Genomic DNA, 1,055,436 nt, shown 5'->3' with positions numbered 1-1,055,436 from the left:
CTGATACATTATTATTATCCATGTCTATATCTGTATCTATCAGATTATTCACTGCCCATTTTTATATATTCATTCTACATGTCCCCTGACCCTGACTCTTTATAGAAAACTGAATAGTACTATTTACTAAAGAATTGTTAAATTACCTACTTGTAGTTCACTGATTACTTAGCTCTCTCTGGATGGGAATGTAGACTTCAGATAGTAAAGCTGCTCACAAAAGTGCAGCTTAGCTACCCATGCTACCTTGTGCAAGCTACTCATCTCCTAGGAATATTTCTTCAAGAATGAAGTAAAGCAGCCTTAGAGACTGGGAATGGGAATCAGGACTGAATGCTGCCATAGCTCTCTTGGTTTCCTGATATAATAATGTCAATAAAAATAGAGAAAAATTATGATTTAAAAGATGAAGATAAGCTAGTACATATTGAAAAAAATGTCTACAATGACTTAAACAATTGCATAAGATGTTAATTTTAGTTACTAAATTATGGACAAAAATGTCATGTAACTAGTTTTTCATTTCATAGTCAGTGTTCATTGTTTATTGAATTACTGAGTGATTACCATGCAATGCCAATATAATTACTTAGGGGCCGATTTAGTCTCAAGGTATCTCTGCAGCTGTAGAGGCTGCTGAGGCCTGGAGAATTTCCCCTCTGGTTGGCAGCTGCACAGACTTGACTTCTGCTTGAAATCATAAGCCTGTCTCCTCTGACTCTGTTAACTATATCCCCATACAGTGACTGGTGCAGAAGGGCACTTAAATGATTTCATGTCAAATCTTGGTTTCACTGAAGGTGCCTAAAAGTCTAATTATCAATACTGGCCAACAGCCCTAGGAAGGAGTTCCCTACCATCCTCTTCTCTGCCCTAAAGTGCCCTCTCTTCTCAGCACTATCCTATTTTGTTAACTCTTCTCCAACCACCTATGGAATGTTCTGTTCTCTGGTGATGGATCGATTTTACTGATGTACAATGGACAAATAAAATTGGATATATATATAAAGAGTACAATGTGATGATTTGATATATGTATACATTGTGAAATGATTACTACAATCAAGTTACGTAATGAATCATCACCTCACATTGCACTTTTTTGTTGAGAAAGGTTAGATATGCTCTCTTATTTCAAATATACAATATAGTATTAATAATTATAGTCACCATGGTGTACATTAGCTCCTCAGAAGTTACTCATAACTCACAGATAGTACTCTGACTGACATCTCCCCATTTCCCCCAACCTCCAGCCCCTGGCTACAACCAATTCTATCCTATGTTTCTATGAATTAGAGTTTTTTATTGTTTTAGATACCACATAAAAACAATACCATACAACATTCATCATTTTCTGTCTGGCTTATTTTGCTTAGCATAATGACCTCAAGGTTCATCCATGTCACAAATGGCAGGATTTCCTTCTTTTTTATGGCTGAATAATATTCTATTGTGTGTGTGTATACATATGTATACACACACATATACATTTTTTATCTATGCATCTGTCAATGGACACTAGACAGATTGTTTTCCTACCCTGCCAATTGTGAATAATGAACACAAGAGTGCAGATATCTCTTGAAGATATTTATTTCATTTCCTTTGATATATACCCAGAAGTGGATTTGCTGGATCATATGGTAGTTCTATTTTTAATTTTTTGAGGAACCTTCATACTGTTTTCCATACTTGCTGTACCAGTTTACTTTCCCACCAACAGTACACCAGGGTTCCCCTTTCTCCATCTTCACTCATAGAATTTATTAACTCTTTTTCATAACACCTGTGAGGTGATAGCTTGTTGTTTGGGTTTGTGTTCCCCTGATACTAGTGATATTGAATACTTTTCATGTACCTGTTGGCCATTTGTATATAATCTTTGGAAAAATGTCTGTTCATGTCCTTTGCCCATTTTTTCAATTGGACTTTTTTTTACTATTGGGTTGTATGAGTTCCTTACATATTTTTAGATATTTACTCCTTACCACATATATGATTTTCAAGTATTTCCTCCCTTTCTTTAGGTTATCTTTTCATTTTGTTGACTGGTTCTTTTGCTATAGAGCAGCTTTTAAGTTTGATGTGGACCAACTTGTTTATTTTTGCTTTTATTACCTGTACTTTAGTATTATTTTTTTAAAAAGTCACCACTAAGACCAATGTCAAGGAGCTTTTCCTGTTTTCTTCCAGTTTTACAGTTTCAGCTATTACTTTTAAGTCTTTAATATATTTTGGGTTAATCTTTATGAGCTATGTAGATAAGAATCTGATGTCATTCTTTTGCATGTAGATACCCAGTTTTCCCAACACCATTTATTAAAGAGACTGTCCTAGCCACATTGTGTGTTCTTGGTGCCCTTGTTAGTAGTTAACTGGAAATACCTGGGTTTATTTCTGGGAACTTTGTCCTGTTACATTGGTCTATGTGTCTTTTTTATACCATACCATATTGTTTTGATTACCCTTGTATTGCAGTATAGTTTGAAATCAGGAAGTATATTGACTCCAACTTTGTTGTTTTTTTCTCAGGTTTGCTTGGCTATTTGCGGTCTTTTGCAGTTTATACAAATGTTATCATATGTGTCCTTAAAGAATAAGATTTTTAAATAATACTTTATACCAGGTTGAGATCTCCATAATAAAGCAAAACAAACCAACAACCAAAAAAAAAAGAAAAAAATAAAGTGAGAAATAAAATGTTTTTGGTCATGTAGAAACTGAAAATTTGTTTGAGACACAGTATAAAGTTAAAATCAAATGAGGATGAGGTAATATCTACAAATCATTTAAGAGAAGGGGTTAATATTAGCAATGTCAATGATATATTTTCTATGTTAATGACACCAAAGTTGGGAAAAAATAGGCAATTTAAAAAAGGTAGATGCCAATAACCAAATACATGTGTCTAATCCCTCTAATACTCATGAAAATACTAATTATAAAAAACAACTGATTTTTTCCATTAGATTTGCAAAAGTTAGAAATATTGATAAATTCAATAATGGTAAGGTGAAGTTAAATGAATTGTTTTATTCACCATTGGTGAATGCATAAATACAAATTTATGTTAACTAATTAGACATTATTAAAATATGCAAGATTTGAAGTTATCTTCCTCACTTTCTCTCACACTCTACCCAGCTTACAAAATAAGCCTATCTGCTTTACCTTTGCATTCCGAGTTGACTAATACTAATATCTAGTCCTCCCAACCTACTCTCTAGCTTGGACTAATGCACAGCCTCTGTAGAGTCCCCCGTGTCCAGCCTCTCTTCCTGCGGTATGTTCTCCACAAAGCAGCCAAATCATCTCATGTCACCTCCCCCTGTTACCCCCATATTCTGCCTCTGCAAATCCTGCCCCTAACTTCCTTTAAAACTCTCTTGTGTCTTCTCTTCACACTTAACTATAAGATCTAATTGTTTTTGCTATGGAATACATGGAATTTTATGTAATCCAACCCTTTATAATTCTGACTTCATCTCTTGACCATCGTTATGCTTGCTCCTTGCAGTCCAGCCACGCTCCCTTTTTACTTTGCCCCAAACCAGTGTCCTCACTCTGGCCTTTATACTTACTGTAATTGTTCGGAATCCTTTGCCTCTGTTCACGGCAGGGCTATCTGCCTGAAACCACTCAGGTCTCTGCCTGATTATTTCCTCAGTCTTTCCTTACCATGTTATCTAAAAGACCAATCCCACACCCTGGCAGAAAGATTAACTTGAAATATATTAAACACTTAAATGTAATACCTGAAACTGTAAAACAAGAAGAAAACATAGGGGAAAGGCTCCTTGACATTGGTCTTAGAGGTGATTTGTTTTTAAATGATACTAAAAGCTTGCCTGGCTTTTACTGCATATATATTATCTGTGCTCTTCAATATGCATATAGTCTTTAAAAATTTGGGGAGTAGCTACAATAGTCTTTAATTCTCTTTAAGTCAACATATCCCATTGGTATTTTGTGATTAAATCCATCTTGTTTGAATATTATATTATCTTTCTAAGGACATGATGGTAAAGATAACAGTGGCTATATGATTTTATATTTTATACAACACAATTCTCCATCTTCAGAAATTCAAATTTATAAGTATCCGAACAGAAAGGCAATGACATCCAAATACTGATATACTTTATCAATCCCCTCTCTTGCCTATCTATTGTGGAATGCATGCAAACATGCATTAATTTATCATGCAAAATTTGGGCAATTCCAATGTTATTGCATATTGTTTTAAGGAAAACAAACAAAACAATGAGAAAAATAAAAATAAATGTGTCTACTTGGGTCACCAGTATTTGATAGCTTGTTTACTTGACCCCATTACCTTTCTCATTAATCTTGTTTAGCGTTTGGTCAGTATTTGGAGGTTAGGTCATCCACTAAGACAGTAATTAATAGAACTGCATAGTGGTCTTGTATTTCTGAGCTAATTCAAAGGAGTTAGATTTCAAAGCTATAAAAATACTTCGCTACCAGAAACTTTGCATTTTCTTTAGATAGGTTTACTTACCAAGAGTTTGCATGAGATTAAATAAATGCATGTTGGGTAAAGAGGAAATACTATCATGGAAAATGATCACAGTTAAAAATCATTTTAAAAGAGTATTATTATATATCCTTTCTCCTGCCAAAAAGTACTATTCTTTTTTTAAATTAGAGCTAACTTAAAGTGTTATTAGATTTAAGACTCTGCAAAATCAGCCATGTTAGGATCAATCTCTTCTTCAATGGTTAAATTACTTGCCTTAGTTCAGGATGACACGCTATTTCTTCTAAAAGTATGTTTTATTTTTAACACATTTCCCCTATGATACTTTCTTGTTCTGCTTTATTGGAACCCAACAATTCTAGAATATTTTGTTGACTTGATCTCTGGTATTTGTTTATAGATTAGGACATTTTGAAACTCCTGCTTAATATAAATCAGATATTCAGAACATGGCCGACATATGGTATTTACTAGTAGTAACATTAGTATTTTTAGGTCAAAAGTATTTACACCTAATCAATTAATACCAGAAAAATAGTGTTTTTATGGCTGAGATCTTATATTCAGCAGTGGGAAGCTCTGCCGTAACAAGACCACTTTCTCACACCCAGAGCAACTCTGGTCATTCCTTTATTTGCTAGAGCCAGAGATACAGTTAAAAGATATCCAGGCAGGCAAATGAAAATTGATGCCTAGGAAGTGGACATAGGAGATGAGATCTAATCATGTCACTGCCTTATTTACCTGGTTCTGTTAACTAGACCATGAATTCCTAAGAGAAAGACCCTATTTCATTCATCTTTATTCTTATTCAGCGGTGCTACTGGCTTAGAATGTGAATTGATGAATGAATTAATTGCTATTTAGAATGATCTGAATTACTGCAGTGACTTGGAAATAAAGGCTGTGGTTAAGGAAGAAACCATAGTAATAAGTTGTGGCCTAAAATCAATGTTAATCATTCCTTATTAAAACTGCATGGCTCCCTTAGTCCCATTTGAGTCTTACTGAGGTAAATAATTCCTATTATTCATAATAAGTGTACTCTACTTTTGGATGTCTGTGAATAGGAAAGACTCTCTTAGCTAAATAAAGCTAAGAAGCAAAAAATAAACAAAAAAGAAAAGAAACCTGTTCATTTGATTTGCCGAAGGGTACGTTAAGGACTAATATTTATCTGTCTTTGGAGTTTGAGCCTTCCTATTTTGCTGATTCTAACTCAGCTTTTTGAGCAATGGCTGCTCCTTCAGAGGGTTGATCTGCTGGAACTTTATTATACTAACATTCAAGGACCCTGCTACTCTTTCACTCGTTAACTTCCACCTTAGCTTCTAATGATTCACATAACTTGGTTTCTCCAAGGACAGTTTGTGTGCCCATCTCAGGACATACTACTACTCAGGGCATCTGGGCGAGGTGAAGGAGGCAATAAATGAGTATTTGGGGCTCATGGATTCTCTAAAATGATATGTACATTCTGTTTTTATTTTGGAAAGTAACTCCATACCTCTTCATTATCTTCACAATAGAACCATTTTTGCCTTACTGTTGGTGCCACTACTATTACCTGCCCCCAAAGTGCTCCAATTCTTAAAAATTATCGCTATCTAATCAAATTCCAGGCTTAATTATAATCACACATCTGTGGAATTTACTCATATTTGTCTTAATCTCTGAACACCCGAAGAACCTATTATGTACTTAACAGATCCTATATTATTCATAAATTTTTGCATAGACATCTCTCCAATAAGATACCAAGTTTTGAAAAAAATGAACCCTTTCTGTCTCATAAAATAAGCTACAATGAAACAAAAACAAAACCAGAAGTAAGTCATAGTGAGGGCTGTTTATAATTAAGAGATGGTAAAATAGTAGTTTTTTAAAGCACACTATCAATTTTTATTAATTATTAGGTATATAGAAACTAGAACATAAGCCTATAAAAGAAAAGTTGATTGGATCGGTGGAAAGAAGAGATGTGTGATTTGTAAAGAAAATATGTGAGAATACATATTTGCAAATATTTGTGGGAAGACAGAATAGCCGAAAGAAATGTATATTTGAACTTCAAGAGCTTAAGGATCTTATGTTTTTGTTCAACGTTAAGGGAACAGAATCAAAATCACGTATATTCTCACTTCTAAATTTGAACAGGTTGTTTAGTTCAAAATAAAAGTGGTTTAAACTGTGCTGTCTGAGAACACTTCCATCACTAACCCACTGAAAATATATTTGGCTTTATGATAGCCAGAGGTAACTACTCTGAGTGGACCATGAAAACTACAAGTTGGGTATGTAAGAATGTGTAAGGGGTTAGGGAAACAACAAATATACATATACATATATATATATATATATATATATATATATATATATATATATATATATATATGTTAATAAAACAATGAAATGAATAAATAACTAGGAAACCAACACTTTTAGTTTATTAGGGCTTTATCATACTCCTTTATTCTATGATCTTGATTTTGTAGGAAGGAAGTTATGAATAATATTGATATATACTTGCAGATATAAAACTGTACTTATCATGTTTCCTCCACTTTCTTTTTTAAATAAATAATCATCAGTTGATTAGTCAAAACCTCTTGCATATAAAATCCACAGACCAGTTGGAGCAAGTATTGATACATAGGAATTTTTCTTTAGTTTGTCACAGCCAACAGAAATGGGACTTTATTAATTAGATGTCCTTTCTTGACAGCCTTGCATCAAAATGGATTCTAAACTAAACTAAAAATTTCAGATTGATTGTTTGCATTGATGGACTTAATTGAACACTTCACCAAAGTGAAAAATGATTTTTACAGGCAATGAAGTCTAGGGCTGCATGAAATAGTAATCATTTACCTAAAATTAACATCTGGTATATATTTATTTAAGGAATGTGCCTATCAAATCCTGTACACATATCTCAGATAAAAAAGGGTCACTGAGTGTCACAGAATGAATATAAATAGCCCTTAAGCTTCTCTCCCTTCAATAGGTCATTGTCATTTTTATTTCAAAACTGTCACAAACTTAGAGAAAATTTGCATGAAAGATACAAAGAATGTTTTTCCTCTATTATTTGAGCATAAGTTGTTGACATATTTCATCATCCCCAAATATTTTAGAGGGTACTTCCTACAAATATCTACATGTACATTCTTCCATCTAATCACAATACAAACACCAAAATCAGGAAATTAATAATGATACATTAGTACCATCTACTCTGCAGCCACTATTGAACTTTTGCCAATTGTCCCAAATAATGTCCTTTATAGAAAAAAGAACCAACCCAGCATCAAATATTGCATTTAATTGCCATGCCTTCTTAGCTCTGGTTAGTCTTTCCTTGATTTTCATGACCTTGACAGTTTTGAAGGTTACAGTAAAATTATTTGGTAGAATTCCCCTCAATTTGGCTTTCTCTGATCTTTCCTTATGGAGAGATCACTACTATGCATCTAAAGCAAGAATACTGCAGAAGTGGCATTGTGTTTTCATTTTCTTCTGTCATTTATCGATTTCAATTTGTTCTCTTACTTGTGGAGTTGAGTTTGATCATTTGGTTATGGGCTTCTCCACTGTGGGTTTCTCCACTGTGAAGTTATTCTTTCCTTCTTTCTTTTTAATATTAAGTAATTCGAAGAAAATAGTTTTCAAAAAATATGTAAATATCCCATGCTTCATTCTTTTTTAAATTTATTTATATCAATATGGACTCATGGATTATATTATATTCAATGAATTAAAATCAGTTATAATTATTTACTTTGATGCTCAAATTGCCCAAGATTTGGCTCCTGGGAGCTTCTTCAAGCTAGATTCTCTGTCATTTTCATATATTTCTGTAATTCATTGGGCAATTTTTGTTTTCTGGCATAAAAAGGAAAAACAATTGTTCCAGGCTTATCTTTTATTTTCCCTGTTCCAACTCTGGAAAAACTATTTCTTCAGAAGGCCCAAATCCTTTAGGTAGAGGATGACAGAAACTAAGATCTGGGTGCTAGTTGTCCTGATTTCTTTGAGGTGGTGCTGCTCCGAGGCTTAGAGGGAGGACAGAGCCAGTGAACATATATATACATGTGCGCAGGTGCATGCACATTCATATTATATGCATTTCTTTTAGCTTGGCCTGCTATAACAAAATACTATATCCTGGTGGCTTACACAACAAACATTTATTCTTCATAGTTCAGGAGGCTGGAAAGTCCAAGATTAAAGTACCAACAGATTCATTTCCTGGTGAGAACCTGCTTCCTGGTTTGTACATGGAACTTTCTCTCTGCATGCTCATAGGACCCTTCCTCAGTGTTTGCTCAGGAGAAAGTGAGAGTGTGAGAGTGAGTGAGCTCTTGTGTTTCTTCCTTTTCTTATAAAGGCACTAATACTATTATGAAGAGCACACTTTCAGGACCTAATCTCAACCTAATTTACTTCCCAAAGGCCCCACCCCCAATATCACACTGGGGATGAGGGTTTCAACATATGAATTTTGGGTGGTGGGGGGCACAAACATCCAAACCTATAACAACATTCATTCAGACATACTCTGAGTATTAGTGCATGTAGGTATTGTGTGTGTGTAAACACACACACATACACACATACATTTACCTCCATATTTATTCTTATATCTACTTCTCTATTTTGATGCTCTATATTTACACTATCAGCAATCCAAATCCCACCCCACAAGGAATCCCAAATTCCTTTCCATATTTGCAGTTCTGTTCTTTGATGGTGAGAAATCTGGAGCCCATTAAACTCAACTTGCTACTTACTAGATCAACATCCTCCTACATGTAACCAGTCACCTGTTATTACCTCTGCTTACCCGCATGGAGATTCCCTTTTCATCCCCTATGGAGTCCAACACCCAGTGTTGGGCCCCCACCGCCACTGCCGTCTTTCCCGGACACTCCTCTTCCTGCCTAGACGCTGACCGCCTGCTGCAGGCCTCTGGCCTTGCTGCCCCACTGCTGACACCCTCCACACCCTGCTCGGTCAGCCATCCAAGCTGACTCTTCACCGTACTCAGGCTCCAGTGCCCCAGGCTGGGCCACTGCTGTTGCCGTCTCCATTCTGTTTAGGCTTCAGCCTTGTGCCCGGTGTTGGACGTCCCCCATCCCCCATCCCCCTCAGCCCACCTACTGGCTTTTGGCCTGATCTGTTCAGGAGGAGAAGTGAGGGAAAAACAAACAAAAAAGAAAGGAAGAGATAGGAGAAAAGGAGGAGGAAAAGGAATGGCCATGGGTTTTAGAATATATATCCATATATGCTTAAGAACAAAACAAAACAGAATAGATGTGCCTGGCAATAGGTCTCACCACTTTACGGTTCCTAAAATGTTATACATTGTTGGAGGCAGCATGTTCGAATACACTGAGTAACAGGGCCAGTGAACATTTCTAAATAGTTTAGAGGTTCAAGGGCTACCCAGAAAACATTCACATAACAGTTTTTCAGCATAGTATTCATCTGCCTAGGTTCAGTTCCAAAAACTCTAAGTAATCATTCATAACACGAGACCAGCATTCAGCAAACATCTATTGAAAATATTTTATGGGAAAAGCTTTGTGGATGGGAACAGGAACATTGCCAGAGTTACCAATGGGTCAGGCTTGGGATTTAAGCAGGTTGGAACAGTAATTAAGTATATGCCCTTGGCAAGTGCCCTGGTTCAAATCCTGGTTCAGACACTCACTAACTATGATACTCGTCAAAACTGGTTAACATTCCTCCCCTGTTAACTGAGAATCATAGCAGTAGCCACATCAATTTGCTGTGAGGATTAAATGAGACAGTTTTCCTAACTGGCTGAAGAGTTTCTGGCACATATTATTGACCTTGTGTTTACAGGTATTGGGGTGGGGTGGAGACAGCCAGCTGCCACTTGCTAAGAGTCTGGCAGTGTTAGGCAGGGAGGGCAGCCTGTCAGCCTCAAGTGAAAAGCAGTTTGAATAGAAAAAGAAATCTCTTAGGTGGCTAGAGCTATGAGTGGATAGTCAAAAATCTAGAAGCTAGATCTGAAGAAGAGCTGTGTTTTATGGGAAAATTTAAATGGCATTACAATTTTAAGAGGAATTTCACTTGCTGTCTGCTTAGGGTGCCTAACAAGTGAAAAGACAAGGAGGCTTACACTGAGTTTGCTAGGATAAGCATGTTAGAGGTAATTAGAGTGGTATTTTTCAATATTGGATAAACTGTAATTATCAGCACTTTTGATCTAATAAAGTAGCTTCATGATACTTCTCGCACAGAATCACTGCTATTTTTACTTTCCAGTATCCAGTGTTTTAGACTTAAAGTTAAAAAAGGGAAAGATAATTTCCTGAGGTCTTAGAAATATTTTACTTCAGATTCAAAAGAGGAAAAAAAAAGCATCGTTCTTTATGACATTTGCATTTTTCCTGCCCAGTCCAACATAATACTTTTGTGGAGTCTAGAATGGCAATGTAGTCAGGAATGGTATGGAGAGAAATTACTAGACTTACTGAGAAACTGGTTCCACTGTTTTCTTATGCTTCCACTGTTTTCTTATGTGTGTGTGACTTTGTGTAAATTAGATCCAAATTACATTTCTGCAATCACACCTACTACATGGATGTCTAAGAGTAATGGGAATAACATATCTCCAATATTGTACAGTGCTTGGTCTGTATTAGATAAGGAAGCATAAAAAGAGGAAGCAGTAATGACCCCTCAACTCCCTCCTCCCTCAAGGGAAAATAATACTGACTTTCAGTAGCCATACCCCAAATCCTATACAACATATATCAGACATTTGCCTATTTAGTACTTTCGTGCTGTTTACCTATAGAAAGAGAAAGAAAGCAGAATTTGCCATCCCCAAATATGTCTCTTGGGCATAGAGATTATTTTGAGCTGATTATTTTTTGAGAAACTGCAGACACAGGAGAAGTTCTGAAAACTGAGTGAAAATTACCCTTTTGTAAGGGGCATTTACATTTATAAGGGAAATCTCCATTTGTAAAGGTGTCTCCCTCTCTGTATGGATGCAAAAAATGTCTCTAAATCTCTGAAAACTCTGAGTAATGAAGAAGGCAATAACTTAAGTCTGCATAACAACCTTACCCTTGTTTAGTGTGCTTTTCCTGGTAACTTCCCATAACTTCCCAGCCCCCATCTGCTTTTCTCTTAATCTAGAGATGTTACTGAAGGCGGTAGCTTGGGCCTTTTGGGAAGAGTTAACTCAGTTTTTCTGAGTATCTCCCATTGTTAGGTAGAAAAGTAGACATGAGCAGCGAGGAAAGGGGAAGATAAAGTTCAAGGAAAAATACCTGCCCAAACTCTGCCCAGGTAGGGGGTCCCACGTGTAGACAACAAAGGCTTTGCAGGGAAGTAACTTCTTTGCCTACTGGGACCAGGCCAAACAGGTCCCAACCTGATCCCAACGTGGGCACAATCAAACAAAACTAAGAACTGCTCAAAACACACCTCTTCTAGAAAAAGGACATGCGCACTGAGAGCGGTGGCTATGTAGATTGACCTGTCAATAAAATAAACCTCTTTGTCAAAGAGGCGCCTCTGAGGCAGAATGCATTATATGGGCCTCCCACCTAACAGATGAGGCCTTTGTCCTTCTGGACTCTGGCCCACTCCTCCCTTGGAGTGTATTCAAATAAAACTTTCACTCTGCTTTGCTATTGTCTCTACCTTTCAATTATTTGTTTTGACAGGCAAGAACTGGGGCAAACAAACCAGCCTGTAACACCATGTATATACAAGGTATGCATGTTATAAAACTTGTGTTTTTCTCCTGTCAGTCTGTCTTTATTAGAGGGGTGTCTCAGCAATGAACCTGAAAGAGCAAAAGGAAAATTATTTTTCCTCTCCCACAAAAGCAATCAAATCAGTGTATATATTCACTTCAGGTGAGTTATATGTCTCACTTTCCCAATTATTAAAGCTTCACTCTGATTTATGTTTCATTCCTTTCGGATTAATGACTCTCCATTCCTAAATCCAAGCAATATGGATCTGCAAAGGCGGCAAGATGGGTAGCAAGACCATCAATAGTAGGAAGCTCACAGTGTAAACTTGCATACCTTATGAAACCATTTAGGGCTACCCTGACTTTCCAGGTAACTCTGTTTTTGACTTTCAAGAGACAACCAGTATATATTTAATTTGAGGGTGGTTAGTCACAGTGGAAGAAAAGCAATCACCTAAACCAGGAACATAAATTAGGTTGTGAGGAGGGAAAAACATATCATGCAATGGGTTGCCCTTCCCATTCATTTCCATTAGGATTCAGGTTATGATTTTTCAGGGGCCTCAAAAGTGAATAATGATGTATCTAGTGAAGGGTCCCCACCAGTTAGATGGCAAACTTCCAGCTTCTCTTCGGGGTCCTCATTTCCCGCCGGCGCCACTTGAAGCCCAATCACCTCTCGCCCCCCTCCCAATCCCAGCACCTAGCCAACAGCCACCAGCCCCGTAGAAGTGACACCTCAATCAATTCATGCCCCCTCCTATATAACCCAGCACCTTTCCCTAATAAAGCGGAATTCTGCGGTGAATTGCTGCTATGTGTCGCTCCTTTCCTTTCATTGGTGCCGAAACCCGGGAGACGGGACACCCCAACTGGGCCCCGTCTTCCCCCGACACCAGCAGCAGCTTGCCCTCATCCTCTTTTTCCGGCGCTGGCTCATCACACTCACCACTCCTCTCTGGCCTTTAGGTAAGTTTTCCCCCCGGAGTGGGCCACTCTTCCCCGAGCTATCGCAGTGCCATTGACCATGATCGTCCAGCAAGGCCCTGACGCTCGGGGATGAGGAGGGAACGCTCCCCGCCTCAGGCCTTCACGGCTGCGGCGGACCCTCAAGCCCCTCCTCCAAAAGCCATAAATCCCCGCCTCAAGCCTTTACGGCTGCGGCAGACGCTCAGGCCCCTCCTCCGACAGTCAAACGCATTCACCATCCCTTCCATCAGTGCTGAAAGTTTTTAAGCAAAATTTCCCCGGGGTGGGCCACTCTTCCCCGAGCTATCGCAGTGCCATTGACCGTGATCGTCCGGCAAGGCCCTAACGCTCGGAGATGAGGAGGGAACTCTCCCCGCCTCAGGCCTTCACAGCTGCGGCGGACCCTCAGGCCCCTCCCCAAACAGCCATAAATCCCCGCCTCAAGCCTTTACGGCTGCGGCGGACGCTCAGGCCCCTCCTCTGACAGACATAAATCCCCGCCTCAGGCCTTCACAGCTGCGGCTGACTCTCAGGCACCCCCCTCCAACAGCCATAAACAGGTGACTCCTTTGTAGATGAGAACGCTCCCTTTCCCCCCCTCCTCCTTCTGTTCTGTCCGCCGAAAACACCTAGCGCTAGGTACCTCGAGACTCCGGCACTCTGCCTTCTTAGGGAAGTCTGGGTGACGACCCACACTTTCCAAGAAATTCCAACTCGTATACGAGTTTCTGCAGACCACCAAGGATCATCGGGGACACCCTTTGTCTCCTTGTGGTCTGCTTCCAGTCCGAGGATCTCCGTTCATCTTCCCCTGTTTGTCTCCTTCTCTGTCCTTTAGCCATGGGAGCCTCCTCATCCCTCCCTGAAAGTTCACCTCTTGAATGCCTGCTTAAGCATCTGGCTACCCTCTCCCTGATGCCTGATATAAAACCAAAACTTCTCTGTAAATATTGCTCCCAAGATTGGCCGACATACCCCCTAGACAATAAAAACCAATAGCCTGCAGGGGGAACTCTTGATCCTAACATCACTCGCGATCTTTTTAACTACTGCCAGTGCCTGAAAAAATGGAAGGAGATTCCCTATATCGAAGCTTTCTGCCTAGTCCTCTCCCCGCCCCCTCCCAAGTTCTCCTAGCCTGCAAGCCCCCGCCCCCGCAGAAGCCTCCTGTTCACTCCCTTCCCCTTCTTCTCCTACAACAGCCCTTCTCCCTTCCTCCCCAACCATCTCCTCCCCCATCTCACCTCCTCCACCTTCATTCCCTGCAGATTAAGCCTGAGCCTTTCAGCCCCCCTTTAACTAGGTCCCAGGGGCCTCCTCCGTCTTTGCCCTCATCACCTGTTTCTCCCCTGTTAGGGACTGCCTTTGTCTTCTCACATGTTTGTAGAGAAAATGGGAAAGCACCTCCCCCCATGTCTGAACGCAGCATGGGAAAGCACAAGCTAGAGAACAAGAGGTGCAGTCCTTAGAAGTTATCTGTCCACAAAAACATATCTTGCCAAGACTCCTCACTCTGAAAATAGGGAGACCTTGAAGATGTGTAGAAACACCGCCCCTGCTTCTAGCTATGCCCTTCCCCCACTTGCCGATGTGGCAGGAATAGAAAACAACGCATTCCATAAGCAATTAACTGGAGCCCTGCTGTAGCTCAGTAGAGCATGGGACTCTTAATTCAGAGTCATGAGTTCAAGCCCAACTAGAGCGGCAGAAGTAAGCAGCTGGGCTGCTAGCTGGTGACATGTGGGTCCGATTCTATCTTTCTTTATTTTCCTTGCCCCCCTTCTGCACTTCAGGACCTGCTCGACTAGGCACGGCTAGACCGCATCACTCCCCCACAGACTGAGCCAGAACCCTTCAGTCCCCCTCAGACTCAGTCCCGAGAGCCTCCCAAAATTATCGCCCCCCTCCGGGAGGTAGAAGAATCCGAAGGCACCGTGCGCGTTCACATCCCTTTCTCCTTACGAGATTTAGCCCAACTAGAGAAATGCCTAAGTTCCTTTTCCACTGATCCCATGACATACATTAGGGAGTTTCAATACACCCTCCAGTCTTACAGCCTCACACATCATGACATTTTCATGCTCCTGGCCAATACTCTCCTCCCTGAAGAGCGTAGACGAGTTTAGGACTTCGCCCAAATGCAGGCTACTGAAACCCACAGGACTGACCCCACCTATTCCCCTGGCCCCACTGCTGTCCTCGAACAAGACCCACACTGAAATTATAACACCACCATGAGTCTCCGCTCTCGAAATATTTTTGCCTCCTGCTTAATAGCAGGTCTAAAAAAGGGCAGCTTGTAAAGTAGTCAATTTTCAAAAGCTCCAAGACATAATTCAAAAGAGAGATGAAATCCCCTCCGAGTTCTTAGACAGACTCACTCAAGCCCTATTACAGTATACCAGCCTGGACCCAGAAACACCTGAAGGAAGACATGTCCTTATGACATACTTCCTAGCTCAAGGCTACCCCGACATTAAAGCTAAACTCAAAAAGTTAGAACAGGGCCCCGCTACCCCACAGACTGAGATCCTAACAGTGGCATTTAAAGTCTTCCATAAGCGGGAGGAGGAGAAAGAATGCTGTAAACAAAAGGCTGATCAGGCCAATTTCCAGATGTTGGCCCAGCTGATAAAACCACAACCTGGGCGCCCCTCTACAAACAAGCCCCCCCAAGAGCTTGTTTCAAGTGCAGAAAAGAGGGACATTGGTCAAGGGCGTGCCCCTCCCCCAGATCTCCTACCACCCCATGCCCCAGATGCCACAAAAAGGGCCACTGGGGGTCTGATTGCCCAACCACCCGAAGGGGAAGCTGGACGAACAACCCCCATCCTAAGCCTGCCGTAGTGGGGCTGGCAGAAGAAGATTGATGGGGCCCGGGGGCTTCTCGCCCGACCATTTCCATCACCAAACAGGAGCCCAGGGTTACTTTAACAGTAGACGGTCACCCCATCTCCTTCCTCCTAGATACAGGAGCCAACTTCTCAGTCTTGTGAGAATACCGGGGCCCTACCACACCAGCCATTATTCCTATAGTCAGAGTAGGAGGTAAACAGATTTTCCCATTAAACCCCCCACCCACCCTTTTATGCACAATCCAAGACAATCCCATACCTTTCTCCCACTCCTTCCTGGTTATGCCCCAGTGTCCCATCCCTTTACTAGGACGAGACATCCTTTCCCTCCTCCACGTTTCCATAACTATATCCACTCCCACAGCCCCCAGTACTCCCTTTCTGATAGCCCTCATAGCCGACGACCCCCCTCTACCCAATGAAAGCTCCGGTTCTGCCCTCATACATCCTGTAAATCCCAGTTTGGGACATTACAAGCCCCTCCGTGGCCCTATGTCCCCCTGCCTCTATCAAATTATGTGACCCCTCTCAGTATATCTGTCAGGCCCAATACCCCCTAACCACTTCAGCCCTCATAGGCCTCCAACCCATCATTCAAGCAGACCCACTCACTCCCCATTTAATACCCCCATATTAGCTGTTAAAAAAACCAACGGATCTTGCCGCCTTGTCCAAACCTTCGCCTCATCAACATAGCCATTGTCCCTATCCATCCCTTAGTTCCAAATCCATACAGCCTCAGCATCCCACTTCTCAGTCCTAGATCTCAAAGACATACCCCCATATTAGCTGTTAAAAAAACCAACGGATCTTGCCGCCTTATGCAAGACCTTCGCCTCATCAACATAGCCATTGTCCCTATCCATCCCTTAGTTCCAAATCCATACAGCCTCAGCATCCCACTTCTCAGTCCTAGATCTCAAAGACCCATTTTTCTATCCCTCTAGACCCCTGCTCCCAAGATTTTTTCATCTTCACCTGGACGGACCCATACACAAGACATTCTAAAAAACTCACTTGGTCAGTTTTGCCACAAAGCTTCCGAGATAGTCCCCATATTTTTAGACAGGTCCTAGCTCAGGACCTCAAACAGTTTCATCATGATCACTCCAAGTCCACCTTATAATACATAGACAATCTTCTACTCTGCAGTCTCTCGTGGGAACAGTCTCAACTTGACACTGCCTCCCTACTTAACCTTCTAGCTTCCAGAAGTTACCGAGTATCCCCCGTCAAAGCTCAAATCTCTTCCCCTCCTATCACTTACCTCAGATTCCTTCTATCTCAACAAAGAAAGTCCATTACCTTAGACAGAAAATGGCTCCTCTCTGACCTGCCCATTCCCAAAACCAAGACAAAAATCCTTTCCTTTCTAGGCCCTTTCTAAGCCTAGCTAGATATTTTAGAACGTAGATCCCTAACTTCTCCCTGCACCCTGTTGGCAAGACCCCTATACAACCTCAGCAAGAGCCCCCCTAAAAAACCATTATCCTCCTCACCCCAACACTCCTTCATTAAGCTCCATCAAGCCCTTGTAGAAGACCCAGCTCTCCATCTTCCTGATTTGTCGAAGCCCTTCTCATTATACATTCATGAGAGGTCCAGTCAAGCTCTAGGAGTCCTAGGCCAATATGCTTTGCCCCAGTAGCTTATATCTCCAAGCAATTAGACCCCACAGTTCAGGGATGGGCCCCCTGCCTACGAGCATTAGCCGCTAGACAGCTCTTGCAGAAAGAAGCTCATAAACTGACATTCAGAGCGCCCCTTACCATTCTGTCTCCACATCACCTAAAAGATCTCTTAACCTACAAAAGTTTACAGACTCTCCCTCCCTCCAGACTCCTGACCTTACTGTCCTCTTTCCTCCAAAATCCCGTTCACCCCCTTTGCCATCCATACCCGAATCATGACCTTTTCCTCCTTTACTGCTCTCTCACTTTTTTTCCTCATTCCTATTGTCTTCCCCACCACCCCAGCCTCCTTTGTATAGCGATTCAAAGTCAGACAGACTTACACACAGCATCAAACAAAAGTTACTGCCCTCATTGCCACACCAGACTGCCCTCTGAAAAGCTGCTCTGAGCCTTTATACCTCCACTTTCCTCCCTCCACTGAAGTGTTCACTAGCAGCTACCCTTATTCTCCCTACCTCTGCTTCCTCTATGACCAAAAACAAGCCTATTGCAGGCAATGGCCAGATACCTACAGGAGATGTCCCTACTAGTCTTGCACCATTCACTACATAGGTAACTTCCAGTACCCACAGTATTACTCCTCCAACCGTTTCATGAAATATCCCAATGGCTCATTCTCCTTATCAATCCCAGATCCCTGGGACTCTCGATGGGCTGCCAGAGTCACAGCCTCAGTTTACTACGGGGGGTCCTCGACCCCCCACAGTACCCTTCATATCTCTCAAAAGTATGTTCCCTCTCATTCCCAGATCTCTCAAGTTGCATCAGATAGCAGACATTCTGAAAAAGTCATTATCCAAACTCTTGATAGTGCCTCTTCATCTTCTTATCCCCACCCCTCTTCCCATTTCTCCTACTCTTCATTACAGCTCATTCAGGACACCACCATCTTTCTCAACCACACCCTTAACACCGCCAATTGTTTCTTGTGCGCATCACTACAGCGCCCACTGCTGGCCGCCATGCCCCTTAATATTTCCAACTACTCCTTCCATGCAGAAAGACAACCCCTCTGCCCCCTGGCAGACATACCCCTATGGGAACCAGAATACTCAGATAATCTCACCATCCACCACTGTGTAGGCCCAACTCCACCCCCCTCCAGCGCACTTCACTGCCTCTCTATCTACACCCCTACCTCCAGCTCTAAGACTTTTACGCAACCGGGACACTTCTTTTAGTGTAATAGCAGTCTTTTCAACTCACTGCCTCTCAACTCCGATACACCCTGCATTCTCGTCACCCTAATCCCACAGTTAACACTTTACAGCATGGCAGAATTCCTTGAGCTCCAACCTCCCTTGCCCTCGCGCACAAAAAGAGCTGCTTTCCTTCCCATCATGGTCAGTAGCTCTTTGATCACCTCAGCCATTGGGGCAGGGTTTTCGGTAGAAGCCCTGGGTCACTCTCTATAGGCAGTTAGAAATCTCAACGCCAAACTTGAGGGAGCCCTGACATCCACTGCCGATTCTCTAGCCTCTCTCCAAAGACAGGTCACTTCGCTAGGTAAAGTCACCCTTCAAAACCGGCGGGCCCTAGATCTGCTTACAGCCGAGAAGGGCGGCACCTGCGTCTTCCTCTGGGAAGAGGGCTGCTATTACATCAATGAATCCAGCATTGTAGAAACTGACATTACCAAACTCACCGACCTTGCCTCCAGTCTCCACTCTGCTTCCAATTCCAACCCATTCTTGTCAATACTAACAAACCTCCTCCTCACCTGGCTCTGGCCCACTGCAGGCCCCATAATAATCATTCTTCTCGCCTGTCTCTTCTTACCCTGTATAATAAAGTTCATCAAATCCCAAGTCGGAAAAATCTCTAATCAAGCTTTCAACCAGCTTTTACTCAGGAACTACCAGCTTCTGGCCACAGAAGATCCCTCACCCTCACGTGACCTCCTCACCACACGCTGAGATGGACCCCTCTCTCCACTGGAAACTGTTCCTGGAAACAATAGCCGCAGACGCCTGGCTCCTGACACCCATATCCTCTTGGCCAACCTATGGTTACAGGGAACCTTCATTGATTTCCAAACCTGAAGAAGTCCACATCTACTCGTCCTTACTGTGGGGAGTCCTATCAACCCTTTCCTCCCAATCCTCAAGCCCTCACTCCCTTCTCCGCCCCTGTTCAGCAGGAAGCAGCCAGAGAGAAAGCAACGTCCACAAACCCATAGAGGAGAAAGGGGGGAATGAAGGGTCCCCACCAGTAAGATGGCAAACTTCCGGCTTCTCTTCGGGGTCCTCAGTTCCCGCCGGTGCCACCTGAAGCCCAATCACCTCTCGCCCCCCTCCCAATCCCAGCACCTAGCCAACAGCCACCAGCCCCGTAGAAGTGACACCTCAATCAATTCATGCCCCCTCCTATATAACCCAGCACCTTTCCCTAATAAAGCGGAACTCTCCGGTGAATTGCTGCTATGTGTCGCTCCTTTCCTTTCACCTAGCAACAGTCAGATCTCCTGAGAATAATCGCTGCTTCCAAGGGGAATAGCTAGCACCCATGCTGTAACAAACCAAAATGTAAAATGCTACCAGGAAAGTCATAAATTTAGCAAATAGTAATTTAGCAGGTAGGACTGAATGTATGTCAGAATACACAGTTGCCTCAACTGAGACAAACATACTGTGGTTCCCCAATTCCTCAGCTGCTTCCTAATATCCATCAGAGGGTGAAGACGTACTCTCTTTCATGAAGGTATGTGCAGTTACTTCACAGAGTACACATCAACAAATGGATCTTATACATACTGAAAATCGAGTCCCCAACTAAGCACATAGTAAGTATTGAAATGGGCTAATCTTTACTGCAACAGAGACCCTTAGGTTGAAATCTGTATCTGTGTGTTTGAATATCCCATCTAATTTGTTTTAAACAAAATTCTGTACAATAAAATTAGAATAGTGCTAAGACTTTCCACTACCCCACAGAGTTTACTGCATTTGAATTTTTCCTATCTATGGATAGATCAATAGTATACTACATTTGCTTAATCAAAGGTATATACAGTATTAATCAGTTTTTCTGCCATCTCAAACAATCCCCCAAATCACAGACATTTATATCTATTTGTAAAATAGGGTAGGGACTGTGAATCAGCTGTTATAGTTGTGCCCCACTGTCTTTTAATTCCAGAATCAAGTAGTGTTCCCTATTTGGAACATCATATTTCCAAAGCAAAGGGGAATGAGTAAGTGGACTCGTGGGAAACATAATGGTTTTAAAAGCCCCTGCTCTGATATGGCAGGCATCACAGTCACTCGCATTTCACTGTCTAAAACCAGTCACTTGGATGGGCCCCACAATGTCACGGAGATACAGATTCCTCTGCCAAACATACTGCATGGCACAAGGCAAAAGGAAAGAATGGAAGAGCCTCTTGCAGATGAAAAAAGAAATTTGGGAATGATAATATAATCTGTAAGACATACTCAACATACATTCTTTAGATATCACTGCCAGCCTAGCTAAATGTCTTCATTTCTCAAAATTTACTAATGGTTAAGCAGTTTGAACCAGTTTTTAAATTGTAATCTGACTGTGGGAGTGGAAAAGAAAGAATCAGTTGTTTAAATTGCCAACTAGACTTTATAGTTAGAATCTTTTTTAAACATTAAAAAGGAAAAAAGTTCTACCTTATAGAGTTAAGAAATCTGAAATAACATAAATGAAACTGCAAGATATTTGATATAGAGTACTATACATAGCAATAAATGTTATTTTCCATCTGTTTTTTTACACTGCATCAGTTAAATGATGATTTCTAGTACCCAAAATACTCAATATAAATCAAATATGTAGTATGCACCAAATGAAATACTTGAATACATTTTATTGGGCTATAAGACTGGAAATGAAGTCTGAAATAGTATGACAAGTTTTAAGAATTCATATATGCAGTCTTTCATTTTTTTATCTTACATAGAGAATAATGAAAAAAGGAGAGAACACAGTATGAGTATTTCATGTCATATCGTATAATCTAATCCTTTCTTTAATTGAAGGATTTAAACTATTGGGCAATAATTTTTAAAAACTGCATTTAACATAATATTGCTACTACTGAAGGATTGAATAAATTTATTTTACCCCAAATGTCCACTCCATCTTTCCAAACTTTCGTGGAAAGTATCAATATGAAGATGAACAAAAAAAATACAATCCTGATCTTGGGAGTAAAGGGTAAAGTCATGCAAAGAATTATACAAAAGACAGTGACCACGATTAACTTAGTGTTCCCTTAGCCTGACTGAACTTGAAATAGGTTTCTTCTGGACCTGGTTCCTGATCTCCCTTGTCCCACAGCATTTATAGGCATACCTCACTTTATTGTGCTTCTCTTTTTTTGTGCTCCATAGATAATGTTTTTTTTTACAAAATGAAGGCTTATGGAAACCTGTATCAAGCAAATCTATCAGTATCATTTTTGCAACAGCATTTGTTCACTTTATGTCTCTATGTCACATTTTGGTACTTCTTGCAATATTTCAAGCTTTTTAATTGTTATAATATTTGTTATGGTGATCTATGAGCAGTGGTGATTACAACTTCTGAAAGCTCAGATGATGGTAAGCATTTTTTAGCAATGAAGTATTTTTTAATTAAGGTGTACACTTTTTTAAAGATATAATGCTATTGCACACCTAATAGTCTACAGTATAGTACAAACATAAGTTTTATATGTACTAGGTAACCAAAAAATTCATTTGACTTGCTTTTTTGCAATATTGCCTTACTGCAGTGGTCTGGAACTAAACCTGTAATATCCCAGAGGTATGCCTTTCCTTTAGAAATCTTTCCATTGTAAATTCTTTCTCTGCCCTGGGGAAGTGTATATTTTCTTCCAAAGGTCTTACCAGTTTTATTGGAATGTCTTTCTCAAGGTCCAGGAAGGCAAGCCTCTGAAATGTTATCAAGAAAGAAAGGTCCTGGGGGATCACGGGAAGATGGCGGCATGAGTAGTTCAGAGGAAATCTCCTCCCCAAAACATATATATTTATGAAAATACAATAAATACAACTATTCCTAAAAGAGACACCAGTGGATGCAGTACAACAACCTACTACATCTACATCTGCAAGAACTCAGCATCACATGAAGGGGGTAAGATACAAGCCACAGCCAGGTGGGACCCAAATGCACACCCACCCCAAAACCTGGTGGGAAGAAAGGAGTTGGAAAGGGGAGGGAGTGAAAGCCCAAGACTGCTAAACAACCAGCTCTAGAAATCCGCACCCAGAATGCAGACACAAGATGCACGGGGTGCTGGATATTAGAGAAATGGAACAGCAAAACCTGTGAGCAGGTCCCCACAACCAGCACCCCTGAGACAAAAGAAAAGCGAGTGCTTTCTGCAAGTCTTAAAGAGACAGGGACCCCATAGCTGGACGAAGTTGTCCCGGCAGCTGGGAATACCAGGGAAACTTAGGCACCCTAAATGGAGGCAGTGCAGCTCTGAAGCCCCTCACAGGACTAGGCAGCCTGCCAATCGTTCCTCCAACTGGCATAGACCCCAACACATGGGCCCAGTAGCAGGAGAGTGGGAGTGCACACCGAGGGTGGAAGCGCTAGAAGGAACCAAGAGCAGATCCGTGCAATGCAGGGCTTTCATTTTTTTTATCTTACATAGAGAATAATGAAAAAAGGAGAGAACAGCCCGACTGAATAGCCCGGGCGTGGCTTGCGAGCACCAGCGGTAGTGAAGCCAGAGCCCTGTAGAAGCCTGCGCGGAAAAGTCCGGCGCACACTGACAGTGGAGCCAGAGGGAGCAGGTGCACCCACAGGAGTTGACCGGAATCCTAGCCCAACACATAGCCGCCTGGGCCACACCCAAAGGCCGCTGTTGCCACACAGCTGCCCGGCAGGGTTGCCGCTAGCATGGAGGAGCGCACCTGGTGTGCCTGCCATTCCCTGCAGGGCTCTGCGCTGCTCTGACAGACACCCTGATGACAGCAGTTTAGGAGATTAACCTGGTGGCTGCTCCAGGAGTGCAGGTAGCCGTCACAGGCAGCGGAGAAGGGCAAGGCATCCAGCAAGTAGGAAAGGACTTTCTTCTCCCAGCTGACACACCCACAACCTGCCAACAACCACTACAATCACCATGAAAAGGCAAAAAAATCTGGTCCAGACCAAGATAGTTACACCTGAGAAAGGATCTGCAGAGGCAGACCTAACCAGTTTCCCTGAAAAAGAATTCAAAATAAAAATCATAAACATGCTGACAGAGCTGCAGAGAAATATGCAAGAACTAAGGGTTGAAGTCCGGAGGGAGATTACAGACATCTGGAGGGAGATCACAGATGTCCGGAGGGAGATTACAGAAGTGAAACAAACTCTGGAAGGATTTATAAGCAGAATGGATAAGATGCAAGAGGCCATTGATGGAATAGAAACCAGAGAACAGGAACGCATAGAAGCTGAAGCAGAGAGAGATAAAAGGATCTCCAGGAATGAAACAATATTAAGAGAACTGTATGACCAATCCAAAAGGAACAACATCCTCATTATAGGGGTACCAGAGGAAGACGAGAGAGAAAAAGGGATAGAAAGTGTCTTTGAAGAAATAATTGCTGAGAACTTCCCCAAACTGGGGGAGGAAATAGCTCCTCAGACTACAGAGGCACACAGAACTACTGAGAAACAGGATCCAAAGAGGTCAACACCAAGATACATAATAATTAAAATGGCAAAGATCAAGGACAGGGACAGAGTATTAAAGGCAGCCAGAGAGTAAAAAGGTCACCTACAAAGGAAAACCCATCAGGCTATCATCAGACTTCTCAACAGAAACCTTACAGGCCAGAAGAGAATGGCATGATATATTTAATGCAATGAAACAGAAGGGCCTTGAACCAAGGATACTGTATCCAGCACGACTATCATTTAAATATAAAGGAGGGATTAAACAACTCCCAGACAAGCAAAACTTGAGGGAATTTGCCTCCCACAAACCACCTCTACAGGGCATCTTAGAGGGACTGCTCTAGATGGGAGCACTCCTAAAAAGAGCACAGAAAAAAACATCCAACATATGAAGAATGGAGAGGGAAGAAAAAGAAGGGAAACAAATGATCATCAGACTGTGTTTATAACAGCTCAATAAGTGAGTGAGGTCAGACAGTAAGGTAATAAACAAGCTAACCTTGAACCTTTGGTAACCACAAATCTAAAGCCTGCAATGGCAATAAGTACATATCTTTCAATAATCACCCTAAATGTAAATGGATGGTATGCACCAATAAAAAGACACAGAGTAACAGAACTGATAAAATAAAGCAAGACCCATCTATATGCTGCTTAGAAGAAACTCACCTCGAACCCAAAGACATACACAGATTAAAACTCAAGGGTTGGAGAAAGATATTTCATGCAAACAACAGAGAGAAAAAAGCAGGTGTTGCAATACTAGTATCAGACAAAATAGACCTCAAAATAAAGAAAGTAACAAGAGATAAAGAAGGATATTGCATAATGATAAAGGGCTCAGTCCAACAAGAGGATATAACCATTATAAACATATATGCACCCAAAACAGGAGCACCAATATATGTGAAACAAATACTAACAGAATTAAAGGAGGAAATACAATGTAATGCATTCATTTTGGGAGACATTAACACACCACTCACCCCAAAGGACAGATCCACCAGACAGAAAATAAGTAAGGACACAGAGGCTCTGAACAACATGCTAGAAAAGATGGACCTAATAGACATCTATAGAACTCTATATCCAAAAGGAACAGGATACGCATTCTTCTCAAGTGCACATAGAATATTCTCCAGAATAGACCACATACTAGGCCACAAAAAGAACCTCAGTAAATTCCAAAAGATTGAATCCTACCAACCAACTTTTCAGACCACAAAGGTATAAAACCAGAAATAAATTGTACAAAGAAAGCAAAAAGGCTCACAAACACATGGAGGTTTAACAACATGCTCCTAAATAATCAATGGATCAATGACCAAATTAAAATGGAGATCCAGCAATATATGGAAACAAATGACAACAACAACAAAAAGCCCCAACTTCTGTGGGACGCAGCAAAAGCAGTCTTAAGAGGAAAGTATATAGCAATCCAGGCATATTAAAAGAAGGAAGAACAATCCCAAATGAATAGTCTAATGTCACAATTACCGAAATTGGAAAAAGGAGAACAAATGAGGCCTAAGGTCAGCAGACGCAGGGACATAATAAAGATCAGAGAAGAAATAAATAAAATTGAGAAGAATAAAACAATAGAAAAAATCAATGAAACCAAGAGCTGGTTCTTCAAGAAAATAAGCAAAATAGATAAGCCTCTAGCCAGATTTAGTAAGAGAAAAGAGAGTCAACACACATCAACAGAATTAGAAATGAGAAAGGAAAAATCATGACGGACCCACAGAAAAACAAAGAATTATTAGACAATACTATGAAAACCTATATGCTAACAAGCTGGAAAACCTAGGAGAAATGGACAACTTCTTAGAAAAATACAACCTTCCAAGACTGACCCAGAAAAAACAGAAAATCAGACCAATTACCAGCAACGAAATTGAAGTGGTAATCAAAAAACTACCCAAGAACAAAACCCCAGGACAAGATGGATTTACCTCGGAATTTTATCAAACATACAGAGAAGACATAACACTCATTCTCCTTAAAGTTTTCCAAAAAATAGAAGAGGAGGGAATACTCCCAAACTAATTCTATGAAGCCAACATCACACTAATACCAAAACCAGGCAAAGACTCCACCAAAAAAGAAAACTACAGACCAATATCCCTGATGAACATAGATGCAAAAATACTCAACAAAATAATAGCAAACCAAATTCAAAAATACATCAAGAGGATCATACACCATGACCAAGTGGGATTCATCTAAGGGATGCAAGGATGGTACAACATTTGAAAAATCCATCAACATCATCCACCACATCAACAAAAAGAAGGACAAAAACCACATGATCATCTCCATAGATGCTGAAAAAGCATTTGACAAAATTCAACATGCATTCATGAAAAAACTCTCAACAAAATGGGCACATCATCAACATCATCCACCACATCAACAAAAAGAAGGACAAAAACCACATGATCATCTCCATAGATGCTGAAAAAGCATTTGACAAAATTCAACATGCATTCATGATAAAAACTCTCAACAAAATGGGCACAGAGGGCAAGTACCTCAACATAATAAAGGCCATATATGATAAACCCACAGCTAACATCATACTGAACAGCGAGAGGCTGAAAGCTTTTCCTCTGAGATCAGGAAAAAGACAGGGATGCCCACTCTCCCCACTGTTATTCAATGTGGTACTGGAGGTCCTAGCCACAGCAATCAGACAAAACAAAGAAATACAAGGAATCCAGATTGGTAAAGAAGAAGTTAAACTGTCACTATTTGCAGATGACATGATATTGTACATAAAAAACCCTAAAGCCTCCACTGCAAAACTACTAGAACTAATATCAGAATTCAGCAAAGTTGCAGGATATAAAATTAACACACAGAAATCTTTAGCTTTCCTATACACTAACAATGAACTAATACAAAGAGAAATCAGGAAAACAATATCATTCACAATAGCATCAAGAAGAACAAAATACCTAGGAATAAACCTAACCAAGGAAGTGAAAGACCTATACCCTGAAAACTACAAGACACTCTTAGGAGAAATTAAAGAGGTCACTAAAAATGGAAACTCATCACATGCTCCTAGATAGGAAAAATTAGTATCATTAAAATGGCCATCCTGCCCAAAGCAATATGCGGATTTGATGCAATCCCTATCAAATTACCAACAGCTTTCTTCAATGAACTGGAACAAATACTTCAAAAGTTCATATGGAACTGTCAAAGACCCCAAATAGCCAACGCAATCCTGAGAAGGAAGAATAAAGTGAGAGGGATCTCACTCCCCAACTTCAAGCTCTACTACAAAGCCACAGTAATCAAGACAATTTGGTATTGGCACAAGAACAGAGCCACAGACCAGTGGAATAGAATGGAGACTCCAGAAATTAACCCAAACATATATGGCCAATTAATATTTGATAAAGGAGCCATGGACATACAATGGGGAAATGACAGTCTCTTCAACAGATCGTGCTGGCAAAACTGGACATATACATGTAAGAGAATGAAACTGGATGACTGTCTAACCCCATATACAAAAGTAAATTCAAAATAGATCAAAGACTTGAATGTAAGTCATGAAACCATAAAGCTCTTAGAAAAAAACATAGGCAAAAATCACTTAGACATAAACATGAGTGACTTCTTCATGAACATATCTCACTGGGCAAGGGAAACAAAAACAAAAATGAACAAGTGGGACTATATCAAGCTAAAAAGCTTCTGTACAGCAAAGGACACCATCAATAGAATAAAAAGGTATCCTACAGTATGGGAGAACATATTCATAAATGACAGATCCGATAAAGGATTGACATCCAAAATATTTAAAGAGCTCACACACCTCAACAAACAAAAAGCAAATAATACAATTAAAAAATGGGCAGAGGAGTTGAATAGGCAGTTCTCTAATGAAGAAATCCAGACGGCCAACAAGCACATGAAAAGATGCTCCACATCACTAATCATCAGAGAAATGCAAATTAAAACCACAATGAGATATCACCTCACACCAGTAAGGATCGCCATCATCGAAAAGAAAAACAACAACAAATGTTGGCGAGGTTGTGGAGAAAGGAGAACCCTCCTACACTGCTGGTGGAAATGTAAACTAGTTCAACCATTGTGGAAAGCAGTATGGAGGTTCCTCAGAATGCTCAAAATAGAAATACCATTTGACCCAGGAATTACACTTCTAGGAATTTACCCTAAGAATGCAGCACTCCAGTTTGAAAAAGACAGGTGCACCCCTATGTTTATCGCTACACTGTTTACAATAGCCAAGAAATAGAAGCAACCTAAATGTCCATCAGTAGATGAATGGATAAAGAAGATGTGGTACATATACACAATGGAATATTATGCAGCCATAAGAAAAAACCAGATCCTACCATTCGCAACAACATGGATGGAGCTAGAGGGTATTATGCTCAGTGAAATAGCCAGGTGGAGAAAGACAAGTACCAAATGATTTCACTCATATGTGGAGTATAAGAACAAAGGAAAACTGAAGGAACAAAACAGCAGCAGAATCACAGAACCCAAGAATGGACTAATAGTTACCAAAGGGAAAGGGACTGGGGACGATGGGTGGGATGGGAGGGATAAGGGAAGGGAAAAAGAAAGAGGGCATTATGATAGTGCATGGGGGACACGGGGAGGGCTGCGCAACACAGAGAAGACAAGTAGTGATTTTACAGCATCTTACTAAGCAAATGGACAGTACTGTGAAGGAGTATGGGCGGGGGACTTGGTGAAGGGGGGAAACTAGTAAACATAATGTCTGTAATTGTAGATTAATGATACCAAAATGAAAATAAAAATAAAAATAAAAATAATATGTGAGGAAGAGTAAAAAAAAAACTCATACTTGATATCTAGTTGTATTTTTGCACATTATTTAAAGTTTTTGTGTCATCACATGGGAATTAAAAATTATTTTTTAAAAAAAGAAAGAAAGGTCCCTATCTCCCTGTCTCTGCAGAAGGGGAGGAGCTTCACGCTTGTCAGCGCCAATGAGCAAATGCAGATACCTGATCAACTCGACTAACTTCCCCTATCAGAGTCCTCTGCCAGCTCATTCCTGAACTCAAAACCTCCACCTTCTGTTCCAGGAGTGTTGAGTGTCTACCTCCCCTACTGCAATAGTTTTGACTTCTATTTCAATAGTCTTGAATAAAGTTTTCCTTGCCTGTTAAACTCCATCTGGTGCATTTTTTTTCTTTGACAATAGAAATAACTCTTTCCTATACTGGTTTAAATACAATCCTGACTAAAGACAGGGGAATATACTAGAATACCTCTTGACATTTTTAAACTTCTCAAATGGAAGTCACACAGTGACATAAGTCTTTTAAGATCCTTGAAACGGATCAAATAAAAACAATTAATTAATTAATTAAAAGCCCAATAAATTAATAAATAAATGTTTTTTGCTTCATAGTAAAAAGAAAAAACAGTCATGAGGCACTTACTTCAGATCCCCCCAGAAAACAAACTTTGAAAGTGACATCATTTGCTTGAGAGTGACTCACATTTCATGAAGAAGCCAAAGAAAATTAAATTGACTTGAAGCCACCAAATACTGTTTTACTGAATCAGTGTGTGGCAGAAATAATACAAGAGACGTAAATCCATTTTCCATTTTAGAAAGACATGGCTTCTGTAATGAGATGGAGTACAGAGAGCAGCATTATCATATATTGTCATTGAAATATATTTCCCTGGTGGTTTTGTCCAAAAAAGTATGAAATTGAGAGAAAATAAAACAGGTGATAGTGTACACAGAAGGCTGTGAATATGAATCATCTGAAGTGCGTAACTTGCTTAACAGCTGGTCTTATTGATGGCAATTGAGATTAGATCTTTGCAAGTCCTGAATTTAAGGCGATGAAGGCCTGCATACATCAGAGATTCAACATCAGCTGAACTGTTCCAATCTATAGGTAAGAAAGGAAGCAGTAAGTACGTGGAGATAAAGACTGCTGTTACTGGAGGGAAAAAAAAGAACTACGTAAGGTCCGATAGGTGAGGAGTTCGGGAGTGGGAGGTGGGCGCCCCCTGTCATTTCTGTAAAATCTGTAAGCTCTGTGATACTTCCTAAATTGCTTTGAGATTGTTGAGGAACCCATTGGAGCTAAAGAAAGACGATCAGTATCCGCTTTATGTTTTCTTATCTATTCTAGGGAAGTCAAAACAATGCTAATTTTACCCAAAGCATAAATCAGTAAAAAATTAACTTTCCTAGTGGTTCGAAAAATTACATCACCTTTTACTGTTCCTTTAGCTTTTCAAAAATGAAAGCTGTCAATGTTTAATTGATACTAGCGGAGTGCGATTGAAAGTGAAAAGATGAACTAGAGAAATAGATTAACTTTCTTTTCAGTTTCTGAGTGCTGGTTAATTAAAAAGGGAATGGTCTCTTTTAAAAAAATCTATCACTTGTATATCTCTCCATCCCTTTCCTATTCATTTATCATATCTCTATTGAAATCTGTCATCTTTATATAGGATATGAATATTTAGTAGCTAACACAGTGTTTGGCACCTAACAGATAGCTACACATACAAAAATTAATTATGATTCAAACTAAAAATTATTTTTCATTTTGTCATTACGACCAAATACAAAAACTTACTATATCTCAAAGAATATTGTACTTATCTCCTAAAAAATGATATGACAAAATTAAATGGAATACAGCAAGGGAACCATGAGCCATCCTGCAGAAGCAAAGTACGGGTATTTCTTGTTATCTGCAGAGTAGAAAGCAATTTCTTCACTATCAACACATGAACTGGGCAGACACATGGAAAACATTTACACCAAGTCTTAGCTCATCCGACTTTCATGAGAAAAATTACATATTTTCTAATGAGGGAAAGAATACAAGAATATGAAAGACTTTAGTCTTTATACCTTGCATTACTTAATAGGAATTGGGTTATTGTATGATGGCTATTTTGTAACATCTCTTTTTAGAGAACTAAGGATGAACACCAATTTGGTACTCTAAACAAGAAGAGTAATTGTGACTAATTTGTCATTTTCATTATTAAAAAAGGAAAATACATTATCTCAAGAGAATGAAGCAATAACAGATGTTTCTATAAAAGTTGACCTTTACCAAATATCCCTTTTTTTTCCTATTGATCTTTACACAAAGGTCATATCTCCTCAAACCACACTCCAAAAAGGCTAAGAAATTAGAGCAATCACTAAGTGTTACATGAAAAATACTTAAATAGAAAATAATAGAACTATGTTTTTAAAACCAAAACAAAACATACTAAAAATAAACAAATAAAACTCTGACTGTTAGTCCTCCTAAAAAGCTGGATATTCCATGCATTGCCTGATTAATTCCCTTCATTAATCTAAACCAAGGTGAGTCAGAGACATTCCCTAATCTCAAAATAAAACATCTCAATTACCTACATATGCAGCTCAGATATATTCACTTTGATAAGGATAATCAAGATGGGCTCACAAAAAAATAATGTACCATATTGTATGAGCTAAATACATAATAAAGCTGTAATAATAACAATAATAAAGCTTAATAAAGCTGTAATACCTTTTCTGAGCACATGTTCTGATTTAGGCAGCCATGAGGAGGGGGACATACCCTGTACCCATCTTGCCTTGAAAAGTACATTTACTCATTTAGGAAATAATTCCTAGTGGCCTGCTATGTATGGAGCTCAGTTCCAGTCCCTATTAATATAAAGTTGAATCTAATGGATAAAGTCAGTGACCTGCTGGATAACATATAACTCCACTCCACCCTCAAACACTATACAGGAAATTATTACATGGATGAGTACCTCCACCTGAGGCAACTCTCTGTGGACTAGACCATTCAATGGATGATATGGTGGCCCAGTGTGTTCACTTGGGGGAGCAATGTATAGGTTTCTGGCTAACAGAACAAACTGCATGCTTTTTCTCTGTGAGGGTGCATGTCAGTTTGGCAGATGATCCTAAAATTGTGTGTGCAATAGGAGGCCCTGTGCCACCTCCATTGTTGTTTAGAGTCATTGATTCTATTGAGCTAGACATTTCTTGAACTCTTACAAGGTAATAGGCACTATGCTAAGAATGAGGGAATTAAATGAAAAACACTTCAATTCTGTGCTTTGGGAATTTGTAGAAATTCCAAATAGGCTATTGTATGTGTATAATATGTAAATAGGAAGCACATTATTAGATTGGATAAAATTACACTGGAGTTCAGAAATGAGAAACCTGGATATGAAGATCAGGAAAGGCAGCAAGGATTTGACTGTAGATACAAGCGCAAGGGCATTCCTGGCATAAAAATAAGAGTAGGAGAACATAAGTTTGTCAGGAGTGAATTTTACAACTAAAAGTCCTAGGAAATAAAACTAGCAAGTTTAGATGGGGTTAGATTCAAATGAATATTGATCACTAGAATCTTTTTTTTATGTTTTGTAACAGTATAAAATTCACTGATGCACAATCCATCCATTTGAAGTATCGAAATCACTGTTTTTAGTATATGCAGTTATACAGCCATCACTACAGTCAATGATAGAATATTTTCTTCATTCCTAAGAAAAAATCCATATTCATTAGTAATCACTTGCCATGTCCTCCCACCCACCCCTGCCCCCAACCTCTTTAGGTCTAGACAACCACAAATCTACTTTTTGTCTATATATTTACATATTAAAAGGTCAAACTGCTGAAATTTGATGAACAGCAGATACTGAGAGAAGTGAATTTCATTAGGTGCTTGCTGTGGATTTTCAACTAAATAAAGTAGTTTTAAGACTTCAACATTTTGTGACATTGTACTTTTTTGTTTGTTTTGTTCGTGGTAGTGGTGTGTATGTTTCCTTGCATAGGTGTATGATTATAGATTTCTGCTCAAACATCATTAATTCACATATGAAAATACACAATGTTCAGACCAATGGACCAAAGTTTCAAATGATTTTTTTCAATCAGTATTGACCAACTCTGAAACAAAATTTCTTTTTTTATGTTCCACAGTAAAATAGAGACATCTTAAGTAAGCCTGGCAATTTTCTTTTAGACCTACCTTTTGCTATTTTAATTTTTCATTGAATATTATAAATGGAATCTTTCTACCATTATATTTATAACAGGTTATATTTTTATGGGAAAATGTTTTGGATTTTTATTTTAGTTGTGTTGGCAGTCATCTTCCTGAATGCTCTTACTTGGCAACAGTTTTTCTATTGTTTTGATAGGATTGTCTAGGCATGCAGTGACATCAGTAGCAAATGCAGATACATTTATTCTCTCTTTAAGAATGCCTATCCCTTATTTTGATGTCTAGTCTTTATGCATTGTCTAAAACTTCCTGAAGAAAATGTTAATGATAACGATAGAGGTTTTCTTGTCTTCTTCCTAACTTCTTTGGGAATGATTTGGCATTTTACCACAAATCAGGAATTTTGGCATTGTTTTCATTGAGCATAATCATGTTCATTAAGTGTTGTCATATTACTATTTTGTGTGGGGCCTAATTTTGTCTTCATTAGCTGGTTCTTTTGGGTACCTCTCAAGATGGTTATATATGTTTTTTTCTATTTATTAATGTGTTGAATTAAAAGAATTTATTAATATTCCTCTATTCTGGAAATGATAATGGTTGGTCATAATACTCTTGAAAAAATTCTCAGAAAAAAGTTCATTTTACTTAGGTTTTTTAAAAATCGTAAGTACTATCTTTGCCACATTTTTTTTTTGTACTTTTTCTGGAACCTTATTTTTCTGGTTTGCTATGGACTGTGTTAAATAATCCATGAGTGTTTTTTCCTTGAATGTTGGAAACAATTTACACATGAAACCACCTGGAACTGATTTACACACACACACCCCACACACAAACACATCTTATTGATAAAAGTTAAATGTACACACAGAGAACAATATTACAATCACTCATTCACTGATCATCCAAAGTGAACATTTTATGTACATTAATATTTTACAATTTTGCCTCATTTTTTTGCCTTCAGTTTTTTTAAATAAGAAAATGTAATATTTTCTAGTTTTTCAGTGAAGTATCTTAGATTTTTAAAATATGTGGTTAACAATATTTTCTTGAAAATAATATATATTTTTTAATCCATATGCCTCTCTTACTTTTCTTAGTTTCCTTCTTTCTCTAATACCTCCAGTGCAATATTGATTAAGGACTGGTGATGAAATATTCTTCTCTTGTTCCTAATGAAATGCTAACGATATTTCATTTATTTGTTTTGATGCAAGTTTTATATATATATATATTTGTGGTAAAATGTGGATATCATAGGATTTACCATTTTAACCATTTACTTCAATGCATCGGTATTGAGCGTGCTCACAATGTTGTGCAATCATAACCATTGTCTATTTCCAGAACTTTTTCATCATCATAATCAGAAACCCTGTTGATTATTCTTTGGAGAGCCTGGGCTGGAAATAATATTTTTCGAAGAGCAACATGGACTGGTTTATAGTAGTTTATGAGCAAAGTGTTAAGGTAACAAGACAAGAAGCAAATGACTTTGGTTGACATATATAAGAAATTACCAGAGGAGATGTGAAAGAAGTTTGTCTTTGAAAAATGATTCAGTTAGCAACAGGTGAAGAAAAGTATCACAGAATATCACAAACTGTAGAGAAGTTATTTATTTTTAAAAGGCCATGAGGAATTGAAGTTGGTGCTATGTTTATGAAACTTTGTTACTAATGCATGAAACACTGGGTGAGAAGAGTAGATGAATTGCAAGAGCAAGATTTTAAAGGATTTTGAAAGTTATATGAGACTTAGATTTTATCCTGTTAGTCGCAGAAAGTCTATTTTCACCTGTTGCATAATATAAAAATACCTGTGTTTTTGGAGGACTTTTATGGCAACATTGTGGTGAGAGAAAAAGGATTAAAGAGACTAGTCAGAATGATATTCCAGCTGTGAAACACTAATACAGGGCAGTCGGAAATGGCAAGGGAAAGGATGACACCTCGGTATTTTACAGCTAGATTTAGTATCATCTGACAATTTCTACAGTGCCACACAATCTCTCACTGACCTTTCTTCCTCACTGGCCTCACCATCCCCTTTCAAACTGTCGCTCTTACCACTCCTCTCTAAGGCACCTCTTGTAGTATGCAGTCCTCTACTGAAAGCTACCAGTGCTTCTCCTCCATTACTGAAAGTCAGAGTATCCTATCGTCTTAACCGGGCACATCAGAGCAGCAGTGATCTAGTCCCATTAATTTTCTGGACCTTGTTATATTTCTGCATTTACGGTGTGTTTCAATAAAAGAAGCCCTCCTTTATGAAATTATCATAATCAAGTTGTACACCTTAAATAGATACAATATAATATCATTTTTACTTAAGAAAAGCTGAAAAATAAATAAATAAAAGCTGTTGTATGAAAAAGTATCTGCTCCCGCTCTCCAAAACTGTTCATTCTCTGCTTTTCTTCACCTTTGTTTAGCTCAATAAAGTCCTACTAATATTTTAAAAAACTCAACCATCACCCCTTTAATAAACGTGTATCAAAATGTTCAACTAGATGTAGTCTTCTAAATTCTAATGGTATTCTGCTCACATTTTTTTCTTATGTGAAGTTACTTTATATATTGTCTCCCATGTAGTATTTCTACATGGCATCCCTATGTCTTCATTTTATATCCAAATCTCTCATAGCACCACACGTGTTTCATAGAATAAATGCTTTAAAGTGTTTAGTAATAAATAAATATACCTATTTGTGTTCCATTTTACTTATTATAAAATCCAAATTTTTGTAGTAGCCTAAAATGCTTTGCCTGACCTGAGCTGTTTATGTCTGCAACCTCATCTGCCACCAATTCCTTTTACATTGGCCATCACAACAATCCTGTGTCCACCTTAGGATGCATGTGTACTGCTTCTGCTGTAGGGATATTCCACTGGCAGACAAATCCTGGCTGCTCCTTGTCATTTGGACCTCATCCTCCCAGTAAGGCCTTCCCTGACTGTCCCAGTGTAAATTCCTGTCACCTCCCAATTACATCAGGCGTTTTATCTCTCTCTCTTTTTTTATATTATCACTACTTATATTAATTCAAATTATTATTTATTTTCTTTTTATATTCTCTGAAATAGGAGTACTACTAGAGCAGAGATTGTATCTGTCTTGGCCATCCATGTATCCTATCAGCTTATAATAATTTTTAAGCCTCGATATTCACTCTGTATCTGTTTGTTGTATCAATTACCTATATGATACCTTTCAAATTATTCTAACTAAATCTAAAATGCATAGAAAGCTGGAGATGGGAATACAAAAAGTGACTTGATAATTTCCTCCTGCCAAACTTAGTTTCTCCTAAACCTACGTCAGAGGATCAGCTGATCAAATTATTTTAGAGGGAAAGACTATTTAAGGGTTCCTGAAACATCCAGGGGCATAGTAATTAAATCACTTGCAATCCACCAATGGTCTGAAATTCCCAAATCAATTATCTTCCCATTTGAAAGAACATGCAAACATGATATGAAAAGAAATCCCATGAACTGGTTTTTATAACAGCTTAAAATTATGTATGTGAACCATAATATATTTAAGTAGTTGTGCTATTTCTTTCCTATTTCAAAACACTACATTATCATTTGGCTTTAAATATAGCTATTTTAATGTTCTATAAATATCTTAGAATATTTGAATCCTGTAAATTTTTTCTTTTTTCATGTGTCATAATCAGATTATGGAATTATAAATCATGCAAAGACTTGGTCAGACTTAGATAATAATATCTGTGATCAACATCTTAGAAGAAAAGATGAAGAAAATTACATTTTTTAACCCCTCTGAAAGTTTCTTCTATTAAAACAATAAAAAATAAATGCTTTATCCTTCTCTATTTTAAACCAAGAAAAATGCAGTATAAAATAACAGGTATCCAAACATTACATTAGCAATCTAAACTTAATACCTAATAACAACAGGTATTTTAATGGGCACTAATACTAAGCATTTTGCGCACTTTCTTTCATTTAACTTTCACAACATCCCTATGAATTTATATTATTATTAATATCCTATTTTCAAATGAGGAAACTATGATCTGGAGAAGCTTAAAAACTATAAGCTGACAAGGTGATACAAGTAATATTTGACAATTTTGTCTTTCAAATAGAGGGGCTTTCTTCTTTAAGATCCATGCTCTAACCATGAGACCATACTGCAATTTGTTGCAACTCTCCAAAGACTGAAAAGAGTTTACCCACAGTGCCAGTTTCCAAGGAACATCACAAACATCCTACAACTACCCTATAAGATATGCCACAAGGTCAGAGCTCAATATTTTTCATTGTTCTGACAATTGATTTTGTGACTACATAGTATGTGCCTATGTTATGTTATACATACAATCCCTTGAAATCCTTAGTATAAGTGTGTAAAATCAGCACTAATTTCCAAATTTTACCTGGTCTACCTCAATGCTAAATTACTACTAAAAAGTTTGTGAGGTAGAGGAGGAAAATTCGTATATGCTAACTCACACCAAAATGACATGTGTGTGTGTGTGTGTGTGTGTGTGTGTGTGTGTGTGTGTGTGTATAAAATGCTACTTAAAACTGATGATGACAACAATGGTACTTAGGTATTATCATTTCCATTTTGCAAAGGTGAGCAACAAGCCACCAGAGTGATGTAGGCCTTCAGAGATGGGCTGAACTGAAGAGAAGGAGACAAATACCATCAGTGGAAGAGAGAAAGTTCACTCCTTACCCACTAGAGTGAACAGAGAAGTCTCTGTGCACAGCATTTCAGATGGGTCTAATAAGGTCATTGTAGAGGCAAGGATAGTTGCAAAAGCAGGTGTAGAAGTGAGGGAAGTAATATGCAGTTAGTTGCTCATGTAAAGGAAACTGCACAGTTAAACATGAATGACATAAAGAATCTGTGTTGCCTTTTAATTCATTTTGTTCTTTCCTTTTTATATATTTGTAAACACAGAGATACAATGTTTTCCAGATTTGATGTAAACTGAAATAACAGTTTTTAATTTACTTAATACCATCTTTCCTCTAAAATATATCTTCTTGGAGGCTGAGCCAAGATGGCGGCTTGAGTAGAGCAGCAGCAATCTCCTCCCAAAGCCATATATATTTTTGAAAATACAACAAATACAACCCTTCCTAAAAGAGAGACCAGAAGACACAGGACAACATCCAGACCACATCCACACCTGTGAGAACCCAGCGCCTCGCGAAGGGGGTAAGATACAAGCCCGGTCCAGTGGTACCCAAGCGCCCCACACCCCAGCTCCTGGTGGAAGGAGAGGGAGCCCAGGACTGCTAAACACCCAGCCCTAGCCATCTGCACCAGAGCGCAGACACAAAGTGCGTGCGTGGGGTGCTGGATACTAGGGAAACAGGACAGTAAGACATGTGAGTGGATCCCCACAGCCAGCGCTCCTGACAAAGAAAAGTGAGTGCTTTTAAAAGTCTTAAAGGGACAGTGACACCACAGCAGGACGGAAGTGTCCCGGGACACTTAGCCCAACAGCTGGAAATCCAGGGGAATTCCGTGCGCCCTAACCTCCTGGGTGGCAGTGCAGCTTGGAGGCCCTTCTCGGAGATAAACAGCCTCCCGGCCATTTCCCCTCCGACGGGGCTCCGCCAATCGGAGCAGCAGCCTGAGGCAGGCCATGCCTATAGCAACTGCGGAGCTTAATTCCACAGCAACTGCAGAGCTGAACTCCATAGCTGCCGGGCAAGAGTCAGAAGCCATGTCTGTGCACAGCGGACCAGCACAAACCACTAGAGGTCGCTGTTCTCCCAGGAGAGGAAGACCACAAACCAGCAAGAAGGGACGTTCTCCCAGCCATCATACACGCCAGTTCCGTAAACTATCTTTATCATCATGAAAGGCAAAATAATTTGATACAGACCAAAATCACACAGTCAACCCCTGAGAAGGAGATACACCTAACCAGTCATCCTGAAAAAGAATTCAAAATAAAAATCATAAACATGCTGATGGAGCTGCAGATGAATGAAACTATATTAAGAGAACTGTGTGCAATCCAAAAGAAACAATATCCACATTATAGGGGTACCAAAAGAAGAAGAAGAGAGAAAAAGGGATAGAAAGTGTCTTTGAAGAAATAATTGCTGAGAACTTCCCCAAACTGGGGGAGGAAATAATCAATCAGACCATGGAAGTACACAGAACTCCCAACAGAAGGGACCCAAGGAGGACAACACCAAGACACATAATAATTAAAATGGCAAAGATCAAAAACAAGGACAGAGTTTTAAAGGCAGATAGAGAGAGGGAAAAGGTCACCTACAAAGGAAAACCCATCAGGCTATCATCAGACTTCTCAACAGAAACCTTACAGGCCAGAAGAGAATGGCATGATATATTTAATGCAATGAAACAGAAGGGCCTTGAACCAAGAATACTGTGTCAAGCACGACTATCATTTAAAACTGAAAGAGGGATTAAACAATTCCCAGACAAGCAAAAGATGACGGAACTAGCCTCCCACAAACCACCTGTAAAGGGTATTTTAGAGGGGCTGTCCTAGATGGGAGCACTCCTAAGGCTAAATAGATGTCACCAGAGAAAACAAAATCACAGCAAAGAAAGGAGACCACCCAAATACTAACTAAAGGCAAAAAATAAAATCAACTACCCACAAAAGCAGTTAAAGGAAACAAAAAAGAGCACAGAATAAACAACCAACATATAAAAATGGAGGTGGAGGAATAAGAAGGGAGAGAAATAAAGAATCACCAGACAGTGTTTATAAGAGCTCAATAAGTGAGTTAAGTTAGTAAGATACTAAAGAAGCTAACCTTGAACCTTTGGTAACCACGAATCTAAAGCCTGCAATGGCAATAAGTACATATCTTTCAATAATCATCCTAAATGTAAATGGACTGAATGCACCAGTAAAAAGACACAGAGTAATAGAGTGGATAAAAAGCAAGACCCATCTATATGCTGCTTACAAGAAACTCACCTCAAACCCAAAGACATGCACAGACTAAAAGTCAAGGGATGGAATAAGATATTTCATGCAAACAACAGGGAGAGAAAGGCAGGTGTTGCAATACTAGTATCAGACAAAATAGACATCAAAACAAAGAAAGTAACAAGAGATAAAGAAGGACATTACATAATGATAAAGGGCTCAGTCCAACAAAAGGATATAACCATTATAAATATATATGCACCCAACACAGGAGCACCAGCATATGTGAAACAAATACTAACAAAACTAAAGGAGGAAATAGAATGCAATGCATTCATTTTAGGAGACTTTAACACACCACTCATCCCAAGGATAGATCCACCGGGCAGGAAATAAGTAAGGACACAGAGGCACTGAACAACACACTAGAACAGATGGACCTAATAGACATCTACAGAACTCTACATCCAAAAGAAACAGGATATACATTCTTCTCAAGTGCACATGGAACATTCTCCAGAATAGACCACATACTAGGCCACAAAAAGAGCCTCAGTAAATTCAAAAAGATGGAAATCCTACCAACCAACTTTTCAGACCACAAAGGCATAAAACTAGAAATAAATAGTACAAAGAAAGCAAAAAGGCTCACAAATACATGGAGGCTTAACAACACGCTCCTAAATAATCAGTGGATCAATGACCAAATCAAATGGAGATCCAGCAATATATGGAAACAAACAACAATAACACTAAGCCCCAACTACTGTGGGACACAGCAAAAGCAGTCTTAAGAGGAAAGTATATAGCAGTTCAGGCATATATAAAAAAGGAAGAACAATCCCAAATAAACGGTCTAACGTCACAATTATCGAAATTGGAAAAAGAAGAACAAATGAGGCCTAAGATCAGCAGAAGGAGGGACATAATAAAGATGAGAGAAGAAATAAATAAAATTGAGAAGAATAAAACAATAGCAAAAATCAATGAAACCAAGAGCTGGTTCTTTGAGAAAATAAACAAAATAGATAAGCCTCTAGCCAGACCTATTAAGAGGAAAAGAGAGTCCACACAAATCAACAGTACCAGAAATGAGAAAGGAAAAATCACGACGGACCCCACAGAAATACAAAGAATTATTAAAAACTACTATGAAAACCTATATGCTAACAAGCTGGAAAACCTAGAAGAAATGGACAACTTCCTAGAAAAATACAACCTTCCAAGACTGATCAAGGAAGAAACACAAAAGTTAAACAAACCAATTACAAGCAAAGAAATTGAAGTGGTAATCAAAAAACTACCCAAGAACAAAACCTCCGGGCCAGACAGATTCACCGCTGAATTTTATCAGACATAATACCCATTCTCCTTAAAGTTTTCCAAAAAATAGAAGAGGGGGGAATACTCCCGAACTCATTCTATGAAGCTAACATCATCCTAATACCAAAACCAGGCAAAGACCCCACCAAAAAAGAATATTACAGACCAATATCCCTGATGAACGTACATGCAAAAATACTCAATAAAATATTAGCGAACCGAATTAAAAAATATATCAAAAGGATCATACACCACAATCAAGTGGGATTCATCCAAGGGATGCAAGGATGGTACAACATCCAAAAATCCATCAACGTCATCCACCACATCAACAAAAAGAAGGACAAAAACCCCACATTATCATCTCCATAGATGCTGAAAAAGCATTCGACAAATTTCAACATCCGTTCATGATAAAAACTCTCAGCAAAATGGGTATAGAGGGAAAGTACCTCAACATAATAAAGGCCACATATGATAAACACAGAGCTAACATCATACTGAACAGCAAGAAGCTGAAAGCTTTTCCTCTGAGATCAGGAACAAGACAGGGATGCCCAGTTTCCCCACTGTTATTCAACATAGTACTGGAGGTGCTAGACACGGCAATTAGACAAAACAAAGAAATACAAGGAATCCAGATTGGTAAAGAAGAAGTTAAACTGTCACTGTTTGCAGACGACATGATATTGTACATAAAACACCCTAGAGACTCCTCTCCAAAACTACTAGAACTGATATCAGAATACAGCAAAGTTGCAGAATACAAAATTAACACACAGAAATCTGTGGCTTTCCTATACACTAACAATGAACTAATAGAAAGAGAAATCAGGAAAACAATTCCATTTACAAGTGCATCAAAAAGAATAAAATACCTAGGAATAAACCTTACCAAGGAAGTGAAAGACCTATACCCTGAAAACTGCAAGACACTCTTAAGAGAAATTAAAGAGGACACTAACAAATGGAAACTCATCCCATGCTCCTGGCTAGGAAGAATTAATACCGCCAAAATGGCGATCCTGCCCAAAGCAATATACAGAATTGATGCAATCTCTATCAAATTACCAACAACATTCTTCAACAAATGGAAAAAATAGCTCAAAAAGTCATATGGGAAGACCAAAGACCCAGAATAGCCAAAGCAATCCTGAGAAGGAAGAATAAAGTTGGGGGAATCTCACTCTCCAACTTCAAGGTCTACTGCAAAGCCACAGTAATCAAGACAGTTTGATACTGGCACAAGAACTGAGCCACAGACCAGTGGAACAGAACAGATACCCCAGATATTAATCCAAACATTTATGGTTAATTAAAATATGATAAAGGAGCCATGGACATACAATGGCGAAATGACAGTCTCTTTAACAGATGGTGCTGGCAGAACTGGACAGCTACATGTAAGAGAATGAAACTGGATCACTGTCTAACCCCATACACAAAAGTAAACTTGAAATGGATCAAAGACCTGAATATAAGTCATGAAACCATAAAACTCTTAGAAAAAAACATAGGCAAAAATCTCTTGGACATAAACATTAGCAACTTCTTCATGAACATATCTCACCGGTCAAGGGAAACAAAAGCAAAAATGAACAAGTGGGACTATATCAAGCTGAAAAGCTTTCATACAGCAAAGGACACCATCAATAGAACAAAAAGGTACCCTACAGTATGGGAGAATATATTCATAAATGACAGATCCAATAAAGGGTTGACATCCAAAATATATAAATAGCTCACACACCTCAACAAACAAAAAGCAAATAATCCTATTAAAAAATGGGCAGAGGAGCTGAACAGACACTTCTCCAAAGAAGAAATTCAGATGGCCAACAGACACATGAAAAGATGCTCCACAATGCTAGTCATCAGAGAAATGTAAATTAAAACCACAATGAGATATCACCTCACACAAGTAAGGATCACCAACATCCAAAAGACAAACAACAGCAAATGTTGGCAATGTTGTGGAGAAAGGTGAACCTTCCTACACTGCTGGTGGGAATGTAAATTAGTTCAACCATTGTGGAAAGCAGTATGGAGGTTCCTCAAAATGCTCAAAATAGAAATACCATTTGACCCAGGAATTCCACCTCTAGGAATTTACCCCAAGAATGCAGCAGCCCAGTTTGAAAAAGACAGATGCACCCCTATGTTTCTCACAGCACTATTTACAATAGCCAAGAAATGGAAGCAACCTAAGTGTCCATCAGTAGATGAATGGATAAAGAAGATGTGGTACACATACATAATGGAATATTACTCAGCCATAAGAAAAAAACAGATCCTACCATTTGCAACAACATGGATGGAGCTAGAGGGTATTATGCTCAGTGAAATAAGCCAGGCAGAGAAAGACAAGTACCAAATGATTTCACTCATATGTGGAGTATAAGAATAAAGAAAAACTGAAGGAACAAAACAGCAGCAGAATCACAGAACCCAAGAATGGACTAACAGTTACCAAAGGGAAAGGGACTGGATAGGAGGGGTGGGAAGGGAGGGATAAGGGCAGGGAAAAAGAAAGAGGGCATTACGATTAGCATGTATAATGTTAGGGAGGCATAGGGAGGGATGTGCAACACAGAGAAGACAAGTAGTGATTCTACAGCATCTTACTATGCTGATGGACAGTGACTGTAATGGGGTTTGTGGTGGGGGGGGGGGATGTGGTGAAGGGGGAAGTCTAGTCACCATAATGTTCTTCATGTAATTGTAGATTAATGATAATAAAATGAATTTAAATAAATAAATAAATAGATGGATAAACAAACAAACAAATAAATAAATAAATAAAAGAGTTTATTATGCAACTTACCTACCTGTAGGGGTAGTATCAGCAAAAGCCTATTGGGCCAACCCATTCTCACTGCCTATACACCAGCAACAGATGCTGATCTCACCACAATGACAAGAGAGCCAAGTGGCCAACCCATTCCCACACCACACCTGCTGCTGATCTGCCCTTAATGACAAAGCAAATCCTAGGCAGACACCCATCTCCTGCCACAGACATGTGATGGTTGCACCCGGGTCTGCCTCAGCAGCAGATTTTTTAAATTACAAATTCTGTTGAAACACATGCAAAAAAAAAAAAACAGAAAATCTTAGGAAAGAAATACAAGTTATAAAAAAGAAACAAATGGAAATTTTAGAACTGAAAATATAATAACCAAGTAAAACCTCACTGGATGGTCTTCGAGTAGGTATGACATAGGATAAATTATTAAACTTGAAGAAAGATCAATAGTTTACTTACCCTGTTACTGTTACCATTATTGCCATTAAACAAATATAATTTGTACTTATAAGCTCCTCCCCACATCCATTCCCATAAAAAAAAATACTCTAAGCTTAGATGTTTGCACTGGAGAATTTAAAGAATTAACACAAATATACACAATCTCTTTCAGTAAATAGAAAAGGATGGAACACTTACTCTCATTTTGAGGTCAATATTACCTGACATCAACATCACTCAAATATAGTCCAAAAAAAGAGAACTTTAGAACTATGTCTCTCATGAATTTAGATGCCAAAATTTACAACAAAATATTAGCAAATTGAATCTGTCAATGCATAAGACTTAAACATCATGACCAAAAGGGGTTGATTTCAGGTATGAAAAGATAGTTCAGTATTTGAAAAATCAATCAGTCAAATTCACCATAACAAAGACTAAAGAAGAATACTTGTATGATCATACCAATTAATGCAGGAAAACCATTTGACAAAATTTAATACCTAGTCATGATAAAAATATTCAGCAAACAAACAATAAAGGAGAACTTCCTCAATTGTTAAAGATAATTTACAAAAATCTTACAGCTAAGATTACTCTCAGTAGTGAAAGACTGCTTTACTTCTCAGGTTAAGAACAAGGCATGGATTTCTGCTCTCACCACTCTTACCATGGCCCTGGAAGATCTAAGCAGCACAGTAAGCAAGGAGGGGAAATAGAAGGCATACCAATTGGAAAGGAAGAAATAAAATTGTTTCTATTTGAAGACTATACAATTGTCTATGTAGAAACTTACAAAGTATCTACTGGAAAAATAACTTGAACTAATAAGTAAATTTGGATCACAGAATATGGATAAATTGCAATGCTATTTACAGTTGTCCCAAATAAGATGAAATACTTAAGAATAAACATAACGATACATGCAGAGATCTGTATGTTTTAAATTACAAAACACTGATTAAAAAACTCAAAGATGACCTAAATAAGTGGAATTAACTTACCATGTGCATGGATGGGACTACTCAGTGTAGTTAAGGGTGTCAATTATCCTTTAGTTGATCTACATGGGCAAGAGACATGAAGAGACACTTCACCATAGAGCGTATATACATGCAAATAAGCACATGAAAACTGTTCAACATCATTAGCCATTAAGGAAATATAAAGTAAAACCACAATGAGATATCATTAGAAACTTGTAAGAGTGGCATAGAAAAAAAGCGTAATACTAAAAGTTGTAGAGAAACCAGAGCACTCTTATACTGTCGGTGGGAATGTAAAGCATTTCAACCACTCTGCAAAATGGTTTGTTGGTTTCTTTAACACTGAAAATGGATTTACCACACAACCTAACAGCTGTCCTCTTGGGCAGTCATCCCAGAGAAATAAAAATCCTGTTCATGCAAAAACATGTACATGAATGTTCACAGCAACACTATTTATCATAGCCAAAAACTGGAAACCAACCAAATGTCCTTTACTGGGTGAATAAGCAAACTGTCATCACATCAATACCACAAAATAGTACTCAGCAATTAAAAGGAACAGGCTATTGCTATACACAAACACATGGATAACCTCAAATTATGCTGAATGAAAAAATGTAGCACCTAAAGTTTATTTTCTATGATTCTATTTACGTAACACTCTTGATAGAGCAAAATTATAGAGATGGAGAAAAGATTCGTGTTTTCCAGGGTTTAGAGTAGGGAAAGAATATGTGGTAGTAGCTATAGGAAAATATGCATGTGATAAAATCGCATAGAGCTGTATATTCACACTTAACACATCTACAACTGGTACAATCTGAATAAGCTCTGGGGAAACTACCAATGCCAGCTACTTGGTTTTGATATTATACGAGAGTGAGGAGAGGCTGGGAAAAGAACGAAAGAGACCATGCTACATTTCCTTGCAACTACCTGTGAATTTAAGTATTTCAAAAGAAAAAGTTTAAAAAAAAAAAGCTGATTGCATCACAAACTACATACAGTTACCTTTCCACCGTGAAGTTTCAATCAACTGTGAATTAGTTGCTTTGCTGTCTTTATTAAATCCTGATAGACTATCTTGATTGTCATCATTATTTTATTTATCTGATGCCTACAGTCTCTCAATCCTTCTAACAAATATTGTCCCATGTTGTGTGAGGAATTACATATTTACAAATCAAAATATTTTGAAATAGTGGAATAACATTTTGTTCTATTTTTAAACTCATGCTTTTATGTCTATAAACATGGTTATCTCCATGGATTATTTCACTTCAGAAAAGTCTCAATTTGTGACCTCCATTTTCTCATCTGAGAAAGAAAGTGATTATAATTCTAAGGACCTGTCTTAGTATATACGTGCTGCTGCAACGTAATACCATAGACTGGGTGCTTGTAAGACAGTTCTGAAAGCTGAAAGTCCAAGATTAGGGCAATCCTCTTCTGGGTTGCATATTACTGTCTTCTCTCTGTGTCCTTGCATGGGAGAAAGGGCAGTGATCCCTCTGGGGTCTCTTTTATAAGGATGCCAATCCCCTCATGAGCTAACCATCCCCCAAAAGGACCCCCTCCAAGGGCAGTAGGTTTTCAATATATATAAATTTTGGAGTTGGGGGACACAAACATTCAGAACCTTTCCAGCCTTCACTGTTAGACATACAGCATGAGGACACACGAGTTGTGAGGGTTGAAGGAGAAGTATGAGGGAGATAATTGAATGGTTGTAAGTACTTGACTCCTGGGTAAGCAACCTAAATTATCTAAGATAAAGTTCCTGTACTCCGTCTTTTCAAATATGAACATACTTCTCTTTCCCTAAAAAATGAGTAGCTGGTCAATCTGAAAACAAAACAAGAAGTGTGCTGATCTGTCACATTACTCTTAGTGCACCTGAAGAACTGAGAGGGGCTAGGGGCTTGGCGGCTGTGCTCTTGTCTGCGAGCCATCGCTTGCTTGATTGGCAAGATTAAAAACGGTTATTGTTTTAGGAGGTAAAGGGTGGCCTGGGGGAAATGGCCTGAAGGAAGCTAAAATGCAGCACTGTAAAATCAATAACTTGGCAGAAAGAGGTTTATTTAGTCAGCAGAGGAACTTTGGAAACTCTCTTTCTTCAGGTGCAGCAGCTGCAGTGATGAATTATAAACAAGTTCACAAAAATTTCAGGAAATATTTTGAATGTAAGTGCTTATTTTCTATAATGTTACAACAACCTAAGAAATAAAGACTCAGACCTTTCTTTGCCTTAATCTTAATATTTCCTGATATATACACTTAATATTACAGTTCATATAAGTTCTCATCTGTGGAACTTCATTTTGACTGGAATCTTATACCGGTCTAATTTAAACCTGAACTTAGGATATAATTTTTAAGAAAAACAAAACCAGAAAAAAGGATATGAGTCAAAGATTTCTTGTCACTAGAGAAAGTGCAAAAGTGAAGTTTCTGTGAAGAAATTTCTGGAATAGTTACATAGGAAGTAGTTTTTGTAAACAATCCAGCTGTGAGTACAGCCTCATGAGACACTAGACTACCTGGTAAGGTAAATGGTGGTAATGTGAGGACCAGAAAGTGAGAATTCCATCTGGACTAAGAAGGATTATTTGCCGATTAATATAAGGCCTAGTTTGACAGACTACATGTCATGTAAAACTGGTAATGACCCATTGAAACATGTCTGGAGAAGAATCATGCAAGCTATGAAATGGTGACAAAGCCTCGCGAAGAACAAGAAAAATAAACTAGAACTTTCTCAAATATAATGGCTAAGTGATGCTGTCAAAATAATGATTAGCAGCAGCAGGTCCGTGATTAGGATGAACTAGCTGACCAGTATGTAAACAAAAGACAAAAAATAAGCAAGGACTTGATCAGTCAGCTCTGTTGATACCAGTACTGTAGACTCTTTAAGGAATTCTGTAGTTATGTGAAGTGCCAGGGACTTAATATTAGTTTGAATTTTTTAAAGCATTCTTTCTTGATAAGTAACTACATGGCCAAGAAGAACTAGTTGTTGTTTGCAATTTTATTCTAAAATTCTCTTACCAGTGTTCATTTCAAACACAAATAAATGTCAAATGAAGTCTGAATTCATCCAGTAACTGGGTTCAGAATATTCACCGAAGTGCTGCTAGGGGTCAGTGATCGTTAATCATAACTAATTTTGACATTTATATGCTAAATTGGTGATGGGTAAAAAAATTCTTCAGCCACTCAGTTATTTGGAAGTCATATATCATATTTCAAATACACAAAACCCTTATAACTAAATAATAAAAGCCTTTTTTTAAAAAAACTGGATTTAAAAATGGTCAAAGGATCTGCATAGATATTTCTCCAAGGAAAATACACAAATGGCCAAACAAAACATGGAAAAATACCCAACACTATTAGTCATCAAGGAAATACAAATCAGGAACAAAAGGAAATACCACTTCACAACATTAAGAGGGCCATAATAGAAAAGTTAGATAATGACAAAAAAAAAAAAGATAAGAGCATAGAAAAATTGGAACCTTCGTACATTGCCAGTGGGGATATAAAATGGTGGAGTCACTTTGGAAAGCAGCCTGGCATTCCCTCAAAATGTTAAATACAGAGTTACTATATGATCCAGCAGTTCTACTCCTGTGCATAAAGCCATGAGAAAAGAAAGACAAAATCTTGCATACAAATGTACTATGTAAGTAGCATTATTCATACTATTCAAAATATAGAAACAAACCAAATGTCCATCAGCTAACAGTGGGTAAAAAAATGTTATATATACATGATGGAATATATTTTAAAAAGGAAGTACTAATACATATTATAATATGGATGAACCTTGAGAAGATTAGGTCAAGTGAATGAACCTAGTCATAAAACAGAGTATATGTATGATTCCATTTATATAAAATGTTTAGAACAGAGAAATTTATAGAGACAGAAAGTCGATCAGTGGCTGCTCGGGGTTGGGTGTGGTGGCGGATGGGGGAGAGGAAGAGGGAGAGCTAAAGAGCGTGTGATTTCTTTTTGAGATGATGAAAATGAGCTAAACTTGACAATGATGGTTGCTTATCTCTGTGGATATACTAAAAACCATTGAATTGTATACTTTAAGTGGGTGAATTATAGGGTACATGAATTATATCTCAATAAAACTGCTCAAGGAGAAGAGAAAGAGGAAGAAGGGGAGAAGGAGAAAACAAAAGAAAAATCTCCAACCACTCGGTTAATTCCTAACATTTCCCACACTTTGCGGCATGGTGGCAGTTGAGGAAGAGATGCTTGCTGCCTAGCTAAGCAAATGCATTCAGACATGACAATGTGAAATAAGTAAAAGAATCCATCCTTCAGAAATTAAAAATGACTCACTGACAAGAGCTAATGTGATAATACCTTCCTATCAGATAATAAAAGACAGAAGAGAAATGAAATGTACAGTATTTGATAAAGCATTAAACTCTGAAATATGTAGATACTTATATCAGAGACAGTCAATGCAGAAAAATGCCCACTGTGACAGATCCATCATGGTTCCAGAAAGAGTTCTAGCCAACTATAGTTCTCTTGCAATGCTACACTATTTTTCTTTTGGTTTTGATTCACTGCAAGATATGTTTCCTGCACTCTTAGTTATGTTTTCAATAGATATACAACTAAGAATTATGGGGCCAAAAATTGTTTTCTAAGAAAATTAAATGAGTAATTCCTAGTTTATTATAAAAAGGTCTAACAATTTATTGAGTAAGTAGATAATATAAATATACTAAAACAAATACTTCTGTGAACTTCATTACACTTTCATATAATCATTTCTACTTAATTATAACTAAATCACTGAGTTGGTGATTTATTTATTGCCAAGTTGGAAACACTTTCAAAAAATAGCTTGGTTTATTGTTATACTTCACAAATGAGGGAAATCACTTGGTGATTGTCTTTCTCTGCCTAGCTTGTTTCACTGAGCATAATATCCTCTAGCTCCATCCATGTTGTTGCAAGTATTTGTTTCTTTCTTATGGCTGAACATTATTTCATTGTGTATATGTACCACATCTTCATCTATTCATCTACTGATGGACACTTAGGCTGCTTCCATATCTTGGCTATTATATATAGTGATTTCCCTCATTTGTGGAGTAACAATGAAGCAAAACTGAAGGAACAAAATAGCAGCAGACTCACAGACTGACTCCAAGACGGGACTAGTGGTTACCAAAGGGGAGGGGTGGGGAAGGGTGGATGGGAAGGGAGGGAGAGGGGATTGCGGGGTATCATGATTGGTGTACATGGTGTGTGGGGGGTCATGGGAAGACAGTGTAGCTCAGAGAAGACAAATAGGGACTCTGTGGCATCTTACTAAACTGATAGACAGTGACTGCAATGGGGTATGGGGGGGGACTTGATAATAATGGTGAATGTAATAACCACATTGTTTTTCTTGTGAAACGTTCATAAGAGTGTACATCAATGATTCCTTAATAAAAAAGTAGCCTGGTTAATACTGAATTAAAGTACAATCCTATGGAAGTCCCAACATAAAAAACAAATGAATTAACTAGGAATAAATTTGTCACTATAAGTAGTAAAAGACTAATAATCATGTTATTATTTCAGTATGATAAGCAGAAACATTTTAGCACTTGTAGGTTCCAAACAAAGAGGGTGTACTTAAAAAGTTCACTTGCTGTCATAAGTGGTTTCTTAAATCAGTAAAGTATTCTGCTTTAGACCATTTGTCATTTTGTACTGAATTCTCCTGGTCCCTAACTGAAAAGATATTCCAAGAGTTACAGATGAAAATGAAACATAACTAATTTAAAGTGATTGTATTCAAAACATCGATCATTATAATAAACACCCCAATATGCCATACAGGGTAGAGGAAAGTTTGAATTCAATTTTCCACATTCCAAAACTTTTATGTTTATAAGAGATTTGTTTCTTCAAGATACTGTTTATGAGAAATACATGAATAAGTAAGTGACTGTAAGTGTTCTACTCTGACTTTCTTTTCACAATATGGTATGATTTGCAGTAATCTTACTGTAGTGCAAACACACTACTGATCTCCAAGACTTATATTTGATATGATAATTTTCCTTTTCTTGATATTTTGAGAAGCATTTTGGTAAGTTGATCACAATTTAGAGCTCATTCATATATTTGAACACGGAGAATATAAAAGAAATCATTGCCGTTTCTTTTTAAATCCTTTCTAACATCGGGGTATAATGTTGGGAAAATTGTATGTCTAAAAAGTACCAGTCACTTAATCTATTAGGCTTCAAAGAAACAGATCCTACCATAGTGGGAAAAATAATTCTAGAAAGAAGCAAGGGATGAAGAAAGGTAATTATGAAGTAGAGTCTCAGAATTCAAATCTTTCAGTCAATCTGGTCCAGTAACCTATACAAAAATTATTTAACCTCTTTTAAACTCCTTCTATAAAATGAGGATACTATACCTATATCCAAAGGTTGTTGTAGGAATTATATAATACAAATAAAGAGAACATTGTGACTGCTATGTGACAAGTGCTCATGAATGCTATTTTTCTTTCTCTTACTGGTCCTCAGGAACAGATAACTGTTACAGTATATCTGTTGGTAAAAAACAGATTTATCATGCTGCTAAAAAATTTTGACATGATAGAAAACACAGACCTAAAAATGCTAGCTACATTCCATTTATCAAAATATAATTTTTGTAACTTTTCATTTTGATATAATTGCAAATCATCATATACACTTGATCCAGATTTACCAATTTAATATATTTTGTCTCATTTGCCTTATGATTCTCTTTGCATGTGTGAATATATATTTTTTAGAGAACAGTTATATATATTATTATAATATTTATATAATAATGGTTTAGAAAATACTTATATAATATATAAATATATATAATAATTTCCTAAACCTTTTGCAAGTAAGTTGCATAGATTATAGTGTATTACCCCAAAATGCCATAATGTGTATTTCCTAAAAATCTGAACATTCTCTTACAGAACCAAAATACGATTATCAAAATCAAGTGGTTTATCATTTATACAATTCTATTATCTACTTCATAATCCATATTCAAAACATATCTATTCTCCTGATAATGTCCTTTTGTAGCTTTTAATCTTTTCCCCTAATCTAAGACCCTCCACAGTCTCCATTAATCTGGAACTGTATTTCAGCCTGTTTTTTTATTTTTATTTTTTAATGAGCATGGACACTTTGAAGAGTAATGATCAGTTATTTTGTAGAATATCATTCAATTTGGGTTCTGAAGTTACCTTATGATTAATGTCACGCATTTTGCCACAGAAATGAAGCTATTTCCTCTTCAGTGTGTCATATCAAGACATGCATTAATACTCACTAATTATCTGTAATAGGCTTTGTGCATTTGGTGAAATTATGTTTTGAAATAAATATGCAAATTCTACCAACAAACAAAAAAACGAGTGCATGATGTCAGTACATCCCATTATTATGTTAGCTTTGATCACTAAAATAAATTGTATCTGCTAAGTTTCTTCACTTTACAGTAACTACTTTCCCCCCTGTATTTATTAAATAATTTGTAGGGAAATAGTTTGAGAACCATCTTATTTCTTATGAAACTTCGTTTTAGCATCCATTGATGATTCTTGCCAGGATAAATAACTATTCTTGTATAAGTCAACCCTCAATCACTGTTATTTTACCTGTAAGCTTTCAGAAACAGTTAAAAGAACACCATTGTGGGTAATAAATTGCATAGTAGCAACCACAGCTGTACTGCCTTTGGACAACCTGGTGGTCATTTTATTATGATATGGTAGAAGTGCCGGTTATTATAGAAGTATATTATAATGGGATTTACTCACATAATTATCGATGCAAGCAATTCACTTGGGGAACAACAATAGGAATAACCAAAGCGAAAGAAGGAGACCATCACAAAAATACTCAAAGATCATCAAACACTCAGGGAATTAAATGGGCATTATCTATTGCCCTTATCAACTCATTTGTTTAAGTATCTGCAAGCAAGCCTGAAGTCATTGCTAGGATTGGGGACTTAAGGGGAAAGTGGAGAAGGTGATCTCCTTAACTACATCATTAATATTTTTCAAGTGTTTAACTCTGCAGAACTGCCTTCTGGGATTGTCAACCCAGAGACTGAGTATAATCATGATATTTCAGAGCAAGCATCCTTGGAAATATCTTCTGTTTCAGTTTTTCCCCATAATAATACATAATTACTTTTTTATTATAAATAAACTAAAATATCCCTTAACCACCTCCCAGTTTTGGTTCCCTTACTTCCAATGTATAAGTTATCATATTGGATATATCCTTACAGACCAACCTCCTGTGCACTAAACACACGCACATATACATCCACTTCAATATGCATCCACTATCCAGGTCACCTAAAGAAAGGTCCGCCTGGGGAAATTCAAATTGTGCATCCAGCCATATTCCTGATTTTATTCAAACTTATTTAAGTGAAACATAACACACATTTCAATGAAGAAAATAAGCCACAGAAGGGATGCTCTGTAGTTTGCAATATAAGGGAGTGGAAAGTGTTATGATTTATCTTCCCTATGATAAAAGTGGTTGAGGTGAAAAGCAAGGAGGGTGACATATGTAATTCTTTCTTCCTTCTTTTTCTATTTCCTTGTCTTTACACAATTCTAACAGGATAGTCTCCTGAACGGTAAGCTACTGCCTCAATTTAGAACACCCTGGGAATGAAAAAAAGAAAAATCCTCCCAAAATAGATGGCATATGGCAATGTTTGCTGTCTCTTTGGCTATTTGGTATTATTATTATTAATTATTACTACTATTACAGGAGTACTATCTTCCAAGAAAGACAGCAAGCAGTCCTATTACAATTTCAAATTCACTGTTAGAAGAACATCTTTCAGTAAAACACTTGAACTGAAGCTACATCATAAAGCTATCGGTCCCTGCATATACATGCAAATGCATAGAGTATCCGCTAGTGATGAAGTTTCCCTGAATGTTGTGCGTGCACATGCTTTAAATAGTAATACAGGAGAATTTTAGAAATGCCATAGGATTTGAGTTGAAATCATGAAATCTGATCCCATCTCATGGAGATGGAAGCCTCAGAAGTGCATCTCCCACATTTGAGCTTCAGTTAGGGTCCTCCCACTGGCTGACTGAAGTTCCAGTTGAGGTTCTGGTAAAAGGTCCTTTATTCATTTTGGCTTCTTTGGAAAGATCATCAACACTGGATGATTAAAGCTATTTTTTATTTTATTCAGAAAAAAAGAAGAAAGACAGATAAAGTCATTTTTTAAAGGCCCAGGTACTCAAGGGCAGAGAAAGGTATCTGAACCCATAGAGGGCTTGGCACAGCTCTTCTGCAATTGATCTGAAACTACACAGATGGGTTGTATGTGAGATGATAAAATGCTTGGGAAGGTGAAATGACCCCTGAGGAGAGGAGCCAGCATTGGCAAATAAGGCATTAAATTGGCAAAGGAAGTGAAAATTAAAACACACAAACTACCTGGAGCCACTAAATACATACAACTCCCAAATGCCCAACAATTTTAGATGACTTAAATGGTTTTAATAGTTTACAAAAAGAGGCCTATGTACTTACACAGATCAGTATGTAAAATAAACCATTCCTTGCTTTATTCTTTTTAGTTTATTTGATTAAAGAGAACTTTATATGGAGACCCTCAATTTATATAAAACAAAAACAGGATACTGCCACAACAGAAGAAACACCAAACATCTGTAAGCAACATACAAAATATTGCTAAAGTTTATATTTTAAACTATTTGGAGATAATTGTAGATTCAAATAGAGTTGTAAGATATAATCCAAGAGATCCTGCAAATCTTGTACCAGTTTTCCCCAGTGTTAGTACCTTACAAAATTATAGTACAATATCACAAGAATATTGATGTTGATACAGTCAGGAGAGAGAACAGTTCTATTACCACAAAGATGCTTGTCCATGCAATGCATTTTAAATCCTCAGATCAACAGATCTTACACATATTTCCTTAACATGGTACTAGGAACCAAACAGGTACATACATATATAAGAATATGTTCACTGTTCTCAAGGAACGGGAAATGCAGGTGGGTAGGAAGTATGTAAATTTTCAAAGAGTTACCATATCTGGCACTAAGAGTTGTGGTGGGGATTAACATTTATTAAGTAGTTCTATGCATCAAGTGTATTATATGTTAATGTTCACAACTTCTTGGTTGAGGTATAATTATTGTTCCCATTTTACAGATGAAGAAAATACAATTCTTAAAATTAGAAATACATGGAGTTAGAATTTAAACCTGTCTAAATAATATGTGTCAAATGAAAATGAGGAAACATAGATCTCTGGGGAAATCTGCAGGCTAGATACCCAGAAATTGTGAAATTCAGATTCCACACTGGAAATAGAACCTATTTAGGTGAAAAGGATAGAGATGGACCCAATGAAAGGGGAAAAAAAGGTAAAAATGCAAAAAGAATCTCAGGTGGTAATGACTAGAAGACATTGTCCAGAGGGTTTGTTCAGGTTGGTAGGGTAAGGAGAGAAAGAAAGAAATATTTGTTTTGATTCTATGAGACTAAATTAGAGGGGCCATTATATTAAAATGAAAATGATGTAATAAATAAATAAAATGAATAAAATAACAGCTGCTCATGCTGTGGATGACCACATTTCTGGTCCTTTACATGTATTACCTCATTTATATTGTACAATAAACCTTTTCAATAATCTCTTCAAATTATGTTGATTACTAGAAAGATTGTTACTACATTTAGTACACTATGCGTTTTGGTTTGACTGAAATGGTCAGGTAGTGAGGGCAGCACAAGGAAACAAGAATCAACATTCAGTCATGCAAGATCTCACTTTCCAGGTTCTTGGGATTCTTGGCCCCAACCTTTGATTATCATTCTCCTTCCCACTTTACTGCATCCTCAACTGTACCTTACCAAAGGAGTAGAAATTTGAGAGATTGAATCATTAGTGAATATGCTTGTGATCATTGCTTGGATTAACATGTAGGCATTTTATTTATATTTTATTTGCTTTCTCTACACTACCATATTTCTTGCACACAGTCAAGTAATGTTCAGTTCAATAATATCATATTTTCTAATCATGGACACTGATGCAATTCAGTGATCTTACCAAAGGTATCAAAAGGTTTTTACACCATGAAGTCACAAGTACCACCTGGCAGCAATTTTAAGACTTCATAGATTTTAAGTATGCCTGAGTTTAAGAAAGCTTTAACTGTGGAAATAATATATCTTGGGATCTATGAAAGTGAATAGTAATGGCTAATAATTATTAAGCCCTTAAAAGCCTTTTAAGTCAGGAAATGAACTGAGCAGGTCGTATATACTATCTCAATTGATCTCATTTATCAGATTCTTTGTCTTATTCCTTTTGTCATCCATTTTGTTCATTTTGTTTCTCATCTAACTAATGGAGTTTAGGAATTAATCCTCACCTAAACCACAGAAATGGTCTTGGCATGCACTTTCCTGAATGCATGACCTGTCTTTTCACTTCTTTCCCCCAGACATTTCTTCCTCTGTGCATAAATCATTCCTCCTAAAATTCACATTCACGCACATCTCCTTGGACCAACTTTTTGAGCTAGTTTTTAAAAGTTTGATTCCCTGGACTATTGCTTCTGTTCCAGTGTAACTTTAAAGCTGCTCATACATTCTATACTTTGCTCTGTTCATGGAATATAGCCTTAGGGGCAGGTTGTGCTATTTCTATGAGTCAAACTTTGCCCTTCAACAAAAGTCAGTAGGTACTATCTGCAGACACCTCAGGACATACTTCAGCGCTCACTTTGCTCTACTACCATGGAGGTGGCTGCAGTGCTAGTTTGTAAACCACGGTTTATACACAACAGAATTACTGGAAAAGAAGTTATGGAATAAAAATAATAAATATCTGCCTGAATCACCAAGACAGGGTCAAAGTGGTATGCTTTGCTTTAAGAGTTGCCAGAAGGAGTCTCCCTAGGGGAGAAGGTGTTACGCCAGACAAAACCAATTTCCTGAGGTCTTCTCATTAGAGAATTGAAGTAGCCATTACCAGTGTTCACCAAGGCTCCCTTCCTCATGGGAAGAATTCACAGTAAAATATAAGATGCTCAGTTTTCATATTCATATCTTAAATATGAATTTCAGATAAACACATAATTTTTAGTATGTCAATTTGTTTATCTGAAATTCAAGTTCAGTGGGTTGTTCTGCATAATACACACACACACACATACACACACACACACACACACACACACACACCCCTAATCTGGCAACCTTACTTGATATAAGAATGATACACTCCAGCCCCAGAAACCAGCAGAGCAGTAAGCAATTCTGGCCAGCAAAATGTGAATGTGAAGAGAAATAGCATGGCAACTCCAGACTAAGGTTGTGAAAAGCCTCTCTACAATTTTCCAGTCTCTTTCTCCCTCTTCCATGAGCAACACAGAGGTCAGAGGTTTCATAACATGTCTTGCCCTGAATAATGTAAAAAGTAATCCTATTTATTAACTATTCTCCTTTCCTTGCACATCTTTAAAAAATTCATAGATGAAAGGATTATCTTATTTTCTCTCATATTTATATGACTTATCTATACTACCTTGAATTTTCTTCTCTGAATTCCCTTACAGGCCCTGATTTACGGGCCAAATGTTGATTCCTCAGTATACACCATCATAGGTATCCTACCTCCATTCCAGAGAAGCAGGGAAACTTTAAAATCAATAGATCCTGTTTATAATGTCCATCAGATCCACAGAAGCTTCCTCCTCAAACTGCTGTAAACTAAGTTTCTTGTTTAAGTATGTTTAATATAAAGTTAGAATTTAAAATATCAGTCATTTAAAAGAAATTAGTACTTTAGGTATAAGACCAAAATAGTACAAAATAAATACAACAAGGAATGTGAGCCATACTTGTCAAAGACTGTATCTTGAAATTTTTTTTTACAAAATTACCTGATTGAATGAATCACTAAATAAAAGAATGAAATAAAAAATGCACACCTCTAAGAATTAGCCTTTTCAGACCTGATTTCTTATGTCCATTACAAGAAAAAATATTAAGCTAGTACTATATAGTTATTCTTTACTCACCTGCTTAAGAGCAATTAAAAACACCACCACATCCTTAAGTGTCTCCTGGTAAGGGATGAGTAGCGATTTGTGAGCTTTGGAGATCACAGCAGAAAAGTAGCTTGTTTTAGAGTTAGAACTGCATCAGTTAAGGGGGATAATATTTTCTCACACACTCAGTATCTCACATTCAGGACTGGAAGCATGACCCATCCCTGCAAAACTGTTGTGGCTTAGTGGTTACTGCAGGGAAACAGTATACAACTTCTCTAGAAAAGTGCTTCTGAGAGAATAGGCTTTGCTTTCCAGCCTAATGATCACATCCCTGAATTAAAAGTACAAATTTGGAGTGAAGCAAAGCCAGTAAATTAAAGTGAGTTCAAAAAAAAAATTCAGGATATGAGAGGAGACTACTGAAGCCAGTTTAGGAACAGAGGGGAAGTGAGATAGAGATATGGGTCAGGTGCACAGACCAGAAACAAAGCAGAATTATGAAGGCAGAGCCTCAGTTGGGATGAGGGGGTCTCAGATTCTCTGTGCTGGTGTTTTTTGCCAATATGACCCTGCCTCCAAGCTGAATATGTAGGCATGTGGCTGCCAGTTTTTCTGATGGGTTCTAAAAGAGGAGGGGCACATTTTTAAAAGGTGGACATGGGAAAGCTATACCAGAACCACTGGCAATGTTTATATTCCAAACATAAAACATACATTGAGTTTGAGTTACATTATGCCTTATATTAACACCAGACATGTCGGCCTTCATGGGCTCCTTCCTCCATTAAAATATAAAAATGATATTTTATAACCACATTAGTATAAAGAATATAGTAAATAGCATATTTTAAAACATTTTCTTTGAGTTAAACAGTTTTTTTCCTCCTGATTATAGAAGAAGTTAAAACATGTTCATGGGCTTCTAAAAATATTGTGGCTTAGTTGGTGTAACACCTACTTGCCTAATAGTTGTCAGATGTGATTATTAGTGCCTGGCTGCAATTCTTCTTTTTCTGGATCTTTACCTAAGCTAATAGACTTTTTTTTTTTTCCTTCTGGAGTCAGTCAAATAGTAAGTTTTTTTCAGTGTATCTTGAACTGTCATTAGTGTGTCAATGTGATAAGGGTCAGAGAGGGTGGAACACTATGGCAGGGAAGGGACTGTACTTACTGAGTTGGCTTCCTAATCAGAGAGCAAGACTCATGCATAGAAACTCATTCAAACCAATTCTGAATCATTAAATCTGTAGATAATATTTAAATGTGATCCTCTCTCTAAATGTAAGACTTCAAATTCCTTTCATGTTGATCACAACCGTGGGTTATTATTATAATAGGGAAATATTCTGGGTAATTGGAGGTCAAAGTTTCTTACAAAAGCCTCTAATCCTTTAAATCTTATTTGAAGTTGTTGGGTCCATACTCTACCTACTAAAGTTAATTTCCAGGGTAGTAAGCAAATGCTCACTTTCTTCCATGTGAGTTGGAAAGAGGCACAAAGAAGACAACTGGTACAGACCCCTCCATATAAAAGTGGAGGTCCCCTGCTGAGCATTGTAATTAGGATTATCTTTGCTGTAGGTCCTTATCTCTCACCACAGATCCTTCTTAAGTGGGAAACTCAGCTATCTGGAGGTCGACAGCAGGCTAAATCATTGCTCAGAATTCATTGTCCATCCCTGAGAGATTCCCTGATTAGACAACTGATGAAGTGCCAGCTGGTTTTGACCTGAGTTTACTCGAAAATTTATTCTTTCCTCATAATCCTTCAGAGTATTATGTGATATCAGCATGGTGGGTTAGATTTGCTAATGGTTCTCAGAGGGCCATTTAGAATTAGAGACTGGTAAGCTGTTTGTTTTGTTTTGTTTTTAAGTTCTCTGATGACCAACTACAGTGTACCAACAAATCAGGGAATGGATGTGGGGTGGAAAAAGGTATAATATTTATTAATCCATTTGTAAGGCATTGTGCAATACAATATTTTACCTAATTCTCACAATATTTCTATGAGGTAGTTACCCCTAAATAACTGGTGAGCAGACTGAGCTTGAGAGTATTCATGAACCTTGCTCCAAATCATAAGCTAATGGAGACAGAGTTGCACATAGATCTAAGTTTAACCATTAAACCAGACCGGGTGTAAATTTAGACTCCATTACTTACTAGCTATGAGTCTTTATTCCTTAAGCTTTCCCCATCACTCGCTCCCAGTCACACTGGCATCCTAGCTCCCCCGTGACTCCCCTCTTGACTCTTTGTTCTTTGTACCCTTCCTTCTGGAACAAGATCTCTGCAGGTACCTGCATGATTTATTCCCTTACCACATGTATGTCTTTGCTTAGATGTCAGCTTCATATAGTTAAATATTTATTTAACACTATTATTAGGTGAGCACTGTTCTAGGAACTTAAGATCAATCAGGGAATAAACAAATGTTCCTGCCTCGATAAAGTTTATATTCTAGGGGGGAAGAGAAAAAAAGTGGTTGATGAAAAAACAAGTTAGTCTGGGGCCAAACTACTGGAATTATGGAATTGTCAACAGTCTGTCTTGGATCTAACACTTTTTCCAGGTCCCTGAAACCTCCATAGCCAGAGTACCTTAACTCTAGACTTTCCTGAAGAGGGTGTTCTGAGTCCTTTGATCTAAGGTCACAAAGTCTTAAACCATGAGAAATACAAATTGGCTCATTTGTGGCTTGATGCCCTCCCAGTCCAGGAACACCAAGGCTGCTCCGCAAAGCCCTTCCTTTAGTACTTTGCATGTGCTCAAAACCACCCACAATCTAGCAGTTAAGATATTGTTGCTTCAGTTAGGTGAGCATTAAGTGCCTTTGGTTGTGATGATATGTCCATTTAATTTGAACTAATACCACTATCAGGGTCACATTTTATATGTAGGTGCACTTAGGTGTAAAGGAAGACCAAGCAGGCAAAAATTAAATAGGCTGCGGTACTAGTTATTTCTAGAATTGTATATTGCTAAGAATTAAATTACAGTCATCCTTGCAAAAATGGGTTAATGCCTTTGTAGTAATTTGTCTCCAAATGAATGTGAAGCCCTAACATCCAATGTCTGCAACTAATTTGGGCTAAAAATAAATTTTTGAATGTTTAATCCAGTGTATTTATATTACGTTAAGTGCTGCTTGAAGAGTTTTATTCTGCTGTGATATAGCCAAGGATACCATGAAAATAATTATAAAAGCAGGGGAAAAGTTGTGAAAATTACTCAGCATAATTAGTTTATCTTTCATGTTAGTTCCTTGAAAATGAATTTCTGGTGTGAGTTATCTTCTGTAGCTACAACACAATAGAAATAGCAAAAGACTCAGTACCTCCCCACCAAAACACGAATAATAACCTGCACCACTGTTGTGAACTAGTGTAATGAAAATGCCGTTTCATAATGTCCCTCTCTCTTACCATCCAGCCATCCTCAATTCCCCATTACCCTCCTTAAAAACCACTTCTCTGGCCCAACACCAAATCTAGTTCATCTATTCAAGTACTTTTCTACATGATTCCAATTATTAGAATATGCTTTTCATTGATATGTCAGGCATACAATAATTTGTAGACACTTGAGTTTATGAGGTATTTAAGCTATGTCTATGTTAAATCAAAGAACAGATGAGCACGGATTTTTTTTTTTCATTAAACTAGTGAGATATTTAAGCAGATTATGTGAGGAATTACCTGAAGCCTCGTATTGGTCCTTTTCTTCCTATAGATTCACTCTGGAATGAATTTCAGTCTATCTGTGCCACACTGAAGGTAGTAATATTTTCTTGTTCCTCCAAATTTCCAAAGGAAGTTTCTGAAGATAATTTGCGAAAAGAATCTCCTCTCTCATTTCTGTTGATATAACAGTTTGTCCTATGTCTATTATAGTCCAGCTGATACAATCTGAGATCCTTGAAGTCAGAACTCAATATTTTATATTGGTATTACTAGTGCCTCTAGCAGTGTATGTCACATAGTAGGAATGCAAAACTGGCTGCTAAAATAACTTAATATCCTTAAGAATTATATCCAAATATTTCATGAGTTTCACATTGTTCTCCATCTCTGATATATGTTCAGGGAAGAAAAAAGTCAATGCAGTGATCACTCATGAAATCAAAATTAAGTGGTGAGAGAAGACTGGTTCCCTGACAGCTCTTTGTACCCTAATCCTCTTTCTTTGAAGATGATTATATTTTCTCAGTTTTAGAGAGCTCAGTACCACATATTTCAGACAGCCATATATTTCAACTTGTATTTTTATTCCCACTTCAAAATGATAACAATTATTCTGAATAAGTGTCTAGCATAGTAGAGGTGGAAGAAAAACATAAAGGAAGGATATTATATAATCACAGTGGAAGAAGCAATACATGATCTTGGCAAGGTCATTCCCCATAAAAATTATGCAGACACAAATATCATTTCCAGTGACCTTCCATGACTTTTCAGGCCACCTTTCTCTCTCAGAGCTCAATGCTTCCATACACCCAGTGATTTGTCCTCTAGATTCTCTAAAACTATACCTTTCTAATCCCCAACTACTTATGATCCTTCAAAACAATCTCAGATTTGACTGAATATTGGATCCTATTCTCTTTCTCGGTGCACTGAAAATACTAATTTTTTAATATTTAAAGAAGAATAAAGCTTGTCTACCAAAGAAAAATAGTAAAGAGTAAACAAGTTCATTTTTTTTCTTCCCATTTCGGGTTTTTTGTGATTGTACCTGAAGATCATTTATCATGATTTTGGGGAAAATTATGCAAAACCAAACTTACATTTAGAAAGCTGCTGTCAATACATAAAAAACAAACATATAAGGAGGCCAAATGGAAGAAACCAATTTTTGTTAAGGCATCCCAATTGGCCAACAACAGTTCTGCATTATACACAAACAAACAAACAAATAAGAAAGCAAGCTCAGGCACAACCACACTTTGGGGCATGAAATGTCAGCTATTTTTCACGGAGCTGTAATCAGCAATAGATAAGTCACTCAACTGCATACATCTGGCTCACGGCATTTATTTTCAGAGTCCAATCAGTCAGATTCTGACAGATTCCTGAAGGCTGTGGGTAGCAAAGATCTGGAAAGTTAGGTAAGAAGAATAGGCTATTTGTACATTATTGTTGCTTTTTAATTAGCATGGTTTGGTAAATTTTCAAATAAACTCACCCATAATTTAAGTTAAAAGATTTTTAGCATAGCTATTTCTAACATAGATCTTCAGTTTTCCTTACTTCTGCAAATAAAATCACCCATAATTCTAGTTAAAAACTTTCTAGTGTAACTTCTAACATACTGCATAATTTCCCTTACTATTTCCCTTCTCCTCCAAAAAAATAGGAACAGTTGTTTATTTCATTGTTGAAAATGAAAGAAGACTCCTGGCTTCTTGTTGCACTAAACTCTTTCTCTAAGGGATGCACACTTGGGTAAGAATTCAGTCTGCTCTACCCAACCCCATGCAGATAGGCAGCCCCGATGCTAGACCTGGGAAATAGTAGCAGGAAGTATAATGTAGACAGATGTAAGCCACACTGTACAACACAGCTTTTTTAAAAAGAAACAGCAGCTGATATTTCAATTTGTATCTACAACAAACTTATGTCTGGTTCTTAATCAATTTGGAACTCAGGACTAGAAAGGGATGTATATAATTATTACCCACAAACCACAACAATAGAAATCAGAAAAAATAATGCCAGTGGCCTGTACTTAAAATCCCAGGATAAAATTACATATATACCACCATCACAGAGAGCAAGTATCATATGCTCCTTATGAATTTAGCTAGAGCTGTGCTGTCTAGTATGGTAGCCACTACCACTACCACATGTGGCTACTGAGCATTTGAATGTGAGTGATCTGAATTCAGAGACACTATAAATATAACATAGACATCACATTCCAAAGACTTGGTGTCTATGTTATTTTTTTTTAAGTTAACAAAAAAAATTTTAAGTAAATTTTTTAATTTTTAAAAAAGTAAAAAAACAAAAATTTTTAAAAAGTAAAGTATCTCAGTAGATTTTATATTGAATATATGTTGACATGGTAATATTTAAGATGTATTAATTAAAATGTATCATTACAATTAATTTTACATGCTTTTTATTTAATGTAGCATCTAGAAAATCAAAAATTCTACATGTAGCTTACACTTGTTTATTGGGCATCACTGAGTTAGAAAAATTGCTCCTCTTTTCCAAGCTGTGGATAAATGACAAGACCTAGGAAGGCTTAGGCAATGTATTTAAAATAAAATTAAGAGGATGAAATAAAGACAGTGGTAATCAGTGGCACTGTTAAACAGTGTCTACAACTGATTCCTATGTTGAGGTTTGTGTTAGAGGTTATTATTCTTTGCACTTTTCTCTTTATGATTATACATGATGTTTCCACTAAAATTATAGTTTCAAAACAGGAATCTATGTTATTGTTTTGTTTTTTGAGGCCCAAGTAATTAAACTAATACGAGTTCTTTATACTTTAAGAGTAAGTAAAATCATTTTTCTGTTATAAAGATAAATCAATTCCTCCATTCCATTTTTTAAGTGTTTCCTTCAAAACCTAGTAAATTTGAGTCAATATGATAAGCTTTGAAACAGAGATAAATCTCTCCAGTTTTTACGATTTAGAGCTATCTCTAAAGTTGTGGGCCAAATAACATCTAGCTGTATCAAAATGTATCTCCAGACCTAGCTCAGGGGTACCTCATGGTGCGTGCAGATGGTCAGGAGGTGCAGCCTTTGGTGTCCCAGGGAGCTAGCCAATTCCCTTTACTTTCTTTTTCATTGTTGAGTAACTGTGTAAGTTTGCATCCTAACTTCCTAGTCACTGTTATGCTTCTTTGCATGCATGTAGTTCAGTTAATGCTTAGTAGTAATGTGGTATTCTTACTTCTATATTGGTGTGAAGGGGTATTATTTGTTGGCAGGCTTACATTATTTCCCTAATATTTTTTAACCTATGATCTGAGTCTGAGTAGATACAAATCCCTACTGAATATAAATGTCAATCCAGCACTAAAGAATTACAGTAAATGAGCCTAAAATAAGCACTCACTTGCTAAAACAGACTATTTCAGAAGCTGAGTCAATCATGATGGTTGCTGGTGAGACACTGGGGAAAGACCCATTCAGTATTAAACAGTTGAAGCCAGAAAGTATTCTGTATTTCACTACCATCACTCACCTACTTTAAAGATAAGAGAATCACTACAGAGAAAGCTGAAATGACTTAACAATGCATTTCATGTGAAGTAGAATAATCAGAATTAGAAGAAAGTCTGTAGAATGCTATAGAGATGTTTTTACTTTGATCCAGTCCTGTTTTGCTATGACTTAGCTCATCGCCTCGATGGTAGTAAGTTAAAACTTGGGCTTTACTCAACATTAATGCTTAATAAAGACGGTACGCAAAGTGAAAATGAGTACTGTTCATGAAGTATAGTGAGCAATCACTACCAGATACCCAAAGGACAGTTTTACCTGTCAGTTCACACTGCACTATTTGTACTATTCTTACAAAATAACATTCTTGTTATCTCTGTGCTCTTGCTGAATGGGTAGGTTATTTTTTTTAATTAGCTTTCTTTATGATACCTTTTAAAGATACAACAACAGATAAATAAGAAACCACAAGTATTTTTTCCTTTACTGGGTTTTCTGTCCCATTATTCAAATGTCTTTAGCTTTACTCTTTCCTTGCTTCTTCTAGTGTCCTCATTTCAACAGCACTTTTGGTTAAAGTCAAAGAAAAAAGCTTCCACAGTAAAATTTCTTAGAAGACTGAGACACAGAGTTGATCATGTCCCATATTTCAATTTTCTTGAGATTGCAGTCTATTCCAAGGGAATGTTCAAAGCGTTGTAATCAGCTGTTTAAACTGAAAATCCCATTGCATTTAACACAAGGGACATTACTTACAGATACAGTTTCATAAATATTCTCAAGTGGCCCTTAATGAGTAGATATCAAGCAGGATATATTTATTCAAAAATGTGGACTCCCCTAGCAAAGAGAAACTGGCTGACATTCTTTGCTATTTAAGATATTTCATTCTTAGGACACTAACTTCAGTGAGATTTCACAAAATGCTTGTGTAGATGGAAATGAGTTTTTTTTTTTGAAAGGAATATATTTGCAATGTATTTGGAAACTAAAAAAAAAAAATTGAACAGCCATATAGATATATTTCACCCAGGATACAATCTGTACTTCTGTGAAAATATTAAAGGAAGATGACTGCACTGCAAACTAAAATTTCTTTACTGCATAATAAACCAGCTGGCCCTACAGTAGGGCCATTTTAATATAGCTATTTCCATCAGTGTAAGCCTTTCTCTTCATGGGATAAAAAAAGGTCCTAAAGGAATCAGTTTCCTTATGCAAATGTTACTGACCTCTTACCTGACTTATCTACTGAGAATTCATTTCACAAAACCTTGATGGTCATGGCTCATTCATAAAAGTAGGCAAACATCTGTTCAAGGAAGTCATTAAGAAATGGAATTCTGTTACTTACTCACTGGAATGTAGTACCAGACACTGATTTAGAAATGATTCATACTTATCCCATAGTGTTAGATTACTTTAAGACTGGGCCATATTTCTATGACTTTATCTAGGAAGGAATTTATGGGCATCTTTAAACCAATGAAGCATCAAAAATTTCCCTGGCATATAAACACATTGAATAAGGTCCTAGTATGTCTCTGAAGCCATGATTGACGTTTCCTGTGTCTGTCATCTCAGGCCACATCTTATCACTCATCAATGAGAACATTGCTAGTACCCCATTGCCGAAACCTGGCCTGAAGAGCAGGAAGTAAACATTATTTTAATGATTTAAAGAAAGCTTTAGATTTCATTGTGGTCTAAGCCATTGTTCATATTTAAAACAATGATATTTTTCAGAGCAAGATTTCAGTTTTACCCTCATTCTGTTTTTATTTGCTTGTTTTTGTTGCAATAAGAATATACTATCCTTAATAGTTTTGCACATGCTATTAGAAACCAAGAAAAGAATTTACCAGGCTGTGCATTTAGGTTATTTTTTAATCTCTACTTGGGATTAAATTGGGGTCAGTTCTGTGTACATGGATAGAGTGGATAAGAGAGAAATGTTTTGAGTACTAGGCAGTTGAATCATATAATAAGGGTCATGCTCATCTTTTTCTTTCTGTAGCAGATTCCCCTTCAACACACATTTTGTACTGGTACAATAACTCTCTTTACTTTCATTCTAGACACAGAGAGTGAGCTTATAAGAAAGCAAATACTTGGAGAAGGTTTGGCCTGAATTATTTACTTTTTAATCAGATTGATAGTACCACTTAGAAAAATAATGATTAAGGGTAAACACATTTTTTATTTTTAAGAATATGGATCAGAAGCGCCATGTATCTAATATTTTCTCATTATACAACTTATTTTCTAACTTTTAAAAACTGAGTTCCATACTGTCCTCAGTTATTATTCTAAAATTTATTTAGTAAATATTTACTGTATACCTGGTATGAGTCAGTCATTGTGCTAGGACACTTGTATGCCATGCCCACATCCAGAAACTTATTGACTACAGGAGACAGACATTAATCAAATGATTGTGCAAATTAACACATTTTAAAAACTGTGATTGTGTTAAGTTACTGGGGCAATGAGAGTGAATAATAGAAAAATCTAAATTTTTTAATCAAATCAAGGAAAACTTTCCTGAGAATGCAATATTTGATCTGGAATTTGAAACACAAATAGTATTTAACCAGTGAAAGGAAAACCTTTCCAGAGAAAATGGCATATGTAAAGATCTGGAGGTAAGTAAAACTCCAAAAAGGTCAACTTGGACAAGGTATTTAGAATGCGGAGAAGAGCAGAACACACTTTATGGCTGGGGAGGTAGGGGTGAGTGATCACGAAAAACTTTGCAAGGCTAAAATGGATTTTGGTCTGCATCCTAAAAGCAAAATTTATTGTAACAATTTTTGTAGTTGGGAAACATAAACTTGCATTTTAGATCATCATGCATTATGCAGGGTAGGTTGGGGGTTGCGGGTGGCTAGCATTGATCCAGTTAAGTCACATAGGAGAAATAGATTGTGGAAGCTTAGATTAAGATGAAGGTAGTGGAAAGAGAAAGATATGTAGATTTGAGAGACATTTTTAAAGTCATCTACTGGAGATGCAGTAGATATGGTGAGAGATTTCAAAAACAATTTACCATTTTAGTGACATAAACTGATACAGAAAAGTACAAGGAGTGGAAGCAGTCTGAGATGGAGTGCACAATGTACCCTTGACAGGTTAACCTTACATTCACTTAAAATGTCATAGTAGAGATCTTGCTCACATAGTATATTGGCTCAGAGAAAAGATTTTGGCTAAAAGCTAACTGAAAATTAAATGTAATACACTTGTATAACCGCAATTTTACTATGAAGAGAAAAAAGTAGAAGCCTATAATGAAACTTTGAGAAACTATTAAATAAAGGAAAGCAGACAAGACTTCAAAGACAGACTAGGAAAACAAGGAGACAGCTTATCAGAGGAAGCAGGTAAAGAGTACCTCAAGGATGTACTGATAAACTGCTGAAAGTGTTAAGGTCTCATGGTAATCAACTAAGATGAACACTGAAAAATGTTGCCTGCATTTAGTGAAGTGGAACTCATTCGTTAATTTAAGAGGAGTCACTTTGTGTTGTAATAGAGTCAGAAGCCAGGTTATTGGGAGTAAGGATTAACCAGGAAGAAAGAATTTGCCACCCTGTATTAAGGCAAACATTTAAAGGATTGGGCCTTGCAGATAATAAGATTTAAGTGGTAGAAAAAAAAAAGGGATTTGGGATCAAGAGGCAGTGTCATTGCTATTGCTGGTGTAGTTAATTGCTTTTTGGGTGGAGATTGTGTTTGTATTTAAGAGAGGAGACATTTTTGTCATACTTAAATGCTAGTCAAAAACTCATTTAAAAACGGAGTTGTTGGGAGGGTGGAGCCAAGATGTCAGCGTGAGTAGAGCAGCGGAAATCTCCCAAAACCAAATATATCTATGAAAATTGTAAGACAACTCTTCCTAGAACAGAGACCAGAGGACAAAGGAAAACATCCAGACCACATTCACACCTGCAAGAACCTAGCACCTCACAAAGGGGCCTTCCGGCAGCTCCCCCTCCAATGAGTCTCCACCACTTTAGAGCTGCAGGCCAAGCCAGGCCACACCCAGAGCGACAGCGGAGATAAACTCCATAGCTGCCGGACAGGAAGCAGAAGCTCTGTCTGCGTGCAGCTTCCCAGCACAATCCACTAGACGTCACTGTTCTCCCAGGAGAGGAAGGCCACAAACCAACAAGAAGGGAAGTTCTTCCAGCTATCACTCATTCCAGCTCTGCGAACTATTTCTATCACCATGAAAAGGCAAAATTACAGGCAAACCAAGATCACAGAGGCAACACCAAAGAAGGAGAAAGACCTAACCAATCTTCCTGAAAAAGAATTCAAAATAAAAATCATAAACATGCTGATGGAGATGGTGAGAAAAACGCAAGAGCAATGGGATGAAGTCCGGAGGGAGATCACAGATGCCAGGAAGGAGATTACAGAAGTGAAACAAACCCTGGAAGGATTTATAAGCTGAATGGATAAGATGCAAGAGGCCATTGAAGGAACAGAAACCAGAGAACAGGAACGCATAGAAGCTGACCTACAGAGAGATAAAGGATCTCCAGGAATGGAACAATATTAAGAGAACTGTGTGACCAATACAAAAGGAACAATATCTGTATTAAAGGGGTACCAGAAGAAGAGAGAGAAAAAGGGATAGAAAGTGTCTTTGAAGAAATAATTGCTGAAAACTTCCCCAAACTGAGGGAGGAAAAAATCGAACAGACCACAGAAAAACACAGAACCCCAACAGAAAGGATCCAAGGAGGACAACACCAAGACACATAATAATTAAAATGGCAAAGATCAAGGACAAGGAAAAAGTTTTAAAGGCAGGTAGAGAGAAAAAGTTCACCTTTAAAGGAAAACCCATCAGGCTATCATCAGACTTCTCAACAGAAACCCTACAGGCCAGAAGAGAATGGCATGATACATTTAATGCAATGAAACAGAAGGGCCTTGAACCAAGGATACTGTATCCAGCACGACTATCATTTAAATATGATGGCGGGATTAAACAATTCCCTGACAAGTAAAAGCTGAGGGAATTTGCTTCCCACAAACCACCTCTACAGGGCATCTTACAGGGACTGCTCTAGATGGGAGCACTCCTAAAAAGAGCACAGAACAAAACACACAACATACAAAGAATGGAGGAGGAGGAATAAGAAGGGAGAGAAGAAAAGAATCTCCAGTGTATATAACAGCTCAATAAGCGAGCTAAGTTAGGCAGTAAGATACTAAAGAGGGTAACCTTGAACCTTTGGTAACCACGAATCTAAAGCCTGAAATGGCAATAAGTACATATCTCTCAATAGTCACCCTAAATGTAAATGGACATAATGCACCAATCAAAAGACACAGAGTAATAGACTGGATAAAAAAGCAAGACCCATCTATATGCTGCTTACAAAACATTCATCTCAAACCCAAAGACATGCACAGAATAAAAGTCAAGGGATGGAAAAACATATTTCAGGCAAACAACAGAGAGAAAAAAGCAGGGGTTACAGTACTAGTATCAGACAAAATAGACTTCAAAGCAAAGAAAGTAACAAGAGATAAAGAAGGACATTACATAATGATAAAGGGCTCAGTCCAACAAGAGGATATAACCATTCTAAATATATATGCACCCAACACAGGAGCACCAGCATATGTGAAACAAATACTAACAGATCTAAAGGCGGAAATAGACTGCAATGCATTCATTTAAGGAGACTTCAACACACCACTCACCCCAAAGGATAGATCCACTGGGCAGAAAATAAGTAAGGACACGGAGGCACTGAACAACACCATACAACAGACAGACCTAATAGACGTCTATAGAACTCTATACATTAAAAAGCAACAGGATATACATTCTTCTCAAGTGCCCATGGAACATTCTCCAGAATAGACCACATACTAGCCCACAAAAAGAGCCTCAGCAAATCCAAAGTATTGAAATTCTACCAACCAATTTTTCAGACCATAAAGGTATAAAACTAGAAATAAATTCTACAAAGAAAACAAAAAGGCTCAAAAACACATGGAGGCTTAACAACATGCTCCTAAATAATCAATGGATCAACAAACAAATTAAAATAGAGATCAAGGAATATATAGAAACAAATGACAACAACAACACAAAGTCCCAACTTCTGTGGGACTCAGTGAAAGCAGTCTTAAGAGGAAAGTATATAACGGTCCAAGCACACTTTAAAAAGGAAGAACAATCCCAAATGAATAGTCTAACATAACAATTATCAAAACTGAAAAAAGAAGAACAAACGAAGCCTAAAGTCAGTAGAAGGAGGGACATAATAAAGATCAGAGAAGAAATAAACAAAATTGAGTAGAATAAAACAATAGGAAAAATCAACGAAACCAAGAGCTGGTTCTTTGAGAAAATAAACAGAATAGATAAGCCTCTAGCCAAACTTATTAAGAGAAAGAGAGAATCAACACAAATCAACAGAATCAGAAATGAGAACTGAAAAATCACAACAGACTCCACAGAAATACAAAGAATTATTAAAGACTACTATGAAGACCTATATGCCAACAAGCTGGAAAACCTAGAAGAAATGGACAACTTCCTAGAAAAATACAACCTCCCAAGACTGACCAAGGAAGAAACACAAAAGTTAAACAAACCAATTACGAGCAAAGAAATTGAAATGGTAATCAAAAAACTACCCAAGAACAAAACCACTGGGCCAGACGGATTTACCTCGGAATTTTATCAGACACACAGAGAAGAACTAATACCCATTCTCCTTAAAGTTTTCCAAAAAATAGAAGAGGAAGGAATACTCCCAAACTCATTCTATGTAGCCAACATCACCCTAATACCAAAACCAGGCAAAGACCCCACCAAAAAAGAAAATTACAGACCAATATCCCTGATTAATGTAGATGCAAACATACTCAATAAAATATTAGCAAACAGAATTCAACAGTATATCAAAAGGATCATACACCATGACCAAGTGGGATTCATCCCAGGGATGCAAGGATGGTACAACATTCGAAAATCCATCAACATCATCCACCACATCAACAAAAAGAAAGACAAAAACCACATGATCATCTCCATAGATGCTACAAAAGCATTCAACAAAATTCAACATCCATTCATGATAAAAGCTCTCAGCAAAATGGGAATAGAGAGCAAGTACCTCAACATAATAAAAGCCATATATGATAAACCCACAGCCAACATTATACTGAACAGCGAGAAGCTGACAGCTTTTACTCTGAGATCGGGAACAAGACAGGGATGCCCACTCTCCCCACTGTTATTTAACATAGTACTGGAGGCCCTAGCCATGGCAATCAGACAAAACTAAGAAATACAAGGAGTCCAGATTGGTAAAGTAGAAGTTAAACTGTCACTATATGCAGATGAATGATATTGTACATAAAAAACCCTAAAGACTCCACTCCAAAACTACTAGAACTAATATCAGAATACAGCAAAGTTGCAGGATACAAAATTAACACACAGAAATCTGTGGCTTTCCTATACACTAACAATGAACCAATAGAAAGAGAAATCAGGAAAACAATTCCACTCACAATTGCACAATTTGTATTTATTCAAAAAGAATAAAATACCTAGGAATAAATCTAACCAAAGAAGTGAATGATGTATACTCTGAAAACTACAAGTCACTCTTAAGAGAAATTAAAGTGGACACTAACAAATGAAAACTCATCCATTGCTCATAGCTAGGAAGAATTAATATCATCAAAATAGCCATCGTGCCCAAAGCAATATACAGATTTGATGCAATCCCTATCAAATTACCAGCAACATTCTTCAATGAACTGGTACAAATAATTCAAAAATTCATATGGAAACACCAAAGACCCCAAATAGTCAAAGCAATCCTGAGAAAGAAGAATAAAGTAGGGGGGATCTCACTCCCCAACTTCAAGCTCTATTACAAAGCCATAGTAATCAAGACAATTTGGTACTGGCACAAGAATAGAGCCACAGACCAGTGGAACAGATTAGAGACTCCAGACATGAACCCAAACATATATGGTCAATTAATATTTGATAAAGGAGCCATGGACATACAATGGCGAAATGACAGTCTCTTCAACAGATGGTGCTGGCAAAACTGGACAGCTACATGTAGGAGAATGAAACTGGACCATTGTCTAACCCCATACACAAAAGTAAATTCAAAATGGATCAAAGACCTGAATGTAAGTCATGAAACCATAAAACTCTTAGAAAAAAACATAGGCAAAAACCTTTTAGACATAAACACGAGTGACCTATTCTTAAACATAACTCCCCGGGCAAGGAAAACAACAGCAAAAATGAACAAGTGGGACTATATTAAGCTGAAAAGTTTCTGTACAGCAAAAGACACCATCAGTAGAACAAAAAGGAACCCTACAGTATGGGAGAATATATTTGTAAATGACAGATTCCATAAAGGCTTGACATTCAAAATATATAAAGAGCTCACATGCCTCAACAAACAAAAATCAAATAATCCAATTAAAAAATGGGCAGAGGAACTGAACAGACAGTTCTCCAATAAAGAAATACAGATGGCCAACAGACACATGAAAAGATGCTCCACATCGCTAATTATCAGAGAAATGCAAATTAAAACTACAATGAGGTATCACCTCACACCAGTAAGGATGGCTGCCATCCAAAAGAGAAACAACAACAAATGTTGGCGAGGCTGTGGAGAAAGGGGAACCCTCCTACACTGCTGGTGGGAATGTAAATTAGTTCAACCATTGTGGAAAGCAGTATGGAAGTACATCAAAATGCTCAAAACAGACCTACCATTTGACCCAGGAATTCCACTCCTAGGAATTTACCCTAAGAACGCAGCAATCAAGTTTGAGAAAGATAGATGCACCCCCATGTTTTTCGCAGCAATATTTACAATAGCCAAGAATTGGAAGCAACCTAAATGTCCATCGGTAGATGAATGGATAAAGAAGAAGTGTTACATATACACAATGGAATACTACTCAGCCATAAGAAGAGGGCAAATCCTACCATTTACAGCAACATGGATGGAGCTGGAGGGTATTATGCTCAGTGAAATAAGCCAAGCGGAGAAAGAGTAATACCAAATGATTTCACTCATCTGTGGAGTATAAGAACAAAGGAAGAACTGAAGAAACAAAACAGCAGCGGAATCACAGAACCCAACAATGGACTAACAGGTACCAAAGGGAAAGGGACTGAGGAGGATTGGTGGGTAGGGAGGGATAAGGGGGGGGGAAGAAAAATGGGGGTATTGAGATTAGCATGCAAAGTGGGTGGAGGGAGAAAGGGGAGGGCTGCACAACACAGAGAAGACAAGTAGTGATTCTACAGCATTTTGCTATGCTGATGGACAGTGACTGTAAAGGGGTTTATAGGGGGGACCTGGTATAGGGGAGAGCCTAGTAAACATAATATTCTTCATCTAAGTGTAGATTAATGATTAAAAAAAAGAATGAAAGAAACGGGGTATTACTCCCTAATAGGATAAAACTAACTGTAAATCAACGATTAATGCATGCTTTAAATATCCTTAATTTTGATCACTTAAATTGTGTCAGATGATTGGCTATGGAGGTACATTTTTCTGATAATATTCCTTTCTCTTAAAAAAAGAAAAAAAAAAGCAGTTCCTGTGTGATGACCTCCAATGAGTTCTACACAATGGTATAAAGGGCACATCAAAGTGTGGGCAAAGGGTCTGTTTGTGTTTATGCAGAGGATCAAAGCCTAATTTAGCTATACAGAAAATGAACTAAGATATGATACGAAGAAGAATTTCCAACATCAGCACTCTCTGGAATAGTCATACCAGAAGATGATCATCAAAAAAACCTCAACAAATATCCAGGCGATGCTGCAGTTGTAGCTGCATTCATCCCACCGGTTCCTGGACTTGCCATTGGAATGAAGAAGGAGATATCTAAGCTGGCCTGTGCATACAGTAAAACAACGAATTTGACTGGATCTATACTGTTGGAACTCAACCAAGAATTAGGAGAAGTGCAAGTTGTAGCGCTCCACAATCTTATAACTACAGACTATCTACTGTTAAAAGAACATATGGGATGTGAACAGTTCCCAGGAATGGGTTGTTTTAATTTGTCTGATTTCTCTCAGACTGCTCAAGTTCAGTTGGACAATATCCACCATATCATAGATAAGTTTTCACAAATGCCTAGGATGCCTAACTGGTTTTCTTGGTTTCACTGGAGATGGCTGATAATTATAGGTCTGCTTTGGTTATGTAACTGTATTCCTATTATGTTAATGTGTGTACGCAATTTAATTAGTAGTTTAAAACCTATACATGCTTAAGTTACTCTACAAGAAGATATGTCAAAGAAATAATAAATCTTCCCATGTTATCTTCCGTCTGCTACTCCTATACCTTTTCTTCTTCCTTCTTATTACAACCCTTAAATAGAATTCATGCCCCATATCGAATTTACTGAGTATCATTATTCTTCCAAGTGGTAAAGATACCTCAAGACAAATACTGGGCATAAAAGCCACAGGGCATAAATCTGCAAAGAAGTAAAAAGCTAACCTTTTCAAACAATATTGCCTCTCTCTCACTTACCAACTTTATAACTCCCTGTATGGCCCCGGAAGATGATTGGTTAGCCAGAGACGGGTAAGATTCCTCAAGGGAGGAACAACCTAAGACAGGCACAGTCGCATGGGGGCTATCAAGTGAGGAATTGGGGATCAACAGAGGTGAGGCTTAGAACCCCACCCCCCCTTTTTTGAGAGAAATCTTCTGCACCCGTGGATGTTTCATTGCCCTTGTCTAGCTTGGATTAACACTTAGTCTACAGGCACACACTTGATCATCTAAATTTGCTCTCTTACAGCACTAAACTACGTTTTCTACCTTTATCTTGCATCTACCTACCACTTCAGCATCTTACTAAAAATAATAATAATAATAATAAGAGAGAAATCTGGGATTCACATACAAATCAAGTATAAAAATCAAACGAATATTCATATTTGACCTGATTATTTATAGTTCATAATGCGTGATCAAAACTGAAAGTTTCTGTGACGACTGCCCTTGTACTGCTCACCATGTAAGAACTTATTCACTATGTAAGAATTTGTACACCATGTAAGAACTTGTTCATTGTGCTTCAGAAGATCCGAGAGTGATGAGAATTAGGCTTGGGGTAGATTAAAGATTGTGCATTGAGTGCCTGTACAAAATTTTATTGTTGTTAACTGTTAACAACCATTTGATCAATAAATATGAGAGATGCCCTCTCAAAAAAAAAAAAAGAAAAAAATATTAACTACTATGTATGTAGTTTGTACATACACGGGAAAATAAAACATAAAATCCTAAGAAAAAAAAAAGGGAGTTGTTGATCCAGGAGAGAGAAATTTTACTTCATAGAACTGAATCTCAATCCTGGCTAATTAAAATCACTAGATACAGGGCATTTAAAAACATTTCCAATACTTGACTCTACCTTGCAACAGTCAAATGAAACCAGTCTGAGGTGGCACCAGCATTTCCTAAAGCTCCCTGGCTGATACTGATGTGCAGCTGTAGTAGAGAAGCATAGCTCTGTGTTAGCCTTTCTGATATATGATCATGGAAATGTTCTGTGTCTGTGCTTTCCAATATAGAGGCTGCTAGCTTCTTACAACTGTCAAGTACTTGCTTCTGTGGCTAGTTTAAAAGAGGAGCTAAATGTTTTGTTTAATTTTAATTAACACTTAAGTTAAAGTAGCTACATGTGTGATCCAGCTCTGTAGTGCCAATTTCCTAAAGTAGAGAAGGGTCAGTTGTCCATACCAAATGGTATGATTGCCCTTAGGTAGAAAAGATGATTGTGAGACTAGAACATTGCCTATGTACAATCAGCAGGCTGCACCTTCAGTCATCCTTTAGAAACCTAAAAACAATTTCTTTTTTCTGTATGTTTCCACCCCAGTCAGAAAGCACACATACAATTTTCTTAAAAAGTAAATAATGGGACTCTAAGGAACGACAGCCCTGATAGGAGATGCCTCTATTCTAACTTCAGTGGCCCCCAATGAATATATCAATTCTTAACAAAGATTTGGTATTTGGAAGAGAAGATGGTTGAATATCTAAGCGCCCACAGCATGATCCTGCAGGAGAGGAAAGATTTTCCCTCTACCCTCTGAGGTTCAATTGCTGGATATATGACCTAAACTGATAATAGGCAGATTAATAGGAGAGATGTACAACTTTATTAATTTCTAATATTACATGCACAGAGGCCTCACAGAGAAAAAAGTGAACACCCAGAAAAGCAGTGAGATTTGAGAGGTCATGTACTATGTTAACAGGGGATGGGGAGGGGAGGTGTAGGCCTCCTAGGGGAGAATAAATGATGTTTGGCAAAGATAAATGGGCCCTTAGAAGAACAGATGGGAGATATGGTAATACGTGATGGACAGTCCATATGGGCGTGGTGTTCACTGCGTCCCCGCCCCTGTGATGAGTCGGTCTGTCCTGGTTGATGAAACTGCCAGAGAGGGATTTATGACAACTGAGTTCCTTTTGGAGGCTCTTTCTTTAGGCAAATAAGGGGAATTCAGAGAAAACCTTTCTGCAAGTACTATTTTCAAGTGTTTTCAGCTCAAAATAATCAACACACCAAGCAGCATCTTTTCAGGTTGCAAGTTCTGATCTCAGTCCCCAGAACAACCACACTGCCAACTAAGGTGTACTTTTTATGGGACAAATGGAAACCTGAAAAAATGTCCTCATAAAAGTTCTAATGTTCTTTGTTTTCTCTCAAATAAATATGAAAGTCCTGTCTTTCTCAACTTTCACCCTGTTACATCCTAGGGTAATTTGGTAAAACCTCTTTTACATCAGTGTTTTACTTATAGTTACGTATCCTGATCTTGAGATGCAGGTAGAATAGTTAATTGCTTGTGTGGCTTGGGCAAGGACATGATGCACTTACTGGACAGTACAGCACAGTAATGAAGAGTGTGGGCTCTAGGCCTGGTGTTAACAAGTTCAAATCCCATCACTTCCTTTTATCAACTGTAACCATGGGACAGTTATTTCTTGGTCACCATCCTTTTAAATAAAGTTGGAAAAAATAGTAATCTCACGGGTTGTTTAGAAAAATACTTGTAACATGTAACTTGATACATGCTTGTTAGATGTTTCCATTTATCCTGATACATCTCTATTATTGATCAATGTTACTTGAAAATTCATCATAAGAATTATGGTTTTAATTCCTAACATATGCCATCCCTACCTTAACATTTATTTAATAATTTAAATAATAAATATTGTATCTTTTTATGTGAGCAAGAATTTTGATCAAAAACTTACTACACAGATAAAAATATTGAAATAAAGATATGCTCTATGCAACCAAAGAACAGAACTCAAAAAAATACACTCAAGACAAATTCAAAAACACTCCTCCTTCAAAGTCTAGTTCAGATTGAAGCCCTTGTATACGGTTGCCCTCTTCTAGGTAGAGCTGATTCAGGGACATCAATTCTGTTTATTTTAGCCAGTAGGAAGAAAGAAAAGAAGGACTGGAGCACCAGGATGTGAAACATAAATCTCACATGCCACTTTTCCTAACACCCACGTGGCTGGAACTCAGTCACATGCCCACATGTACATGTCATGTGCTCAGGTAAAAGTCAGTGGGTTCAATAACTAAAAGGCAAAAGGGGAGAATGGCAAGCAATTGGTGTGTTCTGACATTACCAATGTATAATAATTCTAATTCTAATGGTATAAGTGTAAATGGAATGAAAAGGATGGAGGGTGAAAAATTAGTAATGGAAGAAAGGAAGGAAGGAGAAAATAATATAAATAGAGAGTAGGTTTATCAGATTTTATATGAAAATTCTTCTACTTGTAATAACTCAGAGTGAGGACACCAATTATGGATTAAATTATATATATAAATTACACATAAAAAGGTAGAAGTTGGTCCACATTTGACACCTAGTTATTACTTTAAAAATTCAAGAGAAATAGGAAGGGTTTTCTAAAGGTAAGTGAATAAATAGTGAAGAAATATGTGGAATGTTGAATGGTAGGGATGTCAGTATGGCTATAATGGAAAAGGAATATTAAAAGTCATACAAGGTAGCTTAGATATCACATGTAATCAGTTATAAATAAACAAGAAACATGTTTTTCAGAAAGAGTGATTCAATAGAAGCATCCTTTATGAAGATTCTAAGGCAAACAAGTACAAGACTGACTTAGAGAAGGAAGAGACAGAATCAGGAGACTCCTAATAGGCACCTAACATAAGGCAGGGCTAGAATAATACAAAGTATGCCATTGGGAGGAACTGGCATCCTTTAATAGTCTGATGGGACTCAGGCACCAGATATTCTGAAGTCATAGATCTACTGGGCACATGAAGGAATTGGGTCTAAGGAGCAGTGGACAGAGATGAGCCTATGAGCCAAAACTTTCATTTACAAAAATATTGCTGAGAGACATTACAACCAATACCTGCTACTTCAGTGGTACTTCTTCCTGGCTGAAGAATATTATCTTGGCTTCTAATGACAAGACTAAGTTTAAGAACCAATGAAATTTGTATTGAAGAAGTGACTCAACTTAAAAAATAGCTTCATTGATATTCAAGATTTCATCAGCCCCAGAACAGTGAGAATGGAACTTGAGTTTTCTTAAAAGAAGCAGTCAAATATTTCAAAATCTAGAGAAACTGAAATATAACCCTAACCTCTTAAATCACCCAGTGAGAATACTTTTCTAATATTATGAACTAAGTTACAACTAAAATTTAAAATAAAACATAGGGCATTGATTTTTTTTTACAACAAAAATATTTCTTTTGCTTGAGAAGAAAAGATTTTAAGTGTATTCTGAATGCTGAGTAGCTCTGCCACAGAAATGTATTAATGAATTAAAAGTTAATTATTGTTTTTCAAAAAAATGCAATTATAGCATCCTTACTCTTTGAAGCTTTAGGCACTTCACCACCTTTAGAATTATGAGTTAATTAGAAATCTAAAATTAAAATTGCTGCATTAATAGAGGTTTCATTATTTTTCAAAGGAGAATTCTTAGATCTTCTATTGATACTGTTGCTTTTGCATAAAATGATCAGCATAAATTACTTTTATACTTTGAGATATTTTCAAACTAATGGCCTTAATTTGTCTTAGAGTTTTAATCATTTGATGACAAAACAAAGAGAAAAAAATTACATTGAGAAATAAATATAAAGAAAGAAGGGAATGAAGGAAGGGAAAAGAATAAAGAATAAAATTCTTTGGATAATTTCAAATCGGTGAGAAGGAAGAAAAAAAAGAAGTCAGGTAAACAGTGCAGCAGGAAGAAATTCCAAGATATCAGTGGACCAGAGGGGGTAAAAAGGCAAAGCATTTTTCTGGGAACGGGGTTTGTCTGAAAGTACAAATGCTGCACAGTGAACCGCTCAGGTGTCTTCCTCCGTTTGTCTCTCAAAACACCAGCTGCCAGATTTTCTCAGAAGAAACAGAGCTCAGAGAAAAAATGCACAGAGATTAAAACTTGGAGGCCAGCCAAAAGACAGCTGAGTCCTATCCAAATACTCTACAATAAAGTCTAAAAGCCCAAAGTCAAACCTTTCATATTGAACTCCTACTCAGCTCTTTTTGCTTTCTTCTAAAATGTGAGTTGACATCCCAAGATCACCATGGCCAAAGCAACGAGAATACACATAGACCCCAGAGGACATTTAAACTAAGAAGAAAAAGGACATGAAATCCGGGAAATGATCATCAGTCATGCAGTCAGCGAATACAGCGGATCAGCTTGCTTGCAGCAATACTAAGGAAGGGCCCACAAATGTTGGTTAATAAAATAAAAAAGTTGGTGTCTTTGAAAGCACATGCACAATTTTGTCATGGTGTCTGGAGAAGAAATACTCGGAGAGAAACTAAATAACTAAGGAAAAATGAGGCAACTTTCTAATTCCGGGAGACAAAATAATAAGTTTGTGGGGGAAAAAAAGGAAATGAATCATAGTTTTATAATCTCTGAACCATATCTATAAAATTACAATAGACCAAAGATAACTAATTCAACCAAATTAGATTATCTACTATATTAGCTCCTAAGGGGTTGGGTGGGGATTGAAAATGTGTCGTGTTGGAGTTGTGAGAGTTAAGTCTATTTTTTCTCCACAGCCAATAGATAGTATCTTAAATCTTCCAAATTCATGACAGAGGATATAAATTTTCAAAATAAAAGAATATATCTGAGAAAACAGCTCAGAAGAATGGAAGTAAATTCAAGAAGAAACATTGTCAAGAATAAGAAGTTGTTTTCTTAGGGAACTGAGTATCTGGAGACTTCAGACACAAGAGGAGCGAAAGAGAAGGCTGCTGGTTTGCATTACGAGCCCTAGCGTTTCATTTAACTCTTAAAATATGTATACGTATTACTTTGATTAAAAATAAGTAATGAGTATGGACTTCAAGTTTCTGGTCAAGCATGTAAGGAACTTGAAAGTCATCACTCTGTCCTAACAAGAAGCAAAGATTTGAACAAACTGAAAAATCAACAAGTCAGCTCTGTCAGAGAAGTAAGATCACAAGGCAGAATACTGCCCTTGAAATTGGAGCCATAGACAGGTAATGAGTATAGAGAATTCCAACTTTCTGGAGCAGCCACCCATGAGCTGGAACCTCTGCAGGAACTAGTATTAGTGGAGGAAAACCTAAACTGTAACTGAAAAATTGCTAGAGGATGAGTTTGGACAAATCTGAGAGTTAAAAACTCCAAAGGACGGGACCAGTCTCAAGTGGGGGAGGAGCGTGAGTTTACCTCTAAGAGCTCTACCAGTGAAGATCAGAAAAAATTTTCCATGTGCTTCCAGCAGAGGGAAGAGAAAAGTAACTATTTGAAATGTGCCAGAGCATTCCGTTCTTTTAACAGGGCTGCACTCCAGAGAACCGTGATTACCAGAGCCTAGCCTATTCCAGTTCTATCAAAGCTGAGCCAGCGGAGGGAAGGTGGATCACCACGTGTGGCTCACTCTAGCCATCCCGTCCCACCTAAGGGATGGCAGCAGGAGGGCTGAGAAGCCCATGTAAAGGTCACAGTCTAGAAGCACAGACTTGATAAAAGACTGAGACCTATTCATAGAACTACAGAACCCCACCCCACATACACAAACCACCACCACCACACACACACACACTCTCTCTCTCTCTTTACCACCACACCATTAAAAGTGTTTACCAGAGTTCCTTTTACCTAGTATATCACAGTTGGTTTTCAACAAAAAATTATAAAGCATATTAAAAGGCAAAAAGTCATGAGTAGATTATTTTGATCAAAATAGTTGAACACAGCCTTTTTTTACACACAGTTTTATAGCCTACAACATCTATGTAATACAGTGATGAGAGAATAAAATGAAACAACACATCTAATCAACTTGGTATCTGTTGGATCATAAAAACTAATAGCAGCTGTTAAACCAGAAATATCCCTGGAAATTAAGATAGTGAATTACCAAATCATTTTAACTTGTTCATATTTGACCCAATCCCAGATAAATGCTTGTCTTCAGTGAATATTATATAATAGTGGTATATAATGGGGAAATAAAACATAGGGCAATATCATCTTTAGGACCTTTAATCCAAGTTATTAAAAATATTAATTTTCTTCCCACATTCCCATAAAGGAGTAAACATCCAGTATATTAGGAATTTCACACACAAAAATAAAAGTTTTTAAAAATATTTATTAAAGAAGGTCTTTTTCCAGAATCCTAATTAATTATTAGAACTGAAATCAAAACATGGCAAAAAGTGATACTTTGGTATATGGCCTACCAATTATATAGAAATTAATATTTTCTCCCCAGACATTTTCAGACTTCAAAGAGTACAAATCATTCAGGCCTTGGCCCAACTTCAGATATGAACATAAAAATAGTTTGAATTACTCACTGCTCTAGAAATGAGATTATCTCTGATTTTTCCCATTTCTTTCCTGAGGACATCGTGTCTTGCAAATCTGAGATTCATTACATAAAAGAATGTCAAGCTACCTCATGTTCTTTTAAGAATGTAATGAATATTTTGTTTTTCTTCTTTCTGAAACAAGTGGGAACCCTGGACATTATCCTTAGGGCATGTTAATCCTTGTAAATATAACTTTCAATCAGATGTTTATTTTCTACTGACTAGTAAAAAGCCTGGTAAATATCATCAGCTAAGTTTAAGGCTCCAGCTATACTTTTACTTTCCACAGGAATAGAAGTTTTGCATTCAGCTGAGCCCCTGGTAGAGTTCTTGAAGCTCAATAAATATTGAATGGCCTAATTTCCACAAACTTAGGACATGGTGATTTCAAACTGAACATACATATGTTTATTCCCAGGCAAAAAATATCACTTGAAAAAATAACTTTTTTATCAACAATTACAACAAAAATACCTAACATTTACTAAGATTATTCTGTGCTAGGCATTGTGTTAAGTGCTTTATATACATTATATCAGCATCTCACAGTTATGATATTATGATCTTACTGGTACTGTTGCCATTCTAAAAATTACTCAATATCAATTAGAATTCAAACACAGTCATTCTAACTCAGAGCTCAAGCTTTTAATCATCATTATAAAAGATCAGTGTGATGAAGGATATTTGGAAGATATATGTAATTAGGAAGGTTAAAATTAAAATCATCCATAAATCTACCACCTAGATATAACAATAGTAACATGTTGGTGGAGTTTTCTTCTTACTTATTTATGCTTGTGTATCTCTCTCAAAATTGGAACCTTACTAATAGAGTTTTAGCATTGCTTTTTTCCATTTCAAAATTTAGTGAATATTTTCATGTCATTAAATGGTCTTTGGAAACATAATTTAATGACTACAAGGGAAAAACATTTTTCACTTAAATGATGCAAAGATTTGCCAAAATTATTTGTGTCACCCTGCATTTGTAGATTTAGTCAAAATGATCACATTTTTCTTCATTTTAGGGACTTTTCATGACTTTTCATTCCCTCGTAAGTAATCAGAATGTATCAGTGGAGCTGCACTTTCTGTCTGCATTCTGTATGAAGCAGTTCTGAAGCTGGATGAAAGCATTTAGCTGATTCTCTAACAGATCTGTGGTTGAAATTCACAAGTTCTTAGACAAGGGATGGCCCTTGACCTATCAAAACAAGCAGCTGGAGACTCACTAAAGAATTTCACTAGGGGTTATCCAAGTGGACAACGGAATTTTCTTTCAAATATAGTTAGATTTTATTTCATTCTTCAAGCTTTAAAAATATAAAGGTTTCCACTTGATTTTGTTTGTCCGTGTTCTGATAAAGATAGAACAACGAAGATAGATATAGAACCAAAGAACAGAGCATTTGCTTCATTTAAGACGAAAGGAATCTTTGTTGGCATGCTTTTATTCAGAATAATGGAGAATAGATTCTCACTCTAAATCTAAGAGCCGCTTTTAATACGTGATGCTCATTCATTTCCTTGCTCAGTATTTCCTCCCTGGGGCTACTTAGATCTCTGTGGGAATGATGCAAAAAATACAATCAGACTTGAGCATTTGTTTTGATTTCATGTTTACTTTTCCTCTGTGCAGAGAAGACTGCGCCTTATATGGAGTTAAGTAAAAATAATCCATTAACAGATCACTGAAGGAAAGAAAGCTAAATTACACACTCTATATGTAGTAATGTTACAGGAGTTGGTTAAGAACACCCATGGGGCATTCTTAAAATGCACATGATACAGGCTAGAGGTGGAGAGTTTTAAGAACTAAACATCAAAATGGGGAAAGGCAATTGGCTGGATGTTCAGAAGTACACAACTGAGCAGCCTAATTTAATATACAAATTTAGTTAAAACCCACATCAGATTTTTGTGTACTATGAAATATAAGTAAACTTAAGTAAAAGCAACACATCTTCATATGTGGCACATTCTTAGATATAATAAAATAAATAAGCAGGAAAGGAAAGACAATTGCTTTACATTCTTAGAAATTATTATAGACTTAAATAGATTGTTGTTCTGTTCCTCTGATTCCTTCCAAAGTGGCTGTGTTTTACTAAACCTCCTTTTGGGGAAAATAACTCACTTTCCTTTCCCTCACAAACTATATGATCCACCTGGAAATGGTCATCTTAAATGAACCTGCCTTCCTGGCTAGAGCTGTTGGGCTGGATGAAGAATAGGTGCTTGCCCACAGCCAAGCAAGTTCATGGAACCCTTCCTCAGACCACAGTAATTGGTATGACTAGTGGCCACACAATTCTTGGTCAGTTGGTGTCCTTCCTCAATACTTTCTCATTTGACACTGGACCCTGAAGTAAAGACTCATTTCTTCTCTCATGATAAAACTTTAAGAACTTAGATGTTTGTAGCCTTACTTTCAGGTACGTTAGGATGCTAGCTGGCAATAATGAGAGCAACATGTAGAAAAAGTAGAGAGAGATGGAAAGGATCCTGCCATTGTTAATGAACTTTTGAAAATCTTATCAGTATATTTTAACTCATGAAATGATGTGAATGAATTTTGTGATGAAATAAGATACTGTCATGCAATAACAACTATAAGAGTCAATGCAGAGTCCAGCTGTATTATCTTTTATTGGCTAGGAAGAATTAAAGGGGAAAAAAAGCCCAATTATTTTTCTTTTTCTAATTTTGCTTCCCATTTAGCCATTTGTTTCAAAATTTACACTACAGGAATACATGTTTCACCATATACACAGCATCGAGGGTTTTTTTCCTGTTTGGTAAAATCCTGGAAAACAAAGACTTTGTTGTGAAATATACTCACCATAAGATACCTTAGTTGTTTCTTTAGATATTTGAAAGCCAAGAATAGAAGAATAATTATTTTTAATAGGGTCAAAGGAAGAAAAGAAAACCCACAAAGAATTTAAAGCTAAGAAGATTAAAAACTATATAATTCTCATCTATGAAAGAAGCTGGTATTGTTGATATATGGAAATTAGAAATTAGTGTTCCTATAATTTAAATTTCAACTGACATTTGTTTAGCAATGATTTGTTTAGCTAAATATTTCTTTAGCAAGTCTCAGATACTGTGCTTAGTGTTTAAGATATTACAATAAATAAAGGTCATTTTAGTAACAATCTATTGGCATATGATAAAAATTAACTTTTGATATTTGCTGATTTGGTGTTTTGACTGGTAAAAGCCTATGTAATTTGCTATGAACCAGAACTGCTCTGAGAAATAAAGTTCATTAAAAAATTGTTTTAGAGCTACACCATTTCTCCCTTACAGGCACTAATGGTTAGATCAAGTTATTTAAATTAAATTTGAGAAATAGCCATCATTTACAAACTCAGAAAACTATTGTTGCTATGACAGAAGCATGATGTGTTGTAGGTAACTATCGTTTGGCAGGTTCAAGCCTGATTAGAAAGTATAGTTAGTCTTAGCCACTATATACTAGAAGCACTGATCTTCAATTATCTCTTTTGAAATTTTAACAATCAATGAGAGATAAAACAGTGAAACAACAGCCGAGAGGCCTGTGTTGTAAATTGCTGCCCCAGGAATATAATTTATTCCTCTAAAATTGTTTTTGGACTTGTATTCAGATGCTGTCTATTAGCATAACATAATTGAAATGTTACTATAGATTCTAAACCTGAGTTGGGAAAGAAATCTGAAGAAAACTTTCTGAATTTTCCATCTGGGATGAAACTATCTGTGATTAAAAAATAGTGAAATGCTCTTAGAGTTTACAGTAATACCCAGTCATCAAAATATCACAAGACTTTGACTCCATAAGGAATTTATACACTAAAAATATGTTGACATTTCTTCATTTTTATCTGCACTACGCTAAGCAGTCCATATGACCTTACAACATTGTACTAAACCTTGAATTTTACATTCTGAGCACATATTTACTTTTGAGAGAATATGAAGAGAAATATAAGAATAGACAGGAAATAGAAAAGATGGTCTAATTACATATAGAAAAGAAAAAAAGAGAACTAAATATATTTAGGTAGATTATATGGGGAACAATCCAAGCAAGGGAATCCTAAGTCATGTATTTCAGTCCAACTTTTATGCATAAATAGCTGTGTGTCCAAAACACTGAATTGTGGCCTTCATTTTCATTTCAGACATGATTTCTAAAGCACTTTAGAATTTATGGTGTTTAAGATCTCTGAGGACCAAAGATGCTATGATTTTATGATGGTAGTGGCAGGAGAGAGATGGGAGAATTTATAGTGATGAGAGCATAGGTTAATTCTGAGAGCCTTCCTAGGAGAGGTCAGTATTTTAAGAAGCACAAAGAAGTAGGAAAGAGAAATTTCAAAGGAAAAAAAAAAGACGACATGCAAAGATACTGTAAATACAGCCTTCCACTGAAAATGAGAATTTAGAACAGATATGTTAAAACGCTTACACATTTATTTGCATAGTTGAAGGAATATGGCAGTTAGTTCCAAGCCCAGATTCTGAACTCCCATATATGATGTCTGAATCAAGATTCTAGTACTTAACTATGTTTTTGACTTTGGCAAACGGCTTTAATTTCCCTGTGGCTCAGTTTCTTTCCCTTTTGGATGATGAGTAGAATCTAATTTGAAGAATGTTATTTGGTGATTTAGCATATTCTAAGACTGTGATCAGTTTCAGAGCAATTTATTATTAGATAAAGTAGCAGGCACTGATCTAGGGGTTCAAATATTACATTAAAATGATATTACAATATATGATGAATCTAAAATTGTGGTAACAGCAGCTCTGGAAGCTAATAGTCTAATTTCAAATACTGGCTTCAACTGTTTCTTAATTTTTGGCTCTAGGAAGTCACTTTCTTCTTTGTTTCCATTGCCTTCTCTACAAAGTTTAAAAATAATGTAGCTAAAGTTATTTTAAAAGTGATTTAAGGATAAATGTAGAGAACTTAGAAGAGCACCTTGGATATAGCAAGGGCTTAAAAAATGTTCAGTATTATTATGGCTTAAACTGTGAAAATAGAAAAAGAGTTATCAGTAATTTGCTTTACTAGGTAAATTTTCAGGTCCTTCCAAAATAACAAAGGTATGCAGTTATGCAGATCTCCTATCTTGTCCACCATTCCAAATTAGAAATTATTACACCAACTTATAATTTTGGTCCCAGATCACTCCCCTTCTGTCTGACATACTTGCTCTGTCTAACAAAGCTCTTTTGCAGTGGACCCAGGGGAGGAATGTATCTTCTCATATTTTCTAATTATCCAATTATGTGTTACAGCCACTTGCGGAGTGTCCATGTGCATGTTACTCTATGCAATGCTGGCTTCCCCAATACATTCCTTTCCTTATGCCAATTTAGAATAAGACTCTCTTATTTAACTCATTCCTTTAAATTGGCAGTCTTCCCAAACCTCCACAGAATTCCACCCTGATTACATGCCACAGAGCAAAGAAATTCCCTGTTCATCTTCCTCTGGCCTTACTAACTACTGACATTTGAATGCTGCTGAATTACCAGACCCTGATCAAGTCAGCCTCATAGATAATGTCAGTAATTCTACCAAACCTGTTTTTCTTGCTGCATGATTAAAGACATGTATTGAGGATATTACAAGTGGTTATTTTAATCTAAACTAAGTAAAATTTTAAAATGCAGTTCCACAGTCATACTAACCACATTTAAGTTGAATAGTTACATGTGACTAGCAGCTGGTTTTGGACAGCACAAACTAGACCATTTCTATGATCACAGCTTTGTAGAACGGCTTTAGATCCAGAAGATGGCAAATGTGATAAGGTCCCTGCCAACATGCAATGATTTTCTTTTTAGACAGTTAGCCATTCTTCCTTAGCAACATAATTACCCTTTAGGTAATTCCTTGCCTAATAATACATTCCACCCAATGACCTATTACAAATAAATGTTAAATTGTATTTGTTAGTATTTTAATGTATAGCCCCTAAGCATGTAAGCAAGCACACGGGTCATAAAATATTACAAAAAAGGCAAGAAGTGTAATTTCCCCAAAAGCTTCTGTTAACTTATTCATGGTAAAAAAATAACCAAGCAATCAGAAATATCCTTTTATTAAACTTTTTAAAATTCATTCTAGAGATAAACTTGCCAAGACATTACAGATAGTATCTTGGATGACCTGATGGAAGGGCAGATACACCAAGCAATAAGAAAGAAAAAAGCACCAACATTTAGATGTGGGTTAAAAACACAAAAGCATTCCCAGTTAACTATAAAAAGGCAAAAGAAACAAAAGCATTCCCAGTTAACTATAAAAAGGCAAAAGAAACAAAAAAACACTAAAAAGAAAGAAAACATTGTTTTTAAAATTCTGAGGAGAGACAAAAAGTGTTTTAGTAAAAAAGCATGTCAGATGGACACTAATATTTAGACCCTTATTGATTTGAATTGGCACTGATATTCTTTATCTGTTATATATTTTTAACTTAGTTATGTGGTTGTAGACCTGAGAGGGTATGTCTTAGTTGAAGATGTATATCTGAAAGTCAGAAGCATATGATAAATTAATTTCATGGCTAAGGATAAGGGTGGGAAGATTGACAATAACTAGTGAGAAATAATATGATATGGAGAAGAAAATAGGAGAGTTCCAAATTTGTCACTGTGCCAATCACTAACAGCCAGGTAAAAGAGAATAAGCCTAGGGAATGAAAATGACCTTTCAGGCAGAGAAGAGAAAATCAGGAAGTGAATCTAAAGGAAGAAAGAGTGTCAAGAAGCAAAATACAGCAAAACACTGTTAAAATCTCCTAATAATTAAGGACCAAAAAATTCCTCAGATTTGATGGCACAGAAACCATTCATGACCCTAAGAAAAGCCATATCAGCTAATCTGTGGAAGTAGAAGCAAACTGGAGTAGGAGGCTAAGATCTAATGCATACGGTCCACTTCAAATAAAACTCACTATAAATGGGGATGGGGAGTTAAGGCAACAGACAGAGAAGGAGGTAGCTTTTGAAGAAGTGTTGGTGTGTTTATAAGTGTTTAAGTGTATGTTTAATTCAGGAAGATTGAGCATGTTTGAGCACCAGTGAGAATTCCAGTGAGCATACAGGAGAACAGCAGTCTGAAATTGACAATAAGGGACATAACTCTGAGTTCTATTCATGTATAAAAGGCAGAGCAAAAAAGTAACATATCTATTTATACACATGAAAAAAATTAAAGCTCAAGATACTAGACAATTTAAGAGTGGCAAAACCCTAGGTCTTTGACTTGCAGTTCATTGCTTTTTAATGTCTTGGGTGAAATTGAAACAGAGGACTAGATGAAAATATTACCATAAAAGGAATGGAGACCCTGAGTTGGGACAGATTTTGTTCCTTGCTTTAAAAGGAAGAAATGAGAAAAATTGGAAAAAAACAGTAAGTAAGAAGCCCATATGGGTTTATCTGCCTATCATGACATCTTTTAAGAAGTATTCCCTATGAGTCATTCTGAAACTCTAGGAGTCAATACCTACTTACCTGCTGCTTTCTCAAGATTTGTGTTTCTGAAATTCCCTTATATAGCAAAGCCAATGGCTCTTGCCCTATTACTTTCCACACCTGGTGTACAACATGCAAATTATCAAAGTTTGCCACAGTTGGCCTAGGCTGGCTATTTTCCAATATAATGTTCTTTAATGATATAATTAATAATATATTGAACCCGAGCATTTGCAAGACTTGCAGTACCATTTCAACTTTCTAGGTCCTCACAATGGAGTTTCATTAGTGATTCACAATAGTGTGCTAAATAATGAAAGTTTCTGCCAAAGTGTCTGTCATGTCATACAGCCCAAACCCTTCCCAAAACTTGGCCTTGTTTGTTGTACACAAATGCTATTGGCAGAACTCCACGGGAAAACATACTCCTGCCAGTCAAACCCCAGGAGGAGGGAGTGACCTGCTGATGAATCCACACTGCAGATTTGATTCTGCAAAATATAAAACTCCATGTTAAATGTTTTCTAAAACAAAATTTGGTGGCCTAATATTGAAATGTAAATGAAAATGAATTAACTATACAATCAAAGTGGCTTTTCTTTTTTAAGGATGAAATTTTATTTAAGGAGAAGGAGAGTATATTAAGAAAATACCTATTACCCACTAAAATCAGGAATATGTATGCTGCTTTATTTTAGTTCCCCTAATATATTCAGAATATAAGTGGCTGACTAATTAGGAGAGAGATTAAAGGACAAGAAAGGAGTGTGTATTTTTCTAGAATAGCAGTTTCTTAAAGCATTGGTTTTCAGTTATGGTTATAGATCATTATCACCTTTGGAACACTTTTATAATTCTATGTATGGGGCCACAGATGACCCCAAAAAGCCAAAGAAATCTTGAGAAAGCAGAATAAAGCTGGAGGTATCATGCTCCCTGATTGCAAAGTATACTATAAATCTATAGTAATCAGAACAGTGTGGTACTTGCACAAAAACAGACACATAAATCAATGGAAAGAGTACAGAGCCCAAAAATAAACCCACACTTATATGGCCAATGAATCTTTGACAATGGGGACAAGAGTATACAATGGGGAAAAAACAGTTTCAATAAATGTTGGGAAAACTGGACAACTGCATACAAAAGAATGAAACCAGATCACTGTCTTACACCATACATAAAAATAAACTCAAAATGGATTAAAAACCTATATATAAGACCTGAAGCCATAAAATGCCGAGAAGAAAACAGGCAGTACACTCTTAAACATCAGCATCAGTAATTTTTTTCTGAATACATCACCTCAGACAAGGGCAATAAAAGCAAAAATAAACAAGTAAAACTACATCAAATTAAAAAGATTTGCACAGCAAAGGAAAACTATCAACAAAATGAAAGAAAACCTACTGAGTGGGAGAATATATTTGCAAATGATATATCCAATAAGGGGCTAATATATGAAATATATAAGGAATAGCTCAACACCAAAACCAAAATAATCTCATTAAAAATAGGCAGAGGACACAAATAGACATTTTTCCAAAGAAGACATACAGACGGCCATCAGACACATGAGAAAACACTCAGCATCACTAGTCATCAAGGAAATGTAAATCAAAACTGCAATGAAATATTATTTCATACCAGTCAGAATGGCTAATACCAAAAATAACAAGTGTTGGCAAGGATATGGAGAAAAGGAAATCCTTGTACACTGTTGGTGGGAATGTCAATTGGTGCAGTCACTGTGAAAAGAAGTCTGGAGGTTCCTCAAAAAACTAAAAATAGAAATACCATATGATCCAGCAATTCCACTCTTGGAATTTACCTGAAGAAACAAAATCACTAATTCAAAAAATATATGCATCTTTGTGTTTACTGCAGCACAATTTACAACAACTAAGATTTGGGGAAAAAACTTAAATGTCCATCAGTAGATGAATGTATAAAGAAGATGTGTATGTGATACACACATGTACAATGGAATATTACTCAGCCATGAAAAGAAAATGAGATCTTGACATTTGTTACAACACAGGTGGACATAGAGGGTATTATCCTAAGAGAAATAAGTCAGACAAATATCATATGATTTTATTTTAATGTGGAATCTAAAAAATAACACAAATGAGCAAACAAAAAACTAAAACTGAAACACACTCATCAACACAGAGAATAGACTGATGGTTGCTGGTTGCCTTAATGGAGAGGGGAAGAGGAATGGTGCAATAGGTGAAAGGGATAAAGACATACAAACTTTAAATTATAAAGTAAATTAGTCACAGGGACAGAGGTACAATGTAAGGAATATAGCCAAAAATATTGAAATTTCTTTGTATGTTGACATTGACAAATGGTAATTACATTTATTGTGGTATTTAGTAATGTACATAAATGTTGAATCACTGTTATACATTTGAAACTAATATTGTATATCAACTATATTTTAGTAAAAAAAATCTTTAAAAAGTAAAATAAAATTCTCTATCTTGATGTCATTAGCAGAGATTCTGACTTAATACATCTAAGGGGTGGCCTAAGTATCAGGGTGTTTCTTCTTCTCTTTTTCTTTTATTTCATTTAATGTGATTCAAATGTGATTGAAACCACTAGCTTAGAGACAACTTCCCACCAATATAGATTAAAAAGGGGCAAACAAAGGTAGGTGGGTTTGTGGCTTCCTGAATCCAAAGTAAGTCAAGCAGTTGAACTGGATATTTCTCTAGATAAAGGAGGGCAAGCTAAAACTGCTAATTAAGAAGAAAGAGTTTGTACCCTGTGTGGTACGGGTTGGGGTTTATTATTGATTGAATTAAAAGTCCTCACCTTCGAAGTTACAGCAGAGTGTTGGACTTCTGATGAGAAAGTGATTGTTTTTTTTCCTAGGCAAACCATTTTTCACATGTTCCTAAATTTATAGGTGAAAACCTTAAAGCCAGAATTTTTATGAATAAGAACAAGTGTAATTTTCACTTTCTATTCAAGGATGAGTAAACTTTGGATCCTTGACAATAATCTCACAATCTGTCTCCAAATTTCAAGTACTAATAATTAAATAGTTCTCTAATACCCTGAAAAAAGTCACTTCAGCTTTTCCCTGCCAAGGACTACCCTGGATGCGGATGTGCATTCTCTGGTTTGTCAACTCCTGGTTTCTACTAGTGACACCCACATTCTTTTAGATTTTCTAGACAGAAAACTCATATTTAATTATCACCCTTTTACTCCCCAGAATTAATCTACCACCAAATCCCATTGTACCTTCCTTAGACATATTTTCTAGATTCTCCAGTTCCTTGCCATCACCAATCCAGAACCTTCTTACTTGGACACATTACATTCATCTTACATAGGATACAAGTCAACATTTTATATGTAAATTTTACCACTCTCTCCTTCTCAAGAATATATCATTGGTTTATAGCATTGATAAAACAATTCCCAGTGAATCCCACAAGGCTCCTATGTACCATGTAAAGAAAATTAAAGCATCTCAATTTCTTCTATTAACATTTACTCACTCTCCCTGAAAACTGTCCAAAGGAAAATGGATGCATGTAGTCATTTGCAGCCTGAAGTCCCTATTTTAAACCCAAATCTATAATATTACAAAGTGGATAGTAGGAAGGTCAGGTTACTGGAGTTAAATATATCTGGGTTCAAACGTTGGCTTCATCACTTATTGTGTGACTGTGAACAAGTTTCCTTCTATGTTCAGTTTGTTCTTTGTAAAATGGGAGCTAATAAAAGTCAACTTGTTGAACTGTGGTAAGAGTTCTGTGGGAAAAATATCTCTACCTATCCACTATACCATAATGCCTTGAACATTGTAGGTCCTCAATAAATGGAAGCACTTGTATTTTTTTTCCTTACAGTTGTTTGTTAACATGCTTTAATAAAACATTTTCATTTCTCTACAATGAAAAACCTTCACTTAGAAGTAAATGGCAGTCCTGAAAAAAGCCCTTGTAAGATTCGGGAACTGATGGGTAAGGTGTTATTTATTCTTATTTGCAGCATAAGTTTAAACCAAAGAAAACATCAAAACCTAGCCTGTCTTTGGTTAGTATGTGTTGTAACTTGGAGATTCAAAGGATCTTTGCCTTTTAATTTCCAAGCAAATATGGCTGTCTATAAAGGTAAAAACAAAATTTGCTAATTAGAAATTGAAAAATTTAGTCGATTATCAGGCTTTGTTTTTTGGTTTTGATCACTGCAAAAAGAGTTTTGCATTTGCCTAGACATACAAAAGGCAATTTGTTAAAATTGCAAAAGAGCAGCAAAAGCTGTCTACTTGCTATGTACTTGCTCTGAATATAGTGTGAGTAGAAAGAGGAGGCTGTTTACCATCTCACCAGTAATAGTGGTTTGGATACAAAAGGGGAATCTATAAAGACAAACTCTCTTGGCTTAAAAATTATTCATGTTCATCCTTCCAATCAAACACCACCTGGGACAAATTCTTTGGTTCTTAACAGTAGAGAACATGTATTGGGAATAGAACGTATTTGTAATTGGGAAGGAACTATTATTACCACTGACTCATTTTCCATAGGGTCATACTCTCTATATGAGGAATCACCTTAGTCTGTACTGCTGATGAGCAAGGAGAGGAGAAATTGTAAGGACAAGGTGCAGAACGTGGGCATAGAGCCCTGCTACCAGGAAGGGTGCAGGGAAACCACATTTGAGCTTATCATTTTATTTCATTCACTTGAATACTGGAAAGTACTTATTTTTGTCATTTCAGTTGATTTGGTTAATATCAGATGAGTCAGAATCATTGAAATGGAGATATGAGTGGAAAGGAACACACCTGCCCCCACAACTGTGTGCCAGGGTTTGGACCTGTGGGAAGAGGGAGACCCTGCTGTCCCCAGAAGATGAAGGGTGGCCCTGCAGTCAATCAGGGTGAGGCTTCATTCCTGTTTGGACATTGATATTCTTTCCATTTAGATGTGACTTCAAAGAAGAATTACAACTATACCAAAAATTAACTACAGTTCATCTCCTCTTTCCCCAAGAAAGGCTTTTTCTTAAATCCTGGATTAACTTTCATATTCTCCACAAAACTTTTTGTTCCCACTTGCAGACCTAGTATTCTTTCCCTTCTCTGCCTTATCATCTTCCTTTGTGGAGAGAGGATCTTTTACCCCGGTGTCAGCATTAACCATGGCAAAATTCGAAAATACGCATGAAAAATTTAAGTGCTTACACCAGAAATTTGTCGTAAGAAAATGATATGTGTTCAGAGATGTATGAACCAAGATATTAAATGAAATGTTAATTATAAATTAAGAAAAAAGAAGAAAAATTCTGATGTTCTACCACAGAGAATTGATTAAATAAGTTTGGAAAATCAAAAAGTGGATACCATGCAACAGTCCATGTGATAATACATATTTACATTTTGGGAAGTAATTTTATGTATAAATATTAATTACATTTACAAAACAGCATATTAATTGCATAATAAAATAAGTGGGATGAACTCATTTTGTGCATGTATATGTATGTGTGTGTGTGTGCACACAAATGTACCAGATTTACTAATAGTGCTTGTATCTTCATGAATGAAGTTTGAGCAAGTTCAATTTTTTCCCTAAGATTTTATATTATTCTCACAATTATGTTCCATTCAGACAATGAGAAAAGGAACATTTTGGTCAGTAGGTACTAGGTACTCTTTCTGATTGCATTTGTGATCTCTGTAACTATATTTTAAGTTCCATAATGGTGGGCTTTTATGTTTTCATAAAAGCCCACTTCATCTACACACCGTTAGCTTCACATGCCCAACTAGTTATTTGAAGGTGACCTGGAGTTGTTTCTAGAAAGAATATTGATTCTCAAGCCATCCCTCCAACTCTTATCTGAAATCCCAAGAGAAGTAACACCAGAATCACTGAAGAGTTTCAAATTGCACAGGATTAAAGTCACTAAGTCCTTCAAATGTGAGATTCTAATTCTAAAATTTCTTTGGTTCTGAGAATAGGCATTGGACATTCTAGGGACTGTCTCCTTGACTGCCCTGCATTTTATCTGTAATGTATTCCAAAGATCACTCTTCTTGTCATTACTCTCTTAAATCAAGCATATAAATGCCACTCAGGAATAAGAGACACCGGGTAGTCTGCATGCATTTTACAGTGAGGAGAGCAGAGGTGAGATCTCTAACAGGATGAGCCTCCTAAGGAAGCATGGCTTTTAACCCCTGATGAGGGTCCTTACAAGCCACACCAGCAGAGCATGACCTTCCTAGAAAGGAGCATCAGCAGCTTCCCAAACACCTTCACAACAGCTTGCTCAAAATGGGTCTTGAATGCACCTTCAGCAGCAATATTGTATAAATCAAATGTAACATACTAATACTAACATCTCATGATTTGAAAGAAAAAATAACTCCTTTAGATGAGTTATTTTGCTGAAATAAAGAGTAGAACTTTTCCTCCATGTAACAATGTGCTACTACTACATGAGAAGGTCTGGAGGAACATCACACCTTACAGTGAATTCTTACATATATATATATATTTTTTTTTTCTAGAGGCTCATAACAGCCAGTGCAACAGTTGTACACTTTCCAAACTGATTTGGAGGCTGACATCATTTCGATTCTCAGACATCTCCATAAAACAAATATTCATTGAACATCTACTGCGCTGACAGATGTAGATGGGAAAGAATAGGGTTTTAACCTCAGTGAGTCTACAGGAAAGCCAAGGGGATAATTTATTACTAATAAGAGCAAAACTTACACAATAGTTTCTGGAAATCTATATCAAGGATAAGGGTTTGCAGATTTAGCAGATAAAAATACAAGATACCCAGTTAAATTTAAATTCTAGACAATGAGTAATATTTCAGTATAAATGTATTCCAAATATTACATGGAAGATACTTAGATTAAAAATTATTTGCTGTAACCTGAAATTCTAATTTAATGGGCTATTCAGTATTTTATGTGGCAACTTAATCAAGGTCTGATTTTGAAACCATTGCTGAGTATAAATTAGAAGTAAAGAGAGTATATGATAGTAATTGGTAAAATAAAAAATAGGGGTAAAATGCAAGATCTATTCAGGTAATAAAGTAATCAGTTTAGTACAATAAAAACAGTTAAGACAATTGGCAACACGGTGTCTGTGAAGCTAATCCCATGTTAAAATCTTGGCTTGGAATTTCTGACATGGCAATTAAAATTCTGCTACAAAAGAAACCTAGCATATTCATGTGTGCAGAAGAATTCAGAATGTACTGCTCAGTCCCAGGTTCTGAATGGGCATATCTGACTCTAGGTAATCTTGCAGCTGGCCCAGTTTATCACCTGTAACTTCAACTTGCCTACAAGGTTCCTTTTGAAGGGAATGAATGACTTTATGAATCAAAAAAGAATGTAAATAGTAGAAAAATGTTGAAACAATCAAAACCCCTAACATAAACAGTTTTGGATAATCTATTGGTGTTATTTATTTGTTCTTTTAAATGTTGCTGTTGCTCTTAAAATTGGTTCAGGCTTTCCATTTTAATTGGGAGATTGTAAGAAAATTTGATTATGTTGGCTAAGTAAGTGTATTTAAGTATTAAGAGAGAGTTATTAATGCCTTTTCCATTTTGAGTGATTAGACTTCACTGGAGTTACTTAGGACCTAGGGTGAACTTGATTGTTACATTACGATGGCCCCCCTTGTCAGCCATTAGAAATGCTTTTTAAAAAATCAGATGCTTCAAATCTAGAATGTTGTTCCACTCTGTTCAAGAGATATGACTACATTTGTATATTAGCCTAGTTTTTAGGGAAAGTTAATGTTAAATTTGAGAATTTAAGTATTTTATCAAAGAATATTTTACAACTGACATGTTTTATACAATATTAACTACATCTGTGAATGGAACAAGAATATTAAGTTAAACTTAAAGCTTAAGAAAGTTTATAGGTCATTTAAGTTATAATTTAAATATACTGAATGTAATTTAAACCTAAGCAATCCTAATAGTTCTTTCAATGTATATATTATGGACATTAATGACTCAAATGACAATAAGATGCATAAGAAATTGTTTATATTCCTAGGAGTCTTAAACACTCAAAGCAGTTCTATTATATTTTGAAAATAAATCTGCTAGTCAGAGCTCAGTAATTAAGGATATCTTCCAACCCTATGATTAACATCTTTTGCTTTTTGACATTCAGAAGAGTTGAGATGGAATAAATTAGACTTAATAGAAAAACAAACTTTTAAAATTCAACTTTTGCCAATGTACTGTAACTCCATTTCTCCCAAGTTATTTTTATATGTGCCTGTTTTAGTGATGTACAAGAACAATATTATAAGTCACAAAAGCAGTGAAAAAGCATCACTTCAGAACAATAGAAAGAACAATAATGCAGCTTCTACAGATAATCTTCCAAGGCCTCAGTTTCTCCATTGATAAAGTCAGATTACTAGATCTGATCCATCAATCTTCACCAAGATTTACTGTGAAGCTATTTAAAACTACAGATTCCAAGGCCTCATCCCCACTATTTCAGTAATATTAGGGAAAGGGGGCAGGAATCTGAACCCTTAAATGCCCAAAAGTCTCTTCAGTTAATTTAATGATTAGCCAGTCAGATATGGGAATAGTGGCCTCCAAAGTCCAATGCTGCTCTGAAATTCTGAAAGGACCATTTTAAAGACCTAACCTAGCCCTTTAAAAAACAAACCATAACCTAATTAAGGGAGTTGGAAAGACAGTTTAGTGTCTTTTGTATATCCATTTAAAATAATGCCTATTAAAGAGTATATTTCATTAATGGACAGAGTTACATATGTTTGTCATTACTATGCATAGAGGATTTCCTGGTTTCTTCCTGGCATTAAGTCATAGATGTTTATGATGCATATGAGGAATTTAGGAGAAAGACATTGGGGTGTATAATAAAGGATGCTATTTTTGACCCTTTCTCCTCTACTATTTCTCGATAATTTGTATTATTTACAGTTAGAAATTTAATATTCATTGCATGGTATAATTTCAGCAGTTTTGCCTCTAGATAGAGAAAAAGACTGACTCACAAAGGCTACCTCTCTAATCTATTTTTACGTAAACATGCAGAGAAATGAAGTGCAATGAAGCTACTCCCACATAAAGTAGTCCAGAGCAAAGGAAAACACATATTTCATAATACAATGGATTCTCAAAATAAATATGATACACTGATGCCTAAGATTCTAAGTAAATATTGTGCAGGAGCCCATAGCAGTGAGAGAACCCGGCTAGTTGCAATCCAATATCTTGGTCTTATTATTTGAAGACATGTGCTTTCGTTAGGCAGGAAAATAGATTAGAGTAGAGTGGAAAAAGAAAAAGGCAAGTAAATTCACTAGAAGGGACTCAGAGAGTTAACCAGCTAAAATAAAAAGCTTGAAGGCCAGGAGCAACTTGGCCTAGAAGTTTGAATGCACCCCAGATAAAGAAAAGTATCCCAGCAAAAGCCTATGTTTTCAGTGTGTCGATTAGTACATATCATTGTAAGACTTACTTTAGCCTGCTCAAAGGCCCAGGTTATTTAGGAAGAATTATATCTTAAAGCTAAGACTGCATTGTAATCAAACGGACAGTGGCTCAGCCCACCTTGGAGGCAGGGCAGACAGTCTTGATTAATATGCTTGCAGACAGAAGCTGATATCCTGGAAAGGCATCAAAGCAGTATATTTTTTGTGTTAAGTCAAAAAAAAAAAAGAGAACTTAATGTCTTATTAAAGATGAACATTCTGGGACAATTTGGCCGGTTTGCACCTGGCCCTTGGTCACTTTCCTGAGAATCCTCAACCGCCTATAAAATCCCAGACTCTAAACCCTTGGGTGCGCTCCTCTCTCTGAGGTCACCCGCACTTTCTAAGTGCGTAGTCTTGAAAATTTATCTCAGCCTTTCAGCACGCCTCTTCTGTGAGGTAGTTCACAGTCCCCTTTCTTCAAGGGTGCACTTGCTCTCTTTAAATAAAGCTTAAGCCTTTCAGGGCACTACTCTCTCTCTAAGGTCACCTGCACTTTTAAGTAACTAAGTAAAACTTTTACTCTGTTTCACTACTGTGTCTCTGCCCTTCAATTCTTTGTTGTGGCGGAGACAGGAACCAAGGAAAATACACACCGCTCCCCCAGCACTTACTCTCATTGTCAAATTGGCAACAACCACCTCATTTCAGATCCTGTCAGTGGAGCGTGAATCTGTGCTTTGGAGCAGCTGAACTCATTTCTCTTTGAATTGAAAACAAGTCAACCCACACTACAAAATGATTAGTCTTCCACTTTCCACAGTATGATATACTGAGAGCCTAGAAGACTTGTCCACTGAAAACAACTGAAAGTATTGGAGTAGATGTTACACACACAAACACCACTTGTAACCTTTTTATGTATGGAGCACTGGTAAGGTACTTCCGAGGAGGCCAAAACCTACATCAGGGAGGAAACAGAGCAGAAATGGACTTCTCATGTAGAGAGCATGTTAGTATTTGCCATACCTTGAGAAGCTTGAGCTTTGGTTTATCATTTTCTTTTGGAGAGCAGGAAAAGTCAAAGCCCAAGGCTGTGCCAGGTAGGTGTGTCAGTGGACGAGACGTGAAGGATGGGCTAGAGTGAGACTCATGCTTGCCCCGCATGAGGAAATCCCTGCCTTGGTGCTCAGTGGAGGGAAGAAAGTCTTGTCCCTTGGAGAATTATAACTATAATCTGACATTTGAAGACACTGCATTATGATTTCATATTAGCTGGGTGGCCTGATGGGCTTCAAGCAGGAAATTTGGTTTGAGGTGGTCTCTGACTACGTTGTCTCCATGGCAGAAGCTGACATGCCCACCTTCAATGCAGAACTCAATTCCCACAGTTTCAAAACCATGATACTATGACAAAACACACACACACACACACACACACACACACAAGGCACCATGAGTGAGAGGAGCCACAAACAGCAGTATCAGGCCCATGGACAGCATACATACTGGAATTGTTACCACATTATAAAATTAGTAGCTTAGTATGCTTAACAAGTATAAGAGGGGATTGAAAATATAAGTAAATTGCAAGAAACAGTAAAAAAAAAAAAAAGTGACCAAGTTGATTAAAAACAAATCCAAACAGAACTTTTAAAAACCAAAAATTCAATATATTTAAAGCTCAATAACAGATTTGACATGGACAAAATCAACTGAACATTCAATTAAATTTGAATCAATTATCTAGAATGCAGCCCAGAGGTTTTAAATATGAATCCTGAATTGATTTATTATTTCAGTGTAGTTCCAACCAAATTTCTACATCTATAAAAAAATATGATCATTCATCAGAAAAGGACATGTAATTGGCCGATAAACATAAGAAGTGTTCCTTACCTTATTAGCAGATAGTTAAATGTAAATTTAAAACAACATAAGGTAAAATTTCATATCTCACATACTGGCAAAAAGTAAAAACTAATGGCAAGAATATGGAGTACCAGAAATAATTATAGTCTACTTTTGGTATTTTAAATTGGCAATACCACCTCAGTTAAGTATCAAATTCAAAAAGAATTTGGTATCATATGGTAAAGTTAAAGATGTGGATAACTTAATAGGACTTCTATACATCCTCACTGAAACTCTTACCCATGGGTACTAAAATCATATGCAAGAATGCAATAAATCTGGTGCACCAAACCAAAAAACATCTGAAACCCAAAATTTCTATCAGTAGATTTGGAAAATAAATTGTGGTATATTCATATATTACATTTTTTTCCAGCAGTAAAATGAATAAAATGTAGTTGCAGAGAACAAAATGGATAAGTTTTTACATTATTTTGAGGAATAGATCAAGGTACAGTACACATACAGTATGTTTTCATTTATGCAAGATTGAAGAACATGCAAAACTTGACAAACCCAGCCACACAAATTTAATTTATAAATCTATGAGGAAAATAAACACACAATTCAGGGAGGTGGTTATCTATGATAGAGAAGGGAAGCAATGGAATGAAGGAAGATCACACAAAATGACTTCAAAACAACAGTAATTTTTGTTAACTTAACTGAGGTGGTAACTATGTGTGCTTCATACTTCATGTATCTTTCATAAATATTTATTTGTATATTGTTAGTATTAAATAACAATAATTGAAAATTATGTAATATTGAATGCGATTGTGTACATCTTCAAAACTCTGAGTCATGCAAAAGGGCCCAAAGCCTAGAGGAGAGGGGAGGCTAGCAGGATGAAGGCATTTGCTGATCACTTGCTGAGCTTAACAGGGCTGACTTCTCACTAACCAGATGGGGCTCAAGGATGGCAACTAGTTTAGAATAACTTTATTTGGAAACTTGTTCCTGTAAGGATGGAGGCACGAGGGGAAGGGGTGAGCCTGATGGACAAGCTCAGGTCTCACGAGGCGAAGAGACTAACAAGTTCTGGTCTGACAACATTCCAGAGCATGACTGGATAACACTCCCAACTAGAGCCCTTCCCCCAAGCTAAAAGATTAGTGGTAACTTTCCAGGACCTGGCTAAAGGCCAATGAGAGACCCCACGTACCCTAGGCTAGCCAATCCTCGCACCACTGTACACCTTTGCTCTCCCGCCCCCTGCCTTCTTTAAAAACTTGCTGCCTGCCCTGCTGGGGGTGACTTCCCCGGCCTGTGTTTCAGACCATGGAACATCACCTGGGGATTGCATTCAAATAAACTGCCTGGCCCTTTGTTGCCTCTCTTTACCTGCTTATTTTGGTTAGAACTTATTGGAATTTATCTTGCAGTTCCTTCAAATGCTTTTACAGCAAGAAAAATTAAATTTGTGTGAGAATGTTGAACAGGCCCAGAAGAATGGTCAGTCAAGAAGAGTAAAATTGGTATTTGGTCCATAATTAAACTTCAGTTATCCAACTCTGATTCCATTACCCTCCACTCCAGTACTACCCATCTTCTTATAATTACTCTATGCTCCTCATAACATATAATATTAATGTTATTCATAAATTCATGTTAAAAATCAATAACATTAAGTGTTTCCTATTGTAAGTCTGGGGAAAGGAAATCCCGGGGCAAAATACCTCTAAAAACTAAAATCAGTCAAAGGGAGAAATAAAGTTTAAAACCTGTTTTAATTGCAGTCCAGCCCATCTCTCTCTCCTGCTCTAGCAGCCACCATATTGGCCCTCCCCCTCACCTCTCAGGTACAGATAAGCCCTCTGTTGTCCAGGTAATTACCCACTGATACGGCGATGAACTTCTCTCCACCCCTGAGGAAAGATGCAAATGCACTAAAGCCTACTTGTCTCCACCTCTGAACGCCTGTTGATATCCAGATGTACCAAAGCCAGGTGAGATATTCTGGAAATATTTCAATTTTACCCACACCTATGTTCCAAGTTCCTGTCTAAATGCTACATGTAGGAACTAATTTCATCCACACAGAAACCCTATGAAGCATTATCACCTTTTTAGCAATTATAAAAATAAGGTAGTTCTTTGAATCCAGGACTAAATACATTTTATCTTGGCAATGATAATAAATGATAGTAAATGTTCATCTATTATCTAAATATCACTAGTCAATGCTGTGAGGATGTGATATGATGTGTCATAGGAAATACATATTCGGTCATTCTTCTTATGACCGAATATGTATTTCCTAGGTACATCTGGTCTTCATCCACAGCTCCGGAAAACATTGCAGAGTCTTAAAGGTGAAATGAATGTTTTGTCATGTTAATGAGAGGCTTTTGGAGACCCAAGGGCAGGGGCTGGAGGCTGAGTCAGCCACTGGCCCATAATTTAGTCAATCATGACTATGCAATGAAGCCCTCACAAAAACCCCTAAGAGCTTTCTGCTCTCTCTCTGCTCCCTGCTCAGCCCTGCTCTGTTCAGTTGCATCCTGCTTCTCAGGGAGAGCTTCTATGCCTGGGGAACCAGAATGCCTCCACATGCCACAGAACCAGGCCCCAGGCTCCACAGGAAGAGGCCCTTTTATGTGGGACCTTGCCCTATGTATCTCTTCATCTGGCTGTTAATTTGTATCCTTTACAGCATCCTTTATTAAACTGGTAACTGTGTTTTCCTGAGTCCTGTGAACCGCTCTAGCAAATTAATTGAGCCTAAGGGGAAGGTCATAGGAACCTCCAATCTGTAGCTGGTAGGTCAGAAGCACAGTTAACTGTCTGGGGCTTGGACTGGCATCTGGAGTGGGGAGTGGAGGGCAGCCATGTAGGACAGAGTGTCTTAACCTGGAGAATCTGGTGCTGTCTTCAGGCAGATAGCATCAGAATTGAGTTGAGTTCTCAGATCCCCTCCAACACACTTAACACACATTGGAATCAGGTCTGGGATCCCAAATGTAGTATTATTGCTGTGTATAATATTGTTATTGTTATACATATATGTAGGGAAAAACACACCATTGCATTTGGTGTTGGAGGAGTGGCATTTACAGAGGATAAGAGATGATACAGTCCTTTCACTCAAGCAAATTAAACTCTAAAATGATGAGATGAAGTAAAGTCCATATGGACTAACCAGAAAAGCAGTGTAAATAGAAAATATCACACATATTCTCAGAAATTTAATGTGCATAGGTATTTTCAGAATTTAAAAAATAAAACATGCAAATACAAAACAAGACAGTATAGATGTGGGAGGTCAGGGAGAATTGGTCCCTATTAGTTGAAAATTCCTTAAAATCAAGAAAGATGTCTTTGTTACCTTGTTGCTATCATCTGCACTTAGCTTTGCAAATGGTATATGTTCAATAAATCTAATGAATGAACAAACTCATGTAGGAAAAATTCTCGAAGGAATTGGTCTTACATGGTGTTTAAAAAGAGTAGACTTTCTTTTATAAGAGAAGAGATCCACAAATAGTAAAGGAAGGAGAAATATGACGTTGGAACACTGGAATACAATGTAACATGTGACCCATGTGTTTCGGTGGTACCCTAGCACTTGATCATTTGTTAAATGCTTACCTGGGTCTCACTAGAAGAGCACAACTTCTTAAGAGCAGGGGCCACATCTTTTACTTATTATAGTACTTCCCACAGTACTCTTTATAAGTTAGAATTCAATAAGTATTGACTGCTCTTCTAGAAACTACTAATTTCTTTTCTTTATTGCTTTTGTCCTTGAAAAGTGCACTGCCACATAGAAGACCACACATGAAATTAGGTACCACCTCATTTATATTATTCTATTTACAATTTTTTCTAATGGAAACATACAAGAATATCTCAATAAAATCATATCTAACTGTGAAATGCTAGAAAATTACTGCATAAAGCCTTGAAAGGAATTATTTATCAAATTTGTAAGTTTAAAGGACCAGGGCTCTTTGGAGAAGTGATTGGTTTCAGGCTTTGACAGGGAAAATATAAGATGATCCTGGAACACATTATGGTTCTAGATAAACAAAAGAAAGGGATAAGTTGAAAGTCCCTCAAATAGCCAAAGGTGGAACCATTTGAGCAACCGCATCAATTTTAGTAGGTCGGATTAGAACTTAAAGAATAAAATATCTATAAATAACTGAACAAATAAATAGGTGAGAAGGGACAACTTTTAGAGAAGCATTCCAGCTAATACAGGTGGAAGGAGTGAGAGAAATAGAACATTGCCAGCAGAAATCCTCAGTAATGATGGCTGCAGGCAATCTCTACCGATAGATGCTAAAAAGTAATGGGTCAAAGTTTAATGATAAAACAGGATATTTGCATAGATTCAAATGAGCTCTCTTAAAATATTTATCTCCCCAGTTACAAATATAGCAATCTAACTAGACAGTGCATTGCACAGTGCATAATGCACAGTGATGAAAATTGGCAAACACCACTACAGACAAGCAAAGTTACAAAAACATATCATCATGATGCATCACCTGATGTGATGAACAAAGGTCATGTCACCTATGTTATATTCCTCCCAATAAAGCATTGATGTGCATAGAAGTCAATCTAATCATGAGAAAACATCACACAATCACAAACTGAGGGACATTCCACAAAATATCAGATTAGTATCTTCAAATATATAAAGGTCTCAAAAGACTGAGGAACATCAGATTCTAGAGAAGACTAAGGAGACACAACATCAAAATTACAGTCTGAGATGCTGAACTGGATCCTGGAGTAAATAAAGGATGTCAGTGAAAAAGTAATGAAATCTGAATAAAGTTAGAGTTGTTTTGGGTTTTTTTTCTTCGAAAAGACAGCTACTGTTTGTTCTTATTTTGCAATATAATAGTTTTTATGCATTATTTTTGTTGGAGTGCTTTCTCGTAAATAGAAAGGTAAGCCTGTATAGTGATAGTGATTAAGGGCCTTCTCACTTTAATGTCACGTTCTGAATAAAAATGTTTGTGGAAAATATTTTTTTCTAGCTTTCTAGTTAAGGGAACTTGGGATAAAGAACTTCATAATTTCCTGGAGGTAAGTTTGCTTCTGGCAAGCTCTGCAGCCAGTAGTATGAATCTTGTCAGCAGGTGTTCAAAAGCTAATGCCTTCCGGGTGCTCCATCATAGCATGGGTATGACTTGTATTACCAAGATATTTCCTGTGCTCGCTAGACTTAGACTCCTTTTGGAAAGTATAATAAGAAATGTTAATTTATTTAATTCACAAACCTAAACTCGGTATTATTTGGACTCACAATGCAAAGGGTTGGTCAAGGTTGGAGGTTCCTTTGTCTGCTTTGCCATGCATTTTTTGCAGTACCATTTAAATGTTGCAAAATCTGCAGCCCACGCTACAAGCACAGAGTAGTCTAAGTATTGGAGTGATTATAGACATCCCGTGATCTATAAATCCATAAAATGCCAAAGAAAGGAAAATGAGGATAGTTTAAAACAGCAAAATAGCTTTCTCAAACACATGCCAAAGAAAGGAAAATGAGGATAGTCTAAAACAGCAAAATAGCTTTCTCAAACACACACAGGGAATTCTTATATAACAGAACACTTCATGATGGTAAGGATCTATCATTGGTATTGAAGGATAATGTTTTTAAAGTCACGACTTTAACACAACTATAAAAATGAATAAATATCCAATATTTTTCTAACATTAATTAATGATGGAGCCAATAAAATGTTAAAATCAATTTAAAGGAAACTCCAAACACATAAATATGTATGCAGCATATGTTGTAGGTGATTTAGGCAACCTTCAGTGCAGGCATGGATTTACAAATGGATGTGAAACAGGTCAATATCCACAAGGCAAATTTCCTTTTCTTTTCAATGGATAAAGAGTCATTTGCATTACTATCAGTTTTCAGTTACACATTAACAGAAGTGCTCAAATTAAATGAAGGTTGCAGACATCCCAGAAGGGTGTGCTAGACAAAGTTATCTTTATGGTCAATTTCAATGTCATTTACCATTTTTTGCTGGTACAGCTATGAAAATCTTCCTTTAGCCTTCACTGACTAGTCCAATCATTTATTTGGTATATATTTATTAAGAATTTACTACATGCCAGGCACTGTGCCAGGTCTCAAGTTTATAAACTGTGAAGGGTTTGAGATTTTACCCTACGTGCAAGCTAATGAGTTAGACTGCTACAGTTTCATATATTTATACTCGGGAACACCAGACCCTGGGTCAGAAACACAGATAGCTTATTACTCACAGTGAAAATCAGTAACAAGAACAATATCTTCATTCTGGTTCCCAAAGCCAGTATCCCCATAGGGCAATGGGATGAGTACTGGTGTTCATCTGTGCATGCAGTTGATTTGTATTGCAATGGAAGGATCCCCATATTAGGAGACTCTTAGCTTTATAGGCCATTGGCATACCTACCCAGAGAGATTACTCATTAAACAAGTCTCCTGTCAAGGAGAGGAGAAGGCACCCTGTAAGTCCGGGGAAAGGAAATCCCGGGGCAAAATACTTCTAAAAACTAAAATCAGTCAAGGGGAGAAATAAAGTTTAAAACCCATTTATTGCTCACAAACTGCAGTCCCAGGCAGTCTTTCTTCTCTGCTCCAGCAGCAACAACACCTGCCCTCCCCCTCACCTCTCAGGTACAGATAAGCCCTCTGTTACCCAGGTAATCACCCATTGATATGGAGATGAACTTCTCTACCCCTGAGGAAAGATGCAAATGCACTAAACCCATAACTTCTTTCTACCTCTGAATGCCTATTGATATGCAGATATACTAAAGCCAGGCGAGATATTCTGGAAATGTTTCAATTTTACCCACAATCCACCCTTCCAGAAATCTCGCCTTACAATTTACTCAGTCTCCATCTTTTGACCAATCTAGTAACATGCAATAGCAACAGCAATAAAATCTTGATAATCCTCAAGCCAGAGGATTCAGCCTATGCAGATCAAGTAAATGTACTTTACAGTATAATCTCTCACTAAGCACAAAATACGTTTCTACACTTGTTTACTCATTCCTAACAATCATGCAAAACTTTTACCAAACATTAGACAAAGTCAAGCCTCTCTTTAAACATTATTTTCTTGTCAACAGCAACACAATTATAATTCTCAAGCCAGAGGATTCAGCTAGGTTCAAAGTCTCATGCAGATTAAGTCCAAAGCTTGTCCATTCCAGCCATCACGCAGCAGCTGCAGCCAGGGGGCGCATCCAGGACACAAAGACCATAGAAGCAAATAACTGTGATTGTCAGGCCAGCTTCCAGGCCTTTTCTCTAAGGTGCCAGAAGAGCCAACCATTGACGATCCATGTGTTGAAATGTCCAGGGCCACGTCTATTTTACTCCTAATTGCTGCACCCATCCATGCAATACATGTCCAATAAAGTGGGTACCTTGATCACTCTCAGAAACCGGCAACTGACCATAGGCTGACGAGAGACACTCTAGGCCTCTCTTGGTGATTTGTTGATCTGCACAACGTGCAGGGCACTTCTTCCAGGCTTGGCTGACTTCTTCAAAGGTGAAAGACAAGCCACACCGATGGGCCCACACTGTCTTTTGAAGTGTCTGTGCCACGCCACTCCGTGGTCTTTGTATCCAGTCTCGCACCCACCCCGCGTTGGGATAGGAGGTTATTACCTTGGTTGGAGCTGTTCTGGCGATGGGCTCTGTAGCCAGCAAGGCATGGTACACAGCAGCCAGTTGTTTCAAGGTGACCCAGACCTCTGCTCCTTTCCATGGTTGTGGCCAGGCTCCGGCCGGCAGCAAGAACAGCAACAGTAGCAGAAGCAGTAGCCTTAGGCTCCGGCCATAGGCTGGGGTCGGCGTGGCCAGCAGTGGTGGTGGCACCTCCACGACCACACAAGTGTAGATACATGTCCCTCAGCGTGAGCGCCGCTTCTCCCCATCATTTTGAGGGGCAGCCCTCTCAAAGGTCGCACCCATTATGGCAGATTTCAGGTTCACAGGAGTACTGCCAACTACACCAATTGTAAGTCTGGGGAAAGGAAATCCCGGTGCAAAATACCTCTAAAAACTAAAATCAGTCAAGGGGAGAAATAAAGTTTAAAACCCGTTTATTACTCACAAACTGCAGTCCCAGGCAGTCTCTCCTCTCTGCTCCAGCAGCAACAACACCGGCCCTCCCCCTCACCTCTTAGGTACAGATAAGCCCTCTGTTACCCAGGTAATCACCCATTGATATGGAGATGAACTTCTCCACCCCTGAGGAAAGATGCAAATGCACTAAAGCCATACTTCTTTCCACTTCTGAATGCCTATTGATATGCAGATATACTAAAGCCAGGTGAGATATTCTGGAAATGTTTCAATTTTACCCACACACCTCTAGAGAGGCAGATTTTATCTTTGGAAGGGCACAATATCTAGCTTCCAATATCATCTGTTATGCAAATATCCTTACAATGTCCATTGCTCAGAAAGTCTGGAATGTGCAGGACTGTGATAAAACCATAGAGAATTTTCTCACAACATACACTGCCAGAAAAACAGACATTTAAATTTCTGCATAACATACTAAGATTATCAAAATTCAAGGTACTTATTTGGAATGTACTTATTTCACTTGTACTAAGACCATGGAAGCAAAAAAGAAATGAAATACTAATCTGTTAGTGGAAGTCAGAGAATGTTCCACAGAAGCCAAGACACTTATACTGAAACGGAAAGAGTAGTCAAGAAACATCTTCGTTGGTTGATATGGAAAGTATTTCAAGTGGAAGTAATAATATGCACTTTGGAAAGGAATTTGGAAAGAGCATGTTCTTTGGTGAATGAGAAGCACTTCAATATTCTTCAGTTATAAAGTACAAGGAGACAGAAAATAGGGGGAGATGCAAATGAACAGAGGTAGAAGGCATACTGTGAAGAGCATTGTATAAAGTGAAAATTATTTAGATGTCTTTTTGGCAATGTATAAACATTGCAAAATGTTGGTCAACAGAAAAAGGATCATCTTTTTGGGTTAGAAAGAATTTTCTGGCAAAAACTGTTGAGGAATCAGGCTAGAAGCAGGTAAACTTGGAAAATATTTCATCTTTGACACATGATATTTAAAATCTACAATAAGTTGACACTTATACTAACTTAATATTGTTATTACCTAGATGATATTTAGGGAAACACCAAATATTCTTAGCTCAAAATCCGTCTTCAAGGAGAACACAATTCTTACACTCATATTGTAGACTGCACCAGCATCTAGAATTGGAGACTCATACTGAGAAATAAACTACATGTAATTATTTCATAGTTTAGTAGAAATTGATTTGCATAACAAACTCAAGATTTTTGTCATCTGTTGGTAAAATTGCAGTATTTCTAGAATCTCTCACCTGGCCTTAGTGCTTCTCCATATCAATAGGTGTTTCCAAGGGGTGGAGAGAAGTAGTCCATCTCCATATCAGTAGGTAATTACAAGGGCCAGTGAAGGCATATCTGGACCTGAGAGGTTGGGTGGGGCCTCTTCTACTGCAGCTGAGTGGGAACAGACACAGTAGAGCAGAAGTAGACTGCTTATAAGAAATAAATGGGTTTCTTCCACTTTATTTCTCTCTTTGACTGATTTGGGTTTCAAAGGTATTTTACCCCAGGATTTCTCGCCCCGAGTTATATAGATCTTACTCAAAAAGAAAAAAAGGATCCTATACTCCAAACCTAATGCCCAATTCTAGGAGCCAACCCTCATGTAACTTTGTTATTAACAATGAAAATATGAACTATATCATTGCCAATAATTAGCAAATAATAAAATAGTATTATTTTCTGACATATTTATCTGCTCATAACAATTTCTATTAATTAATAGATTGATTGTTATTTTTTTATTAATCACCTTTATGTTTTATTATTGTCTACCAGTCTAGATGGACTTGCAATTTAAAATATTTCTATCAGAAACAACAGATTAAATGTCCCCTTCCAGGTGTGAGATGTAATTTATTCTAAGTGTGAGTCTGATAGGTAACTATTTCTCTCTGTTGGGTGAGAATAGAATCAATAAGCAGTGATAGAGGTATACCAAATCACAGTATCACAGAATGTTTAATGCCAAAGAGGAACTAAGAAATATCTAGTCCAATTTATTTCTTTCACAGATTAAAAAGAAAAAACAACAACAAAATTATGCCTAAATCAGAAACTGGCAGACTAAAGCCTGTGGACTAAATCTAGCCAGCCATATTTTTATAAAGCATTATTGGTATATACTTGCTTGTTCCATATTATCTATGGCTGTTTTGTGCAACAAGAGTGGAGTTGAGTAGTTTTGACAGAGACCATATAAATTGCAAAGCCTAAGATTTACTGTCTTGCCTTTTCAGAAGAGCTTGCCCATGATCACACTGAAAATTAGTGGCAAAATTGGTTCAGAATCTGTATTTCTTGACTCCTAGTTCTATGCTCTCTGTTCTACCATATTGTCTCTCTACACCCAGTATTCTGATGTTGAAATTGAAGACTAAATCTAAACATGGTAAGGAGTAAGAAAGTGATTACAAGTACAAATGGAATTTATCTACTTGTGCTAAAGTTTTCAAGAGTTCACCTTAATTATTCAGTCTTCATAGCACCTCCAGAGAAAATGTCACAGATCATATACTTTTTCGTGAATGCTTATACAATGTCACAACTAAATTTATTAAGCTATAACATTATATTTTAGAATAATAAAACAAAATAGCAACCAGGAGGCCCATTCTAGTGTAAACTACATTGGTACTAGAAAGTAACAAAATAATTCTTTAGTTGGAACTAAAAGGCCTTCAGCTGCCATTAAAAGTCCTTTACCTTTTTAATATGGAGAGACCAAACTCATTATCCAGTAATACTCAAAGAACTGAAAACTCACACAGGGAAAAGATACTGGGAAACAAATTATTAAAAGTCAAAAACTCTAGATCGGTTATTCTAAAAGGGTGATTCCTAGACCAACAGAATGAGCATCATCAGGGAACTTATCAGAAAAGCAAATTATTGGGCCCTGTATCAGACCTACCGAGCCAGAAACTCTGAGGATGAGGTTCAAGAATCTTTTTTAAACAACATTTTTGGGTCATTTTTTAGGCATATTAAAGTTTGAAAACCCCTGCTCTATATTAACATAGGCAATAAGCAGACATGTTAGAAAAAAAATAAAACAGTAGGCAAATCATTAGTATAGATAACTTACACACCATTTATTCCTATTTGATAAGCCTTATTAAAGAATCCTAACCATATTTTTTAAATTATCAGTCTTAGTCAATAACTAATGAAGTCAAGAACCTTGCAAATTATGATTAGTAAATTGATACCATATACTTATTAAGAAGAGAATATTATATACAAATTACAATAAACAGTCTAATTTCATTTTTGGTGTTTGACTGTTAAAGCCTTTAAGCTGTACCTCTCTCTCTTCCCCTTCTGTCCCACATTTGGCCAAGTGGATAAGAAAGCATACTGCTACCTCTAGAAAAAAGTTCAAACCACAAAGTCTCTGCTGGCATATCCCTCACCCTCTCACCCAATCCACCATCCTGACCCATCATGAAAACGCCAAGCCAGTCTCCTCTCTCTGCTCTATCAATCCATTTTGGACCAGCTTAGAAGCCACCCTGTCCTCCCAAGAAAGCTCATTATGTGAGGAATAAACCTTTTCATACCTTTTTGGTGTGTGTGTGGCATCAGGATTGACATCCGAACCGAACTGTAAGTGGTAGGGATTCTATCCCATTTTTACCAAGTAACTAAAATACAAATTCAATACATTATATCCCTCCACTGAAAATATATTAAGAGTAACAACTTGAAAATTTGGGTCAGAAATTGCAAACCTTCTCTGTTGTAGCTTTTAGGCAAGATATTATATACGTAAAATTAATGCCTTTATTTTAGGAGCCTGATCAGACGCTGTTTTCTCAGCAATGAAATTCTAACACCCAGTTCCATTTTATTAAATATCTGTGCCACAGGGACTGAAATATGGCTACATCTACACTAGGAAAAAGAAAGTGATGGCTCTTATAATCACGACACTCAGAAACAACTGGGAGAATAGTAGCTTTAGGGACAATATTCAGAGTTAATTGTTCAACTCTCTAGTTCACATTGCTTGTAGACACTGACTCTAGTTATGGGGTAAATCAAAATGCATAAAGCTCAGCTGGAAGTTTGATGCCAGCCATGTTTTTCTTTAGTGTTGCTTCCTGAAAAAAAATACAATTAGAATAATACAAAACCCACAAAATGTCAGGGAAAACACAAGATACCAAAATGGAAACTACACACAGTAAAAATCATCGCCAAGTACCTCATGTTTTGGGATGTTTTAGATGCATTTTCAACTGTTAATTAAAATTGACCTTAAACTCCAAAACCTCAGTAGAAGTAGAGTGTAGAAGCTGATCTACTATTGAGAGTCAGACTTAAATAACTTCAGGTCTTAAATATAATATAAATAATACTTTATTTTTCTTACTGCCTCCATATTTTTTATCTAGTAAGGTATTTTCTTTGTAATTATTGACTTTATACTAAATTCAAGATAAAGCATTTGCATTCTTTTTTATGAACTAGCCACTCAAGTTTTGCCATAAACACCAAATTCTGATCACTAAATCCCAGGGTGCTTGAGTGCTATAAAACTGGTACCAGAAAAAGAAGCTCAGACTCTCCAGGTAATAAATATATACTTACACGAAAAGCTAGAAGTCAAGTCTGTTGTTCACCTACTTAATACTTGGGTAGCATCATCACTCTTCATATAAGCAAACCTAAACATTATTCTTTGTTTTACTCTTTGACTATCCCAAATAACGAAAACATAATATGGTTTGATTAGAGATAATTCAACTGTATGTCTATAGAAATGACTTCATTGACAATGAACTGAAAATGCTTAAAGTTTATATGGTCAAGGCTTATATAATTATGATCAGCAAAATCATTTGGGATAGTTAATTCAAGCTGGCTTCTAAATTATACAAAAACACAAGGAAGAACCAGAGTGAGATTTTTATTATGTATGTCATCTGTAAAGGTACTAACAGGACAGCTACCTGGCTATCATTGTGAAGAAATAAATAACTGTATTTAACCTGGGATATTTGTTCTAAAACATTTCATCAAAAAACAGGATACAAGGAATTATTGAAAAGAGGGTTGAGGAAGTAAAGTTAGAGAAGTCTGCAGTAGTAATGTCAAAAGCAGAGAGGACTTCTAGGAAATAAGCTGATTAACAACAGAAAATAGAAGAGAAGCTGTTTTAGAAGGCTCAGAGCATTGTTTAGAAAAATACTGGAGTTTTGCTTTACAAGGAACCTCTTCATAGAATTAAATAAGACCCTTCACAATTACTTGATGTCTAGATATACAAGAAACTTTATAACAGATCTAATTCAATAAAAATGAAAGAGAAGTAATTTACTTCTTATTTACTTGAAAAGTAAACAAAATAGTATATTATTTGAGCATTGCCATCCTAGCAGTTGAGACAATTGTGGTTAGAGGAGACCAAAGGATTATTCTATTTCTTAATATTTTATAATACTCTATATACAAATGAGTATATGAATCATTATTTAATTTTGGTGTTTTATTCTACACAGTTTCTGCTGCAATCATTTGTCTTTCCAACTTGTTTATTAGTGTCTGTCTTTTGTGCTAGAGGTTTCCCTCAAAATTTCAAGTTCTCCTTGTCTTTTGATTCATTTTTAAGAAATTGAGGTACCAAGAAAATTATTGGAAGCTTTTTGTACAGAGGCCTTCACTGAGGATCACTGGGGCAAGTAACCTATGATTTCATTGGTGAATCTCTAAAGGTCTTTCTACCTTTTTCTTGTGATTGTAAATTAATTAAGAGAAATCATCCACTTTTCTTCATACCAGCAGTCTGGGAACAACACTGGGAAAGAGAATAGAAAAGAACATGGTTCAATCGAGCTTTTGATATAACCCCTTTATTAACTAAGTGGTTGTTTGCTTTACCTACTATCTGGCATCCATGAACATGGTGTACCTCTGTTTCAGTTGTTCCAGTGTGCAAACTTGCAGGATCCCTCCATTTGGGATGTGGGATGACAGAAGTTTGTTGGCATGGGCTTTCTGAGGATATCTGAGGTATTTTACTACTTCTGGTACAGAATTAAATCAATTCTCTAGTGTTGAATACCTCCCCTCAAAATACCTGTTGTCTCCAATTCTCTCTATAGCATGTGTCAACTTGTTTCTTATTGCCTCCAAGAGCAAGCAGCCAGATTTTAATTTTATCCACTCTATCCATTCAGATATTTATTTATCCATCTTCCAAAAGTTCTTGATTACTTTGTTCTCCCATTCTCTTCATATATCTTTTTCATTTATCTAATTTCAATTTAGTGAACTTTAAGAGAACAGAGGTAAAGACATATCAGGTAGCTAGGCAGACATGAGCACATTCTGCCCTGTCCTGAACAAGGTCCTCCCCCTCCCCACCTACCCCTTGACAACAGATGGTAAAACACTCAAAAGCCCTTCTGTTTATAGTGCAGTTTCCTGCTTTATCAGGGCCAAACAAGATGTAAAGAGCCCAACAGAGCTTCCAGACCACTAACACCAGTTGGTACAGGTGTACCAAGACCCAGAGATGACCCAGGGCTACCTTGGGGGTCATCATACCATAATCATAATAAATTTACATTGTGCCCCCATCCCGATCTCCCGTTTCCACTTGGGTACTTATGGGTAAGTGCCTGAGTGTTAGGACAAAGATTATATAACCTGAAACTGTCAATCAAAATGTCAGTTAAATGACATAAGGCTCCGGGTAGAATTTTCCACCATTTTAAAAATCAACCCTAAACCTAATAGCGGGGCTGCTTCTGATTTCCATACAGCTCACTCTCCTCCCTTCTTGAGAGGGTACATTCACTCTGCTTAATAAACTCCTGATGTTTAAAACTGTTCTGAGTCTCTTGATTGAATTATTTCCTTTGAGAAGACAAAGAACCAAGGTCTAGATGAGCTAGTAACAAACATTTTAACTTTCCAAGTTACTAGTCCAATGTGCATTTTTTTTACCCATGCTAACATACAATTAACTAAATTCTGATACAATCTATCTGGAGGTAGTGTTGGATCCCACCGGGTAAGGGGTCAGTCCCACAAAACTGCATCCTACCGTATCCAAACTTCAGAAGCCAATGCAAGTCCAGGTGTCACCTATGCTCCGACTGACCAGCTACAAATCAGAGGTTCCCAAGATTCCCCTCCTTGAGTCTGATTTCATTTGCTAGAGCTTTGGACAGAATTCAGGAAAACAGTTTACTTACTAGATTATCAGTTTATTATGAAAGGATGTATTTCAGGGAAAGCCAGATGAAATCTCTGAAGCCTGTCCTTTTAGGTTTTATGGAAGCTTCATTACTTAGACATGATTCATTGGCCAGTGGTGACTGACTCAGTCTCCAGGACCCTTCCCTCCCTGGAGGTCAGTGATGTTGAACTAAAAGTTCTAACCATCCTATCAGTGGGTTGGTTCTCCTGGCAACTGACCCTCATACTTAGGTGCCTTTCAAAAGTCACCTTATTAACATAAACTCAGATGTAGCTGAAAGCAGTTCATTATGAGTATCAAGACATCTTCACCAGTGGGGGGTACATAAGTACTACCAATGGCTTGGAAACAGACATTCATAAAAAAGGAAACAGGAAGCTGCTGATATTGATGATGACGTATATGACGCCTTGGAAAACTTTGGTTACATTTCCAAGAGGATGGCTGTGTTGACAGAGAGTGACTGGAAGCCAGAAACGATCCAGGGATTCCAGACCATGCAGCCCCAGGAATACACTACCAGTGGGCCAGTCAAGAGCAGGAATGAGAGACAAAGTGCACTGGACAATGGTCAGTACACCTCTGGCTATTTCAATTGCTCACTCCAGCTAATATTTTCATTAGGGAGTTGCTTCCTTACATTCTAATGAAGTTGAAGAGGATGGGCTCAAGGAGTCTAGTTCCAGGTCAGTTGATTGAGTCTAATTCTCAGGTGATGAAGGCTTGGGCTAGGTAATAACTCTAAATGAAAGCAGAAGATTCCCTGTCCAGTGTTAGAAAAGGAAGTATTAGTTAAGAGACAAGATGGGATAATCTCTTATGCTTATACACTATTTAAAAAAAAAAAATTAGCTTCTTGCTTTCATTTCCTTTACCTAATATATTTGATGTCCAAATTAAATGCTATGATTTGTATGTGAAATATCATCATATTCAGGATATTAGGAAACGAGATACTCATCTTCATCTTCATATGTCTTATTAAGAAGTATACTGTTTAATTTTTTCTGTAACAGACCTTGTCTTACAAACGGATGGTTATCTATCCCACGTCAAGCAACTATGTAGGCTCTGAGCAGGGTAAATGTTATTTCTTGGAATACTAGCAGCTCAGGTCTTTTTCTCTTCTGAAGGCTTTACCTTTTGTTTCTGTGAAAATGGCCTGGAAGATGTGATACATTTCAATCTGTTACTCTAAATGTTTAAGTGTAGGTCTTTTGAGAGCACTGACTTTGATAAGAGAATATGTTGAAAGAAAGGAAACGGAAATGGCTGGAGGGCGTGGGAAACTGACAAAGGCACCCTCAGAAGAGAAGAAATAAGTATACAAAGTGGAAGGACAGTGACATTATTGCCAAATACTAACTTTCTCCAATTTAAAATTCCATATAGGTCTAGTCAGAGGTGAATTACAAATTATTAAAAAAAAAAAAAAAATACACAGGCCCAATCTGGAGTCCTTCTGCTAGGTAGACTGAGGCTTAAAATTTCACCTGACTGCAGTTTCAACCTCTCCTAGAAATGTAATCAGCCAGGAATTTTCCCATCAGCATCAATAAAATAATGTCACCTGTGCTCTCTCTACCCCTTAAAGGAATTCACCTAATAAGACCCTTCTGTCCCTAGATGAAGGTGACCTCACTCAAAATAATCCTTTCTTCTGTTTACAATTTCCTTGTTCTGCTTTTAAAAACCCTTTCCTTTCCATTGCCCTTCAGAACACCTCTCTACTTGCTGGGGGAGAATGCTACTTGATTCATGAATAGCTTAATAAAGCCAATTAGATCTTCAAATATGCTTGGACAAATTTTGATTTAATTTTTTTTATTAAAGTATCATTGATATACAATCTTACGCTCAGATTTCACATGAAAACATTGTGGTTACTACATTCCCCCTATCATCCAGTCCCCACCATACACCCCATTACAGTTACTGCCCATCAGCATAGTAAGCTTCTCTGTGCTATACTTCCTTCCTCGTCAAATTTTGCTTTTTTAATTAGCACCAAGATATTAATCCAAAACAATGGTAGCATTTTTCTAAGCACATCTTCTTGAAACAGAGGATCCACAAGCTAATATTCTCATTTGTTTCCTTTCCTGTCACCCTTGATTTCAATTTGATGATTGTCACATAAGCCCTCCAGGGCTATCAGACTAAAGGACCTGTTGATATCACTCCCTGTCTCAGAGATCACTGGTCTTAGAGGACTCATCATGTTAAGAATAAGACATCATGTCATTTCCAAAGTTCAAGTAAAGAAACTCATCTCTTAATCTATTTCAGAGCATGCTTTTGAAACTTGGAATAAAATGTGCGCAATGACAGGCCACTCTTACTGGCCACCCTCCGCCTTTATCTCTATTCCCTCTATCTGCTTTTATTTCCATCAGTTAAGAAGTCACAATGGAAATGAGGATAGTTGGGTCGAAGGTCATGATGAAGTGAATCTTTATTGCATCTTTAGTTTGGAATTATGTTTCTCTAAATATTGTTAGGGGAAATCAATGAGTATAAATAGAAAATGCTCAAGTATGAGAAAAACAGACTTTGAGGTGAGGTGTTTGAAATATAAGGTTCATAAAGAAAAACATCCAAAAGGCATATATTTCTGTTTCTGGGGACTGGAAAAGATGAGCCATAAAATGTAACTGTTTTATATTAACATTTTCCATCTTCTCACATTCCTAATTGCTTTAGCTAATGCAAAAGTTAAGATCCTAATATGATTATACATTTGTCTGGGTGAATTGGAAAGTTATATAAAAAAATGATAACACAAGGATACAAGAAGTGTACTACCTTAGAAAAGGCAGCAAGAGTTATATATTCTAGCAGCGCTGGGTCCCATGGTTCTTAATTTGCATATGAATAATTAATATGCATACCCCAGTAATGCCAGCTTCTGAGCACTACATTCTGTATGAATTATGCATAAACACTTCAAAAATGTCTTTAATAGGCAAGGGAATTACCACCCTCTAAGGTATATAGAAAATAAAAATCATTTGTTTGAAAAATGAAATAAAAAGAGATCTGATAAAAAAAAACATTCAGGACAGGAAGGTTTCTTGATCAACTACCTTTTTTTTTTTTAATGTGTGCTTTTTCTTCTAGGACTTGTACTAGCATTCAACAATATGAAAGTACATGTGAGTTCCTGGAAAAAACACTGTGAAATTACATAATAAACAGTAAGTAGTAGGAGGTAAACCCTGTGATTAGCTCCATAGAAGAGACACTTGAATTGAAGGAGTTAAATAAGTACATCAAGAGGATATCCATATTGTGGATGTTTTTAAACTCGTACATGAAAGAATAGGGACAGTGAATCATGTGTATTGGAAGACTTATTGGATAAGAGAATTTATGTGGGCTAAATGTATGATCATAAAAATGTCAACTTATAACCAGATTAGGGCTACTTCATGGCTAGGCCGACATTTGATGAGTTTCCCCTTTTCAGGGAGGCAGGAATGATCGCCCCTGATCATCATCAACTTGGCCTAGAACTGGGAAAGAGGCTTGAGTGTACTAATCAAGGTTCAAAGAAGTCTTTTAATTTGAGGAGTTTGATGGGATGATGTGAATAGAACTCATGAATTGCTAATTGCTCTCAAGTTTTGGAGATATGAAACTCCTTGAATTACTTCATTTGTGTTCTTTTATATTTTTGTACTTTGATGGGTGGCATTTTATGAAAAACAGACCTCTTGGTCTGCAAGAAAATATAGGGACATTGTTAATTACACAACAATATACATTTCTACTATGCCAAAATTGTTAGCTGTGTTGAGCTCCAGGGAATTTAGAAATTTAGTAATAGAGCATAACGGTTGATTTTGGAGCCTCTAGAACCAGATTGCCTAGATCTAAATTCTGAAACCACAACTTATTAAGTGTCTGATTTTAGGCAAGTTACTTAAGCTCTCTTTATCTTAGTTTCCTCATCTATAAAATGTAATAATACTATTTATTTCCATAGAATTATTGTAAGGATTCAATGAGTAAATGCATGTAAATCAATTAGAATAAAATCAGTGCAAAATAACAACTCCATTAAAAACATTTTTATCTAATGCCTACAATCTTGTCCCAGCCATGCAGACTTCAAAGTCTTCAGAAGTCTCAGAAAAGTGGAAAAGTGGTTATGATGTTTGGTAGTGAGCTGTACTTATTTTTACCATGAAGAATTAATTTTTACAGCTTAAAAAAATGTCCATCCGGACAGTGACTGTGAACAGGTATGTGGGGGGGACTTGGTGAAGGGGAGAGCCTAGTAAACATAATGTCCTTCATGTAATTGTAGATTAATAATACCAAAATAAAACTAAAAAAAAAGTCCATCCTGAAGCTTTGTCTGGCATGACCATACAATTGGAGAAATAGATTTGTATTGGTGAAGTAAATATGTACATGAAAAGATGCCTTAGGAAAAAGAGTAATGCTACTTATAATAGCTATGTGTTTGTTTTGATGAGAGCAAATATCTAAACATAGCACTTGACAGAATGATGAGGTATTATCTTCTTTCTATTGCATTAGGGATTGGAGCTTAGTTGATCCATAATACTTATGCCTGGATATAACCTGTCAGAAATATGTCAATTTCAACATATGGAGACAAAGTCAAATCACAAATGTGTTTATCTGAATTTTATGCAGTGAATTAAAGGTAGTGGATGAGGTACCAGTAAATGCGTCATACCAACAAGATCAATCCACTATGTTCTCATCTGCAAAAAGTTGCATTAAAGTTAAGAAAAGGTTCAATACAAAAAGGACAGGTTAAAGATATGGTATAAGATTCTGTGTTTTTGATGTAACCTAAACTTCCCTTCTGTGTATCTTCACTGTCTTCCTAGATTATATAATACAATTATTCCCAAATAATAATAGCTGCAGGACTCACTATCTAACCATCAATTAATTAATGGAAGTTGTTGACTAGTCATGGAATCACTTGGATCTGAAATTAATCAGTGTTTATAGATATATTCATACTAAGATCATATTGGTACCCATTACTAGTTTTGGCTGTCACACAGCATTGTCACAGCCATAATGTCAACTCAGCATCTTTTGTCTGATTGTGATTTTGGAGGAAATTCTGATGCCATCCTAACTGAACTAGCTCAACGTGCCCTTTCCAGTATCATATGTTTGTGAAGTTGACCTCCATGTACCCTGTTGGAACATGATTTGCTTTCTAAATAGACTTTTTAAATAACTGACTCTAAGGCCTCATTTATATCTCAATTATCTATATATGGCTTTTATTAATAACAGTTGGTAATTCTTATTCCTCATAGCACTCCAACTCATATTAAGTGTCAGAGGAAGAAGGATATTTTTACCAGTCAATATACATTTTTATTTCCTCTTTCCTCCTCATTTCTTCTTTGCTATTGACAAATGAGGGGGAAAAAAGAGCAACCTTCCTCTCCTTGCTTTTTGCTGATTAGACTGAGAAGAAAAAACTTAAAAACACTAGATGGAAGACCATGAGGAATCTACCTTATTCTCTACTTTTATTCAAGGAATTCAGGGGGTTCAGTCTACAGAATTCACCAGGATAAGAGAGGCCAAGAACAGATTTTTCATAATAAAGCCTCAGGTAATGAGTATATTCAAATGGTTACTTTAATTGTTCTTCTGACTTGCCCCCTATCTTCAAGAATATTGATATTCAAAAGTCTTATGATTGGTTTCTCCCCTACCCTATTCTTGATTTTAGCCTGAATTCAGGATATACTTTAAAAATAAATTCTATTGTTTATGTTGGCCAGAAAAAACAATCTGTACATGACATTTAAACTGAAGTTACAAAGAAAATTCTTCTCTAGAGATAAGGTGCTATTTCAAGAACCTGGATGCCTAAGGACAATTGCAACTATATATTCTCCCAATTTATGGATTCATATGTCAGAATTATTTTCTAGCAAATCAGATTCTATAGGAGAAATACTCTGAATGTCAAGATATTGATTTTAAAAGGCAGTGTATTAGTTATAATAGTCAAGTGTAGATCTATTTCTCTCTCCTACTCTTTCTCTTTCTTACACACACACACATTTCAATGAGCAGGGTTTGAAACTTGATTATGAGAACTTGAGTTCTTAACACCTCATTTACCCAACATCATCAGGAAATGAAATAAAGCTTAAAAGTCCAGAATAAGACTGGAAGGTTCTCAAAAAAGGAACCACACTAAGAGGAAGCTGGTCCTCCCACACCATATTTTTACTGGCCTCTTAGGCTCTTGGAAGATGCAGAACTATCAGAGCACATTCAGACATAATCTGATCAGCCTTTTCCCATGGAGCTTAGATACCTATACAGATTTCAACTGTCTGTGCGGATAAGTAGGTCAAATACTTATTCTTTTCAGAGCTATCATTTCCTCATTTGTGAAATCAGGAAAATAACATCTACCTTGTTGATGGATTTAAGGAGACAATATATGTTAAGTACCTGTCCAATAGTAGGGGTCAAAAAAGGGTAGCTTTCATTATTCACATGGCAATACAAGCTTAAAGATTTTGTAATCATTTACAATGGAAACATTTTTAAAAGTTAAATACTTTATTACCTTCTTTTGTCAAATATGTTGGACAAAACAGAACTTTCTTGGTGGCTTAAGATCAAGTATTGCAGATTCCAAGAGCGATGCCACCAAGATGTTTGAAAATCCTATAGGATATTTTGCCTGACATCTTGGTTCATAGCTCTGTCTCGAAGTTTGAAGTTGCTACACATCTAAGTCCCATGCTGAATAACCATGAATTGCCTTCTTAATGCTGATGCTACCTTTAGAAATTGGAAAGGGAAGGTATTTCCATTCAAAGGCCTAAATAGCAAAATATATTTTATTTGGTAACTCTGGTACAAGGTAAAAAGTGACCTACACTGGGAATACAGACACAATCATGTAGAAATAATTACAATCCAAAAAACAGTTCTCAGATTCTGACTTTTAATAAAAATGTGGATCAACCTGGGAAATAAGAGATAGCCAGGAGCAATGATATTGTTCAGCATATGAAGTTAACTGAGAAAAAATAGAGGTCATAGACAAAGCATCTGAGTTAATGGCAAATGATTTCAGTCCTCCAGAAAACCTCTCAGACAAGAAATTCATAGCTAGAGGGACAAGCTATCAGAGGAATTTAAAGCTCATCTTAGACTCAAAGGCTAAAACCCTCCAAAATATGTATTTTGAACAAAGCCTTTAAAACTGGAAATTTATTAGTTTGGGGAAGAAATTGAAGACAGGTGTCCCAAACAACATCAGAAGCAAATAAAATATCACAACAGATAAAACAAATTGACCTGTAGTCAGGTTTCATATTCCTGGTGGGGGTGGGAATGGGGGTGCTCTTACTGCCTAATGCCAGGATGTCAGAGCCATGGAGAAAGGGGAGCGTGGAGTTCACATTTCAGTAGGAGGCAAAAGATAAAAACATTGCAATGAGTTTGTGTTCTGTGCGAGAGGAGGCCAGCTGGATGCAGGACAAGTTAGAGAGGACCAATCTCTGTAGATTGCTGTAATAGGTTAATGCTGTCTGATTACCTATCAAGAAGAATGCGTTTGCTTTTGGAAGCTGGTGGCAAAATAACTGATGCAATTATAAATAATGGGATATGCCATAGTAATACGAGAGCTTTGTAGTAAAAACAATGTGTACCAAAGCAACTTCGTATTTAAACAACTTGAAGAAATCATTAAAAATAAGCACAATTAGCATATATGTTACAATGGGTGCTTGGAGGAGGATGTAGAAAACAGCAGCAAGCAAATGCTTGATTGGATTTCATGCTGGAGGAAGTTAGGGAAAAAATGGAAATCTTGAATAGTCTGAATGTTCAGGCTATGATTTATAATAATCAGAGCAAAGGCAAGCTTTTGGTGCTTAAAGTATTTTCACCTTTAATCTGCGAAGTGTTGTTCAGATAGAATAACTAAATTTTCACTGATAAACTCTTTTTTATTATTCAGGGAAGATTCTCATCAACCATCAATTATTTCTAAAACACTGTTTATGTGCCTAGTGCCAAGATAAATACTATGAAAGGTAAAAGTGAACTGTGAGATACTGACAACTGCCTTTGAGTAGCTAATAGTAGCTTTAGTGTGTAACAAAAAATAAGAAGGAAGTGTAAACAAGGAGTGCTCAGAGAAGATAAGAGTAGAAAAGACAGGTCAGGTGGGCTGACTTGGTGTAATCAGAAGTGTTTTAGAAGTTGGTTGGGAATACCATGTAGACAGAGGTGGCATGTTAAAAAGCTTACATGCAAGATAGGAATGTTAGGAAAACTGCACACTGTATTATTCTAACAATGTGGCATTCTGGGAAAGGCAAACCTTTGGAGACAAAAAGTTCAGTAGTTTTGGGAAAGTAGGTGGAGAGATGAATAAGTGGAGCACAGAGGAATTTTCAGACACTGATAATACTCTGTCTGCTAGTATAATGATAGATATATGTCATTATACATTTGTCTAAATCCATAGAATGTGCACCACTAAGAGTGAACACTCAGGTGAATTACAGACCTTGGGTGATTATGACATGTTAATGACATGTTAATGACAAATCATCCTTTGTTTAAAACAAAAAAAGTACCCTTCTAGTGAGTGTATTGATAACGGGAAAGGCTATGCATGTGTGTGGGTAGGGGTCATCTGGGAATAACTGTATCTTCCTCTCAATTTTTTTTTGTAGAACTAAAACTGCCCCAAAAATTTAAAAAAATTCTTTAATGGAATATATTGGAAAATGGTTCCCAGTCTGCTACAGAAATCTTTAGGGCGGGAAAAACATGCACTCTTAAAGTCAAATATCAACCTGTTGACGAAATATATTTGTTGATAAAATACATTTAATACTATGTCCAGAGAGGACATTCTCCAAAATTTCAATTTCATCTTCACTGTCATGCTAATTTTCTTAAATCAGGAGAGAGATCTTTTCTAATGCTGAGTATTACAGTGGAGGCTTTTTCTAAAAGTTTTCTCATTGAGCTTTATGGGGTAGATTTCTGGACCATTGTCTTTTGCAGATTTATAGGTTGGTTCATTTGTGAACTGACAGATTTTATCCATTCTTTGCTCAGTCCAATGCCCTCTAGATCTCCCTCTTTGTTGTCTTTCAGATTGTCAGTCTTCTGCCCTCTGGTATTAGCTGACCATAGCTCACTTACTTTATCTGAGACATTGGTTCATATTTTAAGTTCTAGTACATTGTCCTTTTCATAGAGGGCCAGCCTTAGTCTCCCATAATAGCACTGGGAGAAGGCACTGGACTGGAAGTTTACCATTCTCAAATCCTTTTAATGAGGCATTGTGATGTGCACAGAGGCTGTTGTTCTACCTCAAAGACACCTGTGAAATCTATCTTGTTTGTCCAGGTAGGGTGAGCACTACTGGACGAAGAGAAAGAGAAACAGAGAAAGGAATCTCAATTGCCTAACTGTGCTTATCTATTTCAGGAAGTATGTACGGGCTAGACTAACTGTTTAGGAAGCCAGATGCTTTATGACCATCTGTTATATTAGGAAGACCACAGAGCAGCACAAGTCCTCATTTACAGCTTTACCACTTTGGAATCAGGCATATATAAAAATACTCACTTTTTGAAGGTATCCAATAAACAATACTTTTTAAAGTTAGAACATTTACACAGTATTTAATTATTTGTACAGTTAATATGTATAAATCCATAAGATTTGCATATATGAAAAAATAGATTTCCATTAACGGAAAAATGGTTCAGGAAACAACTGCAAAAATATAATTTGTAGACTACATCTGCACAGCACTGAATTTCTTCTGAAAAAAATATTTCCACATGTCAGATAGGATAGGAAGGAATTTTTAGGAATTTCTAAAATTATGCGAAGGATCAGTGTTCTTTGGCTTGGAAGCTCTACCTTATTGGTATGGACTTAACTTCAGAAAAAAAAACATTTGTTCTCATCCTCATCCTCTCTTACCAGTCCTATATATTCAGCTAAGCTCTACCAAGTTAGGTTCTCCCTTTCACAAACTGATGAGTTTTTTTTTTTCTACAAATGTTTATGGATCATTTACACAGCATCAGAATCATGATTCTATATTATGGGGGATGTTTTACATACGACATGAAATTTGATGTGTCTAGGTCCAGGTAAATTCCAGGCATAGTGGGTCTCAACCCTGTAGGTTTTATTCCCAGAATAACATGTAATATTGTTCTATCATGTAATGTTGGCCAAATTACTTAACTTCTTAGAGTCTATTTCCATGGTAACATGTGTACCTATAAAAATTACGACAGTAGGAAAAATTGTGCAAAACATTTTTTTAAATTAAGTTAATATTTCTACTCAAGAAAATTAGCATCTCAATATTGCACAATTTTGGGGGGAAGTGCTAAGTTCAGCTGTGAATGCACAGTTACCCAAAAAGTCCATCCACTGAAAAAACAAAAACAAAATTATTCAATGTCCTAATACTTTTGTCCTTATAAGAGGAAAGAAACATTAAAACTTTCTTTTTGCATTATACCTGTTTTAAATTGTTTTAAATTGTTACAGAAAACCAGAAAACCTGGACTGGATTGCTGACAGAAGAACCAAGTGGCACTCAGAGGTCTTGGAAGGCGGAAGTTTATTTTACGCCGGTAGGCTCAGAGGAGAGTGATCTCCAGAGGTTTGAGCCCCGAGTACAGCAGGGCCATATCTTTTTTACATTAACTACAAAGCTAAGGGAGAGTCAGCACTCAGAAACTGTTGCAGTAGGAGTTATTAGGTGACTGTAGGTGTATTCAGGATGCTAGTTATATTTTAATCTATTTCTGTAAAGGTTACCCAGATACCATATTATAAACTAATAGGTTTCTATGACTATGATTAACAAGCTGTTCCATACCAGTGAGCCCCAGTTGGGGGGGGGGGCGGGTGGAAGTGGGGGAATACATTATTACATTGTTTTAATCTCAAGCAACCAAGCACCTTGTGATTCCTTCATATTCTAGAAGCCTTAACAGAAACTTTGTTTCCTTGACTTTCTTAGCTGGCTTCTTACCAAACCCAAAAAGGGGAGGGATTTGAGAACTTTCTTTATATTTCCTCATCAAAATAAGTAAATGCATCCTCTCAGGGGCTTTACCTCTCTGGGACCAAGATAAACAAGTTTGCTGCTTTGAGATCTCTCATAAGGATGAGGATGGGGGGTAGGGATGGGTTAGTTACACTTTTAGCCTTTGACTCTTAACAGAGTCCAGGATCTATACTGTATTCCTTTCTTGAGGACTCACCAGCTTAAATTCATTTGCTTTCATGTGTTTGAAGCAATACATTAGTGTCATTGCGATGATTTTTTTCCATGGGGTTTAACACACTGTTAGTTCCATCTCAGATGCTTTCAACTAAATGTATCTGCAAATAATTGTTTTAAAGGATAGCCAATTGTTTTGACAACTATAGGGCAAGGTTTTCAATAGATAAGGCAGCATTAAAATTTGAGGTTTGTAAAGCTACCAGAGTTAGGCTTTGAAAGTGCATATAGTATTCAAGTCCACCTCTGATATGCTCTCTTGTTAAGTGGCTTATTATTTCAACTACTACAGACACAGGCAGGGATCACATCATCTCTCACCTCTTGGTTCATACGTTCATTATAATGGCATCATCTAGCACTACCATGGCTAATTTCCTAGGCTTATCTCTTTCTGGTCATTGTGGAAATGTCTGTGAAAAATGCCATTTCTTTTGGAAAATATGGCAGTCATGAATATATTCATCTTTAGATTCTTGTGTAAATGTCTTTCACAGAAATAGACAAGAATCAATTAAAGAAAAAAAAAACATCTTCAGTCTGAGTTTATGGCACTTCCCAGGACAGCTGTGCTAACATGACCAACAGAACAATTCCTGTATTAATGAAGAGGATATCTTCTAAAAAGGCCTTCTGATAAATATGCTCTTACTTCCTCCAGTTGATGGAAGTCTAGTGATGGAATCTAGAAAGATTATTATCCTGTTCTCCATCCAGGTGGGGAAAGACACCTCTGTCCCCACTGCGCTGCAGTCCTATAAAGGGATTTGCCCCACCTCCCTTGAGCATCTGGGGCACCACGCTGTGGAGCACAGTCTTTTCTTTAGTCGGGCCAGTGTCTCAGCAAGTCTGGGGTTGTGTATGCTTAAGGCAGAGCCAATGTTACTTCCTTTTTGGCAGCTTTCTGCTCAAGCTGAAGAGCAGGGAGGTTCTTGACTCTTACTATGTTTGTAATTTGTTGGGAAATAACAGCAGCAGTAAGGTTTCAGAGAGGACATCTTCCATTTCTAGTAGAGACACATCAACTGATACTTGAGGCTTTTCTCCCCAGTTCTCACTCATTCCTCCTCAAGAGAAGAGAATTATCTTATCTGAATGGAGAGTTTGGGAAAAGAAGCTAAGTAGGTATGACTGGGAACCATTTTTCAGAGACTACCTATTCACGGAATAAATACATGCCGGTTCCCTCTCTGCTGTGTAGGAAGAGACTGCCTCTTTCAGGAGATCTTTATTGTTCAAGTTCCAAGTAGGAAATCAAATTGATTCAACAATAAAACATCATTGCACTTATTTAGCTGTAGCTCTAAAGCCACATTTTCCAATCAGTGTATCAGTAATATTCAGGTCTCCATCTGCCTGTTATGCTTACCTTTTAATTGATTCTGAACTCAGGAAAGGAACAAGAGTTTTATTTATGAGCCTCTAAACATTTATCAGTGATAGCATCCAAAGCTAACATTTATGGGCCATTCACTACATTGTGGATACCATACTGAATACTCTTTATAACATAGTGGCTGTGTTAGGCAGAAAAATAGATATGAGTGGGTAGAGGGAGAATAAGGCTGTAAAGTCCACTACAAGGGACAAAGAGTTAACAAGATAAAACCAGAGAGCCAGAAAAGACTCACAGAGTTAATGAGTTAAAAAGGCCAGAGTGACTTAGAATGTCTGGATATTTCCCAGATAAAGAAAAGTATTTGAGCTCAGCCCACATCTTCATTATATGAATCAGAGCATGCCATTACAAAATCTACTTCACCTGCTAAAAGGCCCAGCTTATTCTATAACTTAACCTGTATGCTGTTTTCCCCTCTTCTTCCAGACCCTTAAGTAACTCTGTAACCAAGGCAAGAGAAAGACCTCAGAACTGTAAATAAACCTATGCGGACAAAGAATGCTGAAGTCTAAACCAACACAGCCACCTAAATAACCCTGTTCTGTTCTTTAGACAAAACTTCAAAGGAATTAGAAATCACCTGTATACATCATGCCTTATGCTGATCCTTACCCAAAAAGCCGTACAAAATCCCAGACTCCAAATCTTTAAGCGTGCCTCCTCTCTGAGGTTGCCCCCACTCGCCTTCCTTCAAGTGTGTCACTCTCTGTTCTACTCCAGATACAGAGGAAGGGGCCCCTGAGAGCCCTGATCTGGGGCTTGCCAGTTCCCGTCTCCAGGGTGACCCAGACAGGACTGCAGCTGCTCCTTAGCAGCCTGCCTGAAAGTCTCCTTTCTTTGCCTTTGGGAAGTTCTCAGAACATAATCTCACTCCATCCAGTGCTCTGTGTCTCCCCCAAATCCTGGGGTGATAGGGGCTCAGTTCCTCACACTGTGCAGATTCAAGCGGACACTAGACACCCGGTGACACTGACCTTAGGAGTTGGTGAGGGATTATGTCCAGTGTCAATGAGCTTCCCTTTCCTCCCTCTGTTTCCCCTTCCTCTCTGCTTTACTCAAGTAAACCTGCTTTTGTCTACCTTGATTCTGGCCCACTCCCTCCTTGGAGTGTATTCAAATAAAACCTTAACTCTGCTTCACTACTGTATCTCTGCCCTTCAGTTCTTTGTCACAGCAGGGACAAGCGCTGGGGAGAATAAACTCAACCCCCAACAGCTGATGGTTCAGACTCTAGAAACAGAAAGCCTGGGTTCAAATGTCATACATCAGGTATTCTATAATTTGGCACAACTTCTTTGTCCCTCATATTTCCCATTTGAAAATTGGAATTTTACTAGTTCCTACCTCACAAGATTATTGTGAAAATTTAATAGATTATATGTAATATTTTAGAAAAATACCCAGCACATACTACATCATATTCCTTACTGTATAACCTGGTAAAAAGTAAGTACTTCTCCACATTTTGTTCCTAGAAGGAATGTTTATTAAGACAGAACTCCAATGAGTGGAAAGAAAAGGGGGAGGGGAAGTTAAGATCCCTTCATCTATCTTATTTTTCCATAGAATTAATAAATGTCTTCTCTTGTAGCAATCTTTCTTGCATACTCTTTAAACAATATTGCCCTTTCTTAGCATCTGTATATCATCAAATATCCACAACCATGTTTAAGAATTGCTCACTTTAAAATTGTCTCTAAAGTTATATCTAAACTATCACTCAGATATTTGTAAAAAGTTTCCATTTTTAAAATGAAAGTCCTTATCCCTCCCTTCTCTTACCAATATAAGCAAAAACATATTTAAAGGCATTTATAATTGGAAAATTTCAAATATGACATTGCTATTTTTAACAAAACAAAATCTGTTCAGTAAGTAAGTCTTAAAATAAATCTTAAGTAACTTAAAATAAGGTGAGCTCATTTACTGAATTTACTCTGTAAACTCAAAGCCCCTAGCTGGTTAGATTCCTCAGCAATCAGAGTATTTTTCTATCCAGCTTAATTTTTTGGTGAAGCATTGTATCAAGTTTAGGGGTATGTTTTAAGGCCAAAAATAGTCTGTAATGAAGGGAAATGGCATAGAATTACAGAAAACAATCTTACCACAGAGGCATGAATTCCCTCACTACATACTGTGTCCAGTGCTAATTCACAATGGAGTGGCCAAATTTACTTAACCTGCTGGACTATAGAGGAAAGAAACAGAATTACAGAAGGCAGAATAATGGTCAGCAGCAATTTTGTCATCCAGCAGTCAGGAGGAAAAAAACAAATCTAGGCTACCTTGAAAGAAAACATAGGTTTACTTGAATCTGAAGAAGACTCTAAGAGACCATGTGTAGACAATGGTCAACTCAGTTTAAAACAAGTTGAGATATTCACTAGCAACCCAGCTATTCCATCTAGTTGCTTGACTATTTCTGAGGGAACTTTGACAAATTGTACATGATTTACTCTAGCTCTCGTGTGATTTTTCTTTTTGCCAACTCATATACCAGTGCACATAAGGAACTGTACTTCCCGGATGACATATCCAATAGTTTCTATGTGGTCCTCTCCAATACACAGAGCAGTGGGGCCAACAAAGCTGCTTAGCTAAGGAAGAGTTTGACAGAAAGCAGCAGCTCTCCCAATTCTTGATGCTGGCCTACATACACATGAGCACTTGAACCTCTGACTCTGAAGCTGTAAGTAAAAGTTTGTCACTAAAAATAGACAGGTGGGTTGTCCAAGCTTATTAAATATGTCTGTATCTGACAGTAATTGTTTTTATTATTTATCCTTACCTGAAAGATAAGGACTGCTTAATTAGTGGTGAGGAAGTAAATGAGGATTTAATTGACAGAAGCAGTGTGCATGGTTGTGCTATAATGAAGTCAGTCATGTAATGAAGCATAAGCCATTTTATTACTCTACCCAAACTCAAACTACTAAATTGCTGTATTAGACACTCTCCAAATTTCACCTAGCACCATGATAAACAATGAGGGACATCAGCAGGCACACTATATATGAAATTTCCTTGACACTTCCTTAATTTCAACTTGTGCATTTGAGACAGAGCAGGGACATGGGACAAGCATCATGATTAATTTTTCCTATGATGAAAAATGCCGAAATATAAATAGTATAGTGAGAACAGTAGGGACTCCATCTTAAGGCTAAAATTCCATTTTAAAACCAGGTTGTTCAGAGGTACGATTTCTAACATATTTTATGGTGATTAGTCAATACAACCCTTATCTTAAGGCAGAGCAAGCAGTTCTAAATGATATGTTTTCACTGCTTCAGGGTAACCACTACCTTGGAGAAGAACAGGACTAATAAATTCCTTGTGTAAGTTTATCTTAAAAAACATTGAGAGGAGTGATCATGGATGGTGATATAATGTCTCTACCACAGGAGACGCACATCATGAAACCACATGTCAGCCTACATTCCCCGGAACCCTTACCCCATTCTTAATATCCTTAAAAAAACCAAATCCTAAACCTTTAAGTGTACCTCTCTTCTGAGACTGCCTGCACTCCCCCTTCTTCAAGTGTGTACTTTACTTTAAATAAATCTTGCTGCTCAGCTTGCTACATTTTGTCTCTGCACTCTTCCAAGTGTGTCAGGAGGTTAATAAGAGACCCCCTTCCATCACTGGAGTAAGTGTCTTGGTTTCTTTGCTATTTCATTAAACTTTCTAGTCTTAAGCACAAGTCCTGTCTCTCCCTTTTTACTTCAGACAAGTGGTTACTGAGATCTGGGATTTGGAGCGTGCAAGTTCCTGTCACCTGGATGACCTCGACAGGACTGCAGCTGTATGATCATGCTCTTTAGCAGCCTGCCCCTAAAGCATCCTTTCTTTACTTTGGGAAGTTCTTAGAACATAATCTCACTCCATCCAATGCTCGAGACTCCCCAATTTTGGACTGCTAGGGGCTTAGTTTTCACACTGTGTAGAGTCAAGCAGACACTGGACACCAGATGACCCTGGCTTTAGGAGTTGGCAAGGGATCTGCCTTGTGCTGAGCAGGAGTGCAGTGAACTTCCCTTTCGTCCTTTGTTCTCCCTTGTTCTTTAATGTCTGCATGGCTGTACACATAAAGGAACCACTTTTCCTGCCACCATGCAACTCTGTCCACCACTACTCTTGGTTTAATGAATTTATTCCTTACCTATACTCCTCCAAACTGTGTGTGAATTCTTTTCTGATCAGAGTCAAGAGCCCTCCCCAGTCTGGTTTGAGGTTTCACCTAGCCAGCAGGAGACCTCCCCAGGAGGGACTGCCAAGCAACGCACTCTTTTCATAAAGTTTTCTATAAGGATAACACTGAAAAACCTCAATGAAAAATAAGTTGGCACTGCTGCCTCTAAATGGATTATCATTCTTACTTAAGGAAATGCAGCATGCAAGACAAAAAAAGAAGCCACTGCAAAAAGATAAATATTTAAAGAAAAGACTAACACTGAGGGTATTTTTTTTCCATTCTATGAAGCTTTCCTTCCCCAACCTCCTTGATAGAAGGCAAGTTATCTCTGACAGGTTCTTACAAGCTCTAGTTCCATCACCCTCAGCTCTCTGAGACTTAAAATAGGGATAACAAACATAAACAATACCCATTTATTTCTTCTTCATGAGTTATTCTAGGCTCCAATGGACATCTGCCCTTGAACATCCAGTGTATGTTTCTATCTTTCTTTTCCACTTATTTATTGCAATAACCTCACATGGAACCCTATTCTCTCACCTATATAATAATATAGAATTCCATTTTAAACTATATTATTTCATGAATGGTTTCTTGTTGTTATGGCAATATGACTTCTATCCAAATTTATTATTCTTTGTAGGGACATTCATTTTATATTTCTTTTGTACTTCCAAATAGAGGGCAAACAGGGCAATGCTGAGTCCATAAAAAGCCCACGAAAAAAGTGTACATTGATTATGAATGTGTAGCTGAGCAGCAGTCTGGAGCTAAGAGATCACACCTTGTCTGCTTTATAGAGGATTGATATTTCTCTTATTCTAAGTGCTGCTGATTTGAAGAACAAAATATTTTATTCAAATGAATCTAAATATATCCAGATACTTTTCTTAATATGAGGATTTTCCAAATTTTAGATCTAGGAGGTGCCTTACTATTTGCTTTGACTAATTAGCCTAGTCTTCTTTTTCATATAAAGTCTGAAAAGTATATATATTTAGTGACTTCATCAAGATTGAAGATTATTAGTTGAAGATCCAGAATTAGTACCTCAAACTTCTTAAATTTGTGGCTAATGTGGAACTCTGTCTTCTTATTCTAGTAATATTTCTCTCATACTATAAAAGTTAACATTTTTTTAAAATTTAGACATTTAAATATACTTTTAAAAATAAACATAAGTTGGTGATAATCATCTTACAGATATGAATATTTTAAAGATGTATTGCTTCAGTATTTTCCTTATAAAAATATATAAACATTACATATTTATAGTTTGGTGTTTTGTCAGGCTGCTTTTTTTCTTCACAACTGCATGGTGTTGATTGTCTTGACTGTGACAAAGTTGAATACAAGAGGGAAACTGGCTTATTTTGAAGGGCCTAAAATTAATTTTTACAGACATACTATTTAAGAATATGCCAATAATACTAAGCCATGTAACATTTTCTTATGTGGAAGCCAACATATTTCACAGATTCAAGAACTGCACTAATCTGAGCAGGAATGCAAAGGTTTGACCTTCACTTATCGTCCCTTCTCATACTGGGCTTCAGAAACATCTAGCATGACTCAAGTGCTGCGGGAGGTTGGTTTAAAAGCCATGGTAACAGGGGCTCTCTAGATGATGCATGTTGAAGATGCTTTCAGCCCCATTCTGACTCCTTTTATATAAGTTCCACTCTTTCTCTTGCATGGAAAGGTGATGCTAAAGCTGTTTGGCCTGTAGCAACAGGCAGCTTTCTGTTTCCACACCACTGAGGCAGTTTCTCCCAGTATGTGTGGATAGAAAAAAAGTATATGCTGTAGAAGCAAGTCCTTCTTACACCATAGCTGCCAAATTCCATAATTTTATCTGAAATATTTTGCCTTGATATTCCAATAATACTAATAACACAAAATGACACATTTCACAGTCATTTCTGCCTCACCCTGAAAAGATAAGGTCTGAAAACAAATCCTGTGACAAATTTTTAAATTATGTCATTGATTTCATTATATCTTAAACCAACTACTTTCAGTGGGCTGAATCTGACTTCCTTGGGGCTATTTAGAAATGTTTACAGAAACTAACAAACAGCTATTTTAAACCACAATCAAACGTGCTCTCTTGCTCCCATGTTTGTTAGTTCATCTTTCCCATAAGCTATTAATGCCTGACAAATATCATTGAATCCACATGTAATTAGGAAGGAAGCAATGTAATAAGTCTAGAATACCACATTCCTGCATTAATCAATTTACAACTAATGAGACTGATAATGTAATATGTAAAACTTAAAAGCAATTTACAACTCTACTAGGAATATATATTCCATAGATTTGAGAAGTAAATAAAAATCTGTAACCAAGAAACTGATCAATAAGCTTAGGTCAGAGTACACATATCTTAGGATCAAAGCATGCATTTTTACATATCATCTAAACATTTTGAATCCAAAGAAAATCTATTTAAAAAGCAGTTGGCTCAAAAGATCCATTAAAATTTACTTCTGTTTCTAATAACATTTCTTTAATATTACAAAACTATAATTATTTTAGAAAATTTGAAAAATTTTTTAAAATGTAAAAAAAAATAAGTTACTGATAATGTTGCTTAATAGAATGACTAGGATCAAAATAATATAATTATAAGTGCTAGCAAGAATGTGGAGAAATTTGAAATCTCATATACTGCAGGGGTATGATGCAGCTATTTTGGAAAACAGTTTGTATTCCTCTAAATATAAAACAGTCACCAAAAAATCCATCCCTAGAAATATATACAAGACAAATATAAATATATATATCTATACAAAGTCTTTTACACAAATGTTCATAGCATCATTATTCATAATGCCAAAGGAGTTGAACCAATCCTATTACCCATCAAAGAAGATAGTGTATACAATTATTCACCCATAAAAATGGATGAAATACTGATATATGTTACAATAATGATAAACATTTAAAACACTATGCTAAGTGAAAAAAGTCAGTCACAAAAGACCACATAGTATATGTCTGCATTTATATGAAATGCCCGGAATAGGCAATTCTGTACAGACAGAAACGAGATTCGTGGTTGCCTTGACCTGGAGGGTAAAAAGGGAAATAGGAATTAAATGCTAATAGGTGTGGGGTTTCTACTGAAAGTGATAAAAATATTCTAAAATTAATTGTAATGATGATTGCACAACTATGTGAACCATGCAATTGCACATTTTTTTTTTTAGATAATTATTTTTTATTGAAGGGTAGTTGACATACAGTATTACATTAGTTTCAGGTGTACAACACAGTGATTGAACATTTATATACATGATAATTCTAGGTACCAGCTATCTCCATATCAAGTTGTAACAATATTTTGACTATATTCCTTATACTATACATTACATCCCGGTTTCTTACTTATTTTACAATTGGAAATGGGTGCTTTATTTTATTTATTTATTTCTTTTTATTTATTTATTTATTTATTTATTTATTCATTTATTTATTTATTTATTTATTTATTTTTGTGAGGGCATCTCTCCTATTTTTTTTGATCAAATGGTTGTTAACAACAATAAAATTCTGTATAGGGGACTCAATGCTCAATGTATAATCATTAATCCACCCCAAGCCTAATTTTCGTCAGTCTCCAATCTTCTGAAGCATAACGAACAAGTTTTTACATGGAGAACAAATTCTTACATAGTGAATAAGTTACATGGTGAACATTACAAGGGCAGTCATCACAGAAACTTTCGGTTTTGATCATGCATTATGAACTATAAACAGTCAGTTCAATATGAATATTCGTTTGATTTTTATACTTGATTTATATGTGGATACCACATTTCTCTTTATTATTATTATTTTTAATAAAATGCTGAAGTGGTAGGTAGATGCAAAATAAAGGTAGAAAACATAGTTTAGTGTTGTAAGAGAGCAAATGTAGATGATCAGGTGTGTGCCTGTAGACTATGTGTTAATCCAAGCTAGACAAGGGCAATAAAACATCCACGGATGCAGCAGATTTCTCTCAGAATGGAGGGGGGTGGGGCGGAGGTTCTAAGCCTCACCTCTGTTGATCCCCAATTTCTCACCTGATAGCCCCCCTGCGACTGTGCCTGTCTTAGGTTGTTCCTCCCTTGAGGAATCTTACCCGTCTCTGGCTAACCAGTCATCTTCTGGGGCCATACAGGGAAATGTAAAGTTGGTAAGTGAGAGAGAAGCCTTATTGTTTGAAAAGGTTAGTTTTTTACTTCTTTGCATATTTATGCCCTGTGGCTTCTATGCCCAGCATTTGTCTTGAGGTATCTTTACCATTTGAAAGAATTTTGATACACAGTAAATTCGATATGAGGCACGAATTCTATTTATGGGTTGTAATTAGGAAGGAAGTAGAAAAGCTATAGAAGTAGCAGGCAGAAGAAAACCTGGGAAGATTGATTATTTCTTTGACATATCTTCTTGTAGAGTAACTTCAGCATGTATAGGCTTTAAACTACTAATTAAATTGCGCACACACATTAACATAATAGGAATACAGTTACATAACCAAAGCATACTTATAATTGCCAGCCTTCTCCAGTGAAACCAAGAAAACCAGTTGGGCACTTAGGCATTTGTGAAAACTTATCTATGATATGGTGGATATTGTCTAACTGAACTTGAATAGTCTGAGAGAAATCAGACAAATTAAAACAACCCATTCCTGTGGACTATTCACATCCCATATGTTCTTTTAACAGTAGATAGTCTGTAGTTGTAAGATTTTGGAGCACTACAACGTGCACTTCTCCTAATTCTTGGTTGAGTTCCAACAGTATAGATCCAGTCAAATTTGTTGTCTTACTGTATGCACAGGCCAGCTTAGATATGTCCTTCTTCATTCCAATGGCAAGTCCAGGAACTGGTGGGATGAGTGCATCTACACCTGTAGCAGTGCGTGGATATTTGTTGGGGTTTTTTGATGATCATCTTCTGGCATGAGTCTTCCAGAGAGTGCTGATGTTGGAAGTTCTTTTTCATATCATATCTTAGTTCATTTGCGGGGTAGGCAAATTAAGCTTTGATCCTCTGTATAAGCACAAACAGACCCTGTGCCTACACTTTGATATGCCCTTTATACCATTGTGTAGCTCATTGGAGGTCACCACACAGGAAATACTTTTTTTTTTGTTATAATTAATCTATACTTACATGATGAATATTATGTTTACTAGGCTCTCCCCTATACCAGGTCCCCCCTATAAACCCCTTTACAGTCACTGTCCATCAGCATAGCAAAGTGTTGTAGAGTCACTACTTGGCTTCTCTGTGTTGTACAGCCCTCCCCTTTCTCCCACCCCCCATGCACTAATCTTAATATCCCCCATCTTCTTCCCCTTTTGGGGATTTGCCCTTTTCTTATGGCTGAGTAGTATTCCATTGTCTATATGTACCACATCTTCTTTATCCATTCATCTATCAATGGACATTTAGGTTGCTTTCAATTCTTGGCTATTGTAAATAGTGCAGCGATAAACATAGGGGTGCATCTGTCTTTCTCAAACTTGATTGCTATGTTCTTAGGGTAAATTCCTATGAGTTGAATTCCTGGGTCAAATGGAAGGTCTGTTTTGAACATTTTGATGAACCTCCATACTGCTTTCCACAATGGTTGAACTAATTTACATTCCCACCAGCAGTGTAGGAGGGTTCCCCTTTCTCCACAGCCTCGCCAACATTTGTCGTTGTTTGTCTTTTGGATGGCAGCTATCCTTACTGGTGTGAGGTGATACCTCATTGCAGTTTTAATTTGCATTTACCTGATAATTAGCGATGTGGAGCATCTTTTCATGTGTCTGTTGGCCATCTGTATTTCTTTTTTAGAGAACTGTCTGTTCAGTTCCTCTGCCCATTTTTTAATTGGGTTATTTGTTTTTTGTTTGTTGAGGCATGTGAGCTCTTTATATATTCTGGACGTCAAGCCTTTATCAGATCTGTCATTTTCAAATATATTCTCCCATACTGTAGGGTTCCTTTTTGTTCTGTTGATTGTGTCTTTTGCTGTACAGAAGCTTTTCAGCTTAATATAGTCCCACTTGCTCATTTTTGCTGTTGTTTTCCTTGCCCGGGGAGATATGTTCAAGAAGAGGTCACTCATGTTTATGTCTAAGAGGTTTTTGCCTATGTTTTTTTCCAAGAGTTTAATGGTTTCATGACTTACATTCAGGTGTTTGATCCATTTTGAGTTTACATTTGTATATGGGGTTAGGCAATGGTCCAGTTTCATTCTCCTACATGTAGCTGTCCAGTTTTGCCAGCACCATCTGTTGAAGAGACTGTCATTTTGCCATTGTATGTCCATGGCTCCTTTATCAAATATTAATTGACCATATCTGTCTGGGTAAATGTCTGGATTCTCTAGTCTGTTCCATTGGTCTGTGGCTCTGTTCTTGTGCCAGTACCAAATTGTCTTGATTACTATGACTTTATACTAGAGCTTGAAGTTGGGGAGTGAGAACCCCCCTACTTTATTCTTCTTTCTCAGGATTGCTTTGGCTATTCGGGGTCTTTGGTGTTTCCATATGAATTTTTGAATTATTTGTTCCAATTCATTGAAGAATGTTGCTGGTAGTTTCTAGGGATTGCATCAAATCTGTATATTGCTTTGGGCAGGATGGCCATTTTGACGATATTAATTCTTCCTAGCCACAAGCATGGGATGAGTTTTCATCTGTTAGTGTCCCCTTTAATTTCTCTTAAGAGTGACTTGTAGTTTTCAGAGTATAAGTCTTTCACTTCTTTGGTTAGGTTTACTCCTAGGTATTTTATTTTTTTTTGATACAATTGTGAATGGAGTTGTTTTCCTGATTTCTCTTTCTGTTGGTTCATTGTTAGTGTATAGGAAAGCCACAGATTTCTGTGTGTTGATTTTGTATCCTGCAACTTTGCTGTATTCCGATATTAGTTCTAGTAGTTTTGGGGTGGAGTCTTTAGGGTTTTTTATGTATAGTATCATGTCATCTGCAAATAGTGACAGTTTAACTTCTTCTTTACCAATCTGGATTCCTTGTATTTCTTTGTTTTGTCTGATTGCCATGGCTAGGACCTCCTGTACTATGTTAAATAACAGTGGGGAGAGTGGGCATCCCTGTCTAGTTCCCGATCTCAGAGGAAAAGCTTTCAGCTTCTCGCTGTTCAATATAATGTTGGCTGTGTGTTTATCATAGATGGCCTTTATTATGTTGAGGTACTTGCTCTCTATTCCCATTTTGCTGAGAGCTTTTATCATGAATGGATGTTGAACTTTGTCAAATGGTTTTTCAGCATCTATGGAGAAGATCATGTGATTTTTGTCTTTCTTTTTGTTGATGTGGTGGATGATGTTGATGGATTTTCGAATGTTGTACCATCCTTGCATCCCTGGGATGAATCCCACTTGGTCATGGTGTATGATCCTTTTGATATACTGTTGAATTCTGTTTGCTAATATTTTATTGAGTATGTTTGCATCTAAATTCATCAGGGATATTGGTCTGTACTTTTCTTTTTGGTGTGGTCTTTGCCTAGTTTTGGTATTAGGGTGATGTTAGCTTCATAGAATGAGTTTGGTAGTATCCCCTCCTCTTCTATTTTTTGGAAAACTTTAAGGAGAATGGGTATTATGTCTCCCCTGTATGTCTGATAAAATTCCTAAGTAAATCCATCTGGCCCAGGGGTTTTGTTCTTTGGTAGTTTTTTGATTACTGCTTCAATTTCATTGCTGGTAATTGGTCTGTTTAGATTTTCTGTTTCTTTCTGGGTCAGTCTTGGATGGTTGTATTTTTCTAGGAAGATGTCCATTTCTTCTAGGTTTTCCAGCTTGTTGGCATATAGGTTTTCATAGTATTCTCTAATAATTCTTTGTATTTCTGTGGGGTCCGTCGTGATTTTTCCTTTCTCATTTCTGATACTGTTGATTTGTGTGGACTCTCTTTTCCTCTTAATAAGTCTGGCTAGAGGCTTATCTATTTTGTTTATTTTCTCAAAGAACCAGCTCTTGGTTTCATTGATTTTTGCTATTGTTTTATTCTTCTCTATTTTATTTATTTCTTCTCTCATCTTTATTATGTCCCTCCTTCTGCTGACCTTAGGCCTCATTTGTTCTTCTTTTTCCACTTTCAATAATTGTGACGTTAGACCATTTATTTGGGATTGTTCTTCCTTTTTTATATATGCCTGAATTGCTATATACTTTCTGCTTAAGACTGCTTTCGCTGTGTCCCACAGTAGTTGGGGCTTAGTGTTGTTGTTGTTGTTTGTTTCCATATATTGCTGGATCTCCATTTGATTTGGTCATTGATCCATTGATTATTTAGGAGCGTGTTGTTAAGCCTCCATGTGTTTGTGAGCCTTTTTGCTGTCTTTGGACTATTTATTTCTAGTTTTATGCCTTTGTGGTCTGAAAAGTTGGTTGGTAGGATTTCCATCTTTTTGAATTTACTGAGGCTCTTTTTGTGGCCTAGTATGTGGTCTATTCTGGAGAATGTTCCATGTGCACTTGAGAAGAATGTATATCCTGTTTCTTTTGGATGTAGAGTTCTGTAGATGTCTATTAGGTCTATCTGTTCTAGTGTGTTGTTCAGTGCCTCTGTGTCCTTAATTATTTCCTGCCCAGTGGATCTATCCTTTGGGGTGAGTGGCGTGTTGAAGTCTCCTAAAATGAATGCATTGCAGTTTATTGCCCTCTTTAGTTCTGTTAGTATTTGTTTCACATATGCTGGTGTTCCTGTGTTGGGTGCATATATATTTAGAATGGTTATATCCTCTTGTTGGACTGAGCTCTTTATCAGTATGTAGTGTCCTTCTTTATCTCTTGTTACTTTCTTTGTTTTGACGTCTATTTTGTCTGATATTAGTACTGCAACCCCTGCTTTCTTTTCACTGTTGTTTGCTTGAAATATGCTTTTCCATCCCTTGACTTTTAGTCTGTGCCTATCTTTGGGCTTGAGGCGAGTTTCTTGTAAGCAGCATATAGATGGGTCTTGCTTTTTTATCCATTCTATTATGCTGTGTCATTTGATTGGTGCATTAAGTCCATTTACATTTAGGGTGACTATTGAGAGAGATGTACTTATTGCCATTTCAGGCTTTAGATTCGTGATTAACAAAGGTTCAAGGTTAGCCTCTTTAGTATCTTACTGCCTAACTTCGCTCACTTATTGAGCTGTTATATACACTGTCTGGAGATTCTTTTCTTCTCTCCCTTCTTATTCCTCCTCCTCCATTCTTTGTATGTTGTGTGTTTTGTTCTGTGCTCTTTTTAGGAGTGCTCCCATCTAGAGCAGTCCCTGTAAGATGCCCTGTAGAGGTGGTTTGTGGGAAGCAAATTCCCTCAGCTTTTGCTTGTCTGGGAATTGTTTAATCTCGCCATCATATTTAAGTGATAGTCGTGCTGGATACAATATCCTTGGTTCAAGGCCCTTCTGTTTCATTTCATTAAATATATCATGCCATTCACTTCTGGCCTGTAGGGTTTCTGTCAAGAAATCTGATGTTAGCCTGATGGGTTTTCCTTTATAGGTGACCTTTTTCTCTCTAGCTACCTTTAAAACTCTTTCCTTGTCCTTGATCCTTGCCATTTTAATTATGTGTCTTGGTGTTGTCCTCCTTGGATCCTTTCTGTTGGGGGTTCTGTGTATTTCTGTGGTCTGTTCGATTATTTCCTCTCCCAGTTTGGGGAAGTTTTCAGTAATTATTTCTTCAAAGAGACTTTCTATCCCTTTTCCTCTTTCTTTTCTTCTGGTACCCCTATAATATGAATATTATTCCTTCTGGTTTGGTCACATGATTCTCTTAGTGTTGTTTTGTTCCTGGAGATCCTTTTATCTCACTCCATGTCAGCTTCTATACATTCCTGTTCTCTGGTTTCTGTTCCTTCATTGGCCTCTTGCATCTTATCCATTCTGCTTATAAATCCTTCCAGGGTTTGTTTCACTTCTGTAATCTCCTTCCTGGCATCTGTGATCTCCCTCCGGACTTCATCCCAGTGCTCTTGCATTTTTCTCTGCATCTCTGTCAGCATGTTCATGACTTTTATTTTGAATTCTTTTTCAGGAAGACTGGTTAGGTCTGTCTCCTTCTCAGGTGTTGTCTCTATGATCTTTGTCTGCCTGTAGTTTTGCTGTTTCATGGTGATACAGATAGTTTGCAGAGCTGGTACGAGTGACAGCTGGGAGACCTTTCCTTCTTGTTGGTTTGTGGCCTTCCTCTCCTGGGAGAATAGTGACCTCTAGTGGCTTATGCTTGGCAGCTATGCGCAGACAGGGCTTCAGCTACCTGCCCGGTTGGTTTGGAGTTTATCTCTGCTGTAGCTGTGGGTGTGGCCTGGCTGGGGCTGCTCCTCCAAAATGGTGGAGCCCCATTGGAGGGGGAGCGGCCAGGAGGCTGTTTATCTCCTTAAGGGGCCTCTGTGCTCCCTGTTGCCCAGGGGGTTAGAGTGCCCAGAGATCCCCAGATTCCCTGCCTCTGGGCTAAGTGTCCTTTCCTGTCCCTTTAAGACTTCCAAAAAGCACTCTCCAAACCAAAACAACTATAGCAACAATGAAAGAAAAAAAAAATTAAATAAATAATTTTTTTAAAAAAAGAAAAAATGCGTGATTTTCTTTGTCCTCAGGTGCCGGTCTCAGGCACCCACTCACCAGTCTTGCTGCCCTGTTTCCCTAGTATTGGGTCCCTGATCCTTTAAGACTTCCAAAAAGCACTCACCAGAAAAAAAAAAAAAAAAAAGCCGTTCCCATTTCTTTGTTCTCCGGCGTCGGCCTCAGGCACCTGCTCACCGGTCCTGCCGCCCTGTTTCCCTAGTAACCAGGACCCTGCACATGCACTGTGTCTGTGCTCTAGTCTGGAATCCTGGGGCTGGGTGTTCAACAGTCCTGCGCTCCCTAGCCCTCCTTGCTGTCTCCTCTCCACCCGCCGGGAGCCGGGGGGAGGGGCGCTCAGGTCCCGCCAGGCCGGGGCTTGTAACTTACCCCCTTCATGAGGCGCTGGGTTCTCGCAGGTGTGGATGTGGTCTGGATGTTGTCCTGTGTCGTCTGGTCTCTATTTTAGGAAGAGTTGTCTTTGTTATATTTTCACAGACAAATGTGGTTTTGGGAGGAGATTTCTGCTGCTCTACTCACGCCGCCATCTTCTCCCCCTCTGCAATTGCACATTTTAAATGGGTGAATTTTATGGTATATAAATCACATCTCAATAAATTTTTTTTGAAAAAGTAGTTGATGTTATCAAAGTAAATACCAATTTTTTCCACATATTTTAATCTTGTTGGGAAACAACAAACTCAGAAGTGATTAACTACATCACAGAAATCAGAGACTCTTGAAATTGGCAAAGTTACATTTTCTTCTCAGTATCTCCAGTTAATATCAAAACATTTATTAAAAATAAATATGTTTATAAACTGTACAAATTGTCCCAGAAAATAAGATGTTTAACATCATGTAGACAGAATGGAGGAGAAAACTGAAAGATTGCATGGATTGTTCAGTATGTTCCAGTGATTAGGTCTCGGTTACCATAGAGAATTAACATGACCTTTTTGGTTCCAGCCTAATATCAGAATGTGAAATTGTTTGCATCTCGTATGATGATTTGGAGATATTTTTCTTCTCAAAGTTCCTTAAAGGAAAACCTCTAAGAACAGAGTTCTTTTTTCTTTTTTTAGTTGCCTAGTTGATTTATTTCATCATAACCTTTAGACCATCTCCAAGGCTACAAACTTGCCACATAAAATCCAAGTGCTATTTGTGAACAGATACCAACTTTCCATCCAGGGATAACAGTGATTGACATATCTAGAGTTATTACCAATTTTTTTTAAATAAGTAGAATAGTAGAATTCATTAGGCTTTTTCCAGGAGAATGGTCACCAAAACCCTTTCAGAAAATATATGGTTATAAGATGAAACAACAATAATTATATTGCAGGTTGTTTTCTGAATATTTCACATTTATAAGTACTCTTGTTCAGCCTGAATATGAAAGTTAGCTGCAGGTTAAAATATATTTTTCTTTTGGATTGAATGAAACAAATACACAAACAGAGATACAAAAGTAAAACTACAGGGTTTGAATACCAATTTTTGTCTATATGACCTTGGACAAAGTATTTAATCTTTACATTATTCTTCACCTGAAAAATTGGATTATAGCATTATTTCTTATATGCATCAGATAAAATGTCAAATGAAACTTAACAGTCAACACTAATAGTCAATAAACTTTCTATAACGGTCACTAAAATGACCAAGCTTCCATCTAAATTATGCTAACAGTATTTGACAACAGGGTTTGTTTTCTCTTATACCAACAACAGAATGATGACATCTAGAGAGGAATGAAGATGCTCTTAAAAAGTGTGAGGTTAACATGAAAATGCAAGGCTTGCAAAATTCATATAGATACTGGAATCCATTGGAGACTAAAAAATTGGCATGTCAAAGAGTTCCTTTACTTTTCCAAGAGACTTAAACCTTATTTAATTGTTTGGGTACTACTTTAAGTGGCACCTGAGTAATATAATAGGAGAATCTGTGGTTAAAGGGCATGAACCTTGATAAAAGTTAATTTCAAAGTCAAGGTTAATATTAAACAGATTCACTCAAAACAATAGGTAATGCCTCTTACTTGCTTAAGTCTTTATTAAATAAGAAGTGTCAACATTCTCATTATAAAAAGAACCCTTAAGAAAAAATTTATGATGATCAACAATCAATGAAAAATTATGAAATAAAATCCAAGGTACAAATTATTTCCTTTTCCATAAAATTTTCAAGTATGTTTTTGCTGAGGAATAAGTGAAGTAGTATTTGCTAAGTATAGAAACTCCTCCTTATATCATCATCAAAATGAGATCCAAAATGAAATGTATATATATATATTACTTGATCTAAAGGTAGGAAAAACCTATTTAATCAAGAACACAAAGGGAAAAATTTTTGAAGAACAAAAATTGCACTATACTACCTTCTAGTTTTATAAATATGCCATAAATATTAATAGGCAAATATCAATCTTTAGATGATTATTTTCAACATATGTCACAGAATGGGTTAATATTGCAAAATTTACTGAGCTTTTATTAAAACTATAGAAAATATCAAATACAAATGACTAATACACACATAAAATACTTAAGGTAATCAATTGTGAAGTTTTAAATTGAAATACCGTTTGCCCTACAATTAGCAAAGAGATATTTTTAAATGAAAATGCATGATAAAAAATGCTGTGGGAAAGTAGCCATGGGCTAAATTGCTTTAATAGCTTTACAGAGAGATATAATTCACATTCCATACAATTCACCCATTTAAAGCATGCAATAGTTTTTAGTATATTCAGAGATACGTGCAACTACCACTATACTCAATTTCATCGCCTCTATAAACGTCTAGTACCCTTTAGCTACACCCTTATAATTCCTGTTCTCATCCCACCAGACTTAAACAATCATTAATCTACTTTCTCTTTCCACAGGTTTCCCTATTCTGGACTTCCATATGATTGGAATCACATAGTACATAGTGTTTTGTGATTGGCTTCTTCCACTTAGCATAATGTTTTCAAGGTTCATCCATATTGTAACATTTATCAGTACTTCGTTCCTTTGTATACCTGAATAGCACTCTATTGTTTGGCTATACTGAAGTTTGTTTATGCATTCATCTGTTGCTAAATGATTTTGACATATTATCCCCCTTAATTCTATCAGAATCTTAAGAGGTGTATCCATTTTAACCATTGGAAAGTTAAGGTAACTTAGTACATCACCATACTAGATTAATAAGTAGAGCTGCCAGGATTTAAATGTATCCTACCTGTCTGAAAAATCTGCACCCTGTATCTGTGATCGTCCACCTTAAACATGTTTATCACAGGTGGACCAATAAATCCATTTCCCAGGAATATTTTGGAAGGGACTAATCAGATACTTAGGAAAATATTAATACACACTGAATATTTATTGTATCATTTCTGGCAGTGAAAATTTGAACATAACTGTACTATATAATAACTGTGGACTTGTTAAATGATGCTACATCAGTATTACAGAATACTATGCAGGCATAAAAATGGAGTTTAAAAAAATTTAATTACAAAATGGAAGAGACTATCATTTTAAGTGTAAAGAAAGATTGTGAAATAATATCTAAGTATAGCAGATTCCAATATTGTATATGCTCATCATGTGTACAATAGGTATAATATTAATTCAATATAATGGGAATGTTAGGAAGATTGAATGTGGTAGTCTATGCAGTATGTTTAGAGAAGTATATACACATATTTATCTGTTAGCCACACACACAAATACACATACAAATATCAAAAGTTAAAGAAGATACACACAAAAATTCTAAGGGGGAAGACTCTTATCTGATCTTGATATTCTTTTATCTTTTTCTCTGTTATTTTCCATCTATTCCACAAAAAACTCCAAAAGATTATGGTGTATGGAAAGAAATGTCATAAAGGAAAGTAGTGAAGCAACAAAACACAGAGAAACATTTTGTTTAATCTTTGTTTTTACAGATTGAGGGGCAGTTTAAGCCTTAGTAACCAATTCAGTTTTAACCTGGAACATGAAACTAGCAATGTAAAAAATCATTCCAAAACTCTATCTAACCAGTATCTCCAAGTGTGAAAAAGTGGCTTCTGTTTATAGACCGAGGCTTGTTTTGAGAAGATTACTAAAATGATCCCAGTAAAAAACAGATGCTCAGCAATCTTGAAATGAGTGGTAGGATGTGCGGCAGAACACTTTTGCCACTGTCAGATGTTGCTTATTAACCCCCCACCTAGCTAAACATGCAGTTAGACTGGGGAAGAGCCTGCAAAACTACTTTCTTCCCAGGAGACAATTTGTTGATGTGTCAGTTGCAGAAGACAGTTTTCCAAAATTACTCATACCGTCTTCTTTTTAATAGCTCGTACTTAATTAACACTCTTTCTCCTTCCATTTTAAACCAGTGTAAGACAGCTGTCAAGAACTGATTTAACTTGCCCTAAGTAATATTTCATTAGAAACTAAAAGCTTTTATATCGCTTTTGCATCCTGCACATACAGGGGGAAAAAAAGCCCCCTAAAAGAATTCATTTTCACATACCCACCTGCCTATCAATTGACATGTCAATACTAGCAAAGTAGAAATTTTAATCATTCAGACTTAGAGTGTCAGGTCCAACTTTTTTTGTTAAATATATATATTTTAGATGTATTATTCTTTGATTATGAAATTAATACAGTTATTTAGTTCCTTACTGGAATTTCAAAAAGTAATAAATAAATGCAAACTCATTATGTGACAAAAGTTGACTTGACTTGAATTGACATAAAGCTGCATCAGTACCACTTATTGTGAATACCCATACATTTTTCTGCAAAGTATTAATGTGCTTTGATTACAGGAGGCTGTCTCAGACCCCACTAGAGGTATATCCTGATATAAAGTATATGTGCCACATAAAAAACCCCAAATTTAAAAAGGTTTCAATTCTAAAATATATATACCTAAAAAGTGAATAAATATACATAATTTTGTGACTTCTTCCTCCATATAACACTGTATCATAAACCTCTTTCATTATAAATATACATTTACACCCTCAATCATAATGAAATATTGTGTACATGTATTATAACATATTTAACCAAACCTGTTTTTGTTAGATTGCTTCAGAGTGGTGACAACTATAAATAATACTGTGTTAATTACCCCTACATGTATATATAACTATTTCAATACAATATATTTCAAGCAGGACTGCTTAGTAAGAAAGCATGGCTACATTAAATTGTGACACATATTCTTCAAATTACCTTATGGAAACACAATACCAACTTTTATCTTAAGATACAGTGTGCAATAGTGCTCATTTTCCCATACCATCACCAGCATTGAGTATTAAAAATCTTTAAAATATTTTAACACACACAAACACAAATCAAAAAAATTTGGTTTTTACTATACTGTTACCTAGAGGAACTGAATATATTGGACAGCAAAGTAATCTAAGGAAAGTAATCCAGGGAGATAAAAATGAAGTTGTTTCCATTTTGTATACTTTTAAAAAACAGAGTCTATTTTAACTGATTAAATAATACATTATTTTCTATTAGACTTTCAAAAGGAGGGAGGTACCGAGTAAGACCTATTCAAACTTTTTCAATAGCCAGAAGAAATGAAGTAATATATCAGGACTTTTATAAAATATACTAAACATACTACCTATTTGTACAGCAAAATTAAATCTTTTTTTTTTTTTTTAAGAAATGCAGTGCTACAAAGCTTTCAAGAAGTCTGCATGTGGAGGAGGGAGGAGACTGTGGTATATGGCAAGGATGCATGACCAGTGGGTAAGAGAAAGTAATTGAAAGTACCTGTTCCCTTATTTACTTACTGTTTCACCATGGTAAATTTGCTAGGCTTTTCCATGTCTCAGATTTTTTATAGGTTAAATGAGAATAATGTAACCCATATCATAAAGTATTGTGATCATCATGTGAGAACCATCAGTACAGTCATGAAAAAATATTAGTTGAATTTGAACAAACATTAAGCTCTCATGATTCTAATCATTCATTCAACAAATATTTTTGTATGTGTGCTTACTATTGTCCTAAGACTCATCTCATTTAACTCTGTTCTACAAACACATTTGGGGAAATATAGATTCTTTTTAAACTGCTGCTCTGCCATTTAATGAGCTGTCCACTCCACAGTCCTCACTTGCAAAGTGGGGGTTTTAAAGCCTATTTCACAGAGTAATTCTAATAAGTAAATGATGTAATACATTTAAAGTACTGGGTGTGGTACACACAGTCCGTGCTCAGTTATTTTGATAGTGTCAGTGGTGAAGAGTCAAACATTCTCACCCCACTGCTTTACACAGAACTGAAGCCATCCAATATCAGTTTACTTCCCTTTTGCTTTTTCTCATTGGTTCATGATCAAAGGTACACTACTTACCTGGCCAGCCATTCTGCAAGTGTAGCCCCCTAGAAAGTCGGAATGACAAGAATGAACCAGCTAAACCATCTTGCAGCAAATCCCTCCTCTGTCTCTCTCACACACACACACACACAAAATCCAACTAAAAACACTAAAAAATGTATTTTACTGAGGAGAATCCATTCCTTAATAATACAAATAATCAACATATGAAAAATGGACTATGAGAGAATGTACCATGACTACCAGAAACCCCCACCACCTCAGAAACTTCATTGAAGAAATAAATCAATTATTTTTTAAAACAGCTACTCTTTCCACCAGGAAGGAAAGGAATTTTAAAAGCCATACTTCCAATAAAGTATTTTGGTCTCCAAGGGAAATCTAAGATTCATAATTACGTAACTGCAATTTTTTAAGACACAATTCATTCTAAGTTAATAATGAACAACTCATTAATTTCAAAATAACAGGTTTTTATTATGTTACATCTCTTACTCATAATAACTACATATTTGCCAATGATAATCTTATACTCCAAAACCTTGGTCATGCTATTTAAAGAGCCATGACTATATCATCAAATGAAGCATATATTTGCTCAATTACCTGGTAAGCTGGAGTGCACAATGACATTCAATCTAAATCATTAAAGCAAAAGAACAGTAAAGTGATTCTAGCATTTAAATATTTTAAAAATTTGGATAACCTGTCTTCATGGAAAGAAACAAGGCCCCAATTTATTTATGTAAATATTGCCCTTGAAAAGGTCAGGGGTGAATCCCTGAGGAACCGCTTGCTCAACTAGTGCAATAAATTGTTTTCACCCTTTTACTTTCTCATTCTGAACCACAATGGGACTGGTTCACAGGACAAAAAGGTACTAATGAGGACTGTCTCTATGGCTTTAAAAGAAGAGGAGAGACAGATGACTGAGCTGGCAGCAGTGGCATTGTGAGCATTAGCCAAGCTCCTTTGTGTATTGTGTTCCTAGTTTCCAGAATTGTACTTAAGAAAGAAAGCAAAACAGTTCTTAAGGGAAAAAAAAATTAGGTTAGGCGACCTCACCAGCTCACCTGACATTTTGGCATTTGAATTTGCTCACACAGCAGTGATAGCACTGTCAGTTTGTGTGAAAATGCATTCTGAATAATTGCTGGATGTAGAAAAAAGCAGCTTCAGTATTTTAAGACTGTTAAGGTGCAGGTGCTCAATTCTTTCATCTAAGATCAATATGCAATGTGCTACCATGTAATTGTCATCTTCAATAAAATGGATAGTGGCTGACTACTAACATTTTTATTTTATAAACTTGACTTCTATATGAAAACCTCTTCCCAACCTTTGCATAATTTTGAAGGATATTATAAATTTAATGATTCAGGAAGAGTTCAAGTGATTGTTAATATTCCATAGATAAATGAGGGAGTTAAGACATAGAAAAAATATATACCAAAGCCACGATATATTCAGAAATTTTCCTAATGTGAATTTAGAAATATTCAGCCCTAACTTCCTTCACCTGATATATTAGACTTATTCATAACATCTGAACTATTAGGAATTCAGATAAGTTAACTCTTAAAAAGAAGTTAACTCTCCTTCTAATATTGTCCCCATTTCTAATAGTGTCCCCTTATCTATATTTACTACAGATAGGAAGACAAGGAAATAGGCTGACAGGTCTAGTCAGCTTTAGAAGCTGTTAACTGCGTGAGCAGCATCAGTGTGGGTGACGCTGGCAGTTTCCACAGAAGGAGGGTACTTAACAGGACCAGACTCCAGGCAGGCAGATTCAAGGATGAAGTCAAACGGTCTTTACACCAGTGAGTTGGTGGGAATGGTCCAGTACCCTGAACAGCACCAGGAGAAGATAAAAATATGATCCTTGAAGGCAAAACCCACTTCTATTAAGTGGAAAGACCTCCTATTTTATTGTGCAATAGAAAAACAATATTTGCTTTCCAAGAGTTTTCTGAACAAACCTAAGGAAGTTTATATTCCTCATCCCTTAGGGCTTTGTGGCTTATTCTTGTTCATACAAGTTACAGCATAATACTTGGGGAAAGGATTCATCTTCCTCCTCACTCTAAGGCTGATGTTCAGTGTTCTAAGAGATTTTTCTTCCTAGTCCGTGGGCAGAGGTTTAGTTCATGGCCTGAGTCCTGAGTCCTAACTGTTCTACCTAGATAGCCTTTGCAGTACAGTACAATAGCAGAGACTTTTCTGTAATGTAAGAACCTGAGTATCATGAGGCAATATAAGAGAAATTTCATCCAGTATAAGTAATTAACTAACCCCTTCTCCTCAAGACATTACCTCCCTTGAGCAACCAAAATAAAATAAAAGTAACTTTAAACAATCTCTACTGAAACAAGAGGAACTTCATTACTTTCAATTCCAAAGGTAATAAAACAAAGGAAATCATATATTTAACAGCAAAGGTAGATAATAGTTTACAGCTGTGTCATGAGAGCGAGAGTGCCAGTTTTGCCCCCTTGCATTTCCTCTTCCTACCATTCAAACCAGTAGTCAAGAACCTGGCTTCTGAAACTTGGGGCAAAGTCAGGAAAGGTGTTGCTTTCATGAGGTAGGATACAGATCTGAAGACCTGACATTGGCAACTTTCATAATTTGTTTGGATCAGTGTTTTAATTTTTATAGAATGGAAAGACTCCCCTACCTTCAGCTCCCTGGGTCACATGTTTACTGTTCACTCCTAGCATATGATTACTGTTACATCTTATGCAACCAATTAAAGGAGTTGTGAAATCCGGTAACAGGATCACAGGTAGTAAACAAAGTCTGAGATTAGCTTCTGCCACCATTTGCAACATCAGCTGATGTCAGGGACCAATGAATATGAGCAGACAGAATAACCAAAAATAAAATGGTCTAAGAGGAGTAAAATTTCTGTGTGCTGAGACATTTATAGGGAGAACCAGAACCATGTATCTTCTGGTGGATATGTCTCCCTAGTCATTCAGAATGAACTGATGAGAAGCTCTATTTCTGTGGCTTTTTTGTGCAGTATTTAAAAGTGATTATGCTAAGGCAGTGATTGCCAAATCTGAATAATTTTTAAGTTGATCAATCAGCCACAATATGAATTCCAAATGTTTTACATTATATGACACTTTCAAAATTTTATCAGACAGAAATTTGTCTGTGTGGATATAACAATGCATACAAAGTGTTATATTGAAGAGCTTGATTAAAAAATGTGCCAAGGACCTGAGTAGACATTTTTCCAAAGAAGACATACAGATGGCCAACAGGTATATGAAAAGGTGCTCAACATTACTAATCATAAAGAAAATGAAAATCAAAATGTCAGTGAGATATCATTTCACACCTGTTAACATGGCTATTATAAAAAAAATAAAAAAGTGTTGCTGAGGATGTGGGGGAAAAGGAACCCTTATAACCTGTTGGCAAGAATGTGAACTGGTGCAGCCATTTTGACAAACAGTTTGAAGCCTCCTCAAGAAACTGAAAATAGAACTACCCCGACAAATCCTCTTCGGTATATACTCAAAGGAAATGAAATCTGTAACTCAAAGAGAAGCTGTGTTGCATGTTCATTGAAGCAATATTCACAATAGCCAAGATATGAAAGTAACCTAGGTATCCATTGACAGATGAATGGATAAAGAAATTGTCTATATATATATATATATATATATATATATTTAATTCTATATAAATTGTGATTATACATATCTATGTGTATGTGTATAGATTTATATTAATGTGTGTTTGTGTGTGTGTGTGTGTGTGTATATATATATATATATATATATATATAAAATTTAGCTTTACAAAAGGAGATTTTGCCATTTGCAACAATATGGAAGAATCTGGGAGACCTTATGCTAAGTGAAATAAACCAGACACAGAAAGAAAAAAACTGCATGATCTCAGTTATATGTGGACTCTAAGAACATTGAATACATATAAACAGGAAGGAGAACAGTGGTTCCCAGGGACAGGGGAAATGGGGTGATCTTGGTCAAAGGGTACAAAGCTGTAGCTACATGAGTAAGTATGCACATCTAATGTACAGCATGATGAGTCCAGTTAGCAATACTGTATTGTATACTGGAAATATGTTGAAAGAATTGATTTTAGGTGCTCTCATTTCACACACACATACATACACACAGGTAACCATATGAGAAAATGTTACTTAGCTTGACTGTAACAGTCATTTGACCATATATATGTATATCAAATCATCATGTTGTACAACTTAAATATACACTATTTTACTTTAAAAAAAAATTTTAAGTGTTATATCTCACTAGCAGCAATCACTTTGCTACTGGTTTTCTTCTTCCCCATTGCTGCCCTGAAATCACAGCTCCCCATCCTGAACAATGCATACTTCCTTAAACGTTAAATATATAAGATCTTAGCCTAGGCAGCCAGCATTATAATATCAAGCTCCTTTGTTATGCACAGTCCTGCCCGACTTTCTTACAATTTAGCATTAGCTCGTCCTCTGGCTCATGTTTATAAACCATTTTTCTTCAATTTGCTTGCTTGGGGATTTAAATCCCTACTCATCTAGGCTGTCTCATGAGAGTTTGTCTGAATTTTTCAATCTAGTCTATTTAGCTGTGCTTCCACTTTCAAAGAAATTCAAGATTCACTCTACTTACTAGATGTGAGAAAGAAAAAAAAAGAAGGCTTATCAATCAGTACCGTCCCATTATCTATTTCCATTAGGTAGGTATCTGGGCACTTGCTGCAGAATTCAAAATAAGAATAAGAATGGAGGTTTTAAAGAGCCTTGGAGAATAGAACATGAGCTTAGATATTGCTGATACATTTCAACTGAACCTCAGAATTTGAAGAAAATAACAGATCAACAAATTCCTAAAATAGCCTGTTGCTTTATACTTTTATAATACCATAAATATCTAGTCCATCAATCAGATTATATGAGCAAATGAGAGTGTTACTTGATTCTCTTTTGTTAACACTTTCTCAAAGGCAATTGAATTTGAGAGTTATAAAAAAAAAATCTTGCTGAAAAGAACTCAAGTACTCTTTAAAGTCTTCGTACTTTAAAAAAAAGAAAACCTTACTGGGGTTAGGTCAAAGCTAAAAAACACTTGAGAAGAAATTAAGACAAAGTGTTTTTTCTTCTCTTTAAGTGAAATAATTGTTAAATGCATAGGCACACACAGAGAGATACACAACCACACCTTTTCTTTCTCATTAAGACAAAGTTTGAGCTTCTTCCACAAAACCACTCTTCTAGCACACACACTCCAGGTCCATGCTTTTCCATGTCGTTTCCATATACTGTGGAACTCTCATACCACTCTATCATTGGTCAGAATTCCCAGAAAATGTAGAGCTATGACCCCAGTTCAAAGAACTCTCCAGGCTTGTAAAAGTGGGTTTTGAAACAGTATCTGACTCTTAAATCCCAAAGCCTAGAACCATTGAATGGATCCAGTCTGAACGTTGAGGTTTTCTATTATCTTCACATGCTACCTTTATTTTACCACGGCTCCTATTTGCTCCTTCAATGTGCTTTTTTTTATTTGTTAAGCTTCTGTGTCCTTGTATATGGCCTATTTGGGGGCTTTCTTTACACCACTTTTTTTCTTTCTTGATTGCAGATTAGGTGAAAAAATAGATGAATGCAAATAGTAAGTTATCATGTAACCTTACTTACCAAAATAATGGAAGGCAACAAAGGATGTCAACTGGTACAGTGGTGATTTTATAAATTGCTCTCAAATATGAAGTTCTGGGAATTATATCCAAATTAAAATCCAGCATTAAAGTTACACCCTGGCTGAAAGCTGTATGTTCCTTTAAACAACTGGGGCTTGGGGAGTTTCTACAGGAACATGCTTTGATTTCTGAAATCAGATATTTCCTTCTCCTAAATACCTTACTACTAACCTCATGGCTTCTCCTTCTCAGAAGAATGTCATTCTCACCAAATCACCCAGTTTAATCACAGGATTTAAACTACAGACTCAAATTTGACTGCTACTTCCTTGAGCCTTAGTAAGTTGTAAAGTTTAATCAATTCAACCTATATAGCATAACTTTCTTCTATCTCCTCTTCTGTATTTTTCTATCCTGTTTCAGATGCCCCAGGATATTGAGAATAATGTCTGAAGTCTAACTGACATCCAGTGTTTTCTGCTCTCTCTTCTAGTCCTGCCTTTCCAACCTATACAGGGAAAAAGTGACTATGTTCTTTCTTTGATCTGGGCCTTTGCTCTTCTGCCCAGAACACCCACCTCCAACTTTTCCATTTGTCCAATTCTCATCCATCCCTCCAGTGGCAGTACAAATGCCTCTGCTGGAAAGCCTTCTATCTCTACAGATTAAATGACAATAATCACTCTCCTCTGAATTCCCAAGCACTTAATCATTCTCCCTCTCTCCTCTGCCCCTCATTATTCTCCTATTATCTATTTTTTCCCACTAGACTATAACATCCTTGAAGGTAGAAAGAATTACCAGTTCAACTTCATTTCTCCATCATCTTCTGGAATGTAAATGGGTATTCAAGACATTTAGTTTAAAAAAATAATATCTTTGTGCTAACCCTTTATAAACTGGTCCTTGATGCTAAGAAAGAAATGGATCCACATGGGCAGGGGATAAACCAGCACAGCCAGGTGATGATATTTTATCCTGTTTTACATTATTGCTTTTACCTGGTCACCTTTGTCATAAATGCCCCTGGCTCTGCTCTGGATGAATCAGAAAGATGTAAAATCCCTCCATTGAGAAGGGACATTTAAAAGGTTCTGGATTGGCATGAAATTCAAATACATTAAGGAGACAAGAAAGGAGGAAGCTTATTTCTTGTTTCACAAGTCTAGTCAATATGACAGTCTCATTACTTCTTTCAGTTAGTCTCAAACTTCTTTTTCAAGTGGAATGTTATTCACTATAGACCTTCAAAGTTGGTATTCAAATAGCCTGTTCACACACCTGCTTCACACCTGATGCTTTCTCAGTCCCTCAGACATGACCAGCCAACTCACAGTGAATTAATAAACTAAATGTTTCTTATAACAGATTTTTGCATTCATTTGCAAGTTCAATGAAAACTGAAAATCAATTACAGAAAAGGAATTTAGACCAAAATGGGGAGAAAAGGGAAGAATATAAAACGCTGTGCTTTTGATTAAACATAACATAAAAGCAGGAGGAATTAAAGAACAAAAATCAAAAAACTCTTCTCACATGGCAAGAGCTGTTCCTCTGGTAGCCCTGCATTCTCAGTCAGAGAACTGCCAGTGGCTATTTGAAGAACAAAAACAGCAAAGGGAGCTTTTCTCACAAGAAAAAAACAATATTTGTCAAGGGCAGTTTATTAAGGAATGCCATTTCCAGATGACTCCCCTGAAAAGAGTAATAAAAATGATTTTAAAAATTAAACAGAGCCCTTGCAGACAAATAAATATAAGACTTTTCTGTGAAGGCAGACTATCAAGAACCAGGGTTCACCTTCAGTCAAGGATATGAACGAGAGGAAAATTAAAGCCATAGAGGAAGAAAGAATATCAAAGCCCAGTGATATTCAGTGGCAAACACTGAAGGTTCAACTAGGAATGTATCTACTGTATTAATGCATCAATAATGATTTCTGAGTCTTGCTTATATTCATACATTTCTATGTTGGCATCCTGCATCAGAACTTTCAATTCAGAGAGAATAATAGACTTTGAAAAAGATTTTTTATTTTCTTGAAAGCCAAATGGCAATAGAGAGACAGAGGGAAGGAAGGAGGGAGGGAGAGAAACCTTAGAGTCCAGCAGGAAACAAAATGCTTTCTTGCAAAAGTGTAATGATTTGCTTGTGAAAGAGAAAAGCAAAAATGCGCCAAGTAACAAGCTAACATCTGCTGGAAGGACTGAGAAATAAACTGCGTCAAATAAACTTAACCCAGTTGGATGACAAAATTGTGTCTCCCCACAGAATTCATGGTAACCCCCAGGGTGACCATGTTTGGAGACAGAATCTGTGAGGAAGAGATAAGGTTAAGTGAGTCTTAACTGTGGGGCTAATCCAATAACATTGGTGGCCTTACGAGAGGAAGATGACTTTCTCTATTTTTCTTTCTGTCTCGCTCCCTCTTCTGCTCTGTGAGGACACAAAGGAGCAAGTGGCCATCTGCCAGCCAGGGTGGGAGCTCTTACCCAAACGGCTGGCACCCTCACCAAAAGGATGCCCCAGTCTCCAGGACTATGAGAAGCAAATGGCTTAAAGCCATCCAGTCCACGGCACTTTGTTAATGGTAGTTCAAACTGACCAACACCTAGAGAGAAGCTGCAACTTGATTCTAGCCTTAAAAAGCAAGAAATTAAAGATCTTTCCATCCATTCAATAAGAGTATATTTACCAAGCCTAGTCACTGCCATTCATTGCATTAAGTGCTCGGACTTCACTGATAAACCAAAGAGCTGGGTTCCCTATGTTTGGAAGCTCAGAGCCTAGCTGGGATAAAAGATATTTAGATAATCACAAAAAATGTATAATTACCAACTATGTTAAATATTTGGAAGGAGAAATATTTGGGAGGAAAAATGCAGGGGGGCCCAATCCAGTCTGAGTAGAGCAGGGTAGACTGCTCTGAGGAAGTAACATTTGAGATGACAGAGACACTCAGGGTGAGGCTAAGAAAGGGAGAGAGGTGAAGGCAGGCTGGGTGGAGGGAGAGCCAGCCAGGCCAGGGAAAGGCCTGTGCAAAACCCCTGCAGAGGGAGCGGGGCATGGAGGCCATTCTTGTCCTCTCTCATCCTCGTGGAGTTTATGACCGAGTATTATGGACCAAAGTATGTGAAATAAAAGCTTCTGAGAAAATAGAAGTATATTCTTTGTCAGGAAAAACAAAGTGCTCTTTCTTAATGGGGAAGGAAATAAAAATGAGCCCAAAATTTATGAAAGATATCCTGGAGACTCAAGGACAGTGTGACCTTCGAGGCAGTCGGTAGCATCTGAAAACGATGCCAAGTAGAGACAAAAGGAAACGGATTCCCTCAAGTTTCATTGCTCTTTCTGAGTTTCTCAACCCATGTGGCCTGTATTGTTGCCATGGGAACAAAGCTCAGGAAAAGAAATCAATGAGTTAAAAATAAGAGAGAGAACAATGGTAACAAACTTGATTTGCCTGAGTTGTCTGATGTCTCTAGAACATGACTCAATATTGCTGAGTGAAATGAGAGAAGAAATGAAAGTTCCTTACCAGAGAGGAATCTAGACAGCCCAGGTTCTTCTAGTACGCCAGGCTACCCAGCCCACTGTTACTGCCAAGTTAATAGGTGAGGTCTTGAGCATTTCCTTCCCAGGGTCTAAATGGCTGTGATTGCAGGGAGGAGAGTGGGATCATGCAATGGTTCCTGCAGTGAATAAGGAAGACTTTATTAGCAAAAGCTGTCAGGATAATCAAAGAGCCACATCTAGTACAGTTTTACACAAAGATAGACATGTGTGACCTCTGAATATACCACTGAAGCATCATTCATTTGAGGTTTTGTCTCTCTGTTCAAGTTTAGATATATCATTTAGAGATAACACAAAAAGTTGGATCAGTCCTTTAAACCTTAATGTGACATAGTTTCTTAGATCTTTTCCTGGAATTTTGAAGGGAGTAGGGTAATTTACAGGGCATTTGGCTAATGAGACTAGAAGGTATAAAGTAAAAGAAAGTTGAGGAGATATAGATTGTCTTCATACACTCAGCAAGTTTGAACAGAGCAGGCCTGGTTCCATCCCCCAATATCCTCAGCTGTATCTTCCCACAGTCCTGGCCCTCCTCAAGTATTCTTTAAAAAACAGTCACAAAGAAATTTTTGTAGCCAATATTTCATTCACAGACCTACTTTAAAATGTTAACTTACTTTATTTTCAGGAACAGAACTACAGTACCCTTTTAAAAAGTTAAAACAATCCTTATTGGGGCCTCTAGTGCCTCTGAATCAAAGCATCCAAAGAAAGAAATGGTCTGGGAGGAGTAATCAAGTTTCAGAAGTTTTATTTGAAATTTATTGATTCACAGCAAAAAAAAAAAAAGAAGAAGAAGAAGTAAAATGGGGCCTGTCCCTGAAAAATGAACACCCAACACAGCCAAGAGACTGAGCACATGCTCAACAACACAGAGCAGCGGCAGTGCATGGCAGATCTGTTTCACAGCCTCCTCATTTGTTTGTACATCACAGAATGAAAAAAATGAACATTTTGTCTCAACCCAATGACCAGATGATATCCACGAAGGCCTGTGGATTAGCATCAGTGTATTAAGCACTTGAAAAATAGGTCACTCAGCTAAAGCAAATCAGCACATGGAATGACATGGCAAACACAGATAAAAAGTGAGAATTTAATGTATCTTTGGCTTGTCTTTATTAACACTAAAATAATTCAGTTCTTGTGAGAAGTGCTCAGCAGGCTACTAGATAAAGATTAAAGAGTCAGATTGTTTTGCTTGCCATCAGCCCCAGGTGCCACTGAATTCAATATAGCTCTGTCTCCCCTTCCACAAACCCTGTTCAGACAGGAAGAAAGAGGCACATTCAACCAAGTAAGCAAGTAAGACTTCTTGCCAATGGGTTGCTGAGTTTCTCCTATTACTCACTTAGAACATCGTGATGTTGTTCACCCTTTAGAAGTGATGCTTCATTAAGGCCTGGCTAACTCCTGTCATACTAGCTCTATCTGTGCCCTTTAGCAGAATCACTCTGAGCCTCTCAGCTTCAGGCTTTTTACCTGAAAAATGATGTAGATAATATCTAAATGTCCTAGAGCTCTATAATCATGCAGGGGAAACATATTTATTCAACTATAATAAAAGGCTGACTGTGGTAGGTGCAGAAGCAGCTAACACTTACAGAGTTACTGCTGGGTTTATAGCAAACACCATGTGAGGAGGTCCCCTTGTCATCCTCACTTGACATATGAGGACCCTGGGGATCAGAGATGTCAAGTGAATTATTTAAAGATACACAGCTGGTCAGAGGAAAAACCAGAACATAATTTGCTTTTGTCTACTTCCACAGCCTGCATCGTATAGAACAGGGAACTGCTTTGTGGAATTAGAGCTTTACTACAAAGAATAAATTAGGATTTAGTCATGCAGAAATGGTTAGAGGAGCAGCTCCTACATCTAATTAATTGAACATGATGGAAAGCAAATAGGCTTTGGAAACAGGAATTGTGCATTCAGATTTCAGCTATGCCACAGGCCTTCCCAGGAAAGGTGGAAGCAAGAAAAAGGAAAACATATTCCATTTGCCTTCACAAACAGCTAAAGTAGGAGATAGGAAGCTAACATGCCAGAGATTGGATTAAGCTCTTGAAGAGTATGGAAAAGACAACAGTCAGACAACCAACGCCTAGTATTTGGGCTTTAGAGTGGAGCATCATCAGTTCATTCACATTTGAGTCATGGAAAAGAAGGGGATGGCAAGCAGATGGTGTTAAGAGTATGGTTTGTGGTTATGCAGCTTTTTCTGTGCATTGTGTGGTTCTTAGAGTCCGAATCTACTCTGGGCCAAGCCACTATTGGTTTTTTTTTCTTTTCAATGTTTAGCAGTGTAGTGTCTCAACGGCTTGGTTTCTTTTTTTCTTTTTCCCTTTGTAGAGAGAGAAACATTCACTTGCATTAACCCTCAAGAAGATAGTACTGAGAATTAATTTCCATGAATCACATCTTGAGTTCCTCTATTATACCATTAATATTTCCAGTTATCTCACTTTCCTGTCCTTGATTTCTCTGATTCTGTTAATGTGACAAAAATGAAGATAGAGAGCTACCAAGTGTAGACACTTTTATTTCTTCTACAGAAGGATTTATAGGAGAGCAGAGGATTTACCCATTAGAAATAATATTCTTGTTCCAGAATGAGTACAATGAGATCCTGTTTAAACATGCCACTTTTTTCCTCCAGAGAGAGGGAAGAACTCGGTGGCTAGTAAAAAGCAAGAAAAGAAATGAAATGTCCTGTTTCCTTTTATGTAAATTAATTTGGACATAAAAGGAAGACTCCATAGTAACCAGATTAAAAGAAGACATATAAATTTTATTTTAAAACTAGGTATGTTTAAGTTCTAAGGCAGAGTAAGCACAATGCCATTCTGTCTCTCCCGCTGAATACAACTATCTGAGGACTCTGAGGTGCAAATTGGAAGGAAAACTGGGGAAGGTATTAGGACTCAAAGTACAATTGGCCTGGTGGTGAGTGTGTATTTTTCTTTTCTTCTTGTATTTTCCAGCTTAGATTTAAAGGCAATGCACATCTCAGAACTGTGAACAGAGCGCAGATAGAAAGAGCTCCGAGGTGGATCCCCAATCTTTTTTGGTCTAAGGAATGGGAAGGGAACCACAAAGAGTTTGGAAAATCCTGTAATCTTTTTTGTCCCTCCAGCTCCTGTCATAGTAACTACACAGCAAAGTGGGGGCACTAAATCTCCAGTGTTCTAGCAAAAGGACCAAAAAGGGAGAAGAGGACTTGGAGAGTGTTCAGAAAGGAGCGAGGAAGAAAAAGCTTGAGAAAAGGATCCCATAAAATTATGTATGAACTCAGAGGCTCATCCATGAGCCCATGCATGCATGGATCTGACCTTAAAGAGTACACTGAAGCCTTTGAGAAAGAGCCACTAAGGTTTAAAACCAGCCCCTGGTTTGCATGCATTTTGGGATGGACACAAATAGCACTACACAGGCTTTGGAAACAAATAACATTGAAATCAAAATCCATAGAATGCAGTTTGGAACTGGACAAAAACTAACTGGGCTAACTACTGACTGTAAAAATAGCAACTATATTCTCCACAGACTTTAAATAAGGTCTGCATCTCATAACATAATATTCAAACTATTCTGGATAATTAAAAAGCAATCAATGTACAAAGAAGCAGGAAAGTTGACAAACTGCCATGAGAAAAGACAGTTGATAGAAGCCAGCCCCAAACAGGCTGAGAACTTGGGCTTGGGAGACAAAGACTTTGAAGCATCTCTACTACTCACTCTATAAGTACTAAGGACAAACAGTCCTGTCCTGAAACAAATGGAAAGATAGAAAGTCTCTGTAGAGAAATGAGAGAGATTTTTAAAATAATCATTTTGGAACTAGAAGTTTTACAACTGACAAACACAAAAACAAAATAAAAATATTTACTGGATGGGCTCAATTGTAAAACTATCGCATCATCGAACTTAAAGACTGATGAAGAATAATTATCTAATCTGCATAAAAGAGAAAAAAATTGAAAGAAAAAAGATAAATAACACCTCAGATACCTATGGGACAATAAAACAAGATCTGAATTTGGTGTTACCTGGGTCCCAGAAGTCCAAGAGAGTGTGATATAGAAAAATATGAATAGTGGAAATCTTCCCAAATTGGTAAAAAGGCATAAATATGACATGAGAGACTCAGTAAATCTCAACCAGGAAAAACTCAAAGAAATACATACCCAGATATATAGCAATCAAACTGCTGAAAACCAAAGAAAAATCATAAAAAAAAACAGGCAATAAAAATGGACACATTACATATAAGAAAACAAGCATTTGAATTATAACTGATTTCTAAAAGGGAACTACAGAGACCAGAAGATAATATAAATTTTTTTTAAAGTGCTAAAATAAAAGAATGGTCAACATAAAGTAATACAAACAGTGTAAATATTCTTTAGGATTGAAGACAAAATAGAGACATCCTCATCTTCAGATAAAGGAAAATTAAGAAAAATCTTCACCAGCATACCTAATATAAAATAAACCCTAAAACAAGTTCTTCAGATAAAAGGAAAATACACCCGAGGGAGGAACTTTAGGGATGCAGGAAAAGCAACAGGAATGCTAATTATATATGTAGATATAATCAACTAGTTCCCTCTTAAATTCTTCAAAATATACATGACAGCAGAAAACAAAAATTAGCATTGTTTGGTGGGATGGCCAGGGTATTAGGTATAATTCATAACAACCAGAACTTCACAGGGGGAAGAAGAAAAGAGACTTACACAGTTTTAAGGTACTTATATTCCACTTGAAAGAGACAAAATATTAATTTTAAGTAGATGCTGAAAAGTTTAAGTATGCATATCATCATTACTAGAGTAACTGCCCCCAAAATAAATTTACACAAAGATATAGTCCAAAAAACCAACAAATAAACAATACACACAAAAAATAATAATTTTATGGCATGTTCCTGTAGTTCAAAAGTAAATAAAATGCACATACACATACACAGAACTTTTGTGCTCCAAGTGAATTTGACGTTACAATTCAAAACTCGTTTAATTATACTCTTTAATGTATGCATTTTGTGCTAATTATACCTTAATAAAGTTGGCTTTTAAAAATAAAAGCAAAGGAGCACACACTAAGAAAATAGTTGTGACTCTAAACAGGGCTTATTTATTTCAGATACATGAAAAATAATACCTAAATTACTTTTATTTGTGAATTATTAGTTCAAATTTTAGGCACAATTTCAGCTATAAATACATTATAGATTTTAGAAAATAAACACATAATTGTTTTATACCCTTAGTAGAAGCCCCAAAAGTGTTTATCTCCTTGAACATGATTTTTTCCATTTAGGAAAATTACGTACATTCAAAAGTGTGTGCCTAAGAGTTGCAAAACACAATGCTGTGAGGGATGTGCAAACTTTAAAAATTGGTCCTTAAGAAGCCTGCAAGTAACTTTAGATATATGCTATATGCACATTGGACATAAAAATAACAAAACATTAAATAACAAATAAACTGAGTCGTACAGCCTGTAAGTATACAATGGTGGTGGTTAGGAGGGAAAGCCAGTGAGTTTACAATGGCAGGGCTGGACAGGCTCTGTGTAGGTATGTGTTCATCAGCAAAGAACCAGAGACTACATAGGGTGTTTTCAAGCTCTAGGAAGAACAATGATTATGAGTACACAAAGTTACCCAGAAAGAAAGAAAAGGAGAGTTAGCATATTTGAGTTTACCAAAGGGAATCAAAATAATAACATTGAATCCAACCAAACCATAATCCGTTTGCTTTGAAATTGAAACCTACATACCATTAACTGAAGGTTCTTTGGACAAAGAACCAAAATAAATTCAAAGGTTTTTTTATTGGATTTTATTCTGTTACTTACTATAGTACCTCAGGGACTAAAAAGAGAGCCTGTTTGCTGAGTATTTCCTGAAGCAAACAAACAAACAAAAAACTGTTTTCTAATGCTAGAATGCATAATGCAAGGGATGGAGATTACTTCGGCTTTCTTTTGCTCTCTTGTGCTACAAAACAATTCCACAATATTAGCAAATGAATAATTTATTGAATGGAAATGCATACACCTGTTCTCAGAGTGATGCTGACACTATCACTTATTGTGACAAAAAATGTTTATAAAATAAATCTCCACAGGTATTTGTAGCTCATAGACTTTTTGTTGTTGTTTTGACAAAGTTTTATCTGTCAGTTTGCTATAGAAAATTGTTGCTTATATGCAAAAAAAAGGTAATGTAATAAAAGTAAGGGGTAAAATAAGTTAGTCTTTCTGAGGGAGGACCTCTCTTTTCCCCCAAATTAGCACCCTTCTTTACCACTCAGTTTCTAAACATACTGAGAAATAAAACAGAGTGACAAAGGGAGGCCAAAATACTTCTTTGATGTTAGTTCTAGGTTAAAGGTCATAACTTAGTTGTGAGAACTAAATGGACTCCTAACACTGACCCCCTAAATTAGGCAGACTTATCCACCCCATGTCTCTTGTAGTCAGAGGAAGTAGAAACTGCCTTTGGAAAAGCTAAACAACTTGTGCAATTTGTGGGCAGCTTGCTTCAGTTTTAAGAGGAAGAAATGGTAGCTCTGAGCCACCAGGTAAGTGGATTTTTTTCTTCCCAATTTTACCAATCAGATATGTCACTCCATTACTCCCAGGTTGAGGTGAGTAAAAAAACAGATTATGAGTTTTTGTCATAGGCAGGAAGCAGGAAACAGGAAGAGTGAGGAATCAGTGTAACCCATAATATGTCCTCCCTTCTTTTCTTTAAAACTCATTAAACCTTTTCAAAAATCCTATAGTCAAGCAGGAATGTGGTTGTCCTCTTTGGGAGAGGGGATCAGTGCTTTATTAGGGAAATCTTGATCTCACCTTCAGTAGGCTACCTCTGCATTATCAACTGCATTACTCAATTTTGGAAATTATCCCAGTATAACTAGTAGTCACTTTACATTTGCTAAAATTGATGGGGAACAATGTATTTTCTAAATTAGCTCCAAGACCACTCTATACCTGAGGAAAAGTCCATTTCCTATTCAGTTTGCCATCCCAAACTACAACCAGCCAGATTATCCCCAAAGCATTCCAGCAATTCTACAAGGACATTAAACATTCCAATAAATAAGAATATCTACAATGCAGGGACATCCCCTTGTAAATAAAAAATACTGTCCCATTATCAAGGGAGAGCAGTTAAATCCTTTTGCAAGTTAAAATCCTCAAATACTGAAATTCCAATGCCTTAAAATCTGGACTCAAATTATTTTGCCTTTTTGGGGCATAAAGTCCGAACCTTCTTCAGCAAAACTTAGGTCTTGTGGAACTGGGGCTCTGTAAGCATTCTCGGGAAAGGGGTGCTGTCATACATTTCAATTTTCAGCATCCCAGTAAGTGAAAGGCATACATGACTATGAAGCCCCGACCCTGCAATTGCCCTTTGGGACAGTAAGCCATACTCGGTTCCTGGAGCCCTTACGTCGGGCAAAAAACGTTCCCAGGACCCAGTCCTGCATGTTGAAAAGGCCAAGAAATGGGAGGTGCGGACTTGACGTGTTCAGCCTTGCCAAGTTGCCAATCACTGGTACATGCCAAAATGTCTAGGATCCCAAACTTCAAGAGAAAAGTGCCCGGGGAGGCCCATGGCCGCCAAGTGCCCCAGCAGGGCCCCGCCTGCCTGGAGCCTCACTTTGTCCAAAGCCGCTTCTTCCACCACGACACTGCGCCTTTGAAGAATTTCACCCAGTGCTTTCTTCACCGATCTCAGGAGAGGGAGCACTAAGATTTGAAACTAGACTCTGAATGTAAATCACAGAACTATAGGAACATGGCTTCCTTAATTGTTGGGGATGGCCTTTGTCTTCTCACATATTTGTAGGCAGAATGGGAAAGCACCTTCCCCCATGTCTGAATGCAGCATGGGAAAGCACAAGCTTGAGAACAACAACTGGTGCAGTCCTTGAAAGTTATCTGCCCACAAACAAATCCCATCCTCGAAGATGAGCCAAGACTCCTCACTCTGGAGATAGGGAGACCTTGAGGATGTGTGAAAACACCACCCCTGTTTCTGGTGTGGCAGGAGTGGAGAACAAAGAACAACCTGTTTACGCATTCCATGAGGAACTGAAGGAGCCCTGCTGTTCTTATCTTTACCCGGCTGCCGCTGACGTCAATATTGTGCTTGGCTGTTTATTAGATAAGGCTATTTTCTGGAATCATGTATCTCTTTGCTGTATAAATACCCTGGTACCCAATAAAGCTTTGCTGGGATGCACAGGAGTGTCAGCCCTCCCAGGTCTGTCTGTCTTCTCTTTTTTCTCCAGTCTCACCCCCCTCTCGCCAGATCTGGTGCGACTCGGCGTGACTGGACCATGTCACTTAATTTTTAAATACAGCAAATATTTTATACACACCAATACCAAGGACACATGTAAAGACTGTCTTTCATATAATAAAATATTTGCCACAGATATGTTATGAAAAGCCTACCCTATGAATTAAACTGTGGTCACACATACCCGTTCAGTCAACTTTGTGATTACCATGCACCTCTGTTGTGTATGCCCATGTGAGTCATGTACCTATGCTGGGAATCTCTTGCTTTTGCCAGGTGACCCTTTTATGTCCTCACTGAAGGCCTGCACAGCCTTATAAAATTAAGTTAGGCTTAGTCTAGCTGGCAATGTGAGGCTAAATTATAAAAGCTAAAGATTGATAAAAAGCCTCTAAAAACTCCTAAGGTCACAATACTATGGTGATGCATGAAAGCCCAAGGTTCAAAGATACAGTCATGATCCCATCAAAATCTTCTCTTACATACTCTTTCCTCTAAAATTCTACTCCTTAATTCATGATGCCCCCAGCCATTGCACCAAATATCTAGGCCTCTTAGGAGACTTAACAAGCTTCCCTCCTCCCACCTCAAGTTCTAAACACACTGAAAATTACTAAGAGGGTAGTTATCAACTTTACTGCTTAATAAATGCAGAGTTAGGAAAATTAGATTGGCTGTCAGAGACCAGTGGACTTTCTGACACTGACTCCCAGAATTGGGTGGAGTTAGTCTTGATATCTGAAAATTGGGGAATACCTTCTGATTCTCATCCCCTTTCCCCACAAAGACAGAGCCTCCCTGTGGTAAACTCCTCTAAAAAGTTCACTCACTGCTGTGTTAAGCACAGCCTATATATTCTTCCCAAATGAACCCAACAACTAAGTCACTTCATGCCACATAAAGTGGAATGAGTTAAAGGATAGAGAGTAGAAAGAAGTTATGTCAGGTGAATTCCTTCCAAATGGAAAAAATACATATGTCAGGAGTGGGAAGTAAATATCTTAACAGAAGCTAGGAAAGGAATATGTGTGTCAGACACTGTTCATTGTCAACAACTGTTGCCATCTACAAGTTCTTCTTATGAAATGAACCCTCATTTTATAGGTAATCTGAGGGGATGTTGTGATTTCAGAAAGGGAAATAAATCCACACTTAGATGATCAGTTAATATATGACAAAGGAGACAAGAATATACAATGGGGAAATTACAGTCTCTTTAATAAATGGTGTTGGTAAAAATAGAAAGCTAAATACAAAGGAATGAAACTGGATCACTGTCTTACACCATACACAAAATAAACTCAAAATGGATTAGACCTAAATATAAGACCTGTAACTATAAAACTCCTAGAAGAAAACATAGGCAGTACACTCCAGAACACTGTCTTTAGTAATATTTTTCTGGATCTGTCTCACCAGGCAAGGGCAACAAAAGAAAAAACAAACAAGTGGTACTCATCAAACTAAAAAGCTTCTACACAGCAAAGGAAACTGTCAACAAAACGAAAAGGCAGCCTACTGAATGGGAGAAGATATTTGCAAGTGATATCTCTAACAAGAGATTAATATCAAAAAATGTAAAGAATTTATTCAACTCAACATCAAAAACACAAGTAATCCAATTAAGAAATGGGCAGACAACCTAAATACACATCTTTCCAAAGAAGACATACAGATAGACACATATAAATGAAAACATTATCAACAACACTAATCATCAGGGAAATGCAAATTAAAACCACAATGAGATATCACCTCACACCAGTCAGACTGGCTTATAGCAACAAGACAACAGATAACATGGCTGGTGAAAAGTAGAGAAAAGGGACCCATCCTACACTGTTGGTGGGAATATAAATTGGTGCAGCCACTATAGAAAGGAGTATCGAGAGTCCCCAAAAACCTAAAAATAGAAACAGGATATGAACAAATAATTCCACTTCTGGGAATTTATCTGAAGAAAAAAAATAACTAATTTGTAAAGATACATGCACTATGTTTACTGTATTATTTACAATAGTCAAAATATGGAAAAAAACCCTAAATACCCATCAATAAATGAAAGGGTAAAAAAGATGCAGTACATATACACAATGAATATTAACCATAAAAAGAATGAAATCATGCCATTTGGGACAACAGGGATAGATTTAGAGGATATTATGCTTAGTGAAATAAGTCAGAGAAAGACAAATTCTGTGTCATTTCACTTATATGTAGTAATTAAAACAAACAAAAGATAAATAGACTCATAGGATAGGAGCCAAGATGGCCGCATGAGTAGAGCAGTGGAAATCTCGTCCCAAAACCACATATATCCATGAAAATATAACAAAGACAACTGTTCCTAGAATAAAGACCAGAGGACACAGGACAACATCCAGACCACATCCACACCTGCGAGAACCCAGCACCTCACAAAGGGGGTAAGATACAAGCCCCGGCCTGGCAGGACCCGAGCACCCCTCCCCCCAGCTCCCGGCGGGAGGAGAGGAGTCAGAGCGGGGAGGGAGAGGGAGCCCAGGACTGCTGAACACCCAGCCCCAGCCATCCACACCAGAGGACAGACACACTGCATGCGTGGGGTCCTGGATACTAGGGAAACAGGGCAGCAAGAACGGTGAGCAGATACCGGAGACCGGCACCAGTGGACAAAAGAAAAGCGAGCGGCCTTTGTTGTTGTTGTTGTTGTTTGTTGTTGTTGTTTTGTTGTGGCGAGTGATTTTTGGAAGTCTTAAAGGGACAGGAACCCCAATACTAGGGAAACAGGGCAGCAAGATGGGTGAGCAGGTACCTGAGGCTGGCACCAGAGAATAAAGAAAAACAAGCGGCCAATTTCATTTATGTATTTTTTTGTGTAGTCGTTGTTTTGTTTTGGCAGGTGCTTTTTGGAAGTCTTAAAGGGGCAGGGCGGGACACTTAGTCCAGAGGTAGGGAATCCAGGGATCTCTGGGCACTCTAATCCCCTGGGCTGCAGGGAGCATGGAGGCTCCTTACGGAGATAAATAGCTTCCTGGCCGCTCCCCCTCCAACGCGACTCCACCATTTTGGAGCAGCAGCCCGAGCCAGGCAACCCCCACAACAACAGTGGAGATAAACTCCATAGCAGCTGGGCAGGAAGCAGAAGCCCTTCTGCATGCAGCTACCCAGCACAAGCCACTGGAGGTCGCTGTTCTCCCAGGAGAGGAAGGCCACAAACCAACAAGAAGGGAAGTCCCTCCAGCCATCACACGTCCCAGCTCTGCAAACTATTCCTATCACCATGAAAAGACAAAGTTACAGGCAAACCAAGATCATAGAGACACCAGAGAAGGAGACAGACCTAACCAGTCTTCCTGACAAAGAATTCAAAATAAAAATCATAAACATGCTTACAGAGATGCAGAGAAATATGCAAGGGAAAAGGGATGAAGTCCGGAGGGAGATCACAGATGCCAGGAAGGAGATTATAGAAACGAAACAAACTCTGGAAGGATTTATAAGCAGAATGGATAAGATGCAAGAGGCCATTGAAGGAACAGAAACCAGAGAACAGGAACGCATAGAAGCTGACCTAGAGAGAGATAAAAGGATCTCCAGGAATGAAACAATATTAAGAGAACTGTGTGACCAATCCAAAAGGAACAATATCTGTATTATAGGGGTACCAGAAGAAGAAGAGAGAGGAAAAGGAATGGAAAGTATCTTGGAAGAAATAATTGCTGAAAACTTCCCCAAATTGGGGGAGGAAATAATCGAACAGACCACGGAAATACACAGAACCCCCAACAGAAAGGATCCAAGGAGGACAACACCAAGACACATAATAATTAAAATGGCAAAGGCCAAGGACAAGGAAAGAGTTTTAAAGGCACCTAGAGAGAAAAAGGTCACCTTTAAAGGAAAACCTGTCAGACTAACATCACACTTCTCGACAGAAACCCTACAGGCCAGAAGAGAATGGCATGATATATTTAATGCAATGAAACAGAAGGGCCTTGAACCAAGGATACTGTATCCAGCATGACTATCATTTAAATATGATGGCGGGATTAAACAATCCCCAGACAAGCAAAAGCTGAGGGAATTTACTTCCCACAAACCACCTCTACAGGACATCTTACAGTGACTACTCTAGATGGGAGCACTCCTAAAAAGAGCACAGAACAAAACACACAACATATGAAGAATGGAGGAGGAGGAATAAGAAGGGAGAGAAGAAAAGAATTTCCAGATGGTGTATATAAAATCTCAATAAGCGAGCTAAGTTAGGCAGTAAGATACTAAAGAGGGTAACCTTGAACCTTTGGTAACCATGAATTTAAAGCCAGCAATGGCATTAAGTGTATATCTTTCAGTAGTTACCCTAAATATAAATGGACTTAATGCACCAATCAAAAGACATAGAGTAATAGAATGGATAGAAAAGCAAGACCCATCTATATGCTGCTTACAAGAAACTCACCTAAAACCCAAAGACATGTACAGACTAAAAGTCAAGGGATGGAAAAACATATTTCAGGCAAACATCAGCGAGAAGAAAGCAGGGATTGCAGTACTAATATCAGACAAAATAGACTTCAAAACAAAGAAAGTAAGAAGAGATAAAGAAGGACATCACATAATGATAAAGGGCTCAGTCCAACAAGAGGATATAACCATTCTAAATATATATGCACCCAACACAGGAGCACCAGCATATGTGAAACAAATACTAACAGAACTAAAGGAGGAAATAGACTGCAATGCTTTCATTTAAGGAGACTTCAACACACCACTCACCCCAAAGGATAGATCCACTGAGCAGAAAATAATTAAGGACACGGAGGCACTGAACAACACCATAGAACAGATGGACCTAATAGACATCTATAGAACTCTATACATCCAAAAGCAACAGGATATATATTCTTCTCAAGTGCACATGAAACATTCTCCAGAACAGACCACATACTAGCTCACAAAAAGAGCCTCAGGAAAATCCAAAATATTGAAATTCTACCAAACCAATTTTTCAGACCATAAAGGTATAAAACTAGAAATAAACTCTACAAAGAAAACAAAAAGGCTCACAAACACATGGAGGCTTAACAACATGCTCCTAAATAATCAATGGATCAATGAACAAATTAAAATAGAGATCAAGGAATATATAGAAACAAATGACAACAACAACACAAAGTCCCAACTTCTGTGGGACTCAGCGAAAGCAGTCTTAAGAGGAAAGTATATAGCGATCCAAGCACACTTGAAGAAGGAAGAACAATCCCAAATGAATAGTCTAACATCACAATTATCGAAATTGGATAAAGAAGAACAAATGAGGCCTAAAGTCAGCAGAAGGAGGGACATAATAAAGATCAGAGAAGAAATAAACAAAATTGAGAAGAATAAAACAATAGCAAAAATCAATGAAACCAAGAGCTGGTTCTCTGAGAAAATAAACATAATAGATAAGCCTCTAGCCAAACTTATTAAGAGAAAAACAGAATCAACACAAATAAACAGAATCAGAAATGAGAATGGAAAAATCACGACAGACTCCACAGAAATACAAAGAATTACTAAACACTACTATGAAAACCTATATGCTAACAAGCTGGAAAACCTAGAAGAAATGGACAACTTCCTAGAAAAACACAACCTTCCAAGACTGACCAAGGAAGAAACACAAAAGTTAAACAAACCAATTACGAGCAAAGAAATTGAAACGGTAATCAAAAAATTACCCAAGAACAAAACCCCCGGGCCGGAAGGATTTACCTTGGAATTTTATCAGACACACAGAGAAGACATGATACCCATTCTCCTTAAAGTTTTCCAAAAAATAGAAGAGGAGGGAATGCTCCCAAACTCATTCTATGAAGCCAACATCACCCTAATACCAAAACCAGGCAAAGACCCCACCAAAAAAGAAAATTACAGACCAATATCCCTGAAGAATGTAGATTCAAAAATACTCAATATTAGCAAAAAAAAAAATTAGCAAATTGAATTCAAAAATATATCAAAAGGATCATACACCATGAACAAGTGGGATTCATCCCAGGGATGCAAGGATGGTACAACATTCGAAAATCCATCAACATCATCCACCACATCAACAAAAAGAAAGACAAAAACCACATGATCATCTACTCAGCCATAGATGCTGAAAAAGCATTTGACAAAATTCAACATCCATTATTGATAAAAACTCTCAGCAAAATGGGAATAGAGGGCAAGTAAGTACTTCAACATAATGAAGGCCATATATCATAAACTCACAGCCAACATTATACTGAACAGCGAGAAGGTGAAAGCTTTTCCTCTGAGATCGGGAACTAGACTGGGATGCCCACTCTCCCCACTGCTATTTAACATAGTACTGGAGGTCCTAGCCATGGCAATCAGACAAAACAAAGAAATACAAGGAATCCAGATTGGTAAAGAAGAAGTCAAACTGTCACTATTTGCAGATGACATGATATTGTAGATAAAAAACCCTAAAGACTCCACCCCAAAACTACTAGAACTGATATTGGAATACAGCAAAGTTGCAGGATACAAAATTAACACACAAAAATCTGTAGCTTTCCTATACACTAACAATGAACCAATAGAAAGAGAAATCAGGAAAACAATTCCATTCACAATTGTATCAAAAAGAATAAAACACCTAGGAATAAACTAACCAAAGAAGTGAATGACCTATACTCTGAAAACTACAAGTCACTCTTAAGAGAAATTAAAGGGGACACTAACAAATGGGAACTCATCCCATGCTCATGGCTAGGAAGAATTAATATCGTCAAAATGGCCATCCTGTCCAAAGCAATATACAGATTTGATGCAATCCCTATCAAATTACCAGCAACATTCTTCAAGGAACTGAAACAAGTAATTCAAAAACTCATATGAAAACACCAAAGACCCTGAATAGCCAAAGCAATCCTGAGAAAGAAGAATAAAGTGGGGGGGATCTCACTCCCCAACTTCAAGCTCTACTATAAAGCCATAGTAATCAAGACAATTTGGTACTGGCACAAGAACAGAGCCACAGACTAATGGAACAGACTAGAGAATCCAGACATTTACCCAGACATATATGGTCAATTAATATTTGATAAAGGAGCCATGGACATACAATGGCAAAATGACAGTCTCTTCAACAGATGGTGCTGGCAAAACTGGACAGCTACACGTAGGAGAATGAAAATGGACCATTGTCTCACCCCATACACAAAAGAAATTCAAAATGGATCAAAGACCTGAATGTAAGTCATGAAACCATTAAACTCGTGGAAAAAAACATAGGCAAAAACCTCTTAGACATAAACATGAGTGTCCTCTTCTTGAACATATCTCCCCGGGCAAGGAAAACAACAGCAAAAATGAACAAGTGGGACTATATTAAGCTGAAAAGCTTCTGTACAGCAAAAGAAACCATCAGTAGAACAAAAAGGAACACTACAGTATGGGAGAATATCTTTGTAAATGACAGATCCCATAAAGGCTTGATGTCCAAAATATATAAAGAGCTCACATGCCTCAACAAACAAAAAACAAATAACCCAATTAAAAAATGGGCAGAGTAACTGAACAGACAGTTCTCCAAAAAAGAAATTCAGATGGCCAACAGACACATGAAAAGATGCTCCACATCACTAATTATCAGAGAAATGCAAATTAAAACTACAATGAGGTATCACCTCACACCAGTAAGGATGGCTGCCATCCAAAAGACAAACAACAACAAATGTTGGCGAGGCTGTGGAGAAAGGGTAACCCTCCTACACTGCTGGTGGGAAGATAAATTTGTTCAACCATTGTGGAAAGCAGTATGGAGGTTCCTCAAAACGCTCAAAATAGATTTACCATTTGACCCAGGAACTGCACTCCTAGGAATTTACCCTAAGGTTGCAGCACTCTAGTTTGAAAAGGACAGATGCACCCCTATGTTTTTCACAGCACTATTTACAATAGCCAAGAAATGGAAGCAACCTAAGTGTATATCAGTAGATGAATGGACAAAGAAGATGTGGTACATATACACAATGGAATACTACTCAGCCATAAGAAGAGGGCAAATCCTACCATTTGCAGCAACATGGATGGAGCTGGAGGGTATTATGCTCAGTGAAATAAGCCAAGTGGAGAAAGAGAAATACCAAATGATTTCACTCATCTGTGGAGTATAAGAACAAAGGAAAAACTGAAAGAACAAAACAGCAGCAGAATCACAGAACCCAAGAATGGACTAACAGGTACCAAAGGGAAAGGGACTGGGGAAGATGGCTGGGTATGGAGGGAAAAGGGGGGGGGAAAGAAAAAGGCGGATATTAAGATTAACATGCATGGAGGGGGAGAAAGGTGAGGGCTTTACAACACAGAGAAGACAAGTAGTGATTCTACAACATTTTGTTATGCTGATGGACAGTGACTGTAAAGGGGTTTATAGGGGGGACCTGATATAGGGGAGAGCTTAGTAAATATAATATTCTTCATGTAAGTGTAGACTAAGGATAACAAGAAAAAAAAAAAGTAAAGAAAGAAAAGGGGAATTACTCCTTGATAGGATAAAAGTAACTGTAAATCACCAGTTAATCCATGCTTTAAATATCCTTAATTTTGATCACTTAAAGGGTGTCAGATGATTGGCTATGGAGGTACACTTTTCTGATAATATTCCTTTCTCTTAAAAAAACAAAAAAAAACGCAGTTCCTGTGTGGTGACCTCCAATGAGTTCTACACAATGGTACAAAGGGCATATCAAAGTGTGGGCAAAGGGTCTGTTTGTGTTTATACAGAGGATCAAAGCCTAATTTGGCTACCCTGAAAATGAACTAAAATACAATATGAAGAAGAACTTACAACATCAGCACTCTCTGGAAGAGTCATATCAGAAGATGATCATCAACAAACCTCAACAAAGATCCTGGCACTGTTGCAGTTGTAGCTGCATTCATCCCACCAGTTCCTGGTCTTGCCATGGGAATGAAGAAGGAGATATCTAAGCTAGCCTGTGCATACAGTAAAACAACAAACTTGACTGGATCTATACTGTTGGAACTCAACCAAGAATTAGGAGAAGTGCAAGTTGTAACGCTCCAAAATCTTACGACTACAGACTATATACTGTTAAAAGAACATATGGGATGTTAACAGTTCCCAGAAATGTGTTGTTTTAAATTGTCTGATTTTTCTGAAACAATTCAAATTCAGTTAGACAATATCCATCATATCATAGATAAGTTTTCACAAAAGCTTAGGGTGCCTAACTGGTTTTCTTGGTTTCACTGGAGATGGCTGGTAATTGTAGGTCTGCTTTGGTTATGTAACTGTATTCCTATTATGTTAATGTGTGTGCGCAATTTAATTAGTAGTTTAAAACCTATACATGCTTAAGTTACTCTACAAGAAGATATGTCAAAGAAATAATCAATCTTCCCATGTTTTCTTCTGCGTGCTACTTCTATAGCTTTTATTCTTCCTTCCTAATTACAATCCTTAAATAGAATTCGTGCCTCATATTGAATTTACCAAATATCATAATTCTTCCAAGTGGTAAAGATACCTCAAGACAAATGCTGGGCATAGAAGCCACACGGCATAAATCTGAAAAGAGGTAAAAAGCTAACCTTTTCAAACAATATTGCTCCTCTCTCACTTACCAACTTTATGTTTCCCTGTATGGCCCCTTAGGATGACTGGTTAGCCAGAGACGGGTAAGATTCCTCAAGGGAGGAACAACCTAAGACAGGCACAGTCGCAGGGGGGCCATCAGGTGAGAAATTGGGGATCAACAGAGGTGAGGCTTATAACCTCAAACCCCTGTTTTGAGAGAAATCTTCTGCATCCGTGGATGTTTTATTGCCCTAGTCTAGCTCGGATTAACACTCAGTCTATAGGCACACACCTGATCATCTACATTTGCTCTCTTACTGCACTAAACTATGTTTTCTACCTTTATCTTGCATCTACCTACCACTTCAGCATTTTAATAATAATAATAATAATAATAATAATAATAATAATAATAATAAGGGAGAAATGTGGGATTCACATATAAATCAAGTATAAATTCAAATGAATATTCATATTTGACCTGATTGTTTATAGTTCGTAATGTGTGATCAAAACCGAAAGTTTCTGTGATGACTGCCCTAGTACTGTTCACCATCTAAGAACTTATTCACTATGTAAGAATTTGTTCACCATGTAAGAACTTGTTCGTTATGCTTCAGAAAATTGGAGACTGATGAGAATTAGCCTTGGGGTGGATTAATGATTGTGCATTGAGCATTGAGTCCCCTATACAGAATTTTATTGTTGTTAACAACCATCTGATCAATAAATATGAGAGATGCCCTCTCAAAAAAAATTAAAATAAAATAAAAATAAATAAATAAATAAAAGAACTAATATATAAACAGACAAAAAAAATAGACTCATAAATGCAGAGAATTGACTGGAAGTTGCCATAGGGAAGAGGGGTGAGGGAATGGGTGAAATATGTGAAGGGGATAAAGAGGTATAAACTTCAAATTATATAATGAATTAGTCATGGGGATGGAAATGCAGCATAGGGAATATGTAATTTCTTTCTATATTGATACATGGTAACTGAGACTTAGCATGGTGAGTATTTGATAATGCATATAATTGCTCAATCACTATTGTATATATTTGAAACCAATATAATATTATCTGTCAAGTATATCTCAATTTAAAAAACTTTTTTTTAAAGGACGGGATGCTCTACCATGAGCTGAAAATACCTTTCAAACCATTTACATTAATTCTACTCCACTTAGCTTAAAATTGGTCTATGGATGGACAAAGATCTTCTTGCCAGTGAGAATACAATTTTTTTTTTCCTTTGAGGACTTCCTTTCCTTGATAAAAATAAAAACTTCTACAGGGAAGTTTTTATCCCTAAATCCTTCTTTCGTGATGTAGCCCCCCGGAGGTCTACCAACCATATTTCAAAATAGAGGACAGAGTCTGAGATTTTAAGCTGAATAACACCTGGAATGATTAAACATACTTGATCATTAACAAATGCCTTAGTATGTTTTCTGTCACTTGCACCCAAAGCATTCCTGATATAGATGAAAGCAATATATTTAACTACTTGAACCCTATTGTTGTTCTGTTTACTATCCTGTGACTTAAATATCCATAATCAAATTATGTGTCTTGAAACATATCAAGTAGAGACAATTTGAGCTGCTTCACTTGAAATTCTTCTTCCCAACATTGTTAATTTCTTATAAATTGAGACATAATTTAAATATGGTAAAATGCCCTGATGCTAAATCACAGTTTGATGAGTTTTACGAATGCATACATCCATGACCATTTATCCCTATCAAGATATAGAATTTTGTCCTCACCCCTAGGAATATCCATTATGTATCTTACTGTTCAATCTCTGCCCTGTACCCAGAGGCAACTATTGTTCTTTTTTCTAATACCACAGATTAATTAGCTTATTTTAACATTTCATAAAAAGGTATCATTCAATATGTACTCTATTGTGTCTGGATTCCTTCAAGTAGCATGTTTTTGAGATTCATTCATGTTGTTATATGTATCTTAGCTTGTAAAATGTGTTCCCTTGTATAAATATACTACAATTTGTTTATGCATTTACCTGTTGATGAACATATGGGTTTTACTTTTTCTTTTTTTCTCCTTCACTACTATGACTAAGATTACTAAGAACAAATGTGTAACAGTGTTTTCATGGATATATGTTTACAGTTCTCTTGGGTAAATACCTAAGAGTAGAATGCTGAGGTCATAGAATTTATGTTTTACTTTATAAGAAAATGTCAAAACATTTTTCCAACATGACTGTATTACTTTACCCTCTTCCAACCCAGTGTGAGAGCTCTGGCTATTCCATATCCCTTCCAACATTTGGTGTTATCAGTCACTTGACTATTACTCAGTTTGGAGGATGGGCAGTGATATTTCCTTATCTTAATAGTATCTCTCAGATGACAAACTATGCTGAGTATGTTTTCCTATGCTTATTGGCCACCTGTAAATCTTCCCTTCTGAAAGGTCGATTCAAGTCCTTTGCTCACTGTAATTAAATTATGTGTCTTACTATTGGTTTGTAGTAGCTACTTACACTTTCTGCAAATGAGTTGCCAGTTATATGTATTATAAATATTTTCTCCTAGTCTACGACTGGTCTGTTTCTTAATGATGTTTTGTTTTGATGGGCAGAAAATTTTGATCAAGTTATCATTTCATCAAGTTTTTTTCTTCTTCTAGTTATTACTCAGGTTTCCTTTAAGAAACTTCCCCATATATTATTAAAGAATTCTCTTATGTTTTCTTCTGGAAGATTAATATTTTTAACTTGCTCATTTGGGTCAACCATCCATCCCCAATTAATTTTCTTGTAGACATCATTTGGATATGGATATGCAGTTGTTCTAGTATCATTTGCTGAAGAGACTTTCCTTCCTTTCCTCCATAGAATTGTTTTCACACCTTTGTCAAAAGTTGCTTGACTGGATATATGTGAGTTTATTTATCTATTTGTCTGTTTTTGCATGAATACCATGCTACCTTAATTAATATAGTTTTATAGTAAGTCTAGAAAAATTAATTTAGATTCTATCATTTTCTGACCGGGATTTCATATCTGTAAATCAAGGTGGAAAATATTGACTTGAACAATTTTGAGTCTTGCAAGCCATAAATATGGAATACACATCAAAATGGAAAATTTTGGGTCCATTTATTTTGGTTTTATTTAATATATCTTAGAAGCAATCTTTTGTAGTTTTCAGTGTAGAGGTTTGCACAACTTGAATTAAATTTATCCTTGCACATTTTATGACATTCCATGCTGGTATAAATCATATTGATGTGATCACTTTAACTATTTGTTATTCACATATGAAAGTCCAACTGATCTCTATAGATGGTCATTTACTCCATAAACTTGTTAAGTTCATTTATTAACTCTAGTAGTTTGGTTTTTTGTTTTATCCTTTTTTGGTATATTACTTAAAATTTTCTACATACACTATCATGCTGCCTACATATAGAATTGGTCTTACTTCTCCCTTTCTAATCTCTATGACTATTTATTTTATTTGCATTTACCACCAGTACAATGATGAATAAAAACGATGAGCAACAATTTTGCTTGTTTTCAGTTTTTCCAATTTTAGAGGACTTTCAGTTTTTCACCACTAATTTGGATGTTATCTCTAAGTTTTTCATAGATGCCTTATTTCATTTTGTGGAAATTCATTTATATTCCTACTCTGTTGAGAGCGTGTATCATGAATGTTGATTCTTTTTTGAAATGCTTCTTTTGCATCTATTGAAGTAAGTTTTTTAAAAAAGGTTAAACAAATTCTTCCCTTAGAATAGATGTGAGAAGAAGTCCAACTTTATTATTTGTTTATCATATTTCAGTAACTTATCTTTTCCAAATTGAGTTTGGGGACCTCTTGCATTTAAATGGAACTGGGTCAATAAATGTTAAGAGCCTAAGACCTGGTGGAGTAGCCAAAGAAAGTCAAAACAAGGAGAGCAAAGTAGTGAAATATTAACAACAGCTTAAATGGAACAAAGGAAAAATCTTTGAAACAAGCTATATTCTCAATTTCAGATTGGAGTCATCAGTAGTCAGTCAGCTATTTCCTTCCTTGATTTTCTTCCTTCAGGAGAAAATCTATCAGGTACTATTATGTATTAGGTATAAACAAATGTATTTGTGCATGCATGCAGATACTTATAAAGATTCCCAGAATATACATCAAAATGATAAAGAATAGTTATCACTAGGTAGTGTGATAGGTATGGCTTATTTTCTTCTCTGAATAGTTGTAATTTATGAATTCTCTTCAAAAAGATGTCTTACTTTTGCAACTTGAGGAAAGTTATTATTTTTAAATCATTCTAAGATGAAGACAGTATAACCTGTGAATCTTAACATCGCTCACCTATAACAGCAACTCATGTGGTAAAGATTGGCAAGTTGCCAGGTACAAATGCATAGTCTCTTTAGTCTCTAGTTCAATGTCATCTAAAGCAACATTCCTCATGTTTGTGCTGGATGTAACACAACAGTTTTTTTTTTCTCTTTATAGCATTTTACCTGGTAGTAAATTAAATGTTAAGAATATGACAAAAACAGAATGAAAGGAAGGAAGCATCTGTTTCTAACGTCCAAGCTCAGTTTTACTGCATACTTAATAAGTACATCCAATTTTATATACTCCTAAGCCAAGTAGACTTTCAGTAGGGAAAATCACAGTGCCCATTTACTAATACCTAACTTTATGTCTTTATTCCTTAGAGCCCTGTCATCAACTGTCTGTTGGATCTAGTGATAGCATCAGAGGTATTAAGAATGTAAGATAACCATTTATTCCTTCAACAATGAGTTAATATCTTCCTAGCTTTATTTTAACTGTGGAGGAGATACTAGTGAACAGCAAAGACAAGACTCTTGCTTCCAAAGAGTTTCCATTCTAGTAAAAAGAAGAGATAGAAATAAACAAAGGAATAAGTGGCAAGAAAAAAATTTAAAACTTGCCAGAAAATACTATCCACTCTAGGTGATCAAGAGAGGCCTGAATGGTGAAATTTAAGCTAAATAAGAAAAAGTTAGCATGGAAAAGTCTGGGTGAGAAAATTCTAGACAAAAAGAACATCAACTATATAAGCACTGAGGTGGGAAAGAGCTCAGTATGTCAAGACACAGAAAGAATGCAGGTGATGCTAAAACATAATGCACAAGGTAGAACAGGAAGAAATGTAGCTTAAGAGGTAGACAAGGGTAGCCCTGTATGATTTGTAAAATTACTACAGATCATGACATTGTACTCATTTTCCCTTCTAGTTTTTAAGATTCTTTACAGAAATTATCTCTTTCATACCTCTTAAATGTAACTCATAACACTAAGAATAATTATAAAGTGATACAAAAAATGACAAAGGGCTATAGTCATTCTAAGGTGACTTAGAAATAAATAGCAAATACTATTTCAGACTCCAGATGTTTCTTTCATTTATCTCTGCCCTCAGTTTTGGACCATACTTTGTCTCCTCTACTGTATCATCAATGTGAGTTGTTGAACCTCTATACCATCACTTTCCTTACCAGTTTAAAGCAGACAGCAATCCACGTAGTACCAACTGTGTAGCCAGGATGTGCAATTTTAGTGAGATAATGAACTTGAAAGAACTTTAAAGAGCTGGAAGCACTAAGCCTCAAATGAGGAAGTGGAATTTAAGTAGGAAATGTTAAGCTACAGAACACCTTCTGTGAAACAGGCACTAGGGTTCTTTCCCCTTCTCTTTGGGAGGAGACTGTACAAACAATCAATGAAATCACCACCTGTATTAGCTTTATATTGGTGCTATAACAGATTACCACAACTTCAGTGGCTAAGACAACACAAATTTATTTTCTAACAATTCTGGAGATTAGAAGTAAGAAACAGGTATCACTGAGCTAAGTCAACATTTTGGCAGGGATGCATTTCTTCTAAAGGCTCTGAGGGAGAGCTTATTTCCTTTCCTTTTCCAGCTTCTAGAGGCTTCCTGCATTCCTTGATTCATGGGGCTATTCTTCCATCTTCAAACCCAGCAACTTTGAGCTGAGCCTATCCTACACTGCCATCTCTCTGGTACTCTCTCCTCTGCTTCCCTCTTCCATCTATAAGTATTTTTGTAATTACATGGGGCCTACCCAGATAATCTAGGACCAGTTTTCTACCTCAGGATCAGCTGATTAGCAACCTTAATTCTAGCTCCAATACTAATTCCCCCTCACCATGTAACCTAATATATTTGCAGGTTCTGAGGATTAGGATGTAGAAATCCTTGGGGCACTATTCTGCATGTCACATCACCCTAGAATGGTATATTAAGGAATTCTTAGGTAGGAAGCCATGGATAATATAGTGAGGGTTTTAAAGTGGAAGTCAGAATAGAGCTAAGGTTTTGGTGCTCAGAAGAACAGAATATTTGATGGAAATTTGACACATTCACATAGGGAAAGAATCTGTCTAAACAGGAGAAGGAAACAGTCAATTCCCTATGGGTTCCAGCTCAGTCAGTTCAAAGAATAACACAAACCCTTCTAGAGTTTAGGCCCTCCTAAGGAGGACATGTGAGAATTGAAAAATCTGGATTCCACCCATCAGAGGTTTGTTTCCGTAGTATTTCTAGTCCCCGTTTCATTCTTTTAAACAACTGCCCTCTAACTTCAACTCAGTTAAGGCCTGCTGTTTTGTAAGTATCTTCTTGTTTAGTCAAGAATTTTTTCTGCTGACTTTCATTTAACAGTTCATTATAAGAAAAATTATTTTCGATCAAAATGTCTATAGTTGTTTTGCCCATGTTAACATATCATCATGACAAAAACTCTCCCTGATGCCAAAACTGTGACAGACCAGGAACGTAAGTGTAACATACGATCTGTGCATAACTAAAATTTACTAAAATCATTAGCATCAAATATTAATCATGAGCACACTACCCACAGGGTTTTCTATATTAGGCAGTGAAGACAAATAGTTATGAGACACGGTTTTTACTCTTAAAGGCCTGACAAGCTCTTTGGGAGTGACAGGATCCATACATAAAACAGTAAGTAAAAATGTGGACAAAAATGCCAATAGAGTGGTTGAGGCAAGGTGTGCTACAGAATTTCAGAAAAGGAAAAGAATACTGAAAGAGAGAACACTTATTTTAGGCTTTACGGAGCTTGAATTCAGTTTGCCTTGCACAAGGATAGAGAAGCAGAGATGTCATTTCAGACAAGAAGGGAAGCAAAATCATACAGATAAAATCATACATGATTTTTCTGAGAGGCAGTGAAATGTCTATTTTCACTGGTAACATTACCACATTAAAAGGCATAATATGTGTAAAGAATAGGAGGTCAACCTGAAGCTTGACTGCACAAGACTCTTATATCAAGGTGACTGGTTGGTCCTTAAGCTTAGACAAACGGGGTTTTCAGAGGATGTGGGTGTGAAGAGCCAGTTCAGGGAGAAAGCTAGCAGAATGCCTACATGAGAGGGAACCATTATAACGACGTGGCTCTGATTGTATCATTATCCATGTCATTATCTCTATCTCTAAATCTCTATCTATACCTATATTGGTATCTACAAATATATACATATTTGTATAATTTTACTTATTTCCCCCATTAAATAATAGCCCCTTTGGCCCAAAGGATGATGAACCTGAACCATGGTGCCAAGGAGATACTATGAAAAAAAGATTGGCTTTCAACATGTTTGTATATTGTCTAATATTGCTGCAGGTGAAAACTGTAAAAACAATGCCTCTTTAAGTTGACTGTTTTGCTGCAAAGAACAAATACTCCTCCAGTGAATACATTTCAGTGAACACCTGTTTCCTGGGAGCAAGCAGAAAAACCATACCCTTCATACCAGGTTTTGATTGGCTATCTGACACAGTCTCCCTTCTGAATTAATGCTCCATGCCATCTTCCTAAGGCTAATGCAGTTGTGTGGATGTGTGAATGTGGATTTTAATACCACAAGAATGCCTTCAGCTCTGGTGGTTTGGTTCTAGAAAAGGCAGGGATGTGGCTCAAAGAAATGAATTCAGTAAGAATCAAGCTAATGCTCAATAGTGGTTGAAAACACAAGCTGAACGTTAATGGATGTTTTGAATAAACAAACAATGAAAAAGCTAAAGCATTTCTGATGCCTTTGAGTTTGTCTTTGCATTCAAACTAGAGGTGAGATTACTTTGCCCTTACATGTAGCTCTTCTCATCAGGACTGCTGGGAAAATACATACACCAAATTAAAGGAACAGTGGGTACACTAATGAAAGTATTAAAATAAGAGACATTCCATTTCCAGTTCAAATGGTCTTAATATTTTCACTTCTAGGTAAGACATAGATTTGAAATAATAGTGTCACACTATATATATATATATCAGATTTTAGACTACACAGCATACTGTATAAGACCATCAAAATAAACCTGTGAACTAGACAGTGAAGATTTCATCAGTTTTATGTTATAAATAAGAAAAACCTTTACAAGGAGAGTCAATGACTCACCAAGGTTATGCAGTGTCATTTCATAACATTATAAGAGGTAAGTATATAAACTACGGATTTTTAACATAGGTAAGTAGGATTCTTTTCTCAGTCCCTTTCAAATTAAGAAATGTTCTGACATAACCTCATGAGCCTCAACTTATTCATGTCTAATGTAGAAATAAAATCTAACAGATTTTGGTGAAAATTTAATAAGATAATAAATGCAAAGTTTCTAGCACATTTTCTGTACTTAGTGGCACTGACTAAATAAAGATATTTTGGTTCACTCTTAGTGCATAACAAAATACCCAGAATTCAGTAGTTTTCAACAATAAAAATCACTTCTTATAACAAAATACCCAGAATTCGGTAGTTTTCAACAACAAAAATCACTTCTTATCCCTCAAGAGTCTGTAAGTTGACTGTGGTCACCTAGGTGTTTCTGCGGCAATCATCCCAAACTTGGGCTGGCTGAACATCCAAGATCACTTGCTCACATGACTGGCAATTAATGCTGGTGTGTTAGCTTGGAGATCATCTGGAGCTGTGAACCAGATCACCTCAGCTGTCCTCCATGTGGTCTGTGTGATTTGCTCTTCTCTCAACATGGTGAGAGAGAAAATACAGTGCACAAAAGCAGAAGCTGAAGATCTCTTTAAGGCCAAGTTCTTTTAGTTAAACAGAATCACATCATAAAGTCAGACAGGTTCAAGAGGAGAAGGAATAAACTATACCACCTATGAAAAAGGGTGGCCAAAAATGTACAGTCACAATTATAATCTACCATATTTCTTACTCTGTCCACAAATTATTTATAATCTTTCCACAGGCAAAAATACACACATCCTGAATCAGGCTTGCCATAAAAAAGTACCACAAACTGTGTGGCTTAAAACACCAGAACTGCACTGCTCCCTGGTAGTTCTGGAGGCAAAAAACAAGAAGCCAAGGCATCGGCAGGGCCACGCTCCCTCTGAAATCTGTAGAGGAGTTACCCTTTACTGCCTCTTCTGACTGCTGAGGTTTGCGAGAAATCCCTGGTGTTCCTTGGCCTATAGATGCTTCACTCCAGTCTCTGCCTCCACAGTTACATGGCCATCTACTCCCTGTGTGTGTCTTCTTCTCTTAAAAGCATAGCAGTCATACAGGATTAAGGATCCACTGACCCTACTCCATTGTGACCTCATCTTAACTAATTATATCTGCAACAACCCTATTTCCAAGTAAGGTTACATTCTGAGGTACTGATAGTTCAGACTTCAACATACTGTTTGAGGGACACAATAAAACCCATAAAACACTCCTCCATATAACATAACATTGCCTCTACTGTCTGATTCCAATACAAAATCAGACTCAACACTGAGGATTATGTATACATATCAGATCCAGATTCCTGTGGTTCATATCCTTAGGGTGTCATTTCACCAACAGGGTGCTCATCCTGAAGAACTGGACACTAAACAGACACATTACTCCACCCATCTGCCAATAGATACAGCACACAGTGAGAAGATGGGGACAGGATTACCACAGAAGACACTCCTGTTCAAATACGGGGAAATGAAAGGCACAGAACAGTGAGTCACATCAATTGTGAAATCCAACTGGGCATTTGTCACCAGTTGTTCTTGCTCTGGAAGCAGGTGATGTTTGTATATTAGGGCCTGTTTTTTTAGTAAGACTGTTTTTCACTGGCTCTTGACTCCACTCACTATATTGTGTTGGCAGCTGAGTAAGATTCTTAGCAGTCTCCTATCATTTTGAATTTTCTCTACCAGTTTATTTCAGGCTCATACAATCCCTTTAAAAACTCTGTAGGTTTTCTATACACAAATTTTTGACCTACTCCATTAGACAAAGCAAACGTACAATATCCCTGAGACAGATTCTTCTCTATATGAGCTGTGAGTCAGGGCACTGTGAGACAACTTCTGTAAGAGTCTGAGAAGCCCTCTGGTTTAGCTGAGAGGGTCTGTGTGGCTCTGCTAAGTCTCACGGACTCACTCACCAGATCTGATCCTGATCTTCTGGCCACATTTTACTGGCACTGTCCTGGATTGTATCTTTGTTCTGAGGCATTTTTTGCTTTGAGAAACTCACTGGCTAGAGATACTGTCCTGGAATCTCTACAGTTCCTTTATATTCTGCCTGAAAATTATATAATTCTTTCCATTATCTATCTTCCTATGCTTTTCACAGGTAGCTAAAAGCAGTCAGTTAGGACTTTCAACATTTGCTTCAAAATCTTCTTCACCAGATCCAAAGCTTTCCCATAGTCAAAGGAACATTTTTCTATCAGCACAGAACCATTTCATTATGTATAGAGAACAGAAAAGTGAAATAATTATCTACTTAATTTGTTATCACCAGTAGATATGGGAAAATAATAGGTTTGTAATTAATCTAAATGCCCAGTTTTTTAATGAAAGATGTCAAGTAAGATTCTTCTTCTACAAACTGATCATGTGATCTTGGTCATTTTCTTTAGATTATACTTTGCTTATTTTATAAAAATGTTTAAGGATACTGATTGAATTAGGTACTTTGTAATGTTTTTTCCAAATCTATAGTTAATGATTCTATTTTAGCCCATAGTTATAGAATTGGATGTTTTTAATTTTAATTCCAAGGACATTGTACACCTCTTAAGGTTTGAGTACAGTGTAGCATTCTTTCAACATATAATTGCAAAATAACAATACCAGCAACAATAATAGTTGATATGAAATGAGTGCATATTGTGCTCTAGACACTGTTCCTTGCACTTTGCACTAATTAATACACTTAATCTTTAATATAACCTATGAGGCATTCATTATTACTAATATTGTTGTTATTATTACAACAGTCACTATTATTGTCCTCTTTTACAAATAAGAAGACTAAGGCACAGGGAAGTAATATGGCCAAGGTCACACAGATAAGAAGTGGCAAGACCACTGATTTCAAGATAGATAATATGTAGTTACAGTGTTTATAATGTGAACTATTTTTTACTGAATGAAATTTTTGTGCTGGTAAGCATGTTGCCCAAATTAGTAATGCAGAAGAATGATTAAATACATTCTTTACTCCCCAGGAGTTATAGTCTGAAGGAGAATCTACAAATGAAGCCAATTATAGTTCAGCATGATGCTTGAGGAAATAAAGGTAGAGGTTTTAGCTCAGGCCAAAATTTTCCTAAAACGCCACTGACTGGGTGGCTTCAGCACAAAAATATTTCTTTCTCACAGTTTTGGAGACTGGGAAGTCCAAGAACAAGGTGCCAATAGATGTGGTCTCTGGTAAGAACTTGCTTTCTCATTTGTAGACTGTGGCCTTCTCGCTGCGTGCTCACATGGCCTTTCCTCTGCATGCACATAGAGAGATCTTCTTCCTGTTCTTGTGAGACTGCTGGTCCCATCACGAGTGCCCTACCCTCCTGACCTCATCGAAACTTAACTGCCTCCCAAATGCCCTACCTCTGAAAGACCACAGCAGTGAGGGCTAGGGCTTCAACAACCACATTATGAGGGGAACACAAACATTCAGTCCACAACAGTAGGTACACACAAGATTAAAGGAGTGCAGAAAGGGCAGGCCAAACTCTGCTGAACAACAGGCTGGGGCTGAAGTTCAGAAAAATTCTGTATGAAAGAAATTGTGTTTATATTGAGTTTGAGGAATGAGTAGAAATTCACAAGACTGAAAGTGATAATGAGAATATTATAATAAAAAATATAAAAAAGTAAATATGAATCATGCTATTTTATGAAAATAGTTATATGTTTGTTAAGTTCAAAAAGAGAATGTAAAATTATATATTTATTGATTATGGAAATAACAAATCCATGAGAAGATAGATTAAAAAGAATCAAACTATAGAGAACAAGGGACCTAATATGCTTTTTAATTTAAAATATATAATGTAATCATATTTATAAGGTAAAATATACACACAATGTAAATATTGTTGGGTATGGAGGAACATTGCCATATTCATCTCTTAAAAGGCACTTTCTCATATATTGCGGTAGTATAAAGTTAAAAATATTGAGGATATTAAAATCTATTATAAGATGAAAATTTCACACATGGTGTGGATTGGAAGAAAACATGATAATAGAAAATTATAAATAGACTCCACATTATAAAAATATAATGTGATATATGATAAGTGGAGACTCACAAAGTAATGGGAAAGAAACACAGGGTACCTGTAAATTAGATGAAAGTCATGAAAATAATGATTTTATACCCATAACTTATATGATATTTATATAATAATTTCATAAGGAGCAGTGAGATGAATGTAAAATAATTAGAATTTTAGAAATTATAGATGCTAGTATGGGCTGGGATCATATGTGATTGTCTCTTCCTAGGGGATCAAGATGACCCAGGTTTGTATTCTAGAATCTAGGATATATACAAATAGATCATATTATATATTACAGTACATATATAAAAATCTACCTATTTATTTAAAAGCATATGTCTGGGGCTTAGTCTTTGAAACGGTTCCCAGCAGTTTCTGGACCCTGACTGCATAAAAGAATTCAGTACCACACAGGAAAGTAGTTCTTTCTTAGCCTTAGAACAACTTGGAGGACCTGGTCTTGGGCATAAACTCTTACAACCAATTTACTCCATTTAACCAGTAATTTTGGGAACTTAAAACACATGTGGAACAGTAGATGCAAGATTCATTTATGTGGCTACTATGAAACGATATTAAGTCAGATCTGAAATTTAGAGACCAATATGTAAAACAAATCTGTGCCAGGAGATAGGGTGGTAGGAAAGGGCAGGAAGGGGGCAAATCAAAAGGGTCACAAAGCAAATTTGGAGGCTGAAGGAGATGCTCGTTATGTCGAACATATCCTTTCATGGTTGTAATCACATGTGAAATCATATCCAGTTGCACACTTTAGGTACATGTTATTTATTATACATCAGTTATACCTCAAAAAAACCATTTAAAAAAAGTTTAAGCGATTAACATGTACATTTGGGTGATAAAACTATAAAGGAAATAAAAGTGATTTCTACAGAAGTCAGAATGCTGGTTATCCTTACAGGGAGAGAGGAGCTTATGATCGGTAGAGAGGGCTTCTTAGATTGTTGATGAAGTTCGATCTACTGACACGAAATGGTTACTCAAGTGTTGCCTTATTTGAATTCATTAAGCTGTGTGCTTTTAATGTAACTTTTAGAATTATATTAAAAAATTTTAAAGTTCAAGATGTAAGAATTATATATAATGCAGAATTCAATAAAATCAAGAATGTATTCTGGAGTTTCAATAAGAATTCAGTATAGGGTTAGTTTTTCAAGTATTTTAGTAGTACATCTTTTTCCCACATTTTATCTATCACAATATTTATACTCTTTTCTTCTCTAAGCTTTCTTAAATTTTCCATGACTGTAAGGGATTCCAGTATTGTGGGATATATTTTTTCTAGTCTAGAGTCATGAACTTTGGAAAGCTGTCTTATTTGCTTTTCTTCTATCCTGAACTTCAGTTTCTTCATAATGTTTGTTCTACACTTAACATTTTCCATTTAATTAAAAATTGTAATGTGTCACCAATAGAGTTTGAGCCAAAATGGAACTGTACTTTTGGTGTGGCCACTGCTCACACAACAGTAGCAGTAATTATAAAGAGTAATTATAAAATAGACCTTTCTCTATAATTTCAAAACTTCTTACAAAGACTATGATATTGATAAGATTTTTAAAAAGCATTATGGAAGAATACCATGGAATTTTGTTCAGTTATTGCATTATTGCCAATTGCTGACTAAATGTTACATCTGTGCTAAGAAGACAACTCTATAGAATAATGTATGGGTATAGACAAAATCTAAAAGAAAATATTTTGAGTATGACCATTCTTATCCCAGGACTGGCAACTAGTGCCCAAAGCTGAGGAACAAGGGGATATAAATTCTACTATTGGTTCCATGTGTTCCCTTCAGAGTTTATTTTAATAAGTTGCTCAGTGGATTCTGTAAGTCCAACCATCACTCTAGTTAACCCTTGCTTAGTTTCTCCAAAAATACTGAAAAGCATAAAGAGAGGAATTGTTAGAGTTGTAGAAAATATAATCTTCTTGATTAAGAGAACCCCTCCTCTCACCCATCCAAATCACCACCAAGTCAATTGACTGTGATTTCTGAGGGACTTATTTATAAAGAAGGGAGGTACTTACAAAATGAGAAGACATACTCTCCATACCTGGCAGACAGGTAACTGAGTGGAGATTTACAGACCCACATTGAAGTTGCTTTTTGGGGAAGTCTTGGGTGTGAAACAGAAGAAAGTAGTAGTGTGTTGGAAGAACTTTAGGCCCAGAAATTTAGGCCCATATACGAAGATAGATTGTGGAACCTATTACACTGCTTGAGATCCCTAAAAATGGGAGGCATGAGGAAGTAGACCTCTGCATAGGGCTAAATAAAGGAGTACAGTGGGCCTAGGGAAAATAGTTCACCACATTTCTTGGAGGACATAGAAGAGGAACTTAGTAGTTCCCATGTTCCCTCATAAAGAAGTCCAGAGTCCAGAGAGACGAACACCACATGGAAGAAGCTGTTGGATGTCTAGCAAAATATCCCTCCCTTTAGTCCATAGCATGGAGTTGAGGCTGGGATATGGCTGAGAGATAAGGGCTGAATTTCCTAACTCCCTTTGTAGGTAGCCAGGTAACTAAAGTCTTGTCAATAAGACAGAAACTGAAGTGATGTGCACTTCTGCCTCAGTTCTTTAAGAGCAAATTTCTGAGACTGGTCCTTGATCTGTCCACCTGTCTAACCACGAGAAAGCAATGACCATGATACATGAACCTTAAGTCATGTGTTGATCAATCTGTATGTGTCTCTATGTCTATGTCTGAAAATCAATCTATATGTCTAAATGATTGTACAGAGCTGACTTGCAACACTCACCCTGGACCACAACAGACCACTGTGGAAGAGGGAAATCAACCCTTGTTTCATTGTAACTACTGAATGTCGAGGTTTCTTCATTAAAGCACTTTTTAGCCATCATCCTAGCTAATCCAGGTAGCATAAACTGGGCCAAAAATATGACAGGATAATTGGACTACCAGCAGGACACAGAGAAGACATAACTGGCTGTTCAAAGTGATATATTATCTGGAATTTCTACCAAAGTGATCTGCTTATGAAATTAAACAACTGAGATACACATATTCTTTTGAATATTCAAATATTCTTTTGCCTCCAATTGACAAGATTATTGTGAACTATCTGAAACTCTTGAAAGCATACATACACTAAGTGCTGACTTGGTCTGCTCCACAACGTTATGGAGATTTCCATGAGCAGAGGAGGGAGGAGAATAAAAAAATCTCCAGGGAGGATACCAATCATTAAACTGAAATTTTGTGTTGCAGAGCCAAGACATAGCTATGGGGGAATACCACCAAGGAACATTAAAGAAACATCAGGCTGACTAATAATAAGAATCTCCATCCAAATCCATCTACTAAGTCAAGTGAATCTGCAATAAATATAAACCCACATGCAGTAGTCTCTCTCCAGGGAAATCTAGCTTTTTCCCACCAGACAGGATTGTTCTGCATAGCAGCCGCTTTACAGGGAGGCTGACAGCTTGTCTGTCTTTGCCTGGTGGGATCAGATCAGAATGTCAGCTATGCTACCAGTCAAGGTTCCTCTTCAGACTAACCAGGGTGACAGCTTGCCAAAGGAAGCATTCTCTCAGCCATACCAACCAAGAGTAGCACAATAAGAATAAGTTCAGCCAATATAAATGTGATGGGAAGTTTCGCAATACATGTATAGGGAACTTTTAAAATTCAAAGTTTGTAGGAAGCACTCAGCGTCAACAGGGTCTTTAGTAGCAACATATCCTGAATAGAATTAGTGATTTCTTTAAGAACAATTTGTGTTCTCATTACTTAGAGACGGTGAGCCAGTAATCGAGCTATAACTAATTTACTGAAACCTTAGTGTTTTGAAATTATTTCATACCTTCAGCCAGGGATCTCTTGTTGACTAATGTAATAATAATAATAAATAATAACAATAGTAATTGCTTCAATTTGGGAATTAGTTGTTGTTGAAATTAAGATGGATGGTTCAATTCATTTTTTGTTATTCATACCCACAGAACAGTTCTTCCCCTGTGATTATTTGGAGAATAATATATTCTAAGTTTTCTAGATTCAACATTCCAATAAAGTATTGGTATTTTCACATATTATGCATCAATTTGCAAATTGCTTGTCTTTTTTCAATATGCCAGGGAGTGAAATAAAAAATAAAATGTTCTCTAGAAATCTTTCATCCAACTTACACCATGAACCCAAGTAAAACATTCAGTTAGGAGGAAACCAAATTACATCCACATATTTCCTACAACACTGGTACAAAGGTACTAGATTCTATATATTTTCCTAGTTCATTTACCACAGAAAAGTATGCATCCAACAGGAACTTGAAGTAGCATTACTCTTCAGTTTTGTTTTTGGGTATGTGTTGTTTTTCATAATCTTGGATGAGATGTTTATCTTATGCAAAAGCAGAAATCACTCTTCTTCAAATAACAAAAATCATCCATCATGTATATTTTTCCATAAGTAATATGAAGCAAAACCATTTTTACTAAGCTATTGGATCTATTAGGAACTGAGAACCTATCAATTCCCCAAAAACATTGAGTTGTGTTCTTATTAAGTGAGGATGTGGGCAAAAAGCTAGAACTCAAGCTGAAGCACAGCTCACCAGATATTATGTATAAAAGGGACTATATTTCATCCTGGGGAAATTTCTCAGTTCATGTTGGTATGCTGTCATACAAAGGTGTTAGCTAATGTTCAGATCAAGCTGTAATATTCAGAATGTAGTTACGTATTTAAAAATTTTTTACCAATGTTACTGAACAAAATAAGGAAAAAGATCAAACATTCCACCCCCTCAAAAAATTAAGGGGATGATTTGACAATTTACAAGGCTACAATATGTTATATACATTAATACTATCCTTAGTTGTATATCTACTCTTTATGTCACTTGACAATATCAAAATATTCAGGGTGAATAAGCTGTGAGGACTTATAAAGGGAGAAGAAAAAAGAAAAGAAATCTAGGAACAGCTCAAAAACAAAAAGGAACTCCAAACCTGTCTAAACTTTGTCCTCACCTAACATGATACAAATGTAAGTATGACTAAATATTTCTGTTCTCAATGTTTCATCTTTACAAAGCTTCAAGAAAAACCTTAGTATATACCATTGATTTGAATATTTTAAAGTTTTTTTTACTGAAGTAAATTTTATTTTGAACAATCGAACATTCAAAATGAAAATAAGCAATATATAAACTATACACCATCTCTAATCCTTACACCCACTTACATTATAAAAGATTTATGCTCAAACTTCCAGTTTGAGGAACCGCTTTCCCTCCTGCTGGTTTCCTAGAGGAGCGGTTTACCCCACACACGCTCCGTCCCCTCTCTAGGCCTTAGGCCTTCCCTCACTCCCTCCCTGGAGGAGAATGATTCGGAAACACAGGAAGAATAAGTTAGTGAGTTTGTCTCACATCCTCCCACCTCCAGGCATTGCTGCTGCTCTTGGAGGTAGGCAGGACTGCTGACCTGCCCCAGTAGATGAATCTGCTTAATCATGAATTCAGCTCACAGGTCCAGGGACTCTGACACTAAGCCACACCCTCCCACTGGATCACTGACACTGAACGAATTTCCATTACAGCTCCTAGTTTGGTTTCACACCTCGCTCAAAGTCCTGGAAGCCAGAGAGGTGTCATTTCTTTGGCCTCCTAAGAGACCAGAACTCTTCTATTTTTTATAATAGTAGGGACAAGTTCATAAGTAGCTTAAAAGCATAAAAGGTGGTCATTACGGGCCAGAGTTTTATTAGTAGCCCACTCTGTAACCCTCGTTAAATTACAGAATCTCTAAAGGCTTCTGCCTCTTCATAGAGGAATTGGTAAATTTTTTCTATAGAGACAAAGAGTACACTTTCAGGCTATAATGTCTTTGTCACTACTCACCTCTGTCTTTTTAATGAGAAAGCACCGTAGACAATATGTAGCCAACGGATGTGACTGTGTTGCAATAAAACTTAAGTTTATATAAATAGGTGGCCTCCAGTTTTACCTATGGCCAAATTCAGATTCTTAGAAAAAACTATTAATCTATCCCAGAACTTTTAGTGTTCCTGTTAAAATTATAATATTTTCATTGAAGTTGCTGAGTGAAATGTGATATGCAGAGTTCTATTACTTCAAAAGAAATGAAATAATAACTTGATTATAACTCCTAGAAACAGTTCGAGGTCTAGCTGAGAGATCCAGATACCCATGAAGTTGTCTGCTCTGTCTATAGGGCAATATTGAGCCCTAAGATGGTGGACATTTCCAGGATAGGGTTAATAATTTCAAGAATCTCACTCTTAGTAGGCACATACTCTAAGAAGATTGGATCTGATTATACTGATGAAATGGGGTGATCCTCCATTTCCCAGCTTCCCTAGATGAGGCTATCTGCTGATTCTTGCCCAGAGAAGTCTTTCACTCTAGGCCCTTTTCCAAGCCCCTGTAGATTATAACTTTAGCTTGCCTTTAGCCCAATGGTTTAAAGTGCAGAATGGGCAGAGGCTGGGAGCTATCAAGGAAAAATTGCATTGCACAAAGTTAAACACACAAGGAAGGCTCTATTCAAGACTATTGCAATAGGGATGAGAAACTGAACTCAACTCTTCAGAAATACAAAGCAGAAGGGCTTTTAAGTTCTGGTGTGGGATAGCAGGAAAAGTACTGGAGGACTTAGTGGGGAGGTTGATCAATGGGTTAGGCTGAATACACTGAGTTTTTCCTAAATTTGCAAATGATTTTCTTTGTGATTAGGTCATTTGTATTTGCTAATTGATGCCCACTGAAGTTAGGTTCCTACCCTCCTACAGAAACTGGGACATAGGGACTCTATCTTTCTTAATGATTACACTTTAAAGAGACACTATCATGTCCTTGAGAAAGACGTTTCTGGGTTGTAAAACTGGCAAGAGGCTGGGAGATTTATATATATTTCGAAAGGACAGGAAAGAATAGGCAATTATAAGTTTTTTTTTTTAAAGAAAATGCCCTAATTAAAGGGAGGTAAGGACCTAGAGTTATGAAGAAGCCTGTCTAAAGTTTAGTGAAGCTAAAAGGAACATTAATCCAGTCTTGATCAGAGCCAGTCAATATTACCTGAATACTTAAATTTTCATTGCCGCAGGGGGAGTCATTAAAGAGTTTTACTCTTTATGCAACTGTCAATGGGTGAGAATTTAGGTTTGTTCTCTTATTTATATAAACAAACAACTAAACAAATATATTTTATATTTTTTTCTGACAATAGTCCAATGAGTTGGTTTTATCATCTCCATTTTCCAAAGGAAGAACCTGAGAAAGATCAGAGAACATCCCAAGGCTACAGAAATAAGAAATAAAAGAATCAAAATTTTAACCCAGGTCTAATTCCATATCTTCTCTCTGCGCTACACCAGATTGTTTCTCAAAGAGGAAAGACAAAATCTTTGGGTTCTATAAGAAAAATAATACATATTGTAAAGTCAGTGTTTTCTAGCTCTCTGAGGAATATTTAAAGCTGTTATGGAAATTGCAGCTCTGTTTTAGAGCTGGGTTTCTCTTTGACAGTGCTATTAACATTTTTGGTCAGATAATTCTTAGTTATGCGGAGCTGTTCTGTCCTGTGCACACACAATGTTTAGTAGGATCCCTGACTTCTAACACCCGGATGCCCATAGCAGGCCCAAGTTCTGATGACGAAAAATATCTGTAGACATTATGAAATGTCTCCTGGTGGGAGAAAGAGCCCCTGTTGAGAATCACTGTGTTAGAGTAATGTTCTTATACAGTTTTTTTTAGCAGTGGAACACTTTGAACAAATATTGTATGAAACACTGATTTCTTTAAAAATTGGAAAAGAAATTAGGGAGATTTCCTAAGAGATAGAACTCCAGCCACTTGATTTTATCTGCCTATCTTCTCATTAATTTCTTGAGATACACCAGTACTAGGATTCCAACATGACTATGCAGAAATGGCTGCTCAAATATAAATTATACCTTTCTCTTGAGATGTTGCCAGACATGGTTCTACACTACATTTCTATTACCTTTATCTCATTAAACATAGATTTTCCAGTTGTACTTTTGGCAAGGTGGATGAGCAGAACTATTATCAGGGTTTTTTGTTTTGTTTTTGTTCTTAAAACCTCATTCAGGCCAGCAAAGTAACTCCAGCTGTTCAGGAAAATGGCTGTTAGATCTGCTTGGGCGAATGGAGAGACTCATTTGCCACAGAGCTACCTCCAACAGTGATGTTCCCAGCATGCAATGGATCTGCCTCAGATTTCATTAAAAGCAAATGGATCCTTGGCTCAGCTGGTCCCATACTTAGTCTGCAGGTTATAAGCATTCTAGATGGAAACCTACCTTTTCTTTGCAGTTATTGTTCTATAATGGCTACTTCTTTTGTTAAAATTGAAAAATTCCATCACTCCCTGTTTTTATAAGTAGGAAAAATTCATAGTCCCTATGGAGAGGATGTTTTACACTTCACCAAATCTTTAGGAATATTGATTTAGACTAAATTTCCTGCTTACTGGCTTAAGTCAGAAGGGTCAATAATGCTTGGTATTTGGCTAATTTTATCCAAAGCTTAGTCACATTACTAGACCCCAGTTGAATGTTACTGTTGTAAAATTAGATTTAGATTTACCTGGTACAGTTCAAAGACAGTACTTCAGGCTGAGCACAAACCAGAGATTATTCTGAATATACAGACAAGATTATGTACTGCACAGAATAAAACGTAGTCTGTCTGATGTAATTTGGAGGTTAATAAAGTGTTTATGTTGCAGAATTGCTAGAGTACTTGAAATCACACTGTTAATCATTAAAAACTCCTTTCCTAGAAGGGACAACACCTTTAGTTACTAACAATTCAGCATGAAAGAAAGCATTAGGTTTTTGGTTTTTTTTTTTCCGTTTTCAAATACTTGATAAAATCAAATAAAGTATAAAAACAGGTTAATTGTTCATTCTGGCAGTAAAGACACATTTTTTAATTGCTTACAGAAGATCTTGGATAAAATTTAAAATCCTAGCAGATTTTTCTTCTAAATTCAGCAAAAATTAAAGGAAAGACTTTCACCCATTTTCTTATCTTTTTTTATTAAAATCATATGCTAATTCTTAAAAAAAAAACAAATTTGAGTCCCTTTGAGAATTCTTAAGTATCTTGGCTATGGACAAGAATTATTTCCATTCATATCAGTTATTTACAACTCACAAAGTTGTAAAATAGCTCATAGAGATCCAGAGAATCAGATACCTGGTAGAGTGGTCCTAGACAACACTGAATTTTCCATAAAAGAAAACAATCATTTTGACCCATTTCAAATGCCTTCACAGTTTTTTCCTATAAAATTTTTTTTTTCATTTTCCTTGACCAGCATGATGAGAACTGAAATGAATGTTCTCCTTCATTTTTTTTTTTCTTTTTAAAGAAAGTACTCTGGTTAGGTAATTAAATGCCTTGCTGGTAACTGATAGGAAAGGGCTAGGATATGGTGAAAAAGGAAGATTATTTTTTCTCTGGAACCCACAAAGGATTTATGATTTTGTCAATGACTGTTTCCTATTTCTTACCTAACCATAAGACAGATACATACTCTTCACATTTTAAAATGCTAGTTGACAACCATTGGCATAAGTGTGCAGCCAAATTTAAGAACCACTGGTCTAAGTCATTTGTGGTACTAAAGTTCCTCCCTTTATCATATAGCTTTGACTTTAGAGGTAACCACATGATCCATTTCTGGTCAATGAGTTATGAAGTCAATTCTTCTACGAAATAGTTCTGGGAAAGCTTTTGCTTTCTCTTTGAGAATACCAGACATGGCTGGTATTGTTCCTTAGTTTCTTTCTTCTGCCTTAAATGCAGATGTAATAATGGCTGATCTACTGTAGCCATCCTGTTCCTGTGACGAGACAATCAGAAGGATAAAAACTAACAATCTAAAAATAGCAAAGGAGAAAAATGGAAATAATCAGGGGCCTGATAGCAATGTTCAGTAGCTAAATCAATGCCTGAAACAAATGCCAACAGTCAGATATTTTTCCTAAAGCAAATGTCTCATTTAGTCACATTTATCCTGTTAGCCTGTGTGGGGACCAAGGGCAGGCTGCTCCAGGATGTGCCACTGTAACCCGCAGATTATTTGGAGCTGAAAACCATCAAGGCCCAAAAGACTCAGGAAGATGTTTTGACCTCCCCTACTCTCTTTCCCCCACAACTGCATGAGAAGAGTTCAGGTGGAGGAACTATTCCAGTAAGCTATTGAGACAGGGACCATGGGTTTAGGCAGAGTAGGGTGAGGGCCTCCAAAGAAAAAGCAGAGCAAGATAATTACAGTCAGAACAATATAGCAATGTGCAAAGAAGTCCCTATTGAAACTCTGTGTTAAGCGTCACACAAAGTGAGAGTCACACTAGTTCTCTAGGGTAAAGATACCCTAGAGGAATATAGGAATATAGGAATATAGACTAGGAATATAGACATCTTCAGTGAGATCAGTTAAAGCTCAAAAGGCCAGGAGCAACTTGGCCTGGAATGTTTGAGTGTTCTGCAGATAAAGAGAAATGTCTCAGCACAACCCATGACTTCACTGTATCAATTAGATCATGATACTGTAAAATTTACCTTAACCTGCTAAAAGGCCCAGCTTATTTTTAACTGTACCTATGTACTGTATTTCCTTCTCTGATCCTAATCAAGTAATCTGTAACCTAGGAAAAAGACTAATTTAGTAAGCAAGCCCAACTATAAACAGCCCAAGAAGTTAAGAAGTAAGATTCTTACCACTCTTAAGCAAACAGGCAACAACCCAGCCCACCTTGGGGGCAGAGCAGGCAGTCTTAATTGACATTTGTTTCCTCCCAGAGGGAAACTGCTATCCTGAGAAAGAATCAGAGCAGCAAGTTTCTTCTGTTACTCATCAAAAATGAGCATTCTGGGACCACTCAACAAGTCTTCACCCCTAGCCCTTTACCCCCCATTCCTGAAAATCCTCAACTGCACATAAAACCCCTAGACAATAGACAATGAGCCAACAATGGACTCTCTTGTCTCCTCCTGGCGTGAGCCGAGAGCTCTGTCCTCTCACTTTATCTCTAAATAAAAGCCTCTACCTTGCTCTCCTCCCTTGACTGTTTGCAAAGCTCATCCTTCGGCTTTGTGAACAAGAACCCCGGCATCACTATCACTATAGAAGCTATATTATAACATGTAAACATGTGGACAGGAAGGAATGTGACAAAGTCTGTTAAAATTTCTCTCTGTGCCCCACTGTTTCAGTGTGGCCATCACGCATTTTGTTTTACCAAACATTTATTCTTTTCAAAATGTTCCAGTAAATTAGTTTACTTTTTCTTTGAAGTCTCAGACCCCTACCCCCTTCTCCTCGGGTATACCAGTCAGATAAAGGAGGTATGGCTACGTATGGGTTAGTCTGCTTTTCAAAGGCATGCTCGAGGGTGATCCTTTTGCTATCTTTAAGGATAGGCATGATTTTGAACCTAATGATACCAGTTACCAAACTGAATTCCAAAAAGAAACAGCTGAATAAGAGATTTCCATTGTCTCTTCACCTTTACTAATAGAAAGTAATATAATTTTCCCATCATTTTGTAATTGAAATTTTCTATTTACCATTCTAAAAAACTGCACATAAAAAATCCCTATTTACTGAAATTCATTAACATGAATTAATTTGGATACAATTTACACCTTTGCAATATTTAATCTTAATGAATTCTAGGAACATGTCTCTCTCTTTTCTTGGTTTTGTAGGCATTCAGAACTAATTGAACCATGATGTGACACTTTGGCATGAAATTATTTCTAGCTGAAAACAGTCAAAGCCCAAATGACTCAGGCAGAAAGTCCAAGGTCCCCAGTAACTGCCTAAAACACTTTAGATGGAAGACCTGCCCTAGGAAAGGAGCTGTCACCACACATACTGACAATATAATATGAGCTAGGGATGGTAGACAAGAGGGGATTTAGCAAAGTCTGTTAAAATTCCTCTCTGTCCCATTGCTTCTGTATGGCCCCTCAGCACCATTTGTTATCAAACATTTACTCCTTATCATCTTCCTGTGAATTGCTGCTTCTCTCTTTGAAGTCCCAGAACCCGACTCCCTTTGCCTTAGTTCAGAATGACATACATATATACCTCATTTTTCCTATCTTTATAATCTCTCAAGTTTTTATGGATTTCTTATATGTATGTAATTTTGATTTTCTACTATTAATCTGTCTCATGTCTATTTAATTCTTAGACCAGCCAAAAGAATTTGAAGGGTAGCAGAAAATTTTTCATCCCCAACAGTTTCCATTCCACAGATCCTGAACAAATTCTTTTGTTTTTTTTTTCTTTTTGGTATTTTACCCACTTTGTTCTATTTCATACTCTAGCCTAAAGTGTGTTTTGATATAAGCATTGTTTTCTTAGATGCCTTTCTATATTTAAGAAATGGACTAAGTTTATCCCTTCACTGCCAAGGTGGTGTGGGTAAAATTGCAATATTTCCAGAATCTCTTACCTTGCTTTAGTGCATCTCCATATCAATAGGTGTTTCCAGGGGATTGAGAGAAGTAGTCCTTCTCCATATCAACAGGCAATTACAAAGGTGAGCTAGGGCTTACCTGGGCGAGAGAGGTTGGGTGGGGTCCCTTTTTTCTGCAGCCAGGTCGGGAGAAACGCAGGAGAGCAGGAATGGACGACTGCATGTAAGCTGTAAGCAGGTTTCTCCCATTTTATTTCTCCCTTTGGCTGATTTCAGTTTCAAAGGTATTTTGCCCCAGGATTTTCCCCCAAAGTTACAGGTTGGTATTTATCTAATTCTCTCAGATCATGAGAGAGGATTGATAATATTAATTCAAATGACTCTGTCACCTGATAACATTTGCAGGCACATACAGTCTCAGCAGAATAACTCCCACCACTACTTTGCCTCCATGATTTAGTTTGCCTTTCTCCTCTATATAATGAAAATGTTATGCTTGGAAATGTTTCTAAATCAATTTATTTGTGTATTTGACCTTTACTAAAGATCTATAGTTCTAAGGATATGCCCCAAATCCAGAGCTTTGTTTTTAGAAATGTAAAGTATAAAAATTGAGATGGGGAAAGGGTAATCTTACTAATGTGGAGTTGGGGGCTGTGAATAAAATGAGAGTTCCTGTGGCGAGGATTCTCACCTGGCCCTGGTTGACTAGCTCACTGAACACCTATTGGCAATACATGGCTGTTGACTCTATATAAAGAGCTCCGCCCAGTACCCTGGGCACAACACCGTGGCAGGGCTGCAAGGCTGCAGGAGAGCAGAGTCTGGAGTGGTGGCAGCACTGAGGACAGAGGCCCAGAGGATGGCTGTGTGGAACGACTGTGCAGAGAGGCCCAGAGGATGGCTGTGTGGGATGGCTGTGCAGGCAGAGAGGCCCAGAGGACGGCTGTGCGGACAGAGAGGCCCAGAGGCAGAGACTGGCTTGCTGCATGCAGACTACCTTTGAGTGAATGGAATTCTAGTGATTGACCTGCCACCTGGAAATAAAGTTGAGTGTAACCCTTTCACACCAAGAATGTTTTGCTGTCAATTTCTTTGGTCACATTGAATCCAAAGTGAACTTGCCCAGGGCTGAAACCCATTGGCAAGACAGGGGGCCATGGTGGGGAACTCTCATGCCCACCACTCCTTATAGATCTCAGACCCCACCAGAAGAAACAGATTTGCAAGTCAATACTGTTTTAGCTATCTGACTACCCTGCAGGGAAGATTTCTGCCCCTTCCAGACAATGGCCCAGCCAATAAGAAACTGTCCCAAATCAGCTAATGAAGCCACGATAAGTGAAACTCCAAGTTTACTCCAATGTACCTTTTGCTTAGAACAGCCCTCCCAACTTGGCCCTTTCCTCTGTCAGGCAACCTTCCTCTCCTCTGTTCTCTGGCCATGCCTAAGGTTTTGCAATGCTCTCTTGTCTGGATTGCAGTTCTCTGCTATTTCTGAATAAACCTGTTTTTGCTTGTAAATTAACTGCCTGTTTTATTTTTAAGGTTTGAAAAGGGTATGATCCACCAGAGGCTGAGTTGGAAAAGCTTGTTGACTTTCTACTTCAAACCACTATGAGTTTACAGAAGGCTTGCCTATCTTGGGGCTCAGTCTTGCACTCTCCTACATGCTGAGTAGTTTTCTTATAATTTAGGTGTCATCTTTCACATTATTGATGGAAATGCTCTCTCAAAACTGAACCCTCATGAATATTAAGCTCAGCTGGCATTGTAATGGAAATTGGCTCTCCTACCTCTTCTTGACTTACCAGGACTCATTTAAGGGCATTCCTTTAAGTAAATAACTCAATTAGCATAATAATAGGGTATTTGAATTGATCTCTGTAATAAAGGTTTTTGTTTTTTTTTTCTGACAAGATTTGAAACAAGGCTAAAACATTTTTGTTTTGGGTTTGTTTTTCCCCCCCCCCCGAAGTAGTAGGGAGTCATTGAAAATTTCTGAGCAATGGGTTGAGTTAATGAACAACATATGTTGAAGAGTATGTGTTAAAAGTATGGAAATGGATACTCTAAGATAATATTGATATAAAAGGCTGGTAGCAGTGAAAATTTATGGAAGAAGTTGGCAGAAGATATTTGAAGGCTTCAGTACTCGAGACAAAGAATAATCAGTTGGATGGGCTATTTTGTGCTTCAGACAGTAAGTTATATTTTAATTGTCACAATAGTTGATATTAAAAGTTTCTATTAAATCAAACTGTTGTTAAAAGTGGACATAATTAGAACTTTGCATAACAGTTTCAATAATTTTGGGTCAGATAATTTTATGATAAGTCTTTAACCTGTATTTTAGACTCAAAGCAGATACTACTATTTTTTTTACTCCTTTTTTTGGAAAGCATGAAAAACTAAAATACTTATTCCAAGAATACAAAATTTTAATATCATGAAACTATCCATATTTCAAATATGATGCTTCCACATTTTTCAGACTTGTGCAACTTAATTTTGTTTTACCTTAAATGGTTCCATTTTAATACTGACTCCATTCAATTTTATATTTTGAAATTTTTCATATGTTGCACATGAGAAGTGTTTGAAAAATATTAAGAGTAAAAATGAAACATTAAAGATGCATGCCATCTGCCCCATTTAATCCAATATACACAAAAATAAATACAGACATGTACTTTTTCTGTCTACATATAAATATCTCCAAATTTACAGTTGAGAGATTTTAAGGCAATAAATGAGAGAGCGGACAAATAGGTACTGGAATACCTATTTGTAACACACACATGAAAAGTGATCTTCTGAGGGATATTTTCCTGTCCATGTGAATTGCAACCATGAGTAATTGTGATGACTTTATGTAGAGAGACTGTCAGTATGCTCTTTGAGCTTTTGTTATTTAAAATAACAATTTCATTCCATATTATATTCTAAAAGTCTGAAGGAGCTCTAATGTAAAATTCAATCATTTTAGCTATACCAGCTAATGCCTTGAAGGGATTTGAAATACCTGCATCAATGTCATCAAAATCAAACAATAATCTGCTGAAAATCAAATATAAGCAAATAGGTAATGAGGTAAATTGCAAAAGTGGATATAGGCTTTATTCTCTTCCTTTGCACTATAGCTATGATGCTCTTCCCAACAAGAGGTGGAGTCTATTTTCCACTCTTTGAATCTGGTTTGATATTATTACTTGCTTTGGCTATAAGAAGGCAGTAGAATGAAGGTGTGCCAATTCTGAATCTAGAACTCCACAAGCCTTGCATGCTTTCTCTCTCTCTGTTCCTCTTCCACTCTCCCTTTTTCCTCTCTCTCCCCTGACAAAGCCATGTGAACCACCTCTGTCCAGCTGCCGGAGGATAAGAGACCATGTGGAACTAAGACCAATACAGATATGCCTTTTCTCATCCAAATGGGCTGCTGATTGCTGATATCTGAATGAAACCATCTGAGACCAAAAGAAATCCACAGGTGAATTCAGCCCCAATTGCCAACCTACAGAACTGTGTATTATAAAATGGCTGTTTTAAATTACTAGGTTTCAGAATACTTTATTACACAGTAATAGCTAATTGCTACAGGAAATGAACAGATGAACACAGAATAAATGTCTTTAAAGAAAATGGCTTTAACTTCCAAATCTAGAAATTCAGTAGCAAGTACAGCAACATTATAAAAATACCCATCAAATCTTACAAAACCAAGAAAACTAAAGCAGTCTTGGTAAATAACCTCAAAGTTTTATTCATTGGAAATTGTATTCTTCTGATTTCTCATTTACATAATAAAATTTCCATTAAAAACACACTTTTTATCTCTTGTAATAATCATTACTGTTCCTATTTTAGTAACTTACAAAGAATGTAATTTTAAATTATGTAAATATGTGGGTCAAGTTTTTTTAATTTAAATAATGTTCAACTTTATAGCAAATGACAAAATCTTTTCTCCAGTTTAGATAACTCCACCTAAGCAAATAGCAGATCAGTGAACAGATGTTGGAATAAAACAGTAAATTCTAATTCTAGTTCTAACAAACTATAGGATATTATCAACTCATTTCCCCTCTGTTGTCCTACACATGAATGAAAGCAAATGAAGCTTCTTTCCACTAGCCTTAGTGAGTGGCTAGTAAGGTGAGGTGAGATAATTCATCTTAAAATACTTCATAAAACATAAAGCACTATGTAAAGGTAAGGTGATATTACTCTTCCATCAGGGGAATAGCTTTTCTTTTGTGTTACATAGAGAGGAGAAAGTTAGTTTTTAGGTAAAAATTCATCACTTTATTTAGTGAGATAGAGAGCACTTTCTTGTCCTCCCTTGAGTTGAGGGGAGACTGTCTGGTAAGCCCTCCAAGCATTTTACAATCAATCTTACATTTCATTAATCAACTATGGGCATTTAAAAAGGCCACCTGTCCTCTTCTAGGTGTTGCTTAAAATGAAAAATGCTGTCCTGGATGACTATTTTCTGATTAATCTAAATATTCACTACACTATTTCTCATACTGTCATCAATCCTCCACAAATGCATCAAGTCAAAGGAAGCTTATAAAAATATTATGTTCAGTAAGACAACAAGGGAGAATGGAGGGAAAGAGCAGGGGAGAGACAGAAATAGAGAAAGAGATGAGAGAGGGGATGTAAGTGTTCTGGAGCAGTCAACTTTCAAAAAGCATTTCCCTAGGAAAATCACAGTTTTCAATTTTTTTTTTGAATAGCAGATAACCCTTTGTTAACTTTGTGGATTTCATAATGACTTGCCTTGTTTTTTATTCTTTAGTGTATCTACTTACCTAGAATGAAGCACTGTCAAAATTAGGCTTTGGGGCTCTGTGACCGCATGGACCACTTTTCTTTGCCCTATAGCATGGTGGTACTCTGAGCTGAGCCTCTAACCCCAGCCAGCTGTGATAAGAGTGCATTATGGGTCCCAGTGTGACTGTAGAGGACTAGCGTCACATTAACAGCTAAACAGCCTATGAGTGCAAGGGTTTATGTTCCCATTTTCATTCTCTCTCTCTCTCTCCCCCTTCCTCTCCTTCTCACCCCTTCAGCCTGCTTTCCAGCCCACTAAGTTCACGATACCTCGATTCCTCTGTTAAACAGATGCAAATCTTTTGGGACAGTGTTAAAAATAATACTTCAAATCAAAATGTCCCTGAGAAAGTACATACAAATTCATTGTAACAATTGCTTAAGTGGCCACTAGTAAATCATTTCTGAAAGCAGGATATCATAGACTGGAGGTAGTCATGAAATTGTCAGATATCCTAATGGGAAATTGAGAGAAGGACGATGAAAGTAAGAAAATGGCCCTGGTTTTGATTTTAAGATAGGCTTAACGGATGTCACAGTTTGGGCAAGAGATTGCATAGGACGTAAGAACGGATCAAATTTAAATAATTTCCAATATAGAAACAAGTCAAAGGGAATGTGCTCAAAACGGTGGATCAGTCACACCATTCTGGTTGAGAGCACAATGCAGAGTTTAGCAGCCACTAGTATGGGCTTTACAGTCCAGTCATTGTGTGGAACAGACCCAGGGCTCAATCTTCAACTCTAATGGATTACAAGTTTGCCCTGAGTTACACAGAGTACTTTCACTTTATTTTATGAAGGAATCAGAGCCTGGGGAAAAGTCAAGTCATGTCTTAGTCTGAAAGGTTAAATCACCAGCAGAGGATTAAAAGGCAATGGAAGAAAAAAGTCCTCTGAGGATATTTCTTGTGAGATGGCCTGGAACAGATCCTCTTACTCACAATAACCAATTACTGTCTACACCTCACTTTTCTCTAGCAGACGTATCAGCAATTGCAGTTACTGCAGGATTCAGTCAAACACCCAGATGTGAAATGGGTGCTGATTACAGTTGGCATGGGAATAGAATATTCTTCTCATATATGACTAGAGAACAATTCCAAATTCAAGGTGTGGAGCCCATGGAAATAAGTAAAAATCAAACAAATGTTTCCATCTTTGTTAAACTTTTGAAAACTGGATCACATCTCTCCGTTCTTGTAGCAACTCTAATAGCTGTCAATTAGAAGAAAACTCTAGCCTCCCTATTGTATCTGAGCAGTAATCTACAGGGTAATTACAGGAACCCTATGGTAAAAGTTAGCTAACAAACTTCTGCAGGTGAAAAATTTATTATTATGCTTATGGCAAGGTCTCAATATGATACCGAGAAAAGGAATCCCTTGTATTGTATGTTTGAATTAATGTGGCTATTTGAAACTATAATTCTGCCTGTAAAAGAAATAGGCCCTTTTCATTTACACCTTAGGATGTTTTGCTGATTTTTTATTCAACTCCATGCTACAACTTTTATGTAAAGCAAAGACTTTAGAGCAATATATATAGACTGCCACTGCACTTCAAAAATGGAATGATTAAAATAGGCCCAAAAGAATAAATCATCTCTGCCTATAATAAAACCTTACACACAAGTTTCGGTGTATACTGACATACTTTAAACTGTATCAGAATGTTGACTGAAAGAAAGTAATATTTCTTATTAAGTCATTTTTTTAAAAATTTGGGCAAGGAAAATGTGTTTACCAGTAGTCATTTTGGTTTGGTTATATGTTCTTCCTTAAAATTCACATAGAAAATGTGGCTTACCTTCAACATTGTTCCATTTGACATGTGGATAACTTTGTTGATACAAAAGGTACTTTGGTCTGATTGAAAAGGAATGAAGTTAGAAGTTCAACCTACCTTCTCAAATTGGGTGGTGTCAAAACAAAACCAGAGAATGTCCTTGGGCCTCAAACGTCTCACCTGAATAATGAGAAAAACATAATGAAAATTGTTGTGGGAAGTTATAAACTTCAAAACACATTTTAAAATTAAAAATGAAATATAAATATTGGTTAAAATAATATTATTTAATGAATACAGTATTCTTTTCATGAAAAAAAGGAACAAGTAGTCATCTTTCCTATTTCATAGCCAGAACATACTTTATGCTACAGTTCATTGGATGACTATAATCAATAATGAAAAAATATACAGCCTCTATGCCTATATATTACACAAGAAAGGATTCTTTAGATAACTTACAAGCCACAACAACATTCTGCAAACAAACTTTACCACACTGTTGAGGTTTTGATTAATTAGACAAAGACTGAACACCTTAGCAAAGGCCGGGATCATTAAGTTTGCCAAAGGCACATTAGATAACCAAACATTGGAAATCTCTCTAGCTGAGATTTCTGTATATTAGATGCCAACAGATCAATCAATCCAACCTTGTAAAGAGCTTGAAATTAGTCATGGGGAACAGGTTACAAAGTAATAACATGGAAACTGAGGGACCTGTTAAGTGATGTCCGTAATCAGAGATAACAGGGAGAAGAAGCACCAGGCATAAGACGACTGAAGCCAAAGAAAGGAGTGGAGTTAAGTAGCTGAGAATAAGAGCATAAATCACAAGGTAGGTTTAATTGGTGGTAGAAAAAAAGCAGCAGTGCAAACAGAAAGTTCTCACTACTGTGTAGCAGAGTAAGGAGTAACTGATGGTCGGTGTTGAAGGGACAGGATAACTTAATTCAAAGGACTGCAGTATACCATAAACCATGTCCAATTAAATCTGACTATATTGCTTTATAGCCAAATACTTGCTCTTCATTGCAACTTTTCTTTCGTCTTCTAGTATTAGCCAATAATCCCCATAAATTGAGGTAATATCTCCATTCTTTCCAATCTAAAAAAGCTTAGTTTGGCACAATGGGAACCTTGGCTGTAAGATCCATGTTCTTTACCTCTGAAGTTAGACATTCCTCAAGAGGTCCAAACATCAGTTTGTAGCTTTGTCAAGACTCTTATTTGCCTTCTTTCCAGTTAAATTAAAAAAAAATAATAATTGAAATCTCAAAATAGTTACTCTAATAATATCTAACTGCAAAATATATTATCTATAAATCCTGAGTTGATCCTTCACGTTATGGCCTAGGCCCTTGTTTTCTTTGCTTCTCTCTAATGTGAAGTCAGACCACTACACTTTGGAGACTGGCAGAAACAAATCAAAAGAACTAAGATTTAAACCTGAGTTCCTGCACCGTTAAGTTGACAATTACTCAGAAGCAGTCTTTTCAAAGGGTTGAAGTGTGGGTCAAGCCTGAGGAATGTGTCTTATATTTGTAGCACACTGTAATTTTAAAAAATACACATGCACACTCAGACTACATAAAGACACACACACAGAGTATGTGATCTCATTTGCTGCTCACAACCATATAAGGAAGGAAATTGGATTGCCCTTATTATCTGTTTGTCATATGAAGTAATATGAGACCTTTCAAAGCTTTGTCCAAGATCCTAGAGCAACTCAGGAAAGTGGAACTAAGTCACATGTCTCAACTCATAGTCCATTCCGCTTTATGTGGCACCACACTCCTTAGTCATGGCTGTCAGAGATACGTGAACTTTGGAAGGATTTCAAAGACTGTTGGTTGAAATACAGTATATTTGAAGATGCCTGGATTTTTGGAGGCAAGTAAGAAGACACTAAGACAAGTGGTGTGTGTGGAGAGACAGAGCTTTGTGGGGAGGGAGATAAAAGGTTGTGCTCTCGGAAATTCCTATTCCTCTACTCCCTATGTAACACCCATTGTGCTGTGGGCTATACTTTATTTAACAGATTAACCATCTCAATCTCATGGGTGGTAGCCTCAGGCCCAAGAAAGTCAATTTTAGGCCTGAGAACATTTTCCCAACTTTCAACCAGTGCTTGCTTCCCAAAGGCAGGAAGCAAATAGGATTTATTATTGAAAAGAGACTAAAGTGCACTCTTCACAGAGATGTGACTTTGTAGATATGAAACATAACTCAGGAATCACAAATAACTACTGTGAATTGATGATGAGAAACATTAGGAATCAAAATAAAATGTTAAGCTACCATTGTAGAAAAAAAAAATCATAGCATACTTTTAAAAAATAGACACTGAGCATGAATTTTTCATTACTTCTGAAAACAGCAGTATAGATTTCTTTGCAGATGAATTCTATTGTCATAATTCCACTCTTTCAAAAACATGAATTGATGAAAAAAAGTTAATTTATTTTGTGGAAGAACGATCAAGATATATGAGATTGCTCTACAAACATTTGAATTCTAAAGATACCAGAAATTTTGAAATATTTCACCAAATCAATCTGTGGTGTGATGAACTTTCCTTGAACCATACTAGTCATCAAGCACTCTAATATGGGTTAATTGCTCTCTGGATCTATTTACTGTAGAACTGTTAACTTAGAACTTCCTTTACCATCAACTTGGAGACTGCCTTCACCTCTCTGGAATTGTATTCTGGGTCTTTTTCTTTCTTGGTTCTCCCTACTTTATTTTAGTCCAATACCTTCCTGATAGTAGATTCATGAAAGGTAATTGTTTTAGATCTTTCTTATATGAAAATACCTTTATTCTACCTTGTACTAATTATTGCCATCACTTACGATAGGCAAGGTATATGTTAATGTTAACATGACACCAAAATCTTGTTTAGATGTGGGTCTTTCTGGCATAATTTTCTTCCTTTCATCTCTTTGTCTTTAACTGGTACTTTCTGGGAGACCCCAAATACATTTATAACACTATCTGTTGAGTTTTTCACATTGTTTTATGCTCTTATTCTCATTCTCTTATTCTTATAATGCTCTTTAATAAAAACATGGCAACCTGTTCTTGATTCATGGACACATTTTTCTCTTCTCTCTCCATGGATAGTAATAATTTCTTCTAAGTCTTTCATAAATTCATTCTCTGCATTTCCTTTAAATTGTCTATTACTCTGCTTGTTTGCTTTGGTGTCTGACTTCAATATTAGAGACTTTCCTCCATGTTTGATGGTCCTTCACTGACTACTAACATTGAAGAATGGGAATTGAAAAAGTTGACTAGGAACCAGGAGTGCCCCATGAGGTCTGTCAACCATGGGTCTTTGGAAAGGTGACTGAAATTTTATGCTGGAAAATATTACTGTACGTATCTGTAATTCTTTTCTCTTGGGTTTTTCTGATTTCCCAAGGTATAATAATGATAAACAGTTAACCTAATGCTTATTATATGCTAGACAGAGTTCTAATGACTTGTAAGGTACTGTTTTCTTTAATTCCCATAACTCTATGAGAGAGGCCTTATTTTTATCCCGATGTTACAAATGAGGAACCTGAGATAAAAAGTTAACTGAGTTTTCCAAGGACACACAGCTAACCAGAGGTACACAACAGACAGCCTGGCTCCAGTGTCCATTACCTCACATTGTCTCTTGAGTTCCCATTGGGAAGGTGTAAACTTGGAATTACATAGGTGTAAAGGAATGCAATATTAACATTCTGCATGTAGGTAGATAGTCACTTAATCTGGTTTCTATAAAGTATCCCTGCCTTCATCATTGCCTAATGCATCCTCTTATGCTCACCTGGTTCACAGACTTTATGTTTCATTCTTTCTAGAGAATAAACCTGAAGGCTCCTATGGGATCATAGAAGGAAAGTTGTCCTATTTCTTGGCAGGGAGGGAAGATCTGAGGTTCAAAGGCTTTTGAACCAGCCTTTGAACCAGTTCTTTTATTATTATGCCTATGTTATTATTCTCACTTCCAATGGTAGCTGGTGCCATAGATTCATGAGCTTTGGGGTATGTTTGTATATGGGTGGGTGTGCAAACCATGATGATTCACAGCTTTCACCCAACTCAGAAGCTAAAATATTTGTCATACATTCTTTTGGTTTCCATCCCCCAAATTTTATTGTTATCATCTCCTTTCCCAGTTTTTGGAATTTATGGTTTTAAAAAATCCCTTTACTGTTTCAGTGGGGTAATAATAAAGAGGAGAGACAAATTTTATTTTCAATAGCCTATATGAATTGGAAGTTAGTTATGTTTTTTCACCCACAAACATCTATTTGAGCCTTCCAAGGCAAGCATTAGAACTTATCTTGGCAAATTCAGTTACAAGATATCGTGCCTAGGATTTAGGAATGGGAATCATTGTTTGCTAAGTATTTACCTATATACCAGGCAATGGGTTAAGCAATTTAATCACTTTCATTTGCTGGTGCATTCATTTCATTCATTCAATAAATATTTACATGCCAGGCTTTATACATGGATTCCAATAGTAGTTTCAACCAGGGAAAGTATTACCCTCAGGAGGCATTTGGCAATGTCTGGAGACATACTGAATGTCACAACTGTTTAGGTTGGGCATTGTCACAAGCATCTATCCAGAGAGCCATAGGCTCGAGAAGCTGTAAAACATTCTACAATGCACAGAACAGGCCCCACAACAAAGAATTACCTGGGCCAAATGTCAACAGCGCCATGGTTTGGATACTCTGAAATAAAGTTTTGTGAAATAATAACTGACTGAAATGATAAAGACTTGGTTTCTTGTACCAGCACTGATTCAGCTACTCTGATACTTGTGTCTTGGTTCTTTTTGAATTTATCAAATATGGAACCTCAAGTGCATGGCTGTTAGCTTCCTACTTCTTTACAGGATGTTTTGGTTTAAAGAAGGAGAAATGTTCCTGTTTATTTTCTATGGTCTGCTTTTGTCAGAATGGAGCACAAGACGGCTCCCCCATAGCACAAGGCCAGCCGCAGCAGCAGCAATGAGGGCCCCAGAATGGCCCAGATGATCTTTCCCCAGCCTTGAGAACCCTGGCCAGAAAGTGGAGGAGGAGGGACTATAGTCCCACTTCTGCTCACAGACGCGGCAGGAAGCAGCTTTCCACCTGACCCGGCCAAGGAAGGCTGGCTCCCCATGGCAATGCGAATGCCCAGCTACCTTTGTGAAATAAAGAATTGGTCTCATTGTGCTGAAAACATAAAACAGATCCCAAGACTGAAGGTTTCTAACAGTGTTATATTTTTTGAAGAATATCTCCTAGGAAAAAGTTTATTTAGGAAAAAACATAGTTTTCTTGAGTCATAAAAGATTTATTTTGTAAGGGATTTGTTATACCAAAGACTGAAGATACTCTACCAGAATTCATCTGCCATAAAATTGTACAACTACTTTCAAATATAATGAAAAATTCATAGCTCATTCTTTTTCTTCAACAGAGGTGGTAACATTTCAAGTAGGGTAAGAAGTTGTATGTTCTACATTACCTTCCATTTTAATGTGGCAAAGAACTTTAGAACTTTATTTTTCAATAAAATCAGATGACAGCTTCATTTCTTCATAAATGTCTCTTCACTGCTCTGTCCTATCATCCTTCCCCTCTTACTTCACCTACATCCTTAAGGGTCTCTGATTCTTTCTTTTTATGATCTTTGGGTCATGGATCTTCATCACAAGCTTGTGTGTGTGTGTATGTGTGTTAGGAGGGGGGATCTATTATGAGTTCCAGAATTCAAAATGGACCAGGAACTAAGGGTTGAAAATTCACAGCTTTGTCCATGTTGCCCTATTTCTCTTGGATTTTAAAATACAGGCTCATTACATTGATCACTTTTCACAATAATACCAGCAATTTTGAAAATAGTATGGTCACTTTTTTTTTTTTTTTTGATGAGAACTCAAATAAGGTAAATGCCTCTGTAATTATGTCATTCACATTTTGGCCCATTTTCTAACATAGCTTAAAATATGAACATGAAATTACCTTCTATTACCCTGTCTAAACCTTTATCTTTTCCTCCAGAATACACCACTAATATTGTCAGTGCTGTTGCCCGTTAAAATATGGTAAGTCATCAGTTTTCTCCATACAGAATGGATATTTAAAATAACACAATGGATACTTAGGCAAAGCCTAATATATTTTCTATGTTTAACTAGAGAGTTGCCAGACCCAGCAAGAAACAAGAAAGCAGCTGGTAAGCATTTGCTGTTCAGTCAAAAATACTTAAGTACTTAATCACTTGAAAATTTTAGTTAATTCTTTGAAAAAGAAATGAATTCCCTGAGACCTTTTATAACTCAAGCAATACAGCCTTTCTTGAGACCTTTTGGTACTTAAGTCAACATGAACTTTTTTCTCAAATAATTTATAAATTTCAGTAAGGCTCAGTTTAAGCCTCTCCTAAAATTAACAATATGATTCCAAGTTTCTTTCATATAACTAGAGTGGTTTGCAGTCATTCTTGAATGGCAAGATATCCTGTTTTACCATTTTTCCTTTACACAGGAAAATCTTTTTGAGAATCTTTTTTATTGTTTACTATCCTCACTGAGGTAGTCCGCATGCCAATCACCTTAAAACTTGTGGGGTTTGACAGCTGACAAAAGCAGCAGTGACACTGCATTTGGCTTGGTTAATTTTCTACAATTCATGTCTGTTTCTTCTCCAAGGATTGTAATGTTAAGCTTAGCCTTTGTGATTGCTTCACTTAAGAGGGATTCTGCAGTAAGTGTTTTGTCAACTTTAAGACAAGCAACCAAAAAACTGAGTACAGGTTCTGAAAGAGATACATAAGATCTGACTTGAATTTAATCCTTCTCTGGGAATAGTGGTTGACTGAATACAAAAGAACAAAAGTAAGTTTCCAGGAGTGGGGAGATGAGCTGGCAATAAAATCTCTGAGATCCTGCCCAGACCATCACAAGAAAGAACAGGGAACAAACACTGAATGTACTTCTTCCACAGCATAATCTAATGCTTAGAAGCACAGACTCTGAACCACACTGCCGGAGTTAAATTACCGTCCCTACTACTTAACTATTGTGTGACCTTAGGCAAGTTACTTAATGCCCTTAGCTCAGTTTCTTCATTTGAAACAGAAGGATAAAAATATACCTACTTTGGAAGCTCCTGTGAGGACTAAATGAGATAACATATGTAAAGTGTACTGAACTGTGCTTGGCATACAGCCCGAGTCCTGTTAGTGTTTGCTCTTTTTATTCCATCATCTTGAGGGACCGAAGTCTGAGGGTAAAACATGAAATGATACAGGGCCTGGCTGATGGACTATGGCTGGGCAAGCCTAGAAGTCTCAAGTCCCTGAGGGTTTTTTAACTATGGGTGAGGGGCAAAAGAATGAAACAAGATGACAAGACCAGAGATAGAGAGATGGAGCTGAGTCCACTTGCCAGGTCCCAACAGTGACGCTGCCTGCCCCAAGGAGAGCAGCTACCTTCAGTGAGCCAACATTTCACCTCCATCCATCTCAAAGCCTCATAAACCCAAAATGTCTCACCTACTTTCTTTAAAAGTGAGACCACAGTAATTTATCTTTTCTAAGTTGTAGGCTTTGGGGAGGTTTCTTTGTTATTTATTTTCCCTAAACAGCAAGGTAGAGTTAAACAAAGCCAGGTGAAAAAAAAAAAAAAATCAGACCGTATTGTCTGTAATTGCAAATTTGTGCTTCATATCTCTGTGACTTTGGGGAAATTACTTATCTGTCCTGAGGATCTCCAATACCTATTTCATAGTTTTGTTTGTGTGAAGGATTAAATGATTTACTGTATATAAAATGCCCTAACATGGGGTCTTTCACAGTGCCTGGCACATGGGAGGTACTTGATAAATATTAGGTAATCTTTTCCTCCAGAACAAAGGTCAGTCAGGTTTGTTTGTAGCTGATTATAAAACCCTGGAGTTCCATAAGCTCAGGATTCCTCAGTACAAGCCTATTCTGTCTACCTGGACCATCCTAGTCCATCCCCTGGGGAATCGGGAGTTGAGGGACACCAGCCCAAACAGGAAGCTTATGCTGATTGCTGTGCTGTAATAAATTCCTTTGTTTCAGACCCATGAGTCTCGTGTCTTCTGCCAACAGCATGAAAACAGTAGTCATCTACCTTGTTAGATCTCAATTATGGTAAAATCTCAGACCATTCGCAGTTCTTAATAACAATTTGACCTTTTTCTCAAAACCTTTCTTTCTGGAGCCCATCAGAGGTGGAGCTAGAAATAGCACCCAGTGAGTGAGGGAGAAGGTGGGTAAAGAAGTGGAAAGAAACCTACCTCGCACCCCTTATCCATTTTGAGTTTCAAAGCCTTGGTCAGGCAGGGAGAAGTTCTGGATTGAGGTGAGAGACTCAGGCTTTGATATTAACTGGGATTAACTTTTTATTCTCTGAAAAAGAAACTTTTTAAAATATTTGAATTGGGGAAACTTTAGGATCTACTTAAGACACCCTAAGGGCAAGAAAGGGGATTTAACATCCTGATTGAGATGTATGGCAAGAAAATAACGAAGCAGGTTTATGTTTGCCTTCCACCAAATCTAGTTTGTTCTAATAACACCTATGAATATAGGTAACATTTATTGAATGACTAATACACATGCACACACCAAGCACTGTTCTAAGAGTTTTGTACATATTGATTCATTTAATCCTCACAACAACCAAATGAACTAGGTATGAATGAGACAGAGAATAATTAAAATATCTGATCATGGTCTGGCAGCTAGAAGATAGTGAAACCAGTCTGAACAATTTTATTAAAAAATATTTTATCCTACTGTGATATAGTGAGTTATAAGAAATACATATTTGGTCATTCTTATGACCAAGTATATATTCCCCAGGTATATTTGGTCTTCATCCACAGTTCCTGAAAACACTGAGAGTCTTAAAGTTAAAACAGGTGTTTTGCCATGTTAATGAAAGACTTTTGGACCCCCACACAAGGGCAGGGGCTGCAGGCTGTATCAGCCAATGACCAATATTTTAGTCAATTATGACTATGCAATGAAGCATAATCTTTTCACAAAACCTGGGAGAAGAGCTCTCTCTGCTTTGCCTGCTCTGCTCAGCTGGATTCGGCTTTTAGTCTGAAAGATTCCTACGCTTGGGGAACCAGAACGCCTGCACATGCCACTGAGCCAGGCCCCAAGCTGCACAAGGAAAGAAGTTCCTTTGTTTGGGAGCTTGGTCTATGTCTTTCTTCATCTGGCTGTTAATTTGTATCCTTTATGGTATCCTTTATTAAACTAGTAAATGTAAGTGTTTTCCTGAGTTCTGTGAGCCACTCTAGCAAATTTGAACCTAAGAGGGAGGAAGCACAGGGAGCTTGTGCTTCCAAACTCACTGCCTGGAGCTTCTGACCAGTGTCTGGAGTGTGGGGAGGAGGGTAGTATGATGGAGCCCTTAACCTGGGAATTTGGTGCTGACTCTGGGCATATAGCATCAGAACTGAACTGAGTTCTCCAACACCATACTGGTGTTTGAGAATTGCTTGGTGTAAATATATGTGGGAAAACCCCTTCCCACATATTTACACACATTGGAATTGTGTCCGGGTATCTGAATGAAGTTGTACTACTATTACTGCTGTGTATAATATTGTTACTGTTATACATATATGAAGGAAAAACAATACATAATCTCATGGTATTGGAGATGTGACATTTGGTGTCAGAGATGTTACACTTACAAATATACCTTTATAATAGAGACATTTTTCCCTTTAATGAATTGCAAGCAATACTTATCAGCAACATTTTTTTATACATAAAAATAATCTTAACTTCTTTTTGAGTTAACTTTTACCTCTATTCTATTTCCATTACTCCCTAAAGTTTTAAAGAAGCAGCTGATATGGGCAGACTCATCAACAGAGTGCTCACTACATTAACATTATACACCCTATTATACCAAATAATACATTACAAAATGCTCACTAAACTGTGAATGAATTAATACTTCAGTTACCAATTACCACCTAATAAACTACTCCAAAACTTAGTGGCTTAAAACTTCATGTTATTATTGCCTTTTGCAGTATTTTGAGTTAAGTTGGCTAAGCTAAGCCTCTCATCAGGTTCAATCTGAGAGTGACTAGACTGATGTCATTTGAAGGCTCAGCTATGCTGGACATTCAAAATAGCTCTTTCACGTGGTTGACTGAATACTAGTTGACATCTGAGAGCTCAGCTGAGGCCGTTTACCAGAATGACTTTTCCATTTAACTTGGGTTTATCACAGCCTGCTGGCTGGGTTTTGAGAAGGAATGTCCCAAGTGCCAATATCCTGAGGGACAGGAAGCAGAAGTTGCTTAACCAATAAAGTGGTGGTGTTGTACTACTTCCCCCAGGGCTGAATGATGACATTCATGAGCCCTGCGCACTTTTGCTTTCATGGGCCCCTTCCTTCATAAAACAAACAAAATGAAATACATATAATTTTTTATGATGCTGTTGATAGAAAGATGAATAGTCAAACATTTTTTTTAAACTTAAGTGTTCATTTTTAAATTGATTTTAGGAGAAATGAAAACATTTTCATGGGTCCCTAAAAGTGTCATGGGCCCTAGACACTGTGCTGGCTGTATCTGGTGGAGAAGTTGTCCCTGGCTTCTGCCATTGTCTATTGGTCAAGGCAATTACAGGACCCACCAGATTCAATGGGGTGAAACTATAATAAACTCCACTTTTTGATGGGAAAAGGGCTGAGTAACACTGCAGAATAGCATGTGGATGGGAGATATCACAACCATCTTTAGAAAATATAATCTGTCAAAATGAATGTGCTTCTGAGAAACATAGCCATTTTGTTTTCTTTCTTGGAATGCATGTGCATATTAAAATCTACTACTCTAATAGTCATTGAGAAGGCTTAAAATATTTTCCAGCATTTGGAATTTTCATGAAAATGTAAAACAGACATAAAGTTTTCAAAATCCTGGCACACAAATATAAAGATATATTGTAGGGTCAGGAAATCATTATCAAAGCAATCATAACTAAAGACATTTTCAAGAAATTTAAATGAAGAAATATTCATCTCTTTGGGCACGTCAAAAACACAATACTAAAGAAATTGATGTTATGCTAAATGGTTTCAATTTCAATGCAAGGTAGACCTAATGGAGTAAACATTTCATACCGTAACATCAAATGAATAAGTGTTATGGGTGAGTATCAATGTCGGTTTAATGGACCTGATTGTTTTCTACCTCAAAGAGTCATATACCTTGGTGCAGAAGACATTTCCTGCAATGTTCTGAGAAATTTGAGACACATATATACACACACACACAATCTATTATGCCAGTTTGAGTTTCAGAAACATTTTCGAAATTACAGATACAGCAGATGTAGATGGCAAAGGGCAAACTCAGTATATTAAAGTTTATCCAGGTTATTTTTCTCTTTCCTCCATAGAAAACAAAGCCATTTTTAAGCCTGTCTAATATACTAGACTATAGTCTTAGAAGTCCAGTTACTCAGGTCTATTTCAAAATACCAATTACAGCAGCGTGGGGCTAGCTCAGAAGGCTAGAATGAACAGATTGTCTGGTCTGTGGAAGATTGATTTTACATGTATAAGACAAAAACTATTTGAGTCAAAAGAGAGAGCAAAACAATTTCATACAACACAGTCATTTCAAAAACAGAACACATAAGAATGGACGTAAGTTAGATAACAATGTTGACATTCCAAATGTAGAAGAAATTGCTTTTATCCAGCTATCCAGCATTCATTCTTTTGGGAATTTCATCCCCACTGTTGTATGGGGAAACTGACCTTGTCCCCAGGATGTGGTTCACATGCAGGTTTCCGTCTTATCACCTTACCTCTACTGGGATAGAATTGGCCGGCTGCAGAGTTGAATCCAATTGATTTTACTTAGGGATTTTCTAAAATGATTGTAAGGAAATAATTGCAATGGATGTTTGTTGAGTACATTATTATGCATCAAGTACTTTTCTAAGCATTTTGCATATATTAACTCATTTAATTTTCCCAATAACTTCAAGAGCAAGTAATATTATTAGCCACATTTTACAAATGAGGAAACTGAGACTGAGGCCCAGAGAACCCACATAACTTGGTTAGGCTTCTACAGCTAGTAAGTATAGTGCTCAAACTAAGATTAAAACCCAGGCAGTCTAACAACAGGGGTTCTGACCTTTATTATGTTATGCCACCTCTGGGGCATCAAATTGGAAAGAAGATAAATGGTTACAGAAATATTGCAGGGAGAATGTTAGCAATGGTTACCTTTAATTTGTCTAGGAGGGTTATGTTCATTACTAAAGACACAAAAATTATGCTCATTATGACTATTTCCTTATAAATACAGGTATATTAATAGGTAATGAAGTTCAAATTTTCATATATTTAAGATACAAATTGTGTCCCTTTCTTGAAGTCATTATGATATACATATCATATAAACTTATTTATTAGAGACTTACCCATAAAAAAGCACCATTTCATTTTACTATGATTATGATAGAAATTAGTTTCTTTCAACTGATTAGAAAACTTGTATCTCACTACTACAAAAGTAGCATGAGAATCTTTACTATCTACCAATGGCAGATCTGTGCCTAATTCCAGTGCTCACTAGACTCTAGTATTTAGGGAATGGGCAACCTTACTTGTCTTCAAGGATTTCCATAATTGAGACAACTCTAATTTCTAATGTGCTACTTTGAGAGGAGCCAGAGGTCTCTTTGTTCTGTCAATAAATCAAAAGCCTCAGTCTCCAGGGCTATCAATTCCATCTCTTTCTGAGCTCTATATCCATCCTAAACGATAAATCCATAGGCCTGTCCTACAATGTTTCAGCAGCTACAAAGAGCAGTGTATTTGTACACTCCTTGTACACTCTCTGCACACAAATAACAGAGCTCTCACTTTGATGTGTGGGGCTAAGAGAGAACACCCTGTAAGTATATGAGACACACCCAAGTTGTATGTAGTCAATAGTGCAAAATGGTTCTGAAAAGCCCAACTTTGGTGCCTCCTTTGATTCTTTCATTCCATAAAGCTTCTTACCTTGTGTGCCTCACCTGTCGCGTCCAACCTTTCTGAGCCTTGGATATACTCCAAAAGCGTAGACTAAGTCAAACAATGATAGGATTGGCTTTCCCCCCTAAAGATTACCCTACATGGAGGACACCAGGAACTGCTATCCATTGTTATACTTGGTAGGAAGTAAAAACAGAATAATTCTAAGAGACTTTTTTTCAGCCTAGTTCTCTACTTGAATGTTCAATTTTACTCTAGTTGTAATACGTAGCTTCACTTAAACCCTGAGGTATCACTTGATTCTAAAGATTACCACCAAAGCATTAGTATCTTTCTTTACCAGCATCTTAGTTTTTGATTTGCTAATGGATATACAATTTTATGCTAAGATTTACTTCTACTGAGCTGTCTTTACATTTCTCCTCCACTTCGTTTGGTTCCCAAGCTCTACCTTCTGTTGATGCTCCTTTACTAGTCCCAACTTTCAGTTCCATTTTTCTAATTCTTTCCATGGGTTAATTCATTTCTGTATTGTTTATACTTTTTATTTTCTGTGCAGTATGATGTTTTGACTTTTCCGGCTAGGGAGAGACTGACCATCCTGGTCCCAGACAATACTTAAAGATAGCAAAAGGATCAGCCTAGAGCATGCCTTTGGAAAGCAAACTAACCAGTTCATAGCCATTCCTCCTTTACCTGGCTGGTGTACCCAGGAAGCAATATCCCTCTCTCTCTGCTTTCTTCATTCCAGGGCCAGGCACCAGGCAAGTAGGAACTAGCCCTGTAACTTAGAACATGCTGAAATTATTCATACTAGCCAGTGCTAAATGTTTATTCTGCCCTGCTTCACCTTTCCTGAAAAAATCCTAATAAAGGCTGTAACCTACGTTTTCCCCCTTGATCCTGCCCCTTCCACCTCTTGACCACCCTAGTGTGTCTTTCTTCTATGGCCGTGAGTATAACAAACTTTGTTTTTTCCTAAGTGATACTTTTTCCTAAGTGTCTTTTTCTCTTATAGCCATGTCTGACTGATCATCACAAAAAGGAATACAGAACAATTTCTACTGGATGAAGGGTTTCTTAATTGACAAAAATGTTACTTAAAAATAAATGGAATTTGCCTTGAGTGAACTTGACATTGGGAAATGATTGTTGTAGTTATAATATATGACAATAAGTATAATTGACCCTTGGACATGGACTAATTATCGAGCAGGTCCAATTATGTGCAGAACTTTTCAAAAACACATTGAAAAAATTTTTGGAGATTTGTGATAATTTGAAAAAAAATCCTTTCTGTAACAGCTTGCTTTATTGTAACAATATAGTATATAATAAATATATAAAATATGTGTTAGTCAACTATTTATGCTATCGATAAGGTTTTTCATCAACAGTAGGCTACTAGTAGTTAAGTTTTGGGGGAGTCAAAAGTTGTATGTGGATTTTTGACTGTGCAGGGCACACTGCCCGTAGGTCTTGCACAGTTCAAGGATCAACTATACTATAATAGCCATATGTTAAAGGAAGGAGAGACCCATCCCTGTCTGGAGCATATCTAAAGAAGGCTTCCTGGGAGAGGTGATATGCTGAGTTCACAGGTGGGGAAAGGATGTTTCAGATAGAGACAACATGGTATGCAAACCATGGAATTAAGGAAGAATTCTTGTGTTGATGGAAAGAGGGGTAGTAGTTCCAGATGTCAAGAAACTTGGAAGAAAGGTTGGGTAGAGTGATGGAATAAGAGGGCTTAAGTATATATAGAGCAAAGGTGTCATTTAAGACTTTTTTCTTGCCATGCTAAGAAAATGGATTTTTATACCATGGCCCCTCAGTCTCCTTTCCCTGCCCTGACACACATGGAATATGATGTTCACCTGAAAGAAAAAAGTCCCTTGGAAATATCTAAAACAATTACCACCATGCTAGCTAACTTTAACCCCTTTCCTTAGCTCTCAAAGAAGTTAGAACATTGCTTAAACAAAAAAATATTAAACAATTATTCCAGTATCTTCTTTATTCTAGCATCTTTATTATTACAGCATGTAAATTATTCAAAATCTTTGTAGTATTTTGTACTAATAGTAACAAGAATAGAATGCACATTCCTCCACTGACCATGCTGTAGTTGTGCCCTGACAGAAAGTTTGAGAACTGTGGGAAAAGAACATGGTACAAGTGTGAGGATGCTGGGGTAGCATACCAGCTGCAAGATTACTGAAACTGTCCAACTGAGATTTTATGAATGACCATGGGCATAGAGGCAGAAGAAGACTAAGTATGTCTGGTGACCAAACTGTTATTTTGGTAGAAGGAGAAAATGAAATCAGAATGGTTAAATGTTTTAAGCTACTGTTTGGATGATGGGGTCACTGTTTTCAGATAAATAGAGTAAATGTGAGGAGCAGATTTAGAGGTAGAAGGAAATGATGGTTAAAAGAAGATAAATGTATCACGTAGGAGTACATTTTGCTGCAAAGCACACACTTCCCACTGAATAATAACTTAAATACACGGGGCTTTTGTTTGCCTTCATAAATGGGGTCCAGATATTGGTAGGTATTTGAGTTAGTCCTCAAGAGAAACCGTCAGAGAATGTGGGTTCCTTTCATATTTTGAATCTACCATACTTCCTATGTTTGATTTTAGCCTCAAGATCTTAATACAGCAACTACAGCTCCAAGTAAAACGTCTCTTTTCAAAGCAAGAAGGCAAAAGGGGGTTTGGAATAGATATTTGGGAGCTCAAAGTAGTATGTCTGGAAGAATTATATATTGGAGACAGTGCATATGAGTCATTTATTAGATATCCAGGTAAATAATAAGTTTCTCAGAATAGAATTTTGGGATAGAGAATGATATTGGTGATTAGAGCTATGGGAGCAGATGGCATCAACTAAGGACAGATTTTGGAGACAGAAAAGAGAAATGAGAGAATGGTAGGGAATACCAGCATATACACTACTTGGAAGTTTGGAGATTAAGAACCAACAGTGAAAGTACTGAAAGGAGAGCAAGAAGACAGTGGTATTGGGGTCCTAAGGGAAATTTTTCCATAGTATGAAGTGGTCAAGAGTATCATAGGCCACAGAGGAACAAAGTAGGAGGGTGAAAAAAAGCTATGTGGCTGTTAGATAATAGGCTTTGGTAGCTTTTATAAGAACTGTTTTCATTAAGCTCGAAAATAACTCCTGGTGTACTATGTGCTGAGACATGAATCAAAAGTGTTCAATAAAGATGAAAGTGCACAACAGTCTCCAAAAATTTGGTAGTAAAGGGAAAGGAGGAGAAATTCAGAATTAACATGAGAGAGATGAAAATTGGAAGCAAAACTCTGCTGCTGGTATTGGGAAGACAGGAGAGCAACTGCAGATTTGAGGGGAAGGTAGTGAAGAAGACAACTGAAACTAGAAATGGGAATCGTTTAGCATTTTCCAGAAGAATTGTGACGAATACAGGTAGGTACTCAGTTTCAGAGTAAATTGTTTCTTTTTTATAATTACTATATTTTTTAAAGTCTGTCCAATGATAACATATCACAAGTATAATAGAAAGAAAAATTATTGTGAAATTTAGCTGTGCTTAAACTCATAATCAAATAGAGACTATACATGTTCAGATCCCAGTGCACTGGTTGGCTTGCATTCACGTAATTCCTCTCCCACCGAGATTAAAAAGAACATAGGGATGGATACTGATTGAGATACTTTTAGAAATGGACAGAAGGGAACTTGCAGGAATTCAGTAGTCATGGTCTTTATCTCTCAGAATACTGCTAGGCTTACGAGCAGTAACAAATTAATACACTCTCTGATTCTGTTGGGGAAGGGAACCATCAAAACCTGTAAAGAAGTTATTAAAGTAATGCTTATGATTTATGCCTTCTGACACTATAATAGTTCTTAAACTGAGGGGTTAGAATGTGTACAAACAGGGATGAAACTATAACCTTTTCATCAGAGGCTGCCCAGTCCCCAGGTAGAAGCCCAGACCCTACCATTTGAGAAAATACCAAAGGCAGAGACTACTTTATTTATTTTATTTATTCTTTTTTATCCTGTAACTAAAAATATTCAAAATAATACTGAAACGGTTCTTGTTAGAAAATATTAGTTTCCCTGGGGTCAGAAAGATGTCATCTTTGGGTACCTGAAAGGGAACAAATAATTTTCAAGTTTTCAGACTCTAGGCTTATTAGATTCTAAAAGCAAACTTCACAAAGGATTCTAGGCCATAAAGAATGTTATCTATTGCACATGTAGTACAAAATCCAGCCCAACTACTTCAAAATGCCTCAATAACCTTCCATTAAACTTTACACTTTCAACTCCAATTACCTTTTCTTAGCTGCACAGGATAAGTGTCCATTTACTTGAGAGGTATGCTACTTTTACATTACACACATAATGCTCTCTCTTCAATGTGCTACAGGATTGCTAGCTGAAAAGAGCTTTCTCTTTAGAAAAAGAAGTGAAAGATTTTCTTTCATTTTTCTACCCCATAGATATTTATTAAATAGAAGAGGGAGGAAGAACCAGGCTTTATCTTAGCCACTCACTATATCAGATGTGTAGAGCACAAGCCCTCTGTGGCTGGAGAACAATCATTATGACACAAGTCCCAATATGATCCCATTGCTCCTCCAGAGATGATGTCCTTCACTTTCTGGACTGAACTATTCCATAAATTCACTTACCCTATCTCTCTATATTTCACAATAAAAGAACCTCCATTGTCTCAAGTAGAACTAAATTAAGCAACTTCCCAAGACATCTTAGATTTTCAGTTTAACCCATGCATGTGTGATGAAATGAGCTTAAAGACCTCAGCTGTAGCATGTGCCCCAGCACTACTCAAAACCTGTCAAGATGTAGCAGCCATGAGATCTACCTGAAAGCATTTCTTGAGAGACAAAGAACTACCTCTATTAGAAAAGGAACTTTTTCCAATTTTAAATATAAACAATATATATTGGCCTAGGCATGCATAGAAAAGAAGTGAGCAGGCCAAAATACTTCTCTCTTGATGTCAGTAACCCTGAGAAGAGCAGAAATAGCTACCTCTTAAATTATATGACTAAGCTCTTTCAGAGGTGCAAGTTGGGCCTTTTGGGAAGTAAGTGCAAATGGAATGAAAATAATTATAAAGATAATGGGAAAACATTGTTAGAGAAAAATTTGTTCGAGAAAAAATGTGAACGTGGTTCTCAGGACATATCTGTCATTTACGGCAACCCAAAATCTTGTGAATATCCCTGCTCCACTCTGGAGGTTCTCCAAGATCATAAATCCAGGCTTCTCTAGGTAGAATCATGAAGTGATCATTCCCAGGCTCCCTTAGATATTAGGTGTAGATATTTGACCTGCTTCCATCAAACAGACTCATTTGCAGGAGTATGAAAGGGAAAAGTGAACATTCTGTGACTAAGGAGTCCAGGCAAGCATGGCCTCATGCAGCTGCTGTGGAGCTGATTTGCTGCATCAGCTGAAGGAAAATGCTGGTTACTGTTTCTGGTCTTCACAGACTCAACAAATAGCAGAAACTGCAGTGGGATTTCCACTGAAACAGTTCTGTGGTGTGATAGATATTTCTCCTGTTTCAGGCTGTAGAGCATCCAAGCTTGGTACTTGGTCCTCACAGACATTCTGTAAGATATTAAATGCTTGCTAATAAATCAATTTTCTACTTATGTAGAATGAATTCTCTTGTCTGAAACAAAATTCTAACTGGTAAATTGTTTGGTTTAGAAAAGGTTTATGTGTATCTAGGATTGTTTGATGAAAAAACCTGGGCTAAACTTTAGAAGTACTTGGATGATGGCAGTAGCCCCACCTACAGAGGGCCTTTACTATTTCAGAACCTATAGGTTTGACAAGCAGTTTTGCTGTTGTCAATCTTACTTTGATGTCTATTTGATTTCTCAATGTGAGGAGACATTTTCTCATCATAAAATAAGTGTATTAACATACATATGATAAAAATATGAGGTGATTTTTGCATAGGCCAATCTGTTTTTCCCAGAGGTATATTATATCTGGGTAAATTGACTATTATTTTATGTTCAAAGATGTTCAAAGGTTACTATATTCATTTGTATAATTATCTCACCAGACCTTTAAAATTCCCATACTCTGCGGCTATACAAGTAGGACTTAATTCATAATATCATGCTACAACCATATGAAATTAAGAGTGTCACCAGTGATAATCCTCTCAGTAGTCCTAAATGCTCAAAAGGAAAAATTCACAAAGAAAAGACCAGACATGTCCAAAGTACCTGCTATAGTGCTATACTATTTCTAATTCCATATGATTTACTATTATGTTTAGTGGTTAAGGCCTGCCCCACTAAAGTATAAGCTGTATGAGGGCAGGAGTCTTTATTTTGTTCAGTGATGTAACTCCAGCCTCTAGACCAGAGTTGGAATACTTTTGAATGAGCATTTATTCAATAAATACATTTGGCTACTTTTAGCCTCCAAATAAGTGGAGAGCTATTATTTCTATGACTTACTTCCAGTTTTTAATTTTCCACTTAAAAAGCCTTATTCAAACTGATCTCTTATATTTATTCTGTGAGCAATGCTGGGCTCTGTCCCATCCCTGCCAATTAAATTTTGACTTCTTAAAGGATCAAAAGAATATTTGAACATGGACCATCTTTTTAATATTTATTTTCACTTTTTTGTACTCCAAATAAATTATAATTCAGTTTAGCATAGGCAAAAACATCCAAGTAAAGAGAAAATAAATGTGCATACTCAATTAAAATTTCTGGATATTTTTTAATTTTTATGGAAATCTGCACCGGGATGTTTTTCTGCCTAAAACAGTTTTTCCCCCTTTTACTATGGAGTTTAGTGTACCATAAATATTGCTTGGTTTATTTTGTAGCCTGTAAGGCAAAATGTGGCACAGACAAGAGAACTGGGGGGGTGATTTTGAAGCATAGAAACACTACTGATTTGTGAAGAAATGTTGTTTTAAAAAACCTGAACATAATAAGCCTTCTTAATAAAGCTAGTGTCCCTGTATCATGCACTTTTATATGCATGAACTTATTAAAAGTTTGTAAGAGTCTACCGGAAGGGGTGCGGTAGGCCAAATTTTTAGAGTTACAAATGATACTCTAGCCCTTATTTTCAGACATAGATTTCTAACATATGTTCTAAAACATTAAGACTTTAATATCAATATGATATTTTATTTACTCCTAATTTGAAGTCATTTTATCATGAAAGACAAGCTGGATTTGCAGTCTTAAAGCCAGTCCCTAGGACAGTTCACTATGGCAGCTGGCCTTATCAGAGCAAGTGAACTAAGAGAGCCAGAGAGAGAAAGTTCCTGCAATACAGAAGTTTCAGCATTTTGTAAACTCATCTTAGAAGTAACATTCTATCACTTTCACAGCATTCTATATATTCCAAGCAAGTCACTGGGTCCAGCCCTCACTCAAGAGCAGATTGCACAGAGTGTGACTACCAGGAGGTGGGGATCACTTAGAGCTGAGTTAGGAGGGACTTGGACCCTTTAGGACCTGGGGAGACCTGGGAAGCAGTATTCCACATGTGGGCTCCTATCTTCACAGACCTCAATTTCCTTCTTCCCAAAGGGAAATAAAAAGGACGAGCACAAGTCTGATACTCCCATTGTGAGTCCTATTGTGCCTCATTACATGACACCAATATGAGCTTCTTGACTCCTATTTACTCTGGTTCTTTGTTCCACAGCTTCTTGGTTTTAATATTACTGGACCAGTAGGTGGCTCTATTTTGTATTTTCTGTCTGCCTCAGACCATTGTTTCTCATCTTTCATAGACCCACATTTATGAAAGTGAGTCATAAGAAAGGTACACACTCTACCATTCATTGAATGCTTTTGATGCCATGTGCTGCAAGATATTATCTATCTTTACACCCACAACCACTGATGGAGTAGGCAACATTCTCATTTATGGATAAAAAACCTAAAACTCATAAAAGTTAGGTGTATATCAACATCATGAAGCTAGTGAGTGAAATACTTGGATTTAATTATAGATCTGTTGGAATTCAAAACTCTAGATCTTAATCTCTGCTTTCTTCTAGTAAATCTTGCCCTTAATATAATTTTCATATGCTATCATTATATCTTTATACTGGCAAGTATGATTCACTTCTCGCATTAAAAAACAATTCCATCTCGATAAAAGCTGCTTTCTTTTGTAATTATTATTGACTTTCATGGCAATAATAACTGCACTGAGTTTAGAGTAACCCTCTATTTCTGACTCTGTATTATATTTGGTGATATGAAAATTATCACTTACAAATGAGGGGGAAAAAAGACACAGAGGAAACAAAACAATTTGCTCATTTTCACACAGTTATGGAATAAACTGTTAGTTGTGCCACCCTTCATTTGCTCTTTGCACTGATATATGTTGTCTCCTGACCACACTTTTTTTTTGCCCATTAAATGTCAGTGTGATTAAATGATATATGATAACTGTCAACTTCAACTTGTCACCTTCCAGTCCATTCTTCATTCACTACTGCTTTAATTTGCTATGCAACCACATATTTGCACTTACAATGTAGTAACATAATTCATGCCAACTTCTCTTGTTAGGGCTGGTGTGACCACAGTGCCTAAAACAGCCTCAAGCTGTTCCATTTCACCCACTATTCTCTAGTCTGAAGCCTCCTTTCTCAGCTATTTCTGGCTGATCTCAGGGCCCCATGCACAGCCCATATGCCAGATGCAATGCTTTCAGTTATCCACACAGGCAGTTTGAAATACTCCACTACCATTCCTCCCTTACAATCTACCATAGCATCACCACCAGCCTGCTTGCCAGAGACCCTCTTCTTCTCTCTGTAATGTAAATGCCCTGGGAAGAGGGCAAAAGATACCTCTCCATTCTAGCCAGCCCTCTGGGGCCCAGTTCCCAGTCATTAAAAACCTCAGTTTCATCTATTGAATCTATAAATATAAGGCACTGTGGGAGTCTTTACAGAACATCTCACATTGAATCATTTGCTCTACAGGCAGCCAAAGAATCAGGGTAAAGTTATATATTGTCATGGCATTTATTGAGCCTAATTCTGTCCTCAGTTTGCAAGAGAGTATCATTTATGGTTAAGAATACCCCATAGTTGCCATTTATCTTACCCTTTCTCTAAGAACTCTCAGTTACCTCTGCTTGAGTTTTGTGAAATTGTTACACTGCTTAAAAATTATTCTCTAATCTCCCACCCTTTTTATCCTTGTGCCCACTGTCTATTATTCACCAATTGAAAATGTACCCAGCACAATCAGGGCATCTAAGGAACAGTCACTATCAAACACTTCATCCTTCAACCTATCTGTGCAAGCCTGAAAGTCTGATTTATTGCCCTCTTATTTCTCTAGTCTCCAAACATATGGCTTCATATTTTAATAACATTGACTGTACCTATGCAGGTTAAAGCCTGTGTGGGTGCAGTTTTATTTTTTATTTTATAAAGAACAGCTATAAAAAAAAAGCTGTATTCCACACTGCTATTCCCTAGGATGATAAGCAAAGGATATACACTCTCCTTAAGTTAAAGTGTTCAATTTACCTCTGCAAAGGAGAGTACAATACAGCCATTATAATTTTCATCTGCAAATAAAACTGCAGCATCTTTCTGAGGGCCAACACTAAATAACTTTGGAAAGAGTAGCTGTTTGGCTCTCTTATAAGGGGTAACTTGTTCACATCACTAACCACTATTAATTTCTATCAAGCTTTACCAACTAGATTTGCTTCATTTTCTCTTGAGTTATTGTCTTATTGAAGATGTGACACTAATGATATAGATCAATAGAGTCTTCTAAGCAGAGGAGTACATGGGTTAAAATTGTCTGGGCTTCTATTTCTGGAATGGAACCTCCTGCTTTCTACTGAGGGTCATGAGCAAGCTGAATAGCTTCTCTGAGCCTCAGTTCGCTCATTTAAAAAAAGGCAGTAACAATGCTTTCTTCAAGTTGTTGTGAAGATTAAATAAGCTCAATTAAAGTGCCAAGTACAATCCTGCCACAAACAACATACTCCAAATATTCGGCAGCACTCACTGGTAATAAAGGAGAAGAGAGGAACAGAGGAAAGCTTCTCATTCACTTAAAGTCTCTATCTGGGGTAGGTTACGTCCTCTGAGAATGGCCCAGCTTCTACTAGTCTGTACATCCTTTATGGGACAAGGCCAAGCAATACCTGTGTCCCTCTGGGCCTGCACGTTGTTATTTTGTTTGTCTTATATTTTTATACTGAGGTACATAGAATAAAATGTACAGCTTGATGAATTTTGACATGTGTGTACACCCACATAACCATTGCCTAATCAAGATATCAAACATTCTAATTTTTCTTTTCCTCCCACCCCTTCCCTTGTGGCAACCACCAGTCTGTTCTCTGTGTTTATCAATCTGCCTGCACTTTGAAACAAGGAGCTGATCAGATCAACAGTCTAGGCTGCAGTGGGATCTGCCCGTGGGCATCCACTTCTAGCTTGCTTCAGAGAAAAGGAAAAAAAACCTCCCCAGTAGGTTCTAATCTTATCAAATCATTCTAACAGATACTTTATATCATTGCTTTTCTTCCTAGAGCAAAGATGTACTATTTTAAACAACCCTAGGAGTAAATAAGAATGCCAAACCTCTTGACCAACTCCAGCTACATATGATTCTGTATCTTGAAAAGCTTAGTAGGTAAGTCTTCATGAACTTGTTTTCACTTGAGGGCTAAAGGCCTCCTTGACATTCAGAAGCAATTAATACACCCAAAAAAATCCCTTCTAAAAACAGCTCAGGAAGCAAGAGATATGGGTCCCAGGGACTTCTTGAACTGAAATGAGAGACAGCAGGATGGAATGAAAAGTAGTAGGGTAAGGCCCAACCACAAATCTGTATGACCTTAACTGTTCACAGGACTTTGAGCTTCCAGATGATTCTGCTGTGAACAGAGAGGACAGAGCTAGATCACCATTTTTTAAAGTGTGTTCCATGAAACATCAGCCCAAAGAGATGGGCCATACAGGGGATTCTGTGGTTTGGGAAATGCTGCATATCAAGTAAGTTTGAAAAAACTGTTTTTGGAAATAACACCATGTTTATTAGGACATAGTCCCTGTTGAAGCTTGTTCAAATCAGCATTTTTCTAACCTGTTTGTTTCTCCTGTGCCCTGCTGTCAGTGTTCTTCACACCCGGTACTTGTAGACCTTTCTTTGAGAGACATGGGTCAGCTCTACAGTACCATCCAATCATGACTCCAAGTCATGAGATTTCTAGTTCTGACTGACACTCATCTCTGTGCAGAAGAATGTGCCATGGAGGCAGGCACAATAAGTGCTGTGGAAATCATTTCTATCTGCCCGAAAGCTGCTTGCCGGGAACAACTCAGCCTCACCACCTGAAGGCCTTTTTTTTCAGTAAGGGATCAGACCCACGAGCAGAGAGCAAGCCTGAAGTGCAGCACAGTTAACGCCCTTGGATCAGCTCATGGAAAACAACAGAAGATTTGGGGGATAAATGCTCCAGCCTCATCGCCCTTAGGGGAGATAACTAAGGTATGTTCTGCAGAGACCCCCAGGATTCCGCAGTGGGATTAAACACCAGTTGTCCTCAGTAGTAACTTTGCCGATGAAGAATGGCATCATCTTGTGTCCTGTTCCAATTATGTACTCCTCTAATGGTGTTTCCTGGGATCTCCTCCCAAATGAACTATTGTGCTGGAATCCTTGTCACAGGTCTGCTACTGGGGAAACTCACGCTGAGACAACCACCCCCCATGTTGAGTCACGTCTCCAGACTGTAGTGCTTCCTTGACAAAGGTATGCAGAACAAGTTCTCAGTAGCCTGAAATTGTAAATTGTAAACTGAGTTCAGTAGTCAGGTTTTGCAAGCAACCAATACCATCAGCATTACAACAAATAGAAGTTAGTAAAGAAAAAAAACCCTTGGCAAATTTGTAAACAATCTGTAAAACTGATGGGCCCCAGCAGAGCACACAGTGGGGTCTGTGGGGCAACCTTGCCATGTATCTGATGCTTCTGCTTCTCATAAATGTGTACAGATATTGGAGGGAGGGTTACCAGAATGAATTACAAGGAAAGCTTCAGTTACAGAAGACATTCTGTTCAGAATATAAGTTGAAAAGGAGGCAATGAAATAAACATAAGAATGACAACTGTCCCATTTTTTTTCAAACCTAGATCACCTCATTGAAGAAAGCCTCCAAAATGACTCATATCCCAATGATGTTAAAAAATAACTTGATGTCAAGAAGTACTACTTTTACCCCTAAGTAATTACTACAAGTAATTACACATAAAGAGGAAGATAGAAGAGGCCTAACAGTTTCCTAGGCCATTAAGATTACTTGGCATAAAGGCAACAATATTGGAATCACAGTACCATAAGAACTGAAGGATCTAACCGATCTGTGCACACTAGAATCTAATCTTTCTAAAGCTCTGACAGACAGCATTGGAGTGCTAAGTTTGCCATTTTACTAAGGCAGCCCATTTCACTGCTAGGTGGCTTTTTCTTATATTGGGATAAAAATCTGCCTGTCTTTACCCATTGGTTCTTATTCTACCCTATAGTTAGAGATGCAATTAGTTTCCTCTTTTTACTTGACAGCACTCACTTTATATGGGAGGAAGAACTATTCCCTTCTTTCCCCTGAGTGAGAGGTAATATTTAATGGGTGTTGCCTATTAAACCCTTAACTCCTGAGAGTATCATTCTAAACTTATCATAGTAACTTGTACCTAATTTTAAAGAATTCTGAGCAAAGACAAAGATATCCTACAACTTTACTTAGTCAGAGTCCTGAGCTTCCCCATGTTATATGGTTGTCTAACTTGTCTCTAATGACCTAATTTGATGCTTTGAAACTTGGGATTCTAATAGGAATTGGGAATTACTGCTAAGAGCTTTACAGAATTTGAATCTGCAGAGTATTAACCAAGCATTTTAAACAGATGAGCTGACATTCCACAAGTTCTCTAGTTAATTATGAACGTGATCCTCTAAGCTTCATCATATTTGGAAATTTTGAAGTATTTGGAACCAAATGCCTGCTTGATAGTTTGGTGCCTCCATGACAAATTGTAGGCTGGATCATTGCCAGCAGGGTAATGGGAAGGCCATCAGAACCAGTGGGGAATTTATAAGAGTCCATGTTTCTGACTGATGAGTTTGAGAATGTTATACGATGAAAAGGCATAGAATTTAAAGACAGACTACTTGACTTTGAGTTATGGTATCACTCTTCAAAATGTAATGGGATCTTGGAAAAAGAATGTGTGAATCTGTTTCTAGATCTGTAAAATAAAACATGCTTAAAAATTTTGTGCTTATTGTCTCAAAATGATTTTTAATGCTTAAATCAATGCTTCTACAAAAAGCCTTCTGTTATGAAGTGCTCTACAAATACATATTATTTTCAACTTAAAAGCCTTTAATATAAACCCCAATATAACTTGTCTTTCCTAAAAGAGAAAGCTGACCTGACCCTAGACAAGAGCCCTCTGAGTATCTCAAAATCATTAGTTTTATATTTTGTACCCCCAATATTTGTATTCCTTTTATCATCTTTCTTGACAGACATCATTTACTAATCCCTGCATTCATACTGGTACCCTACCATGTTGTGACTAAACCATGGAGCTCAGGATGTATTACAGTTTCAGAGATTGAATTTTCCCCAAGAACCCAAAGGGCAAAACTCCAAGTGAATTAAAGAAAGAAAGATGGGTTTCTCCTGGGTCATACCCTCTGAGGAGAAATTTTTAAAAATGAAGAGTTCTACACTTTTTTCGAACAATTGAGCCTGGTAACACATAATACTGATTCTCTATTTACTCATGTTTCATTTGGCAGTAAAATACCCAAGATGTCACCTTACTCTATTATCAAGGAACTTTATTTGTACTGAGCCCAATAAAGTAAGCATGTGCTTAGGGAGCCAGCAAATTATAGTCACCAATAATTGTTTGAAAATATATTGTATTTGATATTTTAAAATGGGCATAAAAAAGGCTGGGACATCGAACATGGACCCCATATACATCTTCTGTTCTGTGGTATTTGAAGTATTTAACATTTGTATATCTGAATTTACGTTAAAGATTAACTCTAATGCATATAGTAGCCAAGTCTTGAGACACAAGACTCCATGTGTATTTCTTAAAAATACAACATTGTGTTGTGTTTTGAAATAAAGATGTTTTCAAAAGCAAGAAAAAAAACTATTCTTCACTAGGTCTAGAATTTGGTCTGGGCATCTGTTTTTTAAAAAGTCTTCTAGATGATACTAACGAATGTAAAAGTTTAAGAATCACCGCTTCTGGTTAGCTACCACCATTTGTTTTGTTTCATTTTATAGCCAAGTCTACTTCTCCCTGTGATTCAGATGCTTTGCAACAAATTTTTCAGTGCTTTTCATTACTAGCTAGGGGGCCAAGTTTTTGCAGAGTTAAGATAGGCACCTTTCCTACCCACTTTTAAACTCTTATTACATGCACAGCAATGAGAGCAAAGGGGCATACATATCAAAACAGTGGTGTAGAGAATGAGAAGAGAGCTATTAATGAGATTTCAAGGCATTTTCAGATAATAAAGACCAAAAGTAAGAAAAGTAATGACTAAAGGAGGTGGCAGAAAACACAGCTTAGACAATGTCTAGAGGATAATTCACTCAGTGAAAAAGACAGACTGCTAACACCATGGAAATCGCTGACACTCATGTAAGTGTAAGATTCTATGAAAGGCTGGAGTAAGAACTGACCCTGAAGATATGGCTGATATTAATTCAACTACAGTTAAACTGTTCAGCCATCTTTTCCCAAGGGAAAATAAACAAATGAAAAATCCTCTAAGAAATTTGATTCAGTCCTAGAGAGAAGAGAGTGTCCTTCATAATCTAGCACTGCAGGTTCCACAAAATGAACAGTGTCTTGTCTACTCTAAGTCAAACCTGTCAATGTACAAGCCCAAAATGTATTCAGATCCTCCAGTCAGCTTCTTTTTATTGTCTCCTTCCTAAATATCAATAGAGAAGCAAGTATCCCCAGATGTTTGATCAAAGCCTACACATTTAAAAAGATTTAAGATGAATAAATAAGAAAAAAAAAATGACCCTCTAAAACAGAGATAACATCAAGGAATAAAAAGAACTTAAGCTAAAATATTCGGTGCAGAACAGAGGCATCCAAGGAGACATTTTATCCATACAGTATTCGGATCATGCTGCCAGGTGAAATAAGCAAGAAAACAAGAGTTGTTTCTGAGAAAGTAATCACCAAAATAACAAATTCATCAGAACAGAAAATTAAGATAATTGCCTATAAAGTATGAGGGGGGTACTTAAGTAAAGGCATAGAGCGTTACAATTTGTAATAGGGATTGCAGAGAAGAAGAGAGACAGGGAGTGGAGATTTTATTAAATAAATAATGAAAGAGAGTACTCTTCTCCAATTTGAATGATTATAGCAAGTGCCAAAATAGTTAGTAAATATACTTACATGTAAGACTATTATAAAATATTAGGAGAACCAAGAGAGGAATCTCTTAACCTTGGAGTAGAGAAGGGTCAAAGGGTGAAAGGTCATTTCTTAAAAGGGAGAATCAAAATGGGGGCAGCAATACTGCATGATAGGAAATAAGGGAAATATTTCTTCAAAGTACTAATGAAAAAATATTCTCAACCTATACTCTTAAACCCAGTCAAATCATTACTGAGCTGTAATGTTATGAAATTCAGGAGTCAATGGATTCAATGCGGAAGACTGGGCAGAGAAGTCCCAGGAGAATTGTGCAGTAGGTCTACAGAGAAATAAACCCAGACTGAAGCAGGAAGCCTAATGGTCCTGGGGCAGAGTTCTCCAGAATAAAGAAATAGGAGGAAGACGCAACAAAATACCTGATATAATAGAGTGTTTGGGGCAAACAACTGAAGATGTTATGTAAAAGCATTAGAAAATTCAGGAAAAATTAATTTGTACAAAAAAAGTCACTGCATACAATTTATCTCTAAAATGAGCCACAATTACATAATTATAATTTTTCTATTTATTGCTCTAAGTTTACTAGAACATAGAGGAGGGGATATTAGAGGTTGTGTAAAAAGCTAAAACTAATCTACCTGTCATGGTGAGAAGCCAAAGATCTTTGCTAACCATTAATATAAGAAATAGAATAAAAGCCATAGTATTTTGGATAAGAAAGGCCCACCTGTAGTAAACCCTACAGGAGTTACAGAGATTAAATTTAGAAAGAAGCCTGAAAAATAACAGAAGCTTACAGAAGGAAATAGTTACTTTGCAAGAAAAATCTCCAGTAGTCTTTATCTTAACCATATGCATTTTAATCACAGTTTGAAAAGCATATTTTGAAAATATAAAGTATATATATGACAACTCTGAAAAAAAGGAGGTGGAAAAGTTTCCAGAAGTTACTGTGGACACTGGGGAGAGTAATAGCTTTTTGGCATTAAAATATGCCAGATTCTAAACATCATTCAGGTGTTATTTTTAAAAAAAATTTCTTTTAGATACGTTTACTTCAGTAATATAATACATAAGCTTGTTTGTTTATCCATAAAATTTGTCTTGTTCTGTCTCTTTTAACTTAATACTTGGATATAATTTTAGATTTACAGGAAGATTACAAAACTAGTACAGAGCTCCCGCATACTATTTCACTCAGTTTCTCATTTTTTTTACAGTAGCCCTGGTTCATTGGTCTCTCTTAATGTTAATATCGCATAGGACATAGCAAAATCATCCAAACAGGACATTAATATGGACTCATTCAGTCCAGTCTACCAATCTTATCTGAGTGTCACTGATTCTTTTCCTGGTTTGGGATCCACCCAGGTTCCCACCTTCAGCACTGAGCTGTCCCGGCTCCTTGGTCTTCTCTCTTGCGGGCAGTCCCTCAGGCTTTGTGTTCCAGTCTCAGTGCTCTTGAAGAGCCAGCAGCTCTGCAGAATGCCCCTGACACTGGGCTTGTCTGATGTATTCTCATGACTAAACTAAGACTATGCATTTTTGGCAAGAGTACCATAGAAGTTATATCGTATCCTTCTCACTGTATCATACATGAAGGAAGATGAGGTCCATGTGTCTCCTTATAGGTGACTTTAGTGGTTAGAGACGTGTCTGCCAGATTCTCCCACAATTACATTATGATTATTTCCTGTGTAATCAGTATTTTACAGGGACAGGTCCTCAGACTTGCTTAAATCCAGAATTTTATCTAAGTTATTAAATGTGCAATTCACAAAAATTGTATTAGTTCACTATTATTATATGAAGCCTTTTAAAACTTAGTTAACATTCGTTCATTTATTCATTCTTTTTATTTATTTATGACACTCTCCATAAAATCCTACCTTTAGGCTGCTGATCATTTATGCTGTTGACTGTAGTCTTGCCCAGGCTAATGTAAATTTAACCCACCCTGCAAAATGTTATGGATAGAAACAGTTATCCTCAACAGGCCTTTCAGGCTTGCCTATGATACAGGGATATACATAGTTGATTTTCTCCCTTCTCAATAGTTGGGGGAGGGGGTGGCTGCCCTGTGAATGAGCTCTGCACTGTGAATCCATGCACAATGGAGTGGATCAGAGATATGCAAATTCTTCTTACAGAGAATATACCCAGATCAGCCTTCCTTGACAGTAAATTGATTGGATGCATTAACACACTTAAAGAAAGAACATGTCAATCAGAAAGGGATGAACCAGGCTATGAAAGCACTGAGAAGAGTCACTTTGCAAACATTAGCAGCAGCTGCCCAAGCAGGGTCCAGAAGAGAGAGTTCTGAGAGCGCCTTTAGAATGGCCACATCTAGGCTTCTTGCATCAAAACTCTAAGTACTGGAACTAACTCCTCAGCAGACAAACGGTGTATTTAGGAGACTGACAAAGAAAGATCACACAACAATCACTTTTGTAAGAATATGTTATTTAATATTTCAATGGAAGTATAGAAGTATTCATCATGGGGAAAATATCAAAACTGTTGGACTTTTCACATGTTTGTACTTTTATATTGTTGATATTTTAAATAACAGAAAGGAAGTGGGAGAGCATGCTGAAATGCTTATGGCCTCAAAAGTTCTTAATCTTGCCCTGTTCTGGTCCCAAGCTCACCATGCAATCTCCGTGCTATAATTTAGATTCCCTAGTAGAAATTTCCTGGAATAAAAAGTTGCTATTAGTATTCCAGTCCACGTAACAGCTATTTTTCTCATTGCAAATCAATAAATAGGCATTCTGGTTTTACGCATTGGTCTGTGAGCTTGTTTAATTTAAGTCTGCCCCTGAGATACAAGGTACTGTTAGTGAATGACAATGTCAGGTTTTCAGGTCTGTCGATCTAAAACCCAGAGTCCGGTCAATGTACCAAGCAAAGGGAGACCTTTTACAGAAGTGTGATCTAATTCCTCCCAGAGACTTTTAAATTAAATTCCTATTTTTTAAACATCCATCCATGTTTGAGGATTAACTCTTAAAAATAAAAGCTCTTAATCAAGAAAGCATTAGATGCTCATAGTCTAGGAAATACAAGAAACGTTAACACCCAGCAAGGCAAAACAATGTGGATTCCAAGGCTGTTACCTGTAGGAATGATAGTAGCTTACCTAACCTCTTAGGAACAAGCTTAATTAGGAAAAGATACTTAGAAATAAACAGCATAGTGGCCAAAATTAAGACCCCAACTACCAGTATATAGTGGTTTAACTTGATAATTCTGAATTGATAATGTCTTTTTCCAAGGAGTTTAAAATCTAGTGAACAAGAAAACTCCACAGGCAAAATGCATATGGCAAATATATTTTCTTATCTATGATGAAATAATAGGCTGGGGACCTACTTTATGTAAAAGGTATCTCTTGAGAAGAACATACATGTAGAGTCTAGGTTTTTAAAGGAGGAGGGTTCAGTCAAGAAGAGAGACATGGGAGACTAAGAAAATAATACTGGGAAGTTTGGAAATGATGAGATGTGGAAATGATCAAATGAAATTCCATGTGTATGAAAGCATGAGACAGCAACCTGACACCTTTAGGTGGATAATGAAGAGTCTTGAAATCATGTTTGTGAACTTGGTGTTTCCCTGCAGAGGTAAGCTGGGGAGAGGGGACAATAATTTTCTAATAGATACTTGATGTATCATAAGTATCCTTTCTTTTCCCCCAAAAGGACCGATTATTTCTGCTAAGTATAGGAACAGAAGGAGGTTCTGAAGACAGAGGAAAGGTTGGTGGGTTTCTTTTTTTTTTTAAATAGCATGTATTAGTTTATTTTTCTGAGTGCCCAAAGGCCTTTAAAATTTTTTTTTCTTTATTTCTTTTCTAGTGAAACGTATTCTGGAAAGCAAGTGCCCTTGCTAATCAATCTGCAAATGCATACTGAGAACCTATCCTCTGGACAATTAGTCAAGTCTGTAGAAGGGAAAGTAGAAATAAAATAGAAGTCAGCTCTTTACTTGTTTATAATCTGCTTGGGGAGACACAATGTATAAAATGTTAACTAGAAACGTAAGGTCTAAAACTCTCAGCAAGTGATTTCATCTCTCTGGGCTTTATTTCCTTAACCTGTAAATTCTGAGGCTTGATTAAAGTCCTAGGATTCTGAAGTATCAGAGGAGTGACTCACACAATCAGGGGGTCAGAGGAGAGAGGAAAGTTGGGCGGAGTGGGCAACCAGGGAAGCTTAAGGAGTCAGAGTCCTAGGAACAGACAGACTGAGGTCAGGGAAAATTAGAACAGAATAATGTTCAAGAGAATGCATGAAAATAATCTTTTCTCTTCTAAAAGGAAAAATAAAATAGCTTTTTGAATATCCTATATCTACCTTAACTAACACTTCCTCTTAAACGCCCTTTTAAAAATCAACATGTGTCTACCATGTACTTTTGAAAACCTATAGGTCTTCATATTCACCCTCTGCAGTTTCTCTAGCAACCTGTCCACTACTTACCCCCACCCCCTGTGCTCCTGCTGTACCTCACTGCTCTCCCCCCTCCCCCTGTGCTCCTGCTGTACCTCACTGCTCTCCCCCCTCCCCCTGTACTCCTGCTGTACCTCACTGCTCTCCCGTCCCACTGTGCTCCTGCTGTACCTCACTGCTCTCCCCCCTCCCCCTGTACTCCTGCTGTACCTCACTGCTCTCCCCCTGTACTCCTGCTGTACCTCACTGCTCTTCCGTCCCACTGTGCTCCTGCTGTACCTCACTGCTCTCCCCCCTCCCCCTGTACTCCTGCTGTACCTCACTGCTCTCCCGTCCCACTGTGCTCCTGCTGTACCTCACTGTACCTCTGCTCCCCCCTCCCCCTGTACTCCTGCTGTACCTCACTGCTCTCCCCCTGTGCTCCCCACTGTGCTCCTGCTGTACCTCACTGCTCTCTGTGCTCCTGCTGTACCTCACTGCTCTCCCCCCTCCCCCTGTACTCCTGCTGTACCTCACTGCTCTCCCGTCCCACTGTGCTCCTGCTGTACCTCACTGCTCCTGCTGTACCTCACTGCTCTTCCGTCCCACTGTGCTCCTGCTACTCCTGCTGTACCTCACTGCTCTCCACCCTCCCCCTGTGCTCCTGCTGTACCACACTGCTCTCCACCCTCCCCCTGTGCTCCTGCTGTACCTCACTGCTCTCCCCCTGTGCTCCTGCTGTACCTCACTGCTCTCCCCCTGTACTCCTGCTGTACCTCACTGCTCTCCACCCTCCCCCTGTGCTCCTGCTGTACCTCACTGCTCTCCCCCTGTACTCCTGCTGTACCAAACTGCTCTCCCCCCTCCCCCTGTGCTCCTGCTGTACCACACTCCTCACTCTCCCTGGGACTGAAAGTCTTCTCTTCTGCCTCAATTAGTTCATGCTTTATACTTCCAATGTTTCCCCATTTTACCTTGCTTCTCTGACAAACACCTTCTAATTCATCCTTCAGGGACCAGCATAGGGCACCTCTTCTCCTATGAACTTGTTTCTACCCTCCCAGCCCGCCAGCCCACCCCTTCCTCTGGTCACCCCTGTTGGGACGCATTCTGCATCCGGGATTACACTGTCCCAGTTGCTTGCTTAGACCACAGCTTTCCTATTTGTCTGAGTTCTCTTCTCATTCGTCACTGTCATCTAGTACCTGGCAAAGTACTTGGCATGTATCAGATGCTCACTGAGGTACATACAAACTCATGATTGAAAACTTTGAGGGAGCAAGTGACTCTGCAGGGGTGTCTCTCGGTTTTCCCTTTCTTTCTTACCTTAAAAATACAGACCCCATGACTCATGCAGAGACAGTGCCACTCTCCTTGCCATACTTAAATGTTTTGATTACCATGAGTGTTTGCCTTCAAACAAATGTTTCAATAATAGATTGCTAACTAGGCATAAATGAAAGCAAAATGAGAGCTCCACACAAAACCCTGGCATTTTTACCAGAAACAAGTTTTATGAATCATTGCCATTTTAAATTTACACATCAGTATTTTGTCCTGACGGCTCTCAGTCACTAATGATGTGGAAAAAAAAAAACTGCAACAAGAAAGTTATCAGGTTTGTCAATGTGCTTACCACTAAGGCTATTGTCATCTCCCCCACACAAATGTTAACTAAAGGCCAAGTTAGATTAAAATTCAGCTAACATTTTTCCTTTCAGAATAAGCAAAATAGATGTCAAGTAGAGCAGAAAGTGTTGCTTTTCCCATCCTCTAATGGCCTGGTGACTGCCTGGGAGGGACTAGCTAGCTTTTTGGAATCAACGACTTTCTCACTGCCCAGGACACATCAGGCCTGATTGCTCTCTGGGACATTTGAGGATAATGAACCATCAGACTGTGTCAGAAATAAGAACTTAATGAATAGTAAAGCTAGCAATCATAAAGCAGCATTCCACACCATGAAAATACATCTAACTTGATTCTTTTTTGTCCTTTTGTTATAATCTTGCCATGTTTCTAGGGTTCTTCCCTGATGCTTCATATTTCAGTAAAAGTTAAGTTTCTTCTTTTGACCACCTCCATCATGTTCTCTTTCATTCTGTTTTAATTCTTCTGAATTTAACTTCCCACCTCTTGCAAAGTCCAGAATTACATACATTTGCAAAATAGAGTTTTCAAAACATTGGACTGAGGAATATTTGCATTATCCCTCTCTGAGTTGTCTAGCCAATGCTCTTAAAACTATTCTGAAAATAGTTCTTTCAGATTGTTTTAGACAGAAATTCCTTCAAACTTAAAAAAGCGGTATTGCTCCATTACTGTGATGTTGCTGTGCAAACCTTCCCTCTCCAATTCATAATGATTTGCAGATTTCACTGAAAGAACACTAACACATTTTACCAAGCCCTCCTCATTTCAATTTTTAAAAATACTATCTACGTGACTGGTTAGCCAGAGACGGGTAAGATTCCTCAAGGGAGGAACAACCTAAGACAGGCACAGTCGCAGGGGGGCCATCAGGTGAGAATTTGGGGATCAACAGAGGTGAGGCTCAGAACCTCACCCCCCCTGCTTTGAGAGAAATCTTCTGCATCCGTGGATGTCTTGATGCCCTTGTCTAGCCTGGATTAATACTTAGTCCATAGGCACACACCTGATCATCTGATCATCTACATTTGCCTTCTTACAGCACTAAACTATGTTTTCTACCTTTATCTTGCATCTACCTACCACTTCAGCATTTTATTAAAAATAAAAATAATAATAATAGTAGGAGAAATGGGGGATCAACATATAGATCAAGTACAAAAATCAAACGAATATTCATATTTGACCTGATTGTTTATAGGTCATATTGCATGATCAAAACCGAAAGTTTCTGTGACGACTGCCCTTGTACTGTTCACCATGTAAGAATTTATTCACTATGTAAGAATTCGTTCACCATGTAAGAACTTGTTCGTTATGCTTCAGAAGATTGGAGACTGACGAGAATTAGGCTTGAGATGGATTAATGATTGTACATTGAGCGTTGACCCCCCTATACTGAATTTTATTGTTGTTAACAACCATTTGATCAATAAATATGAGAGATGCCCTCTCAAAAAAAATAAAAAAAATAAAAATAAAAATAAAAATAAAAAAAAAAATACTATCTACGAAGGAAAAAAAAAAGTAGTAAGTATATAAAGAAAAAAAGGGAGGAAGAAAGAGGTATTAACCATTTTTAGTACTATTTTATATAACAATTTCTTTTTCATGATCAAAATAGGCTTATTGTAACCACTTACAAACCTCTGGTTGAGCAGTGTACCAGAGTATTGCTGGGACACCTATGGCCCTGAGCTCAGATTCTGATTCACTACAGCCTAGGAAGACTCGTTAAAGTTTTGTGTATTCATCTGAGGTGAAGTGCAAAGACTTTCAAGCAGGAAAGTCTGGAATTAACTCCCAGCTCTAAAGTAGACTGGCTCATTTTGTGTTATTGTTATCTGTATAATGATTATATTAATTCTTGCTGCATGCAATTTTTATGTGGCATAAATCAAATGACAATTAGGATTTTCATGGCGATTTGCAGTTTTCAGAGCACTTTTCACATGTCCGCCAGTATATACTTTATATGTTCATATGTCTCATTAATAAAATATTATGTTAATGTATAAACTGAAAAAAACCTTAGCTATCTCACCCATTTGAAAGAATCACCTATAAAAATCTAATAACTCTAAAATATAAATGAATGGTATTATTTAATATATATTACAAAATAAAATTCATGATAATACTCACCTTTTATTGAGTAGTATCTCTACACCAGACATTATGAGAAATGCTGTATTCACATTGCCTCATCTCGTCATCACATAAGCCTCTGAGGAAGGTATTAGTAGTGGTTAAAAGGCTAAGTAAATGGCTCAAGGTTATGCAGTTAGCTATATGCACAGCTTTGGACCCAGACATTCTAACTCTAATTCTTGTGTTAATAATATACCCACTTACTTTTTAGAGGCCATTGGTGCCTTTAAAATAAACCAAACAAGTTACTGTTGTAGAATGATGACTTATCTCAGTTCATTGTTACTTCTTGTTTCTGTTACCTTTGATTTTCAGCAACTTTAAGATTCTATTCTTTGTCTTTAGCTTTCTGCAGTTCTATATTATGACCTACCAAGGTATGAATTTCTGTTTACTTATCTTGGTCAGTATTCTTTGGACTTATTGAAGCCATCTCTCATTTCTTGTGGAAAATTTTCAGCCATTTGGAGCAAACTATGTGCAGTCATTTTTGTCCAAGTTCTTTTCCTCACTGTCCCTATTATGTCTGCTTCTCCAGTGTACAAGGAATGCCACAGTCTATTGCATAACATAAATGGCTCAGGCAACCAGTTCATCAGTGAAGAAAGTAAATATACCTTTATCTTATAGGAGATAATTAAAGGTACCCATATTTATAGGGTACCCTATTTGCCCAGGTTCCATTGCTATGCCAAGACATCTAGCAGAAATCTTTTAATTAACAAAGTGCTGTCTTAATCCCTTCTACAGGAGCTCTCAGAGCCATTCAAGATAATAGGTCCTGTTTGAAGCATTATTCTTCTTTTCATAGAGCAAGTAATTTAAGCAGCAGCGTGCTAGGTGCCTTTCTTATACAACACTCCTCAGTACACAAATTCCTTGGCACATTTGCTGTGGTCACTGCTGCTTGTATTGCAAAGTACAGAGTGGAACCAACACTCTATGCATCCTGAGAGATGACAGGCCTCAATCAAAGTTGTCACTGACACCGTTTACCCAAAGCGGAAGGCCCTGTCAGTGAGGAGACCCACATCACCTCATGTCCCACTTGCCACACATGTTTGTAGCCACCTTTACTGTTGTTGAGCAGCCAGTCAGTTTCCTCTGGACTCATGAAGATTAAAAAAATACAACTTCTTCTTTTGTATCATATTTGAGTCTTATAGACAGAGGAATTAAGGAATGCCTAAGTAGACTAGGAAAAAAATTAAAATCAAGCAACCCCACAGGTATTTAAATTTTACCTCCTCCACTTCTCCCGAACTAGCACTAATGCCTATGTCATGTATGAGTCTGTAATCAAGGTAAATTAGTGAATTAGAGTTCTATCTCCCACTTTACCTTAAAAGTTACCTCCTACACAGTGAGAGTATCAGTTATCTTTAATGAGAATAGTGAGCTTCCTTTTTACTTCTAAAGGGACAAAATAATATTGTCAGTTTGCAATTCAGAGTTAGTTCTGCTGTTGTCTGCTGCTGTATTGTTGTCAGGCATTGATGTATTACAGAGAGAAGTTACTGAAGCCTTGTTGCAGCATTTCTGCATCCTTAGAATGTGAGCTGAATATACAAGTCAGGAAAAAAATCTCTCCAGCACAAGGTAATAAGAAATACAATTTAGTATTGTTTCACTTATGATTAGGCAATGCAATAAGACTCTTTTATTACATTCCTCCAAATCCTGTGCTATTTCAAGTGTGTGTGTTTTAGGTAAAAGGGTTTTTGTATTTCTATTGAAATGAACAGCTCCCTGCAAGGGATCAAAGAGACAAAGATTTATATTTACCCAAAGGGGGAAGCTTTAAGTACAGTGGTATTACTATAATCAGTAGAATGCAAATTGTGTACTCCCGGGACCAAAGGTACAAGTTCAAGTTGTGGAAATGTCAGAGGTTTCCAAGTAAAGAAATAATACTATTCATTTGTTAAGGTTTTCAGATAATATTATGGCAAATTTGGAATTGACAGTGATAGCGCCTGATCCAGATAGATGGAAACGTGAATTAGTAATAAAGATACTGGGTTATTACTTTGATTTTTAATATGAAGTGTTTATATCTTAGAAGGAAAAACATAATTCAGTACTCCTCACAACACATTTTATTCTTATTAAATTCATGTATATTTATAGCATCTTGCTGGTATTGCTTCCTCCACCCTAACTTTATTCCCCCTTTAAAAATTAATTTGGAAAAAATTAAGTTAATGGAGCAATAGAAACTATTTTTGTGAATGCGGCCTAGAAATTCTATTCACTGCATGTGGCATAAGACATTCTACATTGGATACATGACATACGTTGAATGTCAGGTATTGTTCTAAGAGCTTTACATACATTTAATTAGCAAAACTCTACTAGGTTGTGCTATTGCCATCCCCCTTTTATATCAGGAAACTGAGACATAGAAAATTTACACTACTTTTTCACTGGGGTAGACAATAAAGGAACATGGACTTGAATCCACATAGGCCAGTTTCAGAAACTGTGCTTTTAATTAGGGGGGCGATATATAATTAATAATCCAAACTAAAATAATTTTGAGAGTTAAAGGGGGAACTAGTAATAATGATATTGGAACAATAAGGGTAAACTGAGATGATCCCAGGAAAATTAGGAATTGTGGTCACCCTACTCTTAAGCTCCATCCTGTTTATCACTACACTTATTATGTTCACAGATGGAGCATATATGTAGGGTATTTGTAACACTGTAATACAGGTAGTTTATCATTAATGAAGCAATATACAGATAACCAGAAAATGCTTTCATCAATAATGTATCCATTTCTTAGTTTCCAGTACAATGTAGAATATATAAGTTGCTATTAACATATTTTTAAATATTTTTATATTTTGTATATTTATTATATTTACATATATATTACATATAAATATTTATTACATATAAGTATGTCAAATATTTATAAAATTTATTTTATATATTTATATTATGCCTTAACTACATATTTTCAAGTATCCCTCAACTTCCTTCTCACAGGATATTAGCTACACAACATTTATTTAAAAGAGATTTATTACTTTGGGAATGAAATCCAACTTCATAAATTCCTGTGGCATAATTCTCCAATCACAAAATAAAGCTAACAGTGACAAGGCAAAACAAATTAAGCAGTGTCAGCTTTGTTAGTTTTCTACCATAACAACACTGTTTCAGAATGAAGATCGGGTTAAATGCTTGTTAAAGTAATATCACAATACATTCTTTGATGAAAATACATTCAAAATTTATTTCCAACTCAACGATTAGAGTTACATGCTAAGAGACTCTCGAAGTGTTTCCTGAGAACAATGATGATTTAACTGGAGAATCTTTTATAGAGAATAACAAAACCTCAGCTTATCACTGCTGAGTTCAACTACTCACAGTCAGAGCATTCCTCACCATGGGAAATTTTCTTTAAAGGAAATATATCAAGCAGCTGTAAGTCAATTCAGGGTCATTATGTACACAAATTATCTCTTGTAATAAAAAGGATTAAAGACTCTGGCCTTTAAACAAATCCACTGCAATAAATGGGCACATGAAGAATCTTTAAGGCAAAACAAAATGTAGGTTCTACATTTCACAGGAATGCCTCTATGAAAGCCTCTAGACACCCCACTATCATTTGGTTGGAGCTTAGATGTTAAGATATAGCCTATATCTTAGCTGAACTATAAGAAATAGTCATTTCAGTTACTTTACCATTCAATGGGGAGAGAAGGAGAGAGAAATTTGCTATTTGCCTAGGCAATTATGTGGCACATCATTTGGTTACAGGTTAAAATACTGACTGTCGGAGCATAATATCATCAGGAATGGTGGGGAAAAGAACACAGAAAAATCTGTTCTCCATAGAAGCAATAAGAACACTAGAAAATTGTCAAAATTATCTGGCAATTGAGATATTTATAAGATGCTTTAAGAAGCCCTATCACATACTCGAGAATGTAAAAATCCTTGAACATGGGCCACACTATTTAATGTCCTAAAAAGACCTAAGAAGGCCCTAAACCCTTAACTCTGGGTAACTTCAAGGTTCCATGCCAACAGGAAATGAAAACAAAGGCAGGACTTAAAAATGCCTAGTGGAATGTTGAAGGCATGCCCCCAAAATCATACAAAGTTTCTATATAGATCTGATTTCTCCTTCCTTTATGCTGTTAATACCAATTGCGTCTATATAAATTATGTGCCCATTAACAGATATTTATAATTATTGCTTTATGTAGTTGTCTTTTAAATCAGATAGGAGAAAAAAGTTTATACTACATCATTATATACATTAATTATTAACCATAATCTTTTGTAATAACAAAGAAAATGATTTTTAAAATACAGCAAATGAAAAATAAGGAAATGAAAATGCACTAAAAACCATATCTTAATATAATAGAGGAATACAGAAACAAATATTCATAAGATATATAGACAACAAGGAGCAAAATGGAAGATACAAATCATATCAGTAATTCTTTGAAATGGAAATGGATTAAGCACTCCAAACACAAAGCAGAAATTAGAAGAATTAAAAAAAAACCATCCAACTGTAAAATGAAACCTAAATACCAAACAAACAGTAAACGAAGAGAGTTGGACTGGCTACACTAATACCAGACAACATTGAGTTTAAGACAAAAAATGCTAAAGAAGAAGAGAAAAGGAAGAACATTTCCTAATGATAAAAGTTTCAATCCATCAGGAAGATATAACAAGTGTAAACATATATGGTCCTAATAACAGAGCTCCAAATTCCATGAGGAAACATCTGACAAAATTCTAGAGAGAAAAGATAATTCAATAGTATTAGCTGGTGATGTCAATATCTCATTTTCAATAATGGATAGAATAACTAGACAGAGGATCAACAACTTGAGCAGTATTATAAACCAATTAGACTTAAAAATCTATAAAACATGCCACACAACAGAAGAATATATATTCTTAAGTACACATGAAACATTATCCTAGATAGGCTCTGTGGTATCCCATGAAACAAGTCTTAATATATTTAAAAGGATGAGGTCATACAAAGTATATTCTCTGACCAAAATGTGAAGAATTAGAAATTAAAAGCAAAGGGGAATTTGAACTATTCACAAATATAAGGAAATTAACATACTTATCAAAAGCCAAACTCTGCATACTAAATAAAGCAAAACAGAAAGATGAGGTTAGTGCAAGACTTTTGACCTGAAAACTGGGAAATTCAAGGCTATGGGAGCAATGAATTCCAAGTTGCTCATAGACTAAAGGATTTTTGTGGGATAAATACTGAAGTTATTTGGCTTTTCCAGCTGATTGGTTGCCTGGTGGTCTGTCTTTCTTATTTGGATCAGGGTAGCTGAGTCAGAGGAACAAGGAAGTCCAGTGGTGATATGAATAGATATGGCATTTAATTGACTGATGTCCTCTGTTGATATCTAAGAAGAGCTGTAAATTCTTATAAGGTTAAATATTCATTATGTGCTGTGTCAACCATTTCCATTTTGTTCCCTACATAAGTGACTCCTTTTTATTCAGTGACTTATGCACATAAGTTATGCAGATAAGTGACTCCATTCCGCACATATCTAAACAACAAATGGACCAAATAGGGAATCACCAGGAAATTAGAAAATATTTTGACATAAATGAAAATAAAACATATTGCACATATGAGACACAGTGAAATGATTCCTTCCCACATGAAGCTTCGATTGCAGCAGGTAGAAACTAACAATAAATATAGCAAATAAATTGTCATATCAGGTAGTTCTCTTAGAAGTCACTGCTAATGTGTAAAATAGATCCTATCTGTATCACAATCTGTGTTTTGTCACAGTTCAGGACATTTTCCACTCTGTAACATGATAAAGTTTAAAGAATAGGCCTTTTTTGGGGGGAAAGGAAATAGTAACAAGATTTTGTTAACAAAATTAGAGAAGCATTAGTTTTGCATCCTCCCTCCTTTTCAGAGAGGCAGGCTGGGGCCAGGGTACTCTGTTGACATACAAGATGCACCTACATGCCAGGAGATGGACTCCTCCCTTTGCAATTCTTTCTTTTCACTGGCAACTATGGAAAAAGCATAATTTTTAGTGGAAGAGTATTCAGAACACTTAAGATCAAGACAGTCTGGCTTCTTGTGCCACCTGTTTAGAATTGTTGTCTGGAAAGCTGGAACTTGCACCTGGAACTCTTTCTTAATGCTGCTTCCATGTTCCCAGTCACTGGAGAACTACAGTCTCCCATCTTCCATCCCCTCATCTTCTGCCAGAAGGAAGGCTCCAGCAAGCCATAGGAAGCTGACATGGGTACAAGGTCCAAGGTAGACCCTGCAAGCTCATTATTCAGGCAAAATGGTAAGTAATTTTATATCTCTGTGCCAGTTTTGGCTCAAGGGTTTTGGTTGTTAAGCAATATCTTTAACTTCATTCTACCTTTTAGCATAGCTCAAAGATCCTAAATATTGTATTTTAAAATAAGGAAAAATGTAGATGAGTGAACCATGGGGCTAAAGAAACCTCTGTTTTGTCTTGAAATAAAGGGATTGCCTACGATGACAACCACATAGTGATGGGCTAAAGAGATTTCAGCCTCAGACTCTCACTCTCTGGAAACACCATTTTCATGGTGCATTTAGCAAATGCTTTATTATAATTGAATTTCTATGAAACTACATATTATGCAAATTAATTACCATGTGTAGCATTACAATGGCTAGTAAATCAATTCATAATTATATGACACTTAAAATAAATAGAATAACACTTTAAATTTCCCTGCTGAAGTACTAATGCATGATATGCTCAATAGCAAAGCAATATAACAGTAAAAGGGGAAGCAACATTGTATGTTGAATCATGGGTACTGAGCAGAAAATGAAGCCACAATAATTGCAAGCTTTGCTTGCCATCCCTCTACAGAGAAGTCTTGTGAATACTTCAAATACCCTGAAGAACTGCTCATAAATATACCAAATATACTTTCATTTTCATAATCAATAGCTGATATCTAAGGCCAGAACAGAGTTTCAGTGAAATAACCTTCTTAACTTTTAGCATTTTCTAATTTGGAATATTATTCCCAAGAAGGCCCCAGTATGGAACAGATTGCTTTGCCAAACAAGAATAATTGATAAGATAAAATAAAAAAATTATAAAGGAAAACTGCTACCCTAGCATTGCCCTTGCAAATCACACAGATTGGACACAATACTGTTAGTAGTATGCTCTCAAGCATTTAAATGGAGAATGCCTCTCCAGAAATCAAGATATAATTCAACTCTGAAGACAGACATCAGATGAATTTGGGGCTCTGGAGAGACAGTGAGAATAAAGCATCAATAAGGAACCATTCCTTATTTTGTGTTTCTTTATTTCCTTGCCACTATCTGAGGATCCTATAATCCAAAGAACATCTATAATCCAAATGTCAGGGGAGTATTTGATATATCCCAGAGGAAGAATACATTTGAAGGCCTTCAATAGGTTTAAAGGGCCAAGTTTGTTTATTTTATTTTATTCCTACAAGAGAAATTGCCCATGTACCTATACCCTGGGAGCCATGCTCAGAAGAGCAAATGGAATATATAATGAGATGTGGCTTTGACATGCTTGGTTGGCAATGTTTTCTCTATTCCATAGTAAATCATAAGAATGGCAGCAACATGCTGTCAGAATATAAGATAAATAATAATTTTCCTAAGTCTCAGGCATTCTGAACCTCAAGATGAGAAGAAAATCATATAGAAGCAGTTTTATTTTGTGGAGTGTGGTCACAAGAACACAGTCTTAATAACAGGGGACCTGGGCTCTCCAAAGCACTTTTCTGTGGCCTTGGAAAATTTATTTAAATCTTCTAGTTCTAAAATCTGGGAAATGTGAAGATTTGAAACATTACCAATTCACCTGATAAAATGTTGTAAGCTTGAGATGAAATAACATTAAAATAGTAATTATTATCAATTGCCAGATGCCATAAAATTGTGAGTAGACATTTTGCCTCATTACAACTCATGTCCATTGATTCATTTTATAATTTCAGAAGCATTCAATAGATAATTGTTTCTAACACTTAATATCTGTCAAATACTGATCAGTAAAAGTAATCTGAAACTGTCCATAATGTAGTAGAAAAAATCTATCTTTGGGCTATTAAAGGGAATAGATCTCCATCTCTGCAAGGGCCTAGAAGTGACTGGAGGGGGAATTAGTGTATTTCAGGAAAGTTTGAGTGGTGAGCCTGCAGGGCTGGATAAACAGTTGACTTTTTAGATTTTGAGGATAAAAAAATAGCTAGTTCTGTGTACATACTCTGTGTGTGTGTGCAAGACAGATAGAGAGAAAATGCATTCTCCTTTGCAAGGTCTAGGTACATGGGGTCACTCACAGTCAGATGAAGCTGAAGTACCTTAACTCAGGCATTTAGGAAGCACAATGGAAAATTAAAGTTCCAAGTATGAGACACAGATTGCTTCTAATTTTTAAGAAGTCTAATGCTGACTTTTGCACTGAAAGACTAATGTGGCTCCCAACCCGATTCAGACACCAGAACTGAGTTGAAGACACTCCTTTATCTTGATCTTACCACTATTTCTTCAGTGCCTAGAACAAAGCTTTGCACATAGTACAGATTCAATACTTGTTAGATGAACAGAGTTGCCTTAAACTCTGCCATGTCTTTAGTACTGAAATCAATTCAGCCAGAGAACTATGCCTATTACAGAGTAAAGAGATACAACACTTTTTGAGAACTAGCCTATCTTCCTTATTTTACTAGAGATGGAATGAATCTTCATGTAGACATGAACTTTGACAAAGATTGCCTACCTAACAGTAATTTAATCATCCCTGGGCCTGTAGTCCTATAATAACCAGATTGCTGAAGGAAACAAGCCGCTGTAGAATTCTACTGAGGTAAGCATATGTAAGTCTGGTCAATGTAAGTTTTTTGGTGGCTTAATACTATATACTTGTGAAGGCCAAGCATGTTATCAGCTTTGACCATCGGGATGGAAAAATCAACCTTGAACCTATATTCTTCCCAGAAATAGAAGAAATTATCCTTAACTAGTAACAGCAATTAAAGAACTCACACTTTCCTGTCATCCTGGAAGACCTTCTCAAGAAATTACCACAGCAACTCCAAACATGAGCAACCCCAATTCTTCTCATAGGATATATGTGTTTACTGTTTTCTATAAATGTTCCTTGTACCTCATGCAGGGCAAGTGAGTAAGGGGTTATACATGCACAGAGCAATAATTCTAGGTGAAGAGATATGGGATGAAATTTTCATCACTCAGATATAATTACAGTTGCTATAAACATTCACAGTTGAACACATTTACCTTCTGTGGGCATAAAATTAGAGCTCTCAGGTGAATTCCTTATTTTTCTTAGGAATCCTGCTCAGACAGACCTGGAAGAGGAAGAATGAATGAAGATATCCTATGCTACCTATATGTATTTAACTGCACATTACTGTACTATAATCAAACTAATAAATGGCACAAAAACTACTAGTCAGACCATATCAGCATTCATGGGTCAACAACACACTAAAGTCAAACATACCTTTAAGTACCCAACAATCTCCTCTTACCCTTTGTTTATAGAATTCATCCTTTTTCCATTTTACTATATATTATGGACTCATAATGTATTTCTCAGTTCACAATACTAGGAGGGGTTTTGTTTATATTAACTTTCAACAGAGTAAAATGCCATTGTACAATACAATTGGTTGAAATTAAATTTAATTAATTTCTTCATCAAATTAACTATTGTGTCATAAATTCCATTAATACCAAATCAACTTCATTATAAAGATATGTAAAAAATCACAAAATAACATTAAATTTGTGTAGATTAAAATAATTCTTGAAAACACAGATCAAGCAATATATGGAGACACATGAAAACAGCAGCACAATGCCCTGTAGGAAAAGTGAAGGCCTACATAGGACATAGTGAAGGCAGTTCTAAGAGGAAAGTATATAGCAATCCATTTGAAGAAAGAACAATCCCAAATGAATAGTCTAAATTAACAATTATTGAAACTGGAAAAAGAAGAACAAATGAGGCCCAAAGTCAGTAGAAGGAGGGACATAATAAAGATCAGAGAAGAAATAAATAAACTCAAGAAGAATAAAACAATAAAAAAAAATGAAACCAAGAGCTGGTTCTTTGAGAAAATAAAAAAAAATAGATAAACCTCTAACCAGATTTCTCAAGAAAAAAAAGAGAATTTACACACATAAACAAAATCAGAAATGAGAAAGGAAAAATCATGACAGACACCACAGAAATACAAAGAATTATTAGAGAATACTTTGAAAAGTTATATGCTAACAAACTGGATAACCTAGAAGAAGAGGACAACTTTCCAGAAAAATACAACCTGCCAAGACTGACACAGGAAGAAACAGAAAATCTGAACAATTACCAGCAATGAAATTGAATCGTTAATCAAAAAACTAACCAAGAACAAAAGAACAGACTAGATGGATTCACCACTGAATTTTATCAGACATTTAGAGAAGACATAATACCCATTCTCCTTAAAGTTTTCCAAAAAATAGAAGAGGAGGGAATACTTCCAAACTCATTCTATGAAGTCAGCATCACCTAACACCAAAACCAGGCAAAAACACCACAAAAAAAGAAAATTACAGACCAATATCCCTAATGAGCATAGATTCAAAAATACTCAACAAAATATTAGCAAACTGAATAAAAAAATACATCACAAGGATCATACACCATGATCAAGTGGGATTCATCCCAGGGATGCAAGGATGGTACAACATTCGAAAATCCATCAACATCATCCACCACATCAACAAATAGAAGGGCAAAAGTCACATGATCATATCCACAGATGCTGAAAAAGCATTTGACTAAATTTAACACTCATTCATGATAGAAACTTTCAACAAAATGGGTATAGAGGGCAACTACCTCAACATAATAAAGGCCATATATGACAAACCCACAACAAACATCATACTTAACAATGAAAAGCTGAAAGTTTTTCCTCTAAGATTGGGAAAAAGACAAGGATGCCCACTCTCCCTGCTTTTATTCAACATAGTACTAGAGATCCTAGCCAGAGCAAACAGATAACACAAAGAAATAAAAGGCATCCAGATTGGTAATGAAGAAGTCAAACTGTTACTGTTTGCAGATGACATGATATTGCACATAAATATCCCTAAGAATCCACTCCAAAACTACTAGAACTAATACCTGAATTCAGCAGAGTTGCAGGACACAAAATTAATACACAGAAATCTGTTGCATTCCTATACATGAATGACAAACTAGCAGAAAGAGAAATCAGGAAAACAATTCCATTCACAATAGCATAAAAAAGAATAAAATACCTAGGAATAAACCTAACCAAGGAAGTGAAAGATCTATATCCTGAAAACTATAAATGCTCTTAAGAGAAATTAAAGAGGACACTAATAAATAGAAATACATCCCATGCTCTTGGCTAGGAAGAATTAATATTATCAAAATGGCCATCCTGCATAAAGCAATCTACAGAATCAATGCGATCCCTATCAAAATACCAACAGCATTCTTCAACGAACTGGAACAAATAGTTGTAAATTTCATATGGAACCACAAAAGACCCTGAATAGCCAAAGCAATCCTGAGAAAGAAGAATAAATCAGGGGGCATCTCACTTCCCAACTTCAAGCTCTACTAAAAAGCCACAGTAATCAAGACAATTTGGTACTGCCACAAGAACAGAGCCACAGACCAGTGGAACAGAATAGAGAGTCCAGATATTAACCCAAAGATATATGGTCAATTAATATGTGATAAAGGAGGCATGGATAGACAATGGAGAAATGACAGCATCTTCAACAGCTGGTGTTGGCAAAACTGAACAGCTACATGTAAGAGAATGAAGCTGGATTACTGTCTAACTCAATACACAAAAGTAAATTCGAAATGGATCAAAGATCTGAATGCAAGTCATAAAACCATAAAACTCTTAGAAGAAAACATAGACAAAGCTGTCTTGAAAATAAACACGAGGGACTTTTTCATAAACATTTCTCCCTGGGCAAGGGAAACAAAAGCAAAAATGAACAAGTGTGACTATATAAAACTAAAATGCTTCTGTAGAGCAAAGGACATCATCAGTAGAACAAAAGACATCCCACAGTATGGGAGAATATATTCATAAATGACATATCTGATAAGGGGTTGACATCCAAAATATATAAAGAGCTCACGTACTTCAACAAGCAAAAAGCAAATAATCCAATTAAAAAATGGGCACAGGATCTGAACAGACACTTCTCCAAAGAAGAAATTCAGATGGTCAACCGGCACAGGAAAAGATGCTCCACATTGCCAATCATCAGAGAAATGCAAATTAAAACCACAATGAGATATCACCTCACAGAAGTTAAGATGGCCAACATCCAAAAGACAAACAACAACAGATGTTGGTGAGGATGTGCAGAAAGGGGAACCCTTCTACACTGCTGGTGGGAATGTAAATTAGTTCAACCATTGTGGAAAGCAGTATGGATCTTCCTCAAAAAACTAAAAGTAGAAGTACCATTTGACCCAGGAATTCCACTCCTAGGAATTTACCCTAAGAATGCAGGATCCCAGTTTCAAAAAGACATATGTACTCCTATGTTTATTGCAGCACTATTTACAATAGTCAAGAAATGGAAGCAACCTCAGTGTCCATGAGTAGATGAGTGGATAAAGAAGATGTGGTACATATACACAATGGAATATTATTCAGCCATAAGAAGAAAACAAATCCTACCATTTGCAACAACATGGATGGAGCTAGAGGGTATTATGCTCAGTGAAATAAGCCAGGCAGAGACCAAATGATTTCACTCATCTGTGGAATATAAGAACAAAGCAAAAACTCAAGGAACAAAACAGTAGCAGACTCACAGAACCCAAGAATGGACTAACTGTTACCAAAGGGAAAGGGACTGGGGAGGATGGGTGGGAAGGGAGGGATAAGGGGAATAAGGAACATTATGATTAGCACACATAATGTAGGGGGTCACAGGGAAGGCAGTAGAGCACAGAGAAGACAAGTAGTGACTCTGTAACATCTTACTATAGTGATGGACAGTGACTGTAATGGGGTTTTTGTTGGGGACTTGAAAATGGGGGGAATCTAGTAACCACAATGTTGCTCAAGTGACTGTATATTAATGATACTAAAATTTTAAAAAATAAAAATAAAAAATACTGATGGGGTTTGTGGGGGGGGGACTTGGTGAAGGGGAGACCATAGTAAACATAATGTTCTTCATGCAACTGTAGATTAATGATAACAAAATAATAAGTAAATAAATAATGATTCTTGAGAAAATCATGGAATATTTACATCTGTTAGCACACAATCAAGTTTCTTTTTAAAACGTTATTGCTTCACAAAATAAGATGTCTAGAGGTAAACTAAGTCATCGCTTTGCCTCTAGACACAATTCTAGAATACAATGTCTATTATAAAACTTCAATAAACATGTCTGGAAACCTTAAAAGAAGATAAGGAAAGGGGACTTTATTACCTTATTCAGTTACCCTTTAAAGTAATGAAGCCTGTAATTTCTAACTATATAGCTTCTCTTGGAGATTATGACTATTTTGGCTGCTGGTTATATTCAGAATCTTCCAACTAACATCACATCAAACTTGAAAGTGGGGGTATGTAGAGATTTAAATCTTTAAAGGTTAAGAAAATAGGGACTGAATTATTTGTGTATTTCAGAAATAAACTATTGAAATAATTTGTAAAAGAGGAATAAATTTCATATGGTAAAGTGATGAATCAATGCATCTAAACAGAGAAAAGAAAGTACAGATGAGTTCTATGCATGGCTGGCACCCAAGAGCTAGTGCTCTATCCCATCACTTCATATTCTAGAAAACTGTCTACATGGATAAAAATGTTCAGTGACCAGCTTTCATACAGAGCAGAGCTTTTGTGAGGAACAGCCAATGAAGAGTAGCAGTTAGCCAATGCCACAAAGTAGTTGATAACCTTTCATATACACACATTTTAACCGCACATAGTGACAAATAATTTTAATTGCTTTTATTTCAACTTGTGGGCTATATAACAACATTAAAGAAAGATAGAAGATGTGAGAAATATAAATGAATTGTCCATAGCTTACACTCTGTTTCTAGTTTCTTAGAAAGGAAATTCAAGCCACAGAAGTCTGTTCTATTATTGAGATCACTCAGAAAGTCAAACTCCAAATAATTAAACAAAATCCTGGTTCCTCACTGTAACCCAAGTACAGATTTTCTGGATTAAGATATTTATATTAAGATATCTGGATTAAGATATTATGACAGCATCTTTACTTAGCATTACATTCAGATTACGGAGAGAACCCTGCACTGCTATGCTGCAAGGCCAACCTGGGCCTGGAAGACCAATGGCTATGGTCTTAGCCCTTCCCCTGATCATAAGAACACTTTGACCCTTGGCTCCAATTAATCACAAGGTGATTATTTTGACTCACCTCTCCACTGTTATGTAACACACTAGCCTGAGATGAGCATTTGGCCACAGTGCTCTCACAAGAAGGCTGGATCAGATTTATGTGCACTTCAATCTGTGCCCTTTCCCATTTATTCCCCATAAGGATAATGATGATAACAGACTTAAAATAACTATCTACATTCTTCATGGGATAAGTCCTGAAAAGACTCACGAAAAGCACAGTACTGACTTCCCATATTCATGTGAACTCTACCATTCAGGGGGTAGCCAGTTTTCAGAAATAATATTTGAGATAATCCAGCCAGTGCTAACATTTTTCTCTCTTAATTTGGCTATTCAAATGAGACAAACTATCTGCCTTGTGAGAGGTCCTAGGAGAGCATGGCAATGTGGGTGTTCTCAGTATATTTTCAGCTGCTAAACACATCATCACTTGGTCTCATTATTAAAAAAAAAAGTCACTGGGGAAATGTAGCTCTAGCAGTTGGCTGATGGATAGAATAGAAGAACAAAACCAATCATATTTCAGAGGAAAAAAAAAATAAAGGGCTTAAAGTCAACAGCATTTATGGGTACAAGGTTGCATGAATAAAGCTGAAATTCCAGAACTGATTCCAGGTCTTTTTCTTCTCTGGAGGCTCTTTACTTTCAATTCTTCACTTTCTGTCTCAAAAAAGCATATAGCTCCCAATAGTCTGACTAGCCCAATTTCTACTTTTTTTACCCCATTTTTCCTTTCACAATGTCCTTTCATAATTGTCTTCCCTGAAGAAATTGCCTTCATTGTTATTCCTGTAATTCAATAGGATCTATGAGATGTTCTTTGGAATGAATACCTATTACTTGAAGGAGGTAGAACTTAATTTAAATTCAATAAAACCATGAGCTATCCAAGTGAACAATTATGTTCACTGCATGGTCAGTTCTGTAGACATGCAAGTCAAATTAACAGTGCCAAAGGAAGTACAGTTTTCATAGATATTGACTGGAAATTAGTGATCATTTCATTTGTACCAAAAAGCCTGAAATATTTCATCGCTATATGTGATTTCTAATAAGTCTAAGTCCTCTGTGCTATCTTCCTTTTTCCACTAAAATGTAAAAATCTTCTAAAAGAAAAGGAACTTTTCCATTTTCGTGATTTCTTTCTCTTTTGAATTCTAGGATATGCTATCTTGCACAGTTCGTCTTCTACTGCTTTTATTTTACTTTTTCAATTAAATCATAAACTACGTGAAGGTAGAGATTTTATATACCTCTCAAAGCACCTTTTAGTATAAACAATTAATAACTGTTAATTGGATTAAACCATTATATTTTATTGTCTTATTCTTCTTCCAACTTAGACTGAGGTTCCACTTCAGGGGACTCATGTCCTCCACTTACAGTGCTTCACAAAAAATCAGTATGGGTGAGTTTAGGGGTACTTTTCTCCCCTCAGTGATGATTCTCCTCTGTTATTATTAGACCTGATCATATTAACAAATTGGCTGGTGGGTCAATGTTTAATTTTTTAAAACATAATAAATGATCTTAATAAATAAACTTGTAAATAATGAGACTTCAAAACATATAAAGAAGCATATTAGTATAATGTCCATGTTATATGAAAAAGAGCACCAATGTTTTACCACTGGGAAATTTCAACCTTGATATGTTCTTGTGATGATTCATACTCTTGGCTATCTTTTTATTTCATAGCTAGTTTTACAATAAAGATTACTGTGTAAAATCAAGGATTTGGTGTGTACCACAGGAGAAAGTGATGAAAAAGTGGTTCAATAATAGCCCCAATGGTGGAAACAGCTTTTCAAACACACAGGAATTCAATACACAGAATGTATATCAAGACAATGTGATCATATAGTAGATATCAGAATAATCTCACAAACTAACCAGAGGTTCCTTGTTAGTACAAGTAGTTAGATGGGTTAAGCTTGCATCAAACTTAGAATAAGTGATAAGGAACTACACACTCAAGAAAAATAAGCTGATAAAAATAGGATTTCAGTATATAAATGGGATTTCTTTAATTATATGACTGTGACTGTTTCATTAAGACATTGAATTGCATTAGTTTATAGCTTGTGTTTTATCAGTCTGGTAACCTCCTAAGATATAAAAACAAGTATGCAGTGCACTAGTCTGGCTTAGAATATTCCTACAAAGAGGTTCTAGAATAGGATTTGGCACAATTTCATATAAACATACCTCTGCCATTTTTTTCCTATTGATTTTATTGCATTACATGAATTTACAAGTTTCCATTAAAATAGCATTTTTTTGCCCCAAGTAAAATCTACTCCGATAACTCTCAATCATAAACTGGTTACAGGAATAGTAGAATAGTATGGAGAATACAGTCATTGATTCTGTATCATCTTTCTTTGTTGACTGACAGTAACGACACTAGAGGGGGTGAGGATTTAATAATATGGGTAACTGTTGAACTACTCTGTTGTATACTTGAAACCAATATGAGATTGTACATCAATGATACTTCAATAAAAAACAAAAAGATAAATAAATAGATGAATAAATTAAGGAATTAATTAATCTTTAGAAAATAAACTTTCTTCCTGGGGTTTAACATAATTTCATGGGAAAAGTAAATATCAGAAAAGGCAGGAAGGATCATTTTTATCCCATTTCCCTGTATGATAAGAGATCATAGAACAGATCCACAAAAATTACAAGATGCTATACTCTAAAAGTTTTATACTTTTCTTTAGACTGGGATTCTGTAAGGGTTGTTTCCTGAGGTAACTGCAAACCAAAACCCTGGACATAAAATCAAAACACCTCACTCACAGAGTTGGGGATCAATTGCCAAATAAACACAATTGTTGCCCTTACTTGTGCCTGGCTGACAATATGACAAGTAGGAAACTGCCCATATGGGAGATTTTGGGGTCTTTCCAAATGACACCAATATCAGACTGAAATCACCATCTGTGTTATTGCTGATTAAATGACCTATAAAGGTATGGATTTTGTCTCTAGGTCTCTCTTAATTTAATTCAATAAACATTAATTGTATTTCTACTATGTTCTGACATGTATAAAATTCTGAGAATTTCAAAGGTAAATAGGACATGATTCCACTTTCAAATTACTTAAAATACAGCAAAAAAGACACGCACACAGCCACCTGTAATATGTGATTAGCATATTGGATTAACTATTTCATAGTTTCGTCCGAGTGAAATACTAGCTGGGACTGACTGAACGAGCAAGGCAGGACTGAGGGTGCGGCAGCGTCTCAGCATCAGCTGGCCTCGGTGGGAGGAACGCTAAGGTCCATGAATGGGCAGGCACCTCGACGGTAATGCAACAAAGGTGAGCTTTTGGCTATGCTTTTCTACACTCTTATTCTTATTGAATGAAACTGCTGAAAGGTGTGAAATAAAAGAAACCACAAAGTTAAACTTCTTGAAAATATTTTGGAAGATCCGGTAGTGTTCTCAGAATTCAAAAATTCAAGTCTGTCTGGTCCTGAGGGAAAGGTCTTTACATAGTTCATGTAAATTGAAGAAATTCTCCTCTTTTGTTCTGCTTATGGGAATCCTAAAGGGATGTATTTGAAAGACAAAAGGGAAAAAAATTAGAGCAGTATATTAGTGCTCTGTGTGTAATGCCCCCAAATTTGAGAAGAGTCCACATTTGTATAAGACATATGTCAGTCATTAGCATCTTAATGCAAACAAAATAAACAACATATCTCAACTTTTTAAAAAGACAAGATGGTAGATCTTCCTTCAACAGAGATGGATCTTTGTTGCAATTTATTCTCAATTTAGAGACAAAGAAGAGAAAATGGCAGGCTATACTAGTTAATGAAGTCAGGAGCACTGATTGTTAACAATAAGCAAAGGGAAAAAATGGACAATTAAAATTATCTAAAGGAAATGTATGTAATGAGAGCTTATAGAATAATGCTATTTTGATATAGGGTTAGTTCTTATAGTTCATTTGTAAGTTTTTTAGAATTGCCTGGGAGATCATTAGAATACCAGATACTTAGAATTTAATATGACTTTGACTTTGTGACCCAGCTCAAAGAGATTGTGACAGAAGGGAATACTGTACAGAAAATGTGGAGGGCCCTAAAAAGGCAATCACAGGAATGGCCTTGAGGTTTTTAAAGCAAAGTCATGCCTCCTTCAAGTAACTATTTGCTTTCAATAAATCACTCCTGGCTTAGAACCGAGGTGTCACAGTTCAGGGTAGAGTTAAGACTGTAATCCTTTGAGCCAGATTGTCTGAATTTGAATCTTCTATCTCTCCCTCATTAGCTGTGTTACTTAACAGACAAGTTACTTAACCTGTGCCACATTTCCTCTCTGAAAAAGTGGAGACATTAATAGTACTTACTTCATAGCACTACTGTAATGATTGAAGAAATTTATATAAAGTGCTTATGAAAGTGGTTGACAAATAGTGAATACCATATTCATCTGCCCTATTACCTTGCAATGTCTGCCCTTGAGACACCAAATGATCATGGGACTTGAGTTGCTTGACATGAACTCAGTGCTCTCTCATAACCCCACCATCCAATGACTGTGACACATCCCCAGCTAGGGTCAGGTAAGGCCTGAAGGGGGCACCAGGAAACGTGACAAACAGGAGGTTAACACTATCATCTACTTACTCTTGCGTCATTGCTGCTTCTTCCTCCACTCTTTATGAGAAGTGCCCTAAAACCAGCAAACTAGGAAGAGCATATCTGGACCTGCTTTAAAGGTGGTTCATGTGGTATTCTGGTCCCAGTGAAAGTGGGGGACTGCAACACATCTGATTGTAATCTTTGCCACAGGTTGTTCAGACATTTGGAAGTAATGAAACTGAAGCTTTGACAAAAAGGAACTCTTGAAAGGAGGCTTGTAGATGAGATTCTCAGAATGGGCATGGGGTATAATAATACATAAATAAATAAATATATATATCCACGTGAATGTTCATACAAGAATGCCAGCTGCAGAAGAGGCTCTCAATAGTCAGGTAGATGAATGACCCATTTTTTAGATGAAAGTCTCTTTACCTGGGTGTTCCTGTCTTTGTTCAAAGGCTCATAAACAAAGTGGTCATGACAGTAGAAATGTAGGTTATGCAAGGGCTCAATAAAAAGGACTTCTTCACATCATGGATGATCTGATTACTATTACTGCTTAGTGCCCAGTCTTCCAAAGGTAGAGATCAATGTAGAGGCTGATAGGGCATCATAATTCAAGGGAATCTGGTCATATGTTCATTACTTTTTGACTCTAACGATATCAAGAAGAATTGTTCTTCCTAAACTAAACAATGGATATGTATATGCCTTCCCTGCCAGCAATATTTCTGCAGTGGCAGAGTATTGAAATAGCACTCTATTTCTGACTAGGGAATTTAATAGGAAAAGAAGCAAAGCAATGGGTTTATGCTCATGACATCCACAGATCTGAGCATATACTCAGTCATTCAGAATCCACAGCCCTTATGAAAAGTGGAAATGGCTTATAGAAGACACAGTCATGATGCCAGTTACAGAGCAAAACCTTCCAAGATTGGATTTGGCTCCCAAGGAAACAGTACATACTATGAATTAGGGATCAATACACATTTTCTGTTGCATCTTAATCTCTACCAAAGGAGACTACTAAAATGAGAAATGATTAGAAAGCTTTGGTACTAAGCAAAGAATTGATTTTGGTGACAATTACAACTACCTAATATATATTATGCAAAATTTTTTTTCAAAGTGTTTCACTGATCACTACTTCCCCAGGATATGCTAGTATATGCTCTATTGTCAACTATTTTGGAAAACTTGAGATTGAACATGGTTAAATAGGCTTATTTAATATAAAGCCTTTCAGAATCTATGATGTGGCAGTATGCTTTGAGAACTTCCAAAAGTAGTAATAGCAGCATATTCCAAATGTATTTGATCACGGAACCAGATCTATTTTTTTCTAAACTACTTTTCTTATACTATTGTTCCACAGGGAAATGTTCAGTGAAAAATTTAAGATGTTTTATATAGATGGAAAGGATTCAGTCTAGTAACTGGTGATGAGAAAACTATGGCAATTTATGTTCATAAAGAAACTGCACAAATTGTGATTAAAAAAAAAGCCCTGGACACGTAGGTTTGTTGGATTAGGTATAAACATACTGCTTGGCAGAATTCTTTAGCTTCAGGAAAGCAAGTTTCAAGAAGTGACAAATTACCAACTAAAGAATAGTTATATTCCCACATTCCCAGAACCTACATTTATTAGTATTAAAACCAAAAGCAGTGAGAAACTTGCTGTATTCTGGATTCATGGGCATTCAGCAAAGGGTACTCAACAGTATTTAAGACATCACTGGAGGCCTAGTCTCTCTTTTAGTCAGACATAAGTACATGCAATTAATTTTCATAAAATTTATAAAAAATTTGGTCAGATTTGTCAAATACAGTAAAGATATGAACATCTGCATAGCAAAGGCACATTTATTTTTATTTTCAGAACATTTTTGAAAAGTGGAGAAGGCATTCAATTCTCAGAACCTAACAAGCTACCAGGTAAAGAAACAGAATTGTCAATCTTTAACCTGTGACAGAGGATACATAAGTAACTAATTGAGCCATCCAGCTTGATTTGGTTTGTTTTTATATTTCTAATATTAGAGAAAAAGTAGAAGAAACTGATTGATAGGTATGTAGTGCCACTTACAAATCAACAAGTACTTCAAATCCATGTGTTAACAGTGCATTTGAATTTTGTCTTAAGAAGAAAATCATTGAACAATGGTACTATTATGGAATTCACAACACCTGACATTTTTAACAAGTGATGTTTATTTTATATAGCCTATTCTGTGATGAAAGTATCACATAGTTCATATTTCCATTCTCTTTCCTCCTTGCCTATTTAAATCTTTCTTTCCAAGATCTGTCAGTACTATTTTAAGAGTTAAATTAGATTCTCCTTAGATTAAGTTTTCCCAACTAGACATGATTATAAAACCTTTGAACTGGAAATCTCATCATTTAAAATAGGCGCTAAGTCACTAGTAATAGTTATTTTATATACCAATGTTGTCAGCTGACATGAGCAATTCCATGGTGGTTCTTGTGCCAAGACCTTACTCAGGTTTCTGACCAACTTACATGTGTTTATTTGTTAATGGTTAACCAACCATTATGGATCATGCTTAGCCCAAACTGATCAATTTGTTTGCTCAGTGAGTAGAGCACAGTAAAAGGAGAAAACATTCACCTTCCTTATAAAGCTTAAATTTGTATGTTACATTATAGAAAACTATGTAATCACCTGTCTACTTAACATACTGCAGCAGGCCAAGCCAAGAATTCTAGCTAGGGGATGGGGATGGTGACTCATATAGCTAGACTATATTCAGCACTTCATAAACTAGGCCTTCATCCTCTCTGGTTCATATGAGTACTAATTTTTACTTTTTGGTTATAACTAAAAACTTCAATTTGCCAATAGGCATAAAGTTTTAAACATTGAGTCCTCTAACATGCTGTTTCTTGTAAAGAATGTGACATAAAAAATAATAATTTCTTGGTCAAGTCATTGAAAATCAGTAACACATGTGTATACAAACACATATATATACACACACTATGGTTTTTCCACAGTCATGGTAAAAAATTGTTAATAGTTTAAGTATCTGAAAATTTCAAAGATTAGTAGAGCTTCTTGTTAAAAATTTTCAACCATCACAATAATAAGCACATATAACAATGACTATCTAAAATTTCAAAGAAAAGTTCCTGGTAGTATTAATAATAATAGGAATTGCTGATGTTTATTAAGTCCTTCCATTGAGACAGTCTTGACACTAAGCATTATTTGTAAGTAATTTCATTAATCCTCACAACAAAAACTTGAGATACACACAGCAGTACTTATATTAGAAGCAAAAACTTGGAAAGGCTATGTAGCTTATTCAAGGTAAACAAAACAAAACAAACCACTGAACAGTGGAGCTAGGATGAAAATTAAAAGAGTGCGGTCCCTGACCATAGTTCTTAAGCCGCTCTAGTCCTCTGCTGAAGGAGCTCTGCACAGATGCTTCTTGTATGTCACCGTTCACAGATATACATAACCAAGAACTTACTTATGCATTGAGTCTTATAGTGTGGGCAGATCGAAAGTGTCTTACATCAAATCAGCAAATTTTTTTGTTCTAGTGTTTGCCACAGATCTGGGCAGTATCCTTTTCTGTAGTTGATATACAAATGATGATTAAAGTCTATTCTACAAAGACTGACATGACAGTGCAATTTCTCAGCCAGTTAAAAATGGTGGAGACTAGAAAGACTAGAAAAAAAGCTGTAGAGGAAATTGATTAGCCATTTCCTTTTTTTTCCTTTCTATTTATCTTGAAATTTTAGGGATTAGTTAATTGAGTTACTGAGTTGAATATAAATAAAAATAAGTGAACTGATTGGCGGAGCCAGGATGGTGGCATGAGTAGAGGAGTGGAAATCTCCTCCCAAAAACACATAGAGCTATGAAAATATGACAATGAAAACTCTTCCTAAAATAGAGACCAGAGGACACAGGACAACATCCAGACCACATCCACACCTGCAAGAACACAGCGCCTTGCGAAGGGGGAGAGGAAGGCCACAAACCAACAAGAAGGGAAGCTCTTCCAGCGGTCACTTGTACCAGCTCTGGAAACTATCTCTATCACCATGAAAAGGCAAAACTACAGGCAGACAAAGATCACAGAGACAACACCTGAGAAGGAGACAGACCTAACCAGTCCTCCTGAAAAATAATACAAAATAAAAATCATGAACATGCTGACAGAGATGCAGAGAAAAATGCAAGAGCAATGGGATGAAGTCTGGAGGGAGATAACAGATGTCAGGAAGGAGATCACAGAAGTGAAACAATACCTGGAAGGATTTATAAGCAGAATGGATAAGAAGCAAGAGGCCATTGAAGGAATAGAAACCAGAGAACAGGAACGTATAGAAGCTGACATAGAGAGAGATAAAAGGATCTCCAGGAATGAAACAACAACAAGAGAACTATGTGTGACCAAACCAAAAGGAATAATATTCGTATTATAGGGGTACCAGAAGAAGAAGAAAGAGGAAAAGGGATAGAAAGTCTCTTTGAAGAAATAATTGCTGAAAACTTCCCCAAACTGGCAGAGGAAATAATCGAACAGACCATGGAATTACAAAGAATCCCAACAGAAAGGATCCAAGGAGGACAACACCAAGACACATAGTAATTAAAACGGCAAGGATCAAGGACAAGGAAAGAGTTTTAAAGGCAGCTAGGGAGAAAAAGGTCACCTATAAAGGAAAACCCATCAGGCTAACATCAGACTTCTCGACACAAACCCTACAGTCCAGAAGAGAATGGCATGATATATTTAATACAATGAAACAGAAGGGCCTTGAACCAAGGATACTGTACCCAGCATGACTATCATTTAAATATGATGGTGGGATTAAACAATTCCCAGACAAGCAAAAGTTGAGGGAATTTGCTTCCCACAAACCACCTCTACCGGGCATCCGATAGGGACTGCTCTAGATGGGAGCACTCCTAAAAAGAGCACAGAACAAAACACACAACATATGAAGAAGGGAGGAGGAGGAATAAGAAGGGAGAGAAGAAAAGAATCTCCAGACAGTGTATATAACAGCTCAATAAGCGAGCTAAGTTAGGCAGTAAGATACTAAAGAAGCTAACCTTGAACCTTTGGTAACCATGAATCTAAAGCCTGCAATGGCAATAAGTACATATCTCTCAATAGTCACCCTAAATGTAAATGGACTTAATGCACCAATCAAAAGACACAGAGTAATAGAATGGATAAAAAAGCAAGACCCATCCATATGCTGCTTACAAGAAACTCACCTTAAACTCAAAGACAAGCACAGACTAAAAGTCAAGGGATGGAAAAATATATTTCAGGCAAACAACAGTGAGAAGAAAGCAGGGGTTGCAGTACTAATATAAGACAAATAGACTTCAAAACAAAGAAAGTAACAAGAGATAAAGAAGGATACTACAGTCCAACAAGAGGATATAACCATTCTAAATATATATGCACCCAACACAGGAACACCAGCATATGTGGAGCAAATACTAACAGAACTAAAGAGGGAAATAGACTGCAATGCATTCACTTTAGGAGACTCCAACACACCACTCACCCCAAAGGATAGATCCACCGGGCAGAAAATAAGTAAGGACACACAGGCACTGAACAACACACTAGAACAGATGGACCTAATAGACATCTATAGACATCTACATCCAAAAGCAACAGGATATACATTCTTCTCAAGTGCACATGGAACATTCTCCAGAATAGACCACATACTAGCTCACAAAAAGAGCCTCAGTAAATTCCAAAATATTGAAATTCTACCAACCAATTTTTCAGACCACAAAGGTATGAAAGTAGAAATAAATTCTACAAAGAAAACAAAAAGGCTCACAAACACATGGAGGCTTAACAACATGCTACTAAATAATCAATGGATCAATGAAAAAATCAAAATAGAGATCAAGGAATATATAGAAACAAATGACAACAACAATACTAAGCCCCAACTTCTCTGGGACACAGCGAAAGCAGTCTTAAGAGGACAGTATATAGCAATCCAGGCACACTTGAAGAAGGAAGAACAATCCCAAATGAATAGTCTAACATCACAATTATCAAAACTGGAAAAAGAAGAACAAATGAGGCCTAAAGTCAGCAGAAGGAGGGACATAATAAAGATCAGAGAAGAAATAAACAAAATTGAGAAGAATAAAACAATAGCAAAAATCAATGAAACCAAGAGCTGGTTCTCTGAGAAAATAAACATAATAGATAAGCCTCTAGCCAAACTTATAAAGAGAAAAAGAGAATCAACACAAATCAACATAATCAGAAATGAGAATGAAAAAATCACAACAGACTCCACAGAAATACAAAGAATTATTAAAGACTACTATGAAAACCTATACGCAAACAAGCTGGAAAACCTAGAAGAAATGGACAACTTCCTGGAAAAATACAACCTCCCAAGACTGACCAAGGAAGAAACACAAAAGTTAAACAAACCAATTACGAGCAAAGAAATTGAAAACGGTAATCAAAAAACTACCCAAGAACAAAACCTCGGTGCTGGATGGATTTACCTCGGAATTTTATCAGACACACAGAGAAGACATAATACCCATTCTCCTTAAAGTGTTCCAAAAAATAGAAGAAGAGGGAATACTCCCAAACTCATTCTATGAAGCCAACATCACCCCAATACCAAAACCAGGCAAAGACCCCACCAAAAAAGAAAATTACAGACCAATATCCCTGATGAATGTAGATGCAAAAATACTCAATAAAATATTAGCAAACAGAATTCAACAGTATATCAAAAGGATCATACACCATGACCAAGTGGGATTCATCCCAGGGATGCAAGGATGGCACAACAATCGAAAATCCATCAACATCATCCACCACATCAACAAAAAGAAAGACAAAAACCACATGATCATCTCCATAGATGCTACAAAAGCATTCGACAAAATTCAACATCCATTCATGATAAAAACTCTCAGCAAAATGGGTATAGATGGCAAATACTTCAACATAATAAAGGCCATATATGATAAAACCACAGCCAACATCATAATGAACAGTGAGAAGCTGAAAGCTTTTCCTCTGAGATCGGGAACAAGACAGGGATGCCCTCTCTCACCACTGTTATTTAACATAGTACTGGAGGTCCTAGCCACGGCAATCAGACAAAACAAAAGAAATGCAAGGAATCCAGATTGATAAAGAAGTTAAACTGTCACTATTTGCAGATGACATGATATTGTACATAAAAAATTCCAAAGACTCTACTCCAAAACTCCTAAGACTGATATCAGAATACAGCAAAGTTGCAGGATACAAAATTAACACACAGTAATCTATGGCTTTCCTATATACTAACCATGAACCAATAGAAGGAGAAATCAGGAAAACAACTCCATTCAAAATTGCATCAAAAAGAATAAAATACCTAGGAATAAACCTAACCAAAGAAGTGAAAGACCTATACCCTGAAAACTACAAGTCACTCTTAAGAGAAATTAAAGGGGACACTAACAAATGGAAACTCATCCCATGCTCTTGCCTAAGAAGAATTAATATCATCAAAATGGCCATCCTGCCCAAAGCAATATACAGATTTGATGCAATCCCTATCAAATTACCAGTAACATTCTTCAATGAATTGGAACAAATTATTCAAAAATTCATATGGAAACACCAAAGACCCCGAATAGCCAAAGCAATCCTGAAAAAGAAGAATAAAGTAGGGGGGATCTCACTCCCCAACTTCAAGCTCTACCACAAAGCCATAGTAATCAAGACAATTTGGTAATGGCACAAGAACAGAGTCACAGACCAGTGGAACAGATTAGAGACTCCAGAAATTAACCCAAACATATATGGTCAATTAATATTTGATAAAGGAGCCATGGACATACAATGGCAAAATGACAGTCTCTTCAACAGATGGTGCTGGCAAAACTGGACACCTACATGTAGGAGAATGAAACTGGATCACTGTCTAACCCCATACACAAAAGTAAATTCAAAATGGATCAAAGACATGAATGTAAGTCATGAAACCATAAAACTCTTAGAAAAAAACATAGGCAGAAACCTTTTAGACATAAACATGAGTGACCTCTTCTTGAACATATCTCCCCAGGCAAGGAAAACAACAACAAAAATGAACAAGTGGGACTATATTAAGCTGAAAAGCTTCTGTACAGCAAAACACACCATCAATAGAAAAAAAAGGAACCCTACAGTATGGTAGAATATATTTGAAAATGACACATCCGATAAAGGCTTGATGTCCAGAATATATAAAGAGCTCACACGCCTCAACAAACAAAAAACAAATAACCCAATTAAAAATGAGCAGAGGAACTGAACAGACAGTTCTCTAAAAAAGAAATACAGATGGCCAACAGACACATGAAAAGATGCTCCACATCGCTAATTATCAGAGAAATGCAAATTAAAACTACAATGAGGTATCACCTCACACCAGTAAGGATAGCTGCCATCCAAAAGACAAATAACAACAAATGTTGGCAAGGCTGTGGAGAAAGGGGAACCCTCCTACACTGCTGGTGGGAATGTAAATTAGTTCAACCATTGTGGAAAGCAGTATGGAGGTTCATCAAAATGCTCAAAACAGACCTACCATTTGACCCAGGAATTCCACTCCTAGGAATTTACCCTAAGAACACAGCAATCAAGTTTGAGAAAGACAGATGCACCCCTATGTTTATCGCAGCACTATTTACAATAGCCAAGAATTGGAAGCAACCTAAATGTCCATCGGTAGATGAATGGATAAAGAAGTTGTGGTACATATACACAATGGAATACTACTCAGCCATAAGAAGTGGAAAAATCCAACCATTTGCAGCAACATGGATGGAGCTGGAGAGTATTATGCTCAGTGAAATAAGCCAAGCAGAGAAAGAGAAATACCAAATGATTTCACTCATCTGAGGAGTATAAGAACAAAGGAAAAACTGAAGGAACAAAACAGCAGCAGAATTACAGAACCCAAAAATGGACTAACAGGTACCAAAGGGAAAGGAACTGGGGAGGATGGGTGGGCAGGGAGGGATAAGGGGGGGGGAGAAAAAGGGGGGTATTAAGATTAGCATGCTTGTGGGGGAGGGAGAAAGGGGAGGGTGGGCTGCACAACACAGAGAGGACAAGTAGTGACTCTACAACATTTTGCTAAGCTGATGGACAGTAACCGTAATGTGGTTGTTAGGGGGGACCTGATATAGGGGAGAGCATAGTAAACATAGTATTCTTCATGTAAGTGTAGATTAAAGATTTAAAAAAAAAAAAAGAAAGAAAGAAAGAAAAGGGGGATTACTCCTTAATAGGATAAAACTATTGGTAAATCAAAGCTCAACACATGCTTTAAATAACCTTAATGTTGATCACTTAAAGGGTGTCAGATGATCAGCTATGGAAGTACTCTATTCTGATAATATTCCTTTCTCTTAATTAAAAAAAAAAAAAAAGCAGTTCCTGTGTGCTGACCTCCAATGAGTTCTGCACAGTGGTATAGAGGGCATGTCAAAGTGTGGGCAAAGGGTCTGTTTGTTTCTATGCAGAAGATCAAGGCCTAGCTTGGATACCCAGAAAATGAACAAAGAAAGAATATGAGGAGGAGCTTCCGGCATCAGCACTCTCTGGAGGACTTGTGCCAGGGGGATGATCATCAAAAAGCCTCCACAGGGATCTGGGCGATGCTGCGGTTGTGGCTGCATCCACCCCACCGTTTCCTGGACTTGCCATTGGAATGAGGAGGGAGATGTCTAGGCTGGCATGTGCATACAGTGAGACAACGAATTTGACCGGATCTGTACTGTTGGAACTCAACCAGGAGTTGGGAGGGGTGCAAGTTGTAGCCCTCCAAAATCTTATGACTATAGACTATCTACGGTTAAAAGAACATATGGGATGTGAACAGATCCCAGAAATGGGCTGCTTTAATTTGTCTGATTTGTCTCAGACTGTTCAAGTACAGTTGGACAATATCCATCATATCATAGACAAATTTTCACAAATGCCTAGGGTGCCTAAATGGTTTTCTTGGCTTCACTGGAGATGGATGGTAATTATAGATTTGCTTTGTTTATGTCACCGTATTCCTATTATGTTAATATGTGTGTGCAAATTAGTTAGTAGTTTAAAACCTATACATACTTAAGGTACTCTACAAGAAGATATGTCAAAGAAATAATCAATCCTCCCATGTTTTCTTCCATATGCTACCTCTATAGCTTTTCTTCTTCCTTCCTAATTACAACCCTTAAATAGAATGCGTGCCTCATATCGAATTTACCGAGTATCATAATTCCTCCAGGTGGTAAAGAAACCTCGAGACAAGTGCTGGGCATAGAAGCCACAGGGCATAAATCTGCAAAGAAGTAAAAAGCTAACCTTTTCAAACAATATGGCTTCTCTCTCACTTACTGACTTTACATTTCCCTGTATGGCCCCGGAAGATGACTGGTTAGCCAGAGACGGGTAAGATTCCTCAAGGGAGGAACAACCTAAGACAGGCACAGTCGCAGGGAGCCATCAGGTGAGAAACTGGGGATCAACAGAGGTGAGGCTCAGAACCTCATCCCCCCTGCTTTGAGAGAAATCTTCTGCATCCGTGGATGTTTTGCTGCCCTTGTCTAGCTTGGATTAATACTTAGTCCATAGGCACACACCTGTTCATCTACATTTGCCCTCTTACAGCACTAAACTATGTTTTCTACCTTTATCTTGCATCTACCTACCACTTCAGCATTTTATTAAAAATAAAAATAATAATAATAATAAAGGGAGAAGTGTGGGATCCACATATAAATCAAGTATAAAAATCAAAAAAATATTCATATTTGACCTGATTGTTTATAGTTCATAATGCGTGATCAAAACCGAAAGTTTCTGTGATGAATGCCCTTGTACTGTTCACCATGTAAGAATTTATTCACTATGTAAGAATTCATTCTCCATGTAAGAACTTGTTCGTTATGCTTCAGAAGATTGGAGACTGACCAAAACTAGGCTTGAGATGGATTAATGATTGTACATTGAGCAGTGACCCCCCTATACTGAATTTTATTGTTGTTAACAACCATTTGATCAATAAATATGAGAGATGAGCTCTCAAAAAAAAAAAAAAGAAAAATATGAACTGTGTCATAATGCCTGAGCAAAACCGAAAGATTCTGTGATGACTGCCCTTGTACTGTTTACCATGTAACTTATTCACTATGTAAGAATTTGTTCTCCATGTAAGAACTTGTTCGCTATGCTTTAGAAGATTGGAGACTGATGAAAACTAGGCTTGGGGTGGATTAATGATTGTGCATTGAGCATTGACTCCCCTATACAGAATTTTATTGTTGTTAACAACCATTGGATCAATAAATATGATAGATGCCCTCTCAAAAAAAAAAAAGTACACACTTCCAATTGTAAAATAAATAAGTAACCGGGATGTAATGTATAACATAAAGAATATAGTCAAAATATTGTAACAACTTTGTATGGTGATAGCTGGTAGCTACAGCATTCATGTATATAAATGTTGAATCACTGTGTTGTACACCTGAAACTTATGTAATACTGTGTGTCAACTACCCTTCAATAAAAAATAATTAAAAAAAAAATAAGTGAACTGAGAGAGGAGAGATCAAGAGATAGAAAAAGAGATAGAAAATAAGTAAACCATACAGATACAGTAAGAGTTTTAACATGACTTATTTTATATTGTTTTTAGACTCTTGCTTTATTTCATATTATTTCTGTGCTCTATTGGGCCTAGTAAAGGAAGCAAAAATTACTTATTTCTTCTCCTTTCTACTATATAGCTTTCTAGGTACCATTCCACAGCATTTATCACACTGTACTGGAGTCACCTGTATACTTCATGCTCCTCCTCTGGAGCTCTTGGAGAAGAGGACTCTATTGCATCTTTTTATATCCTCAATACAAAATGTTAATGAATACACAAATGAATGAAGAATGAATGAATAAATGAGTTTTTCTCTATTGTACTAGGTACCAATAATTTTTAAAAGTGTCTAAAATACAGGCCCACCTCTCAAAGACCTTATAATCTACCATGCAGAACAGATATAAAGAAATAATTACTAAAACATAACTTTAATAATGAGGATACGCAAACAGAAGCACAGAGAAGGGGCTCCTTGCAAAGTCTTTAGAGGAAGAGCCTGGAGAAAGGTCTTATTGAAGATCACCTGAGTGTCTCTTTGAGAGATGAAGGGGAGGCTGTGGGGAGAAATAGCACATTAATTAAAGGAGGAAAACATGCATAAAGCCATAAAGATGAGAATGGTATGTTTAATATGGCAAATAACAAGCAAGTAAGTCACGTTTAATAGAACAGAAAGGAGAGAGATGTTTAGAGATAACGTTGGAGAGAAGGACTAGCTCAAGCTGCTCCTAATAATGAGGTTTAGGTGATGGGGAACCATTGAAAGGCTTTAAGCTGGGCAGTGGCAAGGTCAGATATATATTTCTGGACAAAATTAAATGAGGAACAAGATGCCATTTTACTAGTTCAAGTAAGAGATATGGAAGGCCTAAACTAAGGTAGACATAGAGAAGAAGAAGGGGGAAAGCCTTGAAGGCAGCATTCTTTAATCTCCTTTGCAACACATAACCTTCCAACTATTATTTTATAACACACTATTAGAATCAACCACATTTAATTGGAGTCAAATATGAAATTTGATGAGGTGTGGGAGATAAGTAAATGGGAAGAGTCAAGGATATATCCCAGGTTTCAGCTTGGCTAGCTAGGAGGATAGTAATATTGAGATAGAAAATACAGAGAGATCAGTAGATTTGGAAAGAGAAGATTCAGAATGAATGTTTAAAGATGTGTTTGTAAACATGCTGAGTTTGAGATTTTTGTAATATATCAAGACAGAGACGTCCCACAAAAGTTAATGATGAACCTGGGTATGAATGGAAAGTGTAGCAAGATGTCTAGAATTAAGATCAAGATATTAGCAGTATGTGGATATTTGAAATTTAAGCAGATGAAAAAATGCAAGAGGAGAGTATAGAATAAGAAGTAGTCTGAGCAGAGAGCCTGGGGAAATAGCCCTAGTTAATCGTGGACATGAGGAGAGCTCATGAAGAATATTGGCACGGTGAAACGTACATACTATGGTAGGATATACAATAGAATCAAAAGAGGATTTTTAATTCTGAAGAGTAACAAACAGAATCAATTCAATAGAATTCCAACAATGACATCTTGTAAAATGTGCCCAGGATTTGGCAGATTGGGAGCCATGGCCTTCCCCAAAACAGTTTCCATAGAAAGTGGATGCAGGGCCAGGTTTCCATGGTAAGGCAAAAACTTTCTTAGAGATTCTCACTGAAATCTAGGACATCAAAGCCTCAAGAAATAATGTAGCAAAAATACTGCTTACATGTATTTATTTCCAATCTGGCCCTTCATACTTCACTAATTCACTTTTTTCCTTGAAACACAAATTAATGTAACAATGGGATCTGTGTTCACTAGAACGCACTTTAAGACAAATGGACTGGAAACTCTACATACTTAATTATAGCGAAAGTTAAGCAAATGATGCATTGAAAGAAATAGTCTGAATGGGAGAGCAATGGAGGCTTTGCACAGAGGAATAAATCATTTCTAAAAATTCAGAAGTGACTGTTTCTAAATCTCAATTTTTTATGAGAATACTGGTGTGCTCTCACATTTGGTTCAATGCATATAGAAAACATATGCTGGAAAGAGAAGTAAAACAATATTTGTTTTGGAGGGATTTTTAGAGTTGCTTATCTAGATTTGAACAGAAATTAAATAATGCCTTAGTATATTGTTCGCAGCCAGAGGTCAGTGAAAATGCTAATGTAAGAGGAGAAAAATACTTGATCTATCATTCATAGGCTCCTGCAACTTGGCAGAAACAGCTATTTTCTTCCTTATAAAATCTCTTTCATTAGATTGGAAAATATGATATGCAGGCACCTATATATTTAGAGTCCATTACAGTAGTATCATGGTACATCTCACTCTAAGGTGACTGGCTCAGAGACATTATTTTAATATCACAATACATTAATAAGTAAAATATGTTTAGAAAAATATTGATAACACTATTCTTATACTCTGTCTTTTGTTTTCAATTATGAGTATATTCATGTGTTTGCATGAAGGAGAGAGAAGTCCTTTTTGTTATTCTTCTTTAGGAACAAAATAATTTGCTTAGAAGTAAATGGGAAAATATAAGGGAAACCAGGGCAGTATCAGTGACATTAGCAAGACCTACACCAGAGATGAGATATTTTTAAGGTATACAGATATTGCACATTCTGTTTCCTACCACTGCCCATTTTATTTCAAGGAACGTTGCATCTAAGTAATTACCACCAGTAGCTCCCAGAAGACACTAAAGAACCTGTGAGTAAAAACTGAACATTTCTCTTCACTGAAATGTATTATCTGTTCTCTGGGTGCTGGTTGAACCCTTCCTCACTCACTGGTTCACAATTAAAATCAGAAAACACAACTAAAATATCAGTATGACACAACATCCATGCTGCAGTAGAGATTTAATTGTTAATGATAATGAAAAATCACCCTTATATTAGTTATTTCTTTATCTAACACTACTAAACAATTCCTCTATAAAAATAAAGAATGAGAAGCAGGTGAAATTTAGTTACGTACATCTATAAACATTTACTGATCACCTGATCTGAGCAGATCCCTCATCAGATGATATGGAGGATAAAGAGACAAGGTAATGGTCCTCCCCATCAAGGACCCACAACTAAATCAAGGCATAAATGCACAGATATGCATCTTGGGGTGAATTTTAAAACTGTGTTTTCTCTGAAACTCCATATATATCAAATATTACTCTAAAAAATTCAAGCTCTTACATTTTCTTTCTTCCTGTAATAGCTAGCTCATAACCAGCGTCAAAATTTTGTCAGTGATACCATTCAATCATAATGAGATAAAGGACATGGGAAAATATGATTAAAAAATGCATTTACCTTAATGAAAACGAAAAAAAAAAGTCTTGCCATTTTCTTAATGGTAATAACAATAGAAATGGTAATGATGATAAAGATGCTATCATTTCTTAAGCACTGTTTATCAGCCAGGCAGAGACCTGCTGCTTTACAGACATTAATTCATTTAAGCCTGCCAAAAACTGTTTAAGACAGAAAAATCCTCATTTTAAGAAGAGGAAAGCAAAGATAAGAAATATTAAGCAGCTAATGCAGTGTCATACCATTGGGTCTAAACCCACATTTCTAAGTATTACCCTACACTATACATCCACAAATAAGCCACTCTACTCTTGAAAAAATCCAAACAACAACATATTTAAACAGACTTCTGAACAGTCTTTTGTCAACTGAACCCCTAGTGAGAGCTCACCCTAATGACTGTCAGTCACCATCAGTCAAGTTGGATCATATTACCTATTGGCAACACTGCATTTCCCAAAGGTGGCGAAGCCATTATATCCACTGTACATGCTCTCTTTAAAATGCAATGTTGAGTCTGTTTCATCAGGAAATGTGGCCAAGTCTGTAATTATGTCACAAGTGACTTCATGTGACTTGTAAAGCTAACTGATAAAAGGTGGTCGAGCTTCCACCTGGTTCCCATGAGATATCCACCCTTAGAGCCTGGCAGCCATGCTGTGGAGAACTCAAGAAGCCACACAGAAAGGCCATGTACAGGTGGTCTGGCTGCAGCCCTAGCTGAGATAACAGCTACCTTCTAGCATCAGCTGTCAGACAAATGAATGAGCAAGTCTTCAGATGATTCCATTTCTCAGCATTGAGCTGAGACAAGCTGTGCACACTGAGTCCTGTTCAAATATGAAGTCTATGAACAAAATAAATGTTGTCATTATTTAAAACCACTAAGTTTTGGGTATGTTACACAGTGACATATGACCATAACATCTGTCTAGCTTCACAGTACTGTGTGTTCTAAATGAGATAACACATGCAAAAACATATGAAGAGCTAACAAAATTATGACTATTATTGCTTTTGTTGTTTCAGTCACCCTCTGGAGTCACCTCAAATGATTAAACTTGTTCCAACATCCTTTACTCTTACTACTAAATATATGGTTCCGTAGACTAGCAGCATCAGTGACACCTGGGAGATGGTTAGACAAGCAGAATTTGAGGTCCCACCCTAGATCGACTGAAAAGAATCTGCACTTTAACAAGATATCCGGGTGTCCTTATATATATTAAAGTTTGAGAAGGACTACTATAGACCCCCTGAGCAGGTCCATGATGTCCATGATCCATCACAGGCACTGGTTAGCCTAAGGGAGTCACAACTCCCTTGGATAGACACTAGCTCCCCATATTCTAAAGATAGAAATGTTGAACCGTAAGAAACCCTTTGCATTTTTTGGGGAAATTCATGAGAAATAAAAGCCTTCAAAATCTCTGTTTCTCTTTCAAAATGAGCGGAAGCCTGACAGAGGCGACCCAGCATGGTCTGACAGATGGTGTATGTCAGATGGATGAGTGGAAAAGAAGAAAAAGAGCCTTTCAAAGTATCTGATTGTAGTTTTAGCTAAAAGCTGCCTTTAAGCCAATTTTCCAGAGTCCAGTAGCTTCCAAATGCTTTGGATGAAAGGCCCACTATTCCAGTATTTTGCAGGTAATTGGTGAACTGGATTGCCAATTACTTGCATAGGAAAAAAGTAAGCATCACTGTCTGTGCTTTTCCCTAATTAAAATGGCTGGTTTGAAAAACAAATATGAGTCATTAATATAGTGCTGTGAGATCCAAGTCTCTTCAATTTTAATTTAACCTGATGTGGCAACTCCAAAATTTTCAATCAGATCTTAATTTCTAACTTTGCTTGACTCTCACCCTTATTCTAAATATTAGTTTATACACCTTTACTTGGAAAAAAGTGAATGTGCAGGGCTTGACTCATTGCTTAGATACTGTAAACATTATTTAAAACAGCAGAATAACTAGGACTCTAATACCAACAATTATTTTTGAAAGAGAGAAAAGAAAAGCCAAGTTCCTATATCTTCTTTAAGATGGGCTTTAAATATGACATCCTTTTAAATCATCATCATAGTAATAAATTTCATAACTGTAGGTTATTTTGGTTATTTTTCAGTTTTCTGGTTGGCCCTTTCAATAGCCCTGTAAAATCAGCAGGCATCTACTTTCTGTTTCACAAATGAGAAAGGTGAAACATTGGAGAGCTCAATACAAGTAACATCACCATTAGTTGTTTTATGATTGAAGAAAAACTAATGTTTGTATTTCTTAACTCCTTGTGGGGATATTCCTCTGTGGAACATAGAAGAGGAACCTTCATTTTAGGTAAAGGTTATAGCTAAAAAGGCACACAGTCTGGGACATAAGCACAGTCTCGAGCACAGTGCTGCCCATTTCCAGTAAGACCTTCTGTGACGACCAGAATGTACTTGATCTGCACTGTCCAATAAGGCAACCACTGTTTCCATGTGGCTACTGAACGAACACCTGACATGTGGCTATTGTGACAAAGGAACTGAATTTTGGGGTTTATTCCATTTTAATTAAGTTTTTAAAAAGTTAAATTGAACTTTGTTCCTAAAAGTAGAAACGTGAAGGGCTGAGAGCCAAGCTTTGGGAAACTCACCCAACAATGATTGCTAGGCCTCTTCTTCCATAAAGCACCCCATTATTCCCACCTGCAGAGATCCCAGGATAAAAAAGAAAGCAAAGTGACTAGAGGTCAATGAAATAACATGAGAATCCAAGGAACCGGATTAGAGTCCTGAACTCTGCTCTCTCATTTGAAAAATAAATTGGAGTTAGTAAGTTCTAAAGCCCTTTCTAGTCATAAAGTTCTGTGACTTTAGCAAGATCTCAACTGATTTTTTTGTCATCTTTCTGTCCCTTATTTTCTCTCTCTGTAACATCAGTTCGAGAATCCTTCTAACCTCACCAAATTAAAAAACACTACCTCCAATCTGCAATTTCATGTTTCCCTCTCATAAACTGATGAAGAGTAATCTTTCTGAATCATTTTCCACTTTAAAAGAGCCAAGTAGCATAATCACCCAGCTTCTGAGATACTGTGAAAGCAATTAATTCAAAGCATGACTTTGTTCTTCCTATTCTCTTGTCCTTTCAGAGTCATGAATCACAGTTATTTGGACTTGGTACTTATACTAGCTTTGCCCTAGGATGTTCCAATCTTTTTTTACAATGGTTTCTTCCACAGCTACACTAAGAAATATGCTCTCTGCCCTAGGCAGCTCTTTTTTTTTCTGAATTCACATTAAATGCAAAAGGAAAATAGTGATATAAATCCTCCATTTCCTGATAAATTCTCTTTAATTCTTCTCTCTTCCATTTCACTAGGGCAACTTTTCTTTCATGCATGTTTCAAATACATTAGCAACATCCTTTCCTTAGTAAGAATCTGGTCTGAATGACATATGTGTCTTTTCCTATCTCTAATTATCCTTTTAACTTGTTTCTGTTCACTCTAAATCCATCTCTTTTCTATCAGCCTTCTTCGATTAAAATAAAAGTTATTCATCAATTTCAATCAGATCATTTTAGTTTTCTATCCTCTTCTGTTAAGACTCAGATTGAACCCATTTTAAGAAAATTGTCATCTCTTCCAGATGAAGAAAAGTGCTTGGGGGTTTAGAGTAATCTTGAAGATGTTATACTTTTCAAAACAGATTCCCTACAAGATATCAAATCCTATGAAACATATTTAGGGCATTCATTTTCTTAAAGTTATTATCAATCTGTTTGCTAAGGTTCTGGTTTTATAGAATCTTCATCCTTAGAAGCAGGAAATAGGTAAGAAAATAGCCAAGATTCCTCTTTGGCTCCTGATGGTCAGGGAGCAGGATAAAGAGCACATAAATTTAATTTACGGATTTTCAAAATATTAAAACTGGCCTTAATATATTTACAGGATGGAGGACTCTGGGGAGAAATAAGGTGAGTTTCATACGTTTCCAGGATCAAGCTAGACCTAGAAAGGATCTTCAGCAAAAATTCAAACTGGTCCACAACTCCAAGCCTAAAGCTAACTGAGGAAACCATTATCTCTAGGGACCCAAACTGCTTCTGGGGAGATCAGGAAAATGGAAACCACTACACCTGAACCTTCAGCTCTCTCAGTATGTCTCAGCTTCCCTTTCTCCTTATGACGAGTTCAGTCCTAAGTACTGGGAAGCTCAGAATTCCTTGGAACACTGTTTCAAGTTTGAATAATCCATAGCCATGCTTCTGTGGCCCCCTAACCCACCCTCAAATGAATTCCAGCTTTATCAGGAATTTTCTCCATTCTCACTTATCAAGTTCTCTCTTCCATTTCTGAATAATTAAGAAACCTGTGTGGCTTTGCTGACTCTCCAAGTCCATCACAAAAATGTTTCCTTTCAGGCAACCGTCTTTTACAAAACTGGAATATGAAAAACCTGCTACTAGTGAGGGCAGCTTTTTTTAGTCTTTTCCCTCTGAGTCAGCCTTGTCAGCCAAAATATTTGTATCTTTTTCATTCTGCCCTTTCAAAAGTATATTTCTCAAATGGTATCACCCGTGTTTTTCCATCCTCTAGGCACGCCTGAAGGAGCAGCTGGCCTTTCCCACTGTATTCGGTCTAAGAAAACTGACTGCCAAACCCCACTGAACAAAGGATTCTGGGTCCACACTCCACTGTGACTGCCCTGTCCTCTGACGTCCTCTGGAACATTCCTGCCTGCCTCTTCAACCTGTTTTCGCCTGTCACTACCCAGGACCACCCTTCTCCAGTCAACTACAGTCCCTGGAACTCATCATATCCTCCTTCTGATGTCCCTTCATCAGGTGAATCCCCTATACTCACCACCTCACTCCCAAATGCTTTATCTGGATCTCTAGAACTCCTGATCTCTGATGACTGGATTTTGTGTATTTTCAAGATTTTTCCTGAATTTATTATTCATCATCAGCCCTCAACAGAATACTTGTCTAATCTTGGGAAAACATTTCCTCCTTGACTAGATGAAGACTGGTTTTCCATCCAAGAGGTGAGCAAGATTTGTTCCTATTTGGCATTTGTCATTCTTGCTGTCTCTTGCCACATCTTCTGTGAGACTGGTGCTCACAGGTACAGACTCCAGAGTCCAGCTGCTAGGGCTCAGGTCCCTCCCCTACCTCTTACTAGCACTGTGCCCTTTGACAATTACTGATCTCATTCTAAGTCAGTTTCCTCATTCTTAAAATAAGAGGACAAAAGTACAGGAATACCTCATTTTATTATACTTCACTTTACTGCATTTTGTGAAATTGTGTTTGTTATAAATGGCAAGTTTGTGACAACCCTGCACCAAACAAATTTATTGGCACCATCTTTCCAATAACATTTGCTAACGTCATGTCTCTGGGTCACATTTTGGTAATTCTAACAATATTTCAACATTGTCATCATTATTATATTTCTTATGATTATCCATGATCAGTGATCTTAGATGTTATTATTGAAATTGTTTTGGGGTTCCATGAACTGCAGCAATATAAGACAGTGAGCTTCATCAACAAATGCTGCATGTATTCTGACTGCTTCACTGATGAGCTGATCCCTGTCACTCTCCCTCTCAGGCCTTCCTATTCTCTGAGATACAACCACTGAAATTAGGTCGATTAATAACTCTACAATGGCCTCTCCAGAAGAGTCACAAGTCTCTCATTTCAATCAAAAGCCAGAAATGACTAAGCTTAGCAAGAAAATCAAGACAGGGCAAAAGCTAGGCCTCTAGCATCAAACAGCTAAATTATGAATGCAAAGGAAAAGTTCTTGGAAGAAATTAAAAGTATTCCTCTGGTGAACACAAATGATAAGACAGTAGAATAGCCTTGTTACTGATATGGAGAAAGTGTTAGTGGTCTGGGTGGATCAAACCAGTCACAACATTCCCTTAGGCCAAACCCTAATCCAGACAAGGGTCTAACTCTATTTGGTTCTGTGAAGACTGAGAAAGGTATGGAAGCTGCAGAAGAAGAGCTGGAAGCTAGCAGAGCTTGCTTTGTGAGGTCTGTGAGGAGCTGTCTCCATACAAGTACAAGGTGAAGCACAGGAGTTGATGTAGAATCTGCAGTAAGTTAGCCAGAAGACCCAGCTAAGATCATTTGTGAGGGTAGCTACACTAAACAACAGATTTTCAATGTACACAAAATAGCCTTCTATTGGAAGAAGAGGCTATCCATATAGAACTTTTCTGATTTTGATTTCCTTTGCTACATACTTTTGCATCTTTCAGAGCTCCATGTGACTGGAATCACATAGTAGGTATTCCTTTATGTTCAGCTTCTTTCACTCATAATAATGTTGTGTAATTAGTCCATATTGTTGTAATATCAGTACTTTATTCCATTTCATTGTTGGGTAGTATTCTGTTGTATGGATATACTACAACTGTATTGTGGCATTATTTTTCCTTTGGATATTCCCAGTCTGAAGTCCCACGATCTTTAATCAACAAGCTAGAGACCCAAGAGAATAAAGGTATGGTTGCAGTCTGAGTCTAAAGGCAGGAGAAGACCAATGTCTCAGCTCAAAGACAGAGGGAGAGAGAATTCACTGAGAGACAGTCAGAGAGAGAGAGAGAATTCTCTTTTACTAAACCTTTTGTTCTATTCAGGCCTTCAGTGGATTGCATGAAGCCACTACATTAATTAGAGAGGGCAATGTGCCTTTTCTTAGTTTCCCTATTCAAATATTATTCTCATCCAAAAATACTCGTATAGACAACCCAGAATAATGTTTAACCAAATATTGAGGCACTTCATGGCCCAGTCAGGATAACACAAAAAATAAACCATCACATCCAATTTCGGGCCATTATGAATGAAATTGCTGTAAAATGTTATGTAAGTGTTTTTGTGGGTATATATACTCATTTTTCTCTAGCAAGTTATCACAGTGGGATATCTAGGAGGCCCTTCTTTTTAACTATTCTAGTGGGTCTATATTGTTACTTATTGTGGTTTTAATTTTCATCTTCATTTCATTAAATTTCATTTCCTTGATTTCAAATCTTGGTGAGTCCTTTTTTAATATGTACATTGGCCATTCAAATATGTTCTTTGGTGAAGTATTTCTTCAGCCATGTTTCATCTATGTTTCATTACATTATGTATCTTCTTATTGATGAGTTTCAGTTCTTTTCACACTGTCAGTACTAGATCTTATGAAAAATATATATTTTGCAAATATATTCTCATAGAATGTGTCTTGCCTATGCATTTTTTAATGATGTCATTTTGAAGAGTGTGCATTTCTAATTTTGATGAAGTCTAGTTTTCAGTTTTTCTTCAGTGCTTATTGCTTTCTGAATCCTGCTTAAAATCTTTTCCTGATCCCATATTGCAACATGTTCTTCCATTTTCTTTAATGTACTTTAGCATGTACCTTTTTAAATTAGGACTATGATACACATTAATTTTTCTATATGGGGAGAGGTAGGGGTAAAAATATCTTTTTTCCATATGACAATCCTACTGTTTCAGCATCATTTGTTGAGAATTACCTTTCCCAATGAATTACTTTTGACCTCTGTCAAATATCAATTAAACCACATATATGCAGATTAATCTGTGGATTCTCTATTCCAGTGATCTATTTGTCTATCATTATGTCAATACCACATTGTCAGTTTGATTACTGTAGCTTTATATTATGTTTTAAAATCAAGTAGTGTAAACTCTACAAAATTATTCTTTGTAAAAACTGTTTTGACTATTTGGTTGTTTGTATATATCTATATAAAAGTTAGACCCAGCTTCTAACCTTGTATTTAAGAAACCTACTATGATTATATCTGTCACTACATTTAATCTATAAATCATTTATCTTGCTTAGCAGAAGAGGCTAAATGTCTAGGTTTTCATTGGTCAGAAATACAAAAACCAGGGTGTTCTTTGTGGTCATATGTCTCTGTAGTAAACATTTATCATCATTTTTTGTGACCCAGAATATGAGCCCCATTCTTACATGTGAGACTTGGAAAGAGGCAAAACCTGACTTTAACCACAGATGTTGAAAATGCCAGATGCACATTTGTTCATTTCCCTTGCACCAAAGGAATGAGCTCCTGCCCTAGAATGTATGATCTCTAACTAGAACCTGGGAGACAGAAGCCAGACAGGAGAATGTATCGTGGGGTTCATGCTGGTCCAGCTGACAGTAGCATCTGCTACAAAGGGCAGCTTTCAGGGTCAAGCATCGATATATGGCAGATTTGCAAGAATCCAGGTTTTAACAGCAGTGGTGTGCATACCACACTGGGATTTTTGGCATGATTTTGCCTTTAGTCCACATTGTTGCTTGCCTCCCTAATTCTGGCCTATTCTCCAAGTCACAGTTACCCACCTTTCTGAAAAATCTTTCAATACATTTTCTTCTTAAGTCAGCCAAAGTAAGTTTTTCTTGCTTAAAGGTAAGAACTTCACTGACTAGGAGCTTTGTCTTCAGTGAGCCTATCCCTCTCCGCAATGTTGAGAGTGGGTGTGTGTGTGAACACAGAGAGAAAAAGGAGGGCATTCTGAGGTCCCTAAATGAGTCTTGAAAGAATTTTAGAGTATAAAATTTTCACATAAGACATGCCTGAGCTTTTTTAGTACTTTTGTAGCCTGTTACAGCTTGTGTCCAACAGGACCCTCAAAATCAGCTGTTCAGGCTGAGATACATGTACTTCTTAAATTATACAAAAAAATTTTCAGTAGGTATGTGGGAAGAGATAGCTTTGAATTAATTCATTATATACAAATATATACACATATATATTGTATTTTAATCACAAATGGTTACCACTGTTAAGTATTTCCACTCAGTCTCTTGTCCAGATTTTCTGTGTGTCCAATGACTTTGGAGTAACCACAGATGTTTTTGTGATTTGGCTATTGGAAATATTAATAAGCAATACAGATATACATTTGGTTTATATTCAACAGGATGTAATTACGTGGTTTGCAGTCACTTCCTTATATCATAAAATTATTACTAGTCATCACATTGTAGTTTCCATAGATCGTTTCCAGGAATACTCCTACCACACACTGGGTCAAACTTGTGTGGCATTGTGACAGGGAGGTACAGAGCCAGAGGTCATCCTGTGATATGAAGACATCCTACAGTGTATGGCAACAAAAGCATGTGGTTATTGGAGCAGAAAAAAAAAGTTTTATAATCTATGGGCCCAGACCTTGGCTTTTCTGGAGAATTTTTCCAATCATTAGATGTGTGAATCTATAAGGGGAATATTCATCCAGTATACCTCATCAAAATAGAAAATATCTTCTGTTAGGAATATACTTGAAATGCAACATGGGAAATTATAATGCACATATTTTTCTTTTTGATGGCAAGCATGCAAAATACAATTGGTCAGAATTCCTGCCATTGTAAAAATAGTAAATAGGTAATATGTGAAAGAAATTTGAGATTTCTCTCTAAATTTGCCAATTATCTAAATATTTTAGATCCTCAATAATGAGTTGTGAGGTTAAAGGAAACAATACCAAAATTGTTTTGGTTAACCATTATAAGGAAAACACCAAGTGACCTTTCTATTCTCTCTAAAAGGTAATAATACAAAATGGTTGTCACATGAAAGGGAGATCAAAGAGCTATCAGGCAAAAATGTAACAGAAAAAGTGAAATGTGTCAGACAGTTAAGAATTAAAAATATTCTGATGACTTTCTGGGATTTTGTAATGTCTAGTGTCTCTCAGCTTTTATTTTAAAATTGCACTGAAGAATAACTGAGGTATAATAAAGTACCCATATAAAGCATACTCATAGAAAGTATCATCTGTTTTGAAATAGTATTATAAAATAATCACCATAGCTAAGGTAATCAGTATTCTATCATGCTGAAAATTTCCTACACTGTCCTTTGTAACCTACTGTTTCCTCTCTCACAAACATCTCTGCCAAAATATCACACTTCAAAGTAAGTGAAACCATCATGGTTCTTCCGTTCTAACCCAGCTGCCAACTAAATACCATCAAGTGATCCTGGTAAATGACATGTGGAGCAGAAAAGCTAGTCATCTGAGCATTGCTACAAATCCATGAGATATAAAAAAATGATTGCTGTTATATGGCACTGTATTTTGAGGGTAGTTTGTTATACAGCAATAGATACCCATGTTGTGTACCATTTATGTGTCAGCCACAGAATTTACTAAGGTGCATTGTGTTACAGGTAATTGCTAAGTATTTGGTTATTTATTTCAACTATAAGTGTCAACTGTGTGCCAGGGACAGCACGTGGCATATATTGTCTCATTCAATCCAGACATGAGTTATGAAACAGTGCCAATCAATTACCAATTGTCTTTCAGCAGTAATAACACCTTCCACACTTTCCTGTGATGCTGGGACTCAATCACATTTTCAGCCTCATTTTCCAGTTAAATTCTGGTTAGAGTCTACCATTAGGAAGTACCACAGGAAGACTGCAAGGTGGGAGAAGAAAAGGAGGTTCTTTCTGTTTTGCTCCTCCTGTGAGCATTATTTCAGCAACACCAGCTGTTGTCTCAGGTGTCTGAACTTCAGCCTTAGCATACTCTCTCAGAAGTACTAGAGGGAATGGTCACCTTGTGCCATATCCTCAAGGTCCTCAGCACCAGGCCTCTATCAGACCTCTTCCAAGCTCCTGAGGTACGTTTTATAATTTACTTCAGGCAGCTCAATAACAAAATATATGGCAGCTTACAAATAAAGTTGAAGAACTCTCTTCCTTTCTGCCCATTATAATCTGCTCTCCAAAGGAGCTTCTTCCATAAGGTTAGTATATATAGCTTTTAGGTTTATTTATTTAATATCTTAACAAAAAAATAATCTACTTATATATGAGTCCATGAAAAATGTATAGCACCCAACTTTGTTTTTAATTTACTTAAATAGTACACTGTATCCATAATTTCCCTCATTATTTTAAAAACTCATTGTTAGCTCATTGTTAGTATATATATGTGTGTGTATACACATATATAAAACATTTATCAGATATATAGAATTCCATTACATAAATATACTGCTATCCATTCTATTGTGATTTTTAAGTGGTTTTCATTTTGCAAATCTTTTCAATAACTTGGTTGAAGAAAATTAACTTTTGAGAACAATACGTTGTTTTAATTGGAAAATATATTTTGCTCTTTTATTTTGCCATGCAATCACTTTCTAGAAATATTTAGAAACTGTCATAACCAAAAGCTTCTAAAATGTTAAGCTTCTTTTAAAGCAAAATATATATTCCCCCACATAAGATCTATCTACATAATGCCCTGAGATCTTTGTGGCCTCTCTAAACTCACTGGCTCTGTTATAGCAAGGAAAGTTTTCAACAAAAATTGAAAATTTCATCCCTGAAACAGACATGATCAACTGATTGCTTGCAGTGTCATTTTTAGGTTTTACTAATAATGTTACTTCCTAAAAGATACATAACAAAATCTTTCTTCCACTGCAAGATTTTCCCTGATATACAATACTGCTTCTCTTTTAACAGGGACTAAGTACAAAATGGTTGTGTTTGAAAGCCCACAAACAACTTTCAACTTTGATTAATTCCTAGAAATTGGAGACAAATTAAAAAACCTACTTATAGCAAATTTATTTCCCTTCAGGTAGCTACTTATCCCATTTTCCCAGGATAATCCTGGTTACCGTGGGCTTGGCCTGTATAAGTGTGATGAGAAAAATAACCTAAATTGGGATGAGGAATGAAAACCTCAATTTATCACAAATTGTTTAGTCCTAGTATGGCAACATGCTTCATGTGTGCCTTCTGTCTCTATGCCATGGTAAAGACCAACTGAGTTAACAGGTGGCCATGGCACTGTTTCCACAGAGCTCAGACCAGGCTTTATAGTTCTTCAGTATAGCAAAGTGATTATGAAATTAATCACTCAAACCAGGACATTTTGAGAGTGAAACAAAGTACTTTTAATAATTGCATCAGAAAATTCAAGTGAAACACGTAGCTTAAAAATACTGAACACACCTCTCTATGACAACAATTTCACAGTGTGTGCTAATTTAATCAATTAACCCTCACCACAACACTACGATGTACTATTGTTATTTCCATTTTACAGTTGAAAACTTCGAAGATTAGAGATGTTAAATAACTTGCCTATAAGTCACACAGCTAATAAATAGTGGGCCTGTGATATAAACCCAATATGTCTGATTCTGGAGCCTGTATTTTATCTGCTACATGTCATCATCATATTCTATACCATATCTCATCACTAGTTAAATCGCCAGTCACCTACAGGATGATTTCATTGATTTTTACATGGGAACTATTCAAAAAACTATTCCCTGTCAGTTTAAAATGGTGCCAACTCACCATGCTGCCTAGTAAGAATTACTGAACCTTCTTGAGTGAAGCAAAAATAATATCAACAAATGGAAATAAGAATGGTGGCATCTTCTCTAAAATGGCTCAATTTAAAAAGACATATTCATTTTACAATCCTTATTGTTCATGATTCCATATTTGCAAATGTACTTATTCACTAAAACGTATCCACAACCTAAAAATCAGTACTTGGGAAAGTGGTGACTATCTGTGGGCAGGCACAAGGTGGTGAAAGCATTTGCTGCCTGATGCAAAGGTTTCTGGCTGAGGACAGATGAGGTGATGTCCTGCCTTCCAGCTTCAGCTGTCATACTGTTAACAAGCATCCTTTACATGGTATGTTTAGTGCCACATTTTTCATATTTTGTACTTTTTTGCTGGTGATTTCATGTTTAAAATGGCCTTCAAACAGAATACTGAAGTGCCGTCTAGTGTTCCTAAGTGCAGGAAGGCTCTGATGTTCTTTATGGAGAAAATACCTGTGTTAGATAAGCTGCATTTGGGCATGAGTTATAGTGCTGTCTGAGTTCAATATTTCAATATTAATGGATCAACAATGTGCATGAAACAAGGCATCTTTAACCAGAAACACACATAAAACAATGCTGTGTATTTCTCAGTTGATGTAAATGTGACTAGAGGCTCTCAGGAACTTAACCCTGTATTTCTCCTAAGAGCAATGGTTCAATATTCACTAATTCAGAGTTCGTGGTGACTTTAAAAACATAAATACCATGAATAATGAGGACTGTCTATATTTAACCATTTACTCACTCATCATTCAGCATCATAAAGGAAGAGAACCAGCCTTTTTCCATGTTTATATTATGTAATAAGGAATATGTCTCCATTTTTTGATGTTTGTTGACAGCTGTTAACCTCACCCTCCCTCTGCCCCTGTGCCCCACATCTGGAAAATTCAGTAAGTCCAGGTTCTCCTTTTGGCATTGGTGGGAGATTCAAACCATGGCAGCTCCTGCCCAAGCATGAGAATCTCTCAACTGGCCCCACCCTATAGCCACAGTAAAAGCCCAGGCTAGTCTCCTTCCTTTGCTCTCTAAAGCCATTTTGGACCTCCTTACAAGGCCTGTCTGCTCTCTCTAGAGACTTCAGTAATGTAAGTAGTAAACCCGTTTATACCTTTTTGGTAGGTGTGTGGTCATCATCAGTTCTAACATGGAAACCAAATTTGGCGTGGAAGGGCCATCTGCCTTTGCAGGTTGTCATAGCATATTAATATATATTCATTTTGATATTCTAGTGATCTTTTGTAATATGACACTTTATGTAGCAGGGAAATCCTAATTTTAAGGGACAAAGTATGTAATATACACATTTCAGACAAATAATCAGAATGGTGTATGGGAAGGCAATGATTTGAGTCACAGACAGTACCATGTGGACTGGCAACATTGTTAACCAATGTGATAACAAAATGCTTTCTCTGTATAAAGCATTAAAATTATAGCTTGCATTTTACTTCAGTCTTTATTTACTGCTCTATCACTTTTGGCCCTTTATTTCTTTTGTTTCTGTTTCCTGTTATGAATTCATAGCCATTTTGCAAGTTCTCCAGAATAGTGAGAATTTATCAAAACTTAGCAAATAGCCAGGAATCTTTCTTCAAACCATGAAACATCCAAATCTGTAGGGGTGAGATACTAAACTCTCAATCTAAACACAGGGAGGTCTTTGCAGTGCTCTTCAAGTAACACGTTGCTGCCTAGACCTAGGCATGGATTTTACCAGGCCTAAAAACATCCACAGGCATACACAGACCTCTCAGCCATTGTGAAACACTTTCCTGTTTATAGGTCTATTCCTTCAGCCTCTTTGCCCATTAAGGCAAGTCTAACACTTAAAACTAGCTCCAAATTAGAATATCTACCTACCATAAGAACAGAACAGGTGCCAAGATACAAAATGCATGTAAGTTTCTCAATATTGTCCAGAAGAATTTCTAAACAGTTCCTATTTTCATCAAAAAACCTAGCATATACCACTGCTGCCATTGAAAAGGACAATTAAGAGTTTGCTAAATGATGGGGGAGAAAAAAAACACCTCTCCAGATGCATAATTTAAGTACCAGCATTAAGAGCATCACTATCGAATTTTTTAGAAAGAAGGATTGCTCAAGCTAGATGATATTGCTCACAAAGGTAGCAGGAGTAGACTCTGCTGTCTTCTTCCACAGCATGGCTTACTTCCTAGCTAATAGCATTATATTACTTTGAGCATTTACTTTGCATATATTACTAAGCTGCTTTGTGGACCATGATTCCAATGTAAATCAAAAACACTTACACACTGGATTTGAACTTAGGAAACCTGGCATATGTTTCTCCTTTTCCTATACATCACATTTAGATGAATAATTTAAAGGCATGTTCTCCCCTGGAGGTGAAGCAAACTGTGGAGATTGGTTTTCTTTATTTTGAGTAAGATATTTATAGGTCTGAGGTTGAGCAAGAGGTGTTGGGATACAGGAATTTTTTTTCCTTTTCCTGTAGATGAAGAGAAGTGAAAATTATGAAAATGTCCAGGTATTTTCACAGCTACAGTAGCTAAAATGCTTATTTTTTTTAGTTGAAAAGTATTATAGGTCAAAAAAGATTGTAGGAACCACCAAAATGTCACCTCCCAAAAGCCACCCACTTCCTTTATCTCTATTAATGGTGCCCCAGTGTTATTCAGTTATCCAGTGACTGTGTGCTCCAGGGGATGCTAAGCTCCTCTTCAACCATTGTAAAAACATCATTCCTTCTGCTAGTGACTGGTGCACAAGGAATGTAATTTAGCTGTGAAATGCTAAGTGAAGCCTTCTGGGAGATTCTCGGCAATTTTATTTATTCTTAAAAGGGATCCAAGGAAAAGAGAGCTTCTCTCCCAACTTTCCATGTTACTCTGTGAGGATGAAAGATCTGAAAATGTGCACACATTTTATGACCAGGTGGGGACAATCAAGACAAAAAGCAATTCTGGAAGGATGGCAAAGTAAATAATTAGGAGAATCTGGATTCTTGCCTCTGCTACTGGCTTCTCTCTTCATCCTCTTTGAACATGTTACATTGATTAATAAATTTTCCTTTTAGCTCAAGACATTTTTAGTTAGAGATGCTCATAATTTTAGGATAGACCATCCTAAATAATATGTAGGTTAAGTAACATACCCACATAATATGTAATTTAATTAACTCAATATTCAAAGCCAGATTTTTCTGACTCCAGACTCTTTGTTAATAATATAGTTAGTTCTCATCTTGCATTTGTGTGAAATAATTGATTATTAAATGAAGAAGGTCAAAGCCTTGATCTTAATTTCCTTACCAATATAAAGGCAGAATTCCATTAAAAATTTTTAAAGCTCTATGTATCTGTTTATGATCTACTGTATGGGCTATATTTATTTTGTTCAAAATTATAGATGACTAAGCTACTGAAACTATGATAATTAATTATAAGGAGTTAAGAGATTTTCATTTAACATTCACTTCCAATTTCAAAGTCTAGGTCTTCAATGCTTATTTATAATTGCCTCTAGTTCTCCATTACAGCCGACCTGAAATTCTCTGCCCTGAGCACAACTAGCCGCAGCAGCATCGCCGTCACTATCATTTCCAATATTCTCTCAGCTTCTCCCATCACAGGCGAGTCCAGTGAAGATGCAAAGTCTCTTGGGAAAACTCCTTTGGCATTTGATTTCCTTTGTATATGGTTCAATTCATATCCAACAATCTCTTCTCCTTTAAGCAGTACCTCCAGTCTCCTTTCCTCTTCAAGGCATTGCTGGCATCCCAACCCACCCATCAGGGAGTCTTACAGCTGGTGGCATTCACTCTATCACAGCTCCCCTTTGCCATGTACACTTTCCTGAACCCTCCAGCCTAGTAACCACCATTCCTTAACATCATGAGTTAAAGTCCATACATCTGGGGGTTTTTCTGGGTACTTCTTCTCAGGAAACACATATAAACCAATACTAATTAATGTGCTTCTCATTAGCTCTCATATTCCCCCCTCATATTTTGTTCATGCTAAATACTTGACGATATATGTATATGTGTGTATATATGTATACACACACACAGAATCCAATAATCAAAATTAAATGCAAATAGTGTACAGAATACTATGCACCAATAACTATTGTTCTAAGAGCTTTATTTAAACATATTCATATGCAATCCTCACAATTACCTATGTAGGACAGGTAATTTTACTATTCCCATTTTTATAGAAGAAACTGAGGCTGAATAACTTACAGAAAATCACACAACCAGGAGTTGGTGGAGTCAGAATTTGAATACAGGCAATCTGGCTTCAGAGTCTGCAAAGCTAACATATTATGCTGCCTTCATGGACACTCATCAGCTATCCATGTCTTAAACAGCACTCACCCCTGATAGTTCATATTCTTGACTCATTTAGAAGGGTACATACATCAAAAAAGAACCACTAACAATAACTGAGCATTGCAAAAGAGATGATTAGTTGCTGTCAAAATGTATATTACATCTTCCTCAGTATATATTTGTTCCTGAGAGGTAGCTATCTAGCAAACATTACATTTTGCAGTTAACTCTTGCATATAGGTGCAACCATGCCACTAGTTCTTGTCAAAAGATTGTGAGCAAAACTGATTTGTATCACTCTTGGGGCAAAATTTTGTTTTTAAATTAATGTCTTCTGTTTTCCCTTTTAATAGCCAGATGTAGAAGTTTATAAGGCCCTATTAGATTAAAGTAAATTAGAAAAGAAGCATGGTCCTTTAAGGGTTCTTCACAGAGGGAAGTCATCAGCCACAGGGAATATTCACATGTGACTTATTTTAAGCAGGCACCAATAGTCATCTACTGTGTTTGAGCCTTTTTTCAGTGTTAAAGTCTGTTACAACAGTTACTTTTCAGTAACTAATGCAAGCATGTAATACACAAAAGAAATGGCACATGTATTTTGCTTAGCTGATTCTTACAATATGCTGTGAGACAAATACTTTCATTTCTGAAAAAAATATGGTTTGTTAGATAGATTAACTTGTCCAAGGTTATATAACTTAAGAGTGTCTGAAAGGTACATGTTACTAAATAATATGGTGTCAATATTACACATCTTATTTCTTACCTTAAGTATTGCAAATCACAATACTTCTTTGCTGCCACATAGTCATACAACTTTGAATGCGAGAATTTCTTAATGGACATCCATCCACTCACTTCTTCCTGCTAAGAGAACTGTGCTTGGTTTGGGTACAGCCCAGATAACTGGTCATACTTGTTATAAGCAAGTTAGGACAATAGATTTCTCAATTCCCAAGCTCCCCTGACTGTCTAAACAGAATTCATCTGGAGACGCTTTGAAAAAGCTTTTCTTCCCTTGTGAAAGTGTCCCCACTCATTTGTAACTATCAACTCCAGTAATAACTCACCTCCCAACTCTTTGTATGAAAAAAAAAAATCCCTGCATGTATAAACCATAGTGTGTTAGATTTTCTGTTATTTAGAGCTGAAAATAATCCTAACCAAGGAAACTATTACTCAGAAATTATATTTTCAGTATAATATTTACCAAAAAATTCCAACATCCCATCAGGCTACACTATAATCTTTGTGACACTCTGAATGAATCTTTATTAATATTGAGAAGTTATATATTTACCATAAAGCCATAATCTTCTATAGCATATCTTCATCGAAAGAATTTGGTTTGTTAAATATAAAGAATTTGACTTGTTAAATTTATACTTTTCCTGTTTGTGGCTTTTTGTACAATGAGAGATTAGGGAAAAGCAGAAGAGTAGAGATATCTGTGAAGTAGGAAACACCAAATAAAGACTTTAATATTTGATATTTAAAATATTGAATCAGACAAGTTACAGAATTCAAAAGGAGCCATAGAGAACCCTTTCTTTTTATTAGCTTTTTTCTAAGTTTGGCTTTCTCATCTGTAGATGACATGACATGCAGGCTCACTAATTGAGTTTCCAATGTCATGCATTTTGAAAGACCTCAGTAAATGAGAACTGTTGTTTTCAATATTATTATAATCATCTAATAATGATAATGGTTCTGAGATGTCAAAATATGTTTGTTAAGCCCACTGATGTGAATCACTGAAGTGAGTCAGGAGGATAGCTATGTGCTTTAATTTGCTTTGTGGAAAGCTATATGGTAACTTCAGGATTGCCATTTATATATTCATTTACTTGGCTGTATTTTAACCTCCCAACTCCCTTAAATTTAAAACTACCTTTTGACTTCAATAAAATACACAAAAACAATGTACAACTTATAGCACTAGGCTAGTAATGTGAATGTTAAACAGCTTTCTTTCTACTGTCTCCCTAAAGTTATTTTAAAGCATGTACCAATACTGCCAGAAAGAAATTTCAGTGTTAGTTGGCAACTTTCAAAATAAATTAGAGTCTATAGAGAATATTTGTCCTTTGTAAAAACTACTTTTAATTTCATGCTTTATCTGCTAGGTTAAGGGTTGTTCTAACCTCTATGGAATATGATAAAATTTGGATGGGCCTAGTCTGTTTTAAATTACTTTCCCCTGCTTTTAAAATAATAGAATAAAATCGATCCTTTAAGTAGATGAGACATCAGGTTAAAACTTCATAAATACTTTGAACTATTGGAAATAGACTGTAACGTCATTTGTTCTTTAACTCTTTTGTACTGTATTTTAATTTCAAGAAGTATCTTAAATGCCCTGCCTTCCAAATCAGGTAATTTTTCAGTTTCAAGATTTATGTGGGGCAACTTTCCATTGCTTAGATATTAAGTTACTAAAAGTAATCAAGGAATAAGTTTATACCTAACTCTGATTCAAAAGTGTCTACATAAATTAGTGTGTTGGGAATTTAGAAATCCAGCTTCAGTACCAGATGCTGCCATTAAACTCACTGTGTGACATGTGGAACCCGTCTTCTTTCTCTTCATCTTAATTTCCTCAATAAAAAGCAAAAGGACTAGACTAGAACTTTATGACTTCAGTTTCTCCCAGCTATGAAAATCTATTTCTTGCAATGCTTATTATGATCAGCTCTTTCTTATATAATAATACATCATGTAAGAATAATTCTTACAGTCCTTAAGAAAAATAAATTTCCACATGGAAAAATTGCCGAAGGTCATGAGTACACAATTGGCAAAAGAAACACATGAAAAACACTCAGCCTCATTTGTAAAGAAGATAAACAATGAGATATGTTTCACTTATCAGATTGTGAACAATTTAAAATTTTGTTAATATTAAATATTAATAATGCGGGGACAGACATCTTCATACATTGCTGTGAGGACATATTGGCTTCACTACTTTGGAGAAGAAACTGAATATGGCTTTCCAAAATTAAACTGTACATAGTGCACCGCTTAGAAGTTCCATTTTACTAAATATATTATTACTCGAGAAACACTTCCCTGATTCATAAGGTGATATATGCAAAAGCATCTATTTAAGCATTATATGGAACCAAGGTACACTTGTAGGGGGAAACCCTAATGTTCGTCAAGAGAAGAATCGTGCAATAGACTGCAGTGTATCTATAATACAGAATACTGTATGGAAAAGAACAAAACAGGCTTATTGTGCTAATTTACACCAATTTTTTCAAGATCTGATGTTCATTTAACATACAGAATATAAACAGCATTATAGTATTGTATGTGTGTGTACTGGCAAAAAAATTGAAAAGATTTCAAATATTAAAGACCAAATTAATGACAGTAATTCCTGCTGGGAAAACAAAAAGGGAACTGGAATTTTTAGTAAAAGAGCCTTCTCTATAGTGCCTACAGTTTTGTAAGTATAATGCAATTATGTTACTGGTGAAATTAAACATTATGGAAAAGAAAGGATTTAATTCTTGTCATTTACCATGAATTCATTAAAAGTTATCAAAATAAACTTGTGAAAAATCAATGAACCATAGATTTATGGGTGTATTTCTGGACTCTTGATTATATTCCTCTGAGCTATACATCTCTCTTTACAACAGACAGCACCGTCTTTATCACTGTATATTTATAATTCTGGTCTACCTAGCACATAGCCTATCAACCTTCAGTTTTACTTTGATGTATACATTTATTTTTTCTAAACCAGTATGATTAAACGTTATTCTCTTAATGGAAAGACACAACATAGATAACAAAGATAAATTATTACTTTACAGAACTGACTTCTCAGAGACAGTCCCTTTCTCAAAGGGAATATGTTGCTCTATGGTACTCAATGAGTGCAGTGCTGATTTCTCCCTAATTTCACAAACTCATTAGTTAAATGGAGTTTCAAAAGATTGTCCAAGAATATCAATCAGCCTTGTTATGTTATTAATTATTTGAATGTCTTCTCTCCTTCCCTTTTATTTTCTCCTTAGAAGATGGTCTCATGAATTTCTTTCTAAATTATATAGAAATAATTATTTGCCTCTTAGTAAAAGAGTCATTCATAGAATGACAGCCATAACAAGTCATATATATAAAACTTCAGAATTCACAAAGCACTTGTAAATTTTATCCTACTTATCCTTGTATTATATGTAGACAGCTGTTATTATAACTATTTTACACATGACAAAACTGAGAATGATTGCAAAAATAATTTGAACAACTTCAAATAATGAGCACGTGAGAGAGAAGGAACTCAAAAAGAAGTTTTTTATTTCAATTCCAATTATTTTTTCGTTGTGGGCTTACTAATGGGGTAGTATACATGAATGTACTTGGCAGATGTAAATATCATAGAAATTTTTGGTGGTTTTTATTGCTACTAACTTCATTATTGCTATGTAGTAGAAAAAATAATGTACCCTACCAAATACATTCCTCGGCAGAAAAGTGCATGTGTAGGATATCCTCCCAGAAGCAGACACCAGAAGATACCCACAATGACACTGTCTTATTAGAAGGTGACGTAAAATAATGGGAAGCTAGCAGCTACAAACTTTTAATTCAATTGTTACATATGAATTGAGATATAATACCTATATTAGAAATAATGGTCAACTGGGCGACTAGTGGCTTCAAGCTCTTTGGATGGAACCAATGCTTCAAACCACCTCATGTATGAATACAAAACAGATTTAACAAACTGAGAGAACAGGAAATGCCATACAAATGCTTAGTGAACTACCAGCAAAACTAACATGTTTCCAGAAGGCTTGGAAATATTTCTCATTTTTACTGTATGAAGACCATAAGAAATCAGTCACAATACTACCTGTCTACCCAAGCCCCTCTTTAAAGAGGTTCTTGCTCGAAGATCCATCTAAACCAAGAAAGTATCAGCTGTTGAGTTACTTGCTATGCTGATTATAAATGCATTGCCTCTCAGCTTCCAATCCTTTCTTCCTTGCCTGCTCTGTGATAACAGAGATGGGCCCTCCCACTTTTAATGTTAACTTTATTTTCCTCATTAGTAAAAGAAAGAATAAGCCTTGCTTTGTTAAGATTTTTATGATTAAACGATGTTATCTATGGAAAGTGATCATTAGTGTACTACTGAACACATTAAATTTTCCACAATTGTTAGTTCTCTGTCTCCAGCTAATCCAAGTCTTCCTTACATAGGCCAAAACTTTATCTTCCATATGGAAGTTTAAATTAAAATGTAATGTTCATGAAGGCCAAATAAGATTCTATTGCTTGAGATTAAAGCACACTGACACACCAATATGCTCAATCATATGTACTGAATAGTTGATAAATGACATCTTCCATTCTATTCTGGACTTCAGTGATTTACTCTTGTCTGTTATGGTTTAATATTGTATATTAGTTATTCTTTCCCTTGAAGTCAGATTCAGATAGGACCTCTTTTGTATCTTTGTAATACCATGTAGTTTTGGGAAAAAGCAAGTACTCAAAAAATACATGTTGACTGAGTAAATAATATTTCACCAATTCTAACATTTTTATTAAAATAAAAATACTGGATTTATTACAAAACTTAACTAAGTATATCTCTTTTCTGGACACATTCAGCACATAACATGCCAGTTTTTGCTTTGTAAAGGTTGAACAGCTATGCAATTTTCTTCTCCAAGTTATCTTACCGTACCTCCTTCCTGAACTTCTGACATTAACCGTCACTCACTGTCAGAAGAGCTGTCTCTAGACATGAACCAATCTTTAACGGAAGGATAAATATGAGCCGAATTGCACAGAGTGAAATGTTTCCATACTTCCAAAAGGGTTACCTTCATGAGGAGGAGGAGGCCCCTGGAAGAACAGCGTCTGAATAGCCAAGCCCATCTAGCCCATCAATTTTCAGTTGGCCAGCCAGGAGAATGAACATAGCCACAAAGAAGAAAACTAGTTCTCTTGGAGTTTTGAACATAGCAGTGAATAGAAAGCATAATTCCAGATCTGACCTTGTCATGAGAGAGAGAAAGAAAAGATCAGGAAGAATTTTCATGACATTAGAAGGAAGAAAAATTAGCATAGAACTTGGAAAAATAGCATCGGTAGAATATAAAAAGTTCAATCATAGATAGCCTCAATAACAAGGAATTTTCAGAATTGCTTATGAAAGCCTGAAATGGATAAAGTGTGTGTTAAATAAGCCTTATTTAGCCAAACAAAGGAAATGCAAGGTGGAGTAAGCTGTTAATTTTGACATGTGGATGGATGATAGCAAAGGCAAAATAAGAGACTAGGGCCAGGTGTCCTGGCTAAAAACACGCATGCCAAGACCCTCTGTGTTCTCTTCCTTTTGAATATTACACAATTGATTCATATCCTGTATTAGGATGATGCTACTGATCAGACACCATTGCCAATCCATTTGAATTCTGTCTGTAGAATAAGCCACAATAACTTAGTATATTATAAAAACAAATCATTAAGCCACTTAACTTTTGGTTTGAGAATTTCATAAAATTCTATTTACAGTTGAAAATCCCATCAAAAGTGGCAATATCTAGTACACTTGGGCTAAACTAAACTATGGTGGTTCAGCTTCTCAGAGTAAGAAAAATTAGAGATTCTCTAGACTATTCCGTTTGAGTAAAATGAAGGTATAGTGAACAGTTAGCCAGAAGCAGAGAGATTGATTACAGCTGTCAGTTGGTGAGAGTGAAATTAGATTAGTCTCCACCTGAGACTTGGACCCCCAGTTGCATAAGAAGTTGAGGGAAAAATCATATAACTCAGGAAGATTAGTTTGTTTATACATCTTGGTAAGCTGTCTTATAGTTTGCCTCACACCTCTCTTACTGAGGAGATGCCCCTTGCTGTGTAAAATGGAGATACTATTGCTTAATTTGCAATGGACAAAAAGAGAGCATTCAATTCTCTATTAACAGATGAACTAGTGCAGAAAATTGAGACTACATCATCATGCCTTCTCTGCACATGGATGATCATCAGTTTTATTCTATCCAGTACTTGTAAGGCAATCTGAAGCATGGAACACTATCATAGGGCAATGTAGACGGATGAAATGAGGGTGTCATGGAGAGAAAATAGGGATTTCCCAGCTTCAGAAGAATGCCAGGACCTGGATAAATACAGTATTTTAAATATCCAGCTAATTTAACATCTAGTTCTTCAAAAAGTTTGCATTCAACTGCCAACAATCTATCTGCCTTCCTAATACCTAATCAAGTCTCCTTCAAAGCCCTGCATTAACATTCAGTTCTGCTGGGGACTGGATTTTCCTTGGCCAGCCACTCCTATGACCAGCTGCCATGGGCATGCTACATCCTATAAGGTTATCGTCCTGCCTTTTATAGGCAACAAATGCAGACTATGACAGAGCTAGGAGGGAAAATGGGAAGAGGGTGAAGTGGGGTGGACGAAGGGAGGGGACAACACAGAATTATAGCAAAGGAAGAAATGAATAAAGAAGAGGAGAGAAGAAAAGTAAGTTTAGTGTAACAGGGAGAAAAAAATATTAGATTTTGGATGAGAACAATTTATATTAGATTTAACTACAGGGTTCCTGTTCCTTACTTTTTAGGGGACTTTAAAAAAATTAATCTCAGTTTCCATATGTATAACATGGAGATAATAATATCTACCTGGCCTACTTGCTGGGGTAGCTATAAGAATCAAATGTTAAAAGGTAGTGGAAGTTATTTATGCCAAAAACATGGCACTGTGAACACACATACTCTAAGTTTTACTTTTTATCACATTCATGCTCTCTATTCTGAGTCTGGGAATGGATTCCAGTTCTACAATCAATGTGGGTCCAAAAAAATGGTAATAAATAAATACATACATAGATAAATACACAAATGAAAAGGTAAATGTATAAATAAGGTGGAGGCAATTTAACCAAGGTTACCTGGGAATATGTCAGAGTTACAGAGGGAACTTCAGAAGATAGAGTCCTAGAAGCTTAGCTATTATGAAATCCTTCCTGGAAAGGACTTACTCCAGAAGTGAGTTAGAAGAATTCTGATTCTCTTGAGTAAGTGATACAAACCAAAGGCCAGTATGGATAAGAATATTTCAAAAATACTTAGAATGTGAATGCCTTCAAGCAGGTATGTGTCTATACAGTTGGTATGACCTTACTATTTTCCAGCTTCAATGATTATACATGCCTGAACTCTAAAAACAATCAAGTTTTTTGGCTTCTGGTTAGATGAATATTTGAAATCATGGTACTCAACAATTGAGCCTAGTCTGGTTATGAAGCAGGAGGGGTTGGGACAAGTGCAGGGGGTGGGCAGGGAGGGGGGTAAAGGGGCACAATAATTCACAATCACAATATAAATTGATCACAGGGACTGTTGAGCCACTGTGATGTACATTTGAAACCAACATAAGATTGTATATTAACAACACTTTAATTAGAAAAAAAAAGGAAAAAAATGTGAGAAGTACACTCTGCCCAGCTGTCTGCTGCCACCTTGGACTTCTCCCCTTCTCTTCACCTCAAGAAGGATAGCCCCTGTGAAAATGTAATTCCCTCTGTTCCAGTGCAGGAGTCTAAGAGGATACAAGCAGCTCAGAGAAAGGTGGCATCATACAAGAACCATGGAGGAACAATTCACCAAGAACAACTTTTGTGTGTTTCCCAGTTTCTCTCCTCATTTTATATCCTCTTGTTCAAAGGAAATGAACCTAATGGATTATCCCAGGATTATTGGGGAAAGAGAAGTATGTCTACATGCCCCGCCATCCCCCTCCTCCTGCCCTGTCATGATCCTCTATTTCAGGTTCTGCCTTGGGCTTAGTAATTGAAATCACGAGGCTTTTCAGAGCACATTAACCTCTGTGCTCTCTAAATTGGAGAATAACTTAAGAGTAAAGTACAGTAAAATCTTTAGGATTCCACTAATTTTTATTTCAGATAACCTTAGTATAACTAGGGATAGATTTCACAAAACACATGCAGTTCTCCATTTTTCAGAGTCTCATTATAGGGGAAACAAAACCACTTTAAAATAAAAAGCATTTTCAAAATCATTAAAGACATTAAAAGTCCTTTTACATTCCCTCATTTTCTTTATCCTGCAATTAGTTCTCCAGTGTTAACATGCTTTTATATTTTGAATCTATTATTATGTAAAGGAGGTCTATTTCAAATTGCTATTTTCTCATTAAGTTATCTCACTTATTATTATACAATTATGTATGTGTTCTGTGCTCAAAAATTATAAAATTGCATTTGTAAACAGATATTTTAATTTCCAGCTTTTAACTAGGTCATCCTGAAATTCTCAGGTAATGAACACTCAATTTCTCCAGCATATAATTTACTGGAATTTTTAGCACTGCCTTCACCACTTTAAGTCACTGGAAAGTACTTTAGGCCATTTTTTTTCGCACCATAGTATTGGGGCGAATGGCTGAACAATGAACTTCTCACTGGTCCCTGAACAGACTACAAGTGGCTTTGCACAGCCTGTTTCATGGACCTGCAATTCTGTTCCCCAATTCCTGTCTCTTCCTGTAAAGCTCCTACTTATTTTCTTTTCTCTGATCCCAGTTTGATATCAACACCTTTCCTGTGAAGTCTTTCCCAACTCTGAGAGTTAAGGTAGCTGTCACCACTCTGGTCACACACAATGTCTCTTTATTATAGTACTCTGTAATGTACCTTGCAATTACTTTTCTTAATGTCTATCTCCCACGTCAACTGTGAGCTCATAAAGAACACAGAATCTCATTCATCTTTTTAACTCATGAAAAACACCAGAACCAGCCACTTGATAGTGGAGTTTTAGAGACAATGATTGTGAGATTTTATTTATGAAGCTCCAAATTCCCTGCATAAGGCTAACTCTAAAGTAGAGGTCTCTGGCGAAAATAAATGGTGCATTTTTATTTTGCACAAAGAAAACTGGACTCTGAAAAAAGAGTTCAAAAGTAGTTGGTGGTTTTCATTAGTGCTCCAATGGGTAGTTTTTGGACCATTCCATTGTCACTTCCACAACTGATAGCATCTTACAAAAGGATTTTAATATTTTGAAAAGAAAAATGAGCAGGAGGAATGGAAATTGGAGGCCAAAAGAGAGATATCAAAGGAAAAATTACTGCATATGACTACTCCCAAAGTTGGTATGCTTGAGGAAAAACTTTTGGAGAGGTGTAGTTTAGAAGAGATGAAGCAAATAAGGCCCTTGTGCATTAAAGACACATGTTTTAGGAAGGAGAGAGAATATGTGAAATGGCTGAGCAGCCAATCACAGATGCTAAAATACGATTTGTGAGTAATATGGGGAAAAAACAAGCCTCAGGGTCCTAATAACTAGATGGAAAACAATAGAGTTGTAGCCCTTGAATCACCAAAACTTCACAAAATCACCTAATGTGTTCCTTTGGAATATTACTTTTAGTCAAGAATGACTCCAATTGTTTGGCCAGGCTGAAAACCCTGAGATTCTAGGCAGACTGGAGACTTTTTCATTATACTCACTCACACATGCACACTCACTTTCACACACACACACACATACCACACACACTGGTTTCCCTTCTCTTGCTGTGGATGCCATTTTCTTTGACTAGTCCCTCATTTTTTAATCAAAGTTAATGTGGCACTGAAGCTCCAAAATTCAGCTTGAAAAACCATTATAGAGATAAAAACACATACACAGCTGGGCTGTCAGATTTCTACAGAGGAGTCTTTCATGCTCTTCAGTGAGATGATGCTTGCTTGCCTCCCTCTTTTTTCCTCCTACAGCTCATTGCTGAACATTTTTTACTAATTCTAGGCAGTCATTTAATTGGTTATTCACCATTCATCTATTCAGTTGATAACCTGATGAGTCCTTAGGAAATGTTGATTTATCCATCATCTTATGCTGGCTAGATACCCACAATCCCATTATCAAACTTAGATTTGAATTAAGAAATTCATTAATTCTGTTCTTGATCATGATTCTACCGGAACATGATAAACATCACATCACATAGACTATTAGCTTTTAATTTATGATTCTCAAGTTTTTTGAGATTTGTATAATTTAGCATTCAAAACTATTTGGGAATCATAAGTCACTGACAAAATAAATGAAAGACAAAAGTTTTCCTAAAATAAGGAAACATAAGCACAAATTAAAGCCAACTGAAGCACCCACTATAGAAATAAAGAATGATTTTAACAGCAAAGTTTAAAGATTGCTGGTTAAGATTTAAGAACATAAAATATGAGATTTTAACTTTTTATAGTTTTGTACAATAAACATTAAAATTAGAACATATAATTAACTGTCAGTGGGGCTTTCAGAAACAGTCTATCATTTGTAATTCAGGACTTGTTTATATTAAACGTGAAAAATAAAGGAGTAACTATGCAAAGGCAGGACAAATAGTATTTTCTTTATATATATTTGCCCACACTGAAGGCCAACCCACATATGTCAAAAACTGCTGCACTTATATCAATGCTCTCTAAAAACCTTTTAAAGAATGAATTTTCAGTATAAAACAGGCAATGAAGCCTTAAATGTTTAAGGCAACAGAGTAATAAGATGAAAGAAATCCTATGTTCAAGAGGTTAATTTCTTCACTGAAAAAATTAATTGGTTTAATTTGAAAAGTACTTCTGTAAAAATATACCTCCCTGAATAGATATCTTGAATGGGAGAAAAGGAAAAAGAGGAACAATTATTGAATAGCAATTTATGTCAGTAGTGGAGGCAGGACCACTGCCTTTATCTGCAGACACATCTTCCATTGTTCTTCCTTCTCGTGTTATACTCAAGACATACTATCCTGGTTGTAGCTCACTGAACACACCAGGGTACTGCATGTCCACATGACTTTTACACACTAGTTTATCCATCTACCTTTCCACCACCTTTCCTATGTCTGACTGGTTAGCTTATCTTCACTCTAACACAGATCAGTCTTCACCTTTTATGTTAATCTTTACTGGGGATGTTGAGCAGTTAATCATTCCCTCTACTGAAGTATTTCTCACCCTATACTGTATTGTTTTAGGTGCCCATCTCTCCATCTAGACTGTGAACTCCTTGGTAGCAGACTTTAGGTCTTTTCAACTCCTATTGCTAGACATAGTGACAGCTATCAAAACAGAAGCACACAAGAGAGCATCTGAGTTGGTTTCCATTTACCTGTGTCATCTGTGAATGCCCAGGACCTAACGCTGAGACTAGTGACTCAGTGACTCTATGCTTTGCTAAAAGGTGTGATCTTTTTGGACTATGTATATATATATATTTTTTTTATATCAAGCAAATGAAATATTCTAACCTTAGACTGACAATTTTTATTTCCCATATCACGGCATCCTTTGGAATGAAATATACAATAAAAATTAATGTAGAAGTAATACTTTCCTCTTCAGCAGGAGACTAACAGGAGGATTCACTGAATGCCAGGTTTTTTCTTTGCCCTTCACATACAAGACCTCATTCTGTCCTTGTAATTACCTTGCTCATTTAGTCAAAAAATATTACCAAGTTTTCCTCTGATCCAGCCACTCTCTTAGGCACTGGGGCTATATGTACAAGATATATGATATTCTTGCCATCATGATATTTTCATTTATGTGGACCAGACATACCTAAATATACACATTTTTTAAAGTTCCAATAAGAAAACAAAGCAGGGTTGGGAAATAGTCAATAACAGGTTCTTTTTTGTATAATGTGGTCAGGAAAGGCTCTCCAGATGAAATAACATTTGAAGACACCTGAATCATGAGAAGGGGCTAGGTATAAATACATATTGCTGAAAAGTATGCCAGGCTGTGAGAACAAGTGAAATAGTCTTGGAATGGACACCAGCTCTCTCTGTTTGAAAAACACCCAAAAGCACAGAAAGACAATAACATGGGGGAAACAGGTAGGAGCCAGATTGTGGAGGACCTTGTAGACAATTATATAGTGTTTGATAAAACATGAATTATGTTTTAAAGTTTACTCATGCCATAGAGTAGAAGTGGGCTTTACGGGAATAAGAGTGAAAACAGGAAAGTAACAAACTATTGCATAACCAGGTAAGAGGCGATGGAGGCAGGGGGAAATGACAGGATTCAAGGTGTTTGTCAGAAGTAGAGTAGACCTGCTAGTGGGTTGGACATGTGGGACAATGTGGGAAGCATTAGGGAAAACCAAAGATATCACTTAGATTTTTGGCCTGAGCAATTACATGAATGGTGGCTTTATAAATTAAAATAAAAACTGGAGAAAGACAAAAGTGATGAGCAGGACAAAGAACAGAGGAGCCAAGATGTAGGAGAGATGACCTACATTAAGTTACCAAAAATGATATGAGAAATAGTGATAGACTGCAAAGCAGTTGCTTAAGTTTAAAGAATAGAAGATTATGAGCAAGTGGTAAGTGATGACAGCAACAAGGAAGCATAGTGGATGGCAGAGTCCAATTTTAGAAAACTACTGTGCTAACCTAATTCACTTTAGTTCAAAATAGGAAAATAAAGAAAGATTTATGTGAACATTTGGATTAAATATATTAAAAAAGATACTAATGCTTACGTATAATTTTTAAGTGCTTTAACCACACACTGTGTACGTCAAAAGACATCTTGCAGAACCTACAATGTGTTGGCCTCCTCAAAACTGTTTCAAAGGGTCAGTGTTGTTTTATATAGGTAACTTCAGAGAGTAAGTAAAGGGGAGTCCTCAAAATGAGATTAAGTTGATTAAGTGAACAGAAATTTGCCTTGATGATTTCTATTTCTGTCTGAGATTCCATTTAATTCTCAATACAACATGATTATAAGAATATCTTTTTGGGCTAATAAGAAGCATTAGCTATGTAAAAGATGGATGCTATTGTCACAGATTTTCTTAAAAAATGTCAATTTCTCCTAGACAAATATGCTTTGAACGTATCAAGTAACAGCAATAATACCAATTGAATCCTTATCACACTGTGTATATGTAATAAGTATGGATATTACAATTAAAACAAGGTTTGGGACAGTCCTGGCTTATTCTTGTTTGGTTTAATTTATTTTAACAATGCCCTCTTTTGCTTCCAAAGTTGTCCTGGTTTGGAAGACAAAGTATATACTTATGCCAATTAAAAAATGATACATAGATCACCTTGCCAATTAAAGCATAGAAGCAAATATTAAACAAGGAAACTAAGGCATCTCAAATGCCAAAAAAATACAGGATCACTTTAATATGATCCTCTTGAACATATACCTACTACCAAGATAGGGGAAAGAAGCTGTAGTAAATTTGTTCCTTTGTCAGGGATGAAGTGGGATTGCACCTGTCCCCTCTATCTATGTGCATGACTTGCAGCAAGCAGTGGTTCTTAGTGATTAACACTAGTGGGCATTAACCTTAGGGCTATCTGGTTTTAACTCTAAACTTTGACACTTCAGGGCTCTGTGACATTGGGTAAGTTGCTTAACTTCTCTAAACTTCACGTCTGCAAGTTGATAGGATCTTTATAAAGTTGTTCATCATTAGAATTTCATAAATAAGAGGTGATACTATTATAATAATCATCATTTCCCTCATTATTTCCATCATCATTATCATCCCATCTTCTCCCAGACTCCCAATGTTTCATCAGTAATCCCTTCTTTCCAAATCAATGATTTCCCCTTCATATTTGGCTCTTCACTTACTTCCAACCTAAAACAAAACAAACAAAAACCATATAATCCAACCCAGTGAACTTTAAGGATCCTCTACCCTCAGCAAAACAAGTCTTTTCTTATTGTCTCATCTTTTTTCCTCAATTTTCCACCCAGTGCAATTTGGTTTCCACTCCTTCTACTATGTTGAAAGAATTTCCCAAAGAGTAACTAAGGATTTAAAATTTGTCAAAGTGAATTGCTCATTCTCGGTTTAAACTTACATGACAATCTTCAATATTTGACACTACTGAACATAGCACCCAAACATTGTTTGAAACTCCTTTGGATTTCATAATATCATCAGATTAGTTCCCTACATTAGCTAGCCCTTGATCTAAATTGTTAGATATACATGTTCACTTGGGTGTTTCAGAATATCTGAACCCAGTGGATTTAAAGCCAAGCTCACCTTTACAGATCTACTTTTCTGTTACCTTTTTTGCAATTAGTGTGGTTTGAGAAGCCTCCAAATCCTGAGTTTGTCTTCACATATCTACAGTCAATTAAGTACCACCAAGTTCTCCTCTTAAATATTTCTCAAATAAATCTCTTCCTCTTGATTTTTACTGATTACCATGTGTGTCAAAATCTCTTTATCACCTGAACTGTGATATGCAATTTCCTAATCTGCATCCCTGTCGCCAGCCTTGCTCCCACTCATGTATGCTATCCATATTACTGACACAGCAATAGATCTAAAATGAAAATCTAAAATACATATTACATATTTAAATTTTTTCAAAAATTGTCGCAATACATATAGGCCAAATTTCAAGCATCTCGGTATCACCAGAAGAGTTGCCACTGCTCATAGTATATATATAGCATAAATTAGAAAAGTGTGACCTTCCTCAAATTAATACAAATAAGGATGTTTATGTTGAAGTCCTGATCAATCACATGCCATGGTTCTTAGAAATCAGTGGGATCCACTGCTATGTGAATCAAGATGATTCACTTTCTCACCTGGGCCAGAACCTGTCTTGGGATCTTTCTATAAATGTACATACACATACACATATATTTCCAAAACACCTGTTCCCCCACACCTTGGGTGATAAGAGGCATATGCCTTAGAAACTCTAACACTCTGTGTCTGTACCTATGTTTTGTCCTACAGATGTGGTGACCATGTTAGGTTTTGGGTGGGGAAACCAGATCTCCAAGAGTGACAGTGAATAAAAGAAACCTCAGGAATGTCCAAAATGAGGTTAACAAAGATCACAGCAACATGCACATATGTGTGTATCTCCTTGCATGCTTTTCAGAGCTTATGTATGTCTAGCCTCCACTGCTTCAGGTTAGTATATGTCTACTGTGTGAATGTGGCCCCTTAAATCCCCAGAATCATCTGCTCTAGAAATTCTTTTTTGAAACTCATATACATACACACATACATACACACTTGACAGAGCAAGCCAACCTTGAAGTTTCTTTTCCTACACTCCACGGCACCTTTTTCCTATTTCTGCATGATGTTTATTAATTTAAAATGATGTGTGCATGTATGTCTTCCAAAACTAGCATTCATGCTATTTGGATAGTCAAATATTTTAGTTATTTTTATATTCTAGATCTTAGCATCATTTTTACCAACAGAGTAGATACTGAATAAAAATTTGATGACGCAAACTAAAGAAGCAGTAGGGAATGGTACAGTCCAGTTAGGTTGTAAATTAAGTGCAATGAGTACTGAATAACAATGTACTAGTACAGAATAATAAAGTACTAAATTAATTCAAGCATTAGCAAGGCCCCAGTGAGGACAGGATACATACTCTTCTTTCATTAACATTAAAAAAATTAGAAGTCTAACATGCATATAGGACAAGTGTACAATCTTAGCTTGTACAGCTTGATGAATTGCCACAAGTGAACATATACCCACTTTCTCAGCTCCCAGATCAGGATATACAATGTTACCAGCACCGTCACAGTCTATTTCTGCCTTCTCCATTCTTTTTATATCATGAAGTTAATTTTGTCTGCTTTTATATTTCATATACTAATATTATATATAATATTTTACATCTGGCTTCCTTCACCCAACATTTCATCTGTAAGACTTAGACTGTGTGAAACCATTCTCATTGTCCTACAGAATCCCACTGTATGATTAAGCCACAATTTATATTTATCCATTCGACTTTTAATAGGTGTTATTTTTGTTCTATTTTTTATTTATTTTTTATTGCAATTAGGTTGATATACTATATTATGTTGATTTCAGATATACAACATAGTGACTCAATAACTGTATACATTACTAGATGCTAACTACAATAGGTATAGTTACCCCATTATTATTCCAAGATATTAAAGTATTATTGGTTAAGTTCTCTATGTTGTACTTCTATTCCTATATCTAACTTATTTTACAATTTGCAGTTTGCCCCTTTTCACCTATTTCAGCCTCCCAACACTGGCTTCCCTATGATAACCAACAGTCTGTTGTCTGTATTTGTGGGTCTATTTCTTTTTTGTTTGTTTTTAGATTCAACATGTAAATAAAATCATGTGTTATTTGTCTCTCCCTGCCTGGCTTATTTTACTTAGTGCAATATCCTCTAGGTTCATCCATGTTATTGCAAATGGCAAGACTTCCTTCTTTTTTCTGGTGGAGTAATATTCTTTTATGTATATCTACCACATCTTCTTTATCCATTCACCTTTTGATGGACACTTGGGTTGTTTCCATATCTTTTCTATTGTTATTAATCTTTCAGTAAACACAGGTGTGCATATATCTTTTCAAATTAGTGATTTTGTTTTCTTTGGGAAAATTCTTAAAGGAGCAATTTCTGGGTCATATGGTATTTCTATTTTTAGTTTTTGAGGAACCTCCACAGTGTTTTTCACAGTGGCTCAGCCAATTTACATTCTTACCAACAGTGTGGGAGGGGTCCCTTTTTTCTACATTCCTTGTCAACACATGCTGTTTCTTGTCTTTTGGATAGTGTCCATTCAGGCAGGTGTGAGGTGATATCATGGTTTTGATTTGCATTTCCCTAATGATTAGTGATGTTGAACATCTTTTCATGTGCCTTTTGTTCATCTGTATTCCTTCCCTGAAAAAATGTCTGTTCAGATCTCTGCCCATTTTTCACTTGGATTATTTGTGTGTTTTTTGTGTTGAGTTGTATGAGTTCTTTATATATTTTGGATATTAGCCCCTTGATGGATATATATATATAAGCATCTATATATGCCATATTGCAGGTCGCCTTTTTGTTTTGTTGATGGTTTCCTTTGCTGTGCAGAAGCTTTTTATTAGTTGGATATAGTCCCATATGCTCATTTTTGCTTTCATTTCCTATGCCTGGAGAGACATATCCAGAAAGAAATTTCTCATACTGATGCTCATGAGATTCTTGCATATGTTTTCTTGCAAGAGTTTTATGGTTTCCACCTTACATTTAGGTCTGTAATCTATTTAGAATTTACTTTTGTGTATGGTGTAAGACAGCAATCTAGTTTCATTCTGTTATATGTAGCTGTCCAGTTTTTCCAACATTTATTAAAGAGACTGTCTTTTCCCATTTTTATATTCACAGCTCCTTTGTTGTATATTAACTAACCATATCTGCTTGGGCTTATATCTGGGCTCTCTATTCTGTTTCATTGATGTATGTATCTGTTCTTGTGCCAGTACCATACTGTTTTAATCACTGCAGCTTTGTAGTACAGCTTGAAGTCAGGGACCGCAATATCCCTAGCTCTGTTCTTTCTCAGGAATGCTTTGGCTATTTGGGGTCTTTCATGATTCCATATAAATTTTAGGATTATTTGTTCTAGTTCTTTGAAAAATGCCATTGGCATTTTGATAGATTGCAATCAATCTTTAAATTGCTTTGGGCTGGATGGCCATTTTGACAATATTAATTCTTTCTATCCACAAACATGGGACAGATTTACATTTATTTGTGTCTTCTTCAGTATCTTTCATCAGTTTATTATAGTTTTCAGAGTACAGCTCTTTGACTTCTGTGGTTAAGTTTCTTCCTATTTATTTTATTCTTTTTTATGCAATTGTAAATGGAATTATTTTCTTGATCTCTCTTTCTGCTACTTTGTTGTTAGTATATAGGAATGCAACAGATTTATGCACATTGATTTTGTATCCTGCAACTTTACTGAATCCATTTATTAGTTCTAATAGTTCTGTGAAAGACTTTTTGGTTTTTTTCTATATATAGTGTCATGTCATCTGCAAATAGTGACAGTTCAACTTCCTTACCAATTTGGATGCCTTTTCTTTTTCTTGTCTGATTGTCATGGCCAGGATTTTCAGTACTATGCTGAATAAGAGTGGTAAGAGTGGACATCTTTGTCTTGTTCCTGATCTAAGAAGAAAAATTTTCAGCTTTTTGCCATTATGGTGTTAGTTGTGGGTTTGTTGTATATGACCTTTATTATGTTGTCTCTACCCAGTTCCTTGAGAGTTTTTATCATGAATGACTGTTGAATTTTTTCAAATGTTTTTTCAGCATCTATTGAGATAATCATGTGGTTTTTATCCTTCCTTTTGTTAATGTGTTATATCCCATTGGTTGATTTATGAATACTGTACCATCCTTGAATCCCTGGAATAAATCCTACTTGGTCATGAATGATCCTCTTGATGTATTTTTGAATTTGGGTTGCTAATATTTTGTTGAGGATTTTTGCATGAATGTTCATTAGGGATATTGGTCTGTAGTTTTCTTTTTTTTTTAGTGTCTGTCTGGTTTTGGTATTAGAGTAATACTGGCCTTATAGAATAGGTTTGGAAATATCCCCTCCTCTTCTGTTTTTTGGAATACTTTAGGAAGGATAAGTATTAGCTCATCATTAAATGTTTGGTAGAATTCACCCATGAAGCCATCTGGTACTGGAATTTGGTTTGTTGGGAGCTTTTTGATTACCAGTTCAATTTCATTACTAGTAATTATTTTGTTCAGATTTTCTGTTTCTTCCTGAGTTAGTCTTAGAAGATTGTATGTTTTCTAGGAATTTAGCCATTTCTTCTAGGTTATCCAATTTATTGGCATATAATTTTTCATAGAATTCTCTTATAATTCTTTGAATTTCTGTGTTCTTGGGTGTAACTTCTCCTTTTTCCTTTATGATTTTATTTATTTGTGTCCCTTATTTTTTTCTTGATAAATCTAGCTATGGGTTTATCTATTTAGTTTTTCTCAAAAAACCAGCTTTTTGTCTCATTAATTTATTTTTATATTGTTTTTTTAGAGTCTATATTATTTATTTCCACTCTGATCTTTATTATGTCCCCTCCTAGTAGTTTTGGGCTTTGTTTTCTTTTTCCAGTTCCTTTAGCTGTAGTGTTATATTGTTCATTTGAGCTTGTGAGGTAGGTTTGTATTGCTATAAACTGTTGTCTTAGAACTGCTTTTGCTACAGATGGACATTTTGCTTACTACCACTCTTTGGCTCTTCTGAATATAACTGCTATACTTATTCTTGTACATGTCCTTTGGTACAGACATGTACCTCCTCCCCATAGGTATATTCCTAAGGACTGAATTGCTAGATTAGAGAGTATGCATATATTGAGCTTTAGAAAATACTGCAAACCATATTTCTAAGGCAATAGTAACAACTTAGACTCCTACCAGCAGTATATGAGTTACTCCCCTCCATGGACTCATTAACACTTAATATCATAAATTTTTTAAACACTTTTTTAGAGTAGTTTATGTTCACAGCACAAGTATAGAGTTCCAATATACCCCTGACCCCTAAATATGAACATTATCACCCAAAGTCCATAGTTTAGAGTTAATTTTTGGTGTTATACATTCTAAAGGTCTTTTTAAAAAAATCGACAATTTTTTAGAGCAGTTTTAGGTTCACAGCAAAATTAAATAGGAAGTACAGAGATTTCCCATTTTTCCCACATAATTCCTCCTACTACCAAAATCCTGCACCAGATGCAGCCAAGGAAACAAATATCAGAGTGAAAAAGCAAACTACAGAATGGAAAATAGTACAAAAATATATTTGCTAAACAATTAGTACCCAAAAAATATAAGGAACTCCTTTATCTCAATAGCAAAAAAAAAAAAATCAAATAACTCAATTAAAAATGGGCAAAAGACCTGAATAGACATTTCTCCAGAGAAGACATACAAACAGACAACAGGTTTATGAAAAGGTCCTCAACATCACTAATCATCAGGGAAATGCAAATCAAATTCTCAATGAGCTATCACTGTTAGGATGGCTGTTATTAAAAATAAAACAAAATGTAATAAATGTTGGCCAGAATGTGGACAAATTGGAGTCCTTGTACACTGTTGGTGTTGGTGGTAAAGGAAAATGTACAGTCATTATGTAACAATATGAAGGTTCCTCAAAAATTAAAAATAGAATTATCTCATGATCCATCAATCCCACTTCTTGATATTTACCCAAAAGAACTAAAATCAGAATCTTGAAGATATGACATTGCAGCACTGTAGCATTATTCACCATAGCTAAGATGTGGAAACAACCTAAAGGTCTATCAATGGATGAATGGGTTAAGAAAATGTGTTTCAGACATACAATGGAGTATTTTTCAGCCTTAAAAAATAGAAGGGAATCCTGCCATTTGCAACATTGATGAATCTTGGGGACATTATGCTAAATGAAATAAGCCAGTCACAGAAGGACAAATACTGCATGATTCCAATTGCATGAAGTCTCTAAAAGAGTCAAACTCATAGAAGCAAAGAGTAGAACAGTGGTTGTCAGTGCCTGAGGGGAGGAGAAAATGGGGAGTTGCTGTTCAACACACACAGAATTCCAGTTTTGCAAGATGAATAAATTCTAGAGACCTGCTATATAACAGGCCTATAGTTAGCAATACCTTATTGTACACTTAAACATTTGTTAAGAGGGTAGACCTCATGTTAAATGCTACTACTGTAATAATAATTCCCATGCCAAAGTAGAACACTTGTCGTAACTAATGTCAAATTTTAATGTATCCATTCTGGTATGCATGTTTCTCACTTTGTATAATTTGAAATTTTCTTATAATAATCTTAAGCACTATTTTATATATTTATTGGCCATTTAGATGTCCTCTTTTGTGATACATCCCTTCAAATCTTTCACTCAAATTGTTCAGTGAGTGATTTTTTTCTGAATTTTTAGAAATTATTTGTATAATCTAGATATGAGTCTTTCTTTGGATTTCTATGTGGAAATATTTTCTCTAACTTCCACATATTTATCCTACAATCCAAACATCAGGATTATCTGTGGGATGTTTCTATTATCTGTGCTTTTTGCTTGTTTTCAGCATCATATGGCCCTTTTTCTGGCAATGCTAATAATTTTTTATTGAGTGCTATATACTATGTATAAAAAATTATAGGGACACTAGATGGTATTATCTGCCTCTAGGGAAGGTTTAATTTTCTTTCTAACAGCAGATAGAATATGAGCAGATAACTCTGATTCCATGAAATCTGTTCTATTGCTGTTATGCCTTTTTCTCCTAGAGCATAGCCTTTCTGTGATTATAATTGAATGCCTGGGGTGGGTACCAGGGCTCTCTCTCGGTAAACTCTCTACTCTAATATTTGTCTCCCCACCATCATGAGACTGCTAAATTCTCTGCTTACATGTTTAACCTTTAGCAGTTGCTCTCTGCTTGGTTTCTCTGTATCTCAACCCAAGCATATGTTACCTTGGAGCATGCAATTGCCTAAAGAAGAAATTAAATGCAAAAGTTTAGGCTCACTTCTCACTTGTTTTCTTTTCTTCAGGAGCTTGTCTTCTTAAATCCTGGCTATTTGTAGCCCTGATCTCAATTTTCATCTCCCCAGATTAGTGAAATGGCTGTAATTTCTAGCACCTTACATTTTGTTCAGTCTCTATGCTCCTTGCTGCAAATCAGCGAATACTCAAAGAGAAACTGGAGAAAATGTAGGTCTCTCCTCACTATATAAAAGTTACTTTCATGTACCTTCCTGGTCTTTAAAAAGGTGAATTATGCCTAATTGTATACATTAAAGGTTTAAGATAAAGGGCTTGATGTATTTAAAACTGAAGGATAATCAAATATAAGTGAAATACTTCTACCTCTTATGCTATATCTTAACTCAAACTTACCTAAATTCACTCCATCCATTAAGATTTAAATTAAATGCCACTTCTTCCATGATTTCATTTCAGACTCCACTAGTCAGTATTGAACTGTCTCCCTGTGCATTATTTGGTTAGCAGTTATGAACCATACCCATATGAAATGGTGAACTTAATAAATGTTGTGTGTTCTGACTACTCCACTGACTATCGGTTCCCCCATTTCTCTCCCTCTCCTCAGGCCTTCTATTCCCTGAGACACAACTATTGAAAGTAAGCCAGTTAATAAACCCACACTGGCTTTTATATGTTAAGGTGAAAGGAAGAGTTACATGTCTCTCACTTTACATCAAAAACAAGAAATGAATAAGCTTAGTGAAGAAGGCATGTTAAAAGCCAAGACAGATTGAAAGCTAGGTTAGGCCTCTTGCGCAGTTAGCCAAGTCATGAATGCAAGGGCAAGTTCATGAAGGAGATTAAAAATGCTACTGCAATGAACACATGAATGTTGAGAAAACTAAACAGCCTTATTTCTGATAGGGAGAAAGTTTTAGTGGTTTTGACAGATCAAAACAGGCACTACATTCCCTTAAGCCAAAACCTAATTCAGAGCAAGGCTCTCTCTTCAGTTCTGTGAAGACCTAGAAAGGTGTGGAAACTGCAGAAGAAAAGTTGAAAGCAGAGGTTGGTTCATGAGGTCTAAGGAAATAAGCCATCTCTATAACATAAAAGTATGAAGTGAAGCGGCAAATGCTGATGTAGAAGCTGAAGCAAGTTATCCAGAAGATCTAGCTAAGGTAATTTGTGAAGGCAGCTACACTAAACAATTGATTTTCAATGTTGATTAATCATCCTTATATTGGAAAATGCGATCTAGGATTTTCGTAGGTAGGGAGAAGTCAGTTCCTGGGTTCAAAGCTTCAAGGGATTCCCTTGTTAGGCCTAATGTGTCTGGTTACTTTCAGTTGAAGCCAATGCTCACTGACCATTCCAAAAGTCCTAGGGCTCTTAAGAACTATGCCAAATCTACTCTGCATGTGCTCTTAAAATAGAACAACAAAGCCTGGATGATAGTACATGAGTTCACAACATGGTTTATTGAATATTTGAAGCCCACTATTGAGACCTACTATTCAGAAATAAAGACTCCTTTCCAAACACTACTGCTCATTGACAAAGCACTGGGTCACCCGAGAGCTCTGATGGAGACGTGCAATGAGATTAATGTTGTTTTCATGCACACTAACACAACATCCATTCTGAAGCCCACTGATCAAGGAGTCATTTTGACTTTCAAGTCTTATTATTTAAGAAATACATTTTGTAAGGCTAGAGCTGCTTGTAGATAGTGATTCTTCTGATGGGTTTGTCAAAGGCAACTGAAAAACTTCTGGAAAGGATTCACCATTCTACATGTCATTAGGGATATTTGTGACTCATGGGAGGAGGTCAAAATATCTATATTTACAGGAGTTTGGAAGATATTGATTCTAACCCTCATGAATGACTTTGATGGCCTCAAGACTTCAATGAAGGAAGCAATTGCAGATATAGTAGAAACAGCAAGGGAACTGGAATCAGAAATGGAACCTGAGCATGTGGTGCAATCTCATAACAAAACTTGAACAGATGAGGAGTTGTTTGTTATGGAAAAGCAAGGAAAGTAGGTTCCTGAGATAGAATTTAACTCTGGTAAAGATGCTGTGAAGACTGCTGAAATGATAACAAAGGGTTTAGAATATTACATAAACTTAGTTGAAAAAACAGAGAGGGTTTGAGAGGACTGACTCCAATTTTGAAAGAAGTTCAGTTTGTCAAACAGCATCACATGCCACAGAAAAGTCATTCATGAGAGGAAGTCAATTTATGCAGCAAACTTTGCTAATCTTATTTTAAGAAATTGCCACAACAACCCAGCCTTAAAGCAACCACCACCTTGATCAGTAAGCAGCCATCAACATCAAGGCAAGCACCCCCTCATCACCTACAAAAAGATTACAACTCATGAAAGTTCAAATGACGGTTAGCATGTTTTTAGCAAAGTCTTTTTAACTAAGACACATATTGCTTTTTTCAATGTAATCACACACTTAATAGACTACAGGATAGTGTAACTATAACCTTTATATGCACTGGAAAACCCAAAATTTCATTTGACTCACTTTATTGTAATGTTCACTTCATTATGGTGGATAGAACTGATTCTGCAATATCCCCAAGGTATTTGTTGCCTATCTGAAATTCATATTTAAAAGAGCATTCTATTTTTTATTTGCTAAATCTGACAACTCTACTAGGAAAGGATGTTAACAAAGATGGCTTTGTAGGATCATGTGCCTGTCATGGGCATCCAAGGCCCCTAACCTGATAGAGTAAAGAACTGAAAGAGAAGTAGAGAGAGTTTCGAGCCAAGAACTAAGAACTGAGGAGCTGGGGACTTGGTATAAGCAATCTCAGAGTGCCTATGTTCTCGTATGAAACTCTAAGAACTCAGAGAACTCAACTTTGAATTGGGTCATCCAGGTGATGAAAATATGCCTGTCAAGATAAAAAGCTAGAATATATCTTAATTAGCTTGATTTATACATTTTGTAGGATCTAGACATATGCTGTGTGGGCCAGCAATTGTACTTTTGCCTAGACACTGAAAATGGAGACAGAGCTACTGCCTCGGCTATAGGACTTAATCCATATTTACTTGTGTGTTAGTTAATCTGCATATTCTGTTCAGTTTCTCCTACTAAAGCATAAGAAAACATTAGGAAACCACCATGCAAAATATGACAGTCTTCCATATCATGAGTTACCTCATTTGGAATAATAGGACTTCCTTATCAGTTATCAAAAACATTAAATACATCAATATATGGAAGGCAATAAGAAAGTTTCTTTGAACATATTTAATGAAGGACAAATTCTAGCAATTTTTTAAATTTCTGGCCTTGGACAGCAATGAGAACTCCCTACTCGATTAGTCCTTACCTACCATATAGTTCTTAGTATCAAAAAATATTGATAATTTAAATCTGTTCTTGTTTTTTTCCATGTCTCTTTCTGGGAAAGCCCTGGAATCCCTTATCTGTGACTCTTAAAATGATTGCCCTATGTTCACCAAAATCTCAAAAACATTTTTTGTTTCCACTTCTAGAGAGAAAACTGCCTGAAAGCACCTAAAAGGCACAAAATCTCCCAGCAAGAGAAGGGAAGAAAGTTTGAAAAGTTTACATCTCAGTAACGTAGCTAAGAAATGTGACAAGGGAGTTTGAAAACAGAAAATAAGCCCGCTTTACAGAAAATTCACTTGCTACCATAGTCTGTGTTCTTGTTTATAATAGCTGTACATTGATATCCTAATGGGTTTCTTTGTGCTTTGACAATAGCAGATTTCTAAATAGATAAAGCACTGATTCAGAGAGAAACAGAAATTACTCTTTAATAGTTTCTCCCAAAATGCTGATAAAAATAACTGGCTGACTGAGCTGTTCTAGGGTATGAGCCTGCCCACTTGCCTGGTGTCTAGAGAAACCCAAGCCTTGTTCTTATCTAGTTTTCTGTCAGTCAGGAGGGATCTTTGACCCTGGCAACTGTTTGCCAAATTCCCCAAGGCTATAACTATTTTGCAGATTCCAGCTATTCTGAGAACACCATCCAGGGGGAATTTTACTTTTCTAAAGGCTGCTGCCCTTCAGATGCCTGGTACCATGTTATATGTCAAGCAATGGAAATGGAGGATAAAAGAATATAAACAACTGTCTTTGCCCTCAAGGACCTCCTGGTCTAAATGAAGACAAAATATTTACACCTGAAAACAATTTCATCTGAAAGTATAAGGTTCAGCTCAGAAAATAGCACATAAAGCAATAATGATGATGATGATAATACAGAATGAAGTTTTATATTTGAGCATTTATGGACAATTACTCTAAGCAGTTTGCATGTATTTATTGCAAAGAAAAGTGTATTAGTTTCACAGGGCTGCTATAACAAATTATCACAAAGTGGGTGGCTCAAAATAGCAGATTTTTATTCTCTCACAGTTCTGGAGGACGGATGTCTAAAATCAAGACCTCAGAAAAGAACACTTTCTTGCCCCTACCTAGCTTCTGGTGGCTCCACATTCTTTGGTGTCTTTTGACTTCCAGGTGTATCATTCTAATCTCTTCCATGGTCATCTCATGGCCTCCTTCCCTGTGTCTGCTTGTGTACTTTATTTATAAGGACACACCAGTCATTGGGTTTCAGACCACTCTCATTATACCTGCAAAGATTCTATTTGCAAATATTCTGAGGTTCTGGGTGGACATGAATGTATAGGGAAGGACACTTTTCAACCCAAAGAAGTTTAGAGTGAGCATAATCAGAAAAAGGTTATCACAACATTTTCAAAGAGATATATGTTCCCTGAAAGATGAGTGACTTTGGGCAGAGGAAAATGGATATTCATTCAGTGAGCATTTATTGAGCAGATACTCTGTGCCAGACACTGTCAGGAGCCAATGGACGTTCAATATTCAGTCTGTGTTAGTATTTATTGAACTTGTCTTTATATAAATAAAAAAGACAAATGTACAAAACCTTAAAGAAGGTTAAAATTTGATTATTTCCTTCTTCTAAGTAAAAAAGTTTCAAAGGTCAGCTGTCCAAGGCAGGTATGGGAGCTCCACAGCTCCAGCAGATACCCACATACTTATCTCTTGGGACGGTCGTCCTCAGAGCTTGCTTGCACATTCCATATTCTAAGTCACCTCACATGTGAGGAGGGTTAAGGGAACTCTAGTAATCAGCTCTGTATTTCAGACCAGCAGCAGAAAGGACCAGGAAATAGACAAAAGTCACTGTTCCTAGCTGAGTCAATCTTCTTCAATGGTTATCCATAGCACTTTCCTTTTATAACTTAGTCACATGGTAACACTTGACTGCAAAGAAAGCTATGCCTACTGAATTCCTGAAAAAAGATTAGTATTGTGTAACCAGAAAGAAGGGTCGAGAATTGATGTTGGAACTCTGCTTCTCAGTCCTGACTTCAAGGAGCTCCAAGTCCGTTTGGGAAAGATACTACATTAATAGATTCATTAGTGTCCCTTTGATGCTATTAAAAATTTGCTACAAACTTAGTATCTTAAAATAATACAAATTAACTATGTTACAGTTCCAGAGAACATAAATTCAAAAAGTATTCACTGAGCTAAAATCATGATGTTAGCAGGGCCACATTACTTCTGGAGGCTCTAGAGAAGAACCCATTTCATTGCTTTCTAAGCCTCTCAAGGCTTCCAGGACTCCTTGGCTCCTGGTTCCCTTCTCCTGCCTTTGCAGCCAGCAGTGTTGCATCTCTCTGACCACTCTTCTGTAAGCACATCTCCCTCTGACTTTGAACTCCCCTGGGAATGTTCTACTCTTTTAAGGACTCATGTTATTAGATCAAGCCTACCTGGATAATCTAGAATAATCTCCCATCTTGGGACTTTAACATAATAACACCTGCGAAGTCCCTTTTGCTATGTAAGGTAACATATACACAGGTTCCAGAAAGTACATGGAAAACTTTGAGTAGTACCATTATTCAACCTGCCATAATAGATAACTAAAACATCATGAGATAGGTGTAACAATAAAGTAAGCACAGGTTGATATAAAAAAAACAAAGGAGTCCAGCTTCATCACTGAACATGATTTGTTAGTGAAGAAATGCTCCATGTACAAAATAGAGGTTTCCTATAATTTGAGAAGAGATTTATATTTGAAGGAAAGAGAAGGGAAAATTGAGCAAGTTCTTCAGTATCAGACCTGCCACTGAACATTAACTTCACCAGGGGAAAAAGTGTAGGTGATTCTTGATTGAAAGAGTGATTTGATAAAACTGGTGATTTAGAAAGATAAATCTGATAAACTGAGTAGGAAAGAGAGCAGTGAACAGATTAAAGAACTACTACATGGATTTATGTTTAAATGAGAGGTTTTGAATTAGCCTAGAGATGGAGAAAAAAGGATGGATTTTGGAAAGAGATAAGCAAAGCCAAATCAAAATTGACTTTGAGTTTTAAATGTGAGTGACAGGGAGAATGGCAGAGAGAAATAGTTCACAAGAGAGGGAAAGCAATTTAGCACAGCAAGTAAATGTTCTTGCTTAATAAAATTAATCCTGATCTGCTAAGTTTTATATTAAAGGAATGTCAGATATGCTTACACTAAAAAATAAAAACCTAAATTTTTGCATCTAAATAATGGATAATAGTTATACTACTACCTTGCATGTTTTGTGAATTATTTGAGCGTGGATGGCTCATATATTGGGTGTCCCCTCTTTTTTTCCTCACAATGAACCCTCCCATCAACAAAAAAGGCCCTTAGTAGATGTAGCTCATGAACATACTCTGATTAGGTACACATGGACAAAATGTAAGGAAAGCAAAACTGCAAATCTGGCCTATAAGACGAAATACGGGTAATTTATGACTAGGTTACCATCATTAAAATAGTTTATCGTATTGGCTACAGTAGTGTATTCATAAAAATTCAATTGCAGGAAACATTCATATCAAGGACAAAGTACAAATTCTTTACATGATAAACCCTTGAGAAAAATTATGCACATAAAATTGTACTTTGTGAAACCTATAAAATATTTGTTAGGCCTTTAGAAAGAATTTTGGTATATTCAAATTTCAAATTTCAGTCATTTTTAAGTTAATATTTCCAGGATTATCAAAAACATTCTCTCTGTGTTTGTCAGGCTTTAAAATCCATTTAGGCTTCCAGAAACAATAGAAACATTTATTGGAACTGCGTAGGGAAACTGCAGGAAGGACCACAAAGGAATGGAGGTGTTCATACTCTCCCAGGAGGGAGCACAGTGCCTCAAGGAGTGAAAATGAAGTCACCAGACCACTCAGACATGGTGGTGAGCACATATGAAACATTTATCAAGGATTCTGAAAATAGGTGGACAGGCATTTCAATGGAACTAAGGTCCATTTACACAGATATAGGCCATACACCAAAGGAATTTGAGCTATCACCTTTAATGGGAAGTCATTTGTATTCTTAGGCTAATACACTGTAAGACAATTAAATATTTGTACCCATACACAAACATAATAAATGCAACAGATAGCTTGAATTATATCTTTAAAGAATACTACCTATGATCTATTGAATGGGCAAGCCAAGCCCTTCTTAGCCACCTACCAAATAAGCTGAACTTCTTTCATATTTTAAAGTAAGGGCCCTAGGGTCAGATGTTTCTGCTTCAAATATCAGTTCCTCTATTAAAAGCATAAGCTTGGGCAAGTTATTAAATTCTCTAAGCCACTGTGTCCTTATTTTTAAAATGAATATAATAAGAATATGCTCCTCATAGGGTTTTTATGAGGATTTAAAGAAGCAATCCACATAAAAGCAATTCATAGAGGTTTGAAAAATTATACTTAAGAAATGGAAAAAGTGCCATAAAACTGAAGACGAAACTTCCCGAAGAAAGATGATCTTCCTCCCAAAAAAGGAAGACAGAGAAACCCAAAACTAGAAAAGAAACATTTCTATTTTCATACTGCTGTTTTATTTTATTCAACTCAAATACACCCACCCCCAGCCCGCTGCCCTGGCATACTAACAGTGTTCACCACAAGATGACAGCTAGGAGACTGAAGCTTTGGAGCTCCATGAAAAATGTTTTCGCTGTCAGTAGAAATGAATATTTACCAGCCAATGTCTGCTGCAGCCCTTTGGCAGGGGGCATACAGGGGTAAACATTGGTTTTACGTTCTAAAACTAGAGTCTCTAATTATAAACTAGGAATCCACATACCTTAACTGAGTAGATTAATTAATTATAAAGCCTCATTAACAGTCAAGTTATCCATTAGCTTAAATAGCTATTATATGAACTCTTGATTTATTAGAGCTGAAAATTCTAACAGGATTTTTTTCTTTTTTTTTTAAGTTACAGTGAAGTGACTAATTACCAGCTGAGGACAGATCATCTGTTGTGGCCCTTAGATGTCGGTCAGTCTGCCGCTGGCCAAGAGGAGAGTGGACTTCTTATGATTAGTGTCATGCTTTGGATGCAATGTCCTCTCAGTAATGGGAACCATATCACTCCATTATAGTAAATCACTTTCACTTTTAATCAATCACTGGAAAAATATGTACCTAATGATCAATTAGCTATTCCAAAAAGAGAGGCCAAGGTCCTTTATCCTTGGTCAAGTAAAGAAACATTTCTGTTTCAAAGACCCAATAGCTATGTGATAAAGATAATGGAGAATCCAATGAGATGACAAGTAGGCAGATTCGCTACATAGAGAAATGGATTGAGATCTGGCAAAAAAAAAAAAAAGCACAGTATTATATAATCCAGTTCCCTAGCTTCAAGTAGAGATATCAAAAACTTGCCCAATTTGGGGAAAACTCCACTGTGGTCTTTCTGATTGTTCTAGACAGAGATGGTGAGACCATTTAAGATCTTTTAGAAATTTCAAATGTAAAATATTCCAACTATAATCACCATGTTGTACATTAGATCCCCAGAACTTACTCTTTTGTAACTGTAAGTTGTACCCTTTGACTAACATCTTTCCCTAACCCCCACCCTTAAGCCCCTGATAACCACCATTCTAGTCTATTTCTACAAGTTTGGCTTTCTTAAGATTCTACATATAAGTGATATCATACAGTATTTGTCTTCCTCTGTCTGACCTATTTCACTTAATATAATGTCCCTAAGGTCCATCCTTGGCACAAATAGTAGGATTTCCTTCTTTTGGTCTCTTTAATTTCAGTCTATCAGGTTTGTAATGGTTCCTCACTGTGATTCTAATTTCCATTCCTCCAACAGCCAAAAATGTTGAGCATTTTCAAATGTTCTTATTTGTCTTCCTTCTTTGGTGAAGTGTTCAAATCTGTTTTGTTTTAATCAGCTTATTTTCTTCCTGTTGAGTTTTAAGGGTGTTTTATATATTCTAAGCACAAGTCCTTTTACTGATAAGTTTGTAAATATCTTTCACCCATTCTGTAGTTCGTATTTTCTTTTTATTAATAAATATCTGTTAAGATCAAAAGTGTTTAATTTTAATGAAGTATATATTTTTCTTTTACAATTTATACTTTTGCATTGTATTTAAGAAATCTTGGCCTAATAGCACTAATATTTTCTCTTGTATTTCCTTCTAGACATTTTATAGTCAAGGCTCTAACATTTTGGTCTGTGAACCATTTTGAATTATTTTTATGTGGTATGAGGTAAAATATTGTTGGTTTTTTTTTTGCATATATCTATATACTAGTTGTAGCAACACTAAAGAGACTATGCCTTCCTCATTGACTTGTTTTAGCATGTTTGAAAGTAAATTGACCATATATGTGAAGGTCTCTTTCCAGACCCTTTTTCCTAGACTATTGATCTGTACATCCACACTGCCTTGACCTTTGTAGCTTTATATTTAAGTCTTGAAATCAGGTAAGTTCGGTACCTATTCTTTTATGAATCTGTTTTGGTTATTCTAGTTCCTTTGCATATCCACGTAACTTCTAAAGTCAGCATGTCAATTACTACAAAATCTGAAGTTCTGATTGGAATTGTATTGAATCTGTAGATCACTTTGTGAAGAATTCACATTTTAACAAAACTGAGCCCCCCAATCAATGACCACAGTTACCTCTGCATTTCTTTGCATTTCTTTAGGTCTCTGTTAATTTCTCTCAACAATGTTTAGTAGTTTTCATTGGGCAGGTCTTGAACATCACTTGTCAAATTTATTCCTATTTATTTCATAATTTTTGATGCTCTTGTTAATGGTGTTTTTCGATTTCCAATTATTTATTGCTTGATTTAAAAAAAAAATTGATGTTTGTGGTTGGCAGCCTCTGAAATGACTCCAAATGATCCACACACCCAGGTTCATAGCTTTGCATGTCAGCTAGTTACAATGACTAATTCTAATGAACAGAATATGAAAATCGGGAGGGAATATCACTTGCAAGATAACATTTCAAAGGGAGTGTGATTTCCCTCTTTTCCATCATCTGTTACTCTCTCTTAAAGACTTTCCTCTGAGGGAAACCAGTTGCCATAATATGAGCTGCAGTATGGAGAAATCCCTATGACAAGAAATAAAAGATAAGCCTCCAGACAAAATTCAAGTAACCAGAGCCCTCAGTACAGCAGCTCTCAAGCACCTGAATCAAAGCCAACAACCATGTGAAAAAGTTTGGAAAGTCCTTATCTAGTAAAGCTTTGAGATGAGATCAAAATTTATGCTAATAGCTTGATTGCCTCCTTACAAGAGATCTTGACAAAAAGTCATCCAACTAAACCCTACCCAGATGCCTGACACTCTGAAGTTAGATAATAAATCTTTACTGTTGATGCCACTAAATTTTAAAATAATTTGTTAACAGTAATAGTTAAGTAGTAGATGTTTATATATGTCTTTTAACCTGCAACTTTGCTAAGCTCACTCATTAGTTCTAGCTATTTTATAGATCCCCTATGATTTTCTACCTCATGTGATCATGACATTTACAAATACAAATAATTTTTATTTCTTTTCTTATAGATTCATAGATAGATAGATAGATAGATAGATAGATAGATAGATAGATAGATATGAGTTTTATTTTTCTTGCCTTATTGAACTGGCTAATACCAACAAAAAAATATTAAAATAAAGTGGTAAAATGGACATCCTTGCTTCATTTCTATTCTTAGGGTAAAAGCATTTATCATTCACTACTAGGTACGATCTTAACTGTAGGTTTTGTGAAGATTTCCTCAGATTGAAAGACTTATTTCTTTTTTACTAATAGATTATTTTAAATTTTAAATGGATGTTGAGTTTTGTCAAATGCTTTTAATATATCTATTGAGAGGATCATAGTTTTGTTTCTGTTTTTCTACTATAATAATTGATTTTTGAATGTCAATCCAACTTTGCATTCCCATGGAAAACCCCATTTGGTGTTCATCGGAATTGCTTGTTATATATTGATGAATTAGATTTGCTAAATTTTTGTTGAGTATTTTTGCATCTATAGTCAAGAGAGAAATTTGTGTAGTTTCCTTTTCTTAAAATATATATTGGTCAACTTGAGCTGCCATAACAGCAGAATTCATTTTCTCATAGTTCTGGGAGCTGAGAAGTTCAAGATCAAATACCGACCAAGTAGGTTTCAGTCAGAGGCCTTTCTCTTGGTTTCTATAGCCACCATCTTTCTGTGTGCTCACATCACCTCCTCTTTGGATGTGTGTTAGGAGAGAGAACAAGTTCTCTGGTGTGTTGTCTTATACGGGCACTAATCGCATCATGCAGGCCCCCATCCTCATGATCTCATCTAATCCTAATTACCTCCCAAAGGCCACATCTCTAGATACTATCACATTGGGGTTTAGGGGTTCAAAATATGAATTTTGGAAGAATATAAACAGTCTGTAACAACATTAGTTCGGTTTTCAAAAAAGGGTAATGTGGCCTTCAGGAAAAAGTTTTTGGATATTTCTCTCATAGTCAATTTTTTTAAAGAATTTGCCTATAATTGGTATGTTTGTTTCCTTAAATGTTTGGTAGAATTCACCAAGGAAGTTATATATCCATAGATTTTTCTGGCAGCAAATTTTGTTTTGTTAAACAGCTTTATTAAGATATAATTCATCATATAATTCATCATTTTAATTTGTACAATCCATTAATTTTTAGTATATTCACAGAGAAGTCAAACTATGACCACACCCAATTTTAGAACAGTTTCATCATCCCAAGAAGACACCTCATGTACTTTAGCTATTAACCTCTCTTTCCTACCCCTCTCCTAACCCTAAGCTATCAATAATCTATCTCTATACATTTCCCTCTTCTTGACTTTCCTATGAATTGAATGATATATGGTCTTTTGCAACTGTCTTCTTGCACTTAGCACAATTTTTTCAAAGTTCATTCATGTTGTAGAATGCTTCAGTACTTCATTCCTTTTTATGGCTGAGTAATATTCCATTATAGGCATAGAAAACATTTTCTTTATTCATCTACTAATGTGTCTTCAGATTATTTTCATTATCTAGCTATTATGAATAATGTCAAACATTATTTTTAACTATAAACATTGTTTTTAGTTATACAAACATTGTTTATAATTATACATTGTTTTTAATTATATAAACATTGTATATAATAATATTAAACATTTAGGTATAAGCTTTTGTGTAGACACATGTTTTCAATTCTCTCAGGTAAATAGTTGAGGGAAATTCCTGGATCATTGGCAACTCTATGCTTAATCATTTAAGGAGCTACCTGTTTTCCAAAGTTTCCGGACAATTTTGCTTTCCCACTGACAGTGTATAAGGATTCTGATTTCTCTGCATAGTCCACAAGATTTGTTGTTATCTGACTTTTTTATTATAGCCATCATAATGGGTGTGAAGTGGTATCTCACTGAGTTTTTTATTTGCATTTCCCTGATACTAATGACATCAAGCATATTTTCATGTGCTTATCAGCCATTTGTACATTTTGTTTGGAAAAAATCTATCCATATCCTTTGTCCATTTTTAAATTGGATTTTCTTTTTTTTTTTCTTTTTTTTTTTTGTGAGGGCATCTCTCATATTTATTGATCAAATGGTTGTTAACAACAATAAAATTCAGTATAGGGGGGTCAACGCTCAATGTACAATCATTAATCCATCTCAAGCCTAATTCTCGTCAGTCTCCAATCTTCTGAAGCATAACGAACAAGTTCTTACATGGTGAACGAATTCTTACATAGTGAATAAATTCTTACATGGTGAACAGTACAAGGGCAGTCATCACAGAAACTTTCGGTTTTGATCATGCAATATGACCTATAAACAATCAGGTCAAATATGAATATTCGTTTGATTTTTGTAATTGATTTATATGTTGATCCCACATTTCTCCTATTATTATTATTATTATTTTTATTTTTAATAAAATGCTGAAGTGGTAGGTAGATGCAAGATAAAGGTAGAAAACATAGTTTAGTGTTGTAAGAAGGCCAATGTAGATGATCAGATGATCAGGTGTGTGCCTATGGACTAAGTATTAATCCAGGCTAGACAAGGGCAGCAAGATATCCACGGATGCAGAAGATTTCTCTCAACGCAGGGGGGGTGAGGTTCTGAGCCTCACCTCTGTTGATCACCAAATTCTCACCTGATGGCCCCCCTGCGACTGTGCCTGTCTTAGGTTGTTCCTCCCTTGAGGAATCTTACCCGTCTCTGGCTAACCAGTCATCTTCCGGGGCCATACAGGGAGATGTAAAGTTGGTAAGTGAGAGAGAAGCCATATTGTTTGCAAAGGTTAGCTTTTTACTTCTTTGCAGATTTATGCCCTGTGGCTTCTATGCCCAGCACTTGTCTCAAGGTATCTTTACCACCTGGAGGAATTATGATACTCGGTAAATTCGATATGAGGCACGAATTCTACTTAAGGGTTGTAATTAGGAAGGAAGAAGAAAAGCTATAGAGGTAGCATATGGAAGAAAACATGGGAGGATTGATTATTTCTGTGACATATCTTCTTGTAGAGTACCTTAAGTATGTATAGGTTTTAAACTACTAACTAATTTGCACACACATATTAACATAATAGGAATACGGTGACATAAACAAAGCAAATCTATAATTACCATCCATCTCCAGTGAAGCCAAGAAAACCATTTAGGCACCCTAGACATTTGTGAAAATTTATCTATGATATGATGGATATTGTCCAACTGTACTTGAACCATCAGACAAATTAAAGCAGCCCATTTCTGGGATCTGTTCACATCCCATATGTTCTTTTAACCATAGTCTATAGTCATGAGATTTTGGAGTGCTACAACTTGCACCCCTCCCAACTCCTGGTTGAGTTCCAACAGTACAGATCCGGTCAAATTCGTTGTCTCACTGTATGCACATGCCAGCCTAGACATCTCCCTCCTCATTCTTATGGCAAGTCCAGGAGACGGTGGGCTGGATGCAGCCACAACTGCAGCATCGTCCGGATCCCTGTGGAGGCTTTTTGATGATCATCCCCGGCACAAGTCCTCCAGAGAGTGCTGATGCCGGAAGCTCCTCCTCATATCGTATCTTAGTTCATTTTCTGGGTAGCCAAGCTAGGCCTTGATCTTCTGCGTAGAAACAAACAGACCCTTTGCCCACACTTTGACATGCCCTCTATACCACTGTGCAGAACTCATTGGAGGTCAGCACACAGTAACTGCTTTTTTTTTTTTTTTTAATTAAGAGAAAGGAATATTATCAGAAAAGAGTACCTCCATAGCTGATCATCTGACACCCTTTAAGTGATCAACATTAAGGATATTTAAAGCATGCGTTGATCTTTGATTTACCAATAGTTTTATCCTGTTAAGGAGTAATCCCCCTTTTCTTTCTTTCTTTTTTTTTTTTTTAAATTTTTAATCTACACTTACATGAAGAATACTATGTTTACTATGCTCTCCCCTATATCAGGTCCCCCCTAACAACCACATTACGGTTACTGTCCATCAGCTTAGCAAAATGTTGTAGAGTCACTACTTGTCCTCTCTGTGTTGTGCAGACCACCCTCCCCTTGCTCGCCCCCCCTTGCATGCTAAACTTAATACCCCCCTTCTTCTTCTCCCCCCTTATCCCTCCCTGCCCAAGCATCCTCCCCAGTTCCTTTCCCTTTGGTACCTGTTAGTCCATTTTTGGGTTCTGTAATTCTGCTGCTGTTTTGTTCCTTCAGTTTTTCCTTTGTTCCTATACTCCTCAGATGAGTGAAATCATTTGGTATTTCTCTTTCTCCACTTGGCTTATTTCACTGAGCATAATACTCTCCAACTCCATCCATGTTGCTGCAAACGGTTGGATTTTTCCACTTCTTATGGCTGAGTAGTATTCCATTCTGTATATGTACCACATCTTCTTTATCCATTCATCTACAGATGGACATTTAGGTTGCTTCCAATTCTTGGCTATTGTAAATAGTGCTGCGATAAACATAGGAGTGCATCTGTCTTTCTCAAACTTGATTGCTGCGTTCTTAGGGTAAATTCCTAGGAGTGGAATTCCTGGGTCAAATGGTAGGTCTGTTTTGAGCATTTTGATGCACCTCCATACTGCTTCCCACAATGGTTGAACTAATTTACATTCCCACCAGCAGTGTAGGAGGGTTCCCCTTTCTCCACAGCCTCGCCAACATTTGTTGTTGTTTGTCTTTTGGATGGCAGCTATCCTTACTGGTGTGAGGTGATACCTCATTGTAGTTTTAACTTGCATTTCTCTGATAATTAGCGATGTGGAGCATCTTTTCATGTGTCTCTTGGCCATCTGTATTTCTTTTTTGGATAACTGTCGGTTCAGCTCCTCTGCCCATTTTTTAATTGGGTTATTTGTTTTTTGTTTGTTGAGGCGTGTGAGCTCTTTATATATTCTGGACGTCAAGCCTTTATCGGATCTGTCATTTTCACATATATTCTCCCATACTGTAGGGTTCCTTTTGTTCTATTGATGGTGTCTTTCGCTGTACAAAAGCTTTTCAGCTTAATGTAGTCCCACTTGCTCATTTTTGCTGTTGTTTTCCTTGCCCGGGGAGATATGTTCAAGAAGAGATCACTCATGTTTATGTCTAAGAGGTTTTTGCCTATGTTTTTTTCCAAGAGTTTAATGGTTTCATGACTTACATTCAGGTCTTTGATCCATTTTGAGTTTACCTTTGTATATGGGGTTAGACAATGGTCCAGTTTCATTCTCCTACATGTAGCTGTCCAGTTTTGACAGCACCAGAAGAGACTGTCATTTTGCCATTGTATGTCCATGGCTCCTTTATCAAATATTAATTGACCATATATGTTTGGGTTAATTTCTGGGGTCTCTAATCTGTTCCACTGGTCTGTGGTTCTGTTCTTGTGCCAGTACCAAATTGTCTTGATTACTATGGCTTTGTAGTAGAGCTTGAAGTTGGGGAGTGGGATCCCCCCTACTTTATTCTTCTTTTTCAGGATTGCTTTGGCTATTCGGGGTCTTTGGTGTTTCCATATGAATTTTTGAATTATTTGTTCCAATTCATTGAAGAATGTTGCTGGTAATTTGAGAGGGATTGCATCAAATCTGTATATTGCTTTGGGCAGGATGGCCATTTTGACGATATTAATTCTTCCTAGCCATGAGCATGGGATGAGTTTCCATTTATTAGTGTCCCCTTTAATTTCTCTTAAGAGTGACTTGTAGTTTTCAGAGTATAAGTCTTTCACTTCTTTGGTTAGGTCCATTCCTAGGTATTTTATTCTTTTTGATGCAATGGTGAATGGAATTGTTTTCCTGATTTCTCTTTCTATTGATTCGTTGTTAGGGTATAGGAAAGCTACAGATTTTTGTGTGTTAATTTTGTATCCTGTAACTTTGCTGTATTCCGATATTAGTTCTAGTAGTTTTGGAGTGGAGTCTTTAGGGTTTTTCATGTACAGTATCATATCATCTGCAAATAGTGACAGTTTAACTTCTTCTTTACCAATCTGGAATCCTTGTATTTCTTTGTTTTGTCTGATTGCCATGGCTAGGACCTCCAGTACTATGTTAAATAACAGTGGGGAGAGTGGGCATCCCTGTCTGGTTCCCGATATCAGTGGAAATGCTTTCAGCTTCTCCCTGTTCAGTATAATGCTGGCTGTGGGTTTATCATATATGGCCTTTATTATGTTGATGTACTTGCCCTCTATTCCCATTTTGCTGAGAGTTTTTATCATGAATGGATGTTGAATTTTGTCAAATGCTTTTTCAGCATCTATGGAGATGATCATGTGGTTTTTGTCTTTCTTTTTGTTGATGTGGTGGATGATGTTGATGGATTTTCGAATGTTGTACCATCCTTGCATCCCTGGGATGAACCCCACTTGATCATGGTGTATGATCCTTTTGATATACTGTTGAATTCTGTTTGCTAATATTTTATTGAGTATTTTTGCATCTAAATTCATCAGGGATATTGGTCTGTAATTTTCTTTTTTGGTGGGGTCTTTGCCTGGTTTTGGTATTAGGGTGATGTTGGCTTCATAGAATGAGTTTGGGAGGATTCCCTCTTCTTCTATTTTGTGGAACACTTTAAGGAGAATGGGTATTATGTCTTCTCTGTGTGTCTGATAAAATTCCGAGGTAAATCCGTCCGGCCCCGGGGTTTTGTTCTTGGGTAGTTTTTTGATTACTGTTTCAATTTCTTTGCTTGTAATTGGTTTGTTTAACTTTTGTGTTTCTTCCTTGGTCAGTCTTGGGAGGTTGTATTTTTCTAGGAAGTTGTCCATGTCTTCTAGGTTTTCCAGCTTGTTGGCATATAGGTTTTCATAGTAGTCTTTAATAATTCTTTGTATTTCTGTGGAGTCTGTCGTGATTTTTCCATTCTCATTTCTGATTATGTTGATTTGTGTTGACTCTCTTTTTCTCTTAATAAGTTGGGCTAGAGGCTTATCTATTTTGTTTATTTTCTCAGAGAACCAGCTCTTGGTTTCGTTGATTTTTGCTATTGTTTTATTCTTCTCAATTTTGTTTATTTCTTCTCTGATCTTTATTATGTCCCTCCTTCTGCTGACTTTAGGCCTCATTTGTTCTTCTTTTTCCAGTTTTAATAATTGTGATGTTAGACTATTCATTTGGGATTGTTCTTCCTTCTTCAAGTGTGCCTGGATTGGTATATACTTTCCTCTTAAGACTGCTTTTGCTGCATCCCACAGAGGTTGGGGCCTAATATTGTTGTTGTCATTTGTTTCTATATATTCCTTGATCTCTATTTTGATTTGTTCATTGATCCATTGATTATTTAGTAGCATGTTGTTAAGCCTCCATGTGTTTGTGAGCCTTTTTGTTTTCTTTGTAGAATTTATTTCTTCTTTCATACCTTTGTGGTCTGAAAAATTGGTTGGTAGAATTTCAACATTTTGGAATTTACTGAGGCTCTTTTTGTGGGCTAGTATGTGGTCTATTCTGGAGAATGTTCCATGTGCACTTGAGAAGAATGTATATCCTGTTGCTTTTGGATGTAGAGTTCTATAGATGTCTATTAGGTCCATCTGTTCTAGTGTGTTGTTCAGTGCCTGTGTGTCTTTACTTATTTTCTGCCCGGTGGATCTATCCTTTAGGGTGAGTGGTGTGTTGAAGTCTCCTACAATGAATGCATTGCAGTCTATTTCCCTCTTTAGTTCTGTTAGTATTTGCTTCACATATGCTGGTGCTCCTGTATTGGGTGCATATATATTTAGAATGGTTATATACTCTTGTTGGACTGAGCCCTTTATCATTATGTAGTGTCCTTCTTTATCTCTTGTTACTTTCTTTGTTTTAAAGTCTATTTTGTCTGATATTAGTACTGCAACCCCTGCTTTCTTCTCACTGTTGTTTGCCTGAAATATGTTTTTCCATCCCTTGACTTTTAGTCTATGCTTATCTTTGGGTTTAAGGTGAGTTTCTTGTAAGCAGCATATAGATGGGTCTTGCTTTTTTATCCATTCTATTACTCTGTGTCTTTTGATTGGTGCATTAAGTCCATTTACATTTAGGGTGACTATTGAGAGATATGTACTTATTGCCATTTCAGGCTTTAGATTCGTGGTTACCAAAGGTTCAAGGTTAGCTTCTTTAGTATCTTACTGCCTAACTTAGCTCGCTTATTGAGCTGTTATATACACTGTCTGGAGATTCTTTTCTTCTCTCCCTTCTTATTCCTCCTCCTCCATTCTTCATATGTCGTGTGTTTTGTTCTGTGATCTTTTTAGGGGTGGTCCCATCTAGAGTAGTCCCTGTAGGATGCCCTGTAGAGGTGGTTTGTGGGAAGCAAATTCCCTCAGCTTTTGCTTGTCTGGGAATTGTTTGATCCCACCATCATATTTAAATGATAGTCGTGCTGGATACAGTATCCTTGGTTCAAGGCCCTTCTGTTTCATTGCATTAAGTATATCATGCCATTCTCTTCTGGCCTGTAGGGTTTCTGTTGAGAAGTCTGATGTTAGCTTGATTGGTTTTCCTTTATAGGTGACCTTTTTCTCCCTAGCTGCCTTTAAAACTCTTTCCTTGTCCTTGATCCTTGCCATTTTAATTACTATGTGTCTTGGTGTTGTCCTCCTTGGATCCTTTCTGTTGGGGGTTCTGTGTAATTCCATGGTCTGTTTGATTATTTCCTCCCCCAGTTTGGGGAAGTTTTCTGCAATTATTTCTTCAAAGAGACTTTCTATCCCTTTTCCTCTTTCTTCCTCTTCTGGTACCCCTATAATACGAATATTATTCCTTTTGGTTTGGTCACACATAGTTCTCTTAGTGTTGTTTCATTCCTGGAGATCCTTTTATCTCTCTCTATGTCAGCTTCTATACGTTCCTGTTCTCTGGCTTCTATTCCTTCAATGGCCTCTTGCATCTTATCCATTCTGCTTATAAATCCTTCCAGGGATTGTTTCACTTCTGTGATCTCTTTCCTGACATCTGTGATCTCCTTCCGGACTTCATCCCACTGCTCTTGCATTTTTCTCTGCATCTCATCCCACTGCTCTTGCATTTTTCTCTGCATCTCATCCCATTGCTCTTGCATTTTTCTCTGCATCTCTGTCAGCATGTTCATGATTTTTATTTTGAATTCTTTTTCAGGAGGATTAGTTAGGTCTGTCTCCTTCTCAGGTGTTGTCTCTGTGATCTTTGTCTGCCTGTAGTTTTGCCTTTTCATGGTGATAGAGATAGTTTGCAGAGCTGGTACAAGTGACCACTGGAAGAGCTTCCTTCTTGTTGGTTTGTAGCCTTTTCCTGGGAGAATAGCGACCTCTAGTTGCTTGTGCTGGGCAGCTGTGCGCAGACAGGGCTTCTGCTTCCTGCCCAGTTGCTTTGGGGTTTATCTCCGCTGTTGCTGTGGGCTTGGCCTGGCTGGGGCTGTTCCTCCAAAATGGTGGAGCCCTGTTGGAGGGGGAGTGGCCAGGAGGCTATTTATCTCCGTAAGGGACCTCTGTGCTCCCTGCTGCCCAGGGGGTTAGAGTGCCCAGAGATCCCCAGATTCCCTGCCTCTGGTCTAAGTGACCTGTCCTGCCCCTTTAAGACTTCCAAAAAGCACTCTCCAAACCAAAACAACAACAGCAACAATGAGAGAGGGAACAGAAAGAAAGAAAAAAAAAAAAAAAAAGGAAAAAACAAGCGATTTTTTTTTTTTTTTTTTTGTCCTCAGGTGCCAGACCCAGGCACCCGCTCACTGGTCCTGCTGCCCTGTCTCCCTAGCACCAGGGTCCCTGTCCTTTCAAGGCTTCCAAAAAGCACCCACCCACCGGTCCCGCAGGGAAGGAACGCTCGATATTCTTTGTCCTCAGGCACTGGTCCCAGGCACCAGCTCACCAGTCCCGCCGCCCTGCCTCCCTAGCACCGGGGTCCCTGTCCCTTCAAGGCTTCCAAAAAGCACTCGCCAAGAAGAGAGAAAAAAAGGGGAAAAACGTGCGATTTCTTCCGTCCTCAGGTGCCCGTCTCAGGCACCCACCCACCGGTCCCACAGGGAAAAACGCGGGATATTCTTTGTCCTCAGGTGCCGGTCCCAGGCACCCACTCACCAGTCCCGCCGCCCTGCCTCCCTAGCACCGGGGTCCCTGTCCCTTTTAGGATTCCAAAAAGCACTCGCAGAAAAGAGAAAAAAAAAAGGGGAAAAACGCGCGATTTCCTCTGTCCTCAAGTGCCGGTCTCAGGCACCCGCCCACCGGTCCCGCAGGGAAAAACGTGGGATATTCTTTGTCCTCAGGCGCCGGTCCCAGGCACCCGCTCACCAGTCCCGCCACCCTGCCTCCCTAGCACTGGGGTCCCCGTCCCTTCAAGGCTTCCAAAAAGCGCTCGCCAATAAGAGAAAAAAAAAAAGGGGGAAAAACGCGCAACCTCCTCCGTCCTCAGGCACCGGTCTCAGGCACCCGCCCGCCGTCCCGCAGGGAGAAACGCGGGATATTCTTTGTCCTCCGGCGCCGTTCCCAGGCACCTGCTCACCGGTCCCGCCACCCTGCCTCCCCAGCAACGGGGGCCCGTCCCTCTAAGGCTTCCACAAAGCGCTCGCCAAAAAAAAAAAAAAACTGCTCTGGTTTCTCTCCACCCGCCGGGAGCTGGGGGGAGGGGCGCTCGGGTCCCGCCGGGCCTGGGCTTGTATCTTACCCCCTTCGCAAGGCGCTGGGTTCTTGCAGGTGTGGATGTGGTCTGGATGTTGTCCTGTGTCCTGTGGTCTCTATTTTAGGAAGATTTTTCTTTGTTATATTTTCATAGCTCTGTGTGTTTTTGGGAGGAGATTTCCACTGCTCTACTCACGCTGCCATCCTGGCTCTGCCCGGATTTTCTTTTTTATTATTGAGTTGTGAGTATCCTTTACATATCCTAAATGTAAGTCTCATCAAATATATTATATCCAAATAATTTTCCACTCTATGGATCTTTTCACTTTTTTGAATGTGAACTTAAAAGCACAACAGGTTTTAAATTTGATGAAGTCTGCCTTATTTTTTTCTTTTTTACTCATGCTTTGGGTGTCACTCTAAGAATCTTTCAGCAAATCCAAAAGATTTACCCCTATATTTCCTTTTAAGATTTTTATACTTTCTCTCTTATATTTAGGTCTCTGATCCAGTTGGAGTTAATTTTTGTATATGGTGGACAGTAGAGGTCCAACTTTATTTTTTTGTATGTGGCTGATTTATAACTTAATTTTAGTCTGGTCAGAGATAACACTTCGCATGGTTTTAATTCTCTTGATGTTATGACATTTTAAGTTCAGAATATGGCTAACTTAGTGAAAGTTCATTATGTACTTGAAATTGTTATTTTGTTTCATGTATTTTACTCTGCTTTTTTCAGTCTTTTTTCTCTTTGCTTTTCAGTTTTGGATGTTTTTATTGAAGTATCCTCAAGCTCAGAGAATCTTTCCTCAGCTGTGTCCATCCACTCTACTAATGAGCCCATCAAAAGCATTTTTCATTTCTATTATAGTGTCGTTGATCTCTAGCATTTTTTTGTTCTTTCTTAATATTCCCACCCTTCTACTTACATGGACCATCTGTTCTTGCATGCCATTTACTTTATCCATTAGAGCCTTTTGCATGTTAGTCATAGTTGTTTTAAATTCTCAGTCTGGTAATTCCAACATCCCTGTTATACTGCATCTGAGCCTGATTTTTGTTTTGCTTTTTTGTGTGCCTTGGTTTTTTTGTTTGTTTGTTTGTTTTTGTTAGCTGAACATGATGTATTGAATAAAAGGAACCCAGAATAGGTTCCTATGAGAGTTTCTGCTCATGGGTTTCTCTTCTGGTAAGCTGTGATTCTCTGTACTTATCTCTCAATTTTAGGGGGCAGCAGTTTGCACTATGACTTCATTTCTTTGATGGATCAAGAAGAGTCATTGGTTTTTCCATTGGATCAGTTTTTAACTTGTTAAGATAGAGTGACAACTTCCAGCCATTTTACATGTCAGATCAGAAACCAGAAGGCTGCTTCATGTAATTTGTGTTTTTTTCTTTAATGAAATTTTTTATTATAAATGAAAAAGAATACAGGATTTTTACACAGAAGAACAATCACTCCAACTTAGGCCCAAAAGGCTAAAGAAAAATATTCCTAATATTAACCTTACATGGTGACCTCATTATGACTTAGTCGGTGTAATCCTTAGCCATTAGCTGAGATAAAGATTTCTTTTATTGAAGTATCACTGATATACAATCTTACATTGGTTTCAAGTATACAACACCATGGTTCAACAGTTAGTTACCCATATTAATAAATCCTCACACCTACTAGTGCAGTTACTATCTGAAAACACAGAAAGATGTTACAGAATCATTGGCTATATTCTCAATGCCAAACTACCATCTCTGTGACCAACTTATATTATGATTGAGAACTTTTGTGCCTTTATATCCCACCCTAACCTCTCCCCCATGATAACCACCAGTCACTTACTAACAACAAAGTCGAAGGAGAAATAAGGAAAAAATTCCATTTACAATTGCACCAAAAAGAATAAAATACCTAGAAATAAACATAACCAAGGAAGTAGAAGACCTGTACTCTGAAATCTATAAGACAGTAATGAGAGAAATTAAGGAAGACACAAATAAATTTAAAGTTATCCCATGCTCATGGATAGGAAAAATTAATATTGTCAAAATGGCCATTCTGCTCAAAGCAATTTATAGATTCATTGTAATCCCTATCAAAATACCAACAGCATTTTTCAAATAACTATAAAAAATAATCCTAAAATTCATATGGAACCATGAAAGACCCCAAATAGCCAAAGCAATCCTGAGAAAGAAAAACAAAGCAGGGGTTTATTATGATCTCTGACTTTAAGATATACTACAAAGCTACAGTAATAAAAACAGTATGGTACTGGCACAAGAACAGACCCATAGATCAATGGAACACAATAGAGAGTCCAGATATAAACCCAGACATTACAGTCAATTAATATATAATAAAGGAACCATGAATATACAATGGTTCCTTTTCAATAACTGGTGTTAGGAAAACTGGACAGCTACATGCAAGAGAATGAAAATGGATTACTAACTCCATACACAAAAATAGACTCGAAGTGGATCAAAGACCTGAATGTAAGGCATGAAACCATACAACTCAGAAGACAACATAGGGAAAATCTCATGAACATAAGAATGAGCAATTTTTTCCTGGAGACATCTCCTCAGACAAGGAAAACAAATTCAAAAATGAACAAATAGAACTACATCAAACTAAAAAGCTTCTGTACAGAAAAGGACACAATCAGTAGAACAAAAAGGCACTCTACAGTATGGAAGAATATATTCATAAATTATTTACCAATTAGGGGTTAACATCCAAAATAAATAAAGAACTCATAGGCCTCAATGCCAAAAAAAAGATAACATGATTAAAAAATGGGTGGAGGACCTGAACAGACATTTCTTCAAAGAAGAAATACAGATGGCCAACAGGCACATGCAAAGATGCTCCACAACACTAATCATCAGTGAAATGCAAATCAAAACTACAATGAGATATCACCTCACACCAGTTAGAATGGCTGCTATCCAAAAGACAAGAAATACCAAGTGTTGGTGAGGATATGGAGAATAGGGAACCCTCCTACACCGTGAGTAGGAATACAAAATGGTACAGCCCCATGGGAAGCAGTTCCCTCTAAGAACAGAGGTTACTTATAATAGAAATGCAATGTGACCCAGTAATTCCACTTCCAGGGATTTACCTGAAAAACACAAAAATCTCTATTTCAAAAAAGATATATGCATTCCTATGTTTGTTGCTGCATTATTTACAATAATCAAGATATGGAAGCAACCAAATTGTCCATCAATAGATGGGTGGATAAAGAAGATGTGGTAAGTATACACAATGAAATATTATTCAGCCATAAAAGAGAAAGAAACCCTATCATTTGTGACAACATGGATGGACCTAGAGGGTATTATGCCAAGTGAAATAAATCAAGCAGAAAAAGACAAATACCATATGATCTCACTTATTTGTGGAATATAAAAACAAAACAAATAATGAACAAAATAGCAGTAAACTCATAGGTAGTGGGAAGTGACTGCTTCATATACTTGAAATTCTGTTTTTAGGTAAATGACCATTCAAGACTGTTATATACAGTTGATTACTAGACTTTATTATTAACAATAATTCTTTTATGTTCTAGAATATATTAATATACATTGATATACTAATATTAGTACAGTCATGGCAACTTTCTCTTGATTAGTATTAGTATGGTACATCTTTTCCTCGGTATTTTTTACTTTTACTCTGTGTAAGATTTATTTTGAAAGCACATATTTAGGTCCCATTTTTTAAACCAGTCTTTGCTATCACTACATTTAATGGGGCATTCAGACAATTTACATTTAAGGTAATTATTGATATATTGGGTTTTAATCTACCATCTAGGTTATTTATGTTCTATTTTTCAGTTATTTTTGTTCTCTTTTTTCCTACTTTCTGCATTTATTCGAATTTTTATGTATTTTTCATGATTCTATCATATCTTCTGCACTGGCTCATTAATTATACTTTTATTTACTTTTTTATTAGTTGCTTTTTGGTTTGTAGCATGCTTTATTAAGTTTATTTTATGTAGTATTACATACTTTCATATATACCTTATAAACCTAAAACAGTGTACTTCCGTTTGCCCTATTGTGGTCTTTGTGCCATTGTTCTCATAATTTAACTTATAAACCCCATATTACATTGTTATTTTTATTTTAAACAGTTATAAGGAGATTTTAAAAGTAAGGTAAAGGGGTTTTCAAAATATTTATCGATATATTTGCCATTTCTAGTGTACTTTAGTTCTTAAGTAGATACTTATTTTCATCTGGCATACTTCTCCTGCATTATGAACTTCCTCTTATAATACTATGGTTACTGTCTGCTAATGATACATTCTTATAGTTCTGTATTTTCAAAAAATATCTTTATGACAAAGGAATTGTGCTCTGTGTATTATGAAAATTTATGCCTATGTAAGAATGTGCACATAAATGATTATAGCAGCTTTATTTATAATCATCAAAAACAGGAAACAACTAAGATGTCCTTCTAAATGGATAAACAAACTAGTAAATCTGTAAAATGTAATACTATTCAGCAATAAAAATGAATGAGCTGTCAGCCACAAAAAGACATGAGTATGCCTTAAATGCTTATTGCTAGTTGAAAGCAGCTAGTTTGAAAAGACTGCATATTGTATGATTCCAACTAGACGACATTTGGGAAAAGGTTAAAATTATAGAGATTATAAACAGATCAGTGGTCATTAGTTCACAGAGGATGGTTAAATATGTGAAACGCAGGCAATTTTTTAGGATGATAAAACTATTCTGTATGATATTATCAGTTGGACAAATGACACTACACATTTGTCAAAACCCACAGAAATTTACAGCACAAGTAAATTTAATGAATACAAATTTAAAAAAATCATTTAGGAAGTCAGGGGATTCCAAAGTAGAATACAGAATGTGACAAATGAGTCCAATTATGGAAAAAAGAAAAGAAAAGTATGAAACTATGTTCCTCAAGGTGGAAGAAAAAAGGTGTTGGCCTAAGCAACTTTAAAAATGAAGGGAGTCTGTAAGACTAAAGGCAAAATGAACTGTGACGAGCACTGTACTAAAGTCAATGGAATTATTTCCTATGGGTGCATGGATTAACAATTTTGAAACTACTGAAATTGAACAAGTAAGGAGATGATTGATGAGAGTCAGTTTTCTTACTAGTAGAGTGGGAAGCTAAAAATAAGCAAGGGAAGGAGTCTATAATAATCCATTGGTAGTAGTACACTTGGAGACATCAGTATGAACTAATATTTAGCTTAATATAGATACAGTTGGTTACAGACATGATTATAGATATGTGTATATAAACAGTTTAGTATATACATGTGTATTTCCTTGTTTCAACTGGAGGGCTTACAAGCAATAACATCCCAGTAACAATAAGTATATACAGTGTTCAGATCTTGGTTTCTAATATCAGTATCTAATAAAAGGAACCAGACCTCCTTGTTGAAATGACTGATTCTAAGGCTGGGGTAGGAAAGATACAAGATGAGCCTGGAGTATCTTGTAACACCAAAAAGTAAGGAAATGCTCAAAAACAAAATAAAACAAAACATAACCTGTATTTTCAAAAAATATCTTTATGACCCAGGAATTGTGCTCTGTGTATTTACTCAACTGATATGAAAATTCATGTAATGATGAGGTTATGTCTAAGTAGCTCAGGAGCCAGATGAATGGACAAACAACGGCCAAAGCTGGAACAATTTGATTAGCAAATAAATAATAATAATGAAAGAAGCATTATATTGTAACTCAAACTAAATAATATGCATGAGTCTGTGCTGATACAAATTCATAGTTGAATAGGTAAGTATTCTTTTGTATAAATGCAGTATAGAAAGTTGGGGGAGAAACTTTACAGTGAAAAATCTGACAAACACTATTTCAGCCAGATGATCAAGGTAAACATCAGCAATGATCATTATGTTAACAGTATTACACACTTGATATGCTGTGATGAATATGGCACTTTTTCTCTGTGATATTCCTTCCAAGAATACAAAACCTCAGTATCTTAGTCTATGTAGGTTGTTAGGATGTAATACCTTAGACTGGGTTACTTTTAAACAACAGAAATTTATTTCTCCTAGTTCTGGAGACTAGAAAATTCAAGATCATGGCACTAGCAGATTCAGTGTGTAGAGAAGCCCACTTTCTGGTTTATAAATGGCCATTTTTCCAGTGTCCTTACATGGCAGAATAGGTGAGGTATCTCTCTGGGGTCTCTTCACAAGGGCACTAATCCTATTCTTGTTTCACGACCTAATCAGCTCTCAAAGGTCCCAATCCAAGACCATCACAATGGTGATAAAGTTTCACCATATTAACTTGGGGAGGGTGGAGAGGCACAAATATTTAGCTTACTGTACTCAGTCTAATCACGAAAGAAATATCAAACAAATCACACTTGAGACACATTCTATGAAACAGCTAACCAGTATTTCTCAACACTCTCAAGATCATCAAAAATAAGCAAAGTCTGAGAAACTGTCCCAACCAGAATACAAAAGAGATATTTGGTAAAAACTAAGGAGATCTAAATAAAATACTGATTTTTAATAATTATATATAAGCTCATCTGTTGTGACAAATGTACCATAATAATGTAAGATAATAATAAGGGAAACTCAGTGTAGGTATGGGAATTCTTTATACTATAGTTGTAATTTTTATTTGATTTTAAAACTATTGTAAAAATTAGAAATTCACTTTAAAAAAAGATCTTATTTCACTTTTTTTTGAAGATTTTCAGTTGAGTATAGAATTGTAGATTCACAATATTTTTCTTTCAGTGCTCCAAGGATTTCACTTCATAGCCTTTTCCAGCTTGCATTGTTTCTGAGAAGCTGGCTGTCATTCATATATTTGTTTTACATATATATTGTTCATTATTCTCTGCCTATCACTGGTTTTAAGCAATTTGATTATAATGTGCATTGATGTAGGCACATATAAGACCCTCTCTGAATGAAATAGTATTCACACTTGAATTTAACACAGATTTCTTAAAATCACCAATTTAAGGCTATAAAATAGAGCATGAAACAAAGTAATATAAGGGGGAAAAATAACCAGATGTACACTCATATTCACTAGAGCCAACACTGAAAATACTATCATTATTAAGTTAGAAAAGAGAAGTTAAATTACATGTGATTTTACATATAAGGTAACCACTTATAACCAAGGATAGCTAAGAAATTTGCTTTAAATCTCACAGTAATTTAGTGGCAGAATGAAACTGAGCTTATTTTCTTAGGAGTTACTACTTAACATTCTAGTATCTGTAGGTCAGAATCTCTCTCTCCAGCTTAGCTGCTGGCTGTGGATACAGGACCAGATGTGAGTAGCAGGCTACCACCTGGCTTTGCCTTGCCTATGCTTCTTTCTATGCAATCATTTTCACACCTACAAGAATACAGAAAGTCAAGGACTTGGAACACAGAGGTCCTCTTGATGAAGATTAGTTAGCTCTCAGCCTTCTACTTTTTCTTCTCTAGATTGACCCTGGTTGTGTTATGAGCCTCAGCTGGATTAATACTTTATCTTCTGACTCTGACTCATGCTGTGTGACCAGGCTGCAGTTTGACTTCCGCCCACCCAAGGTCTTAATTTTCAACCTTGACTCTGTACTAGACACAAATGGCCTTCATCATTTATGCCTTAGGTTCATTTCTTATAAGGAATGCTGATGTGGCATTCTGGCCATAAAAACTGACCTGGGGGTAAGCTGCTGGGAACTATTCCACAAAATTCTATAGTTTGCTGTGGTAAATAGCTCCTGGGAATTATGGCCACTGGGGTGCCAGGGGATAAGCTGCAATATTCCTTTTTGCCCATTATCAAATTTTCTTAAAATTAGCTCTTTAGCAGTGAAGAATGGCTATTTCTCATAGGAAATAGGATTTTGGAATTTATCTTATATTTATTCAAAGGAATTTACATAATTAAAAAATGTATTTCTGTATTCCTCTACACATACTGCCTTTGAAAAATGTCTCACATATACTAGGCACACAATAAAAGTCAATGGAGTGGATAAAATAAGCAAACCAAGGAATGAGGAACTAAAAAATAAACCAAAATGTGCAGGTGTTCTTGGGTAGTAAATGGCACACAATAACAAAGTCAAAGCTATTCTTCATAGAACATGAAACAAACATCTGTGCCTTCCCCATATTCCAAGAAATCTGTCTAAAAGTATGATACAGATCAATTAATGCAGTTTGCATGAATGCAAAACATCTGCAGCTCTTAATAGACCTAATGCTATTAACTATATCTGCACATGCAATTTTATGGGGCCCCTGGCCACAGACACCATTAATCCATAGACCTTTATAGACAAAGAAAGTAAAAATGAGGGCTAAGTGAAATATCCTCTAGGCAATAGTTTATTCACAAAAACATACAATATATACATTTATAAATTCTTCCTATGCTGCACTAGAAATTGTTGTAATTAATCTAAAATGATTTTCTTTGATCTATGAATACTTATGCTCCATAAACCAGAGAATTTTATTAGGACAAAGGAATGGTTAAAAATGGAAAGGACAAAGTAAAACTGGTGATGTTTCTTTTTTAGCTAAGCAACTCAACAACTAGATATTAATGCACATTTTCTGGTAACTGCCTACTACTAAATTCCCAAGTTCTAGAGCCTGTACAATTGAAGATTATCTAGACAAAAAACTATTTACTTACATTCTACAAAATAAACTTCAAAAAACCACCCAAATTATGCTGAACTGAAAAACGTGCAGAAATAAGATGAGTGAATGTGTTACCATGGAACTTGAATCACAGAATTCTGAAACAGTAACGCACAGCACACATAGCCATGAACATGAAAAGATATATGGATGTAACATTTGCCCATGTCTATATACAGACAGCCTCATATACATCAGGTAAGAGCAGGCTAAAGGGTAATGTTTGAAATAGGCTTTGAATTTTTAGCAAAATACCTATCTTACCCTGGACACATTAAAAATAGGGATACATACTGCCCAGAGACAATTCTTAAGGCACACTGCTAAGTTGATCTGTACATTTTGAGTGTCAGGATCATATACATATGGGAAAAGTCCTCCAAAATTCTGTAAGAAAGTGGAACTGCCAGTAAGAAAAGTAAAATGAAATGGCCATTTATTGAATACCTCTGGTCAATAAGGTACCATGTTATACCCTTTCGTTGTTCCCAGAAATTTCTTAAGATTAAACAAACAGAAACTATATCTAATCTGTTCACTTAGTGGGGGTAGCTCATGGTGTGACACAGAAAGCCATGTTTCTGCCCTACGGGAGATATCTGCTTTCACTTTGATATCGATCAGAAAGTGATTCTCCTAATTTACAGAGAATACGCAACATCAGTGAATTGATAATAACATATACAAGAGTGGTGCGAATTCATGATTTCTTATCTGTGGTCATGAAATCCAAAAAGTTCTGAAAAAACCAAGTGCTTCACAACTCTTTTGGCAGCAGAACCTAGACTGAACCTATATTTATTGCCCTTCTTAAAAATCATACTTCATGTGACTATTCATCCATTTAGTTAGTTGCAGGAATATTAATATTTGGTTGTGGGATGCTACCCAGAACCCATAGGAACTGTTAACATGATATGAAGTTTATGTCCAAAATAGTTTTCTAAAATCTGAAAATTTTTTAAATTTTAACACAAATTTGGGAATAATCCTGATAATGGGGGAGGCAATGTATGTGTGGGAACTGGGAGGTTATGAGAAATCTTCACCTTCCCCTTAATTTTCTTGTGAAGTTAAACTACTCTTAAAAAATAAAATTAAATTCAAAACCACATTTGATCCCAAGTTTCAGTCAAGGGATTTGGGATCTATACTACATATGATGTGAAACTCCTGGGCACTTCATTTATTTAATAACAATCATTTTAAAGAATAAGAATATTAAGAGAAAACTCCCTATTAGATTTTTAAAAATTCACATCATAAAGTTGTGAGATAATCTATCCTCTCTGCCAAATCCTTTGTAATTATTTGTCAAGCTACCAAAAACATTATTCACAAATTCAGACAAGTCCTAATCACTTTCTTACCTTTCAGTCTCTGATATGAGATGGCTTGTGTAGAATTGGTTTTTTGGCATTAGCTTTGTTTTTGTAGGTGGCAAATTGTAAATTGGTAAATTGCAATTTATTTTCTTTAGGATGTAAGCACACAGGGACTGGAGGTCGGATGATGCTTAGACCAGGAATTAGACTTTGCACTTAACCACTTTGACAATGTGACTGTCTGATGCATCCCTATAGGCCAGTGCTGTGGACCTTGAAGAAAGCAAATGAGTATCGACTTGTGGTGATGGAGATGACATGTCTTGGGAGGATCCCAGTGTGGGCGGGAGGCAGAGCAGAGCAATCACTGGCAACAGTCTGTGAATACAAAAGAGCTGCAGGCTGTCAGAGGAGGACAAGGATTGCTAACTGGGCAGTGCACCCTTCAGGCTGAAAGGAAAAGAAGAGACTTTTGAGGGTGAATGCTCCCTCTCAGATACCTCTGAGAAGTGAGTGTGCTGTCCTCCAGAACTAGAGATTACATGATCATTAAACCTCACCTAGAAAATAGTTCTGAAGAAGGCCTATACATGAAAAACTAAACATTTTCAACATTTTCATCAAAACATAGGCTTTTAGTGATTTTTAGATCCTCAAATAGTCCTATTTACTGACTTCTGAAACATAGGATGGCTCCTGTTGACACAGCAACTTAAGCAATACAGGCCTCCGTATTTCTGGATATCCTTTCCTTGATGCTTCAATAGCAACTGCTAGTATCCAAATAAAACTGATTAAATGTGAGTCACTGTAATAAGGACCATTGGAGTTGATACTTGTAGTCTCTGACAATAGCTCTGTGGTTAATGGGTAAAAGGAATGGGAAAACACTGTCTAGGAACTCAGTTTGCCTTGAAGAAACACAAAAAGGGCTATCAAAACACACCCTGAATTATCTCCACAATATAAATTAGAATGCTAGTATTTTTAAATAGCCCCAGTCTTCCTCCCTTTTATTTCTTCTGTTTACATATTCCAAGGAAATATTTTTTAATCAAAATCCACAAGACAGCTGAGAACCCCCAGTGATGGCTTCACCAGGAGCTCAAAATACATATGAATTATCTTCTATGGTTCTTGGACCCTCATCAGCAGTGTTACCTGGGAATTTGATGGAACTTCTCAAGATCAGCCTGAGAACTACTGATTCCAGATTTCTGGAAGTGGAACCTAGCAATGCATAGTTGAGCAAACCCTCCAGGTGACTGGGGTCACACACATGTTTGAGAATCACTGGTTTTTATTACAAAACTTAATTAGAGACAGAGGTACAGATCAGGAAATCAATTGACTTGGAAAACTGTTAGCTTATTTGGGGTTCTCTCTGCCTAAAAATGTACAGTATCCCCTCAAACCATCCTGGTTAGACCCCTGTCAGCTAAACAGGAAATAGGTGCTTTAAGGTCCACCTGCCATCCTCCCACCACACAATAATAATCATACAGATTTTATTTTTGTTTTGTTTTTGCTATTTTTGTTGTTTTTATTTTCCCTCTCCTTCAAGGTCATTTTTTTTTTACTGAAAGCAGTAAAGTGTAGGAGAACTGGCTGTTCTGACTTAATATAATTAACTTAATTAATGTTTGTGCCACACAAGGTGGAGGGAATTATTTGAGTCCCAATAACTTTGTTCTTCACCAAGTGTTCTTTCTATTCAGAGCTTGTGTCAGACACAAATGAACACAGAGCTTTCTTGAAAATGTATTCCTACCATCCTCCTCCCAAAAATATCTACTGGATTAAAGAATGCACTTAGAGGCCACTTATTTACATTATTATCTTATTGTGGTATGGTAATAGTTTCAAGACAAGCAATGGTCTTAGGATCATACTTTGAATAGCAGTGCTCAAAAGATCCTGTATATCTCATATAAAAGAGCTCTGTAAGCTTTCATCCAGAGCTTAAGTTGGTTTACTAAGATGTGCTTTCAAATCTGAATTGTGTAGAAAAAAGGAAAGAGCAGATGTTTTGTCAATGGGTTTTAGCCCCAGGCAAGTTCACTATGGATTCAGTGAGACCGAAGAATGACAATGGAATGCTCTTTGGGTGAAAGGGTTATACCCAACTATATTCCCATGGTGGCAGGTCAGTCACTAGAATCCCATACACTCAGAGCAATTCTGCAGGCAGCAAGCTGGTCTCTGCCTCTGGGACTCTCTGCACCCACAGCCATCCCAATCTCTGTCCTTGGCAATGCCACCACTCCAGTCTCTGCTGTCCAGCTGCCTTGCAGCCCTGCAGCCATATGGCCATGGAGCAATATTTGCATTATAGGAGTATCATAAGAAGAAGAGAGAGAAAAAGGGATAGAAAATGTCCTTGAGGAAATAATTGCTGAAAACATTCCCAGTATGGGAAAGGAAATAGTCTCTCAGGCCATGGAAGTGCACAGATCTCCCAACACAGGGACCCTAGAAAGGCAACACCAAGACATATAATAATTGAAACAGCAAAGATCAAGAACAAGGAGAGAGTATTAAAAGCAGCCAAAGAGAGAAAAAATATCACATACAAAAGATAATACATCAGGCTATCATCAGACTTCTCAGCAGAAACCTTACAGGCCAGAAGGGAGTGGTATGATATGTTTAATGCCATGAAGCAGAAGGACCTCTAACCAAGAATACTCTAGCTGGCAAGATTATCATTTAAATTTGATGCAGGGATTAAACAATTTCCAGATAAGCAAAAGCTGAGGGAATTTACCTCCCACAAACCATCTTTACAGTGTGTTTTAAAGGGACTGCTATAGATGGAACTAGCCCTAAAGCTAAATAGCTGTTCCCAGAGAAAATAGAACCACAGTGAAGGAAGTAGACCAATTAATTAGTGAGCAAATGTAAACCTAAATCAACTATCCCCAAAGTCAGTCAAGTGATACAGAAAGAATATGACACCTGACATATAAGGAGTGGAGGAGGAAGGGAAAAAAAGGAGGAAATAACCCCACCATTAAGCAATTTAAATTAGACAGTTACATAAGAAAGAAGCTGCCCTTGAATTTTTGGTAAACACAAATCTAAAGCCTGCAATGGCAATAAGTACATATCTACTGATAATCACCCTAGGTATAAATGGACTGAATTAACCAATCAAAAGATGTAGAGTAGCAGAATGGATAAAAAAAACAAGACCCATCTGTATGCTGCCTATAAGAGACTCACTTCAAACCCAAAGACATACACAGATTAAAAGTGAAGGGATGGAAAAAGATATTTCATGCAAATTACAGGGACAATAAAGCAGGAGTGGCAGTACTTGGATCAGAGAAAATAGACTTCCAAATAAAGAAAGTAATGAGAGAAAGAAGGACATTACATAATGATAAAGGGGTCAGTCCAACAAGAGGATATAACCATCAGAAATATCTGAGCATGTACAGATGTGAAACAAATACTAACAGAATTAAAGGGGGAAATAGAATGCAATGCATTCATTTTAGAAGACTTCAACACACCTCTCACTCCAAAAGACAGATCAGTCAATAAGAAAATAAGTAAGGAGACAGAGGCACTAAACAACACATTAGAACATATGGACCTAACAGACATCTACAAAACACTCCACTCAAAAGCAGCAGAATACACATTCTTCTCAAGTGCACATGGAACATTTTCAAGAATAGATCATATACTAAGCAACAAAAAGAGCCTCAGTAAATTCAGAAGGATTGAAACTGTACCAACCAGCTTCTCAGACCACAAAGGTATGATACTAGAAATAAATTATGCAAAGAAAACAGAAAAGCCCACAAAAAAATGGAGGCTTAACAGCATGCTCCTAAATAATCAATGGATCAATGAACAAATAAAAGCAGAGATCAAGAAATATATGGATACAAATGAAAACAACTGAACACACCAACATCTGTGGAACACAGCAAAGGCAGTTCTAAGAGGAAAGTATACTGCAATATAGGCTTACCTCAAGAAAGAACAATCCCAAATGAACAGTCTAAACTCACAATCAATGAAACTAGAAACAGAAGAAAAAATGATACCCAAAGCAGTACAGTGAGAGACATAGTGAAGATCAGAACAGAAGTAAATAGAATTTAGAAGAATAAAACAATAGAAAGAACCAATGAAATGAGGAGCTGGTTCTTCAAGAAAACAAACAAAATAGATAAACCCCTAGACAGAATTTTCAAGAAAAAAAAGAAAGCCTACACACATAAATAGAATCATAATTGAGAAAGGAAAATCACTACAGACACCACAGAATACAAAGCATTATTAGAGAATACTATGAAAAATTATATGCCAACAAATTGGATGACCTAGAAGAAATGGACAACTTTCTAGAAAAATGCAACCTTCCAAGACTGTCCCAGGTAGAAACAGAAAATCTGAACAGACCAATTACCAGCAATTAAATTGAACAGGTAATCAAAAAACTACCTAACAACAAAACTCCTGGATCAGATGGCTTCACTGCTGCATTTTATCAAACATTTAAGGAAGACAAAATACCCACCCTCCTTAAAGCTTTCCAAAAAGTAGAAGAGGAGAGAATACTTCCAAAGTCATCCTATGAGGACAGCATCACTCTAATACCAAAACCAGGCAAAGACACCACCAAAAAAGAAAATTACAGACCAATATTCCTGATCCTGATGAACAAAGATGCAAAAATACTCAACTAAGTATTAGCAACCAAATTAAAAAATACATCAAAAAGATCATCCATCATGATCAAGTAGGATTTATTCCAGGGATGCAAGGATGGTACAATATTCAAAAATCCATCAACATCATCCACCACATCAACAAAAGGAAGGACAAAAATCATATGATCACCTCCATAGATGCTGAAAAAGCATTTGACAAAATTCAACATCCATTCATGATAAAAACTCTCAACAAAATGGATATAGAGAGCAAGTACCTCAACATAATAAAGGCCATATATGACAAACCTACAGCCAACATCATCCTTAAGAGCAAGAAACTTAAAGCTTTTCCTCTAAGATCAGGAACAATGAAAAGGATCCCCACTCTCCCCACTTTTATTCAACATAGTACTGGAGGTCCTAGCCATGGCAATAAGACAACACAAAGAACTAAAATGCAACCAGTTTAGTGAGAAAGAAGTTACACTGTCACAAGTAGCATATGTCATGATATTGCACATAAAAAACCCTAAAAAATTCACCTCAAAAGTACTGAAACTAGTAACTGAAGTCAGCAAAGTTTCAGGATACAAAATTAATACACAGAAATCTATTGCATTCCTATATACTAACAATGAACTAGCAGAAAGAGAAATCAGGAAAACAATCCCATTTCCAAGTACATTAAAAAGAATAAAATACCTAAGAATAAACCTAACCATGGAAGTGAAAGACCTATATACCTGAAAACTACAAGACACTCATGAGAGAAATTAAAGAAGATACCAATAACTGGAAATACATCCCATGCTCATGGATAGGAAGAATTAATATTGTCAAAATGGCCATCCTGCATAAAGCAGTCTACTGATTCAATGCAATCCCTATTAAAATACCAATGGTATTCTTCAACGAATGAGAACAAATAGTTCTAAAATTCATATGGAACCACAAAAGACCCTGAATAGCCAAAGCAATCCTGAGAAGAAAGAATAAAGCTCGGGGATTACAATCCCCAACTTCAAGCTCTACCATGAAGCCACAGTAATCAAAATAATTTGGTACTGGCATAAGAACAGAACCATTGATAAATGGAACAGGATAGAGAGCCCAGATATAAACCAACAAATATATGGCCAATTAATATACATTAAAGAAGCCATTTATACACAATGGGGAGGTGACAGCCTCTTCAACAATTGGTATTGACCAAATTGGACAGCCACATGTAAGAGAATGAAACTGGATTATTGTCTAACTCCATATACAAAAGTAAACTTGCAATAGAAGAAAACAGGCAAAAATCTCTTGCATATAAACATGAGCAATTTTTTCCTGAATACATCTCCTCGAGTAAGGGAAGCAAAAGCAAAAATGAACAGATGGAACTATTTCAAACTAAAAAGTAGTAAGATTCTACCTGCAGTGGAAATGAGCACAAAAGAAAAGGAGAAGAGAAAAAAAATCAACTCAGAAAGCAAAGCAGCCTTGTTTGCTGCTTTAATTCCGAACAAAAAAATCTCCTACACCAAAAGAAACTTGAGAGGTTATAATACACAGGGCAGCAAAATAACACTTTGGCAATCTTATGACTTGCAAATAAGAGTTATGAGCTGTAAACGCTGTTAAATTAGAGAGTTATTAGAGGTCAAATGTGGGTTCCTAATCAACCTGTGCTCTAGAAAATTATAGTTTAAAAAGTTTTTAATGAAATATAAATATGACCTTGGTGTACACTGCATGTAACATATATCTTTTATATTTAGAATTACATCATAAATATCAGTGTGAAACCATGCCATAAAAAGACATACTTTTCTCAACTCGATCACTGAATTTGCCCCACAGCACATTATTTTGTCTAGCACCAGCATTCACACATATACTCCCATACAAATCTTTAATTCTATTTTCTATTATAAAGAAATCAGGGATCTTTGAAGAATAATTGTTTCTATATTTTTCCCCCCTGGTAAGGAAAAAAAAATCAAGATAATCCTGGAATATCTTCTTATTATCATGATGTAAGGAAAGTAGGGTAAGATATTTTGAGAGGTGCTAAAAGGGATAAGAAAGTAAAAGAAATGGACACTCATTGGTTGTCTCCTGACAATTTGAACATACAGTTTTTAGTATATTTATCCTGATATAAAAACTATTATTAAAAATGGTTAATGATATAAACTGTACAGAAAGAAACGACAAGTTAAAGTTTCCAGAAATATATACAGAAAAAGCAGAATGATAGCAACTCAAATTATAAGGATATAGTCTTCACTTTTTGGTTAGTACATAAGTCTATAATTATAGTTATATATGATTATAATCCAAACTAAAGGCTTTAAAAGCATGTTACCCATTAGGGCAGCATTATACATAAATGAAAGGGCCCTGAGCCTGTAACCCTGATGAAGTGAAATCTAGAAATTTATCATTTCAAGAAATAGAAACTTAGAAACCTACATGAATGACTGAAACTGGGAAGCTGCAACAAAGAGTAATCAACTCACAAGTTTCACTTTAAAGCTGAATTAGTTTGCCATAATTAGAGAGGTTAGGTATATAATCAATCACTTTGAAATCACCCTTGATAATAACATCAACCAGTTATTTGATAAAGAGAATTCTTCTCTTTGGGGACTAATAAGGTTACTGTAACACTAAGTTTACACACACACACACACACACACACACACACACACACACACATCAATCTGATGGCAATAATATTTTTGTTCTGGATTTTTGCATATGCTTTTGAAATTATTATCATGCATATTTATGCATATTTTCTTTTAAGATATTTGAGATGCTTAAAAGAATGTAGTTTACTAATTATATAAGACTAATCTAATAACTTTTGAAACATTTAAACATTCATAATTAATTTTAATTGATAGTTTTGTCAGTTGATTTTAAAGATAAAAAGAAACAGGCCTGTGATTGTCATTTAGTAGGGTTTAATTAGTTAATTTAATAATGAGTTTAAATATTGAAGAGAAATTGATTCATTAACTACATTATCATGTGTTAATGACTTAACAGTTGTTTACTGAATCTATAAGCCCTATTCATTGACTTTTAGGTCAAGGCTCAAAGTGCTTGTGAAGCTTCTCCTGGATGTACAAAAGCCAGTAAAAAGAGCTTTGAACAGCCCTGAATTACACATACTTACACCTTTTGCTGTAAAGGAGATAGGAATACATGTTTCTGAGAGATATTTCCATTAAATGATAAAGAAAGATTTTTTGATTCTTAAAGTGATATGTATTAATTTTTTGGAAAATTCATGCATGTGAAACACTTCACTCTCTACCAATATGGGTAAATGAAGTGCTGCAGTAATTCTTGATTGACTTACTGGAGACACATAATGATGCTTTCTTAATAGATTTGCACATATGAAATTATAACAGTTTGCTACTTCTATAGTGATTTCAACATATAGCCTTAATTTCTAATAATGTGAGCAAATCTTGAAAAGCAAGAACTAAGGGAAAGCATATTCATTCTGCTAGACAGAATCATAAAGCTGGAAGAAATTTTAGAAACCATCTTAGCCCAATACCTTTATTTTACAAATAAAGGAACTAGTTAAGAGAAATTGAATAATGTATTCATGTTTTCACACCTAGGTAGTAACAGAAGACCAGATCTACATAGTTTGACTCCCAATCCTAGGCTCTCTCTTCATCAGAAGTCTTTATTGTAGTTTATATACAGTTGTCATTTTAGTTCACAAGTTTCTACTCGCCTATATTGACAAGAAGAAAAACACTGTGAGAAAATTGTTTACTGTGAATAAGATGAGAAGTTTGTAGCAGTATATTATATGTAACTTCTTTATAGCTCTGTCCTCCTGAACATGTTTAAATTTCATTAGAAAAGTGATATGAATATGATAGGAACAGAATGGTTATTACTATTTATTTCTACTGACACCCTGACATTGTTTCCTCCATGCCTTCATGTCTCTGACATCCATCATTTAATTTTAGCTCCCCAAATATCCCAAAAGATCTTCAGGAGAAAGCCTCGCTTTCCCAAAATTATTCAGGAGACTGAGGCAGGAGGACTGTGTTCACTTGAGAGGCTTTACAAGTGCAAATGTCTGTGGGGTCATGGAGTTAAAGATGAGTGAGCAGCAGTGCCAGCTGAAAGAAAGGAGGAAATGGTGGGATCTTTGACAGTTGAAGAGTTTATGCCCATGTAAAATAAATTCAACTTCATGTAATATATGTATGCACATTATCAGAGAAATAGAAAAGATTGATGCTGTTCAAGCAAAAGGCCAGAGGCTACAGTTATCCTTTCGGTGGATAATCTTCACTTTCTTTCATAGAGTACTTCCTCAAATGCCAATTCGCAAACTTTTTGGTCTCAGGACCCTTTTACCCTCTTAAAATTTATCAAGAAGCCCAAGAAGCTTTTGTTTATGTGGCCTATATGTATCAGTACTTCCCACAGTAGAACTAAAACTAAGAAAATGAAAACTATTGATATTTTAAAAATTAGTATACATTTTACATCAACAGAAATAACAGTTTATGAAAAGGAACATTTTCCAAAACACTTGGTGAAAAAATTACATTGTTTAAAGTCTTGCACATCTCTTTAAAATCTGCCATAAGACCACTAGATTCTCTTATCTGATTCTGCTTCTAATATGTTATTTTGAAATAACATATATGAAAAGTAATTGGATTCATGATAATCCATGATAATAGTTGGAAAGGGAGGACTTCATAGATCCCTGAAAGTGCTTCCAGACCCTCACCCTGGGTCATTAGGACACATGTTAGAACTACTGTGCTATAGTAAGAGAGGAAAGCAGAGCAGAACATGTTAATTCAGACCAGATTCAGATCCTCATCTAAACTTTTGGAATGGTCCAAATAAAAATAACAAGTCATTGAATACTGCATGTGACCACCTTTGGCTCCTTGTTTTAGAGACAGGTCTGCCACAGGAATTCATATTCCTATAAGAGATCCATACATGCCTGTTGCGTTTTTTCTGTTTGGTGCTGTGATGACCAACAGCCGTTGTACACCTTTTGTCACTGTCTGTATCAGTCTCTATATCTACATGTCTATACCTATGTCCAAATAATTAGTGGCTGGGAACAGCATATTTTAAAATAGGAGGTTTTTGCATACATTTAAAAATAAATGCCTACATTGAGTTGTTCATTGGTTGGGAATAACCCTGCTAAAGTGAAGATATAACTAAAAGAGCTGAAGAATGACAGCTTAAATATGTGTCAGCAGGGATAGCAAATACAGACTTTGTTCATCAAAACCAGGATTATCTTTAGGAAGATGGAGCAAGACTATGAACACATATGATAGAAAGAGTTGGCTACAGCTACCACATCAAAAGCCAGGAAGGCTCACAGACTTACTCTTTCCTTCAGGGCTTTATTATGACAACTACAATTACATGCTTTCTAGGTCTCAGTCAAGACTGTAAGCCTTCCTGTAAAGATGAGCTATGAAAAAATCCAAGACTGCTCAGAGATTGCAATAGATTGTTTCAATTCTCTCTCACTCCCAAATAGATCATACATGACAGAAAAGTAGAATAGTGATCACTTACCAAGCCACACACACACACAGACACCCCTCACACTTAAACAACTTTCTGTCCTTTTGTTTTGAGTAGCAGTATCAATTCCTTAAAAAATGTTTCTAAGTGCTACTCTTCAAATTTTGGACATCACTGCCTGTCCAAAGTATTTCAAAAATGTTTCAAGACAGAGTATATTTGTCATCATCAAACTTGTTTATGTAATTAAGCAATAGTGCCACCACAGAAGAAGCCCTATCATCTTTTTTCTTCCCTCCCTCTTCCTTTTCAGGTTTCAAAGCAAGGTCTACAATATTGTGAATGCATGTATGTTGACTGAAAGACGACTGCTTTTTCCTAAAATACAGGTGGAATTTAATAACACTCCCAATTCACAAATGCTCAGTTCTGTAATGGGAATCACGTGTTTCTATAAACAGATGACATGGGGGCAGGGATAAAGTGCTGAGTGGAGAGGACCGTCTGCATTTTTCTTTTTCCAACTGAGCTGACAATTCATATTTTTATTTACCTTTGTTTCTTCCGCATATCTTCAGAAATGCAAATAACTCACCCATGCAGATTTTGCAAGCCAATGCTAGATGGTGGTTATTAATTTATTGTCTTAAGAAAAGTATTCTCAGTAGGTTTGGACAATATGTAAAACCCATTCAGCCCATGACCTAGTCTCTCGTGGCTTTTTTAGTGACCATAATAATGACCAAGAGAATATTTAAATCAGATTTGTCTGCCTGAAAGTTTTACTATTTGGCCTACAGTCTATAGAATTATATTCTCTTCTTTAAAACCTAGGGATACACACCAGAATTTACTGTCTACAGTTGGTGTCAGTGACAGAGACAGTTGTTTGTTGGAAAGATGCTCAGGGTGGCATCAATTAGAAGGAGAGTGAATTTCCAGTTCAGCCTGTCTTATAAGCACTGTTACTTTTAAAAAACTGGAAGTTCCGAATAAGCATGTGCTCATTCGCTAAATGGTTTATTATTGCTGGACTAAATATCTGTGACCTCATGTAAGTTATTTAAGCTCTTTAAACCTCAATATAAATGTAAGTAAACATTGCTGTTACTAACTACATATTTAACTTCAGTCAAAAATGATAAGCAATCACCAAAAACGATTAGCAATCACAACATGTTTTGCAATATAAAAATACTTTTGCACCTGCTATCTTTGCCTTTTCATATATTTTATCTGCTTTTGTCAGATAAAATATAGGATGTCCAGTTAAACTTGAATTTCATAGAACATGGAACCTGCTGTATTTTCATTTACTAAATCTGACAATTCTGTATATAGAGAAGCTGAGGCTGAGAGAAATAAGCAATTTATCCAATGTTGTCAGATTTGGACCCTGTTCTTTTGACTTCAAATCCAATCTGATTTTACTGTACTACCACAGTGCTTAGGATCTCTCTTGAACCTCAATTTTCCATCTTTTGAAAATAAGCAAAACAAAATAAACCTGGTCAGAGTGGGTCTAAACCAGGTAACTGAAAGTGCCTTCTATTTGTTAGAGGCTATGTTCACAGACCTCTGATGAGGGTGACATTAAACAATGCTACCCTGTTACAGAGATAGTATTAATTGAAGCTTTTGGTTATAATCAGCAGAGTACCTCTTCATTGAACCCAAAAAAGAATGCAAAGACACTGGTAGCTCACAGGGAAGCCAGAGAATCAGGTGGGGAGGATGAGAAGCTATAATCTGTCTTCAAGTTCACCATTGGGACTGCCAAGAGAAGGACACAGGGCCAGTGCCTCTAAGGCACAAGCTTTGAAGCCCATCCAGCCAATACCGGGAATATTACATTCCTGTAAACAGTGATCACTGCTACCTCTGAAAGCTCTGTTTCTGTCTACTACCTCCATCATCTTCAACAGGAAGGATTCTGTCCATAGCCTCCTACTTTATATCACTCTTCTCTAAATTGAAATCTCCAGTTATGTCTAATGGAGTTGCCTAGGTCATATTCCTATGTGTTATCTGCAAGGGAAGGTGAAAAAGCAAGCAGGAAAGACGCATAGTGGGAAATTCCCCATACATAGAGATGGTGTTCACAGATAGTGGACAGCAGAGAAATTACATCACATGTTGACCTTAGAAACATGTTAAAATGTTACACCCCCTGCTAGAATAATTGTGGTCATTGTTAAATACATATACTCAAAATCCCATCACACATATACATGTATCAGCTGTCTTAACTGTTTTTCTTTCCTCTCAAATCCTGACGAAGATCATACATATTTTATTACATAATGAATTATCATCCACATAGCCACCTGACCCAAAGGACCAACTAATAAATGTAAATTACCATACAGTGTACTCAAATAGCACTCAAAATCCCAGAGTGGTTCCCCAGGTGGTTTCCCAGATACCCAGCTTTCATTGCATGGTAGGGTAGGAACATACCTCCCCTAGAGAAGTTCTAGTCACTTTAAAATCCAAGATCCCATATGAGTTATTTGTTTCTCAGTTTGCATCCTTGTTAGTTAGTATACCCTCAGTTCGTATACCCTCAAGTACTGACAGTTGCTAATCCTTACTGTGAATAAAATTTGTGTTTTAAATCCAAGCTCTATAGTCTTCTCTATGTAAAGATTTAAACAATCTATGCTTGGGGCTTTTGTAAGTTTATTATACCTGCAGAAATGACATTGTAAGTGCCATGAATGGGTCATGAGAAGAAAAGAGACATCACAGAACACACATTGGTATTCTGGAGACCAGAGAAATTCTATCAAGACTTGCAAAGGCTGGAGGCCCCATACATAGACACTCAGCTACCTTATTACTTAAGCTGAACTCATCACCTTGCAGTCATATTCCACAACTACATTCCTCAGAAACCCCCTTCTCCCTGGTGCTGAGGTAAAGAACCTTGGCTCAATGACACCCTTACTGCTCTACCCAGACTCATGGATCCCATCAGGGCACATAAACTTTGGAGAGAAACACAGGTATATTTGGGGCTTTATTTATCTAGAACTGGTTTTCAAATCTTAGAAATTACATCTGAAGAAATATGGAAAAACAAGTTGGAGCTGAGAAAAGCTATAACAGTCTTCAAAAGATTTTTATTTCCAGCTTAAAATTTTGTATAATTCTGAACTCTGAAAACAAGCAAACTTGAATTCAATAGCACTTAAAGAAAATTCCATGTTTTCTCAAGAGCTTTATTCTACCTCTTTCAATCTGGGTGTGAAACTAGAGGAATTGTTTTTTGGGGGGGAAATTTTTCCTGTATGAATAAAGAGAAAACATGCAGGTTGCCCCAGTTCATACATTATTTCTTTTGGTAGCTCTGATTCAGTGGGGGGCCTCCATCTACTCCCATACAAATGGTTAGAACAATTGAATTTTTTGTAACAGCCCAAGTTTTCAAGTCATGCACAATTGAGTCAATATTGCAATACTAACCTCTTTTCCTCAATAAACCTGTGACATTTTTCCTATTTTCTCTTTCAGGTAGAAAATAAAGCATATAAAAAACTCTTTATACTAAAGTTTCCCATTAATTTATATTGAGTGATTCCCTCAGGATAAATAAGTACAAGGAAATTCACATTAAACATTTCTATTCCTCAATATAATCTTGAATATAAAACTATTAAAATAAAAATCCAAATATGTCTTGAAGGCAAAATAAGTTACTAGAAAGTGGTCTTTAACATTCGAAGGAAAGGAGATGGGTATTTTTGATAGCTAGCAAATTTCCTGGCAGGAGGGAATTGACAGTGGGCAGGCTGTGGTTATGAACTGATGGCATGTATTTTAGCACCCAAAACCTTCCTTCCTAGTGTCTTACTCAGCCACTCCTCATCATTGATCCATTGATGTGTATAAAGTTTACAACAATTTGACAATTTCTAGTGATGTCTTTATATACTACACTTGGACTTCACAGATGCCTCACAAGAAAAACATGTATGTGAATTCTTTATCTTGCCAACATATGGCATTTGGTCTTCATTTGTGAAGTCATTTGCTTTGAAGGAGAAGCCATTTCCATCAGTGGCTCTGAATGTGAAACCAAGTAGAATCTTAGAGAACAGGTGCTCTCAGGTAGCTCTGTTTCTGTGTAATGCAGGGAACTCTACCTACTCAGATATATTTATAGTTAATAATTTTCTTGGCTTTGCTGTATTTTCAACAAAATGTCACAAGTTTCTCAGAAAGCAATTAAAAACACAGTTTAATCACTGATACCTGTCAGTGTTCATTTCATTATCACATGTGTCAGACGTATTTATGAAGATGACAATTATTTATCTCAGTAAACCTGTTTCTGTTCAACAAGCAATCAAGAATAAGAATAAGGTCATGGACACTCAAATATGCAGTGACAGCTAACACATCAAAGTACACAGAGCTTAAGCACTAGGAATGGAATTTAAATGTTGGAACAAGCATCCCATTTCTGAAGTTTGGTATCTTATTTGAACTTTTAAAGGCTTTACTACTGATGAAATTTCTATATACATAATTATAACAGTTGGGATATTTTTTCTCTAGTTGTTAAATATTGAATTAAAAATATATTGGCACCTGACTGCTTTCTTTTCTTTAAATAAGCAAAAGGGGGTACTAACAGCCAACACATCAAGAGTGATAACTATATGCTATGTGACTATGGGTTATAGAAAGGCACATGGGGATACACAGAGGTAAGGAGCCTCTCTTCTGTACCTTGCATGCCCATGAAGGAGAGACAAGGGCTGACTGATTTTTAACTGCAAAGTAATGATTTCCTAGGCCTCTTAGTAATTTATCTAACTATTCTGGCTTGGTGTTTATCATTTCACTGGAAGCTGAAGGCCTGATTGAATGTGCATTTCTGAAAGCTCCAGAGATTATTAAAGTCCAGTTGTCAGCCCATAAATCATTCGAAGTTTTTCTATTACAGGACTCTAAGGCATCCATGCTACTAATTGCAGATTTTCTTCTAAGGCTTTTATGATAACCAAAGTGCAATTTTCATTCTCCTCCTGACTTAGTCTGCCATTTACAGATTGAATAATGTCTATAGTGTTTGAATAATCTAGCCAGTAGAAGAAATTTAAGTTTTGTTGGAAGACTAGCCAAATTATGGTTGGCTGAAGCATCTACCATCTGATTTCCCAATAATTTAAAATATTAGCTACATAACTGTAACCTGTATATTTCCCTTTAGCTTTTATTTGTTCCTCTTATTTCCAAGGTTTACCTTTTTATTTTTCCTTAAAATATTTACCAGTAACATCTTACTCAAGATAACTGAAATTCAATTCAAGAAACTTTTATTGTGGCACTACCATATTCCAGGCTGTCTCCTGGGAATCACTGGGGTTTAAAAAGACTTCATAATCAGCTGAAACATAGATACACTGTACATAGAATATTCTTCAAAGTGATGAGTGCTATAAGAGATGTATAGAGGGATACAGAACCATAGAAGCCTCTCTAGAAGTAATTCACCTTAAGCTAAAATACAAGAATTCCTCTTGGGGTACAAGAGATATAAGAAAAATTTAAAGGAGGCATAAGCCAAATTTAGAGGGAAGCAAGATCTGTTTAGGGAACAGTGGTCAATGCAGAGAGATAAAAAGAGAAAAGCCAGAAGAGAAGCTTGAAAGGGAATCTGGGGCTAGTTAAAACCTATCACTGACTCCTTTTGGAATCCTCCTTACCCTATCTATTCCCATCCCCAAACATAGAGGGCTGTTAGCAACTCCCAGGTTGCCTATTTTGACTAGTTTTCCCGTCTTCACACTAGTCATTTGCTTTCTTCTTTCCCTCACCTAACACACTCAGGTTTTCACACCATGTGCACAGTGATGTAGCTAAAATGCAAACCTCACCATGGCACTCAGGGTCTCTGTAACTCCTACCTGCTCTGGCCTACGTATTCTAGCATGCCATATGCCACCCTCTATGATCTGGCCCTTTCTCTCTTTCTAGTTCCATCTTGAGGGGATCTCCAGTTACTAATCTTAGAATTCAGCATGCTCTCATACCTCTCGTATTTTAGTGTAGCTGCATCTCTAAACTTGAAGAGCTCTTCTCTCACCTCTGCTGGTCCCTGTATGCTGGTAGTTTTTTTTAAAAGACTTGTCTTAGAAGGGTCTTCTTGGAGAGTGCTTTCTAGGATCCCCATCCCCTGACTAACACACAAGAAGGAGGACTGAGTAGATAGTCATTTTATGGAGAAAGGTCAAGTAGAATTAAGAAAGATTATTTACGATCTTTCTAATAATTTGTAAAAAAAATTATGTTGAGTTGAGAACTGAATTGGCAACAAGGAAGTGGCAGCAGTTCTTCTGTATAATAATCTGTAACTTGATTATCTCTGTAAGACCAAGAAGAAATTAATAAAAAGAGAAGATTAAAAATACAGCACACAGGGATAATTTATGGGAAAAGATTCCAATGAAGATAAGGGATAATATCAAACAACATTTGGAGAGATTAGTCTTGTAGAGGAAGAATATTTCTTCTTCCTAGACAGGTAGTAATGAAATATACTATAGAGTGAAGAAACAGATAAATTCAGAAGTAGAAAAAATGAGATTTGAGTACTTGTGCATTAATGATGTCTTTATTATGTTTCATTACCTGATACATAATAATTGTTCAATAAATACTTGAATAAATGTTAACCATATTTTGAGAGATAGGGGTTCCCTATCAGAATATGAGAACCTAAGAGAATCATAAAGATTTGGAGAATGTAGAGTAGGGTATCCAAGTGGTGGAACAAAGGTTAGCTCTTTACAGTATCTATCAGGTATCCATAAAAAGTTAAAATAATAAAGGTAATAATAACTGATATGGCTATGAACTGATTCTCAATCTTAAGGTTAATGTGACTGAAAGTATTTCAGAAACTTTTGCTATTTTCCTGGATCTATAATATACGTACTAAATAAAAAACAGAATGCTATTATGCAAATGCAAATTAAGGCAAGTCTCAGTTTCCCTTTCCAAACAGATTATCAACCTGATGCTCTTCCTATAAATGAACACCACAGCTGCCTCTGAATATCCACTATGGGGACCAAGTGAGAGAATACACTAAGGTGGAGTTAAAAAATATAATAAAAAACCACAGAAGGACCCAGCTGATGGTAGAGATCTTAAATCCGTAATGATATTAATTGACAAAGTTTTAAAATTGTCTAGTTGGGGTTCTTGAAGGGCAAATGTTAAAGATCTAAAGTATGTGAAGGTGGTGATAAGAGGGGTTATGGGAATACCTGAGAAGAAAACAAGAGCCAGAGAGGCCTATAACATGGTAGGCAGGTGAGGGGACACAGTTAAGCACAATTTATTCTGTTTAAACTGGAAATTAAGGCTTTGAGATTCTTTGGCCAGAATGTCAATGGACAGTTTAGTTAATATTTGAGCATATAATAGAATGGGTCTCGTATGTTGTCAGGAAAAAGCATTTGTTTGGGTCTAGCCCTAACCTTTCTTTACAGGAAGCTGCTTGTTACATCCTATTTCTTCTCCTGCCATCCAGACTCAGAAAGACCTCTTTCATGATTAGAAATTAAGACAGGATCTGAAGCTAATTTAGAATAGCCTGTGGATGCTTTCTCAGAATCCTTTCTTTTTGGTTAGGCTGTCCTAACTCAAACATTATGTCACTCATTCATTCAACAATTTATAGTGAGTTGACTCTATGCCAGACACTGTTGCATGGACTGAGATGTAACAGTAAACAAGAAGGAAGAGCCCTGCTCTTATAGAACTTAAAAGTCTCAACTGTAGAAAAGAAATCCTAAATGAATACACATGCACATAAAAAGAAAAGATAAATATATTTTTCAATTTATCCTATTTACAAAAAATTAAATACAATTTGGGGGTAGAAAGGGACTGCTTAGATCGGAAGGTCAGGAAAAACCACTCTGAGAAGTTCAAGTGTGAACTGAGACCTGATAGGCACCAAAGAGCCAACCACATGACAATATGAATGTAGAACATTCAAGGCAGAGGCAATCATAGAAACAAAGATCCCAAGGCATGAATGAGCTTGCCATGTGGTTGGAACATAAGAAAGAGTTTACAAGAAAAGTAATATGCTTGGGACACAATTAGCAGGGGAGAAAGGACTACTGGATAAAGGAAAATGAGAAGGCAAAAAGACAACTGTCCTTTTTGCAAGGTTGTGCAGATTATGGTAAATGGTCTGGATATTATCTTACCTAAAGTGGGAAGCCACTAGAGGATTTCAGCCAAAGTCTAACATAATTTGATTTCTATTTCAAACAGTGCTTTCACTTCAAGAAGAGATTTAGACAAAAAACAGGGAAGTTATTGTTAGGAAGCTATTGCAGTCATCTGAAAGAGAGATGATGGGTGCATTGCCTAAGATACTAGGGGTCGAGTGGAAAGTAGTAGGTGAACTCAAGATAGTTTTAGAGATGGAACTGGCGTGTCATTCATATTGGTTGAATATAGATATGAAAGAAAATGTGAATCAAGAATTAGTTTTAGGTTTTTAGTTTGACAGAACAGGTAGGGGTGCAATTTGCCAATAAGGGAGAAGATTTTTCCAGTTCCTCTAGGGTAGATATTGAGCCCCAAAGGAGAGATAGTGTCCAACCATTCTAAAGACACAAAGATCTAACTCAGAAAGTGTGCAAAGTATGATTGTAAATGGAGCCCTTTTCAAAACTCTTCCTCCTGTGCTTATCTCTTTAGCATAACCTAATTTCTAGTGACCTCAGTTAGAAATGCTGTAGTCATCTGTGAATTCTCCATTTCTTTCACATAGCAAATCTAGTCCAACATCCAGTCATGTGGGTTTGACTTCTAAAATGTCTTTTAAGTATATACCCTTTCATATATTTCTACTGTCATTGTCCAGGTATGCTCAGTCTTCAGTGGACCATTGCTTAACACTCCCAAGTCTTACCTCTGTCTGTAGCTTTCCCCTTCTCTGCCCAACCCCTTCAAGCTACAAGCTGCTGCCACAGTTGTCTCTATAAATCAAGGATTAGATGTTTTTATGTACTTAAAAGGAACAGAAATCAGATTAAAAAAATATGATGACTCCCAACTTGTGAGTGAAGGCTAAATTTCTGACTATGTAACATAGCACACTTTCTAAGGATATATGATTAGAACAATGCTAATCTCTGACAAAATTTTAACTGGTCTGAGAAAGAATGAAAAAATATGACTTCTACACCTTCAGGTATATCTTTTATAAAAACTATAATGGTTTACAGTTGCCAACTGCCCTTTCTTGAAAAGGACTGCACATTGCTTTGATATTGTTTCCTTTGGCTCTGTTTAAAGATTTCCAGTCACTGATCAGAAAGATACCTATTAGCATATGTCATGTCCAAGGAAGTTGTAAGCATCTGGGACATCACCAGGGACAGGTGATCTGAGAAAATGCCAGTAGTTCTCATTCCAGCCACAGGTGATGTGGGAGAAAATGACCCTAAACAGTGGAGAATTCTTCACCCAGAGAATGAACACAATGCTGGAGAGGGTTTTTTGTGAGAAACTGAGAGACACCATAGGACTCAAGAACATTGTATGTGTCTGCTTCAGAGATCTTATCTTTCGATGTTCTGTTTTAATAAAACTTTTTTTTCCCAAAGTCTGGTAAATAGGCTTACCCATGCAGGGGATGCTTGGATGTTCTATTAAGTATTTGAGACGTGTATAAATTGCTAATAATTAGTATATTCTATGTCACAGGTAAAACTAAGTTAACTGGTATAATTTTATTATGCTCATTTATACTATACTCTTGCATTTTCTTATGAGTTTTTTCATACATGCAAGTCCTACCTCTCCAAATAGTTTATAAATTTGTTTTTAAAGCAGAGATGTTGTCATATATTCATCCATTTTCCAAGGGTATCAGGAGAAAATTAGGATTATTCTTGAACATTTGTTGAGTTTATACTAATTACTTCCAGGGTCAAATAATCTAAACTAGTATCAGCCAAAGTCTTGTCTGGAATTAACATAGAGAAAACACCAGAAGGAGATGGAAGGAGGATCTCTGAGTTATAGGAATGGTTCTATTAAGAAGAGAGTGAAATAAAACATCAGAGATAAATTTGTCTCACTGGACAAAGTAGTAAGGGGTGAGCCTTGGGAAGAGATATACTGCCTGGATGTTCTGAGATGATGAGGCACCAGGTGAGGTTTATAAATAATAAACCCATAAAAAATTATAGACACAGCTTACTGAATTTAAAGCAAAATGGGCTTTAAGTCCTTATGAATCTGTTCCCCAGTTAACCTCATGAAATTACCCTTAATTTAAAATGTCACAGTCACTCCCTCAATGGGTATGCATTAAAGGTGTGTCGCGTAATTACTGTTTTTTAGCATTACATACAATTTAGACCGGATTCAGGCAATTCAGGATAAATTCTTTCCCTTAACTCTGACCTTAAGCACAAAGTCTAATTATCTAACCAGGGCAGTTAACAGGGCAGAGAGAAACCATTATCTAAAGCAGGGTTTTGTAAAATGCCAGTTCACTCATCATTTATTGGCTAAAAAGCAATCTGACCTTGCGTATGAAGTCATTTTCTAAAATTCATCTTAGAATCCAGTAAATCTACTAAAAACTTAGTGGAAGTTGAGATCATGAGCACCAAACACATTTCCTAGACACAGCCTGGCATGACAATACAGAAAATGTTTATGTTACTATTCTGATGCCAGCAACCACTGCAGAACATGCAGCTACAGAACCACCATGATCTAATGGCTTACAGTGTTTATCAGGCAACACAGTTTCACTTGCACAAAGTCCTAGAACTAATGCATCAAGGTAGGTGACAAGTTATTACACTGATACATACGTGAAGGAATTGCACTCCTCATGACCAACCTGTCATACTTGATTATGATTCTGAAAATGTCCCGCATACAAATGTGACTTTGCTTATTAAATCTAACATATTAAATGCAGTCTGCTGCTAAAAATTACTCCCATTTTTATATAGGAGAATGTATTTCCATAAACTATCAAATGGAGTATAATTTAAACAATATTAACTATAAAGAATTTTGGGAAAATATTAGTATAGCTTGCATTAAAATATAAAATCAGAGAACTTAGAACAAGCAATTTGATGGAGTCTTATTTTCTGGTCTAAGTTCATTTTATTTGAAGTAAGGTAGACATGTCTTAAAATATTCTGTCATAAAGAGAACTCAAACTTGAGAGTTCCTAATGCAGACATTCTGAAATTGTTCATTGGGGCTAATGACAAAGAATAAGGAAGGGAGGGAAAATCACATGTGCCTGAGGCAGAAGAAATTGCCAAGCACTTGCTCTCTGAGGAGCTGGTTATTAAAACCAATGTGACAGTGTGATCCTGCCAAGCTTTAGTGAATGGTGCATGTTTGCACAAGGGCAATATCAAATTGTGAGCCACCATCAGCAGTAGGTCCATTGTCCATTAGGAATGGAGGCTGACTCATGAAAGCTCATATTAGATGTCAGGTACAAGGATTAAATTCTGTGGCAGTATTTATCTGAGTGTGGAAGGCACAGAGCAAAAAGACTGGGTATGGCAAACCTTGAACTAGGCAAGTCCAACGGGGTGGGACACACATGCAGAAGGCAAATGGGAGCAAGAAGCTATGATGACTAACTAGTTATCCTCTACAGCCACTCAGAGTGACTTTATTCTAAATATCATAAATGTAGGGAGCCAATACAGTGTATGGCTATAGGTTTTAGCTTAAGAACATTAAGCTTTCTCAGATATTACTTCTATGACCTTCAGCATGTTACTTAACTTCTTGAAGCATCAATTTTTCCATCTGTAAATGTGGTAATATTTGCAGTTGGGGTTGCAATAAAGAAGCTACATTAGCACTTATTAATGTAAGTGAAATTACACAGTAACATTAACTTCTATTAGTATTACCTTGTATCATCCTAAATAACAGCGAATTAAGACAGCCTGGGATGGGACTTGGGATTGTGACTTTAACAGGTCCCAGCAATGTTCAGGGGCATATTGGGTGGCCCAAGCATCTGCTGGCTCTAAGATCTTTCTAGGTACAGTGGGTCTGTATTGGCTGCATTTTGCAGACACCTGGGAAGCTTTATAAAAACTGACTCTTGTCTTTAGGATAGTGGCCATTCTAACTGGTGTGAGATGATAACCTCATTATGGTTTGATTTGCATTTCCCTGATGATCAGCAATGTGTTGGTGAGGATGTGGAGGAAAGGGAGCTTTCCTATACTGTTGGTGGCTATGTACATTGGTGCAGCCACTATGGAAAGTAGTATGGAGGTTCCTCAAAAAACTCCAAATAGAAATACTAAACAACCCAGTAACTCCACTTCTAGGAATTTACTCAAAGGAAACAGAGTTTCTGATCCAAAAAGATACATGCACTCCTATGTTTATTGCCACATTATTTACAATAGCCAAGTATGGAATCAACCAAAGTGTTGATCAATAGATAGAGGGATAAAGATGTGGTACATACACACAATGGAATATTACTCAGCCATAGGAAAAAGAAATCCTGCTATTCGTGACAAAATGGATGGACCTAGATGGTATTATGTTCAGTGAAATAAGCCAGGTGGAGAAAGACAAATACCATATGACATCACTTACATGTGGAATTTAAAAACAAAATGAATAAAATATCAGTTGACCCATAGACACTAAAAAGTGACTGGTGGTTGCCATGGGGGAGGGACTGGGGTGAGTAAGGAGGATAAAGAGGCACAAAAATCACAATCATAATATAAATTGGTCCAGGGATGGACATGCAGCATGGAGAATATAGTAGTGGTTTGGTAACATCTTTCCATGTTGACAGGTAGTAAACACACTAGCTGGGATGAGGATTTAATAACTGTGGGTAACTGCTGAATCACTGTGTTGTATAGTTAAAACCAATATAATATTATATCAACTATACTTCAATTAAAAAAATACACTTTAAAAGAAATCCTGATTCTGCAGTCCCAATCTCAGTGAGGCTGATCTGACTGATGTGGTATGTGGCCTGGGTATCAGAAACTTTAAAAACTCCTCAGCCAGATGACTTTAATGTGCTGGGAAGGCTGGTGTCACCATCTCTGAGTGGAAGGACATCTGCTAGACTAATGACTCTAAAAGGCTCAACTTTTAGAGCCATGCAAACAGCAAGTATTTAAACCAGCCCTGATAAGGAGATGAACTTAGAACGGACTGTAAATTTAAAAGAAAATGAATAAACCAAGGTATTCTAGCATATTATTAATTGTAAAGTTTAAATGTATTCAACATCCATCAGGGTGATGCTTAGGAAGAAAGTAAAATCAGTTATTAAAAATTTAAAACCTGAATTTTATATGAACACCTGAGGAGCTGTCTATTGAGAGAAGAGAGAACAATAGAGGTAGAGAGAAAAAAGAGAGGAAGAAAGGGGCAGAGAGAGAAGGATGCAGACAGGAACAGAGACAGATCAAGACAGCAGTCTATTGAGAGAAGAGAGAACAATAGAGGTAGAGAGAAAAAAGAGAGGAAGAAAGGGGCAGAGAGAGAAGGATGCAGACAGGAACAGAGACAGATCAAGACAGCAGTCTTGAAAATGGCCTTGTGAATATGTGATTCCTGGGCGCATTGAAGTTCTCAATTTGATGAGTTGTACTCCAATCCTGATTACCCTTGTGAGTTTAGAAGTAAATTCAGCAGTGGAGCAGGAAGAGGCCTGGAATAATTTGCACAAAAGAAGAAATAAGAGAATGAAAAAAAAACAATGTTTAGATGCAAGAATGACAGGTGATCAGTAGACTAAACAATGAAGGAAAGGGATTGAGGGGAGTTAAAGTGCAAAATAAATGAAATTAAAATTTTAGAAGGAAACAGGAGCAAAAACAAAAAGGAAAGTAGATAAGTGGTAATATAGGCAGGAAATCACTCCTCTTGTTTTTTTGAGGCAATTCTGCTTGGATGGGGGAGTTGGCCTTTTTTCCTTGCTGAGAGTCAGATGTTACTAACACAAGAGTCTTCTCCCTTCTTAGCAATGCCGGGGACTTAGCAGCCCACTTCACAGGTGCCTGTCTTTGAGTCTCTAAACAGAAGCACTGACACTAGAAAGACAGTAAGCCAGCAAGGGCCATTGGGTAAATGCTCCCATAAGAGTAAGTAAGAGTGCTGAATTCGGGTCTCAGTTTTCAAAGAATGAAATCTAATCACTTTGTAATCTCTGATTTTGGCTGCTGGGACTTGTTCTCCCAATAGATTCTTCTACATATCTCAGAGCTGTAAACCTTAAACTGCTCACAACAGCCTTGACTCTGCAGTCCATCCTGCAGCCTCAGGGTCATCTGCATTTGCATAATTAACAGCTCTAATATATTTTTTTCTTCAAAAATTAGAGTTGTGATAAAAATAGAAATATTACAATATTCTGGTTCTTCAAAAGGTTTTCATCTGGTTTGTAATTGTTTTTAGGTACTAGAAGAGTGTGATAATTAGAATCTATTATCAAGATGATTGGAACACTGAATTACTATAATGACCTCTGTCTATATAATTCATGGTAGGGTGTTCCTACAAATGATAGTTTTATAGCCATTTCCAGAATCTAAATGCAAGGAAACAAAATAATCCTATCTTGCTGAGACAGACTCTACCTCCAAGAATATTAAGTGGAACTGACTTTTCTAGAGAGAAAGACGTGTTTTCCTTCAGAATAGCAAGTGGAGGGAGATCACACTCAAACAGGGTCACCAGATGGCAGGGCCCACCCATGCCAGATGCTGCAGTACCCCTGGCACCTACTGAGACAAGAGAGAAGGAGCTTTGTGCATGGTTTGCCAACTTCTCCACTAAATCACCAACTTCTCAAAAACTACAACTCATTCTCTCTCTCTGGGGAGCAAGCAATGAAAAAAAAAGCTGGTATAAGGAATGATTTTTCTTCATCCTCCTTCAGGCTGTGCACAGGAAAGTAAGGGTTTCCATATGAGTTGATTTCCAGTTTACTGGCCACCCTGGTCACCTACTGTGACCAGTCTCTCCTTGGTAATCCACGTAATGATGATCTCCCTTTGGTGTATTTGTTGCTCCAGTTTTATGGAGATACAAATGATATGCAAAATTGTATACATTTAAAGTATACATTCTAATGAGTCGTTATATGTATATATTGTGAGATAATTACCACAGTAAGTATGGTTAACTTCCATCATTTCACACAGTCATGAATTTTTTTTGAGTTCTATTCTCTAAGCAACTTTCAAATATACAATATGGTGCTGTTCATTACAGTCACCAGGCTGTACATTGCATCCTTGGGACTTTTTTATAACTGGCAGTTTGTACCTTTTGCCCACTTTCACCCATTTTGCCCATCCATCACCCCCTGCCTCTGGCAGCCACCAATCTAATATCTGTTTCTATCAGTTTACTTTTTTTACATGCCATCTACAAATGAGATCACACATATTCTTCTTCATCTTGGTTCAGTTAGCATGGTGAAAATCTAATCAAATGCAATCAAAACCAAAATGAGGCACCACCTCACACATGATAAAATGGCTATCATTTAAAAGAGAAGAGATAGCAAATTCTGGTAAGGATATGGCAAAAAGGGAGCCCTTGTCCACTATTGGGAATGTAAATTGGTGCAGCCACTATGGAAAACAGTATGGATTAGAATTTTTTAATGAAAATTAGAGCTACCAAATTTTACAGCAATTCCACTTCTGGGGATATAAATTCAGGGAAATGAAATCACCAACCCAAAGAGATCTTTGACCCCCATGTTCACCGAAGCATTATTTATAATAGTCAAAACTTGGAAACAACCGAAGTATCCATCAGCAGGTGAATGGATAAAGAAAATATGATATACTCACACATATACACAAAGGAATATTATTCAGCTATAAAAAGAAAGAAATCTTTCCATTTGCAACAATGTTGATGGAACTTGAGGGCATTATGTTAAGTGAAATGACTCAAACAGAGATAGACAAATATTGTATGATCCCTTTAGTATATTTAGGAAAGATGAGGGAAAGTGAATGAGAGAAGGAATTGGTATTGACCACAATGATCCCAAATTCTTGCCATTGCTCTCTGCTCAGCCATAGTTACTTTCTTCACTGCAGGACACAGCCTAGAACTCAATCACAGACTTAGCACCCTTCCATGCAATGCTGTAGCAAGACAGAGTCCTCTGCAGGGCTTGCATCCCCCAACAGGCAGTCCTCACTTTAAGGATAGCAATACATTCTGGTTTGCCTGCGACTATCTGTTTGTTTGTTTTGTTTTTTTTTTTGCCAGTTGTTTTGACATAGGTATTAATTGACTTGCTTTCTCTCTATAAATGTCCCTGCTTGGAAAATGAAGTTGTAGTCACCCTGATTTCTCTTCACATCACTATTTCTCACTTCTACCTATACTGCTACCAGAGAGCTCTAAAAATATTCCAGATTTTACTGAATATACAGAAGAACTTAAGAGAGCAAGAGTAACTTAAAGAATTTCAAATGAATTTCAATACCTCTAACTCTCTTTATAGTCCAAGGGGAAAGACTCAATACATTTTTCTTTTTAGGGCATCCACCCGCAGATGCACCTCAGTTCCTAATGTTTCTCCCATACTACAGACCACACCGGGTTGCACACAATGGCTGTGTGTGTGCGTGCGTGCACAGCTAGAATGTGCAAGTAGAAGTCAGGCTGTTTTCCATTGCCTCCTCCTACCAAGTTATTCCAAATATACACATAATATTAATGCAAACAGATTATTAATCATATATAAAGTGCAGACACAACTTTAAAACAGGTCCACTGGGCTCCTCTTCCAACCAGGTTGCCATGATGAGACCTTACTTCACAGAAACCTTGCCCCCCCCACCCCCACCGTCTGCACCCACTCGGAGGGCACCATGAGATCTCTATAGTGTCAGACGCCATGCTCTTCCTCATGGGTGCAGGTCTCATTCCAGGGCCCATCTCTCTACTCCCAGAAGTACTCAGGAAACAGACTAGTACCTCTTTGTGCATTTCCCAAGTCTGACTTAATAGATTACAGAAATATCATTTGAGAATGGGAAAAGAGAGAGAAGACTGCGGATTCTCCAGCTGAAGTTCAGCATTAATTTTGGTGTGCTAAATCCAGTCTCCTTGAGGACTTATCAGGAGGAATTGACTTGTTTGTTTTTCTAAGCACCGAGCAAGTAATTGTTGGAATACATCCTCACTTCCACATGCATATGTACACAAAACCATCCCAAGACAGTCCTCAGTCCTCAAAAGTAGCACAATCTAAATCTGAACGTTACGTGTGTGTATCTGCACTGTAATCGGCAAGGCTGCGTGATGCTCACAGTGAAGGCAGCATGCTAGGTTCTTAGGGTGAGCGATGTCAGCTGCATTTCCCTATCCTGCCTATTTTGAAATATGCCCTCCTACACCTGCAAAGATTAAGAAATAAATATGAAACATTACTGAATCCCTGCATATCTTCTTCAGTAGATTCACAAAGATTCAGATACTGGTTGATATTACAATGCAGGAGGACCAGGAAAAGTGCATGGAGTGCTCTCTCCCCAGCCACTGTTTAGAAAAGGGATGATTTCATTTGTATTGTTACAGAAAAAAAAAAAGCGAAAAAATAATCTTACATTAATTTCCTCCACTAGTTTCTTTCTTATTTCTGCATTTTTCTCTGCCATTTAAAGTATTTCAGCCTTAAGTACCTTTAGTACACAGGATGCTGGGTAGTTGATAGGTAATGCCATGAAAAAATAAGATTGAAAAGCTACTTAATGCTTTCTGGTGCAAAAAATACAATGATGTTAAATATATGTCCAATCAAGTATGTCAGCCCACATATTAACACAAAAACTTTTCATTCCCACCAAAAAAAGGTGAATCAGCATGGGAGAGTGAATAAGACACAATGAAATCAAAGAGAAACTTATTAAAATCTTGGGACTGCCACTTACTCCCTCTGTAACTAACATTGGGTAAGTTACTTAAATTTTCCTGAACCTCAGCTATCTTATCTGAAACGTGAATACAATGTTCCCTATCTTGTCAAGTTCTTAGAAGAATTACAGAAGAAAGCAAATAAAAAATATCTAGCATTACGCATATTATACTTCCACTGTCAAGTAAGTCACTGCCCAGACCAAGTCTCACCTGCCTGCTTGGCCGTATCTCAAACAACACAGCCAAAAAACACTGTCAACTTTCTTCTAATCCACTTTTTCCCCTGAGAAAAATACCCTTTGACCAACATTAGTGAATCATCACTGGCTATCCTTCTCCCTTACATTACACACAATCAGTCAATACAGCGTCCCCTCAAAGCAACTTCCATATCTTTCTCCCTCCTGTCTCCATGGCCACTGCCTTACTTCACGCCTCCATCTCTCTTCTGGATTATTGCAGTTTTCACTGGCCTTCCTGTCTCCGGTCACTACCTTTTTAAATCCACTCTCCCAATCCTCCTAGAGAGATCTATTTGAACTATAAATATGATCAAATATTTCCCTCCCTTGAAATAATTCAGTGACTCCCCTTTGCCTACAGAATCATTTTCAGCTTCTTAGACTGGTATATACAGAATCTTTATTGGCCCCAATTGACCCTCATTTTCCATTGCTTCTCAATAGGTACTCTCTATGCAGCCACTTGTTCTTCCCTGCATGCTTCACACTTGCTCAAACCTCTGGGCTTTTGTACATGCTGTTTCCTTTAAAATGCTTTTCCTTTTTGCTATTGAATTGTTCACCAAGGTCAATGGCTCAGTCGTATGATACAGACTCACATGTAAATATATTTGCTACAACAATAGGTAATGATTTAGATGTCTCCTACCTAACTAACTGAAGAGCATGAGTGTTTTGTCTTTGAATCTTCAGCATCTACCAGAGCCCCTGGCACCTCACCAGGCTCACTGCCTGTACTGAATAAACACATAAGTGAATGAGCAAGTGGAAATGGAAACATTTATTTGAGCTGGCATGTGTCACAGTCATTATCATAAAAGAAGGGCTGGTAGTTGTGAAGTGAATACACTGTGGACACATAAACCTGGAGACTGGAAAGAATGATAACTACCATACCAGAAAAGAAATGTCAAAGTAAGTCGGCACTGTTTAAGTCCAACCTGTTTTTGTTCTGGGAGATTTGCCACTGTGTTTATCAAAATGCATATGTCTAACAAAAAATGCAAAGGGCTGCCATCAGTCACCCTGAAGTGACCTTCTAAGAAGCAATATGTTAGTATGGAAAAACATACTAATGATCCCAAGGGAAGGGTGATCATTTTTGTTCATTGAACAAATCTTTATCTGATGAACTAATATGTAACATAAAATCAATGACTTCCTGGAATAACACATCTGACTCAGTACATGCTCACCCTCATGGCTAAAATTTATTACAGAGTGAAAATTTACAAAGCAAAATAAGCAAAAGGAAAAGGCACATTGGAGAAAATTTGGAGGAAACCAGGCACATGCTTCCAAGCATCCTCTCCCAAAAGTCACACCATGTGCTTAATTCCTCCAGTAAGAAGTTCATAAAAGTATACGAGACTGGTTAACCTTAGTGTTATTACCATTCACAAATCTAATTGGGGGTGGGGGGTGATCACAATGTTGGAAAATGTCACTAATGGAAGGTTACAAATAAGGTGAAAAGAATATAAAATGCACTGCAATGCAACTGAGATCCCTACATTTTTAATTTGTGATTCTTATCCACTCTAAGTCCCAGTATTTCTAATTTTAAAATCATCTTCTGTTTCCCTTTTTGGAAATAAACATATATAATATCCCTCATTGATCCATTAGTAAATTCTGCTCTCCTTTTAGAAATAACTATATTTAATAATGTTACTTTCTACATGACTACATGGTTCACAGACAACTGCAACTATTTGAGCGCTCTTAACAGCCAATTGCTATAGTAAAGGTAAGATGCTATAGAGTCATTACTTGTCTCCTCCGTGCTGTACTGCCTTCCCTGTAACATTTTTATTGTGATTGTGAATTATAGTGCCCCTTAATCCCCTTCTCCCTTGCCACCCACCCTCTACCACTTGGTAACCAGTAGTCCCTTCTCCATGTCTGTGAGTATGCTGTTAGTTTGTCCTTTCAGTTTTCCTGTTTTTATACTCCACAAGTGAGTGAAATCATTTGGTGCTTCTCTTTCTGTGCCTGGCTTATTTCACTGAGCATAATACCCTCCAGCTCCATCTATGTTGTTGCAAATGGTAGGATTTATTTTCCTCTTATGGCTGAATAATATTCCATTGTGTATATGAACCACCTCCTCTTTATACATTCATGTACTGATGGCACTTAGGTTGCTTCCATATCTTGGCTATTGTAAATAGTGCAGTGGTAAATGTAGGGGTGCATATGTCTTTTCAAATCAGGGATCTTGTTTTCTTCAGGTAAATTCCTAGGAGTAGAATTCCTGAGTGAAACGGTATTTATATTTTTAGTTTTTTGAGAAACCTTCATATTGCTTTCCACAATGGTTGAACTAATTTACATTCCCACCAATAGTGTAGGAGGGTTCCCCTTTCTATGTATCCTTGCCAGCATATGTTGTTTCTTGTCTTTCAGATGGTGTCCATCCTAATTGGTATGAGGTAATATCTCATTGTGGTTTTAATTTGCATTTCTCTGATGATTAGCGACGTGGAGTGCCTTTTCAGGTGCCTGTTAGTCATTGGAATTTCTTCTTTGGAGAAGTGTCTGTTCAGATCTTCTGCCCATTTTTTAACTGGGTTGTTTGTTTCTTCAGTGTTGAGGCGTGCGAGTTCTTTATATATTTTGGATGTTAACCACCTACTGGGTAAGTAATTTATGAATATATTCTCCCATACTGTAAGATGCCTTTTTGTTCTGTTGGTGTCCCTTGCTGTACAGAAGCTTTTTAGTTGGATGTTGCCCCATTTGTTCATTTTTGCTTTTGTTTCCCTTCCCTATGGAGATGTGTTCAGAAAAAAGCTGCTCATATTTATATTCAAGAGATTGTTGCCTATGTTTTCTTCAATGCGTTTTATGGTTTCATGATTTACATTCAGGTCTTTGACCCATTTTGAGTTTACTTTTGTATATTGAGTTAGACAGTTATCCAGTTTCATTCTCTTAGATGTAGCTGTTCAGTTTTGCCAACACCAGTTGTTGAAAAGGCTGTCATTGCCCCATTGTATGTCCATGGCTCCTTTATTGTATTTTAATTGACTACATATGTGTGGGTTTGTATCTGGACTCTTTATTCTTTTCCATTGATCTATGGGTCTGTTCTTGTGCCAGTACCAAATTGTTTTGTTTACTGTGGCTTTGTAATCGAGCTTGAGGTTAGGGAGTATAATCCCCCCAATTTTGTTCTTCTTTCTCAGATTGTTTTGGCTATTTAGGGTCTTTAGTGATCCCATATGAATTTGAACAGTTTGTTCTAGTTCATTGAAAAATGCTGTTGGTATTTTGATAGGGATTGCATTGAATCTATAGATTGCTTTAGGCAGGATGACCATTTTGACAATATTAATTCTTCCTATCCATGAGCACAGGATGTATTTCCATTTATTTGTGCCTTAGTTCTCTCATGAGTGTCTTTTAGTTTTCAGAGTATAGGTCTTTCAGCTCCTTGGTTAGGTTTATTACTAGGTATTTTATTCTGTTAGATGCAATTGTAAATGGAGTTTTTTCCTGGTTTCTATTGTGCTAATTCATTATAAGTATATAGAAATGCAATAGATTTCTGTGTATTAATTTTGTATCCTGCAACTTTGCTGAATTCAGTTATTAATTCTACTAGTATTTTGGTGGAGTCCATAGGGTTTTTTATGTATAACACTATGTTGTCTGCAAACAGTGACATTTTAGCTTCTCACTAATTTGGATGCCTTTTATTTCTTTCTGTTGTCTGATTGCCATGGTTAGGACCTCCAGTGCTATGATGAATAAAAGTGGGAAGAGTGGACATCCTTGTCTTGCTCCCAACCATAAAGGAAAAGCTTTCAGTTTTTTGCTGTTAAGTATGTTGTTGGCTCTGGGCTTGTTGTATATGGACTTTATCATGTTGGGTACAAACTCTTTATACCCATTTTGTTGAGATTTTTTATCATGAAAGTATATTGAGTTTTTCAAATGCCTTTTCAGCATCTGTTGAAATGATCATTTGATTTTTGTCCTTTATGTTGATGTAGTCCATGATGTTGATGCATTTTCAAATATTGTACCATCCTTGCATCCCTGGAATGAATCCCACTTAATTATGATGGATGATCTTTTTGAGGTATTTTTGGAATTGGCTTGCCAATATTTTGTTGAGAAATTTTTTATCTGTGCTTATCAGGGATAGTTGGTCTGTAATTTTCTTTTTTTGTGGTGGCTTTGTCTGTTTAGTATTAGAGTGATGCTTGCCTCATAGAATGAGTTTGTAAGTATTCCCTCCTCTTCTACTTTTTGGAAAACTTTAAGGATGATGGGTATTAGGTCTTCTCTAAATGCCTGATAAAATTCAGCAGTGAAGCCATTTGATATGGGGATTTTGTTTTTTGGTAGTTTTTTGATTACCAATTCAGTTTTATTGCTGGTAATTGGTCTGTTCAGATTTTCAATTTCTTCCTGGGTCAGTATTGGAAGGTTGTATTTTTCTAGAAAGTTGTCCATTTCTTCTAGGTTGTCAATTTGTTGGTATATAATTTTTCTTAGTATTCTCTAATAATTCTTTGTATTTCTGTGGTATCTCTAGTAGTTTTTCCTTTTTCATTCCTGAGTCTGTTTATGTGTATACACTCTTTTTTTCTTGATAAGCCTGGCTAGGGGTTTTCTCAAAAACCAACTCTTGCTTTCATTGACTCTTTCTATTGTCTTATTCTTCTCAATTTTATTTACTTCTGCTCTGACCTTTATTATTTCCCTCCTTCTACTGACTTTGGGCCTCATTTGTTCTTCTTTTTCTAGTTTCATTAATTGTGACTTTAGACTGTTCATTTGGGATAGTTCTTCTTTCTTGAGGTAAGCCTGTATTGCTATATACTTTTCTCTTAGAACTGCCTTTGTTGAGTCTCACAGGGTCTGGGGTGTTGAATTATTATTGTCATTTGTCTCCATATATTGCTTGATCTCTGTTTTTATTTTGCCACTGACCCATTGATTATTTAGGAGTTTATTGTTAAGCCTCCATGTGTTTGTGGGCTTCTTTGCTTTCTTTGCAGAATTTATCTCTAGTTTCATAGCTTTGTGGTCTGAGAAGCTGGCTGGCACAATTTCAATCCTGAATTTACTGAGTTCATTTTTGTGACCTAGTATGTAATCTATTCTGGAAAATGTTCCATGTGCACTTGAGAACAATGTGTATCCTGCTGCTTTTGAGTAGAGTGTTATGTAGATGTTAGGTTCATGTGTGCAGTGCCTCTGTCACCTTATTTAATTTCTGTCTGGTTTATCTGTCCTTTAGAGTGAGTGTTGTGTTGAAATCTCCTAAAATTAATGCATTGCATTCTATTTCCTCCTTTAATTCTGTTAATATGTTTCATATGTTTAGGTGCTCCTATGTTGGGTACATACATATTTATAATGGTTATGTCCTCTTGTTGAACTGAGCCCTTTTATCATTATGTAATGTCCTTCTTTGTCTCTTGTTACTTTCTTTGTTTTGTAGTATTTTGTCTGATACAAGTACTGCAACTCCTGCTTTTTTTTTTCCTATTAGTTGCATGAAATATCTTTTTCCATCCCTTCACTTTTAGTCTGTGTATTTCTTTGGGTTTGAAGTGAGTTTCTTGTAGGCAGCATATAGATGGGTCTTGTTTCTTTATCCATTCTGCAACTTTATGTCTTTGGACTGGTACATTCAGTCCATTTACATTTAGGGTGATTATTGATAAATATGTATGTACTGCCATAGTAGGCATTAGACTCATGGTCACCAAAGGTTCCAGGATAGCTTCCTTACTAACAGTCTATCTTACATCACTTATTACTCTATTTTAAGCACAATCTAAAGGTTCCTTTTTTTCCTTCCCCTTCTTCTTCTTCCTCCGCTCTTCAGATACTAGATGTCATATTCTGCATTCTGTGTGTATCCCTTGACTAACTCTATGAGAAGTTCATTTAATTTTTTATTTGCTCAGTAATTAATTGGTCTCCTACCTTTACTGTGAGTTTATTTTCTCTGGTGATAGCTGTTTAGTCTTAGGAGCATTTCCATCTAGAGCAGTTCCTTTAAGATATCATGTGGAAATGATTTGATTTGGTGTGGTGAATTCTCTCAACTTTGGCTTCTCTAGAAATTGTTTAATTCCTGCTTCAAATTTAAATGATAACCTTTCCAGGTAGAGCAGTCTTGGCTGGAGGGCCTTCTGTTTCATTGCATTAAATATGTCACATCACTCCTTTCTGGCCTGTAAGGATTCTGCCGAGAAGTCTGCTGATAGCCTGATGGTGTTTCCTTTATACATGATTATTTTTCTCTCTCTGGCTACTTTTAATACTCTCTCCTTGTCCTTGATCTTTACCATTTAATTATTATATATCTTGGTGTTGTCTTCCTAGGGAGATTTCTGCATTTACATGACCTAAGACACTATTTCCTTCCCCATACTGGGGAAATTTACATCAATTATTCCCTCAAAGAGACTTTCTATTCCTTTCTCTCTCTCTTCTTCCGGTACCCCTATAATGTGAATATTGCTCCATTTGGTTGGTCACACAGCAGCTCTCTTCTTATTCTTTCATTCTTAGAGATCCTTTTTTCTCTCTGTGCCTCAGCTTCTTTGTTTTCCTGTTCTCTAATTTCTATTTCATTTACCATCTCCTGTACCTCATCTAATTTACTTTTAAATCGCTCCACTCTCTGTTTCATTTTAGAAACTATATTTTTCAAAATTTCTCTTTCTTGAACACCTCCCTGAGATATTGAATGTTTTCTGTAGCTCTGTGAGCATATTTATGACTTTATTTTGAAATCTTTATTAAGAAGTTTGGTGATTTTAGCTTCACTAAGCCCTCTTTCTGGTGCTTTGTCTTGAATTTTTATTTGGACCAAACTTCTGTCTCTTCATTTTTTTTTAGTGTTACTTATGGAATAATAGATTTGTATAGGAGGTACCTTCTAGTTCTCAGAAGCTCAATTTCATGTGCAAGAGCCACAGCTATTGGCATGCAATAGGTGTGGCACCTGTCTGCCTTTCTTGTGGTGTTTTGACTTCGGTGGATTGTGTGGGCCATCAGCTAATCACAGGAGTGGGGAGAAGAGTCTCTGGAGCTGCCATGGTTGGTGCTGCCTTCCCTCCAGCCTGCCACAGTAGTGGAGGTGCAGGTGAGTGGGACCAGCGCCTACTGGAAGGAAAGAGCTCCTGAGGCAAGGCTACATAAGCATGCTGGCTGTGGGGCTGGAACTGCCCTCTGCCTGGCCTGCTGTGATGGAGGGGGTGCTGCCAAACAGAACCAGTATCTGCCAGGAGGAAAGAGCTCAACTTCCCGGCTGGCCCAAAATAGGGCTGAGCAGATTGGGGTTTCTCCCCTTGCCTACCTGGCAGTAAAGTTTGATTTCTCTGCTGGATGGCAGGCCACAAGCCACTGTAAGGAATCTCCAGGCTGTGTTGCCAGTGAGGAGGATGGAGCATCTGAAGCACCTGAGGACTCCCAACCTGTTGAGCTGAGGGAAGGCTGGGGAGGTATGGTCCACCTTACCTTTCTCATAAACAGAGGGCACTGTGCAATCCTTGCCCCTCTGGCACCCCTCTCACTGCTGAGAAGTCTTTCAAACTGCCTGCTATGCTTTCTTTCTCAGGAGGGCTGAGATCATGCCTGTTCTTCACAGGTGGCTGGGATCTCAGCCTCCCTGAGTGTTCTGCCTATGTTTGTTGTGCAGCCTAACCAATCAATAAGACACCGTGCAATATGGGCTCATGTTCCCAGAATAGATCTCCAGAGCCAGGTGTTCAGGGTCCTGGGCTTATACTCCTTCCCCACTCTGTTCCTCTTCCTCCCACCTGTGGGTAAGGGTAAGAGGAGGGCTTGCATCCCACCAGATCACGGCTTTGTCACTTTACCCTTTTCTGTCAGGTCTTCTCTTCTTCCCCAGATGTAGGTGGTCAGTTCTGCATTCTTCAGGTTGATTTCAGGCCTAGTTGTATTTGCTATTTTTGTGTTCTATGTGATTTTGCAAGGAGGCTTTGCCTTGCCTTCCTACACCACCATCTTTTTTTTCCATTGTCTTCAATGTATTTTTATCAACTTTATATTGTATTTAATTTGATGTATTGAATAAACACTATCACATAAAAGCACCCTTTTTCAAAGCACAATTCTTAATGAGCAAAAAGGGCCTAGGCTTTATTAAAAAAAGCCATTAAATATGAACAATGCTTTCTTTTCTAAAACTGTAGCAAGCAAAGCTTTCCATCAATGCTCCAAGAATGTTCATGCTGCATTAAAATTTATGTTTCCTCAAGAAATTTTGTATGACTTGATGTTGATTAATTACCTCATAATGTTTTGAGGTACTCAATTCCAGTGAAAGATAATTTCCTCATTTTCTTAACTGTCCCTTGGTTGAAATGTGGCAGCTGGTTGAGTTATCACACATTTACTCAGTGCTGACATCAATACTGCAGTCATTTAATGGACACTGTCATGTTGCTGGCTGTTATTTTTGGGGTCTCATCAAGAATGCAATTGTTTGGAGAACATAGAGGAAAATCCAAACCATAGGACCAAACCCATTCAGAGCATCCACTGAGAATGGTTTGCTGCTTACTGTAGGTTTAGCCTTTCAAGGATCCCCATGACCTAAATTCTTCTTGCTAGAGCCAGACTTCATCACTTCCTTATATATCCTATTAATTTTTATTGTAATAGATGTTCATCAGAAATGGTGTATCATGAAATAGATGCTGTAGAAAATTGTATTTGTCCTCAAGGATAATTCAGACATCACTTAAGACTTTTAACCATTGCCCAAACTTTTTCACTCTGCCCTATATTTGGGTCTCAGGAGAGTGAGATCTATACATCGATCCTGCCCACACATTTCTCCACTGCTGCTCTGGCTCCCTGCTGACAGATCCTGGTTGCCATTTTTCTGTACTGGCTGCACAACCTTATGGTACTGTTTAGATGAGGGGAGCACACAACAGTTTTATTTTATGCATTCAGTACCTCTCATCTTGAGCAGGAGCTGAAGTGTTGGTCTTAGGGATTCATGGAGCCTCAAACCTGTTATGGAACATCTCATTCCCAGGAGGATGCCTATGTGCCTTCCCCAGAGTGTGTCACCATATCCAAGAAAGGGACAGCTTAGGCATGGGAAAAATTACCTTGCAAGCGGTGGTAAAGAAATCTAATGATAGAGTCCAAGGGAAACCAGTGAAAATCAAATTTTTTAACAAACATATGAATGATTTTTGATTCACAGAAATAACTAGAGGAGTAAAATGAAATCATCACTGTTATACCAAGAAATGATGCCAGAGGCTGATTCTCTGTCTTTGAGTCACATGACTACCTTGTTCTCCAGAGTACCATGAGTGCAGTTACTAGTTTTAGGGCAACGATTCTCATCAACACCTATAAAATACAAAAATCAGCCTGCAGTATCATGATATGTTATAAAAGAAACTTCTGGTGGCCTTCTCAGCCCTCTGATACACCTTCGATGTGAGCAGGATTGCTTTCCTAAATACTCTCTTCACTCCAACCCATAAGCATTCAGGGAGCCACACAGGTGCTGCGCTGTGGCCCATTTGCTCTGCGATCCATTCTCACTGTCTCCGTGCTTTGTTCCACATCACAGAGGTACTGATCCCTGCAGACTGTATGTCCTAGGTCCAATATAATTGCTGGTGGCTGGGTTCCCCCAGTAAAAGGTTCTGAGTGGAAGACAAGAAAATGCCTCCTGTGTGCATTCCCTCATGTGCTCTCAATGCCACCTCCCTTTTCTGTGCCTTGGGTTGCATTTCTGGCCATTAAGTGTTTCTTCTCCATGGTCCAGGTCATTTCTTAACCAGAAAAGTAAATCACGATTCCAGTTTCTTTCACCCCTGGGCTCTGGCAGCCCTTTCTTGCTGTGGCTGACCTCTTGTTGCTCCACTGCTCCCTGTCAGTTTATTGGTACTTATGTCACCTGTATGAGCAGGTCCTTGATTCAAAGCCCCTTTGTTTCAAACACAAAGCATCTTATATTTTCCTAGACTTCCCCTAATGAATGCACACCACTTAGTGAGATTCATCCAGGATTCTGTCACAAACAGCAGCCTCAATAGACAAGCCTCTAAATGTGCATGTTTTTCCTGTCCAACCTTCGCTCAATCTTCAGGATGAGCACTATTACTCTCAACAGCTAAAACAGATCTGACCCTTCATAGATTTGTCTAAACATTTGAATTTAATGAAAAACTTTCCAATGAAGACATATTAATTGGCAAAACTGAGAGTGTACAAAAAAAGTACAGCACACATTCACTGTCTAGGAATTTATAAGTCTCTCTAGGCAGATGTGATATACTCATATTAAAACAATTAAGTGATACAGTGAGATGTGTGATTAAACACCAAAATATAAAAGATAGTCAGGACAGGTTTCAGATCATGAGCCAGGTCAGAGGTGAATGCCTCAGATGGACAATGGCTGGAATAAAGGACATTCCAGTTAGGGGGATATCAACAGACAAAGCACAGTGTAGTCCATGTCCAAGCTAATCACTTATTTGCATGTGAATAGGGAATATGCTGAAGTTGGATATAGTGATTGGATGTTTAATGACTTAGTGATGGGCAAAAGAGAAAGTACCTTCTGATCTTACAAAAACAGCACAGTGTGGGGAAAAAGAGCCCTGGCTTTTGAGTCAAAATGACCTGGGTTTGGATCCAGGTTCTACCTTTGCTGTTGACATAGTTGTGCATCTTTTTCTTAAGTTGTCTGTTTCTTCAAAAGCAAAGTGGTGATGAGAATTCCTTATAAGGTTGATATGAACATTAAATGAAGCAGTGTGATAAAAATACTCAACATGACACTCATTCACAATGGTGGGGATTGGTACAGAGAGCCACTTTTGAGTTTGGGTCAGTAAGTCAATCAGCCAGTCTCCAGGGAGTACTAACAGAAAACCTATGACTCTCCCAGAAGCCGTGTGAGGACTAAATGAGAGGCTGTATGTAAAAGCATCAATGAATCTGCCTGGCACAGAGAAGTTGTTCCACTTGGTATTTATCATTGATATTATTACCAATATGTGATCTCAGGGGTGTTATAATAAACATACATGGTCTCTACTCTCAAGGAATATGTCATTTAACCTAAGAACCTCAAATGTAAAACAGGAAAAAATAACACTAATTTTGTGTGTATGTGTGAGAGAGAGAGCGAGAGCGAGGGAGAGATGCTCTCAGTAAAGTTTTGTGCTGAGGTAGTCTCCTCAGAGCAAGCTGGATTAGATAGGGTATCTACTGGGCATTTCTCCTCGGGAGAGAAATTCCAAATGAGAGTTGGGGGAAAATTCTTGAGGACCGGTACTGCTGTCAGGTATATAGCATGGGCAGGAACTCAGAAGGCCAGGTGTGACTCACTATGTGGGAGGCAGGCCACCTGAGATGTCATTTGTTGTGTTCTGGGTTTGAGTTCATCTGTGTGTAAAACTGGATGGTGTCAGGGATTGAGTTGGGAACAGTGGTTAGTTTGAGGGGTCTGGATACAATTATTAAAGAATGTAGAGACATCCCTTACTCAGGAGGTGCTACTCACAAGTTGATATTCACACAGAGACTTACAAAGAGAAATGGTCTCTCATGAAGTCTCTGAATGTTGTGTGGTGAAATCTCCTCAGGAGGCAGACAAGGGGCAAAGAAATTAGTTATGAACAAACTTGTGGACAAACCCCTAAACAGGAAGACCTGCTCGAGCATCTGTAAGACTGACCATTAGATGAAGGCCTAATGTCTGCCTTTGTTGTGTTAGCCCCTCATAGGACCAAATAAGCTGCATCTCTATCATCAATCCTAGTGGGAGAGAAAATTATTTGCAATTGTATCTTGCCCATTTGTTATTTACCAATTTCCATTTCTTTGAGGTTTTAAATTTTTATTAAGCTAATTACTCTGACTTTGATTCTGTAGTTAGGACAAGATGACACTAATTCAACAAATGCATGCATTTTCTGTAATTAATAATAATTGAGCCAATCCCTGCCCATAAGCAGAACTAGTGGTACATGGAACACCAAGATAAGCCCATTTGAGAATTCTGTTAAATGAAAGATTTATTTAGATCATGTTTTCATAATACTGTGGTATAAGTGGAGTGCAACTGCAAAAAAACTTATATGAAAGTATGCATTTTTTTCAGTTATAGCCATTTTGTTTTATCATCTGCAACTGGATCAAATTATGAGACTCACCAATGTGGTATAAAGAAATATCACTAGTCAAGAAGTCACATAATTAAGTTCTAGTTCTATTCTGTATGAACTACAAAAAGTAGACTATCGTCATTGTATCTTACTTTTTCCTTTTAATTTTTATCTATAAAAATATAGGATTTGAATAAACTGCTGGTACAGCTTTTCACATCCTCAGTGCTCTTATTCTAAGAGTCTTTAATGGATAGATCATGTCTGAGTGCAGTCCTACTACATGAAATTTATTTCAGAAGGAAACATAAACACTTTTAAGTATTTTACTGTTCTACTCCATGATCTTTTGTTCATTCATTCATTCACTCATTCTATATGTGGTTCAGTTAAAAATGCTTTATGAATGTTAATTACATTTACATTGTGCTTAGTATTGTGGGATGGGAGTTTTACTTAGGAAAATTTTAAGTCAAAGACATGCATTTTATTTGTGAATTATGTTACTGTACCCACTATCAAGATGTAGATGTGAACTGTATCAACCATTTGTCAGAAATGGGAAAGCCATATCATAATAATGCTCCTTGTAATACAGAGCCAGAGGATGGCTTTGCAGTCAAACGTCTTTTACCATGTCCCCAGAAAATACACCCTCGAACATTCATCTCCCCTCCCCAAACTGCATTGATACTGGTGTTTGTCCTTGAGTGTTCAGTGTACATGAGGCTCTTTAAAACTAAACAATCAAATAAGCAACAGAGAGTAAATGTGAGAAAGATGTTTCCCAGCAACTTTCAGGAGAACATTCTGCTTCACAAATTCCCAGGGAGAGAGGGTAATGTAACTATCAGCTCTCAATAAGCAATTTGCTCATTAATTTATCAGAAAAGGAGTAGATGTGGCTATAATATCAAATATTAGTACATATTTAAAAGGAAAAATGTTAAAAGATAAGAGACCAAAGCAAGAAAATAAAAACATAAATAAAAACAAGGTTGGTTATATATTGGTAATTGTTGCAGCTAATTGACAGATGTGTGAACATCATTATACCATTCTTTCTACTTTTAGCATATGTTGAAAAATTACCATCATAAAGAATTCAAAATAAATAAATAGATATGCTGATAAGTATTATCTATGACAGCTTTCATGCTTTTCTGTACTGATCTCAGGCCGGGTAGCACAGAAATTATAAAATAGGAAATTCACTGCTAGTGACATTCAAATATAGGATCACCTTGAGTCTAGGCACTATCATATCACAAATTGGGACCTCTTTAATTGAAATAATATGGACAGCTAGAAAGGCAAGGTGATGTCCTGTCATGGCATATGTGAGGACCACCAATGAAAGCAGGAGTTCCAATTGAGATTGTGCCAAGTTGCTTCACAGCTATGTAGGAAGGAGGGAGGGAAAGATAAAGGGATGGATTTAGTCTATCATAAACTTTTAGATGAGAGATTTCTCTTCCTTCGGCTAACTTTTTACCTTCTGAACTTGGAGTGAATGGTCTCAATATGTACTAATAATCAGTCCTGAAGTTATCAGCTTGAAATGAACTAGTAGAGAGTCCATGATATATTGAACTTATAAAAAGTTAGTTTTTTCTACCTACTCTCTATATTCCCTCTGTTCACAGATTTCTCAACCTATTAAAGCGATAGCTATCTCCCCTATGACATACACAACATGAAAATTTACCAAGTCCTTAGTGATTAGTTGGCTTTCCACTGGATTTCCATTCTATAAGTTAGGGAAAGAGCAACAGCTAAAATCTTAGAGTGACTCAACAGGACATAATCTCAGAGGGTGGTCAGTAAAAAGAAAGGTCTCTCCCTACCATTGCTCCCTGGGGTTCACCAAATCCCTCCTAGTCATTACTGCATGGCTTTCTCAGCTTCATCCCTGCTGGAATAGTTGTCCTCTTGTGACCCATTTTTCCCTTTAAGGTTGCCCATGATCTCCACTTGAAATCATTACTCACCTGAATACAGGGATGAATATCCAGAGAGGCACATCTGAGTCACACCAAGAATTGCACTTTTCTCACCAACCATGACCACTCATAAAAATAAATATGTTAGAGTCACAGTATTTTAGATAGATTTTTCTAGTGTCAAATACATGACTTGGAAGATGGTTTGACAATCTCTGTTCCAAGAGACAAATGTGCTAAGGATAAAAAATGATTAAAGGTGTGGGAGTTGGTGTTTATGTGTGGGAGAGAGTTGCATTACACCTTATATAACATAGTTTACAACAATTGGTTGTTTCACATGAGGAATATTAATTTTCTGGGGTCACAATAAAAGATTTTCTCATGAAAAATATTTTAAGTGAGACAGGGCTCTAAACTCCAGGGAAAGTTCTAAAGGATCTGTGTTCTGCCAGGTGAAGGTGGTGTTTTCCATGTCTCATCCTCTTTGAATTGATTGTTCTATGAGCTTTTGTAGAAATTTTTTTTAATTCATTTGAAAAGGAAAACATGTTAGCACCTTTGTTTTTGCACAATTTCATTTCATAATTTCTTAGGAAACAACTTGGTGTCACAGTTCTCATTCTGAAATGTCTCTGATTCTAGTCTCTTCTTACTCCTGTCTGTCTAGTTCAGAGCTGCCAGGACAATTATCTTAACACATGACCTGAATCCTGACACTTCCCTGTTCTTCATTGTTTAACTTCACAATATTGTGGTTTTGTGTCTTATGGACCTTCACAATGGGGGTCATTTAACACTCACCTGTAGGTCCAGATCAGTCCCAGACCCTAAGACAAAACTAATTCCAAATAAAGCAGATTTTTGTTTAATCAGGAAGATTAAAAACATCATTCAACAGGACTAAGTTACTGAGCATATTTGTAGAGTGAGAAATGAGGGTCATCTCGGGTGGGTGGCTGTCCCTTTGTCAGCTATATGGAGTTTGGGGTACATATGAAACACTCACAAGAAAAATCCAAGTAGGCAGTTCAATATATAGACCTAAATATTCAGAAAAAAAAGACTGAATTGAAGGTAAAAAAGTGAACATGATTAGTAAACAGGTGAAAGATACAATGCAGGAGTCTGTGATAAGCCAGGGAGAATACGCCAGAGTGGGAAGGAAAGATGGCTGAAGGAAGGATATGGGAAAACATAAAGCCTGATAAGAGGAAAAGACTCCGAAGTCAAAGGCAATAGTCCAGAATTCTCCTGAGATCTGATTTCACATACTAAACCATATAACAACAATTTCACAGGTATCTCACATTTTACAAGTCAAAAAATAAACTCTTGGTCTTTCCTTTAAGCTTATAAACACCACTTGATTATGCAAACAAGAATGCTTACTCTCTGTGCAATCATACTGACATGCAACCCATTATGAAATCCTGTTGCTTCAAACTTCAAAAATTCATCTTAATGTCCTTAGCTTCTCTCCATCTCCACTGTCACCTCCTCAATCTAATTCACCAGCAACTCTAGCTCAAATCACTTCCTGACAGTTCTTACCACTGGCTTTGGCCTGTTATAGTCCAGATAATGTTATTGCCTTGTCTTGCATGAAACCTTTCAATATTTAATATGGTCTTACACATTGCAGGAATTCAAAAATATATACTGTTTCTGTAATTGATTCCTTAATCCATATGAAAACCTTTGGCAGCAGTAACTGGAAAGTACATTAAGTATAAACAGAAAACTTGGAACTCATACTTGTCATATATGGTCATATTTTATATTTGGAAATATTTTGGACAATTAAAAAATTCTAATGTAACATAGAAAATAAGATTTCGTTGTACTAAATATCCCTACACACATATTTTTTGTTTTCTTTTAGAATGTAGAAAAAACTACCAGGTACTACCACAATTGATGAACAGCAAATGGACATAGAGTTGCTAAGTAAACAGTTCTCCATTGAAGTGATATAATGTATTGGGAGATTCCTGAGTGGTGTCTCACTTCTGCTCAGTAAGTACCTTTTTATACTTTTTTGCTTGGTGATTGGTCTACTGAGCATTCCATGCCAAATTTACTGAATCAACAGGGCAGCTATAAACAAGAGAGGGATTGGAGATATCTCAGGCGGGTGGCTGTCCTTTGACAGCCTAAAAGCAATCTGATCCAATCTCTCTATATTATTTGAATTGAAGCTGTAGGGATGAAAAGATTAACATATAAGATAATATTTTAATATTCTTCTCTTATAAACAGAATATTAGTAGTAAATGGATTTCAAAGAATGAACTCAGAATTCTTGAGAGATTCCTACATTATCCAGATGCTTCATAATGCCAGGTCTACTGATAGATGTAGCAATTATAGGACAGCTCCCATCAGATTCACAAAGAGAAATTAAAATGAGGTTTGGAAATTTGAGAATAATAAAACATGCTTCTGATTCAAGATGGTGCCTGAATCATATGCACATACCAAATCCTCTGAAGTGATAGAAAATTCATTTAAAAGTATATACTCCCACCGCAACAACACTCACAAATCAGCAACAAGCCAGGAACTTTGAGGAACCCCCTAAAAAACACAAAGCAGATGGGATGACATGAAAAAACTAACCCTATCCTCAAATGTATGAAGAAATGACACCAAGGGTGTTCAAGGCCCAAAAGTGATGAATGCTAGAAATAGACAAGGACCCGAGGTGATATAACATGATCTAAATAAACATACAAAAAAACCCAGCAATTTCAGCAAAAAAAGGCAACCTCTTTCAATCTTCCCTCCTCCTGGGTAAAGCAACAATCATGGGAATAACTGTTCTCAAGTGAAACATGGAATGAGTGAGTTTGGCAGTACTCTGGAGCAGCCATATCAAACAGGATAATGATCCATGTATTATCTATAAATCTCATTCTCTTTCAAAATAGTTCAGAGCACAAGCTACAGAAAATTCTCTGTTTCTTAACCCAAACAACAGATAATTTATAGGAAATACCCATTAAAAGAAAGCAAATGGTAAAAAACAAGTATATAGGAATGAATGCCAACATCATGACAGATAAACTCACTCGAATCAAATTCAATTGGTAACAAATAGGTATAATTGCTATTTTTGCAGGGTAAAAAGAATATCACATGCAGGAAACAAGCATAGGCCACTGTTTTGAGAGATAGATTTTGAATAGAAAAATGTAAATTTTAAACTAAAGACATCAGTGAATGGGCTGGATAGCTTACTGGGCAAAACAAAAGAACAAATTCATGAGCTAGAAGAGCACATCAAGAAGTTAGTATGAAGCACAAACAGATGGAAGACTTCAGAGAAACATTAAAGAAATGGAGGAGAAACCTGTATTTTCTGCTGTTTAGTAGGAGTTTTGGAAAGAGAATATTGAATGGAAAAGAAGTAATAGTTAAACAAATATCTTCTGACATTAAAGTATTATAAGTGCTCAGTGAATAAAAACAGTCCATGAAAAAACAGTGTAGTGATATTCCAGAACATCCAGATAAAGGGAAAAAACAGGTTTAAAACTTTTAACAATAATAAAGACTACCTAGAGAGAAGAGAATCAGATCACTGTGTGACTCCTCAGTGCTTCACAAAATTCAAGAACCCAATAAAGCATTTTTATCCAAGGACTGAGAGAAAATTATTTTTCTTTTTTCCTTCCTTCCCTCTTTCTCTCCTTTTTTCTCCATCTTCTTACAGCCTTTTGTTTTTCTGTTTTATAAAATTTGACATACCAATTATCTAACCCTTGGAAGAGTAGAACTGACAATTCAGTAGAAAAGACACATTAGTGAATGTAAGCATAACATTAAAAGCTCAGAAAATCAAATAAAAGGGTAAACAGTAAGAGGAAAATAAAACAAACAAAAATACAAAGAAATATATAGAACCTTATGGGACTTGCTATTCCTTGACTAAGCTTGTGATTATGATAAAGGTTAACTTAAAGGTGACCTACAGAAGCACATAAAACTTTACATTTTTTATTATCAGCACCAATGTATAGAAAAAAACATTAACAAGAATAAATTGAGCAAATATTAAAAGTATATGCTGGAACTTCATTTCCAATAAAGGTGGAATAATAAGGACCAAATTTATCCTCTATCTTGGAACAACTAAAAAATAGCACAAAATGTATGAACCAGTAGTTTTTGAAACATTGAACATCAGGCAACTCAGAACAGAAGTGCCCGAGATAGCAGAAACAAGTGAGGAGAGCCCAACTGTCCCACTTACTGACTTGAGAGTGTTTCCAGGACGGAGACTTATAAACACCACTTGATTACGCAAACAAGAATGCTTATTCTCTGTGCAATCATACTGACATGCAACCCATTATGAAATCCTGTTTCATAGTGAGTCCAGGAGGTGCCAGGCAGACTCTCCCTGATTGAGGACAAGCAGCTGAGAGTTCAGGGAAATCCAAGTAGCTAGAATCTGTGGAGCAGAGTAACAGATAAGAGGAAGGCTGTGTGATCAGGGCTGGCGAATTACAGCCTGGCTGCCAGATAAAGCCCATAGCCTGTTTTCACATAGCCCAGGTACTAAAACTGGTCTTTATATGCTTACAGAATGTAAAGAGAAATGAAAGGAGAAAAATATGTGAGAGCTTGTATGTGGTCTACAAAGCCTATGATATTTCTATATAACCCTCTGCCAACTTCTGGCATTCAGAGAATATTACGGATGTGAAGAGGGCCTTCCCATTACTATTCTCCAGAGTAATTTTGAGGACTTGTGTGTGAGAAACCACACAAGTGGAAAGGATTAACCAAAAGCATGGGAGCAGAGAGTACTGCGAGAGCTTTCACAAAGTCAGAAATAGTGCTAGCTCTCTGAAGGCAGATGGGAAAATGTGATGGTTTATGTGACATTGGGTAGAGGATGCTAAAGGGTCTTTGCCTCAGTAGTGAGAATAATTATCCTCAGACTAAGTGCTAAGCAATACTAACAAGTCTTCAAAGCAAGACATAAAAGGATCAGAAGGTTTCCAAATAACTTCATCCAGAACAGCTGTAGAATATTTATAAAACAAAAATATTCAGCTCCCCAAACTAGAAAATTCAAAATCTCTGGTGTTATGCCAACACCAGATATTATTATACCAGATATGCAAAGAAGTAGAAAAATACAACTATGAGGAGAAAAACCAGTCAGTTGAAGACAACATGGAACTCACAAGTTGCTGTAAAATTCCTAGACAAGGATATTAAAACTATTGTTACAATGGCATTCTGTATTCAAAAAAGCTGAAGGAAATGATAGAAACATTATCCAGAGACGCAAACTTCAATTTGAACATCAAACTAAGCTTGTCAAAATGGAAAACAGAATGTGAGAGATGAAATATACACTAGATGAGATAAATCATAGATCAAATATTGGAGAAGAAAAAACAGTGCATTTGAAATCAGAACTATGCAAAGTAAAATAGAGAGGAAAATAAGACTTAAAACAAAATAAAAACAATATTAGAAAGCTGTGAGACAAATTGTCACAGTCTTTGAAGAGTGGGGCAGCAAAGTATTTGAAGAAACAATGGATAAAATTTCCAAATTCATGAAAATTATAAGCCCGCAGATCCAAGAAGTTCACTGAACCTTAACATTGATTGCATATTTCCTAAGAAAAACAATGCAAACTGGAATTCAGTGAAGCAACATCTTTAAAGCACTGAAAGAAATAATACAACAATCTAGAAGTGTATATACCTAACAAAACTGGTTTACAAAATGAAAGTGAACTAAGACTTTTTTTCAACAAATACAAAAGCTGAAAGAATTCATCCCCAGCAGATCAAAGAAATGTTAAAAGAAGCCATTAAGGTGGAAGGAAAATGATACCAGATAAAAACATGTAACTACTCAAAGAATAAAGAGCACTGAAATGGTAACTCTGTAGGCAAATATATAGGAAATTTTCCTTTTATTTAAATCTCTTTAAAGGATAATAAACTGCTTAAATAAAAGAACAACATAGAGTGAACAGATGGCACAGTGCAGAGAATAAAAGTGTGAAAATAAAGGCACAGAAGAAAGTAAGTAAACTGTTGCAGGACTCTTAGGCTACTTGTGAATTGGCATGGGATTACTTGAAGTAGACTGCTAAGTAAGTTAAATATGTATGCTAAAAATCCAAAGGCAATAATCAGACAAAATAAATCATAAGTATTAAAAGAGACAAAAAATAATGAAAATTATATTAATACTCAATTCAAAGGAGGCAGAAAAAAAGGGAGCAAATAACAAACAGGAAAAATAGAACAGTAGTTGCAAAATGGCAGATTTAATCTGGACCATAACAATAATCACATTACATATAAGAGATTTAAAACTCCAATTAAAAATAGAGATTGCCAGATTTTTTTAAAGACATAACTTAATGTACCTTCCTTAAATGTTTACTTTTATAGTAACAGAGATGCAAAATTCGTGAAGCAAAGCCTGAGAGAACTGCAAAGGAGAAATAGGCAAATTTATAATTATAGTTTGAGATTTCAATAAAGTATAAGATAAACTCTTTGTGACCTTAAGAAAAGATATCTTTAGTATAAGATATCCATAAAAGAAATAAATAAATTGTACTTTATAGAAAGTAAATTACACTCTTTGAAAGAAACGAAAGAATGAAAAGACATTCCATAGAAAGTGAAAATTATTTTTAGGAAGCAAGTGTCTGATATAGGACTGGTATCAGGATATCTAAAGAACTCTCAAAATTTAGTAATGTGAAAGCAAGTCTTTTTTAGTGGGCAAAATATTTGAATAGACATCCTAACAAAGAAGACACATAAATTATAGCAAAAATGCACATGAAAAGAAGCTAAATAGTATTACTATGGAAATACAAATTAAAACTCCAATGAGGTATTACCGCACACCTATTGAAATGGCTAAAATTAAATAGATTGACCATTGGTGAGAATGTAAAGAATTTGTCACTCAATATACTGTTGGTTATCATGTAAAATGGTACTGCCACTTTGGATAACAAGTTGCCAGTTTCTCAGTAAATTAAACATACCCTTAACAAATGATCCAATCATAATATAACATTTTAGATATTTACCTGATAATCAAAGTATATGCCTATAAAAACTTTAATATCAATGTTTTTACTAGCTTTATTTTTAATAGCCCCAAGCTGGAACAGTGCAAATGCCCATTACTGGATGAAATGGACAAATTTGGCATACTCAAAGGAATCTATTCAACATGGAGTGAAAGAAACCAGGCAAAAAAGGGAATATACTATTATTTCACAGATAGTGTTAAGGGGATCATTGTTCCAATCCAAAATGAAAACTGGTGCTTCAAAGAAGAGCTAAGCCCTTAAGGAAACCAGAATTAGAACACAGGTCTCCTTATTCCTAACTCAGTGCTTATATTAATTCAACAGAAGCTCTGTATTGCTCAACTTTATATCTAGGAAGGGAAATTTCCTATTGTGCCATACTTTATTCAGATTCCCACATCTGTGAAGAAATGTACAACTTCATGGATACTAGTAGGTTAGAAATCATGGAACTTCCAGCCAACATAAATGCCACAAGATTTTCAGTACAAGAAAAAATGTGCTGACTCTATTATAGTTATGCCACTTCAAGTGAAACATTATACGAAATTATATATAAATTCACTGAAGTTATATTCTAATACAGAAACATCAGGAAGACACATAATTATAATATAACAAGGATAATCAACCATGAGTAACCAATGGAAATACAAAACATTATCAGAGTTCAAAAGAGAAGTTGAGAATTTCAGGTTAGAGAGAAGAGGAATAATTGAATGGAAGATATATGTCAGAATGTCCTACATAGCATAGCATTTTTTCATTAAAAACATATCACATACCATTATGAGAAAATCTGGAAAAGCAGTAGGAAGAAACGTTCCCATAGCCTCACTCCAGACTTTTATTAGTGATTTCTCTGTAGTTTCTTGTTCCAAAATCGTTCTCATATATTAGTTGACTTGCACATACTGATAATACAAATAAGGATCATATAATTTCTGAAAAGTAATATATAGCATGCTTACTATAAAACATTCAGAAAATAATGAAGAAGAAAATAAAAATCACCCACAATCCCACACACACAAATACTCTCAGTGTTTGGGTATGCACTGTTATCTTTTTCATGTTTGATATCTTTTTAATACATTTGACCTTAAATTGTATACATTAATTTATAATTAACAAAGAAGAATCCACTGGTGAAATAATATCTAAATCATCTTGCTGATAACATCTCCCAGTTAGAAAACTGTTAATCACTCAGATTACTCTAGTATTATAATACATATTATTTCCTGAATACCCACTTTGTATTAGGCCACTGTTTTATGTGCATCAACTCATATAAATTATTATAATAAATGTCTTTACAGATCAAGAAACTGAACACAAAGATGTATAAAACCAATATTCACATTTCTTAGTAAGAAAAATGTCCAATAACTGCCTTATGTAGTTCAGTTTTATTTTGAAAAGGGGCATTGAGTCCATTTTAACACATGGGACACAATTTTTCTGTTTTGTATTTCTGTTGTGTAAATAGTTTAGTTTTTGCAAGGGGTGGTGACACAGAACAGCCCTGGTCATTTTTTAAATGATCATCAAATACAGGAAGAACTCCTACTTGAACTGTGTCAGTGAATACTTAACTTATTAACTTATTACTATTATCGCCAATGCACATTCAAAATGTGCTGTTTCACCTCCTTTTCAAAATGCATTATCACTTTTTTATTTCATTCTCGAGATTAGTTTCATCTCATGTCTTCTTTCTTTATGGGTATTTACACAATGTTTTAACCTTCATGCCTTCTGTTTTCTGGTCTGGGCTCCATACAGGCTTCTAAATAAGTCTTCTGGTTCCAATAATAAATTGTTTTCAAAATTCACTTTTTGTATTCAAAGGTCTTTATAATTTTTCAGGTTGGTGCTATTTTTCATTTGTTCTATAATATTTTCATTGGCCTATTGGTTCAATTGTTTTTTACTGACCTCTGATAAGTATAGGTCTATTCAGACCCTTGAATTAGACCTCTGCTTTACTGCACTGATACAAAGATAAAATCTCACATCATATTTATTCCACTTAGAGAGGATAATCTAGAAATAGTGGACATGAAGAGATACAAGGTGAATGCTTATTAGTGAACAGCAATTATGGACAGATTAATTTAAAAGAGGAATTCTGAGTTTCAGGAAGAGTGACACCATGCCTAATTCTGCAGTCTTCTTAAGAAGGAAGTAATTTATAAAGCTAAGAAGTTACTTTGATATGGTAACACAATATGGTCAATTGTCCATACTGCTTACATTTTCTTTCAAAAAATAAACAGGCAAAACAGAAAAAAACTGTAAGAAAAAAATGAAGGAGAAGAGTGAATGGAGATATAATAATTAAGCCAATGGAAATGTTATTCAGTGGAGGCATCAAGGATAATACAATATCTAAGAAATTCATTTAGAATGTTGTTGAAATCATTATGTGATCTTGTCTTGAAAACTCTGCTCTAAATTCTGAGAATAGCTTTACTCTCTACGGCAGTTGTATTGTTTAAGTAGCATGGCACTGAGAGTAGTCTGACTGGCAAGCTTTTCCTAGAATGTTTAGAAGCATTTTATGGTTCTACATCTCACACCTTCCTCACACTTTTCAATCCTGTTTCCACTCTGCACCAATCCATACTTTCTTCAGTAGCCTCACTTTGAATGTATATTATGTTTTATTTTCTAAAATTTTGTGAGCTATCTTAAATCCTTCCTGGAATAGAAAGGAAGTACAACTAAAAAATAGTAATTCAAAGCCACAGTAATTAACCTAAGTTAAATCTGAATTTGAATGTAAATATTTAAGAACTCTTAAAATCTAATTCAAATATCTATCACAGTGCCTTACACAAAGTAGGCACTCAAAATAGTCTTCAATTTCATAAAACCTTATAGGATTTATAATTTAAACAACCATATATTCATTCTAAATGTGTATAGGGTGGGTGTGATATCTATAAGGTAACCTGTTAGATATCGACAGGAGACAATCAGAAATTAAAATACATAATACAATATATATAATGTATAATTAATTATGTATAGTTATGATATCCAGCAGACAGGCAAGACATAAAAGCTAAACCTTCAATACAGGTTACTCTAGGCAGCTCCAACCTCAATATGCTTGCCAATTCCAGAGCTCAGAGAGATGTGTCTCAGTCAGTAGCTGTGCTAGAAGTATAGGACACACATGTCCATTGGCTGAGCAGAGGTGATTGGTCTCGGCTGACTTTTGATCTAAAGACAGTCTATCTGACCCATAGTTAGCAAGTTCTGTATAAAGTGGTTGGGTGGAAAAGCTCTGTAATGGTGACTAAATTAGTCAAGTCAGATCCTATGTCTGGATGAATTTTTATTTGTAACAGATAATGTAAATGAATGGTGGCTATAGCCAAAGGACACAGAGAGAACCTGAGTCAGAGATTCGCTGAGCCTTTATAATAAAAGCACAGGAAAAGAATCAGAAAGGTTCTGGGACTGGGAAGTCAACCAAATACCTGTAATACAAGAATACCTTTATCCTACTATTTTCTGAACATCTCACCTTCTTAAGATTGTGGAACAACTTTTAGGTTTATTTAAGACATTTCTACATGAAAAGGATTTCTGTATTTCTCTCAGTAAGTTACCTTTTCTTGAGGTGAGCCTCTGTTCTTGGCACCAAAATAGGTAAACTAAAATAAGGATATTTCATCCAGTTGATATATCCAGAAACAAAGATGTGACTTGGCTAAAATCTGGCAAAGGAGTATACTTTAGAACTCCACCTTCTTGGAAAGAGATTTGCTTTCCCCATGAAACTCCTACAAAGATATATATATATGCAAAAGAACAAACTCTAAGACTAGAAAGAACTTTAAAAACTACTAAATCTAATCTCCCTCACAGTTTACAGGTCTTTCTGAACTCAGGCAGATGATCATTCTCTGTTAAAATACCAAACTTTCGGGGGAAATTTTTACCATACCCATCTGATAGCCTTTGGCATTATTGTGAAAAAGCACAGCTATATGCTAATTGTAAAAAAGCTTTTCCCTATAATGTGTTAAATGCCTTCCTACAATTTATATCCATTAGTCTTTGCCTACTGGAACAACAAAGACTACTACTGTCTACATGACAATTTTTTAATTTTTGAAAATAGCTGCAAGGTCCTCATAATTCCTTATTTTTGTAAGGTAAACAGCCCCCTTTCCTTCACTGATCATTCCTCAAATAATACAGTTCCCTAATCTCTTGTTAACCTGTTACACTCTGCTGGTTGCTTGCTGATTTGTCACTGAATACATCCAAAGTTGATATACTTGCATATTTTTCTACATCCATATTAATGAGTTTCAACCATACTAATTTATTCTATGAAAAGTACAAACATGAATAGTTACATCTATGTACCCCATCTACCTATTCCATAATAGACATTATGCAAGATACAAAGATGTTCAAATCCTACTGGTTGTTTTCAAGGATATCATATCAAATTTAAGGATAATAAACATTTAATAGTCATTACTTCTCTAGGATCTGTCTCTTTTGCATCTCTATCCTCTCCACAGTGTCACTTTTCTCAAAAGAAAATCAACAGTAGAGATTATCCAATAAGAAAGAAATTGGTTCAAATAGACCAAGAAATGCTAAGGTTTTTATAAAAGTATGGCTGCAAGAGTCTTCAAAATTTCCCTGAGAGAATTAGTGAGCATATTGAACATTTTTCCTTGATTTTAATTTAGGCCATATTCCCATTAGAAATTCTACTTAATTAGGGCATTTGTTAAAAGTCCATAGTGTTAATTCAATGGAAAAATTCCAATATAAGTCTATTAGATTTTTCGTGTTAACATTGCAGTTTTTATAAATGTATTAAATAGATACTGTTATTAAAAGTTATAACTATCACAAACCAATTTTGTTTCAAATAGCAAAATTACATTTATTCATAATTACTAAATGAAGAGTTACAAATGTAAATTTCATTTAGAAGTTATTTAGCATTCTGTGCACTTAGCTGCTATGACAGAAGAATTAGTACAAATTTTCTCAAAAAAGAAACTGAGATAGTTCAGTTTTTAGCTCAGTAACTAAAAGCATGGTTCTTTACCTTCTTTAGCACCAAAACATAAGATACACAAGCCTATGGAGTGTCTTGCATCACAAAATAATAGGATATTTGCAATACGCACATTTTAGACAATGTAGAGAAAAATTATTTGAATATGTGACACTATATCAACTTCTCATATGAATATTTTCATAGCCAGGAAGGTATTGACATGCCTAGCTCCCCTACTCTCAGTCTTTCCTTGTACCTCAGCCCTAATAAACTCTAATCTTACAACTCATGTTTATATTTATTTATAAATTATATACACTTTCCTATTTACATACCATTATAAAAATAAAGAAAAATTTTTAAATGAGATAAACATGAAATATTTTTATATATTAATGGTACAAGTTTTTGTTTTGTCCTCACAGATGATGAAAACACTGTAATTGAACAATATGAATTACTATATCATTCCTGATCAGATTAGAATTTTATTTACTCAATATTCAGCTTCAAAGAGCCCTTATACCAGTGGTAGAAGTGCCATCTCTGTCTTTTTCCTTCTGTTTACTTATGCTTGCCTTGTTCTTTTATCTTCAATAAGAGTTTCTTTGCAGAAACTGATTTTGGGAGAGTCAGCTTAATTAAAACCTGACAGTATAATCCATAAATCTGTTTTTCTAGGCTAGTGTGAAATCACAATGTGATCTAAGGCACAGAAAGTAAACAAGGGCATGAAGGCCAGTCTGGGTTGGGCCCTAAGAATCTGTATTTTTAAATAAACTCAAAGATAATTCTTGGTTTCCAAACCATCCATTAAGATACTATTTTGAGACTCTGGAATAAAAGAGATAGGTAAATACCTATTTCTTGAAAATTAAATCCAATCTCTTTACCCCCACTAAATGTGGTTCTCTTACAATGGTAACCAAAACAGTAAGTAAAGTACGGGGGGGAAAAATTACAGGTTTTCAGTTGGCGAAGCTTAAGTTCAAGTCTACCCCTAACTAAACATAAGTAAATCTAGACAGGCCATTTCATTCCTTAGACCTCAAAAACATTACCTGTAAAATGCAGATAATAGCATATATATCAGAGTTATTAGGGGAATTAAATAGCATATCTGAAGTAATTAGGATAACTACATATGAAGTGCTGACTTGATATTATTGACATTACTTTAAAAAAATAAACCCCAAAACTACTGATCATTTTAATCAGTGCTTAAGCAGCTACTGTGAAAATATTGAGATGCTTATACCTATTTTGATATAGTCTCTTTATTGAATCCTAAGTATAAGTTAGAAAAAAATAAATTACAACACTCTCCTCTTTAAAAAAACACTCCTCATGGCCTCATACTACTGTTTAAGATTTCTTACAACCAGAACATGAAGTCCTGGACAAATAAAGAAATAGAATCCTTTCTCTGTGCTAATTCACTCCATACAAAAGAACCATTTTTGTAACCAAAGGAACACATAGCAGTCAGCAGAAACACTGATTGGAAACATGCTTAGAGAAAGAGTCAAGGACTTAGAATATTAATAATTAGCATTAGGTCTCAGGAGAGAGTGCAAGACCGTGGGCTGGAGAGAATTGTCAGCCTCAGTAATGAGGAACAGACCCAGGAGCAGACTGCAGTACATGGTAAGAGGTGGCAAAATAAAATCTATACGTAGTACAAAGAAACCAAGAGCTTATTAGTAGTAGGTACTGACTGTGACATGGGGATAGGCACATAATGTGAGTAGAATGAAAAACTAAGCCCTACAACACACACACACACACACACACACACACACACACACACAATTGAAATAAAAGGACTCTATAACACAATTTAAGTAAAATAATACAAATATTTGCTTCACAGAGCTCACAAAAATTCCATTTTTATCAAGTTGTTTGTTTTTATTTATATATTGCCATGATACCCAGGCTTTATCATTGTTCTACAATTTATAGAGTGAAGGTAACCTGAGCTTCCTATATACGCCAAGCTTTCTTGCTGGCACTACACTTAAGTTCTATAATCAATACTTACTACAATTGATAAAAGTATTCCTTTCCTATTTTCCCATTTCTATTGATGAAGAAATAGACTAAAAGAGATTTCCTGACTTGCCCAAAGTCATATTACCTAGAAAGTTCTGATGGACCCCAAAACTCATCTTATTTCAAATATTTAATATTGCTGAAATTCGTTTGTGTATTATAAAGAAAATGCGTGGTTATAGTAATACATCTGCGAATTAATTTGACCATCCAAAGAGGTATGCTTTTGAGAGTATAAGGTCCATAATTATTAAACCAAAAAAAGAGGAACAACCCAGAATTATAAAACCAGGACATAAAGTTATGACAGCATGTAATTTCAAAAAATTGTTATAAGAATTGCTTCCATCCTACATGTCCTTTTTGCAATGTGACTTTGCTACTGCTCCCATACATTTTCCCCTCTCCTTGCATCTGGGTTGGCTTTTGACTTGCTTTGACCAAAAGAATGTAACAGAAACAATATTCTACGATTTCTGATTCTGGAAATCAAAGATCCTGAAGCTTCTGTTTTGCCCTCTGGGAAGAGACAACTGTCATATAAAGAAGTTTGGACTATTTAATGAGAAATTAAAGACCCTGGAATATGAGGTGTAAGAAACCACATGAAAGTGAACTAAAGCCCCAGACATGATTAAGCTCATCTGGCAACTCAAGAAGAAAGAAGCCCAGCCGTCTCACAGTCCCAGTCTTTTGGGCCATCCCAGCTGAGGCACCAGACATATGAGTGAGGCCATTTTGGATCCTCTGGCCCCCATGAAAGCCACACCAGACAACATATAGAGCAGAGATGAGCAGTTCCTATTAAGCCACATCTAAATGCCTAATACTTAGAGTCATAAGGAATACAATGATTGTTTAAAGTAACAGTATTTTAGAGTTCTTCTATTTCTTTTAAAGCCAACTCAAACTCCACCTATTCCTTAATGTATTCACCAAGTACTCAAACCTATTTTGAACTTGTTCTATTTTATTGGTAGTATGTAAACCTCCTAATTTGTGTGATTTAATGTTTATGTTTATGTATATGTGCCATTTAAAACAATTAGCTGAAAAAAGATATACAGTTAAAATGGCTTAAACATATAGGAATTTATTTTTCTTACCTTATCAGATATGTGAAGGTAGGACATTCTTAGCATTTTTAGCTTCCTAACAATGTCAGACACAGCATTTTTTAGCTCTCTTAGCCTTTTCTTCATGCTCACAAGCATAGATACAACCATCACAACTTCATTAAATGAAGAAGGAAGGAAAATACCCACTATGTTTCTCCATTTTTTATCAGAATATACCTAAATCTTCTCTTAGCTAAATTCATTATTTTGTATGTAGTGATCCAGTTTTGCCATTTTGTTAAAGAGATTGTCCTTTCTCCATTATCTGGTCTAAGTACACCTGTCTAAAATCATTTGACCATATATGTGAGCCAGAAGTGCATCATTGTATTATTTTTCCAGCCTGTATAGTAGAGACAGACAAAGAAAGAGGAGACTGGAAATCTCCTGAATATCTTCTAAAACCTTCTAAAGACTCTGCAATGATATCTACTGCAATATTGATTGCAGTACAAGGCAAAGAATAATCACTGAATACATGCTTTTCTCAACCAATGAAAAAATGCTAAACTAGCACTTTATTTCTGCAAATCTATGAAGTGGTCTAAGTCAATAACATCTATAGTTCCAGAAAATTAATGATTTAACAATAAAAAATTAAAGACCAATGAAGACCAAAACTTAAGTATATCTCCCAGTGAGCTCACACAGGAGAAGGAAAGTAGAGATGATGTTTCACTAAACCACAAAAACTACAAAAACCAAAATATAAAAATAATAAATTAATGGTGAAGACAGAACATTGTTTCCTGGTTGCCAGGAAAAAACATATAAAACATCAGGAATGAATTTAAATTTTTTAAAAATCCAATGTCTCAAAAACCCTGCAAATAAAAAGGTAAATCATAGGTAGGTATTGAAAAAAATGAAAAACAATTAGGTGGCACAGTCAAAACAATGAAACAAATATCATAGAACATTTTACTACAGACTAATATGACAAGGAACATGCATTGTCTAAAACTGTTATTAAAATTAAATACATTCCTTTCTCAAGAATTATCATCTATTTGCCTCTGAGATAAGGAACATAGCAAGGATGCTCACTCTAACCACTTCTTTTCAACATAGTACTAGAACTCCTAGCCAGAGCAATTATGCAAAAAAAAGTAAATAAAAGTCATTCAAATGAAACTATCTCTTTTTACATATGATCTTATATGAAGAAATTCCTGAAGATTTCCTGAAGATTCTACATGTACATACAAAAACTATTAGAAGTTATCACTGAATTCAATAAGTTTTCAGGATACAAAATCAACATACAAAAATCAATTGTATACCTACATACTAACAATAAACAATCCAAAGAGGAAATGAAGAAAACAACTTCATTTACTATAGCACCAAAAATAAAAAATAAAAAGCACTTAGAAATAAACTTATAGAAAGAGAGAGGGGGAAAACTTGTACACTGAAAATGATATAACACTGTTGAAAGAAATTAAGGAAGACACAAATCAAAAGACAACCTGTGTTCATGGATTGGGACACATAATATTGTTAAAATGTCAATACTATACAATGCAATCTATAGATACAATGCAATCCCTATCAAATCCAGATAGGACTTTTTGTCAGAAATAGAAAATCAATTCCTAAAGTTCATGTGGAATCTCGAGGGACATCTAATAGCCTAAATAATCTTGAAAAGGAACAACCTGCTTGTGTAACACTTCCTGATTTCAAAGCATATAAAAAAACTATAGTAATCAAAACAGTGTGGCACTGGCATAAACAAAGATATACAGCCCAATGAAACAAAATAAAGAGTCAGAAATAAATCCTTACATAAATGATTACATGATCTTCAACAAGGTTGCCAAGACCACATAATGAGTAAAGGATAGTCTCTTATTTTTTTTCTTATTTTGGTATTATTGATGTACAATTACATGAGCAACATTTTGGTTACTAGACTTCCCCCATTATCAAGTTCCCACCACATACCCCTTTACACTGTCCATCAGTATAGTAAGATGCTATAGAATCACTACTTATCTTCTCTGTATTATACTGCCTTACCTGTATCCCCACCACTACATTATGTGTGCTAATCATAATAACCCTTTTTCCCCCTTATCCCTCCCTTCCCACTCATCTCCCTAGTCCCTTTCCCTTTGGTACCTGTTAGTCCATTATTGGGTTCTGTGATTCTGCTGCTGTTTTGTTCCTTCAGTTTTTCCTTTGTTCTTATACTCCACAGATGAGTGAAATCATTTGGTATTTCTCTTTCTCTACTTGGCTTATTTCACTGAGCATAATACCCTCTAGCTCCATCCATGTTGTTGCAAATGGCAGGATTTGTTTTCTTCTTATGACTGAATAATATTCCATTGTGTATATGTACCACATCTTCTTTATCCATTCATCTACTGATGGACACTGAGGTTGTTTCCATTTCTTGGCTATTGTAAATAGTGCTGTGATAAACATAGGGGTGCATATGTCTTTTTCAAACTGGGAAACTGCATTCTTAGGGTAAATTCCTAGGAGTGGAATTCCTGGGTCAAATGATATTTCTATTTTTAGTTTTTTGAGGAACCTCCATACTGCTTTCCACAATGGTTGAACTAGTTTACATTTCCACCAACAGTGTAGGAGGATTCCTCTTTCTCCACATCCTCGCCAACATTTGTTGTTGTTTGTCTTTTGGATGTTGGCCATCCTAACTGGTGTGAGGTGATTATTTCATTGTGGTTTTAATTTGCATTTCTCTGATGATTAGCAATGTAGAACATCTTTTCATGTGCCTGTTGGCCATCTGAATTTCTTCTTTGGAGAAGTGTCTGTTCAGCTCCTCTGCCCATCTTTTAATTGGCTTATTTGCTTTTTGTTTGTTGAGGTGCATGAGCTCTTTATATAATTTGGATGTCAACCCCTTATCAAATATGTCATTTATGAATATATTCTCCCATACTGTAGGATGTCTTTTTGTTCTACTGATGGTGTCCTTTGCTGTACAGAAGCTTTTTAGTGTGATATAGTCCACTTGTTCATTTCTGCTTTTGTTTCCCTTGCCCAGGGAGGTATGTTCATGAAGAAAGTTGTTCATGTTTATGTCCAAGAGATTTTTGCCTATGTTTTTTTCTAAGAGTTTTATGGTTTCACCAGTTACATTGAGGTCTTTGAGCCATTTTGAGTTTACTTTTGTGTATGGGGTTAGACAGTGATCCAGTTTCATTCTTTTACTTGCAGCTGTCTGTTTTGCCAACACCAGCTGTTGAAGAGACAGTCTCTTTAACAAATGGTAGTAGGAAAACAAAATATCCATATGCACAAGAATAAAGTTGGATCCTAACCTTACAACATATGCAAAAATTAAGTCAAAATGGACTAAAGACCTAAAATGTAAGGCCTAAAACTATAAGAGAGGAATAGTATTCCCCCTATGAGAAAATACAGGGGGAAGCTTCATGACATTGGGTTTGGTGATGATTTCTCAGATGTGACACCAAAAGCACAGGCAACAATAACAAAAATAGACAAATGAGATAACATCAAACTTCTCTGTATCAAAGGAGACAATCAACAGAGTTTGACTGCCTATCAAATGGGAGAAAATATTTCCAAATCATATTTCTGATATGGGGTTAATATCCAGAATATATCAGGAAAAAAAACCCCTCCCACAACCCAGAAAAAAAAAACTGATTTTTAAAACTAGGCAAAGCACTTGGGTAGAATTTATCTCAAGATACATAAATGACCAGCAAGCACATGAAAAGACATGCAACTAATCAATGAGTGGTGATAATACCTCTAATCATTAGAGAAATTCAAATCAAAACCACAATGAGATATCAACTCACACGCATTATGATGGCCATTAACCAAAAAATAAGAAAACAAGTGTTGGCAAAAATATGAAGAAATTTCTGAGCACTGTTGTAGACAATGTAAAATGGAGCAGTCGCAAAGAAAAATACTGTGGAGCTTCCTCAAAAAATTAAAAATAGGACTAACATATGATCCAGCAATCCTACCTCTGGATATTTACATAAAAAGATTGAAATTAGAATCTCAAAGAGACATTAGTAGTCCTAGGTTCACTGAAGCATTATTCCCAACACCCAAGATGTGGAAACAACCCGAATGTCCATTGACAAATGCATGAATAAAGGAAATGTAGTGTATATATACACACACACACACACACACACACATATACATACATACATACATAATGGATTATTATTCTGCCTTAAAAAAAAGGAAATCCTGCCATACAGATGAAAGTGATGAACCTTGAGAACATTATAGTGATATAAGCCATACATAAAGACAAATACTCTATGATTCCACTTATATGAGATATGTAAAGTAGTCAAACATATGGCAACAAAAAGTAGAATGGTGATTGCCAGAGGCTGGAGTGGGGAGAGAATGAGAGGTTATTGTTCAGCAGATACAGAATTTCAGTTTTGCAAAATGAAAAGTTCTAGAGATCTGTTGTACAATGTGAACATAGTTAACACTAATGAACTGTACACTTAAAAGTGGTTAAGATGGTAAATTTTACACGTTTAAATATACAAATAACAAAAGAATACTCATATATTTTATCCCAGTAAATCATGAAATATGTACCTTGAAAAGAAATTCAGTTCTTTCTGTATCACACCTATAGCTACTACCCAGAGATATTACCTTTAGAATTAACTTTTCATAAAAAGACTACCCTTCACTAATAATTCCACTTGAACTCTTCTCAGTACCACCTACTTGTGATCTCATTCATAATGATCTTGATTTCCTTGTAAAACTTAAAACTGGATTTTTTTCTTCCAGAAACTTTCGTTGAAGGAAAGACAGAGAGAGATGGTAATTTTTTCTGAACCAGATTAGTCATGGTTATTGCTACAGTGGAGTATTTTAATAAACAGCATGAATAATATTATTCATTGGTTGCTTTCAGGTTAGAAAGTCTATGAATCCCTACTGAGAATAAGTTCTACATACTGAATTGTAGGAATTTACAGTGAAGCCAAAGAGCTTCACTATAATTTTTCATTAATTAAGGCACTTAACTATTCAACCATTGCAGTAATTTCTTCTTTTAAATGATAACAAATCCCTAATGCACTTGGTTGGTTTTTCTGTCCCCTTGGTTGCTTAAAGTTGTGATCATTATTTCAGAAATTAAATTCTCAGTCTCAGTCTTTGCATTTATAAAACATCTTATTGAAGTTCCAAAACCTGTTATAAACATACTCTAACTGAAGGGAAAGTTTAAATCATAGGGGTATTTTATTAAAAATTATGAGATGAAAAAAATAACTACAAATGCCAAATATTCAGGTGATATCATATAACTGGATTTTTTCATCATTTCTGCCATAATGAATCAACAATCTAAAATCTTAGGGAGAAGAGTTGAATGTGAGGACCCTTGCAAAGATGAGTTCAGCATAATCAAATACAAAGTGATATGAGACAAAAAGAATTCAACAAAAGAACAAAGGGGTCCAAGCTGAAATGCATTTCCCAGAATTTCCCTCCCTTTACAATTCCAAGTTAATGTTGGCCACAAAAGACATTTGTAGGAGATTTGGATAACAGAAATGAAGCAGCAGCCATACATTCTTATACTCTGAAGGTTGATGTATAGCCTCAGGCACTGTAGCAGCTCAGGAGTGGGCTAAGGCAATAACTAGACCAGCATTCCTCCAGCTCTCAGCAAAATCCCATCCTTCAGCTCCTCTGATTCTTGGGACAAGGTGTGTAGCCTGTGGTGAAGAGCACCACCTCCTCTCTCAGGTGACCAACCTCACCAAGGTTAGAGAGGTGGTGAGGTAAGGATATGGTCTCAGTTTATTTTCATGAGCCCTAATTATTGACTTCCCCCACAGCTTGTTTTTCTTCCTGAATGGGAGTCTGGATGACCAAAATAGCTTCAGAATCAACACTAGACAGAAAGGCCTGCACAGTCTGCTCCAATAGGTCCCATCATTATGCAAAGTTTAACTCTTAAAATAACTCCTTTATCCTGTATCAATTGAGTTGGAGGGGTTCTCTGATCAAAGCATGACTAATTTAAAGGATCTCAAAAAAAGGCTTTGTAGGGTGCTAGGTGGATTGTACTAAGGGTCCTGATGCTTCATACCTTTGTCCTGCAGCTTTACAATCCCCCTACACTGTATTTCTGAGCTCAAACATGTGATTTTTTTTGACCCACAGGATATTAGCAATGTAATCCAAGCTTGAAAAGCACATGCTCATTTTTCCTTGCCCCATTCCACACTGAGTTTGCTTGCACTTGGGCTATATTGCTGAGGGATAGGATGGTGAAGGGAGCAAAACCCAGTCACCATATCCAAGGGCATTTTTAAATTCAAACCTCCCCCACCCCCACCCAGCTGACCCATGATTGATCACTTGAGCAAGCCCAATTAAGATTAGCCAAGATTACCAGAACTGCCTAGCTCTATCTTCATGGGGAAAAAAAATTAATTACTTAAAAGAGTTTGGGGTGCTTAGTAATACAGCAAAAGCTAACTGATACAGTAAGCATAGATCTAGTTACCACAAAGAAATCTTTCCCAGATATTAGGGCTAAGGAAGAAACTAACACTTACAGGCTATTTATGATGCTATGCACTATTCCAGGTATTTAATGGAAACTATTATATTTACTGTCACCATAATCATATAAAGTATTCTTTTCCCCATTTCATAAGTGAAGATAACATATTTTATCTACCACTGGAATCCCGACCTAATTCATTTTAAAGCCTATACTCTTACCATTTCTTTTCTTTCTAGTAAAACACACACATACATATACATGAAATGTGTGCATATATACATACACATAAGCATTCATCCACTTGCCATTGTAGGTGGGTAAGAATAGGTAGTTAAAAGAGACCTACACAGTGCTCTGTTTAGCTCAGTGGCAGGTAATTAAGGGTAGACCATCAGAGTCACACAGGAACCTTGTAAAAAGTATAGTTTTACCTCTTCAACCTGATGTGCTCTCAGAGGACTTAAAGTGTTGGTAGAGTTAGAAGGACTATTCAGACATAAGAAGTACCCCCTCTTCTTTCTACTGCCGTGGTCCACTGAGCAAAATGCTCCACCTCTGCAAATATCTAGAGAAGATAAAGACCCTCTTTGGGAATCAAGTCCACATGTCTCCACTTCCCTTAGAAGAATATCAGAAGATTGCATTGGAGCTCCAAAGATGTATTTTCTCCCAACTGTCTCTGGCCCATCCTTCATTGTTTAAAAGACATTCATCCTTAAAGCAGTTCCTAACATCAAGGAGGCAGGAAGAGCATCACAATAAAGATTTTCTGTATTAAAGAGGGAGAGGGGCACAAGTCCAGTATTTGGGCTAAGGCCCAGCTAGAACCATTTCACCTCATTTTCTGAACAAGAAGGTCTGCTGATGGTCTAGTGTGAGGCCAAAAAATAAAAAGGACACAGTTTGGGGACATTGCATTTCTTGAAGGTGATGTGCAGGACACTGCTATCACCTCTCTGAATTTCATCATTAGTAGAATATCCAAAGATGAACAACAATGGGGAAAATAATGAGAATCCACTTCTTGGGACAGTACAGAGAAGTTAAAGGAAGAATATTTAATTTCATATTTTTTTGGCACTTTCCACAGTTTCACTTATTACAAAACCAATTTGATAAATTCAGGGCCAGTCTGTAAGCCAAGATCAATAGCGAGACTTCCAACATTCCAGATTTCCAGAGAAGCTATTAAGACCCATTGGGACCGAGTCATTTTTAAAAACCCATCAGCACTGCAGTGTATTAAGGTAGGGTCATTTTTCCAAGAAGCCCCAAGCATTTGATGTTGTACTAATGTGATTCAGTGTTCTTGAAAGGCAGAACTGAGATGACAGAACTGAGACAGGTTACAGTGACTAAATCTTTCTCTTTAAGATCAACCAGATCACCTTTAAGGATAAACCAGATCACCTAAATGAGGAAAATAAGTAGATGACCAGAAATATAATTGAGATGATGGTGTAGAAGTCAGGGGATAACCACATTTCACATTTTTTTTTTTTCAGATCCTTTGCCCATTTTTTTTTTATTTTTTTTTGAGAGGGCATCTCTCATATTTATTGATCAAATGGTTGTTAACAACAATAAAATTCAGTATAGGGGGGTCAACGCTCAATGTACAATCATTAATCCATCTCAAGCCTAATTCTCGTCAGTCTCCAATCTTCTGAAGCATAACGAACAAGTTCTTACATGGTGAACGAATTCTTACATAGTGAATAAATTCTTACATGGTGAACAGTACAAGGGCAGTCATCACAGAAACTTTCGGTTTTGATCATGCAATATGACCTATAAACAATCAGGTCAAATATGAATATTCGTTTGATTTTTGTACTTGATTTATATGTTGATCCCACATTTCTCCCTTTATTATTATTATTTTTATTTTTAATAAAATGCTGAAGTGGTAGGTAGATGCAAGATAAAGGTAGAAAACATAGTTTAGTGCTGTAAGAAGGCAAATGTAGATGATCAGATGATCAGGTGTGTGCCTATGGACTAAGTATTAATCCAGGCTAGACAAGGGCAGCAAGACATCCACGGATGCAGAAGATTTCTCTCAAAGCAGGGGGGGTGAGGTTCTGAGCCTCACCTCTGTTGATCCCCAAATTCTCACCTGATGGCCCCCCTGCGACTGTGCCTGTCTTAGGTTGTTCCTCCCTTGAGGAATCTTACCCGTCTCTGGCTAACCAGTCATCTTCCGGGGCCATACAGGGAAATGTAAAGTTGGTAAGTGAGAGAGAAGCCATATTGTTGGAAAAGGTTAGCTTTTTACTTCTTTGCAGATTTATGCCCTGTGGCTTCTATGCCCAGCACTTGTCTCGAGGTATCTTTACCACCTGGAGGAATTATGATACTCGGTAAATTCGATATGAGGCACGAATTCTATTTAAGGGTTGTAATTAGGAAGGAAGAAGAAAAGCTATAGATGTAGCATATGAAGGAAACTTGGGAGGATTGATTATTTCTTTGACATATCTTCTTGTATAGTACCTTAAGTATGTATAGGTTTTAAACTACTAACTAATTTGCACACACATATTAACATAATAGGAATACGGTGACATAAACAAAGCAAATCTATAATTACCATCCATCTCCAGTGAAGCCAAGAAAACCATTTAGGCACCCTAGGCATTTGTGAAAATTTATCTATAATATGATGGATATTGTCCAACTGTACTTGAACTATCAGACAAATTAAAGCAGCCCATTTCTGGGATCTGTTCACATCCCATATGTTCTTTTAACCATAGATAGTCTATAGTCATGAGATTTTGGAGTGCTACAACTTGCACCCCTCCCAACTCCTGGTTGAGTTCCAACAGTACAGATCCGGTCAAATTCGTTGTCTCACTGTATGCACATGCCAGCCTAGACATCTCCCTCCTCATTCTTACGGCAAGTCCAGGAGATGGTGGGCTGGATGCAGCCACAACCGCAGCATCGTCCGGATCCCTGTGGAGGCTTTTTGATGATCATCCCCCGGCACAAGTCCTCCAGAGAGTGCTGATGCCGGAAGCTCCTCCTCATATCGTATCTTAGTTCATTTTCTGGGTATCCAAGCTAGGCCTTGATCTTCTGCGTAGAAACAAACAGACCCTTTGCCCACACTTTGACATGCCCTCTATATCACTGTGCAGAACTCATTGGAGTTCAGCACACAGTAACTGCTTTTTTTTTTTTTTTAATTAAGAGAAAGGAATATTATCAGAAAAGAGTACCTCCATAGCTGATCATCTGACACCCTTTAAGTGATCAACATTAAGGATATTTAAAGCATGCGTTGATCTTTGATTTACAATAGTTTTATCCTGTTAAGGAGTAATCCCCCTTTTCTTTCTTTCTTTCTTTTTTTTTTTTTTTTAAATTTTTAATCTACACTTACATGAAGAATACTATGTTTACTATGCTCTCCCCTATATCAGGTCCCCGCTAACAACCACATTACGGTTACTGTCCATCAGCTTAGCAAAATGTTGCAGAGTCACTACTTGTCCTCTCTGTGTTGTGCAGCCCACCCTCCCCTTGCTCCTTCCCCCCCATGCATGCTAATCTTAATACCCCCCTTCTTCTTCCCCCCCACTTATCCCTCCCTGCCCACCCATCCTCCCCAGTTCCTTTCCCTTTGGTACCTGTTAGTCCATTTTTGGGTTCTGTAATTCTGCTGCTGTTTTGTTCCTTCAGTTTTTCCTTTGTTCCTATACTCCTCAGATGAGGGAAATCATTTGGTATTTCTCTTTCTCTGCTTGGCTTATTTCACTGAGCATAATACTCTCCAGCTCCATCCATGTTGCTGCAAATGGTTGGATTTTTCCACTTCTTATGGCTGAGTAGTATTCCATTGCGTATATGTACCACAACTTCTTTATCCATTCATCTACCGATGGACATTTAGGTTGCTTCCAATTCTTGGCTATTGTAAATAGTGCTGCGATAAACATAGGAGTGCATCTGTCTTTCTCAAACTTGATTGCTGCGTTCTTAGGGTAAATTCCTAGGAGTGGAATTCCTGGGTCAAATGGTAGGTCTGTTTTGAGCATTTTGATGAACCTCCATACTGCTTTCCACAATGGTTGAACTAATTTACATTCCCACCAGCAGTGTAGGAGGGTTTCCCTTTCTCCACAGCCTCGCCAACATTTGTTGTTGTTTGTCTTTTGGATGGCAGCTATACTTACTGGTGTGAGGTGATACCTCATTGTAGTTTTAATTTGCATTTCTCTGATAATTAGCGATGTGGAGCATCTTTTCATGTGTCTCTTGGCCATCTGTATTTCTCTTTTGGAGAACTGTCTGTTCAGTTCCTCTGCCCATTTTTTAATTGGGTTATTTGTTTTTTGTTTGTTGAGGCGTGTGAGCTCTTTATATATTCTGGATGTCAAGCCTTTATCGGATCTGTCATTTTCAAATATATTCTCCCATACTGTAGGGTTCCTTTTTGTTCTATTGATGGTGTCTTTCGCTGTACAGAAGCTTTTCAGCTTAATGTAGTCCCACTTGTTCATTTTTGCTGTTGTTTTCCTTGCCCGGGGAGATATGTTCAAGAAGAGGTCACTCATGTTTATGTCTAAGAGGTTTTTGCCTATGTTTTTTTCCAAGAGTTTAATGGTTTCATGACTTACATTCAGGTCTTTGATCCATTTTGAGTTTACCTTTGTATATGGGGTTAGACAATGGTCCAGTTTCATTCTCCTACATGTAGCTGTCCAGTTTTGCCAGCACCATCTGTTGAAGAGACTGTCATTTTGCCATTGTATGTCCATGGCTCCTTTATCAAATATTAATTGACCATATATGTTTGGGTTAATTTCTGGGGTCTCTAATCTGTTCCACTGGTCTGTGGCTCTGTTCTTGTGCCAGTACCAAATTGTCTTGATTACCATGGCTTTGTAGTAGAGCTTGAAGTTGGGGAGTGAGATCCCCCCTACTTTATTCTTCTTTTTCAGGATTGCTTTGGCTATTCGGGGTCTTTGGTGTTTCCATATGAATTTTTGAATTATTTGTTCCAGTTCATTGAAGAATGTTGCTGGTAATTTGAGAGGGATTGCATCAAATCTGTATATTGCTTTGGGCAGGATGGCCATTTTGATTATATTAATTCTTCCTAGCCATGAGCATGGGATGAGTTTCCATTTATTAGTGTCCCCTTTAATTTCTCTTAAGAGTGACTTGTAGTTTTCAGAGTATAAGTCTTTCACTTCTTTGGTTAGGTTTATTCCTAGGTATTTGATTCTTTTTGATGCAATGGTGAATGGAATTGTTTTCCTGATTTCTCTTTCTATTGATTCGTTGTTAGTGTATAGGAAAGCTACAGATTTCTGTGTGTTAATTTTGTATCCTGCAACTTTGCTGTATTCTGATATCAGTTCTAGTAGTTTTGGAGTGGAGTCTTTAGGGTTTTTTATGTACAGTATCATATCATCTGCAAATAGTGACAGTTTAACTTCTTCTTTACCAATCTGGATTCCTTGTATTTCTTTGTTTTGTCTGATTGCCGTGGCTAGGACCTCCAGTACTATGTTAAATAACAGTGGGGAGAGTGGGCATCCCTGTCTGGTTCCCGATCTCAGTGGAAATGCTTTCAGCTTCTCGCTGTTCAGTATAATGCTGGCTGTGGGTTTATCATATATGGCCTTTATTATGTTGAGGTACTTGCCCTCTATTCCCATTTTGCTAAGAGTTTTTATCATGAATGCATGTTGAATTTTGTCAAATGCTTTTTCAGCATCTATGGAGATGATCATGTGGTTTTTGTCTTTCTTTTTGTTGATGTTTCACATTTTAAGGTATTTAATTTCTTTCCCTAGCTATTTTTACTCTATAAAAATAAGTCAGATTGTGTAGCAGGAAAATCTAAGAAGTGGTGGTCAGGACTATTTTGTTAAATTGTGAGGCCAAATCTGACTCAGAGGTAAGGGCACCTCCATGTATGTGTTAGGACAGCTGTGGGCAGAGGATGAGGTATTGACAGTACAGACACCACATGGATGTCAGCCATTCAATCAGATTTCTGTTTCTACTCATAATTGCCTTCCTTACTGGACTAGTTTGCATATTTATAATCACTATATTTTCTAGATAAAGGCAATAAATATAGCTGTAATAATGAAATGCAAAAATTAAACATACAAAAAAGATGGCTTTTTCAGTGTGTTCTCCCATGTACAGACCACCTCAGACCCTGCTGATATTCCCTGCAGAGATTAAAGCTGTTTATAATAGGTGTGTAGTCTACCAAGTGGAAATCACTTAAAAAACATATTTAAACCCATGTCACTCAGGAATTAGAAACTGAGTAAACTCACAGTTTACTCACATTTTTTAAGTTAATTCTTTAAAGGATTATTTGCTATTGTTGTTTTTTTAGTCTCCCAAGGCCATAAAAGAAGTTTTTGTGATTTTACTCAGCTTGATTTGTATCTTTTCAACACAGTCATATAAAAATTAAGAAACCTATGACTAGTAAATTTTTAGTATTTCATTATTGTTATTTTGAAGAAAATCAATACTAGATACTCAACACTCAGTCCAAAACAGACATTCTTTTTTCCCATATTTTGGCAAACAATTTTTATAAATTTACTTAACATAGAAAAGAAGTATCTCAATATAATAAAAGAATGAAGTTTTGTAAAAGAATACAGAAAAATAGACTAGAGCTTTATCTGTTATGCCAATACTTCTCTATTCAGAACTATCATATTCTCCGCATCTTTGCTCATTTCTAAGTTACACATAAAAATATTTGGACACCTAACTATTCAAAGGGATCCTGCTTCTATTTTCTCCAAGTAACCCTGACACCCATAAAACACTGCTCTTTACCTATAGAAATTACCACCCAAATTACAAAATGACAACTGCCCTGCATCTAGAAGATAATTATTGATGTTGTTGCAATCACAAGAGAAAATCCAGTAGCTTTAAGCATCACCTCTTATTACTGCACACTCTAAAGTTATCACCTCTAAAAGCAGATTATAGAAACAGGACATTTTTTTTCTCTTCAGTTGTTGAGTAGCTGAGTCAGGCCATATGAAGTCCACTGTTGCTATGACAACATATGAAACAGGGAGAAGATAACATATCTAAATATAGAATTCATTTACCTATGATGAGCCATTTTTTTCTTTGATAGGATGCTTACTTTTAAGGGAAAGATGTACATACTTTAATTACCAGGTATTTGTTTAAATTACATTAATAAAATCAGAAGCCTATCATTTTTCCTTAACAAATAAAAATATCAAACCATCTACTTATACTACATGAGAGTTTTTCACCTCTTTGTTTTGCTTTCTGATTAAAAGTGACATGAGTAAATAATACATCTTTATGTATTCTCTTTCTCCTGTCAGAATGTGAAATAGACCCATATGTTAGGAATGTAAATAAGTTTCACTATGGCATATTGCAATAAACATTTTACTATTCAATAGTTACAGGAAGCTGAAGCATAGCTATATAAGCTGGGAACTGTAGAAGTCACGCCAACCCATTAACCCTGAATTTTTAAAAAGTCACACATATTATATATGCACAGAAAAATTTATTTTCAATATCAGAAACTATAGCTACTTTTTACTTTTATGATTACAAGTTGTCAACTTACCTGATAGATAATTAAATTAACTTCCTTCACCACTCATATACTAGTTCACTTTATTAAAGTTGTTACCAAGGTATGAGCTATGTCCACTGGTCAATTTAAAAATTTTAAAAGTGAATGTTGGGAAAATATTCCCAAAGGCCTTATCATTCCACAAGGCACACACCTCTGAAAAAATGTAGGATTTAATTATCACCCTATCCTAGGAATTCATAAACTAGAAAAACATTCTCAGAAATACTAGTAGCTGCCCAAATCTGTTTGCTTAAAAAAAAATGGATTAGCATAACATAAGGGGAAAAAATCATGAAATATGTGGGGCTTTTTGATTTCTGCATCTGCTAATTATTCACCCTGTGAATTGAGGCCAAATATTTAATTTTTTAAATAATTAAAACAACAATAGTTTTCTCATCAATTAAGTAAGATAACATAGATTATAAGTATATTAGCATAATGCCTGACAGAAACTTGTTAAAACAAAAGATAAGGAAAATGCTAGAAGCCTGAAATACTCTTTTTTTTTATTTTAAATCTCCCATACCATATTGCAAGTTCATCTTTTGGCCATATGAGGAAGAAGATTATGGGAAATGTAGTTCTCAGATAAACCAAGTTGACAAGAGAATGATTCAGCACAAATAGAAACTTCCCTGCATCAACACTGTAGTTACTCTGATGTTGATTTCAGTTTTTGCATTTAGAACTTTGGTGTATGCAGTATAGCATCAATTTTATCTTTTCCCAAATGGCTATCATTTATTTTTTATTTTTCCCACTGATTTAATATGCTTGTTTTTCCTAAATTTGCATATGCTATTTTGTCTATGTCTGGGTTCCTTATTCATTTACATCATTCTTATGTTCCAATAACAACACCACATTATAAAGGATTTGTTTTAATATTTGATATAACTAGTTCACTCTAATTGCTAATTTTAACTTTTCTCAGCTTTTTTGATGTAATTGAAATATAACATTGTCTGAGTTGAAGGTGTACAGCATGAAGATTTGATACATATGTACACCGTGAAATGATTACCACAGTAGAGTGAAATAACACCTCTCTCACCTCGCATGAATACTTTCTTTTTTGAGGTGAGAACATTTAAGATATACTCTCTTAACATTGTTCAAGTACATAATACAATATTGTTAACTGTAGTCACAATGCTGTAAATTAGATTCCCAGAATTTATTAATCTTATAACTGAAAGTTTGTACCCTCTAACCAACATCTTTCCATTTCTTCCACCCTCAGCTCCTGATAACCACCATTCCCACTCTATGAATTATACTTTTAAAGATTCTGCATGTGAAATCATACAGTATTTACCTTTGTCTGACTTATTTCATTTAGCATAATGTCCTCAAAGTTCATATATGCCACAAATAGCATGATTTCCTTCTTTGTCAAGGCTGATTAATATTCCATACAGAGATAGAGAAAGATGCACATGTCTTTATGTCACATTGTCTTTATTCATTCATCTGTAGATACTTAGGTTGTTTCTGTATCTAGCTATTGTGGATAATACTGCAATGATCCTGGAGGGACAGATATCTCTTCAAGATGCTTTCATTTCTTTTGGATATATTCCCAGAAGTGAAATTGCTGGAACATATCACAATTCTGTTTTAAATTTTTTGAAGAGACTCCATACTGTTTCCCATAGTGGTTGCACCGATTTCAATTCCCGCTAACTGTGCACAAGGGTTGCCTTTTCTTCATATCCTTGCCAACATTTGTCACTTTGATGACAGCCACTCAACAGGTGTGAAGTGGTATCTCATTGTGGTTTTGAGCTGCTATTCTGTGACAATTATTGATGTTGAGCATCTTTTCATGTACTTGGACTTTGTATGTCTTCCTTGAGAAAATGTCTATTCAAGTCCTTTGCCCATTTTTGGATCAGATTCTTTCTTTTTGCTACTGAGTTGTATGGCTTATTTTTGGAAATTAACCACTTATCAGACTGAGGAGGATTTGCAAGTATTTTGACCCACACCATAAGTTGCCTTTCCATTTTGTTGTTTCCTTTGCTATGTAGAAGTTTTTAAATTTGATGTACTCCTACTTATTGATTTTTGCTTTTGGTATCTGGGCTTTTGCTGTCATATCCAAAAACTCATTGCCAATACCCATGTCAAGGAATTTTCCCTACAGTCTCATGTAACTATCTCTACTTAGGAATTAAAAGAAGAAAGAGGAGAAGGAGGAGGAGACAACTACAGAATTTTAAATCTGATGTGAGTATATATTCTCAAGGAATCTAATGAGAAAAGTATTCTTAAACTAAATCATGTAGGTTTTATTTGAAAGAATATGTCTTCAAAATTGGAGCTATATCTGCACATCACTTTCAGCCACATGTTAATTCAGTAGTATCTATATAAGTACAGCCAGCCAGTATTTACTAAATAGTTAAATCAATGTTTCAGTCATTAAAGATAAAAAAAATCACTGGCATAGGTGTCACTTATCACCTCAGATATAGTTGAGAGAGTAAGAACTTTAAGCATTTTGCGGTTGGTAACAAACACTTGGTAGAATGCAAGAAACAGCTGAACTCTAAAGTGAAAATGGAAAGGCCAATGAGCATAGGTTCATCTTCCATCTCACCCAGTCTCTTAAAATAGAAAATACACAAAGTAAAAGTAAGTCCATAGGAAAACAAAGAACAATGATAAGGTAGAAAAGAATATTGAGGATTTTATAGATAATATAAAGCAGAGGGAACTGTATCCCAGTGGAACCCAACTGGAATGATAAACTTCGACACAAAATAATTGGACATAGGATTACTCAAACACTATGATTTCCTAACAAAAACCTGGGGTTATCTCAGTCAGATGCAGCAGAGACTGCAAGTCAGGGCTGAAGGGTCAGTGAAATAACTGATTAAAAGTCTGTAGAACAGCTGCGACAGTCCCCTACTCTCAGTGCTAGTTGCTGACTTGGATATTTTTCTTTAAGCTAAACACACAAGAATAGGTTTCTGAATAAAGTAGTGTATTTGTTTGCAGATATTCCATAAGCAAATGTTGGTACCTAACTGAAGGTAATGGATGTCTCAAAATGAGAAGGCAAACTTACTTCATACTCAAAAAGGATAGACTGATCACGTTCCTACCCTGTTCTTTCACAGAAGCCCCAAACTCTACTAGAATCTGAATCTGTTGCCAGAAAAACAGAATACTCACTGGTTATGTGAAAATACATTCCAGGAAAATATACCACTTCATTTACAACATTACAAAATGAACAGATGACCAGTATTTTTCCATGAAACATTTAAACATAACAACATGAAAGAAAAGCATCAGAATTAAGAAAAAAAAACAAAACACAACAAAGGTAATACTCAAGGCAAGAGAATGTATGTAAGAAATAAATTTTTAAGCAATTAAATTAGTAACCTCAGAAACATATGTAAAACAAGAATTGGCTGCTATGAAAAAGTAAAGTTTTTTTTATCATTAATATAAAAACACATGGGCAACAATGTGGTTACTAGATTCCCCCCATTATCAAGTTCCCACAACATATCCCATTTCAGTCACTGTTCATCAGCATCGTAAGATGCTATAGAGTCACTACTTCCTTCTCTATACTATACTGCCTTCCCTGTGCCAACCCCCACCCCCTATGTTACATGTGCTAATCATAATGCCCCTTATTCCCTTTCTCTCTCCCTATCCACCCACCCTCCCCAGTCCCTTTCCCTTTGGTAACTGTTAGTCTATTATTGGGTTCTATGAGTCTGGTGGTGTTTTGTTCCTTCAGTTTTTGCTTTGCTCTTATGTTCCACAGATGAGTGAAATCATTTGACACTTGTCTTTCTCTGCCTGACTTATTTCACTGAGCATAATACCCTCTAGCTCCATCCATGTTGTTGCAAATGGTAGGATTTCTTTTCTTCTTATGGCTGAATAATATTCATCTGTGTACATGTACCACATCTTTATCCATTCATCTACTCATGGACACTGAGGTTGTTTTCATTTCTTGGCTATTGTAAATAGTGCTGCGATAAACATAGGGGTACATGTTTATATCCCCATGTTTTATCGCTACATGCGATAAACTAGGATCCCGCATTCTTAGGGGAACCTTCTAGGGGTGGAATTCCTGGGTCAAATGGTATTTCTATTTTTAGTTTTTTGAGGAACCTCCATACTGCTCTCCACAATGGTTGAACTAGTTTACATTCCCACCAGCAGTGCAGGAGGATTCCCATTTCTCCACATTCTAGTCAGCATTTGCTTTTCCTAGTCTTTTCTATATTGGCCATCCTAACTGGTGTGAGGTGATATCTCATTGTGGTTTTAATTTGCATTTTCCTACTAATTAGAGATGTGGAGCATCTTTTCATGTGCCTTTGGCCATTTGATTTTCTTCTTTGGAGAAGTGTCTGTTCATATCCTCTGCCCATTTTTTAATACGGTTTTTTTATTTTTGGGTGTTGAGGCATGTAAGTTCTTTATATATTTTGGATGTTAACCCATTGTCAGATATATCATTTACAAATATACTCTCCAATACTGTAGGATACCTTTTTTTCTGCTAGTGGAGTCCTTTGCTGTACAGAAGCTTTTCAGCATGATGTAGGTCCCATTTGTTCATTTTTTATTTTGATTCCCTTGCCCGAGGACATGTTAAGGAAAAAGTTGCTCATGTTTATATTCAAAAGATTTTTGCCTGTGTTTTGTTCTAACAGTTTTATAGTTTTACCACTTACATTCAGGTCTTTGATCCATTTTGAGTTTACTTTGGTGAATGGGGTTAGAAAATAATCCAGTTTCACTCTCCTGCATGTAGTAGTGCAGTTTTGCCAAGACCAGTTGTTGAAGAGACTGTCATTTCCCCATTGTATATCCATTATCATATATTAATTGACCATATATGCATGGGTTTATATCTGGGCTCTCTAGTTTGTTCCATTGGTCTATGGGTCTATTCTTGTGCCATTACCAAATTGTTTTCATTAAAATGGTTTTGTAGTGGAGCTTGAAGTTGGGGAGCATAATCCCTCCCTGCTTTATTCTTCCTTCTCAGGAATGCTTTGGCTATTCAGGATCTTTTGTGGTTCCATATGAATTTTAGAACTACTTGGTCCAGTTTGTTAAAGAATGCTCTTGGTATTTTGATAGGGATTGCACTGAATCTGTAGATTGCTTTAAGCAGGATGGCCATTTTCACAATATTACTTCTTCCTATCCATGAGCATGGGATGTGATTCCATTTATTGGTATCTTCTTTAATTTCTCACATGAGTGTTTTGAAGTTTTCAGAGTACAGGTCCTTCACTTCCTTGGTTAGGTTTATTCCTAGGTAGTTCATTTTTTTAATGCAAATGTGAATGGAATTATTATCCTGATTTCTCTTTCTGCTAGTTCATTGTTAGTGTATAGGAATGCAACAGATTTCTGTGTATTAATTTTGTATCCCACAACTTTGCTGAACTCAGATATTAGATCTCATAGTTTGGAGGGGATTCTTTAGTTTTTTTTTTGTACAATATCATGTCATCTGCAAACAGAGAGAGTTTAACTTCTTCCTTGCCAATCTGGATGCCTTTTATTTCTTTGTATCGTCTGATTCCTATGGCTAGGACCTCTAGAACCCTGTGGAATAAAAGTGAGGAGAGTGGGCATCCTTGTCTTGTTCCTGATCTTAAAAGAAAAGCATTCAAGGGGACAGAGCCAGGACAGCGGCATGAGTAGAGCAGCAGAAATCTCCTCCTAAAAGCACATATATCTATGAAAATATAAAAAGAAAACTCTTCCTAAAATAGAGACCAGAGGACACAAGACAACATCCAGACCACATCCACACCTGCGAGAACACAGCACTTCGAGAAGGGGGTAAGATACAAGCCCCGGCCCAGCGGGACCCGAGCGCCCCTCCCCCCAGCTCCCGGAGGGAGGAGAGAAGTCAGCAGGGAGGGAGAGGGAGCCCAGGACTGCTGAAAACCCAACCCCAGCCATCCAGACCAGAGCACAGACACAGGGCATGAGTGGGGTAATGGATACTAGGGAAACAGGGCAGCAGGACCAGTGAGCGGGTGCCTGAGGCCGAAGCCGGAGAACAAAGAAACGGGAGTGGCCTTTTTTTGGGGGGGGCTGAGTGCTTTTTGGAAGTCTTAAAGGGACAGGGACCCCAATACTAGGGAAACAGAGAACCAAGACTGGTGAGCGGGTGCCTGAGACCGGCGCCTGAGGACAAAGAAAATCATGCATTTTTCTTTCTTTTTTTTTTAAATTATTTATTTAATTTCTTCTTCTTTTTTTTTTTTTTTTGTTGATGCTGTTGTTGTTTTGGTTTGGAGAGTGCTTTTCGGAAGTCTTAAAGGGGCAGGGCAGGACACTTAGTCCACAGGCAGGAAATCTGGGGATGGGCAGGAAAGGACACTTAGTCCAGAGGCAGGGAATCTGGGGATCTCTGGGCACTCTAACCCCCTGAGCAGCAGGGAGAACGGAGTCCCCTTACAGAGATAAATAGCCTCCCAGCAGCTCCCCCTCCAATGGGGGTCCACAATTTTGGAGCAGCAGCCAGAGCCAGGCCACGCTCACAGAAAAAGTGGAGATAAACTCCATAGCAGCCAGGCAGGAGGAAGACGCCTTGTCTGCACACAGCTGCCCAGCACAAGCTACTAGAGGTTGCTATTCTCCCAGGAGAGGAAGGCCACAAACCAACAAGAAGGAAAGCTCTCCCAGTCATCACTCGTAACAGCTCTTCAAACTATCTCTATCACCATGAAAAGGCAAAACTACAGGCAGACAAAGATCACAGAGTCAATACCTGAGAAGGAGAAAGACCTAACCAGTCTTCCTGAAAAAGAAATAAAATAAAAATCATGAACATGCTGACGGAGATGCAGAGAAAAATGCAAGAGCAATGGGATGAAGTACAGACAGAGATCACAGATGTCAGGAAGGAGATCACAGAAGGGAAACAAACCCTGGAAGGATTTACAAGCAGAATGGATAAGATACAAGAGGCCATTGAAAGAATAGAAACCAGAGAACACGAACGTATAGAAGCTGACATAGAGAGAGATAAAAGGATCTCCAGGAACGAAACAATACTAAGAGAACTATGTGACCAACCCAAAAGGAACAATATCCATATTATAGGGGTACCAGAAGAAGAAGAGAGAGGAAAAGGGATAGAAAGTGTCTTTAAATAAATAATTGCTGAGAACTTCCTCAAACTGGGGGATGAAATAATCGAACAGACCACGGAAATACACGGAACCCACAACAGAAAGGATCCAAGGAGGACAACACCAAGACACATAATAATTAAAATGGCAAGGATCAAGGACAAGGAAAGAGTTTTAAAGGCAGCTAGAGAGAAAAAGGTCACTTTTAAAGGAAAACCCATCAGGCTATCATCAGACTTCTCAACAGAAACCCTACAGGCCAGAAGAGAACGGCTGATATATTTAATACAATGAAACAGAAGGGCCTTGAACCAAGGATACTGTATCCAGCACGACTATCATTTAAATATGATGGCGGGATTAAACAATTCCCAGACAAACAAAAGCTGAGGGAATTTGATTCCCACAAACCACCTCTACAGGGCATCTTACAGGGACTGCTCTAGATGGGAGCACTCCTAGAAAGAGCACAGAACAAAACACACAACATATGAAGAATGGAAGAGGAGGAATAAGAAGGGAGAGAAGAAAAGAATCTCCAGACAGTGTATATAACAGCTCAATAAATGAACTAAGTTAGGCAGTAAGATACTAAAGAGGCTAACCCTGAACCTTTGGTAACCACGAATTTAAAGCCTGCAATGGCAATAAGTACATATCTCTCAATAGCCACCCTAAATGTAAATGGACTTAATGCACCAATCAAAAGACACAGAGTAATAGAATGGATAAAAAAGCAAGACCCATCCATATGCTGCTTACAAGAAACTCACCTCAAACCCAAAGACATGCACAGACTAAAAGTCAGGGGATGGAAAAACATATTTCAGGCAAACAACAGTGAGAAGAACGCAGGGGTTGCAATACTAATATCAGAAAAATAGACTTCAAAACAAAGAAAGTAACAAGAGATAAAGAAGGACACTACATAATGATAAAGGGCTCAGTCCAACAAGAGGTTATAACCATTCTAAATATATATACACCCAACACAGGAACACCAGCATATGTCAAACAAATACTAACAGAACTAAAGAAGGAAATAGACTGCAATGCATTCATTTTAGGAGACTTCAACACACCACTCACCCCAAAGAATAGATCCACTGGGCAAAAAATAAGTAAGGACACACAGGCACTGAAAAACACACTAGAACAGATGGACCTAATAGACATTATAGAACTCTACATCCAAAAGCAACAGGATATACATTCTTCTCAAGTGCACATGGAACATTCTAAAGAATAGACCACATAATAGCCCACAAAAAGAGCCTCAGTAAATTCCACAATACTGAAATTCAACCAACCAATTTTTCAGACCACAAAGGCATAAAACTAGAAATAACTTCTACAAACAAAACAAATAGGCTCACAAACACATGGAGGCTTAACAACATGCTTCTAAATAATCAATGGATCAATGAACAAATCAAAATAGAGATCAAGGAATATATAGAAACAAATGACAACGACAACACAAAGCCCCAACTTCTGTGGGACGCAGTGAAAGCAGTCTTAAGAGGAAAGTATACAGTGATCCAGGCACACTTGAAGAAGGAAGAACAATCCTAAATGAATAGTCTAAAATCACAATTATCGAAACTGGAAAAAGAAGAACAAATGAGGCCTAAAGTCAGCAGAAGGAGGGACATAACAAAGATCAGAGAAGAAAAAAACAAAATTGAGAAGAATAAAACAATAGCAAAAATCAACGAAAACAAGAGCTGGTTCTTTGAGAAAATAAACAAAATAGATAAGCCTCTAGCCCAACTTATTAAGAGAAAAAGAGAATCAACACAAATCAACATAATCACAAATGAGAATGGAAAAATCATGACAGACTCCACAAAAATACAAAGAATTACTAAAGACTACTATGAAAGCCTATATGCCAACAAGCTGGAAAACCTAGAAGAACTGGACAACTTCCTAGAAAAACACAACCCTCCAAGACTGACCAAGGAAGAAACACAAAAGTTAAACCAATTATGAGCAAAGAAATTGAAACAGTAATCAAAAAACTACCCAAGAACAAAAGCCCCGGGCCGGAAGTATTTACCTCAGAATTTTATCAGACACACACAGAAGAACTAATACCCATTCTCCTTATAGTGTTCCAAAAAATAGAAGAGGAGGGAATCCTCCCAAACTCATTCTATGAAGCCAACATCACCCTAATACCAAAACCAGGCAAAGACCCCACCAAAAAAGGAAATTACAGACCAATATCCCCGATGAATGTAGATGCAAAATTACTCAATAAAATATTAGCAAACAGAATTCAAAAGCACATCAAAAGAATCATACAACATGAGCAAGTGGTATTCATCCCAGGGATGCAAGAATGGTACAACATTCGAAAATCCATCAACATCATCCACCACATCAACAAAAAGAAAGACAAAAACCACATGATCATCTCCATAGATGCTGAAAAAGCATTTGACAAAATTAAACATCCATTCATGATAAAAACTCTCAGCAAAATGGGAATAGAGGGCAAGTACCTCAACATAATAAAGGCCATATATGATAAACCCACAGCCAACATTATACTGAACAGCGAGAAGCTGAAATCTTTTCCTTTGAGATCGGGTCTAGACAGGGATGCCCACTCTCCCCACTGTTATTTAACATAGTACTAGAGGTCCTAGCCACGGCAATCAGACAAAACAAAGATATACAAGGAATCCAGATTGGTAAAGAAGAAGGTAAACTGTCACTACTTGCAGATGATATGTTATTGTACATAAAAAACCCTAAAGACTCCACTACAAAACTACTAGAACTGATATCAGAATACAGAAAATTTGAAGGATACAAAATTAACACACATAAATCTGTAGCTTTCCTAAACACTAACAATGAACCAACAGAAAGAGAAATCAGGAAAACAATTCCATTCACAATTGCACCAAAAAGAATAAAATACCTAGGAATAAACCTAACCAACGAAGTGAAAGACCTATACCCTGAAAACTACAAGTCACTCTAAAGAGAAATTAAAGGGGACACTAATAAATGGAAACTCATCCCATGCTCATGGCTAGGAAGAATTAATATAATCAAAATGGCCATCCTGCCCAAAGCAATATACAGATTTGATGCAATCCCTCTCAAATTACCAGCAACATTCTTCAATGAACTGGAACAAATAATTCAAAAATTCATATGGAAACACCAAAGACCCCGAATAGCCAAAGCAATCCTGAAAAAGAAGAATAAAGTAGGGGGGATCTCACTCCCCAACTTCAAGCTCTACTACAAAGCCATGGTAATCAAGACAATTTGGTACTGGCACAAGAACAGAGCCACAGACCAGTGGAACAGATTAGAGACCCCAGAAATTAACCCAAACATATATGGTCAATTAATATTTGATAAAGGAGCCATGGACATACAATGGCAAAATGACAGTCTCTTCAACAGATGGTGCTGGCAAAACTGGACAGCTACATGTAGGAGAATGAAACTGGACCATTGTCTAACCCCATATACAAAGGTAAACTCAAAATGGATCAAAGACCTGAATGTAAGTCATGAAACCATTAAACTCTTGGAAAAAAACATAGGCAAAAACCTCTTAGACATAAACATGAGTGACCTCTTCTTGAACATATCTCCCCGGGCAAGGAAAACAACAGCAAAAATGAACAAGTGGGACTACATTAAGCTGAAAAGCTTCTGTACAGCGAAAGACACCATCAATAGAACAAAAAGGAACCCTACAGTATGGGAGAATATATTTGAAAATGACAGATCTGATAAAGGCTTGACGTCCAGAATATATAAAGAGCTCACACGCCTCAACAAACAAAAAACAAATAACCCAATTAAAAAATGGGCAGAGGAACTGAACAGACAGTTCTCCAAAAAAGAAATACAGATGGCCAAGAGACACATGAAAAGATGCTCCACATCGCTAATTATCAGAGAAATGCAAATTAAAACTACAATGAGGTATCACCTCACACCAGTAAGTATAGCTGCCATCCAAAAGACAAACAACAACAAATGTTGGCGAGGCTGTGGAGAAAGGGGAACCCTCCTACACTGCTGGTGGGAATGTAAATTAGTTCAACCATTGTGGAAAGCAGTATGGAGGTTCATCAAAATCTTCAAAACAGACTTACCATTTGACCCAAGAATTCCACTCCTAGGAATTTACCCTAAGAACACAGCAATCAAGTTTGAGAAAGACAGATGCACCCCTATGTTTATCGCAGCACTATTTACAAACCCAAGAATTGGAAGCAACCTAAATATCCATCGGTAGATGAATGGATAAAGATGTGGTACATATACACAATGGAATACTACTCAGCCATAAGAAGAGGGCAAATCCTACCATTTGCAGCAACATGGATGGACCTAGAGGGTATTATGCTCAGTAAAATAAGCCAAGCGGAGAAAGAGAAATACCAAATGATTTCACTCATCTGCGGAGTATAAGAACAAAGGAAAAACTGAAGGAACAAAACAGCAGCAGAATCACAGAACCCAAGAATGAACTAACAGGTACCAAAGGGAAAGGGACTGGGGAGGATGGGTGGGCAGGGAGGGATAAGGGGGGGAAGAAGAAAGGAGGTATTAAGATTAGCATGCATGGGGGTGGGAGAAAGGGGAGGGCTGTACAACACAGAGAAGACAAGTAGTGATTCTACAACATTTTGCTATGCTGATGGACAGTGACTGTAAAGTGGTTTATAGGGGTGACCTGGTATAGGTGAGAGCCTAGTAAACATAATATTCTTCATATAAGTGTAGATTAAAGATAACAAAAAAAATAAGAAAGAAAGAAAAGGGGGATTACTCCCTGATAGGATAAAACTAACTGTAAATCAATGATTAATGCATGCTTTAAATATCCTTAATTTTGATCACTTAAAGTGTGTCAGATGATCAGCTATGGAGGTACACTTTTCTGATAATATTCCTTTCTCTTAAAAAAAAAAACAAACAGTTCCTGTGTGGTAACCTCCAATGAGTTCTACACAATGGTATAAAGGGCATATCAAAGTGTGGGAAAAGGGTCTGTTTGTGTTTATACAGAGGATCAAATCCTAATTTGGCTACCCAGAAAATGAACTAAGATACGATATGAAGAAGAACTTCCAACATCAGCACTCTCTGGAAGACTCATACCAGAAGATGATCATCAAAAAACCTCAACAAAGATCCAGGCGATGCTGCAGTTGTAGCTGCATCCATCCCACGGTTCCTGGACTTGCCATTGGAATGAAGAAGGAGATATCTAAGCTGGCCTGTGCTTTCAGTAGAACAACAAATTTGACTGGATCTATACTGTTGGAACTCAACCAAGAATTAGGAGAAGTGCAAGTTGTAGTGCTCCAAAATCTTACAACTACAAACTATGTACTGTTAAAAGAACATATGGGATGTGAACAGTTCCCAGGAATGGGTTGTTTTGTCTGATTTCTCTCAGACTGTTCATGTACAGTTGGACAATATCCATCATATCATAGACAAATTTTCACAAATGCCTAGGGTGCCTAACTGGTTTTCTTGGCTTCTCTGGAGATGGCTGGTAATTATATATCTGCTTTCATTATGTAACTATATTCCTATTATGTTAATGTGTGTGTGAAATTTAATTAGTAGTTTAAAACCTATACATGCTTAATTTACTCTACAAGAAGATATGTCAAAGAAATAATCAATCCTCCCATGTTTTCTTCCGTCTGCTACCTCTATAGCTTTTCTTCTTCCTTCCTAATTACAACCCTTAAATAGAATTCGTGCCTCATATCGAATTTACCAAGTATCATAATTCCTCCAAGTGGTAAAGATACCTCAAGACAAATGCTGGGCATAGAAGCCACAGGGCATAAATCTGCAAAGAAGTAAAAAGCTTACCTTTTCAAACAGTATGGCTTCACTCTCACTTACCAACTTTACATTTCCCTGTATGGCCCCGGAAGATGACTGGTTAGCCAGAGATGGGTAAGATTCCTCAAGGGAGGAACAACCTAAGACAGGCACAGTCGCACGGGGGCCATCAGGTGAGAAATTGGGGATCAACAGTGGTGAGGCTCAGAACCTCACCCTCCCTGTTTTGAAAGAAATCTTCTGCATCCATGGATGTTTTAATTCCCTTGTCTAGCTTGGATTAACACATAGTCTACAGGCACACACCTGATCATCTACATTTGCTCTCTTACAACACTAAACTATGTTTTCTACCTTTATCTTGCATCTACCTACCACTTCAGCATTGTATTAAAAATAAAAATAATAATAATAATAAAGGGAGAAATTTGGGATCCACATATAAATCAAGTATAAAAATCAAATGAATATGCATATTTGACCTGATTGTTTATAGTTCACAATGCGTGATCAAAACCAAAAGTTTCTGTGATGAATGCCCTTGTACTGTTCACCATGTAAGAACTTGTTCGTTATTCTTCAGAAGATTGGAGACTGACAAGAATTAGGCTTGGGGTGGATTAATTATTTTGCATTGAGCATTGACTCCCCTATTCAGAAATTTATTGATGTTAACAACCATTTGATCAATAAATATGAGAGATGCCCTCTCAAAAAAAAAATTGAATCAGATTTCTAAGGACAAGTCAATTATATTTCCTAAATCTGTTCAAAAGATAGATAAAATGCCAGCCTAACCGTGTTTATACCTAATAATCTCCCCTCACCAAAACTGCAGCAAGAGCCAGAAGAGGACTCCTGCTCTGCACAGGGCCCTGTTCTTGTCCTTCCACAACATCACCATCATGGCTACATACAGCTCAGTGAAGAAATCAAAACCATTTTTTTTTCTCCTACCTAGGTTGTAGTGAGTAGTTACAGCATCCTCTTCATAGTTATAAAGTCCTATGGCTACAAAGGGATGCTGTCTCCTTTCACAAAATTAATCAAAACAAAAAACAAAAAGCCCCTCAAATCTAAGGAGAGATTTATTTACAACACATTGAAGGTACTCAATAAATGTTTGTGACATTAATTTAAAATGAAAAAGAAAAAGAAAAAGAAAAGCTTTCAGCTTCTCGCTGTTAAGTATGATGTTGTCTGTGGGTTTGTCATATATGGCCTTTATTATGTTGAGGTAATTGCCCTCTATACTCAATTTGTTGAGAGTTTTTGTCGTGAATGGATGTTGAATTTTTTAAATGCTTTTTGAACATCTATGGAGATGATCATGTGGTTTTTGTCCTTTTTTTTTTTTTGATGTGGTGAATGATGTTGAAAGATTTTGAATGTTGTACCATCTTTCCATTCCTGGAAAAAATCCTACTTTTCCATAATGGATGATCTTTTTGATGTATTTTTTAATTCAGTTTGCTAATATTTTGTTGAGTATTTTTGCATATCTGTTCAACAGGGATATTGGTCTGTAATTTTATTTTGTGGTATCTTTGCCCAGTTTTTGTATTAGAGTGATGCTGGCCTCCTAGAATGAGTTTGGGAGTATTCCCTCCTCTTCCACTTTTTGAAAAGCTGTACACAAGCTTTTTAGTTTGATATAGTCCCACTTGTTCATTTCTGTTTTTGTTTCCCTTGCCTGGGGAGATATATTCATGAAGAAGTTGCTCATGTTTATGTCCAAGATTTTTTTGCCTATATTTTTTTCTCAGAGTTTTATGGTTTCATGACTTACATTCAGGTCTTTGATCCATTTTGAGTTTACATTTGTGTATGGGGTTACACAATAATCCAGTTTCATTCTCTTACATGTAGCTGTCCAGAATTGCCAACACCAGCTTTGAAGAGGCTGTCATTTCCCCATTGTCTATCCATAGCTCCTTTATCATATATTAACTGACCATATATGCTTGGGTTTATATCAGGGCTCTCTATTTTGTTCCACTGGTCTATGGGTCTGTTCTTGTGCCAGTACCATATTGTCCTGATTACTGTGGCTTTGTAGTAGAGCTTGAAGTCAGGGAACATAATCCCCCCCTTTATACTTCCTTCTCAGGATTGCTTTGGCTATTCAGGGTCTTTTGTTGTTCCATATGAATTTTAGAACTATTTGCTCTAGTTTATTGAAGAATGCTGTAGGTATTTTGATAGGGATTGCATTGAATCTGTAGATTGCTTTAGGCAGGATGGACATTTTGATAATATTAATTCTTCCTAGCCAAGAGCATGGGATCAATTTCCATATATTAGTGTCCTCTTTAATTTCTCTTAAGAGTGTCCTGTAGTTTTCAGGGTATAGGTCTTTCACTTCCTTGGTTAGGTTTATTCCTAGGTATTTCATTCTTTTTAATGCAATTGTGAATGGAATTGTTTTCCTGATTTCTCTTTCTGCTAGTTCATCGTTTGTGTATAGGAATGCAACAAATTTCTGTGTATTAATTTTATATCCCACAACTTTGATAAATTCAGATAATAGATCTACTAGTTTATGAGTGGATTCTTTAGGGACTTTTGTGTACAATACCACGTCATCTGAAAACAGGGACAGTTTGACTTCTTCTTTGCCAATCTGGATGCCTTTATTTCTTTGTGTTGTCTGATTGCTGTGGCTAGGACCTCCAAAACTATGTTGAATAAAAGTGGGGAGAGTGGGCATCCTTGTCTTATTCCTGATCTTAAATGAAGAGCTTTCAGCTTCTTGCTGTTAAGTATAATGTTGGCTTTGGGTTTGTAATATATGGCCTTTATTATGTTGCAGTACTTGCTCTCTATTCCCATTTTGTTGAGAGTTTTTACCATGAATGGATGTTGAATTTTCTCGAATACTTTTTCAGCATCTATGGAGATGATCTTGTGGGTTTTTGTCCTTTTTCTTGATGTAGTAGATGATGTTGATGGATTTTCAAATATTGTACCATCCTTGCATCCCTGGGATAAATCCCACTTGATCATGATGGATGATCTTTTTGATGTATTTTTGAATTCGCTTTGCTAATATTTTGATCAGTATTTTTGCATCTATGTTCACCAGGGATATTGGTCTGTAGTTTTCTTTTTTTGTGGTGTCCTTGCATGGTTTTGATATTAGAGTGATATTGTCCTCATAGAATGAGTTTGTGAGTACTCCTTCCTCTTCTACTTCTTGGAAAACTTTAAGGAGGATGGGTATTAGGTCTTCACTAAATGTTAGATAAAATTCAGTAGTGAAGCCATCTGGTTCAGGCATTTTCTTCTTAGGTCGTTTTTTGATTACCAATTCAATTTCTTCACTGGTAATTGGTCTATTCAGATTTTCTGTTTCATCCTGGGTCAGCCTTGGAAGGTTGTATTTTTCTAGAAAGTTGTCCATTTCTTCTAGGTTATCCAGTTTGTTACCCTATAATTTTTCATAGTATTCTCTCATAATTCTTTGTATTTCTGCGGTGTCTGTAGTGATTTTTTCCTTTCTCATTTCTGATTCTGTTTATGTGTGGATACTCTCTTTTTTTCTTGATAAGTCTGGCTAGGGTATTATCTTTTTTGTTTATTTTCTCGAAGAACCAGCTCCTGCTTTCATTGATTCTTTCTACTGTTTTATTCTTCTTGATTTTATTTATTTCTGCTCTAATCTTTATTATGTCCCTCCTTCTACTGACTTTGGGCCTCATTTGTTCTTCTTTTTCTGATTTTGTTAATTGTGTGTTTACACTGTTCTTATGGGATTGTTCTTCTTTCCTGAGGGAGGCCTGTATTGCAATATATTTCCCTCTTAGCATGGCCTTCGTTGCATCCCACAGATTTTGTGTTGTTGAATTATTGTTGTCATTTGTCTCCATATATTGCTTGATCTCTGTTTTTATTTGGCCATTGATCCACTGATTATTTAGAAGCATGTTATTAAGCCTCCATGTGTTTGTGGGCTTTTTTGTTTTCTTTGTGTACTTTATTTTGAGTTTCATACCTTTGTGGTCTGAGAAGCTGGTTGGTACAATTTCAATCTTTTTGAATTTACTGAGGCTCTTTTTGTAGCCTAGTATATGATCTATTCTTGAAAATGTTCCATGGGCACTTGAGAAGAATATGTATTCTGTTGCTTTTGGATGGAGTGTTCTGTAGTTATCCATTAGGTCCATCTGTTCTAATAACATTGTTCAGTGCCTCTGTCTCCTTATTTTCTGTCTGGTTTATTTGTCCTTTGAAGTGAGTGGTGTGTTGAAGTTCTCCTAAAATGAATGCATTGCATTCTATTTCCCCCTTTATTAGTATTTGTTTCACATATGTAGGTGATCCTGTGTTCTTTGCACAGGTATTTATAAAGGTTACATATTCTTGTTGGACTGACCCTTTTATCATTATGTAATATCCTTCTTTGTCTCTTGTTACTTTTTTGTTTTGAAGTCTATTTTGTCTGATACAAGTACTGCAACTCCTCCTTTTTTCTCCCTATTAGTTGCATGAAATATATTTTTCCAACCCTTTACTTTTGATCTGTGTATGTCTTTGGGTTTGAAGTGAGCCTCTTGTAGGCAGCATATAGATGGGTCTTATGTTTTTATCCATTCAGACCATTTACATTTAGGTTGATTATTGTCAGGTATGCACTTACTGCCATTGTAGGCTTTAGATTGGTGGTTACAAGGTTCAAAGATAATTCCCTTACTATCTAACAGTCTAATTTAACTCACTTCGTATGCTATTATAAATACAACCTAAAGTTCTTTTTTCTTCCTTTTTCTTCCTCCTCCAATCTTTATGTATTAGATATCATACTCTGTAGTCTTTGTCTATCCCTTGATTGACTTTGGAGATAGTTGATTTGATTTTGCATCTGCTTAGTAATTAATTTTTCTACTTTCTTTGCTGTAGTTTTATTGCCCTGGTGAGACCTATCTAGCCTTAGGAATACTTTCATCTATAGCAGTCCCCCCAAAATTCACTGTAGAGGTTGTTTGTGGGAGGTAAATTCTATCAGCTTTTTAAAATCTCTCTTTCAAATTTAAATGATAATCTTTCCAGGTAGAGTATTGTTGGTCGAGGCCTTTCTGCTTCATTGCATTAAATATTTCATGCCACTCCCTTCTGGCCTGTAAGGTTTCTGTTGAGAAGTCTGATGATATTCTGAGAAGTTATCCTTTGTATGTGATTATGTGATGTTTTTTCTCTCTCTAGATGCTTTTAAAAGTCTGTCCTTATCCTTTATCTTTGCCATTTTAATTATTATATGTTTTTGTGTTGTCTTCCTTGTGTCCATTGTGTTGGTAGATCTGTGCACCTCCATGGCCTGAGAGACTATCTCCTTCCCCAGATTGGGGAAGTTTTCAGCAATTACTTCCTCAAAGACACTTCTATCCCTTTTCCTCTCTCTTTTTCTCCTGGTACCCCTCTAATGTGAATATTGTTCTGTTTGGATTGGTCACACAGTTCTCCCAATATTCTTCCATTTTTAGAGATCCTTTTTCTCTGTCTGCCTCAGCTTCTTTGCATTCCTCTTCTCTACTTTCTATTACATTTACCATCTCTTCTTCTACATCTAATCTTCTTTTAAATTCCTCCATTGTATTTTTCATTTCAGATATAGAATTTCTTAATGATTGAATCTCCATCCTAAATTTGTCACTGAGTTCTTGAATATTTTTATTTACATCCATGAGCATGTTTGTGATTTTTATTTTGAACTCTCTTTCAGGAAGGTTGATGTTTTCAATTTCATTTGGCCCTTTTTCTAGTGTTTCTGAGATTTTTGTTTGAACCAGGTTCCTTTGACATTTCATATTTGTATGTGGGGCCCTCTAGTGCCCAGAAGCTTTTATCTCTGGAGCTGCTTAGCCCCTGGAGTGATGTCAGGAGTTGCAAGGGAGCAGCACTGGTGCCTGGGTGAGGAAAGAGCTGTTTCCTGCTTTCCAGCTGCAGTGCCTGTCTCCACTGTCAGAACCAGTGGGCTGAGCACACAGGTGTAAGCCTCCGCACTTTGTGTCTGTAAGCTGTGGTAGGTGGGGCCTCTCTCCAGCTGGCCTGACACCAGGGCAGGGACTGCTGGTTTGCAAGCTGGTGCTGGCAGGCCAGGGGGAAAGCACAGCAGGCTATGTATCACAGTGGGGATCTTGGAGCTGAGCAGCCTGCCAGGGTAATGGAGTGCCTGAAGTTCCTGAAAGTTTCCAACCTGCTGGGCAGAGTGTGCCCAGACAACCCTGTCCACCTATCCCTTACCCTGCACAGCAAGCTCCATGCAAACCTCCCCCCTTCAGCAGCCCTCTTGCTAAGAAGCCTTTGAGACCATCCACCTTTCCTTTGTCCCAGGGTGGCCGGATGTGGATCCCTGTCCTCCACAAATGGCTGGAATCTCAATCTCTCCAAGTATTCCACCTGTCTTAGCTTTCCAACCCCACCAATCTCCAGAGCACCATGCAATATAGGTCTGTATTTCCAAAGCAGATCTCCAGGTCTGGGTGTTCAGTAGTCCTAGGCTTCCACCCCCCTCCCCACTCCATTTCTCTTCCTCCCGCTGGTGAGCTAGGGTGGGGGAGGATCTTGGTTCCCGCCAAATCATGGCTTTAGTACATTACCCTGTTTCATAAGGTGTGCTCTGTTCTCCAAGTGTATGCAGTCTGGTGCAGTCTTCTTTCCTGTTGCTCTTTTAGAATAAGTTGTATTAACTATATTTTCATATTATATGTGGTTTGCGGAGGAGTTCTTTGTCTCACCTCTCACACCACCATCTTAGAAATTAAAAATTTGATTTCAAAAAAAAGAATGCATCAAAAGGATTAGTAAAATTGATTCAGCTGAAGAATAAATGACAGCACTGTAAATCTAGATATCCCCAAAGTTCTATGTCAAAATTCAAAGATAAAAATGTTTTAAATGCAGTTAAGAAGCATAGAAGGTAGATTCAAGAAGTACAACAGTATCAATCAAAAGGAAAGACACAAGGAGAAAAAAAGGGAAAACTCTTGCTCCCATTGAGTCTAGTCCTACAACTATTTCCTGCCACAAGATTATTGATAGCAGAAGTATACATTTCCTTTAGAGAAAATGTGTCTCCATTGCTCAGACTTAAATATACCTTCAGATGTGGTTTGGTCCCCCTGACCCAGGAATGTCAATTAAATTAAACAATATTACATTTTCCTAAATCTTGCTTATTTGGGACATTTAATACATTAATATTTCTTATAATCACTAGTATAGTTGGTTTGATTTCAGATATAATATTAGGAAAGTAAATGCTAGCTACATATGCAACAGACACAAAAGAATTATATAATGACTTAAATGTAACAGAAGTTTATTTCTCATGTAATAGTCTTGAGTGATCCAGGGTACCAAGGATCAGAGATCTGCTCCATACAGTCACTGAAGGATGTACATTAATATAGGTTTTGCCATCTTTCATCAGTCAAGTCCAAGTTTGTCACTGTGATTTCCATCCAGTCAGAAGAAACAAATTAGTATCAAGAAGCCCTCATGACGGAACTTTTGGGATCAATCCTCTAAGTGACACATACCACTTTTTCCTATGTTCTAATGGCTAGAGGACACATGACTACAGCAAACTACACAAAGATGGAAAGTGTTGTGTAGTGTTAAGCCCAGGAAACGGAGAAAGACAATAGTTTTGGTGAGTTTCTACTAAAGCCATCTTATTTTTCAGTGTCTACAAAGCTTGGAGTTTTTTTTCTTTTATCATTCCTTATGTTAATCACATGTTATTTGGTTTCTGTCTTCTGCTATATTGGATGTTTTGTTTTTATTTCTACTAATGTTTATACTCTATAGCTAATATTTGAGAACAGTTTTATATTAATGTCAAAAAGTAATGATTATCTTGGGCCCCTTCTTTTCATACAGACAGTACACTTCTACTTATTTTCATCTATCAGCCCTCCACTCCTTAGCTTTCTTTTAGTTTACTGATTTTTTAACTTTGTATTATCTATGAATTATATTTTTTAATTTAACCTGATAATTGAACTTAATTTCATAGCCTCTTTACTTGCTTATCTCTTCTTATAGAGTATGTATCTTTTACTCCAACTACCAGTATGTTTTGCTGAAGTACATTTATGAGTAATTTAATTTTCAGAGAAATTAGTGGGTAATAAATTTCTAGGAATTTATATGTTTAAAAATGTCTTTATTTCTCACATTTAGTGACTACTTCACTATCTTTGTGGTCTTAAAAATAAGGTAATTTCTCTGAAAAGGGTATCGTAGCAGTTACAGAGGCAAAACACCAGAAGAGAACTGTCCCAGCAGAGCAGGAAACCCAGCAGAAAATGTTCTCAGTCACTGAGACAGTCCCCTGACAGTGATATGTAATGCACAGAAGCACTTTGTATGGGACATACATGAGTTTATCCTGTGATATTCAGGGATAACTAGAGAATAATTGACAGGGCTAACATCCAGTATATAACCCAGCAATGGGATTCATGCCTTATTGACATTTAAACATGAACTGTAATCTCTCTTTAATCATGAATAAAATGCATAAAATGTGTATAAAATAATTATAACAAAATATTGACAACTGTTCTTAATCCTTATTGAGAACCTACTCTTTGTCAGACCCTATAGGAGACTTTTCAAATACACTACATATAAGATAATCAACAATTCATCAAGGTGTGGATGATTATTTCCATTTTACTGGAAGAAACAAGCTCATTGTATTATCTTGTTCAAATTCACACAGCTAGAAAATGGGATTCAAAACTAGCTCTGCTTAACTTTGAATTACATGTTCTTTCTATAAATCACTTGTCTTAATTTAAATCTAATATTCTGCTTTGACTTTCTCTTTCAAATCAGGTTTTCACTACTTTGTAAATGTACTGTCCAAGTTACTACTGACATTGGGTACTTAAAAGGCAGCTCATCTGAATATGCTCTAAGTATAATATATAAAAAGGATTTCAAAGAAAGTATAAAATAAAAATGTGAGATATCTCATAATTATGTTGATTGCCAATTGAAATGATACTATTTTGAATAGATTAGAATAAAATGTTTTATTAGAATTAATTACACCAGTTTATTTTTCATATGGTTATTAGAAAATTTAAATTATGGATGTAGCTCACACTGTATTTGATAGACAGAACTACTCTCTAAAGAGTTAAATTTTGAAAAATACAGATTAACTGCAGATAACCCAATTGGTCAATAGCCATAGTAACTTCATGATTATTTCACCTATTCATTAATTCTCTTCTTAACAAATATTTATTAAGCACCCATTTGTGGCCAAGCCTTATTTTAGGCACTGAAATCAGTCAGGAGAGAAAATCAGGAAAATGCCCCTGACCTGGTAGAGTTTACACTCAGCTCTAAGTTCTGTTAACTAGTTTTTGACATCCCTCTCTTGTGTGTTGTAATATGGTTCAACACCATCATTTCTATGACTCCTAAAATTAAAAGTTCTAAAGGTTAAAGTCACTAATAATTAGATTAGAAAACAGCTAAATAGATACATGCAATAGGAATGGGGCCAAGAATATCTGTTTAAAGAATCAAGTTCTTAATTTTTGCAAAATTATACTTGCTAAGTACCTGGTCCTTTTAATGCTTTTGTAAACCAGCAGCTTTATAGGGGCTCTGCTGCAAAGATTATTTCTGATCAAATGATTACAACATTTTTTTTTAGTGTCTCAGTGTTAAAACCTCTTTCAGTGCTTAATAATTACTTATTACCTATAAATTATAGAAGTCATTGAACCAAATTAAGTCTTACAGTCTATAAAAGTTTTGATGAATTATCTAAAAATTCTTATATACAAACAGGCTCCTAGCTTTTGCTTTTGCCTTTTTCTTTAAACCAGCATATACTAGATATAGTGCTAGTGTGCTTATTTTCATGTTATTATATTTTAGTAATGAGAATATCAGCAGTCCCACAATTACCCTAATTTCATACAACAAGCATGTTTGCTATTCAAAAATAAATTTTTATGTTTCTTTCCCCATGTAATGTTGAATTTTATTTTTTCAAACTACTCTAGAAGTTTCAGGCAGTCAGGTGTAGAAGCCGTCTGCCTGCCTACACATCATTCACTGAACTCCCCTCTAATTCAGTTGCCATACATTTTGGTCTCAATAATCTCCTCACCTGCAGCTTCAAAACCAACTAATTACTCTTCTAATCTCCAAACTTCTGAAACACTTTTCTACTTCTCTCTCTCTCATTTTCAACAGCTCTTACTGGCATGACAAAACTCCAAATCCTCTTTTGCTCCAACATTCTTGGAAGTTTTCTCCTACCACCTTTCTCAGACTCAGTCCTCAAAGGTATTTGCTTCTCCTCTTTGCTTATCTCCCATCTCAGCTTGTGAATTTGTAAATCAGTTTAGTCTCTCTAGCTTCTATTTCTCTAGTTCTCAGGAAACGGTGCATAACTTGGAAAAAATCCAGAATGTTGACCATTGAAAAAGAATTTCTTTTGTCCAAGAAAGGGCACAATAGGGAGTAGGAAGAGAAGGTAAGAGCTTAAACGCCTTTAACTCAGCAACTTGTCTTTTATGTCTCATGTCCTGAAAGCCAAGATTACTATGGTTACTTCAGTCCTCTCCCTAAACAGGTTTGCAGTTAGGAAGCTTAGCCCTCTTACATGAATTGCCTAATACCTAATCTCTGTATTAAAGATACATTTCCAGGGGAGATGCCGTGCTATTCTAGGAGTTGGTTATATCTTGAATCCTAGTTACAGACTTATAAGCCCCTTGGAATGCCCACCAGCATGTACCTCAGTATTCCACAAGTGTGTATTTGAATACAGTCTACCCTAGCATTAGGGTCTAGCATTACCCCCTCACCTAAACTTACAGTAAACACACTGCCAAGCTCATCAACTGCTGCAGTCAACAAAAGTATTTCCCAGTCATTTGCTTCTTTTTTTTCCCCTCCAATTTTATTGAAAAACACTTCCTTTTTTAAGACTATTAGGCCAAGTGCTCTCCCCACCTCCTCCCTACCACACTTTTCTCACTGAGCTATAAAAGCTGGAACAAAAACTAGCAATAATTTGGTCAGCTTTTTCACATAATGATTTTCAAAACTACATTTAGGGTAAATGGGACTGAGTAGCAAAAACTAAATTACAGATCTATAGATAATGCCCTGATTAAGTCAACCACTTTGAGATATCCCTCATTCCACTTTCTAAAATAGATCCCAGCAAGCAGATAAATGGAACCCATTTGAGCTTTGATCAACTTTTTTTAAATTTCAGCTATATTCTTCTAGTTATCTAGTAAATAACCAAAAGACTAGGAGAAACAGAGAAAATAAAAGCCTATATAATCTGTAACCTAGAATTATCCATTTACTATGTCTTTGTATCTATATTTTGTTATTCAATACATTTACCTCCCAGGCCAGCCTATTAATTCTTCTCATAGTGCATATATTAATTTTCATAAAGCATCAAATTGCTACTTTCATGATAGGCAAAGTCCTGGCTCTTAGATCTCAAAAAAATTTAAATTCTCTCTACCCTCCCTCATCCTTATTTACATTTTGGGATTTTGAACAGTTTGGTTTCCACTGATATGCCCGAGTTGCTGTTGTGATATTTAAGTGGATAGTTGTCAATATTGTTTGCAGCAGCAACAATAAAGAGCTGCTGATGCGAAGTCTAGGGCTACCACCACACACACATGTGTGTGCACATACACACACATACCAAAGGCAAGGGAAAAAAAGGAACTGCTTACAACCGTTATGGGATTTTCTAGCAGTCCTTATTTTTGTGAAATCATTTACAGATAGAAAATAAAACTTGAGTCTTATATTCAGAATCAGAAACCAGTTGCAATTCTAGACTTCAGATAGCCAGGCATCCTGTAAGCAATCACCTGCCTGGGCTGTGAAGGCCTTGGCAGGTGTTTTCCTCGCTGTGAATCAGTCAGAATTTATGCAACCTTCACAAAATCAGACAAGGAACCTACATATCAGATAACATGTGTGATGAACACATTGTTCAACAGACCCGAAAAAAAAGGAAGTTCACAGACTTAACCCATCAGAGGCATTACCCTTATTGTCCCTCTCAGCTGAATCTCTCCCTCTCATTTAATGTCTAAAATGTCTTTAAACCAGGTTTTAAGATGTAACTCTTCCCTGCAAGATACACACACATGAATACAAACCATTTTCAGTGTTGTCTCTATTGATACTTGTTAAAATACCAAATTGCCTTTCTCCAAGACATATATTAAAATATATGGATTAGAATGATAGATTATCTCATCACGACTTATTTTTATTTATACAGGCACTAAGTGAATATTTACTGAGTTCTGACTTTGTACAAGTTCTGTGGTTAAATGTGTTAAATATGGGTACAATGAATATTGAATAAAAAGCATGACTTCTTTGTTCAAAGATACTAAAATCAAATTAATACAAAAACATAAAATCAAACTAAGCCCACTGATAAGTTAAAAATACAGATAAGCCAAAAGAAAAAACAAATCAGCCATGAAGTTACCAGCCAAGCAAATCATTAATATCTCACTAAGCATCTGTCTGTCTGACTCACTGTGGCACTGCCAATCCCTTGCACGTATGTCTTTGATCTATTATTCAAACTGAGAAGCCTGTAGTGAGCATCTTTCTATATTAACACAGATCCCTATATTCATATTAATAGCTTTAGAGAAAACCATTTGATAAATGCTCACAATTTATTTAACCAATCACTTCATTTCTGAAACAATACAGAGCACTAAAAACAAAAAAATCAGACTGAAAAATTAAGATAGATTTCTATCATGAAGACATTTTAAAGTTTTTAATATTTAATAGTTATAGAGAAATGTAAATATATCCAAGTGTAAACCTGTATGAATTTTATGGAATATACCATACCATGTACAGCATTCATTTCAAGAAGCAGAATATTACCCACAACAGAAGGACCATTTTGAGTCCCTTTTCTAGTCTGAATCCCCCAGAGGGTAATCATTACACTGACATACCGATTTGAAAAGAGAATACTTTATATATACTGACACAGTAGGCTCTCTTTTGCACCCAACTTCTTTATGAAATGAATCTACACTGTTGAGTTTAGCCAAGTATTGATCATTCTCAATCGTGTACAGTTAACCATTTTGTGAAAATACTACAATTTACTTATCCAATACATTTGGTGGACATTTAATGCAGTGGACAACTGAGAAGGTTCCAGTGTGGGTTACTATGAATAGTGCTGCTAGGAACATTCCTGTTCAGGTCTTTGTGAACATTTTATATTTGTATTTTTGATGGCTATACAAGGAAAGTCTGGGTGATAGGGTATATACATTCAGCTCTAGGAGATCCAACCTGTAATAGTTTTCTATTACCTTAAAAAAAGTAATAGATTTTTCCAGAATTAGTGGCTTAAGACAATATTTCTATCTCACAGTTTCCGTTGATTAGGAATTTGTGTATACCTAATCAAAATACCTCCACCATCAGTGTCGGTCAGGTTTGTCCATCATTTTAAGGGTTGATTAAGTATATTCGCTGATTAAGAATCTCTGAACCTCAGTAGGTAGCAATAAAGAATCCACTGTGCTAACTCTGGTTAGATTCGGATTTAATTACAAAAGCACTTCATAACTCTCCCTCATTCTTCTCCTATGTCTCATTCCCCTCTTCATGTTCTTTAAGGACATGTACACATTAAATTATTTGTGTATGTCTACATTTCAGGACACAATGAAATTGTATACACTTTAGTTAAATGCAGTAACAAAGCTGACAATACATAATGGTTCAAGCACAATGGAAGTTTATTCTGTGTCAAAACAAGTCCAAAACAATTCTTAATCAGCAGAGGACACCTCTCCAAATGGCAATTCAGGTTTCAGTCTCCTTTCATCTTGTAACGCCACTATCTTCCCTGCGTGCTTTCCAAGATCGCCAGTGCTCCTCTACATCCAGCTAGTGAAGGAACCCTAATGGGACTTTTATGGCATGTTCCTGGAGAGTGGCACACTGAATTTCAGCTCATATTCTACTTTCTGGAACTCAGGTACCACACCTAAGTATAAATAAATTTGGAAAATGTGGTTTGTGTGCTCAGGGGGAAGAAGGAGAAAAAGGTTTGGTAAAGAGCTAGCTAGTTTTTTGCCCCACCATTTTACTGCATAATTCTGTTCCCCCTTTACCTTTCAGTCCAATCTCTGTGAGATGCCATTAACTGAATAAACCCGAGAGATGAGAGATGAAAAACCCTGAGGTCAGGAGACAGCGAAGAACCATTGTCTTTTATTTTGCAAATCAGGTTAGGTTTGACAGCCAGAACCGCATGCTTCTAACTCTGTTCTGATATCCATCCATATGAATGTTCCTCCATCTACTTCATTCATTTGCTGTTTGTTTTTTCAACAAGGACTTAAGGAGAGTCTCAGTATCACCAGCTAGTAGGAAACCTATTGGTGCCCATCAGGATAATAGGAGGATGGTGAGAATTTTCACTTTTCCCATTAAGGCACAAGGTAGCTCTTCAAGACCAAGGTCCAACAGTAAAGTTGAGATATGAGGCTATCACTCAGCTTTTTAATCTGATAATACAACAGATAATAGAAGCTGCCCCGTGTGCTTTGGGAACTTCACACGGAGAGGAAAACACAGCCATTGTTCTAGCTGTCACAGTTGAAAAGAAACACAAATAAATGGTTATGCTTCTGCCTGCCTCTCTTTATGTATGCACAGCTCAGACAAGCCTCAATCTTCTTTTAAATCTTCAACATAAAAAAAAAAAGCCTCCTGTCGCCTTGGATCAGGAAACAGTAAAGTGTAACATTTGCAAAAGTGGCCCCAAGGACACAGATAGTGTTGAAAATCCTTGAAAATAAGATGAATTACCAACTCTCATTATTCATTTGGCTCCCACAGAAGACCAAAAGCTAAGTAATTTTCCATATATCACATTACCCAAGGTGCAAGACATATAATGTAATACGTTAGCAATCTATTGACTAAAATGTTTTTTCACAACTTTTCCTCTACATTTGAGAAATGAAGGGGAATTTAAAGTAAGAGAACAATATTTTTTCACTATACGTTGCTGTAATTTAAGACCAGTGTTCCCTGAATGTAAGAAGTGAAAGATATATACTTCTTTAAGGAAAGATAGATTGAGCTACACATACACTTCCCTTACAAAACAATACTTATAATCTTTGAAATAAAATGAATGTCCTTATTCCAATTAGATTAGGTTTGAAAGTACATTTGAACAGTGAGAAATCAAATATTCCATGTAAAAGTTATGGATTAGGTAATAGTATCTGGGGGTCTTTAAAGAATAATGAAAATAAATAAAATTGTTTTCTTAAAATTCAGTAAGGCTATGGGTCATTCCAATGTCCATAAGGAATTTTGCCTGGTGCCTGTCATGCTGTCCACAAAGGGGTACACGAGAGCCCAGAGGAAGAGAGCTCACAGTGATAGAGCAGGAAAACCTCAATCACCTACCCTTTCCACCTGAAAACTCTCCTTTCTGCTGACACAGAAGCATAGACAATTAATAGGCAATAAACTGTGGATAGTCTGTGATAGTTTGCATCATTACTGCCAACTATGCTGCCCTCTCCCTGTAATTAGAATTATTCATTCTAACCTTTGTCATGTGATTTCAATAGATCGGCCAAACTTTCCCATCCCATTACTATGGGACTGACCGTATGAGTTGATGAGACTTATGCCCATTTCTGAGAGGCTTTCAGGTAATTGTGTACTTTGAGTCTTTAACCAAGATCTATCAGGAGGAAATACCAACACCAAGATAATTAGAAATAAAATATTACTGTAAATGCATGTTCAGGTGGGTATTTATTAACAGAAGTTGACTAATACACGGTCTAATCACTCATTTAATAATCATTCTGAGTGCTTCATCCATGATTTCCTAGTCACACACACACACGAGAGCAAACAGTGCAAACATGCATTCATTCCTGTTTTCACAGAGCTAAAAGGTCTCTTCCACCCTCCTCCACTTGACATTATCTCAAAAATTTCATCCCTTAGCTAAACCACTGGGTTGGCCAAGACTACATCCAGTACTCCTTTAGCATCCCTGCCCTATCACTGATTAAAATTCCAAAAACAATTAGGCAGACATTTCTTCATGGACATCCCCATAGTCAGAGATGCCGAGCAGAACTCTTAAGAATTCTGAGATGTCCCCCGTGATTTCTGTCCCCTGGTGTTACTCTTCTGATTATGTCACATTACTTGGCAAATGAAACTTTTCAGATGCAATTTAGGCTAATTTGTTGGTCTTAAAATAGGGAGACTGCATACACTAACCTAATCACATGATCCCTCTAGAAGCAGAGAGTTTTCTCTGGCTGACAGCAAAAGGGGAAGTCAGAGATGGTAGCTCATGGAAGTTCAAAACTAGCTTGAAGATGAATTGGCCACATGGCAAGGACCTAAGAGCAGCCTCTAGGAGCTGGGAACCACCCCAGAGACTACCTAGCAAGAAAAAAAGGACCTCATTTCTACAGCCACAAGAAAATGAATTCTGATTACAACCAGTGAGCTTGACAGCAGATTTTTCACAGATCCTCCAGAGAAGAGCCCCATAGCCATCTTGATTTCAGCCTTGTGAAACCCTAAGAACTCAGACAAGTCTACACCAGACCTCTTACCTACGATACTGTGAGACAGATAATAAACTTCAAGCTTATTTCAAGCTGTTAAAGTTGTTTTAAGCTGCTGTATTTGTGGTAATTTGTTACACAGCAATAAAAACAAATATAATGACCCAATCTAGATTTAATATTCTAGGGCTGCCATAGTTCAAGCCAATCTTCTGAATAAGCAGTACCAACCTCCTGAATAAGCAGAATAGGTAGCCATCTGTAAATTCAGCCACTGATTTAATGTAATTTCTAGGGCACTAGAATGGGTATTATGACCCAAAAGCTCCCTTATTAGTACATCAGTGCCTGAAAACTCCTGAATTGGGAACAGAGCCTTTCATTATAAAGCAAAGCTTAAAATGGAAATCTCTTCAGAAAGGCATTGCAGTGACTTAAATATATTCATGCTGGATGCTACAGAGAGTCCACACTGATAGATGTTCTTCTGAGGACAAGCTCTGACCAAAGGACACACTGATAATCTGCTGGCATGGTGCACCTAGTAAGGCTTGGGGCAGGAGGGGGCGGGGAGGGAAAGGAAACAACACAAAGACCACTGACTCTTTACAACTGTGTGTAATATTGGCTGCACCTTCACCCCTAATCATGGCCTGGACTGAAATTAAACAAGTTTATAAAGTGATACCTTTCCTGCTCTTTCATGTCTATTTTCTTTTCATCCTGGAAGCAAATTCTCTTACTTACACATACAAAATGCCTCCTTTCACCTCCTGCTAATAAAATGATTTTGTTTAAGTGAAGTATCCAACTCCAGGCAATGGATTGTGACTGAGCAAAACTAAACACAACAAACCTATTCCCCCTCTTCCCTTCCTAGTCAACTTTTTATCTAGGGGTGATTATGTTCCAGTTCTGTATGGGCTATCAATCTGCTAGTAGGTGGGGCTTATCTGAAAGGGGAAACCTAGCTGGCATGGTGCCTTCTACCATCTTTGAACATCATAGTGTCACTTCAAGCTTCGGCAATGTTATAGTCTAAACTGCGTTTCCCAACAAATCCATTTATTAAAGTCCTAACCCTTAAAACCTCAGAATGTGACTATATTAGGAGATAGAGTATTTAAAGAGGTAACTAAGGTAAAATGAGGCCATTAGGGTAGGTCTTAATACAATACGACTGGTGTCCTTATAAGAAGAAGAGATTTAAGACACAGATACACACACAGAGAAGACCATGTGAAGACACAGGAAGACGGCCATCTATAAATCAAAGAGAGACCTTAACAAGAAACTGACCCTGCTAACATCTTTATCTCAGACTCCTGGTCTCCCAGTTGTGAGAAAATAAATTTGTTATTTATTTGAGCCACCCAGTTTGTGATTATGACATCCCTAGCACACTAATACAAGCAGTCACTTTCTGAGATGATGAAAGATCAAGAGAATCACAACAATGTTGACCCAACATTGTTAAACCACTGAATCAATGCCAGCCCCTGACTGTATTTGGACAACATATCGCAGGAAAAAAATGAAAATTTTCTGTAAGCCATCATGGTTTTCTGTAACTACCAACAAGATACATTTTTAACTGATTAAAAGCCTCATTCCTTTAATCTCCTCTTTTTAAAGGACATCAAATTATGGATGGTTCTAGGAAGGCCTAAGATCAGATTTCTTTATATGCCTACTGACTTGAGGTATTAGGTAATATTTCATCTGTGCTTAGTTGGGTATGAGACTATTTTGGGAGATTTGGTCTCTTCTTTATATGAATCCTACCACCAGTTCATTTACTTTTTATACCTATTTAGAACTAATAAAGATATACTGGCAGGGTATAAAGGTGAGGGATGTAGAGGACTTTGACATTTATAAAGATCACAAAGATTCAGGGACTAAACATTTTCTATGCCATCTTAGAACTGATTCCTTCCTAGTATCCCCTATGATGAGTGTGAAGCCAGGGATAGAGTCCTGTATGTCAGGGAATGTGCACCATCTCAAAAAACAGAGGACTCATTTTGTAGCAATTTAGCATTCTACACTGAAAATGCTTATGGAGAGTTTCCTTACACTGGTCTTCATGTTGGCAATTTTAGAAAATGAATTGTTCCTAAGAGACTTCCTAGACTTTGAACAATGGGGATGATGAAACCACCTATCCAAGAAGTGAGAAAAAGAGGTCTCTGTGTCACTTTTTCTGGGTTCACTAAAGTGTCACTCCTTGATCAACTCCTTTCATTTCAGTAATGAAATACCCAAAAGAGGCTTAATTAAGGAGTGAGTCCCCCATGAGAGAGACTATGCTGCTGGAATCTCAGGTCCCTCAGCATCAACCTGCATCAAAGAGTGATTGGTAAAGATTGTTAAATAAAACATGTTTTAAAGTTTTAAAGATGGACAGTGACTATAATGGGGTATGTGGTGGGGACTTGATAATGGGGGGAATCTAGTAACCACAATGTTGCTCATGTGATTGTATATTAATGATATCATAATAAAAATAAATTAAAAAACAAAAGTTTGGCCATGGGTTTTAAGTTGACATTAAAACAGGGTTTGTAATTAAGTGTCCTTATTTGTTTTGTTTAGTCTACATCAGAGGTATCCCCTGACCACAGACTGGTTCACACAGAAGACTGAGAACGCATTGGTACTTTCCCAGTACTCCTGTCCACATTAACGTACTTCAGCTGAGAGTTCATCTGCACTACAGATATAGTTCTGGAACGCAGCTCAGGTTTTCTCCTAGAAATCCATCTGGCAGGAAGCTGAAAGGCAACCTCTGGCTGTTTCCCCAGTTCTCCTGATTTATAGAGCAACATAATTGATAGAACTTTGGCTCTTTCACCTGAGAGATTTCTTCCCATTGACTCGTTTATCACATGATCAAAGCTTTCCTTGGCTGTCAAACCACCTCTTATTTCAGATACGCTTGTTGGAGGCTCCGCTCTGTCATTTACCAAAATAGCTGTACAAGAAGCTCAAGGCTGCAGCAATTCCCCTATTCAGGGTTATAGAGAATCACACTAAATTCTATTTAGGGGATAATAATAAGTGTCTATATTGTACCTTTAGTGGAACCAAGACTGGTGGTAGCCACCACACAGCTGTCTCAATGACAAGATAATCATATCCATGGTATTATTTTTCAATCAACTAATTGTAAGCTTTTTCAGCTCTTTTGCTACCATAAACAAATTTCCATGCACTTCAGCACTTAAAGAATTAACAAACAATAGATTAATTATGACATCCATACCATTTTACACAGGACATGATTAATTTTAAACTCTTTCAGTGAACATTCTCAGCTGTGTCCAGTGGCTCCTGCATAAAGCATCAACATTTTTCTTACTCTGGCTTGTCAGGTGACCATTTGCTGTTCCATCTTGGCTTATGATCTTCTAATTAGGGAGCTTGATCTGAATTTGAAGCTGCTATTACTGGAAAAAAAGAAGTGGGTAATTGCTTTTCATCAAAATGCTAAAAGGATGCAATAAGGTTAAAAAGGTCAGAGCATTTTATCACTTCTCAATCCCTGGAAGGATCAATAAACAGCTATGAGTGACTATTCTGACAGTACTTTCTCCTGAACAAACAATAATCACTGAAAACCAATAGAAAGTCATAGTTTTTTGTTTTCCTCCACAGAGATAATAGTACTTGATTGAATCTCTTCTTTCCCACAGTCTAGACATTATGGCCATATAAACTATTTTTAAAAAGGTTTCAGTATGAGTGAGATTTTACATTTCCAGGTATGCCTTTATAAAACATCACACCATAATGTCAGAAGCTAAGGCAACTTAATATCCATATTGTGGAAATGTACAAGCCCCTGAACACTTTCATTTTACCCTACCTGCAACGGTCCTAGTTCCAAAGACCATGATCTGTGTCATCAGGACTGTGGCTCCACCCCTCATCAGGTCTCTCATGCTTTACCCTGCAGTTAAATGCAGAGTCAGAGTGCAAACTTGTAGGTATTAATACTATTTATATGCTGTCTCTAGCAGTTCATTGGAGGTATGTATTTCAGGGATTTATTATTTGCTCCATTACTATTACTGCTCAGTAGGGCAGATTGTGATTATGCTACAGCTAAACCTCTCACCACACTCCCTCTACAAATCAGTTAGTGATTTGGAATTTGTTGAATTCCTTGTGCTCTAATCCTTCTCCAGAATCTCTGTACTTGTACTTTCCAGGCTGGAATACTGGGATACTCTCTCTACTTTCCCCACAACACTGGCCCTCCATTTCCCTGGCTACACCTACTAAATTTTCCCTTCTTCACCTGTGCCCAGGAAGCTTTCCCAGTCACCCCACCCCGGATGGCTAGCTGACCTTCTTCCTTCTCTCATGACCTCCGCTTTTTACTTTCATCATAGAAACATATTGCATTAAAGTGCTGTGTCCTCCAAATCACAGATCCAACAGGATAAGAACCAAGTCTATTTTCTTTAACATTTTATTCTCAACACTTAACACCATTTGATACATTATGTTTTTTGGTTTTTGTGGGTTTTTTTGCTATGTAGAAAATTACCACAAATTTAGCTGTTTCATAAAACACATTTATTACCTCACAGTTTCTTCAGGGTAGAATTTCTAGTATGGTATAGCTGGGTTCTCTGCTCAGAGTCTCACAAGACTGAAATCAAGGTGTTAACTGGATTGAATTATCATTGGAGTTTGGAGTCCTCTTCCAAGTTCATACAGGTTGTCATGATCTTTTTTTTTCCAATTGTAGCACTGAAGTCCTCATTTTTTTTACTGGCTATCTGCTGGAAGTTGCTCTTATCCAGTTGTCTCTCTTGAAACATGGCTATTTCTTCAAAGCCAGCAGGAGAACCTCCCTGTAGTCTGCTATTATGGAATCTTACACCATGTAACATTGTCATGGGAGCCACTAGTCTATCACCTTTGCCATGTAATGTAACTTAAGCAAGTTACTATACTTAATATTCACAGTCCCACTCAAGACCACACTCAAACAAAGGGGTTATACAGGGTATGTATACAAGGACAGGCTTCTTGGGGGCTGTCTTAGAAATCTGGCTAATGTGTGTGTGTGTGTGTGTGTGTGTGTGTGTGTGTGTGTGTGTGTGTGTGTGTGTGTGTGTGTGTGTGTGTGTGTGTGTACTTAATGCATAATTATGAAATACATTAATAATATAAAAGCACTGAGTTTTAGCTGTACCATAATCATAGACATTAAGTTCCTTGATCTCCACTTCAGTCTCCCCTAATGAGCAGTAACAGTAATGGAGCAAATAATAAATCCCTAAACTACATACCTCCAATGAACTGCTGGAGACAGCAAATAAAAAAATATTAATACTTACAATTCATTGTTCACTATGTATTAGGTACCACACTGATATTATCTCATTCATTTCTCTTCTCAAGAAAATGGTGTTGAGGAAATACTCCTATTATCATTATATCACAGACAAAAGAATGGAACCTGAGGGACGCCAGGTGACTTTCCCAGTCTTACAGCTGGAGAGGAGTGCGGCCATGCATGGTGTCTGGATTGGTCTAACTCCAAAGCATATGCCCTTGAGTCCTCTTCTATTGTATGTGGACACACGAAAAGGACTCTGCTATGTGAAATTTATTAGTATTTTGATTATTTGAAAAAACATTCACATCACCAGTTAAGGAATATCTTAGGGCAGCAATCAGTAGACTACCCATTGGGCCAAATCAGCCCCGTCGCCTACTTTAGCCTGTAAGCTAAGAATGCTTCTTATGTAATTAACAACTCTAATTGATTTGATACTGAGGAACATTAATTTTGAACCCCAATTTAGTGAAATTCTTTTCCTAAAGGAAGAATGCCATTCTTCCCCTTAGACTTGCATTACAAAAAATTGTACACATTATGAATTCATCAATAAAAACATTTGTAGATTTTTTTTTCTTACTTGTTATGTAACTGCCTCTGTAATATCCTTGATTTTTCTTCTTGGCCCAAAGAGCCTAAAACATTTATCATCTGGTTCTTCATATAAAACCTTTGCTGACCTCTGCTTTTGGGCATATCACCTAGTAGTTTGTATTGCTAGGCAGTTTGACTAACAATCTTTCAAGATTGTAAAGCAGCACAGTGAAAATACACCCCACATCAAAATAAAGACTGTATCATCATCATAACTCCAGGACTACATGTTAAAAATGCATTAGTGACACGGTGTGCACCATCTCTTAAGAGAAAGCTACTAAAGTTGGCCTCAATTTTTTCAGAGTAATCAGCATAACCCAGAGCCAAGAACTGGCCTTTCGGTTCCTTTGCTCAAGCACTTGAGTCACCTTTCTATATGTAAACTGCATTGTTGACTACATAATCACCCACAGAAACACAAAAGGTAGCAGAGGGCAGCCCATTTATATTCACTAGTGAGAATTTCTTCTACTCTAAGGATGAACAGACCTTTCTCTGCGACCTCAGCAGATTCTTGAAACAGAGCACCTTTACCATGACATTTATTGCGTCATGTTGTCCTTCAAGGCGTCAAAGCACAACAAGAGGGTCAATTTCCAGGGTCGCCTGAGGGGTGAAGCCCAAACACTCTCACCCTTCTCAGCGGCTAGTCACCAACTGTGGCAGCCTGCTTCTGGCACCTACACTTTCACATTGAACAGGCAATTTCTGTGCTAAAATATTTTCCTTTCTTAGGAAGCAAATGTATCTGTGAAGCAATTGTCAACATCTTCGGATATTTTGCCAGAGAGCATTGTTCACACCCTTCCCTCAGCACATAGAGTGTCATGCATACTTCAGGACTCAGTTCAAAGGCCAACTTCTTTCTGACATCATCCTTAATTCTGAGAAAAAATTGTCCAGCCTCTTAATCACAATCCTCAGGCTGTACATTTTGGATGGATAGTATATTATGTACGTAATTATTTCTGCACATCACATTGCATACCACTGGGAAACATGCACCTGGTTTCCCATGGCAATGGATTAAAATCCAAACTGTTTCCTGGAACCTACAGACCCTCTATGAAAGGCTCTGCCTACCTCTTTGACCTCATCCTACACCAGGGCTGTCTTCTTGCCTGCTGAACTCCAGCACCATGACTAACTTTGGTCATTTTGAACACCCCGTGCTCCTTCTTCTGGACCGTTTCATTTGCCGTTTGTCCCTTCAAGATGCACTGGCTTCAGATGCCTGCATGGCTGGCACAAATAAATATTATCTACACCAAAATAACTTCTCTGACCTCTGTTTTATTTTCTTTTTAGGGCTTCTCATTACCTGATATGATCCAGTTTATTTACTTAAGAATTTATTGTCTTGACTCCAGCAGAATACAATCTCCATGAGAGAAGGCATCTATCTGTTCATCTCACACACCACTGTATCCCCCAGTCCTGCCAGTGTCTGGCATATACTTAATTTTTGAAAGAACTAATATATTATTTTGTTTTTAATTGATTGATATTTTAAAGCTCCTTAAGTGCAGGAGGTTTTGGGTTTTTTTTTTTTTGTATTCCCCATAAGGTCCAGGAACAAAGTACGTTATACCTAGTATATAATTTATAATTTTGTGTTGAATGTTAACTATTGAACTAGTTATTAGTCATTAACATTCCAGATTAAAGTACTTTACTGATTTGGGTAACTCAAGAATGAGAATCATTTACTACTGGTTCATCCAAAGACAGCCTTCTGAGATCCTTCTATTATTTTTCTGGCATCAAGGCCTGCTCCCTAGAAAAATACCCAGAAATTATGCTCATTTTAGCTGATCTGCACAGAAATCAACCAAGCTTTATAAAGGATGTGCAAATAAATGCTACCAGAATAATAGACAATATCACATGATTTTAGCAATAGTTTGTATCTAAGTCATGAGGCTTTCTCTATCAACACACTGCATTTTAAAACAAAGTGAAATTAGTGATTTTTTAAAAGTAGCTTTTAAAAATGTTCCTCCCCAAAATGCAACAGAGTGTCCATTATTGAACTAGTCACCTAACATTCTGCAAGCCAAACAGATCAGTTTCTTTCTCTCTTGGAATACCCCCATGCCCAAAGGAGATTTGTCACTGGTCACAGGTATTTCCTTTCTCCTTTAGAGCCATCTTTGGTACAGGCTGAAGCCTGATAGCCACACTAAACGTGCTATTAAAAGTGGCATAGATGTGGCTAAAGTTGATTTCTATCTTTAAGAAATTCTAAGAATGGCCTTGCTGAAATCAGTTGAAGCTTATCTCCTCTTGATAGAAAATTCTGCTATACACTGTGTATTTTTTTTTGTTATGAGTAGCAAGTTTATTTTCTTTGATACAGAATTAACAGAGTTAATTTGATGTCCCAAATAAGATAAGATTGCAATATTTGCTTATAAAAGTATGCCTTGAAACACTTAGTTAGATCTTTGTTAATGTCAGGTTAAAGCAACTGCAATTTCAAATTTGTTCACAAAATCAAAAAATTTGTTACTTTGGAAGTTTCAAAATGGCAATTCCATCCCAGAGTCATAATTATCAGGGGCAAAAATGCTCTCTTTGCTGAACCTCAACAGCACTGTGATACTATATACATCCACTTATCACAAATGCATGTGTATCTTGCAAGGAGTGCATACATTCCTATTACATCATTTTTGGAAATGGGCTCAATTGTCTTATAGGCTCCAAAAGGGTCAATTGTCAAATTGTCAATGTTTGTCAATTTTGTTGATCTTTTCAAAGAACTGACTTTTGATTTTGCTGATTTTCTGTACTGCTTTTCTATTCTGTATTTCATTTATTTCTGTTCTAATCTACACTGTGTATTTTTAAGGAGGAAAGAAGTGTCATACAGGTTCATACACTCCTTAAGGATATAGAGAATGAACAATATATGTGCAATTTCCACAAGGCCTAGATGGCAATATAGAGGTAAGAGGCAGCATTCTGGGGAGATGATGGTCCTGGTTATCAGACAGTTATAGTTCCAAACATGAACTGCACCATCTGAGACCCATGTGATCTGAGGAAAGTTAATTAACTACTCAATTTCCATTTCTTCTATTATAAATATCAAAGTTAATTACACTTATATCAGATGGTTACTATGATAGTTAATGCAATAATAACTGAAGGCAAATTTTCTTGAACAAACCAAACTGACAAGTGCTTTCTCCTCCGTGACATTATATTGAATGAAAAGTTCTAATGGTGACACCGCCATGTAATGAGTTCTTACTGAGATCCCAGCACTGGCCTAGGTGGGTCACATACCTCTGATACTGTACTTCATTATGCCATATTTACTCATGTATCTGCTTATTCTGTTAAGTTTGTACTCCTTAGGGACGAGAACCTTCACTATTTCTTCTCTTTATCTAGCAGAGTGAATGGAGTGGATCAATAGCTGTAACCAGCTCCTCTGGTCTCCTCAGTGAGTATATCTACATTAATTAAAGCTGTTTCTAGGTCAGTGAATATATACCAGACCCCTTCCTCGCAGTAAGATTCCATACTTTCATTTTCAGTGAGAAATGCACTAAAGCACTTTTGTGTCCTTACTGTGTGAAATGACCTTGTATTTCTCAGATCACAGGTAACAGTACTAGAATAGAGATAAATGGTAGAAAAAGTCTTTGTAATAAATCACTGGACTGGTGATCAAATTAGTGACACACATTAAGTGGATGTTTGCTGTTGTTTCTGAATTTTAGATACAGAAACTGTCAGTGGATGATGCAAAAATAACTAGAGGAAGAAAGGACAACAATCATTTTGTCTGAATCAGACAACATGGCTTTAAAGTAACTATGGATGTAAAAATGCTCTGTGCATGACTGAGGCTCCTAAACACTCAAATCCATAAGAAAATGGGTAGTGCTCTGCAAAATGCCGGGTTATCTGAGCTGAACAGTATTAGTCAGAATATGAACAGAGGTTCTGTTTCAAGTGGATTATTTCATGATAAATATGCTTGTGAAGAGGTAGATGAAAACTGAGTATATGCCTGATTATGAATAATTTTATTGCAAAGGAAGGCAGGAATAATAATATCTGGGAACTCACACAGTCTGAGAAAATATGAAGAAAACCCAAGCAATTGCAAAAAAGATGGTTGGGGTTCCTCTAAAGGATTGGTACAGCTAATTATAGCTATACCTGCATTTCCAGGGTCCACTTTTCTTCCTTTTAAACACATAACTATTAGAGTTAATATAGCAACAAGTAGAATAAAGGCACATTTTACCAACACATTTTTCAGAACTCTCCCCATACAATATCTGAGTAAGTCAAATGACTACTGCTTGAAGAGAGTAGGAAATTTCTCTTACAAGCTTAAAGCAAGGAAGTTGAAGAGGAAGAATACCAGAGACTCGAAAAGGTGTTGCTCTGGCCCCACAGTTTTACTTCCTTGTTTGTTTCTGTTTATTTGACTTAGACCCAGTTTTTACAGTGTTGATCTATAGTCTAAGATGAAAACGTTTGAGAAAAACTCTAACCACAATTCTTTCTCAAAAATATATTGAGATTGCATGGACCAACACACAGTTTCCTGCTCCCTGTTCTTAACATGTCTTATCTTACTGCTTTCTTTCTTTTCCTCCAAATATTGTCCTTGTTTTCCTTCTTAAATGGGATTAAAACTCCAAACTGCTTTGGAATTATCACCTAACTCTATAACCTAGACTGTTCTTTCATTTTGTAGTCTCTCAAGATTGGACACTTAATTCTTTCATCAAGGCATATCTCAAGTCTTTTCCTCCTCCATGGAATTCCCCATTTACTACAGCTCAAAGTTCTGCCTCTACTAACACTCATTGTATTTAAAAATCGTATTAAGCACTTAGTAGTAAGATTGTATATATTGCATTATTTTTTAAATATATAATATACATCCTTAATTATATATAAGCAGATCATATTATATATTTTATAATAGCATGCATTTTTAGTTTTGCATTGAATTTAGTTTACTATAGTTATTTCTTGTTTTTTTATGTGGTTATTTTCTAGCAAATATTATGGATTCAATCCTTTGTGCTTCCCACAATAGACTGACTCAAAACAGGTGCTAATTTAATGATTCCAAATTTGTCCATAGTATGAAACCACTTCATATGTTCTCCTAAATTATACCTAGATTGTTAATTTCAGGAAGATAGACATTTATTTGTGATTCTATCACCCAGGGCACCTAGACGTCCATAAGCAGATTGGAAAAATGGCTAATGACTGGTAAAACACACAGATAATATAAGAAGAATAAAGATGAAGAAATTGAAATTAGGAAGTTTGATACATTGTATAGAGGGCCATTAACAAAATTTATTCTGTTTAGTGGTAATTATGCTCCTCTGAAAGTAGAACATTTTGGGAAAATCATTGCCATTCTAATATCCAGTTATTCAATCTAAAAAGCAACAGATGACTGCTGCTTATGGTCAGAGGCCCTGGCCAGTGAAATTACACAGGTCAAGTTTATCCCTTGACACAACACTGGAGACCTTCTCCCTTTGGAAGCTTCTCTACTAGCTTACACAGGTCTTTCCAGAATAAGGAAATTTTTGCTGCCAATGTTCTCTGAGACCTCTGGCTTTCTCATCAGCCTTCAGAAGCACTCTCTAACACCTTTCTGAACATATGTTCTTCATTTAAATGGGTCTGAATATGTTAATTTTGAAAAATGTGTGTCTAAATATGGAACAGATGGATACATCTGTGGTATTATATGGGCAGGGACTTGTTAGCACTTGTTTTCCTAGTGACCCATGCTTTTGTCTTCATCTGTTTATCTGCCAGCATGTTTAAAGTGGAAAGGTTGGACAGTTTCAGAGGAAATACAAACGTATCTATATTACTTTTCTCTGGTTTTCCAGTTTTTTTTTGCCCTTACATAACAGGCAGGTGCTATGAGGCTAGTAGTGTAGAAAAACAAACTCTGTCCTGGGGCCAGAAGGCCCACATTTGGGATTTGCTCCAACTACTGGCACCGTGAACAAGCAAATAAATCTTATTTCATTCAATAAGTGAGTCCCTCCTTATGTCAGATACTGTGTTAGATTCTGAGGATGGGGAAATGAGTACAACACTGATATTTTCATTTGTATTTTTCTGTCTATTGGGGAACATAACTGAGTAACAGACAATTAAAGTAACTATGTCATTGTATTTGTTCAATGAAATAACATGAAAGTGTCCTAGTATACAATAAAGGATTGTATAAATATGTGGTATTATTTTATTGTTTATTCCATAGGTACCAATAATTTTCCATGTTCAGAAATCACGGACACAAAATCTAAAATATCGAAGAAAAGTGCCTGATCAACAAGATTTCTTCACGAGCATGACGACAAGATAAAGACTAAATGAACATCATATAAGGTGCCATATTCACTAACAAGTCCTCCATCTTCCTTGTGGATAAGTTTAACATGAAGGGGTTCACTTATAGATGAGATTCTCTGCCTTGTTTATAAATGGCACAAAATAAAAATCTGTTCAATCATCCAGGTAAAGAAAGAAACATTCTACAGATAAATCTGAAGAATAGGTGCACTGAGAAAAGTTGCTTTATAACCAACTAAAATAAAATTTAATTACATTTCTAGATACCAGCAACCAAAGTAAGACAACTCATTTTTTTAATGTTTCTAAATTCAAAGGGAAAACTTACATTTCAGATTCAAATGTAAGATTCTTTTCAATATTTTATAGATTCTCTTTCTACAAATTAGAAGATGCTCACTTCTATTCCTAGCTTAGTTTTTTTCAGTGTGAATTGATATGACATTTATCAAGTGCTTTTTCTGCATATATTAAAATGAATTATATGATTCTCTCCATCATTCTGTTAATGTGATAAATTCCATTAATTGAATTTTAGATTTTAAAACAACCCACTCAACATTTATAAATACCTATGAAGAACGTACTATTACTATGCCTATTTCATAAAGGAAGAAACTGAGGCACAGACATAACCAGTGACTTGTACAATGTCACAGAGCTGTTGACTGGTGAGGCCAAAATTTGAACCCAAACAGCCTGGCTCTAGAGGTCCTGCACTTATTCATAGAGTTTACCACCACATATAGGCCTGGAACTTCATCAATTGTCACTCAGTCTTAAGAAGATAATGCCTATAAATTACAGAATAATCTATCTATAAACCTGAAAGAACACATAGTGATCGTATTTAAGTTGGAAAAGTTGTCAAAGATCTGATAAAACTAATTATAGCCTTACCTCCAAGTTATCTTAGTTGACATATTAAGAAGCTAGTAAAGCCTTTGGATTTGCAGTATGTCAGAACTGAAAGTGCTCTAAATAGAAATGAATAGCAAAGACATATTACTGGTATGTTATCTACTGCTATCGAAAAGTTACGCTGAAATTATGCCTTAAAACAAACAATTACTGTCTGCCAGTTTCTATGGGTCAGGAATTCAAGAAAGAACTGCTCTAGGAGTCCTGGGTCAGCGTCCCTCATGCATTTGGGGTCATCTGAAGGCTTGACTGGGACCAGAGGCTCTGCTCCTAATGTTCTACTCATGTGACTGTTGATAGGAGCCTCAGTTTCTCACTTCAGGAGCCTCTCCATCAGGTTGCTTGAGTGGCCTCATAATGAGGCAGCTGCCATTAATCAGAGAAAGTGAGCCAGGAGTGAGCTAGATAGAAGCTACTGTGTTGTTTCTCTGCCTCAATCTCCACACTCTGCTTTATTCTACTCATTAGAATCATCACTAATTCCAGCCAACACTCAAGATATTCCCTATCTCTTGAAGGGAGAAATACCAAAAGATTTGATGTGTTTTTTTTTTTTTTTTTAAGAACTTATTTTAAAACCGCTGTAGTTCCGGGTGGGGGGAAGGCTGTTCCCTGCCCGGGGCAAGTTCCCTATGAATGAAATGAAACTGAAGGAAGACAGGGAAGGATAGGTTGGGTCAAAGGAATTTACTTCTCACAGCTTGCCCCAGTCAGCCTCTTCCAGCCGCGGCATGGGCTCTCCGCCCCAGCCTGCTCCTCCCGCAGGATCTCCGCGGGCAGAGCCTTGGTAACCGGCCAGCGCCAGACCAATCAGGCACCAGGAACAGAGGGAAGGAGAGAATGGCCATCTTCTCTCCTCCTCTTGCCTTGGATTGACTGGAGGTTCTGCTGTGGTGAACATCCATTGGTATGTAAATAGACTAAGGCCAGGCAGGAAATTCTGGCAATTCTGGGTGAAAATTTCCACTTAACCCACAACTGAACAGTTAGTAAATGCTGAATTACAAAATACCCTATTTGTTCTGGGCTTCAACACATTCCCATGAGCATGGAGTAATCTGGCTCTTGATCACACACACAGGTGAGTCAGCTGCCAAAAGCTTAGTATTATTTTGGTTCTCATTTTTTGTTTGGTATTTCTTAGTAATTATGGGAGAAAAAAACTTGAATATATTTGAGATAGCACAGAATGCAGCTCATGTTTAAACAGAGGGTTGAGGTATTACTTTCTTATTTCTTTCTTAGTCCAATTTTAAATTTTCCTCATTTGCAACTGAGAAACTCCCAATTTATGAAAGAAAAATCTACTTTTTATTAACCACTGCAAATGCAAACTTCCCCCAGTATGACCTAGCCTGAGGTAAGGTGCTTGTATCAATTGGAAAATATTTTTACTAGAGAAAAATGTCCATTTTCCAAACCAAAAACTATTTTTCAAAGGGATATTAGATTGGGAAAAGAAGAACAGCAATTTTCCACCTGTGAAAATTACCTGTCATTGGTATGAAGAGATATGATGTTTGAACAGAAAACATTTATTTCAACATTTTCCCCAAGTGGAAAAAATTTCCTTCTATCCCATCCTTTAAAATTTAACCCATATCAAGAGCTTTAAGCAGCTGGGAAATAATCTCTAATCTATCTTAGACCTATTTTAAGACATGCAGACTGTTTCCAAGTGTTGAATTTTACTCTGGAAAATTAATGATGTTGGTAGTGTTCTTCCTCACTACAAATGGGCAGTCAAAATTCTCAAAGGTCAAAACAACATAAAGCCATAAACAATGTAAAAAGAATCTTTCCTTCATGAATCCTAAAGTATGCCAGAAATTGAGAAATAGCTAATATCTTAATATTAGGTAAATATAGGTATAATAAAAATGAAATGGTGGATCATGGGAAAAATGATGACAAGGATAAATACCCAGCTTGTTCAGTTTTTAGAGTTTTAGCTCAAATTGGACCTATTTGGTGGCCAGTGTTTAAGACAGAAGCAAAAAGGAGGACAAAAAAATCTATGTAATTGAAGGGAAACACCTGCCATTCTTTCCCTTTGCACTGCGGCTTAAAGAAAAAGAAGGCCTGAAGTAAAAACTATTTTTAGCTTCACTGTGGAACAGCATAGAATGAAGGAAAGATCCCTGTTAGGAATTCTTGAAGTGTCACAACAACATCTCAGACAGAAAAGTAGATTTTTAGTCTCTTCTAGAGCATCTGTGTCACTGTGTTCTAATTTTCAAATAATGGAGTGAGCTCAGCATCCCACTTCCATCACTTCACCTTTTGCCTTTGTGTAATTAATCTCTATAAGAGACACTAAATACAGGAATCTTCAGAGAAGATGCTCCTTGACTTAGCAGAGTACATCAAACCTGGAGTTCTAGCTACCCAGTTAACCACTGTATCATATGCCCAAAAGATAAAAACTACAAGCTGGTTTCACATACATACAAGATTAGCCTTCGGGGAGTTCTCAACAATGGCCCTGCTGCCCCCTAGAGTGCATTTAGTGAATTCCTTGTAGAGTTTTTGGTCAAGGCAAGGTTAGGGCGGGATGAGGGTGGGGTTTTAGCCAGCAAGGGCTAGAAATTCTTAACTTTCTGAAATTCACCAGAGTCTCACACGAAAAACAATGGGCACTCTGTATGTCTTTTGAATGCCTCCAACAGCCACTGAAGTGAAAAACCTGTTTACAGTATCAGAGCCCAGACTCTAACTCTATTTTACACAGACATAAAATATATTTTGCAAAGTTTTAGTTCACACTGAATTTTCCAGGATTGCAGCTATATGTAAATCAAGGGAAAAAATTGTACTATTTTGTTCAGAAATGTCTCAAGAGTTTTATCTTTGGAAAAACTGTCCTTGACTGCAATGCTGCTCACGATACACAAGTTGCCTATTCCAACACATCTCTGTCAGTGTGCATGTGTTTATGGCATTCACTGATTCTAAGGTTGATTATAGGTACAAGCAGCTGGCTACTTGTAAGACTTACAGTGTGGCGGCACCTGGGTGTTGAGACATCAGTAATGTCTGTGCTGGTTATTCTTTTTAGGTCAAGTTACTTTCTTTTTAATTATCTTTTACTTCATTACTGTTATGGATGTATTATTTTACTTTTAAATATATTATGCATAGAATTTCAAGATAGTATAGGGAGATTCAAAATATTTTTAAAAAAGAAGGAGGGGTTGAATCGGAATGAAAACCACTGATAAAGTTAAGAATTTGACTTTAGTTCCATGTATATCCATCTGTGTTTAAATCCTAGCTCTACCATGTGTAAATGCTGTGTCCTAGGGAAATGTTCTGAACTTCACCGACTCTTGATTTCCTTTTCTGTTGAATATAGATAATAATACTGACCTCAGAAAGTTGTGGTTGGATTAAACAAAACACTGAATGTCAAGTCCTGGCTGGAAACCAACTATTTCAAAATAAGAAGTGATAACTTTGACTTGGATTTTATGTGCCCCTTGAAGGGCCTTAGCATTTATCTATTCACTTTATGGTTCAGCTGAAGAAGTCAGAAGAAAAGAAATCTAAGGCTACCATTGCACAGCCATGCATCAGGACTCCATTACAAACTGCATTGTGACTCATTTGGTCTAGATTGCATCCCAGGCATAGGCATATTCTAAAAATTGTTCCCAGATAATCTAATGAGGTTTGAGAACCACTGCACCAGAACTACTCAAGTGGCTGAAAGAGCAGAAAACGGTAAGCAGTCTGCGAACAATAAAACATGCCATCTCTTGGTTGGTAATATACCCTGCATAAAGTAAAATGAAATAATCAAGAACATTCAAGACCATTGCAATTGTATGGAGGATGATAAGAAATAATTCTCCAGCTTCTTCAAACATTTAAGTGAGGAAACAAATTATCTTTTGGAATGCTCTGATGGTAACTGATAGAATATACTATATGGGATTGTGTCCATGAGTGTCCATTCTAGTATACTGGGGTATTTATTAACTGCAGTTTGATTAAATTCAAAATCTCAATGTAATCTTTCTCTCTCTGATAAAGGAAGGAATTGCTTTGGGGGTTTTTCTTTCCTCTTTGCTAAATTCAAATTACATTTTTAGAAAGCAAACAGTTCTTGAAAATTTTTTTGTTCTTAAGAAAGCAAAGTGTACACTTAAAGCATATATATATATATATATATATATATATATATATATATATATATTCCTATAAATACTCTTCAGAGTTGATTCCTTACCCAGGAATGTTGACTAAAGTCAACATTGCATTCCTTCCATCCCAAGGTAACCTAAACAAAAAATAGGAAAACCTTCAATATGTGGTCAGATTGTTGCAGGAGCCATTTCTCCCAGCCATCAGCTAAAGAATAAACTGGCACTCAGGAAGCCAACAATGGTGAGAAGCTAAATTTGAATCTCCTAACATGTTTTCAGTCAGGAAAGCTGATGCACTTCATGCTATTTCAGAGATATATCATGAACTTTCTCCTGGCTCTGATCCATATTCACAGGCTCAGTTACTGAAATGTGCAGAAAAACAATGCCAGGAAGAAAGCCCATTCATGGCACCAATGTAGCCAGAATGGAAAGCTGAATATCAGCTGTCAGTTTTCTGTTCATTGTGAGTTGTTTTGATTTGTTTTTAACCCAAGAACACTTATTGGGATACATGGAAAAGTGAGTGCATACTATAGAGGAAGACAACATACCCTGTTGAAATGGGTTAGGACAGCACTATCAACATTAAGCTCTTTAAGAATTCAGAGCAGAGTTAATATAAAGTATTTTAAAACCTGAAAAGATATATAAGAGACTAGAAAATTCTACGTTTCTATTCATAGTGTCTAACTTTTTTTTAAAGGGAAGGGAGTTTGCTGTATAATCTGGTAACACCTTAGAGATCTGTAAAACGGTCATTCCCCAGGCATAATTCCAACAAGACAATCACTTCTTTCATGGTATTTCTCCATGGAGTTCAACAAAATGTTGTGCCAATAAAATAGCATTCAAGAAACACCATTCCACCTCTCAAGAACCAAGTTAGAACAAACGCTGTGTGGTCTATGGCCTGCAAATTTTTATCCGGTTAAAAAAAAAAACTTACAGTGAATTAATCACAAGAATCTCTGGGGATTTAAGAGTACCTTCTACAAATTATCAATCTCCAGAAAATTCTTAAAGATTTCTATGCCCATTTTCTAGAGAAGTAAAACATACAGAGGCAAAAGCTGGACCAGCATGGGAACAGAAAAGTTGATATGGCTTTGTTAGTTCTGTGTCATAAATCATCCCAGTCCTAGAGTATCAGGCTTGAGGGACTTGGGTCTGTCCACACCCTAACCATATTTTCTAGGTAAATATGATACTACTACATTTATATAAGCAACTCATGCAGACTTTAAAAGACCTTTGATAAAATCTCCAGAGATGTGATTTAGTGTTACCTGTCTTAAACAGTATTGTTTTTACATCTCTCCTGCCTAAACCATTCAGTTTGGTCCTCTAAGACCTATTTTTGGCACCCATATTATGTATCCTGGTAGAATGCAGAATATGAAACAAAGAGCATAGCCCATTTTCACATAATGTATGTAAGTTACCATCATGCCAATTGTACATTTTTCCCCTTGTAGATGCAGAGGAAAGGTCAAGAGAGCAATGTGGCAAAGTGGTAGGTAGATGAACTTTCAGAGCCTATTTGGGTACAAGATACATTTCCAGCATTTATTATCTCATGGCCCTGGGAAAGTGCCACAGGAAGATTTCTGTGCTATCTTATCCAGATCTTTTCTAGCCCTCCATATAAGGCTCACCTTGAGCCACATTTACACATCACTTATAAAATAAATGGGGAAAGCCTATTTGATGAATATTACAAGCAAGGAAGAAAATGATAATACCCATTTCCTGCATTTTCTGTACCCACCTTGACCTCCATGGTCTTGGCCAGGCTGGATGTTCATGACTCACCAGAGGATGGATCCATTACGTGAGTACTCCCTTTTTCTATCCCAGGAGAGACAGTGCAATAAGGTTGCACCTCACGTCTTAACAGAAGTAGGACTAGCTTCTTTACTGATTCACTTCCTCTAACATTGCTATATCCAACCATTCTATCTCCTTGGCTTATTTCCTCCTAAGACTTAGTTAGAAGACTGGAAGTAGGATGGGAGGGTAATCATTAGTAGCTTATCTTCTGAATTGTATCCAGTGGGGCATTTGGCATTATGGTATCAGAACACTCTTGTTAGCTAAAGTTATCTGTACTTTGTTATATATTTTAAATAAAAATATATATACCTAACCATAAATATATCAATATTGCCTTTTTATTTTTCCAAGGGAAATAACCAACAATATTCTGTGGGAAATTCTCCCCTGCCTGACATTTGCTTTCCACTTTCCTCATGGGCTCTATTCCAAAGAGGAAGATAATCACAAACACACCTTTAAGAAATTTACTAGAGAGCAAGTAATCTCTCAAAGCTTCAGTTTCATCACCTATGAGATGGTGAGAATAATACTGACTCCATAGGATACTTATGAGGATTCAGTGAGTTTGATGAATGTAAAGTGAAAGGACACTGGTATATAGATAGTAAATACTCAGTGTCAGCTTCATCATCACCACCACCAACAACAACCTACTAGACACCTTTGTTTTGTACCTCCAGATATATTTCCTCTCTCCTATATCCTGCCAATTGCCCTTTGAAGCTGACCTTGCCTCTGACTTCAGATTTGGGTTCACCAACAAGGAACTAAGAAAGGCGATCAGAGATCCTCAACAGCCTTGAAAATAAATATTCTTTTTGAATAATTCTAATTTGAGTGTAACACCTGTTTCCTCATGAAACTAATTTATCAATTTATCTTTATAGCTATCTTCATAAAAAGTATAACATTATGAAGGAAAAATTAGGAAGTCATTTAACTATCTTTACAAGTTTTTATCCACATATATCATTTGCAGAAAGAATTAAAATGAGTAAAACTTGCTTCTATTCAAACTCAATTACCACATAAGTCTAATTTCTGATTTCAGCCAAGCAAGAAATAAAGGTACTTTAGCTGATACTCAGGAAGGATATAGTTTTCATAACTGTTGAAGATGAAATTTGATATAGGCCTTTAATCTGATAAGCATTCTGCCTTAATGGCTTTTTTTCAAATCCTTAATATGGCTATTTTCATTGTTCAATTTAGATGCTTAAAAACAATGACAATTCATTCTCTCTTTATATCATTCAAAATATTGATGCTACAAACCTTCTAAAAGTCTGACTTTTGTTCTTTTAAAAATACTTTAATTTGTTATAACATTTTTCTACTAACATTTGCCTATGATGCTATTATCTGTATCTCATCTGACATGAAAAAAAAAAAACAGTTGTGGATAAGGAACTGAAAGACTTAATTTCCAGATCTGACTCTTCAAGTTCATTGTACATTGTTATACAGATATAATCCTTAAATGGCTTTCTTACCACACTGTGCCTCAATGTCCTCATCTGTTAAAGAGGAGTTTTTATAACAAGACTTTCTTCTAGAAATGTTTTAAAATTAATATGAGAGAATTTAGGGGAAAGTACTTTGGTTCAGGACTTTTAGAATATGTAATTTATCATATTAATATGTTCTTTATTTTTGTGAGAAAAAACTGTAATACTTTTTATATAAAAGCACATTTATGTAGTTTCAAGTACCTGAATTAACAGAAAATAAATGATTCAAAGACATGTAACCTGAAAGAATTTGTGGAACCTGTTCAGTTTATCTCTAAAAATTAGAGTTTTGTTGGGAGTTATTCATTACAGCTAAAGCTTCAGGGTAAAATTTCTTAACTCATGTTTCTGGCTTCTCATTTTGTTCCCAAGAGTAAACAAAAGAAAGTACAGACAGGTCAGCCTGAAAGATCAGGGAAGATTTTTTTTAAATGCTAGTTCATGGAACAAAGCTAAGAATATTTTTCTCTACAATTGCTCTACCTTAATCTACAACTGAAGGCATAATAAATTCTAATAAACAGAATCAGAGAAAAGTACCCAGAGAAAAATGTGCCCAATTTTGGCTTTGGTTGGAATCTAAGAGTCAACTCATACAAAAAAATAAATGTATAAAAAAAGAATGGGTATTTTCATTTTCTTCTTTGCTTGCAATATTCAACAAATAGGCTTTCCCCACTTATTTTGTAAGTGACTTGTATAAACATGGTTCAAACTGAATCTCATTTGGAGGGCTTAGAAAAGATCTGGATAAGAACACAGAATGTAACATTTATCTGGGTTCAAATCATCAGAAATACGTGCTCCTGACCTCCATAATCCTCAATTTCCTCATACATTCAAAATAAGTGCATTCATTTCAGACCTACTATGTATCGGCATTGCCCTAAGAACTAGAAATTGTGTTAAATAAATTTTTATCTACCTGATAATGTCCTTAGACATGGGGAGATTGCATTCTAGTGGTGAACAACAGAAAATAAACAAATAAATGGAAAAGGTAATTTTAGATAGGGCTTAGAGCTATGAAGACAACAAAATAGGAATGATGTGAGCAAAATAAACATAAAGTATGTATCTAGTTAGAGGCATTATTAAAGATAGGAAGGCTTTCTTTACTATGACCCAAAGGAACAGGCGTTTGACTTGAGCTGTGTCTGAAAAGACAGAACCAACCAAGGAAGATCTGGAGGCAGATGATTCCAGGCAGAGGGAATAACAAACCAAAAAGGTATAAAAATCTGGAGGCAGGACTAAACTTGGCATGGTTGGGGAAAGTAGGCTAGTGTGAGTAAGAGGCAAGAGTATACTAGAGGTAAGAATAGTAGGCAGGGGAAAGCCCATGGAAGGCTTTGTGAACCAATTTACATATTATTTTAAGTGCAAAGGTAAGCCATCAAAATGTTTTAAGGAGACAAGTGGCATACATCCTCCAATCAGTATTTATTTACTACCATTAACATGCCAGGCATTGATCTAGGCTGAGGACTGTTTGAATGCAGACATAAATCCCTTTCCCTGCTGGGTATGTCCCTCTAGCTGCTAACAGAGAGGATCATTTACAGAAGAACAATATGGAAGCCGTTGGGATCCTAGAGTAGTAATTCAGACAAGAGATAAATGGTTGTGATTTGACTAGGGTAAGGATCAGAGCAGTAATTTTTATCTATCTAAATTATAGGTTTCTTATGGACATTACATCATCTAACATTACGCTGTCATACAGAAATGGTCAAAAAATGTTAAGTATTAGTGTTACAGAGCAGCAGAAATCATTCCAAATTTCACTGATTGTAGGAGTGAGAAACTATCGCCATTCATTGGTTCCAGAAGAGGGGAAAAGAAGCTGCAAATAACTACTTATTAACAGTAACTGGCATGGCTAAGATAGGGGTAAGAACTGACAACAGGGAGTCTTCACACACAAAGAGTGATTTCTCAGCACATTTTTCTCTGGATGAGGGAATAGGATAGGGTGGAGGAATGGAAAAGGTACCAAGATTGGAGTGATGTGATTCATAATGGCATCCCCAAGTGTCTTGGTACATTTATTGTGGATTGGAAAAATTACACAATTCCAAGTTGTTGTTTAGAAAAATGGAATTGCACTTAGGAATATTGTTTTCTTTGCTTTAGATCACAGATAAAGATACACAAATGCATATATAAATACACATACATATGTGTTGTGGGTATGTTTTCTTTTGCTGAACCATTTCAAGTAAGATGCAGATCTCACCCACCCCAAAATGCTTCAGCATGGATATTTTAATAGGACTATGTTCCTACACAACCACAATAACACTTACAAAACAAAACATCACTAGCATCTCTAACATTCAGCCCATATTCAATGTTTCCCTATTACTCCAAAAATGATTTCATAGAATTTTTTTCAAAGTCCAAGATCCAGTTAAATTCCTACATGGCATTTGATCATTAAATTTCCTTGAGCTTATGTTGATGATTGTATTTGAATAAATTATTACATTGAAATTTACAAAACTGATTTTAAAATTACATCATTCCTTTTGCACTTATCTTTTTGTTTACTGTAAGCTATATAAACAACAAAATGTTTTCACTGTCAATAAAATCTGAAGAAATTAATATGAATAATTTTTATATCAAATAAGATGGGTGCTAAACATCTGTTAGCTTTGCTTTCTCAATATACTTTTTTCCCTTTTATATTTCAGGTAGCAGAACTTCATTTTTATTTTATGGGGCCACACAATCCTGTTCATTTAGTTTTGGAAGGAGAGGCATTTTCTTGCCCTCAGCATAAGGATAAAAACATAACCTATTCCTGAGGAATCAGAAAATTACTTTGCTTTGGCCACAAAACAGGAATGGGTACCTGACCCAAGTCATACAAGTCAGTATCAATTCTAGGATTTTGGTGGGACTGTTAAAAAGGAGATGTTCTTTTTGTCTTGGAACTGTTATATGTAGGATAATTAAGTCTGGAATTTCATAATTATTACAGGAAGACAACTGTCCTGGGAAAGAAACAAAGAAAAGCATTTGCTAGGCAAGAGAGAGAAAAAAGTTGACTGTGGAGTCCTCAGTCAAACCCGTGGTCCCAGCCACTTGTAGAGCTGGTCTACCTCTGGACCGTCAGCCAAGTTAACCATTCAATCAATTCTCTTTCTATTAAAAGCCACATTGACCACATTGAGTTGGGCTTCCGTCCTTTGCAAAGGAATCATCCTGTCCAGTAATACACTTCTTAATCTTCATAAAGTTTAGACTAGAATAGACAGACCTTTGGTACAATATCCTCAGTTCATAGATCAAGAAGCTAAGGTCTACAGAAGTTCTGAAAAGGGAGAGATTGCACAGTTACAACTAAAAACCAGGTTTTAGACTCTCTGTTCAGTGCTCTATCTCTTGCAGTTTGGCTTAAAGGTGTATTCGGTGTGTGAACCTTAAAAGCTATTCACTGACTAACTAGGTATTACTAATCTTTGTGAAAGCAAATTAGAGAACCCAGGTAACAAGTTTTCTTCTGAAAATAGATCCAGTGTTTCATTTGAGCCTAGATCCTATAATTACTGGAGTCTTTAATAGCTTAGTGACAATCAAGTTCAAACCACCAACTAAGGAAAACACTGACTGTCACAGTACCATTTATGTCATCAGATTTCCTTGGAGATGAAATCACCTTAAAATAAGGTGACTATTCTGCTACTATTTTCTATGATTGCTCTCTACAAATACATTCTGTTCTACAGGGAATTGTAACTTAATGAAACTTCATTTTATTAGCTGTTAAGTACCTAACTGATCCTGTTTTAAGAAAAAAAAAGAGTACATTAAAAGTTCCGTGTAATACTGTTTAGAAACCATCTGTGATGACTACAATTTTAATTCCCCAAATACATGGTATCTCTGTTTTACCCTAGGTCACTTATTTGAAACATAGATTTTATGCATCCTGAAGTCATTTTCTTTTGTTAATTTTCCTAAGAACAGGGCAAAAACCATAATATCCTGAAATACACATATACAATCTAGCAATCTGGAAATCCAGTATTTATGTCAGACTCAAGAAATAGCACCATTCCTTTCTAGCTACACTAGGGAGCAATATGAAAACAGCCATTTATGTTTTGTCATTTTTCTGAGCAGGCTACCCACAGGGTACTTAAATAGCTGATTTTCTCTTCTGCCATCTCTCTAGGTTAACAACAAAAATATATTCAGCTACCAAGAAACTAAATAGGTTATTTATGTTTCACCTGTCAAATCTGTATTTTCCAAATATCCCCTGAGCCAGATTTGAGGAGGAGGTAAGCTAGGGGGGGATATTTCATACAATTTTAATTTGTAATCCTAAAGAGATACAGTTCTTTCCCCCACCAACCTTTAGTTCTTCTGGCCTTTACAATGTCAGCAATAATGGCATCCTTGTGCTTTCAACTGTTTCCGTGGAATCCACAGGGTCAAATGGCCAAATTGAATGACTTTAATTTTCCAGTCTGAGATTGTGGCATAGTGGCTCATCCACACAACAGTCTCCACCTGTCTGCCTACTGCTCCCTCATTACTAAATCACAGTACACATGTGATGTCTATGTGGATGAGGATCCCTAGAATAAGACCAGACCAACTCCCCATTATCTTAGGTTTTTTCATTATTTCTTAAAGTTGACCACCAAGAACTTCTTTGTCTAGCAGAAAATATTAGAATATCTAAAGGATAATAAATCCAGCTTAATGAGATCCTTTTTTGTTGTGTCAGTACTCAGTGAGCAATAGCTCCATGCCAGAGTTTTCTTCTCCACTTTGAATATAAACCAACATCTCCATCTGTTAAAATGCTGTTCTCTCTTGCTGGTTTCTAGTCTTAGTTTGATATCACAATATTCATCAACAATAAGAAGGAGGAGGTAGCTGTCATATTCTTTCTGAACTTGTAATCATATGATTAACATTATGTTGATGGATTAAAGAAAATGGAAACTCTGACAATGCTGACTCTGCCAAACCAAAAAAATACATCAACTACTCACAATTAAAAAGGCCTGGGGTTCCACTGAGAGCAATATATTGAGCTAGGCACCCTGACTATGCTACCACTGAGAACTTAAAATGTCTTGGATAAAATGTTTTTAAAACATCTCTTTAAGGGCTTTTATTTGTCTACAAGAATACAAGACTCCTCTGAGACCAAAATCTTAGTGAAAACAGAACCCAGAGAGGTAAACAGAGCACTGAGGTTAGCTTTTACTTTTGAGTCTTTCAGTCAATAGCAATCAATGAAAGCTATTGACTTTTAGCTTTCATGCTCTATCAGTGGGGTGAAGAGGTGGGAAAAGAAAAAGTTGAGGAACTCCCTAAAGTGAAGAGTCTGGTAGAAGACTCCCACATTTAACTGGGACCCTGAAACTCCCAGCAATGTAAATCTAAGTCCCTCTTAAGGGGGGAAGCATGGAAAGTACCAGTCTCAAATGCTGGCTGTGGGTTAGGGTGAAAAAACCTCTCCTGAAAGTGCATGACCACGGGTGGCCCTTATGAGAGCAGGCGGTAAACCCTTTAACCCCAAGATTTAGTTCAAACTGATCCCAGGACGGCAATACCCTGAGGTGTTTGTCAAAAGCAGTAGAAAATGTACTCTAGAGCACCGACTTTTGACCCAAGTGTCAAAAGATCCTATCCAATAAATTTGCCAGAGATAGAAACACAGTAAATGATCACAGAAAACAAGGAATTAAGCCCTGAGAACCAGAAGAAACCACAGCCATTACAATCAAAACCGTAAAGATCCAGATCTTAAATTTGTCACAAACTTAAAAACTGGTATTTTTCATATGTTCCAAGAAATAAAGTAGGGCCTTGAAAATAATGAGTAACAAGAACATGTAAGATTTCCAAACAGTTTTGAAAAAGAACCAAAAAGTACATCTAGAAATAAAAATTATGATTGAAATTAAAACAATATAACAAAGAGGAATAAATACATTTGAAAACTACACACACCTAGACATATGTAATGAAATTTCAAAACAACCAAAGAAAAAACCCCAAAGGACATTTATCACAAATATCATTATATAGTGAAAAAAGTGGTATAACTGTAGTGAATAAATAGGATATTATCAACAATTTTGTATCAACAAATACAAAAACTTAGTTGAAACAGAAACATTAAAATATAAAGTGACAAACCAATGCAAAAATCAGCTCTAAAGAGAAAAATAACCCTTACCAGCAAACTCAACTCTGCTTTTCTTCCACAAATATCCCATATATGGAGTGTTCTTTGTTTCTGACCTAACCACGTCTCTCTGCAATCAGGAGTAGACTTAGGCTGTGATCCAGTCAAGTGGAAATACTTAAGAGTTCGCAGACTCTCAGCCATCCTTTGCTTCTAGTCTTTGAGCTGTTGTTTCTATCTGAAATCCCCTTTTTTTCTCTCTCCTTCCTCCTTCCAGGAACTTCTGCTGATCATTCATGATGCAGCTCAGGTGTTGCCTAAGCTAAGTGGCCTCTGTAACTTCTCCCACCTGATCCCCATTTGAGTAAACATGTATCCATAATTAAATAGTCATCTATTTCTTTGCTGCCTCTCAGAAGACTGAGAACTTCTGAGAGCAACTTCAGTGTTTGATCTTCTGATTTCATACTGTCCTTCAAGACCTTGCACAGGGTTTAAATATGATAATTCATATCAAAGTGTTCAATCATTCTTCACTGAATGAGTGCCATTTATCTTGGTATTACTAGCCATTTAATTCATCCAGCTTTTGTCAACAAGAAAATTTGTGCTGATTTCCCTATAATTTTTTGATAAGGAAAGAATGTGTCCATGAGGGAAGAAGGTTGCCTAGTCTGATGTTAACTTAACATTTGGCACTTTGGCTTTTATATCAATGTCTTATGAGTGTGGTAAGAGTGAGTCAGTTTTCTCCACCTAATTCCTAAGAGCAGGTTCAGGGCCATAGTAAATGGCACTTCACTGTTTACTATTTACAAGATAAATGCCAGTTGTTGAGGGTTAGGGTAGTCATCCAGGAAGCCTTTCTTTCCACTTGGAGTAAATAAATCTCTGCACTTGGAGTCTCCTTCCTTCCAGAAAAGTCCTCACAGCACAGTTCAACAAACTAAACAGGAAGGAGCATGTCTTGCCAATGGGTTTCAGCCCTGGGCAAGTTCACTATGGATTCAGTGTGCCCAAAGAAATGACAGTAGAACGTTTCTTTGGGGTGAAAGTGTTTATTACCCAGCTTGTTCTCCCAGAGGTAAGTTAGCACTGGACCGAGCTCTCTATATAGTGCAACAATAGCTTATTGCCTACGGCTGTGGAAGCAGTAGCCTAGCAACAGGCCAGTTACATCATCAAGTGGTTTAAGTTCAGTGAGGATCCTGGCCATAGGAACCCTAACTTCCCCACACAGCATAAGAAAAATGAGGTTTTTTCCTTCATATTGCAAATATTTACATTCTATTTGATTCAAGGTAGCCCATATTAGGCCAAAAAGGTAAGTTGGGGTGTCAGGTGAACAAGCTCATTTTGGCTCTGACACGTATTAACTGGGTGTCCTTGGAGAATTATTATAGCCTTTTTAAGCACGTTTTTTTCATTTTTACATTGGACAATAATCTCTTTTTTACTTAAAGTGGGAATTCATGCAGACATCTGGCCCATTGCTTTGTACCTCAAAGGCCCTCAGTTGGTTCATTATCCTTCCCTACTGAGGCATGAGAATGCTACAGCCACTTAGGATTGAAGTGCATGAATTTCTTTCCTGCTAGTTTATAACCTTCTGGGGGCAAGCACTTCATCCTATTAATTTTTCATAGTATCATACCTTGCACATAACAAAATTACAATAAATTTTGATTAATTTGGTGAATTTCCAAACTTAAATCATCTCTTCCAAATAAGCATTTACAAGGAAACTGCTTTCTAACAACCTGGATTTGGTTTCTGTGATTTGGAGTCTTGGTGAAACTAAGAAGCGTTTGACGGCCTGGAGCTAAGCTATGCTTCAGAATTAAGTTCACCCCACAGATTCTACATGGCTAGTATTGCTTGTTGACTTTCTGGCATGTACCTCCACATTCTCCGTCTACTACTGCATGGAGAGCTCTCTTGAGGTCTCCAGATTGCTCTTCACTTCCTGGCTATTTGCTGGTCTGCCTCATCTTCTTCCCTGTCTTTCCTTCAATCCATCTCTATTTTCTCCCCACCCATGAAATATCCAGTGTTATCTAAACAAAATGTTCTCTTCCACAACACACACCTTTGGGTCTGGGCTGCTATCTCTCCATTTCTTTTCCCAGAAAATCCCTATTCACTCTGCCAGTCCCAGCTAAAACGTTTTCTTTCTCATGAGGTATTTTCTAAGCCTAACAGTTTCTCACATTTCCCCCTGGGCCCCATAATACTATTTTTTTAATTGATTTGGATCCTCTTTGAATGTAATTTTTTCTATGTCCTTATATCCTTATATCTTTGCAGATAATAGCCATGTCTTATACTTCTCATTAGCTTCTGGACCTAGCACACTTGACTCATTGCACTTATTCAATATATGTTGAAGAAAAAACTAGGTGACTCTGCCAGGCATGAAGGCTATCACTGACTCACCTTTGCATCCTGACTTCTCAGTTCCTGCCCAGTTGCAAAATTCTCATTACTGTTCTTATTGCTCTTTGTCTCCTCTTTTCCTGTGATCTCATCCCCAGAGCTTTGGGTCTGTACTCCATCAGTATTCGTCTTTCATTCTATCCCTCTATTCTACAGCCACTTAGAGTTCTATAATGCCTCCAGGAATTTTACTTTATTATACTGAGCATCAAAAAAACTATTATTTTCATCTTTACCCACTGTACCCCTTCCCCCCCCAAAAAAAAGTTTCATGGGCAATTTGTAAGCAGAGAGGAGTAAACATCCAATGTTCATACCTCTGAACATGCACAAGATCCTCTCTGGGTGCTAGAAGCTTTACATGATGCCTTAGTGTCTTAGGCCACAGTATTTGTCCCAATCTGTGCATGTTACAAAGCCCCTGCTTATCCACTTCTAAAAATAAAAGGCGGTTTGAGAGAGCACTTTAAGATTAAGTCCTGCACTGAGCATTTAGTTGTAGGGAGGGCTGCTTGCAGCTTCACACACAGAAGGGGGCTTTCCACACCAGGACAGATACAAACAAGGAGGACATTAAAACAAAAAGTAATTTAACCTACTTCTGATTTTCTGCATTTCCCCAGTGACAGCGATTATCAGAAGACTGGTGTGTGTGGAGAAGTCGGCTCTTTAGCAGCCTCACTCTCTCCTGGTTTTCCATCCAGAAGTCAAGGCACAGTGTGGCATTTCAGATGCGAGTCATTCAGGTTAGACATAGCCCAGACCTTCCACATTCCATCCATGGTCCTCTTGTCCACACAGGTAGGAAGCTGTGGATGAAAAAATCCACATTTCAAATCCAAATACTCCATCTGAATCTGGTGGATAGGGAATGGGCAAAAGAACAGAGAAACAAAGACTGAAAAGTATTCCCAGCTGGAAGGTTGTTCATTTATTTTTCCCTTGTCTGGGTTTCTGCCTCTTTTCCTTCAGGGGTTTCCATATTGATTACTGAGAGGGAACCACTTTCTTTTTACCATGGAGAAGGGCCTCAGATGTGTAGTTTTTCTCAGAGAAAAATTTGTTTTAGAGAAAGTGGTATAGTAGTAGGAAACAGGTAAATTTTAGAGGTGCCAGAAAGGCCTTCTTGCTCTAGAATGACTCTCTTCTCCTCATTATTGGTGGTAAATGTTTTGTTCCATAAGGGCAATTTTCCTAAAGTAGAAATGTCAGAAACAAAGTGATATAATAAATTTATACTTTCTAATGTAAATAGTTGTTGACAGAGCCATTCTTCAGAATAGATTTTAAAGAGATGCAAGTTATTACTCATAAAAGTGAGGTGATAGAGAAAAAGGAACCATTTTCTAAAGAGGACCTTCCAAAAATCAACCAACTCAATATGCTTAGAGTCAATTCCAGTTTTCAATTTCCAAGGACCTGGTTTTAAAACCAGGACAATGGAACACCATTTTTCTTTTCTCACAAATCATAGAATTAAAAAAAGTTATTTTTTTTAAACAAACATAATTCTTTACTTGGAAAAAGAAATGTAAAAGGCTAGAGTCTTTTTCTCCTTAACTGTCACTAGTTTCCCACAGTCCCAATGCCAGAGCAAAAATAAATTTCAATTACAGTAAGAACTTCAGAATGATTTACAAGGAAACATTGTCAAACATTATTATATATTCTGGTGAATAAGTGACAAAAATTCAGGAATTTTTCTTCAGTAGAAAACGGCAAGAGATGAGGTCCTATATGGAAAAACTGTGTATATACAGGGAGAGAAATCAAGTGATTTGATACTTCTTTTCTGTCTCAGTACAATATATCCTGAAAATCTTCACCTCTGTCTTTTATCATTATAAAACAGGAATTCAATTCTCTTTTCCATTGTTTCAAATTATTTTTCATTACATTTCTCATATTCTACATTTTTTGTTGTGATGCTTACCATAATTATCTATTCTAGAGCAGTTATATGGTATGTTAGCATATAAAAGAAAGAACTGAGGAACATATTTAAGAGATACTGAGTCCTCATGCTCAGATTGTTTAATTTTAAGACTCTTTGAAATGATCAAGAAATCTGCATTTCATTAGTTATCCAATTGAATCTCATGTTAAGTGGTCAGTAGGATCCTTTTTGAAAGACTGATCCTGGCCTGAGTCTTCTCAACGGCTTAGAACACTACAGAGGAATATCCTAGATCCTCACCACGATTAAGAGTGAAGCTTTTCAAACGGGAAATGCCCAGGACCCATTCTCCAGATCTTCCAAATAAATCTCTAAAAAATAGAAGTTTGGTCAATGTAATTAGACCATCTATGTTTGTTACTGTGGATTATCAAAGATGGGCTTCACATGCCCACAGAGAATGGGAGATAGAGGCGCTATCTTTCTTGATGATTACATCTCAAAGAAATGGTTCAGGTCCTTGAGAAAGACACACTTGAGTTGTAGATAATTTATATCTTGGTGGGACAGAATCTGCAATTGCAAATTTTCTGAAGTCAATATAAAAAACAAAAATAAACAACAAAAAAAACCAGGAGGTCAAGGGCCTAAAGTCAGGAAGAAATGTATCTAAAGTTTAACCATGCTGAAGAGAATAAGGCTTCCCTTCTGGTATCTTGCCTTTGCCTCTCTACTTTGACAAGTACCCAACCCTGCCCACCTGACCAGGACTCTTAGGTTCCTCTCCATTTTCAAGTCTCAAGCTTTAGAGTTGTGGCCTGGAGCTTCCTACTGTGATTTCCCAGCTCTCATTAATTCTCTTTAGCAGAGAAAATCTCCAAAATTGGAATTTGCCTATTCAAAAGTGATGATGAATAATCACTGTTAATGCTGAGTGCTTTACCAGCAGATCTTTAACCTCCATACAGTTGAGTAAATTAAACTTGAAGAGTTTCTAATGAAGAAAATTTGAAAGCTAATGTATTATATGCTGCCTAAAACTGCTGATTTTGTGACAAGAGCAGAGATGATCATTCTCTGCTGGCACTATTCAGTGTCTGCAGCAAGATATAGACTTGGATCTTCATATAACCACCATAATGTCTAGAATAAAAGGAGGATATTTTAATGATGACAGACGTAACTTTTCTTGCAGCCCCTTCAAAGAAGATAAAACTTTTTAGATTACTGCAAAATGATATTATTTAAGCAGTTATATACAGTCTCAGTAGGGTGGCAGGGTGAAGACTGCAGGTTCAAATCCCAATTGGCTACTGAAGGAATAAGATAAAATCATCAAATTATCATAAGCCATCTAAGCAACCATGACCGTCAAAGCAACCTCAGTAAGCCAAGAACAGTTCAATTTTTCAAAATATCTTGGTGCTTTTTTCCCTTCACTGGAGGTTTCTTTCGTGCAGAAAGGTAATAAAATGATTTTAATTTGAGATTGAGATGCATTATCAATTCATCAGAGTGTATATTTAATGTGATACACCTGCACTAATGGTATGTGCTTTCTAATTAGGGAGCTATTCTCAAGGCAGGAAAAATTTCACTTTCTCAATAAAAATATTTTACACCCAAGATATGGTGCCTTAAAAAACTTAATGAGCTCTGAAGCTGACATTACAGCAATTAAAATATGACTGAAAAAATAAGTCTGTCTTGTTGAGCAATCTGGATGACTGGAAATAGTTCCCTTATCATATGGAACATGGGTCACATTTTATATTATTTGTAAGAATCTGCAATTTACCTCAAGGGAAAAGAAAGCTAATTTTCATAAAGTGACAATGGGGCTCTCCAGCTCTGGCTGATACACAAATATTGTATCCACTTGGGAAGTGAATATTTTTTGCAGTAGGTTTTAATAGGGGCTTTGCAGAAATCTGGTAAATTTCGATGAGGCAATTTTACAATTTAGACTATAAGTGATTATGCCTATTTAGTGATTAATGGGGCAGAATTGACCTTTTGCAAATACTGGTCAATAGGATTCTTGAATCAGTAAACTTTTCTTAGTGAATGATTTCACTTGAGTTTGAGAGAACTATGAAAGCCCACTGATTTTTTCATATGTCAATGCAATAAACATTTATTAAATACCACTATGTAGACAGTACCTAATTAAACATAAATACACATAGGTGGGTACCAAGGTAAATAATCTGGATTTAATGCTAAAATGAAACTCTTGATCATCCCCAATTCTATAACTTGCTTCTACACTCCATTGTCTGCAGTTCTATAAATGTCACTTTCATCCACCTGGTCACTCAAGTCTCAAAATGCACCTGAATCTGTCCAGTTCTTTCCAGTGCCATTTTCACCAGCTTAATTAAAATGATGATCATTTCCTTTACAATCCGTTCTCCACCTAACAGTTACAGTGATTGTTTTACAGGAATAAATCAGATTGCATCATTATTCTGCTTAATGCCTCCTAAAAGTCTTCACTGGCATTTAGAATAAAATCTACTTTTTTTCTCAGGGTCTGCATTATCCCACATGATCTGACCTCTTCTCACTTCCCCAATCTTATATAGTAACATTCTTTTTTCATTTCTCACTTTGCCTGCTTCATACTGACATTCTTTCAATTTCTTAAATATGTTAAGCATATTCCTCCCTCAGAACCTCTGCCTGGACGATCTTCTAGCCTAATTCACAATGGGATGTCATTTGATTCTTAGAGCAAATGTTTCCTTCATATGTAGTTATTCCCTAATATCTCATTTTCTTAAAAAGCCCACACCTACTATTATGCATACAGAATCAAGACACATTCCATCACTGTTGTTTTTTTTCCCATCAGAGCATGAATCACTACCTCTAATAGTGTCATTTATTTTGCTTGCTTTCTTGTTTAACTTTTGTCTTCCATCAAACTGTAGGACCTGAAAGGTCAGGGTGCTCTTCTGTCTTGTTCACAAATATTCCAAGTGCTTAAAACACCACCTGCAACATAGTAGGCATTCAATAAATATCTACTGACTAAATTAATGAACCTGAACTGATAAGAAATAGGAAGCCAAGAGGAATTATTCAGAAGAGAGGCATCATGTTAATGTCAATCTGACAACTCCCTAGAGATCTGATGTTAAGAGGCAAAAGGCTAAGAACTCCAGACTTTGGAGCCAGAAAAGTCGAGATTCAATTTCTAATTCTGTCATAACAAGTTGTTAAACTCAATTTCCTCATTCGTAATGTGGAGATGATAACATTGCTTCATTGGATTACTAAGGATTAAAATGCCTATTAGTATATAAAGTATTCAGCACAAAATCTCACATTAAGAACTTGTAAATTATTATATATTATTACTCCACTTTTCTAATATTTCCAACATTTTGTTCTACCTTCAATGTCACTAGGCACTGTTAACAACCAATCCATAAGAATTCATTGCACACTTGCAGGGATGATAGCGGAAAGGGACTGAATGGTAGAGAAGTAAGAAGAAGGCTTTGGTAAAATCTAAACTAAAATTATATTTCAAAAGCCACTGCCAGCCTTAAGGAGCCTTTCAAGAATGGTGGGTCTAATCTTTACTTAAGGAGCTTCAGGCAAAGCTCCTGAAAGAGACCGTGTGTCCCCCTCAGTCTCCTCCCTACGTTGAGCAAACCACTGCACCATCAGTTCTCTTCAATGTTGACAGCTTACTGCATGGGACTGTTAGGGAGTAACCAAGGCAGGGATAGAGGGAGGTAAATGATGACAGGCCACTCTAAATGGTAAGACCAGAACTAATTGTTCCCCATCACAAACAGAAATCCATGGGAAAACATAATAAATTGAAAAAACACTTCGCACAATATATAAAAATGCAGAAAAAAGAAAAACAAAAGCTTTGGGTTTTCTATTGGAAACAGTTCCAATTTATAATCTGACAGAAAGTTAAGAATCCTAACCATTAGTTAATAACGTAAAAACAGATTTAGTGGTGGTAACTGTTTCATTTGGTGATTTCCTTCTGCCAACTTGCCAACCTGTTCCTCCTGATACGGGATCTATAACCTGACAGTGATGGAAGACAAGGGCACTCAAAGCTTAGCTCCCTCAGTGCTAGTTGCTATGACTACAACCTCAAGAACCCTTCTTTTCACAACTAGGCAAAGTCTGCAGCTTTTGAATCAAAATTAGCTTATTTCATTTTCATTTGAGTCAGATTTAACCAAATCCCTACATGCCCTGTCTGAAACAATAGTTTTTGCTTTTTGTGTAAAATCTTTTTTATTAAACGAGAACAACTCACCACCATCACCCTACTTCACCTCCAGAGTTTGTTATAGTGCCAAGTCCCCTAAACTGAGGAAATACATCATTATGTGACCTGCAAGGTCTTAATTGCCTAAAATCAGCAACAAGTTTCAGACCAACTTATATATAGGTTACTGTATCAAAAGTACAAATGTTATACAGATTACTCCAAAAATATAGAATTTGCTTCTATATTTAAATTAAAAACTAACAATTAAGTATCTTTCTCAGAAGCCCTTAAGATTCTTTTAAAAATCTAATCAAAGAAAGAGTTTTTAATATATAACTTTTGCCTCTATCTGGGCATGCAAGAAAAATAATTTTTAATCATCCATAAAAGTACAAGCAAGCACAAAAACATCTAGCTTTTCCAGCCCTCAGCCCTGATGCAGTACCATTGCTGCCCCACCAATGTAAAGTGCCATAACTTTGTTAATCTTGTAGGCAAATAAAATTAACAAGTCACTAACATATGCTCAAACTATAGTTCTTAGCAAGACTATATAGTCCCAATATAGCAGGAAGAAGGGATCTACTGAATTATTTTAAAGCCAAAAATCTATGCACCTATTTATTCATTCATATATTTAACACTCTTTTATTGATCACTTCAGTAAGTGATACTAAACTCCAGGGAGGAATACCAAAAAGATTATTCAGAGAAAGCAATGAGGGCTAAAGACAGAAACATGGAGTCCACTGCTACTAAGTAAGTCAGATAAGAAAGGATTCAGCGAAGGCTAGAAAAGAGAGGTAAGACAAAAACATATGGTTAAATAGAGAGAAAGAAAGCCATGGAAGCAGTTGGTACTCACATTCAGAATATCTCAAAGCTGCTATGCTGCTATTGGTAATTGCAACCTGCACGTCCTCACAATGTTTCCACACTAAACACACTGCAAAGTAGCACATCATTTACCGTCCAAAGAGGCAAGGACAGTTCATGTCTCAGTCTTGCACGATGGGTCTGAAAACTGCACAAAAGGAGTAACTCCAAGCTTCACCACTGCTGAGCCAGTGCACTTGATGTGGTCTGGCTAGAACTGTGGGCACCTGCATTCGAGTCTTATTTATGATATAAAAAACTTTGTACTAACATATAATCCCTCTGCTTCCTGGATTCTCTAAGAATATCTTTCCATTCTTTAGACACCCCGGATGGACAGTTGATATGTCAAGAAAGGTTGTTAGGATTCTGCTGATAAAAACTCTTATGAGTTTTATGACTAATATATTTAGAACACAGATAGTATAGGACATATTTATCCACTGATAATTTTGTATGTTGCTTATCTATTCTATTATTTTTCCCATAGAAATACTTTAGATAATAACAATCATAAAATATAATATATAATAAAAAAATATAATACAAATAATAATAAGGGGAAGAAAAAACGTAGTTGTTTCCAAACTGAAGCACTGTCATTCAAGTCCTCAGTTAAATACAAACCTCTCATTCATTTGACACTCTCCATTATCTTTTTTCCTTTTCACTACATTTATCTTTCATCACTTTCTACTAAGTCTTTTTACCCACAACAAGCCAATCTATTAATATTTCTCTCCTATCAAAGGTTTTCTTTGTTGCATACATTCTTTGGGTAGATTATCTCTTCTGTTTGGAATCTCTACCCTAAGTGGCAGTCAATTTTCCAACAGGAAACCAAAATGGGTGACCAGATATAGCAGTCAGGAAATACAAGTTATGCTGAAGTAACAAATAACCCATCATTTCAACCCCAGTGGTTTACAGCAACAGAAATATATTTCTCACGCAGGCTACATTTCCAATTTGGCTGGGGGTCCGCTCCATGACCTTTTGCTCTGAATCTAGGTGAGCTGTCTATTTAGTACATTCTTCATCATGGTAGCCAACAAACAAAGTGGTCCTTAGAACTTTGTCTGAAACAGACATTTCCTTTTTTAGCCAAAGAAAATTACATGGCCAAAACTGACTTCATTGTGACAAGAAAGTACATTTCACCCAAGGGAGTGAAGTATTTACAATAAAAAGTAGTTCAATTTATCACACAACTTATCTTTGACATTTTCCTTGCTCTTCTCTTTTAGGCTTTTGTTTTTCTCTTCACTAGGCCAATCAAATGGCCTAATATTTGTCTTTGGTACTCCGCACTACTAACGAGGCTAAAAAATCTTGGCATATGCCTCTTTGTGAATTGCATTTCCTATTTAATAAATTATATGCTTTGTCCAATTTTTTTTTTGTCTATAGACATGTTTTCCTTTTTGATTTGCAAATTGAGTTCATATATTTCTTATAGCTATCACTTGCCCATCACAAGTTTTTGCTGATTTCATTTTATAATCATAAATGGAATTCAGGGTATTTGTTTTTAAATATTTTAGTTAGTCATGTAATTTTTAATGAGCAAAATAAGTCATTTTCTTAATGATTTTTATCTTTGTTATTATATTAGAAAATCCTCACACTCAAGATCACACAGATATCTACTTGCACTTTTCTTCTAGTAATTTGGTGGTTCTACTTTTACATTCAAATCTTTAGTCTGTCTGGAATTTATTTTAATGCATATTATGAAGTAGAGATCTAATTTTATTTTTTCACTAAACAGAAGATCTTATTCAATACTAGCAATCTCTTATTTCCCCACCAGTTTGGCCTATACTGATCATACAATATCCTGACATGTACTTAAATATAGGTGTGATTTTTATTATATTTCACTAATCTATCTGTGCCTGTGCTAGCTTTATTATGACTTCATATCTAATATTTGATAGTACAAGATTCCTTAGCATTTTTTTAAAAATGTTATTTATATATATTCTCATTCATTCAAAATAAGCATTTTGAATTGTCATCAAATAATCTATTTAAATTTTTATTGTGAATTAATATCTATAGGTTCATTTAGAGAAAATGGACAAATTTAAAATATTAAGCTTCAAATTTCAATGCATATCTGTCTAATTACTGATTTTTCCTTCGAGTCCTTTATATTGTTCTTTTCATCAGTGCTTCGCACTTCTTTGTGTCGTTCATTACCTTAGGCATTTCAAATTTTTATTTTACATTGATCAAGCATTTTTATCATTTTGCTGCTGCTACTGTTTACCATTACATTTTCTAGTAATTATTTTTTGTATACAGGGAAGCTATTCATTTTATATACACATTAATTCATTTACAAAGTGTAGGGACTTTTCAGTGGAGTTTGGGTTTTCCAGATAAATTTATTATCTGCAAAAAAAAAATATTTTGGCATATAACTTCCCAATATTTATTCTTTTATTCTTGTTGCATTGGCTGTGATGTTTAGAGACATTTTAGTGTGCAAGTCTTCACCCTCCCATCCATCCAAACAGTTGCTGAATCTTGCCAACTCTCACTATAAAATCTTTTGCTCTCCTATGTGCTATGACTGCTATTATTTAGTCACTTATCATATCCAACTGATCTTTATGATTCCTAAGGATTTTCCTGTCTAAAGAGAATTCATTGATGGCAGGCCACACTCCAGGAAATATTAAAGAAAATTCTTCAGGCAAAAGAAAAATAACATCTGAAGATTTGTATCTTTATAGAGAAATGAAGATTACTAGAAATAATAAATATGTGGGTATAAGACTGTTTAAAGAGAAAACATTAACAATGTTTTGTGGAATTTATAACATGTAGAAATAAAATATATAACAATAGCACAAAAAATGGAAGATGACAAATGAAAATATACTATTATGAGGCTCTTACACCATACACAATATGTTATAATACTATTTGCAGGTAGACTGATAAGTTAGAGACACATACAATATAACTTAGAGCAGTGCTTGTCCAACCTTTTGATCTTAGAAAGCTTTATAATCTTAAAATTACTGTCTCTAAAGCACTTACTTTTATGTAGTCCAGCTTTCAGTGTTTAAGCACATATAAACTAATCTCTAAATGTTTGTTTAAAAAACAGTGGTAACAGACTTACTGTATGTTAAAATATGTTTAACACATTTTACTGAAAAATTACTATAACAAAACAACAAGGTAGTGAAAACTGTCATTACTTCACATACATATGGTTCACTTTTATTTGATGTAACATGATATGACATATATCTCTGGAAAACCCCATGATACATTTAGAAAAACAAATGCAAATGAATCTTAATATTACTGTGAAATTGGCTTTGACCTCATTCTTTAAGAGGCTCAAGGATCCACAAGAGCCTCTGCCCAAGAGAAAATAATTAAGAAACAAAACAAAGAAGTATACAATAAGAAATAGGTGAGGACAAAATGAAATCCTAAAAATCACTTAGTGAAAAAAAAAAGAAAAACAGGAAAAACAGAAATGAATAGACTACAAATTAGACAAATAGGAAAAAAATAGCAACAAGGTAGATTTAAATAATAATGATAATTATATTAAATATAAATGGACAAAACATTAATAGGGTAGAGTGTCAGACTTCATAAAAATTCAAGACCCAATTATATGCTGTGTAAAATCAACTCACTCTAAATATACATACATATATATAAGTTATAAGGAAATGGATGGAAAAAAGAAACCACTCAACACATTAATCATAAGAAAAATCAAATTGCTGCTTTATTGTCAGGTAAAATAGACTTCAGAATAAGTTATATACTTATAAACTTACAATTGAGATACAACTGATCCTCATTATTTGTGGATTTCATGTTAATTAATTCACCTACTGACTAAAATTTATTTGTAATCCTCAAATCAACACTCCATACTTTCACGGTCATTCAAGGACATGTGCAGAGTGAAGACATTTTCAGTCTTCCGCTTTGCATGGCCCTAGCTGAGGCTGAACAATGCAGCACTCCGCTTCCTTGTTTCAGTTCTCATACAGAGATAACCAGAGAAAAAGATAGTAGAGGGCAGTGCGGTGGAGCAGAAGCTCTATCTGTGGGGACAGACAGAGAGGGCTTAAATCCCAGCTCTGGCACCTGTTAGTGCGGAGGCCTCAGGCAAGTCAGGTAACACTTTGAACCTAATTTTGTCTTTTGTAAAATAAAGACAGAAGACTCTACCAGGACATGTTGTTTTTAGAATTTAATATAATCTATGTCACATATGCACATATATGTACATATTTTCCTTAGGAGCAATGGTTCAATATTCACTAATTGAGTGTTCACAGTGATATTACAGAACAAAACTACCATGAATAATAAGAGTTGACTGTACTCTTCAGGAAGAAATAAATGTCTATGTAACTAAAATTGGAGCTTGAAAATACAAGAAAAAAACCAGAGAACTATGTAAGGAGGAATAAGTAAAACTACAATAAGAGTGAAAATTTTCAAACTTCTCCCTCAGCAATTCATAGAGAAAGTAGGTGCAAAATAATTATGAATATAATTGACATTTTAGTACACTCTATCAACAACTAGAGAATATAGATTCTTTCCAAATACACATGAAATATTCTCAAAGATAGACCTGTACTGGTTCTTAAATAAGTCTCAATAACTATAAAAGCATTATAATCATACAAAGTATATTTTCTGACCAGAAATGAACTAAATTAGTAATCAGTAACAAAATATATCTGGAATATCCCTTAGTATATGTATATTAATCAATGCACTTCTAAAATCACATGGGTGAATAAATCTCAAGGAAAATTAGAAATTATTTTGGACTGAATGGAAATGAAAATACACCATATCAAACTTTGTAGGATAAATCTAAAACAGTGCTGACAGGAAATTTACATATTTAGATATTTATATTAGAATAGAAGAAATATCTACAATCAATTAGCTATACCTCTATCTTAACAGAAAGAGAAAAGCAAATTAAACTCAAAGCAGAAGGAAGGAATAAAATAAGAGCAGAAACAATGAAATAGGAAAGAAAAACACTAGAGAAAAACAAGGAAACTAGATGTTGATAAATTTCCTCACAAAATCAAATCTTTTCTTGTTTTAATATTCTTCATCTCTGCTAGTATTTGCTCAGTCTTCAAAGGTGGTGGGGGTGAGAGGTGATGCGCAAATAATCAAACCACAGATTATGGAACCAGTGACTCTTTGTTTTTAATTCTTTGCAGAATTTGATGATTGTATCCAAATTTGTTTTGATCACCACTGAGTGGAAAGAAACTAGGATTAGGAAGTTGAACTGCAGGCTTATCCTTGCTCTGTTATTCATTAGTTATATGACCTTGGGTAAGTTATTTAACATTTTGCACCTTATTTTATTCAGCTACCAAATGACAATAACACATTATACTATGCATCTCACAAGAAAATGCAAAGATAAAAAGAGGTGATAAATTAGAAAAACATTAGGAAACTATATTAAATGTGGTCATAAGAAGACTAAAAATCAAATGATACTCTTTTGCAACTTTAGTAGGATTTGACTGTGAAAAGAAATTTCCAGAGATTTAAAATATCCCCGAACTTATAACGAGATTCTCTACTCTCCAAGCCTCTTTCTTAGCCTACGTTCGACCTACCTGCTGTTTATCCTTCCCAATCTTTTACCGGTTTCTCTTGAGGCCAGAGTGCCAGCTGTGTTAAATTGTGTGATAATCTGTGCTCTAAACAATCCTCCTGAGGAATCACAGCCAAACGCTGACTGCAAGACCCGTCTTAGAAAGAGAAAAGCTTCAATCTGCAGAATCATAATATCAGTCCCTTGAAGTTGCTCTTATCACTATACTATTCACAAAGACCTTGAAGCAGAAAATAATGGCCTTGTGATGGAAACCAGATCATCTCACAACCTAAACACGGTACATGATCACTATTATCAATTACAAGCCCTTAAGTTTCTGGCGCAGAGCTTTGTGTTAGGCTGAAATGTGACTGGTCTTCACCAACCAAAGCGGAAATATTGGCCAAGCCTCAGCAAATCACTCTGACAAACCCTTACGTGCATACATTTTCCCTTCACATGAAATGCTGAGGGAAGGACAATGTTGACTTTTCTTCAATTTTTGTAGAACACATCCAGATGGACTGATCATTGTTTTAGTAATAGAAAATGTGTGTGCCTGGAGACTTACAGGATAATGGAACTATTATAAAAATAATTCTCAAATCTAAGAAGCCCCATGCATGTACAAACATGGTTCCCCTTTCCCCCATTTTTATTTGCCTTAACTAAGGTTTCTCAAGTCATAAAACAAAAACTTAATTCTCTTTTAATTTTTTGAGTAAATGACGAGACATCTTGTCTGTGAAGATGCTCCCTGACTAAATTCAATGCTTTAATGAACAGTAGATACAGTTCATCTCCTCTGGATCCTCTCTTACATGGCAGCCAGCGATCTTGTAAAAATCCAAATCGAATCATGTCACTACTTGATTAAAATCCTTCAACAGGTCCCCACTGTCCAATGTAATGACCAAATACTTTTAAAAGAGCCTTATGATTAGTCCCGTATTATCTCCTACGTTCTACTTCTCTGTATCGTGCCTTGTAATGCACTCTTGTTTTACTGCTCCCCTCAGCATACACAACCAAATACCATGGGTTCTAGTCGCACTGACTTCTTGCAAACCCCTAAAACTACCATGTTCTCCCCCTCATTCTGAGAATGGTTAACTAATCCCTAATCCTGAGATATGTCCTTTTATACATGCCCCTGGACTCGTACTTTTGTAATATATATCAGTTAGCTCCTTAAGGTCAGTGTCACTTTAATATCCCCAGCACTTAGCCCAAGTCTGGTAACAAGGCATTGCTCAATAAACAATGGAAAGAGGTTCTGTGAAGGAAGGCTGGAAGATACAGAGAAAGAAAAGGGGGGAGGAAGAAGGAAACTGGGGAGATGAGGAGCCTCAGAGTAATCTGGTGTATTGCAGAGTCAGCTGTCACCACTGCTCTCTGCTTTCCTGCTGAGTTCCTGTAGGAGTTGGGGCCTGGCTTCCTTGGCTTCCTCCCATGCTCTAGGACATCCTCATCTCTGCTCCTTTCCTTTCTCTGAACTACCTACTCTCCATTTGCCCTTCACTGCCACATTCTTTCCAGGTCTTCTCAGATACAGTTCTCACTAAAACAACTTTTTTGTTTCAAGACTCCTAGACATTAAAAAGTTTCCCTTTCTCATTCAAGACTGGAGACCTCTCTTGCGGCTCCATGACACCATGAAAATACATCATATAATGAAGGAGGAATAACCCAGGAAAATCCAGGCTGTGTAGACAAAGATGAAGTTAGAATTTAATAGCCAGTAGCACACTGTCTGACAGCACTGATCTCCTTCAAACTCTCTTATCTCTTTACATTCACTTAGACATGTCCAATGTGAAATAAGTTGCAGAATTAAATGTAGCAGGGCACCCTAGATAGATCAGACTTGTTTTGTTATAGCATTTTACTTTGCTAATGAGAAAAACTGCTACTCACAGTGTAGTATAGACAGTGACAGGAATTCATCATGAAAGGGCCTTTCCTGCAAGGGTAGATGCTGAGTGAGGAGCCTCTTAAGGGAGAGAGAAATTATCCTTTAAGGTAAAAGACAAAAAAGGGGACAGGACTTTCTGGGAATGTATATGTAGTGGCAGCCCCCAGAATCATTTCTGCCCCAATACATCTGTTCCGTGCTGATCTACAGCTGCCTGGCAAATGGGCTAAATCTGCTCACCTGGGTTTGTAGACTCTGAATACAACCTTGAAGAACCATATTGGAATGTTTCTGATTATGCCACTCTCTTCTGAACCCAAACCCGTAGTATATAAACTCATAAATGTAACAACACTATTACTTTAACTCTGCATGCTTTAATGGATTTTTAACAATCAGTTGAATTGCAGAGAAAAGGCATCCATTCATTAGCCTATGCTGATTCTTCCTGGCGGCAGGTGGGTGCACTACTGATGCATGCAACTGTGGCGAAGAGGCAGAATGCTTCACTTCTTACTAAGTCATGATCAGTGGTAAAATGTAATTTGTTATTACAGCCATCACTAAACAAGGATTCTACAGAATGCCAAGATAGAAGATAGGCAACCCAGCTTTGCTCAAATAAAGAAGAAAATTAGCATAGAAGCACCACAGACAGCAATAAGGAATTTTAATTATTTAACTATGAATGCAGAAAATCTGACAAGTTATTGAGAATAATATGTAACTGAAGTAACAAAGGTGAGAAGAAAACCACAAATAGGAAGACGGTTGCTGTTTGATATAACTGAAGTTCTATCAAATGCAGCCAACTTCTCTTCTGTGAACTGCATCCAAACTATTACCATAACCTGGAGTAGTATAAATGTCCTACTTTCTATTCATGCATCCTTACTTCACCACTGTTTCCTTATCTCTGTTCTTGCCATCTTGTTTCAATATCAGATTTTCTTTTTTTTAATTATTATGTCATACATCTTGTGACTTCAATGAAATTGAATAAAGATTTGAAGGTTTCAGGAGAGGTATCAGGTCATGCTTCATGTAGTATCCCATCTTTTCTCTGATTCTCTTTCCAGCCTTCCTACACAAAATCCTGAGAATTGTAGTCTGGCCCCCTGAAACCATGATGGAGTGAAATCTAGCCAGAGCAGTTTCTTGTCCCCAGCCCTCTGGAAAACATAAAGAATATATTTTTCTCCACCCATTACATAAATCACCCACTAGGCAAAATAGGCTAATATGACAACTCTTATCTCTTTCATTCATTTCAGTCTGCATTAATTGATTTTATATTTCATTTGTGCTTTCACAATCTGTTATAAAAATATTGGACTACTAAATGAGAAGAACATTTCATGTAAAAATATTCACATTAACTACATATATACTTATACACAATGGCAAATCAGCTATCTCCCTAAATAGTTTGAGTCCATTTATGACCATGTCCAAATTCAAACTAAAAAGATGAATGATATATAATATTTTGTAATACATTTTCTTCAATATTTTATGGTTTTCAGAGGGAAAAGCCTAAAAACAAAAATCACAGAAAACATGCATTGATAATGAAATAACAGGGTGATATGCATAAATTAGCTTTATTTGTTTTAAAGTTATATCTATAGAGGTAAATAAATGAGAATAATTCAGTAATAGACTGATAGGGTTGTTTCAAGTAAACGTATGATTTGAATCATGCTGGTCTAATTTCTCCATAGAATACATGTTCTTTTAGTTTAATAATCAATATAATCTAATACACCTCCCCTATTTTTTTAAAGTATATAACTCTTATAACCATTGTCCAACAAACACTATATTTCTATAGGCATTTCAGTGAATTAAATTTATTTTAAAATATTGTTATTCATCCAAATAAAATAAAATGAAGCCATCTGGCAAGTGCTACAGTAGTTCAGATGTTATAGTGCTTTTATGAAAGGCACAAATTGCATACAGATTATGGCTTTATTTTCTTTGAGAAGAGTAGATTCCAAAGATAAAATTTCCAATAGAACTTTTACTTGTTATTTTGTCCTAAAAGAAACAATAATTTATAGCTTAATAGGATTCAACCCTCCTGCAGATCATTAATACGTAACATTGCCAGACCCTTTTACAATACAATTAATCAATAAATAGCACACAGCATATAGTACAATTTCATGTAGGTAGAACAGAAGAGGCATAAAATAGGCCACCTACAAAATAACCTCAGTCACCATAGGAATGATTTAATTCTTTGGAAATGGGAAGTTCCTTGCCTTGCAAAGAATCTTCACATCAAGGCATAGAAATTGTTAGAGAGTAAAGGAGACAGGCTTTGCAGAAAATTACTAAAAGAAGTAGGGCATCTATGACAGCTACCCAGAAATGTGTTCTCATGTCTATAGCCGTTTTTAACATTATTATTGAGACACATCCTCCTCCCTTATAGATCATCAATATCTCTTCACTCTACAATCCAGCACAATCCAGTAAATTGCCTTTTGGCAGTACTATATAAAATCATATTCTCCTAAGAACATAAGCTCCAGTTAGAAAGAATATGCTTCTGTTCTCCTCACTGATGTATCATAGGCACCAAAAACAATTCCTGATGCATAATGTTGCTGTATGAATATTTGTTGAGGAATTCCCTCTGTCCACTTTTTATCTGATTAAGCATGAATTCAGAGAATCTAAATACTTTGCCTGGGATCCTAATATTTTTTTCTCCCAAGGATTCCAGTCACCACTTGTTCACCTGGAATTTCATGTTTTGAAGGATTGATCTATTAATTGGCATATATTAAATAACAGTTCTCCACACACGTAAGTGTGCATAAGTGTGTGTGTTTTAAACTATTAAACAAAAATACATATGAGATAAAGTCACCATAATGAGTTCATACATAATTCTAGTCAAAAACAAGAAATGTGGTTCAATAGCTTCTGTCATGAGTAAGCATATACATAATTCCTATTTATTAGTCTTTTTGACTTAATGAAACTCTGTCATAGACTTTGCTACTTAAATGGCCCTGTGAGCTTGGGTACCATTGGTCAATGGCATTGATCAGCAACTTTATATATATGAAGGTCATGTGTGTGTGTGTGTGTGTGTGTGTGCATTTATGGCATAGTTCGATACATTTACAGTGAAATGACAAGTCTGAAACTCTGAATAGACTCAACAATTATTTTCTTCCTGAGATAGAGGGAACAGGGAAGTAATGTGCAGCGTTTTCCTTGCCTTCATGGAGAACATGAGTTCATAAAACAGTAATAAAATATTGGTCATAAATTGGGCTAAGTATTAATGTTAATTAGCACCCCAATGACATAAGGGCTGTGATAGAACATTTATACTTTATTGGCATCAATAGCTATTATCAAGTCAGTTTTATTGATGACATAATAAAGAGAGCTAAATTTTACCATGCTCCCTGTAATTGCCAAAACCATTTCAAGAAGCTTCTGGAATAGGCTGACAGCACACAAGTATACAAAATATAAGCAGATTAAAATCCTGGCTCACAGAGATCTTATCCTTGTATAATTGGTCAAAACAAATAAAAACTAGTAAATGTGCAGAGTCTAGTCTCTCTTAGAAGTTACGGGAGATAAAAAAGAAATAGATATTATGGCCCCAATCTCAAGCTGAGTCTGATCTGGCTGAGGAGGCAGAAAATCATGCATAAAGAATTTCAAAATGTAGTGCTTGTCTTCCCCCCATAATTCCTTATGACACCCTCTTTGCCAGCTATTCATAGCTAGACCTCCTTGTGGTCCTGTCCCCTGACCACTGCCTTAGTTAACCTGTCTCTTTCCTTTTCTGTTCTACTGGTATGGCCTTTTTAGATCCACCCTCACTGCCATCAGTAGAGTTAACTTAAAACTCGAACCTGACTATGTCACTTCCTTGCCTAAAACATTTCAATGTCTCTCAAATTCTAAATCTTTTATTGCTAATCCCTTAGCATTGACATAAAACTCTAGAAGATATAGTTTCTCTCTAATTTCTATAAAATTATTTCCTAAGACTCCTCATTTTTCTTTCTGTGAATCTAACTTTTGTTGCTGCTATTTATTTAGCTAGGAAATACAGATCCTACCTCCAAACCAGGCTTTCTATGTAAACCTTGCTACCATTTATTATAGCATAGCAATGTTGGGTCTGCTGAGCAAGAGATACTTTGATTCAACTGCTTTTTGTGGCCCTACTTGACACTGTAGTTAGTGCTTTTAGACTGCAAGGACTACATCCTTCCCACAGAAGTATAAGCTCTTTAAGGACAGCAACTGAGCAATCTCCTGTGTAGTAATTTTCTATTCTCCAAGTATAAACATGTCAATAGATGATGACCTGAGAATAATAAATTTATATAATTATAGATTACAGAGAAATTTTAGGAATTCTTTGTTCCAAAATCATTTTTCAGGTGAGAAAATCAAGATCCAGAAAAGTTAAGTGGCTTGCCCAAAGTGACAACTACTTACCAGCAAGGTTTAGAGGAATGGAGACTGTCACGCTTAAATATTGGTCTTAGGTTACAAGAGAAACAGGAATGCAATACTGCTAAATAACAATTCTAATTACAGCTTCAGACAATGCATTAACTGAAACATTTACATATTAAACTTTAGCTCAGAGTCAACACTAGATTATAGTGAAATTATATAAAATTACAACACTACTGAATCAGGATTAACAGAACAGATTCATTTAGTACTTCAGGTGTCAAATTATCAACTTCTATTTAACCTACCAGCAGTTACTGGCAAATGCTACTGGCAGGGCCCCAAGAAATAAGACCTGTCAGGTAACATTAAAATCTTTGGATAGAAACCTCCAGAGTCCTAACATTAGAAAAATGCATCAATCAATTATAAATTGTAATCTCACGCCTACCTCTAGCAGAGGGCCTGGCACATCCTTCTTCACAGAATCCCACACAACAGCAATTCACAAGGACCATTGAGCAAAAGACCACCAGACGGTATTTCAGAGATGTGGGCAGGGGCAAATGATATAAAAGAATCATATTTGTGATCACCATGATGCTGTTATTTAGAGACAACCTCAGGAGGAAAGGGACAGTATAGGGTTAGAAGTCCCAAATGGCTGAGGTGTTATGTTTTTCTTCCTGACAAGGTAGCAGAGCACTGCACCGTATAGCTCTGAGAGATACTTTGCACGACATGGTCTATGTGTAGGACTTGCCTGGAGTCGTGCACTGCACAGAAGCTGGCAGGGGACTCGGAGAAAAGGTGCTCAAGATCTAGTCATTTCAGTTGTAGAAAGCAAGCTTTCAGCTATCTCACTTCTGAGTATTATGCAAAAAAATTGAAATCAGGATCTCAAAGAGATTACTAGCACTCCTATATTCATTGCAGCACTATTCACAATAGCTGGGATACAGAAACAACCCAAATGACCTTCAACAAATGAATGGGTAAAGAAAATCTTATGTGTGTGTGTGTGTGTGTGTGTGTGTGTGTGTGTGTGTGTGTGTGTGTGTGTGTGTGTGTGTATACACACATATATATACACAGTAAAGAAAATCATATATATATATACAAATCTGTATACACACACACACACAAACACACACACAAACACACATAAATACAATGGAACATTATTCATGCAGTCTTGAGAAAGAAGAAAATTCTGGAATATATAACAACATGCATGAGCTTTCAAGGCATTACACTAAGTAAAATGAGCAAATCTCAGAAAGACAAATGCTGCATGATTCCACTTCTATGAGAAGTCTAAAATAGTTGAATGCATAGAATCAAAGAGTAGAATGGTAGTTGCCAGGGAATGGGGGAAGGGGAAAATGAGGAGTTACTAATCAACTGGCATAAAGTCTCATGCAAGATGAATGCATTCTAGAGATCTGCTGTACAACATTGTACCTATAGTCAGCAATACTATATTGTACACTTTAACATTTGTTAAGAGGGTACATCTCAAGTTGTGTTCTTACCACAATAGAAACTTTCGAAACCTTCTATTTTCAAAATTGAGTCTGTGACTTACTCCTTACCTGCTATACTTCAGTACTGAAATGATTTTACAACTGTTCTGATTAAACTATGTCATCATAAAATTACTATAATGTGGCCCACAAATGGGCCCAGTCAGGCTATTGAGAGCTTCATGCCTCTATCATCAACACTTCTGCCTTCCAGAGATTGTGGTATTTGGACTGATGAGAGCACAATATCAGAAGTAAGTGAACACAGCTTAAGTGTGTTTCCAAACAAAATATTGGACCCAATGCAACTGTAAGGAAATGGTAGTACTGATTTCTTCTATCAGCTTCAAGAAACTGATTTAGTTTTCTATTTTGCTGACACTATGTTGGTTTCCTATGACCAGGGGAGAGATAGGCAAGATGCCCATGTTTACCTTGAATGGCCTCTAAAGCTCCATTTCCAGTCATTTAGCGAGTCTAGGTCAGCAGTCTAGCACGGAACATCAATACTGGATTGTCCATAAATCCAGGCAGGCCTCCCTTTGCATATGTCCTCCCTGCACACTGTGTAAAGGGAGCTCTCTCCTCCTCTGTTTTCTATTTCTGGGCTGTTGGATCTGTTACTTTAAATGTACATGAAAAACAGTTTGAATTCCTAGCTTTCTCTTTTTAAAGGCCCTTCAAAGTCATTACTTTACACAAGTTACCATATAAATCTACTCTCCTGTTACTCTTCTGAATATCTTCTTCCTTAACTTACTGTGTATCTTTTCCTAATCTTCTGTGCTATGGTGAAAAGTATGCTCTTCTGCTAATGTGCTATTGATGGATCTGTATTTGTCTATTCCTTGTCCCTTATAAATCTTATCTAGAGCAATAAAAGTATCTGTAAGGTCCTTCCCTGAATATATTATGCTTAATCTAAAATTTAGCTCATTTCGCTACTTTCATTAATCTTTTCCCTCAAATTTAAAAACATTTCAGCTTAACTGCTTCTGTAAAATAGCAACAAGAACTATTTCATTATCCTCAGATGTAATAAGTTTCAATTCAATATTTTTTGTTTTTTACATTAACAAGCCCCTCCAAGTTATTATTTTAAGTTATAAAATTTATTCTGAATACCTATTATTTTGGACCTCTAAATTTCTATTATGAGTCTCTACTTTTACTGTGTTTTAATATTGTGCTTATCATTCAATTTTCTCACAGCAGTATGTTAATATATATTCTTGACATTTTTCTCATTTAAAGCACCAACAGCATTATTTTTGTGCAAGTGCCCTAGCAGCAATAACGCAGGGCTTTCTTATTAGCTTTATTTTATTCTTGTGTTTTTACAATTAACTTGGACTTATAATTCTCTTTAATAAATTAACCAATATTAACATATTAATAAATTAAAAATATTTATGTCTTAAGAGCATGAGGTTCTCAGAAGCATTCCTTTCTAACTAACATTTATTTAATAGCATTTACGTAATTCCTAGATCTTTAAGAGAAGAAACTGAAGTGCCCAACCAAGTACAGGCCATGACATCCTGTATCATTTCTTTCAACTCCTTTAGCAAAGCTACTGATACTATTTATCTTTAGAGGCTTATTCCTCAAAAAAAAGACATTTATTTTTAGAGGAATAAATTCCATAAACTCTACTGTTTTTCACTCACTGTACATTGTTTTCCAGAGTTGTGCAGTATTCAAGAACATGAACTTTGAAATTAGATGTGCCTGAATCCAAGTGCCAGCTCCCTCTCATACTAGCTGTGAAAGTCTGAGCAAAAATTAACATCTCTAAGCTTCCGTTTCTTATCCATGAAATGAGGTGATGGTAGTATCTACCTTATAGGGTTGTTAAAAGGATTCACTAATTTATGTAATGAAATATTAGGCATACTAAGAAATAACTATTAACTTGAAATAGTTTATATTCATAAATGAATTTCGAACCTTGCCTTCCAAAATATTCTTAATCCATCTTGAAAATTACTAATGGAGGGCTAATTTTAAAGGGAATAATTTTAGCAACATTAGGACTCGTCTCTTTAAAATTCATAGCATTGAAGATAGTAAGACTTTCATTCAAGTATTCTGTTACATTTCGCTGGACCTAATGTCAAATATACTATTCAGTTTTATGTTTTTCAGCAAGTTTTTTTGCAGACAACCATAGCCAGAGACATACAATAAACCTTTCACTCTCACCAATCACATATTCAGTGGTTCAGCATAAATTAGACATAGCTGTAACAAAATAATTTTAGTTGAAGTGCTGTGACTCCTTTTTAGAATCTAAAGTGGAACCCAGGGTGAATCACTTTATAATTTTCAGTACATTTTATTCCATATGTTCAAACTTTGGGTTACATAATTAAGGTCATTTTAATGACTAATACTGCTATATAGGTTTTAAACTAGTTTACCATCAGTGTTTTCCTTCAATGCTATCATTGATAAATAAATGATGTTTTGGAGCCATCTATCCTCTCGATATCAGGTGTTAAAAAATGTTAATTACATACCTCTATATGAAGCTGACAGTATTTATCGGACTATAATTTTAAACTCTCTTCTCCATTAATAAGTGTTATCTTCATAGTATCCTTTTGTTTCACATATTAATGATTTGATCTTACTCATTCCATGTGCTTTGAATTGTTAATACCTGACTGTATAACCACCTTGGCATAACAATGATGCTATGTCATTACAAAGGTCAGAATTAAAGTCTCAGAAGTACCAAAATACTGTCTTAGTTCACTGCTATATGTCTAACATCTAAAACAATGCCTAAGAGGTACTCAGTAAATGTGCATTAAATAAAACTTGATCCTCTAACTTATTTGAGTTCAAATACCATGTCCTCCTACAATTGGAATTTCATAACCACTTACATTTGGAAATACGTTTAGTGCATTCAGTCCCTAGGATTCAGGATTTCATAGTGATTTTGCTAGTTAAAAGACAGAAAATTAAATTATTTAATTTGGCTACTAAAAAAATAATATTTAATAGATTTATCTTAGAAACTCATTAGATATCTAGCAGATTAAAATGAATATAGGTGCACTGAAATGATAAAGTTTGGCTGAATTACATTTAAGAAATTTCAAATAAATAGATATACCATGCTCAACTTTTAGGAGACTCGATTTTGTTAAAGTTGAAGTTTTCTCCAAATTTATATATAGATTTAATGCAATCCCACCAATCTCCCTGCAGTTAATTTTTACATAAATTTACAAGCTGATTCTAGTATTTCTAGGGAAATGCAAAGAAATTGGAATAGCAAAAATATTTATAAAAAAGACAAATGAAATTTGAAGACTTATACTACTTTATTAAGGACATACTATAAAGCTATAATAACCAAGACAGTGTGATATTGGCATAAGGACAGAGACAGAAATGGGATGAAATAAAGAGTTCAGAAATAGACTCTCTCATATAGGGTTGATTTTCAACAAAGGTACAAAATTATTCAATGAGGAAAAGATAATATTTTCAACATTTAATGATGGAACAATTGTATACCTATTTTGGAAAAATGAGCCTTGATCATTACACCACACACAAAAATTAACTCAGTGTTCATCATTGTCCTAAGGCTGTAGATGAAAACTTCAAAATGTCTAGAAGGAAACTTAGAGAAAATTTTTATGATGCTGAGAGAGGCTAAGATTTCTAAGTAGCCCTGGAAATGGACAGATCATAAAAGAAAAATTGACCAGTTAGACTTCATACAAAAAATGAAAAGACATCCATTAAGACAAGGAAAAGCTGCAGAATAGTAGAAAACAAACACATTCATATATATATATACGACAGACATCTATGTCCAGACTATGTGAAGAGCTCTTACAATTTAATAAGTATACAACTAACTGAATAAAAATGGGCAAGATTTTAATAAACACTTATCAGAAGAAGATACACAAAAAGATGTTCAACATCATTAGTCATCAGGCAAATGCAAATTAAAACCACAATGAAATACTACTATATATCCATTAGAATGAATAAAATCAAACTATTTGACAATATTCAGGATCAATGTGGGTGCAGAGCCAGTGAAGCATCCTAAATGTCCATTAACAGGTAAATGAACATATTATTTTATATCTGTAAAATAGACTACTCAACTTTAAAATAAGCAATTATGGAAACAAAACAACAATAATCCAGTCAACAGTGTCCTGATAAGGGGGAACTTTGGACTCAGACACAGAGAACTCTGGAGTCGACTGGAGTGACGCATCTACAGGCCAAGGAACATCAACAACTGTAACCCACTATGCAGCCCGTTTCGATGTGTCTTTTTGAGGTTTGTGTTTGTCTGGGGTACTGCAGCTTTTTAGTGGATTCAGGACTTCTCATAAAAGTATTTTAGTCCATATATGATTGTTAAATCAGGTTTCTCTGGGGGAGAATCCTGAGACTTCTATTCTGATTTCTTGCTGACATTACTTCAGAATGACATTTTAAATTCATTGAATTACATGGAAAAGTAAAGTGTCTATACTAAAAATACTTCGGAAAAAATCACAGCATTTCCCTCTAATTACTCTAACAAGTTATTCTGTGCATTTTCAAGTGATATTTTTCTCCATGGATGTCTTTAGAGTGGCTTATTTATCATGTATGTATAACACTCTCTGTTATTGTGCATTTTTCAAAATTAGGAGTGTTGCCTGACTGCTATTTCATCCAATTAATATTTATAACCTAGGATGTCCATTTCTTTCAGACCTAGAGCCCAGCATCTGCTTAATGATCTGATTCACATCTTTGCTCATTTAGGTCTGAAAGGTTGCTGGGCTACACATGGGAATGAAACAGCATCATCAGAGCATTAAGAAAAAGAGAACATAGGGTGATGCAGGTAGAAATGGAAAAAAGAGTGAAGCACCAGACTGCTTGCCAGGATGTTATGAATAACTTCAAATCTAAGCCACTATAACTTTAATTCTTGAAAGTGCTGCATATCAATTCACTGACTTCAAAGGCATTAATCAGTGTCAATAAATATTTATGAGACAGCAATTGTGTACAAAGTGGTGTAGATGATTTGTTTTAAAATATTTTGTCCCTACCTGTTATTAGTCAGGGATCTCCAGAGAACATAAAACCAGCAGGACATTTAGCTAGCTAGCTATCAATCTAGCTATCTATTACATATGCTTAATATACGGAATATACTGAATATATATATATACACATATAAAATAAGATATACATATTTATTATATAGATATTTATTGTTAGGAATTGGCTCAACAATTATGGAAGCTGAGAAGCCCCACATACTGCCGTTTGCAAGCTGGAGACCCAAGAAAGCCAGTGATGTAATTTAATCTGAGTCCGCAGGCCAGAAAATATGAGATGAGATGTCCCAGCTCAATCAGTGAGGCAGGGATAAAAGATAAATTCCTCCCTCCTTCTACCTGCTGTTCTGTTCAGACTTTCAACAGACTGGATGATGTTTACCCACACTGGGAAGGGCAGTCTACTTTACTGAGTTCACAGATTCAAATGTTAATTGCATTCAGAAACACCTTACAAACACACGAAAATAATGTTTAATCCAGACACCCAGTGGTCAATGAACTTGATACATAAAATTCACCATCACAGTATCCTTACAATATTTTCAATTTATAAACAATGCAGATTTTATAACTATGAATAATCACACATCCTTGTAAAGAGAGGTATTAGCTTTGATAGGACACTTCATTTCTAGGTGCACAAAATTTATTTGGGGCTTGAACTGTAAATTTCATCTTTTCATAAGCATCTTTCTTTTGGAAGTGTACTGTACAATATGAATTCCCTTTAATATGTATTCCAATTACTTTATTTTTTGTTTTGTTTTCTGACCAGCCAGCTATGCCACATACACTTATGCTACTTACACTGTCCATAGAATCCTAAGTAATTGGGAAAGCTTCCTGAGATATTCCAAGACAAAGATAAAGGACTTCACCTGGGCAGCTCTTTGCCAATTAATGTTAATTAACTGAAAACACAGCTACTAAAATTGCAGCAAAAAGAAATAATTCTTCTCTTGTTTTTTACTCTCACAAGTTACTTGGACATAAAAAGGGAAACATTTTTAATAATACATCATAAAGAAGAATAAAAAGCATACTTTACCAAGCATAGTCTGCTAATAATGTCAAATAACCATGAACACAATAATGGAGATCTTTTTATTTCTTTCTATGAATATCCCTATGAATATCCCCTTCAAAACTGTATTTCAAGAAAATGGATTTGTTCTAACTTCTACTCTAAGCAAATCACTGTAATAATAAAATGAATTTGAAAAAGTACCAAAGAACTTAGTAAAAGAAGAAATATTAGAAAACAAAGAGTTAAAATACAGGAATGAATTATTACAATCTCAATAAATATAGCATAATTTAGTTCATATGGTTCTTTGTAGGAATACAGACTCAGGAGTTGTGATATAAAGGGAAAAGCATGGGATATCCAAATCAGGATCTCCACTGTCCTAGCTGGGAGCCACAGACAAGATAGCTAACCTTCTGATTCCATATTTTCATCTATAAAACAGAGATGATACCCACCACTATAGTTGCTTTGAGAATCCATTAGTGTAACACAGGTGATAAACCAATCAGTGCCAATAAACAGTGTCTAATATATGTACAAATACCTACAATAGAATCAGTTGTACAGTACATTTTCAATAAATTTTACTTTCCTTGATAGATATAAATCGGGCATAAGAAGGTTAGAAATTTTTAAATATGAAGATTTTTTAAAGTTTTAATTTTGGCCATTACTCTTTGTAATCATACTAACATTAAAAAAAACTGCAATAAAATTAAACATTCTTCAACACAGTCCTTTAAGTAAAAATTAATTTGAAGATGCACATATTATTTAGAATTTGGAGATGTGTACACACTGAAAGGAAATTAAGATAAATCCCAATATTGAATGAGTTCAGAACTATAGTAATATTTGTCTCAAACTTCTGTATAGGATGATTATCCTTTAACAGATATTGTATTGTCATAACTGACAAAGTTAATGATTTTGACAATACTCTGTCAGTGCTATTTCAGTGATGCATATATTATTTGAAAATATTTAAATTCACAAGTAGCTCTACACTAAAGTTATAAGGCCCCTTCCTCAATTGAACATTGAGAGATGTTTAAGATTTTTTTAACTTTCTAACTTTTTATTTTGAAAGTTTCCTATTTGCAAGAAAGTTACAAAAATAGTACCAAAAAATCCTAAATAAATAAGCTAAAGGGGAGAAGGTAATGTTTTTCATTATAGTAGAATTCCAATTATTAAACATAGAAATAAAAATCAACATTTGGCAAAAACCACAGTAATAATTACCCCCAAAGAAAATTAATGAGCAAATATATGATAAGAAATAGGGTATTTGCATAGTCTATATATCAAGATACTCATTAATTACCAAGTGAGAAGTAGTAACTCTATATTAACAAAACTTAGAATATATCACCTCGATTAAGTGATCAAATTTAGTATCACCAACAATGAGACATATAGATATCACTTAATCCTTGATATGATACACTGAGAAGGATATAACATCACTTTCATGGCATCCTTGCCAAGAACAAGATATTTAAATGGAGAAAAAAGATTCTTCTGATACCAAGGGAAGGAAGGCTAGTCTCACAAAAATCTCTCTCAATTTGGCTTTAACAACCTGTAATCAGATAATAGGTAAGTACCTGAGATTATGACATGAGATTATCAGTCAGGATGCCTTTAGTTAAAGTGCCTTAAATAATAAGGGCATTATTACTTACCCCTTAGACACAACTAATGATACCAAAAAATGAAACATCAGTACTTATTGATCTCTCCTATATGCCACCATACTTCATTACCATAACAGAAATAAAACTTAGCTAGAAAGGATATAAACTTATCTCAAGGAACTTGTAAAATATTTCTTGAGCCATACATCAAAACCAAAACATTTATTTTTAAATGATGCAATAATTAAGTTTGGCAGAAAAGTTGGGCCCAGAAAACTCCTAACAGGTGTAGAAAAACTAAGCATGGAGGCAAATGATTATATTAGTTATCTATTGCTGTGTAACAAATTACCTCAGCAGTTAGTTGTGTAAAACAACAAAATTTTATTATCTCAGTGTTTCTCTGTCAGGAATCTTAGAAGGCCTTAGTCAGGAGATTCCAAGTCAATTCTAAAATTTTTTTTTAAGCTTCTATCACTTGCCTTTTAGAGGTGATTGTGATGGATAATCAAGGGCCTGGACCATCAGACACCAGACGATGAGTGGAGGAGGTGAGATAAGAGGATGGGAGAACCCAGCAGAAAGAGGACCTGCCAGAGGGGAGCTTCATCATCTTTAAACATCATTTTCACAATTTGTTTGTGAAATTGTTTCATGAAGTTGCACTTCAGAGGCTGGACTAGGGGAGAAGCCAGCCCCAGATTCTTGGGAGGCCTCAATTCTTCACTGGCCATTGGTTGAAGATCTCAAGTTCTTTACCACACAGGCCCTTGAATAGGGTACCCAAGTTTCCTCACAAGTGAGTGATCCAAGAGGGGGCAAATCAAAACAACCAGGGCAGAAGCCAAGAGGCTTTTTATTACTTAGTCTCTGATGTTGCACAGGGTTACTTCCTCTATGTACTATTAGAAGCAAAGTAACAAAGGCCAGACAACCCTCAAGGGGAAGGGAATTAAGCTCTACCTCCTGAGTGAGGAGTATCAAAGGATTTGTGGACAAATTTTAAAACCACAAAAAAGGCAGTATGTATTTGCCCAGGTATAATGCCCTCCATGGAAGCTGAGAAACCTTTGGCCAGAGTCTTTCTCTCAGGCAGCCATAGTTCCAAGCTGCTCAGAAGGCTTCTCCTCATGGACTTCACGGTGCCTATGAAACCTCCTCATTCTTACTCTTCCTCCAGAATAAATGCTGGTTTAATTTTATTATTCCTAAATTTTCATTTTCTCCACTCTAGAAATAAAAGAAAGTGAAAATGTATGCTCATAAATTGGTTTTGCTACTGATAACTAAAAGGAATTTCTGAATGATTCTATAGTTTACTTTAGTTCAACACATTTTTCTTCATTTTACAAAATAAAGTTTCTGACACTACCCCAGAATTGGCTCAATTATCACAGAAATAAAACTGACACAAAGTCAGAAGCACACAGGTGCCTAGCTGGTTACTGTGCTTAGCTTATAAAGTAATCACTTAAAAGTGAATATTTCTGCTAACAGCCACCATTTCCACAGCCTGAAATGTCAGAGGCTAATTTTTTTCTAAATCATACAAAAAATATAGGTCCTGAATTGTGGATTCACAAATTGCACAAGCATTAATAGTTTATAGTCTGCAACCTAGCATTTTTTTTCAAACTTTGAGATGTCATTTAGAAAGGTATTCATCATATTAGCTGGAAAGATACAGGCTTATTTTTATGGAATGATATACAGGAAAATTTCATCTTAAATTATGAAAATATGGACATCTTTAAGAAACAGAATACTGATGATTAAATTATCCCTAAGCATTCTAAAGTATTTCCACATCTTAAGATAAAATACCACCACACTGGTGTACTATATGCTTTATATTAAATTAATATGTTTTTGTTTAAATGCTGAGGATCAAAATGTAGATCAATCACTAAATATAGTGAGAATCTACCAGAAATTTTATATGACTCTTCTATATCATAGAAACAATCCTCCCATCAAAATCAAGAATCTCAGCATATCCTTGGCAGGTGAACAGGAACAGCTTTCCCAAACTTTCTTGTGTTGGCAGCCGCGCTCAGAAAATAGCGCCCCATGCAGGGCAGCCGGAAGGCCCCGAACTTCCTAATGACAAATCATCCCACACCACTAAACTACATGCTAATTGCGCCTTGGCATAAGGACCAATGAGACCCACCAAATGGTTATGCTAATAAGGCATATGGAGCCGCACCAACCAGGTCAGAGCATGAGAACTATATAAGCAAGCCTCTCCTTCCCCTCTGGGTCCTGCCGAACTCATTTGTTTCACAAAGAGCTGAAGAATAAAGCTTTCTGCAGAAGAATCCTGCTGTTGTTGCGTGCTGTTCTTGCCGGCGAGGACGGGGCGCGCGACAAGTGGTGCCGAATCCCGGGAACCAGAACATCACCGGCACAGGGAGGACCCTTCAGACATCTGGAGAGGATTCAGAACTGCAGGTCAGAAGAAAGCCCGGAGGGGTAAGTTCCGAGAGGCCCCTGCTTTTTAGGATGATGGTTGATGGTTCTCTGTAAATAAGGAGGCACCATGGGGAATGCACCGTCATTAGTCACGGCGCTGCAGACAGCTCTCAAAGAGCGAAACTTGAAGGTCTCCAGCAAAGTCTTAGGATCTTTTGTGAAGGAGATAGACCGTGTGGCCCCCTGGTTCATTTGTTCAGGGTCCCTCTCAATCCCGAGCTGGGACAAACTGGGGAAAGATCTTGATAGAGAGGAGGAGGAGGGTAGCCTGAGGGGAGGCACCAGGCCCCTCTGGAAACTGATTAGAGCTTGTCTGCAAGATGAGAGATGTGAAAAGGTAATAAAAGAAGGTCAGAGAGCATTGACAGATATCCAAGAGAGCATGTCAGAAACGGAACGGGAAACAGAGAGCGCGCGCGGCCGAAAAAAGGCCACAAAAACGAAGGTAAAGAAACCCCAGAGTGAGGGAGAAAGCCCGCCTAGGGCAAAAGCGAAAGAGCCCCGAGAAGCGAGTGACGATCGCCTCGGAGAAAATAGTAAATACCCCTGGAAAGAGTTGAGGGACCTCCAACTCTCCAATAGGGAATCTGAGGAGGAATTAACGTCCGCAGAGGAAGGGGAAGAAAATAAAACCGCAGAGTGTAGAAGTAAGGGAACCAGCAAAGTTGAAAAGCGGACCAAGGAAAAAATGAAAGCAGGGTGTCCCCCGACGCCCTTTGCCCCGCCACCTTACGTGAGTGGCGCACTCTCCTTTTGCCACCCAGATACTCTTCAGGCAATTAGACAAATGTTTCCTGTATTTGAGGATAACGGTGTACGCTCTCACCAGCCCCTGAGCCATAAACAAGTTAAGGAGTTAGCAGAATCCGTTCGGGCTTATGGAGTCAGTGCTAACTATACCATAGCACAAGTTGAGAGATTAACAGAGACAGCCATGACACCCGCAGACTGGCAATATGTAACTAAGGCATGCCTTTCTAGTATGGGGCAATACATAGAATGGAAGGCATTGTGGCATGATATCAGCATGACCCAGGCACGCGCAAACGCGGCCGAAGGACAGCCTGCGTGGTCATATGATACGCTGACGGGCCAAGGACAGTGGGTAGCCAACCAGACCGCCTTCCCCTTACAGGTATACGCACAAATAAACACGTGCGCTGCCAAGGCATGGAAAGCCCTCACCAACAAAGGAGAAGTATCAGGCAATTTGACAAAAATTATTCAGGGGCCGAGCGAGCCATTTTCTGACTTTGTCGCTCGTATGATGGAGGCCACAGGCAGAGTATTTGGAGATCAGGAACAAGCGATGCCCCTGGTAGAGCAATTAGTATTTGAACAATGTACCAAGGAATGCAGACAGGCGATAACACCCTGGAAACAGAAAGGGATACACGCTTGGTTGAAAGCCTGTAGAGAAATAGGAGGGCCACTCACCAACGCGGGCCTAGCCGCAGCCATATTACAGAGCCACAAACAAGCCAGGATCACTAACAGAAGTATTAAATGCTTTCACTAATCTGTCACGAGGCCTGTCCCAGTATCTTTCAGGAAACTGGTCCCAGGACTTTGATGGAGCACTAGAACTGCGGCGAGAAATTATCCACATCAACTCCACCCGTCTAGATATCTCCGTAGCGGAAGGACTCTCTTCCTGGTTCCTCAGAGCTCTCTCCCACGTCAAGGAGTGGGCGGGCATGGCTGGGATGGGCGTGTTCCTGCTTGGAGGTCTCATGCTCTTACTCTGGTTGTTATGCAGACTCCGCAACCAACATAAGCAGGACAAGGTGATCCTTGCTCAAGCCCTAATGGCGATAGACGTTGGCGCCTCTCCCCAAGTGTGGCTCAATATGCTTAAGAAGGAAGCTCAGCTTTAGCTTGAGGTAGCTCTTGCACCCTGAGCCCATGTGGCACTGCACCAGGCCCGAGTACCTCAATGCTTAATCACAGCTTTCTTTAAGAAGCTCATGGTGCAAGAGGGTTGAGAAAAAGGGTCCAAACCCTTTGTACCAAGCGGTCCCAACGCCAGCCAGAGGATGCGAGGCAAAGCACTGCAAGAGGTCTTGGACCCCTCTGAGAGGCATGCCTGACTGCATAGGGGTAGATGCCCAGAACCCCTCTCCAAAAAGGGGGCATCAGGAAGTATGATGGAGGTCAGGCCTCTGTCTCCGCCTCTGCTGGCAAGTTCCGCCTTGAGCTTCTGTTAGACAAAAAAGGGGGAGATGTTGGCAGCCGCGCTCAGAAAATAGCGCCCCATGCAGGGCAGCCGGAAGGCCCCGAACTTCCTAATGACAAATCATCCCACACCACTAAACTACATGCTAATTGCGCCTTGGCATAAGGACCAATGAGACCCACCAAATGGTTATGCTAATAAGGCATATGGAGCCGCACCAACCAGGTCAGAGCATGAGAACTATATAAGCAAGCCTCTCCTTCCCCTCTGGGTCCTGCCGAACTCATTTGTTTCACAAAGAGCTGAAGAATAAAGCTTTCTGCAGAAGAATCCTGCTGTTGTTGCGTGCTGTTCTTGCCGGCGAGGACGGGGCGCGCGACATTCTTGCTCCTAAAAATTTCATGATATGCTGGCTAAAAATTACATCTATCTATGTCTTTCCCTGAACTACTGAATCCAGAGGAGAGTCAAGAAAGAAGTCTGTTTTTTTATCAGGAAGCCTACATTATTCTTTGCATGGAGCAAGCTTGAGAGATACTGATTTAGTCTTTACTTAAGCACTTCTGATGGAAGCTGGTTATTACTCTACATAAAGAGCCTTTTAAAAGAGTTTTAATTGTTTAGCATTACACTGCTGAGATGAACCAAAATTCTTCTCCCTGGAACCTCCACCATTGGCCTAGTTCAGCCTCCTCGGTCTCCTCTAGGTACATTTAAACCCTTTGCCATAGAGAAGTGCTTCAAATGTTTGAAAAGAATTCCCTGATCTTGCCTCCCCCCACTCTCTCTTCCATTTGTCCTCTTCCTAGGTCAACAGGTTACAGTTTCCTTAAAAATTCTATGCACAGCATAAAGGTTGTTTCATTTAATCCCCCAAACAATGCTGTGAGATGGTGTCTTGCCAATGGGTTTCAGCTCCAGGAAAGTTCACTGTGGATTCAATGTGATCAAAGAAATGACAGTAGAACATTCTTGGGGTGAAAGGGTTATACCCAACTTTATTTCCTTGGTGGCAGGTCAATCACTAGAATCCCGTTCACTCAGAGCGAGTCTGCATGCAGCAAGCCGGTCTCTGCTTCTGGGCCTCTCTGCCCACACAGCCATCATCTAGGCTTCTCTGCCCACACAGCTGTCCTCTGGGCCTCTGTCCTCAGCACTGCCACCACTCCAGCCTCTGCTCCGCTTTCCGGCAGCCTTGTAGCCATGCCACCGTGTCACCCAGAGCACTGGACGGAGCTCCTTATACAGAGTCAATAGCAACGTATCGCCCACAGGTGTGCAGTGAGCTAGTCAACCAGGGCCAGGTGAGAATCCTGGCCACAGGAACTTTCATTTTATCCACAGATGAGTACAACCAAGATTTACATTTTAAAATTAAAGAATATGGGGCTTTAAAAATGGTAAATTTTCCCACACCAGTGGTAAAACAGGTTAAAGATATGAAAATATCTTATTTCAGAAGCAGTATTGTTTACCACTAAGCTAGATATCCATCTTAAAATAGTGTATGGAAAACAAAATATAATGAAATGATGAATTGTGTAATCACCACAACACTAAAGCTTAGGAGCATAGCTTTAGTTCATGCTTCCATCAATACTAAACTCAGACTGAAGGTCAGCTTTCATATCTTAGAAAAATATGAGATGCAGGTTAGATATTCCTCAGTATTTCCAGAGCTGAGTGTGTGTCTCTATCATAGCAGTTAACCTCGTCTATTACAATTGCCTGTACTGGTGTTTTCTCCTGCAGACTATGAGTTCTGTAAAATCTGTTTCTCCATTTTTCATCCTACCCACAGTCCATAGCACAGCATAAGGTACAAAGGAGACACTAGGAGACACTCAAGATATATTTGTTGAATACAGGCATAAATGTATGCCTTATTCAGTTTTACAGATGTATATATAAAGCAAAATAAAATACATTAAAAGGGATTGGTATATCCTAGAGAATATGTGTGGATAAAATGAGAATTCCTGTGGCCAGGATTCTCACCTGGCCCTGGTTGACTAGCTCACTGCACACCTGTGGGCAATACATGGCTGTTGACTCTATATAAAGAGCTCCACCCAGTGCTCTGGGCACGACATGGTGGTAGGGCTGCAAGGCTGCAGGAAAGCAGAGCAGAGGCTGGAGTGGTAGCAGTGCTGAGAACAGAGGCCCAGAGGATGGCTATGCAGACAGAGGGGCCCAGAGGCAGAGACTGACTTGCTGCATGCAGACTTGCTCTGAGTGAACAGGATTTTAGTGACTGACCTGCCACCTGGAAATAAAGTTGGGTATAACCCTTTCACCTCAAGAACGTTTTGCTGTCATTTTCTTTGGTCACCCTGAATCCATAACGAACTTGTCCAGGGCTGAAACCCATTGGTAAGACAACATGTATCATAGAAATTCTACCAAACAGATAAGGTAAGATTGTCCAAATCACCGAACTATTTAAACTTCCCTTCTCACATGTTGCTTGTTTTTAATGCTTGTAGTTGTTCAAAGACTAAATAAGTATCGATGTAAAGGAAATTTTTTGAAGTTTCAAAGTTTGAACCCAGTAGGTTTCAAGTCCCCAGAATCATTCCTATTTTTCAGTCAGTGAAAAATAAAAACATACTGACAAAGCTTCTTACCAGAAGGGAGACATATATAGGAAAAGCCTTCCTTTGGGAGTTGTCATATTTCAGAGTAAATGTTTACTTACACACTTTTACCCATCACATGATACCCTGTCTTACAGAGATAGGAAATTTTCATAGCTCCAGCACTCAGAACCATGCTCTTGGACAAAATTTAACCATCCAATTTCATTTATTTGTAAGAAAAAGAGGGGGCAGAGCCAGGATGGCAGCATGAGTAGAGCAGAGGAAATCTCTTCCCAAAACCACATATATCTATGAAAATATAACAAAGACAACTCTTCCTAAAAGAGAGACCAGAGGACACAGGACAACATCCAGACCACATCCACACCTGCGAGAACCCAGCGCCTCGCGAAGGGGGTAAGATACAAGCTCCGGCCCAGCGGGACCCTAGCACCCCTCCCCCCAGCTCCCAGCAGATGGAGAGGAGTTAACAGGGAGGGAGAGAGAGACCAGGACTGCTGAACACACAGTCCCAGGATTCCGGACCACAGGCAAGACACAGTGCATGCACGGGGTCCTGAATACTAGGGAACAGGGTGGCAGGACGGGTGAGCGGGTGCCAGAGGCCAACGCCAGAGAACAAAGAAACGGGAGCGGTTTGGTTTGGTTTTGTTTTTTTGGCGAGTGCTTTTAGAAGCCTTAAAGGGACAGGGACCCCAATACTAGGGAAACAGGGCAGCAAGACCGGTGAGCGGGTGCCTGAGACCGGCACCTAAGGACAAAGAAAATCGCACGTTGTTTCCCCCTTTTTTTAGAATTATTCCTTTAATTTTTTTTTTCTCTTTCATTGTTGCTGTTGTTGTTCTGGTTTGGAGAGTGCTTTTTGGAAGTCTTAAAGGGGCAGGAGAGGACACATAGCCCAGAGGCAGGGAATCTGGGGATCTCTGGACACTCTAACCCCCTGGGCAACAGGGAGCACAGAGGCCCTTTAGGGAGATAAATAGCCTCCCAGCCGCTACCCCTCCAACGAGGCTCCATCATTTTGGAGGAGCAGCCCAAGCCAAGCCACGCCCAAAGCAACAGCAGAGATAAACTCCATAGCAACGTGGCAGGTAGCAGAAGCCATGTCTGAGCACTGCTGCCAAGCATAAGTCACTAGAGGTCGCTATTCTCACAGGAGAGGAAGGCCACAAACCAACAAGAAGGAAAGCTCTTCCAGCTGTCACTCGTACCAGCTCTACAAACTATTTCTATCACCATGAAAAGGCAAAACTACAGGCAGACAAAGATCACAGAGACAACACCTGAGAAAGAGACAGACCTAACCAGTCTTCCTAAAAAAGAATTCAAAATAAAAATCATGGATATGCTGACAGAGATGCAGAGAAAAATGCAAGAGCAATGGGATGAGATGCAGAGAAAAATGCAAGAGCAATGGGATGAAGTCCGGAGGGAGATCACAGATGTTAGAAGGAGATCACAGAAGTGAAACAAACCCTGGAAGGATTTATAAGCAGAATGGATAAGATGCAAGAGGCCATTGAAGCAATAGAAACCACAGAACAGGAACATATAGAAGCTGACATAGAGAGAGATAAAAGGATCTCCAGGAATGAAACAACACTAAGAGAACTACGTGACCAATCCAAAAGGAATAATATTCAACTTATAGGGGTAACAGAAGAAGAAGAAGAAAGAGGAAAAGGGATAGAAAGTCTCTTGGAAGAAATAATTGCTGAAAACTTCCCCAAACGGGGGGAGGAAATAATCGAACAGACCATGGAAATACACAGAACCCCCAACAGAAAGGATACAAGGAGGACAACACCAAGACACATAATTAAAATGGCAAGGATCAAGGACAAGGAAAGAGTTTTAAAGGCAGCTAGAGAGAAAAAGGTCACCTATAAAGGAAAACCCATCACGCTAACATCAGACTTCTTGACAGAAACCCTACAGGCCAGAAGAGAATGGCATGATATACTTAATGCAAAGAAACAGAAGGACCTTGAACCAAGGATACTGTATCCAGCACGACTATCATTTAAATATGATGGAGGGATTAAACAATTTCCAGACAAGCAAAAGCTGAGGGAATTTGCTTCCCACAAATCACCTCCACAGGGCATCTTACAGGGGCTGCTCTAGAAGGGAGCACTCCTAAAAAGAGGACAGAATAAAACACACAACATATGAGGAATGGAGGAGGAGGAATAAGAAGGGAGAGAAGAAAAGAAACTCCACACAGTGCATATAACAGCTCAATAAGCGAGCGAAGATAGGCAGTAAGATACTAAAGAAGCTAACTTTGAACCTTTGGTAACCACGAACCTAAAGCCTGCAATGGCAATAAGTACATATCTCTCAATAGTCATGTAAATGGACTTAATGCACCAATCAAAAGACATAGAGTAATAGAATGGATAAAAAAACAAGCCCATCTATATGCTGCTTAGAAGTAACTCACCTCAAGCCAAAAGACAAGCACAGACTAAAAGTCAAGGGATGGAAAAACATATTTCAGGCAAACAACAGCGAGAAGAAAGCAGGGGTTGCAGTACTAATATCAGACAAAATAGACTTCAAAACAAAGAAAGTAACAAGAGATAAAGAAGGACACCACATAATGATAAAGGGCTCAGTCCAACAAGAGGTTATAACCATTCTAAATATATATACACCCAACACAGAAGCACCGGCATATGTCAAACAAATACTAACAGAACTAAAGAGGGAAATAGACTGCAATTCATTCATTTTAGGAGACATCAACACATCACTCACCCAAAAGAATAGATCCACCAGCTAGAAAATAAGTAAGGACACACAGACACTGAACAACACACTAGAACAGATGGACCTAATAGACATCTACAGAACTCTACATCCAAAAGCAACAGGATATACATTCTTCTCAAGTGCACATGGAACATTCTCCAGAATAGACCACATACTAGCTCACAAAAAGAGCTTCAGTAAATTCCAAAATATTGAAATTCTACCAACCAATTTTTCAGACCACAAAGGTATAAAACTAGAAATAAATTCTACAAAGAAAACAAAAAGGTTCACAAACACATGGAGGCTTAACAACATGCTACTAAATAATCAATGGATCAATGAACAAATCAAAATAGAGATCAAGGAATATATAGGAACAAATGACAACAACAACACAAAGCCCCAACTTCTGTGGAACGCAGCGAAAGCAGTCTTAAGAGGAAAGTATACAGCGATCCAGGCACACTTGAAGAAGGAAGAACAATCCCAAATGAATAGTCTAACACCACAATTATCGAAACTGGAAAAAGACGAACAAATGAGCCCTAAAGTCAGCAAAAGGAGGGACATAATAAAGATCAGAGAAGAAATAAACAAAATTGAGAAGAATAAAACAATAGCAAAAATCAATGAAACCAAGAGCTTGTTCTTTGAGAAAATAAACAAAATAGGTAAGCCTCTAGCCAAATTTATTAAGAGAAAAAGAGAATCAACACAAATCAACATAATCAGAAATGAGAATGGAAAAATCACGACAGACTCCAAAGAAATACAAAGAATTATTAAAAACTACTATGAAAACCTATATGCCTACAAGCTGGAAAACCTATATGCCTACAAGCTGGAAAACCTAGAAGAAATGGACAACTTCCTAGAAAAATACAACCTCCCAAGACTGACCAAGGAAGAAACACAAAAGTAAAACAAACCAATTACGAGCAAAGAAATTGAAACGGTAATCAAAAAACTACCCAAGAACAAAACCCCAGGGCTGGATGGATTTACCTCGGATTTTTATCAGACACACAGAGAAGACATAATACCCATTCTCCTTAAAGTGTTCCAAAAAATAGAAGAGGAAGGAATACTCCCAAACTCATTCTATGAAGCCAACATCACCCTAATAACAAAACCAGGCAAAGACCCCACCAAAAAAGAAAATCACAGACCAATATCCCTGATGAATGTTGATGCAAAAATACTCAATAAAATATTAGCAAACAGAATTCAACAGTGTATCAAAAGGATCATACACCATTACGAAGTGGGATTCATCCCAGGGATGCAAGGATGGTACAACATTCGAAAATCCATCAACATCATCCACCACATCAACAAAAAGAAAAACAAAAACCACATGATCATCTCCATAGATGCTGAAAAAGCATTGGACAAAATTCAACATCCATTCATGATAAAAACTCTCAGCAAAATGGGAATAGAGGGCACGTACCTCAACTTAATAAAGGCCATATATGATGAACCCTAAGCCAACATTATACTGAACAGCGAAAAGCTGAAAGCATTTCCTCTGAGATCAGAAACCAGACAGGGATGCCCACTCTCCCGCTGTTATTTAACATAGTACTGGAGGTCCTAGCCATGGCAATCAGACAAAACAAAGAAATACAAGGAATCCAGATTGGTAAAGAAGAAGTTAAACTGTCACTATTTGCAGATATGATACTGTACATAAAAAATCCTAAAGACTCCACTCCAAAACTACTAGAACTAATATCGGGATACAGCAAAGTTGCAGGATACAAAACTAACACACAGAAATCTGTAGCTTTCCTATACACTAACAATGAGCCAATAGAAAGAGAAATCAGGAAAACAATTCCATTCACCATTGAATCAAAAAGAATAAAATACCTAGGAATAAACCTAACCAAAGAAGTGAAAGACCTATACCCTGAAAACTACAAGTCACTCTTAAGAGAAATTAAAGGGGACACTAACAAATGGAAACTAATCCCATGGTCATGGCTAGAAGAATTAATATCGTCAAAATGGCCGTCCTGCCCAAAGCAATATACAGATTTGATGCAATCCCTATCAAATTACCAGCAAAATTCTTCAATGAACTAGAACAAATAATTCAAGAATTCATATGGAAACACCAAAGACCTCGAATAGCCAAAGCAATCCTGAAAAAGAAGAATAAAGTAGGGGGGATCTCACTCCCCAACTTCAAGCTCTACTACAAAACCATAGTAATCAAGACAATCTGGTACTGGCACAAGAACAGAGCCACAGACCAGTGGAAAAGATTTGAGACTCCAGAAATTAACACAAACATATATGGTCAATTAATATTTGATAAAGGAGCCATGGACATACAATGGCAAAATGACAGTCTCTTCAACAGATGGTGCTGGCAAAACTGGACAGCTACATGTAGGAGAATGAAACTGGACCATTGTCTAACCCCATGTACAAAGGTAAACTCAAAATGGATCAAAGACCTGAATGTAAGTCATGAAACCATTAAACTCTTGGAAAAAAACATAGGCAAAAACCTCTTAGACATAAACATGAGTGACCTCTTCTTGAACATGTCTCCCCGGGCAAGGAAAACAACAGCAATAATGAGCAAGTGGGACTACATTAAGCTGAAAAGCTTCTGTACAGCGAAAGACACCATCAATAGAACAAAAAGAAACCCTACAGTATGGGAGAATATATTTGAAAATGACACATCCGATAAAGGCTTGACGTCCAGAATATATAAAGAGCTCACATGCCTCAACAAACAAAAAACAAATAACCCAATTAAAAAATGGGCAGAGGAACTGAACAGACAGTTCTCTAAAAAAGAAATACAGATGGCCAACAGACACATGAAAAGATGCTCCATATCGCTAATTATCAGAGAAATGCAAATTAAAACTACAATAAGGTATCACCTCACACCAGTAAGGATGGCTGCCATCCAATAGACAGACAACAACAAATGTTGGCGACGCTGTGGAGAAAGGGGAACCCTCCTGCACCGCTGGTGGGAATGTTAATTAGTTCAACCATTGTGGAAAGCCATATGGAGCTTCTTCAAAATGCTCAAAACAGACCTACCATTTGACGCAGGAATTCCACTCCTAGGAATTTACCCTAAGAACACAGCAATCGAGTTTGAGAAAGACAGATGCACCCCTATGTTTATCGCAGCACTATTTACAATAGTCAAGAATTGGAAGCAACCTAAATGTCCATCAGTAGATGGATGGATAAAGAAGTTGTGGTACATATACACAATGGAATACTACTCAGCCATAAGAAGAGGGAAAATCCTACCATTTGCACCAACATGGACGGAGCTGGAGATGTTATGCTCAGTGAAATAAGCCAAGTGGAGAAAGAGAAATACCAAATGATTTCACTCATCTGAGGAGTATAAGAACAAAGGAAAAACTGAAGGAACAAAACAGAAGCAGAATTACAGAACCCAAAAATGGACTAACAGGTACCAAAGGGAAAGGAACTGAGAGGATGGGTGGGCAGGGAGGGATAGTGGGGGGAAGAAAAAGGGGGTTATTAAGATTAGCATGCATGGTGGGGAGGGAGAAAGGGGAGGGTGGGCTGTACAACACAGAGAGGACAAGTAGTGATTCTACAACATTTTGCTAAGCTGATGGACAGTAACCGTAATGTGGTTTTTAGGGAGGACCTGATATAGGGGAGAGCATAGTAAACATAGTATTCTTCATGTAAGTGTAGGTTAAAGATTAAAAAAAAAAAGAAAGAAAGAAAGAAAAGGGGGATTACTCCTTGATAGGATAAAACTATTGGTAAATCAAAGATTAACGCATGCTTTAAATACCCTTAATGTTGATCACTTAAAGCATGTCAGATGATCAGCTATGGAGGTACTCTTTTCTGATAATATTCCTTTCTCTTAATAAAAATAAATAAAATATAATAAAAAAAAGCAGTTCCTGTGTGCTGACCTCCAATGAGTTCTACACAGTGGTATAGAGGGCATGTCAAAGTGTGGGCAAAGGGTCTGTTTGTTTCTATGCAGAAGATCAAGGCCTAGCTTGGCTACCCAGAAAATGAACTAGGATACGATATCAGGAGGGGCTTCTGGCATCAGCACTCTTTGGAGGACTCGTGCCGGGAGATGATCATCAAAAAGCCTCCACAGGGATCCTGGCAATTCTGCGGTTGTGGCTGCGTCCATCCCACCGTTTACTGGACTTGCCATTGGAATGAGGAGGGAGATGTCTAGGCTGGCATGTGCATACAGTGAGACAACGAATTTGACTGGATCTGTACTGTTGGAACTCAACCAGGAGTTGGGAGGGGTGCAAGTTGTAGCCCTCCAAAATCTTACGACTATAGACTATCTACGGTTAAAAGAACATATGGGATGTGAACAGATTCCAGAATTGGGTTGCTTTAATTTGTCTGATTTCTCTCAGACTGTTCAAGTACAGTTGGACAATATCCATCATATCATAGACAAATTTTCACAAATGCCTAGGGTGCCTAACTGGTTTTCTTGGCTTCACTGGAGATGGATGGTAATTATAGATCTGCTTTGGTTATGTAACTGTATTCCTATTATGTTAATGTGTGTGTGCAATTTAGTTAGTAGTTTAAAACCTATACATGCTTAAGGTACTCTACAAGAAGATATGTCAAAGAAATCATCAATCCTCCCATGTTTTCTTCCATATGCTACCTCTATAGCTTTTCTTTTTCCTTCCTAATCACAACCCTTAAATAGAATTCGTGCCTCATATCGAATTTACCAAGTATCATAATTCCTCCAGGTGGTAAAGATACCTCGAGACAAGTGCTGGGCATAGAAGCCACAGGGCATAAATCTGCAAAGAAGTAAAAAGCTTACCTTTTCAAACAATATGGCTTCTCTCTCACTAACTTTACATTTCCCTGTATGGCCCCAGAAGATGACTGGTTAGCCAGATATGGGTAAGATTCCTCAAGGAAGGAACAACCTAAGACAGGCACAGTCGCAGGGGGACCATCAGGTGAGAAATTGTGGATCAACAGAGGTGAGGCTTAGAACCTCACCCCCCTGTTTTGAGAGAAATCTTCTGTATCCGTGCATGTTTTATTGCCCTTGTCTAGCTCGGATTAGCACATAGTCTACAGGCACACACATGATCATCTACAATTGCTCTCTTACAACACTAAACTATGTTTTCTACCTTTATCTTTCATCTACCTACCACTTCAGCATTTTATTAAAAATAATAATAATAATAATAATAATAAAGGGAGAAATGTGGGATCAACATATAAATCAAGTATAAAAATCAAATGAATATTCATATTTGACCTGATTGTTTATAGTTCATAATGCGTGATCAAAACCAAAAGTTTCTGTGATGAATGCCCTTGTACTGTTCACCATATAAGAACTTATTCACTATGTAAGAATTCGTTCACCATGTAAGAACTTGTTCGTTATGCTTCAGAAGATTAGAGACTGACGAGAATTAGGCTTGAGATGGATTAATGATTGTGCATTGAGCACTGACCCCCCTATACAGAATTTTATTGTTGATAACAACCATTTGATCAATAAATATGAGAGATGTCCTCTCAAAAAAATAAAAAAGAAAAAGAAAAAATACTTTCAGAACTTTTGGTTTTTCTTTTACACAAGCTTACAGAAAACTAAATTTTGATAACGTTTTCTTATCACTAAGACAGTAGTGTAAACTTTTCACATATTTATGATACACTGTGCCCTGTCTTTCAAATAGTAAATAGGAAAATTCAGAATTTCAAAAGTTTAAAGAATTCAGAAACATAAGATGGACCAGAGACCCTGACAAAAAAAAATTATTCATTTGCTGGTTGGTTAGTACACTTCAGAAAATTAGACATTTTCTGTCAACAAGGCCATTGAACTAACAACTGTGAATTTATCTTTCCCCTCCAGAGCATTGTAACAAAGAGCATGAGCTTAATATCAAACCTTAATGGTTTTAAGTCCCTGACTAGCTAGCTACTAGCTAAGAAACCTGGAGCAAATCATTTAAACTCTCTGACCTTGACTTTCTTTATCTATAAAATGAGGATAAAGATGTCTACTCATTAGCACAAATGTAATGTCCATACATTCAAAGCAAAACACTTCACATAGGAATGTTAGATGATGAGGATAATGATGATGATACTGATGATCATGTTGACATCATGCCAAACCAATGAGCATTGCAGGGATTCACTGATATGAATACCAGTTAGGTTATGATGTTTTACACATAACTGTGTGTCATATTTTTATATGGTCTCAGAAACTGTACATAATATGTATTATCATTTGCTATTTTACAGTTGAGGAAATTGAGATTCAATTAACTTGCTCTCATCAATTCTGAGTACTTACTGGATGCCAAGAATCATGCTACACATTTTACCTATGTTGCCTAATTTAATTCTTACAACAACCCTATACACTAGACATTATATGCTTGTAAATAACTGAGAAAATAGGCAAAGAGATATAAAGAAAACTTCATTCAACTACTAAGAAATGACAGACCAAGATATGAACCTAGGTTACCTGCTTCTGAAGCTCATGTTCTTAGCCATTGTAAGGATTAGAGATTTTAAGTTATAAGCAAAAAAAAAAATTAGTTGGGTGGTGGCTATTGAGAGTTTTCATAATCAATGGCAATAACAGAGGAAAGAGCCTGTCAAGCAGGAACCCAGGAAACTCCAGAAGACTAACATAAGGAATTATAAGGATAGGCTCATAGCAGAGACAGACTGGTCAGTGTGTCTTTGCTGAAATAAACTAACAGCCATTTATTTCATTCTTGATAAGGCATTCAAAAGTCAATCTTAGAAGAGTCTAATTAGCAGAATAAAACCTTGTGTCAATGGTAGGCTGAGACAAGAGGGATCTCTCACAGAAACCTTTCAGGGATTACTGAGGCTTCTGAAGAGGGAATATGAGGACATAAGTAAGAATAGAGGAGAGATCATCTATTCCCAAAGAGAAGGAATCAGTATTAGATGGTCCCAAGGAGAAGAAAGTCTCAGTAATCATTATATCTTCAAGAAAGAACTGTCAAAAAGAAAAAGAAAAACAGAATGTTAGCTAACAAAGAAGTAAAAAGCAACTGGTAAGAAACTATCACAAAAAGATGTATACCTAAAAAAGCACAGAGATTCCAATGAATTAAGTGAAGTTGCAAGATACAAAATTAATATACAAAAATCCATTCCACTTGTATACACTAATAACAAACCATTAGAAACAAAAACCAAGAAAAAAATCCCATTTACAACTGCATCAATAACACTAAAATACATAGGAATAAATTTAACCAAGTAAATAAAATACCTGTACACTGAAAACTGTAAGACACTGATAAAAGAAATTGAAGATGACACAAATAAATGGAAAGCTATTCCATGCTCATGGAAGAATTACAAGAATTCATATTGTAAAAATGTCCATACTACCCAAAGCAATCTACAGATTATGTAATTCCTATCAAAATACCATGGTGTTTGTCACAGACCTAAAACAAATAATTCTAAAATTTGTATGGGAACACAAAAGGCCCCAAATAGCCAAAACATTCTTGAGAAAAAATAAAGCTAGAGGTACCACACGCCCTGATTTCAAACTATACTACAAAGCTATAGTAATCAAATACCAGTATGGCATAAAAACAGATACATTAATCAATGGAACAGAATAGAGAAATAAACCCATAAAAAGATACTCAACATCACCTATAATAAGGGAAATGCAAATCAAAACCACAATAATATATCACCTCTCACCAGTAAGAAGTACCATTATCAAAAGGACAAGAAATAGCAAGTGTTAGAGAAGATGTGGAGAAAAGGGAACACTTGGTGGAAATATGAACTGGTGGAACCACTATGGAAAAGAGTATGGAGGTTCCTTTAAAATGTTTAAATGTAAATGCCATATTACCCAGCAATTCGAATTCTAGATATCTATTCAAAGAAAACAAAAACACTAATTTGAAAAGATATGTGCACCCATATGTTCATGGCAACATTATTTAAAAATAGCAAAGATATGGAAACAACCTAAGTGTACATCAATAGATGAATAAAGATATGTATATATCCCCAATGAAATACTATTCAGCCACAAAAAAGAATGAAATCTTGCCACTTGCAGCAATATGAATGGATCTTGAAGTTATGCTAAGTGAAATAAGTCAGAGAAAGACAAATACTGCATCATGTCACTCATATGTGGAATCTAAAAAACAAAATGAACAAGCAAAACCCAGACTCATAGTTACAGAATAGAGTGGCAGTTGCCAGAGGGGAAGAGGATTTGCAGGTAAGGGGTGAAATGACTGAATGGGATCAGAGGTACAAACTTACAGTTACAAAATAAATAACACATGGGGATGTATTGTACAGCTCAGGGAATACAGTCAATAATATTGTATTAATTTTGTATGGTGACATATGGTAACTAGATTTGTGGTGACAACTTAGCAATATATATAAATCTCAAACCATTACATTATACACATGAAACAAATAAAATATTATTTTCCAATTACACTTCAATTAAGAAAAAAAGCACAGAGATTCCAAATAATCAGTTTTATGCTCTTAGATTGATTGGACATATAATTCAGAAAATCTTGTGATTTTTTTCATGTAAATTTGGTCTTTTTGGTACTACTACTAAATATTGCTTTCAGCCCACTAAGTGCAAGATACTATGGTAGGACACATTCAAGATGGTGGTGTGAGATGTGAGACAGAGAATTCCTCCAAAATTCACATATACTGTGAAAATATAGTTAATACAACTAGCCCTAAAACAGCAACAGGAAAGAAGGCTGCACCAGATTGCATACAGACCTCACGAACAGAGCAGACCTCACAAAACAGGGTAACATACGAAAGCCTTGATCTGGCAGGATCCATGCCATTCCCCCCCCCCCACAGCTCACTGGCAGAAGGAAGAGAAAGGGAGTGGGGAGGGGGTGGAAGCCTAGAACAGCTGAACACCCAACCCTGAAGGTTTGCTTTGGAACACAAACCTACATTGCGTGATGCTCTGGAGGTTGCTGGAGTTGGGGAGCTGGAACAGGTGGAGGGCTTGAGAGACTGAGATTCCAGCCATTTGTGGAAGACAGGGATCCACATCCAGCTTCTCTGGGACAAAGGAAAGGCAGGGGATCTGAGAGGCTTCCTAGCAGCAAGAGAGCTACTAAAGGGATGGGGTTTTCACAGAGCTCACTGTCAGGGAGAAGGGATAGGTGGACAAGGTTGTCTAGGTGCACTCTGCCCAGCAGGTTCGGAACTTTGAGGAGCTGCAGGTGCTCCATCCCCCTGACTGCCTATTCAGCTCTGAGGCCTCCCACTGTGACACATAGCCTGCACTGTCCTCCTGGCCTGCTGGCACCTGCTCATAAACTGTAAGTCACTCTGCTAGTATCAGCCAGCTGGAGGGAGGCCCTGCCTACAACATCTAGAGATGCCAAGCACAGAGGCTTACACCTGTGTGCTGGCCCACTGGCTCTGATACTGGAGACAGGCACTGCAGCAGGTAAACAGGAAACAGCTCTTTCCTCCACCCAGGCACCAGCACCGCTCCCCTGTGATCACCAACCTCACTCTAGGGACTGAGTAGCTCCAGAGGCTAGAGCTTCTGGGCACTAGAGGGCACCACATAGAATTATGAAACATCAGATGAACCTTGTGCAGACCAAAATCTCACAAACCCCAGAAAAAGAGCCAAATAAAACTGAACTCACCAACCTTCCTGAAAGAGAATTTAAAATAAAAATAATAAACATGCTCATGGAGGTACAGAAAAATATTCAAGAGCACAGGGACAAATTTAAGACAGAGATTCAATCATTAAGAAATTCCATGTCTGAAAAGAAACATACAATAGAGGGATTTAAAAGCAGATTAGATGTACTAGAAGAGACAGTAAATGGAATAGAAATTAGAGAAGAGGAATACAAAGAAGCTGAGGCACAGAGAGAAAAAAGGATCTCTAAGAATGAAAGAATTTTAAGAGAAGTGTGTGATCTAAACAAACGGGACAATACCCATATTATAGGGGTACTAGAAAAAGAAGAGAGAGAAAAAGGGATTGAAAGTGTCATTCAGGAGGTAATTGCTGAAAACTTCCCCAATCTGGGGAAGGAAATAGTCTCTCAAGCCATGGAGGGGCACAGATCTCCCAACACAAGGGACCCAAGGAAGACAACATCAAGACATATAATTAAAATGGCAAAGATCAAGAATAAAGACAGACTTTTAAAAGCAGCTAGAGAGAGAAAAAAGATCACATACGAAGGAAAACCCATCAGGCTATCAGATTTCTCAACAGAAACCTTACAAGCCAGAAGGGAGTGGCATGATATATTTAACACAATGAAGCAGAAGGGCCTTGAATCAAGAATACTATACCCAACAAGGTTATCATTTAAATTTGAAGGAGGGATAAAACAATTTTCAGATAAGCAAAAGCTGAGAGAATTTACCTCCCACAAACCACCTCTACAGTACATTTTGGAGGGACTCCTATAGAAGGAAGTATTCCTAAGGCTAAATAGATGTCACCAGGGGAAATAAAACTGCAGCAAAGTAGAAATATTACTAAGCAGATGCAAAATCAAATCAACTACTCCCAAAGTCAATCAAGGGATACACAAAGAGTATAAAATACAATACCTAACATATAAAGAATGGAGGAGGGAAAAAATAGAACCTTTAGGTTGTGTTTGTAATAGCATATGAAGTGAGTTAAAGTAGACTATTAGACAGTAAGGGAATTACCTTTGAACCTTTGGTAACCAAGAATCTAAAGCCTTAAATGGCAATAAGTACATACCTATTGATAATCACCCTAATTGTAAATGGTCTGCATGCACCAATCAAAAGACATAGTCACTGAATGGATAAAAAAAACAAGATGCATCTATAAGCTACCTACAAGAGACTCACTTCAAAACCAAAGATATACACAGACTGAAAGTAAAGGGATGGAAAAAGATATTTCATGAAACTAATAGGATGAAAAAAGCAGGAGTTGCAGTGCTTGTATCAGACAAAATGGACTTCAAAACAAAGAAAGTCACAAGAGACAAAGAAGGACATTACATAATGATAAAGGGGTCAGTCCAACAAGAGGATATAACTATTATAAATATCTATGCACCCAACACAGGATAACCTACATATGTGAAACAAATCCTAACAGAATTAAAGGGGGAAATAGAATGCAATGCATTCATTTTAAGAGACTTCAACACACGACTCACTGCAAAGGACAGATCAACCAGACAGAAAATAAGTAAGAAAACAGAGGCACTGAAAAACACATTAGCAAAGATGGACCTAACAGAAATCTACTGAACCCTACACCCAAAAGCAGCAGAATACACATTCTTCTCCAGTGCACATGGAACATTTTCAAGAATAGATCATATACTAGGCCACAAGAGTCTCAGTAAATTCAAAAAGACTAAAATTGTACAAACCAGCTTCTTATATCACAAAGGTATGAAACTAGAAATAAATTACACAAATAAAATGAAAAATCCCACAAACACATGGAGGCTTAATAACACGATACTAAATAATCAATGGATCAATGACCAAATAAAAACAGAGATCAATCAATATATGGAGACAAATGACAACAATAATTGAACACCATAGAATCTCTGGAATGCAGTGAAAGCTGTGCAAAGAGGGCAGAATATTGTAATACAGGCCTACCTCAGGAAAGAAGAACAATCCCAAACAAACAGTCTAAACTCACAATTAAAGAAACTAGAAAAAGAAGAACAAATGAGGCCCAAAGTCAGTAGAAGGAGGGAAATAATACAGATTAGAGCATAAATAAATAAAATCAAGAATAAAACAATAGAGTCAATGAAATCAAGAGCTGGCTCTTTGAGAAAATAAACAAAAAAGATAAACCCCTACCCAGACTTATCAAGAAAAGAAGAGAGTCTACACACATAAACAGGATCCAAAATAAGAAAGGAAAAATCACTACAGACACCAAAGAAATACAAAGAATTATGAGTGAACACTATGAAAAATTATATGGTAACAAACTTGATAACCTAGAAGAAATGGACAACTTTCTAGAAAAATACAACCTTCCAAGGCTGACCAAGGAAGAAACAGAAAATCTGAATAGAACAATTACCAGCAATGAAATTGAACTGGTAATCAAAAATCTACCTAAGAACAAAACGCCTGAACCAGATGGTTTCACTGCTGACTTTATCAAACATTTAGTGAGGACTTAATGCCCATCCTCCTTAAAGTTTTCCAAAAAGTAGAAGAGGAGGGAATATTCCCAAACTCATTCTATGAGGTCAACATCATTCTAATACCAAAACCAGACAAAGACACCATAAAAAAAGAAAATTACAGAACAATATCCCTGAAGAGCATAGATGCCAAAATACTTAACAAAATATTATCAAACTGAATTCAAAAATACATCAAAAAAATCATCCATCATGATCAAGTGGGATTCATTCCAGGGATGCGGGGATGGTACAACATTCGAAAATCCATTAACATCATCCAGCACATCAACAAAAAAGAGGATAAAAACCACATGATCATCGCCATAGATGCTGAAACAGCATTTGACAAAATTCAACATCATTCATGATAAAAACTCTCAACAAAATGGGTATAGAGGGCAAGTACCTCAACATAAAAAGGCCATATATGACAAACTCATAGCCAACATTATACTTAACAGTGAGAAACTGAAAGCTTTTCCTTTAAGATTGGGAACAAGACAAGGATGCCCACTCTCCCCACTGTCATTCAACATAGTACTGGAGGTCCTAACCATGGCAATCAGACAACAGAAAGGAATAAAAGGCACCCAGACTGGTAAGGAAGAAGTCAAACTGTTCCTTTTTGTAGATGACATGATATTGCATATAAAAAAACCTAAAGAATTCACTCCCAAACTCCCACATCTAATATCTTAATTAAGCCAAGTTGTGGGATACAAAATTAATACACAGAAATCTGTTTCATTCCTATACACTAATGATGAACCAGCAGAAAGAAAAATCATGAAAAAAATTCCACTCACAATTTCTCAAAAAGATTAAAATACCTAAGAATAAACCTAACCAAGGAAGTAAAAGACCTATACCCTGAAAACTACAAGACACTCATGAGAGAAATTAAAGAATATGCCAATAAATGAAAACACATCCCATGCTCATGGATAGAAAGAATTAATATTGTCAAAATGTCCATCCTGCCTAAAGAAATCTACAGATTCAATGCAATCTTGATCAAAATACCAACAGCTTTCTTCAGTGAAATAGAGCAAATAGTTCTAAAATTCATATGGAACTACAAAAGACCCCAAATAGCCAAAGTAATACTGAGAAGGAAGAATAAAGTGGGGGGAATTATGCCCGCCGAATTCAAGCTCTACTGCAAAGCCACAGTAATCAAAATAATTGGGTACTGGCACAGGGAACAGACCCAAAGATCAATGGAACAGAATAGAGAGCCCAGATATAAACCCAAGCATATATGGTCAATTAATATACAATAAAAGAGCCATGAATATACAATGGGGAAAGAACAACCTCTTCAACAACTGATGTTGGCAAAACTGGACAGCTACATGTAAGAGAATGAAACTGCATCACTGTCTAACCCCATACACAAAAGTAAACTTGAAATGGATCAAAGACCTGAATGTCAGTCAGGAAACCATAAAACTCTTGGAAAAAAACATAGGCAAAAATCTCATGGGCATAAATATAAGGGACTTCTTCATGAACACATCTCCCCAGGCAAGGGAAATAAAAGCAAAAATGAACAAGTGGCACTATATCAAACTAAAAAGCATCTCTACAGCAAAGGACACCATCAGTAGAACAAAAAGACATCCTACAGTATGGAAGAATATATTAATAAATGACATATCTGATAAGGGGTTGACATCCAAATTATGTAAAGAGCTCATGCACCTCAACAAACAAAAAGCAAATAAGCCAATTAAAAAATGGGCAGAGGAGCTGAACAGACAGTTCTCCAAAGAAGAAATTCAGATGGCCAACAGACACATGAAAAGATGCTCCACATCGCTAATCATCAGAGAAATGCAAATTAAAACCACAATGAGATATCACCTCACACAAGTTAGGATGGCCAACATCCAAAAGACAAACAACAACAAATGTTGGTGAGGATATGGAGAAAGGGGAACCCTCCTACATTGCTGGTGGGAATGTAAGCTAGTTCAACCATTATAGAAAGTGATATAGAGGTTCCTCTAAAAACTAAAAATAGAAATACCATTTGACCCAGGAATTCTACTCCTAGGAATTTAACCTAAGAATGCAGAAGCCCAGTTTTGAAAAGACATACACACCCCTATGTTTATCGTAGCAGTATTTACAATAGCCAAGAAATGGAAGCAACCTAAGTGTCCATCAGTAGATGAATGGATAAAGGAGAAGTGGTACATATACACAATGGAATACTATTCAGCCATAAGAAAAAAATAAATCCTACCATTTGCAACAACATGGATGGAGCTAGAAGATATTATGCTCAGTGAAATAAGTCATGCAGAGAAAGACAAGTATCAAATGATTTCACTCATGTGTGGAGTATAAGAACAAAGCAAAAACTGAAGGAACAAAACAGCAGCAGACTCACAGAACACAAGAATGGACTAACAGTTACCAAAGGGAAAGGGACTGAGGAGGATGAGTGGGAAGGGAAGGATAAGGCAGAAAAATGGGCATCATGATTAGCACCTATAATGTGGTGGGGGGGACTTGGGGAAGGCAGTATAACACAGAGAAGACAAGTAGTGATTTTATACCATCTTACTATGCTGATGGACAGTGACTGTAATGGGGTATGTGGCAGTGACTTGATAATAAGGGGAGTCTAGTAACTGTAATGTTGTTCGTGTAATTGTACATTCTTTATAGAAAAAAAAAGATACTGTGGTAGTAACTGAGGGTACAAAAATAAATAAAGTACATCCTTGCCTTCAGGAAATTTGTACTCTACAGGAAATACCAACAAGGATGCACAATCTGCCCAGGATGGTAAGTGCCCCAATGAGGTTAAGTGCAGGAAGTTATGGGAACCTAACCAGTGAAGGATTAATTGCTGCCCCTTACCCATGACATCCATAGGTGGGTTTGACCTCAGCATACATGGATAGTGCTACCACCTGATGTTAATAAAGTTTTTTTACTCAAAATCCATAACTCAAAATGTGCATGTTTCTTCTCTGTGAAAAGGCCAGTTCTAAAATAGTTTTTCTTACATTTCTTAATTCACCAAACTTTGTTCTATCCTTCATTCTCTAATTAGTATGTTCATTCTACTATTAGCCTCTGGAAGGAGAAGAGATAGACAAAACATTTTGGTAAACATCTCCTGTTTTAAATAGGTGAATTTTTTCCTTTGTTTTCTTCTAAGCCACTGCTTCTCAAGTTTAATGTGATTAAAAATCACTTGATCTTGCTAAATATACAATCTGATTCAGTAATTACAGGGTGGGGCTTGATATTCTACTCTAATGCTCATGCTGCAGCTTCATTTGGGGTTGCAAGCATATTCATAGTAATAGTATATCACATTTTAACATGCTTAATCTCCTCCAGAGAATTTTTCATTAATCCTACAAAAACCCTATAAATATGGTAAAAAAAAATATTTGTTGGAATTTTATTGATAAGATGATTTATTACCAAAGAGAACAACTAATTCTACTAATTTATTGTTTTTATTTTGCTTTGACTTTTTATATTTGCTACTTATCAATTCACATTATGAAAGCAATTATAATAGTGCTTAAATTTACAAGTAATTCTGCCTTTTTAGACATTTCAGGACCACATCATTAGAATTCATTAAAACCCTTATTAAAGGGAAGTTATAATTATTTTCAATAGAAGTAAGTTAAATTATTTGTTCTTCTGTTATGAAATTATGTTGTTTAAAAAGGTGAAAGAAATACCCTGAGGAATCTCTTTTTGTAAAAGAACCTTAACAGAATTTTCAGGTGCACATATGCAAGAAGTTGAAGTGTATAATCTCTGTAAGAATATTTGGAAATTGTACTTCCAATATATGCCTTGTATATGAATATTTTCTGACCCAGCTATTCCATTTATAATAACGTATGTCCAAATAAAATAGTTATTTATATACATAAAAATTTTAATGATAAGATTTATTGTATGGCCTATCATGCACATTTAGAAATAACCAGGAGATTGGTAAATCAACCTTAGTAAAACCATGCATTGAAATACAGATAAGAAATTATGCTGTACAGAAATATCTTCCAAAAAAGAAACTTGTATTTGTTGTTGTTGTTGTTGTTTTTATTCCATACGGTTAATAATATTACTTTTTTTTTTTGAGAGGGCATCTTTCATATTTATTGATCAAATGGTTGTTAACAACAATAAAATTCTGTAAGGGGAGTCAATGATCAATGCACAATCATTAACCCACCCCAAGATTAATTCTCATCAGTCTCCAATCTTCTGAAGCATAACGAACAAGTTCTTACATGGTGAACAAATTCTTACATAGTGAATAAGTGCTTACATGTTGAAAATTACAAGGGCAGTCATCACAGAAACTTTCGGTTTTGATCACGCATTATGAACTATAAACAATCAGGTCAAATATCAATATTTGTTTGATTTTTATACTTGATTTATATGTGAATCCCACATTTCCCCCTTTATTATTATTATTATTTATTTTTTTTTAATAAAATGCTGAAGTAGGTAGATGTAAGATAAAGGTAGAAACGATAGTTTAGTGTTGTAAGAGAGCAAATGTAGATGATCAGGTGTGTGCCTGTAGACTATGTGTTAATCCAAGCTAGACAAGGGCAATAAAACATGCACGGATGCAGAAGATTTCTCTCAAAACAGGGGGGTGAGGTTCTAAGCCTCACCTCTGTTGATCCACAATTTCTCACCTGATGGCCCCCCTGCGACTGTGCCTGTCTTAGGTTGTTCCTCCCTTGAGGAATCTTACCCGTCTCTGGCTAACCAGTCATCTTCCAGGGCCATACAGGGAAATGTAAAGTTGGTAAGTGAGAGAGAAGCCATATTGTTTGAAAACGTTAGCTTTTTACTTCTTTGCAGATTTATGCCCTGTGGCTTCTATGCCCAGCATTTGTCTTGAGGTATCTTTACAACTTGGAGGAATTATGATACTCGGTAAATTCGATATGATGCATGAATTCTATTTAAGGGTTGTAATTAGGAAGGAAGAAGAGACGCTATAGAGGTAGCAGATGGAAGAAAACATGGGAGGATTGATTATTTGACATATCTTCTTGTAGAGTAACTTAAGCATGTATAGGTTTTAAACTACTAATTAAATTGCACACACACATTAACATAATAGGAATACAGTTACATAACCAAAGCAGATCTATAATTACCAGCCATTTCTAGTGAAGCCAAGAAAACCAGTTAGGCACCCTAGGCATTTGTGAAAATTTGTCTATGATATGATGGATATAGTCCAACTGTACTTGAACAGTATGAGAGAAATCAGACAAATTAAAACAACCCATTCCTGGGAACTGTTCACATCCCATACGTTGTTTTAACAGTAGATAGTTTGTAGTTGTAAGATTTTGGAGTGCTACAACTTGCACTTCTCCTAATTCTTGGTTGAGTTCCAACAGTATAGATCCAGTCAAATTTGTTGTTTTACTGAAAGCACAGGCCAGCTTAGATATCTCCTTCTTCATTCCAATGGCAAGTCCAGGAACCAGTGGGATGGATGCAGCTACAACTGCAGCATCGCCTGGATCTTTGTTGAGGTTTTTTGATGATCATCTACTGGTATGAGTCTTCCAGAGAGTGCTGATGTTGGAAGTTCTTCTTCATATCGTATCTTAGTTCATTTTCTGGGTAGCCAAATTAGGCTTTGATCCTCTGTATAAACACAAACAGACCCTTTGCCCACACTTTGATATGCCCTTTATACCATTGTGTAGAACTCATTGGAGGTCAACACACAGGAACTGCTTTTTTTTTTTAAGAGAAAGGAATATTATCAGAAAAGTGTACCTCCATAGCCGATCATCTGACACCCTTTAAGTGATCAAAATTAAGGATATTTAAAGCATGCATTAATCATTGATTAACAGTTAGTTTTATCCTATCATGGAGTAATGCCCCTTTCCTTTCTTTCTTTTATTTTTGTTATCTTTATTCTACACTTACATGAAGAATATTATGTTTACTAGGCCCTCCCCTATACCAGGTCCCCACTATAAACCCCTTTACAGTCACTGTCCATCAGCATAGCAAAATGTTGTAGAATCACTACTTGCCTTCTCTGTGTTGTACAGCCCTCACCTTTCTCCCACCCCCCCTATGCATGCTAATCTTAATACCCCCTTTCTTCTTCTCCCTCCCCTTATCCCTCCCTACCCACCCATCCTCCCCAGTCCCTTTCCCTTTGGTACCTGTTAGTCCATTCTTAGGTTCTGTGATTCTGCTGCTGTTTTCCTCCTTCAGTTTTTCCTTTGTTCTTATACTCCTCAGATGAGTGAAATCATTTGGTATTTCTCTTTCACCGCTTGGCTTATTTCACTGAGTATAATACCCTCCAGGTCCATCCATGTTGCAGCAAATGGTAGGATTTTCCCTCTTCTTATGGCTGAGTAGTATTCCATTGTGTATATGTACCATATCTTCTCTATCCATCCATCTACCACTGGACATTTAGGGTGCTTCCAATTCTTGGCTTTGTAAATAGTGCTGCGATAAACATAGGGGAGCATCTGTCTTTCTCAAACTTCATTGCTGCATTCTTAGGCTAAATTCCTGGGAGTGGAATTCCTGGGACAAATGGTAAGTCTTTTCAGCATTTTGATGAACCTCCATACTGCTTTCCACAATGGTTGAACTAATTTACATTCCCACCAGCAGTGTAGGAGGGTTCCCCTTTCTCCACAGCCTCGCCAACATTTGTTGTTGTTTGTCTTTTGGATGGCAGCCATCCTTACTGGTGTGAGGTGGTACCTCATTGTAGTTTTAATTTGCATTTCTCTGATAATTAGTGATGTGGAGCGTCTTTTCATGTGTCTGTTGGCCATCTATATTTCTTTTTTAGAGAATTGTCTGTTCAGTTCCTCTGCCCATTTTTTAATTGGATTATTTGATTTTTGTTTGTTGTGGCGTGTGAGCACTTTATATATTTGGGACGTCAAGCCTTTCTCGGATCTGTTATTTACAAATATATTCTCCCATACTGTAGGGTTCCTTTTTGTTCTATTGATGGTGTCTTTTGCTGTACAGAAGCTTTTCAGCTTAATGTAGTCCCACTTGTTCATTTTTGCTGATGTTTTCCTTGCCCAGGGAGATATGTTCAAGAAGAGGTCACTCATGTTTATGTCTAAAAGGTTTTTCCCTGTGTTTTTTTCCACAAGTTTAATGGTTTCATGACTTACATTCAGGTCTTTGATCCATTTTGAATTTCTTTTGTGTATGGGGTGAGACAATGGTCCATTTTCATTCTCCTACATGTAGCTGTCCAGTTTTGCCAGCACCATCTTTTGAAGAGATTGTTATTTCGCCATTGTATGTCCATGGCTCCTTTATCAAATATTAATTGATCATATATGTTTGGGTTAATGTCTGGAGTTTCTAGTCTGTTCCACTGGTCTGTGGCTCTGTTTTTGTGCCAGTACCAAATTGTCTTTGTTACTATGGCTTTGTAGTAGTGCTTGAAGTTGGGGAGTGAGATCCCCCCCCCCCACTTTATTCTTCCTTCTCAGGATTGCTTTGGCTATTCGTGGTCTTTGGTGTTTCCATATGACTTTTTGAATTATTTGTTCCAGTTCATTGAAGAATATTGCTGGTAATTTGATAGGGATTGCATCAAATCTGCATATTGCTTTGGGCAGGATGGCCATTTTGATGATATTAATTCTTCCTACCTATGAGCATGGGATGAGTTTCCATTTGTTAGTGTCCCCTTTAATTTCTCTTAAGAGTGACTTGTAGTTTTCAGGGTATAGGTCTTTCACTTCTTTGATTAGGTTTATTCCTAGGTATTTTATTCTTTTTGATACAATGGTGAATGGAATTGTTTTCCTGATTTCTCTTTCTATTGGTTCATTGTTAGTGTATAGGAAAGCTACAGATTTCTGTGTATTAATTTTGTATCCTGCAACTTTGCTGTATTTCTATATCAGTTCTAGTAGTTTTGGAGTGGAGTCTTTAGGATTTTTTATGTACAGTATCATATCATCTGCAAATAGTGACAGTTTAACTTCTTCTTTACCAATCTGAACTCCTTGTATTTCTTTGTTTTGTCTGATTGCCGTGGCTAGGACCTCCAGTACTATGTTAAATAACAGTGGGGAGAGTGGGCATCCCTGTCTGGTTCCCAATCTCAGAAGAAATGCTTTCAGCTTTTCGCTGCTCAGTATAATGTTGGCTGTGGGTTTATCATATATGGCCTTTATTATGTTGAGGTACTTGGCCCTCTATTCCCATTTTGCTGAGAGTTTTTATCATGAATGGATGTTGAATTTTGTCAAATGCTTTTTCAGCATCTATGGAGATGATCATGTGGTTTTTGTTTTTCTTTTTGTTGATGTGGTGGATGATGTTGATGGATTTTCGAATGTTGTACCATCCTTGCATCCCTGGGATGAATCCCACTGGGTCATGGTGTATGATCCTTTTGATATACTGTTGAATTCTGTTTGCTAATATTTTATTGAGTATTTTTGCATCTACATTCATCAGGGATATTGGTCTGTGATTTTCTTTTTTGGTGGGGTCTTTGCCTGGTTTTGGTACTAGGGTGATATTGGCTTCATAGAATGAGTTTGGGAATATTCCCTCCTCTTCTATATTTTGGAAAACTTTAAGGAGAATGGGTATTATGTCTTCTCTGTGTGTCTGATAAAATTCCAAGGTAAATCTGTCTCTTCTTCTTCTGGTACCCCTATAATATGGATATTGTTCTTTTTGTATTGGTCACACAGTTCTCTTAATATTGTTTCATTTCTGGAGTCCTTTTATCTCTCTCTATGTAAGCTTCCATGCGTTCCTGTTCTCTGGTTTCAATTCCATCAATGGCCTCTTGCATCTTATCCATTCTGCTTATAAATCCTTCCAGAGTTTGTTTCATTTCTCTAATCTCCTTTCTGGCATCTGTGATTTCCCTCCGGACTTCATCCCATTTCTCTTGCGTATTTCTCTGCATCTCTGTCAGCATGTTTATGATTTTTATTTTGAATTCTTTGTCAGGAAGACTGGTTAGGTCTGTCTCCTTCTCTGGTGTTCTGTTATCTTGGTTTGCCTGTAATTTTGGCTTTTCATGGTTATAGGAATAGTTTGCAGAGCTGGGACAAGTGACGGTTGGAAGAACTTCCCTTCTTGTTGCTTTGTGGCCTTCCTCTCCTGGGATAACAGCGACCTTTAGTGGCTTGTGCTGGGTAGCTGCATGCAGACAGGGCTTCTGCTTCCTGCCTGGCTGCTATGGAGTTTATCTCCACTGTTGCTGTAGGCGTGGCCTGGCTCGGGCTGCTGCTCCAAAGTGGTGGAGTTGCGTTGGAGGGGGAGCAGCTGGGAGACTATTTATCTCCGTGGGCTGCCTCCGTGTTCCCTGCAGCCCAGAGGATTAGAGTGCCCAGAGATCCCCAGATTACCTGCCTCTGGACTAAGTGTCCTGCCCTGCCCCTTTAAGACTTCCAAAAAGCACCCGCCAAAACGAAACAACCACAAAAACAAAACAAAACAAAACAAAAAATGGCTGCTCGTTTTTCTTTATTCTCTGGTGCCAGCCTCAGGTTCCTGGTCACCAGTCTTGCTGCCCTGTTTCCCTAGTATTGGGGTCCCTATCCCTTTAAGACTTCCAAAAAGCACTCACCAAAACAAAACAACAACAAAAAAAAAAAAAAAAAAAAAAAAAAAGTGGCCGCTCGCTTTTCTTTTGTTCTCCGGTGCCGGCCTCTGATACCCGCTCGCCAGTCTTGCTGCCCTGTTTTCCTAGTATTGGGGTCCCTGTCCCCTTAAGACTTCCAAAAATCACTCACCACAACAAAACAACAACAACAACAACAAAAAAAAAAAAATGGCCACTTGCTTTTCTTTTGTTCTCCAGCGCCAGCCTCCGGTACCCGCTCACTATTCTTTCTGCCCTGTTTCCCTAGTATCCAGGGACCCCACATGCACTGTGTCTGCGCTCTGGTCTGGATGGCTGGGGCTGGGTGTTCAGCAGTCCTGGGCTCCCTCTCCCTACCGCTCTGACTCCTCTCCTCCCTCTGGGAGCTGGGGGGAGGGGCGCTCAGGTCCCCCCGGACCATGGCTTGTATCTTACCTCCTTTGTGAGGCACTGGGTTCTCACAGGTGTGGATGTGGTCTGGATGTTGTCCTGTGTCCTCTGGTCTTTATTCTAGGAAGAGTTGTCTTTGTTATATTTTCATAGATATATGTGGTTTTGGGAGGAGATTTCCACTGCTCTATTCATGCCACCATCTTGGCTCCACTCCTCTCCAGATGCTTGTATTTTAAGCAAACAATAAAGATTACTAAATAATTAGCAAATCATCTGTAAAATAAATATACATAATTACTACACATACTCACATAGCAAGTAGAAAGAAATGCCCTACAATATGATAATCTAGTTTGTAAATATTCTCTGATAAAATTTCTCTTTATTTAAAGGAAGAAAGGAAGAAGGGAGAGAACCCAAATTTAAGTATAGGCCACTGTACTTTACAGCTGCTTATAAAAAAGTTCAAAAAGTTGAGTGAGTGGAAGGGAGATGAGTAGAATGATAAAATAGTTCTGATTCTGCCCTGATGGGTGGTGTTTTTTCTCTAAGGAGGGGTAAAGCATAAAAGATAAGAATATACATGGCTCCTTTCTGTGCCAGATTAAGGGCAAGCCAGCTGAGCACCCGCCAACTAAGCCTACTATAAGCCAACTAAGCCAACTATAAGACTACTAAAACATCACTTCAATGAACCTAAAATTGCTGCCAGTTAACTCAGATCTCTACACATGAGTTTTTATACAATTAGGGAAATATGAAAGGATGGACACCCCTCCCTAGAATGGAAATCAACAAACAACAACAAAATACCTCTTACCTGAGTTTCCTTTAACTCCATTAAAAAAATATTGAACACATTCTCAAAGGAAACATTTTCAATGGAAACTAAATTATTAGCCATGTGGATGGTTCTTCCTTAATTTTATTTTAATAATCTTGTTTTGAGGCTGGTAACTTGGCGTTACTTACTAGAAGATGCTTAAGCACAATTATTTCAGCTAGTGTATTGGCTCTAAGTTTATAAGACACGTTTAAATAGATCTGAAATTTTTAAGACAGGAATTACATGCCAACCACCTTATAATAAAAGTAAATAGCCTGAAAATAAATGAAACAACAGAGAGATCCGAGGCCTCTCAAAATGGCAAAGCAGTCTTTAAATTTATACCTAACTGGGTTTTTTTAGACTGTCTTTGTTTTTGACTTTATCTGGCCTTCTTTTGAGACTTTATTTTTAAAAAATGCTACATCTATAATAGCTTTATGTATGTCCTCTTTAGGACTTTGAACTCCTTCAAAAGCAGAATCCATGATCAACAGAGGTGAGGCTTAGAACCTCACCCCCCCTGTTTTGAGAGAAATCTTCTGCATCGTGGATGTTTTGTTACCCTTGTCTAGCTTGGATTAATACTTAGTCTATAGGCACACACCTGATCATCTACATTTGCCCTCTTACAGCACTAAACTATGTTTTCTACCTTTATCTTGCATCTACCTACCACTTCAGTATTTTATTAACAATAATGATAATAATAATAATAATAATAATAATAAGGGAGAAATGTGGGATTCATATATAAATCAAGTATAAAAATCAAACGAATAATCATAATTGACCTGATTGTTTATAGTTCATGATGTGTGATCAAAACCGAAAGTTTCTGTGATGACTGCCCTTGCACTGTTCACCATGTAAGAACTTATTCACTATGTCAGAACTTGTTCACCATGTAATAACTTGTTCGTTATACTTCAGAAGCTTGGAGACTGTTGAGAATTAGGCTTGGGGTTGATTAATGATTGTGCATTGAGTCCCCTATACAGAATTTTATTGTTGTTAACAACCATATGATCAATAAATATGAGAGATGCCCTCTCAAAAAAAATAAATAAATAAAAATAAAATAAAATAAAGCAGAATCCATGGATTTTTCAGTTTTGAAATCACCTAGCTTAACATACTTCATTACTAACTTAAGAATCAGCACAGAATGTATTTTAATCACTTGAATGTATAAATAAATGGATGGTGTGGGGTAAATGGAAGTTTTTACTCAGAATATCCAGATTCTCCCACTTGGCCTTAGTCTATTTACATACTAATGGATGTTTCAGAGCCTCCAGTCGATCTGAGGCAAGGGATGGAGAGAAAGCAGCCATCCTCTCCTCCCCTCCATTCCTGGCACCTAACTGTTCCAGTGCCAGTCAGTCCCCATGGCCTCACCCATGGAGTTCCTGCCGGAAAGGGCAGGTGGGGAAGGACCGCAGAGCCACAGCTGGAGACAGATGGAGCAGGACCCGGTAGTGACTGTGAGAAATAAAAGCATTTCTCCCAACTGCTTATTTTGGTTTTAACGAATTCATAGGGGATTCATCCCAAGCCAGAAACACTCTTCTCCCTGGAGCTACAGATGGATACATGGATAGAAATATGAACCTGTTCCTAAAGACTTCGATTTCAGGACTTACCAACTGAAAATATCATCACTCATGACAGCTATTTCAAGCAAAGTAAATAAAGTTCCAAATAGTATGACCAGGTTCTAAGAGACACACTTTACATAGAGCCTGCAACCTGCAAGGTGACTGACCATCTGTAATTCTGGTCTTGTTTCATTCATCCACCTCTCAATCCACAAGCCTTCCTTGAAAAGGTCTATAAATAATATCCCCTCCTCCCCTCATTGTTTACACATTAGGAATAACAACACATCCTATTATTTTGTACAACCCTTTTGGCTTACAAAACCATCTCACACAACATTCATTTTATTTTCACAGTTACCATATGAAACAAAGATAAGGAAACTAAGGCTGAAAGATGAAAGGAGTGCCAACCTTTATCTGGGTATTAGAGCCTGCCCTCAGACTCAAGTCTTCTGATTGCAAATCCAATTTCCTTACGCCACAGACACAACAGCTCACACAACTGCCTCTAGCATTGAGAGAGTTTTTAAAAGTGGGTTATAACCACTAATCCCACTGCTGTGTCTGCATTCCTTATTTTCTGCTAATTACCACACTTGCTGTTAACATTGTGTATTTCAGGGAAAGTGACAACTCAACTTCCTTCTCTCAGATATTTGAATGCTTCCTCCCCAGGAAGACAGCAGGTCTGGAGTGAGCTATGGGAAGGGCTGTGGCAAGGATTTCTCCCACAGCTGGCAGCACAGCCTCCCCTAGCTGCAAATAAACTAAACATGGAAGAGGTGAGATAGTAAGATGGGTTGGAAAAATATACTGTGTGTAAGACCTATACATTCCTCAAAGTGCCCAACAAAGTTAACATGTTGGGGATTTAACTGGAATATCAACCAACTAATAAGAATGCCTTTAAATAAAGACGCTCCATCAAATTGTTAAAAATGTTATCAGAGAGACCAAAATTGAACAGGAAACATGAAGTCTTCAAAACCGTTCCTGCTGTTTAACTGGGGGAGCTGCTCCATTAGCTCAGTTAATTGAACACTCTGTTATCTCCCCCGGATTGTCACTGCAGAAGAAAAAAGGGCTGTATTTTTGCTCCCTGAGAGAGAATCTGAAACTGGTGGAGAAAGGAAAGGGACAGGATATATGCTGATTACTTCATTTTGACATTAGATCTGTGACGAGAATTAGCTGTACTCAGATATAAATATCCTTTTAGACATATCCATTACCAAGCAGTCTATATTATAATTGGCAAAACTGGTCAAGGAGAAGTAAGAATAGAGAAAAAGGAAACTTTGACAGTACTTGGGAAAAATTTTAATTAAATATTAAAAAATTAAATAGTGTTTTATTTAATGATGCAAGCATATAAAATAAGATGAGCAGCCATATTATACTTAAATATGAATGATGGCAAAGTAGAGGTAGAAGAAAATACTTTTGTTTTAGCTTTGTGGTCTTGATTTTCTCAAATTCTAAAATAAAGGCACATCCTATAATTCCAGTTGAGTTTAAAGATATACAAACATACTTGGGCTGGTTATTTGGCTATGTATTGTCAAAAAATATAAAGCCAGATCCACACTTCATATCATTTATTAAAACATATTTCAACTGTAACATATTTTTTAAATGAAAAATGCCCAAAATATAAGGTGAGAAAGAATTCCTCAGCCAAAATGCAATATGTCAATAATAAAAACATCAACTAAAAAAATTGAGAATATAAAGACAAGGTTTTGTAGATGCTGCATTACTTACAAGTCAACTCAACAGCAAATAAAGAACTAAAAAATAACTACACAAATATTGTGAAAGTCTGACTTCATAAAGATTCTCAAAATGAGAAGAAAAGCACCAAAACCAGGTAGAACAACAGATAATTTCATTAAAAACTCGAAGTAGAAGAAAGGTAAACACCATACTCGTACATGGAAAATATTTAGCATAGTAACTAAGAAACTGAAATATAAACAAAAAAAACCTCCTTAAAATTATTTTTAAGATAAACATAGATTTTTTTTCAATTAATTATTAGTGAAGGAAAACCATCTCTTTAAATGTATATAGTTAAAAACTACTGGTGAGAATTCACATTGATATGAGTTTTCTAGAAAGCAGTTTGGCAATAATCATCATGGATTCTTAAGAACATTCCTTTTGGGGTCTAAATGACATTATGTCTAGAAATCTATACAAAGGACATAATCTGAATTGTCGATAAACATTTGTATGCAAGGAGATTTATTATAGCATTATAAAATGACAAAAATATAGAAAACAATGTTTTTTAAACAGTTTGATTTTATTCAACACATAAATGAAATATATACAGTATACAAATAATTTTATAACAAAAATATGGGATTGGTTTTAAAAGCATTTAACATAAAATGGAGTATTTTGAATCATTTAAAATATTTAGGTAGTACATTCAATAACTGGGAAAAGCACCTACAATATTTTAAGTTAAAAACAAGGTAACCCACAACAGAGCATGTACAGTATAAACTCATATTTGCCATAGAATCAAATGATAGCTTCTACAAACAGATGGTGGTAATCTTAATTCTCTTTCTCTCACTATCTACATTTTCTGTTTCCTAAATCAACATGTATTACTTTTGCAGTAAGAAAGTTAAAAACATACAAAGAATTAAGCTTCTGAAAAAAAGCTTACTAACATGATAAAATGCTCTTTATGTAGTAACTAATGTTATACACGGGTGTATATGTACATGTGTTTATATGTGTGTGTGACTGAAATAAAATATATTCAAAATCCTGATACATTTCATATGCGATTTTATTTTTACTTTCCTCAACAAGTAGAATTCCACCTCCACACTTTTGCATATGAGAAAATAATGTACTATGTGATTCCTTTTGAATAAACATGCAGCAACTCTCATAATGAAAAAAATCTTAAAAATTCCAAAGTTAAAGCAAAAAAAGAAAGAAAGAAAGAAGGTAGTGAGAAAATAAACACTGCTTAGGGGCCAAAAATCGGGTGACAGATGAAATCTAATAGGTAAAGCCAGCTCTCTTGCTGGTTTTCACCATGTGACATATAACAAATCCTGGTGAACTTGAGATTTTTTTGTGTGGGTATGTTATGAAGGAGAATGAGGGACAAGAATAAACCTAGATCCTGTCCAATGTTCACAACATAATGGGAAAACCCTGCAAAATCTGATCTGAAGAGCTATATCCACAATATAAAGATGAACTAGAAATAAACCTGCTCCAAGAAAAATGAAAAATAAACAGGAAGATTTTCAGTAGCTTTCTACCCCCAAAAACAAGGATGATATTTATTGGAGCACAGCACACATTGGCATGTCAGAATTCAGATGGTATATTTTGTGCATTACAACCAGGGAACTTTCTAAGAATTTGATCATCAAAATTTATAGTTACACAGTAATCAATTGGCCAGGAATTGTACAATTCGTGGTCCAATGGCTCAGAAGAAAATACTTCCTTGGAAACTTCTTTCCAAATTATAGCCTTTGAAGTTTTTGTAAACCTGAAAAACAGGAGTCTAATGATACTGGCAAGTCACGAGCGTTCTACCCAGTCATCAAAAATTGGTCCAGGACTTCTTCAGAGTGTGTGACCAAATTGCCTCCCAGAGCGATGCCATTCAGGTTCTAGGTTGCCATTTGACCTTGTCAGGTTCCAAAAGAATGGTGGTCTTGCACTTCTGGCTTCAAAACCTTTCCAGCATCTGGTATAATTGGGCTAAGAGACAAGATCATTCTCTTTCTCCGAGCCTCTTTCAAGGCACAATGTCGTAAGGTTTTCCCTGTGTACATACCCTTACTCTCAGCTACTATTTCTCCTTTTCTCTCCTGGACAGTGATTTTAACCCAAACTTTTCTACTTTGGGAAAGAATGTTAGGCTCAGTAATATGCTTACCTAAACTGCTGATAGTAATACCAATCTAGTAACTACCTCCTCTTCAACCCACTCTCATCCAGATAGTTTAGCGTTACACAAGTGCAGAACTAGTGGGCTATCCCAACTACTAGACAATATAACTGCATTCAGTCTCAATGTTAATTTTCCCAGATGGGATGAAGATTCAATACACCCCAATAGGCCCTTAAAAATTCTGGCATAAAGGTTTAAAAGTATTGTTAAAGTTTCTTGCTTAGTGGTCATCCCTGTTTCTAGCACCCAGAGTTGAAATCCTCATTCCAGGACCACTGCATTAGTAGGGGAAAAAAAGAAAGTTGAGGTGACATGGCAAAGAATTCAGTAGTCATATCAGCATCTTCTCCCATACCCTCTTCTCTTGAGACCCCAGAAAAGTAAAGGACCCCTTCCTTGAGATGAGTTCCCTCTATTGGTCCTGCTGAGTATGAACACATGCTTTTGAAAGTATATAAGCCAGTGCTTCAAGCCTTCTTTCCTCCCATTTTTAAATTAAACAAATGTTTCAAGTGCCTGTTTCAATTCTATATCAAATCATTTCTTTGAGAAAGATATCCAATGTGATATGTCCACCTGATGTGATAACTCTGCCCATTTTTGGACACTCTGAACTGTAAAATAAGTTCCTTCTTCTGAAGAAATACAATTCAGTGGTCCAAATACCTACTATATCTTCTGTTCCAGTTTCTCTATAATGTTTTAAGCATTTGCATCAACCATCAGGTGGGCAAACCCTAGTCCAGAAAGAGTCTGTTCTTGTCCAAACTCATTTATAGCCTCCTGGGGCTACTGGCAATTGTCTGTTGTAACTTATTTGCTAGCTGTGTGTGATGGCCCTCCCTCTGGGGAGTCTGTTCTATAGACATCTGCACTTTGTCTTTCTTTGTGGAAGAAAGGATAGGTCTTGCTGGCCTTTTGTGCCTCACATGGTGCAAGAGGAATACATTGATGCTCAGCCCATCTCTGCATTGCTGTAGCTCCTCCATTTCCTCTTATTTTATGAACCAGGCTGACCACCACCAGAATGTTCACTTGCTGGTTCCAATCAACTTGAAATCCTGGAAGGGGATTCTTCTGATGGGCATTTAGATTTCCTATCTTACACACCAAGTAAATTCCCATAGTGACTTCCTTTTGTCCATGCCTCATGCAGGCATTCCTCAAACAGTTCGGTTTCCACTGCTCATCTGCCTGAACATAAGGGCAGACCACTGGCCACTGCTCATGAGTCCTCATACACCCAAACGTCGGGGTTCTTACTGTTGTTCAATTCTTCCATCCCTGCAAGGAAAATGGCATGCAGTTCAGCCCACTGAGCTGATTTGTTGTTGCCCTCATCAAATCAAGCATTTTTCCAGGAGTCAGTCAAAATGCAGTGACCTTTCAAACAAGGTGCTTGGAACTATTATCTATAAAATAAGCAGTTTTCTTTTGATCGACTGAGATTTGTTCATAGGCATTACTCATATGGCAATAGGATAAGGCAACAACTCCGATGGCTCCAAGTCAGCCCTAGAAGAAAAGTGGCCATCTGCTCATGAATATGTTAAGTACCTCCTTGCATTCCTCAGGTAGCGTGTTCCTATATAAATCATTTACATGATATTATAGAATTCTTCTGGACACTTCCATGTTAGAGTGTTTCTCTGAAATTACTCAGGATATTATGGGTATTTTAGGTTTCAGGGTCAATTTTATGATCATCAGCAATAGGGATAGTTTCCACTAATGCCCAATAGCAAGTCAATAATTGTCTCTTAAATGGCTTGCACCATTGCACCAAATTTGGAAATTTTCTACTACAAAACCAAGCTTTCCCTGCTAAGTGGCACTCACGGGATTTTGCCATAACCTTCAGTCTGTGTAATTGCAAATTACAGATACTTCTAAAATCACATCTGAGGATGATCATAAAAGTCCAAAGTCATTGACTGAGTTGCTGCTTTTTGTGATTCTGATATACTCTGGTCTTATTCAGATTCCTATTCAAATACTGTCTTCTCTGGGGCAGTTTTATGGATAGGAACTAACAATATTCCTAGCTGTTATACAACCTCCATCCATCAATTAGTACCAACCCATGTTTAGATAACTATTTGGTTTGCCCATTCACTGAAGAAGCATTCATTGTACCCACTATGTGCTGGACACTGTTCTAGGTGTGAGGTTAGAAATGAACAGAACAAATACAAATTCCACAAATTCCATAAATGCCCCATAGCTCCATCCAGCCTGGTACCAATTATTTTATGTCTATTTATGTGCACTAGTACATGTGCTTGAATGGTAGAATTTAGTTTCATTTGTTCTTTTCTCTGTGGATTTCTCTGAACTGCTTCATTGTTTAATAACTGTCATTTAAATCATGTGGAATTTAAAAACAAACCAAACAAACAAATAAAACAGAAATAGGCTCATAAACATGGACAACTAACTGATGGTTGCAATAGTGGAGGGGGTTGGGGGAATGTAAAGGGATAAAGAGGTACAAACTTTTAATTATAAAATAAATAAGTTACAGGGATGAAAAGTACAGCATAGGGAATACAAGCAATAATATTTTACAATAATTGTGTACAATAAACATAACTGCAGGGTTTGTGTTTGCCAAGTTACTTCTACGTTAAACTTTCCCTAATTGCATACTCCAACTGTGTTGGATTACCAGTTGACTTGATAAATGATTAATTGTTAGGCTAGGGTTATCTTGTTGTTAACTATCAGTGAACATTCATTCTGATACAAGTTAAAGCAAAAAGAAATATTTCTTGTTACAATTAAAAGTATTGCTTCTATTAGCTAATAGATTAGTCCAGTAATAGAAGAAAGGTAAATAGCATATTAATATATGGAAAATATTTAGCCTAGTAACTAAAGAAACTGAAACATAAACAATAAAATACCTACTTAAAATTATTTTTAACATAAACATAGATTTTTAAAAATTAATAATTAGTGAAGGAAAAACATCTTGAAATGTACATAGTCAAAAAGTACTAGTGAGACTTCACACTGGTATGAGTTCTCTAGAAAACAGTTTGGCAATAATCATCATTGTTGGAAGTAAGATGAATGCATTGTTGAACTTGAACATTTTCTTAATTAGTGGCTGCTCTTAGGTTAGCCATGGTCTTACTTATACATACTCTCTAAGGAAGGCTGTACCCTCAGTCTAAAAGCTGTACCAAAGAATATAATTTGACTTTATACTAGAATTATTATTTTTTGTAATGTAAATTTAAAGTTGAACTAAAATTTTCTTTAGGACAACCAGTTATCACCAGGCTCCATATGAGCCTTGGCAACTAGGGATTTTATTAGAGTCTGTGAGTTAGACATGCAGGATTTATCTGACTGACCTTAGATATTCAGACTCGAGACATGCAGATCAAAAATAGGCATTCACCATAAATCATATTGTTAGCATTAACTATCTTATTGAACTGGTACCAAGTGGCCCAGGGCCTCAGGAATACAAAATACTCTTATCCGGTAGAATATTCCAAGGGCGTATTCCTCAGCTCCCAGGTGCTGGCCAGGAGACAGTTCTGAAGACATGTTTTTCTTGGGAACATGCATGGTTTCAGTAGCCTAGGCCTGCCTTCCTACATAGTAACCTTGATATTAAAAACAGATTATGGTATTGCTCGGTGCCAGCTCCAGAATTCCCATCACTGGGAAAGGGAGAACAGGGTGAGCAACAAGCATCCCCAAATATTTGGGGCATTAGATGAAGGTTCCACTTTGAATTCACCCAACCCAGACCGGTAAAGCTAAGATATGGAGATGGCTAGAAACAGGGAAGTAAAGCAGGGACTACCAGTTGCAGCCACCCAGTGGGAGTGATTACAGTCCACAATGACCTACTCTACAGGTAAACCCTGCAGCTTTAACCACTGAAGGAGAAACCAATAGCCAACACAGCTGCCATGGACCCCTTGCAGATTCCACCAGCTTTTGCCCCACAAGTATTCACATTTGCTAATACCAGCCACCAGTGTCCCTCCTTAATTTTTCCCCACTATCCCCCACTGGAGCCCAAGAATAACACTGGCATATTGCCCAGGTCTCTGGGGGCAAGATGAGTTCAAGATGCCATCCCAGACCCCCACAGCTGACCTCCCCACCACTGTACACTTACTAAGGACTAGCATTATCTCCAACTATACATTTTTATGCCACCTGCCCGAAGTCTGTAACCTCCTCTGTGGCCATGCACATGCTCAAGGGACACTGTTGCAACCACAGGAGAATATACCTGACAGCCACGACCCCTCAACAGTTTATAGGCCCGGATCAGTCACTGTTTTCTGTCATTGGTCTACACCACTGCATGTACCTATAACTAGTCCCCTCCAGCTGTGCACCTGAAAGCCTCTGTTTGGAATCCCATCCCTTGCTTCCATGTGCCATGGTGAGACCCAGTAGCCACAGTAGTACACACTGACAGCCAAGGCCCACACATCTACCAATGCACTGGCACTGGCCCTGACTCTTGCTACCTACCTTGGCCCCCACAATTTTATGTGTGTCTACAACCAACACTACCACTACTCAGGCACCTGTACCTGTACCCCATAGGCAAGTATGTGAATACCACCACTTCCAGCCACTGCCTGCCCTGGTCTGAACCTGGAGTGCTGCTGAGGACCTCAAAGGCCTCGAAGTCACTGCAAATCCCCCACAGTGCTCACCAAGGAGCACACAATTGTTGATGCTGTGCACCCCAGCAGGCTGGACCAAAGAAATACCACACACCTCTTGCACCCAGAGCTGCCACACACTACCACACCTGGCACCCTGCACCACTAGTCCCAGGGTCACAGCATGCTCCAACCTGCCCCGTCCTACAAAGGAAAGTCCTCTCATTCCAAAAGAGCCCATAAATCCTGAAAGAGGTGATTGCTTCTTTAAATGAGCAGATACCTATGCACAGATTTAGGGATTATAAAGTTTCAGAGAAACATGACTCCATCAAAGGAATGGTCAACCTCCAGTATCCGACCCAAAGAAATGGAGTCCAGAGGAACTACTCACAAAATATTCAAAATAGCTTTTCTAAAGATGCTCAGAGAGCTATAGAACACAGAAAAACAAATTTTTAAAAGCAAGGAAACAATACAAGATGAGAAGTCCATCAAAGAAACAGAAAAACTAAAAAAGAACAAAACAAATTTTGAGGCTGACAAATACAATGACACAATGAAGAACCAATAGAAAATTTCAACAGCAAACATGATCAGGCGAAAGAAAAAAATAAGTGAGCTAGAAGAGAGATGAATTGAAATTAACCAACAAAGAAAGCCTACATGATCTATAGAATAACATAAAAAACAATTTTCAGATCATTAAAGGTCCAGAAAGAGAAGAAAGTGAAAAGGCAGGGGTGAAAGCTTATTTAAAGAAATAATGACTGAGAACTTCCCAAAGCTGGGGAGAAATTTGGATATCCAAGTTCATGAAGCTCATATATCACCAAATAAAATCAACTTAAAGATACTCTCCCCAAGACTCTGTATAATAAAGCTGTCAAAGTCAAAGACGAAAAGAGAGAATCTTAAAAGATGCAAAAAAAAAAAAAAAAGCTTATAATTTACAAGGGAAACTCCATAAGGCTATCAATGGATTTCCCAGCAGAAATCATACAGGCCAGGAGAGAGTGATGTGATGTATTCAAACTGATAAAAGAAAAGAAAGGGGAAAAATCTGCCAACCCAGTATATTTTTCCCAGCAAAGCTGTCCTTCAAAAGTGAAGGAGACATAAAGACTTCCCTAGGTATACAAACTGAAGGAAACCATCACCACTAGGCCTGCATTATAAGAAATGCTAAAAGGGGCTCTTCAAGCTGAAATGACAGATGCTAATTAGTAACATGAAAACATATAAAAATATAAAACACATGGGTAAATGTAAATATATAGTCCTGGGGTGGGTCCAGTGGTAGTGTAGAAAGAGTCTGAGCATACTTCCTCCCACATACACACTGAATCATACAGAAGGTTCTGCACAATAAGGGATAAAAAGACCACATACAAAAGGCAGGAGAGACAAAGACCTGGTAATGGAGAGAGCCCCACCCCTAGCTGGCTCTACAGTACAAAGGGAAATTGCTGAACTTCCAGAGTGCAGACTCACCTATCCTCGGGCATAGGAAAAAACAAAAACAACAACAACAACAATAAAAACTGTTAGTTGGAGGATTTAAAGCAGACCACAACTATAACTGAAGGAAGGTGATTTTTAGAACTCAAACACCTGCCATTTGGTGGGGGAACTGCTGGATCACTCTCCAGGACTAGATGACCTGGTGAGCACCATTGTTTGTGTTCCTCCCAGGCACTGCTAGCACAAACAGAAGCAGGTTGAGCTTCATTGTTTATATTCCCCCACATTGTTGTGTGGATGGGAACAGGGTGAGCAATGATGTTTATGTTACCACTGCACATTGCCAGTAGGGATGAAAGCAGGGAAAATACCTCACACATATTGATAGTGTAGACAGGAGCAAGGTCCATGTGACACACCAACTCCAGACATGACAGAGGCAACCTCCAGCATATACCCATATCCAAACACTGCTGTCAGAGTTCTGGCAGTCCAACCAAGCTGGTACCAACACAATGCTCAAGTGGGCTTATCCTACCTGTTCCCTTTAGATCCCGGACTACACCATTTGCATGCCTCCAGCCCAGTGCCAACCCCTAGACTGCACCTAACAACCCCCAGCTGCCCCATTAGAGTGGCACAGCAGGCACCCACCAGGGAGATGCACAGACCATTCCTCTCTGCCCCCAGTCACACCACCAGCAAGGCCCCAGTGCATTGATACCTGGGAACCTCTCATACTGTGTCCCTTTGACAATGGCCACATCACCACCTTAGCTCCAGCTGGCCACTACACAGAGGACCCCTGGCCTGCACCCTGGGAGTCCCAGTACTAGGATACTCTGCCCAACACCCACCTGTCCTTCAGCCAGCCAGCCAAATCCAAATCATACCAAGCATCTTCTCTATGACAAAATAAAACTGGAAATCAATTACAGGAAAAAAACTGGAAAAACACAAACATATGGAAGATTCACAACATGCTGATAAATGACCAATGGGTCAATGAAAAAATTAAAGAGGAAACAACAATACTTGGAGAATAATGAAAATAGAAACACAATAATGCAAAATCTTTAGGATACAGCAAAAGCAGTTCTAAGAGGGAAATTTATACTGTTACAGATCTACTTCAAGAAACCAGAAAAATCTCAAACAATCTAACTCTACTACTTTAAGGAACTGGAAAATGAAGAACAAACAAAGCACAAACATAGCAGAAGGAAGGAAACAATAAGGAGCAGAGCAGAAATAAGTGAATGGACACTACAAAAACAATACAAAGGATCAATGGAACTAAGAGCTGGTTCTTTGAAAAGATAAAATTGGTAAAACTGTAGCTAAACTTATCAAAAAAAAGGGGGAACTCAAATAAAATCAGAGAAGACAGAGAAGTTACAAATGACATCACAGAAATACAAACAATTATAAGAGATAATTATGAAAAATTGTATACTAACCAATTGGAAAACCTAGAAACAATGGAGAAATTCCTAGAAACGCACAATCTCCCAAGACTGAAGCAGGAAAACACAGAAAATCTGAACAGACCAATTACTAGTAACAAAATTAAGAAATCCCAACAAGCCAAAGTCCAGACTAGATGGTTTCACAGGAGAATTCTACCATTTAAAGAAGAGTTACTATCTATCTTCCTCAAACTGTTCCAAAAAAACTAAAGAGGAAGGAAAGTTTACAGATTCATTCTACAAGGCCAGCATCACCTTCATACCAAAATCAGGCAAGAACAATACAAAAAAAAAAGAAAATTACAGACCAATATCCCTGATGAACATAAGTATACAAAATTTCAACAAAATATTAACAAAACAAATTCAAAAATACACTAAAAGAATCATCCACCGCAACTGTAAGACCTAACAGCCTTATTCCAGTCTGCGCTTCCCCCCAGTGAGGAGACGAAGGCCACGGTAGATCGATGCAACAAGCAAGAGGTTTATTATTGTTCCAGCTAGCTGGGGTCCAAGTGTCTGCCTCATACAGCAGGTTTCAACAAGGACCCCGAGCACTCAAAGCCAAGGGTTTATATAGCATTTTCAAAACACTTAACTCATAGTAATTTTCCACAGCTGCACATTATTCTTGCAAGACATACATCCTGGGGTTAGCAAGAGCAAGATAAGACCACTCCTCAATTGTCAGGGAGGTTCTGCACGATAAGCTTGGTATGTAGGCTTAGCTGACCAAGGTTAGCTGACTAAAGGCCACAGCTGCCCACCACCTGGTGTTCATAATTAACTTGTTTTTCAAGGCCTTACCCAGTTCCAGTTTTTCTTTCTAAGTCACATACTCAGAAAATGGCTTCTAGGCTCTTAAGATGGCTACGCTTATGCTAACCTATTTCTATTCTTACACAACCAAGTGAGATTTATTCCAGGGATACAAAGATAGTTTTATAACTGCAAGTCAATCAATGTTATATATCACATCAACAACAGGAAGGATAAAAACTATATGGTAATCTCAATAACTGCTGAAAAAGTATTTGACAAAATTTATCATCCATTCTTAATAAAAATTCTCAACAAAGTGGGTATAGAGGGACCTTACATCAACACAGTAAAGGCCATATATGACAAACCCATAGCTAACACCATACTCAATGGTAAAAAGCTGAAAACATCACAACAGGAAATGTACAGAAAATTAAGAACAGATCCAGCACAAAAAAGGGAAGCAAATGACTAATAAACATAGGAAAGTTATTGAACCTCACTGGCAATTAGGCAAATTCACATTAAAGTTTTCAAATAGACAATATTTCACCTCTACTGCATGGATAAAATTTAAATTGATAATGCCAAGTTCACAACAATATGTATTGAGAAAATTTATATAGTGCTGGTGGGAGTATAAAGCAGTATGGCAAACAATTTGGCATGTTTAATCAACTGAAAGTTAGCTCAGAAATTTTAGTGCTAGGGACCCAGAAATTTTACTCCTATTTATGTACACCAGAGAAAGCTTTTCCCTCTGTATCAAAGGCACATCCAGGAATGTTCATAAGCAACACTGTGTTATAACAGAAAAAAAAACAGAAACAACCCAAATGTCCATGGACAGAAGAGTATTCTATTCTGACTTTAAACAGCCTATAGAAACACACATAGATGAACTTATTATCAATAATTTTAAAAAGCAATTTCAGAAGAATACACCATTTTTTGTGACATTCAAAAGACATACAAAGCTAAATGTGGTAAAATGTAAAGTTGAGCAAAGGAATTAAGTAAATTGAGGATATAGTCAGGTTGGTTAGGGAGGAATCACAGAGTTTCAAAATGTCTGATAATGCTTTATTTCTTAAACAGCATTAATATGCTAGTACTGGTTATATTTCTATCCATTTTAATATACATCTGAGTATTATTTTGTATATACTTAATATTAAAACAAATTTTTATGCCTAGAATCTTCCAAATTTGTAATGTTTAAATAGCTTCAGGGCTTTTTATAAAAAAAGGAATGTTCATCCTTACGTGCCAAATCCCCCTACAAAAAGTAGCATCAATGGCTAAATAAAAACTTTTTAATTTGCTCCAGATCATCTTCTCTTCTCTGTGTGTTCTTACTTCTCTTCTTCTATATGTCCTACTTATTTTCATTTTTATTTTAATCAAGTGGAAATTCTTCCAAATGTCCATACTTGAGAAGTTCACAGTGTGGAAGTGATCCACTGCTTAATATTCTATGAGAAGCATCCTAATCCTATAGACTCAGTAGTTCTTTATATTCTGGTTTAGTATACTGTTTAGTTTTCCACTTAATATTTAGCAATAAAATGAAGAATTCTTGAACTTAAACTTAGAAATTTGGCCATTTGAAACTGTTATGTAGTATCATTACCATTAAGACCTATTTTAGTCTCCTGAAAACACCCTTTTGGAAATAAGAAGCTGTGTTTTATCTTGAGTTCCCCCACCCCTTTTAGATGATATTTTGATACTAATAATCCCTGTGTAGCTAAACTGGAAAGCCGTGAAGATCAATATATGACTTAAGGTTTTGTGTTTTGTTTTGTTTTGTTTCCTTCATATCTTATTACTGTGACCTTTAGAAGATTTTCAGTGGTGAATCTAGTTTTCAAAAATGATGGATACTCACAGTGTACCTCTGCAGCTGCTGTTGGGCCAGATTAATCTGAAATGTTTTATATTCAGTTAATGAATATATATCCTTCAAACCCTTTTCTCCTCCCCTCAAAAATAGTGTCAGGCTTTTAGCTAGTAAGGTATTCAGGGCTAGGATAAATTTTCTATGTCAATGAGCAAATATAAAAATGTTTTAAAAGAGAATTACCAGAGGTTTCTGTTTTGATGAACTATGCAGAAAAATGAAGATCAATATTAAGCCTTAGCAGTGAACAGCTCTTTGAGGCTAGCATGTGTCTTTAAAAAATAAAGGTACGAATTCTATACTTTATTCATATGCTAATAATATTTGGGTCAAAATTAGAAAACCAATATAAAACCACAGAAAATATGGCTTATCTGTATCTTTGACGAATATTATGCCTACTTTTTTCCTTATGAGCTCCAGAAAGCAAAAAAATCAGGTCCATTTAAACCATAGCAAGAAAGGCATTTTGATTATTCTTCTTTGGTAAATTAATTAATGTACTATGGTACATTGTGCTATTACATGAATTGCAGATTAACATACAAAAACCAAAAACACTATTTCTAAAACACAATTATGTCATCAGAAATGTCAAAGCCATCATATAGCCATACAGTGATTCTAAAATTCAGTTTATTAATCATTTTACTCAGATTTTAAAAATATATGATATCAAGTTAGCACATTTGTATTCCACTTATGATGAAAAGCAAATGACTATAGCAATGCAGGTATATGATGTTGATCCACAAAAGGCTTGGGGAAAAATTCCAGAAGTGGCTGGTGTGGTAGGCAGAATAATGACCTCTCAAAGATGTCCGCATCGTAATCCCTGGAACTTATGAATATGCTATTTTACGTGTCAAAAGTGATTTTGTAGCTATGATTAAATTAGGAATCTTCAGATGGTGAGATTAACTTGAGTTATCTGGGGCGGGCCCAGTGTAATCATAAAAGTCCATACAAGTAAAAGATGGAGGCAGGAGAGTCAGAGACGGAAATGTACCAACAAAAGCAGAAGTTGGACAAAGAGAGAGAAACAGCAATCTGACAATGCTGCTCTCCTGGCCTTGAGGATGGAGGGGTGGGCCAAGGAATACAGACAGCCTCAAGCAGCTGGAAAAGGCAAGGATAACATATTCTTTTCTAAAGCCTGCAAAAGAAATGCAGCCTTCCCAAAACTTTGATTTTTAGCTCAATGAAAGTCATTTCAGACTTCTTACCTCCATAACTATAAAAGAAAATATTTATATTGTTTCAAGCCACTATGTTTGTGGTAATTTGTTAGAGCAGCAATAGGAAACCACTGATGTGACAAAACTGTGTATGTGACAAGTTGTCTATTTAAAGACAAAATAGGGTAGATGTTCAGGACTCTTTGTATCATTATGACTTCATAATTCAATCATCTTGATACACTGTTATCAACCAAGGATAAATCAAACAGAAATAAATTTGGCCATGGATAATTGAAATAATATAATAAAAATGTTAAATTAATATATCATGTATAGAATTTTGTACCCTGATAACAAAGCATGTACCTTTTTTCCCCCAACATAGAAAGAATCACAAAATTTGTCATATTTTACTCAACAAATTAAAGTTCAATAATGATGAAATGCAAATTTCACAGACCACACATTCTATCCAAAATGTACAAAACTATAAATAAATAAGAGATTCAATTACTCAAAAGCTAATCAAATATTTTAAAAATACCATCCTATACATGTTTGCATACATTATGCTTGTAGTTGTAGATAATCATGTTAGTTTGGTAGGAAAGTTAGTATATATAAGCTTGTTTTGTTCTAGAAGGATCTCCTCTTATAAAATAATAATCACATCAAAATAAAACTATAGACTATTAAAATCTATAAGATGCAGCCTAAGTTGTATGGAAATGAAACTTGTATTCAGATAAAATTTCTTATCCTTTCTAAATATGAGTATGAGGAAAAAGCAGAAAATACACAAAATACTCAACTCAAAACAGTATAAAGACTGCAAAAAGGAAAGTGAACGAAAAGAAACAAAATAAATAAAATACTAAGTGATGAAAGCTGAAATAGGTGATTTAGGAACTAGAAGAATTGCAATTGCATATAAACCTGACAGGTGGCTCTTTACAAAATTAGTCACGAATGAAACTAGAACCCTATCTTATAACACTTACAAAAATTAACTTGAAATGGATTAAAGACTTAAATATAAGAACAGAAACCATAAAACTTCTAGAAGAAAACATTGGAAAAAAGTTTCTTGATGTGGGCCTTGGCAATGATTTTTGGATATGACACCTAAAGTTCAGGCAACAAAATCAAAAATAAACAAGTGGGACCATTACAAACTAAAATGCTTCTGCACAGCAAAAGAAATAATCAATAAAATAAAAAGATAACCTATGGAATGGGGAAAAAATATTTGCAAACCCCATTTAAGGGGTTAATGTCCATAATACATAAAGAACTCATATAACTCAACAGTAGAAAATCAATAAATAATAAAATGACTATATGTAACAAAAGCTACCATCCAAATCACCATGTTGTATACTTCAAGCCAATATAATGACTATAATTCAATTTTAAAATATATTTTTTAATAAAGCAACCATCTAGATAAAATACTATATATGTATACATGTATATTGTGTGTATGTACATATATACACAGCTGACACTTGAACAACATGGGTTTGAACTGCACAGGTTTATTTCTATGTGGATTTTTTCAATAAATTTATTAGGAAACTTTTTGGAGATTTGTGATAATTTGAAAAACACAGATGTATCATGTTGCCTAGAAATAATGAAAGAATTAAGAAAAAGTTATATCATGAATGAACAAAACATGTAGATACTAGTTAGTCTATTTTATCACTTACTACAATAAAATATACATAAATCTATTATCTAAAGTTAACATCTATCAAAACTTAGAGCATACTTCAATCGTTGAGAGAAATGTAAACAAATGGAAAATGTAGTATTAAGTCATAACTGCATAAAATTAACTTCAGCACATACTGCATTACTAAATAATTGCCTAGCCACCTCCTGTTGCTATTTCCGTGAGCTCAAGTTTTACAAGTATCCACTTAAAACACCATGTGGTGCTAATCATCTCTGCTTGAGCAGCTCATTTCTCCAGTAAGCAGTGTATCACTGTAAAAAGTGATCTCGTGCAGTTCTTGTGTATTTTTCATCATATTTAGTTCAATACCATAAACCCTGAATAACACCATGGGGTCCATACAAAGTACCACTAGTGACGCTGAAAATTCTCCCAAGAAGCAAGGAAAAGTCATAACATTACAATAAAAAGTTGACTTGTCATAGATTGAGGTCTGTAGCTGTGGTTGCCCACTATTTCAAGATAAATGAATTCAGCATAAGGACCAATGTAAAAAAAAGAAAAGGAAATCCATGAAGCCATTGCTGCACCTATGCTAGCAGGTAAAAAAACCCTGGCACTTTTTACAAAATACTTTTTTTTAATCACATATTGAAAATGAAGGATTGCTAGAAGAGAGGCATATCTATAGATCCCAATATGATTCAAGAAAAAGCAAACTCATATTATGACAACTTAAGGCAAATGGAACATGAAGGATCTAAAGCTGGAGAATTTAATGTCAGCAAAGGATGGTTTGATAATTTTAGAAAGAGATTTGGCTTAAAAAATGTCAAGATAACAGAAGCAGCCTCTGCCAACCAAGAGGCAGCTGATGAGCTCCCAAACATCATTAAGAAAATCATTGAGGAGATGATATCTGCCTGAACAGGTTTTTAATGTATATGAAAGTGCCCTATTCTGAAAAAAAAAAAAAGCCATGAAGGACATTTATTAGTAAGGCAGATAAATGAGCACCAGAATTTCAGGCAGAAAGGGATAGGCTAAATCTATTGCTTTGTGCAAATGCAATTGGGTTTCAGGACTGCCACTATCTATAATGCTGCTAACCCCAAGCTCTGGATAAACACCAGATGCCAGGCTTCTGATTGCATGCAAGGCCTGGACAATAAGAAGCCTTTTTCTGGATTGGTTTCATTGATGCCTTATCCCTGAAGTCAAGAAGTACCTTGCCAGTAAAGGACTGCCTTTTAAAATTATTTTGATTTTGGACAATAACTCTGGCCACCCAGAACCCCATGAGTTCAACACCAAAGGTGTCAAAGTGGTATACTTATCCCCAAACACAACATCTCCTGTTCAGCCTCTAAATCAGGGGGGCATAAGGTCCTTAAAGGCTCATTATACACAGTACTCAATGGAAAGGATTGTCAATGCTATGGAAGAGAAACCTGATAAACAAAACATCATGAAAGTCTGAAAGGATTACACCACTGAAGATGCCATCATTGTTTGAGAAAAAGTCATGAAAGCCATCAAGTCCCCCAAAATTAATTTCTGCTGGAGAAAACTGTGTACAGATGTTGCACACAACTTCACAGGACTTTTGACAAACCCAATCAAAGGAATGATGAAAGATTGTGGATATGGCCAAAAAGGTGAGGGGTGAAGTGTTTCAAGATATGGATATTGGATATATTCAGGAACTCACAGACACCAACTGGAGGAATTAACAGAAATGACTTGGTGGAGATAAATGGTTCCAGACCAGTGCCAGAAAATGAGGAAGAAGACATGTGAGAAGCAGTGCCAAAAAACATTATTAATATTACACAATCTGGCAGAAGGCTTCTGACTACCCAGGGCTGCTTTTGCCTTCTATTCTGACAGGGACCCTTCCATGATACAGGCATTGAAACTAAAACAAACAGTGGAAGAAGGAGATAGAAACATTTTTAAAGAAATAAAAAGCAAAAAAGTCAGACACATTATGATGTATTTCTGTAAAGTTACACTGAGTATGCCTGCCTCTGCTGCCTCCCCTCCCTCCTCCACCACCTCTTCCACTTTCCCTACCCCTTGACACAGCAAGACCACCCCTCCTCTTGCCCCTCCTCCACCGCCTTCTCAATATGAAGATGATGAAGATGAAGAAGACCTCTGTGATGATCCACTTCCACTAAATTAATAGTAAACAATTATCATGATATATAGCGAATGAACTTGCCTATTGTGTGTGTGCCTTCATGTGAAAACCTAATAACTGTATGGCAAGAACTGTATGAGACACTTCTGTGTCATCATCATCATAGTCCTCACTGTCACTGCTAAAGCAGTCATTGTGGAGAACACTGTAAGCAAGACTTGTGTGGAAATGAATAGCCTATCCTGACATAGGCATAAGGTGAGTGATACCTAATATAAGATTAATAATGTTAGTTTACTTACTGTTGTATAACTTTGCTTTCAAACAATTACATTGTTGTACAGAACACCTCTCTCTTATGATTGGAGAAACTGCATATCAGCCTACCAATCATCATAGGTAAGTGTTTTTTTAGAAAAATATAACAACGTTCCCAGTACTATATTATGAATGACTGTGACTATAATATTGTATGACATAAAAATTTTATAACCATTCATTGGTATACAGGCTAGGTTACTGTGAAGCAATTGTACTGATTACAGTAAGCTACCATAGAGTAATCATCTGGCTGCTTATTCATTATTGATGCATGAAGCATTATACTTGAAAATAACTAGGAATTTCTTTTTCACATTATCTTTTCATTTTTGATGTCCAGTGTTGGTAAAATATAAAACAACCATAGTGTTTTGTATCATACAAGACAATACTGATGTACAGATGATTGTCTTATGAACAGATGATTCATCTTATAAAAAGATGACATAAACTTACAGTATTCATAAATACATTACTGTACATTTATTTTCTATTCCTCATTTTAACATTTTCTTTTGTCTAGCTTCTTTTACTATAAAAATACAGTATATGCTACATACAACATACAAAATATGTGGTAGTCAACTGTTTATGTTATTGGTAAGGCTTCCAACAAACACTAAGCTATTAGTAGTTAAGTTCTGGAGGACTCAAAGTTATATGCATATTTTCAACAGCACAGAGAATAGGCACTCCTAAATTCTGCAATGTTCAGAGGCCAAATGTACATAGATAGACAGATAGATAGATAAATAGATAAGGAATTGGTACATGAGATTATGAAGGTTGAAAAGTACCAAGATTTGGAGCCACAGCTATAAAGTGGGGAGAGCAGCACCTCCGACTGTGCATTGCTGCACCGACAAAGCAGAGCTGTGATAAAAGACCCGTGCTGTACCCAACAAGATTTATAAAAATCTTCCTGTTGAGGATTAAAGATGGCAGTATGAGAGATAAGACAGAAACCTCCTCCCAAAATCACATATAATAGCAAAATACAGTTAATACAACTAATCCTAAAAGAGCATCAGGAAAGAAGGCTGCACCAGACTGCATACACCTGGAGAAAAGAACAGACCTCACAATACAGAGTAATGTGCCAAAGCCATGATTCAGAAGAATGCAAGCCCTTCCCCCACCGCAGCTCACCAGAGGGAGGAAGAGAAACGAAGCGGGGAAAGGGTGGAGGCCTAAGACTACTGAACATCCAGTCTTGGAGATCTGCTCTGAGAGCATGAATCTACATTGTATGGTGCTCTGGATATTAGTGGGGTCAGTAAGCTAAGACAGGTGGAATTCTTGGAGAGACTGAGATTCCAGCTGCTTGTGGAAAACAGGGATCCATATCCAGCTGATCTGGGACAAAAGAAAGGAGGGCACTCTGAGAGGTTTCCTAGCTGCAAGAGGCTTGCTAAAGCGGCAAGGATGGCACAGAGCTTGCTGCTCAGGGAGAGGAGAGGTGGACAAAATTGTTGGACACACTCCACCATGCAGGTTGGGAACTTTCAGGGGCTTCAGGCACTCTATTCCCTTTGCTGGCTACGCAGCTTCGAGGCCCCCCACAGTGATACACAGCCTTGTGCACCTTCCTTCCAGCCAGCACCAGCTCGTAAACCAGCTGCCCCTGCTATGGCATCAGGCCAGCCAGTGGGAGGCCCCACCTATGGCAGCTACAAGTGCAAAGCATACAGGAACTCAGCCCACTGGTTCAGGCAGTGGAGACAGGCACTGCAGTGGGGAAGCAGGAAAGAGCTCTTTCCTCCCCCACACACCAGCACCAGTCCCCTGTGACTCCCACTACCACTTCAGGGGCTGGGCAGCTCCAGAAAGTAGAGCTTCTGGGCACTAGAGGGTGCCAAAAAAAATATGAAACATCAAAGGAAGCTGCTTCAAATCAAAATTCCAGAAACACCAGAAAAAGGGTCAAGTGAAACTGAACACATCAATCTTCCTCAAAGAGATTTCAAAATAAAAATAATAAACATGCTCATGGAGGTAAAGAAAAATATTCAAGAACTCAGGTAAGAATTCCAGATGGAGATTCAGTCATTACAGAATACAATATCAGAAATAAAACATACAATGGAGGGACTTAAAAGCAGATTAGATGAAGTAGAGAACATAAAAGGAATAGAAATCAGAGAAGAGGAATACAAAGAACCTGAGGCACAGAGAGAAAAAGGATCTCTAGGAATGACAGAATATTGAGAGAACTATGTGACCAATCCAAATGGAACAATATTCAAATTACCAGGGTACCAGGAAAAGAAGAGAGAGAAAAAGGGTTAGAAAGTGTCTTTGAGGAGGTAATTGCTGAAAACTTCCCTATTCTAGGGAAGGAGATAGTCTCTCAGACCATATAGGTGCACAGATCACCAAACACAAGAGACCCAAAGAAGACAACACCAAAACATATAATAATTAAAATGGAAAAAATCAAGGACAAGAACAAAATATTCAAAGCAGCCAGAGAGAGAAAAAAGATCACATACTAAGGAAAAGCCTCCAGGCTATCATCAGACTTCTCAACAGAAATCTTACAGGCCAGAAGGAAGTAGAATGATATATTTAATGCAATGAAGCAGAAGGGCCTCAAACCAAGAATACTATACCCAGCAAGATTATCATTTAAATTTGAGGGATGGATTAAGCAATTTCCAGATAAGCAAAAGCTGAGAGAATTTACCTCCCACAAACAGTCTCTAGAGTATATTTTGGAGGGACTGCTATAGATAGAAGTGTTCCTAAGGCTAAATAGCTGTCACCAGAGGAAAAAAAAAAACCACAGTAAAAGAAGTAGAACAGTTAAGAACTAATAAAATACAAAATTAAATCATATACCCCCCAAAGTCAGTCAAGGGACAGACAAATGATACAGAATATGAAACCTAATATATAAAGAATGGAGGAGGAAAAAAAAAAAGAACCTTCAGATTGTGTTTGTAATAGCATACTAAGTGACATAAGTTAGACTATTAAATAGTAAGGATGTTAGCCTTGAAGCTTTGGTAACCACTAATCTAAAGCATGCAATGGCTATAAATACATACCTATCAATAATCACCCTCAACATAAATGGTCTGAATGCACCAATCAAAACACATAGAGTCACTGAATGGATAAAAATACAAGACCTGTCTCTATGTTGCCTACAAGAGATTCACTTCAATCTAAAAGACATACACAGACTGAAAGTAAAGGCATGGAAAAAGATATTTCATGCAACTAATAGGGAGAAAAAAGCAGTTGTTCCAGTACTTGCATCAGACAAAATAGACTTCAAAACAAGAAAGTAACAAAAGACAAAGAAGGACATTAAATAATGATAAAGGGGTCAGTCCAACAGTAGGATATAACCATTAGAAATATCTATGCACCCAACACAGGAGGACCTATATATGTGAAACAAATACTAACGGAACTTAAGGGGGAAATAGAATACAATACATTCATTTTAGGAGACTTCAAAACACAACTCACTCCAAAGACAGATCAGCCAGACACAAAATAAGTAAGGAGACAGAGGCACTGAACAACACCTAGAACAGATGGACCTAATGGACATCTATAGAACTCTACATCCAAAAGCAGTAGCATACACATTCTTCTCAAGTGTAAATGGAACATTTTCAAGAATAGATCATATACTAGTCCACAAAAAGAGCCTCAGTAAATTAAAAATGATTGAAATTGTACCAACCAGCTTCTCAGATCACAAAGATAACAAATTAGAAATAAATTACTTAAAGAAAATTAAAAATCTCACAAACAAATGGAAACTTAATAACATGCTACTAAATAATCAATGGATCAATGACCAAATAAAAACAGAGATCAAGCAATATATGGAAACAAATGACAAAACTAATTGAACTCTGCAAAATCTGTTGGACGCAATGAAGGCTGTGCTAAGAGGGAAACATACTGCAATATAGGCCTACCTCAGGGAAGAATAATCCCATATGAATAGTCTAAACTCACAATTAATGAAAACAGAAGAAGAATAAATAGGGCTCAACGTAAGCAGAAGGAGGGACATAATAAAGATCACAGCAGAAATAAATAAAATCAAGAAGAATAAAACAATAGAAAAAATCAATGAAAGCAGGAGCTGGTTCTTTAAGAACATAAATAAAATAGATAACACCCTAGCCAGATATATCAAGAAAAAAAGAAAGTCTACACACATAAACAGAATCAGAAGTGAGAAAGGAAAAATCACTATGGACATCACAGAAATACAAAGAATTATTAGAGAATATTATGAAAGATTATATGCCAACAAACTGGATAACCTAGAAGAAATCGACAACTTTCTAGAAAAATACAACCTTCCAAAGCTGGCCCAGAAAGAAACAGAAAACATGAACAGACCGATTATCAACAACAAAATTGATTTGGTAATCAAAAAAAGTACCTAAGAACAAAATCCTTGGACAAGATGGCTTCAGCACTGAATTTTATCAAACATTTAGAAGACCTAATACTCATCCTCCTTAAAGTTTTCCAAGAAGTAGAGGAAGGAAAACTTCCAAACTCATTCTATGAGGCCAGCATCCCTCTAATAGTGAAACCAAGCAGACACCACAAAAAAAGAAAATTACAGACCAGTATCCCTGATGAAAATAGATGCAAAAATACTCAACAAAATATTAGCAAATTGAATTCACAAATACATCAAAAAGATCATCCATCATGATCATATAGTACTTATTCCAGGGATGCAAGGATGGTACAATATTCAAAAATCTACCAACATCATCCATATCAACAAAAACAAGGACAAAAACCACATGATCATCTCCATAGATGGCAAAAAAGCATTCGACAAAATTCAACACCCATTTGTGAAACAACTCTCAACAAAATGGGTGTACAGGGCAAATACCTCAATATAATAAAGGCCATATATGACAAACCCTCAGTCAACATCATTTTTAACAGTGAGAAGTTGAAAGCTTTTCCTTTAAGATCAGGAACAAGAGAAGGATGTACTCTACCCCCACTTTTATTCAACACAGTTCTGGAAGTCCCAGCCATGGAAATCAGACAACACAAAGAAATAAAATGCATCCAGATTGGTAAAGAATAAGTTTAACTGTCACTGTTTGCAGATGACATGATATCATACATAAAAACCCCTAAAGAATCCACTCCAAGACTACCAGTTCTAATATCTGAATTCAGCAACACTAAGGATACAAAATTAATACACAGAAATCTGTTGCATTCCTGTACACGAACAATAAACTAGCAGAAAGGGAAATCAGGAAAACAATTCCATTCACAATTACATCAAAAAGAATAGAATACCTAGGAATAAACCTAACCAAGGAAGTGAAAGACCTATACTCTGAAAACTACAAGACACTCATGAGAGAAATTAAAGAAGATACCAATAAATAGAAATATATCCCATGCTCATGGAGAGGAAAAATTACTATTTTCAAAATGGCCATCCTGTCTAAAGCAATCTAGTGATTCAATGCAATTCCTATCAAAATACCAACAGCATTCTTCAATGAAATAGAGCAAATAGTTCTAAAATTCATATGGAACCATAAAAGACTCCAAATAGCAAAAGCAATCCTGAGAAAGTAGAATAAAGCTGGGGGCATTGTGCTTCCCAACTTCAAGCTCCATTATGCAGCCACAGTAATCAAGACAATTTGGTACTGGCACGAGAACAGACCCATAGATCAATGGAAAAAAATAGACAGCTCAGATATAAACCCAAACATATATGGTCAATTAATATATGATAAAGTAGCAATGGGCATACAATGCAGAAATAACAGCCTCTTCAACTACTGGTGTTGGAAAACTGGACAGTTATATGTAAGAGAAAGAAACTGGATTATTGTCTAATCCCAAACACAAAAGTAAACTCGAAATGGATCAAAGACCTGAATGTAAGTCATGAAACAATAAAACTCATACAAGAAAACATAGGCAAAAATCTCTTGAATATAAACATGAGCAACTTTTCCTGAATGCATCTCCTTGAGCAAGGGAAACAAAAGCAAAAATGAACACATGGTCATGCTCTTGCCTAGGAAGAATTAATACGGTCAAAATGGCCATCTTGTCTAAAGCAATCTACAGATTCAATGCAATGCCTCTCAAAATACCAACAACATTCTTCAACGAACTGGAACAAATAGTTTTAAAATTCATATGGAACCACAAAATGCCCCAAATAGCTAAAGTGATCCTGAGAAAGAAGAATAAAGCAGGGGGCATCTCACTTCCCAGCTTCAAGCTGTACTACAAAGCCACAGTAATCAAGACAACTTGGTACTGGCACAAAAACAGAGCCACAGACCAGTGGAACAGAATAGAGACTCCAGACATTAACCCAAACATATATGGTCAATTAATATATGATAAAGGAGCCATGGATATATAATGGGGAAATGACAGCCTCTTCAACAGCTGGTGTTGGCAAAACTGGACAGCTACATGTAAAAGAATGAAACTGGATCATTGTCTAACTCCATACACAAAAGTAAATTCTAAGTGGATCAAAGACCTGAATGTAAGTCATGAAACCATAAAACTCTTGGAGGAAAACATAGGCAAAAATCTCTTGGACATAAACATGAATGACTTCTTCATGAACATATCTCCTCAGGCAAGGGAAACAAAAGCCAAAATGAACAAGTGGAACTATATCAAGCTGAAAAGCTTCTGTACAGTAAAGGACACCACCAAGAGAACAAAAAGGTGTCCTACAGTATGGGAGAATATATTCATAAATGAAAGATCTGATAAAGGGTTGACATCCAAATTATGTAAAGAGCTCATGCACCTCAACAAACAAAAAGCAAATAAGCCAATTAAAAAATGGGCAGAGGAGCTGAACAGACAGTTCTCCAAAGAAATTCAGATGGCCAACAGACACATGAAAAGATGCTCCACATCGCTAATCATCCGAGAAATGCAAATTAAAACCACAATGAGATATCACCTCACACCAGTTAGGATGGCCAACATCCAAAAGACAAACAACAACAAATGTTGGTGAGGATATGGAGAAAGGGGAACCCTCCTACATTGCTGGTGGGAATGTAAGCTAGTTCAACCATTATAGAAAGTGATATAGAGGTTCCTCTAAAAACTAAAAATAGAAATACCATTTGACCCAGAAATTCCACTTCTAGGAATTTACCCAAAGAAAACAAGTTCTCAGATTCAAAAAGGCATATGCACCCCTATGTTTATTGGAGCACTATTTACAATAGCCAAGAAATGGAAGCAGTCTAAGTGTCCATCAGTAGATGAATGGCTAAAGAAGAGATGGTACATGTACACAATGGAATACTATTCACCCGTAAGAAAGAAAAAAATCATACTATTTGCAACAACGTGGATGGAGGAGAGGGTATCATGCTCAGTGAAATAAGCCAGGCAGAGAAGGACAAGTACCAAATGATTTTCCTCATTTGCGGAGTATAACAATGAAGCAAAACTGAAGGAGCATAACAGCAGCACACTCACAGAACCCAAAAATGGACTAATAGTTACCAAAGGGAAGGGGTGGGGGAGGACGGGTGAGAAGGAGGAAGAAGGAGATTGAGGGGTATTATGATTAGTGCACATGGTGTGGGGGAGTTCATGGGGAAGACAGTGCAGCACAGAGAAGTCAAGTAGTGACTCTGTGGCATCTTACCACATTGATGGACAGGGATGTAGATGGGGTATGGGGGGAATTTGATAAAATGGTTGAATGTAGTAACCACATTGTTTTTTGTGTGAAACCTTCATAAGTGTCTATATCAATGATACCTTAATGAAAAAAGTAAAAATCAATAGCATAAAATTACATCCAAAAAAAATATTTCAAAAAAGAAAAAAAACAGATCTGCAGCCAGCAAACTGGAGTCCCTGGAGAGCCAATGGTGTAGGTCTATAGGTCTAGTTGAAGTCCACAGGCCTGAGAACTAGGAGAGCTACTGTTATAAGTCCCAGTCTGAAAGCCAGTAGGCTCAAGACCTAAGAGTTGGATTTTTAACTTGAGTCCAAATGCGGGGAAAGACAAATGTTTCAGCTCAAGTAGTCAGGAGAGTGTAGTTCCCTCTTAGTCACATTTTTGCATTATTCAGGTCTTCAATTGCTTGGCTGAGGCCCACCCACATCAAGGAGGGCAGTAGGCTATACTCTGTGCTCTGATTCAAATGTTAATTTCATCCCAAAACACCCTCACAGACATACCCAGAATAATGTTTGACTAAATGTCTAGGCACCCCATGGCCCAGTCAAGTTGACATAAAAATAACCATCACAAATAGCATACAAAAGGAAGTATTAATATCAAGAATTTATTTTCAATTCTTTATTAGCAGAAAACATATGGCACACAAAAAATTAAGATAATTTGAGTAGTTTAAGGTATGTGCAAGATATAAGGAAACCACACAGCCTGATGCAAGACCCTAAAAGGGAAGTGTTGAATACCAGACAACCATCAGTAACCCTGACACCCTGAGCGGGACTACAGTGAGAGATCCAGCATAATAAATACCTAGTGTCCCTCTCTCCCAATATGTTGATGTGGTATGCCTTTAACTGAACCCAACAAGAAGCCAGAAGACAAGGGAGGTCGCTGGTAAGAGTCCATACAGGTAGACCTCTTGGGGTAAAAAGATGCCTGAAGGGTGCATATGGAAAGATTACAACACAAAGTCTGTATAGTAAAACTTATACATGAATAAAATGAACCGTTTTTCTGGAAAAATGTAAGTTACAAAAATTGACTGTAGCAGTAAAAATACCTAAAAACCTACAGTTGTGGTTTATTTCAGTTGTGGAAGAACTGAAAACTTTAGAAGACTGACTCAAAATAATGGTTCCTGAACTAGCTGGTTTAATGGTAATTTCTCCTAAGATTTCCAAGGATCACATTTAACACAGTAAAAAATGTTGAAAGGACACTTAGTGAATATTATGAAGATACCATGACCTAATACCAATCTTGGACAAAAGAGAGAAAAAGAGAAAAATTGTGGAAAAATCCCACTTGTGAATACAAACATATTAAATTACTATCAAAATTTCCTTTTCATTAAAATGTAATCCATTAAGGCATAGTGTTTTACCCCACTTGGAAGAATTACAGAATTTATTTAATGATGAATGTCTATAATCATATCACACTGATTAGCTAGTTAAGAAAACCATAGGATTATTTCTATACACACAATGAAGTTCTTAAAACAAAGTAAACAGGGCTTTCTGTTAAATCACTTAGAAAAACTGAAAAGCATACATGTCTACATGACGAAAAACATCTAACACTTAACATGCTATTATAAGTTTCCTTATTAAAATGTAGGGGGAAATAATGAAACTTACAGTGGTATAGGTTTCATTATTATTTTAGCACCACTGTGGATGCTGGAGTGCCAGCAGTGTGAGTGAAGAAAGCATCCTGAATATTCAAGCTCCCACATTCGCCAAGTGGTAAGAGATGAGCCATCTCTCTGTGCTCTGGCTGAACTTCTGACCCACAGAATCATGAAAAACATAAAACCTTTTAAGCCAATAGGAAGGCACAGTTTGTTAGGCTGACCAGATGTGAATCAAGTGCTACAGGACTGGCTTCAACAGAAGAAGATGAGGCCAATAGAGCAAAAAAGAGGGCAAAGGAAAGGTGATGATGGGAGGGGAAGGAAAGGGATGGGAGAGGAATGGTTGGAGGAGAGGAGCAGAGGAAAGGGGAACAGAAGGGCAGGAGGGGGGAAGAAGTACACACATGAACCCTCTGAGCCAGAAGCCTAGTCCTTCTCTGGACTTCCCAGTTATTGGAGACAATAAATGCCCCTTTTTGCCTAAGACTAAGTTGGATTTCTATCACAGCAGAGTTGTGATAAAATATTCCCTGCAGAGAGAGGGCCAAGTCTGGCTAATTACAGAACTCTGCACAGCAGCATAACCACTTGGCCATTAGCCTTATTAAAATATTGATGTGGATTAAAGTGATACTGGGAAGGTGAAGTTCACTTCAGCTCCCACAGGTTTGTTTTGTTTTCCTGGGGGAATAAATTATATGACAAAACTAGGTCATCAAGGTTTATAATTGGTGGATGTATGAACATGGAAGGAATTGAAAGAAAGTTTAATTTTATTTCTCTTAAAATCAGAGGTTACCAAAAATGGACATGTCACATAATCAATTATTACTACTGCCATTTTAGTTCTCTTTCTAACCATGTTATCACTCCTAGATCCATTTCAGTAATGAGATTTACAATTCAGAATACCAAAGAGATTTCTTGAGCTATATGAAGGGGAAAACAGTTTTAATTATTTTGACCTAATTAGACTACCAGAGACCCTTACATTTATGGCTTTGTCCAGCCACTTTCAAAATTTTAAAAAATAATAAAATTGCCTTTGAAAACTGTCTTCTTATTAATCACTTCCATTTTCCATGTTTTTCAAACTTTCTTGTGGCTAAATTTATCTCAGTCCTGTAGTTCAAAGGAAATAACAACCAGTTGGACATAATAGTACTTTAAGAACAACCTCTATTTTATTACAATGAAAAAAAAAAAAACAATAACCAGGCTCTAAACAAGGTTGACTGCAGAAGAGACTAAAGGAAAAAAGAAATCACCTTGTTGCTTAGTCATTTTGAAGTCAGCTGGGTGTCAAATTAATGGCCAGCCAAGAATGTGGCAAGTGCACAGGAAATCTGATCAAATAGATCAATCTGAATATTTCCTCCTTTTATTCAACAAGCAACCAAAATTTAAATGAGAATTTAATCAAGAGTAGATTTACTACTGAATATTATTCTATTTGTAATTCATTTACAGAGGCAGGGTAACAAGATAACAACTTCATATATTTGAGAAAGATTTCTCAAGCTTTCAAATGTATGTGGCTACTTTAAGAATAACAGAAAGAGAATTTTACAATACTGACATATATTTACAGCTTGAAAGTATTACAGATACTGTGCCTAATAATAAAATAAGCAAATCTGGGAAAAAAAAGATTCTTTTAAAAATAGGAACTGATATAAATTCTATATGGATTGTGTATGTATTGAATATGATAGTTATCTGGTTAAAGGACAGAAAGCATAAAGGTATATATAAAGTCAGTCTGTCTACTTTAAGGCCCATCTTTTTATTTGTGGACTATCAATTAAATTTCACTTTAGTAAGAGAGAAAACATGTACATATATATATACCTTAAACTAATGTTTACAAATTGCAGATGACACTCTATTTAAAGTGATGTAATACCCTGATACAACAGTTTTTCAAAAGACCAAAGCTAATGTGTCCCCAGGAGTCAATGTCCATATGACTAGAGTCAGTGTATAAATAACCCAGCTTTTTAAGCCCTTGGCCAGGATAACTCAAAAGCGGCCAAGTGTTTGAGTTATGATAGCATATGCTATATTCATGGCCTTCCCTTCCGTTTCATTTTCCCACACTGAAGAATTTTTAGCATCCTTTCCCAATAAACTCATTAAGCACAAATCCTTATTACAGTGTCTGATTTTGGAGAATCCTAGCTAAGATTTGTGATGAGAACATTTCTTATTCTTCTGAAATTGTTTAACATTCCATAATTATTTATAGATGTTGAGAAATCACTTTTTTTCTAATTTTCACTGTATTCATTTTTTAAATTGCAAGTGTAATAAATGTATATTTTTTAATTAAAAATACTGAAAAAGTTCATCTCATCTCCATTTTTATTCCTGCTTCACTGAGATAACCCCATTTCTCCAAGGTTTAGTGTATAACTTACTTGATATTCATAAAAATACACATAATCTTATGAAGAATTTCTTTCTCTTTTTTCCCAGTTTTATTGAGATATTACTGGCATAGAACATAAGTTTAAAGTATATAACATGATGATCTGATACCCATATAAATTTGTGAAATGTTTACCACATAAGGATAGTTAGCACTCTCATCACATCACACAGTTACCATTCTGGTGTGTGTGTGGTGAGAAGCTGTACAGTTTACTCTCTTAACAGCTTCTAAGTATACAGTTGATCCTTAACAACATGGGAGTTAGGGGCACTGACTCCCCTATGTAGGTGAAAATCTACATTTAATTTCTGACTCTCCAAAAACTTAACTACTAAGAACCTACTACTTGAAGGGTCCCCACCAGTAAGATGGCAAACTTCCGGCTTCTTTTCAGGGTCCTCAGTTCCCGCCGGTGCCACCTGAAGCCCAATCACCTCTCGCCCCCCTCCCAATCCCAGCACCTAGCCAACAGCCACCAGCCCCATAGAAGTAACACCACAATCACCCTATGCCCCTTCCTATATAACCCAGCACCTTTCCCTAATAAAGCGGAACTCTCCGGTGAATTGCTGCTGTGTGTCGCTCCTTTCCTTTCATTGGTGCCGAAACCCGGGAGACGGGACACCCCAACTGGGCCCCGTCTTCCCCCAACACCAGCAGCAGCTTGCCCTCGTCCTCTTTTTCCGGCGCTGGCTCATCACACTCACCACTCCTCTCTGGCCTTTAGGTAAGTTTTCCCCCCGGGGTGGGCCACTCTTCCCTGAGCTATTGCAGTGCCATTGACCGTGATTGTCCGGCAAGGCCCTGACGCTCGGGGACGAGGAGGGAATGCTCCCCGCCTCAGGCCTTCACGGCTGCGGCGGACCCTCAGGCCCCTCCTCCAAAAGCCATAAACCCCCACCTCAGGCCTGAAACTTTTTAAGCAAAATTTCCCTGGGGTGGGCCACTCTTCCCTGAGCTATCTCAGTGCCATTGACCGTGATCGTCCGGCAAGGCCCTAACGCTCGGGGCCGAGGAGGGAACGCTCCCCACCTCAGGCCTTCACGGCTGCGGTGGACCCTCAGGCCCCTCCCCCGACAGCCATAAATCCCCGCCTCAGGCCTTCACGGCTGCAGCGGACCCTCAGGCCCCTCCTCCAAAAGCCATAAACCCCCGCCTCAGGCCTTCACAGCTGCAGCAGACTCTCAGACCCCCCCATCTCCAACAGCAATAAACAAGGTAACTCATTTGCGGATGAGAACGCTCCCTTTCCCGCCCCCTCCTCCTTCTGTTTCGTCCATCGAAACCTGTTGGGTCTGCCAAAAACGCCTAGCGCTAGGTACCTCATGACTCCGGCACTCTGCCTTCTTAGGGAAGTCTGGGTGATGACCCACACTTCCCAAGAAATTCCGACTCATATACGAGTTTCGCAGACCACCAAGGATCATCGGGGACGCCCTTTGTCTCCTTGTGGTCTGCCTCCAGTCCGAGGATCTCCGTTTGTCTTCCCCTGTTTGTCTCCTTCTCTGTCCTTTAGCCATGGGAGCCTCCTCATCCCTCCCTGAACGTTCACCTCTTGAATGCCTGCTTAAGCATCTGGCTACCCTCTCCCTGACGCCTGATATAAAACCAAAACTTCTCTGTAAATATTGCTCCCAAGATTGGCCGACATACCCCCTAGACAATAACAACCAATGGCCTGCAGGGGGAACTCTTGATCCTAACATCACTCGCGATCTTTTTAACTACTGCCAGCGCCTGAAAAAATGGAAGGAGATTCCCTATATCAAAGCTTTTCGCCTCCTAGCTCAAAATCCCAGCCTCTGCACCACCTGCTCCCCGCCCCAAGTTCTCCTAGCCTGCAAGCCATCTCCCTACCCTCCACACACTCCCAGTCCCTCTTCAATTACCTTTGACCCGGCCGACGAGCCTCCACCATACAGACTTCCCCCTTCGGCCCCTCCCCCTCCTACAACCCCTCAACCCTCTGCCACCACCGCTGCCTCTTTCCCCACGGCAGAAGCCTCCCGTCCTCTCCCTTCCCCTTCTTCTCCCACAACAGCCCTTCCCCCTTCCTCTACTGCAGCCACCGATGCCTCTTTACACGCGGCAGAAGCTTCCCATCCTCTCCCTTCCCCTTCTTCTCCTACAACAGCCCCTCCCCCTTCCTCTACTGCCGCCACCGCTGCCTTTTTCCCCGCGGCAGAAGCCTCCCGTCCTCTCCCTTCCCCCTCCTCCACCATCTCTTCTGGCACCTCACCCCCTCCTCCTCCGTCCCCCTCACCTTCCCCCCTCCCGCAAATCGAGCCTGAGCCTTTCAGCCCCCCTCTAAGTAAGTTCCAAGAGCCTTGTCCGTCTTTGCCCCCTCAGATTCAGTCCCAAGGACCTCCCAAAATTATCGCGGCTTTGCCCCCATCACCTGTTTCCCCTGCACAGACTGAGCCAGAACCCTTCAGTCCCCCTCAGACTCGGTCCCGAGGGCCTCCCAAAATTATCGCCTGGCTCCGGGAAGTAGCAGGATCCGAAGGCATCATGCGCGTTCACGTCCCTTTCTCCTTAGGAGATTTAGCCCAACTAGAGAAACGCCTAGGTTCCTTTTCCACTGATCCCACGACATACATCAGGGAGTTTCAATGGACCCTCCAGTCTTACAGCCTCACGCATCATGACATTTTCATGCTCCTGGCCAATACTCTCCTCCCTGAGGAGCGCAGACGAGCTTGGGACTTCGCCCAAACGCGTGTTACCGAAACCCACAGGACTGACCCCACCTGTCCCCCTGGTCCCACTGCTGTCTCCGAACAAGACCCACACTAGGATTATAACACCGCCGTGGGTCTCCACTCTCGAGATATTTTTGCCTCCTGCTTAATAGCAGGTCTAAAAAAGGCAGCTCGTAAAGTAGTCAATTTTCAAAAGCTCCAAGACATAATTCAAAAGAGAGATGAAATCCCCTCCGAGTTCTTAGACAGACTCACTCAAGCCCTATTACAGTATACCAGCCAGGACCCAGAAACACCTGAAGGAAGACAGGTCCTTATGACATACTTCCTAGCTCAAAGCTACCCCGACATTAAAGCTAAACTCAAAAAGTTAGAACAGGGCCCCGCTACCCCACAGACTGAGATCCTAACAGTGGCCTTTAAAGTCTTCCATAACCAGGAGGAGGAGAAAGAACGCCGAAAACAAAAAGCTGATGAGGCCAATTTCCAGATGTTGGCCCAGCTGATAAAACCACAACCTGGGCGCCCCTCTACAGACAAGCCCCCCCCCAGGAGCTTGTTTCAAGTGCAGAAAAGAGGGACATTGGTCAAGGGCATGCCCCTCCCCCAGATCTCCTACCACCCCATGCCCCAGATGCCACAAAAAGGGCCACTGGGGGTCTGATTGCCCAACCACCCGAAGGGGAGGCTGGACGAACAACCCCCATCCTAAGCCCGCCGTAGTGGGTCTGGCAGAAGAAGATTGATGGGGCCCGGGGGCTTCTCGCCCGACCATTTCCATCACCAAACAGGAGCCCAGGGTTACTTTAACAGTAGACCGTCGCCCCATCTCCTTCCTCCTAGATACAGGAGCCACCTTCTCAGTCTTGCGAGAATACCGGGGCCCTACCACACCAGCCATTACTCCTATAGTCGGGGTAGGAGGTAAACAGATTTCCCCATTAAACACCCCCCCCTTTTATGCACAATCCTAGACAGTCCCATACCTTTCTCCCACTCCTTCCTAGTTATGCCCCAGTGTCCCATCCCTTTACTAGGACGGGACATCCTTTCCCTCCTCCACGTTTCCATAACTATATCCAATCCCACAGCCCCCAGTACTCCCTTTCTGATGGCCCTCATAGCCGACAACCCCCCTCTACCCAATGAAAGCTCCGGTTCCGCCCTTATACACCCTGTAAATCCCAAAGTTTGGGACATTACAAGCCCCTCCATGGCCCTATGTCCCCCTGCCTCTATCAAATTACGTGACCCCTCTCAGTATATCTGTCAGGCCCAATACCCCCTAACCACTTCAGCCCTCATAGGCCTCCAACCCATCATTCAAGATCTCTTAAACAAAAACTACCTCAGACCCACTCACTCCCCATTTAATACCCCCATATTAGCTGTTAAAAAAACCAATGGATCTTTCCGCCTTGTCCAAGACCTTCGCCTCATCAACATGGCCGTTGTCCCTATCCATCCCTTAGTTTCAAATCCATACACCCTTTTATCGCAGATCCCTGCCTCCGCATCCCACTTCTCAGTCCTAGATCTCAAGGACGCATTTTTTTCTATTCCTCTAGACCCCTCCTCCCAAGATTTTTTTGCCTTCACCTGGACGGACCCATACACCAGACATTCTGTACAGCTTACTTGGACAGTTTTACCACAAGGCTTCCGAGATAGTCCCCATATTTTTGGACAAGTCCTAGCTCAAGACCTCAAACAGTTTCACCATGATCACCCCGAGTCCACTTTATTACAATATGTAAATGATCTTCTGCTCTGCAGTCCCTCGTGGGAACAGTCTCAACTTGACACTGCATCTCTACTTAACCTTCTAGCTTCCAGAGGTTACCGAGTATCCCCCATCAAAGCTCAAATCTCTTCCCCTTCTGTCACTTACCTTGGATTCCTTCTGTCTCAACAAAGAAAGTCCATTACCTTAGACAGAAAATGACTCCTCTCTGACCTGCCCATTCCCAAAACCAAGACAGAAATCCTTTCCTTTCTAGGCCTGGCTGGGTATTTTAGAGCGTGGATCCCTAACTTCCCCCTGTTGGCAAGACCCCTATACGACCTCAGCAAGGGCCCCCCTGAAGAACCATTATCATCCTCACCCCGACACTCCTTCATTAAGCTCTGCCAAGCCCTTGTAGAAGCTCCAGCTCTCCATCTCCCTGATTTGTCAAAACCCTTCTCATTATACATTCATGAGAGGTCCAGTCAAGCTCTAGGAGTCCTAGGCCAATATTATGGCCCATCCTTTGCCCCAGTAGCTTATCTCTCCAAGCAATTAGACCCCACAGTTTGGGGATGGGCCCCCTTCCTATGGGCATTAGCCGCTGGACAGCTCTTGCAGAAAGAAGCTCATAAACTAACATTCGGAGCGCCCCTTACCATTCTGTCCCCACATCACCTAAAAGATCTCTTAACCTACAAAAGTTTACAGACTCTCCCTCCCTCCAGACTCCTGACCTTACTGTCCTCTTTCCTCCAAAATCCAAACATTTCTTTCCTCCCCTTCCCGCCCCTGAATCCGGCCACTCTTCTTCCTCTGCCCTACTCTCCTCATACTCCCTCGCATGATTGCCTGGAAGCCCTTCACAACTTCCTTCCGTGCCACTCCACGATCTCCGAAGGAGCCCTCTCACACTCTGACCTCATCTGGTTTACTGATGGGTCCTCCTTTAAACATGAGGGCACCCACTACTCAGGATATGCAGTAGTCTCCCTCGAAGATGTCATTGAGGCAGGAGCCCTACCCCCTGGTACAACCAATCAGCAGGCTGAACTCATTGCAGCCACCAGAGCTTGCACTCTGGCCCGGGACACGTCTCTCACATTGTACACTGACTCCAAGTACGTATTCCACATCCTCTTGTCCCACGCGGCAGTATGGAAAGAACGAGGCCTCCTCACCACAAAAGGGAATTCCATAACTAATTCAGCCTTAATTACTAAACTTCTAGAGGCTTCACAACTCCCACACCGACTAGGCATAGTTCACTGCAAATCACATCAAAAAGATGACTCCCCCATTGCAAGAGGTAACAACAAAGCCGACAGAGTAGCCCGGTCAGTTGCCCTATCAGAAAACGCACCAGACAACAATCCGTCTGCCCTTGCGGTTTTAGCCTTATCACAAGACGCCCTCTGCTCTCAGGACAAAGAGTCTCTCCTCCGCCTCTTACATGACCTGTTCCATCCCAGCCCCCAATACTTGATCCATTTTTTACAATCTTTTTTTCCTCTCTCTCCTGAAGACAAAACCCTACTTAACCAAATCACCTGCAAGTGCACCATCTGCCGACGCACTAACCCTAATACCCCCCTCAAAGCCCAACCCTTCCCGGCTCATCAAGCAAGGGGTAATGTCCCCGCTGCAGATTGGCAAATAGATTTCACTAACATGCCCCCTGTACGACGTACCAGATACCTACTCGTGCTAGTAGATACATTTTCAGGATGGGTCAAAGCTTTCCCCACCACTAACAAACGAGCGTCCATAGTTGCCTCTATCCTCCTCACCCAGATCTTTCCTAGGTTCGGGATGCCCACTTCCCTCCAATCAGATAACAGCCCTGAGTTCACTGCCCAAATTATCCAGAACCTCTCCAAGTCGCTCTCGCTCCCCTGGCATTTACATTGTCCTTATCGACCACAAGCTTCAGGAAAAGTAGAAAGAGCCAATAGGACTCTAAAAGACATCCTGACCAAACTATCTCTAGAACTACACCTTGACTGGGTTCGCTTACTTCCCTTAGCTCTACTCCACATTCGAGCCCTCCCAAAGAAACCTTCCTTCTTGTCGCCCTTTGAGATCATGTACGGCCACCCGATTCTACCCCCGGGGCTCCCTTCCCACAAAGGACCAATTCCTCCCAATATAGCCCTTCCACTACTCTCTCTCCTCCGCACTGAATTGTGGAAATATCAGGATTGGCTCCTTCCTGATCCATCTGCCTCCCAAAATCCTCCTGTCTTACAGCCCGGCCAACTAGTGTTTTATAAGCCACCAGAGGATCAGCCCTCTCTCACCCTGAAATGGGAAGGTCCACACCCAGTTATTCTCTGCACCCCCTCGGCTGCCAAGCTCTCACTGCCTGATAATTCTGTCACCGCTTGGATTCATATCTCCAGGTTGAAACCAAATACCCAAGACCCACCTTCTCTGGACACCCAAGACCCATCAGTCACAATCCAGAGTCCTTCGGATACAGCCCAAGACGCTGTCTACTCTACCACGCCTCATCCCTCTGATCCCTTGAAGCTCCGCATCTCCCGTGCACCCCCTTTGCCATCCATACCCGAATCATGACTTTTCTTCCTTTACTGCTCTCTCGCTTTTTTCCCTCATTCCTATTGTCTTCCCTGCTGCACCACCCTCCTTTGTATGGCGATTCAAAGTCAAGCAGACTTACACACAGCATCAAACAAAAGTTACTGCCCTCATTGCCACATCAGACTGCCCTCTGAAAGGCTTCTCTGAGCCTTTGTACCTCCACTTTCCTCCCTCCACCAAAGTATTCATTTACAGCTACCTTTATTCTCCCTACCTCTGCTTCCTCTATGACCAAAGACAAGCCTATTGCAGGCGATGGCAAGACACCTACGGGGGATGCCCCTACTGGTCTTGCACCATTCACTACATGGGTGACTTCCAGTACCCACAGTATTACTCCTCCAACCTTTCATGAAATATCCCAACGGCTCATTCTCCTTATCAATCCCAGATCCCTGGGACTCTCGATGGGCTGCTGGAGTAACAGCCTCAGTTTACTACGAGGGGTCCTCAACCCCCCACGGTACCCTTCATATCTCTCGAGAGTATGTTCACTCTCGCTCCCAGATCTCTCAAGTTGCATCAGATATCAGACATTCCGAGAAAGTCATTATCCAAACTCTTGATGGCACCTCTTCATCTTCTTATTCCTCCTACTCTTGGTTACAGCTCATTCAAGACACCACCATCTTTCTCAACCACACCCTCAACACCGCTAATTGTTTCTTGTGTGCATCACTACAGCGCCCACTGCTGGCCGCCGTGCCCCTCAATATTTCCAACTACTCTTTCCATGCAGAAGGACAACCTCTCTGTCCCCTGGCAGACATACCCCTATGGGAACCAGAATACGCAGATAATCTCACCATCCACCACTGTGTAGGCCCAACTCCACCCCCCTCCAGTGCACTTCACTGCCTCTCTATCTACACCCCTACCTCTGGCTCTAAGACTTTTACACAACCGGGACACTTCTTTTGGTGTAATGGCAGTCTTTTCAACTCACTACCTCTCAACTCTGATACACCCTGCATTCTCGTCACCCTAATCCCACAGCTTACACTTCACAGCATGGCAGAATTCCTTGAGCTCCAACCTCCCTTGCACTCGTGCACAAAAAGGGCTGCTTTCCTTCCCATCATGGTCAGTATCTCTTTAATCACCTCAGCCATTGGGGTGGGGTTTTCGGGAGGAGCCTTGGGTCACTCTCTATGGGCAGTTAAGAGATCTCGACGCCAAACTTGAGGGAGCCCTGACATCCACTGCCGATTCCCTAGCCTCTTTCCAAAGACAGGTCACTTCGCTAGCTAAAGTCACCCTTCAAAACCGGCGGGCCCTAGATCTGCTTACAGCCGAGAAGGGCGGCACCTGCGTCTTCCTCCAGGAAGAGTGCTGCTATTACATCAACGAATCCGGCATTGTAGAAACTGACATCACCAAACTCACCGATCTTGCCTCCAGCCTCCACTCTGCCTCCAATTCCAACCCATTCTCTTCAATACTAACAAACCCCCTCCTCACCTGGCTCTGGCCCATTGCAGGCCCCATAATAGTCATTCTTCTCATCTGTCTCTTCTTACCCTGTATAATAAAGTTCATCAAATCCCAAGTTGGAAAAATCTCTAATCAAGCTTTCAACCAGCTTTTACTCAGGAACTACCAGCTTCTGGCCACAGAAGATCCCTCACCCTCACGTGACCTCCTCACCACACACTGAGATGGACCCCTCTCTCCGCTGGAAACTGTTCCTGGAAACAATGGCTGCAGACGCCTGGCTCCTGACACCCATATCCTCTTGGCACCATTGGAATCAACAGGTCCTCAACCTATGGTTACAGGAAACCTTCATTGATTTCCAACCTGAAGAAGTTCACATCTACTCATCCTTACTGTGGGGAGTCCTATCAACCCTTTCCTCCCAATCCTCAAACCCTCACTCCCTTCTCCGCCCCTGTTCAGCAAGAAGCAGTCAGAGAGAAAGCAACGTCCACAAACCCATAGAGGAGAAAGGGTGGAATGAAGGGTCCCCACCAGTAAGATGGCAAACTTCCGGCTTCTTTTCGGGGTCCTCGGTTCCCGCCGGTGCCACCTGAAGCCCAATCACCTCTCGCCCCCCTCCCAATCCCAGCACCTAGCCAACAGCCACCAGCCCCGTAGAAGTAACACCACAATCACCCTATGCCCCTTCCTGTATAACCCAGCACCTTTCCCTAATAAAGCGGAACTCTCCGGTGAATTGCTGCTGTGTGTCGCTCCTTTCCTTTCACTACTGAGTGGAAACCTTACTGATAACAAAAACAGTTGGTAACACATATTTTGTATGTTATATGTTTATATATTGCATTATATAATAAAGTAAGCTAGAGAAAAAAATGTTTTTTCACAGTTGCAAATCTCAAAAAAATTTTCCAATATATTTACTGAAAGAAATCTATGTATAAGGGAACCTGTGCAGTTCCAAGAACACCAAATCTGTCTTCAGATTTACAGTCTAATGCTTACTCAGCCACCTTATCTATGTTTACTGACCGTTGATTGTTTTCAACAAATCACAAAGATATTGACACACTATACCTCCTATTTGGTGCTTGAGGCGGAACAGTAGGTACTGCATTAAGCCTTCTAATTTGTACTGAATACAAACTGTGCTAGAACTATATCAACTTATTTTAAAAGCCAACTATATTTTTCCCTATTTTAAGTACAGTATATACTATAATTTTTTAAACTACAAAAGGAGTTCATAAAGATTCTGTCTGTGCTATTTCTTCTAAAATACTATCAAATATACAAGCATCATTTTTCTCTATGGTCATATATTGTCTATCCTCCAGATTCAGATTCACCTAGTAATTGAGCCATCAGTTCAAAAAAGCAGTGTGTACTTGTATGTATTTTCTAACTGAATCTTCGTACTGAGGCTGATGCTTTTATCCCCATTTTACTTAAAAGGAAACTGAAGAATTGAGGTCATGTGACTCCACCATTGTCACCTACTCAACAACTTTCAAGTACATACTACAGTATTGGTAACAATAATCACCATGCTGTACAGAAGATCTCCAGAAATCATTCATCTTATAGCTAGAAGTTTGTATTCTTTGACCAACATCTCCAATTTATCCTACCCGGCCTCAGCCCCTGGCAACCAGCATTCTAATCTCTATTTCTAAAGTTCAGCTATTTTACATTTCACATGTAAGTAAAAACATGCAGCATTTGTCTTTCTCTAACTTCTTTGACTTAGCATAATATCCTTAAGATCCATCCATGTTGACACAAAAGGAAATATTCCTTCCTTTTACATGGCTGAATACCATTCCATTGTGTGTATGATGGATGTGCATATGTGTGTGTGTATCACATTTTCATTATCCATTCATCTACAGATGGATGCTAGCTTGTTTCCTTGTCTTAGCTATTGTGAATAATTCTTCAATGAACAAGGGGTTGTAGATACTCTTCAAGATATTGAGCTCATTTCCTTAGGATACATACCCAGAAATGAGATTACAGGATAATACAGTAGTTCTATTTTTAATTTTTTGAGGAATCTCCACACTGCTTTCCACAGTGGCTGCAGCAATTTACATTCCTACCAACAGTGCAGAGGGTGGACTTTTCTCCACATCCTCACCAACACTTGCTATTTCTTCTCTTTTTGATAAAAGTCATCCTAACAACTGTGAGGTGATATCTCATTGTGCTTTTGATTTGCATTTCTCTGATGATTAGTGTTGTTGAGATTTTTTTCATGTACCTGTTGGCCATTTGCATGTCTTTGCTGGAAGAATGTCTTTTCAAGTCCTTGCTCATTTATTAATGGGGTTGTTTTTGTTTTTGCTGTTGATTTATGAGAGTTCCTTACATAGTTTGGATATTAGACTTTATGAAAAGATGGTTTGCAAATATTTTCTCACATTCTTTCAGTTATGTTTATTTTGGTGATTGTTTCTTCTACAATGCAGAAGCTTTGTAGCTTGCTTATTTGCTTTTGTTCCTTGTGCTTCTGGTGTTATACACAAAAAATTCTTGCTAAGATTAGTGTGAAAGAGTTTTTAACCTATGTTTGTTTCTATTAGTTTTACAGTTTTCAGGTCTTATATTTATATCTCTAATCCATTTTGAGTTAATTTTCATCAGTAGTGCTGTATAGGGATCCAATTTCATTCTTTTGCATGTGATATCATTTTCCCTAAGCCATTAATTGGAGAGATTACTCTTTCCCTATTGAGTATTTGGCCCCTTTGAAATATTAGTTGATTATATATGCATGAGTATATCTATCAACTCTTGATTCTGTTCCATTGTTTGTTTATATGTTTCCTTTTACGCCAGTATCATACCATTTGGATTACTCTAGCTATGTAATATGGCTTGAAATCAGGAAGTGTGATGCCCCCAACGTTGTTCTTCTCTCTCAATATTTCTTTGACTAATTGTGGTGTTCTGTGATTCCATACAAATTTTAGGTATTTTTTCTATTTCTGTAAAAAATGCCATTGGAATTTTTTTAGCGATTGCATTGAATCTGTAGACGGCTTTGTACAGTATGGACATTTTAACAATACTAATTCTTCTAATCCACAAACACAGAATATCTTTCCATTTATTTGTGTCATCTTCAATTCCTTTCATCAGTGTCATAGTTTTTAGTGTACAGATCATTCACCTTTTGGTGAAATTTATACCTAAGTATGTTATTGTTTTTGATGCTATTGTGAATAGGGTTGTTTTATTTATTTCTTTTTCAGGTATTTCACTGTTAGTATATAGAAACACAACTGATTTCTGTATATTGATTTGGATCCTGTAACTTAACTGACTTATTGATTAAATGGAAACTTTTTTGTGTAGTCTTTAGGATTGTCTATATATAAAATCATCTCCTCTACGAAGACAATTTTACTTCTTCCTTTCCAATCCAGATGCATTTTATTTATTTTTCTTGCCTGGTTGCTCTGTTTAAGACTTCCAGTACTATGTTGAATAGGATTGATGAGAGTGTGAACTCTTGTTCCTAATTTTAGAAAAAAGGCTTCAACCTTTCACCATTAAGTATGTTAGCTGTGGGGTTTTCATATATGGCCTTTATTACATTGAGGTACATATCTTTTATAGCCAATATATTGAGTTTTTATCATGAAAGGATGTTGAATTTTGTCAAGTGCTTTTCTGCATCTATTTAGATGACCATATAATCTCTTTCTCTCATTCTATAACTGCAGTATAGCACATTTACTGATTTGTGTATGTTGAACTGTTCTTGCATCACAGGTATAAATCCCACTTGATCATGGCATAGGATCCTTTTAAATATGTTGTTAAATTCAGTTTGCTAATGATTTTGGGGGAATATTTTGTCGATCGAGGTTATTGGCCTACAGTTTTCTTTTCCTGTAGTGTCTTTATCTGGCTGTGGAATTAGGGTAAGGCTGGTCTCATAAAATGAGTTCAGAAATGTTCCCTCTTCTTTAATTTTTGGGAAGACTTTGAAGAGGGTTAGTCTTAATTCTTTTAAAATGTTTGGTAGAATTCACAGTGAAAGCACCCAGTCCTGGGTTTTTCTTTGTTGGATTTTGAATCAGCAGCTGTTGGTGGGGGTTGGAGGCCTGGGTTCACAGGAGTCTGAAGGGAGCCATCTAGGGCTGCAGAGTAGGGCTTGGTACTAGGGTGGGCTGTCTCTGTGGTCCACAGTGAAGTCAGGTGGTGGTGACATTACTCTTCTTCCACAGGAACGGGGGGCCTGTCTTTGTACTGGGCTGCCAAGGCGTGGGGGAAGGGTGATAGGGGTATGTGACTCTTATCTTTCCTACTCTTCTCAATGCATCTTTTCTATCTTTCTTCACCTAGGTGCCATAATCCCTTACCTGGAATCTCCAGCTCTTGTGGAGGTATTTTCATATACAGATAGTTGCCCAGTCGATGTTTCTAGGGAGAAGGAAAGCACTAGAAATTCCTCTGCCACTGCTTTGCTCTTTTTTGATTGCTTGATTCATTTTGTCCATTCCTTCATTAATGTGTAAAAATCAGTCTTACAGTGAATTTTAATTCACAGTCTTTTACTGTTCCTAAGATTATGGCATTTCTTCCCCTGTGAATTATCAGTTTATATCCCTTATCTACTATATATTGAGTTTTTTTTTTATTTTAACTCTATCCTTTAAAGATTCTTTTGTATTGTTCATATCAATTTGTTAGGAAACATCTGTTTTATATGATACTTAAATTGAAGATATATTTGTTGTGATCAGAATACTGTGGTGTTGAGAAAAGACTACAAGTAGAAAGTCCATAAAGAATATATTCACATATATATGTGCAGATCCAGATGCATAGGAGAAATAAGTGTATGATAGAAGTGATATTTCAACTCTAAGAAGAAAGATTGTTTATTGTTTATTTAATATGCTACTGACATAATAAATAACCTCTAAGAAAATAAATTTAGACTGTTGTTCACATCATGGAAATGAATATTGGATCAAGAAAGAAAAAGGGAGAAAACAAATAGGAGAGGAAAAGGAAAGGAAAATATCTTAAATTCTCTAACTTAGATTTCTTGTCTAAAAAATAAGGATACGTAAATTCTCACAGTAAAGCTATGATATAATGAATGTGAAAACTCTTCTTAAAAGAACAGTATAAAGTCAACTGTAAATGCAAATAGAAATATTTTTTAACCAAAGAGTTGCTCCATTTTAGAGAGTGCTTCACAGCTAGAGCTTGCTATTCAGTGGTGAGGTACAAGGTACTAAGTGAGGACTAGAAATGCTTCTCTTAAAAAGAGAGAATTTACAACAAAGGGGAGAAAAAGTTGCCATTTCTCTGTGATAATAATGCACATCATTTGCATAAAATGAATCTGAATGAGAAATTTCTCCAGCAGATTGTAAGGTATAAGTAAAGCAGAGGAAATTTGCTTTCTCCTCATTAAATCAAAAAGAAATTATTCATCTCCATGAATGCAAATGAAAGCTTTCCAAATGGTGTGGTCATAACATGGTAATTGAATGCCTGAGTGCCAGCCAGATTCCTTCATTTTTCTAAATTATAATAATTACAATTGACCATTACTGATAATTACAGTAATCTGAGTCAAATTCCAATTTTTCATTATCTTTTCTGTAATAAATGTGCTAGGTCTTTCCAGTAAAATCTACCAAGTTCTCTTTTTCCTTACCCAAATCTTTTCTGACCTTTTACCCCATCCCCACAGAAAACAACTGTCTCTTCATTCTCTCCTTTATTTTTATTCACCTCATAATAATGTTTCCTTTTTTGGACTTCCCCCAGGGGCTAATCAGGAGGTGTCTAGCTCTATAAGCATTATATCAAGGTAAAATTAAAAGATTAAACATGTAAATGATTGTTTGAAAAAAGGGTCTATGTATTCTGAGTTCCTGAATCATTCCATACCCACTTATTATCCCTGTAATTAAAATAGGAGCTAGTAATCAAAGGTCCTAACCAAATTCTTAAGGGAAGCATACAAGTTGAAAAAGAAATGATTAGCTAATCCTTTCAATATTGCACTAACACTGTTTCTTAGCACATATAAAAGTATTACTTTCCTAGCTGGAATAAATGGTTCCTTCTATTGTGGGACTTCAGAAAGATTTCCTATGAATGGATTCTTTAAGATTTCTTTCCTTTTGAATTAATTCATTCCATTCTCCAGGTGACTTCCTTGAATATATAAATACATCTGAGTAAGTCAAGCTGCCCTTAGTCACCTATGGCATAAAGTTATCAACTTATATATTTTTAGGAGTGCTAACTCTGAACAAGTATTTAGGGAATTCCTAAGACCATTTTGGCAATCTGAATCAAAATTTTAATGCATAGAAATGTTGGCATACAGTAATAGCTACAAAAAGGCACACACAAATGCATATGATCTATTTTAGTAAAAAAAACTGTAAATTACTTGCATGTCCATCAATAGATAATAACCATTTAAGTTATGGTGCAACTATGCAATGGAAAAATATTTACATACTATAAAATGATTATCCACACACATACACACACACACACACACACACACACACACATGACTTAGTGACGTGAGAAGTTATCCAAAATTTATCATTCCACTTAGAACTTAATCTGCTTATGTATGTGTGTGAACACAGAGAAAGACAGAAAGAATCATAACCAAATGTTAACAGTTTTATATGAGTGGCAGGATCTCAGGTAACTTTAATCTTTCATAACTTTTAAATAATTTTATGTATTTCCTATATATTTTTAAATGTATATCTACTGTTTATTTTATGATTGGATGGCCTCTGTCCCTATAAAAAAATCTACAACTCTCATAGAGGTAGAACAAAAATAAAAAAACCTATAACATTTGTGTTTCCTACCTAGAATATTCCAGCATATTTGTCCAGTGATACAAGGACATATTTAGCTGGACTACATATCATAATTTTTGGATTATGTAAAGTTTGTCTTTTACTCAGAAACATACTGTCTTTACCAGACCCAATTCTCTGAGAAAAAAATGGAAGAGACCAATAGCAGGACTGGAAAGTTACCTCATTTAGAGCAATAAAGGTTACAGTGAACCTCCATAAGCTGACATTGTGTGGAAATTTACCGCTTCCTCAAGATACTTGCAACAAGCTGCTGATGACTCTCCTTTATGTCATATAACCCTTGGCATACTCCTGTTTATTATTTTATCTTCAAAATTTTCCTCTTCAAGATTTGTTTCCTCAGGTTTTGCCTATAGTGGTCCCCTTCCTAAGTCTAGGACTCACCAGAGACAGTCATCTCTCTACATCACTGTTTTTTTCACAGTGATGTTCTCGTCTTGCCCCCAGCAATCCCACTGGGGACATCTGGCAAAGTCTGGGATGTTTTTTGGTTGTCAGGACTCGGGGAAGGTGGTGCCACTGGCATCTGTTAGGCAGAGGCCAGAAATACTTTTAAGACATTACAGTGCACAGAACAACTGCCTCACCACACTCACACAACAAAGAAATATCTGATCCAAAATATCAACAGTGCTGAGGTTGAGAAATCTTTCACTTAATAGAAACAGCTTTGGCTGAATAAGAAAGAATCTAGGGGACTGAATCTGAAGAGAAGTTCTCACACTGCTAGGAAATGACTGATCTGTCTACAACTATGTTAACAAGCCACCAGAACTTTTTTAAAGCCCATTCATCATCACTGAAAATCAGCCTCTTCAAACACATTTACAAGTCAGACAATCAGTGACAACCTTTTGTTTTTGAAAGTCAGATAATCAGGAATGACTTCATTCCAATAAATATAATCCTCAAGGCCGAACAGTCAACACTTACTACACATATACAGATGTGGTCAAACCATTTACATTCTGAAAATCTACATACCCCCAAATTCCTTGCTTCTCAAAAACCTATATAAAATTAATAGCTTTCTTTCCTTGGGAAGACTGTGCCTGACCAACAGAATTTTGCCAACTCTAGTAAGCAGTAAACGTATCTTTGTCTTTATATTCCAGAGTCTGACAAACCCAGAACTGTCAAAAGATTATGAGAATACCTCTCAATATGTGAAATTAAAAGGCAAATTATTGATTATTTCTAATGAGGGAGAACTATGGCTGAAGAGGAATAGCACACTGCTAATTTTAATAGTGATTTGGGGAAGTAAGGGATTCTTCCATAGGAGGTTGTGACTTTGACATAAACAGACCAAAAACAGGCCAGAAATAAAGGCTGCTATATTTGGTAAACAGCTATGTGCCTGCAAATACTGTCTTGGGCTCCCAAACCAAGCAGAGGCTAGAAAGGAGCCAGATGATGGACAACCCATTGGTGAAAGGCTGGACTGCAGTCTAAACAAAGAGAAGTTATTTCACGAAATGACAAAACAAGAAGGGTTCTCATGAAAGATTTATAGGACACCCAGGGCAAAATCCAATAATCAACTTTCATAAATTAGAAAGTTCTAATGAGCCATTAGCCTTCAGAGCTGGCTTGCATTAGAACTGAGAATTATTTGGCTTATGCCTCCATTTATTCCCTAAGAAAGATCTTCCTGTACATTCAAAACCTTTTATTGAATGGTAATTATGTAACAGACATAGTTTGGATATTGGATGGTTAGCAATACTTGTTCATGTATGAATCACTATTTGTCTCTAATTGGACTAAATACTTAGAAGGTTTTAAAATTAATTCTTAACATCAACTTTACTTGGGTGTCAAGTAAGTCTCAATAAATAAACACAGTTTTCATTTTATTCATATGATAATAGAAAATTCTGGCATTCTGATTTTTTGAAGAAATATAGATGCTAGAAAAAAGTCATTTGATGCTTTTGAAATGTTTGCCATTAAAATGGCCCATTGGAGCAGGGGGGGGGGGAAACTAAAACCCTAATAAGACCACATAAATGTTAGCACCTAACATATTTTCTTTCATATGGCAAAAGTGCCCACCCAGTTATTTAAGCCAAAATTTACAGGTGAATATCTTTCATGTCTGAACTAGGGCACCCAAAGAAATAATGGCTGGATCCCCATTTCTAAACTTTATTACACTTCTTTCTTGGCACTCTCAAAAGTGTTATTTAGACGTGACTCACCAGAGATTATTTGATCATTTTCTCCTTTAAAAGGCTTACCAGTTTCTAAATCATTACTTTCCACTAGTTAAAGAGATTGGCATATGCCCCATAAGCCCATCTTCTTAAGGGTACTTGGTAAAATTCTAATCTAAAAATAATTTTCAGTGGTAGCTTATTTAGTTGGGAAACACTTGAAGACCCGCATGTTCTCTAAGTCTTCAAATATTAGAAGTAGACAACACCAGAGTCTTAGAATTGGGTACCAGTCAGAAGTTTATCTCCCCTGGGATGCTGTTTGCATCAAGGAAAAGCAGGGTTTATCTTTCTGGGTTCTTTTTTTCAATTACATCACTCACCTATACAAAGTGGACATAATATTATTTTCTTTCCAGTCTATCTTCACCAAATGAATTTGGATCTTTAATTTATATAGAAGTATGTGGTATGTGGAGAACAGCATAGTAAAAAGAGATTGACCTGTGCATTCTATATATTCTACTTGAGGGCCATTGCCTTCTCTGAGTCTCACAGCTCTATTTGAAACCACAGTGGCCTCTTCTTTCTCTGCACTTTTATTGCAAGTAGGGTCAGTACTGTAATACTGTCTTGTCTAATTAAATCTTGTCTAACTGACATAAATTTGCCTGAGAAGGGCAAGATCTCCGGTATCTGTCATCACATAACCCTCTATCTGTACAGGAAGACAATCATTTAAACTTCATGTTGTAAAAATATATGAAACCTACGTTTTAGAAGCCTTGTTTACCCAATGAAAACTGAATGACAGTCTCTATTTTATCATTCAACTGTGTCTTCTGAAGCCTCCTTTCATTTCTAAGCACATCAATAAAAGAAAGCAGACAGACTATTTAAATTCATCTTACCCTGGTCATGACTGGCATAGGCGATTCCAAGGAAGCAATGACCCTGGAGTTGGACCTGAAATTATGACAGAAATGAGGAGAAAATGAATTAAATTGGGTATTTATAAGTGTAGGAGAAGTTAGTAATTTACTCATGTTTTCTTTCATAGTATTTTTTTTTCAACTAAACCAAAACATTAATTATTAAGTTCTAGTCTAGTGCATATGAGTGTGTTTTTTACCACGCTAGAATTAACAGCCTGGATCACCATTCAGCACCCCAAAGGACCCTGGAAATTGACCTGTGTTACTCTACTGTATGAGACCAGATGTAGTTGTTATGGTTTTCACCTCCATTTGTGGGGCTTCCTATGGCTTTTGAAGTGTTACCATGTAGAAATCTGCTTTCCAGGAAGCTCTTCCTCTGGGGAGCATTTAGGATCAGCTGTTCTATATTCACAGCAGTTTAAGGCCCAGTGGAGTCCATGTAGATTAAGAATTTAGAGATTAAGTGACTTTAATGTGCCCAATATTTTGCAATGTGAATTGAAAACAAGGTTATTATAAGGACCCCCTTATGCATGAAAAGCTTAGAGAATAGAGAAAATATGTAGAACTTGCAACATTTTTAAAATCAAGACAGTTTAATTTTTTATAAATATATGAAGAAACTGGAAAACAGCCGAATCCCAGCTGAGGCAATCATTGCATTTTATGGATACTCAGTCTAAAGCATTTAAATTTAACAATTAAAAAGACACTGGGGAAGAAGGTAATGTTCCATTTTGCTACTTTAAACCTGTTGTTTATGTTTCACTGAGTGAGTTCTCCAGATTTTCAGCTGTTCCTGCTTAAAACCAGAGGTGTAAATATTTGAGATCTGGAACAAGATTATGAATCAAGACAGACACCCAAATTACATTAAAGAAACAGGATTCTCAAAATTTCAGTGGACTAAAATTAAAAAAAACATTTTAAACAGTGATTCACTCCAGGAGACAGGACAATTCAGTATCTGATAAAATATAGTATCACCAAAATGGAAACTCAGAGATGCTATTATTTAAAAGAATAATTCAAAATAAAAACAAAATAATGCCTACTTCTATGTCTTTGCCTTATTTTCTCTTCATAACCCCCAACAAATCCAGAAATATATGATATTATAAATATTTTCTTATACATAGATTATGGAGCCCAGACATGGAATATTTTTTAATTATAATAATAAGTTTTTGATGGAACCAAAATAAAAATCTACGTATCCAATCTCTCTCTAAGGTAACAACTTTCCTTTCCAATATATCCAGTATGTTATTAATACCACAAAGTACCTGTTAGGCACATGACCTCATAGAAAACAATGTATAAGTAAGTTAAGCTAATGTGATATGTGCTTACTGGAAACTATAAAAGAAAACAAAGAAGTATATCAAACTTTGCTTTCTATTTATATTCATTCCCAGTCTGCTTCCACATATGTAGCTATCAAACTAAATGAAAGCAAATATTACCAAAAAAATGTAATAAAATCTTTATGACAGGTAATATTAGCTTAATGTGTTAACTGTGTAGATACAAATACTGGATAAACATGAAAAATTATAGCTTAAACATTTGATTACTTTGACCAGTGAGGAATGAGTTACAAAACCATTTATGTAAATAATATCTAAGGAATGCTCACATGCCATGCACTGTAGTTGAGGCTGGGAATATGGCAGTGAAGCAGATGGTCAAGGTCCTCACTTAACACTTATCTCAAATACAGTATTAAAGATTAAGAGAAAAATAAACCAGGATAATATGAGAGGTACTAGTAGGAGGGAGGAATGGTCAAGAAAAACCTTTTTGAGGAGGTGACATTAAACTAAAACCTGACTGACAAGAAGCTCCAGCCTTGAAGTGACCTGAGAGCAATGCATTCTTGGTAAAGAGAAGTGTAGGTGCAAAAGCGTGGCTGGATGGAGGAAAAGAAAGAAGAGGGTTATGGTTTAAGGCCATGAATGCAATCCCCTAAATTCACTGGTGCATGCCTCTGCCAATTCAATCAAAACAGGCCAGTCAGTTGTGTGTAGACACAGCTCACATGGGGTTTCCTCCCCACAGAATACAAATGGATCTAGGATGGGAAACTTGGTCTAGAAAAGACAAACTTAATAGCATAGTCCATTTTGGTAAACCCCTGCTTAGTTCCTCTTTAGAGGGTTCATTGACTATCTTTGAATCCTGACTCTTAAAATAGTGTTTTTGTAAAAAAGTCTGCAGAGATGAATATCAACACTTGGCATGCCATCTGCATAGAGCTAATTATATACACTTTGTTCTTTGTCACTATAAGATATTTCAGAATGAAATGTGAGAACCATCTGCCAACAACTTTATTCACATTTCTTGGATCATCAACAAAAAACCTTATACTTCTTCTTCCCCCAAGGAATACAAATTGTAATGTGCACTAGGTGGATAGAAGGGAAAAAAATTCTAAAAATGGCTTTGGCATGCACGAGAAAATAGGAGGTTTTTTCAGTAGAATGTCCTAGAATCATTTGTATCCATTACTCTGCCATGTGTCCTTGATACAATGTTATACAAACTAAACCTAACCCCCTAAGTGTCAGACAGGCATCAGTGCTTTTGGCATGATTCACATGATTGTTGGGTAAGGAAGAACAAAGACTCCATGGGCTTAAAATAAATTGCAATTTGCCATTTGATTATGTAAATATGTGGTTGCATGATCCCCAAAATCTCCAAATCACATTTTATGCACAAAGGCAAAAGCAGCTTTTGTGTTTTGAAAAGCAGGTGCACAATTATTCCTGCAAAGAAAAAGAGTCATTTGCAGTGATTTTTGGGGGGAGATGATTGAGCAATTACAGGCATACATGCTAATTTTGTTTCACCCTCTGACCACTTTCTGTTTGTAAAATAGCTACTCCTTTCTCTCCCTTGATAAGACGAAGAAGCTGCAAAAACAAAGATAAGGAAGTTGGGCAATCTATGCAGTTGCCAGTAGACATCAACCTGACACCTTTTGTTCAAGCATTTCTCACTGAGTACTTGTCATGGCCCCAAAATTAATAAAAGAGCCAGGGAAAGTTTAATACTTCCTAACTGACAACAAGTTGTCCAAACACTTCCCACAGAAAGACAGAAATTCAGTACTGCTTAAAATAGGCATAATTTTTAATTCTACTTTGTAACAGTCCATTTGGAAAGAAATTGGGATGTGAAGATAGAAGATTAAAACAGCCTATAGTTTGATTTGGAAATTCAACTCACTCTCTTGCTATGTGAGCTTCCCTGAAAGACATAGGGCTATGGTGATACAAGATTAGAACTTGGATGATTCTAGAAGGTAGAAAAGTGACTGTAATACTGTTCTTCACTACTTGAGCTACTTTCATTACTTGAGCACTGAACATTTTCCAGGATTGGAGCCCTAACTAATACTATAAACAGCCAAATTACTATTTCCAAAATTAACATTTCATAAATAAAGTTGGCTTAATGTATACACTTAAAAATGAAATATATACACATATATAATACACATATATATACAGACATACATACACATGTATGTGTCTGAGTATATGTAAACATATATACACACACTGGCCTTTAATTGCATTATGCCTATATTTTAAGGATCAGATAAAGAATCTCTAATTGTAGATAACTATTTTACATAATTCAAAATCACTGGAGTCAATTACCTTTGAAAATTATCCCACTGAAATTAGAGAGATATTACAATATAGATAATTTTACTCAAATAATTTGATAGAGCTACTGGTAAATCACTGGAATAAAAACACCTGGTATAAATGAATTACAGCCAAGTATTAGAAATAGTCTATCATAATATCCTTGATAATAAGTTGGAAAAATATATCTGGATGCTAATTAATTCTACATTACATTAAAATAGGCAAATGTCCTGAAGTAAAGGATATAAACACATGACTCAATATCACTTGGTGAAAGGGCTCAAAGCATATACCACATTCCATTCTTGGCCATTCTATTCATTAGGTCCATGAATGCTTTGGATGAGGAAAAAGTGATATGCTTATTACTTGCTTATTAAAAGAAACTGAGAGAAATAATCAACACAAGGGGGTGAATTAGGATTAAAAGTGACAGGATGAAAACATGGGCCAAATTTATCAAGAATAGAATACAGTAAAAAGTACTCTGGATTTTATAAAAAGTGCATTTTATCAAAACCATGTGCGCATAAGCACAGGATAGGCTGGAAACAATGTGCCATTTACTCATTGCTTAACCTCTGTTTGTATTTCTTTATCTATAAAACAGATATAATAAAAAGAGTACTGATCTTTTATGAATGCTGTAACACTAAATGAGTTTACAGGCACAAAATCAGATCTCAATGAACGTTAAAGTATATGCTATTGTGTCTATAAAAAAAATGAAGAGGGGGGTTGTTCTGGTTAAAATCTCAACACAAATAAATAGTATTTATTTGTATAAATAAATACTTGTATAATTTTATTTGTATACTTGTATACAAATTTACTTGTATACAAGTACAAAAGTACTTGTATACTTGTATAAATTTATTTGTATAAATAAATATTTGTATAAATAAAAAAAAATTTATTTGTATAAAAAGATTGCCAAAATGCAAGGGCCAGAAGCTTCATTAAATGAACTAAAATATAAGATTGAGAAGCCCTTGGGAACACAGACACATGCCAGTCCAGCCCATGCCTACCTCCTCCTTTCTGGTACATCTGCCTTCCACCATCTCTGTCCCTTTCTTTGTTTCTCTATGGGCATCTTATGTATCTTTCTCTCTGTCTTCCTATTTGTCTCTCTTTCTGTGCCACTTCTTTTCTGTCACTTCAGAGGAAACTTCAGCATTCTTGAGCACATCTAGGGAAGAGTGAAGACCAGCTGGTAAAGGCTAGAAGTGGGATGCTAGAATGGCAGCTCCACAAGTGGAGCCTGCTGGGCTCAAGGAGAAGACATGCTTGAGAGGGAAAGTGAGCTGCTTTTAAGACCAGAATCACACAGTTTAAACCAGGTGTCTTGCAGTTTAGCCGAGCACAAGAATGAAGCTACAGAAAAGAAGATACTTGGATTAAAATAATGAATAACTTTTAACCTAAAACTGTCTGGAATTAACAGTAGTCTCTTCAATAAAGGAACCCCATACACTGTGGGACTTTATAGTGCTGCAGCCACTATGAAAAACTGTACAGAGTTTTGACAAAAAATTAAAAATAGAACTACCATACAACCCAGCAATCCCACTTCTGGATATGTATCTGAAGGAAATGAAATCACAATCTTGAAAAGATATCTGCACCCCCATGTTCATTCGAGGATTATCACAATAGACAAGACATGGAAACAACCAAACTGTCCATGGAAGGATGAATGGAAAAGGAAATTCCACAAGATGTGACAACATGGATGGACCTAGAATGCATTATGTTCAGTGAAATAAGCCAGACAGAGAAAGACAAATACTGTATAACTTCACTTACATTTTGAAACTAGAAAAGCCAAACTCATAGAATCAGAGAGTAGATCAGTGGTTGCCAGGAGCTGAGGGGTGCGGGAGACAGGGAGAGTGGGGAGAGAGGGATGGGAAAATGTTGGTCAAAGTGTACAATGTTCCACTTACAAGATAAATGTTTTGGGATTTGTACAGCATAGTGACTATGTACTATACGGTTGAAAGTTGTTGAGAGTAAATTTTAAGTGTTCTTGCCACACACACACACACATAAAAAGGTGATTATGTGAGGTGATAGATGTATGGGTCAATTTTATTATGGTAACCATTTTGCAATATATATGCATATCAAGTAATCAGACTGTATACCTAAGCTTAAACAATATGATATACCAACTATACCTCAATATAGCCAGGAAACAAAGAAGAAAAAAGAATAATCTCCTCAAAGCAGTGAATTTCCTCTCACTCAAAAGTTCAGAAAGGGGCAGAGAACCTATGATTACATGACAGCTGGACTTGGAGATCCCAGAAAAGTCCTCTCAGTTTGTCCATTGTTAACAGACAAAACAGATGACTTTGTATTTGCTATGATTTGAGGTACAAGAGAGGCCCTGCAATAAAACAAACAAGTTGACAATGAACAGCATTTTCACCCAAAAATGGACAAGATTTGGATTGCTCCTTTTGTTCAAGATATTGAACTCTCTTGTCAAAGCGGAAAATACTATCTAGGAGTGATTTTTAATCACTGTCATTTTATTATGAATTTATATCCCAACTGGACAAAGAAGCATGTATGTGAGCTAAAATGGGATTCATTTTTGTATGTAACATAAGGATTTGTTGAGAAGATATGAACAATAAAACCCACTGGGTTTTGTTGTTTCTTTGCTTTTGGGTCCTTCTATTTGGGAAGGTGTTGGTTATTTATGTGAGAATTGAAATACATACCACTGCAAAATACACAAGCCACAGAGGCATTACCAATTATTTGACCCACAGATATGAGAAACAATGTATATAATTAAAATATTGCTATTTTCAACATTTCCAATATTATTGTTTTGCTAAGTATATTAAAAAGAAAGAAGAAACCCCACTTGGGCCTTCACTATCTGTAACTTCAATGCAATTGCCAGTGCTATTTAAGGATAATATATACATATAAAAAGGGGGCATAAACACTCAGCATCCCAAATATAATTACTTCTGAAACAGATTTCAAATGAAACACTCTTTGTATATTTGCATATAATACAATCACCTTGAAATTTTACTATCTACTTGCTAATGAGGATATAAAGATTACTCATTTTATATGATGCCTTAGGAAATAAATTTTTTTTTTTACAACACAACATTCATCATGGAATTTTCTACTTAGCATAAAACTGCATTTTTCTCACTTGCCATTTAGAAGACTGAAAGGGCAAAGATTTCAGGAGAGAAACATGTTTGAGAGCAGTGACACATATTTGGATCCTTGAATACCCCCTCCCTGTTTCTCTGGAACACTGAGCTCCTAGAGAAAGAATTTTTCTGAAGAAACTTGGAGAAATCAACTTTGAATCTCTGTTTGTGGAGAAGGGAACAGACTAAGCATGAGCAAGGGATTCACAATAACACAGGTAAGTCAGTGATGGATTTCGAAGATGCACTGAACAGGTAAGAAAAAGAGACAGAAAGGCAGAGAGACAAGAGACAGAGACAGACTCTGAAGATGATTCAAACAGATAATAAAAGGAAGTCAAACACACTACCCCAAAAATGTTGTTATATTCTACTGTGCCCAGTGCAAAGGTTAGGAGGAATATCTTGAGTAGTTTCCAGTAGTTAGATATTTTTATTCTGTTCTTACAGCCCATGGTTTCATTTTGTTAAGAACAAACTGACTTTTCAAAGATAACTAATGAAGAAACCTTTAAGGACTTATAACTTTATACTATTGCCACAAGTCTGATCCTGCCTCCAAACATGATGATACTGGAATATATCTTTTATTTCTTTGATCCCAAAGGACACTTCTGCAAATTCAAACATCAAAGGAAAGGAGAAACTGGTGGATTCTTTTTCTTACTATAGCAATTATTTCCAACAGATTGCATTTTGCCTTTTTTTCTTCCCCCAGTAAGACTGAACAGAACACACTAAATCTGCCTCATTGGCAAATCAGTTCTTGCTGCAAGGTAAACTTTTGTATTATAATAGTGAGTTGACAACACAGACTGAAAATCAAGAAACAGATACAATCCTTCTCACCACAAAAATTGGGGGCAAGTTATTTCCCTTCTCTGGGCTTCTGTTCTGTCCGCTGAAAAGTAAGAATCATTAATTCAGTGTCTGCTAATGTCCCTTGTACATATAAAGTTACTATGCAGCTGTATAACATGCTAGTGAAATAATGATTTTTGAATAATAGTCACTTTATTCTATTGTTATTTAACAGCACTTAATATATGTATATATTTAATGTATTTTAAATATATTTAAACAAAACATATAATCTTAAATAATATTCTCCTGATGGTTTTTTAATGCTCTTAATTCATCTTTGCTTATGACTTAACACTAAAGTAGAGGGTATTACAATGTATTAAAAGAATCATGCACACACACACACCAAACCTATTATTTTGTGCCATCAAAATAGTTTGTCACACAAAGGGAGGGAGGAAGATGATGTCATCTAAATCAGACAACAATAAAATATATAATTAGGTATGTTACAGCAGCAAGAAAAATGGATCCCCAAAATTATGAAAAGTTCTTAGCAATTAAAAGATATAAATACTGGCTATTTTTAAGAAGGAAGAATAAACTTTGGCTTATTATGAAGGTGTAGGAAAAAGCAAATGACCCCTTCAAAAAAAATGGAGTTTTCCCAACCATAAATGATCATATTGTGGAAAATGTAAAAGTGATCTCATGACAATAATATGTGGGAAAACTCCAGCAAGATTCTGGTATTAAAATTTTGAAAATGATGTCCTAGTCTTTAAATTATGAAAACTACAAGCTAACTCATTGACTCGAAGTCCAGGAAAAATCTAGAGAAATGACTAAACATGAAAGTCTGTTCACCCTTAGAAAAGACTATAGTGATCTGTATGAGCTACTAAAGTGATGGCCCATGCTAAATTAAATTTGCTTGTTTTTATGAAAGGTCTATTGAGGTTTTCAAGCCAAATTACATTACATACAATTTATTGCAATATCAGCTTGGTTCTACAGAGTTTAACATTTTCATCAATGATCTGAATGAACACTGTTATTTATGGACAAACATGATAACCATTATAACATATAAAAGAATCAAAGGTAGACATAATATCAAAAGAATCCAAACACATAAAATTGAAGATGCATAAATGTAAGCTCTGTGTTGATTTCCAAAACAATTGCACATACGTGCAGTCAGAGGAGCATGCTGTGAAAGTAATTCCTGTGAAAATTACAGTGAGTCAAGCTTGAGCAAGAGGTTGCTCTATATCTGCTTGTAGAAATATGTTTCCAGATACTACCTAAAGAATTAGATCCAGAAAGAATGAGGTCTTACTAATCAAGTTAAAGTGAAATACCATAATACCACATCCACACAATAAAACTAACAGTGAAGATCTATCAAGTGTTCAGAGAGTGTCAGGCAATGTATTAAATGGTTTATATGCATAATCTCACTTAATTGTCATGTCAATTTCATTAGGCAGGCATTGTCCACCCTATTTAACAACCTAGAAAATTGAGGCTTAGAGAGGTTAATTAATACATTTAATGTCACATAGTTAGTAAAAGAGTAAGCCATGTCTGAAAGCCATTCACATATTTTTATCATGATAGTATACAAAGTCCCTAGGGTGGAGGTTAAGGAGTTAGAAACATGGTACTAAGGTTTTAGATGAATTGAGTACAACAGCTGATAGGAATGTGAATATACTCTTTCGGTTAATGATATGGCCTCTACATCATCACCTAGACATGGCTTAAAGGAGCATTGCCCACTGCTACCATAAAGAATTCAGTATCAATTGAATTCAAAAGAAAACTATAAAAGAATATTTTTGAATAATAGAATGATTTTTGAATAATAGTCACTATATCTAGTTTTTATTTAACAGCACTTAATATATGTGCATATTTAATGTACTTAATATATATTTAAGCAAAACATATGTTTTGTTTCTATAAAATAATACTATAAAATAGTACTACCTCTTGACCACATACATTCTAGAATACCTAAATATTATACAAAGAAATCATAGCATCATTTCATTAGACCACAGTTGGTGTTATTAAAAACTGCTAGGATTAGAGTAACTGTAGAAGGTGGACACAGCACATGTCATTCTAATATTTATAAAGGATAAAATTATTTACATTTCCTGTAATGGAAGACAAAGTAATACAGATAAAATACTGCTGAGAACAAAGAGAGAACCTGGAAAAATATGGAAAAAGCAAATAAAACCCTTTTAAAAGGAGAAAATATTCTAGGCTTCAAATTATTTCCACAAACAATTTTTCAAACATAATGTCCAAAAAAATGAAAACATGGCAATATAAGGAAGAATTAGAAGAAACAAAAATTAATATCAGATTTAAGAAGGGATTAAGTATGTCATATCTAACTCAGATTTTTGAATAATTGCTTATTCTATTCAAGAATCAAAATAAAAATGAAAACTGTAAATTAAAAAATCACTTTGCAGATTTGGAAAGAATGCAAAAACTCCAGAATTTAAAAATATATTAGTAAAATTTTGAACTAAAAAAATTTTAGCAGTAAATTGTCTAAGTTGAAGATGGCATTAGAGACCTGGAAGTTAAGTGAGAAAAATTTATTGAAAATTAGACAGTGGGAAGGCAAAAATAAGTAATAGACATACTGAATACAGAAGGAAGTTTTAACATGTGTATTTATAATCCTAGAAGGAAAAGAGCCTACATAGCAAAAGCAATATTTGAAGATGTAATAACCAAGAGTTTCCAAAGCTGATGAAAGATATCAGTTTGTTGATTCAGACATCCAATTAGTCCCAAAGCACACCAAAGTAATCTGCACACAGTTTACCTCAGGGTAAAACTGCAGAATACAAAAAAAAAGGGCAGCCAAAAAAAGGGAAAAAGAGACAAATTTTCTTTAAAGTTAACTTTAACAGAAACAATGGAACTCAAGAAATATGGATTAATATTTTCTATGTGTAGGAAGTCACTACCAATGTAAAATCCCATACTCAGTAGAAATAAGAATGCTAGTAAAATAAAGAAGTTTTTATAAAATGGTAACAGAGAATTCATTACAAGCACTTGCTAAGAAGAAAAATATACATATATATTTTACATACATATACACACATATAAGTATATATTCACATATATAGACATACATATATATGGATGATATATGGATGAAAGATAGATGGGTGATAGATGGGTTGGTTGATTGGTTAATGTGTTCTAAGGCCTTTGCATTGCCTGGAAGAAGGATAAAAGTATTAGTTAATATTAATGATTTCTAGCATAATCACTAAATAAAAAGCACTAAACATATAAATTCCAAATAAATAGTGAGTAAAATGGAATGATATAAACTAACCTAGCCATACAAGAAAACAAGAAACAAAAAGAGAACAAAACATAAGTATAGAAAATAAAAATATTCAAAATAATGTTAATTACAAAGAGAATAGTAATTACAATTACATTAAGTGTATTTGAACCAGAAACCCCAATTAAAAGAAAAAATAAGATGGTAGTAAGAAAGAACCTGCATATTTGCTTCTTAAAAGAGATGCATATAAGATATAAAGATACAGAAAGGTTAGTTGAAGGTAAAAAGATAAAAAAATAAAATGTACTATGTAAAAATATATACATATTAAAACTGAAATAGCTAATTAAAACTGAGTAAACAAGGGCAACAGGAATTAAAAGGAATAAAGTAAGGCTCATTTTAAGAATAAAATATTCAATTCACCAGTAGATTAAAATAATTACAAATTTGTATGCAACTAATATAATAGTTTCAAAATACATAAAACACAATTGGCATAATGGCAAGGAGAAATTGGCAAATCCACAATAATTGTGGGAGTTTTTAATACAACTTTCTCAATAACAGAAAAGAGAGGAGAAAAACAGTAAGGGCATAGATTTGAGCAAAATGATTAATGAATTTGAGCTGACTGACATAGATGGGATGTTGTATTCCATAACTATAGAATTCAAATTATTTTCAAGGACATCTAAAACATTTTACAAAAACTGACCAAAGTAAATCTCAATGTATTTCTCATTATTAAAATCATATAGAACATTTCAGATCACAGTGGAATTAAGATAGAAATCAAGAACAATAATTTTACCCTAACTTTTGGAAATTAAGGACATAATTTTTTAGAATCCATGGGTCAAGAATGAATTATAAAAAATTAGAAATTATTTGAACTAAATGAGAGCTCAAATTCTACATTTCAAAGTTATGAGAAGCAAATAAAGCTGTACTTATAAAGAAATTTGTAGCCTTAATTTCATAAATAATAAAATAGGTAGAACTGGAAATTTATAAACTCTCAGTCCATCTCAAGATGTTAGAAAAGGGATTTAACAAAACATTAGAAATAGATTTTAAAACAAGAAAATATAAATTAATAAAATATAAATCAAGATACAGTAGAAAAAAATTGGCAAAGAAAGAAGGAGGTTCTTTGAAAAGAGCATTAAAATTAGTGAACCCCTAAAAATAGTCAAGAAAAGAAGAAATAAGGCAAATTTATTTAAAATCAATTTCAGAAAGAGAAGCTGGGACCCCATCAAAGATTTTACAGACATTAAATATATATATAATATGTATTATGAAAAACATTGTCATGCTAATACATGTAAATTTGCCAAGATATGAATAGTGTTATAACTTTAGAGAAACTTCACCCATAATTTGAAATATTCATCCCAGGAAAACCAGTCCCAGTAGCCTCAAGGGTGAATTCTACCAAACATTTAATATCAGCTCAAATGGAATGATATCAAGATACTCTAAGGATATTTTGAGAAAACTTTTAGGCCAATCTCATTCATAAAAATAGATATAAAAATGCTAAAAAATATTTGCAAACTAATTCAGAACTATAAAAAGGGACACTAATATAAGTTTACTTCAGGACTAAAAGATTGGGTTAATATTTAAAGGTCAATTAATGTAGTATACCACATTAACAAAAGAAAAAAGTTATATAATCATCACAATAGATGCAGATAAAACATTAGATAAAATTCAGCATTCATTCATGATTATAGCTCTTAACAATAGAAATAGTAACAAACCTTAATACAAGAAATGGTAATTACATGAAACCTGTAATACTTAAAGTTGCTTTCACTGAGTGGTAAAAGTTCAAACTTTTCCTTTGAAATCAGGTTCAAGACAAGTATGTCTGCTATGACCACTTCTATTCAACACTGTAGTGCAGGACCTGGCAAGAAAAATACGCAAGAAATAGAAGTATAAGAAATGGGGAATGGGTAAATAGATGAAGGGGGAAAAAATCAGTGAGAATGGTTGATAGGTTGATCTGGGAAGTGGAAAAATTAGTGTATACACTTGTCAAAATTCATCAAGCTGTAAACTAAGACTTGTGCATTTTATTGTATGTACCTCAATATGAAATAATAATAAAAGGGGAAAAATTGGAAATTAATAAATAAATAAACTGCCATGATTGGTAGAAGACTTGATTCTGTAACTAGAAAAACCAAAAGAAAATGCAGAAAACTATAAGACTTAATTAGTAGTCCATATACAAAATGCAACTTTATTTCTATATAATAGTTACAAAAAGCAGAAAACAAAGTTAAAAGATACTATAAATAGTAGCACAAAAAATATCAAACTAAAACATTTAAGTTCTCAAAGCAAAACATTATTGAAAAGTAAGAAACTTTATATAAATTGAGATATAACATTTTAATTGACCAAAATACTTAATATTAAAAAGATAAATCTCTCCAATTGAACTATAGGCTCAATGCAATCACAATGAGAATTACAAAGGATTTTTGTTTTTGTTTTTGTAGACAAGCTATTTCTGTAATTTATGTGAAATTTCAAAATATCAAGAAAAGATAAGACTACCTATTCTCAAGTGTTTTATACTATGAAAAAATATTAAAGACCTTGAGGAGTCTTAATTTATATGGGTAATATATATATTCATATTTACTACATTAGATGTTAAAGCTGAGGACACTTTAAAACTATGAAAAATTTCAAAATAACAATACTAAATGCATTATATTTTAACACATAAGAATGTACTACATTTTCCAAAATAAAAACAATTAGTAAAAACGTGGCCCTGGGGAGATTAAAGATGGCGGTGGGAGAGAAGAGACAGAGGCTTCCTCCTAAAACTGGATACAATTAGAAAATTTAATTGGCACAACTAATCCTGAGAGAGCAACAGGAAAGACGACGCATCAGACTGCACACACCTGGAGAAAAGAGCAGACCTCAGTGAACAGAGTAACATACCAGAGCTGTGGCTCCGTGGGACCCGAGCCCCTCCCCCACCCCAGCTCACCAGCAGGAGGAAGAGAAACAGAGTAGGGAGGGAGTGGAAGGCTTGGGACTGCTGAATATCTAGCTCTGGAGATATGCTCTGGGAGCACAAACCTACATTTCATGGTGTTTTCATGAGACTCGCATGACTACTGGGTTGGAAAGTTAATACAGGCAGAGTTCCTGGGGAAACTGGGATTCCGGCTGCTTGTGGAAAGCAGGGATCCATATCTGGCTGCTCTGGGACCAAAACTTATACCTGTGTGAACAGCCCACTGGCTCAGGCAGTGGAGACAGGCACAGCAGCCGGGAGGCAGGGAACAGTTCTTTCCTACCCCTAGCACCGCTCCCCTCTGACCCCTGACGTTGCTTCAGGGGCTCAGCAGCTCCAGAATAGAGCTTCTGGACACTAGAGGGTGCCATATACAAACATGAAACGCCAAAGAAACCTTGTCCAGAGTAAAACTGTTAATACAACTCCCAAGAAAGATTTAAATGATAAGGACCTCGTGACTCTTCCTGAAAGGAAGTTCAAAATAAAAATAATCAACATCCTAATGGAGGTAAGGAAAGACATACAAGAACTCAGGAATGAATTCAGATCAGAGATCCAATCATTAAAGAACACGACAGAGGGTAGTAAAAGCAGTTTGGATACAGTGGAGGAGACAATAAATGAAATAGAAACTAGAGAAGAGAAATACAACGAAGCTGAGGCACAGAGAGAAAAAGGGATCTCTAAAATTGAAATAATATTGAGAGAACTGTGTGACCAATCCAAGCTGAAAAATATTCGCATTATTGGGATACCAGAAGAAGAAGAGAGAGAAAAAGGGATAGAAAGTGTCTTTAAGGAGGTAGTTGCTGAAAACTTCCCCAATTTGGGGAAGGAGATAGTCTCTCAGGCCATGGAGATCCACAGATCCCCCTACACAAGGGACCCAAGGAAGACAACACCAAGACACATAGTAATTAAAATGGGAAAGACAAGGATAAGGACAGACTGTTAAAAGCAGCCAGAGACAGAAATAAGATCACATATAAAGGAAAGCCCATCAGGCTAATATCAGACTTCTCAGCAGAAACCTTACAGGCCAGAAGGGAGTGGCATGATGTATTTAATGCCATGAAGCAGAAGGGCCTGGAACCAAGATTACTTTATCTGATGAGATTATCATTTAAATTTGAAGGAGGGATTAAACAATTTCCAGATAAGCAAAAGCTGAGAGAGTTTACCTCCCACAAACCATCTCTGCAGTCTATTTTGGATGGACTGCTATAGACGGCAGTGTTCCTAGGGTTGGACAGCTGCCACAACAGGTAGTAAAATCATGGTACTACGGAGGGTGGAGCAGCTGATTGTGAGGCAAATGCAAAATTAAAATGACTTTCCCCAAAGCCAATCAAGGGATAGAGAAAAAGTATAGAATCTGATACCTAATATATAAAGAATGAAGGAGGAAGAAAAAGGAGAAGTAGAAAAGAACCTTCAGATTGTGTTTGTAACAGCATACTAAGTCAGTTAAGTTAGACTCTTAGATAGTAAGGAAAGTAACCCGGAACCTTTGGTAACCACAAATCTAAAGCCTGAAATGGCAATAAGTACATACCTATGATAATCACCCTAAATGTAAATGGACTGAATGCACCAATCAACAAACACAGAGTAATAGAATAGATTAAAAAGCAAGAGCCATCTATATGCTGCTTAAAAGAGACTCACCTCAAACCCAAAGACATGCACAGACTAAACGTCAAGGGATGGAAAAAGTTATTTCATGCAAACAATAGAGAGAAAAAAGCAGGAGTTGCAGTACTAGTATCAGACTAAATAGACTTCAAAACAAAGAAAGTAACAAGAGATAAAGAAGGACATTACATAATGATAAAGTGCTCAGTCCAACAAGACGATAGAACCATTATAAATATACATGCACCCAACACAGGAGCACCAGCATATGTGAAACAAATACTAACAGAACTAAAGGAGGAAATAGAATGCAATGCATTCATTTTAGGAGACTTCAACACACCATTCACTCCAAAGGACAGATCCACCAGACAGACAATAAGTAAGGCCACAGAGGCACTGAACAACACACTAAAACAGATGGACCTAATAGACATCTAAAGAACTCTACACCCAAAAGCAACAGGATACACATTCTTCTCAAGTGCAAATGGAACATTCTACAGAATAGACCACATACTAGGCCACAAAAAGAGCCTCAGTAAATTCAAAAAGATTGAAATCCTACCAACCAACTTTTCAGACCACAAAGGTATAAAACTAGAAATAAATTGTACCAAGAAAGCAAAAAGGCTCACAAACACATGGAGGCTTAACAACACGCTTCTAAATAGTCAATGGATCAACGATCAAATTAAAATGGAAATGCAGCAATATATGGAAATAAATGACAACAATAACACAAAGCCCCAACTTTTCTGGGACGCAGCAAAAGCAATCTTAAGAAGAAAGTATATAGCAATCCAGGCATACTTAAAGAAGGAAGAACAAACCCAAATGAATAGCCTAATGTCACAATTATCAAAATTGGAAAAAGAAGAACAAATGAGGCCTAAAGTCAGCAGAAGGAGGGACATAATAAAGAGCAGAGAAAAAATAAACAAAATTGAGAACAATAAAACAATAGAAAATATCAATGAAACCAAGAGCTGGTTCTTTGAGAAAATAAACAAAATAGATAAGCCTCTAGGCTTATTAAGAGAAAAAGAGAAACAACACACATCAACAGAATCAGAAATGAGAAAGGAAACAACACAACGGACCCAACAGAAATACAAAGAATTATTAGAGACTACTATGTAAACCTATATGCTAAGAACCTGGAAAACCTAGAAGAAATGGACAACTTCCTAGAAAAATGCAACCTTCCAAGACTGACGAAGGAAGAAACACAATATCTAAACAAACCAATTACCAGCAAAGAAATTGAAGTGGTAATCAAAAAACTACCCAAGAACAAAACCCCTGGGCCAGATGGATTTACCTCGGAATTTTATCAGACATACAGAGAAGATATATTACCCATTCTCCTTAAACTTTTCCAAAAAATAGAAGAGGAGGGAATACTCCCAAACTCATTCTATGAAGCCAACATCACCCTAATACCAAAACCAGGCAAAGACCCCACCAAAAAAGAAAATTACAGAACAATATCCTTGAGGAATGTAGATGCAAATATACTCAATAAAATATTAGCAAACCGAATTCAAAAATATATCAAAAGGATCATACACCACGACCAAGTGGGATTCATCCCAGGGATGCAAGGATGGTACAACATTCGAAAATCCATCAACATCATCCACCACATCAACAAAAAGAAAGACAAAAACCACATGATCATCTCCATAGATGCTGAAAAAGCATTTGACAAAATTCAACATCCATTCATGATAAAAACTCTCAGCAAAATGGGAATAGAGGGCAAGTACCTCAACATAATAAAGGCCATATATGATAAACCCACAGCCAACATCATAATGAACAGTGAGAAGCTGAAAGCTTATCCTCTGAGATCGGGAACAAGACAGGGATGCCCTCTCTCCCCACTGTTATTTAACATAGTACTGGAGGTCCTAGCCATAGCAATCGGACAAAACAAAGAAATGCAAGGAATCCAGATTGATAAAGAATAAGTTAAACTGTCACTATTTGCAGATGACATGATATTGTACATAAAAAATTCCAAAGACTCCACTCCAAAACTACTAAAACTGATATCAGAATACAGCAAAGTTGCAGGATACAAAATTAACACACAGAAATCTGTGGCTTTCCTATATACTAACCATGAACCAATAGAAAGAGAAATCAGGAAAACAACTCCATTCAAAATTGCATCAAAAAGAATAAAATACCTAGGAATAAACCTAACCAAAGAAGTGAAAGACCTATACCCTGAAAACTATAAGACACTCTTAAGAGAAATTAAAGAGGACACCAGCAAATGGAAACTCATCCCATGCTCTTGGCTAGGAAGAATTAATATCATCAAAATGGCCATCCTGCCCAAAGCAATATACAGATTTGATGCAATCCCTATCAAATTATCAACAATATTCTTCAACGAACTGGAACAAATAGTTCAAAAATTCATATGGAAACACCAAAGACCCTGAATAGCCAAAGCAATCCTGAAAAAGAAGAATAAAGTGGCAGGGATCTCACTCCCCAACTTCAAGCTCTACTACAAAGCCATAGTAATCAAGACAATTTGGTACTGGCACAAGAACAGAGCCACAGACCAGTGGAACAGATTAGAGACTCCAGACATTAACCAAACATATATGGTCAATTAATATTCTATAAAGGAGCCATGGACATACAATGGGGAAATGACAGTCCCTTCAGTAGATGGTGCTGGCAGAACTGGACAGCTACATGTAAGAGAATGAAACTGGATCACTGTCTAACCTCATACACAAAAGTAAATTCAAAATGGATCAAAGACCTGAATGTAAGTCATGAAATCATAAAACTCTTAGAAAAAAACATAGGCAAAAATCTCTTGGATGTGAGCATTAGTGACTTCTTCATGAATATACCTCCCTGGGCAAGGAAAAAAAAAGCAAAAATGAACAAGTGGAACTATATCAAGCTGAAAAGCTTCTGTACAGCAAAGGACACCATCTATAGAACAAAAAGGTTCCCTACAGTATGGGAGAATATTTTTGTAAATGACAGATCCGATAAAGGCTTGACATCCAAAATATATAAAGAGCTCATGCTCCTCAACAAACAAAAAGCAAATAATCCAATTAAAAAATGGGCAGTGTAGCTGAACAGACAGTTCTCCAAAGAAGAAATTCAGATGGCCAACAGACACATGAAAAGATGCTCCACATCACTAATTATCAGAGAAATGCAAATTAAAACCACAATGAGATATCACCTCACACCAGTAAGGATGGCCACCATCCAAAAGACAAACAACAACAAATGTTGGCGAGATTGCAGAGAAAGGGGAACCCTCCTACACTGCTGGTGGGAAGGTAAATTTGTTCAACCATTGTAGAAAGCAGTATGGAGGTTCCTCAAAATGCTCAAAACAGATTTACCATTTGACCCAGGAATTCCACTCCTAGGAATTTACCCTAAGGTTGCAGCACTCTAGTTTGAAAAAGACAGATGCACCCCTATGTTTTTCGCAGCACTATTTACAATAGCCAAGAAATGGAAGCAACCTAAGTGTCCATCAGTAGATGACTGGATAAAGAAGATGTAGTACATATACACAATGGAATATTATTCAGCTATAAGAAGAAAACAAATTCTACCATTTGCAACAACATGGATGGAGTTAGAGGGTATTATGCTCAGTGAAATAAGCCAAGTGGAGAAAGACAAATACCAAATTATTTTACTCATCTGTGGAGTATAAGAACAAAAGAAAAACTGAAGGAACAAAACAGCAGCAGAATCACAGAACCCAAGAATGGACTAACAGTTACCAAAGGGAAAGAGACTGGGGAGAAGGAGGTGGGGGGTAGGGAGGGATAAGGGCAGGGAAGAAGAAAGGGGGTATTATGATTAGTATGTATAATGTGGGGGGTGGGGGAAAGGGGAGGGCTTTGCAACACAGAGAAGACAAGTAGTGATTCTACATCTTACTATGCTTATGGACAGTGACTGTTATGGAGTTTTTGAGGGGGACTTGGGGTTAGGGGAGAGCCTAGTAAACATAAATGAAAATTAAAAAAAAAAAAACAGTGGCCCTGTTTTGCATGTTTACTAACCTGTACTGCTTTCTCATATTTTACTCAGAATTAAATCTGTTTCATATGCTGTTTGGTTGACCTATATGAAGAAAATCCACATAGATATGTAGCTGATAAAGATGGTATCATGTGCTCCCTGAAAGAATCTTGGGGACCTCACAGGTTTCAGACGTGCTTTGGGAAGCACTGGCCAAGAAAATTTTAAAATAAAATGACTAGGGAGTGATGACCTGGTCTATTACTGTAAAGCAGAAATTATTAGAACAGTATGGTGTTAGCAGAAAGAGAGAAAATAGACCAATGGAACAAATTAAAGACACTAGGAACAGATATAGATACATGGACTCTACACTGATAGATGATACAAGTAACACTATTGAGCCACAGGGAAGAGACAGTCTTTTCAACAAATTATCCTGGGATAACTGAAATCTATGTGAGAATAAACAAAGTTTACTCCTTCCTTCTACCATACAAAAAAAAATCAATTTCAGGTAGATTTTAAACCTCTTGAAATTGATAAATCTTTTAGAAGAGTAGAGAAGAATACAAAATACTTAGGGAAAGGAAATGTTGTTGCTGTTGTTGCTCTTGTGTTTAGTAGAAAACCAAAAGCACTAACCATAAGGGTGAGGACTGGTGTTTTTCACTGCATTAAAATTTAACTCTTTTTCTCCAAAGGTATCAAAAGAATTTAAAGGGAAGTCATATAATGGAAATGGTATCTGCAATCCATAGTAATCCATAATAAAAGGGATGTAAATGTAGAATATAGACACTACACAGTAGGATATTTTCAGATGGTCCAAATTCAAATGAAAAGCTGGTCCTCTTCACTAATCCTCAGAGAAATTCAAATTGAAACCATAATCATATATCTCTACACATCCATAAATATCTAAGATTAAAAAGACTGATAATGCAAGTGCTGGCAAGGATAAGGAGAGTTGGATATTCTCAAAGTTTGGCATTATTTACTAAGGCTGAAGATTCACCCTGTATGGCTCAGCAATTTTACTCCTGTGTATAGATGCAACCAAAATTCATTTACATGCATCAAGAGAGAGACAAAAGAATATTCACAGCAGCTTCATTATCAATGGCTAAAAGCAGGACTCAACCTAAATGTCCATGCACAATTCATTGGATAATTTAATTTTTCATATCCGTTCAATGGAATACTGTAACAATGGGAATGTATAGACAATAGTTAATATGTAAAAATATGGATGAATCTCACAAACATAATGTTGAACAAAGAAGCCTTACACAAAAGAGAATAATTACTAGAAAAACCAATTTAATAACCCAATTTATCTTTATATGTGTTAAGTTTTCTAATAAAAGTGGTTTTTGGAAAAGAATAACATTGTGATGCAATAACATTTATAATCACACACATATCAGAAGCATTTCTACATGCTTAATATATATTATCTCATTCACTCTTGAAAACAACCCTATTTTATAGATGAATAATTAGAGGCATAAAAAGGTTAAATAATGTACCACAATCACAAGTGACAGACAAAAATGAAGAGTATTCTGTCTTACATTCATTACCTCATTCAATCTTGTAAACTTGCAAGGGAAGAGCTATTATTTGTATCCTCTGTTAGAAAAATGAGCCCTGAAGAACTCAAATCACATGCCCAAGGTCAAACAGCTAGGAGAAGACCATTGCACTGCCTTCTTTTAGTAAGACAAGTAGAAACCTCTTTATTTGTAACCCTATATAAGTCCACTGAAATAAATTAACATCCTTACATTTACTATGTAATTTGGTTAAAAAACATGCTGTACTGAGCCATATGCCCATTAATCCAAAATATAAAGTAATTCCCTATTTCCTACATAAGGATTAGGAAGTAATATACATTTGTTCCTGGATTTCCATGGTAATATTAGAACTAATAATTTCACTTTTGTGACATTAGATTCCTGTGGTCTAAGTAGGACTAATTTTGATAATTAGGAAATCAATTTGAAAGGAAAGTTTAGAAAAAGATGGTGGAATAGGAAAGCAAGGTGGAAACCTCATCCCACACACACCAAGGAAGCAACTACAGAAATTACAACTAAACCTGAAAATGATCTGAGGACTGCAAAACAGACCATCTATACCTGGTGAGGTACAGAAGACCACACAGAGAAAGGTAAAGTGACAGAGCCATGATAGAGCAGGACTCAAACCATTCCTGCATCCAAACCTATAGGCAGGACAAAGAGGAATGGAGCAAGGAGGGAATAAGCACTCAGGAACTCTGCACATGTGGTCCTAGAGATATGCTCTGGGAACATAAGTCCACAATGCACTGGGTTCTGGTGATTAACGGGGCTGGACATCAGAAGGAGTTGGAACACTCTGGGAGTCTGAGGCTCCAGCCACTTGTGGAGGACAAGCATGTTCTACCAGTCCCACTGAGACCCAAAACAGAGGCAGCAATTTCAAAGATTTGCCAGAAGTGGGAGGGGTGCCAGAGGGGCAAGGGTTGGATGGATACTTCCCCAGCCCTCCCTTGGTGCAATAGGTTGGGCACTCTTGGGAGCCCCAGATGCTCCATCCCCTTCACTGACAGTGCAATCTCAAGGTGCCTCCCTGTGCACCACATATGCATCAGCCCACTTGGCTCATCAGCATCAGATTTTGCTGCCTTGGCAGGCAGAGGGAGGTTTTCCCAGCTTTCTCAAACTTGTCTCAGTCCAATTAAAGAGGCACAGAAGGAACCAGCTCCCAGTGCTTTCTCCCTATGGGAAGCCAAGCCCAGAGCTGGGAGTCTCCCCAACACCAGGCATGCCATGAACACTGCTGACACATGACTCCCAGGACTGCCCCTCCCACCCCATTAACCCAGCAGCCCTGCTGCTGGGCAGGCATAAGGTGGTCCCCCACAATGATACCAGCAGAAGTCACTGCTCTGATCAAAAAAGGCTGGCTGAAGCAAACTGCCAGCCACAGCAGACTGAGATAGACCACTGCTGGCAGACAGACAGAAAGGTGGCCCTGCCCATTTCCCACCAACAGCAACTGGGGCTCCACAGCAAAGAAGAACCAGGCACTGAAGAGGAAAGAGTCTTAAGTTTCAGGGCACCACAGGATGCCTTCTTCATAAAGCTATTACTCTCTAGACCAGGAAGCATGCAGAGCCATCTAATAAAAGGAAGAAACACTGACAAAATAAGGAGGCAGAGGAATATGTTCCAAATAAAACTACATGATAAGAGATAGAAAGAGGAGTAAGTGAAATACAGATCACTAATCTTCTTGATAAAGATTTCAAAGTAACAGTCATAAATATGCTCACTGATCTGCTGAAAAGCATTGATTATCTTAGGGAGGACTCTTTAACAAAGGGATAAAAGTGCTGAAAAAGAGCCAATCCGAGCTGAAGAATATGGTTGAAATGAAATATATAGTGGAAGGAATGAATAATAGATTGTTGCAAGTAGACGAGGCAACCAATGAGATGGAAATTAGAGACAGGAACACAACAAAGCTGAAGAACAGAGAGAAAAATAAATCTCTAGGAATGAAAGAATGCTGAGAGCTGTATGAACTCCAAACAAAACAATAGTCACAGAATAGGGGTAACAAAAGAAGAAGAGAGAGACAAAGGGATGGAAAGTCTCATTGAGGAAATAATTTTTGAAAACTTCCCCAATTTGGGGAAGGAAACAGACACTGAGATAATGAAAGTACAGAGAGCCCCTAACAAAAAGAACCCCAGGAAGACAACACCAAACCACAGAATAAGTAAAATGGCAAAGATTACTGATAAAGAGAGAGAATTGAAAACAGCCAGAGAGCCAGAGAGAGAAAAAAGATTACTGATAAGGGAAAACCCATCAGACTATCAACAGACTTTTCAGCAGAAACATTATAGGCCAGAAGGGAATAGCATAATATATTTAATGTATTTAAACAGAAGGACCTTACCAGGAATCCTCTACCTAAAAGATTATCACACAGATTTGAAGGAGAGATTAAACACTTCTCAAATAAATGAAGGCTGAAGGAATTTATAACCACTAAGCCATCATTACAGGATATATTAAGGGATTTCTGTAAATGGTAATGTTCCTAAGCCTAAATAGTTTTCAAAAGTAAAAGTAAATCCACAGTAAAGGTAGTAGAACAATTACTTACCAAGCAAATAGAAAATCAAAACAAAAGTAATAAAACCAACTACATAAAAAATAAGTCAGGGAATACACAAAAAAATTGCAGATTTTGACTTCTAATACATAAAGTGCATAGGAGAAAGAAGAAAGAAGTATTTTCAAATTGTTTTGGAAGAGCAATCATCAACTTAATAAAGACTGTTATATAGTCAGGAAGCTATCTTTGAACCTCATAGTAACCACAAATATCAAGCCTATAATATATTGATAAACACAAAAATTTTTAAAAAGAAATCCAATCACAACACTAAAGAAAAGCATCAAATAACAAAAGAAGAGCATAAGAGAGGAGAAAGGAACAGAGAGAAGTTATAAAACAAACAGAAAATAATTAATAAAATGGTAATAAGTACATACCTATCAATAGTTACCTTAAGTGTAAATGGATAGAATGCACCAATCAAAACACAGAGAGTGGCAGAATGAATAAAGAAACAAGACCCATAAGGGTGTGCTGCCTATAAGACCCTCATTTCAGACCCAAAGACATACATGGACTTTCTGAAAGTCAAGAGATGGAAAAAGATATATGAGACAAAGTAGACTTCAGAACAAAGAAAGTAAAAAGAGACAAAGGAGGACAATGCATAATGATAAAGATGTCAGTCCAACAAGAGGATATAACCATTATAAATATCTATGCACCTAACATAAGAGCACCTGAATATATAAAATCAATACTAACAGAATTAAAGAGGGAAACAGATTGCAACTCATTCATATTAGGATACTTTAACACACCACTCACATCAATAGACAGGTGAGCCACACAGAAAACAAGTAAGGAAACAGAGACACTGAATAATATATTAGATAAGATGGACTTAACATATATCTACAGAGCATTCCACCCAATATCAACAGGGTACATAATTTTCTCAAATACACATGGAATGTTCTCCAGAATAGATCACATAGTAGGTCACAAAAAGAGCCTCAATATATTTAAAAAGATTGAAACTATATGAAGCAACTTCTTAGAACACAATGGTATTAAACTAGAAATAAATTACAAAAAGAAACAAAAAAGCCTACAAACACATGGAGGCTAAACAACATCCTTCTAAATAATCAATGGATCATGACCAAGTTAAAACAGAACTCAAGCAACACACAGAGACAAATGAAAACAAAAATACAACAGTCCAAAATTTCTGGAATGCCACAAAAGTGGTTCTAAGAGGGAAGTACATAGCAATACAGGCCTACCTGAAGAAATAAGAACAATCCCAAATAAACAGTCTAAACTCACAATTAAGAAACTAGAAAAAGAAGAACAAATGAAACCCAAACTTAGTAGAAAGGGGGACATAAAAAAAATTAAGAACAGAAATAAATAAAGTAGAGAACAAAGCAATAGGAAAAAAATCAGTGAAATGAAGAGCAAGTTCCTTGAGAAAATAAACAAAATAGACAAACACTAGCAGACTTAACAAGAAAAAAGAGTACACACATAAACAAAATCAGAAACAAAAAAGGAATAGCCACAATGGAATACACAGAAATACAAAGAATGTTAGGAAATACTATGAAAACAAATATGCCAAAATATTGAACAATCTGGAAGAAATAGAAAAATTCCTAGAAAAATACAACCTTCCAAGACTGACCCAGGAAGAAACAGAAAATCTGAACAGACCAATCACCAATAACAAAACATCTTTCAATGAACTAGAACAAATAATCCTAAAATTCATATGGAACCACAAAAGACACTGAATAGCCAAAGCCATCCTAATAAAGAAGAACAAAGCTGGGGAGATTATTCTCCCTGACTTCAAACTCTACAACAAAGGTACAGAAATTCAAACAGGATGGTACTAGCACAATAACAGAACCATAGATCAATGGAGCAGACTAGAAAGACCAGATGTAAACCCATGCATATATAGTCCATTAATATATGATAAAAAAGCCATGAATACACAATGGGAAAAAGACAGCCTCTTTAATAACTGGTATTGAGACAACTGGATAGCTACATGTCAGAGAATGAAACTGGATTACTGTCTAATTCCATACACAAAAGCATACTCAAAGTGGATGAAAGACCTGAATGTAGGATATGAAACCATAAAACTCTTAGAAGAAAACATAGGCAAAAATCGCTTAAACATAAGTATGAGCAATTTTTTCCTGGACACATCTCCTCGGGCAAGGGAAACAAAATCAGAAATGAACAAATGGGACTACTTAAAACTAAAAAGTTTCTGTACATCAAAGTACACCATCAGCAGAAAAAAAAAAAGGCAACCTGCAGTATGGGAGAATATATTTGTAAATAATTTATCTGATAAGGGGTTAACATCCAAAATATATAAAGAACTCTTACACCTCAACACTCAAAAAATAAATAACCTGATTAAGAAATGGGCAGAGTACCTGAACAGACATTTCTCTCAAGAAGAAATATAGATGGCCAATAGACACATATAAAGATGTTCCACATCACTAATCATCAGGAAAATTTAAACGAAAATCATAATCAGATATCACCTCACACCAGTTAGAAGAGCCACTATCCAAAAGACAAGAAATAACAAGAATTGGTGAGGATACAGAGAAATGGGAACCCTCCTACACTATTCGTGGGAATGTAAATTGGTGCAACCACTGTGGAAAGCAGTATAGAAATAGCATTTGACCCAGTAACTCCAATCTTAGGAATTTACCTAGAAAATAAAATCCCTGACTTGAAAAGATATATGCACCCCTATGTTTATTGCATGATTGTTTACAACAGCCAAGAAATGGAAGCAACCAAAGTCTCCATCAATTGATGAATGGATAAAGAAGAGATAGTATGTATACACAATGGAATATTATTCAGCCATAGAAAAGAAATCCTGCCATTTGCAACAACGTGGATGGACCTAACGGGTACTATGCTAAGTAAAATGAGCCAGGTGGAGAAAGACAAATACCATATGATCTCATTTATTTGTGGAATATGAAAATAAAGCAACAGAATGAACAGACCAGCAGTAGACTCATAGACACTGAGAAGTGACTGGTGGTTACCATGGGGGAGGGGTTTGGGTGGTGAATGGGGAGAGGGGGATAAAGGGGCACAAAAATTCTCAATCATAATATAAGTTCAGCATTGAGAATACAGTCAATGATTCTGTCACATCTTCCTGTGTTGACAGATGGTAACTGCACTAGTCAGGGTGAGGATTTAATAATATGGGTAACTGTAGAACTACTATGTTGTATACTTAAACCAATATAAGATTGCATATCAGTGATACTTGAATTATATACATATATACATATATATATATATGTATATATATATATTTTTTGAAGAAAAGAAAAGCAGAGCAGAGCACAGAATAAGGGTGAAAAACTGAAAGAAAAAAAAAAGAGTGTAAACAGCCAACCAGAGAGAGAAACAGTCAATACTGCCTCTGGGACAGGCAAAAAATTACTTTGTATTCCTAGAGTCTTTATCACAAAATGCAAATACGACACTGCAAGAAACTGTGTGAGGAGGATAGAAGGGGAAAAAGAGAAAGAAAAATAAGCAAAAAGAAGTAGAGACCAAGGAAAAGGGTTATAAAAAGACAAAAATGAGAAAAAAATTAAGGTTTGGAAATAGAATGAAGCTTTCAAACAGAATTTCTTTTCTTTGATACACTGAATAGGAAAAGAGAGAAAAAGGAAGGAAGAAAAAGAAGAGAAGGGAGGGAGATCTTTCCACCCTAGGAAAAAAAGTTTAGTCAGGAGAGAGGGGTGATGATAGGAGCTTTCGTCTGAGTCCTGTCAGTTTGTGGAATCAGATCACATTCTCAGTGACTCCCAGCATTTAATCACCACACATCTCTAACTTCCTCAGTCTGAACTGAAAAATGCCATCCCACATTCAGCATGATGTTACAATAAAATGACTTCTTCCAGCAACTTGTCTTGTAATTTGGTGAATTATAATTGGTTCACCCAGTAAAATAATGTGATGTCTGTTGGTGAACTAAAGCCTCCAAAGCACCATTCACTTGCTTCCCTGCCCTGAAAATAAAGGTTTGCCACCAAATTTACTATTTCAGAAGGGTCTAACTACCACTACTTGAATTACTACTGCACACAGTAGTTCTGGTAACGGTGACATCAAAATACTTAGCGTTAATGTTAAAAACAGTATGAGTATTGTCCAACATGTCTTTTTTCTCCCTTTTGCACTAACAATCTTTTAAGGTGGTATATCAGCCAGAAGGGGATGTACAGTCTTAGTCACGAATTTCATGCGGACTCCTATCTGTAAACCTGAAGTCTCAAAGGAAAAAAATTGAAATTCATATCCTATACTTTTATGAAGTAACATGGGAAGCTCAACTGTTTTCTGAAACCTGTAGAATGGTAGAAATATCTTCTCTTTGTCAGGTAAGAAGGTATTCCCAGTCTTCTCGAAGGGAACCCCAGCAATGGAGAAATAAAAATCCTTTAAATATTAAATTATAATATAAAACTTCCAAGTGGTCTGAAATACAAAGTGGGTACTTTTGGAAAAGTTTTTGTATAGATATAATAAACTATAAAGAATAACACCAACTGGTATCTAGATGGTGATTATTTTACAAATGTTTTTCTGCCTATGCTTGCCCTCCAAATTTTCTGGAGTATTTTGTATAATTTAGAAAAACTAACATACTTTGAGCTAAAACTATATAAATGTTATCAGTTAGGTGTCAGATTAAATGACCACAAATAAATTCTGTCTGAAGTAAAAGGTCAGTAAAAGCCATATCCAAATTAGTATCGAATGTATCTGCTGATAGAAAATAAGAGAATTGGGTAACTCTTATGAGGTGGAAAATCACCATCTCCAGAATTAGGAATAATGGGACACTTAGCATTCTTTGTGTCCAACACAAGGAAAGGATTCAAATGGTTTTCCTGTGTCTATTCTCATTGGAGTAGAGAAAGAAAATGGAATTCCACTGAAAAATAATTTCATGTTGTAGTTTGGCGGTTACATAGGCATTGGCTCAGAGAGAGGAATCTCTCTCTCTTGCTATCATTGGTGGCCAATTCAAGGGAGAAAGAAACAACATTATTTTCCTGGCATTATGTTACAAATCAGGTCCATCAGTGCAATAGACTAAAATAGTTCTCAGTCAGGGATGATCTTGACCCTCAGGGGACGCTTGACAATATTTGAAGACATTTTTGATTGTCACAACTGGAGGCTTCCACTGGAATCTAGTGGACAGAGGCCAGGGATGCTGCCGAACATCCTAAAATGCACAGGACAGTCCCCATGATGAGGAATTACCTGACCCAAAATGTCAATAGTTGCCAAGGTTGAGAAACATTAGCCTAGGGTATATACCCATGTGTATATACGATAGGCAGCTTAAAGTTAGGTCCACAATATATTAATTTTAAGTTCAATGAGATTAGTTCAGAAGTCAAAGGCACATGAGAACTAACTGGGTTATAGTTTAATTCTTGATTCATATTATTTTTATGTTGTTTATCTTAAGGAAATCAGTACTTCTTAACTCATCATGTCATTTTAAAATAAAAAATACTATTCTGCTACAACAGAAATTTGATTTATAAAAAATAAAATAGATACAACATATTTCATCAAAATTAAAACTTCTGCTCTTCAAAAGACCATGTTAGAGGAATGAAAGGACAATCTACAAACTGGAAGAAAATACTCATAAAGCATATATCTTGTAAAGGACTTGTATCCAGAACCTACAGAAAACTCTCAAAACCAAATACTAAGGAAAAATATTCAATTCAAAAATGTGCAAAACATGGGAAAAAGCAGTTCACCAAAGAAGATATACAGATGTCAAATAAGCACATGAAAAGATGTCATCATTAGTAATTAGAAAATTGCAAATTAAAATCATAATGAAATGCCACTGTACATCTTCTGGAATGTCTGAAATTAAAAAGACTGACCATATCAAGTGTTGGGATGTGGAGCAACTGAAACTCTCATAAATAGCTGGTAGGAATATAAAATTGTACAACCACTGTGGAAAACAATTTGATATGTCTATACATAGACTTGGACATAAACATACATAGAAGATTTATTTGCAAAAGCCAAAAACTGGAAACAATCCAAATGTCCATCAATAGGTGAGTGGAAAAACAAATTTGTGGCCTATTCGTACAATGGAATACTACTATGCAACCAGAGGGATTGATGGACACAACATGGATGAATTTCAAAGTAATTTTGCTGAGTAAATGGAGCCAGATGTGCGTGCACTCTATATGATTCTATTTATACAAAACCCCAAATAATGGCAATGAATCTGTAGTAACAGAAAGATCAGTGGTTACTGGGAAACCAAGGAATATAGAGACGTTTATGAGGGGCTAGAGGATGGGCTTTCAAAGGACCAAAAGGAAACTTTTGGGGATTGTGAATATGTTTATTATCTCAATTGCAGTGAAGATTTCATTGGTGCATACACAAGTCAAAAATGATAAAAACGATAAAAATGAATAAACTGGTAAGTCCTTCTTAATTGCTATATATTAGCAAAAACTCTTGATCAGCCAACAAAACCAACATGAGTACCTTCTAAGTAAACCACTACAGGCACAGATTGAGGTAACTTGGTTTCTCTTAAATGATAACCAAGTAGGACTTCTACAAATTAAAATATTGCATATTAAAATATCGCTGTACCAGTCCTTATTGTGTGAGTTTTAAAATCAATCAATCAATAGTTACTGAAAACAAACATAACCCATTATAGTTTGAGCCATTGTTCCAACCCTCAGGAATTCCTAAAATGATTAGAGAAATAAAACTATATAATAAACTTGGAAGATAAAAGGAAAATTAGAACAAAAAATGGTTCTAATAACATTTTTATGAAGGAAGTATTTCCATGCATTTGGATAAGAAGAAGTCTGTATCAAGGAATTAAGGCCTGAGATATATCCATTCATTTATTGAACATATATTTGTTGTGTGTACACTCTGCAAAGGTACTTGCTAAATGCTAGACATACAGCAAGGGTTAGAACAGCACTAATGGAACCATGCCTTATGAATTTTATATTCAAGTGGGAACAGTGAAAAATATAAATTTTAAGAGTCATATGTGATGTCAAACAGTAAAAAGCGCTAAGTAAGAAAACAGAGCAAAGAAAGAGGATAGTTAAGTTTCACAATTATAAATAGGGGGAAGGGATCCTAGTTAAGTCCTCACTTACAGGGTAATGTTTAAGCAAAGGGTGATAGAGGTAAGAGAGTGACAATATGGATAACTAGGGGAAAAAAACACTTCAGAAGAGGATTAGCAAGTTCCTTCTGAAGATAAGATCAGAGAGGTATATATTCAGATCTTGTACTTGGGCTTTTACTATGATTGAAATAAAAGCCATTTAAGATTTTGAGCTCAGGAATGACGTTATGTGGCTTAATATTCTAAAAGATCATTCTATCAAATGAGCATGGGAGAAGGAAGAAGCAGGAATGCATCGGGAGGCTATGTCAAAAATCTAGGCAAGAGATGATAGTTGTGGCAGACAATCCCTGAGGTGGCTCTCAATGATCCTGCCTGCTGGTGTTTATACCTTTGTGTAATCTCCTTTGAGTGTGGGATCTGTGTGTATCTAACCAACAGAACACAGCAAAGGTGACAGGATGTCACCACTGGGATTGGCTTACCAGATATTTAACTTTTCCTCTTGCTAGCAACCACTGAGAGATTGCCCCTCACTAGCCTTGAAGAAGCAAGCTGCCACAAGGGAAATGACCATGTTGGAAATGCCCTTATGGCAAATGTCAGCATAAGGCCTTCAGGGCAGCCTCCAGCAAGAACCTGAAGCCCCAGTTCTGCAGCTACAAGGAAATAAATTCTGCCAACTAATCTGAGAGCGCTTGGAAGGAAATCTTTCCCCAGCCGAGCATCAGATGAAACTACCACTGAGGCCACGGCCTGCACTGGAGCCGAAAGAACTAAAACTCGGAGGCAGAGGACACAGTGAAATTATGCTCAGACTTCTGACCTGCAACACCATGAGATAATAAATGTGTGTTGTTTCAAGTTAATGATAACTTGTTATGCAGCAACAGAAAACTAATACAATAGTGGTCCAATTATGGTGGTGGTCTGAAAGTACAGGTAACAAGATTTTATAACTGATAACAGAGAAAAGTTAAAATAGACTCCAAGGTTTTTGCTCAGACAACAGAAAAAAAAAAGCTATTTCCTGAGAGGGGAGAACTATGGCAAGAGCAGGTTTATAGGAAATGGAAACAAGTGTCTATCTTTGGACAATTTAATTTTGAGATCATGGAGATAACAAATAGTAAGAAGTTGCATACAGAAATCTGGAGCTCAGTGGAAATAAGAGGTCAGTTATAATATATTTTGAAGTAGTCAGTGTATATATGGTATACACAGCCATGAGATCAATGATATCTCAGAGTAATGAGTGAAGAGAGATATCAGAAGCTGGAATTCTAGCGGTAGATAAAAATGTCATTCAAAAGAGGGCACACAACATAAGCAGAAGCTTAGAGGAAGAAATGACTCATAGAGATTGACTACTACTGCCCAGAAGGCAGTCAGTGTACAGTAGTCCCCCCTTACCTGCACAGGATACATTCTAAGATCCCTAGGAGATCCCTGAAGTCACAGAGAGCACCAAGCACTATATAATTGTGTTTTTTTTACTACACATACATACTTACGATAAAGTTTAATTCACAAAGTAGGCACAGTAAGAGATTAATAACTAATAATAAAATGGAACAATTATAACATATTATAATAAAAGTTACATGAATGGGGTTTCTCTCAAAATCTTGAATGCTTACATGATGAGATGAACTAGGTGAATGACATAAGCATTGTGATGTAGCCTCAGGCTACTATTGAAGTTCTGCTAATACATCAGAAGGAGGAACATCTCCTTCAGGACCATAGTTGACCATGGGTAAATGAAGCCATGGAAAGCAGAACTGCAGATGAGAGATAAGGGGAACTACCATATTTCAGTTACCTACTGCATCCTCAAAAACTTAGCATAGTGCCTATGCTAAGAAAACCCAAGAAATGACAAATAGGTGGCTAGTGAGAAAGGTGCATGAAAGAAGCAAAAGGAAGCTGTCCTTAATGAGAGGTGAGAAGGTGGGGGAAAGATATTCACATTTTGACTCCCCCTCCAAGATATCTGTTCCTAAAAATGGCATGCACACCCTCTTCCTGAGTGTGAGAGAATTTCTCTGAAATTGAAGCAGAAAGAATTTTGCAAATGCCCTGATTAGGAATAAATAGGAGCCCTAAGTTCTAGGCTCAGCGATGAGGGAACGTGGCAACTGTAGAGCTACCTGAAATTCTCTCTAGCACAAGGGCACTGGTGGGGAGCAGATCCACAACTCAGATAGAAATAGGTTAATGCAAGAGTGCCCTGGCCAACTAATGGGTCATAGTGACCTCCAGACATTTTTTAAGTTCTACATTAGGGTCTTTCCTTACTTAAAAGCGTTTTCATTCAACAACTGTAAATACTGTGTATTTTCAGTACTTTGACAAATACTGTGTAAAAAAATATTAAAGGTTTCTTTTCAGTACTGCACCAGAAGTATTGTGGAAGACATTAAAAAGAGCAGACATAGCTTCAAGAAACCACCAGAGAATTAGGAGTCAGCATATATCCACATTTTAGAGACACTATTAAAGTTCATAGAAACAATAGTACCTTAATACTGCCACAAATTATTTAGAAGCACAATCTTTTAAATAATTCTAGTAGATTTCTCTGCCATACACTGCTATACCACAAACACTGCTATACCATATGTATATGCTATACATAAACCATGTGCGTGTGTGTGTGTGTGTGTGTGTGTGTGTGTGTGTGTATGATACGTCAGTATCAGGAGTTACATTAACTGAGTGTCTCACATGCTCAGCACTTTCACGTGTGTTAACATGGCTATTAAGTGGCAAGGTATGGAACTGAATAAAGCTGTAGGATCTAAAACCTGGCTTTCCCCTCCCAGCCCTATTGTCTTTGCGCCAGTGCTCATTCCTTTTCACCGTACTTGAGTCAACTCAGATTGACTAATTTATGCATTCACACTCTTCACTTTAGATAAATGCTTTAAAACTTTTTTAAATAAGTCACTGACACATGACAGTTCTGCAGAAGCATAGGAAGTCCTTGCAAGTGTTGCTATGAGTTAAATTATACACCAAAATAATGCACCTTTCAGGTACGTTCCTTCCTTGCTATTTGGATGGATATAATAACACAGTAGGTTCTTTTCACCACTAATTTATTTTTGGCATGAGATTTGACATTTTGTCTGGATAAAATTATACCTCTAGAGAGAATTTTCAATTGATAAAGTTGATTTCAGTCATTTTAAACCTCTAACAAGTCTGGGAGCTTTTTAGAAAAAGACTAACACTGTCAATCAATGAATCAAGATACTATATATTTTAGTTTGAATTTTTTAAAAGCACATGAAAAGGCATTTCACATGATTTTTGATATTAGAAAGAACACCCAGAGGTTAAATGTTTATCAAGTGTATCACACACACAAACACACACAACCAAGGAAAACATATAGATTTTATTTCTTTCAATTAAACAGAGATTAAAATATTCTCCCATTAAGAAATTGAGTAAACCATAAACCCAAAGATTTAGAAACATACTAAAACAATTCAGTCAAATCACCAAAGCATTGTCCCTCCTTTGTGTAGACGGGACCTCAGCTGTGGTCGTAGATACCTCCAGGTGAAAATGAAGAAGTTAGCCAAAAAGTCTATCACCTTACTATCCCAACATCCAAGCTTAATAAAGAACCAGTTCTTTCACTGATTTTTTTTTCACCCTTTCCGCTAGATGTTGGGGACTTTATACACACAGACATAGTATATATTTAAGCTTAAGGCGATTCAGGCAGACTAACACAGGAACACTTCCATTCAATATCACCAATATGATTAAAGTACATAATTGCATTCTCATAGCTAAAATGAAACAAAATGTTCCCTGCCTAAATATGGTTTTCCATAAGGAATTGCATTTTCGGACTTTTCTCATTCTACTTTTGCACGAGTATAATTCATCTCTTATCAGTGATTCTATTACTAAGAACATTAAAATCATTTTGTTAAACTGTATTATTATGTGTTAAAAATATTCTCATTGAATATCCACAAAAATCTTGTAAGTTGGGAATTTGCATCCTGATTTTAAAGATGACCACCTGAGGTATAAAGATGAAAACCAACTTCACCCAGCTCTGTTCTCAAAGGTAATGACCTATTGATTGCTAAGTTCTTAGATAGCTTTAATGCTTAAAATAATACAGAAATGCCACCCCCAAAAAGGAGGATGCCCTGGGAGGTGAGGCCCATGACATATTGCCTTGCTGGGGCTGCTGTCATGTAATGAGGGACAACAAATATTTTCCAGACAAATTTCTAGACAAAAATCTTCCAATTTCTGGAAATCCTACTTTCCCTCTTATTCTCAATTTCACTGTACTCTTGTAACATTCTCTCATTTCAACCAAAATTCTAATAAATGATCTTTCAGTCATTACTGATCCTATTTTTACCAGGGACTCCTCCAAAACTGAGTTCAAATTTAGGCTTAAGTTAGGAAGAGTCAAGAATCTAAAATAGTTTTCATTCAATTAACTGCCTTTGTCTACAACCTCCAAGTCACCGGCTGTATTGGAAAAAAAAAAAAAAAAACAGAAGGTAAGTGGAGAAAAAGGAAGTGGTAAGAAATAATGAAAAGAAAATGAGGTTTGGCAAAGTTTTCAAGAATTCAGAAATGGACTGCAATTACAGATTGGTACCATAAATTGGGAATTTTAGTTACTTAAAGGCAAACAGTAGATAAATAAATAGATGTATCATGTAAAATCTGCCAGTGGAATTCCAAAGAGAATAAGGGTTTCCTTATAAGTGGTATTGATTCCATACCAACAAGAAGCAATAACAGGTTCCAGATGTAGGGTGTTTTTTCCTACTAAAGGACAAAAATTTAAGTCTTACTAAAAAGGGGTTTAACAGAGAAATTCTAATTTACCAGTCAAGAATATTCTGTGGGTATACAAATGGAACTATAATGTAGACCTGAAATAATGAATGGTACACCTGAAATAAGGAAATTAATTCTATAGCAGTAGGCTATAGGTCCCAGCTCTCTCCCTAAGGAGCTGACATTTTCTACAACCCCAAAATGCTATCAACTTTTGGATTGCAGAAAAGAAATAGGTACTTACTCACGGACTTCTTCAAAAATCACAACCTTGTATTTCTTTTCCTACCCTCTTGATCAACTCTCTGGATTTCCTCTCCACATATGCAAAACACATAAATAAGATTCAATAAAATCCCTAAACAAAGATTCTGGCATTTTAAAATGTATATTGTAGGATGAAATTAGGTATCATGTTGGGGGAATTAAAGTCATAAGCAAGAAAGCAGAATGTCCACAATTTAAAAGTAAATATACTCTTAACATGTGCTACTTGAAAGGTTTTGATCACAGCACAATTCAACAGTTTTAAATAAAAATTAAGATATTCACTTAACCATACAGTCTATCCGTTTAAAAAACAGAGAAATATTCTGTCACTTACTTCACCATTTTAACTGGATGTTTTTTAATATGTGGAGGCTTCAGGGCCCCAAATGGGTTTTTCATTTCCTAACCAGATGTTCCAGAATGTAGCCTCTTCTTCCTTCAGTATTACATTTTGCAGTCCCTTCCTTCCTACTCTTCTACCATCTCCCATCCCTAAACTCAACGCTGCTAATCAGCTTGGTCTGAAAGTGCAACACAGCGTAGAGAAAAAGGAAGGATGTGAATTCTAGCAGTAAGAATTCTCAGGTCAAGTATTTTTATGGGTAAAGTCAAAAGATTTTTAAAAATACACACATTACATTCTAAAGAATTGCTAATTGTTATTCTGTGAAAATAAAATGGAATGTCAGTGAATGTGTTGGATGATGGAAGAGAAATCAATTTTAGGTCAGGAAACATATCACCATCATTTTCCCAAAACTCTACAAAATGCAGCACGTGAAATTGCTATCCTCCTGACTACTACACCATCAGCAATGACTGGTGCCCGTGTTTTTCTCTCCACTAAAACCCACTGATGTCCTCAACAGGTTTTAACATCTTTTACTATTGCATACCAAGAATTTATCCCCAATTTTTTCCCAAGTCTATAAACTGTACCAGGTTATTGAAGGCAGCTACATTAGGATGCATTTTCACACAATAGACAGCAGAACAAAAATAAAGGGAAGAAATGGTTAGCCACAGCTAATATCACAAAGTGGTATTGATTCCATACCAACAAGTAGCAGTAACAGGTTCCAGATGTAGGGTGGTTTTCAAGAAGACATACTGATAATTTTTCCTACTGAAGGACAAAAATTTAAATCGTACTAAAAAAAAGGTTGAACAGAAAAATTCTAATTTACCAGTCAAGAATATTCTGTGGGTATACAAATGGAACTATAATGTAGACCTGAAATGGTACACCTGAAATAATGAAGCACATGGGTATTTACTATTAATGATGCAAATAACTGATAGACTTAAAAAGTGATACTTACATGTTTATTATTTTAACAATATTTTATATATACAAGAATTGATCACCTTACTTGAAATCCTTATCAATTCCACAAGAAAGCCAATGAAAACTAGGGAAAGCACACCAAGTCATGTTTCTAGATAAAAGAGGAGAAAAGAGATATCAAAGAAGATGAAAACAACAAAAAAGAGAACTAAAGTCAGAGCAGAAAATGGTAAGTGAATATCCAGAACTGCTCTGTAGACAAATGTCAGTATCAGCATTGCAAAGAAGACACTAAGCCTTGGTATGAAAACAAAAAGGGAGAGATGAATGAAATATTCCTGGATTAAGCCAGGGACCCTGCAAGAAAGCTAAAGATTTGCACATTCTCTGCTACCAGGTTAAACAAATGCATATTCTCTCTAAGGAAAGATTCTGTATTGTAGGCTTACAGGTTTTATTTTATATATATGCAACAGTTTCCAACATCCAAGGACCTGAACTATTATAATTTTCAGCTAGCAGTTATAAAATACCTATGGATGAGATATTTAAGGAAATAGTTGAATCTTTAGAATGAGCAAGCTATACCATGAAAAAGCGATCAGGTAAACCTGAAAAGAAAAAACTGACTGGAAAATTTAGAAATGAAAAAGAATGATGGAAACAACCCACATGTCTGCTAACAGATGAATAGATAAAATGTGGTATAAATACAGTGAAATACTAAAAAAGGAAATCCTGCCATTTTTCAACAACATGGATGAACTTGGAGGACATTATGTTAAGTAAAATAAATAGTCACAGAAGGATAAATACTGCATGATTCCACTTATATAAAGGACCTAAAATAGTTGAATTCACAGAAGCAGGAATACAACTGTGTGTACTAGGGGCTAAGAAGAGAGGAAAATGGCAAGTTGCTTAGCATGTATAAAGTTTCAGTAAAGTAAGATAAATAAATTCTAGAGATCTCCTGCACAACATACTACTAGTCAGCAATACTAAATTTTATGCTCAAAAATCTGCTAAGAGGTTAGATCTCATGTTAAGGGCTTTTACCACCAAAAAAAGAAAAACAACACAAGGAAACCTCTGGAGGTGATGGCTATGTTTACTGTAGTGATGGGCAGCTTGATTGTAGTTATAGTTTCATGGGTGTGTGCATATGCCCAAACTCACCAAACTGTACACAATAAATATGTGCAGCTTACTGTTTATCAATTAAACTTTAATATAGCTGTTTTTAAACAAGAAATGGAAAATAGTTGAAATAAAAATATTAATAGATTAAATATCACAATAAGCAAAACTGAAAAATCATGAAATCAGAAATATTGCTGAAGAAGTTATTCCAAATGTAGCAAAGAAAAGAGCAAATGGAAAATTTGAAAGAGAGGTTAAGAGATATGGAGGACAAAAAGAGAACAGGCATTTATTAATTCATCTATATGATAAACATTCAACAAGCGCTAACTAAGCTTCTGTTGTGTTTTAGGCACTTTCTAATCTCTGAGGATAAAAGATACAAAGTAGGAACTAGGTAGTAAACCAGGTGGTGGTGGCTGTTATGGAGAAAAATAATGAACAGAAAGCAGATACAATCAGAGTTCCAGAGAGAAGAGATAGAACAATAGAGAAGCTATATTTAAGGCAACAGAATGGCTACAAATTTTCTAGAGTTAAAGAAATGAATCTAGAGGGGAAGAGGTATACTAGTATACTATATAAATTGACTAAGCAGAATACATAAAAATAAATGTGTATATAGGTACTTCACAGTCAAACTCCAGAGACTCTACAATGATATCTTTAAAATAGAAAGTATTCTTATCCACAAAATCAAAACAAAAAACTGACAGATTCCTCAATAGCAAAAATAGAAGCCATATGACATTTATTTATCCTTTCAACAAATATTTATTGAGTATTTACCATATGCTATAGATTAAACAGTAAACAAAATAAACAAAATTTTCAATCCTCACAGAAATTACACCTTAATGGTTAGAGCCTTACAGTAAAGCAAAATAATAAATAAAACATATATTAGTGATAAGTGACAAGTTATGGAAAAAATTTAAAAGAAATGGAAAAGATAGTTAAGTGACTGTGGGAAATATGAAAGGGTATTTGGAAGAGCTGCCATTTTAAAATGAAAGTCTGGAAAAGCCTCACTACAGAGGAAACCTTTGATCAAAGCCCTAAAATGAGGGAGTGAGCTTAGAATTTGGAGGAAAAGTGTTCCAATGCATTTATTGCCCTGCGGGGAACATGGCTGCTGTGTTCCAAATCAAAGGATGCTAGTGTACCTGGAGTAGACAGAGAAAAAGGAAAATTAGTTAGCTATGAGGTCAAAGAAAAAAGACAGGGAGAGGGCATATAGTTAAGAACTTGTATTTCATTGTAAGAACTTTGTCTTTCACTCTGAATGATATATGAAGCAACTGGAAGGTTTTCAATAAGTAGTACAGTAGACCAAACAGTGCCCCTCCAAAAGATATATCTGGATCCTAATCCCCAAGATCTGTGAGTATTACCCTATTATATAGCAAACAAATCTAGATGTGAAATACATAATAGCACAATGATGGGAGGTGATGAATGGAATTATACTGAGGTTGCTCTATCATATGTAAGGTAGTATAATATTAATTTAAAATTAAGCATAGCAAGTTAAATGTGGCATTGCTATCCCTAGGGAGACTTCTTAAAAAAACACAAAATGGCACAGCTAAAGAAAGGGACAAAAGACAAAATTCAAGTAAATACTCAAGGTTATTTGGTCAACTCTGAAGAAAGGCAATCAATGAATAAAAATCACTGGAACAAGTAGAAAATAAATTGGAAGACAGTAGACTTAAATACAACAGCATTATAGTAATAATTACATTAGATGTTAGTGGACTAAATAGCCCACTTAACATTATCAGACAGAATAAAAATAATATTTTCTTTTTTAAAATACTACATGAGATTGAAAATGAAAATAGTAAAAGATATCCTGTGTATACCTGATTCTTCACACAGTATACAGTTACAACAAGACATCTATGCCCACAAACTTATTAAATAGACAGCTAGTCTCATATTTTCAGGTTGTATTCATAAGATAACCATTTATATAATTTTGAGAAGAGGATATTAAAGGTTGCCTTTTTGTAGCTAGGACAGAGTGAAATTTGGGACCATACTCTAGGACTAGTGAGTTAAGTATAGTTAGTCTTTACTCATTTGCTTACATTTACAGGAAGAAATAATGATCCACTTCCCCTCGCCAGTGTTCATTCCAAGACTTCATTTCATACTGGACAAACTGCGACTAAGTCTTTAATTTTCCCTGGCTCATGTTTAGATTCTTATCACCCAGCATTAGATACACCCTTTTGTGCTAATCCCATGAATGAAAATTTTTGGTTGACAGTGAGCATCCAAGCCAGGAGGGGAAATTTAGAGGCAGAAATGGTGATTACATAAATAAGACATGGTAAAAAAGTCTATGATTGCTTTTTGCATCATATTATCTTTATCTACAAATTAAATAATAAATATTATATGTGAACAACTCCCTACTTCTTGACTAGCAATATTCATTTAATTTCAGAGCCAAATGGAATTTGAGATTATCAATCCTGTTACAGCTTGAATTGTGTTCCCCTAAAACACGTATGTTAAAAACCTCAATGTGACTGTATTTGAATATAGGGTCTTTACAGGTAACTAAGTTAAAATGATGTCATTAGGGTGGACCTAATCCACTATGACTGGTGTCCTTCCCAGAAGGGATTAAGACACAGACCTGCACACAAGACCAAGTGCAGACACAGCAAAAAAGTGGCCAGATGAAGGAAAGAAGCCTCAGAAAAAAGCAACCCTGATGTCTCATTGATTTTGGACTTCTAGCCTCCAGAACTGTGAGAAAACTAATTCCTGCTGTTAAGTCAGCCAATCTGCTCAACTCATGTGGCCACCCGAGCAGACCAACATAAATCTCCTCCTGTTCTTGCTTTTGTTGCAACTGTTGCCCAGGAAGCACAAATAACTTAAAGTACAAAGCAAGTTATAAGAGGAGCTGGACTAGAAGCCAAGACCTAGAAATCTGAGTTTTAATTAAAATTCAAATGTCTGATACAGAAAAACTAAAAGATGGATCTTCTGTAAAAGCTCATCATTTGAGAAAACCCTGCAGATGTTCCTAGTGAGCCACGGAACACTGAACACCAGTGCCTTGAGAAGGCTGACGCTTTACACAGGCACCAGGGAGAGGCTTGCTAAGTAACCAGTTTCCAACCTTTCCTTTTGGCCTTAAGTAATTAGTCAGTTATGACTACAAAAATGAACACACATAAGGGGAGAAATATTTCTTGATGAAACAAGATACAGAAATTTAATTATACCATATGAAGGTACAAAAGCAACCAATAGTGAAACTGAAAAGATTTATAACTATACCAGGAGGAAGAGGAAAAAGAGGTGATAGGTTAGTTGAGGTAAACCTTTAGCATAGTAGGAGCCTAAGGTCTAATTCAGAAATGGCTATATACACATTCACCAACAAGGTGAGAGTCACCACCAAGAGAAACTAATAGTAGCCCGAAGTCTCTGTCTTTGGAGCTCTGGAATAGAAACCTGGAGGCATGAGGCAGGAGACTGACTGCGTACCTATTATGAGCATTCCTAAAGAATTTAGTATGTAGGTACTATGTGCATTGTGCAAGTGTGTGCTTGTGTGTGTGTGCAACTTTTTATTTAAAAGAAAGAGGAGGAGAAACTTCTGAAAAGAAAGCTTTCACGGAGTTCATCTTCTTCCCGTATCTACCAGAGGGAATTGTGAAATCTGTTAGTATATGCTAAAAATACAACCTCAAAGAGAAAACAATACCAAATATAACAAAAATCACTAACCTGTCCAATGCTGACTTCTATTAAGATACAAAAGAGGCAATGGCCCCTTCCTGGTCTTCCCCAAAGTCAGCTTTCCTAGGAGAATCATAGTCTGTGGCCTTGTTGGGAACAAAGTCAAATCAAATACATTCCCTGCTATCACCTTTTCACCTCCTCCTCCTCCTTTCCCCACAAAAATTTTTTAGCACAGAATGAACCTTTTATATACTAGAATGAAATCTGCCTATCCCCTGTAGTGGAAGACATTAAATTCCTACAAAATTTCATTCTAGTGCTAGAAATTCAATGCCAGACCATACCATCATTTATTTTACTTTCATAGGCTATTAAAGAATTTTAAAAAGTAGACATTTTTGTTTTCCCCTTAAATACGAAGATAAAAGAAAACTGGCAGTTTTGCTATCCAAAACATAAGTCATGAAGGATGTATTAAGTATCATAAGTAGCTGGAAAATCTATCATACCTTTAATGAAATAAAATCAACTGTAAAAAGGTTCCTTGAAAATTATATGCTAAAACACAATATGAAATAATAAAACTTTGATAAATTTTATGTCATAAATTGATAGAATAGAAAGCACCTTTTTGTAACAGTTGCTTCTCCAGAATAACTTCTACAACACAATAGAAACATAGTTGTTACATTTCAATGTAAAAATCTCAGTTAACAGTCATAGCTGTATTCACCAAAACAATGTGTAGCATGTAAAGCCAATACATTCTTTATTCACAAGCAACCTAATTCTAATAAGACTGAAGGGAAATATCTAGCTTATTTTCAGACTAGGGAACTAAAAGGGTAATGAATCTATTATATGCATGTAACTAAATCAGAGCTTTCAATACACAGTTCAAGTCTGGTTTATAACAAAAGACCAAAAAACATGTGTTCTCTCTGGCATTGATACATAAGGAAAACATGATATGCATTGTCCTGTCATAATCCAATATATTACAGCTGTCTTAGCAATACATTTTCCACAGGGACATTTCCATTTAGCTCTCTTTCTGAAGCACTGCCAATTTTGGTAAACTATTTGGAAGGCTTCACTTCATTATTTTCAAAGCTACCTAGTTTATGCGATCCAAATAATTTAGAAACACCTTGGAGCCACCTGGAAATCTTAGATACAAAGTATATTTCCAAAGTGGTGAGTTCTCTTAAGATACCAGATTTTATAAAACAAATTTTGAAATCACTAAAGAAAAAGTCTTTACTATAGTAGCTTTCTGAATAGTTAGGTCATTATGGCAAAGATAAGTACCAAAAAACTGACAAGACAGTTTAGATAGCATGGGAGACAGCACACTCCTGAAGACTCTAGCTGCTCATTTAGATACAAATTCTGAAAATGTTTCCAGTAGAAACTGTGTTCTCAATCCCTGGCTGGAGTAAAACACACCACTTTTTTTTTTAGAAAAAAGTCACCATCTGACCCCTCAATCACTGAAGAAACACTTTTAATTTGTTACTAGATCTGAAAGTGCAAAGAACTTTCAACTCATCAGATAAAAAATTTAATGTATGCTATAGATGCAGGCTCAGAAAACATGACAATTTTCCTTAAGGGAGATTTATTATGTTTTTGAGTTACTTCCATTGATTTTTCATGGCTATACGCCTATGTTTCCTGCTGCACCACAATATTCTATTTTCTCTTTGGATACTTATACTTTCCATCTGCCTACTACTAACTCAAGTCTTTAATAAATTTTTAATGGGTTTTTAGGGTGACCTTAGCAGACCATGCCTTTGTTTCTTTCAAGTAATCTCTAGAGACAGAGGCCAAGGTCAGCTTCTCCATTTCTAACACAGACAGGAAAATAAATTGCAGGTTAAGCTATAAGCAATTTCTGTACTGTACTTCTATCTCTACAACAATGCCTTAATACTGCTGTTTTTTAACCCCACTAAACAACTTGATTTCAATGATTGGAGAATAACATAAATAGGTAACATTTAAATATGTCTGACTTTTAAGAACCTATTTCTAATCTAAGGAGATGACTGAAACAAAGTTTAGAGAGTAGCAGAATATTAATACAGAATATGGCACTCAAAAATGCTTATTAAATATTACTACATAAATAGTAATGATATTATGAGGCTTTTTTTAACCAAAAATATGCCCATAAAAGAATAAATGTCAGCTGCTACAGAGCCTGATCCAAATTCAAATCCTAAATTAAGAATATAGAAGGTATTTATGTGGTCACAGGTAATGACTATTCACGTGGAAAGAGATGACCTTAAAAACCTGTATGGAGAGTGACTGATCAGAAAGTAAAAATGATCACTTTTGTCAATAGCTGTTGGAAGAGACCTTAAAATCTGTCTCATTCATTCTTGCAACCAAATTACCACACACTCCCCCCAAAACAAACTGACTGTGGTCATCAGCTCTGTTTGAACAACTCTGAGAACAAGGAGGTCACCTCCTGATATTAGCCCACCCAATCCGAACAATTAACTTGTTTCTTTGACCCCACATCTATTCTTGACTGAGCTGACTCTGTTTTACTTTAGTTTTAATCTCAGAGATTTGCACTCTACTAAATGGCATGAGACTTCCTCACTTGAGCTCTTAAGTCAGCCATCTCTTGGATCTACTTTTGGAATCTAGCTTGAAAGTTTGCCTTGTTCCCCATTATATTTTAGGTCAATGTTAAAACAAATTTACAATATGTTTTTAATTGTGAAATATTCTTAACATACAGAGAATACCAAAATAATAAAGTAAATGCTCATGTACCCACTAACTTTAACAATCTTCATGTTTTGCCATGTTTGTTTTAAATATTAAAACACAGAATATGAGAGGTAAATTAAACCAACCAAAAACTTGACCCTGTCCAATAACCTTGTGTGATCCTCCCAAATCCTCTCTTTCCCTCTCTACACAGAACTAACTTCCACATTCAATTTGCCTTGAATCACTTTTCTGCATTTTGTAGTTTTACTCATATTATCTATAAACAGTACAGTAATATTTAATGACTTTCAAATTCTTTATAAATATCTCACTCTATATATATGTACATGTGTATGTATATATGTATATATGTGTACATACATGTCATATTCTGCAACTTGCTTCTATTTAACTTCTGAAATTTGTCTGGATTGATACATATTACTCCAGTCAATTCATTTTTAACTACTAACTATATACATATGTATCATATATATATATACATAAATGTATAATTATAGTTATTTATTTATTCTATATAATGCCACAATGAGAAGACCTGTGTATTTCAGCACATGTGAGAGAGTTCCTTTAGGGTATAAACCTACATATGAAATTAGTTGGCTATAGGAAAAAGGCATCTGCAACGATTAGCACTAAAGGCATTAAACCAATTTATACGCACACCAGTAGCCCCACTGCTCCACTATATTGATCATACTCAGTACTATTTGTGCTTTTTGTCTGTACTTTTGCCAATCTGATGGGAAACCTGTTACAGTGGTTTTATTTGCATTTTCCCTAATTACCAACAAGGCTGAGTGTCTTTGCTTATAATGTGTGGCCATTCAGATTTCTTTGTCCATGAATTGCCTATTTATATGCTCTGTCCTTTTTCTCTCATGAGTTTCTGGTCTTTTTTGCTTTTTTAAATTTTTATTTCATGTATTTAAATGCAAATCTTTCAAACCTCTCCAATGGGTGACATAACCTTATTTATAGTCACACAGGTATTTTTAGTGCTAATGAAGTCAAATGTATGAATATTGTTCTTTATGGTTTGTACTTACTGTGTCTAGTCTAAACAAATTTTCCCTGCTATGGGTCATAAAAATGACCTATATTTTCTTCTAAAAGTTTTAGAATTCTGGTTTTCACATTTATGTTTTTAAATCTTCCTAGGGTATACCCCTGTATATATAGGGTAGAATCTGATCTTATTTTTTTATCCACAAAGAAAAGCTTTTCCCAGTACCATTTATTAAGTGCCCCAGTCTCTCCCCATTGATTTACAATGTTACCTGTCATTTGTCATATTTTCATAATTGAATGGTTCATTTCAGGACTCCATTCTGCTCCATTACTCTATAAATTCCTGAAATAGTGCCACATTTTTCCACACTGTTTTAGTTGCTGTATTTTATGATTAACCTCAGTGTCCAGTAGAGAAGAAACAAGGTGCTCTGCGATGGTTAATTTTATATGTCAACTTCCTGGAATTACACTACCAGCTTTCCTGGGTCTCCAGCGTGCAGACGGCAGACCATGGGACTTCTTAGCCTCCAGAACTTAACATGAGCGATTTTCTTGTAAGTCTCTTGTTATGCATACACCCTATTGGTTTTACTTCTCTGGGGAGCCCTAATGCTCTCTCCTTCAAATTGTCTTAATTATACTTGGCTTTATGCTCTTTGATGTACATTTTAGTATCAGTTTATCCAGTAAAATTCCTTTTGGGGTTTAGAAAGAAATTGCATTAAATTTATAGGTTAATAAAGTGAAATTTTTTATATTAAGTGACCCTTTATAAGACCATTTTATATCTTTGCACTTAATCAGATTTTTTAAAACTTTTTCAATAATACCTCATATTTTTATCAATATAAACCTTAAGTATTTGTTGAATTTATTCTTAGTTACTTAGCTTTTTGTTCTATGGATATTTGAAAGGAATATATATCTGTATAAATGACATATAGAAATTTTAAATACATTTTAGATCAAGCTTATTAGTTTTCTTGTTCAAACATACTAAATCTTTCTAATATTTTGAATGCTCAACCTCTCAATTTCATAAGATATGATAAAATCTGCCGCTATGATTGTGGATTTTTCAAATCCACCAGTGTTTTTCCCTTGAGGAAAGGGATCTTTGACTCAGTTCACTTTTCTTCCCTAGTACCCAGAATGATTCCAAGCATCTAATAGACATTCAATAAGTAATTGTTGAATAAACAATAGGTTTATATTTTTAGTGGATTAGATTTTGGTAAGCTACAGTATCCTTATTTTTTTCCTGTACATGCTTTAAATTTTATTTTATCTAATATTGAGACAGCAGCTTTCTTTAAATTTGTATTTGCCTGAAAAATCCTTTTTCATCTACATATGCTCAGATTTTCCATGTGGCTTGTTTTAGGTCTTTCATTTGTTGGGATCATATGAAATGATATTTGAACATCCTATCTGAGAATGTGTTAATACTCATTTCACTGATTCTGCCATCCTAATTTTTCTTCTATATATTTACCTTTCTCTTTTCTGGTTTTGATTTTCCCTTTTTATTTTCTCTATTGGAATTGATAAAGCATTATATGTCACCTTTGTTGGTAGGATGTCATAAATTATATACCTTTTCTTTCAGTAATTATCTTAAGTTTTATTTTCAGTTTTTGTGTGTGTGATTAAACACACATAATATTAATTATTTTTAGAGTATAGCTCAGTGATATTAAATGCATCCATATTATTATGCAACCAGCACCATTATCCATCTCCAGAATTCTTTTCATCTTGCAAAACTGAAACTCTATTCCCATTAAACAAGTTCTATTTCAGATCCATGGTGATGCTTTTTCTTTTTAAAGTTTAGTTATATGTTTTGAGTGGAGAGGATGCATTACAGCATTAATTCATAGTGCCATCTTGACCAGAAATCTGTATCATGATCATTTGGAAGGATTAATCCACCTTCCCACCTATTATTTTTCTGTTTTATTTTCATTTAAACTTCCTTGGATACAGTTTTATTGTCAGTCAAAATTTCCCAAACTATGATACTATCATTTCCACTTATTATACCAGTTATTGAGAACATCATGAGAAACTTTGGGAAATGCTCTGCTGATTTATATTCAAATACCTAGATTATTCCATTTCTATACTGGTTACCACAAAAGGAAATGACCTAAGTTTGGCTTAGTTACTCTGAGTGATTTCCATGATCAGCTAATAATCTTTTCTAAAATTGTGTTAGGAGAGATATCAACTTTATAATCTCACTTTTATGACCATTTAAAAATAATACATTTAATACTACTTACTATACTAGGAATTATGCAAGTCTTTTTTCTAGCATTTTCATCTTCTGTAGTTCTTGAAAACTAGCACAAGTGGCTGTTTTCCCACCTCTGCATATTCATTCAATCTCCCTCCTCAAAAATATTCATTTGGTTACAAGAATTGACTTGATTTGAAAGACAGTTATCTGTTGTGAGCTTCCATTTCCCCTAATTATGTTTGTTTATTCTATAATTGTCAGTTTTAAAGTTATCCTCCTTGATAAGGAAAAGCAAAGCATGCTAGAAGATAAGCTTTCTCACAACTCTACACAGCACAGAACCTTCCTCCAGTGGTGTCCTGATCCTTTCCTTAACCCTTTTTCTCATCCCAACCAAACTAAAATCATCCCAATTATCCTGCAATCTTGTCCTTTTTGTACATATTATATTGGCATTTTTTAAATCTGTTTTCATTCAATAGTTCTAGTAGAGTTAAATTCAATAGTTTTTATCAAAAACAGGCATGAGAATTCTGAAAGACTTTCTGAAAGTAATCACTGACATATGTAACTATGTCGTGTTAAAAAGGAAGTTCCCAAAATCTTGATAATGATTGCCTTTGGAAGGGGATGGTTTTCTCTTTATTAAATACTTGAGCTTTGCATTAAAAAAAAATTGAACAAGCATGATCAAACAGCTCAACCCTCCTATTTCGTATACATGATCCCTTGAAGATAAGAAGGAAATTTGTCAAATAATACTGGTAGTAATAATATTTATTTCTAACTTTGTGAGCAAATACCATGCACCAATGAACTTCATCAAGCACCTTACATGGATTACCACATTAAATCCTTAAAACAATACTGCAGTATACTGGACTGAACAATATTTCCCCAAAATTTACACCTACCTCAAATCTCAGAATGTGACCTTATTAGGAAAAGGGACTTTGTAGATGTAATTAGAGAAGATGAGGTCACAGTGGAGTAGGATAGGCCCTAATCCTATGATGTGTTTCCATAAAAAGGAAAAATAGAAATACACAGATACATAGAATGCCATGTAAAGACAGAGACCGGAGTGAAGCATCTATAAGCCAAGGCACACTAAGGACTGCCAGTAGCCACCAGAAGACTGAAGGCTTCCAGAGGCAAGGAGAGGTCCTCCCCTAGAGCTTTCAGAGACAGCATGATCCTGCCAACACCTAATTTCACATTTCTAGAATCCAGAACCATGATAGAATAAATTTCAGTTGTTTCAAGCCCCCAAGACTGTGGTACCTTGTTATGGCAGCCCTAGGAGACCAATAAAGGTAAGTACTTTTTGTTATTCTATTTTAAAGATGAAAAAAGTTGACGTTCAGGAAAGTTAAGTAATTTGTAAAAGATCATATTGCTTGTAAACAGCAAAACTAGAATGAAAACCCAGGACATGTGACCCCAAACCCAGATGTATGTGTGTAAGAAAGCGAGAGCAAGAGAGAGATGCATATGTACATACATTTATATGTAGATAAATGTACACACACATACAAACGTGCATGTTTCAAATCACCATCAAGTTGTGTAAATATGAATATTATGAAAGTTCAGAGGTAGATGAAAGCACTGCAGGATATTCTCATCACAAAATTTTTTATCAAGGAGGTAGAAATTGCATTGAATCTTAGATTTTGATAGAATTAAAGGAAGCCAATACAAATTGGAGGGCTGAGGATGGAAAATTGAGAAACAGTATATTAGAAGATGGAATATTACAGCTGTTAAGCCATTCTGGGTATAGCAAAGAATCCAAGAGAGGATTAAATTGAGGATATGCTTAGGAATACAGAATTGAGGGAAATGCATGTACACTAGGAAAAGGAAGTGGGTCTTCATCATACATGTACAAACTGCTATCATAATTGAATGAATGTAAGAGATTATTTGCTTCTGCAAAGGAAAACAATGAAAATTGTATATTTGGAAGATTAATCTGGCAATTGCATTGAATATGACAAATAGGGGAACAATATCAGTGAGAGAAAAACTACTTAGAGAACAAAGCAATAATCTAAGCACAAGGAAATAAAGGCCCTAGATTTGATTAGTGGCAAAGGAAAATAAAAAGGCAAAATAAAAACTTTCTTCTTATGGCTGAATAGTATTCCAATGTGTATATGTACCACTTCTTTATCCATTCTTCTTTATCCATGAAATACCATTCATCTACTGATGGACACTTAGGTTGCTTCCATTTCTTGGCTATTGTAAGAAGTGTTGGCAATAAACATAGGAGTGCATCTGTCTTTTTAAAACAGGGCACCTGCATTCTTAGGGTAAATTCCTAGGAGTGAAATTCCTGGGACAAATGGTATTTCTATTTTTAGTTTTCTGAGGAACCTCCATACTGCTTTCCACAATGGTTGAACTAATTTGCATTCCCACCAGCAGTGTAGGAGGGTGTCCCTTTCTCCACATCCTCGCCAGCATTTGTTACTGTTTGTCTTTTGGATGGTGGCTATCCTTACTGGTGTGAGGTGATATCTCTAGTAATCATAATGTTGTTCAAGTAATTGTGCATTAACGATACTAAAAATAAATAAATAGATAAATAGATAAATAAATAAATAAAACCTTTCTGATTGTTAGTGGGGATATAAAGAAAAGGGAAGAAAGAAGGCAGAAAAAATTTAAGTGCCATTTACATTTTATTTTTTTAAAAAAGATAATGATAGTAAGGTAAATAAGATTAGGACAAAGATTTTTACTTTGATGAATCCAATTTACCTATATCTATGATCATCTTACTTATTATACTTTCTATCTTAAAAATGTAAATACCTCAAATTTTCCTTCTAAAATTGTTCTTAATTTACATTGTGGTTTTCCTCTTATATTTACATAAAATCCTAAAAGCTACAGACTTATAAAATTTTATATAACACATATATTCATAATAATTACATTTAATTTAGAAATCATCACTTAACACATTTTTTAAGGAAAAATAGCAATTGGATAAGATAAGGATACTTAGTCTACCATTGATTTATCTAATTTATCAGTAATCAAAAATGAAATGGTATATTTCAGAATTTGCCAAGAAAACTGATTTTTTTCTATTTTTTTATTAAAGTATTATGGATATACACTTTTATGAAGGTTTCACATGAAAAACAATGTGGTTACTATATTCACCCATATTATCATGTCCCTGCCATACCCCATTGCAGTCACTACCCATCAGTGTAGTAAGATGCCACAGAGTCACTATTGCCTTCTCTGTACTACACTGTCTTCCGCATGGTCCCTCACACCATGTGTACCAATCATAATACCCCTCAATCCCCTTCTCCCTCCCTCCCAACCCGCCCTCACCAACCCCTTCCCTTTGGTAACCACCAGTCCCTTCTTGGAGTCTGTGAGTCTGCTGCTGTTTCGTTCCTTCAGTTTTGCTTCGTTGTTATATGCCACAAATGATGGAAATCATTTGGTACTTGTTTTAGAAAACTGATTTTTATTGTGTATAACATAGCAAGTCAGTAAAGCATTAACCAGATTTCAGGAAGAAAGTTTTACCTAGTCAGCAAAAACCAACATGTCATATATTATATAATGCAAGAAAAAGATCAGTTCATTCAATTTCCTAGTACAGAGCTAACATATATGAAATAAAATACAGTTGCATTGAAAAACTACTCTAAGAATTTAAATTTTTTACAAAATTATCCCAAGTCTTCATCCAAATGCCTAACTGAAACTAACTGTGTGGAAAGCCGCAATTTCCAATAATCAGTATAAGAAAAAAAGTTCCCTTGGTTCCTCTCCCCCAAAGTCTTGAGGGCAATGTAACAACGACAGAAACCATTTTGGCTTACAAGATACTTGGAACATTTACTGACCTCATGATATATAATAGCATAATGGGAGTTGGCAGTGTGATATATCAATCCTATACTAGGAAGCTTTCACATAACGATTTGTGATCCAAATACTCTCTATGTTATAAAATGTTGTATTCTTGTCATTTCTTCTCTTCACCAAAACAACCATAATCTAACACTTTAGTAACATTGACAGGTAAGGCAACCACCAAGCTAATGTGGTTCTACCTAGAAGTTATGGGGAGGGTGAAAAAAATCCAAGATCTAGCTCTGATTATGAATATATATATATAGTTTTAAGATGAAAGGTTAGAAGGTGACATCATTCATTGTCTTTAATGATGTAGTATTGAGATACTTAGTGAATATATTTCTCTACAGGCTAATCTCTCATTTGTGTTTCCCTGCTCCACATACCCTTCCCCCAACACACTTACATATTCCTTCAAAAATACTAAGACTGTTAAAAGGATATTTGAAGTATCTACTACCCTACTCAGGAGCATGTTTTCTCCACTAGGAAACTTCTAGTTTTCCCTTAGATTCAACACTGTATTGTATTGATACAGTCCTTATATTACTGTAACCAGACTACCTGGTGAGTTGGTTTCACACTGAGAATGGGAACAATCATTTTTCCGGCAATCTTTAAATTTCTCTTTGAGGATATGAGTGTATTGCTCTAAGTAAACAAAAATATCCCAATGAAAATTTTCTATAAAGTAAAGAGGAACTTCATTTGTGGAGTTTACACCAGAGGTTTTCCTCTTCCTGGTCTTCAAAATCTACTGAAACTGATATATAATTTAAACAGTATACTACAAGTGCAACTAGACTGTAGACTTCTTGGGCTCAAGTACCATATCTCAAAGCATATTTATATCCTACATAATATAAAACAGCATTAAATACACACTGGAATATGAGTAAATGTTAACTAATTTTAAAAAGGAAATTATTTTATTTTTTGGTCTGATTAAGAAGTGGTCTGGCATTGCTCAAAACCAGAGAAAAAAATACTTTATGACCTCTAAACTGGGATATTTAGGGAGAGGGATTTGAAGATAATTTCCATATCTTCCTGATAAACTAACTATTCTCTTTTCACTTTGTAATTTAGAAATCCACAGCAATAGTTTCATTTCAAATACCAACCTAAATGACAGCCCCATCATTCAAACTCTTAGTGCAGATGGCTGACATTCTAGTCAGGCTGCGAAAGAGTGCTGCATTTGTTCAATTTGTAAAGGTCTCTATTAAATAGATCCTTTGTTAAAGGTTCTTTATTAAAGGATCTATTGCTCTAAAAAAAACTAAGTACTGTCAAATATGTTTCAATTATTGTTTTAATTATGAAAGTATAAGCAGTCAATTGAATTCTGCAAATAATCACTCTAACATGTGTACTTCCTACTTTTCTACAAATTCATTTTGATTTCCAAAATTTTTGAACCTATAAATTAAGTTAAAAATATATTAAACAAATAAAAAGGAAGCAATAAAAGAGAATGGACTTTGAGTCATACACAATGGGATTCTGTTCATGGCTTATCTACTAGCACTAAACTTTTAGGCAAGTTTTTCTGGACTCTGTGTTTCTCATGGACAAATATGAGGTACTTGATTCTGCAACACAGTATGGTTACACGTATTGATGTAATAATACATATGCAAGACTAGTATACTGCCTGGCACATAATATGCACTCAACAAGTGAAAACATCTACAACTTCAAGATGTAGAGGATGGAGAGGCAGCATGAAGATGGAGGAGGGAAGTAGGAGAAGAAAGGATTTTCATTCAACAAGGGCAGTTTTCTTCCTTAAAGAAGTGGCACAGGTGGTCTGGTCACAGACAGATAATTGAAGAGCTCTATAACTGGTCAGTATTCAGATGTGACTCAACTGACTGAGTGATAGAAGAAGAGAAAAGAAAAGAACTGAAAGGCAGAGAAAACAAAGAGTTACTTAGTGACTCTGATGTGCTGAGTACACTCATGCCCATGTGAAAAATTAAAGAAGCACGAGCCACAGTCCTCTGGGGCACTGTCAACACTGTCACCACTGTGAGTAAATGTTACTAAATGTAGATTGGAAGAAATACAATTTGGAAGACTGAACTGGATGAATGTGATTCTAACATTTCCTGAGAACCATTTGTCAAATTAAGGCAACTTGTTCACATTTATCAAGCCATATGTGAGGTAAGGAGGCTGCACGTCTGAGCACCAGAACCCACCTCCCTTGGCATGGACATACGTGTACTTTAATTTTTGGTATCCAATTCCTAAGTCAAAGGTATAAAAAAACCAGGGAAATAAGGTGCTTATGCTCTGTTTTTATTTAATCTAGTTTTCTCCCAGTTAAAAATTGTTACTTGTGAGCCTATATGCTCTTTATTAATATCATGTAAACATGATCTAAAGAAAAAAAATTTTATTGTCCAATAGTAGATTGCAAAATGTACATTCAAAACAGAGCAGGCTAAGAAAAAACTAAAGAAAAGAGAAGGACATTCATAATTTCTCAGAAACCCAGGGTACTATGACCATATTCTCAATTACCACACTGCCCTTAAGCAATGAGGTTTATATACAAGTTGATTATGTTTTGGGCACTGAAATCTAAATTGATTCTTATTATCCCAGAATGCAGAAACACTTATGACTTAGGCAACAGCTGCAATTCAGAGATGATTTTCAAATGAGCTAAATACGGAGAGTTGGGGAAAATAAATTATCAACACATGCAAATGCATACAGGCAATTCAGCTCACCAGGTTTTAGATGATGTTTGATTTTTTCTAAAATACTTTTCTTTAATTGCATCTCATTTATTTAATGAATTATCTCTAATTTTCTGAGGTGCCTGACATTACATTGGTTCATATTATGTAATTTCATAATTAACATGAGAAAATAATATGTCTTATCAACTACATTAATTAGGGCCAAGCTCTTTTAAGGGAATATAACTCATCCACTTTATTTTTGCTTCTCTTTTAGGCTAAACACTTTCCTTCTAGATTCACACTGAAGTACACTCATAGAGAAATGACAATTCATATAAAGATACTTGGAAAGGGAAAGTCAGAGTATGTTTTGTAGTGTAAATAGAGATTCTCCTACAGAGACAGATTCTTGACTATAATAAATATAAAATATGTAAGATACAAACTATTCATTATTTATCTGTTCCTTTAGATCATTGCTAATTTGACGTCCTTTAGATTGTTTAGATTTGAGATTTTGTTGTCACTGTCAATTTACTAGTCTCACTAAAGCTTTGGCCATCTATGAACCATGCATTATGCTAGAACCTGGTGCTGCCCGGAGGAGCAAGACAAAACTTGCTGTCAGGAACTTGGAAACTACTCAAGGCAGCTAGAAAAGTAAATAAGGAAAAGTAAATAGAGATTCTCCTACAGAGACAGATTCTTGACTATAATAAATGTAAAATATGTAAGATACAAACTATTCATTATTTATCTGTTCCTTTAGATCATTGCTAATTTGACGTCCTTTAGATTGTTTAGATTTGAGATTTTGTTGTCACTGTCAATTTACTAGTCTCACTAAAGCTTTGGCCATCTATGAACCATGCATTATGCTAGAACCTGGTGCTGCCCGGAGGAGCAAGACAAAACTTGCTGTCAGGAACTTGGAAACTACTCAAGGCAGCTAGAAAAGTAAATAAGGAAAGAGGTAATGCTTGCAATGATAGAAATATAAATACAGAGAGGAGACAGAAAGGAGAATGCTTGGATGGAGATACATATGTTATAGAGGTCAAAATGGATTGTTCTTGAGCTGCATCTTGAAAGACAAATAGGTATATCCTACTATGGAAGCATATGAACAGAATAGAGATGGCATACCAGAATGAGCTGTATTACAAAAAAAAATATGAAAATGACAAATTTAAAGAATTCCAAGAGGTCATATTTGCCTTCAGAATGAGACATCAGAAGGGTATGATGCAGTGCAACGCTGGATACAGCATGCAAGACGAGACCATGGATGGCCCTATATGCCACACTAAGAAGTTTGTTGTCTTGAAGTGTTTTGAACCAGGGAATAAATATCACATTACTTTATTTCTAAAAAGCTCTCTCCGGGGGCAGAGAAAAATTTGGATCGAGGAGATACAAGACTGCAGATAGGGAGATCAGTGATACAACACTGAATAATCCAGGTGAGAAAAGGTAAAGGCCTTGAAATACAGCACTGGTTGTGAGAATATTAAGAGAAAACAGGCAATAGAAAGTTAAAGTACAGAAAGCTAGGAAGAAACCTGAGTTTAGAGCTTAGCAATTGGGTGGAGGCTTATCACATTTCACAGAAATAGAGAAAAATAAAACCTTTATCAGAATGTGGGGAAAAATTTCTTCAGTTTTTGACTTCTTGAATTTGAGGTTCCTGTAAAATAACCATATATAGATACTCATAGATAACTAAATATATGGAAGTAATACCTTCTTTCATTCACTTGAACCTTTTAAATTCTTTCTATCATGGTATTTATCTATGGGAAGCAGAGAAAGGTAATGGTTAGGAAGCTCTCTTAAATTCATGCTTAAACAACAAAAAGTCAAATCTAAATGTAAAAGCTGCTGAGAGAACAATTAAGATGCCTAGAAGGTAATTTATTTCATACACCAGAAAGGAAATGTAGACACTGTAAAGTATTAGATTTTAGGATCCATTCTGGATCAAACTAAGTCAAATCCCAGACCTTATATTTATCAACTGTATAAGCCTAGGCAATTTATTCAGCCTCAATTATTTTGTCTGTTAAAAATAAGGGGAGTAATAAAGCTTAGGTTTGTTGAAGTAAATATTTTAGATCAGGTACATAAAGTGCAAGCAGAGAGCTTACTTTTCTAAAAAATACTATCTAAATTTAATCACTGTGATTGGTCCACTACTTCAGTCCAGTGGTTTGCTTCCTGCTGAAGGCTGCAGACAGGACACACACACTTCAAACAATGTCTGGAACGTTCACAACCCTGAAAGGCAAAGGCTAAGCCATGACTAGATGAGTGACAGGAACAGGGAGCTGACAGATGCCCCTCTGTCCTCACCATTTCCACTTCTGAGCTTTTCATAGAACTCCAACCACTTTGTTTAAGCTAGAAAAAAATAGAAAACTAACTTGGTCCTCAATGGCACCCAAAAATCATTTTAAATCTGCATTGTCATCCTTCATCTTTCTCCATTATGTAAATAAAGGCATTATTGCAGAGGTTTACAAGGTATTCTTAAGTCTTTCTAATTGGGGATTTTATCATTTCTCCTCCTTCACCCACAAGGTGGGAACCACTTCAGTCAGGACACTAGTCCAAACATCCTTTGTCCATAAAAGTGAAAAAGGGATTGCTGGGAGGTGAAGGCAAGAATGAGACTCAGAAGCTCAACTGAATAAGCCCATGATCTAAGGGCTGGAGAGTTCCACTGCAACCTCTCAGAGAATGCACAGATGACGGCTCTCACAGCTCTCCTGCTGCTCAACCTTGACATTCCCTCCTTCAGCTGGACATATTCTTCTTGGAAGACAAATGTGGAGAGCAGAAGAATCTTCATCTGCCTTTCATTCTTGACACTAAAGAGAAGCATGTAGCATATATAGGGTGTAGGATGGAGTTCAGAGACATCACATTATCCAAACAATTGGATAATTTTTGTCAATTTTTAAAGCCTTAGTTTCAACAAATCTATATTATATATGATCACTAATTTACCTAGCTCCTTGAATTTCTTTGTAATGAAACAACTGTAAATAAGTTTGCAAGTAAGGAAGAAATACGTTAATCCTATATTACCTTTAAAAGCAAAATCTGAAAAATAGAGATAATTTCTATTCCACAAATCCCCACTTACTATAATCATGATGCAATGGTAAACCAGAAATCTAGTTTGTGGTCTTTGGGGGATGATTTTAGAGCTCTATGTTCTAGAACTCAATCCCCAGAGTTCTTAGAAACCAGCTCAGACCTTTTGACTCCCACTTGCAGGAACTCTTGAGGAAACACTTCTGAAGTTTAGACCTCCTCTAAGTGACAATCTGTTGTCCACTTCTAAGAAATCCCAGTGTTGACGACCCCAAGAGAAGTTCCAGAGAAAGCATATGCACATCAGGAAATTATATTGTGTTTTGATCATGAACAAGTAATCTGCAAATGTCCCTTGGGAGAAGAGACTGGCTCAGGACTTCATTTTCAAAGAGAATTGATGGAGCATTAAAGCCAAAAGCATCTGGGACCAACTAGGCAACCCAATCAGCTTATCTTTGCATGAACTATGACAGACACCAAATGTAACTCCAAAAAACATCAAAGCAATTGCCTGTGGTTTCTGCCAACAGATGAAAATGCTGCCAGTGAAAAAGAGCGTTTCTGGCTTAGCAGCTGAAGCCTCAAACTGCTTTTTAAAAATGAACAAAATTAGATGTACATAGAAATGGTGGTAAATAATAGTTTGGGGAGCATAAAATGAAAATATTTAATAAAACGTGTTTTTTAGTCATATTATAGATCTTCCTTTACTTGGTTGGATATTTCTCATCCAACAGAAATGCTTCTGTACTAGTTGGCACATCCTATTCAACTACTAAATTTTTCTCCAATATATTCTCTTGAAGAGTGGGGTTTCAGGCATAGGAAATGCTCAGATGATTGGTATAATAAATGGTGATAAATTTCAGACACAGTCAGATACAGTTGATTGCATCTGTTGTTAGGCTGACTAGTTTTGAGGTGTTCTGTTTATTGCATGACCTGTACCCAGTATCCACTAGCACCTGTCAATATGCTGTGTAAGTCTGAGAGGGCTTCTTGAGTCTCTAGACTCACTAGTGACTTCTTCCCATCTCTGGAACACCTAAACTTGCTCAAAGCTCACCCTGTGCTCATCACAACATCACCTGGGGCATACTCCATGCTCATTCCAAGCTTGTTTTTACCTCATTCTAATCCCAGTCCAACCTTATTCTAACCTCACCCTTACCTTGCCCTAAAATAGTTTTTCCAATAATCATTTGATCTCTTTTAGTAAACCCTACAAGATCTTTAAAGTTAAATAAACAGCATGTCTTTTTATACCAAAAGATATACAAATTTGATGTTTTATTTGTAATCAACTGAAATGGTCCAAAACAAAATCATAATGAATGGTACCTAGAAATGAACAAAATATTCAGATGTAGTAGGATCAGCACAGAGAACAAAGGGAATATTGCTGCCCTTGATCAAGACACCATATTCTATGACTGTAACCTCAGATTGCATTAGCTTTTTGAGCAGCAGTGACAGACCCAGACTGAATCTGCAATCAAACTAAAAGAAGGCATCATTTTCACAAATGCATGTTAAAACATACTCTGCCAGTGAATGTGTGATAAATGGTATTAAATGATGGTAATGTAAATACTTTGGAGTAATGTTATAGAACAGGGCTAAATTTATATAAAAATAGAACTGGCAAGTTGACCATATTTATCATTTCAGGGATAACCAATTCAGTCTACATTTCCTAACACATCCCTCACTTACTCAATGACAATTACTTCATTTCTGAGCTTAAGGTATTGATTCCTATTAAATCGCTTGAGAATAGCACATTAAGCTGTCAGGCATAGCAAGGAGAGGAAGCTTTGATAGAGAATGAAGAGAAGCAGAAGGAACACTAAGAACCTGGAGTAACAGAAAGGCTACTGAGCAGGAGGCAGAGGGCTCTGAGGAAGCCTGGCGGATCCACAGTGCTCACGGGAGGGGATTTTGTTGATGACCATGGTAACCCCTCCAAACAACATTCCTTGAGCTTCCCTGGGAGGCAGATGATAATTTCCATATCCTTGAAAGACAAAAAACCTCTCCACTGGTGGAAGCTTCAAAATCTAATGATGGGAGAGGAAATGTGTCCATCTTTCACTCCTGTAGGTTGCTGGGTTTTGTTGGAGCACAGCAAAAGGAACAATTTGGATAATATGATATATATTGATTAATTTTAAAAAATAATTTCATTCAGATTAGTTTTTTTTTCCTTTTTTACTAGCATCTGACATGGAAAAGGATGAAGGAGTAAAGTTAGATGGGGGCCTGAGGAATTATATTCAGGAACTAAGAGTTCATAGTCAAGAAATGAATAAAAATAAGAAGTATTCAGTGCTACAAGCACATGCCATATTTATTAGGCAACAGAAGCCTAATGTATTAGGTTGAACTGATATTACAGTGCAGACACTTAACAAAAATATTCACCCAGTCCAACTCTCCTTAAATAGCCTTAGTTTGATTATCCACACTGCAAATCCCTAATAACTATCATGTAGCTCATTCCATCAATAGAATCTTTTGGATCAACGCCTGGTTCCAGGAATCACATCTTACCAGCACAGGAGGGACAATGCCTCACCATCATAAGAAAAACACAGGAAGAAAACTCCTGTCTTGTACAGGTGCCTTATTTTTCATTGAGATGTGAATATATTTATATGTACAACCTCCAACAGGGGTTACTATTGTATCTGTGGTAGTAGAAAATAGAAAATGGGCAGGTTACTCTTCTATTTTCTATTTCTTAAATCACAGCTCAGACTTGTGGAGGCTTACTTCCAATTACTTCTAGACATTCAGAATGAGCTGCATATCTTTGTCAAGCACGGTGTGATGTGACATGATGAAAGAGGCTGACCTTGTGATAAGACATGATGTCATGACCATCACTTGGAGATGCACCTAGTGATACATACATGCCTTCTGCATTCCATGATTTAGCCAGCAAAAGAGCACAATCAAATGTCACTAAGCCCAGAAATCTCTGTGGTAAATAAACAAGGGGAGGAGAGTGGTGGAAGAACGAATTACTTAAAGCTTAACAAACAGAAAGCCATCACCATCAGAAAACAACCATGAAGTCTTTTGTTTTCTTTAAAATTTTGAATGGCCAGGAAATGGTATAGAATAACTGCCAAGTGACATAAATTAGCCTTTTTATTACTGTTGATGATCCTGAAAAGAAAACTGTCAGTCAATGCAAACTGTATGGGAGTTTTTATCAGTCATTGTCTGGGCACATGACTGAGTGTGGGCCATGGACTCATCTCTATATGGTCCAGAAAAAAATGGTGGCTGCCATGGTTAGCCAAGTTCAGATCAACTTCTATCTCAAATGTCTTTTCCCAAGCAAAGAAATTTTCATGAAAATCAAAATTATAGTAAAGCTCAACAAAGTTGGGTGAGGAAGAGTTCTGTTTTAAAAGCTACTGAGTTGATTCAGTTTTCCCTGTGTGATCTACCTCCAAGATCTTTAGAAAGCACCACTCGAAAGAATCACAGATGAAAATAATTTTTTTTCTTTTTTACTGCTAAGTCTGCTTGGAAGTACTGGCAAGATTCATCCACAAATGCCAATTTGAAAAAAAAAATCCTTTTATTTCGCCACTGAAATACACTGTTTGTATCACATCACTGTGCCTGTTTATTCTTTGTCCTTTAAGGTTTTTAAAATGTTCTGTTTGTACTTGATTTTACTGCCCAAGTTTGAACTTGCATTTCCCTCTTTTAGGCCATGTTCTCATGGGATTCTAGCAAATGGACAGGTCTACTGGCTTCCTTCCAAGCTGAATTGTTTATGTTGAGGATCTAAGATACAAATAATCAGCCTTTTGATAGTGATTTCCCATTATTTCAGGCAAGCCAATAAAAAACTTCACTTGGACTTTTATTGTGCATAAATACTTTAAATACTCAATTTAGAGTATTCTTAACTGTATGAAATTCAGAAATCACTCAAAGTATAATATTCTAGGATCATGCATCTGCAAATCATACATTTCATATCACTATTCTTAGGTCAAAAAGGCCTGCTCCAACTTGCTGTATGGTGCCCCAAGTGTGTGATAGTTCTAGGAGCTACCAAAGATGTATCTAATCACACCCTAAATGTAGTTGAAAGATTCTGTCATATGAAGTAACATCAGGGAAACTTCTTTGTTTTTACTTTCAAGGTTAGATATATTCTTATAATCAAGAGATAAGAATAAATAGACCCAAATGATTTCTTCATATTAATTATGTGTGATTATTTCTTTTAGAAAAGTGCTTTAAGCTTGATTCATTGATCAAGACTCCCAGAAAAAATGCACAAAGTAGTCTTTTCTGTGTGCTGCCCACACTAATGAAATACAAAAGCCCACAGTAGATAAACAATCAAGTCTTTCAAATACTTTGAAATCAAAATACAAATTCCTTCTCTTTCTCTTAGATCACAAATTTTAAGACAGACTATTTCTCCTTAGGAATCAAATGCAGTCTGATCGGCACAGTTGGTAAATGTTTCCAAAACAGAAAAGCAAATGAAAGATGACAATAACTGTAAAATTAGAGGTATCCTGTCAAATCATGAAAGCATTCCTTTTAACTTAAGAATAACTGACATCCCAAACTACAGCAGTGACAATCCGCTGCAGGCTACCTTGGTCATCCTCTCAACACAGATAGTATTTCCATTTATAAGTTACACATGCACAGCAAGCCCATGGAAAACTCAGCAATGTGCCTGGCTTTGAAAAGAAAATGACAAGTTTCCATTTTCTCTTCAGTTGTTATATTGAAAATAAAGTATATTGAATGATTCACTGGACTTTTGATTCCAGTTGGAGGACTGGCCCTTGCTGAAACTGGTAAAGTATATCTTCTATTAACTACCACAGTGCTTTGTAAGAAACAAATTCAAAATCCAATTACTAAAAAAGCATTTATATTTCACCACATAATGAGGGTAAGATGACTCTACAAGCCCCTTGGAGCCCCAGGTGTCTGTGCATGTCTCTTTTCTAGGAAGAAGATACCTGTGATAATATAGTATTCATAAATGGGACCAAAGGGTTGCATGAAAAGAGTTAGTATTTTATTGAGTATTTCCACATGCCAGGCACTGTGCTAGACACTTAGTATATGAATCCTCACTTCTCTCAATGAAGTAGATAGTATAATACCTATCATATAGATATAAAAATTAAGTTTCTTAGACTCTAAATAATTTATCCAGCTAGTAATTAGCAGAGCTGGTTGGGATTTATCTATAAAGACATTTCTTTAGACTAAAACATTCTGCTTCTAAGGAATTAAACCATTAACCAATACTTAAGTGACCAGAGTGAAACCTGGGTTTGAATCCATGCTGTACTGATAGCTGAGGAGCATTGGGCCATTGTGCCTGAGCATTCCTTCCTCATCCATAAACTGTAAAGCACAATAACACCTGCCTCACAGAGGTAAAGATAAAATGATTCAATATGCATAAAAATGCTGGACAACTAACCAAGAGCATGCAAGTATCTTTAACTATTATTCTTTATGAACCCACATTTTGTCCCTTGCAAAGTGAGACAATTAAGACCATTTTGGCTATAATTCTATGATATTCTACCTTGTGATTTAGCAGTTTCTTTACTTCTGCCCTGCTTTGAGTAGCTTCTGGCCTCCATGCCTAATCCAGGGGTGACCCAAAGGAAAGCCTGATCTGTAACAAGTTATTAACACCAAGCCAAGTTCAGCAAACAGAAATGGCATGGAGCAAATCAAGGCCATTGGACCAGCACTGAACACCTGCCCTCAGAAATGGCTGTGGCATTCATTACCTTATTAATTCATTCAGCAAATCTTTTTTAGTACCCTATGTACCAGTATTATTCATAGAATGGTAAAAAAAAAGAAAATCCATCTTCATTTAGTTTCCATTATACTAGTGAAAAGCAAGGCCTATCAGAGAACATAAAATTCAAGCAGAGAACTAAATGACGAGTTGTACAGCCATTTGAAAACCTAAAGATACAGCATTTGAGGCAGATGAAATACAAGCACAAAAGCCCTGGTGTGTGAATGAGTTTGAGGTGCTCAAGGAACAGCAGAAAGACAGTATGGCTTGAGTGCAACAGGTGCGGAGAACGTTGGAAGACAAAGATGCCACGTAGACAAGGACCAGTTCATGTAGGGCCTTATAGACCAAGCTTTGTGCCTAGGAGTTGGAATCTCATTTTGATTGTGATCTTCATCTGAAAGATCATCTTTGAGCCCAGAAATGACATAAAATGGTTTATATTTTTTAAAGTCTACTGGCTGCTATATGGAGAAAAGCTTGAAGAGGAAACAAAGAGAACTGTAAGGAGACTTGCGGAAGTCCAGATGATGAGTGGTGATTGTAACTAGAATGGTGGTATTCGTCGTGGTTTAGGGATATATGATAAAGGTAGGTGTTGACACCACTTGCTTAAGGGTTGACCATGAGAGTGAATCAAAGAATGATTCCAGTGTTGCCACTTATCAGGATGGGGTGCAGAAGGAGACATGTGGCAGTTGATAGTGTCTCCTTGCCTATCCTATTCTCATTGGTGCTCCTTCTCTCCTGATGTTAGCTCCGAACTGCTCAGGTCTTCCTCTCACTTGCCTGCTAGGCTTTCTCAAAAACCCCAAATCTCCAGGTAGACCTAATTTGACATCTTGCCCATATGAAGCCATGATCAGAGCTCAGGTAGAAAGGGAAGAGACAGCATAGAAAAAAATAGCCTGGGGGCAGAGAAACAGAATCTCAACATAGAGAACATTCTCAACATTGACAATCAATCAAAAGGAGTTAACTGAATATCTAGTACATGTTTTACCCTGTTTTAGATGCCATAGGAAACTTAATAAACATATTAAACATTAACTGGTCAGAAATGAAAGTTTAGTTGGAAAGCCAAACAGTATGTACAGTTCAACTGCAAACGAAATAAAAACTTAGAATCACATGATTGTGGCTATATCTTAATAGTACAAGAATATACTGTAGAAAAAGTTACCTGAGTTCCTATCTGACAATACCTAGTGCAATGACTGGCATATAATATACTCAATAATTTTCAAAGTTATCAATAAATGAATTAGTTAACTCATTCATAGAACCGAACTTTCAGGATTGACATTATATAAGAGGGGAATTTAAAAAAATTAAATGTATACAGTAAGTTACTCTGTGCAAAAAATATAAAAATGTCTAAAATAGGCCAATTATTGGAATAATAATGAAGTTGAGAAAAGAACATCATGCTATTTCATTAAAGAAACAATATGTAAGAGCCAGTCTTCTGCCCTTTCTATCCATATACCACCTCATCAACATATAAAGTTATATCTATTCTACTCTGTTCATCTCCTTGCATAAGGCAGATTTTCCACAAAAGGAGACATGACCCCTGTGGGATTTCTGCAAGCAGAGAAACAGAGAGCAGCATGCACTGGCCTCCCTCCACCCACTGAGCCTTGTTGCCACCCAACTGGGAGAAGCTTGTGACCTGCTGAGAATCTCAGGTGGGTGGAGATCCACCCTCCCTGAGTCTCCCTATTCTACCTGGTTGGCGATTTTGAATATTCAAAACCCTCTGAGATAAAAGCAGAAAACTTATTTCCTGAAGCATTCCTCACTGATTTGATCCCTGGTATCTCTTCCATTACCTAAAGAGAAAAGCCAAAGCTATTTACCAGACTGTCAGCTTCCTCTCTAAGGTGATTTTATCTTTACCCTCAACTTTAAACCAAATAACAGCGGAAATGGACCACAAGTGGATTGGCTTAAAGGTGAATCTGAGACACAAAATGACTTAAAGGTGAACCCAAGACAGAATGCTTTAGCTGACGGGGAGAACTCACGCACACAGCCTCTGCTGCACTGCACACTCCAGTTCTGAAGTAGATCCATCGTCAGATATGCCAACAGCAGGGGTTTTTGACACTTTCTCTGAAAAGGCAGGGTATACTCCACATTTCTTTTCTTTTGTCCCCATCATACTATAGACAGGCTGTTAATACTAATTTAATTAAGAAAAAAAAGATTAGCTTCCTTATCTAATTTCATTATTTCAAATGGAGTAACTTATCTCCAACTCTCTGCCTAAGGAAAGATCCAAAATGGAGTGTCCTTCCCTGAGGAACCCATCAGCCAGTCTCACATTCTACCCCACTTACAAAGTGAGAATCTATATTTAATCCCCACAGTACAATTCAGCAGCTCAGGAGAAATCACTGGTTTATCACAGGAAAAGCAAAAAGTTGAAGAAAGCACTTATCACACATCAAATGGACTATTTTTACTTTCTCTGGATAACCATCAACAGAAACTCATCTTCCAAATGGTCACATAAGAGCTTACACTCCTTTATTTAGTAGGACAGCCACATTCTCCTTCTCTCTGTGCCCCACAAACTATCATTAGTAAGTAAGCCAGGGAGTTCCCCTTCATTCACAGGAGGGCCCAGCTGCAATCTCCAAAGTGTTTTAAGCTAAGAGTCTTCAATGGAATGTTTTTTCTTTCTCCTTTATGGTTGAAAGTTAGAAAGCTGTTGCCTGCACCTACAGAGGCCTCTCCAAGCAGTCAGATCATGTTCCGGTTTGGTGATGAAGCCTTTGATTAAGCCAGCTGTCTCCTCACCTGCTGTGACAGACAGGCCCAGGAAGATGTTTGCCTGCCGGGAATGGTTAGGTGGCTGTGAGCAAGTGCTCTAGTATTGGAACAGAGATGGCTTCTCAGAGTAAAAAGAGAAAGAAATGATATGGGGAACTAACCTCAAAGCGGAAAAAGTCAGAATTTTTATATATTTACATAGTCATTCTTCTGGCATTCGGGTCCTGCTTAGAAATACACACACATTCACATACACACACCCAGACTCCACACCCCCATATAAATTTGATTTAAATGCATTATAAACAGTGCACTCATTTGTATCCTTTGCCTTTATTTTCTGATACATAAGGAAAAGGAGCATCTGAAAAAGCATATAAAATGCAACTGATCAGTCAATCCTTTAGCCAAATATTTCAGTTCCAGAATGTTTATACATGTGTTTTGAAGTTTCTAAATTACCATATGCTTTTATTGTAAACAGTGACTGCTTCATTTGTTGAGTAGCAATGATACATTATGTCGACTGTTCCTTACATTACATTGAATTTGAAACTTAAGAGGGAAAAGTATCTTCTAAATATTCCCAACCTTGCCTTCCCTGTTGTAGAGACAGAAGCTATTTGCATTCTACCACCTACTGTTACTGTACTGTTTTTCTCAAATTCATTTCAGTTACCATTGGGCAAAATTAGAGAGGTAAATAATCTGTTTCAACCTATGAATATTGATAAATAAATTTTTTAAATCTCCATACTGCTAAATCGATAAGAAAAATATTATTAGAATCATAAATTCATAACACTCTGAGTTTTTATCTCAGAGTGCTTAGTTTAAAAGCTTGAAAACCATCCTTCACTCAACTGAATCCTGGCTGGAGTTGTGTGGGATGATGCAGCAAAGGCTGTAATGAATGACTCGAACATCCCAGAACTCTGTCTGCCTGACAGAGCAATGTATACAAACCGCTCCTGGCTTTTATTTGGCTGCACCAAGTGTAGAATTCTCCAGTGAGCCCAGGAGTCAGAAACTGTCAATTACAAAGAAATGGTTGGCAGACTGAATGAATATTTGTGTGTAATTATCACAGCACCCACCAGCCGCAAAGACTCTGAAATGGTGCACACAAATGTTAGTGTCCTTTCCCTGCATAAAACACCCATGTTTACACTGCGTGCTATCAATGCCTAACAGAGGTGATGAGGCAGGATGCAGGCAATTTATTTTGCCAGCCACATGTGACCCAAGATGTTACTCATCACTGAACAGCTATTGCTTTTGCCAAAAGCATTATTTTCAAAATTTTAAGAGTCTTAGCTTTCCTTTGACCATTCTGGAGCCCCTTTCTCCTCTAGCTTTATAGTTCCAAAGAACAATGGCCAGGACATGCTGTTAAACAGTTATAAGCTCTTGAGCAATGAGCCTTTCTAGAGTCCCTTTACCTCATGTATAAAAATTGGGTTGATATTCTAGCTAAGATATTTATGATATTATAGCACCCACATTTCCTTTCAGTAAAACCTTCAGAGGCTTAGTTCCAAACTTCATGGCTCTGTGAATGTACTGTGAGTGGTACCAGCTAATCAGCTCCTTAGATTATTGAAAGAGGAGAGAAATAAGAATTAATCACCTTCCCTGCAGAGTGATGAGGTTCTTTTCTGAGCTACAATCCTTCTAAAATAGTACCCTCTCATCTTTTTGCAAGGTGATTTACTTTGAAAATCTGATAAGGGGTCTGCATCTTCCTATCAGAAACCTATAGCACATTAATGTGCATGTACACACACCTACAGACGCCAACTTCATGGACATGTGACCTGTGCAGTCACACAAGGTCCCTTGTTCAGAAGATCCTCATGCTTTAAAACTCTGATGCTGCCATCCTGAATTCTTAATCATTTTACCTTTGAATTTGTGTTTGTAGGAGAAATTCAATGGGATAATGGAACATGAGCAGAGGAGAATGGAAAACACGCATGTCCCCTGTTCTTGCCACTCCATTTGCATGTAGAATTTGCAATGCCTCACAAGTACAGTATTCAAGTAGACCGATGATGTTGAGAGCTCAGCAAGACTCAAAGCAAGGATAGGTAAATGTGTACATCCACTAATTAGTAAGCAAGGTCATCAACAGCCCCAAGAAGCCAACTTTCAAATCAAACCAGAACTTGCCTCAAATGCAGAAGAAGGAAGGCAATGGTGTTTTAAGAAACATAAGCAGCCAAGGAACCCTATTGTATCCTTTCTTATTTCTGTTACTTCCCTGTGTTAGACCCATCACCTATGCTGAAGATGATGACAAAGGAGGAAAAGTCAAGGCAACCCACAGTTCCTTTCCTCTAAGTCTTTCCTTACACGTCAGAAAGCCATAGGTAGCAAGTGCTGACAGAAGGTGAGTGTACCCAGAATTGAAGTAAAAACAGTTGAGTTAGTTTTCTGCAGTGTTTCTACTGTTCTGGTAAGAACAAAACACATATACACAAACAAACTATGAAATAAGAATTGTGCAAATTTGATGAATCTGCATACAGGTTAAACACCTTTATATTTGCATTTAAAGCTTGCATTACACAATATAATATGAATGATGAACTACATGCTAATAATTTTTTTCATTTTGCTTTAGTTAGAAATTAAAAGCGACAAGTCAAAAGATGAAAAAAAAACTTTATATTTTAGTGCCTCAAAGGTACTACAGTTTCTTTAAAAAAAAACACTTTTTCCTGTATTTTGAACAAAGGACCCAATATTTTCATTTTGCACTGAAACCTAAAAATCAACCCAACCCTGCTCTTACAGATATTTTGCATACAGCTTCAAAAGATTCTCAGATATTTACAAGGTGTACGAGGTGGGAAGAATAGGATATATCCATATATACATAATTATATGAGTTTGCTTGGACTGTCATAACAAATCAACAGACTGAAGAATACCTGAACAGAGAATGACTATTGGTAATGTTCAAATACAAAGATTTTGTTACTGACTCAATTATTTTCTCTAATTCTCTTACTATTTCTCTACCTGAAGATCTCTAGAAGTGTCCTATGAATAAGACAGCCCTTACTTTTTTAAAAGATGAGTGTGTGACACAGCATAATCACTAAGACAAAAATAAATTTAAAGACTTATATGCTAATAAACTGAGACAGCTTTTTAATTACTTAGAACTCTCAAAGCAATAATTGTCTATGCTTCAGTGTTCTACATTGTTTGTTAATAAATACATATCAAGAAGACATTATGTGTTATATAGTTGATTCCATAAAGCAAATTCCATTAATATGTCTAAATACTTTCTGGCCCTTATCTAAAATTAATCTCTAACAGAATTTAGAGCCTTTAAATTATTTCTGTCCTCAGAAACCTGTAAGGATTTCATCAATCATGTGCCCAGAAATTAACCAAAGAAATATGGGCTGCAGTTTTGAGACATGCACACACCAGGTAGGGTGACACAAACTTTTCTTGCCCCCATTAATTTTTGAGTATCAGAAGCACAAACTAGGAAAGTTGTAGAAAAATCATTTGGCTCTTGATGCCTGCAAGATCTAACACATTTAAACTCATTTACATGCCACATAACAACAGCATCCTTTTCCTATATGGATGGTATGTATTTTGTACCCAAACCCACCTGATTCAGTAAGAAGTGAACTAAAACAGAAGACTTGAATTTTAGAACAATTTCTGACACTAATTAAGTCTACAGGCCATTTTAGGTGAGCCATTCTATTTCCATTTCTTCCTCTCTCAAGGTCTCAAATTAGCTAATTGGAAGTTCCTCTCCCCACCCACACCTACAAATAAGGGTCCAGAGCCAAACAAGCATCCTATCAAAGGGACCAGGCTCAGTTCCTTTCCGTCCCTGAGTAGTGAGTTTCAGTTCCCTCCCAGCTTGTGGGATTGTTCAACAAGCCAATCACCTCCTCTCATGGGAACCAGGGGCCTTCTAACCTCTTGATACTAGAAAACCTGCTTTCCGTAGTCCCTGGTTATTCACTCAGTTTCCAAGTGCAACCTCCACATGGGCCTACATGACATGTGGTGCCCTCCTCTCCTGGGCAGTGAGAATATGGGATTAATAAACTGCTGTTGATCCACCTGGCAGTGCTTGGTGTCACATGTTATCCCCATATCCATAGGGTAGGAATCCGTCTTTCTCTAAAGGGGTGAAGAAGAGGAGGTTAAAACACAGTGACAGTGCTGGACCTGTCCATGGATAGGTCCAATTTAACAAAACAAATAGTTACCACTGATGGATTAGAATATTTTTTTAAAATGTCACTGCAAATCAGATTCTTCAGGTTGTTAGAGCAGGTGGCATGAACACACCAGTGGAGGTAGAACTCCTTTCACAGGTTAAAGGAGTTCCTCCAAATTAAATGATAAATACATTAAAATTAAGTGGAGCCATGCTCTACTTTCACCACTGAGTGATTTTGACTAACCCATTGGCCATTTACTTATCTTTCAATTTTCAATCCATGTGATTAAAAAATAGTTCTCAATCTCTAAGCAAAGATGGACAAACACCAAGAAATCCCTATAAGAAGAAAACTATGCAGCAAATTATTTAAAACTAAGACATCATTATGTGTACTATAAAATACTTTGAAGAACTGTGCTTTTGTACTTTTAATTCCTTCAAAAATGAGCACATCTGGAGACATTCAAGATGGCGGCATGAGAGGAGAGACAGAGAACTCCTCCCAAAACCACAAATAGTATGAAAAAATAGTTTATTAATACAACTAACCATAAAAAAGCAACAAGAAAGAAGACTGAACCAGACTGCATACAGACCTCACAAACAGAGTACACCTCACAAAACAGGGTAACATATGAAAGCCTTAATCTGGTGGGACCCAAGCCCTTTCCTTAATCCAGCTCACCAGCAGGAGGAAGAGAAACAGGTCAGGGAGGAGGTGGAAGTGTGGGACTGCTGAACACCTAGCCCTGGAAATTTGCTTTGCAAACAGAAACCTACATTGTGTGGTGCTCTGGAGGTTGGGGAGCTGAGACAGGTGGAGTGCTTGAGAGACAGATATTTCAGCCGTTTGTGGAGGATGGGATCCACATACAGCCACTCTGTGACAGAGGAAAGGCAGGAGGTCTGAGAAGCTTCCTAGCAGCAAGAGTGATGCTTAAGGGGCAGGGATTGCTTGGAGCTTGCTGTGTGGGAGAAGGGACAGCTGGACAAGGTTGTCAGGGCATACTCTGTCCAGCAGGTTGGGAACTTTGAGGAGCTCCAGGTGCTCTATCCCTCTGGCTGGCTACCAGCTCCAGGCCCCCCACTGTGATATGCGGCCTGCAGCACCTCCCTCCTAGCCTGCTGGCACCTGTTCACAAACTGGCAGTCACTGCACTGGCATCAGGCCAACCAGAGGGAGGCCCCACCTACAACAGCTAGAGATGCAAAGCACAGAGGCTTACACCTGTGTGCTGGGCCCACTGGCTCTGATACTAGAGACAGGAACTGTAGATGGGAATCAGAAGAAAGATCTTTCCTCCCTTCAGGCACCAGCACTGCTTCCCTATGAGCCCCAACCACACTCTAGGAGCTGAGCAGCTCTAGAGACTGGAGCTTCTGGGCACTAGAGGGCACCAGACAGAAATATGAAATGTCAAAAGAACATGGTTCAGACCAAAACATCACAAACCCCAGAAAAAGGGCCGAATGAAACTGAACTCACCAATCTGCCTGGCAGAGACTTCAAAATAAAATTCATAAACATGCTTATAGAGCTACAAAAAATATTCAAGAACTCAGGAATGAATTTAAGTCAGAGATTCAATCATTAAGAAATTCCATATCTGAGATGAAACATAAATGGAGGGATTTAAAAGCAGATTAGATGTAGTAGAAAAGACAGGTAAATGGAATAGAAATTAGAGAAGAGGAATACAAAGAAGCCAAGGCACAGAGAGAAAAAAGAATTTCTAAGATTGAAAGAATATTGAGAGAACTGTGTGACCAATCCAAACAGAACAATACTCACATTACAGGAGTACCAGAAGAAAAGAGAGAGAAAAAGGGATAGAAATCGTCATTGAGGAGGTAATTGCTGAAAACTTCCCCAATCTGGGGAAGGAGATAGTCTCTCAAGCCATGGAAGTGCACAGATCTCCCAACACAAGGGACCCAAGGAAGACAACAGAAGACATATAATAATTAAAATGGCGAAGATCAAGGATAAAGACAAACTTTTTTTTTTTTAAGGTTTTATCCCAAGCTTTATTCTTATGTTGGTAGGTTAAGTGCTGAAATCACATCTGCCTCTGGCCAGCCCACAATCGTCTCCATCTCTGCCTTCCAGTAGATCAGGTGAGGATCCTGCCATAGGGATGTCCATTTTCCCTACAAGTGCAGAGCCCATATTTCAAATATAAGCTAGTTCTGAATTTAGTATAAGTTCTGCCTTTCCTGTGAAGACTGTTTCATTTTTTCTCTTCAAAGCAACCTCTGCAGAGTTTTGTGATAACAGTGTGCTCTCTTGAAAACACAGTGTCCTGACATTACATTTTGTAAAGACAAACTTTTAAAAGCAGCTAGAGAGAGAAAAATGATCACATACAAAGGAAACCCATCAGGCTATCATCAGATTTCTCAACAGAAATCTTACAGGCCAGAAGGGAGTGGCATGATATATTTAATGCAATGAAGCAGAAGGGCCTGGAACCAAGATTACTCTACCCAGCAAGGTTATCATTTAAATTAGAAGAAGGGATTAAATGATTTTCAGATAAGCAAAAGCTGAGAGAATTTACCTCCCACAAACCACCTCTACAGTGAATTTTGGAGGGAGTCCTATAGATGGAAGTATTCCTAAGGCTAAATAGTTGTCACTAAAGGAATAGACAAAGAGTACTGAATATTATTCATAACATACAAAGAACGGAGGAGGAAGAAAAAGGAGGAAAAAAAAAAGAAGAACCTTTAGGTTATGTTTATAATAGCATATGAAGTGAGTTAAATAGACTGTTAGATAGTAAGGGAATTACCCTTGAACCTTTGGTAACCATGAATCTAAAACCTGCAATGGCACTAAGTACATACCTATTGATAATCACTCAAAATGTAAATGATATGAATGCATCAATCAAAACACATAGAGTCACTGAATGGATAAAAAACAGGACCCATCTATATGCAGCCTACAAGAGACCCACTTGAAACCAAAAGATATACACAGACTGAAATTAAAGGGATGGAAAAAGGTATTTCATAAAACTAACAGGGAGAAAAAAGAAGGAGTTCCAGTACTTGTATCAGACAAAATAGACTTCAAAACAAAGAAAGTCACAAGACACAAAGAAGGACATTACATAATGATAAAAGGGTCAGTCCAACAAGAGGATATAACTATTATAAATATCTATGCACCCAACACAGGATCACCTACACATGTGAAACAAATACTAACATAATTAAAGGGGGAAATAGAATGCAATGCATTCATTTTAGGGGACTTCAACATACCACTCACTCGCAAGGACAGATCAATCAGACAGAGAAAAAGTAAAGAGACAGAGGTACTGAACAACGTATTAGAACAGATGGACCTAACAGACATCTACCGAACACTCCATCCAAAAGCAACAGGATACACATTCTTCTCAAGTGCACAAGGAACATTTTCAAGAATAGATGATATACTAGGCCACAAAAAGAACCTCAGTAAATTAAAAAAGATTGAAATTGTGCAAACCAGCTTCTCAGATCACAAAGGTATGAAACTAGAATTAAATACACAAAGAAAATGAAAAAGCCCACCAAACACATGGAGGTTGAAAAACATGTTCCTAAATAATAAACAGACCAAAGACCAAATAAAAACAGAGATCAAGCAATATATATGGAGACAAATGACAACAATAATTCAACATGACAAATCCTGTGGAATGCAGTGAAGGCCATGCTAACAGGGAAATATATTGCAATACAGGCCTCCCTCAGTAAAGAAGAACAATCCCAAATGAACAGTCTAAACTAATAATTAATAAAACTAGAAAAGGAAGAACAAATGAGGACCAAAGACAGTAGAAGGAGGGACATAATAAAGATTAAAGCAGAAATAAATAAAATTGAGAAGAATAAAACAATAGGAAGAATATCAGTGAAAGCAGGAGCTGGTTCTTTGAGAAAATAAACAAAATAGATAAAGCCCCAGCCAGACTTAATTTAAAAAAAACAAAGAGTCCATACACAAAGACAGAATCAGAAATGAGAAAGAAAAAATCACTATGGACACCACAGAAATACAAAGATTAATGAGAAAATACTATGAGAAATTATATGGTAACAAACTGGATAACCTATAAGAAATAGACAACTTCTTAGAAAAATACAACCTTCCAAGGCTGACCCAGAAAGAAACAGAAAATCTGAATAGACCAATTACTAGCAAAGAAAGTGAATTGGTAATCAAAAAACTGCCTAAGAAGAAAATGCCTGGACCAGATGGTTCCACTGCTGAATTTTATCAAACATTTATTAAAGACCTAATACCCATCCTCCTTAAAGTTCTCCAAAAAGTATAAGAGGAAGGAATACTTCCAAACTCATTCTATGAGGCCAACATCACTCTAATGCCAAAACCAGGCAAAGACAACACACACACAAAAAAATTACAGACCAATATCCCTGACGAACATAGATGCAAAAACATTCAACAAAATATTAGCAAACAGAATTCAAAAAAATATCAAAAAGATCATCTGTCATGATCAAGTGGGATTCATATTTAAAAAAAGACATATAATAATTAAAATGGTGAAGATCAAGGATAAAGACAAGCTTTTTTTTTAAGGTTCTATCCCAAGTTTTATTCTTATGTTGGTAGGTTAAGTGCTGAAATCACATCTGCCTCTGGCCAGCCCACAATCATCTCCATCTTTGCCTTCCAGTAGAGCAGGTGAGGATCCTGGCCATAGGAATGTCCATTTTCTCTACAAGTGCAGAGCCCATATTTCAAATATAAGCTAGTTCTGAATTTAGTATAAGTTCTGCCTTTCCTGTGAAGACTGCTTCATTTTTTTCTCTTCAAAGCAACCTCTGCAAAGAGTTTTGTGATTCAAGGATGGTACAACATTCAAAAATCCATCAATATCATACACTACATCAAGAAAAAGAAGGACAAAAACCTCATGATCATCTCCATAGATGCTTAAAAAGCATTCAACAAAATTCAACATCTATTCATGATAAAACTCTCAACAAAATGGGTATAGAGGGCAAGTACTTCAACATAATAAAAAGCCATATATGACAAACCCACAGTCAACATTATACTTAACAGCAAGAAGCTGAAATCTTTTCCTTTAAGATTGGGAAGAAGACAAGGATGTCTAATCCCGCCACTTCTATTTAACATAGTTCTGGAGGGCCTAGCCATGGTAATCAGACAACCCAAAGAAATAAAAGACATCCAGATGGGCAAGGAAGAAGTCAAACTACCCCTGTTTGCAGATGACACAATATTGTACATAAAAGACCCTAAAGAATCCACTCCAAAACTACTAGATCTAATATCTGAATTCAGCAAAGTTGTGGGATTCAAAATTAATACACAGAAATCTGTTGCATTCCTATACACTAATGATGAACTAGCAGAAAGATAAATCAGGAAAACAATTCAATTCACAATTGCATCAGAAAGAATGAAATACCTAGGAATAAACCTAACCAATGTAGTGAAAGACCTACACCCTGAAAACTACAAGACACTCTCAAGAGAAATTAAAGAGAACACTAATAAATCGAAATTCATCCCATTCTCTTGGCTAGGTAAAAATAATATTGTCAAAATGGCCATCCTGCCTAAAGCAATCTACAGATTCAATCCAATCACTATCAAAATATTAAGACCATTCTTCAATGAACTAGAACAAATAGTTCTAAAATTCATATGGAACTACCAAAGACCCCGAATAGCCAAAGCAATGCTGAGAAAGAAGAATAAAGTGGGGGCATTACGCACCCTGACCTCAAGCTCTACTACAAAGCCATAGTTATCGAGACAGTTTGGTACTGGCACAAGAACAGACCCATGGACCAGTGGAACAGAATAGAGAGCCCAGATATAAACCTAAACATATATGGCCAATTAATATACAATAAAGGAGCCATGGATATACAATGGGGAAATGACAGCTTCTTCAACAGCTGATGTTGGCAAAACTGGACACCTACATGTAAGAGAATGAAACTGGATTATTGTTTAACCCCATAGACAAAAGTAAACTCAAAATGGATCAAAGACCTGAATGTAAGTCATGAAACCATAAAACTCTTAGAAAAAAACATAGGCAAAAATCTCTTAGGTATAAACATGAGCAACTTCTCAATGAACACATTTCCCTGGGAAAGGGAAACAAAAGTAAACATGAACAAGTGGGACTATATCATACTAAAAAGCTTCTGTACAGCAAAGGACACCATGAGTAGAACAAAAAGACATCCTACAGTATGGAAGAATATATTCATAAATGACATATCCGATAAAGGGTTGACATCCAAATTACATAAAGAGCTCACACACCTCAACAAATAAAAAAGCAAATAATCCAATTAAAAAATGGGCAGAGGAGCTGAACAGACACTTCTCCAAAGAAGAAATTCAGATGGCCAACAGACACATAAAAAGATGATCCACATCGCTAATCATCAGAGAAATGCAAATTAAAACCACAGTGAGATATCATCTCACAACAGTTAGGATCACCACCATCCAAAAGACAAACAACAACAAATGTTGGTGAGTATGTGGAGAAAGGGGAACTCTCCTACACTGCTGGTGGGAATGTAAATTAGTTCAACCATTGTGGAAAGCAGTATGGAGGTTCCTCAAAAAACTAAAAATAGAAATACCATTTGACCCAAGAATTCCACTCCTAGGAATTTACCCTAAGAATGCAGCAGCCCAATTTGAAAAAGACAGATGCACCCCTATGTTTATCGCAGCACTACTTACAATAGCCAAGAAAATGGAAGCAACCTAAGTGTCCATCAATAGATGAATGGAGAAAGAAGATGTGGTACATATACACAATGGAATATTATTCAGCCATAAGAAGAAAACAAATCCTACCATTTGCAACAACATGGATGGAGCTAGAGGGTATTATGCTCAGTGAAATAAGCCAGGCAGAGAAAGACAAGTGCCAAATGATTTCATTCATCTGTGGAGTATAAGAACAAAGAAAAAACTGAAAAAAAAGTATTAGACTCACAAAACCCAAGAATAGACTAACAGTTACCAAAGGGAAAGGATTGGGGAGGATGGGTGGAAAGGGAGGCATAAGGGGAAAAGAGGGGCATTACAATTAGCACACATAATGTAGCAGGGGGGGACATGGAAAGGCAGTATACACAGAGAAGACAAGTAATGATTCCATGGCATTTTACTACGCTGATCGACAGTGACTGTAGTGGGGTATGTGGGGGGGACTTGATAATAGGGGGAGTCTAGTAACCATAATGTTGTTCAAGTAATTGTACATTAACAATACCAAAATAAAATAAAAATGAGCACTTCTGCACATTTCTTCTTTACCTACAACTACTCACCATGACCTGTGGCTACTTGAAATTGACACATTCAGGTGCCACCAGCAAGGCCTGAAATGAGAAAAGATCAGCTTCTGTGATCTTTTACATAAATATTATTTTGAGTTGAACAGTGGAAAATCTCAGGTTAGCACCATAATGCCAACCTGACAAGACTCTACAACCTCTGCCTATGACACTATATCAGAATCTTGCTTAAGCATGAAAGAAGAATGTTCCAGAAATCATTTCAGGTGATAAAGTAGTCCCTAGAGAGCTTCAGAGCTGATTTTCCAGCTATTAACTATTTCTCCATTTTTTCCATTATCTCTGTTGAAGAAGAGATGCAGGGAAGGGATCATGCTACTGGAAATACTCTGACTCCTCCAGGACTGCAGAGGGTGTGACTTGGGCTCTGGGCTCCTGAGCCCTGCTCACTGAATTGAGATTTCCTGCTCCACGCATCACTAGCTACAGGACCTGAAGCAAGATTTCCTATGTCTGTGTGCTTCAACTTCCTCATTTTTAGATGGGGTTGATTTCAATTACTCAGTGTTGTATAAGGAATGAATCAGTGAATATAGGCAAACCCTTAGAACAGTACTTGGCTCATAGTGAATGCTCAGTAAATATTATACACTTTTTTATTATCATCATTTTAGATTTGTTTACTCCCCTTCAAACTGAGGTAAACCTTATCTGAGCCATTTTTTGTTTACAATAGAATAAAATCATCCACTTATTTTGAAAAGGGCCTTGAAGATGACATTATCCAATCCTTCCTTCTTTCCATTTTGTGGTTTAAGAAACTAAAACAGATAGTATAACTTGTCCAAAGTCATGGTAAGGACAAAATTAGAACTCAGGACTCTGCATTCTCAAAATTATAAGAGCAGATATGTCCTTTCACAGAGAACTATCAGAAGGTTTAATTCAATTGTCTACCCAGAAATTAATCATATGCAACCTCTGTCTAAGAGGATATCCCAAGCCCAAATTTGTGTCCTACTTCAGTTTTCCTTTTACTCAGATGGGTTCTAATTTTTAATTTCTTTTTAATGAGAAGATCTGAGTTGTACTTGCCACAAATAGTTTCAAATTTCTGTACTAACTCAGTGGCCAAACAGTTCAACACAACTGAAGCATCATTTTAAATGTGAAAAGTCAAAAAATTAACTTACAAAAATATATCAAGTCTATAGGTAAGCATTTACTATATATCAGTCAAAATCTCAAATTAAGATCTGATTTTTTCCAAAAAATCAATGTTAAGATTATTCAGGGAGATTAAGCAGTTTTAGAAGTATGCACAATGACTTTTCTATGCAATACAATTTCTTTAAAAAATTAAAGTGATATAAAAGAGCAGACCTAAGTTCTGAACAGAACATTTTACCTTATAACCTACAGTTAAAGACTGCTAGCTGGCTGGAGTATTTAACAGCACTAAACTGATTTTACAGTTTGGAGCAAAATGCAAAATTAATTAATTTGATATTATTAAGAACCACACCATTTGCTCAGCATCCTCAGGAAAACTACTAAAATACCCTCATTTTTCGCAAGCTAAAATACATCCATTCTATTGAGATATGAGTCTATACCCTGATACATAAGCCCTGGGTTAATGGTAGCCAGGATAATTAGTTGCTGCATATGCTTTTCAAAAAGAACACAAAGCAATAAGACTGGATGATGTATGCCTTAGTTTTCTCATGCAGAGAATGAGATAATACAATTACTTAATTCATTGGTTTGCTGTAATGATGCAATACCTGTTAAGAGATCAGAACAATGCCTTGCACAAAGGCAGCACTCAAATATTAGTGAATATTAAAATTATTATTGTCCTGAGAGTACTTCAGAAGTACATCTAAAATAGCAGAGCAAATATTAATATTCTTCATAAATGTGGCTCCATTAAAGAGCATTATCAAGGTTTAAGATGGTCCTGCCAGGGCCTTGCTAGCTTGCATTGTTGAATTCTTCAGAGAAATTCACCTAAGAAACTGGTTTTTATCTGGAAAGACTGAATTTTTACTCTTGGGTCGTCATGACAAGAAGTTCTCAATCAAGTCAGGAAGAAAATCACTGACGATATTGAATCTAATTTAGATCTACTTGAGGTAATTTATACGTGATGCTTTTCCCTTCCTATATCTATAATATACAGTTGGAATTTCCATAGCCATTTACACTTGGATCCTAGGAAGCCATTTCAGATTTGGATCTGCAGCACAGTGGTCAGGTTTGCACACACATCTACTTTTGCAGAAGGTGGGTAGAGGGGGAGGAAAGGGATGCGCTGACATATAAAGGAATGGAATTGAAAATTGTCTATATTCTTACATGTACTATTTTCCATTTAATGATAAAAGTGTAGGCTAAAAGGATTAAGTTACAACATAAAAGTTTCTTTTAACCAAAATGCAATTTTATGTTTAGCCTCTTTGGTTTTAAATACTTGACAGTGGAGTGGACCATGACATGTTCCTCACAAATATTTATGTACTAATTCTAAGTTCAATTTGCTTTGATTCTGTAGGTGATAAAAAGGTAGAAAAAAGTCTTTGTTCTGTCCTATCAGATGGCTGATATCACTGTAAGTACAAAGTGCTATGAGTTGAAGAGAAAAAAACACTTCTATAAAATAACAGGCTCTGTAAAAATGGTAACCATATCTTCTCTAATATTGCAAGTTATATTATCATGCAACTTCATATTACAACCAAGTAAACACTATAGAAGTCAATACTAAAAGTACTACCCATGGGTCCTAATTTAAGTGACATCATAGAATCCTTATAACAAAGTTTCTAAAGGTTGGCAATAATTTTCTCAAGTCATCTAGGTCCATAACAAATGGATCTGAAGTCTCCATGGATCTTTGTGCACATAATTAATTTTGATAATATAGTAAAGGTCAGGAATTCAAATAAGGTGATCATGATGCTCATTAATTCCAAACAGAATGAAATATCATGCTATTTAATATCTTTTTTCTCTTCTGTATTCCCTTTAATTTTCAAAGCAAACAATTAATCCTCTGCTTTGCACCAACATGTTTTGATTAATAAGGATTTTACAACTTATAAGAAAATCCAACAGCTCACTGCATTATATGGCTGGATAGTCAACACTGAGGATTGTAGACTTAGCTTAAAACTTTTCATATAATGGAATATCATTCTTTTCTTTCCCTGCATATCTAAATTGTAGATTACTCTGTATGACATTTCCCAAGTAAGTAAATATATTAATTTCTGAGAATAAAATAATATGAATTTTAAAAGGAAGCTCCTGGAAGCATACCTATTTCCATTTTGTAAAATGCTGAGGTCATGTTAACAAGAAAAAATATAAATGTTTCTTAATCTCTAAAAAGAAAAGTATTAAAAATATTTTAAAAGTAAAGTTATTAGGGAGAAAATTGTTTCCAATATTGAAAGTTATTCATTTAATGTGATGTCATAGATTTAACACCTATGTAACCCTTCAAGAAAGAAATTAGAATGAGATACTATAAAAAACTTAATTAAAGCAGCATTATTTGTGTCTCTCCTCCTGCTCCACAAGAGGATTACAATTTTATCTAAGAGCCTTTCCCTTTGAGTTCTATGTACCTGTTTTTCATAACATAATTTGAACTGAACACTGCACCAGTAAGATCAGTAGCAGTCCTAGTTTCCCAGACTTTAACAAGATGCATAGAGAAGCCATGTCTTTTATTTTTGCTATTATTATTAAACATGTATCTTCATGTTGATGCACATTCAAAAAGATAATATAAAGAGAATCTGGAAGAAGAGCTAGATGGAGGGAATCACAGCTGACATAAAAAAGGAAGAAGGTTGTGTGTACTTGGGAAAATATTTATCATGATTCCTTTGGTCTTCAGTCTCAGCAAAGAGGAGGACTGAGCTTAGGAAATCGCATCACTCTTATCCCTAAAAACTGTCAGTCATAAGCCCTGAGTTCTAGACCATTTTATCTCACCTGTCTCCCTTTGGACCTTGTGCATCTCTGTGTTTTTCTTTATGTCATCTGTTCTTAGAGGAACTTACTCTTCACTAGTTTTCCACATACTTCTCAGCCTCCAAGCAGTTCTGTGTCAGTTCTACCTTCTCAACAAATGTATCCCATCACACCTGGTGAAAGCGATCTTTCCTCCCATGAGCGGCCAGAGCCTTAAAACTAGCCCCACATATACAGAGGAATGTAATACTGTGGGTCCAGCCATTTATGTTAAGGAAAGTATTTACTGTTTCCCCTGCCTTAAGTCTCAGGAGAATTTAATGTGCCTGAACACTGAATTCAGATATGCTGCTTTAATATATATATTTCCCCCATTTTTCTCTGAGCCATTTTCTTCTTGCCTAGTTGATTGGTGTAACTGTGTAAGCATTTGGCATTCTAGCTGAATGAGAACGAGATGAAATGGCAGCTCTCCCAGCCCTCTTATTTCACAACATAGAAGTAAAACTGGCAACGCATAGAATGTCATAATTCAGATGTGTCAGTCCTGAGATGTTTGAAAGTGGTTGGGAGCAGGAATACCACAGCCCATTCTGAACCACAGCTAAGAATAGGGATATTCTATCCTGCTGTCCAGAGTGACATCTACTGGTATCATCACGTTCAAGGCAAACTGTAAAATATTTCTTCCCTTTTCTTTAAACATAAGCAGAGAAGTAGTTATGCAGGATATGTAAGAGATTGAAAAACCAGTCAATCATAGAAGTCTATGTAGATTCAGAGCTTCAGAAGAGCCCATACCCTCTGGAAGAGATAAAGTTTCACAACAGGTAAAATGTAGAGAAATAGGGGTTTTGTTACAATTTTCTTTTTTCTTTTAAAAACAGAACATGCTTTCCCAATCCAAAGTATAGAGATAGCAACTCCTTTATCTTACCAAGAACAGAGCCAATACTAATCCACCAAAACTAAGTGGACAAATTCAGTGTGCAACGACATATGCACTTACACAGCAAGAGGCTGGAGCTGACCACTAAGAGGTCTGAGGCACTGTTTCAACATTGCGTCTACTTTGAAAACAAAGAATTAAGGAATTTTCCTATCTTACATAGAAGAGAGCTATTGTATATTTTTTAAAGTTGATTTATTATGAAAGTTACTTTTCAGCCCACCAAAAAGACAAATGATAATAATAAAACTTAAAAAATGAGGAGGTACAGAGAAGAGAAAGTAAGTGGGAATTTAGTCCTGATTTCTCATATTCTATAGCAAGGAATAATAGATTTGGGTATAAAATTAAGAAACAGATATTTGAGTATATTAATTAGAAAATCTAAAACTGAAATATTTCAAAGTAGAGTGGAATTTTTAAAGTAGAAGGGAGAGTAAAGAAAAATTTTAATTTTTTTATATGCATTGATTGTTCTTTATTGTTTACATTATTTCTCTTAAGACTCAAAATAATTTTCATGACTCTGAAATGACAAATTATTAAGTGATAAAACAAGTATATAATGGTATCCATACATGTATATGTATATGTATATACATATGGATATATAGATGTATGGAAATATATGTGTTTGTATATGTTGTGACCACACACACACACACACACACACACACACACCAGAGAGAGAAGATAAAGACATCCAGCTATATTGAAAGACAGATGTTAATGTTCACTATAGTTATTTCTAGGGGGTGATTTTAATTTCCTTCTTTAGGTTTATTTTCATTTTTATTTTTCTTATAATAAATATATACATTATCTTGTCCTTAGAAATTTTTTTTAACAGTGTGGTTGTGTTTACACAGTATTTGAGAGGGGTGGAAATGGAAAGAGAATATTTACCTGATTAAAATGGATTTCTTCTGTTAAAAATAAAAAATTATTTTAAGAAATAGTCTTATTTAAACTTCTAGAACCTTTAGTTCTTCAGAAAGCTAGAAATACTTTTGATGAGTTCAAAAGTGCCAAGAACTCTTCAAATTAAAGGAAAATTGTATTTGTATGAGAGTTCTACTGCTAAGTAATATTCAAGTATCATTTCAGCCCTATACATTTCATATCTTAAGAAAAAATGAATTTTTAATATTCAACTCTCTTATTAAAATATAAAACTCATTTGCCTTAAATGTAGATTTTCAATACTACAAACAAGAAAGTCCACTTCAAGGTTGCCGTGTCAGGGTCACATGACCTACATGAACTATGTGACAACTACCTACCTATCATGAACCTTGATAATGAAATGATTTAAACAATAGACTGTTAGGAAAATTCACATTAACTGACACAATTTAGAAAATCCAGGGAGATATCATGGATTTTACAGTAGCTGAAGAGCTCAATAAATCACTTGGCACAATCCTTCCCTTTCAGGCAGATAAAATGCCATTATTACCATATCACAAATAAATTGACTGAGACCCAGCAAGAGTTAGTGACTTCTCCCAGGTCACACAGCTAATGTGTGAGATGAAAGGCATTAAAATTCAGATCACCTGACTGCCCTCCCAAGGAAGAACTTCTCCTGCCCCAACATGCTGCCTTCACCGGCGATGGTGAAGGAGACACGCCAGTGCCATGAATCTGGAGATGCTGTTGTTGACTTCTCTGGCAGAGGGTTAACAACAGGGCCCGTGCATAGCTCACTCCTTACCTGGATTTATGACAGCCTCCTCCTGAGATGTCAGAGGTCCCAGTTCTAGTTGTGACCTCTCTATAGACATTTTTCCCCAGTGGCTTCTACACTGAGGATCACTACTCCTTTCTGTTCAAGACTGGTGGGCTGGCAGGGTTCTCATCTCTCTTCAAAACCTTTCACCAGAAAAGCCTGAACTCTCTATATCAATCAAAAGGTCTTATGCTCACATTGGCATATCATATTCCCTTCTCAATATATTCTGTTTCCTTGGTTGTAAAGTCTTATTATTCCCTTTGTATGCAAATCTCAAGAGAGTCTGAATTCTTTCACAAAACTAAAGTTTTAACCTTAAAACTTTAATTTTCCTTCATCCTTTGGTGCCATGTAAATATTTGCATAGTCAGTTCCCTTTAAATCCATGCTCCTGTCTGGGACATCAACTTGCATCTGGCAGTACAATACTTGAGTACAGTATGAACTGTGCTGTCTATGAGCAAAAGAACCACTCACATTTATGTACTCTCTTACTAAATACCTTTTAAATGACCACTATGTATCAGACCCTGAGCTAGATCACGGATTTGAGAATGAATGAGGCAAAAGAAACATTCCTTAACATTAAGCATCTCAATCTTGCATGGGGAGAGTTGGAGTGCTAAGCTGTTAGGTACATGTATAATTAGTCATTCTGATATGCAGCAAGTGCAACAAAACTATAATCAATCTATGTGGAAAGTGCTTTGGCAACAGAGAAGAAAGCAATAGTAACTCCATATGACACAGAAGCCAGTTTTTGAAGAATTAGAATAATATGATCATGATAGAGGGTAAGGACCTTCTAAGAAGAAGGAACTTAGTTTGGGGTAATTGAAGCCATTGAGAGCGAATATTATTGTTATTATGATTATTTAATTTAACTCCCAAAGGCAGTATATGAAATGTACCAGAAGGCAGGAAAGGAAAGAAATGCCACTGCCTGCCGTGGAGACACAGCCTGGAGTTAACCCCGGATAAACTTGGCTCCCTAGATGCACTGTCACCCTTGAATAAACCAACACTGCCTGGTTCCCATGGCATCTTTTCTGAGCACAAAATCTTGCTTTAAAAGACATTGGGAGGCCAATCATGAAGCGTCAGAAACAAAAGCTGTCTACATTCCCCTGCTGCAAAAACTCTCCAATAGAAGAATGTTGAAGCTAAGGAAACAAATAAAAGTTGTTCTGAAAGGAGAAGCAATTAAATTTTTGCCAAACATGACAGGAATCTGAGAACTGAAGCAGACAGAGGAATGTCTATCTTTGGCACAGCAGACGAGGAGGAGAAGAGTGTGTCTTTGATGGCAGACTTTATTTTAAAGGTGCTAACTGACATTTTGAAAGGATGTGAAAACACAGAGAGGAGAGAGCTCTTCAGGCCGCTGCTGTCTGGGCTGCAGAAGCTCCCAATTGCCCCCCAGGGTTTTCATTTTCCCAGCCTAAGTCTAACACAAGATAAGATGCAGGAAATAAAAGGAGCAAAATAAAACAAGTCTCTATCTTAAAGCAGCCACATGAATCCACATGATACATTTAAGTTTAAAGCATAAAGAGAAAGACACTTCCTGGCTCCTGAAGGAGCCTTGCAGAAGGGATCCTCGGTGGTTGCAGAAGCCAGAGTTGTGTCCATTATCTGAGCACTCAGCAAAGTGCATATCTGTTTTTATGGTGAACCCTGTGCCAATAGCAGAACAGGCACAAAAGCTCATTTCTAAAGCCACCATTTACTCAAGTCTTGAAGAAAGCCCTCCATGACTCTCTCATAGACATACTTACAACTGCCCAGCTGCCTGCAGTTAGAATTTCAGTGTACACAGGCATCTCAGTCTTTAGCACATTTCTCTTACCTCTCTCCTTGCTTCCCTTGACCCTCCAGTCCTGAAGGCACAACTTGTGTTTATTGTCTCTGGATCCTCTTAAAGTATTGTCCCATTAAGAGGTTTAGATTTGAGTGTTTCATACATCTTCATTGTGCTTTGGGCACAATGAAATTTCTTTTTCTTTCCTCAGTTATTGATAAGCCAAAAAGTATTCACATTAGGAGTGCAGATAATATGGTCCAAATTTTCCCTTTATCACAGGGTCATGTGGACAATTTCAGATATTTTTATCATGAGGGGAGTGATGATCCTCCCCTAGTATTCTGGTGCAGGACTCATATCACTCTGGTAAGGGGACTGAAGGGTAGCAACTGGAAAAGTGTGGTAGCCAATGAGACTATGATTCAAGAGACTGGTCTACTTCCAGTCCTACACTGACCAGCACTTACTTAAGCTCAATGTGAATAAATCTAGAAGAGAAAGAGGAAAGGAAATGTATAGGGAAATAACCTGAGTACCCACTCCACCCTTCTCGGTTTTCTCACCCTAGGATTCCTTACAAATTCTCAACCACCCAACACTTTCAACTCACCTCCAATTAATTCATTGTGTGCTCTAGTCACTGCTTTCATTCAGCAAATATTTACCAAGTCCCCACTCTGGGCAAGATTCTATGTTAGAAGACACAGGACTAAAGATGTTACAGCACCAGCCTGCCACAGCATCACAGTCTCAGCGAAACCATAGAGGAGGCACAAGGGCAAGGTGAGCAGAGGAGCGTGGAGAGGGAATCCAGTTGGAGAAGACATCAGACAGAGCATGAAAGCTCCCAGGGCCGCAGAGTTCAGGCAGGGAATCAGAAATAACAGTCCTAGCAAGGAGAAGACAGTGACATGAGTGCAAATCCCAGGACAAAGGCCATTTCCTCTCCTAACCATGTTAGACTTCTTGCTGTCCATAAAGACCTAGGACCTGGGGAAAGAAATGAATCCAGAAAGTGGCTCAAGACCTCCAGAAAAAGCCTGCTGCTGGGAAAGTAAGAGAACAACCAGATTGCTCCATAACCCTAGAAGCATGTGTTGTTATTTACATGGCTAAACAGAAGTAATTTGCGTATACACTGAACTAGCTCATCTTGGCCCTGGCAAAACATCATGAGGACAATTAGAAAAGTAAGAAAAGGAAAGGAAAAAGAGAAAATTAAGTTCTTTATTTCTTAAATGACTAATGTGTATACAAAAGCTCAAGGAAAACAAAAGTTTCTGCATGAATTACAGAAAGCCTTCTCAATTGTTTTCAGAAATGCAATTTAACCACAAGAAAAATCTCTCTAATTTTCTGAGACAATGAAAGAAAGGGCCAGTTTCTTAATTGCCTGGTTTCTAAACACATTAGAAAATGGATAGAGTTGCAAGATTGAGATTCCGGCCAAATATTATCTTTTATATTTCCAATTTGTTTCAAAAAAAAAATAGAATGACTTGGGAAAACACGGAGCTATTTGTTATGAAGCAAAGTCACAAAGAAATTACAACTGAGAGGAAACAATGTATCATAAAAGAGGAGAGATAAGGAGTGATAGGAACCTGAATACCACAAGATGGTTCTCCAAACCTAAATGGATATAAAACTAAAACATACATTTTCAATTTTATTATTGGGAAATTGCAACAGGAAGCAGATAGGAAATACTCTCTCCTTCCATCATTTTGCAAAGCACAGAGAGTAGTTTTCCAGACAATTTCAGCACTTTACAAAATGCCCAGAGGCAGCAGGTCTCTGCAGAAGAGGTCACACACTTATGGGTTCAAGATATAAAGCAGACAAATTCAAGTCAATAGGAACATCAAATTAGTTTGCTGGTTATTGAGTGGAGAGGGCACTTGTATGCCCTGGTCCCTGAACTACTGCCTCAGCCTCACAGCTCAAGTCTGATGTCGGTTTGGAGGAAATATCAATTCAGTCAAAGAAAGAGAAAAAAATATATAATGATCCGTATTGGCCATGATGTGTGTTACGTGTGTTAATTTTCTGATGGTTAAAAACAAATGAAAGAAGTACTTAGTATTTTTAAAATATAAGACAAATCTTCATATGCTGCAATGATTTTTTAGCTTCTTAGATATTTGTAAATTTCTTTTTCTTTCCTCAGTTATTGATAAGCCAAAAAGTATTCACATTAGGAGTGCAGATAATATGATTCCTGTTTCTAGAATGAGAGCGGGCATGCAGCAAGGAGTGACCAAATAGCCTCTTTGGGTCCTTCTCCTTCTGAAATTGCATAGCTTTAATGGCATTCATAATTATTATTTTAAATAACCTGGCTTGAGAAAATAACACAAAAATATTAAACATTCAGCATTGTTTTCAAAGACATATAAGGTCTTCAAATGATTGTTGAATGAATGAATGCTTCTTTACATCAATATTTTCTTTTACAATAGGAAATTGTCTTATAAAATAGCATACTTTCTTTAATAGATTATATAATTACACTATGAATAGTTATATTACATATATTTAACATACAACAAATTATATTATTAGTTATGTTTGTGTATATTTTAATTCTATCATTTGTTCTAAATTTTTTAGCTAACATTCTCCCATAGAGAAAACTTTCACTCATGAATTGGGCTATTTGGATTACCAGAACTACAGATCCCACTAAAGAGCCAGGATAAATTACTAATTTTCAGAAGAAGCTGATTTACAGCCACATCCAATGGTGTCAACTCATTTTTTAAAACTTTCTCTTCTCTATCTTTATAGACTCTTGGATATTCATGTACTCCATGTGTTTCAATCAATTATAGTCATTTTTGTTTTGGACCCATAAAATGTCCCAAGTTTGGCCAATGAGAACTCCTTAAAGCTTGCCCCCATGACACTTGTACCCAGCCTATTAGTCTGTGAGTGTTCCCTTGCACTCTAGCATAACACGGTTGTCCTAAGCTCACCTTGTTTTTTCCTGGCCTCTAGCCTGCAATCAGCCATTTCTCCAATGAATGCTGATTCCTTTTTGTGAAAATGGTTGTTTAGAAAACAAAATTTGGACAGTAGAATGGTGACTCCTGTTAGAGTGTCATTACTCCCGTGTCCTTTCCTTGGACAGAAGTGGGAAATATATCATATGACCATGAATCAAATTGATATTCCCAAAGCAAACTTAATGTTTCAGAATTTTCACTTAATTTCTTTAATTTAATACTTGGATCTGTTTTTTCATCCACTGAAAAACTCAGTTTAATTACTGGATGATTCTGCAATATACAAAAACCCACAAGATCACAATATCAACATTACTACTACTAATAACGTTACAGACTGATGTTAAAGATTTCCTTGCAGTTCTTTTCATCCTCAGACTATATGTCACTGAGTATTATTTTGCTTTTGTGTTCTTTTGCACCAAGGAAGTTGAAATTTCATTCTGTTGGCTTATTAATCTTGTGAGTATTTGATGTGGCAAGCAGCAGTAGTTTCATTTGATTCAAATAGAACTAATAAGGAAAATACTTGTAAAACAGAACTAATAAAGTAAATAAAAAGAAAATATTTTAACAGGTTACCTGAATATTGTAGAATATCTGGATAGAATGTTTGGCCCTTGTTATAGAAATAACATGAGGCCATCCGAAGGTTTGAGCGGAAGAACAATGCGAATTTCCAAAAGATCACCCAATAGCAGAATGCAGAGCTGGCTGGGACAGGGAGACTGTGAAGCCACATAAAAGACAATTCCAATTATCTGGATATGAAAGAGTGAAATATATCTCTGTGCATAAAAATAGAACAAAACAACTGATCTTTTTACAAGATTTTACCCGTTTTCCATAGAAGAAAAAACACTTGGACAGAGGGCTTTATGGAGCATACGTTTTTATCATCTACAAGAGAGGAAATATATTTCTGATTTAGTTAGAAAACCTGAGACCACTCCCCTGCTTAGGCATCCATAGAATAAATGATGTGCTCAGCACCATGACAAAGCAGTCTGACATACTATATTCACACTTAGACACCTGAATTTAGCATCTGCAACAAAGAAACTGAAAACAAAGTCTATTCAGAAACTCTTTCCCTCTTTTCCTCTTAATCCAGCTAACTGTATCTCTTTCCCCTTTAAAACCAAATTCAAGAGGTTAACATTCCTCTGTGATTATATCTTATTTTATGCAAGGATGGTCACTGACATTCTAAGCTAATCCAGGATTCTGTTAAATAAAAAATCCAAATAGGGTCACTTAGGTTGAATAGAATGATTTTATCCTTTCATCAAATCAAATATAAGGGATTCACTTCTGCTAAAATTACCTCTAAGGGTCTTTGTCCATAGTGTGATAAAGGCCACTGAGTTGATTAAAGAGTTTGTGGCAATAATGGGGTCTTCTGCAGATGCAGTTTGAAATGATCAAAAATTTGAGAGAAAAAGGGACTTAAATGGTTCAATGGAGATAATATACCTGAAAAAAAATCCATCCTCTGTGCCAAATTATTATTCTTCCAAATGGAAAGGATTCTGTGAGACTAGAGCAACTATACATTCTCCCACTGAAACAATGAGAGAATATGAGAAAGAAGTATAAAAATGGAATGGGAAAGATGAAAGTGAAGCAAGGAAGAATTCTAAGTGTGGAAATCTAAGCTACTGGAAGAATCAGGGCTTCATCCACGGAGTGTATGAGGGAGACATCTAGTTATGTGGAGCCCAGAGGGAAGAGCAAGCTGGGCAGCACTCAGCTGTCACCCTACAAGACCTTACATTGCTAGCTATCTAGCCATGTGCATACATCTTGCCCTCTAATTGATCTGTAAGTTCTCTGAGAGCAAACGTGCTTCATTAATTTTTTTTTTATCTCTAGCACCATGCACAGGTCCATGCATTCAGGATGCTTAATATAAGATATATAATTTAACTAAATGGCCTTAGAAGTTCCTTTATCATCCTATGATAACTGAATTCCTTGAGGGCAAAAACTGTCTCTTGTTCACCATTGTATACCCCAAAATTTAATGCATAAAGGACCCATAATAAGCATTTGTGACACTTGGCAAGCATGCATGCTTGGACAACTGAATTTTTAAAAATGAATGAAAAGAAATTGACAATATCCATAGTCAACTATCCACTCCCATTTACTGAGAATTTGCTGGGTACATACAATATGCTAGCTAAGCCTTCTGAAAAGCACTACTGTTAGAAATACCTGCTACTTGATTTCATACCAGACAACTAGAGAAGTCACAATATGCATATTTAAAATGACTAAATATTTAAAACTTTCTTTCTCTAGGGGTGGTCATGTAAAAAATATCCCAAATAGCTAAAATAAATCAATATGTCAGTTCTCTAAAACCATGATTTAAGGATAATTATAGTTTAAATATTCTTTTTTATTTCCTACAATAGTAACAGAAGATTAGACATTCTGGAATCAATGTGAGAAAGGAAGGAAAAACCAAGTAATCAGGTACTGTTCAGACACATGCACGTGCTTGTATGCACATACACACACACATAACCCAAACACAACACTTTATTCAGACAAGGTAAACAGCCTTCCATGAATTACAGTACATACGCTCTTCTAATCACCAAGATGGTGATCTCACAAACGTCCTAACATCTTTTCAGGAGGCCTGGCAGAAAACAGTCTCTGAAGACGTCCTTTATAATTGCACTTTGTAGAAACCATCTCTAATACAATGTGGCTGAAAGAAAGAGGAAGTGGCTTTTTGCATTAATAAAAGCTTACTTCATACACAATTAACATGCTCATTAAAGCAAATGTTATGAATTCCAACTGCAGTGTCCATGGAACCATGAAATTAGGTGTACAAAAGACTAAAAAATTCAAATTCACAATTACAAAGTTTAGGGGGTGTTTTACATTGAGCAGAAGAGTTTCCAGGATGTGTTGTGCTTGACATGGCCTTCAGTCATGCTGAAGTGCCCGTGCACAACTTCCTTCACCCACAAATGTCTGTTGTGGAGCAGGACAGACTAGAGCTGAAGAATGAACAAAGAACAATCGCTGCAGCCCAATCCAAATCAATAGCTCAGAGGGAACCAGCTGCTCTGCCCAATCCAAGAGAAAGAAAAAAATAAAAAAAGGTTAAAGAAAGTCTCGCAAAAGAAAACGGGAGACCCAGAGCCTCCATTACAGATTTTGCAATATTGCCAGTGTCTTCAGAAATCAATGCCATGCCAAAGTTCATCACTTTTAAAGATTAGGAATGACAGCGATGGGAAATGGCTGTTGGGAATTCTTTTCCAAACTTCCCAGATGCATCGTATGAGCTCAGTTTAAAACAGTTCTCTACTGACCATCACTGCACTGGCAGTACTGGGAGGAAGTGAGGTGTTAGGAATAAACTATCGGGAAAAATACATGTGGGTGTAGTGCTGGGTCTTCACAGATATTATTTTGGTTCAATTCAGCTGAATAAGCATTTTAGGTGTCATTCCATTTCCTTATTACACAGTGAGATGGTTGAACCGGATTGTTTCTAAGGTCATTTCCAACTTTAACAGTAATTTCTAGGTGACCAGATACCTAAGCCAAACACACAAGTTCATGGGAAAGAAACACTCACACCTGGAGCACACAGCTAGCTCTGTTGGTTCAAGACCTCCTAGGAAGGTCTCATTCTGCTTTAGCTTCCACCTCTAACTCAGCAAACAGCAGAGTAAAAAAAGCATGATCTCTGTTTATGTGCTCATAGGGCATGTTGCTCCTTCATTAGCCTTCACTTTAAAAAGTAAGTACTTTTATCTTTTGCATACACCAGGTCTTTACTTAAAAAATCACCTCAATGAGTACTTCCCTAGCCATCTAAAGTGTCAATTTCTAAACCAATACTTGTATCCCCTTTCCTCCTCTACTTCTTAGCACCTATAACTCTGCATTTTATTTATTAATCTGGTTTATTGCCAAGAGTAATGAATTCATTAAGGACAAGGATTTTTGACCCTGTTTTTCACAGCTGTATCCTCATTGCCTAAATAATGCTTGGCACACAGTAGATGTTGTTCAATAACTATTTGTTAAATTAATTAACAAATGAATCTGTTTTGCTTCTAGGGCAACTGTGAACTAAATTTGCACTTAATATCCCTAAGATGTCACCCTATTTTTTTTCCAGTGATACATCTTCAGTGTTCTACCTGCTATACAAATTATAAAAGAGCTTTTACAAAAACTCTATGATTTTAAATCTTGACATTCAGAAACATCTAGTTTGCAACAGAACACATATTCTCAAACATACTAGAAATCAGCGAAAAGAACACCCATGACTCCTTTAAAATCTATCCAAAAAACTGAATCAAAGTTAGAAAATCAGAAATATAAAAAAGTCTGTTAAGATGCCTCATAGAAAGCATTGGCTAGACATAAATATAGGACCAACACTAAAAACGGTTTATTATAGAGATTCTTTTTATAAGATTCTTTTTATAAGAATCTCAGCTGAAGTTCAGCTGAAGAGCCCTAAAAACAGCTGGAACAACAGTCAATTAGAAATGTTTCAAACACAACCATGTTATAACTCTGTGGTTTATCTTCAAAGATAAAAGGAATTTAATGTTGGAGGAATTGAGGCAGTAAAATGTTGTCAAAATCTCTTCAAGAAGGTGACGTAAGGGATGATGGGAAAATGAAAGCTGTAAATGAGTGAGAAAGGTTTGGAACAGTAACTGGAAACTCACTAGGGAGTTAAGGAAATGAAGGACAGTAACTTTAGGGCCATGCCAAGGCTTTACTCTCCCCACATGTACAACAGGGGTCCTTATTTCCAATCAACAGTCATCTATCTCACAAGCAAGCAGCAAAAATGAAGAAAAATAATTTAATAGTAACTTTGTGTCAAGACTGAGAGTCAAAGTTCGAAGAGTTCATTTATAATCTGCACTGTATGGTAGAACACTGAAGATATACACCTTTTTTTACTTTAATAGAAAATACAGATGAAGGCAGACTCTCTGAATATTTATTATTTCTGCATATAGAGAGGAAATCTTATGATAAATGGAATATGGGGAAAAGAGAAAACCTCACTCCCAAAAAAAAGTCCCTAATGTATTATCCCTGATTTGCAGCTTTAAAGATCAGATATATTATCTTTTTGAAGTCCATATGGAAAAGTTTCTTTGCTTTGCAAAATTAATGTTTAGATGATAAAAAATAAGTCAACTAACTAAATTTAGTCCTTTTGATGGGAAAGAAATGAAATCAGAGACCCTCATCTTTGGCATTTGTGAAAATGAAGAGATTGCAATCTTAAATTTATAATGTAAAATCTGTTAAGGTTCTAAGTATTCTCATGTTTTGTAGATTGACTATATACAGCAATTATTTTTCAAGAACAGCAGCAGGAGGTAAAAAGAAGAAAGAAGCAAGGTTCTGCATTTTGAGCAGCTTTTTTAGACAGATTATCTTACACAGGCTGTGAACATAAAGACACTCAATGAGGGAAGCAGACCACATGATGAAAAAGCAGAAAGAATTTTAAATGTCAGTGCAAACGACAGCAGCCACCAGGGTCCCAAGAGCATCAGTGGGGTAAACAGGACCTCTTACACCCCACCCTTCCCTACCTTCATTGCATTAATGTTGATCCACCCTGAAGTAGAAAGAGATGCTGCCTTGCTGCTCCTGATGCCTGCCAGTGGGGCAATCTCAAATGAGACCCCCAATCCTTCTAGTAAAATTGATCTAACATTCTTAATCCAAGAAAATTCCTTTTCAACTTTAATGTACCAATATACTCAAATAAAAGATGCTGATAGAACGATAAACACAAGAAGTTTTATAAGCAGGGGTCAGAATGGGGAGTTCGGGTTCTGGACAGGTTCAGGTGTTCAAAATAGTAAAAGAAAAGAAGCCATTATATGGAAGAAATAATATTCTTTGGTACTTGGGTATTGTCTACTCTGATCTTGACCCTTTAAGTAAGTAAAGTTGGACAACCTCTGTCACACTTACTTTAGGGTTTTCTCAAAAGCCCAAATGTAACAATAACCCCCTGGATCCCTTCCAATCACCTGATTCCCACACTCAACTCTCCTCTTCCTGGTCCTCAGTTTTCCGGGCTATATGCCTCATACCTTGCGCCAGCACTGCCTCATTTTGACGACACAATTGTACCTATTTCTCCAGCTGACTGATTGAGCATTCCATTCAACTATCACTTTTGTATACCCTTTGGTATTCAGTGTCCCTGAATTTCCAGATGGAATAGTCCCACTGCAGTGATGCAAACCGGGACTGCTCCCCAGCCTTCTCATTAGGAAAGAGGTATCAGACAGGAGCACCCATCTCCTAAGTGGTGAAGGATTTGCACTGATTTATTTTAATACTATTGCAGTCATCTACAGAACCCCTGGATCATGCCCCTTATTACTTAAAGAATTCAGCACTTGGTTCACTATAACCCTCTCTAACACTCTTCCTGTCATAATTTTTGGTGATTTCAGTATCCACTAGATAATTATCCAATGATACCCTCATACCTCATTCCTTGAATTTCTCTGCCCCAAAGACTTTGTCCTTGACCTAAACCTCAGCACCGCCTCCCATGGCCAAATCATGGCATTACCAATAACTGTATCTCTCTACTAATCTCAATCTTAACTATTCCACTTATCCATGCTCCTACCTAAATCCAAGCTTCCACTTTTGTACTAGACCCATGTTCCATGCTTCATCAAGAATTCCTCTCCTAATGTTTCCTCTATTCCCTGAATCCTGCATTTTTCCCCTTCTTTTAGATCATTTCTATCAATATTCATATGTAGCAATACCTCCCATTAAAAAAAGAAGCTGCTTGATGTCCCATTCCTCACCAGTTTTATAAAAGAGCAATAGAAGTTCCCTATTGCACCCTAAGCCATCTATCCTACTTATTTTTCCCCACTGTGCTTATCATATTATGGAGAAAGAAACTATATATTTATTTGTTTGTTTAACATCTGTACATCCTTACTAGAATTTAAAGTCATGGTGAAAGACTGTTTTGTTCCATTAAATAATCTACTGCCTAGATGTAGGCCCAGAACATAGAAGGCACTCAATCAAAAAGAGATGAATGAATAAATCTTTTTGCAAAGCTCAAGACATCTTCGCGAGATTCTCCCCAGTGACAACCACTAGGGAACAAGGCTGTTCTCTGTGATGTCTCCACTTGTACACTATCTTCAGATGTTTCAACCAAGGTCATTTATTATCTTCCTTTTAGCTGCCTCTGTAGCAAGTCAAATTCAACAAAAAAAACCTGTTTCCTGGACCACTAATTTATCTAAACATCATCCATAATTTATTTCTCTCTTGTTCTCCATAGTTCATATTGTCAGTCTTTCCCTGTTTTTTCTGCACATCTGAAACCCAATTCACATTATGATTGTGCTTCAATCAAATTCACATGATAATGATAACAACACATCCATAGACAATATGAGAAATAACTCTCAGCCATACTACTCAACAATGAAAATCTAATGTCTCCATTAGTGTGGGAGACAGCAAAGCGGGTGCTGTGATTCAAAGGCTCCTTGAATATTACAACATTTCCGTTTATGTCTACAAGGATAATAACTTCAAGATGGTTTAAATATCTATTATCATGGGCAACATCTAGACGAACCTTCTTATTACCATGTCTTGTATGATAAAGATGTAGCTACATTCCCTTTAATGTTGAAAATGCAACTCTATTCCAATTGCCAGGATGCTAGGTGGGTAGATGAATGGAACAGAGAGCACTGGTAATGTTAATTAGGATTATAGAGAAGTCTAACTAGTATAGGATAGAATGCATGTAATTTACCTAAACTGCATGGACCATTTTTCCAAAACTTCCTGCACCTAATCTATTATTCAATTATAAATAATAGTGGTCAGTTAGTTAATATGAAACCTTAGGCATTATTCCATATAAGTTCTCTTTATTATCAAGGAAGCACATGAAGCTAGCTTGTTACTCCATGATACAGTAAATTACTCATGATAACTCATACACTCCTTATTTATATTACTTCTCTTGAGAAGTATAAAGGAAATGATATTCTCTTTACTAAAGGTACTTATTCAAGCACTGCTGTTATGGGATTAATACCATTTCCATTGAGAAGATTGTTGTTTTGAAAGGGTAAAGTGACACTTAAATATTTACAATGTGATTATTTATACACCACTCTAATTGTCCTTAGAAATATTTCTGTGAGCGCAAACAACAAGAAAAGCCATGCTGGTACCTTCAACACTCATGGTTATACTGAATTTAATGCCAAACAAGAATCATTTGGAAACCTGATTAAACTATAAACAGAAAGCAACTATGTAGTATTTTAATCACAATAATCATTTTCATACTATCTTATAGCCTTTGAAATAAAAAGGCAACTAATAAGAAAAATGTAATCATGTGAGAATGATGTAGCAAAACCAAACTACTTAACCCCTTTTCTGCACAAAAGCTGTTAATCCCCTAAAATACTGCTTGCTGCTAATTTGCTTAAATTAGAATTCTATAAATTTAAAAATACTGAAATGTCATTCTCCACCCCCGTCAGATTCTGAGAAAATTCACAAGTTTTTGTTTATTTGTCACTCTGATGTGACACTAAATATTATATGATCAATACGTTTCTCCTAAATGTATATGCTTAAAAAATTCATGATATAGGCCCATGTACTCCATTAGCACAGGATCTTGTGGGGCTAGAAAATGGGGGTGGTGATGCCTTATTTACAGACAACAGGTCTCTAGGAAAAACTTCTTAAAGTAACCAGAGATGTAGCTACATTTCCTTTAATGTTGAAAATATAAGAACACAGACTAATTCTTTACTGTACCTGTTTTTGCTAGAGTGTGAGGAATGATATTGACCAAATGTCAAGTGAACTGCAGTGAAGAAAGGGAAATCAACACCTTCCATCACCAAATGGAAATCACACCTTTCACCATGAACCCAAATCCAATTACACTGTCCCCTTCCACTACCATGTAGTATTGATTAATTACAATTCTACATATCTGCCTTTTGATATTTATGCATAATACTTAGGAAAAACTACTCTGTGTCCCTAAAAAGGAACTTCACATTCTCCTGTTCCACACTTTGGTTCATGTGATTCCCAACTCCTGACATGTCCTGCATCTTCATCCTCATAACAAAATCCCAAATTCCTTAAGGTCTGATTTAATTCTTTTTTTACTATGACACTATCAAGTGTAGAACGTGAAAGTACTTCTGAAAATCATTTGCAACCAAACTCCTTTTCTTCCTGATAAGGTCTCAGGAGGTCCAGAAAGCTTGTGTGACTTGCTCAAGTATAAAAGCCAGGTATGGACTGATTCTCAGGTCCACACCCCCCTAACTTCTAACCTAGAGCATCCTCTGATTTCTCCAACTCAGCTGTGACCTCCTCCCCTGGCCCTCTCCCAGCACTGAACGTCTCTTGCACTTGTTTCACAGTCACTATGCACCACAAATGGCCTCTCATCCTGAGTCATGTGTGTGCCAAATACACACATCTGCATCGTAAGCTTGTCCCCACAGCATCCAGAAACAAATGGCCCTCAATAGCATATGTACAAACTTACCACAACACTTACAACAACTAATAGTCTTACTGTCTTATAGATCTGTTAAAACCATGAACTCTACAAAAATTACATGTCAGCTACCCATAAAATCAAACTAACTTATTCTTAAAGCTCCAAACTATATGATATTTTTTAAACCAGGTACAGAAGGTCAAAAGAACAGTCTGTCTTTTGAGCCAAAAATTTAGTAATTCTTTCTTTAAGCTGTCCAGCATTGTTGTAAAAATGCACATCCCCCCCAGAGGGTGGAGCCAACATGGCTGCGTGAGTAGGACAGTGGGAATCTCCTCCCAAAAACATATGTCTTTTTGAAAATATAACAAACACAACTAATCCTAAAAGAGAGACCAGAAGACACAGAACAGCAGCCGGACTACATCCACACGTGCAACAGCCCAGCACCTGGTGAAGGAGGTAAGATACAAGCCCCGGCCCAGCGGGACCCAAGCACCCCTCACCCCAGCTCCCGGCGGGAGGAGAGGAGTCAGAGCGGGGAAGGAGAGGGAGCCCAGGACTGCTAAACACATAGCCCTAGCCATCCGCACCAGAGCGCAGACACAATGCATGCGTGGAGGGCTAGAAACTAGGGAAACAGGGCAGCAAGACCTCTGAGCGGGTTCCGAAGCTGATGCCCCTGTGACAAAGAAAAGCAAGTGCTTTTTGAAAGTCTTAAAGGGACAGGGACACAACAGCTGGACAGAAACAACACAGGTCACAGTCCAGCAGCTCGAAATTACAGGGAAAATCGAGCGCACTAACCCCCTGGGCAAAAGCTCTGAGATCCCTCATGGGAGTAAACAGCCAAGCAGCCCCCCGTCCATTACCCCTCCGGGGTCCTACGAAAGCAGAGAAGCAGCCTGAGGCTGGCCATGCCCTCAGCAAGGGAGCTTCCTCCATACCGGCCAGGCAAGACACAAAGACCCAGTCTACACACAATTACCCAACACAAGCCACTAGGGGTCGCAGTTGTCCCAGTAAAGAAAGGCCAGTAGCAAGTGGAAAGTTTGGCCCTCCCAGCTGACAGTCAATAGCACCTATCAACATGAAAAGGCAAAATAATTTGATCCAGACAAGGCTAACCCAGACAGCTTCAGCATCTGCTACATCTTCCCCTGAGAAGGAACCTACGGAGATAGATTTAACCAGTCTTCCTGAAAAAGAATTCAAAACAAAAGTCATAACCATGCTGATGGACTTGCAGAGAAATATGCAAGAACTAAGGAAGAAGAATACAGAAATAAAACAAGCTCTGGAAGGACTTCAAAACAGAATGGACGAGAAGCAAGAGATCATTAATGGACTAGAAAACAGGGAACAGGAACACAGAGAAGCTGATACAGAGAGAGATAAAAGGATCTCCAGGAATAAAAGAATTCTAAGAGAGTTGAGTGACCAATCGAAATGGAACAATATCCACATTATAGCAGTACCAGAAGAAGAAGAGAGAGAAAAAGGGATAGAAAGTGTCTTTGAAGAAATAATTGCTGAAAACTTCCCCAAACTAGGGGAGGAAATGGCCTCTCAGACCACAGAGGTACACAGAATTCCCATGACAAGGGATCCAAGGAGGGCAACACCAAGACACATAATAATTAAAATGGCAAAGATCAAAGACAAGCACAAAGTATTAAAGGCAGCTAGAGAGAAAAAAAAAGGTTACCTACAAAAGAAAACCATCAGGCTATCATCAGACTTCTCAACAGAAACCCTACAATCCAGAAGAGAATGGCATGATATACTTAATGCAATGAAACAGAAGGGCCTTGAACCAAGACTACTGTATCCAGCACGATTATCATTTAAATATGAAGTAGGAATTAAACAATTCCCAGACAAGCAAAGTTGAGGGAATTTGCCTCCCACAAACCACCTCTACAGGGCATCTTACAGGGACTGCTCTAGATGGGAGCACTCCTAAAAAGAGCAGAGAACAAAACACCCAACATATGAAGAAGGGAGGAGGAGGAATAAGAAGGGAGAGAAATAAAGAATCATCAGATCGTGTTTATAATAGCTCAACAAGCGAGATAAGTTAGACAGTAAGATAGTAAAGAAGCTAATCCTGAACCTTTGGTAAACACAAACTTAAAGCCTGCAATGGCAATAAGTACAGACCTTTCAATAATCACCCTAAATGTAAATGGACTGAATGCACCAATCAAAAGACACAGAGTAATAGAATGGATAAAAAAGCAAGATCTATCCGTATGCTGCTTACAAGAGACTCACCTCAAACCCAAAGACATGTACAGAATTAAAGTCAAGGGATGGAAAAAGATATTTCATGCAAACAACAGAGAGAAAAAAGCAGGTGTTGCAATACTAGTATCAGACAAAACAGACTCCAAAATAAAGTAACAACAGATAAAGAAGGACATTACATAATGATAAAGGGCTCAGTCCAACAAGAGTATATAACCATTATAAATATATATGCACCCAATACAGGAGCACAAACATATGTGAAACAAATACTAACAGAATTAAAGGAGGAAATAGAATGCAATGCATTCATTCTGGGAGACTTCAACACACTACTCACTCCAAAGGACAGATCCACCAGACAGAAAATAAGTAAGGACACGAGGCACTGAACAACACACTAGAACAGATGGACCTAATAGACATCTACAGAACTGGACATCCAAAAGCAACAGGATACACATTCTTTCAAGTGCACATGGAACATTCTCCAGAATAGACCACATACTAGGCCACAAAAAAGAGTATCAGTAAACTCCAAAAGATTGAAATCCTACAACCAACTTTTCAGACCACAAAGGCATAAAACTGGAAATAAACTGTACAAAGAAAGCAAAAAGGCTCACAAACACATGGAGGCTTAACAACACGCTCCTAAATAATGAATGGATCAATGACCAAATCAAAATGGAGATCCAGCAATATATGGAAACAAACGACAACAACAACACAAAGCCCCAACTACTGTGGGATACAGCGAAAGCAGTCATAAGAGGAAAGTATATAACAATCCAGGTATATTTAAAGAAGGAAAAACAATCCCAGATGAATGGTCTAATGTCACAATTATCGAAATTGGAAAAAGAAGAACAAATGAGGCCTAAGGTAAGCAGAAGGAGGGACATAATAAAGATCAGAGAAGAAATAAATAAAATTGAGAAGAATAAACCAATAATAAAAATCAATGAAACCAAGAGCTGGTTCTTTGAGAAAATAAACAAAATAGATAGGACTCTAGCCAGACTTAGTAAAAGGAAAAGAGAGTCAACACACATCAACAGAATCAGAAACGAGAAAGGTAAAAACACGACGGACCCACAGAAACACAAAGAATTATTAGAGAGTACTATGAAAACCTATATGCTAACAATCTGGGAAACCTAGGAGAAATGGACAACTTCCTAGAAAAATACAACCTTCCAAGACTGACCCAAAAAGAAACAGAAAATCTAAACAGACCAATTACCAGCAATGAAATTGAAGCAGTAATCAGAAAACTACCAAAGAACAAAACCCCCGGGCCAGATGGATTTACCTCGGAAATTTATCAGACATACAGAGAAGAACTAATACCCATTCTCCTTAAAGTTTTCCAAAAAACAGAAGAGGAGGGAATTCTCCCAAACTCATACTATGAAGCCAATATCACCCTAATACCAAACAAAACCAGGCAAAGACCCCACCAAAAAAGAAAACTACAGACCAATACCCCTGATGAACATAGATGCAAAAATACTCAAAAAAATATTAGCAAACCGAATTCAAAAATACATCAAAAGGATCATACACCATGAACAAGTGGGATTCATCCCAGGGATGCAAGGATGGTACAACATTCGAAAATCCATCAACATCATCCACCACATCAACAAAAAGAAGGACAAAATCCACATGATCACCTCCATAGATGCTGAAAAAACATTCGACAAAATTCAACATCCATTCATGATAAAAACTCTCAACAAAATGGGTATAGAGGGCAAGTTCCACAACATAATAAAGGCCATATATGATAAACCCACAGCCAACATCATACTGAACAGCGAGAAGCTGAAAGCATTTCCTCTGCAATCGGGAACAAGACAGGGATGCTCACTCTCCCCACTGTTATTTAACATAGTACTAGAGGTCCTAGCCACAGCAATCAGACAAAACAAAGAAATACAAGGAATCCAGACTGGTAAAGAAGAAGTTAAACTGTCACTATTTGAAGATGACATGATATTGTACATAAAAAACCCTAAAGACAACCCCAAAACTACTAAAACTGATATCAGAATACAGCAAACTTGCAGGATACAAAATTAACACACAGAAATCTGTGGCTTTCCTGTACACTAGCAATGAACCAACAGAAAGAGAAATCAGGAAAACAACTCCATTCACAATTGCATCAAAAAGAATAAAATACCTAGTAATAAACCTAACCAAAGAAGTGAAAGACTTATACTCTGGAAACTACAAGTCTCTCTTAAGAGAAATTAAAGGGGACACTAACAAATGGAAACTCATCCCATGCTCCTGGCTAGGAAGAATTAATATTGTCAAAATGGCCATTCTGCCCAAAGCAATATACAGATTGGATGCAATTCCTATCAAATTACCAGCAACATTCTTCAATGAACTGGAACAAATAATTCAAAAATTCATATGGAAACACCAAAGACCCTGAATAGCCAAAGCAATCCTGAGAAAGAAGCATAAAGTAGGGGGGATCTCACTCACCAACTTCAAGCTCTACTACAAAGCCATAGTAATCAAGACAATTTGGTACTGGCACAAGAACAGAGCCACAGACCAGTGGAACAGACTAGAGACTCCAGACATTAACCCAGACATATATGGTCAATTAATATTTCATAAAGGAGCTGTGGACATACAATGGTGAAATGACAGTCTCTTCAACAGATGGTGCTGGCAAAACTGGACAGCTACATGTAGGAGAATGAAACTGGACCATTGTCTAACCCTATATACAAAATTAAACTCAAAATGGATCAAAGACCTGAATGTAAGTCATGAAACCATTAAACTCTTGGAAAAAAACATAGGCAAAAACCTCTTAGACATAAACATGAGTGACCTCTTCTTGAACATAGCTCCCCGGGCAAGGAAAACAACAGCAAAAATGAACAAGTGGGACTATAATAAGCTGAAAAGCTTCTGTACAGCAAAAGACATCATCAATAGAACAAAAAGGAACCCTACACTATGGGAGAATATATTTGTAAATGACAGATCTGATAAAGGCTTGACATCCAAAATATATAAAGAGCTCACACGCCTCAACAAACAAAAACAAATAACACCATTAAAAAACGGGCAGAGGAACAGAAGAGACAGTTCTCCAAGAAAGAAATACAGATGGCCAACAGACACATGAAAAGATGCTCCACATCACTAATTATCAGGGAAATGCACATTAAAACTACAATGAAGTATCACCTCACACCAGTAAGGATGGCTGCCATCCAGAAGACAAACAACAACAAATGTTGGCAAGGCTGTGGAGAAAGGGAACCCTCCTACACTGCTGGTGGGATGTAAATTAGTTCAACCATTGTGGAAAGCAGTATGGAGGTTCCCCAAAATGCTCAAAATAGACTTACCATTTGACCCAGGAATTCCACTCCTAGGAATTTACCCTAAGAACGCAGCACTCAAGTTTGAAAAAGACAGATTCACCCCTATGTTTATCACAGTACTATTTACAATAGCCAAGAACTGGAAGCAACCTAAGCGTCCATCAGTAGATGAATGGATAAAGAAGATGTGGTACATATACACAATGGAATACTACTCAGCCATAAGAAGAGGGCAAATCCTACCATTTGCAACAACATGGATGGAGCTAGAGGGTATTATGCTCAGTGAAATAAGCCAAGTGGAGAAAGAGAAATACCAAATGATTTCACTCATATGTGGAGTATAAGGACAAGGAAAAACTGAAGGAACAAAGCAGCAGCAGAACCACAGAACCCAAGAATATACTAACAGGTACCAAAGGGAAAGGGACTGGGGAGGATGGGTGGGTAGGGAGGGATAAGGGGGGGAAGGAGAAGGGTGGTATTAAGATTAGCATGCATAATGGGGGAGTGGGAGAAAGGGGAGGAATGTACAACACAGAGAAGACAAGTAGTGATTCTACAACATTTTGCTATGCTGATGGACAATGACTGCAAAGGGGTGTATAAGGGGGACCTGGTATAGGGAAGAGCCTAGTAAACATAATATTCTTCATGTAAGTGTAGATTAATGATAACAAAAAAAAAAGAAAGAAAGAAAATGGGGATTACTCCCTGATAGGATAAAACTAACTATAAATCAATGATTAATGCATGCTTTAAATATCCTTAATTTTGATCACTTAAAGGGTGTCAGATGATCGGCTATGGAGGTACATTTTTCTGATAACATTCCTTTCTCTTAAAAAAAAAAATGCAGTTCCTGTGTGGTAACCTCCAATGAGTTCTACACAGTGGTATAAAGGGCATATCAAAGTGTGGGCAAAGGGTCTGTTTGTGTTTATACAGAGGATCAAAGTCTAATTTGGCTACCCAGAAAATGAACTAAGATACGATATGAAGAAAAACTTCCAACATCAACATTCTCTGGAAGAGTCATACCAGAAGATGATCATCAAAAAAACCTCAACAAAGATCCAGGCGATGCTGCAGTTGTAGCTGCATCCATCCCACCGGTTCCTGGACTTGCCATTGGAATGAAGAAGGAGATATCTAAGCTGGCCTGTGCATACAGTAAAACAACAAACTTGACTGGATCTCTACTGTTGGAACTCAACCAAGAATTAGGAGAAGTGCAAGTTGTAGCACTCCAAAATCTTACAACTACAGACTATTTACTGTTAAAAGAACATATGGGATGTGAACAGTCCCCAGGAATGGGTTGTTTTAATTTGTCTGATTTCTCTCAGACTGTTCAAGTTCAGTTGGACAATATCCACCATATCATAGATAAGTTTTCACAAATGCCTAGGGTGCCTAACTGGTTTTCTTGGTTTCACTGGAGAAGGCTGGTATTTATAGGTCTGCTTTGGTTATGTAACTGTATTCCTATTATGTTAATGTGTGTACACAATTTAATTAGTAGTTTAAAACCTATAGATGCTTAAGTTACTCTACAAGAAGATATGTCAAAGAAATCATCAATCTTCCCATGTTATCTTCCGTCTGCTACTCCTATAGCTTTTCTTCTTCCTTCCTAATTACAACCCTTAAATAGAATTCGTGCCTCATATCGAATTTACCAAGTATCATAATTCTTCCAAGTGGTAAAGATACCTCAAGACAAATACTGGGCATAAAAACCACAGGGGACCACATATAAATCAAGTATAAAAATCAAATGAATATTCATATTTGAACTGTTTATAGTTCATAATGCATGATCAAAACCAAAAGCCTCTTATTCACTATGTAAGAATTTCTTCTCCATGTAAGAACTTGTTCATTATGCTTCAGAATATTGGAGACTGATGAAAATGAGGCTTGGGGTGGATTAATGATTGTGCATTGAGCATTGACCCCCCTATACAGAATTTTATTGTGGTTAACAACCATTTGATCAATAAATATGAGAGATGCCCTCACAAAAAAAAAAAAAAGTACACACTTCCAATTGTAAAATAAATAAGTAATCGGGATGTAATGTATAGCATAAGGAATATAGTCAAAATATTGTAACAACTTGGTATGGTGATAGCTGGTACCTAGAATTATCATGTATATAAATGTTAAATCACTGTGTTCTACACCTGAAACTAATGTAATACTGTGTGTCAACTACCCTTCAATAAAAAAAATAAAAATAAAAATAAAAAGCTACAGGGCATAAATCTGCAAAGAAGTAAAAAGCTAACCTTTTCGAACAATATTGCCTCTCGCTCACTTACCAACTTTACATTTCCCTGTATGGCCCCTGGAAGATGACTGGTTAGCCAGAGACAGGTAAGATTCCTCAAGAGAGGAACAACCTAAGACAGGCACAGTCACAGGGGAGCCATCAGGTGAGAAATTGGGGATCAACAGAGGTGAGGCTTAGAACCTCACCCCCTCTGTTTTGAGAGAAATCTTCTGCATCCGTGGATGTTTTATTGCCCTTGTCTAGCTTGGATTAACACCTAGTCTAGAGGCACACACCTGATCATCTACATTTGCTCTCTTACAGCACTAAACTTGTTTTCTACCTTTATCTTGCATCTACCTACCACTTCAGCATTTTATTAAAAATAATAATAGTAATAATAATAAGGGAGAAATGTGGGATTCACATATAAATCAAGTATAAAAATCAAACGAATATTCACATTTGACCTGATTGTTTATAGTTCATAATGCATGATCAAAACCAAAAGTTTCTGTGATGACTGCCCTTGTACTGTTCACCATGTGAGAACTTATTCACTATTGTAAGAACTTGTTCACCATGTAAGAAGTTGATCGTTATGCTTCAGAAGATTGGAGACTGTTGAGAATTAGGCTTGGGGTTGATTAATGATTGTGCATTGAGTACACTTTACAGAACTTTATTGTTGTTAACAACCATTTGATCAATAAATATGAGAGATGCCCTCTCAAAAAAAAAAAAAAGAATTCAGCTTGATCCCACAATTCTGGTCTTGAGAAACAAAAAGGGAGGGAGCCAGCATGAAGTGTAATATTGCCTCCTGGTGTTTGTTGTCCTTATTTTTTTACATTAAAAATTCATGTGTGGTTCCTAAGAGAGCTAATGTAATTAGAGATGAAAAATCTTTAATTCTCGATGATTCATACTCCCTCCCATCTCTGTAGGATTTCATAGGAAACTGCTTTGACATATCATCAACTGTAAATTACTTTAATGACTTCTCTACCACACTTAACTCCTACCCATGGAAGTGATTTAGCTCCTTAATTTGTGCAACACCTCAACACATAAACATCAATACCATTCAGAGATCTAGAAGAATGTCATTCGCTATAGTACTTAAAAGCAAATTAAATTTGTCTCCAAAAAATATTAGACATTTTAATATTCATCTCTGTGTAATCAAATAGATTCAATTCAATTAATAGCACTGAATTCTTTACAGATGTTTTCATAGATAAGAATTTTATTAAATATGTGAATAGATATTGCTAAAATAATAGTATTTCAAGTGCACTGATTTCTAATATACCTGAAAATTAAAACTGACACTTGCTCAGTACCCTTCTGCACAGAATATTATGTTCTCTAAAAGCATTAGGATGCACTGACAATATGAATTGATTTTGAAAACATTAACTGATAAAGATTTTATTTTAAATCATAAGTCTATTCAAAATGTATGTGCCCCTCAAAGTAACAAGGAAATTGTTATTTGCCATATTGGATCAATTACCTGTAGCAATTCAAGTTTCAAGTATCATAGGTTCAAGATGTTAGAAAGTTTAGACAAATTTAAAAAAGAAAAGGTCACAGGCAAATATATATTTTAATTAAAATGGTAGCACATACATATGAACTGCATGTTTACTTATTAATCATTTTGCCAGTCAATCACTGCTATATTGCTACTTGTGAGCCTACTTTTTTCAATATCTCCCAAAATATTCAGGAATTTAGGAAAATATTTTTACTTAAAACTGTCTCACATTTGCATAATGGTAAAATATATGTACACACATGCACACACATATATAAATTCCACAAGCACGTTGCCTTAGGGTGATGTGAAAGACTGAGATAGAACTTAGTACAAAGTTACATGTGAAATAACACCAAGTACAAAATAAATACTCAATAAAAGGTGGTTAACAGAAAGTTGAGAATATTTTGGAAATACTGCATATGAAATAAAGCAAGGTGAAAAATAGAAAACCTTAGCCTTGAACATAAACATAAAAAAGAAAAAATTGTAATGTATTTCTAATTGAAAAATCTATATTTATTAAATTATGAATCAATAAATCCACAGTGGGAAACTTGCTGGGTGAGATAAAGAGGCGCAAAAGTGACAATTATTCACTAGACAAATTAGTTTTCTTCCCCCCCTCCCAATTAGTTTTTTATATCAAAAAGAGTAAGTCTTTAAAAGTCAAATTATGATTAAATAAGAGAGATAAAACCTGGTTGACCTTATGAAAGACAGTAATATAACTATTTAGAAAGGCCCTTTCTCCATAGCCTTAAACCTCCTCCCCTAAATGCCTATTCATTTACATGCCATCTGTGTTCCTTGGAAGATCCTTCTCACCCCAGCCCCACTGAGTTCAAAGAGTACATTTTCTATATTATCTTTCTGGAAACTGTCTAGTCATTTTTCATAGGTCCCTTCTTTGTGCTCCTAAGCACTTTGTTCACACAGTGCTTTTAACAATAATAATATTAATCATAACAATTAACAAGAATACAGAATTTATTAGCCTTCTGCTAAATCTTTTACATACTCTAGACAACCTGTGAGGTGGTACTATTTAGTTTAAAAATAAAGAGTCTGAGACCTATAACAGTGTGGTGGCTGGCCACGGTCACAAGGCTAACATGTGATGGTGCCAAGTTTATACTCAGGAGATCTCACATTAGCTCCCTCTCTATTACTCAGCTTCCACTGACAATACTGACCCTGTATGTATTGGATTATGTATAGTCTGTCTCCTGGGCTGAAAAGCAAGCTTTTGAATAGGAACCACTTCTTATTCATATTTTCAAATCAAATATTAACAAAGGCCCTAGCACTTTGTGGACAACTCAAATGTCTGCTGAATGAATGAATGAGTGAACACATGAATGAATGTTTGCTAAATCACTTATTGATTAAAGTTTTCTTGGTAAAAACTAAACAAGGCTCATTAAGTTCTATACAAACACTAGGTGGCCTAGCATTCTTTCTCTTTCTTACTATACATATTGTGTGTGTGAGAGAGACTTTATCAAAAAATAAATGGAAACTTATCCAATTCATGATCAAATGAATTTTCAGTTTTTCTTAGTCCTTTAAAATTCAATCTGTAAGACTTTTTAAAGTGCCTTCTAGTCAGTTTTTCCAAAGAAGGATTTGCCTTTTAATGGGAAGTCCGCATTTCATCATGAAGATGAAAAACAATGTGTTCAAGTTATTCTGTCTTCTAGAAGGTTCCTTTTTATCATGAATACTTAGTCAGTAGAAAGACTCCAAAAGAAAATATATTTCAGGCGTAAGAGACTAGCCCTTTATTAGACTGAAAAGAATGAAAAATGAAACCTCCATTTCCATTGTTCTGAAAGATATAATTTGCAAATGCTCCATTATCACTGAACTTCTGTGGCAGAGTCCATGGAAGCAGAACAAATAAAGAACTTGCATATCTGGAAAAAAAAATCAGTCAGCTCTGATGAGGTTAAGTGGAAGTTTGAACCATAAAGCATTTCAGAGTCTTAATTATTGGGATAACATGACTTTTTACTCAAATAGCATTTTGTGTGTCTAATATCAAACTATGTCTAATTAATCATTTTTAGAACTGCATTTTTCAAACCCCAGTTCTTAGGGTATGGGTATCATTCATAGTTCAGTTACAAAGTCTCTCTGTAATTATTGTGGATGACCTTTATGGTAGTGATTCTTGACAAGTGGGGAACCCCAACCCTTTTGAGCCTCCGATAAAAGTTATAGATCTTCTTCCTTAAAAAAACACATATACATATATGGATAAATACCCAAAATATCCCTGACATCTCAGGGGAGTTAACAAATGCCCCTAAGTCCACTCAAGCGTCCCACCCATTTCATAGTTCCCCCCTCCCCCGTCTTTATGTGCCCCTGCTCTGAGAAGAACTCAAGACTCTCTTCTTCCCAGTTCTTTCCTGTGGAGGAACCACTCTGAAAGACAAGGACACAGTGAAGGCCTCAGGGAGATGAAAAAGAAGGAAAAAAAAACTATGTTATTAGGTGGTCTTACCAGAAATAGTGAGCAGTTATCAATAGAATTAAATTCGGGCAAATGTTCACTTCTCTCTCTTGAACTATCTTCTGCAAGGGTCAGTCCCTCCTTTAACAAGTATTAACTGAGTTCCTACTATAGGCCTCCACCTCCTGTTACCCCTTAGGAGTCCAGCGAGGACATAAGCATAGGGAATGGAGCAGAGGTCTGGGGCCTGACTGCATCTGGAGGAAAGAGTCCTTGTGATCATCACATGGTCCCGGGCAGCTTGTGAGAATGAGCAACTAGATAGGCTTTATAGCCCACTTTCTTACTTTCAACAAAGTGGGCATGTACCTAGATAATGACATGCATATATTCCAGTGAATCTAGCAGAGCAGCAGACATGACATTCCTTCAGTTAGAATATATCCTGACCAAATGAATGATGACAGTAATGACCTTGGCAAAGTTTCAATTCAATACATTACAGCTCCAAATTGTGTTTATTTATAAATGATGGAATCCCTGAAATTATTTAATAATCGGGCCTGCATTCATGAGGAAATATATTCTATACTGCTGTGGATATTTGAGTATAATGATATTTCTTTAAATATTTTTGAAAGATATCCAACTTTGGAAGCAACTAAAATTAAAGGTGGCTCATTATATTTCCATAATGATTAAAATTAAAATTATCTAATTGGGAATTATGTGTATGATACTTAGGAATACTCCCCCCTTTAAGGAATGTTTAGTATGCACACAGCAGAACTGTACAACACTCCTTTCTTTAGGGAGGAATGAGATAGTCCACCGAGGAAGCCTTGAGAAGACCAATCAGGTTTCCCAGTTACTCATTTGCCTTGGCTCATGTAGAAATTAATGTTAGGAAAATCCAAAAGGTGCAGCACAGCTGGAATCTGGCAGCTTAATTGCTCTGCACAACAGACCAATGATCCAGCAGGGTGCTGAGTGTGCCCATACATGCACCAAAGCAAAGGGCAAAACCCTTGCAAAGCTTTATAACCTTGATGGCTATAGATAGTCCACCAGGAGTGCTGTGTCTAAGGGAAGAGGGTGTGGATTTTGCTAAATAGGAATCTATTTTTAGACCTATTCATTTGCCTCTCTTTAGATTCATTGCAATTTTAACTCATATACCAGAACATTGTGTCTAAGGAAGCATTGATTAATGTCCTCCATGGACAAATAGAACAGAAACAAGACACATTCCAGATGAAGATTAACTCTACTTTAACCACTCAGGCTGCGTGGCAGACCCTGCTTATACACTGCAGCCCTGTGAATAAATGTGTGCCCCTTTAGACACTCTTTGGTGAGGTACTGCAAAGATAGACTTGAATAAATTCAGTCTGATTTAAATAAAAGTGATTTTTCTGGGGTCTCTTTCATTTATACAGCATGGCTGAATCTCAAAACATATTCTGAATATTGTTGCCATATTATTTGATAATGCTGATGTCCAAGAAAAAGATACCATTTCATTTTAGCAGAAGTGTTATTTTAAGTAAAATGAATTTTATTAAATAGTAATAAAATGTCGTGGACTTTTCCAAACTATTTTGTATATTTAAAATCTATACTCACTAACTCAGATAATTAATGACCCACATTTAAAAAACTTCACAGGATCTCTCTATTTTGGGTATTCTTAACATATAAAAGGCATTTTTTGCATATATTATAAATTGATCTGAATTCAACTAATTGCCTACTCTTGTGTAAGATAAAAAGAAACAGGCCTAGAATGAAGGTGGAAACAGAGGTTCTAGTCATGATGCCTCTAACTATCTGGGAAGCTTTGGACAAATCACAGATCCTTTTAGTACTTCCTCACTTTACTAAATTAAGGGAATATCATCTGAGTCTCTGAAGTAATAGAAATAAAACTATATACACCATGCTGTACAAAAGAAGCTGTGTTATGAGCTAAAACATTAATAAAATATTAGAGACTTTTCACTTAAATAGAACTAAGGAGGACACACTGGGCTCCTTTGCCTCAGGGGAGTTTCCTATCAGTTCGTGCATGTCCAAAAAGGGAGTATGTGAAACCATTTCTGTACTATGATTCTTTCTTTGTAGCATCTCACTGCAAAATTTAAGGCAGAATATCTCGCTCCTGAAAAATTCTCTGTCCATTGTCCGAAATACTAAAAGACTAAAATAGAACATGTGGAGGGAAAAAGCTAAGTTCAGACCAGGAGCAGATTCTGCCTTAATTCATATTTTATTTCCCAACAGAGGAGCTACCTCTCTGAATCTCCAAAAGAAGGGAGCTGCCTACATGGTAATTAATAATGACCATTACTGTAAGATTCGTTGGACAGAATTTTTTTCACACTAAGCATTGGGAGTAATCTCATTTCTTCAATCACCACCCCAAGATCCTGTCAAATGGATTTTAACATTAGTAGAAAATCTAATTTTCTTTGCTGTGCTAGGTGATAAGTATATTTATTAAAGTGGAAAGGGAGAAAGGAAGTGAAGTAGAAAGAAAAGTCAGGCATTTTTCAATGTTCAAGAAAACCAAGTGATTTATTTTCTGATATTTGGGAGAAAAGATACATGTCCATTCTACCTTATCTGTGTTAGTTATCTATTGCAGTGTAACAAATTACCCCAAGATTAAACAGACTAAAACAAGCAGTTATAATCCCCAACCGTTTCTGATTGTCAAGAACCTGGGAGGAGCTTAGCTGGGTGGCTCTGGCTCAGCTTTTCTCACAAAGTTGTAATCAAACTGTCACCTAGAACTTCAGTCATCTCAAGACTTGACTGGGGCAAGAAAATCTGCCCCCAGCCTCATCTATGTGGTTGTTGACAGGTCTCACTTTCTCAATGGCTGCTGGCCACAGACTTAACTGCTTACTTCATGGGGCTCTAAGGAAGGCTGTCTTTAACATGGCAGCCCACCTCCTCAAGAGCAAGAGATCCAAGAGAGAGATCAGCATCCAAGATGGAAGTTGCAGTCTTTTATAATCTACTCTCAGAAGAGAAGTACCATCATGTCTGCCCTATGCTACTCTTCACATACACTGACCTGGTACAGTTGGGAGGGAACTCTACCAGGTTATGACTACCAGGAGGTGGGGAACAAAGGGACAATCTGGAGGCTGGCCACCATATCCTCTAACTCACAAGAGGTCTACAAGAAAGTGGTACTAGTGAGCCATAAAAATGGCTAAAGGCTCAGTTAGTAGGACCTGGGCACAAGGTAAACTAATCATGAATGTACTATCTTTCTCTCAGGTCTGTCAAATTTATCTTTAAGGTACATCTGTGTCCTCTATTTGTGAAGTATGTATGACTATATTAGCTAAGCCAATTAGTTTTTTCCAATTTCCAATTCAAATTCACCACACATGTAGTGCAGTAAGAAAGACAAGACCCAAATTCTTTTTAAAAATTTCCTTTCAAAGTTCTTTCCCTCTCTAGCACTCCGCCTTCCCTGGACAGTATGAAGCATTTTTTCTGGGGAAAATGAGCAAAGAGAGGAAAATAAATCCTTCTTAGGATAATTTGAAGTGATGTTATGGAAAAGATAACTCAATTTTTTTTCTCAGGAAAAAAAGAGATACTGTCTATAGCAGGCTTGTACTTGGTTTCTCTCTGGCCAAGAAGATACTCTGAAAAAAGGGGATTCTCCCTTTTGTTAAATGAATATTTACATATGAAATAAATATAAAACATGCTATGAGCATATGAAGAAAGGACAGAGCTTTGACAATACTGAAGTGAAGGAAGGCATTGAAGGAAGGAAGTGACTATTGAAATACCTGTGTCATCTGAAGGAGGTGAATCCCACCTTCCTCCCCTCCTTGACCATTCTGAGAAGACTTCCTATGAAGTTTATCCTCCCTACCTCTGAAGCTGAGTATCACTACCAAATAGAGCCATTGTCACTGATGGGATTGTCCTCTTTCAAAGGATTTAAGGAAGAGAAGCTTTGTCAATTAATGGACTCAGTGCTAACTATTTCCATGAGATATATCTCTACATAAAGCAGTTTGCTTACCTATTTACTTATGCCCCACCTTGTTTCAAAAAAAAATTTATTGTGACTTATAAGGATTTAAAAAATACAACAAAAATAACATGAACTAGTTGTGAAAGAAACAATATAAGAAAACTAAGTCTAAGGAGCATAGAATTGAGCAAGGAATATAGCTGCTACAGATGGGCAACAAATTTGGCTCTTAACTTTCTAGTAGCCTGCCAACTTGAAAAGGGAGATCTGGTCTCAATTCAGTTCCCATAAGAAAAATACTAACAGTTTTCCTAGGAGAAGACAACTATTCTTAAGTTAATATCAGCACCCCACTAGGGATTCCACTAGTGGCCCAGCATTCTACTAGGGATTCACATGCAGAAGACACTATTCAACAGCATTTTTATACAATAAAAATAAGATAATGTGGCACTGAATTGTTTTTTAAACTGACTTAATCAGAACCCTGTAAAAATGTGTCTGCGGGACCATATGTAACAGAGACTGCCTCAATTTCATTTCCACTTCCTGCACACACAGAAACTCTAATTTCCTAGACGTGTGATTAAGCTGGGGCCATGTGACTGGGCTCAAAGCAATGCACGCCTCATACAGACATTGGCATAACATCACCTTGCTTTCTTCTTCCACCACTAGTCTTAAAGGCTCATGGTTAAGACGGCAGTGCCACACAATGGAAGGAGCTTATACCCTTAGAGGAGTATCTCCAAGGAGAGCCATTCAACCTGAATTAGACCCTGACATGAGCAAGAAACAAAATCTTATTGTGTTAACTTACCTGACTAAAACAACAAATACTGTCTAAATTTTGGATAGTGGTTCTAAATTCCAGTTCAGTTCCCTGTAGACAGGATTTGATCAAAGGGGGCAGAATTTAGAATATCTAGAAGAATAGATAGACCCATAAGAATTAGATTCAGGGTGTCTAACTCCAGGGTGTGCTACTAACCTCTACATTATACTTTATTTCATACAATGTTGGTAAGATTGGTATCATGCTCCCTGAAAAGCTACTGAGTATTTCCAGTTGTTACGAATTCAAGATCTCAAAATACATAACCAGCTGCACTATGGCCGGCATCCCCTTGGACTATGGCCAAGGAGCCTAACAGTCACTGATCATAAATGTCCACCCCATTTCAAAATAGAATTATCCTAGATGGAGCCAGGATTATGTTTTAAAAGGAGTTCCCAAAATAATCCAACTGTATGATACCTTACTGAGTTGGTGTAACAGTCCCTATAATTCACTTTTTAAGTATTTAACACAGTAAAATAAAGTAGTCTCATTGAGGTGGGAAATGTTTGCTGCTGAAATAAATGCAACAATCTAATTCTGAGGGTGAAAAGGCAGTTCAAAATCCTCTCCCAATGTGGCCTTTCCTACCAAACAGCACAATGGATTTTTCAGGCACTGTCCTTGTCACTGAGGGCATGAGCATAGTGCACACTCATCCCTGAGCACTCAGACATATGGGTTTACCAGCAATAGGCTTGGAAAACATCTCTCACTTGCAACTACCTTGTCTGTCACAAGGTAGTCCAGGATACTGCTCCCCCAAATGCCAGCCCAGCCTGTGTGGGAGTCATTTTCCAAATCCTAGTCACCCCCAAACATTTCAACAATTCAGCTGTTTAGAATGCTGTTTTGATCCACTAAAGCAGATTGAAAAACAGCTTTCAAAAGAAATAAAAGGCAAGCAGTATGCAATAAAGCCCCTGCTTCAGATTTTAGGAAATTCTGCCTTAAGAAAATAAAATCTCTGTGAGGGCATAGCAAAAATTTTAACAATAACAACAACCAAAGAAATGTGCCCAAAATTTAGAAGGTAGACACAGAGAACCTAGAGATGAAAAAGAGACATACATTAATTATGTCACGTGGCTGCTCAGCATGCACAAATGTATATATTTTATGATGCCTTCTTTAAGTCAGAGAAAGAAGATTTGATGATTTAAAAACACAAATGGTTTTTCTCATGGATTTAGCAAATAAATACAGTAATCTTTCAAAAGTACAAAGCTACCTGAACCCTTTTGAGTAAATATAGTTCACCAACATTGCTTTACCTGGATAACATGAAAGCAAAAGGAACAGGAGTTATTCTAAGGGAAACAAGTCTCCCAGGATTACAGAATATAATGGATTGAAGGTTCATGTCCCCCCAAAATTTGTATATTGAAACCCTAACCCCCAATGTGATAGTAATTAGAGATGGCCCTTTGGGAGATAATTAGGTTCGATGAGTCCATAAGAGTGTGGCCCTCATGATGAAATTAGTGCCCTTATAAGAAGAGACCATAGAGCTTGCACAAGTGCTTTCTCTCTCTGCCATGTGAGGACACAGCAAGAAGGTACCATCTGCAAACCAAGAAGGAAACTGTCACCAGAATCCAACCATACCAGAACCATGGTCATGGACCTCCCAGCCTCCAGAACTGTAAGAAATAAATGTCTGTTGTTTAAACCTAGTCTATGGTATTTCATTATGGCAGCCTGAGATGACTAAGGCATAGAGTTTCCCATGTTAGGCATCAAGTCAACATAAAAGTGTCCAGGGAAGATAGAGTGAGAGACATGGAGGTTACTTCCCTTTCCAGAGAGGATTTACAGGGTTTACTCTGAAAACTTGTGTCGATTTCACCTAAACCTGTAACATGAAGGGCCAGTGCAATTCCTCTTGACTATAACCAAGTCCATATTAAAATGACTATCTTCTAGTCACAAAGCAGAAATGCTTGTACAGACTGAGTAGAAAAAAATCTTGACATCCTTTCTAGATACAGAGACTCACAAATTTTTAAGACTTGCTTGCTTTCAAGTAAGTAACTTGAAACTTTCTATTGAGTAACTTGAAAATTTGTTCATATTATTAATTCTTAAAAGGTTTAATACATGTATGCAGAATATTTGCCTCTCTCAAATGTTTTCATATCTATAGGAGAAATACCTCAACTGTTTTTTCTTCCCCTGCAAATTTTCCTGGTTTTGAACGTTCCTTAATTTTTTTTCTCTCCTTTCTCAACAGAAGTGTCCTTTCTTCTAGCCAAGCTAAACTTCTACCTCCTTCCTGGACATATTCTCCCCCATTTCAGTCATCTTACTCTCTTCCTCTTTGTCCTATTAATTCTGTTTAATTGGCCTCTAACCATGATCACATATTTCTCATTAAAAATAAAAACAAAATAAAATAAAAGACCTCCCACACACATGCACCAAATCTCAGGTCATCCCTGGCCACGAGTGTACTAGAAAGCAGTTTACATCCAACATGTCCACTCTGTCCTCTCTAGTCCCTTCTCACCTCATGGACTCGTGTCCTGCACTCTTGCCATGTTCACTAATATTGCCTCAGTCATCAGAAACATTTAGGCATGCTGCTTTCCTAGGTATCCCCACAGCATCCCATCTTTTATTACATAATCCTTCACTCACCGAATTTTCTTTGAAAATCTTTTCCTCCTTGGCTTTTGGTACACCCATCTCATCCAGGTTTCCTTCTAGCCTGGTTCACACCTTCCTGGCTGTTTTCAGGCTCACTCTCTAAATACAATGAGCTACTGATTCAAGAATCAAATCACTTGAGTTGGAGTCCCAAGTCTACCACTTAGCAGCTCCATGACCATGGGCAAACTGCCACTATGAGGTTTCTGATTTCTCCTCTATAAAACAAATATAAGAGCAGCAACTGTCTCTTATATGATATAGTTGAAATTAAATAAAATAATGCATGTTATTCTCTTTACACAGTGCCTGGTTCATGGTAGGTACTCAGTAAAAAGTCAGCTGTTATATGTGATTAAATATTTATATTCCCCATGGCTTCATCCTTGAGCTCTGCCTTTATCCATCTCTCTAGATAACCTCAACATCTATTTCTTGAATGATAATGACTCTATATAGGTTTCTTGCTCAAACCTTGGGTCTAGGAGCAAGTCTTATAAAGCCAACTGTCTATTGAACTTTGCTTCTTTTATGACACAGAGACATATAGCAAACTACATAGACAACATGGAACACACCGTTTTTCCCTCAGAATCTTCCCTTTGTTATCTTCCAATCTCAATAGATAGAATCACCACCTCTCATTCACTCCCACCTATAGAGACCTCAGAGTCAACCAGTATTCAAATCCTAGTGCTAATATTTCCTAAATACTTCTCAAATGTCTCCCCTCTTTCCACCCTTATTGCCACTCTATTGTTTTCCATGTATTATCTGAGTAAACTTGTTTACTAATTTCTGCCCCCTCCATATTAGACTCTATTGTTGCCATGGTAGTATTTCTTTAAAAAAGTAATTTTTATTTTTTCTCTCCATATTTAAAATCTTTGCATTTGTGATTCGGTTTAGGAAAGGTCTAATTCCTTGATGTAGCACCCAAGAGACTAATGTTTTGTCTTCCCTTTATCCCTCCAACCATATCCACCACCACTACGCTGCAAACACTTACTGATTCCCTATTTTAGACCTTCTTCCAACATCATTGCTATGGTCTCTGCTAGACATAACTCTCGGGTATTCTTGAAAATTCAGTGAGCTTTGACTTGTCTAGGAATTCTTCTTTGACAACTTCCCTTTCAATGCTGGGACAGCTGAGTTTCCTTTATAAGACAAAGTCTACTATACTTAATAATCACACAGCACTTTTAATTGTTTGACTCTTACAAGAATAAGATCAGGTTTGATTTCCTAAAGCCTAGCAGAAGTTTAGAATGTGAAAGATGTTCCGTAAGCGAATGCTAATGAACAAATCTGTGGTACAATTTTTGTGGAGGACAAAGATCAAGTAAAATTAATCCCATTTTACAGAAGAAGAAAAAGATAATAAATTAAAGCCAATGTATCAGTCTTGGAAGCCCCAAAACTCAGTGATTTAGAAAAAGAATAACGTTCACTTCTTATTCTTACTGTATGTCCAAAAAAGATTAGAAGAGGGTTCTGTTCACATTAGTCTTTTATTCCTAAGCAATTTTGTCCAGTTGAAAAGATTTACTTGGTCCATATGTTTAGCTGGACACTGAAGGAAGTACCTTTATCCATTCAGAGGATTTGACAATAAATGTGATGCCCATACATTTTAATTTAATCAGTCTTTCTTGACTAGAATCTTTTTCAATTTTATATTTTACTCTCTGATACTAAGAGAAAGTTGCCTTCTCCAACCCTACATTTCCTTGAATTTATGGACTTTGTTACTTTTATTCTTGCCTGTAAATTGGCCAGTTCTAATCTGAATTCATCTCCCAAGAAGTATCTTGTCAGAGTAAATGGTACAGCAACCAGTGCACATTACTAACATTCAATATTCTGCCTCTTTTTCTAGAGATGCAAATTAAGTAGTTACATGAGCTTCCATCCAAATTATCCCAGGAGACAATTTCCCATTTTTCTACCTTCTAATAAAAGTTTTCTTCCAACCAGCACCCACCTAATAAGCTAATGCCCCATGATATTGGCTTTAATGCAACAATACCCACTACAATGTAAAATATCTGTTTCTGTCAGTGTGGGCTATGTTATGTTGCAGTAACAAACAGCCTTAAAATTGCTGCTTTAAATTTTATTTCTCATTCATACTACATATTCAGTGTGGGTCCAAAGGGTCAGCTTTATTCCCCATTGTCATTCAGGGACTCAAGCTATCCAAGCTTTTTTTAACATATGTTTCCACATACAAAACATAAATATGAAGATAAAATTATTAATAATTTCAAGACAGGGAACACAGAGCATTAAACCCCAGGTAAGACCCTTCTGAGCTAGGGGTCCTGTGAAGTTATCCTGCTAACCTATCAGCCTTCCTGCACGGAGAGCAGCTGGTCATCTATCCCCTCCACCTTCTTCCATTTAGAGTTCTCTGAACAATTGTCCTAAAGCAGAGGACTCCAGGAGGTAAGCCCTGACCCCATATACAAAGTTCCCCAAACAACTTTTCACCCTCATCCTAAATGATGAAAAAAAGTCACCCTAAATCCTAAATTGTAACACTTGAAGAAAATTTCCAAAAGAAAGACACAGAAAAAGATTTAAAAATAAAAAAAATGATTCCAGAAAGAATAATTTAGAGGAATGCAACAAAATTCTAAAAATCTCTAATCATTACCCTCAAAAATCTCAAGATGATTGTTTTATACATTAAACAGTAAGAAACTACTTAAAAAGGAAAGGTAGTGAAAAAAACAGAAATTTTCACGTTGAAAATATTTTAAGTTTTAAAAAATGAACAAACAGTTTGGAATTAAGTCAATGTAATAATATCCCAAAAAGGAGAATGAAAGGCAGAAAAGTGAAAAAAAATATAAATGGAGAATTAATCCATATGACCTAAGCATCAGACATTCCAATCTGATAGGAAATCTAGAGACAACAGAGAAAACGAAAGAGAAAAATTATCTAAGAAATAATACAAGAAAGTTTCCCATAAGTGAAGAACATGAGACTTCAAATCTGAAGGTCCACATTTAATGAAAAAGACCCAGACTCAGCCAATGTTAATTTTTACAACACTAAGAGTGAAGATGCTAAGAGATTTTAGGTAGGTCACTAACAGGAATAACAGACTGATTGCCTTCAGACTGCTCACAATAATACTAGATGACTTCATTAGTAAGGAGAAATAATTTTGAAACTTGAATTCTTACCCAACCAAATTACCAATCAAGTTTAACAATAGAAAAACTATTTTCAAACATGCTCATAAAATTTACCCCTCACAGACCATTTCTTAATAAGTAACTTGAGAAAATCCTGGAGCAAGAAGATGTAAGGAACAAAAATAGGAGGAACATTCTAGAGAAGCAGAGAGATGTCCCAAGATAAAGGCTGGTCAGCAGTCCTAGAGAACAATGGAATGGATGTTCCTGAGAGGAAGATCTCTGGCAAGTACAATGCATACTTTATTGAAAGGCTTTTTTTAAGGATATGATAAAGGCAAATAGTGAAAGAAAAGAAAGTGCCATCAGAAACAAAAACTGAAAGCTATATAAGAAAAAAATCATAGATAGTATATTCTTTATACATGAAATATTTGCATACTTACAATAACGTAAATGTTTGTTGATTTCAACTTTTAGATTCATCTCATAAACACAGCATGTCATCTAGGTTAACATTATAAAGGATATGATTATAAAATAAATTGGAAGGGTGGAAAGGAAAGCTGAGAGAAGAGGTAGCATCATCAATAATACAAAATCAGGAGTCCAGATATAATGCACAGCCAACTTTTGAACAACATAAGGGATAAGGATGCTGATACACCACACAACTGAAAATCTGACTATAACTCAGGGGAAAGGGAGGTTAGGTAGCAATAGTGTAAAGCTAACCATGTTTCATCAAACAGGAAGTCAGTATGGTATCTGAAATTGATGACTCATTAATAATGATATCGATAAAGATTATTAGACATCTGGAGATTATAATAATCTAGGCAACTGCTCAAAGAGTTTGCCTCTGAGAAGTGGGACCAGGCCTATTGGCCCTGAAGCAGATTGTTGCATCTTATTATAAGCCTTTCTTGCCCCTTGTAATCTATTTAATCTAGGTATTTACTGCTTTGATACAAGTATACTAAGAAGAAAAGGAAATGAAGTAGGGAGAAATATTGAAGTAAATTTATGTGTACCATTATCAAAAAGCTCTAAGGCATATTACTGAATGATAAGTGCATTTTAGAAAAACGTACATCTACCAAAAAACAAATAATCAAACAAAAAATCCACAGTAAAACATTCTAAAATACATATGGGTAAATACATGTAAATGTATTTAAAATGCATTAGAAAACACGGTCCAACCAAACCAGTTGCAAATTTTACCTCTGAAGAAGGCTTGGAAATTTGGGAATGGCCAGAATTATGTTAACATTTACATAGGAAATAAATGCATGTATTACCTTGTAATCAAAAATAAATGTTAAAAATAACACTAGCAGATCATGATCTGTTGGTTAGTAAGTTCTGATAAGTATGTAAGGTTTGGGTATCTTTGATCCAATTTCCTTTTTAATTTTTACAGTATTACAAAGAATTTAGCTTGTAAACAAATACTACCCATTAGTACTGAAGACACTTTCTTATCTTAAAAAAATCAATAGTTCCTTCAATAGCTCTTGCTATATCCTTGAATAATTAGAGTTGCCCTCTCCAATAATGTGTGTGCTGTTTAGGGAGGCATGCACATAATTTGCTCCACTTTAATTTGTTTATCTATTGAATGTGCTTTAATTTTAATTATCCAGCAACCATTAGCATGCACTTTTATGTGGAGAGGAAAGGCAAGCTTAAATATGCACTATCTGAGTATCACTGTTTTTTACAATTACCAGTGGGTAAGATAACTTTAAAACCTTTGCAGGAATTTAGAGATGCAAATAAAACATTCAAGCTCCCTTTGTGTTAGGGCTGTGGATAGTGGTGAGTACCATGAGCATTTCAGAAACTGAAGTCAGTGGGGCAAAGTATTCTCAAGTCATTCTTGCAAGGAGGTGAAGCAGGTAGTTGCCTTTGGGCCAACTTTTCCTGGGCTTCCCAGTATGGCATCTACCTGAAATGTTCCATCCTGTTGTCTCTATGGGCCATTAAAGTACTCAGAAATTCCAACAGCTTGGGATGCAAACAACATCACAGTTAGTAACCACACTTTCTGAACTACTCTTGCAAGAGATCCTGTTTGCCAAAAGTCCAGGCAGGAGTTCTGATGCCCCTGGGTCTGAGATGGGTTATATACTATGGCACCAACACTCTCAACAGCTATGGGGAGGCAGCACACATCACATATGGGGAACGCTAAGTGTGGGAGAAAAGCCAGACATGAGGACGAGGGTTCCACAAATTTGGTCACAGGGGACAAGAAAGCAGCAGATAGAGTACTACCACCCCACCCCACCAGCCTCCTCGGTTTGACTTGGGAGGATAGTCTGGGGACATCAGAATGTGAGAATCTGAGAGTTCTGGCCTGACCTGGTTGTAAATGTGAGTGACCAGATTTCTCACTCCCAACCTCCCCAGAAACTACTCTAAAACATTATAAAGAAAGTAAGGCTAATTTGCAACTAGTAGATAAATAAGTCCTAAAGATCTAACACACAGTATAATGATTACAGAAAACAATATTGTATAATAAACATTAAATTTGCTAATTATTTGATGTTAATGATTTCCACTACAAAAAAGGAATGCTAATTACATGATGTGAAAGAGGTGCTAGCCAAGGCTACCATGGTAATCATATTGCAATATATAAACTTATCAAATTAGCATGTCGTACACTCTAAATTTACACAATGTCATATGTCAAATATATTTCAATTTAAAAAATGTAAAGCCAATTTGAATTTTAAAACAAAGGTACAGATAACAGAGCAGCCCCTTGTTGATCCTTCTCCCACAGGATTTTGATGCCAAACTATCAGTTTCACAGTCCCTGTAGGCTCCATATTCTACCTCTTCCCTCTGAGATCTCAGAAAATGGCACCACCTTTTTTGGCAAGTCAGAGAAGAGGCTGTCAAGGGAAAGCTGCAGCAGCTGCCTCTCCTCCCTCGCCCACTACCTCAAGGAGGCCTCTGTTGTACAAACCATTTGCATCCTACTTTCTCCACATCTCTACACTCACAGAAGAGAAATCATTTCTAAGCAGAGCCAGTCCCTTCACTTGTGCTCTAATTTCTCTCCCTCTGACCTCAAGGGCATTCTCCACACATTTTCCCTTTTTTGCATGGTCTTCAGTATCTCCTCCATATTAGTCTCTCCATTTATTACACAAACATGTTCAGCCTTCCCCCTTTCCTGGGTTCCCCTCTAGCTATCATCCTCCCTCTTGCTTCTTCTCAAAAGCCCAAGAAAGAGGAAATAGTGCTGGTTGTTTCCATTTCCCCACCATTCATTCACTCTTCCAGAGTATCTGCTCTAGTTTCATCTTCTCATCCAAATGCCTCTGAAGGTCATTAGGAAAGTCAAAACTTTTAAATTATAAAAACTCTAATTCCTGATTCACTAGACCTCTCAGAAGCTGTTGACCATAATAGCCACTCCCTCTTGAGCACAATATCATCCTGGTTTCCATGAGACCCTACTCCTACATTCTCCCCTGTCTTCTGGCTACTCCTTGATATTGTTTTAAGGGGTCCCAATGCATAATACCATTCTCTTTCCACCAAAACTTGTAGCCAACCAGAGATAAACTCAGAAGCCAAACAACTGGAGATAAAAAATATTAGCTTTTTGTTAATATATAATTTAGATCAGGGTTTCTCAACTTCAGCACTACTGACATGTTGAGTCAAATAATTCTTTGTTGTGAGTTGGGGTGGGTTGTCCTGTGCACTTTAAATGTTTAGCAGCATCCCTGATCCCTACCCTTTAGATACCAATAACACCCTTTCCCTTCTCCCAATTCCAGTACCCAAAAAATTTCCAAACATTGCCAAATAACCCCCTTGGTGGAGTGAAAGGGGAGGCCAAATCTCCCCCAGCTGAAAATCAAAGATTAGATACACTTGTAGCGAGAAATATGGAATGGTTTGAGAATTTAGAGAAGACCAGTGTATGATCAGAGAGAAAAGTGAAAGCTCCTTCTCTCTATATACCACTTGTAAATACCATTGCTGTCCAGAAACATTAAGAACAGGAAAATAGACTACTTAAGAACTTTTTTTCTCCTTTGGTACTTTACATTAATACATCCTCTTCAAAGAATAAAAAGAAGCAAATTACCAAAGAGTCCATGTATGGTTCCATTTATAAATATTCCTGGAAGAATGCATGCATTAGTTATCTTTGTTATACAGCACAAGCTTTGTTATATTGTCACAAGCTTAGCAATTATAAACCAAGCACATTTATTAGCTCACAGTTTCTGTGGATCAAAAATTCTGGCTTGGCTTAGCTGGGTCCTCTGATTTGGTGTCTTCCACAAAGCTGTGGTTAGCTTGTCAGTGAGGGCTGGGTCTCACCTGAAGCTCAACTGGGGAAGGATCCAAATCCACATGGCCTTTAGCAGGATTCAGTTCCTTGAGGTTTTCTGAATGAGGCCTAACCTCCTTGCTGACTATTGGCAAGTGGTCACCCTTAATTCCTTCCACAGACAACTTCCCAAATGACAGCTTACTTCACCAAAGCCAGGAAGGAAGAAAATCAATTTAGAGAGTCTGCAAGCAAGACAGAAGTTACAGTCTTAAATAACCTTATTACAAAATGACATCCCATCACCCTTGCATATTCTATTGTTCAGAGATAAGTCACAAATGCTGCCCAGACATAAATACTCAGAGGTGGAGATCACTGGGGGCCATCTTAGAATATAACAAAATTAAAATGATTAATGGGGCAAACTTTTGGGTAGAAGGCAACAAATTCTGGAAAGAAAGGTTTTCCCTTTGATTTTACATCTTTCTGGATAATTTGCATTTTCAGCCCTGTGAATATTGCTTTCTATTTTTAATGAATATTTCATACTGTTCCTTCTTTGACAGGAGCAGATGGGATTAGCACTTTTTCCACAGACAAAAGGTATCACCCACCTCTTTTGGCATAAATTGAAGACATATACAAGGTTCTTGTTTCCCTACCATCAAAACAACATGTAATAACATAGGGGAGAATACATGTTTGTTTGTTTGAACTCAGTTCCTTGAACAATACCTACATTCACTGGAATACTCTGATTATAAAAGCTAATCTAATGGAAACTGAAAAGAACTTGATAATTTAGAACAATTATTTTGTTCTTAAATATAATTCATACACTTTTGTTAATTCATTCCACAAATATTTTGAAAGTTTATTACATGCCTGATATTGCATCACTCTTCATAATGGACTAAATAGGATTTAAGAATAAGTCTAGTGTAATTTTCCAATTTGGTCTTTGAAAAGAATATTGAATGAATTTTCTAACCTTATTAGAAAAAATTATGCTAAAATGGTTAATAAGAAACCCAGCCTCAAAACTATCTTTCCTCCATAATTTTTTTTATCTCATCTAGCACTGCATTGTTGGCATAGATCAAAGGACCCAAATTTTCTTGATTCACAGCACTCTTCATGTCCCGGTAATTTCATGGCACCCCTAGACCAAAAGAAACATTTAACCATTCCATTGATTCAGGTTAGGACAAAATGACTTAACAAACACTTGTGTTCTAACAACTTAATAGATATTTGAAAAATTGTACATATAATTTGAAAGACAAGAGACATTTCACATTTACCAATGTGAGGTGCGCACTTCATGGGCATTACACAGTTTCTTAAACTCTGAAATCAGACGAGCCTCTGCTGCCCTCAGTTGCTGCTTGTTGGTTCACAAACTGATCCCTATACACGGAGACAAGGAAAGGCCAGAGAAAGAGGCAGTTTACTCCAGACTGGTAGAGGGAGAGTTTCATAAGCAAGGGAACTTACTTACAAGGCTTGTCTTGGGTGACTGAAGGTTGAGTAGATAGCCACCCCTCCCACCCAAATCTTAAGAATTTATTCTAAGGCCTTAACTAGGTTCAGTTACATATACTGTCTGGATGGTCTTAACAGCACATTTCTCTCTCTCTCAAGACTATACCCTTAAAACAGCTCTTGGTGTGGGAATGGTGGGCCAAATGTACATTCCAAGGACAAGTGAGGGAAAGAGGAGCTTCCAATTGCCCAGGTCCAGCTCACAAGTCAACTGGTGGTCACATTTTTTCAATGACCTCCTCTGAAACTGCCCCACATTGATTTCCTCAAGGTGTTTATTTTTTATCATAGAACCAATGATTTTCAAAAATATGACATAATTTAAAAGACTATATAGTACAATCCAAAGTTGAAACTGAACTACCTTGTTCCAGTAGTCAAAAGATGTTGAGTATTGCTGTTTCCTTCAAAGATTTAAAATATCCTGAGGTACCCCCTAAAAATTTCCTGCAGTTACCTAGGCACCCAGTTTGGGAATCTGAGGCAGATAAGTAATAAGTATTTAGGCAAAAGAAAACTGTATATTCAACACCCACATATCTATTTGCTATTTTTTATAGGAATCTTGCTACTAAAGGAAAACTTCAACTAAATTCAATTTGACCTCTGATAGGTGAAGACTCCAAATCAGAATGAAGTAGAAAAATAAACATAGAAATTAAAGGTTCCAACAAATGTATCTTTTATTAGTGGAGGACAGTAGTCATATATAATTTACAGGGAAGTGCCTGTGTCCCTAAAAGTTCTGTTGCATTAACAACAGTAACTGATTCTTTTGGCTTCAAACTTATCTTATTTGGAATATAACTAAAGCTGTAAGCATTCTGGGCAGGTGGTTTCTAAGTTAATCAATACTTACAGAGAATTTGAGTAAATTACTTAAAAATCATTCTTTGTTAAAAAGATATATCAAATCTGATTCATATTCCAGATACACACAAGAGAGGATAGAGGCTCCACTCACCCTATCATCTTGCTATGTACTCAGTGATGGGATCTGTTCCCCATGAAAGCAAATGCACAGCCATTAACCTTTTCTGCATAAAACTGAACACTGTCGTCTTGACTTTCTTCCTCATTCTAGGAATGGAAATTTCTCCTGCAGGGACTTTGGTGAAGCTACAAAAGTGGCCCTACCAGAATTCCCTCTCTGTGGAGAATGGAATTGGGTGAGGCCTGTAAAGTGAGAAACAAATTGAATTCATTTAACAGAACCGCTGTCTGACCAATAAGCCTCATCTCAAAGCACAAGAACAAGTTTCAAGGCAGGACTAGTATCAAGATGAACTGTGCTCTCTGTCTGCGTAGCAGAGCTAGATGCTGACTGTGTGATTATTGGAAGGTGAACCAGTGAGTCAACTGCTTTTTTGAAACTGTCTTAGCCTCTGTCTCACATTTTTAAAAAAATAGCTTGTCTATTTCTAAACAGTTCTATCCATTTCTATAGAAGATTTTTCTATTGTGCAATTGCATGATTAAAGTAATAAAACTTTTGGTGGATGAAAAATCTGAAGAAAGGAGTTTTTCACACTGATATTTTCAAAGCATTGGTGTCTGTATTATCTGTCACACAAAGCCACTTTACAGAAATAAGTTGGGAAGTATCAGGGAAATTAGACAAATTAGGCCACATTTTCTAGAATGAAACACAATCTGGGTGTCACACTGTCACAGTATGCTGTCTGTCCCTACCTCAGAATAGAATCAGCATTGACTCATGAACCAAAGTCTGTCTGGCAGATGTGTTGGTCTCCAAGGATCTTCTTCATGCATAAATACAAACCCATGCTTTTATTTAACAACACCTCTGATGGTGTATGCACATTCATGGTCAATCTAGCCTTCAAAAAGGAAGCCTGTTTTATTGTGATAATATGCATCATTACCTCTCTCCCAGGCATTTACTATCTAATTTGCATACCTCCTCACTTCATGAATGGAGGTAGCATAGAAACACATGTGGGCTCTGGACTCAATTCAACCTGGATTTGATCCCAATCCAGCTATGTCAAACCATGAAGAGAGCACTTAACCACTCTGAGCATCAGTCTCCTTTTCTATAAATTATTTACCTCACCATATTACTTCTAGAACTACTGGGCACATAGTATACCTAATAAACAACACCTATTAATGATACAATCTCAAATAGATCTTACCTATCTTGTCTACAACTTTAAAAACTATGGAAGCATAAGACATTTTCCTAACCCTTCCCTTAAAGAGTCCTCTTCTTCCAGACATCTTTTAAGATTGCAAAAACCAATTGTCTAACCTAAGGATCCAGATATACTTTATTAAAGGCAAGGTCTGCGGATATGAAATCTGCCCTGAGCTGACAACTAGAAAGTACTCAGGAAGTACACAGGACAGAAGCTCAGAAGTGAATGTAAATTTAACAACCTTTATGAACAGACAGGAAAGATATGCCCATTGGAGGTTCTTACAGCTCTTAATAATTAGAAGTCTCTTGAAAGCTGAATTCCATTGAAGTTGAAAAAGGTAGAACTACATTAGCAACAAAGTCCATTTCTTTCTTGCAGATATTAAAACAATATTTCCTAACTTTCAAACATTAAAACAAAAAGGAATGGTTAATTTTATATTTCAATGAATTCATTTTTGTCTAAACAATTTTCTAATTTCACCATTAATTTGGTGCATTTGTTATTTGTTGATACTTTCTAACTTTATGCTGTATCTCTTACAATTATGTCCTCAGCTTCCAAATTTATCAGCAGCATTTCAGCTGAAACATTCCAGTAGCTAATCTACATTGAGCTATGCACTATCTTTTAGAAACCCTGCCATTTGTAAAGATGGACTATCAGAAGGTAAATGCCATGTGGAAATTGAGTTCATGTCAGTCAGTCATCACCTAAGGCTTATATCTATAAAGTTATCATGAGATATTTAACCACAACTATGTAGAATTATGTAGAGCTGGAATTTTAAAACTGGATTTTGCCTCATAATAGCCCCATTCTTATTCAGTAAAAGAATTGGTTAACTCTGCTAATAGGAGAGAATTTTTCTTACACAGCCCTTAAGAATTAATAAGTGGCATAAAGATGAATTTGCTCAAATGATATAATAAGCCTTGACAAGCCTATAAGACTGAACAACCATGAAAACAAAAATACATATAGTTATTTATGTTATTATAGAAAATGGATTTATAGGCATCAGATATGCTTGATTATGTTCATTTCCTCAGTGCTGCAAATAATGCATCTTTAATGGAAAAAGAATCTTCATCTTTTATGAAGTTGCACAATTTCCGTAATCAGTAGAATCTAAGCAAATGATAAAAATCAATTTAGACTGCCACAAAGAATGTTATGTGTGAACAAGTTGTTCTTCAGAACTAAGTAATTCCAATATTAATAAGAGGTATATATAAGATTGTTTACACTGAACAGAGGAGGTTAGCAAGCATGTCCTTTTAAATTAAAGTGAAACACAACAAATCTATTGATCCAATACATTGCCCCAATACCTTCTTTTGTGACATTATTGCCAGCATAGGCTTTCCCACATGCCAATTTCAAAGGATTTAGTTCAAGCCTGCATAGCCAGACATATGGACACATATCCATCTTTATATATCTCACCTTTCCTAGGTATTCTGTTTCACTTCAGATTACATCAAGACCAAAGACTCCAGTAAATGATGAGGCTTCTTTTTTAACACCTTGAAGCATAATGGAATTAGCATAGGTTCTAACCTCATATTAACACCATATACTTAGTCCCTAATCAAGTTCATCATTGACTTATTTGGTGTCATTTCCATCTTAAGATATTTAGACATCTGTGCTACAAATTTAAATAATGACAGACCTCTGAATTAAAGAAGACTGCTCTTTTACAATGTGATTTAATTTTGAAAGAAAAATATTTATATATGCCCATAAAACATCGGAAGATTAAACTTTAAAATTTTACTATTATTTGGAAAGAAAATGGTACTTTCCTTTTTATGAGTTCTATTTTTCTCTATTCCTCACTTTTACTATAGTGAACATATATTAATAGTTATTTTTAAATATTTCAGAGAAAAAGATTGCTATTTAGAAATATATACACACATTACTATAGTACATTATTGTACATATATATATATACATTTATACAGTATGTATATTACATATGTAGCTTACATAATACAAGAAAAGTAGGATTCTCCCCACCAACACTATTACCACCCAAGAATAAAAACAAGCTATTAATCTGCTGAACAACTCTCTAAATTTCACCAGATTAACTTCCAGATGTTTATTATATATGCTATCAAAAATCACCCAGCATTCTAAAAAAGTGTTTCCTTATTTAAAAGTCCATAGAAATGATTGTGTGGTTTGGAGGTATCTCCTTATTAATGAGAAAAAAATAAATAAATAAAGCAGTTTTTATGAAACTAATACAAGATTTCTCCTTTCCCAGACTGTTGAAAAGTCAAAAGGGGCAGATGCAATTATAACAAGAAATAGACCAGATGCAATATCTAAGTTGGAGAGATCAGGCAGCCAAAATTCATAATATAGCAGTTTTCAAATATTGATGAGTGTCTGTAGAAAGAGCAATACATCAGAAATGATGGACTTTAGAGGAAGGGTTTTGAAGAAGAGTGAAATTTATAATAGAAAATTGAATGAAGCTTAATAGAATGGCCAAACTTTCAATGGGCAATTGAGAGAGGATAAGGAAGTGGAAAAATTAAAATTGTTTCCTATAAAACTGAAAATGCAAAAGAATATGCACTCTGACTTGTATAATGTGGAGGACACATAAATATTGAATTGTGCTACTTATTAATAATACATTTAAACCATCTTAAGATCCATAAAAAATACTTGTAGAGAAGAAAACGCAACTTATCCAGAGACACTGGAGTATCCTCTAAAGAGGTAGGGAAGCAGAATCATGAGTAAAAGAAAAAAGATAGCCCTTCATATTTCACATAGTGTGAAAATATGTGTATCACTGGTTCCCTGAATTCACATATTTTTTCATAAATTAGGTTTCAGTTTACATGTTACAATTTTCTTGGGCATCCAGATATTTTTTGATGTGCATAAGAAAACAAACAAAGCCATAAAAACAAACTATATAAAACATTTCCAACTTAGGTATAACTCATAAAAGTGACTCCTTCCATCTCCATTTAAAACCTATCAAAGAGTTCCAGGCCGTATGGAATTTAAACTTCTATGGGTTCCAATAAGAGTGGAAGAAGTTTAAAACTTGCAGTACACTTCTAGGAATAAGTAAAATGTGGAAGAATAACAGGGCTCTAGAACCCCCAATTAATATTGTAGCATTATCCTCCAAAATACAAAGAAATAAGCATTTTGTCAGAAACATCAAGGCAGCTATCTAATCCGTGGCTTTATTTCTTTAAGGAAAGTAGAAACAGAGATTATGAGTGCTATCTTCCCAAGAAATTGAAAACTACCCTATTCAAATGACCTGAGCCACACCTTCTCTGCACACAGCCATTTTTCCTCCCTGATTCCATGCTCCTTACAAGGTCTAGTATGGCACCATCTCCATGCATCACAATATCTTCCCAACACGGCAATTTTTACATTTTTTCACTCTATTTGATTTAATACTTTAATAGTAATTGGATGAGAATTAACATTTAGAAGGCACCATGTTCAGTGCTTTATGTATACTGTCTCATTGATCTATATTTCCACTAAATATATATGCATTTGAGTTATCAAACATTTTCCTTTTAAAATACAAAACCCTTTGAAAGAGTTGAGTCTTTATCATCCAGTCAAACTTTCTTGCAGCTGTAAGTCAAGTTTTGCAAGAGGAGGAGGAGGGGAAATAGAAAATAGGAAGCCAATTCTCGACCACAATTTATGGCTCTCTGTGGGGCAGGAGGCGGCCCTCGGTAGAACACCCCAGAGAAGAACACAAGATGAATTAAGATCAGAGCACCTGGAATGAGCAATACTAAATGAGAGAGGAGTACAGAAGAAGGCAGGAAAATGCTTGAAAGAACTTGTGTTTCATTTTTCCTAGGGACCTATGACAGGATCAGGAAACTAAATAGTCTCTCTCTTCTTCCTCTTCCTTCCGATTCTAATTTATTTTTAAAAGGTATACTATTTGCTCAGTGGATGTTAAATGAGCATTTTCAGGCTGACCAGAGACTTGATTTGCCATCTTATATATAGCCATGCTTTTAATTCCAAATATCTATCTGGCTTTTAGCTGAATTTTAGAATATGATACACTTTTGTGACTACTTTAATAGGCTATATAGATAATTGCTTATTCCCAAACCTAAGAGTTAGGATCCTAAGAATTTCTGTGGTAGAAAATTGGTATTTAGAAAATGGAAGGTGTTTTGGGGGATAGAGAGGTAGGGAACAAGATCACACAGGAAATTATAAAAGCCTTCATATGCATTTTTCAGTTCTCTAAAGCAATACCACCACCCAGCTGAATAACTGCATACATCTTAAAACAAGAACAATATAGACTGCACAATAAACTTCTATTTGTCATTCCTTGTACTTCCAAAAATTATCTGAACATTTTGGTCACATTTTAATTACATGTTTGCAATTAATTAAGTTTCATTGATTATAATATCCCCTTCTTTCCGTTCCTACATCTCTATCCAAAGTTCAATACATTTTGTATTTGGGAATTTAAATGGTTAACCCTGCCTGTCTCTAGTTCTCAGCGAGGACACCTCAGAGCACAGGTTGGCAGCTCTTCTAGCTGCTGCAAGATCACAGGCTGGAGGCTTGGGTCTCCATTCTCTCCTCATAGCATCTTTATCTCTTGCAAGATTTCATTACAAAAACCTCACATTTGCTCTGCCAAACACTTCAATTCCTTTTTGTCTTCCAAGTCTCAATATCCCTTTTTTCAGTTATCATTAGTACATATTAAAACTGAGAATCTTAGAGCTGCGGAAAAGATATTTAGAAATAAAGCTGCAAATACTAAAATGTCAATGAAAGGAGAATCCTGAAATTGGGAAGGAGTACTACATAGCCTTATAAGTGGATAAATATTCATCAAAACCAGTTATGAAATTTCAATGAAAACGTTGTATTGATATGTGAAGTATGGATCTATTAAGTAATTTTGCTATTTAAGTAATAAATGCATTACTAGTTCTCTCCATAAACACATGCACATTCAAATACACACAGGAGGAACACTGCCTGGGCAGAGTAAGAAATGCTGCTGCAGAAGGTGGGTATTGGGAGAGCCATCTCTCTCACGAGGCTGAAGATGGGTCTCAAGAGAGAGACCATGGAGGAATTTTCCTAGAGAATGATCAGAGTGCCTTAGAAGTTCAGCACCAGGATAAGAGGATTCAACAAAATGACAGAAGGTGGATAACAGGGCAAAATTAATGAAAGTATTGTCTTTCCGTAAGATGCGAATTTTTAGACATCTACTGTTTAAATGAAAATAGGTTTCTGGAGTTGTTTTTCTAGTACAAATAGGCATGTATTTATTAATATATATACATACTAGATGAATGGATAAAGAAGTGGTACATATATACAACGGAATATTATACATCCATAAGAAGAAAACAAATTCTACCATTTGCAACAACCTGGATGGAGATAGAGGGTATTATGCTCAGTGAAATAAGCCAGGAGTGTGTATATATACACACATACATATTTTTTTTTTTACAAAGGTTAAATCTCACTTTAGGGTATAATCTCTTTATCATAGACTTCCCTAGTATGTGTGTGTGTGTGTGTGTGTGTGTGTGTATATATATATTTATTTATTTATATATATTTTATTAAGGTATCATTGATACACAATCCTATGAAAGTTTCACATGAGCAACATTGCGGTTACTATATTCACCCATATTATCAAGTCCCCCTGCCATCCCATTGCAGTCACTGTGAATCAGCATAGTAAGATAATATACTTCTTCTCGGTGCTATACTGCCTTTCCTGTGCCCCCGTACATTATGTATGCTAATCATAATACTCTTTATTCCTCTTCTCCCTCTCTCCCCATCCCCTATCCCCACCCCCTTCCCCTTGGTGACCGCTAGTCCCTCCTTGGAGTCTGTGAGTCTGCGGCTGTTTTGTTCCTTCAGTTTTGCTTTTCACGCCACAAATGAGTGAAAACACTCGTTTCCCAACAAGGCCACAGATTACATGTTTCCTGCTGTCAAAGAGGCCTATTTTCTCTCCTTGAATCTATTCTTGCCCACACTCCCGGCCTGCTGCTCGTAGCTCTCTATCATATTACCTTACTTAATGTTTTATTTTTCTAACCATGCTAATCTCCACCTGGAACTATGACATAAGCTGGTTATTTGTTGATTGTTCTTTAATTCAGGTTAAGTTCCATTAACTGTCTTATCTCGACTTTCTTCCCCACACCTACAATACCTCGATAATATGCCTGGCACATCATCAATAAATGAGTAAATGAATATATTCATCCAAAGATTGATATATATGAAACCTGAGAAAATATGCCAAAATATTAATAACTGGGTGAGAGCCTGAAAGGAACCAGTTACTCCTTTTATTTATAGGTACTTCCTAAACTTTCAAAGCTTTCTTCAATGAGCATGAAGTACTTTCCAAATTACGTAAGAGATTTTACCTGAAAAAGTAATTTATATCTATGTAGTCATTTTCTAAAGTGATATCTGCTTCAAGTAGCTGTGATAAAAAGAAAAGGAATTTTGGAATCAGAAAAACTAGGCACTTCAGGAAAACTGGTTTCCTTGGTGAGCCTCGGGCTTCTCATCTGTAGAATTTGGAGATAATATGAACACAGTCGAAAGGCCCTTTCCAAATCTAACTTTGCTCCACAAGGCAAATGAAATGAGGTTTCTTCCAGCATATTGTATATTTATACATACACATACTTCCTGCTTCACTAAGCTAAAGATTAGTAACTAGAATTCTGTCCAAGTGGACACTGTTAAGATGTTTTCCCTCTTAGCAGGGTAGTCATATGCGGCAGACATCAAAATTTCCTGGGGTCAGGAATCACTGTAAATTGAGTTATAAGTGGTGGGTAGACATGACCTTTATTCATCAGTGAGACACAGTTAAGAGTGGGCCTCAGTTAACCTAAGTCAGACAAAGGGAAGCTCTGGATCCAGGTGTATAACTTTAGAACTTAACTGAATCGTTTGTAGAAGTTGACTTTTTCAGTTCTTTGAATTCAGGCAAAGGGAACAACTTACTGTTTTTCTCACTTGAGGTTCCAAAGTATTCACTGAAGATCCTGGGGCCCTTTGGTTCATAACCCAGGATACTGAGATATTTATACAATAAAATGTATATTTCATTTTTATTTCAAAAATATATTGGTTAAAAAGGACATTAATATAAATTACAAATAAAAGAAATAACTTAAAATACATATTTCAATATAGACAAATGCCTGTGCATGTCTACCAGAAGACATAATGAAGTTCTTTCAGATACTTAAACTTAACTTTAATTAGTAAGTTTGAATTTAAGAGAAGAAAATCAAAAGCCATTCTGCACACTGAAGACTGAAAAAATGAGAAGACATAGGCACCAGCAGGCCTAAGAATAAAATCTAGTGGTAGAGTAAGTTATAACATCAAACTTAATTGTGTATTATTAACAAAAGAGCACAATAACTGTAGAAGACCAAGAAGGTGTGATATTCTTGCACAGAAACCATAGAGCTTACATGAATGTCCAATGAAATTCTTTAATCTGTGTGGAGTATAGGATTTTTCTTTAATGTGTAGAACTATCCCATGTATGGCAAGGTATTCAGCAGCCCTGGCTCTCACACACAAAATCTTAGAAGCACCCCTGATTATAGGGACAAGTCCAAACTCTATCAGATCTAATCTTCTTTTTTATATAACAAGTATTTTATAATATCCTCATTGCTGTCCTGGGACAAAAGTCATAGATCATATATATCCTCATATATGAATTTTTAAAATTCAATATAGTAGGCCTAACATGACAAAGAAACAGGAAAGTCATCTACAATAAAATATAACATATTTTCTATATGTAAATGCATGAGCATGACTGCACTGGAGCCATCATGGCCTGATCTGATATTTGCTCCTGCACTGATGAGGACACTTGGACTTGAAAGGCCACTTGTAAGGGGGAGCATGGAAAGTGAAAGTGCAAAGGTAAGGGAAGACTCTCAAGTATATAAAACCTGTGTTACGGTAAGTCATAACAGAGTGGACTGGTTTATATATGACGAAAGAAGAGCTAAACAATCAAGTAAAAGAGAGATAATTACAAATCATGACAAATTACAGGTTATCAGAGTAGAAAAGATGCAGTAGAATGGTGCTCTTGAAGGCAACCTGTACAACCTCTGTAAAAATGTCTAGTGTGGAATAAGAAGCTTATATAGAAAAGGAGTTAATTCTTTGTCATCTGGAACCATCCTAGACAGTGCAGCACATCGTTCATCCTTGGACCCACACCTTAATGTCAGTAGCAATCCCCATTACGGTAACAACCCAACACACTCCTAAAAATCCCCAAAATAGCCCTAGTGAGAATCCCTGACCTAGTTAATACCTATCATCCCTAAACTAATTGTCATTACTTATTTCCTTAATGATGGCTTCTGTAGACTGGCTGACATCTGCCCTCATCCCCACTTCCAGTTGAGCTCCTTGACATCCAGCCTTTCTCACCCACAACACTTACCTGAATTGTAATGGGTTTTTCAAAGCCTTGTTCTCAATTATAATGGAAGCTGCATGAGGAAAGGGACCAACTGTCTTGTTTACTCTGCCATATCAAATACCTAGCATTTTATGTGTTTGATTAATTTTCATGAGTTAAATTCATTATTTACTTCAACAGCACAGTTGGATTCCTTCCTGTTCTTCTTCAAAGTAAATTTAGATTATCTTATTTAAAATGAATATTTAAAATAATGTCAAAACAGGGTACAATATGAAGTATTTATTTTATTTTTATTTTTATTTAAAAGTTATCACCTAGAAAAAAATTTGAAGGAGCATCTACATAACTAGGGTCAATCTGTTTGGGCTTTTATAACAGAATACCATAGACCGGGTGGCTTATAAACAATAGAAATTTAGTTCTCTCAGTTCTGGATGGTACAAAGTCCAAGATAAAGGTACCAGCATACTAGGTGTCTGATAAGAGACCACTTCCTGGTTCCAGTATACAAGTACAGGTGTTTCAAAATTGCTTACCCGTATTTGAATGTGTTTTTCAAAGAGCTATAACATCGCTAAAAGCTAGTATCTGAAAGTTTAAAGATAATAAATACATTATTTAGTATCCTTTTTATATTTTGCTCATTAACTTTAATCACTTCTTTTAAGTAACATTCCTGTACTTCTGATTCATCCCTCAGTGGTCAACTTTTATTAATGTGCCCCAATTTCATTTGTCAGCCACGACCAAAAATCAGTCAATATTTTCATCTAAGAATAATTGTAATCACTACACAAGATCTTATTTAAAGTTTTAAAAATTGGCATTTTCCACAATAGATCTGTAGATAGCACTCTAATGCACCCAGTCACTAATTATTCTTCTTACCTTAAAATATTAGCTTCAGATACTTGGAAAGGGACAAAGAAAAATGATGTTTCTGTGTGCCTCAACCATTTTTCCTGCCACCATTATGAAAGCATTTTAATTTCTAAAAAGTAACATTTGTGGAAAAAATTTAATCTTTTATACAACTATAGGCTCAGTGCCACTGTAGTTAATCTCTTTAAGAATAGTAACATTCCCTTACCAAGCATATACTATTGGCCAGATGCTGTTCAGCTGTGTAATATTTATTATATACAACCTTCTCACTAGGCCTGCAAAGTAAATATACTGTCCCTATTTTAGAGACTAAATAAATGAAACTCAGAGAAATTAAATAGTTTATCCAAGGCTGAACATCCAGTAAAAAGCAAAACAAGTCTCTGATTTCATCTTTCCACTTTTTCACTAAGGCAGGTGGAGCATTGGAAAGAGTATCCTGGGAAATCAATGTCCATGCATGAAGACCCAACTCCTGTTTATATAAGCAAAGAGACATATTTGGAATGAAAAAAATAACACATTCACTCTTTCCCTAATTTCACTTGGGGACTTGTGCAGGAAATAAGCTCAGGTCCCAAAAGGAAAGTAATTTTAACAAATAACTGGCAAAATCAGTGACCATATCAATATTCATTTAAGGTTGTCTCTAAATCAAACTGGAATATAAATCTGGCAACACAATAACATTATTCCAACTAAAGATAGAGGCATCTTAAATTCATTAACTTTTCTTAGTGCTGCTTTCTGGAAAGACACCATGAATGTGAATAGCTGAAAGATTATTTCAACATTTTTTTAAAAAATACAAATAATTCAAAGAAGTTTTTTTAATTACTAGTTGTTTACAATGCAAACTGATTTTAATTTCTTTGCTTTTTTAACCCTTGAAAAATGCTTGTTTTATTTGGCCCAAACAAAATGTAAAGTATACAAATGAACTAAAATTGTTTCTCATCATTCATTTAGTATGAATAATCTCATGCTGAAAATTTGGGAAGAGGAAAGACAAAAACATGTCAGCTATAAAACATGAACTCTTCTCCAGATTAATTCAGAAGGATTTTGGATTTTGTTTTCTTTTATGAACAGAGAATTTGATCATAAAGTGGTTTTAATATTACAACTGTATCTTTTTCTCTATATGAGAAAGAAAATAAGGGAGATGTAATCTTGGACAAGGCAGACAGTGTCTGTCTAGGTGGCGAAAGTGCCAGGATCTGGTGAGAAGCACGCTGCTTATTGATACCTACAAGTAGGAATAAAGTCTTTGCCTAAGAAACTTCAGAATGGGCCCCATAAACTCAGATTCTAGGTTCCATGATATTTAAAGAGCTCAACCTCTTCTGCAATTGTTGGCCCCCTGAGGTGGGTGAGTGGCAGCAGAATTTGAGAGGTATTCGCTACAGAAAGATGCTTCTAGGATGAAGCTGACTAGATAAAAGAGAAAATTTTTAGCAAGTGTAAGTAGACATAATGTAAATTGGGGAAATTAAACAAAATTTTTCTATATCTAAAGATTGGTTTTATGTGCAAACATCTACAGCCTCAGCAATAGGAGCTTAACATTTTTAAAAAATTAAAAAAACAGCTCATTGTCAGTGAGTAATTCTGTTGACATAGCTTCATTAAAATTCCCTTTCATTTGCTATATAAAGAAAATTTTTAATGGTTGAGCATAACCTAGAATAGCCTTGTCCAACAGAACTACCAGCAATAATGGAAGTGCCTGACATCTGTGTGGTCCAGTATGGTAACCACTAGCCCTTGGAGCTACTTAGCCCTTGAAACATAGCAGTTGTGACTGGAAAACTGATTTTTAAATTTTTATTAACCACATGTAGCTAGTGGCTACCATACTTAATTGTGCTGGCCTATAAACAAACTCTAGTTTTATCTCCTGGAGAAAAGATAGACATACATTTACTACTAACAAGGAAGACCAATACTTTGTGTTAATAATGTAGATGAATATAAATAACTCAGCCTTACCAGATTCATTTCATTCCTTCCTTCCCATTGTTCTTTTGATGTAGTAACATGGTCATTCATGACATGAACAAGGATAGTTTCAGTGGAAACTCAGGATGGATGAGAAGCTGTGTGAGAACTATCTAATAAAAAGGCAACTATGGAAAAGTTAAGAGAGTGGAGGTTTAATCAATGGAATAATCAGGGATGGGACCAAGAGCACACCTGAATGGATTAGTCTTTAGTAGGCAGCTGGGTGTGCCCTCATTAAAACAGAAGACAGGAAGAATAGATGCTGAAAGAAGGAATCTAGTGGAGATGATAACTTCAGCTTAAGGGAGTGCCTGTCTATTATGAGTTGAATTGTAACCCCCAAAATTCTGAAGTCCTAACCCCCAGTATCTGTGAATGTAACTTTATTTGAATGTAGGGTCTTGGCAGACGATTAAGTTGAGATCATTAGGGTGGGTGTTAATCCCATATGACTGTGACCTTTCAATAGATATTTATTGGGCACCTACTATGTAAGTTGATGACTGGGCACCCAGATCATTTTATTAAGAGGGATAAAAAGTACTTAGATTTAATTTAAAATGTATTATTATCTGATTGAATAAAATGCAAGAGATCCTATTCAGAACCATCAAAATCCTGATTGAGACAGAAAACTTGCTCATTAGTTCCACATATGTCAATTGTTCTCTTCAGACTCTTACCTTTCTCTATATGAATGCTATTATTTCACAAAATTTTACTTGCCAACAGCAAGCACTGGTGATCAGATCTGTGTCTGCATGAAGGCTGCCATTAAAATGATCAAAGGGCAGCCACCAGTAGCTCTTAATGTATTTAGTCTAAAAGAGGCTCATAACCTGCCCTTCTGTAATTCTATCATCTTTTGAAATAAAAATACAAAATGCTATAGGAAACCACTCCACCAACAGATTTACCTCTCTCTTCTAGGAGGTTAGAGTAAATAAAATTTGAAGCTCTGTGGCATCAGTAGACTACATAAATTTGCTACCATGAATAGAACTTTTCCAGTGAGACATGTATTAAGAAAAACCTACCCTACTTAATAGTCTAGACAAAAATCTTGAGAAACCTTGACTGTGAGTTCTAACCAAACTTACACTTTTTTTCTGTGACACTTGAAAAATCTTTCTAACCCTGAGTTTCCTCATTTCAAAAATAACCTTATCCAGAAATCCTACTTAAGAAACTTGAGCATAAGGAGAAACCACGTAAGAAGAAAATGTAATTTTAGGGAGTAATAAAACATAAATCTGAGTTTCATACATTCAGTCATTGATTATATTAGGATGGACTCATAGATATTATTTTATATTTTGGGTTTTAACACAATACTACTGTATTTATTTTGTTGCCCAAATTTCCAGCTTTAGCTACTGGGCCCTTTCAATTGGCTTTGACATATTTCCATCATTTGGGGGTCCTTTTTGAGCTTGTCCTTGCTATGGCATTACAAAGTACTCCAGGTCACCTTGTACAATTCGTACATTTTGTAGAATTGGCCACTTCTCCAAGGAACCCTCATTCCTTTTATATTCATTCACTTTTAGGAACCATTGATCCACTGATTTTTAAATGTCAGTTTTGGAGGATCTTTTCATAAGCTTCCTTAATTTCTCATTCTACATTCTCTTCCTTAGATGTTTCAAACACTCCTATGGCCTCCATCTGTATGTTGATGAATTCCGATTGTATATCCCCATTTGTGGCCTCTCTTCTGAATTCATTTTATGTGTCCAGCTTCCTACTCAACTTCTCCATTAAGATATCCCATTGACATCCAGAACTAAATCTATGTCTTCATAACTGCTTCTCCTGCCCCATACCTATTCATCTTACATTGTTTCCTATCTTACCACCATCTATCCAGTTATTCCCATGAAAAGCTTAAAATTAGCTTTTGACATTTCTCTCATATTATCTCATATAATCAGTCGCCCAGGCCTGTTTATCCTCACTCTCTGATTCCATTACTACACAAATCCAAGGCACCATCACCTCTCTCAGAATACTGAAATGGTTTCCTAACTTTTTTCCAACTTCATTTTTTTATCCCTTCAATTTATGTCCCACATGGCAACCAGAGAGTTCTTTCATAAACATAAATCTGACTATGTGTTAGCATTTGCTATGTTATGCTACAAACAACCCAAAATTTCAGCAGCTTGCAACAGCAAGGGTTCTTGTTTCTCACTCATATGTCAGTGCTTCTTTGCTCTGTATGTCTCTTTTTATTCTAAACTCTCCTGCACTTACATTCCATAACTAAAGAAAGTTTCATTAAAAAGTGCAACATCAATGGGATGGGAAAGGGCACACCTCCCAAACACACCTACAAATTTGAGGCACAACAAATTTCATTGCAAGTGGTGAGTATGTATAATTCTTTTTCAAGGAAGCTGGCAAATAAGCGGAGTCAATAATACAGTCTACCACAGCCCATCACCTTACTCACAAATATCTGATGACTACAGCATCTGAAAGATCCACGCTTATCTTTAAGTGAAATGTACAAAAGTCCTAACCAGTCAAGATCTGAGACACAAACTTAAGGATCTCATGATAATCTCAACATCAAATACAAATGTAATTCTTCTTAATCCACAGAAACGACAAGCTATTCATTTTTTTATTAAGGTATCATTGACATACAATCTTATGAAGGTTTCACATGAGCAACATTGTGCTTACTACATTCACCCATATTATCAAGTCTCCCTGCCACCCCATTGCAGTCACTGTCCATCAGCGTAGTAAGATTCTATAGAGTCACTACGAAGACAAGGTATTTATCGATCACATAACTAAATGGTACATATCTGTAGGTACATATCTCTGGGTACATATCTAAGGGAAATGAAATCACTATCTCAGAGAGATTTCTGCATTTCTATATTCATTGTAGCATTATTTACAACAGCCAAGACACATAAGAAATCTAAGCTTCTGTTGATAGATAAACAGATAAAAAAATAAACATATGTCATATTATACATATGTATCACATATATATTCCTCCATAAAAAAGAAGGAAATTTGCCATTTGCAACAACATGGATGAAACTTGAGGGCATTTTGCTAAATGAAGTAAGTCAGATAGAGAAAGACAAATACTATATAATCTAATGTTTATGTGGGACCTTAAAAAATAGAACTCATTGAAACAAAGAATTGACTGGTGGTTGCTAGGGTTGGGGGAATGAAAGAAATGGGTAGAGGAAGTCAAGGGGTGCACACTTAAAGTTATAAGATACATAGGTTCGGGGACCTAATGTATAGCATGGTGACTATGGTTAACAATACTGTATTGCACATTTGAAAGTTGCTAAGAGAGTACATCTTAAAAGTTCTCACCACAGATGCACACACACACAAAAGTAACTACGTGAAGCAATGGATGTGTTAATTGGCCTTATTATGGTAATAGATATATCATCATGCCATATACCTTAAACTTACACAATGTTATATGTCAGTTATAGCTCAATAAAGTAAGGAAAAAAATAAAAATGAAATAAAGATTTTTTTTTTAAAGAGAGAAAGAGAAAAGAATGCAAGGCACATGGCAATTCTGAAATCTCAGTGGGAAGAGTTTTATCATCAGGAGACTTCTCCAGGGATGAGAAATGTTCTCTGCAAAACCCTGGCCCTGCCACTGTGATCCACTGGCCCTCACGGCTCTTGGCTCTGCGCTCTGGTATGTCCTTCAGTTTCTTTTTGTTTTTTTCCTTGCCCTCATCTGTAAAGGACACTGAAAGGCTTTTCGCCTGTATAATGTTAGAGGCTCAAATGTTATTTTAAGTCTAGAATAGTCACACTGCCTTTTAATACAAGATAGAATACACATAAGCCAAACTATATGTACATATCCTCTATCAAAAACCTAGTATAATATATGTATAATACATATATTATACATATATGTATAATATGACATATGTTATTTTTTTTTAACTGTTTGACTCCAAGTAGCTCAATTTGCCAAAAGACACATCCACATTCCTTTTTGAAATTTGCTTCTTTCTCACCAGACTTAAGTTGAACTTATCAGCATCTGTGGGAGAGGTATGCCCTTAGTCGGTTTTCCTGAGCCATTTAATACAAGTGAAAATATACCTGAAGTTATCTTTAGGTATTGTTGTCTTTATCAATTAAGGGGTTTAAACAAACAGGAAAACACCTGTCTTTCAAAACATTTCTCAATTTTGAATATAAGAAATACTTTCATTTTTCAATGACCCAGAAGAAAGCAGAAAAAGGAAACAGGGACAAATCACAGACATTTGCTAGTCATTTCCTTGTAGACCATGCCCTGATATGCCCAAAATACTCTTTTCATTTTCATATTTAGCACAGACTTACTCTTCCTGCAGGTGACTTTAAACCTACCTCAGGCCTGGTGGCTAGCTCCTCTTTTCAATTCCCTGCAGTTTTCAAAAGCTTGTCTTTACCACAAAACCTTGCAGGAGGCAGGAACATGAGAGATCACTCACTGGGATTTGATGTTTCTTTTTCTTTATTTTCTTTTTTCTTTTTACTTATAGTTATTTTGAAATATGGGCATTCTCTGTCTTCAAGCCATTTTGAGTCATTTTTCTGTTGTTTTCTTACTATTCTGTGTTATTTTGGGATGAAATTTGCAATATAGGAAATATTGTGGCTGGAGTTGTCTACAGTTATCCTGTTACATTTAAATATGTGTGTGTATATATATTACTTTATCAAATCTAAGAGTCCATCAGATGTAAGGAACACCATCATTCTATATACTACTGAGAAATTAAACATGTTATCAATTAAACTACAATATGGCATTGCTAGAGAGAAGCAAATGCAATTTCAGTGATGTCATAATTCGGGTGGGCATGTCTTAGAATCAATGAACATCAATCTACATTTTAGAAATATATATTAATACAATTGTATGGTACTATGACACATAAGTTTATTTCTTACTTATTGCCAAAATTGAGATCTAATGGGCTTACTGTCTCTGTCTGCTGAATATTCTTTCTTTCTATTCCATGTGAGCTTCAATACCACAGGATGGAAGGATATCATGTTTTAGGTGAGCCAACTGAGTAGGTATTAGGGATATGGGATTTCCTGTAACTAGCGAGCAATCCCTATCTTACCCTGAAATACCCTGAAGTACAGACAAGTTTTCTCTGCTAAGGCTTACTGCCCTAAGTAACATAAAATGAAGATAAGATACCAGTTCTCAGACCTATTGTGAGGATTAAATAAAATAATGTAGACAGGTAGCATGATGACATAGAAAGAGAACAGTGTTTGGAGTTTAAGGTCTTAATTCTGGCTACATCACTTACTAGCTCTTTGTACATGAAAAATTTACAACTCTCTGAGCCGCAATTTTAGTATCTATAAAATAGACTTAATGATTCTTTATTTGGAAGTTCTTCAATTTTTGTTGCAAATACTCTACCTTGTCAGATCAATTAGTTCATGAAATTAAAGTACTATTACTGAAAAAAATAAAGGCAATCTGATGACTCTTATTAAAATTTGCCTTCCTTTGTCATCAATGGGTTGGTCTTCTTAAAAGACTTTCAGGGGACACTATTGGGTTATCTGACTATATCATTTTTCTGAAAGTTATCACACCTTTCAAAAAAGGGGATTCTCAGTAGACATATTTCAATTCTATAACCTTCCTCTGCCCAAAACAGTTTGGTTCAAGGAAAAATACCTGATCCAATCTAATTCAAATTGGTCAATCTGGATGAATGTAATTCAAAATCCTTGGGATTTGAACTTTGGAACTGAGATCATTAAGATTGTTGGTAGCAGAGTCACCAAATTGGCAGGAATGTGGAGTAAAGCCCTGGAATTACCATAGTTTCTGGAGATGTTTGCACAAATACTCCTTGGATTTTTGTGAAATTCACCACTATTATTAAAATAATGTTCTTTGGGTTAATACAGTGGTGATTTTGGTTTGAGTTACATGCATTCATTAAGAACTTTACATTACATACTAGGAAACAAGCCAAAGAGAAGCCAAGTTGTTTTTTATGTACTAACACTATAAAGAAATGAACCTGTAAGGAATAAACACTGCATGGTAATGTCAGTAACACACCATAATAAAACTGAATCCTTACTTCCTCCAAATCGATCAGAAGACATTGAGAACAGTATTACCTTATGGGGTTTGTATGGGAATTAAATAAAATAACATGTGGAAATCACTTCATTAAGAACAAAAAAAAAATCTGGATTTGGAAATTAGCAGTAATCTCTTTCATAGTCACATACAATATGCTGAACAAGCTTCCTAAAAAACACTTTTTTGTCTCCTACTATCATATAAAAATGAGAAGGAAATGTAGAGGCAGAAGAGTATGGATTAAGAATATAAAATTATTCCCTAAGTATTTATTAGGCTTTTACTATACTTTTATTCTATTGTGTATAAGGAAATAGAGTATAGAAGATGTGGCCCTTACCTTCAAAGAGCTTACAGTCTAGGTGAAAACTATATGCAACTACCACACAGGGTAAATGTTACTGTGAGAGGACATGAGTACCACGGGGACAAAAAGAAGGAGCATGTAACACCATCTTTGAGGTGTCATGGGCAGTTTCTCAGAAAAGATGATGCTTCTACTGAGACATGAAGAGTTGCAGTTAGCCCAGCTGAAGATCAGGAAGAAAGCTCTGGAGAAAGGCATCCTCATCGACCTCTGAGTCTGCTGACAGTAATATGTCTCTCCCCGTTTTCTGACTGTCCCCATTTCCTCACACAGGATACGGATGTACCAAGTCCTCCCTGTCCTGCATCTTTCTGAGCACACTTCTGTACTTATATGCATAAACACATGGAGTCTGTTCCCTCATAGACTGTGGAATGAACACTTTCTCCTTTTACTTTGAGACTCACAAACCTACTGTTCCCTTTCCTCTTCTCATCTCTTCTCTTCCCCCAACCAACCATCTCACACACATTCACACACAAACACCACCATTCACCACATACTGAGATATGAGTTCAGTGTAGGCAGGTTTGAGAAGAATATAAACACAGCCCTTCCCCTCTAGTAGCTCAGGTTTTCTGACTGTGTGAGGTGTCCGGCTGATAAATGGCTCCTCTGTCCTTTAGTAAGACTTATTTATTTGCAGGTTGTATAGAGCCTAATACAAAATAATATTAGAAATGTCTTTGCTATACCCTATATTCCAAACATTAAGGAAGAGTATAAGTTCCACAAGGGTAGGGATTTTTCTGTTTTTGGTCACTGCTTTATTCCAAATGCCTAGAAAAGTGCCTGGCACATCATAGGCACTCAGATAATATTGATGGAATGAGTGAATGAATGAACCACCCACCCCAGTTATACCAAGATATGATTAAACCTGGCTTGAACTCAAGCTGGAATCCCTGCTACACTAAGATTCAAGTAACCCACAAGAATAAATGAGATTTAGCCATTTAAGGGATCTGAAGTTAGACAATCATAATAAATACAAAATTGCATTGCTGTTCATACATATAAAATAATTATGCAAAACCTTTACAATGACAAAGACCCCACCAAAAAAGAAAATTACAGGCCAATATCCCTGATGAACATAGATGCAAAAATACTCAACAAAATATTAGCAAACCGAATTCAAAAATACATCAAGAATATCATACACCATGAACAAGTGGGATTCATCTCAGGGATGCAAGGATGGTACAACATTCAAAAATCCATCAACATCATCCACCACATAAAGAAAAAGAAGGACAAAAATCACAAGATGATCTCCATAGATGCTGAAAAAGCATTTGACCAAACTCAACATCCATTCATGATAAAAACTCTCAACAAAATGGGTATAGAGAGCAAGTACCTCAACATAATAAAGGCCATATATGAAAAACCCACAGCCAACATCATACTGAACAGCAAGAAGCTGAAAGCATTTCCTTTAAGATCGAGAACAATAAAGGGATGCCCACTCCCCCCACAGTTATTCAACATAGTACTGGAGGTCCTAACCAAGGCAATTAGACAAAACAAAGAAATACAAGGAATCCAGATTGGTAAAGAAGAAGTTAAACTGTAACTATTTGCAGATGACATGATATTGTACATAAAAAAAACCCCAAAGACTCCACTCCAAAACTACTAGAACTGATATCGGCATACAGCAAAGTTGCAGAATACAAAATTAATACACAGAAATATGAGGCTTTCCTATACACTAACAATGAACTAATAGAAAGAGAAACCAGGAAAACAATTCCATTCACAATTGCATCAAAAAGAATAAAATACCAAGGAATAAACCTAACCAAGGAAGTGAAAGACCTATACCCTGAAAACTACAAGACATTCTTAAGAGAAGTTAAAGAGGACACTAAGAAATGGAAACTCATCCCATGCTCTTGGCTAAGAAGAATTAATATTGTCAAAATGGCCATCCTGCCCAAAGCAATATTCAGATTTGATGCAATCCCTATCAAATTACCAACAGCATTCTTCAACGAAGTGGAACAAATAGTTCAAAAACTCATATGGAACCACCAAAGACCCCAAATAGCCAAAGCAATCCTGAGAAGGAAGAATAAAGTGGGAGGAATCTCACTCCCCAACTTCAATCTCTACTACAAAGCCACAGTAATCAAGACAATTTGGTACTGGCACAAGAACAGAGCCACAGACAAGTGGAACAGAAACATTAACCCAAACATATATGGTCAATTAATACATGATAAAGGAGCCATGGACATACAATGGGGAAATGACAGTCTCTTCAACAGCTGGTGTTGGCAAAATTGGACAGCTACATGTAAGAGAATGAAATTGGACCATTGTCTAACCCCATACACAAAAGTAAATTCAAAATGGATCAAAGACCTGAATGTAAGCCATGAAACCATAAAACTCTTAGAAAAAATCATAGGCAAAAACCTCTTGGACATAAACATGAGCGACTTCTTCATGAACATATCTCCCCAGGCAAGGGAAACAAAAAGCAAAAATGAACAAGCGGGACTATATCAAGCTGAAAACTTCTGTACAGCAAAGGATACCATCAATAGAACAAAAAGGTACCCTACAGTATGGGAGAATATATACATAAATGACAGATCCAATAAAGGGTTGACAACCAAAATATATAAAGAGCTCACCCACCTCAACAAACAAAAAGTGACCAATCCAATTAAAAAAATGGGCAGAGGAGCTGAACAGACACTTCTCCAAAGAAGAAATTCAGATGGCCAACAGACACATGAAAAGATGCTCCACATCGCTAGTTATCAGAGAAATGCAACTTAAAACCACAATGAGATATCACCTCACACCAGTAAGGATCACCACCATCCAAAAGACAAACAACAAATGTTGGTGAGTATGTGGAGAAAGGGGAACCCTCCTACACTGCTGGTGGGAATGTAAATTAGTTCAACCATTGTGGAAAGCAGTATGGAGGTTCCTCAAAAAGCTCAAAATAGAAATACCATTTGACCCAGGAATTCCACTTCTAGGAATTTACCCTAAGAATGCAGCAGCCCAATTTGAAAAAGACAGATGCACCCCTATGTTTATTGCAGCACTATTTACAATAGCCAAGAAATGGAAGCAACCTATGTGTCCATCAGTAGATGAATGGATAAAGAAGATGTGGTACATATACACAATGGAATATTATTCAGCCATAAGAAGAAAACAAATCCTACCATTTGCAACAACATGGATGGAGCTAGAGGGTATTATGCTCAGTGAAATAAGCCAGGAAGAGAAAGACAAGTACCAAATGATTTCACTCATAAGTGGAGTATAAGAACAAAGCAAAAACTGAAGGAACAAAACAGCAGCAGAATCACAGAATCCAAGAAAGGACTAACAGTTACCAAAGGGAAAGGGACTGGAAAGGATGGGTGAGAAGGGAGGGAGAAGGGTGGGGAAGAAGAAAGGGACCTTATGATTAGCATATATAATGTGGGGGTGGGGCACAGGGAGGGCTGTACAACACCCAGAAGACAAGTAGTGATTTTACAGCATCTCACTACGCTGATGGACAGTGACTAATGGGGCATGTGGGGGGTTTTGGTGAAGGGGAGAGTCTAGTAAACATAATGTTCCTCATATAATTGTAGATTAATGATACCAAAATAAAATAAATAAATAAATAAAAATAAACTTTATAATGCTCAAAAATATGGGTTGGTTAGCACATTTAGCATTACCAGGAAAATTAATATTTGTGACTTATCCTTAAAAATTTTTATAGGACACCATACATAATCCAACATTATATCCTCTGGAGAGTTAGGTGATTATTCGGTCAAATTGTCCAAAGTGACTGATAAAGCATGACAAGTTAATCATGCTGACTTGGGAAATGATTATGGGAGAAGAGACCACTAGCTCTCTAAGAAGGGAAGAGGTCCCAGAAAAGAGGGAAAGGAAAGGGTTCCTTTCATCCAAGGAACAAAAGTGTTACATTTAGTTGATACAAAGGAAGTGAGAGACAGAAATCTGAATATAAAACTGAACAAGATGAACTACAAAGGAAAAAGCAGGACTAGTATTCCTAAGAGCTATGACAAGTGTGATTGAATACTTTTGTTTATACCTCCTGTCAGTACTCCACAGAATTTGACTATCCAATAGCCACCAATGCCTATTAACTGACATTAGGGGGAGCACTCCTTGCAAGCCCTAGCAAAACACCAAGTTAGCATGGCTCCCAGAAAACATTTACTGGACTTCATTTTACATTTTTAAACTCCCCAAAACACCTTTACACAGAACACCAAATTAAATTCTCCCAATAATCCAGGTGTTCAGACACAAACTGGTACTGAACTGGCTGGATCACAGCTGTCCATCTAATGGGCTCTGTGAGTCTTATTGCTACAACCTGTTAAAGCATGGAAGAACTTTGGTACATAAGAATACATCTTACCAAAATACATCTCAAAAATGTAGAATAGATAAATCTTTCTGAAATACATCACCAATGATACTCCTACGTTTCTGTATGTTTTAACACAAAAAACAGTGTTCTAGGTCAACAAGGAAATACTAAATACTGTGCTCAATAACAATTAAGAGTCCAGGGCATCCCAGTCTCATATAAAAAGACACATATTCTCAGTGGTAAAACTGAGAACAAAGGTAATAAACCATTCAAAGAATAGCCTAAAATCCAAAGTCCAGCAATAAGATATTTTTAAATAAGCCTGCAATTCGAACCTTTGGAGAGCCTCTAGAGGTGGGTCGCCTGTCACAGCCCTCCAGGAAAAGCTGAGAGATAAGGAGATTGCAGAGAAATGAAAATGCATGTTTAAATGAAGTTAGAGTCTCAGTGGGCTTTTGATAAAGTCCTTCAAATGAGACAATTAAATAAATTGGAATGTTGCAGAAATTTCTAAATTTCTGAAACAAATTAAGCATTGGTTTAAGAGATTTAAAAAAGCACATCAGGAGTAAATTAAGAAGTAATGGACAAAAAGTGAAATTCAAAGACAGGGCAAAGGTGTTAGAAGTTAAAGGATGATTCTCAAAAAGTATCCAATTCATTTCAGCCTAATTAGAAGTAGAAGATCAAGATAAATTATTTTATAACTTATTTCATTTAGCCTCCTTAATGATAATGAAGAAGCCAAAAGCTCCTAAACAAATTTGTGTTATCTTATACTTGTATATTATTAAAACCTACCTATTGCTGTCTATACAATAATAAAATATTAATCTACTACCTTAAAAAAAGATAGGTTATTTTATTATGAGTAGTGCTAAATATTTAGATAAATGTTTAGACAAATGTACATTTGATAAAAATGTTGGGAAAGTAGGTACAACCTTTAGAACTGCATGCACATGGTCCCTATCTGCAGGACTAACAGCCTGGAAAAAAAAAATTAATGCAGTCGCAGTTGACTTAGAGACAAGAATCTGTTGTTCTTAAGGATATGCCCAGTGAGATTCAGGAGCCTAAATAAATGTATCAATATTAATAATTGTAATTAACATATTGAATGATGCCATGTACTATACACTATACTAAATTCTTTACTTTCATTTTCTCATTTAATTCTCAAAAAAACCTGTTGAAACGGGAGATATTATTGTCTCTAGATAGACAAGAAGAAAATGAGAAATACAAAATACACAAATTAAGACATCTGTCCATATAATATAGCTAATGAATCTTAGCACAGGGCTTTGAACTCCACAGGCAGTTTCCCTCCAGAGACCATGCTAACCATTATACTACATTGCCTCCCTAATAGGACTGGAGATCATATTATATGTTTTTAATTAGCACTTATACTCAGGAGTTTTATGAGCTTTTGTAGAACCACTCTCGTTTTCCAGACACATCTTTTTTCAAAATGTGGTCTACGGAGTACTGGTGGTTCCAAGGGTCAAGCAGTCTTAAGGCAATTTATTTCAGACAAAAGCAATGGAACAATGCTGTTCACATTCATTTAATAAATTTCACAATGTACATAAAAGATGGCTGCAACATGTTTGACATTTCTGGCATTGAGGAAAAGTATAATTCCCCTTTCCTTGAAGCCACCCTTATCTTAGTAACTTACTCCATTAATACAGTGTAATATAAGTAACTTTGTGGGATCTTCAAGTCTGTATTACTAAAAACCTCTAAGCTTCCACCTGCATGTCTCGGCATAGTCACTTCTGGATCCCTAAACCACTTCATTAGAAACCTACCTACCCTATTTTATACAGCACAAGGACAGACCCTATACTACCTCGGGGGAGAGAGAGGACCTCAGCTGATCCCAGCCTTTAGTCATTCCCTCAGAGGCACAAGTTATACGAGTGAAGTGTTTCGGAACTCCAGCCTAGCCCAGCCATCATCACTGAATGCCAGTAAGTGATCCCAGGCAATGCCATGTGGAGCAGCAAATTCAACCCACCAAGCTCTGCTCAAATTGCAACTCACAGAGTTGTTATTGTTTTAAGGTACTGAGTTCTGGGGTATTATATTACATAGCACTAGATTAGCTGAAAAATAAGATTAATAATGATTTTCACAGAATCCGTGTGAGATTCTTACTAATCATTAAGTCTGTAAAGGTCACAGAAGTGCTTCAAAGACAATATTGACCTGTTTATTCTGGCTGATATTTGTTGGCAGCATTCAGTCAGTCTGAGTCAGTGTATTCACATTTCTCTGTAATTGTTTACAGTTGTTACATTTATACTTTTGTTGGTACTGTAGTCCACCATTATGGAACAATCCCCAAAATGGAACAATAGCTCTAATATTATGCATGGATGAATAAATATGTTTGGTAACTATAATGTAAAAAGTACAACCCATAAGACTTTCATAAACATAGTTGAACTTGACTCTAGAAAGACCACAGAAAGTAAATCTGTGTATGCTCAGTCAAGTGAATCTGTAATTATGAGAATTTAGCATAAACAGTAAAAAAAGCAGAATGGGAACATAAAATACAATGATAATTATCTGAAAATTGGGTTTTCCTGGACTGTTGATTCATTTCCCCTGTGCACTGTCTGTAATAAAATGTCAAAGAGTAATAACATGCAGCCTTTTCAGCCATTTTCAAACAAGGCACGATGGCCTTTCTGGCAAACCAGTGAAGTATATCCAGAACAAGGACTAAATGATTATATTGGTTATGGTGCTTGGTTTGAAGTAACTAAAACTGACTCTATCTGTAATGAGAAAATGGGGATTTTTATGAAGGACAATTAAGAGCTAAGTGTAGAATCAGTACAAGGCTGAGAAACCAGACTTGAAAATGGGTAGAAACAGAAACATCTCAAGTTCTGCATTAGATTCAAGAGCTGGAACAACACTCTTTCCACACCTGATTCAGAGACTTAAGAAGAAATTATCAGAAGACAAGGGTGTGTTGGAGATGGTGGCTCTAGACACAGCAGTCTCCCCAAGTTAGACTCATCTCCCCTTTTATTCCACAGCTAGCCAGTCAGAGACAAGGCCATGCCTTTGAGGCAGGAGGACAGCAGAGCATAGCCCTCCTCTAGAGTAAAAAAGAAGATAGGGCTGAGCTAAGCACCCACTTCCTTCTTTAAACTCACAAGTCATATGGTTCTCTCCTTCTCAACAGGAGGTGGAGTCAGTAGAGCATATTGAGCAAGGCCAGGCAGATTTCTCCACGTGGAACCATGAGATGTGGACTCAATGTTCCTACAAAGGTCACACCACAAAAGAGTCTGAGCTCTTGCCATTGCTGCCAGAGTGACCACCATGACTCTCACCATCCCACCTGACATGCCTTACATCTCTATTTATGTAGGGCTACAAGAAGCCCTGGACTCCCAGGCCACCCTTCCTCACCTGGACTCTTGTCTCCACACAGCTCTGAATGCTGCCTGATAAGGAACAGCCACCCACCCATACCCACTGAAAACACTTGACCTTCAGAGTATTCATCTGTCATCAGCAAAATGCCTTCTATCATAATCTTTCATTCACCTTCTTGCTCCAAACAAAATCTTACTGCCTACTAACAACTTTACTTAGTGGCTACTACTTTTTTCCAAATCCAAAGATATGGGGCCTCAACATTTCCTAAAATCTTTATAAATCCCCTAGAAACTCAAGTCATCAGACCCTAACACATTACTGACCCTCACTGTTGCAGCTAACTGCACAGCTTAGAGTCACTCTCTCTCATTCTCAGATTTTAGCTCTTCGCTCTCACTCTCCCTCTACCCCTACTCCTGTCATAATTTCCGATTATTTCAGTATCCACACAAATTGTCCTAATAATCCTGACCTCTAAATTCAAATAAAATTGACCTCCTTAGTTTAGTAATCTTGACCTCCACCACACCTCAGTCACCTGTGCTGTGATTATAACTTGAACCTTGTTATACTCACAGCCAAACACCCTCCACAGTCTCAGTTACAAAATCCTACAGTGCAACCAACTTCTCCTATCAATCCGCTTCACTCCCTCAAAGGCCCAAATTATTCATATTGACGATAACAGTTCATTGATCTTACTATTTTTTCACTGTCCATCATCCCTAAAGTTTCCCATTTCCCTCCGAAACTGGCTTAGATTCCATGACCTGTCATTACGACCACTCTTCGTATATACCCATACTCTTCCGTCCTTTCATCCTATAGGACTGGCAAATCCCCAGTCTGGTAAAATCCAACTCCCTCTGCTCTTAATCTCTGCATGGGACTTAAGAAAAACACACAACTGTGTTGGCCAGACTCACCCTGAATTTACAACCTCAAACCAATAAGCCTCTGTGCTGCCTGCTGGACAGTCCTGCTGTGTTTTGCTAGTCCCTTCTCTTTCCCATCCTCCCTCCCCCTTCAAACCCTAATGCTCTCTTCCTTCTACTGACAACTGTGCCTCTTTGACAAGAAAAATAGAATAAAAGGAAAATTGTTTATAGTCTCATGACCAAATATGTCATCCTATCTGTATAGACCCATATTCTTGGCCTGATTTCCTATTGCAAAGGATGACCCATCCATTAGTAAAATATGGTGTAGAATCCTCATTAAAAAAAAAAATCTCCTTGACCCACATCTCCCTCCAACCACCTCCCTATTTCTCTTTTTGCCTTTATCGCAGAACTCAAAAGTATCACCTACATTTGCATTTTCACTCATCTCATTCTCACTTAAAGCCACACCAAACAGGCTTTTGTCCCTTCACTCCAAAATAATTACATCTAAGAAAGCCACCAATGACCTCCATCCTGCCTAATCCATTGGCTAATTCTAGATTCTCATCTTCCTTGACCTATCCACAGAACTGACACAGCTGACAACATCCTACTTCTTTCTCCACTCTTTCTTCCTACTTTTACCTCTTGGCTTCTAGGATATCATTCTCGTGGTTTTTATTCTGCCTCACTGGTGACTCCTTGCTGTCTTCTTTGCTACATCTTCTACATCTTCCCAATCTCCAAATACAAGCATGCCCCAGATCTCAGTCTGCAAGTTTCTTCTCTTCACTCAGGCCCTAGAGGCCTTCAGGCAGTTACATGGCCTTAAATACTGTTCATCTGTTACAGACTCCTTGTATACTAACTTCTCAACTGAATATCAGAAATATTTTCCAAGTTACTATTTAATACCTGAGTTTGAAAGTCCAGTAGGGGTCTCAAACCTTAATGTATCCAAAACTAGATGCTTTGATTCAACCTTCAAAATAAACTCCACTTCCCCCAAAACTTCCTTCTTTAGTTTCTCAGACAAAAAATCTTCCAATCATTTTGAGTCTTTTATCTCACACCCAAATCCAACAATCATGAATACTTACAGCTCTACCTTTGAAATATATCCAGAATATAACCACTCTTTTCAATACTTCCTCCACTAACCACTATTGAATAGTTCTCAAAGTGTGATCCCCAGACCAGCAATATCAACATTACCTGGGAATTTGCTAGAAATTTAAATTATTAGGTTTCCCAGACCCACTGAATCAAAAGTCTGAGGATGGAGCCCAGTAATTTGTTTAAACAAGTACTACAAGTGATTCTGAAGCTAAAGTTGAAAACCACTTCCCTAGACCAAGCCACCATTGACTTTAATCCAGACTATGCTGAAAAGACTTGTAAAGGCACCACATTTCTCCCACCCATGCTCCTACATACTATTCTCCACATAACAGCTAGTGATCTTTTGAAAACGAAGTCAGTTTATATGGCTCCTTTACAAACCCCTCCCCAAATAAATTCTGCTTCACCCTTAGAATGAAATATAAACTCCTAACAATGGTCCACAAAACCCTACATAATCTGGCCCCCACCTCTCTAACCTGATCTCCTATCCTTCCCCTCCATCTATACAGGCCCCATAGCTGTTCCATAAACAACTCAATCATATAACCATTTAGAATTTGTTCTGAGTATTCTCTCTGCTCCCTCCAGTATGTGAATGCCAGTCCTTCATTTATTTTAGATTTCTGCCAAATAACCCTCATAAGCCAGACCTTCCCTGTCCTCCTTGCCTAGAAAACTACCTTCCATCAGTCACTTGAACTTCTTTATTTTACTTCATGGCATTTATTACTATCTGACATATAATATGTCCACGTGCTTTTTATTATTTGGGTCCACCTACTACAATGTAAATCATGAGAACAAGGACTTTGTTTTATTATTGTATCTCCAACACCTTGAAAACTATGTACTCTAAACCTTTTTGGATAAATGAAAAGAACATGATACACCAAAATGCAAAGTCCCAAGAGATAGCACCTGATTGGTTCATCTAAGTCACATGCCTGGGTATGCTAGAATGGTGTGTAACAATATCTGGCCCCTTTCTGGATGCTATCTCCTCTCAAGTCTATATAAAATAGAAGAACCTCCAAAAGGGAGATCAGCAAGGGAGGAGGAGTACTTTAGCAACAGATGGTTACTATAAAAATGCTCTCCAATAAGAAATTGATTAATGAAGTAGAGAAAATACCCAAACTCTGGAGATATTATTCAAAGATGTGCTCCTTAGAGCAAGCACAGTTACCAGATACATAATTTTCAAGAAGCTTTCAAAAGTAGTTCAAAAGTTAGTGTTAAGTATTATGCATGAAAACAAGGTAGAATACCAGTGCCATTAAAAGGTCTAGTAAAATATCTCATGATATAAACATGTTGGCATTTTGAATAATGGCTCTCAAATTTAATATAATTTCAGGTCTACTCCCTGGAATCTGTGAGTGTAAATTTAATAGGCAAATGAGAACTTGCAGATGTGAGATGGAGAGATTATCCTAGATTATCTGGGTAGGCCCTAAATGTGACCACAAGTGCTCTTATAAGAGGGAGACAGAAGGAGAGCTGACACAAAATAAGACAATGTGATGTTAAAGCAAAATGCTACACTGTGGATTTGAAAACAGGGGAAAGGGCCATAAACCAAGGAATGTATCTGTACAAACTGGAAAGGCAAGGAAATGGGTTCTCCAGAGAGCCTCTGGAGAGAGCAAAATCCTTGCTAATACCTTGATTTCAACCCAATGAAGCAGATTTTGGAACTGTGACCTCTGTAACAGTAAAAATGTGTGTTGTTCTTATCTACAAAGTTTGTGGCAGTATGTTATAGTACCCATAGGAAATTAATACAATATACATACAATGTGATAGCAAATCACTATCCAATGGGTGTACCATTAAACACTTGAATTTAGAGTTGAACAAAACCATCGATGTTCAGAGTATGACTCCGCTGTTAACATAGATACAATTCATACACAAGGGAGATGTGCAAAATAACTTTCTTGCTCTAATGCTCAAAGCCCATGACTGAAATATAGACTGAGGAAAGATACACCGGGATCAGTGCTGACCAGCGTCAGCTGTGTATACAGCAAGGAGGCCCACTACTAAGGGAACAGTTTCTCTTGAATGTCATTACACCCATGGCCCTTTTCAAAGGACAGGTTTTGGTCACCTGTTCTTAACTGACTGTTAAAGGAAATAGCACAGCTACAAACACAATCAAATTAAAGCCACCAAGCATATGACATTTCAGTGGGCTCTGAGAAAAAGTGAGTGTGAATACACGACTCTGCTTATCAATACTGGAGTATGCTTACTGCTGAGTGGAAAGGTACTTATGTGAGGTTTTTAAATTAAGATAATATTTCTTCATGGCAGTAATAACTAAAGAATAATTCTATTATTTTATGTGACTTGATTAAATAGCATACTTTAGTAATATATTCAGAATATTTAGTAGCTTAATCCTGAACTCTAAAATATTATGATATTTTTATATGTTGAGATGAAGATGACAGACTTTCACTAAAAGACTGAGTTGTGATATAAGTGACTCACTCTAAGATAATTTTATTCTTTCCTAACGTTTGGTTTTCTTCATCCATTGGGGAAAGCAGATGATAATGTAGTATTGGATATATATTTTTAAATAAAACCAAGCATTTCAAAAGAATGTGAAAATTTCCAAAGCTGAATGTCATTTGTCACCCATTCTAAGAAACATTCAATCTTTCTGCTTTCAAGTGTGGTATGCTCATTTGAGCATTTAACCAAAAGCCTCTCTTTGCTAAAAGATCTCCCTATAATTTCTAGATTTATATTCCGTCCAAAAAGTTGAACTGACAGTGTGACCATATGACAGTTGCCTTTTTCCGTGATCTGTACTAGTTGGTGTTTTCTGATGTAGACACATAAAAGTACTAAGAGAAAAAAAACATCTGGATGTGAGGTATGACCTATGGTTTTAGGAAGCTATAATTTAATAATGAATAGATTATTCAAAGATTAAAATGATATGATTCTAATAAGTGAATAAATCAAAATTATTTGAATTTTATAAGTATTATACTGTATTTTCATTATTATGAACTTTTTTTATTTTACCTGAAATGGGTGATTTGGTTGTATATTAAAACATACATTATGACCATTATATAGTCTTAGATGACAGTTTAAGAAATATTATTCTAGATTCTAAGTCGATTTTGTGATTGTGTCCCAACTGGTTAATTTCTTTTAGAAAGAATTACCATCCTGATAATTTTCAGCACACTAAAATGATTGCTCAAAAAATGAACACCTGGAAAACACTAAATGTTTGCAAAATTTATTGTGGAATCTGCCATTTCACTCACCTTTTTCTTAGGGTGTTTCATGGTTTCATGCCACATATTCTCACTGATATACTAGTTCCATACTTCTCATTTATTTGAAGCCCCCATTGGTTACCAGACTAGCTTCTTACCTTTGTCTTTGTTCTCCAAATTCCAGACGATCTTCCTCTCCTGTATTTTCCCAAAATGGCCATAGCAATATTTCTAGTCCCACATGCTTTTCTAGAACCTTGCCATTCCTTCAAGAGTTATAACCTATTTCTCCTTTCCTTAAACCCAGCTAGGATTTTATAACTGTCTCATTGAATAAAATGTATTATAAATAATGCTTGTATGACTTCCAAGGCTAGATCATAAAAGATTATTTGTGTTTCTACCTATCTCTTGCTTTCTTGCTTTTAGAACCCATCCACCATTCTCTGAGGAAGTCCAAACTAGCTAATGCAGAGAGAAACCACACAGAGTCCCACATAGGGAGGATCTGAGACCTCAGGCCAGTTATCTTTAAACTAGACATGTGATTGAACAAGCCTTCAGATGATTTCAGCCCCCAGCTTTTGAGCTGCCCCAATGGACATAAATTGAACCAGAAATGAGTGATCCCCTCACTGTGCCTTGCATAAATAGCAGCCTCATGGACAAAATTAATGTCATTGTTTTAAATCACTAAATTTGGGAGTGATTGGTTATATAAACATAGTACCTGGAACATAACCAAGAGGTAACTTGAACTAAGAAACTGAGCAAAACCAAATTCTAAAAAACTGATCACTGAACTAACTGTTATTGCTGGTCTTAGAAAAGCAGAAAAAGACATCTAACATTCATGCACAGTTAATATAAGAAAAAACAAAAAAGAATCAAAACTTTTGAGGTAATAAAAGTGAATGACATGAATGACATCAACATTGATCTTATATTTGAAATGAAAATAAAATATACAAAGTAAAATGGGTTTAGCCAAGCACTGAGTTTATCATGCAGATCATTGGCATTTTCATCGAAACCTCTCTGACTCCACCCTTAACTGAGCAGAGTTGGTTGCAAGAGAAAAAGTTGACATGGGTGGACTAGATCCACAAAGAAAATCTGCCAACATTCTTCCTGTTTTTTACAGTTTTTAATACAGATACTAATGAGGTGGAAAACTATTTAAAAGAATCAACAACCAGAAATCTTACTGAAAAAGAAAAAGCATAGAAAAAGGAGATATTTTTATATAACTATCAAACACAAAGAATTATTTTTAGTCACAAAATCTACTTTGAATAACTATGATTTAAATTAATTTAAAAACCTAAATGAAATGGATAATTCCTAAAAGATTACAATTTACCTCTGATTCTAGTGGAGAGTCACAACAATACTCTCAAATATATCAAAACAGAGTATTTACAGAACTAAAACAATATATAGGTAAAGCATATTAGAAAATAATAACACATTTCTTAGAGAAAGGACAAGCTGACAAAATACCAGTGAGAATACAGTGTATTTAAACATTATTATACACAAAATCTTTCAGAGAAAAAGAAAAAGAGGAAACAAAATACCTCCCTAGTCATTCTATCAGATTAGATCATTTTTATGCCAAAAGCCAACAAGGACAATACAAAAAGTAAAATTACAAGCCTATTTAAATAATAAACATAGTTGCAAAATCCTAAACCAAATATTAGCAAACCTAATCTAGTATTATATAAAGAGGTTCATATATCCTTACCAAGTTAGGCTTATCCCAGGAAATACAAGAGTGGTTTAATAGGGAAAAAGAATCAATTAACAGATTAAAGAAAAAAACTATATAATTACTCAACAGATACAGAATGGTTGTTTGATAAAAATTCAACATCAATTGATAATCTAAAAAAAAAACAACTAGTAAGCTCTCTAGCAAGGAACTTCCTTAACCTAATAATCGGTATGTAAAGCATAATGTTTAATGGTGAGACAACAAACTTTGACTTTTGGGATCAAGAAAAGTGCCCCAGAGATCCGCTCTTCTCTATACTTTTTCCAATATTGATTTCATCCAGTCACCTGCCATCTACATTCCAACAATATCAAATGCATATCTACAACCCAAATTCCTCCCATGACCTTCATGCTGATATATCCAACTACCTACTCAAAATCAAAATTGGATGCTAGTTTTAATATGTCCAAAATGTGACTGGAGTTTCCCCACAATACCCCACCACCACCCTGACAAACCGTCTCCAAACTGCAGTCCACATAAGCCCTATCATCCCCTGGGTCTCTCATCTCTATTATATAACATACTCCTAACTGGTCTCCTGGCTTCCCTACTGTCACCCCTACACTCATGAAGCAGACAAAGTGATCTTAGTGAAATGATGACTGGACCATGTCTTCAGGCTCCCCATTTCATTCAGATAAAAGCCAAAAGAAATTTCATCCCACTAGACTCTCCACAATAAGCCACCCCATTACTCTTCCAACCACTCCTACCACTCTCTCTCTCTCTACTTGTCCACCCTGCTGCAACCACATTAGCCTCCTCAGTGTTGCGTAAATATGCCTGGTGTGTTTCATCTTGGGATTTTAAGGCACCAGTTCTCTGTCTGGATCATGCTTTCCCTAGGTACTCAAATGTGTCACTCCTCAAACAGTTGCTCAACTGTCTAAGTGAGACCCATCCTGACCTCTCTGTTTACACCTCCCTGTCTCCAGGGCTCCAATGCTCTCTTCTGGTTTTGTCCAAGTAGCTATCACTTCCTAAAATACTATAAAATGTTCCTTACCCCACTAGAATGTAAGTTTCATACAGGAAAATATTTTTTTCTCTTTTGCTTAGAGGTATATTTGCAGTTCCTATAACTCTATCTAGCACATAATAGGTACACAATAAAATACTTAAAATGAACAAATGAATGAGCTAGACAAAATACTTTTGATCACTTACAAAAATGTTTCATTCAAACTTTCGAGCCAAGGTTTTAAAAATCTCTGATAAACCTTGTTATTTGTTTGGTTACATTACTGATGTCAGATGTGCATCCCAAAAGTTGGGCTAATAGAATGTTGAGATAATAAATGCTTGTACTGATTTTAAGGCCTTTAAAAATTGGGTTCAATTCTAAATCTATCTTTCATAAAAGACAGATAAAAATGCTTTAAAAATAAAGACTTTAAAGAGCACTCAAACCTCAAAGATATTATTAGTCTATATATATATACACCCTTTTATCTCTACTGCTTATTAATGGTGGCAGGACTACCTGAAACAGTTAAGTGTTTTAAAACTTAGTATATCCTATAGAATTCCTGCTGGTGCAGATTAACTCTTTTCTTTACTCCTCAAAAGAAAATAATTCCCTCCTAAGAGGAAACATCATTTGTAAGTCTACAATAAAAATTAAATTCCACTCCCCTAACTATATCAACCCTAAAAATCAATAAAGTTACAATCTCTATAGCTTTCCCCATTCTGAACAGTTTATATAAATTTTATCATAGAAACATGTCATCTTTTGTGGCTGGATTCTTTCCCTTAGACAGTGTTGTAATTCATTTCTTTTTAATGTCAAATAATAGTCCACTGTGTGTGTGTATATATATATATATATACACACACACACACCATACTGTATTTATCCATTCATCAGTTAATGGATACTTTGGTTGCAATTTTTAGCTATTACTAATAATGCTATTACGAACATTTGCTTACAAGTTTACAAGTTTTATATGGCCCTGTCTTTTCTTTTCTCTTGAGAATAAGCCTAGTTGTAAAATTACTAGGTTGTATGGTAACTCTAAGTTTAACATTTTGAGGAGCTGCTAGACTATTTTCCAAAGTGGCTACACCATTTTTCATTCCCACCAGCAATATATAATGGTTTAAAGAAATGTGTACTAAGAACCTTTCCCATTTTTAATTAGGTTACTTTTTTATTATCATCTCTTACGAGTTCTTTATATATTCTGTATAAAAATCCTTTATCAGATATATAATTTGAAATATTTTTATCCTATTTTGTGAGTTGTCTTTTTACTTTTAGTTTCTTGGTAGAATTTGAGCACAAAAGTTTTTCATTTTGACAAATTCTAATTTATCTATTCTTCTTTTGTTGCTGTGTGGTGTCATATCTAAGAAATCATTTCCTAACTGAAAGTCACTTCTACCTTATCTTCCAAACTTTATAATTTAAACTCTCACATTTAGGCTAGTGATGCATTTTGAGTTAATTTTTGTGTATAGGACGATGAGGAGGCCAACTACACTCTTTCATGTGTGGATATCCAGTTATTCCAGCATCATTTATTGTACAGATTATTCTTTCTTTCCCCGATGAATGGTCTTAGCAACTTTGTTAAAGTTGGTTTATCATGAATGTAAGGATTTATTTCTGGACTACGGATTCTATTGCATTGATCTAAATGTCTACCTTAGATCATGGTTTACTGTATGGCAGTATCAGTATCATGCTGATACTACCATACTGTATTACTGTAGCCTTACAGTCAGTTTTGAAATCAGATAATGTGAGTATTCCTACTTTGTTCTTCTTTTTCAGGATTGTTTTGGCTATTCTCGATCCCTTGACTTTTCACGTGAATTTTAGGATCAGCTTGTCAATTTTGCACCCCCTCAAAAAAGCTGGGATTTGATGGGCATGCCAATGTATCTGTAGGGGAACATTGCCATCTCATCAGAATAAGTCTTCTAATCTCTGATTATAGAATGTCTTTCCATTTCTTAGCTCTTGTTTACTATATTTCAACAATATTTAATAGTTTTTTAAGTATAAGTCTTATACTTTTGCTAAATTTGTTCCTAGTCATTTTATTATTTTTGATGCTATTCTTAATGGAATTGTTCATTTCATTTTAGATTGTTCATTGTTAGTCTACTGAAATAGAATTTGTATATGTTGTGTATTTTACAAGCTTGCTAAACTCATTGATTAGTTCTAATAGTTTTAGTGAGGTTTTTAGTATATTCCATATATACTATCATGACATCAGATAATAGAGATCATTTTATTTCTGCTACTATAACCTGAATACTAGGTGCATATTTGTACAAGTCTATTTGTGTTATATGCTTTTCTTTCTTGTGGAAATATTTAAAAGCAATCAGCTTTTTATGTTTTATTATAAACTTTATACTTTTGTATTTTATGTATCGGGTTTATAATTCATATCAAATTAATTCCTGTAAATGGTATGAGATTGGGATTGTGGTTTGCTTTTTTCCATACGGATATCCCTTATTCTTCATTGAAAACACTGTCCTTTCCCCCATTGAACTTATTTGGTATCTTTACCAAAAGTTATTTTAGCACAAATTTCATACCTTCTATTTCATTTCCAGTGATCTGTTTGATAGTGTTCATATCAGTATTTTCTTACTTACTGTAACTTTACACTAAAACTAGAATAAGTTAGTGGAAAATACCCAAACTTGGGATTTTTAAATAGTTTCAGATATTTCTGTCTTTATTCACTTCCAAATAAATTTTAGAGTCCACTGCAACAACAAAAGGTTCTGCTCAGATTTCTATTAAGATGGTATCAAATCCCTAGATCAATTTGTAGATAATTGACATCTTAACAATATTGATTTTTCCACACCATAAATATGATACACCTTTCCATTTATTTAGGTCTTCTTTAACTTTTCTCAGCAATATTCTGCAGCTCTCAGTATAAAAGTTTTGCACATCTTTAATCGAATTTATACCTAAGTATTATATTTTTATTGCTACTATAAATGGAGGTAGTTTTCACTTATTTTTCATTTATGAAACTTGCACTCTAATGAGATGAAAAATAAAATAGCCATAGTATACAAATGCAATTGAATGTTATTTTTTTTTCCTTCTTAGTTCCCTTTGTCTACAAATAGAGACAATTTTACTTTCTTCTTTCTAGTCTTGAAACCTTTCCTATATTTTACTTTAGATGACTTTTAAATGTTTATAATCTGGTAAAACCTTCAATAAAATGTGGAATAGTAATGGTGAGAGTAGACATCCTCCCTTTCTCCTGGAATTAGTGGGAAATCACTCAGTCTTTACCATCAAATAAGATGTTTCCTGTAGGATTTTCATAGATGCCCTTTATTAAGTTGAGGAAGATTCCCTCTTTCCCATTTTTCTGTTTTATTGTCATATGCTTTTTTGTGACTATATTAGATGATTACATGATTAACATGATCACTCCTATATTTCAATATGGTAAATTTTATTAATTTTTTAATACTAAACCAACCTTGCATTGATCAGATTAAGCCTTCTTGGTTGGGATGTATTATCCACTCAATATGCTTCAATTGCCTAAGGACTTTTGCATTTACATCCATGAGGTTTGGGGTCTGTAATTTTCTTTTCTAGTAATGCTCTTTCTCATGGTTGGTATCAGGGTTAAGTTGGTTTCTCAATAAGGCTTGGAAGTATTCCCTCCTCTTCTATTTTCTGAAGGAGTTTACATAATATTAATATATTTTCTTTCCTAAAGACCCGATGGGATTCAGTGAAAGTTTCCAGTTCTTTTACTAAATAGCTCCCTCTTCTCTGGTATTCTGCCCCAGAAATCCCAGATGCCTCAGCAGTGCTGACTCTGACGTCTGCCTCCTCATCTTAATGAGACCACTCAGCTCTGTGTGGACTCCACCTCCCAAAGCCAGTCTGGAAAACGACTCCAGACAAAAGCTGGGCTCATCTTACGTGGTTATATTTCCTCAGGGGGTGTCTGTGCTGTCTGTTGACCAATATCTGAAAATAGTTATTTCGTACATTTTGTCCAATTTCATAGTTGTTTATGTTGGTGGGCTAGGTACCTATCATCACAGTACTCACTGATTTATCATGGCCAGTAGTAGAAATCCATCATGATTTTTTTACCTTAATTTTTATTTAAACTTCTAAGTAATTAATTCAATCTCTTAGTTCAAAGTCTAAAAATTATAAAAGGTGTCAAATCCAATAAACTGTTTTGTTCAGCATGTATCCCAAGAACGGAAAAATTAGGACTACATTTAAATACACCCTTAAACTTGGGTTCTAGATGTGAATCAGAGTCCACCAATCAGACATACTTTTTGGAACTAGGTATGTCAGGAGATAGATAGCATGGGAATTTTCTTTATGAAAATTGTAGTGACTAGTTTCTAGATTATAGCTAAGGCAAAGTTTTCCTGAAGCCCAAAGTCTGTCTATCACATTCTGATTTGGGGATTGAAATTAAACTGATTCTGAAACCAGAATTTGAGTCGGCAGTTTCCTGATTCCCCCATTTCCTGATAGTGACAGATGAAACATTTCCCTCAGAAGCCTCAGGCGTTTCTCTGGTCCTTACTTCTGGAGGTCCTGTCTAGCATCACCAGAGTGTCTTAAATGTTTATCATCTGTGGCTAAGCCAAGATGGCAGCCTGACTTCTCCTTAGATTATTCTTCCACATCTTGTTCATGTGCTCTTTGTCTCAGGCAATGGAGACACTAAATAAGGTAAGAAATACTAATGTGCTCTCAATTTTATGAAAACTGCTAAAGACTACCATTCCGTAATACTGATTTGTCAAGTTCATGATATAGAAAAAAATGCTAAGAAGAATCATGAAAGCTATAGACGGGTTGAGGCCTTTCCTAAATTTACAAATGGGTTTAATTTAATATTCCAAGGAAAATTGATATGACTATTATCTAGTGATGATATGTTTAATTTCTAGATTTACAGAAGCCCATTCTCAGAGAAGAGTTAATTTTACTGCAGTGAAAAAAGGATTGCCTGTTGGTATTATTCTGAAACATCACACAGATCAAGTTAGAAAACAAATAAGCCAACAATATTTACACATATATTTACAAATACATAAAAATTCCTGTATGATCCACATCACCATCACTTTACAGGAGCAGTTGAGAGAAAAATACAACCAGTATTTCAATGAGAAAAATGTCTCCAAAATTTCTGAAAGGCTTAACACGGTCCAAAGATTTGACTTAACAAAAATATTTTTTTAATTTTTTATTAAGGTATTATTGATATACACTCCTACAAAGGTTTCACATGAAAAAACAACGTGATTACTACATTTACCCATATCATCAAGTCACCACCCCCATTGCAGTCACTGTCTGTCAGTGTAGTAAGAAGCCAGATTCACTGTTTGCCTTCTCTGTGCTACACTGTTTCCCCATGACCCCCCACACCATGTGTACTAAACATAATACCCCTCAATCCCCTTCTCCCTCCTGACCCACCCTCCCCCACCCCTCCCCTTTAGTAACCACTAGTCCTTTCTTGGAGTCTGTGATTCTGCTGCTATTTTGTTCCTTCAGTTTTGCTTCATTGTTACACTCCACAAATGAGGGAAATCACTGGGCATTTCTCTTTCTCCACTTGGCTTATTTCACTGAGCATAATATCCTCCAGCTCCATCAATGTTGTTGCAAATGGTAGGATTTGTTTCTTTCTTATGGCTGAATAGTATTCCATTGTCTATATGTACACATTTTCTTTATACAGTCATCTACTGATGGACACTTAGGTTGCTTCCATATCTTGGCTATTGTAAATAGTGCTGCAATAAACATAGAAATGCATATGTCTTTTTGAATCTGAGAAGTTGTATTCTTTGGGTAAATTCCAAGGAGTGGGATTTCCGGATCAAATGGTATTCATATTTTTAGTTTTTTGAGGAACCTCCATATTGCTTTCTACACTGGTTGAACTAGCTTACATTCCCACTATCAGTGTAGGAGGGTTTCCCTTTCTCCGCATTCTCGCCAGCATTTGTTGTTCTTAGTCTTTTCGATGCTGGCCATCCTTACTGGTGTGAGGTGATATCTCGTTGTGGTTTTAATTTGCATTTCCCTGATGATTAGTGATGTGGAGCATCTTTTCATGTGTCTGTTGGCCATCTGAACTTCTTCTTTGGAGAACTGTCTGTTCATATCCTCTGCCCATTTTTTAATAGGGTTATTTGCTTGTTGGGTGTTGAGGCATGTGAGTTCTTTATATATTTTGGATGTTAACCTCTTGTTGGATATGTTATTCACAAATACATTCTCACATACTGTAGGATGCCCTTCTGTTCTGTTGATGGTGTCCTTTGCCGTACAGAAACTTTTTAGTTTGATGTAGTCCCATGTGCTCATTTTTTATTTTGTTTCCCTTGCTGAGGGAGATGTGTTCAGGGAGAATTTGCTCATGCTTGTATTCGGGAGATTTTTGTCTATCTTGTCTTCTAAGATTTTTATGGTGTCATGACTTACATTAAGGTCTTTGATCCATTTCGAGTTTACTTTTATATATGGAGTTAAATAATAATTCAGTTTCATTCTCTTCCATATAGCTATCCAGTTTTGCCCACACCAGTTGTTGAAGAGGCTGTCATTTCCCCATTGTACGTCCATGGCTCCTTATTGTATATTAATTGACATATATGCTTGGGTTTATATCAGGGCTCTCTAGACTGTTCCATGGGTCTATGGGTCTGGTCTATGGGTCTGTAATAGTGCCAGTACCAAATTGTCTTGATTACTGTGGCTTTATTGTAGAGCTTGAAGTTGGGGAGTATAATCTCCCCACTTTATTCTCCTTCTAAGGATTGCTTTGGCTATTCAGGGTCTTTCGTGGTTCCTTATGAATTCAGAACTGAAGAATGCTGTTGGTATTTTGATAGGAATTGCATTCAATCTGTAGATTGCTTTAGGCAGGACAGCCATTTTGGCAATATTAACTCTTTCTATCCATGAGCATGGGATGAGTTTTCATTTATTAGAGTCCTCTTTAATTTCTCTCAGGAGTGTCTTGTAGTTTTCACAGTATAGGTCTTTCACTTCCTTGGTTAGGTTTATTCCTAGGTATTTTATTCTTTTTGATGCAACTGTGAATGGAATTGTTTTCCTGATTTCTCTTTCCGTTAGTTCATTGTTAGTGTATAGGAATGCAACAGATATCTGTGTATTAATTTTGTATCCTGCAATGTTGCTGAATTCAAATATTAGATCTCAAAGTTTTGGAGTGGATTCTTTAGGGTTTTTTATGTACAATATCATATCATCTGCAAACAGAGAAAGTTTAACTTCTTCCTTGCAAATCTGGATGCCTTTTATTTCTTTCTGTTGTCTGATTGCCATGGCTAGGACCTCCAGTACTATGTTGAATAGGAGAGTGGAGAGTGGGCATCCTTGTCTTGTTCCCGATCTTAAAGGAAAAGCTTTCATCTTCTTACTGTTAAGTATAATGTTGGCTGTGGGTTTGTCATACATGGCCTTTATTATGTTGAGGTACTTGCCCTGTATACCCATTTTGTTGAGAGTTTTTATCATGAATGGATGTTGATTTTTGTCAAATGCTTTCCCAGCATCTGTGGAGATGATCATGTGGTTTTTCTCCTTTTTGTTAATATGGTGGATGATGTTGATGGATTTTCGAATGTTGTGCCATCCTTGCATCCCTACTTGATCATTATGGATGACTTTTTTTGACATATTTTTGAATTTGGTTTGTTCATAATATTCTGTTGAGTGTTTTTGCATCTAGATTCATCAGGGATAGTGGTCTGTAATTTTCTTTTTTTGTGGTGTCTTTGCCTGGTTTTTCTATTAGAGTGATGCTGGCCTCATTGAATGAGTTTGGAAGCATTCGCTCTTCTTTTACCCTTTGGAAAACTTTAAGGAGCATGGGTATTAGGACTTCACTAAATGTTTGATAAAATCCAGTGGTGAAGCCATCTGCTCCAAGGGTTTTGTTCTTGGGTAGGTTTTTAATTACCAATTCAATTTTGTTTCTGGTAATTGGTCTGTTCAGATTTTCTGTTTCTTTCTGTGTCTGCCTTGGAAGGTTCTATTTTTCTAGAAAGTTTTCCATGTCTTCAAGGTTATCCAGTTTGTTGGCATATAATTTTTCATAGTATTCTCTAATAATTCTTTGTATTTCTGTGTTGTCCATAGTGATTTTTCCTTTCTCACTTCTGATCCTGTTTATGTGTGAAGACTCTCTTTTTTTCTTGATAATTCTAGCTATGGGTTTATCTATCTTGTTTATTACCTCAAAGAACCAGCCCTTGCCTTCATTGATTCTTTCTATTGTTTTCATCTTCTCAGTTTTATTTCTTCTGACCCTCCTTCTACTGACTTCAGGCCTCATTTGTTCTTCTTTTTCTAGTTTCATTAATTGTGAGTTTAGACTGCTTAAATGGGATTGTTCTTCTTTTCTGAGATAGGCCTGTATTGCAATATACTTTCCTCTTAGCACGGTCATCAGTGCATCCCACAGATTTTGTGGTATTGAATTATTGTTGTCATTTGTCTCCATATATTGTTTGATGTCTGTTTTTATTTGGTCATTGATCCATTTGTTTTTAGGAGCATGTTGTGAAGCCTGCATGTGCTTGTGGGATTTTTCATTTTCTTTGCATAATTTATTTCTTGTTTCATACCTTTGTGGTGTGAGAAACTGATTGGTACAATTTCAATCTTTTCGAATTTTGCGAGGCTCTTTTTGTGGCCTAGTATATGATCTATTCTTGAAAATGTTCCATATGCATACAATTTTTTAGAAGAATGTGTATTCTGCTGCTTTTGGGTGTAGCTTCTGTAGATGTCTGTTAGGTCCATCTGTTCTAATGTGTTCTTCAGTGCCTTTGTCTCCTTACTTACTTTATGTCTGGTTGATCTTTCAGAGTGAGTGGAGTATTGAAGTCTCCTAGAATGAATGCATTGCATTATATTTTCCCTTTTAATTCTGTTAGTATTTGTTTCACATATGTAGGAGCTCCTGTGTTGGGAGCATAGATATTTATAATGGTTATATCCTCTTGTTGGATTGACCCCAAATGTCCTTCTTTGTCTCTTGTGACTTTATTTGTTTTGAAGTCTATTTTGTCTGATACAAGTACTGCAACTCCTGCTTTTTTCTCCCTATTAGTTTCATGAAATACCTTTTTCCATCCCTTGACTTTTAGTCTGTATATGTCTTTGTGTTTAAAGTGAGTCTCTTCTAGGCAGCATACAGATGGGTCTTGTTTTTTTATCCATTCAGTGACTCTATGTCTTTTGATTGGTGCACTCAGTCCATTTACATTTAGGGTGTTATCAGTAGGTATGTACTTATTGCTATTGCAGGCTCTATATTCATGGTTATCAAAGGTTCAAGGTAAACTTCCTTACTATCTAAGAGTCTAACTTAACTCACTTAATATACTATTACAAACACAATCTAAAGGTTCTTTTTTCTCCTCCTTTTTCTTCCTCCTCCATTCTTGTATATTAGGTATCATATTCTGTACTCTTTGTCTATCCCTTGATTGACTTTGGGGATAGTTGATTTAATTTTGCATTTGTTTAGTAATTAACTGTCCTACTTTCTTTACTGTGGTTTTATTACCACTGATGACAGCTGTTAAACCTTTGGAACACTTCCATCTATATAGACTGTAGAGATGGTTTGTGGGAGGTAAAGTCTCTCAGCTTTGGCTTATCTGAAAATTGTTTAACCCCTCCTTCAAATTTAAATGATAATCTTGCCAGATAAAGTATTCTTGGTTCGAGGCCCTTCTGCTTCATTGCATTAAATACATCATGACACTTCCTTCTGGCCTGTAAGGTTTCTGCTGAGAAGTCTGATGATAGTATGATGGGATTTCCTTTGTATGTCATCTTATTTTTCTCTCTCTGGCTGCTTTTAGTAGTGTGTCCTTATCCTTGATCTTTGCTACTTTAATTACTATATGTCTTGGTGTTGTCTCCCTTGGGTCCCTTGTATTGGGACATCTGTGCACCTCCATGGCCTGGGAGACCATCTCTTTCCCTAGTTTGGGGAAGTTTTCAGCAATTACCTGTCAAAAACACTTTCTATCCCTTTTTCTCTCTTCTTCTTCTGGTACCCCTATAATGAGAATATTGTTCCATTTAGATTGGTCACACAGTTCTCTCAATATTCTTTCATTCTTAGAGATCCTTTTATCTCTCTGTGCCTCAGCTTCTTTGTATTCCTCTTCCCTAATTTCTATTTCATTTATCATCTCCTCCACCATATCTAATCTGCTTTTAATACCCTCCATTGTACTCTTCAACAATTGGATCTCTGATCGGAATTAATTCCTGAGTTCTTGAATATTTTTCTGTACCTCCATGAGCATTTTAATGATTTTTATTTTGAAATCCCTTTCAGGAAGTTTCATGAGGTCAATTTCATTTGAATCTTTCTCAGTTGTTGTATTCATAATTTTACTTTGAACCAGGTTCCTTTGGCTTTTCATATTTGTATATGGTGCCCTCTAATGCCCAAAAGCTCTACTCTCTGGAGCTGCTCAGCCCCTGAAGCAATGTTAGTGGTGGTAGGGGTGCGGTATTGGTGCCTTGGGGGAGGAAGGAGCTGTTTCCTGCTTCCTGGCTGCTATGCCTGCCTCCACTGCCAGAACCAGTGGGCCAAGCACACAGGTATAAGCCTCTATGCTTTGTGTTTGTAGTTGCTATAGATGGGGCTTCCCTCTAGCTGGCCTAACGCCAGGGTAGGGTTTGCCGGTTTGCAAGCCAGGTGAAGCTGGCTGGGAGAAAGGCACGTAGGCTGCGTGTCACGGAAGGGGTCCTTCGAGCTGTGTAGCCAGCCAGGGAGCTGGAGCACCTGAAGATTGAGAAAGTTCCCAACCTGCTGTGCAGAGTGCACCTGGACAATTTTGTCTACCTGTCCTTTCTCCTGAGTGGTAAGCTCTGTGCAATCCTTGCCCCTTTAGCAGCCCTCTTGCTAAGGGCTTCCTTGTTAGGAAGTCTCTCAGACTACTCACCTTTCTTTTGTCCCAGAGCAGCTGGATATGGATCCTTGCTTTCCACAATCAGCTGGAATCTCAGTCACTCCAGGTATTCTGCCTGTCTTAGATTTCCAACTCCCTAATCACAAGAGTACCATGAAAGCACCATGATATGTAGGTTTGTGCTCCCAAATCAGATCTTTGGAGTTAGGTACTCAGCAGTCCCAGACCTCCACTCCCTCACTGCTCTGTTTCTCTTCCTCCCACCAGTGAGCTGGGGTAGGGAAAGGCCTTGGGTCCAGCTGGGCCAGGGCTTTGGTATGTTACCCTGTTCCATGAGGTTTATTCTTTTCTCCACATGTATAGTTTGACACAGCCCTCTTTCCTGTTGGTCTTTCAGGATTAGTCGTATTAATTATATTTTTGTATTATATGCGGCTTTAGGAGGAAGCTTTTGTCTCACCTCTCACACCACCATCTTTAATCCTCTCCCTGGACTTAAAACAAATTTAACGACCTAAAGGACCACATCAAATTGGGAAACTAAATAAAATAAAACACCCATAAAATAAAAGGCAGGCCCAAGAGGTTTCTTGTACCAACCTGAAAAACCTCCCTAAAATTATCTGATACCTTTTATATAGTCAAACTTTTAAAAATAATCACTATGTCTTATCATCCACAAGCCAAATTCACCTTTGCAAAGTATCACACATATCAAAGTCCCCAAATCTAACCTAGATATTGAGTCTAAATCAAGGAATATTTATGATCCTTTCTGGATCAGACTATACCATGTGTTCTTCACAATCACATTGCCATAAATTGCCACATTAGAGAAACATGGACACTAACAGCTTACCATAGAAAAGGTTCCCATAGAAGTCTACAACCCAGTGGACAGAAACTTTTCTTTTCATCATGAAGTCAGCATAATAACACTGACATCAAAACACTGACAGAGCTTCTCTACAACTTGCTTCGATTAGAATCTTATCACTTCTCAGAAAGCCAGCACTTGAAAGAGGTACACGTGAACTTCACCTTTGGTAAACAACTGCTATCTTTTCATACTACACTGGTCCTTTAGGATTAAGGTGGTGCTTACAATTGAATGAAAAATGGACAACAGAAACATGAAAAACAGCATAGTGGAATAAGCCAAACATACTGTATGTAACATCATCCAAACAGTGCTGAGTTGATCTTGTTGATTATATGCTTAATGCACTTGATTGTATTTACATATATTTTCCTACTACAGAGAGAACAGAAAAAATAGGGGGAGGACTTATCAAGGAAATAGTTCAAGGAAGTTTCCCAGATTACAAAGTCAGGAATTTACAGGTTGAAAAGGTCCACAGAGTGAACCAAAATATAAAATTTTAAAAGACTTATATCAGGGCACATAATCATGAAATATTAAGATGCCAAGAAGAATATTCTAAAAGCTTCTAGAGAGAAGTTAAACAGTACATACAAAGGCTTAGGAATTAAAATGGCAAAAGAAATTTCTGCAACAACAAGGGGAAGCTAGAAGACAATGGAAAAATAATTTCCAGCTGTGAAGAAAAAAATTACTTCCCACACATTTTCATACCAAATAAAGTCAGCTATTAAATGTGAGCACAGAATAAAAACATTTTCAATTATGAGAGGTTTTCAATTTATTTCACCTGAATTATTTCTTGGGAAACTTGGAGAACACATTCCACTCAAAATAGTTGAGCAAATCAATAAATATAAAATCACAGGGTCCAGGAAACAGGAAATCTAACTCAAGCGCAAGGTAAAGGGGATTTCTAAAATAATGAATGACAATGGTGTATAGAAAACAAGAGAGCTCCTGAAAGAATGAATTCAAGAAAAAAGTTGAAACTGATAGATTTTTCTGACATATGGGACCATAATAAAGGTTTTTATTAAGACTTCTTTCCAGGCATTTATGATGAAAATAATGATGACTTCATAGAAATCTAATCAAATAATTTAAAAAATCAAGAACTAGGAATAGAAATATATTAAGTAATATAGGTATAGTAAGTAGAGGTATAAATACCAGATGAAACACCTAAAACTGTTATAGGTAATTACTTTGATGGAATGAAACTTGAGAGTAGAATTATACAATTATTTGACTTTCAAACTATATACTTAGTAATCTTACAAAAGGAATATTAGTGTAGATAATCTTTAGGGCTCCATTCTACTTCTTGAAAATTATCTTAGGGGAAAAAAATCGAAGGCAAACACAAAAGTACACTTACAGGCATGTCATTAAAGCACTGTTTATCATAGTAAAAAAAAAAAAAGAATCAAAATGTCCAGAAATAGGGATTAGTTCGATATGTTATTGTATACCAGTCAATACTAAATATGAAGCTATAGATAATTTTGATATTGAACATTTTTCACAATACATTAGTAAGTAAAAATGGTATACACATGATCCCATCTTTAATAAATAAGAAAATGACATACAGAAAAAGTCTGGTAGTAACTTCAGATATTTATCATTAATTCTGGGTAGGAGTATAGAGACTTTTTTTCTTTGTCCAAGCAATTTTTTTTTACTCTTTATCCTCACACTAGAAATTTGGTGTTAACAATATTTTGCAGTTCTTCCTGTCAAGAGATGAAGTCTATTACTTCATCCCTTGAATTCAAGCTGGATTTGTGACTTGTTTCACCTAGGAATGTGGCAAAGATAACATTGTATCAGTTCTGAACCTAGGCCTTGTTGGGAGGAACATTTCCCTTACCAATTTAGGTACTTGGGATCCTGAGAATTAATTGACAACTGATTAATTAACAAGAGAAAAAGTTATTTCACACACATGTTGGATCACTTGATAAGGAATGGATCATCAAACAGCTACAAGTAAAGGTTCATATACCAGCTTAATTAGGGAAGGGAAAAGGAGATAGTGCTTCTTTGGGAAACCTATAGGCTTCTAGGGGATAAAAATGGGAGATATGGAAGTTTCTGATAAAATTTGTTTATGCAGTTTCTCATCCTGGAGCTAATGGTCAGTCTCCTTCCTGGCTGGAAGCTCCTTCAGAGAGGGAATTTATGGAAGTTTCACTCTCAGGAAGTTCTGCCTTTAATCAGATGAGGGAGGCTCAGGAAAGGCTTCTTTCTGTGTCTTCTGTATCTCAAATATCTTCAGTTTAAAGTAATTTTTATACCCTTCAGCTTCAAGAGACTGTGCAGCTTCTGTTCCCTCATTCGCACTCTCCCCCTCCTGCAAGCTGGTCACCATGTGAGCAAGCCTGAGGTGGCTTGCTGGAGAACGGCACCACATGGAGAGAGCCCCAGTCATCCCAGCCATCACCTAAACTGAGGAACTGCAAACCGGCTAGTCCCAGCTGCCCCACTAGCTGAACTCAGACTCGTGAGCTGGACCAGCTGAGCACAGTCTGAATTATACTGTGTCATGGTATGAAATACTAGGCCCAGACAAGAACCACCACCAGCTGAGCCCAGCCTAAATTGCCAATGAAACCGAAATAACATTGTTCTAAGCTACTAATTTATGAGGTGGTTTGCTATATAGCATAGATACCTGACAGAGAAATGTATTGGTTTTTAGAAAATAATGCAATAAATGATTTACTAAAAACAACTAGTTGTTGTCTAATCACAAAAGCTAAATAGTTGGTGACATGAAAAAATTGGTTTCAAACTACAATAAAGAGTGACTCTATTGCTTCAGAGCGGGTCCATCCTGTCTGTAATGTGACTAAAACATAAACACATATCCTAAAGATATCTTCTAATGTTCATTATTGCATTGTTGAAAATAGGAAAGTTTCTGAAAGCATGTTAACTAATAATAAAGGAATGAGCAGATTAAATTACAGTACAGCTATATGATGGAATACCATGCAGCTCTTAAAAGAATAAACAGACCTACTCTTTGTGGGGTAAAAAAAATAGTTAATCTCAAAATGATGGACAAGACATTTATTAAAATTTTTCCCAGTATTTTGTCTATATATGAGCATAATAAGAGATGATATTAAATTTAAAGCATACAAAAGTAAACCTTTCTTTATATGCAAAGTACAGTTATTAACGTGACAGCTTTACTATACCCAGGGGGTACTACAGAGACAAACAGCTTAGCAAGCTCCCAGAAATACTGAACAGGCTTTCAGTACAACTTTGAACAATGTATCTGAGAGGCCACAAAAAAATAAAATTGTGAGTAAAATTCTTATATAGTCAAACAGGAGGCAGTGGAGAAGAGGATGGGCTTGAATAAATGACTCAAAGGGGTCACCACTGAGAAAAGCACTGTTTTTCAACCTCAGGTTTCATTCAGAGATTACTAGCTTGTTTTTATTTTTATTAAATACCATTACATATCCCAGACATTATTGGTGTGTACAATTGGACACCTAAGTATACTGGTGAGCTTTTCAGCCTTTCTCACATGCATTTAGCATTAAAAACTGCCAGCTGGAATAGGAAACTAGATGGGAAATGTAACCATTGATTTATCCTCCCCTATTGTCACTCTGAATCACATTCTACTCAATCAAGATCCTAGGAACCAGATGATTGTCTAAAACATAAAAATCAAGTGAGTTTTCATTTTGCAGATTTCCGCAACAGGAGTGCCTAGAAGTATATTACATGTGCAAAATGCACTGTGTTGCAAAGTTGGTATTTTTTGTTGTTTGTGAGAGTCATTTACCATTGTTTTATTTTGTCATTTGTATATACAAGAGAAAGCTAATAATAGGTTTTCGTAAATAGAGATTTATGGGTTTTGTCCCAATCATTTCTGTTTAATTAAGGGTGCCTGTTGAAAGTCTATGTGGTCCCTGAAATGGCACATGACACCTTCTGGTAGTGAAGATGAGATACTTTTAATGATAAAGTTCCTTCCATGATAGAGAAAGGACCACACAGTAATTAAAAATGATACTGTGTCACAATATGAAATACAAAACTGTGTCTACTCTATAATTCTATCATCTAAAAATTACATATGAGAGTATTCAAGACTGCAAATATTATTAAAAATATAAATATGTTCATCTCAGTGAATAATTCATTTAAAAAATCTTACTACTGTGTTTTAATAGTGTTTAGTATAATACATATTTCCTTCAGAAAAATTTTTTAAGTAGCCAACAATAACAGCAACATAAAGTCTCTCAAATATTTAAATTAAACACTTTATTGCAGACTACAACTTAATGTATCAAATTATTGCTTTAAGACATGTTTAAAAGCTCGGTATTAGCCACTTCCTAAAATTCATATGCTTTTATTCTATCCTGAAGCAAACAGATAAACAACCCCTGAAAATCCAAAGGGCCTGAATATGTGCTACAGTAAGTTTCTCAAAGCACTTGCTTCATCTAAGACTAGGAAAAATAATGAATATTCAGGATTCAGGGAACAGATATGTAAATTTTACAAATTTGATTAACAGGTTGATGAGTGTACCATTTTTTCAACTGCCGATTTCCACTGCCTCAAGACTGTAATATTCCTTCTGGGACCCAACAGTAGCTTATAAGGCAATGAGCTACAGAAAGGAATGACTTCTTATAAATGGGCAGTTTTTATTATAGGAATCAATAAGTTCTATAATTACATCTACACATATACTTTAAGTAATGGTACTGATCACAAGCCTCACCTTAAACAGTTATTCCTTTTTTCTTAATTATGTCACAGTGAAGTTTCTGAATCTTTTGCCCTGCATTACCTGTAAGCTCTAAAAGTGTGATATTGAATACTGAGTCCCTAAGCCATCTCTTGTAAAAAAATACATGCTCCCATTAATGATAGCTACTATTATTAAGAGTATGTGAAGTCAAAAGTAAACTCGAAATGGATCAAAGACATGAATGTAAGTCATGAAACCATAAAATTCTTAGAAGAAAAGAGGCAAAACTCTCTTGAATATAAACATGAGCAACTTTTTCATGGAAAGAGAAACAAAAGCAAAAATGAACAAGTGGGACTATATCAAAGAAAAAAGCTTCTGTACAGCAAAGGACAACATTAGTAGAACAAAAATGCATACTACAGTATAGGAGAATATATTCATAAATGACATATCTGATAAGTAGTTGCACCTCAACAACCAAAAAGCAAATAGCCTAATTAAAAAATGGGCAGAGGATCTGAACAGACTCTTCTCCTAAGAAGAAATTCAGATGGCCAACAGGCTCATTAAAAGATGCTCTGCATCGCTAATCACCAGAGAAATGCAAATTAAAACCACAATGAGATATCACCTCACATCTGTTAGGATGGCCAACATCCAAAAGACAAACAACAACAAATGCTGGCAAGGATGTGAAGAAAGGGGAACCCTCCTACACTGTTGGTGAGAATGTAAATTAGTTCAACCATTGTAGAAAGCAATATGGAGGTTCCTCAAAAAACTCAATAAAGAAATACCATTTGACCCAGGAATTCCACTCCTAGGAATTTACCCTAAGAAAACAAGTTCACAGATTCAAAAAGACATATGCACCCCTGTGTTTACCACAGCACTATTTACAATAGCCAAGATATGGAAGCAACATAAGTGTCCATCAGTAGATGAATGGATAAAGAAGATGTGGTACATATACACAATGGAATATTATTCAGCCATAAGAAGAAAACAAATCCTACCATTTGCAAAAACATGGATGGAGCTAGAGGGTATTATGCTCAGTGAAATAAACCAGGCGGAGAAAGACAAGTACCAAATGATTTCACTCATCTGTGGAATATAAGAACAAAGCAAAAACTAAAGGAACAAAACAGCAGCAGACTCACTGAACTCAAGAATGGACTGAAGTTGCTGAAGGGAAAAGGACTGTGGAGGGTGGGTGGGAAGGGAGGGATAAGGGGAATAAGGGGCATTATGATTAGCACACATAACGTAGGGGGTAGGGCACAGGGAAAGCAGTATAGCACAGAGAAGATGAGTAGTGACTCTGTTGCATCTTACTATGCTGATGGACAGTGACTGTAATGGGGTATGTGATGGGGACTTGATAATAGGGAGAATGTAGCAATCACAGTGTTACTCATATGAAACCTGAGCATAAGATTGTATATCAATGATACCTTAATAAAAAAAAAAAAGAATGTGTGAAGCACTCCATCAGGCATGTAACATAATCCTCACTACAACATCGTGACATAGTTTACTACTTCCATATTATACACAGGATGTACATAAAAATTAAACCTCTGAAAAGTTAGTAATTTACCCAAGGACAAACAAGTAGTAAGTGGCAAAACCCGGATTTTAATCAAGTATAATTTTAGATTATATTCTATCACCTTCATTGGACAACCTCCATTCTCTTCAAGCAGTTTAAATTTACAGATTCTGCATTAAACAATTGAGGAAATCAGTTTACCCATGATTCCTTTTTTTGACCTCTGTCTGTAAGTAAAATGACACTGTGCCCTGGTTGCCTAGGATACTCCCTTATCACACCTGTGGTCCTTCTGTAATTATTAATTGTGGTTGGTTTCACTCTGAGAGATGTCCCAGGTAGGGTAACAAAGTTAATGGTCACCCAACTCATAACAGTTATTTTTTATTATTCAGTAACTGGATGAAGCCCAGTAGAAATTAATTTCATTATGATGTTGGTAAAGCTCTATATGGGGAATTCTGTTTCATGTAGCAAGGCATACCAAATACCCTGACTCACTTGATGGGAAAAAGAAATGCCAAATAAAAATAGTTTTAAAGACTTTCTTTACAAAAGTTGGTCTTTGCCTTGAGGACTTTAGTCAAACTAAGTGAACTTAGGTTCAAAGTCTTACAGAAAACAAAGGACATGGAAAAAGCCCAGAGCCTGGCCAAATAGGAAATTTAATAGAATGAGACTTCCCCAAAAGCCAGAGCCACAAAGAACTGCCATTCAGTATAGAGCAGAAATAAACTGTCCCATTAAGGGGAGTTTAAGGAAAGCCTAAAAATCTTGGTGCTATTTTTTTACTTCAAGGTGGTCTCCCCATGGGTTTCCAGCCTGAATTCATGCTACTTTAAACTGGTCACAAAGTAGAGAAATTACAGAAATTATGTAAATCTTTTTTAGAGAAACTCACCTCCAAACAACCTTCACAAGATTTCCATGAAGTCCTGAGAAACATGAAATCAAAGTTAAAACTCATAACATGCAAGGAAATAAAGTACCATGAGTGAAAGTCAACAGAAACGAGAGCAGAATCAGACCCAAAAGTCATCTAATATTATAATTATCAAATAAAGAACATGAAATAAATACAATTAACATGTTCCTTAAAATGATGGAAAATATGAATAAGTATCAAAAGACTAAAATAATGACTAGCAAATTTGAGAAAAAATATTACAAGACTTCTAGAAAAAAAATGATACCTGACTCCTACTTCATATTATGATCAAAGAAATCAGTTCCAACTGGATTAAATACCTAAATATAAAAGGCAAACTATATTTTATAAGAATATAAAATATCATTATGACCTTAAATAACGAAGATATTCTTAAACACAAGGTATAATTATAAATTAAAATATTGATAAATTTGACTACATACAATTTAAGAACTCCTTATAATTATTAAAAAATTAAAATCATAAAGAGTATAAAGTCAACCCATAGAGCAGAAGAAGATATTTGCAATCACTATTAAGAAACAATTCATATATAAGACATAAAACAGTCCTACAAATTATAGAGAAAAAGGAAAACAACACAATTCAAAATATGGTGACAAGTCTTGGACATGGCCTCCCCCCTTTTTTCTGGGTAGGTGCCAGTTTTTATAAGCAAACGAACTTACACATAAGGTTTGTATTGGGCAGCTGCAAGACCAGTAGATCTCCACATCAGCCAACCAAAATCTTAGAAGTTTATATAGAATCCTTAAGTGGATTCAGTTTTGTATACCATCCAGATGGTCTCAATACTCAATACCACATTACTGTCTCAAAACTGTGTCCTTTGAAAATGGCTCCAGCTATGGGAACTGCAAGCGGAACATACATAGGGGTCAGGGTGAGGATCCAGGGTCCAGCTCACAGGTCAACCGATGCAAGTCCTCTCTATGACCTCCTGCAACACTCCACACCTCGTGATCAGCTCTTATAATCTCACATGTTCCCTCTTCCACAATGAGCCATCCATCAACAAGGGGTTTCACTAGCATGGAAGTGGCTAATCTGGCACTTACCTGGCTGTACTGGAAGCAGATATCACAGTAACAACATAGGTACACACAGTAACAATATAGAGGAAACACAGATTAGGATAATTACTTCCAAAATAAGTAACAATTTTTCATTTAAAGTCCATGATCTGAACCAATGATTTTTTTTTAAGTTCCCTAGACTGAGAATCAGATCACTCAGGGTGTTCATTTGTGTCCTTAAGTGATTTAATAAAGATGACACATAAGTATATTTACCAGATATGAACATAGAATAGATTCTCAATATTTCATTTAAAAAAGAAACTGTGTCTGATGTCTTTTTGGGATTGAGAAATTGTGCAGAAACATAGTACATGTATGGTACTTACCACAACCTGCCAGCATACCACTTTTCCATGGAAATTGACCAAGAAGCACAAGTCAAGATCCCTGTTGATTTCACAATACTGTGATCAATGAGGACTATGTGACTTGTGGTAACTACCTTGGCTCTAGTTCCCAAGATATGGACATGTTATTTTCAGTTCATAGTTTTAAAGATATCATATTTGATGGTTGTTCTACATTTACATCCTATGTTTTAGATTCCTTAACAAAGGAGATTTCATTGTCTCATCAATACTGCAAAAGATCATATAAACTGTTAAGAATCCTGGCAAACATGTGGCTTATAATTATCAAATAAAGAATATGAAATAAATACAATTATGTTATGTTATGAAGCTAACAAGGTTCGTCGAGTTTCTTGTTTAACCTGGCAGCTGAGTGTTCATCAAGAGAAGTCTGTCTTGCTGAATTACAAATAGAATAACACTAGATAAGAAATCCTTGAAGTCTTAATTCATGTAGTATTTTCTGTTTTCTCAAAGTCTAGCTCAACACCTGAGACTTATTTAATAAATTCTCCTTGAATAAATATATAAATAATGAGTGAATGGAAGATTTCCTTTATTCCTTTATACATTCAGACATTCCAAAGAAATCAAAAACCTGGAAATACTTTGTAAAAAATTTATATGCACCCTTAAAATCTTAAAAAGTCATAAAGATAAAAAGAGGATCTATATTTACCAGTTCTTTGATATATCACATTAGTTTTTCTGCAAAATTTAGTGTTTTCTAAAGTCCAAATGGCTATACAAAAAAACAGTATCAATCAAAGTCCAGAGTGAAGACAGGTTTGTAGACTGAACTAATTTTTTAACCTTCCTTCCCTATGAACTAATTTTTGAACCACAAGGAATAAATCTAGAACTACACAGAAACCATTGTCAACTACATTGCCTTGGGACTCACCTGATTCTCAAAGTGAAGAAATTACTGTCCCTTGATTGCCTCTGCTGAAATGAAACAACCCTCTAGGAAAACACGGAGATAGCCATATATTATTTCTGAACAATTTTATGGATACAATACATATAGTAAAAAATTCACCCATTAAAGTATTTCTGAACAATTTTATGGTTATAATACATATAGTAAAAAATTCACCCATTAAAGTATATGGATCAGTGGCTTTTCGGTACATAGAGAAGTTGTGCAACCATGAAAACAACCTAAATTTAGATCATTTTCATCACTTAAAAGATACCCTATACCCATTTACAGTCATCCCCCATAGTCCCTCCCATCACACCCCTCACAGCGCCAAGAAACCACTGATCTCCATCTCTGTATATTTTCCTACTCTGGAATTTCATATAGATGGAATCATACAATATGTGGTCTTCTTGAACAGACTTCTTTTACTCAACAGTGTTTTCAAGGTTTATCCATTTTGTAGCATGTATCAAGGAATATTATGGCTAAATAATATTCCATTATATGAATATGTTGTGTTTTATCCATTCATCCGTTGATGGACAACTCGGTTGATTCAAGTTTTTAATGGCTATGAATAATACCGCTATGGACATTTTGTACATTTTTGTGTAAACATAGGTTTTCTTTTCTCTTGAAATGTACAACGGAGTGGAACTACTGGGACACAGGTTACTTCTATGTTTAAAATTCTCAAAGACTGGCAGTATGTTTTTTCCAAAGTTGCCATACTATTTTACATCTCTCACAGTAATAAAGAGGATTCCAATTTCTCCACATGCTCACCATCACTTTTTATTTTTTATCTTTTTTGATGATAGCCATGCTTATAGATTTGAATGGCATGTCACTGTGGGTTTGATTTGAATCTCCCTAATTAGTAATGATGTTGAACACCTTTCATGTGCTTCTTAGTCATTTGTATATAATTTTAGAGAAATGTCTATTCATAACCTTACCCAGTCTCTCAACAGATAAATCATTTGTAAATAAATATTATCTCCCATTTTATAGGTTGTCTTTTCACTTTCCTGATATCTTTTACAGCACAAAAGTTTAATTTGTGGTAGGCAATTTAAATATTTTCCCTTTGTTCCTTGTGCTTTTGGTGTCGTATCTTAGAAACCACTGCCTAGCCCAGAGTCATGAAGATTTATTACTTTGTTTTAATCAAAGAATTATATAGCTTTAGCTCCTACATTTAAGATGCTCATCCACTGGAGTTAATTTTTGGGTATAATATAAGGTAGGGATCTGACTTTATTCTTTTGCATATAGATACCCTGTTATCCAGGACAATTTGTTGAAAAGCCTATTCTTTCCCCATTGAATTGTCTTGGCACTCTTGTTGAAAATTAATTCTAAGATTTTTTTGACTATACTGGGCCTCATTTACACCATATGAATTTTAATAATCAGCTTGAGAATATCTGCAAAAAGAGCAGCTGATATTTTATAAAGATTTCACTGAATGTGTAGATCAATTTTGGTAGCATTGCCATCTTAACAGTATTAAGTCTACCAGTCCATGAAAAGGGAATATGTTTTCATTTATTTAGATGGTTTTAAATTAATTTCAACACTGCTTTGTAGCTTTCAGTGTACAAGACTTGCCCTTATTTTGTTAAATTTCTTCCTAATTTTTTCTTTTTGATGCTATTGCAAATCCAACAAGTTATACAATTTTTTTCAAATTATTCACTGTTAATGTCTAGAAATAAAATTGTTTTTAGCCTATTGATTTTGTATTCTACAACCTCACTGGACTTGTTGATCAGTTTCAAGAGTTAGTAGATTCCCTATATTTTCTTATATACAAGTTCATGTCATTTGCAAACAGGAATAGTTTCTTCCTTTCGAATCTGGATGCCTTTTACTTCTTTTGTTGCCAAATTGCCCTGACAAGAACCCATGTACAATGTTGAACAGAAGCAGTGGGAGCAAAAATCCTTGTCTTGTTCCTGACCTTAGTATAGTAGGAAAGCATTCAGGCTTTCAACATGAAGTATGATGCTAACGGTGGGTTCACTGCAATATCCTTTATCAGATTAAGGAAGTTATGCTCTATATCTAGTTTACAGTTTTTATCATGAAAGGATGTTATGTTTAATCAAATGCTTTTTCTCCATCTATTGAGAGGACCGTGTAGTTTCTGTCCTTTTTTCCATTTACAAGTTTTCTTATGTTAAACCAACCTTGCAATACTGGGATAAATTCCACTTGGTCATGGTGTATAGTCCTTTTAAATTCCCACTCAAAATCGTGTTCACCCCAACTGAAACAACAGCCTTAGGCAGCTATCATTGCTAGCAGATTGCTACTATTTTTAGTAATATCCTGAGGGCAAAGCAGTTCCACCAAAATGGCTGTAAGATAACCCAAAGAGCCATAGTACACTAGAAATAGAGATTTTCCAGGAAGCTTAAAATTTGGAAAAAAGTAATAACTGTGCTCTGGGGATAGAACATTTAATGGAGCTCCAAAAGATGTCAGTCCTCATTGGTTACAAGGCTACGAGCAACTACCATGCCACTGACGGGAAAAGGGAGGGGATGGGAACATCAGAGACTCTTCCCAAATTCAATAGTTTCTCTTGGATAGGTACCTTACGGTTTTTTCTGTGTAGTTAATTTCGAGAGGTCTGAAATGGTTGTTATTGTTGTCTTGCCTTATCTTCCTTATTTTTGCGGGAGACTGAATTCATAAAGTCCCAAATGGTACATTCTCCTCCAATCCAGAAGTTGCACTATTGCCTAACTTAAGAATCCGAACACATAATAATTGTTCGGATTCATTGCAATGATTTTGCATAATACATTACAGGAATTCAGAGTGGATCTGGACAGGGACATTTTCTTAACTCATTCAACAAATGTTTATAAAGTATCTACTAAATATCAATGAATAAGACTGCACTCACACCCTCTACAAGGGTAAAGTGTACTTGGAACAGAGGAACTAGCTGTTGGTGAGCATATTTACCACTACTGTTTGAGCACTATTAGGCACTATTGTCATGTCACTATCTTAGAAAGTGGGAGAAGAAAAAATTCATAGAATATCCATCTAAAAGACAAAACCTTAAGTTGAGTCACCAAGGAGGAATAGGACATTTCCAACTGACCCAATACAGAACATTCCCTGGTAGCAAGCACATGGGCTTCAGAGAATGGAAGATCACATTCACTAAGGGACACTGTTGAAGGCCTGATGATTTCTGCCTTAGTATATCCAACTCAACATAGTGAGGAATAAACATTTTCTAAAAAACTGGAAAAGTGGTTCTCTACTTAACCAAGATTTTAATCCCCAATTACAAAAACCTTAGAAAACTAAAGAAAACAAAGATAACTTTGCCATTATTACATAAACCTAAGAATTTCATAATTAGGAGATGACAAGTGGCTATAATAGTTGTGTGTATAATCATAGTCAGCTTCAGAGTCTGTAAGTGTATGAGACCCTGTTTATTTCTGAGGGGTCAAAAAACTAAATTAAAACATTAAACCCCTTTTAAATGATGAGATCCAATTTTGTTTGAAAAATAATGTGGGAGGAAGAAAATCAGTTTGATTTTGACCTTCCATCACAGGCATTCTGAACTGCTCTGGTTAAAGAAGACATTACCCAATTGGAAGAATAGGTGAAAGAAGCTCATAGAGCTGGACTGGCTTCACATGGAAGTTGCAAGGAAGATTTCAAAATGCCAAATGTTATCTTTGTCATTAGCTTTCATGGCACTATGCGCACCTCAGGAAGAAAAAGTGAATCCTGGAAACTGGTATTTGAAAGAAAGCTTCCTTTTGTAGAAACAAATTAGAACACATGGTTCCCAAGCTGCCAGTGCTACTACCCTCTCCTTTCAAAGCAAATCAAGAGTTTCAACATGTGCCAGTGGCTGGCTGTAAACAATGCTGTACTATAATTCTGTATAAGACTAATTTAGCCTAGTTAGGGGGAAAATTCCAAAGAAATATGCCTACTATGCCAATTAGAATATTTTTAATGACAAGCAACAAAATGCATAACTATATGATTCTTAAAGGAAAAGGGCACTTATTCTGTCTGCAGAGAGACTGCTTCAGAGTTGGTGAACTTCCTGGCACAATGACATAATCAAGGACCTGAGGACTCTCTCTCCACTTCATCATCCTGAGAGTTTGCTTTCATCTATAAGTTTTACTGCTTCAAGATCACAAGATGGCTGCCATCATTCCATGCATCAACCCGACAAACAACCACATCCAAAGTCCAGAAGGCGAGTTACTTCACACAGATGTCTACCAGGGAGGGAAAAACCAGCCACTATATATGACTACACAGCTTGTGTCACACAACCCCAGAAGGGCAGTCACATAGACCATGAGTATGGCACCCTGTTGAGAGGACCATCTTTTATAAACAGCTACAATAATATTGTAAATAGCTACAATAATATTTAATTATGTGTGGATAAGTAAATTATAATACAGTGTTAAGCCTGGAAGTATCTTTAAGTACTTTTAAAGGGGTAAAATCATGTGCGGAAGTTATAGAAAGATACTATAATTGATCACTATTGTCATACACTGGCTCTCAGTTTTTAAAACCCCATAATTCCAGTGCTTCCTGCCCCCTACCGAAGGTATCTGAAAGTAAATTAATTTTTTCTATAATTTCAAGTCTTTTTCTTTTCCATAACCATAATCCCATATAGCATAAGATTAGAGGCTCCATTTTTCCTAACATGGAATTAAACCACCTTTTAATAGTCACACTTAAAAATACTCCTAAATGTCAACTCATAAAATTTGACAAGTCATTCTATTATTCCGGTTATTCTTCCAATGATCAACAGTGGTCTCTGTGATAAAAATACACATTTTCTCTCATAACAGCTAGTGTAGTGGTCTCAGCCACTCATTTATTCTTACATAAAATATTTTCATTCCTACTGCTATGTAATTTCAATCACAGCCAACCCCAAGTATTTAAACTCAAAGGACACGTGAAAATGTACTATTTATTAACTAAAGTACACTATCAACCTTATTCACTCCTCCCCTACATTACTAATTTGGTGTTACTTCAAAAGACAGACACATAGTTACTGGTGGTTTGTCCAGGACTTAATAACCACATAAACTTAGACAACCAAGACAATTACTCCAGCTTCAGAAAATATAATTTTTATGACTGCTATTTAAGGGAGTCCAGCCCACAGCATGGCTTGCAGATTTATTTAACAGAGCATGATAACAATCATACTGAGTTACAAATACCAATATTAAGTTTAGGATCCATGCTTTATTCTTAGCAGACATTAATGTCAGGGCAGATGTGTAGGTTTCTGTCACTAACACATGACATAGGATTCCCAAACCATCTAAAACAGAATGAGTTTTAATTCAGGGCTTGTTTTTGTTTAAGGAAGAAAGAGATGTAAATAAGAGAGCACTGACCCTTGTGTTCAAATATTGCTGAGGATTGGAGACCACAGGCAGTAAAGAGGGTTAGTGGACCATTTAGTAATGGGAAACTAGAGGAGAAAATTGCAGTAAATGAGCCCAACCAGCATGTTAGTTCTTACCATCTTTCAGGGCAGAACTGTTAGACATATTTTTCTACTAAGTATATGCTCCAAAGCTGGCATTCCTGTTTTTGTCCCTATCTGTCCTTATTCTAAACATGTACTTGATCTTTTAAAAACAATACTGGGTTGAGAAAACCTAAGAAATTTATTAGTATCTTAAAATAACTCTAACTGTGGCAATACCCTATTTTTCAAAGGCCTTACAGTACATTATTCTTTGTCATGTAATAGTCACGTTGCTGTATTGATAACAAGCCTTTTCAGACATTTAATGCCTTTTCCAAAAACCTGCTCCTCATTTCTCTGAGCCACCTAAGGAGAATATCCATTTCCCAATGCCTTTTCTTCATGCCCCACCAAGAAATAGCTTCTATGGAATTCTACCCAATTTGGAACTCAACTTTTAAGGCAATGACAGACTTAGTTTCTACCCAAACGCCAGATTTAAGGAGGACATACAGATTCCAGGAGACACAGAAATAGAGATGTCCTTGAAATGAGGCCAAGAAGATCTGAGGACGCTGGCTTGCTTTTACCATGCCTTTTCCACATCTTCCTCCAGATCCAAAATCCTTATCTTAATAAATGAAATACTTTGTATATGTCTACAAATTGATAGGTATATAAAAATTGATAGGTAAACTGATTGATAGGTATATAAAAATTAAAGTTAAATATCTCAAAGTTAAGTTTTTTTAATTTTTATTATGGACCTTTCTTTCTATCCTACTGGTAATCAGGGTAAGGTTTTCATATGAGAGATGGTTAGAAACACAAAGAAGAGCAAAACGCTGTATAAAAACTAATGGTCTACATGTGAAGCAAACTAAAATGTGGTATCATTTTTGAGCAAGTATTGGAGTATTTAAAGAAAAAGAGAATCCTTTGTCCTTGGTATCACTCATGTTCCTTTGTGAGGCATGAAGAGATTACATTTATGTTCCTAAGGGCCCAAACACTTGGCTTTACAATGAACAACACTTACATACTCATGATATTGTAAAACCTGTAAATCAAAAAGAAGATTGAAAATTGAATAGAAAAGAAAAAGTAATGAAAAAGCTATATACAGAAGAAGTAAAAGAGAGAAAGGTCCTCAAATTCACTGGTAATTCTAAAAGAGAAAATTTAAACAATAATAAGATATCATTTTTATCCTATCATGGTGACAAAAATTAAGACGATTATGACATCCAGTATTAGTGAGAACCTGGGGAATCAGGCATTCTCATGCACCTATAGACATGTGTGTAAAGTAGTAAAGCCCATCTCAGAACAATATGGCATTGTCTAACACAATTTAAAAATTTCATACCCTTGGTCCTATATTTCTACAGGTAGTAATCTATACTAAAATATTACTCCACCTGGTAAGAAAGATCCCTGTAAAAAGATCATCATTGTACATTTTGTGAAGTAAAATCTGAAAACAACTTAGCTATCCCTTAAACAGATGAACAGCTACATAAATCATGGAGCATTCATTTTATATGCATTAACCTGAAAAAATCTTCCTGATATATTACCTGAACAAAAGCAAGTATCCATGTTATATATATGAGACTGTTTTTCAAATTTTTTTAAATGGGCTAACATCTATATGTATGTTCTAACATGGAAATGATTCTAGCCCTATTCATCATTTTAAAATGAAAATCATAATGCACGTATTTTTTCAAAGATCATAATTATACATATTTTTATAATAATATGTATTATATATATATATATATATATACACACACATATATAGAAACTGCAATGATATAACCCAAATCAGGTTCATTCTAAACCAGTAAGGAAAGCACAAAGGAGAGTCATAATTTTTAACAGGAATGTTATTCATCACTTTTTGCATCATAAGCAAGAGACAAAATGAATGTATTCTATATAAATATAGATTGGCAATAAAGCCATTCTAAAAAATAAATGAAACAAACCAAGGATATGGGTGAAGCAGGAAATAAACCAACCTGAACCACAGGGCCCCACCTCTCCATGTCCAGGTCAGCACTACTTAGCTGGGTCAAAGGTCACCACCACCTTACTGCCTTGAACATTCTAGACTGAAAGTTTAAAATGTAATTCCCCCTGGTTCATCAAAGGAATGATTATTCATTCGAATTTGTCATTCTTATTTTAAAAATTTATTTGATTAGCTGGCAATATAATCCTGAACCAAGAAAAGACATAAATGAAACAGAATTATCATTTAATGGGGAAATGAAAGTAAGAATCCTGCCTCAACTCAAAAACATCAGTTATTACTGGAAAGAGAGATACTGAAACATTAGATTACCAAAGGAAAATACTATGGTAAAAAGTACAGTAACCAAAATAACAGATTTTTATCAAGTAGGTAAAGGTAATAAGATAAACAATTGTCTTTAATTCTTGAGCTTGAAAAAGACTTTTGAGTATTTTGTGCATAATTCATTTAATAAAGAACAGCCTAACTATGTACTGTTAGAGTGGAGTGGAGCACACATTTAATCATAATAGTAGTCTTTGTATTTTCTCAAGTTTCAAATAGCTTATGGTATATCACAGAATTATAAACAAATGAACAAATCTGTAATTGGCAGTTTTGAAACAATGTCAAACTATAACATGTCTTAACCACAACAGCCTGGGAATTGTTGACTTAAAGAATCATATTCCACAAGTGCATAATTAAAGACAAGTCCTGTATCAGCTGAAAATTCCAATGTGTTTAGGCCAGATGACTGTAAATTTTCAGAAATTCTACATTTCTGAGAGTAAAAAAGTTTCATTTTCAGACTATTAACTTGAGTTCTACTTATACTATGTTGGGTGGGAAATAAATTTTTAATATGTTTCAGTTGATTTTAGCATAACAAAAATGGCCTTTTACGTTTAATATGGAATACATAGAGATGAAAGTTATAATCCTGAAGACATGATCTGAAGAAGCCTTCTGCATTAAGAAAAGTGAAATGTTTTCATTCCCATTTAACAAATGAAGCAACTTTAGTTTAAAGAAGAAATTACATAGAAAAAGTACTTTGAAAACTGTATCTCCCTATAAGAGCACCAATTCTTCCTGTCTATAATGTTATGTATTCTCTTTCCATATTCATTCTATGGTACTAATGTGTTTTAGCTGTACTACTTTAGTTCATGGAAGCATTAATAAAATTAGATTATAATGAGGTAGCACACAGGGACAGACATACAATATAATCTATTTAAATTAATTATGACAGATAGAATTTTCCCTTTCTAGTCTTCTCAAATCCCTAGACCTTTGGTTCATGTAATTCATCCTGAGCTTTTATCTTTTGTGTGTATTTCTCTTAATAGAAATCTATAAAAATGATTAAGAAAAGAGTATTATAAAGACTAATATTAACTTCCCTTTCATCTAGGAGTGTGATGCTTTCCTCCTCTCCTTCATAACTTTCTCTTTGGTTCTTGAAAATGATCTGTTTGCCTAGCTAGCTACTTTGACTGTGTTGCCCTATCAGAATGGGCAGGTTTGTTAATAAGAGGATATATACAGAAATCTCTGGAACATGTTTTGTTTTTTTCCACTTCTCTTTCTTCAAGGTCTTATATATTTTTTAAAAATCTTTTCTGGACTCTACATTGTTTAAATGCTTAAAACTCTAAGAAGATTCAAAGGCAGAAAACTGATTGTATTTCCTATCAGATCAACAAGAAATCATCTGGTCTTGGGCTACAGAAAGCACATTGGGTTACCTGTTCTACCCTTTTCTTATAGTAGCTTAGAATACCTAAAGAATGATGATCATGACTTTCACTGCCTCATCCGCCTATAATACAGTAGTGACTTTAATGTGTGGCTTTGATTAAACAAGGGCAAAGAGAAACAATGACACCAGGCATGAACGTCTCAAGCTGCTGAAATCTTGAACACATTTATCATGTCCTGAAAAGGATCAGCATAGTATAGATAAAGCTTAGGAGACATGTCCATCTCCACTTCAGAATTGAATTTAATGAAATTTGCCTACTCTTAAGTGCTGTTTATTTTTGCTTTTATAGCTCCAATCCTGCCAGGATAAGGCTTTTCTAGAATTAGGTTGTAGTGATCATTACCTAGTCACTGGAAATCTTTGGCTATACAAAGAGTTTATTGTAATGTGACCTGACTTTTATGCTCTTCAAATCACTGAAAGGTAAAGGAAAAATTATAGATAACAAATAATGATTAAGAGTATTATATTTATACTTCATCATTAATTTTTCAGATGTAAAAATATTTCAACTGAGTAAATTTAAAAATCAAATTGGCTTTAGTCAATGATTCATGAATTAGGCAGTATCCCATCCAGCAAATTGAAATTCCAAGGAGCTGTATAAATTAGAAGTCTTTTTATAGGCAGAAGGGAGCAGGGACGAGAAAAAAGCAGATTACCTCATCTTTGGGGGATGGAAAGGGTCTATTAGGTGGATCTTGTCACTAGTGTTGACCAGGAAATTCCAGATTGACCAGCTAAGATTATATTCCTGGTGGGGGTGGAGGTGGGGGGGAGCTGCTGAAATTCCAATATAAATTCTTGGAAGTTTTTTTGGTTCCCATATTGTTAATACTCTTATTGCTGCCCACATTTCTATGGTTCAGTGAAGACTATTTAGGGTTAAAATGCCTACTTCAATGTTTCAATAGAAAGCACTCAATAAATACATATGAGTTTTGATTTAATTATTTTTAAAAATCAGCAAGATTCATTCACTTTTGCTTATTGTCTATGCGTATTTACAATATTTCTAACCGTTCTTTATTTCTACCTGTTGTAGCAGTTTTCATTGAAACACCAAGAAGCATGCCTTTTTACAGAATACAGTAATACCCAGAGAAAAATCCCAATCCTTCCTTCAAACAATCTCTTTCAAAAACATTTTGGAAAATATCATCTCTTTTCCTTAGGCAATGAGATCACACTGAAAGTGCACTCTTGACCCATCCAAATAGTTTGGGGTAAGAACTTCCATAGCAGACTATCCACTGAAATAGTCATCAGTTTTGTCACAAAATAGACTCCAACTCTAACTACCTTGAAAAATGAAAATTAAAGAGAAAAAGAGAGAGGAAGAAACTTTTAAATAATCCCACAAGATTAAATAATTTAAGTGAAAGAAAGATCTCATCTACTGCACATTCCAATTAAACAAGTAAATTTCCACTTAGAATGGTAGTGTCTTCAAACAAATGTGTTATTTCAAAGAACACAAAATGGAAGTGCTTTACCTCCTTTTATATCCAGGAGCTGAGAGCATTTAGTTGAGGAGAGCTTATGGGGGTCACACCTCACTGAGACTGGAATATATGCATATGTGCATAAAAATTGGGGATTTACACTGCAACTGACTTTATTCTCTTCTTTGATTAACAGGTATGGATTTTTGTAAGGAACCTGAATACTTCTCAGATATCTTAGGCTTACAGAAGCTTCAAAACCCTCCATTGCATCAGAGTCCTCCCATTATATCAAAACTGATCATATTTTTTAGATTAATTTAAGTATTTTGGATTATTTGAAGTGGTAGGGAAGAGGAGTTGCACCAGAGCAAACTCATATCTGTATTTTAATGGTATTTTAATGGCACTTGAATTCTTTTAAATCAGATAGTTGCTGATTCTAATCAACTTACTTTGAACCACAGTAGCCACTGCATTGACCATGTCCTTCAAAGACAGCAAAGTGGCTGTGGCTTTTCAAATAAGCTATCCTCTTATTAAATTTGCAATTCATTCCAATACTTTTTCTTTTAGCATTGACAAAAAGTTCTCCAAGACTTCTCTCTTACCACCCTGTTTTCCTTCTAGTCTTTACACATTCACTGAAATATTTTAGCTGCCAAAAGTATCCCCATTAGTGAAGACTTTTAAAAAGTTCATTATAAATGGAAACTTGAAAAAAGGCCTTTTGCTTAAAAGCATTTTCTATTTTACCCCAAATATAAAGAAATGTGCTTCAGTACAACATTTCAGGTTTTGGGCAGCTCATCTTCCATTTATATTTTAAATTTAAAGGGAGAAATATTTCATCTTTAATGAGAAAGCATGGAAGCACTTCTGTATAATCAAAAAAAGAATTCATTTGTAAATTTGGAACTTGTTTGACAGAAGGGAATATTTTAACAAAGCAGTTTGACCTATAAAGAAATACCCAATCCCTCAGAACTATTTTCTAAAAGTGCACAGACTGCATTCACATACACAGAGCTCAAACATGCCCTGAGCACAGAAACTAAGAATACTAATCTAATTTACAATTTTAGAGTTTACGGAAGAAGTTTCACATTTGCTGGAAAATTCACTGGGAATCAGGAGGACCTATTCTGATCCCTACCCTGCTAAAAATTCTCTGACATTGGGCAAGTCTCTTCACTGGGCAGATTCAATTTCCTTGCAGAAAAAAAGAGTGGTAGACATTCTGCTCTATATGTTTGCTTCTGCCTCTATTATTCTAATATTCTTCAATTGTGATAAATTTTCAATTATCCTCTGCTCAGCTAATAAATTGGCTAGATCAGATAAGTGAAGTTTTGCTAAAAATGGTCTGTAAATGGTATTTAAAGCTCGAGGGGAAAATTTCAAAGTAGGAAAGACATATTTAATGTTTTTTATTCCAACTGGCACTTCATTTATTCCACAGGCACTCCTCCATGTGATCTGCTGAGGATACAAAGTTGAATAAAACCCACTTTTATTCTTCATGGTTTCACTCTACTGTAAGGGAAATAGAACTGAAAACAAATCATGGCATCAATATGATAAGTGGTATAACCAAGGTATGAATTAGAAACAGAGATGAAAGCTTTTTTCTTCCCAGAGACATCATGAAGGGCTTTCTAGTAAAGGTGACAAAATTACATAATAATTAAAAGCATGGACAGTGGAGCCAGACAGCCTGGGTTCAAATCATAGCTGCACCAATTATGATCTGGGTGACTTAGACTAGTCATTTAACTCTCTGTGCCTCAATTTCCTCTTCTTTAAAATGGGAGCAAATGACAGTATTTATGTGGTCAGGCAGCTGCATGTGGGGAGGTCTCTCCCTGGGCACTATGTGTAACCCCAACCTGGACAGGAGAGGGTTCTTGACTCTGATTGAGAAAGAATTCTCAAACAGGTTTGATGAGGTAAGGAAGGAAGTCATTAAAGCAAGAGTAGCAGTGAAGAGCAAGAGCCATGCAAGCAGCGGAGAGCAAGGAAGAACAGAGGGAAGCTCACTGAACTCCTGCTCAGCATAGGGCAGATCCCTTGCCAACTCCTGAAGCCAGGATCACCTGGAATCCAGGGTCTGTTTGAATATGCAAAGCTTGGGAACTAAGCCCCAACCACCCCAGGATTTGGGGGAGCCACAGAGCACTGGAGGGAGTTATGTTCTGAGAACTTCCCAAAGGCAAAGACAGAAGATTTTCAAGCAGGCTACTGAAGAGCATGATTGTACAGCTGTGGTCCTGTTCAGGTCACCCAGGCAATGGGAACTTGCAGGCCCAAATCAAAGATCTCAGTAGCCCTTCCCTACTTGTCTGAATTAGGACAGAGAGAGTGAATATTTGGCTTAAGTCTAGAAAATTGAATGAAATAGTGAGGTTGCCACTGAAAAAATACAGTAAGTTGAGCAGTGAGAAGTCTCTTTTTAAGGCAAAGTACACACTCAAAGAAAGGGGAGTGTGGGCAACCTCACAGAGGAGGCACATATAATGGCTCAGGAGTCTAGCTTTCAAGAATGTAGCAAAGGCCCAGGGATGGGGGACATGTACATTTGATATGCAGTCTCATGATGTCTACCTCCAGTAAGAGCCATTATGTCATCACACATAGTCCTCTAGATATTCTGCAAGCTAAACTTAACAAAAGGAATTTATTGATCCTATTCTTCTCCAACTTAGTGATTACTCTCAAGCAGTGGAAATATACCATTTAGAACTGTTCACCCTGCCTTAAGATAGGGTCAGTTGTTGGCGAATTACCATAAGATATTTTAGGAATCTTACCTCCTAACTCCCTGGTTTTTAAAATGGAATCTTACCCTTAAAATGGAGTACCTCCTGTTTTTACTATATACCATTTATATCTTGGCATTTTCATCATAGGCAGGAAAAATTAATCATGATGCTTATCCCATGTCCCTGCCTACCTCAATATAAAGTAGTTGTGAGGATTAAATGACTCAATTTGTAAGAGTGCTTCAGACAATACCTTGTTCAAACTAGGTACACATAAGTAAAAGCTGCTTTTATTATAATTTTAAAAAATAATTAGATGTTGATTAGGAAGAAAAATATGGGGGACATTTTGGGCAGAAGGAGCAATACATATACAGTGGGCATTCATGTAAAGAAAAAGAATGGTGCATTTAGGAAGTTCAAGGAGTCCAACATAGCTGGAATACTGGGTACACCCAGAGGAACGGGGAAAGATGGAGCTGGAGAGATGGATATTGCTATTTCGTGAAGAATTTATACATTGTTTTGGGCATTTAAAATAACTGAAACATTTAAGAGGTGGAAAATATCTATTTGGGTTCCTTTGAGCAATATTATAGGTTTGAGAAATGTAGGTGTTAGATGTAGGAATTACACCAAACAATGTAGATTTTAGATGTAGGAATTTTTTAAATCTATGTTTTAAACTTGGAGGTAGTTAATAATTTCAATAGTTTGCACTGATAAGCACATGATTAGATTGGTAGTTTTCATTTTCTCAGAAAAACATAAATGGTTAACTTTGCATTTTGGCATTTTTGTATTGCTCCAAGGTTTCTGTTTTAAATCACAGAAAATAAAATTATAAACATTAGATATATCCTGCATTTATTTATTTGTACCAATATTCCAACAATAACTAACTGTATGTCTCAATCATTTCCTTAAGGTCCTTCTATGGGAGTGTGAGGGTTAGCTACAGAAATAAATAGCTTGATATATCAGGATATGTGTCAAAAATAGTCAGGAATAATTTAAACTTCACAGAGATCTTAAATAATGATCCAGATATAGGCCCTTTAAGGAACTATGGATGTATAGGGATTCATTCTCTAAGTGCTACTTATCATCTTATCAGTACTACAAATTTAGGGCAGGATTATATATATCACATTCAATTTTATCACATTTTAACCTAGTCCAGAAATAAAGGCATGGTCTACCAGCCTAACGCTCATGAAATATTCCAGAAATTCCTTTTATGCATATAAAAAAATCTTCAAGCTATAAATAAGAATAAACCTTGCTTGGAAGGTGGTTAAACACAAAATCAGTACTCCTGAGGGAAAAGACTGAAAGGTCAAATCTGTGCCTGGGTGCTCTGAAATCGGAAAGCCAAGAAGAAAGATGAAGAATGTGAATTTTCTTGAATATTTGGGGTGATGTTACCTAGTTGATAAAAACTGAGAACCATGTTAGCAGGCTACAAAGAAGTCCTCCTACCAAAAGAAAACTCTACTTGAAAACAGATGGGGTAGGTTTATATAAATGTATAAAGTTCCTACTGATATATCAAGTCACTTGGAAAATCCAAGTAAGTTTATTCCCCTTCACCATGTGCTCTGCCAGAGAGCAGGATGTCACTTCTAAATGGATTCCAAGAAATATACAGTTAAAAAAAGCTCTACAGTGACCCATAATATCTGTTTTGCATGTTTAATGCACCAACAGATTGTTATTTACCATCCTAACTGCCAAAGACTGTGTGTCCAAGCAACCTTTGCCCTGGGCTAGACATAGTTCTCAAGCTTTCAGAGATTACAGGGAAATGTCTGGAAAGAAATAATGAACAGTAAGGTATTGTTTTCCTTAAACGTTGCAACAGTTCTCAAATATATTGGTCTCCAGAACACTTTACATTCTTAACAATTTTTAAGGGCTGCAAAAAGCTTTAGTTTTGTGGGTCATACTATTGATATTTACCATATTGGAAACTTTCAATATATTTAATTACCATATGTATAATTATTTTTCAGAAATAGCAGTAGTATCCATAACATTACATAAGTAGTTTTATAAAAAATAACTTTTTTAAATATAAATGTAGTGAGATTATCACTGTTTTACATTTCTGCAAATATCTTTTAATAATAGACTTAATAGAAGACTACTGGTTTGTCATTCACTCTAGGACACAATGTTCTTTCTGTTGAAAGTTATGAAGAAATCTTGAGAGATGTTCAGTTAGAAAAGAGAGGAGTATTTTAGTAGCCTTTTCAGATAAGTATTACTTTTATCCTATATCCAAATTCAATAAGTAGTAGTTTCTTCAAACTTACTTATGAGGTGAAATTTGGAACCATATTACTGAACTTTTCTTACTCTGTGACATTAAAATCATTGATCTGTCATGTGCTTTGAATGCATTTTTTTACCATGCATAGTTTTGTATATCATGCTTTATTCACCTGGAAAATACTGGCCCACTGAGTTTTTCCAAATGTTGGCACATTTCATCATATAATATCAAAAATTCACATTCATTAATATTACCACTGATCTCATTAAAAAAAAGCTTTTCAACTATTCTGAAACTGTCAAGTTCACAGTGGCAAATACAAGTCTTCCAAATTATAACTTTCACTTGAAATCTCAATTTTCATCCATGGCAATAATCACTGTGAGTTGTTCATTGAAAGAACAGGCTCATTTCATTTGTTTTCATGAAAATGTCTGTCACACCAAATGCACAAGTCTGAATAACCATACTTAGACTGTAGTTCTCTCAAGCAAAAATGATGGTCCATAAATAAGTGTCAAATTCAGGTTGCAACTCAAACAATTACACAAGTGCTGTTTACTCAAGCAGCCAACATAATAAGCAATAGAAGGGCTGTATGCATACGTTCCATTATAACACAAAATATTTTTAAAAATGTACTCAGGGATCAAAATTTAATGAAATTAGTATATTTTACTGGTTCACTGAGGATAGATTTCCTTTTAATAGCATGTGTATAGTGGTGGAAAATACAGTTTGATGTCATTGCCTTGATTTTTACTAAGGTACAAGCAATTTTGTCATTCCTTTTGTATGATCAGTGCAAATATCAGCACAGTGAAAATGACAAATAACATCTTAGTATTATTATAAAGGCAGTGTTAACCTCATAGACCCTTTGCAAGAGTCTCAATGATCCCAAGGGTTCTGCAGATTACAGTTTACGAACAGCTGTCCTAGCCCTCCGGTTCTTCGAATGATTCATGTGGCCTCAACTCTCCCCTATTTGCCCCCAATAACTCTCTTGTCTATTTACAATGCCTATCAAGGTTGAAAATGATAACGGTCAATCCCAGCTTTCTCTGCTGCCTGAAACTCAGCTAATAGACAACTTCATCCCATTCTACTGCTAGCAAGTAGGTCACCAGACCATCAAATTAGTGGGCAGAGCTATTTTGTTCTATAACTATTACTTCTGCAGAAACTTCAGAAATAAACCATACCAAAAAAAAACATGATTAAAGCTCCCACTTCTGGCTATATATCGAAAAGAATTGAAAGCAGAGTCTCAAAGAAATGTTTGCACACCCATGACAAAAATATGATGTGGAAGCACAGCCTAGGAGCTCTTGAGTTACGTGGGTATGGGAAGTGGGAATAGGACTGTGCAGGCTTCAAGGACTACTATTCTGTGATTCACAATTAGAATTAATAAGTTGAAAATGGTAAAGAGGAGGAAGAGTCTTTCAGGTAAAGAAGTTAACATTGGTAGATCTGGAATAAAGAAAACCCTCAGTATTATGCATGTTGCAGAATTATGAAGTGTGAGGTGGCAATTGGTGAAGATCAAGCCATAGGTAAATAGAGGCCACATTGTGCAGAGCCTCATAGGTTAAGCTATGACACTTTGGACATTTGAGATGATATATTTCTCCCTACCAGGTAACAGTTTACCAACCTGTAGGTAAAAGGTGACAACATGACAATAACTAGTTAGGAGGCCTTGAGTCTGTCATTTCCATTTCAGGGCATCACATTATTTATTGATTAAGGGATACTTAAACAAGGTGGCCTCTAGGAACAATCACTCCTAGATTTGATTCTAAAGTTTTATGAAGTGATGTCAAAGTCAGCAATAGCTGGTCATTAAACACTTTCTCTATTTAAAAAATAGAAATAAAAACTAATAAAGAGATCCATTCTCTATATCTCATAGAAAAACTGAAAGACTCAAACTAGGAACCATGAATGAAAATGTATATAAACTGCCTCATCAATTATGAGGATTACTAAATGCAAATAAAAATGATGTAATACTCAAAATGACTCAGACATAGCAACAATATTTCTTGAACTCTTACTCTACCTATATTATTTTATTTAACCCCCAGTCTCTGAAATTGGGCTTTTGCTTCATTGCAAATACAATAAATCAGAGGTATGGTATTAAAAAAACTTACCCAAACTCCATGGCAAGGAGGTGGAAGAACTGATGTAATGCAGGTCTGTCTGCCATAAGGTGTGTCTCTCCTCAGGTTTTCCAATACATAAGGATTCTCACGTAAGTTAATGGAAAGAACATGCTTCCTCGCAAGAATTCATATACTAACTTACATAAAATCCAATATAGCCTTTCTTTTTATTTTTATTTTGATATCATTAAAGTACAATTACTTGAACAACATTATGGTTACTAGACTCCCTTATTATCAAATCCTGCCCCACATACCCCATTATAGTCACTGTCCATCAGCGTAGTAAGATGCTATAGAAACATTACTTGTCTTCTCTGTATATACTGCCTTCCCCATGTACCCACCCCCTTACATCATATGTGCCTTTCATAATGCCCCGTTTTCCACATAACCCTTCCCTTTCCACCCATCCTCCCCAGTCCCTTTCCCTTTGGTAACTGTTAGCCCTTTCTTGGGTTCTGTGACTCTGCTGCCATTTTGTTCCTTCAGTTTTTTGCTTTGTTCTTATACTCCACAGATGAGTGAAATCATTTGATACTTGTCTTTCTCTGCATGGCTTATTTCACTGAGCATAATATCTTCTAGCTCCATCCATGTTGTTGCAAATGGTAGGATTTGTTTTCTCCTTATGGCTGAATAATATTCCATTGTGTATATGTCCCACATCTTCTTTATCCATTCATCTACTGATGGACACTGAGGTTGCTTCCATTTCTTGGCTATTATAAACAGTGCTGAGATAAACACATGAGTGCATATGTCTTTTCAAACTGGGCTGCCACATTCTTAGGGAAAATTCCTAAGAGTGGAATTCCTGAGTCAAATGGTATTTCTGAGTTTTTTGAGGAACCTCCATACTGCTTTCCACAATAGTTAAACTAGTTTACATTCGCACCAGCAGTGTAGGAGGGTTCCCCTTTCTCCACATCCTCGCCAACATTTGTTGTTGTTTGTCCTTTGGATGTTGGCCATCCTAACTGGTGTGATGAGATACCTCATTGTGGTTTTAATTGGCTTTTCCATGATGATTAGCGATGTGGAGCATCTTTTCATGTGTCTTCTGGCATCTGAATTTCTTCGTTGGAGAAGTGTCTGTTCATATCTGTGCCCATTTTTTTATTGGATTATTTCCTTTTGGTTTGTTGAGGTGTGTGAGCTCTTTATATATTTTGGATATCAACCATTTATCAGATCTGTCATTTATGAATATATTCTCCCATACTTTTTGTTCTACTGATGGTATCTCTTGATGTACGGAAGATTTTTACTTTGATATAGTCACACTTGTTCATTTTTGGTTTTGTTTCCCTTGCCCAGGGAGATATGTTCATGAAGAAGTTGCTCCTGTTTATGTCCAAGTGATTTTTTGCCTATATTTTTTTCTAAGAGTTTTATGGTTTCATGACTTACATTCAGGTCTTTGATCCACTTTGAGTTTACTTCTGCGTATGGGGTTAGACAATGATCCAGTTTCATTGTCTTACATGTAGCTGTACAGTTTTGCCAACACCAGCTGTTGAAGATGCTACCATTTCCCCATTGTATATCCAAGGCTCCTTTATCATATATTAATTGACCATATATGCTTGAGTTTATATCTGTACTCTCTAGTCTGTTCCACTGGTCTATGGATCTGTTCTTGTGCCAGTACCAAATTTTCTTGATTACTGTGGCTCTGTAGTAGAGCTTGAAGTCAGGGAGTGTAATTCCCCCTGCTTTATTCTTCCTTCTCAGGATTGTTTTTGGCTATTCGGGGTCTTTTGTGGTTCCATATGAATTTTAGAACTATTTTCTCTAGTTCACTGAAGGTATTTTGATATGGATTGCATCGATCTATAGATTGCTTTAGGCAGGATGGCCATTTTGACAATTTTAATTCTTCCTAGGCAAAAGCATGGGATGAATTTCCATTTATTAGTGTCCTCTTTAATTTATTTTAAAATTGTCCTGTAGTTTTCAGGGTATAGGTCTTCCACTTCCTTGGTTAGGTTTATTCCTAGGTATTTTATTCTTTTGGATGCAATTGTGAATGTAATTGTTTTCCTGATTTCTCTTTCTGTTAGTTCATCATTAGTGCATAGGAACACAACAGACTTCTGTGTATTATTTTGAATCCCACAACTTTGCCGAATTCAGATATTAGATCTAGTAGTTTTGGAGTAGATTCTTTAGGGTTTTTTATGTACAATATCATGTCATCAACAAACAGGGACAGTTTGAATTCTTCCTTGCCAATCTGGATGCCTTTTATTTTTTTGTGTTGTCTGATTGTCATGGCTAGGACCTCCAGTACTATATGTTGAATAAAAGTGGGGAGAGTGGGCATCCTTGTCTTGTTCCAAATCTTAAAGGAAAACCTTTCAGCTTCTCACTGCTAAGTATAATGTTGGCTGTGGGTTGGTCATATATGGCCTTCATTATATTGAGGTACTTGCCCTCTATGCCCATTTTGTTGAGAGTTTTTATCATGAATGGATGTTGAATTTTGTCAAATGCTTTTTCAACATCTATGGAGATGATCATGTGGTTTTTGTCTTTCTTTTTGTTGATGTGGTGGATGATGTTGATGGATTTTCGAATGTTGTACCATCCTTGCATCCCTGGGATGAATCCCTCTTCAGCATGATAAATGATCTTTTTGATGTGTTTTTTAATTTGGTTAGCTAAAATTTTGTTGAGTATTTTTGCATCTATGTTCATCAGAGATATTGGTCTGCAATTTTCTTTTTTTGTGGTGTCTTTGTCTGGTTTTGGTATTAGAGTGATGTTGACCTTGTAGAATGACTTTGGAAGTATTCCCTCCTCTTCTACTTTTTGAAAACTTTAAGAAGGATGGGTATTAGGTCTTCACTAAATGTTTGATAAAATTCAGCAGTTAAACCATGTGGTCCAGGTGTTTTGTTCTTAGGTAGTTTTTTGATTACCAAATCAATTTCCTTGCTAATAATTGGTCTATTCAGATTTTCTGTTTCTTCCTGGGTCAACTTTGGAAGGTTGTATTTTTCTAGAAAGTTGTCCATTTCTTCTAGGTTATCCAGTTTTTTACCATATAATTTTTATTGGTATTCTCTCATAATTCTTTGTATTTCTGTGGTGTCCGTGGTGATTTTTCCTTTCTCACTTCTGATTCTGTTTATGTGTGTACACTCTTTTTTTTCTTGATTAGTCTCACTAGGGGTTTATCTATTTTGTTTATTTTCTCAAAGAACCAGCTCCTGCTTTCATTGATTCTTTCTACTGTTTTATTCTTCTCAACGTTATTTACTTATGCTTTAATCTTTATTATGTCCATCCTTCTACTGACTTTGGGCCTCATTTGTTCTTCCTTTTCTAGTTTCATTAATTGTGAGTTTAGACTGTTCATTTGGGATTGTTGTTCTTCTTTCCTGAGGTAGGCCTGTATTGCAATATATTTCCCTCTTAGCACAGCCTTCACTGCATCCCACAGATTTTTGTGTTGTTGATTTATTGTTGTCATTTATCTCCATATATTGCTTGATCTCTGTTTTTATTTGGTCATCGATCCATTGATTATTTAGGAGCATATTATTAAGCCTCCATGTGTTTGTGGGCCTTTTTGTTTTCTTTGTGTAATTTATTTCTAGTTTCATACCTTTGTGATCTGAGAAGCTGGTTGGTACAATTTCAATCTTTTTCCAGTTACTGAGACTCTTTTTGTGGCCTAGTATATCATCTATTCTTGAAAATGTTCCTTGTGCACTTGAGAAGAATGTGTATCCTGTTGCTTTTGGATGTAGTGTTCGGTAGATGTCTGTTAGGTCCATCTGTTCTAATATGTTGTTCAGTACCTCTGTCTCTTTACTTTTTCTCTGTCTGATTGATCTGTCCTTGCAAGTGAGTGGTATGTTGAAGTCCCCTAAAATGAATGCATTGCATTCTATTTCCCCCTTTAATTCTGTTAGTATTTGTTTCACATATATAGTTGATCCTGTGTTGGGTGCATAGATATTTATAATAGTTATATCCTCTTGTTGGACTTACCCTTTATCATTATGTAATGTCCTTCTTTGTGTCTTGTGACTTTCTTTGTGTTGAAGTCTATTTTGTCTGATACAAGTACTGCAACTCCTTCTTTTTTCTCCCTATTAGTTGCATGAAATATCTTTTTCCAATCCTTTACTTTCAGTCTGTGTATATCTTTAGGTTTGAAGTGAGTCTCTTGTACGCAGCATATAGATGGGTCTTGTTTTTTAATCCATTCAGTGACTCTATGTCTTTTGATTCGTGCATCCAGACCATTTACAGTTAGGGTGGTTATCGATAGGTATGTACTTATTGTCATTGTAGACTTACATTCATGGTTACAAGGGTTCAAGAGTAATTCTCTTACTATCTAACAGTCTAATTTAACTCATTTCATGTGCTATTACAAACACAACCTAAAGGTTCTTTTTTTTTTCCTCATTTTTCTTCCTCCTCCTTTCTTTGTATGTTATGAATCATATTCTGTGCTCTTTGTCTACCCCTTGGGTGACATCTATTTGGCCTTTGGAATACTTCCATCTATAGGAGTCCCTCCAAAATGCACTGTAGAGGTGATTTGTGGGAGGTAAATTCTCTCAACTTTTTCTTATCTGAAAATTGTGTAATCCCTTCTTCAAATTAAATGATGACCTTGCCAGGTATAGTATTCTTGGTTCAAGGCCCTTCTGCTTCATTGCATTAAATATATCATGCCAGTCCATTGGGGTCTGTAAGGTTTCTGTTGAGAAGTCTGATGATAGCCTGATGGGTTTTCCTTTGAATGTGATCTTTTTTCTCTCTCCAGCTGCTTTTAAAAGTCAGTCTTTGTACTTGATATTTGACATTTTAATTATTATATGTCTTGATGTTGTCTTCCTTGGGTCCCTTGTGTTGGGATATCTGTGTACCTCCGTGGCCCGAGAGTCTATCTCCTTCCTCAAATTGGGGAAGTTTTCAGTAATTACTTTCTCTATAACACTTTCTTTCCCTTTTTCTCTCTCTTCTTCTACTGGTACCCCTATAATACAAATATTGTTCCATTTGGATTGGTCACACAGTTCTCTCAATATTCTTTCATTCTTAGAGATTCTTTTTTGTCTTTGTACCTTAGCTTCTTTGTATTCCTCTTCTCTAATTTCTATTCCATTTACCATCTCTTCTACTACATCTAATCTTCTTTTAAATCCCTCCATTGTATGTTTCATTTCAGATATGGAATTTCTTAATGATTGAATCTCCAACTTAAAATCATTCCTGAGTTCTTGAATATTTTTCTGTACCTCCATAAGCATATTTATGATTTTTATTTTGAACTCTCTTTCAGGCAGATTGGTGAGTTCAGTTTTATTAGGCCCCTTTTCTGGGGTTTGTGAGATTTTGGTCTGAACCATGTTCTTTTGATGTTTCATATTTCTGTGTGGTGCCTGCTAGTGCCCAGAAGCTCCAGTCTCTGGAGCTGCACAGCCCCTAGAGTGAGGCTGGAAGTTATAGGGGAGTGGAGCTGGTGCCTGGGGGAAGGAAAGATCTGTTTCCTGATTCCCATCTGCAGTGCCTGTCTCTGGTGTCAGAGCCAGTGGGCCAAGCACACAGGTGTAAGCCTCTGTGCTTTGTGTCTCTAGCTGCTGTAGGCTGAGCCCCCCTCTGGCTGGCCTGACACCAGTGCAGTGATTGCCAGTTTGTGAACCAGTGCTGGCAGGCTAGGAGGAAGGCACAGAAGGCTGTGTGTCACAGTGGAGAGGCTCAGAGCTGAGTACGCAGCCAGGGGGATGGGGCGCCTGAAGCTCCTCAAAGTTCTTAACCAGCTGTGCAGGGTGCGCCTAGACAACCTTGTACAGCTCTCTCCTGCCCCATACAGCAAGCTCCGTACAAACCCCACTCCTTTAGCAGCCCTTTCACTGCTAGGAAACCTCTCAAACCACCTGCCTTTCCTTTTTTCCAGAGCAGCTGGGTATGGATCCCCTCTTCCACAAATGGCCGCAATCTGCCTCTCAAGCACTCCACCTGTCTGAGCTCCCCAATGTCCAGAGCACCACACAGTGTAGGTTTCTGCTCCCAAAGCAGATCTCCAGGGCTGGGTGTTCAGCAGTTCTAGGCTTCCACCCCCTCCCTGGCTCTGTTTCTTTCCTCCCAGTGGTGAACTGGAGTGGGGGAAGGGCCTGCGTCCCACCTGGTAAAGGCTTTCGTACGTTACCCTGTGTTCATGAGGTCTGCATGCAGTCTGGTTCATCCTTCTTTCTTGTTGCTGTTTTAAAGTTAGTTGTCGCAATTGACTATATTTTCATACACTATTTGTGGTTTGGGGAGGAATTCTCCATCTCACCTCTCATGGTGCCATCTTGAATCTCCTCTACCAATATTGTCTTTCTTATTCTATGTGATGTTTATGCTTCAATGCACATGCATAGAAAAATGTGAAAACACTTATAGCAACTGAATTACTGTTTATCCAGAAATTATCTGTTCCAAATAATGAAATTGTATTCACAAGTGCCCAGGCTATGCCCAAAATACTTTTAAGTGGCCAGTCTAATTTATTCATGTGTTGAAATAAGCATTGGAACTCTAACCCCCAAAAAAAGCATTATATGAATATTAAATTAAGAGACTCCTTAAAATAAATATCCAATGGCAGTCACAGACACTTAATAAATACCCGTTTCTCAGGGCTTATTTCCAAGAAAGGAAAATAAAGATCCTGAGACTGTGGCTGTTGCTATTGGAAATAAAAGCAAATAATCAAATGAAATAACCAAGACAATTCCAGTGATAATTCAGAGGAGATGACTGTTTGGTCCAGCCATTAGTTTTTCCCTGTCTTTAAATACCTCTTCCTATAAGGACCTGAAAAAAAAGTTTTTCTCCCTAATTTAATTTAATCAATATTTAATTCTATGTTGAATCTTTTAGGTTCCTAATCAGCCAAAAGCATATGATGAGCATGACAGCAGCAAGAACAGTGAGTGCTAGAAAAAGAGCCAGGAAATGCATGGAGCTGCTCAAACATTAATCTAACAGTGGTTCTCAAGCTGGAACATGCATCAGAATCCCCTACAGGGCTTGTTAAAGCACAAATTACTTGATCTCATCTCCAGGGCTTTTGATTTAGTAGGCCAGGGGTGGAGCTCAAGAATTGACATTTCTATTACTTCCCCTAGTGATGCATTCTAAGAACCACATCTACGCTAGGTTTTAGAAGTGAGGTCACATGTGCAACTGTAATCAATAAGTAACCTTATTGTGTACAGACAACTATCCTTCAGGTGTGTGGTGGACAGTTAATAAGCTGATATTTTCAACTATTTGCTAAATGTAAAACTAATAAACCTTAATGGCTAGTAAGATTAACTGATAGTATTAATTTTGAAATTTTGAAATTTGAATTTGAAATTTTGCTATAAATATATAACAAAAAATAGCATCTATTGAAAATTACTATATGTCAGGAACTCTGCTATATAGTTTCCTTTAAATACAATATTTCATTCAATCCTCATTAAAAATCTAATATACAAGGGCCATTATTATTATTCCAAGTTTATAATAGCAAACACGATTAAAGACAATAAATCACTTTCCCAAGTTCACAATGTTAGGAAGTGATAGAGGCAAGCTGCAACCCAGGCAGTCTGATGACAGAGTTGAAGCTCTATTGCCTCACACTCTATGGCCTCCTAAATAAATGGCACTGTGACTGTCAGCAATAAAAAGTATAATCTCAAATTCTAAACCCAAATGTGAAACTCCTGAACATAAAACCAAAATGTGAAAAATTCTATGAGATGAACATAGGCACAGGATCACACAGGATACCAGAGCCACTGTACCAAAAGAGCATGTCATGGTTAGGCCATTGTAAATTTAAAAAGGGAATACCTGGCTTATAGAATATTGGTGGAGCTGATGTGGCATCCTTAGGTTAGGTCTCTTTGCAAGATTTTCTCCATATTCACTGTAATTTAAAATTCTCTGTTAGATGAAACTCAGGTATGAAAGCACAATGCAGCCTGGGCAGCAGAGTAAGGAAATGTTCAAAGGGCACAGGAAGCTCAGTCACATTGAAACACTTTTAAAGCCTGCAGTATTTTAGGAGAAAGGCTAGGGTCCCAGCAGGTGGATACACCACACAGATGGGGCACCCATGGCTAGATGTAATCAGAAGTACAGGCAACAGAAGATATCATCAGGGAAATGTATCCACATACATTATGAACATCTTGTGGCTAGAGAAAAGCAGGGTAGCAAGACAGAAATAACAAAGAAATCTTGTCTTAGGAACTAGGACACATATAGATAGACTGTGACTCAGAAAATATCATTGATCATAAATGGAAGGACTAAACTCCAGGCAAAGTGAAAATAAAATAAAATCTATAGACATCTACCTGGGAATTTATTGGCCAGCACTACAGATGCTAACTTGGGTTGGGGAAAACAACAAAATATTAGAGCTGAATCTTGCCAGGTTAGAAAGACAAAACAAAATCAATTAAGCAACACCTTCATACAATCATCTTGCAAGTCATCTACTGTGTTTTCAGGCCCATCTATAAAAACTCAGAAGGTGGCAGAACCTAGGTTCTTCCATGAACCATGATAGATAAAACAAACATAATAAAACTCTGAAAGGTAAAGAGAAGGCAGACTGGCTATCAACCTTGGGACCCAAGGAACAACACAGTAGTACATTTTCTGGGTTTTCTTTTTTCTTTGTATTTCCCAGACTTGGAGCTAAAGAAGCAGGCAACCCAGAAATATCAGCAGGCATAGACACCCCCATACCCTACCACACACACACCAAAAAAACCCACAACAAAGCCTGTTCTATTTAGTCAAAAGACCAAGAGAGGTGTAACAAGATTTTTAATAATTTTTAGACAATAACTCTGTTACAGCAAAACACAACAGAAAAAAAAAAAGCCTGTGGCTCCATCCCTACTCTACCAGCAAGACCAGCTGGGTAGCCTAGACTTCAATCCTTGTGAGGTTGCAATGAGGGACCCCGCCACCACCATACTCATCAGGATAATGAGAGTGAGGGCCAAGCAAGGAGGTCCTGGACTTCCTCATCAGGCTGCTACAAGGCATCCCAACCCGCCCCTACCCCTTCCTTACTCTCAGGGTGGCACCAGAGAAATCTGAGGAGAAAGCCAAGACGTTCATCCCCTCCTCCTGCAGTGTCAGTGGTGATCACAAGAAGTAGCAGAATCTTACCTCTACCCAGAATGACAAGGAACCCCCTCAGGTGGGTGCCAGTGGAGGCCAGGTGGGGAACCTGGACTTCCACTTCACCTGCACAGTGAGACAGTACTTGTACTTCTTCTGTTGGAACAGGGCCAGCAGAAGGCAGTCAAAGCAGGTTTAAATATAGAGCCTCAAAACAAAATAACTAAAATGTACAGGTTTTAATGAAAATCACTTACTATACCAGTAACCAATATGATCTCAAACTGAATAAGAAAAAGAATCAACCAATGTGAAACAGAAGTTAAAATTATCTGAAAAAGATTTTAAAGCAGCCATTATAAAGATGATTCAATGAGCAATGCAGGCAAACTTGAGACAAATGAAAATCTCAGCAAACAAATATGATTTATAGCAAAGAAAGAGAACTTTATAGCAAAAAAAAAACAAAAGATGAAAAGAAAAGTCAATAGAAATTTTAGAACTGAAAAAAAACAATAGCAAAAATAGTCACTGAGTAGGCTCAAAAGCAGAACTGTGAGGACAGAGGAAAGCATGAGCTAATAGATCATTCTGACAGAGAGAAAAAGACTGAAAAAAGTGAACAAAGCCTTGGAGACCTGGGACTATACCAAAAGATCAAAAGATCTAGCATTCAGGTCATCAGAGTCCCAGAAAAAAGAGAAAAAAGCAGGATGAAAAAGTAACTCAGGAAATGATGGCAGAATTTCAAATTTGGCAAAAGACATAAGCCTAGAGATCGAAGAAGACTGATTCAAGAGCTTGAACACCAAACAGAATAAAGTCAAAGAAATCCACACCAGACATATCAGAGTGAAGCTTCTGAAAACTAAAGACATAAAAGCCTTGAGAGGAGTGAGAAACAACTCTACCTAGAAGGGAAAGCAGTTTAATTATCTGCAGAAATTTCATTAGAAACCGAGGACAGAGAGAAGCGGCACATTTTTCAAGTGCTGAAGGAGATTAAGTGATAACTCAGAATCCCATATGCAGCAAAATTTCCTTTAGGAATAAAGGGGAAATCAAGACATTCTCTGATTAATAAAAATGAAAACTAAAAAATTTTTGGCAGCAGACCTACTCTGAAAGAATTGCTAAAGGAAGGTTTCTAAACAGGAAGGAATCAAAAAAAGAAGGAATCTTGGAATATCAATGAATACAAAGAATATGACCAAAAGGGTGGAAGTGAGAGCCAGAGAGGATTAGTAACGGGTCTTGAAAACCTAATGGAGTTTTACCTTGCTGAATTTCAAAATTACTTTGGGCTCATCACTCCTTTCTTCCTTCCATTTTCTCTTTTATTGAGTGGAAAATCTTTTTTAATTGGTATTACATGCCTGTGCTACCATTGCATTTTGGGAGCAGACAACCTGTTTTCTAGTTTCACATATCAGCATAAGGGGAAGAATTTTGTCCAGGATGGATAATACCTAAGAGTATTGATTGAAATGTCTTAAATAATAATGTCTGAGACTTTTGAGCTGATGAGCATTAGATAACAATTTGGACTTTGAGTGGATGATGTAATGGGTTGACACTTCAGTTTATCTTGGTATAGGATGAATGTATTTTGGATAGGGAACAGACAAGAATCATATATGGGGACAGAGAACACACTGTGGTAGACAGAATACTGGCTCACCAAAGATATCCACATACTAATCTCCAAAACTAGTAAACATGTTACCTTAAGTGACAGAAGGGACTTTGTAAATGTGATTAAGGATTCTGAGATGGGGAGAGTACCCTGGATTATCTTAGTGGGCCCAGTGTAATCAAAGGGTTCTTGTAAGTGGAAGGCAGCAGGGTCAGGGACATAGAAGGAGATGTGACAATGGAAGCAGAGTCAGAGAAAAGAGATTTAAAGACACTATACTGCTGGCCTTGAAGATGAAGGAATGGGTCATAAGCCAAGAAAGGCAGGTGGTCTCTACAGGTGGAAAAGTCAAGATAACAGATTTTTCCCAAGAGCCTCCAGAAGAAAATGCAGCCTTACTAATACCTCTGTTTCTTGACACAGTGACATTCATTTCAAACTTATGACCTCCAGAATGGTAAGATAATAAATCTGTGTTGTTTTATTTTGATAAGTTTGTGGTTATTTATTACAACAGCAATAGGAAACTAAAGCGATCAGTAAGAAATAACATGGTAAGCAAAAATATGGGTAAATATATTTTCCCCCTCTTCTAAAGTTGAAACAAAAATTATAACATTGTCTAATGTGGTTCTAAATGTATGTAAAGGAAATGTTTAGGATAATTATAATATAAACAAAGGAGGATAAAGGATGTAAAGGGAAGTAAGGTTTCTATACTACACTAGAACTAGTAAAATGGTGACACCAGTAGAGTCTGATAAGTTATGTATTTATAATGCTATACCTACAGCAACCACTAAAAGAGCTATATACAGAGATACACTCAAAAAACATTATCTATAAATCAAAATGTAATTCTAAAAAATGTTCAAGTAACTACATGAAGGCATGAAAAATAAACTAAAAAAACAGTAAACAAAAATCAGAATAGCAGACTTGAACCCTAACATATCAATAATTGTATTAATTATAAATGGTCTAAATATAAATGATCAAAAACAGAAATTGACAGAGTGATTTAAAAATATGACCCAACTATATGCTGTGAACCACTGAATGTTGTGAATTTTTGCAGTTGTTCATTTGAAATGTAAGTATATATGCAGGTTGAAAGTAAAAGAATGAGAAAAGATGTACCATGAAAACATTAATCAAAAGAAAGCACAAGTGGCTATATTATTATTAAATAAAGTAGACTTCAGAGAAAAGAAAATTACCAAAGATAGAGAGCAATATTATATAATGATAAAAGCATCAATCCACCAAGAAGACATAGCAATCCTAAAGCATATGCATCAAACAAGAGAGCTGCAAAATACGTGAAGCAAAAACTAATTGAACTAAAAGAAGAAACAGACAATCTACAATTATAGCTGGAGATGTCACCACCCCTCAACAATGGGAAGAACTAGACAAAAAATTTGCAAGGATACAGAAGACCTCAACAACACCATCAAACAACAGTGTTTAATCAACATTTACAGAACATTCCACCCAACAAAAGCAGAATACACATTATTTTCCAGTGACTATGGCTCAAGATAGACCATCTATCCAGACATAAAACCCTTCAACAAATTTAAAAGTATTGAAATCATAGAAAGTGTACTCTCTGACCACACTAAAATCAATAATAGAAATGCAACAGAAAAATCTTGAAACACTTGGAAACTAATGAACACATTTATAAATAATCCATGAATAAAGAGGATGTCACAAAGAAACTGAAAAAATACACTGAACTTAATGAAAATGAAAATACAACATATCAAAGTTTGTGGGATATCCTTTAAAGCAGTACTGAAAGCTGAATTTACAAGTTAAATGTACAGATTAGAAAATAAGAAAAACCTCACATCATCAATCTAAACTCCCACCTCAAGAGTTTAGAAAAAGAAGAGTAAAACATAACCACAGCAAGGATAAAGAACAGAAATCAATGAAACTGAAAATACAAAAATAGAGAAAATTAATGAAGCAAAAGGTTGGTTCCTTGAAAAAATCAATAAAATTGATAAACCTCTAAGCAAGACTGACCAAAAAAATAAAAAAAGTAGAGATGCAAATTACCCATATGAGGAACAAAACAAGGTCATCACTACAGACCCTGAAGACATCAAACAAGACGTCTAAAGAAATATAGCAGTGCCCCTTTATCAATGACTGTTTCACCTTCCATGGTTTCAGTTACCCCTAGCCAACTGCAGCCCAGAAGCAGATGATCCTCCTTCTGATGACACATAGTAGCAGCCTAATGCTAAATTACAATGCCTACCTCACACCTCATTTCATCTCATTATGAAAGCATTTTACCATCTCACATCAGCACAAGAAGAGATAGCTGCATTATAAAGAAATGTGTATCTGTTTATATGCATATACATTTAGAATTAAAAGTTTGATTCAAGCACTTTGTCTAGGTATTAGAGGACTGAATAAAGTACTTAATTTTCAGGAAAAAAAAGAAGAGTACAGTACAGTAAGATATTTTGAGAGAAAGACCACATTTCTATAACTTTTGCTATAGTATATAGTTATAATTGTTCTATTTCATTATTATTTGTTGTTAATCTCTAACTGTGCCTAATTTATAAATTGAACTTTATCATAGGTATGTATATATAGGAAAAACACAGGATACACAGGGTTCAGTACTATCTGTGGTTTCAAGCATTCCCTGGGGTTTCTTGGAACACATACCCCATGGATAAGGGGGAACTACTATACTAGAAACAGCTCTACACACATAAATTGGACAACTCAAATAAAATGGACCAATTTTTTTAAAAGTACAAACAACATACCCAATATTAAAGATCATTTGACTAGCCATATAGGAAACTGAAGTCAGATTTCAAATACTCATGAAAAGGAAATCACCCAGCCTAGATGTTTTCACTGGAGAATTCCACAAAATGTTTAAAGAATTAACACCAATTCTATACTACTCTTCCAGACAATGGAAGAGAAGATAATAATTCCCAATTCTTTTTAGGAATCTGGCATTACCCTTATACCAATACCAAAAAAAAGACAATACCAAAAAAAAAAAAGAAAACTACACACCAATATTCCTCATAGAAATATATTTGTAAAAACCCTTTTTTATCATAATATTAACAAATACAATGTACCAAAATATAAAAAGAATTAAACACCAAGACCAAATGAGTTTATACAGGGCTGCAAGGCTGATTCAACATTCAATCTAATCAATATAATCTATCATATAAACAATCTAAAGAAGAAAAATCACAATGATCATATCAATAAGTGAAGAAAAAGCATTTGAATACAGTGCCATGTCAATTATACCTCAAATTTTAAAAGAGAAGTAAAAGGCATTTGACCAAATTCATCACATATTAATAAAAACTCTCAGAAAAACAGCAATAGAAGGGACTCTCAACTTGATAAAGTGCATTTACAAAAAGCCTACAATTAACATTATACTTAATGGTGCAAAGCTGAGTGTTTCCTCACTAAGATAGGTAACAATGGAGAGGTGTCCACTCTCATAACACATATTCACAATAGTACTAGAAGTTCTAGCCATTATATTTAGGAAAGAAAAGGTGTATGTATTGGAAAAGAAGAAATAAACCTGCACCTGTTTGAAGATTAACTTGATTATATATATATATATGTATATAAAATTCCAAGAAACCTACCAAAAAAAAACAAAATCTCTTAGAGTAAGTGTGTTCAACAAGGTCAAAGGATAAAAGATAAACTTACAAAAACCAATAGCATTTCTATATGCTGGCAATGAACATGTGGAAATGAAATTTAAAATACAATACCACTTACAATCCATTAAAAAAAAGGTGTAAATCTAACTAAACATGTAGTCTTATGTGCTGTAAACTACAAAGTGCTAATGAAAGAACTCCTAAAGAATTTATAAATAAATCAACATCATATGTTTATGGATTGCTTCCAATCTCAAGTAGCAGAGATGTCAGCTTTTTCCAAAGTAATATACAAGTTTAAGGTAATTTCTACCATAATCTTAAGAAGATATTTTTGTAGATATATATAGTGACAAGATTATTCTAAAATTTATACAGAAAAGCCAGGGAACTAGGATTACTATAACAATTTTGAAAAAGGAGAATAAAGAAGAAGGAATCTGTCTGATTTCAAGACTTATTACATAGCTACAGCAATCCAGACTGTACGATAGTGTCAAAAGATCATTGACACAAAACAGAAAACCCACAAATACACCCATACAATATATCCAACTGGTTGCTGACAAAGGTACAAAGGCAATTCAATGGAGAAAAGACAGCCATGCAACAAATGGTGCATCTATAGACCAAAATCAATTTTTGACCTCAGTCTCATCCCTTATACAAAAATTAACTAAAAATAGATCATAAACTTAAACATAAAAAATACGACTATGAAACATTTAGGGAAAAAAAACAGGAGAAAATATTTGGGATCTGGCACTAGGCAGAGTTCTTGAACATATCGCCAAAAGCACTATCCATAAAGAAAAAAGTTGACAAGTTTGACTTCATCAAAATTAAAAAGATTTCTGCATGAAAGATCCTAGAAAGAGGATGAAAAGACAAGGTACAACCTGGAAGAAAATTTGTGCAAACCACATATCTGGCAAAAGACTACTATATAAAAAATATAAAGAACTTTCAAAACTCAACAGGAAAAAACATTCCAAAGACAACTCTAGTCACTAAAGAAGATATACAGATGACAAATAAACATATGAAAATACGTTATACATCATATGTCATCAGGGAAATGCAAATTAAGACAACAATGAGACACAACTACCCACCTATCAGAAGGGCCAAAATCAGTAACACTGACAACACCAAATGTTAGGGGATGTAGAGCAACAGAAACTCGCACACACTGCTGATGGGAATGCAAAATGGTACAGCCACTCTGGAAGACAGTGTGATGGTTTTTTACAAAACTAAACATAATCTTACCATATGATTGAGCAACTGCGCTCACTGGTATTTACCCAAAAGAGTTGAAATCTATGTCCACACAGAACCTTGCACACAGATGTTTACAACAGCTTTATTCATAATTGCCAAAATCTGGAAGCAAACAAGGTTTCAGCACATGAATGGATAAATAAACTGGGTACATCCAGACAATAGAATACTATTCAGTGCTAAAAAGAAATGATCAAGCTATGAAAAGATTTAGAGGAAGCTTAAATGCATGTTACTAAGTGAAAGAAGCTAGTTTGTGATATTCTGGAAAAGGCAAAACTATAGACAGTAAAAAGATCAGTTGTTGCTGGGGCAAGGGAGTAGGGGGAAGTATGAATAGGTGGAGCACAAAGGGATTTGGGGGCAGTGAAAATACTGTGTGATATTATAATGATGGATATGTGTCATTATACACTGTCCAAACCCATAGACTATATAACATCAAGAATGAAACATAATGTAAACTATGGACTCTGGATGATTACGATGTGTCAATGTAGGTTCATCAAGTTTAACAAATATGCTCTGGTGGGGTACTGATAATGGGGTAGGCTAGGAAGTGTGATAGTAGGGAGTCTGTGGAGAATCTCTGTACCTTCCATTCAATTTTGCTGTGAATCTTAAACTTTTCTAAAAATATTTAATAAAATCTTTTTAAAAATCCAATTATAAAATGGGCAAGAGGATATGCAGATGACAAACACATGAAAAGAGGTTCAATATCTGTCTATTAGGGAAATTCAAATTAAAACCCAGTGAGATGTCACTACACACTCATCATCAGGAGTGGCTAAAATAAAAAATAATGTCAGTACTTTGTGCTGGCAAGGATGCAAAGAAACTGGATCACTCATACATTGCTGGTGGGAATATAAAATGATACCACCACCCTGGAAAAGTCTGGTAGCTTCTTTAAAAAAAAAAAAGCTAAACTTACAATTACCATACTGCACAATTGCACTCCTAGAAGTGTTATGGGCTGAGTTGCTCCTTGTTAACCCAAGAGAGAGTCATAAGGACAAGAAAAGAAGGAACAGATAGCACAAGGTAGGTTTTCCCAACTTTTTTCATGCCAAAGGACACTGAGAAAATGGTATTTGTACAGCACATTGAGGTAAACTGGAGGGGACTGAGGAGCCCTCTGTACAGGGCCTGGTTAAAAAGTCATTGCTTTTTTCTTATATAATTAAGATTAGAAAAATAAAAGCACAAAGAGTTAGGGAAGGTATTAAATATAGAATTTTTATAAAACTTCCAACTAAAGCCTTTCAATATTTTCAATGAAGCTATTTTAACCATACAAAAAAAAAAGCCTGTATTAACAAGTTACATGCATGGCTACAGTTTAAATGGTTTTATTCAATTACTATACAAGACATTTTTAATGATGATCTCTATAAATCTTTGATGGGAACCACCAGTGAGAAACTTTATTAGCAGATGATTTTTTTAATGTAGATTATTTTACTAGATGATTGTTAAAAATGTAAATCCTTTTATGTAACAATTCAAAATTTTACAACCATTGAAATTATATTTAAAGAATTCAAGAGCTCTTCCACTGACAAATGTTAACTATGCATTTTCTTATAGTAATATGAAGAGATTTTAAATCCAGTTGAACTTTTGATATCAAGTACTTCAAAACAATGATGAAGCCCTGATCTGTAGAACACCTATATTAGTAGAACAGAACCCTACATTCAGTTCATTCACAACAGGACCCATCCATGGAGAATGAACAGAAGAATCTGGTATTTGACAAGAAAGGATTCCTAGACTCCAGTCCGCAGGTGCAGTCACAGGAACCCCCATGCAGCCTCTCAGTCCCAACCACACCCCCATCTGGCATCAAGTTAACCTGCACCCTTGGAGAGTTCCCCTGTAGCAGGTGATCACAGCAGTACATGGACTTACACACGATGGGCAGCAGAAGGCCCTGCAGCAGCCTGCTGCAGGAGATGTTGGAAAGGCAGGAAAGGCTAGAAAGGCTGCGCCAGTACCCCAGCCAAGCCAAACGAGCACCCAGAGTCCTTCACCATCCCCAGGAGACATGGGACATGTGCTGCCATACCCTCAGCTCTTGGCCCCCCCCTAAAAAGCCCCAGATAGGACTGCTCCCTCCAGAGATAGCTGCATGGGAGTTTCTAGACACTCCATCCTTCCTAAGGGATGCCTACAGTATCTTAGCATGCATGGAAACCTGGTAGGAAGCTCTAGGATAGAGAGTGAACATAATCATTTTAAATAGGTATGTCATATAAGATTATTCTTTTAGTGTATGTTCAGATGTACTGATATTCATTGCTTATATACTATTTCAGTGTCTCACCTTTCTTGTGCCTAAAACGGAACAGTGCAGCAGATCTAAATGGTTCTTAGCTGTGTGTTGTAAAAGCCAAATGAGCTTCCAAGCCTGGAGAAATACAAGAGGTCTCCAAATAAAACTGTCATCAACACAGCAGTCACTCACATATTCATTTAAGTATCACTTATTAAGCACCTATGTGCAAGAAAATGTTTCAGTCACTGGAAATAAAATAATGAACAAAACAGAAAAAATGTCTTACCTCAAGAGAGTTCAATTTCCACAGGGAAAGAAATATATTTTTTAAATAATAATAAATAAATTATTAAATTTTAAAAATTAAAAAAAATATAAAGTATGATGTGTGCTCTGGAGAAGAAGAAAATAATAAGGATACAGAGTGCTGGAGTGGAGGAAAGTTGGGGGAATTTGCAGTGTTAAATATAGTGATCAGAAAAGGCCCCACTGAAGGGATGCTTGAGTGAAGACTGGAAGGACATGAGGAAGCTAGCTTTGTGAATATCCAGGAGATAATTACAGAGAGAGGAACTATGAGGCCCTGGCATTTCAAGAACAGCAGGTGGCCAGTGTGCCTGAAGCAGTAAGGGGAGGCAGCAGACGATGAAGTTACATGTCCACATAGGGTGCAGGGAGTAGACATGTACAGTAGAACAGTCTTCTACTCTACATGAGTTGGGGATTCAGTGGAGGGAAGTAAGGGAAGGACACACAAAGTTTTAACAGTATCATTCTGCTTGTTGTGTTGAAAATAAAGTATAACAAGGCAGGGTTGCATCAGAGAGACTATTTAATTCAGAGGCAGCTACAATAATACAGCTGAGAAATAACAATGGCTTGGACCATGGAAGAAGCGCTCAGATCCTGGATCTGTTTCCTATCCAGACTTTCCTATTGGATTGGAAATAGGGCAAGAGAGAAAGACAGGAGTCAAGGAAAACTTTCAGGTGTTTGACTTGGAAAATTGAAAAAGGAGTTGCCTATTGAAATAGAAAAACAAAATTGAAAGACTGATGCTACCCAACTTCAAAACTTACTATAAAGCTACAATAATCAAGAAAGTATGACATTGGTGAAAGAATAGGTAAACAGATCAATGGAGCCAAATAGTGAGTCAGAAACAGACCCCCATAAATATAGTCAACTTTGACAGAGGAGCAAAGGCAGCAAAATGGAGCAAAGATAGTATCTTCAACAAATGGTGCTGGAACAACTGGACATTCACTTGCAAAAAATTGAATCTAGATACAGATCTTACAAAACTCATAAAAATTAACTTAAAACAGATCATAGACCTAAATGGAAAATGGAAAACTATAAGTCCTTTTGGAAGATGACGTAAGGAAAAATCAAAATTATCTTGGGTATGGTGATGACTTTTAAGTACAAAATCAAAGATATGATCCACAAAAGAAATCATTTATAAACTGGACTTCTTGAAAAACTTCTGCTCTGTGAAAGACAATATCAAGAGAATTAGAAGACTAGCCACAGACTGAGAGAAAATATTTGTGAAATACACATCTGATAAAGAACTATTATCCAAAATATACAAAGAACACAACAGTCAATAAGAAAACAACCTGATCAAAAAATGGGTCAAAGACCTCAACAGACTCCTCACTAAAGAAGATATATGGATAGCAAATAAGCATATGAAAAGATGCTCAATAAAACATGTCACTAAGGAATGTAAAATCAAAATGACAATGAGATACCACTACACACTGATTACAATAGAGATACAGAACAGACACAACCAAATACTAGTGAGGATATGGAGCAACAGGAACTCTTATTCATTGCTGGTGGGAATGCAAAATGGAAGACAATTTGGTGAATTCTTACAAAATGAAACAAACTCTTATTAGCATATGATCCAGCAATTGTGCTCCTTGGTATTTGCCCAAAGGAATTGAACACATATCCACACAAATACCTGCACACAGATGTTTAAATAGAATTGCCAAAACTTGGAAGCAAATAAGATATCCTTTAGTAGGTGAATGGATAAACAAACTGTCGTACATCCAGGACAATTTGATACTATTCACTGCTAAAAAGAAACAAACTATCAATCTATAAAAAAGATACGGAGAAATCTTGAATGTCTATTACTAAGGAAAGAAGACAATCTGAAAAGGCTATTATATGAGTCCAACTATAAAACATTAGGGAAAAGGCAAAGCTAGAAAACAGAAAGACTTGTGGTTGCTGGAGAAGGGTAGGATGAGGGAAGAGATGAATAGGCAGAGCACAAAGGATTTTTAGGGCAGTAAAAATACTCTGTGTGATACTATATTGATGGATATATGTCATTATATATTTATGCAAACCCGTTGAAAGTACACCAAGAATGAACTCTTAGATAAACTCTGGACTTTGGGTGATTTGAAGTGTCAATGTAGGTTCATCCTTAGTAAGAAATATACAATTCTGGTAAATGACACTGATAATGGGTTGCATGCATAATGGCTTTGCATATGTGGGGGCAGGAGGTATATGACAAATCTATTTTTCTTCTCAATTTTACTGTAAACACAAAAGTTCTAAAAAAAAGGTGTTTTCATGTACTGAGATGCAAACAGGTTTGTGGAACTGATCTGGAGATGGGTTTTAGAATACTAACTTTGAGAAGCTTATTACTATCCAAGTGGAAATGTTAAGTAGGCATATAGATACATGCATGTGGAGTTAAGGAGGAGGGAAGGCAGATATGTAAAAAAAAAAAAAAAAAAAAAGAAAATCTTGCAATTTTAAAGTTCATTTTTAGGGAAAGAAACAAAATGATAATACAATATATCTGAATGTGTATGAATCCCAAAGAACTAAGAATGAGTCCTAAAAAAAGTGATGTGGAATTAGGAACTTTCCAATAACCTATCCTAGAGCCTAAGAAGTTTTTCTGAAATGCAGACTTAATATGCCACAGCACTGCTCAAAACTCTTGAGTGGCTCTCTAAGCCCTAAGAATGAAGCTGAATTATTTAACATGTGTGGGGTAAATGGAAGTTTTTACTCAGAACATACAGAATCTCCTGCCTGGCCTTAGTACATTTATGTACTGACGGATGCTTCAGAGCCTCCAGTCAATCCTGGGAAAGAGGTGAAGAGAAAACAGTCATTCTCTCCTCCCTCTGTCCCTGGTACTTCATTTGGCGTTCGCCAGTCACCCAGGACCCACCCACAGAGGTGCTCCCAGAACAGGCAGTGGGGGAAGGAGACTGCATGCGGCTGCCAGAGGGGACAGATGGACGGCAGCCTGCTAGAGACTGCAAGGAATAAAAGCCTGCACTCTCCCTGGACTTACTTCAGTTTCAGCAGATTCATAGGGTCCGGGAACACCCTTCCCCATGGAGCTAAAGCATGACTTGTACCTTCATCATCTAGCACCTTCCTAATGGTTCACTCAGCCTCATTTCTTGCCACAGTATATCCACCACTCCCTCACATTCATAAAAAATATTCTCCACATGAAAGAGATTGAATGAATTAAAAATCCAGTGCTTACAGCAATCTCTGATTTTTACCCTTCCCTACTGTCTTACCCAGACTATTCCATATTGTTCTCTCAAGTTTCTAATTAGATATCATTTCATATTTCATTCTAATTGACTTTTAACCCACTAGATTCTTAAACTCTGTGAAAGACAGTGTATTCATTTCCCATGGTTGTAACAAATCACCACAAACTCCTTGGTTTACAGCACACATTTATTCGCTCACAGTTCTGGAGACCAGAAGTCAGCAATCCATTTCAAAGGGCTGAAATCACGGTGGCGGCAGGGCTGTGCTCCCTCGGAAGGCTGGAGGGGACTATCCTTTTCACTGCCTTTCTCCCCTCCTGCAGGCTGTTCTCTTTCCTTGGCTCGTGTCTCTGTAACATCATCTTTCCTACCCCCACTCCCACCATCACACTGCCTTCTTACTCTTCTCTCAAATCCCCCTGTGCCTTCTTGTTATAAGAACATTTATGATGCCTTTAGAGCCCACCCAGATAATACAGAATAATCACCAGCTCAAGATCTTTGACTTTATCACATCTGCTATGTAAGTTAACATATTCGTAGGTTCCATGGATTAGGATCTTGATAATGTTGTGAGCCATTATTCAGCCTACCACTGTTAAGACTGTAACTGTTTTGTTCATCACTACACCCACAACAGATAGCACTGTCTGTTATACAAATTTTCACTTGACATTATTGAATGAAAGAACGAATTTGTTGAGTTTTTATCATCTGAATACCTCATTAATCTTCCTCTTAGATATAATGAGAGAAAAGTCATTATCTCCTATCAATTTATTGTTGCTACACAAAAAGAAACTTTCATTTGAGCAAAGAGAGTTTATTCTTCTAGTGGCATATTTGACAAAGTTTGTTAAGCTATGGGAGAAAAAACTCTTAGGTTATTGAGCTGAGATACAAAAAAGGCCACCGGGGTTCTTATCAAATTTAAATCTTACTAAACTTCTAATTGCTTCCCCAAAACTCAAATAATAAATCCTTCTGGGAAGACCAGTGCTTTCTCTGAGAATGGTTAATGAGGGTTTGTATGGGGGATTTAGTTACCAGGAGTAAGTGAGTTCCTGGGAGTCCAGATCCCAAGGACACATGCAAGGCTTGATTTTCTTAGCTTTATCATCCCAAAATGTCTTGATTCTGATTAAGTCCCAGTAATGTATTCCTCACATAGCACAGTTCATTTAAAAGTTTATATTTATGAGAAAACTATATAAAGAAAGTATAAAGCAGAGCTAAGTGATTTTAAAGAGGATATAAATAAGGGCTACTTGGGCAAATAACCACCCACAATAAAGACATTTCCTATTCCAGTTAAGTGTATCCAGGTGACTAATTGCTGGCCAATAGCATATAAATGGAAGTTGTATGTGCAACTTCAAATAAGTACCTTTAAAGGAAAAAGACATACTCCTCTTTGCTCCCTTTTTCCTTACCACTGACTAGAAAGTGGACATGATATTTAGAGCTCCAGCAGCTATCCTGGATGCTGAGGCAGCAGGTTAACTCCCTCAGGTTAACATCAGAACATCCCAAGAGAGAAGAAGGTAAAACTTGATAATCATGGAACAGCCATACAAATCCTGGATTGTCCACTTTAGGAGTCTTCTGTGTTAAACAGAAATATACTTCTACCTTGTATAAGCACTGTTACTTTGATTTCTCTATTACCCATATCTAAACCTAATCCAAAGTGAGTCAGAATGTGGGTACCTGGAAGTGGGTCCTGCAAATGGCAGAACTTAGAAAAAAAGAAAAATAGGTATTGACTTGGTGGATATGGTAGACTTTAGGTGACAAGGATCTGTTACTGCAGAGTGAAATATAGTGACCTTTATTTCATGATGGCACAGCTTTTGGCCTGCGATCAAACTGGAACTTACTCACCTTGCAAGGCAGACCACATGACCCATAAATCAGTAACTCTAGGGGAAATGACAGAAAAGATTCAGAATGCTAACTGGTGATTTCTGTCTTCTTCCCAATTTCAGCTAAGATCTACAAGAAAAAAATAAAACTCAGGCCAGAGCTACCCAGTCTGCAAGCAGAGATGAAAGAGAAACCACAACAATCCTTTATTACTATTATTGTCATCCCTCACCGCTCTGGGAGATGAGTGTGCTCAGTTAAGTGGTTCACACTTTCATACAGTTGCAATTTAAGAGTGGCTGGTATTGGAGTTATCTTAATAATTTCCTCACTCACGGATCTCATAGCTGATGTTGGCTGTTGGCTATAACCTCAGTTATGTTTATGAGCCAGAACACACAAGTCTGCTCTCCAGGTGGCCTTGGCTTCCTCATAACATGGTTTCCAAGGAGAAAGCACCCCAGAGAGTCAGGTAGAAGCTCTATCACTGTCTATGACCTAGCCTTGAAAGTCACAAGGTGCATTCTACCATACTCTTCTGGTTGATGCAATCAAAAAGGTCCTGAGTCCAAGGAGAGGAGACAGAGACTCTATTCCTTGATGGAGACTACCCATTGCTGTCTTCAGCGGTGTCCTCTGAGGAAAATGCAAATGAATAAAGTTTCCAGGAGGAAAGCCAGGACCATAGAGAACGATGGATAAGGAAGTTCCTCCCAGAGAACTAGGGGTCCAGGTGACTAATCAAGGAACTTACCCTACACAGTTCCTGCCCGTAAGGAATGTAGAATTTCTAGGGTCCAATGACTGCTGGGTGTTTCCCACTTTCCCCATTTCTGAAGGGGAGAGTTTAATGAAATTAGCCTGTTCCTTCTAAATTAGCCTGTCTACTATTGAATGTTGGATGTGTTTATGGCAGACAATTTGTCTCAGCAGATGGGCCACCAGAAGATGAGGACTCATATCCAGACCTGATGGAGAGGTCTGCCTATCTCCCAGAGATCCTGGACTTCAAATTGGAATTAGTAACTTAATGGGATTCAGGGCTGCCTTTCTAAGAAGGAAGAGAGTGTGGCCAAAAATTCTGGAGTCCAAGTCTGTCTCCAATATTCATATTCCCCTTCTTCCATAGAAATAGTCCTTTACTTGTCTCTAGGTACATGGCCCCACAGAAAAATGACTATATATCCCAGCAACAATTGGAGCTAGGTGTTGGCATGTGTTTAAGTTCCTGAACATGAAAACATCATGTATAGTTTCCAGTAAGTGTTCTTATATGGAGAAGACATACCCTTCAGCAATTCCTTCTCCTTCTTACTGACTGGAAACCAAAGTGAGGTCTGGAATTCAATGGCCCTCTTGGGCCATAAGGCAGTGTATACCAAGCTGATAGAACAACAAGGAAGATGACTGCTCCTTGATTACTTTTAAGCTTTCAGACTAATCCTGGAATGCTTACCTCCAGGTTCCTTTATGTGAGAGAAAAACAGACCTCTATTTGTTTAAGCTGTTACTTCAGATATTTCTGTTACCAATAGCAAATCAAACCCTAATTCATGTAACATACAGTTGAATGGGGGATTATACTCTAATATGAAGTAGATTAAAACAAATATTAATTATTATAGCAACATTCTACTTGCACAAAATCAATCAACAAAATGTGAATCAGCAAAGTCCTCTGCCTCTACACAGCAGCCAAAGATACACTTTCAAAATGCAAATCTGATCCCATAATTCTCCAACTTAAAAAACTATTCTATTATTTCCCATGGATAAATCTCCTTAACCTGGTATGTAATTCTCTGTGTAATCTGATCCCTTTTATCCTTCCAAAGCCATTTACTACCAGGGCCCTACCCACTCTCTAAGGTCCAGCTACACTGTCTTTCAGGTCCTGTTGCTCATAACTGTACCTGGAGGCAGCAGTTCCCAGTGGCTGCTCCCCTGAATACATTCTCCAAAATAGGTAACTTCTCAACTATTTTCATGTAATACTTTAGCATGACAATTACTAAGATTATGCTAAGAGGGAGGAAAACCAAAGCAAGATCATGATATGTGTAAAGCAGGTGGTCAAAAGTGGCTCTCATATGTCACCCCCCTACTGCTGACCGGGCCCACCCCTAGGCTCACTCCCCTAATTTTAGAACTTAGCTCTGTCTTGCCCTTGATCTTAGTCACCATATTCTCTTCCACTCCATGCTCTTCCATCAGCTCCATCCAGATAACTTTTATTCATTCCTCAGGTATCAAATATTCCTGTCAAATATTCCCTATTAGAGTCCCTCATTATGCCATGCATCTTAGTATGATTATTTGATATGTCAGTTTTATCATGGAGCTATGTGTTTTTGTTTCTGTATATAACTATCAAATGTACATTTTCCCCCACTGGATTATATGTTCCTGCCAGAAAATATGTTGATTTCAACTCATCAATGTATCCTCAGAGCAAAGCACGGTGCCTGGCATATTGTAATCCCTCAATAAATACCTGTTGAATGAATAATTCGGATGCTTAGGGAAGATCCAAAAGAATGAAAAAATTGATAGGTTGGGAATGAAAGGAAGAGCTAAGGGAAAAGCACATAGTCACAGCAGCATAAACATGGATGACAAATTCAGGGAAGCTCACATAATCAGTATGCTGCAAAGCACTGCTCTAGATGATGAGAGAAATATAAGTGAGTATAATGCATGGCTGCTGCCCTTAAGAAATGTAAAACCTAGGGCATAATAAAACTCGTGCAAAAGAAAAAAAAAAGTAGTCAACTAACCATGAAAGGTAGAAAAAAATGTGTTGATGAGTGGCACCAACAAACAATATGTCATAGTATTACAATGTCAGGAAAAATTAACACAGATTAGATAAAGTCAGGGACAATAATAGATTTTTGTGTCCCTTGCTATGTACCAGAAATTTATTAAGCACCTGACACATATTACCTTATGTAATTTTCACAATAATCCATGAGCAAAGCATTAATATCCTTATCTTAAAGATGAGATTCAAATAGTTTAAACATGCTTAAGGAACAAAGCTTATGACATAGAATGCCAGAATTTAAACCCTAGCTTTCTGAATTAAAAACAATATACTAACATCTATGTTATGAAGATGACAGTTCAGCTGGGTTCCAAGGAATAGGTAGGAATTACAGAAGCAGAGGGAAAACATAGAAAACAATCAGACAAGGAGTATAGTCTAAACAAAACAGAGGGAAAAAATCAAGGCATGATGAGTGGACAGCTTAGTCTAGCCAAACTAAAGAGTCGCTGTAGTAGTAGAATCTAAGATGAAAGTGGAGATGAGTTTAGGTAAGACTTGTGGGAGCCTTAACAGCAGATCAAACTATATTTGGCTTGTATCTTATAGGCAACTGGAAGTTACCATAGGGTCCTGAGTTGGCAAATGGCAAAATGATAATGGTGGTCTGGTTGGACTGGAGTGGGAAAAGAAAAGAAAGAAATAGATTCACATAGGAAAACTCAGCATATTGAGATCAAAGTGTGTTAGAACTGAAAATAATTATAGTGATCACTTAGTACCAGACCTCATTTTATATATGAGAAAACTGTAGCCTAGACAATTTAAGTGACTTCCTGAAGGTTAGTAGAATTGCTAAGCCTGTAATTTAGTTTTCTATTATTTTCACTATGATACAGGTACAGAAACAGATGAAAACTATAAGAGAGAGAAATAAGAATCAAAAATAAGTATCAAGTTTTAAAAAGCCAGAACAACTTTGAAAATAATGGCATCACTGTTGGATAAAAAATATTCAGGAAATGATACTTGTAGCAGACAGACTCTAAAATGACCAGTGATCTCCACCTCCTGATATTCATGCTCTTGTAAAATCTTTTTCCCTTAAGTGTGGGATGGACTAGCAACAGGCTTCTAATCAATAGAATACAGCAAAGGTAATGGAGTAGCACTTCTGTGATCAGATCACAAAAGATTAGATTACGAGAGCTTGTAGCTCCTAGTTTGCCAGCAGAAGCTTGCCCTTGCTGGCTCTGAGGACGTAAGCTGTCATGCTGTGAACTGCCCTGTGGAGAGGTTCACATGCCAAGAAATTGCAAGAGACCCTTGGTCAACAGCCAGGCAAAGGACTGAAGCCCTTGGCTCAACAGCCTCAAGAAACTGGATCCTGCCTATAACTGTATGATCTCAGAAGCAAATCCTTCACCAGTCAAACCTTCAGATGAAGTCCCAGTCCTGAACAGTTATTTCTCTGCAGCCCCATGACAAACCCTGAAACAAGAAACCCAGCTAGGCAGTGCCCAAATTCCCAGCCTACAGAAATGGTAAAATAAGAAATATGTGTTCTTTTAAGCCACTTAGTTTACAATAATTTGTTATGCAACTATATTTAACTAATGCAATACTACTGAGATAAAGGCTAAGTTTGGTGTAAGGCCAATGAAGGAATTACTTGTAGTTTCTGTAGACACCAGGGATTTAATTCATGTTTTTGAGGACAGTAAGTTACTGAACAGTGAAAAACTGAGAGCATAAATATACAATTTTCAACCAAGACATTTGGCAGTGAAAAAATAGAAAAGAAATTATGCATACTGGAGATGAAGAGAAAAAGTTTCGTAAGAAAGCTGGAGATATAAAAAAAGGATATTGTTTGGAAATAGGATTTCTCTAGGGAAACAAAAACGTTTACCAATACAAAGTAAACATTGGCAGTAAGGTGTGATTAACATCATTGTGCTATGCACAAACTTGCCAACCTCAGGGAAAAATCAACAAATCATGAACCTTTTCTCTCACTGCCTATCTTTGATGTCCAGCACTATCTTATCAATAAAAAGCACAATTCCAATGGTCTGGGAGTATCCCTGGAGAATTATAAACTATTAGGGTATTATTATTTTAATATATTGACATCACCGATTTGGGATACTATGCCTAGAAACTTCCAGAACACTTTTGAAGACATTATTCCATTTTACCTTCAACTTTCATAATTTTGCTTTTAAAAAATAGTTGAGTTTTCCTTCAAATATTCCTTTCTTAATAAGACAAGTTTTAATATTCTAGTGGTTTCACATGGAATTTTATTTTCTCTTAAAAAAGAGTATTTCAATGAACTAACTACTCCACCCTTCCTTCACTAATTTGGATTTCAGCACTAAGAATGCCGAAATATAATTGACAACCTAGGACACAGTATTTTTCAAAGCCAATTTTTAAATTCCTTTCAATATAAGCATTCATAAGGTTCCTAAAAGTCCACTTATTAAGAGTATTTTAGTTCAGAGAAATAAGAGGAATTCTATTCTACACAGGCAGACATGAAATATTTAAAGTGTAAACAACTGCCTATCCCAAACCAACAAAAGGAATCTTATTAATGTTCCCCAGAAACTGCCTTAGGAAGGGAGGAATGCTTCCCCATCCCAACTCCCCCCCACCCCTAGTAAAGCAAGTAAAAGGCACAGTGCATAGAGAGATCATTTCTCAAGTTATCTGCAGGAACCTAGAAGGCAGCATATCTAAAAACACCAACATGCCTTCTGTCTCAGCAAGTACTCATGCAGTACTCATGAACGTAGCTAAGTGCAAGGACCACAACTATTTTGTTCATCCACTATCTTGCCCAATATCCAGGCATTCATGAAGTATTTGAGTAAATAAATGCCAATCAGGGATAGAAACACAGAAAGAGAAAGAACATAGCTGATGTTAACTCTCTATTCTCTCAAGGAACTAGAGACAGATATGTTGAGAATTATCTACATTTAATGTAAGAACCTAGTGGATAAGGAGGCAACACTGCCAATGCAGGCAATCAATGTGAGGAAGGTCGTAAGAATCAAGCACTGCTCGGGCCATATGCAGAACCAGGAAGATGAAAGTGCTGGGCTACATGAGACCAGAAGTGAGACAATCCCCATCTGGTGGGGCTTCACCAGTTCATTTCATCACAAGCTTGGAAGGTAAACATCTGAACCACAAAATACCATCTTTGTAGCTTATTATATATGTGATATTTATTTTGTCTGTGAATAATGTGTATGTTTGTATGTATATATTTTATATGTAATCATACCAGAGTATAGGTTATCATCCTCAATTTATCCTTTTGTTGTCCTTATAAAGCCCAAAATTAATGAAACCCTTTAATATCAAGAGCCCCTTAAATGTCACTGAAGAGAAGATACCTGAGCCAAAAGGACCACAATGGCCTTCAAGATTCTGGTGCTACATATAAAAGGGTGTTCAAGTAAACAAACTTGTTCCTGCCCAGAACTGAGTACTCCACATACTTCCCTACAGGAGATATGGTGCTTGAAGTAGGTGTAGAGCATTTTAGCACTACCATAATTTTAGAAATATCTCTGAACTTCAAAGCTGACGATGCTCAAATGCAGTCTAAAGCAACTCTATCAGTCAGGATTCTCCAGAGAAACACAACCAATGATATATATTTAGCAAGTCTAAAATCTGTAGGGCAGGCCAACAGGCTGGAAACACAGGCAGGATTTCTATATTACAGTCTTGAAGCAGAATTCCTTCTCCTATGGGAAACCTTAGATCTGGGGATTGCAATGGAGTCCTCTGTATACACAAAGGTTATAAAAGAATTAGACTGTGGCTGTGGAGAATTACAAAATGATCAAATACCTGCCAAAAATACACTCCGAAAGTTTCCTCAGTATCTCACCAGGCTTCAGCTGCCCATGTGGCTTCTTTACAGAACCAAGGGCAAAGTTCACATTGCACTTCATTGAATCCTGGATGACTTAAGAGTTATAGTCAGTTCATGAATCATCCCAATTTTCAGGGCACAGATGACAGCTTTCTCCAAGGGCACCCGCTTGGGGATAATCTGCTACCTTGAGGGACTGTGATGACTGTCTAATCTTGTACAATGGTATTGCTCTCAGATCCTCAAGGAGAAAGAGCAAAGGGCAAGCGAGCACTTTCCTGTGAAGAACAGCCATTTTGGCTGAAGAGCTTGGTCTTCACATCAGAAGGACCACCAGTGACAGCAAGTCCCACCATCACCAGAGGAAAACAGTGACACACACTGTGTGCTCCGGGAACTGAATTGAAAAGTGGTGTCCCACAAGCTGGTCTGTCTGGAGATCCCATTTCATTTGTTTCTTCTCCACACCCAGCTTGCAGATTTCATACACTGAGAATGGTATAGACTGGGACACCCAGTTTTATATTATCAACTCTGAAACTAAACAGCATGTAGCCATGCCACATCGAAAAGCATTAAGTCCTTGTTGAGTGGAACATTTGGTAATAAAAATGTTGTAGAAAGGTTTAGGGACATTTAAGAGACAAATAAAATATTAAATGTAAGATTTTATGACAGATAAATAAAATAGTCTTTAGTTCCATAAACTTGTGTTTTCTTATATAAAACTGACATCTTTCAAAATGAGAGTTCAGTTGTATTAAAAACAGCCCACACATGACAAAAGAACCATTGACTAGCAAGGCATCAGCCAATGTGCCAGTGAAAAGAAGTGCCACGTTTCTAGGTCCTTAAGTTTGAGATATGAAAACCAGGGGGATCCACATGCTAGGGAGGTAGTTCTGGAGAGGTCATGATGAGACATGGCAGGGCTAATTATTAATTTATGTTATTTATGACATTATTTACCAACTGTTTTTATATCCATGTGTGCCCAAAATTTAGTTCTATATGTATTGCTTAATAACCTTATATTTAAAACAAATTGGTTTTATCTGGAGTGTCTACACTTTAATTATTGGGAATAAACAAACTATCACTTATTCATAAACACATGTACACGTGGTATTCTGTAAAAAAGCTTGCTTCCCCGGTTTTGCACCTTCTCTGCATCAGCATTCTGACCTTAATTAAGTAGTGGCTACACAGCTGTGGTATCAAGACTCATAAAGGGAATCATAACTGTCATTGCAAATGACTGACAAGCCACCCTGAGGCAAAGAGTAAATTTGGAAGATAGTGGAGTAGGTATTGCCATAAAGACACTGTTTTGTGTGAAAGATATTTGTCTTCTCTAAAGCAAAATTTTACTATATGGGTTTATATACAAACCGTACAACATAAACACTTAGGTCCTGAAGCTAATCTCCAGTTTCTCCTCACTGGATGTTTAACTCAAATCTGACCAGATGGCCAAGAGAACAGCCTCTATTTCCTTTGGGTATGACCCCTGTTACATTCATCCCATACTGCCCAAGCCCTCTGCCATATAATATTGTGTTCCCTTTCTGCTTCCATTCTCAAATTGCTCAGTACTTGATCCCTGCTTAGCCACTTGCTTAGTGTATTCACATAACTAATTTTCGATTGACTGATTCCTATACAAAGCTTTTCTGCTTTCCTATAGCACAGCAAACACTGCCTGCGTGGTACCACAGCTTTTCACTCACTTTCTAACCAGAACATCCAGCTGTCTGCACTATTTTGCAGCTGCTGTGAAGATAGCAAGGGATATTTAAACCCTGGGGGAGGTTTCCAATTTGTCTTTTTCCCTCCACCTTTGCCACGGTTTACCTAACACCGGGCTTGATCACTTGACTTGCTTTGACCAGTGGAATATGGGCAGAAGTGACACATGACATTCCAAGAGTCCTGGCAAGTTTCACCAGCCCCTGGTACTCTTACACCAACCATAAGAAGAGTATCCCTTGGGAAGCCACTGGCTCCAGAAAAAGGACACTTTTAGATCAGATCTAAACCCAACCCATATCCTGGAGCCAAGTTCAGCCAATCACAGCTAAGCCCATCCAAGCACAGCAGAGCTCAGCAGAGTGCCTGGACTTATGGATCAATGAGTGAGAAATAAATGTTCCTGCAAGCTACTAAGATTTGGGTGGTTATTTGTTACACAGCTTTTGTCAGCAAAACCTAACAAAAGCAAACCCCTTCTAGTAGTAATTATCTTCTGGAAAATGGTCGAGGTGAAAACAATTCTCCTACTGGGAAGTATCATGATCAGAATATCCCAACAAAGCTATAATAGTAAAGCCCCTAGAAGTGATAGCTCTAGACCACTGTTTAATAGCTAGCTTTCTGACTAAGTAATTTTATTCCAAATCCTATTCTTATTTACCTACAGGAAAGAAATTAGCATACAAGAGCTTGACAGAGCTCATACTTTCATCACATGACACCAAAAAGAGTTAACTAACTTTTTACCAGCACTCTGATAACCTAGGGAAGAAAGTGTTAAGGAACTACAGGTGTCCATAATAAAATGTCAGGCACAGAAATTAAATTGCTGCATTCTGGCCACAAACAGGCAGTTCGCCTCACTTATAGTGCTCTGTTAATCCAAAAGGGTTTGGGGTATTGGTTGCTCTGTCAAGCCCATCATCTATTTCATATTCTTTGGTTTCTTTTAGGAAAATTACCTGTTCCTACTGGATCAGGGGTCCTATCTTCTCTTCACCAAGCTAGATAAACCAGATTTTTTCCTAGAAAGTGAGTCATGAGCCATGTGATGCAAACACTGAAAATAGCTGGAGAAAATTAACTTGAGAGTTCAGTCTGGGCAAGACATTTCTGGGTACAGACATTTCTGCCTCCAAGATCACCAGAAGCAGCATGGTTCTTATCTGCTCCAAGCCTGACTGAACCTTCCCTCTGATTGTGTGTTTTTGTCTCACCTTTCAAGAAATTCCTTTTTATTGTAAATTGGTCAGAACTGGTGTTTGTTGCTTGCAGCCAAAGAGCCCTGAGTAGCAGTGGAAGTAAACATGAAAAGAACTTTGAGGCATTAAAAGGAGGAAATAGGGAGGGGAGAGGAGTGGGAATCAACCCCCAGCTAAGAAAGTAGCAGCCCTGTCAGCTTCACTGCCCAGACTGTGCATCCTGACTAGATACAGAGAATAAGAGCATCACTGAAAATGATCAGCCCATGGAAAAATAAGATAGACATCATTCCACTTGAGAAGGTACAGTTATCCAAACTCTCCTTGCAGAGAAAGAAGTTGATGAATACATGGAAACAATTTGCAGTCATTAATGTTTTAGAAAATGAACTTTTAAGTACAGACTAAATTGGTCAGATCATTATCTGAATGGCATTAAAATCAAGCATTTGTCTCTTCAACTTTACATCACATTGCCAGTCTTTTCCTAGGAACGTGCAATGGCCACTTCAGATGGGGTCCTGACAAGCCAGGTGACTTCTGTGGGAAGTTGCACCTCTGCGAAGTCCATGAGCTAACTGGACCTCCTGAGGATCCAAGAGGGAAGCTAGTAAGGTCTTCCCACAACTGTTGTATCCCTTTAAAAACTCTGCAATAAAAGATTTTAAATTAAACTGAGTTTTCCACATATACCAATGTATCCTTAATTTTAGCTTTATCATTCTGAAAATCATACTTTTCTCTAAAGTTACTTAATTTCAAATTCTAAGGAACCCAAAATATTCATTCTCTTCATTTTATCAACTCAGTTAATCCCTCTGTTCTAACTCTTAATTCCTCTAAATTATGGAGAGCTTTCAACAAAGTACTTTAAGAAACCAAACCTGCCCTAACCACTTACAAGCACTTCAGTACAGAAGAGAGATCTTCATGCCCAGCTAAACCCAGTCACAGCCTGCCTGGTTCTCAGGTACACTGACATCCCTCCAAACCTGTTCTCTTGTCATCAGTCTCCATCTGCACAAACACTGAAAGCACATCCTTAATTTTCTCAACTAACTTATCAGCAGCCCCATTAATATTCTAAATTATCCTCTCTGGAAGACAAATTGCTTCACTATTTGCCTTCTTTAAACATTTTCTAGTCTGAAAATGTAGCTTCAAGTTTCCTACTATCCACTTTTAGTATATGATCTTTTCTTCACTCTGCCACCAAAACTGGGTCCTCCCACATATTTAAGGCTAATGATCACAAAGATCTGTAGCTTCAAGTCTCTATGAGCCTTTTTACCCTTTTGAAAAGTATTTGTGGAATTCCTACTATGTGCCAAGCAATCTCAGCAATTCCAGAGCTGCAAAGTAAACAAAATTCCTGCCCTTGTGGAGCTTGCAATTCTAGTAGGTAGAGAGGTACAAACCAACATTAAACAAATGATTCAGTTAAATGTATAGTATGTCAGAGAGTGATAAGCGCTTTAGAAGAAAACAGGACAGAGGGATGGGGAATGTTGAGCATGGGAGATTGCAGTTTTAAATGGGCAGTCACTGAAGGCTTCACTGAGAAGATGACATTTCAGTAAAGTTCTGAAAAGGACGAGGCAATGACCCACAGAATTATATGGGAAAGAATTATATGGGAAAGACAGAGAATATTAAATGTGCTGGAGCCCTGAAGCAGGAGTCTCTGGTCACATGGGCCAGCTTATGTTGCACCCTGATTTATTTGCTAATATCATTTTCTCCTCTTCATTCTGTCTTGCCTCTGTTTAAAACCAGCTCTGATAAGGGAATCTCATTACACATTCCATCCCAGTGCCCATTTCTTCCCATGGGTGATGCCCTCCTCTCAAAGCTGGTGAATCCCAGTTCAAAATACAAAGTACAGATGCCTCTTCTGAGGTACACATTTATACTTCTGAGAGTTTATTTTCTTCTTTGGCTGGATAGCTCATAGTAACCTCAGGAACAATATGTCCAAATCCAAACTCATCATCTTTCCTGCCAAGCCTGCTTCTCTTCCTGTCCCCACCATCCTAAGCACCCAGTTTGGAAACCTTTGATACATCCAAGGCTCTTTCCACTTCCTTGCATTCCATACCCAGTATTACACAACATCAAGAAATTCCCCCTTTTATATGTGTGGTACTTATGTATCCTGGACACAGACAAGAATCTAACTCACTGGATCTTAGCAAACGTTGTTGACCTCATTGTGCCTGTCAGCTACCATGGGTGCAGGTAAGAGCCTATCTCCAATGACTCAGAAAAGGAGACACGGCAGAAATGTTGGCAGTAAAGCCCTGCCCACATACTAATACATCTCCTATCTCTTCCCAGTTAAATATAAAATACACACACCACCACCACCACCACAATTAACAGTCCAATATAAATACTTCAATTCTTTAATAATGAAGCTTTTCTGTTCATAGATTCTTTTCTTTCTGAGATGTTATGAGCTATACCAGCAATAATTTAGACTGTAAAGCATAAGGAAACCTTAACCATTCACAGATTTTTAAGAATGCCTTTGACTGCTAGCATTGTTAAATCAAAACACTCAAGTTGCATGGATCTTATATAACCAATAAGGGAAAATGCATATTTATAATATCAATAACTTAATCACAACAGCTATAACTCATCAGACCCCTCAGTAAAGGCAATTTGCTTCAGAACACCTCTCCTGTGATGTCACAGAGGTCTGTGGAGAGAAGCAAGAAAGGAGGCATGGACTTTCACCCTCAATGGAAGAACCCAAAAGAAAAGGGAGAACAAGTGTCAAACCCCTTTTTCCGCACTCCTCCTAAGCCAGCTTGAGTGCTGAGCATTTCCACCATTTCAGATAATATTAAAAGAGAAGACAGCAGGCCCAAATGGAGTGACAGCCCCATGTCACCAAATTGAGACTTAATCACAGTTTCAGTTCTCCCAAAAATGGAATCTTAAACCAGTCAGTCAGGAATCATCTGATTAGCACTAGTTAGGTAACCTGCCAGGCAGACCCCTGTGATCCCCTAAAGGAAAGTAACTTTGCAATAATCAACCCACTTTTTTGCCTAGTATACTGTCCTCATTCCCACTCCCTTCTGGCTATAAAAGTCTTCATGTTGTACATACAGCAATTTGGAGCTCCTTTCTATCTTCTAGATTGGATGCTACCCAACTCAAATTGATTTTTGCTTAAATAAGCTCTTAAAATTTGTAATATGCCTTGGTTTTTCTTTTAACCATAGTCATCTACCTACCAGTCATTCATCAGTATAGACAGTCATCAGGAGCATGGACCCTGATCAGACTGACCTGGATCCAAATTCTCTCTGTTGCTTACTAATTTGGGGGTCAGAAATTTCTCCCAAAGATCCCATGTCAGATTGGATGTATGATTTATAGACATTTTGATCAAAAACTGGAACTTCTTTCAAAATCTGATGTTGTATTAACAATAGGAGTCCCACTTTGATTTTTAGGTAGTCCTTATATCCTTTAAAGTACTATCTTCCTAAAGACTCCATGAGACATGAAAGGTAAATAGCAAAGCCTTAGAATGTGAGAAATAGGAAGGTAATTGAGAATTAGTTTACCAGAAAAATGAAGTTCCCTTACTTAGATATTCTTTAAAGTCATAAATGATCTCATTTTACAGATGAAACTACTGAGACCCAGGGAAGTTAAGAGGTGTACTACCCAATTTCATAGTGTATTATTATAATCCTGCTCAGCAAATGAAGAAACTGAAACATGAACAGGGAGCCTGCTTAATGGCAAAAGCAGGTATAGGGTCTTCATGTCTAACTTTCTCTATTCCCACATGCTCCTTTTAAGTCAAAATTTAAACTGCACATCTGAGGGTCACCAGATTGGCCTAAAACTCCTCCAGCCTATTATGAAATCTCATTTTCTTCTACAAAACAGTACTTAGGAAAGTCTTATTTAAAAACATCACCCAGCTACAAATGCAAACCTTCCCAATAGGGACAAGATGGAACATCTGCCTTCCTTTTGCTTAACAGAACACTGCAGAGCTGCTCTCTGCTTGGATAAATGCTATTTGGTTTTCTCAATTTCTGAATGAGTTCTTAGTATCGCTCTCTTGAGCTCTCTCTCTCTTGGTATTGTCATTGTCTTCTTGCCCAGAATTTTATGTGTAATCATCTGTTCCACCATTGGCTTTTCTGAAACCAATCTTCCTTGTCTTTTGTAATTATGTAAAACTGTTCTCTTTGCAGGCCACACACTGTAGATATCTAAAACCTGGAGAGAAAACACCCTAATTGTAATTATAATAGATTTCAACTTCCTATTATTCATGTTGGAGAGAAAACATGCAGTGAGGTTTCATTACCCATTTTCTTTAAAACTTGGAAAACAGTGCTTGTACTTATTTTTCTTAGAGCAGGCAGTCTTCAATTTTAAAAAATCCTTAATTACTTTTTCAGAATTTTTAAAATATATTCTATTTTTATTTCTACTTACTTGAGTTAGACAAAATTGAGGTCTTTAAGTTAGACCGCACAAAATACAAGTAAAACTAACCATACTATACCTAAAATCAACCAACTGACCTCATTCCCTCAGGACAGAGCAAACTTCGAAACCAACAATCATTTTGAGATTCTGAACCCCAGTAGTAGTAAGGCTACTAACTGTTGATTATTATGCAAGTCTTGTACTAATCTAATTAAGTAAAATGGAAATCCAATTTCAAGCATTGTTGTACACATTTACATATGACACAAGTAGTCAAAAATCTGTCTGAAGTTAAATGAAGCACATGCACAGCCCCCTTATTAATCTGAATTTGGCTTTTCCACTCAGTCCCATTTTGAAATATTGCATTCTCAACATCTGCAAACCACTCAGAGCCCAAATGCCTTTGCAAATAGATGCTTGCTTTAGCACTGCCATCTCGTAGCAAATTAGCGATAAAAAGTAGGCACAATTAAAGCTTGTATTTCTGAGGAAAGGATCCTCTGGGAATTCCTCAGGAAAGAGAGAAGCACATAGATGCTATACTTACACCAAGTTAGTTCCTCTTAGACTTTAGGAGGATATGGCTATAGGAGATTTTTTTTTTAATACCCATACCTTAGGTACCAAAAAGCATTTCTATTCTGGGCAAACCTCTCCCAAAACAAGTTTCCTTATCTTTGAAAAGAAAGGGTACATGAAAATGCAACACCAAAAGGAAGTTGATAGAGCCAGAGTCAGATAACTGTACACTGAAAATTCTCACAGAAGAATTGTCAACTGGTTTTCAACCATCCTAGCTCACTGGAAGAGCCCATGCAGTCTGCAGGCCGACTCCCTGCTCTGCTGTTGTATCCCATGTGAACACAGGTATGCCAGGTGTGGAAGGCAAAGCTGAACCCTTATTATGGCACTAGGTTTTCTCAAAGTCCTGGAGAATGACTCAGTGTTCCATTTATTCCTCTCAATTTGATGTTAAATATTTTGGTTAAAGAGCATATGTCTAAAGCGAAAGAGGAAAATGTTCCATTCATATTACATCTATATTTGTGATTTATCAATTGTATCTAAAAAAGGAAAACGAAGTATAAGAGGGAATTAAATATGTAAGGAGTGAGAATGATCAGAGCAGATGCAATAAATAGCAAGTATTTGTAAAGAGCCATCATGCCAAGAAAAATCGACTGCTTTTATACAAGGAAAGAATACCAAATGAAGGGCTGAAGATTCACACTAGCATCTGAGGGTAATACCCGCAAAGATAATGAATTAATTCAGAGGAACTTAGGGACAAGAACCACTAGCATTGCTTAGTGGACATTTGATTATGTTTTCTGAACTGTTCAAGGAATTTGATTTACAAATGAGTAAGGCATGATCTCTTTGCCCTTGAATCATGCACAGCTAGTGGACCAGAATAGTCCAGGAAACCAGAAACTAGAATAATCCCTTTACCTTGGAATCAAAATCTAGATTGCTAAAATTGGTTACAGCTCACAAGTTTTCCTGTGAAGTGCCTTTCTTCCCTTCTTTCCTGCTTTTAAACCATGCTAACTGGCCAAAGTCAGATAAAGAAAGACCTTCGTATAGATATACACACTTATCATGTCACCCATTACCACAGACTGGCTTCAGGCTTAGGCATTTTTATATTACTGACTTCTAACTTTTGAACACAGTAGTTCAAGCTTATAGTAAATATTTTTAAAGGAATTGCCTAATCATACAGAAGTCATTTTTTTTTAATCCAAACTAACTTCATCATTCATTTAAAAATACTTGTGTCTGTCTCAGATACTCTTCTCCTTGTCTATGAAATGAGGATAATATAATACCTGCCCTACTCATTAGGTCCTGAAAGGCTCAAATAATTAAAGTTTGTGAAAGATATGTGTAAAGTGCCATGTTAATGTCGGCAGCCATCATTATACTCACAAATGCCGAGATTGCCAAGCCAGTAGATGCAGTTCTCATTTACAGACCCACAGGGAAGACGTGTGTGAGAACAAAATGGCAGGAAACTCAAATTAGAGAATTTAGTTCATTACTGACCCAAAAGACCAAGGACAAAAGGCAGCCCAATGGTCAGTGCAGGGACTAGAATCAGGACATCTGGGATGTGTGGCCTTACTTTCTCAACCAGACATGTAATTTGGGGAGAGTTGAATGATTTATGATTCATGCCTCATTTACCCCCATATTTCAATGTGTTTTGAGCTCCTCCCATGATAAACCTGCTATATGCAAAAGATATTTCTCTAAAAGTACATTCAGAAAATTAAATAATTCACAATATTCAACCTCAGAATGTAGATTTGTATCATACAATCAAAAACACTCATGTGAGATTTAGTGGACTTAAATATCTAGTGACCAATGAAATGAATTGTTCACTGTTTAACTGACGTGCTGAGCAAATATTTTCAGATTCTCTCAAAAAGTTTCACCTGCTAATAAATATTCAAGATTTTTAAAACTCATATTTCTACTATTTTTAATATCTATTATTTTTAATATAATTACTGACCAACTAAATATATTTGCACTTGTTCTGAAAACTCTACATGCTCATTCTGCCATACTTAAAGTGAGTAAGGGAATATAAATAAGTCATTAATGCTTTAAAGTCCTTGTCATCCATCAGAAATTAGAAACATAAAAACAAATAGAGATATAATGCAAAGCTTTTTGTTGCATAATCTTAGATGAGCAAAATGCCCAATTTCCTATTGAATCCTCTTTTAATTGAAATACTTAGAGTACTTTCTATTTCTTAATTGAAATTTGACTGAAACAATTGCTCATTCAATAGGAAATAGGGCATTTTCAAAATCATTGAAAGGCTCCTGGAGAAGTGGGTAGTCAGGGAGCTGGCAGTGACTGGATTTTCTTGCTTCCAAGTCACAATTCCTTAGCTAGAACCCAGAAGTTATTGAACTACTGCTGTAACCACCTACGCAACACACACTCATAAGATGGTTTCCAGAGAGTGGTATGTGGCACTGTATGCTGAAAATATCTTCATCTTTAGGAGTTTGCTTGTCAGCTGACACCTTTGCAATAAAATGTCCTCTGCAGCCCTTACAATCTCAGGCATGCACATCTCATTGGCTGAATGTAAATCACATCCAGCCGCCAAGCTAAAAAGAAATGTTATTTTTCACCTCCTAGCCCCTTTTATATGAATTGGTTGGAGGGTTGAAAAGGAATTGGAAGTGAATTCTGAGTATAATAAAGAAGATTTAACCCAGCATGTTATAGCAAGGCAGTATTCTGAACATCTTGAAAGATTAAAAAATATACAAGGCAGGAACCTTTCCCTCAGTGTGCATTTATTCTAAATAAGAAAATAAGAGATATAGGTGGAGAGTTAAACATCAATAAAAGAGAGTTATTGTTATTCAATGCAACAGAAAGTGGTTATGGGACTGAATATGAAGTTTCATGAGTATGATAAGCAGTTAAAGATTGTCTTTGTGTTAGGTAAGACACAAACTACTTTTTTTTCTTCATCAGCTCCTAAACTATTTCAGTAATGAAGAGAGCATCACTGGTGTAAGGAGCTTAAGGGGATTTAAGACTCCTTCAGGGTTAAAGCAGACTCACAACTTTGACTAGATGTACCAACACACAAACTAGGCGCAAGTTTCAAGAGCAATTGATTATGCAAATACACCCCATCATTAGAAAGGAAATGCTCCCCCTCCACTTGGGCTATAAGGTTACTGTAATAAGAAAACCACAATAAATATAAATCAATAAGCAATGCAGTAAGCAAAATTAGGACATTAAATAAATGAGGTATAAGAGAATGGTCTCAGAGACAGAAGGCAAGATAAGACAACTATCACAGCCATCAGGAAAGGGAAACAATACAAATATGAGGGATTGACTCCAAGCCCTTGACCCTAGTGAACAGCTAGAGAGCCCATAAGTTAAGGCCCTCTGAGCCTATGAAGTTCATGTCTTCACTAAGACTTTGCTCCCACATGGAAAAACCACAGAGATGGTTTCCAGCTGATTAAGTCTCTTGGTTCAAGGTAATATATGGCCAGAGACTCCTCAGTGACCTGTCTGCAAAGATACTCAAGGACCATCCACTATTAACTCTTAACAGGTGGCACAAACAAAACTGGCAATGGAAAGTCATAAAGGGAGAACCACACTATGAGATGCAGGAATCTGAGAAGATGCCATGTCTGTCGTGAGCATAAACTGATATATGACAATTCCCTTATTTGTAAAAATAAAGTTATATTATTTAGTGCACAGTAAGATTTCCTCCAGTCCTAAGTGTTCATTCCTAGGTTGAAATGAAACATAATTTCTGAATCAATATTCTGTAGTATGAATGCCTCTATTTCAGAGAATCAAGTACAATACAGTGAAAAATTGTATCTATAGGCAAATCCCTGTTTTTGGGGTTTCTTACTGAATTTCTTTCTTAAGCATTTCTTTCATTTTAGGATTTCTTTCTCCAAGATTTAATTCCATTGAGGTCTTTGCCCAATTTTTTTTTAATAAACTGTCATTGAAAAATAAGAAAAAAAGTTACCAGGATAACCCCACTAATGCTTATTATGGTTATATGACAATTTGACTTTGGAGCAAAACCAGTATAAACAAAAACCTTCAAAGAGATCCAACTAATTTGCTGTTGGACAAATTCAATTGTACATTCAATTACAGTTTGGTTACATAAATGCCCTACTGGGGGGTCAGATACCTAACTATGGCTGAGGGAGCTCCTAGGAGGGCAAAAACCCAGTCGAAGAAGGCTTCCGACAAAGAGTCCCATCTACACTTTTAAGTAAAGAGAGCATTTTTAAATGACTGGATTCTTCCCATAAGGAGAGAGGGCAGTAAACACACTGAGATATTGTCATAAACTATTCTCCCCAGGAAAGTGGTTCTGAGACTTGCACAGAGACAGTCTGAGGAGTGTTACTGGATCAATGCCTACGATGGAGTGAGGGAAACAGAACACAGCAAATAGTGAAGTTGGGAGTGTGAGGCAGTTGCAAGAGAGGCCTCAGCTGATCCCAGAGGCAGCTGTAGGGGGAGTCCCTCAGAGATGCCTCGCATTGAGCCAAGGGGGCCAGGCCTCTGTAACCTCAATAGCTATCAGACACTAGTTGTAGGCAGCCCCAAGGGAGGGGACAAAATTCTAGTAAGGCAGCTCCCTCTATCAGAGGAAAATTCCTGGGGAGGAATATGTCTGTGAGCTGCCCAGCAGTCAGCACGCCCAGCCACTGGGAGAGTGAGTGGTTCCACCGAGGACGGATCTGGGCAGAACTTCACAGCCTACCCCCAGGAGTGAAAACCCACTGCCAACAGGGCACTCTTTGGCCTCATCAAAAGGTTCCTCTTTTTCTCCACGGCAACTTGGCAGATGGCTAAGTCATAATGTTGGCACAAATCCTGGATCTTTCATTAACACAGAAGCATTTATTTGGGCCCTACATTTTCTAGAGCCAACCTCATTTGCACACTTTAGACCTTTCCACTAAATGGATGTTTTGGCCTGATGACAAGTTCAGAAAGGGGCTCAGTCCAAAAGATCCACTGTTCCTAAAGTGAAAAGTCAGTTTCACCAAATGTGAAAGATCTGTCACCTTTATGGACTCCATCAGAAAATTAGCAACTCTAATTATAAAGTAATACCACTAATTTTAAAGAATAAATTACCAGAAATTTTATATACACATCAGAGTTCAGTTTTTGGTAATGCTTTTATTGTTTTAGAAACTGCTCTTTGGGGGTTAATTTCAAAGTCTATGACACATTTTAATATATGATTATGTGGTAGACAAACTGTAAGGCCCAGGTAAAAATGGGTTCACTCTCTATACCTTACCGCGTATTAGCTATTTGTCCTTGGCCAAATTATTTAATCTTTCTGAGCACCCTTTTTTTTTTTTGTCTTCTGTAAGAGTAAAACGAAAACTACTGCCATGGGACTATTGCAAGAATTAAATGAGAATATATACATAAGATTCTGAAACATCATCTAACATCAGCAAAGGTTAGTTTCTTCCTCATTCCCTCTTCCTTTCTCAATTAATAAGAGATACCAAGAAAAGGTAATATATCTCAGGCATGAGGTTTGTCCTTTTTAAAAGCATTTTATTTTGGAATCATTTGACATTTACAGAATTAGTGCAGTTAGAATGGAGAATTTCCATATGCTTCTTACCCAGCTTCCCTTATTATTAACATCTTACATTAGCAAGATATATTTGTTTCAGTTAATGAACCAATATATTATTATTGACTAAAGTCCACAGTTTTTAGATTTCATCAGTTTTTCCTCAATATCCTTTTATCTTCCACATTTGTCTTTTTTAAACAGCCAAATTTCATTTAAAATAAAATTTGGAAATAAGGTAAATACTCGGATTTATTTTCAAAAAGGAGCTACTATCAATAAATGAGGAGGTCTAATACAGTGTATAAATTGACCTTTATAGCCGTTTCTAAAGGAGACTTCCAAAATTGTGCTGGCCCCAGCAGTTCTGGAACTGGCAGTGGGTTCTCAAGCTAAAGCTAGGAGAGAACAGAATGGCCTCAACTGCTTTGTGAACAAGCTTAGCATTATTAATTTCTACTCATTCTCACCTCCATCCCCTACTAATATGAACAGCCTTTCAAGTCGAAGCAAAAATTATAGTAGGGACAGAAAAAGGATCACCAAAGCATATTTCAGGAGACTGGAACCCCAAGAAATAGTCGTTTATTGGATTCCTAATATAAACTTTGATCTTTCACAGATAAACTATCCAAAGGAACAACACCTCTATTCCATAGTAAATTTGCCTCTTCTTAAAAATTTGAATTAAAATAAACGTAATAACAAATACACTCCAAAACTTATCAGTGGTGATGGTTACATCCCATGAGACTTACCCATGAATACTTGGTTTGAGATTATAGCCAGCTTTGGGTTTTGCTGAGTTTGTGGAGTTGTTCTGACTTAACCACAATACATCCCTTATGCTGAGACCATGTTTTGAAAACCATTCTCACAGGGCCTTCTTTGGCCCCTTTCATAGTTAATGTGGCCTCAATACAGAATATGCAGGCTACTGGCTGAGGGACTGAAGTATTCAAATCAATCAAGCATGTTACAGTTAAGGATTAACAAAATCTCCCTTTATGCTCCAGAGTAATTAAAATATGCAGTTGTGGGCAAAGCTGAGAATTGGGAATGCACCTGAAATTTCATGAAGACTCATTAAACCGTCAAAGATAATCCTAAACAAAATATACGTCTATCTTTATTCCCTTGGTTTCTGCATGAAAAAAGGGATTGTTTTCTTGCCCCATGCAAAAGTAAATGCTTTTGACTTCCTCCTCTCTTTTTTATCATACATAACTTCTTTTGCATACACATTGCCTTCAAATTACAAGTTTTGGGCTTCCATGTTTTAGAAATACAACAACCCTTAGTATATGGAGCTGTTAAACTCTGGTCACAGACCTGAAAAGTGGAAAACAGGCAGCCTCCCCTATTTATTTAATACAGGGAGTTCAGATTATAACTGAATGCTTTTATGGGAAGAGCAACACATGCTCAGGCCTCTTGTCACCTCTATAATACTCATGCCACACTGTTTCTGACCACAACTCCCTGGGAGGGATTAGAGGTGTGCCACTGTTCTGTCATTTCTCTTAACCCTGAAACTCAGGTAACTTTTCCCCAACTCCTCTCAATAAGGCTATACCCAACAAAGAGACAGTAGTTAAGGAAAATCCACAAAGGTGAAAAAGGAGGTACAAATGGACAGAAGCTGTTAGGGCAGGAAACCACTGAGAAGCTACACTTCATAAGTAACAATTCCTGAATTTCAAGTGTTTTTAGTAATAAAGAAGCACTTCCCTATGACGAGGAATGGATCCCTGCCTTACGCAACCTTTGTTGCCATGTGCATGCATGGATGTACTTCACTGGCCATGTGCGAGAGGGCACAGTGGCCTCGTGGGGCCTACTCATCACGGGTCTGTAATTCTTTCAAAAGACAGAGTGATTTTGCTGCTTCTCTAGCCAACAAAAGAGATTATTGTCAGTAAGACTAGAATAAGTAGAAGTGTGAGCAAGGCCCATGTAAATTCTGTAGGTTCAATCATGTTTTCACATCTTATTTAAATAATTTGAAAGATTCATCTAATTGTTTCTAATGCCTGCAACTCAACACTAAGCAATGCAAACAAAAGCAGTACTTAGCATACCTGTTGTATTAGGGACAAAAGTCATCATCAGTCCAGAAAAAAAGAAACAAGGAGCCTTGCCCTGCATGGAGTAGGTTCCTTTCAAAGGTCAGCTCCACTGGTACATGCAGATTTTGTTTGCCACATCCATTATCTGTATCCAGGGAGTGTGGCTTTAGCCATATTTGCATGATTAAGGAGCTAATGAATCACCTTGCAGTGGCTGACCTCTGAATTAGACCTGCTTGACAGTTCCCGTCAGTCAGTGGCTTGCAAAAAGCAGCTGCTTATATGCAGTCAGTGCAATAAACTATGCATACTAGGAACTTGGACTAGAGTAAGTTTTTTAACAATTACTTGTCTAACTATTAAACTTATAAATTTGTAATTCACTGATAAATGAAGATTTTAATTTATAGAGTACTTATTCTCAACAGATTGTCTCATAGACATAGGGGTCTATGCTTAATGGCAACTTCAATTATTTTTCAATCACTTTACCTCAAAGCACTACTTTCCAGCATAAAAAATTTTGGCAACATATTCATAATGTAAGACCTTTAAAACAGGACACTATAAACTGTGGCACCATAATGTTTACTTCCTAAAATGGACTGCTAATATTTAAAAATCCAGTATTCATCTCTCAGTGCTAAACTAAATTGGAAACTAGAAAGAAGAACAGGTTTCCAGTCAAAACTGGCTCCTTGTTTTTCATAGCCACAAAAGTGAGAGTTACAAGCTTTGCTCTATAGAAATGCCACAGTAGGTTGCATAACATCACACAGCTTCAGTGCCTTATCAGGAAAACAAGGTTAACATCTTCCTCATTGACTTGTTTCAAGGACTGAATAGGAAATTGCACATAAAGGAACCTAACAATAATGAACACTCATTTGATAAGGATTTTTAAATCTAAATCTTTCTGCCTTTAACTTTTCAACCTACAAGAACAGATAGGAGCCAAAGCATATGACCTAGAGGGGCAGCCTCATGACCTCAGTACCCTTCATGTCTTGAATCTGCTCCTTATCTCCTCCTATACGTCATCGCCGATCACTTTAGCAAATTTTTCTGCCTTTTGCAGAGCTGAGACATGCACTTAATGTCAAAGAAAAACAAAAGGTGTTTTAAGAGTTGAGACAGAAGTTTCCTAAGGGCAGCAGATGGAACTGACTCATCTTTACAACCAGGAAGCACATAAAGACACAGACAGGAGATGTTCTAAGATACTTGCTGTGTAAAGGACTTCTGAAAGTCTAATTGTGTAGCCTCTCTGAGTGTCATCTCTAAAATTAAGTTAATAATACCTGCTTCACAATGCTATTGGAAAGACCAAATGAGAGACTGTGAAAACATCTACAATAGTAGCTGGTCTATATGTGGTATGTTATTTGAATCATTATACTTGAACCTCAAGCTTTCCCCAAATAACTGGTAAGCTAACAAAAACACCCTCAAACTGTGTCCAAATCAAAATTTGTCTCCTATATATTAAAGGTATAAATATGAGTATTTTATACTATATTCAGGCTTTCATAGATATATATAATGTTATCTTAGATAATCTCTCTACGTGGAGTATAGAAATCTTTGAAAACTTCCAATCTGCCATGAATTTGACCTACCATTCTGTGACCAAGACAAGGCTTGATTGTGATTCACCAGTTACCTACCCACATGGGTAAGAGCCACTTTATTAAGACATAAACTGTTAATGCTTCATCATATTCTATATTCAGGATATAACCTTCCCACCTTCACGAGAGTAAAAGGGAGTAACAGAAAATTGAGAACCATCTGTTTTTGGCAGCGTAGTCTCTTTTAAACAAATATTTCATGATTAATTCCTCTTTCTAGATGACTATTATGAAGTTTGATATTACTCTCCATTGTTTCTTACAATATTTCTAAGACACCTACTTTCATTACTGGTCTGGTCTTCAAAATACTGTCTGTCATCAGTGATCACTGATTGTCTTGGCCCAAAGCCAATCTCAACCTTAAGTCAAATAGTTCAAACCAAGTAGACACAGGGCAGCACCCAGTCAGGGAGAAGTTGACCCCAGAGCCCAGTAGAGGTTCTGGATGCCGTGCTACTCTGCCTCCAGCTTTTTAGCTCTGGGGTGGTAGCAGGAGGGAGTGTCAAGACGATCCCTGCGTGATGGCCTCAATCAGGAAGCACAAGACAGTGGTTATTTACCAACAAATAAGGACTTATTTCCATATCTTATCAACCAGTAGGATATGCCAGTGCCTTCTTCCAAATATGCACCATAATGGATGGAAAATTGGAGAAATGGAAGAGCCCAGAATGTAAGAAGCTCCCTAAAATTCCCAACTTTAAAAGGTAAGGGCAGAATTATACGGGTCTTGAAATCTCTATTAATTACAAATTACATCGGAGAGAAACTCCTGAAGGCAATAGGACCTATTTTCACATTGATATCTATTAGTTGAAGAGGCAGCTGTGTACCCTGTGAAAAGCAGGTCAGAGCCCTAGCAGGGAGGAGAGATGCTAGCCAGAAGTCTGCAATGCTAAGAGAAACAGAGGAGGTGTGAGAGTTCTGAGGTGTTCTGGAGTCCTGAGGGGCATAAGAATATATATATACTGCTGCCTAGCTACCCTCACACCCCCTCTAGCCAAACAGTTTGTGCAGGGTTGTGCTAACAGAATTCAATTCCACCAGTACACAGGCTGATGCCATTTCTGATTTGGGTTTTTTCCCCCATATTCTAAGTAGATAAGTGAGCAAATTAATTCAATGCTGCCAAACCTTCTCTAACCTCTTTTTTTAAAGACATATTGATCAAGTTATTTAAAGGAAAGGTTTTTAATGGACAAAACCTCTTGAAGAAATGTAGATTCTTTGTAAGCAACCCATCACACCATTTGTTTTAAAGATGTTAAATAAAGTGGTTCAACTGAACTCTTGTGAAATAACCACAGATGGTTGAGAAAAAAGAAGATGAATGGCCCAGATTTGCAGAGCCATATAAGTGAATCACTACTAACAAAAGGTGTTTTTTCAGAAAAATCCAGCAAACTATCTTAAAAAAGTGGATTAGTTGGTTTCAAAATTCATTCTGATTTGAACTACATTCACAAAAGGGATGAAAGAGTGAAAGTATCTCTGTAATTCAATAAAGCTTGTGAGCATTCTGATCTTTGTAAATGTAAACATGACAATGAAAATAATGTTATTTTAGAATCACTCTGTGAACAAGGCTTCATGTGCCCATAAGAAAGTTTATGAGCTAATTAAATTCAGTTATATTGGAAAGCCTTTTCTCCCTTGCTTTTCAATGAATTTGATTTTAACAAAGTAGTACAGAATTTTTAATACTGATTATTTTCTAATGTAAAATCTCAAATCTACCACCTAACAGCCAATGTACATGTGTATGAGAATATGGTATCTCTAGCTAGAAAGCTATCTGTGTGTGTGTGTGTGTGTGTGTGTGAGCGCGTTTGTGAGGTGGGGGTTGGGGAGAGAGAATTCAAAACAAAAGAACTTTTTAATATAGTATTAATGTGATTTTTTTTCTATTGCAGTCTTTTATTCTCCTACATCGATGACTGGTGAAAGAACACAATTACAGCCTTCCAGAAGAACTGATTGCTGGTGAGTGGAGAAAAGGGCAGAGAAAACCAAGAATTAATATTCAAGAAGCAGAAAAAACAGTTTTAAGAAAACAGCCAGGAAATTAGGATCTTCTGACGATTCTGAATGAAACACACAGAAAAGCTGAATGTTACACACAATTTGGAGATCAGCATATGAGTAACCAGTAGACTGACTTGGGACAATCACATTGGAGAGATGTATTTGAGAGACTGGATACCGGCATGAAGGGGATTCATATGAAAAGAGATGAAGAAGAATTGGTTCTTTCCAAATCACCACACCTAAATTTAGATGAAAGAAATGGTATTGAATAATACATATTCCAGAGTCTGGCTTTTTGCATTCAAACCCAGCTACAATGATCTTGAGCAAGTTGCAGAATGTGAATAATAAGAGGATCTACCTCCATAGGATTGTTGTTACTGATTAAAGGAGTAAATATTTCTAAGTGCTCAGAACAGTCCCTGGAAAATATATGATACTGTAAATTTTTATTTAAAAATGAAATAAATTAACATTTATAAGATGTATATGTAAATAGTAATTGAGATCCATTCACACGAATGCCTCTTAGCGTGTTCTATAAACCATATGTCTTCTTCTAGCCTTGATGTTAATTTAGTGTGGGAGTCCAAAAGATGGAAGGTCTCAGTCTTTTGAATCCTCAAGACTTCCTCCATCTATGCCTTCAACCCCAGGGGCATAGATAAGCCTCACCTCCCAACTCTTCAAGGAAGCAACAGGAACAGTTGAGCAAGAAATGTGATTAAATTAAGATCCTGCCAGTTCTTCTTCCACATGCTTATTTTCAGAACAGTTTAATTAAAGTGTCTGACATGAAGACAGCTATTTCTGTTCATCTATTCAGAGCTGGTTATGGAGGAAAAAACTGAAATAAGTTTCAGTCAATTTGTAACAATACAGTTGTACAATTAAGCTGGAAGGGTACAAAGAAAGTTAGTCTGTATAATTTTTCCTCTTATAGAGATATTCATTGGAGAACAAATTGAGGTCTCAGATGGAATAATGTTGAGACAAATCAGACAGAGGGGAACCTAATAGTTTTAAAATGTTCAAATGTGGACTCAACATACAAAATTTTAATTTTGTCCCTGTTTTATCAGTAACTCATTCTAAAAAGCTACATAATGGTCATGCTGAACTAATTCATACCTACCTACTCCTACCTACTATTGCTGATATGTTTACATATTCTTGTAGATTATAAACATTTTCGCATTTTTTTAATAACTAAAATGACAGAAACTAAATAATCATCTGCAAAGGATTTGGATGCTCTAGTTAATCATTATCCCCATACTGGGAAATGGATACCACACACCAGAAAAAAGTCTAGAGGCTCTAAAAGTAGCCCAAAGGAGTGTGGATATGAATTCTAAACAGTTTTTCTCTCCAGCCTCAAAGAATCCCATCAGGTCACTGAGCTTGTACGTCTCTTCCCTCAGCCTGAAGCCAGAGATAGCTACTATTATTCAGTCTGCAAAGCGCCAGCTCCATTTGTCAGCTGGCCTGAACAGGTGAATGACAGCAGGACTTGTCGGTCACCTAGAGGGCAGCAGCTGCTCCGAGTTCCAAAGAGGCCCAAGTTGGGAGCGGCAGCCTCACGTTGTGTGCCAGGAAGCAGTGTCTTCCCGCCCACGTGGATGTGCACGCAGCCTCCGCACACCTGGGCCAGCGCTGTGGGCACCATCCATTATGCCAGTGATCACACAGGTCTCCAGCTTCCTGGGGAGCTTAGGTGAGGAATGCTTAATTGCTCTGCAAAATAGCTTTTGCAGGAACAGATGTAGCCTTTCACATTCTGGTGACTTTGGGGAGGGGGTGGGATGAGGAAAGAGGAGGGAGGAGAAGGAAGTAGAGGGATAGGGGAGCAAAGATCCAGAACCTACTAGAGTTATGTCTCACTTTTTATCTATCTCTATCACATATAAGCAGGGCCTGGAGAATAAAGGAATGGCCTGGCATAGGGATGTGGTTGTTATTTAACAAATGCCCTTTACTAGATTTAGTCACAGAATGAAGGTAGCATAAACCTCTTTTAAAGAACTTTATTAAAATATAACTGGCATTCTATAAAATGCAGAACTTGACGAGTTTGTATATGTGTACAGACCAGAAAACCATCTCCACAAACAATAGAATGAACATATCCATCACCCCCAAAAGTGTCCTCAGGACCTATTGTAGTCCCTCCTTCCCTCTCTGCCCTCTTCCAGACAAACTTGATCTGCTTCCAGTCACTAGAGACTATTTTGCGTTTTCTGGAATTTTATATAAATGGCATTGTGTGTACTCTTTTTTGTCTGGTTTTGAGGGTAGCATATGCTTTTCTAAATTATATTTTCAATCTATTTAGTTTCTTTAAATTCTATTTTATTGTGGTAATAACACTTAAAGTGTGTTAAGAAAGTAGATCTCATGTTAGGTATACAATACAGTGTTGTTTGTTTGTAGGTGCAATGTTGTACAGCAGATCTCTAGAATATATTCACCTTGCTTAGCTGAAACTTCATGCTCTTTGATTAGTAACTTCCCTCCAGCCCCTGGCAACCAACATTCCATTATTTGATTCTATGAATCTGACTATTTTTGATGCCTCATAAAAGTGGAATCATGTAGTATTTGTCTTTCTTGATTGGCTTATTTCATTTAACATATGTCCTCAAGGTTTATCCACATTGTCAAATATTGCAAAATCACTGTGTTTAAGGCTGAGTAGTATCCCTTCACATTATATACCACATTTTCTTTATCATTCATCTAGAAAAGTACATTTAGGTTGTTTCCACATCTTGGTTATCATTAATAGTGCCACAAAGAACATGAGAAGGCCAGTATCTGAGAACCTGACTTCTACCTTTTTAGATAAATACCTAGAAGTGGGATTGCTGGATCATATATTAGTTTGGTTTTTAACTTTTTGATGGACTTCCATACTGTTTTTCACAGAAACTGCACCATTTTGCATTCCCACCAACAGTGTGCAAGGGTTCCAATTGTTTCATGTCCTCACCAATGCTTGTTATATTTTGTTTCTTTGATAATAGCTGGCAGATATGAGGTAATATCTCATTGTGGTTTAGATTTTTAAGTCACTTGATGATTGGTGACTGAGCATTTTTTCATGTATCTATTGACCATTTGTATGTCTTCTTTGGAGAAATGTCTATCCAGGTCCTTTGCCCATTTTTTAATCAGGTTATCAGGCTTATTTTTTTTTTCAGCCATTGAGTTGTAGGAGTTCTCAAATATACTCTCTTTTGTTCCATCCTACTCCATTTTTCATTTCCTTTATGTTTAAATAGTTTTTACTTCTAATAATCACCAGTCAATGCAAAAGTATTTTTAACCCATTCACAAAAACCAGAACTTTACAAAGACCATCTATTATATACAATTGGTTTGATATCCTGATAATAGTGTTTCCTGGTTGCAAGAGCAGAGTAGGTTATCACAGGAGAAGAATAATAGGGGATATACCCTCGATGCTGGAGACCACCTATTTAGCACACCTACCTGAGTCCAAGCTGGAAAAATTTCAAACATGGTGCCTACCATTTTACCATCAGAAGGTCATTTCTTTGAACCTTAAAGAGTCCATTTACTAAAAATGCACACAGATTTTTTTAGATCACTCTTTCTTAGTCCATATGGGCTGCTGTAACAGAATACCTTGAACTTAGTGACTTATAAACAGTAGAAATTTATTTCTCACAGTTCTGGAAGCTGGGCAGTCTAAAGATCAAGGTGTTGACAGATTTGCCATCTGGAGAGAGCCTACTTCCTGCTTCAGAGATGCAATTCAAAGATTTTGCAATATTTGACAACATGGATAAACCTTTGAGGGTAGCATATGCTTTTCTAAATTATATTTTCTCTTTTATAATTGTATTAATTTCATTCATGAGGGCTCTGCCTTCATGACCAACTCACCGCCCAAAGACCCCTGCCTCCTAACACAATCAGCCTGGGGATTAGTTTTCAACATACGTATTTGGTGGATGATACAAAGAGTCTATAGCAACTCTGTCATGAACTTCTCAATCAATCATTTCAACCAGGATGAGACAATCATGACAATATAACCGGGAGAAGCACAGATGAGAGATAAGGAGGTTCTGCTAGAGGAAGTTAGAGATCTGCTGCCCACCCCAGTCCCAGAGTTGGCCTCACGGGCATCTCTGAAATGCTGGTGCTAGCACTGAAATCTGCTAACTGGGAATGCCCTGTGGCTGGATGGCCCAGGGGACCAGGCCTGCAACCTGAAGGACATACCAAATGTCTCCGGATGTCAGAAAAGCCACTGGAGCTCCAAAGCTTCCAGCAATCAAGTCACTCCCCTAGAACTGATCATAACTTTAGAAAAGGAGAGTAACCCAACTCCTAAAGAAAGTATTTATCTTGAAACCTAAGTGTATGAGCCACAAGAAGTATCTAACTCAGCAGTACAGCCACACAGTTCTGCAGACACAGAAATTCTTGCCACCACCAAAACCAAAGGACTGAAATTGTCACTTTGTGTCTTATAAAAGAAAAATTACTGCTCACCAAAACAGTCCCATTCCCCAAAAGAAATATCCATGCCAAAACAAGGTGCATGGAGGAAAAGTCAATTTAGAAAGGATGGAGAAAAGTAATATGAGAGAACAGCCTTGCAACCTTGAAAATGAAAGCCACAGTGTGGCCTAAGGGGAGACATGTCACATCTCAGGATCGGTTCCTCCTTCTGTGGAGCAAGAGGGTCAGGCTAGAAGACTCTTACTTCCTTCCCAGCTCCAAAATTAAACAAGGCACAAGGAGGGCAGGAAAGTGGGAAGAAACAGGATGATAGGACCAATAAGATTTAGACTGACCACATTTGTGGCTTCTGTTATTCAAAAAAAAAAAAGAAAGAAAGAAACAATCTCACAACCTAATCTAGCCCAAAGGCAACAGACAGCCAGACTGAAAGCACAAAGAGGGCATCAATCCAAAATAGTCACCGACCAGCTGTTCTGGAACCGGGCCCTAGACTCTAAGCCATCCACCAAAAAATTTAAGAAGATGGCTCCAAGAGCAGAGCAGCTTTTAAACCAATCCCTCCACTCCAAACAGCAAATTGATTCTGACTGTTCCCTTTTCAGGAAGGGATTTCCTATAAACCCACCAGCACCCTTGGCATTGCTGACATTTCGACTGCAGGGCCACTGGCCCGTTACACACATTCCAGCCAGGTGAAAGCAAGGCGCACTGCAGGGGCCTGTGTGGATTCAAAGCACCAAGAGTCAGATCCCAGGCTTGTGTCTCTGACATTCTGCTGTTTGCCTGCTGGGGGTCGAAGACAGTAATGTTTATTGGTTTGGAGGATTTTCTCTGTTTTACTTACTTTTTTTAAGAAATTAAACTGACTCCCCTTTGAAGAATTTTTTTCAGAACAAAAATTGCTAAAACGAGGAAAGAAATGGTTCTCAAACTATAGCATTCATCAAAACCACTTGGTGGGCTTTTGAAAACACAGATTACTAAACCCTACCTCCAGAGTTTCTAATTCAGTAGGATGGGGGTGAAGCCCAGGAATTCCCACACTGATGCTGCTGCTCTGGGGACCACACTCTGAGAATGACAGCTCTAAATAATCCCTTCCCTTGGTTTGGATAAATTAGATTCTTGAACAACTAACAACAATAACAGTTAGCATTTGCTGAGAAGACACTAAGTGCTGAGCAATTTACTTATATAAATCATTTTATTTAATTTCCATACCAGCTCTTTGAGGTGTAATTTATTATTCATATTTTACAAGTGAGGAAACTGAGGCTTAAAGTGATTATGAAGAAAATACCAGGCAAAAATGTCACACCCCATGGCGATCTCCAAGGAAACTGAGGGAGCCAGTAGTATACTGAATGTTTCTGCATTTAAGGTCTGAAAATCACAGCTGAGCTAGTAGAAGATGAAAGAGACAAGGGAAAATGTCACAGTCCCTGTGAAAAATGCCTGGGCTTTCACAGGCAATGAGCTCAATAGATTCAACACCCAAAAAACCAAAGCTACCGCTAACCTCCCAGCACCAGCACAGGGGTCTCACACCTTACTGCCATGGCTGCTGCAATTGTTGGCATCAGTAATATTATTGTCACAGTCAGACACCTGACTGTTCCTGGATGACACCACTTCCCTTGCAACCCTCTTGAGGACTTGGTTTGTTTTTCTATTTTTGATTTCTTTTCTCTCATACTCCATGTACATACCTAGAGTAAGGTTTCATGTATTAGAGTAAGTAATGCTAGGGACTTAATACTAATAGAAGTTTCTTGCTCATGGAAAATCCAACCTAGTGATCAAGCTTAGCAAATATTCAAGAACCCAGGATCCTTCTATTTAGTAACTCATCATCCCCTCATGACCTAGGAGTCCTCCAGGGGTCCTCTGCCTCCATCAGGCAGACAAGAGGAGAGAGAGAATGTGGCATTGCACATGGAAGGTTTTTATGGGACAGGCTTAGAAGTGCTGAGCATATTTCTATCCTCATTCTATTGACTGTATCACATGACCACACTTGATTTCAGAAGAGGCTAAAAAATGTAGTTTCTGTGTGCAGGAAGAGGTGCTAACGGGACTGGTGCTTATGTAGGTAGTGCTTGCCACAGTAGATCTCCTTCTAGACCACTGGTCATCTTTCCTTCACTCCAACACACTTGAAGTCCTCAGCTTCTACACCCTTTCAGCTCCTCACAGACTTTCTCACATCCCTACCCAGCTCTCAGGAACTCCTCTTCATTTATCACTGAATTAAGTACCTAGTTTGCTGTCTTTCTCTCTACGTCTATATCATTCTTAGACACCTTCAAAATCTCTATGGATAAGCCATTGAACATCTTGGGCTCTCTGTTCCTTGACCTCCTCACCTCTAGCAAGCTTATCTTTCTATCTCTACTCTATTCTCCAAGCCCATGACAATAGCTGAACCACTTCCAGAAATTTCAAGTGTCCCACTTGCTGACCACCATTTTCTATCCTTCTAGCACACTAACTTAATTATTTCCATTTCAAGATGGCTTGACTTCATCTAAATCACCAAATCTACTGACCCCAGCAACATTCACTACTCTCATCCCCCCGCCCCACCTCCTTACTCTTTTGGTTACCCAGCTTAGTTAGGGTCTAAATAATCACTCCTTAAAAAAAAATTAATTCTCTTACTTCCACACATTATATTTCAATCATTATAATCACTTGCAAAAGCTCTAATCTGGCTAAATTCTACCAGTTACTGATCCCATGCTTGCTCTCAATCAGCTAAACATGTTCTTTACAAATATTCCAGTGTACCTCCCAGGAAAATGGTTTAATTACATCCCCCTAAACCCTTGAAGTTAGGCTAGTCCAGAGGTTAGCCAACTGTAGATCATATGAACCAAGTTCAGCTCAATGCCTATTTGTGTAAATAAAGTTTTATTGAAACACAGCTACATTCATTAGTTTACAAAATGTCTATGGCTACTTTTGTGTTACAGAAGCAGAGTTAAGTAGTTGTGACAGAGACCATATGTCCCACAAAGCACAAAATATTTATGATCTGGCCCTTCACAGAAAAAAAGTACCAACTCTTTTTTAGAGTGTCATGATCAGCATCACCTAAGTTTTAATGGCCATAAAAAGTGGCATGCATTTTGAAAGGCTTTTTATTAAAGGGTGGTAATTTTTATATTCTTGAATTAAAGCTATAATATTCAATTATCTGTAAAAATAACTGATAGAGCCCCTGATGCCACAATATATGACTGAGATTAAAGTGTTCACACATGCTAATTCTACTTACATATTTTTTTACAGTTCTTCAAATCATCATCCCATCGGAACTTATAACAGGTCTGTAAGGATGCCACAGTATATGACTGAGATTAAAGTGTTCACACATGCTAATTCTACTTACATATTTTTTTACAGTTCTTCAAATCATCATCCCATCGGAACTTATAACAGGTCTGTAAGGAGGGTGGAGTAGGTATTACTAGCTCTACTTTAATGATCAGAGAAAGAGAACTGAGGCACAAAGATTGAATGACAACCCATCAAACAGCTCCACCTGGGCTGAGACAAAACCCCTGTTTCTAGCTCCTAGCCAGCCAGTGCTGTCTGATTCAGCATTGCTGCCTCTCCTGAGGAGAAGGTGCCTGCCTGCCCTCATGGAAATACTGAAATACTGAGTCCTCTCTCCCCATAATCAGTGCTGCTACACAACTGTGTACCCAGGAAACGCTGACTCCCAGCCAGAAACCAGCAAGCTAACTTCTGGCACATGGCCCAGGGCCTATGGGGTAAATGTCTACACAGAACAGCAGGGGACAGACAACACCACACCCAGGCTCAGCATCATCTTTCTTTATGGGAAGGTGAAATGTAATTGTCAAGGAAAAGAAAATCGCTGCCTTCACTCGATGGACTTCCCATGAACCGTAAAAATGAGAGTAAACTGTTTGGTCAGTTTGCCTGGCTCCCTAAATCCTCATCACACATTCTCATATACATCTCTTCTCCAAAGTAGGATGAAAGCTGACCTTCTGGTGTACTATGGCTCACCAAGTACAACTTCAGCATAAGACTTCTAATTGCTTGGGAAGTGAGCAATCGAGCTGGGATTATGTGACTTTGTTAACAGACATAAACCTTATGTTGGGAGATGAAAAAAAATGACCATGCATGACTTCCATCAAAGTCACTTAGTCACTGCTAAATCTGGCTTCAGATCTGGCTAGCCTCGCCAAACATCCACCATGCCTCCTACCTTCTAGCATGAACAGTGCTCACAGCTTCTCCCAGCCCACAGTCCACAGGGACTCACTCAGCCAAGTGACACTCTGCATCTCTCAGCTCCCTGATCCAAATCCAGTGTTCATGCACAGCACATGCATTTGAGACACTCCGTGGAGAGTTTCTGCCTGTGTAAATCAATAAGCAGATGATTCTTGACCCCATGTCATGTTCTCATTATGGAAAATGCACAATCTAAGCACAGCTCCGCACAAGCTAGCCACAGATCTCCAAGACCGTCTCCCTCCTTGGCCTTTCCCCTGTATCCTTTCTCCCTCAAGCCCCAAACCCTTCATCACTAAGACCAACCTGCCCCTCAGGATATCATGGAGGTATCAACCTATCTAGAAAGTGGATTCCCCAAGGCTAGATCATCCTTCCAATGTGTTCCTAAAATAACTGGGATAGGAACTAAATATACATTTCTAGGAGAACTTCCTATTGCAAATTGGAAACTGGAATACATTTGCAGTAAACCCTGACTCCAAACCAAAGTCAAAATAAGGTAGGTATCTGAACACTGCACCTTAAATTACTTCTCTTGTCTGTGTCCTTCCATCTATTCGATCAGGTAGTCTGAGCTGTTTGAAAGCAGGGACTGTGTCTTATTTTTAGTGGTATCTCCAGCCCCAGTACAAGCACCAATTTTTAAGGGAACTCAGTACTAGTTTAATTAATACTGTTAGGTTGCAAAGGATGTAGAATGTGTATTGTCTTTGTGCAACTGCAGCTGAAAGGCACATGCTATATGGCCAAATGTATGGCATAGTAGTCCATGCAATACTAGATTTTACGTAGATGGATCATCCTGCCCGAAGGTCCAATTTACAATATTATCCTATCTCAAAGGCAACTAGCAGCTGCAATCATACTTAAAATATCCCCCCAAGTAATGTGTTGAAACTTTTCAGTACTTTCTTCAGTTTTCACACATTTAGACTGGCTGTCCACTCATGCTACCAGGCAATTCTAATTGTTGTTCTCATGTGTAGCCTTAGAAATCAGAGGATAACAAGCTTGAGAGTAGCCAGCACAGGTCACAAAGCACCTCATAAACCAGTCTGCAAATGGAAATGAAAATTCCTGGTGGTGATGTATAAGATTTCCTAACTGAAAAGCACTTATATTTCTGAGATTTCTTTATAGATAGTATCACTGAGACATTACCTTTGTCCTTGAAGAATTGGGTTTTTCCAGGAGCACTATTTAACAGTGCTGAGCTACATGAAAAATCTAAGGTATAAGAGTCACTAATACATCTTATAAATGGGCACATCTTGTAGATGAATATTATGATTTAAGCCACAGATTACACATTAATAATAATGTATAAATGAGACCCAGAGAAGAACACACTAGCTAGACTGCCCATTATAAAAGACAGACATACATTTATATTTTCCATGTATTCATTTTTTCTTTTTTAATAAGATTATAAACCCTGTAAACATACACTTTATAGTAAATCAAAAGAAGAAAGAAGAGAAAAGAAATACTGCACACATTTCCACATCCTTCACAAGATGCAGGAGAGTGTTTCAGTCCAACATGTTTTTCTTACATTATTCCGGGTCTACTTTAATAAGAAGGATTTCTATCTAATCTAATTCAAAAGCTATGTTGCACCTTCTTGTTCCCTATCTTCACTTGTCCCTTTAATGACTAGGAGTTAGAAAACATGCCAGAGAAGAGCTCTTTAAATAATCTCCAAATAATCAGAGTGTTACTTGTTACTTCAAGTAGTTAACATGTTCTTTAAATGAAACTGGGCATTTCTAATTCTCTTGACGGTCCCAGAAAACTATTGTCCAGGGAAAAATGTCACCTGCATTATGATTAACACTAAACATTTTTGTGATTCTGTAGGGAAAGAAAAGCTAGAATTGAATATGTTTTTGGAAATATTGTGAATCCTTGCATGCATATGTTACATACATTATAGATAAAACTCCTTCTGGGTCATGTCTCTGGCAATAAATTAGCAGTTTCTTGTGCATAAGCACATGCATTGAAGGCAAGATGGTACAATGACCTCTGTGGAACTTTTAATCAAATCTTGTACGGAACCAAGACTCCAGAGGTGATCTTATTTCTTCTCAAAGAAAAGAGGCAGCTCTGTTTCAATTAGTACCTCAATCTCAGGAAACACTGGCAGAAAACCACATAATCAAAAAAAAATTTTTTTAAGGCTTTTGCTAATTCAGGAAAAAATGGAAATAGGTAACTAGATTAAAAATACCCTGAAATCTTTATGTGTGTGTATATATATACATATACATGGCTTATGATACCAACATTCTCTCTTTTTTAATGAAGTTGATTAATTAGCCTTGTGAGCTTGCAAAATGTCAGAGTGTAAGGATTGAGAGAATGCCATTCTCCACAGCTAACACCTTAACTCCCCTCTTTCTTCCTGAGCTTGTCATTCGGAAACACTAGAGGTCAATCTGTAGAAGAAATCTCCAAGTACAGCTGTTTTAAATGCATGAGGAATGTGGAGGCTTCAATAGCATGCATTTCAAATTAGCTCTGAAGCTACAGAGATGAAGAGTGTCTCGGACACATAAAGCTCAAACAGAGCAACCCGTTTGGCTGGGGCACCAGTGGAAGGAGAGAACTGGCAAGTAGTTTTGCAAATTGAACTAGTTAGAAACAAGTAAGTTTACATGTGTGTCTGTGCATATGATATAGCTATGAAGTACAAAGATCATTTACATAATTCATACATAGAAATTTCATGTTATAGTCATATCTCACATGTATATATAAAGAAAAATAGATTTAAATATATTTGCATATTTTTATATGTACTATAAATCACTAGGCTATACTAAACAGAGAAACAAAAATGAAGCACTAGACTTTCCTGCTCATTCAAGTTAAGAGAGGTCATATTCTTTTTCAGAAGCAGAAGCAAGGACTATCTTTGCTACAAGACCAAGCCTAGTCAGAGTGAATATAGACAGACTGCTGGCCACCTCTCTTATTTTAGAATTACTGTCCCACTCAGATAAAAAGACCCCTCCACACACACCTCTCTACTGAACGGGGACCAGAAATTCCTATCACTAGAACAGGGTTGCCCAACCTCAAGACTATCAGCATTTTGGTCCAGATAATTCCTTATTGTTTGAAGCATCTTGGGCTTTAAAGGATGTTTCATAGCACTCTACAATGGTCCATACACACTAGATGCCCCAGTTGTGACAACCAAAACTGTCTCTAGACATTGCAAAATGTGTTTGGGTTTGGGGAGGTGAAGGCACAAAATTTCTCCATTGAGAACCACTGTATTAGAATAGAAGAGAAAAAAGAGTAGAGTGACACTTCTTTGTGGAAATCAACAAAGACCACTCAAATGAGAACAAGCAGAGAGGTTATCTATTCAGAGCTTGCTACAGTTTTCCCACTGAGCTCCCAGTACCCACCATAGTACCCAGAGGCTTTTGTATTGGTTTCTTTTGCTGCTTTAACAAATTGCCACAGCTTAGTTGCTTAAAACAATGCAACATATATTATTTAAAGTTCTATAGATTAAAAATCTGATTCCTGTCCTAGTAGGCTGCAATCAAGGTGTCAGCCTCCAGGTACATGGTGGGTACTGGGAGCTCACTGACTTTATCAATAATCCCCAGGTTCCCTGTATTTTGCCCTCACTTCCAACTCAGAACCAACAGTGAAAGCCAAATGTGCTTCCCAAACAAATCACATAAGATGCCCTGCCTCCAGCTTCCTTTTGGAGCCTCTAGGGAAGAACCCAAATCCTTAACCTTTTCAGTTTCTAGGACTGCTCAGACCCCTTAACTTGCAGCCTCCTTCCTCCATCTCAAAGCCAGAACTGTTGCATCTCTTTGCCTATTCTTCAGTGATCACATCTCCCTCTGCCTCTCCTTTTCTGTCTCTCTCTCTTCTGATTTTGGGGCCCTTTCTGATTACATCAGGCCCACCGGATAATGGAAGATAATCTCCTCATTTTAAGGTCAGCTCTTTAGCAACCTTCATTTATTGATTTATTAATAAGTTAATTATAAATTATTCCCATCCAAAATACTAATTCCACCTTACCATCTGGCATGTTATATTCATAGGATCCAGGGATTATAACATGGTCTTCTTTGGGGGCCATTATTCTTCTTAACCACTGCATTCAATATGCAAAGTGTGGTCCCCAGAACAGTAGCATCCACATCCACTGGAAACTTGTTAGAAATACAAATTCTGAAGGCCCACCCCAGACCTCCTGACCAGAACATCTCTGGGTTGGTCCCAGTAGCCTGTGTTTTAGTAAGCTCTCCAGGTGATTCTGAAGCACACTGAAGTCTGAGAAACTATGATTTATACTTCACACCCTCTTTCTCCACTCCAAAATTGGGTGATCAGTATATGAGCCCTTTGGGTACCACAAAAATTTAATTCCTTAGACATATTTATCAGATTAATGTTTCCAAAATATGAATTCTAATTATATCATTCCTTTACTGCTAATCCTTAAAAGCATCTCTTTCCAATTTCCTATGTATAAAGCCCAAATTCCTCAGCATGACATAAAAGCTCCTTTACCATCTCACCTTGGCATGTTTCTCCAGCCTCATCTCTCACCTCTCCCTCACCCTTAGAAAGCTCCTTACAGCTCTGGGTTCTGTCTAAGTCTTTGATGTTTCATACATCGTGTTTCCTCCCCCTAGAAAGTTCAGTCTCTTTGCCTGGCCAACTTCACCTCCTCCTTCATAAAGTTCTCTCTCTGAGAAATCGCCCTGACCTCCACAGAAAGTTGGGGGCTGCATCTTCTGTGGCCCACAGTCCCTTGTACAAAGCTCTCCATAGCACTTTCATGGGAATTATTTTACATGTCTGTCCTCCCCAAACTCGGAAGCATTCATGCCTCAGGACATGATAACCCAGAACAAAGCAGAGGGCCTGGAATATAGGAGACTCTCTGTGAATGTTTAAGTGAGAGAACAAATGATAACAATTCATGAAACATCATTCTAGCCAAATACTAGTGATGTCCTAAGCAGCAACTACCATCCGATAAATCTGTCCAGAAAAGGGCTTCCTGAAGATATATTAAATATTCAAGTGACTCTAGGAATGATCACCTTAATCTTCAATGAGAACAAATCCCCTAAGAGCATACAAATGTTATTAAAATCCTCCTAATCCCTTCTTCACACCTCCTACTACCTCCCCCTGAATAACAATCTGGAACCCCATCAAAGAGGCATGAGGCAGCTAAGCGGATATGGGCCAGCTCACGAAGGGCTCCAAGGCTTTTCCCTTACTTACATACTCCACACGAGCAGCACGGACCCAGCCTGATGGGGCTGCGGGGAGGCCGGGAATTATGTCCTCACGTTGCTATAGGAGGAGCACCTATTCCTATGCAGACACCAGGAACTACCCCCAGCCATTCCACTGCAGAGATCCCAGCGACTTCATAGGCTTCCTGTTACATAAGGAATGGGGAGGAGATCTGGGGAGATGGCACAGAGGGAAGGAGAGGCAGGGTTTTCAGTCAGGACTTCAAAGCAGTATTTTTCAGATTGTGGATGGTAACTAATTAGTGGGGCATTTAAATTTTACTGAGACTGAAACCTGCATTGTTTTTCATAAGAGAGAGTATTTTTGCAGAATAGAGTATAAACAGAACAGGCCATAGATGGAGTAAGTATGGCTTGGCGACGCTTCAGTTGCAGTGATTCACACCCACGTGTATGTATGGTTATGACATAAAGTATTCTTCTTACTGTAACTCAGGGTCAGTACAGTTTGAAAATCACTTCTCAAAGAGATGTTGGAATGAGGCTGGACACTTCTCATGGACAACCCCTCCTCTCTTCAGCTGGAAGCAAGTCCATCCTGAAATGCTTGCCTACTTTGCACAGTGTAATTAGTAGTCGCCACACACGACTCATATGATTCCGTGCTATTTCATGTATGTGCCCTACCTTCTCAATTGGACTCCAGGTTCTCTGTGGACCAGCACAGGTGACACACTTCATTCTACTTCACAGTTTCCTTCTAGCCTAGCCCAGCGTCTGACCCACAAAGTGGGTTCCTAATGATTACTGGTTGGTTAGCTGAGTCTTACAAAACATTAGCTTTATTAAGAGAATCAAATAAAAAGTTTCAAGAGAAAAAAATCAATGACCCCTGCAGAACAATGAAAATGCCAGATGTCCCTTTGAAAATGGCAACTGAACAGCAAGCAGCCCAAAGAAACACATCGTGCTGCCACTAGCAAGGGATAAGAGCAGAGTGTGGGCCCCGTGCTGGTGAGAAGAGCAGAAACCAAGAAAACCTGTTTTCACTTCTGCTTGGAAATCTGTCCTTTTCCTCAACCATCAAAATTGAGTGAGAAATTACAGTAGAATGTGATCAGCTCCTATTTATTATCAACATTTTGCAGAAGCAAGCATTAATAAAACATCTTTTATTTATGTAACTTTGTTTTCCACCACTCCTGATATATACTGAGCCAACAAGATTTGAGAATATCTGTGGGACTCAGCCTTTGTTAGTAAAAGGAAAATTTCAAAGAGAGAAAAAAATCAAAATATGAGCCTACTTAAATATTCAGCATCCACATGCAATTGTTCAATTATGCTGCTTCTTTGGGATAAATCTGACATGAGGCATTACAATGAAAACAGAAACAAATGCCACACAGCAACCCATAAAATGAAAAGAACCACCAAATTAAGGTCTTGGTATGGACAGAGCTTCCTACCTCAATGAATAATTTATTCAATCTGTAAAGCTAACACCTGGGAACTGCTAATTTAATTAGTTTGTATTGAACACTTAATTGTAGTAAGCCAAGGTTTCAGACTAGTTTGACAGCTGTTTTCATTACTTGTAATTAATCTACAGCATTCGGTTCTCTTTCCCATCTTGCTTGGACTTTAAAGCTCACTTAGTTTTGTTAAGTCTGGGGAGTAAGTTCTACCAGATGACATCACATCCCTAATTCCAGCAATTTATATGATGACAGCAGAGAGCATTGCCTACCTGAGGACACTCCATCTGTGTCTCACTGATCCTGCCCCAAGAGCACACATGTGGGCCCAGCATCTTCCCTACAAAGTTTTCCCTGAAATCCCCACCCTTCAAAAAGGCTTTCATTCTTTTATTCACCTTTAGGCACACATTTGCTAAGTCACTTATGCCAGGCACTGCACACGGCAATGGAGTTAGGGTCACGTAAGACCCAGTCCTTGTCCCCAAGGAGTTCCAGCCCAGCAGCAGAGGACACAGAAAAGAAACCAACCCTAAAAATTCAGAGCAGGCTCAAGCTTACCATTTGCTGGCCTGGGCAGAAGGCACAAATAGAGGCCCTCCTACCATACATACGTCTGAATATCTAAATGGCATAAAGCAGTTAAATAAAATATGTTCTCTACTGCTAGTTTCATAAACACAACTACAAAATGAGCCAGAAACCAGGTTCAAATTTAAAACTGACTGAACAGAAAAAATCAGCCCCCAGCCAGTGGTGTACCACCCTAGCCCTGCCCCAGTTCCATGCTGCTGGCAAGGGCCTGGCACACGTGTGTGGACACCATCACATGTACAAATTCCATCCACAACCCCCAGAAACAACTGCCATTTGATGGACCTGGAGAGACGCCCACAAAAGTTTCTCGAAACACTCAGGGCAGAAAGTTTTGGAGCCTTGATATAAACCATTTTCAAGGATGGAGGCACCCCATCAAAAGGGGCATTACAGAAAGATGACCAAGCAGGGCCCTCTAAAACAGTGTTCCTCAAACATCCCTGTACATGAGCCACACCTTGAGGGCATTCAAGAGCACAGATTTGGGGCCCCACCCAAGAGATGAGGCTTCAGTAAGACTGGAGTTGGGCCCAGAAATTTCTTTTTCTAACCATGTCCCTAAGGTGCTCATGCTGCCTGTGATAGTTAACTTTCTGTGTGAACTTGACCAGGCTGTGGGATGCCCAAATACCTGGTTCAACATAGATTTTAAACAAAGTAAAGGGAGCAAAAGAGGGAAAGAGTTGAAATAAAGGCACTCCAACAGAGAGAAGCACTGGTATGGAGATAGGAGCATTGCCTATGAGCATGAATTTAGAAAATTAAGAATGGATCCATTTATCTACAGTGAAGAGTGGACAAAGGAAAACAAGGAAGAGGGAAGAGGCAGGCACATGGGCAAGTTTTTAAGGATGTGGGCCCTCTGCAAAAGCGGTTAAGGGAAAGACGAAGCAAGCTTGAGGAGATACATGAGGTCCCTTTTGTAGGTGTTCTTCCCATCCTCTTCCCTCCCAGAGTAGTTTATGTCTGCAGAGTTCATTTTGTAATTACTCACATACCTCAAGATAAGATCTCTGTTGATATTTTGAACATTTATTTAAGTAATCTATCATTACTTAACTGTTCACACATTTGTCTCAAGCCTGAGTTGTGTTTGAGCAAGAACTGTGTGTGTGGGTGTCACAGAACAGGTACTCATTATTGATTTGTTTCAAAAATGACCAAAGTATGAATACACACTGCAGTGGGAGTTACTAGCAATGAAAAAGGCGATAAGCTTACACCATGGTATGTTCCTTACGAAGGCACAGGAAACATTCATCTTTGTAGATCCTGATTTGAGAGGCAGAGACAGCAAAATGAGTTCCTAATTAGACTGAGGTTTCATAGTATGTCTTGATCTAAACAGATAAATAATCCTACTCATAATTCCTCATGTGGATCTTAAGAATAGTTTAAGAATGTATCAACCTGATAAATTTTACCAACTCCCTTATATGTTCTTTTAACCATTGAATGAGCAAAAATGAAGACACATTGTAATACATTTTTAACTCATACATAATAGGAAATGGCATTGTGGTGACTGCTAAGGAAATAAATTCTTTTTGAGTTGCTGACCTGGAGGTGCAGAGGGAACAGTAGTGCCAATTTGTTTATAAAGTGGCAGCAGAAAAACTACAAAGTTGTCACTGAATAGAAAAATACAGACTCACCAACTTGCCATTTAGCATCACCTAAAGAGGTGTAATTTCTTTGCTTCCTTTGTACCCAGAGCATTATATAAAGTATCCACTCCACACAAAGAGGATTACCATCAAATCTGGAACAGCCCTGTATGCTATGGTTGATTAAACAACAAAATTTGCTATAAGGCAGACCTCTGTTGGCCCCTGCTAGAGAAAACTCACCTTTGGAGTCTCCCTGAGTTGCACAGGACTTAGGAAGCTGACCCCCATTGGAGGTTGGGGGTGAGGGAGAGTAAGAACCGTTCATGATTACGTCAAGGTTGTATCAAGATAGCTACTCACCAAAACAGGCTTAATGTTCCCCTCAGCTTGACTAAACTTTAGACAGGCTTTTCTCGACTTCTTTAGACATAGGCCCATGATTTTCCTTCTTTAGGACCATTTACTTAAGAAACTTGAAACTGTAAATTCTTCCTCCACCCCTTTGAGATGTAACCCTTCTACAACACAAAAATGTCTTTCTCAAAGACCTGGAAGCCATCCCTTTTCAATGTATTCAAGAAAGATAGTGCCCCTGTCTCCCAGCATCTGTGGAAAAATCGGAGCCTAATTTTGATCATCAAAAATTAGCAAACACAGATTGCTTTCATGTCTTTTCTAGGGACATGAAAGAAAAACTCTGTTGAAATAGAGACAGAAACTTAACCACATTTAGACAGGTGCATATGGTAAGGGGCTCTTCAGGCATAACTCCCCAGCTCATGTTTTCTTCCTGTTGAATATGACTAGTTTCTCACAATGATAAGCAGTTGAGTAAGAGCCCTGACCAGGGTCCTGGAAAGCCTCTAAGAAGCTCTCTACTGTTAGGACCCTCTGGCCCTCGAGCTGTTAAGAGAGGCAGCAGCATCAGAAACAGTGAGTCTGAGTCACAAAGTCTGTGCAAAAGTTCTGTATTCAGCCAGAAATCATAAAGTCACCTCAGATTTACAAAATATTAACAGGCAGATTCAACTTACCAGGAATTTTATTTTTATTCAATAATTCTTATCACACAAACAAGACATCTCCTATATAGAAAAATTAAGGGGAAAAAAACCCTAATACCACAACTCATTGATAACTACTATTAACATCTATTAATATTTGATATAAATATTACCAAAATCTTATATCAATGTATGCTTTTCACAAAGTAGAATCACAATATACATCCCATCTATAACCTTTATTTCTCTTAACAAATATATAATAAATCTTTTCATGGTCAACATAGACATGCTATATTATATTACTGGATACACAAATTTAAAGAGAAATTTCTACAGATTTACTAGCTCTGTAGCCACTAGTTAGACTTATATATAGCAACATGCACAATATTTTCATTTCTAGGGCTCACAGAATTTAACTCTACTTTGTGACATAGCTGCACCATTTTGTGAGTCTGCACGAAGGGTACATGTGACAAGGGAATTGTCATTTGTTTGGTTTCTTTATTACTTACCCTCCATCCACAATCACTGTACCAAGAAAGAAGTAAGATGTTCTCACAGAAAACATATAAATATCTCACCATTCTGCAGCAGTTATCAAGAGTCACCTGTCAATGTGACAGCAGGATGATATCTCACCCTCTCCATTCAGATGCAGAGAGGATACCCATTTCCAGGATGAGGGCTGCATACCTGACGTCTGTAACATTTCAATCGATTTTCTGGGGCCTGCTTATTACTTTACATCATCTGTGCTTTATTAAATCATTTCAACCCTGCTGTGTAGCCAGGTAATACCACCAAACCTTGGCTTGCTCTGTTCTCCAGCCCTACTTCTGCTGATTTATCTTAAAGTCCCTTAAATTAAAAGGCAAGAAAGAATTTCGCACTCCCAGAAGCCATTAGGACCTGCTACTTTTGAATGAAGTGTCTCTGAACCTTATCATAAATATTATAAGCAAAACAAGGTTAAAAATCCACTGAGGGGAGCATGATCAGCCATGAGTCATTCATACCCTGGGGTGAAATCAGAAGTTGTAAATCAAAGTAAATCAATTCCAGTGGTATATAATAGAAAAGAGGAAAAAAGCAAAATATCTCAGGCTGCCTTGTTACTAATAAGAGAACTGTTGTATAGTGAATAATTCTTCAAAGATGTAGAAGGAAGTACACAGAGCAAGAGAAGCTGCTCTCAGGGGATCAGGCAGGAACACTCTAGCTAGCAATGATTTCAAGTGTGATTATTGTGACACATAACCAAATAAGCAAAAGTGAATTTCTGAAATCACACCCCCTGAGCAAAAACTGATTTCAAACTCACAAAAGCTCCTGTATTATGTTCCTATGACAGGTCTGGGATTTATTTACAGTTCTGTGTCTCTACCACATATTACCTAAGATGACCCCACACTTAAAATGCCTTTATTCCTTCCCATACTCAGCTGCAGTTCACCACCATTTCTTGTGAGTTACTCAATGACATAAGAAAAATCTCATGTCTGGCTCTCTGGCCTCATACATAGCCTTTTTACCATTCAAAATAAATGTTCTCCACTTTATTGACCACATTTACAAAGAAAAACAAAAAACATTACACTTTCGTAGGCTAAAAATAGACACAGGGCTAATAAAAAATTGATAGGAAGGCATTCCATACCCTCCTTCGAGGGGGCACTGATACCGCTCTGTGGTGTGAGCATGTTTAGTCAGTGCCTGCTATCCACAATGGGGCCTCCTCAGCCTGCAGAATTCCCTACACTGCTGTTTGTGTGTGTGTGTGTGTGTGTGTGTGTGTGTGTGTTTTAGTGTAACACAGGTTAACAAATACAAATCATTAAATGTAAAATACATGCAATCTAGGTCTTTTTAATGCTTTCTATATACATTAATTCACAAATTACACAAAATACTATATGGAATTAACTTTCCAGACAAATTTTGATGAAAAACATTTAAATCTATACATCTAAGAACCTCAGTGAACTTCGAGTAGACAAAAACTTCAATGGAGGTTTCAGCCTCTTGGATGTCTGGGCTGCCCTCTGGTCTGTAGGCTCCATGGGGGCTGATACACCTAAATTATCTGCTGCTGTGTCCAGGCACCAGCACAGGGGCACAAGTACTTCCTAAACACTGGTATTGGAGGAAGGAAAGACATAAGAAAGGGAGGGAGGAGAGGAGAGAGAGAGAGAGCAAGGGAGGAACCTGAAGGGAAAACTGGGGGTGCCTAGGGGAAGGAAGGGAGGGAATGAAGGGAACCACATGACCTTGAGCCAAGGGCTCCACCCATCCTGGACCCCTCACTCCAACTATACAGCAAATGCAAGGAGCTGGGAATGGTAAGAAAAACCAGTAGTTTCTGTGTGTCATGGGACGGTTGGTATCAGGAAGAAAATACTGGGACCTTGTCGCGTGCCCTGTCCTCGCCGGCAAGAACAGCATGCAACAACAGCAGGATTCTTCTGCAGAAAGCTTTATTCTTCAGCTCTTTGTGAAACAAATGAGTTGGGCAGGACACAGAGGGGAAGGAGAGGCTTGCTTATATAGTTCTCATGCTCTGACCTGGTTGGTGCGGCTCCATATGCCTTATTAGCATAACCATTTGGTGGGTCTCATTGGTCCTTATGCCAAGGCGCAATTAGCATGTAGTTTAGTGGTGTGGGATGATTTGTCATTAGGAAGTTCGGGGCCTTCCGGCTGCCCTGCATGGGGCGCTATTTTCTGAGCACGGCTGCCAACAGGACAATTTAACCCTCTCTGCTTCTCTCACCTTGATTTAAACTAACCCAAAGGAGCCCCTAGCCCCACCATCAGCTTCCTGATCTAGAATGGGCCTGGAATCAGAACGGAGCACACTGAGCTGTGATGACTGTGGCTCTGTCATTGTGCCCCTCAGGTGTGCTGGGCTAGACAGCAGGTATGTGCCTGGGCAACAGCTGCCACCAGAAGGAATGACAAGTCCAAATCACTTCCACCATTTCAGCAGAAGAACAAATCATTAGATTGACGTTAATGTCATTGACCAGGACAAAACATACAAAACACCAAAATGAATTTATCTTTTCAGACTTAAAAAAAGCTAAAATGAGACTTGTGTTTTTCATCTAGTTTTCTATAAAATAATGATAAAATAGCTATCAGTGTGCCTTTCACAACTAAGCACCAATTCCTCATTTGGGGTCTCCACTTTGGATAACACAACTAGTATCCTGATTGGAAACTGAAGCTAAGCCTCTTGCTTCTGACTATCTGGGGTGATGGGCCAGTTTTGGAGAGGGGAGGAAGGTCTCTGGATGTACAGAACTCATCCTTCCTCTCTTCCAGACCTGCCTCCGTGCAAAGGCACTGCCTTGTCTAACCTGCCAAGTCACATGGTACCCAGCAGGAAAGACCCCACCCCTTGTGGGAAGATGGCAGTCATCCAGTGAGTGCATCCCAAGACTTGGTGAGCACTTATGATTTCAGAGTTCAATAATTAGAAACCCACACCTAAACTATTATCTTTCATATAACCCTATCAGTAAAAAGCTATTAGTGATTTTACTCTTCATCAGACTTTTTTATTACCTTGATTAGATTAAAACTTGGAAGGAGAGGTAAAGATATAATATATTAGTGCCGATTACCCTGAAACCCAGCAATATATACAAATCTTTATTCCATAGCTGTTTTGTTTTTTTTACTCAATATATAATCTATAAGAGGAGATATAGGAAAATAGATTAGATACACATTAAATATATGAAGATATGTCCATAATAATCTGAATTATTTACACTTCACCAAGTTCAGCAAAATATTCTTACTTTCTAAGAACACAGCAATATTGCCTTACCAACACAGAACCTGATATTAGAAGATGTCATAGACAAATACAGAAATTTCTGTTTTTCAAGCCTCCTTTTGAAACTTACACTCATTATTAATGCAACCAATATAAGAAGTTTTTAGCACAAGGACCAGCCTGTGATCTATTTTTGTATAGACCAAGAGCGAAAAATATGGATTCTACGTTTCTAAAGGATTAGAAAGAAAAACAAAGAAGCCTCTGTAAGGGACCATATGTGATCCACAAAACCTGAAGTATTTATTATCCGGTCCCTCGCTGAAAAAGCTTACCAAGCCGTCTAGAACAACTCTCTCCCAATACACACACTCATACACACACCAATATTCTTTTCTCCTACGTGAGGTTAGTTCCACACCCTGTCAGTGGAATGTAATGGTTAGAAGCATGAAGTTAGATAGACCCGTGTTCACACCCTGACATTATTGCTGTGTGAACTTAAGCAAGATACTAACAACATCAATTTCCTGATCTTTGAAAGGTAATGAAAATAGTACCTAACTGATAGAGTTTTTGTGAAGTTTCCTAACATAAAAAAATGTAAAGGAACTAGGATAGTGCCTGGCGTATGGAATTACTCACTATATATATGTGAGTGTACTTCTTGGTCCATGCACCCTCAAACTTAGCTACCTCTGGTTCCACAGTCCACTCCAGCCATACATTATTCCTCATGCATCTAAAAACAACTCCTCCCATCAAGACAGCCCTTTCCCTATTTCTACAATAACAAGCATAAAACTATTAGTAAGACAATATTGTATGACAGATTTCAAGGAAAAATACGACACTATAGGGCAGCTTGGTCAAGGTGCCTGGCAGCCCTTCCAAACAGATGTGAAAACTCCATTGCATCTGGATCCTTGTATGAAGTAATTCAGCATGAGGGCAACGAACTTCTTACACAAAATAAGGGCTAAATAGTCATGCTCTCAATTAGGTAACTACACAACCCACCAAGCTCAGTGTCCACAGTTAAAATAATGTTGGGGTGATTTGGCACAAGTTTCTGTTTCAAAGTCATACAAACAAATTTTTTTTCATTTTTTTCTGCATCTTTTGACATCATTGCCAAAGTTTCTAAACATTTTATCCTTACCCTCTTGAGCTAGCCCATATCCAATATTTGTACTCATACTGAACTACAGACAACCTTAGCTTTTCCAAAAATATATTGAGCAGAAGATATATTCCCCAAAACTATATTCTCCTTCAGACACTGCCTCATTTCTCTCTTTACTCTTTGACAGGAAAAGCAAAGGAAAGCTGCCATTCAAGTTTCCAGATGCCAATTATTGATAATAAATTATAATTATATAGTAGGTATGAAACTGAGATATGTTTAAAAAGTGGCATTTTTATTTCTAATAACTTAACATTCCTGTCTCAATCTCCTATTCTGAGGGGGTAGTGAAATAGAATCTCAGTGACCTCTTTCCCAGGGTGGCATACAATTTCAGGAGATTTGGACACATGCATCTGCCAAGGGATCTGGAGGAAAGCCCTCAGTGACAACTGGTTGGAGCAGGTGATAGGAACAGAGTTGTTAAGGGTGTGGATGTAGAGCCAGACAGCCTGGGTTTGAATCCCAGCTCTGCCACTTAGCAGCTATAAGATCACAGTGAGACACTTAGCCCTTCTTCTCAGCTTGCTCATCTGTAAACGGGATAATAACAGTACCTATGACATAGGATTATCATGTGAGTTAATGTTTATTAAGCTCTTGGACAACCTTTGGTGCTTGGTAAACATTATATAAATACTTGTTATATAAACAGTAAACAAATACCATCTAGGTGTGAAGTCATCTACTGAAACCCCTGACTATGACTCGTAGTCTGCCATCCAAGCATGAGATGTCCCTTATTTCTGTCCACTAGCTCCCTCAGTCCAGTGGATTTCTCTGCTACTACTCAAATACTAACCTACTTCTATATCAAATAGGGCTGTAGAAAATCCCTGGGAGGGGATATTTCCACCCAATACACTAAAGCAAGTGTTGTAATTGTATAAGCATACCCAACATTGTACTGTTATTCAGGTGTAATTTCCCTTGTCTTCAAAGAATACCAATGTTTTTCTGTTCACAAGAAAAAAAACATCATGCAAATGTTAACTTAAAATTCAAAATTCACTGGCTCTAAAATCGAACAGGAAGAAAAACAAATTCATTTGTTCAAACATTTATGATTTTCCTGTCTTCCACAAAGGAATGCCATCTTAGTCAGAAAATGGTTTTAGACTTGATCCCTAAAAACCCTCAAAATAAAACATTGTAGCTTAGATGCTTCTAATTACACAAACTTCAAAGAGATATTAGCTAGGGAAATCCCAAAGTATATTACCAAAATGTAGAAAAACATCTTGTAAACACATAGTAATATTTTACATTAACATGAAAAACATGTTTTTTCCTAGATCTGACATGTCCAATATAATAGCCAATAGCCAAATGTGGCTCTTGAGTACTTCAAATGTGAAAAGTCCAAATTGAGATGTGCTATAAGTATAAAATACATAGCAGATTTCAAATACTTAGTGTGGGGGGAAAAAAGAATCCAAAAATACCTAAATAATTGTTTTATATTGATTACCTGTTGAAATGATAATTTTTTTAGATACAGTAAGTTAAATAAAACATATAAAGAAAATTAATTTTATCTATTTCTTTTTACTTTTTAGATGAGACTACTGAAATATTTTTAATTGCATGTGTGACTCACATGATATTTTATGGACAAAACTGGTCTAGGCAATGTAAGACTGAATCCTGTATATTAACTCAGAGTAATCACATATTTCTTGATAATAAAGATCTGTCAATTAATCAGTATCTTTTTGTTTTAGGAAGAAAGGAAAAACTCTACATATTCTTTGTTGTTTTCTCCCTGAGGGAGGGCCCAAAATAAAATTATTTGTATCTTTGACTGGGTTGGGAAGTGCTAAGACTTACCTTTCTGTCTTTGTTTTTTATTTTGATTGTTTCATCTTATTTGAGTTTATGTACTGATTCACTATAAAAACTTACAGCAGTGATTTATAGTAATTTTCAGTATCAATTAAATGTGTATACTTACTCATCCTCTATACATTACTATTATTCCAAGAGTTTTTGCAATTCCTAATAGATTGAAAACCTAGAACCTCTATGACTAAATCAACAGCTTAGGTTAGAGAAATAACCAAGAGGTAAAAATCTTGAGAATCCTGTTTCACATGCTCTGGCCCGGTAGCATTGAAAGAGATAGTTCTATGATTATTCGGTTGACTACACTCCAAAACCAAGGTAGAGCAGTCCCCCCTCCTCTGTGGGGGATGTTCTAAGACCCCCCAGTAATACCTGAAACCACACATAGTTCTGAGCCCTATAAATATACTATGTTTTTCCTGTACATACATACCTATGACAAAGTTTAATTTATAAATTAGGCACAGTAAGAGATTAATGACAATAACTAGTAATAAAATAGAATTATAACAATATACCATAATAAAAGTTAAGTGAATGTGGCCTTTCACAGCTTCTATCTCTCAGAATTTCTTAATATATTGTACTCACCCTTCTTATGATGAAGAGATGAGATGATGAAATGCCTATACAATGAGATGAAGTGAGGTGAATGATGCAGGCACTGTGACATAGCATTAGGCTATTACTGACCTTCTGACAATGTGTCAGAAGAAGGATCATCTGCTTCTGGACTGCACAGACCATGGGTAACTGAAACAATGGAAAGGAAAACCACAGATAAGGGAGACTACTGTGTCCAAAACCAGTGAAGTCCACAATCGAGCTGGCAATTCATGTGTCACTGTATTGATTTCCCATTCCATTCCTTTCATCAGCTTTTACACACTTCTCCAATCTCTGAAGGCCTAACTTCATCAAATACTTGTGCCAGTGTTCCTCTGTCCCAACAGCCTGATGAATATCGCCTCCTTGAGGTTTCCTCCATAGAACCCACCTATCCTTTGACGCCCACTCATAGCATGACCTGATCATGCAGGCTCAGATCTTTGATTCACCTTTCACTGTGCTCTCAATGATCAGTCCAATGGATGGTCAGTTAAAGCAAGGCCCCTAAACCAAATCTTCCCCAAAGCATCCCTCACCATTAACTAATAGAATCCCTAACATGTAGGAACTTCTGAGACCATTTATTCACTTGTAGAGTAGGAAGGAAAAGAAGGCTTTAGCTCTCCCATGCATGAGCAGAAATCATAAAAACAATGAAATCACAGGAACATGAGTCAGTAGTCTTTTATTAGGCACATCCTATAATTTTAGAAGTACACTTCAATGACATGCTACTATAATAGCCAGTACATGCTAACCTGTACTGTGGGGTTCAAGTGGACTCAGAATAAGTGGAAGTAGAACATGCTTCCATTACTCTTATTAAATCAGTAGATCCTCAAGTAGAGAGTTCCTTTGAGGGGCCATGAGAAGTATCTACAAACTTTGCAACAGCCCTTAGAGTATAGCTTTATTTATGCACAGAGGGATTACCAAAGAAAAATCATGTTTCCAAAAGAGAAAGACTAAGGTTGAATAAAGCCTGAAGGACAGAAGGACTCATTCACATTCTATTAAATTATACCACTACACTATTTGGGTTCCACAGTTGTGTATATGCATCTATGCACACCTAGCACTTAACAAATGTCTAGCAGACATAAATTGCATTGCCCAGTAGTATAAGCTTTAGATAACTAACAGACTGTATTTATTCCACACGTTCATTTATCAAAACTAAAAGTAGGTTTTCATTTGGGACAACAGAAAAGGTATGTAAAAGATTAATTTTAATAGGCTATTATTTAAAGTAGTAGTTCTTAACACTGTGTGCATGGAAGCCTTAGTGGGTACTTAAGTGCAGATTCTCAGAGGCTGAATGAGGAGATCTAGAGTGGGCCCAAAATATAGGCATTTTTAAACAAATATACTCCAAGTAACTTTCATGCAAGCACCAAGGGTTTCTGATGAAGCCAGGTCCATTTTTTGAGAAATTCTGATTTAAAACCTGGCTCTAAAATATAACACTTTAAATTTGAGCCTCAAATGAGCCATGTACATGGTTTAAGGATGGGAAAAATGATATAGAGAGACAAAAACTTTCTGAAAATGTCCATACTACCAAATAAACCCTACTATTTTGGCACATCTGCATTTCTTAAGTAAAACACAAAGTTAAAAATGTTCCTTTCTGCGAAAACTTGACTCAGAAGTGTAAAGGCTTAGTGAATCTCAGTCATTCTTAAATTCTATTATGTACTTTCGTAAAAGGAGAGCAATTTCTCACTGTCCCCAGTGAGAAGATCTTATTTTATTAAAAATCACAAAATGATTAGGAAGAAAACTGCCTGGGAATTTTCAGTGAGAATGAATCTGTACTATGTTAATTCACAAGCCATGAAGCCTTTAGCAATACAATACAAGGCGAGAGAGTCCTTCAGGGAGATGAGTGTTCTTTGTGGAATTCAAGACTTTCCAGCACCTGAAAGCCATAATCATCACAGATTTCCTCAAGTTCTATACAGCTTTTAGGAAACAGAATACTAAAAATAGACACATGAGGATTTGCTTGAGTTTGAAAGAGTAACTTTGTGTCTACACTTACAAAAGCCCAAGCTGAGCCACTGAACAGTATTAAAAACTTTTTCAATAGGCCCAAAATAGGAAGCACAAGTATCTCTTGGGTAGGAAGATTTTTTTAAAAAGAAAAGGAAAAATATCAGAAATCCAGAAGGACTAAGACAAGAGGGAGATTTTTTTAGACAGTGGCCTGAAACCATCTTGATTGGCCTTTGTCCAATATGGACCTCTTTCTTTAATTTTCCTACTTCTCCTATTATCTCTTTCTTCATCTTCTGCTTTCTTTACCATGGTTAACTAGAAAGAGCTGAACTTGAGGTCAGAAGAACAATGGATTTCTAGTACTATTATGTTCTGAATTGTGTGCCCCAAACTCACATGTTGTGTCTCTAATCCCCAAACCTCAGAATCTGACTGTATTCAGAGACAGGGCCTTAGAAAGGTGATTAAGTTAAAATGAGGCAGTTAGGGTGGGCCCTAAGTCATTCTGACTGGTGTTCTTGTAAGGGAAATTAGGACGCATGGAAACACACCAGGGATGCACAAAGAGAACAGATCACTGAAGACACTGAGCAAGAAGGCAGCCATCTGCAAGCTAAGAAGAGAGGCCTCAGAAGAAACCAAACCTGCCATATCTTAGTTTTAGACTTCCAGCCTCCAGAACTGTGAGAAAATATATACACATCAGGTAAGTCACCCATTCTGTGGTATTTTGTTATAGCAGCCCTAACAAAGTAACTTAATGACCTTGTCCCAGTTACCTAATTACCTTGTTTCTTCATCTGTAAAACACACATAGACACCACTGACCCTATTAACAGAACTGTTAAGGTAAATCACAACATTTGAAAACTACAAATAGGATTGTACAGATTTAATCACTAAGAGAGTTTATTATGAGAAGTATTTCCTGGTGCCCTCCCTCTCCTGTTGGAAGCTAGCTAAAGCCTCAGGAGGCAGTGATATGCCCACTGTCATCACTGAGTCCAAGGTTGTCAGCTTCTACACTGCAAATCGTGGATTCCTGAGACCCTCATTTGTTTGTACTCCTTGGTTCAAGTCATTGACAGTTGTGAACAAAGAAAAGAAAACATTAAGTATGAGTAAGAGAAAAGGTTCTCTATACCATCCCAGTCTCCTTACTCTGAAAATAAAACAAGTGTTCCAGGTTGGAAAAGGGGAAAAAAATCTCAATATTTACTCTTGTTAGGTAGTTTTAAATGAGGAAAGAAAAGCTGAAGACTGACGTTTGGAAAATGAGTTGAGAGGAAACAGAAGCAAGGATTTTAATTACCATCATATAATGTATTGAGAATAACTATAAAAATAAAAATTGTTCCAAAAAGATTGAAACAGAAATAGTTGAAATGCATTTAAATTAATTTAAGGGGCTTTGGAGAGCAATGTAGTTTTAAATAGGGTATAAAAGAAAAAGAGTAATAAAAAATTATTCTGAAAATATAACCAGCCTTTTAGGGAATACCAAAACATAAGTTTAAAAAATAAGCAGACATTACAAAAATAGTAATTGTGCAAAGTCAAATATTATATTTCAAATTATAATGCCCTTTCAGTTCTCAGATACCTTTAAAATGAGCTAAGAGGAGCTAAACATCTAAAAAACTAAATTGTTTTCCTGAAATGGGAAAAAAGATTGAAAGAACATTAGATCATTTATTGTTTAGATCAAAAGATTGTGTAAGCAAATGCCTTGATTTTTAGAAATTTCCAATTTTCTTCCGTGACATGATTCTCAAATGTTTGTGTGTATCAGGATCACCTGGAAGGCTGGTAATAACAAATTCCTGGGCCCCATCCCCCGATTTTCTGGTTCATGAGATCTGGGATGAAGCTCAAGAGTTTGCATTTGCAACAGATTTCAAGCTGATGTTGCTGCTGGTCTAAGGGCACTTGTGAACCAATAGTCTATGATAAAGATGTCGGGGTTCCGGTTGAACACAATAGACTGAATATATTCATTTATTTTCATAAAATGCTGCTGAGTTTTACATTTGTCTCTACTTTCTTCCACTAAAAACAATTTTTAAGAGCTGGAAAAACAGGTAGATAAATGGTAGTTGGACTAGAAAACCACAGAAAGATGAAAGCTAAATGCCACTTGGGAACATGCTATATCAAACAGAGTGTGCAGTGTTCAAGAACCACAGGCAAGAGATATCTGTAAGAAAAAGGTAAAAGGTAGGACTGATAATAGAATTGGTTCAAAATCTTTAAAAGGAGCCACTAAGCCCCAGATCTCCTTCTCTATCCCAGCAAAAGACTGCATGGTTAGCACCTGAAGAGATTAAATTATGAAGGATTTGGTGTCAGTGGAACCTGGCAAAGCTTGGGAAGTGCTTTATTTAAAATGCCAGGGACATAAAAGGAGAATTTACACACTGAAAGGCAAGACTACAACCCCCACCACAGCACCCTCGAGCCCAACCCCTTCCCTTAAGCCCCACCCAAAATGCTAATTGGCAAGCAGAAAATTGATAACTTCTCTAGTGAAACTAATTAGGGCAAGAGAAAAGACCCATAGTTACTGATATTAGGAATTCCCCAATGAAATGGGATTACTAGCCAATTATTCTACATTGAAGAACACCACATGTGCCCAAAACACACACAAAAATTTTCCAATCAGTATTGTAGTGCCTTTCTTTTTTTTTTTTGGTATCATTAATATACAATTACATGAGCAACATTATGGTTACTAGACTGCCCCCATTATCAAGTCTCCACCACATACCCCATTACACTCACTGTCCATCAGCATAGTAAGATGCTATAGAATCACACTAGTTGTCTTCTCTGTTATATTGCCTTCCCCGTGCCCCCACCCTACATTATGTATGCTTAATCATAATGCCCCTTTTTCCCCCTTAACCCTCCCTTCCCATCCATCCTCCCCAGTCCTTTTCCCTTTGGTAAATGCTAGTCCCCTCTTGGAGTCTGGGAATCTGCTCCTGTTTTGTTCCTTCAGTTTTGCTTTGTTGTTATACTCCACAAACGAGGGAAATCATTTGGTACTTGTCTTTCTCCACCTGACTTATTTCACTGAGCATAACACCCTCTCGCTCCATCCATGTTGCTGCAAATTGTAGGATTTGTTTTCTTCTTTTGGCTGAATAATACTCCATTGTGTATATGTACCACCTCTTCTTTATCCGTTCATCTACTTATGGACACTTAGGTTGCTTCCATATCTTGGCTACTGTGAACAGTGCTGCAATAAACATAGGGGTGCACGTGTCTTTTTGAATCTGGGATCTTGTTTTCTTTGGGTAAATTCCTAGGAGGGGAATTATTGGGTTAAGTGGTATTTCTGTTTTTAGGTTTTTAAGGAACTCCATATTGCTTGCCACAATGACTGAACTAATTTACATTCCCACCAGCAGTGTAGGAGGGTTCCCCTTTCTCCACATCCTTGCTGCATTTGTTGTTGTTTGTCTTTTGCTTGTTGGCCATCCTAACTGGTGTGAGGTGATATCTCATTGTGGGGTAATTTGCATTTCCCTGATAATTAGCAATGTGGAGCATTTTTTCATGTGCCTGTTGGCCATCTGAATTTCTTCTTTGGAGAAGTGTCTGTTCACATTCTCCGCCCATTTTTTAATCAGGTTATTTGCTTTTTGGATGTTGAGGCGTGTGAACTCTTTATATATTTTGGGTGTTAACCCCTTGTTGGATATGTCATTTACAAATATATTCTCCCATACCATAGGATTGCCTTTTTGTTCTGCTGATGGTGTCCTCTGGTGTACAGAAGCTTTTTAGTTTGAAGTAGTTCCATTTGTTCATTTTTGCTTTTGTTTCCCTTGTCCAAGGAGATGTGTTCAGGAAAAAGTTGCTCATTCAAGAGATTTTTGCCTATATTTTCTTCTAAGAGTTTTATGGTTTCATGACTTACATTCAGGTCTTTGATCCATTTCGAGTTTACTTTTGTGTATGGGGTTAGACAGTAACCCAGTTTCATTCTCTTACATATAGCTGTCCAGTTTTGCCAACCCCAGCTGTTGAAAAGGCTGTCGTTTCCCCATTGAATATCCATGGCTCCTTTATTGTATATTAATTGTGTAGTGCCTCACTCTTAAGTATGAGTCATCCAAGTATGATGACCCAAGGGTGATCAGGCATTAGAAAAATTCACCTAACATGAAAACAAAGAACAAAATAAACCAATGGGACAAAAGAACTTAGAGGAAACAAAGCTAATAAAGGCAACAATCAAAATAACAACTATAACTAATGTTTTGAAGGGAAAAAGAAAAAACAAACTGCATTCAAGGAAAAAGACCGGCATGTAATTTTAGTTTTTTAAAACGGGAACAGTCTGAGAACAACAAATATTAAATCATTATGACAGAAGTAAAAATAAAGCTGAGAAAAATCTCCAAGAAAGTATAGAAGTAAAGCAAAAAGAGATGGAAAGGACTCCTTTAAGATAGTGGTGATCAACTGGGGGTGAGTTTTGCCTCTTAGGGGACATTTAGCAATGTCTCGTGTTGGACTGTCACAACTGGGGGAACAGCTGCTGCTGTCACCTAGTGAGTAGAGGCCAGAGTGCTGCTAAGCACCCTAAATGTGCAGGGCAGTTCCCCACCACTAAACATTCTCCAAGACACCATGACTGAGAAATTCTGCCAAAATATATTGTAGCTACCTAAATGGTAATCTCTCCATCTCCTTCAAAAGTATACAAATTAAAAAGGAAAACAAATAAAATTGATCAAAATCCACATCAACAAAATTAATGGAAGTCAAAAAAAAAAATACTAAAAACTTCAAATTGCTTGGAAATAAGTAAATAAATGTCCAATTCCAGAGTAGAGTGTCAGGACAGAGAATATATGAACAAGGAAGGAGAAAGGAGGGGAGGAGAGGGAAAAAAGGAAGGAAGGGAGAACTTAGGAGTTGTGGATACTAGACAAGGCAAACCCAGGAGGAGAAAGCCCACCCTGAGTGGAAACACACTGAAAACAGGTCTCAGCTGGTAAGACTGGCATCTAATTAATCAAAAATAAAGGGATTACAAGTGTACAAACCTGGAGGCACCACTCTGGGGACAGGGCACACTGTGGTACCATGTGGAAATCACAGGTTCCAGAACAACAAAAAAGGATCATAATCTGAACATACACTAAGCCATTCTACCTCAAAGAGAATCATCATTGATTAAAGAGAATGTAATTCTCTATAGCAATGAAGGAAGGTCCTGAACTAAAAGCAAACAAACAAAATACTAGAAAAGCACCAAACTTCTCACCCATCCATGGTTTATAAGTATAATTGGTGATTCCTGAAAAATAAAACAGTCCCATCATTCTCTAAGGAGATTTAATCTCCCCAAAGAGCCTCATGTGACTGAATACTCTGACCTTTTGCTCTTTCTGAGGTATTAGCAAAAGTTTGTCCAGCCAGTCTCAGCTTTTTCTCTAAAACACAATTTTCTGTCCACTAATCTCTTAAACTTGAGCTCTTTTGCAAACCAAATAGGCTGAAAATTTCCGAAATCAACAAGTCTTGGTTCTTTTTTTTTTTTAGTTTCCCTCAATTTATCTTTTTCCCTGCACATTTTACTATAAGCAGTGAGAAAAAATCAGGTTACATATTCAACACTTTGCTTGGAAAACTCAGCTAAATGTATAATTTCATTATTTCCAAATTGTGCTTTCCACAGAACTTCAGGATACAATTCTGCTGAGTTTTCTGAAGAAGGATCCCTTTTCCTCCAGTTTCTAATATGTTTGTTGTGTTAATTTTCAACCTTTTTTGATTATTCCAAATGCTTAAAAACACATCTGTGTATCCTGCTATGCCTGAGTATGCTTCTTCACCTGAGTATTTGGAATTATCAAATCAGAAGCTCCAAGCCAACCACAGGTGGGGAAAGAAACCCGGAGCCCTAAGACATAGATTAACCAGAATAGTTCATGGGAAAGCCCTTTTGCTGAGGGTGACCATCCACCATAGGCAGAATATAATAGCTAAACATATGGGCTTACAGAAGCTTTTCAGTTCAATGAAGTCCCACTTGTTCATTTTTATTTTGCTTCCCTTGCCCCAGGAGACATATCCAGAAAAAAATTGCTCATGCTTATGTTCAAGAGATTTTTGCCTATTTTTTCTTCTAAGAATTTTATGGTTTCATGTCTTATATTTAGATCTTTAATCCATTTCAAGTTTGTGTATGGAGTTAGACAGTAATCCACTTTCGTTCTCTTGCATGTAGCTGTCCAATTTTCCAACACTATTTATTGAAGAGATGCTGTCTTTTCCCCATTGTATATTCATGGCTCCTTTGCCATATATTAATTGACCATATATGTGTGGGTTTATTTCTGGGCTCTCTATTCTGTTCCATTGACTTAGTCATTCTTGTGCCAGTACCATACTGTTTTGATTAATGTAGCTTTGTAGTGTAGCTTGACTACAAGCTATAGTACAACAAGGGAGAGTAAAACCCCCAGCCTTGTTCTTTTTTCTCAAGATTTCTTTGGCTATTCAGGGTCTTGGGTGCTTCCAAATGAATTTTAGGACTATTTCCTCTAATTCATTGAACAATGTTGGTATTTTGATAGGAATTGCCTTGTATCTGTAAAATGCTTTGAGCAAAATGACTATTTTGACAATATTAACTCTTCCTAACCATAAGCATGGGATAGATTTCCATTTATTCATGTCTTCTTTAATTTCTCTTATGAGTGTCTTATAGTTCTCAGAATACAGGTCTTTAACCTTCTTGGTTAGGTTTATTCCTAGGTTTTGTTTTTTTTTTTGTTTGTTTGTTTTTTGATAGAACTGTAAATGGAATGTTTTCCTGATTTCACTTTCTGCTAGTTCATTGTTAGTATATAGACTGGTGATTACCATGGTCGGATGGTGTTGGGGTGGGCAGGTGGAGTAGAGGAGGGGAAAAAAGGGGCACAAAAATCTCAATCATAATATAAGTTGGTCACAGGGATGGAAGTGCAGCATGTAGAATATAGTCATTGGCTCTGTAACATCTTTCTATGTTGACAGACATAGTGTTTCTATGTTAACTGCACTAGTTGCAGTGAGGATTTAATTATGTGTGTAACTACTGAACCACTGTGTTGTATACTTGAAACCAATATAATAGTGTTACAACTATACTTCAATTTTTTTAAATATTCATAAAAAAATAAATAAACACATGGGCTTAAATTCTGTGATTTCTGCTGACCATCTGAGTGAACTTGAGTATATCTTTAAGCCTCTCTGAGCTTCAGTGTCCTCAACCATGATAGAGATTAAAATACCTACTCATAGGGTTGTTTTGATAGCTACAAAAATATTGAATGTTAAGTATTTAGCACAGTGCCTGGCTTGTGGTAAGAGTTCTTTAGATGGAACCTTAAAAGAAGTGATCTTTGTGCTCCCAGGGTAGTGTAGCATAGACTGAATCATCAACAATATTCTTAGAATACCTGAAAGGCAGATCCAAGGAACAGTTCGGGCCAGGCCTTTACAGAGAAGCCAGGACACTGTAGCAGTGAGAAGCCGATATGACCTGGACAAAAATTTATAGTATGAATTGGAAAAATATTCTCATTTTGCTTCTACTTTTGAGATAGTTTTTCATGTTTATTTAGATGTTTATTTTGGGGTGTGATATTTCAGCATCAATACAAACACATATATACACACACACACACACACACACACACACACACAAGATATTGCTAGCACTAGCCTAAGAGCAGTGGCTCTGAAATTTGTATGTGCATTAATACCACCTGTGGGACTTATTGAAACACAAATTGCTGGGCCACAACCCCTGAGTTTCTGATTCTGTAGGTCTGGGTGGGGACCACAGAATTTATATCCTAAAAGATTTCAGTGACATTGCTACTGCCAGTCCCAGGACCACAGTGAGGGAAATATTGTCCTCAAGAATGAGACAATATAGATGGCTCCTTCTGAAATTATATGGCATTCTACAAAGCAATCTATCAATGGTCACATAAGATTAAAACGGCCTTTAAGTAAGCATGAAGTATTTCATGCTTTTAAATTTAATGCTTTTACACAACTGGCAGAAACATAAGCAGACAGCCCTTGTGTCTCAGAGCTGAATTTAACCCAGCTCTTTTGTAAACTGCAATCCATAATATCCTCTTTTCTCCGAAATTTAGAGCCTCGTCTTTCAAGAGCCTGCCAAACCTTTACCCATTTTATTAATTCTGGTTGTTATGAAACATTACTGTAAATCATGCTTCAGTTTTTGCAAAGTGGTTCAATAAAGTGGGGATAATATAAGTTGGAGACAAATGCATAGTCACATTGCCCAAGAGGATAAACAAAGGATAAATTATATTCGAGGAGTTCAACCTTAGCAGGAATTTTGAAGACATTCAATATCTACCAAAGCTAATCAGCAACAGTCTTCTGGGGAAAAATTGGAGCATTTCTACTTCTTTTTCAGGTTCTCTACAGGCTGACTATAAAAATAGATATTTTTTTAACCTTTTTTTAATATAAGTCATATAATTCTTCTATTCCATTCTGACATAAGAAAATTTTGATGAAGCACTTCCATCATCTTTAGTCTATTTTAAAAGACTTTAAACATACTAATTTAACAACTGTGCATTGAATACCCTTTAGTCAAATATGAGATAGACTTAAGGTAGATGTAACCCTACCCCTCAGAGTACTAAAACTATAGTATATATTCAGTGTGCTTGTGTGTGTGCATGTGTGTGTGTGCATGTGTGTGTGTGCATAACATGTGGCCCATAGGTAAGGACCTACCTATTTCCATATCATTCTATAGAGGATACTATTTACTTGGCCCCTCACTCTGAGCACCAGGCCTGGGAATACACACAGCTGCTAAATCCACACAGTTTAATTGCCTCTGCATTTCAGTATATGAAAGAGTCCTTTTGACTCCTGATTTTATGAAAGGTATTCCATTCAGGCACCTGCCCCTCCTCTCCAAGAAAATAGTCCTCACTAAGGCCAGCAATCACCTCCATGTTACAAAATCCAATTTTCATTTTCATTCCTCATCTTATTTGATGTTTCCATGGCAAATCAACACTGATGACCACATCTTCCCTCCTGGAACAATCTCTTCCTTCGCCTTCAGTCAGACATTGTCGCACTCAGGCATCCTGGTCCTGGCCATGCTCCTTCCTCTCTGGCTGGTCCTCCGTCTTCTCCAGAGACCTGGACCTCCTCAGGCTTTCCTCAGCTTGATTCCTCCTCAGTCCACTCTCTCCACAGACTCCTCACACGTGCCATAACTTCAGTCTCTGCCTAAATGCCAATGCACCTCAGTCCAGAGCCCTTCTCTCAGCTTCATAACCATATGATCAAAGCTGATAGTAGGATCCCTCCCCTAAAATCTGATCTAATATTCTCTGTATTGGTTGCCCAGAGTCTAGGAGAACTAGTTCTCTCTTTCTGTTCACTGCCACCACCCTAAGTCCAAGGCAACATATTTAGCCTGGATTCCTACAGCCACCAGGTCTATACATCCACATTCCCTCTTGTTCCCTCTAGTATATTCCACACAATGCAAGGAGGATAATCTTTTCAAAACACAAATCTGATGGTGTAACCTCTTATTGAAAACTCTCCAAAGGTCCCACATTGCTCTCGGAACAAAAGCAAACACTTTAACACAACTAGAAAGCCTATGGAGTCTGGAACCCTTTGACTCCCCAGTCTCACTGCACCACCACTCCCCCTCCTTCTGCGGACACTGGCCACACTGGTTCCTCTCAGTTCCTGAAATGCACCAGGCTCCCACCTGCTACAGGTGCTATTTGCTCTCCCTTGCTGTACACCTAGTTAACTCTTCTTCATTTTCTAGTTGTCAGCCCATAAAGCCCACAATGTCAGGTAAGCCTCTCCTGACCCTCAAGACTATGATCTCATAACACCATCTACTGCTCCCTCATGGTACTCATCACAGTTGTAATTTTATGTTTATTAGTTTGATTACTTGAGTAACGTCAGTATCTCACTCTGGACTGTAGGGAAGACTGTAATTGTTTTGTCATGTAATATATCCTCAGCACCTGGCACTGTCAGATGCTCAATAAATACTTACAGAATAAAAGAGTAGATAAACAAGGAGGATTAGCTGAGACTACATTAATGCAAACTCTATAATAAATAACATACAGTCTGCTAGCAAATAATATGGACACATAAAGAGTGAACATACAGAGGTGTTCTCTCACGTAAACTATGAATCATCCAACATTATTCTACGGTGCTTCTAGCCTAACTGCTGATTTCTCCTTACTAGAATGCTAGTGAAATCCATAAACTAATGAGTTTGGAAAGTTACGTTTATGCAGAACTTTCTCTTCTTTTATTGTCTAGTACTAAGTCATCCACTGAGCCAGTTCCTGTACTTCAGCTGTCCACATGCCAGAATGGTTCCCAGTGGGCTGTTCACTTTTTATGCTAGTCCCCTGTGCTAATCACAGATATAAAAGACACCCTCCAGCATGATAGACAGGACACTTCATGACCCAGCAACCTCCTGTGCAGCACCCCCTCTCTCTCCAGCCACACCTGCACCTCTGACATAGCATCTGGCCCCACCCACTTGCTCTAAGTTCTCCTAATGTCCCATACCTACTCTCCTCGCAGGCTGTGCACAGGCCATCACCTCTGCCCAGGACACTCTTCCCAATCCCCAACCCATCCTTCACACCTCTACTTGACCACCACTCTTCTTTGAGAAACTCTGCTGTCCCAACAAGACTTGACTGGTTGCTTCTCCTCTGTAGTTCCCCGGCCCCTGGCTCTGTGATCCTAGCATACTTCAAAGCGAAGCTGCGTGGCCTGTGTACTTCAAGGGCTTCCTCACTCGTCCTTGAAAGCAGAGGCTGTGTCTTCTTCAGAGCTGCTTCCTCAGAGCTTGGCACAATGCTGGAAATTACTGGGTAATTAATACATACTTGTTGAATAGCTACAGAGAAGCCTCAGTTCCTGCTCATGCAGCAGGCTCAGAGTTAAGTCTATACTATAGTCATGTGACTCAAACTGGTTCTCATTCCATTTGCTTCTACACAGATTGAGTACCGCTGCAGAAGCCCTGAGATAACATCTGCCTACCATAAGAAGTGGCCTTCCATGCATTACTGAGTACAAGGCATTTTGTAGGCTTCTCTAGGTTTTGATAGAAAGAAAATAATTTTCCCAGAGTCAGTACAATTTAAAATAATTCCTTCTCCACTAGTCCAAAGGTCTGTATTTTACTACAGCACTTTCAAAAGCATAAGGAAGGCCATTATCCATGATGTTCATTGGCATTGTGCAAAAAAAGAAAAGTATTCCAAAGTAACATACATTTGGGAAATATTGGACTAAAGAAAGTTAGATGGTTCTTTGCTGCAGGACTTGTCAGAGTCTTCAACAATTTAATCTACAGTGTGAATTTCCAATAAGAGGGTAGGATATGGCTCACAGAATTTCCCAAACATATTAAACCACAGAGTTCCAAACCCCCATTTTGTGAAGGGTTCTAGAGGACTACTCTTCAATGGAGCTCACATTGGGAAATATTGCCTTATGAATACTTTCTATATTTTATAACAAATGTTTCCTTGACTTAGTTAGAAACTCTGCTTGCTGCCTTACATGGATTGATACTATTCATCAGTGTGATGTCCAAGAATGTACACAGCTGATGAAGTACTGTTTAGCACAGCTCTGCTCCTGAGGAATCGTTTCCACAAGGCAGAACAAGCAAATGTCCATAACACAGCACACTGGACATTGCATGCCAAGGAGCAGATAAGAATTAAAGGTGTAGAATTCAGGTTTCCCAAGCATCCCTTCCAGGATACTAGGGTAAATGGTTGGTTTTTTGTTTGTTGACATAGAAATGACCCAGCCTCTTCCAAACTTTTTATGGACTATCCCTGGCGCGCACGCGCGCGCGCACACACACACACACACACACACACACACACACACACACACAAATATACACATACATCAATATTTTAATTTTATGAGTCTTTCTATAAAACTCCCAGTTTTGCAACCATAATTTAAATAATACAATTTATAAACTCTACCCTCTAATAGACTCTACCCTCTAATAGAGTATTTTCAGAGGAGACTATATGAATAAGGAGTGAGGGGACAACAAGGAATCCACAGAACATGAGCTTCACTACCTCTTTTTAGATCCAATAGCAACAGCAGAGGAGGAGACAGTGTCCACTAAGCAGCCTAGCCCTCAGCTCCCAAGTTCAGCTTCTCCACAACTATGCTGGGGTTTACAGCAGACAAGGTCATCCCTGAACTTATTTGCAGGACCCTTGTGCTCTTCTGTATTTATGATAATAGCCCTATGTTTCCTATTATAGATCAATAAGGCTTCAAAACTGAGAGCTGGGAAAATGTAAACCCACAGTGGGTATAAAAACCACTGAATTACATGCTTACTTAGTGTTCCTCACAGCATGTGAGCCGATCTAATTCATTCGTGACCCCAGAAAATGCACTGAATTGTATGAGCCTTAAAGCTATGTGCATCTGGTTTGGTCCATTTGGGGAAAAGAGAGGGGCAGAAGGCAGGGAGACAGGAACTAAATTCCACCAACACTTACTGAGTGCCTACTCTGTCTTGATCAGTGTGAGTTAAGGGAGTGCAAGCTGGGAAGGGCAGGGACAAATGGTCCCTCCCTCAGGACAGGGGCTAGCAAGACACCAACCCTGGTGAGGAGGAAAGGAAAAACAGGAGGGAGGCAAAGCCAAGGCCACTCAAGGCCAGAAAGAAAGCCCAGCACAGAAAAGACAGCAGAGGACCGTGGTGACAAATGAGCCACTCAGTATCTATAAAGGAATGACCTTAATCTTGCTGTTGCTCCTTCAAGGCAAATTTTATATTCAGCCACTTTGTTCTAGACAGACACTTGCTACATCTTCTAAATACCAACAAACCTTAGCTGCCCCTCTTGACCCTTAGCTTTTAAAACTACAGCTGCGGACACTGATGAGCTAGCGGTGATCCATTATACTTGAATGCCTCATCTACACCTAAAATCAAGGAGCTTCAAAAATGAAGCCTTCGCCCTCCCTGCCGCTGCGGTCTTCTGACCAAGCCAGCCCCGGTGCTCACTCACATCACCCTCGGTGAGGGGGTGACGCCGGACGGGGCTGAGGGGGTGAAGGTGAGCGCGCTCCCACGCTCTTACGGCTCATTCCTTCACCAATATTCATGTCAGAAGACAGAGAGATGAGGAGGACGTTCTGGAGGCTTCTCAGGAGCTCGCGGTCCAACAGGGCGGCGCACACACACACAGGCAGGCCATGGGGAGGTGAGCGCAGGCGGCCCTGGCGCGGCCGCGCGCCTCCGCGTGTGACTCGCCGCAGCAGCGCGCTTTCGTCGTTCCGAGCCTGTGGGTAAGGAGACGGGCACAGAAGGGGAACTGGAATTCAGACCCAGGAAATCTGTCTCCAGAGCCACCACCTCAACCACTGCCCTACACATCGACCCCGCACTCCCGACTCCCAGTGCACTTTCCGTCGCCTCAAGTCTCCCAAAACTTCCTGTGAGCTTTGTTTTCTTTCCCCCTGACCACAAATCCATCCAAGCGGATAGAAGAGAGGACAGTGATAGGTTGTGGGATGTGGTTGGGTTTGGCATCGTGGGTATGACACAGCTACTGCGACACTTAACTTTTTTTAACACAAACCTTGGACTGTGGCCAGTACGAGGCATGTCTGCCTTGCTAGAGCCAGAAACACAAAAACAAATAGAATGAAAACCTTAGATGCAGCTGTTAGGTCATTTATCAAGTGTGAGAGGAAGAATATACCAGTTAATAATATCAAGACCTTGAATTCACTTAGCTCTTTTTCCCCAAAGGGTCAAGGCATACCATTCACTGCACACTCCAAAATTAGAAAGAAGGAGCCTTGGATAGAGCTTCCGAATAAATGGATTCTAAGGCTGCCTTACTGATTATCTGGGTAAACTTCCAGCCTGGTTAATAACTTCTCCTTACTTCAGCATAGTTCTCAGCTTTCCAAAAAACCTCTGATACACTTCTCACTTCATCCTCATACCAACCCCATGAGGCAGATTTTACCACATTTCACAGCTAGGAAGCTGAAGTTTAGACTGTAAAACACAAATAATAAATTTGGGAGTACTTAAATATGCTTTTACTATAAAACATAGTTTTTCAATAAAACTGTTACCCTGACTTGGAAAACAAACTTCCAGAGTTTATGTATCATCATCAAGAGAAATTCTTTTTTTGGAACTCTTTAAAGAAGTAGAACCACCTAAGTACAGACACACACCTCCACTAAAGTTGCTTTTAACACTGCCTAATATCACTCCAGTGGGCCTCCTAACCTCATATTTTAGCTCCATTTACAGTGGGCTTCTTGGTGTTGAAAAGAAATGCTGAGTCTTGACTTCTATACAACCATGACCTGACACTTGACTGATTATACGATTTCTACTTGCAGCTGTAGGTATTGGGTTCAAAGTGAAACAAACCACTTGATACACTGAAGTGTTTAAATTCTCCAACTGCTAAAGCTAACAGCTTATCTATCTAAATCTAGGGCTTACCTATTCTCACAGTTGAAAACACTTGATGAAAAACCCTCTCTTTAAAAAGAAAGCAAAGCTACATGATTCAACTGTAAAGACAGCTGGGTGGTCACAAAATTCTTTGATGCCTAGAAAAATGTATAGTTTCATGCCAGAATACTATGGGGCAAAGAAGAAAGAGGGGAGGCCCATGTACTTTGTTACCATCTTCCCTGTGCAGCCACATCACAGCAGAAGAGGTGTGGGCCTCAGAATCCCACTCCCCAGTTTAACACCATTCAGACTCCTCACCTACAAGACAGGGAAAACAATACCTGCCTGATAAGATTGTTGGGTATAATTGTTTGCAAGGACTGCCATAACAAAGTACCTCAAACTGGTGACTTCAACAACGGGAATTTACTATCTCACACTTCTGGAGATTAAAGGTCTGAGATCAAGGCTTGGTTCCTTCTGGGAGCTGTGAAGAAAGGGTCTGTTCGGGGCCTCCCTCCTTGCTTGTAGATGGCCGCCTTCATATTCACATGTTGCTCTCTATGTATGCATGTCTATAACCCAGATTTCCCCTTTTTATAAGGACTAGTCATATAGGACTAGGACCCACCCTAATCCTTACTTGAACTTGATTTCCTTTCTAAAGACCCTATCGCCAAACAGGGTCAAATTCTGAGGTACTGGGGATTAGGACTTCAACATATGAATTAGGGGAGGGGAGGAATACAATTTAACTCAAAGCACTGGGAGATAACATTTTTAAAGCCTTATAGAATAGGCATTCAAAAATTAGCTCGTGATTCTCCCTGGTCTTGGCACTGCCATTGCCTGCCACTTATCTTTGGGTAAGTTATTCAACCACTCTGAGCATACAGTCCATCCCTGTGAAATAAGGAGTCTAAATCATGGACCCTAGAGGCCTCCCAGCTCTAATACTCTCTGCTTCTGCACCAACACTATTTGATGCCTTTTTGTTTTCTAATACCTATATTCTGCGTTTTTTAACTTCCACCAAAACTGTCTTTCTTCCTTCTATCTTTCCATTTTTCCTTCCTTTCTTCATATCTACAAGCATCTCTGTCGAACAACTGGACAGCATTTTCAATGATGCAGTAAGGAGCATGGATGCACTTTGTTTAATCACATTAGTAAAGAAAAAGATAGACCTCATTAGTTGAGTTCATTTTGCACTCCCCCACACTCCCCTCCCCATTACCTTTAGGATAAGAGATGGCAGTCTTAAGGGTTTTTAGACATGTTTACAAAATCCAAAATAGCTATGCCATTTCTGGAAAGCCAATTAAAATGTACTTGACATTCCCTGGAAGCTGGCTAAGAAAGAAGTAATAAAATGTTCCACTGAAAGTAAGCAACTAAGAAACTCTACAATTTTAAGGCAGGGAGGAAACATAAGCTCCTTGAGGTCCTTAGAAGAGGATTTTAAGGTCCAGGAGGAAGAAATGTTTTGCCTGATCCAACCAAGAATCCGACAGAAATGATACCTAGTATAATAGCCATTTAATTTTTACTCTAAAAGGTAGATTCTACCATCTCTCAAGGGTGGATTCACTGTAACAGAAACAGTACCAGGCTCAGTGATCTCTAGCACTACAACTGTACCAATACGATCGTGGCTTTGTGGGTAACATGGGCACATCACTTAATTTTTCTGAGTTTCATTTTCCATGTACCCAAAAAAAGAATAATAATTCTGGCCTTCTCTTCGAACTACTGGATCAAAATACAATAAAGTGTGTCAAGGAACTTTTCAAAGAATAAAAACCCTTTACTAATGTAAGATACTTTCATTATTAGTTATGCACATGCCCACCTTTTGCCAGCTAAACGAGGTCAGACTGGCTCCCCACAGGCTTGCTCCCCACTTTAAATGAAAATTAAAACACACCCTGCCCATGGGTTCACTCCAGTCACACACAATAGCTTCTTTTGAACATCATTAAGCAGCAAACCTGAAACATATCGTTTTTTCTTTTGAAACCCCCTGCTCATCACTTGACTGTCCAGAACAGCACCTCAGGAAAAGGAGGTTTGAAACATGAACAGAATCTTCCAAAAACCAAGGTAATTTTAACAGAAGCCAGGGAATGCTTGATTTACATACCGTCTCCTCTCTCTTGAAAACTTCTGAATGACAAGTACCCAGCCACATGAACATAAAAGAAATCTTTGCTTTTTAACATAATCGCTAGGAGCTACTAATATGTTCATCCAAAAGAATGCCAGAACATGCCAAGATTCAAAAATATTTAGAGCTATCTTTGAGGAAAGCAGACCTTGCTGCTGAGGCAGCAATGATACTGTAGAAAAAGCAGGAAACAGCGAACCAAAAAGGTTCTTCGTGCTAGGCCTGGCTTTGACCTTTGCTCAGATGATTTACTTATTTTTAGTCTCATGGTGTTACGCATTGTGGCCCTGCCCCAATATCACTGCAAGGTTTATATTATGTACATAAATTATGTATAACTACACAAATGTAGATATACATATATACATTTATATATATCATTAAAGAATAAGCATGTATGTATAAAGTATGCTGATCCTACTATTTACTAAGCCAGGATTCTAGCTCACTCCATCAATTACCTTATTTAATCTTCACAACAAACTCAAGGGAAGAGGTACTATTATTTCCACTGTTTTACAAAGGCACAGAAAGGTTAAGTGACTTGCCGACATCACACCATGGTAAATGGTAAAGCCAAGACTCACAGCCAAGAAGACTGGTCTCCCAGGCTTACGGTGCCCCTTACACCTAGGCCGTACCACCCTGCAGGCCCTGCACTGGCTCCTTTTCACCTACAGATTAAAACTCGAACTCTTCAGCACAGCATGGAAGACCTTACTTCACCCACCACTGCCCATCTCAGCTGACTCATTTCCTGCTGTTACGGGAGTCTCTGTTTTACATATCTTTGTGACCAAGGCCATAATAAAACCAGAAGAAAAGAATGAATCTGTGTGGTGAACCTGAGCACCAAAAACAGCAAAGAGACCAAAGCTGAGCATAAGCAGCTCATGAGAACTAAAGCAAACCATGATCCCCTGCTTAGGTTATATTCATGGGTTTCCTGAAAAGAGATATTGTGAGCAGGAGAAAAAGAAAGGAAAAATAGCAACTTTATAAGAAGTAACTAGTAAAACTCCCTTCATCTTCCTGTATACAGCTTTGGCCAGTCATGAATGCAAACTGCAAATGGAAATACCTGAACGAGCATCTGTAACATATGAGTGACCACAGTGTGTTGGTGTCAATTCATGTCTATTGGTGTATCATGTTCATCATTATCTTTATGCTTTTTTTTCAATCATAGAAAAATTTCCTTCTACTTAAAAAAGCCATTCAGTCAACGCTATCATTCTGCATTTTGTGCTTTCTGCTCCATCAGTTTTCAGGATGCATCATCTAGTCTTAAGCTTCTGTGTCATTCTCCCTCTTGACAAACTCCTATACATCCTCAAAATCCACCCAGCTCAGGAATCATGTCTGGAAAACCTTCCCTGACTCTCCCACATGGATTTAAATTCTCTTTTACAGTGTTTCTTTTCCTTGTATAAACCTTTGACTACCATACTTCAATTATACATTTGTACACCTACTTTCTTTGTGAAACCACACATTCCTTAAAAACTGGAGCCAAGTCTTCTCTTCTTATATTCTCAGCTCTTAGAATAGTGCCTGGAACATCATCAGTGACTTTTATGGAAATGACCAGAAATATCAACAGACTGTCCACCTTTTATCTCCTTCTGCCTAGCAGTGGTTTTCATATTTTAGGGCATATAAGAATCTACTGGTAAACTTTTAAAATGAACATTACTGGAATCCACACTCAAACCTGCATAAGCAGATTTAGAGTGGGTCTGAGACATTTGCATTTTAAAAAGACCCCCAGATGATCCTCATGTAAGAAAGACTGTCAAGGAAGTTGGCTACACCTTGCCAGCCTCAGCTCAGGATGGAGGCAGGGGAACAGACCGGGAGTCTCAGCAATCTTCCAGCACCCTGGTTCGTTCTAGCTCAAGGCCTCATTTGCAGAGAGGTAGGGTCAACTCTAGTGTTACAGTTTTCTCTTCATTCCAGGTAACCACTCAATATCATGCACCACCCTGGCTCTTATCCTCTCAGAAGAGACATCCAGTGTTAAAACTCAAGCTGCATCACCCACCAACCATTTCATTTGGGCAACAGTATTCTCCCTTGTCCACCAAGAGCTCACACGGGGAAGTGGTGATCTGAACACCCAAGCTTCCTCGTCCTCCTCCTCCACAATCCCCAAGCACTTAAGATACACATGAAAATGCTCCCACTCAAAACCTGACCAGTTTAACTTTATATAAATAAACCCTGAACTTCCCCACTTAATTCACCCAGTTCTCTCTACCAGCAAGCCCTTACCATCTATCAAAATCCTATCTGTCCTTGAAGGTCCAGATCAAATGAAGTATTCCATGATTTCCTCCAAAGAAAAAAGACTTCTCTCATTTTCTCCATCTCTAGGCCTTTTTCACCTCTGTGCCTTCAGTGCAACTAGCACAGTACCATGCACATTAATATTTGCTTAATTTGTAAATTACAGGACAAATACTAATACAAGAAAATTCTCATTGTAATGGGAAGGGTTATTGAGGAAGGCAAGGAGAAGAAAGCTCAGTGAGGAAAAAGAGCAAGTCACCCTCACTCTCCCAGTTACAGTCAGCAATTGATTATCTCAATTATCTTTAGTGGATTATACACAATGAGGATTAGCTCACTGCAAAAACTGAAATTTTACCCCCAAGTCATACTAACTAAAAGAAGCATTGTGGGGCATAAAAATAATTGTGTGCAAATCTCATCATTTTTTGTTTCATTTTCCTAGTCCATGCAACCTGATATGAAACAGGACTTTAACTGGACATCAGATAGCTAAATTTATGAGTTAACATCTTTAAATATAGTATTTTAAATTGACACAATTTTTAATCCATATGTCTACCTACTTGCTATGCTCTCACTGATAATTAAATGCTAAGCAGAAATAGCTCACCTCAAACTAAATTGTTGAGTGCAAATCAATCCATTCACAAACCAACAAATCTGCGCTGAGCACCTATTGTGTGCCAGCATGATCATGACTCACTGCAGGAGTGGGGCCACCAGACAGGGGCACCCTGATCTTGCCTAAGGCGTTCAAGGTCATTGCCTAGGCCAATTTGATATACAAGATCATTACGTTAGTATGTTAGTAGAACCACCACTTTTTTAAACCTATGAGGCTTATATAATTCCCTGCTAGGAATATATAATGGAAGCAAGCCTGTGACAAACTGAATTTAATTGCACTTACTACCATTTATTAGCAAGTGGTCACAAAATTGTACATACAGTGGTCACAAAATTGTGCATACAACGTGGTCTTTCCGCTCATTGACATCCCAGGACTCCATTATTTTAAGTGATCTGATTTGGTCTGAAAGATTCACCTGGGGAAGATGAAACACCATTCTAGAACAAGGGTAGCAAACTTTGTCGGCCGGCCAAATCCAGCTCTACCTAGCTTGGGAAATAAAATTGAATCAGAACACAGCCATGGTCCATTCTTTTAGATATTGTCTAGGGCTGCTTTCATGGGACAAAGGCAATGTTGCCTAGTTGGAACAGAGACCAAATGACTGTCAAGGCATAAAATATTCACTATCCAGTTTGCTTATAGAGAAAGCTTGCTGATCCAGTACTAGAGGCATCAGGTAATGAGACATTCCTAAGGATACAAAGTAGAGGACTTGCAAGAATTTTTTTTTTCACCTTTTAGTATATGTTTCATTCATATATTTTTAGATTAGTTCTGAAAACCTAGGGGCAACCACCTTATTTTCCACATTACTGATTTTTTAATTTCACCAAATTTATCAGAAGATTTTTGGGCTTTCTAAAACAGCTCATCAGAGTTGAGATCAGCATACTTTCTATTGAAAACTACTGGAAGCATCTGCATCCAAGATCTCTCTTATGAAGCATCATCTGTGGGCCCTATATTTTCATGTTCCCAACAGTTGGTGTAGTCATGGAGAATCACAGAATTACTAAGCTGGAAGGGATTTAAAAAGTCATTTGGTTCCAACCATTTGTGTCACATTCCAACATAACTGTTCCCAACTGCCATCAAACCATGTTTCTAAATTCTCCTGTTTTGTTGATCTTTAACGTGAAATAGCTTCTGCATGTTGCAACCAATTGGTAATTCCTCTATCTTTATTTTACTCCATTTCTCTGAAACAATTAGCCACTACTGCCTTCTTGGACCACTTTATTCCTTTGATTTCCCTGATACTACACTTCTTCAGTGGCTGTTCCTTCTCATCTTCCTTTTCTGTTCCTTCTTTTATGTCTGATTTCTAAAAGCCGGTGCGCCCCAAGCCTCAGACCTCAGTCCTTTTCTCTTTGCTCCCTAGATAACTTCATCCAGTCCTATGGCTTCAAATACCATCTATGTTCCTTTGACTCTCAAATTTGTATCTTTAGCTGTGAATATTCTTCAACTCCAGATCATGTGGTATGGCCTTCCATCCATCAATCTGGACATCTAATCGGCATCTGTTAGTCCATTTTTGGGTTCTGTAATTCCGCTGCTGTTTTGTTCCTTCAGTTTTTCCTTTGTTCTTACACTCCCCAGATGAGTGAAATTATTTGGTATTTCTCTTTCTCTGCTTGGCTTATTTCACTGAGCATAATACCCTCCAGCTCCATCCATGTTCCTGCAAATGGTAGGATTTTCCCTCTTCTTATAGCTGAGTAGTATTCCATTGTGTATATGTACCACATCTTCTTTATCCATTCATCTACCGATGGACATTTAGGTTGCTTCCAATTCTTGCCTATTGTAAATAGTGCTGCGATAAACATAGGGGTGCATCTGTCTTTCTCAAACTTGATTGTTGCGTTCTTAGGGTAAATTCCTAGGAGTGGAATTCCTGGGTCAAATGGTAGATCTGTTTTGAGCATTTTGATGAACTTCCATACTGCTTTCCACAATGGCTGAACTAATTTACATTCCCACCAGCAGTGTAGGAGGGTTCCCCTTTCTCCACAGCCTCGCCAACATTTGTTGTTGTTTCTCTTTTGGATGGCAGCCATCCTTACTGGTGTGAGGTGATACCTCATTGTAGTTTTAATTTGCATTTCTCTGATAATTAGCGATGTGGAGCATCTTTTCATGTGTCTGTTGGCCATCTGTATTTCTTTTTTAGAGAACTGTCTGTTCAGTTCCTCTGCCCATTTTTTAATTGCGTTATTTGTTTTTTGTTTGTTGAGGCATGTGAGCTCTTTATATATTCTGGACGTCAAGCTTTTATCGGATCTGTCATTTTCAAATATATTCTCCCATACTGTAGGGTTCCTTTTTGTTCTATTGATGGTGCCTTTGCTGTACAGAAGCTTTTCAGCTTAATATAGTCCCACTTGTTCATTTTTGCTGTTGTTTTCCTTGCCCGGGGAGCTATGTTCAAGAAGAGGTCACTCATGTTTATGTCTAAGAGGTTTTTGCCTATGTTTTTTTCCAAGAGTTTAATGGTTTCATGACTTACATTCAGGTCTTTGATCCATTTTGAGTTTACTTTTGTATACGGGGTTAGACAATGGTCCAGTTTCATTCTCCTACATGTAGCTGTCCAGTTTTGCCAGCACCATCTGTTAAAGAGACTGTCATTTTGCCATTGTATGTCCATGGCTCCTTTATCAAATATTAATTGACCATATATGTTTGAGTTAATTTCTGGAGTCTCTAATCTGTTACACTGGTCTGTGGCTCTGTTCTTGTGCCAGTACCAAATTGTCTTGATTACTATGGCTTTGTAGTAGAGCTTGAAGTTGGGGAGTGAGATCCCCCCTACTTTATTCTTCTTTTTCAGGATTGCTTTGGCTATTCGAGGTCTTTGGTGTTTCCATATGAATTTTTGAACTATTTGCTCCAGTTCATTGAAGAATGTTGCTGGTAATTTGACAGGGATTGCATCAAATCTGTATACTGCTTTGGGCAGGATGGCCAATTTGACGATATTAATTCTTCCTAGCCATGAACATGGGATGAGTTTCCATTTGTTAGTGTCCCCTTTAATTTCTCTTAAGAGTGACTTATAGTTTTCAGGGTATAGGTCTTTCACTTCTTTGGTTAGGTTTATTCCTAGGTATTTTATTCTTTTTGATGCAATTGTGAATGGAATTGTTTTCCTGATTTCTCTTTCTATTGGTTCATTGTTAGTGTATAGGAAAGCTGCAGATTTCTGTGTGTTAATTTTGTATCCTGCAACTTTGCTGTATTCCGATATCAATTCTAGGAGTTTTTGAGTGGAGTGTTTAGGGATTTTTATGTACAATCTCATATCATCTACAAATAGTGACAGTTTAACTTCTTCTTTACCAATCTGGATTCCTTGTATTTCTTTGTTTTGTCTGATTGCCATGGCTAGGACCTCCAGTACTATGTTAAATAACAGTGGGCAGAGTGGGCCTCCCTGTCTACTTCCCGATCTCAGAGGAAATGCTTTCAGCTTCTCGCTGTTCAGTATGATGTTGGCTGTGGGTTTATCATATATGGCCTTTATTATGTTGAGGTACTTGCCCTCTATAGCCATTTTGCGGAGAGTTTTTATCATGAATGGATGTTGAATTTTGTCAAATGCTTTTTCAGCATCTATGGAGATGATCATGTGGTTTTTGTCTTTCTTTTTGTTGATGTGGTGGATGATGTTGATGGATTTTCGAATGTTGTACCATGCTTGCATCCCTGGGATGAATCCCACTTGGTCATGGTGTATGATCCTTTTGATATACTGCTGAATTCTGTATACTAATATTTTATTGAGTATTTTTGCATCTGCATTCATCAGGGATATTGGTCTGTAATTTTCTTTTTTTGGTGGGGTCTTTGCCTGGTTTTGGTATTAGGGTGATGTTGGCTTCATAGAATGAGTTTGGGAGTATTCCCTCCTCTTCTATTTTTTGGAACACTTTAAGGAGAATGGGTATTATGTCTTCTCTGTGCGTCTGATAAAATTCCGAGGTAAATCCATCCGGCCCCGGGGTTTTGTTCTTGGGTAGTTTTTTGATGACCATTTCAATTTCTTTGCTCATAATTGGTTTCTTTAACTTTTGTGTTTCTTCCTTGGTCAGTCTTGGGAGGTTGTATTTTTCTAGGAAGTTGTCCATTTCTTCTAGGTTTTCCAGCTTGTTGGCATATAGGTTTTCATAGTAGTCTTTAATAATTCTTTGTATTTCTGTGGAGTCTGTCGTGATTTTTCCATTCTCATTTCTGATTATGTTGATTTGTGTTGACTCTCTTTTTCTCTTAATAAGTTGGGCTAGAGGCTTATCTATTTTGTTTATTTTCTCAAAGAACCAGCTCTTGGTTTTGTTGATTTTTGCTATTGTTTTATTCTTCTCAATTTTGTTTATTTCTTCTCTGATCTTTATTATGTCCCTCCTTCTGCTGACTTTAGGCCTCATTTGTTCTTCTTTTACCAGTTTTAATAATTGTGATGTTAGACTATTCATTTGGGATTGTTCTTCCTTCTTCAAGTGTGCATGGATCGCTATATACTTTCCTCTTAAGACTACTTTCGCTGCGTCCCACAGAAGTTGGGGCTTTGTGTTGTTGTTGTTATTTGTTTCTATATATTCCTTGATCTCTATTTTGATTTGTTCATTGATCCATTGATTATTTAGAAGCATGTTGTTAAGCCTCCATGTGTTTGTGAGCCTTTTTGTTTTCTTTGTAGAATTTATTTCTAGTTTTATACCTTTGTGGTCTGAAAAATTTGTTGGTAGTATTTCAGTATTTTGGAATTTACTGAGGCTCTTTTTGTGAGCTAGTATGTGGTCTATTCTGGAGAATGTTCCATGTGCACTTGAGAAGAATGTATATCCTGTTGCTTTTGGATGTAGAGTTCTATAGATCTCTATTAGGTCCATCTGTTCTACTGTTTTGTTCAGTGCCTGTGTGTCCTTACTTATTTTCTGCCTGGTGAATCTATCCTTTGGGGTGAGTGGTGTGCTGAAGTCTCCTAAAATGAATGCATTGCAATCTATTTCCCTCTTTAGTTCTGTTAGTATTTGTTTCACATATGCTGGTGCTCCGGTGTTGGGTGCATATATATTTAGAATGGTTATATCCTCTTGTTGGGCTGGGCCCTTTGTAGTGTCCTTCTTTATCTCTTGTTACTTTCTTTGTTTTGAAGTCTATTTTGTCTGATATTAGCACTGCAACCCCTGCTTTCTTCTCACTGTTGCTTGCCTGAAATATGTTTTTACATCCCGTGACTTTTAGTCTGTGCATGTCTTTGGGTTTGAGGTGAGTTTCTTGTAAGCAGCATATAGATGGGTCTTGCTTTTTTATCCATTCTATTACTCTGTGTCTTTTGATTGGTGCATTAAGTCCATTTACATTTAGGGTGACTATTGAGAGATATGTACTTATTGCCATTGCAGGCTTTAGATTCGTGGTTACCAAAGGTTCAAGGTTAGCCTCTTTCATATCTTAGTGCCTAACTTAGCTTGCTTATTGACCTGTTATATACACTGTCTGGGGATTCTTTTCTTCTCTCCCTTCTTATTCCTCCTCCTCCATTCTTCATATGTTGTGTGTTTTGTTCTGTGCTCTTTTTAGGAGTGCTCCCATCTACAGCAGTCCCTGTAAGATGCCCTGTAGAGGTGGTTTGTGGGAAGCAAATTCCCTCAGCTTTTGCTTGTCTGGGAATTGTTTAATCCCGCCATCATATTTAAATGATAGTCGTGCTGGATACAGTATCCTTGGTTCAAGGCCCTTCTGCTTCATTGCATTAAATATATCATGCCATTCTCTTCTGGCCTGTAGGGTTTCTGTTGAGAAGTCTGATGTTAGCCTGATGGGTTTTCCTTTATAGGTGACCTTTTTTTCTCTAGCTGCCTTTAAAACTCTTTCCTTGTCCTTGATCCTTGCCATTTTAATTATTATGTGTCTTGGTGTTGTCCTCCTTGGATCCTTTCTGTTGAGGGTTCTATGTATTTCCGTGCTCTGTTCAATTATTTCCTCCCCCAGTTTGGGCAAGTTTTCAGCAAATATTTCTTTAAAGACACTTTCTATCCCTTTTCCTCTCTCTTCTTCTTCTGGTATCCCTATAATATGGATATTATTCCTTTTGGATTGGTCACATAGTTCTCTTAGTATTGTTTCGTTCCTGGAGATCCCTTTATCTCTCTCTATGTCAGCTTCTATAAATTCCTGTTCTCTGGTTTCTATTCCTTCAATGGCCTCTTGCATCTCATCCATTCTGCTTATAAATCCTTCCAGGGTTTGTTTCACTTCTGTGATCTCCTTCCTGACATCTGTGATCTCCCTCCAGACTTCATCCCATTGCTCTTGCATTTTTCTCTGCATCTCATCCCATTGCTCTTGCATCTTTCTCTGCATCTCCATCAGTGTGTTCATGATTTTTATTTTGAATTCTTTTTCAGGAAGACTGGTTAGGTCTGTCTCCTTCTCAGGTATTGTCTCTGTGATCTTTGTCTGCCTGTAGTTTTGCCTTTTCATGGTGATAGAGATAGTTTGCAGAGCTGCTACGAGTGACCGCTGGAAGAGCTTTCCTTCTTGTTGGTTTTGGCCTTCCTCTCCTGGGAGAATAGCGACCTCTAGTGGCTTGTGCTTGGCAGCTGTGCGCAGACAGGGCTTCTGCCCTGTTGCTATGGAGTTTATCTCCACTGTTGCTATGGGCGTGGCCTGGCTCGGGCTGCTCCTCCAAAATGGTGGAGCCCCATTGGAGGGGGAGTGGCTGGGAGGCTATTTATCTCCCTAAGGGGCCTCTGTGTTCCCTGCTGCCTCGGGGGTTAGAGTGCCCAGAGATCCCCAGATTCCCTGCCTCTGGGCTAAGTGTCCTGTCCTGCCCCTTTAAGACTTCCAAAAAGCACTCTCCAAACCAAAACAACAACAGCAATAACAAAAAAAAAAATTAAATAAATAATTTTTTAAAAAAAAGAAAAAACAGGCGATTTTCTTTGTCCTCAGGCGCCAGTCTCAGGCACCCGCTCACCAGTTTTGCTGCCCTGTTTCCCTAGTATTGGGGTCCCTGTCCCTTTAAGGCTTCCAAAAAGAACTCGCAAAAAAAAAAAAAAAAAAAAAAAGACCACTCCCGTTTCTTTGTTCTTTGGCGTCAGCCTCAGGCACCCGCTCACCGGTCCTGCCGCCCTGTTTCCCTAGTATCCAGGACCACACGCATGCACTGTGTCTGCGCTCTGGTCCGGAATCCTCGGGCTGGGTGTTCAGCAGTCCTGGGCTCCCTCTCCCTCCCTGCTGACTCCTCTCCTCCCGCTTGGGGCTGGGGGGAGGGGTGCTCAGGTCCCGCCGGGCCGGGGCTTGTATCTTACCCCCTTCGCGAGGCACTGGGTTCTCGCAGGTGTGGATGTTGTCTGGATGTTGTCCTGTGTCCTCTGGTCTCTATTTTAGGAAGAGTTGTCTTTGTTATATTTTCATAGATAAATGTGGTTTTGGGAGGAGATTTCTGCTGCTCTACTCACGCCGCCATCTTCGCTCCGCCAGTCGGCCAACTTGCTAGATTTTTAAGCTTTCTTTTACGAAGGTGGAGAGTATCTCTCAAATATTTTAACTGATTCATACTCCTTGAATAATTCTAATTTCACCACTGTGAGCTCCACGAAGGTGGAGAGTATCCCTCAAATATTTTAACTGATTCATACTTCTTGAATAATTCTAATTTCACCACTGTGAGCTCCACGAAGGTGGAGAGTATCCCTCAAATATTTTAACTGATTCATACTCCTTGAATAATTCTAATTTCACCAATGTGAGCTCCACGAAGGTGGAGAGTATCCCTCAAATATTTTAACTGATTCATACTTCTTGAATAATTCTAATTTCACCAATGTGAGCTCCTTCCAAACATGTATTCTGCTAAGCCACTTATTTTACCTGTTCAAACTCACTCCTAAAATCTATTATGCTAATCAGTAAAGCCTCTGGGGTTGATCAAAAATAAGTATAACAGACGGCCCTAGTAACACCTTCTGGAGTATGGCCTTTTGGATGAATTGTTGACTAGACAGTCCTGAGGCATGAACTTCTGATAAGGTAGACTAAGTTGTCCCTACAATGTGGCTTAAACTAACTCTTGCATTCTTAATGTTATCTGATCTATGCTGAAGTATTTAAAGTGAATTATAAATATCACAACACACTGACATTAACGTTTACAGTAAAACATGATGCAATATTCTCAAGTCACCAGGACTTGGTTCTAGCAGCATTTACAATCCCACTACATTCAGGCATTTTATTGAATCACAGCTTCAAGCACCTTCTGAAAGACTGTACCAATTCTCTAAAATTCAGTCCCACTTATTGAAAATGTAATGTAACTGAAGTATAGCATCCAAATTATAAAGCAAGGCTGACCATGGAAAATGCATTTGACCCTTTTGCTACTGTAATTTTTTTTAATTTATACTTTAATCCCCTATGGATGATAAAGGAATTTTGTCTCACTTATTAAATCCTGAGCCACAAGTGGGAAGATGTCTCCTTACTTAAAGTATATTGATTTCCTCGTAATATTTAAAGCAAATACCAGTACGTTTTTGCAAATAGGCCAATAGGCTTTCACAAAAGAGAGAGAAAAATAAATTATCCTACATTAAGAAAAACAAAATAAAAAGCTCATTTTTAAGTATTACTGTTTAAATGCTTAAAATGTTGATTTAAAACACCTAGAAGGTTAATATTCTAACTCTCACTTTATTTCTGGATTTTTGTTAATCCCACTTTTTTCCTCATTGCCATGAATTAAATAAGATGTGCTTTTTATTATTCCAGAAACAATATTCGTAGTCATTTCCAATTAGAAGCTTCTGAAGTAAAACTAGAACAGTGGAAAAGTCTCTTCTTCATCTCAGCAAGCCACTGTTCACTGAGACTCTCCTCTGCACTTCAGAGGAAAATGCAGGTTACTGGTGATCCCAGAATGTGCAGTTCTGAAGAATTCCCCCACCCCTAAAGAAGCCTTGTCCCTATCCTATTCCCCAACAAACATATTTGCTTCATTCATTAGGATTAACTTCCTGTAATACAGTTCTTCTGACTGGAAATACCTTGGAGAAAATTTTTTAACAAGAGTTTTCCATGTTTTCAGCAGCCAATAAGGAAGAAATGTCACAGTAGGCAAAGCATTTGTCTTAAAGTATATTGATATCTGCTCACAAATAGAGGAAAAATAACAGAGCCAAGAATCAACCATTTTCCCAGAACCAAACTTGCACAAAATACTGCACAGAATTCCACCCTGTTCTTCGGATGACTGTGCCAATGAAATCCATACACCAGATACAAACACAGGGAGTCCTAAGCATTATTTCTGCAGCTATGTCTCACCAGACTCCTAATCAAGGGATGTTTTCAAAATTCCCTTGAATGAGAAACCCACAAGAGATAAGAGGTTTTTGTGTGTTTTCCTCAGGCTGCTGCACCACCTCATATGTGTACAAAATAGTCTCTTAAGTTGTCATTAGGAGTCTGGTTGAAATTCTTTTAGCACCTTTGGCAATTAGTCATTAATTGGACTTGCCACTTCAGGCCCTTCCTAATTGATACTCCTGAGAGAGGAGCTCTGTGAGGGATGACTTCCTGCAGTGAGCTGCTCAGCAGAAAACATGGCAGCCTTCCCTGCTGGAGGAGGGCCTTCCCACCTACCACACCTCAGGTACACCACCTTGGTCTAGTCATCACACCACTCCAGCCACGCAAGCTGTGCTTAGACAATAAGAAATAAGTTTTAACAAATGTTCCTGAGCCTGCCTATATTTCCATTGTTGTTCTAATAATCCTGGCATTTTTAAGCACTGTATACTTAAACAACAACTTCAGAAATTTTATCTTATATAGTTGCACCATCATTTTATAGATGAGTAAACTGAGACTAAGACAGTTAAGAGACTGGCCCAAATTTACATAACATTTATTTTGCAAGCATTTACCCAGCTTCACAACCCAAGTCTAGCCAGCTTCAAGGTCAGGATGTCTACATCTCCACACTACTTGCCAGTGATAAGGTCCCCTTGAGAATACAGTCAGCTGACTTCAGACTTTTATCATCTTCAGAGACACGATCCAGATACATTCACCTGCCATTCCTCTGTAGGTTGACAGTTATGCAATTATGGTACTGCACCAGAGGTCTTCTTACTAGAACAAGGTCTTTGTTTAGCCAGAAATCGTGATGGACTCTCACAAATGAAGAATGAAGTCCCTGGGGGCACGGCCTAGTGAACAAAAGGGAAATAAGAGGAGAAGAAAATAGGGAGAGAGGAGTAGTATTCTAAAGAATAATAATAAGTGCATCACAGAGAAGAGCCGAAATGTATTCCAGCCTCTGTACAGGAGATGGTCAATAATTGCTCCGGGAACCAGAACGGTTTGGAAATTTAAAGAACAAAACTGCTTATTATGCAGTCTTAAGTTGTTTGCTTTTCTGTGATGGTATGTCATTTCTAGAGCCAGACCAGAGAGAAATAAGAGAAGTGCCTAGAGTGCAAAATTCAGGAGGCCCTCACTCTCAGGGTCACACAACACTGGCCTCAGCCTATTCCCAGACCTGGTCATTCCCTGCAGGGCACCAAAGCTTAGATAAAATCTGAAACCTACACAACCTTTTGTAGGTGGTATTTTGAGAACATGAAAGAATTCGAGCAGTAACCAGTATGAAATGATAAGACTGATATCAGGATTACATACTGTTCGGTACATATATATTCATTTTTGTGAAGTGAATCATAAACCGAAATAATTAAGCAAAAGGTGAAAAACCAGACTGAGAAGTCACTGGAAAAATAGATGTCCCTCCTCCAGCATACTGAGAGATATGAAGAAGGAAACCGGTGTCCCACTACTCATGGTCTGGGGTCTGCAGACAAACTCAATTAACAGAGTGATCCTGGCCTCCTGGAGGACCTCAGGACACCAAAGTGACCAGCAGTTGAGCTACAGTTATATGTGTGATGTCGTCATTTATTTACAACTGAGTATCTCCTATTTATCAAGTGTCTTGGAACCTTATTACATGTTTATGATCAATAAAGTTTTTGTCTTTAGACCACATCATCTATCCAGCTGTACGGGTGGGAGGGAGGGCCAGTTATAACAAGGAGGAAAAGGACTCAGCAGGAGTGTACTGTTTCTCCAAACTCTTATTGTCCCTACTCATCCATCACCAAGGACAGTGTGGGAAGCCCTCAAGGATATCCTGACACTCATATTACAAATTTTAACCAATTCATAAAAATTTGAAGGTCTTAGAACTTGGGATAATAACTATTTTGGAATTTTGACAAAGGGCCTTGTGGTCCAATACAAAGCAGTCTGAGCTGGAGGGCAGGAAACTTGAGGTCTTTGCCTTGTCTAATTTATGCCATTGTCATAGAGGCAGTTACCAGAATCAGATCATTCCAGCTCTTCTACCAACTTTATGACTTTAGGCAAGTCACTCAGCCACTCTGAGGCTGTTTCCTCATCTGCCAAAGAATACTATCCTCCTAGAACTGCAGTAAAGAAAGAATGCAAATTTTTGTAAACGTTAAATAACCTTTTTAAAAGTAAAACAATGCTGCACACTGACCAGGGATTACTTCCACTGCTCTATCATTTTTATGATTGCAATTTTTAGTAATAATGATAAATACTGTGATTGAAGCAAGGCAGCCTAATTAGGTGATATAAGTGGTAGATGTTGCTGGTTGGCCAACCTAATATATATCCATTCCCAGTCCCTTCTCCCAGGCTCCATTACAGAAGCTGGAAAACTGAATACTTACTTGCCTAAACACTCAGAGAGCTAGGATGACAATAAGAAGTAAGTTTTCTATAGCAATTATGGTTAGGTTTCTGCTTTCCTGATTACAGCATAAGGAACATAGTCAATAATATTGTAATCACTTAGTATGGTGACAAATGCTAACTACCTGTATCATGGTAAGCATTTCATAATGTGCATAAATATCAAATCATTATGTTGTATGCCATAAGCTGGTATGGTATTGTGTCAACTATACTTCAATAATGTCTTTAAATTAATATAGCTGGCATCTTCCCTTCTCCCTGCACTGAAGGTGGACATGATGCTTGCAGCATGGAAATATCCTAACCACCATTAGGTAAAGGCCAAGAGAGTTCGACCCAGTTGACCTAACATCACTGAACTGCTTAACCTAGAGCTCCAGTTCCCTAACACCAGATGTCTCATTATATAAGAAAACCAAATCCTTATTTGTTTGACCTCTGTAGTTACCTGCAGCTGAAAGTATTCCTGACTGATACCATATATCCTAGCCACACCATCTTTGTTTTTTAATAGAAATTTCTCTCCTGGCAATCTGTTCTGTAAAGAGTACAGCTCAAAGAGTATGGAGGAAAATGTTTCCTCCAAAGACACATAAGCACTAAAGAGATGATTTTAGAATGGACAGATTTCCTCCACAAAGTAGGTTAGGATATCACCATGATATCAGGCTATTGGATCTCCCTATCTTCACAACATTTGTCTTGCCAAGACTCCCAGCCTATAACAAAACCTTCACCCACACCACAGGGTTCTAATGATCAAAAAGTATAACTGCTGTTAAAGCTCTATATAGACTATAAAATGCCTCATAAAGGTTAAAGTCACCCAGGAGCACATCCTTGGTGTTCTCATCCTATAAGATCTATTTATACGCCTATGCTGCTCACTCACATTTCCATTTTCATCCCCTGTCTCCAGTGAGCTCTTGGTCTTTATTTCTAGCTACCTCCTGAATATCTTCACCTAGATGTCCTAAAGCCACTTCACACTCAGCATGTCCAAAGCTGAACTAATCACCACTCTCCACACAGCCCTGCTTTGCCTATCTCCTTGGTTTCCACTAAGAGACATCACCATCCACCTATTTTCCACAAGTAGAAAACTGAGATAATTCATCTCTCCTCTTCTACATTCTAATTAAAAAATAATTCCCTCTCCGTTGCCCTTGATCACATCCCATCATTTTTTATCTTTTAGTTTTTTACATTTCTTATAATAGATTATAAAATTTTCCAACCATTCTTTCTCCCACCATTTTTTCTGAACTCCAGCCCAGACAGAGATCCTCCTAAAGGACAAATTGGATCCCAGCAGCATTTCACTTGGAAGTTCATGGGTTCCGGGCACCTACCCAATGAAGCCCAACCTTGTAGGATCAACTAAAGGCCCTTCTGAGCCCCACTCTACCTCATCTTCAGGCTCATTTCTAGCCCCTCTACTTCCTGTTCTTAACCACCTTCTCTCTCTGGATCCTTATGTCCAATTGGGCACCTGATGATTTTTTCCTTCATCCCATTTTTTGCCTTTTTTCCTTTCATCTAATTTTCATGGCATCATCCTAGTCCAGCCCTTCACATCTGGACTATTCCAGGAACCTCCCAACAGAGGTTTCCCATCTTTCTCTGCTCTAATCCACACTATACTGTCCAACCAAATCAAGTTACTTAAAAGACTCCTTTGACAAAGGTCCCATTAGCTGCTAATACAGTTCCCAGTTCTCAGCGTGGCTTCCACAACCCTCACTGTCACACTTCTTCATACTCCAGCTTTGTCTTTCACTTTCCCCTAGATGTACCCTTCATTCCAGAAAACCAGGCTCATCTTCACTCTGCAAACACCACTAGGCCTTTTTGATTCCATGTTTTTCTCATTTTCTTCCCTGAAGCTGGAATGCTACCTCCAATCTATCTGCTCAGGCTTTAGCCTCAACTTTCCTGCCACCCATTTCCATGGGCAGCTTTCCAATATGCCTCAAGCTAGAAGAGAGGTTTCTTTCTCTAAAGTCTCACTGCTCTTAATTTAAATTGCCCTTGGGGATTTATCAGTGCCTGCTTTACCTTGTAATCATTTAGATTCAAAAGACTTAATTTACGTATCTGTGCATGTAACACAGTGCCTCCTGCATTATGGATGCAAAATTGCTAAATAAATGCTTATTGGATAAACACTATTTTCACATGTATTATCAAATCACAGGAACTACCTGCGGCAGAGGCAGGGCAGCAGAACAGCTACTATTGTCCCTAAAAAATAGGACCAGAAAGGTTAGGGAACAGTCCAAATAACTCCTCTCCACTAGAAAGTGTGGCAGACAAACAAAACTCATTTCTTCCTGCTTTCAGCACTCAAGTGGTGCTTTTTCTGCTCAGCTCTGCTCTCATGGTCCTCCATCTGTTTTGGGCCTTTCCTAGTCCCAAAGCAACTTGCATGGCCCTGACTTTCCACTCCACCTTCCAACCCTGCACTCTTAGTAGTTGCAGAGCAGAGCCTCCTGCCAGAGTCTCTCCCACCATCTGTGACAACTGTCTCAGGGACTAGGTGGGAAGCAAGGTGCTAATGCTGAGGAAATCTGCTGCCCTCCTGTGATGAAAGGTGCAATCTTCATACTCCCTGAGCCAGAGCATCCCCTTGTCTGCTGTGAAAGCAGACGCTGTGCCTTTGGAGCTGCTTCCCGTAAGCAGCAGGAAACTATTATCCCAGCCTACTGTTCTGTTCATTTGACACTCTCTCTTAAATATACCGTTTTTCTCATTTTCATTAATAATCCTTCTCTAACACCTGATCAGCCTCGGTGTCCTCTCTAAGTTAAAGCCTATTAGTCCATTAGAGTTTGACATTTGGAAAGCAATGAGGCATTCATGCGCAGGTAGTGCTAATGGGGAAAATGGCCTGAATCAGGGCTTCCGGCACCACACAGTTTATAGAAAATGGGAGGGGTCAATAAGAAACAGAAGGCTGCTCCTGTGCCAGCCACAGGAGGCTCTGTCCAAAACAAGCCATGTCACTGTGATGGGCTCAGGTCACAAATGTGACCTTTTTTGCTACCTGAGGATACTTATCTGGCAGGTGTCATCTCCTAGATTACGGGTCTAGAAAGAACCCTGAGCAGCCTAAAGGAAATTAGGCAACAGGCCTAACAACAAGTCAGTGAGCCTAAAGAAATGTTAAGTAGATGCATCTGCCTTTCCCGACTCCAGCTCTCTAGTGTCGGGGTAGCCTGTTACCATGAAGCCTCAAAGGACAGTCCCCGCCCTCTGGTACTGTCCACCATGTTAGCCCTTTGTTGGAGGTGTGAGCTGAGAGTAATCACCAGGACTAGAGCAGGCCCAGAAGAAGAGAGCTCTGTCACCTCATGCGAGCAATCCAGCCAACATATTCCCCAGGTTTCCTTCCTAACCTGTCAAGCAAAAATAACCACTTATATTTAGTTTATTTACCCACTTATCATTTATTCAGCACACACTTAGGGAAGTAGGTGCTGGATATTCCCCTGCCCTCATGGAAATTCCAGCCCTATAACTGCCACTTTCAATTCCACTCTGACTATAATTCCTCTGTGTAACAAGGGGAAACATCATCTTCAATTCTGAGATGCACAGAGAATAAAATCTCAACGGGCATGAAAACTTGGGCTTGCAAGAAATATATAGTTCTTCATTTTGTTATTTATCAAATTAACTCCAAGTCCAAATCTCCATCCTGCCAGCCCAGAGGAATCTTAAGTGAGACACCACTGGCAATATGTGGTACTAGGAAAATGGGGGCAGAGACTGACATTTAGCTCATAATGGCTATCAGTGCCATCCCCACTAATCAAGTCCACATGGTCCCTTGAGATACGGTGGCCCTCTGCTTCCAGGCCAGGTGTGGAGCCCAAGAATCCTTGCTGAGGCTGGCACTCCTGGCGCCTAGAGTCCCACCTTATGCTATGGCCATCCTCACTGAGCTATTGCAAATTTTCTGGATGCTACTGTGAAGCCAAGTGTGCAATCATGATGAAGGTGAAACATCCCAACTTCTGGAAACCTCTCCCTGCTCTCTCCTTTCCCTGTTAAGAAAACTAGGAATTATCTTGTTCTTAAGTTCATCTTTTCCAAAAGAAGAAACATACACTGACTCCAAGCAGCTTCTGTTTTCACACAGTCAAAAATTTCTGAATCCCTGATTTCAAGGCTCACTAATGGCCTAGGAACCTATTTAAAATGAAGAAGAAAAATAAAGAGAAAACAAACATTAACTAACAGTCAAATTTATTATCCTGCCACAAAGATGAAGAAACTGAAATGCTGGAAGAGGTAACATCCATCACCTTGATTCCAGCTCCAGCCCAGTCTGGTCATACTCCCCCAAATGCAGTGGCAAATGTTGGGAGCTGCCTGCTGCTCCTGGCTGCCTCCTATTCCTCAGTAGTTCCTGAGACTTGCAATAACGTGGAACTGTTAACTTACATATATTTGCCATATGAAGAGGGGAACATTCATTCAGCAGTCTGCAATGCAGCCCCATGCCCCAGTACAACTTCACCCCAACTCCAATCAGAACAGAACTCATTACGACCTGATCCAAGCTCCAGACAACTCTTTCCTTGCCTTATCTTCCAGTATCGTTCTGCCCTTTTTCTTTTCTTCCAATCTCCAGCCCCCTCAGACACTAAGACAAGTGAGGTGCTCACTGGAAGAGGCCACAGAATTCTCCTGAGCACACCCACTGCAGGTCACCTGTGATTTAGTGTAACCAGAATGTATGAAAGGAGAGGAGGCAAGAACACAATCTGAGTGGGATCATGCCAATTTTTCAGGCATTTTAAGGTGCATTGGTTGATTGACTAACAGATCAATTCAGTGACTTTATTCAAAAGTGTGTATGGACTTTGTCATATACTTAGACTTCCAAAGGCAACAAGAAGCATAACATGATTTAGTATTCAAAGAGGCTGCACTTAATATGGGAGGAAGGGCATACACACATAAATCTAAATGCCAATAATAATAATGACAACAGCTAATATAAATTGCATGCTTATTAAGTGCTATGCTATAAATATTGCTGTGCTAAAGCAATATTTTACTACTCTTCGCAATGTCCTTGCACAATAGGTATTAACATTAATCCCATTTGCAGATGAGAAAACAGAGTCACAAAGATTTTTTTTAACTTGACCTAAGTCCTATGCTACAATAGTCGAATCCAACGAATGTAGTTTATAACAGCTCATTACATCTTTATTTCTAATAGTAAAGAGATAAAAATTATATAACCATACAACAGTAAAGGAATGGTAAGTCTATATGATAGCATATCGTGTGGCTGTTAAATTCATCTAGTGAAGAAAACAAAATAACAAGAAAATGCTCATAATGAAAGTTAATGGAAAAAAAGAACACAATACAAAAAAATGTGTATGCCTTATAATACCATTTAGGGGTGGAAGGGAAGGAGAGAGAGAAAGAAGGCATTAGAAGGAAATATATCAAAATGTGAACAGAGTGTCAAAACTTCATTTTATACACTTCAAACATGTGCAGTTTATTGCATCTCAATACTTCAATGAGTTGTTTAAAAACATTAACAGGAGATTTCCGGGTGGTAGAACCATAGATTATTTTCACTTTATTTTTTGTTACCCAAATATTCTACAAGGATTATACATTGCTTTAATAATCATAGGAAGTCATTTTTTGAAAAGTTTATAAAGGTAGCTCTGGGAATAAGCTTGGAAAAGAAAATTCTGATTCAGCTGATACGGTGTAGGACCCCAGCACATTTTTGTGTTCGTAACTGCCCAGGTGGTTCTCATACGCAGCCAGGTTTGGGAAGCACTGATTCACATAGAGCACCTACCCCAGTGCCAGGTCAGTACCGAGTACCTGATAAACGTTGCCATAACCATTACCACCACCAACACTATTGTTGTTACTATGCTCTTCAGCATTATTGGCATTTTTATATTCTCATATTACATGGGAAGAAAAGATGCCTGGCTAGAGCAGATGGCTCAGGCATTAGCAGATTCATAGGAAACTTCAGTAAGTAATCAGGTGCTGGAGCTGGTGATATTTTCCTATCATAGACTCTGTCAGAGGCTTTCACGTCCTCCAGCCTGTGGGATTAGTAATGCAGAACACTTTCAGACTATTGATGTATAAAACTACAACACAGAAGCTTTTTACTAAAATTAATGATGCCAGGCCAGCCATAAGGAAATTCATCTTCGAAGCGACACGCTCAGCAAAGCTACACCAACTTCAGTTACAGACAGCTAGACAATTTGACTGAAATACATAACCCAAACCTGAATAGCCTTAAGTTTCCCAGCCAGTGCCCAGCCAAAGTTCAAAACCAGAAAGACCAACCAGAAATAGAGGATTTGAAGATTATAAATAAATTTATTCATAGGGAAGGCAGAGCAAGTAAAGCAAGCTAGAAATGGATTTTCCAGAGAGGACAGCTCATTGATGAGACCATAAAAGACTGTTTTTCAGCGATCACTCAGCGCAACAGTTCACTGTCCTTAAACACTAACCGCCTGCCACACCAGGCCTCCATCCACACACTGCAAAGCCCAGAGCAGGATTTGTTAAGCTTCCTAGACATTCCCCACCCAGAAAAGAAGCAAGCCATTTCTACTCTTTCTTTTTGAATTCCCACATGGCAGTGAGCAGAACCACATCTGAACTCAGTGCCCTAGTACCTTGTGTGTCGGTCAGTTACAATGAACTCCGCCTGGTTCAGCCTAGCTGACTGACCATATTAAGACCTTACATTTTTTATTGAATACTTTAGTGCTAAAAATCTTCACAAGTGGATGAGGTCAGGCCAAAAGCAACACAAGACAGTCTCCGGTAGCTAAGGTGGTGGGAAAGCCACTCCTCCTGCCCTGATCATGTCTCTTGAAGGGTCAGAACAACACAAGACAATTGAGCCTGGCCACTTACAATCCTGCTCACTACTTCTGCAATACGGTAGCTGTGTTTTCAGACACTCAAATTTATCTCTAGAGACTTGAGATTTTACTGCAATGACAAGTCTCTAAATGATACTGGTATTTAAGGGTACCAAGAATAATAAATTATTTTTAGGAAAATCAACAGAAATGCTGTTCACCCCACAAACATCTCCTAAGCCCTGGCTGTGGAAAAAAAAAAAACACTGATCACTGGGATTGGGAGCTGAGTCAAACATCAGTTCTTTTATGAAGGGACTCAAGGCCTAGGGAGGAGGTGCTAAGGCAGGCTATGAACCTGGATAGGAAATGGCAAGGTCACACAGGGAGCACAGGTAAGTGACAAAGTGATATGAAGAGGGAGAGGTGACTTCCATCTGACAGTCTCAGAGGAAACCTGAAACAGCTGATGGAACTTGGTTGGGTGTTAAAACATCAGATCAGATCATGTATTGATGTTAATACCTCATACTGCAAAGAGGGTGGTCCTTTCAGAGGGCCTGTACCAGTATGGGACCAGCAAAACCGAAATGAGGGTGGGAGAAATGCCTACCATAGGCTAGTCAAGGATCACACACCAAGCTAGAGTGAAAGCCCACCAAGAGGAACAACACTCAGGAACAAGTTACCAACATATGCACAAGTGACAGCATGCACCAGAGTCCAACACACCATTTGAGATACTGGCTGGCAAGGACTGGTAAAGAAAAAGGAAAACTGGTTAAAAAGATTACAGTACATCTGTATAAAAGACTATGTTGCACTCATTAGAAGAAATCATAAACATGTGCATTTACTGACATGGAAAGGCATCCTTAATATATTGAGGAAAAAATGAGGTTAAAGAATGTCTTATAGAGAAACGATTTATGTATGTATCAAGATGAATCCTACTCCACTAATTCATGTGTGAAAGAAACATCTCATTTCTTCATGCCAACTTGGGTCTTAACTTTGAGCCCCCAATCTGGCAGAAAGTACCATCTCAGTCATAACAGCATTCTATATCACATTCCTATAGCTGCACATAAATCTCAGAAGCTTATATGATACCCACAAAATAAAATACGGCCTCTACTCTTCAGTCCTTCATCCTCTCCTCCAATACTTTATTGTCCATTCCTGAAAGTTCCTTGAAGTTCACCTGTGCTAAGAATATAACAGGGAAACCTAAAACAGCTTAAATAAGATAGAAACATTGCTCTCTCATATAAAATAACCCTGGAGGTGGACAATTGAGAGCAACAACACAACACAGCAGCACCTTGTTTTACTGCCCCACCACCCTAGACCATAGCTTCCAGCCTCGAGGTCACCTCATGGTCCAAGAGCTCCACCATCACACCCTCATTGCAAGGCAGAAGGAGGACGACAGGCAGAGGAGAAAAAATTCCTCTTCCTTAAAGTATCACACAAAATAACCTTTTATTCATCACATGGCTGCAAGGGAGGTTGGGAAATACTGTCTTTATCCCAGATGGGCATGTGCCCATCTAAAATTGAGATTCTGTCACCATGAACAAGGTAGAGATTGGTCACAGAGGTGAGTAAAACTAGTTCTCCCTGCCACAGATGTACAAGTTGAGAAGACAAGGGGGCTTGAGGATCATCAACATTTAGGAGATAAGCAGAGAACCCACAGAAAAGACTGAGAAGAAGCCATTATAGAGACACAAGAAATCCTGAAAAGAATAGTGTCAAGAAAGGCAAGGGAGGATTTTTCACACTAAGGGCATGTTTGATAGGGTAGGATAAGACCAGAAAAAATGTTCATTAGAGATAACTCAATTTTCCAAAGGAAACATATTTCTGTAAAACAAAACTTCAGGAACCATTTCTCTTGCTATACTCTGCCTAGGTGCTCAGAATTGCCCTAAACTCAATAGTTAAATAGATTCCACCTTGTCAAAGGGGCCTTTCTACTAGGTTAATATTCCAGTAAAGGCCATCCATGCCTGCTTGTCCTCAGAGGCCACAGCCGCACAATTCTGGAGCATTTTTCATGGCTTTGCCTTATTTGTTCCTTGAATATTCATAGTTCCAGAAGCACAAATACACTGAGCTTTCTCATAAGGATTAAGCCAGGCCAATATGGGAGAAAGCTTTACAGCTATTCAGACTGTAACATAAGAAAAACAGCCAATATTTATTGAATGATTATTATGTGCCAGCCACTATACTAACTGCTCAATAAGTATTAGCTATTAGGACGTGTGTGCATGTGCGTGTACATACTCATGCCATGCACTTGAATGCACATACATACCCATTTATAATTAATCCTCAAAATGTTCTGTGAAGCAGATATTCTTATCCTCATTTTGCAGGCATGGAATCAAAAGGTCAGAGAGTTTAACTGGTTTGCCCAGGGAGAGGGGTCATCTATCACCATGTCTATTGCTGCTTCTATACCCATTTCTGCCTCCATAGCAACAATACATTTCAACAAACTTCTTGTTATTTTTAGGTACAACTGCTTTCTTCCACACTCCAATGTTGTCTGTCACCCTCTGGGCTATGATAAGTTGGAAACCTAATTAGTAAGCTAGTGACAATGAGAGTCTACATAGAGCAGATCATTATTTTCTTCCTAGGTGGAAGCACTTCAGAGGGACTTGGAGGTCAGGGGTTCTCCAAATTCCTGGGATCCTCATAGACACCTTTGGTCTAATCATCTGGATAATAATAATGATGATGACTAACATCTATTGGACATATATTCTAAGCATAATTTATTTAATCCCTACCCAATGATCTTATGAGGTAGATACTATTATTATCCCTATTTTGCAATGAGAAAACTGAGGTATAGAAGATTAAGTAATGTTCCCAAAAACCACTGTTAGCAAATATTGAAGCTTGAATTTGAATCCTAGTAGAATGAGTGTGATGCCTGAGCACTAACCACTCTGGTGTAATGATTTTTTTCTTTAATGGGTGACGGGGAATAGTGGAAGGCTGGGTATCTTGAAATGGCATCTTGTAAAAACCTCTGTATCACCCCTCAACAAATCCATCATAAATGATCAAGTCCTGACAATTCTCCCCAGGGGTTTTCCTTCTCTGCATTATAACCTCTTCACTGTCCTAAACACAACATTCAGAAGCTCCCCCAGCTCTTTCGACATCCAGGCTCCCAAAAATATTAGTAAATACAGGTTTCATGGCCTGACTATCCAGTGATCTGTGAACCATTACCTGGAGCTATTTTCAGCTTGTAAAAATCAATTTCAACTGCAAGAGATAATAAGGGCCTGGATAAAAAGCCAGAATGAGGATGAAGACAAATTTGAGGGCTTAATGGGGAAAAATAGCCTCAAAAACATTCAGACCAAGAGGAAAATGCAGGATGGAATGAAGGAGGATGGCAGAACATCTTCAGTTAATCAAAAACCTTAACTGAGGTCCCACCACACCCGCTGAGAGGACAACTACTGGTGTTAAGAAGGGATATACACAACAAATAATCTACCATAAAAGCTCAATGATCCAGAATAGTTGGCAACAAAAATAAATGTTCTGGTCAATCAAATATGCTAGTAAATTGAGAATTGTTACATAGACCATTCAAGTATTGTTAATTTCCTAGAATTTGAATAAAACAAAGTAGATAACATTTTTTTAAATCTAAAAGTGAGGACGAACAGTGAGAAGTTGGTGATCTACTTTTGGCACCACCAGCCTTCCTTTTCAGGTGTACTATTCTCTTGTCATCCCCTCCACTACAGCTCTATAAGATGATCAAGAGCCCTCTGTTCTCTCCATTTCCAAGGCTGCCAAGCCTCCTAACAGGAAAGAATCTGACAGTACTGAGTTGTGAGCTGGACATTGTGTGTTTTACATTTGAACAAGGTTCAGACCCCTAAATGAAAGGCAATGAATATTAATGGTGACTTTCAGTCATTTTTTATCTGAATGGGGAAGTGTTTAGAGGTATGCAATGTTTAGTTTTCCTTCATATATTTTGACATTGTTTAAAAAGATTAAACAAAAATATTACAGTAAAATTTTTTAATGAATAGGAAGAAAATACACAGATTATCAAAAACTAATTCTTGTCCATTTTAGTTTTAACTTCCTCAATATCTGTTCATGAGGAGTTAGGCTAGAGACCAGACCATGGCCTATTTTTATAAACCCAGTGCCTAGCACTATACTATAGACATATGAAAAATGTTTATTGAGCTGAACCAAAGATGGTAATTGGACAACTTTATTTTACTTCCCATCTTTTTTTTTTTAATGGAAGAAGATCTTAATGAGAACTGGAATGTTCAGAAGCAAAGCAGCACTAAAAAGGAAATAGAAATCAAGGAATCTAAATAATCCCCAAATTGGCAATGAGTCCCTGAGTAATAGGGAATTAACTATCATTCTTTTAACTACAATTACAGCTTTATTAAAGCAAACAATCACTATGAGGAAGAACACACAGAATATGATTTTAACTTGCCTTTCCACAATATCTGAATCTGAATCCATACAAAAGAAAATATACTACAGGTTTTGATGGTAATAAAAAAGTTACACTGAAATATTACTAAAAAATGTTTTTATTTTTAGGTAAAAATATAAGTAAAGTCAGAAAAGAGTAGGGAAAAAAATAACTTGAAAATGTCCTATGTGCTCTCCTCATAAGAACACAGGTTCAAGGAATTTCTTCACTTTCAGCTACAGATGGCAGTTGAACATGTGCATTCAACTCTGATCATTTATTTATGCACTCTAAAATCACAATAAAGGATACTTTTAAGGTAAAAACTCAAAGGAACAATGGGAAAAATATAACATTTTTTTATAAACTGAAATAAAAGCAAGTAAATTTGAGTTACCTAGTTTAGCAGGCCCTAAGCTGAATTCTAAACCAGCAGAAAAAGAACAAAGCAAATCCAATTTATATCACAAACCCCCAAAGGCCCAGAAAGTAGCACTACCAGATACCTTTGGATATAAGGGTGAAGACAGGAATAAAAGTGGGATGACATTGAAAATCCATTTAGCATCAAATAAGATGATACCCAGACATCTCTCCTTTACTCAATGCAACTAGATGACTCCCCATCCTCAGCCCTGGTAGAAGACTAAAAATTTTATTCTCTAAGTACCACTACTGGAAGGCACCATGGCCAGTTGAGGAAAAGTCTGCTGTACTGAAATAAGGGAAATAAAGTGAATATATACATATAATGTTAAGACCTCCAGACTTCTCCTACTTTGGTCCCAGAATAATGCTGACAGCCAAGCATGTAGACAAACACACACACACACACACACACACACACACACACACACACACACACACACACACCAACACCAACACCACCACCACCACCACCCAGAGGACATAAGATCCTCTCTGGGAAATCTGACTAGTCTAAGAGAACAAGTTTCCCAGACGGCCCAACCACATCTCTCTGTAGTGAAGACCACACCCAGACAAGCTTAAATGAAGCTTCTGATTTGCTCGAGAGCATCACACTCAAACATAGGCAGATAATAAAAAATCACCACACATTTGAAGAATGCACCTGCATGAAACTCAGAAACTACAGTAAAGCACACAAAAAATCAACTTGGGAGCTATGAGGAAGAAGAAAACTTCAAAAAAAACCTTAAAATTAATAATGATCAAGAAGATAGAAGAATACATTGTACCCATAAAACAAGAAAGGTATTATGTTTTTAGAAGGAACATTCAAAAAACATAAAAGAACTCTTAAAAATTAAAAATATCATAAGAGAAATGAAAAATTCTACAGAAAGAATAGAAAATAATTTTTAGAAAATGTTACCAAAAAAGAAAAATGAAACAGAGATGGAAAATAGGAGGAAAAATAGATGAAAATCAGTACATCAGTCCAGAATGTTGAATTTTCAAATAACAAGATTCCAGAAAGAAAGGGAAAACAGGAGAGGCAGTCAAAGACATAATTCAGGAAAATTTATCATGACTACAAGACATGCTTTTCCAGACTAGTATAAGGGACAAGAGTAACCAAACATCCAGATATATGTCATCATGAAAATTCTGAAAGACAAAGAGAAAATAAGATCATTCAGCAAGAGGAACAAACAGTTTCATACACAGGATTAAAAAATCAGTGTGGCAGTGACTTCTTAACAGCACCCCCTGGAATCTAAGAGATAAGGAAGCAGTGCCTATTAAAAAAGGTTTCTGAGCTAAATTTCTATACCCAGCCAAATTATCAACCTAGTGTGAAGGTAAAAATAAAGATATGTTCAGATATTCAACATCTCAAAAAATTTTTAATCCAACATACCTCTTCTCAGGAAACTGCCAGAATATATGCTCCACCACAATGAGAGGGCAAAGCAAAAATGAATATAATCAAGGGAAAAGGCAATCCAGAGAAGAGAGAAGTAAAGGGGAATGCAAGGATGATGGTGAAGGGGGATGCAAGATGACAACTGTGTGTCAGGCCTATAGAGCAGGCAGTACAGATCAGTGTAGACCCAAAAGCTTCAAGAGAGACTTTTATTAAGAAAACAAACAAAATTGGTAGATAACTGCTTAAATGTGCTGAGATAAGATATGTACAACTGAGGAAAGTTTGGGGTTGAATTAGTGGTCACACAGAAAAATAAGCAAAGATTTAAACAAAAAAAGACAATTATTATTAACATTAAGAAAAACAAAATATTGTGGAGGAAAACAATATCGTAGTATAATACCTGGCTCAGCTATACTCAAATTAACAAAGCTGTAAGACTGTAAACACAGTGGGAAAAGGGGGCTTTTGACATATCATGTGTATAGAAACAGTCATTACTTCGAATATATACATGGTAGGGTTAAAATCAGAGCATGAAAGGGACAAATCCTTGTCTTACATAGAAGAAACTCAATAGCTAACATCTAAAACTAAAAATTCAAGATGTAATAATGCAAGCATGTTATTTAGAAACATGGAGTTAAAAACAGTTGCTTTCAGGGAAGGCAAATGTGATGTGAAGTTGCTAAGGTCAGCTGTTTCTCATTACAAGCCTATAGAACTTTGACTCTTTAAGCCATGTATATGTATTACTTTTTAAACTACACACACACAAAATTTCCTGATTAAAAATTGCAGGAATTTACAATGCCATCACCCAATAAAAATAACAATTATTTAGAACACACCATGCACTGTTCTAAATGGTTTACAAAACATGAGTTCATTTAAACAACTCTTTGATCTTGGTACTGTCATTTATCCCTGACTATTTTTATCTTTCCCTCAAACTGAGGCTCAGAGAAGTTAACTAACCATGTTCACTTAGTTAATAAATAAATGGCATTGAGATTCCACAGGGCAGAGAGCTCCATAACCTACTTTATTAAGTGCTACATCTGGAGAATTTTAAGACAATCTCTCTCCTTCTGTAGGGTGGTGCTCATGAGATTATGCCTACTTTAACATGCTCCCCCATCCCACCTCAGCTAATTAACTTCCATTCAACCTTCATCTCTCTAGTCAAGGCTTCCTTAGCCCATGAGCCAAGAGTCAGCTTCTTTATCATATGTGCTTATAGAACTTGGTGCCTTGTTTCAGAGTACCTTCTTTATTATGGTAATCACATGCCCTCAAGAGTGTGACTAGTTAAATACACAATGAGTACGTTGCCAAGTAGAATACGCTCTATGAAGGTATGGGTCACATACATTTTTACACAACACTATTGCCCCAGGACCTTAAACAATAAATAACTGAATAAATAAACAAATGCACAAGCAGACAATTTAAATTTCTGAAATATGATTTTAATAGAGTCTCTCAGGACACTAAAGAACCCTTTGGGTCCTTGCCATTCCTAAGACTCCAACCTTTCAGCTATTCTAGGTAGGTTGAAAGAAACAAACCTTGGGATGCAAACCAAAATAACTCTTTCAAAGAAAAATGCCTGCACAAATTATGAAAATAGCTTATTTGGTGGTGGTTGTTTTGCTTTGCTTTGTTTTGTTTAATGAGGCCAGTTGGTTAAGGTTTATTATGAGTTGTGAATGGTACTAGCATTCCATGACCTGAGATCTCTTGTACCTTTCCACCATGATAGATGTTGGAAGATTGTTAGGGCATGGAAGGTAGCATTCTGAATTTTGAGGTCTTTTCTCAGAACATGGGAAATGGCAAAGGAGCAAGAAAGAAGGTAGAGTGATTAAATCATTCACATTTCAGCTGGATGCTTGGTGTCATATATACAGAAATAATCATTACTTCTAACTATCCTGTTTCCATTGTGACAGCTCCTTCAAATTGATTATTTAGTTAATTGTAAACCAAGGAACAGAAACAATGGATTAAATAAATTTTACTTTTTAAGCAGCAGCAGTACTAGCATCATATAGACAAAGGCCACATCTCCCTATATTTAGACATTTTGTCTCCAGAGAGAGGGGCTTCCCTGTTACATGTCTGGAGGGAACCTAGGGCATCCAGACATGGGCAATGCTGTTTTTTTTTAACTAAAAAGAAAGACCCTTTCCAATCCTGACATTAGTTATGGGCAACTAATTTTTTCTGGGGTGTGGAGGTCCGGAAGTGATATCACTCCGGAAATGGGAACACCAGATCCGGCAGTGATCATGCCGGAAGCGATATCACCAGATATGATATCAGTCTGAAAGTGACATCACTGTGAGCCTGTGTATATACGCTGTGCTCAGAAATAAAACTGCGTCACTGTTCCACCACCAGCAGTCAGTGAACCTCCTGTCATCCCAACTTTGGTTTCTGTGTCTTTCTTGTATCTGTCTCTGTATTTTCTTTATCTCCCACCCACTCCTCTCAGGTTCAGGTGGATTGCAGAGCTGGCCTCTGCATGAATGAATACAAATTAGTTTGACTTTTTATTTTTTAACTAGCCTGATATACATCTTTGCCTCTAATAGAAACACTTTTATTCCCTATGATTTTAATAAGCACATAAAAGATTTGATGACATTTCACTCACGGGTGTCTTCAAAGAGTGTGCATATGGATATAGGTGTTTTGTCTTCTGTCACATCATCATTAGTGGAACTTAAAGAAGGCTCTTTGGACTGTGCTTTTTATTTCTTTCAGTCTGCTTTATAGCATACCTAGACTGATGTGAAGAAGATTCATCAAAGACGTCATGATTCCACATTCTCTGCCCTGCCAGCGCTCTTTCTTATCTGTTATCCTCCCAGAGATCTAAGGCCCTGTGTGCCTGGCTGTACTCCTCTCCTCATTATCTACCATCCCACTCTCGTCCATTGCTGACTAGGGCTGCTCTTTGTTCTTTGGTTCTTTGCCTTTCATTCTCAGAGCCAAATATCAATACTGCTCACACTGTTCCAAATGTTTGGAATCAAAAGTCACATTAACAATTCTTTCTGAATATGCTCTCCATTTTCTAAGTATTTTTATTTACATTGACTTTTTCACATTTAAAAAAATACATGCATTTATTTTAAGAGGTGAGTACCCTTTGATCCTCCAAGAGTTTGAAAAAATGCCTTAAGGTACTGCTGGCTCATATTTAATGGCACATGCAGATTTGACTTTCACTTCCTCCCATCTTCATTCTTATTATTCATATTTAATGTTACACATATTTGACTTCTTGACTTTTTTTTAATTTTGTATGCTGAATGGTGCACAAATTAGTCCTGCATTCCACTATCCAGCAACTTGTCATTATTTATCAGCATTGACTGAGCTATCATTGTCATCTATTCATTAGCTTTCGAAAGATTTAAGCATCTCCTCATGTATAATCTGGCTATGTTATTTATCATATTCTGTCAGTAGCTCCTTTTTCTCCTAGTATTTGCTCCATGGCAATAGATCATCTTCTGGGCCAAAATTCTCCTGAATACCAGAACTGCTACTTTTTAGCTACCAGTGTTAACCTTGATGGGGCTCACTGCTTAGATAAATCAAATTCTATTGTCCAATGACCCGGCAGTGGGGCCTCATCACTAAGTAGTCTTGTGATGAACATAGTTTCTGTAATTCCCACTGAAGAGAGCTACCAACTGACTTCCCAGAAACATTCTAAGAGAACAGACCCACGGTCAGCCCTGCAAGGAAACTAGAATCTGTCTCAGGAAAATCCTCAGCCCATGAAAGCTTTTCTCTTCAGTGTACATGATAGGGCAGGTGCTAACTAGTAAGACAGCCCCATTTCAGGGTGTTTCAAGGTTTCAAATAGAGGGGAAGGCCTGAAATGACAGTTTGTGCTCATTTCAGTGCTACTTTTTAAGTCTTCTGGAAAGTCTGTCCTCTGGACTAACTTGATTTGGCTCATGAAATGAACACACACACCAATAATCAGCATTCACTCCAACTTCTTAAAGGCATCAGAATCAAAACAAATCTGGCTTGGGAATGCTGGCTCAGACTAGGTCTGAACACAAATTATATAAAACCAGAGTATGCTCCATGGATAGCAGTACCAGCAGAATGTCAGTGGACTAAGGACATGATACATTTCCAACATGTGGCTTCTTCTCATGCCATTTTGTTATCTCTTGGCATATTTCCATATAAGTACAAAATTAGGCCATGGATGGAGATAAAGCTGAGCTAATGGATAAGGCAACCTCAGATAGAAATTGTCCACGTATTTTTTAGCATGAATCATAGCAAAAAGTTAAAAGTTAAAAACAGGTTCCTCTATTTTATAAAAGAAGAAATAGTGAAATACAGGAGGGGGAAGGGAAGCAAACATGGATTTTTAAAAACAGCCAAGGGTCTGAACAGAACATAGAAAGAACCCAGTTGAAATCTTTCCACCTAGTCAGTCAGTGATCAACAAACACTAGCTGGAGTCTTTCTGGAAAGCTGTATTATTTTAGCCCAAATCCACTTCAATAGTAAGGAAAATAAGGCTCGCAAGTAGATCAGGAGGGTAAACTCCCTTGAGGAAGGAACCATTCTATACATTCCCTTAAATCTATGTAAAAGGCAGGTGATCAATAGATACTGACTGAACAAATGCATGAGCGAACAGATGAACACTTGAGTCCTTCAGTAACCTCAGTCCTTCAGTAATGTCTACTGCACATCACAATGCTATAACCACAATGAAGTACTGCATTCTGGTATTATTAGAAAATTCAAACCTTCTATCATAAACAGCCTTTATGCTTCAAGCTGAGAGTGTTTTTACTTAGATAACAGCACCACCTCTGGCCTTTTTCTCCCTTACATAGACATTTTGGTTAATATTTACCATCTACAATGTAGCAGACACAGGTGTTGCTACAAATTTCCTGTTGCACTGCACTGCAGGACTTACAGCATGTTTTATCATGGAACCACATTTTGGCCTTAACAGAACACAGCACCTCACAGCGTGACATTCACTGTAATCTAATTAAATACAATGCCAAGGGAAATATGTCACTGTGAAGGTGAAACACACATGTTATTTCCTCCTCCTTTCTATGCAAGGGGCAGCTAAGGCACAGTTTAGGAAGAAGGCATTTAATGCAGTGAGGTTCAGCAGTTAACCAGCAAGACCAAAAAAAAGTAAGGCTCTAAGGGAGAGAAAAAGAAAAAAGGACATAGAAGAGAAATATAAGGAGGATGGACAAGATAAAATAAGTAATCAACAGTATTTTAATTATTTTTTCCATTTAAACCAGAATCTTAAAACTTAAAGATTCAGAAAAGTAGAGAGTTAATATCTCCACAGCCATGGAGAAAAGACAAAGACCTATCCTTATCCCCTCTACTGGCCAGCTTCTGAAAGAATTTATATAAGTAGCCCCTCAAAAATAGTGAGAGTTTATTTTGTTTCCTCCACTCTGGTGGAGACATAGATAGTTCAGGCAAGAAATTATCATCAAGAGGCAAGACAACTGGGTTCCAGTCCTGGCCACACCTTTTACGGACTGCAACCTAGGGCATGTCAATTAACATTTTGGACCCTCAGTTCACTTATTTAAAAGATGAGAACATTGGATTTCATTATCAATAGTGAGATTCCAATCTACCCATTTGAATTTTGTCTTACCTACGCAATCTCCAAATTGTTAGGGTCAGTAGAAGCTGTATCTGCTAATTCAGGTATACACAAAGCTAGGATAATAAATGCAGTGTATAGAAAACACAAGCAACACTCTTCTCTTACCCCTACAGCCTAGTAGACTTGGCAAATGAAGGAATACAGTCCTTGCCATGTTGAATTACTGGCGATCAAGGTGCAAGCCAGTGTCCCCCTTTTGTGAATAACTCCAGTCTCTCCGATGGGTTCTTGGATCTCCATTCTCAGTTGGAGGGGTAGAAAAACGCATACATCTTTCCTTCATAAAAGGAAATGCCTCAGCATTCTACTTCCACAAACTACCTTTAAAGAATCCTTCTCTCCATTAAATACTAGAGGCAGGTGACAGGCCTAGTTATGGCCACCTCTTAAGATGTCATGTGAGGGTGAGTCTAACCTCTGTTTAGAAAATGGGAGCAATGGTCACCCTTTTGTCTTATCTTTAAGCTTCAACTAAAAATCCAAGATAACAGGAAGAGTCCCATTTGACATCTTACACAACCCACAGGGAGTTTGTTTTTTACAGCCCCCTCACCAAATAACAAAACCTAGTCTTCAACTCATTATGCTGCTGCTATCCAACCTACCAGCTGCTCAAGCCAGAAACTCAAAACACAATCTTAATTTCTCTTCTCCCCTACTTCGAATCCACCAGCAAATCTTGTCGACCCCATGTCCTGACCCCCAGCCTTGATCCGAGCTAACATCATCACTCACTGAGATTCCTGCAACAGCCTGACTGACTGATCTCTCAGTTTCCACTTTTGCTCCACTGCATTCCATCCTCCATCCAGAATCCAGAGCAATCTTCTAAAAGTGTAATGCCAAAAACATCACACTCCACTTCAAACACCCCAACGGCTTTCTAATCTGCTTGGAATAAAATCCTACAAAGTGGCCACATCACCAGCCCCACTTTTTCTACTTTCTCACCTATTCACTACCCTCTACCACTCAGGTTTTCTTTCTGTTCTTTGATACAGAAGTTCCTCTCTTCCTCTGGGCACTTGAACTCACTGTTCCCTCTCCCCAGAACTCTCCACACAGACCTTTGTCATGTAGGTCACCATTCAAGTACTCCTTTGTCAGTAAGGCCTTCCCTGACTATTAATCTCACAACCAGTCATTCTCTTTCACCATTTTTTTTCTCCTTTGCTCTATTCATAACCTAAAATTTTCTTATTCAATATTTGCTAGATCAGGGGCACCACTATACTCCCAAAGTGTCTAGAACAGGGCCTGGCCACAGTGCCTACTGAATTCCTGCTGCAAGAATGAATTTGTCCTCAGATGTAGTGTGTGAAGCAGTTTTTCAATGAACCCCAGTGAGTTAACATTTATAACCTTCAGAGAAGGTAGAAAACAATATAAAACTACTGGCAGTCCTCACTTGGATTACTGTTTTAGGTAAAATTCCTCTCCAACCATTAAAAGTATTTAATTTAATTCTAAAAGGGCTTATTTCTGAATCAGTTCAAAGCTTTTTTCTGTGTTGTTTTGAGATGACACATGAACCTCCATTTCATTTTTAAATTAAGTTTCAATTAGATAAATGCCCACCTAAACTTGAATAGGGAAACACCTTTCCAATTGCAAATCAATGAAAACCCACAAACCTGTATTAAGAATAAAGTGAATAAATAATTTTTCATCTAAAACCAGACACATTTTTAAGGGTAGAAGGGGACACTATTAATAATTTTGCTGAGACAACAATATAAACCAAAACAAACTGTCACCCTAGGTAAGAGCCATTTAGCTAATCTCAAAAATGAGATTCAGTTGTTTAGGCTAATTTTTTGTTTATTTTTTAATGGGAAAGTATGTTGGATTATGGATGTTTTCTTAAATGATATTATAAGGAATGAAAGAAACAAATATTAAATACTCACTTTTTAAGAATACAGTGCACCTAACACTATCAATAAATATAATAAAATTAACTTATTTTAGATCTATATTTTGATGAAAGAACGGAGCATGAAAAAAAGAAAAGAGTGAAGAGAACAGGGAAAGGGCAGATGAACAGAGAATGGCAAATGAGAAGAAAGTCAGGGAAAAGCAGAGTAGCTGAAAGAAGGGAGGTGCCATCAATAAAGAGACCTGAGAAGCTACCATGGGTTGGGTTTCTCGGAAGGAAGACAGTGAGATGGCTGGCATGCAGGATATTTAATTGGGAGGGCTTTAGGGACCAGTACATACAAAAGCATAAGGAAGAAGGCAGGATTAAGCAGAGGGAGGAGTTTGGCTGCAATACAAGACCAACAAAGCCTTCCGTCCACCCCACAAGTTGTGCCGGAGGTGGGGGGGCCCTCTGGGCTGTGCTGTCCCAAACTGGAACAAAGGAGTCAGTCTTTAATCTCAAAGGCCAATCAATTATTGGGCATGGGCTGCCTCTGGAAGGAAGCCTGACTTTGAGTGAGGCAATTTTCTTCAGCTGATGCCACCTCCAAAGAGAGTTGATAGCACAAAGTCCACACAGAAGGCTGGTGTTTGATGGGTCCTTTGGTTTCTCCCTTTTTCTACCTCTACATGTGGCCTTCCACATATTTTTGGTCTTCATTTTTATACATATAAGAAAACCACATGTATACACCAGTTTTCAGTATTTCTTTTGACATATCCTTTTAAAACGATTCCTAAGGGCACAACTTGCTCCTTTTCCTTACTGTTTTATCCCAGTATCTTCTAAAATAAAACCAATTCACATCATAGATGTTCAATAAATAGCCTTGGGGAATTGAAACAGGATCTGTCTGACCTCCAGGGTCTTTCACAATCTGGAGCAAATTGAAAATTACTACTTCTTTCCTTATGTTAACCTTTGTTGAAAAACCTGCCCATATTTTCCTTGAATCAATTAATATAATTTTCTGTTGCCCAAATCATCCTTCCTTTCTTCATGGCTACCCCTGAAATGCTGAGAGCATACAAATATTGCTTGTTGCTCATATTAACTGAATAGTAGTAATGAATACTTCTAATAAAACAGAACTTCCTCCAAATGTTCTGAATATCCATGCTTAAGTTTTCTATTTATCTTTCATCTCCTGTTTTCCAATACTTTCAATGATCATTTCTAAGCAATTCCTAGACAACTATGTGAAAAGTTATTTGCCAATAAAATTTTCTGTCCTCTTCTTTCTCTAACAGACTTGCTACAAATGTATATTAACCACCTTAGGGAAAAAAATCTAAACCTAACTGCAAATTGTCATCTGAGCCCTGCCCAACTACAGAAGGAAGTTGGGGTTTTTAAACATGTGGGGCAATTTTGATAAATCAACATTTCAATAACCACTTCTAAGTGCTTGGATTTTAATTTTTCAGGAAAATGGGTCACCTTTAAACGGATTATTGTATAAAAATAATTTTGTTTTAACATATCGCTTGTTAATTCCTCACATTCCAGTTAACTTTGTTGGTGTTTTTTATTTATAATTCAGTTTTGCCACTTTATCCCAGGAATTTTTAAATACCAAAATCTAATTCCAGTTAGATTTTTCAGTCTCCTGTTAGAAATTTTGGCTTCTCCCTCAATTCCTTGCCACCAACCAACTCAGAAGAATCACTGGGTGTTTTAGTGGTTTTGACAAGAGAGGCCTATATCTTCAGAAAAAATTAAATGAGGACAAGCAAATCTTAAATATAAGATTCTAAATATTTCTGGTTAGAAGAAAGTTAAAACTCTTTAAGTTTTCAACTATGAATTAGATTTCCATCAAGGAAGCTTAATAGGCTTAATAGAATGAGACAGATCTGAATTCAAATGTGCTGTCTAACTGTGGGAAAGTTGGTGGTTTCTGTAAAGGTTAAATACAGAACTACCTTATGACCCAGCAACTCCACTTCTTAGGTATAAACCAAGAAAAGTTGAAGACTAGTAGTCAAACAAATACTTACAGATGAATGCTCACATCAGCACTGTTCATGTCAACTAAAATTTGGAAACAACCCAAATGTCCATTAACAGATGCGCAGATAAACAAAAATGGTATATACATACAATGGAATATTAGTCAGCCATAAAAATGAATGAAATACTGGTACATGCCACAATGTGAATGAATCTCAAAAACATTATACTAAATAAACGATGCCAGACATAAGAGGTTAAAAAAAAAAAAAAGTACTGGCTAGCAGTGTGACCCAGGGCAACTATCTTTATAGAGTCACTATGAGGATTCAGTAGACACTGGTGCAGAGTAAGCAACTCAGAAAATAGTAGCTATTATTGGTAACTCCATTATTTAGTGTAAAAGCTTAAAATATATGAAATGTCAATCATGAACATATATAGAGTAGACCATTTACATTCATGAATTGAACACTAAGTTATGTTTAATCATGATGGACTGCAGATTCATAATTAGGCAAGTAAATAATTAGAAACACCTACATCCTTTATATACCATGTCTTGGGCTATCCCAAAAGTTAAGTACAAAACAGGTAATTGTTTCTGAACCTTCTTATTTTTTCTTTCTTAAAAGAATTAAGGAGTTCACTTTATCTTGATAAACATCATATTGAGGGCAGGCCACACACAACTGGTTGTAACTAGGGACACAATAATGCCATCATCATTCTGGGACAAATTACTGCATTAGTATTTTTAGGTAGTCTTCCCACAGACAATTTCATATTCTTCACCAGCCATTTGTCTTACATCTTTTTATTTTATTATGCATACGTTTCTCTGCAAATCTGCAACAATGACCTATAAGAACATTTCCCTGGACATATACTTTAAAACACCAGTTGGTGTTTTCTTTTTATTGTTATTAATGAACTCATATTTCCTTAACATTGGCTTTTGCATATTTTATGCTTGTCACAGGTTTGTAAACACTAACAACGAGATTAAGAAAAGCTTTAAGCTATCTAGACAATTGCTTTCTTCAAATAAGAATTATCTGGCAATTTATTAAATTAACACGGAAGCCTTGCTGAGTAGCTGAGAACATTCAGTATTTAGTAAGCTATTTTAGATTTAGTAAGAAATGGGAAAGTTTGAGAAAAGTCCAAGCCGAACATCAACCAACTGAGCATCTATTGATCTAGCTGTTTTTCTATTTTTCATTAGAAACTGGCTTCTGCAGTCATGTTGCATTAGCAACAGATTAAAACAAGTGGGGAGATTTGGTATATTCTGAGTTTTACCTAAAAAAACTGGTATTCTATCCTGTTTCTACAAATACAATATTAAGTGGAGCACTGAAGTAATTATCTAGATAATTTAAAAACTCAGATATGCTATTAAAGGAAAAGTAGGGAATGGACATTCAAACTATCCATTAAAAAATCATTGCCTCTTGTTTAACCACTATTAGTTTCCAGATGAAATACCTCACAGGTGACAATATCCAAAGCAAAGAAAATATTTCAATGTGATTATGTCTAATTGTTTTTCAAAGCATTTGGAAAACAATTATTCACATTTATTAAAAAAGAAGAACTCTGCAAAATAACAAGTACAACTTCATCTAAATTATTTAGGTTTTCCCACAGGTGAGCCTTGCCCAAATACAAGCTCTAATGAAAAGCAACAAAACAAGATCTTCAACATATGTGCAATGCCAGTGAAGTAGCTTTCCCTCTCTGGATGCCACCAATGAGATGATAGCAGGTGGAGGAGACACAAAGTTAAGGCAACACGAAATTGGTTAGAAAGTGGAAGTAAAGCAGGAATCTCTAACACAAAGATGAGTGACACCAAAGCCATTTCTTAGCCATGCCTTCCAGATTTACTCTTTACCTCCAACTCATGAAACCTGATAGAATATAAGCCAGAAATGCAATTCCAGGCCTGTCTTTCTACCTTCCTGTGTAGCAGTCTTCCCACCAGCGTGGCTTCCCAGGGCAAGATGATGAAGCTCTGGACAGAACTTGGACAGGAGACCAGTCCAACCCCAGGCTACTGCCTCACAAGTATACAAACTGTTCTCTTTGAGGAAGCCACGCATCAAGCTTTCTTTTGACAATTTGACATGAAAAGTTGTGTTGTACTGATCAGCCCCTGAGTTCACACTCCTTGCACAGGTTGAATGAAGTAAAATAAACTCACCATCTGTTCCTGACGCTTGTGTAATTTTGGAGGGGATCTAAAATTTGACTAACTGTGTAAGAGGAGCTGAGAAAACGTAAACAAAGCCTCTTAATTTAAAATTGACTGAACTCATGTTTTTTCCAGTTCCAGACAATCTGCTGTCTTCCAGCTGTGCTTGCTCGGTCCTGCATCATTCTGGGAGCCCTGGTGTCACAGCAGTGGATAGGCAGGGTTCGGTGGAGAGGAGACTGTGCCAGCCCAGCCTCCTCCACAGCATACAAATGAGCGCCCTTATGAAAGCATTAATAATGCAGGGCACACCAAGGTAGACGGCACATCAACAGGCAGCCAGGACTTGCCAGCCCGAATGTGTCTGCACAGGCTGACTATCTGCGAGTGTGCCTCGTCCTAATTGGCAGTCTCCTTTCCCGTCACCCTCAAGGGCTTCATGAATAAAGATGAAGGACAAACTCTTGCTGCCTCTCTTTAGCACCTCAGCAGGTGCACATTTATTAAACGTTCTTATCTGAGTGCAGATGACCTCAGAGATTCCACAAACCCAAAACTGTCCTTATTTTTTTCTCCTTTTGTCCACAAAAAATATGTTCAAGCCACTGAGAAGAGAATGCATGGATGACAACAGTTAAAGAAATAAATTAATCTCAAAGAGATACAGAATGTCCACACAAAATATCTCCACCCACAGTCACAATTGCACCTAACAACCCATCTGTTCTACTCACCAAAGGAAAACCACCAAACTCGAAATATCATGTGTTAACATCTGATAAGGGGTCCCCAATATCTCCAAGAAAGATCTCCAAACATCTTTGGAAAGAAGAATTCAAATTGTATTAATATGATTGTCATCTGAAGGGTTGGCCAGCCCCAAATGCTAAAACTGAATGTAATTCCTACAGTGACATCACTGGATATGCACATGTAAAAATAATAAATAGATAAACTTAGACCCTTACCTCGCACAAATATAAAAATTAACTAAAAATGGATTGTAGACCTAAAAATGAGAACTAAGCCTATAAAACTTTTAGAAGGAAACATAGGAGACAATGTCCATGACACTGAATTAGGCAAAGAGCTCTACATATAGTACAAAAAGTACTGTCCATAAAGAAAAAAATAATAATATATTAGATTTCATCAATATTAAAAATGTCTGCACTTTGAGGGATACTATCAAGAAATGGAAAGACAACTCAAATTCTGAAAGAAAATATTTGTAAATCATATATATGATAAAGGACTTGTATCCAGAATATAAAAAAACTCATAACTAATTAATAAGATGAACAATCCAATTTAAAAATTGACAAAAGATTAGAACAGACATTTCATCAAAGAATATATACAAATGACCAATAAGTACATGAAAAGAAGATTAGGATCATTAGTCATTAGGGAAATTAAAATTAAAATCACAATGAGATATTATTTGACCACCCACTTGAATGGCATTAATTAAGAAGCCTGCAATAACAAATGTTGGTGAGAATGAGGAGAAAATGAAATCCTCATACATTACTGATGGAATATAAAATGTTGTCACCACTTTATGAACAGTTTGGCATGTTTTTTACAAGTTAAGCATCATCTTCCTTATAATCCAGCAATTCCTTTTAGAAATCTACCCCAAAAGAATAGAAAAAATGTTCACACACAGATATGTATGTGAATGTTCACAGCAGCATTACTCATAAAAAAACAAAGACTAAAAACAATTTAAATCAACTGGTGAATGGATAAATAAAATCTAACATATCCATGCAATGGAATACTATTCAGTAATAAAAACATAAAAACTAATAATATCTGTTACTAATGGATGAACTTCAAAAACATTATACTAAGACAAAGAAGCCAGATGCAAAAGGACACACATATAGTATGATTCCATGTATGTTAAATATCTAGAAAAGGTAAATTGACAGAGATAGAAAGTAGGTCAATGGTTGCCTAAAGCTGGGCATGAGATCAGGGGTTAAGTGCAAACAGGCACAAAGGAACTTTATAGGGTGATAGATATCTTCTAAAACTGGCTTGTGATGATGGTTACCAACTCTATAAATTCAGTAAAAAAAAACATTGAGCTGTACACTTACAACTGGTACATTTATGGAGACCAGATTTTATCTCAATAAAGCTTTTTTTTTTTAAGTGAAATGACCAGTCACCAGCCTTCTAGAAGTTCATAGTCTAAGAAGGTAAAGATAATGTTTTAAACAAAATTGGTATATGTTAACTTGGAGAAATAACAAAATTCTGCAGGAGGGAAGTGCTATTACTTCCTGCTATGTTAAGGTTACTTGTACCAAAGCAAGGCTCCTAGGAGAAGGTAAACATCCTGAAATTTTTCACTGCTTTTTCCTTATGGCATTTCCAATTTTTAGTGTAGGTAGATCTTTAAGACAGTAACTTAAAGCTTTCTCAAACAAGGATTTGAGAAGCTGAGGTCCCAGGGAAAGAAAACCACAAAATAAAGACCCCCATTAAGATGAGCAGCTTTTCCCTAGAGGTCTTTGTCAAGTTCTAAGTTGTACAGAACAAACTAAAAAGTAAAGCAGAAAACTGGAGCTAAGAAACTGAAAATGTAAGCATTGCGTACAGCAGCAAAATTTGGAGATCAGGATCCTCAAGGATGAATGGCCTTAGTAAACACCCAGATTTGCAGTTGAAATCCCTGAAAGGCCATACTCTAAGTGAGATAAATAAAACAACTGTCACAAGGACTGAAATCCAGCCTAAAATCATGTTCATCACTAACTGGTTCAAGATGACCTGCCTCTACTCTAGTAGAGCCTAACTGCTAGACAAAAAAAATTACATCTTCTATGAAAGAATGTTAGTTCACAATCTCAGGAATTCCCTGGCAAAATCTGCATTTGGCACCTGTACTTGGAGGGCAAAGAGAGACTGAAGAGAGAGGCAGACCGCTCCAGGTAGGTAGGTGGCAGCTTTAATAAGCAAGGGAATTTACATACAAGGTCTGCCTCAGGCAGCCACAAGACAAGTGGATCTCTGCATCCACCTGCCAGAATCTTAAAAGTTTATATAGAGGCCTTAATGGGGTTCAGTCATGTAAACTGTCCAGATGGTCTCAATACACATCACACTCTCAAGGAATCATCCTTGAAACAACTCAGGCTGTGGGAATGGTGGGCAGAACATACATTCCAAAAAGAAGGAAGGGAGTGAGGAACCTCTGATTACCCAGGTCCAGCTCTCAGGTCAACTAGAGGTCATGTCTTTTCAATGACCTCCTCCAAGAAGGAATAACACATCATCCAGATTACTTGTAAATTTTGCTACACAAATCCTGGCAGTAACATGGAAATTCAGAGACATGTCAAGAAGAATGACTGAATATACATAAAACACATAAAAGTACAATAGAAACACATCCACCAGTGATCCAGACATTGGTGTTAATAGACATTGAAATAATTGTTTAATATGTCCTTGAAAACAGATTGAGATGTGGAGATTCTATGAAAAAAAGTCCATAATTTAAAACTTTCCCACAAAGAAAATTCCAAAGTTCACTGTTGAATTCTTCCAAATATTCAAGGAGGAAATAATGCCAACATCACACAAACTCTTCCAGAAAACAGAAAAAAGAGGAAACACATCCCAATTCCTTTTACATGGCTAGCCATAACCCTTGATACCAAAACTTGATAGGGAATTTAAAAGAAAAAATGTGTCAATGTCGTTTCTGAATACAGGTGCAAAAATTCTAAATGAATAATTCAGCAATACATGAAAAGGGCAGTTCATCACAACCAAATTGAGTTTATTCCAAAAAGTTAAGGTTGGGTTAATATTTGATAATTAACTCAATTAATTTGTGAATTTTACCATATTCATATAATAAAGAAAAAACTCATATTTTCATCTCATTAGATACAGAAAAAAATCTGATAGTTTTCAACATGCATTCATAATTTTAAAACTCAGCAAAATAAGGAATAGAAAAGAACCTCCTTAACACTATGAATGTATTTCTTAAAACCTACAACAAACATCACACTTGATGAAATACTGGAAGCTTTATCCCAGAAATCTGGAATGTAACAAGAATGCCACCCATTGCCACTTTGATTCAGTCTTGAACTAGCCAATGAAACAAAACAAGAAAATGGAACCAATGGTATAAGAAGTGGAAAGGAAGAGAGAAAACTGCCAATATTCACAGGTGACATAATTATACAGAGAACTAAAAGAATACATACACTCTACTAGAATAAGTGAATTTAGCAAAGTCACTGATATATGTGCAGAAACAAATTGTATTTTTATATAGCAATCCAAAAGAATTTGATAATAAAACGTTTAACATGGCATAATTTAAAATTGATGTTTCTGTTCAAAAAATGAATACCAAGAAATAAATCTGACGGAAGATGTTCAAAACTCAATACAGATAGCAACAAAACATTACTGAGAGAAAATAAAGACTTAGATGTAAAGAGAAATTTCCTCATTAAATTGTAATGGAAGATTCAACATTGCAAAGATGTCAGTTTTGCTATATATTCTAACCAACATCCTACTCTGATCTTCTGGTATGATGGATGTTAAAATGAAAAAGGCTCTGTGAAGACTGTATGTTGTTAAAGTTCACAGGCATTTGCAGCTTAATGTTATTAAGTGTCAGATCTTTTTGTGGGCATGAGTTATCTTTTCAAAGAGGAAAGATACACACACTGAATCAAAAATCAGTGGACACCAGCCACTTTACAATTTTACTCAGATCAGGCCTCAAGCTGTGGCTACTGATTCAATTGATTAAAAAGGACCATTTTATATTATGGAAACACTTATGAAAATCTTCTATTTTGTTCTAATAAAAATGACATTGCAGCTTTGAATGTGACCATCTAGACAGGAAGAAATGAAATACTTCAATTTATTTGAAAATCATACTAGGAAGGAAAAGTATCTTAAGGGAAATATTTAATGTTTGATCAAAATAAAAGAAATTTTAATCCCTCAGAACCCTAAATAGACAAAAGAAAATTAGAAAAAAACTAGAAAGTGCAGTTTATTTCCTTAATTGAGGAATTGTTTTCCACAACATAGAAGGCACAGGTGGCAATAAAATACACTCTGAATGGCACAAAGGAGTTCTTTGAGCAGGGGAGAAAGAACTAAACATCTAGGGTTCATCCACGGTGAGGGTAACTGGAAAGTATCTGCAAGTGAGGTACTCACTGAGTTCCTCCCAGAATGAGGCTTGATTTTGGGACAGCATAGCATCTGGCTACCCCACACTTTGCTGAGTACTGGCATGCCCAGGCCTGACACAAGTCTTGGTGAAGATAAAGCCACAGCATTAGAAAATTCCTGGAAGAGCTCCAAAGGTAAAGCCTGAAGTTTCAGCTACATGACAGAGAAAACAAGGGCCTGAAGGAATTGTATCTCGGGAGCTACTTCTTGAGAAACAAATATGACACAAAGCTTTAAGCAGCCTCAAGAGGAACCAAAGCTACCCACGTGTGTAGCTACCTCAGTAAGGGGTGTCAGTCGGCACACAGCCACTAACTGGAACCAGAAGAGTCACCTGAGAACAAGCACAAAAAAGATGAAAAACACAGGCAGAAAAGAAGACAAGGAGTTTTTCTCAGGGTGCTCCCATTCCCAGCAAGAACTAAACAAGTTCCCCTTCTTCATTAGAGCAGACGGAGCCTTCAGAACCCAAAATAGGGCTCTAAAATACAGGGCAAGGGGCAAGTTGAATTCCACCTCAGGACAACTGGCCAAACACCTATCCATGGGTGGTATTAAAATAAAACAAAGCTCCTCAGCTTGCAGATCCCAATTTTATGGACTTTTCATTTTCAAGATCATATTTTGGTTCCCTGAATTATTTCTATGTTTGGCACCTGTATCTTGGGTAGATGTTCCCAAACCTAACCAATAACCAGAACTGCAAGAGGAAGAGGGCATGGAGAGTAGGGGAAGCTTGGAAAAAAGGCTCAAGAACTACTGAATCACCATCCCTAGGATGGGTCTTGGAAATAAGTGAGTATGTCTCCCAAAGACTCATATCACTATGCTCACAATAGCTCCATTCCTCATAGATCCAAATTGAAAATAACCCAACTTTTCAATAGGAGAATGGATAAACAAATTTTGATACAATGAAACAACACACAGAAATAAAAAAGAACAAATCACCAATACAACAATATAAATTTTGAAAGCATAATATTGAGCAAAAGAAATCAGGCTTAAAACAGTACAAACTGAGTGATTCCATTCTTATGAAGTTCAAGTAAAGGCAAAATTAATCTATGGTAATAGAAGTCAGAATACTGAGAACTTTTTAATGTAAAAACATTCAACTATAAAAGGATATGAGATTTTCTGGGGGTGATGTATACATAAGTCTTTATGTATGCAAAAAAATTCACCAAACTATATACTTCACAGCAGTACATTTTTCTGTGCATAAATTATCTTTCTAAATTTATTTTTTAAGAAACTTTTCAAGCAAGATAGGGTTTGCTCTTTAAAGATTTAATAATTCCTTCCTACCACACTAAATGTTTTGCTTAAAAAAATATTTAAGAACACACACACGCATACAAACTCTATCCTCACCCACATATCAGTTGTAATTTTGAATGCTGAGTTAGTCTTGGAGAGCTTACACCTTGATAAAATAAACTATGCATTTTTAAATCTGTTGAATTCACTAAATTGTATTATTTGTCTTGCTGTCATAGTGTTAAAAATCCTAACAGGTAATTTTATTTCATCATTTCTTACCAGGCTTTGTAATAAAACAGTGTTAGTGTGTAACCAAATGCAAACAAGTTACACTCAGGAAAATCATAAACTCCCTTTTAACTCTATTGTGAATTATTGTATAGATGTCATATTTTTTATTACTTTTAAGTTTTTTAGGAGTTATTTATTCAAATGTTTTAGATGCTGAAAAGTAACTGGTGGATTCCCTGGGGGAGGGGTTCAGGTGGGTGGGTGGAGAGGGTGAGGGGGACAAAGGGGCACAAAAATTCTCAAATGTTTTGAAGTATAGCTTTCCTGGCTGTAATTTCTTTAGTCTCCTAGAATTATTGCTAATGTCACTATTGTTTAAAAACACTGAATGATCTGAAATTGCAAGCTGGTTGTGCAACCCATCACCACAATGGTTCTGTTTTATAAATAGTGCGACACTGCTGGTGTTTCTGAGGGTGCACCCTGGACTCCGCCTATCCTGTCAACAGCTCTTCTGTGTTCCAGTTAGTGACATTCCTGAGACTTCACTTCTCCCCTTCCCACCCCACCCATTTACCCAAGCAAGTTGGGGCTCCCAACCAGCCTCCCATGTGTTTCTCAATGAACTACCTTCTGGATCAAATTTTCCTACCCTTTCCTCTTTCTCTGCTACTCAGTCCTATCAAAGCTCTTTGATTACAATCTTGGAGCCTTAAAAGATAATAATGAAATGAAAATTACAGTCTACAATAAGTATTTTGCATCCATATATTGTTACCTGCACAGCATGTCAGGTGAAAATATATATTTTCCATTTGTAAGGGGTCTGTTCTGCATCTGCCCTAATTTAGTTTATGTCTAGCTTTTATCTTACACCTGCAATTCTAAATGAAACTCCTTAAGGGGCTAATGAATGGTTTATGAGATAAACAAGAAAGAAAATAACCTAGCAATTCTTTGAGAATGCACTCAAGTCCCCAAATATGTAACTTTGTTTCAGTAAGAAATGCCGCCAAATACTAAATAAGCAATTTAAACATTTTTAAGTTTAAAGAAAAAGCACTCATTTGTTACTGCTCCTGTCTGCAGAAATGTATGTATCATCAGGTCTCCTCTTAGGTTTCTTAGACTCTTGGACTCACAGACCTGGAATTTAAACAGTTAGAGCTTGCTTACACTTCTGGTTTTATATTCCTGGATTTCCATAATCTTCATGACTCTAAAGAACAACTGGCTGACCGTATCTGCTCACAGTGCGACCAAATGACCTGTGTAGTTCCTACCAACCAAAGCAACTGTGTGTAATAGAGTTTTTTGGCATGACTTTCAGAAGCAAAATGCATAACATAGTGGAGACACATCTAACTCTTTCATAATTTTAGATATAGAAATAGTACAGATGAAGAGTAAAGAAAACAAATTTGTGTACACCTGTTGGACTATTAACTCTCAACAAATTCGAAGATTCCACTCACCTAAACCATACTTTGGTCTAATGACTGGTTATTTGAACGATGATTCCTGTGCTTATCAAAATATCATCTGTCAATTCTGGCAAAAAGATGAATTGTGTCTGTGTGTCCTCTTGCAGTGCTAAAACTGATTGTCAGGGTCTTAAAATCCTTTTGATGGATTAAGAGTTCCTGGTGAGCATAGTCAAACAAACCATTAGGCTGAGAACAAAATTTTTCCACACTGCAACAATCTGCTAATGAGCCAACCATATAGCCACATTAATCATTTAGGAACTTGAACAACAGAAAATCTGACCCATTTTTATATGGGATTTTTTCCCTTTTTAAATTGAGATAATTCACATGCAATAAAATACAGAGGCTTTAGGTGTATATTTGCTGAGTTTTTGACAAATGTTTAACCATAGCACTGATCAAGATACATAAAATATTTCCATCGCCACAAAAACTTCCTTCATGTCCCTCCCAGTCAACTCCACCACCACTGCAAAGAAGCAACCACTGTTCTAATTTCTATTACCATAGATTAGTCTTGCCTGTTCTAGAGCTTCATGTAAACAAAATCATACAGTAGGTACTGTTTTGTATCTAGATTTTTTCACTCAACATGTTTTCAAAGCTCATTCATTCATGTTGTCTCTGTATTTCATTAGTTTGTTGTGTGTACATACCACAGCTTGTTTTTCCACCCTCCTAGTAATGGACATCTGGGTTGTTCCCAGTTTGAGGCTATGATAAATATGTGTCTCTGAACACTCCTGTACAAGTCTTTCCATGAACATATGCTTCATTTCACATAGGCAAACTACCTAGGAGTAGACTTGCTGAGTCATAGGGTAGTTATAGAGCTTAACTTTATAAGAAATTCATGAGACATTTTTTTTTTACATGAACAATTCTACTTTCTTCAATTTCTTCCACTGATGCCCACATGCCAGCCCCCAACCGCAGGGCCATTCTAAAGAAGATACTGCATAATTTAATATTCTATTTTTCTTTTTTTTCTTTCTGCTCTGGGAGGTAACTGGTTGTGATTGGTACAAGCAGTTTTAAGAAGTCAATCAGAATCACTGAAGGTAAAAGAGAGTGCTCAAAAGAAGAGTTAGCTGCCTACACAAGGCTTTCAGAGGCAGTGCCAATAAGGAGATGTTATGTTAATTGTTGCAAGGGCATCAACTCCTGGGTTAGCCTCTAAGTTTAGGCAGTTGGAAATGTTTTGTTTTGTTTTTTTCCACAATACCACTTGGTTTTGGCAGTGAAATTACTGCTAAAAGGGAGGGTATTATGCAAATTAATATTATAATTAACTGCTTGTTACTAAGGTAATCTTGGAAAAGCCTTCCCCTCTGTTTCTGCTTTGGAGACTTGGGGTTCCCCAAATCCTCCTGGGTGGGATTCAGCAGTAGGGGGAGGAAAGCAGTTGTTCATGTTAAGATGGCCCAGTTTCGGCATGATCAGCAGCCATGTTTGTCACAGGATTAAGATCCATCCCTTTAGTAATATGAAAAATAAGGAACAAAAGGTACTGCTTGAAAATGATTTACCACAGAATACATTTTTGCTTTAGTCAAATCTTTTTTTTTCCTAAGGAAAAGTGTGTGGGCTTATCTCTTGAAAATGCCAGCATGCCTGTGAACACTGGGGAAATTAAAAGACTGAATAGAATGGATTTCTTAGGAAAATCAGTGTGAATGTGCAGAGGTTGCATTGCTTATTTATTAAGTTGTGTGCTAGGGGAGGATTATGCCTCAGACTTATCTATTACTTTGTGGCAGTGGCTTTTAAATAGAGAAGGGCTTTTGCATTGCACGAAGACAAGTTCAAATGGAATCTAAAACTGGTATCTTTGGCAGCTTTGGCTTTGGCACAGTAATCAGAAAATCAGAGATATAAATACTATCTCCACCACCATTCCTTGCCCAGAAAAAGGAAAAGTTTTGAAAAACATTTGCAGCCTTTTGACATAGCATCAATTATTCTTTCTTAGAAACAGAGGTCAGTGGACCCTTGATGACGGTGTCTAGAGAATTAATACTGCCAAATAAGGCTGGTGGTCAGTGCACCCCAATTCACTACTGTGGCCAAAATCACAGTGGCCAAAAAGAACTAAGATAGAGATGTCTTTTTCGTGTGAGGAAGAAATTCATAATATGAAGTCATACATTGCACAAAGAGAACTGACAGAATTGTGACTATGAGTACAGCTTCCAGCCCCATTCAAGGTAAGGTTGGTCTCATTTACTTAATGGAGTAATTATGATGTGGTGCCTTGACATTATATGTTGCCAGTTAATAGTAGTACTCTGCATCAATAATGTTTTTTGTTTTTACATTGAAAAAGGCTTTATGGCTATTATTCTTCAAACTATTCCTTCTCCAGAATATTCCTCACAGGCTTAGTCAATCCTATTATTCTTATTTTATTTGAGAAGGAGCAGATGAGCAGGTACAGAAGAGCCATACAGAGAATAAGGACAAATATTCGTCCTCAAGAAAGCCTAATCCCCGCCCTAACCAAATGTAGTACTTTTAAACAAAAATATGAGTCTCTATAAAGAATCTATAAAATGTTCTGTGATAGCTCTTTAATATGACATGTGTCCAATCAATGTCTATTCTGGACCAAAAAAAAGGAATATGAAACATTAAAAGTTGGGTGGGTTTTCCCAAAATTGGTATGGGACTACAAAGGACCTACAGCCAAGGAAAAAGAACTAAATCAGAGGTATGACACTTCGTGATTTCAGACTATACAGAAAGATTTCAAACTATACTACAAAGCTATAGTAATAAAAACAGTACGGCACTAGCATAAAACAGACACTTAAACCAACGGAAGAGAATAGAGAGTCCAGAACTGAACCATACTTACACAGTCTGCTAATATTTGACAAGGTAGCCAAGAAAACTCAGTGGGCAAAGGATAATCTTTTTGACAAATGGTGTTGAGAAAACCAGATAAACACACGTAGAACAATAGACTGGACCTCTATCACACAGAAATTTACTCAAAATGGATCTTCTCCTAGAAGAAAATATAGAGAAGAAGCTCCTTAAAACTGGGCTTGGCAATGATTCTTTGCATATGAAACTAAAAACACAGTAACAAAAGCCAACATCAACAAATGAGACTATATCAAGTTGAAAGGCTTCTAAACAGAAAAAGAGACAACAAAATGAAAAGGCAGCCTACAGAATGTGAGAAAATTTTTTCATCTAAAACATAAAAAACTCATACAACTCAATAACAAAAACACAAACAACCCAATTAAAAAATGGGCATAGGAATTAAATAGACATTTTTCCAAAGAAAGCATCCAAATGGCCAACAAGTACATGAAAAGATGCTCCATATCACTAACCATCAGGGAAATGCAAATCAAAACCACAGGGTAATGTCACCTCACATTTGTTAGAATGGTTATCATTAAGAAGGTAAGAGATAAGCACTGGCAAGGATTTAAAGAAAAGAGGACTCTTGTGTACTGTTGGTGGGAATACAAACTAGTTCAACCACTATGGAAAACAATATGGAAGCTTCTCAAAAAATTAAAAACAGAACTATCATATGATCCAGCAATTCTACTTCAGGGTATATAACTAACAAAATGAAAACAGGGTATCAAAGAGACATATGTACTTCTATCTATGTATTTTGCAGCATTATTCACAATAGTCAAGATATGGAAACAATATAAGTGCCCATCAATGGATGAATGGATAAAAAAGATATATACTACAATCAAATATTACTCAGCTATGAGAGAGAAGAACATCCTGCCATTCGCAACAACATGGATGGAACTTGAGTACATTATGCTAAATGAGGTAAGTCAGAGAAGGCCAAGTACAGTATGACATCACTTATATGTGGAATTTTAAAAAGCCAACTTCAAAAATGGAGAGTAAATGGTGGTCACCAGTGGATTGGCATGGGGAGAGATATGACAGATACTGTTTATGTACAAACTTGCAATGGGTAGTAAATAAGACCTAGAGATTTAATGTACAGTATAGTGAATATAGACAATTATAATCAAACTAAAAGACTAGAACCTAATTATTCTAGCCACTAAAAAAGAAAGGATAATTAAGCAATATGATAGAGTTAATTATCTTACAATAGCAATCATAATACAATGTATAAATGTATCAAATTAACATGTTGTACATCTTACATTTACACAATGGTATTGGTCAAATATATTTTAATTTTTTTAATTTATATATATTTTTAAATACGTTTTGTTCTATTCTGGCTCCCACAGTTACTCCTTCATATACAACACAGTATCACTACTTCCTCCAAAGCAGCACTTGAAATTTGAGTGTCCTGGAGAGCACACCTTTCATCTCTTTGCAATGACCCAATTGGACTAAATATTCTATTAGAATTTCTTTCTGGATGTTAATAGAAAATACTTACTAACTAAAGAAAAGTTTATACTTTCCATCAGAGAAAGAATGACCTGTTATTTCCACAGATACCCCCATCATATTTGTTTTCTTTCAAAAACCATAGTTCTAACCTAATACATTCTTAAAAGTATTGTCATGATTGACAGACACTAGGAAAAGTAAGTGTAACACAACACATCTCGTAACTGAGTTCAACTTGAAGAGAGATCTTAGAACTCAGCCAATGTGGTTTGGCTCCTGTGATGCAATGATTTCATAAGGCAGTTTACCTAAAAGGCGTAAGAGTGGCTCTTCAATGAGACATTTCAGGAAATGGCTAATCTTCACGATTTCCTGAGTGGTGTTCTCCCTTATCTTGGGTCCTCACTTCAATAATTTCTTGTGGTAGGAAGCCAAGCCAAGAAAAGGGACAATGTTTCTTTAAGGCTTTAAGAATGCGGGAAAACACCAGGGTGTTTGAGTTTAAAGCAATGTAACAATGTACCCCCCACCGGGACTCAGTGACATGGAACAACTTGTTGATCATAGTCATGTAGGCCCATTAGTTTACAATAGAGTATCCGGGTACCCTTTACTGAGATAGGTTAAAACATAACTAGCATTCTGGCTGAACCTACAGTACACCAACAGCTCCCACTGCAACATTCCTGGGGGCTGACTGTCCTTTCCCTTGTAGTGAACGTATAAAAGGCATGGCCCCGCTGCGCTCGGGGCTCAGCCAGTGGATACGAATCCACTGATCCAGTGCCAGCACTAATAAACTGTGTCTCGGTGTTCCAACTCCTTGTTCGTACTTTCCGCAGTTCCTGCAACATTCTCATTCATTAAATAAAAATCTTGCCTCCTCCGAGAGATGACCTGCGTTTCTTGAAAGGAGTTCAGCTGGCCAGACTCAGATCATCAGACTTCTCCTAAATCCAATCTTATCTTGATTTCTCCATTATAGACAGGAAACAGAAGACTTGTTCACTTTTGACAAGATGATTTACTGAAAGAGATCTGGCTATTTGCTGATCTTCCTATTTCAAAAGTCCAAAAAAGTGCACTGACTTTGAACACACAAATCCAATCCCAGAAATAAAATGCCAAAGCCAAGAGTATGTCAGAACCATTTGTTCTTAACTTGCTTTTAATTAAGTTCTGTCCAGATTTAGGCAACCTCATTAGTTTAGCTACTGTCATTCAGTACTCTCTCACAAATTTGATTTGACAAGCATCCATCCTGTTTGGGGTAAACAATCTGTCCTGGATTGCCTAGGATTTTCCTAGACTAAACACTTACTTAAAGTTCCACATCTTCAAAACTCCCTCAATCCTGGGAAAATTAGTATGATCAAGCTATTTTAACAGCCAGCAATCCAAAATCTCTTTCTGGAACCTTTTTTTTAAGAGCTAACAAATCTTATTAAAGAAGAATCTCCTTTTAGTACCTTTTCTATGAGTTCACACTACGCTTCTAAATAATGGAGAACAACAGATATATCAGTCTCCCAGAGCTGCCATAACAAATACCACACATCGGCTGGCTTAAAACAACAGAAATGTAGTTTCTCATAATTCCAGAGGCCAGAGTTTAGAATCAAGATATCAGCAAGGTCATTTTCCCTCCAAAGATTCTAGAGAATAATCCTTCCTTGTCTTATCCAGTTTCTCGTGGTGGCCAACACACCTTGATTTTCCTTGACATGTGACAGCATAACCCCAGTCTCTGCCTCTGTCTTCACATGGCTGTCTTCTCTGTGTGTCTGTTTCTGAGTCTCTTCTCATAAGAACACCAGTCATATTGGATTTAGAACCCACCTTAAATCATTTAACCCAATCATATTAATCACATCTGCAAAGACCCTATTTCCGAAGAAGATCACACTGACAAATACCAGGGATTAAGACTTCAACATATCTTTTTGTAGACAACACTTTAACCCGTAACAGTAGGTCACCCCCATCTTCATGATTCCAGTGATTCTCAAATCTGAACATATTAGAATCACTCAGGAAGATGTTAAAAAACACAAACAAAAAACCCAAAGCCCCTTACATTCCCCACCCCAATAAATTAAATTTGATTATCTAGGAGAATCCTGGGTATCAGTGTACTTTAAAGCACCCCAGGTAATTCTCACATCCAGCCAATAACCGTTCACACCCTTGAGGAATAATATATGCAGTTCAACAGAAGAACTACTAAAATATGGCTTTAACTATGATTTTTCTCCAAAGTATGCCCCCTGCAAACCAGCCTAAACTAACTTTAAGAGAGAACTTAAACTCCTGTGGTTCCATTGGCAAATTCAGAACTGACAGTAAGCATGTATATTTAAATAACAATGAGAGCGCTCCCAGCAACTTGTTCTATCCGAGAAAATGTATCTGGCAATTTAATTTCTAAAACCAACATTTCTTAATGCAAAGTTAATCTTCATATATTTGATTCTTTTTCTGACCTGAAACTTGTCTTAAAGCAAAAGATTTCCTTGTTCATTCTAGAAATACTAATAAATATTTCTAACCAGGGAAAAACCGTGACCTTTCCAAGATGAGTGTCAACCAAAAACAAACATTTTCACAATAAATGATTTTGGGGGAAAGAATTATTGGCTTCAGGCAGGTGGGTCTTTGCCCCTGTACTTTCTCAGTGCTTTATGTTCTTCTCCCTGCTTAACCTGGAGTTAGTAAAACATGTCTTGCTATTTGCTTTCCTGATCTCATCATCAGTTGTTGCTTTTTTTAAATTTACATTCTTCAAGAAACAGCATTTTCTGAGGCATACTCATGCTGAGTGACCAGCAGTGAGTCCACTGAGATCCTGTTGTACACCAAATGAATCCAGGGGACCATGTAGGAAATGGGTGTTCACTGAAGCAAGTCAAAGACACTCGGTCACAAACTCATCTTACTCCCTTCATCTGGGCTCTGAACATCCACGGCCCTGCAGTGCATTCATCAAGGCACTTTTCTTTCCTGCCAGGTCTATAGGGGAAAGGTTCACGCCTTCTTCCCAAGGTGTCAGCCTTCATTGTTAATGATGCCTACTAGCCTGCAATTACTTGATGAAGCTAATGGGCAAAAGCACTTAAAGGGCTATGCTTTGTGATTCCATAGACATAATCCATGTAAAACAAACCAGAACCCACACAGCCTGACAAGCTTTCAGCCTATTATTATTTGGGGCCTTATTTAAATTAAAGGTTTGATTAAACTCATAATTCAGCTATTGAACTTAGCACATATTCCTTTTCTTTTAAAACTAACCTGAAGAGAGACAGTTAGAAAATTCCTATTTCTAAGCTGTCAGATGAGAAAAATGTCAAGTGGCTTGGGTGGCCAGAGGGAGAGGTTGGAAGTATACCTAGAATAGTAAACTTAAACACAAACAGAATTTCACAACTAACTGCTTTTTACTGCTTTGTCAGTGGATAGAATATACCTATTCATTCTCGTTTTAACTCCCCTATTAATCCTGCCACAGTACAGGAAAAAGAGTTTTGTGAAAAACAATTCCCCATAGCACCCTCCTCCCTTTCTGATGCCCGCCTGATCAGAGAAGCCCTGAGTAAAGCATGAAGCTATTGCATTAAACTTCAATGCTTTAGCTCAGGAGTCAGAGCACCACTTCAGATACCATCCTTTAGAAAAAAGTAGCATCACTCTGAGAGATTAGCAACACACACATACTTATAAGACAGCTATGTTTTTGACCATTCAAAATGTGTAAGACCATAATGATTACTAATGTCACACTTAGACGAATTTTTTTTGCAGCAAATATGGAGGCATCTTCCAAAAAAATTAAATCTAAATATGTGTAGTGCATAGTGAATTTGTTTACAACAGTTACTGAGCACTGACCTAGGGTCAAACACTTGGCTGAATGCTGGGAACACATAAACACAACCTCAGTGATGAATAGGGAAGATAGGCATACAACCAATAATTATAAGAGACTGATAGGTTCTGTAGGAAGACTGTGTACTTTGCTCGAAAAGCCCAGAGAAATGAAATACTACTTCTGCCTACTTGGGAGATAGCAGGGTGATTGTGAAAGACTTGAAACAGGAAATGATTTGGGTATGTATTTTTAAGAATGAATTATTTACAAAATAAATCAGTCAGGGAAGGACATTGCAAGGATCAGCACATACAAAAGCATGGGGCAGAAAAAGGGAAGGTGTATCTAGGCAAAAGTCTGAAGTGTAGCTTAGGGTGGTTGCAGAGTATCTGAAGAGAAGTAGGAAATGAGGCAAGAGCCAGTGCAGGTAGAATCATGAAGAAGTTTTTGTATCAGGATAAATGGCTTAAGCTTCATCTTCTGAGCCAAAGACCATAATCTAGTGTCTCCCAGACATTTTAAATTAATCCACAAAGTGTTTGTTTAAAACACTGAGCTAATATTTAAAACTCAGGAATTACCCTAAAAAAAAATATGGTATCTAGTTTTGGGGTTTTTGGTTTTATTTAGGATATAGAACTTCTGACAACAGTAGGCCTGCATTCTCACATGGACTAAATCAACTAGATGAGTAGCATCTGGCTTCCCCACCCAGGGCATTGCTCTCCCATTTGCTATAGTCACTACCATTCCTTTAAGCCTTTCCAGTACTAAGGAGAAGTATCAGCTGCCTTTATCATTGAGCTCAACCTCATTTTCCTTACAGGAGAGAGAAATGTTTCTCTGAACCCATGTCTTCATCACAGATGGGAAAACAAGAGGTGGTTAAGAGGACCAATGATTACACCCAGCCTGCTTTGCTCATTTATGTTACTGCCTGGCTTCCAAAGGTTACAAACTTGGATTTGTAATCCCTGCTCTAGACAGAGAGAATCAAGGTAATGATAACATGAAATACCTTTTTGTAATAAATTATAGAGCTCTGAAGGGCTTCGGCATATTATGAAATGCTATTTAACCAGAGGACTCAGGATACCTGAATCTTGTCTTAGAATCTCTTCCCTGTGGTTTTCTTGAAAGAGATAAACTCATGGGGCAAGAGAAAATGGAAAGCATGATCTTTCTCTTTAGTATGGGCTAGACTTGTGCTCCTCATTCCCACGTGGAGATTTTTATTAAACACATGGTTTAGGCTTAACAAAGGCAGACCTCTCCAGGTCTCTTCCAGTTAAGGCAGGGCACAAGTGATAATGACAGTCCCACAGAGTGCTTCAAAGTAAGATGAAGAGTAAGGTGGCCACACCTGGATGAGGAAGGCAGCCCCTGACTCAGCTTACCACCTGGGACAGAACACAGAACAGAGGAAACATCTTTTGGGGGCATGGTCCTACCTATTAATAACACCAGCCAGTCCATGTCTGGGAACTTGAGTGCCCCAGAGCCATAGCCCTTCAGAAAATGAGCCCTGGTTATAGTGTAAACAAGATGACTTGGGGAGAAGGAGATTGATGACAAGAACATCAGTGAGTAGGCAAACGCAATTATCTATCCAAGAAATGGTACCCCATAGCATTAAGGTGGTATGGAAATAATTTGTGTTTAACAAATGATATAAATAGAACAGTGGGGTACCTAAATTTGGTACTGTCTCCCCAGGACACCACCTACACAGGATATGGGTTACCTCCACTCAACACAAGTGCCCCCAGAGTATAAAACAGTAAAACCAAGTGAGCAAAGCAAAAAGGGTTCCCTGGGGTAGTATCATTCCTTACTGAAACGGGTCACGGCAGGGGGCTTGGGAAGCCCACTGGGAGGTGTGGTCCTGCATATGCAGAGATTAAGGACAAGGAACATGCATAGCTGGTTGGCGAAAGTTCTCAGCTGCCTCTTGGTCATGACTGGAAGGAGAGGCAGGCCCACCAACAGGAGCAGACTGCTCCCCAGAACAGAGACTCAATTAATAGACACCAGACTTTCTGTGTGCCTTGAGGGACGGAAAACTTCCATCAAACAGTACAAGCAAGTCAAGTTGGAATCTGGCACACTTTCCCCAAAACAAATAATCAGAGGAGAACAAATGCAGTTGCCCCAGAGCCATTTGAGAATGACTGCTATGTGACTCTTAACTCCCCAGACTCCTGTAGCAGAAAAGGCAACTTTATGGTGGCTTAAACAGGAGGGGTGTACTTGCCTCACGTCATAGGAAGTCCAGCGGGGGCCGTCCAGGGTTGACATGGTAGCATGACAATGCCATCAGAGATGCCGGAACTTTGTTTTCTCTCCTCTACCCTCAGCTTCTTGGCTTTTATCTTCACACTTGTCACCTCATGGTTGCGAGCAAAGATAGCAAGTTCCCTACCCCATCCCAGGTCTCTGGGTCACATTCAAGGCAGAAAGTAGTCTACAGGGAGGAAGGAATGAAGCAGCTTCTCAAAACCATGTGGAGAAAAAAGAAACTGCCTCCAGCAAGAGTTCTCAGCCTCCCAGATACCCCAATACTCAACAATTAAATTCTTATCCATACATTTCTGACAATACCCAGTATCCTTATAATAAATGTGTTTCCTTTTTCTTTTGTCATACTTACACTAGTTCATTTCTGTTACTTGTAAAAACAACAAAGATAAATACAATCTAACACATTCATGAGCTCAGATTTACCTACGTCATCAGATACCTCAGAATTTATGTGGCCTTTCAACTTATGTTGGATGTCCATTTCTAAATATTCATATAATTTCAGTCCTAAATATTCATATAATGGTTTACTTAATAATAATAGGAATGACAGCTACTATTTATTGAACACATGCTGCACTCCAGGCACTGTATGGGGCAATTTACCTTCATTCTGTCATTCTCACTCAGTCCTGACAAGTAAATGTAACTTTGCTGAGACTGTGCAGCTGGTAAAGATCCAAAGCTAGACTGGTCTGACTCCAGAGCTGTCTACTCCTCTAGGATTTTTTCAGAGTGTGATCGAGGGCCATCTGTATTAAATTCACATTGAGTATTGCTAAAAATTCAGATTCCCGAGTGCTATTTTAGACATCTGGAATCAGACTCTCTGGGGTTGGGACTAGAGGTTAGAGGCCAGGAATCTGCCATTTAAACAAGCTTCTTGGCTAATTGTTTGCGTTGTTGGTTCCAGCCCCGGGGCACACCAGGTGTAATCTAACCACCTCGTGGACCAGAGGGCGGGGAGAGGCGGGATAGAGAGGCGGGCGCTCTAGCTGGGCAGGTGGCAGGTTTAGTAAGCAAGGGAACGCCCTTACCAGACTTGTCCTGACGGCTACAGATGAGTAAATCTCTGCACCGCCCCGCCAAATCCTAGAGGTTTATAGAGGCTTGAACGGGGTTCCCTCACGGCTCTGTCACGTGTGCGTCCGGGTGGCCCCAGCACCACGTTACTCTCTCAAGGTTGCACCCTTGAAATGGCTCCGGCTGTGGGAAGGGCGGGCGGAACGTACCCGCCATGGGCGAGCGAGAGAGGGCGGAGCCCCCGCCTGCCCAGGTCCCGGCGCTGTGTCAGCCTGCGTCCCGCCCCCGTGAGGACCTCCTCCCAGCACGTGTTAGGGCCTGAGCCCACCCGCCTCTCCTCCGAGAGCCTCTCCGACCGCTATATGGTCCGCTCTCCTGTGGTTAGTGTCTGCCGGCATTTTTCACTAGACAGTATAGTGTAAAGACGAATAAAAATTAAAAGTAAGAGGCTTAATTCTCCCTGTTGAAATAATACAGGAGACTACTCCCACCTTTTTTCTTCATTTACTTTAGAAAATTTGTACTTTTTTCTCTTTCTGAGATGTACTGAAATTCTTTTGTAAACCAGACAGGGCTTGTTGTCAGACCCAGATATACCTTTCTTAAGGACCTGGGAGCCATCTCTTTGAAGAGTAAACATCTACGATCATAGCACCTGCACCCCTAGTTTCTGTGGGAAGATAGGACCCTAACCTCAATGGGTGCCTTGTTTCCATTTGCAAAGTTAGTTCCTGCCATAAAAATAAGTTTGTTTTCCTCTGCATAGAGCCAGTAAGGTTACCCAGATGGTCACCCCATTACCAGGTAAACTTAGAGTGAACTATGGTGAATTAATGGCACCATCAATTCCTCTTATTTGAGAAACAGTTACTGTTTATCTTGCAAATGCATGTGTTGGACTGTATCAGCTTGGCTATATCAGGGAGTGAGAGTCCTTTCTGTCTTTGCAGTCTCTTAGCAGACGGCCTGTGATGTGCATCACATTCTGGTTTAGTGCTTATTCAGTAATAAAACTGTTTTTCTTTCTCTACTACTTTGTGAAGAGGATTTCTGGGTTGGGAAAAGATTACGTTTTTAATTATATTTCCCCAAGAGTAGCATTGTTCCTTTCTGCAAGGTAAAAAAAAAAAATTAATTCCTCCTAAATCAGCTTGGTAGAAAAGATCCCTGAGAAAATGGTGTTATTCATAGCACTATCAGGGGCAAGGATAACCAAAAGCACAGGAGACATACATCACAAGCCTCATCTCACATTTGCTGCACATTCACCCTTACTTTATAGATAAATCCCCCCAAAAGAACTGCCTCCGTTTCTTCATCTGTGAACTGGGATGCTGCACAACCAAACCACGGCAGCTGCAGGCACTTCCCCTGAAGGTTCCTGCGAAAGTGGTTATCCATGAAAAGGTCAGGGTAAAATGATTCTGGAAACCACTTGTAAAAGCTCATTTCAGGAAATAACATACAATAGAAATAAGAAATTCAAGCCTAGAAAGGTTAAAACTGACAATTTCTACCCACAGCATCCTTTCCCACGAAGCCCCAGGCAGACTTTCCTGTGAAAGCTGAACATTCAGCACTCAATTCATACAAACAGTCAGGGCTGGTAAACCTACCCAATGAGGAACTGAAGGGAGGCTGAGTCAGGGACATAAAGGCTCCTGGGGGAAATAAGTCAGATCCATCAGGAATGGAAACACTTATGTCTTCTGAAATTACAGAAAAGGGGTTTCTTGCTTCTGCCATTCTAGGGTTTTCACCTGCAAAGCAGATAAGAAAAAGCTTAGCTGAAGCAACTGAGAGAAATGAGAGTTAAAAGATACTAGGGTTTTGTTTGGGTTTTGTTTTGTTTTGTTTGTTTTTGTCTTTCAGTCATTTTGTTTCGATTATTTTCCTCATATTACTATAAAAACTTTTAAGCCTATAAGCATACCACAAAGGAAGGAAGGCAACAGCACCAACTTCATTTTTCGTTTAAAATTACCTGCAGCCAAAAGCAATGCATAAACTCCATGATTCCTAATGCTTTCCACTAAGTGCATCATGGAAGACATAACAATAATCAAAACTTCTTTACCAAAAATCCTGAGTTTGCATTTCCACTCGTCAGTCAGTTAAAGCATAAATGCTGAAGGAAAACTTCCTCTATGCTTTTAAATCTAGGAATGGATCACTTGCCTGGGAATTCTCCCAAATCTTCCACTCATTTCTATTTAACTGGAGGGCCTGAGTCTTTGTCATTAATTGTAAGGCTGACAGCTTACCTTAGATTTCAAGTTAGATGAATATTCTCCTGTCCTGAGATGTGTCCAGCCCCAGCTTCATCTACCGTTTCTGGCTAATCCTTAACAGCCCCATTACTGACTCTAAAGAGAGTGACATAACCAAACTGACCATTCGCCATTCAGGATAACATCAGTAATGACACCACTTGGATACTGATAATTGCAAACTTCAGTCACAGACCAATAAAATTCTTTATCCACTACATAGATAAACAAAGGACTTGTTACATAGAACTCCTTTCGTTGGGTTCAACACGGCTATCCCCAAAGCTGGGAAGGGGGTATTAAGGATGAAAGGGGTAAAAACTAACAACCTTTCTTAGGTCCTGAGGCTTTACTTCATATCAAATTTGTGACCCGCCTCCATTCTGGGAAGGTAATGCAAACACTAAGTCAACTTACGCTTTTCTAACTGTCACACAGCCACCTGTCACACGGTAGATGGCAGCTCTCACCTTCACCGATGTTGAATGCGGTCCTGGTGAAGAAGTGTCCATTGGAAAAGCATGGAGACAAATTGTGCCTTCAGTATCCCCTGTGTCTTACCTCACCTCCCCACAACTACATCCAAACTCCACTCCCAGAAACAGGTCTACAAACCAACTGGTCATAGTTCTAATTTTTGCTACCAAGGTGGTAGACATTCTAGGACAAGAGAATATTAACATAAAAGAACATAAATTAAGACTAAGATAAAAAGTCAATGTGTAGACACTCTACTTATCTGCCACAAATGATAAAAGCTGCGTTTCCTCTGCTGGGTAGAGCTGTGATACTAACTTTAAATTCTTTCATGCATTATCTCTGGATCTCTAATGTTTAGGGTTTGGAGATTTGATTTGCTTTTCATTTAGAACACAAAGAGCCTATCTGCTGGCTGAAATAGTCATCTGTTTTACTGACATCTCATTTTCTCCTCTATTATCAGCCCAAAAAGGTGTGCATGACTGTGACAAGCAGAATAGATCTCTGTTCTGCAGCCATCAAAATGTTTTGGAACTGAGCTTAGAGGAAGGTTGGGGAATGAGGTAAGCCTGTTGGTCTCAATGTAGGAGTGAACTGAGGGAGGTAGTGCCCCTGAAAAGACACAAGCTACAACATACGAACATTTTCCTGCCTACCAGGTGGGTGTTCATGGTTCCTGCTGTGCTCTGAATCACAGTGGGAATAATGTTGAAAAAAGTGGTCCTCTTAAGTGCTTTCCAACAGCCTGCTCCCTGTGGCTACTGATGGCAAAATGATGGAGAACTGAACTATAGGGCACACATGGTTAGCTGCCTAAACAATATCTATTCCTCCTTCTTGCTAATAAAACTTTAATTTTTATTGGGGTGAAAATTAATGAATTTTGACTGGAGTAAATCAATCATGACCACCCACTGCCCACTTTCCCAGACCACTGAAAGGTAGCCATGTGACCCAGTCCTGGTAATGACCTATCAAGGGAAGTCAGACGGGGGCCTTTGGGACAGTTTTATTTTCCTAATAAAAAGAGAGATGTGTTTGGCACTACCCTTTTTCTTCGTGCCTTGAATACAGATGTAATGACAGGATAGCTGGGACATTTTGCTTCCATGAAAACAAAAGACCAACAGAATCTTAGAGATGCCAGCTCTACTAAGATTGAGTCACTGAGCTAATAATGCCAGCTTGTTACATGAGCAAAGTAAGCCTGCAGTCAGGATTTCTGTTGTTCAAAGTGGAAATCATTCCTGAGTTAAAATATTTGCATACCTTCTATTGCTTTGATAGAAGAGAACAAAATGAGGAGTTTATCTTGAGGAGCACCCATGCTTAAATTGTATTTTTGTTTACTTGGGATTCCCTTTATAATCCATTATTTGTTCAGCTTTAACATTCATATTTGCCTCAGGTCTGCAAGAACCTGTCCTAGGGAAGGACTGACCCATAAAGAGATGACAACAGTATTTTACCCTCACAGCTCAAAACTGTCTTAAGCAAGACAAAGGAAATCAGGATAGTTCATCTGCCTAGGCCTGTGCCAGCCACACACACAAAGAGAAGATTTTCACAGCCAGAAAATAGCATGATGTGGCAGGAAGGCTCAGTTACAAAAGGAAAAAGTTACTCCCAGTAAAAACAAAGACTCGAAGATGTGCCAATAAGGAAAAGGTAGATCTTAAAATCATGGTGTCACAGCAGCCATTTGCAAGAGTATTCTCTCATAGAGGGAAGTTCACTTAACTGGATGAAAGGCTGGTGTCTTTCAGTAATTAAAGAAATTCAGGAAAGATGTTCAGTCATGGAGGACCCCATGATCATTCAGGGCAAACAAGCAGTTCATCTAGTTAAAGGCATTTTTGCATTAACTATAGCCAACTATCAATTATCGAGTGGCCACACAACCTCATGGCCAATCTGGGAGAGGTACCAAAAGAGTTCAGGGCTTTGTGCTATGAAAAATACTGCCAGTGTATAATAAATGCTCAGTAAATATTTCCTTAATGAATGAACATGTGTCAGCTTTGAAGGAAGGGAATACCAGTAGCTTCTGCAGAAGTGATACTAGCCATGTTTCAGCTATAAGAAAAAACATATAAGCATGTGGAAATGACAGTTCACATGAACCGTGGTGAGATGACCTGGTTTCTGATGAACACCTCTGTGGAGGGCTGGAGGGGAGTCTGCTTGCTTTGTAAATCCAAGCCTCCTGGACTGAATGGTTCATGTCCCAGCATACTTAGAGAACTTTGTTCTGAGAGCACCAAACCACTGCTAGTAATCTTTACAGACTCCTCATAAGATCTGAGTGGATAAAATCATTCATATAAAATTAGAATGTTCTTTTAACAATAATTCATACTCTTTTAAAAAAGAAAGAAAAAGAGATGGTGAATTCTCCAAAATTGATGGTTGAATTTGAAAGGTGAAGTGATAGGTGAGATTCTATCACCAGGGAAACTGGTAGTTAATATTTACTATGCTTCCTATGCTTTGGCACTTTACATAGATTGGCTTATTTGATCTTCAAAATTACCCCTTATTGTTCCTCAATGTATGATTTAGGAAACTGAGTCTTAGCAAGATTATGCAACATTCTTAAGAACACACAACCCTCAAGGGGTGGGACTCAGTATTTGAACCTAGATAGTCTAATTCCAGAGCCCACACTACATTCCCTTAAAATTATCCCTATTTCCCTACAAAATGCTTGGGTTTATCTAGACACTTCCTGCAGGCTAATGTACAGTTGGGTCCCCTGGCCAGGGAGGGCTTCTGAGCTGTGGTCTGTGTTCAGAATAGAGAAGGAATCTCAGTAAGGGCCCAAGACACAGTCCAATGAGAGGGCTGCTCAGAGCACCCCTGCTCTTTCTCCTTCTCTATATCCTTCTCCTATCCCCAGTCTATACTCCATACCATCTAAGAATGCTAAGGAAGCCCACTCATTTTACCACATATGTTTTCCTTGGTATTTTTAGATTCATCAGGAACTCTTCTCCCTGCCTCTGAGAGACCCGGTTTGAAGAAATGACTCTCTGTCACCAAGTTACTGCACAACCTAGAGAATCAGTTAATCACAGCTGAAATTATCTTATTTCCCAGTTCGTTTGATTGTTTTTTATCCTCTCACTAGAATGTCAAATTTTAAGAAAGGAAGAATCACTTCTGTCCTGGCATAACACAGTAGCTGACACACAATTATTGCTAAATATATATTTTATGAATGAATAAATGAATGAACAAAGAAGCCACAAAAAACAGGGAGGTTGTATACTGTGTCTGCCAATTCAGAGTTGCATGGGTAACTGAAATTTTTTCTCCTTTATCATTGTTATCATCACAAATATAGCTGTAGATTGTTAGGTTGCCCAAAAGCCACCACTATTGGGCATTTTAGATACATTCTAGCATTTGATCTTCACAAGCCTTGTGACAGACAAAATTATTTCTGCTGTAACAGATGAAGAAACTGAGGCTTAGCTTAGAGAAATTATTTGCCAAAGATTCTAGTTGCCCTTAAGATAGGGCTTAAATTTATTTGCATGGTTTCTAACTCCAACTCATCTTTTTCTTGTCTCAAACTCCAATCTGATGCTGCATTCCCTATCAGTTGGAAATGTAGCATATAGTGACTTAAACAGACTTTTTTTTTCACCTAGGAAATCTGTAGGTAGGAAAGGCAGGGCTGTTGCAATGGCTTCATGTCAGGAAGGACCCAGGCTCTGTCTACTTTTCCTCTCCCCACTCTTCTGACGTGCTGTGCTGTTACTTCATAGTCACAGAATGGCACCTGTTCCCATGAGCATCCTATCAGCATTCAAAGCACGGAGGAAGAGGAAGAGCAGAAGTCTGTGCCAGCCAAGTTTTCCTCCTTAGTCATGACAATAAAACTTTCCCAGAATCCCTTCTGCAAACCACATAATATCTCATTGTCCAGACCTGTATCACTGGCCATAATTAGCTACAGGAGAGTCCTCCATGACTGAGGTGGAAAAGAAAAAAGAATAGAAATGGCTCTTGGGTCAGCCAACCAGGAATGTCTGCCACTCAACCACCCAGAGCTACTTTCATGAGCACAACATGTCAGTGCTCACCCTTGAAACTATCCTTCCTTCTTCACTGTTCAGCTAAATGTAAACATTTCCTCTCCTTTGAAATATTTCCTCACTTGGACACCTCAAACCACCAAGACTGACTTACCTGCCCTTTTTCTTGCCTGTACCTCCATACTCTTTGAAGATGGTGCCACATCTCCATCACTGGCATCTATCACAGAGTCTGGCTCAGCGAGCATGTACTGAGTAAATGAAGTGACAAAGCAAGGGATGGAATTCAGGTCTTTCCAATTCCAAAGTTCATGCTCCACTCACTAGATAACACTGACTCCTAGGAATAGAACTTTTTTTAATAACTAGAAAACTCTCCAATCTCTCCATCAACAACACCTCAGAGTCTTATTGTTATCATCACCACTGTCATGATCATCATGTTTCTCACTTGCTCTCTCATAGAGGACCTAGAAACATTTAGGGTCACCAAAAGCTGGACAGAGGAAAACAGAGCTTGAAAAATAGCCACAGTGTCCAGTCCTCAGGCCCCAAGAAAACTTAAAGCTGGATATAACTAAGGGTTACATTTCAGAAGTCAAGCAGGATGCTCTGGTTTACTTACTTGTAGCTCTAACACTAACTGGCATTTGCTTTGCTTTTCTTTTTTTATATGTGTTCAGTATTTACAGACCTTAGCTCATGTTCTGTGATTTTTTTTAATTGAGTTCCAAAAGTACTGTGATGGCTCAAAGCAAATTGTTCATTCAGTTAAAACGTACACCTAACAACAAGAGATTTAAAGCAGACAAGTGCCCCTCAGAGATGGCTGAGAAAATGTCATGCTTACCCTGTGCAATGGTGTCAGAAAGTTTCTAGTCATCTGCTAGCTAAATGCCATTGCTCCCCTACTTCCTCTGGACTCTTGTGAGAGGCAAACTATCAGTACCACCACTCTGGCTGCCACAGTGCCAGAAACAATGACCTTCACCTTAGAGAACAGGCTATGCTTCCTTTGGTATTTTAATTTGGGCAGACATTCCATTTTTTTCATAAATTCCTCTATTCAACACTCATACCTCATACATGTAAAAGGGGTCAAACACTTTGCTGTTTCAGTGTATTTTTAATGAAAATAAATTGTAAATACTGTGGTGATTTTAAATATGTTCACAAATATACTTTGATATAACTCCTTTTAAAAGGTGAAGCTTAATTCCCTTCTCTTTGAATGTGAGCCACACTTAGTGACTTACTTCTAAGAACAGTACAAAATGGAAAGAAGAGGAATACAAAGAAGTTGAGGCACACAGAGAGAAAATGATCTCTAAGAATGAAAGAATATTGAGAGAACTGTGTGACCAATCCAAGCGGAACAATATTCATACTATAGGGATACCAGAAGAAGAAGAGAGAGAGAAAGGGATAGAAAGTATCTTTGAGGAGGTAGTTGCTGAAAACGTCCCCAATCTGGGGAAGGAGATAGTCTCTGAGGCCATGGAGACTCACAGATTTCCCAACACAAGGGACCCAAGGATGACAACACCAAGACACATAGTAATTAAAATGGGAAAGATCAAGGATAAGGACAGACTGTTAAAATCAGCCAGAGGCAGAAATAAGATCATATATAAAGGAAAGCCCATCAGGCTAACATCAGACTTCTCTGCAGAAAACTTACAGGCCAGAAGAGAGTGGCATGATGTATTTAATGCCATGAAGCAGAAGGCCCTGGAACCAAGGTTAGTTTATCCAGCAAGATTATCATTTAAATTTGAAGAAGGGATTAAACAATATCCAGATAAGCAAAAGCTGAGAGAATTTACCTCCCACAAACCATCTCTACAGTCTATATTGGAGGGACTGTTCTTAAGATGGAAGTGTTCTTAAGGTTGAATAGCTGTCACCAGAGGTAATAAAACCACTGTAAAGAAAGTAGAACAGCTAATTACGAAGCAAATGCAAAATTAAATTAACTATCTCCAAAGTCAATCAAGGGATAGACAAAAGTACAGAATTTGATACTAATATATAAAGAATGAAGGAGGAAGACAAAGGAGGAGAAATGGAAAAGAACCTTTAGATTGTGTTTGTAACAGCATACTAAGTGAGTTAAGTTAGACTCTTACATAGTAAGGAAACTAACCTGGAACCTTTGGTAACCACGAATCTAAAGCCTGCAAAGGCAGTAAGTACATACCTATAGATAATCACCCTAAATGTAAATGGACTGAATGCACCAATCAAAAGACATAGAGTCCCTGAATGGATAAAAAAACAAGACACATCTATATGCTGCTTACAAGAGACTCACCTCAAACTCAAAGACATGCACAGACATAAGTCAAGGAATAGAAAAAGATATTTCATGAAAACAATAGGGAGAAAAAAGCAGGTGTTGCAGTACTAGTATCAGACAAAATAGACTTCAAAACAAAGAAAGTAACAAGAGATAAAGAAGGACATTACATAATGATAAAGGGCTCAGTCCAACAAGAGGATATAACCATTCTAAATATATATGCATACAACACAGGAGCTCCAGCATATGTGAAACAAATACTAACAGAACTAAAGGACAAAATAGAATGCAATGCATTCATTTTAGGAGATTTCAACACATCATTCACTCCAAAGGACAGATCCACCAGACAGAAAATAAGTAAGGACACAGAGGCACTGAACAACACACTAGAACAGATGGACCTAATAGACATCTATAGAACTCTACATCCAAAAGCAACAGGATATACATTCTTCTCAAGTGCACATGGAAAAGTCTCCAGAATAGACCACATACTAGGCCACATAAAGAGGCTCAGTAAATTCAAAAAGATTGAAATTCTACCAACCAACTTTTCAGACCACAAAGGTATAAAACTAGAAATAAATTGTACAAAGAAAGCAAAAAGGCTCACAAACACATGGAGGCTTAACAACACGCTCCTAAATAGTCAATGGATCAACAACCAAATTAAAATGGAGATTCAGCAATATATGGAAATAAAAGACAACAACAACACAAAGCCCCAACTTCTGTGGGATGCCGCAAAAGCAGTCTTAAGAGGAAAGTATATAGCTATCCAGGCATATTTAAAGAAGGAAGGACAAACACAAATGAATAGTTCAACAGCACAATTATCAAAATTGGAAAAAGAAGAACAAATGAGGCCTAAGGTCAGCAAAAGGAGGGACATAATAAATGTCAGAGAAGGAAATAAATAAAATTGAGAAGAATAAAACAATAGAAAAAATCAATGAAACCAAGAGCTGGTTCTTTGAGAAAATAAACAAAATAGATAAGCCTCTAGCCAGACTTATTAATAGAAAAAGAGAATCAACACACATCAACAGAATCAGAAATGAGAAAGGAAACATCATGATGGACCCCACAGAAATACAAAGAATTATTAGAGACTACTATGAAGACCTAAATGCTAAGAAACTGGAAAACCTAGAAAAAATGGACAACTTCCTAGAAAAATACAACCTTCCAAGACTGACCAAGGAAGAAACACAAAATCTAAACAAACCAATTATCAGCAAAGAAATTGAAGCGGTAATCAAAAAACTACCCAAGAAAAAAATCCCCAGGCCAGATGGATTTACCTTGGAATTTTATCAGACATACAGAGAAGATATAATACCCATTCTCCTTAAAGTTTTCCAAAAAAATAGAAGAGGAGGGAATACTCCTAAACTCATTCTATGAAGCCAACATCACCCTAATACCAAAACCAGGCAAAGACCCACCAAAAAAGAAAATTACAGACCAATGTCCCTGATGAAAGTAGATGCAAAAATGCTCAACAAAATATTAGCAAACCAAATTCAAAAATACATCAAAAGGATCATACACCATGACCAAGTGGGATTCATCCCAGGAATGCAAGGATGGTACAACATCCCAAAATCCATCAACATCATCCACCACATCAACAAAAAGAAGGACAAAAACCACTTGATCATCTCTATAGATGCTGAAAAAGCATTTGACAAAATTCAACATCCATTCATGATAAAAACTCTCAGCAAAATAGGTATAGAGAGCAAGTACCTCAACATAATAAGGGCCATATATGATAAACCCACAGCCAACATCATACTGAACAGTGAAAAGCTGAAAGCTTTTCCTCTGAGATCAGGAACAAGACAGGAATGCCCACTCTCCCCACTGTTATTCAACATAGTACTGGAGGTCCTAGCCATGGCAATTAGACAAAACAAAGAAATACAAGGAATCCAAATTGGTAAAGAATGTCACTATTGAAGGCATGATATTGTACATAAAAAACCCTAAAGACTCCACTCCAAAACTACTAGAACTGATATCGGAATACAGCAAAGTTGCAGGATACAAAACTAAGACACAGAAATCTGTGGTTTTCCTATACACTAACAATGAACTAATAGAAAGAGAAATCAGGAAAACAATTCCATTCAAAATTGCATCAAAAAGAATAAAATACTTAGGAATAAACCTTACCAAGGAAGTGAAAGACCTATACCCTGAAAACTATGAGATTCTCTTAAGAGAAATTAAAGAGGACACTAACAAATGGAAACTCATCCCATGCTCTTGGCTAGGAAGAATTAATATCGTCAAAATGGCCATCCTGCCCAAAAGAATATACAGATTTGTTGCAATCCCTATCAAATTACCAACAACATTCCTTAATGAACTGGAACAAATATTTCAAAAGTTCATATGGAAATATGAAAGACACCAAATAGCCAAAGCAATCCTGAGAAGGAAGAATAAAGTCAGGGGAATCTCGCTCCCCAACTTCCAGCTCTACTACAAAGCCACAGTAATCAAGACAGTTTGGTACTAGCACAAGAACAGAGCCACAGACCAGTGGAACAGAATACAGACCCCAGATATTAACCCAAACATATATGGTCAATTAATATATGATAAATGAGCCATGGACATACAATTGGGAAATGACAGCCTCTTCAACAGCTGGTGTTGGCAAAACTGAACAGCTACATGCAAGAGAATGAAACTGGATCACTGTCTAACCCCATACACAAAAGTAAATTCAAAATGGATCAAAGACCTGAATGTAAGTCATGAAACCATAAAACTCTTAGAAAAAAACATAGGCAAAAATCCCTTGGACATAAACATGAGCGACTTCTTCATGAACATATCTCCCCAGGCAAGGGAAACAAAAGCAAAAATGAACAAGTGGGACTATATCAAGCTGAAAAGCTTCTGTACAGCAAAGGACACCATTATTAGAACAAAAAAGCATCTTACAGTATGGAAGAATATATTCATAAATGACAGATCCGATAAAGGGTTGACATCCAAAATATATAAAGAACTCATGCACCTCAACAAACAAAAAGCAAATAATCCAACTAAAAAATGGTCAGAGGAGCTGAACAGACAGTTCTCCAAAGAAGAAATTCAGATGGCCAACAGACACATGAAAAGATGCTCCACATCTCTTGTAATCAGAGAAATGCAAATTAAAACCACAATGAGATATCACCTCACACCAGTAAGGATTGCCATCATCCAAAAGACAAACAACAACAAATGTTGGCAAAGGTGAGCAAAAAGGGGAACCCTCCTAAACTGCTGGTGGGAGTGCAAATTAGTTCAACCATTGTGGAAAGCAGTATGGAGGTTCCTCAAAAAACTCAAAATAGAAATACCATTTGACCCAGGAATTCCACTCTTAGGAATTTACCCTAAGAATGCAGGAGCCCAGTTTGAAAAAGACAGATGCACCCCTATGTTTATTGCAGCATTATTTACAATAGCCAAGAAATGGAAGCAACCTAAGTGTCCATGAGTAGATGAATGGATAAAGAAGATGTGATACATATACACAATGGAATATTATTCAGCTATAAGAAGAAAACAAATCCTACCATTTGCAACAACATGGATGGAGCTAGAGGGTATTATGCTCAGTGAAATAAGCCAGGTGGAGAAAGACAAGTACCAAATGATTTCACTCTATGTGGAGTATAAGAACAAAGGAAAACTGAACGAACAAAACAGCAGCAGAATCACAGAACCCAAGACTGGACTAATGGTTACCAAAGGGAAAGGGACTGGGCAGGAGGGGTGGGAAGGGAGGGATAAGGGCAGGGAAAAAGAAAGGGGGCCTTACGATTAGCATGTATAATGTGGGGGGGCATAGCGAGGGATGTGCAACACAAAGAAGACAAGTAGTGAGTCTACAGCATCTTACTACACTGATGGACAGTGACTGTAATGGGATTTGTGGGGGTGGGGGACTTGGTGAAGGAGGGTGTATAGTAACCATAATGTTCTTCATGTAATTGTAGATTAATGATAATAAAATGAATTTTAAAAAAAATATCACCAATAGTCCATCCTCTTAATATGGTTTCCACTTTTGCATATTATCTCCCACATTGAAATGCTTTATTTGGTTGTTTATAATGCAAATATAATTCTGATTGCTGTGTTCTCATGTTTTTTCATAAATATTTCCCTGTTGTTATAATGTTTTCATAGTTAACATTTAAAATGTTTGAATAATATTTGGCCATAATTTATTAAACCATTTCCATATATTGCACATTTTAGTGGTATCCAGGTTTTTCTACTACAGCTTTTACTGCAGGGAGTACTTCTAAATATATAGCTTATTTCTTCACTTTATTTATTTATTTGGTTACAATAATTATACTACCAGTTTGCCCTCTTGTGAATTATCTCCTCCTGTATTTTATGTTTATTCTAGTCTTAAAGTGTACTTTTTCTTACAAATTTGAATGTAAAATTACAGATTAGAAATACTAACCTTTTAAAATCTTTATTAAACTGTTTCTCCAGCCAGTTTTCCATTTTTATGTTTGCTTTGCTTTTCATTATACAGAAATTCCTCAGTTTTTACAGTCCAGTATATTGCTACCTTTATGTTATTTCTTCTATGCTTTCTATGGCTGCCAAGTTAAGAAAGTTCACATTATTCCTCTGATATGAATTGCTATTTTCTTCTAGGTTTCTTTAGAATTTATGAAGCAGCGTTCTGTTTTTTTTGTATTTACCACAAATCCATTTGGAGTTCATTTTGGTGTAAAATGTAGATTTTTTTTCAAAATTGTTCTTCAGCTAATTTATTACTTATTAAAAAATAGTTTATAGTAACTGTGCTTTAAACTTTTTACATTATTTCTAGGTATCACTGAAGTGTACCCCAAAATGGTGAAGAGTGACAAACTGTGATCTGTGGTAAATATCATTGATTGAGACTTCTTCCCTGTTCTCTTTCAAAACAGAAGACACAAGTGCTTCTTAAGGATGGTGTGCCTCCTCAGGACCAGGTGGTAAATGCTGATTGGCTGAAGACAGACTTTTCCTTTTTCTGTGATTGTTTTAGGTTTGGCTTATCTCATTGTGTTGGCCAATCATGAGTGAAATCCACAGTTCGGGGTGGGGAAGCGTCTTGGAACAGTTTTTCCCATGAAACAAAAGGAAGAAAAGGTCTACAAGAAGAAAAATCCTGCTTCTTCCATCAAAGTTGCCACCATTTAGAAATTATGGTTCAAGTTTCCTCCTGAACTGTGAGAAATCAGAAGCCAGTGCACATCTAGGAAAGGGTATTTCAAAAACCTCCCTGTCAGCAGGCACGTCAGTCTCCACTGCCCCAAAAGCTTGTGAACTGTTTTCTCTCCCATGTTCCAAATGCCTTGTGGTCAGGGCTCTTTACCTTCTTTTTCTGGTCCAAGTACAGAACCCTGAGTACTTACAGCCTCCAATTCAAAAGGATGAGTTGCAGTGAATGTCCAGAGCCACATTCCACTGCCATTAAATGCAAATTTCTTGACACTCTCTACCTGTAACAATACAGTAAAAACTAACCACTCTGCTGAAAAGTATTTAATAGTAAGAGCCCTCCTAAGCTCCCTTGTTCTACAGATCCTGCCACACAGGAACAAGGGTTGGACGTATTAATAATCAACTTAATAATGATTGCAAATATTCAAACAACTGAGGTTAAATGAAAAGTTCAAATAAATCAGATGCTTAGTCTACACCAGTGGTTTTCAAACTGAGCTGCATAGAGCCTAAAGATCCCTCAAGTGAAGAGATTGAGCAAGCAGAACTCAGTTCTGGCCCCCTCTTCAAATTAAAGGCTCTGCTTTTATCTGTATTTTACATATATATGCTATATACAGACCTCGTACAGAATATTCCATTTGAAGAACAGTTGTTTTTTTTTTTAAAGTTTAAAAGCACTAGTCAGCACTCAATGTTTGGCATTATACAGATATTTGCCATTAGACACAATCATATCATTATCATTAAGGGGAAGAAAGAGAGACAGAAAATATCATCTCTATATTCTTATTATTTTTAGTACAATAACCTAATGAAAGAGCAACATATATGTGTATTTCCCATGTGAAAACTGAAAAAGATGAGGCTCTCAGTATTGAATTCTTGCTCTGTATCTGGGCTTCTTGATGTATGTTGGAAAGGGTTGGGAAATACAGGGGAGAAAGTGGGTTCTCATTGTTCCATTATAATATAATAGTCTGACAGTACAAATTACTGGCATAGTTTTAGCCATATTGGCACACATGGGCTATTTCTATTGATCTCTAAACTTAAAGGGTCTATGACCTCATCCAAAGTATGCTTTTTAATAATTCAATTCATTTAAGGGTCCATTAAAATGTCAGAACTATCATAAAACTTGTAAACACTTTGTTACCTCTAATGTCTTCAAACTAATAATGCATTATTGATGAAACCTTGGTTCACAATCACTCTGTTCCTATTTGACAAAGCCAATATAGTACAAGCTTTCTCCATGTCCCACCACATGTTCCTCCCTGTTCAGCTACAATACTTTATTCCTAGGTCCCCCACAGTTCTTCTAAAAAGAGCTCTTTGGACTCCTGTCTTGTTCCAAACCAAGAACATTTACTTATTGGCTGATTTAGTGCAAAGAAGAAGCTAGCGTAATAATACGATTATAAAGCTGCTTGGATATGCCACCAACCAGAGCACATAGAAGTAATAGGGGGCTAGACAGTGCGAAATCCATTGCTAGCTAAAATGTTTGCTTCTTTGGACATTTAAGGCTTTCTCTGGTAGAGATTTCTGGGAGGATTTAAGCATGCAAACTTGATTTCAGATGCCTTTTCAGTGGAACATGAGCACAAAGAACAGTATTAGTTTGAGTATCAATCAAACAAAGAAAAGGAAAAAAAATTCTCCAAAGCACGGGGATTTTCCCTAAAAATAAGGTTACCATATAAAATGCAGGGTGCCCAGCTAAATTTGAAGTTCAGGTAAGTAACAAATAAGTTTTAATAAAAGTATGTCCCAAATATTGCATGGGATATACTTACACTAAAAAATTACTTGTCATTTATCTGAAATTCAAATTTGTCTTTTATTTTTATTTGCTAAATCTGGCAACCCTGCCTTTTAAGGGAAATCTTAATGTTGTACCTAATATTAAAAATGTTTATGTGCTAGTTCAATAGTCCCCAGTCCTGGCTACATATTACAATTATCTGCTGTTTCCTGAGCCCACCCTTTAGAGTGGTTAAATCAGAGTCCCTGGAGTGAGGCCCAGACATCTTTTAAGCTCCCCCAGGGGGTTCCAATGGGCAGCTAGGTTTCAGAACCTCAATGCTGGAGGATTGTAATCACTCCAGTGTAAAATCTCAGAGACATATCTAGACATATCAGGGATGTCTCAGGATCTAGTGGCAGGGAAATACATGTATTTTTAAAGCACATTCAACATTTTAATGTAACTTTCTACTTGAAAACTAAAAACTACCATAAAACTTACAAACTACAAAAAAAGTTAAGCATAATGGAATGATTTAGACATGGAGAGCTAAAATTGATAATGAAGAGATGACCTAGGAACCGGGCCAGTCTAAGATGGGCAGAGAACAGGTGGCAGGAGGCAGGCAAGATTTAATGGATGCACAGGTGTCCCAGGTCAGAGGGTAACACAGACCAGATCTCAGGAAAATAACCAATCAAAAATAGGGCCTCAGGCCAAGACTCTAAATAGCCACCAGCCAGGCACCAGCCAATGTACAACTGATCATGTAATCCTGCTAATTGCAGGACTTTTTTTTTTTTTTAGCATTTTGTATGTATATCTTTATTTTTTTTTAATTAACTAATTTATTTATTTTGTTGTCATTAATCTACAATTACATGAAGAACATTATGTTTACTAGGGTCCCCCCTTCACCAAATCCCCCCCCAACAAATCCCATTATAGTACTGTCCATCAGTGTAGTAAGATGCTGTAGACTCACTACTTCTCTTCTCTGTGTTGCACATCCCTCCCTATGCCCTCCCACATTATACATGCTAATCGTAAGGCCCCCTTTCTTTTTCCCTGCCCTTATCCCTCCCTTCCCACACCTCCTGCCCAGTCCCTTTCCCTTTGGTAACTGTTAGTCCATTCTTGGGTTCTGTGATTCTGCTGCTGTTTTGTAACTTCAGTCTTTCTTTGTTCCTATAGTCTTTGGGTTTGAGGTGAGTCTCCTGTAAGCAGCATAGAGATGGGTCTTGCTTTTTTATCCATTCTATTATTCTGTGTTTTTTGATTGGTGCATTCAGTTCATTTACATTTAGGGTGATTATTGAAAGATATGTACTTATTGCCATTGCAGGCTTTAGATTCGTGGTTGCCAAAGGTTCAAGGTTAGCTTCTTTAGTATCTTACTGTCTAACTTAACTCGCCTATTGAGCTATTTTAAACACTGTCTGATCATTCTTTATTTTTCTCCCTTCTTATTCCTCCTCCTGTTCTTTATATGTTGGTTGTTTTATTCTGTGCTCTTTTGGGCTGCCTTTAACTGCTTTTGTGGGTAGTTGATTTTATTTTTTGCCTTTAGTTAGTATTTGGTTGGTCTGCTTTCTTTGCTGTGATATTATTTTCTCTGGTGACATCTATTTAGTCTTAGGAGTGCTCCCATATAGAGCAGTGCCTCTAAAATACCCTGTAGATGTGGTTTGTAGGAGGCAAATTCCCTCAACTTTTGCTTGTCTGGGAATTGTTTAATCCCTCCTTCATATTTAAATGATAATCATGCCGGATACAGTATTCTTGGTTCAACGCCCTTCTCTTTCATTGCATTAAATATATCATGCCATTCTCTTCTGGCCTGTAGGTTTCTGTTGAGAAGTCTGATGATAGCCTGATGGGTTTTCCTTTGTAGGTGACCTTTTTCCTCTCTCTAGCTGCCTTAAAACTCTGTCCTTGTCCTTGATCTTTGCCATTTTAATTATTACGTGTCTTGGTGTTGTCCTCCTTGGGTCCTTTCTGTTGGGAGTTCTGTACACTTCCATGGTCTGATCGATTATTTCCTCCCCCAGTTTGGGGAAGTTTTCAGCAAATATTTCTTCAAATACACTTTCTATCCCTTTCTCTCTCTGTTCTTCTTCTGGTACCCCTATAATGCAGATATTGTTCCTTTTGGATTGGTCACACAGTTCTCTTAATATTGTTTCATTCCTGGAGATCCTTTTATCTCTCTCTGTGTCAGCTTCTCTGCGTTCCTGTTCTCTGGTTTCTATTCCATCAATGGCCTCTTGCATATTATCCATTCTGCTTATAATTCCTTCCAGAGATTGTTTCATTTCTGTAATCTCCTTCCGGACATCATCCCTTAGCTCTTGCATATTTCTCTGCAGCTCCATCATCATGGTTATGAGCTTTATTTTTAGTTCTTTTTCAGGAAGACTGGTTAGGCCTATCTCCTTCTCAGGGTTTGCCTCTGTGATCTTGGTCTGTGTCAATTTCTTCTACCCCTTCATGGCAATAGATATATTTGTGGGGAGCTGGTGCATGTGTTGGGTAAGAGAAAGTCCCTTCTTGCCAGTTTGTGGCCTTCCTCTCCTGGGAGAACAGCAGCCTCTAGCGGCTTGTGCTGGGCAGCTGCGTGCAGACGGGGCTTCTGATCTTGCCTGGCCGCTATGGAGTTAATTTAGCTCTGCAGTTGCTGTGGGCGTGGCCTGCCTCAGGCTGCTCCTCAGAGCCGCCTCTGAGGGGGAACAGGCGGGAGGCTGTTTATCATGGTGAGGGGCCACCACGCTGCACTGCAGGGGTTCAGGTGCCCAGAGTTCCCTGTGATTCCCAGCTGCTGGGCTAAGTGTCCCCAGGCACTTCCATCCAGCTGTGGGGTCCCTGTCCCTTTAAGACTTTCAAAAAGCACTCACTTTTGTCCCCGGGGCACCAGCTGCAGGGACCCGCTCATAGGTCTTACTGTCCTGTTTCCCTAGTTTCCAGCACTCCATGCATACACTGTGTCTGTGCTCTGGTGCAGGTGACTAGGGCTGGGTGTTCAGCAGTCCTGGGCTCCCTCTCCCTCCCCGCTCCGACTCCTCTCCTCCTGCCAGGAGCTTGGGGGAAGGGTGCTCGGGACCTGCTGGGTCGGGGCTTGTATCTTACCCCCCTTCGCGAGGCGCTGGGTTCTCGTAGGTGTGGATGTGGTCTGGATGTTGTCCTGTGTCTTCTGGTCTCTCTTTGAGGATTAGTTGTATTTGTTGTATTTTCAAAAATATATGTGGTTTTGGGAGGAGATTTCTGCTGCTCTACTCACCCGCCATCTTGGTTCTCCCTAATTGCAGGACTTTTGCATCAATCCTAGCACCTGACTAACCCAGGGTTCACAGGTGACATAGGGATGAGCATTTGGCTAGAATGGTGAACAGAAGTACAAAGAAGGGCAACTGGGAAAGTCACTTATCTGACACAGAGCCAGCTAACCTGCGCCTGCAGTGATCTGAAATGAGTTTGGTACTTTGAACGCAGTTTTTAGTCCTGTGTACTTTAAGAAAGTTGAGTGATGCCGCTCAACCTGAAAATTCTTTTCTGGAAAGTGAGGAGACCATAAACTTTGCAGAGATGTGTAGGCAGCATTTTAACTCATAGGTTATACGCCAAAGGAATGGTATGTGAAGTTCAAATGTCTATGGGAGACCATCATTTTCCCAGTAACAATCAACCTTTTCAAAGGTCATCTTCCCCTGGTGTATTTGAGGGAAAGGGGTTTATCCAGCCTCCACATTTGGGTCAAGCCTGCTTCATCGCTGTTCTCTGGATCCTAACCAGTACCTTTTTCTCCACCTTAGGAGTTTTGAGACTATCATCTTTTGCCCTCTTCCTGAAGAATACCACAAACACAAGGCCATGAGCAAAATATGTATCTATGTGAAGACTTATAAGAAAAGGGGTGGGATAGTGGTAGTGGTGGTGGTAACTCTATTATGCATATCATTTTTCTGTCTTGGATGCCCTATGCTGATCAGACCATATAGCATTTGGTATGGAGTTGAGGGGAGTGGAAAACAAGGAAATCACAATATTCTGTTGTAATTCTACTCAGAATTAGGGTAGTGGCTTTCAAACAATCTTGGTTTGAACCTCAATAAGAAATACATTTACATTGCAACCCAGTATATGCACACATACAAACATTAGGTAGATGACAGGTAGACAGAGATATATTGTATCCTCAATAAAGTGCTCTCTGATATTTTCTCTACTTATTCACTTCATTTTTTAAAGAAAAACTTCTGCTTAGCTGCAACCTGTTAACATTTGATTTCATGACCAACTAAGGGATCTCAAACTGTAGTGTGAATGCCCTCTCCAAGAGTAGCCAGCATTTTAAATGACAAAATTTTCTTCCCACGTGTAGAGATAGAACTTATACTGACACACACAGGTGCCCACCTGAGGCATCAGCTGGCCCATGAGGCAGGTTGCTGAGCCAGAGGAGTAAATTCAATGCAGAACAAAAAAATCAGTAAATGGACTCTTCTTCATTCTAAGGTTCACAAGCGTGAACTCACTTGACTGTAGCAAGACTCAGAATAAGCATCAATTCCCATGGTGACCAGTTCATGTGAAGGAGCTCCTTTCAAGTGGAAGGACCTGAAGCTCAGCCAAAGGTGGAGCAAGCCAAGGACCAGATGAGAGGCAATTCAGAAATGTGACTGCAGTGGCCTCCAGGGATGGAAGCAAGAACCTAGTGGCTCAAGAAGTACACAGAAATGCAAGGTGGGAAAATACAGTTAGACAAAATAAATATGATAAGCACAAGCAGGGCAGCTCTAGGGAGTCAGGGCCAAAACAGAGGAGGAAAGGTGGTTGATGCAAAGTGCAGAAGGAAGAACAGACACCCAGGAACAGAGACCAGCTGGGGCAAAGGGGGTGGAAACTGCACAGGTGAAGTGGTACTTGCCCTATTACCAGAGCCAGAAACTGTGGGTCCTGTGGGAAATGGATGCAGCTTCATTTGAATTGCAATTCATTTTAATTTGAGACAGCAACCCATTTTGGCTAGCTACTTTTCAGCACCTTTACCCCTAGGACATACATCTTCCCATACAGGGGTTTGAGGTGTGCATTCATTATCTTCCACTGAAGTTAAATTTATTTTCACTAATTTTTAAGCTCAAGACAGCTGGCTGGTATGTTTACACTGTGGTGTTTATTTGCAGAGGTAGAGCTGCAATAAATGAAAAATATTTTCCCCTCAGTAGAATAGGAAATATTACACTTATATATTTATAAGTATGGCTGGTTATTTTTTAAAACACCAAGTCAAAAACATTATAATTATCATACACTGCTGGCAATAATTTTCTGAGTGTATCTAGTATAAAGAGTGAAAGTATATTCATGACATGCACTATACTTCAAACTGAATATGGAATAAAAGTGTATTTAAATAACCAGAGCAAACTGCATATTTAAATGGTACATGCAAATCAGTTTAACTGTTTTATGTTAGAGTTTCTATGATGGGAAATCACCATAAAAAAGTAATAAAGCTACTTTTTTTTGAGTACCTATTTCATTCTAAGTACTGAGATACATATTTCGTATGCCTTCTCTTATTTAATACACACAATAACCACAAGTAGGTATGATTAACTCTGTTTTGTAGATGAGGAAACCAAAGTACAGAAGGATTAAGTAATGTACCCAAAGTTACACAGCTAGTACGTGGCCAAGTAGGACTGAGGCCTGTATCACCTGGCCCAAGTCTTTATTTGCTTCATGCTCCTATATTGTCTCCTTCATCTCCAGCTTTAGGGGGGTGACATGCAGGTGCTCATTCTGGGAACAAGGTTTTTCCCAAATCCCATCATCTTTAGAACCTGTTGGAGACTACAGAAGCAAGGACTCTAAAACAGAGTCATGATCTATCAACTAGAAGTAACCAGACTGTATACTCATCATGCAAAATGGACGGTAAACTCATGTGGGTTTCAGAGGGTTTCTTTTCAGATCGCTGTGTCCTCAGCAAGAGCTTTCTGTGCCATTGCAATGTCCTGGGAGCCCAGTTCACCCTCAGGGTTCAGATAGCTTTGGATGCTTCTCCCCCTACAGAAACTGTTGTCTGTAACATAGACCCATTGGGGACAATTAATATGTGCTGATAATCTGCTTAGGGTCCCTCCCAGCCAAACACTTCAGAAGGGTTGTAGTGACTCTTACAATGACCCTCCCAATTGCCCCTATGGAGTCCTTCATTCCCATAATTTGCTCTTCCTAATCTCCCTTCCAGACTCTTTAGAGCTGAAAAGCACCTCCCACACACTTCTAGAGTCACTTTCCAGCATTCACTACACATACTCAAATGAGCACATCGAGGTGACAAGTCTAAGTTTCATTATGTTCTTCCTTCACTGGGAAGAGCAGGTGGCTAAGTGTGGCTCTCCTCTATTACATCCTGCATACATTCCGCAGCAGCAGCCAGGCATTATTCGATAAGGAAGCAAAATAGATACCTAAAATGGGCCAAAAGTATCCATTTAGGCCAAAGAAAATTGTATCATTTGACCAAGAAGATATTTGCATCACAAAGTTCTTTGTTTTGACACTGAACTCCAATTTTAATGAGCTTATAATTCTTGTTTCCTTGAATTTGGAACATACAAACACTTTTTAATGGACAGAGTCCTCTCTCAGAAGTAGCTTTCTCTAGTTTTTTTTTTTGCCATAATTATCTAATATGTGAACTAATCATGAGTTCTTAAACTAGTATTAAGAGTATAAAATTTTAGTGGGGGGGTGGAGAAATAAAATAGAGACCAACCTTCTAAATTAAACATAAATGGAACAATAAACAGTCATGAAGGGAATTCTGATGATACAATAACTTTTATTAGCTTGATATGCTGACTGAGAAAAGAAATAGCATTCATTTTTTAAAAGTGACTTTTCAGGAAGAATAATTTGTTTGCATAAAATATGATTACTTACCCTCATAAATGTTTATTTGAATTTATTGCACTATAACCAAAGCCAACTGCATCAGCCACAGCAGGGAAACCCAGTTCTGAATTGCAAAACAAACCAAAGGTGTGACTGGGAGCATATCAGCAGCCCATGCTGACTCAGGGAAATTTTGGCAGTTAAAATTCTGCTGATTTTCCAGGAATGAGAGGCTCTAATGAGGCCAAATTCTTAAGAAATGGAAAAAAACTACAATGCAGACTGGACCCACCCTTCCAAAAAAGAACAATCAGAAGAAGCTGGTCAGCACCTGTCTCAGGTTCACCTGAGTTTCCAACCCACTGTTCACACTAGAGTCTCAAACGGCAACCTCAGGCTGAATCCAGCTACAGATGCCACACTTATAGGTGTGCGTCAAGTAAGTGTAGAGGAATACAGAGCAAAGGTTATGTGGGCTGTGCTCTCCAACTCACCAGACTACCATTTCCACTGTTCTTGGGCTCCTATTTGTCACATACCCACCTACCCATTTTAGTGGGACCTGGGACTCCCGGCCTCTGCAGTTTGCTTTCTGACTCATGAAATACTACTCTCCTGCTGTCACCATGCTGAAAACTGGAAAGTTTTCAAGGACACAGGCTCACATTGTCTCCAACCAGGAGAGTGCAAAAAGGAGGAGGAAGAGAGTTCATCCTTGACAAACACCTTTACACTCCTTTTCTCACTTGAAGCTGCCCAAGAAACCAAAGTCACTCAGGGGCGAAGGGGCCCCAAGGCTCTGTCCTCCTGTTTCCCGGCGCCCGACGCTTCCACAGATCCTGAAGCCACCTCTACTTCTAAGCAGCCAATGCTCTATGAGCATTTACTGAGGGAGAACACGAAACTACTAAAGAATGTCATGGAGAAGACGCAGGACAGGCAAGGTTCTTGGGTCAGACCAGGACATCTTGAAATCACACAACCATGCAAAAAGAAAAATTATTTCCATAGTGATGAATCTATCCAATTGGACAGTTTATTTACTCAGTATCATCAAGGAAAATCATTTTACTATTGCTTTTGTTTTTAAATGAACAGTAAAGCATGATTTCTCATGTTACCTTGTTACTTCTACTGTTTAACCTTGTCACACTTAAGACAACATAAAATAGGGACCAGAAAAGAGATGAAAATAAAAAGGTAGACAGATTGAACCTCCCAGTGTGCCAAGCACTGGGCTCCATGTGTTTTATGTGGTGAGTCACAGGATCATCTTCACTCTTCATTGTGGAGATAAGGAACGACCCAAAGTCACATAGAACTTAGGCAAGGTCACAGAGCAAGTAACAAGGTAATTGGGCCTATACTTGATCTTTTAGAATTGCTGGCCAATTACCATTTACACTCACTGCTTCTCTTGGGGGGCAAGGGGTGGACAGCAGCAGTGGGCATATTGCCTGGGTTAAACTTGACTTTTAAGGCTATAATAAAAACACAACATATTTACTGTAACATTTTCATTCACTTGGGCAATTTCCATTTCTGCTTCACATAACTACGTAAAGCCTTTGTGGCTTTGTCCACAATTCATTGGATAGCCACAATTTCAAATCTGACTCCCAAAGCTGTTTCTTTAGAATGCAGTTGCAGAAACCAGAAGGGACAGATGTCAGTATTAATGCCATTGCCTTTAGACAATTTCGCCTACAAGAGGATTTTTCTGAACTCTACTGATGACTGTTTCAGAAGCTCTCTTATTCCCTTTGGCTACAGAGGAATAGAGGGTTAGCTAACAATTTCTGGAGAGCTCTTCAGCTAGTGGTTCACTTCTCTACTAGCAAATAGCTCAAATATATGGGCTGATAACTGCATTTCTAGACACCATGTTATAACTATGTCCACCATAGGAAGTTAGTTTTGTGTTTTTAAAAAGTCATCACAAAAGTATCCTCACAGCATGAAATCTGAGAAAGTAACTACCTCACACAGTGTTTTTCTAACACATATTTTCTAACACCAGTTAGCTGTGTCAACAGGAGAGATAACAAAAAAATTGCAAATATTTTATTTCCACATTATTTCCCTAAATCCCCTTGTTGTCCAGAACTTTCCTGCCTTTTAAACTGCAGGTAGCTTCTAGCAAAACTTGAGACAGATGGCAATGTAGAGTTCCTGGCAACAGAGATTAATGTGTGTAACATCAAGCACCCACCTTACAGCTTAGGCGCCTCATGATACCCGAACTCCTTCCGGAAGCCTCTGGAAGGGTCACTTGCTAAAATAATTTTCTGGTTAACAAGAAATCTATGCAACATTTCATGTCCAAATATTTCAGAGGCCCCCTCTGAAGGATCCACACTATGCATTTTAATTTAGGTTTACACCTCTCATTTTTAATAGAATGAATTGCGCATAACAACACATTTCACAATATGAAATAAACAGCACTTGATACAGTTCATCTACCATAAAGTTTTAACTCTAAATCCAGAATAAAGCAAAATAAACACAGCAGGACTCTAGCCTTCCTCTTCTAACATTTGGTAATTTGCTTGAGCATGGAATAAGGGGAGATTCTGGGCATGGAGGAAATGAAGACACATTCCAGTACAGCAAAGGCATGCTCATGACATGCTAAGGAGTCCTTAATCTCATCTCAAGTCAATGACCTTTTATTGAACATCACAGTGTGTAAGATGCTGTCCTGCATCCTTCTTGGTCATTTTGCCATGTTTGCTGGAAATCAATCCTTGTGCAATCAGCTCAGATTTAAAATAACCTTTGAGAGGCTTTTTACCACTGCAGCATGTAAATGGGGATTTCAGATGCATCTGAAAACACAGCAGGAGTATTCATTTAGAGATAATAGACATTTTATTTTTGTTTGTGTTCAAATCCACAAGGCTTTATAGAGCTCCAGGAACTTGTTGGTTAACACATATTTTCTAACACCAGTGAGCTGTGTCCAGGAGCTGGCAGTGGCCTTCAAGATGATGCACTTATCCCAACATCTGATGAATAGAAAGTTCCAGAGCACTTAATTGATTTGCCTACAATCACACACTGTTCATAAGAGCCACCTTCAAACTTGTCTTTCCAAGGCTGTGCTCCATGTTTGGGACCTGATTGTCAGTCTTTTCTAAAGACTCTGAAGAAACAGGGAGCACTGAAAAGGCTGAGTGGTTCTGGGAGATGATCCCCTACTTCTCCTGCTCTCAACTGGTAGGACTTGAAGGCATTAGTGTCCTTTGACAGACTGTTTCTCCAAGAACTTGGATGAGTTCGATTAGTGGGTGTAGGCAAATTACCTCTTTAGTGAGCATCTTGCAGTTAGACCAGTTGTGAATAGAAACTTGCTTCTTTCTGCAAATGTGGAAAATTTAAAAAATATGGAATTCAACTTGCAATTTCTTTTCCTTTGTGACTTTCATGAAAATACTTTTCCTAGCCCCTGAGGTCATCTGCAACAGGCAAATCATTGTTATTTCTCCCCATTACATTAGTCTACAAGTTAAAAAGTTTGCAAAAGAGGCTGAAAAGAGTTTCTACCTTCCTTCTATTTTCTAAGTCCTAGTTATTCCAGATTCAACCCCAATCTTCACAAAGTCTTCCCCAACCACTCACAGTTCACACTATTTACCATGAATGTTAGCTTCTGTATCATCTATTGTTCAGGTCTCTTCCTAATCTGCTTTCTGTAAAAACTGAGAATTAAAACAAAGAACAAATATAGAAGCCAAAATATCAATTTTACTACCAAGTGATTTTGTTAGACTAACTCTTAGATTTATTTAGGCAGACTTGTCTGCAATCTTAGGCAGCCCTGGACCAGGGCAAGGGATAAAAACATGCCCAGGTGGAGTATACACCTTGGAAGAGAAGTACTGAGGAAAGCCCAAGCTCTGTGTGGACAAAGTAGCTCCTAAGAGAAGGAAGAAGGATGAAACCGTCTTGAGCATGTTTCACCATGTCCCTCCTCTTCTATAGGGGTGGAGTGAATAAAAGGGAGAGAAGCCTGTAGTTTACTCAGAAAAACTTCCCAGAAAAGCCAGAGATGAGAAAAATGTATTCTCCTCTAGCCCATAATTTGTATTGAATTTCTCCATGCATGTTAGTTCTCACTGGATTTTTGAGCTTCTTCAGAACAACCATGTCTTATGTGTCTTCTGTCCCTCACAGAAGCAAATACAATGCTAGATAAATATGAGTATTTAATAAATATTTGTCTTTAAAACTACTGATAATAAGAGCAAGGATTGTACAAAGTTCACTGCTCACATTTGTGAAAAACAAATCTTAGAAATTCTGATCTGTTTCATCAATAGGTTAACCAATATGGACCTGGGTCCCAAGTCAAATCTTCAAATTCAAAAGACCTGACCTAAAACCATGCAGCTTGATACTTTACTGTAAAAAAAAAAATCTGTATTTCATGATTTAGAACACATTATCATCCAAGGACCATAAGCACAATTCGGTATAAGATCATTCTTCACACACTGAGTATTTAAGTGTCTGTTCCCCCTTAAGGAAATATCTATAGAAAATATTGTAAGACTTGGTTGAAAGAAAAAAAGAAATCCATGTCAAATTGCAAGAAATAAGAGCTGGAAACTACTGCATAATGTGCAAACACAGGTAGGATATACAGAAATTCCTCCAAACTGGTTGATGAAAATCTTGCAGTTATGCCAGAATCAGAATGAAGAAAATGTATAGTATAGTCTGAAGAAATGCCCTACCAGCACACCAAGCAAACCGTGGGTGTAAAACTCCTGAATGTTTACACACCATCTGCCTAGATATTAAAAATGCAGTTCCAGACATAAAGGGAAGCATAACAAATTAAAGAAACTTCTAACCTGGAATATCCTTTAAAAGTCAAGCTCTACAAGTTCTCCCAAGTGGGAGCTGACAAGGTAATGTCTTCTTTCTCAACAAATGCGCTGCAAGAGCATTATGAAGCTGTCACATATATATTTTGGCCAATTTCCTTGCCCAGAAAGAGGTCATTTTGAAGTATTCCTAGAAGAAAATGAAACCTGGAGAAAGTTGCCTGCATTGATGCAAACTAACCAAGAAAGTATCTTATATGAAGGAAGAGCTGCAACTCTTCACCACCACTGGCCAGAGACAATTGATAGAAACTCTGTTAACAGCTTTATATCAGGGTATTGGTTAGTTCTGTCACCTCTGTGGGTGTTTCTGAGGAACACCCAGTGAAAGTGGCCTTCTTTGGCAGATATGAACTATAACATGCTCACTAACAAGCCAGCCTTTGGAAGAAATGAAGTAGAAAGCTAGGAAATACCACCATAGACTGGCCCCAAGAGAAGTCACCAAAGCTTACCCAAACCTCCCCATTTGCTCTCTGAATCATTTTTAAAATTATTCCTTTAGCTTAATAAAGTCATTCACCACTTCATTTAAGAGATGCTCACATAGTCTTTCCTATGTGTCAAGCAGGGTTCTAAGTGCTTTATCCACTTAACAAGCCTATTAAATGATACTCTCATTATTCCTATTTTATAAATGAGGATACTGGGCACAGAGGGACCAAGTAACTTGCCTAAGGTCACACAGTTCATAAGTGATTTGAATGCAAATGCTTCAGGCTCCTGAGTCCATGCTGCTGTCCATAAATGTGAATAACCAATAACCCTCTTTGGTCATGATCATCATAGATAGGCCCTAGTTACACTCCTCATGATCACTAATGTAAAATATTCATATACATATTGTCAAGAACGGATCATACAGACTACATATCATTATTGTCTAATAGTTGTTAACATATGGAATATATCAGAATGTGTTAAACTCCCTTCTCCAGGTAACTTAGACATAAAGGTGTAGGACAGCAGTTCTCAAACTATAGCCAGAGTCAGAATCACCTGGAAGACTTGCTTAAACTCAAATTGTTGGACCCCACTCCTAGAGTTCCTAATTTGGTGGGTCCTGAGGATTCATGTTTCTAACAACCTTCCTGATGCTACTTCTGCTACTGAAGGAACCTATATGGTATGTGCAGGCTGCCGTAACAGAATACCACAGACTGGGTGACTTAAACAATAGAAAATCTTATTTCTCACAGTTCTAGAGGCTGGAAGTCCAAGACCAATCTGTTGGCAGCTCTGGTTCTCCGGAGCTGTGTAGGTGGTCACCTTCCTCCTATGTCCTCACATGGCCTTTCCTCTGTGTGTGTGTGTGTGTGTATCCCTGGTGTCTCTCCCTCTTCGTCTGAAGACACCAGTTGTATTGTGTTAGGGCCTCACTAGGGGCCTAAATTTAACTCACCTACCTCTAAATTCAGTCATGTGGATTAGGGCCCACCCATAAGATCTCATTTAATCTTACTCTATCTCCAAATACTGTTACATTCTGATGGATCAGCAGTTGGGACTTAATGTACAAATTTTTTGCAGAGGGACAATTCAGCCCACAATAGTGCCATACTTTGAGAACCACTGGTCTACAGAATGCAACAAGCACATGTAAAGGGTATGCCCTGGCCATGAACCTCCTAACGGAAATCATCACATGAGTCTAAAACAAGGTAAACTTGTCTTAGAAACATAGGGGAGAGGGGACTCCTAGCAGCCAAGAGTATCCAGCCCATCTGAGCAGTGTCCAAGGACCAATGAAGTACCTGGTCAGTCCAACTTGAATACCAATCCGCCTGACATTTTGTGTCTTTTCAGGAAACATATGCAAAGGGGCATGCCAACAGAGCTAGTGACAGGAAATATTTGAATCATAGTATGTCACTTAGCCTTGCTTCCATGGTCACCAAGCAGCCTTCCGATAATTTGGTTTCTCGTGCAGATAACATATCTCCAGGGAGAGCATGCCTGCTTAGGACAACCAGGAATTTCTGGTTCCACAGCAATTACATTTCTTATAGTAAATTATTAAGCTGGCATTCTGACTTTATACAGCAGCCTGTTGAGAGCTTTTTCATACAAGGAATCTCCTATAAATCCAATCAACTCCAGAATACCAATAAAATCTGTTTCTACATTTTGGAACCCAAAGAGCCAGATTCTAATTCCCCCAGGTATAGTCTGTCTCGTGAAACCCCTCATGACCAGCATCCAACTGTGCAGCATGCTGGTTGGATGGCCCTGAGAAGAGACACTTTGTGACTGAGCAGCAGGATCACACTTGAAGGATGAGTGCTGCGCAGAGTAAAAAGAGCAGACCTGGAATTAGACAAATTTGTGGTTAAATCCTAGCTCTACAACTTACTAGCTTTGTTATTTAACCCATGGCTCTATTGTCTCACTTACAAAATGGGGAGAAAGCCTATGTTGTAAATCAGTGGTTCTAAAACCATAGACCTGGCTGTCTGTTCAGGCTGCTATTACAGAATACCATAGACTGGGTGGCTTATAAACAACAGAAATTTATTTCTCACAGTTATGGCGGCTCAGTAGTCCAATATCCAGGTGCCTGCAGATTCAGTGTCTGGTGAACACTTCCTGATTCATAGATGGCCATCTTTCCACTGGGTCTTCACGTGGTGGAAGGGGCAAGGAAGGTCTCTAGGGCCTCTTTTATAAGGGCACTAATCCCATTAATGAAGGCACTGCCCCCATAACCTTATCACCTCTCAAAGGTCTCCTAATACCATCACTTTGGGGATTAGGATTTCAACATATGAATTTGGGGGTTACAGAAACATAGCACTGGACCAGCAGCATCAACGTTTCTAGGAAGTTGTTAGAAATACAAATTCTTAAACCTTACCCTACATATACTGAATCAGATGTTCTGAAGACAAAGCCCAGCAATCTGTATTTTAGCAAGGCTTCCAGAGGATTCTGATGCTCACTAAAGCTTGAGAAGCACTGATACAGGTTGTTGTGAAAATTAGAAATCATGCAAAGTGTCTATATAGTGCCTGGCACAAAGCAGATACTCAAGACATTTTAGTAGCTATTACTAGTCCTACCAAAGGAAATTTGGAGAATGAAGGATTATCCCATGACCTCACTACCCTACTATTAATTTCATTTCTTACTTGGCCAAGGACATGTATTTTAAGCATATATTCAAGATACTTGCATTTGTTCAATTTTTATAGGTTTTCCTTCTTTACTTAGCAGCCCACTTTCACCTATGCTGTACAGTCTTCAAATTTCAATGGCTGCCCAGTATCCCATCAAATGAACATGTCATAATTTATGTAATCATTTCCTTAGTTTTGACCAATTATGCTGCTTCTAATTTTTCAGGAGACATCTTTGGCATACAATTTATCTCCTTCCTTGGAATATTTCAAACTCCTCAACAGAAGAATATCATGTCAAAGAGAATGAATTAGTCTGAGTGTTTTAATGTATGGTTCAGAAACAAATGCTGATGCCAGTATCTTCATTGAACTATCCCCAACTAGAAATGATATATCTTGGTATTTTATGAAGCAGAAAAATAGTTTCTACTTTTGGAAAATTTTTTAATTAATACCAAGTTTGAATATTTATATTTACAAAAATGTGATATTACTATATAAAATGATTTGAGTAGTTTACAGAAATTCACATTTATTCTTTTCTGTAAATCCATACAAATGCACAATGTTTTTTAAATCTGAAAAGCTGAAATTCTGACTTGGTTGAAAACTGGATTTCTACATCACTATGTGACAGAATATGCAAATAAATAAAATTGAAAATAGGTTCCTTTTATAGTCTTGTGTTTAAATATTTAAATACCTGGTGAATGTTACTACTGATAATTCTAAATCCTGCCTTACATTAAATTGATGTAAGTACTATATGAACAAAACTGAAAATGATATAACATTAATGTTCATATTATCAGTAAAGACAACTACATATTATGAGCAAAAAAATAAAGAAATAATACTTAGCTGCAGTGTAATAAATTTAAACATGTAAGGGATTTAGAAACATGTAGATTCTTATCTACACCTGAATTACTATGTTGAGAATGTATATGAGCTGAAAGATTCATATTTTGTTGTTGTTATCATTAACAATAAGAAAAATACTGTTTGGGAATGTGGTTTAGTGTAATTATACTGGACAAATACTTATTCCCAGTTGTTGCTTTGCTAAGGTCCTGCAATTTTACATTTCATTTACCCTTATGAAAAGGAGGGATCTTGAATTTTCCATTTTTATTAAAATTAGAAATTCAATTTTCAGGCCAAGAACTATGAACTTCAGCTCCAAACCATAATAAACAGCAGAAAATATAAAAGTGCAATAAAATAAAGAGATATCTTATGACATCTAAAGAAAATGTCAATAGGATTTCTAAAAACAATATGAATTTATAAAAATCAATATTTCTTTATTCTACCCATAATGAAAGAGAAAATAATATAGTCTTCACAAGAAAGTATTTAGAAATTATCAACCTAAAAAAGAATATTCTCCTTTATGGAGAATATTTTAAGACTAATTATAGGACATAAAAAAAGAAAGATACAAAACTGGGGAGCTCAACCAAGTTGATGGATGTGGTAACAACAGAGTAAATATGCCAATTTTCTCCAAATTAACTTTCAGATTTAGTATAATCCCCAATAAAATTTCTGGTTTGAGGAACTTGATAAATTCATTCCAAAGTGTATATGGCAGAATAAAATAACATAGATAACCATGGTAACTTTGAAAAAGAATAGCAAAATGGGTGGACTCACCCTACCAAATATTAACACATCACAAAGCCTTAGTATTAAAAATAATTTAGTGCTCACAGAGGAAGAAATATATAAACTGAATAGAGTTTAGGGATATACATATACATGTGCGTGCACACCACACACACACAATGGTACCTGATTTATGATAAAGCTGGGTACACAAGCATGGATGACTTAGTAGATGTTGCGTAGACCTCTCACCACTTCAACTGTTACTGCTCTGCCCAAGCCACCGTATTCCCTCACCTTGATTCCTAAAAAAGCCTCCTAGCTAGTCTTCCTGCTTTTTCTTTTTGATCCCCTTAGTCTATTTAACAGTGACCCTATTAAAAATAGCCAAATCATACTGTTGTGTTTATTTTTCACAGCTTTACTGAGATAAATTCGACATTATGTAAGTTTAAGGTGTTACATTGTTGATTTAATACCCTTATAATGTTGTCAAATAATTACCACTGTAGCATTCATGCTTGTGTTTTTAAAATTCCAACAACTTACATGAAGATACAAAAGACTTTTTCTGGTCCAATCAAATTAAGCAAAGAATAATAGTTAATAATCATTTCATACTATCATTAGCACTATTAGATTTACACATATTAACTCACTAAGCTTCACAACAAACCTATGAAACAGGCACTATTATTCCTTGCACTTTAAAAAGGCACAGAGGTAAAGTGATTGACCACAGGTCACAAGTTATGTAACCTCTCTGTGTAGGGACAGAGTTGTGATTCAAAGCCTGGAATTCAGCTCCAGAGTATTTGGGTGGTTTTACAGCACAGAAAGATTTGTTTACTAGATGTTTAGATATTCCACATAGTTTTAATTCATTACAAAATTGATTCATGATGCTCATAATTGATTTTACAGCTATAATTCAATTTTATGGTAGGTGGGAATTATTACAAAGATTATTACAAAAATCTAGCACATTGCTTGTCTCCTTATGCCTTCTTTTTTCCACACTGCTCTTTACTTTACTTTTCCTCTGCAGCATGCATAGGAGACCTTTCCTTCATTCTTTCATTTCTTCATCTCTCCCACGGGAAGTCAGACTGATAAGGAAGCCTACATGTTCCAAGGCTGCTCCCACACTTGGCAGTGATACAGCAGCACAGGTATGGAGGTGGGAGACATATCAACTCTATTTTGCTGGGGCTGAGACAGGCTGAAAAGTTAGGTTAGTGCACACTATAAAGTTGACATGGACTGAGGGGATTCAGTTTGCAGGTCTCAGCTTGCAGTTAACTGGCAGTAACCTGAAAAGCCACTAAAAAACTAAAGTAAGAAGAATAATGCAAAGTGAAGGATGGGCTGCAATGTATGTGTGTGTGTGTGCACGTCAGAGAGAGAAATTTAAGTGCCAAGATTCTCCTCTGAGTTGAACAAACTGTGAATGTAAACAAGCCCTGCTTGAAGCAATTGTCTAAATTAACTAGAAGTCAGAGACATGAACCCAACCTTAAAAACAAGTATTGACCTATGTGGCCATGACATAAAGAAAAGACATAATCATACTCTGAACATGAAAAACTGAATGCATCATTCACCTTTTAGGTTGGGGTTTGGGGAGTCTGGTAGGTAGGGAGGGAACTGATGTTTTATTTGCTTTTTACAATTGACATTTCTTCTTTTTTTTTGTTGTTTTCAGGATCCACATTTTACAGATGTGCAAACTAGAATTTAAGCTTTTTCATAAGATCACCTAGCATGAAGAGCCAAGGCTCAAACCCTAGGCTATCTGAAGCCAGAAAATTTTTTTAAAATAAGAGATCCCTTAACACATAAAAAGCTGGTCCCAGTGCCTGGCAATTGTAAACACTCCATTTTTATAACCATTGCTATTCTGGAATGGTCAAATCTTCACAGAAGAATACAGTCTTGAGGTATTGATTAGAAACATTGTGTAAGCACAAGAGAAGCAACATAATTCCAACCGATCACTTTGGAAAATAGCATATGTTCACTTTGAATGGTAAAGGAAATATTGTGCTCTTATGCTCTGCAACAAGGAAATTTACACCCATCTATAAAAGAATAAAAAAAGCCATTTGGCATCGTACTACACTGATGGACAGTGACTGCAATGGGGTATGAGGGGGACTCGATAATAAGGGTGAATGTAACCACATTGTTTTTCTTGTGAAACCTTCATAAGAGTGTGTTCAATGATACCTTAATTTTAAAAAATGCAAAAAAAACACACAAAGCATTTGGGCAACAGGAAGAAAAATGGCTTGGATGGTGCAGAATATCCCCAGTGGGGTATGGTGGGTAAGAGATGGATATGTAAATGCAGAGTGGCCAAAGGGGAAATACAAGCCACTCTATTGCTCTGGTATGTGTTTAACTTTTTTTTTTTTTCCAAGAAGAAATAATCAATATGGACAAGAACTGCCTTCTACTTCATGCCTAAAACAGTGATTAGCTAGATTTGTGTGCTTATAAATACTTTTATTTTGGATAAGGGCAGTAAAATACTTTTCACTCTCAAATCATGTGCGGTTTTATAAACTGGCAAAGGGACGAGTAGAATTAATGGTGTGTGATGAGAACTGGTGCCATACCTTTGGTGGTAACAGTAATGTTTAAAACAGACGTTTTTCTCTAAAACAAGCCAGGCCCATGGGAGGCAGGAAAAAGCCAAGTGTTCTCAGCACAGCGACAATGGGACTTCTTCTAAAAACTGCAAGGCCAACATGCCGGATGGAGGAAATACTCCTCTTCCTATGAAATTGAACTGTGTTGTTTCTGAAAAAAAAAAAAATACTTACCTTGGCAAGATGGTTTACTTCCTCAGCCATGGAAACTTCTTGGTAGGGAACAGAACCACACTTAGAGCACCCACACTGACCCTCCTGTATGGGACCACCACCTCCCGAGAGCTTTGGTAAAAACCTGAGGCATTGGTCACTGTTGCAATTGCAGGAAACCCCCAAATGGCAAACTCCTGCCTGAACCCCACAGAATGTGGTTTGTTAGGGTCTTGAAGAGGGGGCGTCATGTGGGAATGGAGAGAAAGAGGGATAGGTCAGGGGAACACACTCCTAGCAAAGTTCTAAGCCAAAAAGCCTCCCCAGTCTGTGAAGTTTCAATATAAAAAGCACACAAAACCACTCTTCTGAGATTCCTTTGTGCCTTCTATAAAAATTTCATAAAGTTGCCTAATAATTTTCTGAGGTTTATTGAGCAGAGACCAGAACAGCACAGAGAAAGGGAAGACTTCATTCACTTCTATCTTTCCCCAGAACTCCACCAGAGACAGCCTGGAGGGCAGCCTTTCCCAGCTTCTCCATGGATCACTAAATGGAATGGGCAGTGGGGAGGAGCCCTGGGTGCTGGAGAAAGCTCTGCTCCCTGACCTCCCTTCACCCAGGTTAGGAAAGAATACATTTTGGGGTGGAATAGAAGACCATTGGTACACACGAATGCTAAAGCAACATGAAGCCCTCTTGCTGCCACCTCCCTCACCTGGACACATCCAAGTTGGGGAGGAGGTTAGATCAAAGAGAAGACGAGCAGAAAGTGTGGAACAGCTTATATATTCTACAAGTGCACAGCAGGCACTGAGTAAGATAGTGATCCTGGACATGAAGACAAGAGAAACAGAAAAACACTTATCAAGTTGAAATTCTGTGAGCATCAGCTAGATTCAAGACATAATCCTTTCTGGAATCTCATCCACTGACTTTCATCCAGAATTTTTTCAAGAAAAAATTAGGACCTTAGTTAGGGCCTTACCTGCCACTCATGATTTCCATTAAGACGGACTCAACACTCCCCTTCCTTGTTCCATGGAAATACAAAGACTTTCCCATGATTTCTGCAACTTCCCAGAGGACCAGGTTCTCCTGGGGCCTCTGCCTTCAGGCTCCTGCTGAAATTAATCTGCTCTCCACAACACTCACAAAGTATGAACTTAGCCCCCATTGGGATTTTCACAAGCCAGAATATGTGTGGGTTTAGCATGATTTACTGAGGGCAAAGATGGCTTACACAAGGACACACACCTTCTTAAATGGAACCTTAAGAAGCAACACTCTTAAAACCGTCCCAGTTAAGACCAAAGGGTGCGCCTGGCCCTGCCCCCACCCCAGCCCAGCTCTTCATGTCACTGGCTCTGAGTCCCCATCCTTCCTTCCTTCTCTCCTTTTTCTTCTTCCTGTCAGAAGGAAAAGACAAAACCCAGTTCCTCTCCTTGCCCTCCAGTTCAGTTTCGTGGTCAGTACTGCTCCTGTCCTCAGAGTCCCAACCCTCACCTTCACCTTGGCCAAGCATTTCTTTTTTAACAGACAATTCTCTCCTTTAAATTTGATGTCAACAAAGCAGGGCCAAGATTAGGGTGAGACGTGTGAAGCTCTTCAGCACAAAAATTCGAAGGGGCATCAAAAAACTGCAATCAAGATACTTAAAATTATATAATTTTTACATTTAAATTGTGCATTAAGCAGTTTTTTTTAAAAAACAAAATCAATACCAAAAAGAAATCAATGATGAAATAAAGATAGAGTCTTATTGTTTGTTACTACTCTGTGCTGATTTTTTATTTTGTATCACCACTAATCTACAATTACATGAGGAACATTATGTTTACTAGACTCCCCCATCACCAAGTCTCCCCCACATACCCCCTCACAGTCACTGTCCATCAGCGTAAGATGCTGTAGAATTACTATTTGTCTTCTCTGTGTTGCACAGCCCTCCCTGTGCCCCCCCACACACACATTATACATGCTAATCATAATGCCTCTTTTCTTTTATCCCCCCATTATCCCTCCCTTCCCACCCATCCTGCCCAGTCCCTTTCTCTTTGGTTAGTCCATTCTTGGGTTCTGCGATTCTGCTGCTGTTTTGTTCCTTCAGTTTTTCTTTGTTCTTATACTCCACATATGAGTGAAATCATTTGGTACTTGTCTTTCTCCACATGGCTTATTTCACTGAGCATAATACCCTCTAGCTCCATCCATGTTGTTGCAAATGGTAGGATTTGTTTTCTTCTTATGGCTGAATAATATTCCATTATGTATATGTACCACATCTTCTTTATCCATTCATCTACTCATGGACACTTAGGTTGCTTCCATTTCTTGGCTATGGTAAACAGTGCTGTGATAAACATAGGGGTGCATATGTCTTTTTCAAACTGGACCGCTGCATTCTTAGGGTAAATTCCTAGGAGTGGAATTCCTGAATCAAATGGTATTTCCATTTTGAGTTTTTTGAGGAACCTCCATACTGCTTTCCACAATGGTTGAACTAATTTACATTCCCACCAGAAGTGTAGGAGGATTCCCCTTTCTCCTCATCCTTGCCAACATGTGTTTTGTTTGTCTTTTGGATGGTGGCAATCCTTACTGGTGTGAGGAGGTATCTCATTGTGGTTTTAATTTGCATTTCTCTGATGACTAGTGATGTGGAGCATCTTTTCATGTATCTATCGGCCATCTGAATTTCTTCTTTGGAGAACTGTCTGTTCAGCTCCTCTGACCATTTTTTAATTGGATTATTTGCTTTTTCTTTGTTGAGGTGCATGAGCTCTTTATATATTTTGGATGTCCACCCTTTATCGGATCTGTCATTTATGAATATATTCTCCCATACTGTAGGATGCCTTTTTGTTCTATTGATGGTGTCCTTTGCTGTACAGAAGCTTTTCAGCTTGATATAGTCCCACTTGTTCCCCATTTTTGCTTTTGTTTCCCTTGCCTGGGGAGATATGTTCATAAAGAAGTTGCTCATGTTTATGTCCAAGAGATTTTTGCCTATGTTTCTTTCTAAGAGTTTTATGGTTTCATGACTTACATTCAGGTCTTTGATCCATTTCGAATTTACTTTTGTGTATTGGGTTAGACAATGATCCAGTTTCATTTTCTTACATATAGCTGTCCTATTCTGTGCTACTTTGCAACAGAAACTCTAGTTCCCAATCAGCCCAAAGTTCCCAGGCAGTGGAGCCATCTCACCCCCAGCCCAGTGGGTTTATGAGGGTCCACAGTGGTGCTAGAACAGACTGGGGAATTCAGGGCTTTACATACAGTGTTTTTTTAATTGTAGATCCTCTATTAACTTTTTCCACTTGTTTGAAAATATGAGAAGATACTACAGTCAGTGTATCTAGAGGCTCATATCTGTCCTTTTGCTTCAGGCTCCAGCATGGCTGGCAGGGACCCCCACGTGGCTGCAGCTAAGGCAGTACGAGCGCTCACCTTGTATGAAAAGTCGCTGTGGTGAAGCACAGAGGAGGGAGGCGGTGGAACATAGTGGGTAAGAACTTTTGGGTCCAACAGATCCAGGCTGAGGCCCGGCTTTTCAACCTCCTGCTGTGTGACTTCAGATTAATCAGTTATTCCACCTTCTCTCAGGCTGTGTGTCCTCCCTGGGAACATGTGGGCAGAAACAGTTCCTCTTGTCAGGATTATTGTGAGGATTAGATATCAATCGTCAAGCACTTGACACATACTTAAATGCCCAATAAATGTTGTTATTCTTCTGTATATTGTATAACAGCAAATAAATTGATTGTATTTTGATGCTGAAGCTCCTAATCTAATAATTTGCCTGTTTAATTCATGATGTTGTGAGGAGGTTCTTCTTGGCATATCAAACAAATTGTTTGATACTGTGTTTTTTCACACACAATAGTACACACAGCAGTAATATAACTCCTTTGGGGTCTGGGACCAATTCCAGTGTTTGTGTTGGGGGGAGGGGAAGGGGGTCTTCCCACACACAACACCAAGAATTCTCTAACACTAGCAGGGTGTCCCAGGACTTAATTCTGCAGCTATCTGCCTAGAGACAGCACATGTAGGACAGATTCCCCAGATTAAGGGCTCTGTCCTGCAAGACTGCTCTCCAACTCCCCACCCCAGATGCCAGCTGCAAGTCCCAGGCAATTACCTGTGCTTCTGACTTACAGGCTATAGACTGGAGGTTGTAGCTCTAGGAATAAGGGGGGGTTTCCTGCCCAGGACACGTTCCCTTTGAATTCAGTGGAATCAAAGTAACATAGGGGAAGGGCAGGTTGGATTAAAGGGGTTTATTTCTCATGGCTTGCTTGGGTTCACTAGCCAGCCCCACACCATCCATTTCCTCAGGCCCTGGTACACTCTGTCTTCCCTGACCCACCCCTTCCAGGAGGAACTCCATGGGCAGATCCCTAGGAATTGGCAAACACCAGACCAATTATATATCAGGAACAGAAGAGAGGACAGAATGACTGTTTTCTCTCCACCCCTTGTCGCAGATCAACCTGAAGCTCTGCTGTTCTAAACACCCATCGATATGTAAATGGACTAAGATCAGGCAGGAGATTCTGGAAACTCTGGGTGAAAACTTGCACTTACCCCACAAAGATTCCAACAACCTCCCCCTTAGGCTGGATTAACTGGTTACAGCAGCTCACAGAACTCAGGAAAACACTTACCTGTTTAATGAAGGATACCTCAAAGGATGCAAGTTAATAGCCAGATGAAGAGATACAAAAGGCAAGGTCCCACATAAAGGAACTTCTGTCTGGTGGAGCTTGGGGTCAGCTGGGCAGTACATGGAGGCATTCTGGCTCTTCAAGCCTAGAAGCTTTCTCAGAAAAGCTGGATCCAAAAGAGTGATACGCTCTTCTCCAGGGTTTTTGTGAGGGTTTCACTGCATAGTCATGATTGACTAAATCACTGACCACTGGCTGAGTCAACCTCCAGACCCTGCCCTTGGGTGGGGTCCAAAAATTTCTCATTAACATGACACGGATTTCACCTTTAAGGCTCTGAAGTGTTTTTAGAAACTGTGGATGAAGCCAAATATACCTAGGAATTATGTATTTGGTCAACTGAATGACCAAATATTTATTTCTCATAACTTATTTAATCACTGTAATAAATGGTGTGGATGCTTTTTCTTTCTCTTTACTAGATTCTTATTGGTCTTTTAAAGTCCATTTTGATGGATGAAGCAAACTCACTCCAAGACTACAAATTAACAGACCTAAGTAGGGAAGCATCAACAAATTGCCTACTTGCCCAATAAAAACAATCTTTCACTGTATACCTACTATGTGCTCTATGTGAGTTGCTTAACAAACTCTAACCTTGCACCAACCCAAAGAAGTTTTATAAATGACAGAAGGAAGCTCCCAGGGAGGCGAAATAATTTACACAGTATCAACTGAGAAAAGAAGCAGAGCTAAAATAAAATAAAAGCATTATTTGGGGTCTCGAAATTGCAAATGGCAGAACACAAATTCAGGTAGCATACATGTTGTCCGCTCTCCCCCAGGAACGAAAAGGATTTTTAAGACAAAAGGGAATGCTTGTATATATTGTTTACAAAGAATTCAGACTGGTATTGGTGATATCAAACTAGTCTTGGCTGAATAGAAATGGTTGCTCAGTCTGTCACTAAGCAAAGTCTCTTCCTGTAGCAAGTTGCAGGTGTTGGGGCTGAGTCCTTGGCATATTTGCAATATGGCTCAATTCAAAGTTCATAGTTTCATCCTCTGAGGATGTGCATATGGCCCACTTCCTTAATGGCCTCCTTGCTCAATTTTAAAACCCCTTGACATAAGTGATTCCATTTCATCTCACCTTTCACAACAGTATAACACAAGTAATAGTGCTAGAATGAAAATTTGATCATTGCCTAGCACTGGCTTGTTCATGCATTAGGAATTCTTCTCTTACATAATCCTCTCTTTTTCTCAGGGATTACCGTCAAATGGAGACAAAACAATTACGTGGTTATAGTTCTCAGACTGGAGCGCACCTGCAGCCCTCCAGACCCATGTGTATTACTTCTCTGGTGAAGTTTTCTGACTACAAGAGCCAACCTCAGGATTGAACCTTCACATAAAAACAGCTGAAGAGTTGCTAAGACCGGTTAAGCACATTTCCTTTGTTTTCATCAAGTAGGTTTCAAATAACAGCATTCACACCTCTTCATCAAGCCCTAAGAAATTTAGGGCTTCTAGTGGAAGCTTATCAGCATGAAAAATAAGCTGGGAAAAATATCTTTTATCATCGCCTCAAAATGAGGAAGGAGGCTAAGGGACACATGCAAATGAAAATACATGAATATACTCACTATAAATTCACTTGCAAACAAGGAGGTTTGAGCAGTAGGGGCTGTTGATGGCCCAGATGTTGTCTCATTCTTTTTCTGCCACTCAATCTATTTGGAGCTTTTCTTTTTTCCCTTCTAATGCTCTAACACTCATGATATTGCTTGAAATCAGCCTGGGACTGGAGACAAAAATGTAGATGCAGTTATAGAAGCATGAAACTAATACAATCACGAAAAGCAATAGAAAAATCCTAGAGGCTTGTTTAAAAAAAAAAAAAAGAGACAATGCTGAATCAGAATCTTTACTGCTGGGTAAATGAACTGGAAGGACCATTGCTGGAGGGAAAGTAATAATTATTCACACCAACATTAGCTGGGACATGGGTTAGCTGTGGGTAGCAAATATTTCCTTCAAGTCACTAGGTCAGAGCAAAGAGAGGGCATCCTGCTTTGCCGTGACACTCCTCATTTTTTTTTTCCCACCATCCCTGTGGTGTGGTCAGAAGGATTTCTAGGACCTGGTTCCAAGTCTGAGATCAGATTTGGAACAGAATTTTTACCACCTTCTAAGATGCCACATACCCAGCCGGAAGTCCTGGGCCTCTGTGACAGTACCACATCCTGCTTGCTATGAGTTACATCCTCAGTGCCTACGGAGGCTCCTGGCCAAGGCTGTTCACAGAGAAAGGAGGCATCCTCACCAGAGCTGAGATGAGGATGTGCTAGAAAATGAAGGACAGATTACACCATTCTTCCCTCCTGTGGACTCAGAAAAATAAAGCAGGGCAAGTATCAGCCAGCAGTTACTTTGTGTTCTGGGCAAACTCCTAAAATGTGAAACCTTCAGACAGCACAATGAGCCCTCCAGGCATCATCAGTAATGCGGTGAGAAGGAGGCACTAGGAGAAGTGAAGCAAAGGCAGTTCCATGGCTTTCTGTGCAGATTCCAGAAGAAATGTCACAGGCGAATGTGCTAGGTCAATAAATTGTCCCCATTCAGCCTCTTGCACCAGATGCTTACAAGATCCCTCCTCCATGGGTTTCTCCAGGACCTGCAATACCTTTGGCATTTAAACTATGTCTTTCCCACTTATTAGTTATTGCCTAGCCCAGCAGTTGGCAAACTACAGCTCACAGGCCAAATCTTGCCACTACCTATTTTGTAAATAAAAGCATTATTGGAGCACAGCCATACTCACTCATTTACGAATTGAGTAAGGCTGCTTTACTCACTGTCATGGCAGAGTTGAGTAGTGTGACAGAGACCACATGGCCTACAAAAGCTAAAGTATTTACCACCTCACCCTTTACTGTAAAGTCTTCTGAATGCTGGCCTAGACTGAAGACCCTATGTGAGCTTTCTCTTACAGGTAGGATCTCCAGCTTAGCAGTAAGCCAGTGCTGGCAGCTGATCTCCCAGCCAAGAACAAGAAAATTCCATTTCCTAATCACCATGCTTATGTCGTAGTGATTCCCCTTCTGTCTTGATCAATCCTGAAAAATCACCGATAGCTAATCCCTAAATGCTCACTTGGGCACAGTAATGGCATTCTTACTGGCTTCTCTGCTTTCCATTTTCTTCCTCTCCAATTCCATGTACATTTTGAGCATGTTATGTGTCTAAAATATACACCAAAAAATTGCAGTTTCCCTGCTTTAAAATTTTGCAGTGGCTCCCTCTTTGTTACCTACAGAGATAGTTCAAGCTCCTTAGCAAATGAGGCTCTTCACAGTAAGACCCAAACATAAGCCATCAGCCTCATCTCTACTATTTCAAGTGCGGCCTTTGTCCTGGGTAGACGGATATCATATTGTTCTTTGCTTGGTCAACAAACATGATAAATACTTACTCCTGGACAGGTTGTCAAGCCACACCGCTAGCATTTAATCACAAATATGGAGGAAAGCCTAATGTTGTAAAGGGACTGTTTGAAGTTATTAGGAGGTCTCATCTCAGTCAGTCCTATAAAAGCCCCAGTGCACTACACCAAGGAAGCCAGCCCACTGTTGCCCTCAAGCGGCTGCTGGATCACACATAGTCCTTCACCTGGCCATCTCTTCCTGCTGTAACTGATATTTGCTAGTTCTATTCTCATTGATTTCCCTTGAGGATATAGTCTGATGGGTCTAGTCTTGATCTATCTCCTTTCTCCCTAGATGGAGAGATAGATAGGTAGATAGGTAGGTGCACAGATACATATATATATATATACACAAAGATAGAGATCTCATCTAGTGACGCAGCTGAGAAGTCTGAGGACCTTCAAGATACTCAACAGCATTCATTTATTCATTCAACAAACATTTTAAAACACTTACTATGTGCCAGACCCTGTATCACTGAGTGTAGGAGTATTCACTACTGTATATATGCTATGGATGTGCATAGTGAATGAATTTAGCCCTCGGTAAGTTTCCTGTTCTCTGATTAGTAGCCCTTGCCTAAGTTTCAACATTTGTGCTATTTTCCCAGCTTTCCTATGTCTTCTGGGAAGTTCAGGACAAAATCCTAAATATCCAGTGCCCAGAGATCTCCAAGGCCATTTTATGAGTCCAAGTGCTAGTCAAAGATGAGAAAAGCTCATTGGACTTTAAGCCCCATAAGGCAAATTCCATCATACCACAGCAATGAGCACAAAGCCAAAGGGCAATTTTAATCAATTCTAAAATAATATTGTCCACATTCTGCCACAAATGCTGTCCTGCCATTATATCTCAGAAGAAATGCAACAAGCATCATGCACCTGCTACTCTAAGTGGCTCCTCAATGCAGAGGTTGAGAAATTGGGGCACATCTCTGGATTCATAAGGACAAAAGACTACCAACTTTCCCTGCATGTACTGGTCATTTAACTTATCCTAGTGATAAGTGTAATGCTCTACAATCTTAGATGCCCACCTGGACTTCTTTCTTCACCAACTAACTGCAAACCCTGTTACTAACCCTGTTCCCTAAATGCCAGCTGCATCATGTGTTCAAAGGCTCCCCACTGCCTTTGGCCCAGGTGTCTCACTCCAGCATTCAAGGCCTCCATAACCCTAACAAGCCACATCCATTCTGATTATGAGCCTTTTAAGATGCCCTCTCCTTTTCTTGCCATTCATCAAAATTCCCTAAATCACTCAAAAATTACCCAAAGAACTATTGCCAAAGGCCTTTCCTATACACTCCTACCAATACAAAGTGATCTCTTCCTCCCAAGAGCATCAGTCTTGCCTTTGGTGCCACTCATTACAAACCGCTATCCTGGTCAGTTGCACATGTCTTATTCCCTAATTAAATTAAAAGCTCCCTTTAAATGTAGGAAACATGTATTATCATTTCCATACTTAGCTTCTACAATGATGCCCTGTTGGCTTCCTTGAGAAAAGGGCAGGATCTGTATCTCTCATAGAAAGAATATTGAAAATTCCAGGCTGTTTCTAACTACAAGGGAAATGGAGATGGTGCGATCACAGTCCACAGAGTTTCCTTGAGCAACCATGCTGGCTGCTTCTCGAGGACTCCTGACTGAGAGCATCGCCACAGGACAAATTTCCCAAGTGCCAAGTTCCTCCTAATGATCCATGTGGCAAAAAGCCCAAGCTTTGAGATATACCCCTTAATTCTATACTCCTCTCACTCAATGAAGACAGCCCTCTTGCTCATATTTACATAAGAAAGGAGATGCAGGTTAAAATAAGCATATTGAATTAAATGTGAAAACAAGTACACTTCCCTCTGCATAAAGTGACACAGTCCCCCACCTCTACCCCCACGCTTCTTTACTGGAATCTCCACAGCACTTGAATCTTGGCAAAGAAGATAGCTCCAGAGGATCTTTTCCTTTAAGGAAAAAAAATTTAACCTTTGCATATCAACTAAAAATTCTCAAAGCCTGGAACCTGATTATGCCTATACTTCATGAATTATTTATGCTGCTTCAAGTGAGAAAGATCAGATTTAATTATGTTCTGTGTGGGCATCTTCTCCAGAATCAAATGAAAAATATCCTCATTTGTCTACTGAGCCATTTTAAGAACAAGTTATCATGGTCTCACTACCGAACTGTATATGCTGAGAAACAAAGAGGGTTCACTGGATCAGCATAAAGGAAATAAATATGAAACCAGAAGGTATTTTCCGTATCCACATAGAGCCTGTTTCTATTAAGCCCAGGCAAGAATGATACCAATACCAACACATACAAACACTAATAAATTAGCAGTACCCAATTATTAAGAAGGCAGCCTTAGGTCATAAAAACAATTTTGTGAAACTGATCTTAAATGAAAAATGTATAATTACACTTAAAGCAGTTACAGGCTGGTAGTCAATGAAAAATTTATATTTCCCATGGAGTTGTACCACTTCCTGTGCATATAAAATTAGTTGGACTGGTAGAACTTCCATTACAATCGGAAGTGGTTCAAGAGACAGCAACATTTTTCAATATTCTTTCCTAAATGATCCCACAGTCTGGCCAGCTGTGCACCCATTGTGCATGTTACAGTTTTATTGGCTTTGGCCAAAAGCCACTGTAAGACCAAGTATTCAGAATTCTAAGCAAGAACCTCACAATAGTTTTTAAAGTCATGAATGCATTTTTCCTATATTCCTTTTGTTACTCTTTCTTTAAGATCTGAAAGACTTAGCTTTTAGTAAAAGCAAAAATAACCTAGGGGAAAGGATGGGTATAGATGAAAAGTCATGGGATTCATCCTTGATTCATCCCTTACGTCACCATCCACATCTCATCCATCATCAGCTTCTCTAGGCTCTACCTCCAAACGTGTCTCAGAACGTTACACTCTTCCCCTCCATCTCCGCAGCTGACATGCTGGCCCAGGGCACCATGGCACCAACCTCTTGAATGGCCTTTTTCCTTCTGCTCCTGATCCCTCCAATTCATGCTTCCCACAGTAGGCTGAGATCCTTCTGGAAATGTAATCAGATCATTATCACTGCTCCACTTCAGACCTTTCAAAGGCTTCCCATTGCCCTTTAAATAAAACCCAAACTCCTCTTGCTGCCTGCTAGGCCTTGCTTGATCTGGCCTCTGGCCCCTCCTCAACTCCAGCCCTTTTCGTTCTTGCCCTCTCTCACAGTGTGGCAGCACACAGGTCTCCTTCATAGTCCTGAAGCTCTTCTACCCCTAGGGCTCTGTGCTTACTCTCCCTTTCCTCCAGAATGCTCTTCACCTGACTCATGATATTTCAGTCCCCAGCTTATTTCCTGTAGAATAATCCTTTTGTTAATTTGCTTACTTTTGGTCATCTGTATTAGCCTTCAGTGAATGCAAAACTTTTGAGTGACTGAAATAACATATTTAAGAAACTGTAAATTCATGAAGAAATACTTGCATAAATAAGCAAATACCTAAAGGGAAATTCAGAATTAAGCTTACAGGTTGTTTGCCAAAATAGAGCAGTCCCTTTCAGGGCTACAAATTCTACTTTTTAATTGCACTAAAAATTATATTGTGTTAGCAATCTTTCATTTCTTATCTGTTTAAAGATACTACTAAAGAAGAAATTCATGCTACTAGTAAACACATGCAATATCTTGCCTCTATTATATTGAGCACTTCAGAATTTAAATGTAAACATTATTTTCACCAGAGATAGTCATTTAAAAAGCTAATCTCTCTTCTCATTTGGTCATCCTTCAGCAATCTTATTAGACTTGCCTGAAACGGTTCTAATAGATACATATTAAACATTCCAATACTAGAGGATGGAATCAAGTATTTTATCCACAACACTATCAACTAATCATACACAGGCTTACAATACTTAGATTTGAGGAGATGCAAAGTATAAAACAGAGTTGCACCCATAGATGATGGGAGACGACAAAGATGGGAAGAAGATTGATGGAGGAAAGAGCAGGAACTCAGAAGAAAAAGGGTCACCCTGGAGGGGAGAAGGTCAGGGCAGCTGTGAGTTGTGCTCTGCAGAATGGGAAGGCCTCAAATGGGACAGGAGAGCAGGAAAAGGTTCCAAAGGAGAAGCAGGGTGACCGCCGGTGCCAAACGTGTGTGGAGAGTAGTGAGTAACTTAGACCGATCGGAGCAGAGTTAAAACTGGAGAGAAATAGGAAGTCAAAAGAAGCTCAAGAGTATCTTGGGATGAAAGGTCGAATTTAGCTGGCATGACTTACCATGTTTTGGTCCTCTAACACTGAAGAACTATAAAGATTTTGGCAAAGGAACAAATTAACAAGAGATAAATACTTCTGTGATGAGGAACTGGGCATTGGAGGACCTTCATTTACATAGCAGAAGAAAATCTTTTATAAAGTCAGTACTCAAAATAAATACATACCTTTCTAGCCTTCAAAACAATGACAGCACATAGTGTACACTTCTCTACAAAATCTTTAATATGGGAAAATAAGGGTTTTAGAAACCTGGCATGAAGCTTTGTTCAGAATGAAAGAAAGAAGTGGCCCAGAGAAAATTATAAAATCATGTTGTGAAATAAACATCCATACAAGTATGCTTCATCGTTTTTCTAACACTTCATCTTTCAACATAATTTATGATTATTAAGTCTTCAAAAAACCCCTGTGAAGCACAGCTTCAGGTTTTCAAATAAGAATGAAGAATTAGGTGACATGTTCAAGGTTACAGAAACAATGTAAACAAAGAGAAAGGACAAGAACTTTCTAAATTCTTGCAACCTGCTTCAGTCTCTGGACCATTTGACAAACAGTTGCTAAGATCAGTGGTAGTTGTTACATGTGAAGCCTGGTGACAAGATTCTGGCAGTGTAAACATTTGAACTCTTAAAGATAAAGACTGGGAACATTCACCAGGATAGGAATCGTAAACCACCTCACCTGTGTGATGTAGGCCCTGTTCTATATCTTGTAGCCATACTACTTAGTATTTTGCAACAACAAGAAAAGTGTCTTTGCTATATTTTTTGTGACATATCTCCTTGAGATATCAAGACTTCAGAACTTTAATGTTATCTCCTGTGAAATGTAACCATTAATTGCAAACATGCTAACTGGTGCCAAAGAAAACTATTCAACCTGGTGTCTATAAATGCCATAGAAAATTCCTTCATTCTTTACTTAGTATGAAGAGCCTCAAGTTTCTGTGTCTCCCTCATTTGCCTTTGGGCCTGACTGACTTAAATAAGTCAGTGGCTCTAGTGCACATTTAAAAATAATGGTATTTTTGTCAGTATATATACACACAACACAGACAACTAGGCATTAGAACAGAGGGTAGCAGAACACAGAGAGAGTGTGTCTTAATTAGCTTGGGCTTCTATAACAAAAAATCACAGACTGAGTGGCTGAAAACTTATTTCTCACAGTTCAGAAGGCTAGGAAGTCCAAGATCAAGGTGCCAGAACATTCATTCTTGGGGAGGGAGCTCTTCCCGGCCTCCTTGCTGTATCTTCACATGGTGAAGAGAGGGCAGCTCTTTTCCTTTTCTTATTAGGGCACTAATCCCATCATGGAGGTCCCACCCTCATGACATTATCTAAACCCAATTATATCCCAAGGGCTCAACCTCCACATACCATCACCTTGGGGATTAGGACTTCAACATGTAACTTTTCCAGTTCATTTTCACATTGTCCAGCAGATTACCATGCAATGATTACCAATCCCAGAGGAGGACTCTAAACCCTTCTACCCACATCATCTTGGTGTCAGAGTCACCAGGAAAACAGTGCAGTCAAGTACTAGATGGTATAATACTTTACATACTCAGAGAAGAGACAATACAAGATCACCTTCAGTAGTAAACCTTAGTCCCTCATGGCCAGCAGGTCTCTCTTGGAGGAGAATGAAGGGCAGTGTTTGCCTATGCACATCCCTGCCACAGTAGAAAGACCCTGTCCCCTCCCCACAGAGGACAGATACAACAATGGAGTTAAGCAGAGACAAAAGAACATTCACGGAGCCTGAAAGAGTGAAAGATAATCTCACAAAGGCAATGGGTCTGGCACAGGCTGTGGGCTCCTTATTTCTTGGTAAGGAAGTGTTCTAAGTACAAGGCCCACTTCTATGCAACCACATGGGTACCAAAAGTCTGCATGCACAAGACTGCCTTTCCAGCATAGGTCATTGCCAACTCTGGTATCCTATTTACCTGCATAGCAGATGCACACGCCACTTTTACAAAGAAATTTCTCTGGGGAAAAACATTTAAATACCTTCAACATACCTATATTCAAAAATACTTTAAAGTTTTAGGTTTTTACAAGGGAAAAACACTTTGCTTATGAAAATACTTTATTCAAAAGTACTAACCTGGGGGTGTGAGGGGTGAGTGAAAGGGTATAAAATAGCCAAAAGAAATCTATTGGCATCAGCAAATACTAGTACATGGCAAGAGTTATACTAGAAATATTTAAATAAGAAATTTTTAGAGGAATAACCCACATGGCCTTAATCATCTGTGTGGCCCTGTTGCCAGTACAGATTTTCTGTGATGTTTTTTTAAGATGAGGGTACTAGACAACAGAATAACTTTTTTACTATATTAGCAGGTGGGTAGACATAGGGAAATGGCAAATATGATACACTAAATGAAATGAGGAAACTGTTGCCTTCCCTTTCCCAGGCAGAACCAAGGAGAACAATGGAAGCTTGAATAAAGGACTTAAAGAAAAACAACTTATCTCCTCCCACTACTGGTCTTTGTTTCTTCGGTTCCCAGTCACCTCTTATTTATCCATATCAATGGAGAGAAATGGGGGTCGGGTGCTGCAGATCGAATTACCTGTTTGGCCTTCAGCTCAGGAATCAGACAGCTTCAGTGTGAAGGAGGAACAGCTGGACAGGTTCTTTCACTCTCACCAGCTTATAGCTAGTCGATGACCTGCCTAAGGACCCACTGAGTACGGATGAGCTAGAATCTGGGCCCCTCAACTCTCAGGGCCGGGCTTACTGTGTGGGCAGGAAAAGGCAAACGCATGGAAAACTTAGACCTTTCTCCAATCATCTCAGGTTCCCAAACTTTTCAACACACCACACTCACACAGAACATTCAATGACTAAGGCTCCAGAATACTCAAATACTGTGCTACTTTCCAAACTGGCTATGAGCTTGAGAAACAAATGGAGCACTTTGGTAACTAAAACCACTTTGGAACGTAATACCACCTTAGCCTCAACACTACCACTAAGTGAAGATGTTTGCTTCCTGAGTATCAGAATAAGATTACCCCCTTGCCATAAAACTACCCTGCAATTTTCCCCTTCCTTTAGGCTATCCAATTCCCTGTACAGGTGCTTTCTCCTACCACCCTCACACTTTAGGTCTTGCATCCTGCTTACTCGGGTCCTTGTATAACTCTGGGGGTGGGGAGGTGGAAGTAAGTTCCCGGTCCAGGGCAAATTACCTTTGTAGACGCAATCAGTCAAAGGGAGAAATAGAGTGGGAGAAATCCGTTTACTGACTACAAGCAGTCGTCCACTTCTGCTCAACTGTGTCTCTCGTGACCTGGCTGCAAAAAGGGACCCCGCCCAACCTCTTCAGTCCAGATATGCCCTCACTCCCCCTTATAATCACCTACTGATGCAGACATGGACTACTTCTCTCCACCCCTTGGAAACACCTAATGATATAGAGATGCACCAAGGCCAGGAGAGAGATTCTGGAAATATTGCAGTTTTACCCACACCTTGTCTACTTCTTTGTCACATTAAAAATTCCTGGTGAATAGTTACTACTCTTCAGGCCCTGTGACAGGCCTTCGGTGCACCTTGTTAGCAGGGCCAAGTGCTTTAAATACAGCTTACACTCAATACATTTGTATACAAGCATTCAATAAATAAATACAACTCACATAACATGTACTAACCCAATGTTGAAATAAACAAAACATATTCTCTCCTGACTATGCTAATAATTTGTGATACTACACAGTCAGTTTTAAAAGAAGTACTATGCAAGTAGATACACACTAAATATTTACTGAATGATATTCACAGCTATCCTAATGTCTTTGAATCATATTATCTGAATCACAAACTATCTTTCAAGTGTGCCTCTCATCTACCCTTCCTGATTGTAATTTTTGGAGAGCAAGAAACACCGCCTCCTAATTCCCTCACCACAGCCTCTGTCTTCACCCCCTTCAATATTGACTTGAATTTAGTGCCCTCTTTTCAGGCAAGTGGAGGCCCAAGGGACTGGGGTATGGGCCAGTAGGAGAACCTAGGAGCCTGGGCACAGAGAGGTATCACTTACCCATAGGTGACAGGGAGAGGCAGCATCTTGGGAAAAGAGCCAAACCAAAGCCTAGGCAGACCATCTGGACTCATCATCTGAAAAAGCTAGGGGTAGAAACTGTCGTGTGAGTGTGATGTAGGGCAGGGACCTGGGACAAGCATCATGGTTAACTTCTCCTGCCTATGATGAAAAATGCTGAGATATAAACAGTACAGTATGAACAGGAAGGATTCCATCTTAAAGCTAAGATTCTATTTTAAAAACCAGGAAGTTAGGAAGTAAGATTCCTAAGATACTCCTTAGGAAAGAGACAATAACAACCCACTTTGCTGGCAGGGCAGGCAGTCTTGACTGGTATGTTCCCAGAGGGAAGCTGCTATCCTGGAAAGAAACTGACCAATTTCTAGTGTTAAGTTAATTTTGCAGAATTACCTGGGCACTGATAACAGAAGAGACTTAAGGTCTCCCACTGGAGATAAGCATTTTGAGACCACTTTACAAGTCTATACCCCCTGGCCCTTTGAAAAACGCTTAAAAGACAGAAACCCATTTAGTGGGCCTTCTCTCCTAGAATACCTGCACTTTTTCTCTCTTTAAGTGGGTACCTTTAAATAAAGTTTTCTCACTGTTAAACTTAGTGCATTTTGTCTTTTTGATGTTTCATTCTATTTCCAAGTCTCCATTTTACCCCTGATAAGTAGGAAGGGGCTGCTGAGATTTGGGCCTGCAGGTTCCTGTCACCTGGGGGACCCTATGCAGCAGGCTTCCTCTCCCTCCCTCTGCACCTCTGCACTTTCCTGCTCTCGGCTGCCTGAAAGGCCCTGCCATTCACTTCTACTCTCACTTTAATAAATTCCTTCCTTACCTACACTCTTCCTACCTGCCTGAGAATTCTTTCTCATTCAGAGTCAAGAACCCTCCCTTGTTCAGGCTGAGGTCTCACCTGGTGCGCAGGGAGAGACCTCCCCAGACACAGCTGCCTGGCAACAAGTGCAAGCCAGCAGAATCAAATGAGATCCAAGGTCCTGACAGGCCAGTGGAGGGGACATGCCTAGAAAAAAATCTGCTAGTGAGAAGGCTGCTGCTGTATCTTTCTTTTCACAGGGTGCCAGTAGCTTTAGCTATGGAGGGAGTCAAAAAAGTCACCAACCAGACCAGGGTTGCATGGAAAAGAGGGAGGGAGGGCAAAACTTGGGCTACACACATTTTTTTGCTTCTACATATTTAGTGACAAAAAATAATAGATGAATCATATATTTTTGCATAGTTTGGTGAAAAAAGAAACACTATGATAATTCCTTTGCTAGGTTTTCCTGAACTAATGGTAAGTGGAATTTCAGACACTGTTGGCATATGAGCCTCTTGATGGACATCCTGGTTGAATCCAGGGTGAGAAAATGACTGAAAATGATATGGCCCCTTGGGCCATTCCTTTTGAGGAAATGTCCTCTGCCTGTTGGGAAGAGGAGTCAGGGACCAGCAATGCTTATGAGCTATTTAAATTAGGCCTTCTTTTAAGGACCCTCAGGTTTATGAGCTTAGAGCAGTTCTGTAGATGCCAAGCACTGCCACTAGCAACCTCACACACTATGCTGTCCTGGCACCTTCAACAGAGCTCATGGGTGCTTCATTATACAGTAGCAGGGACTCAGGATTCCCCATACTTGGTATAGCTACCATATTCTCCCTAATAAACTCAGGCATTCTTCAGCTTCCAAATTATTTCCTCTAAACCAGAGGGAGAAGAATTATCGAGAAGGGAGATGTTCCTGCCATTTCTTTTGTACAGAGTGGAGTGATTTTGGCTTACTGCTTAACTCATTAATTTCCCATCATTTTCCAATGAAACTTTCATTTCATTAAAGGTAATAATAGTTGACAATCTATTACTGTCCCTATTGCCCTGAATTATTATTGCTATATTTTGCTATGGGGTATAAAAAAATCTACATACTACCATAGATGATTAACTCAAAGCAAGCCACTCAAGAATTTTATTTTCCAGTGGAATATTCTGTAGGGAGCTGTATTTCCTTGGACATTCTAACATGCTCCAAGTGTCCAGAAGAGGGAAATTAGCATATTGTTCCAAAGTTCATCTCCATTCCTGTTATTTGAAATAAACAGGATTATTTAAATAAGTAGAGTGCTGGAACTATTGTAACTCTTAAAGTCTCCTCCAAGTCAGAGGGGAGAAAACTTCTTGTCTCTGAGATCCTGCTGGACTCTGCCAGATAGAGCAGTCAACAGAGGACCTGACACTAGCAAAGAATAAATCAAACTTTTAGGGTAGTGAAGTCAGGAAGGGAGAAACTGCTTACTGTCTGATCTTGGATAAGTTTGTTACTTATATTTTCTAAACCTATTTTCCCATCTTTTTGGATAGTGAGAATAATAATTCCTACCTCAAAGTACTTAGCCAATATCTGGTATATAGTTTAAGGCTTAATAAATACTACTTCCTATTATTGATTTATTGTTATTTCCTATAGGAAAGGAGCAATATGATATTTATAAGATAAGGACAGATGTTACTGAATTTTGAATACCATGCTAAGGAGTCTGATTTCAGATGACCAGCAAGGAATCAGCAAAGATTTTAATAATTTGAGCGACAGATGGTACCTGGGTTTTGGGAAGAAAACAGAATCAAACCATGATAGATATAGATAAATATAAACATAGATAGGGATATAGACATAGATTAAAATTTTTAAATTTCCCTTTGTCCTTTTATCAACATGACCCAAAACTATTTCCTTTTTAGGTATAAACAACTACTTGCCTTAAATACTATAAAATGTCTATATTCCCAATAAATTTTTATGGTGATATAATGCCAAATGGCTCAAATAGGCAGAAGTTTTACCCATCTTTTAATCAATAATCTCCTATAATAGGCATTAACACAATATTATTGATTCTTAATAATCAAGTGGCTCTCAGCCTGAATATATTCGCAGGTCATCTCAGCTTAGCAGGTTATTTTAAGACATCTAGATCTATAGTTGGAAAGAAACCACAGATTTGATGTAAATTTTTAAAATACTTATTTAAAATAAAATAAAAACTGTTTTTGAGGAGAGAAATCTATGACATTGTTTTAATCTATCAAATTGGCATATATTACTAAAAAGATACTATCCAGTGTTGGCGAGGACACAGAAAAATAAGCATACCCATATACTTTGTAGGAACATAAACTTGACAGAACCTCTATAAAGGGTAATTTACTAATACATATAAAATTTTAAGTACATAACCTTCAGCCAGCAATTCTACATCTAAGAATTTGTCTTCAGTAAGTAAGCATAAATAGGCACATAGATTTGGTTAGCCAGATGTTAATCTCAGCATTAATTATACTAAAAACATGTAACTATCTGAATACCTAACTAGAAACAATAAGATAAACCAAACTACAACCCACAGACCAAATCCAACCCACCACCTTTTTCATCCATCCTATGAGCTAAGAATAGTTTCAACATTTTTAAATGATTGATATAAATCAAAATAATAATAGTTTACGACACATGAGAATTATATGAAAATCCACTTTCAGTGCCCATAAATAAAGTTCTACAGGACTACAGTCACTCCCACACTCACTGAAATATTATCAATGACTGCTTTCACACTATAACAGCACAGTTGGGTAGTTGCAACAGACTGTATGGCCCTAAAGCTTAAAATATTTTGTCTTTCCCTTTACATAAAAAGTTGCCAACTTCTGGGTAAAACCATGATCTAGTCATAGCATAAATTTGTGCAGCCACTTAAAGTGGTACAGAAGATTATTTTCTAGCTTGCAGGAATGCTTATAGAATTAAATAAGAAATATTATATAAGAGTATATCAAGTTATGACCACATTTTTGTTAATTTTAATAATATATAAAATAGGAAAAATGACTAGAAGAATATACTGAAATATTAATGGTATTTATCTTTGGATAGTAGGATTGCAGGATTTTTTTTAAACTTATCCATACCATTTAACATTTCCTAAAAGAACATATCCATTAGTATTAATAAAATAATATTGTGGCAGATAAACTCCAAAATAGCTCCCAATTATCTTCACCTCCTGGTATTCACACCTTGTGTAATCACCTCCCATTTAGTGTGAACATGACCTGTGACTTACTTCTAAACAATAAAAGATGGCAAAGGTTGTCCCTCCCATGATTTAAATGATATAATAGTGATTTCTGTCTTGCCAGCAGTCTCCTTCTATTATCTTTTTGCCTTACACATTTTAATGAAGTTACTTCTCACTTCTTCAGTAAGGACCATGGAAGCAGATCCTTCTTCAGCCAAGCTATCAATGAGACCCCAACCCTGGCTGATAGATTGATTTCAAACTCAGGAGAGACCTGGAAACAAAGGACCCAGGCAATCTGTGCCCAGATTCCTGACCCACAGAAATTGTGAGATAATAAATGTGTATTGTTTTAAGGACTTAATTCGTAGTTATTCGTCATGCAGCAATACATAACTAAACAAATATGTTATTTATATTAAATAATATATAATGAAGAAAATAGCAGTTAAACAATTTTAATTTTTTTGGATGGTGGACATGACATTAGAAAAGTAAGTAGAACAAATTAATTGGTCAGCTAACTTTTGCCCTTTGGATAAAATTAAGATGCCAGTTCTTAATTAACAGAATTAAGTGTATGGGCTACCCCAGATTCTATAGCTATTCATGTTTGGACTCAAAGAGCCTGGAAAGAAGATTTGACTACTCAAATCACCCCCTGATATGTTATTACAAAGGCTTGACAAGAAACAGTCCTTTGATTCCCAGTACTCTAGAATTCTGCACCCTACCCCAAACATCCCCAAAACCACCCCATTTAAATGATATGAAAAGAAAAACTATAGCCATATAATTGCTCTGAAATTGCAGCCACTACCAATATCTAAATCTTCCCAAAGCTCATAAGATACAAAAAGAATTTAAAAAGCATGCCTTCTTACATTTTTTGCTAAAAGCAAGTTTTTCATTTTCACCTTGATCAACAGGATAATTACATGTATAAATCCCCATCTGACCCCAAAATTGTCTTTAAATAAATTTCATGCACTTTTTATGTCTAACAAGCCATTATGTTTTTATTACTGAAGCAGTAATAGCAGTTTATTAGATTTTAAAAATGCCCTACTGATCATTGAAGGTCTTTCTCCTTCCTCAAGTAGCTCTTTAATGACAAAAGTCATTGTCCATCATGATTACTAGGTATTAGTCACAGGTCATAAATATCCCCTATTTTTTGCAGTTGGTCTTTAGGAGATTAAAATAGGACAAAATGTATAAATGGCCCTCTAAACCAGTTAAAAGCATCTCACTTAGATTTATAAATATTCTGGGGAGATAGCCATAAGACTGTCAAGACCAGCATTATTTGCAATTTTTGCTAACAGGAACAATAGAGCTTAATTCTGATTTGTATTGCCCAACAAACTGCACCACTAATACTGAACAGGCAAAATCCCTTCTGCTGAGGTTTCCCCTCTCTATCTGAATCACACTTAAAATATTTATGGTTACTTTTGTTATAGTAAAACTGCTTTCACATCTATTTCCCCCAGAGTAAAATCTCAATTTTAAAGGACTCCTCAGTAATTCTGAGTTTGTAATGCAAATTATCTTAGGACTTTGGCAGATAAAGACTGTGAGAATGAAAGCTCAAATTGGTTGCAAGGATCAATAACAATTTCAAATGGAGTTGTTCTAAATGAAATCATGAAAAAACAGATACTTTACTTCTTTGGCTTGCTAGTCCTGACATGTGTGAAGTCCTTTAGAACCTGATAGAGGTCTCCATTCTTTGTTTTTGTCTGTTTTCTGCCCTGCATAAGCCTCTGAACACCATTGCCACTATGGCATGAAGATGATGAAAGCATTTTTTTCCTTTTCTTAATGCTCCCAACTCTTTATTCATCCAACTCTTACCATATTATACTTTATAGTCTTTGTGTATGCATATCTTTTTCCTAATAAGTAATTTAAGGCTACCTATCTTCCTTTACCAACTTCCTAAAGCTGTGCACAAAATAGTCTCTTTAAAATATTGGGAAGACCTATAGATATTTAAAAGGAGATTAAAAGACACATTAACTGACTACACATATGAAATTTAATTGGATCCTGATTCAAACAAACCAGTTGTTAATAAAAAATTGTTGGAAAAAACATGACAGAATAGGAAGGTAAGGTAGACACCTCAGGGCAAAAAGACACCAAGGAAGCAATTACAGCAAATACAAATAAACCTGAAAATAACCTGAAGACTGCAGAACAGAACACTTACACCTGGGGAAGAAGAGAAGACCACACAGAAAAGGGCAAAGTGGTAGAGATGTGATCAAGCAAGACCCAAGCTGCTCCCTCACCTCAGCCCACAGGCAAGAGGAAGAAGAACAGAGCCAGGAGGGGATAGGCACCCAGGATCTGTTCACACTGGCCCTGGAGATCTGCTCCAGGAGCACAAGTCCACATTGCACTGGGTTCTAGTGATTAGCAGGGCTGGACACCAGGGACAGTCGGAGAACTCTGGGAAGCTGAGACTCCCGCCACTTGTGGAGGACAGGCACACTCCACAGTTCCCACTGAGACCCAAAGCAGAGGTGGCAGTTTGAAAGACCTGTCAGCAGTGGGAGAGGAACCAGAGGGGCAAGAGCTGGCTGGACTCTCTCCTCAGGATAAAGGGCAGGTAGATGATACCTCCTCAGCCCTCACACAGTCCAACAGCTTGTGAACTCTTGGGAGCCCCAGACACTCCATCCCCTTCACTGACAACTCAGCCTCAAGGCACTTTCCACTGTACCACCAGCAAGCCAACCCATGAAGACAAGAAGCAGAGTCAGACTTTACTGCCTGGCAGGCAGAGGGGAGACTCTTCCAGCTTTCTCAGCTCCATTTCAACCCAACAAAGGAGGTGCCTGCAGGAGCCATCTCCAAGAGCTCCTTCCTCCCCATGGGTTTCAAGCCCAGTTGTACAAATCATCCCAGGCAAAGCCACACATCAACCTGTCCACTCCATTAACCCTGCAGCCCTGCCATTGCTGAAGGGCAGGCAGAGGGCAGCCCCACCCACAGTGATCCCAGTAGAGACTTCTGTGATGATCACAAAGGCAGTGGCTGAAGCAAAATGCTGGCATAGACTTAGGCCACTATAGAAGACAGGCAGAAAGGCAGTCCCACTACTGCATGACAATAGCTGGGGCTCCGGCAAAGTAGAACCAGGCCCTGGAGAGTAAAGAATCTTGACCTTCTAGATACCATAAGATGCCTTATTCATAAAGCTATTACTCTATAGGCCAGGAAGCATAGCAGAGCCATTTCTTTTTTTTAAAATTTTTTATTAAGGTATGATTGATATGCACTCTTATGAAGGTTTCACATGAAAAAACAATGTGGTTCCTACATTTACCCATATTATAAAGTCCCGACCCATACCCCAATGCAGTCACTGTCCATCAGTGCAGCAAGTTGCCAGACATTTACTATGTCCCTTCTCTGTGCTACACTGTTCTCCCCATGATTCCCCACACCATGTGTACTAAACATAATGCCCCTCAGTCCACTTCTCCCTCCCTCCCCACCCACCCTCCCACACCCCTCCCCTTTGGTAACCACTAGTCATTCTTGGAGTCTCTGAGTCTGTGGCCATTTTGTTCCTTTAGTTTTACTTCATTGTTAACTCCACAAATGAGGGAAATCATTTGGCATTTGTCTTTCTCCGCCTGGCTTATTTCACTAAGCATAATGTCCTCCAGCTCCATCCATGTTGTTGCAAATGGTAGGATTTGTTTCTTTCTTATGGCTGAATAGTATTCCATTGTATATATGTACCACCTCTTCTTTATCCATTCATCTACACATGGACACTTAGGTTGCTTCCATATCTTGGCTACTGTAAAAAGTGCTGCGATGAACAGAGGGGTGCATATGTCTTTTTAAATGTGAGAAGTTGTATTCTTTTGGTATATTCCAAGAAGTGAGATTCCGGGGTCATATGGTATTTCTATTTTTAGTTTTTTGAGGAACCTCCATATTGCTTTCCACAATGGTTGAACTAGCTTATATTCCCACCAGCAGTGTAGGAGGGTTCCCCTTTCTCCGCATCCTCGTCAACATTTGTTGTTCTTAGTCTTTTCAATGCTGGCCATCCTTACTGGTGTGAGGTGATATCTCACTTTGGTTTTAATTTGCATTTCCCTGATGATTAGTGATGTGGAGCATCTCTTCATGTGTCTGTTGGCCATTTGAATTTCTTCTTTGGAGAACCGTCTCTTCATATCCTCTGCCCATTTGTTAATCAGGTTATTTGCTTTTTGGGTGTTGAGGTGTGTAGGGTTCTATATATATTTTGGATGTTAACCCCTTGTCAGATATGTTATTTACAAATATATTCCCCAATACTGTAGGATACCTTTTTGTTTTGTTGATGATGTCCTTTGCTGTACAAAAACTTTTTAGTGTGATGTAGTCCCATGAGTTCATTTTTGCTTCTGTTTCCCTTTCTCGAGGAGATGCATTCAGGAAGAAGTTGGTCATGCTTATATTCAGGAGATGTTTGCCTATGTTGTTTTCTAAGAGTTTTATGGTTTCATGACTTACATTCAAGACTTTAATCCATTTTGAGTTTACTTTGTATATGGGGTTAAACAATAATCCAGTTCCATTCTCTTGCATGTAGCTGTCCAGTTTTGCCAACAGCAGCTGTTGAAGAGGCTGTCATTTCCCCATTGTATGTCCATGGCTCCTTTATCATATATTAATTGACCATATGTGGTTGGGTTTATATCAGGGCTCTCTAGTATGTTTCACTGGTCTATGGGTCTGTTCTTGTGCCAGTACCAAATTGTATTGGTTACTATGGCTTTGTAGTAGAGCTTGAAATCGGGGAGCATAATTCCCCCTGCTTTATTCTTCCTTCTCAGGATTGCTTTGGCTATTCAAGGTTTTTTGTGGTTCCATATGAATTTTAGAACTATTTATTAAAGTTCATTGAGGAATGCTGTTGGTATTTTGATAGGAATTGCATTGAATCTATAGATTGCTTTAGGCAGGATGGCCGTTTTGACAATATTAATTCTTCCTATCCATGAGCATGGGATGTGTTTCCATTTATTGGTATCTTCTTTAATTTCTCTCATGAATGTCTTGTAGTTTTCAGAGTATAGGTCTTTCACTTCCTTGGTTAGGTTCATTCCTAGGTATTTTATTCTTTTCAATGCAATTGTGAATGGAATTGTTTTCCTGATTTCTCTCTCTGCTAGTTCATTGTTACTGTATAGGAATGCCACAGATTTCTGTATGCTAATTTTGTATCCTGCAACTTTGCTGAATTCAGATATTAGATCAAGTAGTTTTGGAGTGGATTCTTTAGGGTTTTTTATGTACAATATCACATCATCTGCAAACAGGGACAGTTTAATTTCTTCCTTGCCAATCTGGATGCCTTTTATTTCTTTGTGTTGTCTGATTGCCATGGCTAGGACGTCCAGTACTAAGTTGAATAGAAGTGGGGAGAGTGGGCATCCTTGTCTTGTTTCCGATCTTAAAGGAAAAGCTTTCAGCTTCTCACTATTAAGTATAATGTTGGCAGTGGGTTTGTCATATATGGCCTTTATTATGTTGAGGTTCTTGCCCTCTATAACCATTTTGTTGAGAGTTTTTATCATGAATGGATGTTTATTTTTGTCAAATGCTTTCCCAGCATCTGTGGAGATGATCATGTCGTTTTTCTCCTTCTTTCTATTGATGTGGTGGATGATGTTGGTGGATTTTCGAATGTTGTACCATCCTTGCATCCCTGGCATAAATCCAACTTGATCATGATGAATGATCTTTTTGATGTATTTTTGAATTTGGTTTGCTAATATTTTGTTGGGTATTTTTGCATCTATGTTCATCAGGGATATTGGTCCATAATTTTGTTTTTTTGTGGTATCTTTGCCTGGTTCTGGTATTAGAATTGTGCTGGCCTCATAGAATGAGTTTGGAAGTATTCTGTTCTCTTCTATTTTTTGGAGAACTTTAAGGAGAATGGGTATTAGATCTTCACTGAATGTTTGATAAAATTCAGCGGTGAAGTGATCTGGCCCAGGAGTTTTGTTCTTAGGTAGGTTTTTGATTACCACTTCAATTTCGTTGCTGGTAATTGGTCTGTTCAGATTTTCTGTTTCTTTCTTGGTCAGCCTTGGAAGGTTGTATTTTTCTAGAAAGTTGTTCATTTCTTCTAGGTTATCCAGTTTTTTAGCATATAATTTTTCATTGTATTCTCTAATAATTCTTTGTATTTCTGTGGTGTCTGTAGTGATTTTTCCTTTCTCATTTCTGATTCTGTTTATGTGTGTAGACTCTCTTTTTTTCTTGGTAAGTCTGGCTAGGGGTTTATCTATTTTGTTTATTTTCTCGAAGAACCAGCTCTTGCTTTCATTGATTCTTTCTATTGTTTCATTCTTCTCAATTTTATTTATTTCTGCTCTAATCTTTATTATGTCCCTCCTTCTACTGACTTTGGGCCTCATTTGTTGTTCTTTTTCTAGTTTCATTAATTGTGAGTTTAGACTGATTATATGGGATTGTTCTCCTTTCTTGAGGTAGGCCTGTATTGCAATATACTTTCCTCTTGGCACAGCCTTGGCTGCGTCACACAGATTTTGCGGTGTTCAATTTTTGTTGTCATTTGTCTCCATATATCGCTTGATCTCTGTTTTTATTTGGTCATTCATCAATTGATTATTTAGGAGCATGTTGTGAAGCCTCCATGTGTTTGTGGGATTTTTCATTTTCTTTCTGTAATTTATTTCTAGTTTTATAGCTTTGTGATCTGAGAAACTGGTTGGTACAATTTCAATATTTTTGAATTTACTGAAGCTCTTTTTGTGGCCTATTATATGATCTATTCTTGAAAATGTTCCTTGTGCACGTGAGAAGAATGTGTATTCTGTTGCTTTTGGGTGTAGAGTTCTGTAGATGTCTGTTAGGTCCATCTGTTCTATTGTGTTGTTCAGTGCCTCTGTCTCCTTACTTATCTTCTGTCTGGTGGATCTGTCCTTCAGAGTGAGTGGAGTGTTGAAGTCTCCAAGAATGAATGCATTGCATTCTATTTCCCCTTTTAATTCTGTTAGTATTTGTTTCACACACGTGGGTGGTCCTGTGTTGGAAGCATAGATATTTACAATGGTTATATCTTCTTGTTGGATTGACCCCTTTATCATTATGTAATGTCCTTCTTTATCTCTTGTTACTTTCTGTGTTTTGAAGTCCATTTTGTCTGATACAAGTATTGCAACTCCTGCTTTTTTCCCTGTTAGTTGCATGAAATATCTTTTTCCATCCCTTTAGTTTTAGTCTGTGTATGTCTTTGGGTTTAAAGTGAGTCTCTTGCAGGCAGCATATAGATGGGTCTTGCTTTTTTATCCATTCAGTGACTCTATGTCTTTTGATTGGTGCATTCAGTCCATTTACATTTAGGGTGATTATCAAGAGGTATGTACTTATTGCCATTGCAGGCTTTAGATTTGTGGTTACCAAAAGTTCAAGGTTAATTTCTTTACTATCTAAGAGACTAACTTAACTCACTTAATATGCTGTTACAAACACAATCTAAATGTTCTTTTCTTTTTCTCCTCCTTTTTCTTCCTCCTCCATTCTTTATATGTTAGGTATCATAGTCTGTATTCTTTGTCTATCCCTTGATTGACTTTTGGGGATAGTTAATTTAATTTTGCATTTGTTTAGTAATTAGCTGTTTACTCTCTTTACTGTGGTTTTATTTCCTCTGGTGAAAGCTATTAAACCTTAGGCACACTTCCATCTATAGCAGTCCCTCCAAAATAGACTGTAGACATGGTTTGTGGGAGGTAAATTCCCTCAGCTTTTGCTTTTCTGGAAATTGTTTAACCCCTCCTTAAAATTTAAATGATAATCTTGCTGGATAAAGTAATCTTGGTTCCAGGCCCTTCTGCTTCATTGCATTAAATACATCATGCCACTCCCTTCTGGCCTGTAAGGTTTCTGCTGAGAAGTCTGATGTTAGCCTGATGGGCTTTCTTTTGTATGTGATCTTATTTCTTTCTCTGGCTGCTTTAAATAGTCTGTCCTTATCCCTGATCTTTGCCAATTTTATTACTATATGTCTTGGTGTTGTCTTCCTTGGGTCCCTTGTGTTGGGAGATCTGTGAATCTCCATGGCCTCAGAGACTATCTCCTTCCCCAGATTGGGGACGTTTTCAGCAACCACCTCCTCAAAGACACTTTCTATCCCTTTCTCTTTCTCTTCTTCTTCTGGTATCCCTATAATGAGAATATTGTTCCGTTTGGATTGGTTACACATTTCTCTCAATATTCTTTCATTCTTAGAGATACTTTTTTCTCTCTGTGCCTCAGCTTCTTTGTATTCCTCTTCTCTAGTTTATATTTCATTTATCTTCTCCTCCACTGTATCCAACCTGCTTTTAATACCCTCCATTGTGCTCTTCAGCAATTGGATCTCCAACCTTAATTCATTCCTGAGTTCCTGGATATCTTTCTGTACCTCCATTAGCATGTTGATGATTTTTATTTTGAACTCCCTTTCAGGAAGAGTCGTAAGGTCCATGTCATTTAAATCTTTCTCTGGAGTTATATTAGTTTTACTCTGGACCAGATTCTTTTGGCATTTCATATTTGTATATAGTGCCCTCTAGTGTCCAGAAGCTCTACTCTGGAGCTGCCCAGCCCCTGAAGCAATGTTGGGGCTCACAGGGGAGTGGTATTGGTGCCTGGGGGGAGGAAAGAGCTGTTCCCCACTTTCTGGCTGCTGTGCCTGTCTCCACTGCCTGAACCAGTGGGCCGAGCACACAGGTATAAGCTTTTGTCCCAGAACAGCCAGATATGGATCCCTGCTTTCCACAAGTGATTGGAATCTCAGTCTCTCCAGGAATTCTGCCTGTATTAACTTTCCAACCTGGTAGTCATACGAGTATCATGAAAGCACCATGAAATGTAGGTTTGTGCTCCCAGAGCAGATCTCCAGAGCTAGGTATTCAGCAGTCCCAGCCCTTCCACTCCCTCCCTCCTGTGTTTCTCTTCCTCCCACCAGTGAGCTGGGGTGGGGGAAGGGCTTGGGTCCTGCCCGGCCACAGCTGTGGTACATTACCATGTTCCATGAGGTCTGCTCTTTTCTCCAGGTGTGTGCAGTCTGGAGCTGCCCTCTTTCCTGTTGCTCTCTCAGGATTAGTTGCACCAACTATATTTTCTAATTGTATCCAGTTTTAGGAGGAAGCCTCTGTCTCTCCTCTCATTCCGCCATCTTTAATTTAATCTATAATCTATCCCGAGACATTTCTAATACAAAGGAAGAAACATAGAAACCCTGACAAAATGACAGGCAGAGGAGTATGTTCTCAACAAAACAAGACAGGACACCAGAAAGAGAGCTCAATGAAAGGGAGATCATCAATCACCTTGATAAAGATTTCAAAATAAAAGTTACAAACATACTCATTGATTTACAGAAAAATATTCAAGATCTCAGGGAGTACTTCAACAAAGAGACAGAAGACCTGAAACAGAGCCATGCAGAGCTGAACCATACAGTATCTGAAATGAAACATACAATGGAGGGATTTAAGTGTAGATTACTACAGGTAGAGGAGACAGTGAATGAGATGGAATTAGAGAACAGGATCACAACGAAGCTGAGGAACAGAGAGAAAAAATGATCTCTAGGAATGAAGGAATGATAAGTAACCTATGTGACCAATCTAAATGAAACAATATTCACAAAAGAAGAGAGAGACAAAGAGATAGAAAATCTTTTTGAGGAAATTGTTGAAAACTTTCCCAATCCAGGTAAGGAAATAGACACTCAGGTCATGGAAGCACACAGAGCCCTTAACAAAAGGAACCCCAAGAAGACAACACCAAGACATATAATAATTAAAATGGCAAAGATCAAGGATAAGGAGAGAGTATTGAAAGCAGCCAGAGAGAGAAAAAAAGATTACTTATAAAGGAAACCCTATCAGGCTATCAGCAGGCTTCTCAGCAGAAACTTTACAGGCCAGAAGACAGTGGCTGGATACATTTAATGTACTGAAACAGAAGGACCTTCAACCAAGAATCCTCTACCAAACAAGATTATTTAAATTTGAAGAAAGTAGTAAACAATTTTCAGATAAACAAAAGTTGAAGGAATTCACCACCACTAAGCCAGACCTACAGGATATGTTAAAGGGACAGCTGTACATGGAAAGAAATGTCCCTAAGGCTAAATAGCTTTCGCCAGTGAAAACAAACCCACAGTAAAGGTAGCAGACCAATTAATTACCAAGAAAGTAAAAAAATTAAAAAACAAAAGAAGCAAAATCAACCATACAAAAAATCAGTGAAGGGATACACAAAAAGTGTAGATTATGACATCTAATACAAAAAGTTGGGGAGAATAAGGAGAAGAAGAAAAAAAGGAAAAAGTACCTTTAGATTCCATTAAAAAGAGTGTAAGCAGCAATTTAAAATAGACTGTCAAAATAAAGATCAGTTTGAACAGCTGATTTTTATCTGCAGTCCTTCTACAAACTGTCAGTGTTTATTTGTGAGGAAGCTATCTTTGGTAGCCACAAAACTAAAGCTGACAATAAATACAAACAAAAATTAAAAAAAGAGAAATCCAATCACAACATTAAAGAAAACTATCAATAATGAGAAGAGTATAACAGAGGTAGAAAGGAATAGAGAGGAGCTATGAAAACAGCCAGATAACATAATAAATGGCAAAATTACAAAATAAAATGACAATAAGTTCACATCAATCAATAACCACCTTAACTGTAAAGGGACTGAATCCACCAATCAAAAGACAGAGAGTGGCAGAATAGATAAGGATATAAGAGTTATCTATATGCTACCTACAAGAGATACATATCAGACCCAAAGACATATACAGACTAAAAGTGAAAGGATGGAAAAAGATATTTCATGTAAATAATATGGAGAAAAAAGCAGAAGTGGCAGTACTTTTATCAGACAGAACAGATCTCGAGACAAAGATGGACATTACATAATGACAAAGAGGTCAGTCCAACAAGAGGATATAACCATTATAAATATCTATGAACCCAACACAGTAGCACCTAAATATGTAAAAGAAGTATTAACAGAATAAAAGGAGTAATAGATTGTAACACATACATTTTAGGAGACTTTAACATACAACTCACATCAATAGTCAGAACCAGACAGAAAATAAATAAGGGAACAGAGACACTGAACAATACATTACATCACTTGGACTTAACAGCTATCTGTAAAACATTCTACCCGAAAGCAGCAGGATATACATTTTTCTCAAGTGTGCATGGAACATTGTCCAGAGTAGATCACATACTAGGCCACAAGAAGAACCTCAGTAAATTAAAAAGGATTGAAATTGTATCAAGCAGCTTCTCATACCACAATGTTATGAAACTAAAAATAAATTACACAAAGAAAACAAAAAAAGCCTACAAACACATGGAGGCTAAACAACATGCTTCTAAATAATCAATGGATCAATGAACAAATTAAAACAGAAATCAAGCAATGCATGGAGACAAATAAAAACAAAAATACAACAGTTCAAAATTTGTGGGATGGCACAAAAGCAGCTTTATGGGGGAAGTACATAGCAATCGATACAGGCCTACCTCAGGAAATAAGAACAATCTCAATTAAACAGTCTAAACTCACAATTAAAGAAACTAGAAAAAGAAAGAACAAATGAAACCCAAAGTTAGTATGAGGGACATAATAAAAATCAGAGCAGAAATCAAGAATAAAACAATAAAAAAAATCAATGAAACCAAGAGCCAGTTCTTTGAGAACATAAACAAAATAAATAAACCCCTAGCCAGACTTGTCAAGAAAAAAAGAGAGTACACACATAAACAAAATCAGAAATGAAGAAGGAATAGCACAACAGATACCACAGAAATATATATAATTATTAGAGGATATTATAAAAAATTATATGCCAATAAATTGGACAACCTTCAAGAACTAGACAGCTTCCTAGAAAAATACAACCTTTCAAGATTTACAAAGGAAGAAATAGAAAATCTGAACAGACTGATTACCAGCAATGAAGTCAAAATGGTAATCAAAAAATCCCCAATAAACAAAGTCCAGAACTAGATGGCTTCACAGCTGAATTCTATGAAACACTTAATGAAGAGTTAATACCCATCCTTAAAGTAGAGAAGAGGGAATACTAAACTTATTCTATGAGGCCAGCATCATTCTAATACCAAAACCAGATAAAGACACCACAAAAAAAGAAAATAACAGACCAATATCTCTAAGATGCAAAAATCCTCAACAAATATTAGCAAACAGAATTCAAAAATACATCAAAAAGATCATCCATCATGATCAACTAGGATTTATTCCACAGATGCAAGGATGGTACAATATTCCAAAATCCATCAACATCATACATAACATTAACAAAAAGAAGGATAAAAACCACATGGTCATCTCAATAAATGCTGAAAAAGCATTTGACAAAGTTTAACACTTTCATGATAACAACTCTCAACAAAACAGGTATAGAGGGTATGTACCTCAACATAATAAAGGTCAGATACAACAAACCCTTAGCCAGCATCATGATTAATAATGAAAAGCTCAAAGCTTTTCCTCTAAGATCAGGAACAAGACAAGGATGCCCACTCTCACCACTTTTATTCAACATAGTACTGGAGGTCCTAGCCACAGCAATCAGACAACACATATAAAAGGCATCAAAATTGGTAAGGAAGAATTTAAACTGTCACTATTTGCAGATGACATGATAAACATAGAAAACCCTAAACACTCCACCAAAAAACTTTAGAATTAATAAATGAATTCAGCAAAGTTGAGGATACAAAATTAATATATGGAAATCTGTTGCATTTCTATATATTAACAACAAACTAGCAGAAAGAGAAATCATGAAAACATCTCCATTTACAATTGCATCAAAAAGAATAAAATATGTAGGAATAAACCTAACCAAGGATGTGAAACACCTATACTCTGAAAACTAAGACCCTCATGAGAGAAATTAAAGAAGACATCAAAAAATGGAAATTTATCCTATTCTCATGGATAAGAAGAATTAATTTTGTCAAAATGGACATCCTGTCCAAAGCAATTTACAGAGTCAGTAATGGCACTTTTCAATGAACTAGAACAAAGTTCTAAAATTCATATGGAACCATAAAAGACCCCAAATAGCCAAAGCAATCCTGAGAAAGAAGAACAAAATTGGAGGGATTATGCTCCCTGACTTCAAGGTCTACTACAAAGCTACAGTAATCAAAACAGTATTGTACTGGCACAGGAATAGACCAATAAACAGCCCATTTATAAATCCATGCATATATGGTCAATTAATATATGATAAAGTAACCATAAATATGCAATAGGGAAAAGACAGCCTCTTCAATAACGTGTTGGTAAAACTGGAAATCTACAAGCAAAAGAATGAAACTGAATTACTGTCTAAGTCCATACACAAAAGTAAACTCAAAATGGATCAAAGACCTGAATTTAAGTCATGAAACCATAAAACTCTTAGAAGAAAGCATAGGCAAAAATCTCTTGAACATAAATATGAGCAATTTTTTCCTGGACACATCTCCTCAGGCTAGGGAAACATAAAAAATGAACGAGTGGGACTACATCAAACTAAAAAGCTTCTGTACAGCAAAGGACACCATCAGCAGAACAAAAAGCACCCTATCGTATGGAAGAATATATCTGTAAATGACTTTTCCAATAAGAGGTTAACCTCCAAAATATATAAAAATCTCATATTCCTCAACACCCAAAAACAGATAACCTGATTAAAAAATGGGCAGAGGACCTAAACAGACACTTCTCCAAATAAGAAACACAGATGGCCAGCAGGCACATGAAAAGATGCTCTACATTGCTAATCATCAGGGAAATTCAAATCAAAACCACAACCAGATATTACCTCACACCAGTTAGAATGGCCACTCAAAAGACAAGAAATAAGAAGCGTTGGTGAGGATGTGGAGAAATGGAAACCCTCCTTACACTGCCGGTGGAATGTAAATTGGTGCAACCGCTGTGGAAAACAATATGGAGGTTCCTCAAAAAATGAAAAATAGAAATACCATTCGACCCAGTAATTCCACTTCTAAGAATTTGTCCAAAGAAAATAAAACTCCTAATCCAAAAAGATATGCAAACCCCTATATTTATTGCTATATTAGCCAAGATATGGAAGCAACCTAAATGTCCATCAAAAGATGAATGAATAAAGAAGAGGTGCTACATATACACAATGGAATATTATTCATCCATAAAAAGAAAAGAAATCCTGCTATGTGCAACAATATGGATGGATCTATAGGGTATTACGCTAGGTGAAATAAGCCAGGCAGAGAAAGACAAGTACAATTTGAGTTCATTTATTTGTAAAATATAAATACAAAGCAAAACAGAATGAACAAAATAGGAGTAAACTCACAGACACTTAGAAGGGACTGGTGGTCACCATGGGTGAGGAGTTGGGATGAGTGGGTAGAGAAGGTGAGGGTGTGGCTAAAATGAAGGTTCCTATGGCCAGGATCCTCACCTGAACCTAAACTACTTGATGATGTAATTGGCCTGCTGCTAGGCTACTGCTTCCATATGCATAGGCAAAAAACTATTATTGAATGAGTCACTATATAAAGAGATCTGCCCAGTGTTCTGGGAGGAGGCAGAGACAAAGGAAGATTACAGACCTAACTGGATGCAGACATAATTCTAGTGTTCAACCTATTGCTGGGAGAACAAGCCAGGTATTAAACCCTTTCACCCCAAGAACATTTCATTGTCATTCCTTGGTCTCACTGAATCCACAGTGAACTTACCCAGGGCTGAAACCCATTGGCAAAAGAGAGAGGGATAAAGGGGCACAAAAATTCTCATTCATAATGTAAGTTGGTCATGGGGATAGTAGTGCAACATGGAGATATAGCCAATGACACTGTAATGTCTTCCTTTGTTGACAGTAGCTGTGCTAGTGGAGATGAGAATTTAATAATATGGGTAACTGTTGAATCACTGAGTGTATACTTGAAACTAATATAAGACTACATATATATATATATCTTTTTGAATCAGGAAAAAAAATCCTGATTCAAAAAGATATATGCACCCTATGTTTATCACCACATTACTTACAATAGCTGAGATATGGAAGCAACTGAAATATCCATCAATAAATGAATGGATCAAGAAAATTGGTACATGTTAGGTAGGAAGCTAGACATAAGCAGGAGAAGGGGTCAGACAACCACAGGTGTCTCCAACCAGTAAGAAGACATAACTACTGAGCTGTCAATCAGCACTCTTTAGCATGGATCACCCAGCCTAAAACCCCTTGCAAACCACATAAAAATAAGCCTTCTGAACACTCAGAGCCTGTTGGATCTGAGGTCAGGGCCTGCTCTGATATGAGCGTAATAAACCTGCTTGTGTGCTTTGACATCAGTTTTATTCTGTCCAGCTTCCCTATGATTCCGAACCCAACTCTTTCAGTCATGTTTGGTGCTGTGGTGGTAAAATGCTCTTACTTTCATTTTCTGATAGGCAGCCATTCTGGCCAAAGAACAGGCATGGGTCAGTCACTTAAACACCACTATGGCATCCACTGCAAGGATAAGGTGGTGATGGATCAGGGCAGATGCACTAGGCTCCCAACCACCTGCAAGTCAACACCTGTGCACCGAGGCACAAAGTAATCATACCCAAGTCCAACCCCTGGCCTCCTCACAAATAAGGTTATGCTGCCCAACACTCTTTCTTTCTCAGGTTTCTCAGCTTTCTGTTTGGCTGAGTTTCCTTTAGGCTTCCATAAACATCTTCTGCCAGACTTGATCTTCACTGTCTCCATCTCTTGGGACCTCAGATCACAGTAAGCTCCCTGAGTCTTAAACTAGGAAGCCACAGAACTCTAGTCTTCCATCATGTTTTCAGACACAACCAAAAATAAGAACTGATTTCCAGGTCTTGGAACTCCAAGACCTCTGGGACAGACCCTGGGATGCTAGGCTCTCTAACCCATTCCTTTCTTCTTAGATAGGCAAACAAGAATCCATGCCGGCCAACATGCCTTTGGGCTGTATCGTTTCTTAATGGACCCAGAGATACTCAAAAAGAAAAGATTAATATTCTTTTGCAACACAGCTTGGCTCCAGTACCAGCTAGGGGACCAAGAGCAATGGCCACTTAAAGGAACTCTTAACCCTAACACTTTCATTCAACTTGAATTTTTCTGCAAACAGGTGGGTAAACGGGCAGAGACACCATATGTTCTGTCTCTTCTATCTTAGAAGCTAAGGGGATCCCTGTCAGACATGTAAATTAGATAGTCTGCTGGGCCCTCCCTCCACTCCTCTCCCTCCATTACCACTGACCCAATACCCAGCACCACCCAAGGGCAAAGCTTCTTCATTAATCCCACATAATCCTCAGGAACTGGATCCCAAGCATTCAAATCTGCTGCCAAAGGCATCACTAAAGTACTCCTGTTAGTAGAAACAGTAGGTGAAGAATTCAGCACCAGGCTAGCACACAAACCTTTCTTGCTGACTGAGTGAAAACAGCTTAAAGCTGACCTCAGCAGCTATACCAATCCAGATAACCATATTGATCAATTCTAACATGTCAGCATGGTTTATGACCTTACCTGGAAAGATGTCATGATAATCTTGGGACAAACTCTCTCTGATCCTGAGCAAGAGAGAGTTATTAGAGAAGCCCACAAGTTTGTCAGCAATCTTCATTTGTCTGATACTACATTCCCCATTGGAGAGACAGCTGTCCCCTCTATGGATCCTAACTGGGATTATAATGACAAAGAGGCCATGTGGGAGAGGAACCATTTCCTCCTTTGCATAAAAACTGAGATGAAGAATGCCAGACAAAAAGTTATTAACTATTCAAAGGTTGCAGCTGTTAGCCAGGGCCCAGGGGAAAATCCACTTACATTCTTAGAAAGACTGGGAGACTATACTAATCTAGACCTAGACTCATACAAGGGGCAAGTAATACTGAGGGGCAAATTTCTCTCACAGTTGGTATCTGACATCAGAAAGAAATTACAGAAACAAATTCAGATAAACCCTAATGGCGTGTAGATGAACTCCTGACTGCGAACAATACTGTGTTTTATTGGGAAAAAGAAAAGAGGAAGGAGACTCAGTATAATCAGCTATTAGCCACTATTGTGGCCAAACCCACGTCCTGAGGCTCATGGGGTCCCAAAGTGAATCCTAAAAAGGATAACAAATGCAACATTTCAGGTGGAGCCAACACGGCGGTGTGAGTAGGACAGTGAGAATCTCCTCCCCAAAACATATATATTTTTGAAAATACAACAAATACAATTAACCCTAAAAGAGAGACCAGAAGACACAGGACAACAGCCTGACTACATCGACACGTGTGAGAGCCCAGCGCCTGGTGAAAGGGGTAAGATACAAGCCCCAGTCGGCGGGACCCCAGCACACCTCCCCCCAGCTCCTGGCAGGAGGGAGAGGGAGCCCAGGACAGCTAAACACCCAGCCCCAGTCACCCGCACCAGAGCACAGACACAGTACATGCGTGGAGGGCTGGAAACTAGGGAAATAGGGCAGCGAGACCTCTGAGTGGGTGCTGAAGCAGATGACCCTGTGACAAAGAAAAGCCAGTGCTCTTTGAAAGTCTTAAAGGGACAGGGATTTAACAGCTAGATGGAAACAACACAGGTCACAGCCCAGTGGCTGGAAATTACAGGGAAAACTGGGCGCACTAACCCCCCGGGCAACAGCTCTGAGACCCCTCACGGAGGTAAACAGCCAAAGAGCACCCCCCCCCCACCGTCCATTACCCCTCCCGGCGCTGTGAAAGCAGAGAAACAGCCTAAGGCAAAACACGCCCACAGAAAGGCAGAAAGGAAAATTCCTAAACTTCGGCCAGGCAAGACACAAAGACCCAGCCTTCACACAATTACCCAACACAAGTCACTATGGGTCGCAGTTGTCCCAGTAAAGAAAGGCCAGTAGCAAGTGAAAAGTTTGGCCCTCCCAGCTGACAGTCAATAGCACCTGTCAACATGAAAAGGCAAAAAAATATGATCCAGACAAGACTAACCCAGACAGCTTTGGCATCTGCTACATCTTCCCCTGAGAAGGAACCTGGGGAGATAGATCTAGTCAGTCTTCCTGAAAAAGAATTCAAAACAAAAGTCATAACCATGCTGATAGACTTGCAGAGAAATATGCAAGAACTAAGGAAGGAGAATACAGAAATAAAACAAGCTCTGGAAGCACTTCAAAACAGAATGGACGAGATGCAAGAGACCATTAATGGTCTAGAAAACAGAGAACAAGAACGCAGAGAAGCTGATGCAGAGAAAGATAAAAGGATCACCAGGAATGAAAGAATTCTAAGAGAGCTGAGTGACCAATTGAAAAGGAACAGTATATGCATTATAGGAATACCAGAAGAAGAAGAGAGAGAAAAGGGATAGAAAGTGTCTTTGAAGCAATAATTCCCGAAAACTTCCCCAAACTAGGGAAAGAAATGGCCTCTCAGACCACAGAGGTACACAGAATTCCCATGACAAGGGATCCAAGGAGGGCAACACCAAGACTTTAAAATGGCAAAGACCAAAGACAAGGACAAAGTATTAAAGGCAGCCAGAGAGAAAAAAAATGTTACCTACAAAAGAAAACCCATCAGGCTATCATCAGACTTCTCAACAGAAACCCTACAGGCCAGAAGAGAATGGCATCATATTCTTAATGCAATGAAACAGAAGGGCCTTGAACCAAGACTACTGTATCCAGCACGATTATCATTTAAATATGAAGGAGGGATTAAACAATTCCCAGACAAGCAAAAGTTGAGGGAATTTGCCTCCCACAAACGACCTCTTCAGGGCATCTTACAGGGACTGCTCTAGATGGGAGCACTCCTAAAAAGAGCACAGAACAAAACACCCAACATATGAAGAAGGGAGAAGGAGGAATAAGAAGGGAGAGAAATAAAGAATCATCAGACCGCGTTTATAATAGCTCAACAAGCGAGTTAAGTTAGACAATAAGATAGTAAAGAAGCGAACCCTGTACCTTTGGTAACCACAAACTTAAAGCCTGCAATGGCAATAAGTTCATACCTTTCAATAATCACCCTAAATGTAAATGGACTGAATGCATCAATCAAAAGACACAGAGTAATAGAATGGATAAAAAAGCAAGATCCATCCATATGCTCCTTACAAGGGACTCACCTCAAACCCAAAGACATGCACAGACTTAAAGTCAAGGGATGGAAAAAGATATTTCAGGCAAACAACAAAGAGAAGAAAGCAGGTGTTGCAATTCTGGTATCAGACAAAACAGACTTCAAAATAAAGAAAGTAACAAAAGACAAAGAAGGACATTACATAATGATAAAGGGCTCAGTCCAACAAGAGGATGTAACTATTATAAATATATATGCACCCAATACAGGAGCATCAACATACCTGAAACAAATATTAACATAACTAAAGGAGGAAATAGAATGCAATGCATTCATTCTAGGAGACTTCAACACACCACTCACTCCAAAGGACAGATCCACCAGACAGAAAATAAGTAAGGACACAGAGGCACTGAACAACACACTAGAACAGATGGACCTAATAGACATCTACAGAACACTACATCCAAAAGCAACAGGATACACATTCTTCTCAAGTGCACATGGAACATTCTCCAGAATAGACCACATACTAGGCCACAAAAAGAGCCTCAGTAAATTCCAAAAGACTGAAATCCTATAACCAACTTTTCAGACCACAAAGGCATAAAACTAGAAATAAACTGTACAAAGAAAGCAAAAAGGATCACAAACACATGGAGGCTTAACAACACGCTCTTAAATAATCAATGGATCAATGACCAAATCAAAATGGAGATCCAGCAATATATGGAAACAAACAACAACAACACTAAGCCCCAACTACTGTGGGATACAGCAAAAGCAGTCTTAAGAGGAAAGTATATAGCAATCCAAGCATATTTAAAAAAGGAAGAACAATCCCAAATGAAAGGTCTAATGTCACAATTATCGAAATTGGAAAAAGAAGAACAAATGAGGCCTAAGGTCAGCAGAAGAAGGGACATAATAAAGATCAGAGAAGAAATAAATAAAATTGAGAAGAATAAAACAATAGCAAAAATCAATGAAACCAAGAGCTGGTTCTTTGAGAAAATAAACAAAATAGACAAGCCTCTAGCCAGACTTATGAAGAGGAAAAGAGAGTCAACACAAATCAACAGTATCAGAAACAAGAAAGGAAAAATCACGACGGACCCCACAGAAATACAAAGAATTATTAGAGAATACTATGAAAACCTATATGCTAACAAGCTGGGAAATCTAGGAGAAATGGACAACTTCCTAGAAAAATACAACCTTCCAAGACTGACCCAGAAAGAAACAAAATCTAAACAGACCAATTACCAGCAACGAAATTGAAGTGGTAATCAAAAAACTACCAAAGAACAAAATGCCCAGGCCAGATGGATTTACCTAGGAATTTTATCAGACATACAGGGAAGACATAATACCCATTCTCCTTAAAGTTTTCCAAAAATAGAAGAGGAGGGGATACTCCCAAACTCATTCTATGACGCTAACATCACCCTAATACCAAAACCAGGCAAAGAACCCACCAAAAAAGAAAACTACAGACCAATATCCCTGATGAACGTAGATGCAAAAATACTCAACAAAATATTAGCAAACCAAATTCAAAAATACATCAAAAGGATCATACACCATGAACAAGTGAGATTCATCCCAGGGATGCAAGGATGGCACAACATTCGAAAGTCCATCAACATCATCCACCACATCAACAAAAAGAAAGACAAAAACCACATGATCATCTCCATAGATGCTAAAAAAGCATTTGACAAAGTTCAACATCCATTCATGATAAAAACTCTCAGCAAAATGGGAATAGAGGCAAGTACCTCAACATAATAAAGGCCATCTATGAAAAACCCACAGCCAACATTATATTGAACAGCGAGAAGCTGAAAGCATTTCCTCTGAGATTGGGAACTAGACAGGGATGCCCACTCTCCCCACTGTTATTTAACATAGTACTGGAGGTCCTAGCCACAGCAATCAGACAAAACAAAAAAATACAAGGAATCCAGATTGCTAAAGAAGAAGTTAAACTGTTACTACTTGCAGATGACATGATACTGTACATAAAAAACCCTAAAGACTCCACCCCAAAACTACTAGAACTGATATCGGAATACAGCAAAGTTGCAGGATACAAAATCAACACACAGAAATCTGTGGCTTTCCTATACACTAACAATGAACCAACAGAAAGAGAAATCAGGAAAACAACTCCATTCACAATTGCATCAAAAAAAATAAAATACCTAGGAATAAACCTAACCAAAGAAGTGAAAGACTTATACTCTGAAAACTACAAGTCACTCTTAAGAGAAATTAAAGGGGACACCAACAGATGGAAACGCATCCCATGTTCATGGCTAGGAAGAATTAATATCGCCAAAATGGCCATCCTGCCCAAAGCAATATACAGATTTGATGCAATCCCTGTGAAACTACCAGCAACATTCTTCAATGAACTGGAACAAATAATTCAAAAATTCATATGGAACCTCCAAGGACCCTGAATAGCCAAAGCAATCCTGAAAAAGAAGAATAAAGTAGGGGGGATCTCACTCCCCAACTTCAAGCTCTATTATAAAGCCATAGTAATCAAGACAATTTGGTATTGGCACAAGAACAGAGCCACAGACCAATGGAACAGACTAGAGAATCCAGACATTAACCCAGACATATATGGTCAATTAATATTTGATAAAGGAGCCATGGACATACAATGGTGAAATGACAGTCTCTTCAACAGATGGTGCTGGCAAAACTGGACAGCTACATGTAGGAGAATGAAACTGGATCATTGTCTAACCCCATATACAAAAGTAAACTCAAAATGGATCAAAGACCTGAATGTAAGTCATGAAACCATTAAACACTTGGAAAAAAACATAGGCAAAAACCTCTTAGACATAAACATGAGTGACCTCTTCTTGAACAATCTCCGGGCAAGGAAAACAACAGCAAAAATGAACAAGTGGGACTATATTAAGCTAAAAAGCTTCTGTACAGCAAAAAACACCATCAATAGAACAAAAAGGAACCCTACAGTATGGGAGAATATATTTGAAAATGACAGATCCGATAAAGGCTTGATGTCCAGAATATATAAAGAGCTCACACACCTCAACAAACAAAAAACAAATAACCCAATTAAAAAATGGGCAGAGGAACTGAACAGACGGCTCTCCAAAAAAGAAATACAGATGGCCAACAGACACATGAAAAGATGCTCCACATCGCTAATTATCAGAGAAATGCAAATTAAAACTACAATGAGGTATCACCTCACACCACTAAGGATGGCTGCCATCTAAAAGAGAAACAACAACAAATGTTGGTGAGGCTGTGGAGAAAGGGGAACCCTCCTACACTGCTGGTGGGAATGTAAATTAGTTCAACCATTGTGGAAAGCAGTATGGAGGTATATCAAAATGCTCAAAATAGACTTACCATTTGACCCAGGAATTGCACTCCTAGGAATTTACCCTAAGAATGCAGCAATCAAGTATGAGAAAGACCAATGCACCCCTATGTTTATCGCAGCACTATTTACAATAGCCAAGAATTGGAAGCAACCTAAATGTCCTTCGATAGATGAATGGATAAAGAAGATGTGGTACACATATATCACAATGGAATACTACTCAGCCATAAGAAGAGGGCAAATCCTACCATTTGCAGCAACATGGATGGAGCTGGAGGGTATTATGCTCAGTGAAACAAGCCAAGCAGAGAAAGAAATACCAAATGATTTCACCCATCTGTGGAGTATAAGAACAAAGGAAAAACTGAAGGAACAAAATAGCAGCAGAATCACAGAACTCAAGAATGGACTAGCAGGACCAAAGGGAAAGGGACTGGGGAGGATGGGTGGGTAGGGAGGAATAAGGGAGGGGGAGAAAAAGGGGGGTATTAAGATTAGCATGCATGGGGGGGGTGGGAGAATGGGGAGGGCTGTACAACATAGAGAAGACAAGTAGTGACTCTACAACATTTTGCTACGCTGATGGACAGTGACTGTAAAGGGGTATATAGGGGGGACCTGGTATAGGGGAGAGCCTAGTAAACAAAATATTCATCATGTAAGTGTAGATTAATGATAAAAAAAAAAAAGCAGTTCCTGTGTGGTGACCTCCAATGAGTTCTACACAATGATATAAAGGGCATATAAAAGTGTAGGCAAAGGGTCTGTTTGTGTTTATACAGAGGATCAAAGCCTAATTTGGCTACCCTGAAAATGAACCAAGATACGATATGAAAAAGAACTTCCAACATCAGCACTCTTGGGAAGACTTATACCAGAAGATGACCATCAAAAAACCCCAACAAAGATCCATGCACTGCTACAGGTGTAGATGCACTCATTCCACCAGTTCCTGGACTTGCCATGGGAATGAAGAAGGAGATATCTAAGCTGGCCTGTGCATACAGCAAAACAACAAATTTGACTGGATCTAAACTGTTGGAACTCAACCAAGAATTAGGAGAAGTGCAAATTGTAGCACTCCAAAATCTTACAACTACAAACTATTTACTGTTAAAAGAACATATGGGATGTGAACAGTCCCCAGGAATGGGTTGTTTTAATTTGTCTGATTTCTCTCAGACTGTTCAAGTTCAGTTGGACAATATCCACCATATTATAGATAAGTTTTCACAAATGCCTAAGGTGCCTAACTGGTTTTCTTGGTTTCACTGGAGATGGCTGGTAATTACAGGTATGCTTTGGTTACGTAACTGTACTCCTATTATGTTAATGTGTGTGTGCAATTTAATTAGTAGTTTAAAACCTATACATGCTGAAGTTACTCTACAAGAAAATATGTCAAAGAAATAATCAATCTTCCCAGGTTTTCTTCCGCCTGCTACTTCTATAGCTTTTCTTCTTCCTTCCTAATTATAACCCTTAAGTAGAATTCGTGCCTCATATCGAATTTACCAAGTATCATAATTCTTCCAAGTGGTAAAGACACCTCAAGACAAATGCTGGGCATAGAAGCCACAGGGCATAAAATATGCAAAGAAGTAAAAAGCTAACCTTTTCAAACAATATGGCTTCTCTCTCACTTACCAACTTTACATCTTCCTGTATGGCCCCGGAAGATGACTGGTTAGCCAGAGACAGGTAAGATTCCTCAAGGGAGGAACAACCTAAGACAGGCACAGTCGCAGGGGGGCCAACAGGTGAGAAAATGGGGATCATCTCAGGTGAGGCTTAGAACCTCCCCCCACCCTATTCTGAGAGAAATCTTCTGCATACGTGGATGTTTTATTGCTCTTGTCTAGCTTGGATTAACACATAGTCTACAGGCACACACCTGATCATCTACATTTGCTCTCTTACAACACTAAACTGTGTTTTCTACCTTTATCTTGTATCTACCTACCACTTCAGCATTTTATTAAAAATAATAATAATAAAGAGAGAAATGTGGTATCCACATATAAATCAAGTATAAAAATCAAATGAATATTCATATTTGAACTGACTGTTTATAGTTCATAATGCATGATCAAAACCAAAAGCTTCGGTGATGACTGCCCTTGTAATGTTCACCATGTAACTTATTCACTATGTAAGAACTTGTTCACCGTGTAAGAACTTGTTCATTATGCTTCAGAAGATTGGAGACTGACGACAATTAGGCTTGGGGTGGATTAATGATTTGCATTGAGCATTGACCCCCCTATACAGAATTTTATTGTGGTTAACAACCATTTGATCAATAAACATGAGAGATGCCCTCACAAAAAAAAAAAGTACACACTTCCAATTGTAAAATAAATAAGTAACCGGGATGTAATGTATAGCATAAGGAATACAGTCAAAATATTGTAAGAACTTGGTATGGTGATAGCTGGTACCTAGAATTATCATGTATATAAATGTTGAATCACTGTGTTGTACACCTGAAACTAATGTAATACTGTGTGTCAACTACCCTTCAATAAAAAATACTTATCTAAAAAATAAATAAATAAATAAATGCTTTCATATTGAAAAAAAAAAAAACCCAAAAAAACAAATGCAACATTTGTCGGAGACTGGGCATTAGGTGAAGAGCTGCCGTACTAGAAACAAGCCTCCTCAAGCTCCCTGCTACAAGTGCAAGGAAATGGGTCATTGGACCACCCTTTGCCCCAAGGGCCATAGGGTCCCTGGGCCATCGGAACCATCTGTGGTTCTCAAGCTCCTTTTGCAGGAATGAAGAGACCCTAGCAAGTCAGCCTCAATCCATGACATCAACAGCACTGGACAAGAGCCAAGGGTAATGATGAACATGGAAGGTAGGACAATTTTCTTTTTAATTGACACTGGAGTTCAATTAAACTCTGTCCTCAGTTCCTGTTCCAGATCCCTATCCCCCTGAACTTGTACTGTACTCAGAGTGACAGGGACCCCTACTACTCAAACCTTCACTCTACCTTTAGGATGCCTCCTCCATAGTCATTTTTCTTTACATCCATTTTTAGTTGTATAGAAATTCCCAATTTCCCTTCTGGGACAAGACATACCATAAAAACTATATACCAGGATAATTATCAGCTTTCCCCCAGCCAGTCAGACTCCTCTCCAACTTTCAGTCATTCCCAACAAGCCCTTGTCAGCTTTTCAGAAACGGGAACAATCTATTGATTCTGACATTTGGGATAAGGGAATTCCAGGAAGGGCTAAATATGCTACCTTAGTAGTTGTCCAGCTCAAGGGTCCAACTAAGTTTCCCATGTAAAGCCCAAGGCCCATGAAGGTCTCCAGCCTCTGCTTTCCAAGTGCCTTAAACACAGGCTACTGGTTCCCACTAATTCACCTTACAATACCCCAATTCTAGCTATCAAAAAGAAAGATCAGATTTATCACCTAGTCTAGGATCTAAGAATATTAATGAGGCATTTGTGCCTCTCCACCCAGTAGTCTCTAACTCATATACTCTAATAGGAACCATTCCACCTGACACCCTGTGGTTCATGACTCTAGATCTTAAGGATGCCTTCTTCTGTATCCCCAGAAAGACAAAGTCACAATCACTATTTGCCTTTGAATGGGATACTTCAGAAAATCCTCTGGAGAACTAACTTGGACTGTCTTTGCCCAAGGATTCAGGAACATCCCAAGACCCGGCCCACCTGTGCCTGAACAACAGGGAGTATACTCATACAATATGTGATGATCTTTTAATCTGTTCTCCCACAAAGCAAGACTTTATCAATCATACTATTCAAACCTTTAATTTCTTAGCTGAGTGAGGATATAAAATTTCAAGGGCCAAAGCTCAGTTAGTATAACAGAAAGTTCACTTAACTGGGGATAATCATTACTCCAGGAAAGAGGCCTTTCTCCAGACTGAGTTCAGGCCATTATCTCACTTACCCAACTTTCTACCCACAAACAACTCCAGGCTTTCCTAGGACTAACAGGGTATTATAGATTGTGTATCCCAAATTACAGAGTCATTGCACAGTCCCTCTATGAAGTCCTAAAAGGAAAGGATTATTCTAAACCTCTAGACTGGGAACCACCACAGCAAAAATCTGTAAATCTGTTTGAGGATCTACTGACACAGGCTCCTGCCTTAAGGCTCCCAAACCCAACCAGACCATTACAATTGTACTCCCACGAAAGACAAGGAGTGGCCCTGGGAGTTCTAACTCAAAACACTAGGCCCAACCCACCAACCTATGGCCTATTTGTCATAAAGACTCAACAACTTGCGGGGATGGCCTCTCTGTTTTAGAGCCATTGGGGCCCTTAGTCTTTTGCTAGAAGAAACCCTCAAACTAACCCTAGGGGCTCCCATCCTGATTTATGCCTCTCACAATATCCCTAACCTTCTACAGTACAATGGATTCCAATGGCTGTCTAACAATAGACTTCTTAAATATCAAATCATGCTGTTAGAAAACCCTGATATTACCACAGCTACATGCTCAGCTCCTAATCCAGCTACCTTGCTCCCAGAAGAACCCATACGTTCATGTCAAGAAGTGTTATTGCTCTCTCTTGGCCCCAGGCCCGACCTTACAGACTAGCCATTAGCCAGCCCAGATCTTATCTTGTACACTGATGGAAGCAGTTTTGTCCTCAATGGACAACAGAAAGCCGGTATGCTATAGTCTCTCTGCATGAAACAATAGATGCCTAACGTCTGTCTCTGGGACTTGGGCTCAACAAGCTGAGCTCACTGCTCTATCTCAGGCTGTAGAACTACACAAGGGAAAAAGCTTACCCTCTACACTGACTCCAAGTATGGATTTCTTGTTCTTTATGCCCATGCAGCCATCTGGGAAGAGAGGTGATATTTAAGTACTAAAGACAGTCCTATTAAATATAAAGATCCCATCTTGAGGCTGCTTGAAGCAAAACAACTCCCTCAACAGGTGTCTGTGGTACATTGCAGGGGACACCAAAAAGGGAGATGCTAAAGTAACTAAAGGCAACTGTCTAGCCGATCAGGCAGCCAGACAGGCAGCTCTTCGAGACCCTCAGCCTCAGGATCCTCTTTTGAGGGCGGTCTCCTCCCTTCTACTAACCTTCCAACACCTCAATACACTGAGGAAGAGAGGGCTTGGGGTCGGCAACAGGGATACACTTTACAGGCCAATGCGTGGCTCACCAAAAGTCTACAATGGAAAGTCATCAAGTCATTACAAAATGCCACTCATTTAGGACAACCAGCTTTTACCACACTGGTCAGCTGGTTATCTACCAGTAAGGGGTTAACAAATACTATTAAACAAGTAGCTGAAGCTTGCCACCTCTGTACAGTTAACACACAAGGAAAGCCACAATCCCACCTAGTACAACCTATTCAATGGCAGGGATCCTACCCAGGGGAAGATTGGCAAAAAGACTTTACCCAAATATCTCAACATCAAGGATATAGATTTCTCCAGGTGTACACAGACACCTTTACCAGGTGGATAGAGGCCTTCCCTACATGGACAGAAAAGGCCAGAGAAGTGGCAAAAACTTTACTACATGAAATCATTCTATAATTTGGTTTCCCTAAATTGTTACAGAGTGACAGTGGCCCTGCCTTTATATCCCAAGTTACCCAACTTATTTCACAGGCGCTGGGCATCTCCTACCACTTATATTGTGCCTGGAGACAACAATTCTCTAGGCAGGTAGAACTGGCCAATCAGACCCTTAAGGCTACTATTTGAAAATTGGTACAAGGAACCTCCCTAAATTGGGTCAAAGTTCTACCAATAGCCTTACTGAGAGTCCACGTAGCCCCAAAGCCAGTCTTACTTTCATTCTACTTGAGGCCACCTTTGAATGACCTTTCTTATACACTGACCTCTTAGTAGACCCAGAGGCCAATGGTTTATCAGAATATGCCACCTCTATACATCAGTTCCAACAAGCTTTAAAGTAATTTGGACTCAACCAGGTCCCAGTCCCTAATCAACCAGAAGACAAGCCTCTTTATAGCCCAGGGATGCAGGCCCTCATCAAGGTCTATAAAGACGGGTAGCCCCAATCTCTGCTACAGACCATTTGTAAAGGACCCTACCCTGTCCTTATGTCCATCCCCTTCAGCTGTCAAGGTTCCCAGAGTTGCCAACTGGATATATTACTTGTAAGTAAAACCTTAGAAAGAACACACCATAGAAGGCAGTTATCACCTGGGAGAGCTATACTTGTGAACCACTGGAAGACTTAAGACTTCTTTTCAAAAACAGCCACCCAAATAAGATAAGTTGCTCACGACTGAACTCACTAACTGTCAAATAACTTTCTTTGCCTTATTCTTTCTTCTTTGGGCACTTTCCCTCCCTTGGGCTTTTCTGTTTCACGTCTGGTGGAGAAACAGCCTAGTCCCTGTGCTTAAGCTTAGGTCTTCAAAAATGGGATAAAAATCTCCTAAGACTTCCTCTCTGGACAAACTCCTCTCAAAGTCCCATTGTTTGGCCCATGCTTATTAAACCTCTTAACTAAATTTATTTCTTCCAGACTACAGTCCATTGAGACTAAAGTCCTTTTGTCACAAGTATTCAAAACCTTACTGCCCAAGGAAGACCCTTCTATCTTTATGGGACCACTGGACGAACATGTATATGGTCACCCAGGACTTTCTACATCCCAACAGAAAGCAAGCAATTAAGATCCAAAGGACTAAAATGCTCCAGTACAGCTGGAAGTAGCTAGAGTGGTCATCATCCGTCTTCCCCAAAGAATTGGGTCCCAACTGCTTGAAAGGGTGATGTTAGGCAGGAAGATAGACATTAGCAGGAGGAGGGGTCAGACAACCACAAGTGTCTCCAAATGTTAGGACATTAGCAGGAGGAGGGTTCAGATAACCACAGGTGTTTACAACTAGTAAGAAGACATAACTACTGAGCTGTCAATCAGCACTTGTTAGCATGGATCACCCCACCTAAAACCCCTTGCAAACAGCATAGAAAGAAGCCCTCCCTGAACACTCAGGGCCTGTCAGACATTAGGTTGGGGCCCACTGTGATACAGAGCATAATAAACCTGCTTGCTTGCTTTCTTGACTTCAGTTTCACTCTGCCTGGCTACCCTGTGATACCGAACCTAACTTTTCACAACACATATACACGATGGAATATTATTCGACCATAAAAAGAAAAGAAATCCTGCCATTTGTAACAACATGGATGGATCTAGAGGGTACTATGGTCAGCGAAATAAGCCAGGTGGAAAAGACAAATTCCATGTGATTTCACTTATTTGTAGAATAGAAAACAAAGCAAAACAGAATGAACAAAATAGCTTTAGATTCATAGACACTGAGAAGTGACTAGTGGTTACCAAGTGGGAGGGATTGGGATGGGGGGTGGGGAGGGTAAGGGGATAATGGAGCACAATAATTCTCAATAACAACGTAAGCTGGTCACAGGGATGGTAGTACACCAGGAGAATACAGTCAGTGATTCTGTAACGTGTTTATATGTTTACAGATAGTAAAAGCACCGGGGACAGGGGTGAGGATTTAATAATATGAGTAACCACTGAAACTCTGTGCTATACATTTGAAACCAATAAAAGATTGTATATCAATGATACTTCAAGAAAAAACAAACCTGTGAAACAATGAAGGAAAGTTTAACATTAATTGGATATTTAACAATATTAAGGATTGTTAGATGTAATACAATGTGCTTAAGTTGTTTAGAAAGAGCATTTGTGTATATATGCATATAAGAATGGAAGAAATGGTATGAGGTCTGGAATTTGCTTCAAACAAGTTTAGAAAATGGGTGGAGGTATAAATGAAACAAAGTTGACTGTGGGCTAAATTGGGGGATGGGTACTTGGTGCTAGGTATTGTTGCTTTAAAAATTATCACCCCAATTTAGTGTATTAAAACAATAGCAGCATTTAGTTTGCTATCCTATTTTTCTCCTGTCTGATTAAAAAATCAACTGAATAAAACATTATATATCTGCATTGATGATCACACAATGCATAAACATTTAATTTGTATGAGAATAACAGCACAAAAGAGGGGGAAAGTTACCAGCTATCTATTAGTAAGGGGTTAACAAATACTGTTAAACAAGTAGCTGAAGCTTTGCTCCTATATAGGAGAAAAGTTTTTGTATAATATAGAAATTAAACTAGTATTAACCTGAACCATGTTATTATAAATTATAATGCTAATTGTAATCTGCAGGGCAACCACCAAGAAAATAACTCAAAATATATAGTAAAAAGAATGATAAGGGAATTAAAATAGTATACTAGGAAATATCTGTTTAACAAAAAAAGCAACAAAAAAGGGTAGAATCTCATAAAAAGTAAGTACAATAAAAGAAAATAATAAAAATGTATCCCTCAGAAAATAAAAACATGGCAAAGAGATATTTCACAAACAGAAGAGAACTATCACCTCATATTTCAAAATAAGCTAAAATAAAGACATAGAATTGAAAGGAAACTTAAACCAGAATTAGAAAACTTCAAATTAGAAGACTGGTGATTTGACAAAAGATTTGACAAAAGACAAGAAAAAATTAAGAAAATAATTTAAAAGAAAAGAAAAACATTATTTCAGAATTAAAGACTAAACCAGAAGGAACACAACAGCAAATATACAAAACCAATAATACTTTAAGAGAAATAAAACATGAAAAGGAGAAAAAAATCTTAATTAAGAAGAAAACAAATATAATAATTTGAAAGAAAATGATGGATGTGAAAGGTAGACAAAGAAGAGCTAAAATACTTATGATGGAGGGAACCAAAGTAGAATTGAGAAAAGACGTAAGAAAATTTAAAAACCTTTAGTCTATATATTAAAATGACATATACCTGGAAAAATAAATTCAGAATAGCCAACCCTAATAGGGGAAAAAAATCATTTCCTTCTACTCTATTTCTACTTACAATATTTCTATTTTTTTCTTCTAACTACTCTCCATACTTCACTTTTGACACCAAACATAGCAGCAGTGGGGGGCAGTGGGGTCCCTATACTGACTAGTTCTCTGACATCAGCTGGGTGTCCTATAACTCAACTCAATTCTGACAGTATCTAACTGGAGTTAAAGTCAGATCCCTCAAGTTAAGGGTTCAGTCCTACAAGATTGTTCCCATTTTAGCCCCAGCCTAAGCCTGTCATACCTCTGACTAACTGGTATAAATTGGGGATTTACACAACCTGCTGCACAGACCCAACAATTTGCTAGAATAACTTACAGAACTTAAAAAGGCAGTTTATTTATTATTAACCATTTATTATAATGGATATAACTCAGGAACAGCCAAATGGAAGAAGTACAATGGGCAAGGCATATGGGAGGGGGCTTGAATTTCCACACCTTCTCCAGGTGTACCACTCCCCCAGTACCTCAAGGTGTTCACAGCAGAAGCTCTCTAAAGGTTGGAAGCATTAACCACTACAACTAGACAGGAGAAAGCAATTGAGGCTTAAGAGCTGGAAGGAAGGTGGAAAACGTCTCTGTTTGTAGATGGCATGATTATTTATTTGGGAACACAATAGTAAATCAATGGAAAGCAGTAAGAAAAAATTACTAAAAACAAAGAGACATTAGTAAAATGGTAGTTTATAAAATTAATACAAAATCAAGAGCTTTCATATTTATGAAAAACAGAAGATATAAATGAAAACCATAAACCATTGCTGAAAGACACAAAAGTAGATTTGAAAAGGAAAGGCAAATCATATTTTTGCATAGAAAAACACATTATACAGATATTGGTTCTCTCTAAATTAATTAATTTAACACAATCCCAATAAAAACACTGTAAGGTATTTTACTGGAGCTAGAAGAAATATCTAACTTTACCTGCAGCACTGAAGAAGGGGAAATAGCCACAAAAATTGTCAAAGAACAGTAAAATGGAGTTGGTTTTGTTGGGCATCAATAAATAAATATCCTATAATTAAGAGATTGGTACAAGTGCATAAGTAGAAGACAAGCCAGTATAGAAATGTAGTGTGATCAACAGTAGCATCTCCATCAGTTGGGAAAAGGTGAATTTCTCTAATAAATGTTGGGATAACTGGAGAGTCACACAGAAATCATTCAATTTGGATCCATTACTCCCGCCAAAATGAAAATATGTTCCATCTTCTCATTGGAGAAATGCAAACTGAAATTATACTGACATATATTTCTCACCTATGATACTGGCAAATAGCCAAATGCTTGACATCTTTCTCTACTGGCACTTTCATACATTCCTGGTATGCACTACTTGCCAATGGATAGGAATTGGCAAAATCTAGCATACTTGCCTATGCACTTACCTTTTACTCAGTGATTCCACTTTTAGGAATCTTCCAACAGTAAACTGGTAAAAATACAAACAGTACAAAGTTATCAAAGTTATTCATTGTAGCACCATTTGTAATAGCACAAAACTGGGAATAGTCCAAATGTCCATCCACAGGGGAAAGGTTGAATCAACTTTGGTATATCAGCACAACTGTTACAAAAAGAAATGAGGACTATATATACTATTATGGAATAATCTCCATGATATATTATTAACTGAAAAAAGCAAGATAGAGAAAACTGTATATACTATTTTTCTGCTTATCTAAGGAAGGGCTTTGAAAATACATGTTTATGTTTCAGATAAATAAAAAAATTAAACTATAAGAAGTCTTCCTACGAGAGAGGGAGAAAATAAGATGAACAGGGGATAGAAGTCTGTTCTTTGAATATACGTTTTTATTGAACATTTAATTTTGAACCATGTAAATATTTACAATTATAAAGCAAAATTTAAATTTAAAAATCCTAAAAGACACAATGAGAATGAAACACATGATCCTGTGCACTTGTGACTTTTAAAACACAGCAATTTGTACAACCCTGTTGAGATATACCTAAATAATAACAAGAATGGTGGATGGGGGAATTTAAATTATTTTCACTAATGTTATTGATAGTAATGTAGAAATTATTATTCTGAGACCATTGTGTGTGAATCTTGCATAAAACAACTGAGTAACACTCATGAGAGAAATTAAAGAAGATACCAGTAAATGGAAACACATCCTGTGCTCGTGGAGAGGAAGAATTAATATTGTCAAAATAGCCATCCTGCCTAAAGCAATTTACAGATTCAATGCAATCCCTATCAAAATACCAACAGCATTCTTGAACGAACTCTAATAAATAGTTCTAAAATTCATATGGAACCACAAAAGACCCCGAATAGCCAAAGAAATCCTGAGAAGGAAGAATAAAGATAGGAAGATTACGCTTCTTGACTTCAAGCTCTACTACAAAGCCACAGTAATCAAGACAATTTGGTACTGGCGTAAGAACAGACCCATAGACCAATGGAACAGACTAGGAAGCCTAAATATAAACCCAAGCATATATGGTCAAATAATATACGATAAAGGAGCCATGGACATACAATGGGGAAATGACAGCCTCTTCAACAGCTAGTGTTGGCAAAACTGGACAGCTACATCCAAGAGAATGAAACTGGATTATTGTCTAACCCCATACATACAAGTAAACTTGAAATGGATCAAAGACCTGAATGGAAGTCATGAAACCACAAAACTCTTAGAAAACAACATAGGCAAAAATCTCCTGAATACACACATGAGCAACTTTTTCCTCAATGCATCTCCTCAGGCAAAGGAAACAAAAGCAAAAATGAACAAGTGGGACTGCATCAAATGAAAAAGTGTCTGTACAGCAAAGGACACCATCAATAGAACAAAAAGGCATCCTACAGTATGGGAGAATACATTTTTAAATGACATATCTAACAAGGGGTTAACATCCAAAATATATAAAGAACTCACATGACTCAACAACCAAAAAGCAAATAACCCAATTAAAAAATGGGCGGAGGATATGAAGAGATAATTCTGCAAAGAAGAAATTTAGATGGCCAATAGGCACATGAAAAGATGCTCCACATCACTAATTATCAGGGAAATGCAAATAAAAACCACAAAGAGATATCACCTCACACCAGTTAGGATGGCCAGTATTGAAAAGATTAAGAACAACAAATACTGGCAAGATGTGGAGAAAGGGGAACCTTCCTACACTGCTGGTGGGAATGTAAGGTACTTTAAACATTGTGGAAAGCAATATGGAGGTTCCTCAAAAAACTAAAAATATGAATACCACTTGACCCAGGAATTCCACTCCTAGGAATTTACCCTAAGAATATAATTTCTCAGATTCAAAAAGACATATGCACCCCTATGTTTATTGCAGCACTATTTACAATAGCCAAGATATGGAAGCAACCTAAATGTACATCAGTAGATGAATGGATAAAGGAGAGGTGGTACATACACACAATGGAATACTATTCAGCCATAAGAAACAAACAAATCCTACCACTTGCAACAATATGGATGGAGCTGGAGGATATTATGCTCAGTGAAATAAGCCAGACAGAGAAAGACAAGTACCAAATGATTTTCCTCATTTGTGGAGTGTAACAACAAAGCAAAACTGAAGGAACAAAACAGCAACAGACTCACAGACTCCAAGAAAGGACTAGTGGTTACCAAAGGGGAGGGGTAGGGGAAGGCAGGTGGGGAGGGAGGGAGAAGGGGATTGTGGGGTATTATGATTGGCACACATGGTGTGGGGGGGATCATGCGGAAGACAGTGTAGCACAGAGAAGGTAAATAGTGACTCTGTGGCATCTTAGTACAGTGACGGGCAGTGACTGCAATGGGTTATGGGGGGGACATGATAATATGGGTGAATGTAGTAGCCACATTGTTTTTTCATGTGAAACCTTCGTAAGAGTGTGTATCAATAATGCCTTAATAAAAAAAAACTGAGTAATTGTTAGTGTCACTGAGAAAGTAGGATGTTCAGCATAAAAGAGAAGAAATACACAGATGTAAGATCATTAAGTTGAATTTTAAAAATGTAGTCCTGAATTTGAATTAAGTATCAATATGAATAATATAAACAAAATAATCTATACTTATTTCCTAGCTCTGTTTACTGCACAAATGATCAAACCAGTCGAAATAAACACCTCTATCGTGGAAATTACTGTGTGTCCATGTGCAGTATGTATGATAGTCTATATAATGCCATTTCTGAAAAAGTAAACATCTCTTTGGGAAAAAAGCTGATTCCATGTCTATGGAAGGAAATGTACAAGATAAACCTGGGATATCTTATTACCAGAAAACAATGAAGCTATCAAGTATTATTTGATAAAGATGGGACAATTTGAGTATCAGTAAGTGTTAAAACTGCAATGGATTAGAACACATAAAAAATTCACATTTATAGTAATAATAAGAAAAATATTATTTTTCAGGGATACTAAAGAATCAATTCATTACCCAAAGAATCAAGCATTTTACTGTTTTTACTATATGTATTGAACTTCAGGGTAACTAAATACTTAATTAGGAGAAGATCTCTTCTTGAAAGAATGACAGCTAATAAATAAATATAATGAACATATAGCTAATGATCATCTATCACCAATGGCTGCCAACATCACTAGGATACAGGAAGCACCCAAAAGCTATAAAGCAGTACTTCAAGAAAAAAAAAAAAGTGTGTGTGTATTGAATCTGAATCCAATCAAGCCTCTATATCCAGGGCTGGTTTCGTGGTTTTCATCAGTGCAGTCACAGAGGACTCTTTGCTCAGAAGGGCCCCATGTTTGCTTTAATTGTGATATTCAGATGCTCTTACCATCTCGAAATCTGAACAAGTGGCTCCACATTTTCATTTTGCACTGGACCCCGCAAACTATATAGCCAGTCCTTATCTACATCTGACTACCAATGCAAGGAAATAAAAGTGTGGTGCTTTAAAAAGATGTCTACAAATTCTTTGATACTCCTCCCTATAAAAAATGGAGCCTACAGGGGGACCTGATAAAGGGGAGAGCATAGTAAACATAGTATTCTTCATGTAAGTGTAGATTAAAGATTAAAAAAAAAAGAAAGAAAGAAAAGGGGGATTACTCCTTGATAGGATAAAACAATTGGTAAATCAAAGATTAACGCATGCTTTAAATATCCTTAATGTTGATCACTTAAAGGGTGTCAGATGATCAGCTATGGAGGTACTCTTTTCTGATAATATTCCTTTCTCTTAATAAAAAAAAAAAAAAAAGCAGTTCCTCTGTACTGACCTCCAGTGAGTTCTACACAGGGGTATAGAGGGCATGTCAAAGTGTGGGCAAAGGGTCTGTTTGTTTCTATGCAGAAGATCAAGGCCTAGCTTGGCTACCCAGAAAATGAACTAAGATACAATATGAGGAGGAGCTTCTGGCATCAGCACTCTCTGGAGGACTCGTGCCGGGGGATGATCATCAAAAAGCCTCCACAGGGATCCAGGTGATGCTGCAGGTGTGGCTGCGTCCACCCCACCGTTTCCTGGACTTGCCATAGGAATGAGGAGGGAGATGTCTAGGCTGGCATGTGCATACAGTGAGACAACGAATTTGACCGGATCTGTACTGTTGGAACTCAACTAGGAGTTGGGAGGGGTGCAAGGTGTAGCACTCCAAAATCTTATGACTATAGACTATCTATGGTTAAAAGAACATATGGGAGGTGAACAGATCCCAGAAATGGGTTGCTTTAATTTGTCTGACTTCTCTCAGACTGTTCAAGTACAGTTGGACAATATCCATCATATCATAGACTAATTTTCACAAATGCCTAGGGTGCCTAAATGGTTTTCTTGGCTTCACTGGAGATGGCTGGTAATTATAGATTTGCTTTGTTTATGTCACTGTATTCCTATTATGTTAATATGTGTGCGCAAGTTAGTTAGTAGTTTAAAACCTATACATACTTAAGGTACTCTACAAGAAGATGTGTCAAAGAAATAATCAATCCTCCCATGTTTTCTTCCATATGCTACCTCTATAGCTTTTCTTCTTCCTTCCTAATTACAACCCTTAAATAGAATTCGTGTCTCTTTTCGAATTTACCGAGTATCATAATTCCTCCAGGTGGTAAAGATACCTCGAGACAAGTGCTGGGCATAGAAGCCACAGGGCATAAATCTGCAAAGAAGTAAAAAGCTAACCTTTTCAAACAATATGGCTTCTCTCTCACTTACCAACTTTACATTTCCCTGTATGGCCCCGGAAGATGACTGGTTAGCCAGAGACGGGTAAGATTCCTAAAGGGAGGAACAACCTAAGACAGGCACAGTAGCAGGGGGGCCATCAGGTGAGAAATTGGGGAACAACAGTGGTGAAGCTTAGAACCTCAACCCCCACCCCTGTGTTGAGAGAAAGCTTCTGCATCCATGGTTGTTTTATTGCCCTTGTCTAGCTCAGATTAGCACATAGTCTACAGGCACACACCTGATCATCTACATTTGCTCTCTTACAACACTAAACTATGTTTTCTACCTTTATCTTGCATCTACCTACCACTTCAGCAGTTTATTAAAAATAATAATAATAATAATAATAAAGGGAGAAATGTGGGATCTACATATAAATCAAGTATAAAAATCAAACGAATATTCATATTTGACCTGTTTATAGTTCATAATGTGTGATCAGAACCGAAAGTTTCTGTGATGAATGCCCTTGTACTGTTCACCATGTAAGAACTTATTCACTATGTAAGAATTCGTTCACTATGTAAGAACTTGTTCGTTATGCTTCAGAAGATTGGAGACTGACGAGAACTAGGCTTGAGATGGATTAATGATAGTGCATTGAGCATTGACCCCCCCATACAGAATTTTATTGTTGTTAACAACCATTTGATCAATAAATATGAGAGATGTCCTCTCAAAAAAAAAAAAAGTGGAGCCTAAGCCCTCTCTGCATGTGTGTGGGTTACACTGCATGATTCCCATCTAATAGAATGTGTTGGAAATGGTGTGTGACTTCCAAGAACAGGTTATAAAAGGCATTGTGGCATTCACCTTGCTCTACCTTTAAGATCACTTGCTTAGGGGAAAGCCAGCTGACATATGAACTCACACATCTGTATGGAGAAGTTCCACATGATGAGGAAACAAAGCCTCCAACCAAGTCATGTAAAAGGGGCCATCTTGGAGTGGATCCTATAACCCCCACCAAGCATTTAAATCACTGCAGTGCCAGCTTAGTTTGAATGCATCCTCATGCCAGAGCCCTAGCCATAAACATTCAGCTAAGTCACTCCTGAATTCCTGATCCACAGGAACTGTGTGAGGTAAAATTAATTATTGTTTGAAGCTTCTAAATTTTGAGGCAATTTATTACACATGAATATATAACTAATACAAGAAAAAAAAAGAGAATGTGTTAAGTGACAGCATGGGGATGCAACCAGCAAAACCCAGACTGTGAACTCTATAGGAAAATAACCTCGTATCTTCAACCAAAAAATGTCAAGGAAAAAAAAAACACGTCACAGTGATATTTTTGGATCTGTATTTAAGCAAACCATTTAAAAATAGGACAATTAAAACATTTAAATACTGACTGGATATTGGATATTAAGAAATTGCAAATTTTTTAGGGAGGTATAATGATGATATTTATTATAGTTACATTTTGAAAAGGTAGTCTTGACTTCCAGAGATACATACTAAAATGTTTCATATTTTATGTCTGAAATTTGTTTCAAACTGGTTGCTGGAGAGAGGGAACTGGTAAGGAAAAGGAAGTAAGAGTGGCCATGACTTGGTAACTATGAAAGCTGAGAGGTGGGAACATGGAAGTTCATTATACAATTCTGTATTTTTTTATAGGCTTGAAATTTCCATAATAAAGAGATAAAATATATAAATAAAAGTAGGCACTTACATCAAGACACAAATACCACATATGACATTTAAGAGTGTACTTAACAAAGTCAGTAATTACAAGCGAAATGAAAACCATGAAGCTTTTAATGTTTTATCATCTAAAACAAAGTAATTTTTAAGTGTCCAAACAAAAATCCAGACTATACACTAATGCATCTATTTGTAGAACTACTCTGGCTTGGAATTGATGCCTTTGGCACATAGTATTTGATCCAATATTCTATAATAACCTTAGAAGTATTATGTCTTCTTTTTAATTGTTTGATTCAAATCATAGTCATATTTAGTCCACCAGATGGACTTTCTTCTTCACCTATTCCATCATGTTAGAAAAAGAGTGTAAATTAGCACCTTATTATGACTCATAATAGACTTTGATCATCCACACAGTAAAGCAGTGAAGAGAAGGTTATACTAACCATTTGATGGTAAAAGAGACATAAACAGATGCTATTCTCAAGTCTCAGTACACCAATGGTAATTACCACCTGTTCTGCTTCATCTATTAGTGCTATGCATGAAAAAGAAGCCAAGAGACAGAAAAATCATGCAGACACTAATCTTTGCTGCAACAATGGTAAATCCCTTTACTAAAAACACATATCATACACAGTTATAACAGTAATGCAAAGGATTTGCAATTGCATGACTTCCCTGGGCTGAGCTCAGGTGACGAAAGTTCACAAAGGTCTCACCTCCATTCTCTTCTTTCCTTTACAAAAAGGATGGAGAGGTTGTTTGCTTTAAGAAAAAAAAACAACCCAGAAATTCCTCATTATTTCTCATTCTTACTAGTTCAGAATTAGTGAGAATGTCTGGCTGGAGCTTAGCTGCTATCATTAACATGATAAAGAAAAAGCTTGATCAGGGTACAACATTTTAAAAGTGGTCTGATTTTTAACTCTGAAAAAAGCACCCCTCAAACTTGGGTACAGGTTTTTAAAAGCCTGAGAGAAAGAAAATGTTCCAACCTAACATTAATACTGAGTCTGGATGATATAGCATTATGGCTCTATCTTCCTTCCTCCCTTTCTTCTCTATGTTTTAAAATATTTTTTCTTTCAAAATGAAACACTTAAGATGTGCTATTACAGGCATACCTCAGAGATAGTACATGTTCTGTTCCAGACCACTGCAGTAAGTATCACAATAAAGCAAGTCAAATTAATTTTTTGGTTTCCCAATGCATATAAAACTATACTGTAGCCTATTAAGTGTAAATATGTACATACCTTAATTTAGAAAATGCTCTATTGCTAAATAACTGCTACCACCATCTGGGCTCTCAGCAAGTCGTAATCTTTTTGCTGGGTCTTGCCTGAATGTTGATGGCTGCAGACTGATCAGGGTGGTGGCTGCTGACATTGGGGTGGCTGTGGCAATTAAAAAAGAAAAAGAAAACAGTAAGTTTGCCTCAGCAATGTTGTTTTATAGTGTTTTACCACAGTATAACTTCTTTCATAATTGGAGTCAGCCTCTCAAACTCTGCCTGCCACTGCTCTATAAACTAAATCTGTGTGATATTCTACATCTTTTGTTGTCATTTCAACAATCTTCACCAGAAGTAGATTCCATCATGATAAGCCATTTTCTTTGCTGGTCCATAAGAAGCAACTCCTCATCCATTTTAGTTTTATCATGAGATTGCAGCCATTTAGTCATATCGTCAGGCTCCACTTCAAATTCTAGTTCTCTAGCTATTTCCACCATATCTGCAGCTACTTCCTACACTGAAGTCTTGGAACTCCTCAGTCATCCATGAAGGTTGGATTCAACTTCTTCCAAACTCGTATTTCCGTGTTGATATATTGATCTCTTCCCATGAATCAAGGATATTCTTACTAGCATCTAGCATAGTAAATCCTCTCCAGGTTTTCCATACACTCTGCCAGGATCCATCAGAGGAATCACTATCTATGGCAGCTACAGGCTGATGAAAAGCATTTCAAATCACAAGACTTTAAAGTCAAAATGACTCCTTGATCCATGGGCCACAGAATCAATGTTGTTAGCAGGCATGAAAGCAACATTAATCTCGTCCATCCCATAAGAGCTCTTCAGTGACAAGATGCATTGTCAATGGGCAGTAATATTTTCTATCTTCTTTTCAGAGCAGTAGGCTCAACAGTGAGTTTAAAATATGCACTAAGCCATGTTGTGAACAGATGTGCTGTCCAGGCTTTGTTGTTTTTCTAGAGTATAGGCAAACTAGATGTAGCATAAGGCCCTAGGATTTTGGAATGGCCAGTGAGCACTGGCTTCAACTGAGTTCCCAACTACTTTAGGCCCTAAAAAGTCACCCTACTCTTTGAAGCTTTGAAGCCAGGCATTGACTTCTCTCCAGCTATTGAAGTCCTAGATGGCATCTTCTTCCAATCTAAGGCTGTTTGTCTACATTGAAAACCTGTTGTTTAGTGTAGCTACCTTCACATTACCTTAGCCAGATCTTCTGGATAACTTGCTACAGCTTCTATGTCAACATTTGTTGCTTTACCTTGCACTTTTCTGTTGTGGAGACAGCTTCTCTGCATAAACATCATGAATAACCTGTGTTAGCTCACTTTTCTTCTGCAGCTTCCTCAGCTCAATCAGCTTCCATAGAGTTGAAAAGAGTTAGGACTTGGTCTGGATTAGGCTTTGGCCTAAGGGAATGTTGCAGCTAATTTGATCTTCTATCTAGACCACTAAAAAATTTTAAAGGCTGTTTTGCTTTATCATTCATGTATTCATTGGAGTAGCACTTTTAATTTAAGAACTTTTCATTTGCATTCCCAACTTGGCTAACTGATTGGCACAAAAGGCCTAGCTTTTAGCCTATTTTGCTTTCAACATGCCTTCCTCACTAAGCATAATCATTTCTAATTTTTGGAAGTGAGAAATGTGATTCTTCCTTTCATTTGAACACTTAGAAGCTACTGTAGGATTATTAATTGGTCTAATTTTAATATTGTTATGTCTCAGGAAATAGGGAGGTCCAAGGAGAGGGAAAGAAAGAGGAAACAGTGGGTCCATTAAGCAGTGAGAATACACCCAACATTTATGAACTAAGTTCACCATCTTATATGGGCATGGTTCATGGCACCCAAAAACAATTACAATAGTAGTGTCAAAAATCAGTGATCACAGATAACCATAACAAATAATGAAAAAGTTTGAAATATTTCGAGAATTACCAAAATGTGACACAGACACATTAGTGAGCAAATGTTATTAGAAAAATGGTGCTGAGAAACTTGCTCAACACAGGGTGGCCACTACTTTCAATCTGCAAAACATGCAGAATCCATGGAGTGTGACAAAGGGAAGTACAATAAAATGAGTTTGCAAAGGGGTAAGGGGACATAGAGGTAGGCGAAATAGGTGAAGGGTATTAAGAGGTACAAACTTCCAGTTATAAGATACATTAAATCACATGGATGAAAGGTACAGGATGATAGGGAACACAGTCAGTAATACTGTAATATCTTTGTATGGTGACAGATTTATCATGGCGAGCATTTTGTAATGTATATAATTGTTGAATCACTATGTTGTACACCTGGAAGTAATATATAATAAAATATTGCATGTCAACTACACTTCAATTAAAATTTTTAAAAATTTAAACCAGTAGAGAAAAAGCTCAGTATATGTAAAGTCCAATAAAATGAAGTTGAAAAAAAAAAAAGGTATGCCTGCACTGTTACTGCTGTATGAGAATTTTCAAAAGATTTTCATTAGCATAGGCACAGGTTAATAGATGTCTTATATTTAAAATTTAAATGTTTTATTCATGAAACCAATTGCAAAAGACATGTACTTAAAAATCTGTGCCCAAAGTATATGTTTCCATAAAAATATAATTCAGACTGACCTCTTCTCAGTATAAATCACACATGTTGCTGCAACTAAAGCTATACTTTTTCTGCCACTATGTCACAAAATTACTAAGCACAGTCTGAAAGAAGACAGGGGATGCGAACTCAACAGTCAAAGCAGGTTTATTGCTGAACCTGAGAGAGACCCCTTTGTCCTGGCTAGCAGAACAAAGGAAAGAGGGTCTCTTAACAGGTCAAGAGGCTTTTTATGGCCAGGGTTTTGGTGGGCTCTTTGAGGGGAGGGGTCAGGGGAAAGGTGGGCTTGTGGCTTGCTGACATGTCCTCTGGAGAATGCTTGTAGCCTAGGTAAGATGACACCTAGGTCCCTCTGAGATGGTGGGTGGGCTTATTCGAAAGGTGGTATTCAGGTCTGGAGTCTGTCACAGTCAGTTCCCTATCTCATTAAAATCACAGGTTTTTATTGACTCCAACAAAAAAGTTTGCCTACTGCAAGGTGTAAGATAAATTCTAGCTGAAATAAGCAGGTGACGAGAGGCAACTAAGGGCCAGGCAGTTTATTTGAGCGCAATTCCCGGCTGAGGCTCCCTGGTCTGGCTACCATAGGCCCAGGAAGTCATGCCCAGGAGGGGAGGCAGGGAGTTTTTAAGAGAACAGGGAAGGGAGGGGGAAGTGGGCTGCACTAAGGGTAGGTGGGGAATTTTTATTGGCTCAGGGTTGGGTGATGGACAGCCAGAGGTCTCCTCTTTCCGGATGGAGGGGGTCTGCATCCGGGGTTTGTCAGCACGTCATGGGACTGGAATCCAGGAAGAGCTGTTTGTTCCTTCCCGCTATGGCACAGAGCTACTTGGTGCTGTCTCTGCTCTGCCTGCATTGTCCTCGCCCTTCTCCCTCCAGTGCCTCCAGCCTTACACAAGGTACTGTGTTTCAATAACTACCTGTTACTTAATAACAATAATAATAAAAAATACAGATGAGGAGAAACAGACCAATTTAGCCTCAAAGGGAAATCAAAACAAGATATCTCAACAGTTATACACAAGAATATTAAATAAACTTTCTTTAAATGTTTTGTTAAAAAATGAAAAGGGATATAAAGGAAAAAAACCTGAGTGTTTATAAAACTATCATGATAGTCTCTAAGCCCTGTAATATGAACCACATTTACCTCAAGTCATAAACACTGCCTTCTCCTGGAAAGAACTTTACTAGCCCTTCAACCATTCTCACCATTCAAAGCCTTTGTACATAGGTACCTGCTGGCAAAAATTGTATAGGTGTAAACTCAGAAATCCAACATTAGCTTTAAACAAAACACAGCACTTCTCTCCTGATGTAGGTACACAACCACTTGCAGTTATCTTTCAGGTAACTATAACAGGTCATACAGAGCGATGAGCCATGAAATCTCCTGGCTTGGACTCTCATCTACATATTAGTCTTGATATCTCAGTATGTGTGACTGGCTGCTTGGGGTAAGAGGAGGGTGGAGGCAATTGCTCTCCTACAGGAAATTCAGGGAAATGAATAGTACCCCCAGATGCTATCAGTATGTTCCCAGGTCACAGGAAAAATTTTGGAGATCCCTTTGGCTTAGGAATCTTTTTTAAACTGCGTATTTGGATGAAGCCAGTGGGCTTAGCTTCCATTTGCTTTAAACAGAGGATGAACTCATGAACCTGGAAGAAGGCAGTGTGTAACTTTACTGGCTTTCCCAAATGTTGTATCTAAAACACTTGATCATAAAACTGAAAATGACCCATTACTAGCAACTTTACTAGCCCTTCAACCATTCTCAAAGCCTTTGTACATAGGCGCCTGCTGGCAAAAATTGTACCAAGAGTTCTTCTTCAAACAAGTATTTCTATGACTAATCAAGAAATATATTTAGAGAAATATGCCTCTGAGAATACAGAGGAGTATAAAAGTGAAAGGCAAACTTTTACATGGATTTTCTTAACTGCTTTCTATATCCCATGCTAATGGAACTATCAAATCCACTGTTCCAGAAAAGACAGTTATTTACATTCTTATTACAGTTATTATTTGTAAGAAATTTAAGAGGACCAACAAAATTATAGAATTATAGTAAAGTAACCAATCAAAAACACTCATGTCTTCAAACTGTACCTAACACAATACTTGAAGATCTACATAAAACATCACAATTTTCACATAGGTTTAAGATGGACATAGGCGGGAAGAACAGGTCTAAAATTAGAAATATCAACAGGTCATATAACACAAATATGACACTTAAGCTGCCTATCAAGAATTATCACTGTCACAGGTGTTCATGGGACAGAGGAGGAACATAATTGATCATTGTGAAGTAGGATCACCAGAAAGCTGCACATCAAAGTGCTCACTACTTGGCAAAAGGGAAAGGGAAATTTAAAAAAAAACAAACATTCAGAATATTACCACTACTACAGCACATGATCAAAGAAAAACATCTTATGACAGGAATATCAGGAAATATACCTACAGGATATCAAGGAAGATCAAGAAAGGGTCAACTCCTGGCAATTATTATTAAAAATAATCTGTGGGGGTTCTCTTTTCCCCTCCTGGCCTAAACCAGGAGCTCTGTCCTCTTACCTTTCTAAATAAAAGCCTCTGCCTTGCTCTCCAAAAAAAAAAAAATAATGATCTGTGTCCAGCAGAGAACTACTATATCGGGTCCTTCCTTAGGCTCACTGTGACTTTAAACTGAGAATATTAAGTGTGATGGCAGTGCAAGGCT

At 37.2% G+C, this 1,055,436-nt stretch overlaps 1 long non-coding RNA gene across 1 annotated transcript; it reads right to left on the bottom strand.

The window, feature by feature from the left end:
- Positions 1 to 161,550: 161,550 nt before the first annotated feature.
- LOC140843525 (uncharacterized) lies at positions 161,551 to 779,282 on the bottom strand. Its single transcript, XR_012121369.1, has 7 exons — positions 779,246 to 779,282; positions 724,039 to 724,144; positions 722,782 to 722,976; positions 596,568 to 596,622; positions 484,352 to 484,561; positions 211,285 to 211,347; positions 161,551 to 161,657 (listed from the first exon to the last, which is right to left on the bottom strand). It is a non-coding gene; the product is annotated as an uncharacterized lncRNA (long non-coding RNA).
- Between the last annotated feature and the right edge of the window lie 276,154 nt (positions 779,283 to 1,055,436).

This window comes from Manis javanica, chromosome 1 (genome assembly GCF_040802235.1).
Source record: "Manis javanica isolate MJ-LG chromosome 1, MJ_LKY, whole genome shotgun sequence".
Lineage (NCBI taxonomy): Eukaryota > Metazoa > Chordata > Mammalia > Pholidota > Manidae > Manis > Manis javanica.
The sequence above is the reverse complement of the archived record's forward strand: the minus strand, read 5'-3'. Positions and strand labels throughout refer to the sequence as shown.